Below are 1,092,363 nucleotides of genomic sequence, written 5' to 3'. Positions count from 1 at the left end.
TCAGTTTTAGCACACAGGCTCATTCAACATATTAACAATGAAAACAAATTAAGCGAAGAGCAAGCAGGCTTCAGGCCAGGTTATAGAACAACAGATCATATCTTCACTCTGAAATCACTAGTCAACAGGTATCTCAATCAAAACAAAAAACTATATGCATGTTTCATTGACATGAGAATTAAAGCCTTTGATTCAGTGTGGCACAAGGGACTTTTACTGAAACCGCTAAAACTCGGGATTCGAGGCAAATTCTATTGTGTCACAAAAAGCATGTATAGTAAAACCAGATTAGGCATCTCGGTAGGTGAAGGCTACACAATCCCATTTTTATCAAGACTGGGAATTTGCTAAGGGGATAATCTACAGGCCTGCCCAACTACCAGACTTGGCACCGAATGATCCTGAATTCACTGGTAGATCAGACCACACTACCCATTTTCAAGGTGTGATATTTAATAATGCAGTCATTGAATCAGTAAAAGAGTACAATTATCTGGGTTTAATCTTTACAAATACAGGTTCAATGAAAAAAGCAATTGAAAATTTAAAGAAAAAGGCTCTAAATACAATTTTGCTCTTAAAGCAGCCCTGTCCTCAAACAAGATATCATCTCCCCCACTCAATTTAAAACTCTTTGACAAAATCATCAAGCACTTTCAAAATTAAATAAATTGCCTTTTGAACAACTACACCTAAAAATGTGCAAATGGGCACAAGGTGTATGGAAAAATCTATGAACAATGTCTGTAGAGCTGAATTTGGAAGATTTCCACTCTACTCTGATGTTGTAAAACAGACACAGAGATACAGCGCCAGACTGAAAGAACTGCTTTCCAACAGACTGGTCAAAAACGTCATTTTATGAACAAGAGCAAAAAGAAAAAGAAGCCTGCATGTTGGTCTGGATCAATTAGAACATTTATACAATGTTGGGGTCTTGGTCATAAAACTGATGCACAAACGCTAGATACTTTTGAAAACCTGAGCGATACTATCAACAATAAGATTGATGAACTATTTTGGAAAGACCTGAAATATATATTAAAGTGATGACTATAGTACACTTAGGGCATATAGTTTACTTTAAAAAGTTAACACCCCTGAAAAATATCTCTTAATGAAAGCCATGCCATCAGAAAAAAAGGCTAAACTTTCATATATATATTTTCAGAATATCATTTTCAGAATTTCATATATCATTTTCAGAATACTTTCATATATATATATTCTGAAAATGATATATGAAATTCTGAAAATGATATTCTGAAAATATATATATGAAAGTTTGAAAAAATGATACACTCATCAATAGCAATAGTCGTTTTATTCTGTGCTACTTCCCAGTAATCATTCCATATGTATTTTGTATAGATTTATATAGTTGTTGTAAAGATGTTATAATCAGAGTAGAGAGCCTGTAAAATGTAACTTGTACACATTTTAGTGCTCCATAAAGATTATTATCTTTAACAATTGCAATAGTTTTTCTATAATAACATAAAAAAGCACATTCTACTTTATATGAAGTTTGCCTAGTACATGTGCTCTACACAATAAAAAAATGTTACACAATAATTGCACATTTAATTCAGAGATTAGTATGTTGTATGCAATTAATTAAGTAATGTGCTACAGCTTAGCTAGTCAATCATTTTAGCAATGGTGGACCCAGGGGAGGACACATGCTCATCCAGGCCCGTAGCCAGGGGGGTTCGGGGGGTTCAAAAGAACCACCCTTTTTGTCAGAAAAAAGTCCATTTTGGGCACAATTTGATCTAGGTACACAAAGGTTTCATTATAAAAGGTCCACTTTACAGAAAAAGAACCCCCCTTTTGAATTTGCTGGCTACAGACCTGTCATCCCTTTCTCTCTGACCTAACCCTTCTCCCAAAGAAAAAGGGCCAAAACCAAGAATTTCTTTAATCTTTGTGCCTTGCATATGATAGTAAAATTGTCTTCTTCTATTCTTTTCCCTTGTTGCCCTTAGCATTATTTTGGATCTGGCAGGAGCAGCTAACACAATCACATGGTCTGTCTCCACCTGCAGAACATTGTTTCCATTCCCTTATAGTCAAAATGAGTAGGGCAATATCAAAATCTAAATGAGGTTCATGTTATGAATGCAAAATATAAGTATTATCTAAGCAACCTGTGTCAGTATTCTGTAGTCCACACATGCAGTGTTTTTTCACATGAAGAAGATGTGTCATTATTGCTGGCTTTAAAATGCTAACACACTAAGAAAGAAAAAACAACAAAAAGAAAGGTTTGATTTTGCTTCTTTATTTTCACACTTTATAGATGAAATTTTCAATAAATCATAATTTCAGAGATTGTTTTGATTATGCTGTCCATAACCTAAGTTTATTTTTAAAGTCTCCAACTCTTTGATATTGTCCCAAACAAGGTAGGTAAATTTTATATGGTAAAAATAATTAAAGTTTTGTAACCATTTAACACCATTTAAAGAGTTTTACCATCCTGGACCAGTAAATCAGTAATTTTAGAACTAAAACAAGTTTTAAAATTTTGGGAATTCTATCATGCCTCTAGTTCTTTCTAAATATTACCCACAGAAATCACTCAAAATTTTATTGCACAAAAAATTGAAAGAAATCTAAAAAATAAATATTCAGAATTCTTTCCTTCCCCTCCACATCACATTTCTCACCTTCAACTGTTACAATCTTTGAACTTGAGTTAATTAAGACAGAAGAAACCTATTAGCCATCTGAATATAGATATGAAAAGAAATACATCTTTATATCAAATGCATCAGTTGCAACTCAATACACAGAAGAAATATATTTTTGATTGTAAAAATGGAGTAATTCGATCATGTGATGTATTATTCTATAAATTTACTCCCTATCTGATGAATCCTTTTAAAACCATTGATTTTTGACATCACACACATGACTAAGATCAGAATGTGAAAGAATGACCTGAAATATAAAAGCACAACTTGAAACCACTGACCACACATGCCAATACCAGTGTGACAGTCACTGTGTGTGTGTGTGTGTGTGTGTGTGTGTGTGTGTGTGTGTGTGTGTGTGTAGGGAGAGCATGTAACAGTCCCTTCCCCTCCCCTTGCTTCTCTCAAATTATTTTTCTTGCCTGTAAACATTCAAATGTGTGACAATATTGTTTCATTACCCATGTGTCTCTCCCCTCCTCCTCAACCTCTTAACAAAACCTTGGATCTTACAAACAGACATTTTCATCTGTAGCAAATACAAGTGAAATTAAAGAAGCGTATATCCACTTACTGTCTATTCCTGTTTCTTAGTGAAATTTAAGAAAAAGATACACCACAAGTCAGCACGGTGTATGTGACTAGATATGCCATGGCAGATATTGAGAACAAAAGATCCAAATATGACACATACATCTCGCATTCATGCATGATGTGTGTAATGTATGAGATATACCCGTGTACTGTTCTTGACAACAGCCATGATATGAAATATGATAATTGTTAAGAATCAAACAAAGGCACCAAGTAAGCTCTGTTTTGACAAGAAGAGACAGTATTCCTAATAACTTTTTTATGAGACTGTTAAAACTATATTGAGCCATAATAAAAATATCTTTATCTAAAATCTACAAAGACAACTAATAAGTCTCATTCACCTATCAACTTCAGAAATAAAATTACTTTCATTGATAAATGTCAAGAAAGTAGCTTATTTCAGATTAATCCTTAACACTAGCAATACCAATTGCCATGTCATCAGTCATACAAATTTTACTGTACAATTACAGAAAAATGTACTGAATCAAACATCTGAAAGATAATCGAGCTTTAGTTAATTTTCAGTTCATAAATAACTTATTTCTCCAAAATTTACTTTAAAAATTTCAATGCAAAATATAAGCTGTTAAGATGCCATTCTGTAATTTGGGCATTGTCTGTGCTGTACAATACTGCTTCTCTTGGTCTAACATATCTTATTACAGAAGCATGATACCAGTTCTGTAAAACATCTTAAAATATAAAATTTGTGACCATGCCAAAATTATCTAATTTGTTTAAAATATTATATTCAGGGGACATAATCATAGAACTTAGAATGTAATAATCCTCTCTGTAACTCGATCCCTCCTTCCTACATAAATATTTATCATAGAGTAAAATCATCATTCTCAAATCATCAACCATGTAATATAATAAATGTATCAATGCAATTTCTAGGGTTAGATTTATTTTTCACCTCTAAGCTCTTAACTTTTGACATCATTGCCTAACCATTGTTTACCAATTGACAGCAGCTAACATATCAATTGCTATTGCAAATTTGCAACAGACCTCATTAGCATGGTAAAATCCCTTCTTCAAAATTTATGGCAAATTTGCAAGAAGAGTATGTGGCAGTCCTGAAATTTTGCTATGCTATGTCATGGCTCAGTTATTATCAAGTTTATCTAGAGGAAAAATTCTAAAATGAACCTAATCCATAGAGCTGCATATCTTTGGTAAAAATAATCCTGGGCCCTGTCTAACAAAAAGTCTTACGTCTATGGACTAATAAACTAAGACTGCTAAAATCATTTTTACCAAGCAATCCAGCATTGCATTGTCTGAGAGTCTTTTACAAAGTGTTAGAATGTTTTATCTTAGTGCTCTTTTGATAGCAGGCCAAATTACGAAGTTGGGCAAAAGTCAGTGACAAGCTAACACTGTGCTTGTAATTAATATATTCATAGATGGCTTAATTGTTACATTTTTCCATCATGATTGGGTGAAAATCAGACATCTAATACATAACTGATTCTAAAAGATGAATTATGTTGAATTCATCAATTTGTTATGGTTACCATTACTGTTGTGTGAGGTACGTATGTGTTGTGGTCATGGGATTAGTTTTAAGATGACAAAAACTAGGTCAGCAGCATTTAAGATTTTTTGTGAAATGAATCTTAGTCAGCTAAATCTCTGGGGTCTAAAATTTTAGTTACAAAACTGATTGTAGCATTTTTGTGAAACAGGGCCCTTACGAAACTCTTTAGCCATCTATAAACTATTAAGTTCTTCATAAAGCTTCAACAGAGTCTTATACTCTCTATCATAATCTTGCTCCTCCTCATCCCCATAACCTTCTTCATCTTCATCCTCCTCATCTTCATCCTCAAAGTCCCCATTTCTGCCTAGCAGCTCATCTACTAGCAGTTGATCATCCATGGAGTCCAGCTCTCGGTACTCAGGATCAGCGTACTTGTCATAGTGGGACATTGTCTCCACCAGAAGCTTATCTGACCCTGGGAGCATGCTGGCACTCTTGGGGGCAGCCTGGTAGTTCAGAGCACCTATTTTGCTCCAGTACCAGCGAGGAGGCCCAGAGCTAAAGCAGTAGTTATTGCGAAGGATCTTGTCACCAGTGACGTAGTACATGATGTAGAAGTTGCACATCTCATCATTCTGGGTAGGGCTGTGATAAAACAAAGAATGGTTAAAGTAAGGTATCTGATGGCATGGTGAATGCACAGTGCTTTCAAAACTGCTGAACATTTCTCAACTTTCCAAAAAATATTATTTTGATCTTTGTATGCATGTGTGTGTGTGATTGGATGTCTGTGTGAGAAGAAGTGCATTGTTCATTTTACACAGTTTCTCTTATTGTTGTGTGTGAGAGAGATACAACCAGGACTATAACCCTGAGTTAAAAACTGTACATTGTGTCCGTTCAATGTACCACATTCACTTAAAGCTATCAGTCCAAATGTGTCAGTATTTCTCTGTTGAACACAGAAGAAAGTATACTTTTAACTATAAAAATAAGAATTTAAATGCCACATGTATTTCTATCACATCCTTACCCAACATGAACTGTTCTGTCCTCATCATTGGTCATAGTACATCTGGCAGCCTGAAATCAGGAATTTCTAATGTAATCTCTATAAACTGGTTGAAACTGATTGTTTTAGGGAGGAAAAAGAAAAGAAAAAAGCTGCTGTAAATTTCAAACTTAGCTTTCTTATACAAGGTGACCAAATATGATGCATTTTTGGAATAACAATGCATAAACTATAGACGCATAATGCTACACCCGTTTGTAGACAGCTATGTAATACTACCTCTGACATATTTATGTACTTCTTTTAAATATAAATAAAATGAAAAAAGAATGTGGATTGAAACAGATTATAAATTTTGAGATAAAATTTTCCACAAACCAAGTAATCTCCTTCTCTGACTGTCAAATCTGGGTCAGTAGTATTGTAGAACATTTGAGGCTTTTTGGGAGTCTGTCGTCCAACCTCTGTCCATTGTCCTTCTCGTACTCTATATCCAGCATTTACTTGGCCTGTGGAATAAGAACATTAAGTACATAAAATTGTGTTGCCACCCATTATCCACCTTCATTCCAGTATTCAAAGTTTTGAATATCTTCACGGTTGGAACATTGTGATCAATCTTAATCTAATATTGAAACTAAGATGAAACAACACCTACACACAACTTTGACTTTTTTTCGCTCATTTACCTCAAACTTCTATTTAACTGGTTGCCACATTTTAAAAAATCATTCACTCTACCCATTCATAATTGAACTCCTGACATCTTTTCAAATTTATATTCTTTTTTTTTTTTGTATCTCCACAAATGGTGGCTGTAAAAAGTAATTAATTGTTATAACGCTAAAAATCACTATACTCAGTCAGACAAGAACAGGTGCAGATGGGTAAAAATGGTGAAATGACTATGCTTCAAAGAACTTGTAAAATTTCATTACAGTGTTTGGCCACAACTCACCATGAGTGTGAGCATGGGTTCTGAAGGCAAATGGATGCATGACAATGTCCTCTGTGATCTTACAAGCTGCCTCCATGTATACTGAAAAGGAAATAATTCTTTGCCTCAAAAACAATATCATTATATTACATGTAGCCAGTCTTTAGCATCACAAATGAAAATCAACTGATTTCAACAAGAAAATTGCCGAAGCGCAAACATAAACATAATGCATTCTTCTTCTTCAAAAAAAAAAAAAAAAAAAATTACAAAAAAAAAAACATCATGTCTCTGATCTTAATACTACATACCAAAACAAAATAATGCAGGTTCAGTTGTGATAAGTTGATAACAAATGACTCACATTCTTTATCATTGATTTTGTTGGATTCCAATTTCATAAAGCTACATAAAATAATTGGTTATAGTTGTAAAAAGAGTTTAAGTATGCTTATAGAGGGAGCCAGTGGCAATGGCACTGTGAAACTCAGGGTGACAACAGACGTCATTAGTGTTGCAATATCTTATCTTATCATACCAGTCTCATGAGGATCTAAGCGTCCATCTGTTCCCAGCAAATAAACACCAGCTCGCTTGGGTTGCCTGTAAGAAGAAATTAAACAAAGTTTTAGTATTCAATACATTTTGTGATCAACACACTTATACCATCCCTGCCTTGACGTAATGGGCCCTAACCACAGGAAATGTTGTTTCAAATTTAAAAATAACATTTTTTTTTTCGTGCTTAATTTATAATATATCTGACAAATTTTCAATGGTACAGTTACTTTTTTATAACCAATCTTCTGTACTCTTTCTTATGTTTCTACAGTATTTTTTAACCTGGCTGGCAATAGGTAAGAAATGAAAAAATAGCAATTCTTATGGAAGCATTGTGTCTACATTGATTTTTTTGTTCTATGTACAGCAGGCAAACCAGGCTTAGCTGAAAATAGTTTAACAAAATGTGAAAACAAAAACATAGTTGTTATCATTCTTGTTCCCCCAAGTGAGTAAAAATAGCCCATTTTGTGTTTTTTTTCTCTTTAAATAGTTCATTTATCAATTCTCTTTTCTCCCTCCAGGTTAAGTTTCCTGTATTATGTTCCTTGATCCCTGTAAAAGCAGTATGATTACCAGCAAACTGGCACTCAAAAAATTCCCTTGGATTTTCTTTTGTTCGCTTGACTGGATGGTAAGGTAAATAACTCAGTAAATCATGAAAAATTTAGATAAGATTTATAATTTATATGAATCTTTTACTCCTCCAAGAGAAAAATCTTAATGGCCCAACCATCTTGGATGAAAAAAGCTTGTGATTAAAAAAAATAAATACACAGAAATGAATTTCAAGACCTAATGCAGCTTCAGAGCATAATGCAAAATAGGTTTTCAATAGAAATTGCATGCATTTTTATATTCCTAAATTGTACTTTTGATAGTCATTATCCTGCAAACAACAAATTTAATGCATGTTTTGAATTATAATTCCATTACAAAATCCTGAAAAACATTTCTCTATGCTAACAAGAAGTCATATTTCAGTTCCTAAATTATTTGCATACCACAGATTTATGTCAAAAGCTAATAATAAATAAAGACGTGGGCATTATCCCAGTAAACAGGCTTTTGTTTTATTACAAATGTTCATTAAACACACCCTATTATCCCTCTAAATGTTCTATGTGGGCACTGTCTGCTGAGAAATTAATAATAATCTTAGATTATCCAAGATTAATAGCTAGCATTTCACACAGAAACTCATTAGACATGAAGGTCCTCACATCATATTTTAGATTTCTCACTTCAGACAGGAAATAAGGACTTAAGGGACCGAATGCCTTCATTAGTGTTGTTCGATCAATGTATTTGTGTGATTAAGGCCAAAAAGAGAGTCAAATGTGATTTTGGATAATAAGCATCATTTTTGCAAGCCAAAAATTATGTATAGCCAATGTCTAACTTACATGGTACTTGTAACACCCCTGGCTGCAAAGTCATATTTCACCAATATAACTTTGATGCTGGTGGTTTTAAAACCTTGCAGTATTTACCAGTAATAAGTTGGCACAAATTTGACAATTGTTTGGAATGAGCTCTTTGCTTATAGAAGCTATGAAAATTGAACACATAATTATATACAAAGATGCACATGGAGTTACTATGCTTGAATATGTACAGCAGATTCTGATAAGAATACTGGATCTTCACCAAGCAGGACAAGGTTTCTGAGAGGAGCTTTCAATTGCCTTGTAGTATTTATGATCACAAATTACCAGCAGATTAAACTGTCAGAAAAATTACCTTTGTTATCATCATGATGCAATACAAATCTAGTGAGACTTGAATATATAAGCTTCTGAATAATCCCCGGTTTCTTCTGAATAATGTACTTTGGATTTCTTTGTTCTTCATGAATTTGGTAAGCAAAATAAATACAGGTCAGCCACATGACCAATTAACAGTAGTGTAATTGTAAACCATCAAAAACATGTGACCCAGATATCTTTGTTTAATAAAATCAAAATCATGCAATGATTTAAAATAATGTTTTTTCCACAAAAAAAGAAACTATTGAGGTTACATTGATAAAAAAATTTCCTAAAGGCAAAATTAACAAACCAAATAAGAACACAGTGAAATTTTTTATCTTGAAGAAGAACAAAGCCAAATCCAAATTATGTCCAGAAAATTGTCATCTTTGACATAATCCATACCCAGTTTGATCAGATATCTTTCTGAATACTCACTCTGTCTCTGTGACCTTCATTGTGATTCCAGAATGGTCAGATCCAGACTTGGGCGGGACAAAATTACTGACATCTTTGTAGTGAACCTGTAAAACCAGCCACTGGATCTCAGAGTTTCCACCGACCTTGAAGCCAACATCTGAAAGAAATATCTTATCTTTTAAATTGGAGTTTTCTGGCCGAAAATTTGATAAGGATGAATTGAAGAGACAAGGTACGATATAATATGTGGACAAAAAGGACAATAAGTTACTATAAAGAGAAGCATGCCAGAGCAGCTCATTATGAAGTTTGGCTCCCAGTTTATCAACAATTTCTTACAGTCATTTTGTTAAAGCTTCAACTGTATTTGTATGGTTTCATGGTGGTTTCATGTTTACTACCATAACTTAATTAGTCCAGTTAGCGGGCAGGACTAAGAGTGGCACACTGGTCAAAATTATCAATACCAAAATGACCAATAGGTGACATCCTTTTGTAAAATAAAGGATTTACAGATGAACATTTTGTGACATCTTGGAGATTTATTCAGTGAGTAAAAAATCAATGTTTATTAACTTTAAGAAATGGTTTTTGTGACTCTTTACAGGGTGCACTCGTACATGTAATAAAGTGTAGAGCATGAATCTGGTGCCCTGAAGCAAGTCTGTGTGAAGGGAAAGACTGAAAGCACTAAGCCTGTTGGGCATAAATGTAACACCATGAAATTAAAATAATCAGTGGGATTTTCCCAACAGTAAATGTGAAATACAACTGACAACTCAGAATTGTTTTAATAACAACTTTAATGTATCTAATAAAAGTAGAAAGTGAAAATAGTCTACCTTAAGTATTTAACATATAAGCAAAAAAACATTAATTTAAAAATCAATGGTATTATTAGGAAAACACTTTATTTACAAGCTACACAAATCAATCAAATGTAAAAATTTGTTGTCTATTCCATATGTATTAAGATATCTTGTGTACATTAGTGTAACAGTTTTAGGTCAGTAATATCTCATAGTTACCCTTGGGGAGCGTCAGTTGAGGAGCATCCATTGCCCATGCATAAATGATGGCAGATCCTTTTTGGCACACTGGAGCCATGGTATAAGAACTTTTCTCCTTCATTGACATCTCTCCACAATTCCTGAAACAGTAACAACATCTTATTCATACAGCTATCTTAAGCATCTCTCAAATTACCATTTGAAAGATAATCATTATTCTTAACAAAGAAAATCAGAGAAAATCACTATATGTTTTGTTCTTTTGGTGAGAGGATATCACATTATCTGCAAATCAGAAATATGGAAATGCTTTACCTTGGATATACTAAAATTTCGAGAATCATCTTTTTACTCATGATAAAGGCAGGTATTTGCTTAATGGGGAAAATATCTTGTATAATTGGACTGCCTCATATGTGCTAACATTATTAGCATATTATATTTTTAACTTACAAAGAGCTACAAAATTATATTCCAACAGGGAAGAATGCACTTCACATCTTTAAAATAAAATAAAATAAATAAATAAACACATAAAAAAATCACTCCTGGTTCACACAACGAAAATTATAGATGCCCATATGCAATTAACAGGTTTTTGAAGAAATTTGACATTTTCCATCATTCTGGTAAGATAATTGAGTACATCAAAGTAAAAACAATTGACAACACTTTTTACCTTAGACCACAGAGCCATAAATCTTATAACCTTATCACAACTGTCTGCAGGTAGAGACGTAAGATCCTGTGACAGCACTTACCAAACCTTGTCTGTCTGCCCAGGCTCTTCACACCCATACAGCAGCATGTGGTGGGCAGTGGACATGTTGGCATGGGGAACAAATCCAACTGAAAATAAATAAATAAATAAATAAATAAATAAATAAATAAATAAATAAATAAGCAGATCATCAAGGGAATGGATTAATGAGAGCATAGTGTAATATCTGAGGTTGTTATATCAAAATTTCCAGCTCAAAAATATGTAAAAAAGGGCACATACACCATTTGAAACAATCATAGAGGGCAGACTGTTAGGGAAGACTGAAATCCAGGATGAAAACTGTTGTTGGGGAGTAATTGGAGGTTTCTCTGAATAAAACTTTTATAGTTACAGAATATCAATCTGTTGAAAATAACTTTCATATCTTATCAATATAGGTTATCAGGGTTATATGACACAAAATATATCCAACTTAATTTCCTCATAAGGACTCCACATAGAGCCACTTAAACACATACGGAGAACAAATGTACATGATAAGTGTATTAATGGGCATTTTTATGTACCATTCTTCTATAAGCCATGCAATGTTTTGCAGTCAGTAAATTTTAAAAACTGTCAAACTGTCATAGTGATCACAACAGCAAAAAGTTCACACACTCTGTAGTCTGTTATCTAGGAGGTTTCTGTTATGAAGATTCTGATTAAATTTATTACTCCAGCATGTGGTTTATTGATTTTTACTAATAACTTCTCTGTAAATTTAATCACACAGGCCAAGAGAAGTACAAAGCATACAATGTCTTCCATACTGTGTGTAATCAACTACCAAGGCCAGAAGCCATCCATAAATCATGACACTTAAAAGGTTTTTATTCCTAAAAAAAATGTGAAAGAATTTAAATGAAAAGTCACCCACATCTCTTGTTCTAATCCAATAAATTTTCCCAGAATGTTCATTGTTTATATGTTTTTCTGATTTGATGCCATTGTACACTTGGTACTGTAAGGTGAACTTGAAGTGCTAATAGCATGTTTTGAAGCACGTTTATGTTATTTGCAAGGACTCAATGCCCAGGCACTGAATATAAGTTGACTATTACAGGTTTCACATCATGAAACTAATACGAGGTAGCAGACATGTAAAATTCTGCCAATTATTCTTTATTATCAGAGCAGGAGCATATTCCTTATGTCATTTGCCCCAATCCGGCTTTTAATGTAAATTATCAAATGACTCCAGTGTATCTATTATACACAGAAAATGAGACCTTCGACCGAAAAAATAACATTTTGACTTCCAGCCAATTCTGTAAGTCCCATTTGATTTTCATTAAGTCCCTAATGTTAAATGGAAACCCCAAAAGTCCAAAGCCAGTTCTGTTGATATTGCACAATTAACAGTCCTAATAAAGTGGGTTATTTACATGTATCATCAGCACAAATAACCAAGTCAAAAACAATATAAAGCTTGTGATGCCAGATGGCATAGATAAGTAAAATTAATGAATATAATATTGTCCAATGTGTGGACACACCTAGCTATGATCTTTTTTTTTTCAAAAATATGTCAATCACTGTGTTCTGTCAGGCTCAAATTGATGAGAGATATGAACATTTTTGAATAACCAAACAAACAACATGTAACAGTAAATTTGTAACATACCTACATATTTGGCAACTTCTTCCATCTTCATTGGCACACATAAATAGGTATCAGGCTGCAAAATAGATTTTGTATACTGCTGTATAGTTACACATCCATCATTTTCATCAGATCGAAAATCAATCATTTTTAAACAATTGTAAAAGATCAAAAATTTCAGACCAATTTTTTCTTAATACTTTAATGATTTAAAAAAAAACATTCCCTTTGTTTGAATATCATTGCAACAATACCTATTCAGATTCATTCTTTAATATTTTCCATCACTTATTTGTTATGTGAGTGGTATTTTTGATGAAAAATTATTTAATTCTGAAATGAAGATACAAACTTAGAAACAAACTTATTTTACTCCTCAAGTGAATAGTTTCTTTCATAAAAAAAGCTTTCAAAAATACAGAGAAAAAACAAGAATCTGCTCTGTTACATCATGTTTATGAAGTAGACAGTGAAAACCCATTAGGCTTACATATTACAGAAAGTCAAGTAATGTTACCATTGTGTTTGTTTTAAATGTGACAACTTCCAGAGTATTCAATGGACATGTTTTATTCAAGTCTTGAAAACAGTCCACTTAAAGTCATAGTTGGTGACACAATTTGGGCCAGTGACATAAAAACATAGTTAACAAAGTTAATTTAAAAGATTGTAGAAAATTATCTACGATATAAGGTTTATCTGCATTACTTATTATTACATCTGCCAAAGAAGGAGATTGTGTTATTTCATTGGCATTTATTTGTTTGCCTGTTTTTTCTTGTTTGTTTCTTTATAACAGACTTCAGAAGTTCTTCAGAAATTTCAAGGAAATTTTAAGACAGACAGTTCTTCAGGAGAGAAAGGAAAGATGTTATAGTTTTAACTAAATTCAAGTCCCCTTTTACTAAAATTACCATTTACATTTTACCTTGGGTTCTGCTCTAGGGTTCTAATTTATCTGTTAATTTATTCACTTATTAATCTTTTATTAGGACCTTTCTGTAGCCTTAATACAATACAATCACGGATAATATTTTCACAATCAAACCAGAACACATAATTGAAATACAAATAACTAGGAAGCTATTGTGTTCTATTCATTGTGACCTTTTCTTTTCACAGTTGCTACCCATAATGAAGGATTCATTATATTCAGATCATTCTTAAGAAATGAATTGCACCCATAATAAAAGACAGTCAAATGTGTGGTAAACATATCTGACACAGATATTTTCTGATGCGTGACAAACTGGATAAAAAAGAATTCATGTTTTTTAAGTTAATGCACCCTATGGTCTTTGAATCAAATATATATCAATATATATTTATGTAAAAGTTTGTAAATGTAATACAGAGATCACTACCACAGTTTTGTTTGATATCGGCACATATGCAACTATCTTTATTGCTCGTATACTTAGTAGATATCCTGACTACAGTTTACAAACCTTTTGAGGCTGAACATTAGGCATTCTGAATTCCACATCTTTTATGTCTCCATCCTTGGTTGGACGACTCTGACCCAGTGCCACTAAGCACCAAAATAGCACCACAGATAGCATCCTCTATTATATCAAGCACTGTAAGAGAAATGAGAATATAAAACATGAATTTTCTTTGGAAATGTTTTACTACATCATCTCCCCCTAACATATGTTATTAAGAATATAAGCATAGAATTAAAAAAAAAGCTGATACCATTTTCCACCTACTGTCAGTGTTCAACTGCAAGTAGAGAGAAATATAGTATGCTTCAATGATAAGAACATATACATCCACTTAAAGCACCCTCTCAATTCTTAGGATTAATGTCACAATTTTGTTGGATATACCATGGTGACAATCATATGTACATTTTATGTGCTTGGTGAAAAAAAGATTAACACAGTTGTGACAAAAATGTAATACTGACTGAGTACATATATTCTCTGAGAAACATAGCTCAGTTAATTTCACTGGTCAGCATCTATATTCATTGGTCAACTATTGAATTATATTGATGACATAGAATCCAAAACATCTTCAAGTCAGCATCAAAATGTTTACTTTCAGTAAACATGTTAAAAACATGCCATATGCATGAAAAAGAACTTACCTATCTCTTTTGGCAGACACGCTTATCCACCTTAGCCCAGAATTTTTGCTGTATCCTTAAAACTGTGGTGATTTAAATAATAATAATTGTACTCTTTCTTATGATTTCGAGCGTACTTATATCTGGTTACTTCACATATGACACCTTTTCTATCAGTCACATACAGTGAGTCTGGTTCTCAGTATAGATCACCTAAGATTTATCAACCGCTGCCTCGATTGGTTATCATGCACATCAATGCTTCCCTAAAGACTAAATTGACGTCACTAACACACTGGGCTCTACAAGGGCTGGGATAGGGGGGCGACTTCCTAGACATTTCTCCACAAAAATATTGAAAGGAAACAGGCCAAAAGCTTTATAATACAGGTGTACGAGGTATGCTATTAAGTTCTTCAGTTCTTAGAATAGATGTATACAAGAAGTCTGCAATTTTGTTATAAATCATTCACCATTGTTAAGTGAGACAAGTGTAAGTGTAAAGGGGCACATCAATTTACAGTGCAATTGTTACAGCTTAACTATTCATTAGTAAGCAGAAAGCTTTAGTTATGATTTCTAACAATCCCCACCACTAGGTATGGAATGCCACTCTACTGTTATTATGGTGATGGGTTACACAAAGAGTAATCAGCCTTGCACCTTAAAACAGACAATGGTAACCAAATACTCGAGATGAGATACCTAATTATGTAGTATGGTTTAGATTATAAGTGTGTTAGTTCTGTAAATGGCCTTTAAAAGTAATTTTATATTTGTGTGTGAACTACAGGAATGACAGTCAGGTAAAGGGTGTGCAACTAACTCATATTTGTACAGGTCTTAAAATGTTGAGTTTCAAACTTTTACACAAATAAGTAAAAGCTGCTATGAACACCAACTTCATATCTTTTTAATGCATTACAGCTATTAAAAAAGCTGTTATTTACAACTATAATCTCTTTTCACAGCATCAATTGATTCTGAAAATCCAACAACTCTGATTTTCCTAACATACGTTGGTAAAAAAAGTTTATCTCCCACATCAAATTTACCATAGAAGGGCTCCATAAAATTCATTTCAGTAATCTCCACAATGCCTCTGGTCCAGCGTGGGAGGATGGATCAATACTCCACCTTTATAATATTTCCTCCATCCAACATATAAGGTCCAAAATCTTATAATTCACTCTTCTTTTCAATATCTGTTTAATGTCAGTATTACAGGGAATGGGCTTGTTTCAAAATTTAATAGCCGTTTTCAGCCAATCACCCTCCATGTGAATTATCAGTGTCTGTAGCTTTATTGACAAACCAAACACAGATTAGAAACTAAGAGTCTCTATCTTACTGATACGTCAATTGACACAGAAAGTGAATTTCATCAATTTATCCACATTGTGCCTAGATGTATTATTCCTGTGATTAGCTTCTCATTACAGATATTACCTTTTAGTACAGTGATGTGATTATTAATATAAAATAATATAAAGTTACCATAGATATATACTGTAGTCTGCTGTGGTTTATTAGCAACACAAGCCCCTCCACAAGATGGCATATTTTTGCTAACGACATCCATCGTGCCACTGACAGTGAATTCTGTTCAAAAATCAATAAAAATCAAAGGCCTTAATGGAAATAGATTGTCAATAAATGCTGTCCTTACTGTCATATGCATGCACAAATTATATCATGAGTGAAGTATAAACAAATACACTTATTAACAAACAAGTACATAAGTGTTATTTAAATTCTTATCTTAAATGAATTTACACTATTAATTTACCACGACCTACTCAGAAATCTGAGGTCATGTACTCTAAAAATTTTTGAGTACAATTCTCATCTACCAATAAAATAACAGAATGTTAATGAAAATTATTTACAGGTTGCACTTTTTTCTTTTTAATTCCAATTTCTACTAAGTGTAGAACATACAAGAAACAAACCACACTTAATGGAATGTTTGCTGTTTTCCACTGAAACAGATACAAATATTACATACTGAATTTATCAAGCACATTACCATTCTTATTAACACAGATGCTAAAAACTATAATAACTTGTACATTTTGTAATTTAAAAAATGAATCTGCTTAACATACCTAAAAATCATGAGGTACTATTTGGTCAACATATTTTGTCTTTGAATAATAAAAAAACAATAAGTAAATGCATTTAGTGAGAAGTGACTCAAGGCACGTATTGTTTGTCCAAGGTATGAGAGCTTAACCACATGTCTCAGCTGTCACAAATATTGCCAGTTCCTTATCAGAAACAGATGTAATCTTACAAAATACACACTTTTGTTGATCTGTTCAACTTGACACTTTTTTCTCTATGAAAAACCATCTTAAAATATTCTGTTATGCTTAACACTTAATGTTTTATTCAGTAAAAGCAAGCCCATAGGGAAGGAGAGTGGCTGTTCAACAGAGGGTTACAAAGAACCACCCTTTTGGCCAAAAAAAAAGTCCACTTTGTATAAAAATTTGATTTAATCTAGGTTCTTAGCCATTACTCATGTTGGGGGAGCATAAAGGGTAAAAGGTCCGCTTCTTCAGAAAAAAAACCTTAGAAATTGCTGACTACAGGTCTAAAAAAAGCACTCAATCTGTCATTGGTTAATGCAAATATCTTAAAAGATATATGTTGGGGTATCTTCTATTCATAATCAAGAATAATGAACTGTGTTTTGCTTTGTTCTGTCCAATCAATATGTCTGTCTACCTGCAACTTAACACTATTGCAACACCTGACAGAAGACTCCATCATTCTCAGTGTCTACATGACACTGCACACCTGCAAAGTAGCACTGACCACATGCTTACAGATGAAAAATTACACAAAGTTGAGATGATAGTTCAAGAAAATGAGAGACGTTTGATTATTATTTTTGTCAATTTTTCATGTACTTACTGGTTAAAATGAGAGATAATTAAGAGAAAAATATTCCAGAATGAGCAGTAGCATGTTTACATGAAAACATCCAATTACTGTTCTATTGATAGTAATATTAAACATTTGTTAACAATGACTTAGTTTTAGATTACTTTGTATTCCTTTATGTTGTGTGGTTGATGATTCCAAGAAAATTGATTTTAGATCATCCATAAATTCCTGACTGAACTCAGTTATAAATACAATAATCAATACACAGCATGTTTGTGAGTACTGAACATTACAAAACAGTGTTGCTTTGTGTAAATACCTTTGACTGAATGATGAATATTTGTCTAAGATCTAATTGTATTAGCTTAAAATCCCTTATGCAAATTCATATTCTTATTTCTAATTAAGAGTAAATTGAACAGTGTTACAATTTTAACTTGACTGTCCTTACATGCAAAACAACTAACACCTATGAGAAGTTCTAATGTTATTTAACCAACACCCAATAAAGACCTGACACAATTCAACCCACACCCATAAAAGATATATTGAAAACTCAAATGGTCATTCTCAGAAGTTAATTTCCTTGAGCTCAAGAAGTATTAATGGCAACTATTACACTACCGCCCATAACCTTCCCCCTTTATGTGCCCTTAGAGTTAAATATAGGGAGTGCTAGTTTCAAGACACACAAGGCGTTTCACATTACCCTAATAGATTGTTCCAAGCTTGAAATAAAAGACATCAGACTGCAATTCCTTTTGTAATCGAGCAGATTGCTCCATAACATAACCACATGATCAGTGTCAGCAGTCCTTATTGAATTGTGTAGAATATGCATGTGCATTGGATCCTAGGTTCTTCAGAGTTAACAGTACTGTAAAAAAACATGTCCAGCAGTTTACAGACCTTTCTAACATTTGTGATTAGCATAGTAAACTTAAATCAAGTGAAGTTCAAATGTGACAAGAAGATGCATATGGAAATTCATGGATGGAGATCATTGAAGCTGACCCAACTTGACTCTGAAACACAGGCTACTTTTCCCTTATGTCAGTGTATCATCTTGGGACCACAAATCTACTTACATAGAATTAATATGACCCAAAAATTTCATACACCTCATTTATTCCTAATCAGTAAGTTTCATCAAACATTATCATCTGAGGCCTATAACTTAATAGATTATTTCTGACATGTACTGAACTTGCTTATGGAATATTTAAATTATCTTTTTTGGGTTGTACTAATCAAAACACAATTTTGGGCAACCAATCAATTTCATTCCATCTCAGTGTTAACAGTGGTGTAATAGAATCAGCTGGTCTCTGCATCCTCCACATTCTTGTTATCCAGTTATCTAACACAAGAATGGGATAATAGTACACCAGAGGGACAAAACCTGTTCTCAGTAACAACTAGATCCTCTGCTGAAATTTGATTACCAAGCCATCTGTATTGAGAGGTTGTATACAGCTTAATTTATTCCCTGCATGACCAATTCTGTTTAGAAGATAAGAAAATAATTGTCCTCTAAACTCAACTGTTTGGGTTTACATGAACATTGGTCATCTTAACAGGGATTAAAATTAAATAGAATAAATCTGCTCATAAAACATTTGTATGTATATGAATGCATGTGCATGTAGGGTAGATCAAGAGAGTGAAAAGAATGAGTGTTGCAGTAGAATGGATTAGGGCATAAACAATGAGTAGATTTAAATAAAAATTATTCACTTCAGAAAAACAAGGAAAAAATCCCATACAATGAGCACAGTATGGTCTCTGAACTACTGTGTATTAAGTGTAATTACCTATGCATTTTAATTTGTGTGAATTGAAAGTTAAGGCTCATTCCCATTGAAACTATTGGTCTACAGAGATTGACCCAACTCTGCAGGGACTCTTGCTGAATGCAATCAGTTTAACAGATTAACCTGTCTCCTCGTTTCCAACGTACTAGTATAATTAATCACCAGCTTTTCTATATTCTATACAATGCCAGGAGGCATTCTAATTTGTTGAACTGATTGCATTCATCAACAGTCCCCATGAAGTTGGATCCACCTAAGTAGTTGGATCCACAATAGCCAATGTGGCAATTATATCAATGTGGCAATTCTACGTACTTGATATAAAAGGCACTTCTAAAATCAATCCCACATTAGGATATAACCAATGCGTCCTTGACATTTTGACACAAAAAATACATAAAATTGCTTTCAGAAAAGGTTCATGTTTTCAGCATGTTTTGTTTTAAAACCCATCTCTTGTATTTTCCCAATCTCTTGTATTATTAGAATAAGAAATTCTATTTAATTTCCATTGGTAAGTAACATGGGAGTTTTCCAGTTAAAATGTACATTTTCAAGTTAACATTGGAGTGTTCCATCAGGTGTTATGTTTGACAAAAAATTAGTCTGATTGTGATGACCAAATTGAAGGCCTATTGTTACTGGCCAACTATACAAATCAATATATGTTTTAAACCTTAGTTGTTTACTGTCGAAGGAGGAAACACACAGCAGATATACTCACTTTTTTTCAATATTCTTTTTACACTGAAATTATATGTTGTTGTTTTTGTTTATTAAAATTGAAAAAGGCTATCATAAGCATGTCTCACATTCTTGTCATGTGTCCACAAGAATCAGAATGAAACTTAAGAATCAGAAGCCTCAAATCACAAAGGTGCAGGTTTAATAATGCGTTCTATCATTTCTCATCTCAGTGCTATCAAATGTGCTTGAAGAATGCGTATGCTCATCACTGACTTTATATTTTTCTTTTTTCAATTTAATAATTTCATTTATATTTTTGATTTATCTAACAGTGCAGAGGGCCTTAGTAAAGAAATGCAACACAAGACATCCCTGCATGTGTAACTAATGGGTTAACCCTACAAGGATTCCTGTTCAAGTAATGGTAAGAGGCCAGTGGAATTCTAGCAAAGCCCCCCATAGCTGGTGCAAATGGCATTCCAGTTAAATACAAATTGATTTTGAACCTACGATGTGATGCATATCATAATTGCAGCTTGTCTGTGGTTGTTTGATACCAATATACAGTCTTTGTAGTTTTCATCAAAGGTTTTTCTCAATTATATATATATATATATATATATATATATATATATATATATATAATAAAGATTGTGTGAAAATAGGGCTAAAAGGCTTGTTTTTGTATTGACTTTCATAAGGAATAGATTTGTGATCCATATCTGCTTTATTCTACTTTGTAGGAAAATTTAGATGGCCAATGAAGACAAAAAGCGAGAACAAATGATATCATTGAAAAAGCAATCCCTAAAACTAAGGTTACTGCCTACAAACTTGTCAATTCCAAGAATACAGGTTGAAAGATAGAAGGAAAATTGGGTAAGGGTGGAACCCCTTGAAACATCTACACCCATATTATCAAAAATTATTAACAAAATCAGTTATATTCTGCTACAATTTATTCACTTAATGTAATCTAGTTAGTTGTGCAGATACATGATCTAATTCAATGCTGTAGTTGAGCTAGTCCTCTCAACCACAGTATGGTTCAACAATTCTTAAAAACTTCTTCATAATGTATATGTAAAATGTATGAATACCATCAAAAGAACATAACATTATTAAAATTGTCAAAAAATATATAAGTTTAGCAATTGTGCAACAATATGTCATTCGTTTCCCATTAATTAAAGAGTAAATGCAGTGTATTGACCATTAGATATGCCCAAGATTAGCTCGAGAACTTTCCCTTTTATATCAATCATTTTTAAGCATCAAGTATTACTTATTTTGATTCATTACTTGTCCTTGTCCACTTTTCTTGTTGTCAAAACAGTCCCATTAAAATATAGCATGGTATACTATTGAGCAAAATCATATTTTGACTTAGAAATATTAGAAAATTGCAACCCATTGATGCCACAGCGCATTCCTCAAGTTTGTAATATGACAAAAACATCGAGTCTAGTAGTCTGTGAAGATAGTACATTTTGCATAGAATTGGAAGAGCAGCACTTTGATGTACACAAATACATAAAATACAAAAAAAAATTTATGCTTTATAATAAAACAAATAGAAAATTTTCAACTTCAGTAAATTCAAATTTAAATATTCAAATTCATATTCACCTTGTACCTGAAAACAAATCCATTTGAAACTATAACAATCTATTTACCTTGGTAAAAGTATTTGTAAAATATTGGCAATGTATTTCAGTTAAGTTAAAAATGTACATGTATCTTGTAAGAAAAATTTGACACAGAAAATATGTTAACAAAAGTACTTATTACTTTGGTAGACATAATCTCATTCCATTTAATATGATTTCATCCAAATGGATAAATTAAACATAATTTTGCATTAACAATATAATATTTACTTGGAACTTAGAAAAAATAATTATTTCAAAGATACAGTATTAAAGTTTACATAAGCCTTGGTCTTCAAGCTAGATCACAATCTAGTTCACCTTGCACCTTTTAATATGTTCTCCTTTTTTTTATCAAATGCTAGCTTGTTATCTGTCCATAATATTTTGCTAGTCTAACATGTCATGCTTTTACAACAAACCATTGTCCTGGAAGTCCTTTTTGATTTTGTTGACATCCTCTTCACTGAGAGGCTGTAGAGGAGAGCGTGTGGGTCCTCCATAGTAGCCATACCACTCCATAGCAGCCTTCATGCCAGGGACACCATACTTCCTTGTTACCTGTGAGGAATTGACAAAAATATTATGATTTCTTTTACCTGAATCTTTTTTTTTTCCTTTGGACAACAAAAAATCCATAAATACACAAGAAAGTTAGCATTACAAAACCAACCAGATCAATTACAAACAAGATACAATAGAATTTCATGTTTTGCTTTTGTTATGATATTATTCTATATTCATTATATTCTTTTGGGATCTTTTCCTGATTTTTTTGAAATACAAACTGTAATGGAAAAACTTTCAATTGTGTCAGGTAGGTGGTTTTTACTTTTATCTAAAACGTTATTATAATCTCAACAAGACAAAACATAAATCATTATGATAAAAGTCTCTCTTTGCAGTATCTGAATACATTGGTTTTTTGATCATGCATGAATTAAGTACTTATACATAAGGAATCACATTCAATAAAAAGAACAGAAACACACTATATGCATTTGATGTCACACTTTTAAAAATTCATTATGAATAAAAATTCACAATAAAAAGTACACCGTGAAAAAAGAAAGTAAATGGCAAAACATACGTCTGTGTTGGGAACTATCAGCCTGTGCTGTAGGGTTAGGGCTTCTTTCTGCTGGCCTTGTTCAAATAAGGTCTGTACGTCACACACCTCCTGCCCCACTACATTAGCTAAGGCACAGATTCCACCCGAACAACCTGAAAAAAAAATACATGATACTCATACTTTTTGTTTGTTAGGAATATGGTACAAGAACAAGGGGCTATTACATACTCGGTCTCGCCACAACATAACATCAAGAACATATTTCTTAGAAAAAAATCTGTGGTTTTTTCAATGTTTGCAATTAAACTGCAAAACTAAGTTAAGCCTCCACTGACAGTCAATGACACTAAAGCATAATTATACCAGTAGTTATAATGCATGTCAGTGTTGACAAGGGTGAGGCGTATACGTAGTTTAAAAGGAAAGGGCTAAAAAGCAAACTTTTACTATCACTGCATTATGCAATAAATCTTTTCAGCAAATTGATGTTTCAATTACTTCTCTCAGTTGCTTTAGCATTTAATTAATTGAATAATGAGAAAGATCATTTACTAACTATGCAGATGTTTAAAAAACAATATCTATTCAATGAATTTAAACTAGTTTAGCTGGGTTATAAAGGAAAGAGTCCCATCAAGTAATCATCAGTATTAGGCAACTGGATAATAAGTATCAAACTACTAAAAAATTAAGAGAAAATACAATAAACATGTAGTCACAAATGACATTCATAATTTTTCTAGTTTTTTTTACTAAAAGCAGATGGTAAATTATGTTTCAGTAACACAAATAATCCTTGCTGCTATTTTGAAATACTATGTCACTGACATCAGCTGTTCCAAACTTCTCCATATAAAGGTATGCTATGCCCATATATGGTGGCATAACCATGTGTGTTTGTGTACAACACATCGATAGAAAACTAGGTCACTGTATGTAAACAATGGATATATAGGTCAAATTAAGGATACATTGTGCAGACCCCATTGCTCTCTCACCGGGACCAACCATGGACAACTAATCTCATCAGCTGATGGAATCGACCAAAAACCTTACTCTTGCCGCCTGGCCCTGACTAAATTTGCCATATATGGGCTGGCAAGTAAAGGTCCCTTTCTCAGCAAAGTTACCCTAGGGGTGGTTTACTCATTTTACAAAAGACCTCACAAAATTATTATAATTTATACATCAATATTTATCTGATTATGTTGAAATAATACAGACACATAACACAGTCAGTTTCAGTATATAAACCATACAATATATATTTATTCATATATAGCTCCCGATTAAAAAATTTGGAATTAATGGAAAATACTACCTGTGTCCTTAAATAATGGGCAATGCCATTCTTTCTTTTATTATCAAAAATAAGGCTGACATAATCAATATATAGCACTAGGTCTGCCTGACTTGTGATCCAGTGCTGCATATGTGTGCTACACTTAGGCTTCGTTCACATGCAATGTCTATTTTCTATTTTCTATTTTCTATTTTCGGTATGTCTTATGATCACGCTCTGTGCCCTGAACATCCCGCGGCGTAATTACTGGCAGCGCGAGCCAGTTACTTATAAGAAGCCAGCAATTACGCCGCGGGATATTCAGGGCACAGAGCGTGATCATAAGACATACCGAAAATAGAAAATAGAAAATAGAAAATAGACATTGCATGTGAACGAAGCCTTAGTACAAGCAGTCCAGGCAGTGGCAGACCTCTTTCTGCAGAAGGCCATCAGAGCAGGATTCTGAGTACCATCTCAGGAACGTTGACAAAACCTGTCTCTATTGCAAAACACTGTGCAGCATCAACAAAATGGATGAACTAGAAATGCCAGACTTCACCAAACCCTGGAAGCATGGCAACATCATCTTCATAGTAGAAGAGAAGAAAATCTATGCCAGTAAAGCTATACTGTCTATGTGGTCTCCAATGATGGATGCTATGTTTTCACATGATTTTGTGGAGAAGGAAGCAAAAGAGATCCCCCTACCTGGGAAGAACTATAATGATATGGCTGAACTGATGGCTGTCATCCACCCACCTCTTAAGCCTATAGATGGTAAGCATCATATATATATGGATACTAAAATATTGTTAGTAGTGAATGAAGGGCTGTTTATAATGTGTAATACTTGTATGTAGGGTTACAGCAAAACACTATCTGATGGTATTGATTTTCACTGTTATGCAATGCTGCAACATCCATCATACAACACTTATAACAGAACTCAATGTATCTTTATTATAATTCAGCACACTGTGTATTCACTTTATTCTTATTTTACCATTATATATAAATCTAGTATGCCATTAAAAACTATGTTCTCTGTATATGTCTCCAAAAGGCTGAGACAACAAAAATATTAGACAAAACATCAATAATGCACATTTGCAATCGTATTTTCATACTCAGCTATTGATCAGGTCTCTACATCATATTAAAGTACATTTTCTCTCATTAATATAATTAATCCTGGATAAATAAACGTACACAGTTTTTTTCTTTTCTTCTTTTATCTTTTGCTTATGAAGTGACTTGGTAATGTGTGCCTTACAAAACATGCAATTCCAAAACATGCAGAACTACAATTAACAATTTTCAAGAAACATTCAATATTTACATTAGCAAGACTTTTGGTACATTAAATTGAGATATGGTAATAAAATGGAAAAAATTGAAAAACATGGTTAATTTACTGAAATTGTGGGAGCTTTTAGCCCATTCCCATGGTGATGCATTGTAAAATGAATTCTCTCCTGACAATTCCAGATTCTAATGAGCAAACATTGATCCATTGACTTTAAGAGTTATGGTTCACAAATGTCCCTAAGTGATATAAACACTATTTCCAATAAAAAAAAAGGTTTAAAAAAGACTCATAATGTAAATGCAGTAGTTGATGGGCCAATTCAGTAAATAAATATCACAGATAATCTTAACATTTCATTTGCATAACAAAGTACAAAGCATCAGAAAACAACAAGTACATTAGGTCACTGGTGTAACCATTTAAGATTCATATTAACAATGACTATCTTAAAACTTTCAGATACCAATGTTTTTACAGTTCTTCCCCTGCTCCAAGAGTACCAATTCACAAAATTTGTTCATCAAGCAGAAGAGTTTCTTCTATCCAAGCCCTGCAGCATAAAAATCTTGGTGATAGCCCAGAAATATTATCTACCAAGACTGCTGGAGAAGTGCATAAAATATGCTGACTCAACCTCACTGTCCACACTTAAACAACAACCAGACTTTCGAGAAATAGGAACCGATGTTTTGGTCCAGATTCTTATGAATAAAGTAGAAAGCTATGAATCACTTGGGAATGACCTGAAAAGATTTCTCAAGAGTGTTGTTGTTGTCAATGATGTCAAACAACGGCCATATTCCTGTCAGCAGGTTGACGGGGATGATACTACATATCACCGTATAGGATCTCATCGCCAATGTCCCTCATGTACCAAATACATACATGATGAAGTGGAAAAGTTCTGTGCCAGACTTTAAATTTTTATGACACTTCAAATGCTACCAGAATGAAAACTATTATTATAATGGTTCCAGTTGTATGAATATTTTTTTTTCACTGAGAACATACACACACACACAGTTGGAAAAGTACTCTGATAAGTTGTATTAAATGTTCAATTTTGTTCATTTGACACTGTATAAATTGGACAATTCTATAGGAGCATAAAATATTTTTCGCTCCTGAACTTTAATTTTTTCTTTGTATTACTGGCAAAACTTTAATTAAAAACTATATTTATTTGGCACTGGTGTCTGTGATAGTTGTAGCTTTCAATTCACTTTTTCTGTAATAAGGTTGCAGAGTTTGTTGGAATGTATTTATTTTGAATGTAATAAAATATGATTAAAGCAATAATAACTCTTCCTTTGAGATTCAAAATTCCGCATGAAATACATTGTAAACAACGCGTGGAAATATATTCTATTGTATTTTACCACTGAAACGGCCGTTATTGTAGTAAAACTAAAATCTGTACTTGTCAATAGGGCTTTCGAGCCTTTCTTCCCAGTCATCAAGGCACTCGTTGCTAATGACGTAATGGTGTCACGCGGATTCTCGCATTCATTCGAGACCAAAATAAGATGGCGCCAAACGCATTAATGCGGACACAGACGTAAGTTGCGAGTTTTTGTACAGTACGTCGGATAACGAAAAGCCCGGAATGGCACACATTGTGGATATAAATGCATTTTTAACCAAAAGACGAATATATCTCATGAATCTTATATAGTGTTGTTGTTGTCTGCTTTTCCCGCGGTTTTAAGTAGGTCACCAGTGACTTTGCAATGTCAGAGAGAGAGCTCCGTCAGTTAAAATCTCTTAAGAGATTTTAACAAAAAACCGTACGTTTAGGAAAAAAACCCTGGATTAACTTTGAATGCAGGAATGGGGTCGTTGGCCATTGGTAAGTACGGGAAAATTGCCGTTTTTTCCAGGAAAATCCAATTTTTGGCCAAAACAAAGAGTTATTATGACTTTAAAAATATTTCTGGCTCTCCTGTGACCTCATCCACTGAAGAATTATTTAATATTCATTAAATACTCCAATTCTTTGGAAGTCCAATTTTGCAAAGATTTATGAATAACAAATGTAATAATGGTAAATATAACACAAAGGCACAACAATATACGTGAATTTTTTTTTTTAATTATCTTTCCCAACAAAAACAAAACAATGCAGGAGCATGTATCAAAGAAAAATTACAAGTTCCTGTAACTAAGGCAAAAACTAAATTAGTATTAATGAAAAGACCACTATCAAAAATATTCTTTTGAACTTTTAAAAGCTAAGAAACTTTTGTGGAAAAAACTTCAAAGATCCAATTGCATGTAATATCATGCTCTGTCTCATTGTCATCATCTACCTACACTCATCACCTATCTCCAGCCATCAACTACCACTACTGCCACCTATCTCCAGCCATCAACTACCACTACTGCCACCTATCTACAGCCATCAACTACCACTACTGCCACCTATCTCCAGCCATCAACTACCACTACTGCCACCTATCTACAGCAATCAACTACCACTACTGCCACCTATCTACAGCCATCAACTACCACTACTGCCACCTATCTACAGCTATGACTTACCTACTGCCAGAGCTGGAAGCAGAAAGCTTGCTGATCCTGCAATCACATGGAAATCCTGGCCAGCAGTCTTGTGCACAATATTTCCTAATTTTGCAACCTTGAATTCAAAATGAAACACATCTGTAATGTTCCCATAATACATTTTCTTAAGAAAATAGTGATAGAATGTAAACTTTTCAAATGTAACAAGATCCCTTTTCACCAAGCTTTAACTCACAAATGCAACACAAACATTTGTCTGTTTAAACTATGTACAAAAAAACTCAAAAAATTAAAAATGAAGAATTATACTAAAAGTTCTCAGCATACATTGAAACCAAAATACTGTATTATACATAAAATGAAAAATTCAGAAAGTTACTAATGAACAGAATGAAATGAAAAATTGAAGAAAAAAATACCCTTATCATACAGAGAAAAAAGGGAAAAGAAAATTAAATCTTGAGAATGGTATCTTACATCGCCTCCACTGTCTTTAAATCCTATTATATTAGGGTGTTTCGCCAGCTTAATGACCACCTCCCCAGACAGGTTAATGCCAGTATTACCTGGACAACTGTATAATATCACAGGCACTGGACAGTTATCAGCTACCTGGAAAATAATATCAAAAGGCATTGTATTTGTTACACGTGTATAAGAGACTTACAAGTCTGACCTGGTCAGCAAAACACACATTACAGTAGTTTTGTAGCCATTTGCAAAATATGTTTATATAGCAGTTAAAGTACTACACCAAAAACACTGATTAGACCCATAACAACAACATATATATAGCATATATATTGTCAATGAGAACCACACAAACTCATACTAGTAAATCTAAAGACTGAAGAACTCACTACTTTATCTTGACAATATTATACACCTTGCAAATGATGCTCACTTCACTATTCAACCACATCTGTTGTGCATGTGTAATTCAGGTAAATGGAAATGTCCCTGTCTATTTTGCCAACTTTACTATATAACTATTTGTACCATCAGACAACTGTACAACATACAACCTTATTTAATCTGAGCAATCTTCCTTGCACATATCTGGTCTCATCTTTAGTTTTAATATAAACAGCTTTATTCTGGAAATCTCTGAATTTGATAACAGTTATGGATCAAGGATATTAATGTGTCCTTACAGCAGTGTAATGTTTCTCCATTGCAAGGTCAGTCATACCATTCTTGTAATAGCAAGGAGTCACCACCAGTACTGCATCAGCACCAACTGCTGCCATCTTCTGGCTCAATGTGATAGTATCACGGGTGGCTGAAAATACAAATATGAGATATCTTAGTAACATGAAAACACACTTTAATGTAAGCCAATCCCATTATAAAAAAAATATATCGCTGTAGAAACATAAATATTGTTTAGTCTTGCAAGAATTATTTCAAAGTAGAGCTAAAATCATGGCAACCAATGTAAAAAAAATTTGATTTGTCTGGTTGAAAAGAGGGACTAACATAATTTTGAGGCAGAGTGTTTTAAATTATTCAAATTATACTTAAGCAAAAACATTGAGAGACCTTGCACCTGCAGAGCTGATGGCTTCCAGTTATTCAATTATTATTTAAGGCGCCCATACAGATGATGCTGAATTTTGCAAGGTATATATAGGGAATATTTTTTCTCATTTTTCAATTTTTTTTTACATCTTTTAAAATGTATTACATCTGTATGGTAGGAGGCCTTCATCAGACTGATGTGAGTATATGTATGTTATCACTGACTGCTAGGTGGCTCAGTGGCCAAGACCTTATGTCTGGTAGATTGACCTTCCAATATGGGATGTTCCCTATTCATGGGTGACATTTTGACATTTCTGCATTTAAAAGCAATGTTTAAAATCTCTTTTCCGGTTCATCTTTCACCAAAAAACCAAAGAAGGAGAAAGAGAGTTTTCTTTTTGTACATACATTCACAACCAGACCCAGCTATGATGAGTTTGGATTTCGGCACTATTTCTCTGACTCTCCTCACCATCTCCACTCTTTCTTCATATGTCATGTAGGCATACTCTCCATTTGAACCTTGCACTGTATACCCTGTGTAAGAAAAAACGGCTGGTTATTATATTGTCACTGGGGATATCATTTTACAAGTGTCTTGATAATGCCGTGTACTGGTATCAACCAGGGTCAATGGGAAAGTTTTAGGGACCATTCAGAATGAGTTATGTCAATTTAGCTGATGGACACTATCTCCACAGGAACTCTTGCTGATTGCAATCAGAATAAAATACTAACAGGCCTTCAGTTTCCAACATGAAATAAGTTGACAAAAGTCAATATGAACAATCCCTAATATGCTAAAATAATTAAATAAATAATGAGAATGATGCTTTAATTTGCAGTCTACAAAAAGCTTGTACTACGCGCATGTGTAGCAAAGTGGTCTCCATACCTGTCCATGTATACACATAGCAAATACACACAGTAATATAATACCCTGGTACACTACCCTGTTTACTGTAGCACGTCATATCATAAGTACTCTAACTCGTGCATCTGCTTTAATTTTGTCGTACAGAACCATAGAAACGATGAAACAACCATCTGGTTGCATACCTTTAAATGGAATAGTATCCCACTTTTTCAAATTATATTCCATCTTTTCGTAGCTAATATCTTCGTTGCTGTCGAAGGCAGTCGGGATGGGAGGATAAATGCCTCGCAGATTAAGCTTCTGTTGCGTCGACATGGTGCGGAGAATGACTCTAAATCCGTCTGATTTTGGACTAAGTTTGCCCAAATAAGCTTTTACGAAGGGCCGCAAGGACAGTGAAGAGAATGGGTTTAATTTCACCGCCATTCAATTAGTGTTGTTTTGCAAAGCCCTGCAACGTCCCTGGAAGTGTCTTATTTTACTTCCGGAAAAAGCTCCGAAGAATATTTTTCGATGTGCATTTGTATGATAGCCTTTGGTAATTGAAAGATTAAGAAATAGCTGGAAGAATACCTGATTCATTCCTTATTTTTATACATTATCTGATTTGCTAACAATTTGAGAAATTGTTGAAGAGTAACATTTCTTCAAGTCACTCGCGGAAGGATACAAGGTAGACAGTTAAGGCCGACATAAAGGCATTCCGCGAAGTCGTGTTTACGTGTTGGCACGAAATATAAAACTTTGAAGGTAATTAGATTTCACATGTTACTGTCACTGTCGCAGGGAATTAGAATTTGATTTCTTCTGTCTAGAAATCAACCCTTTATTGTTTACTTAGTACTAAACTGACGAGATTTATATCATGGTTTTACCTGCAAATCACTAAGTTATTGGTGGCAATGCCCATGCAAAATATTGCAAAACTACATGTATATTTCTGCATGTTGTAATATTAATAGGTTTCACTTTCCATTTTCAGGTTAATTTTATATACTTCTATCGAACTTTCCTTTGTTTCAGGTTCCCTCTCTGTTGCTCATGATATTACATGGTGAAATAGTGGTACATTTCCTAAGATGGAAAAACAACCGTTACAGCAGAAGAAAAGCCCACTAAAAAAAGATGACCACAACCGTCAAAACGAAAGTAATTCCACAGGTGTAGCTATTCCTGGAGATCAGACCTCCACACATATAGAAGAAAAAAATTCACCAGCAGAAGAAAGTGGTCTTAATGTTTTACACACAAGTGCAGAGAATATCACACCAACTAGTAACAGTTCAATAGTGACAGTATTATCTGACCTTGGCACCACAGACCTCAACTTTGAGGTACCCACAGAGGTTTTACAGACAGCTCAACTCTTGACAGAGTTTTCCTCCCAACCAGCTGCTGCCTCAAGTGATTTGCAAGATCATATACAGTTTACTAACAGTGCTTATCAACATGAACCTAATCAAACTGTGGAGTCACTATTACAGTCTCACTCAAAACAGGTGGTCATAGTGAATCCTGGTAGAAGTTCAGGCGAGACCACTACAGGCATTGCCACTGAGAGCAATTCCCTGAATGATGCAAATAGGCAAACAGTGTTCATAATCAATAATGATGGTACAATGTCAACAGCCCGTAGGTGGGGGACTTATCTGTGTGAAAGCAATGGTGAAAGTAGCACAGAGAATGATGCCTTACCACAACCTAATGTGGTAGTTGTGACCAACCCTGGTGCTGAGCAACACAATGCTGATGGAACACCCACTACAGCCACCACTACCACCTCCATACAACAGAACTTCTCCAATCTCACTAAATTGCTGGTCCCAGTTGATTCTGTAGTTCTTAGGAATATTGCACCAAAGTCAGAAAGTAATGAGGAGGATAGCATTGCCCATCAAGTTGATCAAGCAAATCATATAACAGATGGAAATGTAAAGGAGCTAGTTCAGGTCTCAGACCCTCATCTTCTTCCCCCACCCCCAGGACCAATATTGTTTCAGGTTATGAAAGATGATGGGACTGTCCAAAGTGTTAATATCAATCCGGTTGATCAGCTACAGGAACAAACAGACAGCCCAGCAGCAGCACCAGATCCTGGGGGTCAAATAGTTTATGAGCCAAAGAAGCCATTTAAGTGTGAACTCTGTAGTGCCTCTTTTACTTTACTTGGGAATCTGAACAGGCATAGGATGATTCATTCTATTAATACCAAGGTTAGATAATGGGTGTTTCTTGTGTCTGACCAAGAAGTTATAATGAGAAGGAGTAGAAACGGGACATCAATTATCTCTCTCGTCCAATCAGATCGCAGCATTCTTTTCAAAGCGGCGTCCTTTGAAATTCGATCCTCGTAACTGGTCTAATCCTCCGCTCGCCTCCGCGTGACTCAAGACGGAGAAGCTGAACCAGTGCGTATACGTCTTGATTTATTCATGTTTAATGCGAATATTTGGAAGTTATACTTAGAAAAACGCCATGTCGAGCGATATAAAGGTGAGTGAGAGTTGATAATCTGCTTTGAGCATTGTTTTATGTTCATACGGTGGCTGTCAGTCAAATTTGTCAGAGCAGAAAGCAGCGTTAGCTCGAAGATCTGAGGCCGATTCAGCGGGACCTCCATGTTTAGGACTTTTTTCTTCTTAAGTGCGTGATGTATGCACATAATTTATGTTTTTCTGGTTAGTTAAGGACGTGCATCATTACAATACATCACTTTGGTATTAAATGAATCAATCCTTTAGATGAAAAACATCGTTTCAAATAGACAACTTTTCATCGGACTTTTTCAAAATGGCGGGTCACAAGAGACAGTTGGGTGACAGTTTGGGACAATTTTTGGTAATTTCAACGTGATGTATGCATATAATTTATGTTTTTCTGGTTAGTTAAGCACGTGCACTATTACAATACATCATTGTGATATTAAATGAGTCAATCCTTTAGATGAAAAACATCGTTTCAAATAGACAACTTTTCATCCGACTTTTTCAAAATGGCGGGTCCCCAAATTGGTTAGAGACAGTTGGGTGACAGTTTGGGACAATTTTTGGTAATTTTAACGTGGTGTATGCAGATAATTTATGTTTTTCTGGTTAGTTAAGGACGTGCATCATTACAATACATCACTTTGGTATTAAAAGAATCAACCCTTTAGATGAAAAACATCGTTTCAAATAAACAACTTTTCATGGGACTTTTTCAAAATGGTGGGTCCAAAATGTGATGACAGGGAACTCTCGGAATTTTTTTTCAATTTTTTATTGCAATATGATGTTTGCAGAGTTTCGTTTAGGATATAGAGTTATATTTTGTAATGAATTCCGCACTTACTCATTTCAGGTTGAAGAGAATGCAGGTGAAAGATCTTTAGTTTTGCTGGCAAAATGATTGTTTCCAGCAGCAACTTGATGAGGCACAAGGCTCTGTTTTCTTACCACCACTAATATTAAACTATAGTGCACAAGAGGTGCAAGTTTTAAAAGGGAATTTAGTGGTCCGAGTTTTAAAAGGGAATTTAGTGTTCACTGGCTAATTGTCTAAAGTTTAAAATAAAATAATCACCACATCAAAATAAAAACTAACCATTTTTGTATTGCTTTAATCACTGTTGGGTGTAACAATATTGATATATTTTCATTGCTGGTACTTTGTTTTAGATATTATACAAGTTGCTCGAATGTTGAAATAAAGCAATATCAATCAATAAAAATATTTCTTTGATTTTTTCTTCTAATGAATTTAAACTATCAGTCTACTATTAGTTGGCCTCATGTAATAGACAAAGATATAAACAAAAATATGTAATAATGAAATTTTATTTAGAATCGTACTAAGTGCAATAACTTATTTTCATTTCCCCAATTTTCCTGTTTAAGCTCTACCTGGTATATAAGCAATAATGTGCCAAAAAAGAAAGAAACGAAGCTGGCATACGGAAATTGCAAGTACTACTGTTTTGTGTACACGGCTGTGAATTGAATGTGTCATTCCTAGATGAAGGTAAATTTCCTTTACACGACAAAAATAATTTAAAATAAATATGAGACTTCTACAGGTGCAAATTTTAGCGTTGAAGGTGGGTTTGTGAAATTGTTCTCATACATTCTTGATGTGAAACTAATTTTTGTATAACTGATCGGCTCTAGATCAAATGAAGGTGTATCTTGCATGATTTGAGTTTTATTTCCCGAAATGGTTGCGTCCAGGCTTGAAATCTCTCTCTACACCTTTCTGTAATCCCACCATGTTTTCTCTGTGAGATTATTAGAGACTTCGCGAGGCTTTATACCAATTGGCTGAAGCAACCCACGTGAACGGTCTTTTGAATATGTATTAGGCACAAGCTCTCCCTAAGACCACAAGCTGGGTAATTATTAGGATTAAGCCCGTTACGAGGATAGGATGAAGGGAAACCCCTTGTTTCTACTCCTTCTCATTATAACTTCTTGGTCTGAAGCAATTGAGTGGAATTTTTGTTATTTTTTATTTTATAGTCTTGATAGGAAAAAATACAAGCATATGAAGTGTGCACCTTAGAAATAAAAATCTTTTTAGAAAAAATTATGAAAGTTGAAAAAGTATTTGAAAAATATCAATTGAATATCAGTTTTTTTCTTACAAATTTTTCTTTCCACTTCATTTTGAAATTTTGATTCCAGTTTACAGTCTAATAATGTATTATTAACTCTTCAAATTTGATTTTCAGGAAGAATGTCGTTTCAAGTGCAACGAGTGTGGCCGCTTTTTTCTGCAGCGTTGTGACTTGATAAGACACACAGATATCCATAATAAGACGGAACCATACAAGTGTGAGATATGTGGAAAAGGTTTGTTTTGTGAATACACCAAACAATATTTTTTCATGTTCTAAAGGGTTTTAGCCAAAGAGCCATCTTCTCATCTTTTGGATGGGTAGTTGTAGGAAATTTGGTTTAAATTGACTAATTTAATTTTACAGATTGAAATATTAATTTCAAAACTTTTGTTAATTTCAGGAAGTGTTAATATTTCAAATGTAACCCCAAGGTAACCCTAAGAGGATTCTACGTCTGGGATTCAAATTGCAAGAAATGCTCAAGATTATACCTCTGTTATGAAAAAGTGTTATTGTTTAATTTTTACATTGTATTGACACTTCAGGCTACATAAGACGCAGTGACCTGGTTGTACATACACGCTTTCACAAGAGAGAGAAGCATTGCCAGTGCACTTATTGTGGCAAGACTTATTACCAATCAGGTACAAGTACAAGCAATTGTTCAGTTATACAACTGTCCATATATATTGTTCAGAGATTGCCAGTTAAGTCTAAAGGCATGTCAAAATTACCAGTATTTTTGAGGGGAAGGCGAGTTCACTATTTCACAATCATTTATTTGTTAGCTCTGCACGTTGATGTGCTCAAGATCTTATTGTATAATTCAAGTTCAGGGTAATAGAATGACTGGCAGAAGTCCTTGACTTCTGTTTCGGTGATCACTCCAATTGTGATCATAAAGATACCTAAGATTCCCATTTTTGCAGTTGTTTTATTTTGGTAATCCTAATTTCCATTTTCAGGAGACCTTAATCGGCATATACGCAGTGTACATCTGCAGTATAAAATGTTGACTTGTGGACATTGTAAGAAAAAGTTTACCAAAGAGGCCACTCTTATGAGACACATGCAGGCTAACCATAGAGACATAATACTGCAATCAGTGGACCAATTATCAACCCAGACAGACAGGTATACAAATACACATCTTGTTTTTATATAACAGTTTGAAGACTACTTTTAAAGGAATTTCGGAATTGCAAAAAGTCAACAACCAGCTATAATTATTCTAACAGATAAAACAAGATTTCACAAAAAGTAAACGCAGTCTGCTGTGAAAAATTAGGAAATAGCACGTGGACATACTCACACACATACCAATTACATTTGACTTGGAGAATTTGACAGTAAAATCTGATTTACCATTTTATTATGAGCTTGTAGTGCTCTCGCAACGTTTTTTAAAAAGATTTTATTGCGTAGTGAAATGGCGACTGGGAGTATATTTTATTTACATTTTCTATTTCAGAAGTGAGCATGAAAATTCAGTCTCTGAGCCAGATGACTGCTCTATTACAGAAGACACAGACGCACAATCAAAAATGGAACTGAGTAGTCAGTGACTGATGAGCAACAGGAGCTGACATGTGCTTCTACCAAAACACTTCTCGCTTTTATTGAAAGAAAGTACTCAACAAAAATGATATCCAGGTTCTGTAAGGTGCAAGTTTTTGAAATAAAAAATATGTTTGCCATTGTCAAGTGGTTTGCTGGAACCAAACATTTACAGGGTTATATTTTGTATCTTAACAGGCACCACCTAGATGGAACAGGGTCTTTTTTAGACTAGAAATTTAGGGAGATCAGTTTTGAACACATCATCATTATGATGGTGATAATGTTGATTTACAGGGTCAAAATACTATGTGCAGCAGTGGTCTTCGTGAATCCTGATGGTAAAATATTAATTTGTATGTTTACATATATATTATATGAAACAAATCATGGCCTGAACGAATTAGACAAGAACAATGAATCATGCAGTGACTATTTGTGATGGGTGCTTTATTGAAATATTTACTGTTACTTTGAAGATAATAGTGCTTACAGAATATATTTAACAAATATGTCTCTAAAATTATGATAATACATGATTTTTATTTAATTTGAATCTGACAGCTAAATATCCAGTATTAAAAATCATTTGATTTATTTTTACATCACTTTAATTAATTTTTTGTTATGGATGCATCATGTGAGATAAATGTTCTATGGAACATATATTAACTTATGTTTTCTACTCAAAACTCAGAAATGAAGAAGTAATAATGAAAAGTGAGACAACATTACATTACAACATTACATAGAATTCAGACAAAATCTAAAAATGCAGCATGTCACTTGTCACAGATGTGTACAACAGAGCCTGTTACATATTTTGAAGACACAGCATTTGGAAATTCTGTTCTGCAAATTGCAGTGCCAGGCACAGACTGCTGGTGGCTGTTACCAATTAAATTTTGCCTTTTCTCCCATGCTGTCTCAGTGTCCATACACTGAAGTAGTTCAACTTTCCTGATGCTTTTATCAAAATTTCCTCTCTGGAACTCGATGTAAGTTACTTCTGCATGGTTTCCAAAAGGTACCTAAAATGTCAGTAAACTTATCATTTCATACCTTAATTTATTGCTTTGAGAGAAATTTTAATTAATAATCCTTCATCACAATGATTAATAACACAAACGTGTGTGCAAATGCAACAGACCACAGTTTTTCTTTTCATGAGAATTTAAAAACATTTTGTTTAATGACAAATTTTCAAATGGGGTCATTTTAAAGGCACCAATGTCCTGTCCTTCAGAGGATTATTAAAATTTCATTCTAGTCTTTTCACCAAGTATGTTCAGACCAGAGTTGCTGTGGATCATAAATAGACTTATGAGTAACTCACACTATCGAACAACGTGAATGGACCCAATGAAAGATACGTGTTCAATAAAAACACATACCATTCTCCTCTTGCCTGTGCTGCCTCCTTTCTCACCAGTCTCTTTTTGTCGTCCAAAGGGTGCGCCAGTTCTCTGACCACTGTCTTCTGGTGTGGAGTGGTCAAGTGCTGGGGCAGGGTGGTCATCATGCCTAGACACTGCAGGGCTGCGATACGCACTTTCTGGAATAACAATAATTATTGCATTAAACAGAGTTGAACACTGACATATTGGTACAAAGAGAAACAGAACTGGACAAAAAAATGATACCTTTGTTTGAAAATTTCAGTATGTCTAATATCTCAAAAAATTTCAAAACACACACACACAAATATATTCTTCCTTCAAACTGAGATTGTCAAGTTTCAATAAGTGACAGAAACTGTAAACCAGAAAAATTCTTAGGAGATAAAACTTTCAAACATATATTTATATATCTTAATATTAAGGTGCACCATTATGTTTAAAATGTACCAGGTGTATCAACTTACCATTGATGGCTCATATCTAGAGAGCTTCAGAAACTTAGGTATCAGAGTATCTAAGTATTCCCCCAAGATAAGTGGTGCATCATGCATCAGATCATACATTGTGGTCATTGTGGACAGCTGTAAACTGACCTCTTCTATCAACAAGGACTGGACTAGGAGGGGGACAAGCTAGAAGAAAAGGGCAGACAAAAACATATGGGTACTTATTTCTACAGACTGAAATAACCTGACATTATAAGTTTGTTTTTCACTCAGGAATACAAAATTCATACTTTGATACAGTCTACAGATGAGTTGTTGTGACATTTAAAGAACAAGCAAAGTTAACACTTTTTTAAACACTTATAAAAACTGAGTACATCATTAATCAGCAATCAATTTCTCTTTACACTAACAATACTTTTTTCTTACTTACTGGGGGTAATTCACTCAGCAAGACTTGCTTCGGGACAAATCTCAGCAAGTATGACAAAGCTGTTAGGTAAAACTGCTTTCTGTCTGATATAAAAATGACAATTAAAATGTCAATCAACGTCAATTTTAGATTTGGATTTACAAAATTCTAATTCATCTGCATGTTTAGACTTACACATAATATTTTTCAACCATGTACACTTTTCTTAATTTGTCCATAGCAATTCAAAACCACACATTTTTGACTGCAACAATTAATTGAACAATGATTAACAAAAACTACAATTATTCATTTTAAGATAAACTAATTAAATAAATGACGTCCTTACCTGCAATGGTTGAATTAAAACCTTGAATGAGTCCAGGTAATGTAAGGTGAAAGAAGCGTTGTTTGTAAAGTGGTCTGATGATTGCGTGCATGTGTTTTGTCATCACATCATCAAACTCTGCCATAACTATGTAGAACCCATCTGCTGCCAACTTGTTCAAGTTAGAATTTTCAAAAAAGGTCATCATCTGAAAGAGATCTTAATTTTTCAAAAAAAAAAAAAAAAGTAAAAAGTTCTTGGAATATTTTAAATCTAAATCTAATCTAAATCACACCTGTATGTGTAATATTCTTCACAGATGTCCAGAACAAAAGCCTTATCGAAATAGAATATTAACCATTTCAAAGTTATTCCATAACAATATGCATGATTGCCTTTTTATAAAAAGAATAGACATGAATGTTCAGAAATATTTCAGTTTGCTTTTGTGATTAAGAAAAAAAGAAGAAATTTACTTTTTCAACAAACTTTCCAGAAATGGGGTGACCTCTGAGTACCAGTGCCTTGGTGACCCACTGCCATACAAGTGCTGCTCCCTGGTGTTGTCCACTCTCAACTCCTGTATTCAGCAAAGTCTCCAGCTTCTGCTTCAAAGATTCAAGATAAGAATCCAATTCTGTGCCTGTAATAAAAAGTTCATCTAAAAACATTTTCAACTGTTCAAATGTCAAATATTCAATATATTTCTATCCTATTGTTTGTAGACATGTCAATTCATGTACAAATGACAATATAATAAAAAGAAAAAAATAGTGATATTTATTAAACAGTAAAATTATCCCTATAAAGATATTCAAGGTCTATTAAATACCAAACATACCAATGCATATAAAATGAGATACCTTGTGGAGCTTTGTTGATGAGCCCTGCTAAACACTTCACTGTCCCCAGCTGAGACAATGAATGTGATAGCTGTAGAGTGAGATTAACCAACATATCCAATAGGCTGTATAAAGAAGGAACCAAAACCTGGAAATAAACAACATCATGTATACATATAAAGGTATACAATACATCCTTAAGTGGAGTCCTTTATCAATATCAAACATTTTCAAATCTTTATGATACCAATTCAAGAGGTTTGAACTCCCAAAATGAATGAGTATGTACCGTATGTCTTTTTCACACACAGTACACATAAATAATATGTGAACTGAGTTACTACATACCTTTGCTCTCTTTTCCTAAATGTGCCCATAAAATATAGACCAGGGGTGGAGCTTGCTTGTGCTCTGAATTGGTGAACCTTCCGATGCACAATAAAATCGGGGCATAAGTAAGCTCAGCACTGTTATATTTCATGGGCATATTTGGGATAAAGAAAGCCCAGATATTTAGTTACTGGATTCACTTATTATTTTCAGCACAATGTGTGAATGAGAAAATGTCAGGGTTATCAATGAACTTCCATCTTGGGAGTTCAACCTCCTTCCAACAGAAAGAAAAAAGGAACTCAATTTAAATCAGCCATACAAAAAAGCAAGTTAAAAACTTAGTTGCAATAAGTCAGAATAGTTACTTGAATTTTACCCAAACTTACATTTTGATGAAGTGCACATATAACTGCTAAAAAGACATGCAGTGCCTGGGTCTGTTGCCAAGGTGATGAAGTCTACAAAATATAATTTTGTGTCAAATGTGAATTAAACATACTAACTTGTATTTACAAATATCTGATGATCAAAGAAGATGATAACAAAATCTGGCATACAGTAAGAAAATCTGACAGGAAGATTCAGTAATTTCTCAAAAATTGCCTTTTAATATACTTGAAAATGTTTGCCATACTTTAATTGTGTACTTAGCATTCAGACTACATGTGAAAGAAGAGGTACCTGTAATGGTTTAAATGCTCCCTCAGCCTCTGCTCCACCTAACCACAAATGGGACTGCCCTTCAACATATACTGCAAGTACATTTTTAACCATCTCCTCTCCCTGCCTAGTGAATAAAAGCATAAGTTGTGCAAGTCTTTCTTTATGCATATCTGAAAGTGTATCTACATTATTAACTTAAATGCTTTCATAATAACCACATACACCAATTCAGATCCAGTTCTATCAACTACATTTAAATCTGTTTAGAATGAGCACAGCAATATTTCATCTTAAGCTACAACAAGACTACAACATCAGTATGCAATTATTTTTAACATGTCAGACTTTATGACAGACATCATTATCATAAAAACATCTCTCAGGCTCTAAAGCAACAATAAAATTGAATGCTTATAAATTCATCGAAACCAATATCCCCAAATCCTACCTCTGTGATAAATGCTGACATATAGTTCTGATGACACTGCATAATTTCAGTAAAATGTCCTGTTTCCAAAGAACATGTTCAGTCCTGCTTAAATAATTAATAAAACTTTGCAGTGATAACTTCAGCAGCTTTTGTAACAGGTGTTCATAAAAAAAGTCTAAATTTTCTTTTTCCTGGACAGAAGCTTGCACAATGTTTGCAATGCAGTTCAAGCATAATTCAGCCTCAGAGTAATCAGTCTCTGGTCCTGAAAAAAACATTTAATCAAAGATTACTCTTACAAAAAAAATGGACAAAATGTTGCTATTGCTTGCGAATAAAATCCTACATTTCTTCAAAAGATATCCATTTTGCAATGAAATTTCAATAATCTGTGTATTGCAAGATACGGAATAATCATTATAAACTGCCATTAATATGAATGAAATTTATCAGCAGTTACAAAATCCTTATTATTTATTATAATAACTAAAAAAGCCAAATTAAATGAAAATGAAAAAAAAATTACTGTTTGTCAAATCCTCCAGTTGCTGATACAAGATGGGTACTGTTTCTTGTATTATGTCCTTATGTACTGATATGGCAGCCAGGGTATTGAGTAAATATCCACTTGACAAATGAGGACTGCTCTGGTCTGTTTCCATGAAATCTTTTGAAAAGCAAAATTTAATGGAATAACTGATCCAGTGTGTACTTAAAGTCATGTGTGGTGTGAAAATCAAAAAGTGCAAAAGAGCACTGACATAAATGGTAGATTTTAAAATCATTCAATACATTTGTGTAAACTTTTTTGCTCATTAGGAATATGTTAATGAAAATATTTCAAATCACTTCACTTTTCTCAATTTTAAAGCTTTCTTCAGAATTTTTTTAATTCAAATGAGAAAAATATATCTCCCTTGTTTGTTTCAAGACATTCTGAAAGAACAATTTTGAGAGCAAAACTCACCTGTTTTTAGATATTCAACTAATTTAGGTAATACAATTTTACAGGCTATCCATGTCAATTCTGAGCTCATAAATGTTAAGGCTGTAGTGGCTTCTGTTCTGTAAAGCAAATTAAAGAGGCATCAATAATCCCTTTTAGAATCAATACCAAAAACAGTTTGTTTTCTAATTCATAAAATTATAATCAATTTAAGATGGCTTTTTCTGACCTTTTTAAATATAAAATTACCCATGTCTATTTTCTGCATACATATATTTTTGAACTGCAGTATAAACGTATACATAAAATGTTTATATCAGTGCATTTGTCCTTGCTTAATATCATCATAGGAAATTTGTCAACAACAACAAAAAAAAAACACTCTATAACCTGCTTTACATGTTAAATGCAGGTGCATTTTTATGAGTGTGTCACTAACCTAACAGATGAATCTGTATCCTCTAGCACAAGCTTCAACATGTGTTCTGCTGCCAGACATTGCTCCTCCTCAGATGTGACCCCAGTCAAGGTCAACATCCCCACAATGCCAGTCAACCCAGCACAACGTAACAGAAAATTTGTTTCACTCAATAAGGAAAACAGCACTGTCATTATGGCATCTTTGTACTCAGCAACAGGATTTTTCTCTGAAACATAACAGATTAGATAATAAATAACTTCCTATATAGATCAACACTCATAATAATTGTCCAAATATGTCAACATTTTTATTAACAATTTTAGCACAATTATTAGTTGTTTATATCATATGGCAAAGCAAACCTGCTTTATGAAATATCTTTTCCAATCAAATTTGCACATTTTAAAATAAAAATGTAAACAACGGCATACAATTAAGATCAATATATCAAATATCACCATTTCCCTATTCTCATTTCTCATGTAATGAAAAAGTGAAATCATAATAAAAGCAATCTACTACCATCTGAGCCATTAAACCTCTTGGAAATCTTGATAAAACCCAGCAGCACATCGAGTACAGACCTCCGATTCAGCACCTATAAAATTTTATGTTTATTTTAAGATTAAAAAATGTTCATTATTCTCTAAACTTGTAAACTTGTTAGAAAACAATTGTTGAGAGAGAAACATCAAGTCCAAAATTACATTCAAACCAAGATAAATGAAAAAAATTCTCTGAATATTTCTACAAAGGTATTCTTAATATGTAAAATGCAGCACCTGGGTTCTGATAAAAGAAATGACTAAATTCTACATTGATCTATAATATTTGTAATTTATAGACTTAAAAACAGTTTCAGACAAAAGGACAACTTATCCAAACTTAAAAAGAAAAAAATATGAAGTGCTTTCATTTTGATGATCTGACCTGAGTATGTTTATGAAATTGTTCCAGTAATAAAGGTATGATCTCCCTCAGTATAATACAGCAAGCCTGGTCTGACCCTGCTGCAGCTGCCTGGAGTAGTTTCCCACTCGGGTACATTAACTTCAGCTCTGGCTGTGTCAGGTGGTGTCTACAGTCTAACACAATACAACATAACATTATATCCCAATTTCATATATTTTAATTAGCATGTCTAACATTGTAAAATCCTTCTTTATTAAAGCAACAATTTAGTTATAAAAACAAATTAGTGAATGGTTTGCAGTATTTAATAAACAGAGCAAAGATATTAGAAGTGGTGTTTTTAAAATGATAATAAGTACATATTTCCACATTTTACTGTTCTTACCTTTGATGATGTCCTTCAAAAACCCATCTAGTAATGTTTCTGAGTTTTTCTGAAAGAACAAAACCAGTAAGTGTTCACCTTGTGCAGTCAAGTTATTAGAACCTTTCAAAACATAAATGGTATAACAGGGGATGGATATTCCATATTTCAAAATGTTCAGTGAACCAGTGACTAAATGAAAATACAGTTTATGGCTTCTACACATGCAGATTAAAAGATTTAAAACACTGTTTTTTACTATAGAGGTGTGTGTTACTGACCTGCTGGACACCAGTAGAGAGAACTGATACCACAGCTGTAAGAGCACTCAGTGCAGCACCTTCCACCATTTCACTGACACCTGACAGCACCTTCAAGTAGAGATGAATGCATTTTAAGTATCACAAAACAATTATAATGCAGTGCAAACATTCAATGCAATGTATATAATATGTTTCATAACAATTATTATAATACCTTTGCTTAGCCATAGGAGACACTGACTTGTGATGAGCATACAGCAGACTAGCTATCTTTAACATTGGTAAGTGTACGAAAATTATTTTAGCTATGATTGCTAAAGTAATCAAATAATCATAAATTGTGGTCTCTTTTAATGTATGACATGCACACACAAATGCACTTTCACATGTGTCCATAGATACTACAATTCTGCAACAGTATAATTTCTGATCACTGGCATAAATTAAAGAAGTATATTGTAAGTCAAATTCAATGTCATACCTCTCTCTTCATACACATAAAAAGAGAACTTAGGAATTCTTGGAAATCTTTGGCAGCATACGTTTCTGTACATTTTGCCTGCAATAAAAATGAATTTGTAATTATATCAGATACAAAATGCATGTTTCAGTAGCCTTTGAAGAATTAACGTACAGTATATTAAAGCATTTCTGTTGTTTTAAAATGTTGTTTAAGTAAACTTTGTCACTACGTGTATACTTGATTGAATCTGAACAGTAGTTTAGACAAAGTTACACTCAAAATTATCACACACACAAGGTGCAAAATACTGCTTTACAAGTACACAAGACAGATGCAACAAATATTGTTCACTGATGACCATAACCAACTTACTAATGTGTGAAAAGCATCCTTCTTTGCACTCTGTACATCAGAAGTCATCTTCTCAATGAGCAAAGGCAGACAATACTGGGCAAACAGAGGAGTGGCTGCCATGCACCTTTGTAAACCCAACACCAATTCATCCTTGGTAACTCCATGGGGGTCATTTGGAGGCTAGATACAAAAGTTAAAGAAAAAAGTACAAGCTAAGCTATTTTTAACAGAGAGTTTTTGCAAACAATGTACGATTTTCATTCAATTTTATTGAGAGTCGTGAAAGTGGTTCATGTCAAGATCTGTAAATATAACATAATATTTTGTTAAGTTTATGAATGTAATGTTACATGACACTGGATGAAACAGGAAGGAAACTGCTTATGTATATAACTCTGTCAAAAATATGTAAAACAGACCAAACTCACACAACAGAAGACCTAAGTAATAGATCACTTACCGGAGTAAAATCAATGGGAAAATAACAGGAAGTGACTTCAAATAACTCCTCTGCAAACATTCCTTTAATTGGAAAATACCATATATCAAACATAAATCTGTTAGTCACCAATAAGCAACATATGTGCGACATGTTTTTAATAAAAATAATAATGTTAAACAAATCAAAATCTGTTATTTCAGTTATCATAAGTTCAGCAATATAGTTTCATTTCTGTTTTTACTTGGTTCTATTTAAAATGAAGGAAAAATTTTTAAAAAGTTGGAAAAGGCCACTTTTAACTTTTTTAACTAAAAAGGCACTTACCTATAGGAAAGTTCTGCACTATTACAGGAACAATATTGAAGGCAAGGACCAAATTTCGTGGGTCTCGTTCACCATCCATTGTTTGGATGAAGCTATATACAAAGTCTGCTCCCATTGGTTTAAGTTCTGTATTGAAGGTATTCAAAAAGCATAACATAAAATTTCAGCAATGGTCAAATAACACTAAATACTACAAAAATATTGCAAAAAACTGCAAATGAACATTCTTTTAATGAAAGATATTCAATTTGGTAATAGACTTGCTACAGATGGAGCCAACTGCATGGTTAGCAAATACACACAATACGATAGGACAATTACAGAACAATTATCACAAACATTCATTTTACGGTTGCTATGCACACAAGAGCATTGGGGCAGTGTTTTATTTACTACCCATTATACTCACCCTCCATCTTAGTATGAAGTAAATTTATTAGTATACTGTATGCAGATCGCCGGTCTGCTTGAGCCAAAGACTGTACATGCACTTCTTTGGATACTTCCTTCACCATCTGTTGTCCACTACCAGGTGGCAGGTGGGTGAAAGTGGACTAAAATAGAAAACAGTTTAATGCCTTAAAGAAAAAAATCTAAAAAGTTAAGTTAATGTGTATTGCTTGGAATTTCTGCATGGCTGCTACAGTACTCTATCACAATTAAAATTGAAACTGCATTTATATACTTGGGAAGATTTACTGTTTTGATACATACCATAGCAAGTAAACCAAACAGCACATGTGGAGTCACTGAATGATGATCCTTTAATCTATCACTGAAGAAGTTTACCAACAGCTCCACTGAAATGAACAATCACAGTATCATAATCCTGCAAAATCCAGATGCTAAATATAACTTAAAGCTTTGCTTGTGAGGCTAATAACTAGAAGTTTGTTAAAACATCATTTACGCTGATAAATTTAAGAAATCAGCGACAAACTTTTTTGAAGAACAGAGAGTGAAACTGCAGGTGAAATACTTTGCCTTTGGATAAATATTAAATTTAATTTATAGTGTTTTTCTAGACTAACATATTTCTTAAGTTGATGATATAAACATCATCAACATTATCTTTAAAACGGTATTCCACATCTCCTTTTGTCTCATCCCCTTGTGCACATTAAGTTAAAGAGAGTAAAGATGATTTTCAAATGTAATCATCAAAAGCTTTGACTCTTTCTTTTTCTTTCAATAGAATTTTAGTGGAAAAATGACTATTTTAAAATGTGGTAATAAAAATAACATATTTTCTTGAATCATCTCTTTTGTTTTACCTTCCTTTATTGTAAGGAAATCTTTTGGCAACCTGTGCAGAACCTCTCCCAATAGTCGTGTTCCTCTACATCTTACAGCTGTGTCAGCACTGGTTAAGTGAGGACTTGACAAACAGATTGAAACTTTGTTGAATAACAAACGCAAGCTGTTATGTTTAGTATATACATTTGTTTCATCTACACGTACCATTTGAATGCCAATATAAGTCAAACTACTCTTAAAGGAACTGGTATCTTTTTTGCATTGCTCTTTTTCTCACCATTTTTTCCATGCAGATACTGAATATTTTCTGACATAATATCTTAAGAGGAAAAACTTACCCGAGCTTTTCTATTAGTTCAACTAGCTGTATTTCTTTCCCAATAATACCTGAAACATTCAAAGTTTTGTGTGGTTTACATGTTCTTTCACCAATCAAATAGCAAAGGAAGCACCATTCAAATTTGATGTACAACCTTTACATATTCTTTCATTGATCAAATGGCAAAGCAAGCAGCAATAAACAATAAGAAGATGAACGGGCACTACATAATACAAACCAAGAATGCTCAAAACCAAGTGCGTTAAACTGGCTGCACTGAAATATAGAAAGTAGGTAATGTGTGCATAATTACATAAACATTCCAATCATCAATTTTAAAAAGACAATATAAGGGTTTTTAATGGTATTAAGATTCACATTTTTCTGTTCCTATTTAAAAAGGAACGGTTGAAAAACAGTATCATGCAAATTTGATGTAGTCAAACCTTTTGAAATGGTGTCAACACCTGTAGCTTGATGTCCATTGACATACACCTCCAGCGCGTTGATCCACATGGGCGCTGCCATGTTCTTGCAAGTCTGCACCAGATGCAACTCGAAATTAATTAAATTTGATGAGGTACTGCAAATTTGTCCATATCCAGATTATGGTTCAAGAATATGAAGACTATTAGTTTCAAAGTTAAAATAACGTGACTTTATTATGTAAATACATTATTTTTCTTACACTTCAATGCATATTAACCAATCATGATTCAGTAAGCGGTATCTATGCGGACCTTTTTTAATCTCCTGACGTCATTTTCCCATCTAAGGAAAAAGAAGGAATCCCGAATTTGTTTTTAGTTGGGTACTTCCTTGTAGCCCCTCGGTAATGGGTGGGTGCATGGGTACCTCTCGTGGTGGCTCAGGAAGCACAGGTGATCCAGAGAGTAGCGGTGGACCAAACACGGGTAATTATTTCACATAATGTTTTTTGTTTGTTTACGATGGTGACAAGTCAAGTGTTGACTGTTGTGCGGCGCCTGAAGCTAGCAATCACTTACAAGTATTAATCAGATGCAGGCATAAAATATTAAATGAATAGTACAACGTATTCATTGATGAAGCTTGTAAATGCCTTAAACATCTATATCAAGACCGATTCTGTGCGGCAGTAGATCCATTGCAAACTTAATCATAATTTAATTATCTCGGTCACAGCGTTTCTGAATTGATTACATCATTTAAATCACTTGACAGATAAATTTCCTTGTATGTATAACTAAGCACTCTGCTTAGTACCATTTTTAAATATATGTATATATTTTTGAAGCAAGCTCAAGCTTGAAATATCGCATGTATTGTTTCTCCTACATAAACAGCAACACTGTAACTTCCAACATTTGCAAACATCAGTTCATTTGTGCTGTCTTGTTCACTGAAAAGGAAACATTTCTTTATTTATTTGTATTAATTATGATTATTTTTATTACCATTATCACCATTATTATTATTTCTAATTTATTATCATCATGTTTTAATATTATATCTTTTTGCCAAAATGTGTAATAGCAATGAATTGTTTGACTTAATAAGTGTCACCTTATTTTTTCAGTGTCAGTCGGGCGCAATCAGCCTCTCAAGTCTGATAAACAAAAATGGAAAAGTGACATTCCTTTGACAGAGGGCCAGTTACGAAGTAAGAGAGATGAGTTCTGGGACACTGCTCCAGCATTTGAAGGCCGTAAAGAGATTTGGGATGCACTGAAAGCTGCTGCCTATGCATTAGAGACTGGAGATCATACTTTGGCACAAGCTATTGTGGATGGAGCCAGCATTTCTCTCCCTAATGGTGAGTTTCAGCATGGCATATTTGTTGTTGCACATGAGAAAAAGAGTTGTTTTAGATTTACTTAGCGTCCCATATTTAAGCTAGGTAGGATTGAATTAAATCCACAGGGCCTAAATATTGGACACTGAAGGGAGAAATGATTATATTAATTGTGATAATATGATTTACCTTTTAAGAGTCACCTCAATTCATCTGAATTATCCTGAACTGTTTGTATGTAAAATAAAAAACAACATAGAATGTTTTGAGGGAGGGGGGTGTATCTGTGCCACTCCATCCTGTCCCTGTCCTAGACCTGCCAACACACAAAAGAATCTGGAGGAAAATGTAGGTGATGATATTTTTCCTCGTGTGATCAAGTGTTTTAAGTTACAATTTGAAATGTTTTCCTTAATGTTTTCCAGGGACATTAATGGATTGTTATGATGAGCTAGGAAATCGGTATCAGCTCCCAGTATATGTTTTGAGCTCTCCAACAAATCTCATAGAAGAAGTGAGCGAGAGTGACACAGCCACAGACTCCGAGTCTGTCTCAACAGGACCAGAGACCTTAGTGAAACTTAGGCTCTCCACTGGGAAAGACCTAAAGCTCTCAGTACGTACAACAGACACTGTGTTGAAAGTGAAAAGGAAAATCCAAACAGAGGAAGGCATTGACCCATCTCGGCAAAGATGGTTCTTTTCTGGTCGCTTACTTAGTGATAAAATGAAGATAGAAGATTGTAAAATTCCCAAGGGATTTGTTGTGCAAGTGATTGTTTCTGGATCCCACCCACATACTCCAGTAGACAGTTAAATGATACATAGAATTGCACTATCCTATTTCACATTATTTACAGAGGAAGAGCAGCTACCAAAACATTATATGATATTATGTAATAAAGGAAATTCTACATTGACTACAGGATAAAATAAAAGCTGGTGCTTTAAAGACACATTGCAAGAACCCTCATTATTGCACCCACAAAAATCAACGGAACTACAGATATTTATTCTGTTGCCCTAGTAAAAAATGTAACAGATTATTTTGTGTAATTGGATATATTTAAGTACAAGCATGTTGATTTACTTACATGGTATATAGTGTGTGTAATGCTACATATCTGCATCCATGGAATATACAGGATTGGTGAGATAGCACACAGTTTCTGGTAAACTGGATGTTATTTTAATGTTTTAATCTCGGCAACATTTATTTTCCCCTAAAATTAATTACAAAGGCAATATGTGTAACAGTTGCAACCCTACTTGTCTGCATTAGCATTTTAATTTGTTTCCCCCATTTTATGTGGACAGATCAGTGCTGTGATTGTTGAACAAAGCCAAGCTTGCATATCTTTACTTGCTCAAAATTTAAGGGACAATGTACAGGATTTTTGTCTTTTCAATTTTCCCCCTCTTTTTTGGATATCCGGGTCATATTCTTATTAATGTGACATCCCTTTTAAGTAATTTAATACCTACCCCAGCTCAAAATTTACTGATTTGTGCCAAGTGACCATAAAATTGGCAGAACATGATTTAGGAATACTTGTTAGTTTTGAACTTGACAGTAGAATATAATTGAGCAACCCAGGAAAATATCTGTATTTTTCTCCTGGATTTGGTATACAGTTCCTTTAATGCTTCAAGGAAGATATCAAGTAGACAAACTCATTTCTCATTATAGTTCTTTTATAGCTTTATATGTCAATTGATCCTAAGTCAAAAGGCACCACTCTTTAGTTTATAAAATGCCTTTAGTTCAGTGATTGAGATCTTCATATGGATTTTTCAATCATTTAAAAATTGTAAAGATATCTGTTGGTGAGTCGTCTTGCCTGCTAACTAAAAAGATTACCCTTGTCAAGGTCCCATTTGTTTGAAATCTTAAATTGTGTTTTCTGTTAATATTGTTCAGCATTGGGTCCTTTAAAATGTGGTATGACACCAAGGCAAGATGACTTGGATGTTTTTGCTGTCATGCAATGTAAACATATTATCATTTACATATCAGAAATAAAAATAAAGCAATCCTTGAAGGTATTTAGTAAGTGGACAATATTAACTTTAATCCATTTATGTACATTTTCAAGTCATTGGAATTATTTTGACTAATTTAATGTCACAGATGGACTTGCATTTGTTCATTATTGTAAAAACTCAGTCATGACTAGCATATCTGCTAGTATGGGATATGGAATATAATACAACATCAGTCAGTTGACAGATTAATCATCACATAATAGATATCCAGTGATAAATTCCCCTTCCTGATAGTTTGTCACAGAATCAGAACAGTTTCCAGAATTGTTAGATAACACAGGAAGGTGCCTTTTTAAATAACTTTATCAGATAACAGATTGGCTTTGTCTAGTGCATGTCTTTAAGCTGCCACAGAAAAAGGGGAAATTAATGCATAGCATGTTGGTTAATAAAGGATGGTTGTCAGCTTCAAGTCAAAGTAATTATATTGAACATAATATGCATCTTTTGGTGTGTCAGAATAGAGAAAGTCAAATTACCCGAAGCTGTATATTATGTTTAAAGCAGAAGCTTCTGCATGAAGTATGGCAAATGTATCACCTATATTGTGGATCAATTCATGTTTTTAATGGTTGGTGATTCTGTATACCTTTCATGTTTCAGCATTTGGATTATTTTATGTCAACATTTTAGTGTTATATATATATATATATTTATAGTTTAGTGATCTGTGTTAATAGTGACTTATTTTATCAAGTTTAGTCATGGATCAAATGAGCTTGTGGTATGCTCTGAAACATGAGGATGTGAATTAACTGGTTGTGAGAGAAAAAATACTGCCAACATTTATTTAATGTTAGTATTTGAGATGAGTGATGATCAATAATATCGCATATCTTAACTTTCTTTTTCTGATTTTCAAAAAGGAAAACAGTGAGTAATTTTTTTGTGTTTAGGTTGAAGGTACCTCTAACACCTGCTGATTATACTCAGAAAATCATGAAATTTTCACAGCATAATAATGCTATATTAGAAGTTGGGATATTTTCTTTCTCTTTTAAAATAGAAAAAAATCTGAAATTTTATCAATATAATAGCACAAATACTTTGAAACAGCCCCAGTTGAAGGCAGAAACAAAAAAAATAGGTTCGTACAATTTCATCCTTTTATAACCCTGTGATTATTACTACAAGGTATTAATGTCTTCAAAAAGACTTTGCAAGTCATTGAATTGTTTATAAACATACTGCTTTGAACAATCACAGTACTGGCAATTTTCTCATGTATGTAAGATAATTAGATAAAAGTAGAACTTGCTGTCTTGTGGTCAAATAGCAGGCCCAAGAGAGAACTGATGGCCCATAAGGACATATAAAAGAAAGTTGATCTAAATGTATGTATGTAATGTAAATATAATCTTGAAATTTTAAATAAAGCAATTATGAACTGGCATAGGTTTTTTTTAAGTAGACATATTGTGTCTGTACATATAGCCATCACCTGGAACTGTCTTCGCTGCCATCATCACTGTGCACTTTCTTGGGAGGGATTGAGGCTGTCTTCTCGGTCTTCCAGAAGATGGTCAGATTTTCAAGGTTACATTGACAGGTAACTAATTTTTACTGTGGGAAGTACAGTCAAAAATGGAGTATGGATCAATGAAGATAATTTGGAAGACTGTCACAAAATATCTCTGAATCTGCCCCTGCTTTCAGTAACAACACACTAACTGGAAAACAATTTGACCTATCGTCAAACTTGCAGAAGTGATGAATATTCTTAAAATACACGCCAAGTTCAAAAATCAGCCTGTTTGGACCATTTTTCCAAAACTTATGCTGTTAGGCTTGACGACCTTTGCTCCTAGCATTTCTGAATATCCATGATACTTTTATTTTAGTATTAAAAATTGATGGTCATTAAACTATTAAACATTATGTAATATTGCATCAAAATTGAAGAAAGCCCTACTTTGGGCACTGCTGCAGTAACGACAAATGAAGGAAATCCATGTTACTTATGATTTTCAAACTTACTGAAAAGATTCCTATTATCAAAATGCAGTTTGATTTGGAAAACCAGTCTGATTGGATTCTTTTCTGAAAGCAATGCAGTTCTTTGTGAAATTTTCCTTTTTCACACATTAACATTTTCAATGTGGGACTTCCATGGGCCTCATGCCAAATTGTAGTTACATTTTCAGAATGTCCATGTTACATAAAGCAGACGATTAAAAATTGGTGGTGATACTGTCACCACAAACTGTTTGAAAGGAAAACCGTGTTACTTATTATTTTGTAATTTACAAGAATGATTCTTAGAGTTGACATGTAGCTCAAATTGGAAAACCGGCTTGACTGGATTATTTTTCTTTATTGGATTTATGCATTTTTTTTCCCTTTTTTTTTAAATGTTCATTTTTTTCTCATTCTGGCATTTTCAAAGTGTGAACTTTAACTTATGGGCCTTATGCTAGTTTCACATCTTACTTACATCGGTATTACCTGTTGTGCATGATAAAAATTTGCATCATTGCTGTTAAGCACAATGCATTATTGCATTTAAATTGACAAAATAGCTTATTTTGTGCATCATTATTTTCTGCTTTTTGTCTGTACATATGACAGCCTTGTTTGATATGGGAAGTGTCGACTGTTTAATAGGAAGAAAAAAAATCACATCCTGTATTCAAACTGATGGAATTGACCAAAAAAAATTACATGCTCACAACTTAAGTCAGAAATGGGTCTTTTTAAAACAAGAATGTGGCTATAATTTGTCATAACCCTCTATTGATTAGATGCTGAGAGTGCCATACTTTAATCTCGTTGTCTGCCCAAATGGATTCACAGATTTCAAGTCTGTGATATCCATTGTAAATACATATACATTGCTATTCCCTGCCCTGTGCAATAAGCAGCTGTGCCGTGTTTGAAAAGACATCACTGACACAAGACTTTAAGTCTTTTCTTTTTCATATATATTTGTATCTGATGTAAAATAGACCTTAACTAGTTTTAATTCATTTTCTAGTCTAAACACACCAGACTTACATTTACTCAGCTTATTGCAAAAAAATTTATATCTATCAAATACAACAACTTCAGACTCAAGGGTTATTATTCAAATGAATTTATTTATAAAGTATGCCTCAATTATACAAAATCAACCTGATCATGTGCACTATAATATATCTGTACTATGATCAGTAAGTTGATAACAATCTCAAATTTTGCACTGAACATATTGCCTTGTAAAATGTATTATGCATCATTTGGTGTAAAAGTCAATAAAGATAAATAATGCTAAATTCAGAAAAACAAAGAACAAAGCATTTCAATTAGTACAATTACTTGAATTCACTGATTGGGTTTTGGAATGAAATGAAAACAAAACAAACAAATTTACTTGTAAAAATTGTATATCCTAAAACATTACTAGACATAGACTCTATGATAAATCACAAGTTTCACAACTTCATTTTAAATACTTAAACTTAAAACTGACCCTTTAATTTTTTACATTTTTTAACATGTAAGAAATCTACATGCATCGTTAACTAGTACCAAAGAAAGCTTTTTGAAACAAAACTATATGAGGAAGACAGCTATTAACAGGGTGCAAAATGAAAGTAAATAAATTCTTTATAACACTCAGAGTTGGTTCTTCTTAATCAAAGGGATTATTTTATCACCCTATAATCGAATTTACATAACAACACACATTTTTGATTTCTGTGATTTGCTAGGAAGGTCAGGTTCACTGCCTGAATCATTTTTCTTCTTTTCAGCTTCACGGTCCTTCATCTTCTGGTGGTATTCATGGAGAAGTCTTTCTCTAAAAAAAAAACATTTAATATAGTCTTTTTTTAGCCAAGTTACTCCTTGATGACCCTGTGGTCACTTTTCTTTTCAAAATTTGTCACTTACTTAACCATTTTTTCTCAACAGCAAAATATTTTGGTGATATAAAAGCTTCTCATGTATAGTTGAGCAAAATTAGTGTACACCACTTTGAACAATTTATCAAACAATCTGAGCTACCAAAAAGAGTACTACTACTACTACTACTACTAGCATTAGTATTAAAACGTAAAATACAAATTTTTCTAACATAACATCATATGGTAGTAGCATAATAATGTTACTATCTCATTAAATAATTTTAATTGTTATAAGAAATAGTGACAAAATTGGAAATTGAGTTGCAGATAAAAAAAATTTAATGTGTGAAATTAAATTGTCCTACCTTTCTCCTCTTGGCAAAGGTGGGGGTGAGGCAGATGTAGACGGCTGTTCATCATCCCTGCTGTCTCTGGGATGGAGACTCTCATAGGTTTTGTCAAGTTTTTCTGTTGTCCCTGGGTCATCTTTTTCAGTTTCATTCTCATCCTCAGAATCTGCATCAAACCAAATTGTGTATTAAAGGTAATGCATTTTTATTTGGAAAAATCTCACCTGATGTTCTTCTTGAACATACTAATTTGGAGTCTGGAGGAATTCAGTATGTCACACATTCAAATACAAATCCTCAATCAATAACCAACATTGCACTGCCAACTTGATTCTACATTCAAACCAACATAAACTTTAAATTTTTGAAAGCAAAAGGAGACACAAAGAATATCAAAGATGCAAAATATATTTTTAATATCAACATATTTTACCTTCAGATTCAGATTCAGTGTCTGTTTGCTTCTTGGTTTTGTCAACTTTGGCATACTCTGAAGACTGAACTGGCGTCTCATAGGTACCATTCAGAGGAGGAGGTACTGGAGGGGGCTGCAAACTGCAACAGACAAGATAAAAAATAATCATATTGCTTACAAAACCTGCTCAAATATACATTTACAAATTAAGTTTATTTAGAAACATATTCCCTCACCTAGGAAGTGATAATAAGAGAATGATACTAACCAAAGTATACTTCTATAACAAAACAACACAAAACAAAGTCAAAGAATAATTGTGTTGTACTGACCTTTCTTTTTCATCCTTTTTTTCTTCTGTTGCAGTTTCAGATCCAGAGCCTGAATCAGAGTCTGCCTTTTCTTTGCCTGTTTCTGTCTCAGTGTCTGAGCTGGATTCACTTTCCGACACCCTTGTAGGTATTGTTTCATCCATTTTTTTCTTATCTGATTTTTCTTTAAAACCATCCTCTTTGTCAGATGACGAATCATTAAGATGTTTTTTCATTGCCTCTTTCACACTTTTTTTATCCTCATCTTCTGAATCAGAATTCTCCTCAGTCTTAGAAGTTTCCTCATCACTATCAGATTCACTGTCACTGCTAGCACTACCACTGCCACTGCTGCCACTACTACTTCCACTACCACTGCTACTGCTGCTACCATCACTACTCGATTCACTGTCACTCTCAGATGAAGTGGAGGGAGAGGAAGTTTCCTTCTTGCGATGTCTTCTGCTCTTTCCTTTCCCTTTATCATACTCACTTTCAGTTTCAGTTTCAGTTTTACTCTCAGATTCTGATTCTGATGAAGAGGAAACATCTCTTCTCTTCCTGTGTCCTTTCCTTTTCTTTTTGTGATCGCTTTCAGTTGTGCTTTCACTTTCAGACTCAGATTCTTCACTTGAACTGGACTTCTTTCTGTGCCTGCGCCTTTTTGGCTTTTCACTCTCTGTGCTGGTTTCAGTTTCAGTGACACTTGTTATACTACTATCAGTTACTTGTCTCTGCTTGGGATGCCCTTTCTCCTGTTTATATGCCATTTTGCTATGTGAAGGTTGGGGAGCTACTTGCAATGATTTTTTAGGTGTGGAAGCAGACAATGGCCTTCTACCTGTAGGTGCTACAACAGATTCCTCATCTGAAAAAAATTTTTGATGTCATAAAAATTGATAAAAATAAAGTTTATATCATATATCATTTTTACATATACATGCATTCTCTTTGTGATAAACTCATTCCTGAATAAAACTTCAATATAACACTCTACTGTAACTATATTAACTGATGTTCAAATCTGACCAGTTCAAAAAGTCACTTCAAAAGAATTCAAGCTGTATTAAATTATCACAGTGTACTTTATTCTTCACCAGAGTTTTGTCAGCCTACCTGAACTACTAGAATGACTGGACTCTGAGAGGTTCATGTCCTTCAATCTCTGTTTCCAATCATCATCATCAGTATGATAGTAAGTATCATGGCGTATTGGCTGATTCCCATGACGAGTCGAATTCAATGACTGGTTTCGAAAGTCTCCATTTAAATCTCTGCTCCTTCTCATTCTATGGAAAAGATCATAAGATCATACGTATAAATATACCTAAAAACCTCAGTGTGGCCAAATTTGGCATTGCAGGTAAAAATACACTTTCTGGAAAGCTTAAAGGGGTGGGGCCTACTCCCCATGGATCTGCTTCTCCTTGGATATACAATGTAATCAGACCATTTCAGAAACTGCATGTTAAAAAATAAAAATCACATACAGATGGTATACGAACTCACAAGGAAAATGAACTTCATATGATTGTCAATGTTACCATGTGATGCAATTTTCAATGTTTATTTGATGGTAACTACAACCAGAATAACATAAATATACATTTTAATATTAAAAATGTTATTTAAACATTACAGAGAAAAATATTCTCATACCTCCTATTCATACTGTCTGGGCTGGTTTGATGGTGATCGTAAGCAGCTGTAAACGGCCGTGATGCATTTCTTGAAGAAGGTCGAGATCCAGTCCTTTGGGGTGAAGAAATACAAAAATCATCAAAGCATACTTTCATTATTCCTGTGCTTGTTTTGTTTAAAATATTTTTTTACATGTCATCATTGTTGCCTGACATTTAATTTCAACAATTAAAACACAGCATGTATATTAAAAGACAGCAAATATGCAATACCTTAAAACATTACAATTAATAACAATAATTTTACGATTTAGCCACTTAGCTAAAAGATAACAGTTCAAACCACATTTGATAAGTAGCACATACCTTCTACTGATCAATTCTGTGTCAGAATGTCTTTTCTTTTCATCAACTGGTTCATGAGGTTCAATGCCAAGGCCAAGCATTCCAACACGCCCAGAATGCATCATCATATTTTCCCTCCATGTAGCTCTTCTTGTCACTTTTGACTTTCTGTTAGAAACAGAAGTTTACATTTTACCAACAACAAAGCAATTCATTCAATTCAAAGAAAAAAGAAGGTCAATTTGCAAAGCTCCCTGTGTTTCTAATGTATTTCAGAACTGTATATGTTTGAGTATCACAAATATAGAAGTAATAGTAAATGACATGTAACTGATTTTAATGAAGAATAAACATTATAACATATTTCACTATCTTGTATAATAATGCTATTAAGCTGACTTAAAGTTAATAAAGATATAATACATATGTAAAGGAGAGATAGAGAAAGAGAGAGAGGGAGAGAGACAATCATCAAAGAGGGGAATATTGTCATAAGTGGTAGTACTCTGCAGAGAAAAATTGCCTGTTAGGAAATTATCCAGGAGGGAGTAATTGTAATGGGATATTGTTTTGGAGTCCAAGTATTCACCTTTCTTTCCTATTGGTCTTTCCATGTTTTGGACTCTCTCTTGTTTGATGCACTTCCACAGTGGGTTCAGATGATGACTGCTTAGTCCATCCATTTATTTCCGAGTGCTGATGTGGGGACCGGTGCCCTGCCATATCATGTCCACTCCTACTACTGCTTCTTCTACTGTGAGTGTATCCATTACCACCTCCATTCATCAAACCGTGGGCACTGCTGCCATCAACATGACCACCAACTTGAAGCTGATAACTTAGGGCATCTGTGAGTTTTGCAACTATTCTCTCCTGGGCTTGGGGATTGCTTTCACACACGGATAGCTTGCCCAAAGCCTGCTTGAAATATCGCACAGCTTTCTCTATGCTGCCATTGACAAAGGCAAGGACTCCAAGTCCCTCCAGTGCTTGCCACTCTCCATGACTGTCACCTATAGATAAAGATTAACTGTAAGTGGTACATACAGCATTTTCTTACTAATATGTTAAATGCAGACACAATTATAACTTGTACCTGTTATATACTTTTAATAATTCAGAAAATCACGTGTAACACTCAAAAATTGATAGTTCAAAGTCATGCAATATTCTTGTTACTATTCTATTATACACCTCACCTCCATCTTTTGCAGCCTGCAGGGCATGTTTGTAGTATTCCTCTGCACTCTCATCATCTCCTGTTTGGGTGCAAGCAAATGCCAAGTTCATGAAGGACTCGCCCTGAGAGGTACGGTTCCTGAACTTGCCTGAAATCATAAATAACAATCTTAAACCCAATTTATGAATTTTCATTGGTGTGTGTCTTAACTACATCAAATTGAAATATATTCAAAACAGTAATAAACACTAATAGAAGTAGCCAAGGGATGGCCAACAAATGTAAACATCAAGTCATCACTGTAAAACTTTATAAAATTGGCATACCATGAAGATCTGCAGCCTTCTGATGAAAACTAAGAGCCCTTTGGAAGTCTCCCAAAGAATTATATGCAGCTCCTAAGTTCTGTAGCAGCACCGCCTCAGTCTTCTCATCAGCACTGAGTCCACGGCAGTGTGGTAGACCTTCTTCAAAACAACTGGCAGCCTTGGAGAACTCCCTACACTGTGTGTACAGAATGCCTAAGTCAACCATCACTTTTGCTGGAAAAACAATTAAATCCATCTAAGACCTACTAAAGATCATATTAATTTAGTTGAAAGAAAATTAGCCCTTGGAAGATATAGAGGAGAAAATGTATAGGCACTTTTCAATCTGACATGTGCAAATAATGTTTCAGAAACAGCAGAACTGCATAAAAATTATTGGTTGCAAAATGTTTTGGTGCTGTAAAACTGCTGATGAATTACTTGCCAATGCCATTACGTCTATATAAAATATTCATTTCCATCTCAACTAGATAGTGTGACAAATTGCTATCACACAATATTGCGAGACCAATGAATTACATACAAGTGATTAGTTCCTGATAAAAAGTCACAGTGCTACAAAATCGATTGCCTACTCAAATGAAAACAGATTATACAACGTTGCCACTGCTGAAAATATTTATTTTAGGAACACGTTATGAGAATCGCATATTCCCAGTAGAGATATAAAATTGCACTAAATATGGGTTGCATATCACGTTTGCCTGCTTAAAAACATTAATTTTTAGTAACAGTGATTTAATGCATGATTTGCTTATATTTAATAAAGCCACCCTGAGAGACTAGCAATTATCACACAACACTATTGAGGGTATACTCTCATACATGAAAACACTTTTCCTTATTTGTAGCCCTTAATAACGAAATCTTCAACAGGAATTCTGTTAGCAACATGGTGCCAATAAAGCTGTCTAAAGTAAGCAAACCTAGCCTGAATTCATTAAAAGATAAGATTTGGGCATAATGTACAGGCCGAGGGCATGGTAAATTAATAAGTACAGTATATGGAGTGTAAAATGACAGATGGTCTTAATAACTTACACTAAAATACATTAAAATAGATTAAGCTATGTTAAATTAAATTGACACAGTTCTTACCAATATCTGGACTTTCCTCAATGTTTTTACACATCTTCAAGCAATCATCAGTCACTTCAATGGCCTTATCAGTATCCCCTACTTTTATTAAAAGACCTGCTTGCTTACACATCATCTTGGCCTGAGTGGGAAGGTCGCCTAGTTTTAAATACACTGTTGCAGCACTTCTGTAACTGTCTGCAGCTTGGGAGAACTTGTTCAGTTTTGTATAGAGATCAGCAAGTCTGAGACACACATCAGACTCCATCTGAAAGTTTGTCAGTTCATTCCTGTACTCTTCCTGTGCCAAACTGTAGTGCCTGATGGCCTCTGGGAGGTCTGATAAGGCCTCGTAACCAAGCCCAAAGTTATAATACAAGTCACCATTTGACTGGCCATCTCTACCATTAAGAGGAGGAACAGCCCGCTGTAATAGTTCAAGTCCCTTTTTGGGTTCATTCACAGCAATGTATACTGCCCCTAAATTGAATGCACATGCCCGCTCTGTAAATCCATCATTGAGTGGAAGAGATCTTTTAAATGCATTAGAAAAGGCAGCTAGTGCCTTTTTCAAGTTTCCTTGATTGAGTTCTTGTGTGCCTTGTCGCGTAAACTTGTCTATTTCTGCTACAATAAGACCCTGTTTCTTCTGATGTGTCCTCTCTTCATCCATATTGAACTCTGAAATAATGAATTAATTCATTCCTTTTTAATACCATAAAACAATGGTTAGCGTCCTGTCAACTCAGGTCATCTATTAAGTATTATCCTAGTACTTGTAGTAGTCCGGCTAATAGCAATAATAAAAAATAGCATAATTCACGAACTTGGTGCAAGACAAAAAAAAAATTATGAAATAAATCTGTATTTCACTGAGAAGTATCCAATTATAAGCAGTGGTAGTGAAGTCTACTTGGGCTACCAAACTTCGGAAGCACATGTATGATGTACACGTACCTGTACACCGTAATCTCCACAAGCGATGCTTCTATTCTTTTTTAAAGCTCCGTAATTCTAACAGGTGCTCGTTTTATCCTGATTTGTTAAAGGAGCAGCTCCCTTAATTATCTTTAACTTAAATATAACACTCTTGCCCTGTAAGTTCACTCTTAAAACTCACCTTGTGGATATACGTCCAGTGAATCCACTTTACTGGTTTCAATTTCCCTGTCCTAGCTGTCCCATGGTTTTCACCAAAACATCCTGACGTCATGTGGCAACATGGATACGTTACCTCGTACCTAGAAAACAAAGACAGGTGTTTAGAGTACGTGTTGATGCAGAATTGTCTAATCAGTTTTAATACGTAATAAAATATGATACATGTATCTTTATTCAATTCTTTTAAATTTCTTTCGTAAATAAGCAAATTAACACATATTTGTGCAATATTTAATTTTTTACTTGCAAATAAACAATGTACAAGGTAACATAGTAGGAGCGCTGTTAACAAGACAAGACCAATTAAGAGTTTTCTTGCAACCAATGCTTGTCGAGAAAATAAACTAGTTATTACTATTGGCAATCAACTTAAACTAAAATCCACTTTGGTTAAGAAGAAATATATTTTATCATTTTCATCTGATTTTCAAATATAACACGTAAACCGTTACGTGTGCGTACGAGCCATTGGGCCAATGATTGGGTAGTGGAAGGGGGATAGGAACAAAAAGGGAGTACTAAGTAGGCCTACTAGAGACAGGCTTACATAAGTTGGGTACATGTCACTTGGGTGAATCATAAGCTTATGCTAACTAGCATTCGACGACGCACGAGCTCAAACGGTTATTTTCCCAAAAAGTTTGGAACTTAAGGCGCGTTATCAATTCGTTAGCTTCGTGTTTGCTAGATCCTGCGACTGCCTTTTTTTTTTTTTTTTTTTTTTTTCAAAGTAAAGTTTATTTCAAATGCAGCAGAGTACAATTTGAGTTCGTCAGTCGTTGAAACGCAGGAACGCGCTGAATGATTCGCTTGCCACCCAAACCCAATATAGAGATGCATTTCACATGCTGAAGTGTCCAAAAATAAAATTGAATGAAATCCAAAGTTGTATTCAATTTTTTAAACATATACGTGTATAAAACAAAAACACACGACTGTTTCAATTTTAATTTAATTTTTAATTTTAACCATGTCTTTACATTATGCAAAGAGCCGTAAATGGTAACGTATGTTCCAGGTCATTTAATTAAAATTTTTATACCGCGTTCGGATATATTTTGTACTGATTCAGTCATGGTAAATTATACATGACGTAAGGATGTTTATATAAATATTTAAACTGTAACTCTAGGGGGTTTGCGTCATGGCTAATACTACGTAACGTATGTTCCCCAAAAATTGTCAGAAAGTTTCATTTTGTTCAGGTACTTGGTGCAAGAAAAATATATTGGTATTCCATGATAGTTTGACATTTCTAATATAATATTTGGATCATGAGTGGAAAAATAGTTTATTTAATGCTTATTTTACTGTCGGTAGGGTGCATTGCCCCGTTTTTTAATATTAAGTAACAAGCAAACTAAAGTCGCTCAAAAACAACTGCTCTATACAGAAGATTATCATAATTTTTACAACGTTATACCAGTAGGCATACTTGTAGGAGATAAATCAAAGAACAAAACTAGTGATGATTGAATTTTCAAAGTGAGTAAAACGTTTCACAGCTGGTAACGCAGTCGGCACTCTTACAAGTCTGTTACAAGTCAGAAACAGTAGTAGTGGAGGCATGCTTCTTCAATTTGCGCATACTGGTGTACAAGTTATGTGATTAAATGAAAAACATGATGTGTTCCCCGTTGTTTATTATTATTGTTGTTGTTGTTTGACTGACAACCTTTACGCCAGCCCGCACGTGTTCTTCTACCGTTTTAAAGGCTCACCCTCTGAGTCAGTATATTTCATATTTTATGTGCGGTGATGAAAGTCAAAAAAAATAAGTCAAGAAGGACGGAAGGGAGATGACAGTTTCGGACCAATAGACCTTCCAACCGTTGAGGGTTCAGACTAATAAAAATTTTGAGCAATGAACCTGCACTTTTGCTTTAATAAAATATCCGAGTAAAGAGAAATTTTCAATTAGGGATAACAGTTAATAACAACAGACCTCCTAAGTAAATTCTGAAGTGAAAAACCTTAGTTTTACTGGATATTTAGATCAAAAGGAAATAAAAGTAAAATATTACCGATATGAACTCGTGGTGACAGATGGGCTTTATAATTAGATTGCGATGGTTGGCCATGAAGTCATAGTTTTTCGCATCTAGCATATTACCTGCCTGATAATATTCGTGATATTCATATAGGTAAGTCGTTAATGTAAATTTTAACCGGGAATTGAATTTCCTTGTGATTTTGAAAATAACGAATATTGAAATTAACCAAGGTTATCAATTTAAGCTGTTCTGTAAGATATGTTTTTGTATATTGATGTCCTTGTTGATGAGCCCTATTTGTGTCATGTAGGTGTCCCCTGCCCCCGAGTTTGGTATATTAAAATTTTCTTCGGTATATCTACAGACTTTATTATGATCAGTCTTATCCTGTACTTTTGGGTTGGAGCCAAATCCACCTTCAAGATTAGTTAAGATCCCCCCCCTCCCCCGTATCTACCTGAGGTATGGGGTAAATATATGGGGTAAATATCGTAATACAAACTAGTGCTGGAGGTGTCTTTGCGTACACACCGCACTGAATTTCTTTTGATATAATCAAGCAATCTGATATACGTGGTCTATGAAAATACTTCTTTCATCGTATTTATTGTCAAAAAATGCAATATCAAAAATTTTTTATCTAATCGTTGTGCAATATTTTTGCTCCGACACTTATTCAGCATGATTTAAAATTTGATGAATACTGTCATACGGCGTTTTAAGTCAATGCATTTAATGAATACCTTGGTGGGTCCTAGTGTAGCGATAATGTTTATAAGCCATTTTCACACTGAATGGTATACTTTTGCGATGCAGTCTGTACCGATACACCGTGAGAGGTCCTAGCATTTAATCCGTGCATTTTGCTAGAAAGGTTTTACTTGCTCTCACGAGCTATAGCTTCCTACTTTTTGAGTGGGGGGCGCGTCGAGCGTGGGGGCTACGTTTAAGGAAACTCTATTTTGTAATAGACCTAAATCAAATAAAACAGCTTCTTAAAACATAGCATCCTTTCATGATTGTAAATTTCATGTCTATGAGCTGTTATCAAAACCAGCCTTCTTTAAACTCAAAGCATATGGGACCTCGAAGTCAGATAATTGATTACTATGCACACAACCACACTCGGCAGCAGTGCTTACTGACCTTCCCCGTTGGAAAGCACCTATCCGGTTCTACGTCGGTTTGTTTTTAGTGGAAGGAAACAATTGTTTTTACGAACTGGTAGCATAACTATTTGACTTTAGCATAAGGGGGAAAGTCCTTGCTCCTCGACCTAGACAGGAGGCTGTTTGCGCAAACAAAAACCCCGGGCAAGATTCAGAAGTTTTGCAGAACAGAAAATGGGCTGGCGATCGGCTCTGAAGCGTTCTTTACATATCAGTAACAAAACATGTAGAGAGGCACTTGCAGAATTCGTGGGCACGTTTATACTTATCGTAAGTAGGCCAATAAACTTTTATTCATTCAAAAGTAATTTAGAAGATATCGCTAAATGTCATTGTGTTCAGTATCCGAATCTTCCTCGTCTATTTAATGCCTTTTCTATGAATAAACTAAACCTTTGAAAAACTAATCAGCGGCTAATAACATATGCATATGTTTATGTACTTTGTTACGTATGAAATCGGATTAATTTATTTTCAAGAAGGTTGTTTTTCAGAAGCTTAATGTGAGCGCAATAGCGTGAGGTCTCGCTGAGTTCAACCTATCTCGTCCATCTTATCGAATAAATACATTGACAAGGTGTCAGCCGTATTAACAGGCAAATGCGCTATAAAAAGAAATAAAGTTATATTAGGAGCCCAGGAGCACAGAACCTGAAAAATTGTTGATGTTTAATTAGAGTGTAAATATTTGCAAATCAGTTTTGATTAAAGACTATAAAACATGTCAGGAGCAAGGACAGCTGGCAAGAGCCTAATAATACCAAAGTTTGAAATAATTTGACACGAAAAACAAGAGCAAAGCTAAGCCTACTTTTTGTACTTCACATATCACCCAACCATCCCTAATCCACACAATCTTGTTTGCCTAGGCTCTTTTATCTTAGCTTCTGCACCCCTAAGGAGATGTAAGGGAGTCACCGGCTCCTCGAACTAAGCAGTTGCTTCCTCTGATCTAAAACACGCACCAAACATAGTTTGGGCAGATGTTAATAAGTAGGGCGCGTCAGTCAAGTCCACGCATTTTGGACTAGGCACGCTTAGGTAGCTTTTTACGCTAGTAATCCTTGTATTTGTGAAGTTTCTGGGCTTATCTTTGGAAATGTGAAACAGTGCTGCATTCAACATTTACCACAATCTTCGTATGAACTATTTGCTCTGTCATCATTTTTAGATGAAGTACACACATCATTATCTTGTAAATGTTACCTTATCAATGTTAAATAAAAATATATATTGCTTACAGTCGGCTGTAAAATGTACACCGTGGTCGTATGCCTTCATATGTATCAATTTCAAGGTTATTTCTGGACAGATATTGGAAATTAGAGATTTGCAAAGTTTAAAGGGATTAAAAGTGACCTACATAACTTTCTGATTAGTACCAGTCAAATATGGCTCTAAACTTCAAACTTAAGGGTATACAGTGTGTGCGAGATCCATATGGCATAGTAATTCTAGAATAAATATATATCGTGCCAGTTTTTCAATGTTGAACAATGGGATTCTTTAAAAAATTCCTTCCTTTACACTGAACAGTTATACAGATGATAGAGTTGCTGAACTGTATTCGCAGACGTTTCTCAGAACAAATATGCTGTCGGGTTTGCCCCTCGCGAATCGGGTGTGTTTTAAATGTTTTCTTGACATATGATCATCCGTTACGGTTACCGACGCAAAACAGCTGGCAGAAATCCCTGTGTCTCTGGAAGAAAAAAAAACTTGATCGGCAGGATTTCACGAAAAAGTTGCCCTCCGTTAATCATAATGCTTATCCTGGCTATGTTATTTTTAGGTATTCGGTTGTGGGTCAGTGGCACAGAAGGTTTTCGGGAAAGATGGCTTTGGCGACTTTTTCTCGGTGAACTGGAGTTGGGGATTGGGTGTGGCTTTGGGCGTATTCTTTTCCGGAGGAGTATCAGGTTATGCTCGTTGCATGTCATTTTTTTTCGTTCATTTTCGTCCTTTTTCTCTCTCCATGACAAATATATTTATCTTTTTTTTTTATTTCTACCTTCTTGGCATTGCAAAGCACAGCAGTTTCGTATACAAAGGCTTTTCTAGCTTATCTGTGCCTTTGTTATTTTTGTCAACTTTTTTTTTCTAAACCTTGTTTCAAATAATTTCATGTTGGTTATGCTTCCATCGTTTTAATAATACTGTCAAGTTTCTATAAAATATTTTTATTGCACGGTACGTCAATAAAAATTGAAGATAAATACAATACGGAATGTTAGAATGAATTTATTATATCTTGCAGGAGGGCACATAAACCCCGCTGTGAGTGTTACTATGGCCGTCCTTGGGAGACTGAAGTGGTCTCGCCTGCCTTTTTATATCATTGCACAATATCTGGGGGCATTCCTAGGGTCTGCCTGTGTGTATGCAGTGTATTTAGGTAGGAAGATAAAGGAAAGGGAAGTCTGTGATCAATTTGTTGTCAGTGACTATTTCCTCAATACATGCACTTCAAGACTTTAGATTTATAAAATCTGCGATTTTCATATTATTTATTCATTCATTGATTAACCTCTAAATTTGTCTATTTATTGAATAAGAAAAGAAATGACTGAGAAATTAGGAGCAATAAAAATATTACTCTCTTTTACAGACGCACTGACAGAATTTGATGGTGGTGTGCGTAAAGTGACAGGCAGTAAAGCCACTGCAGGAATATGGTGCACTTTTCCCCAGCCTGAAGTTACTACTATTACTGGGTTCATAGACCAGGTGAAATACACGCACCCTTTTGAAAATAACGTCGAAATGTCATGCCATGCTCCTTAAGTAATGTATATCTTTATTGTTACCTGAAAAAATATTCCATCGTCTCTATCTGTTAATATGTTTGCTATATATGGAAGCTGTAATTTGATGAAAACTTACGCAGTAACTAAATGGTTTACGCATCTGAAGAAATTTTCTAAATTCCTTATGTGAATTGTAAATGAGAAGGCTGCCAACTATCAAGGTCCTCGGTTGGTACTTGATAAAAATAGCAAGAGTTATCCATGTTTTTTTTTTTAACTCTTTGATTCATTGTGTAAAAACGGTGACTGGAAAGTCAAAACTCTAAATCCAGTCAGAGAACATCCTGGGCTAACGTTTGATATTCCACAGGTGTTTGGTACGGCCTTACTGTTAAGCTGTATACTCGCCATTACCGACCGAAGAAACATGGAAGTGCCTAAACCGGCCGTGCCGCTGTTGGTGGGGCTTCTTGTTTTGGCTATAGGCGCAGCATTCGGCTACAATTGCGGTTACGCGATTAACCCGGCCAGAGATTTGGCACCAAGGATCTTTATAACGATATCTGGATGGGGAGCGGAAGCATTCAGGTACATGTAAAACGTGTAGCAGCATTAGTCACTGTCAGGCCAATCTTGCTTCGTTTTAACAAAAAAAAAAAAATATAACATTTTTGGTAATAACTGAGGTAGATGGTTTTATTAGAGTCACCTGTTTTGTAATTAAATAAACGGACATGATAAAAAGCAGTTGCATGTTATGATTTTGAGTGAACAAAGACTTGCTAATGTGCTTCAGATGTGTAATAGGAATGAAGATATATACGTATATTTAGTGTAGTAGCCAAAAATAGGTTTTAGTTAAAACGGCGCTGGCTGCGACTTCGGTTTCAAAGGCTAAAACTTTACCCACCCAATATGGACTCTGAATTGCAGCTTGAGAGCTATCCTGTCAGATTTTGTTCAATCAGAGACGAATCAAGGCGGACTAAGTTATTTGCGTTCAAAGAGGGTCCAACATGTGAAAAGATTATTTTAAAAACTTTTTCTCTTACCATTGGCGGGGAACACAGTACACTGTAAAAACAGTGTTTAGCTCCGAGACACATTTCTAAGCGCCTGTTTTGTCTCATTTTTTCCACGCGTTTAGCACCTAAGCACGTTTAGCCTATTAACATGTTACACGCTTTGACGTGTTTGACGCCTAATAAATGTAGGGTGCATTTGTTTAACTTTAAGGTTGTAACGTTTTCAACTGTTTCAGTCACTCTCTCTCACACACACACACACACACACGCGCGCGCGCGCGCGAAGTCACGGTCACCTTTAACTGCTATAGCTATCTCTATCTATAACAGGGTACCGTGAACTGTCAACATAATTGACTCACACCATAATCATTACAGCGGGACTTATTCATCCTTGTGTTAGCTGAGCTTGCGAGGAAGTTAATTGAAATATATTTCTGACAAACAAGTTAGAAAAATTCACTAGTTTACTAAAGACACGAAACAACTATCACTTTTTACTTTAAAACATTTTTTTCATATTTTGATAAAATGCGTTAAGGTATTGATGTTCATTTATTTTTTCCGGAAGTAATGAACAATAGAACATCAGGATGATGGTGGGGTATTCATTATAATGGTTTATTTAAGCTTTCATCACACGCTGGTTATTTTGGTAACGATAGTCCGAATACTTTTTTAAAATCGCACCGCTCTAGTCGCCGACTAACCCAAGCCCATTTTGGAATTAACCGCTAACTGTAGTTCATACAGCATAAGACGTGTTTTGGTGATTAATAAAAAAGTTTTCAAAACATTAAATAATGTTTTTCCAGAATGTTATAAAACGCTTATAAAACTGCAAGGGCATTATTTTGCATGGAGTTAAAAACACCCATAACGTTACCATGACTTTATTCTATACCATCACCATCATGTAACCAGCTGATAACGTCGTGAAAACGTTATTTGTTATTTGGATTATTACTCAATAGGCCTATTTTAAATAATCACACGTTACTGCAAGGAAGGACACAACGCGTTCGAGCAGGCTGCTTCTCGCCTCCAACAGCCCCATATGTTTACAAGGGGAAGTGTTAAGCAAAATTGTTGAGTCTTGTAATAAACTTGTTATGGGATCGTATATATGGGATTGTGAAGCATTTTTTTCTGTGACGAGCATGAAAAGCTAAACATGTTGTTTAGCAGCTCCACGCGTTAAGGAATTCCACACCTATAGCAGCTCCATATGTTTAGCAGCCTCACGCGCTTAGCGGAGGAAGTGCTTAGCACAATGTGCTTAGCTTGTGATAGACTTGTTATAGAATCATATGCCGGTGAAGCTAAACACATAGCTAAACGTGTAACAATGCCAACGTGTCTAGCTTTTTCTTCTGTGAAACGTTTGAAAAGCTATACGCGTTTAGCATTTACACAGATTTCTAAATGCGTATAGGTGCCTAACGTGTGTTGTATGTATTTAAATGCTAAACACTGTTTTTACAGTGTAGGTCCTGTATCCCTTAGCTTCCGAGGTTCGCAATTATCCCCATCTCAAAAAGTATGGCATGCGAAACGATACAAAACCAAGAAATGTTTACACACTTGTGCCCTACATATCAATACATGCCCTATTATATTTGTCCTCGTCTGTTATTTCTCATTGGTCGAGCGAATTGGAGCAAATGTTATCTAATTCTCCCTAGCAAAAAAAAAAAAAAAAAAAAAAAAAAAAAAAAAAACTGAATCTGCCAGTGCTCATTTCACATTCGATTATTGGCATCACTTAGTGGCAAATATGGCCCCATATGTCTACTTAAAACGACGTGAGTCCGATCAAGTATTGTGTAAAGTCTAATTTGCTATCGTATAGTGAAAATTTCAATGTTGAAATTGCTACTAAAATACGCGTTTACTCATATCAGTTGCCATTGAATTAACAGTTGATATTTGAAAGAAAATCTGTTTGATGCATGAGAAAGTCACTCTGAGATTCAGAGTCTAACTGAACCCATTTTGGCCTCCCGAATAGCTTTAGATGAGAGTACCCAACAAACTCTGAGACTTTAGGTCAACTAAGTTGGTTAATGATAGGACGGATGTTGCATCTCAATGTATCACACTGCATCAAACCCTTCAAATAAAACGATCGCTCCAGTCCTAGAATGAGATTGATGACATCGTGCTTGGGAACCTCTTGGTGATAAAATTCGATTAAAGGATGATGAAGTGCGAATCAAGCCCACTTGTGCATTTCTTACTCCTGCGACATGCTTTACGTACATGTTAGAAATTTTAAATGAAAACATCAGTATTATACGAAAGTAACAGAGGTACACGTACTTTAAGGTAATTAAGAGCAACAACTGGGCGTTTGCGTTAAGACAAGAAAAACAACACGTTACTACAGACTTGACATTTAATATGGAATATTTCAGTTTCGAAAGTATACCTAGGTAAAAATACGTTCTTTTTTCAAAAAACTCCGATTTCATATAAGATTTGTGAATGTAAAAGTATGCAGTCATGTGTGTCACTACCAATTAACTGACTTTCATGCATGTTGCGCTGCTACACTATGTAATTTGCAGTGATTTAATTGGGTAGTGTTCCTTTGGGCTGATCAAAGCTTGGCTTAGGCAAAGCTTGGTTCTGTCAAAAAAGTATCCATATTTCGGCAACTACTGAATAGAAAAATTTGAAATTTGGCATGCAAACGGTCAGTTTTGCAGTGCGTAAAATGAGTCAAGACGTGCATTACAAATTTGTTAATCTAAGGCAGAACGGCGCGAAAAAGACAGACATCACCAGACAGATCATAGCGCCAAACGGAACGGTCCCCACAGTTTTATAGAGTAATGCCCAGACTGATGTACCTACACAGAGGTCACCCCCAATGTATCAAAATTTTACCTACAGGGTACAGGACCCACTGTCTTTCGGGATACGCTGCTGCAACTAAACAAAAAACACTTAGTCCGTTCAGAACGAGGGGTAAATTGCCACTAAAATGCGTTTTTCAAAGCCCTTAGCGAACACCAAACTGGTTTTAGCAGGTAAGAACACCTAATGACCTCCGAGGTACCCACTGTATACAGCAAAACATCGTCGTCTGTTTCTCTAATGAATTGGGGGCCATGAACGATTCTGGGTAGAACACTGAAACTGCGTGGCTTTCTTTATTGAGGTCAGATTTCACCTGTACCGCCCAATTAATCAAAACAGAGTTTACAGATATCCAGAAGAGGCCTACGACGAAGCATATGCCGGGTCTAAAGTGACAAGGGTGATTGACAGCGTCAGTATTTGGAGTAGATTCCACATTGGTGCCAAAACACCAATGGTAGTCATCGACGAAAACCTGAACCAGATCAAATAAAGGGATAATCTCGGAACCACTTGACTATCATTTGATAGGGGGCACCTTAGGAACAATTCTAGGTTGCACGATGAGGTTGCAGGTTCACACAGAGCACTTTTAATAGCAGATAACTTACAGAACCAAGGGCATGAGCAGCTACCCTGGTCATCAAAATCGCCTCATTTGAACCACATAGACAATATTTCGGTAGACCATTACTCATCAATCAACTGCCTACATGTCCTACAACAAAACTGGACCAGATTGGACAATTTCAGACCGATGCCTAGAATGCTATTCCAGATTGAAGTCTAAAAACCTACCCTCAAGAAATGCCTTGCCGCTTGAGAGCGCTGGCAACAGCCACGAAGAGGCCAGGCGTAACAACGACCATTACTGTGACTAGCAACTGACATGAGGGTCTTTTGTGGAGCGTATTACCCTTTTACAGACGATAATTTGGAAACTATGGAGATCCAAAATATCTCTTTTAATGGGAGTCGTATGACATAGAATAGGCAATGTGTTTTTGTTTGTTTCTCTGGCGAATTTGATTAATGAACTGATGTCACAATGACGTCAAAGAGATAATTAAAAGTTATTAAAACACGATTTTAATCCTTATTTTCATTTATCAGTCAGCAATATAGGAAAAAACTGATGAAAAATGATTTTGAAAAAAATATTCCATATTAAATGTCAAGTCTGTATATAAATCGCGATGAATGATTCGTATATGCCTTCGGAATATTTTATGTTGTATGTCGTATAGAGTTGATTGCAAATTATAAATTTTTTCTTTGCAGTTTTAGAGAATACAACTGGTTTTGGGTACCAATAATTGGGCCTCATGTTGGCGCCTTACTGGGAGCATTTATTTACCAGATTTTCGTGGGATTACATTGGCCTGAAGACTACGATCTGCCTGAGGAGAACAACATTATGATTGAGCCTTCTAGGGGGTTTGAGAACGGTGGAATAGGTAAGGTGTTCTGCTACAGGTTTGGCCCTCCGTTCACATATTCACTAAAATAGTTGTGACAGCAATGAGCCCTCGATATCTGCAAGTGCGGTCAACAAAACCTGAGAGGGCGTTGGTACAGAAATTTTAGAGGCAAAAATTTGCACATATAGGAAAATGGCATTAATTCAATTAATGAAAAGGGATTTTGCCGGTGACATTCAATGCAGTTGATAAATGTATTAAGGCACTGTTAAAGGGAAGACTACTTATCCAAATTATTCTTGGCCTGGAAATTATTCTTTTGATTTTTCAGAAATGGACATGTCTCTGCCAGATCCAGGAGAAAGACTCTAGCAGAATGATCCATTCCACTTACATGCAAATATCAGTATTGAAAGTAAGCAAACGTCTCACTGAGGCTTGTTGACAAAGATGCTGCCATCTTTGAGCAAATGTCCTTCGTGAATGCATAAATATAACGCAGGGTTGTGAGAACATAAATCGAACATACTTCGGATCTTGGTTCCACGTTGATCATTCAAGGTTCAAATGTCTGTATTAAGACCAGGATGTTTTCAATGGGTAAAATGTCCGGTGTGCTTCGACCATAACACCTAACTATTATGAGAACGATTAATTGCTTTTATTGATATCCGTCCCCCGGTCCAGGAATGATAATAAAGGCCAAAGTCCACCAGTGTATTCCTAGTGACAGATGCATGGAATGATCATGTGTATATAACTGTTTTAACTGATCGGTATTCAGCACATTTTCAATTATAAATAATTGCTGATAACATGATAAACAAACTGGTCTATTCATTTTGAATAGCATAAAATGGGCGGACGGGGGAGGTGATCGTTGTTTTTTATTCTTCTTCTTCCGTCACTAACCCCGTTTCCTGGTCCACCTACACTATGGGCAACTTCTGTCGGTCTGATAAAATGACAGGCCTACATGGTATATCAGAAGGCTCATTATTTAAAGCTAAAAATCAAGCAGAATATTTCTTGACAAGTATTTGTAAATGTATACGCTTATTACAGGAAATCAAGGACGTAAAAATACTCTGGTTCCACCTGTGCATATTCCCTGTCAAAGTATAGTCTGCCTATATGAAGCTTGATATTTTTATATGCATCTAAAAATCTTTTAAAGTACTATTATCATGACAAGGGTTTTTTATTTTGAGTTTGTACATACGTGTAAGCTGCGATATTTCATTTATTTTGTTATTTACATCTCTTTTGGCTATCCCGGTTCGTCAGACTTTTCAACCTACAAATCTTCGGAAACTTACTTGACCAAAATAACCGCAAAGTTCAATGCTTTTTTTTATTTATTGTGTAGCACTTTGTAATGAACAAAGATATCATGAGACAACTGGAACACGTTTCCATGTAAATTTAAATAAAAACGATGTGATTCGTGAACTGACTGGTTGTTCGACTTGTTTGGTGCAGGGGCGAAACCCACCCCTCCCTGACGGTGCTCTCAAACTTAGAAGTAATCTTCAGAATTCAGAGGCGAAACAGTTGCGCCACTGAGCCGAGGACGACAAGAAGTATACTGAACAAAAATATAAACGCACGAAAGAATATGTAGATTTATTTTCATATATGGAACTAGAGTATATAGCCAAAAATAACAGCATATTTTTCTCGACAAATAGACATCACTTTGAGAGCATTAGGGGAAGTTTAAATGCATAGTCCAAGAGTTAGGGCATCAAATACACCATGGGGGTCAACATCCTGAGTTCACAGACACCATTAAATTTGTGCAGAGCAGTACACTAGCGGCGCATGGACATCACTAAGTTGTCAATAGAGGCCTAAGGGATATTATCCCATTCCTCCTGGAGTGCTTCTTGCAGTTGGCGAACATTTTCGAGAGCTGGAACATGATGGCTGAAAACTCTGATCCAGAACATTCCACAGGTGTTTGTTTGGCGACATGGTGCATGAGGGTGGTTCCTTATGCTACCAGTGTCTCTGAAGCGTGTCCCAAGACGGCTGACAGTGGAATGATTGCCCATACAGGCATGCTGCAACTTCTGTTACTGACAAGCCAGCATTGAGCATGCTGACGGCATGCTCCCTCATGGTTCCAGACATCTGTGGCATGTTGACAAGTGACAGAAATACACATTTTGGTGTGTCCTTTTATTGCCTAGACGGTAGAGAGTGTCCGAGTATTGGTCTTGCAAATTGACCTCTACTCCGTCATGCTCCATTAGTCTTATGGGTGTAAAAACTGAACCTTTGAGTATACTCACGGGGAGCGGCCAAGTGAAACCAGACCACTATAATTGATCAAAACAAATTCATCAGTTCACAAATAAACCATCAACCTGGGCATATTTCATAATTATCCATTTCAACTGACCATTTTAGTTTCGTGCGTTTATATTTTTGTTCAGTATATATAGGAAATTTTATACAAAGTCTGATGAATATAACTTTTTCCCCTTTAAAACAATAAACGTTTCGAAATAATAAGGTATTGCAAAAGATTTTGCTAAATTTGATGCTCAAAGCCACCCAAATGGCAACAAGATTTCAAACTATCAAATTAAAGTGACAAGCTCCACTTAAAAACCTGTATGGGTTAGTTATGACAACATTTCTGACTAAAAGTGCACAAAAAATATTAGCAACAGTTTTATCTCAAAGTTGCAACCACTCTTCAAACAGATTAACCCAACATCTAGTTGCACTTCTACATTTTAGTGTATCACAGGGCAACTTTCCTTGGGTATGAGGATACAGGTGTGGTTATTATAGCCTCTACCCGAGGTGTGCGGTTGCCCCCCAATACCTTATATAAATATGTGAGTAAAGAAATGAATTAAAAACAAAACATGATTGAATATATAAATAGAAATCTTCAAAGCTGAAAACCATGTTTGTTTGTTTTTTTTTTTTCAATTTTATTTATTCACTGAAACACAACATAACTATCAGACATTTTACTCCAGATTAATGTCTGATCATCTGGCAACTGTTACTGTCAACCAAAATCTTGGCAAGTTTGTACTATCCTCCCAAGTTAATATTACTATTATTATTTCAACCTGAAACCAGCAATGATGCTCTATCCTCTGTACAAGTAGATGTATTTGAAGTTATTTTCACAAACAAAAGTAGATTTGAAGTCCCATTTACATCCTTGTTGAATTGTATGGCTAGTTGGGTTGAATGGCCAAAAATCAGTCTGGTGAAACATTTCTTCTATCCTAAGTGTTAGTGCTTCTAAAACAACCACTGTAAAAAGTCAACCTATAAAGGAAAATAAATCACATGTAACAGTAGGTTAATGTGAGCTAACTTTATATATGATATGCTTCATATACGATATGCTTTAAACATCAAGGACTTCATGATTTATTTGCATAGCACATTACAGATAATATAATACTTATCAATTTATTAATTACATACTTAATAAATCTAAGTTAATTCTAACATTCATCAAATTCACGAGAGAAGTACACTATTTTGTAAAACTGATCAAAATTAATGAAATCCCTCCACCTATCCCCAGCTACTTACCCTTGTCACTATAATACTACAGTCATAACTAACTAGCAGAGCTCTCTTCAAATTTCTTGTTATAATATGGAACCTTCTCCCAGATGACTTTCCAATCTGACAACCATACGATAAATAGTGTGGTTGCAAAGCCATAGCCTGCTATTGAACCTGACCTGAAATGGATTTAGAGCAGTAATGAGCTATCAGACCCAACAGCCACTGATATAACAAGGACTCTTCAATCTATCTAGTACAATCAATCACTTTATTGCACATGCTCTTGGATGAATACATATTCACTCTGATATGACCTAACCAATAATACAATAGGAACTAGTGAATATTAAATCATAATATCATGAAAATATAACTAGTTCCAAGTCACTTCAATGCTTTGAAATTCATCACTTTTCATTGATTTTGGGAATTTTCTTGTGACAGCATTTGTACATATCAAAGGGAAGAATCAACATGATACCCAGTTTTTGTTAACTTAACAATATTTTGTGGAACAACTACAGGTAAGTTCATCTCTGGGTGTCTACTGCACATTGGGGCATTTCATGGCATTTGTCTTGCATTACAGATTTTAGCTCTTTAAAATTGTATTTTACAAAATCTATAACCGTGTTTAACACAAACAAAGTTCAAATTTGGCAAGACTATTGATAAATGCAACCCTAAACTTCTGACTTTAAGATTTCAAAAAATATTTCTCAGTTTTTGAGGGATAGTGACATAGACACTGCAGACAGAAAAAAGATAGACAAGTTTTTTATTACTGAACTTTAACATTAAAAAGTTACCTGCTCTGTTAGAGAATTGGGACGAAATATTTCATTATTGTATTCATTAGAAATGTAAAAGATGAGTTTTGAAATACTTTTTGAGTTTTGAAATATCTTTATTAAATTTTTTTGTTGTTGTTGTTGTTTTGTTTTGTTTTGTTTGAAAGATGATGTGTAATTACAGATGGAAAATCATAGTACAAGTAGGCAATGAGGGAATCTGTAGCAATAACACTGATCCATCTGTAACATTGATCTGTAGCAATAACATTGATCTGTAGCAATAACACTGATCCATCTGTAACCGTGATCTGTAGCAATAACACTGATCCATCTGTAACTTTGATCTGTAGCAATAACACTGATCCATCTGTAACCGTGATCTGTAGCAATAACACTGATCCATCTGTAACATTGATCTGTAGCAATAACACCTATCCTTCTGTAACATTGATCTGTAGCAATAACATTGATCCATCACGAAATGTCACAGTGCTGAGCACTTATACATTACAAATCGAAATCCATTTTCTTGTGGAAAGATAAATGATATCTTTGGATTGTCCTTTGCTTGAAAAAAAAAAGAACATTTCTAAAAAAGAATCCAGTGTACAAGTTTGCTTGCAGTCAACTAGCATGGTTTCAGAACAACAGCCTATCCTCCTGTCATCTTTAAGTGATTAAAATCAGTAATAATCATAACTAGTCATCTTTCACATACATATTACTGGTAAATGATAGATACCAGACACCTGATCAAAAATAAATAAATAAATAAATAAATAAATAAATAAATATAAAATCCCAGTTTGTAGATATAACTAGCACTATTCAGGTAAGTAACACTACTACTAATGTGGGTGTTGTTACTGTTGGGGGCAACCAATGCATAACCCTGTAATGGCATACATGGCATAGGCTCTGCCTCAGGGGTCATATGAAACTGGGTTTATGAAAAAGCAACCATGCCACTTTTTTTTTTTTTTTTTTTTTTTTTAACAGAGGTCAATAGACGTCTGGTTTGAACCCCCAAGCCTATGTCAAGTCTGGCATTACAGGGTTAAGTATGGTCTCTTGGGACTGTGCAGCTAGACATAGGCATTTAGCACTGATTCTGTATTCATATATCAGATTTATAAACAAAGGGGATGTACCTTAAAAGATTTGTCTTAGTTTCACCAAGTTTGAGACAGCTGAGATGTCTGGTTCTATTTTATTTGGATTGTTATTATTGTCCGTTTAGGGTGATTCTGTTTCACAAGCTTACCTTGAATTACTGTCTCTGTTGGTTTGTAGGGGATTTAGCGTCATTCATTTTGCGTTAAATGATGTTGATCACGGGTCTATTGCGATATGATAGACTTGTATGGCAGTCTAAGGTCGGTTTTTAATTAAGCATACGACGCTCGTTTACTTACCAATCAAGGTGACAGCCAAGCGTTGGGCCAACGTGACAATTTAAATTTTCGGTAAAATTAATGCTATGCCGGCCCGCTCACCACAAAAAACCTTTATACTTAAAATCATTGCTTCATTAGTGTTTTTCAAACCAGCAGATTTGATGGGCCATATGAAAACCCATAAGGTTTTCTGTTCTAGATACATTGGATTCGGCAAGAGGTAGGTCCCTCGTTGGATTCAGCTAGGATTCAGCAAGATCGTGAAATTATTGAACAGTTCCTGTAGTGAATGCTAAGCAAAACACCTTAATACCATGATCATTAAGCAGGTCATTTGGTTATATTTGTTCACGATACGTACCAGTTTCGTACCGCCCTCTTGGCTAAATGTTTGGAGGTAAAACCGAACGGCATTTTTATATTTTTGAGGAATTTGATGCCTTATCCTTTCGCCTTCCGACACTTCCGGTTGCTGTGTGCGCATGCGGCGTCCTCTCAGTCAAGACTGTCTGGATATTGTGTTAGATGCGATTTTAGAAAACGCAATTGTTGTGCACTGTCACACCTATTTCAACCATCACTGCCACGTACCTAACACTGATAGCCAACTGTCAGAGCATTAAGTGGACAGGCTCTTAATCTGTTTCTCCCCAGTTTAAAATGAATTTCTCGTTAGAATCTATCATGAACAGTTATCTAGTAATATCTTTGATAGGGCATTACATACGATGAAGTGAAGTGTGTGATGAATGCCGGTTTTATTGAATTTTTCCTCCAGTATCGTCGCTATATTGCAAGTGCATGTTCTTTTGTAAAAGAACTGATAGACCTTAATTGTGTCAAGTTAAATAAATTGTCTATCGAGCTTAGTTACACCCTGATATCAAGGGCTTCTGAAATAGAATACAAATTCATATTTCAGTGATACTTTATAATTTGTTAAAGACTAGGCCTACTAGTGCGCTTTTGGTCAGAGAGATAAGTGGGGTCATCTTTTTGCAATACTCCCTTTACTTCTGGCTATGCCATTGAACATATATGTTCAAAAGTGAACAACATAGAGTGAACAACATAAAGTGAACAACACAGGCCCTACAATAAATGCAGCTCAGTAGCGGTTTGCTGCTCAGGCGTAGGTCTATCAAACGGTAGATAAATAGTGGATTAAGACATTTAAAAAAGTAAAGTTATACGAAGAACAAGATGACATCTAGAAAACTGATGGAAAAATGAATACATGTATATTTTGACTCACAGCTCACCTTTGATAAGCATATATCTGAACTTTGCAAGAAAAGTGCCCGCCAGTTAAATGTATTAAGAAAACTCTCATCATATTTGGACGCTCCAAGTAAACTCTGCATATTCAGAAATTTTACTCTGTCAAATTTTAATTACTGCCCACTCGTGTGGCATTTCTGCGGGGAAGCCAATACTTAAAAAAAAAATCCAGGAAAGGGCCTTCGTTTTGTATACAACGACCATGCTATTTCTTACCATGATCTACTAAATTTGGCAGGTACTCTTCACATTAGTAGGCTAAGGATACTGGCTACAGAAATATATAAAGTTGTAAATGGCCTTGCATCCCCTGCAGTAACAGAACTCTTTCAGAGAAGAGAATCAATCTATGATCTTAGAGGAAATGATGTTCTAAACATGTCCAGGTTTAGCACTGTGACACAGGCCTATGGAAAAATATCAATATCCTTCTTAGGCCCAAAAATTTGGAATGATTTACCAAACGAAATCAAACAATGTGTTAGTCTGAATGAAGTGAAAACAATGCTTAAAAATGGGAAGGACCTAAGTGCAAGTGTAATCTCTGCAACGTATATGGATAATGATATATTTAAACTGAAATGATAATGTCTCAATGTAAACTTAATTAATTACCAGCTATAATCACGTATCATACTACTAGTATGCCAGCTGATAGGTCTTATTTTCCTGTAGTACTTTCAATCAATAGAAGTAGTTAGAAATAGTAGTAGTAAACATTGTATCATTATCTAACTTATTCTGTCTGTGAATAGCTACTCAGCAAATGTTTGTACTTTCATTCTTTCCGACATGAAATAAACTGTAGCCTATTGTATTGTATTGTAGTGTATGTAGTTCAACAGAGTTCAAACTTGTCAACCCAAGGGCTCTGTTTAAAATACTTACTATGAGATTTTAATAAATCTTGCATCAACTATGATATATCCTTAAATCCAAGCAAACGACCTTGGTTTTGTGTTACATATACCCATCACCATGTAAAGTACCCCCACCCCTTACACCCATTGCAGTGCGTCTTGGCACGGACAAATGGGACGAAACGTCATCGTGATGCCACGAGAGTATCCTCTATTTCTGGTTTGACCTGTACGTAGAATCATGGCAAGCGCATCGCAGTGTCAGCCTATGAGAACGTTTTCTACCTATTTCTTATCACCTAATTTCTAGATAGTGCTAAGAGGCGAGGTATGGCCCGATAACCAATATCTCAAAGGGCGTCCTTTGCACTTCGATAACAGTGTCACAATAGTCATGTGAGGAAATGTAAGATACAAGTAGCACCCTTAAATATCACGGTTTACAACTTATAGTGAACTCAGGAGACTTCAAAAACAGTGACACTGTGGACACTGAACCGACAAGGTATGTGTGTGGTGAGATGATGGCTTAGGCCTATACGTGAACTAGATGATAAACATTTTTTTAAATTTTGAATGTGACATTCTTTGAATGTTGCGGTTTTGGTAAATTCAGTCAAGTAGAGCTTATGTGTTTATGTAATATGTGATTGAAATGTATTTAAAACTGCAAGTTTTAAAATCCTATTTTCAGTTTTCTGGAAAATGTCAACATCATATAAATAGGTCCAAATCTTCTGATCTAGATCGTCTAATAGATTGACTTTTAACTTTAAGATGCAGCACTTACTCATCCTATCCCTGGTTGTGCTTGGGGTGTGCGGATCTCTCCCAAACCAACTCCTAGACAGTGAGTGGGAACAGTATAAAAGACATTATGGAAAGAACTATTTTGCAGAGGAGAGCAGATACAGGTAAAATGATTGGGCCAAATAAGGTAAACAGTAAGGGTGGAGACATCATTTTGTTCCTCCTTTTTCTGTGTGATATTTGCCTTGTTCTCCACTGAAAATCCCCAGTCTGTCGAGGGAAAGTTACTAGTGATGTATTTTAATTCAGTTTTCTTTTATTATGATTATCCGTTTGTATTATCAATATAAAAGGACTCGATGACATTAAATAAATTTACCCTGCTTTGATTTTGATATGGCCCTGATTATGTTAATCTTTTGCTCTCAGCACCATGTTTGCAGGTTATATCCGGACCTTTTTTTACAGTTCATAAACAGTCCTTGAGAAAAACAACATCTGCCTTTTCACGACTTTGGGCCTTAGTTCCCTCTTTTTTAATTTCTTCTCCTTTCAGGCGTCTTGTCTGGGAAAGAAATCTTGCCTACATTGCCAAGCACAACCGTGAATTCGATATGGGAATCCATTCGTACACATTGGGGCAAAACGAATATGCTGATATGGTAATAGACCTTTGTCTCTAAATCTTCTTTAAATAGCTTTAAACTGTATCACTGACAAAAATAATGAAATTTTTTGCTCATGTGTCACTGAGGTTTTAAAAAACAACCGCCTCTGTAAAGTATTCTGTTTTTATCGAAAAGGTATGCTCTTTTACATGTTTCATAAGGCAGCCACTTACAGTCGTATACATGTATAAGTATAGCATCACTCTTAGTATTTTTTTCAGCTAATAATTGTTTATCCTTTTTTTTTTGTTTGAATGAAAAATGACATATTTTCCATCTTTCATTTTCGAGGCCTTCTTTTCACTAAAAGTTACATGCAGTGTGGAATTTTTCCATTCAGACAAATGAAGAGTTCGTTGCCCGTATGAACGGTTATAGGATGAGAAACGTGACGAGAGGAAACCTTCACATACCAAAACGTGGTGTACAGGTCCCAGACAGCATAGACTGGAGAACACAGGGATATGTCACTGAGGTCAAAAACCAGGTATATTTGCTCTCTCTCTCTCTCTTGTGCATATATTTGGTCGTTTTGTTCAACTAATTTTACAAGTACGATACATTGGCTCTTTACCCTCGTCTTTAATCTCTGACCACAGGGCCCGTTAGTGTGTTACAAAAATGTTGACTGGCTCACAGTGTAACTTTGTATACTATTTTAGGAGCCCCTGACATCAAAGGGTATCTTCTATCATATTGTGTAACTTTCACGAAAAAATCTTCTGCGTGTAAATATATCAGGTCAAGAAAAACACCACTACTCTTGTGTGCCCTCTACCAGGGCCACAGATTGATTTTTCACTAGATATTAACGGATATGTCTCTGGTTAAATAGATGGCTAATCTCTGCACTGTGAGCAAATATGTCCGCAATAATAACTGCGGCCCTGGTAGAGGGTAACTCTTGTGCCCCTTCCTATGAGCATGCTAATTTGCTTTGCATGTTGCCTTGAATTTTTTTTTTTTTTCGATATTTCACTTTGTTTCATAAAGTTCTAATTTCGGAGTTAAAAAGTTTTTTTAAAAATCCTGTTACCGAACTGTTTGAGGACCACGAGGAAGATAAAGTGTAGATTTACCCTGTTTTTACTCTTTGAAATTAAGTTTGATAAATAGATAATATCGATTAATGGCGAAATAACCCTTCCCCATCAAAATAAAATACCTACACACACTGGACAAAAGAAGTGTCACCCCTACTGAGCCAATACTATGGGGGAGATAAATGACTATGGAATGATATGCTCCTGGTATCATTTTATTAACATCAAATTTCACAAAAAATCACAAAATGAGAACAAAATATACATTCTACCAAAATATACAGTTTCAAGTCCAAAATTAGTACTTAGTGGCATAGCCACGTGACCTAATAATAGGTGCCAGTCTACGGAGCAAAGATTCATATGATTGTCTGATGCGTTCAGGGCTTATGCTGGCCCAAGCATGAAACACTGAATATAACAGAGTTTCTCCGCTGGTTAGACGGGCATTTGTCAAAAGTTTTGACATATCATTCCACACATTTTCTATCATGTTTGCATCCGGACTCTGGGCAGGCCACATCACCCTGCGATTGTCCTGTTGGTCAAACCAATCATCAACTGCTCTGGGCCTGTGACAAGGAGCATTGTCATCCTGGTGAACAAATGGATTATTCCTGTCACCAAACATGCTAGTAGTAGATGGTAGCAAGCCTGACTCAAAAACATCGATATATTTCTAGTGATTCGTGTTTCCATCAACCACTATCAATTCGCCCACGCCATGGATGCTGATGCAGCCCCACACCATGATGCATATGCTGCTCCGGGTTCGAAAATTCAGTGCATGTGGTTCAAATGCTTTACCAGCAATTTGCCAGCATCGTACCCGTCTGTCATCAGAGGTCAGACCAAAGCGACACTCATCAGAAAAAAAAATATAGGACCAATTGTCATGAACTGTCCAGTTCCAGATCCTGTTGACCCTAGTTTACTCTACGTTGCCTGTTTTGTAACGATATAAGAGGTTTCAGTCCTGCTACCCTGCTGTACACTCTCTGAGCATGTAACCGACGCCTAGCAATTTTCACAGACACATTCTTATGTGTGAAATTGTTCCACTGTGTTGTCAACTGACAAGCAGTGTCGAACTTTGACAACCTGGACATCAAAATCAGTCGTCGGTCTTCACGGCTAGTATTTTTTCTTGGACGACCCATTAGAGGCAATTTGTCTCTTGATCCAGTGTTTCTATACCGAGACCAGACCCTCTGCACGGTTCTGATTGAACAATTCAATTGTATCGATATTCTGACATTGCTTATATTCCGCCTCTTCAGGTTAATAACTTGCACCTATAACCGTTAGATAATTGCCTGTATCTTGCCATGTTGGAGGAAGACAGGAATAAAATTTGCTGTACATGTACCAGACCAACAATACAATTCCATGGTATAGCGGTTTTATACTCATTAGTCACATTATAAGTAGACCAGGCTTTATAAGTACCCAAGATCTGCCTACTTGTATTACTCTGAGTTAGGGGGTGACACTTCTTTTGTCCAGTGTGTGTAGATAAGTACTGTGTAAAGTGCGATGCACCAGTAATGCGTACAAAGATATGTGAATAGAGGAGTTATGAACTGCAGCGTCATCACAGATTTAATACATAAATATTCAACTAATCCAGATAAATAAATTACGTATCACCTTGTTGATTAGATATATCATCAGAAATATAACAAGTACCCTTGACCTGAGAAGGCTACCATTGTTCCTTGCCATTAAACGTCTGAGAATCATTTTCTGTCCACGATGAAAATGCGGCGTATCATTTTCACGTCACGTGTGATAGTCCTGATTTATTTTTAAAGTTGTATGTCAGAGAAAACTGATAGGTTTGTTAACAACTCTGTTCAAACGGAATTGGTAGACAATAGTTATTTCTTTTTGTTTTTAAGGCATACATGTATGATGTCTATTGGAAATGACAGCCGACTAAATTTTAGGTCTCTCTCTCTCTCTCTCTCTCTCTCTCTCTCTCCTCTGTGCGTGTGTGTGTGCGTGCGTGCGTGTGCGTGTGTGCGTGTGTTTAACGCAGGGTGTCACATCCACAATGTGGACAGTTTTTTAGCATAAACGCATCGAATTAAGGTGTATTGTCAATTTGCCCAGTCACCAACCCAATACCCACTGCATTTTAACTAACTTATCAATGTTATCTTGCATTATCCTGGGGGAGGGGGGGGGATCAAATATAAGCCAGTTCCTTAAGTTATTTTGATAATAATGGTTAACATCGGTTCTACGTGGTTACGTCAGTTCTGAGATAGTTTTGCATGCACTTATATTGACACTGTCAAAAGAAAGATCTGAGATGGATTTCAATTGCAAATGCTCGGTGATACATAATATTTTTTTCTGACATGGTACATACACGCAAAGATTCCTACGTTTTGGTTGTAGGGCTCTTGCGGTTCGTGCTGGGCCTTTTCTACCACTGGTTCCTTGGAAGGACAGCACTTCAAGAAAACTGGGAAGCTGGTTTCACTGTCTGAGCAGAATCTTGTGGACTGTTCCAGAGCTGAAGGTAAGACTGCAAACACTGGCGATAGGATTGCGAAGAAAAGAGGGTGATCTCAAGACTCTGAAAAAAAATCAAGTTGATGTACTGGTATTTTGTAGGAAGGGTACCGGTAGAACAGGGAACAGTTCAAGTTTAAATAAAATTTCTTTCATTTCATGTGGAAATGGTATAGACAATATGAGGAACATTCTCAGGCTTTTTAAGAAATATTGACATCTAATGCAAAATTCAATATACAATAAATCCCAAACCATAAACAATTATCAATTAAAGATCGATTCCCCGTCATTTGAAAAATGACCTCACTGTCACATTGTGACAAATGTTTCTACTGTATATATTTAGGTAACCAGGGCTGCCAAGGTGGCTTGATGGACAACGCCTTCAACTACATCAAGAAGAACAACGGGATCGATACTGAAGAATCGTACCCCTACAAGGGAACTGTGAGTTGACGGTCATTAGTTTTGATTTTATAAAAGCGTGTCTGTAAGATCTCATTCCGACGTTTGCGAAAGCAGAGATAATAAAGTAAACGTTTTTATTTGCTGTCGATTACTATAAGTATCAGCATAAATCTGTGACATCGTTTAGATCTCCAACCAGACTATTCTTGCTCGAAATTAAGATAATAATTCACAAAATATTACATTTTTTCTCCAGAACGGTCAGTGTCACTTCCAGGCGTCAAGCGTTGGCGCCACATTGACCAGTTACACGGACATTAAGAAGGGCAGCGAGGATGATTTGCTCAATGCTGTGGGCACTGTAGGACCAGTCTCTGTAGCCATTGATGCCAGCCATTTGTCTTTCCAGTTGTACAGGTAAGTCTAATAAGCAATTTGTTGACCCCAAAACCCACTTCCAGAGCAAAACATGTTACATCTCAAAAAGAGTATTTCATACCTGAGATGCACGAGCATCATTTTATTTTCATTGTGAATTAACTATGTTTATTTTTAAATAAATGATCCCTTTGTCAAATATTCCATTCGGACGCTTGAAATAGCAAACTGTTTCACCGGGTGCAACACGCACGGAAACACTCTGCTTGGAATGCGTTAGTTGAGATATTTCAATTCCAAATGCTATTGCTTCAAATTTCAGATCTGGCGTGTACGATCCCTTTTTCTGTAGTTCTACACGCTTGGATCACGGCGTTCTTGCTGTAGGATACGGCAGTGATAATGGCAGGAAGTACTGGCTGGTGAAAAACAGGTGTGTTGCAGTGAATTTAATTGCTATCACTCGCCTTTAATTGCGCTCTTTTGAAATACCCGGGACCTTTCACACGGCTTCATTAATGAAGTGCTTTTTTATTTTCAAGTGATGCCATATCGTATTTCAATAGCAATATCTAGAGAAACATCCAAATAAATTCACTGAAGGGTAACAGAAAATAACAAAATAACAGAGGAATTGGAAGGTCACATGTACAATGACCATAGGAAAAATTTTAAACCTCACTTCACCTTGTGTAAGTGTTGTATTGATTCGCGCTTATAAACCACTTTTAACAAAGGCTTTCTTTGACACCTTACAGAACAGCTTGCATATATCATTAACAAACCATTGTTTGCTAACAATCAGTTTTTTCTTTCCATAAAAGAAAAAAAGGACTACGATTTTTAGTTTTTACTTTTAATATATATATTTTTTTCCAGTTGGGGAAAAACATGGGGCCAGAAGGGATACATCTGGATGGCGCGAGATGCTCGCAACAAGTGTGGTATTGCCACTTCTGCCAGCTATCCAGTTGTCTAATTTTGTGACCATTTAAATGACCAGCGTTCATTTTTCTTAAGAAAACGCCTTTTCTCTATGCCACCTGTTATCAGTCTGAGGGACAAATCAAAGATCAAGTAATGCCAAAGCAATTTTGAACCAGGTGTGCTATTAGGACAATTCATTTATTCCATGTACATGTAATTTTTTTAAAACTTTAATCAGTTTGAGAGGAACTTCAGTCGTTCAAACACTCTTGTACGTGATTAGCTTCTTCTTCACATTGACAGGCACACTTCAGTTCTTCACTCCTGGAAATCAGTCTCAAGATATGAATGTCCGCATATCTGAGGCCAAAATTTCTTTTTACTTCGTCTTCCACGCCATACAATTTTAATGTTTGCACGGAGATATCACCGTCTGTTTTGTTACAGTATGTGTTCAACTTATAGGTGAAGCTTTTCTTTCACCTAGCACTGTATTAGTATACTAGTAAGCATGCTTAAAGGCACAAAAAAATTAACCTAGGCATATGGTTTCCAACGATGAAAACCTTTAAACAGAGAATAAATCCATATTTCAATTATTTGTACTTATTCAAAATTGTTTTATTTTGAACTTTACCTTACTATGTATTTATGACAGATTTTGACAAATGTGGAATTTGCACACCAACAGGAAATATATGCACTTTGTTTCGATTGAGATAAACAGCTTTACAGAGAATATTTAATGAATAATGGTAATTTAAACCCATTAATAGACGAATTCAATAGAAAAACGCGATTTACCTTTTGCTATTTACATAATTTGTTAAGGGGAGATGAATGCATCCTCGTAGATATCTCTCTCTCTCTCTCTCTCTCTCTCTCTCTCTCTCTCTCTCTCTCGTTGTTTTGTGTGTATTTGTGCACTTGAGAATGTTTGTATTTTATAATTAGAAAAATTCCCTTGTTTAAGGATAACTCTAAGAATAAGGCAGATTTATTTGACAAAATCACACTGACATTTACTAACCATGATAGAAAGGGTACGCTGTTTTAGCTGAAACAAATTAGCTGCGAATCATTTCTGTATTACACTTTCTTTGACAACAAGGGGCGTTTTTTTCAACTGCCAGTCAAGCAAAACCTTCTCGATTAGAATTTTTGTATAATGGCTCTTTCCTGGTGGACTGGTGGATATTTTGAGGTTTTAATGAAAGTTAAATGTCTTATGGAACCAAAGAACATTTTATTTTTGCACTGATAGTCTAACTTAAAAACGTTAACTTAAAATTATGCACTGAATGATTTTGACACTTACAACCCCACACACATATTTGATGACAAATATCGGTTTAGAAGTTCACAAACAAATTTTGGACCCGATCACGCACATGCAAACAAGCACGTGCTTAGACACACTTGCGAATGTGCAATCACGCCCTCTAATGAACCTGGCGGTAATGGTTCATTAGATGCTTATTCAACCTTCTCTATAAGAATTTTTGTGTGACGCGCGAAGACTAATGGCTCTTTCCAGGACATTAACGAACGTCGTTTTTTCATCTGGTTGATATAATGAGGAAATAATGAAGGTGAATGTCTTGACGACAGTAATGGAGCATCAATATATCATCTTTTTCTTTACCGCTATGTGATCCCGCGTTTGAGTTGACATTGTTTTGTAGGAAGCAAGAGCACCCACGTTTTCATTTTTTAAAAAAAATTATTACTAAAATTAAATCCCTTTTTACCAAACTAATTCTCTGGCATGGCTTTTTAAAACATATTTTCCTTAAATAAGTTTATTGATTTATTGTTGTAGTCTTCTATTGAGTAGAATTAAGACAGCATTAGATTTCAAATAAATCTCAAGAAAAACTAATCAGACATATCACTAAACTATATCATTAATAATCATTTTCTGATTATAAAGACACCAAACATAATAACATTTGCAGCCTTTAAAAAAACAAGCATGCCGATACTAGTATGTGATACATTTTGAACATTCCACACAATTTACTTGACTGAGTGTGCATATAAACTGTATATAAACACCAAATGTTTATTTAAAATATGTCTTTTGGATTTAAAGCACTTTTTATGTCAAAAATTAATGGTAGCAGCACAGGAACACTATTTCGTAACGATGTACTCTTTAAAGATGCATACAAAGTCAATTTTTTGTCACAAAAACCAACCAAATGCCAGCATATAGTTTCAAGTAGTATAACTAAGAGAATTACCAAAAGGCATTGTTTAATTTTACCCGAAAATGATGTTTGAACAGATTTTTCTGCTGGCATTCTAAGCTGTATGTCAATGGGGCAGGAAAGTAGGTCACGGAAGTAGGTTAAATTTACAACCATAAATTTAAAGAAAGCAGCAGTCTAAAGGTCTTTTATGGCTGATCGAGTGATCTATTCAGTTTATCCCTTGGCATGTCGAATTTATTTGAGTCATATAAGAATCTAGTAGAAGTGGTTTACATGTGTTACTCGGAATCCACACTCCACCAATGCTCGGTTCGTATGTACCTTTAAGAATGGAATTAACCAGACGCTCGAATCTGCTTATACCTGTCTGTTGGGCTAAATTTATAACTACATAGTACATGTTATTTAAGCATGTACACGACACTGATGGTGTTAACAAAAAAGGGTTTCAAAACCGATCAAAACATCTATATTTTGTGTTACGCGCGCGCGCGCGTGTGTGTGTGTGTGTGTGAGAGAGAGAGAGAGAGAGAGAAGAGAGTAACGTCTTGTGGTCTTATCTGTAAATGGCACTTTAAGCAAGGCAAGCTTTACATTTTTCTGTACTGATCTACCATTACTTTTTTTTTTTTTTTTTTTTACAAAAATTGATTTCCAAGCAATATGTAACAGAAAATACCCATACTCCAATTATTAAATAATTACCATAATGAATTTATTATTAAATATCCCATGCTTTAACTATTTGCCCTTCTTCAATCCTTAAAAGAAAATTCCTCTCTCATATAGCTTTTATAACAATGTTTATACCAGTGAATAAAAGAGTTTATTAAATTTCAGCGGAAAGCACCAAACCAAGATTCTAGGCACTATCTTTAGTTTACTAATATTTGGCAATCGTCATCACTTTTTGTTCAGATCAAGTGGATGGTTGACAAAAGTACGGTTATCTTAACAAAAAAAATCTCTTTAGTCCTATCCCTACCTCAAAGTCAAATTCAAAACCAATGCATTTTATATAAGCTTTTACTAGGTCTAAAAATACCCAGAGCACAAAAATATTTCACTTGGTGGGCTGATTTAAAATTTACAATTTTGTCGGATATCCATTGCTTAAACTATTATCCATGTATCTAAAATAGTTTATTTAGTGTCATGTTCCATTCATTAAGTTCAGTTATTGTGCAAGTGGTCCTACCTTATTCTTTCTACAAACTAACTTTAAAAAATTCAGTCGAAATTGCTTTCCGCTAATACAGTACAAAATAAAGTTAACCGAATGATTAAGATAGTTGAGCATCAACACTATTATTCTGATCAAACCAAACACTGCCTTGTCGTAATCGGTTTCAATAGCACGGTACCAGTGCGGGCTGACAATACCATGAAGAAAGCTTGGGGTGGCGAGAACAAGAAAAGTGATGGAAACAGTCACTAACATGACGGTCATCTGGGTGACTCGCTTTTGATAAGATGAACCTTCATTACTTGGCGCAGCTATGTTGTTTGATGTTCCGGCAGTGCCTGCTGTTTCTTGAGAATTTGGCCCATCGTCTCTGGAAGATGTCGCGATGACAGCAGCAGGAGTTGGATCCGAGTTTACACTCCCACTGTTTGCGATCATAGTTTCTCTTTTTTTGCGAAGCTGGATTACCTTTCTTATGATCAGTAGGTTATGAACGAGTATAACTAGGAATGGGCCCAAAGCATAGACCAAAAACACGATCCAGGGCAGAACATAGCTCCAAAAGAATTTATACCCTGGCGAGGGGTAGCCACACACACTCACGAGGATCGTTTTCCCGTCACCATCTGTGGCAAATTGCAGTCCACGACTCAGAAAAACATGGGCGTTTTTCAGAGCCATAGCCGTTGCTATGCAAGCAAGAGCAATTGCAGCACGTTTTCGGGTGCATGTAGTAAGGCTTTTCAGTGGAAAGTACACTGAAAAACACCTTTCCGCTGTTACAGCGACTAGAATCCACGCTGAATAGTCTAAACTAAAGTACAAGAAAAATCGTTGCAATTTGCAAAGAGAAGAGTGCAGCAATCTCACGTCTTTGTTCTGAAAGGCAATGGCGGCATGTCTGGTCAAGCCCAGCCACAGGACAGCCAAGTCGGTGACTGCCAAAACTGCCAAATACAAAGTGGTTGAGTTCTTGCGCATCGTTTTTCTTGTTAGCACGGCAAAGCTTAAAGTATTGCCCAAAGTCCCAAATATCAGAAAAACAATTGGGAATGTTTCGTACAACGTAGCAGTGACTCTTTGGATTGCTCTTACGAAGTCGTCTTCAGCATGAGGGTCTTCAGCGACAGTTGATGCGTTGATGTAGGTGTAGTTAGACATGCTTGCAATCTTCTTTGATTCTTATATGGAGGTATTTTCTTCGTATATTTCTAAAAAAAATAGAAAAATACGTCAATTAGGCTAAAACGCGTGGAGTTTTTGCTTTGCCAGGCTCTGGTGTGGTACAGGGCGAACAGTTTCTTGCTTTTATACTCAAACTCATTGATGCTTCACACATTAAATTTTGCCATTTCTTTAATACTTTGTCAGAAACTGTTCTGATAAATGATAAAAACATTCATCACCCGCGATAATAATAATCAATCGAACAGGGGTCATCCCGAATTAACCTAATGAATGTAATTAAAGGAAATGACGACCGTGTCTTCTTTTCCTCTTTGGTCAATCGGCATTGATATAAAAAGATGTTTTTCACGGTGCTAATGACGGTGGCATCTTGTATCTTCTAATTACCGTTGGACTCAGTTGATTCCAGTTCTTTATTCCAGCAGGCAATGAATCTGTATTTATCACAGCTACAATCACATTTTCAAAATTGGTTTATGAGTTCACAAACATTTGATACAATTTTGGAATAAGCACTGCTTAAAATTGACACCTCAAACGCCCAGACATAGATATGACAGTTCATATTCAACGTAAACGGTTTACCTTTTAATGCCTTATATGACTTTTTTTTACGTACATCATACATGTAAAACACTATTCTGAAGAAACGACTACGACAGAAATTATGCTCTAAACAAAATTTCATTCAATCAAAATATGTTAAATGAAGAAGTACACTTGTAGTTATGTGCCCTGCCAAGTGTAAAGTACGTTATTGAATTAGGCAATATACGGCGAACACCTTAGCATTAATTTACTTACCAGGTGCGCACTATGCCATTTCTATCTCACGGTTTTCAACAGTATTTCCTTTGGCTCTGGCTTGACATTTCAAGTCCGATCCGACATAGAGTGAAAAAATAAAAGCACCAGTGTCGCTTTCCCTTTAAGGGTCATTATTGACTCTTTTGGTTCTAAATCATGGCAAACTCCAGAGACTTTAATGATTAATGACAAGCGCAGTTCCTCAATTATGAATGTGTCCGTCATTTTACGGGGCTGACATTTCATACGGGGTATTGTTCCATTTTCTGTTTGTGTCAACATATTTGCAGAATATCTTTGTCAATACCTGTTTTTCGTGTTTAAGGTTTGTGGTTACCATTGGTAATGTTGGGTACATTGTTCATATTCTTTATATTCCGATAAGGCGCAAGTTTGATGAAGAAGAGGACAGCATTCAGTTCATAGTAGATGACAATCCTGCGTGTTCAATGAGCATAGAGCAGTCACAGATTCATCGGAGGGTATTCAATCTCGAGGTAGTCATTAAATAAGTTTACGAGGGAAACACCCATTAATCACGAAGACATGGGCCTTTATGGTTTATCTGACATTTTGACACCTTAGTGTAACGGCGTTTCTTGACTTTATTAACCAACTTAGCTATTGATTTCATTTAATGGACAAATCCATGCCTTACTAGTAAAGGAAGTGTCGGAATCTTTCATTCCTTTCACTTTTTGCTTCATCTGACATTTATGTCGAAAAAAATTGAATCTGCAGTGTTTTATATATTTATTGTTCTCCGTACTATTCACATGAAGAAACCCAGAGTCTTAAAATCTCAAACTATCAAATATACAGTGTTACTCCAAACGTGACTAACTTGAATCTTTTATTTTATTCTATTTTATTTCATTTTAGAAAATGAAACCACTGAATAACAATAATGATGAAAGGAAGGAGAAGAAATCGATAAGCTGACAAGATAAAAATTTTCGCTCCAGTCAGAAATTCACATTGCCTGCCAATTAAAAAAATCGAGTGTGCGTCAACCCGAAACGAAAAAAGACTACTTGCGAGCCAGTGCTCACTTCATTATTCAAAGCTACGGTGATCTTAATAATAACTCGATGTTCAATGTTCATGCAGCGACAGGTCTTTGTTGCAAATCTGTTATAAATCGATGCCAGCTGCGACATGGAAACAAATAATCATTCTCTTCAGATACACAATGCACATTGGATATATACTGCTTTAATGACTTACTGTGGGAGACAGGAACTGCATCAAGGAAATTCTGACAATGAAGTAGCAGACCTTAAAATTGTCCAAGTACCTAAATGAAGTGGAATAATAAAGCAGGATTTCCATTGCCGTAAGAGCGTCCTTGAGCTAACGATAGTGGTTGCATGTTTCGTGGAATTATAGTCACATTTGTCAGTCTTCTGCGTATTATTGTTTTATGTGTTTTTGTTTTTCATTACTGTTCGTGAAAAAAAAATAAATTGGGTTCTCAAAACCTTGGTATCAGCCTGCCTCTCAGAAGTCAGAGGCCAAAGAAAAACAGCAAACTTTTTTACCGGTGTCAACAACCGTTATGTTTTATTATTGAAATAAGAAAAGAATGAGGCAAAAATGAGGCAATGCCTCCTAAACCACGAATTAAACATTTATCTGTTTAGAAAAGCGCTCCTATTTTCAACAATCATTTCGATCTAATAGCACCTGGAGAGTCAAGATAAAATTTAACATCATCTCCGATGCCATTTTAATGTGGTGTTGTTGTTCATTGGCTCATCTGACTCCTGTTGATTGCATAGTTTTCAATGGGTTCATTAATTACTACGTGAGCAATTCTCCAACGCCCAAGTATCAATACCAACGTGGAACATCGTCAACATGTCTGGTTAACATTTAGTCGTGGCGGTTAGGTAACCGATTTGTCGCTGATTTGTTGTTACGATTTCAACTTGCGAGCAAATCAATATGATATCAACAAAAGTGCATTAATTCACGACATCTGGTGTATTTCCTACCATTGAAACATAACAAAAATACCTTAACCTTAATAATTTACTTACCCACTGGTGGTTTACAATATAGTCAAGATATTCAAATCGTTATTCCGAAGGCAACTACAACCTTATGCCCTTCTATCTCTATTATTTTTATTGCAGACTTCTTCCAATTATATTTGGCATTTGTTTGCATTTATTTCCGTCTTATTCCCCATGTACCTCATTAAGTATTTTACTGCACTCATATTCTCTTCTGTGACTTCCCTGGCGTATTTTTGAAAACCATTTGAAAACTAATCGCTGCACCTTAGTTCCCAGACTGGCGTATTGGTACCATAGGCCTAAATCGAGCCAGTTGGACTTTTCACACTATTTCTATTGTTAGTGGCTGACGATGAGAGCTTTCGGCTTAGGTTACCTACTTATGAAGAAAAATTACGATGGGCGATAAGAAATTCCTCTTGAAATTCATATTTATCAAATAAGGATTGTTGTAACACAAGTTATGACATTATCATGGGTCAAGATCGGATTTTTCGCCTGCATATAGTTTATAGATTTTCAAATAGTTTTCAAATATTGGCGCAATGACGGGCAGAAAATAGTTGCACTGAAGAATTCTAAGTTTATCCGACATGAATATTTTTATGTTGAACTTAAAGAGGTACAGTACAGTACTTATATATGTCAATCATTAATATCTTTTTTGTTTTTAGTTAAAATGCAGTCTGCGTTTATAAACCAAAAGCACGTTACAATAACTTTATAATAAAATCAATGCCCTTCCTAACAAACCATAGATTTATGGGAAGTGATTAGGAACCACTGGTGTAAAAATGTGAACACACGTATAGTCCTATATACAAATGATTTCTTTCGGTGTTTGGAACTGGTTACATGTATATTGATGCTTGACAAGCCGTGGAAACAAGTTGACAAACACCAGGAAACTCATTAATCCTATGCATTCCGATCAGATTGATCTTTTTAATAAGATTGTGTTTACCAATGAATGATACCAAGATGTATGTTATATAATAATTTCAAGGCCAGTCTCTCCATAATCTATGTTAAGTCTTCTTATCCTTCGTTGCTGTATGTTTCACAACTGCATAATGTCGAGTGTTAATGGAAAGGGAGTTTATTGATCATCAGACCCAAACAATTGGTCAGAGTAAAAGAAGAAACCAAAAATCTTATGAGTAAGCCATTACGATACTTATCTCTGTGGGTGTTTGTATTAGAAAGGGGTAATGAGTGAAATATTAATGATTGGAACTATGACAATAGGTACATTAGTGGCATTTGGCTTATATTGAAACTGAGGGTTATTTGGTAATAGTCAATTGTTTCTTAAAAATTATGTAATGCTGTAGCAACGTGATTTACGACTTACTGGTCTTTCACATTTGTCTATGTGACAAATCATTCCAGGCATTTAGGCTACTCACAGGGCTGGTTTTCACTGATTTCAGTATTCCAGTCCATCATGAAAAGTTCCCTGTTGTCAGCAATTACCCCTGCCATACTAGCATTTTCACTTTGGCAGTCTGGAAATGTAACATGGGCACAGAGAGAAAAACAAATGTTTTTTGAGAAGTTGGAAACACCTGATGTGCGTTTCTCTGAGGGCAACATTGGCTCCATTTTTGTTCCGTCACAGCTTGAGTGTAGTATGCAATGTTTGCAGACAGCGGGATGCGTTGCTTTTAGTTTCTGTCGTGTTTCTTCCAACTTCAGTACAATGTGTAGATTGGAAAATCGGACGTCTACTTCCGACAACATGGAAGATTCAGAGGGATGCAGCATTTTTGTGTCGGTAGGGACAACATGTAAACAAGAAAAATGCTATTTTTTTCAAAGTTGCATGAATAGTTTTCTGTTTTAGAGTTTGATAAGTTAATCTTAAGAGGTGAACTGTGATTTCCGCAAGGTAATATAAAGAAAATATGTTTGATAACCTACCTTTAAAAACTTGATTTTATGATAAATATCAGCAATTTGGTTTGGTTGATTCAAAAACTTTTTAATTGATAGTTTGTCTTACAGTTGGATGCGTTAAATCAGAAAGGAGGGGTGACAGACACAGATCTACCATGTAAGATTCTTTTTTTTATATCAAAGTATTTATGACTCTTTAATGTTTTTTTAATAAACTAAATATAGGATCGTCTTAAGGATGAAGACGGGGCTGCCACAAACGTTTTTTATCTTAACGGACCCTGCAATTCATTTCACATCATATTATAGTATTAGATAACGGTTACTTAATGAGATATAGGTTTTTCTTAGCCTGATTATTATACCCTTAAAACTAAGAGCCCACTACACATACCCGCGTTTAGATAGCATAGTTCGTTAGCCCACTTTGGCATCAACAGAAGTTCAATTATCAAAGATATCCCAATTTACAAAACTACCACTTTAATGGCTAGTATACTGAAAGGCTTGTTGTCTGAAACGGATCTGGCATTATAAAATCCTAGACACATTCTGTAAAATAATATTACGAAAATTCAATCTTTCTTGGGGTGGAGGTTCGAATGAATTTTGTCTACTTTTGTCTAAATCTTTTTGTCTAAATCTTTCTCAGAGACACACCCCGTTTTCAGCCTTAAGACAACATCTTATCAGATCTTTACCTAAAATAATGAAAATTAAGAAAGTTTTTCACTTTTGTATTATCAAAATCCCATATTTCTGAATTTGATGAAAATTACATTTTACAGCCCCCGATTATTACTGGGACTTGACCGGGAAATGTGCTGTGACGGATAACTGTACGTTGAATGAAGAGCCCCAGGCATGCAATACCAGCGTGGTGTATGCAAACATAGGCGATCGCCATGCAGAGACTAACCCTTCTACGGAGATATACTACTTGACTGAACGTATAGATAACTCAACAGGGGATTTCATATGCGCTATACAAATGCTCGGGAGTGACATGCAATACATTTCACTTGGAAATTTCAGTGGCCGCTGTCTATTGGACACCGATTTATGCACCAACGGTCTAACAGTTGGGTTTTGGACCCAGGTGAGCTGTATGTGAAATATCCTTTACAGTATGCATTTCGAAGCTATCACAAATTATGTAAGTGCAAAGTATCGTTGTCATTAATATTATACATTTATTCTTTTCTTTGAAATATTTACATAGTTAATGAATTTATGCCTTATTTGCTGTGTGTTTTAATTTACATGCTTGTAAAGTAGCAAGGCCGTGCTTTTTTAACACATCTGATGCTAAATTCCTCTAATTTAAATGAACAGATAATGTGGGAAGATATGGTATCCCCAGAAACGTGGTATTTGCTTAGTTCTGGCGCTCAAGTTGTAGGAACAGTTGGTATAGCCGTGTATGTGCAGCTTCAGGGAATATCTACGTAAGTTGAGAGAGAGAGAGAGAGAGAAGATGCTAAGACCTACTTGGTCCTATAAGTATATTTGTATAATCGAAACTGTATGCACTTCCTTCAATTTATAGTAAACGACAAAAAAAGTATACTACGTTGTTTTAGATACGGAATTGGCGCTATCCTGAAAGACTCTCAGAGTGGGTACACAGCCTCTGTGAACTACACCCAATACAGCGTTCCTGGCTGTTGGAGCGGGCAGCCTTCGTACTGTGACTGGATCCATATTGCTTTCGCGTGGAACCCGACTGGGCAGTTGGACCTCTATGTCAATGGTCAAGTCGTGGACCAAGGATCCTCAAGTCCACAAAGCAACGCGGTCTCACCATATGTATACCCACGCATCAACAGCCGAAATGATGTAGAATCAAACTTAGGTAATGCAGCTTACAGTGATCTGAAAATATTTGAACAATTTCTGGATTCCAGTCTGATTAGAGAATTGTATGAGCGTTGATAGAGAATATGCAAACGTGCAGAAGGTTTATTACATATAATTTGGCTAGTTCCAGTACAAATTTAGAACATGCTTTATACATGTACAATGTATGTATATTTCTGGTTCTTAATAATTTCAGTGCTGATATCATGAATTTGGTATCCTTGAAAATTGTCTCGAATGAGTAAACCGATTAGCGTTTTCACATATTGAATTGGCCATTTTCGACAATGGCATTGGTATTTTAACATTTAGACGAGTAAATCTTTATGTATCAAACTAAAATCGATACCCAAGGTGAAAGTTGTGGAATGCAGCAACAGAATGTTACAATTTCTTATTACTCAACATAATCTACGATTTTAAAGCTACTTCGCTTTTGGCTGAGGGTAAACCAATAAAATCCAACCTTTTCAGCTCATACGCCAATGCTGTAGATGTACTAATGTAAAAATGACATTAGGAATACTTCGCAACTGCAATAAGCAATAAACTTCATCGAGCAATGCCTTTGGTAGCATCTTAGTCATCTGCTTCATAGCAATCAGGATTCCACATATTTGAGCAACTTGCAAAGCAATTGAATTTTATTGTATTACACGGACGGACGGATGACACTTGTAAATATGTTGGATGATCGAAAGTAGACTTTTGACAACTTGAGCTTCATAAGTGGATCATATGAAACTGAGTAGGGCCTTTCGGTTAGATTTCCGGAAGTGTCGATCGTGTGGAATAATAATAATAACTTATTCTTCATTCTTTGAAGTATTGTGAAATACTTTGACATCTTACCCTTTATGTTGTAAAGCAGATGACTTACACTTTCGATAACTACAAATAACAATTAAAACAGAATCAAATGTGTAAAAGGATAGGGAGTTATTGAGTGGAAGTTAAATTCCTTTTAAGTGTCAACAACACTGAGAATAAAATGGGAGTCATTTGACTCTCTAGTCAGAGTCTAGCACCCCTTGACCCTCATGGAGTTAATTTGACTCCTATATAAGGGTCAAATTACCCCACTACCAGAGTCTTTAGACTCTCTTATCAGAGTCAATCACCGCCTGGCTCTCATGGAGTCAATCTGACTCTAAAATCAGAGTCAAACGGCGTGGAGAGAACAGTTTTCATCATCCTTTGTCAGTCTAAACATTACTTTATTGGCCATAGTTGGTTTTTATGCATGAACAAGTGGTTTTCTGTGTGTTTCTGCATACAGAACCCGTGCACTTATTACTGGCCCGGGCTTTCAGTTGCCCACACCCTTTATGTGATATGTTGGTATACAGGTCAGCAGGTTTTGTTTCTAGATTGTAGGTTTGATCCGCCAATGCATGTTACTGGGGAGGTATGCTCACTCATTGATATATATATATATATATATATATATATATATATATATATATATATATATAATGCTGTCTATTACCAGATTTACAAACTAATTGTTATTGCTCTGCTAACACCGTATTCGACTGGATGGCCTTGTGGTTAGTTTGTCCGCCTTCGGAGCGGGAGGACGTGGGTTCGAACCCTATCGTGGACAAACCGGCCTGTAATACATGGTACCTGCTGTCTCCCCGCTTGGCATCGTTGTTGATGTCTTTTTTTATAATGAGCCAAGGAGTCAAAAATTCCTTAATATGGGGTCATGGTGACTCTTTTGTAGAGATAAATCAAGGGATGAAGGGATGTGTGAATGGAGTCAATTGTGACCCTCCTGTGGGGTCTGGGATGGCGTTACTCCATCGTAGTCAACTTGACTCCAATTGGGAGTTATTTTAGGCACCACTGCTGGACTCCAAGTTTGGAGTCACTTGGACTCCGGTTTTATTCTTAGTGAAGTGTAGATATTGTTCTCGAAGTAAGAAAGGATGGAACATTTCAAAGTCACATATAGTTGGATTTGATTGGTTTCAATAGATTTGCACGTTTCTAACGCGTGTAAAACTCATGCAAACTCGAGATGGACAAGGTCCAAGCATGAGTAATCCGGAAAATATTTTAAATATTTTATATTATAACCAAGTCTCTCTGAAATTCCTTAATTAGGAAATATTAAATAGCGTTTTGTAATATGAGAATGGAAAATTCTTTGGGAAAATAGAGTATAAATACTTGTAGATTCTGTGAAAAAGTGAGTCGGTGAATAAACGTTCCAAAGCTCCAAACTGTTGTCGTCATTCCTCACTATAACATTTGTAAATATTTCACAAGACAGCTACATTTTTTTTTCAATTAAAGCTCTGCATTTGACGTTCAACTATATTATTTTATTAGTTTTTATATCAATTGTACATAATGTCTGGGCAGTGATGTAGAAGACAGCTTACACAGAGGCAGAATGAAATACATCTGCCATTTCTAACAGATTGTCAGAATGATTAAAACATTAGCAATTGCTTTTTTTTATAAAGACGGTTAATTATCTTTGCAATTATCAAAGAAACGTTGTATATCGACATTCAGAAAAAATAATAGAAACGAAACAATGGCTCATCGCACAGTTATATATGAACTTCAAATAGAAAAAAATCATTCGGGAAATTATATTGTAGGTCAGTCAATCCCTTTGAAGAGAGCCTTCATAATCAATTTAGTAATACCTTTATCTTTTATTGATACATGGTATGTTTTCCGTGTTAACATGCTACTCTTTGCAATTAATCGCGAATCAGATATACGCAATTGTGCCCTTAGTCACAATACATGTATAGCCTCACTCCATACACGCGATGTAAACTTTGTGGGCGTAGAAAGACGTGTCGTCCTGATAAAACAGGTCGATACCAAATACTGAATTTCCGAACAACTACGGGAGTGCATTGTCACATCCAATGGCTTGAAATGGGGCTTACATGGTCAACGAGAGCGTTGTGTTCAATTTGCTTCTTTATTTAAAAAATCTATTGCTAATTTTTGTTTGTTGTTGTTGTTCTTGTTTAATTAGTGGTAGTAGTTGAAACCAGAATATAGAGTTCATCAGTGGCAAATACCATAATGTAAGACTTGCAATTATTGGAGACCGTGTTCATTAATGTGGCAACAGCCAGATTATTTTAATGTCAAGCGCTTTGTTCGTATATTTTTATTATCCCTTTGGATACAAAGCTTTTTTCGAGATATTGACTTTTAAATATCGAGTCTTTTTATTTAAAAGCATAAAGTGATGTGTTAACAGGAAAAGATTGATTAGCACAAGGCAGCCAAATAACAAACTTACTTAGCGATGAGACAGATGAAACTAATATTATATGGTCTCCATCAATTCAATTATTTACTCAAAAAAGTGAAATACAATGCTCTGTCCCCCTTTTTATTACTTGTTTTAGAGGCAGGAAATGGATGAAATGTGAGAGTAAGTGGAAATTTAAAAGCAAATATAGCAAACGCGATACAGAAGAATAATCGGTGTTGTCACAGAAAAGTATAAGCTCAAAAGTCTACGGCCCTACTTCTTCAACTACAGGTCGATAATTACAGTCCCTGCTGGTCTTTCGCAACGCCCCCTTTTGGGCTTTGACTATGTTATATGGTGAAGCAATTTTTCTGGGTATTCAGAAGTAACATTGGTTTATAACTACATCATTTATCAAGCATGATATCTGCTTCGTTGCCATTGATGCCTTTTGTCATTATGTCGCTTTGGCAATTTGGGACGGTGTATGGTGAACAGAGTCAAAACCAAATGCGGTTCGGGAAGTTTGAAACGCCTAATGTTCGTTTTTATAACGAAAGCCTTGGTTACATTTCTGTTTCTTCACAAATTGAGTGTGGTGTTCGTTGCATGAAAATATCGGGATGCATTGCTTTCAGTTATTGCAGCGCAGCCTTGGATTTCAGTGCCTCCTGTAGGTTGGAGAATAGGTCAGCTGTCACCGCAAACGTAGAAAGTTCAGATGGATGTGATATTTTTCAGACGGTAAGGACGAGCGAAAAAAAATGCTTTGTTCAAAATAAACATTTATCGTTTATTACACCAGAATTATTATAAAGGTTATTCGAAGATTTTAAAAATCGTGAAATTTTGAATAATAACTTTTACTTTTGAGTATTCTCGGTAATTGTAAAGGTTTGGAGTAATGCAGACTGATGTGTTGAATCCCCAGTGTACAAAACTATAAGTTTACATTACCTTTTAAACAACTTTTATTCAAAGGAAGACTATTAAGATGACAGTTTCTTCAATTTTAGGTGGACACGTCAAATCAAAATGAAGGGACGAGTAACGCGGTTCTACCGTGTGAGTATTCAGTGTGCTATTGTTATTGTGTAGTTGTTGTAAATATTCGAAATATTCCGACTCTGTAACATGTTTTTAATCACGGTCTTATCTTATCATTTAAGTACATGAAATGAAAACGTTTCTTCTACAAAAATGGCAGTTAAATGTGTTTTATTTTGTATCTGTTGTTGGCCACAGACCTTTTCTAAATTTAACAACTTTTGTAAAGACAACACCAGAAAAAAATAAATAAATAAAAGAAATAAAAGAAAATGGTAGCTAGCCAGTGTTTAATGTAATAAGATAATCCACTTTGGTGAAAAAGAGTAAATTGAAAGCAGTAATAGTATCTGGATCTGCTTCATTATAAAAATACAATTCAAATAATAAGCGCCAATGATAGGCGACTTCAAGTGTGTATTTTATCTTTTTTTTACCTAGCTCCTGATTATTACTGGGACTTAACTGGAAAATGTTCAGTCACTGACATTTGCACAGTGGGGACTGGGTCCAGTTCGTGCAGTACCAAAGTGGTGTACGCGAACATAGGAGATCGAAATGCAACTACTGAAATTGGGGTCTATCCTTTAACTCAGCGTACACACGTTGTGACGGGGAATTCAGTATGTGCTATTAGCACTGATGGGGTCGGGAATTATCACTATATCTCGCTTGGTGATTTTTCTGGTCGATGTCTGTTAGACACTGACCAATGCACCAACGGATTAACAGTCGGCTTTTGGACCCAGGTTTGTTGTATGCTATGTATTGTATAATCAGGTAACTTGAAAAAGAAGGTTCAAGCATTGAATCGAAAAATGAATATTCATTAACAAAAGTGTCTTAGATATTATTTATACTAATTATTAATTATTCATTTATTTATAATATAAATATTTATTCGTTTTACAAAGAGCCAAATGAAGACATTCTTGCCTTTGATTCAAAACCCATTGTTTGCCTTTGAAAACTGAGTCACATTTATCACTATTACTAGGTAAGTTGGGAAGACATGTCAGAATCATCGAAGTGGTATCTTTTAAGTTCTGGCGCACAGACTGCGGGAACAAGGGGTGTAGCTGTGTATGTGGAGCTTATAGTGTCCAAAATGTAAGTAGTGTGTGTGTGTGTGTGTGTGTGTGAGAGAGAGAGAGAGAGAGAGAGAGAGAGATACTCCATAAAGTAATTAAAATCTGAAGATAAAAAACAAAGGAATAATAATTGTCCATGTTGTTTTAGATACGTCATTGGCGCTATCCTGAAAGACTCTCAGAGTGGGTACACAGCCTCTGTAAACTACACCCAATACAGCGTTCCTGGCTGTTCAGGCGGCCAGCCTTCGCACTGTGACTGGATCCATATTGCATTCGCGTGGAACCCGACAGGACAGTTGGACCTCTATGTCAATGGTCAAATCGTGGACCAAGGATCCTCAAGTCCACAAAGCAACGCTGTTTCGGCAAGTGTGCAACCATGCATTAACAGACCACATGATGCACTTACAAACTTTGGAAATGCGTCTTACAGTGATCTGAAAATTTTCGAACAATATCTCGATTCTGACCTTATTGGAAAACTTTATGTGTCCTAAGAATTGCCATTGGGATCCTGCAGAACCTTGCATAAATAAAACGATATAGTTAGAAATGTTGAGGAAAAAGTCAGATTTTTGTATGAACAAGTACATTTTTAATGTATCGATTTAATGAAGCAGCATTACAGGTAAGACTTGAGATTAATTCCAAAAATTTCCCATTAGTGTCTTTTCTCAGACAACGCGACAATTTTTTTCAATTGACAGTATTTAGACATCAAAACGCTGTCATGAGTGGAGCCTTTTCATGATACACTGTAAGACTTACTGAATTTATGACAACAAACAGTTTGCCACTCTTTTTATTCGCACGTGCAAATACAAAAGACTTTGTTTTAAAAATCGAACACGCTCAGGAAGTTATCCCTACCGTCGGCAACTTTATTTCTTGATCAACAAAAGTCTGGTAAACATGTTATTGTAACTTGTTCACAAATACCTAGACCTATTAGATTGGATTCGTTAAAAAGTTCTGAGTTGAACTGAGACGTAAATGTAACCTACACATCACCATGTGCGTCGTGATAGGTGTATATCGATTTCTAAGATCGATAGTAAATTCGAAGCACAATGCCGCGTTTCCCCGATGCTTTTAAGGTATGGTTGACTGTGATAAGAGAACAAAAGACCAATCTCTGATTATCCTTATGTAAACTCTATTCTAGGCTTTTGAACCTCCCTGTATCCAGCACTTTATTTGAGTTTGACCATTACACGAAGGTGGCTGTATTTGAAGGAAATAAAAGAACGAGACCCTTGTCAAACTGAATGGAGAGTAGAAATAGTATATTTTATAATCCAAGTGTTTGTTGGATAAGATCGCTATATTTTTACGTAACACAATGTTTACCAGGCTGTAACACAATGCATTTAGCACTGTTTTGAATAAGAAATTAGGGTAAGTACTGTTGGCGACAGTAATAACACCCATGCAACTCATCACGAATACTTTCTAAAACAATAATTACTTTTCTTTTCAAGCATTTCCCCCTAATTGCTGTTTTACGATTAAGGAACGAAGTATTTTATGCTTTTTCCTATAACTTTCTCATTGCCATTTTCATATAACTGCTTAATTGCATGAGTAAATATAGTGTGTTTATTACGTAGACCTTGTGATAGTTTTGTTGATTAAACTACAGCACAATTCCATGATAGACGACATGCTTTGAAAATCTGTTTTGACACAGTTTACTCTGATGCTTACCTAACATCGTGCCCTGCTCCTGTTAATACAGTATGTGTTCATTATTCTTTGTAACCCGCTTATCATAGCCCGCTTGTCAGTTGTTTATGTGTCGCTTTATCCCGAAAATCGTTTTAAGTGGCGTGTGAGATTTTTGCCATAATTACTTTTTGCAAACGACCTTAGACGGCTTAAATGTTAACAATTTACGTCTACCCATTTAAAGCGTGTTTTTTCACCTAATTTCATTATCCTTTCAGTTAGAGTAAAAATAAGGGGCTATAGCTTGATCACTGCAAATATAAATTAAGTCGACTACAATTAATTATGTTGGTACATGTACATTTTCAAAATGACTATAACCTAACAAATACACCACAAGCGCAAACATATAAGTCTATAGAAAATAAGGAAAGTAACAATAATATTTACAATGATACGTAATGATATAAATTATATAATACGTTTGCATTGAAAAAGACTACTAAAGGATTGACGAAACAATTGCTTGTTAAATACAGATTTGATTTAATCATAGGATTTCTTTTTCTTTTTCTGTTTTAAATGTTTAATAATATAGTATCTTTTGTATGAAAGTCTCCTGAAAGTTTTCGTCTCTGCATAATTAGTATGTTTCTGATGAACAGATGTCTTGTAGTGAAGTGTATTCTGACATTATATCTACTTCGAACTCGGCAAATCACTGCAAATAAAACATGTTATGACTGAAAGGGGTGTTTATCTTTTAAATTTTTCTCCAAATACTCTCCTACATAGCCCCAGTCGAGAACATATGTGGGAAATTTGGCACGAAATGTTTGTCAAAAGAAGATAAACTACCCTCTGATACCAGGGGCTTCCAAAGAAGTATACAAAATTTAAGTATCTGCGGTACAATTATTTTGTAACAGACAATTTAAGCGCACCCTGTGATTGGAGATTAAGGAACAACGATGCATTCTTGTTTGCTTTCGTTTTCATCTGGTTTGATCTTCTTTTTCTTCCTCTTTCTGGAATGAATCAATATGGTAAATGTAAACACTTTAATTCACAAAGAAGAATAGATAATCCATTTAAGATGCAAGGTAAGCCATAAAATAACTGTGTTATCTGATATTTTAAACAAAATTACGCATTAGGTTGAAACGGAACACATCGTTTCCCAAAGATACATATATTATGTATAACACAGACCAGGCCTAACAAATTGGCGGCTGTTATAGGGTCGTTGGAAGGAGATATTTTGTCATAATTTTTTGCATTACGTCCAATGGGAGGTAAAACTGTGAATCTATTAATCTCATTTTCACGCAATGACCATAGAACATACATAAATGGCCACAAATAATGTGTTGACTTGCGTTTGTATTTGCCCACCGCGTACCTCTTGTAAAGAGCGCCAAGCAGCAGACAACTACCACATGCTACGGCGGCTGAGGCGACAGTGCTCACAGCAATGACCCAATCTGGAACCTCTTTTGGAACAGTCCCTGAAAAGTAGGCCGAAGGATGGGCAGGTGACTATTTCTGCTGTAATGTTTTGTGAGTGACAAACCCAAACCCACTCGTCAACTCACCCCCTTGGCGTGTGTCGTGTGAATACGATTAGAAATAACATGTAATAAATATCATAAAAATAACTTTTTTAAATGTTAAAAAGAATGCCTTATTTGCCTAACTGAGTAGATGAGTGTTGGAATGCCATACGTACCGGAATTTAATTTTTGAATGACTTTAATATTAAAGTGTACAAGTAGGCCTATTTATTTCAAGAACCATACCATTGTCACTCCTATTTTTATATCTTCCCTTTTCGCCTGATGGGGCAGCAGTGGTGAATTCTGCAGAAAGCTCTAATCTTGGAACTTTTGTATTCCTCTCGACCAGGAGCATCTTAGAAGTTTGGGCCAAAGATAAGGTGGTAGACGGTAAGGACTTTTTCGGCAAATTTGCCTCCTCTGCATCTGTCTCTTTCTCGGTTGTGTGAGGAAGTCGAGCTGAAGTCCAAGACACAGCATCGGTTTTGTACGGAGGAGCTACTGCTGCAGATGACACTCTTGTGTTCTTCGAATGGTTGTTTGGCAAAAGACCGGCAAAATCTGGCGTTTTGTTCATGTCACTGATGAAGGGGTCTGAACGTGTCACCGTCGCCGCACCCTTGGTAATGGGATGATTGACGTCTTCACTTCTTACAGTTGTGGTATGTTTAAACGCCATTACACTCTCTGAGGCTGGAGTCCCAAAATTCACTACATCGGTGGGTAGGCTGGTTGATTCAGTGATTTTCTCTAATGGTTTTATGTCTGGCGCCATTGCCGTTGTTGGGTTGGATATGTCGATGCTGTTTGACACAAAGGTCGAAGCTGTTGCATTAGACGGCATGGTAGCCAAGAGGGTAGGCACCATACCTATTGTGGAAGTGGACGGTGTGGTCACTATACTATCGATTGAACCTGTTGAAGGACTAGTGTGTGTGGTTATATCTGAAAAAATAAAAATAAAAAACAAATTTCAAAATTCATTTTTACTGAAACAAAACTAAGAAGGTTTTTAGCGCTATGAATATTTTCAAAAAAAGAGTTTGAATATGGTTTGAAAATAATATTTACTTTGGCATAAGAGTTTATGTAACACCGCTTTTTTTAAGTATCAACAATACACATTGCAACTTACCAAACTGGCATATGTAAGGGTAGGTATTTTTGCAATTTTCATCATTCCATTCGCTAATGTTATCTTTGTGGTGCGACGTCCACATCTCCATGCAAACCATTTTTAAGTCACTGTTTTCGTTTGGTTCACCTGACTTCCAATTGGTGTATGACACGTTGCCGCCTGTGGGTAAATATGGATATCGTGTCTACGTTTGAATAATGATTTTTGCGTAAAACAGATATACCGAACATACCAGTGAGACATTTTCATAAGATTTTCTGTTAACCGTGTTAATAAAACACTTAGAAGCAGACAGTTATTAAACAAAGGTACAAAACTCGAGTGAAAGATCAATTTTTTGTTGGTCTTTGACAGTATTTTTCTCATAGTCGTTACTATTTTATGGATATATTGAACGTAAAGATGAAATGTACCTCCAACCCATTTCCACATACGTGGAGCATCCCTATCCCACCAGCCACCAATCCAATAATTCCCCTCGTATCTTGACTTATCTGATTGAATCCTGCTTCTAATCTTTTCCATTGTGGGCAGGTCCTCAATCTTGGCAAGAATTCCATTATTTTTCTCGCAGTATTGGCTTGAAGCATCCCATGTCCATCCTCTCTCAGTACACTGGTCGTTTCTCTTGTGATTTGGGCCAGCAGTTTGTCCCTCCAAGATGTAGCACCAAGACCCGGATTCAATGCATGGACTGTTTGTCTTTGCGTTATGACAGACGGTTGCGTTTTCACATTTTGCTTTATCTAAACGATACGGTGTTGGTTTTGTTTGACAAAACATCATACTGAACATTTCTGTATGAATAAACCCAAGTGATCGGAATTTTTTAAATATCGCAAATATCAAACTCCTAGACAAGTTCATGTATACTCACCGTATCTGCAAATAAAATTTGATTTTACACCGTTTTCACACGTGTTACTGCCCTGATTGTCGTTCCACGTGTAATTGAAGAAGTGGTCTGCCACATTCAAAATAGAAAAAAATGTTTTATCCAGTGTACTACAATATTAAGGGGCTATAGAATTAGCGGATATAAATTTAAAAGTTCTCGTATAATATGGATTAAGATTAGCTACTTATCACTATCAGAAATTAATGATTCCCAATATTTCGTATCACAATAAACATCAAGTCCAACAAAGCAAACCGCATACAGTGTAAGACAACATGTGTACTCTTTGTTTCTTACTATAAGAAATACTCCAATATATTAATAAACATTGTTTTATTCAAACAGTGCTAGTTTTTGTCGGGTTAAAGGCCTATCAAATACAATGTATATCGCCTTGTGTCATCGATATAAAGTGTTTTTTTACCCTTATATCTGTAAAACAATTGGAGCTTATCCTCACTGTCTCCGTCATTATTGGGTTCTCCGGGTGCCCAGAAAAACCACTCTATCTCTTGTTCTACAAAGAACAATGTTGACGTATATTTGTCGTAGTAGGCAAACTATGTAAATGTTCTGAAGCGAATGTTGCATAATGGGGTCAAAATTATCGATTTGAAAAGTACAGAATGTACATTTAAACGGTTAGTCACTCTGAGATGCACAAATCTCATTTCAGGGAAATTTCTGAAAGTGGTAAGCAATTAATTTCCACAGCTTTATTTTAACGTTGAAATTTTAACACCATACCCCAACCATTGCAACCATTTTACTTACTATCAGTCCAGAACCATCTCTTTCCAACAAACCCTCCTATCCACACGTGCTCCTTTGCCTGGATGACATTCTTCACCAAGAAGTTTTGCACTTCTTCTGTCTTGACACTGGCAAGTCTTCCGCCTAATTGGGAGCAAGTCTTTCTAGCTTCGAGCCAACTCTTCGCTTCTGGGTAAAGTTCATATTCTGTGTTCTCGAATCGCAGCCGGGAAGAAGTCACTATGAAATCTGAAATTATTATCTCATTCAAATTTAAATATTTCAACATAATTCTTTTGCCATTTCTTGGAGTTGCAATATTGCTAATAGTGCTGTTTCGATATACTCACGGAAAAAAGTATGCATGAAAAGTAGCAAAAATGGTGAAAAACGTGCAGCCACTATTTTAGTCATCTCTGCAGAGCCGAAGATGTGTTGAAACGAAACAAAGATTTCACATAAAGAAGCGCAAATTATCAACATTTAAAGATTAAGAAGCTCTGCTGACAGCAGGCAGGATTTCACTAAGTAAATACAAACAGAGCATTTAAGACACGCTGATCTTTAAAGTTCTTTATCATGAACCAGGTATCTTCGCATAAAATTGATTTTCTAAATTAAATTTTTTAAACCGTGCTACATGTCCTTATCTAAAGGATTTTGAAATTACAAACTTAGTAATTATGAGTTATTACACCCGCCAAGGAGCTCATTAGTTTTTGATTCCGTTGGCCTGTATTTAGCAACAGTATGGAAAAGGTTGTGGACGGATTTTGATAAATTTTTCAGAAACTGACGGGAGGGAGCAAAGTAACAGATTCTTAGTTTTTTGTTAATCAATTATTTAAAAATTATGAGAATTGAGCCAATTAATAAATCAATATTAATTAATTGTTAATGAGAATTGAGAATTAATCAATCAATAATTGATATACATGTACTTAATTAGTTAATAAATAAAGAATAAATCACTAATGCAAAACCGAAATCATGACACAATACAAAATCTAGCCAGATACATAACAATATGTAACCAAGAAAGATCCGGTATTCTCTACCAGCCACCACCTACTAAATGAGAGAAATATGTATGTTAATTTAAGGTCAGTTATATATGTTACAGAATGCATCAAGTTGTAATCTCTTAAGAGATTATAACAAAAAAAAAAAAAAAAAACTTTTTTAGAAAAAAACCAGGGACTAACTTTGAATGTAAAAATAGATTCATTAACCATTAGTAAGTATGGGAAAATTGTTGTTTACTCCAGGAAAATTCATTTTTTGGCCAAAAGGAAGAGTTATATTAATTAATTATTATCCCTTTAAATTCAAGGATTGGACAATTTAGGAATATCATGCTTCCTTGTGTGTTCTACCAAATGCCTTGCCATATCCTCCTTAACTGTTCAATTATTCTTACAGGGAATGCCACGTGTATGCACACTTTTATAGCCGACACCATATATCTCTCAATACAGGGGCGGATCCAGGATTATTTGAAGGGGGTCCGCGGATGCAAAACCGTATCCTTCAGCTACCCCTTATCGTCCCCCCTCCGCCGCCATTTTGGTATTTTAGAGGCGAACGGTGCCATTTGGTACGATTTAGAACTATGATTCAGCTAGTCAAAATTCCTATTTCGAGAGGGGACCATTTTTTTTCAAAAATCGAAGGTTGAGTCAGGCCCCCCTGACGCCCCCCCCCCCCCCCCCCCCCCCCAAATCCGCAACTGCAATACATCAATATTGCATTAATGTTAACATGTTCATTAACATTATAGGAAATCCCTTGCAGAAAAATATATAATAACAGTTTAATTGTATTGACGGCCTCCCACATCCCCCAACGGCTCCAAACCCTTGTCAACTCACCCCCTGTCTAGTAGGCCCTATCATTCAACTTTGGACATAAAAAGGAATTATGACGTCCAATATTAAACTGAATGACTCTCTCTTTCAATTTTTCCTCAAAAACACTTTTTCATTTGAGTTCCCCAAAACTGTAATATTTTTTGTTCTTTTAAGAAGATTGTAGCAGAGCCCGATTTTGTGGCAACAGATTTGTGTCGCCACCCACACAAGCTGAATAGGGACAGCGTATGTTATTGTCACGTGTTTAAACACAAACCGCGAAACTCGAGTTTCACAGGAAGTGGCTAAGGCTCAGAGAGGAGCACGAAAATTCATGCGTTAGCACTTCTTTTTACTGTCTTTGATATGCACTACTGGGTACGTGTGCGTATAAAAAACGTAGATATGAGTGTTAACATGGGTTTCCGTGTCATGTAGAGAAGTAGTCTACGATTGTAAAATTACCATTTTAGTCCGTTAGTGTCATCCTTTTGGTTGACTGCACTCCGCTGAGTGTTAATTTGGTGTTACAGGTACTGAGTTAATGCAGTGCACATGCAGTCACATCAAAGATGGTAGCTGGAGAAAAAACTGGTGTGTGAACTGACAGAAAAGGGCAGCATTTGCATGTGATACATACTGCAAGATCTAGAGGACACTGTTTTCCCAATACGTGGATATTTAAAGACTTGAAAGTAACGCATGTGAATATGAGACCTTACCTGAGGTAATATATACCTAGCATGTAAGACTGAAAGCTGAGGCAACAGTTTTCTACATGTACAAATCTTTCTTGTGTTGGCACATATGGTGTATACTTTTTTAATGCATGTATTTTCATTATGCAAAAATTGTTTTTAATTAATTTCTCAACTTTTATGGTAACTACTGCCATATATTACTATTCAGCACAAAACCCTGAAATACAAATTTAGAATTCACATGTACCCAGGTACAAGTAAATATGGCTGAAGCAGAAAATAAAAAGCAGGCAGCAGAAAATGAGACCTCGACAACAGCAAATGCCATGTACCCACAGATATACTGGGGTTTGGATCCCGCTTTGCAGACTTTTTGTAAACTTTACATCAGGGATGTATTGACTATGACTGAGTATTCTTCAGCTACCCCAGTTCAAGGGATGTTTTCTTATATGAACCACCCTGTTAGTAAGGTGGATTTGATGGGTGTGATTGTCAGGGTGGAGCAGAGGAGCAAGCAGTTTTTATATGCAAGTAAGACTTGGTTCTCTGAATACTATTTACATGGGTGAAAGTTCTCAGGTTTATGCCTCATTCTTCATTTTGATAATTTATTTCATATGGTTTTTACAACTTTTACAACTTTCATCTATGTATTTATGATATAACCACAACTCTGTCAAGCTATTGAAATGAGTACATAGGATGTTTTAAAAAAGTTAAAATGGCCAAACTGATTTGAAAAATTCAAATGGAACCATTTGTTTAAAAATCCTTAGTATCACAGTTTCTTTAGTTTAATTTTGATCTTGATTCAGTCAGAACATCAGATTATTTTCACAGAAAGATCAGTTTCTGTTAATCAACATACATTGTTTTGGGGGTTTCATTTTATTAATTATCTTTAGTTATGGTTATGCATGTTTTTAAAGTGGGTTTGAGGAGATGTTAACATATTTTATATTTTTATACAGTTGACGATAGCACTGGAGTCATAAATTGTTGCTGCTGGAATCCAGATCCATTGACAGTAAAAAAGTGCATCATTCCAGGTTTGTTGTACAGGTGTTCATTGAATAAATATTTGTTGAATAACAACATTATAAAACTGTGTTAGGTTACAACTGTAGTAGTACATGCATTTTAGTTTTTTCTAGAGAGTTGATTTTTTATTAGTTGTTCATATTGCCTTGTCTATAAGTAAGACCTACCAGTATGTTTCCTTAGGCCTTTGTTTGTTGGGAACTTCACTAAAATAAATGTGACAAAAATGCTAGACTAGTAAACATGTATTGTTAAATAAAATTAAAATTAAAGAAAAATCACTGTATCAGAAGGGGTTCTTATCTGTTTGTTTTTCCATGTTCTTATAAAAGGTCTCAAAGAAAAAGTAGAAGAAACTGAAAAAATCCAACAATGTAAAGAGGAAGGATTCAACCTGGGGGACCTCCTTCATGTCAGAGGAAAAATAAAGATCTTCAGAGAACAACGAGAAATAATGGCTTCTTACTTTGGCAAGTTTCAAGGCTGACTTTAGTGGTTTTACAGATTCAAACTTACAGATCTAAAAGAAAAATTATGTATTGCCTTAGAATTTTTAAATGTTAATTTAGAATTTTAGGGATATATTCTTTTTAATGTCCCTTTTGGTTGGTCTGTGTCTGATGAGGACTTCTCTAGGCCTGAAATGGGGTGATCAGTTACAGTGTATATCACCAGACAGAAAAAAGGTCCAACCAAGAATTTTCATGTCTCATTGGGATTTCTATGCACTATATTGTATTATATCCATTGAAAGATACACATCCAGTTTCCAGAATTAAGAAATTGTAGTATCCATTTAATAGAATTGATGTCACCAAAGTTATTATAAGGCCAGACAAAATTGAGAAGTTGGTTTACTAGTTTGACTGACAGATTTGAGGAAATCAGATATTTTAGACCCTTTTTTTTCAAATGAAAAAAATGCATTAGACATTGGCTTGTTAAGTGGGAAATATTTAAAACTAACCCCAAGAAAAACTTAAATGCTGTTATATTAATGCTCAGAAATTGTCCAAGTTGACAATTTGACATCCTCCCTCTTCCTAAAGAAAGAAAGAAAAGAAAAGAAAAAAAATGTAAAATGTATCTGGAATGCCTATTAAACATAAAAAAGTTACAAAACAAAAGTTCTCCTTCAGCCTGTATACAATGAGTTACAGCTTGTTGGTCTACTTATCAAATTTGTTAGGGTGAAGCATTTTCTTTAAGTTACTGTAATTTTCATGATTTGTTATCTGTTTATTTCAGCCATTGAGAAAGATCCAAATGCGGAACTGAACCGAATGCTGGAGGTGCAGGCCCTGCACCAGTTGTTTTATGACAAGCCTTTCCAGTTGTCAAACATAATAAAAAACTGCAATTCTCATAATCTTTCATTGGTAAGTCGGTGTTATATATCATTTATAATTAAGACTGGGGCTGAAATTATTATACTGTGGTTGCTCAGGAGAATGTACATTTGTTTAATACCTCTTTGTAGTATTTAGAGTTCATTGTGTATTACAGCAGTTCCATTTATGACTACAATTTTGTCTCAAATTTTAACATTGTACAGAATTAGTATTGTAACCTATAGCTACTCTTTCTGTCAAAAAATTTATCACCAGTACTTATCTTCCAGATTCACCTCACAGCAAGTCTACAAGATGGCCTCATGAAATTATTCGAAGAAAGTAGAACTGTACAATTCTGCATGGCAGACTTGGAGACATCTGAAGATGTGAAATCCCTAATTGACCAAAATGCACCAGAGCAAAGTGTAAGATAGAAAAGAAATTGACAGGATTCATTTACTTATTTACTTAGCTCAACATCATCAGTTTGAATGTACAGCTTCTTAAAACATCATTTGGATCATTTAAATGATCCTGACAGGTTGAGAGAGTTTTGCCCCTGTCTGTAGTGGGGGAGATATAGATTGCTGATCTCTGATGGTTACCTGCCTCAATGTGTCTGCTTTATTAAAGATGATATTGTGATTATAGGTATACACTGGGAATATCAATTTACATGTTGCTTAAAACTTACAGTCATCAATCTTTCATTTATTGGAAATATTTATGCTAAAATTAAGTAACTTTATCAATGTAAAGTGCTCAATTTACACTTTTCTTGTTTTTTTTTTAGGTTGCTTTAAACAAAAGGACCTTACTTGATCAAGTTGTAAATCAGCTGGAGGAAAGCGGTTTTCTATTAAAACATCAGAAAAAGCGAGAACACTACAGAGTAAGCACTAATTTTTACATGTGTTAGCTGACGATAAAAACTATTTTTTTAACTGAGAATGTTCGTTCTACATACGACCTGTTGTCTAAGGAACTGTTTATAGGATCTAACGTGAAAAATGAGAACAAATGAATTTTTCTGATTTCATTGACTGTGTTTGTCTACAACCATCAGTTAAAAAGTAATAGATAACCTCTGTACAACGTTCTTTGTATTTTACTTTGTAAAAAGAGATAGATAAGGGAAAGAAAAAAATTTGAACAATGGTAATTTCATTATTTACAGTGTATGTAATATGCCTTTGTAATAGGACATCTACAGGCCTACCCAACTACCAGACTCGGCCCATAAGGATCCTGAATTAACTGGTATATCGGACCACACTACCCATTTTCAAGGTGTGTGTCAGATCGCATTTCGGAGCATCAGTCAGAACACTGACAGGATGAGTCCGCGGTCGTCCTACAAAAATTGTTCTGGGGTATGATACTCCGAAATGTGGTCTGACACACACCTTGAAAACGGGTAGTGTGGTCTGAAATACGGGTTAATTCAGGATCCTTATGTGCGAGTCTGGTAGTTGGGTAGGCCTGATCTATAGGGCAAAAATTTAAATAATCATATAAGTCCCCAAAATTGTCACATAAACAAGTGACAAAATCTAAAGGCTCTGCTCAACTGGACTTTGAATTTCAGGTGATTATGAATGATGTCCAACTTATCAAAATTGTGCTGAATTTGCTGCAAAAAGAATGTGCCAGAGAAAAATGTAAGGATAATTTATAATTTAACATTATTGTAAACTGCTTCTGTTGAAGGAAAAGTGTATATTGATGTAATTTTTAAAGAATCTGATGTAATTTTTAAATGTTTGAGGTGTATGTATTAAATGAAGGTGTTGCTTGAATTTCAGCAACATGGTACATGTTATCAATTATTGAACACAGTACAAGTCCATTTATGAAGTATTTTTGTAACTGTTCTTTCAAACATCATCTTTCAGATGCAGAAAAGGGGTGCCATTACCTACATATTTTGGGTGAGATTAGGAAGGCAGAAGAGTACTGTAGTCTAAATTCAAATGCCATCCTTAAGTGCCTTCAAAAATTAGAAGAAGAAAGTAGAATAATCAGTACAACTGACAAACATTTTGCCAGTGTAGAATAATCAGCATTTGAATTGAAATTACACAAAGTGAGATCATTCAGATTCAGTCAAAGTCAGAAAAAGTAGGCATGTACTTTATTTTTCATTTTTTTATTGTGGAACAAAATTGCTCAATGTGCTACTCTTTGTGTTAATACTCCACAAATATGAATGTAATGCAGGATTATTAGTTTCAAAAGTGGTCATACATTCATACATTGGATATCTATTATGCGAGAGTATTTTCATACACAGTTTGGGCAAATCATTCTAAATTCTAAGATCTATGCAGGCTAATGCTTACAGTAAATATCATACTTCAAAAAAGATGAGTAATATCATTCTGGAAGTTGACAAAGCAACTATTTATACAATTTCATGAATCCTTATGCTGACTGAATATGCTATGTACATTGAATTAGACACCCTGAACATTTCATAAAAATTGATTTTTATTATGGTCAAGCTACAGCTAATATTGCACAGTATTTCAACATGGTTAGTTCCTCTGCATTTTAAAAACTAAACTAAGTTTGCATTTAACACACTATGGTTGTCTGTCCTTTTAACATGCAATGTACAATAATTTGAAACTAAACATGTGACAAAAGAAAATAAATAAATGTAGAATCACTACATATAACATATTACATAGAACATTATTTATAATGCACTTGGTACTTTGGTAAATTATTGATCTTCACAATTCTTGAAGCTATATTTCAGTTTGATTTCATGCAATACCTGAATGCAAATTATAATTATGTACTAAAGAATTTGGAGAGCTGCCATTTTTTAGTCAAATGAAATAAGTGTGCACAGGACCTGTAATGGCTACATACTGCAACAATGTATGACAATGAAAATATTATATTTTTATCTCTGGCTTTCATTCTTTACTATCTGACATAAAATGATTAATTTTATTTAAATTAAATGATAAAACAGTAGATAGAAGTTATAATACAGATACAGGTGGAAGAAGTTACTGTAAAGGTAAGTTACTTTCTAATAAAGTATAAGTCTGTATAGATGGGGATATGTTGCAGATTTTTTTACATCACCTACTTAGTGGATAGCATGTTACAGCCTTTAAAAAAATGACATTGATACCCTTGTTTAAAAAATTGGCACAAAGTGAAAAGAAGGTTAATCCATGGATCTATTCACATCAAGTGGAGAAAAACATCCGTGTCTTAAATGTGTGTGTGCTTATATTTCTCAGTTTTGAACTTGATAAAGTGATGTTCTTTAATAACATTTTATTAAGAATGCCAAAATCTCATGTGGCCCCTTTCCAGGACAGTGTAAATTAAAAAAGTAACAAAGTAAGCACCTCAAGTAAATCCTTGTGTAAATGGAAGTTCTGAATTTTTTAGTCTCATACAATATAAACAATTCTGCACAGGATACAATTCTTTCAGCCTCTATGTTGAAATGAAATAATTATTTTTACAGTTAAAAGACTGATAACAATCTTGCCATGAAAAATTAAAAATTTTTTTAGCGATGTTATTGAAAAAAATTAGCACAAAAAAAGGAGAAGAACATAACATATTATGAAGAAATTATAAGAAATTAATAACTTTGACTACAGTAATTCTTGCAAAAACATATAAAGTACACTGTAATCTACGGGGTACTTTCAATCAATGCAAAATATGAAGAGAATCTAAGATTTATTTGCTGAGGTCCGTAAAATCAAGATCAAAATCTTGGGCAATGTTTCTAAAGGAGAAAACATTGAATAGATTGCACATACATGAGATTTGAAAAAAAAATCAAATCTGTACAAGCTACTATCTCATTCTCATTAGTTTTTTCAAACTAGTATTAAATGAGATGGTAGACTGCAATTATAGAGTATTTTCTACAGGAGGTAATTGACAACCTTACTTCAATTACAAGCAATCAGAATTAAAAAAAAACTTGCTCAAATTCTAATGTTCTTCAACAAAAGCAATTAAACTTGACAATGTACAAATTATTTGTTACCATTATATGAATAAAGGAACAATTGTATATTAAATAAGACACCCACTGCAAAATGCCATAGTCAAAATATCAAAATAGCCTTTGGGAATATTCAAAGGATAAGTCCATTAACATTTATCATACTTCATTTCATTGGCAACTTAACAACTAGTCTAATACAGTGGACCCAGAATAATTCACTTGATATGTAGAAATGACATCTGAGGGTCTATGTCTTACACATGTTATATCAAAATTACAGACTTGTATAATACCTATTCACAAGGTCTGCTCCCTTCAAAATGTCCTTGCTCTCAGACTGGTAACATTCCATGTTAACAAACAGAAAAGTTCTCTAATAGAGGAAGTCTACTCCAAGTCTTTTTTTTACATAAAAACTATTAGTTTTTATAATGGTTTAAATAGATTAACTTGTGATACCAAAACTAGATCAACAGGTGATATTAAAGATCATTATGTTTTTAAGATAAAGAATGGAGAAATTGTTTGTATGTCTCTGTTTATATTTAACTGGCAGGAGAACCCCATATAAATAGGGAATAAAAAGTCTCCATCATGTGCTTCTTTTTGTTCTTCTACAGATAAAGAGAAAATACCGTGAAGAAATCCTGATGTCTCCTTTGCCTATTTTTTTTTGTTTCTTTTTGTCAACTTATTTATCTATTTTTTCTATTTAATTAAATTACTAAAGAATTTTCCATTTCAAAATGTGCTTTTAATGACCATTTTAACCACTCGTGCTCAAATTGCTTAAAAAAGTTAACTTGATTGCTGAGTAGCATAACAAAGAAAAAATTCTATAAAATTAAGATCAGCATGGGCACAAAGGTCTGGAAAAGGGCAAATTCCTAAGTTCTACAGATTGCATACTTTGTCAGAATAACCTGATATCATTTCAAATCCATTCCAACCAGAGAATTCCACATAAATCTTAAGCATTGCTATCATCGGGTCTTTTGGTGTAGCCATCAACTTCATTTACTTCTGCTGTAACACTGATGGTGCTGACCTCTACTGGCTTTTCAATCTTTGGAAAATCAATCCCATGCTTTTTTAGCAATGCTTGGAGTTCCTCAATTTCTTTTTCCTGGGCTGCACAATACTCCCTGAATTTGGCCAGTTCTTGTTCTGCTGCTTCCTTTAACATCCTTTCACGAAGGCATCTTTTTTCAGACTGCTTTTTCACTGACATTATTATACCTGTCAATAAAAATAAAGATTATATGTACTGCAGAACAAATAATATTATATCTTCCAAAATGTATGGCCCAGTTAACAAGCAGCATCCCATGATGTTTGTAATTCATTTCAGATGGAAATAATTAAGTTTTGTGTTAACAACATTGCGAATGGAAAAATAATAAAAATATGTTTTGAAAAATACAATATCTGTTGGTAAAGATTTCATTTGTCATAGACAATTTTTATGCAGAACACACCATTGAGTATCCTCGTAACTCTCCACAGCCTCAGCACAATCAGCAACCCAATACCACCATAGGCACCTTCCTGGTTGGCAAACACAACATCCAGCACAAAAGATACAACCACCACTATGCCATCAAACACTTCCAGCTTGTTCTTAAAATAGTCCAGGCCCATGGCAAATATTTTGGTAAAAATCTCAATCAGGAAGATGCTCAGGATTGTGATGCTCATGTAATGAAGCACTTTGGCAGGACCAAGCTCGTCTTTTGCTTCACCAATTTCAAATACCTCTAAGTCAATTAATAATTCTGCTATGACCAAAAGACAGTCCAGAATAACAAGGCATATGACACCAATCTGAAACTTGTTTGTGTGTAAAATGTGACGCAGTTTTTGACGGAAGGTCTGTTTGCTATGTTTAGGGTCTTCCATCTCTGAGGTGGTAGTTGAACTGTTGCTGTCATCCTTCTCAATCACCTTCTCAAGGTCTTCATGAAGTTTTTTGAATCCATCCATTTTTGAATATACCTAGAAATAGGTTTTTCATTGCATTATTGTAAAATGTACAACGAACCGTACAAAAATTCAATTTTTTATGGTGCATCATAACATGTGCTGCAAACATTACAAAACAGTGATAAGTACAAAAATTGTGTATACAGTAAGCACTTTCTGTTTCATGATTTCTAATATACTTAAGTTTAATTAGGTACCCCAGTACTATATAGATAACTTAAATAATGTTCAACCAGTGCTTCAACCCCATTGCAAAGGTTCTCAAATCTTTTTTTTTACCTTTCAACTCTGGATTATAAACTGCTAGATATACATGTAAGACAGATAATTTGACACAGATACTGTGAATTTATAAGTTAAAATATCAACTGGGAAATCAGTCATGTTCTGTACATCAAATCCATACTTGTTGACATTGACAATTGCTGGAGAGGGAGATTCCCTCACATGCCCCACATCCTCCACCCCAACACACACACACACACAAACAAATGAATTTGATACTGGTTCACCCGAGGAAGACATAGTGAGTTACTCATTTCAAGTAAGATCCTGTATCAGATTCAATTTTTCTTTAAGCTATTGTTTTGATGTTCATGCAGCTACCAAAACTTGGCAAAAGACGAAAAAATACTGAACCTATTATGTATAAGCAGGCACTTACATGTAGTCAGGAAGTTTGGGAGAAGTTTCGCTTTCTCAGCTAGGTCAGGTGGTTTTCATATAAAAGTTAACTGAGGAAGTCTAGTTGTGACAGCAATTAATACAAACAATGCCAGTGGTTTAAATGATTGGTGTCTTGGTTCCTTTCAGAACAAGCTTCTTCCCATGACAATATTAACATACATAGTGTTCGGGATGGTACTCCTACAAAGACCTGACGTGGTTTTGTCTTTGACATTTCCTCCTTATTGTTTACTGCACTACCTCCATCAATGAAACAAAGAAAGCAAAAGTGACAGCGAACTTTTGTGAATGAGCTAGGTCATGTGCATTATATCGAAAGGAAAGAGAGATAAGTCTGAAAGATCAGGAGATTTTTAGCCTAAATCTAGAGTTCAGGAGATATGTCCCCAAATCGGGAGACTACTAATGAAATCCAGAGAGATAACAGGTCTGCAAGTCTTGCTGATAATAGGAATACCACCACTGCTATTTCAAGCCCATTTGCACACACCCCCTTTTACACCTCAGGAATCGATTGGCCATTTCACGTGTTTAACCAAAATGAACACGAGCCTTGCACGTACAGGTTTTTCAAAAAGCATTATGTTTTAAACGCTCAAAAGCTAAATCACAAAACGTTGCTGTGTGTCAAAAGAATATGACAATAATACATCTATGTAATTTTTAACAGTTTCATGTTTCTGTTGACAAACATGTACCCTGTAGATAAAGAGATTGACACTTGTAAATCTGACAGTGACATGCCAGTGACCTAGTTATACCAGACGCATATTGCATGCAACTCTCACCTTTACTAGTTCAGCAGATTCTCATTATATCGACAGACTGCATGACAACTTGAATGAACCGTAACAGCAGCTGATTGTAAGGGATCTGCAAATCCTTTGTCAAACAGCGAGCAGCTTTGTTTATGTTACTGACCCTTATCTTAGGTCATTGGCGAGCTATCGAGATTTTACGAGAATACCCTATATCTTGCTTTATTTTCTACAGAACTGTGTGAAAAATTTAATAAACACAATATGCACGCAACTTACGCTATTTTCTTTAATAGCCCTTCACCAATAAAAACGATATCATAAAAAATATCTCGAATATTCAAGCACCTGCAGACGACGAAAAAATGGCGACGGAGGAGAAGACCAATGTGCCTGGGAAAACTGTTGTTGTTCCCAAAACTGCAGCAGATTTACAGCGAATGAAACTTGAAAAGTTAATGAGTAACCCAGTGAGTTGAAGAACTTTAACTTGATATATATTTTCACAATATAGGAATAATAATTTTCGTAGTTAAAGTTGATTAGCCAAAGCTACTTGTACATTTACTGGTAAGTTATACTGGATTTGTTTTAATAACGATGTTATCATCATTGACATTAATCCATTATAAGTGATTGCGTGTTCTGTTTTTCATACGTAGGAGAAAGAAGCATTCATACCAAGCAGACCCAAAGAATATACTCCAAAGGCCCCTGTAGAATTTGTCAGGAATGTCTGGGGTGGGTTTTTATACAGTTTCAAATTGTTATAAATTAATTAATATAAGAATGTGAAAACAAATATATTAGTCTATGTTGAAAGTTTGCCAGAAGTCAACATTTTTCTATACGTAAAATGTTATAATATATAACTCTGTTAATGTTTATTCACTTTTATGTTCCTTAACATTAGATAATTAAATGTTCATTAGTACTTGAATATTTTCCTAACATGTATCCTTCCATATATATATATATATATATATAGGTTCCAGTGCTGGTGCTGGAAGTGGAGAATTTCATGTGTACAGAGGTACACGGCGGAGAGAATATGCCAGGCAAAAGTTTATGACAGAGAAGACAGAAAAGGTTGTCAAGATGAGCATTCTTTATTGTTGTTTTGACTGGTATACTAGTGCTTATAATATGAAACATTTATGTTTGACAAAAACATGTCAGTTATTAGACCTTGCTGTAATTAATCAGTGAATAATTATCCAATGATAGCCCATATGGTGGGTGTGAGAAAAAAGTTTTCATTTTTGTTATCAAAATAGCATTCAGTTGCTTATGTTTTAATATTTCTATATGAATGGATTACAGGAAAAAGAAGATGCTGAATATCATCGTAAGTTGGAAGCTAACAAGCAGGCAGCAGAAAGCAAAACTGCTAAGAAAAGAGCAAAAAGGTAGGTAATAATGTGTTTTCCATAAGAATGCCCTTTGAAAATTGAAATTGACAATTTATTTTGGAGATGCTTTATCAAAAGTACGAATAAAGAGCCTTTTAAGGCAAATATAATTTCAATATATCCCTCTTGCATAATGTTAACTTTTAAGCATGCATTACAGAATGTTATTATTATTAATTAATTAAATTATTTTTTTTTATGCATTTTTCTGGAACTAAAATAAATTCAGTCCTTCATGTTTGTATTTGACAATATGATGTCAGGTTTTGAGAAGCATGAAACATGTGGATCATTTTATGTCTCAGTGAGTGAGTGAGACTAATATGCATGGTACCTCACTTTTGTGAAAGGAGGATGTCGCAACTTGAGGTTAAAGTTGAGGACAAATTCTTTTTGAAGACATCACTTTTAACTTCATTTTGTAAGAATGTGATATAGTTGGGAGTCTTAGTATCTTACACTTATGTTCTGTAGGCTAAAGAAAAAGCAGAAGCAAAAAGCCAAGAAACCTAAACAGAACGATGAAAACAAAGACAGTGGTATGTATTCATAAATTCATCATTAGGACATCCCATTTATTTTTATGGACTCTATATAAGACTGAATCAATTTGGGCTAGGCTTGTCTGAGAGAAAGAGTGTTGTGGATGTTAGTAACATCACATTATTTCAGTTGCATTAATCCAGAGTCCACTTAATATCGTATGCAAATAATTGAATATTAAATAATTGAAATATTCAGTCACATGACAGAAAACACATCAAAGCCTTTTTACTGGTAACAAGCTGGTTTTGAGAAATTCTTTGAGTCGTAGGAAAACTTTGCATTTTTTATTTGGCCTAGGGATTAATGATAAAATGGCTTCAAACATTGCAGTTGTCATTACATTTTAAGGGAATTTGGCATATTTTCAGAAGAAAGTGACAGTGAAAATGACGATGAAGGGCAAGAAGGCCTCAATGCAGGAGAGCAATCTCAAAATGAAGATAACCAACAAGAGAAAGTCATAAACTCTGATCATAACAAAAGCCCTGATAATGAGGGAAGGTAGCAATGCTGACGTACTGCAAGTTTAAGCAGTCTTTAGAGGAAAACTTCTAATTATGTTTTAATTGATAGTGTTAACCCTGGAGAATATTGTCCTCCATGTTGACTTAGTCTAACAATATGTCAACTAAGTAGGACATTTATTTTTTAGGAGGTAAACTGGATTGAAGATGCATTTCAGATAGAGTTGCAATCTTCTATTTCTATGTAAAGGATGACATATATTTTATCAGTGAATTTTATCAAAATATTGAAAAGGAATTTTATTCACTAATATGGCATCATGTTACATTCATCCTTCTGATCACTGGTCCATTTCCAGTTTTATAAGATTTTTGAGTACATTATGTTTGAAAACTGAAAACTTTTTTGTTGTGTTAGTATGAAGTTATCATGTTGTCTTAAATATTGCAGAGAAACGGGTTTATAATTTTTTTTCACATTGTACATAGTATACATATATGATACTTTACATGAAATAAATAAATTGACAAAAACAGCAGTTATTCATTTTTTAAGTTTAAGTTAATGCTATCACAGTTACAATTTAAAAAAAATGGACAATGATATGAGAAAGACAACAAGATTCATATGAATGGAGTTCAATGTTTTAAGCAGTTATTGGAAGTTATTGTTTTCAGGCAAACTGAACACTAAAATTATTTGCTGCTTCTGCAACTTTTCTCTTAGCTGGACAAAGCATTTAAATACTGAAGTCACTGCAAGATATCTTGTAGATTCAAATGACTGCCCAGAATCTGCATATAACACCATTCCACTTCAGTCGTATGTCTGTCTGAAAGATGTTTTGGGTGCTTCAGCTTCTTCTTTTGGTTCTGGAATTAAACATGAACGGTGAATGAAACCACTTTTACTCCGAGATGTTATCTTGCATACCAAAATTTTGCCTTATTCCAGTTTGGAGATATTACTCTTTTCACTGCAAACAATTTTTTTCATTTAAATGGATCTGGTGCAAAATAGCTTCTAACCTGGTCGTTCCTGTGAGAATATTTTTTGGAGGTTTTTCACCAAGGACAGTTCCTTCTGCTGAATGGGAGATTGGGCCAGAGTGGCAATTTGGTCTGCAGCTTTGGTAAGTTTCAGGACTAAAATTACAATGAAGCTTTTAGCATTTGATAAATCATGCATACGTATTTAAAAAAAGGAGGACAATTGGGTTGCTTTGTTCAAACAATCATTAAGCAATGTCACTGGATGTTAGACTTTAAAAAAGTGTTTTTTACCAAGTAAGTAAATTAAGTTTAGATTGTTCAACAGCATGTCTGCAAACAACAAATTAAAGCAAGAGAAGTATATTTGGTAAAAGTATGTTTTTGTAAATTAAAAAAGATTTCATTTTTATAACTGACTGAATAAAATCTTATATTATGTCCTAGAGCTTATACTCATGTTGAGAACTAACAGTTTTGAAACCATATTTTATATTTACCTTTTTCTCGTGTTCCCTCATTTTCTACCACCAAGGTTTCATGATATTTTGTAGTGTGATGTGCAACAAAGTCTGTACTCTTTATTATGGTTGTATGCAATTTGGGTAAATCTTGGACATCTATCAAAGCTGCTAGGTGAATCAAAGTGTAGCATACCTGTAATGGTAATGAGCAATTAAATATCATAGAACAAAAATTAGGATCACTTCTTGATCAAACAATCATACATTATTATCATGCTCATTCTTAATTGTGCACACAACATGTTTTACAGATGCTGAGAATTTTATCAATATAACAGCTCTAAAGAACTGAGACCCATGGACTACTAAAAGCACCAAACTGATCATAAATCACAGATTCTGTAATAAAAACAAGACATTACACCAGGCTAATAAATATTGAATGCCAAGTTATCAGCCTTCTGCCAGCACATAACTGATTTTGGTGTTACATTAAAAGCATTACAGAAAAGAATTTTTGACAAACCAGACATGGACAGATATGCCACAAATAAATACCAATGGTATAAGAAAATAGGCACTCTGTTTCAATTTATTAACGGTTGGACAAAAAAGCGGCTGTGAATTATTTATGTACCTTTAAGAAAACATAAGCACCTTTACAAATACAAACAGTGCAGACTGTAAAATTTATGAAGTTGGTCCTCTTAAATCTCCCTTACCAACCTGTTCAGCCTGACCACCCCTTACAATACTCTAACTGGGTCCACTAAACAATCCCCAACTACATACCAACCAAGTCAACTAAAGTACCAAGAAAAAGAAATGCCTGGTTTCTCTCTTACCATACACAAGCCTGGTATGCCAGATTATCCCATAAAATATACTATACCAACCTGCTCCACTAAACTATCCCTATGTCTATACTCTGTGAAGTCTGTGGTGGTTTCAGTATTCCACAGTGCAGTTATCAGGCTGTCCCACACAGCAGTGAACTGTGCAGGGGTTCCATACATTATTCTCTCATCTGGTACAGACAAGGCCAGAGCTGCATTTATACGCACTTTAAAATTCTTGCAATCTTTAACCACAGCACAGAGTGCACAAAACATGGGTTGCTGAAGTAGAAGAAACAAACCCCATTATTTAACATCAGCAGGTAAATAGATATAGGTTTAAAGATAAAATTTCACAGATCACAATTTGTGAAATAGGTTAAAAATATTAAAAGATAGTACTAAAATCTATGTGCAGCCTAACTAATTTTAAATAAAAAATTGCAATCTAGGTCACTTGGAATGTCAAGCAATGTCAATCATCAAACTGCAAAAAGCTGAAGCAAATACTTACAGTTAACTTGACATGTCTTGTTGTAATTAAAGCATTCCTGAACACATTCCCAGATGCATAGCAAGCATTCCACCTAACCTGTTAAAATGTAAATATTAAAGGACTGTTACAACACTTTTCATCGAATACTAAAAAATGTAAACCTTGTTAATATGTTAAAGTAATACTATTGCAGAATCATTGCCTGAAAAATTCATGAAATAAAATGATCCCCTTATAAAATGCAACAGTACTGACATATATATATATATATATCCAGTCATATCATATCTGCAAGTCAAGTAGGTGTACCAGTAACCTCTACCTTCATAGCTCCTGTGTTCACCGTCTTCACTAAGCTGTCCACAGCTTGCTCTACAGCACTGAAAAATATACTCTTCCCAAGACTTCTCTGTGGTGAATATCTCAACAGATTCCCTATGGCCCTTACTGCATTAGACTTGACTTTGTCATTATCTTGAGCTGCTCTGGTGGCCACAGTAAGAAGCTTCAACAGCAGCATGTCAGAGAAGTCCTCTACAAATGCATTGTCTCCTGCATCCCTGATACAAGCATAAATCCATTTATAAATCTCAAAATCTATGCAAAAATGACATTTAAAAAAGAATATTTTCTCTTCTGAAAAGCGTCATGTTTAACTTCTAGCAGCTGGTGTTCAACTGTTCCCTGAGCAATTTACAAAATTATCAACAATGAAAAAATAAACATCCCTACCATCTTCAAAACAACCATGATAACTGTAAAACTTAAGAACCATTTACATTTGGCATAACAATGCTTTTTCCATATGACTATTAACAGAAGATTATAAAAATTCTGAATTACACTTTTCCATCACCAGCCATTTTAGCACCTTATAGACCAGATTTTAAATTTTAGCCTACCAACCTGTTCATAACCAAGGCATCACTGAGATTTGCTAGGGACCAAGCTGCCTTCATCCTCACCACAAGATTACTGTCCTCCATACATGTCACCGTGGCATTGGCCGCGTCTGCCACAAATGATATGTCCTAAAATTTCCAAAGTTTTTGTAAAAGAAACAAATAACTTATTTTAACTTAAAAGGTAACTTAAGTGTGCGCTTATCATTCTGTATAAGGTTACTTTGCTGATTCAATAAAATGCTCAACTCATTGCATAGAAACCAACTCTTATGATTTTTATGTTTTATTTCTTTATGCTTCAAGTTCAACTTCAAGTGCATACAAATAACACTTGTTTTTATGGGCAGAACAATGTTTAAAAACTGAGGTTGGTTAAAATCTTTTAAAAAATTGTAAACGGCCATTCTCAACAAGTTAATGCATACAGCATTACCTCTCTCAGTGTAGAATACAGCATGTAAACACCCAATGCTCTCACTGCAGCGGCCTTGACATTTTTGTCTTCATCGTCTGTAAGCCCCAGCAGTAAAGTGATGCAGAGGATGCGCTTGTCCATCTGAGAGAATTTACAAACACTTATTTAATGGGAATATATGAAAGAAATTTGTTCAGTTACATTTCATTTGCAAACTGCTGATCATTAGCAACAATCTCCTTATAAATTATTTCAATATCTTAAACTGATCTTACTAAAATAATTTTTAAGTTATATGGGTTATAATTGATATTTATTTTTGGGTTGAATGAGGCTGAGGTGAAGTAGAAAATGTTCTTCCTAATACATTATACAAAATTTGATTTCTTCCTTTAAATTTTTGTAAGCCTGAATAAATATCACAAAATAAGACAAGCAATTGTATAACACAAACAATGACACAATTTGCACAAGGTGGGTGATGCAAATATTAACAGTATACATATTATATACAATACAACAAAACTGCTTAATCTTGGTAAAGCAATTTTAAACGAGAGATTTTAAAGGAATATCTCAAACTAAGCAGCTATAACTATACTCACTGGTAATAAATCATAGACAATGGCCCCAATGTTGGAGAGACAGTCACAGCCAGTTGCTCTCAGAGGAGGATGGATCATATTCTGCATCACGGCTGGAAGTGGTCCTGACAGCATTTTGATCCAAACATCAAAGGCCTTATATATTTTAAATAAATTAAATTGTATCACTGCGTAATCACACATAGCATATAATAATATATATCAGACATTCAGGCAAATAAAACAAAGGTGAATAATTTTATCCAAATATTATTTTTCAGGCCTGCCCTACAACTGACACTGTTTAAGTTTGTTGGTTATGTAAGTTTCACATTATTTTTAAAATTTTTTGTACACCCTGTATGTGTTTGCTAATGTTCCCATTTTTATTTCATAATTAAACTAGTTTTCATAAGAAGTGACACATATACCACACCTCTTGAGCTGTTATTCTCAATCCAGTTTCACTGTTATCTTGCAGATAGCGAAGAAAGGAGTTTCCCAATTCTTCTAAAAGCTGTAAGATTACAAAACAACTTTGATTGAAACCATATGAAAGTGACTTTATTTCAGTGATGTTAAAGTAATACACGCATACAGAAATATACAGATATTTAAATAAACAAATAAATAAAATGAAACTTACTACATTACATAAATCCCTATCATATTATATTTGCAGATGAATACTGATTTATATCCTCCTGAAAACCATGTTAAGCCAAGAAAAATGTGAAGATTTAAATGACACATAAGGACAGAAATTTAGGTTAATTATCAAAGACCATCAAGTTAGCTATCATTGTTCATAAAATAGTCAGTGGTTAAAACATGTAATTTACACAGAGTATATTTATTTTATAAAACTTACCTTGGCAGCATGCAGCTGTACTGCCATTTCTTTATCTTCTAAACACCCACAGATTACATCAGCTAACATTGTTAGACTGTTCCTATAATCAAATTATTGAAGATAATGAACAGAAAAGTTGAATCAAGTGAGATCTTCTGATATTCAATCAAAATAACACTACTACTCTGCTTAAACAAGTTTTTTGTTAAAATTAAATTATATAAAATTTCTTATACAAAACTTTCTTCCTTCATACCAAAATATAAGATGCACTGATTTGCATAACCAATTTAAGCCTTAAATCCAATGCCAAAAAAAAAACACACATAGTCATGCTAATGTAAACAAATACTAAATATTTACCTTGTTAGCATAAAGTAGCACTTAGTCATCTGCTGTAGCACCTGTAAAGACTCCAACCTTACTGGCAAAGGTTCAACAACCCCTTGTAGCTGGTGTCCACTCTGACTTAATGTCAACCTTGACCCTGTCTGGGATGTAACAGCAGGCATAACATACCTGACACACAGTTTTAAAACCCAAGAACTTTCCGTTGCCTGCTTCTGCAAGGCTTGATCAGAAAATGTTGGGGTCAAGGTACCTGGGGATTGTCTGGGTGAATACCCTGGGGATGAGGGTGAGGCAGAGGATTCCTGAGTGTGATCATCAGTTCTGTCACCTTGAGGAGCACTAGTGTCTGTTGATCGTCCAGACTGGGGGCGAGATGGGAGAAGAATATGGCATACTTCCATCAGAGGTGCCTGCACAGTCACTATGGCTCCTAAGCAGGTCAGGCAAGCAACCCGAACATTAGGATCTAAAAAAGTTCAATACATACGTTGAACCTGAATTTAAATTCCTGAATTCTAATTCTATTTCCACTTTGGATGGTTGTAGGTGGTATAGTACAGGTACATGAATGTAAAATGGGGAAAACATATCATTGTGTATAACAACACGCTTTTAGATCTGGAATGTTGAATTTTTATGAAATCATACAAGATTATTAAACTTCTGGATGAACAAATAACTGTCAAATGTTTTAATAAAATTAAATGGGTTTCATCATCTTTGAATAATTCATACAAGCTATTTATTCAAGAAACAAATTCAAAGTGAATTTTACTACATTCATGAAGTACAAACCTCTGTGTGAAATAAAAGGACGGATCTGCTTAGATATTCTGCTCAGTAACCCAGGTTTCAGCTTTTGGTATGGTACATTAGGAACTAATGTGGCTAAACACTAAATGTGCAAAAAATACCTTTAATATCTATTCAACTGAACCACCAAACAATACAAATATTATTTTCCATTCCTATCGAAATAAAACATGCATATACTTGAAGGTCAATACACATTATATTACACATATCAAAGGTCTTGAGGATATTAAAACTTTAAGATAATATTTTCAAAACTAAACTTCCCTATGCATTATATTATTCCTCTTTCATGCGCATTCTGTAAAGGAGTGACTATTAACACAAGCTATGCAATTCACTATTACCTTTATGATCTGTGTAATAGCCAAGGGAGAATTTTCAGCAACCAAAGCCACTAATAAACATCTATGTATCTCTTTAATCATGAGGCCTAAGACAACTGAATAGGAAGTAAAGGCAGCTTTATGCTGTTCTCTGAAAAATGATTAAAAGAATTGTCATTTTATAATAATGAACAAAGAAAGACTTCATTTTAAGGCATTTTGTTTAAAAATATGTGTGTGACACAAACATTATCAAATAAGAATATTGCAAATACTGGGGACATACTGGTATAGTTCTGTCTCTCCCATTCCTAAGGCAAAGCATGTTGTCTTTCAAATGTTAAAAAAGTTAAACTCTTAGAAATAAACCAATCACACCCAAAGAACAAGATATTTATTCATATATCAGTAAACCACCATACTTACGAATCGTCAGCTGCTGCTAGGTATTGTTTTGAGCCTTCAAGGAGAGAACCCAATGCAGCTATAGCAGCAGTCCTAGTCTGTAATCAGATATGTTTATGCATTTGATAAAATGGTTATGGTATTCTAAACACATCACTTATCTTAAACATTCTAGTTCACTTTGCATAAAGTCACTAAAAAATTTATTCAAATGCAATTCACTATTCATATATTTGAATCAAATTTCATTGACTATAATCAAAACAACTTATTTGGGGCAATTTATCAATTACTTCTGTTCAATTTTAAATGTATCATAAACAGATGATCCTCGGATCCGCGGTTCAAAAATGGCAGACCATCAGCAGAGTAGTCGGCTCCGCTTTCATGACATATTTGATCTGCAGATCAGTAGATCTGAGGATCATCTGTTGTGAATGCCCTCACAGTGAAATATGTTACATGCCATTAAGACAAATCAAATTATGTTAGCATTTGGACAAAATTCATGCTAAAATGAGTGCAGATAAGTCATCCTGAAATAAAAACAAAGCCTTGTTACAGAGCTTGTTTCAAAATTTTCCAAGCCATAGTACTGATTGTAGTAGAAATACCTTTGGAACTGGATCTTTTAATATCACTGTGAACAGAGTGTGTGACTGAGAGCTTCCAGATCCTAGTGCATCAGGTATGAAAGAGGTCCAATACCCAAACATCACTCTTCTGTCTGTTCCCTGAAATTAAAATAAACATCATCAATGAATATAACAACGCAATATGTCTTCAACACATTGGGCACAGGCATTGCAAAAACAAAAACTACTTTGCTGTTTAAACAAGTTTTCATAATGAATAAAGTTTCAAACCCTAAACCTGAAGTATATGATGAATCAACTTTTCTCTGATATCTACATACTTTGGTTATTGCCATACCTAGAAAGAAGGACTACCCCCAAAATGAACTACCAAATCATACAAATCATTGCAATATTTGGTATAACATACCTTAATGACAGCATTAAAACAACCCAAAGCTGTCTGTCTTACTCTAGCTTGGAATGACCTCAATCTAGAAGCCTGCCCTCCTTCAGTGTCTGAATACTCGGACTCGGAACTACTAATCAAATGTCTGGAATAACCAAAAATATCCCCAGCTGATCCAGAGTTCTCCAAAGCCTGACCAACAGTATCATTCACATTCAGATTTTTCATACTGGATGTCGCATTTGAAACCCCTGCATCTTCCTCTTCATCCTTTGCACCTGTTGTTGTCTTCTTTGTGTTGGTCTTTTTCTTTTTGTTTCTCTTGGCGTTTGCATTTTTTGTGGGTGCTTTGGACGGTCTCAAACTGATTTCCTCAGTGGGGGTGGCAGCTGTGGTAGATTTAGGAGATACTGGCTCAAATTGACTCATTGGGGATGGGTACAGGCAGCCTGCTGCAATGGAAGGTTGTCCAACAACACCACAGAACATGTGCACCTGCAAAATGTTGTCCAAATTAAGTAATTATTCTCCCAGGAAACAGATAGTCTTCATTTACTAATATAACACATGCTAGGTTTGAAATATGTACTTTGGCTTGTTTTTTTAAATGAAAGTACAAGTGTTCTAATTGATGCTACCTTAAGATCTTAACTACTTTAGACAGAAAGTCTGCCAAACACTTGCGCATATCATCAGATAATGCAGTGTCCAATTGGAGGCCACACTTGGGAGGCGGGGGGATATATTACTAAGCAGAATATAAGGTGTCTCTGTTGTACTCATGAGGTCTGATAACTTGACTAGTTATATACAGAAATAGCCCTGGTCTACAAACCATGTAATACTGTCAGTTTTCTTTCTTTATAAATACAACAATAACTGTACAATTTTAATTACACAATTCTCAACATTACCTTCAGTGCAGCCAATAAAACTCCCAGATGATCTAAATGAACTGTTTTACTACCAATGATGATATTCTGCAGTCCTCTCAGTGCACTGATCAATATCTGAAATGCACAAAGAGTAAAATACAAATTAAAAGATGAAATTCACTGTGATAACAATGGATATTATTCACTATTTTAATGAGAAAATTATGTCAATCAGAAATACCAATACATAAAAAAATTTAATCCGACAGTCTATTTTTTTCTTACCCGATCATATGTGATTTCATCAGCTGTACTTTGTTTTGGAGTCTGTAGGATTGTTATGAAAATGTTCAAGCAGTTGGTCACATATGGCTCTGGTATAAATGGAGTATTTGCAGATCTATAAAATGTTTAAACAAATTATTTTAGAACAGTATAAAGTATAAGCCAGTTACTATGTTAAATCACTTATTCCACAAGCAATTAAAATTATGATAGTCTTCAACAATGTCAAGTTATATCTCAAAACACAGTATTTCAACAGCCTTTAGATTTGTAACATTCACGACTTACTAGCTTTGATACAAAAGAAATAACATAAAGTTGTGAGACAAACACACCCACCTACCCTACCTGAGTTTCACAGTTTACAGACAATTTCCTCCAATTTGAATGCCAACTTACTGCATCAATTTTGAAAACTGAATTGGTAAAAGTGAGCATATGCTGGGTAAAGGCCAAATACTCAGGGCATCCTACCTGATACATATATTCTCTATACACTGCACAGCTCCTTTTTTAAGATCTTCATCATGGACACTGCTGGCAATGAGTTCTGTCAACAGACCCCTTGTGCCAATAAGTTCTTCATAAAACTGAATAAAAAAAGTTAAATGTGAAATAATGAATACTACACCAAAAAGATATTAAACATATTGGTATTATATAATAAAATGTATTGCATCAAATTAAAGGTAACTGAACAAAGCACCTTCAAGAGAGCATTACAAAAATTTAGATCCTCAGTGAAGTGAAATACGCAACATGTAAGTGCTAAAAATAATAATTAGCTCTCACAAAATCTGGCTTAAAGAACTAACCATATCATTCCCCAAGTTAAACCATGATCTGTGAATCAGAAAATGGTGAGTGAGATAATACAAATCTTTTTGAAACTGCAAATCTATTTCAGTTCTGGTGATAATAAAAAACTCTAGTATAGACATTATAGACAAGGCATAGTCTGAACATAAAAACCATTCTAAAGTCTTATACATTAAGTTCCTATGTATAATATTAATTTCAGTACTTTGCTTATCCTTCCACCATTTTCATACAAAACAGCTCCTAAGGCTCTTAACAAGTCAGGGATTGTCCATGGTTTGCAGATCTTAAATGCAGTCACTAAATATTCTACCAGAAGATCCAGTGAAGCCTGGTCTAATGATACCTGAAAGACAATTAATTTTTCTTTTCCTTTAATGTGACACAAGCTTCTTTATTATGCTTTATGTATATATTTGATGAAAATAAAGTATCTGATCAAAAAAAGTAAATCTCTTAATTATTGTTCTGCAAAACAATTTACACCAGTTAGATTTAACATTTGCCAAATAAACATTTCATTATTAGCCATTTTACATTCACACTCTAGAGATGTAATGTGGCAGCATCAATATTGTCAAAACTGTCAGTGCCATATACACCATGTATGAATAGCTATGTCTGTTACGTTAAGAAAAACTTACCGTTAGTTTTGCTATAACATTTCCAATCAATTGGCACATTTTGGACAATAGATGGTCATATTTTGCAGAGACAAGCATGCATACTTGACACAACATTTTGGCTGCAGCCTAAGAAAACAAATAAGAGTTCTGTTATACAAAAACAATTATACAAATACAACTGAGGTCTCAGGAGAGTCCTTATCATTCTCTCTCTCTCTCTCTGTTATCTATTTATGAATATGATTCTTCTCTTTTCCAAAATATTGCCCCTCCCCCAATGAATTGAATGATGGTTTAAATAGGTATATCAGAAAAAAATTCAAACTGATCAGAAAAATATAACATTTATATCTTCTGAAAGGTAATGCAAAACAAATTGCAATTCTTTTGAAATTTTTCAAATATTTGAAAAAATAATGCAAAGACGAAAGAATTTGCTGGTAACAGTCACACTAAATTATGATTAACAACACTGAAAACTAGTCACTAATAAATCAATGCACTGGTCACTGCCACTGGTGGAACATTTTACCTCGTGTGTTGCAATAGGTAGACCATATTCAAGAGAATTCAATTGATCTATCAAGAAATTAACTTCAGCTCTGAATTCATCGCTATCTTTAAACACCAAGCCATTAAGTTTGTCTGCCAATTGCTTGAACTTGACTCGTTCCTCTGGAAGGAAACTTTCTGCCATAGAGGCTGCCATGTTAGATCTCGCATTAGTACGCGAGAAGAAGCATGGCGGGGAAGGCATTGGTATTTCGAAATTCTTGTCGGTTTTTTAGATATAGAAAGTTGTCAAGAATTTTAGTAGCAAAACGACATGTTAGTACCGATGCAGATTATACGACGGACGAAAGGAGCACACATTTTGGTTTTCAGCATGTTTCTGAAAAGGAAAAAGAAGAAAAAGGTACACGTGGTCTTCAGCTCTCGGCACAAAATGGGATTATTTTTTAATCCGTCTTTGGTTTTCTCTACTTCTATGGTTTAATTAACACAACAATGATTCTCTCTCTCTTATATAATTGCTACGTAATTTAATCGCAGTGATTCAAAATTTGTCAATTATTTTGTCACGAAGTCATTGTGTCAGTTTTACAGCATCACTTTGCTGTCAATAATGTGTTTTATATGATGTCAGTTAACATATGTGTAAATGTAACTCTTACAGTATGTACACTTGTTATATATATTTCAGTTTACAAAGTCTTTGAAAATGTTGCAAGTAAATACGACCAGATGAATGATGCTATGAGTTTTGGAGTTCATCGTTTGTGGAAAGATCACTTCATGCGACGGCTTTCCCCAGCAAGTGGTACAAAGCTTCTAGATGTAGCAGGAGGCACAGGTATTGCAGAATAATGTTACACATTCTGGATTTAATCAGCAAAATGTTTGGCTTTCTCCTTGATCATTTAATGAAAAGATTTTAAATGAATACCACACTAGTCTACTAATGGGTGGATCTTTTTAGTCATCCAGTAGGATTAGAATAAGAAATATGTATGAATCAAATTTTGGAACTTTCATTTAGCAACTAACTGACATTGACCTTTCACTATGTGTCTAGATTTATTTTTGTCAACAAATCAGGTGATAAGGCCATTCAGTAATCAGGAGCAAGACCGCTACATCAGTTAGTTGCTTAATATAGGTTCTAGAATTTGATTTATATATTTCTGACCCAAGGCTACTGTAATACACAAAAAAAAAAAAAACTATAAGTATTTTGATTAAAGGGATAACAATTGTTCATATGAGGTTCATATTTCACAATAAAATAATAAAGCAACTCATAAAAATACAATAAACGCAAATTTACCACCAAAACAGTAGTTATCATAATTATTCTGGAAACTGTGCTTGAGATCAAACAACTTGGTTCTTCATAGATGGATGTACCTCCATAATAATCTCTTAAAAGATTTATTACAAAAAAAAAAAAAAAAATTAAGCAAAATAAACATGACTAACTTTGAATGTCAGAACAGATTCATTAACCATTGAATTATTGTCATTTCCCAGGAAAATCCATTTTTGGCCTCAATGAACAGTTGTTATTCTTTTAGGTATTTTTAAATAAATTTCATTAATTTGCCCCATGTATATATTTCGGAAGGATCATGTAGGTGGCCTATGCCTCAAGTTATTATATATATATACATTGTATCAGACTCTATACTTATGTTAGCCTGTGCGACAAAAATTCCAAATACACCCATTTTAATGTCAATTTGAATAAAACCAGCCAAGATATTACCCCCTAACCAAATCCACCATGTACCCAAAACATCTCAGGCTACATTGTAGTGTTCTTCGTTTGTATGTCCATCCCAGATTTTGGAATGGACTTGGGTCCATATGCCCACATACCCCAGTTGACTGCCATCATCTACCTCAGCAAAGTCAGATGTGACGTGGGTTGGAGTGGGGAGGGACCAGGTTTTATGAAAAAGGAGCCATCCCCGTTGGAACGATATTTTTTGGTTGACCATGGCCAATTTTGAACCTGATTGACAACCGAAAGTGTCAAGATGTCCACTGCTGTGGTCAACTGACCAGATGGATAAACAACTTGGTAAGTAAACAAAACACAACAACTGAAATGTTTAGATCTCATTGATATCAAAATTTTCCAAGCATTATGTTGAGAAAACTTGTCAATTTTTATTTACATTTCCTGCTTATGATTTGTGTAAAGGAATTATCATGGTTTAAGGAGTATTAAAATTTGAAGTGTTTCTTGTTCCTTAGTCCATTTGCTCAGCTGTGTCACACCAGTATGAGCAGGGCCAGCTAAAAGTAATAGTGATCTATTATTGTTTCAGCTTGGCCTAATAATAAGTAAAAATAAGTAAAGCAAGTGCTGTTAAGAGGGGAAAATGAGCTTCATCAGTTCCATAGGTACTGTTATAAGTTAACAATGCAACTTGTTTCCAGACCAAGATGCAAAACAAACTTGCAGTTCAAGTTCTGAATGAAGACCTACTGTGTTTGACAAGGGTATGTCTTGACTTCAATAACACATTTTAATCAAATAGATTTCACGTAACAGTTTCCTATGTAAAGATTTTCATAGTATTCAAAAATAATTTAAATGTGCACATGGGGCATATATCCACCTAAAACTCATCTGAATACTGGGGATATAATTAAAAATGTTTCTCTAGCTTGATGTTGTGCATTTTTTAATGGAATGTTTACAAAATTAAATAAAAACTTAACTGTAGCCGAAATTTAAGTGACACCATTCCTATTTTGTTGTGTGAGAGAACAAATGTACTTTTTTTTAAATAAGTCAGTTTTCAAAAAGTGGCAGTTTGGTGCACAGCAAAGTCACTTTAAGTTAAAATTGCATAATCATTTCTTTTCTTGTCAATGAAAAATTGAAAGAATTAAGTATTTTAATAGTTGTTGACTTTTTCCAGGCATGCCCGAACATTTTCCAGGCTGACATCAGTGGCACAGTAGCATTGCTAGAGTAAACCAACCTTTCTATTTACTCCAACCAAAATCATTTAGAAATTCAATCTATAAACCAATATTTGATTCTGAAGTCCTAATTTTAGCATCACTACAATTCTCAAATTTACATCTCCATCACAAGAATGACTTTCAAATTAAACTTGAATTTCCAAATGGGCTTGAAAGATTATAATTTTTAATTTTTTTTCTTTGATAAGGTGTAATTTGTTGATTAAGCTAATGTTGTTCTTTTATTAAGTATGGGCTAAATGCTAATGTCTTTGATTGTATTAAATGGTCATTTCACACATTTCCATATATATAGTTGTAATCTCATCATTCCTTTGTGCTAGCAATATCAGCAGCATTCACATCTTAGTGTCAAAAACGACATGTTGTAGTTCTGTATCAGGGTATTTGACATACTGACATGATGGAGGTCTCAGTTCAACTCAAATTGGAAAAGTTTCTGCTGATGGATTATTGAATTAACCATTGCACATATAGTTTTTATCTAAATATTTTCTTAATATCTAATTTTCAGCTCTACTCAGGAGCCTTCCTCAGGACAAACTGGTCATGCGCTGATGTTCTAACACCAAGTTGTTATCACTGGCCAATTACCCCATGGAGTTTCTTCTGAAGTGTCAATTTTGTCGCTGTCCTTCTGGCCATCAGAGGGTGAGCTAGTGAACCTGTTTGTGGATTTGGTACACTTCTCAACTCCAGTAAGCTGTAAATAAACTTAACAATCATTGTTTGCCTTTACATTAATATTACATTGCACAAGTACGCACATGTCATTTTTTCTTGGTGCTACAAGTACAGTTATACTGATCAGATCCAGGTTTACACATTATTACACATAAGTTGTAAAAGATGAGCATTTGCTGAAAGATTGGCTCATGGCCACCATTGTCATTCTCTAAAACAACATACTATATTGTATTGTTAGTATTCATAATACCCAGAATTAATATTATACTATAGTTTTTAAAATGAGGTGAATATTTTTTATAGAATTGTGCTTCATAATTTTTTTTTTATTGTTTTCAATAAAATGACCTTTGGCATGATATTTGACTTTGTTTCTTTTATTCCACTGCAACAAAAACTCGAGATTGAAACGATAGATATCAATATTTGTTACTGAACTCAACTAAACAAACGATAACAGTCCTTTTGATTTACATACATCAATAACTTAACTGCAGTTAGAACATACTTCAATGAGGAATTATTTTCTACAGCTTAAACTCTGTAAAGAACACAGGATGGATCAAATGTCTCAGAATTTCTCTGTAGAGGATTTATGGAATAATATGTATCTCAAGGGCCAGTTGATTGCAGAAGTTAAAAAGTAAAAGTAACCCTAAGATTATACACTGCATTAAAATGCTTATCAATGAACACTGCTATATGATTTAATCATTAAAATAATTCTGAGGAGTCGATAGCTAAAATCTTGCTCAATATACAAACAAAGAACAGGACAGTGTGGCTTGAGATGTTTTTGGTGGGTGGATTTGGTTATAGGGTGATATGAAGACTGAGTTTCTATTGTATTTCTAACTGGCATGTTTTTTTTTTATTATTGTCATTTATTTTTTGCACAAGCCTATATTAGTATATTATGATGTCTACTATTGTGTAAAAAAATGTGGTTTTATAGAATATTGGATGCTCAACCGATTTTGATAGACTAGTGTGGGATTCAAAAGTAATTTTTTGTTGTGTTCAAGGTGACAGTCCATGGGCAGTAACATGTAAAATTCAAGCAAAATTCAACAATTTGGCAAATGAATATATATATATATATTTTTTTTTTTTTGCCAAATTTACTTTATTTACAATACACCAGAAATTCTGTGTGATTTATCCCCAATATTGATTATACTGCTCATTTTTTCATTCATGGCCTTGAATAAACTTTTCATGGCACTTTTGTTGCATAGTAAACTTTTATATTATTAAATTTTTATTACTGTTTATATGCACATTCTAGGTGACATAGCCTTCAGATTCTTAGAATTCCTAAATAATCAAGGGGAATCATTTACTAAGGACATTTACCCAGATATTGTAGACTTGGCCTCTGCGGAGAAATCAGTTGAAGAAAGTGACAGTATGCCTGAGCATTTTTTAAAATCTTCTGTCACAGTTTGTGATATAAATCAAGCTATGCTAGATGTTGGAAAAGAGAAAGCTCAAAATATGGGTTTTACCTCAGGTGGGTCTAATGATATAGTTATGGACTTAAATAATTTATACATGGAAAGTTCATCTCCTCCAGCGTGAAAGTGTGAGTCCTGTAACAGCAGTAGACAAAAAAAAAAAAAAAAAAAAATTCAACAATCTGTTATTTTATTTAACAATTTGACAGCTTCAACTTAGAATTGACATAGGCATATCTTATTATAATTATAACAAAAAATTTTTTTGGTTTATGAAAGGTGTGTTTATTTAGTAATAAGATGAACTAATAACATTTACATGATAAATATGAAAGAGAAATATCAATAATTTTGTAATGTTTTTCATTCATAGGTATATCCTGGATAAAAGGCAATGCTGAAGACCTCCCTCTTCCAGATAACACATTTGATGCTTATACAATAGCCTTTGGTATTAGGAATTGCACGCATGTAGATAGGGTGAGATATACAATTAAACATATTCCCTTTTTTTAGGGGGGGGGGGGATTATGATATCACTTTTCCAGTATAAGGTAGGCAGGTCAAGGTATTGTATATAAATATCTTTTCTCCTGTGGCTCAGCCAAGCAGGCTTTAGATCATAGATTTAATCTTCTGACATTTAATTTTTTCAGCAATTTTTTTTACATGAAAGCATGAATTCACTTTCAGGTATTGGAAGAAGCATACAGAGTAATAAAACCAGGAGGAAGATTCATGTGTTTAGAATTCAGTGAAGTTAAGAATTCTATGCTCAGTTTGTAAGTTGACTATTAAGTCTTTTATGTTGTTTAATGTGAATTTCAGAAGAAATTAAGGTGGCTTCATACTGTTTAGGATAAGTCCTTTGATAATGCTTAAATGAGTGGCTGTGTTAATAATTTTAAAAAAGAATTCCTAATACCATTTGTTCCAGTGCCTATGACAACTACTCTTTCCAAGTGATACCAGTGCTTGGTCAAATCATCGCAAATGACTGGAAATCATACCAATATTTAGTGGAAAGTATACGGCAGTTCCCAAATCAGGTGAATACAGTCAATGGTATCTTTTGCAGCCTTCTGTAATATTGAAGTGTATCTTATTTATCAAAAGTGTTAGGCTATTCGAAAAAATGTCATGAATTAGGATTTTTGGTCTCATAGTCAGTTTGAATGGTCCTCTGTTGGACAGGTTTTAGAAGATTGGTCACTTTTGTTTACTGTAAGGCCTTACTGTGGAGCCATGCTTTTATTTAGTTCTCACATTCTACAACTCTTAAAGCTTGTATTATGCAAACCTCAATTTAACTTTTTTTTTCAGGAAGAGTTTGCTGCCATGATAAAGGATGCTGGTTTCAGCATGGTGACTTTTGAAAATCTGACATTTGGAGTTGCTGCTATACATTCAGGATTTAAGCTTTAGTTTAGCTTAAGAAATACATATGCCCATAAAACAAAGGCTTTAAATCTACATGCAACCAGCAATGAAGACATAACAATTGTTTACATGATCAAGACTTCAGACACGAGAGTTCTTCTTTTTAATTTATATATGTAGCAAGTAGTTTTATATAATTTTTTGACAATAATCACCCAGTGCATTATGTAATGTACTAAATGACATGGCTTCTATGCTATTTGTTAATGTATGAATAAATGGTTTTGTACAAAATTGTTTTGAAACTGAAAGTGTGACCAATATTGTTCATATGCACTGACATATAAAGGTTAAGTTATAATATGGGTAGAAATAATTTTAGGCATATTTACATAAAATGCAAGGTTTAGCTGTAACATTTATAAATGCAACCTTTTTAAATAAGCCAGGAGTGATATCTTTCATCTAGCAGCTGATAATTTGTATTTTTAACTTGAATATTGCTGTGATTCTCTTGACGGTACATTTTACTTCTTATATTCAAATGAAAAAAACAATGAGAGCCTAGGTATCCTGGGTCAATTTATATGTACAGAAACATACAAGCAGAAACAAAGGAAAGACCAAATGTATGCTTGTTAGCTGATTTATGATATATTTATTTTGTAAATAATATTATACAGTGTAGGACTGAGGGAAGGTAATTTAAATTAGCAGAGGTAATTAAATGCACTTAGTGAAACTTTAGTTTATTATTACTTTTTCTTTGGTGCCCAATGTAGAATTTACTTATTTATTCAAATTATTGCTGAAATGCATTTTGCAGATTAATTTTTCTGTTAAATTTTAAAATTGAAATAATTCAGTCTACCATCAATGGCCATCATTTTGAATGTAATCTCATTTTAACCCCTTTTATCATTAGTGAAGTTTGACTTAAAGACTGCTTCATCGGTTTTTCTAGGTGTGTTTAGTCTTTATGTGCAGGTTATATACAGTGCCGTTGTCCAAAAGCTTTCTCTAGGGAACTGAAGAGAAGCAAATGAATAATTTGGTTTAAAAAAATAGTCTACAATAGACTAAAACATGAGTTTTCCTGTTCGAAGTTAAGTTCAATATTCTCTTTTGCATCTGAACAAGTGGGTCATGCATACATATCCTTTACTACCAAAATTAAAAGTAAACTTATTCGTCGTAAAAATGTAGATAAAAATAGATTAATTTCCTTTACCTTCAAATATGGAATTGAAATGACAAAATTTTTCTGAAATTGCGTTTGGTGTGCAGAGACGGCACATTTCTAATCACACCCGACGAAACTACGCGCAAGGATAAAGAGGAACTATATTTTATTCACAGCATAGGAACGAAAGACGCAGGTCGTTTCAAACGTATCAGAAATGGGGTATGTTTGCATACTATTTTCATTGATATATTTATCGAATATGTTAACCTTGCATTTATTCTAGAAATCAAGTTTTGTTTTGTCCAGTTGTTTGATCTTTTGGGGTATTACATTGTTGCATTTAGCAGTCTTGACCGGTGTTGGCTTTGTCATGGTCGCCATTTTTTGGAATCCTTTTCGGTGTGCGAAGTATTTCCACCAATAAAATTTATGTTTATTTCTTAAACAATAATCAAATAACAGAACAATTGTTTGGGTGGTTATATATATGTCGACTTAATGTAACGATCTGCTTGGTTTCAGGGACAATGAATGCAGAATTTACGTTGGAAACCTTCCCCCAGACATCAGAACAAAGGACATTGAAGATTTATTTTATAAGTTTGGTCGCATAACCTTCATCGATCTGAAAAACAGGCGAGGTCCACCTTTCGCATTTGTACAATTTGATGATCCAAGGTAGCTTATGTTTTTAACAAAATTAAATGTGTTACCTTATAAAGTATTATAAAATTTGTGTTAAAAAATCTTATCAGATGCAGTTCCCTGTATCATATTACCTTTTATTCAAGGAAAACGTTATTTCATACATAAGGAAGTCACTGTGTGTTGTCATTACTGATTGGAAAATGCAAGATATTGGGCAAGGTGAGGTTTTTTAGTGATGAGGGTTCAATCCCATGAAATCTCCCTTTATATTTTGCTAAGTTGTAAGTTTTTGGACTATCTTTGATGATTCCTATTGATAATACATTGTTATTATAGCTTAATGACATTAATTCTTTCAAAAGTCTGAAATAAACAAATTGTAGCGAGTAAGTAACCCTACCACCGCAACCAAACCCAACTTCTATGCATTTACAAAGGTTTTTGCCTCATAGAAGTCAATTTTCTAATATTCCAGGGATGCTGGGGATGCAGTGCATGCACGTGATGGCTACGACTATGATGGCTATAGACTGAGAGTAGAATTTCCAAGGGGATCTGGACCTGGTGGCCCTCGTGGAGGTGGAGGCGGTGGACGTGGTGCAAGGCGGGGAGGACCCCCCTCAAGGAGATCAGATTACAGAGTTTTGGTGTCAGGTATACAATTATGACATTATCACATTAACCTGGGAGGAGGCTCCTCAGGATAAGAGTGAAAGTTCTCAGGACAAGGATCTCTTTTACATAACACAGGATACTGTGTTAAAATTTTTTTTGGATTTTGCAGAACCAGCAGTAGAGGAGGACAACATCTGGATTGTCAGTTGTTTTTTTGTTTGTGAAATGACACTGTCAACAGGTGTAATTTGAAAATTAAAGTGAGGACCATTTTTTTTTATTCACAGTTCTTTTATGAAGAATATGTTCAGTATATATTGATCTCTGTTTCTTCACAAGGATTGCCCCCAACTGGAAGCTGGCAGGATCTGAAGGACCACATGCGTGAGGCTGGAGATGTTTGCTATGCAGATGTATTCAAAGATGGGACAGGGGTGGTGGAGTTTCTTAGATATGAAGACATGAAATATGCTGTGAGGAAATTGGATGATTCCAAGTTCAGATCTCATGAGGTGTGTTGTAAATGTTAATAACTACCAAGAAGGGCACACATCTTCAACATTTGACAAAGCAGAGAAAATGACCACATTCATTTTTAGCATTTTTACTTGGAAAATTCATTTGTAGGGGAGGTCAATTATATCAGTATTACAAAATATGTAATTTGAAATACAATGAAAAACTTGTATAATGTGCCTTTCATTAAATTGATCAAATTGTGATATTTCCAGGGGGAAACTGGCTACATCAGAGTGAAAGAAGACTACAGTGGGCGGGGTAGTGGTGGCTCCATGGGAGACAGTATGGGACGAGGTGGTGGTAGAGATCGTTCAAGAAGCCGAAGTTTTTCACCCCAGAGGCGCAGTAGAGGGTCACCAAGCTATTCACCAATGAGAAGAGCTTCCCCATACTGAGTTATGCAGTATAATTTTCACAGCATAATCTGTGTTGTGCTTTGACTGTTGTATAACATTTATAGAGACTTTGATCATGTAATGATTTATAAAGTAAAGTGGACCAGAGGTTTCCAATGTAAACTTGAAGTAAAAGTGGTTACCTTAAGAAAATGATTCTTCTATAAGTAGACAAATTAGTTTTTAATTGTACTTTGCTTGGCATTTTAACATGAAAATATTTTTTTAGCTCTTAGAAACTACATGAGCAGAGATACATTGCTTCAAATAATGAAGATAAGTACTGAGTTGAATGATTTGAGAAAAGATTTGAGAAAGTTTTATTGCATGGTCTTACTGCAGTTTTGATCTGAGAGGTTACTTCCTGTACTTGCATCTCCCTAGAATGAGTGTTGTGTGAATGGTTGGTTGAGATTCTTGCACATAACATCCTCATTGCTACAATAATATGTATTTCACAAGCTAATTCACGATTTTATTTCTATTTGATATAAGGTGCTTGGGAGTCTCCTGCCATTCTTTTACTGGATGCGGAAATACAGGGATCATATTAGTATATAGGATAGGAGGATTTAAACATAGGAGGAAACCTCAGGATCCACTAGGATCACTGGATTGTTTGGGAGATAGGAATATTCTGGATCTTTGGATGAATATAAATTCATTTCTTTCTAAATTGATTTTAACTTTTTGTTAGTTGAAAAAGAAGGCATATGGCCATAATAAACATTCAGAAACAAGTTAATTTAACATTTGACTGTAATTCATTCCACTGAAATCAAATTGAAAATATTTTGGAGATATCCTTTTACCTTTGCTCAAGATAAAACTGGCTACACTGAGAAAATGGATCAAATTTGGAAAGATTCTCAAAAAACCATTGGATGGAGCCGTTGTGAACAAATCTCACAAACTAAAAACACTTTAAAAAGTTTGGGAATGAAGCAACTGGGTACTGGAGGTCTTATCTAGGAGAAATCTTGGGATTCCAAAAACTAATATTAGGAATAGGAAAAGATCTTAACTCTGCATCAGGATTGATAATATTATAACATGGAAGGAGACCTTTAACATAGTTCTTGCACTTTCAGTAGGATAAGGAAACATTTTTGGGAAGGAAATTGCGAGGGAAATGTGGAACACCTCATTAGGAAAGGAAAGTGGGCCCATACAGGAAATGATGGTATAGTATTAAAATTGGTTACATGTTGGTTTTATATCTATAATATTGGCCCTTCTTTTACAGATAACCTTCTGTGTATATTGTGTTAATTGTGCACTTGTCTAGTCTCTTGTGTGTTTGAATGTTGAAAGTGTGGGAGAGTGGATGGTAAGATTGGCCGAATTTGACAGCACTGGTAAAAAGTCAGCTTGAGCACATCTCTGGGATTGTAATTTTTTTATAATTTTGAATAAAATTTGTAAATGAATCTTATGATCTTGTTTTGTTTTTATTTTTACTTGTGGTTTTTATTTTTAATGAATTCAATGCAGAAATTCAAATTAAATTTAAAGGTTTTGAAAAAGATCAGACATAAGCTTTTCAGAGGTAACGTGGAATTCTGCGTTTTTAAAGTCAATTCTGATGGTTCCTGAAATTTGTCACGCTGAGATTCAATAAGTGTTCAAAGGTTATTTTTTTGAAAACCTAGGCTCATGTCTGAAAAGATAACTGAAAGGTTTCTAAAGACCAAATATTGAACAACAGAATTGATACAAAGATGTAAGAAATTATTTTTACGATAAACTGGTTCTTATTTCAATTTTTAAATTGGATGTTTACACATTTTTTGCTATGGATTTTGGTACAAGAATCATGACAAAGTGCTAAGTCTCATAATCATGTAGTATTTTGACTAAAAAGATAAGAATTCTTTAAACAAAAAAAGGCGCTTAATACTGGGAGTTTCGAGATACAGTATTTTCTATAATTTAGACAGCTTTTAAAGAGAAAATATGGCTGCACAACCTCCCTCCCCCCCCCCCCCCCCCCCCCCCCCCACCACCACACACTTTTTTCATGTAGCCTTAATTATTTTTCATTTTAAAATGAACAGTGTTTAAATCTGTCAGAAAAAGTATCCTGATCCAATCCAATGAAGGTTGTAAAGAAGACTGGGTTCCCATACTTAGAACGATCCATCTGGATCGATCTAACTCCCTGGGTGTTCTTGCTAAATTGCTATCAGCTCAAGAGGCTTAAATGTCTGTCACGCCTACCGAATCAGCTGGGGGTAAAGATAATTCCCCCCTAATGGCTTTATTAGGGGTGACAGACAGTTAAGACGGTTATGATGATAGCAAATTTAGTAAGACTCCCCAGAGAGATAGATAGATCCAAATATCTGTGGGAATGGTCCCTTAAACTTATAAAAATTAAAATGCCAGATTGTTTTTACAGAAAAAATTATTGGTGCCCTGATTATTTGCTAACACAATACTTTCACATATGATATCTAACCAAAGAAACAGGTGTGCAGAATTTTTTTTATCCGTTTGGCTTTTGCCTTTTAAAGGGATAACAACTGTTCATTTTGGTCAAAAAATGAATTTTCCTGGGGTAAAGGACAATTTTCTCTTACTTCCCAATGGTTAATGAATTCACTCCCACATTTGAAGTTAGTCCATTTTTTTCTAAAAAAAGTTTGTTTTTTTTTGTAATATTCTCTTAAGAGATTATTACATAGTGTATCCATCTATGGAGGTCACGTGATGCGATGACAAGCACAAACCCCAGAATAAATGTGTTAACTGCTGTTTTGATGGTAAAATAGAATTTATTATATTTCTATGAGTTGTTTGCAATATATTTATAGTGAAATATAGATATCTTACAAACAGTAGTTATCCCTTTAACTTATGACCTTGAAGTCCTCTTTCCCATCTGTGACTGTATTTGAGATCTTACGGAGGAGGTAGGATCAAAAGCATCTGGTGTGAAAAACACACCATCAGTCTACTTGGATCGACCCAACTCTATGGAGACTTGCCAGATGCAATCAGCTCAAGTGAGTGACATTATTTATGTTAGACCTTTTTAATTACCATCCAGCAAAAACACTCATCTCTTGAAGGGAGTAAATTGTTTCGCAGGTTTTATCATCTCTCTTTGCGAGGCTATTATTTGCAGCAAGTTGACCTTGAAACGGCATTCATCATTTTAAAATGTCTTATGTAATTGAACTTGATGGCAATTTTTATTTTTCACTCATTGTAGCACATGATAAAGCAAGGAAGCTTATAAAGGCTGATTCACTCAGTACCTCTGATAAAAAGGATGAGATCTTGGCAACTCGGTAACGCTTCTTTTTAAAGAAATTTTCATATGAAGAAAGCTATGCATAAAGAATATTATTTCAACAGACAAAAATTATACTGATGAAGAATTTATTAAGTAATTTTTTATGGGGGGGGGGGGGGGAATTGCCACCACAAATAGCAACTGATCACAATGTTAGAAGGCAGTTGCAATATATACTGTTTCCGTGTTTTCAAGCCCAGGTCTTTCATTTTTCGTCGTTTTTTTTTCACATAGAAAAGAACAGTATGTCCAAATAATGAGCACCATGTAACATTTCCTCATTTCAAATGTACTCGCACAGTATGGAGCTTGTGCAGAAATTTAAATGTCCAATCTTTATGTGGATGTAAGGAGCTTTAGAGCCACATTTTGCAACCAGTTGCAAAATACGTTCAGTTGCAAAATGCGAGCCGCATTTTGCAACTGAACGCATTTTGCAACCAAAGAAAATCATGAAAACGCATAATATAAGTTTTATATTATCTTCCATCCCAGGGGCAACCTGGCTAGTTTCAGCATACATAGTCGAAGCAAACCCGCCCCCACTCTAATTCTACCCGTTTCGTGCTTTAAACTGTTTTAGGCACTTAGAAAAAAATCCTGGTTGCAAAATGCGTTGTAGTTGCAAAATGCGTTATCACAATTTTTTTTGGATGCAAAATGCGTCTCTGCTTAGTAGGACCGCATTTTGCAACTGAATGCATTTTGTAACCAGTTGCAAAATGCAGCTCAACAGGAGCTTTTCGATGCATTCAAAAGCTCCTCTGTGTAAATATTACTTAGGATGTACTGTACAAGGGAAAAATGTCAGGAATGCCTACCAACTTATCTGACTTTCATCTAGGGAGTTTACAATTAGTAAAAGATCTTTCTTTCTCCATTATACTTTAAAATTAATTGAACAAAACAAATTGTGGAATCAAGTTCAAAATTTTTATTCAAACTGCATTTGACAATTCCAGGGAAATGCTCAAACAGACATTATTCCAGTGAAGACAGTCAAATTCAGCCAATCTTACCATCCATTCTCCCACACTTTCAACATTCAAACACACGAGACTAGACAAGTGCACAATTAACACAGAACACACAGAAGGTAATCTGTAAAAGAAGGGGCAATTGTAGATATAAAACCCAACATGTAACCAATTTCAATACTATACCATCATTTCCTTTATGAGCCCATTTTCCTTTCCTAATGAGGTCTTCCACATTTCCCTCGCAATTTCCTTCCCAAAAATGTTTCCTTATCCTAATGAAAGTGCAAGAACTATGTTAAAGGTCTCCTTCCATGTTATAATATTACCAATCCATATGCAGAGTCAAGATCTTTTCCTATTCCTAATATTAGTTTTTTGAATTCCAAGATTTCTCCTAGACAAGACCTCCAGTAATAAGTATCTTCATTCCAAAGGACTTAAGTTTTAGTTTGTGAGACTTGTTCCGTCATAGAGGAAACTGCTCCATCCGATTTTTTGCCTTTTCCAAATATGATCCACTTCCTCTTTTGCTTTTGTGATGTTTAGGGGCATTCATTTTTTATAAGCTTTATTTTTTTATGGAATGAAATTGTATTAACTTAAATATTTTTCATTAACTCAAGAAAATTTTAGGCAATTTAGTTTCCAAAATAAAGAGTTTTAATTTTTGAGAGATGCAAATTTATATTTATACGAACATCAAACTTATCCCTATCTCCCAAACAATCCAGTGATCCTAGTGGATCCTGAGGTTTCCTCCTATGTTTAAATCCTCCTATCCTATATACTAATATGATCCCTGTATTTCCGCATCCAGTAAAAGAATGGCAGGAGACTCCCAAGCACCTTATATCAAATAGAAATAAAATTGTGAATTAGCTTGTGAAATATATATTGTTTTAGCAATGAGGATAATATGTGCAAGAATCTCAACCAACCATTCACACTACATTCATTCTAGGGAGACGTAAGTAGAGGACAAAACTCACAGACCAAATCTTCAAACTGCAATGGAAACCATGCAATGAAGCATCTTCAAATGTCTATGCAAATATTTCAAACATTTTTTTTTCTGAAATTTTATGACACCTTATATCTCTTCAAATGCAGTCTCTAAGAAATAAAAATATCATGTTAAAAATGTCATTCAGCAGACAATTAAAAATCAATCTATTTATAATTATGAGAAAAATCACTTTCTTTAACCACTTGAAAGTCTACATTGAAAACCTTTGGTCCACTTTACTTGAGAAATCTTTACAAGTCTTTATAAATGTGACAACAGTCAAAGCACTCAAAAGATGCTGCTGTGAAAATTAAACCGCATAACTCAGTATGGAGAAGCTCTTCTCATCGGTGAATAGCTTGGTGACCCTCTACTGCGTCTTGGTGGTGAAAAACTACGACTTCTTGAGCGATCTCTACCACCTCGTCCCATGCCATCTCCCATATGGCCACCTCCACCATCTCTCCTACCACTGGAGTCTTCTTTTGCTCTGATGTAGCTTGTATCTCCCTGGAAATATTAGGTTTTCCCTTTTTATGTAAATAAAACTGCAAACAAGAGACAAACATTACACAAAACCTTATTTAGCTGTTTAATAATCCAGACTATCCTGTACTTAACCTTGTGCCACTATAACACTAATAGAGAGGTCTTATATTTGAAATTCCATGGCAAAAACTGATCTGTGCTGCAATTCAGTTATCAGGATGAACAATGTTATTTTTATTTACAATATCTTTGCTGTAAGTAATTGCCCCTCACTATACAAGGTATCCACTTTCACATCTGATAAAGAATCTTTTCACAAGATCACTTACACTTTGTATTTTGTAAATTTTTTCAACAGTCTCTCTCACCAGATATTGCATACCTCCAATATTAACACTTATTACAGAATCTTCTCACCTCATGTGACCTGAACTTAGAGTCATCCAATTTCCTCACAGCATATTTCATGTCTTCATATCTGAGGAACTCCACCACCCCTGTCCCATCTTTGAAAACATCTGCATAGCAAACATCTCCAGCCTCACGCATGTGGTCCTTCAGATCCTGCCAGCTTCCAGTAGAGGGCAATCCTTGTGAGGGAACAGAGATTGGTATATAGCAAATAATATACCTAAATGGCAAAGAACTGAAAAAACTTCAAAAATAAAATATTTCTTTGCTACCTAATTGACTATTTTTACCCACAGAAATTACCTCATTTCACACACTCAAACCTATTCAAAATAGAGAGATGTTGTCTTCCTCTACTGCTGGTTTTGCAAAATCCATCTTTTACACAGTATCCTGAGTTATGTAAAAGTGGTCCTTGTCCTTCATTCTCATCCTGAAGAGCCTCCTCCTAGGATAATTTGATAATACCATTGTATACCTGACACCAAAACTCTGTAATCTGATCTTCTTGAAGGGGGTCCTCCTCGCCTTGCACCACGTCCACCGCCTCCACCTCCACGAGGGCCACCAGGTCCAGATCCCCTTGGAAATTCTACTCTCAGTCTATAGCCATCATAGTCATAGCCGTCACGTGCATGCACTGCATCCCCAGCATCTCTGGAATATTAATAAAAATATTTTCACTGATGGAATCTACTTAACAAGAAAGTATTATTAAGTGGAGGGGTGTTATAAGCTTACAATGAGTAGCGAAGGAGTTAAAATACAGACCTATTGCTGAAAATATATGTAGGACATTACTTGTGTGCATAAAAATGACTTTGAAGCAGAACCAATTTGTTCAATTTTTACGTAAATAGTAGATCTGATACTAGCACTGTACTGCATCTGTAAGGGGTTTACAATGGGCACAGATGATAGTTTGATGCTAAGATAGGTAAAATAATATGATGTGGGCCGATAGCCATTCGGTGCTGAGTCACACCAAGACCAGTTCCATTTATAAAATTCTAAGACATTACCTTGGATCGTCAAACTCTACAAAAGCAAATGGTGGACCTCTCCTATTTTTCAGATCGATGAAGGTTATGCGACCAAACTTATAGAATAAATCTTCAATGTCCTTTGTTCTGATGTCTGGGGGAAGGTTTCCCACGTAAATTCTGCATTCATTGTTCCTGAAACCAGATATGTCATTTATTCAATTACTGCTAACTAAGTATCGCCTCCAAATATTTGCAAATTTGCTTTGGCTTTATTTCGAAATTTTACAAACGCCGCTTGTTGAGATATTCCTTGCACTTTGAAGTTAAAACAAATTTATCAAGATGGCGGTACATATTACAAGCACATCAACTTAAACATCAATTAATTTGCGACATGCATTTAAAAATCAAACAACTGAACTAGACAAAACTAAGGTCTAAGTGACGTACATGATTGATTTAATAAGGAAGAATTGATTAAAGAAATACGCACGCCATGTCTGAATCCTTGGAATCTGTGTACGAATCGAGTAGGACGCTTGGATTGTTCCCGTTGACAAGATGTAGTTCGTATGTATCCTTGCGCATAGATGAGTGAAAAATACTTACGCAACTAACACAATTTCATTAGTTGGACCAGATAAGTTGGTTTTTCGACCGAATACTTGATAAACTGGGTCAGTAGAGGAAATTTATCATTATTATTTTACATATGACGTTTAATGAGCTAAACTTCCTAGATTTGTTAACTTGTTATTATTATTTATTTTGATATTCAATTCAATTCAATTTATTTCTGTACTGGTACATAGATTGTCATGACCTAGCTTGTACAATATGATATACAAATGACGATACAATACAGTTAGTGCATTACCATCTTTTTATATAATGAAGATAAGTACTAGTAAAATTACTCATAAAAATATTCTATCTAAGCAATGAGATAAACCTTGGTGTGATTATAAATTTACCATAAACATACTATAAACATGTTACACAAAAAGAATATGTTTTTAAAAAACTTAAAACCACCGTTACATAGCTGTTTACATGGCTGTTCAGAGCCAGTTTGATGACATTGATAATTACGATTAATGACAATTACATAAGACAGATAAGTAAATAAGTTACACAGATATAAATACTGTGCCATGTTCAGTCCCACTGCCGAGTCACTTCTCACAACAGTGGGACCATACACTGACATTTTAAGGGATATGTTAAGAGTTACCAAGCAGAGCAACCACTTCACTTCTTTTCTCGAATGATTTGATTATAAAGTTGGAGAGGGACACCAAAGTATCTTTGTTGGCACTGTTAAATACATGGCATAATTGACTGTCTGGTGACCTTGAATCAGCTTTTAGGAATGAGGTTTTACTGAAAAAGGTGACTCGGTCTGTTTTGTACATTGGGCATTGGAATATAAAATGGTATTCATCCTCAATTACCCCTTGTGTGCACAGGTGACAGATTCTGTCGCACCTTTCAGTTTTTGGCCTGGTGTGCCGCCCAGTTTTGATGTGGAGTTTATGGTCACTAAGACGTAGTTTAGCAAGGGTTGACAAGGTGTCGAAATTTGTTATTTTATCAAAATAAGTTGCCCTTTCACACTTTTGGTTAAGTATACGGAAGAGAGATAATTTACTGTTGGCTTGAAGTTTGCATATTTTGGTAAAGTGGTCAGTTTGTCTTTGTTTGAAAATTGTGGTGAAGTTTTTTGGAGGTGACTGGCTAAGCCACACATCACCAAGGCCAAATGTGAAAAGGATTTTTCGGATACCCTCAGACCATGACATACAAGCTGGTCTGAGTGTGTGGACTGCGGGTGGGACATAGGGTGTCAGCAACTTGTAACTATTTATCTCTTGTATGTATGCTTGTTTCATTAGTGTAGCATCAGACATTTGAATAATTTTACACCATAGTTTGACAGATGCAAACTGTATTTTTGCATAGAGGGGAAGGCGGCCAAGTTCAGTGTATACACCATAGTTTGATACGTTTTGATGGAGGCCAAGGATTTGTTTGCAAAATTTTAAGTGCAACTTTTCTGTAGGGCAGTTATCCGTTGACACCGAGTAGCCCCATATCTCTGAGCAATATGTAAGGATTGGGGAAATGAGGGTATCAAATAATTTCTCTTTTAAGGATGTGTTAACATTACTCTGAAGTGGAAGAGACTTGGACAGACTGAAGAATGCCTTTGTAGCACGTTGTAGGAGATTATTTTTGGTTTCTGTAAAGCTTCCTGATCGATTTAGAAGGAGACCTAGATACATGTATTTGTTGACCTCTAGATACATGTATTTGTTGACCTCTTTATTTTGATAGATTTACATATCTTTAGGCCTACTACCCCAAGGGAATGTCAAATCTACAGTTACGCGGGCGATTTTAGAACATAAAAAAGCTTTTCCCCGAGTTCAACTATAAACTTGTACCACGTGCCACACATAAACCCAATGGGCCTTTCCATTTTGAAAAATTTAATGCAAAGAAATTTCATTTGATCTAATTTTCACTTCATTGTTTTACGTATTGGAACATACATTGATGCATATGGGCATTTAAGCTATACAACAAATATAACTATCTATTTGAAATGTAAAACAGTAACATTTATCACTGATCAGGAACGCTTAGAACTTGCTTTGATAGGAAATGAAACACAGCTTGTAATGAGGATATTTTAATTAAAACTTCTTTTTAAATCATATTTCGTTTTTCTTCCGCCAGAGGAAAAGTATATGGATTTTCAAGAACGCTTTTCGTGTACTTTTTAGCTATACAATTTCGATTAGAACATTAAAAAAACCTTGTAATGTTTGTTCATAAATATACTTCTGAGATCAAACTATTTTAAATAAAATTTCAAGGAAAATGTTCAGATTCAATTGATTATCCTGTCACCATGATTGCAACATAAATATTTTCATACAGTAGATCTGAAATGCCTATCCTACATGCTAATGAAAAAAAAAAACAGTTAACTTGAGACTTAATAAATAGCCTATATATAATAAACAAATTTTCAAATTTGTGACAGGACTTCATTTGTGCTTGCCCTCAACTTAATTAGACAAACTTTTTAGTAACATATCACATAACATACTTATTTAGAACATGTACATACACAAGCCCCGGTGCAACATAAATTACACAATCAAAGTACGTCTTTCCTTCGAGTCGGGCTGTCAAGTAATTTCCCGTGCCATTCATGTAATGGAGCAGCCATCAGCAGGCAATGCTGGATCCGATTCTTCTGACTCTTCCTCAGTGTTATTCATATCAAAACCGACATGGCCACGCTGATTCCCGTTCAATCCGAGCAAAGCACTACTAGCCCCATTTAACGGAAATTCGTGGTCAGTATGGTGATGATGGGGAGCCACTAGTTCATCGGGGAAGCGGTGGCCAGTAAGACGGACGAAATGGTGTGGGGCAACTTCATCATCCAAATTATCTGTAGGAAGAAACTGTCTACGTAAACCAGCATGCGCTGCACCGGGACCGAAAATTAAAAGCAGGGGGTGTCTATGGCGCCGTCTGGAAAAAGTAAGATTGCTGGTATGATCGTTTTTATATTTTTCATCTACTTACAGGTAGTTCGTATTTTTTATTATTGATTTATTTTGTCAGGTATTCTGTTATTGCACAAAAACTCCCATTTGTTTCAAGCTTCAGTGACTATTGTAATAAATACAGATACCGACTTATACCTTGATAAGTGTTAGGCATCGTGATATTTTTCTTTTTCATGAATAGCTCTCAATACAGTAAATTAATATTTATGGTTTGCTGTGTTTTGTATATATCTCGGTTATACTTGAATGGAGAATATATAATATTTAAGTATTCCTGTATCAATAGATAATGACAAAAGAAAAAACTATTTTCAAGATAAGGCTAAAAGTACAGCACGGTTCCCTTATCCTTCTTATAATGACCACATAGACCAAAGGTTACAAGAAACATCCAGTACGTGTTAAAGCACCTTTCTCTGTGGGGCGTGGCACATGTATAGGCTTGTTGTTGTTCCTTGATAAACCTTCTAAGCAACTGCTTCCTAGATATGTTCTGACTCTCAGCTACGGCAAGGTCCCTGAATGAAGCAATTTCGATCAGTAAGGTATGTACGTATACTACATTAACCCAAAATCACTCTCAACATTTTATTTCTAGTAGACAACTAAAATGTCCCCAATTTGTTGTTTTGTTTTATCTTTAAGTGACCATCAGTATGTTGATTTATTCGGAATGAAAGCTTGGAAGGATTATGAAATTATGATGAAGATATTGTCTGGCTTTCCGATATTTTTATCATAAAAACAAATCAACAAAATGCCACCATCTTTCTCAACTATGGAACCTTACTCGGACGTAAGTACTCCGGACGTAAGAAGAGCATCAAGAATCTCGGATTCTTCCGTTGTCAAGGAATCACCATGTGCCTCTCCATTTGAGGGACCTTGTTCCGGGAAAGGGACTCTTTAAGAGAATATATCAAAATTAAGTCTAGGCAATTAAAAAAAATGATGGTGATTTTTTGCACCAATTTTCATCATTGGTGCTGGCAGCAAACCTACTTTTTTCTACTGTTATAATTAGTGAGGGACATCTAAACCAGTTTATTTTCACGATGCCGAATGGTTTGAAAAGCATTAAAGTAAAAATGACTTTATTTAACTTTGGCAAAGACGGATAATAATATTTTACGTAACGACCTCCGATTGTGTGGTCTGGTGGAAAGCAGTATTAAACGTCGTAATCCCGGACGGTGTAGGAGGGGCGGAAGATGTCTGTAACGGCGCCTCATTGCGGCCTGAAGAATTTCCCGCAACTCAGGCACAGGTCGACGCTGACCATTCGGAGAATGAAGATCACTGTAAAAGTTGATGAGTAAATGAATATCACCTTAAAAGCCTTAATCAAGCGTAGTAAACTTAACCATACACACACTGGTTGCGGGTCAGATAGAAAAAAACTGTTCAAGATGGCAACCGAGGTATGGTAATGTGGGGGAAGGGAGGGGAGTTCATTTTCCTTATCGTCATTAGGTCACTAGTTTAGTATTTTTCTTCTTCTACATTGAGTGTTTTCTTTTCATTCCTTCACTTAATCAACAGCTGAGTATTTTATCCCTATTTATATTTTTGTGCATAAACTGAATGGTAAATGCAGGTGCGCATAGTTCAGAGAGAGTGATTTACAAAGGCACACAAGAAGATAAATTTGGCGATAATACTTTACATGCGCATAGATGGACGTGTTTATGAACTGATATTTATTAAAATAAGTTCGCATTATCAAATAGTAAATCATATTATAAACGAAGGTGAATTTCTTGTTTCTTCTCAACGTACTCTCCAGTCACGATGCCAGCTGTTAGGAGAATGTTCATCATTTCTTCTTCTTCTTCACTCAGCACTTGGTCCCCGGAGGAAAGCGTTCCGTACAGTTCTCCAACCACGTCTACGTTATTACTAAAACAATATGCATCAGGTGATATATACATCAATCATCAAGCGTGTTAAGATAATGTAAAAGGCAGTTCTTAGACAGTAAAACCATATGGTGGATGATTTTCACACTGTGTGTGTGTGGGGGGGGGGGGATGTGTGTGCGTGTCAGCAGCGTGTGCGCTCGCGTGTGTGTGTGATAGGAGGGAGACAGAGATGGCCATTTCATGTATGAATGCATGTGTTAAATCTTTATATAGGTATACTGTGAATTGTTCTCTTGAGAAAAGTAAATCATTTATAATTCCAGTTATTTATACTTTATTTCTATCATTATTTTACCATCTTCAGTGCATATCTTCTCTCTGTGTGTGTGTGTGTGCGTGCATCTATTGTAAAACCAACATGTCCTACTAAGCAAGCTAATATTTATATTTCCTTTAATAAAATAAATAACTAGTAGGCCTACTTTAATAATAATATGAATATTTTATTTCTATTTTTTTCTTCACTCACCTGCTAGATTGAGGCCTGTGTCCTTCACAGCACCGATGATCGCCCCACTGGACCAGCAGCCCCTTCCAAGGGCACTTCTTACACCTAACACCCTCTCTCTCTAGCCTAGCGTCTACTTCAAGGTCAGGTCCGAAGTTCCTGGTCATAGATTTTCGGCAAGTTGGGCAACTGTTCCGTCCCTCCTTGTTCCAGTTATGGATGCAACCGCCACAGAAATATTTCTCACATTCTCCACATCGAACTGCTTTCCGAACAACATTCCAGCTGAATCGAAAATATGACAACCATTAAGATACAAAGTACGAGGGAATATAAAATGTTCATTAAAAACATTAACATGAAGGAATGCTCATCCTCAGAGAGTTTAGAATGCACTGGGTAAAATCTAAATCGGAGGGTAACGAATAAATCTGTTTTGCGCTACGAATTATTTACATGCTTTAGGTCTTTTTATTGGGTCTTTTTATACAATGCAGTCTAGATTGCATGACCCAATTATAAAGACCTTCGCTTCAGATCTGCATTCCATATTTGTTAGTCACGTGAACGAAGGTCGAAAATGAAAGTAAAACATCTTTTCATCGAAACGGCAACGCAAAACACTATCTAGCAAGACTTTATAAGTGTTTGGAAGCGCTGCACATGGTATCCTTGTCTGGAGAGGATTAACTATTGAGTTGTCTCTAACCATATTAATCAGCAGTCTTAGTAGGCCTATGGCTATACTGGGTTCCTTATTTTATAGAAATAACTGATATGCTTTTAAAGGGGCGTTTTTGGCACTTTATTCAAGTGCATTCAAAACTCTTCTACACAGTATAATGTGCGACCTCGGATTTTTTAAAAATCCAAAACAGGTACTGGTACATAAAAATACATTAGGTCATACTTTTAAATAAGAACTTATAAACAGTCTATTGTACAGTCCTACCACACATTGCAGGTTAGTACATCCTTCTCCGTAGTGCTGAGGTTTATAAACTCTATCAGCTCCTCATCATATCCCCCAGCGTTCATTTTGACTGCTGAGTTGAACTGGGGTTTGCATGAGATGCCTGAATTTTCTCGGTAACACTGACTACGCAGTGATTGCAAATGGAAATATGCCGACGCAAAATTTTATGTATGCACTGCTGGGGGGTGTCTATTTATAGTCTCGCAATGGCGTATGGGTCTTTTTGTTTATTTTTAGGAGATGGAAATTCCCGATTGTATGCACAAGGCTTCTCTCAGTTTTCCTACAACCTTTTCTTCGTTGACATGGTTGCGTGACTAAGTTACCTTTTTCTTTTCAGATCACCAGGTATCAGGGCTGTTTATGGTCTAATATGCTGTCATTGTAAAAAATACACTTCAAATATGACACTACTACAACTGTACATCTACTTTTGATGGTGGACTAAGCTCAGTCTGCTCAGTAACTGTAACAATTTCTTTAAAACACGGCCATGACCTACCCTCTACCAGGGCGACAGATAGATTTTTCACAGATATTCACACAGATAGGTGTCTAGATATATAGACAGTCATTTTGGTCTGATGTCAGTATCAGCAAAAAATGTCCACAATAATGACTGCGGCCCTGGTAGACTGTAGCCATGACCATAGTTTTGTTCTAATTCATCTATTCAAACGAACTTAAATAATTTGTAAACTCTTCACTCTTAATTAATCAAATAAAACAACTTGTAAACCTGTAGTAATTGACACATAAGCCATCCGTAGCAAAAATGTGCGAGAGCCCAGTGACTTTTATTGTAAACATAAAACTAAAATAAGGCATACAAAAATTAATTGGTCAATATACACTGTAAACATTTGCTATACGGCGACTCTAGGCTGAACGAATAAGAACATTCAACGTACATAAGAATACTTCGTCTGTATAAATGAACAGTAACTCACACCACACCTGTAAAAACCACTCATCTACCCTCCTAGCCACAATATTTTAATCAACCGTGAACCGTATACAAATATATTTATGTTCTAATTCATCTATTCAAACGAAAACAAATAATTTGTAAACTCTTCACTCTTAATTAAATAAATAAAACAACAATAAACCTGTAGTAATTGACGAATAGGCCAGCCGTAGCAAAAGGTTGTAAAAATCATTCATCTACCCGCCTCGATTGCGTCAGGATGCTTCAGTTTTACAGCTTCTGAAATCCTTCACTGGACTGAGTTCCATGTTTAAACAAGTAATTTGCCTAAGCCAGAGACGTATGTGTGAAATATCTAGTGAAAATCATTTTGTGACCCTTGTAGAGGGTACGGGCGGGTACTGTTCCCCTGAGTTTGAGACCACACTGGGAACTCACTTCTGAGATGAGCTGCGCGTTGCAGTTAACTACTCTTTAATGATATCTTTTTCGGGATTTTCGCGCCAAGTCGAATTTACTCGAGAATAAGATAATTCTGTTCTAATAATCTGACAACACATTTAGACTGCCACGTACATTTCGGAAGGAAATATCCACATCAAACGCTTTTATTAAAGGAGTTTTTCTATTCGTTTTTGAGGTCTGAATTGTGAGAGATAAGTGGCTCTGCAGGATATGTGGACAGAAAATATGAATTTGGGACATTTTTAAGCGCCAGCATTGCTTCTTTAACGTTAGAAATTTTTTCTAATATGAAATAATGCAACAATTCTTAAATCAAATAAAAATTAATTCATTTGATTATTGATTATAATTATTGATTAATTAAACAGAAATGACATATTTATGTTATTGATTTCTATGAAGAGTACACACTTTAGCTGTTGATTGTTATGAAATAGAAAGAAGAAGAGTGCTGAGCACTGTAATTTTCCCATGTCAACTAAGCAAAGATCGTTATAACTTATCAGATATCAAATGATAAGAATATACAAAAATTCTGTAACAGACTACTAGTGGACCCTGTGGTCAGGGAGTAGAAAAAAAAACACATGGGCTGTTCTAATTCATTAATTAATGCTTTATACTATTTCTTGTCTCTATATTTTTGTGATTTAATCAATTTAGGACGAAGTTGTGGGATGAGAATGCGCTCAGACATTGCACGTGCATGCTTCGTTGAGCATTCCACGTGTTGCACAGATCATCACAGTGAATGGAGAGCCTATTTGGCAATGACAGTTTGGAACATGCAAGAAAGTGATTATTGTCACCTGGGTTTCAACTATTACCTGCCTTACTTGTACTACCGTTAGTTTTTCACTTCATTTTCGCCCGATTGACCCCCTTTTGTTGTAAGGTACCAATTCTTAATTAGGCATACTTAATGCAGTATAGGAATAATGCCATTGGTTTTCTCTATCCATTATCACTGAATTGACGGATTATTGATTAAACCATAAATAATTTAGTCCATTGTTCTGGTACACGTAAGAAGTGCTTATTCAATATTGGCGTAACATTGCCGACTCCCACAGGTATAAATCAAATAATAAAAGTCCAAATTAGGTCATCCTGATAATCAAATTTTATTGACAGTTTAGTCAAAAATTTCTTTAAAGAAAGCGCAGAAAAAGTATAAGATCAACAACAATTCTGTGGTATATACCAACTACCACCAACAAGTGCATTTTTTCAAATTGGGGAAGATTCTATTATTTAATGTGATAAGGGATGTGTTTAACCTTTAAACATAAGCATTAACTATCTAAAAGGAAAAAAAAGGAATGTTTAGACAGACATTCCTAAGAACTTGCCTATAAGTGAGCAATAACCAGCATAGTCAGAAACTTATTTGAGTCAACCATTTATCCTTATTCAAATGTCATGGAAATAGGCCTAATTCAGATGTAGGCCTAAAGCACCGTGCTGGAGGTTACGAGCATGCACTTAGAAGTGACAATGCAATTAAGTTGTATACCAATAAAAAATTAAAAGATAAGCTGTACATTTTATTCTAAAATAGGGTATAAGATTACGTTGGCAAGTTTTATGTGAAGCTTGCTAGGCACATATGCCCCCTGGAGCTTCATCATTTTAAGTTTTCACCAGGCAAAGATTAAAAGAAGATAATAAGTGAGTCAAATTTACCAGCACATATGAGAGACGCAGTTAAACCTTCAATCCCCTACTGAATGAGACTCAAATCCTTTTTAAATTTGAAACAGCTAAGCATACTAGTTGCTCCACCCTACGTCTTGAGTTATAAATGACTTGATAACCTCTCTTTGTTCTTAAATTTTTTATATTAAGAAAATATATTTTATATATTGATAAAGGGATTTTCTGACAAGCATAAATCTGAATAGAACTGTCTAGGATTGCAAATTAATTGTTAAAATATGGAACTTGGTCTTTTTGTTATATTTGGACTTTAAAGACAACAAAGATGTACGGAAACACGAGGGTAAAACGAGACCATAAATAAGCATAGAATAGATAGTTCACCAAGGTGGATAATCCCTTTATTATTTTCACAGATTGCCGTGTTAAGGCTACGGAACAACGCGTGTCTACTAAAACCGGTCACATAGGTTGTTTAAAGTGACAGACTATTTACACATTAGATATAGTATAAATTAAATAAAAGTGACATTCTCCGCGGAGATTTAGCTGTAAGTGTTTGCTTATACTTAGCCATAGTGCTTCACTTTCTGAGTCAAAGTTATATTTGAAAGCTGATCTATAATGTCAACTAAACTTAGATTAAGCAAACGTCCCAGCTCACACCCCAACCTGCAGGAAACAAATGTGCAAACACCTTGTTGCTTTAGTAAGTTTGCATTTATTTCATAAAGATTTCAAATTGTACAGGGTCAATTAATCGGCTGCATGACAAATTACCACTATGTTGGTATTGGAGCCATAAAATACTCCCATTAACCCGTCTTATAAAGAGATTGAGCAAGGTCGTTCACGGCAAAACTACTATATGGCATCTAGAAAATAGTCAACGTATCTCTACGTACCAGTCAGCGTGCCGTTGTTACTGTTGCCAGGTCTATATGATGGACTGCTGCTTACTATGTTTTTATTTCCTTTCAAACAAATCCACTTGAAATACAGTTAAAGGGTTTATTATTTGGTCGTTGAAAGATTCTAGTTGAATGCACTTTGAAGAATAATTTGCATTTCGAAGAATTGTTGATCGGGTCACTCGAAAAATTCACCATACCCTTCAGCACTCAACTGTAACTTGTCAAGCACCATGCCTAAGAAAAATAGCTCATTCTGCTCTGTTTTTGGCGTCAGTTATGTGCGACTATGTAAAATTATATTGTGCGATGTGAGACAATATCAAAAAGCACCAACGAATAAATTATGCTACTTTTTTACGTCTGAGTTTTGAAGGTTTTGTGACCGCCGGTGGTGAAAACAGTAAGCGGTACGATCCTTAGAACAGAAATCATCCATATATTTCCCAAATGTGTTAGAATTTAAATAGAGTTGGCACTTTTTTCTCTCCTGATTCGTAACTGTAACAGCTTTTTTGATATTAACTTAAGTTCATCCAATTTTAAAGTATATTAAAAAGCATACAAATCACACGCTTCACTAAATTTGTTTGTATTTTCGTATTTTTTTGACAAAGCCGTCTGGCTCCCACTACATTTTCAGTCATTTAAGCCTAAAACAAACATTAAAAGATGATTAAGCTACTGTGATGCTTTAGGGTACATGCGTCTCACGCGATTGTTTAAAAAGTTCAGCTCCACCTATTCAAACAGAACTGATTGGATCCCATGGCACAAATTCGTGTATTTTATGTCCCATGTTGAACCGGACTGAGCGTTTCACGCGAACCGGTTGCTCCTCGCCCTCCTTCACGACGTCGTTTTCCGACTTTACAGAGCCTTCCTCCGAATCTGGTTTCTTCTCTTCGACAGTACCGGGATCGGATTTAGTGTCACTATCACAAACGTCAATCTTAATGGTTGAATAGTCGCTGAGTGTCAAATTGGCCCGAGCAATTTTTTGTGCCATTCTAGATCGAGGTGAGATTCGTCTTGTGCCCGATGGTTTCTCTTTAGTTCCCTTTTGATTGGAAGTAGCGATGTCCTGTTTTTGGTTGTTGTTTCCACTCAAAGGGGCATGTAAACTTCCCCGGTTTATTTTGGCTTTCAGAATAGGTTTTACAGGATCACTATGGTCTTCTTGGTGACTAGAGTGTGCTGAACTTGGGTCATGGTTTTGCGACTGGCTACTGCCTTGATTCGTATTATGAGTCGTTGGACTAGCGCGGTGCTCCCGATAGCCTTCCAGGGAGGGCGGTAGGCTAACGGGGTTTTGCAGGTCAGGCAACTGCTGAGAACCACTTTGTGCAGGCTGACTGTGTCGCCTGTCGTGCAAACTAGCGCTTTGTGCTGTCATACCGTGGACATATCCAAGCTGGTAACTCTGAGCATGGTTAGGGGCTACAAGACCCTGAGCAGATGAGTTGTAAGAAGCGGGAGCTGTGCCCGGCTTCAAAACAGTGTTCAGAAAGTTGGCCCCGCCATATTCTGCCGAATAAAATCCCTCTCGTGATGACTGAATTCGCGCTGAGCCTGTGGGCCGTCTGGTCCCTAACGGCCGCCCGGGGCGGACTTTCGGTGTAATACCGAATGCTTGTGGTTTTGGTATTTCTAGCGTAGGCAAAAAGTTGCCTTTTGTCATTTGTTTAAGTCGCCAATTTGGGTTCAGAACATTAACGTCCTTACTAGGCGACTCAGGGGCAGGATTTTGGGGTAACCAAGCCCCTCCTGGCACTGATGACCAAACATTGTTCGTTCCAACATGCTTCCTCAGTGAATAGTTCAAATTATGATCTCTGGGAATCGTAAAAGAAGTAAGCGCCTTCTTTCTGGAGTCTGGTCGTTCCAGAGTCGACACACTGTCCAGAAATGGCTGTGATGGCGGCTTAGCCATAAGTCCAGCCATTACCGACGCAGTCAGTTAAATTGAAATATTGCAGTACACACACACGTGATATCTTTACCCATACTAGATATGAATCCGTGATGCTTTGATAGACTGATCACCACAAAGCAAATAGTCAGCAATGTCGTAAATCTTCTCTAAAGTTTGATGATCAAACATGATGTTTTCAGAAATAATCGTTAGATACACGTACAAAATAAAAAACCAGTCTCACTTTCCGTTCTGCGTGAAGAGGTTCCGTATATATCCTTCTAAGGGTAACTAAATATTACTATAGTGGCATCACTGTTTACGATCAATAGTTGATGTTGCTAGCTCCTCTCTCCGAGCCATTACAGATCGATAGAACCGTCGATGACTGGTTCAAAGACCCTTCAATAACCTTCGATAATCATCTGGCTGTGTCTTTGATCATATTTTCGACGCCTCTTGCCTTAATTAGCGCAAACCAATTAACAGTAAAGAATTGACCGCATTGAACATTCACCATGGGCGATATTGTCTGGCGTAAAAATCATTAAACCGATCGGTCGTAAAGCAACGTTAGATTAAACCCTCCTTTCTCTTGCGAGGTCAGCTTAACCAAAGCGGAACACAGGTAATAAAGCAGAATTAAAGTAGGTGTGCAAACAATCGACATTGTGCTATAATAAACTTAAACCTGATAATTCACCCAACTGAAGTATCGCGAGATTTTCTCTTGTAAGGGTTGTTAAGGTATTCGACCAATAATGAGCCAAAGTTTAAACGTCGCATTGGCATGCATTTGAACAGACTATCAGCATTAGTTTCTTTAATTTCTTTGAAAAACAATTGAAATTAATTACCTAGACCTGTTTGATTTGACTTGCATAGAGTGATTTATTTTCTTAAATTATTTTTTTAGAACTATTGCCAGCAAGCGAGAGTAAAATGAATAGAATTTGAATGTAAAATTCTATTAGTTTATAAGGCAAACCCCGAGTTACGAACACTCGAGGTACGAGGGGAGTCAAAGATGTAAACGACATTGTGTTAAGAAGAAGGGGTGTGTGCAAAATTGAAATTGGCGCGCAAAGTGATAAGGTCTAGTTCGCAGCTAACTTCAGGGCCATGATTTTTGAAAACTTTAATTCATGCTTACCACGGTGTATTATGTATGTCTAAAACATATTGTAACATACAGTACCTCTGGAATGATACCGCTTTGGTATACTGTGGTGTATTTGTGCTAGACTTAACAACAAATCGACTTATGAATAACCTTATGCAACGTAATCTGTTCGTAACCGCATTGATTTATTCTCTTATTATACACCAAAATGATTTTTAAGTTCAACACAGATTTGAGAGATATCGTGATTCAGAGGTATTATTTTGACGGCAACTTCTCTAGTGTGAAACACGCTATTTGCATGCTCAAATTTTGGTGCGTTTCGCTAGTTTATCGTCGAACATAGCTATATATATATTTTGACGTGCCACACGTAGGGGAGACCGAGGCTAGTTGGCCCAGTTAGACACTTAGGGTCTTGCAGAGCCATCTAAGAAAAAGTTAGAGCAGCAAAACTGATTTTACAACGAGCGCCAAAGACTTAGCTATAAATGCAACGTCATTTTTTTTGCAGATGTTATGCCTTTAGGCTTACAGTTTGACAAATACCCACCTGATGACAGGTGAGCCAACTTAGCCCTTGGCGGGTCAAGTTGGTCCTAGGGTCGGGCAAGTTACCACTCTATACTACGGGTATGATAAGCTAGAAATCCGTGTAATCGGAATGATTGTATATTTACTCATCTCATTATATTTAATTGATTTTTAGAGTCTTTGCTGAAGTTGTAGCCCTTTTTTACGACCGATGCTTTTCTTGACATATGAATATGGTCATTTTACGAGATTATGTGATCAATTTTTTTTTACCTCGTACGGCTCGTAGGTACTTTTTCCTAAATTTCCTAAATTGGCGAGGGGCCAAGTTATCCCGGGGTCAAACTAGCCGCGGTCTCCCCTATATTTATGAACTACCTGTCTGGGATAACAGAATACATCCCAGCCCCTTCCTTACATATATCCAGGTTTAAACACACCAGGTAAGGAGATTTAATATTTACAATCAAATGTGTTCAGAAGGTTGCTAAATCTATATTTGATTATCACTTGCATTTTTATTTCAATGATTTAGTTTAAAGAGGGCTCTAAAAAAACGATAGGAATCATCCATTCATGCATCCGGTGATAATGCTATTTTCTAGCGACAAAATCAATGTTATTCCAATATGATCTTGACATGAATCGCTACAAAACATGCTAGATACCATTTAGGGTCATAGGACATTCACAGCCAGAAACCAATAGGTCTACGTAATTGCTGTAGAGAAGACAAATTGCCAAGTCACATCCATTGTGTTGGAATCAATCAGTGTATAAAAGCCTACGTCCCAATTTATTATGGGTCATAGGTAATGCATTATATTAGCGTAAACATATTCATATTCATGTTGCAATTGGAGTCTAGCTAATCAACAGCTTGGAATTAATTGTTTTCCATACGTTTTTCCAGGCCAATAGGCTAGGCCCTTTCTCAATAGCACTTTCGAAAACAGATACGATATACCCAAATGAATGAAAAAAGGTTATAAATTGTTCTGCAGTTTAAAACCTTGGCCATCTTGAATTTAGTACATTCAGCTTATTTATTTGTTTAATTAATTTGGGTGTTGCTTTTCAACATAATTGAGGTTACCCGTTGGTTCATGTACCAGTACATGCATTGGCTGGGGCATCAATAAGAATAAGTTGCTTTATTTATTAAATGACTACGGGCACATCAGCGGCGGGAATTTTTAAGGTTAAAAAGATGCCGAGGCTCACGTACAAGGAACTGTAGGACTGTACTGAGAAAGTAAGGAGTGGCTATACTGTATATATATTTCACTTCCTAGTAAAACCGCACATAAGCAGAATTTTCTTTATAAGTTAGTTTGAAAAAGCAATTAGTGATACGAAGATGGAACAATATGCCAAGAGCGAACTGCCTGGGCGGGCTGAAATTAGCTTTCCCAAGTCGTCTACCTGTAATACCAAGCAGTGACTGAGTATATTAATTTGTGAAATTGATCAAATTAATTTATACATAATAGTAGGCCTACTAATGCACGATTTGCAACAAAAATAAGCAAAGAAGCATCAAAGAGATTATATTAAATAAATAAAAGTAATGCAGACATTGTAGATGACCCCCTCCCTCCCAGAGGTTATTTTTTATAACATTATTTTTGTTTAAAATATACATCAAGAGTTTTTTGGGGCGTAAGTGTCTCTGTCCAACCCCTTCTTGATTAGCAGGAGGCGAGTGGGGATCCAATGAAATTGGCTTAAAAGAAAGGCGTGGTGAGGATGCACTCACAACTCACTCCCTACTCCGCTCCAGCTAGATAGATTGATAGATAAGGTAAGTAACAAACGAAAACAAGTGCACGATACTGCATGGACATAATCCGATGACGTATTGCACAACCGGAAGTCTAGCTGGAACTGAGTTAGTCCAGTTGAACGCGACTTTAACGTGTATTTACTGTTAGTATTACGATGTATTCGCTAAGAAAATCATTTAAAGGACTATTTCGACCACAGGTAAGGCCTAGAATGCACCAAAAACAAAATACAACGCTGATACGCCACGTATCGATTAAAAGAACAGCACTACTACCAGACCGGCACTGGCAGGCAATGTGACGTTTGACCTTCGCCCTCGGTCTGGATTACGTTTTTCCAAGAACTGAATCAGTGGATTCTTGGAAATGATCTAGGCAGCCGGGGGTTTCAGTGTAAATTCACGTTGATTATTGTAAAGAAGCATGTGCCCGGTGTTGTTCCCCCACGATCGATCATGACCAGTAGAACAAATGAGGTAAGACGCGACGTTATGTGATTTTTAATGTTAATGTTAACACAAAACTTAGAGTAAAATCTGAAGGAGTAGCTAGACAAAACAAAATAAAATCTTCTTGAAACAATAATTAGGCGACTGTGGTTATTTGTAGATTAATCAGAGAAGTGGGATGGTTGGTGGATATGATGGTGTTTTATAAACTGGAGAATTTTCTCTACAGCTGTTGCTGTTTTTTAGGTGTCAACACTTTTTGAAAGCCTGCATTTACCATACGGGAAAATGATAACATGCTGCATAGGCCAATTAAGTTTTGAAATTAGACCTGCAGTATATAAAAAATGCATATAATTAAATAGAAAACAACAGTCCTCAGGCGGACTTTCATATGCTTACTGGTATAACATTTTTCATTTGATATTAACTTTGTAGCATGTTTTCAGTTTTTTTTAACTGGTACCGAATACAGGATATATTAGACCAAACATCTCTTTATAATTAAAGAATGATAATTGCTGATAGGATGAAAAGGTTATATCAAGCCATATACCTATAGCTCTTTTGGTTTCTCATAGTTTGAGATAAAAAATAAGCAAATGTTCGAAGAAAGTTTTTTTAAGAAAAAAAAAATGAAGACAATGGAGGTAGATACAGCAGGAACAGTTTCAGTACAAAGTACTTCTGTTATTCATAATTCAATTCTGTTATAATCAGTTTTTAATTGATCATTATTGGGTTACCTATGCTGGGATCTTACATTAAAAAAGTTCACACTCACAGTAAGGCTGCGTTCACATGAAAAATCTATTTTCTAAAAATCTAAAAATCTATTTGCGTAAAGCTGTAATTAATTCTCGGCACTGCCAGTAATTACGCCGTGGGGTATTCAGGGCACAGAGATACCGCAAATAGATTTTTAGATTTTTAGAAAATAGATTTTTCATGTGAACGCAGCCTAAGCATTCAGAGTAGTTGAAATGGCTCAAACGGCATTTTAATTTTCCCACCTACCTTATTCTGACCACCTTGCAGGTCTCAGCTCATGACATATGGCTGATAATTCACTGCATGTGTAACATTCCAAATCCAATGAAAATCTAGTAAACAGTGTTTGAATAATGCAGATCATCAATCATAGTCATGATCCCGCTGACTAGTGTTCCCGCTGACAGAGGGATTGTTGTATTTTCCTTTTTTTTAAACCATTGATAACTCAAAGAAGGGCTTTGCATAAATTGAATAACAAAGTGTAATTTATTTTAACAAATAACTTCTTTTGGATAACTTCACATGAAAGTACATACTGTATATTTGTGTTACTTAGAATTTTTAAACACTTTTTTGTCTGCAAAGTTAACTTGTGAATACATTAGCATGCAGGTGGCAGTGTTTTAAATTAGATGGCACTGATAACAGGAGTGTCTAGGGTGCCTCTATTATGAAAGATCTTAAACCACATTATATATCTGTGCTTTTAAAAACCACCATTTAACAGTGTTCTTTTATTCCTTTCTTAAACATATTAACTATATGATTGTTTTATTATGCAAGTGGCATACTTTTCACTTATATTTTCAAGATGTGTTTGTTTAAAAGCTTGTTTCATCACTTTATATATATATATATATATATATATATATATATATATATATATATATATATATATATATATTCAGAGCTTATAATTGTAACATAAAATTTGATTTAATATAAATATATAATAATTGTATCTTTAAGATAGGAATTCAATATCTTTAAATTTTTGCAACCTCTTTTTTATCATTGTCAGATCATGGCCTGCCTAGATGTTCATATTACAGTCCATTTGATATGACCTGTGTTGCAAAACAAACTCACCTGTTGAATGTTAGGAAAAGAAGATTGCCGTGATTTAATTGTACCACCAGTGTGGCGCTGGTGGTACACATGGTTTTAGTCCTGACCAGTATTGTCAGCTGGCATTGTTGGCTCTGCCAGTTCCACAGCGACGTCACTGTTACCGCTTCTCCTCCTAAACTACAAGAGCTCCTGTACCCATCTCTTGTATGTAGGTCACATATAATCTCATCTCGGTCCATGAGAATTTCGGACTTTGGCAGTGCTCATGTCTGGGTGTGGCGCTTGTCACAATGCACCCTTTTCCAGTATTAAAAAAAAATTAATGCTAAATATCTACCAAACCGAAGGAATTATGTGAAAATTTCTTTAGATGGCTGACTGAAAGTCATATGTGGAGATTTCAAATATGCCCTTGGTTTTGACCTTTGACCTCTATTTCAAGGTCAAAGGGGCCAAAATTTTCTAAATAGGAATTTTTTTTCAAAAAAATAAAAATTGTGCCGATTTTCAGAAACTGCACAGACCTAACCTATAATATTATGAGCAGGTGTCATCTTTCATCTTAGTGAGTTTGGGGTCATTTGATGCATTTTCCTGGGATAAGTGGCCATTAGTAATTTTCAACAAAAATATTGAGAACTCTTGTTCGCTGCATTTTATAGAGCTTGTCAAGCATAACACTGGTGATGTCCTTTTTTTTTTTTTTTTTTTTTTTTTTGTTTTCCAGAGGCGAATGCGCCTACTCCAGCTGGTGGTACAATACCCAGAGGCAGTATCGCCTTTCTGATCCTCTAGTTGATTTGTTGATTATCTGTTCATTGATAATTAATGTTTTCCATGGGTTTTAAACTCTGATATATTTTTGGACCCATACCAACTGTAAACTAGAAAAGCACTCCGAGAGCACGGACCTCTGCCAAGGCAGCAATTTTTGATTATTATTGATTATTGATTGATTGTTGATCTGTATCACCACCAAAAACTAAACATCTGTTCCTTGGCCCACTTCTGACAGTTGCTGAAAATTTCGTCAAAATTGGTCCATAACTTTTTGAGTTATGTTGATTACAGACAAACAAACGAGCAAACAAACAAACAGGGGTGAAAACATAACCTCCTTGGTGGAGGTAAAAATGGGTAGTCATATTCATATCACTTTGAAAACCCGTATTTGGAAAAACTTCAGGGATTTTAAAAAAGAGGTTTGCATGAAGGACCTCCAAAATACGTGCTGAAGGAAAGTTTGTATTAATTAGTTAATAATTCATTGTTTACTCTTCCAGGCTGTGGTTTCTTCATCTTCATCTCCTACCACCATAATGTCACCCAGTCACAGTATGTCCTCATTAGCAGTCAGGGCACATGAAATGCTAGACAGCATTCTGGGAGCACAAGAAACCAGTTCAACTACAGTGGCAGATGTAAGTAGTCCTTATTTTCTGTTTTATTTTCTTTTCCTTATTTTATTTTCTTTGTTGGAGGAAGGAACAAGTTATTCTAGATTAAAATCAGCTTTTATTATAATTAGTTGACAAGTTGACATGGTATTACCAATAATAATGAAAGCAATCAAATGTCATTAAGCAGTTATGTCAGTTATGCTAGCAACAGAAATTTAATGTTGATAGCATTTTATTTACTAGTACTTGAAAAGAAATTCAGAAACATAAAGCTGTCCATTTCCATTGCTCATCATGAAATATTTGCATCATCTTAAATGAGTCTTTTTTTTTTTTTTGTTCCACAAACACATGATGAAACATTGCACTGGTGATCAATACCAACCCGATTATTAATACATTAAATAACATCTAAGATGTTGTAAACAGTTATGCAGGGACTGCTGTACAATCACAATTTACAACTTACTTACCACCAGTTGAATCGGCCAATTATTTTCAAATATTAAGCTATTGTTCATGTTCATCAAAAGAGTAAGATGTTCAAATTGCACAACAAGATTTGACATTTTCACCCATAGTCAAATAATGATAATTATAATATAAGATGCCAAAGCTGAAAAACTGAAAAGCTAGAGGCCTCATGGTTGGTGCATTGTAGAATTGAATTTTACCATTGGCCTACTTTTTGCCATGAACTGCACTTTTCAAATTTTCTAGCCCTTATTTATCCAAAACTAGCAGAGATACATCCATAGTTACTGTTGCACTTGAATAGGAAATCTTATATTGGGCATCTTAATGTGACCTTGAATTTGACCTTTAACTTACTTTATCTCCTTAAATGTGCTTCACATTTTTATCAGCCTCTACTTTTCTACAGCTGAAACAGATACATCCATAGCTGCCATTTAACTTGAATGAATTAAATCTCGCTGGTGGTACAATTCCTGGTGATCCTCTAGTTTATTCCTTTAACTTATATGTTCTTACATCTGAACATTATGCAACATTGTTGTCTCTAGAGTGAAGCATTAAAAATCTTCACACATTTCCATAAAGTTGATTAAAAGAATAATTAAAATTTGGTATACTCCTACAGATGATGATATTTTATTCAAATTTATTTTATTCATATTTCTTTTTTCGAAAATGATATGATAAGTAATTAGTGAGTGGTCAGTACAGCATTCTGAGCAAACTATGAAATCCAGGGAATAGCAGCATGGGCTGAAAAATAGTTAAGCCTGAGCAATTTTGATTAGAGATTAAGTTGCACCAAAGGTTAGGCTTGATAAAGAATTTTTAATGAACGGATAGGAAGCAGGTTGGCAGTTTACTGGAAACTTACTGGGAAAAGGATTAAAGTGAATACTTGGAAATGCACTGTTTACATTTGAATTGTATCCTGTTGGTTCAGTTTATACTGTAACCCTGGTGTGTTAAAAGGAAAAAATAACCTTTTTTGATAGCAAAGATATAGGTAGTCACCCTTAGCAAAATATCAGGACTACTGCAAATTTGCAGCAAATTTGCAGCAATTTTGCTACAAACTGCAATTCCTTCTTGGAAATTTGAAGCAAATTTGCAACAATATGGCTGCAAATTAGCAGCAATAAAATTTTTCTTGCAAACTCCTGTAGACTTTTAGATTGCAGCAGTATTGCTGCCAACTTTTCCATTTTGCTTAGGGCATTCCTCCTGAACTGGTCTGCTAATATCCTGTCGATGTTACATAAACTGAAATGTTTTTCTTTTGCACAACTTCACATTCATATTTCAAGACCTTAATTTTTACACTATAAAAAATTGTTACAATTATAAGCTCTTATATATATATATATATATATATATATATATATATATATATATGATTGATATCTGAAGTGATGAAACAAGCTTGTAGCACATCACGTGTGGTGTAGCACAGACCATGGCTTTCTAGGTACAAATGTATCAGCTTTAAGCTAATTAGTCTACTTTCAGAATAATAGTAAAAAGAACTGTATGAAAGTAACTGTATTTTCTAAAAAGTTATGGAAATGTGAATGAAGTAAATAGGTATAGGGTGGCAGAGGATGAGACATATATGGAGGATGGGACTTGGTAACTTACAACATTACAGCATATTCAAAATGATATTGACAATACTGCTGTGAAAGCAATATTTCCAAACCCTTTTTATGTCAGACACATCCTACTTTGTGCACTGCCACCACAAGGATTATGAAAAGAAATTTGTGTTACTTATTAATTTTTTTAACTGACAAGAATGATTCTTAGGATTGAAATATAGCTCAAATTAGAAAACTAGCAATATTGGATTATCATTTTTTATTGAATTTATGCATTTTTTTGTGAAATTTTCATTTTTCTCATTCTGGCATTTTCTAAGTGTGAACTTGAACTCTCATGGGCCTGAAGCCTTGTGCTTCTACTTTCGTCGGTATTACCTGTTGTGCATAATTAAAATTTGATGTTGACTTTGCAGTTAGGTATAATTTATTATTGCATCAGAATTGACAGTATCATATCTTGTGCATTATTTTCTGCTTTTTGTGTGTACATTTGACAGCTTTGCTGCCTTGCAAATGTTTTATCTCTGTTTTTATTGAATGCCGTTTGTACAAAAAAGATGAAAGTATCATTTTGATAAGAAAAAAATTTTTGTGAGGTGCTGACATCATTTTGAGATTGTCACTTTCATCGCTTTGACAAGAAAATGATGTTAACACCTCGCAAAAAAAATTTTCTTATCAAAATGATACTTTCATCTTTTTTGTACAAACGGCGTTCCATATGTTTTAGGTTTGGATTCACCTGAAGCATGTAAAATTGGGCAATGATGCAAACTTTTCATGATGGTGCTATATTTTTTCAAACAATTTATAAAATTTTACATGAAAATTTACAATATACATTTAAAATTAAATAAACATTGTACTAGTTATAGACTTACAAAGTACTAGTAGATATTTAAATTCTTTCACTATATATTGTTCAAAAATGTTTATTCAAAAAATGAAGTATTTTGTCTGACAAAAGAAAGTTCACCCCATTATATGGCAGAGTGCCCTTAATGCATTTGAAATAAATATTAAGGGTAGCATTACTCTTTATTGCATCAGGCAAATTCTTTAATCTGTCATAAATTGTTTTTAGAAGCAAGACCATAGGTAATTATATAACACTTCCATTATACTTAATGATAAATTGGATCTGTCATAATTTAGATGATAACATTTTTGATTTTCCACAGTTTCCATTTAGAACTCCCCATAAAAAGCAATGCTTGTGTAATTCTACTTTGGCAAATGTTTTGACAGACTCACTGTAATTTGGATTGCATCATGCTTGCTGTGCTAAATTTTTTCCTTGCTCAATTTAGCATGACTTTTGGCATAAGTGCAATTTTTTTCCACACAGTTTGGCATGAATTTTGGCATAAGTACTATCTTCCGACTCTCAGGTATGAATTTTGTTTTACATATTCCTGAATTTCTCATTTTTATGTTTGTCCACTTTTTGGCCTTTCTGCACCCCCCCAAAAAAATCTTTTAATTCTTAACTTATTATCATTATAGTTTTGGCCATATTTTGATCATATTCTTGGCAGTTTATTACAGATTTTCATGACCAATTATATTAAGTGAATTTCGTATTAATTCTCATTTCGGTTTGGAAATTTAATAAAAGGGGCCTTAATATTTTGTTTGTGAAGTTACTTTACTAACGGGATCATATACCACGCAATGTGGAGGAAATATAAATTGTGTCTCCTCCATCCCATTGTACCACAAACATTCACAGTCCTATTTACAACAAAAAAGAAGGTAACTAGTATTGGTTGTTTGAGATTTGGTCAAACAATTCCACTTTTATTATATAGCCCCACTATCCTAATCATTTTAACTATGTTACAATATGTTGCCTATATTAAATGTTATGGCCTAAGGGAAAAAAATATATATCAGGTATTCAATACGACTCATCATCCTAAAAATTATGATGCAATAAGTCTGCAAAAGTTATTGTTTACAAACAATTTTGCACAAATTTCGTTTGTGGGATTGCAAAGAGGCATCAACCTTTTGATTTTTCAGAACCAAGCCAGGGACTTGTGTCATTTCTACTGTAATCTGATACCTGAAGACAAAGCTGTGTTTTTGAAGACCCTTGCTCATGATTATGGTGTGGACCATAACATTATCCTTCAGATTGCACAAAATCTCAGTATGGCTCAGGTAATGATATGGATTGATAGACTCTTAGACTCTAAGAGTATGCGTTGTTTACTACACTACATGTAATAGTGGTGGTGAAAATTCAGAGTTTTTCAGAATGTGTCCTGGTTCTGCCGTGGAAAAATGACACCTTCTGGAGATAGAATTGGCTGAACAAAAATTGACATGTTGTGCATAAGTCTGTTAAATGAATTAATTTTTTTTTCTTCGGAGCTACAATTTTATAAACTTTGTTAAATTTCACCAGCCATGGTTGTTTCTTTACGGGGCATGGCCTTCATTTTATTACCATTATGGTGACATTATCAATATCATTATCATTGGATTCATGGAAATCACCATGCCTTATCTGTTATATGCTATTGCTAAGTTCATCAGAAAACATGCTTCTTTCCTGGAATTTTCAGATGTATTCATGTATTTTATCAAAGTGGAAACAGTTGTGATGTAATGGAGCACAATCAGTCAACATAAAAATCACCTGCTTTTCTCACACCTGCAGTGAAAACTTTTTCCTAGAAAAGCTTGACTGGAATTGAGGCACGAGGTGTATTTAGTACTCAGGTTAAGAATTGAGATATGGAAGGGTTTTTTTTTTTAGTTTTCGGTGAATTCATAAATATTTGATAGAGCTTAGCAGTTTGAAATACATTAGTGTGTTATGTAAATGTGGACAGAAAAGCATCAGCTTAAGGATATTGTAACTGTTCATTATCATCCAGATAACGAAAATGAGTTTTTTACCTGCCTCTAATTATTGTACCACCAGCGTTAGCGCTGGCAGTACACATGGTTTTAGTCCCGTCCGGTCCGTTCCGCTGGCTCCGCCGGCTCCTGCGGCTCCGCCGGCTCCGCCGCCATGTTACCGTTACCGCTTCTCCTCCTAGACGGTAAGGGCCCCCATACCCATCTCTTGGATTTAGGTCACCTATAATCTCAACTCGTTCCACGTAAAATTTGGGCTTTGTCGGTATTGGGGTCTAGGTGTGGCACTCATTGCAATGCACCCTTGTCCAAAAATGGCAAAATTAAATGCTAATTATCTACCCTACGGAAGGAATTATGGGAAAAATTTCTACAGACGGCTTTCCAAAAGTCATATGTGTAGATTTCAAATATGCCCTTGGATTTGACCTTTGACCTTTATTTCAAGGTCAAATGGGCAAAAATTTTCAAAAAAATGAATTTTTTTACGAAAAAAAATTTATTTGCGCTGTTATTCAGACACCACACAGACTTAACCAATAATATTATTGGAAATTGTTACCCTTCAGGTCATCTTTCATCTGTGTGAATTTGGGGTCAATCGGTGCATTTTCACGGGTGTAGCGGCCAAAAGATACCGAAACTGAAAACTGTCTCTAATTCGGGAACCGTTAATGCTAGAGACCCATTCTTTTTTGCATTTTGTAGAGCATGTAAAGCCCAACACTGGAGGTGGTCTCCGTTTTTTTGTATTCCATACAGTTTTCGAGTTAAGCTGTATCAAAAAGTACATATTGGTGGTGAAAGCAAAATGTGCAGTACGGTAATGGATAATAAATTTTGAACTCTGGAAAAATAAAACATAAGGCTTGGCAAAGCAGACAACTTGTGGTCAAAAATGACATTATTTCATCAAATTTGAACATTTGGAACTTCAGAGCACCTCCCATTTCAAGAATTTTGACCAAAATGACCTTTTCTTTATTTTAATTAATTTTTTTTGTAGGAAATTTATGGCACATTAAGGTAACTCCGAAATTATAACATTTAGTCCCTTATATCTCCAAAACTGGCAGAGATAGGTCCATAGTTACTATTAAAGTTGAATAGGAAGTCATATACTGGCAATCTTACTGTGACCTTGAAATTTACCTTTGACCTACTTTTCACCATGAACTGAACTTTGGAAATTTTGCTTCCCTTTTATCTCCAAAACTAGCAGAGATAGGTCCATAGTTACTATTGAAGTTGAATAGGAAGTCATATACTGGCAATCTAAATGTGACCTTAAAATTGACCTTTGACCTACTTTTCACCATGAACTGAACTCTGCTAATTTCTTTCTCTTTTAACTCCAAACCTGGCAGAGATAGGTCCATAGTTACTGTTGAAGTTGTATAGGAAGTCATATACTGGCAATCTAAATGTGACCTTGAAATTGACCTTTGACCTACTTTTTATCATGAATTGAACTTTGCAAATTTTGGTTCCCTTTTATCTCCAAAACTGGCAGAGATAAATCCATAGTTACTATTGAACTTGAATAGGAAGTCATATACTGGCAATCTTACTGTGACCTTGAAATTGACCTTTGACCTACTTTTCATCATGAACTGAACTTTGGAAATTTTGCTTTCCTTTTATCTCCAAAGTTACGCTGTATCAAAAAGTACATTTTGGTGGTTAAAGCAAAATGTGCAGTATGGTAATGGATAATAAATTTTGAACTCCGGAAAAATAAAACATAAGGCTTGGCAAAGCAGGCAACTTGTGGTCGAAAATGACATTATTTCATCAAATTTGAACATCTGGAACTTCAGAGCACCTCCCATTTCAAGAATTTTTACCAAAATGACCTTTTCTTTATATTAATTAATTTTTTCCGTAGGAAATTTATGGCACATTATGGTAACTCCAAAATTATAACATTTAGTTCCTTATATCTCCAAAACTGGCAGAGATAAGTCCATAGTTACTATTGAAGTTGAATAGGAAGTCATGTACTGGCAATCTTACTGTGACCTTGAAATTGACCTTTGACCTACTTTTCACCATGAACTGAACTGTGCAAATTTTGCCTCCCTTTTATCTCCAAAACTGGCAGAGATAGGTCCATACTTTCTATTGAACTTGAATATGAAGTCATATACTGGCAATCTAAATGTGACCTTGAAATTGACCTTTGACCTACTTTTCACCATGAACTGAACTTTGCAAATTTTGCTTCCCTTTTATCTCCAAAACTAGCAGAGATAGGTTCATAGTTACTATTGAAGTTGAATAGGAAGTCATATACTGGCAATCTAAATGTGACCTTAAAATTGACCTTTGACCTACTTTTCACCATGAACTGAACTTTGCAAATTTTGGTTCCCTTTTATCTCCAAAACTGGCAGAGATAGGTCCATAGTTACTATTGAAGTTGAATAGGAAGTCATATACTGGCAATCTAAATGTGACCTTGAAATTGAACTTTGACCTACTTTTCACCATGAACTGAACTTTGCAAATTTTGCCTCCCTTTTATCTCCAAAACTGGCAGAGATAGGTCCATAGTTTCTTTTGAACTTGAATATGAAGTCATATACTGGCAATCTAAATGTGACCTTGAAATTGACCTTTGACCTACCTTTCACCATGAACTGAACTTTGGAAATTTTGCTTCCCTTTTATCTCCAAAACTGGCAGAGATAGGTCCATAGTTACTTTTGAACTTGAATAGGAAGTCATATACTGGCAATCTAAATGTGACCTTGAAATTGACCTTTGACCTACTTTTTATCATGAATTGAACTTTGCAAATTTTGGTTCCCTTTTATTTCCAAAACTAGCGAGATAGGTCCATAGTTACTATTGAACTTGAATAGGAAGTCATATACTGACAATCTAAGTGTGACCTTGAAATTGACCTTTGACCTACTTATAATCATGAACTGAACTCTGCTAATTTTTTTCTCTTTTAACTCCAAACCTGGCAGAGATAGGTCCATAGTTACTATTGAAGTTGAATAGGAAGTCATATACTGGCAATTTACTGTGACCTTGAAATTGACCTTTGACCTACCTTACGATGAACTTAACTTTGATTGTACCATTTTAAGTTATATATATTTTTTGCATATTTTGAAAATTCTTGTTGATTGCATTTTTATAGCTTGTCAAGCATAAGACTGGTGGCTATGTCCCTTATTTTGTGTATGTGGGCGTCTATACGAATGCGCTTGCTCCAGCTGGTGGTACAATATTCGGAGGCGGTATCGCCTCTCTGATCCTCTAGTTCAAAAATGCATCTATCTTTGTGCTGATTTAAGACAATAAAAATCTCCTCGAAAATATAAAAAATTCGGCTTTTATATTTCTTATTGCAATGTATAAGCATTGGCAACTCAAAGCTTTATTTGTCAACTTCACACCTTTCTATCTTGAGGTAAGATAGCAATCGGTATGGTATTTGAGAAACCGATTTTTCAATTTTTACCCCCAAATCGCAATTACGACATCACCTGTAAGATGACATATGTAAAATTGTTAGTTAAATTAGTCACTGAACACTGGAGATTTATCTGTTATCCAAAAGAATGTATGTATGGCAGCAAATAAGGAGTTTTGGGTAAAGGGTGACAATATCCTTACTATAAAGTGACTGTTTATTAGATGCAATTTGGGAATTATTACATTATTACAGTATGATGTTACAGCATGATGCTACTTTGCCTCATTATCATACATGTACCTGTAAGAAAACATTTAAAAGAAATTGTTGTCATGAAAAAAGCTTATTACAAACAAGCAATGACCCTGGCATCATTGACAAATTTCTGATAAACGAACATACCAATCATCACTTTGAAGTTCCAGACTCAAAAATACCCTCAAGATATATAATTTCTTTTTAGCTGGTGTAATGATTTTATCGTTTAAAGAGATGTAACCTGCTTTGAAATATCAATTATCATAAAGATAATAGTTAGTACTGATATTAGAAAACTCCATAGCAGAAAATATTAATTCAAAAATAATTTTCTTTCATTTTTTACCTGAAATATAAATAACCACAAATAACTTACTGTTTGAGTGAAGATTACTTACTAAATATATGAACAGTTTTAACTAGCACTAAATTACTGGCATGTATAAAGATTTGCACCAGCATTAATCTGCTTTTTCCTTACAAACAAGTATTATTGATTGCAGCAGCATAATGGAATCTGACGAATTTGTTGATAAGTTCAAAATCACGTCTGTGAACAGAGAGGCATAGCTGCTGAATTTGATAAACTTTCGCCATAAAAAGTCTGATTCCTTTACGCAGTATCTTTTACTGCCATAATGTTTTTGCACATTCTGGTGAGTGTGATGTTATTTTGCCTAATACATGAACCTCTACTAAGAGTACATTTTAAATACAATTGTCATCACGAAAAATCTTATTTGGCACATTTCCTTAAAAGACAAAAGCCTGCAGCAGGCAGACAACGCTCCTGCTGCTCACAGGGTATTTGTATAAAGGATTGATCAATACTTTCTTGGAATCTGTTCCAAGAAATGTACAAACAATATTCTGGTCAGCCATGCAACACAATCTGGGGAAAGGTACCGTAGAGATGTCACTGAACTTAATATAACATGCAGTGAGCTCATTGGTGTGATAACTAAAGATCCTGATGCCTGGAATCTGTGGCCATAGTTTGAGGAGACATAGGGAGACATAGGATTTCTCTCTTTCCTAAAAAATGTTCAATATATTTTGTGGATTTTAGTTTATTTTTATCCAACTTGTGTTATTAGTCTAAAGACACTGGTCATATTGCCTGAAAATCATATATATCTTCACAATTGGAATTGTGGCCATATTATAAAAACAATATTCATTCTGGTTAATAAAATGGTTGTTTGATATCTTTAGCAACAAATGTACCTTTAGAGACACATGTCATGCTTTTGCTCCTATAGGTATCTCAATCTTGTCCAGCCTGATGATTTTCAGAGAACATGAACCAAGTGATACTATTTTGTTTCTGAGTATACATGGTTTGAAGATGTCTTACAATTAGGAAATACATGCATATTCCTTACCATGCTGTTTTGCAAAAGAATGAAAACTCATTAGTTCTGATGGCATGATCAAATTTTGATTCAGAGCAGACATGTCCAGGGTGGTTCATGTATCACCCCCCCCCCCCCCCTCCAAAACACCCAGTCCCCTGCCCATGAGCCTGTTTGTCACATGTTTAAAGAGTATACTTGTGTTCACCTACACTGAAGATTCGTGTGGAGTCTGTAAGCAATAGCGTGCTGCCTAATCATGCCCTGCATGTTTCCATCTATATCTGTCAGCATACAGTTTCTCAGAAATGACCATTGCATCATTAGTTGACTGGATTCCAAGAACAGGCACTTGGTAATTATTGTTGACGGCCATTTCAAATTAGTGCAGGTCTTGTGAGAGAAGCACTAGTAAGGATGATTGCAAAAATGGAACTGTAGATTGGAACAGACAATTTATATTTTGTGACTAGATGGATGTACATCTTAGTTTTTCTGTGATTGGAAATGTCCCATGTTTTAGGTTATGGTTGGGAATTTTTCTAAAGTGAATGGCACCTTGCATAATAGTTCCAAGAATGCATTATTTATTAGATTTTAAATTTGTCCAGTAAAGATATGTCAGTCATATTTGGTATAGACCGGTTAAGCTCAAATTTTATTCTATATATTTAGCAATGTACCAAAATGTCTAAATAATTAGCAGACTGGAAAAGTACCTACAACAATAAGTTGTGCAAAGGGGATTTATATGTTAAATATTACTAATTCTTTATTATATTGTAAAAAAAAAAAAAAAATCAATGGATTGGATGAGAACTATACCTTAGCCTTTCAGATTTGCATTTCTTATAAATTCAAAGTTGTTTGAATATTTATTTAACATATATGCCTGTTTTTGGTGATATTTATTTTTTTCTTCTGCATTGACATTTTTTCATTAGGAAAGAGGAGAGGGTGTCCTGCTGAAAACAGAAGAAAGGCTGAAGCATGCATTAGTTCCCAAATATAATCTAGTTTTTACACAGATTGGTCATTTAAATGATGGTGTGAAGTTTTTGGTTGATATGAGAGCAGATATTCTGGTGAGTAGATGTATAGACAATTGCAAGCAAACAAACAAGCAATTATTCATTCACAAATATGTTTAAGGTAAAATACTTTAACTTTTAGTCATTTATAGTAATTACGATAATGTTAAATGTTCATTGAAAATATGTCATTTGTATACTTGTATATATTTTTGAAGTGTAAATTATTTGAAGATATTGTTTTTTTTTCCTCATATCATGGACAGATACTGTATAGATTTGTCACAGCAGTTGTCAAAATTAATGCTTTGTGCCCATCCTATGATGGAATTTATTTTAGTCACATGAAATTGATGTCAGCTTTTTATCATTTGATGTACTTGTATAGGTTTTTATATTCTTTGAAAGGAACATGTTGTGGTAAACTGTATGGCCTTGGAACATTGTCAATAGAGCATTGTTTCTATTTTGATGGAAAATGTTTTCTTGGTACCAGCAATACAAATAAGCTGATCAGGGGAAAAAACAATAACAGTAATCGGAAAATTAATATTGTTAGTGAGTACTTCATTTTTTCAAAAATTTTTATTTTAGCATCTTCTGAATACCACTTGTCACAGTACAGATCAAGATAATCCTTACCTTAAATCGTTGATCAACCACTTGAGAGATCTCATTGCCATTTGGTTCTCAGTAGGATTCATGACATTAGAGAGGGTCACTTGGGAATCTGCATGCGATGTCTTACAAAAGGTAATCTTTGATTTCTTGGAAATCCAGTATCCCAGATAGACTGGGGCAAGATGATTTGTTACTATCTGAGCCAGTGTCATTTGATAATAATTTCTGGTCATGTCATTTGAGAAAAAAGAAAAAAAATAGATAATATTAAATTCCGTTTCTTTTCCGTGATATTTGAAATTCAGTGAAAATGAGAAGTACCTTGCATTTTTCTTCTGAGATAAGTTTCCTTTCTGTGGAAAGAAATGTTTTTAATAGATTCAGGGCTCTGACGATACTTTTTAATTGACTGATAATTCATTTTGATGGTGTGTGTGTTGTAAAAAGTGGTACAAAGTGGGTTAATGTGCAAGTGCCAAATCAATAAAATCAGCTAAAAAAGGGGCAAATGCCTTACTTGTGTTACCCATGAGATCTCTGAAAATTGGTGTTGCATTTATAGTGCAAATTGAAAGTTCTCCCTAGTGTTTGTTAAGGATTTAAGAAAATCGATATGGGGATAAGGAGTAAGTGGGTGTCTTTTCTCTTTATTGGCATCATCCTTTCTCTAAATGGACACAGGATGTTATATTTTATTTTTCCAGTACCTTGTGTACTTATATTTATTTAAAATACAGTAACACCACTGATTTTCAACTCAAGCGTCCAACATTTATTTTAAAAGTACATGTAGCTCAACTGTCAAAACATGTAATTTATTAAAGCGTTAACGTAAGATATATGTACAAATAATGTTTCATATTGGCATTTACTATCTTGCAATGTAATCATTTTTTAATTTTTTTATTCAAGATATCAGAATATGAAGCTGTCCATCCAATCAGAAATTGGACTGATCTCAAGCGACGTGTGGGACCATATCGCAGATGTTATGTCTTCACACATCACAGCATGCCAAGAGAACCGGTTGTGGTACTCCATACAGCTCTGACAGATGAAATATCCAACAGTATTCAGGTACAGACTATGTGTTTATAGTAAGCAGATGAACCGTTGTTTGTTGATGTTTACCAATTTTAATTAAAAGATAGCATGATTGATCTTCACACAACTCTCACAGGTGAAATATCTGGTAAAGACGCACTTTGTTTCTGAGTGATTAAGCAAGTTACTTCTACAGCCAGAAATGTTGTGAAATCACCACCTAAAATGCAGTGTAATATGGACTGGATATAGAGCAGAGTTTCAGTAGACTCGAGGTACATTGGAAACGATAGCATTTACATGGAAGCTATAATCAGTTGGTGCTCATCTTCATTGTTTTTTTTTTGTACAGATGTCACTTGAGATTTTTAGAGGTAAAAATATTTTTATTTGTATCCAGTGAAATTATTTAGTTACATGCATATTGAGTATGAATTTCATTTTCAAATCATGTGATCTGATATTTGTTAATATCTCTCATTGCAAATGGTAATATTTTATGTTCTCAGTGCAAATGAAGTAAAAACATGTTCTAACAGTTTTAAAAAAGTTGATAGAATAAATATAATCAAGCTTCACTGAATGTAGCAGTTTGATTTCCACGTGGAACTCTTTAGAATTAATGATATTCTGAAAATAAGTTTTTAATGCAATACCCAACTAAAAAAGGGTATAAAATGGATCATAGTAACAAAATACCTTCTATAATTTAGCCAAATACTATTTTCAGAATGTTATAGCAACATATGATACACAGAAACATGAAATTAGCCTGGGTTAGAATTCTGATTGGTGATCAAGGTTTTTATTGACTACAGGCCTCTTTTCTTAGAAATTTATTAAGTGCCTGCATGAGATAAAAATAGCTTTATAAGTGAGTTGTCAGTTTTTATTGCTTATGAAATTGATGTCTATGTAGAGGTATTATTTTACACAGATAGATTATACTGATGGGAAAGGTACTTTTTAGCAAATTGGTTTGAAGATGGATACAGGTCTTAGCAGATGATAACAGTAATATAAACCATTCTTCAGATCCAGCAGATAGAAGAGCAAGAAATTATTATATTTGGATGATTTTTTTTTTAGACCAGGAACATAAGTGTATTTATAGCTTTCATTTTTTACTGAAAACCTTTCCTCTTTTCTAGAGTACCCTTACTTTTAACCATTTTCATATTCTCATTGGATTATTTTTAGTATTCATATAATTCATAGAGTGAATAGCAATTTTAAAAATCTAGCTTTATAAAGGTATGTAGCTTCAGGCAGGAAATCTACTAGTATGAACCATATCTCCCCAAGAGACAAATAGTTAGATATATGATTAGGCAAAACAGTCAATATCTGTATATCATGTCAAAATATAATTTAATTTCAGCCAAAGGGGTTGATACAAGGTTCTTGAGTATGTTCACATGAGATTGATTTCGGGTTTTTTTTCCAACTTTTTTACAGTCCATTGTTAGTCATCCTGGTTTAGAGCAGGAATCAAGTGTAAATGGTGCAAGGAAGGAAGATCCTAATTCTGTCAATACTGCTATTTTTTATTCAATAACTTCAACACAAAAAGGTAAGTATTATTGCATGTAAATTAAACAACATTGGGGGTTGAAATTTTGGGAAGTTCACTTTCCATAATATTTTGAGAATCTGAAGTAAAATAATACATTTCAAACAGGCACAGCAGTTTCCCATAGTCAGTTAGAATATATATTTTTGGGGAAAAGAAGAAAGGAAAATGTATGTATTTTCAGACATTTTTAAAGTTACATGTATAATTGTGAAATATGTTCAATATCTGAGGCAAAGATTTAATTTTTACCACGGAAAGTTACTTGTTTATGACAGTTTTTAAATCATTTATGTTTGCCTCTGTCTCGTCAAAATGCATGCAAAAATATGATATAGAATGACATAAAATTAAAGTTGAAACAATTGGTTACTTATCTTTTCATATCTTATACATATTTTGCTTTCTTGGAAATCATTCAGGTCTCCAAGGTATTGAGTTGGGTAATTATTTAATCAAGAGAGTTGTTCAAGAACTGCAGTCTGAATTCTCACAGATTCAGCAGTTTGCCAGCTTATCGCCCATTCCTGGATTCAGAGAGTGGCTTCTGCTAGAGATGAACAGATATCTTCATGCAGAAGGTGAGTTATACAACTTATGGTGACTATAATGTTTATAGGTGCATGGTTTACCTGAGTGTCTTCTTTAATGGTAGACTTATTTGTCATGCAAAGTTATTACCCAACCCACTTTTGTGACGTAAGTCAGGGATCGTGTTATTCAAGCTGCCTGTTCGTGTGACTTCTTCGTCCATCTGTCTGTTCATTTGTAATTTTTGCAGTCTCCTCTTTGACTGTTGAAGTGAGGAAGTCTAAATTTTGAAGATAAATAGACGTGTCATCAGGGTTATGCATGGGCCCTTTTGAATTTTAGTGCACTAGGATGTGGGGCTGTCCCTGAGGGTGGATGATTCTATTAATGTATTAGTTTATTTCACATTGTGATTTCTGCTATCTCCTCAAAACAAGTGATGGACTTGAAACTTTTGGGATAGATAGTAAGTTAGACCTTTCATATTAAGGTATATAGTGACCCTTTCAAATTTTAATGTGCATATGGGGAGGGCTGCCCATGGGGTTGATGATTCCTTTTTTTTCACTTTTTTGTCAATAATAAGGAGGCAATGGCAGGGGATGAGGTCCCTGGGGTTGAGGTACTCTTGGCAGTGTGGCAGGGATATATGAAAAGAAACCATTCATGAAGTTTATATTGAAGGATCATATTCTGTTTCTTTTTGGAACTATGAAGAATACATGTATATCAGATCCTGCCCCCTAAAATATTACCAAAAGTGGAGAAAAGGCACATTGAAGCCTACAGAAACTGGTGGCATGTACCCAGTACTGCAAAATTCCTCAAATTGCATCATTATAAAAAATAATAATAATATAAATAATAAAACATTACTTGCAGTTGAAGTAGGCACTTCTTGAATTTCTGGATCAGCAAATAAATAAAAAGTGTATTTGGCTCTGAATCTGTTGATTACAACATAAAATGTATATTGAAACTAGTTTTGGTTTGTTAAAAAATTGAAATCATTTAGTCGAAAGTGGAGAAAAACCCACATTGATGCCTAGAGAAACAGGTGGCATGTAAACAGTACTGCAAAATTCCTCAAATGCATCATTAAAAAAAAATACTTGCAGTTGAGATGGGGGCTTCTTGAAATTCTGGATTAGCTAATATATAAAGTAGTGTATTTGACTCTGAATCAGTTGATTACAGCATAAATTGTATTTTGAAACTTAAGTTTTGGTTTGTTAAAAAAAAAATTGAAATCCGTTTTTATTTAGTCAGAGTTAATCAAACATCTTTTGTTTACGGTGTCTCATGGTTTGTGTATGTCCTTGGAAAATGATTAATTCTTTGTTATTGAATTTCATATTGGAAGCACTATCAACACAAGAAAAGGGAACTTGCCTAGGAAGTGAATCATATATTTCAGTGTAATCTTATTCTAGACACTGTACATAAACAAAACACTGGCATGACTTGATTTACACTTCTTTTTTGTGTGAAGATGAAATAAGATGATAAAAGGTCTGCACTTCTTCCTTATTTGAACAGGAAGGATGTTAAGATACTTGTATGCTGTATTTGTCTGTATATCTGATGACATATGCCTGTGCATGTTTGTGCAATGTGTTTACCAATCTTTTTTCTGTTTTATTTTTTAAGCATCTGCACAAAACAGAGCATTATATATAGATAACTAGCATTTGTAATCTGTTCTTTAGAAATATTAAATTTGAAATTATATTTTGATTTCATGAAATCAGCTGCAGGTGAATACCCAGAGCAGAAGCTGTTCACTGGTAGAGAGCTGCAAGAGATTGCAGACAATGTCGGAGATACCAGAGACAAATCCACAATAGAGACAATAATGAAACTTATCAAAACAAATAATTGGGCTCAAAGTGAATTTTTGCCTGACCTTTTAAAGGAGCCATTAATGAGACTTTGTGCAAGGTATCTGTATGTAGAAAAGAGGAGAGGATTTGCTTTTAATCCTGTTGGTAAGTTGATAAATGTATAATAATTATTTTTTATCTGTGATGTGCTACTCTTTGTAATAAAATTTTTGCAAATTGTTTTTCAAGTTTTAATTATTTTTTATTTTTTGAATATGCTTTTAAGTATCAACAGCTTTGAAATAATGAGTCTGTTTATAGTTGTGACCCTATTTTATCAACTACTTTGGAATAGGGCACAGGCATTGTGTGAACTGATGCAATTAACTCTGAATGTTTACAGCAAACTTTCATTTGAGGAATGGTGCTGTTATGTGGCGCTTGAACTGGCTAGCTGACACCACAACCAGGGGACTGAGTGCCTCTTGTGGAATGATGATCAATTATTGCTACTTCTTAGAAAAAACTGAGGAGAACAGTAAAGTGTACATGGAAAAACATCACATTGAGGCCTCGCCACAGATTCTCGAACTTGTCAAAGCGAATGTTGGGATTGAAACCAAGAGCCACTTATAAACACTAAGAAGAAAATTCAGTTTGAATATTGGGATTGAAATCAAGAGCAACTCATGAAAGTTTCGTAAGAGGAAAATTCAGTTCATTATCATAAAAACTAAGAATAATATCAATATTCATTAACAAGTTCTGACCCCTGAAGAGAAAAAACGTTAACTTTTCACTTTAATTGGCTGCCAAGTGGTTTGTTTCTGCTATAAAGATTCATGATAAGTTTGTTTCCAGACGCAGCAATGATTGAAATAATAAGTGCAATGTGAAGAATCAGCATATGTGTGTTTGATGTATGCATTATCTTGGATGAAGAGGTACCACTTTGTAGTGAGCATGTAGCCTTAGAAAGGGGAGTTTTGGAGGTACTTAGTAGGGCATTTATATGAAACTAATATCATTATTTACATGTAACTACTAATGTATTAGATCTAATTACAAAATTGGTTAAAAATTCAGTCTTCATGTTTATTGTTGTGTATTCGATTTGATTAAGATTCTACTTAGAAGATACAAATGTTGTATACCCATTTCTAGGAAAAAATTTGTTCCCATAACTTTTGATTTACTACTGAGTTTGTATTAACTACAGTAATGTTTTTATATGTTCTTCAATTCATGTTTCCAATTTTTTTTTTCTACTTAGCATGCTTCAATAGTGGTAATTTGTCCATATTTCAAGTACAAACCAAATTAAAGTAAAAAAAAAAAAAATATATATATATATATATATATATCAATAGAAGGATACAAGCCACATGTAATCAATATAGAACCAAGGCCATTTACAAATGCCTGGAAAAACAGCTGAATTTATTGTCACAAATTTACAGACTGAGTACTAATTTGAAAATATTATGTACAGATTTATGGATTGGAACATGTTTGTTTCTATTGTTGCAACTATGTAATGCATTGGAAAAAATTCTCATTCGAATTTTGATAGTCTTTAAAAAAATTAAAGTCTGCCAAACATTTTATTCAGATATATGCATGAGGGGTCCTGCTGTTAACTTATTTTTTACACCTATCATGTTTTTTCTATAATCTTAGCCAGTGGCACATAAATAATAAGAAAAAATTGGAAAGACAAGCGATTTCTGCAACTATAGGTCTGTAAATAATCATGTTAAAATTGCAAAGAATGTCAGTTCTTTATGTATAGTTCATGCTTGTTTATTAATCATGCTAATTTTGGATATTTCACTATTGTCATGTTTTGTTTTATATCGAGTATAACTCGCTTTTTTAGTCAGACACATGCTATTTTTATCATCCTGGGAGTTCCAGAAAATATTTCGTTTTATTCTATAAATAATAGATTGTTAAATCGCTGTTGTTAAACTGTATATTGAATTGGTGCTAGATATTGTTAAATGTTTAATATTCTTTATATTTTGAGCACAATTTTCAGGTATATCTATCATGGTGTTGAATTTGGTCTCATGCTAACATTCCATGTCTAAGCATTTTAATTGTCAAGAAATATCATAGCAGAAAACATTTTTATGTACATAGCAAAGTAAAACTATATTGTACCAAGTCTTGTACAGGTTTTTGTTTGTAAGAGATGTAGTAAACTGTGGAAGTAGGATAACATTCATATGTAAAAACAATATTGTAAACAGTCCAATTGTTAGCAATAAATCTTATTTATTACTTCCAAGATCAGTAAGTCTCTTGAATAAAGATTACTTTGTCTCTGACGCAGGGCACAAAAACAGGACTATTAGGGAGGGAAATAGCGACAAAAAGCTAACCTCAAAACCCCATTTTTGAAATGTGTTGGCTTCTTGGAAACTTGCGGTATCTAGTGGAAGCTTAATATGTCTATTACAAAACCAAGGAATGCAGTGTTCCCAGTCTTTTCTCAACTGATTCAAGAACAAATGACAAGTATTGATTAATATTAAGTAAATAAAATCTAAAGTGGCAGCAATTCCTTCATTTGTCTTTCATTTTGTGACATTGGTTAGATGCAATATTGGTATGTATTATTTAAATTTCCATATGGATATTAATCCATGTAAATAATATTTATAGTTTTTTTTTTAAGTTTACAGTGAATCAGTTGCAAAAGCATGCTTCAAAACTTCAAGAAATGGTTTATGCTTGTGCATCTAAATTTTAGGAAACGATATCAGCAAAAACATTACATACTTTTCACAAAACATCATTTATTAAAAACAAATTCAAAGACTTTCTAGGATTTTTGAGGGTCTAATTTGAGTACTTTTCCGAGTACTTTCTGAATGTTAACAAGGCAGATTACTGTCATTTATAAGTGCACAAACGAAAGAAATGAAAAGATATTTCATTTTCATGTAAACATTTGTATTTCGACACAAAATAATTCTTGGAACTTGCATAAAACATGAAAAAAAAAATGATGTCCAAAAAGCTAATTTGCCTTCTGCAAATCATTGACTTGAATCAACTTAAAAACAACAATAATTGTAATAATTTTTGACAAATTGCTCACTAGTGATCAAATTCAAGTACTTTTCAAGGACAAAACAAAATGCCAATACCCTTTCCAAATCAGATGGCAATTTCAAGCATTTTTCAAGCCTGTTTGAAATCTGCAAAAGTTTGTAAAACAAAACTTACATATTAAACTTACAATACAAGTAATATATAGTAATGATGACAACCTATCTTTTTACATTAAAGCAAGTAAACAGCGCTAAAACAGTAATAATATTTAATGACTGTTCCCTAAAAAATAACATCAAATTATTCGAGCAAAATGTCAGGGAATCGAGCTTGTTAAAGAAGCCTTTCATGCAGTAAAAATCAATTCAAGTGGCTTTATATGGAATTTCACATAGGCACCCCAGTTCAATGACAATTTATGTATTAAAAGTGTTACAATGTGGTCTTTTTTTTATTTGTAAACTTGATCACAGAATTTCATAAATTGGATCAGTAAGTGAATTCCTGGCTCGCGTTTGAAGTCTGTGTAGTTTGACCAGCAATAGTAACATAGATTTGGTTTTAGGTCCGAGATCAATATTGTCTCTTAACTCAGACTCGGAGATCTGTCCCTTATGACCAGCTGAAAATGGAAGTAAATAAAATGTTAATCACATATATTTCAGCGGAGTGCACATCATCAGTGCAAAAACAATAATTACCAAATCCATTTTCTGTAATAATTTGCTCATAAATAAGTTCTCTTATATCCAATCAACCTAGAATATACTTTGTGAATGAAGTTATTCACTTACCACTCATCTTTTTCTGACAGATATCATTTATTTTCTGCAAAGTGTTGTTTATAAGTTTTAGAGGCAACTGCCTCTGAAGGTAGTCTTGGAGAGAGGCATATTCATCTTCAGAAATCATGGCCATACTGAAATGAGAGATGATTTTATAAAATTACAAAAAAATGTTTGACATCTGGCTGAAAAGATGTGAAAATGTCAGAAACCATGTACAAAATCGAATTCAGAATTGCTTGTGCACTGTTGTTTTTAAAGCCCAAATCCTTGATATTAGATTAGATACCACTTGCAACATTTTATTCTCAACACAGCCTTGGTTTGAAGGATATTGGAAATCCATCCTGTTTTCACAGAAGACTTACCCTGGGCATGTCTTGTTACTGTTCTCCCTTGGTGGAATATTCTCCTGCAATTCCTCAGTGCTGTTAAAGGTGTACTTCATTGATAACACTGGTGGTTGGGGCATGTCCCAGTCCTGTTGAAAACCATTTTTATCAGTCTCTGTGGCTTTTATTTGAACTAAAGCAGTGTCCCTTGTTGAGATCTGGTCATATCCCTTATCTGCCACTGGAGCACTGAGCTTTTGTACATCCTGTGCAGTCAGAGGGTTAAGAGGCCTGGTGAAGTCCTCGTAGAATTGCTGGTATTCCTACACAAGAAAAATTTTCTAAACATAAACATCTGAAAATATTATAGTAGAACAGTGCTAAGATGCTAACATGAAGTTTCTGGTTCTAAATAAAACAGTTCCGTAAATGTAACAGGCAACTTTAACTTACAAATAACCATTATTACTATTAATATTGTTATTATTAAAAATGGAAAGAATTTTCTTCCCAGGAAAAATGCTAAAGTAAAAGAATGGTTATTGGATATGAACAAGTGAATTGCATATTGAATATTGAGTGTGAAATCATCAGTTTTTCAGTTTGTTAAAATTTTTGAGATCTATGCTATATTTCCTATATATGTAGTTATCTCTCTGAATAAATGATGTACACTCACAAAAAAATAATCAACAATTTTTTTCCTTATTGTGGGCCCCAGAAGATGCAAAATTTCATAATCTAACAGATGTTAAATCAGTTCAGAGAAAAAACGGGTAAAGTAACACATCCTTTCCGGTGTAGATGAAAAGGAGGAAAATATTAATATGTGCAAATAACACCCTTGGTTTTTCAAAAGAAATTTCCTACTTGAAAATGCAATTAAGACAGCAGGAAAGCCATAAAGACACTGACCTAGAATAGAGTGATAATCATTTCCTTTGAGGAAAAGCAAAGATGAAAATTCATTTTTCAAAGGTGGTTCCATGAAATAAAGAAAGTGATGAAAATGTCTCCTCTCAGAATAAGTCAGCTCTGATAAAAGACTTACTTCAAACTTCATGGTAAGTTCTGGGGCTTCTGGTTCTGGGAGGTCTTCAGGATTCAAGCTTTGTAATTCTGGGGCACTTGGCACCTGAAACATGAGTCAAAGTAGTTTTTACTATATTCTGTCAAGGAAAAGTGTCTTTGTCTGGTACTCTTGAAATAAAATACTACACCAGTGCCTTTCTTATGAACAATATATCAACAAAGAACATTTTAAGAGATTGTCATGGCTACTTGTCATGGTTTATTGAATTAAATATATTTTACTAAATGCAGCTTGGCACATTCCCAGGTTTTTCTTCTCTCAGTCCTTTCCTTCCAACCAATATTTTGGAGTGAATTGGGATGCAAATGCTGATTTTCTTACACTTTCTTTGGAGATAATAAGACATATAAAAATTCATACAGAATTTGAAAAAAAGTTGAAGTGGTGCAAAACACTAAGGAATGAAACACTTCAAATATTCACATTTTCCCCTTTACAAAATAATACAAACCTGCATGTCTCCCAGACTGTCACTATTTGTTTTTTCCTGAAACATTCCTTTTTTAATCTGTTTAACCCCTGGTGTCTTTAGCACTGGTGGAACTGGGCTTTCCACTGATCCTGTTTTCAAGGATTGTAACACCGGGCTTTTAGGGAGTGACGGCTTTGTCCGGATCTGTTTCATTCCTGGTGTGTGAAGTATTGGTGGACACGGACTGTCTTCAGCATCTCCATTTAAATAGTTGGTACCTTGAAGGAATAAAGGAGGAAACTACAGGGAGGATGCCTATAACATAAAACTAACACGACTCTAGTTAGACAACTATGAGGTGAATAAATGCATCAAAAGAAAATTTGCTTAATCTTAAAGGATGGTAACAGTATCATCAAGGTGACTTTTACTGATTGATGTTTTTTGAAGGGAATGCAGACCATGACTTGGCATGTAAGTGCAGAAGTATGCATATGTTTGTTTGTGGAGGGTGGAGGAGGGGTGATAAGAAGAAGTTATATATTAAAACCATGCTGGGTTTTCTCTGACAAGAATCAAATATTTTGACAGTATGCTTAAATGTAACATTTATTTATTTTTCTTTTATACCTAAATTAATTAGCAATGGCAGAAAAAAATCATTCTTTTTTTCTTAGTCTCATCTTTTTGTACTGATATTCTACATGCAACCTGAACCTAAACAAACAAGAAATATGAAAAAGAAACAAGATCAAATTTTGATATAGATTAGAGTGGACCCCCCCCCCCCCCCCCCCCCCCCCCCACACACACACACACACACACACAAAAGGCTCAAAGTAACTGACTACTACTTGCTTACCCTTCTTATTAAGGGGAGTCTCAGGAGTCATGGCATTCATGTTACAATGTGGCAGTATGCCCGGGGTCACAGTGATGCCATGGGTGTCAAATGGGGTGGGTACAAACTGTTCAGGATGCCTTGATTTGTGGTCTGGGGTCTCTGGAAACAGCTCTTGCTTCGGATTCCTGTAATAATGACCATCAAAAATTGATAATTACAATAAGTGAAGATCAAAGATTGTACTTATTTTCAGACTATACCTTCAAAGAGAATTTTTAGTTTTAAAACATGATGTAAATCACAAGTGTTATAAATATTGCAAAAGCTGTTTCCCTCTCAAATAGACAAAAAAAAAAAAAAAAAAAAAAAAAAAAAAAAAAAAAAAAAATTCAGCTAGACAACTTGGATGTGCTGTTGATGTTATCTTTATACCAACAAAAAATATTTAACTTATATATACACTGTACCCATCTGTCTTCACCTTGTATAGTTTATCTTCTCTGGTACCTTGAAAACCATATCATTCCCTAATTTTTGCCCAACCCTTGCTGCATCATCTCCTATGTTAGCCAGAACATTGAGGGTTACTTCACTGAGGCCAAAGTCTGCCAAACTGGGAGTTTTATCACCACAACTAGGAGGCTTGGGTCTGTGAGACTCAGGAGGTGTAGAGGGTTGAATATCAATGTTAAAGAAAATGTTGGACTGCTTAACTTTACTGCCTAGCTTCACTGTACAATGGTATGTTGTGAAGTAATGTTTGCCTTTCTTTAACAAGTGTCAAAAAAGTTTACATTTCCAATTGTATTTCTAATATTTATGAAGTGACTAAGAATATTTAATTTGATTTGAATACTATTATGTCTTTAAAAACTGCATCAAATTTTCTCATATCTGATAAGAATTAAGATTAAACAAATCACTCCCATGACACATCAAACTAACTTTGTTGAATGCCCACATAAACTAAAATACATTTACTATTATTTATCATCATAACTATTACTCATTACTAAAGGATACTCAGTGTCTTCACTTTGAGAATGATCTGATACATTGTTCTCCCCATTAGAAGTAGGTATTTTTTGTTCTGTCATCACTGGTTGTTCTGCCATCACTGAATGCTCTTTTTCTCCACTATTCACACCTGAGACTGAAAACAAAACAAAAACATGTATGTGAGATGTCACAATATAAGAACTGCCAGTGATCTTCTAAGGTTTTTATTTTCTTTTTGTGTAAGCTGTACATATTTTACTCATTCCCAGAGTCTCTATTTCATCCAAAATGTAACTGATTTAAAAAAAATCTAATCAGGAAATTGACTGAAAATAAGCCAAGGTCCTAAAACTAGACATTTCTCAGATGCAACCTTTATCTATTCAAAAACTGCAGAAATTGGTAGAAAAGTACCACGTCTACGAAATGGCCATGCAAACATCTATAGCTTTCCAATAGATTAAAATTTGGGGAAAAATCCAGAAAATTAATCCATTGGTATTGGGAAATCTATCTTGTTACCCCCCTTCAAGTCTCACCCTGTTGTGCCAAACAAGGATTATAACCATACTGCTGCAGATAAGCCTCCACCTCTCCCAGTCTCTGCTGCTGTTGCTGTATCACTTCTTGACAAGCATGGAGAAGATGTCTCAAACTACTGGCTCTTAGGCTGTTATAGGTGGACTGCGTTTGGGTCTTTAAATATATACAATTTATGAACGACAATGCTTTCGGGAAGTTGTATCTTTGCCACATTGTATGCATCAATCTGTATCTTTATCTAAATGTTGAAGCAAATCAAGAATAAATCCAGTTTAAAAAGTTAAGCACTTTTTTAGTTAATACCCAATTAGAAAGCATCAAATGTTAGGTTAAAATTAAATGGGCAAGTGTCAGTCAAAGCTGAGAAATTAATATACCTTTATATCTCTAACGTTTCTCTGCATTTCTTTAAGAACAAATACTGCAGAAGTTTCATCATCACATCTCTCTCCTTTGGGCTTCTTTATCATTGCCTGAAGAACATCTCTCTCTTTCTCAGTTGTGGCAGCAAGCCTTCTTAGCTGTGTGAAAAAATCATGTTTCTTATCCATTTTTGAAACTGAAAAAAAAAACAATTAACATTGTTATCAAATGTGAGAAGGGCATGATCTAGGAACGTCTGAATATACGTTAATAATCAGTCAGTGAAAACAGGCTTTAATCATCGAATAAATGCCAAGATAGGATTTAGATAGAAATCACTTTTTGCATTTTTTTTTTCAAGATATAATAATAATATAAATAGAAATTATCGAAATAACTAACTCTCCAGTTCCCCATTGTAGAAACCGTATAGTAATACAAAACAATTCCTATCTGGATTAAATGAAATCTACAGAGCATTAATATAAATTTGGGGTTTTTGTACATATTATTTATTCCATACTCACAAATCGATGTACTGTTTCCGTCGAAGGTAGCACTGACTTGGACATTCAAAATATTCCGCCTCAAAGTGAGATGGATAGAGGGAAGTCAACCAAGACAACCCTAATAAACAAAAGATATCGCCCAATGTCTTAATGTTTGACAATCATTCCCAAGAACCAAAGACAGATAGACCATTTAAAATAATAGCTAATAATTTCTATGTCTTTCGCTAGTACAACTTTTATTTTCAAAATTTTAACCTTGAAGTCTTAGCTTATCTTGAATTAGTACCACCTGTTGACAGAAGTGATTGAGGGGCGGTGCGGGTCCGTGCTTTGCACTGACATTAGTTGGTGCTTTTTGTGGCAACAAACAGCGGGAGTAAATAACCAGGTACATTACAGTTTTTATTATTTGAGCTCTTTTTAAATTTTTTATTTAAACAAAAAAAATCCGAGCCTATTACATTCGAAATTTCCTTGTGGGTGAAGTTGACCTGCAGACATTGTGTTGGAATGTGCATGCCAGCTGCATTGTATTTGTACATTAGTAAATAGTATGTACCCATACGATGTAGCTACGCGCAAAAGTGTTGGGTTTAAAAAAATCCCTCAGTAACCAGCGACTGTAACTGCATGTTGTCATGGCTGTACTGTAGTTCTAACATTTGCACGTACCTGGTACTAGTACAGTTATAAGGAGTAATAATATCAAAATTTTGATACCAGCACTGAAAGGAGGACCATACCACAGATTATCACATGCTAGTACTTTCTCTTACCTTTTTATGTGCATATATATAAATAACAGCGCTTACATTATGTAGTGCATGTTATGTGTGGTTCTATACAATATGCATGCATGTTTTAGTTCTGGTAGGTCATTCAACTTTGCAGGAAGGCAAAGGGGGGGGGGGTAGCTAGGAAGAACCATGCTTTTGATAAGGAAAAGTTATGCTCTGAATCAAAATTAAATCTAGGTTCTATTTCATTTTTTAAGTGCAAAAGAAGTGCGTAAAAAGATCCAGTTTTTCAGAAATCGAATTGCTGGGGTTTCTTTGTCTATTTTAGAAACAAATCCTACTTTTAAATATTGCATACTTTTCATCGTGATGCAACCTTCTACATCAAATTTGTCAGATGGATAAAGTCCACATATTATTGTAATATATTTTAAAGGGATATGAAGACAAAATCTCAAATAAAAGATATGTGCATAGGAAAACTTACATTTACATTTACTTGAAAATTTTACAATTTGTTATTTTTTTATTTCAGGCCACAGTTCTAAAAGCCATGCCTGAAGGAAAGGCAAGGTGTCTAACTTATTGACCCTGCTACTGGCTAAGCAGTAACTGGATGCAATTGACATAAATTATGCTGCTGAACACCATCAGTAAAATGTGAACTATATGTTTGATCCCCAGGCTATGGGCCTTGCCCTTATGCTAGGCAGTGTATGAGTCACTACTATTGAATGGACACCAAGACTAGCAGTGGTGATACACATCAGAAGGTGCTAATTGAAGTTTTACAAGTATGACAGTAAACTTGAAGTTTATACATACACAGAAAGCACTACTGATGAACATACATGAAGAAAATGAAGAAAGAGTAAAGTCACATAAAATCTCAATATGCTAAGGATTTGCATGTCTTCTGCACTTAACCTCTGTGCCATATTATTTCTCTCTTGTGGGACCTTTATCAGAAGTTCAGATCAATGTGGTCAAGATCTGAATGGTGATAGTGGACAACTGATCTCTCCTGGATTTCCAAATACCTATCCACTTGGTGTGACATGCCAGTGGACAATTACAGTGGAGCGAGGGAAAAGCATTAATCTTAGGCTCGTTGTATTAAACACTGACTCTAAACAAGACCTTGATGGGGGAGATGTATTAAGAGTATACAAAGTGGATCCACAATTAAATAGAAATGTTACAGCAGAATGGGAATTCAGTGGAACAGTGCAAGATAATACAGTGATAGACACGAACAGCAGCAAACTATGGATTCATTTCCAAGCAGATAACCAGCAGCTACAAGAAAATAGTCGTTTTAATATAACATTCCACAGTGTTAGTACACAATACTGCCCCCAACCAGAGCTTTTGAGAAATGGGTCCAGAAAAGGGGATAGTTTCCGAGTTGGGTCACTGGTTGAATTCAGCTGTGATCCAGGTTTCACAGTCAGTGGACCTACAAACATATCATGTCAACTCAATGACAGTGGTTTACCTTATTGGACTAGAGACATTCCACAATGTTACATTCCCTGTGTGAATGGTAAAATAACAGACACTGTTGAAGGACAATCAAATCTAGTCAGATATTTTCTTGTGCCAAATGAAAAACCAGTGATATTATCACCCAACTTCCAACAATATCAGACATCAGGGAATAATAGTGACAGTCGCATCAAGTTTCCAGTTCAGTGTACATGGGCAATACATGCTCCAATTGGCTATGCAATTAACATTACAGCATCTCAGTTTAACTTACATGTTGAAAATGAAAATGGCTCCTTCCTTACTGTGAAAAATGAACAGATGCAATCGCCCTCAGTCTCAGAGGGTATTTTGGCAAACTTTTCATCTCATTTTACTAACCTTCTTATCAACCAAACCAATCAGGTGCTGATTCAGCTCACGTCCAATAATTTGTATGATTCCTTTGAGCTGAGGTACAATCTTGTCCATCCTTTTGCTTGTGGAAGTCCACCAACTCCGTCAAACATGTTTTATATCCCAGACAACATGACTTACTTTGTGGGACATCAAATTGAATACAGGTGCAAGGATGGTTTTTACCTCCAACGGCCAAACAGTATGCATATCAATAATATCTGCACTTCACAAGGATGGCTTTATGGGAGTCAGGCCCTACCCCAATGCAAGACATATTGTAAAATATGGGACACAAATAATGAAACGTACAGGGACATTCTACTTAGACGTTCAAGTGGAATTATATATAGCCCAGGTTACCCAGGGCCTCTCTTGCCAGGGCCTTGTCAGATCACTATAGATGTTCACCCCAGTCAAATTGTGAAAGTGACTCTGAGGAACATGACATTTGGAAATGACTCTGAAGTGAAAGTGAAACTGTTTGATGGTGCTGAAGAACTTGCCTTAATTAGTGTTACTAGTCCTCTTGGAACCATTTCATCTAGAACTAACACAGTAACAGTGAAGATCGATAATAAAGAAACAAACCCGGTAGATGGTCATTTTATTCTTAGCTATCAGGCCGTTCCAACCAACACATGTGGTAAACCAAAGACGATTCAAAATGGCCAACTTCTAGCTGATGAGTCGCGTTATGAAGTAGGCTCAACTGTTCAGTTTGTGTGTGATGCTTTCTTTCAGAGACATGGCCCCCAGAGTATAACCTGCATAAACATGGGACTTTTCAATGATTGGCAGGGCTCTCCAAGTTGTACTGGTAAATGTGGAGGACAGTACAATATGGGGGAGGGAACTATTGTATCTCCAAACTATCCCATGCCTTTTAATACAAGTGGTCGCCTATGTATGTGGCTCATTACTGTCCCAGGGGAAAAAAAGCGGTTTAGTATTACCATTCCTCAAATCCATATATCAAACATGGATGATTTGAGTATAACTGAAAGTCAACAGACCACCTCTATACAGACAATGTGTACAGAAGATTGCAGCACACTGCAACTATACACACACACTAATGCCTTTCAAGTGTCTTTCAGATCTGCATCTGAGACCATCACTCCCACATCCCAGTTCAAAATCAAATTTGTTGCTTTTGACAGTAGCGTTTGTTCTCCCCCTCCTGAGATTGAAAATGGCGTAGTCATTGGATTGAACTATTCCGTTGGCTCCCAGGTAATGTACCATTGCTCACCACCCTTTGATCTTATTGGTGCTTCTCTTCTCACCTGTCAGGATGTCCACCACGGGGTGCCCCAGTGGCAGCCCCACACCCCTGAGTGCAGGATTTGCCGTCCACAGGATCGCCAGCAAGATCCCATGTTACGACATGGAGGTGAAGGTGCAGTGGCAAGTCCGGGTTACCCTGACAACCAAACTCTTGGACATCAGTCCTGTACATGGAAAATAGAAGCGAAGGAAAATGAGCTCATCATGCTTTACTTTAGGTACTTTCAGTTGCCCAATGCTGAGGAAGGAGTTGTTTTTGTAGACATCTATGATGGGCAAACAAAATTAGAATCTAGACTTGCTAGACTTGATGGAAAAACAGAGACAGTGGAAAACATCACCAGTGCAACAAACATTGTTATCATTTCATACAGCATGCCATTAGAGACTAAAGATACCAGAGGGTTTTATATTGAGTATGGTTCATTCAGACCTCCCATGGAAACCACCCCCTTTGTGCCAGTGAAGACAGAAGAAAAATGGACTGAGATGGTGACCTCTGATTTCCAACCAAAAGAAACTACCAAAGTTGTTACAGAGAGAAGAACTTCACCAGCTTGGGTAATTAATGAAACTAATTTAAAAACAAATACATTACTCTCTTCAGACCTATAGTCAATACTTAAAAAAAAATGTACATTGTCAGTATTGATTGAAAAAATGTATCAGCTACCTTTATTTAGCAGTCTTAAACTAAATTTTGGATTTCAGACAGAATAACCTGATGTCAGTGTTAGATGATATTAAAGCAGATACCATTTTAAGAATGGTGGTTATGAACATTTTACTTTGGTTTTTGTCACTTTGTAAAAATGTATTACCTTATTCATTTGCAGATTAACCCCATAGAAAGAACAACTTTGGAAATTCTCCCACCTGATCAGAGAGTTACAAAGACAATTGTCTTCTATCCAACCAAACCAGTACCAACAACAGCCACCACACCCAAAAATGGACATGTTCAAGCTGTTGCATCTGCCCCTGGAGATAACAAGGGGGCCATCGCAGCTGGTGTGATAGTTCCACTGCTTATCATCACTGCAGTGGGTGTTGTTGGATTCCTTGTTTGGTACAGAAAAAAATACCCTGTGAGGATGAGCTTTGGTCGGGAATTTGCCAAGTTCACCAATCCTGCCTATGTGAGAAAATCAACACCAGGGTTAACTCTAGTACAAGAGGGCCATGTGTCGCTGTGTTCAGATCCAAGTGCCAGACGCCCTTCAGATGAGGGCGGATCGTCCAATGAGGGCCCAGGTAAGGGAATCATTAACCCTGCTTTTGAAGAGTTGGCTGAGGATGATGTTGAAGTACCTTCTGTTCCAGAGGTGACTTTCACTGAAGTGACACCATTTTCTGAAGAAATATCACCAGTTCACTCTAAAAGGTCACATCGCTCTTCGGTACACTCAGATGTGTCCAGTGCCAGAAGAAAGTCTGCTAAATTGAAAATTACACCACAGGACTTGGATCGTGACTATGAAAATGTATGCCATAGTCCGCCATGGGATTCATCGTCTGCTGGGTCCGAGGGTCATCCTCACAGTCCAGGAAGGAGGTCAACTTCTTTGAGAGAGACAGAATTTATTGAATCTGAAGGTTTGCACAGTAGATCCAGTTCTCTTTTAACGGACGGAAAAAGAAAGGCCTCTTCAATTGGGTCAGAGGTCAATACTACCAGACCTGGTGGGAGGTCCAGTTCTGCAAGAGAGGCGCAATCTTTAAAATATGGAGATTTGCCTAAGAGATCAGCTTCTCTAATGGAAGATGGAAGGAGAAAAATGCCTTCAATTGTATCACAAGAGGTTGCATTTAGTCCTGATAAGACTTTAAGGCATACCACTGAGATCAACGAGTCAGAAAATGTGCCAAATAGGTCTGAATCTCTTCTGGAAGGAGAAAGAAGAAAAACTCCCTCAGTTGGCTCCGAGAATTTGTCAGAGAATGCAAGGAAGATGTCAAATTCTTCAAGTGACACAGAGTCCAGCAAATCTGGGGAAGTCCCAAGTAGGTCAGGTTCTTTGATACAAGGAAGACATAAACCACCTTCAAAGAAATCAGGGGCTGACAGTTGTGATCCTTATTCCCACTGGTTGGAAAATGAAGAAGCGGAAAATGTAGAGCATAAAAAGATCGATAATGGCAAACAGGCTGAGAATTTGATGCAAGAGGATGAAGAAGTGGCAATAGAAGATGTGTCGTTTATTCCCTCTTTGAATATGGAGTCAGAGGTAGAGGGGGAATTTGTAGACCAATCACATGATTCACTACTTTTTGGTTCTTCACCACCTCCATCTCCTTTTAAGGTCAGTACAGCGGAGTCTGATCATTTGGAATCTTGCCACTCATCAGAATCTGGATCAGAGGAATATTTACCCAAGACAAAAAAAGAAGAAATGGACCTAAATGATTCTTCAGAAAGAAAATTGCAGCCTGAAGAAAAAGAGATGTCAAAGGTGAATCTATCATCGACACCAGAAGGTGAAAATTTCAAGTCATTGGCCTCGGATTTACTACCAACAAATGACCATTTACCATCAGTTGGGTTAGAGTCACCGCTATCAGAGAGAAATGTGTCACCATTTGATATGACATCACCTAAAGTGGACGGACAGTTGTCACCAAAACCCAGGACCCCATCCCCAACAGATGAACAAATGTCACCAGAAGTGTCAGTGTCACCCTTGGCAGGTGAGCCATTGTCACCTGTACATGGAACACCATCCCCAGTTGATGAGCAATTATCAGTAGGAGATTCAGTTTCAAAACCAAGAGAGGGGCAGTCAGCATCCTCCACAGATCAACATTCATCATCAAAGAAAACATTACCACCAACAGCAGATGAACACACCCCACCTCCAAGAGATGAACCTCTGTCTCTCAGTCATAGGACACCGTCCCAAATCAGTGAAACCATATCGCCAGTCCATTCTTCCCCTCCACTTCACAAGAGGTCACCGTCTTCTAGTAGTGAAGCTAGTACCCCCGACTCTTCTATATCAGATTCCATGGAATGGCATAGTGCAGAGATTGATCCATCTTCATCTGATGTGTTCCATTCACCAGAAGTTGGGCTGTCAGGTCAAGGAGACACACTCTTAGGACCACATCAAGAGGATGTAGATGGATCACCTTCAGAAGCAGAGACAAATGTTCCAAAGCCAAGAGCTAAATTGCTTTTAAAAGTTGATCCAGATGAGATGGAGGTTTCCTCAGATGCTTCAGGAGAGATATCCGACTCTGATTCCACCACATCAAGAGAACTGGACCTTGAATTTTTAGGATGGACACAACCTGACGCTGTAGATATGGATGCCAGTGAAGTTTAATGTGGGGCAGGATATAATACAGGAGAAACACATCTTCCATGTTTATCTAAATAAAACAATATTTTAATACATTATTAAAGATTTATATTTTGAAATGTCATTGTAAATTTTAAAACAAAAATTGTCATAATACTTATTGCAAAGTTGGTGCTCTATGCATGGCTGAAAAGTTGCCCATGTTGGCCACTATCATGTTAGTTCATTTTCTGTTGTTGATTTAAATTGAACTATTATACACAATTGTCTAGATACAATCATAAATTAATTTATTGTTATTTAGTTCTCATTTATTTTTCTTGAAATAATTTTTTTTGTATATGGTTCAACATTTATATCATGGAATTTGTGCATTTATATCATGCATTTTTGTATACAATTAGATACTGTTGGTGTATACTGCAAATCTACTCACTACATTACAACATCTAGTAAAAATGCTAAAAATTATTTCAGAATTTTCCCAATTTGTTTTCCAATCAACATTTTACTTGATCAAAAGCATTGTTGTCTGGAAGAGTTGAATCCATATTAATTTTTTTAAATCTAATTGGCTTTTAATATATAATATTAGAAATACATATCGCCATATTATCATTTGTTTCAAATCACATTGATAATATAGTTATGTTTTTAATTTTCCATGTTATATTTTGAATGAGAAGGTATTAAGATTTTATTTCTTGTCCTGTTTGATTATGTTTTAAATTTTTTTGTTTTTGTTTATATTTTATAAGTTTAAGAGCCATGAATCAAATGTTTTCTTGGAGCAATTGACTATGTGATAGGTATGCAAATAGTGCACTTCCAAACTCAGTCATAGGTGATAGAGATTTCAGTCTAGAATCAACTAGGCCAATGAATGGCCAGTTAATATTTCTGCTCATGAAATATAATGATTTTATGTACAGTGAAAAATATCTGTTCATTCTGAACTTAAAAAAGATTTGTTGCTCTGTTCAATTTGGAATTATTAAATTATTTGCATTTGGTTGCTCAAGAATTTCTGATTTTTAGATTATCAGGTCAATATTTATGGTGCTACACAGTTCAAGGTTTAAGAATTAAATGATGATATTATATATATTTTGGAAATTATTTAAGACTACAACTTGAGGTAGTTTGATTAAGCAATTATTGAACATACTTGAAAAATGATATTATCTAGTCAGAATGTTGCCATGTGACAGTGCAATTGGCTATTTTTCTAAGATTCTTTTTAATAATCAGTTGGATCTCATATTATAGAACAATCAAAAGGTGTGTGAAATTACTAGTATGTTTTAATAAAAAAAGTTTTTTTATCTCAGATGTCTCAGTTGTGCCACAGTTCATGAGATTGAAAGGAAAACTTTTATTTTGAATAATTTTATGTGCAGTGTAATGATTTTTTTAGTCTTTAGTTTTTTTATGCCTAGTTTAAATCTAGTCTGTAATTTATGTTCATTCTGGATGCCTATAGCAATACACAACAGTATAAACATCACTCTATGCATATTCAGAGCTTCATATTTGTATACATACATTATATACACTGTAATTATATATTATAGTATAATATCATTACTGTATGAAATAGAATTTATTCATATGTGTATAATATATATGATTAACTTGGTGAAGGATTCCAACCAGAGCAGTTGCTAAGTATTTATTATTGATACATACTGGATTAGTCTTATTGTGGGCAAATGGAAGGAAATGAATATTTTTATATGATTCTATTTAGTGAAAGAACACCATATTTCATGATTAAAATATGCAGTTAAAGGATAAAATACATATAAATGTAATTAAGTATTATCATTTAGGTTTTACCAAATATTAATCAGCAACCATGTACTTTGGTTTAGCAAAATAAAGCCTCTTTATAAAACCCATTAGGTGCAAATAATTTTCTTTTGAAAAAAATTAAGACTTTTGAAGACTGCTTCACTTTCTGTGGTTGGTCATGCCAGTTACTTTTGATGGTAAATTCTAAATTGGTAAAATTAAGTTGATAGCTGTATTAGGTAGTGGATATGGTCCCTGATTTCATTTTTTCTTTGATAAATATGAGATGACCATGCAAGGATACCAAAATGTACATGATACCACTCTTGAAGAAACTGAAAGTTGCAAGAAAATGAAGGCACAAAATCTATATAATACATTTTGTAATGCTACTAACTTCTTACTCCTTCAAAAAGTTAAATGCACACAATCTTGGTAGCTTGATTAGAAAAATACATTTCATACATTTGATAATTGTCTAATGCCCCCTTTATAAAAGTAAAATGAAAACAACTTTCAAAGAGGAAAATACCAGTATGACACTCTTAAATACCCACAGAAATGAAAACTTTACGAATCATATAATATAGTTGAACATGATAAAAAAAATCCATGCATCTTATTAAAAATAAATAGGCTTTTTATTATTCATTTTAATTGTAAAGATATTAAGGAAAGTACATGTAGCATATTACAACTAGTATCAAAATGAACCGTAACGTCTGAAATCCATTAAGCTGCACAATCCTAATGTCACATTTTATGGTCATGTTTGATTTTAATATCTTTGCTTTAACACTTTCAAACTAAAACTTTGATAAAAAAAGGTCCATTTTCTGTAAAATCACAGCCATGGCTTTGGCAAAACCTTTTTATTTCTTTGGGTCACGGGGTAGCAAAACTGCTCAACCATGTTATCTGAAAAGCAAAAAAATACAGTAACATTTGTCCAGACAGAGAGCAAAAAAAAAAGCAGTATGGGGCCATTCAGAATAGAAGATCCAAGTATCACACTCCTCCCCATGCATCTGGTCGAATAGAGGTGAGATTTATTACTGTGCCATATTTAAGCCGTGGCCCAGTTAGCACTCAGTTCTTCTCATTCTGAATGGGGCCTATGGGTACCCAAAACATTTTAATAGTTACCATAGTGTACATACAGAGGACTGATTCAGGCAGGCTTGGCACTCCAAAAAGTTGGGTAGTTTGTTATTATGTATCAATATGCTTTTATAAGATGATACACTGTCAGAAAGAATTGAACAACAAGATTAAAAGGGATAACTGTGATGGGCAAAAAATTTTGTGTAATTGAGGGAAACAATGTTATAACTATATATATTATTAAATACTAGAGGCCATTTCTTACCAGCAATATAATCTAAATTGTTGTCCCTGAGTGCACGGTCAAACACCCAATAAGTGGCCCAAAGTGGACACTGCTTTGTCCACTCCTTCAGAACATTATAAGCAATAATGGGCAGTCCGCCATCTAAAATTTTGTCCTTGACTTGTTTATTGACTTTCTCAGCAGTTTCTTGGTCTTGAAATAAGTCTGTGCATAAATGAATCCAATGTCTATCAGGAATGAGTTCACACACATCATGTATTACTTGTTGGAATTTTTGGTTCTGAAATAAATTACCATTCAGTAAAACAGTAAGCTATTTTAGTTAAAAACATAACATGCGGGTTAGACCTTTATATCACAAAAGTAATAATAACTTTCTTGGAAAATTAAGCAGTTTTCCCTTTATCTCCATCATTAAGAACAACAACTGATCATAATGTAAGCTCACCAGGAGAAAACTGGTTCTGAATCATTAGCTTTTGCCATGCACATATTTACCTCTAGACAATGAATCATCTGTGCCTGACTTTCAAAAATCCTCATCAACTCATCAAAGTACAATTTCTTTTCTTTGATAATCTTAGAATAATTTACCACTCTATCTTTGGCTGTTCTACCAAACTGAAAAGGGATAAAATTGTTAAAATTTACTCAGGAATAAAAATGTTCTTAATTACAAAGTACAGTTTATTAAAATTATTTCATAATTAATACAAAAGAAAATGACAGCTATTTGTAAATACAATTTTGCCTGGCCTTCGGCTATTAAAAAGGGGTGGGGTGGGGATAAAATATTCAAACAATAAGTTGCTTACCCTATCCTTGATGGTAGGATCAGCACCTCCAAGTAATAACTCCTCAACAACTCTGACTTCTCCATTCTGTGCAGCTAGGTGCATAGGGGTGGAACCCAACTAAAATAGCATGGAAAAGCTAGGGAAGTGCTATGCATGGGAAGTTGTGTCAACTATTTGATACTGTGTTTCTTTTGTGCTTCTATTTGACAAGGTGATGGAATTTGGTACATGAAGGTCTACCGGGTATTTAGCCCTTAAATATTGTGTATACACTGGACAAATGTGTAACAATTAAGTGCACATGCAATGTTTTCCAAGGCACATGTTACTGATGTACATGTACCTACCAGTATACCAGGTTAAAATTAAACAAGTACCTGATTTTCCCTCACATGTGGATGTGCTCCATAATGTATTAATGTGACAATGTTCCTATGGTGTCCTCTTTCTGCTGCAAAATGGAGAGCTGTACGGCCATCCTTAAAAGGCAAGGGGTCATGGTAATACATATTTCCAAATCTTTAAGTTCTGGCTATAATACAAAGCACTATATTAAAACAATTTATCAAATTTGACAAGATTTTATGACAGGATCTAATAAATTGAATGTTGAGTTTTTTAAAAAGTGACATACACCTGTACAATAAACAGCATTTACTTGTACTGGTACAACGTACAACAAACTAATTAACCACTATCCTAAAATCTCCCATCACAGACATCATTATTTTTAATGCTTCATTTTGTGCCTATTATCCAAATGTTAACTATTTCATTGATAAACATATTGCATGCCTTGGCTTTCGCATTTTGGTCTGCATTGTAATCCAGTAGTAGTCTCAAAGTTTTCCCCAGTGTGTCCATCTCTGCTGCACAATGCAAAGCAGTCTTACCTAGCTAAAATATGAACAAAAATTAACTTCAAAATTTCTTGTCAATGAAAAAGATGATAATAAACATGCTTCAAAATTTGCACTTGGTTTACTAAGTTACCATTGACCTAAGCAGTCTGTAAATACATATGAAGCCCAATATTGAAAAAATTCCCATGGATAATTGGTGACCTGATGTTCAAAACAATGAGATGGATTATAATTCTTTTATATAACAATAATCAATCATAGCACAGAAAATAATATCTGATCAAATATATTCCAATGTCTTTGCAGTACTCCTCTTCAAATATCAACAATAAATATATACCTTATGTGCAGCAAGATTGACATCTGTCTCCTTATGTTCAAGCAACATCTTCACAACAGGCCATCTTTCTGGAATACGTGATATCCATTGGAGAGCACTGGAACCAACCTGAGAGAGCAAAAATCAAGTATAGCAGCTACTGTGTGCATGTGTAGAGGGGAGGGGGGTGCGAGATAGAGGGGGTGATAGATGCATTTAAATCAATAAACTTCAGGAAAATATTTATGAAACATTTCACAAAGAAAGAAAGAAAAAGAAAGAAAGAACAATAGTTATGATACTAGCATGGAGTATATAAGAACTCAACCAATACTGAAAATCAAACTGCTGATGAAATTATGTTATGTTGAACTACTTGTACCTACTGATAAGGTGCTATTCAAAATGTATAATGATCAACATTTGTTTTGGATATTTTACAGGTAAGTCATTACGCTGGATTAAAATGCTATCTGGTTGAATGTTGTGTTGTATAGCTGTAACTGGTACCTTGTTTGTTAAGTTAACATCAGCCCCTCTTCTCAGCAATATCTGTACTACATCTAACTGGCCTCTCTCACTGGCTTTCATGAGTGCAGTAAACCCTTCCTGAAATTAAAAGTATAATGTTATTGAATCAAACAATAATGATGTGCACTGACACTAAAGAAACTGCAGATGACATCCACATTTATTTGTAGTTTATATGAAATTTTAAAGAAAATCAATTAAGTTTTTTTCTTTTTTAGGAGGGGGTAATGTTTTTTATGGTCTTAGTTATTTTCACTATCTTTAATTATTATTTAAAATAAAATATACAGTTACAACATTTCCTTACATCATTTTTTGAATTAATATCTGCTCCACTGTCCAGCAAGAATTCCACGATATCTCCTGTGCCCTGCTGGCTTGCTCTACGTAAAGCCTCTCCTAATACCCAGGCATAGCGAGAGGTGTCTTCTGTGGCTACTTGAAAGTAGTGACCCACACCATCATCCTCTGTGAATACTTCTTTAATTTGTTCCTAAAACAGAGGTTGAAAAGAATGTGTTTAAAGACGTGTTTCTTTACCTAAACTTTTGATAAGGCTCAACAAAATCTGATTCTAATCCATGTCCTGAATATGCTACTGGTATGGCACTGGTACTCACAGCTGAGTACATATAATTTTATTTGCATAATGTTCTACTAGTTTTTGTATAAGGAATTATTATTATTATTATATTATTATTAATATTAACATCTTAATTCAATGTTTGCAGCATGTACTCTGTATGACATATGAAATAATTAAATTATACATCTGTATTTGAAACCCTTCACTTACATTAAAATGTGCCATTATAATGTGCAATACAGAATAATATACATTTGTAGTGCAATACATTGCTTGTATGCCACATTTGAAAACTCGAAAAGAGCTATGTCCTGGTAGCTCTTCCAGAAGTTTTCAATATGGCGGTACTACGGTGTACATTAACATATTGAAATGATTTGTAAGTTCTCTCTGTGCTGTCAATTACCAGTGCTTAGCAATATATTTTCATCTAAAATTATATCATTATATCCTATTTTCTTGCGATTTACCATTTCCAAGTCTTACTGGTGTCTGAAGTCATTTTTTCCAGTATATTGTGCTGTGTTACACTGTATTTTGCATTTAACTACAACTGCATTATCTAAGGGGTCATCCATTTTTATCACCATTTTTACAAGTACTAGAACACAAAAATATACTTATTATACCCCCTCACTTCAGAGAGTACATCATGAAGCTAGAAATGTTGACCTTTGCAAGCACATCCCTGGAAGTGAAGATAATCAATTTCAATTTTTTTTTCCAGAAGTGTACTGTTGTGTTTTAATTTGACATTTGACTGATTTGTTGTTTACTTGGTAGAGCTGTGCGTGAGGCGGTGAGGGACTTGGATATAGCATGTTACCTAGAGTAGTGTTAGGTCTATGATATAAAAAAAATGCAGAAGAATGATTTAATTTGTGGTGTGATTTAAGTCAAAGGCATCAACATGTACAGAGGGCCCTAACCCCCCCCCCCCCCATAGACACACACATACACACACACACACACTGTAAGGTTTGTAGACTTGTGAGAATTATAATAAAAATGGATGACACCTAAATTATTTAATACCAGTATAAACCAATTACCTTGATGCTTGGCATCAAAAACTGAACTCTCTTCAGGTTTTTGTAGTCCACAGCCTGTATGAGATCTCGCAAATAGGCATCTTCATCCTGAAAAGGTATGAATCCTTTCTTTTCATGTGCATCACAACTTTGAGTGTACTGTCCCACAATTACACAAATAGAAAACTCAACTCTCCCCAATTACTTAATTGTAACAGTTTACAGTGTGGGTGGGGTGCGTATTACATGTACTGTTTATTCTCTAGAAGCAAACTGACAGATGAATAAAAATAACACAATACTACACTCACCACAACATCAATGTCAATGTGTCCTGTTAAAGCCATTTTGTCGTTTATTTACCATACTGTATACGAACTGACTAGGTAAGATATGACTTTTAACGCTCTGTGACCATCTGCACTTGTTGCTGCATCTTGGTTTGGAAATTGGATTGCATTAGCAACCTACATCCGGCGTGCAAAACACAACACTGTTGCCTGCATTTGCTTTTTTGACACCTTAAGTGCTTTGAGTATTCTCTAGGAGAAAGGCCTGAGTACTTCAGCGATGAAATCTACCACTTAACAGGTGGTCGTGTTTACGTTTCTGCTGAAAGTTAGCAACAACACTGCTCCAGGTGGCGCTCCAAGTACAAGATAAACCTGACGAAAAAAGAAAAGTAATTAAAGGAATCTGTTAAATCAAGGATACTTTTAGGAAAACCAAATAGAGTATAAATCCTAAGAATGTTCTGGATTATCTATAATCAAACCCATTCCTAGACATTTTCACTGATGTGCTCTCAGGTGCGTTAGATCCATTCAGCCAATCGAAAAGCGTCAAAATCCACAGTGCGAGGTGAATGTTTAGAATCATCGTCTTGTGACAGAAGCCTAAATGCGGTCGCAAGAAATCGATCTTAAAAAGTGTCTGGAAACTATGGTTCTGCATTTGTAGGAAGCATGCCGTACAAAGAAAAGGACATGGAAGAGCTTGCAAACATAACAGTAGTAGATGTTTATGATACAGCGGCGGCAATCGGAAAAGAATTTGAGGCTTTGATTGACAATTATGGAACCGAAGCAGTGACAGATTTGATGCCAAAAGTGATTCGAGTTTTAGAACAGCTCGAAGCACTTGCCAATAAGAATGAAAAGGAAAATAATGAACTTGCCGACCTAAGGTCGGCGTTGCAGAGGATGGAGGCAGAAAAAATGGAGCGTGCAGCCGAGAGGGCAAAGTACGAACAGGTAAATAAAAAAATTTAAAATATAATAATAATAATTAGTCTGTGTCAGTTTATAATGTTGTTCACTGCATGTTAGCAGTGGCACCATATGAAAAAGTCCATGTTATCCTAATTATATCTGTTAAGGAAATAACCGCGTTCAACAAATTAATATCATGAGCACAGTTAAGATGTTCCTATTTTGTCTACATTGATATTTTAACCACACACACACACGCACGCACGCATGCACGCACACACACACACACACTGCTCACGAAATTATGCACTGATAAGAACCATTGTGTCAGCGTCTTATTAAACCCAATAAAGCATGAAAGCATGTAGCATCTTATAAGAGCTCTTTAGAGTGTTCAGTCCGCATTTCATGCACTTATTGATTTTTTTAGAGTATTTTGTCAGTGCAATATATGAATGATCCATTCGGATCAGGAAAAGAAATCATTTCCTGTCAGTTTTATCTAAATGTTTACTTCTTCTTGCATTGACTGACCACAAATCACTTTATTCTGAATTTAAGAAATGAGCGAAACAACATGCAGAAAAATATTTTTTGTAGAAAAATTGACTCAAGGAGGTTGGCAGTCTATTTGTCTTTTTGAAAAAAAATCTTAGGCAACTGATTTTGTTTGCATTTATATGAGTACATGTATGTGGTCTTGACTCAGTGATACTTGTCCATTTAAAAATAGTTAAAGAAAAGTAAGGCATGGGTCTGTCATTCCAAAGTTTGCCCTGTTATCTATTCATTAATGACTTTTTATCCAGATGGAAGCAGGTTTCTTTCAAGTAAAATGGAATTGTTAAAATCTTGCAAAAAAAAAAAGCATTAGATTTTCATTTAACTTTTATGGTAGTTTAAGTAGGAAATCATCATTAAGAAAAAATATGAATTAACATATTAGTCCATTCATTGTAGACATCTGCCTTTGCACAAGATTTGTTCAGGATTTTTCAAGTGGTATGGAACATAATAAGTCACAAAAGTAACATCTTTTGATTTGAACAATCTGTACAATGAAAACAGTGTTATCATATACATCTTGAGACTGGTAAACCTGTTAAGAGTATGAAATGGATTGCAAAGCTATGTTAGGAATCTCACTCTGCAACTTACCTGCTTAGATATTTCCCCTGCAGTCACAGACTGTGACAGTTAAAGGTATAACAATGAGGTCATGGTTGAAATGAAGCTTAGCAACCTCTGATGATATCTTGTTGATCTGGCTAATGGCATTGTATTTAGTATAATTATCTAATATTCTGAATAAATATAACATGTCAAATAAATAGAAAGAGAAAGGTCTGAACAGGTCTACATAAAAGGTTGTCCCAACTTTAGGTGAATAAACTACCTGGATTGCATTGTAACCTACTAGTTATGGATTTGGCATGTTAAGTGTTTTATGTATATGTATATATCCCTCTACTCAAGCCTCATATTCACCATTATATATATATATATATATATATATATATATATATAGTTTTATTATTGTTTATTAATTATTGTTTATTTTGTGCTATGGTTTAACCAGGCTTACGTAAGATTTCAACAAATATAAAAGATGGCTAACTTAAACTGAAGTAAAAGAAAAGGACTGTTAAACATTTTTTCATAATATTATTCATCCCTCTATACTTTGAAGTGGGTAAAGTTGTTCATACCAAAGTGATCCTAGTTCCATGTACAGTAGATGATTACATTCATGTGGAAGAAAATTTTACTAAGATGGAAAGATTGGCTGAAAAAATGTTTGGAGATTAAATGAAAAGATTTCATTTAAAAAAACATATAAATCGATATGAGTATCCTTCCTTAGTATTCATTTTAGAAATAATGCATACTAGTATTCAGATAGCTGTGCTAATTTTCTGCAATGTGATTATCTGAAAACTCATTACTATCACAATTAGGGATGTCATTTCCAGTCACCATCCTAAAATAACATTTCATATTAAAAATCAATAGAGGAGGACTTGAGTGTATTTAGCTTCGTTGCTGATTACATCTCAAATTCAATATTTTTTCGATTATGCAAGCTGTCTCGTCTAAGCTTTCCGTTGCTTAAATTGTGAGGATGGTGATTTTGTCCTAGTGATTTGACTTGTGGCATTCACTGTGAGTTGAAAATTGATAGCATCCCTAGAAAAAAGACCCATTTTGTCAGAAGTAAATTGATGACCTGCTTTCCAAAACATTCTTTTTAACTAATGTTCAGGATTTAACCTCAAGGTTTTAAGTTAACTTCTTTTGAATTTCAGACTGTGTAATGTTTCTGTTTAATTATTATTATTATTATATTGCCTGAGTTTACTAGTAAGCTTAAACCAGAACAGGTACTTTCAGTATAATGAAAACAATTTGTAGACTTTGAAATAAGTAAGTTTGCTTTTTTCAAATATAACTATTTGAGGTGACTCACTCATCTGAAAGTCAACTTCATAAAATACACTTGGTTTCTTTTAATACTTTTGAGGTATGATGGATAAATCATTTTTTTACAAAATACATTCAACATTGTCTTTCTTGTATAGATACTAATAACCAAATTAAAATTAAAAAATCACACTAAGGGACAGTCTTGTTCACCATTGATAAATGGAAATTCTATAGGTTGAGTATTTTGTGGATTGTGTTGCCTTTTTTATCGTGATTATTTTTCAGTCACTTAAAAAGTTACATATATAATCTTTTTTCGTTGCATTTCTAGGACTTTTTTCCTATTTTTGTAAATGATTTCAGGAATTGGAACAAATTGAAGATACTTGGAAGAATGATGCCAAAGATCTCTTGCAAACAGTAGCTAAACTCCAGGAAGAGAACAGACGGCTGCATACCATGTTAGAGGAAAAGAAAGTGGAGAAGAAGGAAGAAAGAAAAGAGGCCGAAAGAAGTAAGAGTTCAATTAAAAATGTTTTTTAAATTAAATTTTATAAAACTCATTTTTTTAATTATAACTATCAAGCTTATTAAAGGATCACTTTTCATTGTTAGTGAATGTCTTATCCACCCTGAAAGTGATTTCTTTACAGGTGAGTATGAAAAAATTTAATTTTGTTTTTTGCTTTTATTCTTTATGTCCAAAGGGAATTTTCTGTACTAGTTTATTGGGCTAGACATCTGAATAGCAACTATTTGGCAGATAAAAAAGCTGATGTAGTGTCTGAGAGTTTATTGTAGTTTATAACCCCAAATGGCTAAGATGACTAAGAGGAGGCATATTAAGCTCTTGAAAAAATATTCTGTACCAATTGCTGCATCATTTTCTTGTTTTGTGGTTATAAGCACCAAGTAGGTTGGAAGAAGCACATCTCAGACATTTTCAAATTGATTTAAAGCTCCTTGTGTTCTGTCTTTTAGATTTGGTTTAAGAGTTTTTTTTATTGATTTTTAGTCTCGGTTTTATGTTACCTGTCTGATTAAAACAGATATTGAACTGTTATTTTCTAAGTTTAGAGGATCAAATAAGATTATTTCAGGACATTTAAAAATAAAGCAGAAACTTACAAAGAAAATAGATGTGGGAAAATCCATTAGGAAGCAGTGAATAAAAAAACCCTCGGTGAAAAGTGCGCCTTTTGAACACAACATGCGATTGCTTTTAGTATTTTAACATTATGATTCGGTTGCTCTTATTAAGTGTTAATCTGACATATGGGTTTGATTGATTTATTAGCTTTGTAGGATAAGAGACATCAATTAGATTCAATGGCAATCTCTTTCATGGAAAACAATGCATTGATACAGATGTGAAACATTGCACATAAATCAATGGATGCCATTTTTAAGTGTTTTTTTTTCGATATGAGCCATTTCTATTTTTTAAAGCACATTTCAAATAAATAGAAAACAAGGGGTAGTATTCAATTTGATGGAACACCTGTAAGGATGAACAGGACAGTATGGTGTAAACTGATGCTGACTTCAACCCACTACAACATATGCTTATAAGTATATGTTAGCCCAAACATTTTTTATGTGATAAAACAGAGAAATCGGTTTGATTGATTCATTGAATTTTTAGTCACGTACCAGACGGAATTAGAAACCTTAATGAGAATGAACTTAAGATTCAGCACAAAGAGCAATTATTGTATTGGTTTTAATCATGAGCACAGTAGCATCAGGCCATCTTGACATTTGACAGATTTATGATTATCACTGTGTAAGAAGCAAAACAGGCCACATCAAGAAAAAAAAAAAAAAAAGCAGTCCTTATTATCTACAAGAAACTGTCTTAAATTGTAATTTCTAATGTGGTGAACAATAGAATTCTTCTTCATTTAACTTTACAATTAGTGCTTGACAATATCTGACATGTGGCATAGTAGTTGGATTGTGCAGGAATTTATGAATGGCATTTTGAATACTTTGTATAATGAAAGCTTGAATATATATATAAGTATGGCTTCAGAAGTTTGAACCAAGCATACAATTGGTATAAATTAGGTAGAGGGAAGGCTGAGAGAGAGTAGAACAGAACCAGGATTTTGTGAGGAAAAGCTAAAAAAATATATGTTGGCCCTCAGAATATATAAGTAATTGTATTTGGAACCTCTTCTGTTCACAACTACAAGTGAAGATAGAAAACAGTATTTAGTGTGGTCAGCTGCTTTGAGATGTCCACTGTTGAAACAATGTATGCAGGCATTTTATACACCTGTCACAACTGCAGTTAATTTTCCTTGTCTTTCTCATCAGTGCCCATCATGTATGTACCTGTATGTGCGTGTAAACCATCCACATGAAGCACATACTAGTTCTCATTACATCTACAGTGCAAGTCAACAGTATTCATCTGTAGTCTTCTACTGAATAATTGAACCAATCAATATTGTTTTGAAAATGCCTGACTCAGTCTTAGTAATATAACACTATACACTGTGCTATTGACTCTCATCATCATGTATGGTAATAATGAGGGATTTAGCCTCTGTGGGTCTGTAAATTGGCAGTGCATCTATCTTGTAAAATTCACCCAATGGTCAAGAGGAAAAGATCTGTATTTTATTGTTTGTTCCTTGCGTAAATGCTTGGCATTTTGTGAACAATAAATCAGTAGTTTAGTTAAAATGTTTTGATCTTTTAATTTGCCACCCCCTCTCTCACTCTCACTTATGAATGTATAAGCAAATTCAGGAAAACAAGAAGTAATTATTTATAAGTTTGTCTACATGGGCCCATTTTTGGATACGTGTGGTAGTTCAAACAAAGCTCATTACTTCGCGTTAAGAGGTTTTTGTGACCATGTAAGTACCTCTGAATTGCACTTTGATCATTTTACAAAAGTCCGTTTTGAAGATATTATATCCTTTACAGTTAGGATTGTCACTCAAGGCAGATCTGTCAAATTTCAGTAAAAATCAGATTCATATTAAAACCTGTAATATCATAAATTTCTAAGTTGTCACTTCCTGGTTGTTAAGTATTCCCCCCCCCCCCCCCCCCCCCCATGTGACATGCATGGGCATATATTGAACAGTTACATGCTGAGTTAAAGACATGCTGAAGCAAAAAAGGACCCCTGTTCTTTAGTGATCTCCATTCTTGTTCCAGCCTTATTATTGGTTGAGGATTATCCATAATATAAATCTTCAGAATCATAGCAACAGCATGATTGCATTCACGGTATGGATTTTCAAGGGTTTTCACAAAAGCACATGGCTGAGAATGTGGCCTCACGGAACTTGTTTGTCTATAGGTCTTCACTGCTGCTGCAGAAGCAAATTATTGTGGAATTTCTTCAGACAAAGAAAATATTGATTTAAATTAATTGGAAGAGATGCTTCTTATGAAATTTCAGAAACAGCATTGCACTGATTAAATGAGAGTTATAGACTGATGATTGTTAAGAAAACATCTGTTTGGTACAATTTGATTATTTGAAGATATTAACTGAGAAATTTATCAAACAAGAATCAGAATTATAACCTCCATGATTTGGATGCTATATTTGATACAAAATGTATGTGCCATAATTCTGTCTATGGCCTAGTGTTTCAGAATACTCAACATTTACAGAGCTATTATATTCTTATTAAACACATTCACAAAAAATATTCCACATCTCAGGCTGGCTGTCCATGGCACCAATGGTATACTAAAAAATTCATCATGAATAAAAGCCATATCAGAAAAGTGGTGGCATTGCAGCTCAATAAAACTGAGATTAAATCCATATCAAATTGGTCCACTGGGTGCTCCATTATGTCATGAAGTACACCCACTATGCAAGTGCTGCGTATGTAATTCACATGTATGGACATAAGGGATAGGTTTGATAGCTTGTCTATTTGCACTGATTATTTATAGCTTAGCATAGAAAAGGTATAATAACAGATTCTCTAGGGGAGCAATAGCACTGCAATCATTATTGCAGTTAATTGACTGTATAATTGATCATGAATTTAATATGTGTCCCTTCCATTTTCTTTTCATGGAATTTTTCTTATTATGTGGTAATACACAATGTCTTTAAGAGTCTATAAATTGTGCTATTCATTAAATTGTACTTTTTCTTGAATTTGTTGGCAAAATGTAAGAGAGCTGTCCATCAGTTCCTTTAGCCACTCATTGAATGACAGATTGATTGGCTACAAAATTAGTGGGCCAGATAGGAGGTTTGGATGCTGTTTTTCCCAGGATCATCTTTGCTCTCCTGCTATAGAACACAACCTTTGTTTTACAGATTTGTACATCATGTTGAACAGCAAGATATAAATAGAGTATTAACATTAATAGGATATCAGTAATGGTATGTGGTACCTAGTTGATGTAATTGTGCAAATTATTGATACTTACATAAGATCATAATACCACATTAGCAGCATTTTATTGGACACTTTGCTGTAATATTCTTGTTATACTTCACTAAATTATCAAAATGGGAAACCAGTGTATTGATCAGAAAAAAATAAGTGTTTGGTGTACTCAAAGATGATGCTCATTGAAACAGAAAAATATTTGATGAGTTCAAGAATGATCGGTTTTGAAGAATGGCTGGGTTTTCCATTACACATGATTATGTCAATTTGCTATGTAATTTCTGCCCTCATCAATACTTGCATTGATTGGAATCCTGTGAGTATGTATCCCAGTAGACTTATCCTGCCTACGGTGTTTGATGGCAAAGAAGATAGGGAATTGGGAACTTAGGACACATTAATTAAGTTTGCGGAATTATAGCTCTGTGCCAGGTCAAAGCTGAAGGCAAAAATCCAAAAATGAATGTATTTTACAAAAATGTTTTTTGTCCTGAAGAAAAGATATGTAACGGGGGAAATTAAGGTCACAGTGGTGATCATAATTTTAAAAAAAACATCTAAAAAATTTTTTTTTACGAAAGAGAGGTTGAGTTTGATTGAAATGAATAGGGAAATTTAGAATGAGACTGTTATAATTTAATAATGGGAAAAATGGTTCAGATTTTGTTGAAATGGGATCAGTGAAATCCAGGATAAGACCATTATAATGTGATAATGACTTGACAGCTGCAAGGAAATGTATTGGCAGTTTATGATAGACTTTTTTTTAATAAATGAAATGATTCAAAGGTATGATGTATAGGCATGACAGGATACAGCTGATTATAAAGCAATAGAGCCCCACAGTGAAGTTTCCAGTGAACAATAATAAACAAGTTGAAATGCTGTATTGTGCCTGTACAAAAATGCCAAAGAGTGATGGAGCAAAGAAAAAAATGTGCATGTATGTGTGGATGGATGCATTGCATTTATACATCTAAATCACTTTAATTATATTTCAATTAACTCTTATTTTTTGGTACTGAATGTATCTTTTTTTTCCATTTCAGAAACAGAAGAGGAAGAAATCCGTATTATGACCAAGTTAAAGGAGACAGTTGATAAGCAAAGAGATCAACTCAGGGCTTTAGATAGAGTGAACAAACAGAAGACTGTGGATATTGAAGCAGTATGTACCAGTGTAGAGATAAAGCAGTGCATAGATATCAATATGTATCAGTTGTTTTCTTTCATCAAACTGGGTAAAGTGTATACCACATCATATTTACAGAGGGGTGCTCTGCTGCAAAACAAGAGAATGTCATTTGCAAGATGTCTTGTAACTTGCCATTCCTTACCAACATTTTCTTCATTCTAAGCTTTGTACTTAATGCCTTCTTTTTAGTTCAGATTTAATATAAAGTACCAAGCAGAAATGTGGATTAAACTTGCGAAAAAAATGGGGGGTCAGTATCATTTGTCATAGTTTCAGATCCCCATCACTTCATTCCTTGATATTATGCAGTAAGAAAGAACAGATCACTGTTTATTATATGTCAGATTGTCTGATTTACAAATCACCAATAATTTAAGATTCTCCTTAATCAGTATTGCAAGTAATATTACAAAGGAGCATTAATTTTCTACTCAACTGTTTGTTCCCACACCCTTTTTCCATTTGCTTTGATCCAATTATTTTTAGCTGTCAAGAGGATTTTTATCGATATTAGTCTTTGTAATTGAAATAAAGCCTCCAAGAGACCCCTGAGTAAAGGAAGTGCTAGTACTGGGAAGAGGACATTGCTTTTCTATTTAACAGTTAACAAATACTTTTTTTCTGCATCAGTCAACAAGATGGCCAGATACATGTTTTATATCATATAAGAAAATTGCCATACTCATGCCATATCATTTCAAGCATTTGAAAGAATAAGATAAAAAAATTTAAATAATGGACAAAGGTTTATGAGAGTATGTGTACACCATATAGATACTAATTTCAACTTGTCTAAAGATATTGAAAAAAAGTAACATTATCATCACATACCAATTAACAAGCCATTTGTACTTGTGTTTTATTCACCAGCATTAAGGATGAAAAGAACAGTTGAGATGGTTCAGATAATTGCTGGATTTGTAAATTAATCAAATTAAAGTTCATAGAATAGCTTAGCTTCATTGTAGCATTTTTCACTCAGTTAATTTTTCACTCAAAATTAATGACCATCTTGGATCCTCTTATATATAATATGATTAACCCATTAAGAAAGAGATGTGCCATGCAAGGATCACATTTCTTCCCATCTGCACCTCTTTGAAAAATTATAGTCTGAAAATGAAGCACTTTGTAGCAGAAAGCTACTAAGTATAGTACTCTAACTGTAAACTGTATGATTACCCACAGAACTTCTGATGAGTTCGTTCATTGACTTTTATCTTCAGGATTCAAACAAATGTTGGGTGATTTATTCTTTGCAATAAGTGCTTCTAGCCACAGTGAAGGGTTGGAAAGTTTCCATGGATTGTTGTTCCAGAATTTATTGATTCCTGTTGTACTTGGGAATACTTAGGTGGCAGTAAAGCTGCCATGCCATATGTTCTCTTCTGTGCCTGCCCTGACCTTCAAAATGTGGAATTTAACTGTCATTCCTTGAAAAAGCCTTGCACAAAAACAAAGAGAAAAGAAAAAGAAATGTGTGTACCTTTGTGTGTGTGTGTGTGTGTGTGTGTGTGTGTGTGTGTGTGCTGATAAGTGTGAAATTAGTTTATATTTTTCACTTTTTACACATTTTCAAGCATATGTTATTGAACATGTATCAGAGCATTTAAATTGCCATTTTACTAGACCTTTATACTTATCTTCTTTTTAAGTTCAATTTATTCAATATTCTATAATTTTATTGTAAGTGCAGTTCAATGGCGTTACGGTTTATTTTTGTCAAATTAGGTTATGAACTGTATTGTCTGGCACAAAATTTTGAATTGGTTACTGACTTTGTTCCAAAAATGCTTCTTTGAAACTAAATGCTGCTCTCAGGTGAGCCTTAATTAATCCCTAGATAGGCAGTTCAGTGATTATGTTGGCTGTGGAGAAAAAGTGAATTATCTGTTTTTTTAAATCTGTTAATTGCAGGTACATTTTTTTTTACTTCTTGATCATAGACTGCATTTCCTCATTTGTTTGATGAAATATTTTCACAATAACATTGATTATGGAAATGCAGTTTGGCATGTACCAGTAGCTTCCTGTTTACTTGGCCTCTGTGGCAAAGTATACTGTATTTATAAAAAAAAGAGTATTGAAGTACAGGTAATTTTTATTTACACTGGATGGAGTTTTAAGATGAATTTAATCTTTTTGGTAAGCTGTATTAAAAAAACTAAAGTGAGGAATGATCTTCCTTCCCTCTTATAGTATAATATTATGAAGATAATTGGTCACAAAATTTAATGTTTACTGCCTTATTTAAAGATTTAAATTTTCAGTTTTCTTTTATATTTTAACATTAATAGAACTTGCTTCTCAGGAATGTAAATTTATCTTTCTCTGGCATTAATGTTAGCACATTGTCAAGGAGCATCTGAGTCATCAGTTGTTCACATTAAGTAGTGGGTACATTCTAATTTTAATGTATCTATTTCAGCTTCAAGCACAACTGGAAAGAATGGCTAAAGTGAATACAGACCTACGGAGAAAGACCAACCACACAACAAAGCAAGCTAAACACCTTATAGAGGAGAAATCGGACCTTCAAGTACAATTGCAGGACAAAGAACAACAGATTCATAAGATACAAGAAATGCTAAAACAACAAGAAGTAGAGCATCATGCTGCACCCCCTCCACAAGTACAAATAATTTTTATATTAGCTTAAGAATTTTTCAAAGAACTTTAAGATAATGTGATAAAGGTTCTAATAAAAAAAACTGAGTGATAATGTGATAAAGATTCTGTTTTACACCCTGGTATTTTCATCTCCAAATTATAAGGGATGACAAGCAGTATCCGATTCTTATTCAAGTTTATAGTTCAATCTTCAGGAATACACACCTATCATGTATGCTGGATCATTCGTTTTTGTTGTATACTTTTTTTAAAATAAAAAGTGAATTTTTTGTTATTGTGGAGTATGATTTAACACATTTCAGAAATTCATTTTTTGAGTTCCATTGATTGATAGAATTGATTTTTAATGAACTTTTGAAAGATGTTAAATTTTATTATTATGATTGAATCTAAACATCTGCACTGTAGACCCCTGACGATGATGAGGTTGAAAGCTTGGAACAGAAGTTACAGATGATTGGTAAGATGGTGATTGACCTGAAGGACCCCAATCGTCCTCGCTTTACACTGTCTGAGCTCAGAGAAGTGCTATTGGAGAGAAATGAGCTGAAAACAAGGCTCATTGAAGTGGAAGAGGAGTTGGGCCACTACAAACCAAAGTAAGAGCTAACTTGTTTAGGCAGAACAGTTCAAGATCAATTTATGTATCCTTTCCTTGGTGTTAACACCTTCAAAATGCTGATACTAAGATCTAATGAAATGAAAAAATGAGTGCACAATTTACTTCAAATGTAAATCAATGCATATAATATTCAACATTTTGATTGAAATTATTATTGTTTGTCTCTAATGTTTGTATACATTGAGCTTAGTTGTGTATTGGCTTTCTAAGGTAATTAGTTTAAAATCGATTTGCATTTTAATGTAAACATTTTTTGTGATGTTGGAATAGGTTGCTTTACTGTACCTTCTTATTGTATTATAGAATGCATTGTGACTAAATATATTTCCTGGGATGATTTATGTGGAAAATGAGTCACTGTCTGAGTTACTATCCAGTTATCTTCTTCTGCACCATACCAATAATTTAATAATCCAGAAAAGTCTGAAAACCCACAGAAAACAAATGTATTGAACAGACTAAAATTGCCAGCTCAAAAACCCTGATGTGCTTCTGATAGCAAGTCCTTGTAGGTTGGATTGAAGCACTCAAATCTTTGCATGTTCTTGGTTGTTGTTATAAGGGCTCTGTATTTCAGAAATTTCCTGTAGTTCATTTAACTCTGGCAGAAAAGGCTTTATGAGTAGTCCATCATGCAATCATCTTCTTGCTGATAATGGATCTGAACTGCCTGTTCACATGCAATGTTTATGTGAACCTGACTATGCTGAAATATTTTTGTCTAAATTTGAAGTCTACTTGAATTGGATATGCACATTTGACCGTTGAGACTTTAAATATTTGCCTATAAATTTTTCCCATTTTTTTCAGAGAGGAAGACGATGGTGATGGTGATGAAAGTCCCCCTCCAGTACAAGGACCAATTAATAAAGAGCCCTTTGAAAAGCTTTATCCTGATTATAAGGAATCTGGAATTAGAAAATTGTAAGTACTCTACAGGACATTTCAGTAACACCACTATGCTATTCACATACTAACGAACCTGTACTCTCTGACACTTTTCCCAAAGTGTTAATTTCACATTGCACACATTGAGATACTTACAACATGTTTTCCGTGTTTCCATTCATCTCTTTATAGTTCTTCTGCAAGATCTGTAATAGGGTCCTTGACAAAATCAAAAGTGGTTTAAACCTGTCCGTATACATATAGATACTAATACATAGATTTTTTATGTGGTATAATTACTAATTGAATCTATTAAGTGCCAATAAAATATGTATATATGCATTTTCTGAGCACCACAAATCAAATTTAGAGAGAATGCATTTATTTTACTTACTTGGAGGTTTGCAGTGTTTTAGTGATAACCAAAGGGGCCACCCACTTCATTGGAGAGAACCATGTATTCTCTCTCTTTTAGAATTGAGAAAATTCTGATTTACAGTGTAATAGCAAAAATCAATATTTTTGCCAGCTTTTTTACCAGCAGCTTAAAAAAAGTCTGGCCCATAAATGATATTATTGTGATTGACAACCTAATTTGTATCTGATCCATCTTCACCTAGCTTCCGACGTCTGTTGGAGAGACTGGAACCAGTAGAAAATATAGACTAATGAAGGTGATCTCATATTTATCTGAATGTTTCAGCTTTGTGTTTCAGATGCCCAAAAATATCATGCATCTTGTATGTGCAAAAGATGTCTTTCACTGATAAACCCGCTGTCTTTTATTTTATTTTCATGAAATGATGAATTTTGATGCATGTGCTACTGTGATGGCAGGTACTCATGGTTTATGTTAATCCTGATTCAGTAATGAGTAATGAACATGTCTGTGATGTCCATATGTGCTTCTGTGAATTGCATGACTATAATCTCAGCTGCCATGTAGAACAACATTCTAATACTGGACTACCTTCTATTTTGTTGCCATTACAGGTTTCATAGCATCATGGAGAAATTTACTGATTGAGAAGGCAAAGTTTGCTTGATGTCATGTACAAATTTGTTTTCTGTGATCCTGCACATTTTTGTAGTCAATATTTCTTTTTTACATTACTTGCATGTACTTTTTTTTTTCATTTTTTTTTCATATTTTATCAGTTGCACTTGAATGTTAGCTTTCCAAAGTATGTGTGTTGTTGGAACTTTTATACAAAAGATGAATTTTAAAGTATTGTATTGAAATTTAAGATGGAAATGCTTTGTGTAGCTTTTCCTGTAGTGAAAGCAGTTTTTGTCCATTTCCTTACCTCTCTACTTCCATATTTTTATCTATTGCACATTGCTATTCTAAAAAAGATTGTACTACTGACAAATTATTAAACCATATTAAATATTAGGATTTTGTTTAATGTAGGGATTTTTTTTGTTTAAAGTTTGACATATGGGAGAGAAGGATTAATTTGAAAATCAGTGCACTCATTTAATTCCTATATTTTGCAGATGTCCATAATTTAATGTACTGATCATAAGAGTAATTTGAACTCAAGGAAATCTTTAGACCTGAGAAAGTCTTAGCCAGGAGATAAATCTCACTTGTATGCAATAAGATGTTTGTTTAATATATTTCTTTCATATTGCAGCTTCAAGTTCCTGTTTGGTAGTGAACCGAAGGACAAAAAAAGAAGCAAATCCAAACTACAAACTCAACGGTCACCTCGGTCTTCTAAACAAACGTCCAGAGAGCAGTCTCCGCACACTTCACGATCATCATCTCCCAAGGGGGCAGAAATGAGAAGCCCAGTGGAAATAGATATTCAAAGCCAGTTCCCTTTATTGTAGTGATTGACTGTTGTGGCTTTTTATTCTGGGACACTGTGTGGGACATTGATTGTGCCTTGTTATGGCATGCCTATTTGGGTAATAATAAATCCAGATTATTTAAATATTTTAAAAAAGTGAATTGCTCAGACTTATGGCTAGGCTACTTGTAATCTGACTGCATAAATGTGACTATTTTAAAGTGGAATTTGAATTATCAACATTGCTAGGCTATGCATATCACAAAATCAGCAGATTTCTTGATACTATCCAGAATGTTTAAACAGTAAACACATTTCTTAAACTAAAATCTTTTTAAAAGCTGACTTGAATTTCTCTTGACATGCTAAAAAGAATAATAGGCTGTGAAATTAGTGTAATCAAAATATAATATCAGAAAAGTCTCATTATGGGCAGGGGGGGACAAATGAAGCACTGTGACCCCTCTGTTGTCAAAGGTCATTGGTTTGATCCCAAATAAACAAGGACATCACATTGTTGCAGAGAATAAGAGTACTGTCTGTAAATTGAAGAATTTGAATGACCATTTTGAAGGTTCTCCAGGAATTTTATATGGTGTTCTGTACACAGGTTATGTGTATATATACGAATAAGATGAGATGTTTAGAATTTTGTTCTGTTCCAGAAAAAAAATCTGGAGGGAGTTATGAAATTTTTTAAATCACCACTGTGCATTTTTAACAAATTTGATGGTTTGATCATTGGTGTAAAATATGGATATAATTTTAATGATATTATTAGTTTTACTAGTAGTTGAATATTAATATTTGTACTTGAAATAACCAATACAAAATGATATTAGATAATGTTTTAATTTTGAAAACTTTCCAAGGTTGTATTTTAAAAACTATTTACCTACTTTTTAACATCCAGTTGAAAAATACCTGTGTAGGGATTTTTAAATCAAAATATCCAATAAATATTATACAGTATTAGGCAGGAAAGTTGTTCATTCTGTGGTAAAAAGAATTTTCACTTTCCATTTCTTGATATAATAAAGTGCAATATAATTATGTAATAAACAGTAGTTTTTTTAAATTGTAATAGAACAAGGCAATATGTCAGCACGTGTAAGGTGTTAAGTGGCTGGTGTGCCAAAGCCAAGGGAAAATGATTGATTGGTGTAGGCAGAAGAATTGCTCTCAGCATGTTTGACAAAGAAAAAGTAGTTCGGTGGGTGAAATGATTGATTGGGCTTTTTGCCATAAAACCTGTAATTGAATTGCGAGATTGTTCCATTACCAGTAATCCATTTTGGATTGTCAATTCCAAAATTAAAAACAGCAAATTCACAAAATTAAATAAGATGATTTAATATATTTTATTAGTTTTGTTTTTGTATCGAATTGAATCATGTAACATCTTGAATGCACATGTTCTTTTATATACAAGTAATCGGTCTTACACAGAGTGGCATATTTTGTTGGATTTGTCCACAACTTTATTAGGTGTACGATTTAGGGACCTTGTAAAGACTTTGCTGTGGCTGTAGATATCGGTTGCAATTACAGTTGATAACTTTACGCATTTTAGCACTTTGTATTGTGTATTACAAGGAAACATTCTGCACAGATTTTACAAGTATTTATTTTAAGTGATTTACAAAGGTCTGTACTCAAAGAAAATTGCAGTTGTGTAAGTTAGTTACTAAATTCTGAAGCAGTTTGCAGTTTTGAGGTCATAACTACAAGAACAAAGGCACTTGAAAAAAACATGAGAACTTCAAAGGTTGCAATTTATCTCGGCACAACTAGAAAACTTAACTGCGCTTAATTTGTACAAAGCATGAAGATGTTCATCTTCTAAGGAATAAATTGATATCCAGTCTTTTGTGGTTTTTACTTTTTTTACTGGTAAACAGAATAAGTAACGCTATCAAAACTTCACATCTTTATTGATAAAGCTTGCAATATCTTTCTTTTACAAATTACTTTTACGGAAAAATTAATAAAGTCTTGTCCAATTTTTAAAAGTCTGTTCACATGAAATTTCTCTTTGGGATTTATACCATCCCATGTCACTCCATCCAAAATCTTTAACCACAATGTTGATGCTGTGAATTTGTAAATGTTTCTTTTGGTGTGCTGTTCTTCAATTCTCATTTTTTATGAAAACTTGCACTTGGAGAAATCCATTTCTGGATGCTGCTTCATAAATCTGAAATAAAACAAAAATGTAAATATACTGCTTTGCATATATGAATACAATGAACATTATGATATCATGTGGTAAAACTGTACTGAATAATTTCTAAGGAGCACAAAAAGAAATCGTGTAAGTTTTGAAACGCATGCAGCACAATAACCGTTGCACTAGACATGACCCAAAAGTGCCATAACACAATACAATAGGGAACTTGATCAGTTACCAATGTTTATCACTCACAAAGTAAAAAAAGGTAAAGGAATTACTATGATTTGATTAGTTAACTTGTTCTTTTAAACATTCACATACTTGCTCAACACATCTTGTTTCTTTTGTTCATCTGATGTTGGTAAGCCCATCTCTTTTTGTCTTTGATCATACATCATTTTTTCTACCAGTGATCTTGTTTCCCCATCCAAGTCAGACAGCTACAAAAAAAAGTTTACTTGTTACATTAATTCCAGTGGCTGTACCACCTTTTAATATCTATTTTGTGATATTCTTAATAACTTCAAATTTTCACAATAAGATATAATTGATGTCTTTCTAAAAAAATACTACCACACAGCACCTTACTAATCCGTAGTTAAATATCTGAAAATATCACTGAGTAGAGGTCATTCCTGCTGTACTAATATTAAGAGGGGGAAAATGAACAAACCTTGGAATTTTCTGGCTGCACTTTCTTTGTGTTGATTTCTGGGTCTGTGGTGACCACTCTTGACCACCACTCCATCTGGTTGACCTGGCAAAGAAAGCAACTTACTGTGTATATATGTATTCCTTTTTGTGATTTCCTATTATACACACCAGTCTGAGAGTGAGTTTCCATTTTAATCTTGACTTTTTTTAGGAGTTAATAAATATAAAACAGTCTAAGGATAAGTTTATTTACATAATATTATAGTTTAATATAATATAATATTATAGATTATAAAAAACTTCTCCTGGACTTTACAAATAAGGTTACCTTTTCCAAATTTATAATGATAATTTTCTTGTCTTCTATGCACCATGTGGACTCTTCCTTCTTCACATCATTGTACATAGGACCATCTATCACAGGGGGATGACCTTTTAAACCCACTTTTAAGTGCTATGATGAAATAAAAAGAAATGAGAGAAAAGTCTAAAAATAACTCAAAATGACATCATTACTTCATTGAATATTTTGAGTAATTTTACTAGTACGTGTGTTCATTATATAAAGATTATTTTTTCATTCACAAATGGCTAGGCAACATAATACCAACTAGAGAAATGGTAATGCACTTATTGTATTGTATCGTCATTAGTATATCATATTGTACAAGGTCATGACAATCTATGTACCAGTACAGAAATAAATTGAATTGAATTGAATTAAACTTATGTTATTTTAGAGTACACTTGAGAGAGATCCAAATCAAATATGTAAAAAATAGGAAAAAACGAGGAAGTGTTGGTGTTACTGACTAGTTGTTGAACATACCTTTTTCTCAATAACCACTACACAGTCTTTTCCTTTAATTGGGAATGGAACTTTGAATGGAATTCTAATCTGAATATAAGGAATAGAAATTAAAGATGTTAAACTGCTTACATGAACGTTTGTCAAATTTTAAAATAAAATATGACATTAATACTGTAAATGCTCTAAATGATGTACATTTGTATGCATACATTTCATATGCATCAATTTGATTAAATTAATGGTGTACACTTTTTATGCATGTGTGAAGTTTTCACAAGTTTGGCAACAAAGCATTACTAAAGCACAGTAATTTGTACAGCAACAGGTGTCAACCTTCGTACTTCATAGACTATAGCTGAAGTTTTGATGTCAATATATATATATATATATATATTTTTTTTTTTTGCTTGTAGAGGGAGGGGGGGACTAAAAATATTACCTCTACATCTTGCAGTGTTTGTGTCCATTTATAATTTGGGAGGTCTGCCCCATTGCCGGAGTTTGGCTTTATCTTGTCTTTGTCTTTTTCATCTTCATCATCAGACTATGACATACAAAAGACATTTTATTACAATGTTGGAATTTTAGGATAAGGTAATCTTACAAGAGATGTATAAGTAAAAATGATCATCTTTGTTACTCGAATATTTTTCTTACTGCCTTGGAACCTTCAATTACTGAGACAAAGTCATTAAAGAAATTAATGGTGTGGAAGAAAATGTGATTAAATTCAATATTATGTTATTATTATTACAATTATACTTTTTATAGTGTTTTCCAAGATTTCAGAGGGAAATGAAATTTTAACCACAAAACATTTGCTAACTGATGGTTATATTACCCCTATGTGCCGTAAAATCTTGCAAAATCTGCAGGGCCTCATGCAATTTTTTTCGGAATAATATGTGCATGCCCCTTTTATCAATTTATGATAAAATAAAGTTTTCCCACAAAAGTAGCAGGAAGAAAAGACATTTTTTTTCATAGTTCTTTAAGGCACAATTATGTACATAATACCAACATTTATCGCAATTGTCTTCAGCAAAGCAAAGATGTTTATCACTGATTATTTTACAGAACAAGTTACAAACAAACAAAAATTTGCAATCATTACCAGGCCTACCCAACTACCAGACTCGGCATCTACGGATCCAGAATAAACCGGTATATCATACCACACTACCCGTTTTCAAGGTGTGTGTCAGATCGCATTACAGAGTATCATACCCCAACACATATTTTGTAGGCCTACCTGTCATCCGGGTATCGCGCCTCGTTTTCGTCAAGTAGGAGTCGTATGAATACAACAACATGGCGACAGACAGTAGTCGGTGAAAAAATTGAATACTTTTATTTAACCCCTGACAGAATATGCTTCCGCTATCAAAATTAGGTCTACTTTTCTAAATTAACATATAAGTTTGCAAGTTCTTATTTACAAAACATCATTGGCTATGTTCGAACCTAAATTTCATGTTAAAAAATTGCGGTATTGTCAGATTTTTAGCATAAACAGGGAAAATTGCAGCAGTGCATGAATCTAGATGAGATGCAATACTTTCCAACCCCCCTTAGGATCATCGCTATCACATCGCGCACCAGGAAAATCGGTGTGGTGGCTGATACTCTGTAATGAGATCTGACACACACTGTGTGGTCTGATATACCGGTGTATTCTGGATCATGAGGTGCCGAGTCTGGTAGTTGGGTAGGCCTGATTACCTTTGTTTCTTCTTTTTCATCTGCATCCCCTGATCCATTTTCTTCTGCATCATTTCCTGTCTTTTCCTAATCATATAAATAAAAAAATCATGTCAATGAAAAAAAAAACAAAGTGTCTCAACGGAATAAACCAGCACATTTTTTCAATTGTGCAAAATGGAACAGAAAATAATTATATAATACCAAATAACCAGAAATAACCCTTATCAAATATATATACAATGACCATAACATGTACAGTTACCTTTTCAATTTCTTTTTGTAATTTTTCTGCCTCTTCATCTGTGATTTCTTTGATTTTGGGTTCCTCCTTTAATTGTTCTTGTTCCAGTCTTTCTTTCTCAGCCTTTTTGGCAAGTCTCTCTTTTCTTCTCTTTTCAGACTCTTCTCTATCCTCTTTTTCCTTCTGTGCTTTCTTCAGGGCTTCTTTTTCAAAGTGTCTGAACTTATCCAGAATCAACTGAAATTATGTAATAATGGGTTTATTATAGATCAAGGTTTTGAAGAGTGCTTTAAGAATGTTATGGAAGTCAATCATTTTAACAGTGAATATGAATTAAAAGGAAAACAAAGAATTCAATTGAATGTACCTAGGTATTTCATTTTATTCTGAGTGATAACAAAACTCTAAAATACAATTAAAATGATGAATTGCTCCCAAAGGTATGGTATTGAAAATGTTAGAAGGTACATTCAATACCAACCACAAAGTACTTGTTTACAAAATCAAATAGTGCAGGTTTAATTCTATGATCCACAAATAACAGCAGCACTACCTGTTCTGGTGTTCCTTTACTTGCACCAGTATAAAAATCAGTTTTTCTTGCCAGGAAGCTAAATATCACATCCAGCAACTGAAAAATAACCAAAACATGATTCATATGGTAGCATTACATGAACAATTCAATTAAGCTTGGGTTTTCAAAGAAAAATACAGTGGTCATTTACGTAATGCATTGTGAAATCTCAAGGACTCAGTGAAAGAGTTGGCACTAAATCATTATTCAATTATCACAACTCTGCTATTCAAATTTATTACTAATACTTAATGATTCCTTGATGTTTTTACAAGAAACTTTTAGCTCATTTTGATCTACCTAAAATGTGCAATATAACACAATACAGCATCTGCCGTTCTTTGCAATATGGCGGACGAACTGGGCTTCGTAACTCAAAAACATCGTGCATTGCGAATAGCGATATCACATAGAGGCTACAATGTATTATATGGGGCAAGAATGGGTGAGTTATGAAATCGAGACGCTTGCGCTCGGTTGCAATACGCGATGCTTTCGAGTTAAGAGGCTCTGTTTAAACAAATTGTACCAATTAGTTAATACATTTGGATCAAGGATATTTCAATATTAAAATTACCTAGTACTTAATATAATTCATTTTTATATTAATTTATATACCGTTTTCTTGCAAATGACCGTTTCCTATGTTAACTTACAACTGGAATTTCTTCAAGTGTATTGCACTGTGTTGCGCCATATTGTGCATTTTAGGTAGATCGAGCTCATTTAATTGCAATGTATTATGGGATCCCATTCCATTATGGGATCGAGTTGTATATTATTATTATGCATACATATTTAGTATATTATTGTTCAACATAAAATAACCTGTCTTATCTATTTGTATAGCAGATACATTGATCAAACTCACCATATTATATATAACTAAATTTAGAAAATATCGTTCAATCAAAGACTTGCGTGTAAAAACATTTTGAGGGGCACACTGCATACTTCCTTAAGTATCGTTAAATTTTTAGATAATTCTATGAAAATATTTCAGATATTAACACCGTAAAAACATCAATCCATTATTCAGATCGGTCACTTGAACTTCACCTCCGTAACTCCTCCTTCGCACTGAGTAGCCATGCTCAATAGCATGCCATCAAATCTCTCTAAGTCTCCCATGCTTTCTGTTTCTCGTGTCGAATAGTGGCGAATATGTCTCACTAGTTGCTGATTACAACGCTAGATGGTGCGCCATTCAAAACAAGATTACTTATGTTTTCATTCTGCGCATCTCTTGGTTATTGCTGCCCTCTTTCGACAAAAAGGTGCGTCGTTTCCAATGAAGCCAAACATACTTTCCAGTTGGTGGAATGGATTATACCCGGCCTGACGATGACTTTGTTTTACATGGGAGACGAACACCTATGCAGTAAGATTTTATTCGATAAATGTAAAAGAAGACTGCATCTCTATTTATGTCGGGAATTTTCTACATGTTAGCTAAAACACGCGAGAAAAACAAAGATGACACCACTATCGTATTGATTCTATGATTTACATTTAGATTCCGTTATTGATATACAACTTCACGAACAAGGTACAATCATGGACATAGACATTTCACTACAAAGTTCCACAAATCAATAGGCAACTCAGTTACATGAATAAATAAGCAACATAATTAGATTCAAAATGTACTGGCACTTCATAACCCCCTGCTACCAGTACTGTACTGTACGTGTACAAGTAGTAGGTTTGATCCAAACGCCGAGTCTCTGCTCACGGCAAGGGGATTGCACACTGACATTGGGTTTCTTTCCTCTTTCTCAATGATTGTGACATGTATTAAATTTAATTTTTGTCAGTGTTTAAAGCAAAACAAAAAAATGTTTACAGTGCATCACCACTTGTTAACCAACTTAACTGTTTTTTTTTTCTAGCCTTACATTTTAATAATAGACCCCTTGCATTGTACAGCATAATGTGTTATGATTGTAAGATATTGTATTGTTTGTTTTCTGAATATGTATCCTTTTTTTCCAGAGAGAGACAAAGATATCTGACTAACTCGCAACTTACCACAACCACTAGACGGCTAAGTCAAAATTCCTTATACCGAAGTGACAACTACAGAGACAAGGACAGCTGGGAAGACAGTGATGATCTTGATCTCGACATGAGCAGGCTCAGTGGCAGCGGTAGAGGCAGTAGCCTCAGGAAGAGTGTTAGTTTCAGTGACCTCAAAAAGGTGAGGCATTTCAGTGAAGGAGAGGAAAGTGATGACAGCGTGGATGAGGAGTTGCAGAGACTCATTGAAAAGGATGATGCAGAAATTAAAAGATCGCAAAAGAATGGGTATCATGACGAATCTCTGGCGGGGAGACCAAAGTCAAGGGAAGAAGCAGAGTGGTTCACACAGCCTTTACATCTGACAAAAGATGAGCATGATTACCCAACCTTGAAAAGGGCAGGTTTAAATACCAGGTCAATTTCTCCTGTCCACAGACCTACAGGTTCCATGGGAGCCTTGCTTGCAGCCAAAAAACTTAATGCTGAACAGATAGCAACTGCAAGAATCAAAGAAGAAAATGATCGGTGGGCCTCCCCAAGAGCAAGATCAACAAACAGCTTTACAAGATCAAGCCCACGAAGTCCAAGATACAGTTCAAGTTCCCCTATTCCGACCAGGCCAAGAGACATTATCACAGATCATTTTCCAGTAACATTTGGGGCTGCTGCAAGTCTGTACAAATCACTTCAGTCATCAGACCCTCTTGATCCTGTGGTAGGTATGGCTGATGTACCTATTGGCAGGACCCTGTCACCTCCACCAAAGGGACTACCCAGACCCAGCACACCCACAGATGGTCTGTATAAAAAGAAGAAAAAATCAAAAAGCCCAGCTAAATGGAGACCTCCTACTGCAACTAGATCAAGCATTGATAACATGTACACTAGGACAGCTGAGGCTCCAACAATAGGTATTTGGGTTTACCCTAACAATGTTTTTTTTTTTTTTTTGTTGATACAACACATTTGAATTATCTATTCTCAGGTACAATTTCACATATAATTCTTTAAATGTTGATTTTTCTATATGGTTTTGAGTTTTGATATAAGAAAATGTTATTCAGTTTTATGCAATTTTCCTCCCTGTCTTTTTTCTTGAAAACTCAGTTCACAGTATTTTTACAACAAATTTACAAAACATTGGTCAGGTAAAATTATTTATATTTAAAAATAAGATCTGCTTTAATTGCAGGTTCTTCTAGTGTACTTCTAGCCTCTCCATACCAACAAGAGATGGCCAGACTGAGAATGGAACGTTTGAGACTGGAGGAGGAACACTTGTTGGAGTTGAAAAGAGAAGAAGAACTGGAAAGGATTCGTGGGCCAAAGCCAAAGTGGTGGGTCCTTTAACAGCAAAGTCAAAATTGATTAGATTGATCATTGAAGGAGAACTGTCAATAACAATATTTGCAATTTTTCACTAAAAACTTAATTTTTCTAATTGACAGAATGAGTTCTTAAATGAACAAATCAGTATGGCCACAGATAATGATAAAAATGCAGCTGAATAACAATAATTTCATTGACAAATATTTATAACTATTTTCCAGGTATGAACTGAAGACCCCTCAATTTCACTATGAAGCACATAAAAACAATGAGCTAATCAAAACTAAAAATGACTGGCAGGATTTATTGGACTACAGAAATGAACTTCTCTCTGCTTCGAAAGATTTTCAAAGGAGCTATTCTCATACTGATTATAGCTAACTGTGCTTTATCAAGAGGACATTATATATTGTACCCATGCATCGCTTTGCATCACAACCAGTAGTGATCTTGATTTCTCTTCACCTCTAGACATTCCACACAAGCTACTTGCTCGGGGTATATACTTGACAGTATAAATGACCTGGGGATCTTTTACTTAACATGGCACAAGTAAGAGGTCTACTGGTAGTTGTACATGATGTCAATGCTTTTTATGAAGAAACGGCATATATTTAAAAAAAACAATAAACAAAAAAATTATAGATTCATATTCAATAGAGTCTACATTGCAGGTAAGATAAGTTGTTATACATAAGAAAATCAGACATAACCAAAGATATTCAAGGGTCTTATTGATTTGAGGCCTATGTTTTTACCAACAGTAAGTAATTGGGAATATAGGTAAAATTAAAAGGTGTACAATGTAGCTGAATATACAAAGTATATAAATTGTGGAGACTCCTAACTAAGCATACTTAACTTGATATTTGGTGCCTCCACATGAAGATAATGCTGAGGAGAGGAGAAAGAGAAAATTGTGAAGGATTACTTTTTCACTTGATAAAGCTGATATAATGAATTTTACAATGGAATTTGTATTTGTTTATACTGAGAATCTGGAAATGATTAAAATGTACAAACTGTAGGTACTGTTTGATTAGTAGTAGTGCCTGAAAGGATTAGGGAAATCATTTTAATTGCCAATAAAATGTAGAAATGTTACCTAAAGTGAATGCTTCCTACAGAAATTAATAGCCCGTAATGACTTGTTAGGCAAATATAAGTGTGCAATTTTGGTAATTGACATAAAACTTTTCTATATAATTAGGTGTTTTGATAAGAGACTCAAACTTTAAGTGAGACAAATTGCACAATTGTCCTTATGCTTCAAAACCAATTGAACAGAATATTTTTGACAATTCTACAATACAAAAATAGAATTTGATAGCAACTCACATTACTTTTCACAAACTTGATGCCAAAGATCTATTGATTTAACTTTGTTGTAATTTATAAATTTAATTTAAATATTTTTTATTTACATTTTTGTATTAGATCTCAGATTCACAATGTGTTCAATTTTGTAATAAAAGGGAAAACTTGCATGGATATTTTCATTTTCAGTGAAAAGTATCAAGAAATCTAAGATTTATACCTTCTTCTCAGGAAAAGGTGAAAAAATTATATGCATATGGAGCTTTTACAAAGAGCATACTTTAATCATAAAAGCAAGTAGGGAGTTTTGAAAAATACAGTTGACGTTTGATTGAAAATAATGAATAGATAATAAAAATGAATAATGAAATAATTATTAACAAGTTGCACGAGCTTATGGCATGTTCTAAATAGGGATAGGCTCATCATGATTAAACCCGCTATATGCTGTTATCGGTCGTTTGTTGTTGCTATTTATAAGGGCCGCCATATTGGGGAAAGAAAAGCCGGCAGCATGTCGTCAAGTGTTACAACATTTTTATCGGAACAACAAAGAAGGAGCAGCGGAGAATTAGCAACAGAATGGGCAGAGTTAGAAGACCTTTACTCAAAAAAGTGAGTTAAGATATAAACATAAGGAGATATGAACTGCTTTTGCATGGTTTACTACCGATGTTTTGTCTGCCATCATCAGTGAGTTATGACTGGCAAAATTGAAATAATATTACTTAACAAATTCAGTTTGATTTGTTTATCCCGGGGCGTCTGCCGTTTTGCCAAGGAGAGTCATTATTGCAGACAGCATGATGATGAACAAATCATGCCAATTTGTTTAGTTGGGTCAACAATATTAATTACCCAGTTAAATGTTTTGCTTTTATATCCCTCAATTTTCTTGCTAAGGGCCATTTTCTGTGTTTGCTTGCGACAAACTTTTTTTATGTATTGTGCTGTGGTGAGCTGTAGAGGACATTTTAGGATGACCCTTGAATAAACATTTAATCTAAGTACACAAAGGTTTCAGGGTATACTTTTTCAGAAAACAATCCACCCTTCCTTTGAAATTGCTGCCAGTGGGCCTGGCAGTCACTTTTACTTACACAGAGTATATCAATATGCTTTCAGACTTTGGCATCAGTTGACATTAAAAGTTTTGAAGTTTGTAAAGAATCCAGCATTGGCAACAGGAGACACTTTAATACAGGTATGATTTCCACTCCAAAGTGTTAGCAATGTTTTTGAAGAGTCTGATGAAAAGCCTTATGTAATATGGATTCACCACATTATTTATTAGCTGTGAAGAAATATCTGAATTGTTTGTTTACTATTGTATTGATTTCTTTATCAGTTTCACACTCAGGATTTTTATTCATCTGCTTACTTTTTATTTTAGATATACAAGAACTTTATAGCTGATTTTGAGCACAGGTAAGATTTAATATTATATTCTGTAAAAATTCAATATTAGTAAAATTAATCCAGTAACTGCTTTTCTGTAATTTTTTTTAACTTAAATATGTACATATGTACAGGATATGATTTCAGAAGCTTTTTGCAAGTGTCAGCATTCATTAGTGATGATTTGATTAGTACACTTATTGCAGTCTGGGCTCATTTCTTGAACTTTAAAATTAATGTGATTAAAGGAATTTTTTATCTATGATTTTTAGAGTAAACCCCCTGGCATTGGTAGAGATTATTCTATATGTGGTAGACCGAATTCAAGGTAAAATGTGGAATTTTTTTTATTTGGTATATGAGTCTTTATTACTTAACAAGTTTGATTCTGTACAGAGTGATATGAAATGAAGAATATTTTTTTAATCAAAGATTGACACCTGATATGCATTCACACATATGATAAGTTGATAACATTTAATAATTTTTTCATGTTATACCAGTTTCTGATATTAATATTTCTAATTTATATTCTGAGCAGATCCACAAGAGGCTATTCAATTTATAGAAAAGATCAGAGAAAAAGTAAGTTGCACAGTCATCCCCATTTCAGTAGTCAGTTTCATTTGCTTATTACACTCTGAAAAATCTCATTTTCCACACATGTATTTGTATATTGAAAGTTATGTTACATTACTTGATGCTTATTTTTATTTTCTGTTACTTATATAACTCTTTTCAAGTTGTATGCTTTGAATCGTAATTCTTCTCTCCCTCACTCTGCCAGGTAAAGGGTAATGAGGAAGCTGTAGCCTTGTGTCTGACAGCTGTTGGCAACATCCATATCAAACAGAGAAATCTGGATGCAGCAAAAGTAAGACAATCAATGTGGATTTTTGTTGTTGATAATGAGTAAGCCTGTGTTTTATCAAAGATTTACAAAAATATATCAGCTTTACTAACTGAAGGTTTTATTACTCCGTATATTTACCACTAAATCATCATAAACTTTACATTGAGCTTTTCATTTAATCTCAACTTGCAGAAGATAATTGAGGAGGCCACAGGTATTCTTGACAACTTTGATGGCATAACTACTGTACACAGTAGATTCTATGACCTAACCAGTAACTATCACAAATTGATGGGCAACCATGCGGAGTATTACAGGGAGGCACTAAGGTATCTAGGCTGTACCACACTGGATGATGTACCTGGTAAGGAGAAATACCATTTGCTACAATATGTGTATGGAAAATTATAACCTATGGGGATTATTTCCATCTAAAATGTTATTTTGAATCCAGTGGAACATTTGAATCATTTTATGGCATATTTTTATATATCTTTGACAATTGAAAACTATTTCAAAAATTTAATCAAATTGTATATAGAATTCTTAGGCATCTAAGACATGATGAAGTGTCTTTCTGCTTTATGATTTATGTGTTTTTAATCAAATATATTGTCAAATAATTGCATCATTGGATGTTTAAATCATTTTTATATTCCGTAAAGTTTTTTTTCTTTTTCTCATGTGATCTAATTATCATTGATGTATATTTTTTTTAGAGAACTTAAAAACCGAAAGAGCATTTAACCTGGCCTTGGCAGCACTACTTGGTGAAAATATCTACAATTTTGGTGAATTGGTGGGTAATACTAATGAAACTATTTGAAAGGGAGAATTTCCTTATTTTAAACTTCCATGTTATTATCCTTTGGTTACTTAATTTTTAAAATACATTTTTATCTAAATTTATTTTAAGTTGCAATGTTCAAAGTGATCAGTAAGTAATTAAAACTATTCACCATCTTGTAACTACTGGTGTAGTGTGATTATTTTTCATTTTGTTCTCATTTATAGTCAATTAGCAAATATTTGATATTGATATTTTATAGCTAGCACACCCAATCTTGAATTCCCTGAAAACTCCAGACAGGCAGTGGCTGGTAGACTTTCTGTATGCTTTCAATGCAGGCAATCTCAACAAGTTTGAAGCACTTAAACCACAGTGGGCTAAGCAGGTAATTTTTTTTACAAGTTTTCAGAGGTTAATATGCAACATAAATGACATAAAATGACCATAAAGGAATGATTCCTTTTATTTATAAAAGTTTTGAAACCTTGACACATGGCTTAGTGCATGCATGCAATGTGTTCTGATTTCTCTCTCCTTTATGTTTTTCAGCCTGATTTAGCTGCAAAAGAGATCTCTCTAAGACAAAAGATTTGTCTGCTGTGTCTCATGGAGGTATTCAAAATTCTTAGTACTAAATAAATCAATTTTTACACACATGCCATCTTTCTGGTTTACTGAATGTGTCAAAACAATTAACATTTTGTAACTTACAGTGGTGATATAATTCATTGTTCATGATATTAATCATGTTATCTGTCCTGGTCAGAAGGAATAAGTGTATTTGTTTTTCTGATCTACCTTTGCCTTTTTCAGATGACATTTAAGAGACCTGCCAATCACAGACAGTTGACATTTGATGAGATTGCAAATGAAACCAAACTACCACTTACTGAGGTATAAGTCACCTTGCAGTTCTGGGACATGGTTTCATGAACTGGAATGTTCCTAATGAATTTCTCAAAATCCCACTATCATTAAATTCTGCTATTAGAATTGATAAACTATAACTTAAGTTGGCATGTCTAGAAAAGTGCCAGCCTGTGACAAATGAACATGTGCAAGATTTTTGCCATTACGTTGCAGGAGTGATGGACAGCATGTATTGAATAATGAAAATCATATGTACTGAGCAACACATTAGCTGAACTGTGGTGATTGCCAATGACCCATGAATAATGTTTCAGGTTGAGCTGTTGGTCATGAAGGCACTGTCCCTTGGATTGGTTAAGGGGTCCATAGACCAGGTAGAACAGAAAGTGCACATGACCTGGGTCCAACCTAGAGTACTAGATGTAGACCAGGTGGGTTTTTCTCCGAGGTATCTGCATAGCACTATGCATAGACATGGGATATTAAAAGTTAGAAATTGAAAACAATAGTTGCAGAATTATTCAGCTTCAGTAAATGAAGAAATATACAAGCATACATTTTACTCCCATCATACACATTTGAAGATGCTCATTTTATAGATGAACAAGAACAGTTAAGTGGGACCGACAGAAAAGTCTCATGAGACTTTGCTATACATGCAAATATGTTTCAAGGGTGTTTTTTTTTTTTTTCTTTTTCTTCCAGATCTCCACTATGAAAACTAAACTGGACCAGTGGTGCCAAGATGTGACTTCAATGGAGGTATTGGTAGAAAACAAGGCTCATGACATCCTCACATAACTCTATTAGAGAAATATAAAGACTATGTCATGGGGAACATTTACAAAAGCAAATTTATGTTGGACAGCAAAATGATCTTGTGCATACATTAAAAATGACAGTGCCAGCTTGTGGAAAATCTAGAAACTAATGATGACAGGTGTTATGTTTATATTTCTACTGGGACTGGCATATTGTATTTTGGGCACAACTGGTGTACTTTAAAGTTTGCAAAGTCTAGACAAATGAATGTCACCTGGACTTTTAGCATGGAAGGATATGTATATTTGAATCACTTCTCAGATAACAAGTCAAATAAAGTAACCAAAAACCATTCCATTTTCAGTTGTTTTAATAGATGTTTGTTTATAACTGTTTTATACTACTTCTTAAATAAATTATAACTGTGTAATTCAAAAGAACAAGCAAAGGACAAGTTTCTCTGCAAAACCTCTTAAGTAACAAATCATCCTTGCACCATAAGACCTGCAATTATTACAAATACACATCCTTTTCTATGACACAGCCCCTTTATTACAAAGTGTACACTGTGAGTTTCATGTCAGAATCATCAAATACTTCCTTTATTATCTCTTTAACTCTTGGCCACTGCAATCCATCTAAACCACAGCCTATCTTGGGCATGCAGAGTTCTTTGACTTTATTCTCTGTGCAGTGCATCCTCATGTTGATAAGACTAGATCGTAAGGTATCATATGTAGGTTTGTTCCAGTATTTTTCCTTCGTAACCAAATAGTATACAAATCGCTTGCCCCTTTTCAACACTGCTAGCCCTCCAGGTGTCTGTCCTGAAATTGAAAGTAATTTAATAACTTGACTAATTTCTCAAAGTTGGTATTTTTCTAATTTAAAATGATTTGCTGTGCATTCTCTATTTAAATTGACAATTTATGTTTGTCTAGTCCTAACATTCACCTCATCATGATTAATTTTTGACAGTTTGACTTCTCTCATTGGACATTATTCATGACAATGTCAATTAATTTAGCATTCAATATCTATCAACAGATTCACCTTATAATCATGATCAATTTTGACTGTTTGTTATCTATCATTAGACAACATTAATCATGACAATGCCAATATCTAATTTCAAGCATTTTTACAAATACAAATTTTTATGAAATGCCTGAGAAACCTTGTCTTTTAATTTCCTCTTCTCCCTGAAATTTTCTTTTAAATATCACTGCAATCCCTTTCCCCATCTTAACATCTGCACTGATGCAATGGGCCAACGAGCTGGTCTCCTCACAGCTAAAAAGATCACCTTGTTTTTCAAGAAACTGAAATCCTTGGGCAGAATTCTGAAAATGAAACCACAAAATATTATCATTCAAGCAACACAACATTATTGAAAAGGGAACAATGCCTTTGTTGAATGAACATTTTTGCTGGTTGTGTAGCAGTAGTGGGTAAGAACAACATCTTGGGTGTACCTCTGTATGTTCCATCATATATAGCTAGATGTAACAGTTATTATCGCCTTCTAAAATTCCAAAGCCCCGCTGATTTACACAGTTTGAAGCATGTGTTGTTTGGTAGCTTCTCCACAAAAAAGTCTCGTTCTCGTTTATGCTGTCACACTTTGGAGAACTCTTGAAAAAATGTTTGCTTTGTATTTTTACTTATTTATTTATTTGCATATTTTTCTTTAAATAACATAATTCAATTCTATGAATTAACTTTAAAAAAACTCAGGCCAGTGAAACAAAGTTCCCAGTGTTCAAACATGTGTGTAAAGTCGCATGTGATAATGAACCAATCGTATCGCGATGACCCAATTAGTCCGTAAGGCAGGTGTCCTGTTTTGCAACACGGGTACTTATATAGCGAGAACTTTGATCAGGCAACTTGAGAAAGTCTTCAGCAGTCAGACAAGTCACTTTCTTAATCATCAAAAATGGCAAACCGTGACAAAGTTGCCAACCAAATGGAAGCATTCAAGCAATCCAACGAGGTAGGTGAAAATTGGGTGAAAATATTATCTGTACTTAGCTACTTCAGCGCACAAATGTAAAAAAATATTGTACTCGGCTAGTGGCCTTGAGCTACTTTTTTGTAGGCTGCTCATGAAGATGCCGTCGCCTGTCACTAAATATCTGCTTTAATGCACATTTAAGGCTGCACAGGAAATTCCTTGTTACAGGAATACAGGCATTGGCATCGGGGGAATTGATTTTTCCATTAAGTCATACCATATTTACAGTACCATGCAGCCTTTAAGGTGTTGCATTCTCAAACTGCGAAGGACGTTTTTATTAGACTGGGAGTTTGATATCTACAACTGTGTTTAAACAGGCATGCTGTCAGAGCATGTAATTTTGGAGTGGATCGTTATTAATTTGTCACGCCTACTCTTATCGAAATACTTTTTACACCACTTGTCCCTGAATTATTTTGACTTTTGCATACCTTCAGAGGATTTTGCTTGAAGTCAAGAGTGAGTTCGTGATTCAGTACTTGCAAAATTGTCTTCTTGTCCTGCCCTGGCTAAAACAAGAGAAATTTATCATTTTTAAGTGCCATTCAAATTACCATCCTTGGCTTTAACATTGCCAACTATTTCATTTTGGGTAATCTGACAGAGGAAGAAAAGAAAAAGCTTATTTGTTACATAAACCTTATCAGTTCCAATCCTTGTAGAAGCATGAAGTGACGCATATATCAACAAACACCAATTATCAAATGACTTTTGTACTTATGTAAATGTCACTGCTTTTACAGGTTCACAATTGCAAATCCAATGACAAAATTCACAATGTTCTGTATTACATTAAATTACCTGAAATAACAATGTGGGTGTATTTCCATGTTTACCATTTGTCTTCTTATCCTGACTTGCATAAAAAATGTTGGTTTAATACCTAGAGTGAGCATGAATGAGCATATCGAGCTAGGCTGAGAGAGGTGGTTTTATGTACAAACTATCATCAGTTAGCCTATGTAAAAACATAATTATTTTAGCTTTCAATTTTGTTATGACAGTGTATATATACAGTTGAGGTACCATTAGTTAGTAAATCTCCAAACTGGGTCATTGAATAGAATTTTTGGATCTAAAACCCTGCCCTCGACCACTTTGTGAAAAAATAAGATTATTGTACCACCAGCATATACACTGAAAGTTCCTTAGATGTGACTTAGAACCATGGAGTTGGACCTCATCATGTCTCATTGCTCAGGAGGACAAACCCCTCTCTGATTCTCTAGTAATGAATTTTTTCACCTTTATTAAAAAAATCAAAAAATCTGATGAGTTGAAAAAAATAATTTAATTGGATTTTGAAAATTTGTTATTTCAGAACCCACCAGGTTCTCTGACCACTAGTACTGGGGCCCCAATAGGGGAAAAGTTAGCCAGTATGACTGCTGGCCCCAGGGGGCCTCTGCTTATGCAGGACTTTGTCTTTATGGATGAGATGGCACACTTCCAGAGGGAGAGGATCCCAGAGAGAGTGGTACATGCCAAAGGGGCAGGTAAGAAACTGTATTGTTATCTTGAAATGATGGGATAAACATAATGCTTTTTCAATTACACAGTAGGTACAAAACTACATATTCAGTAAATTTCATATTTTAATTCTTTTGTGTAGGAGAAATCTAACTTAATTTCATGTCACATCATGCTTTATAAAATCTAAGTTAGTAGGTGATGGGGAAAATACTAAATAGTTGATGATTGTTAGCATGAGTCGTTTTTAATTTTTTCCCTAACAAGAATTTTTTAGATAAGACAATTATGTGATCAATCTTCATTCTGTCTGTAACATGCAATGAAATCTGAACTATATATATATTTAATTCACATACATATCTTATTCTACATTTCAGGTGCATTTGGCTTCTTTGAAGTTACACACGACATTTCCAAATACTGCAAAGCTAAAGTGTTTGAGCACATAGGCAAGAGAACACCAGTTGCTGTGCGTTTCTCAACTGTTGGTGGTGAAAGTGGCTCTGCAGACACTGCTCGCGATCCTCGTGGCTTCGCTGTCAAGATGTACACAGAGGAAGGCAACTGGGACTGTGTGGGGAATAACACGCCTATCTTTTTCATCAGGGACCCCATCTTTGTGAGTTTAATTTATTTGCTGTATTGATTTGAATTCTGTTTATATGTTATTTTTTGTTTGAAATAGTCTTAAATCTTTAAAAGTAATGCTTGTTATGTAGTTGTGGGTGTGTGCTTTTTGTTAATACATTTAATGTGTTTCATCATTTGAGAAATCGGGTTATTTATTTGCCCAATCAATTCTAAGTAAGTTTTCTGGATAAGATATCTCATTTAATTTTATCTTAAGTACTGCTATTTTTGTATGTATTTCTAATCAGATGTATATATGTTTCAGTTCCCAAGTTTTATTCATACGCAGAAGAGGAACCCAGTTACACATTGCAAGGTAGACAGTTCAGTCTTCTGAACAACTTGAGAAACCGTTTCTCATTTTAAATTTCTTAACAGACATTAAATTAGTCCACTTTGAGAATTAAATACTGACTTTATTATAATTACAGTATTTAAGTGTTAAATAATCCATGTTTTAAAAAAGAAGAAACATTCAAGCAGCATGTCTCAGATTGGATTTTTTCTTTCTTTGTCACAGTGTACAATGAAGTTTGAAACTTTTAATGAAAAATAACCCCACTTCTTGGATGTTTACTTGACTGGAAAAGATAACATTATTGATTTAAGCAATAAGCATGCAGTTGTCATTATTGGGGTGGTTAGATACAGTGTTTATCCCAGGTATTGTTAATTATGCAACTTGAGGTCTAGCCATGCCATGTCATATATTCATGTCCATAAAATCAAATAAATGTTTACCAGACAGAGGAATAGATAAAATTATTGATTTTTGCAGTGCCAGAGCATTATTTCGTTGGTTCGATACAATATTTATGCCTGCTATTGTGTTGTATGGTGTGACATGAATTCTTTGCTCGCCATTTGTTATATACATAAAAGCACTTAATTTACCAAATCACTACCAACTTCATTTTCAGTTAATTGAGTGTTCTGTTTATCATTGGTAAACATGCTTCTTGAACTTGACCTGTTGTGTTTAACGAAGGTTATGTGTTTTACCTGAAACGTGACTGGATGCATTAATTGTTGGACAACTGGATAGAAAATATTTAACTATTTTGACAAATACTGTCATCAGAGCTTGGATGCAAAATGAGAAAATGTATGTTTTTAAAAAATGCATCATAGATTTGAAAACCGGAAGTTGGCACCCATTATTTTCTCTTTGATATTTTTATGTTAATGTAAATATATAGGAATTAGGCACTGGCACCATATTATTGCACATGTTAAGTTAAGCAACCATTATTTCAGGACCCAGACATGTTCTGGGATTTCATAACTCTGCGCCCAGAATCCACTCACCAGGTGTCCTTCCTGTTCTCTGACAGAGGTACGCCAGACGGCTACCGTCAGATGAACGGCTATGGCAGCCACACTTTCAAGCTAGTGAACAAGGATGGTGAGGCTGTGTACTGCAAGTTCCATTATAAGGTGAGAGGGGTATACTTTATTTATACAAATCTTATTAATTCATATTGTGAGTCCAGATTGTTTTCAGTACAGTTTGACATTTTGTGCACAGTGCTGAATGTATTTCGATTAATTTGAAGAGAGTTAGAATTTGAAAATATTTCCATTGAAGTGCTCCACAGCTTGCACCAGTGATTTATAGTAAAGGTGTTTTCTTTCCAAACATAATGTTTTCAATGATGAAGTCTGACAATTTCTTCTGTCCATTTCTCTATTCATTTATTTACATATATAGCAAACAAATTTCTCTGAATTTCACAAATTGACTATGTAAGATATATCACATTTATAACTACAATTTCACTTAAATGATAACTGCCTTTTAGACGGACCAGGGCATCAAGTGTCTGATGGCAGACCAGGCAGGAGAGCTGGCTGGTAGTGATCCAGACTACGCCATCCGTGACTTGTACAATAACATTGCTGCTGGGAACTACCCATCCTGGACCTGGTACATACAGGTGATGACATTTGAAGAGGCCGAGAAGTTCAGATGGAATCCATTTGATTTAACCAAGGTATATTGGCTAGTAGATAAGCTTAATCAGATTTAAGAAGTGTGCTGCGAGGAAGTTTTGAGTGTGTAAAAGATATGCATGGTTTTGACATTCCTGAATAATCACATGCACATGCACTTTTTCTCTTGAACAGATTCTCTTTTTCACCTATTTCAAAAGATTTATTTAATTTTAAATTTTCAACACATATTGTAATGTGCTGTGTGACAACATTAAAAGAGAAATAATTTAAGATCATTCTTTTGACAACTTCTATCCCAATTTTATTTCCATTCCCAAGGTGTGGCCCCAGGGAGAGTTTCCCCTGATTCCCGTGGGCAGGATGGTGTTGAACCGTAACCCTAAGAACTACTTTGCTGAGGTGGAACAGATTGCCTTCTCCCCAGCTCACCTTGTGCCAGGCATTGAGGCCAGCCCAGACAAAATGTTACAGGTGAGAAGAATTTTAACAGCATGATATAATGCCCCAGTGTGCTAAGCAATGTTGTTTATAAGTATTCTTTGAGGCTATATAAATTTAAAATGTGTTACTTATAAACTTTTTTGCAAGGAAATTAAGCAATGCTGAGTGTAAATATTCTATTTTGCTTCATAAAATTTATCACTTTTACAATTTGTTTGTAAGGAAATGATTATGTTTCAGAATGGCTGAAGTTATAAATGTTTTATTAGTTATTTGCTGTTTATATTTTAGCTGCAGTTTGCAGTTTAAGTTTTACTTAAGTTCAAGGTTTATATACTTAGATAACAGTGTTTTTAAAAGTTGTGAATGTCTGTTGTTATGATATGTGCAGGATACAACTTTGTTACCTTCAAGGTTTAGTTTTGTCAATATTTACCAATTTGACCCATCAGGTGCACCTGGTACTTATCAGTGTCTGTTGAATAACATTAATAAATTATTGACAAACTGCTTCAGGGTCGTTTGTTCTCTTACTCTGATACACATCGCCATCGTTTGGGCACCAACTACCTACAGATTCCTGTCAACTGCCCCTTTAATACCAGAGTGAAGAACTACCAGAGGGATGGACCCCAGTGTGTCACTGACAACCAAGGTGAGAACTTATAATTGCCAGTGTGTTAGGTGTGACAACAAGCACAATTATTTATTGGTCCAATTTGCTATCTTCTCTGATGTATTATTTTTGTCTCATAAATTGCCACCATGCTCTGTGTTAGTGAAATATAGATGAAAAACAGTCTTAAGTGATCAGTTTGACAGGAATATTTGAAAGGTAGTATGCCTAACAGTGACGTAAATGACTGCAGATATACAATTAGGTGACAATTTCAAACCCTGGTTTTTACTGGATTACATAATCTAAATATTATTAGTATAATTATAAGGTAATGAAACAATGTTATTTAGAAAGTTATGATGTTAATGTTAAAGGGATAATAACTCTTCGTTTCGGCCAAAAAATGAATTTTCCTGGAGTAAACAACAATTTTCCCATTCTTACCAATGGTTAATGAATCCATTTTTACATTCAAAGTTAGTCCCTGTTTTTTTCCAAAAAGTTTGGTTTTTTGTTAAAATCTCTTAAGAGATTTTAACAGAGTATAGCCATCAATGGAGGTCACGTGGTCTAAAGACAAGCTCAGATATCAGAATAATAGTTATAACTGCCGTTTTTGTGGTAAAACAGAATGTATTATATTTCTATGAGTTATTCACATTGTTTTTATTGTGAAATATAGATCTCATACGAAGAGTTATTATCCCTTTAACTAAGGTCAATATTGCCTGAAATAAATGTTACAAGCATTGTTATTAAAATAAAAACCCCTTAGCATCTATTAAAAGAGTATTTCCTATTTTCAGAGGGAGCCCCCAACTATTTCCCTAACAGTTTCAATGGCCCATTGGATGACAAGAGACATCTGGAGAGTGTGTTCCAGACCACTGGGGATGTCAAACGCTACAACACAAGGGATGATGACAACTTCAGCCAAGTCGGATTATTCTGGCGCAATGTGGGTTGTTAAGAGTGACTGTTAAAGATTATTTGAAATAGCAAATTAAAGAAAATAAATGCCATGGCTCTTACTGACAAAGCTTTTACAAGTATTTTTTTATTTAATAGAACTCACAGGGAGTAGTATTTCAGTCTAGAATTCACTTGCTCGCACTTTAATCCTGTTTGCATGGACTTAAAAAACGAACATATTTCTTTTGAAGTGATTCTTCTATACACTATGTACTGAACATCTAACTGCCTCTTTTGCAGGTGCTAAAGCCAGATGAGCGTACAAGACTTGTGGAGAACATTGCTAACCACCTGAAGGATGCCCAGGAGTTCATCCAGCAACGTGCAGTCAAGAATTTTGGACAGTGTGACCCAGAATATGGTCGTAGGATCCAGGAATTGCTGGACCAGTTCAAGGCTAAGAAAGTGGTGAGTTTGTTATAATATTGATGTACTGGTTATTCTTCACCTTGGCCAGATAGACCATGCTTAGTGCATATATTTACAGTGTTTGGCCCCAAACTCATCCTTAAAAATTTCTTAGTGTTCTTTTAAAAACAAAAAATGTAGTTCTTATTTTATTATAAAAAACACTTCAAAATTGACATAGTCATGGTGAAATTGCTTGCACCTTACATGAATAATTGTGATACATTGTCAGATATATATGCATTTGATACGTTGTGAATTTGTGATATGTTTATTATGAATGACTTTTCTTTCTTTCCTTCTTTCTAGAGCATGGGAGGAATGGCCCAGGCAAACCTTTAAAACTTCATTGGGACTGTGCTTTGAAAGTGAAAAATTAAAATAACAGGATATCCCAGATTCATGTGATATGATATGTCTCATTCTGACAATATGGTACTGAATGCCAATGCAAATTACACATTACTGATCCAGTTTGGAGAAGATATGTTTCAAAGAAGCATGTCAGCTTAGTGAAATATTCCAATCTGTGTAGCAATTGTCATTAGATATTGAAACAAAGTGGATTTTGATTCTTTTTCTTGATTTAAATGTGAAAGTAGAAGATCAATCAAATCTGTGGGCAGAAATGACAGTATTAAAGATATGGAAAAGGAGAGGCAACTAGCAGACGCTAGTATGGAAATATTATCATGTTAGATATGATATATATTTTTATGAATGATTTTGCTTTAACTAACTGTAATTATGGATATAATTTTTAACAAGGTGATTGTTATAATGATAGTCTCATCCCACATAAATGTACAATTTTGTTGGAAAGACTTGCTAGGTGTACTTTTAGCAGCTTTTTTTTTAATGGCTGCATGAAAATGCTAAAAAAAAATCTTTAATTGCGCAAGATGTAAGATTTAGGATTAATTTTTTCCTTTGAAAGAGCAATGAAATGATTTTAATTAAAGATTAAAATTTTCTTTAAATAAATGGAAAAATTTAATAGAACATTACCAGTATATTCTATGTGGTATCAATAGACTTGGCACTGTGTTTGAAGAGACTTCTGTGGTGGCTTTTATTTCCTCCACAACTTGTTTGGTTTGATAATGCAGTAACTATATGAATTCATATCAAGGTGATCCTCCTCAAAAACCAATAGGCCATAACAGCACTAGAGGGAGCTGAAGTCTGCAACGTGTGCTTAAATTGGTCATTTTAGCCAAGTTGCCTTTTTCAGGTGACAATTACTTAAATTCTTGGTAATTTCAAGCCCCAAAAATTGGGGATTTCCTTGACAATATTGCTATAAATTAGCTTTCTTAAATTGTTGGCTAAAGTTCAAGAAATCATTAACATTACTAACATCCTACATAGATTATGTCACTGCAGGAGGAGATGTTGAAGACCATACCACCCAACACCTGACAAGAAAGTTAAATTAACAGATGAGTGACAAGGCGACATACTGCACTTTCATAATCTTGGAACTTCATTTGATGAAAAATTAATAACATGCATCTTCTTTATAGAAAAGTAATTTATTTCTGATTGTTTTGCAGGTTAAGTGAAAACTGAAGAAATAATATTTAGCGGGAAACCAGTAAAAGAGGAAGTGCAGAAAAATGATTAAGAATACATATGAAAAATCACACTCTGTACATGTGATGTATGATTTCACAAGAATGAGTGAAATAAAACACTAATTCCAATAATTCCCTACCCTACCCAAATCACATATTAACAGAATCTGTATTCACAGACAAATTTGGCACAGTGGAAGATATGATCCTATTGTAACTCAATTGATATACTATTGTATAATACAAAGAACATTAAATTAATCTATTTTACATAAACATATCACATCATTTACAGATTAAAACCTGCTTAATTTCAACAACTATGATCAGATCCGTCTTTTCCTCCAGCTTAAAAAAATATGTGTATAGGGAAATAATAAATACTACCATTTCTAATGTAGCAGGCAGACTACTACAGCTGAAGCCTTAAAACCTTGGGCAGAGCACAACATATTAACCAACCCACTTTTGATATGCTGAACTTTAGTAAGAGATGGAAGCATGTACATAATGATTAAGGAATACCATACACATAAACAGCTAACGAAATCCTCCAAAACTGACTTGTTCCAGTGACAATGCTATGTACTATTTGTTAAGTTTTTCTCTCAGTTTTTAGAGGTATTGAAAATTGACTCATTGAATAAAGTTCAAAAGTAAAATGATTAGATCCATCTAACAAGTCTACTAAAAAAAACTACAAGTTCCATATTTCTCCACGATCATATATCTTTGGTATATAACAGAAAACCAGTCTCACCAGGATGAAATCTAGTGTTGTCACTATATACTACTGACCTGCAGTAAACAAATATATCCAAAAAGAAAAGACCCCCCCCCCCCATCAAGTCTTGTACACAGGGCACTATGAGATATTCACAACCATTTCCACTGTGCAGGATTCCTATCAACCCATTTATTTCAAATATAAAATGCGTGTACTATGTAATACTTGATTGTGGCAATGCAAAAGATTTACGTGTAATGCTGTGGGAATTTAACATCATCATGGCCTGTTCAGGGACCTAAATTATAGGCCAAGTCTCTGGAATAATTAACTAATCTTGTATTGTGGTACAAGGTACCTGAAAAAACCTCTGGAAGTCATTGATCAGCCAATGTTCTCCTCCAGAGGTTGTAAATCAACCAAACGGAACTCTCCCAGTAACAAGAGATCATACCATTTTTCTCTCAGGGGTCAGAGGTCACACAAAACTCTCCTCAAGTTGTGAGCAGATGAGGTAGGAGTCCACTAGAGTTGGTTTGATTAACTGCTGTATGTCTGCTGCTGAGAATTCCTGGACCCCACAGACTGTGGCTATTTTTCTGAGGGCAGCCTGCAAAAGAACAATTAAATGAATTGGATGTAGTTAATTTTCATATCTGTTTCAAATATTAACTGCCAATGAAATGGTGTACTGGAGTACACAACAAAATCTGAACTGCTATTGGTTTTACTGAAAAGAACAAAAAAATAATCGTCAGAAAATAAAGTCTGTTCTGGTATATGACTGCACAAAACAGTTCTTGCAAGATTAAAATTCAGTAGATGTTAAGTACAATAACAAACTACCACAACAACTATAATAACAACAATAAAATTGATAGTAATATCAAACTTAAGCTTTACTCACCAAGCATGCAATGAGCACCCCATCACTGTTGTTTCTTTCAGTAATGTTTCTGCATAGTTGGACCAGACGTGGGATACCTAACAGAAAAGATATGACATTTATGAAGCATGTTACTAATATAATAAGTTCTAGTTACAAATTAGAACATTATATGACCTGGTCTATAAATCAAACAAATATAGACAAATTAACTTACACAAACCATTAATTAATTCCACCTTCTAAACAAGCATTGCATAACCTTACTACTAACCATACCAACTGTGCTCACATAAAACATAATGGAAATCACAATAAAATTGTCTATATGCTACTAAAAAGAAGTAAAGGATTTCAACAAAAACACCCATTTAATCAATTTTTCAGATGCTCACCACCCAATTCTACAATAATATGAGCATTCTCTGCATCTTTACTCAGTCTTGTCAGAGCAATTGCTGCCTTCTGATGAACTCTCTCACATGCTGATCTCTCTGCCTCTGCTGCCTGGGGAGACGGTCTTTGGTGTAGAAAGTGCAGAAGTAACTCCATTCCATTGTTCTCGGTTATTTCTGCACTGCAGTTTTCTAGGACTGCCATATTGGCTAGAATAGTGGCAACCTAACAACAAAAAAAGACAACATATTATTACTATTGCATCTCATATCTCATTTTTAGAATTATCACTGAAACAGTAAGTTTAGAGCTGGGAACTGCTGTTAAGCATAAACCATGCCAGCTAATTCTCATAGCACTAAAATGATAACCTTGATTGCTTCAACCAAAAAGAAATATTGAATTGAATTCATGCCTAAAATATTCACCACACCAATATATATTTTCACTAATCTGGCTGCTCTGGAAATCATTCTTGCTTTCAAATCAAACAACACAAAACAATTATTTCAAAGATTCACCCTTCAGCCTTACCTGATCTTTGGCAAACATGGATTCCGCTTTATTGACTTGACAAGCCTCTATCATGATTCTTGCTGCATCAAACTGCATGAGGGAGTCGCAGGCCATGCTGTCCATGAAGGTGATGTTGGCAATTGCAGCAGTGGCCAGGAGGAATACCTCATGACTATGTGTCTGCATACATAACTCTGGGGGGAAAAAAAGCAGTGGTAAATGACAGAGTCCAAAGTAACATTTGACAGTTCATTTGACTGCATTGCTTTAGTTGGCATATATCAAGATCAGGCATTGCACAGCACATCAAATTACACTTACATCAACCCATATGGGCTCATTCCCAAGGAAACTATAGATCTAGTTTCAGACAGATTCATTTGGAATGAGCCCTACGAATTCCTATAGATTTTTTTCATAAAAACCTGCTATGTACTGTTACAAGTTATAATTTCAATTAACACATACTTAAAAGAGCTTGTATGAGATCCTCCATATTTTCTATAAACCCTGAGATGTGTTGGTTGTGATCCAGGCAAGGTGATGTAATCTGTGCCACCACCCCTGCTGCCTCAGACCTCAGGTGTTCTGTAGTCCCCTCATTACACAAGATGTCAGTCAAACACTCCACACCCGCAGCCTGGAGAGGAGAGTCAACACTTTTGTCAAACATTACTACAAATTACAAATTTCACATGAAGCAGATTTTTTCTTATTTTCAATTTTTTATTTTCTATATTAATCATCATATCCCAGAGAAATAAACTCTGTCAGTTGAAAAGAAAGAACCTGTTTGAGCTGAATCCCTTGTGGTTTGCACCATTGCAGGCAGCAGATTTGATTAACTTACAAAATTCTAGGAAAATAATTTTCCTATTCTTTCAAACTTTGTATGTTAAAGTAATTTGTGGCAAATATACAATACTAGGAAGCCATAGCCATTTCCAGTTGATCTAGTTCTAGGAATTTTGTGTAATGGATTCTTGGAGATGGTGATTTACTTAGAACATAGATAGATATCAGGACACTGACATCAACATTCTGATGAAACTTCACCATACTACCTTTTCCATGAAATTGAGTTTTCACAAAAATACAAGAAAAAAAAAAAGAAAAGAAAAAATCTTAACTAACCAAAATGTTCATATTCAAATCAATAAATTTTAAAATAACAGGTATTTAATCATAAATATATTTTTTATAAATTTCCCAACCTTTTCTAGTTCCAGTATGCTCTCTGACACACAGCAGACCGTGGCTATTGCCCTCAGAGCTTGGGAATGAGCAAATTCAAACTTGCTCTGGCGACAAACTTCAAACAAAACTCTCACTCCTCCCTCCTAAAGACCAATAATCAATAAATTAACATCATATTTTCACAACAGGCATTCAGATCAAACATGGCATAATATATAATACATTTTCTCTAGTATATGAGAAGTTAACTTTGGTTAATAGTATTTGTTTTGGATCTCTAGCATGCTAGGACCTCTATCAATATTACTCTGCCCCATACCCTAGCAATTAGAAAGCACATATGTTCTCCTTCCAGACCCAGGCTGATCAGGTGACTGAGGGAGGCACTGATGAAATGGGGACTGGTGGCGTCCTCAATTGACTGGATCATTTGCTGGAAAATCACAAATGTTACCTTCAGTATCAATCACAATGGTGGCTTAAAATAGTGAAAAATTTTAGCAATGAAAACAAAATGAAATGATATAATGCTTTCATGTTCATTTTTAAAATGAGTAGATCTGTTTCTATAGACCTCCAGCATTAATGTACAAGCATCAATATAAGATATCTCACAATGTTCTATTCACTTCTTTATTTCATGTATTTAGTTAAGCTTCTAACAGCAGAGATTTGATAAGGTAAAAGATTTCTCTGAGTTTAAAAGAAATCTGCATATATTATTTACCTGAATTAAATATCCTAAGGCCATGTCCACTACAGCACTAAAAGACTGACCAATAGTGGTCAACATATTGACCAGTGGAAGAGTATTGGGTTTGTGACCATTGATCTCACCCAGACTGGAAAACAACACAAAAAGTCATTACAACTTTTGCTAACTTTGATGTTAACCAACAATGAGTGAATTGCACTGTTATTTCATCTTCAGCAATAAAATGTCTCAGGCAGAAATTTTCTTTCATTGGTTTTAAATAGTATTCCTAAGGGAAGAGAACATTTACACTGGAACTTCAGAAGAGAATTTGAATTGACTGAGAAATCAACTATTTCCTTCATTACAGTGCATATCACAATACATCACACAGAAACCCTACCTGTCTATATATTGAGCTAATTTGGCACTTTCTTCAATTATCACAGCTTCTTCCTGCAGAAAAAAATACTGGTTAACAGGCAAAGAATCATACAGGTCACTACCTCATGGAGTCTTTAACAAGCCGGTATTTTCTTGACATGCAGGTAAAAGAAGGATTATTCAGTCATGTGCATTATTACTAAGTCTTACCCTGACTAGCTTCTGAAAATACTATACTGATTAATACACACACTATGTTTTATCATAAAGTAAATGTAAAAATAAATCGTTTACAGATAATGAGAAAGCAAAGGTTTGTAAAGCCAGAAAACAAGATATATTCCTGTCGCCAATTTAATTTTAATATCTCAATCACCACATGTATTGAATATTTTTTTTCTACTCACCTCAAACAAATATGGCGGCATGTCCTGTATGCTGGTGTTGATGTCATGGAGTAGAGAGCGCACCTGAGAGGTGATACGACAGGCACCACCTTTGATGTGTTTCCATCTTTCCTTTTCTATTTTTCTAAAAGGAAAGGTTAAAGATATGTGATGATATAAATATAAATATAAAAAACAACATCCTCTTTTCACATATCTTTGACACACCTGCACACCAATACTGACAAGCATATACATACTCTAATCATGCAGCTTTGTGGAATTTTGTATGTCTATTTTTGTTATTCTATTAAATACTGGATGAAGATGCATCCACGATAAAAAAAATATTACTTTTCTTAAATGCATGTATTGTTTTCCCTTATCCAAGCCATAAGGCTGTGTGTTGTACAAGACAAAGAACTGACATTTAATAATACAGGCAAATTGTAGATGACTGATCTCACTTGTATGCTTTCTTGACATGGGGATAAACACATACATGTACAAGACTTCAATCCATCCCTGTCATGCCTATGGCATACTTATAAAGTAAGGCACATAGACAAATATATGCACACATAATGAAACCTATACTCTTTCCTACAATATGTGTACAATACATTTTTTATTCTTGTCATACCTGTGTTCAAACAACCCCAGAGACATTTTCATCCACTCAACCACTTGTGGCATATATATATATATATATATATATATATATATATATATCAAATGTCCATATGTACACACAGAAACAGACATACATAACAGACACCAACACAACTTAACATTAGTTTTTTTATGATAGTTTTTCCCCCAATTTATATCTAATTTTCCCGTGAAATAACCCAGCACAAGATGTTTTCTATTTTTCTTTCCTTTAATAAAAATTCAAGTCTACCCCTATTCTGCTCAATGCTCCAATGCACTGAAGGAAAGAAAATCAATGAAAGCAACCTCTGTTTACCTCTATCTCTGACTCAACTTACTTGAAAAGTTTAGCAAATTCTGCACTAATGACATGGGCTCTGCTTCGAATTGCATCTAACCTATCTGAAAAATATGGAAAAGCACAGAATTAGATATAAAAATATTAGTCTTCAAGGGACAGGGAGTGCAGCCTTCATATACTCGGTCTATTGTATTCGGGAACATCAAAGCTATGACTTTCTTACTAATATTTGTTTAATTGATATTTCTGGCTTTGCCTTTCCATAGGTGCACTGACATCAAGTCTGCACATAAAGACATTAAAGCATGACTTCAAACAATGCTGCTTTTTGTGCCTCTCCTATTTCCCCACAGAAGCTTATCACAGCTGTCAAATAGCAGTCATTAGCACACAAGATAAGATAAGTTCTTGAAATACTAATAGACTGATAAAAATACATTTGATTGAGTGAACAAATAGGCTAGCTTGTTAAATATTAATCAGCTTTATGGAAAAGGCCTTAGGGTAAATTTTCCAACAAATCTGGCAGCAAAAAGCTTAAAGCTTAAAGAACCACAGTTACAGCACTCAGTAATGGCCATCTGTTATAGCTTTTCTCCTGGCGTAAGGAGAAAAGCAAAAAAAGCTAAAAAATTATCACTAGCAAATAAGAAATAGTGTGATTTATCAGCAAAATGGCAATGTAGTTCATGTACTGTACTAGTATGTATATTGAGACTCTGTATCTGAGAGGATTAATTTTATTTTAAAATTAGTCAAACATCTAATAGATATCATATGACAATCCCCACCCCTAAAAATCAGATGACAAGTCACGTCTGTGTGATTAACAATCACTCATTAACTAAAACCAACAAAACCTATACTCATAATGTAAACTGACAATATATTTAAGCATACGTGTGCATGCTGCAACATTTGCATTTCACAAATTATGTTCTTTACCTAAACTTTTCTTAAACTGTGATTCAATAAATCAGTAATCAATACCTCATGAAGTGAACTAACTGGCCATGAGAGGTTTGTGTTCCAGGCCTAGAAAACTTACCTTTGGTTGATTTAGCACTGGAGACTGTGGAGGAATCATGACTCTGTTTTGTGACCAGCGACTTTCCCTGCAGCACACTCATACACTCGGACTCTGTGTTCCACCTTAGCTCAGACAGCCACTTCTGGACAGAGTCAATTTCTGTGGGTAATTTCACCCTGTGGAATGAAAATAGAAATATTCATACAAATACACATACACACATAGCAGTATATCATTATATGATCACATGGAATGTAAAAATGCAGATCCAACACAAATGATTAGCGTAAAACTTGACAGTCATCATGACTTTATTGTACTCACAACATTTTATATGTATAGGGATCTTATATATCACAAATAACATCTACATTATACAATCTAAAATTATTTTCCTTTATGGACAAATTTTAAGTGTGGAAAACTCCCTCCCCCCCCCCCAAAAAAAAAAATAAATAAATTAAATAAATAAATAAATAAATAAATAAATAAATAAATAAATAAATAAATAAATAAATAAATAAATAAATAAATAAATAAATAAAATAAAGTGCCAATAAAATATATTTAAAATATGTACATGGATTGTCATACATATGAAATGCTGGATATTTACAACATGTTCCTTTGATTTACCATCAATTTACATCAACTAAATTTAAAGAAAAACATCCCTTGCTGAATATGAGATAAATGGCATAAGTTTTGTATAATGGCTCTTTTCTAATCATCTCCTTAATATTTCCTTGACTCAAAAGCTCCAAACAGGTGAATAACTTCAAAGTTGAAACAGTAAATTATGATGATGCAACTAGTGACATAATTGCTTTTCTCGGATCTATAATAGCGATAATAAGTGAATTTTCACACCTACACATAATCTCCCACATCATTCACCATAATAAATTTTTCTCAAATAGCTCGAGGTAGAAAAGAGAAATGTGAAACTTGAACAAAACCACAATATATCTTTAGGTGGTCAGTTAACATGGAAAACATTCTCTGTAGACTAAGAGTTTATTGAATCTTATTGATCCATCTCAAGAGCTTTGGGGGTCTTTGAATGTTTGATCCCCAGAAACAAAATTATATTGTCCTGAGTAGTCCAACAATACAGGTGGAGGTATTCCACAAAAAAAAAAAAAAAAGATTTTGCCACTGTACAGAATAACTACATGTTTCGGATCCACGATCAACTCTGTGTCTGTTCAATAAACTGAATATTTATTAAAAACAGCATAAAGCACAGAAACCTGCAAAAAACTTTTTAATCTTATAATAATGGAATGTCCATACTTGAATTCAGATATTTTTAGATCTTTGGGTTATTCTTTGAAGACAAGGACATACTTGTACAAGTTGCCAAATGAAAAAGGTTACTCTCCATAAAAAGTCCTCTACTAATAATTTCTTCAAGATGGATCTTTCTTGAATAAGCTCTGTATTATGAATGCACTGCCTATACATGTATCGAATAACTCATGCATGAACACTATGTTTGCAAGGTAAACAGTCTATGTCTACACAACAGAGTAGGTAAACTTTTCAAATCTTAATCTTTTTTTATGAGGCAACATAGGGCCAACTGACAGCAACATTGTGCGGATATCCCTTTTCTTTTGGCCAGGAAAACAAGCACCAAAATTATAAAATGATTTAAAAGTGACTTAAAATAGTGTGAAAATTGCTAAGAAATAATGTGAAAATGAGCAAAACTATCATCTTGCAAAAACATTAACAAAATATTTGATTTCCATTGAACCTTACTTGCATAGCTATCACAGAGCAAGGGTCAGCAAGAAATGCCAATAGGTGGACTTCAATTAAAACTTTAATTAAGCTGGACACACTCTATTAGCATGGTCAAGACAATCCCTCACACAAAGAAACACAAACATTCCTGAATTTACAAAACACATCAAAACACTGTTGTATAATGGACAAAATCTAATTAACAAGAACATTATTCTGGTATTGATTGCATATTTTGTGGATGAATCAATGGACCCCAGTATGTATTTACATGGACTGGGGTTAAAAGCTATGCATTACCCACCCTGGGAATATTGGGTATTGCTTTAAATAATTTTTTCATAAATGAGACTTACAGCAGAACTTAATCTCCTCAAATTGCTTTTTAAGAGTCGGACCATAAGCATGGTTTAAAATAATTGAAAATAATAATATTTAACTGACTTACTATCAAAGTCAATTCAATTAGTTTTTCTTTTCTCTTTCTTTTTTTAATATAAACCTAATATATTTGATTTTGATACATAATTACTCACATAACAATGAATGACACAGAGATGAGTATAGCATTGCAAGAAATGTATCACCACTACAAGTGTAAAACACACTGATAAAACATTATGTAAAGGGAGAGGATTGACCCAATATTAACAGCAAGTTCAAATTTCGAGAAAACCATAAAACTGCCAAAAATAAGGGATTACATCACATGTCAACCATTTACTCCACACACCAAAAATTTCAAATTCAATCTGTTTTATCAAAGAGTTGACAAAGCATGTGAACTTGTGATGAGAGCAAACAGTTCAATGTTTAGAACTTCCCACCTTCATCCCTGTCACCAGTACACAACACCCATCAGACTCATAGGAAGATACTGTACATGAAATCTTAACCTAAGTCTTATCCCTGCTTCCAGTTAAATAAAAAACAAATCACATGGACATAACTTTATATATAGTTGGTAGTCTTACCTAAACTTCATCATAGTCTGGGCTCATCCAGTGCCGTCCTTGCTATACTCCTGCAGTCTGTGCACCTCATGCAACAGCTATGTGCATCCGGCAGTTGGCTATTTTCACCTTAATTCTGCATTTAGGATCTGTTAATCATAACTTTTTTCCCCTGAATTTCCCTGTGTTTGTGCAATGTGTATATGCTCCCTGCACTTGCAAAGAGCATTCAAGATCTACTCGGCATAACTTTTTTTTCTTTTCTGCAATTCCAAAAAACGACACAATGTTTGTACATGTACATAGGCAACAGTACGGGTCACAACATGAAATGCTTTGTGACTTTCCTCCTCTGTAACTTCTCCACCTACCATCCAGCGCACAAACAACTGGCCTTTTGCTTCTGTCACAACTAATCACCTCACTAGCCGGAGCTGCAACTCCCCAATCCCAAACAAATTATTGAATTTAGTTACAATGGTGGGACAACATCAATAGCCAATCAATGCAGTAGGGGATGCTAATCAAACAGTGTATCAGCCAAGCTTGCTGTCTCAGGACTGCTATTGTCCTATACGGTACCCACTAACAATTCTGATCAATCAGCGGGTTAACATGCTGAATCGGCCCACTCTAGCATGCTTGATATGTCATTGATACCAAGATTACTGCAGCCACCGTTTGTTTTCAATCACACTACCTTGGGTTAAAAAATAACAATTGTTGTGAATGGGGGCTGATCCTTTGGTGTTCATCTCTTTAAGGAGAGGTCATCACCCATTCAGGCCAACCAGCAGAAAGTAAACTTCCAAGTGTCACAACATGAAATCCTAACCCCAAAGCAAAATTAAATCACATTCTCTTCAGATCCCGCCCAGCGCGTTGACAAAGTTGACACAGGCGCTCATCCTACATGAGGGGTAACAAGGCAAAATGGCACTTCTCAGCCAATGATGCCCTGTACAATAGTCCACTGTGTCAATAAGGTGGGTATCTCTGATTGGAAGAGGTGGATGTAAGAGATAACACATGCAGGTGTCATATATATAAATAGAGAGAGAGAGACAGAGATAAAAGTTTGCTATGAGATGAGATGGATGGGGCCTGCTTGTTCTATCAATGGCACCTTGTTTCAGGGGTCATAGCATGGGTCAAAAGGGTCAAGACCCTTACGTCCAAAACCACTGCACCGTCCATTATTGCTTGTTCCCAGTTTAATAGAAGAGAAATGAGGGATGGAGAATGAAATTGTGATATTTTGTGGACTACACAGGATATGATTGATGTAAGGAACTTTCAATGTCTGTGGCATTTAAATGGCCAATTTTACTTCAAGTCAGTTGTCTTTCAATATTGGAATGCAATTTTCTGGTTGATTCAATAGCAATGGCCCCCAACCTCAGGCGTAAGAGGGTATTATTAAAATGGAAAGAAGCTTTATGACAGTAACAATCTCTGTGGTCCAATTTGGTACAATAGGCTGATTCTTGAGATTATCTGATAATATCTGTATATTATTAACTTTATCCTTTTTTTCAATTTGAGTACCAGGCTTCTTTAAAAAAGGGGATATTCTCACATGAATTTCTCTTACAAATGACAAAACACAAAAGGGTAATATATATAATGTATCTTCATCAAACAAAATCAAAAATAGTATGGCTCACTTTCAAACTCTTTGTACTTTGTTACATATCCTGTAACTACTTTAATTTCAACAAATTATACACACAGGTCCAATATAGGACATCAATGGCATAAAGATCATGGATCCTGATCCCCCAGAGAGGAGGAGCATAGCAGACCTCTTGCTCCCCCCCCCCCCTTCCCTTCCTCCACATTTAACTCACCTACTCAAAGACACTCATGCCACTTCTACCTTCACATACTACAACATCACAGCTATATTTTCACAAAATACCTTTCTATTTATCAAACGCCCAGTCTCAGCCCCAGGTATTTGTAAGACGGTTAATCTCCAAGAGAGTCAAAATTCTTCCAAGCAGGTGAGGATACACGGGGATTAGCCTCACCTGACCAGGTAATGCTTCATTAATCCCTTTCATCCAAGCACAAGTCTGCCACTTGAAATATTCTGCTACACAGACCAGTGATGTGTGAAAGAAATCTTATTAAATATATAACCAGCAGAGTGTTTTTTCAAACTACTCAAGTGGTTTCTATATAGCTTTGGGTCTTTTCTTTCATTTCTTACTTCATTAGTTGCCAGATGCACACCAAAGAACTTTCATGAAAGATATGCAATGTAAGACAATTATGACAAACACATTTCCATTACTTCATATCTTTTGCTTGAAGGAACATTGATAGATAATAGCATTTTGCATTCACAATATTTGCATTACTATGTCCAAGTACTGCAAATTATATAACAGTAAATTTACGCAAAAAGAAAGAAATTAAAAAAAAAAAAAAAAGAAAACACACACAAGGAAATTTATTACACTTCATTTTGTAGCTTTCTGGCCATTTTCAATCTTCTGCTACAAAGATTACTAATTTAGGGACATTTTTTTCCAAAATGATATCAGTGTCACCAATCTTGATGGCTTTTCAATTATCTAAAATTATTAAATGCAGGTGATTGTAAATTGTCTGCTATCTTCTTTTTTTGTCATCTAGATATGATTAGATATTCAGCAATTTTTCATTCAGATATGATCAGATATACACTAAATACATTGATATTGCTTTCATTTCCTCATCCATCTCAGAAAGATAATTAACATGACAGTTTTCAACAGATATCACCAAAAACTAGATCCAAAATCATGATTCATCATGTGTGGCATGCAGCTCAGCTCACAGCTTCTCACACCAAACTGTCTCCAATACAATGACCAATTTATCACTGTAATATCAATCTTTACAAGGTAAATAATAACACCAGAAATAAGAACACTCCATATAATATAAAGACAACACAGCCTGTTTTTCTCCAAGGGATTAACAGCATACCTAAGGCATGTGAATTAGTGCCTGTGACAAGGCCCACCTGGAGCATGGGGGGACACAGTGGCACTGACACGGGAATTAGCATTGTCAACTGCAGGATGCCAATGTACCCACAAAAGGCCATACAGTTCACCCTATTGAAATATTTGATTTTGTGTTGGGAAAATACTTGTGTGCACCAGCCTGGCTTGTATTTATACTGTCAGTGTATCTAATGTGTAACAGCAACTGTATGCAAGGTATGTCGCTTGTCGTGAAAAAAAAAAAAAAAACAAAGGAAAACTCAGAGAAATTCAAACATAGGAAAGCAATTAAATCCATACTTGCTGAAAACATTTACGCTTTTTAGTTCTTAAAAAAACTTCTTAACAACAGGCAAACAGAAAAAAGTTGTTTAGATTTAATGGTCACAGGACAATCAAACAAATTCTTTCTGGTATAATTAGTTTTCAGCCAACAGTTTTAGCTTCAGATGTCTCTAGAATGTTTGAGATAACATATCAAAAAACAAAAAATAATTACTAAAAAAAAAAAAGAAATCAAATGTAGTACCAAGCTTTATGATAATGATCTAACAAACTTACATATGAGTTATCTTAGTAAGTTGCTTAATTCCTTCTCTTTATTCAATTTTTTCAGATGAGTTTTCAGATAGCAACTACACATTTCCTACCTTCAAAACAACTGCAAACTTGCAATAAAACCAATTTACTATTTGTCCATGGAAAAAATCTGCTTAAAATATCAAAATTCCAATATACCCATTCCAGAAACAACATTATTTCAACAGTGTCAACCATTTAGTCATGAAATATTACTAGCAAGCCAGGGGCGGATGTCGGCTGTCTTCTGGATCTTATGGAAAACTATAAGAATTTTCAAGTTTACATTGACAGGCATCTCAGAAGATGGTCAAAAATGGGGGATAGATCAAGAAAGATAATTTGGAAGACTTTCAGAAAGTTTTTCTGGATCTGCCCCTGCAAGCAAAACTTGGTGCTTTCACTTGCTATTCTGGAAAACTAATGGTCCTGACAAAAAAACTTCCTCTTTTCACTCATCCTCCTACCCACCCCCCACCCCACCCCTATCTCTATGTTTCTATTTGTTATGTACTATGACGTACAGCAAATAAGAGAAAATTGGGAGCTAAGGCCAGGGTGAAAGATGTAAAAACTGAAAATCCTGAAAACATAACTTGCAATTTCTCATCTCATTTGAATCATATGAAAAAAAGATCAATATGAACACAGAAAATCCTGAAATTAGGCATAATCCAGAAATCTTTAAAAACTATGAAACTATATATACAGTATTGCAACCAAGCTTCAAAGCTCCATGTTTTATCCAGAAGGGCTATCAGATAAATGGCAGACTTTTTTAATCAACCACAGCAAATGTCAGGAAATAAAGAGAAATAATTTAAAAAGTTTGTAAACAGCACCAAGACAGATGTGTAGCACAGTTTTAGAAAACGTATTATTATTATTATTATTATTATTATTATTATTATTATTATTAAAACACCTAAAATACCAGACTGCAAGATAAAATTTTAACACTTTCTACAAGTATTTTATGTTACATTCAGACAAGAAAAAACAAGAAAAAACTTTCAACTTTTTATGACCCTTTTTATTTCCTCTTATATTCACAAGCATAACCTTTTGACAGACTTAAACACAAAACAGCTTCTTGTCAAACATGCCACTACACTGTCACATGGGCAGTCATCGCATGACACACCAAAAAGCAACTGTTAAAACACTCTATTAGTTAGCACTAGATTTCCCCAACATTTGTGAAGGTTTTTTTCACTTGGAAGTTTTTCCTCTGTGCTATTTGTTTAGAACTGCCAATCTTCCAAAAGCTGCACAGGGTTAATATTTGAACGGAAAACTTAAAGTACCTGTAAACTTGATAGCTCCTTTTTTGACATTTCATTCAGCAATCTAACAAAAACTAGCTCGATTTTTTTTTCACCGATTTCAGTTTCTTCCCACCCTTCCTGTTTCCTGTGAATACGTCTGAATCCTGAGGTCAGGGAAATGGAAGTTTTGTATCAACAAGGGAAGTTTTTCTTCTAACCTGTGGCTGATTTTTTCACCCAAAAGTTGAATTATAAAGCCATTTCATACCAAACATCCATGCTGAGTACAAATCCTGAAATTTACATAGCCTGATCCAACTGCATATAAAGATATTATGCTATTTGTGGGATCTTTTAGTCTGTAGTCAGGTAGTGATTTTGCTGTGAGGCATAACTGAGCTAGGGGACCAATATACCTTAAAAAGCTCCTACGTGTGTTTGACAATGGCAATGACTGAAAAGGTTAGTCCAGTTTTGTGTTGTGACTCCTTCCTTCAAACATTCCATTTACAGAGAGGATAACCAACACTAGAAGACAGGGGTCAGAAAACCTTTACCACACAACAAACATTATTTTTTCACCAGGTTAATGCATAGGCACATAGAATTTGTTGTCATATTCAATCACAAGGTTAGAGGCTTTTGACTGGTCATTTGGTCATAAAAACACTCCAGTTTAATTAACTTCTATTCCCTGATTTGTGTTTCATCGGCAATGATTGAAGTCCACATAACATATATTAGAAAGCATTGGGTAAGCTTTTTATCATTGACAGAAAGGTCAAGTGTTTTACTTCCTACAATCCTACTGTTTTGGCAACCAGTTGGGGTTTCTAGCAATGAAAACACCATCTGACAGAAGGAAAATTTAACAACATTTCTTCATAACTTTTGAATCATACATTAGTATTTATGACAGAGGGCAACAATGACTTGGCAGTTTTATGAAAGGACTTCTTGATTCAATGAAGTAAAAAATCTCATTGGCACTTTTTTCTACAGTCACAAAAAATAATGAAAAAAGTTTGAAGGCTTACGTTTCTATAGATGTAAATGTTTGTCCCAAAATTGGATTCACCTTTTTTTCCACATATTTGAAGTGTATCTCACTTTATGTGTGCCGTTATTAAATGATAAGAATTAACATATCATAGCATAATATTTATTTTCATGACACAGAATCTCGCATATCAATAACTGTAAATTGAAACTTAACATAAAAAAAATAAAGCGTGACAGACTGTGCGGGAAATTTTTCTTCCAAGTCTATATTCCATTAACACATTTCATCAAGTCTTAGATACCATATCAAAGATATTACCACATCTTAGATACTGTGTCACTACTTGTAATCCAAAGGCAAGTCTCAGAGACTCATTCCGCCCAATTGCACCAGGGTCTAGATGACACCAAAAGTATTTTACTAAAGAGCAAAACTAATTTTACTAGAAGGAGAAAGTGTTTATCTTTAAAGATGCATGTGCATGAACTTTAAATGCTGCTGCATTTCCACATCAGTGGCATGGGTGTTATACAGCTGAATTTAAAAGTTAATGCAGATAATGAGAAAAATGATAGCATATAATCACCATGCCATCAACAAAGACATGACCACGGGCATGTTTTATAAAATACACCCTTACTAGTGCCCCTACCTTGACTGGAGATGTGAACTCCACCTAAGCTTTTGTGGCTGGTAATAATGATATCTGCCATATTGGGCACCACCTTGGGAAAAATTCATCTTTCTGCTCTCCACTGTTCTCAGAATCTCATTAGTGTCTGAAATATAAAATAAACTCTATGTATTCCAATTATCTCATTGTTCTCACAACAAGAATCCTGTCTCCTCAAATATTGGTATAACTCACTCATTTCCAATGCCAGATTGATTGGAGAAAAGTAGATGCATTAAAGTCCATGATTTCACTAAGTCCACACAACAGCCTAGCAAGCAAACACTTGATAGAGCAAAAAATGTTGCCCTAAATTGTTTGACCTTTGATATTCAAAATTTAACTGCACATGTTCTGTTAGGTACTTGCAAACAATACAAGGCTAGAATCAAAGATAGAGCTTAAGATTTTGGCTAATTTTTTCCATTCTTCTGGGTGTGTTTAAATCAGAGAAATATCACACTTCCTCTGATACAGACTTAATTGTTTACAATCATAACACTATGGTATAGCAGACTTTAAAGATAAAAAAAAATGAAAACAGATAAAATAATCATACAGCGAGTGAGAGAAAAAAATTCTAAAACAAAAATCCACTGGATAATAACAAATGAATTTTATAACAATACCTAAAATTCGGCCTTTCTAGGTGTGCATTGTCATATTTCCAACCACACATTATACAATTCTGTTATTATATGGTATACTACTTACTAAATATGAGAATGGAATTGTAAAACAATACCTACCAAAACACTGCCTTTTAATGTCAGCAGTAAAGTTCATTTCTGCAACTCTTATATGTAATCTAAATGAAATACGTATTCCATAAACTATTCAGTCAATAGAGCCCAACTCCAACATACCACCAACCAAAATACCTCCTGTATGCTGACTGCTTCATCTCTCAGCCCTTTTATACGCGTTTCCTAGAAATACAGGTGCTATCACCATCCCCAGTATTTTAATTATGTGTTTATTACAATGATGACAGGTGGAACTTTATTCAAAAATATGTGATAACAGATGGCTCTTTAAGACAAATGACAGTCACAAAAGACCAGTGACAAACATTTCAGGTCTGTCCACACGTATAAACTTTTCAGAATCTACATATAGATCTATATTTATTTGTTTTATATGTAACCAAGTTGGAGCCTGCAAAAAATTGCCATAACCTGTCCCCAACTTGAAATATAAATAAAGGGAAAATCTTTAGTCTACTTATTGAGCCTCAACTGTTAAGAGTGTTACCATACAGAAACAGCATGAAGTGAAATCATTCTATTCTCTGTGTGTGTGAATGCATCATGTGTGCATCCATAGTGTCACAGCTGTGACACAGCATTACACATAGGTGAAGTTTAAAATAAATTTATGATGTCACAAGTGCTGGCCACAATGTGGGAAAGTTGGATATCCATTGAAAATATGCAAGATATCAAACAAGTATGCAGAATTTTTAAGCAATCTTAAGTAACAGAATAAATATAATTCATTCTTCAGCTTTAAAATCAAAATTGTACTATATTGCATCTCTCTGTTTCTTTGTACTCTAAATACATACTTTACATTTTTATACTGGGAAACATTATCATAATTAAATATTTCAGACACTATTGGATGGTAAACTTAATATACTGAACAGTTTCTCCATAAATTCTTAGTTTACACAGACATCATGAACATCAAAGTAAACATCCAAGATAACCAAATTCAATATTGTATCCATAATATTATTACAAGACTTACATCTTTCTATTCTACTTGCCACGCACAGGTGCCCATCCCACCTATCACTTCACTCATACAGAACAAAATGAACATCTATTTGATGACTACACATAGCTACCTGTACCAGAGCCCAGGAATTCTCCCTGTACGTCATATCTGATGCTGCCTCATCAACAAATCAATCCTATTAATTCTTATCATTGGAGTGCCACATGCCTGATATTTCCTCCACCACTGTAACCTCCCTGCACTGGGATAATGGCCTTGCATAGTTTTATATGTTGAAATATGTAATTATTGTTTTTCATCTATCTACACTGGAATAATGGGATATCTGAATAGGTATCTTCTTATAAGGCAAGTCATACAAATCACCATAAGAAAAACAATTTAGCCCCATTAACCATTCAATAAAAAAATCATCATTCCTTACACAATCAAAACAGTTTTCACTACAATCTCCTTTCAAAAACTACTGCCAATCATCACTCCACATGACAACTTGAAAATATCCATCAAACTTGGGTTCTTTCATACTAGATTTCATTTCATTACAGAAGAACTTACTACTGAAATCACTATGATGGACATAATCAGACCAAGTTTAAGAGGCTCCTGTCAATTAATCAGTTCTCTCGCCCATCCTATGACTATAATTAGAACCCCACGAGGGATTCCTCGCCTAATGATCTACTGTTGCTGTTGTTGTTGATGTCAAGTCCTGACAACCATATCACAGGTATAATGACACCATATGGCAGGGATAGCCAGTAGAGAGTGTCCATGTTTGGGACTACATGCAAAATAGTATAAGAATGTATAAACTGATTCATTGCTTTTTATGGGAAATAAATTCAACTGCACCCATGAGCTTCAAATCAAAAATAAGTCATAGTTCATTCTTGAGATTGGCATTTTCCTTACATGGTTTGAGTGTTACAGCATACATTATGCCCATTAAAACAAATGCAATCTTAGGAGCATCTATTTGCATTAAATAGAAATAAAAAGTTATTGAGTGAAAAGTAATCCATCTAAAACACATTTAAAGGTATAAAACAGCCATGAATAAAAACACAAAACTTGCTATCTTTACATTCCTGTTCCAAATCAAGAAGAAACAATAAAATAGTTATCCTTGGCAGAAAAAAGTGATTTTCAATTAAAAACATCAGTGATTGAAAACATGAAAATATTCAAAACAATTTTCTGGTGCGTTGCTACACTAAACTACACAATAGTTCTCAGACAGGCTTCACCTTTAGACTCGAAGTTTACTTCCTCTCTACAATGAACCAAATTCCTCCATAAAAATATCTCATATCCTCCAACACAAACAGAACATTTCTATAAGAAGATTAAGCAAATCTTCCCACTGATCTTAATCGCTTAACCTCAAACCCCAATCCATTACATACCTGCTTACACCCGTTTCACCAGATGCAGAAATTGTCATCCCCACATTTCTCATGATACATTACCCATGTGAGTTTACAAGAGAGTAATTTTTTTTAAACAGACCAATTTTCAAATTCATACATAATTCTCTTCACACTGCCAAAAATAAATAAAAATATATTTCACATTTCCTTTAGCCAAAATACATTTTTGTGTCTAGCCAAAAGTTTGACATGCTGACATGAACCAAGCATACCTCTGTAGCCTAAGGAGCTAATAGGTGGAGTGAAGATAAGGCGCAGTACAGCTTAGTTTATTATTTTATTCTTTTCATGGTACAAATTGTCACCTTTTCAAGTTAATTGCAGAAAGCCGAGTTTCAAGCCTATCTCCAGTGAAATCTCATCCTCTTTCAGATAATATACACAGGTTGACACCTAGCGTTAAATTGAGACATTGTCACAAAGATAGTCCCTTGACTGTTCATTTGACACAGTAGCAGTGCCCCTTGCTGCATAAGAAGTGCTTCTGCTATTCAGCAAGTTCATCATTCAACAAAGTTACAAATTACACACAACACACTATATTTTCAACTCACTGCTCTGCTGAGTGGGAAGTGAAATACATAGGTTTTAAATGCAAACCCACAATAAAGTACTGGGAATAAATCATGGGGTGCAGTTACTTCCAGACATGCATAGATCTTGATGTAGTAATCAAGTGGTGACACCTTTAAAATTAAAGTGACAATGTACCACATCCCAACCACTAGTACAAGGGCACTTTTTTTTCTTTCAAATTAACAAGTCAGGCCCGGAGCCAGCAATTTCAAAAGGGGGGTTCATTTTCTGAAAAAATAGACCTTTTTCCATAAAAACATCATGTTCCCAGATCAAATTTTACCCTGATTGGACCTTTTCCCAGCCAAAGGGGTGGTTCTTTCGAACCCCCCGAACCTCCCCTGGCTACAGGCCTGCAAATCTAGGGAACCCAATGTCTAATTCCTAAAATAATGCCATCTCTTCACATCAAAATCAAAACCATTATTTTGTAATGGAGATGAAAAACATGTGTACACATACATGCACGCACACACCTGTGTACATGAACAACATTTTTTTTTTGGGGGGGGGGAGGGAGATGTCAATCTTATATTGTATTGATGCAGACATTTCTGAAGTACAGTATTTCACACTAGTTTATTTGTGGGTTCAAATAATGCACTTAAAGGGATAACAACTCTTCAAATATGATTTAAAATTCAACAATAAAAACATTGTAAACAACACATGGACATATTATCAATTCCACCAAAATGGCAGTTATCCCAATTAAGAAACCTATGCTTGCTAGCAGATACCATGAGAGAACATAGTTTTATTTATGAATATTTCCTTCTAGTGGACAATACGTGTGAATACAGAAATTGCCTTTGGCAGAGAATCTCCTCAGCACGTCAAAGTGTAATGTTCTTCAATATTTACACCATGGTCTACATAGCTGCTACTTTTAATGTATTGAGAAAAAGATACTTCTCTTTTCAAAAAGTTATCCAAATAATTCTGAAATGATGAGATATAAAACAGTGCAGAAGTTTAACTAAGTTTTAATTGATGGAAAAAAGTTATTGCACCCTGTTTACATTCAAATCAACGAAAAAGTTGCAGAGATATGTGATGGTTCTGCTATTTTTTGCTAATAAAATTGTTTAATGGGTCTTAGACTATGTGTTATATTAGAAATCTTCATAAGTTTACTGTTCAAAAAAAAAAATCTCCTTTATATGCATTAAGGAGCACAAAATATTGAAGTATTCAGACATCTGCACTCATTAAGTGTGTTGGCAAGCTGTTTCAACAATCATTAAGTTTTGGATGCACAATTACACTAAGTTTTTGAAATCATACATACAGTTACACCCATGGTCATTAATAAGAGATGGCATTTATGAGAGAGTTAAGTTTATTATTAAGAGTTTAACTGCACACACACACACACACACACACACACACACACACACACACATTATAAAACTATTTCAAACTTCAAACAATTCATTGTAAAAGCCTTCTTTCCACTAATGCTCAAATAGCCTTTGAATGTTCCTACAGCAGCAATGATTGAATTTCATTTTTTTCTAAACCACAAACACATTCACATATGCATGCAAACACATACAGGATAGAGCTGTCAGTTTTCTCACAAGCCACGCCTTACCATAGACATTAAGACTCGGAAAAAACAACCTGGGACCAACATAAGGTAGACACAAATGAACATACACATGTAATCACATAATTATGAACATGCTTAAGTCATCTTTGAATGCATTAACATGCACCTTATATACATTGTACTGACACAAAACATTTAAACCTAGTTTCTTTTGCTGTAAGGTTACCGAGTGGCAAGTGCTATGCCTCAAGTCTCCCATAACATGTGAAAAAAAAGACATTATAATGACATTTTAAACCGTAAGATGCTCGCCATTATGATTGATGTCACAGTATACATGTCATCTGAAACTAATGCCAAAGAGAGTGATATATTCACAATGTATTCTCACACACTACCCATGTCTTATACACAAATATAGGATTACAAATTGTTCCATTGCTTACCTGTCTTCATTTTACTTTACATCACAAAGATATTCAACTCACCTTGAAAATTTAAAATTTAGTTTTCAGTAATCACTGACAGCAGATTTGGACATTAACACCTGCATTCAAGCTGAAATAAGTGAGGAACGCAATGCATCAGGGGGATAATTGACTGGTTTTAAGTAATCCGGCAGAGTATATAATGGGCTCTCTTTACAACTTACATAACCTGATAAAATAAGGCTGGAAATAACTGACTGATGAAATATTAAAATAGCAATCAATATCCCGTTATCTGGATGCAATGTTTTATTCTTCTTATCACTCCACAGTCATAATTTTCTCTTCTCTTTTGTGATATATAAAGAGCAAGTAGATTAAATGAAAGAGGAAAATCTGTCATTAATCATGGTTGCCTTAGAACATGATCAAATAATACAGATTGTTCTTATCTTATAGGAGGAAAAACTGAGTTTCAAATGTCAATTGTGCACACTAAATAGAAAAGCAATCATGCTGACAAAAAAAAAATTAATGAAAACAAATTTCAAATGAATAATGTGGATACACAGACAATAATGGCAAACTAAAATCCAAAATGCAAGGACTTTATGAAACAGGATGACTTCTTTCCTCTCTGATTACAAGAACAATGCCTGCATGTTTCAGAATTGATCAAAAGAATATCATCTTACTCAATTTTATTCATTTGGTGCAAAAGCCCACAGCTTGTTAATTGCCTTGGCCTTTGTTATGCAGAAATGGAAATTTGAGTAAAAATAGGTTTGTGATCTTATAGAAAGTCTGTCATTACAGCTTTTTTTTTTTAGATATTCTGTACTATGAATGCCAATTCAAGGAGTAAACCGGATTACTGAATTATCAAACTAAAATTACATAGACATACTATTTGGCGTGTTACAAAGAATACATTTCGAATTCTCATTTGGAGAATCTCAAACAAAATGAGTTACATATCATGCAAAAATGTGTGGTGGGTAGAGCTGCATAAAACAGCATTTACTACTAAATTTTAGCCTTATATGTACTCTCATTAACTTTTTTTCAAAACCTTTAAATTCCAAAGGATATGGAATTAAAACTATTTTTAACAACCCTGTGACGCACATTGCACTAAGTGGCTATGAAGTGGCTTAGTTCAAATGGAAATGCAAAAACTGGATTCTTTATTGGTTCAATTGGAAATGGAATTAAGACTGGGATCATGTCATTTCCCTCTGAGGTCAAAATACAAAGACAATATGTACAACATAGAATGTACTGATTGTTAAGATGATCAAACATGCAGAGAAAACAGCACACTTTTAAAATATCCCTTGGTCCTACTAAATATTGAATACTATATATGGTATGCTTGCACAGCCAACAACTTTTCTTAGAATGCATATGTACCCCATAGTTTGTTTCCCTGTCACAAATCAATAAGCTTTTCATAAGCTTGTATCAAATTAAAATATGAATGCAATAGTTTGAAATCTGAATTAGACATGCAAAGTCAAAATTCAGCTGTTCCTGAAAATCATAAAATTAATATAACTTGCAATCTATGAAAGAAAAGTAGTTGATGGTGTGATGTTCTTTAAGATGTTCTTAGATTCAAACCAACAAGACACCAAGTCTGATTTCCCAGCACCATACTTTATTTTTCAAGTCTCCAGTATTCTCCCGAGATCACAACACTCACAACACTGATATTCTCTAACACAATACTGAGCTACTGCACATTTACTACATCTCTCCCTCTTGAGATATGCACCACAATGACTTTAAATGTGCAATTTTTTTTTCTTTTTACTTATATAATGACAAAACTAAATAAACTAAAATGTTACAAATACTCAGAGGCACTCTAAATAATCACTTCAGAGTGTAAACAGATCAACAGTTCTCATTAATCCTTTAACAGTCCTTGGTCATCTTACATGTATGACAATATGTCTCTAGAAAATTTTAATGACAGTAATATTTCTCAGTCAAGTGTAAGTTAGTCTCTCAGGTGCTTTGCGCTCCCTTTGTGGATATCTGCGAACTGGTTGTTTATCAACAGTAGGACTAGCCTCAACATCATCAGATACAAATGTACTGCTAGCTTCAGATTTGTCAGGTAATTTTGCATCACTATTGTCCATTGTATCACCTGATTCATGCTCAATTTGAACAGGTTCTGAATGAAACCTTGGCTCAGGTTGCTCAAATTCAGTCTTTGTTTGATTATCAGATTCAACATTTTCTCTTGAAGGTAGTGTCACATTAACTTCATCAGAAAATGGCATTTCATTTGAAACAGTGGAACCAATTATATGATCAATATGCACAAAGCGTTTCGATCTGCCAATTTGTACAACATATGTATGAGGTCCACAAACTTTCACAATGCAACCAGAAACCCATTTCTCTTGCCCCCCTCTGAAATTGCGAACTCTGACCTTATCATACAGGTTAAAGTGACGCGACTTGGGACGTTTGTCATGATACTGACATAGCTTTTCCTGTTTTGTTTCAACAGACATAGAAAGGCTGGGTTTCAAAAGAGAAAATTTTGACCTAATCTGACGCTTCATGAACAATTCAGATGGACTGACACCAGTTGTTGAATGCGGAGTTATTCTATACAGCATCATTAACTGGGATAATCTCAGACTGCGGGAACCTTCCCTATTCTCTAACATATGTTTTGTTAGCCCTTGTTTGATAACTTGCACTGAACGCTCAGCGGCACCATTCGTGCTTGCATGGTACGGAGGTATAAGTTTGTGATTTATTCCATTCATTTCACAGAATTTACGAAACTCCCCTGAGGTAAACTGTGGTCCATTATCTGACACAATAATCTCAGGCAAACCTGCTCTTGCAAACCACGAACGTAAAACATCAATTGTTTTCGAAGCAGTAGTAGATTGCATTTCTTCTACTTCTATCCACTTCGAATATGCATCAATCAGTATCAAATAAGAACGATTGTCTTTCTCAAAGAAATCAATATGGACCCTCTCCCACACACGTGAAGGGAAAGACCATGGGATCAGTGGTGCAACAGCTGGCAAGGCTCTGTTTGATTGACATTCATCACATCCAGAGACCAAAGACTCAATTCCAGAATCTAGTCCAGGCCACCACAAGTACCCTCTAGCTAAGGACTTCATTCTAACAATCCCATGATGTTCTTCGTGTAATTCACGAAGTAAACGGTCACGATAACAAGGTGGTATGATGACACGTAATCCCCAAAGTATGCAACCTTGGTCAACAGTAAGTTCATTTCTGCGTCTAAAGTAAGGCATCAAAGAATCATCTTTGACATAGCTTGGCCAACCATTAAGAGTGAAATCATACACTCTGGACAAGACTGGGTCCTTTATAGTGGCTTTGCTAATATCACTCGCTTTCACAGGTAATTCTTCTGTGAAAGACACACAATGGACAACAAACTCGTTATCCTCAATAGGCTCAGAATTTTTATTTGGTAACCGTGAAAAGCAATCTGCACTTGCATTGTCAGCAGACTTTCTATATTTTATCTTGTAATTGTAAGCTGACAGAATCAAACTCCAGCGTTGCATTCTAGCTGCAGCTAATGACGGTATACCAGTATGTGAATTGAATATTTTCACAAGAGGCAGATGGTCTGTAATAAGAGTAAACTCTCTTCCATATAAATACATGTGGAATTTCTTCACACCAAATATGATGGCTAAAGCCTCTTTCTCAATTTGAGCATAATTCTTTTCTGCTTTAGAAAGAGTACGAGAGGCTGTTTCAATGGGGCGTTCAGAACCATCTTCCATAATATGACTTATGACTGCACCAATCCCCACTGATGATGCATCACAAGCTAATACGATTGGCCGTTTAGGATCATAGGGTGTGAGACATGACTCTGCAGAAATAGCAGACTTGGCAGCATTAAATGCAGCATCACACTCCTTTGTCCAGTTCCACTCTACATTTTTGCTTAAGAGCCTGTTTAGTGTGGACACCTGAGTAGACATGTTCTTTATGAATTTCCCATAAAAGTTTAACATTCCCAGGAATGACTTGAGCTCTGAAACATTTTCAGGCTTGGGCATATTCATGATATTTTCTATGTTCTTGGCACTTGGATGTATACCACTTTCATCCAGTGTATGACCAAGAATATCAATACGTTTCTGAATGAAACTACACTTTGACAAACGCGCACGGATATTGTACTGACGGAGTCTCTGCAGCACACGTTGTAGTGCTATGTAATGTTCTTCTACTGTGTCAGTAGTGATGAGTATATCATCAATAGAACAAGCAGCCTCCTCAATACCATCCAACACTTGATCCATAACGCGTTGAAACTGCTGCGGAGCAGTCGTAATACCATACGGCATTCGCTCTGGGCGTAACAAACCAATCAAAGTGTTAATCGTGAGATATTGTTTTGACTTCTCACTCAATTTTAACTGGGAAAATGCTTCGCGCAAATCTATTTTAGATCTGAATTTCCCTTTTGCATGTTTGGCTAGTACTGACTGAATAGTTGGGAGTGGATATGGGTCTTTGTCTAGTACTGTATTAACTGTGACCTTATAGTCACCACATAACCTCAGATCCCCTGATGGTTTTACAACAGTGACTTGTGGACTCGCCCACTTACTACTTTCTACTTTGGTATAATGACCCTTCTCAACTGCCTCCAACAGCTGAGATTTAACCTTATCTTGCAGAGGGTAGGGTACACTATAAGCTTTCTTGAATATGGGAGTTGTACCTTCAGGAATGTAAACATCTGCTTCAAAACCTTTGATTGACCCTTGACTTGTAGCAAATACATCTTTGTATTGTGACAGAAGTGACTTTAACTTTGGGTCACTCTGTACAGAAAAGACATTGGACCAATCTAACTTTATTTTCTCTAACCAGTTTTGCCCCAACAATGCAGGTTTAGATCCCTCCACCACTACTAATGGTAGGTCTACAGACTGGTCATTGTAACTCACTGTGACTGTTATTTCCCCCAATAAACTAAGAGGATTGCCGCAATAAGATGTGAGATGCAAATCTGATTGACGTAAAGGGTGATCTTTGAACTTTGATTCATACAAATCTTGACCAATCAACGTGACAGACGCACCAGTATCTAGCTCAAAGTCAATAGACTGTGAGCTAACCTGTAAAGCAATAATATACTTGCTACATTTATTTTCATTTACAGTACTGATAGGAGCATGATCAGGTTTTGTTTTGTTCTCTTTACTTCTGCATTTGATTTGGAAATGGTTCAACTTGTTACATTTTCTGCAGATTTTACCCTTGGCAGGACAAACTCCTTTGTGTGGGTACTCTCCACCGCAGAACCAACACTCCCTGAAACCCTGTTTTGGCTGTGTTTTGGACTTGTTATGACTTGGCTTGTGTGGTTTAGGTGCTTGGGCTTGTGCTGATTTTTTCACGGCATAGACTGTGGTAGGACTGGTATCGCCCTCCATAATATGGGACCTTTGTTCAGACAGCTCTAAAGCTCTAGCATGTGTAAGCAAGTTATTCAGTGTGAGAGTCTGGTCACTAAGAGCTTTTCTTCTCAACTTATGGGATGTACATCCTTGTATAATTTGTGACTTAACCTCTCTGTCCAAATTTTCAAATCCACAGTTGGCTCCTATTTGTCTTAGTTTGATATGGTATGAATCAATGGTTTCACTAGATTCTTGCTTACAGCTTCGAAATTTGTAAATTTCAAACTCAGGATTATGATGAGGTCTTACGTACTGTCCAAAAGAAGCTACCGCATCTTCATATGAGTCCCCTCTGTCTGGCAGATTCTCAAAAATGTCTAAAAATTCCTCACCAGCTAAATGTAAAAGCATGGCTCTCTTCTGTTGCGAGTTTTTGATGTTCAGTGCAACCATGAGGTTTTCAAATCTTTCCTTCCATTTTCCCCATCTTTTAAAGACGGTGTTCGGTTCCTGTCTGATGATGAAAGGTGGAAAAGTTGGTATATGCGTCAAGTTTACTGCTTGGGGTTCTTCCTCCTCCATAATTCCTCGTCGCCAATGTGATGTTCTTTAAGATGTTCTTAGATTCAAACCAACAAGACACCAAGTCTGATTTCCCAGCACCATACTTTATTTTTCAAGTCTCCAGTATTCTCCCGAGATCACAACACTCACAACACTGATATTCTCTAACACAATACTGAGCTACTGCACATTTACTACAGATGGCACATTTAGATGGTACACACACACACACACACACACACACACACACACACACACATATATAATGCTCTGGCAAGGATTAATACTGTAATTCTAAAAACACTAATTTTACACTTCAATTTATTATATGAATACATTAAAATTACTCAGTAATTTTAATAAACACACTGAAGGGATATAATACTAATTATGAAAAGAATAGTTAAACAAACTTAGTAAGACAATTTAATTTCCAAATTTGTTAAACATATCATATAGCTTCATCAACTCACCTGCTAGTCCTGCTAGTACTGCCTGGTACCTTGACTCTATTATCACAGTGAGTGGGACGGTTTCCTGAAGAGAAAATGACAACTGAGTTCAATACATTATGTATGAAATCATCAGATCCCAGCAAAGCACATAATAACAGAGAATCTTGGGATCAGCTGAGTAAATCAGATTCACAACCACTGTGGAATCTGGAGTTATGTTCATCCAATTCATAGATACAGATACAAAACTGAGTTCTGGACTTTAAAAGCTGCATGGAGAAAGTAAAAAAAAATGTGCACAATATTGAAATTGGTTAATAAGGTAGTAGTTTGAGAGACCTCTAATAACTTCATAATAACATTTGTAAACTTTATTCATACTTGCATGCATTTTGTACACTGTTAGGTGCTAGTGTTAGACTTACAAACAAACTAATAAACAACTACTTGAAACTTTATATTATTTGTTACTCAAGTCACTCTGTATAAGCATATTTTGTTGTATTTATATCAATTAGCAAAAATGAAATATTCGAAAATTTTAACATATAAATAAATAAATCCTCTTTCATTTTCTACATGCAAATTTTCACATTTTTCAGCAAATTGAAAAAAAATAAATATATATAACCAAATGGTAACCAAAATCCAGCCTTACCTTCAGATCATATAGAGCACTGTTTCTACCTAACCAGCATAAGGTTCAACTGATTAATCTATACTGGCAGCATAATTTCAATGTGTGCCTGCTCAGCAGAGATATTATTGATGCCCATATTCTATCCCTGGTTGTTATTGAAAAGGGAATTGTTTTTCAAGAGCAATTTCTACCCATCATTCATTCCAATCAGAAGAGTACATGAAACTTATGAGCTATATTCCCCTACACAATAAGTGTCATAACAATGAGAAGCTGAGTGTATTATCATGTTATCTGTTTGCCTTTGTAATAAGTGATCTGCTACAAAAAAGTCACAAAACCAATACCAGGACAATGCTACATTAACAGAATGTCAATTTTTTATTGATGAGTATGTTTGTGCAGTAATATTCATTACTGTGCTAGCTTTGTTTTTTTTCCACTTTATTAGACTGAATCCAAAAAAAAAGTACATGGAACCTAGGACCTCTTAAAGTATAATCAAGCTTATGTCTGCACAGCCTTATGCCAGTTATGAGCAGAGCACCACATCCTAGCTAATGTTAAGAAAATAACACTCTTCTGATAACAATTTCTTACACACATCATTATAACAGATAGAATGATGACATCACTGATATCAAACAGGCCCGTAGCCAGCAATTTCAAAAGGGGGGTTCTTTTTCTGAAAAAGTGGACCTTTTCCCATAAAAATGCCATGTACCTTGATCAAACTTTACCCAAAGTGGACCTTTTCCCAGCAAAAGGGGCGGTTCTTTCGAACCCCCCGAACCCCCCGAACCCCCCCTGGCTACGGGCCTGTCAAATCAGATTCCATCCTTCTGGGACTAATGTGAAAGGTACCTAAGGGAATGTGCCTTACCCATGGAATAGAACTGCATCAAGACCACACAGGTGTATCTTAATACATAAAAATGTCAATTGGGAGATAAATGACTGACTACACCTTCATTTTTTAATATGACAAACCAACTACTCTAGCTGTCAATTACTTTCTAAATTGCCAGGAATTATCATTTAAGACAATAACAATTCAATAAGCTACAAGATATGTGTCCAGGCATGCAAAATGATTATTCAGTGCCAAAAACACATCACAAATGCAGCTGGATCAACTAACTGAAGTAGAAACCAAAATAGCATCATTTTTAGCTTCATTTCCAATACAAATATTTTGCATTCATGGAGGCAAATCCAGCAACAGTTATTTAAAACAATTTGCAAGAGGTCAACATTACAAAATCACATATGTATACACCCATTATTCTCATATGAAATTGAAAAATTAGAATAACACTGAAAAAATGGTAAGAGGGAACTTCAAAGTAAATTTTTAAAAATATCTATTAATGTGAAAAGCTGACAACCCCACTATCACTAATTAAAGCCAAGAGACGCACAACACTGGTCTTGTTGTGGCTCCGATTCCACGGTCTCATACCTAGGACAGGCATCATTGGTGCTGTTCAATAAACATCTCTTTTCTCCTCAGCTTTGTATCATGGTCTATTCTAGGCACATTCACAAAGTCTCATACAAAGCAATGCCAACAAAAACAATACCAAGAGAATAATATTTTCAGCTTACCTGGTACAACAAGGCTATAATAACCACCAAAATGGCTCTGCAGTTTACTTCCCTATGCACCACCCTGTTGATGTTTGCTGGATCATTACATGACTTTCAAAGTATTCAGTTTGACTGTGTTGCTCTAAGAACACCTGCAAAAGAAGGCAATCAGCCCATTTTATTGCCACTAGAATGTTTTTAAGTGGGCAGATATTTGGATTAGACTTATTCCCATTTAGACAGCTATTTAAGACTACTTTGTAATAAATCTATTGCCTAAACACCTCTCACAATGGTTCAATGACCTACCAATTGTTCCTTTGCCCTCCCCTATATTATGAATGTGAATAAGTAATATGTGAAATAATACTGACTATTCAGGTATTAAGTGCTGACTAAATGCAGAGAGAAAGTTACTCAAAGGGTAGAAAGGGCTTTAAACTGAATACCTTTATTACCAGGGGCAGAGGTTGGAATTCATACGGAGGTCACATGTATTTTTAAAAAGAAAGCTCAATATTATTTCTTCTTCCCACAATGTTGACGGCGCCTCATTACTTTTACAATCTTGAGAACTCGGGACTTGCGCTGATGTTTTCACACCAATAAATTATACAGATGTCAGTGGTGTTTGTAGATGAGATACATGTACGTCATTTCTAACCACACCCTTTCTGTGTTGCACATCCATCAAACAACTTCAATTCACTGAATTCATGTTTTACAAGTTATGAAATTGGGAGGGGAATACCTACAATGTACATTTATTTTATTATCTTATCTAAAATTGGTCTTAAGTCACTGATTTTTCTAAAGTCTAGCCTTAAATTGAGCATGCACTTACAGTATGTATCTCATATATTCTGTATGCCATAAATATTATTAAATGCAGCAATATCTAATGATCAAAATCAATTGTGCCTCAAGTTTTATACCTTTCGGTTCCTAATGCAAATAATGAATCTCAGATCCTAAACACCAAGTTTTTCAATTACCGATAGTTAAGATAGACAATGATATATACTTACAGAAGTATCACAATTTTGCCAACCTTATATAAAAACCCTGAGCTCTTTTGGTGGTCTACAATTTAGGCTATTTTCATTGTACATGTAACTTATTATGTAATGGAAAAATAACAATCATTCCACGCAAAGTGACAATAATTGTTAACGATAACAGGTTACAACATAATGTTTGTATTGAATAATCTGTGGGGTTTAAGCTACAACACTTCACAATTAACATTCCAAAGAGTATTATGAAGGCAGCATATATATCTAATGCACACTGATTTACATGTGACACACTAGGTAACCCGTACGTATGTATACCAAGACAATTTTCAACAATTGTCTGTCAAACGTAATCATCAGGCAACTGGATTTCAAATACATTCCAAATGGCACTCACTGATTCCCACTCTGAAGTCCTTTGTAAACAATCCATTTGTCTGATTATGAGATTTTTGCCCCTTAAAGATTTCCCAACTAAAACATCTTGGTGTGATTGTGCCTGTATAAATTTACTTATGTTATACAAATGCACTGAAATAGCCAGGCAGGGATAGCAGTGTCATTAATCACAGAGGTGAAGATTATGATTGAAAATATTTATTAAAACTGCAACAGAGCTCCATTAAACTAGCATACAGTATGGAATTAAAGGGCTAGTATTTCAACCTTTACAAAGTCTGCATCTTTCCATATTATAACACTTTTATCTTTTTCTAAATTAAGAGGAAAAAAGAGGCTAACTAGAGCAGCAACCCAAAGGCTTACTAGCATAGTTTTAAATAATGTATTATTCATTATGACTCTCAACTGTCATATTATCCCAGACAGCTTCTCATTAATCTATACCTCTCTCACTATTTTTTCCTAAAATAATGTTTTTGAGTTCAAACCTAAGCTCAGGATATAAGCAAATCACTTCAAATTCCACAGAGACTCAGATTAAGGTTATACGAGTTAGAGTTTATTCTCAAGTTCTGTTGTTCAAAAATACAAATGATTTTCATTTCCATGGGGAAGAAGGAAGTTTATCTCATTGGTCCTAGTTATTTCACAACAATGTGTACTGTTGGCAGCCATGTAAATAACCAGGTGAAGAGAGGCAATCAGTGTCAAGTGTCCATCCCACTTGTAGGGACAGCTAAACTGGTAGTAAATGACATTCACCACCTTTTTTATTTTGCTGCAATGAATAAAATTAATTTAGGAGGAATAGGACACTGATGTATATTATTTGCAGTTTGATAATTTCAAACACTGTTCTACTGAGTATAATTCTATAGAGCTCTGGAGATGAAATAAGAGTTTTCCTTACTCTATGACCCCATTCCCACATATTTCAGATCGATCTATCCCTGTGGGGAGTCTCACTAGATTACTGTCAGCTTAGCGGGCTTAAATGTCTGTCCCGCCTACTAAAAGCTGTAAGGGGGTAATTAACTACCGTGCGTGCTCAGCTGACTGCAATTTAGCGTGAACCCCCAGGGAGTTAGATGGATCGATCTAAATCTCTGGGAATGCACTTGTCATAGGTACTCACGTTTAACTTACAGGAAGGACTTCTGTGCATGAAAGTTAGTCAGCAAATATTTTAATATCTCATGATGGATAGACAGCGGCTTTATATGGGTAAAATCTACAATCCGCACGCTTCATCACGATAACCAATCCCTATTAGTATTCACAAACTTATGGATGATAAATAAAGACTAACTTGAACCAGGGAATTATATCCGATATAATTCCCTGCTTGAACAGTTGGAGTTCGTCTCATTCAGTCTAATTTTGATCAAAAGTTTCCAATGTACAAAACTCACATAAAACTCATACAGAGTCACAATTTCTCTGATATTTTAATACATTTTTACCTGTCACCACAGCCGCAACAGAAACGGCACATTCTGACCAAAGAGCCTCTAATGTGATGAGTCAATTCAATGTTCTAAATTTCCTCCTTTTCGACATTTCGTTCTTTCAACACAGAAGAGCTGCTACAGGTAGAGCCACCTACTGGAGAACTGCAAGAAACGACACATAACTTAAATTCAAACTCATAAAATTGCCAGTTATCAACAAACTATTTTCGATTAATTTAAATTTTATTTAAATTTATTCAGAAAAATTGAATTAACTTTTGTGATTTTCACAAACATTTGAATTTATTTTTGGCTTGTCTTCATTAATGTGAAGGTCACAGATGGTTGCTACGGAAACGATGGTGAAACTGTCATGGCGGATCATTGACATTGTTTTGTTGCAGGTGTATTTACTACATTAAGAGTTTGATTGACTAGTAAGTATGTTATTAGCCTTCCTGTTTACTGCTCACAGACATCTTTTAGATGGCAGATGTCATTGGAAGTGTATTGATCTTAATGGACGAGTAACATAATATTCTGATTTTCGGTATTTTAGGAATATCAGAAAACAGTTCTGAAATAGGCACTGGCGTGTCTGTTATCTATGTGTACCATTACAAACCTTAGCATATATACTATAGAATGGATATATATGTTTAACAGTGCCCTATAATATTTAAATACAATTTACAGTATCAAGGCTATATAGCACAAAACTGCCTTTGCCTCAGTTAAGGCCTAATAACCACCTGTATTACACACTCTTAAGGTTTTTGTGACATGGCATACAAATGGCTTGTGTAAGTATTAACACTCACTTGTGTAAGTACATGTACAACAAATGTACTGGTAGAATAAAAATACTAAAATATTATCAAACTGTTGCATGAACCAATAAATAAGCACTTTAAATAGGTTTTATTCATATTAATTACTTTTTCCTCTGCAAATTATAACAAATCTATGCCTAAATGTATCCCTTAAAAAGTGATTGATGTTGATAAACAATATTGAATTTTGGAAGAAAGGTCTATTCTTAGTACACAGTATTGATCCATAAAATACTGCTAACTTTGCTTTGTGACTGGTGTAATACTTTATCACACCTGGAACTCAGATGGAAGTGACGGTAAACTGTATAATTACATAGCCCACCGAGTCTTGTTGTCTCTGGCCTGTTTTATGAGAAGTGTCCAGACATCCCCCTTCCCCTTTGAATGCTCTAGGCATGAGAAGTTTCTCATACAATTAATGAGGCATTATGAGAGAGGCTAAAGACTCAAAATAAGTTTATGGTACTGTAATTGACTTTGGATACGGCATACTGAGTACCTTGGTGATTAGGGGGAGAAGTGTTGAAATATCCATCCGGAACTAAAATTTTTGCTATATTTAGTTTAAAATATTTGGACAAAATGGTCCTGTTCTAATGGACATGATATGTGCCGTGAAACTTATGGACGTACAGGATAACCAACTTAAGTAAAGGTCAAAGGAGGGTCTTGACAGACATAAGTGAATATTTGAATAATAATTATAATAACACATATCATTGAGGTATCAAATTGATGTTCATGTAGTAAGTTTCCTGTTCTTTGAATCAATGTTGATACAATGTGACAGCATTTCTTATGATAAAATGTCCCTTTGTGCTCTTATATTGATCAAGAGCAATTATAAAACATAAATTTACACAATTTTAGGATAAAATCAATATTTCTGTTTATTAAGTGTGGATAGATTGTCTGCACACGCGAAAAATCAATATGTGTCTAAAAAGCACTTCAATAAGTATACCTTTGCTTATTGACTAATTTTTCACAAGTCTACCAGGTGTTTTGAGGTAAAAGGCACTTTGACACCATGCTTACAGTATTTAATTTAGATTTTATGACAAAGTAAGTCTTTCAAGGCATACATTGTTGTGTTGTACAGTATCTTCATCTGTACACTGTACTAGTATATGCACATTCTTAGTTTTCTTTATTTTATAGGTACTTAAGCTATGACTATGGCTGCTGAAAGAGGCAGAGATAGAAGACTGAATGAATTACTGGAACAGGTGGTGGTTGCACATAGGAAAGATATCATGGATTATAGTGGAGGTCATCTCAATGAATCTAAACTCCACAAACCACCAGAGATGGCAACCTTCAAATCATGGCCTAGTGCTCATGCCGGACAACTTACAATGAAGCAAAAACATGTGCTTGCAAAACCAAAAAGAGGACTCAAAAATAAATCAGAAATGGAAAAAGCCATCATGGACTTTAGTGTTGGGACATCAGGTGCTCTTCCAAATCCTCCACCAACAAGGACACATAGGACTAAAGGAACCCCCAAAAAGAACAGGTTGAAAGATATTGAACATTTAGTAGATGGGAAAACAAGCTTGTCACCAAGTCAGTCACCAGAAGCCCATAAAACACCAAAAAATCTAAAACCTGTTAAAAAACATAGATTAAAAGACATAGAGAATTTTGCAGATGGTAGAGTCTCTGAGTCTCCTCCTCCTCAAAGTGAGGACTCATATGACGGATTACAGACAGAACCTCCAGTGCTAGTTGAGGAGCTGAGGCTTCCAGATGTCATGCTACCCAGTCCAAGAGAACCAGAAAAGGGGAGGTGGGAAAGCATGGACAATGAAAATACTGATGATGACGAGGAGGAGGATGAAGCAAGGGATGAATCCCCAAGGAATCTTATCCCTAAACATCCACCTAATACATTTAAGCATAGGTTTATTTCAAGCCACTTAGGTGGAGTAACAAAAAGAGATCAGTATGATCGCCTTAAGGATTTTGAAAAGACTGTGATTAGGAAACAGGATGCTATGGAGAGAGAGGTCATGTCAGGGCAGAAAGCTGTAGAACAGCTGGAACAGAAGCTGAAGGAGGTAGAGTATCTTTTTTTATTATTATTATTTTTTTTTTTGTATCAATTACATATGTACGTAGACTAATTAATGTATGTTATTGATCTTGGTCATTTGAACAGCGGTGCTGAATTGATTTCTATCAACTTCTTTCAGTTGTATTGATCTTCACCTGGGTGTCATTGATAGGGCAGCCTATAATTGTTCTTTTATAAACATAACAAGTTAAGAATTATAAACATTACAGGTATATGGTGAAGACTTATAGATATTGTAGATATAACAATAAACATATAAATATAAAAAGATTAATTTTGAATATTGAAATATATTTAGATTGTTCTTTGCTCATTTTCACCATTTTTAGTATTTTGTTGTTTTTTAGGAATTAGCAACATTACCATATGATGGTTATGGTCCTAATTTTCACAGACTACAAATCTACAGTAACACATTGGATGACATGATAAGAGAATCTCCTACATTTGCATATGTGCTCAGACAGATCAAGGTAAGTTTTCGTTCATAATGTTATTTAGCAAATACTACTTTAGTATTGATAATCTTGGTCAAATGCTTAGCATATCCCAGTATGGCTCAAGGAAATGTGTAACATACAATACTTACAGTAATAGAGTCTGCAACCTGCAGTCTGCAACATAAGCCACTTGTTCAAGGTACAAGATTCATGTAGTTGACTTTAGTAGATTTGGCATTTAGACTAGCAAAATAAAATAAAACTTTAATACTAGTCTGATTATATATATATATATTTTATCATTTCAAAGGGAGAGTATGACAATTATTTGTCCACTCTGCTGGACTCTCAGACCTCTCAACACAATAAACTGTACGAACAGATCCAACAACTGTCTGACAGAGGTACATCAAAACCCAAGCATCTGGAGGCTGATAAATCCAGTGTGGAGTTCATGGAAAGTGAGGCAAAGAAGATGCTCTCTCTGAATGAAAGGTGTGTATTTCACATTTTGCATTAATTGGAGTATATAAATATAGAAAAAATATTCTCATAAAGATACACAGGGAGAAGTAAACATTCTTTCTCAATCCATGTCTCCTGTAATGTAACAAATTGTAAAATACTTCTTACATGTAAGTCATTCTTATGTTCATTGATAATTTTTCCAAATTAATAAGAATTTAAGTGAGCTGACAAAGGGTTAGATTTACATCTTTTATCTTTTTTTATTTTTGTTGCTTGTGTAAGAGTAGCTATTAAAACTAAAATAAATGCTTGGCACTAATTTGGAATATCAATTTTTTCAGCCTTAGAAAAGAAGTCCAGCACGAACTTGAACTAGCTGCTGCAGCTCCTGAACCAGGTACATAACACACCAGTCTATTTAATTTTCCCATGATCCTATCCTTAAATTCTTAACTATGATCATGTTTTATTTTGTTGAAACAAGCCAAAGCTGTATACTTTTTCAAAACACTGTAAAATAATTCTAAACATTTTATTTAATTCTAGCCACATCATTTGATACTTTCACTAAATTCCACTATTTCATTTAATACCTTCATTAAATTATAAAATGTGCAGGTCAGAAATCCATTAAATACGCATTCTATACAGAAGTTTTCACTCAATGTTGTTTTAAAATGCATAAATTTCTTTTTATTTTTTCAGAACCTCCGAAGCGCATTATACCCACATTTGTAGGAGTGCAGAAGCAGGACCTGGCTGAACAGGTGCAGGACTTACACACCAGTATCACAGAGAAGCTAGAGACTATCAATGCTACCAGGCAACACCTACATGAAAAGTTTGTGCCAAGCAGTGTGTGCAATCATTTGGAACAATGTGTTAAGGAAACCGAGGTATTTTGATTGATTCATAGTTATGCAAAAGATTATTAATTTAAAAAATACTGATGTGAAAAAAAATAATATTAAAAAAAAATTAAATTTTGACCATGGGTTTGATCTTCAAAATAACTTTTTTCCATTTTTATCTATGGAACTGTAATTGTTGTTCATTTTCAAGACATTCTTTTATTACTTTTGTTTAAAAGTGATTCTATTTTATTTCAAAATATAGTGTGGTGGTTGATAAAAAGATCATTTTGTCTTTTGGTAATTAAATATTATACCATTTATGTTTTTAATTAAATTGGCTTTTACTTATTTTTACATTCAGATTGAAATCCAGAAGTTAATGAAACAAAATGAGTTCTGTGACAAGGAAATAGAAGAAATGGAAAATGATTTCCATGAAATTATAGATGATGCAGAACTAAGTGAGAGAGACATTAGGTAAATGAATTTTTAGCCATGTTTATTGTGTGATACGTAGTACCGTTTTATTCTGCATTGTGTACTGCATGCTGTATTTTCCTTGACAACACATACAATAAGGGAGTTCTTACAGATTTTTTCTTCTAACTCTTTAGTTTTATAATACCTCATAAATGAATATAGCTATTTTGAACATGTAGAAATTTTTAAAGTTTGACTAAGTATATATAATTTCAACAATAACATGGCATGCACAACTCACTTATTATTTCCAGTGTTGTTATAATATATTCACACTGCTTTTCTTCCCTGCATTCACCAATGTAGGAGTCTTAGAACCCTGTTAGATGGTAAACACAAATAATGTTTGAGCTTGCCAGTGGCAGATCCAGGTATTTCAGAAAAGGATAGAGAATAACAGTTTGAGAAAGGGTCAGATTTTGTGCAGAATATTCCCCTAACTTTGGTCCTATTTTTGGACTTAGTACATATTTGGAGAATTAAAAACTTTACTGGAAAAGGCAAGCTCAGAAAGAGAGATATTTCAGATTTTTTCTGCCACTTGGATCTGCCATTGTAACTGTTGATGTTGTTACCCCCTGATCAAGGATATAAAATGTGGTGGTTCTGCATGCCATATTCACTTTACTGCTTATGTTGTTGCTTTTGGTGTACCTTTCTATAAAATATCAATGCATGAGGTTACAGAATATATTTTCATGTAATGATTTACTTGCAAATGAAAAATCTTGTGTTTGATTTTTTTATTTATACATTCATTTCTGCATGTCAGTATGTGACACAGTGGAATGGTCTGGGTGTTGTGGACAGAATGATGGGTATCTGATTATTTTGCCCCAGTTTCCTAATTGCCTTCTGCTTGGTTTTTTTTCATCAAAGAATCAAGAAGAATATTTAAACATATGTATAAAACAGACCAAACTTTCATCTTAGGATAGCCATTTTTCTCCCTTTGGAAGATTCTGTCTGTTGTTTTATTTTTTAAATGGTTAATATACAGTTGTTGCATCTCATTTGCAATGTTATAACAGAGGTAATATGATTTTTTCCCCACATAAATTGTCTACTCCAAATCCTTTGTTTTGTCGTACATGTTTGCTTTTTCATTTACTTAATATCTTTAAGTCTTCTTTCAAAATTGTACATGGACATTAAATTATAAAATTCTTTAACAATTAAAGTTCATTGCTCTCTTTATACAGGAGGATATGGAGAAAAGTTAATGCTGTGAAAGCAGTGGACAGTGCCAAGTCCAGCAATACTGCATCCGGGTGGACCAGTGGTCCCACACCCTCCAGGGCACAGCCAGGCCAGGAGGACAGTGATGATGATGAGAAAGAAACACAGAGGAAGTGGAATTGGTACATTTCTTAAAAATCAAATCCTACACATCAAATCCTATAATGAAGGAAGGAGAACATAATATTGTTGGAGCAGTACACTGAATACTCTGACCTGCTGTGATTTAATTCAAGCACATTATTATTATTTTATTGGTTTGGAATCTTCAAAATGGTCTAGTCAGATAATATGTGGAGTTCAGGGTGGGGTGTCCTTAAAGGACATCCTCTAGGCAAGCGGGTTGCCCTGAAACCAATTTATGGATTGTAGACATGCTAGCACTGTCACTGTCTTTTAGGAGATTACTTGTACAATTTGATAAGCATGTATCTTTTGGTAACACAGCAAGTTCTGATCAAAGTAGTTTCACAATCAATAACTGCTTTGTTATATTTTCATAAACTGTTATGTTATTTTTGAATTGTTCTGTGACAGAAAGAATTGGATTGACCACACAAAGATGCTAACATTAACACTTTTCAGGTTAAAAATCAAACAACAAAATATCAAAAGTCAAACCTTTTAATTAAAATTAACAAGATACTCAGTAAAACACTTCTCTTTTATAGAAAATATCTGATAAAACTTTTATAATAATGTATATAATAAAATTCACAAAACATTCATATTCTTTGGTGTCGGTCATTTTGTTGCTCTTGCAGCTATTTTTCTGTGGTGTTTACACTGACAGTGGATGATTTTCTGTCCAAAAAGGAATTAGGAACATAATATATCTCCATTTTATTTCCTGGAGTAAGGAGAACACTTTTCCCGTCTTGAAGGCATCTTTGATATTTGATACCTGATATTTGTGACGGCCAAAGTTTGGATATTTCTTCAAATTCTTCCTGCCCCACGTGAGAAATGAGATCTTTGTGAATGTGTTTCACCGCTCTGGTGTGGTAGTTTAAACAGGGTATTTGTTCAGTCTCGGGGTAACAACAACAACAGTAGCTCCTTCGAATGTACTCCGACGACTTGTGAACGCAAACATAATAAAATATCATTATGCAGTAACCTAACAACATACCTATAGCACAAGCAGATGCTATGTACACATAATTTGGATCAGTTAAATGCATGTTTTTACCCATTGGAAGTGTAATCAACATTATATTTTCAACAGTATAAAGTATGTAGTATGCTATTTGTTCTCCATATAAAGGAACATTTGGCGGGACTGTTTCGCGATAATAAATGAAAATGTTTAGCAGACTGTTTATAAGAATTTTTAGCATTCGTTGAGCAAATATCCATTTGTCATTTTTATTCAGTAATACACCGTCCCAGTGACGTTTAGCAATCATATAAGTAACTATTATTAAGTAATGGGGAATTATAAAAGCTAAACTGACGAGTGGATATACCCAACTGAAGTAAACGAAGGCCAAAAATCGTGAACCCAGTAGGAGGGCTTTGTACAAAAATATTAGAGCCATTTGTCGAAAACCTAAACCATTTGGTGGTTTCAATTTACCCGTTTGTGAAGTATATAAGTGTTCTTTAACTAACTTCTGATGTAAAACTATACCCCATACCAAGGATAAAAAAGAAACTGACGTGTTCACAATTTGGAATGTTTCTACGTTTCCAAACTTGAGCATAACATAAATGTTGATCATAAATTGAGGCATGGCTTCTACAAGACTTTCAATCAAACCGAGACGTAATAATCGATGGTCTTCCATGCGCAGTGTCTTCCATCGGTGCTTCCAGTATGTTATCTTCTCAACCTGACTAGCATTAGGGTTTAAATTCTCCGATTCAGCAGACGACTCCGCTTTCTGTGAGACAGGTAAACAACAACTTGAACAACAGGGGCAAATGTCGGGTGGCACTGACGCGCAAATTTGGCAAAACAGTTTCCATTTTCGCACCATTTCCCTGGCTGATAGAAACGTTATTCTGAGCCACGGCAGTGGAAAATCCAAGAGAAAATAAAAAATCAAACGACAAATGTCACGTTTTCTTTTCGGTTTTTCCTTTGTCATGACAATGTTCGAAAATATTGATGATAACAAACAACAGCCGATGACGCTTGTAGCACTAAGCGCCAGTGAAGTTAAGTGACCTCTTAAGTATAAAACGTGGTATATGAAATAAATATCAAGCCCTACATCCACGTAACTTACGATCGTCGACACAATATTGGCAATTATAATATTTTCGATCAAGCCGATCAAAAAGACAGCCTTTCTCAGTTTGTTGACATTTGCCCATGGTAAACATTTTGACCAGCAGAGAACGCCCTCCTCCAGATTTGTATCAACTTCTAGAGGCCACGTCAGTTTACCCTGTACATCGCCTTCTTCGTCCCTGTTGTCATGTTGTTTGTCTTCCTGAAAATATGGAGAAAACCATGTTTATTTTAAAATCATTAATAATTAATAGAAAGATTTGTATAAAAGCAAATACATGGGCATTGACCAAAAAAGTTTTAAGTAGACCTACATTTGTGCGAAGCTTAGATAAAATTAACCATTCATCACAATTTAGTAGTCACGAAGATGATTAAACCAAAGACGAAAGATAAAATTAAAAACAATTTTAAATTTATAAACGAAAATAATTACGATGACCTACATCTTCAATCGCCTCACTGTTTACGTCACTCGCCATTTTTAACGCCACTACATGTGCAAACAATCATCTACGGTATATGTTGTACCTGAGCCTGAAATAAGACGCAACATTATGCTTTAACTTTCCTTCAGTCTGGCAAACAAACAAAGAGGTGATTCGGTAAACTAACATTGTTGCTGTATTATTAACCTCTAGAGATGTTTGATTAGTTTAATAAATACGCTAAATATAGTACCCTATCGTGGGTACGTGTTTCGGGAAATGGTATACCTACTGATCGACTCCCTCTCCTCTTACAGTTATTATCTATAATGTCATGGCGAATGTCATGGGAACGGAGATTAAACACAGATGTTAAAAGACTAAATAACTTAACATAAATGCACTGTATAACAACATGTATAACGAATTCATTGCCCCACCATTAACAACAACAAATCAACATTCAAGGATTGACTGCACTCGTTGTCCCATTGAAGTACTGACAGCGAGTAATGTTCTCTAAAGAATATGTGAAGGTCGGTGAATGTCGCACAGCTATAACTTACGATTATGTTCAAACATGCTGATGTAGGCCTTCGTTGTGGTATCGTAATGTGCGAATGATATTCCACAAAGAGGACCTCCTGCACCCCAGAATGTTAAATAACTGCAGTCATTTAGCGGCGCCTTTCGGTCTCAAATTAGAAACATTGCACCCCCAGTATTCCCATGAACTAAATATAGCAATATATGATTTTACATTCTTAATTTAAGGTAGCTGCTAAGTATAAGTAGGCCTATGAGAATCAAAACCTAAACTGAAACCTCACCCTTTAACTCGGTTAAGCCTGACGAACATTGATTGTCTGTGGTCTTAATCACGTAGACCGGTATTCTCATACTGTTCTACCGCCCTATTCTCCCACGCGATTTCTTTATGTCAATACGATAACACTTTGGGCTGTCTGGGACAGGGATTTCGTCTAACCCGAAGTCTTCACATTAGGTGACCGTTATATAGGTCAAGGTAGAGCTGATAGCTCACCTGTGCAACTTTTGGCGGGCATGCTTCAATAGCATAGGAGGACATTATCATAGTCTGGGTTAATATATACTTTGTGAAGTCGGAGTTCCGGGTTTAAGTTATTTTTGCATTGGTGAAAAATTTTTATATGTTGCAATGCAATTCAACTGAGTACACATAAACCAGCTAAAACTTTATAAAGAATGAACAAATGTGATTACTGAACATTTTATTGAAAACTATTGCCGTTTACAGGACAAGGAATATTGGAATTCACACAAACAAGGTTACATAACCAATACATTACATTACATTAAGGTTACATAACCGAATTACATTAAGGTTACATAACCATGATGTGAATCATTGAGCTTTTATCGATAATGAATAATCAAACAATGGGAGTACTGTGAGCAAATACACGTAGTTCCTGCCTCTATGAACAAATGGATATTTATAACAGCCCGATGCGCTGAAGTCTGGGTCTGTAGAAAAGTTTATTCCAATAGGGCACTTTTTTTAGAAGTAAAATATCATTTTTATGACAAGGCACTAAAGGACCGCCCTAAGTCTCCGAGTTCACTGGAAACCAACCTTTCTACTATTAGAATGTATTTAATATAGGAATAGATGTTCGGTTTAACGTGAAACTTGGGGTATTGAGCAGAGTTTCAAGCACACGTGTAGCTCTCTTATGTGTTGTTTTGCGCAAAACTTTTTCTAACAACGTATATAATTCAAGGCATTTATATCGGAATAATTCGAAATGCACATCTGCTGTTTTGTGGTTTGTTTTACTTAGAACTACATGTTGCTACTTAACTGGTCCAAACAACAAAATACTGTTTTTCATTTCGTAGATTTTTTTGTCAGTCACAATCTGTCTTGGTGGTTGTTTCTGCACTACAAGTCTCCCGTAAAGATGAAATCAAGTCCGTCGACGTGACATTTAGTAAAGCTGGCGGAGACATACATAGAAAATCTTGCCCCAATGAGACGGTCCCTTTCACTGTCAATTCGTAGAGGGAGCAGCCGCAGTGCAAAGGATTGCTACCCAGATGAATTTTCATATAGTCCATTTTGAAAAAACATACATCTAGAGAAGTGAGAAGATTGCCATGGACGTCCAAGTCTAAGCGAATGGTGGATAGCGAGGCCTCAGGGAATGCTGTGTAAGAAAACTGCAGTATCATATTATTGCTGAGAACGAGCTTCCGAAGATTCTTCAGCTTTGAAAAAGTCCCAGGTTTTAATACCATGATTTTGTTGAAGGACAGATCCAGAGTTTGCAGGTTGGAGAGACGGTTTATTGTTTTTGGAACGTCTTCAAAGCTGTTTCTCGACAAGTTGAGTTTTATCATTTGAGCCTTTCTATGAAAACTTCGTTTTGGAAGTTTAGACAGTCCATTATCTGCCATTTCTAACGTTTTCAGCTTTTTACACTTAGTAATGATCTTCGGATACTCTGTTATCATCATAGAATTGAAATTGATGTATTCCAATTTTTCTTGAACAGAAGCAAGCGCCTTCCGGGAAAGAAATGCGACTTTTTGTCCACCAAAATACAGCATTTGAAGTTGTGTTCCTGCAAAAGCAGCCGACGGAATTTTCATGATTTGATTATCAAAAAGGTTTAATTCTTTGAGTTTGGAAAGTTTTTTAATTTGAGGCGGAATAGATTGTAACTTGTTACTGGCGAGGTTGAGAGATTCTAAATTTACCAAACGGTCCAGCCCGTCTACACCAGAAATCCGATTTTCGGACAAATCTAGTCGTGTTAGCCTCTTCATAGAGTTTACTGATAACGGAAGATAAGTTAGTTGATTTCCTCGCAAATCCAGTTCTTCTATGGATTTTGTCACACACATTATGTTCTCAAGCCAGATATCCGAGATAAAGTTGTATGACAGCGACAGGCGTTTGATATTGCATAAGGTACCAACAGCCAGTGGAATAAACTTGAATCCGTTTCTGTCCAAATTCAACTCTTCCAGCGTTTTTCGCAATCTCCTAAAAGGACGTTGAAATACCACTGCAATCTGATTATAAGAAAGATTTAAATGCTTCATCTCAATGTTCACAAAATCTTCCAACCCAACTTGTTTTAGGTCATTTAGGCTCAAGTCCATTTTGTCTAGTTTAATTATGTGTCCAGTATTGGCCGGAACGTCCGTCAAGTTCCGCATGGAACAGTCCAGTGAGCTCCTGCTGAATGACTTCCAAGAATTACAAACTCGGAATATGGAAGAAAGTTCTAAATTTGTCGCAGATTCTACGACGGGTGAAAAGAGATGAGTGACTGCAAGCACAAAGAACAAACATCTCAAGTGTTGAGTGACAGTCATCCCAACTGTATGCATATCTGAAAAAAAAAAAAGAAATATCTGACATTATACAGTATAAACTTTCACCTATAGGTACTACTAACTGCCATGTTAAATAATTCTCAGCCTTAGAGGGAGATGGAACGTGAGGACATATTACAAACCCCTCGTTTAAATAATCTCCATAAACAGTGTTGACCGCAGAGTCTCACAATCCTGTCAATAAGTCTTTGTGCCCACCCTCATCTTGCCCCATCCCTGAACTTTATGCGTTGATTTCTCATGAAATAACGCTAGCGTGCAAACACTTTCAGGGTATCTTCCAACTAACAATATATTTTTGCCTGAATAAATGTCCATAAAAGTATTTACCGGTTTAAATTCGGACACTGTTTTAAAACGATATCTTAGAAAAATGATTAAGATTCAGTATCTGAAAAACACACATATAAGATTTGCCGGGTTTGAAGTCAAAATAATTCGGTGTTAATCAGGTGTGCTTTTTAAAAAAGGACACTCTGGTTGTAAAATTGATGAAGTATTCCTCAGTAAAACAACGAAACATTTAAATCATCTACAATCCTGAATAGTTCAAATTATACCTACCAAGTCTTCGACATGAATTCAAAGTGCAGAATGAACCAGAAACAGCGCCTCTCACGATTCCAGAACTTCCCTCTTTGAAAGCGAGCGATTAAGTGTTCCGCGACCAAGTATTTAATGCATGTTTATTCATTTGCGTGATTATTAGCTTCAGCATGAAGTCATTGTTAATGCAGATTGTATCTCGTTAAGACAGGTATTTAATAACATGTGTGCAGACCTGAATCACTGCGTTCTTGGCTTCACCGCGTAATTGAACATCGCCGATTCGCCTCTCCTTTGTATTGTGGCATCACTGGTCCGAAACGAAATAAATGAATTAACTTTCGAAAACTTCCTTACCATATTCCTCTTAAATTACATTCATATTTGTACATATGCAGTTAAAATTATGCCGTTTATAACTTCTTTGTCAATTAATATTTTATATTTTTCTTAATTTTTAATTAGACCTACTAAGTAAACAATAGATCCCGGTGCAGACGAACTCAAGAGCTTTGGCTTCGATAGTCAAACTGCTAGGAAAGCCCCGTGTTAAAGAATAAAGCTTGGTCATTCGACTGTAACATACTTATTTAGCATAAACATTAAACATTTCCACAAAAGATAGAGTGAAAAATGCAATAAGCGCATTTGTTGCTCGATCATTAAATCCATAACAAAATGCACTAGTTTTACTTAGGTTTTACAGTCTCGCCTAAATAAACGAGCACAGAACTGTTATAGGTAACGGATGTAAGTATGATAAGGATCCAGATCAAAGGGGGCGATGCATTTGCTCGTTTAATTGCATGTTACCTTTACTGCAATACAACATATATCACTGACAGCGTTCAAAATTAAATAACGTTAGTGCATTGATATTACCCTGAATTTCAAATACTACTGTTTTCCCATTATTGTGTTTGTGAGTAAAAATTCCAGGAAAGTGCATGGCTGCGATAGATATGACCATGATAGAATGGAAATGCAAGGGCAGAGGAGAGTGGGTTGGAGAGGGGGGGGGGGGGAGGCGGGGAAAGTAACCGTTAGCTCATATCTGCACCGATATAGACAAATTCTAGTGAATATTTACAAATTTTTGTAAGTTACAAAGTTTTGAGACTACGGCCCCTGTTCGCCTGCGCTGTGAGGTAAACGTTTAAGTAGGCCTATGCCTAAACGTCCTTCTTGCGTCTATCATGCAGCGCCCAAGGAAACAGAAGGCATCATGCAGTCGATGAATTAATAAATACTCCCATTGTGTTAGAAGAGAACTGTAGATAGGTATTTTCTCTTGGGTAAGCTTAATACAAAAACGTCTTGATAGATACTTGTCACTATAGAAACGTTTTTACTCATATACTTTTACGTGTCTATAACCTTAAGTACCAATTGATACGCCGTCTCCAAAAAATCCAAGTACTAGCTACATATTGTGCCGGTAAACTCACATGCCGGTATACCCACGTGCCGACAGATCCATTAAAGCGAGTCCATATACCAAAATATTTCTTTTTTACAATTAAATTAGTTTCCCTATTTGGAAGACGTTAAATAAAGCGAAAGCTCAACCAAGAGGAAGAAAGAATTTCACAAAGAAAGAAAATAGGATAGTTATGGGGTTTACAGCAGGCTTTTGCACTAAAAAGACAGTGGTCAAAGACCTTCATCTACATGTACCTTGTATAACGTACACTGAATCTCTTATTTTCGAGTAAAGGTTTAATAATTTTTGTCGATGTTTGATGGTCCATAATTCCTCCTTTAGAACTCATACAAAACCAAAGCTTCATATGCAAAGTGAAAATGATATTTTCATCGAACTCTTATCTTCATAGACCCAGAGTATTTAGAAAGAATGGTGTAAAAGTAAAGCGTTATTCAACTTCTGCCGGGATACCGATGTTAGTAACCAGTTACTTAGAAAGGGCCCGGCCCGTCTTGTTCCTCCCATAACTTTTTCTACCAATTATATAGATTTACTATTCAATAATTGGTATAAATAATAGACTAAAAATGCTAATCTAAATATTCTTAAGCATAGACAGCGTCATAAAAATGCACCATTCGATTATTATCTATAAAAGGTAAGTTTTGAAAAATAATTTTTGGGTTATTATAAAATGTCTATCGGATGTTTCTTACTTACCCTTCAGTCAAGCGTCTAGGTGAGTGCATAAGGAGGTAGGCTTACAAATGATTAGCTCTGCCCCCCCCCCCATAAATAAATAAACAAATAAATGAATAAATAAAAATAAGCCTTCCTCTGCTGTTGAGTTTTGCGAGGGTGGTGTAACATTGATCTCTGACCACAGGGTGCGCTAGTAGTCTATTACAAAACTAATGTTCTATACTATTTTAGAAGCCCTGATATCAGAGGGTAGTGTATCAGGGGGGATATTGAAATGTATTGCGGAAGACGCTCGTGTAATTTTTCTGCAATAAAGACATGCATTTCTGTATCATCTATATGTATTTTGACCTAGCCACAACCTGACTAACCTAAACGAGCTCTACCTGTTATAATTTAGAAAAAACTGTAAGTTGCTCATCGCAGTACGAGCTGTTTACTCGCTTGGCAGTTCGACACAGTTTGGGCACTGTATGTGTGGGGCAGTCGAAAAGTGTTTTTTTTTAGATATGGAAACAAAAACATATTTTGTAAGTATTGATACCTCTTCAATAGCTTCTGTCATTAAATACCACAGGCGCAGACGCTTATATAAGAACATTAATAATACGATTCTTTGTAATAATAATAATAATATGCCCATCGTTACTTTACGTCAAGTGTGACAATGCTGTAGACTGCTAACGCTGCTCTCAGCCGACCTTTTATGGCAACCTAACTTTGCTTGAAATCGTTTAGCTCTGCAATGATTCATGGCACTAAAACACAGGTCAAGTTCGAACAGCAGCCTCATTGGAACATTTTTCTTCAAGTTATGCAATTTTTGGTGAATTTTACATTTTTCACTGTGTGGCATCAACCAGTTTCATTAGTTAAGTGTTTCTAATAAACAATAGTTTCTTTTGTCAATAGCTTTAGAAAATTGGCTGAGATTTGCCAGCCAATATTTCGTCTGCTGATGGTCAAGTTTAATTAGGGAAATGAGGGCTGTGATAGGTATTACAACCTATTACCTCTCAGGTATGTTGGTTCAGTCAGGTGACTCCTCCCCCCCCCCCCCCCCAGGAATGGAAGATAGTGGTTGGGTAACTCAGTACCATCATTTCCTCAGAGTTTTGTCCCCACTCATTCTCAATATAGACGTCATTTAACGTTTTAAAAAATTCCTTAAAAGTAAGCGAGGGGAAGAATCTTTTATCCATGTGGAAATAAACGAACATTAGCCTAGCAACTTAGAAATAAAAATAATAATAACTAGATTTTTTTGTTCTCACACAAAAATCATTAAGACTTGAGGAAATTTTAAACCTTCGTTGCTGTTGTACGCAGCGCCGTCTCTTATTCTCCAATCGATTCATTTCATTTTAACTAAAGTAGAAAATCTGCAAATTGTCAGGAGGCGAGTATTGTGTCCAACGTCTCAGAAAATGTCTTAAATGGTTATTTCAAATAACTCAATAAATAGATTGAGGCTACTTTCATGGTGTCGCCGGATTTTTAAATCATTGAAAGACCTTCGTTAATTTTTTAACTCACGTCATATTTTAGTTAATTTTTTTTGTAATATTAACCCATTAATAAAATATCTTACTTACTTTTATCCATTATTAGCAAGAGAATACGGTAACAGAACACAGTCAAATGTTTTAGACGAAACACGGCAAAACTGCATTCTCATCGAAAGTAATTTGCAAAAACTTTGTTACCGGGCATTGTAAATAAATAAATAAATAAATAAATAAATAAATAAATAAATAAATAAATAAATAAATAAACTTGAGGTTTAGGACAAAATGTGTTAGTAAAAAAACGTGCAGTCTAATTTTTGTTAGTATTAATAATTTGCGAATAATATCTAACAAGGCAGCAAAGCTGTCAAATGTACAGACAAAAAACAGAAAATAAAGATGCAAAAAATAGGATACTATCGGATGCAATAATAAATAATGCTGTCAATCAACACTGAATTTTAATCATGAACAACAGATAACATGGTCAATAACAGGAGCAGACCCAGAGATATTTTCTGACAGTATTCCAAAGTATCTTTGTTGATCCATCCTCCATTTCTGATGGTCTTTCAACAGGAAAAAATAGATACCCGTCAATGTAAACATTAAAATCTGGCCGTCTTCCAGAAGGCCCAGAAGATGGTCTCAATCCGCCACTGCAATAAGATTACAGTTTCAGGACCATGAGAGTTCAAATTCACATGATGAAAGTCTCAATATTTGAAAAATGATGACAGTGCATAAAATAATATTACATAATGTTTAAAGACATAAAAAACAATACAACTGCTTATGTGGAAATACAGAAAATGTGCAGAGCCTCAAGCGGATGAGAGTTAAAAGTCACAAATGCCAGTGTTTGAGAAAAAATTAAAAAGGAAGACATAACAAAACTAGAAAAGCACTCCAAGAGCGCAGACCTTTGCCAAGGCAGCAATTTTTTATTATTATTGATTGATTATGGATCCGGACCACCACCAAAAACTAATCATTGTCCTCCTTGGCCCACTTCTGACAGTTCCTGAAAATTTCATCAATATCGGTTCATAAGTTTTTGAGTCCTGTTGATGACAGACAAACAGGGTGAAAACATTACCTCCTTGGCAGAGGTAAATATAATTCCAATGTAGCTGCTATTCAAACTTTTAATCTTCGAGTTTGATATATATATATATATATATATATATATATATATATATATATATATATATATATATATATATATATATTAAAAACTTATTTGCAATATTAAACAAAGTTTACCTGCATAATTATCACTGCTACCTTATTATTAATCTAGCAGACTGGTTTAGAGAGCTTAACCTTTGGGAGTTTACAGGGAAATATCAACAAGTGTGCTTTATGTAATCTCATTTAATGGCTTATTAATTAGGCAAATGACTTTATAACTCTGAACTTAGCTTAGTGATACCCAAGGGAAATTTACAGACTGACCCTCTCAAAGGTCTTTCAGACCCATAAGTCACATATTAAGAAAAGCACAAAACAATAATGCACAAAATAGGAGACTACCAATTCTGATGCAATAATACATTATGTTTAACTGCACAGTCAACATCAAATTTTAACTATGCACAACAGGTAACACCGACGAAAGTAAAAGCATAAGGCTTCAGGCCCATCAGAGTTCAAGTTTATACTTAGAAAGTGCCAGAATGAGAAAAATGAAAATTTCACACAAATTTGCATAAAATTCAATAATAAATGATAACCCAATTGACCTGGCTTTCTAATTTGAACTGCATGCCAATCCTAAAAATCATACTTATAAGTTAAATATAATAATAAGTAACACAGTTTTCTTTTCATAATGTTTGCAGTAGCAGTGCAAAAAGATTATTGTCAATTTTGATGTAACATTACATAATAAATTATAGAATAATTATCACCAATTTTTGATTATTGACTATAAATAACATGGACATGTAGAAAATTTGATTACCATTCGGCTTCATGTCCATGGGAGTCCCACAATGAATATGCCAAAACGATAATAATGAACATTTCACTAAAATGTATAACTTCCAGAAAAAGAAGCCAATTAGACTGCTTTTCCAACTCGGGCTGCATTTTAGTCCTGTGTTTCTTTTTTGAAAGTTTGAAAATCATAAGTAACATGGTTTTCCCATAATGGTCATCATGGCAGCAGCACCAAAAATTGTGTTTTCTTCTATTTTGATGCAACATTACATAATGCTCAACGGCATAATGACCATCAATTTTTAATGATAAAATATACGTGTCATGGATTTTCAGAAAATGTGACTAGCAAGGGTCTTCAAGCCCGTGGAGGTTCAAAGTCACACCTTGAAAATGTCAATAAGTGAAAAATTAAATTTTCACAAAAAAACTGTTAAATTGCCAGAAAAATTTACCAAACAGACTGCATTGCCTACTGAAGCTGTATGTTAGACCCATGTTTCTTTCCTGTAAGTTTGAGCACGGTAAGTGACATGATTTCCCTTAAATGGTCATCATAGGAGCAGTGCCCAAAATAGGGGTTTCTTCAAATTTTGATGCAACATTACATAATGTTTAACAGCATAATGACCATCAAATGTTATTAATAAAATATTAGTATTATGGACATTCAGAAAACGTGACAAGCAAAGGTCTTCAGGCCCATGGAACTTCAAAGTCACATCTTGAAAATGCCAAACTGTAAACATGACAGCACTGTCCTGAAATGGGTTTATTTCTATTTTTAACACCTTTTTAACATAAAACAAAATAAACATTTTACTGCCATTTTTATATGACCAACTGAGAAAATTGATGAGATGGGGAAAGTATCAATAGAACAGTGTTAAATGTCCAATTTCCTCCATTCTGAGAGTCTGAACATAGTGGATGATTGAATCTGACAAACTGCAATGATATGAGTTTATTTCCATTTTTGACACTTTATTACATCTGTGTCTGTACATAAAAAGTGAAAATACGCGTGCAGGGTGAAATATTCACGACAGGGCCCTGAAGGTAGACTTTAACTTGAATAAAAGAAGTTAGCACAGTCATACACTGTTCTGTGTGATATCTGCCCTTACATGATCCCTGAAGGTAGGCGTTGTTGCCGACACGGCAGAAATTATATACGTTATCATTTTTATTTTATATTTTCCACGCTGTTCTTATGTTTATTTATATTGTGTTAGAGAAGACACTAGAACACTGCTCAATATTAAGTAACATCTATTCATCTAGTCATGTGATGAACTGTATAAAAGCCGATGTTGCATGTACTCTGCGCGGTCATTTATATACTTACTGGCAGAGTGGAGGTATGTTACGATATTACGTGTAGATTGTGTAAAATTTATGTGTTTAATAAAGTGTAATTCACTTATATAGAGATATTTTGTGTAGTTTACAAAAGTTTACATAAGTTTACTTAAGTTTAATCAGTAACATAAGTTATGAGCATCGTGTTTATTAAAGTTTATGTTAATATGGGTGTGGCATTTTCATGACCAACACGCACATGTATATTTATGTTATCAAATAAATTTACAGTACCAGCTCAGATTGCTATGGCCGTATCTGAGCAGCCAGTTGCTAGCGGAGAAAGCGAGTCTGGATATTGTTCTAGTGTGAGTGTTTTGAAATTAAATAATAAATAGTAAAAACTTACACACATGCAAAGATCAATTATTTGTTGTTAAGATCACATGAATTAAGTTGTTTAGTATATCTAGTTTATTCATCTTTATTTCACTGTATTGTTATTATTATTTTTTCTTTTTCTTTTCTTTTTATAGTTTTCACCAGTTTTGTCCAGTTTCTGTTCAGTTTTTGTTCAGTTTCTGTTCAGATTCTGTTCAGTTCTGTTCACTGCGTGAATAAACGGCAGTATTATCCAATGGTGTTGCTTCATTTACTCGTGGTCCGCTACAGGCGTCCCCGTGTTTTTATCCAAAATTTGTGAAGCATGGAACCTTAATGTGCTTTAAATAACCTGTTTTTACTTTTAACAAATGACTATGTAAAAGAAACGGGGACCTTTATTCATTCGATCCACTTAGTTTCGAATACCATAGCCGTTCCGGTCATCGAGTCAAAATGGTAATCTACACGGTTTGTAACTCTAAAAAGGAAAAAAAATCACAATTTAATTGCCTCTGGTAGAGCAACCCTCAATTAGCCGCAAATTTTGAATAAATCATATTCAATTTCATGCCACGAAAAACTAGTTTCTCTGTTAATGCACAATAGATTTGACATCTCAATAAAGCTCTTCTTTCATGCATGTGAGTACAGAGTAAATACGTACATGGAGTATACGCGTACGGATTGTCGCGCGAATTATAGGCACACCCAGTATAATAAGCGGTTACATAAAAAATCAGATATAAAAGGTAGTGATAATTTGGACGGATCCACACCCAGTGGGACCGCGGTAACGGACTCGTCACCTCCAAGAGGATTTGCATTCAATATGCGTGGATGTCAAAGATTTGCTCTGCTCCTATTGACAATATTGCTGGTGGACATGTTTGTTGATTCTGAAGGTATGTTGAAGCTTTTTGTTTTTTCTTCGTAAAATTCAGTCTAGACTTTTCTTTCATGATTTGCTGCAATATGATAAAGACTTTCATTGACATTAAGTTAAAAAATTCAGTGTAACAATTATTTTAATTTTATTTTTCATTATTGTTATTAGCAATTTTTTGGAGGCGGAGGCGCAGAAGAAGAAGAAGAGCAAGCTTATCAGAGAATTTGGACAGTGAAGACGACGCGGCAAACACGGTATGCTAAATATTGCTTCAAAAGAGATGAAATATTAATAAGTTAATGTAAGACTCGTTCACAAACCGACCACCACGTAAGCAGCAACCTTTCAACATTCAGCCTGATGATGCTCTTGTGACAAGCGAAACGTAGCAAATATATATATATATATATATATATATATATATATATATATATATATATTGTACGGTTCTCTTTACTTTTAAAGAATGAACGAAATCGCTGCCACCAACAAAACAGTCCTGTTTTGTAATCTTTATTTCTAAGAGTAATTCTCAAGTCAAATGTACATGTTTCTGTATCTTTTACTAAACGCTGTCTCTGGTTATCTTGCTGTACTGCTGTACTTACCTAACTCTGAAACTAACTGTAACTATACTGTGAAACTAACTCAAACTCTATACTCCCAACACTGCGTAGAGCAGCTGTATTTATACATTTCAAAAGTGGACGGCCTTGAATAGTTCACTGCTACTTTGACTGGCAGCCAGAGGAAAAGTGGACGGCCTTTGGTTATGTTACTTGAAACTATATGCTGGGATTTGGTCAGTTTTTGTGGCAAAAATTGACTTAGTATGCATCTTTAACTTGGTCATTTAACTTGCCCATTATGCTGTTAACAATGCATAATATTGTTCCATAGAGAGTCACTAAATAGAAAATCTTGGAACCATGAAATATCTAATACGTAGGTCAAATATTGTTATCTAGCCCCAGTCGGTGACAAAGAGCTTTTGTGTTACAGTCTTAAGAGATTTAAGATGCATGCAAAGTCAATTTTTGTCACAAAAACCAACCAAATGCCAGCATATAGTTTCAAGTAGTATAATTAAGAGAATTACCAAAAAGCGTTGTTTAATTTTACCCGAAAATGATGTTTGAACGGATTTTTCTGCTGGCATTCTAAGCTGTATGTCAATGGGGCAGGAAAGTTGCAACCAAAAATTTAAAGAAAGGAGCAGTCTAAAGGTCTTTTATGGCTGATCGAGTGATCTATTCAGTTTATCCCTTGGCATGTCGAATTTATTTGAGTCATATAAGAATATAGTAGAAGTGGTTTACATGTGTTACTGGGAATCCACGCTCCACCGATGCTCGGTTCGTATGTACCTTTAATACCAAATTTCAAACGTTTAAGAAAAAAAGACATGTACTAATTTTAATTGTCGGAATGAATTCACTAACCTTCGGTAAGTATGGGAAAATCGTCGTTTACCCCAGGAAAAACTGTTTTTAGCTAAAACGATCAGTTGTTGTCTTTTTAAGAGAACTGTATAGACAACGTGAATATTTTTTATTCATTCATTCATTTATTTATACTAACTTTGGTTATCACTATTATTATTTTGCAGAACCAGCTGTCTGAGAAAGATCGAAATATCCTCACGGATCTGCTTAAAGATGAGATATTCATGAATGATGACGAGATAGATGACGAAGATGAATGAAGCGCTTTTTAGAATTTAACTTTTTCGATATAAAGTTAGATTTACGTCTCTGTATCAAAAAAGGGACCAATTTCTGAGATACGATGGTTAATAATGTTTACAAATTGTCTAAGTTCGTTCCAAATTTTTTTTACTGTTGGAGTGAAGTATATATGCCTACAAATATTTATCCATTTTTTGGACAATTATAGAAAGATAAAACAAGGTTAGGAACCTACAATATGTATACAAAATATTGGTGATGAGAAGATAAAAGTGTCAGAAATTGAGTGGAAAGCTTATCGGTAAAGGAAAGTACCTGGCAGACATTTTTATCGAAGACATTTAACTGACCTTCTTATTCATTTTTCAAACTGGATGTTGTTAAAGACATAATATAAATTCAATAAACGTATATTGCTTCGTTGTGCACAACAGTTATGGTCGTTTAACGAACGCAGCGGACTGGGAGAAAGATAATTCCATGCCATGACAAACTTTCAATGTCCTTGCATTCTTTGCACTGCTGACCCTGAGTGCATGCTGACAAAACAAACGGTTTGACATTGTGCGTCTTTATACTGTTGGATTCAATCTTGAGACCAAAATCTCAAAAATCAACATCTGTGAGTTAATAATAATAATAATAATACACAAATATGCGGGATCAGTGCCAAAAGGCTTGTTTCGGCGATAATTGCACCTGAGATCTACATGTAGTACTAAGAATGTCCACCCACGTCTTGCTCATGCCTATCATTATTTCAATTTTTCGCTATACGCTCCAGCAATAATGTTGTAGAATATGTCAGAAAGGTGCTGTCATAGACGGTTAATGTAATTATTTATTATAAATTATAGGCCTAAATTTTTCATATTATAATAATATTTCTTAATCTGGGTGAAAGCTGAATAATAATTATAATATAATATTCAAAATGAATAATAACAATAATAATAACCACTCCCACCCCCTTTACCACAAATATTGAATGGTTATATGGTTGATAATCCTTTTTAGATAAATTTTGAGTTGCAAACACACGTTCTTTGGCTTGTCAAAGTGTCCACAAAATATGGCCCCTGTGCCGAGCTATTGAACGCCTCAATTTCAGTGTGCATCGGAAGGCTCATTAAATGTAAACCGGTTTCATTTGCCCTAGCATAGATGTACAATAAAATCGGGATGTTATCAGCTAAGCACCTAGGATTTCCTTTTCATGGGCACATTTATGGGCGGCCAAAAGGGCAAAAATTCATGTCGTCGATTCAGTTATGTTTCGTTGATTCACTGCCTTCCCATCGATTCAGTTTCAAGTTTCAACGATCCTGTCATAAATTCAACAACTACTTTCGTCAATTCAATTGTCAAACATTTCTCATCTACGGTGTATTAAAACCAATGCTGTCACTATTTTTGTCGATCGTGTAACTTTTCTCGTCGATCGTCAAACTATTTTCGTCGATCGTGTAACTATTCTCGTCGATCGTCAAACTATTCTCGTCGATCCTGTAACGTCACCTCATCATTCATCGATCGATCGCCAGAGGAAGTGAATGATTGAATCTGACAAACTGCAATGATATGAGTTTATTTCCATTTTTGACACTTTATTACACAAAACACAACAACAAGTTTACTATCATTTTTATGTAATCAACTAATAATGTTGTAAAGATGCAGGAAATGTCAACCAAACACTTTTACATGTCTTAATTAAATAATGAGACTGTTAACATGCCTAAGAATTGAATCTGAGGAAATGTGAAACAAGACAGCACTGTTCTGACATGGGTTTATTTCCATTTTTAACACTTTTTTTAACATAAAACAAAATAAACAGTTTACTGCAATTTTTATATGCATCTTTACAACATATATATATATTAAAAACTTATTTGCAATATTAAACAAAATTCACCTGCATAATTATCACTGCTTCCTTATTATTAATCTAGCGGAGAGCTTAACCTATGGGAGTTTACAGGGAAATATCAACAAGTGTGCTTTATGTTATCTCATTTAATAGCCGATTAATTAGGCAAATTATTTTATAACACTGAAATTAGCTAAGTGATACCCAAGGGAAATTTACAGACTGACCCTCTCAAAGGTCTTTCAGGCCCATAAGTCACAACTTAAGAAAAGCACAAAACAATAATGCACAAAATAGGAGACTACCAATTCTGATGCAATAATACATTATGTTCAACTGCACAGTCAACATCAAATTTTAATTTTGCACAACAGGTAACACCAACAAAAGTAAAAGCATAAGGCTTCAGGCCCATCAGAGTTCAAGTTTATACTTAGAAAGTGCCAGAATGAGAAAAATGAAATTTCACACAAAATTGCATAAAATTCAATAATAAATGATAGCCCAATTGACCTGGCTTTCTAATTTGAACTGCATGCCAATCCTAAAAATCATACTCATAAGTTAAATATAATAATAAATAACACAGTTTTCTTTATTGTCAATTTTGATGTAACATTACATAATAAATTATAGAATAATTATCACCAATTTTTGATTATTGACTATAAATAGCATGAACATGTAGAAAATTTGATTACCATCCGGCTTCATGTCCATGGGAGCTCCGAGTCCCACAATGAATATGCCAAAAAGATAATGAATATTTCACTAAAATGTATAACTTCCAGAAAAAGAAGCCAATTAGACTGCTTTTCCAACTCGGGCTGCATTTTAGTCCTGTGTTTCTTTTTTGAAAGTTTGACAATCATAAGTAACACGGTTTTCCCATAATGGTCATCATGGCAGAAGCACCAAAAATTGTGTTTTCTTCTATTTTGATGCAACATTACATAATGCTTAACAGCATAATACATCAATTTTTAATAATAAAATATATGTGTCATGGATTTTCAGAAAATGTGACAAGCATGGGTCTTCAAGCCCGTGGAGGTTCTAAGTCGCACCTTGAAAATGCCAAGAAGTGAAAAATTAAATTTTTAGAAAAAACTGTTAAATTGCCAGAAAAATTTACCAAACAGACTGCATTGCCTACTGAAGCTGTATGTTAGACCCATGTTTCTTTCCTGAAAGTTTGAGAACAGTAAGTGACATGATTTCCCTTATATTGGTCATCATGGGAGCAGTGCCCAAAATAGGTTTTTTTTTCAAATTTTGATGCAACATTACATAATGTTTAACAGCATAATGACCATCAAATGTTATTAATAAAATATTAGTATTATGGACATTCAGAAAATGTGACTAGCAAAGGTCTTCAGGCCCATGGAACTTCAAAGTCACATCTTGAAAATGCCAAAATGTAAACAAGACAGCACTGTTCTGAAATGGGTTTATTTCCGTTTTTAACACTTTTTTAACATAAAACAAAATAAACATTTTACTGCCATTTTTTTATGACCAACTAAGAAAATTGATGAGATGAGAAAAGTATCAATAGAACAGTGTTAAATGTCCAATTTCCTCCATTTTGAGATTCTGAACATAGTGGATGATTGAATCTGACAAACTGCAATGATATGAGTTTATTTCCGTTTTTGACACTTGATTACACAATACATGATAACAAGTTTACCATCATTTTTACAAAATCAACTAACAATGTTGTAAAGATGCAGGAAATGTCAAACAAACACTTTTACGTATCTTATTACTTAAATAATAAGGCTATTAACATGCCTAAGAATCGAATCTGAGGAAATGTGAAAAAACAGCATAACTTCTAAAATAATGCCCCGATTATGCTGTTTTTGGAACTCAACCTGCGTTTTAGTAAGATTTACCACTCCTGTGACAGGCTTACCCAACTACCAGACTCGGCACCTACGGATCCAGAATAAACTGGTATATCAGACCACACTACCCGTTTTCAAGGTGTGTGTCAGATCGCATTACAGAGTATCAGCCACCACACCGATTTTGCCTGGTGCGCTATGTGATAGCCATGATCCTAAGCGGGGTTGGAAAGTAGTGCATCTCATCTAGATTCATGCGCTGCTGCAATCCCTGTTTATGCTAAAAATCTGACAATACTGCAATTTTTTAACATAAAATTTAGGTTCGACCATAGCCAATGATGTTTTGTAAATAAGAACTTGCAAACTTATATATTAATTTAGAAAAGTATACCTAATTTTGATAGCGGAAGCATATTCTGTCGGGGTTAAATAAAATTATGCGATTTTTTCACCGACTACCGTCTGTCGCTATGTTGTTGTATTCATACGACTCCTACTTGACGAAAACGAGGCGCGATACGCGGATGACAGGTAGGCCTACAAAATTTGTGATGGGGTATGATACTCTGTAATGCGATCTGACACACACCTTGAAAACCGGTAGTGTGGTCTGATATACCGGTTTATTCTGGATCCGTAGGTGCCGAGTCTGGTAGTTGGGTAGGCCTGTGTGAGTTTAATGACAATTGGCCTATCTGTTTTTCTTATATTGTGTTTACAGTGTTGCATATATGCTGAAAAATGAAAAAACAGCATTACTACTAAAATAATGCCCGATCATGCCGATTTTCGAACTTGACCTGCGTTTTAGTAAGATTGATTACTCCTGTGAGTTTCATGACAACAGGCCTAACGGTTTTCCTTAAAATGTGTTTACAGGGTTGCATATATGCTGAAAAGTGAAAAAACAGCATAACTTCTACTATAATGGCCCGATCATGCTGATTTTCGAACTTGACCTGCGTTTTATGAATATTCATCAGCTCTGTAAATATAAAACCAAAAAGTAAAACTGTGTTCCACTTATCGTGTTTACGCTGAAAGTGCACGGCAACGGCATCGGCATCGGCGACGGCGACGACAGACGCAGGTGATGGCAATATGTACAGACACATCTGTGTCTGTACATAAAAAGGCTGTTTTAACTATAACTTTCGTTACCGAAGTAAGCTAAACCTTTGTTTCTTCGTCCCCGTACTCCCAAGACATGTATTTTAAAATTTTCAATGATTCATAAAAAGCCAGATTTCACTTTCTGTAAACCAGAGATTTAGAAAGAGAAGAGTAGGCAACTTTATCTTTAACTTCGTTTTTCACTTTTCTGTCTTTTTTCAAACGGGCCTATATATTGAGAATGAATGTACATGTAACCTGATCCAAATAGCTTTAATATTCAATGAGAAAGGAATCATGTGACTTCCACCGAGAAGATATTGACTCTCAAATCATTTCATTTGAGAGTGCTCTCTCTGCCCTGTGATATGAAATGCATTTGCCGTATTTTGTGAGCCTGTCCGCTTGGTCAATATTGCAAACATTGCTTCCTCATTTCAGAAGCCTACCGAGACACGGCACAACATGGGCCTTCTAACAACCTAGCCTTTGGTTCATTCTCAGGAACCCTGCGCATATTCATGCATCTGTTATATGGCAACTGAATAAACGCTCTTGTAATTCCAGTTTTCTTTTCACTTTGATTAGACAGATATGAAATAATGATGATAAAGATAGTAATAATAAGTGGAAATGAGTAAGAATACAAACATATGACACATGTATCTGTTTTGGCACTTCACAATTCAACTACCTTACTCTGATTTGTAAATATTGTCTTACTGTTTTTCGGATTAACAATATGCCACGGTACAAATATTCAAATTAAAATGGATTAAAAGCCTTGTAAATACCAGTATGTCCAGTATTTTGAAAATAATGGAATTTGAGCATTTAAAATTTTTCACCTGCTAAAAGAATTCGTCTAAAAAATTCCGCTAACCCACATTCATAAATTCAATTTGAATAAATTTACAAATTTGGTTTTTGAAAATTTACTTGAAATTTTGATCCATAGCAAGGCATATTTTATGTCTCTTGAACAAATTTGGTCGTCCTCCTGGATATCAATTATGAACAGAAAAATAAGAAAATTGACAATAACAGACACGAGTTTAAGCTACGCTTTTACAATGGAAACAGTTATAATTTGCCCCCTGTCGATCTGTTTGTCAAAAGTATGCTTTGGAAATAAGTTACAGGATGCACAATTTTTATTGATCTGCAGTGCGTGCGAGTGCGCGTGTGCCTGCGTATGCGTACGTCCGTTTCCACATAAAATGGCAGGATTATATGAAATTGGACATAGATAAGCAAGATAAATTTGGCCTAGGAACAAACCTATACGGCATGGAATAAATTTAATTTGACTTGCAATTTATTTTAGGAATTGTCTGTTTGACAAAACAAGGAACATTTCCAGACTCAGTGTTGTAAATAGCATTTTTACAGATATACAGACACATAAAAATCTAAATATCATTGTGAGAGATTTATAGTTTTGATACTGTTGAAAATGGTACCACAACTAGTGGCTAAACATTGAATGATTAGGAGGTTCACTGTGCTGGGAGCGCCACGTTTCTACCACCAAGTAAAACTACAGTTGTCAGCCCACGTGGGTGCAAAATCAAGAACTGTAAAGCTTAAATCACCCAGTCTTACTGTAGTTCCTTACAGCAGGAAATTGCTTTCAAAAATAAAATAAATCAGTTTCTTCAATTTGATAAATTGTGACATGTTGCCAAATTTGATATTAAAAAAATTACTATACAAAAAGAAAAAGTAGAAAGAATAGTGACAAAATGTCAATTCAATATGCTATAGTGAACTGCAATAATGTATCGATAATATTTGTCATAACACAAGAAAAGGTAATATCTAATGCCCAATTTTGTAAGGACATTTATTTGTCTCCAAACTTTTTATCAAACTTGTGACACAGCAGTTATGAACATGTAACTTAATCAATATGTGTCGAACAGTTATTCCATAAGCAAACCTAGAAATAGTTTGGAAAATATAATTACAAGAGTATGAGTAAAAAGCCTTAAAACTGCTTTCTCATAAAACTGGAAATCAAAAGTGACAGACAACCAAAACCACAAGTTATTTTGTTTGTTGAATGTCATTATGATACAAAAACATACTGCAAAATTATACAACTTTGGTGTCTGTGAAAAATCCTGAAGCCTGGATATGCATGTGATACTGCGCTAACAGCATAACAAAACATCTCTCGGTGAAGGGTGTCGGTTTTTCTAAAAAAGAAGAAAAAAATAATCTTCAGTTAAATTCAACATGATAAAATACTAGCAAGTTCCGTTAAAAAAATCAGCAATAAGCATTCATTTTCAGTTGTTATACATAAAAAAGGAAAGGGAAAAAGTGAAAGTATTGAAATATAATTAAGTTCTGAGAAAAACACTTCATGCATGTTCTTAACACACTCTCCCTACCACAACTCTTTTAAAACATCAACATATCCAAAATCGCAAAACCTACTGGTCCTATACTTAACCTTTTTCTAAAGATCCCAAACCTTGAAGTTGCACTTATATAAATAAAATAATGCAAAGAAAAAAAGGGGGGAAAAAGAAGAAAAAAAATCTTACAGAAAATGTGTTGAAGACCCCTATGGCCTGGCCATATCTTCTTAATGCCTCTCTGATATCAGCTGGCTGAATTGCTTGACTTGAAACATCCACAACACTAGGGGAACTGCCACTCTAAATAGAAAAAATTACTAAGAACTTCATAGTATTTATCATTTATTGTACAAAAGCCCTGTTATTTGATTGGTTAAAAACACAATAATATTTCTTACTTTTTTCATTTTTAATCCAATATAGTGCATATCAGACTTGCTACATTATTTTTAGGTAAGGCACTTATGTCAAATAACCCTGCGTAAGTCTGATATACACATACTGAAGGAACCAGTAAATTGGCAATTTAATTGTTCTATTGCACTGTATACTTCAACATCTTTTCAAATGTGCAGAAATGGCAACCTTGGATTTAGATAAAGCAGAAGAAAACCTATTTTTTTACCTTGTTTCTCTTCTTACTCCTAGACTTTGTTTGTATATTGGAGACTGTGCTGCTGCCCCCAGAGCCAGGGGTCCCAACTGTCCCTATAGTGCTCCCACTCAGTCCAAGAGGGTTAGAGGGGGTGGAGGGGGTAGATGGAGGGGTCTAGAACATAAATTGGAATTAAATAAATCAAAATTAGCAAATAAATGTAATTAAACACACACAGGCACACACACTGCAATACAGGATGAAAATACATTTTTGTACATAACATTCTTTTTTTGAGGTAAACACGTTCACATTGTGTACATCACTTATTTATAAGTAGATCTAGAGTACAACTGGTAATCTGTATAATGGCCGTCTTCAATATTAATACAAATCTATGCACTTACAGCTGATGGAGAGACAGGGCCAGTGGAAGGCGGAGACTTCAGTGCTAAGGCAGCACTGTGAAGTTGTAACATGAGTGGTGTTGGATCATAATTCAACACTGAACTAGGCATCAGCTGGTTGAATGGGTTGTCTACCTCTGCTTGCTTGTCTCTCTTCACCAGCAAAGCCAGATCAACAATCTGGAAGAATTTACACATGATGCAGAATTTTTTAATGACAAAAATACTATTTTAAAGCTGACTCCTGAACTGTCTTTCAATGTGTAAGATCAGCATAAAAACATCAATAAAGATCTGGTCATTTCAGTTTATACTTATCTGAAATTTACAAAAAAAAAAAAAAAAAAAAAAAAAAAAAAAAAAAAAAAAAAAAACAAGTAATAGTCCTCCATAGCAATAGGCCACTGGGTATAACATGGTTAAACTTTATTAATACTGAGATCATTTTCAGACTACAGCTCACCACTCTTTCTAAAATCTTACACAATTACAAACTTTTTGCAAAGACATCTTAACTGTGAAATTAATAAATCAGCTAAATAAGACAAGGGTTCTGTTTGAGACTAGTATAGTATATTTCTCAAGTACCTGTGCAATGCATTCATAGGCCAGGTAAGCCAGAGCTTCCAAGGCCAGTGGATTAGGCTTGAGATTTCCTGGGACCCCAGACAGCAACCAGTCCTTGAACTTTTGAGACTTGTACTTTTGACCTACAGTATGTGGGAAGAAATATTTAAAAGGAAATCTTTATTCAGACAACACAGTTGAATAAATAAATAAATAAATAAATAAATAAATAAATAAATAAATAAATAAATAAATAAACTTTAAGGTCTGACTCCCTGCACCAAGTGAATTTGGATGAGGCATAAAATCAACATTTGTTAAAATATTGCCAAATATACTACTACAAACAGAATCAAAACTGGTGTCTATAAGAAACAAATGTGACTACAGTTCTGAGTGTTTCATTAATTCGATTTCATTCATGACAAAAGAACAAGTAAAATTGACAAGCCTACTCACTGAAGCTGACCTGCCTTGCTTCACAGTACTGCATGTATTGGTTGGGGTCCATGTGTCGAGTCTGCAGTTCTGCCCTCTGAAAAACAATACACTAAAATAATGCTCATGCTTACAATTGCTTTTATTTTGACCATTTTCACACAATGGAGTATGCCAACAATCTTTGATATGCAGAGGATCCGGCTGATGATGATGAAAAAAAATTGGGAAAAATTATTTTACTCCATTAAAACTAAACATGTGTTGGTAATGCATTTATTGTTTCATCTGTACACAAAAAAATCTTTAGCAGTTTTCACCTGAACAATAGGGCAGTCTTAAAGAATTAAGTCTGTTTTACACTGTTCACAATTTTACAGCCTTTGCATATAAAAAACATTAGGAGAAGATGGCCAAACAAAATTTGGGCCACAAATGGTTGACAGACCATTGAACAGAACAACTTAAGCTAGGAGGGATATAATCAAAGGCATACCAAAGCTCTTTCCACTTTGACCTCATCTGGACTTTCATCATCAAAAAGGGCTAAGAGTTCACCTGAAAAAAAAAGGACACTTTCATAAAATATCTACGTAGATATGCTCATACCATTCACTTCCATATAATCTTTGTTAAAAGGCATATTTTATTACTGTGGCAACCTACCTTTTTCATTTCCTTTTTTGGACACATTTCCAATATCCTAGATGTTGTCTTGCCTCAAATTTCATATCAGAAATAAATTCGGCGTGCAACTCACATGTTTGAAACTAATGTGTCTGAAACCATGATATTTTGTTTTGCAGACATTGAAGAGAAGTGCCTGGTATTGTATTAAATAATTTGCCATACAAAGTACTTCAATCTTCAGTATTCATATTTTTTCAAATATTTTGTTACCTGTTTGGTCAATTGTGCTCAAAAAATCATAGCACACTTTTCTCCTTTTCCTAGCAGCTTTCAATTCTGCAAATAGAAAAAAGTTATTTCGAATACATATCTTTTATAATAAAAATAATACTGTTTATGGAATATTTTGTTAATTTTCTTTCCAAAGCTGTTGCATATAGGTTTAACAGTTTTTCAATGATCAGTGCTGCCTACATATATATTCACTCAAAACCTACTTTATAGCATTTATTTCTCCATCAATTCATGTGTATCAACCAAAGTCAAGACTGCTGTTTAACTAGATAAAATCTGAACATCGGGCTATACAAGGAACTAGAGAAACAAAAGAAGATTGATTTTTCCAGCAAAACTTCCAAGAATTTTGACACAGACTTGATCCAGCTTAACCCTCCAAATTAACAGGGTGGCATGGGCAATATTTATAATTACAAACAAATAATTAAACTTAGATATATCAGAACTTTATCCTGTAATATAATTGGTCGATTTTGGGAGCCATGCACCCGCATGTAAGCTGCGTGAAACCATATATAAGTTCAAATTTGAGAAGCTAACCATGGAAATCACAAAGTGGATAGCAAGTAGGCATATTAATAGTACAACGATCAGTTGTTTTTCAGATTATTTTCTGAGAATTCAGGATAACTGTAGCAAACCACATCGAACAGCAGTACCGCACCATTATTCAGAATTTAGCTCGATACAAGCAGGCACAACCTGCATAAGTGCCCAAAGTGTGTCAGTAAGCCCCTAGTTAAACAAATATACCATTATGAGCAAGGCTTTACCCAACGAACCGTCCAGCCTTCATTTGGATGGTCGCTGACATCATCGGACGGTCTATATTTTCAAAGATGTCTAGACAGCTTACCAATTGTTTTTAAAAAATGACGTCTTAGCTTGGCAGAGCGGCCGTGGATGAAGTACGAAATTTTCTTAGAGTAATTTCACGTTCCCAACTTTGTGATACGTCACAGTTGAATGGTACTTGGGGAGACTGGGGCTAGTTGGACCCTGGGGTAAGTTGGCCCCTCATTAATTTATGACAAAATAACTATGGGGTAAAAGAATTGATCACATCATTTTGTAAAGTGACCGTATCCAATAGTGCTAAGAAAGCATCGGCAGTGATTACAAATGAAATAATTAAGCATCTTAAAGTAACTTTATTATAGAGACTTGATGGGGGTCCAACTTACCCCGGGGTCCAACTAGCCCCAGTCTCCCCTACTTTGTAGTGCACGCTGTTATTCAGTCACAACGAAACAACTTCCTTAAGCTTACAAAAAACAACAAAATGTTTCCACTAACTTTAAAATACATATTCCAGGCCATATGCAGCAGTGACAAGAGTGACCTTCATGCGGTACAAAACACATTTACCGGTAGGCCCTAAACGAACTCTTAGCAAACTAACTGCCAAATTATGAAAGGGGACACCTTCCGGACCTTCATATGTACGGCACCTGATGAAGCTGATAGACAAAAAGGCAATTTTCAAAATTGCAACAAGAGATTGTTTGCAATCCGAGAGAGACGAGGAGGCAATTTTCATATCTGTTAAAGAGACTTCGTTAGCCAAAGAGCGAGACGAGAACACAATTTTCGTATCGTCAGCGGGAGATCTTTGCAATCCAAGCGAAACGAGAAAGAAATTCTCATATTCGTTCAATGGCTTTCGTTTGCAAAAGAGCGTCAGCAGAAGATCGTTATCAATTGTTTTTAACCCTCCCTCCCCATTGAAAATTATTATTTTAAAAAAAATATTTTTTCATTTCATCCCCCCGCCCCCCTCACCACCACCACCATTTTGGACAACCTGTACCCCAATCCTGGAAAAAGCTTTGGTTCTGGGTGAAATAATGTAATGGAACTTAATTAAATCGGCGGAATGTATTTAACTTTAACTAATGATTTTATTACTGTTGAAAAGTGAACTATGATAATTGGCACATTTAATTTATTCTGCCCTTTTTCTGTTTGCGTAAGTCTACTTTTAGCCGTACCTGGGAATTTTGAAAATCTGTGCATACAATTTTAAAAGGCTGCTTACACCCCTGACACATAACATATATAATGATAAGTGTGTCTTGAAAAAAATGAAAACAACATAAAAGATCATTTTGAACTTAAGTTGACCTTTAAAGATATATCAATGTATGATTTAGCCTGAATTCCCCATAGATAATTGTTTGAAATATTCGTTTGTGGTAAATTAGTTTTGACTTAAGTAGCATCTTGCCTTGCTCTCCATTTTCATCCTCATCAATGGAGGTCCCCTTCAATGCAGCTGCCTTGAGATCTTTTAACTCTAAGTAACGTATCAATCTTCGTAGCTTGCTCTGCAATTGTAAAGACATATATATATATATATATATATATATATATATAACTGAACACCAAAATAAAACCTCCTAAATAAATTAAGTAAAACAATAGTAGAATGTGAAGTTATGGGACAAACACTTCAGAAATGTATTTCATTTATTTTACAAAAAAAGTAATAACTTTCATCAAAATAAGATCATGTTGCTTTTAAAACTTGATCTGCTTTAATCTTTTTTTTACCAAACAAGGCTATTGTAAGTAATACAAAAATATAGTTTAGTAGATAACTGATAAAAAATATATGCAAAATAAATATATGCAGAATGCAAGAGCTTCAGGTTGGTAAAAATGTTTGATTAAGGCTGATTTCAGACCTTGACTTGCAGTAAATCTGTAAACAGGAAATCTGCAAGTCAAGCAAAACCTCCCTCTAATTTTGATGCAATATAAAATTGCCATTTGGTAGTTATAGGGTGAACAAATGTGTCAAACAGAGATAATGGTGACATGGACAGACACATGTGCATGCACATACACACACTTGTATACGTATCTGTATAACTAAATGTAATCATAGCTTTACCTTACTTTTCCTCATTATGAAAAGCAAATCTTCTAACCCTAGATACCTCCCATTTTTCATGGCATTGACCTCTGATGCTTGGATGAGCTGCACAAAATGAACAAAAAATAGTTAAAAATATTCTAAGCTTTATTTTTTTTAATTCAATTTTTATTCAATAAAACATTGTATGTGATAAACAAGGCTCCTTTTTTAATATCAAATAATTAATATTTTCAATTCACTCTTCAGTACTAACACAACACAGCTATGATGAAAATGTGTTGAAAAATTGTGCACTTTAAATCATCACAAATAATACCAAGGCTGAGGAAGCATTTTTTTTTCAAAAAGGTTTAAGAATTGGGTGTTGATCAGGGGTTAGAAAAAAAATGAACTGACATTTGTACAGTTATCTTGCATTCATTTAGAAAAGGCGATGAACAAAGAACTCAACAGGGTTTCTATTTTTAACTTACTAAAGCAACCATCTGCTCATGAACTATGGATTCAATGAGTTCAGCTGACGGTAATAATGGTTTTCTGCAGTCCCCAAAACCATGCCTAAAACAAGCAAAAAAAACAGAAATATCATCTTTATTTTATCATATTACCAAAAATTAAGAGTTTTGGTGAATTTCTACTAAGCCTGTTAAATAAGCCAGCTTTTTATGGCATCTAGTTTGATGAGTAGTCTAACCCATGATTATGATTTGCAAGTTCTGGAAACTTCGCTGTGACTCATGACCCCAAATCTGACCATCTTATTGGTTGAAATGAGGAATCAATCATTTTAGCGACACACATTAATAATAATAATATATGCAGTTACCTAGGTATAAAAGTATGCTTTCCATCTGGAATCAATCAAGTCAAATCTTTACTTTGGTACTGAACCAGCAAAAGATCAACAACAACAACAAAAACAACAACAACAACAACAAAAAATTACAGCAGTGTCTGCATGACAGGTAAGTGACAAGATGTATTTATCTGTTGCAGAAAAAATATAAATACTTTCTCTTTTGGAAATGGAAGACAATGTGGGCATTATATCCACAGGTAGGATGAAGTTAAGAAATAACCATGAAATTAACAATGCTTAAAATGCCATATTTCTAATGCAAAATGTATGTTGAAGGATTCTTCAATGATTTTTCAACAGCTGGCCTGCTTGAAATTTGATAATCAGCGCATATTTTATGCCTAGATGAAAGCACTTGGGTAAACAAACCACCAGAATAAAATGTTAAGGAAGACATCTAGTGGTTATATTTGTCTATGTAAAAGAAAATATTCATACAGATATCAAAAGAAATTCTGAACATTTTAATTTTGCTATTACACTTATGTTTGTTGAGTATATTTTTGGGTGGGGAAGAAGACTGTGTAGATAAGCAGACACTGGTAAAATTACGATAAAAAATTAGTGTTTGTATGATTTTTATGAAAATTAGGATATGACAAGTGTGTGAAAATATAAAGCTGGATAGTGAAAGTGGCAAACATATAGACCCTTAATAAAAACTAAGTGTCTGTATATATAAAAATTGCCTAGTGAGAAGGAATATCACTACAACTTTGAGACACAAATATTCCAATATATAACAAAACTTCAGATACCTAAAATTTATTGTGTTTAAGAAAACGGTAGTTAACAGGATTGCAAAATGCCACAAAATGACTCATACATGTTTGTATATAGTATCTTTGGAAAAAGTATTTTTTTCATCATTAAACAAGAGAAATTTAAAAACCTTTACACTTGGTACATGCAGAGGTTTTACTTATCAATTCTGTACCATTATATGAAAATTTCATTTACTAACAATTTTTTCTGATATGACAGATGGATAATTGTGGCAGTTTGGGGACATCTCTAAAATTATCTACGAACTGCCAGAGATAACAACAAGGAATTCAAGAGGAAACCCTGTAAAGACTGGTTAAAGAGACAAAGATTTCATTCAATATTGAGGCCTTGTAACTTTTAAAGATTGATTTCTCTGAATAGAAATTAAGTGCAAAAATCAATCAATTCAACTTTACTCCTTATTTCTGGCAATGATTATGTACATTCCATACTCAAATAAATAATAAACTTGGTAAAATATCCAAATGTTTATTGAAGTTTTATCATTTAAAAGAAAGAGCTTGAGGCTGATTGTGGTAGTCATGCCTCAACCAGCCATGATTGTGACTTCTCAACAAACACAATATCAGGGGTTGGTTTTAGGAAATAAAGTAAGAAAACCATTGGCCCTGTCTAGCACTGGGCTATCTAAAGCCATTTTAAGACAAACTGCAGGAAGTGAATGGTTTGAGTGTTATTTAAGGTCTGTTTCATACTGGAGAACCTATCTTATCCTTCATCATTTTGCTGAATGCTTAACTCTGGGATTACAAAGCAGATGGGTTCCAACATACAATCTGCTTTTTTAATTTATGAATATTATTAATGAATGCAAGTTAACCTTCAACCCTGTGCAGGACAGGGCCATATGGACCACCAATTCCTTTACAGGTATACAGAGATTTTTCTCTCTGCATCATAAAATGTTTTTTTAAATAAATTATACACATCTGATATTCATAGTCAGTGTTCATAAACTTATAATGATTAGATCATATTATTCAGTGGCACTTATTTCTTTTCTCACTCCAGTCAGTTCCATTAGGCACTAGCCCTAGGCAATTACCCACCTACAACAGGCTGGTAAAAAAAATTTTTCAATTTTCATATAACACTAGCTCACTAGACCCTGATTGCCTGGGAGGCTAGTAGCCTAAAAAGATTTTGTCACAGACTGTAACTTTGACTTAAATGATAAAATATAGATGCTGTACTTCTTTCAGCAAACTGTGTAATTACAATAAGTGCACATAACCATGGGAAGACGTCCTCAGTTTCAATGAATATTCACCAGGCAGCAGCAGGAATAGATTTAACTTCTGGATAGAAATGGTAATCACTGGGTGAGTTAAGCCATCACAATAACACTAGAAACAGGCCTGAAAGGTCTCTCTCTGCCTTAGAGCAAGAAGCTGTAAAGAGAGTCACGCAGAGGTTTAGACCACTTATGAGGATCGAATTTCAAAGGACGTCACTTCGAAAAGAATGTTGCGATCTGATTGGACGAGAGAGATAATTGATGTCCCGTTTCTACTCCTTCTCTTTACATCTTCTTGCTTAGAGCTAAGATCTAATATACGTTTATTAGATCTTAGCTTAGAGTAAATGTTTCTTGAGAGAATCAATTAGAGAAACCTTTTTCAGTGACCAGTGAAATTCATCTACAGCTATCCACGTAAGAGGCGCAGTTTTAAACAGTTAACCTCCACTTTACCTAAAGCAAAACTTGAATTTGTCACAAATGTGACAAAAGCCCTGCAGCTCCTTGACTGAGCACATGCAACTGGACATAATACTGAGGCTATATTACTTTTTTCTAGGGGCAACCTGCCTCTTTACCAAACAAAGCCACTCAGTAAATTTAAAGTCAAACAAAAAATACAGTTTGGCAGTTACTGGGCGACCATTATGTGTGGGACAGTGACAACAATAGACCAATGACCTTGGCCTTTGACCTGAATAGCTTAGGGAAATGTTTGCTGGCCATGACCAAATAAATAAATAAAATTGCCCACAGAGCAAGGACTTGCAAACTATAACACTAACACATATAAAAACATCACAAAAACAAAGAAATGACATAATAAGAAGTTTATTTAAAATCATTTTAACCAAAAGGTTGAAGTTATACAAATATATGTGTTCAAATAAAAATTAAAAATAAAAATATTTACATTCAGAACAAATTAAGTTCAAAATAAACACAGACTTCTAAAGGTTAGTTAAAGAAAATGGGATAAATATGTTACCTAATCTTTGTCTTGAAATTTTTTTGCATAAAGAATCTGGTTTGGTTGTTATATCTTAACTTTCTATAAAATCTGGTGGTTAAAAGATAATTCAACTCATTTTTGTCATTCTTAATTTTGTGAAAGAAGGATTTGCATAGTTCTGTGCATTCACTAGGGCATCAATATAAGATAAATCAGGAAATATAATTCTGAGTGCCCTCAACTGAAAAGATTCTTTAATTATATTGCACTGCTCACTAGTTAATCCAGGGTGCCACAAAGGACAATTGCATTCCACAGGAAACTCATTACTTTACTCTTAACTTTTCTATCTTTATTACAAAACTTCCAATAAATTGTTTCAGTTTGTTCACATTTCTAATAGCCCCAAATTTTTACTTATATATAATTTAGTAACACAGGATTGGTATAACAGCAACAAAAAATATAGAGACTGTGTTAAATGGACATCAACTTGGATAAAAAGTCTCCAGCACAAAAAGGACGACAAAATCAAATTAATCAAACATTAAACTACAGCACAATATCCCCAGCTCTTTATAACATAGGTAAGCACTGAGTTTTGAAGGCACCTTTTTGACTAGCAACCCATTCCCTGTCTAGGTGTCTCTCAAACTCTTAAAGCACAAAAAAATGCATTCTTTGTGGAAATATGAAAATGAAGCCTGGTGGAATATGTGGTTCAAATATTGGCAATTCCACGAATTATGTTAAATATTCACAAAAAATGTGGGTTACTATGAGAACTAAATTTCTATCTTAAAAATTCTAATTATTGCATTTGAGGTTAAATCACTGAAAATTTGTGGGTGGAAAGTGGGAGGAAAGATGTCTCCCAACTCACAAAAAAAAAAGAGAGACATAATGAAGAAAGAATTGATCACAATTTTGGACTCTCAATCTCACATAATAATAATAATAATAATAATAATAATAATAATAATAATAATAATACTTTAAATATTTTTTTCACATTATGACTATTTTTCCATTATTATTTTGTGGCTGAATAATATGGAACACTATATAAAATACCTTTATATCTGACTTGATTAGGTTCTGACATTTGACAAAACTTCTGAATGGCTCCTACTTATCTAATTATGCAGTGCCCTACGGTTTGATCTGCTTAATCACTAACTTTGCATAGATTCAAACCGTCTAGGTAAGGCCTCTTAGCAACTTTAAAACAAACAGTAATACAATCATGGTGGAGTATCAACTAATATTATACATAGGCACACTGGCAACAGTTTACTTATTTATAGAATGTCTGGAATCTGGCTTCCTTATCAACCAAAATGATACCCAAGCTTCTGAATGGTCACCAGCTTAAATCAGTGACATACACTTGTAGTAAGATTGACATGCATGAGTAGTAAGATTATATGTTGATATACCCATTTATTAAGGTTCAAAATATATAAACAAAAGCATTAAAAGATTAGGTTCTGCAATTAGTTGGTATTAGAGATTATTTTTGGTGATAAGAATCTCCTCTGGTAAAATTTCAGATAATTGAATTTCATGAAAAAAAAAAAAAGCTCAATAGAATCATGTGTTACTATTCTTTTGGCAACAATATAACAGCCAGCTGTTTCTCTACTACTGATATCTTGAAACTTTGTTCAATTTATCTCACACATCACTGCTGAGCCTCTCTCTTAGCCAACATCAAGCTGTATATAAACATGCATTTATATAATATAACTACATAGAACCTTTTAAACAAATCTAATCATTCGTTTAATTACATTTTATCCCCTCCCCTGTCCCCTGAAATGAAACAACACACAATCCATGCATTGGAATGACAAATCATTCTGACAACAGAAAAAAAACCTCTTGGATTATCTTCTGCTCCACTTCATTTTTTTCTCCTACTCTGGCAGAATCAAGTATAACATGCACAAACAAACATGCATAGGTATGACTCAAATAATTATCATGTTAGCAAAGGCGTAATAAAATCTTGTTGTTGAGATACAGGCAGGGTTGGTGCCAGAATTCCACATGGGGATGACTCAGAAATGAGAGAGCTGGCTGCAGCACATGATACTGCTACTGAGTGTCATAGTTCTGAACACAGAGGGGAAAGAGAGAGAGATTGAAAGAGAGAGTTGGAGAAAAACAGCTAGAGAACGACCCCATTTTAAGGAAAAAATCAACAAGGCTCTGTCACATGCAAGGGGGTGACAGTACCACAGCTGCAACAATATATCATCCATATATATATCAAGAGAGGAGAGAGAGAACAAGAAAAAGCAATAGACAGAGACTTCTGGGCAGCTATAAAAATAATTTTGCTTCAAACCTTTGCTGTTACCCTTACTCTTCCTGCAGGTAAATCAGGAAACAGAGAAAGAGAGAGAAAGAAAGGACTGAGTGTAGTAGAAACTGCTGTGAGTAGCTTATACATTAATGAAACTGGCAGAAAAAGAATATAAAAAGAGAAAGAAATAAGGAAAGAAGAGAGACTAGAGAGACTAGAGAGATAGGGGAAAGAAAACTATAAAAGCAAGACCTGCTGCCAGCTGCTGTCACAGAGACACACACACAGAGTTGTGGTTGACTGCTGCTGTCAGGCTGTGGCACACTTCAAGTAACGTTACCTAAGAAGATGGCAGCTTTTCCACTACTGATGCATCTGTGGTCAAGAGGTAGGTTAATTATTGTACCACCAAAGACAATCAATCAGGGATAGAGTTATGTTTTTTTTTATTTACATTATTGCTAATGCATTCAGACCAAAACCTGTTTTTGACTGAAAATTAATCTATGCTGTGTCATCATATGATTAGATTTGTGCACATGTGCTTTCTCAGTAAACTGGTTGTCTGAAGTTTATCAAAATGGTTCTTGTCCAAGTATTCACCCAAGCAGCCTCTGCCCCTTGGCAGATATATATTTTTTTCTCCAAGATCTAGAGCATCACTGGAAGGTAGCATTTCTCATTACAGGTGTGATGGCATAGTTGACACTAAGTTGACACTAAAGAGACAACTTGTGCTTAGAAATATAAGCTGACAAACATACAATGACACAGAAGTGTCAAGATATGATAACACCATGAGGACACAACATGCTTTTATCCTGAAAATATTATTTTTGCATTATATATATATATATATATATATATATAGTTGCATGGCAACCTGAATCCTGGTAGTAATACTTCCTGGTTGACACAACCCGCAAAGCACAGAAAAACGGATCAAGACTTGATCTGAATAAGTAAAAATTATTTTTGGCAAATCTCTAAATCTCTTACAAAGCATTTTATCCCTGATATAATGTTTTCATGTAGATACTCCACTTGTCTTTAATGCACAAAGAAATAATCCTGACATTGTGGTGAAAAAAGACAATGACACAAACTTTTTCTACCCAGATATCCAGTTAATGGTTCAAGCCTACACCAGGAACTAACTCCCGATCAATTAATCTTTTAACCATGTATACTTGCATAACTGGGTGGTAGAGGGAAAACTTGAACTGTCTTATGTATCTAGAGTTTCCAATACTTAACTGTATCATTCAACCCTTCAAGATACTGGTAGTTCAGAAAACATTTTCTCACCATATTGCACACCTACACACTAGGGTAAATGCTCAAAATATTAATCTGAAGTATATACATGCCAAGATAAATATGTAATTCTTAAGTTTCAAAAAAAATATGAAAGAAGGTCTATCAGACTCAAACATGTTTTTTATTGAGGAAAAAAAACTTGATTACATGAACTACATCACAAAGATATATTTATTACACAGCCCTTAATCTCTTTTTCAATGCAGACTAGATCAGGTTCAGAGGTTATATATGAATATTTATTTTTTTAAATATAGTTTGCCAATATGAAGTTTTAACATTAATCTTGTATACTGACAAACTTTTTTTATATCTATATATCTATAGTATAATAAAACGTGCAAGGTAAAGTGAGGTAAATCTCCAGGTAACGCTGTGGCTGTTTGTGGCTATTGTGGTAAGAAGCAGTTGATCGTGGTTTGCGGCACCATCAAAATTGCATAAGTAAAGGCCCGCTTGTAGTGGAGATGGTTTGAACTAACTTATTTACCATACAATACTGAATGTACATGTGCATTAAAAAGTTGGTAGAAGATAACTGGAGTGACCAGTAAAAGGGAAAAAAATCAATTCCAGTGATAGCTGTATAAAGACTTGAATATCAGTCAAATAGTATTTCAAAAATTGTGATATCTCTTCAAATATAAAAAAGAGCTTTGTGTGTGATTGCAGCAGGTCTGAGTTTTGCAATTTTGCAGAGGCACAGGTCAAGTTAATATGAACTATCCCCCCCAGACCATTTGACAATGTCTAAAAATAAAGCCAGGATTAAGGTGTCTTGGTGCCCAAAGCCTTTCAGATTCATAATTTTATAATCACAAAAATAATATATTACTATATAGCATCTGTGGTGCTTTTACTGCATAGAATAGAACTATATAGAGTAATCTGCTTTTTGTTGTTACCAACAGTAGGATTGCTCTAATTTAAAAATATTGACTAAAAAATACAGTATCTGTAAAATTCACCATTTTCCCCCCATTGAAACGATCTAGTTTCCACCATATACTCAGGTACCAAGCCTCCAATACACCTCTCAAAGCAAAGGCCTAATTCACTATGACATGTATCAGCATTAAGTGAACAAGTTTATTTTTGTACAGGCATCAGTAGAGGAAGTTTTAATTAAAAGTTGTACAATTATGTAGATCATTACTCATTAATTTACTCAAAGGGGGGGGGGGGGGTTGAAGGTCAAGTTCACCTTTGTGGTCAGAAAGGAAGCCCATATCTGGATGCCAGCCACATTTCTGGTTGCTCATTGATTTGATATCAAAACCAGAACGTGTGTGACCAAAAGGTAGGCTCTTTTAAAACCCCTGCTTCACACTTGTGATGTTGGCTTAAACGAGGGTCCAGGAGGTCTGGTAGTTTGTATCTGACTAGTGTGTGTGGGTATGTGTGGACACGGTTGCATGTGTTTTTACGTTTGGTGAGATACTCACATGTTCCTGCCTGCTGATGTATATAAGCGCACTCATTCCAGGCAAAGTAAAGTGTATTTGTGGCCAAGTTTGCAAGTTGTATGGTTTGAATTAGTACAGTCAGTTTAAAATTCAAGAAAAAGAGGTATAAAATATATCATTCTTAAAATACAATATCCCACGCAAAGTGAATTTTTTTTTACTTATGAGTAAGTTAGAATTTTTATCATTGCATACGAAGTGTTTTCTTCCTTAATGATGTAAACCAATGATAAAAACTTTTAAAACAAATAATTTGATGTGTGTGTGTATGTGCGTGCGCAAATGTGCCATGTAGTTGACATTGCTGACAGCAATCTTCTGATAGCAATTAATAAATAAAACTCTTCAACACCCATATATGTAAGTACTCTAATACCACAGCAAATGACATTTGATTTCATACATTTATGTTATGTGCGTAAATCTAGGCTTAAGTGTATCAGTAGGTACATCTGGGGAACTGTCTCAATACAGTGGTATCAATATCTTTTCTGTTCTCAGAATGGAAGATGGGCTAAATATGTGGAAAACAACAACAAAAACACTCATAGAATGCACTTTTTTCACCTTTATTAATTTCAATAATATGGCCAAACCATAAGGAGTCATACGAACCCACCAGAGGGTGTTTCACCTGATCATAACTCTAGTATGGGCCTGTTTGATCATCCTTTCATGATCATGTTTTTCAGGGTCAGGGGTGGGGGTTTAAGAATAGAGGCAAAAATGATTATTTCCACTCCTTGTTTTAGGCACATGAATTATCCTATTAAAACAATATCATTATTAAACAGTTCTTTATAATCCCCTCTCAGTTCACTCCATACTTTTACCAAAAAAAAAAAAAAAAAAAAAAATTAAATTAAAATAATGGAACATCTACCTGTTAACCAGCCAGACGTAGCAGCTGGCATCAATGGAGTCAGTTCTAGATTCTTAACGAAATTTGTATGCATATGCGGGTGCTGTGATGATAAATTTAACATCAAAAGCCTCAATAGTGACATCTGTGACCTTCAGCAAAAACCAGAATTCATGATTAATATTTTTCAATCAATTTCACCTCTGGTGATTTAAACCATTTGCAGAATTTATAAACAAAGGTCTTAAAATAGTCTATTTGAAACTTGGAGTTAACAATTTATATTAAGTGTGTGGTTCTCTAAAGTCAAAATTTCACTCCCAATGAACACCTCATATATTCTTTAAATTCTAAACATCCTAGAATATTGAAAAAAAAATATTTTCTAACCTGTTATATGCTGTAGTTATTCTGGGCAGCAGTGAGTTAAGATAACTCAGAAACCATACTCACTGCAGCTCAATGTCACAGTGGCTTCACATTCTAGTCAAATACTGTGTTACAACATTGCAAACCACAACATTGCCACTAGTGGGTTATAATCATCCTAAACTGTGGAAAACCTCAATACAATTTACTTACTAGTCACTTGACATAATTGATTCCAGGGAGTATAGGCTTCTGCCCTGCAAGGGGGGGGGGGGGGGGGGGGCAACTCCAACTATGCCAAAACCTTACACAATTATAAAACCAATGGGATAATTATGTAAGATTTTGAAAAAAAAGTTGATTTAATATGTTGCAAATTGTAAAACTGAGTACCTCTGACATTGATCAGAGCACTTCTGAAGTGGTGCGGAAGTTGCCAGCCCATCATAAGGCCATCTGTATCAAAAGACAAGTAGCTCTGTAAAGGTGATCACTAATAGTGCAAAATATATAAAACATATATGTTTTCAAAATGTTTTTTTTTTACTTCCTTATCTGAATTAAATTTTATATCATACAACAGTAGAAAATGACATTCCCTTAAAAAAAACACAGGAAAAAAAGAAAAACACAAGCAGCATTAAATCAGCACTCCCAATAAGTTTTTTTAAACCTCAAATTATACTCATTCATAATATTCACTCATTTTCAAAACTTAACACCTATCTGACTTTTATATTTATATTAGATATGTCACTGTATAATCATAACAGTAAGCATAAAACTTATGATAAATCAGCTTTAATTGGGTTGCATGTATTTTAATAAATGTAATATTATGAATGATTGAATAGCATGTGATACTCCCCCACCTGGCACAGATATAGTAAATGACTTCCATTTTTGACCTCTATCAATATCTGTTGTCTAACAGTACCATGTCCTGCAATATATATTTAGTCATAGGTGAAATATGTACATGAGAATGTAGGTGCAAGTGCACATTTAAGTGCATGTGCAGCAGTATGTATGCTTGCATATATAATATTTGATATAAAAAATTCAAATGAATTTCAATGACATTTAATTAATTTTTTGTAGAAAGAAAAATTAAGTTGCCTTGGTCTAAAAAAAGTCAAATCTGGCATAATGCTTACAATTAAAAATTTTAACTTTTTTTTCTTTCAAGAATATTGATGTCAGTTGCCCCATGCAAAACAGGTGAATCATAGAGCTGGCAGTTTAAATATTCATGCAAAAGAAAATCACTATAAATTCAAACAAAAAATCAAATGTTGCACTTATGCAGCAACATTGGCAATTCACATATCTATATTTTTGTCAGTGTATCCAGCCAAAATATCCCAGATTTAATTCAAGTATCAATGATGTAATGACCACCTGAAACCTGGAGCCAAACAACCCTGTCAGTTAATGATACCATCCGGTCATGTGCTAAAATGACTGGTAAATAACTCCTCTGCCAACTAATCAAAGTCGGCTTTAACAAACATTTCAAGGGGCGCTATTAAATAACGCTTGATCACATGAACACCCACTTCTTCCCTGGTTTTACTATCAAAACCCCAGGTACTTCAAGTTAAGCAGGCAGGGGAATTAGCAATTGCTTAATAGTAATAAGAACCAGGTCAGTTATTTCAAACAGCCGCCCCCATACTCATGGCACGTGCCGCTTACTACTACAAAGAAGCAGCTGGATAAAGAACACCCTGAGATTTTGAGATTACTGGAAACTAGTCCCTATTATCTGCATGTCTCTGTCATTTCCAGAGCTCTGTGAAACTCAGGGTGGGAGCTGAAGGTCATGCATGTGATCCACAAAAACATTATTAGAAGCTTATAATTTGTTTGGCATTTTCTGATCACTGACTGGTGTCGTAAGCCAAAACAGGTCCTGAATTCTGTAGTATTTAATATACACCCATAGTATATATGGTTCTGCCATAAGTCTAGTCTATACAAAAAATGCTTTTATTTAATCTTGCAGTTAAGAGCAGCAACCTATATCATTCATTAATTTGAAATCAAATGGGATAAAACATGCTGGGTGTGTTTATCAAACATTAATCAACTCGGCTTACTAGGTATAGGACAAAAGCCTCTCTATCTCTTCATTAGAAAGCCAATAGAAAACAAAAACAGCAGGAGCACAGCATGTTTTTTATATCGTGCTACCATATTTGTGGCCAACAAATCCGATAGGCACATGTTTCTTCCTAATTACATTTTACTTGGAATCTTATTATAAAGATTTGTCTTGGCACTCCCGTAAAAGGCTAAGATGCCAGAAGAAACATTATCCAACAAAAGAAAAACAAACCTCTTTATGTTGATCTTTTAACTTTTTTATTCTTCCAACTTCTTATTTAGTGGACTATATACATACAATATGTGAATCATGCCAATGTCAGTTAGGTTGATGATTTAAAGCTTGAATAGTGGTCAAGTGCTAGGCATTAATATCATTTAATTTTAAATTCTGCACAGCAAAGTGAATCATAACCAGTTGGTCACCATTGTGCTACGGACTAATTTTTTCAGTCTTCACCAAACACACTGCAATGTGATCATTGCAACAGAGAAGACAAATTTTGAAATAAAAAAATCATTTCCCTAAAGTACAGCAAATTCAAATAAAGTGCACATTCAAAAGTTTAACTGTAGTCAGTTGCGAGTATGTAGAACACCCAGAAGTGATGATACAGATATGTAACCATTGTCAATTATAAAGGTATCATCTACTCAGCAGGTATGTAGAAGGACTACCTTATAGGCTAAAGCTCTAGAGGAAAACCACAAGTATGATCTCAATGTTTATGGCTCAGATTTCTTCATGACTCTCCCTGCTTACAATGTAGGTAGCAAAGTCCAGGTTCATTCATTAAATTATTGAACCTCCTCAACTGATATCCTTATAGAATAAGACGCTTGAAAATAGTTTGACCGTGGCATGACCCAATACTTTACTAATGTCCCTGTGGTGAAACTTCTTTATGAGTATTTCTAAAGATTTTTAGAATTACTCCTTAATATATGTTGAGAAATGTATTTATATTTTACCTATTCAAGTGCTGTTGTGTCAGACAGTACAGCTTTAGGCAATCATTTCCAACTCACCTGGAACTTAGTATAAAAACTTCTAACTGTCAAAAAGGAATTTAAGCAAACACATCAAAGTCCACTTTAGGGAGTTACTCATAACAAAACAACCCTTGTGGAAATGTGGATAAAAAAACAGACAAAGAAAAAATGACAAAAAATACTGGTAAATACAAAAATAAGAAACTTAACAGACATGATATGTTTTTGTGTGTGTTATTTGCATACCTCAAAATACATTCCATTGCGCAATCACATAATTTTGGATAATTTGGAACATAATACATCAAAGTACATAAAACAACAAACAACAACAAGATGAAGTCTTTTTTGCAAAAAATATAATGCCTTTGTGCAATAGGAAAATGTTTGTGGTTTAAAGTCAGTGTGATGTAATTAGAAAACTTGTGTCAATACCATTACCTTTGGACTTATCACTGCCAGAGATAAATTACCTCAAAGCAGTTAAGTTTTTGAAAATCCTCTAATAACACATCAAACCAAAACTGATTACCCGTGAAAAACAGGAAGCAATTCACTTTGCAGGGGGTATGATCTGATTGGTTATCTTTCCCGCCACATCCCAGCAACCAATAGAAGTGATAGAAAATTAAAGATGTTCACACAGCCAAAATAAGCCAACAGACCACAAATCCTTTGACCCTTTAGCATTACAAAATGGAAATAGCTTAACAACACTGCCTTTAAGCAGACAGTAGTTATTTTCTGATCATTCAACCTTTCCCGCCAAAACTACTCATATATTAAAACTACTCGTATATTATTATCTGTTTCAAAATTTGGACACATAAATTAGAGCTAGGCGACAGGAAATACACAAACCTATTAAAATTCTTTGAGATGAATCATAGCTGTGTTACTGTAACTGATATGGGGGGTCTATGTTGTGTCAAAGACACACAAATAGTGCAAATCAGTGCAAGGCGGAACAGGTGCTGTAACATTATATGTCTTATCATATCATTTTATTACTTGTAGGTGAGGTCCAGTTATACTGGTTGAAACTGTATAAGATTTTTTATCTTCATCTTTTTATCATATCTAATACCTGAGAAAGGCATGACTATCCATGGTGGACAAGGAAATCCCCAAGTTGACATTAGGGATGGGCAAAGACAAGTCTCTTTGTGTGCAAAACCACATAATCTTGATGACATAAAAGGTGCTACAGTGTATGCAGAGGTCACTTTAAAATTAAACTGAAACAAGAAACTGAAAATATAGTTTTAAGAAATACCAGAATATTTTTCTTATTTCAAAAGAAAACAAAAAGTGGAAGAATACAGAGAATCTCAACCAAAACACAATCATGTACTTATGCTGGGGTCATTTGGTAGACTTGCTCAACAAAACACAATCATGTACAGAGCTCTTTGTTAGTGGTAATTAATAGTATTCTGTCAGTTTGATCTGATCGAGTGGAACCACTTTAATATTACCACAGAAACTGTACAAGGAAGAAGAAAACATCCTTAGTATCCAATGATACATAGCGAAACTAAACCAGGTCAGAGAGTGTGATTGGACAGTTCAAACCTCTGTTGGTTTGCAAAACAGCTTCGCAGCAGACAACACCTTTTACCAAAATTGTGGGTAAGGAAAGCCACAGATTTCCCCCTCAATTCCAACATAGACAATTTACAAGCTTGACTTTGAGCCAGAAAAAAACAGGAATAGGCAACTAAGCAATTTATAAGGTAAGAAAATAGAATCGTAAAATGACTTCGTAGTTATTTCGTTTATTGTTTAACGAAAAATGATGTAATTGTACCAAATGTTGTATGCCACGTGTACAGAATTACAAAAGATACACAGAAATACACAATGGAGCAAAAGAGACTTTAGTCAATAATTCACCTGGCAAACTACCAAGTTATACAATATATTGGATGGCATACTTACACACTGCTTACTGTTGTTTGAATTACGTCAACTCTAAGTGAAGTGTATTAGTAAACTACACAAAAATTGTTCTTAAAAAAAATTAACATGATTTAGGACTGCTCTTTGTGCCAAGTTGCTGTCTTTTTGCTCTCTATAATAGCAACCATGTAGAATACAACAGTTGGGAAGAAAAAAAAACTGGAACTCAACCTTCACATTCCAGTGTGCTAAAGAGACATTCCTGTATCGGGGATACTGAGCATGATTATATGTCAACTATTTAGGTCTAATTTCAGAAAAAAAAATTAAATTTATGCAGGTAGAGTAAATACTAAGCTGATCATTGCATAATGAGGGAAATCACAAATTGTCATCAAAAGAAATGCCAAATATTTAATCAAGAATCAATTTCCCTTGCTGAATTTCTATAGACCTATATTATCAATTACTGTTATTTTCTAATAATAAAAAAATTGCAAAACACACAAAAAAAAGTGCACAAAAATTGAAAGTGTACAGCTAAATACACCAGCAGTTAGATTTTCAAAAACATTTCCATGTATTGATATATTCATTATATAGCATAATCAATGCATTCTCTAAGCAGTACATTAAAATATGCTTAATATGTTAATCATGAGTAAAGAGATAAAAAAATCAAAATTAAATGTAACAAATGAGATAAGATAATAATATCACTGACAATATTGAACTTTTTTTACTTTTTCTTTTAATCTCATTTCAAGCAAAATAAAAAAATGTTGCAATATGCAATAATGAAAAAAATATTGTAGTTTTCTCAATTTAAAATACATAGATCTATTAGCATAAAAATATTTACATATAAATAGTATCCTCTTGAGAAGTTTCTGACATCCTTATCTTTAACATTTGATGTAAGAATATTTATATTAAATATTTGATAGGAAATGTTTTCTACTGTAAACTTTTTTTCTGAGAAGGAAAACATTCCTTACCCACAGAATTCTATATATTCATTTCTGTCAGCAAGGACACTGCCATTAGACATATAATGCCAAATTTACAAATTAGCGGCACAAAGAAAAATATTAAATTTCCTTCAAAAATTATGCAAATATCTCAACCTCAAATTATGAGTCAGTGCCCTTTTTTAAATATATTCTTTAAACAGTCAAGGACTAATATTTAAGAGTGACTATATTTTCCCTTTATTTTATGTAGAGGTTCTGGTAGCATTTTGTATGTAAGTTTTTCAAAATTTCATTTAAAAATTTCACTAAGTCTCTATTAGCTTCCAAAAATATAGCACTTCCAAAATATAGTTCCTAAACATTGTGAAATAGGAATAATATTACAGAACTGCCTTATCAAAAAATGTATCCATTGAAAGTAAAATAAAAAAGATTTCTTTGAATAAGTAGCTTTATCTAAACCTATCATTCATTTATTCTGAAATATTGATGAATACCAAGAGACGCTTTTTCACAAAATGAATAAGACTCAATTCACAATAATTATTCATAATGTGCGCTTCATATATAAGTCTAACAATTATCTAATATATATTAACTAGCAATGTTTTAAACTTTTTATGATGTGCTGGGAGATAAATTTAACCACAAAAAGAGGGTACAAAAAAGTGAGATTTTTCAAATTCATGAATTCAAATAATTCTAAAATTTTAGAAGTTGGTTTTTATGCTGCTGCTTTTTCATGGCAAATTTCAGCAAAACCTTTACAGAAGAGCAGAAATATACATGCAGTTTGAAACATTTTGATTTGCAATTTGAAAAAATTTTGAGGAAGAAACAAAGAAATTTCAGTTTGATATTTATGCTTATTATGAAAGATAGATACAAATAAAATGCAGTCAATGAAAAGGCTTTCTATGTAATATGCAACAATTTAGAATGAGCATATCATGTGGTAATTCTGGATTGGTAAATTTTTAATATTTTGTATGAGAATGACCATAAAGAATTGTAGTCTGCATCTATGGCAGTAAAAAAATTACCAAATATTGAGACAAATTTTTCTGCTTTCTCTCTCTCTCTCTAAATTTAAATGTTAGAAAATTAACCAAGCATGATCACCAAATGTTTACAGTCACTCTCTTATGTAATTTTTACTTCTACAATGATCCTTTTTATCTCCTATTTAAAACTTAAAAAAAAACATTTTAGTTGTATTTTGAAATCATATGTCAGCTACATTGTACGGGGTAAAGACAACTCAAAATTGTTTTGGTGTAAATAACTGTTTGCACATCAAAAATTTCATGAGTCTTTAGAATCTCATTTATGAAGAAATTTTGTTGTTTTGTTCAGAAATAACATGTTTTGGTTAAAATAATATTGCTCTTACACAAAATGATGTCAGGACCTCAACATAAAATAAATACAATTTTTTTGACTCAGTTTAAGATACCAGTATGGTTATAGTTTAAGTTGTTGTAAACCATCAGTTTAAACTCATAAATTACCTACAGTACTTAATGAGGTATCAAAAGAGTCAAAATGGAATGAATCTTCAAACTAGTTGCAACAAAATCCACAGATATATTAAGTCTTGCATAAATGACATTCCTGCGAATGGTACCAAGGAGAAAACTTCCAAGATGGAGTCTGTACAATACCTGGCCACAGGGATACTGTGACAGTTTGGTTGGAGGGCAATCTTATATACTGGTGTGAAAACATGCAAAAAGCCAAAGTGCACTGATCTGTGGTCATAATCCATGAACATGGTGGTCAAATATGTTTCAAGGCCCTTGACTGGCATAATTGTCATGCAGCTGCACCTTGGAGTCAACAGAACATGTCCAAGTACAAGTTGTGGTTTTCTTTTTAATACTGGTCGGAACCAGAGGAAACACTTTTCTTCTGAGTGTAAGTCAACAATCATTAAGATTAAAACTGAAAAATCAAAACAAACAAATCTTTTTCCAAATATTAGTTGCAAAACGGAGAATGGAACCAGTCATTTCTGAACTTCAGAGGAATGTTGGGGAATTTTCGTGGCGACATGGCCCCATTTGGTTCTATTCATATTGCTCAGTTTTGGTTGATGGAATAAAAGGGTAGTGATATCAGAAGCTATTTGATGTCTGCCACACAGTCTTGGTCCTAGAAACCAGTCCATACCCAGTCAACACTTGCTCTGACCTACTTCTTCAAATTAAAGTGGGAAAAGAAAGTCGGCCATGTTAGAACTGACAGACAATGGCCACCATCAATGTCCTGTTTTCCCCCCACATTTTTAAAGCAAAATCTCAACTTTCAAGTATTGTTTTGCTGTAAAAATACAGCTAACTGTCATCTAACAAAGGGTACACTTTTTGACCAAGTTTGGGTTTTGAATCTATTGGTGTTTAGCAGACAAAACACTGCAAATTTACACAAAATGAGAATGATGACACACACACACACACACACTGTTTATAAGTTGGTAAAAAAGTATTTTTCACTTAGATATTATTCGTAATCACTTTAAGGTGTAACTTAAGATTAATCTAACAGCTCTTTGATACAAATGGCAGCTAAGTAGCTATAGATCAGTGGTGTGGTATGTGAGGTAACCTGTGTGGTATCAAAATTGGCAATTTGGCATTTGGTGGTAAATTGTCTCTTTTAACAACTTACATGTGCTGTGGCTCATCAAGACTCCTGTATCTAGCATTCTATGGTTAACACTGTGTGTATCATACACAAGCAAAGAACTTTCTTAGGAAACAAACCCGACTAATACATGATGGTATATCAGCATTACCACAGCTTAGTGATAGAGCTTATACATACTCTTTTTGGTGTTTGCACACTTTCCTACTTTTTAAATGTATAATGATGACTTGTTTTCTTTAATTGTAAAAGATATGACATTTAAAACTGCTTTTTTTTTAATATAAAATAAGACATTTGTATTTAGGTTAGTTTATACTCATTACAATAAAATTCAAATATGAAAAATGATTAGGATGACAACAATTTGAAGTAGAAATTGTTGAAAACTTTTCAATTGAAATAAAATCAGACAGTTTGAGACAATATCTGTATCTAATAAACCTTGATATCCTGCATGTATCTTTAATAAATAATGTCCCCAGCTTTAAAAACACCGAGGTGGTTTCTAGAACTGCCTCAAAAGTTAATCTTCCAGAAAACACCCCAGACCCACAGATAGAGACAAATGCAATATTTCATAAAATTATAATGTCCTTTTTACTCGCTGTCGCCAAGTATCTTGATGCAAGCTGGTGTCACTTCCTGAACAAATTTCATCTAATAATCTAGATCTTATCTCCATCTCCGTGCCTCATTCCAAGGTGTGTTCATGAACCAGATAGTATCTTAGACAATGGAGGTTTGACAAAAAAGTATGTCCAATTACATGACCTAAATCATTATTAAAGAGAAAATAATGTATGCAAATCATAGTTTTCTAAGGTGTGCTGGTGCAAGGTTATTTATTTCTATTGCTGTATTTTTCCCTCAATGTGGTTACTCAGTCAGGTTTGTTGACCACACACACTGGGGCCACTTCACTCTAACACTGATGAAGGTAGAGATTACAATCATCATAAAACTACATGGAAAGACATCCTCAAACTTAGACTTGTCTTGCAAAAAACTTTATTCCAAGACTCACTAGTGTGGGTGTGACTTCTGTTATGATACAGACATTTGTATACAAAATGTACAACAGATACAACAGGAATTATAATCAACAACATCGGTTTCCAGGGCCACGCAGGCGGATTCCTAAATTTTGGCCCACTCAGCAGGATGCGGTTGATCAAGGTAAAATCTTTTTTATATACTAATGTTTAACATTTTTTGGGGTGAAATAAATAATCTTGTGCCTAGATTACATTTGCCATGGCTGCTGTATGATGAAATCATATATGATTTTTTGTGCAATTGTTTTTGACATTGTAAGTAGCCACAGGCTATAGCCAGTACATTTACCTCACGTGTGAGTGCCGTGCCATTTCTACGGCTTGACCATGAGGTCAAGTAGGAGAAATTTCTATTTTTCAGTTAAAAAGTTATTGTGGGGAGCCCTCTCCATCTCAGTGCAGTTGTTGTAAGCCTTTGCAGCTTCCTTGAAAACTGATATATTGTTGAAGAAGCCCTCTACGATTTTCTTTGTAGGCCCGTAGCCAGGGGGGACCTGTATGGAAACTTTGCAATGTTATCTTCAATAATATGCTACAGCCTAAAGGCCTACCATTTCAAAAATTTGTCACAAGTTTTGGCTTGACAAAATCGTGGAGGCTACAGAGGCCGTTAAATTCCATGTTTTGTATGATTTTGCACGGCCACCATCTGCCTCTGCATGGACACCACACAAAAAAGGATTTACGAGCAGTAAACCAGCGCCATACAGACATTGCATGGGAAATGCAATCTAGGCTTTAGTTATTTTGGAGTCCTGTAAAAGGCAAAGATCTTGGTTGCATAGCAGGACTTGAGAATAAAACCTGGTTTTAACTCTATAAGGACCCAAAGTTGGGTCATCTTCCAGGGGCGGATTGAGGCTGTCTTCTGGATCTTCCGGAAGACGGTTGGATTTTCAAATTTATATTGTATCTAATTTTTTCAATCGGAAGACGGTCAAAAATGGAGGATGGATCAACAAAGATAATTTGGAAGACTGTCAGAAAATATCCTTGGATCTGCCCATCTTCAATTCCAAATAAATATGTATGTAGAAATCTACTAAAACAGAGTAACTACTAGTTCTCAACATAAGCAATTTTTTCTCTTTACAAAAAAGGCTCAACCTTTCCTTCAAATGAACAGCTGCTGTTTTATAGGAGTCAAAGAAGAACAAAAATTGTTGGTCTTAACTTTTCGTTGTTATGTTCTCTGGTGAAACCAGCCCCTGGATGTAATGGTGAACCATTCTCATTGTAAACATGCATGCATCGTGATGTCCAAACATTTCTCTCAGCTAGCACAATCTGCCTCTATATTTAAGATGCCAACAACATTTTTGTTGTTTTGTTTTTATACATTTTTGTCTCGTTTTTATACATTTCTTAGAGTCTGTATTACTGGAGTATCTTACATGTTTTATTGGCGCAAACATTAGATATACTAAATACCATTAAAATAATAAAAATGTTTTTCAAATAATCAGGTGAGAAAAAAAGGCTTCTGCACCAAGTTCCATTTCTTGAGTTTCTGGGCTATAAAAGTTTCAAAGGTCTGTTACAGTTCTTACCAAATATTTCATTACAATTAACAAAGATTTGATATCAAAGCCCAGATGTGTTTCCATTCAATGACATATTGATTTTGAAAGTTTCTTGCAAAGACTTTGGAATTCATGTCATGGAACACCCTTTCCATGCAGTGTCTTATCACTTGGACATATATCTTACAATACCCTTGTGTGATGGAGCCTGCTCTGAGGGATGCATTACAAAATTTATGCTGTAACCAGACCTGTCTCTACATATCCAAACACTGCTTTGGCATTTTTTATTAAGTATCTCCTGGCTGCTGTGTGTTATAACAAACATCATTGGTTGTTGTAAGCCAAAGCAAAATTTCCCAAGGGTTGAAGATGAGGTGAAGATGGCTGTTCAATCACTAAACTGGCATGCAAAGACAGTTGTGTAAGTGACTTGCAATAAATTTTTAAGGGTTAAGTATCCTGGATAGAAAATTTAGTCTAAAACTGATACAAGGCAATTGCTTTCAGGGTGAAGTCACAATAAGACAGTCAGGTCCTTATCACACATTGAAGGTTCAAGACTTTTTGTTTCAAAATGTCAAATGTGACACGGATGTTAAATGTAACATTTATAAGATATATTTAAGATTTAAGATATAAAGATATGAAATTTAACAGATATCTATGATAGCTTCAGTGATTAAAATCAGGATCTTTAGCATCTATTTTTCTTTTGATGTGCACAATATCTACATAAGGCAGCAAAGTTGTCAAACGGAAAGAAAAATTAATGACAAAAGAGATACAAGCAGTGACATTAAAACAGTCTAAACTAATTTGACAATGGTAGTGCAGAAAAAAAGGTTTTTATTGAGGCAATATTAAATAAGATACACTTAGGAACATAATCACCACCAATTTAATTGTGTGCTACTGTTACTGTGGATATTCAGAAAATGAAACAAAACAGTGTTTTAGACCTAGGGAAATTCTAAGTCACATCCTTGAAAATAACAATTTGTGAAGAAGGAAAAAATTCACAAAAAACTTTATGAGTTCAAGATACATTATCCAATCAGGCTAGTTTTCGAATTTAAGATGTATTTTAGTCCTATGAATCATTGCTATATGTTTGAAAATAATAAGTAACATAATTTGCCTTTTATTGTTTATGAACAAAAAATCCAGGAAAGTGCATGGCAACATCTGCGACAACAGATGAATGTGAAGGCTATATATCCAGACACCGAGTCTGTTTGTAAAAAGTGTACATAAAACACACAGAGATATAAAACATTATACATCAAAAATTGAACAAAGATATAGTTTTTACAATTAAGGTAATTGCCCAAATTTGATAACAACAGCAATTATACTAAAATAATGATCATCCTGTGGAAGGAGGTTTGTTCTGACAGTAAAGTAATAGCTTATGTGGCAAATACGTTGGTTAACGCTGTTAATAAATCTAAACCCACATCATCTCCATAGTTTGGCACCTACTGTCAGTCAAAATTACAGGAAAAAGGTACCAAATGGCCAATATATTGACCTCTGGTATTTTCATTTTGTTCATTGTGACTACTGTTATTCAAGGTTTACATACAGGTATGCATCTAGGATGTAGGTATGCTACTGCACAGTGGTTTGATGTTCATTAAACGGCACGTGTGACAAGATGAAAAATCAGCCACCATCAGCACCAAATACAAAGTAACATATCCCTCCCTCAGGACTAGCGAATGTATCAAATCTGCTCTCGATGAACTCAGCAGATATATCACATATTGTTTACCTGTGTTTTATTCTGCATATAGGTAGTACAGAGCTATCTAAAGAACTATTTCTCACAAAGTAACAGGTGCCAGTACTTTATCACTACGTGAAATGCCCAACCAGTCTTTCTCATTCCACGAAAAGGTTTTTGACCCTCATAAAAATTTGAGTTCATGCTGGTTGGAAGGCAAATTAATGGTAATCTTCATGATTTTTTAAAAATAAGTTCTTTGTTAATTTGAATGTGTCTTTTTGGGATTTCTTTATGCATTTTTGCAATAAACATCACAAAAGAAAGGATGAAAAAAGTCAATTTGATGATACTGTATATTCCAGTAAAGGTTGCAAAACAAAACACTGAGGCCATGACTGAAATGTCAAATAATGCAAACAATTTATGCTTTATAAAAAAATCTACTAAAATCCAAGCTCAAGCACTCTGAATATTACTAAAAGAACACTATTTGTGATAAAGAAATTTTCTGAAGAATCAAATACATTTAAAACTAACATTTCATTATCTCTTTAGCCATCAAATTATTTGAAGAATTAATTCAAAAACTTAGTTGATTACATTTGTACATATATACCGAGTAACAGATTAGATGTTGGTCTCAGGTATCTTTCAATATTGCAGTTATGTGAACAGAAACTGAATTGTCCAAAATGCCAACAACAGATATATACATATCTGCTTTTTATTCTATTTACATATCAATACAGAAATAGAGTTAAAGTATTATCAAATCTATTATACTGCTATCAAAACAAAACAGGTACACATACATGAGAGTGACTAAACTTGCTTTGAGCAAGAGTTCTTTCAGCACTTTCATACCCAACTTGGACAGTTTCTTATAAAGAATTCATAATAGGTATGGATAGTCATCTGTTTGTAGACACAGGTAAAAAATGAGGTATGCTACCATAGTGGTGGTGGTGGAGGTGGTGGTGGTGTGTGTAGGTGTGTGTATGTGAGTGGGGGGGGGGGGTGTTACACCTACTTGTATAAGTTTTTAGCATTATTCATGATAAAATTCTTATATATATCACCTAAAATTGTGAACCTTTTTTTTTTTTTTTTTTTTTTTTTTACAAAATGAGCCCTTGGTAGGGAAAAGGCGTGGCAGCAACTTTATCATCAAAAGAAAAGCCTAAGGCAAAACCTCTTGAAAAAGCATGAATTTTTCATTTATGTACTTAGCAGCATGTAGCATTGTTTTTTCATCAATTCAAAATGCACCGATTATCTGGCTGCCTATTATCTCACCAACAAAAGAGATATCATATGCATAAATAGTTATTCGGTGCTGGGAAAGCGAATCGTCTGCCAACTTAAACACCAACAATGGGGAGATAATATCAAACATAGATGGCAAGCAATTTGAAAATAATAAGATGATTATAACAAATACTTTTTCTGTATGCCTTAAAAATTAATGCCATTTTAGCTGAGAACAAGTTTTATTTTCTCAAATGTTCTCATAAAGAATGAACTGAATGACTGGAGAATTTTTCCCTAGGTGTACTCGCCTGACTGAAGCATGAAGTAGGATCAAGCCCTCACTGTGGACTCTTTAAAAGAAATCCATCTCCTCACACTTCAGCAGATTATGTAAATTAGGCATTGTTAGGAAAACATCACATTTGATTTATCTGCTCACTTTCAAGAAATCCAAAACTATTCGGTACCTTGCATTTGTGACAAAATGGACCTTTCAGATTTTTTTGCATCACAAACACACCTTTGCATCCACACAGGTGGTGTTTTGCTCAACCTTTGGGTAACCACATTTGAGACCGTTATGGATTGCCTTGTCATCCAGTTAAGGTATCATTAACAAAAACTGGAAACAGAGGGTGGTGGGGCCATTTAGAAATCGTTGACTACTACACCTACAGGTGCTTTACTACAAATAAATAATTTATTCTAGACAAATGTACTGCCATTACTTGAGTCACAAGGAATAAGGAAATTGTGAATAAAAGGAACTGGCAAATTATTTGCATTTTTCCTCTTAAAAATTGAGCCCATCTCCATTGTTTTTGTGACAACTAATATTGTGGAAGTGTTATTTGATTTTAAAACAGCTCAGCAGTTCTTTTACTCAAATTTCTATCTCAGTTACCAAATCCCTTTATGCAATCATGATATGTGAATCAAATATCAAAAGAGTCAACCATTCTTGTCTCATGTCCTCTTTTGTCTCCCTCAGATAAACACCACACAATCTTTGAAGTAAATAGGCAGACACAACCACTAATAGCACAATCACACATACATCGTTTTACATTTACTGATCTCGCTATCTATCATTACATACAAGGAGGCAGTTAATAATAAAAATCCATTTTTCTGTCTGTGGTCTGTGAAGAACAACAAAATGTGCAGATAAAATCAAATTTACTGTCCTGAAAAGTCATCACAGTCTATTTTGAGACCATATAATTAGGAGGCTAATTTGACAAACATGACCCTCCTCTCACACACTTTATATCTAATCACCATCTGAGGCTTCCTTGTTTTTCTCACAACTCCAAACCGATAATGTCAATGAATTCTACTTAATTATATTTTTCTAGTCTTCAAAATATTTTTCTCTTTTATGACACCTTCAAGGACCCCACCTCTCCTCCCCCTTGCTGAAGTCACTGGAGTGTGCCTCTTAATGGCCTAATTTGTGTATCAAAGGACAAGGCCACGTCAGCCGAATAATTTTTGTCAAAGTTACTGATGCAGGTAGTTGTTTGTTCCACTGAACCCTTGCAGTGGTGTAAATGTGTAAAATGACTGATGCATTGGATGTTCACATGATAAAGATCTTCCCTGTCGCCACTGTCAACAATCCCACGTTAATCATGGATGGCAAGTGAAAGGCTGGTTGACATCTTCATTTGAATATTACATTTTTATGCTAAATATCCATTTTCATACAAGGAGCAGCTCATAGGTTTTTGTTTCTTCTAAGGCGTTAACATTATTCCTGAACCCCCTGCCCTGAACTCTGCCTGCACTGTTTATGAACTCAAATACTTGATATATTTGGTGAATTCTATGCTAGTTGACATGACCAACATTTAAAAAGATATATAGAGGGACTAGTGTGGGCTAGGGGGTCTTCTCAAAATTACCATCAAAAATCAATCATTCTCAAACTGGTTTTATTCTTTCAAAATAACATTTAAGGTCCAAGCAAAATAGGGATGAAAAAACACAGGTATAATGACTCCAATATGTACCAACCTTAAAACACGAACCAAATGGAATTACCAGATTTTATTTTGATATGGCCCCTATAAGGACATGACCAGAAAATAAACAGACAGAATAACACGAGGTGCATTTCCCTTAGTGATAACAAAAGCTGAAGAAGTGAGATGAGTAGCAACTGCTTTGCTATATTAATATAACAAAAGAGGCAAGACTGTTTTTTTTTATCAAGAGCATTCATATTCATCATGAATGGACTAAGTGGGATAACAGAAATGAAAAAAGAAGACAATGATGACTATAACTGGACAAGTAAGTTAATGTAAAATTAAGAATAAAAACAAAACAAACAAAAAAGTAGTCTTAACATGTCCCATCATTTCATTTGGCGGTTAAGTTTGCCTATAAATAATGTGAATGCATTTCCACACCAGAACCAAATCTACTTCTAAATATTTGAACATATCATTATTTGCTATTTGAAAAGTCATTTAATCAGAGCTGGTGTGGAATTTCTGGCCAACCAAAGTCATCCAAAAGTTATTTGGTTTACCATATTCTCATTGTAATTATATAAAACGATGCTATGTGCCATGGGTTTCCCAGACATGTATATATAGTAATACAAGTAGCTTATAGTTCTACACCATGTCTGCCATCTGGGGATACAATGGTGTAAAACAGTAGCTGAAGTGGTTTAAAACTCATTGAGAGGTGTTTGGTTTACCATACTGTATTGTACAGACCATGGGTAGACCAACACAGTGGATGCACTCCTGAAGGCATCAGAGCAACTTGGATGTATATCAAAATCTGTAGCGTGGTGCTAAGATGACCTTAAACAGTAGCTGATGTCTCTAAAAAAAAAATTAACAGACATGTCTGATTTACCATACATGCAGTGTAATAATTTAATAGCTTTGGGGTAGACTAGATGAAGACAAGAGTTGACTCCTCAAACTCCCAACTTTCTATTTGGCTAGAGTGTAGCTGAAAACAGAAGCTGGATCTTAGGGATCTTCGTGTTACACCTTTGATGTGGTCAGAGGGCCGTTAGTGTCACAGAGGTCACAAATTGCCATGTCTCAAAGACCGTTTAACTATATGGAGTAATGTAAGACACAGGAGATTCTTATTTAGTTAACATCTTCTTCCTCTCTAACACCTCACGGCATCTGTCACACACTGGGTTATACATTAATAGCCTGATTCATAGGATATGTGGAGACGCTATACTGACTTCTTTTTAAGGACAAATGTTATCTGCCTGAAGGCAAGTTGAGATCCGTCATTGCTTGACTTACTAAAATTTCTTTGTGTCGCCATATTCATAAAATTTTAAGAGGTGTGCCTTTGCAATGGATGAACAACAAATTTTACACATGATACCCATTGTACTGTAAATGAACCTGTATAGGTTAACCAGTGTTTTTTTTTTTTTTTAAGTTCTAGATGGCTGATATCAATTTGTGTACTGGAACTTATGTTACTGGTGGCTGAAGTTTGTAGATGAATTAAACATTCCCTGCTGGGGAAAGGTTAGTTCGGACAATGCGCAGAGAGCACCCGGTTAACACCTAACCCATGTTTTTGTAGGAGGTCCATGTTTGTGACAAATATAACAGCTGTGCTCTAAAGTTACAGCAGAATCAACTCACTGAACTCCACCAGTGAACGTCCCAGACAACTTAAAAAGAGCTTGATTTAATTTCAACAATCCACAAGTCTGTGTGCAGCAATGCACAAATGAATGAAGCAGGGCCCAGCTTCTGTACTCATTCACATGGATATCTATGGTGTGAAAGTGCTGTTTTTATCTACAAAAAATTTCCTTAACAGCCATTTTTCATGCTTCGTGTAGTTTTAGGAAAGTTGATGGCAGGTCAGTGGGTCAACTGAAATGGCCAGCTAAGTAAATTGGGTGTAATTCTTCTGCATGACAATTAAGCTTTGGTTGGTAAAGCTAAAATATAAATTTATATTAAGGTGTAATTTTAATCTTTAGTGGCAACTGATATTCAAAGCCAAATAATTACAATAACACCAACAATAATAATAATAATAATAATAATAATAATAATAATAATAATAATAATACTAATGGACCAAAAATAAAAATCTTTGAAATTTTCTTCAATAAAAAAATAAAAACAAAAAGAAAATTGTGTATGATTATTACAAGGTAAAATTGAACAAAACTGCTAACCAACATTGCCCAAAATAATTTAGTGGTTTCAGAAAAAGATGATGTAGAAGTTATAAAGCAAGGGAAAATTTCATACAAATGCATGCTCCTGTAACTTAAAATGGAAAGCTCTGAAAAATATATAATAAGTTTGAAATATTTTTAGTTCGTAATTTCCATGTAAAAATAGAAAATACAACTGGCAAACATTTCCTTCTATATCATAAAGCCATATTCTCAAGGATTTTAAAATTTAATGTGTTGAAGAAAGGGCTATGCCTGACAAACATTTTCCCTCAACGTCATCAAGTTATTATCTTGAGAGATGGACATGCAAAATTGCAGAAAATTATTCTTAAGTTCAAACACACTTACATGTTTCTCCCTAATGACATCATTCCTCTGCAATTATCGATCAATTTGGTAAAAGTAAAGAGCACTCATGTCACACCAAGAAACAATTAGGTCCTATTTGTCTGTGAATTCAAAACTGACTTGTCATGAAATCATGTCTATAATGGCTCAGATTGACCTATGTAGCAAACGATAACCAAAATGTGTTGACAGGACAATTACTGTAAATCTGCACAAGAAAAAAATGCTGGTCATGTTATTGCTTTCAGGATGATATTTAACATGTAGTCTTAAATAAATAAAATATTGATCCAGATGCACTGGTATTCTTCAAGATATGTGAAAGCTTTACATCAACTCTCATTAACTTTTTACATCCTGTTAAAACACACTCAGATATTTATGTAGGGTGTAGGTTCTCAATGGAAAAGGAGCCTGCTATTTGTAATTCAAACTATTTTTCAACACAAACTAACAGCATTTGTTTTATTCAGTATTCTTCCATAAGATGCCTTAGTTGAGATCCATGTCATCAGGATAACATAGCTGTTCAGCAATATTTTATACTTTGTTATCTTAGGGAGCATTCAGATGGGCACATCATACTAGTTGGGTGCAACTCTGCGGGGGCTCTCTTTAAGTGCAATCGACTTAATTGAATGACACGCCTCCTGGAGCACCTAGTTAAAAGCTAGCTGAGAAAGTGTGTCAGACAATTTAGCTGATTCCACTGATTGCACTTAGAGAGAATCCCCTGTGGAGTTGGACTGACTCAAGTAGTATGATGTGTCTTTCTGAATGGGATCTAGAGCTCTTTTCACATCAAGTGGTAATACTTCAGGGAGACAGTCTGTACTGGTACATTGAGCTGTCCTCCTGTCTAATTACCCTTTTTCACTAGTTCTCAACAACTTCCCTTCTTGCTATTTAGTTACATTCATTAATTGGTTGTGATGAATACAGAAGCTTTGTTTAGGTGACTTTTTTATGCAATAGCCAGGGTATTAAGTTGTTAGTCTCTCAAAAAGTGTCGATACAGACTGTATTGCTAAAGTATACTGCTTGATGAGGAAAAGGCTCTATATCAGTTTAAATAAGCTCACTTGATTTTTTTAATGCGATGAATGCAGAGGCTCTGTGTAGGTGACTTTTTTATACCAGGCTTTTAAGTTGCAAGTCTCCCAAAAAAGTATTGGTACAGACAGTGCTGTGAAATTATGCTGCTCTATGTGGAGAAGTCTTTATATCAGTTTATAAATAAGTTCACTTGATTTTAATAAAAAATTAACAATTGCACTAGAGGTCTTGATCTCAAAATTGAATAGGTTATATTCCCTCTGTTAATGATTACCTACAGCATACAATATGAGCTAAGCATACTGTCTTCATTATGAAAAATAACACTCAAAGTACAATCTGCTGTAACTACTAGTAGGCTACTTTGTGTCTTTGCAAATCAAATTGCTGGAACAGACAGTTGAAGTAATTGAGAACACCAGAACTGAGGTGTTTTTGGTGCACTCTGATGGGAGACTTGAAGAAAAAAAAAACCACAGAGTTGGGCCTTTATAGCAGTTCAAGGTATTGCACTTCTTCTCAGTGGCAACAAGTTCCCTTTATTTAGCACCCTGCATCTGATTTCAGGGCAGTAGGAAATGAATAATCGCCAGTGAAGCATCAGGAAATAGTTTACTTTTAATTCTGTTGTGGTCTTTTCTTTATAGGACACCGGTCTGTATTTGCTACACTTCTCTATGCATAAAGTACACTGACTAGTGTTTTGTGTTTCCTACATTCAAATTGCAAAATATTTCAGAAGAAGAAAATTATGAGCATAATTCATGACAAATAAGCTAAAAATGTTTACATACATGTACACACATAGGAACATATTTTCAATTCCAAAACCAAAATATTTTGGCCAACTGGTAAAAAATATGACAAGTACACACATACAGTAGTTCGATTTCTAACAAAGCTATAACTACCTAAAAAGTCCATATCTATCTCTCCTCCTTTCCCAATATTTTTTTTTTATTTTTGAATTTTCAAAACAAAGTAAAAAGAATCATGAAAGAGCGGTCTGGAAAAAGGTGATAAGCATGTCATCTCGTCAGTGTGCCTGCTAGCTATCTTAGAGGAGTAGCCTCAGGCTGGGATAGGTCACCTTTTACATGGCATCAGCAGAACTAGGAAGTACATTTCATTTTTTTCTCCTTGTGCACTGATATACTTTTCAATATGGTATACAGTTTAAGAACACACTTTGGAAACTATCTTTGAAACAATCAGCAATAGTGGGCTTTATTTTTTTTCCACTTTCATAATTAAGTGTCATAAATAAATAAGTGAGCAGCTAAATTAAATTAATCATATTTTGTAGAAATAAAAAAAAACATTGAAAAGAAACCATCCTCCAAACAGATATTAATACTTGTGGCACTGCAGAGAGCAGATAGAGTTGTTTGTGCCCCTCAATTTACTACAGCTTTACTCCAGGTGTATCAAAAACTGTCTGTTGCAAGTAGTTTAATGTGGTACATAAGCATTCAGGTTTTTGGTAGTTAAAAACATACATTAATGAGTACATAAGCACATAGCCCACTCGTGCCTGCTTTTTCATTATCATTTCCTGTGAATGTCTACACTTTTAACTGTATCAATTATCATAAAAACAGGAATTTTAATTGCCAATGGAGCATCTAGCATATGAAGCATAAAGGATAACATGTTGCAGAACATAAAGATGCTGCTCGAGTGACATTATCTCAATTCAAATTATCAAAATTACTGAAAGCTCCAGGCTGTGAAATCAACTTATGTAACTGCCTTAAAATTCCACAGAAACAAATATGGCAAATATAAATAAGCACATTTCTAAAGCATTCCTCACTCGATTTGTGAAATTCCCTCATTCTTTTTGAAACATTCTATTCGCTTTAAGTTAATATATTAAATACATTTTCAAACAAAGTTTGACTCAGATGATAATTTCAAATGCTTCTTTAGAGAAATTGTGTTCATAAAAATTTTTTCATAGTATGCCACAGCCTGTTACCACAGTGTTGCTGAATTTGAATAAAAATGAAAAAACAAAAAATCATTCTTATCATTTTGAATAAACATTTGTGATCAAAACATAAAACCTTATTTCACTTTAAATTAACTTTCTTCTAAGAAATCTTATGATAAAAAGGGTGGGGTGTATATGTATCTTTATTTTGATTGTAAGATTTGATATAAGAAAGTTTTATAATACATAATGAATGAGAGTGTTGAAAGCTTAAGCCTTCTAATGAGTGACTCAGGCATTCTAAGGTTTCACCCACTGACAAATATGTCTGGAAATCCACACTTCCTATCTGGCAGCTGAATTCTTCACAGTTACCAATACAAGGACACTAATGAAATGAAGCATTGCCCAAATGTCATAGAGTAATATAAACCTGACAGAGAAGGCAATAAAAAATGTCTTAGACAATATATGCTTGCTTAAAGAACACGTAATCAAAGAAAAAAAGATGGTAGAATTTCAGACGTAAGTAATAATGACGGATTGGCCAAGTTCATTGGACTTTCTTGAAAAAAATGTACAAGGTACAGGTTAAGCAGTTCTTCACACCTTTTAACAGCATACTTCGAATGTATAATAAACTGTTTAATGCATCAGATATCACATATGTCATCTATCTAAATAATAGAAAAACAATACTAACAGTTCAATAATACTTTGCAGTTTTCATATTTTTTATCCACCATGACCTACTATTTTTTTTCATAGGAAATCAAGGGGCTCCTATTTTGTTATCTCATATAAATAACCCTGGTTGCCTGCTATTCAGCTTTAATGGGACCACTGTAAACAGATTATTAGCAACTGGTTAGTCCCTCATGATCTTTTTAAAGCTTTAGTGGTTTAACTTTTGACACACAGTTAATGCTACTGGCTATGTGTCAAGTAACAGTACAGTGTGCAGGGACTTGAGCATGAGATAGAGAACTATCTATCAATACATTTTAGGTACAAGTATGATTATATAACCTATCAATTGACATTTCAGGGTTTTCAATGAAGAGATTACAAATGTCTAGTGATGTCTATTTTTTATCATCATCAATAGCAAGTTACATGTACTTCTGCTCTGCCTTTTTCTGAGGCTATTGTTCGGATGTGACATTAAATGACAGTTTTATTTTTATCTGTACCAGAGCATCACTCATTTTAAACGAGTTGACAGAGACATCTGAAGAGCTAGTGCTATATTATCTTCAATCAGTTAACCTGATATACAAAGTAGTGTTATTGTTTCATGTCTCCAAGACAGAGGTTTCAATCCCTTCTGCAGGGTTAGCCATTTCTATACCACTAAATGGCAAGGTACAGCCATGCAACCTCACTTTCCTGAAGAAACCTTAGCAGAGACATCTTAAATGACGATGTCACAGTTCTAGAAAAAATTGACAGAATCTGAAGTTTTTGCCAAATTGCATATATATATATATATATGTTTATGACAAAACAGTGACATTTTCCACATCACGTCTTAACATTTCTGCTGGAAAAGAGCTGGCGAGCCCCAGTTATCTTTATTTTTAGTGACACACTGCCTGCATATCAGAGAATCTAAAACTCCAGGCACTTCTGGAAGTCTCACCCACACTGACCCCTTTCCACCCATCCATACTATATATTTATACTTATATATTCACATGCCTGGCTGTCCTTAACATTCAATTTGACATTCCAATGCATATGTAGAGATATGCCAGTTTTTGATAAGTATTGCTTATAGAACATTAAAATAGAAGATACTGTGTTGTCAGGGCAAAAACAAACCTATTATCTACCAAAACATTTTAATGACAATTCTTACACTGTTGCTGTAGAGCAAAGATTTTGTTATTCAAGCACATGACAATTTAATTTGACTATTATTTACATTAGAGAGAGAGAGAAAAAAAAAACAATGTTTTGTCATTCAAGCATCATTAATCTTGCACCATGCAGCTCTTACTGATAATAAAGAAAAAAAATCTGAAAATTGATTTTTTCCCAAATAATCTGACAATAATTTGGCCATTTATCTTATTGGTCAAGAAAGTGAACAAGATTTAAAACAGTTCTGTCTAAAAATCTTAGGCTGTTTCAATCAAAATATGAATAAATAAAATAATGAATAAAAAACCCAATCATTATTTGCTATTAGATCGCAGACAAAGCTAGCAGGTTTTTTCTTCTAGGGTGACATTTAAAGGCATTTTTTTAAATTAAACATGTTTTATAACATGACCTCAAAATTGACTTCCACCTTTTGATAAGGTAAAACAATGTCAGGCCTAGGTCTGCTTACCTTAAAAGGTGCATATTAAGATTGTGAGATTACCAAATTGCTAGGACAAATAAGGTTAAGAAACAGCACAGAGGGAGGATACAGTAGGCAGATCACTTGTTTCCATTAGCTCTTTTAAAAGGTTTCAGAAAATTAAACCCACTGTGTGTAAAATTGACAGAGCCTCCTTAAACTCAATAACAGAAGCCACATGTACTAGCTCATAGTGCATGAGGAGAACGGGAACAGTCTTAGCCTGCCCACAATGCATAATGACTTTATACACCATACACACCATCAAATTGTCTTCAAATATTGCTCTTTAGTGTTATAAAAGAGTTGGTTGACAAAATCCACAATATTTGAATCTGATGTTCAACATTTAACTTAAATGTTTAGCAATCCAACCTCTTTAACCACAAACACTTTTAATCACAACATTTTATGCATATTCACCATAGAAAAATAAAAATAAAACATACTGATATAGAGCAAAAGCTAAAATCCAGTAAACATTAAGGTCTTAAGTAATTTTGTCCATTCATCAAGTTGCAATTTTGTGAAAAATTTAGCTTATATGTAAAATGTACTTTTAGATGTTTTACAAAAAAGTAATATTTTATGCTATTTAACTTCAAGAAACCTTTAAGCCAGGAATCTTGTTTTCAGAATAATCATAAATACACTGGAATAAAAAACAAAACAAACAAAGAAACATCTGTTCAATTTAATAAAACCAATCACCCAATTTTGTGAACAAAATCTTCAACCTGACCTAGTCTGAAGTCTTATGCAATCAGAAGAAAGCAAAGGTGATTAAATTCAAGATTAAGTCCCTTAATTGCCCTAATCTTTCAGACTGCAATGTTTCGTAAAAGAATTGTGGTAAGATAATCAGCCAGTTTGGAGTCAGGAAGCTTCAAGCAGTATATGCATTGTGGTATATTTGATTGTTATAAGAGCATTATCAAATCTCTTTAAAGCTATGTGGTTAGATGAGCCAGTAAATCAGAAACAACTTTTTCCTCATTTAATTGTTCATCCTTGTTCCCGGCACTTCTATTTTTCTTTAAACCCCTGACTGAAATTCTTAAGTTATTCTGTTTCATAAAACATTATTGAGTTATGTTGTATTTCAGTTAGGCCCACAAACATGAATACTGGGCAGTAGGTGGCAGCACATGTGTTATTTTCCCTCCCCAGCCCACGCCTTCCTTTCCCTCTTTCACTCTTGAAAATGTCATTTTGTCACCTGGAACTTGTCTTTGTCTCCCCCATAACTTTTTTTCTCCACTTGTCCTTTGTTTGTTTCCAACATGTGAGAACCTCACAAAGGTAGAAATCGAAACCAAAGATCTGTCTAAAAGTAAATAGATTAATTTAAATATTCTTAAATTACAAGACCCAATCCAGCAAATGCTTTAAAGGTTTAAAGGTAAATTAATTCAAATAACCACTTGAGTCAATCTTCAAGAAAAGCTAGTTAACAAGTGTAGCAGCTCAGCTGTAATTCCTTTCCATTGTTTGAGGTTAAGTAATAAAAAGATAGTAAAGAATGAAATTTTCAGTCACAAGACCTTAAAATTCAAAAGCCACTTGACATATTAAATTTGAAAACTTTCCACTGACAAACATGTTTTCAACTATAATACCTGGCCATTGTTTGCAGCTTTCTCTCAGTGATTCATAACTTTACATGAAATTACAGCAGGTGCAGATCTGAAAATTGGTCAGAACTTTGGTTTTCTAGCCAGGTGTTCTCTGGAAGTTGTGGTTTTAAAATAGTTAGCACTAAGGGCTTCTGGCAAAAAAAATAATGAGAAGATGAGATTGCTCCCAAATAAACAGCATCTGGATATGAGGAACAGTTGGCACCTATGTGTCTCCAGTGTTCCAAGTTGAATTACAAAATTATATCACGCTCACAATTGACATAAAGAACAGAGACATATGGCAACCTGATTAAGTAACCTCAGTTTTAGCAACTTCAAGAATCCTAAGCCACAAGAAAGTTCAAAACCATCACTTGCTTCATTGACATGTAAACTCCAATGAAGGTGTGAATACGTTTAACAGTTTTATCAAAATTTTTAATCATACACTTTCACTCTAGATGCTTATCACATAGTACAATGTCTTTGGGTGGGGGTGGGAGTTCTCTTCACAACATCAGACAATCACTTCCTATTTTTTTGCAGTCCTACTAATCACAGGATAAACACTCTAAGAGGAGCATTCTTAAGGAGTTCCTTAAAAAAAGGGGAAAAAGATATTGCAGGTGGCTCTAGATGGTAATTACTACATAAGCACTACATTACACCACACTGCACCACCCACAGGTAGATATAATGGACACTTATAAATGAAGTGCTGTCCTTGATGAGACTACGTACCACCTACTTACACATAATAGACATCAGAACCATTGGAAACTTGGGGGGAAATATTCAAACAAACAACACACATGAAAGAATCCTGCATCAGGTTTTAGATACATCATTCATTTCCTAGATGACAAAAACAACAAAAAGAAAAAAAACAGTAGTGTTGCTTGGCTGCATTACTGACTGGATAAAGATACTGCAGCAATGGGTTCACCTTATTCTAAAGTGATCAGTCAGACATGTGCTTGTGATACCAATAACAATGTCACTTACTTGGATTAGGTGTTAAAATAGTAGAGCTCAGGTGACATGTTTTGCTTGAAATTCTATTACAAAATGTATTTTTGGCAGATATATTTTCCTGAAAAACACTTAATATTTTACCACATACTGTTGTTCGCTGAAGAGTGTTGCTTCAATAACCAATACAAGAGGAAGAACCTTTACTCACAGTAATATAATATAATATAATATAATATAATATAATATAATATAATATAATATAATATAATATAATATAATATAATATAATATAATATAATATAATATAATATAATATAATATAATATATACGCTTTCATGACAAATGAAATAAACAGTACTCAGCAGAAAATAAAACTTTTTATACAAAACTGAACTGACAATGACCAGAATAACTTTTAATAAAATCTGGTGAAATTTATTTCATTACAGAAATAGCATCAGGATTTGAAATTCAAATTTTTCATCCATTCATTTTGGCCATTTACCAGGTAATGTCAGTGCATAATATTAAACTAATTTTTGATAATGCACAGCTGAAATCTTGGCCTAAAGGCACCGGTGACAGCCAGTTAACCACAGACACCATGACGTAACAGTTTCCTGATACCACGCTGTGCTCACCACTGTAAACTCAGTTCACTCAGTTCAGGTGACACAGGGTTTTAAGGGGGGGGGGGGGTATCAGAATTTTTGAATGGAAGCAATTTTCTTTATCTAATTGTCTGCTTTTTATTATTCAGAAAAAAAATTTTTTTTCAAACCAGCAGTATTGTTTTGGTGAATTTTAAATTTTGTTACATAATTGCATAATATATAATTGCCAATTCATCCCTATTTTGACTTAAAATTTCACCTATTTTTTCCAAAGTCTGCAACAAAAGTATTGCTAGAGTGACCCCAGAAAGATCACTGCAAACAACTACCCAACCACTGATATTAAAAAATATCAAGTCACGAAGCCTTGTGTCACATTACCTAGAAATGGTTATTCAGGTTACAACTTCTAATTGCCATTGCCATCAAATTGGCAATTAGCTCATCCATCTCGACATTTTGCATGAAATAACAGATCAGTTAGAGCTTCTCACATTCATCTTAGGTCTTTTTTCTCTTACCTATGACAGGAAATTAACAATGTGTTTATAACTGAAAACTGCAGTACAATATAATCTTACCTTGTGGGGGCAAATTAATTTTTTCTTTTTGTCACCGTTTATCTTTTTTCATTCTTTCTAAGGTAAACAGGTGCCATAAATAGAGATGAGTGATTTCAAACATCTTATCAAATAAAAGATTGCCGAGTGGAAGTCATGATCAAATAATGGGTTTATCTCATGTTTGATGGTAATTTCAGAAGGAACAAGCTCATTTTCCCACCTGATACCAGGAAACAAACCAAAACAAAACAATAAATAAATAAATAAGTAAATGACTGTCTACCACAAACTACAAAAGAAAAAAATTACTTACATCATCTGCTGAATCTCCGTAGCAAACCACGCCTCATGGGACTTGGATAAAGTCCCCTGGTGAGGAGAATCGTGTTTCCGCACCCTTGCTGGAGGGCTTTCCATTCCCGCGTGTTCCATGACTGGTCAGCTCCAATGGCCAATAACAGCCCTATCAGAGCACTAGCCCCTGGTCAGTTCAGTTCAGTTTGCCACTTATAAGGAATAAAACATTTCTTATAAGTAATAAAACATTTCAAGTTCAATCAGGGTTTCATTTTATCATATTTTGAAAAACAAAGTGAAGAAAACAGGAAGACTACATACTGGTAGTTAACATAGAAAGAAAACGAAAAAACGGGAAGATGATTAATATAGAAGTAGACAGATTCAATTTCACTTTACAAGAATAAGAAAAGCAGACTACCGTACATGTAGTACTCAGGCAGATGCATCCTAATCAATGCATTACTAGATATCATCATGTAGGTTTTGCTGTATCAAACCAAGATTCCCCTTTCTAATTTATATCTCCAGGTATATGCTAAACAAATAATTGTATCTAACATCTTCCTTCCAAGGGTAATGGAGATGTCACACACAGAAATATGATCATAATGAAATATCCATTTCCTCTGTTTGGTACCACATATCTTACCTTTCCTTGCAAACATGAGAGACTCTTCCTTTATTGGTGAATGGTTTTCACACTAGGCTCTGTAAATAAATAGTATATGCATGTACATGTAGAGTAAATATAGAACCAATGATGAAACCAGTAACCACAGACTTGTCCCCAACCTCAGGTATTCAGGGTAATCATTTTGTAATCAACCACTACCATGACAATGTGACCCAAATCTTTTAAAAGATCAATAACATACATCATGCACATTTTCCACTGCTTAAAACATCACCAAACACAGCTCGAGTTGTTCATAATGCAGGCTCTTATTATTTAGATGGAATATAGGTGGCCGACGACAGCACGGGCAATCTGCCAAAACTTATTTTGAAATTATGCCAGTGTGTTGAAATATGATACATGTGCAATATGCACATTGCTCATCTTTTCTGTACAGACTGAAACCGTGATGATGGTACTAATGATATTACACAACAACTCCAGGTAAGCAAGCCATTAGCATTTTCTGAAACTCAAAAGCCATTAAAATTAACAGCAACAGGTGTTTGCTACAGATTTGTCAGTTTTAAAGCATGAGATTTTTGCATCCATATTAGAGGGACATTACAGTTAACCCACTTAATTCATGGAGGAAAATTTCCAGTGTGTTATCACAATCAAGGTATCTTTTAGGAATCTAAAATCAATTTCTAATTTGCAACTTTACTTAAAGATGGGAGCAAAAGCACATTAAATGGCAACCTTTTAAAGATCAGCCCTTAATTATCAAAATATATTTATGGATACTTTAAAGAATAATGAGTCAGACATGAAAAGTACTAGTACTCATCACTGTATGGTGACTTTTAAGAAACTGCCTCATTTAAATGTAATATTTTCATGCATATTTTGTCACTGCAATCCTAATCTCAATTCATTTTTGAAGAGGATGTGATATATCAAATGGAAATAAATCAAACTGATAAATTTATGAAGCATACAAAAATAATTAACACAAGACCAACTAGTGAAATTTTAAAAATGAAGCTTAAATTGTTTATAAACTGTAGAATCTACAGTTTCAGTAAATATATTTACGAGTGACAATAACCCAAAAGATGTACGTACATAAAATTCATACATGGAATAGTGATTGATAGAGGAAAAAAGGTATAATGTCTTTCTAAAGTGGCATGTTACATGTGCTTGCATTGGAGCTATGATGTACAATAATAGCACTTAATGTTGCCAATTGGCACTAGAAGAGGGTTAGAAGGCATGGGTCTGTTGGGAAGCCATTTAAGTCTTTAAATACATATGCTTTTCAATGCACCAAGGCCAAGGGTTTCTACTACACAAAATTTTAATGTATAGGCTTAATCATAGGTAAAGAACAAGGAGTTGCACTGTTGTATAATGCAGGATTATATTCATTAGTTAAATAAGTATTAAAACTTGGAGTACAGGCAATGTCAGTTTTTTCAAAACTTTGAAGTTTCAAAAAATGTTTGCAAAAAAGCTAAAGACTGAACTAAATCAATTTTACAAGACTCGTAAAAAATTGCTTGAAAATCTGAAATCTGTGCTCAAATAAAAAATTATACATTTTGTCAGGTTAATTTCTTTTTTAAAAAAAATGTCATTTGTGAGTGAAGCAAAATGGAGGCTGCATTCCATCAAAAATGCACTCCGTCAAAAAAAAAAAAAAAAACGTTAAGTCCAACAAAAGAGCTAAAACCTTGGGGCATTTGGCATGTGATTTGTCACATGTTGTAGAACAACAAAGAGAATTTGGAAGGCACTGTAGATAAAGAAACTTCAAGGTTAAAATTCTTTATTTCTCTTTTTATAATTGGTATTGTTGCTGACATGTGTCACACAAACTGATATTGATATAATTAATGAGCCTCACTCACCGAGTGAGAAGCCACGGGTGTCAAGTTTCCGGTAGAACACTTAGCCAACAAAGAAACACGCTCCTTCAATATACCGATTTGCCCATATTATAGAATGTTCACTGTAAACAAGAGCACGTGAATGTCAATAGCCATGAATAATGATTATGCTATCAGAGCGAAATACAGGTATTCATGGAAGGCATGCGAGTCCACCTACGCACTTAGCGGGGGCGCGGCTTACACTGGGCGAAGGGCACCTTTACGGCGCCGTCTATCCTTACCACCTGCCTTCCATCTTATACTTGACAAGCAGATTGTCCAAGCAAGCACGGGTGGGCTGAATTTGCGAAAAATATGCCCGTTTTAACGAAAATATTGCCCTTCCATGGGCGCTGCCATTTTCAATGAATCACGCATGCGCATGACATTAATGCATGCATTAGGAATAGTTTCGCTGTACGCACATTGGTAAAAACAAGGAAGTATTTTGGTTGACGCAGCCTGACGCATTTAAAAATTTGCATTTGACATCATTATGATGCTCTGATGCGTAACAGAAATCAATAATATGTAATGTGAACAAAGTGTCAAGCCCGAAGTGTTTATTAGTGCAAATTGAAATTAGACGAAATTACAGATAAAAACAGAAGCGATAATGTCTCATTTATCCGCAGGGGAAAAATAAGAGCGTTAGGTTGCTAAAAGATAAAAGCGTTTTAGCACACTCACTGTGTACAAAAAGAGGGATTTGATTTGAAAGTAAGTGAGGTATGTTAGCAAATAACAAGGCTGGTAAATGGAACTTACGAGCTGATATTAGTTTAAAAAAATACCTGGAGCGCTTTGATCCATACAGACGTATGGGGGCCAACAACAATTACATTATACTTATACTGCATAATTTGAATTTGTTAAAGTATTCGACTTTGTTTCTTGATACTGGTCCCGACAGGTGTCTTTGTACCCAATCTGAGTGACACATGAATAGTTTGTATGCCTTTCTACATTCCATAGTAACCGCAAGAGTCACGGGGTCTGAGTGCGGCGATAAAACTATTTCATTCATAAAAATGCGGTTACAAGGTAGTAAGTTTGATTTTCAACTTAAATAAGAACCGTTATTTGGCGCGCTGTAAGTTTTTCTGCTGTATGAAAGACTACCTTTGAGCTGGAAGTAAATAAGACAGCCAACGCAACGCAAAACTAGTGATATGAGACGAGGTGTAAAGAGTGGCACACGAGGAGATTTTAAACCTGACACATCACGGTAAAATGTTTAAATATTTACTCGTTAATTTATCTGTACGTTTTACACGCCATTATAATCTATTCAATTCAGCTTCTACTGTCAGTTTTTGTGTTAAACAATGGGAATATAAATCCACGTAATGCCAGTTTTAAGTTCTAGTTAAAAATACATAAGCCTCTTCTAGCCCTAGGAACTCCCCGGACTTCCGAATACAGTCAACTGCACAATGAATTACGGTAGGGGTTAAATATCAAGTTCTTATTAGGAAAGGGGACCTTCCGTTTGTTTCGCGATTATTCACAATCTGCTTAACTAGAACCATTCATCAATGATATAGGAAAGACAATTTGAGTCAATAATCGCCAATAACGAAAATGCACAAAGAACGTGCGGTAATCAAGTGCATATGGAGATGAGTCATTATAATATCTTCCGCAACAGGAACTAGTTCCATCGTAATAATAATGCGTTTCCTTTTTGTAATGCGTGTCTAATGCTATCATAAGCCGTTTTTCAAAGTAACATATATATTAATTCCAGGTTACCTTACCTGTTGCGCCTTAACATGACGAGAAGTCCTTTTGTGTGCTTCGGTTTCCTATGCATTTCAGGTCAAGCGGAGGAATATGAGGTTATTCACGTTAAGGAGTGGTATATAATAAAACCCCACGTGAGTGACACATTTTTGTTCATTGAGGAAACCGCAGTGGTTTGGCTAAGATCCTCAAACACACAACATTAAACCTGGATGATTGAAGTACCATTTTCTCGTTCTAATTCCTGTTTTTCAATGCATTTACCTATAGATCTGAATGGAACCCAGTTCCCACAGTCGCCATACAACGGCATGAGTGACATTCTGACTGGGGAACGGACGCTCAGCGCCGTCCTAAGCGAGCACCCGGGGGAACTTGTACGGACTGGCAGTCCAAACTTCGTCTGCTCAGTCCTTCCGTCACACTGGCGATCCAACAAGACTCTGCCAGTGGCCTTCAAGGTTGTGGCTTTGGGAGAAATCAAAGACGGGACCAAAGTGACTATTGCGGCTGGTAATGATGAGAATTATTCGTCGGAGTTGAGGAATGCTGTTGCTTACATGAAAAACCAAGTCGCCAAATTTAATGATCTCAGATTTGTGGGAAGAAGCGGTAGAGGTAAGAATAATATTTCAGTAGTATCATGTATTTATTTTGTAAATAGATGAAGGCTGACTTTATCGGCGATAATCGTATTACGCGTATCCTGTAAAGTTTCATCATCGACTGGTAAGTGCAACTGAAAACGGGACGTCATTCAAAATGATATCATCTATATTCCAGTGTATCCTTGTGTATTTTGGTACGTGCGGTAAATCCCTGTGTGTTAACACGGCCTCTGTTGAAACTAAAACTACCATATCATGACAAGGAACAATGTTGTTGGCTGTTGATAATATTGTCACTGGCGGAAGAGAAACGGCACTTGATTACGACATGTTCGGTCATCTAACCACTCGTGTTTACAAAGTCAACACTACAAGACCGCACCTTTTAGGGTCCGCCCTTTGATCTCTGCGTCCTTGTATGTGTCATTCAACAGGTGTGTTACCATGCTTGGATAAAGTCACGTCAGTTATATGATAATAAAAAAACATCACTTTTTCAGTAAACCGTGGGTATATTTTTTCACAATTGGAAGTTTGGGATGAGATATTATTGAGAAATACCTCCTGTCTATTTCAGACTGAAGAGGTCAATATGTCAACCCTCCTTGTTCATCTATGATTATTGTAAATTAAAATTATATTTAAAACTATTTAACTTGTTATCAGGGAAATTTAATCAGATATATTTCATAAACAATTGACTTGTCAGTTTTATCAGGATAGATCTAGTTTCTGTAAAGAGATCATATAGAGTAGGCACGTATAGTTCATGACATTCTTGTCACATAAATTCTTTCATCGTCTCATTGTTTTTAACTTGTTTGTAGGTATTTAAGTGTTGTTTTCTAGTTGTCATGCTAGCTGCCGTGGCTAGGGACTGTTGAACGCTACAGTAATTACCCCTCCTTAAGGAGTGCTCTCACGCTGCAGTTCTTTAGTTGAAAGATGGGCGCTTAGATAACTGCATTAGTCATAAAAAAATAATTCTGTTCATACAATAAAACCAATACAGTATGCACATGTGAAAATTTTCACAAACAATCTGGGGACTAAAGATAAGCTGAAGGGAAGGTCTGATAAGTTCCTAAGTGATCTCTAAACTGCAAATGTTATCTTTTTGTGCATATGATGAAAAAATCTACGGACAGTAAATGTACATTAGCCGAATGAGGAAACGTCTATTTTTTGCTGTTGTTCTGCATGTCAAGGGATAATTAGAAGAGAAAGCTGAAGTAGACCAGGAAATGTTTTAACAGCATTACCATATACAAGCCATGACTAACCGAAGAGCTCATTCTTTACCTTACAGCCTTGGATGTTAGAGTTGTCCTATGAATCATGTCTCTCACATCACTCAGAAATCAAATTTTCCCCAGATACTGTAGGTTTACATTGCCAATTAGCAATCTGCCATCTCGTAGATTGTCATGTGAAACATCTTATCACTGGAGTTTGTCTTCAGGGGCTTCTTTTCAACTCCTCAGTTTAGCAGAAGATTAAGAAAGGCTACTTGCAGGCGAAATCAATGAAAAAAAAAAACAACTGAAGCAAATGCTTTCCTTTCTATTCTACAAAATTTGGCTTGGAAAACAAATTGAAAAAAATGTTTGAAAACTAATGATTTTAGTATATCATAATTAACCTGTAACTGATTTATGAATGGCATAAGGAGTTCATAGAAATCACATGGGTATTTTACCATCTGTATTGTATTATGAAATGATGGGATATGGCAGTTCAAAATAAACAATCTGTTACAATGTGCTACCTGCACTTGCTATAATAACCCAGTGCCTGTTGATACATTGTTTATTTTGCCTTTAGACCCACCACATACAAAAAATGCCAGCAATCAACAAACCACAATGATAATAATTGTTTGAAAATTGTGTCAGGGAAATAGACAGATACCTGGTTTTCAATCCCATTATTGGGAGGAACTTCCTTCTGAGCTTGTGGTGCTTTATCAGGTGAAATAACATCAGCACCTGGGCTGATCTTTTGTTAGTGTTTGTACTGATTAAATATTGAGAAAAAAAGAAAGAAATGGGCTCATGTGTGCTGTTGGCATGGGCCACTCTGTTGAAAAACTAGAAGGGAATACCATGTTTTGTTTATATAGTTTTCATGATTCATTTTGTTCACTTCATTTTCCCCATCTTTATCATGTCCCTTTTTTCTCTCTCTCTCTCAAGCTTAATTTAGTTTTGTAAATACATTTTAATTTAGTTTTGTAAATACATTTGTTTAAGTTTTTATAAAAGGTCCTTGCAAATGTTGTCATGAATAAAAGCTACTGTTTTTTATGAATAAAATACCATTTCTAACTTTTCCAGGCAAGAGCTTTAACCTGACCATAACAGTAAGCTCCAACCCCCCACAAATTGCTACCTACCAGAAGGCGATCAAAGTCACAGTTGATGGTCCAAGAGAGCCAAGAAGCAAGACAAGTGAGTAGTAACAATAAGCTTCTGTTATTTACTGTTCACAAAGACCATGGAAATGTTGACACTTTTAGCCAGCAGATCATCTGTGCTGGCTGAGGAAATTAAATGTTTTGATATGCAGTGATATGTGTGGTGAAGGGGAAGGAGAAGAAGAAATGAAAATATTATATTTCAGTTAGTGGTAACACAAAGAAAAGTAATTGATAATAATAATGGTTCAATGTAGGTGATTTCAAAGGAAATTGAGGCTTAATGTGGAAAAGATATCGCAGAAGTTTTGACAAAAGGTATTTCAACACCATAGCAACTGGTAGCTACATAGCCACATTTGAAGAATAAATTAACTGTTGATTAGCCCTCATCAGTTTTTGAAACCCAACCAGGAAGCTGCCATTCATTTTTAAATATCAATCCGGCAACACAGAAGCAATATATTGTCACAAGTCTCAGGGATAAGATTATGCCTTGTAAAAAGCTTATTGTAAGGATGCTGGTAGTTTGCAGAACTCAAATTGCATATGGTGCTTCTGCTCATTATGACCTCAACCATAGAAATGATGCCTAATAAGAAAGGGAGTCAGTAGGGGAAAAATTTATAGAGAAGGTGCAAATGTATAAATTGATTGGCAGGCCCGATCTCCGTCCATTCAAACAGCAGCAATATATATTAATAATATCAGTGTTTGACAGTTGTAGAACTGTGCACCTCATAAAAAAGGTAATTGCTGGGTTCTGAGTAATACATGTTTTCCTGCCTGGTGGCAGTTCAGTTTCCAGAAACTGTGATTAATACAACATCTGGCTATAGGGCAAACTTCCCAGAATTGCCATGAAGATTGTTGAATTAGTTGAATTAGTACAAGAGGTGACTCACAGGATCCCAAGGCCAATCGGTTTTACCTGTTGGGCACTTTTGGGTTATGCATGTAGTTTTGTTTTCTATAATTCTTAAATAAAGTTATTGGGGCGCAGATATTATTGGGATTACCTCCTAATCATGCATTTATGCTCATACGTAAATTACTGCACTTCTCAGTTCCCATTATTTACTGCAAATGTATGACTATTAACATATATGTTATCTGCCACTATATTGGCATCTCCATACTTCCCCAGGAACCATAATCAGAATGACTATACAGCTGTGAAAAAATACTCAGCAGATAGAGACAACCTGAATGGCAATTTAGCTATTTTTTATTATTCTGTCAGGTGTCTCTAAGTTTAGCTACCTGTTTAGTACAGTTCTGGTACCACAGATGTTTTATTCTGCCAGAAGCCTCTTATTAATGCGTCGTAATTGTTTTGCAGTGGTGTTAACCCACATTTAAAGTATGATAGGTAATTCCCAGTAAAAGCTGAAAACTCCAGAGGCCCAGCAATATGGAGGGGGTTGTGTTTAAAAGCTCTCGGTCTTCACCCACCTGAAAAATATCACAGATGTTTGATTCCAGATCAATGTGCTGTGATTGTAGTGGCTTGGTTGGGGTCATTAGTGGTGAATTGTGTTAATAGTGTGGCCTTGGGTCTTGTGGTAAGAAGCCAGTGGTCAGAAGCCAGTAAAACAATCCCCAATAAAGACACATAGTCAACCACAATCGATTAAAATAGAATGAACTACTGAAAATGGAGAGGATTATATAGACATCATCTGCTACTAGGGCTTAGTCTCAAATGGGGTTTTCTGTGCTTTATTGAAAATTGGTGTGTGATGAATCAAAGCAAAGATGTGATGGGAGGGATGAAGTATATTCAGTTTATTAACTCTATGACGTAGTTTCCCAAATCATCCCAATCCTCAGTTATTACAGGCAGGGTGATATTCAGAATTATGGGCATTATCTACAAAGTCCAGGAGGCTTGTGTGAGGAAATTCTCAGCAAGAACATTATGGTATTTGTATGATGTCATTAAGTACATGTACATGCGGCACTTGTTAATCACGAAGGTCAAGTGAGGGTAAGCAGTGGAAAAACACCTCAGAAGTTTCTGAACCATTAAGTTGGCAGAAAATGTGCACCTTCAAATGCATTTCATTGGGAGAGTCGTTTGCTCAGGCATCACGATGGCAGTTTGTGCTATTAGCTGTAGTGATATTATTTATGTTCTAGCAACAATCGCACTCATTCACTGGGGATTAGCAGTGACACCTAGGGATGCCGGTTCCTTCCATCGCTTTCATCGGCACTGACTGGAAAGTACACACCGGGTTAATTGGTAGTAATTGGGAGGCTAGTTTTTTTATGGCTTATTAGATGGACACCAAATAGATTTTCTAATGGGCATTATTCATTCAAAGGAAGAGGTAACCTCCCCCTGCGAGCAGATAACATGAAAAACAATCTTGAGACAGTGGAATATATTTATCTTTTCAGTTTTTATTATCATAATTGAATAAATATGCACATGTGGTAAATTAGAAGCATTATGGCAGGTTAAATGAAAATAATGGAGAAGGATGACAGCAGGCAAGCATTTAACACAATGTAGATGTACTTTACAAAACACTCCCTTTCCTTAAGCACGGGCATGATATGCTTAAATATGCACTCATAAAGTTGAAAGAGTATTTGGTACAATTTCCCAAACTGCACTTGAAAAGCATTTCCATTCATTCACTCAGAACATGTTGTGCTTTGCCTAGCCAAGCCTGTTAAGTTCAACAGGGATATTAGACAAGCGTTTCAACAAACAGGGAAAAGCAATCAATCTGTCGTAGTACTAGAGATGTCTTCTGATCTATTGAAAGTACTGAGTGATAGGTAATTTGAGAAGTGAGTCCTTTATTCATTTCTAACTCTTAGTACCCTTTTTTCCCCTTGGGGTTATGTTGTTCTGTATGTTAAAATGGGTTATGTGAGATGGAGATTAATCCTGGGTGTTGGACTTGTACTTAGAGCCCCCCCTCGTATCACACCTTAATTCCATTGAGTCGACAGGTAACTGTTATTGTCTTTCACATACCATACATGGTTGACTCGCTGCTCACCTGGCGACTGGGCCAGAAAGTAGAGCAACTGTAGACAAATAAGAGGAAGTCGGCGGGGGTATAACAGATAATATTCAAATTATATTTCAACACTGACACTAATTGTTCTATTAGTCAGGGCTGATAAAGTGGCTAGCTGGCTCTGACAAGCAAGTAATATTGGAGAATATAGCCTGTAGCACCAGCGGTTTGATTGATGAAGTATTATAGCTTAATGAAGAGTTTTTGGTCAGTTTGGCTAGTGGTTAACCAATAATTAGGTCAAATGTCAATTAATTAAGTGTGCCACAGGTATTTATTTGACCATTCCGATCATTAATTATGCAGTAATTAAAAGTCAATATCTACTGTACAGTAAACCAGTAAGGCAAGAAGAGAAATAATGAGAGTTGTTAATTACTCAGCTATTTGAGCCTCTCACATTTTTCTTTGATGTCTCTTTGAAGCTGAGGACGTAGGCGAGACCTTCATTATATCGTAAATAGTCCACAATAGTGGTATATATCAAAGACATTTTAAGTGTGATGTTTTTCAATCTTACATGTTTATTATTTTTACATCTGCACCTATTGAAATTCCAATGCGCAAAGACCGTTTCAAATAATGAATTTCAATAATGCAATATAGTTTACAACAGATGGATCAAAACGGAGCTTTTCATTTGAGGGATCTGAAACTGCCGCAAAGCTTTTAGCTTGTTATGACTCCTTCAAAAGTAAAAAAATAAGCTGCAAGAAAATATTTCATTTATGTGTTGAATAATATATTTAATTATTAAACAGCAAAATGTGGACAGTCATCTTGAAAAGAAGAGGAAAAAAGGGCAGAAATTCTGAGTTTGTATTTGTTTTTCAGCTGTTTACATATGATTGTAAACATTAAAAACAGAAACTTATATCTATATCTGCTTAGATTTAGATCCTAGTTTTATAACTTAACTGACTTCCATTTCTAATAATGTTTCTGATCATCTTCCATTTATCGTGTGATAATCACCTCACAAATGTGCCTGAGCTTTTGTTTTGTAAGGGAGTGAAAATGTATCCCCATTAGGTGAACCACCCACCTGCCATGAAAATTATTGGAACTATAATCACTCGACTTCAAGGAAGCCTATGCAAAATCCAACAATTCCCACCTACTCGTGACTGTAACATGCTCGGTTTAACCTTCTGCTGTATTGTGTAGGCTTATGAGAGTAAACCCACACAAATCCTGATAAGGTTGCATATGTGTGCTGAAAACTGATGTGCTTACTAATAAACATGGAGCTACTAGACAAACAGGTACATAACTATTAGCAAAAATGACAGATTTGTAAGGACATAGTATTGAAATTATACCACAGAACAACAGCATGTTTTTTTTTGTGTGTGTTTGTGGGTGCCTGAAGTAGCCTGCAACCATCACATGTTGTATCATCCAGTATATTTATACTAATTACAGGGAAGTATATCTGATAATTACAGTTGTGACAAAATTATATCCCACTTAAAGATATAATTAATAATTGAAACTTATAGTCCTGCCTAGGTAAATGTAATGGTTACACCACAAATGATGGTTGGAAATGGAAAGTTGGGTATGCCAAGGGATTTCTTGATTACTAAATTAGATCATAGTCATATTATTTTTTACTAATGCCTTTATTATCTGTGAAGTATTTTATCTGCCTTGTGGAAAATATGTTCTTGAATATATCCTCTTTACTCACATTTCTAAAGAAAATCAACTATTTGCCTAAAATATTTCTGAACAAGGTACATCAGTCCTTGAATAATTGATTGTAATTGAATTGAGCTGGCAACAATTTTTATCTGATGTTTGTGATGAATCCAATGTGATTTTTTTAGAAGCTTATCACAGAATTTAGTAAAGTGGCAATTTCTCACAAAATTCAAATGACGCATTTATTTTGATGATTTATCCACAGAATATCCCTTTGTAAGAAATTTCAACTTTCTTTTCTTAAGTTTTGAATCATATTTTCTTGTATCATAAACAAAACTGCTTTGGGAATATGATTATTTGGTTTTGTTTAGTTTGGTCGAGTAATTTCAGTATCATCATTTGCTCTCACATCAGTTGACCTGTGCCATTCTGCCCACAATAATATAAAATTTCCCTGACAGTCCATTTACACATGAAAGGTGGAAATAAAAAGATTCATATCAAAGTTTACCTTTGACTTTCAACATAAATGCCAACATGAACTTATTTTTTGCCATACCGGATTGTAATGAAGTATAATACTGAAGTGAACTCTTTTTTTTGTCCTGGGGATTCTGATAAAGCATAATTTGTTCTAAATGTTTTTTGACTCAACAATGGTGTCACGTAGGCAGAAATGGTGGGATAGCGTGTAGGAGAACGTGGCACTGCAGTGTGATTATCCAAGTAATACATGTGTAGTTAATATCTCCGGTGGCACAGAGGAGGCTGAAGGTAGAAATTTGATAGGGATATTATCGATGACTTTTCCATGTAACAGGACCTTCGATGCGCCTTTGATTTTATAGTAAAATTGTCCATCAATCGTGGAAGGTGGTTTTAACACTATCTCTCTGTATGTGTAACTGCAAGGTGTGGGATAATAGAGGAAATATAATGGCATCAGTGATTGATTTATCTAATATTTATACTTAACATGATTAGATCTTCCTACACTGTCATAAATAAAGGAGAAGTGTTGACTTCCTTTCTATTGAAGAGGAAGTACATTTATCGTCAAAAGTTCACCACAGAAAAACAATATTAATATTGTTATTGTGTGTTGAAATCCATTGGCCACTGTCGGGAAGGAGAGTTTTCATAAATTATTTAATGACTAATTATAAATAGTTTTTGAACAACAAGTTTTAGAACCAATTAAAAAGAAATATGAAAAAAAATGGACAACTAACAACTGCATTTAAAATTTAAAAAGTCACTTATCAACACAATCTGGGACTGATGTCTTTTAGTGAGTTGCTGACTAAAATTTTTATGGAGTCTTCACTTTTTCCTCTCTTTCTCTATCATAAATATCATTTAATGTGGATGAGAGGTGTCATGCTACCAAAGCACATGAACTACATGAAAAAAGTACATCATCTGTTGCTCAGTATGAAATATTATGCATCAGCGCTCAGCTTCCGCCAATGCAGGTAATATATTGTTGACTGTCATTGTTATCCCCATAGATCAGGGTGATTCAGTGAGTTCCAGCTTGTTTTTTAAAATTGGTATTTCCCGTTGTACTTCACTTGTTGCCATATTCTCTTTCAAATAGCTCAGCATGTCAGAAACTGTGTCCTTGGTTTTAGTATTAAAAAAAAAAGCTATCAAGCAGTTGAGTTCCCCTTAAACTGCACTTGTAGGAATTGTACAAGCCAAAACCACAAATGTTTAAGCTTTCAATTGTTCCAGTCTGTCCATGAAGAGGGCCTGAAGGATCGAGTACACACTTTCATTGATGCCCCAGACCACCATATTGTTGTCATTTGTCCAGATTTGAGGGTAAACTGAAACAATGGAGGCTGTTCCAGGGGTACATGGCTGTATTTTACATTGAGATTAAGTAATGTTTGGCCTTTTGTAGCCCCTTGTGGTAAAGATAACAAGACGGCTCCCATCCCTGGCCTGTCATCGGCAGATTATGAATCATGACTCGACTGTCAATTATTAGAGCAAGGTGTACTGAGTTACCTGCTCCAGTGCTTGGATGAGAGGGGATATTATTCTTAATGGCACTGTTTTGATGAAAATTTTAGCATAAACAAGTTTTGGAGAGCATCAGTCCTATAAATCATGCGCTTTTGACCTCGGTCATTTAATTTTGCCCACTATATCGAGGTAAAACTCATGTTTTTTTCTTTTGTGAAAGATCCCTTTTAAATGCGATAAAGACGTTCTACGGGCATTCAGTGACAGATACAAATCAGTTAAGATGCCATTAAATTTATTCAAATTGTTATTAATGTGACCTGGATTTGCAGCTAGATTGATGTGTGATATGGTTATATACCACACCTGTGCATGTTCTTTACCTGTGACCCAGACGGCAGAGAAAAAAGAAAATTTTATCTCATATTTATGTAAAAAAAGTCACCTGAAAAATTTGTTTCTGACACGTTACATTTTATGTCATGCTAAGGTTGGTGAAAAAATACTAAGCAGGAGGGGAAAAAAGCATTTCCTTATTCATTTGAGTAAGAATGTCTTTAATTTGAAGAATGGGCTTTGCTTGAAAGCAGGGGAAACTTATTGAAGTCATTTAATTGCATTCTTTAAATTTTCGCTTGTTTGTCTATTTTTTAAAGTGCATAAGTTAAATTAATAGACCTTTAAAATTCTCCAGTAGACAAGTTCAATAGAAATGACTATACAAAAGGAATGTCAGAACTTCTATACAGCTGCAATTTAATTGTCATTCTTTGTTTATCACCTGTAAAATTATGCACAGTTATTTATTTCCCTGTAAAGGACATTTTTTTTCATGGTCATCCTTTTAATTTTAAGTAGAACATACAATTGATGGATATTGCTTTTCTTTTTTCCTTTGAATTTCATAGTCTTGTAAAAGTGGTCCTTTCTTTATCTTTTTAGAATTACGCACAGATGACCGTCGCATTCACCAGCATCACCACCACCATGGTCTGCGTCCTCCACCCCCCCTGAATCCACCAATGGAGAGAATTCTTACAGACCCTCTCTCAGATCATGCATTCTCCTCACATCTAGCGGAGTTGGACCAGCTGAGGCGCAGCACGCATTCTGTAGACAGTGGACTAGGCCGACTTAGCGATGGTGTGTATATTGCAGTTTCCATACAAATAGGAAAGAAAAATTACCCCATTTGTTTGTGTCTCTTTAAGTGATTATGACGGTTCAAACTTGCCAACTTTTTAGTTGGTAATGACGAACATGTGCCCCAGCTACTTACAAAGAAAAATTACATCATTTGATCAGAAGTCTTTATGATAGGCAGTTGCCAGCTTCTGCAGTTTTTTTTTTTTTTTTTTTTTTTTGGTCAAGTTTGTTATGCAAAACATTATTTTTTCAAGACTAACTATGGTAAAATGATGTGTTAAATGCCATCTATTTGATTTCAAGCAATATTTTTAAAGCTTGGCCATAGCAAACAATTGTGTGATATACATGTATGTAATTCAGAAAATACCATAAAAGGGATTTGCTAGTTACAGAGAACTTCTATAATTTGAACCAATCCCTCTTTCCTTGAATGTTGTACCTACAAAAGAATTTAAAATTAGACATGCACATTAAGAAATTGCAGTACGTCAAGACGTAGATATATTATATGACTTAGGCAGGAAGTTTTAATGATCACTAAAAACTGAATGGATTTACTGAGAAATATATGGCATTTATCTTGAGTGACACTTAATCCTTAATGATGGCTATTTCTCAGATTTGGAGGCATGCATCGAAATTTAGTGTGAAATAGGAAAGAATAGCAGATTAATCATCAGAGTAAGCCACAATCTTAAGTCTATGTAAATAGTGTAGTGAACAAATGTGCCATATTTCATTATAATACTATTTAAAGCCAGAACAAAATATCTTTTCTGAAAAGACTTAATAAAATATTTGAAATGATTTCACCAGTATTAAATGTTATTTTTAAATTATTTTCTTTCTTTTGTTTTCTCTCTAGATATAAACTTACAAAACCAAGTTACACACAGTCAGTGGGGTAATGGATACCAGACCCCTTCCTATTCCAGAATACCCCCAGGCCAGGGAGGCCAAGTCCCCCACTCTCTCCCTGCCCCAGACACAGTCATGGGCTCACAAGGTAAGGATTACAACCCAGTGGTCTGTCTGTATCCATCTATTAATTTTTTATAGACCCAATATTTGAATTTCCAATCACTGAAACCATTTGACTGATTGATAACAGAACAATGACATATGGTGTATTGTATACTCAAATGAGAACCTTGTACTTCCATTTGAAGAAAAACCTACAAGATTTTCATAAATCACAGATAAAGTTATGCATTTTTAGATTTTAAAAATATTTAAAAATCATTTGTTATGTTACTAACCATTCATCTTTTTTATTATTATTATTATTATTATTATTATTTATTTTTTTTTTTTTAATTTTTAGGTCTGCCAACAGACACCCCAATTTCAGAATCTCGATTTCCCATGTTACCAGTTAGTGGCATTGACAATATGCCTCCTCGCCATGAAAACCAGACAGCTATGGACCATCAACCTACACTCACATTACTGGACAGCAATAGAGATAACAGACAGAGTGGTGGATCCCTGCCCCCAAACAGCAGTATGAACCCAAGACATGCTCTAGATTCAGTAATATTGCCCAAGTATCCAGAGCTTCGCCTACCAGAACCACGTTTTCCAGAGTCCTCAAGATCCATGTACGCAGCGGGAGGTGATACTGGCAGTATATCAAATTATCGCAAACCACCCACATCATCGAATATGTCCATATTGGAGGAAAGTCGCACAATAACAACTTTGCATTTGCCGCAAGTTTCACACAGTAACTATCCCATAATATCTCCTGGATTACTGGGCTCCAGCAGCCCTCCTAGTCACTCCTTTCTGAGCTCACCACCACCATCAGTGTTGCCATCTTCCTTCTTGTATCCACATCTGTACACATCGCAGGCGTCACAGTATCAGTCCAACTTGCTCAGTTTAGCAGGCGGTGATCTTCGTTCATATGATCTGCTAGGTCAGAGAAGTGATGCCCAGCTTGACCAAGGGTTGAGATCGGGACTAGCATCGCTGCCATCAACGACCATGGCACCATTAGAAGGAAAGGGTGCTCAGCCATTGCAGCCATTGCCACCTGATCATAACCACCCAGATGGAGACCCTAGCTCAGTATGGCGTCCATACTGACTATATGGACTGGATGGAACTGATGAACGATTTTGGTAAAATTAGGGACACTATATGTGCTCATTTGTAAGCCATGTGACTGTCAGTAGGCAGCTTGTACTGGAAGCTTGGCTGCCTCATAAGGCAGAGACACTTTAGGGCAGACAGCACTATGAGGATAGTGACATAGAAAACCCTAGCAGAATTTATATACATGGGGTTTATACATAATATTTGATTTGAACCAGTATTGTATACAAGAGAAAGACAGAAAGAGAGTGAGAGAGAGAGAGAGAGAAAGGAGGGTGTAAAGCACTGCATTTACAAGTATGAATCTTTATTATCATTATTATTCACTCTGACTTGTCACTGGTGTTACTGTGGTGCCGTACCCAGTGTGTTTGTGCTTTATTTATTGAACTCAAGTGTGCACACAGGACCATTTCTCATGTCTCTGAAAACTAAAGCCATTTACCAAAGTATAGTGCCTTGTGTCGTGAAAATATTTCTCTTTGCAGTGTACCCGTTCATGATCTCATGTTTTCTATGTTTGCTTTGTTTATGTGTATGACCTTTAAGTTAATGATTAAGGATGTAAAAGGATGTTTGTATGTAGACACATATGAGGATAAACTCGAATACTCTCTTTACTTTTGAGACTAGTCATTACCTTGGCAGTGAGCCAGATTTGGTTGAAACTGAAAACATGTATATTAGTGGAGGGTTATTTAATGCATGAAATACAGAAGGATTTACTTTAACAATGTGGATTTTTTTTCATTTTCTCTTTATTTGTATTATAAATATAGTAAGTATCATGTGCAGGTGAAACTGGGTGTTGTGATGGAAATTTAAACTTACATTCATGTAACAGCACAATCTGTTGTTTTGTAAGTATAATGTCAACACATACAACTATTTAGACTTTGAGTGGCAGACATTTTCAACTTTCCATCTAATATATATACATATATATATATATATATATACATGTGTGTGTATACCACATACTTAAGTCACTGTTTCTGAATGAGGATCAACATGACAATGCAAAATGTATACAAACATCTTCACTTTTGGTGGAGTCATTCCAGAGCTCAGTCTTTAGTAATGCATGTATTATCCTTTTACCCATTAAGGATGTAGAAACAGATGTCTTAATATTTGCTTCAGTATATCTGAGTAGTCGCTTTCCGACAGAAATCAAAAGTAAAATGTATGAGGAGACAGAGAAAAAGTGGTTTTGGCTGTTCTCGCTAAAGTGATGTCAATTTGTGAAGAATGTTTTTTATATATATATATAAGGGGTTTGTTTGTTCTCAAAGAACAGAAGAGATTTTTAATGTATAAGATTTTGATAGAAGTTAAGAAAAGAAAAGCACAGGAGGGGGCTATAATGGTGCTGGAATTACTTCATTCCTTCTCTGTGTTGTGCAACGTCTTAACAGGGTTCCCACTTTTGGTACATTTTGTGAATTTTTTTTAAAGAAATATTTACGTGTCAATAAATGGTGAAATTGTATATTAACTTTCTTAAGCATCAGGCATTTGAGTATATAATATGCAGCTATTGAAAACTTGCACCACATGGTTGAAAAAGCAAATTTTTTGCTGTAGCTTTGTAATGATAAGTAAGATAATTTTTTTTTTCTACAGAGGGCTTGTCAAGGTAAGAATTATTTTGGTATTGAAAGTCTTTGTGCAGAGCACAACAGATTAGAGACAGACTGTTTCTTACTGCTGGTCAGTGAGCATATCTGAAAGCTAGTCAGAGACTGGTCAGTGTAGAGTGGACAATGGTCAAGCTTATCCAGCATCTTTTGTTATATGGATATTTCCACTTTCATTCAAGAGCTAAATGTTGGTATAGTCAGAATGTTAAATTTGTATGTATAGGAGTTGCAGTTTTACATTTTGGAGATAGATACTTTCTGGGCTTTTCCTTAAGTGCAGGTTTTCAATAGCCACTGATGCCTAAATTTGCTATGCAATGTAGTCTGCATCATATAGTCTGCTTTAGTGAGAGAGTCTTTACTTATTATTTACAAGCTAGTGTTATAGTCTGTATTCTACCAGTGGAATCAAACATTTTTAAATAAACCATGTGTAACATGTAACAACTGTTGGTCTTATATGTGTAATAATGTAAGGCATATGCATTTCATTTGAACTTGATTTTAAAGAAATTTTAAACAGGGTACTTCAAAAAAAAAAAAAGTCAAATACTTAACAAAATATAATTTTATATTAAAATTCTGAGAGACTCCCTTTCTACAACAGCCATAAAGAAAAAATTGAATTTTACAATTCCTGAAAATCCCACAGAAAATTTGACGAAGTTTTATTTTCTGCATCCCCTATTTCAACCAAAAATATCGAGTTAAGACCATTTACACTGTTCTCAAGAGACGAGAGTGTGATTTAAGATCCATGTTGAGTATTGAAATTCTCTCTCACTAGCTTCAAACGTGGTGATCTTTCCAAAATGTTCATTTTTAAAAAAGTACATATTTTTTTCTTCCCCCATGGATATGCCGCAGCCTAACCACTGCAGCACTTGTGGTTGTGCCTCAGCTGCTTTGTAGGCTCTTTGAAACTGTTAAAAACCAATCAATTCGCCGTAAACACTAATTTAGGCATGCACTTATACTGAACCACTAACAGAATCTTATTAAGTTAGGGTGGTTTTCTTAACAAAAATTCTTGCAAATTAAATTTTCTAAGAAGCTTAATTTTGCTTCAATAAAAGGTTTATAAGTTTATCGCCCATAAGAGCTTGTGAAATTTGGTTTCATACAACCAATAGATATGTAACTGAATAACAGTTGTGACACAAATTGCACACAAAAAAGGAAAATTATAATAAAAATCATTAAATGACCCAAATGCAAAAATACAAAGTATCATATCCTTGTTTATCACAACATTTAATTTCCAACAAGCAAAACAAAATGATTACAATATTATGTTTAAGTAAACATTTTGATCCCTCTTGTGATACTTTAAAAGCATAAAAACAAAACCATAATACAAAAAGAAATAAATTTTTTTCATGTTGAAACAAAATTCAAGAATATAAACAAGCTGTTGAGACGCCCACAGTCACGTACACACAAATTAACTGATAACAAATATACCACACAACTGGAAATCCCCACTCTTTCCTGTTATGTAAGATGAAACTGAATTTAAACCAAAAAAAAAAAAAAAAAACCCAAAAACTTGCCTCCTTATGGTGTAAAGAAAAAAATCAATACCCATTCCAAGGATAAATTATACATGTACATTGGAGCCCCATATCAAATGCCTTCAGTTTGGCAACAAATTAAATCTGAAGCCAGAATGTGTAGGATGTGTTTAGTTATAAACATGGGTATCTTACACGGCAGGTAAATACAAATACAAAAATAAAGTGAAGTTTGAATCTAGAACCCAGTAAATGTACATGTAGGTTCTTATTTAAATAGAGAGCCTAGACACTGTTTGTTCATTGCATTAAGATAGCAAAGACACCCCAAAAACATTCAATTAAATAGTTTACAGTAACAGTAACACTTAACAATAATCATGACTATAACATTTCTTCACAGTAATGGTAAATTGTCATTTTTTGGGCCAAAACTGTTTATGTCTAATTTTTCATGAAATTAAAAAATATAGGTAGATTTCTCCTGCCTTCTATCCCAAAACAAATTGTTTACGCTTTCCGATTCTGTTACTTTTTAAAACTGCTCCACAAAAGGAGAACATGTCTTGGCTTTCCTTTTCATAAGTTGTTTTTCTTTATGCTTAGATATAAACATACCTCTCACCTACTGTATCAAATAGCCTCTAATAAAATTCCCATTTATATAATACTGTTTGTTAAGCAACTGAATACACAAGTGCTGAATGTTTTGGAGACCATGCTCTGATTGTCAAAGCAGTGAACATGTAACCCAAAAAAACATGTCACACTTTCACAGTCCTTAAAACATTATGGTCTGTAATATGACTGAGTTTATTATGTTCCTCAAAGGAACTGAAGCCTCACACAGTACAATTATACACGCTTGCCAAACATACTTGTTTACTCATATTCCATAATATTTTTAAGAAGCACATTTCTCAACATTTTCTAGATTTACCTTATTGCTAACAACACGTTTAACGGTAGATCTATGTATTTTGTCAGCATTACTGATTACACAGTTAAACTCTATCCAACATGCTAATTTTTATTTCTGCCCTTGAAAAGCACTCATATGATACCCATCAAGTTACCTCTGATGTACAGTAAAAGCTGAAATGCATTATTTTGTTCATGCTAAACTGGAGTTACAGAGAATTAATCCATAATGCATTACCCTAACAAACCAAAAACGAATAAATAAAAATGAGAAAAAAATAAAAATGCCAATATTTGTACTGTGGTTAAGTGTTTCACTTTCTTGAAGCTAGTTTTTGCCATGTCTAAGCTCTTATTTGCTACCAATCAAGTTCCTTTGATGTGCTTAAAGTAGTAACACTATTTGATTTTTTTTTTTTTGCTTCTAATTATGTGGCTTTTATGCACATTAATGTGTTAACCAGTAATGTTTCCATTTCTTAAATATAACTGAAGATATTTATCCCTCTATACCAGAGTCACCAATTCAAAGTTGTCCTCAAATGTAATAGCAAATTTCTTCTTTTAAGTTCATTTTGCATCATGGCCACTCCATCCATTCATGTGTCCTACCTTGTGAAGCCACTTGGCTATTGCATCTTTCAACCTTTGGTTCTCCACATGGCAGATAAGCTGATTTATCCAGCTGAACACTACAGGCAAGAGGGCGTGGAAATCCTGGTCTGGCAACTGCAGTAGTAGATATAACACAGTACAGATCATCTCCGTCCAAGACTCCTTGTGAGCCTCAGCATCCTACCCAAAAGATAAACATTGTGCATTTAAACTTTTGAATGAATGGTCTGCATCCTGTTTAAGTCTTGATTGTTATTTGAATGAAACCCCAGAATTTATAGGGGAATATTAAACACTGGATATCTTGTTAATACATATTTTGAACTCTTGTATTGCTCATTTTGTGGTTTTGGCAAAACATATTATCATGTTTTTTATTTCAGTTATTGTATAGCAATCCCTTACTTCAATACATTTTTATTCAGCGGAACAAAAAGGTACAATAATAAAATCCTTTATATTTCTAAGTTTTGAGGGCATCTTACTTTCATAACTGAAACATGCTGTTGTTTTTCAATTTCTGGATCCAAACCGTCTTTGGATTGTTTTTTCTTCTTTTTGTCCTTCTCCTTTGTAAACTTGACAAAATTAGGCAAGGTCTTCTGTTGCTTTCTCTTTTTGTATGTGCTGATGACGGACTGAATGGTTACATCTGTGGCAACCTGATACACTTTATCCAAGTCCTTGTCTACATCAGGCCTGCCGTCTTGTTCAACAGCTTCCTTCTCCGCTTCTGCAGAATTTTCATGGGAATCTATTTAAAAATATTTAATTTGCACCTTTAACATAGAGGGACAAAAAAGTGAATTAATATTTCTAAATCCCTTAAAAACAATATACCATACAAAGAGACACTGCATTATCATAATGTCAAGATATGGGACTTCATGATGCTACCTGGTCAAATAATTAACCCCATAGGTACCAGTTAAAGCTGACCTATAAACTTCTGCTGGGCCCAATTAATTCTGTGAGCTAGCCTTGAAAAGTGGGGTCACTTCACTAAATTGGCCATAATTTATTTGTGTGCCTTTATTACCCATACAAAGTATACATTTTTAAAAAGCCAAGACTTCAAGCTAAAAGAAAATGGAATTACATTTAAATTTTACAAGCAGTAACAAGAGTTATGGTCGGTTAAAAACTACATTCTTATTTGGTAATGGGCGAAAGAAAAACAAAGTTGATTTATCTTATGCATAATTTTTTTTCCTCTACACATTTGCCATAAAATTCATAGAGATGATGCCAATTATGTTAACTTTCAATCCAGGAAATTTCAGCAAGTGACCTCCATTAGTTTCCAAGTTATGCACATTTTGCTATCAGGTATACTTGAGCCAGCTTTTCAGCTCACCTGAACATTGTTGGCCAGAACGCATTACTGACTTAAAAGTCAAATTTCAACACAATCTGTTTCAAAATACTACACAAAAAGAAGCATGTTTACTATTATTGTTAAAATATAATCAAATCCTCATCAAAGTCTCAGTTTTCAATAATTTCAATAACAGTATCCATTCGCAGGCCCCTACCAGAGTGAGGCGCCATTTTGATCTTACTTTCACCAATTGCAACTAAGTCTACAAAATTGCTGTTTTCTCTCTACAATAATGCAATATATATATCGTCCTTTAAAAATGGCAACAATGAGAGACAGAGTGTGGAATTGGGCCTTTATGGGGTTAAGAAAAAAATTAATAACTACCAAATTTCCTGTTCAACATGCACGTTCCAATAAGATAAAAATATATAGCCAGGTATCCTAAGTTCAACAGGACTTACATCTTATTTATTTGTTTTTTTGCATTTGATGTTCGCCTCACAGTCACATGCTGACAAAACATTTCATTTATTGTTGATGTCATTTACTTCAAATAATCCACATATCAAAATTCACTTTCAGATCACTGAAAAAAAAAAGTAACAACAGATCCTCAGAGCCATCATATCACTGACACACTATCCAATTCCCATGTTGTTTAACTTTGTATGGATGAATCACATCAGATAAACAGAACTTTTTTTCATGCTTTTAACTCACTAATCACATTCTTATTCCCAAGGTATACAACCTACCTTGTATCTGTGCTACAGCAGTGGTCATGAAGCCGCCTACATCTTTCTGCTCTCGCTGCTTCAATTTCTCTGCCACAATTTCTGACAAGGCTTTTTCCCTTTTCAGTGAGGGCAACTCCTCAACTTGAGACACCAAGAAAAACAGGGGTCTATCTGAAATTCTATCTGCACTTGAAGTGCCTTCTTTATCTAAAACCAGCTCAATGTACTTTTGGCATATTCCTGCAAAGCTTTGGTGCAGTTTTCGAGTGAATAAATCAAAGTGATTGTCAATGGGTTCAGTTGCATTATTGTAACTGTCATATTCGTCTTCATGTTTTGAAGGTTCAAGTTTTTCATTACCAGCACCGGCATTTTCTGAGCTTTCATTGTTACACTGTTCAAATTCCAGGTGGCCTCGATTTTGCAGCTCAGTTGCTATTTTCTCTAGTGTAAGGTTCTCTTGGTGGAGGCATATTTCCAGGAGTGCGTGTACACAAAATGTCATGCTTGCCCCAGCAGACTTGTACAAATTCGAGGCTACAGATGAATTGATCACCTTCTGGATGAGAAATTTCAGCCCTGGCCTGGAGTTAAAATCACACGCAAACCTATATGATTCATCCAGGCACTTGAAAAGTACCAGAACATTCCTGGTGGACAGCTTTTGCAGCATACCTAAATCACAAAACATTTGAAGAGTTACACAACTTCATTTAACATGGGTGAGATAAAGAGGTTTATATGCCAAGCTTTTTCTGAAAACTTTCTGAAAATATCTTGAAAATGCCTTGGCAACACTAAATTATTCATCCAAATTAGCAAAAAGTGAATAATTTGTACAAGTAGTTAGTGAAATCTAGGTCCCAGCATGGTGAAATCATTACTCCTGGTCATAATGAGAATTTTAATGACATTCAATTACATAAGGTTAAAAATCATACTGCAAAGCAATTTTACTTTACAATCCCTGCATTTAGAAAGTCTCATCTGCAAAACAGGCAATACTGGTGCTTACGTTTAAAGAAGCAATTTTATGAATTACAAAATACCCCTAGATATTAAAATATCAAGGCAAATATTGAAAATTACATGACACACAGCATGCATCTACTCAACATGAGACATGCAGCTTTATTAAAAATCATTAGTAAGGATGACATCATCTGAAGACAAAGAATCTTTGTGTGATCAGCACAGTTGCAACAAGGCATGGGTTTGTTAGTTTCCAACCAGTTGAATAAGCATTACTAGAGGAACTCATTTCATCACAGTAAAGCTTGCTGTATCACACTTATTTATGACAAGGTGTGTGTGTGTGTGTGTGTGTGTGTGTGTGTGTGTGTGTGAGAGAGAGAGAGAGAGAGAGAGAGAGAGAGAGAGAGAGAGAGAGAGAGAGAGAGAGAGAGAGAGAGAGAGAGAGAGAGTGTGTGTGTGTGTGTGTGCACGTGTACATGCACATGACTAGTGATTATCAACGAAAAGCTCACATAGCTTTTTCAATTGCTGGCAAATAGACGTTTGCAACACTACAATGAAACTGGTTTCAATTCATGTCCTTGTGCAAAAAAAAAAAAAAAAAAAAATTGTACAAAAATGTCACCACTTTTGTCTTTTTTTAAGTACACCTTAGAACTAAACTGAAGTTCTTTGAATTCTAAAATTACCAACTTTCGTGCTAGAGTCATACAACAATGATGCCGTCTAATACATAATCAAAGCATGACCTTCAATTATGCACTTCTTTTTAAGTTGATCAGTTTTCCAATGTGTTTTAAATAGGCAGTAAGATAATACCTGGAAGCTTATGAGGCCCCTGGGAGTCTGTGTCTGCATTAAGACCTGGGAGAAGTTGACATTCACTCTGTGTGTAAATGTGAGTTCCCTGGAGAAGAACATAACCCACTGTCTGAAGCAGCAACTGGTGTGACAGCAAGCTCAGGACTACGTTTCTCAATGGCACCCTGGCAGTTGAGGAAACAAGAAATTTAACATGAAATTTAATCATGGGATGAAGTATTATAGTTGTTTTTGAAAATCTTTTATAATAAAGACAAAAGGTAAATGCAATCTTCCTGTTGTTTGTAAAAAAAAAAAAAAATCATGCTGTCCTGACACAAACATTGCATGCACAATGTATTTGCATTAGCTGGATTTATCATCATACCACAGTACTAAGATGAAATAGATATAATACAATTTGCAACACAGACAGACTGCTGAAAAAATAACTTGAATGGATTGCAGATATTATGGAACTCTTAAACTATGCACTTTAACAGAAACTGAAATCATTCATAACTATAATCCTTTTTCTCCTTTCAAAAGTGGCCAGAAATGAATAGTTGGTATTGGTTAAACTAGATATTTACAAATCAGCTATCTATTTCATTAATTATACTTTATATCTTACTGAAAGAAGTTTCTAAATGAAAACTACACATTTATTCAATATTTGCATTTTTTGCCATTTGCTATACACATTAGTATATGTGACCTGAACTATATGAAAAATTTGTAACGTCAACATGTTCATAACGTTGCTTGACATTGATGTCACAATGGAAGAAAATATTACCTATCAAAAAAAATGTGAACGTGTAATTTCCTAGTCAGGGCTTAACCTGTGTAAATCAGTGCATACAAATCATTGATCGTCAAGATTTAAAATTTGTCCTCACATAACTAAACATTTTGGCTATCTGTGGAAGACCAACTGTGGAAATTTCTAGGACAATTCACATTGGTCTCTATATAACCATATTAGCTACATTACCTCATGAAAGAGGTAAATCACCTAAAATAATTATCAAATCAAGCCAGCTGAAGTGAATATATGGACAGACAACCTTTTACATTGTAAACATGTAAGAGTGACAAAGTAATACAGTCAAAAACAAATTCTGGTCCCTGATGCCCAGCACCAAATTTCTACAATAAGTAAGGGTCTGAACTCATTGAAAGAAATATTAAAATCTAATCTGGCTTGTTTGCGACTATATCTAAGTCCAATGAATTATCAATTTTTCATTAATAAAAAGTAACACAGTTCTACTTTTCTACACCTACCACAAAAGAGCCCCTACCTCATTGCAATATGCTCAGGGTTCAAACTATTCTCACACCCTGGAGGATACAGCAAGAACACGTATGACTTGTCATCATCTACAGCACTCTGTGTGGACAGACACGCCTGCTGACTGTCCAGTAGAAACACCTGCCGGGCCAGCTGCCTCAGTCTCTCACACTGGGCTGGGGTGCTGTCCTTTCTTGCTGCCACCTTCACCTGGCCTATGTCCCCATAGAAGTTATCAGAGCTGGCCTCAAATAGCACCATCAGCTGTTTCAGGCTGTACATGGTCACATCAAATGCTCTCAGTAAGGAGGTGGTGGCAATGTGCCACATGGGTTCAGTGAAGAGGGGGCCACCACTTAGTAATATGTGCCTAGAAGAGGATATAATGATGATGTAGCTTGAAGGGCATAGCTATATTGATATGTAGCAAAAAGGGAATAATAGCCTTTTTTAATAAAGGGATCAATACAAAAGAATAGCTATAATGCACATTAAGCGTACAGATATTCATTTGGCCTAAGTCAAGTATAAATAGTGTGGTCCTGAAAACATTCTTGAAACAATATTTTTTCGATTCTCAAACTAAATAGAGTATTGTTTAATACATTCTAGAAAAGTGTTAATTGTACTGTTTCGCAAAACATTTTTCAGTCGCATTTATTCTTGATCTTTGCCCTACTCTGCAACAACCTTGAATCATTAAGTAGAGTAGCCAATGTTTGATTGTGCCTACCTTGTGCAAGCACAGCCCAGCCTTGAAATGGTCTCTACTGACTGGCTGATACACTCTATCAACACATCCAACATCTGCTTCAACAGGAATTCCAAGCTTGGTGTGGTTTCCGGGGATGCTGAAAATGAGAGGGAATAAGTAAGTACATGAGGTGCTTTTACATCTTTCTCCCATTTAAATAGTTATGCAATACATATCTTTCTTTTTATTTTCTTTAGTTCCATATATTCGTGGTTAACAGTTCATTTATTATCTATTTGACAGATATGTGTCTGCTACCTGACGTACTCAGACAAAGTGAGGTTAACTTACTACTTTAACCACATCAAACACTGAATACAATTTGAAAACACAAAAACACATAGATATTAATGATAACAATAACAGATCCACTATTCTAGAATTTAAATCCATGTCAGAGACATACAACTGGTTAATGTAAGATAGTGAAGATTATTAGAATTAACATTTTGATAAGTAAAAGAAAAGATACATTTAGAAGCAGCATATCTGAAGTCATATTTATTGGAATTAAAGAAGTTATTTATTCTAACCTGTAAACTGTACTATGAGTTCCACCACCAAGTCTGTGCACAGTCCACAGCACTGCTTGAAGTTGGTAGCTGTGGTCTCCCAAAAGCTCCTGTACTGCCCACCTTTCCTCAGCCAGCCTTGTAACATGGGCAGCAGAAGGTGGTTGACACAGTGGGTGCTGAACTCACAACCTGCAAATGCAATATACAGTTCCATTACACATGGAAGAGGGTTAAAACAACTGTGATCATAACCAAGAATTTAACCACATAAAAGAGTTGAATATCAGGCCGACACAGTGGGTCCACGCATTTCATTTACACTGTATTTTATCACAATCGTGCAGACAGATATTTGGTTTGCTGCATTCACTTCAGTGAGAGATCGCAATTAGCAAAAGTTAACAACTTCAAAGAAGAAAAATGTTGATGCTGCACAGAACTAAGCAAGAGTTATTTCAACATTTGTTTTAAGAGCTATCTGACATTGATAAAACTTAGCAATTCCTCTATTTAATCTATTCTTTACTGCTTAGTGGCAAATAAAAAAAAAAGAAATAAAAAAGCAATCTTACTTTACCACACAGTGTAAGCATAATATTCTACATGGAAAAATTTCAATGATGATTAACTTACCAGGAGTCTTAGAAGCATCCCGCAGTAAATCAAACAAAGTCTCAAGTGTCTGTGGCTGGTAGTTCTTGGGGCATGCAGACACAGCATTGGTAAGGCCCTCCAATACCAGGAACCAGACATGAAGCAGCCCAGTATGGTTATCCATTGTTTCCAGGGCAACAGGTATGTAATCCATAGAAGGGGAAGGAATGGAATGGGTCACATTTGGATACCTGACAGGTTCTTCATCTGGTTCACTATCACTATTTGGGCATGGTTTATGTGGCTGGCCATGGGGAAGACTATACCCTGAGGAACTGTCACTGTCATTGACTAATTCTAATTCTTTGTTACAAACATAGTCTCCTTCTCCTTCTCCTTTGCACTGATCACCATCCTTTTTATCTGTCTCAATTTCTGTGTCAGTGGATTTCACCACTTCCTCACCTTTAGAAGGCTTAACTAATTCAGTTTGTGTTGAAGCAGTGCACTGTTCCTGGGTATCTCTTAATTTGGTTGGCGTGAATAAATCTAGATCTCTTTCATACTCTTGCTCTAGTGTGGAACTGGGTGAATGCACTTGTTGTTTGTGAGACAAGGAATCAAAATATCTCTGGAAAGCTTTGAAATCCATGTCTGGAATGACTGGGTCTATGGATTGTGGATTGGGATTTAACTGGATTCTGACAGTAAAATAAAAATATGTTAAATCACACTTGTCATCTGCATTATTGCTATTGTCATCTGCACCATTTTGCTAATTACTCAAATGTGTTATAAAATGGACACAGAAAAAGTTACATGTATCAGTCATTTAGCACAGAAATAAAGAAAGAAATAAAGAAAGAAAAGACTGGGAAAAATCTTGCTGCTAAGGCTGAATAAAAGACAATGGGTTGTGGGGAAAGTGGTTACAGGCCATGTTTTTAACTGTCAATGACAGTAAAGAAAATTTAAAAGATTAAAAATGTCTTGAATCTATTCTTGGCCTGCTCTTATTAGACCAAGTTGATACTATGGCCAAACTAAAATGAAATATTTCATATTGTTAATTACCTATGTGCCCCACTGAAGACTGGACAGGCAGGCATTGTCCACATAGAAGATAACAGAGCGCAGCACCTCTTCAGATAGCGTAGAGCAGGAAGAACTAAGTTCTCTGCATCAGGTACAGACATCCCCACCTCAATGTCACTGTCAGAGTCCGAGTCTGCTATGTCTTCAAACTCTCCTAAAATGTCGAAAATATCCAGTCACCACACAGTCTTTGCTGCTGACTTATTCATACATGTTATCTAAATAATGTACATGTTACCTAAATAATGTAACAAATTACAATATAGATTCATAGATAAACTGATAAACGTGAATGTGGGAATTGATGGCAAATAAAAGATTAATTAAAATTTATTTACCTGGTCCTCGGACATATTTGAGAAGACATAATATACAGTCTACAGCGGCATGAGCAAACACCCAAACATTGTCAGTGTCCAGAAATACTTCAAACACATCCAACACTGCGGAGACATGTCTTTGACGAGCTTCATTGATCTCTTCATTCACTGTGTATTCTATCTTGACAGCCCTCAGTGCCCCAAACAGTGGTCTCCAGCCTGATTTGATATCTGATGCACAGGCTTCAACTAGCTCACATATAGAGCAAATTATCTGGAAAGTAGATGGACATTAAATTTACATGTCAAAACGTTAATGCTACATGATATGGAAAAATGCAAATGATGCAGAAAACCACCGAATCTCCTCACAGATAAATATATTTCTATTTATTTGAGTTAAGCAAATTAGAATGGAATTATTTTCTCCAAGGGGGAGACACTTTAGATTACATTACTTGCACTATTTGTATGAATTGTGGGTAATTTTCAATAGTAGATCATTCTACCAGTTAGAGAAGTGGGCAGCTAAATTTTCACTGGTGATATATATGTGCAGTAGGAGGGCAAGTCACTGAAAAAAATTTAAAGATAGTGCACTCCCATTCAGTATCCCAGAAGGATTAAAATCTCAGGTCACTGCCAAGTTAATATTAACATTAGAAGTCCAGTCCATGGTTCTTCAACTAAGGCAAAGAAGATTAAGAAAGAATTGTCTACCAAGTGGTGCAATGAAAAAACTAAAATTCATCTTAAATTCAACCCTGATTTGGGTGAGCAATGAATCCAAGTAAACTAGGCTATAGATTATGAAAAGCCAGATTATGCCAGGGAACGTGTACTTTCATTTTCTGAAAAGTTGAAGAAAAGAAATGAGTTAGTAAAAAATTCCAGATACCAGTAAAGGTGGGTAGGGCACCATCCACCAATATGAGATCATTTCAATGACTATGTTGCTTCTGAAGATGGAAAATAGATTAATAGACTAAAAAATAAGGCTGTGAAAAAGTGGAAACTAGTCCAGTCTAAATCAAAAGAAGATCATGTTTCGAATAATTTTCTCCACAACACCAGTTCACACCATCAGAGTGGGCAAAGTTTGAGAATGCAGTGGCCAGTTTGTGTCACCACACTTGGCAAGGTGTGTACTGACCTAACTTTATCCCCAGAGGAGTGGGATACTTAGTGTCAAAATCTGGAGAGGGCACTTGGGCTGTTTGGAGATAACCGAGTTCTGGTCCTGCATGGTCGAGGCCTCCACAACAACTCTGCTGCAGATGACACTGTTAAGTGCACTATATAAACACCTTGCACATAGCGCCAGAAGTCAGAAAGGACTGACTGAACCACTACCATGTTTCAGTGGATCAATGGAAATAGTGAAAACTTGGTTGGGTAACTTTCCCAATACATATTTTAAGGTAACTGGAATATAATGGCTCTTTGACGAGAACAAGAATGCTGGAGTCTTGAAGATATTAAGGATGCTACCAAATGACAGAATGCTTCTTGAAACAGACGCACCGTACTTTGCATTTCCAGGATATTAAAGCTCCACACCAGGTTTTCTGAAGCATGTGAGCCCAGATTGTGGCCTATATACAGAGTGAGTAGTGGAGTCACATTCTCCAGACAACCACTGAGAATGCTTGCCACCAGAAACATTGGGCAGTTTGTCAAATTTGCAAGTAAGAGTGAAAGTTGGTGGGGCACCATCCCTCAATATGAGACCATTCATTGACTCTGAAGACCAAAAAAGAATCAACAGAGCAAAAAATAGGCCTCTTGTTTCAAAAACTTTTTCATCTAGTGGTACAGGTCCCATATTTAGTACCCAGTCCCTTTTTTGCAGCTGGCAGTGGTGGTTTTCCTAACCAGCTCCAGGACCAGTCTCAGTCATGGCAGCAGCTGCAGTCAGGGCTTACAGAAAAACAAGGAATGGATCATGTTTTGCCCTTTGCCATAAGAGGAGTGAGTGTTTCTTCACCAAAGCACCAGAGAATGCAGCCGGATACTCAAAGACCAAATATCAATGACTCTGTCCAAGATGAGTACAGTTTTGACATGATTTAAACCTACAAAGCATCATTTATTGACAATTATTTTGAATATGAACAAGGCAATAAAGATATTTACATAAATAGCAGACTGAAAGCAATATATAAGCAATTACAAACAATTTAAATTTACTTTGTATTATTTGTCCATTACCTACCTGGTCCTGAACATCTCCATCACACAAATCCAAGCAGAGCAGGTTTTCAAAAGGCTTGCACAAGGCCTCATTGAAGTGGAGGTGCGGCAGCTCTGGATGGGAACCAAGCCTCAATGTGACACAGTCATGGAGACAGGTGACAGCCTTCTTGGCTATTCTTCCTTCACTGTGACATGCAGCCTGCATAAGAAAAATATTTTTTGTGCAACAATGGAAATCCTGACCACATCATATATTTACCTCAAGACAATTTTAAAACTACAAAACTGGTACCTTATTCACCTTATGGTAAATAACTCCTATACAAATATCTGCACCTCTTGTGCCAAAGCAGTTTGTGGTTGAAACATTATGTAACTAGTATCGGTTGCAACTGTTAGTTTTCACACATACACACCTAACACTATGTAGGAACCCACTGCTACAACCAAGAGAAAAGAGACACTGGGTCTGGTATATCTTCCCCAGAGACATTTTAAATACTAACACTTTCAAACTTAACACATTCATTTTTCAACTGATGATTCTCATCTATTTATTTTATGCATCAAATCCACCTACCTCTACAAAATGGGGTGCCACTCTATTCCAGGCTTTCATAACAGGATACAGTGGCCTGTCACTCTTCAGCACCTCTAACATGACATCCCCCAGTCTGTACAATAACAGGGTAGAGGGGGAGACATCCTCAAGGTGTCTGTTCTTACCAAATAACTGAGAGTGGCTAGAACTGCTCAATGCACCTAAATATTCCACCAATGACTTCATGTTTAGCTTTCTTGCTGCATCATCAAATAATCTGTAAACACAAAAGAGAAAATGAATTATTAACTAAAATAGTCAAAACTTAGGTCATGAAATTTTAAAGTTTTCATCGATAATTTTCCACTAATCATTGAACTGAATTTATGATAGCATATTTATATGTTCCATCTGAATGAAAAGCTACAATGCTCTCTTCTCATTGTCTTTTTCCAATACTTTCCCAATACAGGTTTTTATATGACATAAAAGAGATGATGCTTTGGTTCACTCATAACAATTTATCAATCAATGTTACAAAAATGACACTTATGCAAGGCTGACACTTGCACGACTTTTGGCCCCGATTTTGTCGTGGCAAGTCGTGCCATTTTGGGGCACAAAGTGGGAGGCTCCCGCACTGTTCCCGACTAGTTCACGCATAGTTCCCGACGAGTTCACGGCGAGCTAACAAATAGTTTACAAATGCATGTCCACATTGACACAAACTGGCCCGACAAGTTCACGCATAGTTTACGCACTTCCCGCATTGGCACGACGGGTTTGAGCAATTCGGACGGTGTCGTGCCGACTTGGGCACACAATATATGTGAGCTGTTCGTGAACTATTCGTGGCAGTTCGTAACAGTCGTGGCATGATGTGCACTGCCACGCATCCTCCCGCATCGTCCCGTCGAGTTCACGAACAGTTTGCGCAAAGTTCATTACCCAGTCGCGAAATTTTGTTGTGGCCAAAATTTTGAACATTTCAAAATTCTCGTACCGACATGGCACATAGTCACGACGGGTTTACGCACACTTCAGGCCAGTTTACGACTGGTTTGTGCACTGGCACGACTCGAATCGTGCCAATGTGTGCCACAGAATCGTGCAAGTGTCAGCCTTGCTTTATTCGTACCATTACTAACAAATGCAATAAATTCAAGACAATTTGGTTCATTAAATAGACTGCTACAGTCTGGCATATTTGTAACATATAATAAACAATATGTGAGAGATTTCATAGAATCACCTGTCCACTTGTTGTGACAGAGCACACAGGACTTCAGTGGACTGAGATGTACTGAGAACCGCTCCTCCTGTCATGGCACTGTCCCAGCCAGCAGCCACACCACTCTGTTTGATGATCTCAGCAACACTCTTAGATGAGGGAACACAGATGGCTGCTGGTATCCCTGTGAAAGTTGCTGGGATGATGTCTGGGTCTCTGTTTAATACAATGTTAATGTACATATATATAATTTCACAGGAGCTGTTACAAGGCAATGTACAGCTGACATTCTTGTTGGTCATAATTTCATTCTGAAATGATGATTCTACTGTATTTCACCTTATGCTGCTGCTGAACATTATTAAGTACAAGACTTGCCACAAAGATGTTTTGCTCATATACACAATTACATAGAAAAATGCATTTTCCTTTTACAGTAGCAAATAATGTCTTAATGCTTGTAATAATCTGCTAACCCCAGTGTTTCTGAACCTCCAACTTCTGCAGTAGGTTTAGGCTTCCCCTGGCTACAGCGGGTGAAGTATAAGTGCTCCAACTCAGCAATATGATTACAGCATCTGGAAGATATAACATCCGGCCTTTGTACATGCTGTTAAGCATAATCATTAAACCAAATGTGGAAAAAAAGACATTTCCACTATTACCTTAAAACTTAAAGTAAACAACTTTCTCAAAGCAAAACCATATTTTCTCCAAGACATTCTTAACTTAAATACAACATTCTTCACTCTAAAAATTGAACATGAATATTAAATCAAAAGTAATTCACAATATCTGCATCAATAATGGGGTTTGACCCCAAATTGGCCACTTCAAGGAATTACAGTATAAATGCTGTAACATTTACCTGAACACATGCTTCCAGCAGTCTGAGGCATGACTCCCCATCTCCAATCCCATGGAAAGGATAAGATCCATACTAAGAGCATGGGCCGCATGTAACCTGGGAGGCTTAGGTTTACTAGGATTAGCCTGGGTGGGTTTAGACTCAGTGGACGGGGATTGCTTTGAAGGTCTCTGCTCTTCTTCAAGTACACAAGAAGCCTTGGCCAACAAAGCAAATATCTTCCCACATCTAGACTGCATGCCTGTAGAATGAAATTTGCACAATAGTTAATCATTAACAATTGAAAGTGAACAACATTTGCTATCAAACAAAAAAGTTTTAAGTTATCTGAGCATTTTAGTGCACAGACATCAACTCTAACAAACTACCAATTTTCACCATTGTCATTTTTATTTTTTCATTTTATTTTCTCTCTTTTTTTAAAAATAATCTCTACATTGGGAATCTGGGGGCATAATCACAATATCCTGGTATCTGTTTTTTTTTTCCAGATAAATCCAGAAGACTTACACTTTTACGCAATAAAGCTTTTAACCATCTAAGGACAGGGGATATCATGCATACCTAAAGAGCAGGCCAGTCTAGCTGCCCTTTGCAGGCCATCCAAACTCATACATATAGCCTCCCTGGCCTTGAGGGTTTCCTCCTTGGCTCCCTCAGTGCCTAACATCAGGGCAAAACTACTGGTGATACCACAGGAACTCTTCCCAGTCAGCAGTACAGAGAGCACATCTAGGGTGCCCTCCCAGCAGCTGGTCAGGATTCTCTGGGCCAGAAGCATACCTGGAAATTATATAGTCAAGTAGTTTAGTTGAAGTAAATATGTCTTTGGTGTCAAAAATCAGAAGAACATGCTATAGTACACCGACATTTCAGATATTTCTCATGCAATGAACAATAAAGGTCTTTACAATATCACATACACTGCTATGTTCATGTAAAGCAAGTCTCTTGGTCATATCACCATACTACCCTGATATAACATGCAGCTTACCTGCTTCAGTGCTGACATCATGCTTGTCAGCATCAACAACAGTGGTATTACTGCAGCCAGTGAGCAGCTGTCCACCTAGCTTTCTGCTGTGAAGTCCATCCAGGTCTGATTGAAATATATGTAACATCAGGGATGAGAACAAAGAATACTGAATAGAAGGAGCACCTCCCCCCTCCCAATTTCTAGGTTAAATGGAAATTCATCCAAGAGTAAAATTAGAACTATTCTGATTGGAATTTTACCACTGTTCAAACAAAAAGGTACCCAACAAAATGTGGCCTTATGTAAACAAAAATATGCAATAGAATGACCTTGTATTGTTCTTAATCCTCCCTTACCTATGATAAGATTCATGAAAACATTTTCAGAATTGTTTTCTGCCCCAGCCAATTTCATTAAATCAACTTGCAGGACCTGGTTATAAAGCTCTGACAACCAGGAAGGTGACACATACAGCAGCAGGCCTTCTCCAATGATACTTTCCTTGAATTCCTCCTGGAAAGAACAGTGATGACCAAAAATGAAAATGAATGTCACTTCTGCCCGAGATAATTTTTCATGGAATTCTAGAAATCCAAGCTATAAATTTTGTATAATCAATAGGCAGTAATTACTAATTCACTAAAAACAATAAATTAACGATTAATTAAGAATCATTAACAGAAGAATTAATGCATCTATTCTACTATTTAGTAAAATAGGGATAAAAGGCCTTCTGGAATATATTTACATATGAAATGAGTAAGATACTTAGGAATTTTCATGCTTCTTTAATTGAATTTTCATGCTTCTTTAATTAAGTAGCATAACCTATTTTAAGATAATTTCAGAGGCCAATGTCCATGTGAAAGTGACTTTTCCATTACCTCAGACAGTGTTGATGGTACTTGCTTCTCTGAATATTCATAATATTGGCACTGACTCAGTTTTAGGCTAAAGGACAAAGCTGTATATGTTGACACATAGACAGCATCTGCATTGAGTATAGCCACCTCAGCAGAGACACCATTATCAGAATCCACACTCTGCATATTTTGCTGGTCTAAACAAGAAATTGAATTAATAAATAAACAAATTAAACAGACATACAAATAATTAAACTGTAATGCATATGATTTTAAAGGCTGAAGCAACATTTCAATCACAGAAGCAAACAATGCACATCACCTCTACTGTGAGAGATTTACTAAAATTTACTAAAATACAAACATTTTTTTAAGACTCACATAACATATTGACATTTTCTTTCCTCTCTTACATGCTAATAACATAGCAATATCTTCATATTCAAACAAAAAAAATACTAACAAATGTGTCTATTTTGATAACACTGACTATAACAGGGCGTCTTTTAAATTGGTACAATAGAACAATTTCTTTTTAGAAATGCACTCACCAGCACAAAATCTAGATGCAAGATTCAGCAGTGCTTCATCTATCTCATGACCACTGCACATGTCCTTCACAGAGGGCAGAAATTTCATTAGATATTGCATGTAATCTTTGGCACTTTTCCGTTCAATCTGGTCAGAATGACACTGTCGAACTCGGACTTTACTGGAAAGGTTATAGTAACTTTCCTTCGGCAAACTATCAGCATTGGGCATTGTCTCTTGGCTTAGTTTAGACTTATCCTCTGAGTCTTGAAGATCTGTTGTGGAAACTTCTGTGGCTTGAATATCCATTTCTTTAGATCCCTCAGTGTGATTCATGACATCTAAAAATTGATTACTTATTAATATTTTATTACAATTTTTCTAGTATATATCAAGTCAATCACATCAGTTTTAATTTATTTCAAAAGTTATGTCAATAAATGAATGTAACAAATTGTTTCAATTTTCCAAACAGGAGTTCAAAGTGATCCCATTTTCCACCCTGTAATCTAACCTCTATTATCTCATGTTTCTGCCTTACCTGAACATCAAGTATCTTAGGCTTCATTCACATGCAATGTCTATTTTCTAAATTCTATTTTCTATTCGCGGTATGTCTTATGATCACGGTCTGTGCCCTGAATATCCCGCGGCGTATTTACTGGCAGCGCGAGCCAGTTACTTATACGAAGCTGTAATTAATTCTCGGCTGTGCTCGCGCTGCCAGTAATTACGGTAATTCTCCAATCTATACGAACGATTTAAATTAATTATTTTTGGAAGATAATCATTTTGTTCGTAAGGCTTGAAATTCAGTCTGCTAAAAATTGCCACGCGTTCGTATCCATTGAAATACGGATGGAATACGGCTGTACCTGAAGTTATCTCCACTTACCTACATTGCTAAATGTAAGCATTACTTACAGATTAAATCACTGTGATCAGCTAAAAGCACAAACAAATTATTCTTGCGATATTGCAATGAATTAAAACAAACTAAACAAAAGTCGGGAATTCAAGTTAAAAAACAATTTCTTCATACTAAAGAGGTACATTTCTCCCAAGACAAGACAACATCGTTTTTCCCTGTTATGTTTTACCAAGACAGGACAACATCGTTTTTCCCAACTTCTGTTAAAAACAGACAAGAATATTTTCGTATCCAGTTGCATATTTTATTTATTGCGTGTTTACTTTTAATATGATTTCACATATAGAAAATTTGCAATATTAATAATGTCACCCCCCCCCATTAGGCCTACATAAATTTCTCCCGCCAAAACAAAATTCTTGAAACTCCTCACAGTAGATATCACTGACGTTAATAGAGATTATACTTGATATAAAAAATAACATCAGCTCAATTCAAGTCTATTTATGAAAGTCTTTTACAGCATATTAATTTGCACGCAATCAATGTAAACTTAATTAGAAAAAATACAGAAAACTGCAGGCAAATTTGTATAAGGTCATACGGCACCTTTATTTTTCACAATCACTAATATCAGTAAGGTTTACCTAACAGTTGTTCATGAGACAAAGTCTTTAACAAGGAAAAACAAACAAACAAACAAACAAAAAAAGTACATTAACTTTATCACAACTCCAATTAGAAAAATAAATACAATACAAGACAGAACTCCTCTTAAAAAAATAATTTCCTGATGACTACCAAAAACAAATGAAAAACTCGATCATTGACAATGGATTTCTCATACTCTTCTGTTGTGCGTGGGTTTCAAGTTTATAGATTTTACTAGAAACCAGTTATCGGTGAAACACTGATGGTGGATGTTGATGATCCAGTCAGCCGGCAGAAGTTAAGAAATGATAATAAACAGTAAGTAATTTATGCGTACTGATGCTGTCAATAATTTCTCTATAACAATAGGGTTTTAAAACTACTGGCCTGTAGCTGCCGGCGGGCAGGTTGAGTCCTCCTATCGTCTCATTCAAAAACAGCACAAATACATGATAACAATCTCTCCTGTCAAGTGGCAGTTCCTTTGTTTGGAACGGTGGTCTGAAAACTCGCTTTGACGAATCATGGGGCGAGTTTCAATCGGGCACACTTTCTTGCGTTCGGAAAATTTAAATTGTGCCCAAAGTGAGTTTAGCGATCGTTCGTACAGAACGGAGACAAAAAATTCAGATTCAGAGAAAAAACGTTTCGTTCGTAATTATTGCGGCGTTCGTATAGATTGGAGAATTACCGTACGCCGCGGGATATTCAGGGCACAGACCGTGATCATAAGACATACCGCGAATAGAAAATAGAATTTAGAAAATAGACATTGCATGTGAATGAAGCCTTAGTTAAAGATTAGTTTCCAGAAAATGAAGAAAGTCAGAGTGCAATTTTCTGACAAGTTAAAGATACAAAAGATACAGCACTGTATTTAATTTCACAAAAACAATGTGCAAACGATCAAGTAAAATGATTGTATTAAGGGAAATGCTCATTAGGAGACTGAGGTATTAAAAACTAGCATTACCTTGGCCCATTTTTCAAAACTGGAATATTACAAACTAACAAGTATTACCTTGGTCCATCTTCTTATATCTTTCCATCAGTTCTGCAGCCTGCTGTTCCCTGAGTACTTTCCCCTGTGTGATATTCTCCACAGTCTTCAGCAGCATGTCCACATTACTGACAGCTGTGATACAAGTGGCTGAGTCACTACAGTGGCAAGACTCCTGCATGGAATCCACAACACTAGAAATAAACATGTAGAACTATTATTATTTGCTACATGTCATGTCTGAAAAATAGCATTCATAATGTAAATAAATGCTTCAAAAAGTTTAAATTGAAAAATTGCTGGTATTTTAAGGATTTGTCCATGTGATGTTCTTGTGACAAAAAGCACAGGAACCTTGAGTATTTGTGCCACACCTATAAAATAAAGTCGCAACCAATTGCTTAGAGAATAAACATTAATCTTTGACTGTCAAATGAATTCAGATTCACATTTGTCCAATTTGATAGCTTTATGTCCCCCTGAGCAACACTGTCAAACTTAAATCTACTGCTAGATTACTAAGGTTCATTCATGAATTACAGAAAATTTTTAAAAAATCAAAGCAATGGCAATATGGAACAATATCTAGTGTTGAAATAACAGAGTTACATAGGACATGCAAAGAGTAACAAATTTTCATAATGTAAAATGTTCAAAACAATTTCCAGAAGCTCTTCACGTAGACATATAGACATGTAGTCTTAACTCTTTGTACAAAATGTATTTATTTTTTTAAAAATCTGGATGATTTGTATACATTGCCTGGTACTCACAGTTTGATTAAGGACGTATCAGGGCTATGTGTTTTTCTCACTTTGCCAGCAATCTTAGAGTCATCATCTTCTGTAGGACCAGCTAAGGAAATCAGGTGTTCTGGATTGTTCAGTAACTTAAAAAAAAAAGAAATAAAAATATTGCATTTGCACAAAGGCTAGCCTTATAAATAAACAAACTGAAAACACACTGAACAGTAGCACTAACACTATTGCATCCAAAAAGTGTCTGAAAAATAATCTATGCCTACATTTGTATTTGATTAAGAAGAGATACAGCTAAAGATTTTAAATATTTCTATATTTGAGATCAGTTGATTTTACTGTAGATTAGAAATGTGGTTGCCCCCCAATATCACCACCATAAAACACCACCAATGTATTTCCGTTTTTGAACATTATGCAGCAACTTCCTTAAATTTTTCTATTACACATGAAGGGAGCAAATCTTCCAAAACAAAGGAATTTTCCATCCCTTTTCCAACCTTAAAATATACAGTTACTTTTCTGGTTGTCATCTCACCTCCTTCATAGCTTTCAGTGCCTCTAATCTATGCTGTATTGGTGGATACAAAAGGATCCTATGGAACAAAGACTCAAGCACCGGCCTAAGAGATCCAACACTGCCCACTAAGCGGACTAGTTCCACAGATATGCTGATAAAACAAAACATTTTTACAAATTTAGTGATGTACATAAAAGGTTAAGTAGTATCATCTTAATAAGTGGGGTTGATAACACATTTTCCTTTTAAATACAATTTATGAAGCTATTGCTCAGGGAAATTTCTTACTCAAACTCCTTTGTGGCAAAATTGGAACTGGGTTAAGCATTTCCCTGTACTGTACTAGTGCCTCATATTTTTCTAGAAGCTATCAAAAGCCCTTTACCTGTAGACAGTTTTAGCAGATGGTCCCAATAAGGCAGGTGCAGTTTGAGAGCACCCGGAGCCACGCCCAACCTCATCCTGGGACCCAGTCTTTTGAGATGTTATACTCTTGTCAAGCTTGGGATTGCCTATGATTACTATTAGTGTGGGGCACAGGTCCTGCCTAGAATAAAATAATGCCATGTTTAATGATATGTCAAGATGCAAAATTACTGTCCCTCCCTTTCTAATCAATAAAAAACCAACAAGTTAAATCACAGTTATGATTTATTTTCTTATACATACCTAAATATTTTATGAGACCATGGTGATATATGGATTTATTTGGTTTTAGAGTTTTTTTTTTTTTTTTGTAAAATGCTAGTACTGTTACTCATTATGTATGTCAAATAATTCACTGCCACCTTCTCACGATATATGCTTTTAACCCCTCTCATTGGCACTTGAGGTGTTCTGCCTTATATAGCTAGTGACAGCTGTGTATTATCTCACACATATCTAATTTGCTCTTTACTATAAAGGAAGGACAAACAGTAAATAAATCAAAATAATATAAAATATATTAATTTTTGGAAACTGTCTTAAGGCATAACAACAGCTAATGCTGGGGATCTTAGGGAAAAAGCAGAAAAACTGAGGATCCTCAGAAACGTGCACTTCACTACTTGTATGTATATTAATTTATGGATGTGCATAATCTAGGATGCCTTAATTTTAAAGACCTCAACAAAAAAAAGAATAAGATGTTTTCTATAACATGGCAAAAATTCGGAATAAACTCACCACAATAAATCTAGGAATTCCCCCACCTGTCTGATGGAAGACGGAACATTGCTCAAGATGGCGTGAATTCCCTCTAGTATCAGAGGCACAGCATTTCTAGCTTGTGGGCTACTGAAATGTTAAGATATCAATTCCCATGTAATTTTTAAAAATTATGTTAGTAGTTCATTTTTTTCTTTCTATGCCATCTTCTGTTCTGATTCAATTCAATCCCTAATAGCTATCAAAAGTGAACCTGCCAATAAAATATGATATAGGTGAGAACAAACTGAGTATGAGTATTTAGGACAAATCTATCTGGTGCACATGATAGCATATTTTATGTTCAGCCATACAGCCATTTTTTTCACCAAAATCAATGATTAATAACAAAACATATAAGCATCTGGCTGAAATGTCATATTCTAGCAAGAGCTTGGTCAGCTTTCCTGAATGTGAAAATCAATTTTTACATAAATAGTAATGTGGAACCTAAACAATGTTAAAAAGGAAAAAATCACCTGCTACTCTGTGCTAACCTGGTACACAGGTATTTCAAGATGGTCACTATGTCATGTGCTAAATGATCAACAGTATCCTTTTGCCCTAAAGAGGATAAAAATTAAATAAATAAGTATCAATGACACCAATCTGATAACAGACATTATAAAATACATGCATTTAATGAATACATAAAAAGACTGATGTTAGTGAATAATGTTAGTAAGCTTTTAATTAGTTGAAGAGTTGTAGCATGCCTTGTTGACTTGATGAGAGTAAGCTCAAGAAAAGCAAACAAGCAGAGCTGCCTGAAATATGCAATCATCATTTAAAGTCCATTTGAATATAGACAACAATTAAGCTCATTTGCATTTCATCAAACCAAAAGAGTTGTCAAGATCAAACACTATTTTAGACAGCTCTTTATAGAATGCATTTATTTCCAGAGACTAAATGCAAAATATCATGCTAAGAGTTGTGTCAGTGTTTTCTATTAATGTGCATGCTTCTACAAGCAGATGTTTGTCAAATTGCGACTACCTAAGCGCAGTTAGTGGTAGATAAGCTGTTCATAAACCTGAATGTCATCATCTGGTGAAGCTAGAAAAATGTTAGTAATAAATTACTGAAAACCATACCATTCATTGAGAATTCTGCAATGGCACCTTTTGCCTCTTCCTCAGGCTGGATTAGAAGTACAAGAGTAACACATCAGTCCCATGCTTTTAATATTTGAATCAAACTCCAAAGTAACCCTGAACTCCAATCTTGTGAATTTATATTAATTCCTTACAACAATAATTGACAAAGAGAATCTTCAAAATAAGTGACACTACATCTGATTTCCTTTAGCATCAAAATTACATTAGTCATAAAATTTGCAATTAAAGAATTATCATTATGCATAAGCCACCACAGTGTTGCACTTATTTAAAAACAACATATACAACACAACAATTTGCATTTAGGTAACTTTTTTTACAACACCCATTATCATATAATTCATTTGTAAGCTAACAAACAAAAGCATGCAAGAATCACAACATGGCAGGTCTATCAAAATGACCATATGTAAAAACACAAAAAGTAAAAGAGATATATCAAGTGATGCTAATAATACCCAACTAGTTAAGACATGAAATAAAACAAAAATGCACAAAAAACACTGAACAAAAATAACATTGATAAAAAAACACATAATTATATAAAAAACACAACTGAAAATTTAATATCAGTTAACATCAGAGAAACATTGAATTTTAAAAAAATGCCATGCACAATCAGAACAGCATATATTGCATGCAACATGTTTGTTACCTTACCCTTTTGACATCAATAGTTTTCAATTTCTCAGCAAAGGAAGAAAGCAACTGAACTAGTGTAGCCTTCACAGCAGGTCTAGCACTAATGTGATTGCCTGAGAATACCTGTATACACACCTGGGATAGAGAGAAGAAAGGAGAAAAGCAGTGAAGGGAGTGTACTATCATAATTGTGATTCATAACAGAGGCCCTTCAAACTCAAGCAACAAAATCAGAACATATCCTCCTATAAAGAAATCACATTTATATACCATCCCAATTTAAATAACAAAGAAACAAAAACGTTTTTTTTTTCCTTGAAAACAATCACATCATGTTCCCTTAACCTCCTATCTAGTCAAGTTGTAAACAAATTTCATGGAACACTTAAAACCTCCACAATCACACAGGAAGGGGGACTGGCAAATGGCTTAATTGCCCCAGCTTCTAGATGTGTACCCCACCCTTGCTGGGTTACCTTCTCTCCCTTCTGACAATCTACATATGACTGACTGTGAACTATTAGTTGTCTCTGATAGTAAACACCTAGGATTTGCGTGAAATAGCACAGGCATGCATCCTGGATCTTTTGTTTGTTATTGGTTAAGTAGGTTATTAAGAATAACTGCAATATAAAGAGTGGAAAGTGAATAAGGTAAATATTATTTTAGATGTCATTTGAACCTACTTTAGAGTATACACACAGAAGAGAAACAAAGGAGCATTTAATGTCATCACAAATCATTTCATGAATAATAAGTCTTTTTTCTGTTATAACAATCACATTCAATGCAGAACTTTTTAAAAAAATTCTGACAATGTACATTGTGCAAAATACATATGATCATGTAAAGCTTACAATGACTAAATGAGGGTTAACAGTTCTTCAAACTAAAAAATAATCATCAATGTAAACAAGGCAGCAAAGCTGTCAAATGTACAGACAAAAAACAGAAAATAAAGATGCAAAAAAAAGGTCATTTTGTCAATTTTGATGCAATAATAAATAATGCTTATAATAGCACTGTCAGTCAACACTGAATTTTAATCATGCACAACAGGTAACATGGTCAATAACAGGAGCAGATCCAGAGATATTTTCTGACAGTATTCCAAGGTATCTATGTTGATCCATCCTCCATTTTGATGGTCTTCCAACAGAAAAAAAAATAGAGAGCAGTCAATATAAACTTAATAACCTGTCTTCCGGAAGACCCAGAAGATGGTCTCAATCCACCCCTTCAATAAGATTACAGTTTCAGGACCATGAGAGACCAAAGTCACATGATGAAAGTCTCAATATTTGAAAAATGATGACAGTGAATAAAATAATATTATATAATGTTTAAAGACATAAAAAACAATACAATTGCTTATGTGGAAATACAGAAAATGTGCAGAGCCTAGAGCAGATGAGAGATAAAAGTCACAAATGCATGTGTTTGAGAAAAAATTGTAAAGGAAAACATAACAAAACTAGAAAACCACGGAGAGTGCAGACCTCTGCCAAGGCAGCAATTGTTGATTATTATTGATTATTGATTGATTATTGAGCCAGACCACCACAAAAAACTAATCATTGTCCTCTTTGGCCCAATTCTGACAGTTCCTGAAAATTTCAGCAAAATTGGTCCATAACTTTTTGAGTTATGTTCATGACAGACAAACAGGGGTGAAAATATAACCTCCTTGGCAGAGCCTGAGGTAAATATAATTTCAATGAAGCTGCTATTCAAACTTTTAATCTTTGATTATATATATTATCAATTAATGCAGGTTAATATATATAATAATTATGCAGGTTATATATATATATATATATATATATATATATATATATATATATATATATATATATATATATATATATATATATATATAATAACCTGCATAATTATCACTGCTTCCTTATTATTAATCTAGCAGAGAGCTTAACTTTTGGGGGTTTACAAGGAAATATCAACAAGTGTGCTTTATGTAATCTCCTTTAATGGCCTATCAATTAGGCAAATGGCTTTATAACTCAGAAATTAGTGATACCCAAGGGATATTAACAGACTGACCCTCTCAAAGGTCTTTCAGGCCCATAAGTCACATCTTAAGAAAAGCACAAAACAAAAATGCACAAAATAGGAGACTACCAATTCTGATGCAATAATACATTAAGTTTTACTGCACAGTCAACATCAAATTTTAATTATGCACAACAGGTAACAACGACGAAAGTAAAAGCATAAGGCTTCAGGCCCATCAGAGTGCAAGTTTATACTTAGAAAGTGACAGAATGAGAAAAATGAAAATTTCACAAAAAATTGCATAAATTCAATAATAAATGATAACCCAATTGACCTGGCTTTCTAATTTGAACTGCATGCCAATCCTAAAAATCATACTTGTAAGTTAAAAATAATAATAAGTAACACTAATGTTTGCAGTAGCAATGCAAAAATATTGTTGTCAATTTTGATGTAACATTACATAATAAATTATACAATAATTATCACCAATTTTTGATTTAATATTGACAATAAATAGCATGGACATGTAGAAAATTTGATTACCATTCGGCTTCATGTCCATGGGAGCTCCGAGTCCCACAATGAATACGCCAAAAAGATAATGAATATTTCACTCAAATGTATAACTTCCAGAAAAAGAAGCCAAATAAGACTGCTTTTCCAACTCATTCTGCATTTTAGTCCTGTGTTTGTTTTTTTAAAGGTTTGACAGTCATAACACGGTTTTCCCATAATGGTCATCATGGCAGCAGAACCAAAAATTGTGTTTTCTTCTATTTTGATGCAACATTACATAATGCTTAACAGCATAATGACCATCAATTTTTAATAATAGAATATAAGTAACATGGACATTCAGAAAATGTGACAAGCAAAGGTCTCCAGGATCATGGAACTTCAAAGCCACACCTTGAAAATGCCAATATGTGAAAAATCAAATTTTCACAAAAAACTGTTTAACTGCCAGGATAAATTACCAAACAGACTGCATTGCCTACTGAAGCTGTATTTCAGCCCTATGTTTCTTTCCTGTAAGTTTGAAAACAGTAAGTGACATGGTTTTTCTTAAATGGTCATCATGGGAGCAGTGCCCAAAACAGGGGTTTCTTCAAATTTTGATGCAATATTACATAATGTTTAACAGCATTATGACCATCAATTTTTAATCATAAACTATTAGTATAATGGATATTCAGAAAATGTGACTAGCAAAGGTCTGCAGGCTCATGGAACTTCAAAGTCACATCTTAAAAATGCCAAAATGTAAACAAGACAGCACTGTTCTGAAATGGGTTTATTTCCATTTTTAACACCTTTTTAACTTAAAAAAAAAATAAAGTTTGTTGCCATTTTTATATGACCAACTAAGAAAATTGATGAGATGGGAAAAATATCAATAGAACAGTGTTAAATGTCCAATTTCCTCCATTCTGAAATTCTGAACATAGTGGATGATTGAATCTGACAAACTGCAATGATATGAGTTTATTTCCATTTTTGACACTTTATTACACAATACATGATAACAAGTTTACCATGTTTTTTACATAATCAACTAACAATGTTGTAAAGATGCAGGAAATATCAAACAAACACTTTTAGGCATCTTATTAGTTAAATAATGAGACTGCTAACATGCCTAATAATTGAAGCTGAGGAAATGTGAAAAACAGTATAACCTCTAAAATAATGGCCCGATTATGCTGATTTTTGAACTCAACCTGCGTTTTAGTAAGATTGACCACTCCTGTGAGTATAATTACAATTGGCCAATCAGTTTTTCTTATATTGTGTTATCAGTGTTGTATTTATATTGAAAATAGTGAAAAAACAGCATTAATTCCCTACAAATGGCCCAATCATGCTGATTTTCGAACTTGACCTGCGTATTATGAATATTCATCAGTTCTGTAAGTTTCAAGTCAAAAGGTAAAATGGTTTTCCACTTATCGTGTTATCGGTGCTGCAAATATGCTGAAAAAAGTGAAAAAACAGCATAAATTCCCTAAAAATGACCCCATCATGCTGATTTTTGAACTTGACCTGCATATTATGAATATTCATCAGTTCTGTAAGTTTCAATCCAAAAGGTAAAATGGTTTTCCACTTATCGTGTTATAGGTGCTGTATATATGCTGAAAAAAGTGAAAAAACGGCATAAATTCCCTAAAAATGACCCAATCATGCTGATTTTCGAACTTGACCTGTGTATTATGAATATTCATCAGTTCTGTAAGTTTCAAGCCAAAAGGTAAAACCGTTTTCCACTTATCGTGTTATCGGTAAAAGTGCACGCCAACGGCAACGGCAACGGCGACGACAGACGCAGTTGACAGCTATATGTACAGACACATCTGTGTCTGTACATAAAAACAATTGTTATTTGTTTCATGAAAAAATATTGTTATTCTTGATTTATAGCATGGGGATATTACCTCTGTAATTCTTGTAATGACTTTTGCATTCATACACCAAGCCGTGGAAAAAGTCATATTCAAAAGAATCTGAAAAAGCAAAAATACATATCTGGCAAAATATTCAATGTTGGCAATCAATGATCTGTTAATAAAATTTGAATAAGAATTGCAGTGGAAAGTGAGCAGAAAGGCATTTGTATAAATAACCACAAACTGTACTGGGGTAGCGCTAGCAATTTTTTTCGCTTGGCCAAATCATCACTTTTTTGTCAATTTGTTATCCAAATGGTGTTAATTTGACTAAAATGAGTTAAATCAAGCCCTTTATGTTTAGCCAATTTAAGTCAGTTTTAGCATTTGGCTAAATTGGCAAGTGTTAGCGCTACCCCAGCTGTAAAACACTAGATTTAAAATATATCCAATGATTTCAACATTATATTATTCATTGGTTAGTACATAAGCTTTATTCTGTTCTAGATCCATTGCAAGTATGAAACAACAATAAATGCCCAAACATTTTCATAAAACTAACAAAAAAATACTTTTTTGTTTGCACAGTACCAACAATGCTTTCTTCATGTCATCTTAGTATGCATGGCAGGCCATACTGGTAACAATTATCTATTAGCAGCAAAACAGTCTACATGAAATACATGTGTGTTAGTTGGAATGCTTTTTAGAGTTAACTTAGCGTACCTTCATCACTTCAACTTGTGTGTCTTCGTTCACATTTGGAGCTGAGGCCACGACACGGAGTATCTGCATAGGCAGCCAGTGTTGCTCTTCCTCTTCTTCCAGAGGAGAATGGAACCTGCTGTCCTGCAAGATTTTCTACGTATAAAAAGAAAAAAATAATAATAATGATAGGATGAGAACTACAATGCCATTTTGAACACTTCCAAACAGAGTACACTCACATAAATAATAAGTGGCAATCCAAAGGCAAACACATATTACATATACATTCATATGACTGCATTTGTATGCATCTGAATACGAAGGTATTCAAATGCACCCTTTTGAGAACAGACATTATCAAAACTTCTTTTGCAGACTTGTTAAAAACAATTTAAAACTATGCAGTAAATTAATATATAATAAGATTTCTAAAGCAATTAAGGCCTAGGAAACTGATGATGCATTGATGAAGAAATGATACTGAAATCCAATTCATAGCTCACAAAAAATTTGAGATGATGTCAAATATCAATAACATGTTGTCAAATAATGTGTGGGCCAGAAAACACAAACAAGGCTCTTTAACAGATTAACTATACAATAGGAAACTATATCTGATAGTTCCTTGGGTTATATTCAGCTATGGTTGTACTTTGTAATCACAATGGAAATCATCTGAAAGAACCTCAAGTCTCAGAACTTACCAAAAAATCAAGAAAAATGCCATGGGGTTTGGAGAGAGTGAGGTCAGATATTATGGACCATACTGGGGACTATGATGCTGCGTGATAACAGATAAAAATTGAATTCACCATGTTCTGGGTGTCACTTTTGCATTCCTTTCTAAGAAGACATTCCAGGCACACATAGTTTCCTCATAATCAATAAAAAGTTAACCTCACCACCTGTGAATTACATATGGTAAGTTTTCTAGTCTAAAACGTCCTCATGCAGTGCTGAAGGCCTCCTTTGAAGCTACCTAAATTGATACTAAAAGCAACAGAACACATGGGCCACAGATAAAGCCCACCATATGGTATATAACTTCACCATTAATTACATTGCTCTCAATCACAAGAAGGCAACATTGACATTATTTTTAAGATCATTAATCAAAGCAGCACTTGGGATGTATGCATCTATCTCCTGCTGCCCACACACCAATACACAATTGTCTCTGAGTGATGACAATAATGAGGCTGCTTATTAAATACAATATAGGAAGCGCAGGATGGAATGAGATAATGTATCTTCTTGCTGGTACAATAACCAGTGATACAGTAATGCAGTGCTCAGATTAGGTTTTACAAAAATGTTTTAGGCTCATTTCCAATCAAGGCTTTTCCCAGCGAACCTTCCAGCCATCATTTGAATGACCACTGGCATCACCAGATGGCCTACGTATATTTTCAAAAAAACGGCTTAACAGCTTACCAATTTTTTGGAAAAAGATGGCTTGGCTTGTTTCTTAGAGTAATTTGACATACCCAGCTTGTATGATGCATCCCAGTTGAATAATACTACTTTGTAGTGCAAGCTGTTATTCAGTTATGACTTTTAAGTTAAAACTATTACCTAAAGTTTACAAAACACTAAGGCTTCGTTCACATGCAATGTCTATTTTCTAAATTCTATTTTCTATTCGCGCTATCTTATGATCACGGTCTGTGCCCTGAATATCCCGCCGCGTAATTACTGGCAGCGCGAGCCAGTTACTTATAGTAACTTATAGTAACTGGCTCGCGCTGCCAGTAATTACGCCGCGGGATATTCAGGGCACAGACCGTGATCATAAGACATACCGCGAATAGAAAATAGAATTTAGAAAATAGACATTGCATGTGAATGAAGCCTAAAATGCATAATCCGGTTTATCCACATCAAGCACAGCAGTGACAAGAGTGACCTACATTTGGTACAAAGCACATATAGGCCCTAAATGAAGTCTGAGCAAACCAAGGACATATAAACGTCCTTGGAGCAAACTGACTGCTAAATTATGGAAGGGGACACCCTCCGGACCTTTATACACACAGCACCCGATAGACAAGGAGGTAATTTTCATATTTGTTAAAGACACTTTGTTAGATGAAGATCCAGAGCATGAGATACTTTACTAATCTGAACAGAGTAGAAGGCAATTTTTCGTATCTACAGTGGGAGATTGTTCACGTTCCAAGCGAAAGGAGAAAGCAATTTTCATTTTTATTCAAGGGGCTTCGTTTGCAGAGGATCGTCAGCAAGAGATCGTTTGCAATCCAAGCGAGATAAGAAGGCAGATTTCATTTTCGTTCAAGGGACTTCCCTTGCAGAAGAGCATCAGTCGGAGATCCTAACCGATCCAAGAAGGCAATTTTAATATCTTCAACGGGAGATCCTTGTGACACGAGCAACACAAGAAAGCAATTTTCATATTTGTTCAAGGGACTTCATTTGCAGAAGATAGTCAGCTGGTGATCGTTATCCATTATTTTAACTCCCCCTTAAATTTTTTTTTTAAATATTTTTTCATTTTTGAAGACAGGGTTAGACCTGTCTTTGCTTTAGCCAATCTGAGCAAGACCACATTTCTTAATACTACAACTGCTAAATGACAAATCATTTAACAACATTTTGTTTCTATAAAATATACATGCACTAAAAGGAAATTGAAAACAATCTTTACAATTTCCCCTGAGAAATGTCTAATTTTGTTTGCACAAAAGCTAATTCACTGCTGGATTTACTAAACTTTGGGATCAATTAACACTCACACTGTAGTCTCAGTGGGAGCTGTATCCTTACCTGCAAACCGCCAACAGCAGAAGTGGCAAGTTTGTGGTTGTGGGACTCCATGGCCAACTGTAGCGGAGACAAACATTTTTCTCTGTAAATAATAAAAATTTTGATTTACATATGGGGGACAGTTCATAATTCCTATATCTTGTCACTCAATCTATTTTAATCATTATTTTCATATTCCTATCATATATATAATTTCAAGAAAAAAGATATTACTGAGGCAAATTCAAAGATTTAATGAAAATCTGTATGAAAAGGGAAAAAAGTGGTTTAAAAAAATTAAGAAACATATCATAGAGAAATGCTTCATCAGTGGTTATCAAAATGTGACGTGTTACTTTTGGTGTTAGCTTAGAAATATGAAACTGAGGAAATCTCAAAATTATAATTAATGTTTACATACATCCTTCACCTACTTGTACTTCCTTAAACTGACTGATCTGATTTTTAATAGCAGTAAATGACTGTGTTTATAATAAAGTACTTTTGCAGCACAGTGCGAAACAGTTATAATTTCACCATATTGATTCTTTGTTTCCCACCTGAGCAAATAGACTGGGGCTTTGGATGCCTTGCTCTCATCTCCAAGAAAATCTACAAATATAGTCAAGTGTATACATGTATTGATTTGCCTGGAAAATACTGTAAATTGTTCAGCAGTACTTGAAGAGTAGATGACCATAAATATAATATGCATGGCAACATATTGCATTCAAATCTCTATCATCAGATGCTCTCATCTGAAAAATTGAACATATTTCATGACACTTACTTAATTATGAGAACTTTGAAATATAGATTACAACAGGCCACAGAATATGACTTTAGACACCAAAATTGTTCTTCACAATATTTCAACACCAAAATCACCATACCAATAATGAATTAACATTCTCCAAACTTTTAACTGAGGCAGCAAAGAAAAACAGGTTTTGAAAATTGGGATAGGATGATTCTTCTTGTAACATTAATCTGATGAAAATAAAAATTGGTCTGGTAATTAAAATTAAGAATAACGATATCTCTTTTTCTTACCTGTTTTTTTTTTTTTCTCTCAACAAAATGATTAAATCAAAAACAAAAATGATGTTGCCAAAAAGATTGCTGTATTTTCTGCACTGCACCCCAACAGGTCACCTCAAAATGTGCATGTTGATAAAATGATTTTCTACAGCTCCACATAATTTTTAAAATCATTTTATGAAAAACATTAAACCTGTATTGAAACTTTGCTCCTAAAATGACAAAAAAAAAAAAAATCCACTGGCTAATAATTGCCATTATCAATACCATCATATCAAAAGCTCTCTGAAAATTAGCTATTGTATGGTAAACTAAATAACTCACGTCGCATGTATACCCCACCACCACCAAAACATGATTATAATAGTAATGACAATAATATAACACATAAAACTGAATAATAATAATAATAATAATAATAATAATAATAGAAGCGTTTTGGAAACGGTGTCATTCTCAGTGGTGACTGCTGTCCACTGCCTTGCTTTGGATTAAAATTCAAACCTACCTAATGCCTCTTTACACGCTTTCTTTAAATTAGCAAATTTGGCAGGAGCAGCGTCCTTTGAAATCTGAGTTAGTAAATCCTCCATATTGCAGCTGTATAACTTCGTGTCTAAGATAGCTACCCGATGTCAGCAAACCTATGATCAACATCAGTACATAACGATAGATTTAGGTCTCAAGCAACAAGTAACACATTGCTACTTTGGTCTTTTAAAGCTTTTAGCTTATGGCAGTAGATGTTATTCTGCAATAGAGAATCCTCGTTAAAAGAAATCCATTGTGTGGGAAGCTCGACTCCAAGTGTAGGAGTATTGACGTCTGCAAATGCCTCTGTCGTGGCCGCGCTTGTGTGGCGCTTAGAGCAAAGTAAAATGACACTTCTCAACTTTAAGAGTTTTAGAAATTTTGTGAATAGATCAATTAATAAGTGTTTGTTTAACTTTTAAATAATTTTAGTTTTCCGCGACAGAATCTCTTTTAGGAAAAGATGAAAATAACTTCCGTGTTTTAATAACGATGTATGTGACCCCAGAAGCCAACCAAACTCTTACTTTCACATTTACTTCTTAGTGTCATAGTAACTTGGACAGGTGCTCACAAATTATCAATTGCAGGCGAATAGAGACATTTCTTTTTGCTGAATCGTATCTTTTTGAATTGAAAATATAACAGCACATATTGTTTAATATTGTTTATTTTCAACTTTTCTTTTGGGCATCAAAACAATCCTACTTTGTGTAACCTTACATGTACATTGCAACTTTTCTGTGAGCCATCACTCAGACACACCAGATACTAATATCCACAGTACTATTGGCATTTTAAATTTATTTAAATATTTCAAGAACACTAAGCCTAAAATAAACACATTTGATCTTTTGCTTTTACTGAAATATTTTTGGCATAGCACTTACTCCATATTTCAGGGGCCGTAGTGATAGTCCGAGGGTTCAATAGTCCGAAGGTTCATTGGTCCGAATGTTCACTATAGAACCTTCGGACCAATGAACCCTTGATTAAAAAATCGATGATAATGTTACCACTTTTCGGACCAATGAACCTTCGGACCAATGAACCTTCAGACTATCAAGATGCCCCCATATTTCATACTAGTACTTCTGAATCAATCACGGGAAGTTGATTAAAGAAATGTATTAAAGCATTTTCATGTAATGACTTGTTCCCTTACTGCATAGATGTATACTTACAGTGTTTCTTTTGTCTAGAACACTGAAATCATTTTAGTCCATGTAACTTAGGTTTTCTTCTTTTTCTCACACCATTTCCCAATTTTTATGCTCCTTTTGGTGCTTTCCTCATTAACATTGAATAAAATTTACAACTCGAAGAGAACCTTTATCCTAAGATTCTGCTTATATTAACATCTTATGGTATAAGGCATTATCTGTGCTTTAATGAACTAATTTCAGCCACAAGTGTAAAACTGTACATGCATGCACAAAATTTTATATTTTATTCATACAGAATAGATCATCATAAACCCGAAATCTTCGTTTAGTTAGAGGGAATACAGTTAATCAGTTATGAATAAATCTAGCTTTTATATGAATAAAAAACAGATGAAATAACAGACTTGTCCTTTTTATCATCTCATGAAAGAGGAATTTTCACTTCCAGAAGATAACTAACAAAAACATATAGATAGTGATATAATTAGGCTGTCATACATTTTATAATAATTTCCAATTTATTCACTACACCATGCTGACATCTTTCAAGAAAATAATGAATGTGAACACTTACATCACAAAGTTTACCTATATAGTTTACAAATAAAAGCAGTTAATATGACTTTACTTTTCTGTGAATTCCTTTCCCATTCAGTAAAAATTTATGAAAATATACATTTCTAGGGAATCTTTGAGGAAAAAAAGTTACCCAATACTTGACAAAAGAAATGGAACTTTCATGCAATGATGTCGTAATACATCAATTGAGAAAATTCAAAAGAACCAACAGCATTTGCCTACCTGCTAGAAAAATCTTCTGTGCTTCATTGAAGCAAGACAATTTCATTATGCCAGAACTATACAAAATAATTGTCTAATCAGGCTGGGGTATATACGATATATTCTTAATTTCTGACTTTTGTGAAACTCATCCGATGTCTTCCATATGGTCAACTCTAAAAGGTTCTCTATCAGAGCACGCCCACTGCAGTATATGAACATGGAGACTTGGGTTTCTATGGATTATAATAACATTTTATTCAACATCAGATTTTTTTCTGATTAGAAGATCCATCATTAAAAGTATCAGCTGAAGCAAGGGCAGTTGATTTATCACAATTGTTATCAGTCATTCAGACATCAAAGCACAGTTCTGCATGTAGTTGTTTGCCAATTATCCTATTTCTGGTAAGCCAGCTTTTTGCCTGCATTTTTGAATAAGGGCTCTAAGCATGAACTGCTGTCGTGACAACTCTCTGACTTGCTGCAAAATAAGTGATAATCATCTGTTATTCAATAGGTCAACTTTAAGCAACATATCAATGTATAGATTACAGTTTCATAAACAAATATCTTGATTTGTATATGAAACAGTGAAAAAGTTAATGACTGACAAATTAACTTAATTAATTTTTCTGTTATACAATGGACCAGGTATGAAAAGAAATAGATTTGTTATCACATAAATGTGTTCTATATTTCTGAGGATAATACATTTTTTCTAGCATCAATTTCATTTTTGTATAGAAATACTTTTGTTGAACAATAAATTTAAAGGCACCTTGAGAAATACATCCAGATCAATAACCCCTTTCCGTAGAGCTTCACCTATATAATATATAGCATCTTCTATTGATTGTTCCTCAGCAAAAGCATTCATCAACCTGAAAACAGGAAAACAAGTTATCAAAATATTTATACATATATTCATTCTGATCTAAAAAAAAAAAAACTACAGATAAAGCATAAATATTTATGGCAATATGATTCAAATACTGATTTATTGCTTGTCAATATAGATCAAATGATATGTGCAGAAAACAATTCTACAGCCAATTTATGTTCTGTTATCAGATAGGACAAGATAAGAAAGCAAACAAAATTGAATATTAAATCTCAGTCGATCTTTTACTTACTGCTTATATAATGGGGCTGTGGTGACCACTGCATCATCAATATTTAAGTCATTTTGACTTTCCATTTTCCTAAGAGCTTCTCTTATTTCATTATCCTTTTCTGTTAGAATTTCTAAACTTCTCCCCACTTCATTCTACAATAAATGAATTGAAAATAAGCATAATATAATATTCAATTTCCATGAATTATCTGTAGTAGGAATATTAACAGCATGTAAAATTTTAATACATATTATCTTATGATGCACCTTCACCAACAGAAGGTCATTTTCAATGTGATTTCATATTTCAATGTGAAAAGTAAAAACAACGTTTTCTATAACAAGTTCATAATTTATACAATATCCAAAGGAACAGGCTACCTGTTCTGCTCTTAGTCTGGAAATCATATCATCTAGTTTTGTTTTCCCATTGTTTAGATCATCTTGCGTCTTCTTCAATGCATCCATTTCAGCCTGCAGAACAACAAAATTTTAATTCAAACATTCTTACAAGACTGATATATCACATCTCCCTGAACATCGTTTTGTTCATAATATTTGAAAAGCCTATTAAAAATTTCTGAAAAATACTAAAAAGTGTTTTACCTGTGCTTGAGCAAAGATCTCTTTTAATCTTCTTCTCATCTTATCTTCAACTGCAGAAACAAGGGACAGCCTGATTTGCTCATCCGAAATTGCTGCACTCTGTTGCATAGCTACATTAATAGCAAAAAATATCTTATAAGGTCCACCTTAAACCAAAGTCACAATTTCAGGTTTTAAAAATCAAAGCTGCAAATAGACAGGTTTTTACACTGCTTTCATCATCAAAGTTATTCAAGCCCAAAAAGTGGAAATAAATCATAAAACATTGTATACAGGAAGACTGACATACAGGCACACAATTTTTTACAATTTTTTATTAAACTAATTGCCAAGGTAATCAATTTTACTGTATAATGACCATCAATTTCAAAAGTAAGTGAATTAGACATCCTTTTCTTCACTCATCTTAAACTTTCATACCTGCAGTAGTTGGTGTAGCAAAACTTGGCTGACTTGGTTGATACCCCTGGCTTCCTGGGTAACTTGAAGTAGCAGGGTAAGAGGACCCTTGAGGAGGATAAACACCATATCCACCACCTGGATAACCCCCAGATCCTGCACCAGCAGATGGATAGCTTGTAGGAGGATACGAAGGCTGGTATGCTGGGTATGGAGGATTTGTTGGTCCACCTACACTTGGCATGGGCATGAATCCTACAAACAGTGACACAGCAATGCATTTTATAAATATTTGATGGAACAAACAGCATAAATGCTATATAGCTTGACAATTCCTCATTAGGTATATATCTCTCTATATAAATACCATAATAATCTTTCTACTATTATGAACAACCAAAAATATGCTATCACCAAAAGCATATATTAGTGTGGGTTATTTTGGTGCACTTTATGAATTGGATCAAGCAACATATGGAGACAAAATCAAATTTCCTTTATACAGAAAAGAGACTACTGGTTTTAAAAACATACTGCATTATACGAAGTTTTGAGACAACACCACCACCAAAAAATTTTAAAACATGCCTTATGGCTTATGATGACATATCTTTCTATAAATCAACATATTAGAGGTCACTGCTAGCATACCATTAGTATTATATTTCATATGTCAAAGCTTCAGGACCCAACAGCACATACAGATTTTTCATATAATATTTTTCATATAAAGCTATGCATAAAGAGTCTAGAAGCAAACTGTTCTCATATTTGCAGTACACATGAAAATACCTGGTGATGGAGGAGGTTGCAGTACAGGATCTATGAGGATGAACATCAATCACTTAATATTACTGTTGAAATAATCTGTCAACACGACTTTATATATGCTCTGGTTTAATAATAAAATGATGCATGACAGCTCACTTAACAATGTCACTTATGAGGTATCATTTTGCAAAAGATTACTGTAGTTTAAAAAATAAGAAGATAAATTTAAGCAGATGTTCAATATGCCAGTACAGTTAGAAATATAAATAACTATAAAAGCACTAAGGCAGCACCTAACTCTGCCAAGGCAGCTCAATTCTCATTGTAATTAAATTAAAGTATTAATGTATCACCACCAAAATCTAATTTCAAGTTAAACAACTTCTGACCTATTCTAAAATTTTTATCAAAATCCACCCATAACTTCTTGAGTTAGATTATTAAAAAAAAAGACAAAGACAACCTCCTAGGCAGATAAAAAAAAAAATATATATATATATATGGGAACACTACCTGAAGAATTAGCACTGGGATAGGGGGGCTGGGAAGCACCTGGAGCAAATACAAACATGCAGATTCAACATGCAAATGATGGGTGGTTGCTCAAACAGCTTTGGGTGTGTTTATGAACAGTTTACAGGTGAAATGAAATACATTTGCGACTCAAATAAATGTAGGCACACTGAAAGCTAAGTGATAAAATACTCCAAAATAGCTCTTCCTTTAAAATACTTGTCACTTATATTGGCATGCTTGAGATGTGTAGATCAAACATATTACCTAACATTTTATGATAATATAAGAATGTGTGCACATATATCTTGAATACAGAAATAAATTACATGTGTATTGTACCTGTTGATGCAGGTGGGTAGGGTGTCTGACTGCTGTCTGAAGTAGAAAACAAACAAACATGCAACAATCAAGGTACAAGGATGCAGTTACACCATTCCACATTTCCAAATACAACAATGACACAAAACAAATGGGACAATATGTTTTCCTTTGATGTTGCTTGTTTTTTTTAATTCCTTTGACAGTTTGGTTTTTGAAACATAACAAACATCACTCCATATCATACATGCATTCCAATTAATTGCATATGCTGTATTTTTGTTATTCAATATACTTCTTGGTTGAGTAAAAATGTAATGTACAATACATAACAGAAATTTTCACTCAAGTTGCATCTGTCTGAACCTCCAGAGCAACTGAATCTAGATGTTATGCTTATAAATCAAATTGCACTTACTCTGCATTGGGTATGGAGGTGTGCCACCACCTGTAAGAAAAAGTTACAATCTGGAGGATAATAATAAATATTATGTAAAAGTGTTACACAAATGAAACCTTGAACTTACACCATAAATATGCAACTACAAAATGTCAATATATACCTAATCTCAAGAAGCACAAGGCTACTTCATTGGTAATTTAAGTTAATTTAAGCCCCAAATTGACTGAATAAGTAATATTTTAGCTCAGAGAAACTTGTCATAGATAATACAAATATTATACCATTGGTATATAAAGATTTTATAGACATGGAAAAATAAATTTGGATTGTCACAGATCATGACAGAGAGCAGTGGAAAATCTTTGTTGGTGCCCCAGACGTCAGCCAGCCTAAAAGGAATTGAAGTAGAAGAATTGTCGCTTATTTCATTAATATTATTTGTGCATATGATCATCAACAATCTACCTGGCAGTGGGTATGGCAGTCCTCCAGGTGGATACCCTGGCCTAGGTGGAGGGCCTCCAGTTTTCTTGGCAAATACTGGTGGGTTTTCCCCAAATATTATACCCATTATCTGTATTAAACCAAGCAGGTCTGACTGCGGCTAGAATAAAATGAATTCTCTATTCTGTTTAAATAGACAATTATGATCAATTTAGCTGAATCTTTGTGAGTAAAAGAAAACATGGCTGAAATGGCATTATAAAAGATCACCATATCACTTTAAAATGACTGAAGTCTGATAAGTTTCAGTGTGTTACTTTACTTTTATAACCTTAATGTAACATAAATATTCTATTTTTCAATTTATTATGGTTGAATTCTAGGAAAAAACAAAAGTCAAAGTTCCATACATGTCTCCATTCATGAAGATATGGAAGATACACTCTTCCATTGGCATCTACATGTTGCCCTGGTTTGATCTGCATAGTTGCTGTTGGCTTCACATACACCATTGGTGGGTTATATGGATGGGTCTCCAACAGCCACAGACAAACTGGTATGTTATAGGTAGTACCTAAATATAATTGTGGAAAGACAACTTTGCTATATGCAATTATGTACACAAATTGGAGGAAATACCATCAAATGCAAACTGTTGTTTACTGGCACTGGTCTGCATAGTTACTAGTTCGCAAACAACAACTGTGAAAGTGGAGTTTGTTGATAAGTCAAAAAAAATAAATAAATAAATAAATAAACACAAAGTAAAGGACATTGCAATAGATAAAAAAATGGTAAGAAAAGTTCAATTTAACAATCCACAGAGAAGAGTCCTACACATACCAAAAAGGATCAGTCAACCTCTCTTTAATGTAAACCCATCTTCAGACACAAGTTCAGAAAAGTAAAAATTAATAAGAAAAATTGTGAGAACTACAAAAGCATGTTCAGTTATGTCCACATGCATAACAATATTACCTCTATAAGTAACTGGTATGGTTCCTTCAAGACACAACAGCTCTTTTCTGTTTCCATCATTGAAGACTACAAATAGGTAAAACAAATGAAAATTTGTAGCATGGACATCCATAAAAACTCCCTGCGGTATCACTAACACTCTCCAATTTAGCCAAATGCTAAAACTTACTGAAATTGGCTAAACAAATTAGAGTTGATATGACTCATTTTAGTCAAATTTAAACCAATTGGACAAAAAAGCAATGAAAAAGTAGTAATTTGGCTAAACGAAAAAAATTGCTAGTGCCACCCTAGACTCCCAATGGTAAATGGCAAAGAGATGCAGTCAATATTTTAAGTTCATACTTGGTTCAAAAACTTAAATATCAGTCACATAAATTCTTACCAAAACTGTCAACATTAGGTCTCAAATCCTTAAAATTTGAAAATGCTTGCAAAATGTCCCTTTTGGCTAGGTCTGGATACTGGTACTAAAATAAAAAGTATATTATGTCATAATATACGCATCTATTTGTATCTGATAAATTCTAACACAACAAATATGGTCAAACAGGTACATGTACTATATCTGTATATACAACGTTACAAAGAACTGATTAACTTTAGTCAGTAATGCTAATGGGCCATGGCCATTTCAGATTTGTTTCTGCTGTCCGAAAATCTTTAAAACTCACATAAGAAAAGCTCAAAAAATAAAATTACGATGTAATACAAAAACACAATTATTAAACCAAGTATAAAATAACCATGTAGTATTTATCATGTGATGTTTAACAGTAACACCTCTGAACTTCCATAAGGTATAAACATACTAACTTTGGAAAGAGCATTCCTGAGATAAGCATCATGTCCCTGGGATCCTGCCATTTCTGAATAAGGAACTGCTATATGTAGAACTCTGCTTAAAATGATGTGTCAAAACACCGTCAACGTTTTTGTATATGTGAATCATCAATGTCGACAAGAAGAACAATTCACGTCAGATTGAAATGACGAATCATTCCTGACAGTGAAAGGTTCAATTTTCCCCTATATAGCGTTTAAATGTCTATCTTTCGTCCGTGTTTATGAGTTCGCTTGTTATCAGTTTGCAACCTTACTTCTATCGAATACATAAACTGCTTCAGATTTGCATACAGTACCCACTTTATGCTCCAACCTAGGCAAAGAAACCTCCTAAGGGAACAGGAACTGTTTATCTCAGTTGCAGCTGCGCATGACAACTAGGTCACAAGGAATGACGTCAGCGGGAATTCCCCTCAACAAATGTTTTTGTACATGTGATTGTGAATGATGCAAATGTCAAAGGCTGATGCAAAAAAATGTGTATTTAGCCGGTGCCAACTACCTTTTTTACATAAAATAGGAAAGATGGTGCATTATTGATTTGTAAAATAAATAAACACATTATGTTTTTCAGAAATTTTCAACTCTTAATTACGAAGATAAATCACATCAAAACCAAACTGACAAAAATTATCGGAAATTAGAATTACATATCCGTTTCCTGAGTCTTAAATTTGTTAATTTCCTATTTCATATTCACAGGGTCCTTTTATTTGCTGAGAATTAAAGTGTACCATTATTCTCGCCACTCCAAGAAATCGTTTGGTAGAAAAGATGAACGTGTTAGTATTGTCTTTCAACGACTCAGAAAAATTAATTAATCAGAAAAAAAAAACTTAATGGTAATAAATGACACGAACAAGGACCGTTCACCTGTGTACTTTCCGGGGAACTCATAGTTAAGAATTGTAATGAGTAGGTATATTTAGGTGCTATACTTCCTCAGTATGGAAAGGCACCTTTTACAGTTCTTGACAAGTTGCATATTTTCTACTTTAGTAAAATAATCTAGATCGATTGGAGATAGTGATATAATGGTGCGAGAGCCAGTAATAAAGGTTTTTAATTTAGTCCGTTTACCTTTTCTATGTGCGAACAGATAGTTCTAGCACTTATTCTTTTAAATATATGTTAGTAAAAGTTCCACTTGGACAAACAATTCGTCCGCTCGGTCACTGTAAGTCCTACGTACATTTTACAATCCCTCATTATTTCAAAGAGGTATTGCTATTATCTAAGTTAGGGCCCATCAAACTTACTTCGGAGGAAATTCCAAAAACGTCAATAAAATTAAATAAAATGAAATTGTACAGCGTTTTTACTCCCGCAAAAAAGAAGTGTCAAATGTGCTAAGAATGGTTATGACAGACCAAATTTCAAGGAAACGCAATACTTTATGCTTTTGAAGTGCTGGTAGGTTCGCACCTACCACATCGCTCAATAAACGTGCGAGGAGCATTTTTGTTAAAAATCTAAATTTACAGTTAAGATTCTTTGTAAATAAATGCGAAAAATATACTATTTAAAATCTGTTTTTGGCATAAGAAAGCTCTTTCTTTAAATAAATGAATGTTTATCAATGAAAATATCAGCAGTATCAAAAATCCTCTGCTTTAATCACCCGTATAATGTTTTGCAAAACGACTGCTCCCTTTGGTCGATCTGTTGTTATATAGGTGTTTGAGGTAGTGATTCAGCATTTCGTAAACATGTGCGGAGAATACGGAGGGTTCTGTTTACTCTTTTAATCCTATATCGTTTGCACAGGATTGATAAGAAAACATAGAGTGTTTGGGGCCATCATTTTATGCCAGAATGAAGTACTTCGAAGCAAACCAACATGATCACTTTGAAGATTTCCCCGGTAGCGAGATGCAGGAATTTTCTGAACCTGTCGGTGAAAGTAAGGTTGCTCCGTACGAGAAGCCGGTGGAGCAGCATGTCGTTCGACCTAACTGGGGAAAGAAGCTAGAGTTCATATTAGCATGTGTTGGATATGCAGTTGGATTGGGAAATGTTTGGAGATTCCCGTACCTTTGCTATATTAGCGGGGGAGGTGAGATCCGCTTTCATTTAATTAAAATAAAAGCGAAACGACCAGCCCGTGCCAGCTTGTGACCGCCCGTTTTCGATCGTGTTCGTGCTGTACTTGTACGCATAGTTTATGTCAGTCTGCTGCATTGTTATAGGCCTAAAACCCACTTGTAGTTACATTTTGTTGTGTTTTAATTATTTATTTGAAGGAATCGTGTTGAATTTATATTACTGTGAGTTACATCAAGGAAGTGGATGTCCACTTCCTTGGTTATCCTTGGTTACATGAACATTTAGGCATGTTAGCCCTGCTTTTGTTACTGTTCTATATAGACAGTAATATTTTTTTAAATTTACATATACCTATTTTTCTGTCTTTTGGCCACTTTTGAAATGTCTCATAAAACAAAAATAAGTCCTTTTAATCACAATAGATGCAATGCAAGATTTTTGTATGGTTTTGCATTTTTTGTATGTAATACATTACAATGTATGTAAGATTAATTTTATTTACTGAGGCAACTTCCTATTGACACTTCTGACCTGTGTTGAAAGGTGCACATATAGTATGACTAGTATCATAGGTGGTTAATTCAAAAAGGGGGGAAATTACTGGAATAAAAAGGGACCCAGTTAGTGACTGAAATATGACAGGCTTGCATGCAAGCATGCATTAAAGAGGTTTTCAAAAAAAAAATCTTTTTACTTTATTCTTCTACTTTGATGCAATTGAAAATTTATATTAACTTACAGACTGTATTCATGGTGTGCTTGCCATCTAAAATGTATTTTAAATTGGTGCACAACTGTTCAGAATATATCTTGTACAGAAGCATAATGAACTGAAGGGTAAAAATCTACCACTTATTTCACTGATTTTTCCAGACTTGGAATAGCTCAATTTTCTCTACCTCACCTCAGAAAGTTTTATCACTAAAAGCACTCCCTATCTACCACAGGCAGTTATGAGCATTACTGCTGTTCCACATGATTTTCACGGATTTGCCCCTTCATTATTTTGTTCTTCTCTCCATACTTATAGTTTTCTCCACATCTTACTAATAAATAGATAGGCCTACTGTGGCTCATTCAGGGGTGGATCCAGAAATATTTTCTGACAGTCTTCCAAATTATTTTTGTTAATCCATCCTCCATTTTTGACCGTCTTCCGACAGAAAATATTAGATACCCGTCAATGTAAACTTTAAAATCTGACCGTCTTCCGGAAGACCCAGAAGACGGCCTAAATCCGCCCCTGTCATTGATAGGAAAGTATAGAGAAAACTTTAAAGTAAGCAGGGGAAGACAAATATATTTCATCTTTAGGCTTACATTTGCATGTGGTGGTTGTGGCTGTAGTTAGGGCATCCTGTTTACAGTTGTAAAATATAAACTATAACTACTTTTTAAGTTGATTTTTTTATAAAAAAAATTGTCTTGTCATTAGTGTAATGAGAGACAAGTTTTTTTAGCAAAGGGCCATCACCTTTTCGTTTTAGAAAACAGATCCTTTTGAACAATGAATGGTTCTTTATTTAGTTCAAGTTCACAAACATGTAAATTACATAATGCAGTTGATAGAAATTATCATAAGTAAGCGAAAGTAATGTACAGTTTATTGTTCTCATAATCCTTTGTTGGGAAGAAGGATAACAAAATATTAACACTGTAAGGACGAAAGACTGACATATTCAAACATATTCAACATAGGGAGAATTTATTAACCTTGATTGAGTTCTTAAAGTCATGTATATTACTTTGTGTATTATATACAACTAACAAGTACTAATAAATTATGCAGAATTTTTTCCAATTACTGTAATGTGAAACAGTCAGTGTGGAAGATATATAATTTCAAAGTTATCCTTCTCTGTACCTGTGTTAAAAGGTCATTGAATGTCAAAAGTCTCATTTAGCATGACTACAAAATTAATTCTATGTGACTGTTCACTATATATTAATTTCCTTAGCATTGATCAGTACCAGTAGATACACTGTTAAGTGTGTGCCCACAGGTGATATTTTCTGTACATTCTGTACAGGTCAGTGGAGGAATTCAGACCATAAAAAACATGCAGTGCACTTGATAAATGTGCATCTAAATATTAACAAAGAGTTGTAAAGAACATTGTATTATTTTCACATATCTGACTGTGATGGAATGAAGGCCTAGGCAGGATAGATCCCCCCCCCCAAAAAAAAAAAAAAAAAAAAGCATGCACATGAACACACACGGGACAAGGTTACTGAGAGAGTATTAAAACTGAGGGTCAAAAGTTTAACCACATACTGTTTTGGCCACCTCCCCTAACAATGCATAACTTTAATGTATTTTATTCCAGGCGCTTTCCTTATCCCCTATTTCATTATGCTGTTCCTATGTGGTATCCCTCTTCTGTATATGGAGATGGCTGTGGGCCAGTATACCAGACTGGGACCCATTGGAGCACTGGAGAAGTTATGTCCCTTGTTTAAAGGTAGGTACTTGTGAAGGAAATAGATCAGGATGTTTCTTGTTGAAGAAAAGGTCAATTGCAAATGAAATACAGGGTTTTATATACAGACAATGTATGTGTCTACACACACACACACACATACACACATACACACACTAGTATTTTGATTTCTGTGTCTTACTTCCTTTGCATCAATGTGCTATACTGCTTTGGCATATTGATACATAGTATTAAGTATGCTAGTAATTTTGATATAATATATCCAGGACTCCTTATACTTATCATGAAGATTGTATTTATATCAATGAGTCTAGGAGTTCTCAAACAGAATAATGTCTGTGATGTCATGCTCGTATGAATTGAATAAACTTGGAAAAAATATCACTGTTTTAATGTGATATTACAAACATTTTACATACAGATTAATTGATAACTATATAGTGAATTTCATTTGTATGGTTTTGTCAAGCAAAATATAAAATTGTTTACAAAAGATGGATCTGTAAGGGTGTGGTCCCAATGAAACTATCACTCTGCATATAGATCGATCTTACTGTGTGGGGGCTCTGGCTGAATGTAATCAGATTAACTAACATTCAGCAAGAGCCCCCGTAATTTCTATTTTTCAAATCTAAACTTTCATCTTCAGTCTTCTTTAACTTCTTTGCCTTTTTCTTGCCATTGATCTGAATTTAACTAAATTCAATACGCAATCAATAAATTAACAGTGCCTTCAGATATTTCCTATTAATATGTAATCATAAATTCATTTCTGTGTTAATTATAAGGAGCTGGACTGGCTACTGTGGTCATCTCGTACCTATTGTGTACGTACTACAATGTGATCATAGCCTGGGCTGGCTACTACTTTGTCCAGTGTTTCCAGACAGAGCTCCCTTGGGCCACCTGCAACCATACATGGAACTCCGACAAATGCTGGGATGACTATTCCCCCAATGCCACTTTACTAAGGCCTAATGATAGTGTGTCTCCATCGGAAGAGTTCTATAAGTATGCCATATAGGATTTGTGTTGATTGATCATGAAAGATTAATGTTATAGATTTTTTGCTTTTGTAATGTGAAAGAATCCATATAATCTGTAGTGCTGGTCAGACTTTCATGCAGAAAGGGTTTTGAAAACCTGCTTAGTCATCCGAGTAGAGTACTGTGAGTTGAGTAAATGTCATCTGTCAGGGCAAGCAGTGTGATCCAGTGCCAGCCATACATTAGTGACAATTAGTTGTTTGCATGTATATTCTTAATGGTCAGACATTATTGCTGGTATAAAAATTCCTTAAGAAAAAAATATATATGAAAATACAATGATAGAGACTGAAAAACTATGTGACCTCACCCAAAGAATTAGATCTCTAATTCCTTGCTTCACTTAACTTGTATGGATGCAAATAAAAAAGGAGTTTAGTAGGGCAGGATGGGGCAAGTGCACTCTTTGCTATCTGGATCTGCTTTGAATAAGCTAGCGCCCACATAGGGAATAAGCATTTATAGATGTATTGTGTTTTTTTTTTTCAAGCAACAATGTGCTGGAACAGACCAGTGGGATAGATGTGGTTGGGAGTATAAGATGGCAGCTTCTGATTCCACTATTCATCTCATGGGTAGCAGTGTATTTCTGCATATGGAAGGGTGTCAAATCAACTGGCAAGGTAAATTATTGTATGATAGTTTTATCTAAGTTTATATAAAGTTCAATGACACATGGGTGATGATATTTGAGGCTGTTGTTTGTCTAACCTTTGCAGATAATATATACATAAAGAATATGAATATGAGAAAACAGGTTATTCATTTATCTAAGAAAAATGTTATATTTTCTGTGCTTATTAACATGTAATGTTTACCATCTTTACTATTGTATTCATATGAATTGGTGTTGTTGCTCAATCGACCTTTGGGGAATTGTACAAATGTGAACCCCAGTGCAAATGCCTGGACAGGTCTTAACATCCTGTGAACTGTATTGTGTATGGTATTAGAAACTGCCATTGTATCTACATGTAGGAATGTAAAGAATATATGCATGGACATGTTTTTCATTAATTGACAACTAAGGTCTGCTCACAGATGCAGGCATTAAGCTTTGTATTCAAGTACCATATGGTACTGATTCTCGGGGGGGGGGGGGGGGGTAGCCAGAAACATGTCCTTGATATAGATCATACCATGATCCTAGGGGAGGGAGGCAGCTACACTCTCGTCTCTCAGTAGAAGTCATAACCCTGAGGAGAGCTTGTTGTCATTCAAATGGCAGTTGTGACATGTGAAACAACTGACACTGTACACGTACACATTAGATAAGAAGCTTATGGTAAAAAAATAAATAGCTTACAGCTTGGCATACGTAATTGACACCTTACATGTTGTACAAAAATGGCAGTTTGACAGTGATTATTGAAAGCAAAATTCCTTATTTTATTCACCTCTATTGCTGTTTTCACTAACCCCAGGGCAGAAGGATATTGTTTATGTTACATAGCCTAGCAGTTTTGAAAAACTTTTTTTTTTTATAATTTCATAATTATTTTCTCTTCCAGGTAGTGTACTTCACTGCCACATTTCCTTATGTGGTTCTGATAGTCCTGTTTGGCAGAGGAATCACACTGCCTGGATCTTATAAAGGCATTTCTTTCTTCATTTATCCAAAATGGGAACTGCTTCTGGATCCTGCGGTAGGATTTTTATTACACTTTGCCATGTTTATTGCACCAAATTGCTCATGATTTATAGCTTATGTATACTTATGGGGTATTATAGATGATTGTACATCCTGCTGAGTTAAGTTTGAGAGGATGACAATATCAAAATTACTGTTGTATTGCAAAATTAACCAAAATTGCAGTACTGTTATTTTGTGCTTATGACATAACAAAGGCTAAAAATGGTTTTAAAGACTTTTAAGTTGACCAGCAGTTGGAATGGTAATTTCTGATAAATTCAAACTAAAATAAATTTTTTGTTTCCCAAAAAATTATTTTGCAATACCTAAAAAATACGTATTCAGGAATTATGAATAGAGATTTAGCTTCAACTCAGAAATTGAAGTTTTCATCAGTAGCACAAAACTACAAGTATTGAAAAATGTAATAGTCAAAATAAGCAACATTCAAAATATGTAAATAATTATAATATTGAAGTACCAGAAAGAGGACATAATTATGCAAATATTCTGCTTATGATTATTGCCTGCAAGAAAAGTATTTTCAAGCCCAACTATACAACTTATTAATGTATGTTTTCAAACAGTGCTGTGAACCTACTTGCCAAGGTTGGGAACTAAGCAGAGTAGACAGTTGTTTTTTTTTTTACTACAAACTTTCACATAATTTAATTCGAACCATTAACATGTGTGTACTAGTGTTGCCCTTTGAGATAGTTATTCTTTTTTCGTGTGATGTTTTGTTGGAGTGTTTTCAAACGTGTGAAAATGATTAGGATATCTGTCACACAACTTCAGAGCAAAACAATATCAAGTAAATGCCCTGTCTTGCAAAACTTTTTCCCTTTTTTATAACAGAACACCAATTGCATTTTGATATGACTATATGCCCAATAGAGAAGATATCATAAAATTAATTAATGTTTCCTTATGTTGGAACCTATGGATAAAGCTTTTTAAAATGGTACTTGTTCTGTAAGATGAAGGTCAGAAATTATTTTCCTTAGTAAAATGTCATCTCCTGAAAATAATCTGACTTGAATTCAAAGGAGAATAAATACAGGTCCATGTTGTACTGCCCACAACCATGGATATAAAATGGGTCTGTTATGCTCCATTTATGCTATTTGTTATCAGATACCTGATACAGAAAGTTGACATGTGAGGGTAGGTGTGTTCTTATTGTGTTTGAAGCAAACATCATAAATGGTTATATGACAAAGGAATGCTGGTGTCTGAACTGCTGTTAAACTGAATCAATTTTCTATACATGGAAGATGAACTGGATTTCACCCTGTACAAATTTTTGGACAACTATTTTGTAACCTGAATTGCATGACAGTAATATTTCTCTTAGCAGCAAAATATTCCAAAAAGGAAAGGAAGTATATTAAGTAATTATAATTGCTTCACTGAATACAGGAATATGACACATATATCAATTATTTGAAAATACATTAAATAGATTAATTTTCCAGATACAAAGTCCAGTTAAAGGGATAACAACTGTTCATTTTGGCCAAAAAAAAAAGGATTTTCCTGGGACAATTTTCCCATACTTACATGTACCAATGGTTAATGAATCCATTCCCACATTCAAAGTTAGTCCCTGTTTTTTTTTTCCTAAAAAGTTTGGTTTTCTGTAATATTCTTAAGAGATTATTACAGAGTGTTGCCATCTATGGAGGTCAGGTGATGTGATGACAGGCACAAATTCCAGAATAATTGTGTTAACCACCATTTTTGGTGGTAAAGTGGAATTTTTTACATTTCTATTAGCTGTTTACAATGCATTTATTGTGAAATATGGATAACTTACGAACAGTTGTTATCATAGTGCTATTACTATTACTTGTATTTGACTAAGACATGTCCTTGCACATTTATGTTATAATATATAATAATCAGTGTACATTTTTTCTTGCAGGTTTGGGTGAATGCAGCTGCACAAAACTTCAACTCCATTGGCATTGCTTTTGGATCACTCATTGCCTTCTCCAGCTACAACAAATTCAACAACAGAATCTTCCCGTATGTTAAAAAAATTGTATTATTTTTTTTTAAATTTGATAGAAATATCATAGGCTAGTTTTGTTGTTCTGTCTCAAGCACTTCTTTACACATTTTCTGTTTTTACACAGTGTGGAAAAGGCCAATAACATAACGTAACATATACATGCTTGAAACTGTCTAAGGTGGATTGACAGGATCCGGGAGAGCTGTCTAGTCAGGCGGTAATTTGAGGATGAGTGTCCTTTGTTCTTTTACTGTTATTTCCGATATGCACAGGCCCCCATAGCCTGCAATTTCATGGGGGGGGGGGGGGGTATTTTTCTAAAAAAGTAAACCTTTAACCAGAAATCTTCATGTACCTAGTACAGGCCTTTTCAAACCCTCCCACACCCCCCTCCCCTGGCTACAGGCCTGTATGCAGGTGCCAGTTTGAATAATTTTGTCAAGTTTTGCTTTTTTTTTCAGAGATGTGATGTCAGTGTCACTTCTCAATGCAGCAACCTCCATATTTGCAGGATTTGTTATATTTTCCATCCTTGGTCACATTGCACACACTCAAGGCAAGGAGGTGGAGGATGTGGTAACACAGGGTGAGAGTGGTGGTTTATTTTTTATTTATACCTAAGATATAGGTAAACAAAGGTAAACCTTATGAATTGTACCCACTTCACAATTGAACTTGATCAGTTCTGTGATTATTTTTAATTGCTGGTGTAATAAATGCAACACCAGAAGGTAAAGCGTCATATTTTTAATAGATTGCTTTTTAAAATAAAGTTCCAAGATGCATAGCTAAATTTAATCTGTGCAAATAATAATCTCATAGCTGATGTTTGTTTACATTTTGTTTACATTTTGATGACAGCTAACCTTTTGATAAACTAGAAAATAAGACTGAGGCCCCATTCAGAATGGATGATCTGATTACCTACTGATCCACCTTCTAAATATGGCCGACCACAGTTCAAAAGCGATGCCACTGATTCCTGATGGTCTCCCAGACTCCACACGCGCAGGAATCAGCGGCATCGCTTTTGAACTGTGGTCAACCATATTGAGTCAACAGATCAGTAAGTCCTCGGATCATCCATTCTGAATGGGGTCTGAATCAGTTGGTTAAAAAATTAATGAAAACATGCCTCTAAAACTGTAAGAGCGATCTGTGCAATGCAGTCAGCTCTCTCACCTTGAGCTGACGTATTCTGCATGTTGATCTTCTATGTGTGTACAATATACTGGGTGTATCATGATTTTTTTGTGATTATTTGCATTAGACAAAGCTGTGATATGTATATATCAAAGTTAATGATATGAATTCCAGGTCCAGGCCTTGTGTTTGTCACCTACCCAGCAGCTCTAGTGAACATGCCCATATCCCAACTATGGGCTGCTCTTTTCTTCTTCATGTTGATGTGTCTGGGAATTGACAGCCAGGTAGGGTGGCAAATTAGAAAAAAACTTAATGTCTAAGTGTGATTACCTGACAATCATAATATTTAAGTTTGAAAACACTGTAGGTAAGCTTAGTCATCTTTGTTTGAGTGTTTGTAGATGTAAGCATTGAGACTACTTGTAGACTAGATTTTTTTTTCAATACGTGCAGAATTGCTGAACAACAATGCCAATTTATTTGCTTTAGTATTATGTATGATTGATTAGTGATCAGACTCCTTCATTTAATATTTGTTTCTACTTGTTGTGAGTAATAAGCCATGACATTTAAAGTAGATTATGTAAATAAGAATATCATGATTGATTATTATTCAGTAATGTAGAATGTCTACACAAAAGCTAGCCAGAGGATACATTTTATAAGAATTTTAAAGAGAGTGGGTTTCTCACCTCATGACTGAGTGAAAATCTTCTTTTATATGTTTTATTGTCATAATGTGTTTAAGTTGTTTTTATCACTCTTTAAAAATTTACAAAATCCTAATTTTAGTCACTAGAATAAACATTATCATTGTTATGTTACGTTGGAAAATTGTTCAATTTTTTTTTTTTTTTTAGTTTGCTATGGTGGAAGTGATCATCACTAGCCTGGAGGACCACTTTGGACGATTCATCTACCGTTTCCTACGAAGGAAAGAACTCCTGGTTTTGGTTGTTTGTGTGATTTCTTTCCTGATTGGATTGATTTACATAACACAGGTTAGTTTGTGCTAAGAAGTACAGTAATTGTTATCTGATGCATGTATTTCCTTGGCTAAATACATTTTATGTGTCAGACACCTAAGGTGAAGATGTCAACCTTGGCCTTTGCACAAAAAACATTAAAGTGGTTAACATTAAAAAAAAAAAGATAAACACCAGCTTTTTGTTTTTGTCTTCTCTGTTTGCAAAGGATTCACACATTTATTATGCATTTTTAGCTTACCTGGCTGGAAATTTACTTTACTAACACCATTCAATGTTACATCTTATACTGTGTAAAAGCCAGCTTTTTTTCTGTTGTAAAATATTTTTGTAACATGGTTATTTTTTGATTTTCCATTAAACAAGTCATATCTTGCTAATGTACTTAAACTAGCATTTTTTTTAAATATTACTGATCACCTTGGTAAACAGCCAGTTGTCCTCTCTCAAAAGTAGACCCCATTCCCATAGACGCCATCAGTCGACATAGATTTATTCAACTCTGTGGGGACTCTTGCTGAGTAAAATCAGCTTAAATGAATGACACCCCTCCTCTTGTTACCAAAGTACTTGTATAATCAGGGGCGGATCCTGAGATATTTTCTGACAGTTTTCCATATTATCTTTGTTGATCCATCCTCCATTTTTGACCATCTTCCGACAGAAAAAAAATTTGATACCCGTCAATGTAAACTTAAAATTCTGACCGTCTTCCGGAAGACCCAGAAGACAGCCTCAATCCGTCCCTGATAATTACCAGCTTTTTCTGTTTCTTCTGTTTCTTTTTCTTAAAGCCAGGAGTAGGTGTGTTTATCTGTTAAAGTGATTGCATTCAGCCAAAGTCACCATGGAGTTGAATCAATCTATGTGGAATGACAGTTTGAATGAGTCCCAAAACATTTTGTAAAACCTAATCTGAGGACTACATCACTGTATCACTGGTTAGTGTACCAGCAAGAAGATACATTATCTCATTCCATTCTGTTTAATTTCCATAATGTTTATGGGAATGGGGCCTTTAAGTAACTTCAGGTAAAATAAACTGGGTCTTCCTCCATCTCCACTTGCTGCATATGTTATGCAACATTAAAAGTTACCCACATTGAGCTGTAACAACTTTAAATTTTGTAATTAGCTGGAATACCTCTTCTAAGGGCACTTAATTAACAGTTTAACATAACAGATCATGAGATGTACGTATATTTTTAACCATTGGCAAAGGAAACCAACCTAACAGCATTACACAAATCATATCAAAATAAAAATTAGCTTTGATGCCTCTGGTTAGAAATCATCATCAGATTGTTAATAAATATTTTTAAAATCTTTAAACTAATTATAACCTGGTGTGTACTGAGGGAACTTGATTCAAAAACTAACAATATTTACAGAATTGGATTTTACCTGCTCTATGTAAGCTGTTACTACTGCATGTACTTACTTTCCCATGATGTTTTGATAAAGATAGAAATTTCCTGACTTTACCCATCCCCTGTGCTTATTGGCACATTCAAAACAAGGCTAAGAGCCTTTCAATCCAGTAGAGACATTCAGCATTCATGTATACATGTTCTGCTTGTAAAAAAAAGATGCTGAATGCTTTGTTGAGTATTTCTATTATGCCATGATTTAAACTTCTCCAGGGAGGCATTTATTTCTTCCGCTTAGTGGATGCATATGCTGCGGGAATTTCACTCATGTACCTGGCCTTCTTCGAAGTGGTGGCCATAGTATGGATTTATGGTATATAGGAATAATCAGAAAATGTTGCTGTTATGTTTTAATGTTATAATAATTTTTGGAATTATTTCAGGACAGTTTTTTTTAATTAAGTAAGGGATATTTTAATATTGGAACGATTGTATTCAAGATCATTAACGGACACATACAAATCTAAAAACCTTAGTAACTTGTATAAATATTTATATATTATGAATTTCTGTTAATAGCTAAATGCAGAAATGCAAAAAGTAAGACAAAATTACTGGCAATCTGTCCATACATATCTGTTACAAACTATTTTGATTCTTTCAGGGGCTAACAGGCTTGCAAGAAACGTGAAGGAGATGACTGGCAACTACCCGTACATGTACTTCAGAGTTTGTTGGTGGTCGTTTGCCCCGCTGCTTATTCTGGTCAGTATATCAGGTCATACTTGTCATGTGTCAGAAGCAAGGCAATCCCCAGAGAGCCCTCCAGTCATCATTTGGAGGTTCACTGGCCTCAAAAGCCAGCCTATATTTCCAAAGGAGGCTGGATGGCTTACAAGATTTTTGGGTTGGTTGGTTTGGCTGGTTTGGGTTGGACTCCCTGTAAACCGATAACCAAATTACAGATTCACATTTTGGATACCCTGTACCCCAAATCTTTGGGAAACCCCTGGTCAGAAGTTAACATCAGTTTGTAGTGCGCTTTGTTTTGTAGTGCACTTACGTAGTCATTTTTGCTTAAAGTCAAATTATGTCAGCAAGTGTAAAGCGCAAGCTGATAGACTTGATTACATATTAAAATAAACACCCTTTTCCAGGATGCTACAGTTAAAACTTTATGAAAGAAAATGGTAATCAATTATACCACGACAGAGGCAATCAATGGTATAATGTAAGATAAAACTACTTGTTAACTTCACAGTGGACAAGCTTTTTTAAAAATGTTTTTCTGTAACAAGTATATATTTATATTGTATTGAAATGTAATAATAGTTGTTATGATTTTTCAAGAATATACAATATTAAATATAACATGCACATAAAGACTTTCTTATATTTCCTGAAGGCCATCTGGATCTTTGGCTGGGTGAAGTACAAGCCTATCACGTATGGCAATTACATCTACCCAGACTGGGCCATTGGGCTGGGCTGGGGTGTGGCTCTCTTATCTATCCTGTGCATTCCTGGAGGTATGATACATGCACTGTACCAGGCAGAGGGACAGACACTCTGGCAGGTGAGTAGAACAGAACTGTGTAAGCCAAATATACTTGAGGTTGTTGACTTTTTCCTTTTTATTTTATTTTATTATATATATATATATATATATAATAAATATATATATATATTTTTTTTTGCAAAATTCTCCCAGAACAGTAACATGCACATAATTTAGCCAGATAAATATATGTATCTTGTGAACATTTTTGGGGGGCCCTGGGCATACTTGCTACAGGTGTTAGGCACATGTGCTTAAGACATGCCATGTAAATTCGGTGAATTTTAGGGTTCCTCCTTAGGTTCACAGAATTTTTAACCCACTTTTGGCTAAAATGTGTTATGCTTTTCACTGTGTAGAGTGGGCATCACTCACACCAAGTATTCATGATTGGGCAAATGGGTTCCAGCCCCCATGTTTCTAGACATATATTGAAGAAGACTTGAGTGACAGAGACTGGGTTTGCATAACTGAAAATTGGTTTGGTTAATGGGCATATTGTTTTCCAAATTTGTCGTTGGCAGGCTTTCATGTGGTGTATTACATACATGTTATCCTGTGTGGTTTGATACATGTCACTTAGAATGATCATAAATTATTTTACATGGTTAAAGCCTAAATTTCTGTTAACTTAAAACATGCCTTTGTTTGCTTTTTAGCGCTTCAGGAACAGCCTGCGGTCTAAGCTGGAGGACTCTGTCCCTAAACCCTTCAATGGTGTGGTTATGGTATCAATGAATGAGAAAGAACAGCTGTGAAGGACTCAGGGACTTGGAAGCAAATGCAACTTTCTTCAATTTTATTTACATATACAGATATTCATATATAGATAATTATACTGAAGCATATTTAGATATGACCAAGAATGTATTACCATCTTGGTAACAAATTTTTGCTATGACCTTTATACTTGTACATCAAGAATATTTGGTAAGCATTTATATACAGACCAAACTTTTGAAGACCAGTGTAATGAACTTCTATAAATTATGGCTACAGAGAGCATTTACATGGTTGCATTTGGTTTGGGCAGAACATTGTGAAAAGTTCAAATGCTTTACAATCAGGAAATCACTGAAAGGGTGCAAACTTGAGTCACAACTGCAAAGTACTTTAAATCTTTCATAAAACATCTACAACTAAATACTCCTTGTCGGGTGTAAAATATGTTGGCCGTTTGTCAAAAAATTCATGGTGACTTATAATACAACATGAAGCATTTTGTAAAAAGTAAAAAACAAAAGTGAAGAAAATCAAAAATCATTTGTTTAGGAATAAGTTAAATTCCAGTTAGCTTTAATGTAGCTAGTGGAATTTTAGAAGTAATGAAAGTGGCAATAACATGTTCACCTCTTAAACCCTTTTTTCATTGCATCATTCAGCTTCTCATCATTTAAAAATGGAAGCACTTTTTTGGCTGTCATTGTGAAAGCCTTTTTCAGAGTGGTTTGCATTAAACAAAAATATTTTGTCAGATAGAATGTCCTTTTTTATCCAATATTCCATCTTAGGTGGTATTGCGAGTGTTAAGTGGAATATCTGCACAGTTTAAAGATTATTTTTTCTCTCCCCAAATGGGATCTATATTTTTTAGAACATTAAAGCATGTACACTGCAAGTTCTTTATCTTCAAGTAACATGCTGAGTATATTTTATCTATGTTTTACAGTGTGATTTAGTGCCATGTCGAGAGACCATAATAAGGTACAGCATTTGACATATTCAGGTATTTTGTATGTATGCATACACACAGTGTATACCTAAGCATTATCTGCTTGTATCTCGCACAACTCAATAAAGCATAAGTGGCAATAGATGTGAATCGACTCCAGCTTTAATTCTTGATTTCTGTCAAATCCAGAGGTTGAAGATCTGCAAGTTGCCCCCTTTAACAGTTGACCAAATTGGATTTATTTGGCCTCTGTAGACCATCAACTGTACAAATTGTTCATAAAACATTTTTATAATGCATTTCTGCTCACCATTTCTGAAATGACATTACAAAAGAAAAATAGTGAGATGTAACCATGTTTAAAAATCTTGACTTTCTTCATAATGAAATTTGTACACAATAAATTTACAATGTAAAATTTATTTTATTATTATTTTTTGTTTCTGATTGAAAAGTCATTTGGAATCGAAAAATAAAACATTTTTATGTATACATTTTATTTCATTAAAACATACAAGTATAATTCTCGGAAATATTTCTAAGAACTTAACAATTGTGAGCAAGTACATGCAATTTCCATATATTTCTAGAACAAGAACTATGATCAAGCTCTTAACTATTTTTCAGATATATAGTATAGCATGTTTAACGTGCTGATTATATCTCTATTACATAAATACAAATATAACATTCTTCAAACTGTTTAGCTGCCTTTGAAGAAAAATAAACTGACTTGCTGCCTATGAAGTTCTTTATCTTTAATTTATTAAAATAGGCTTATGATTTTATTCTATCTGTTACTTTTTAAAGTTAAATAATTATACTGGAAAAATGCAAACTGCTGCTTTGGTTTGTGCATATCTGTTGACAAAACTTGATCTTACGTCTCTTACCCTACACATACAAAATTAAAACGAGGTTCATTTATAACCTTACAGGTTGGCATTTGTCCTTTGGAATATTTGTCTTCAAGTTTTACATTTGTACCCAACATGAGTTAAACCACTTTTTTTTAACTAGGTAACTACACTTTTTTTTAACTAGGTAACTAATACTGTGTTTACACCATCACCTCCTAAATATGGCAAGTTACTTTAACCTCATTCAACCTGTTTAAATCCACATGACATCGGGTTGGAAAAAGGTAATGCTGCTGGTACATGCTTATTTATTAAACATCTTTTGTCCATTTATTGGCATTCCCTTGTTTCTATGGCTTTTGTGTTGAAAATGACATCAGATGAAAAGTAAAATTACTTCTGCTAACAATTGGGTTTCAATAAATATGTAATTTTATTGTTTATTTGTTCTGTGTTCTACTTGTTGCTTAATTTTACTCCCAGCTATCCTGACACAACATTTGCCTTTTCCTTAGAGGTCTGCATTTCCTAGAGGTCATGGTCGGCAACACTCTGCTGCAGGTATTCCTGGTAGAGGGATTGCTGAAAATACATAACGTTTTCATCCATAAAATCCTAAAAAGGCATAATTATTTCATCTTTGATAAAGTATTTGATATTGATATTAAGACAACGATATGATGATTTATAGTAAATTACTTCACAGTGGAAAACAAGTAAGTAACAATCATATGTCCTATAGCATCCATACCTTCTTGGTCTTTATCATGTTTTGCACGTAATCTCTCTTTTCCATAAGAGCCTTCTTTTGCTTTCTATTAAGAGTTGGCTTCAATCTGTGAAATAAAAATGTCAAAGCCTATTAAATCTTTTGATATTAAATACAATTGCAATTTTATCATTTTAAATACATTTTTCTAATCAAATAAAAGACGCACCCTTTTAATTCCATATTGTGCTACAATAATGACTAAATATGCTAAATATGTGATTGATTTCAGAGTGACAATGGCATACCCATACTTGCTTACCACGATTCAGATGCTTCTAATATAATACTCATAAGTACCACACATCTAAAAGCATTTTTTTCTTTTGTTTGTCCAAAGCTTCTAAGTCCATGTGTTATCATTTGATTACCTTGACTTGAGTTTGGCCACAATCAGCAACACGAGGGAGATGAACAAGAAGAATCCCCAGGTATGGTAGTGGTAAGCTTTGGGTATCACATCCCACATTCCTTTAATAGGAGCCTGAATAATAAGAAAAGGCGTAGTTAAGCTAAATAAGAGAGTAAACAACATTTCTTTTTAAATAACTGTGCATTTTTCCCATTATGATGAAGCAGCTATCAGACCTTTACAGCCAACATCTGAGCGATGGCAGCTGGACTGATATTGTCTGTTGCAAGTGACTCATATTTATAACATCAACAAGGGATTACCACTCAAACAATTTTATCAAATATGTTGCTCACATCAAATTACCATATCAGACATATAGACAGACTCAATGTCACTGGTTATTTGTTAGTTGGTCACTTGTCCATAAAATGTTGCAAGCAAACAAATGGGCAAGCTAGCTATCAGCTCAAATGGTTATCTGCGTTGACCTCTGATGTGTTGGTTCAGTTTTCAAATTTGGTGGTTCAAACCACAACTCTTTTTCAATGACAATTAATTTATTTTGTGTGCTTTTACACTACTTTACGCTACAGCCACAAATTTTAATAATTTGCATAAGAGATAACATATGGACTGTATAAGCCAAAGGTGTTCCATAATGACTCTTAATCAGCCTTGGATGCCCAGGTGCCACCTGTTATCTTAGCAACTGGCACACTGCCGCTTCCTGTTCAGTTGCCTAGGCATCTTCAAATAATTTAATTACACACACACATCTTTAAAGAATTAAACCTAACACCCCCACCTTGAGAGAGAGAGAGAGAGAGAGAGAGAGAGTGTCTCATTAAGCCACTTTTACCATGTAAAGCTGCAGGGTTTCTGCTCCTGATCTTCCAAGGGTGCTCACAAGAATGTCTTTGCCAAGATTGCTGGCCAACAAGTTAATCAGCAATAACAGTGGCAAAATAAAGCCAACTAATCCCAGCAGACAGCCTTTTCCTCTAGCGCTGAAGTTGTGAGAACTTGCAGCACTGAAACAATGTCATTATATCTTAATTTGTAAGATAAAAGTACATGTGTCCTGCCAAAATAAGTATGTTGCCAAAATAAGTACACCTCAGATGTGTATAACTGCCAAATGAAATGAAACTTCATACACATTTTCAAAAGGTACACCAAAATAATTATTTGAAATTTAAAACAAATTTGAGGGATATGATGACTAAGATGGTATAATTTTTATGACAATTTTTCAATGAGGAACCATCTTTTTTGCACAACTGCATATTTGGCAAGCATAATGTTTAAATTGTACTCATGCCACCACTTTGATTTTCACTACTTCATACCCATTATTTCTAGGTTCACTTATAATATTTTAAATGTTCTGAAATAAAAATTTGCCCAAAAACTACATTTTGCTGCTTTTCATTTTTGTTAATTATCAGACATGTATTTTAGAAGACTTCTACTTTGGCATGACACATGAACAAAAGTTGAGAAAAGAGCAAGGGCACCTATGTATCATTTGAAAGCACACAATGCATTTCTGAGTCACAAAAAATTTACTTGGTTACATAAGTGAAAAAGACAGTATCTCAAAAAGTCCCTTATCTTCATTCTAGACATTTCAAACTTGCAGTGCTGAGGAAAAGCACTAGATCAAACTTCAGTGTGTTAGTTGGGAACACACTACAATTACAATCACAACAATGACAAAATTCAAATTACATTGTTAGTTAATGATTTTAATCCTGCTCCATAGCTAAAAATGTTCAAACTTACTCGTCTTCATCCAACTTGCGATCAACAATTTCTGCTATCTGTTCACAGTCCTTTTCCAGATTATTCAGTGTGTTCTGGATGGTTTGATTAATAGATTTCTCCACATCTTTACAAACTTCCTCAATCTGGTTCACACATCTGCTTGGCTGGGGGACAAAGTAATATTGAATCAGGCATTAAAGCTCTTTAAACAGCATAGAAAAATAACAGTTTTAAATGTGAATACAATTTCATAATGTGTTACAGACAAGGTGGAAAATGAAATTGAAAAACTTGTCAAAATAAAAGATTTGCAGTTGACTTTTTATTTACTGAATCAATGCCCTCCACCTTCAAACTGTGACCTTCACTTTTAAGGGGATTAAGAAAGATTAAATAAAGGAATGAAGTGGGTACTGAAGAGCCTAATCTTATATAGAGATAATATAATACATCCAGAACACAGGTAATACTGACTATATCGCTGACTCACACAAATGTCAACAAAAGGTTATCAGGAAGCAATGATAAAATGTCTCAGAGTCAACACGGACCAATGTACGCTGTGATCCCCACATGATCATAACAGACACACCCCTGCTGCTTATTGCTATTTACCTTGCCACTGGCATTGGGGATGTATATTGTGGGCATATCAAACCCTGTACGATTCAGACCTGGTCTTTTACACAACTCCTGGACAATCTGCATCATCACCCTCTGAAATAATAATAATAATAATAATAATAATAATAATAATAATAATAATAATCTGCATCATCACTCTCCGAGATAATAATAATAATAACAACAACAACAACACAAAATATTCTTTTTGATTTATCAAAAAAGAAATTTCGAAAAAAAAATGTCCCAGATGAGCTTGATAAACATTATACAACTATCAAAAAGTTTGTGTTTAAAAGGGCACTCACTCATTTCACAAGATTACAGTGTGACCCAACACATTCATTATATGCTCACTTAATTGCAAAAAGTAACTGTTTGAAGCATGCTCTTTAGCAGAAGTAAAACAGTATATTAAATTTCTGTCATCATTCTTCTTTAATTAATCATAATTTTCAACTATTTGTTTGAGTTCCGAGCCCTTATTTTGTGAACTGTTTAATAATTTCATTTAACCCTTAAAATGAAGTAATATAACCCAACTTCCCCCCCCCCCCAAAAAAAAAAATAAAAATAAAAAAAATTATAATTAATTTATATTCAAGAAATAAAAGACAATCACATTGAAAGACTTTATAATCTTAAATATGTCCATCTTATGCTGCCACCTGTTAACAAGCATGTAACAATTCTTACTTGACGGTCACTTTCATGTCCTGCCTCGTCTGCCTTGCTAAGGTAGAAGCGCATTCGATCTGCATGTTTTACACTTAGATTCTCAACCAGATTCAGGGTTCTCTTGCATAAGGCTTGACCAATAGGATCAAAGAATACAAAGATCAGATCTGCCATGTCACCTGAAAGTCAAACAATATTTTACTGATCTACATCAATTCTTTCTTGCTCATCTTGTGTCGCTTGTGTCTTATAAATTACCAAATGTGATATCAAATGCAAATTTTAACTAAACAAGGCAGCAAAGCTGTCAAATGTACAGACAAAAAACAGAAAATAATGATGCAAAATAGGTCATTTTGCCAATTTTGATGCAATAATAAATAATGCTTATAATAGCACTGTTAGTCAACACTGAATTTTAATCATGCACAACAGGTAACATGGTCAATAACAAGAGCTGACCCAGAGATATTTTCTGACAGTATTCCAAAGTATCTTTGTCCATCCATCCTCTATTTTGATGATCTTCCAACAGAAAAAAAAAATAAATATCAGTCAATATAAACTTAAAAATCCGAACGTCTTCCGGAAGCTGACCCAGAAGATGGTCTCAATCCATCCCTTCAATAAGATTACAGTATCAGGACCATGAGAGACCAAAGTCACATGATGAAAGTCTCAATATTTGAAAAATGATGACAGTGCATAAAATAATATTACATAATGTTTGAAAACATAAATAACATACAACTGCTTATGTGGAAATACAGAAAATGTGCAGAGCTTCAGGCGGTTAAATATCACAAATGCAAGTGTTTGAGAAAAAAGTTATTAAGGAAAATAAACAAAACTAGAAAAGCACTCCGAGAGTGCAGACCTCTGCCCAGGCAGCAATTGTTATATATATATATATATATATATATATATATATATATATATATATATATATATATATATACATATATAAATTACCTGCATAATTTACCTCCATAATTATCACTGCTTCCTTATTATTAATCTAGCAGAGAGCTTAACCTTTGGGAGTTTACAGGGAGATATCAACAAGTGTGCTTTATGTAATCTCATTTAATGGCCTATTAATAATCAATTAGGCAAATTACTTTATAACTCAGAGCTTAGATAAGTGATACCCAAGGGAAATTTACAGACTGACCCTCTCAAAGACCCTTCAGGCCCATAAGTCACATCTTAAGAAAAGCACAAAACAATAATGCACAAAATAGGAGACTACCAATTCTGATGAAATGATACATTATGTTTAACTGCAAAGTCAACATCATATTTTAATTATGCACAGCAGGTAACACCGACCAAAGTAAAAGCATAAGGTTTCAGGCCCATCAGAGTTCAAGTTTATACTTAGAAAGTGCCAGAATAAAAAAAAAATGAAAATTTCACACAAAATTGCATAAATTCAATAATAAACGATAACCCAATTGACCTAGCTTTCTAATTTTAATTGCATGCCAATCCTAAAAATCATTCTCATAAGTTAAAAATAATAATAAGTAACACAGTTTTCTTTTCATAATGTTTGCAGTAGCAGTGCAAAAAGATTATTGTAAATTTTGATGTAACATTGCATAATAAATTATAGAATAATTATCACCAATTTTTGATTATTGATTACAAATAGCATGGACATGTAGAAAATTTGATTACCATTCGGCTTCATGTCCATGGGAGCTCCGAGTCCCACAATGAATATGCCAAAAAGTTAATGAATATTTCACTCAAATGTATAACTTCCAGAAAAAGAAGCCAATTAGACTGCTTTTCCAACTCAGGCTGCATTTTATACAGTGTTTCTTTTTTTAAGGTTTGACAGTCATAAGTAACACGGTTTTCCCATCATGGTCATCATGGCAGCAGCACCAAAAATTGTGTTTTCTTCTATTTTGAAGCAACATTACATAATGCTTAACAGCATATATGACCATCAACTTTAATTTAATAGAATATTAGTAACATGGACTTTCAGAAAACATGACAAGCAAAGGTCTTCAGAATCATGGAACTTCAAAGTCACACCTTGAAAATGCCAATAAGTGAAAAATTAAATTTTCACAAAAAACTGTTTAACTGCCAGAAAAAATTACCAAACAGACTGCATTGCCTACTGAAGCTGTATCTTAGACCCACATTTCTTTCTTGTAAGTTTGATAACAGTAAGTGACATGATTTTCTTTAAATGGTCATCATGGGAGCAGTGCCCAAAATATGGGTTTCTTCGAATCTTGATGCAATATTACATAATGTTTAACAGCATAATGACCATCAATTTTTAATCATAAAATATTAGTATCATGGATATTCAGAAAATGTGACTAGCAAAGATCTGCAGGCTCATGGAACTTTTAAGTCACATCTTAAAAATGCCAAACTGTAAAAAAGACAGCACTGTTCTGAAATGGGTTTATTTCCATTTTAACACTTTTTAAACAAAACAAAATAAACAGTATACTTCCATTTTTATATGACCAACTAAGAAAATTGATGAGATGGGAAAAATATCAATAGAACAGTGTTAAATGTCCAATTTCCTCCATTCTGAGATTCTGAACATAGTTGATGATTGAATCTAACAAACTGCAATATGATATGATATGAGTTTATTTCCATTTTTGACACTTTATTACACAATACACGATATCAAGTTTACCATCATTTTTACATAATCAACTAACAATGTTGTAAAGATGCAGGAAATATCAAACAAACACTTTTACGTATCTTATTAGTTAAATAATGAGACTGTTAACATGGTTAAGAATTGAATCTGAGGAAATGTGAAAAAACAGCATAACTTCTAAAATAATGGCCAGATTATGCTGATTTTCCAACTCAACCTGCATTTTAGTAAGATTGACAACTCCTGTAAGTATAATGACAATTGGCCTATCTGTTTTTCTTATATAGTGTTATCAGGTTGCATACATGTTGAAAAGAGTGAAAAAATAGCATAACTCCCCTAAAAATGGCTTGATCATGCTGATTTTCGAACTTGATCTGCGGATTATGAATCTTCATCAGTTTTGTAAGTTTGAAGCCAAAAAGTAAAGCGGTTTTCCACTTATGGTGTTATCGGTGCTGCATATATGCTGAAAAAAGTAAAAAAAAAACCAGCATAACTTCCCTACAAGTCACCCGATCATGCTGATTTTCGAACTTGACCTGCGTATTATAAATATTTATCAGTTCTGTAAGTTTCAAGCCAAAAGCCAAAACGGTTTTCCAGTTATCGTGTTATCGGTGCTGTATATATGCTGAAAAAAGAGAAAAAATAGCCTAAATTCACTAAAAAATGACCCAATCATGCCGATTTTCGAACTTGACCTGCGTATTATGAAAATTTATCAGTTCTATAAGTTTCAAGCCAAAAAGTAAAATGGTTTTCCACTTATCATGTTATTGGTGCTGCATTTATGCTGAAAAAAGAGAAAAAATAGCCTAAATTCACTAAAAATGACCCAATCACGCTGATTTTCGAACTTGACCTGCGTATTATGAATATTCATCAGTTCTGTAAGTTTCAAGCCAAAAAGTAAAACAGTTTTCCACTTATCGTGTTATCGGTGCTTCATTTATGCTGAAAAAAGTGAAAAAACAGCATAAATTCCCTAGCAGTGACCCGATCATGCTGATTTTCGAACTTGACCTGCGTATTATGAATATTCATTAGTTCTGTAAGTTTCAAGCCAAAAGAAAAAACAGTTTTCCACTTATCGTGTTATCGGTAAAAGTGCACGGCGACGGCGACGGCGACAGCGACGACAGACGCAGATGATGGCTATATGTACAGACACATCTGTGTCTGTACATAAAAAAGCTGTTTTCCAAATGTCTGAGAAAATAAAATAAGTCTTGAATGCAAAGCTTTCCCTAGAGAGCTGTCCAGCCATCATTTGGATGGCCATTGACCTCAAAAGACAGCCTATATTGCCTAAGATGGCTGGACAGCTTACAAAAATTTTGGTAATTGAATGGTTGGGTGGTTGGGCTTGCTTGGGTTGGACTCCCTGTGAATAGACGACCAAATTACAGATTCACATTTTGGATTCCCTGTGCCCCAAATTCTGGGGAAACCCCTGTTCAGAAGACAGCCAATATAAAGAGTGGCATACCCAACCAACTGATCAATTTGTAAAGAAAATGACAAAGTTAAATAATTGAAATGCAAAATTATACACAGCCTGAACTATTTAGAACTAAGAAAAGAGGAGAAATTGAGATATAAAAAGGTTAATATTATGAAAATTAACTCCCCCCCCCCCCCTGCAACTACAGTCCTGGGGGAAGCCCTGCTTGGATATGACTATCTCTTATATACAGCATGATCCAAGAGATAAAAAAATATATATTATTTTCTATGCTTATACAACTGCATGATGGCTCAGTCAATTTAATAACCTTGAAATGGAAGACAGCTCAAATATTTTATTATTGGAAAGTAATCATAACTGTGACTTTTCACAAGTGTAAATCAGCACATAATAACTAGTATATAATTATACATGGCAGAATAATAATAATATTATTATATCAAATCATCATTGTATCATATAATATGAAACTTCCCACTTAATTTGCACTGTTTGCAATTGACAACAGTGGTTATAGTGATAAATAACACCTTCAAGCTCCTGCATCATCAATTACTTAACAATTCCCTATGCCTGTCATACATCACCACAATATTCAAGAATTACACCTATATATTTCAGAACTATAGAGGAAGAACCAATTCTAAGACACTGGACTTTGGACCTTTCAATATCAAGTCACTTAATAACCTGTAAGTTGACTATGAGTCACAGGGTTCTTGCTGTTATCCAGGTTTCCTTTTTACCACTGTCACAGCCATGATACTTGTGTTTCATGTACTAGTAGGGTGTTGGGATTCTGCATAGTAAGACAGGTGTGGTTCACTTTATCTTACATTAAATATGCAGGCAGACACACAAACACACATCAATACACAAACACCAATGATTTAATCTTTCACTTAAATAGCCAAAAAAAAAAGTTGATGGAAAGAATTTTTCCAGGTTCATCACTTGCAATCTCAATTAATTCTAACAGTTGACTTGTAATTAGCCAAGTGTTGGATTGATCAACCTTGTGCTAAAGACTCATGTAATACGATCCCAAACCCCTTTTTACTCAGGTGACCAATTTGTTCTTAACCTTGGGACAGGACTGATCAATGTTGTTAACATGACCCTCGTCCAGACTGTGTGGTATGCACTATGTCCACTGGCTAGACAAAAGTGATATGGCCTTGTGCATGCAGTACCCTTTGGGCTAAGATGAGTAACATTTGGTATCCATTCATGTAGGCCACAGTGGAAGAGAGTGTCTTTTAAATTACATAATTGTAACATTTACAATTCTTTATCTTAATCCTCCAAACGGTTACCAGTTCTGTTCTACATTGCAATTTGGATATGCAAGGCATTCCACCTTTGAATCATGGTGTAATTGTGCAAGGTGTGTGTGTGTGTGTGTGTGTGTGTGTGTGTGTGTGTGTGTGTGTGTGTGTGTGTGTGTGTATGCGGATGTGCTGGATTGTTTGCATCTTAATTGCATAAACTTCTAATGAGAAATTTCACCTTTTTTTCAACCAGGAAAGAAACTGCAGGCATATAACTGACACTGACCATCACACTTGGGTTTAAAATGCTGAAAAACTGCTAGTGCAAAGTAATGATTCATGGAGTCCATTAACTTTCAGCTCAGACATCCCCACACTCCCCTGTCCCTGTTTACAGGACACTTAGGCAATAACTGTCACAGTGCCTTCCTCTCAGTGGACCTCAATTTCTGTGAGACTCACTTCTAAAAGTAACAGGTGTAGCTAGAAGGGTACTTCTTTGTTAGGATCACCCATAAAACGGAAACAGACTGGCCACAATCAACCCAAAATGGTTTACAGATAATCTTAAAGTTAAATCACAATTTCCTGTTAGTTTCAATGGAAAATCCATCTGTTAAAAGCATGGAAGATGATTTGACCATTTTTCAGGGTTACATTTCATTTATACCTAAACCATGGCCACCGCAAGCCATCTCATTTTACACTGTCTGCTCGGTGAGATTTTATCCACAAAACCAAATCCTGAAATCAATTTCTCCCAATTCAGCCAGTCTGTAGACAACGCTGTGAGTCAACACTTAGCTGCCACTCAGGTGATTAGACCTCAGGATTAGAAATATAATGAATGGGTACTTTGCAGTAAAGTACAAAAGAGTCTCAACATTTTTTAAGTTCATTACAGTTAACTTTATGAACTGTGACAGTCCTACAGATATAAACACAAGAATAAATGATCAATTTAGTTACAGGACACAATCAGATCCAAATGTGCTGCTTTTTTTTTTATTTTTAGACTTACAAACACTAGAAAAATCTTTTTTCCTATTCTTGGTCCAAGGAAAACTATTTTTATTTCATAAAATAGCTTTATATATTCTAAAATATAGATAAATAAACATAAAATAAATAAATAAATGTGTTTGTGTATACATGTGCCATTCTGATATAAGTTTTCCATGTTTTTTTTTAACAGTTCACCAGCCAAATGTATTTAAGTTTGGGGAATCGGCAAACAATTGCACTCGCTGCACTAAAATCACATTGGCTTGGCAGGGAGTCAACTTATTAGTATACAGGGATGGAAATCCAATATTTATGAGCTAAATGTGGTTTCGTATCTTAGGCCAATACTAGTAATATGATTAAGTAATAATGCTGGAAATTTTTTGCACCAGTAAGACATATATTCACAGGCCAACGATGGAACGAATTTGCTGAAATATCTGTTCAAATATGGATTAGGTTGCTTTTCTACAAAAATAAATAAATAATTAATTAATTAATTAATTAAATAAGTTTTAATTTTACTAAGGACAAGATAAACATAAATAAGCAACTGAACCTGAAGTCTGAATATGTTTTTCTTAGCTATTTCTCGGCTCTTAAGCCACCAATATACTTTGCAAATATATTTTTCCTTTCACTAGGTAGAATTTATGAAGTATTATTTTTATTTTCAAATAAAATGGACATAAAGCCTGAAATGTATATATTCAAAATACATAAAGTGTGACAGACTTTTAGCCAAAATTTAATTTCTAGGCTCACATCAACTTATTAAATTACTGGTAGAACATTCTATCTGGCTAAAGAAGTTGAAAATGTCATTCTCCCATTAAATGAGTATGACTACAAACATTATGAAACAGAAAGAATATGCAATATTATGATTTACAATTAAAAATACTGGTTACTTTATTTCATATTACCATTTAGAGAAGTGTATGTTTGCTTAATGTGATTCTATTATGGTTACTTTTCTCAGCTTGAACATAAGATCAGTTATCATACAGTCTATATTTTTGCACGTGAGCAACAAGCAAGCCTTTGGCGACCACCTTGCTGTTAACATCTTAAATTACAGACTTGTCTGGCTTTGTCATATTTTCTAAACTCAAAATGATGCCAGTGATGCAAATTTCTGAGGACAATTCTGATAACTCACCTAAACTGGAAATTGGCAAAGTAATTATTGGCCATAAGAATATGAAAAAAAAAACCTGCCAGTTTCCTCTTATCTGTCTATTTTATGTGATACCTTGCAGTGTTCAAAAATGAATCATAAGGTTGCTGAGATGTTTGTGTTGTACATGTATATGATCCAAATAAAAAGACCAGAGAAGGTATGGTGCAGCAAGTGCAACTCAATTCTGCTTAGCTGTTATCAACAGTAACTTGGTTACATTACTGCTGTTATTTTCAGTTTCATAAAAGTCCCCACAAAGTACATTTCTACTCATACCATCAGTCATTGAGAAATTTGTATTTGAAAAATCCGCAGTTTGCAAATGGTGGTGTGAACAGGGTATATGAAATTGCTGCGGTTGATTCTTGTGGCTTTTGTGCAGTCTGAATGCAAGGAAGTGGGATTAGTTCATTGAGAGTGAGACTACAGTCTTACCTAGCCACAAAATTGCTCGATTCACATCAAAGGGATATTTCATGTCACCATCTACAAGACCTGGCGTGTCCACAAAAGTCACCAAACTGAACTTCTTCTGTTTTGATGTTGAAATTTCCGTCGTCAAGTAATCGGTAACACCTGAAACGCAGGTTAAATCATTTGTTACCAAATGAAAAGATACAGTCATAATCAAGTCTCAACTTTATTCCATTATCAATGTTGCCAGCATACCATAAAATCTATAATAATCTACCATTATCAAAATATATTTATTTTAATGAAACAAATCTGTACAAGACTAATGTTGTATCAGAAATTAAATGCTTCATACATTTTTAATCACCCGTTAAGGCAGGCTTTAGATTCTTTCACTTTTGCCTGTGTGAGTGTCACATATTTATCTGATACCAATATAATAATGATCTACTCAAATCCAGAAACTGTAAATGCTGAAGACAATTTTTTGAAATCATGGTTCATGGTCTCGTTATGTGTGTACACGGTATCACCTGGTTTATGATTGTTGGCCCAACCGACAGCCCTTCACTTGGCAGCTCCCACTTTGATGAAGGGGATAGCCTCCAAATGAAGACCTACTGGAGACACCATTTTGCCATCCACTCAAAACCCATTCTGCAAAACATCTTCTCTTCTGTTGTTCATTTTATAAATCTTTGTGTCATTTCTATAACTTTCAACTCAGACATGTACATCCACAAAACTCCCCTGTCCCTGTTAACAGGAAGACGACGCCTGCGATAAATGACTGTCAAAGAGCCTTCATCTCAGTGTCCTTCAATTTCTGTGGGACTAACATCCAAGGGCAAACTGATAAAATCTTGATATATAGTCTTTTTTTTTTTACTTAAACCTGGTTAACTAGGTGATTTCCAAGTGTATATGGTTCTCAGAAAATGACAACTGTGAAATAAAACATAGTATTTTTTAAACTATGAAATACATTTTTAATATTCTGAATATTCCTTTTTAATGAAATAAATCACCTTACAGTCATATTCCATCAGTTTAACTATCAATTGATTGAATTTTAAACATAAATGTATATATTAATCATTTCTTTTTCAAAAACTAATTCCTAACTGTATCCTAAATGGTTTCAAAATTATCTAAAAATGAACTTTTCATTTCCTATTTAAGCTTCCATATGATCTCATATATTGTTATAAAATATCTACGCATGTAACAAGTTTACAAGTTTTCTTATTCAACAGTTTGACTTTTTTCCATGTACCAAATTCTTATCAGGTAAGATATATATAATCTAAAACAAAACAAAAAACAGAATGCTGACACTTATATGAAAATCATTTCAGCAAATCAGATGGAAATTGACCAAAAGAGAGTCAAATCAAGAATAAACTGGCATAAAATCAACCAATAAATATAAAGTAAATAAAACTCACAGAGTTTTGACATTTCAATTAACCTACGGCAACTACCAAATTCTAGCAGAGCAAAATCCAGTGTCCTCATTTATAAAACAGTATCTATGTCCTTCCTTAAGGTCATGTCCCTATGATACCATCAAAGCAAATTGATTAAAACAATCTAGACACCATGACCTTGTTAGGACAAATACTTTTTATATAACTTTCCTCTTATAGCTCTACTACTTGGATATCAGCACTTAGTACTAAAGCCCTTTTTATCTTGCCCAGCTGTTCACCTAAGGATATCAGCACTGAGCTGTGGTATAGACCATAGTTTTATACATAATTCATGCTTATTTCCACTCAAATGCCCCAATACCATATGACCATCATGCATATGTATATATATTTATAGGCTTGTGGCACTGAAAATGCACAGCATATACATGCTAATTTCATACAAGTGTATACTTTTTTCTTTGGTGGGTGAAATTACTAAAATGTTGCCTAACTATCACCTTCTAATTATAACAAACATTTGGCTAAAATTTTAGTTTTCTAGCTTAACAAAATTTTAGCATAAGTGTAAGTTTAACCTTGGAAATTTCATGTATTTTTTCATAAAGTCAAATTTGCTCTATTATGTGTTGAGCATCCTCAAAGTATACTTGCTTATAAAAAATCCAAAGAGTGGATTTACACTACAGTATTTTGAGCCAATCTCCACTTAATAAGTGTCCATTTCTCTTGCTTATACATTAAAAAAGTTTGCATTATCTGCATATGGATGCCTGTAAGACTGAATATGTCCACCTTTATAAATTTTCTTTTCTTAGTTTTAATTTCTCCATATCTCCAAGGCTGTTGAGTTCTGTTTCTTAGCATATGTAATGTGCATCTATCACTGTGCCTATGCAGTTGGGCCATTTCCTGGTCTAGTTTCTGACCAGACAGCTCTTCACCAGGCAGCTTTACACTTCACAGAAAGACTGCCTTATGAGGAGCCGCCTGGGCAAAACACTCAACAATATCCCTCTTGAAGAAAACCTGGGATGACTATGCGATTCCTATTCCAATATTTTCTTAGGTTTTGGAGATGCAATAACACAAAAACATAATTAAGGTTAAAGATGGATTAACTAGACTAGTGATAACTAAACATAGGTTTTCAGTGGACTAATTACAAAGTTCTTTTTTTATGAAAATAAACTTATATTTTTCTAACCTTTTAGTTTATAAGGAGGCATAACATTTCCAATATGGAAAATACATGATATTCAAATCAGCAACATTAACAGCTAAGAAAACAACAGAACTGTGGACAATACTTTGAACATGGCAACGTCTGGGCAAGGCTTTGGACCTGTCCTTATCCCTAGCAAGTGTTAGTCACTGATCTGTCCTCAAACATATAATAAGTACAAAAACTATCTTCCGAAAGTTGCAGATTTATACTTAATATAAATGGGGGCATTTGAAAAAAATACTGGTGATCACTCCGTTTTATAGCCAGCTGGGCATAGCTAAGATTTTCTCATTCTAATTTCCTAACATGCCTACCTTCAATATCTCGCAATGGCTCGAAATGGGGATAGAGATGGAGGGTTGCATTGCCCTGAAAAAATGTAAAGAACAATTAACACATGTGGACTATCTACTTATGAATATCAATTTTCTTCCAATAAATATTCTTAACTGAATGGCTAAAATGCACTTCAATATTCAAATAAGAATACTTGCAACCTTTTCATGAATACATGAACAAACATACAGATATATATATATCTGCTGATATGAAATGGTGGCAACAGATAGGATTACCTGAACTTGAAACACACATCAACCAAATATTTAAGTAAAATCTATTAAGACTAAAATGTTTTCAATAAAACTTGTGAAAGCACGTTTTGAAGGACTAAATATATGGCAAAACCATCTTGTTAGTTTCAAATTGTCATACTGATTATAAATATTTACCGTGAGAGATTCCCTCTTCTTCCCACTAGTGACAAAGGTGAAGCCCTGTGTCTCAATAGCCACCCCTGTCCGCTGCACATGCTCCTCCACATACCTGGTAAAAGACACCACAATATTGAATACCAAGGCTACTCAACTCAATTAAATGGCATCAAATGCTGTAGAGAAATGAATGCCACTGGTGAAACTTGAGAGAAAGTACCTTATAAAACTACAGGCCTCCACAAATACAGACAAACTTCCCTCCTTTCAGAACTCATCCTGGGACTATGTTCACAGTCAAATTGTAACAGCAAAAGTTTTGTACATGCTACCTCAGCAGAGAGTTCAATTTTAATTAATAACAATTACATATAAGCCAATCTAATAACATGGTGGAGGTTGGGGGCAAAAATGGGGTTTTTATTCAGCTTCCTGAGGATAAAACTATTAATAACATGGCCCCGCAGAGTTAGTCCCTTCTTAATTAAGCATTCAAAGTAACTGGAAACACAACTTCTGCTTTCACTGCTAACCCACACTTTACACCTTGTGCATACCATGAACATTCTGTTATGCTGCTGTCTGCAGATCACGGATCAATGTTTTATAACTATGTTCATGCTATATGCATAGAAAATTGTAAGGCTTCTGTGAATGTCTGCACTAATTAGTATGACAAAGACAGTAAATAACAAATGGAGTACAATTTTAAAGATATAAGCACAGGATTTTTTGGGGGTGGTTGGGTTGGGGTACAAATTTAAATGCTGCAAAACCAACAGTAAATTGTTATTTTGTATGTGAACTGAATATTTTATTATACTACGTTTTTTTCCCCCAGACAGACCCATTTATTTTCACTGATCTTTACCCTTTTCATAAAGTGTCAAAATGATAATCAGTAGAATTTACACGAGCAGACAGGGATTTGATCCACTTGATCCTTCAATGCTGTGCTCAGGTAATTGTTCTATTAAACTAATGGACAGTCTACACCAGCCCTGAATGTATGGTAAGAACAGAATACTACTATCACATGCTCATTGAATCAATTCATTACATCTTAACAATTAATCAATATGTAGTACTTGCTGAAGTCCATGAGTCCTGTTGCTAATCATTTATTGCATTAAGGCATGAGGGGGGGATATATAAAAATTGAGAACTGAAATAAAATTCTACAATGATTATTGAAAAAAATTATGAATATAAGAAACTTTTTAAAATATCAATAAGCTTTGTTAACTTGGAAAAACCAACAATCTCAAAGAAAAAAATGCACACCAGCAATATAAACATAGAGTTGAAATGAAAAATACTGATGAATACCTTATTTATAAACCACTTTTTTATTCTTGAGCAAAAGCAAAAAATCAATGAAATGTCAATGGGGCAATGCAACTTCTTGACATAATGTTCTCGTAATTTGTAGCCCAGTGCCAGTCTGAGTGATCTGTCTTTTACCCTCACCTTCCTCATCCATCAGGCATCACCTGTGGGTTGGGCACAGCATGTGAAGCTACTCTACTATCAGCACAGAAACAATCAGCCAGACAGACAAGCTATATTTCACAACAGTGAGGGAGAAGAGATATGCAACAGACATCTCTCTTCTGTCAAACATGAATACAATGTAGCACACTCCATTCATGAAATATGATCCCCATCGTGAGGCATTTTAATTTTCGCTTCAATATTGTATGGTGACTGTTTAATACTGATGATTGGTTTCCACCAACGCCAGCACAAAAACACATCAGAGGCTACCTCTGAGAGTTACATAACCTTTGGCTCTAGCATAGGAGTATGCATGTACTAGAATTCCTAACATCACAAGGCCATGACTTGCACTACTACCTTTACGTCTGACCTTTGGACATTCCACAAAGTTGCCCTAGTGCTCCATTTTTTCCATCTTCTATATTTAGTTCTGTATGTTTATAAACTTCTCACTTTTTGCTCTATTGAACCCACTTTTCAATCAATTCTTACACCAACTACTATTACATTGCTTATTGTTTGCATAATCAGTGTTATCAATGTATACAGTTTGACCATGACAACGTGTAGTCTTGATGCACAAAAAAGACCCTCTTAAAAAAAAATAAATTCTAAAATTGTTTAAACCAGGCAAATTTGCACTGGTTATTTTGGAGGGGATCTGCATTTTGGAAATGCATTTGCATGCACAGGGAAAGCACAGTCCACACATAACAGTGTTTGTCAAGAGTTATGTAATGTCTGTCTACTGACCAGGTTGAAGGTCAAATTCTTCTGTGCCCACTCCAGAACAACCAACACCTGCTATTTTTATTCGCAATTATTTTCCCTCAGGTCTTAGAAATTATTAAACATATTAACAGGCTACTTTAGATTTAAATAATTTATTTTTAACAGGAATAATCTTTAAAGAAGCTGGTTTTTTACTCAACAATACTAAATCAAATATTTCATAAAAGATTTAACCACATAAAATTCATTTTCAGTAGACAAAATACATTATTTTTTCAAGGGTTTCCCACATTAAGATGTAATCCAAGGACAGTTCTAAATTCATCAGTCATGTCCCAACAAAACAGACATGACGCAGTATTTCACAAGAAATGCTCACACGCCCTTCACTAATCTTGTTATACTCACCACTTTCAATAGGTCATTCAGTGCAGAAAAAAAAGGACACAGTCTTACAAAGTTCAGCAGGACAATTGCACAAAGTCTCATAGACAGTCCCATGTGAATAGACTGCAAATTCATCTAGCTGCTTTCAATCATTCTTTAGCTTATATGATATTCTTTAGGCTAGTCAGTGTGGCAAGTATCGGATCATTGTACAAATCCCCATAACTTTATATAATATAAATAATCTCCTGACTCTCTTAATCATTTGTATTTTTCAATTAGTCTGACTTCTTCATCTGTCCTGCTTGGGATAGTGAAATATTATAACTTTCTTATATAACTGATGCTGTAAACAAACAAAAAAATTAATGTCATTAAAAAAATTTATTAAAAATAATAAATCACTTCTAATTTTGACTTTTTGGTATTTCCTAATGAAATGTTCCAAATGATAGTCTAAATCTTGCTGTGTTGAGTACCTTTTATCATGGTTTTGACTGAGTATACAACATGGATCCAGACAGAGCTAAAAATAGCTGATAACCATAGAGACAGCATCTCTGCCCAGTATAGCCATATAAATTAAGGAATGCAGTCCTGGAAAAATATTCTGATGTTACTTAAACAAAATGATTAATAGAACCTCTTCAAAAAAGCTGCCTTCTTTTTAGGCACCCTACCATATTGCACAGGAGGTTAATTAACCTAGCTAACTGATCATTACATATGAATATAACTGCTAGCTGAATATATGCATAATAAGTAGTTAGTCAATAGTATTATGCATACAGGTCCTTATGCAGTGAGTCAAACATGGGAACAAAAGGTGAAAAGGAGGTCACAAATCAGCTGGTTTGAGCAGGTATTTTCTATTAAAATGAAGAGGAACACCTGAAGAGGGTACAACATTTTCAACTCATTTCCTCACACAACATGTTAATATGTTGTATGAAAATATTTAATACCGGAATCATCATCATTCATTCATTCTTTCATAAATTCTCCAGAGGATCACTGTCTAGACATGTGCAGCAGAAATACTTAGATGGTAAAAAATGTGAATTATGCATCTAAATACATATCAGACAAATCTATTTGGCAAATTTGTTTTTGCTTTTGAACATCTTATTGAGATGATCAATAATATTGTAACTCGCAAAATAAACAATAGTTTGACATATTTCTCAGGAATGCAAACTCTTCTAATAGCTGGTTTTGTTTTATTACCAAAATAAAAAGTAGAACATGAGCCACTTTAATGAAATTAATTACTGCAGGCAAGTTATCAATTTCCATCCACTTACAAATAATATAGCAAGCCCATCAAGAGTGTCAATTACTTACCAATTAATAAATGAGCTCTTTCCTGCAGAGTGGTTCCCAATTAAAAGGACGGTGATTTTTTTCCTGGGTGCCAACAGAGTCAGTCCTAAATTTTTTGCAATATTCACCAAACCTGAAGAAAATTCATCACTAGCATCAAATATAAGTTCTACATATTCCAATATTTATAAATATATTTCAGTTGTGTGAAATATTCACAGATAAAAGAAAATTATTCTATGAAATACAGTATTCAACACTTGCAGATAACAATATCAAATAAATATTCATATATCACCAGATGCCAATTTACAACAAAATAATTTACAAGCCATCATACCCATGTATGTTTACTGCACCCTTGATAACAACCAAGGCATTTTTTTCTGAGAAAATGAACTACTTGGCAGCAGCCAGTTCTGCATCACTTCCATTCCTTGCCATTTCCAGACAGACACAATTATTGATTTTGCTGAGGTTAGAGAATGACTGGTGTGGAGAGTGGGAATAGGCCATGTCTGCACAGCTACTAACACCAGCACAAGACTCACTGGCTGTGCTTTAGAGTAAACTGTGGGGTAATTATAATGTCTGGCTTTGTTGAAAGTTCACAGCTCTACACAGCCACACCTGCACTGTCTGAACTTTTACCCTAGGTGGTTTTTACACATATTTTATCTTATAGCGTTATGCTACTGTTTTATATTTGGCCATGACAGTCCAATCATTCTCTCCCTTGGTTTATGAATGAACTGACTCACTGCAGGTGTCTGTCTGGCCTTCTGTTGGATAAAGATAGAAAAAAGGATGTGGTGATGTATGATAATGTAGCCAAAGATAACATCTACCAAATTATGTATTTCTTCTTGTTAAAGAAGTAAATGAGGTATGAGGCAAAATGAAAGCAGAAAAGGCGACAGCTAGAGGATTGATCAAAGTTTCAATAATATAATGATTTATCACGGAAATTCAAGGGATTCTTCCAAATAATTAGGTAAACAGTTAAACATTTCATAAATAAGGACATGTACAGTATCTCTTTGTTTTATTCTTCCTTCCTTTTCATCCAATAATGGAATGTTTATTTTGTCAACTTGGTTTCCTGGCAAAGCAGGGTGTAGGTCATATTGAATGTCTGAGAGAAATGCTAATGTTAGTAATGACTAAGACCTGAAATGTATAGACTGAGCCAAGGAAATGCACATGCTGAAGAAGTCAAATCAAAGGTGTTCCTGATTGGAACCGTCAGTGTGCTGATTGGGATAATTGTACAAGCATGTCATAATTTTATCTTTAAATTAATCAAAACTTGCATTACCTGATAAAATAATCACTTATCTACAATTCCTTCCAGGAACAAGTTCTCTTGGTTATTCCCCATCTATTATGTTTGTACTCAATGTAGCAATAGATTGTTATCCAATTCATATTTTTCATTTTTATTTCATTTTTATTTCTAAAGTAACTCATGAAATGCCCTAAAATTGTAATCAGCATCATAATTTATAAGAAGCCACACCCACAATGCACCTTCATGTATCATTTATGGTACCACTGTTTCATGATAAAGAGAATCAAAAGAGCCACACCTTCTTCAATTCATAAATTAGAGAAAATGCAATAAAAGTGTTAAAGCAAGTACACAGAAGCTACAATTTCTATACCTCAATTTTTTAAATGTCAATCACCTGTCCCAGTTTTTTAAAGCTCTTAAACTCCTTCGACTGGTAATCAATGACATTCAATACTGTTATTGCTTGGTCACCTCACAAAAGAGATGACCAACTATGCTTAGATTATTAATTTTCTCTCTTATCATCAATTTTCACAATCACACCTCACAGGGTCCCACAGCTAAATGTACCAGGTCATTAAACAAACATTACATTTTGCAGCGAGGGAAATGAAATGCCAGGTTAGATTGCATCACAAAACGATGGTCAATTCGCTACCAATCCGAAAAAAATATTACTAATCTCACATTCCTAAAAGAGCCTACTGCTATCATCTCATCAAAGACGGAAATCGACCACTAATCAAAATTACTTATGATGACGTCTGTTAATTTTGATCACGAACGTGATGCATGATCCAGCAAATTGACACAGGATGGGGTGACCTCACGGCTAGCAACTTCGACAACTTTTTTTTTGAAACTAACTTGTAAATGCAAATGATGAAAATCTTAATAAAAAGACTAATTGTTGCCTTTTCAGAATTGCATAAAAGTGCAAAGAGTCTTTGTATTTGCGGGGAACACCCTGCCTGTCTGGGCCAGACGAAAAAATTGCATAACTTAGGATATAGTTTGTCCAGAAGCCGGTCGCTGAAATAAATGGAAAAACTATCATTATAAGCGAGAGTTTATGTAAAATGTTAACTCACCAGTGTCTGGATCGGTATACAGAGTGTGACATTCTTTCAGAATTCTTTCATTTACAGAGACAGTGGCTGAATCTGCTGTGTTAGCAGACGCCCTCTGTCTCACTTTCCCTGACATTCTGTTCGATTCGCTGTCAAACTTGTAAGTGATTTCATGCCCCTGGAATTCCAAGGAGATCAGACCAAGCTCGTTTTCGAATAGTATTATAAATTATATATCCTCTATGGAATAGCAAACTTTATGAGTGAAAAGTTTTATTCAATCATTCTTAAAACAAAATAATTAATTACACAGTACTGTAGTCAAAGTTTTTACTTTTAGAAAGAAAAAATATTTTGAAACCCCTTACGGGTACCGTCTGCAGGTGCGACCTCTTACTTCCGTCAGCTGATCATTGGATGACCGGATTTATGCATGACGTACCGCACTATCATTTTATTCTCAGTTTTAACCGTGACTAGATCTTTGTTGTTTCAGTCAAAAATTAAATGAAAAAATAACGAGGAAATGTTGAAACGACTGACCTTACACTTCTTCAAATAATCGAATTCTTTCATCTTTGTCAAATATTTTATATTTAAAAATATTGAACGGACCGTATACAATGTAGGGAATACACGGAAGATGGTTCACTTCACTCTGTACAGAACAATTTATGTTGATTTTGTATTTTTAAAAAAATCCAGACAGACAGCAAAGAACAGTTAATACTTGTGGTGACTTGTTCCAACGATCAAATTTGTAAGTAGGGCGTAAACGTGATAGACGCACAAAGTTTCCCAAATTTTCTAAATCAATGAAAGCTCTGTTCCTATTCTTTTGAAACAAAATAACATAAGCTTCGGCTTCATATATTTCAGATCTATTTGATGTTACCACATGTCGATCAAATGAAAATATTTGGTATAGGTGGGAAGTTTTATTAGCGTAAATAATAATAATAATAATAACTAAGGGTAAGTCATGATTTTCTTTGACCAATCAGTGAAAAGAGTATGCATTCAACCCGTAAACGCATAACATGACTTCCTTGGTAGCTGACTATGGCTCGGCCTCAGATTCAGACGAGGAATACGACCCAAAGAATCATGCACTTTCCGAGTAAGTCGTCCTATTTCAATACCTGAACTTTCAGAATCCCATTCTGCAAATTATTCGATACGAAAATGCTTATAAGATCATAAATCTGCCTGACCGCACAGCACTATACTGCACTTACAGTATGAAGCCTTAGCCTAGGGCAAACTTAGACACTGGCTGAGTGAGAGTAAGACAGTGTAATATGTATATAAGTCTACTACTGCAACTGCAAGGTCTTGCTCTACTTCATACTTCGACAGAGTAAGGCCCCACACTAAAAAAAATGAAAGAAAAGAAAAAGGCCAGCACACGTCATTCACACATATCGACATGAGCAGCATTTGTGGCACAACTACATGATTTATATAAATTGGTGCTTGGGCTAGCTTACTTCAGTCCAACTCCTTTGCATCCAACACAATTGTGCAAAAATTGAGGAGGAGAGGCTAGGGATAATGAATTTTGAATTGCTTCAGATAAAATATACAATAGGTAGGTATATCACAATCCGCTAGGGGCGCTACAGTGGTAACTATCCAGGGGCAGTGAAGTGTAAAACTGATATCGGCCTGCTGACAGCTCGCCTATGTCACCCCTTTTTTTAAATCTCTCTTGTAGCGCTGCATAAAAAAACTTATACAAGCCATTAACTAAATAAGCTGTAAATCAAAGAGTAAAATCCGATCACGTGATTTGCCCAGGGCGTTTGAAGTTTTGCCTCGACAAAGTGCTCAAAAATGTCAGTTAAGTACTGGTTGCAATTTTTTGAAATTAAAAATGAATAAAGTTTCTGAGATTTGCAATATTATGTAGAAAAATCATGAAAATTAAACCATGCGAAGTATAGTTTATTTGATGCGCAATATTTATAGTACATGATCTGCATGGAAGCCATCCCAGCCATGTGCTTGTGCGGTCGCCAATTTGGGTTTGTTTCCGGGTCATTAGATTAACATACAGCCATAATTGCCCTAATTGGTTACAAGCAATTTGAGCTGCAGCTACAACTGAGTGATCACCGCTGGTCAGTAGTGACAGGTTTTAAGCTGAAGAGTGTGGACACTTTTGGTGAATTTTTGCAGTTAAAAAACTTCAATATCTTTGTTGCTTGTAGGAATATTTAAAAAATTCCAAGTGATTTCATCCGGTTTTTGCATTACCTTTCACATGATATAAGTATTATAATTTTCTGATAAGTTTGAAAATTTTTCTGATATACCTACAAAAGGGCCTCTCATTTGTTATCTTTTGTTGAAAGGGAAGATTACTGAAACGTGAATCTCCAGGTTTGCACACAAGGACCTTTGTTGAGGTGTCTAAAGTGTTATCTGACATTTTTAAGTACACTGACAAAGGCGTAATAATTGTCTGTGCTGACTCATGAGTTAGTTCCCATATTTTTTTAATAATCTAGTTAAGAATGGTATGGTTCCTTTACATTAGAATATTTTTTAAACAAAATTTCTTGTCGTGTAGTAATAATTGTTTTTTTTTTTTTTTTCAACAGGTCTGGACCAAAGCCAAGTCAAATAACTGAAAAGAGTTCTTATGGTGGAAATCTTCTGGGACTTCATGATCAGTCAGATGACAGTTCTTCTGGTGAAGATGTTAATAACAAACAAAGAGTGCTTGGTGATTTAAAGGAGCAACCTCGAGACAAATCCCTCCCAAATCCATTTGGTAATGCCATGAAACTGCCAGCACCGTCATTAAATGTGGAAAAAGAGCAAGGAGGGAAGGGTTTAGAGAATTCCGTTTTTGCCAACCCATTTGAAAAAGCTAGACAAGCTAAACTGTCAGTCCTTGAGAAGCATGTTAAAATGACAGAGACTGAGGAGCAAGCTCAAAGTAGCACCCCAAACAGAAATGTTTGTTACAAATTTCTGAAAGGAAAATGTCATTTTGGTGATAAATGCAGGTTTTATCATGAGAGAGATAATGTTCACAACATTTCCCAACCAGCAGCTGGTCATCAAAATCAGTTTAATGCCGGCAGATATAATCAGACTGGTAATTTTGAGTTATTAAACTTTGAACAGGATCAACAAGATGAAGATGGTTACATGGCCAACATGAAACGTAAAAAACGTGCTGGTATAAATGACCACTTGGTTCCACCTAAGAAGGCATTACAAAGTTTAGGACAACAAAGAGCAAAAGAAAGACCATGGACAGTTGGAACATAGTTATAAAAAAAAAAAAAAACTTCAGACTTATTTTGATGATACATGTATAGATATCTAATTTACGTATTTGTACATCATGTGAACAGAAACATGGTTCATCATAATTGGTTGTTTACAATGGAATTATAATGGAAAAAATTTAACCTTTGTACAATCTTTGCACATCTTTGAAACAGTTGGGGAAAAAGAAAGTTTAATTATCAGGCCTACCCAACTAACAGACTCGGCACATAAGGATCCTGAATTAACCGGTATATCGGACCACACTACCCGGTTTCAAGGTGTGTGTCAGATCGCATTTCGGAGTATCAGTCAGAACACCGACAGGATGAGCCCACGCTCGGCTGTCACCTTGATTGGATAGTAAACGATTGTTGTAAAATCGCCATATGATTTTAAAACCAGGTGCATAAAATTAAAAACCACCTAGAACAACCTTAGACTGCCACATTAATCTCATACAATGCAAAAAAGCCCTATCAAAACTGGTTAAAGCATTCAAACCGAATGTCGTTACGTCCCCATATGCCCCCTTAGAGACAATAAAATAGAGAACTCTAAAGTAAGAGTAGGCCTACAGTCTAAGGTTGCTCTAGGTGGTTTTCAAATTTATGCACCCGGTTTTAAAATCATATAGCTATTTTACGAAAATCGTTTACTATCCAATCAAGGTGACAGCCGAGCGTGGATGAGCCTGCGGTCGTCCTACAAAATATGTTCTGGGATATGATACTCCGGATTGCGATCTGACACACACCTTGAAAACGGGTAGTGTGGTACGATATACGGGTTAATTCAGGATCCTTAGGTGCCGAATCTGGTAGTTGGTTAGGCCTGATTATGCACTTTATTCTTGAAATATTCATCATTATGACTTTTGTGAAACAAGGTAGTTGTATAATGGAGAACAAAATGTAAGGTAAAACAATTCAACATTCAAATAACACCGTTTTATTATCAATTTCAAAAAGCTGCCATTGTGAATTGTCAGTCTGCATCAATTTGAAAACAGTTGGAGTTTAGAGACTTGGAAGACAGTCGCACAACCGTTCTATGATAAATGTTATAGTAAACTAACAATATGTTTCTTTTGTGCTAGTTCAGATGTGTGCGTATTACTGCAATATCGTACTTTAATAAAATTCTACCAAAAAGTTCAAAATCCAAAAATCATTTAAACATAACAACTATAACCCTGCAAAGCAGTTTATAATGCCACATTCACCAGATCTAATTCTTCTAAAGCATAATTGTGCAACTTGACAGAAATAATGATATGCACTCAATAAAATGCAATGCCTTGTGCAATAACAAGGTGAGATAAAATACAATTCAAATCTAAAAACAAGAAAAATATGAGATTCAACTTCAAGGTTCATATGGTCTGAGTGTCATGTTTTCGTCTCATAAAATGAACATTTTAAAATGCACTTTGAAAGTAAAAAGTTTGACAATTTCAGGTTAAAAATAAGCTGCCTCATAAATTACACTTACTAGCCTCTGACCTAACCCTTTTTGGCCCAATTTTACACAAAATTAATATCATAATGTGTTTTGAACACCAAAAGAAGTGACTCAGGTAATGATGCAACCTTTGTAACTCCCTTTAAATATGCCAAAGGCACATAATTGCTCAATACATACATAATGGCCTTAAAACATAACATTACCTAAGGCCCACTCGGGGGTATATATCCCTATGATATTAGAAAGAATGTTTTCGAATAGGAATGTGCATTATTGGCAATCTAAAATAAAGTCTACATTATGATCAAAATCTCTAACAGTAATGTTGGTCCACTTGAATCCATTGGTCCCTTGAATCTGATTATAAATTGATCTTCAAAGATTTCCTCTCTCAGCCTGATCAGCTTCAATGGCCTCAAACAGTGACTTGAAGTTGCCAGCTCCAAAACCCTACCAAAGAAAAAATATATAGACTATTTTATTCGCTTTGTTCTCGAACATAATAAAACCTTTTTAATTGCTAATGTTTATGACTTCAGGAAGATTTAATTTTTTACAGTCTGATATTTCATGAGATTTGCTAAGGGAACTGAAACTTTCCAGCTATTCAACTGGACCGATAAGTATCACAAGCCAGACTAAAAAAACTGACTTGATTACCTGATGATTATTTCTTTGAATAACCTCCAAGAAAACCGTGGGTCTATCCTGAACATTCTTGGTGAATATCTGCAGCAGGTACCCATCATCATCATAGTCAACTAAAATCTTGAGCTTTTCCAGCTGAAGCATAATAATTACAATGCATTAAGATTCCATAGTCATTATGTAATCATGTTATTATTAGTTGTTATAAGTAAATACTGCACACTCTTGGTTTGGGCATGAAGTCACAAACTTAAGGTCATTATGATCAAACTTATTTGCCAAGTATTATCTCTATTTATGCTTTATTTTGTGCTGTATTGTGAATAAAGTGATGTGCACTCCACCCCATTTAAAATTTCGATACATATTTTTTACGATCTATTAAAAATTTCTTCGTTATCGCTATATCATTACTGTCTTTTCTTCTATAAATAAAAATTGTATGAAATATCTAAAATAAAAAAAAAAAAAACAAAAGTTGTTTCTCACAGTGTCTAGATCTTCTTTGACTTTGACCTTTGACTTTTTAAGTTTATTTCTCAAGTTGGTGTAATACGTCTTAGGGATGTCAAGGAAAACCTGGCCTCTTGCTCGCAAATTTGTGACCTGTTAGAAAATGAGTTGCTGCACATGATTAAAATAAAACAGACCTGGTATGCGACAGAAATGGATCTTGTCCATAATACTAAAAAAAAACCTGGCATGACAAGGTCATAGCTTACTCAACTTGAGCAAAACTGATTCATGTTACAGTAATTCTCAAAACAATCTAGTGATGCATCATGACCTGTACTACATAAACCCCCCTGTAAACCATGGAAACAACGATTGCAAGAATTTTTTCTCTAATGGACATCTTTTTCAAATGTTATCTAGGATAAAAAAAAACACTGATACCAGAACATGGCATGTGCAGTTTTTGATTTTTTTTCTTATCTCTAAATCCTTACTTACAGCTGAGATGATGTCACTGGTATTCAGAGCAATGTGCTGGACCCCGGCACTCCCATAGTAGTCCACATACTCCTGAAATCATCCCAAAATCATCCATATATTTTGCATTAATCAAAATCCTTAAGGCGTTTTGAATTAATTTTAAATGTTCTGAAATCTGCCACAAGAAGTCAATTCATCTTCATAATTTCCATAGTCCTAATTATCTTAATGTCTGGAAAATTATGTGTAATAGTTAGAATATTATATATATTTATAGCAGTGGTGATAAACTATCGGTGCCAATAATTCTGCATAGGAAAGAAACAAATAAAACTGACAACCTAGATAACTAACCTGAATCTGACTCTTCCTTTTTCCTGGGGCTGGCTCATTAATAGGCATCTTAATGGTCTCCTCATAGTTGCTCACCACAATAGAGCGCAGAGCAGAATACTCTGTAAAAAGCTGCTTGTCATCTACAGACCAGAATCTGTGAAACATCAGGGTCTTTTCATACCTAATGGTAGATAAATATATTTTTATACATAAATCATCATCTTTTCCTTTCTTTTATATAAACCTTAGTTAACACAATTTTAAAAATCCAGGTCAATTGCCCCTAATCACTGACCTTGTGTTGTAACTTAGCCGGATTTACAAAAAATATAACATCAAACTCCATCATAAACCAGGTTGGACGCTGAGACCAGCACTAGTAAAACCCAAGGATCCTCTAACCCAAGGAGAGCAATGTGGTGTGATATATTCAGTCAAATGTGGAACCTGCCAAGGAGAATACATTGGCGAGACAGGAAGACCATTAGCCACAAGAATGAAAGAACACAAAGACTCAGTGGCCAAAAACAACTGGAAATCAGCCCTTGGAGAACATACCTGCAAACATCCAGGTCACCACATTGATTTTGACAGCCTGAAAGTGATAGACAGGGAAAACTGGACATTCCAAAGAAAAATAGCAGAAGCTGTACACATCAGGACCAAACAACCAGACCTGAACAGACAGGGGGGGGGTATAATCTACCAGCTATCTACCTCACTGTGCTCCAGAGGGATGCAGAGGAGCCCCGGGGGGAGGATGTAACAGTTACAACACAAGGCCAGTGATTAGGGGCAATTGACCTGGATTTTCATTCCAGGTGAAATGCCCCTAGTCATTTACTCCCTGATGATGGTGACTGACAGTCACAGAAATATTGGAGGTAATACCCACATATTTTACAAGCTCTTGATAAAAAGAAAAACAATAATTTGAAATGATTTTGGTAACTTTCTTACCATTCTGTAATACTTGTCATTTCATTGTCAGGTTGGTTGCCAACAATATGATCAATGAAGTTCAGCCCAGCTGGTGGTCTAAAAGAAAATGAAAATGAAAGTTCTGAAATTATAAATAGTTTATAACTGAGCAAAAACCTTTCAAAACATCCATATATCTACCAAGACTTATAAAACTAAATTTAAGTATTTGTTACAAAAAAAAAAAAAAAAACTTTTCAAAAAACGCCTTACAAGATAGCTGACAGAGGGTCCTTTGCTGGGTGGTCCTTATACCCTGGGAGGAACTTCCCTTTATACTTGCTCTTGTCCACAAATGTATGGGTGGTATCACCATAAGTTTGAATCATGGCATATCTTACAGTCCCGTCTTCATCTTTCTCCTCCCAAATATCCCTGACAACTGTAGCACCACGTTCCACTGCTTTCTACATTTGAAAAAAATTAATCCACAATTTCGAAATGATATAATTCAGTGCACTATTAAGAAGCACTTATTCTAGTAGTTAGCAAAGTAAGGGGCAAAATTTAGTCCTAAAATTATAAATAAATTTCATTTGTTTTGGTGCATACAATACTAGTGCCTTGAAAACACCCATGTGTAGGACTGAACACACAAATATCAGTCTTATCAAACATCTTTCATGCACACCACAGTCAGAAAGTCATTTACTGTTGACATTTGGTACCTTCATAATGGCATCCAAATCTTCCACCTCAAAGGCAATATCCTTCACACCATCTCCATGTTTAACCAAGTGTTCACACATATCTTCAGGACTATAGGGGTTCAGTGGAGATTGCAAGACAAATACTATCTGTAATGTTTTGTGAAAAAAAAGGAAAATTAAAACAGTAACTTCATATTTATTTAAAAATGCTCTGGTTAAATATTCCTGTCATCAACACTGGTCTGAAAAATATTTTCACATCACTTCTGCTTTATAAGTTCATTGTCATGGACAATATAAGGAACTTATTATATCAATACTGGTGTGTGTGTGTGTGTGTGTGTGTGTGTGTGTGTGTGTGTGTGTGTAAAACATAAACAGACTTGATGTCACTCAAGAATCCTAGCAGCCTTGTTGTGTAACTATAACCCAGTTATATTTCCATGGTCTGATTGTGTAATTAATAATCTAATTTAAAGCAATTGAAAATTTTTGTATATAAAATGAAATTGTTAAAAGCTTGACAAAAGTGTATTAAGATGGATATTTATAAAATTGCCATTTTATCAAGTTATGAGTGAGTAAGGAGAGAAAGTTGCAAGGATGGGGACTTCACATCATGCAGCCACCAAGGGTGCTTTCCCAGAGATTTAGATCTATCTAGAGATCAAGATTTAGATCGACCTAACTAACTGGGGGTTCACGCTAAATTGCAGTCAGCCGAGCGGGCACCATAGTTAATTACCCCCTAACAGCTTATAGTAGGCGGGACAGAGGCTTAAGCCGGCCAAGCTGACAGTAATCTAGTGAGACTCCCCACAGGGATAGATCAATCTAAAAATCTATGGAAATGGGGTGCAAGTGTTCACTGTTTAAAGCTGTTACAGGGGTTCACACAGCCTTGAGAAGTGCTTGAATTTAGCTCTGCACCTTGAATTCTGTTTGTGGCATAGAAAAATACTTGAAATTGCTATTAGCCTTGAAAAGTGTTTGTATTCAACCTTTTTCATCCTTGAAAAGTACTTGATGTGATCACCTAGCAATTTGTCATAATATTTTTTCAAACTTTGCAGCTTTTGAACTAAATATACAAACAATAATCCACAGAAGGATGAAATACCTTCTTAAATTTAGTTAAATTTTGTTCTTTTGTTAAATAAGTTTAAGACATAAAATCATTTTTCGAACCAAAGCTTAATTTAAGCTTTACTAAATTAAAATAAGTTCAGGACATAATTTTATATGTAAAACTTCAGTACACAAAGAACCAATTCACCTCTTCAGCCACATCAAGTCTGTTTTTGTTTATGTATAATATTGACATGATAAGATCTTAATGCTAGTCACGACATCATAATAGTATTTTTGCTGTTCAAGGTAAGATTTGAGAAGATGTCAAGATAAGAGCTGTACCTATTTCCCTGCTAACTGTAAACTACCCTTCTTGAACTAAATTAATCAACAACAAAATGGAATATTAGGCAGATGTTTTTTTAATTGTTTCTCAAACTCCACTGACCTCAAAATGGCCAAAATATTAAAACTAGACAGCAAAGCAGGCAAATATACAGATACCAAAAAGGAAGAAACATCAACAAAATACATGCAAGAAAAATTATTACCATTAAAGTAATTCAATCATGCCATTTCCGAAAGAAAGCCGTCTCCTTATCAAACAAAGTGACTCAGCAAATTTGAAGTTAAACAAAGATATGGTTTGGTAGTAACATGTCAAGCTGAATGTTGCCAAAATTGTGCAAATAAAACATAAATATAAAGGCCAGAACACATGCAAAGTACAGTTCATTATAAAAAGTAGGTCAAAGGTCAATTTCAAGGCCACAGTTAGATTGCCAGTATATGACTTCCTATTTAAGTTTGCCAGTTTTCGAGTTATAAGGAAGAAAAAATTTGTAAAGTGCAGTTCATCATGAAAAGTAGGGCAAAGGCCAATTTCATGGTTACAGTTAGATTACCAGTGTATTACTTCCTATGCAAGTTCAATAGTAACTTTAGGCGTATCTCTACTAATTTTGAGTATTTCACCTTTTATTTTCACCACTAAATATCGGATGTTAAACTTTTTGATATAGTGCAACACCGAAGGTGTATCGAAAACAAACAAGGCAGCAAAGCTGTCAAATGTACAGACAAAAAACAGGAAATAACTATGCACAAAATAGGCTACTGTCAATTCTGATGCAAAATTTTAATGATTGAATCTGACAAACTGCAATTATATGAGTTTATTTCCATTTTTGAAACTTTATTACACAATACACGATAACAAGTTTACCATCATTTTTACATAATCAACTAATAATGTTGTAAAGATGCAGGAAATGCCAAACAAACACTTTTACGTATCTTATTAATTAAATAATGAAACTGTTAACATGCCTAAGAAATGAATCTGAGGAAATGTGAAAAAACGGCATTTCTTTGAAATAATGGCCCGATTAAGCTGATTTTTGAACTCAACCTGCGTTTTAGCAGGAATGACCACTCCTGTGAGTTTCATGACAATTGGCCCATCTGTTTTTCTTATATTGTATTTACTGTGTTGCATATATGCTGAAAAGTGAAGACAAGGCAGCAAAGCTGTCAAATGTACAGACAAAAACAGGAAATAACTATGCACAAAATAGGCTACTGTCAATTCTGATGCAAAATTTTAATGATTGAATTTGACAAACTGCAATGATATGAGTTTATTTCCATTTTTTGCAACTTTATTACACAATACACGATAACAAGTTTACCATCATTTTTACATAATCAACTAATAATGTTGTAAAGATGCAGGAAATGCCAAACAAACACTTTTACGTATCTTATTAATTAAATAATGAAACTGTTAACATGCGTAAGAAATGAATCTGAGGAAATGTGAAAAAACGGCATTTCTTTGAAATAATGGCCCGATTAAGCTGATTTTTGAACTCAACCTGCGTTTTAGCAGGAATGACCACTCCTGTAAGTTTCATGACAATTGGCCCATCTGTTTTTCTTATATTGTGTTTACAGTGTTGCATATATGCTGAAAAATGAAAAAACAGCATAACTACTAAAACAGTGGCCCGATCATGCTGATTTTCGAACTTGACCTGCGTTTTCATAAGACTGATTACTCCTGTGAGTTTCATGACAACAGGCCTAACGGTTTTCCTTAAAATGTGTTTACAGGGTTGCATATATGCTGAAAAAAGTGAAAAAACAGCATAACTTCCCTTAAAATGGCCCGATCATGCTGATTTTCGAACTTGACCTGCGTTTTATGAATATTCATCAGCTCTGTAAACATACAGCCAAAAAGTAAAACTGCCTTCCACTTATCATGTTTACAATGAAAGTGCACGGCGCCAGCGCCGGCGACAGTGACGGCGGCGACGGCAGATACAGGTGATGGCAATATGTACAGACACATCTGTACATATTTACTGTACTGTTTGAGAACAGTAAGTGACATGGTTTATCTTAAATGGTCATCATGGGAGCAGTGCCCAAAATATTTTTTTTTTTCAAATTTTGATGCAATATTACATTATGTTTAACAGCATAATGACCATCAATTTTAATAATAAAATATTAGTATCATGGATATTCAGAAAATGTGACTAGCAAAGGTCTTCAGGCCCATATGGAACTTCAAAGTCACAACTTGAAAATGCCAAAATGTAAACAAGACAGCACTGTTCTGAAATGTTTTTTTTTTCATTTTTAACAATTTTTTAAACATAAAACAAAATTAACAGGTTATTGCCATCTTTATATGATCAACTAAGAAAATTGATGAGATGGGGAAAAATATAAATACAACAGTGTTAAATGTCCAATTTCCTCCATTCTGAGATTCTAAACAAAGTGAATGATTGCATCTGACAAACTGCAATGATATGAGTTTATTTCCATTTTTGAAACTTTATTACACAATACATGATAACAAGTTTACCATCAGTTTTACATAATCAACTAACAATGTTGTAAAGATACAGGAAATGTCAACCAAACACTTTAACATGTCTTATTAGTTAAATAATGAGACTGTTAACATGCCTAAGAATTGAATCTGAGGAAATGTGAAACAAGACAGCACTGTTCTGACATGGGTTTATTTCCATTTTTAACACTTTTTTTAACATAAAATAAACAGTTTACTGCAATTTTTATATGATCAACTAAGAAAATTGATGAGATGGGGAAAATATCAATAGAATAGTGTTAAATGTCTAATTTCCTCCATTCTGAGATTCTGAACATAGTGAATGAATAAATCTGACAAACTGCAATGATATGGGTTTATTTCCATTTTTGACACTTTATTACACAATACACGATAACAAGTTTACCATCATTTTTACAAAATCAACTAACAATGTTGTAAAGATGCAGGAAATGTCAAATAAACACTTTTACGTATCTTATTAGTTCAATAATGAGACTGTTAACATGCCTAAGAGTTGAATCTGAGGAAATGTGAAAAAACAGCATAACTTCTAAAATAATGCCCCGATTATGCTGATTTTCGAACTTAACCTCCATTTTAGTAAGATTGACCACTACTGTGAGTTTCATGACAACAGGCCTAACGGTTTTCCTTAAAATGTGTTTACAGGGTTGCATATATGCTGAAAAAAGTGAAAAAACAGCATAACTTCCCTTAAAATGGCCCGATCATGCTGATTTTCGAACTTGACCTGCGTTTTATGAATATTCATCAGCTCTGTAAATATTAAGCCAAAAAGTGAAACTGCCTTCCACTTATCGTGTTTACAAGGAAAGTGCACGGCGCCGGCGACGGCATCGGCATCGGCATCGGCATCGGCATCGGCATCGGCGACGACAGACGCAGGTGATGGCAATATGTACAGACACATCTGTGTCTGTACATAAAAAAAGCATAACTACTAAAACAGTGGCCCGATCATGCCGATTTTCGAACCTGACCTGCATTATAATAAGATCGATTACTCCTGTGAGTTTCATGACAACAGGCCTATCAGTTTTCCTTGAAATGTGTTTACAGTGTTGCATTTATGCTGAAAAGTTAAGAAACAGCATAACTTCCCTTAAAATGGCCCGATCATGCTGATTTTCGAACTTGACCTGCGTTTTATGAATATTCATCAGCTCTGTAAATATTAAGCCAAAAAGTAAAACTGCCCTCCACTTATCGTGTTTACAAGGAAAGTGCACGGCGACGGCATCGGCATCGGCATCGGCGACGACAGACGCAGGTGATGACAATATGTACAGACACATCTGTGTCTGTACATAAAAATGTGACTAGCAAAGGTCTTCAGGCCCATGGAACTTCAAAGTCACATCTTGAAAATGCCAAAATGTAAACAAGACAGCACTCTTCTGAAATGGGTTTATTTCCGTTTTTAACACTTTTTTAACATAAAACAAAATAAACATTTTACTGCCATTTTTTTATGACCAACTAAGAAAATTGATGAGATGAGAAAAGTATCAATAGAATAGTGTTAAATGTCCAATTTCCTCCATTCTGAGATTCTGAACATAGTGGATGATTGAATCTGACAAACTGCAATGATATGAGTTTATTTCCGTTTTTGACACTTGATTACACAATACATGATAACAAGTTTACCATCATTTTTATATAATCAACTAACAATGTTGTAAAGATGCAGGAAATGTCAAACAAACACTTTTACGTATCTTATTACTTAAATAATAAGGCTTTTAACATGCCTAAGAATTAAATCTGAGGAAATCTGAGGAAATGTGAAAAAACAGCATAACTTCTAAAATAATGCCCCGATTATGCTGATTTTTGAACTCAACCTGCGTTTTAGTAAGACTGACCATTCCTGTGAGTTTAATGACAATTGGGCTTTCTGTTTTTCTTATATTGTGTTTACAGTGTTGCATATATGCTTAACAATGAAAAAACCCGCATAACTACTAAAATAGTGGCCCGATCATGCTGATTTTCGAACTTGACCTGCGTTTTAGTAAGATTGATTACTCCTGTGAGTTTCGTGACAACAAGCCTAACGGTTTTCCTTGAAATGTGTTTACAAGGTTGCATATATGCTGAAAAGTGAAAAAACAGCATAACTTCTACAATAATGGCCCGATCATGCTGATTTTCGAACTTGACCTGCGTTTTATGAATATTCATCAGCTCTGTAAATATAAAGCCAAAAAGTGAAACTGCCTTCCACTTATCGTGTTTACAAGGAAAGTGCACGGCGCCGGCGACGGCATCGGCATCGCCATCGGCATCGGCGACGACAGACGCAGGTGATGGCAATATGTACAGACACATCTGTGTCTGTACATAAAAAAAGCATAACTACTAAAATAGTGGCCCGATCATGCCGATTTTCGAACTTGACCTGCATTTTATGAATATTCATCAGCTCTGTAAATATACAGCCAAAAAGTAAAACTGCCTTCCACTTATCGTGTTTACAATGAAAGTGCATGGCGCCGGCGACAGCGACAGTGACGGCAACGACGGCGACGACAGACGCAGGTGATGGCAATATGTACAGACACATCTGTACATATGAACTGTACTGTTTGAGAACAGTAAGTGACATGGTTTTTCTTAAATGGTCATCATGGGAGCAGTGCCCAAAATAGGTTTTTTTCAAATTTTGACGCAATATTACATAATGTTTAACAGCATAATGATCATCAATTTTTAATAATTAAATATTAGTATCATGGACAAATAGTAAACGTGACTAACAAAGGTTTTAAGGCCGATGGAACTTCAAAGTCACACCTTCAAAATGCCAAAATGTAAACAAGACCGCACTGTTCTGAAATGGGTTTATTTCCATTTTTAACACTTTTTTAACATAAAACAAAATTAATAGGTTACTGCCATTTTTATAAGATCAACTAAGAAAATTGATGAGATGTGAAAAATATCAATAGAACAGTGTTAAATGTCCAATTTCTTCCATTCTGAGATTCTGAACATAGTGAATGATTGAATCTGACAAACTGCAATGATATGAGTTTATTTCCATTTTTGACACTTTATTACACAATACACGATAACAACTTTACCATCATTTTTACATAATCAACTAACAATGTTGTAAAGATGCAGGAAATGTCAAACAAACACTTTTACGTATCTTATTACTTAAATAATAAGGCTATTAACATGCCTAAGAATTAAATCTGAGGAAATCTGAGGAAATGTGAAAAAACAGCATAACTTCTAAAATAATAGCCCGATTATGCTGATTTTCGAACTCAACCTGCATTCTAGTAAGACTGACCATTCCTGTGAGTTTAATGACAATTGGGCTTACTGTTTTTCTTATATTGTGTTTACAGTGTTGCATATATGCTGAACAATGAAAAAACCGCATAACTACTAAAATAGTGGCCCGATCATGCTGATTTTCGAACTTGACCTGCGTTTTTGTAAGATTGATTATTCCTGTGAGTGTCATGACAACAGGCCTAACGGTTTTCCTTTAAATGTGTTTACAAGGTTGCATATATGCTGAAAAGTGAAAAAACAGCATAACTTCTACAATAATGGCCCGATCATGCTGATTTTCGAACTTGACCTGCGTTTTATGAATATTCATCAGCTCTGTAAATATAAAGCCAAAAAGTAAAACTGCCTTCCACTTATCGTGTTTACAAGGAAAGTGCACGGCGACGGCATCGGCATCGGCATCGCCATCGGCGACGGCGACGACAGACGCAGGTGATGGCAATATGTACAGACACATCTGTGTCTGTACATAAAAACGGACACCACCTTCAGTGTTGCACTTGACAAGCTCTTTCAGTTTGGGCATCTAATGGCCGCTATTCCCGTGAAAGTGCACAGACTGACCCAAACTCACGAGGATTAAAGATAACCCTAAGGGTAACACCTGCCCATGATATTAAAGGTTAGATCTGTGTAGTTTCTGAAAATCGGCAGAAATAAAAATTTTTTGCAAAAAATTCCCATTTATAGATAATTTTGGCCTGTTTGACCTTGAAATAAAGGTCAAAGGCCAAATCCAAGAGATCCATATGGTCAGATGGGAATATAATAAACATGAAAACAAAATGAAATTCACTTAAAACCAATCATCACTTTGGTGATATTTTAACATGTAAAAGTGAAATGGAAGGCAACAAGCAGGAGAAAATCATGCAGTGGTCTATGTACAGACAATACAAGAATTTTTAACTGTCTGATGGCTGGTTAAAATAATACTGGTAATGTGAACTACAGAGTTTTAAAATGTAAACTCACTATTATAATTGTTTTTTAAAAAACAAATCGTTTCTATTTTAAGAAAAGCTGAGTTGCTGTTTGTAAAATAAAATGTCATTGTGATTTGCTCAGATTCAATGCTCAGGTAAAATTTGCATGAAAGAAACCACTTTAATTAATAAAATCAATATTCGAATATAGGTCATACTGTTTTTTCAGAAATATTTTTTGGTTTGATTTGTTTGCATGAAGAATGTCATGTATTCTTGACAAATAAAACACTTCATTTAATAATAAGAATCACTGTTTTTATCATTTTGAGATTTGATTTTAGAAAGTTCAACTTGGATTTAACACTGACTTAAAAGTGATAAATATATATTATTTTGGACTTCTTTTTTATCCCCTCCCCCCACCCTCTGATGAAATAAAAATGTTTAAGAAACAAGTAATTTAAAAACACCTGCCTAATTAAGATGAAAGATGCTGTCACAACATGCACGTCTCTACCTCGTTTTGCATCACTAATAGCTTAATGTCAAATTTTTAGCACTAACTTAAACAACTGTCCACTTAAATTTTCAATTTTTATTTTGTGAATTATCATTATTATCTTTACCCTCATTTACATTTTCATTCATTTATTGTAGAGGTTATTATTTAGTTTGTCTAACAGATATAACAAAGAAAAACTTACCTTGTTCTGCTTGACTACATGGGACACCACCTGTCTGCTTCCCGTCTCCAACCCCTTGTAGGCAAATGGCTCAAAGCCCATGCGAACACAGTAAAAAGTGGCTGCCTAAATTTTTTTAACCCAAGAGATTGTATTTAGTACATAATATACAATGGATTTTTAGGAAAAATAATACAGTGCAAATACAAAACACCAAATATCTTTGTTTTACTGTTTTTGCAAACTTTAAGGAAAATCTATGATTATGTAAATCAAAATGCTATTTTGTCATTTTATAAAATCAATTAAATATTCAATTAAAAAAATATGACACTGGGAAAAATAAAATTGATACACATTTACCTGTTTGGCATTTCCAACCCAAAATGTTACATGATCAAAGCTCTTGAACTGGCCTGCATCAGGCTGGAAAATAAAAGAATTTCCTATAACAACATATCAAGCCATGAATATATCTCCTTATTTTTAACTTTGAAGGCCTAGGGCTGATGCAGTGTTGCAAGTGCTACATATACCCCCTGTATGACTAAATAGTATGATTACCTGAGGAAACCAATTTACTTGGTTCCCATATATACTGTACAAAGAACTAAAAATGAAGACCTCCTTTTTGTAAACTACAGTAGGTACAGCAACAAGCCAAAAAAAAAAGTGTACTTAAATCTACAGTGAAATTTCATTTAGGTCAAAATTTTTCATAGTTAGCAATACACATTGTAGTTTATACAGGTATAAACTGAAATTAACTGATATAATTAGAAATTTCAAAAAATATATTTTCTCAAATTGTAAGGCTTAAAAGGCCAGTAAAATGAGCTGTTAGAGGAAGGCAGAGAGAAATCCATTTTTATCCCCTAAGCAGTCTTACTGCATCCAATGCTGCATAAGTACAGGTAACTCATATTTACTGGCTACTGGCTATATTTTTGTCATGTTATTTAAACCAGCATAGTTTCCAGGACAGTACAGACTTCGGCAATGTTATGCAGTGCTATGTTGTTCTAAGATGACATGCAAGAATCAAGGGAGTGCCTGAGGGAATCTGTCCCAACGTGAACTCTGATGTAGAAAATAAAACCGTGCCAGAACATGATCCATAATTTTTGAGCTACTAGTACATGTACTAGTACTTCAGCATTACAATTTACATAGTGGAAACTAATTTTGTTTGTAACTTTTTTGTTTTTGTGTTACAAAGGACTCACAACACACTGATAAATCTTTATGGTGTGCTTCTATATTCAACACTTTATAACTATATCTCCTTTATTTATATTTCATTAGATCTGCCAAAGACGCATTAATAGAATAAAATGGCAGTGTGCCAATCCCATATTGGCAATGGCAATGGCGGCAGAGGTCACCAAATAAGAACAGCTACATGTATCATTTTATCACTCAAAACGGTTGCTTACCTTCGGTCCTTTGTCAGTGTAGGTAGTCTGAAATACACAAAATTACGTTTCAATATCATGATGGAAAACAGATTTAGTTAAAATAGTAAAACAATGCGAAATTCAGGAGCCAAACTTGAAACCTACCATGTTGACGTCGCATATGCCTTGACCCAGATTTTACCGTGACGTGATTGGATCACGCGACAGGACACACCTCCATATTAGCCAATCATAAAAGCGTGGTGTTTTTGTGTGCTGTGAATCGAATTTGCTGCTATTTTGCTGGCAAAATTGCGTTTAATATGCTAATCAAATCAGTTAAACGGCATTTTAGATATCAAAATAATACATATAGATTACATGTAGTTAGTAGCAGGCTAACATGTAAATTTCTTGGGTGGATGAACTCATTTACCGGGTGACTCCTATAGGCTTTTAACTTGAGAAAACCTTTTATCCATACTAATGCAGCATTAAAACTACAATCACGCAGGATTCACCAAAACAAGCTGGATGTCTGCAACACCGTAAAGATGACTTGCAACCAAGCAATTATATAGATGTCCATTAAAAAAGCTCGTGCAGTTTGGCATAAAAATTTTCTCCTGGAACTACGAATAATGAAAAATATATTTTCATTTCTTAGCCAACAAAAAGGAACATACGTTACTATTACAAATGCAAAGTGTCCAGCTGTGAAACGTTTTACTGGTTTTGTTCTTTGATTTATCTCCTACAAGTTGTGAAAAATCTTCTGTATGAGCAGTTTAAAATTGTTTTTGAGTTTGCTTTTCACTGAATATAAAAAATACAGGGAAAATACACCCTAATACACCCTACCGACAGTAAATTAAGCATTAAATAAACTATTTATCCACTCGTGATCCAAATATTATATCAGAAGTGTCAAACTAGCTTTAGAAGTTAAGAACATTTAAAGTGCTGCTACAAGTGCGACGCACTATGCTTTTTGCACATCTAATGCATTTCGATGTAGGCCTCACTTAACCACAATCACACTCTATTTACCACAAGGCAGATCCAACTTAATTTTGTAAGAATTAACAAAGAATATTATTTTTCATAGTTAGAGTAAGAATCGGTCATTTTCACACCTTTTATAGAACGTTATTAATCCTCCCTTACCTTTGTCTGTCGTGTCTGTTATGGGCAACCTGCCCCCTACAGTAAAATGCCCCACAAGGTCACGTGATTGGGAACCTGTACACAATGTAGTTCAAGTAAGTGGCGGGTATCCCTATGTTTTGCGTGCTATTTACCTGATATGAAGGCCAAAGGTACGTTATGGGTATGTCAGATAATCTTAAGCTTGTTATATCCGTTTGCCTTATGTTGTTTTGTGATATTAAGTCTTATTTGTTTTGACCACTTAGAAAGTTGCAGGATATGACAACAACCCGACTCGCAACATGGCCGCTTCTATAGTAAAAGTAGTCTGTGACACTGACAGTATTGCTGGTATTGGTCAAGTTACATTTTAAATATGTTGGAAATGGAATCATTATAATTTGTGGCTCCTCTTCTTTGGTAGCTTCTTTAAAGTCTAGAGTTGAACGAAACTTAAATCATCAGGTCCACTAAGTGGATGAAATGAATATTTATCACAAGACTCAAGAGCTATTAATTGGTAGAAAAATTTTAATGCAATCTGAAGAAGGGTACATACAGTACGGTATAGACATTTGTCTGATGTCATAGCTCTTTGCAATGAATAAGAACTGTGGTCAAGATAATGGGGACATATCATGATGTCTCATTGGAGATAATGAGTTAGGGGAAATTTAGTTAGTTGTAAACTGACAAAGCATCGACTCCGAAATCTTAAAATATTTTAGTTTTTAGGGAGGATTTGGTTAAGTATAGCCTTAAGATATTTGCTAACACAGACTCTCGGAATTAAAATTGTGTATTGTAATTGTGTATTTTGCAATAACAAGAAGATATTTGATGGTACATGTACGTATTATCTAATTTGCAAAACAGCTTGAACAACTTTTTATGAGGGTGCTAGCATTAAAAGAAAATATTTGGCAGTATTATCTTAATAAAAATGTAAACATTCAGAACATTTTATAAGGGTGCACCATTTTACTGAAGAATAAATGTTTGCCCTTATTTCTTACATATTACATTCAAGTGTGGTATGTAGTAACAGTATTGATAAATATGTGAATACTTTTTTGTTAACAACCCACATAGATAGCTTTGATGATTGTTAAGGTCATTTTGAGTTATCTGTGGTAACCGACAGTAAATTTACCTTTATTATGCGTAAATGCTTATATAACAAGCAGTGATATATCTTTGATTAGAGACATTTATGAAGAAACAAAGCAACTTTTGTGCAGTTAATGAAAATTCCAAAGATTCAAATTTTCTCTGAATATGATCTAGATATCTTATTTTGTTTAAATTTATAATAGTATACTAATGATTATGGGAAAACCAATCCAAACAATAAAAAATGCCCATTCAAGTGAAAGCAAATTGTATGGATATGACCCTGCAATCAATGACTAGTTACAGGTTTGTTAAGTGCAAATATATTTGATCAGAACATAAGTTGATTTAGAAGTTTTATGAGGCCCAAGTTTTTACCCACATAACCTTGTATAAAACTTATCATTGATGCATGGTCCACATTTTCTTTAAAATTGACAGAATTCAGGTGGATTTTTAAATGAGAGTCATGAATAACAAACTTTTACTTGAAAATTTATGGGTAGGAATTATGTTCTCTTCCATTTATTCTTAAAGGTGGCAGTACAATGTCATTTTAAAAGGAGGTGAAAGGGTCAAAACCAGTATATCAGATGCAGTGATTTATAAACAATAATTTAATTTTTTGACATTAGTTGCCATTATGGTAATGGAAATTATACTGTGAAGGCATAAAACACTGAAATCTAAAAGCCCACGAAACTTGTATTTGTAAGCTGGGTTTGTTTTCTTAATCTTTTACACAGACAGCAATGTAGTTTTCTTATCTGTCCTAGTGCTCCAACAAAAATTGTGCTTTGTATTTACATTTTTATTTTATTGACACAAGCTTAGGAATATGACCTATCAACCATCAAACATTATCTTTTATCACTTTGATTCTGTTCTGGATTTTCAGGTGCAACTTTGGTGTCTAGTGCAGCCATGAGAGCTGGTTAGTGAAGATTTGCTGGTGTACAGAGACAGAGGTTTGGAAATCATGGAGAGCTCAAATGGTTCCATTGGGGGACGGAGGCTACCCTCAAACAAACTAGATTCTTCCCAAAGGACGACAGATGAGATGAGACGGCACATTGCCAAGCTCAAGTCAGAGCTGGAGTTAGAGAAAGCAAGGTCCAAACAAAAAGAGAGGGAGAAAGTTTCTGAAATCAAACATGCCAAAGAAATGATGGAGAGAGAGAAATCTCATGAACTAGAAATGGCTAATATCAAGTTCCAGGCAGAGAAACAAGCAGAGATACAGAAAACAAAAGATAGTGTTGCAAGAGAAAAAGACCTGGAATTAAAGCAAGTCCTCAGGTATAAAGAAGAAGAATTGAAAGTATTGAAACGCCAGTTAGATCGAGAGAAAGAGGATGCTGCATATGGATCTTCTGATCTCAGGAAAAAATCTCAAGGCTCTCACAGTGACTTGACTGGAAACACAGATGCTGTCCTTAAACTTCAACAAGAAGTCCAAATGCTGAAAGATTCCAAGAAACAAATACAGGAGAAGCTTTCTGAAAAGTCAAAATCTGATAAAGAAAAGACTTTGGAGATCAGGAGACTTAAAAGGGAACATGAACAAGAGGTACAAAAAATTATTCAGGAATCAAAACGGGAGTTTGCAAGGAACTTTAAGATGGATAGTTTCAAAATGGACAGGACTTTCAGTGGGGACAGTACAGAGGACTTAACTGCTAAGAAGTTGCCTTTCACTTCTACACCCATATCTGGGAAACATTCGGGTGTGAAAGGTGGCTATGGAGAGGGAGATGTGGTAAGTTCATAGTAATTCTAGTTTTTTTGTTTTTTTTTACTGAAATGTACTTGTTAGAAAGGAAGAAACAGTTCTTCTCATGTTCTAACAAATACATTCATGATTATGTGTGCAAACACAAACACTATAGATGCATATTCGCTAATGCATGCATGTGCTCACACGCATGCATGCACACACACACACACACAGACACACAAACCAAAATCCTCAGACTTGGAATATTAAAGGTGTTGCAAAACAGTTCATATACACAACTAGAGAAGAAAACCACATCTCAGAAAACTATAATTTATGGTTTTGTTAATTTAAATTGCATATGTTTATATGTGAACCAGGAACAGCAGGTCTTGTTTAAAGTGGTGATTGATTAGTTTTATTAAAAAGAACATGCATCAGCTGTGCTCTTAACATGACAGACCACAGCAGAAATTAAGCTGTAACTTGTTCCACTACCTTTGCTTCCATATTTGCATTACTAGTAGATTGTTAGAAATCCCAGCAGCAGTTACAGCAAATCCTCAAGTGTTGCTCTGTTTTCTGCTACGTTGATGATCAACCTTTGTAAAACGTTAGTAGAAGGAGATTAATCAATCTTATAGGATTAGAGCCAGTCTTGATCAATAGGTTAGTTTGTCATTGACATAACAGCAAAGTTTCACCTGTCAAAAACAAGCAGCCTTTTGTAAATGCCTAATAGCATTAATTAGCATATAGTTTGACCTTACAGCGTCATGTTACTGGAAGTTTTGAACTTTGCTTAAATGGTGCTCATTCATTTTACAACAGAAAAATGTTTTCAAATTTAAATGAAATTTAATGGGAATGTGTTAAACAGTTTGTAAGTTAAATGGATTGATGCTTAATATTTTATTTAATGACGAATACAGTACCTTATGCTGTAATTTAAGAAATCTTCAGGTATATTTTTGTTTTTTAATAGTTTTCTCTTTACAGAACACATTTTTTTGTGTGAAAGATATTTCAGATAATATATAAGAGGAATTTGTTGGATGACTAGTATTTAAAATTCATATCACAAATAGCATTGACAAGACATAGAGGGAATATTTTGCAAAAGTCTATCTTAAGTCAGCATTTCATATAAGTCAGTTATTAAAAATAGTTATGTAACAGTTTATGTGAAAACCTTCTCAACTGCCAAGTGACCTTTTTCCATTTTAGGTTCACACTTAGATGCAAGTAATTTACCACATAATGCAAGTATTATAAATGTATGGGTTATTAGGTATTCAATGGTGCAAATTCTCTATATTATTACTTACTAGTATGTTAAAATCGAGTGGAAACTTGAAACTTTTATTGGAGAAGGTGAATACTTTGCCCTCTTTCTTTAAGCAATCCAACCTCCATCACACTCACTTCTATTATAGTCAGTGCAAGTATTTTCCTGCCTGCTTTAAGCAACCAATGAACCTTGTGATGGATGAAATTACAATACAATTGAAAGTATGTATGAGTTAGATAAACCTATATTATTTCATTGAAAAGCAACCTAGCCTTTGTCAAACAAGTGTGCTGTTTATCTTAAGGTGCTGTTGAAAATTGTTGACCACTGATTTGTTACAGTCGGTTTCACATTAATTGAAATTTGGATTTATATTTGTTGAAATTGATAACCACAGGAGGGGGCTGATATCTGGGCAAATAACCTGACTACAACAACATCTCTGTTAAACAGCTGAAGATACTGTTATATGGCATGCCATGATGAACCTAAAACATAAAAAATTTATATTGTTAATCTGTATCGGCTATATTATTGTATAGCACTGGATGTATAATTTAAAAGAGCTAAATTCATGGGTTGCATAAAACATTAGGCTGCATGTACACGCTGAGGCAAAAATTGGATTTTTGGAGTAAACAATCTTGAGCATAAGCTGTGTGCAGTCAAATGACTTTATTATATTTCATACAGTTTTGCTTAGTTACTAGTAACAGCTCCAGGAAAATTGTGAATAATGATCATAACTATCATACATGCTCTTTTAAGCGAGGTTTATGCTGTCCCTTTTAATGATTGTGAAACTATGTATATATTTTACATTAATTGTTATCAACATTAAGAGTCAGAAGTAATCAATTTAATGTAGATGTAATATAATACAACAGTGCAAGCACTACTTAAAGAATTTTCTTTTGAAAAAAAAGGCCACACCTGCCTTTCAAAGAATACATGTCAGTTATGTACCATTTTCTCTCCCCCCCCCCACACACACACACACACACGTGTAAACCTTCTAAGGTTATGGGCAACAGGAGGGACTACGTGGGACTTCTATCTGTAAATGTGTTTTGGTAATCAAGAAGCCATTATTATAGAAAAGGAGTAGACCTTTTTCTAAGCTACCAAAATCAGCATGGTCCTTCTAGACACTGAGGCCATCTACAACTGTGTCTAGCCTGAATATCCTGAGCAAATAAGAACAAAACAGCTGTTTTTAAAACCAATAGTTCCATGTATACACACAACAAAGTGGCTACTTCTCATCTAGAAGTTGGGTTTACATTGTGTCTAACCAAGGACCAAGTTGACTGTATTAATTTATGCATTAATTTGTTTGACAAAACCACTGTTAACACATATTACTGGTCCTGTGTGATTTAGAGTAGTATGGTAAAAGTTATGTTTGACAAGAGTCATTCTGCATTTTTCTATTTCACTTTGACATGCTAATATGTGTATAGTTAGGGTCAGTATAATTTCTTCCCATGTACACTTTAACAGCTTCAGATTAGGCGTTGTTGTGGTGATTCTTTCTTCTGTTGATCAAAACAGAAAAATGGACTTTTATCACTTGAATAGGTCTTACCCAGGCGTTACCATGGCATACATAACTTGTATACACCACAGGACTGAGAAAAGATTATAATTGAAGGGGCTGTTCCACTTTTCCTTTCTCTTTAGTGATATCTTTTCTTCCTTTTTGATTTTCACATCTTCTTATCCCATGGAAAAAAAAAAAAAAAGGTGCAGTTGCACCATGCCTTGATTCTTTAGGACTACTTTTGTTCAAAATGTTGCAATATTTCAGTGGGAAAAATTACAAAGATAAGCAGATATTTTGGAGGGTATATGGAATGGCCAGTAATATGATCCTACTTCTGTTAATGGTTACTTGGTTTTACAGGATTGATGGCAAGCCTGTGTTTCTAGAACTTCTTTTTATGGCTAATTTAAAAACATAAAAAGATTAAAGGGATGTTTCTTATTTGACTTGCATGCACTTTGTCACAGGGAGAGACAGTCGAGGAAGTATTTTATAGATTTCAAAAATTGAAGAGCTGCAACACTATATATTTATAACATGATGTATTATGTATTCAAACCCAGTTATTTGACCTTAGAGTAAACTGACATTTTATGGGGACATCAAATCCATACATTTTAGAGAGAATGAATCTTGTCCTCCTCAAAGATATCCATTTACTTTAAAGTTAAGAATTTCCAAAGGGCATGCACTACTAAGAGCTTTGTACTAGTACTTCCACTGTGCTAATAAAATCAACAAAGTAATATGATAGTGGCTTTTTTAAACCATTACACCTGTTAACCAAGCTTGAGATATCATGGATTTGTACACACCCTTGTCCCTTCACAGCAGCAGGTACTTGTTTTAGTTTTACTTTTAAATTGTATTGTTTGCCTTGCTCTGATATGTTTAGGTATTTTAGTATAGTTCATGTTGTATTGTTAATGTGCATGCCTGTATGCAGTATGTACTCAGGCCCGTAGCCAGGGGGGTTCAGGGGTTCGAAAGAACCACCCTTTTTTGCTAGGAAAAGGTCCACTCTGGGTAAAATTTGATCTAGGTACATGGAGTTTTTATGGAAAAAGGTCCACTTTTTCAGAAAAAGAACCCTCCTTTTGAAATTGCTGGCTACGGGCCTGGACTACTAGTCGTCTATCCAGTCTGAAACCTCTAGCTCCATCTTTTACAATGCATTTGTTGTACATACTAGTACATATTTTCAGCTTCTCTGGGATTTTTATTGCAGCAGTAGATTCATATTAGTTGACACATCTACCACAGCTATAAAATACCGAGTTCTACTTCGAATATTGAACTGCAATCCAGTGATTGTCTTTACAGTTTAGAGTACAGAACTGAAATTGACAATATTGCTGTTGGTTCTTAATTAATTATTAGCACTAACTTGTTCAGTGCATTCGACTTCAATTTAAGTCGTTCAACTGAGCCACAAACTGTTATCTATGCTGCATGTACAGTATTAGATTAACAAGTAAAATACAACTTATTCACTTAAACCCTAGGCTTGGCATTTTAAAAAATGAACATAAACAAAGTTTAATTAGGTTAATTATTTAAAAAATATAATATAATTAACCATCTTCAAGTCGGTTTCCTCAGTACTTCAATGAAACTATGAGGAACCGATTCCAAATCAGTGGTAGTAGGGTCATTAATTGTTAATTTCACCACATTTATTGAATTCCACTGTTACCCAGCTGCCTGAAGTTGCCAGCTTTAAATTACCTTTGTGTCAACACCAGCCTCCTGTTAAGATAAGGTATTTTCTCCCATACAAAAGAACTTGCTACTGTAGGAGATTCTCTTCAGATATCATTATGACAGGACTTTATTGACAATTTTTGAAAATTGTATCTAATTTTGGAAGAGATTGTTGATAAGAGAGTTAACTGCTCAATGGCAGAGGACACCTTACTTTGTGATGTAGTGTGATGCCAGCATATCACATCACGCCATTTTCAGCTTCATAATAAAAAGCGTGCCTTTGGGCCCATTCACGTGGTTGGATCATGTCCTCTTTTTATGTACAGACACAGATGTGTCTGTACATATTGCCATCACCTGCGTCTGTCGTCGCCGTCGTCGCCGATGCCGATGCCGGCGCCGTGCACTTTCCTTGTTAACATGATAAGTGGAGGGCAGTTTTACTTTTTGGCTTTATATTTACAGAGCTGTTGAATATTCATAAAACGCAGGTCAAGTTCGAAAATCAGCATGATCGGGCCATTATTGTAGAAGTTATGCTGTTTTTTCACTTTTCAGCATATATGCAACCCTGTTAACACATTTTAAGGAAAACCGATAGGCCTGTTGTCATGAAACTCACAGGAGTAATCAATCTTACTAAAACGCAGGTCAAGTTCGAAAATCGGCATGATCGGGCCACTATTTTAGTAGTTATGCTGTTTTTTCACTTTTTAGCATATATGCAACACTGTAAACACAATATAAAAAAAACAGATAGACCAACTGTCATTAAACTCACAGGAGTGGTCAATCTTACTAAAATGCAGGTTGAGTTTGAAAATTAGTATAATCAGGCCATTGTTTTCGAAGTCATGCTGTTTTTTCACATTTCCTCAAATTCAATTCTTAGGCATGTTAACAGTCTTATTATTTAATTAATAAGACACATAAAAGTGTTTGTTTGACATTTCCTGCATCTTTACAACATTGTTAGTTGATTATGTAGAAATGATGGTAAACTTGTTGTCGTGTATTGTGTAATAAAGTGTCAAAAATGGAAATAAAGTCATATCAGTCAGATTCAATCATTTACTATGTTCAGAATGTCAGAATGGAGGAAATTGGACATTTGACACAGTTCTATTGATATTTGTCCCATCTCATCAATTTTCTTAGTTGATCATATAAAAATGGCAGTAAACTGTTTATTTCATCTTATATTAAAAAAGTGTTAAAAATGGAAATAAACCCATTTCAGCACAGTGCTGTCTAGTTTACATTTTGGCATATTCAAGGTGTCACTTTGAAGTTCCATGGGCATGAAGACCTTTGCTAGTCACATTTTCTGAATATACATGATATTATTAAAAATTGATGATCATTATGCTGTTAAACATTATGTAATATTGCATCAAAATTTGAAAATAAACCTATTTTGGGCACTGCTCCCATGATGACCATTTAAGGAAAACCATGTCATTTACTGTTCTCAAACTTAAAGAAACATGGGACTTAAATACAGCTTCAGTAGGCAATGCAATCTGTTTGGTAATTCTTTCTGCCGGTTAAACAGTTTTTTTGTGAAAGTTTAATTTTTCATATATTGGCATTTTCAAGGTGTGACTTTGAAGTTCCACAGGCTTGAAGACCCATGCTAGTCACATTTTCTGAAAATCCATGATACCTTTATTTTATTATTAAAAATTGATTGTCATTATGCTGTTAACCATTATGTAATATTGCATCAGAATAGAAGAACTCACAATTTTGGGTGCTGCTGCCATGAAAACCATTATGGGAAAACCATGTTACTTATGATTGCCAAACTTTCAAAAAAAAGAAATACAGGACTAAAATGCAGCCTGAGTTGGAAAAGCAGTCTAATTGACTTCTTTTTCTGAAAGTTATACATTTTCAGATTGTGAACTTGAACTCCTATGGGGCTGAAGCCTTATGCTTGTTACACATTTTACTTACATTGGAATTACCTGTTGAGCATGATTAAAATTTGATGTTGAATTTGCAGTTTAACATAATGTACTTTTGCATCAGAATTGACTGTACCCTATTTTGTTTTTTTCCTTCTTTTTGTCTGTACATTTGACAGCTTTGCTGCCTTGTTTATATGATTTAATACTTATGTAATGTGTTCTCACAGCATGTGCATTGCTCATTGCTGATTACATTATATCACATTCAGTCTTCAGCATGTGGTCAAGCAAGCAGCACTTTGGTTTTCAAAGCTTTCATATTGTACATCTCTTAGATGGCCTACACTGAACCGATCAAAGTGGTGTGAATTGTTCCTTATATAATACACCATCTGTAGTGATAGGGGGTGACCCGTCACCTAATGACCCACCTGTGGCAGTTGGCATGATCTGCAATGACACTTGTTTGTTGCCATTTGAAGGATGGTTGTCATGCTAAAACATTTTATATTTGGCAGTTTATAGCTTACAGTTCACAAAAAAGGGAAAAAAATTATTATACTTTGACCAGAATAACATATGTACAGCAAATTGTTGAAAAGTTTGGAAGATACATTTTGATTGCTTAGACTGTATGAATGCTGTATCATGCTGGAATGAGCTGAGAGGAAAAATCTGAGGAAAAAGTGCAATATTATCTCTGGTGTTTCTAAAAATGTCTAAGCCATAAAGGCTTTTCTTGGTTCAACAGCTTGATAAGAGAGAGATGACATTTGTTATACAGTAAGACTGATACTGATAAGGATTATTTGGGTGTCACTGAAGCTTGAGTTTGAATATTTTGCCTTGCAATCAGCGAACAGTACATTATGGCTACGGCGCTGGAGCATAAGTATAACAGAAAGACAAGAAAAGCAAAGGTAGGGACAGGGTTGAGACATATTTGGTTAATTTGTGGTATATTCTGAACTTAGGAGGGGGGGATAATTACAGGGTGTAATGATTTTGATATATGTAAGATGATCAAGAGTTCGATATAGTCTAGAATGAAGAAAGCATATTTTGACAAACATTAAAGTGTTCTTAGAATATTTTGGAAAAAATAGTGCCTGGAAACAATGAATATGAGTATTAAAGATGGATGAAGACTTATGCCTAACTGCATTGGTGGTCTATAGCATAACCATAGCCCAGTTGTGTTTGTACATAATATCATTCAAATCATCGATTCTATTTGATTTAGAATAAAATTAATGCAAGAAAGCTTCCGTGTATTGTTGCATAAGTTAGATATGTTATCTGGGTTAGGAAAGCTTGGCAATCATAAGGATATAAAATGCCATTTTATAGTTCTGTTATGTTGAATCCTTTCAGCTACAAATATATTGTTCTTATAAATGTGTATCTAAATAGCAATTGTATACATTGAGTTATCAGGAATAGCTCTGCCTTTGATATACACTGACAAAAACACTAACAATTTGAAAAAGGAACAAATTTTTTTCCCATAATTTTTGTGTATGCAAAAAATGTTTAATTTTGCTAGTACTAGTACCTTAATGAATGTTAATAGCACTCATGAACATTTAATTTACATTCATGCATACAAAAGCTATGTCCACTAATATCGTCAAGGATATCAGAATGATGAAACCATTATTTTGGATGTGCATGCACATTTATACATGCTATAGTGGACACACACACACACACACACACACACACACACACACACACATTCTCTGTAACTTGATATTCTACATAGCTGTAAAATATGGTAATGTCTCCACCATGCTCACTTGAGATGTAATATGTCATAATCAAAGATAACTGACTAGTGATTATAACACCATATATTTAGTTGGTGTATCACACCTGTATAACACCACATATGTCAGGTGCTACATGTAAGATGAGGTCTAGCAATGCATTCAGTGTGTTGGTGTTGGTAATTATATATCAGAAATCACTTGAAGGCCATGAGCAAGGCAGGTGTTTATTTGTTTTACCGCGTGTTTCATTTTAGTTTCCATTGTTTTGTAAGAGATACTATTGGGTTTTCTGTTTTGAGGCAGTAAGCAGGTGTATCAGGTGTAAGATCTACTGCGGCATCATTTTGGTGATTTCACTAGTTTAAAAGAAAAGCTTAATACCTATCTATTTTGTGCATAGTGGGCAGCAAATGGCCTGGCACTGGTTCAGAATATATTGCAGATGTAATGCCAGTTTTATTTAATTCTGATTTTAAATCTTTTATCTTAATCTTTTTTCAGGAAAATCATAACTCGGATGATCGTGACAGATCTCAACATAGGAAAATGAAGGATCTGACGTCCCAGAATCAAAAGTTAGAGGAGAGCATTTCCCTGTTGAGGGCTGAAAATGAAGTATTGGTGTGTACATGATAAGAAATTGTTATCCTTGTTTAGTGATCACAGTAGAAAAAAAATTGATTCTTGGAGTATTTTGTTTTCCTATAATTCAGGTTGTAGTAAAAACAAAAAAGGAATCCCTTCTAAGTTGCCTTTGAGGTTTCAGGTGTTTCTTTTGTAATTTATTTCAATATTGCCGTGATTTGGTTATATCGTGGTAAGTAATCATAGTGTCACTTTATTAACTATCATGTTAAATTCTTTATAGATAAAGTAATTAATTTTCTCACATTAGCAGAGTTATCCAAAGTGACATAGGTTCTAAACCTTTTACATAACATGCAACAGCACAAGATAACACACTGATAATTTTTTTTTTTTTTTTGTTGCTTTGAATACTGGATGAGAAGCTGTGATATGAATAATACTGTAGCACATAGTATCCAGGCACTTGTTCTGGTGGAATATATGGGTACTTTATAACAGCTTCTGTACATTTAGAGGTCACTAGTGGTTGAAATGAAGTGGTGGTATTGTTGCTGTTCATGTTATATAACAGAGTGCAGCAGAGAATTCATTTGCCACTTGTCAATTTTGGCATGGACTGATAGTCCTAAATAGATCCATAATCATATGATGTTCAGTAGGCTTTCCTTAGCAAGTGTCTTAGGCTGTATCCAGAATAGAAGTTATCATACTAGCAGGATCGATCTATCTCGACAGGGATTCTTGCTAAGGTGCACTCAGTATAATCAGCTTAATTCTTGCACACCCCCTTTCAAAGCAATATCATGGACCACAAAATTTTCCCGACTTTACCCAAGTACTTTAAGTTACGAGGGGCCTTTTTTAGTTACAGTATACCAGATATGGAACACTTCAAATACTATTGCTTATATTATAACTATGAATTTTATGTTTATATTTTGTGTATCTACTGAAGTCAAAAATCACAATTTTGTTACATTTGTCGTAAGCTTCTTCCTGTGAATATTGCAAAATGAAAAAGTGTATAGTGTTTATTGATTATTTGTATGTTAGTTATATTTTGGAATGTTTCAGCATGTGTACCAATTAATTTATTTACTTTTCTGCTTTAGTATAAACAGTGGCATTTTAATCAGCTGTCATAGAAAAATAATTGTATATCTACCCACATGACAGTTAGCTTTTCAATTTACTTAAATGATGAATGAATAAATTAATGAAAAGTAGAAAAGAAAGGAGGGTCAAGAAAGAAAATGGGATCAGTATAATTGCATTCCTTTACTGTGGCTTACATTCAGATATTCTAGAATTTTAAATAATACAGAACACTCTGTGCACTCTAAACCAGCTGTATTTGACAGTTGCCATGTTGCAATTCTGCAGGTAAAATCTACTTATATATACATGTGTATATTGGACATCATTCCTCAGAGTTTCCCTGATCTTTTCAGAAGAAATCTCAAGACCAGTCTCCTGCAGAGGAAAAGATCAAGAAATTAAAAAAGAGAAATGCAGAATTGGCAGCCATAGCTAGAAGACTGGAAGAGAAAGCCAAACAATTACAGCAGGAAAACTTAAAGGTATTTTTCCTACTTATGGTTTTGAGAAGGCACTCTGTGGGCTGAGTTCATAGTTCTTGCTTGGCATCTGTTAACTGAGTTTTTGATTTTTAAAGAATAGAAATAATACAAACAAGATTTGCTATATGTTTAGAGAGTTGTTTGCAAGAGAGTTGTTGCAAGTGCATTATTATCTAATGTAGTCTGCCATTAAAGAGACCAAAATATTTTAGTATGGTGTGGGTTAAAATCATTTGAATCTGGGTACCAGCATAACATGTGAATAAGTAATCTACTAAGCGATTTTATTCAAAACTCATGACAGTGTCTAGGTTGGTTAAGTCAGAAATAAACTAGTCATGGCAACATGATGTTGAAAATATATAGAATTCTTTTTGAGAGGTGCATTTGTATGTAGGCTACATTTCAATCAAATTTATGAGCCAATATTTTTGTCACTGATGGATATATGATGGATATGATGAGAAATGGAAGAACAACAGGTGAGCATCATTCAAACAAAGGTTGTTTAAGTTAAGAATTCTTTGTTTTACCCCACAGATCATTTTCTATATGTAGAAGTAAACAGTTCCAGGGGAAGTTATAGCATTCTTGCTATAATTAAATCTTTCTTCTTGGCAGGAAGTATATTTTGTCTAACAGCCTTACAACTGAATTTGTAATAGTAATATTTTTGCTGAGAAGTATTTAAGGGCAAGACACAAAAATTAAGTTAGTCGAGTATAATGTGTTATATTTTTCAATGACCAACTAAATGATGTCATATTGAACAAAAAAGTATGATTTTTTTTTTTTTTTTGCTTTTTTTCATTTGTTTTATTTCTCAAAAATTCTGAAGCAATGGCTGCTTATACCTTCAAAGCATGTTGCAAATGCTGCAGACGTCTATAATGTCAAAGGTCATATGACTTCATTACTGTGCATGCTACATCTGCTTTATCTGTCATATCATGACAATTAAATTCTGAGATATCAAGTATTATGTCAGAATATATTTGTAATAATATGATAATTAAATGCGTAAAAGATTAATTTTGTAAACATATTGTGTAAATACTTAAGTTCAAGTTTTCCTGAATGAACTCCTGTTGTCTGTATTTGGGATTAGTAAGTTTATCAGTTTTCACCAGCTGACACATCAGCTTATAGAAGGCATCCTCAAGTTGTAGGCTTATATAGTAAAGACTGACAGAAAATCAAAGATTGAAATCAATGAGAAATTATCAGGGTGGCAACATATTATTATTACCTGGATTTTTTTCTCCTGTCAGTTGCAGTTGCACAAGTACTTGAACTCAGGACGTAGTGTGATGTTATGAGTCAATACAAATAAATACATACTAAATACATATAAGTTTATACACCTGCACATCATTTGGCATATTTAGATACTTTATGGTATGCTGGTAGAGTTCAAAGATCATATTACTGTGTATTTCCAGGCAAGTTGTGATGGCACAACATAGTACATGCTATTTGAGTCAGGACTAGACGCATGGCTACATGCTGGATCACATGGGTGATAAATTTAAGGGTATTGTTACCTTGAATACAAATATGTGGAAGCTTATAGCTTCTTGGAAAATATTTTCCTGGATAGATAACTGGATTTTTTGTTTCCAGGATATAACCAGCATATTATTAGTCATCATGATCAAGTGCTTTATGAGCCAAACCACTGTCAGTGGCTGTTTAAACTTAAATATCTGCAGCTTGAAGGAAATATTGTGTATACTTTGAAATTAAAAATTCATTGTACATGGAGGACAGTTCTGTGTCTGTGAATATAGTTATCATTAGAAGAATTTCATCACTGAAACTGAGCTTTTTTTTTCCCTGCATGGAATAAGGATGTCGTTAGCAGTGAGACTGAGTGAATGCCTGACAGATGCTCCCCTGCTCTGTGCAAGTCTCTCTGAGTCCAGACACCTGTGGTCCTCTTGATCTGTCCAGGAGTATGGGGATAGATAAACTTCAAATAGGCACAGTCCTATACAGTGAATACTGTAATAAATGGTTCAAAGATAAGAAAGGATCTGTGAATATAACTTCCTTAACTTATTGACAAACTTCTGTGAGATTGAGAATTTGCTTGAATTTCACTGCATTTGGAGTAAAGAGGGTTAGATATAGGGAAAGATATACCCAGTGACTACATTGTGTAACATAACCTAGCAGAAAACGTGTACCAGCCACAGATTAATATCTTTCCTTGAATAATTGATATGTGATATGCTTTTTATGACTTTAGAGGGATATGTCAGCCAAGGTATGTGTTATGAAGATTTATATGAAAGAGTAATATTATAATATATATCATTGTGATAGCATTAGGTTTAAATCAACATAATTCACTTATAGTGGTATTCTCTATTTGATTGGTGGTTTTATATATAGAAATAGCGTCAGCTTTAGAACTACTACCTGGCACATTATACTGGTATACATATTTTCTGTTCATATTGACTGAGAATTTAATTAAAACTTATACTTAAAAGAATTTTCACAGTTACAATTTTTGACAAATTCTGAATGTAATGATTCCCTTTGAGTTGACTGAATATCATAGTTAAAATTTAAACCATAACTTTCACAGCCACATTTTTTTGACAGTTTCAGAATGAAATGATTTCCTTTGATTTGAATGAATATCATAGTTAAAGATTAACCCATAAGGTTAATCTTGACATCACCCCTCCATATAAAGGTTTATTTATTCAGAATGACAGCTTCTAGTTAACTGGTCAAAAAAAGATCATGGGTTTTGAATTTTAACTTTAATCTTGTTACAGTGCTTGTTTTATAGGTTTTCTTTCATGAATTTTTATGTTATGTTTATCATATCAGATGTATATGATACATATAAAATTTCTTATTATATTATATGTGCTCTTATATTTCAGGATCAGAAGGCAAGTTTCTGAACTAAATACTGACATGTAAATGCTGTTAAAAGGCATGCTTTGGCTGAGTCAATTGAAAATACCATATGCTTCACAAATTATTTTGACCTGAAATCTTTCATAAATACATCTAATTATTTTTTAGAAGTCCAAAGACAGTGGTAATGGTAGTCAAGATGTTGACCATGTTAAGAGGGTATTTGCCCGCCAACGTGCCAAAGATCTGGCTGAACATGCCAAGGTTATGCTTGCCAAGGACAAGGAGGTGGAAACACTGAGGAAAAAGTGCCAAGACCTTGCTGATCAGCTCAGTAACAGTATTACTAATGCAGGGGTGAGATAGAAAAATGATCAGAACTGCTTGTTGCCTCCTGCTCTTTCCTTAGCTTCATATGATTTCCTAATTCCTCTAATTTTTAGCATTAAACCATTCCATTTAGTTATGGATGGGTATACAATATATTTGTCACCTAACAAATTATTGTGTTTTTCTCTTACTGGTTGTTTTGAAACTTTTCTGCACCTCTTACACTGAAGAAGTCACAACTAACACATTCTTAAACTTTGTGAAGTGCAGTTCTGCCTGCACTACCTGCTGTTATCTGGGGTATGCAATATGAGCAAATCTATGTCTTTCAGGCAATTTTTTATTGTCATTGAATGTAAATTTGAAGTTTCAGAATACTTGCTAGTAGAGTAAAGATCCAATATCCTGTTCTTTGAGTATCAGCAGTTGCAGTGTCTTACTCTCTTTAATAGGCTGTTTATTTTCAAAAATAAGAAAATAGCTGCCCACTGTTATGGAAGCTTACCCACTGAAATGATGGAATATTGCTCTCTTAACATTTAAACAAATAAGCAAATTAGTGAGTTATTTGCAAAAAATAAATAAAATAATGATAAAATCAAAAATAAAAAAAGGAATAAATCACTGTGATCTCAAATATGATTTTAAAAAACTGTTCAATTTTATTTATAAGAGTAAAATTGAGGCTTTCAAAAAAGAAAATTTACATTAACTATGCTATTGCCTGTAAATGCTTGTAAATGATGGCTGAGGTTATGTGCCAAGTTACATACAGGGTACCATTGCTGGCATCTCTGTAGTGTTTTAAACAATGCTGATGCTACTAATTGATGGATAGACATCCTGTGTATAATCACTGCAGAAGGCATTAATGTAATTAATTAATAAGATGTCTGTCATTATCTGTGATTTGACAGGTGATGTGACATATCTAGACAGACAATTATGGCAGATAGCTTTAGGAAGATCCAAGTATGGCAAACAGTTCTTGTATGTTAGTGTGAAATGTGTTAGCATGAAACATGTGGCCAAAAATTGAAGTAAAGCTTATGCCTTGTATACCCATTGCATACATGATATCCTGTTTTCATTGTTATTTTTTATTTCAACATGTAAGAGTCTAGTCGACTTGATTCCCTTTCACATGAAATGTTTGTAAGAAGCTGCTCATGTTATTGAAGTGGGCGGTGATAAACGAGGATTGTTTTGCCATCATGCAATCTCACCTTTATTTCACAAATACTGTAGATACAATAATCTTAGAACAAAACCATTTGCTAACAGCTATTTTTTTTCTACCTTTACAGAACAGTGGTGTTTTTGAGGACAGAGAAGAACTGGAGACTATCATCAAGCAGGCAGCTAGAGAGAGACTATTGTTAGAAAGACAGGTGGCCATGCAGTCTAAACAAGTAAGAGCTATAAATTAAAATTTAAAGAGAAAATAAATTACACAAAAGAATGTTTAACAACAATGTTCAAGTCTTTAAAGAGTCCACTATAGGCACAAAATGAATAAAGGACTTTCATTTTCACCTTGAGCTGGCAGTTGTAACACAATTTTTATATTTACTCAGGTTTGGCTATGTAAGTAAGTGTACACACGCACATGCACACACACACACACACACACACACACACACACACACACACACACACTCTTTCATCATATTATTTCAACGTGCATTTCTTCATTTTACATCATGAAATTTTAGGTAACATGTAACCGTAACAATGAAGAAATGATTATGTATCCATCATTCTAGTTAGTGACGTGTATGAATTGTAGACAGGATATCCTCAGTAACAAGAACTCGTTATTTTCAATCCAATCAAGTGTGTACTTGTTTTCAAATGCTTTAGAGTGTGATCATAGCTGAACTTTAGTGCCCAGATACTAGGAAAAATTGTGAACAGACATTACAATTAAAAACAAAACCTGCCTTACTGAGAAAAAGCATAAAAGAATGAATGCCTTTCTGTCAAAAGAAAAAAAAACATGATCTGAAATTCCCTTAGCATTTAGAAATTAGGTTATTTCTCCATCTGTCATCCCTAGTTAAACAGTTGAAGAAATGTGATGGGGCTTTCAATTAGAAGGATAATAAGCTTATGAGTAGATTTAAATAGTACCTTTGGGCAGGAGGTTACTGACTGTGGGAGACTGTTGGCACAGATGGGATTGACCTGGAAAAAAGCTTAAAAATCAGTTGTGTTTCTCTTCCTGTCATCCTAGACAATTTAAAATATATGATTTGGATGTTGAGTTGAAATTTTTTTAATATACTGGTTCATGTTACTTTCGATGAGAAAAATGATTATGTGCATGTTATGAACACAATAGCTGCAATATCTACTTTTCCTGCTGCTTTCTTAGCATAGCTTAATTAATAGAGATCTTAGTTGAAATCTGGTTCAACTACCTGGTTTGCAATTGTTGCATAGCAAAAATTTAGGGTGTCACATTGAGAATAAAATGTTTAGATGGTTTTGAGTTGTTACCAAACTATGCTTTGAATTCATGCAATATACATGCCCAATGGTGCTTATGTAGAGACACATGTATACAGATATGCATGTATTTCTTTTCATTTTCTCTTTAAGCATCTTTTAGATGTACATTTTTAGGAATAAAAAATCTTGCCAGAAATTCACACCAAAAGCCTTATTATTCCTGCTTCTGAGAGGAGAAAAGCACACACAAACATATTTGCAATTTACCTTTGAAAAATCTCCCTATTTTTAAATGCACCTTCTGCGTCATATTTCAGGGCAGCAGGAGTCCCTCCAGGAATTCAGATCTCAACCGCAGTAATGTTGTTGCCTTGGAAGAGGAGAATCAGTCCCTGAGGAGGGAGATAGAGCTGGCAGAAGTGGCCACCAGGGATCTGGAGAAACTGGTAGGTTTTCGGACATTTAAAGATACTTTATCGATCATTTGGGAATAATTATTTCATTTTACAGCACTGGTATTGCACAATACTCTCTTGTAACAATTGGAAACTTTTTTGTTTTTCTGCTTGATGATTGGTTCCGTCCTTGTGTTAAAGAATTAGCTACTTTGCAAAGTATTTTTGTGGTGGATATCTCAGGAATCATGTCCCCAGTATTCAAGTCAGAATTTTTTTTTGTTTTTTAGATTCCAGTTTGATGTAGTTTCAGGGCTACATGTTGGTAATGGTGCATATAACTTGATAATCACTTCATTTTCTCATTCTTAAATACTTCTTTGGTTCAAGAATAGTGTTATTTTATGAAAAACATAACTGCATTGTTCACTCTATCCCAGGAACATTTAACGGTGAATTATAAGAAAAAGATAATAATTATTTTGAGAAAATATAGATAACACATGAATTAATATCCATGCTACCACTGTCTCCATTATAAACATCAAACCAGTATTATTTCCAGTATCCAGAACTCGGCTTATTTCAATAGACTGCTACAGCATGAAACACAAAAGCTTAACTGCCATAGCAGCAGAGCATTTATGTAATTTTGGTAAATTAGGCTTCTGCGACTGTTATTCCACCGAGTATTAGTTCATTACCAAGTTATTTTTTAGACACCCGAGTAGGTAACCACATCTGTTGCAGTTCACATCAATGCCTATGGCCCAGGGACATGCAGAATGCCATCTTAACTATGAAAAGTCACAGGCATGTTAGACTCGAATTATTTGCCAGGTTAAACACCATTGTGCTAAAGTTGGTGGTGGCCATAAAGGAATGATTATGTGTCCGAGTAATGGTATTGATATCTCTGACCAGTTCTTAGGGTTTCATTACACATGATGGCATAGAGTCAGACCAAGTATTTAATTTGGTGGTATCAGAGCACAGCAATTTGATGAGAAAGCCAATACTAGTTTTGTGTTGAGTTATAAATGGTGTATAATTATATTGGTGGACTATATAAAATGTGCCATCAGTGGCATGTGAAGACGTATAGATTCAAGCCCTTAACTCCCTGGCAGTTATTGACGTCAATGAAACCAACAGTAAGCTGCTAATGATCCTGCTTCTTCTCTTCACATATATATGAATATATACATATCTGATCTACACTTCGCCATAATAGATTGGTTAGATATTTGTGGTTGAGGTGTTATAACAAGAATGCCTTCAATCCACCAGAAAGGACAGAACTTTTATGCAGTTTAAAGAGTTAGGAGCTTAGCCACACCTAAGTCACACAGAGGAATTGGCTCCCAGTTTTCAACATAGACCATGTTGCGGTCCCTGCGTTCTGCCTTCAATGGGGTAATTGTTTATTACTTTCAAACATTTTCCAAGAAATAGAGTTATGGATTTTTAGAATTGACTGTAATGGGAACTAGTTCTTTAAGGTTGAAAAAAAAGGAGAAAAGAAAGATAAGGATTAATTAATTTAGGGTTTGGCAGTAAGTAGCTATTTTAAGTATGCTTTATTGCGAAGTCAGACAATGTTAAGAGGAATTGTGACTGTAAAACTTTTGAGTTGACAGTTTCACGTTTTGCCTCTCTTATTTGACATAATATAAATGTGCTTTTTCAGAGAAAGATATCTGATATCTTTTGGTATCATGTTTCCTAATGGTACACAATTACATTCCTAGTGTCATTGTGCTTTTTGTTGTCATTTGTGCCAAAGTCATTTTACTTAATATATAGACAATTGATTTAAACCTGCAAATCTGTATTAGCACTGCCTAATATAAAGATATGCTTAACAACAAAAATAGCAAAAAGAAAAAAATCTGATGATTCTAGCTAAAAAATTTGAAAATGTAAAAGCATTGTGCTGTTAGATACATCAGTTGGCAAATTCATGATATTAAAAAAAAGTGGAGTCTGTGGACTTTTTTTAAAAGAATTTGATTGATTTCTACTATACGATAGGGAAAGGAGCCTTCAGCAAATGTGATGTAAGCCATTGATTATTGCTTCTTGCTTTCACCCAATACCAGATGCTATCAGAAATGCAGATCCTATCCTGCCTTATGATTTACCCTAGAAAATTGGTTATCCACTGTGTATTGCTCTTTAATTTTTGAAAATATCAGCTTGCTCAAATTAAGTCTAGACAGCAAATATCCATTAGTTCAGATTATGAAAGGGTACTCATTGGAATAAATGTCTGGTCAGCAAACATTGGTTTTTGTCATGAAAGCAGCATTCATTGCATCCTACTTAAAACTAATGATGGTTATATTTCTTTTGCTTAGTTCTCAGATCTCTTCTTCTGTGTCCTTGAAAGATGTCTGTCACTGATTGCAGCATTTTATTTCATATTGCATTTAATGAAATGACAGGTTCAATAGTCTGTAGTTGGGCCAAATATCCTTTATAGAACTTTCATGTTTTGATGACATCTCGTCTGATAAGAATATTAATAAATTGTGAGATGAGAAAAGATTTACTTGCATAAATCACAGTTCCTACCAAATCTAAACCATGTCATACAGTATTTGTGTTACTTGCCATCACAGCATGAAGTCACCAATGTCCCTTTTTTATGGCAACTTGGTAAAACAACCATTATCGCTGTTATAGCCATTAAGCACGGTAATTCTGCAACTCTCAGTTTGAAATTAAATTTGTTGATGTGGCATTATGTCTGAAAAGCAGATATCATGTGTCCTGGAATGATACTTCCTGAGTTTCATACTTCACATAAAGGAGTTGAAACACTGGGATACAGCCTGAAGTACTTTTGATTGAAATGTTTTTGTGTCCATATGACTTCTGGTGATTAGTGTGCTACATGGGACTTTTCAAATTGGTCTAGTCAGTATACCTAGTCCCTTTTTTGGCACAGACAGAAAGTACTGTTGAGCATATAGTTGAATGCTTTACATCATGCAGTTAGATACATTGGGAATTGCTTGGTCACTGTATGATTGTGTTTGATTTATTTAAGGGAACATTTTAAGCGTGTTTTGAGGAAAAAGAATAGACAGACAGGCAAACTGATAGTCAGACAGACAGACATATAGTGAGAACATATTTTCATTCTTATTGGCCTTTAAAAAAATTTTTTGTCTGCAAACCTATAATAACCACGTAATGTTTTTATAAAATCAGTGTTTACTGATTATGTTTTAAATCTCCTGGCATAACTTCATTTTCACTGAAAATTCAGCCCATTTCACTATATTCATGTAGTTAATTTTCTATAGAAATTATTGTTTTGATCTTAAGGACTCTGCTGTAGCCCATATGTCAAACAAAGCAGGAAAAATTAAACAACTGAAAGAGCATGGATTGTCTCTGAAAACAATGGGTTAATGATATGCATATTGGATCAATTCACGTTCTCATCTTGACCATGTCAAATTAGTACTGTCCATGACTCAGCAAAGTGTAAATATTCAATTCAAGAAAATCTTTTCAAGTTCTAAGACTTATTTGTTCTTAGAAGTAATCATCCTATTCTTTCCCTTTCAACCAACCTGACAGGACTCTGTTATTTTCCAGCTTGCAGGAAATTGAAAACCTTACAATGGTAGAGATATAAATTAATGCAGACAGATTTGATTCTGGGCAGGTTATGAACCATTCATTGTAATACTTTCCACCATTTAATTCATTGACAGATAAAATGGTTGTGATGTTTATTTTTCCCTTGGCTTTCAGGAAATTGAAGTGACCCAAAGAAGAATAGAAAGTGAGAGTCTGTACAAAAAGCTTGAGGAGAAAAATGGGAATGTTTCTAAGTTGGTAAGCAAACATTACTTGATTGACTTTCTTTTATACGCCGTATGGAAGCAACAAATACGTGCCACGTGTTGTCAATACTTTGCCAGGCTCTGATGTCAAACCAATGGGGCTCACGAAAGATCTGCACAGAGTGTTTTCTCTGCTTTCTCGTTCAACTGGAATGATTCTTTCAATTTGTTAGTTGCATAATGTTATTCTTGTGGGCTGATCATGAGCAGAGCAATTGATTAAAGCTCTCAGTAGTCAGTAGGATGCTCAGAGAATCTCAAGGAGCATTCTGAGAAATTGCTCTGTCACCTGGAGGGTGTGAAAATGACATGGCATGGATTTTTCGTCCTTGGAATTGTAGGAAGCACTGGGATTTCCAGGGGTCTGTGAGAGCAACATGGCCTATTGTCAGCTGTGCAATATTTGGGTGAATGTTTTGAGAATTTTACAGTGATTGCATATATTGATGTTAATGTTGAGGTTATTCAGTTAGTTTACTCTTATCGACATTAGAGTCTTGTTCGGGTTGCAGATCGGTTGACCCTTGTCAGTTTAACTTGCTTTGAGAAAATAGCACTCTTTGAAATATCACGAAGGGCAGTCAAGTGCCACACATTTTAAGTGGATATATATATATACATGTTGTTATCCATGACTTTATTGAAGATGTATTGAAATACATAAGCATGGGTAATTGTGAGTATAGTTTTTGTCATGTTTGAATACATGGGTATTGAAATTTGTTTATGCATCAGCAAACAGCACACACACACACACACACACACACACACACACACACACACACACACACACACACACACACACACACACATACACGTGCAGGCATGTATGTCATGCACACACACACACACATACACACACACACACATATTTTTGGGTACATTTAAACATTAAGATATCATGAACATGTTAACCAGTGCATGGTAGCGTATTGTTGAAGAAATAATTGGTAGTGTGTTTATACTTGACTTAATTCACCATACAGGCGTGTTTGCATGTGTATATTTTACTGTATAGATTAAATTTAATATTGAGTTCAGACCTCTAATGGTTAAGCTAAATGCTAGAGATAAGTCAAGAAAAAAGAAAAGAAAATGAAATCAACTTGTTTATGTCAAACCAAACTATCTCTTACTGAATTAACCCTGTAAAAAGTTTCTTTTCAATTTGTGCAGTATCCTGCAATATCCAGCTCTGTATCAGGTAGGCCTTTATTGAATGACGTGGTATTATCTGTTTATAGGAAGATGAATTACGGGTAACCATCCAGAAGAATAATCAACTCAGTCAGGAGGTTCTTGATCTTGAGACCAAGTTGCAGCAGCTTGAGGAGAAGGTAACTTGGTTAAAAGTGCATTTCTAGTCCCATTGTGATGGTTCAGTCCAGAATGTTCTATCTGGGCCAAGGATTTGATCAGTGACCTTGGGAAATAAATCTTACCTCTCTGTTGCACTAGCCATTCCTTTTATAAGACTTAAAATGAACTTCTTTTATATCACAAAAACAGCACAGAACATCCTTTTGAGATAAAGCAATTGAATTTTTGTACCAAACAAAAATGTACTGAATGCATGTGGTCATTCATCCAGCTTAAGTCAAGAGAAGCAATGTCTTCTAAATGAATTTTATAGAGAATTATTGAGATTAAAACTTGAAAATGATAAGCATGGGAAAATTGCTGAGAATTCCAGGGAATTTTATAAACTCAATTTTTTAAATGTCAAAATTGCATGTACTATCTCTGTAACTATAATGATATTTATGACAAAAGACATGCAAGAGTGCCCCCCAGTGACAGGTAAATGCAAGACACGTGTACATTGATTGATAACAAGACTGCAGTTGCTAGAACTTTCTAACAAGATAAAAGGGAAAGCTGACAGCCTTTTTTTCATACCATGAGCAATTCTTTTATGTGTGTTCACTTAAAACTATCCTAATATTATGTGAACTGAATTCTCCCTAACGAAGTACATTCATACACTGTCATGCCATAAATCATTCAATTCCTGATTCCTGATACATATGACATGCTTTTCAGCTTACCGAAGCACAGAATGCCGAGGCAGACAACAGTCATCTATTGGCATTGGAAGAAACCAATAAAGCTTTGAGAAGAGAACTAGAAAAGAGCGAACTAGAACAATCTAAACTTCAGGAAAGCTTTGAGGAAAACACCCATGCTTTACATGAAAGATTAGAAAAATTGGAGAAAGACTACCATCACAAGTGTAAGGAGAGTGAAGAAAGTGTTAAAAGGGCGCAGGAAGAGGTTGAAGCCACACACAGAGCAGAGCGAGAGAGGGATCGATTGGTAAGTACTTCATTCCTGCTTGTGCTTGTCTGCTTTGTACAGATTCTTTGAATGGAAGCCTCACATTCATCGTTATGACCACGATGACCCTGGATTCAAGTGCTCTTGTGGCCATACTGTAGGTGGAGCACAATCCCTTGTATCCACAGGCTGCCGGAACATGGCCCTGCCTCTAAGCTTAGAACCTGTTAAGAAGGGCTCATGGTTTTTCTGTATGGTTGAACATAAGAGATATGCTATTTTTTTAATAGAACATTTGTGTTATTTTTGTACATCATAGCAGGTCAGCTGCCATTGCGTCATAGGATATAAAGAACCTTATTGGGTTTAACGTAAATGTATGGTTTTAGGGTGTGAGAAATCTGCTGATATAGATTAGCTTACAGTGTTGTGTACAAGATGTGACTGATAACAATGTATTAGATGTGACTTATTTTATCTTGTGAATGATGTAGCATCGTTTAAGGTGCAACTTATACCATTATGTTTGATGTGTTTTAAAACATTGTATGTGAGATGACATTGTGTTAGATGTGACTTACAGATTGTGTTGGATACTACTGCAGCTTAAAAAGACAACCATGTGTTAGTTTTGTGGCATCAAGTTCAGAAGCACCTCTATCGATCAATACCTGCATCTTGAATTCTTGTTTTTCTTAACAGTAAAAAGGGATACAAGACCATTCTGCTGTTAGCTACAAATCGACCTAACATGGCACAATTATAATACTGATCGCACATCACAATTCATAAGAAATTGAGGGTGATTCTGATAATTTCACAAGTGCTGTGATAAAGTCTTCCCATCTCTCAGGCAGCACAATTGAATGTGATTGATTAGTCTAGCTAGAATCTGGATGGTTTCTGTAGTGCAATTTATAATTGGTCTAAACTGAAGAATCGTGATCTTACAACATTCCCCAAGGCATCTTTTCACCTAAGAATGTAAACTGGTGATGTGCTACAGCAGAGTTATGGTTAGTTTATTTTGATAAAGGGACTCACAATTGCTTTTTGCATTGTAGGATTGATCAGTCTATTTTCTTGGGACAAGTTTGGCATACGGAATTGATAAGATATGGAGAAAAAAAGAAAAAGAAATCGCAATTTTATCCCAATCTGTTGTGATTTGGGTCAAAAAAGTAGTTTAGATTTTAAAATTCACCGAAAGACTTACCAAAAGAATTGCCAACATTAGTTGTTGCTTTGGAGTCCCTGAAGACACAGTAAAGTTACCAATTAATTGTACATGCAGAAGTAGACTACAGTGTGAAAAAATAGTTGTATTGGCTTGGGAGGTAGGGAGCCGAAGGTCATTGATTTGTTGAGCCTAGATCCCCTGAGACATCTTTCTGTTTGGGGATATGTGGATTTGAATATTCATATTGTCCATCGATCAAATTAATAGATCAATGTGATCACCTAAAAGAAAAGGATATTAGCTTTCTAGAGTGATGGGTCTGTAAATTATATCTCATTGTGTGTTTTCTGTATCCTACTGAGATATATCATGGCTGGTTAATTTTTGTGACTTGATCAGAATAAGAGAGAAAATTAAAAACAAGGTTTTGTGTAGGTGATGCCGTGTGATCTGCAGATCAGCTTTCCATCACACATTGTATATATAATGCAGTGGGATTGCATGTGAAAGTCATGCCCACACACCATCATCAGTTCTTATCATACTGTCCCACTTGATCCAGAGCATTGCATGACTTAAAAGAATATACTTCCCACACATTCTGGCAGTACTTAATGTTGTGGACTGGTATACACATACATCTTTATATAAGGTGTGGGTTAATGTATGTAATGTTAAACACAAGCACATACATGCACTCAAATATGCACTACCGGTATAGGTTAGTTCTGATATGGTGTGTCTCATACTACATAAATTTGCATCATTATTTCACTATTTAATCAAATGTTCACACAATCATTCGTTATTATTAAAAGAATGCATGTCTCTGTGCAGAATTCATTAAAGCGAGTTCTTTTTCTCATGCAGTGCTCTGTTTTGTACAGCAGGCATTCAAATTTTTTATTGCGTTCCCATAAACCCATTGTACTAGCTGGATAGATGTAATTCTGCGGGGCTTCTTGCTAAAGCGCTTTTAGTGTAATCAGCTTAATTGTCTGGCACGTCTTCTTGAGTAACTAGGGGGTAATTAACTGTTGTTAATTACCTCCTAGCAGCTTGATTAGGTGTGCCAGACATTTAAGCCACTTACACTAAATGCAATTCAGCGAGAATCCCCACAGGGATGGATCGATCCAGCTAGTACTTTGGGTTTATGGGAATGCTCCCTTTGATACAATATTATTGCCTGTGAGGCAGAATTTAGAGGTATAGGCTCTGTTCTCACAACTTTTAGATCGATCTATCACCGCGGGGAGTCTCACTAGATTACTGTCAGATAATCCCCCTTAAGTGTCCGTCCCCGCCTACTACAAGCTTTAAGGGGTAATTAACTTTCGTGTCCGCCCGGCTGACAGCTATTTAGCGTGAACCCCCAGGGAGTTAGGTCGATCCAATGTAGGTCGATCTAATCTATGAGAATGGGGTGATACATTTAAAGCTAGATAAACAAAAGCCTATTAGGCATGTATCTGTATTTGTGTTTATTTATGTATTTCTTATATAATTACATATTTATTTTTGATTTATATCAATTTACACATCAAAGATTTATATAAAATGCCATTTTATTAAAGTCTGTTTGCGAGAGGGAATTAAAAAAATATATTCCATTGATCTTGGTCATTAAATTTCCATAAATAAGTGACTGGATGGCCTGTTTTATTGATGTTGGACCAGCAACTTAGAAATGCTTCATAATTCCAAAGATTATTCTTGGAATTCATTAAGCAGAGCCACTTGTATCTTTGCACACAAGAAGATTAACTCTGTGCAACACCTCGAAACTGCACAGCCTATTACGTGACCAAAGTTGCTTCTCAAAGTGATGCTCTTTCAGTTGGCAGCTATTGTATGACAGCTGTACTATCTGTTTTCATAAGAGGTATTTTTTGTGCTTGTAATAGGATCATCAACTGGTGTCTGGGATTGTTGTTGAGAAACTTCAAGTGGGATTATTCAACAACACTTGTGGTTAATACTGTTGAGTTTTCATTACGTGATTATAAGCAAGTTATACTTGATTATCTTCTCCATTTGTGATCTAATGAAGTCAAGTTGAGACGCTCACTGCATTTTCACCACTCATCTATTCTATTGGCTTCAAATTAAGTTAGATGTGTAATTAGTGGTTTTCCTTTAGTCTTCATTAAGCCACGGACTGTTTAAATTGTCTCATCTTTTGTCTAATTTGGCACCAAAGTGTGGAGCAGTCAAGTTACTATGCTCTGGTTTATTACCATATTTCGCCCACTGCACTGCCACATTGATTTCTTGTATTTTGCAGAGGAGTGAACTGAATATCAAGATTTCTGAATTTGAGGATGTGAAGAGCCTTTTAAAGGAGCAACAAGGCAAAAGTTTGGAACTGGTAAGTGTACAGTTTGTGTGAGCACATACTTGGAGTACATTTTATGTTTGCGTTCATGCACATGCATAATCATGCACATATACACTTGACCAACACGTTGCATGGTATATATAAGCACTTGTAAATGTACATGCTCCATGTGTCAATAGATATTTGTGTACATGTAGATTCATGCACATCATACACTGTGAATTGATTTTTTTCTTATTAAAATATAAGAATATTGAGATTAAAAATATGCAGTGAGAGTTTAGTTTTATTTGATTGGTAAAACTATGATGGATGACTTATATCTTGGTAGCTTGTATGTATTAATACTTGGCTGTTTTAGCAAGGAGAGCTAGAAACTCAGATACTGAAGAATACAGAGCTGACCAAACAGACCACTGAGCTATATCAGAAACTGCAGGATTTTGAAAAGGTAATGTAACTCCCATAACAGAGAATCTCCAAAGGTACAAAATGTAATAGCACCCTCCCCTCAATAGATTCTCTGACCTAGCCCTTAAATTATTGTTTTAGGCAAACAGTCTGCATTAAGTACTGTTTTGCTGTGAGTTTCTGGGACTGATTTTTTAATCAAGCATTTCATTACCTAAATGCAAAGAAAACTTAAGGTTATTGACCATGCGGGGATCTCTTGTGTATTTTGAGTTATTGGCTCTTTTCTGGAGGATGAATATTGGAGATGGCTGGAGGGGGGGTTCAAGAATATATCACAATAAATGGGGTTTTCCTTTAATTGGTTTATTTATTTTTATTTATTAACAAATTTGCAATTATTTATGGTTTTTTTTTATTGAAAAAATGAGAAAAGTTCAATAGTACCCAAGGGAACTGAATTCAAATTCTGGATTTGGATTTTTGATTCAGAATGCTTTCCATAAGCAGGCTTTGTATTCTTGAATTTTCTTGTTTTTTTTTCTGTATAAAATGGAAGAAAATGTTTCTGAATATCAAATATTTGAGAATGAAGTTGTGAAGTTTGTCTAGCTTTGGCTATAAAACCACTAATGACTGTAAGGGAACATGTCTAGGTGCTCAATTTGCTTAGATGTTCTCTAAAATGCCTCTATTTACTAAATGCTTAAGGACCAGTAAATAGCCTTTATCAAAAGATAATGTTTTCCAGGGAAAGTTAGGTAATGAAGGAAGTAGGTGGTAGGAAATTTCCATTGGTTGCTAACATGCTTTAGGCAAATGTTGCCTTGTAATGTAGTTTATTTTAAAAAAAGAATTGTGTTTTTCTTCTTTAGTATGCTGTACAAAGAAGTACCAGTAATTCACTGTGTTTGTTTGTTTTTTTTTACCAGTAGTTCATTGTAATTACTTGCATGGTCTAGATTGAATTGATTGCATTAAACCATGCATAGCTTTGTGGAAGATCTAATTGTCCTATTGCATTGCAGCCATTTTAAGGGAGCAGTTAATTGGGTTCATGTAGAACATAAAGCATATATATCATGACCAATATATAATAATGCTTTGAAGAAATTATTTGCCCAGTTTGATCATGCTACTATCGTGATGTCAAGAGAGAGAGTTACTATGATGCTCAAGCAGAAAGAACACAAATAATCTCTTTTGCAGCCTGTTAATTTTGGAGATTATTGCTACTTTTTATCTTTAAAAATGGTTTGAGACAATTGGAAGATATATTTGGAGACAACTGTCCAGTGAATTTTGAAGATAGTTGTAATATGTTCATTAGTTTTACAGGCAATTGATACGGGAACATTGGCTACAATGTTATATTGATTTTGAATGTCTCAATAATGAAGCCCTCTAGACCTTACATAGAATTCTTTGTAACTCAAATGGTTTTTACAGAATTTATCAAAGAAAAATGTGCTCATGCCTTCTCACTTGGGCAGAGTAAGGTTCTATCTGTATACAAATAGATTTGTACATTTGACATACAGATTGTGTTTACAGTAAAAAAAAACCTGTGTAGAGGATTGAAAAGTAGCATGTATACAACTTGAGAAAATAGCTGAGAAAATTGACTCGCTTAACTTTTGCAAATGGACTCCATTGATTTGTTCGGTTTCTTCAATAGCCATTAGAACCTTCGGGTGATTGCATGCGTGTCTCCTGTCTCCTCAAGGAATACAGGCAATTTTTAAAGGTATTTGTTTGCTCAAAACCTTGACTTGGGGTATTATTACAGTCACCACAGTGCAAATTGATGTGAACCTGTTTCATGACTTGATCACTCAGAATCTGTTCGAAAACACAAAATGTATTCATTAGACTGCAAAGAACCTCAACACAAAATTTTCCCGTCTCTGGTAGTTGTTTTTGAACTGTTTTTTTTTTTCTTTTTTTTTATTATTTATTTATTTATTTATTTATTTATTTGCAAAGACATTTAAGAATGTACAGTACAGAACTGAAATATGATATTTAAACCACAACTACTTCACATTGATTCATATTTATGGGCATCTCCAGATTTAGAATGTAATGTTACTTATAGAAGGCTGTTTATTTTGCAAATGTTTCTTTTTCAGTCTTCATATTTAAGATATCCAGCAAGGGGAGAGAGAGGGGTAGCACAGTCATTGGATTTTGTTTTGTCATCTAAGTCGCATGATAGTATATTAACTGTTCACGTTTAAATATTCATAAGGTAGAAGAAAGATAATTGATTATTTGGTACATGTGGCCAGTTTCAAAACCTTGATTTACTGGTAGAAGAGATTCCTTGCTTAGATATTGGATGTTTTTTTATGCTGACACACTGCAAGATCTCGATTAAAGCTCAGGGCACTAGAAAATGAAACAGTCTGTCGATCAATCAAAACTGTCTTATTCCAATTTTTTGGGGACAGCATAGAATTTTTTTTAGATACAGATGTAGTGCAGTGTAGATTAGATAGTTATTACATAATTAACAGCAACTTTAAATTCATTTGGAATAGATAAACTAATGAAGTAGGGATAGCTGATAATAAAGGGAAAGAAGGAAGAAGGCAAATGTGTACTTTACAGGGGTTTAATTTATCTAAGCTGGACCCCTATGGATTTAAAATACTAAATTAATGTATGTATATTGACTAAAGAAAATCTCAGTGATGAACTATTGGAAAAAAATTGTCCATATTGAACTGTATTCAGTGGATCTTTGCAGACTTACGTAACCAAATTAGTAAGAATGAACAAGATGATTAATCAGGTACCAGCTCCCTTTTGTTAAGATGGACAGATTCTGTGTCCATACTTAATGAAGGGTGACCAACAGGGATTTAGTGATATAACCATTTCTGGCACGCATACAGAGGAGACAGAGAGCTTCTACAACAGGAACATCCAATTGGGAAATCACCTGAATTGTGTGCACTCTTGTGATATCATTTTGACAATTATGCTCAAAAATTGAGCATAATCCTTTGTTCTTCCACTGCAGTGACCTCTGCACTTGCAGCAACTCAATCAAGTTCTGTATCCTCTACTGGGGTCTATATTTAGGGATAAGATGCTACAGCCAGTGCCAATTTGATTGGTAGTCAGTGCAATTTTAGCCACCTCTTGCCGCATCTGCAGACATTGATTTTTTTTTTTTTTTTTTGGACTAGACAATCAATAAGCATTTTTCATTAACTGTTTGCTTGAAATACACTTGACAGTAAATCATGATCCAGTTCGAGCCTAGCTTCTGAAGACAGTGATTGAACAGTTTAAGTGTAAAAGGATCAAATGGCACATAATGGCCACTTAGTGCCAGGTGTGAGAGAAGGCTATGCATACCTGAGGCAAAATGACTGATAGATGGATACCTGATCAATAGTTCAATGACTTAAGATGTGCTTAAATACAGAAGTGCTTTGATTTTAAGGGTAAAATATTAAAAGATTTGCTTAAAGATGTTTTTCTCCTGTAAAGGTGATAAGGATGTACCTAGTCTTATAGGGGTGTGGACTTGAATGTGGCCTTATTATTTTGACCATAGGTGTTGATTGGTCTCTGGTCATAGCTGAAGTTAAAGGTGGTTGAGATATTGAAGAAAAGTTTGAATTAAACTTTGCTGCTTTTTAATAAAAAAGATTTTTGTCAGACATTGCTAGGGTTTGATTTTTTTCTCTTGTTGATGGCATACACTGAGTTTTAGCTGAATTTGATGATAATTACTTAAATTATATGACTGGTAGTGATGTTAAATGACATACGGATTATTCAGAGATACAAACTTTCTTCAGATAAATAAGATATTCTCCAATTCATTCAAAGTAACTATACAGAGGCTACAGATACAATGATGGTCACAGAGAGTGACTGTGTAACAGGTATTTCTTATTATCTTTGGAACACGTTAACTTTAACCTGATCTTCAAGTCTTTTATTTTCCTCTCTATATCTTTAGATAACAGAAGAATGTCAAACACTGAGGGCCAGTGTTGAAGTAAAAAACTCTGAGTGCAAGGCAGCTAAGGAAGAAATTTCCACTTTACAGAAGAGGATTTCGGAACTGGAACCTTTGGAGCAGGTATAGATTTAAGTTTTTGTCTTCAAAATGTACAGATTTTATGATTCCATGTTATTTGTTTTCTATTAACTATGCATCAACATATTTAACATATTCAGTCTGGTATTATTATTTCCCAAATTTGAGTTAAGTCAATTAATTGATTTTCATTTGTAATATCAAAAATCAATGGTTAACAGAATGTTACTTGAGTTTGTGTCAGGGAGTATATTTTTGTAAGTAACTGAAAGTCATAAATCTTATAAATCTTGTATTTGGAATTGGGGAATAATAATACAAATATCTTTATTAAACTTAAAAATGTTTAGATGGAAACAACCAGCTTTATCACATGGCAGTAGTGTACCATATGTACTCGGATACACATTCAACTGAAAAATTTCAATACAGGATCAAGCCATTTTACCATATGTCATGAAGTTCAGCTGTGCAATTATTATTATTATATGAAAATATCTATATAAGCAGCATGGTATGTGGTTGCAATTTCCTGGAAAATATCTGGCAGTGTTGAGTAGATTAACAGCTTGAGTAATAATCTCTTAATTAGGATGATTAATGGAATAATTAAGGTTGTTTTGAGCTTACAAGACAAACTGGTATTACCTTTATGTCGTCAGCATTTGGTCATAAAACCTAGACTTAAGGCATATAATGAGGAGGTCTCTTTAAATTTAAATGTAGAATTGCATGGATTCAACCTTATACAGCATTCTTATTGCAGCTGAAAAGAGCTATATAGACAGTTTTTTATATTTGCACATTTTATATTTTATGAAACAGATTACCTTGATGTAATTTTAATGTTACTTTTTAATTTGGTCAGTTTGCCAGAAATCATCATATAAATTTGGTCAATTTTCTTAATCTTACGAAAATGGCTGAACTTAAATCTGATAACGATAGCCATTTTTTTCTGTCAACTTCCTTTATGATATTGAAGGCAGGTTTCTTAGCAAATATGGCATGTGGTTTTTTAGAACAGTCTGAATATAATGGTTACTGTATTGCTTCCTTATCTCTAGGGCTAAGAAAGAGTTTTATTCACATCTGATTCCAGGTCCTGAGAGCACTGTTTGCTTTAGATATCACAGTAATATCTCTCCCCTGAATTCCCCAGTCTTGCTAGAACCTCTCTAGGGTTACTTCAAATAATCTTATTGATTTTCTCCAATAGGAAAATTAATGTTGAATTTAAGCAATCATGCCTAATAGCCAGTTGGGTCATTCATGAAACAGTACTGAGAGTAGAAAGTTTAGAGGCAAGGAGAAGAGGTTTGTCAAAGGGCTGTGGTTTGAAATGCTGTGTTGAGAATCAAAGTGATTGTTATGAGGTTGTCAGGCAGGTCACTGTGTCTGGTGTCATTTATTTTGATCTAGACAGTCTACATAAAGTTTGCTGACAAGTAAAAGGCAAGTAAAGAAGAAATGTCATGAAATGTCATGAAAAAGGCTTGACATATAATTGTAATGGAATGGACTTAAGTGTGATTATTTTGAAATTGTCTGTCATACATCATCTCTTATTTGTCATGACCTGTGTGATGAGGTCCTCATTAAATTTTATATACAAAAACATCCACATTGATGTAAGCTAGACAATTGGAATATCATGTATCATGTTGCGTTATGTATTATCTTGAGATGCATTTAAAGGTGTTCAACTTTACGCTCTTCTCTCAGTGTATATGAGCAACCAGGGATAGGAAGTTGTCACCTCGTAGAAGATTTTCTTTTAAATTGACAGGAAAGTTTATAAAGTTTCTTTTCTGTAATGTGTCTGAAAGACAGTGACATTTTAATTAGAAATGGTAGTTAGGGAAAGGTTTTTGAAATCTGAATTCTCCTTATTGACCTTAGAGAATGGTAAGGATGAAAAATAATGGTTTGCAGATCTTCTTTTGTAAGCTAGTTTTCAGATGGAACCTTTTTAGAATATTGTTTTCAAAAATAAAATGATTTGCTTGACCTGGAAATAGACTGTTGCAGCAGGAGCATTATTCATGCACTGTTGAACAGCTAGCTCCCACAGAGAGATTGCTCTGATCAACACAATATTGGTTACCCTTATTCTGCCTGCTTTGGATCTTGTCAGGAGATGAAGTCATGACATTAGTACAGCACAGTGATTATTAAAGTGCTACATATTTAGCCTTGGAAACATAAACTGCAATGCTCTAATTGTATCTTTGCCATTGTGTCTTATGCAAGATTCTCAATAATCATTATCCACCGTTTTATTCTCTATACAAAGAAGACCATTGATGAATACATGGCCAACACATATTATTGGTATAATGGAAGTTTTTATCAAGATTGGCATCAAGTATTTCTATGATTAATGAGGAAGCTACTTTTCCCTGTGAAATGTGTGGGTGGTTGTAAAATGTCTTACTTCAAGCAATTCTGCAGTTGGTGTTTTATTTGATGAAAGGATTGCCTGCATTAGAAATAATCACAATAAAACAGTTTTAGGGCTTGAAGAAATGACTCAGATATTGTATTGTAATTTTCTGTGAATTAAAGCCTGGTTGACTTTGCAGATGTTCTTTAAACATTTGCTATTTGAAAAGTTCAAATCAGTGTGTAATTTAAAGAAGGGTTGTTCTTTTGTTGTTGTTGAATGAAATTTTTAACTAGATTGAATTGTTTTTCTGTAGTCTCATATGTTTCAGTTGAAAATCAGCTAGACAGGTAAAAGTCAAGATAAAACTGACATAAATAGTGTGATTTTTCTCTTTTGTTTTACATAGCTTATGCAAGCAGCTAAAGAAAAGCAAAAAGAACTGGATGCTGCCCACAAGGAGGCCTTGAATAAGCTACAGGAGAAAGAACAACTAGCTACTTCATTGCAGAAGGTAAAAAAGATCTTATTTCCCAGCAGTTGTGTGTTATCAGATATATCTCATGTTTCTATGCCTTTACCACAGATTGCTTTTACCAGAAGCTATTGTATCCAGAATGTTCAGTGACATATCTTATATTTTCAGGAAAAAGATGAAGCTTCCAAGGAAAGTCAAAATATTATTGAAAGTCTCCAGGTAAGCAAAATAATCTATACTTAACTTTTCAGTTGTTTTCAAACAGAAAATTGCTTTTTGTTTTTCTATAAAAAAAAAAGGACATACAGACGAGAATAGGTAGAGCTTCTAGACATTATGAATTCAACCATCAGAAAGAAAAAGGATTTGGCTGTACCTATTTATGTGTATTTGCAGGGCAAGATTGAAGCTCTGGAGAAGCAATGTGAGCTCCAGTCTGCACAGCATAATGATCTCCTCAAGGAGCTGTCCATGCTCAAACTGCAGGCAGAAGCTGTTGCTAAAACAACAAAGGTGTCTGCTGAAGTACAGGTTGACTTGGAAACATCTCCCCCATCAGCCGGCAAACTTGCTCCCCAGAAACCACCAAGAAAGAAAAAGATAGCTATGAAGAGAGACCTCATAGATGGTAAGATGTGTAGTGACTACGGGGGAAAAAAACAGAGATGTAATGATGTATGCATGTCACAAAATTCACTTGAAAAAATGAAGTAAATTGCTCTGAGGATAGATACCTCAGGACAGATTTCACTGAGTCGAGATAATATGAAATGACACTCATGTGAATAACAGATAACAATTCAGTCTCGCAGAAAAAATAATGCAGTTATTAATGACTGTACATTTCTGCATTTAATTCAGCTGACAGGCTACCACATTTAATTTACTTAATGTCTTCCATTGCTTGAAAATGATATTTGGAAGTACATAAAATGAATATAGCATTGCCTTATTTGAGGTACCCTTGAAATTCTGTGATTTTTTTATGAGCCTCAATACACATTGTATGTTATAATTTTTTTTTCATAATTCAAGTAATTGAAGATAGATCTAGAAGCCTCTTATTTAAGTAATTCCCAGATGGGAAAAGCAGATCTGTATTTATTTGGCAAGAGTCATTTTGATTTATGTGGGTTTTTTTTCTCTAAGGGTATAATTTTAATATCTTTTTAAAGTCAACATTTTTTGCTGCAGAAAAAAATTGCCACTTATGAGTACATGCGCTCTGAGACTGACTAACAAGGGCCAGTAAAGTAAAATGTTCAAAAAGGTCATTGTTCTATGGGTTTGAAGAAAAAAATCCATTCTCTCACAACATTTTCCTCTAACTCCTAGAACTAGAAGGCAGCTCCTGGGAACACATCCTCATAGCAGATGAGACAGACAAGTCAGTTTCAGTGAGGAGGGAGGTGAACGACCTGGAGGACAATGAACTGGCAGACATTGCTGAGAAGATCAAGGTGCTGGCACTCTCAGACTCTGAAGAGGAAATGCATGAGGAGGAGGAGGAGGAAGAGAAGACAAAGATTCAAGGTAGAACTTAACTCCACAATATTTTTCTCTGATTTATAGTGTGTTATTTATTGATTTGTATTAAAGAGTGAAATATATGGAATACATTCCAAATTGAATTATTGTATGACATTTAAAATTATCAATATCTTTACCTTAACTCTGGGAATTTGATAAAGGTTTGCTAGAAAATATACTTGCCTCTATTGTTTTAAACCAATTAAATAGATTAAAAAGAGAAAGCCTCATTTATTTGGTAGGGGAGAATACATGTAGGTAGGGTTTGTTTGAATAATCTGCAAATTAATTAAAGATCAATACACTTTTTTGTTATGATAGAGCACAGCAAAATGAAAGACCATACAGAGGATTCCAAAGAAAAGGCAGAACTGCAAGAAATTGAAAAGATACTGAAAGCTGTAAGTTTAGAAGCTATGGAAAATGAATGTACCAGATGTTATTCTTGTATACTATATCAGGACTTTAGTTTGCATGGAGTGATCAATTATGTAGATGAAGAAAAAGATCAATGCAAGGTATTTTACTGTGATATCAAAGAGGATAAAGGAACAATTTATAGATTGGACAGATATTCACACTGAAGAAAAATGATGAGATGATATCTTAATTCTTGTCACAAAATTCAATACCCATTGTAGTATAGACAGTATAGCTTTATTTTTATTATTTTATTTATTTATTTATTTATTTATTTATTTATTTATTTTTTTTTTTTTTATTATTATTATTTTTTTTTTTTTTGCCTAGGATCTGAGAACTTTGATAACCTGTATCATAATAGCTATTTTAATATTTTAAAAAGGGGATATTGTCCACAATTTTCAATATTTCTTCTGATTCACATATATCAGATGTTGTAAGGAATCTCAAGGGACATTACTTTTCTTTGCAGGCTGAGCCCACCAGTGAGGCAGACAACCCTTCACTGAGGATACCCAATTTGTTAAAGAAGACGGGAGTTCAGGTCTTTGTGGCAAAGTATAGCTATGACCCAGTGAAATATTCCCCTAATGAGAATCCCGAGGCTGAGCTGGCACTTAATGCTGGAGATTATGTATACGTTAGTGGTGGTGTGGATGAAGATGGTTTCTATGATGGAGAACTCATGGATGGACGCAGAGGACTTGTGCCTTCTAACTTTGTGGAGAAAGTCACTGGTACAGAGGGGCATCAAAAATAGCTTTTTAACATAATATTCAAATGGAATATATCTTCTTTTAAGAAAGGAAAAATTCTCTGATCTGCTTACAAATTCAATGATGAAACATTAAGTATTAAGTTTTTACATGATATTCAAATAGTCTAGTATATATCTTCTTTTAAAAAAGGGGAAAAAAACTCTCTCAGCTGCTAACAAAAACTTTTACCATGTCTCATTAAAAAAAAGGCATATTGATTTATGATATGTCGGGGTTAATTTACAGATGATGAGCTGGAGGCCTTGCACACAGCCCTGATGGCAGGGACCTCAGACCAGGACAGTAGTTTTGACAACAGTCTGCAGCAGGAGCTGGACTTCAACAGCAGTGATGAGTCTGAGAAGATATCTATGGAGACAGACTTGCCTGGTAAGTGGGGATGGGGGAGGTTTGATGTAGTACATAAGATACTCATTAAGACAGACTTGCCTGGGATTTTTTTTTTTTTTAATTCTAGATTTGGATGGGTCTCAAGTATCATCCTTGTGCAACATTTTTTATTGAATTTCCCCAAAAGTTATAGAGGTTAGACTTTGAAAACAATCAATATTTCCAAATATGATACAGTGCCTTGGCAGCAGTGTGATTAAATGACATAATATTATATCATCCATTACTTCATTGTGGGTGGTTTTCGAGATATCTTGTATGGGTGAGTTGTGTGCGAGAGATAACCAGAAAGAGTTTACATAGTAGTAATGTTAGCATGTTATTTGTATCTTAGAAAGGACAACTTGAAAGGTTTATCCTGATATCATCAAAGTCACTCAGATCTATGTTACTGGCACTTATACTAATTGCTTTACTGTAGCACTGATAATGGTATGATTGTGTTTGCATAGCTGTGCTTAGCTGTTCATATGTAACTGATATGCATTATGGAACTTTATATGGAGATAAACTGATTGACAGTGTACATTCACTTTGCTTGTCACTGAACTTTATTCATGGAGCATGTCTTCTTTATGTTGTTTTAAAGCACTATCTATTTCATTCTATGCACATTTTTCATTTATTATAAATTAACTGTTATTTCTTTGTGTCAAATTGCTGGCTCTCTAGGAATCAAGTCCTAGATACACAAATTCAAAATCACATATGCCTTCCTTTCTAATTAAAAAGAGAAAAAAATCTGTCAGATTAGAAACTGTAGAATAACTAGAAATCCATCCTGTTGCCTGTAGAGGACATCCATGCCTTGAGAAATGTGTGTGACCTGCCAGACAGCGATCTAGAAGACATCGAGGAAGTTGATGAAGAAAACTTGACACAGACAGACAAATCTGATCTCACTAACTTAAGTGGTGGTAGTGGTGAGAGACGCATGGGTAAGGGGGCCTGACAAGGGCACTTGAAGCTCTGTCTTATTTTGCAACTTTTGTGTTTTGTGTAATACTGCTAGTATTAGTTTTGCTTTAGTAACTTGTTGTGTCTGTTGGAATTTGCACTAAACCTCCTGTAGTATCACCTTAGAGTAGACTTCTTTTTATTAATGCTTATTCATTCATGTTTTTAAGTGGTAAATGTAGCTTTTTGTACGTTGTGTGAAATCAGTATTTTGACTCAGTGTAACTTCTTGCAGAGGTCATGTTCACATGAATAAACGGACCTGCAGCTAACAGTTTGCAATAGGGGGTTCTTTTCTGAAAAAAGTGGACCTTTTACCCTCTTAGTTGACCAAACCTGTGAAATTGCATAGAACCTATTTTGTGTACTTTTTTGGAGAGGGGGAGGGCTCATAAAAGGTTGCTCTTTTGAACCAGTGAAACTCCCCTGCCCGCAGGACTGATAAACTTAGACTGGAAATAGACTCTGATAGACTGGTTACTTGAGGTAGTCTTATTTCCATTCTCAGTTCGTCAGGATGTGAACACACCCTGTACTGACGGATTGCTAAGTATTTGTGGTTAGTGTGTTTGGTGTGGCACTTTTCTTGTGTGCTGCTGTGCTTATGGCCACAATGTGTGAAGGCATATAGGGGCAATACATTCATGTCACAATACAGGGAGTTATCTTATTGATAACCCTAAAATGCTCTAAATGTTCCATGTTTAAAGCATTAACATTTTTATAAGGTAACAATTAGCTTATATTGTAAATGGGGATGGGGAGTTGCAAAGGCAAATAAGATCAAAATCTGCTTTTATAGAGTTTTACAGCAATAATTTGTCTCCCATGCCTTTAATTACGTTTGATATAGCACACTGCGATGGGATTGTGCTAGATGTGACAGTAGCTGTGCAGGGTAAGGTGAACTACCCCCCCCACCCCCACCCCCACCCCCACCCCAGAGTCCTGGCATATATCAGCCTTTCAAGATTCATGCTTTTCATATCACAAATGTTTAATATGACACCAAAGACCGATTCATTGATGGTATTTGTTTTAGAATGTATTTCAATACAGCAATTGTGAGCAATTTATATATTTATTTATTTTTCAAATTCAGATGCATTGTTGAAATCTCAAAGCCATATGATCCACAAAATCTTGAAGGGTTTTTGTGATTTCATGTAGATTTGCCTTTACAAATGAATTGAAAAAGATTTTTACATGTTCAATGGTCTTCTTTAATGGCAGGCGTTCCTGCTCCTAGAAAGTTAACATTAGAGAGACAGCTGAGTAACAGTATAGTGGTAGGCTGGAGCCCCCCTGATCACATCAAGCCCACAGATATCCAGGCATACCATGTCTATGTAGATGGACATTTTAAAACCTCTATCAAGGGTACTGAGAAGACCAAGGCTCTGGTAGAAGGAGTACAGGCAAATAAGGTAAGTCTGGTTTTGTCCATGTAAAAATGTGTTTTTATTATACAGTCGCATGATATTTTTTAAGAAAAGACTCTGCTGGTTTTCGCCTGTCTAAATGTTTTTGACTTCTACCTTTCAGATTGCTAGTTGATGCATCTTGTTTTGGTTTACTTCTTGAATAATGTATTTGATTATTAATGTATTCAGATTCATTTTAATGGAAACTGAGATCTGAGAATCCAAGACAATAACTAATTCATGGAAAACTTGCATCTTTTGTATACTTTGGAATAAATTGCTTTGGATGTTCTGTTGAGGCAGTACACATTGTTAATTTTCTCTACTTCCAAAGTTTGGATGGAATAAACATTGATTTTCTAACCTTATTTTGTCTGCAATCTGCTGTGATAGGATGGAGACAAATAATGCTGTATACAATCTTTTCTTTACATTTTAATTTTGTTATAATAGTGTGCAACATTTCATATTTTCTTTTGTCCAGCCTCACCGCATTTGTGTCCGCACAGTGATGGCCCGAGGTCAGTCAAAGGACCAGGAGTGTACCATTATGATAGGGAAAGGTGAGAAACAACTCCTACATATTGTACATTGTTTAGTAACATGCTAAAAGTTGCAGATGTTTCTGTATTGTTATTAATTTCTTTTTCACTGCTATCAAATAACCTCTCCCCTCACCAGTGAGAAAGAGGCTATATGGTACTTAATTGTTAAGAGGCATGTTTTATTTTAAAGATATATTAGGTATTTTCGTTCCATGATTCTGGTTCCTTTTTTAGACAAAATAGAGATTTAAAATTCTGATATTTTCAGAGATGTATGATTACGAAGGGAAAGATAGCACCATCCTACAACTAATAAAAAATGTGGTATTTGTACCCAGGTCTATGGAGAGTGAGTGATAGATCTCATAGTGAAAATGGAATGGCTGGGTTTATTTGCTAGTTTCTGAGCTCTTTGAACTACGAAACAGGATTTGGCATGTCTTAGGTGTTTGCCTTTACTCCAGTTTCTTGATTGATAGGTTTTGTCTGGTTGTGGAGCACTCTGGTTATGGTCAATCCTTAGCAGTTGTGGAATATATCAAGAGATGGCATTTTCCCACTTTAGGATTTAGGATTGTGCTGTTGCTAGTTTCAAAAATTATTTTTCCTTTTATTATTGATTTTGACTTGGGCATCATAGTGTAGTGGTGTTGATGGCAGGTTGGTAAATAGTTGGGGAAGTTTTATGTGTGGATTATTTATTTATTTGCTTGGTTGTTTGTCTCTTGTATGAAATGAAATGCAATTTTTTACTTGTAAAATGGTAATGGTAAGTGTTTTGGGTCTGGGAAGTGAAATTACAGTGTATATTAAGAAACAGTATTATATTCAATGCAGCATCTTTTCCAGTTTTGCATTTTTAAGATAACCATACATCGGTATCTATGATGGATTTTCTGTTGTCTTCTGTAGATGCAGCCCTTGCTCCAACAGAATTGAAAGTCTCTGCCACCACTGCCACATCTGCCATTTTGTCCTGGTATCCAGGCAACAGCAACTATCAACATGTGATCTATCTCAATGACAAGGAAGTGAGAACAGTAAAACCTGGAGTCTACAAACAGACACTTACGGGGCTCACCCCCTCTACTCAATACACAGCTATGGTGCAAGCTAAGAGTATAAAGAGTACGTACGAAGATGAAAAAAATAAGAAGAAACAGTCTTCCATGTCATCTAGTATTACCTTCCATACTCAAGCAGGAGGTAGGTGTGCTAGGAGCTGTTTTGATTTAAAACTTTGAAAGTGTAGGGCTTCGCATTGGATTACTATATTGGAAATATTGTAATGGAATTTTAAAGTGATGTTCGGAGAATGAGACATTAAAGTTGATGTAGCCTGCATTTAGTAATGGATTTTATTTAGTCAATGTTTTGTTATTGCCATATGTGGCATGAGCTTTTCTTATTTTACTACTTTAGTGTTTTTGGTAATTGCAGTCTAAAATACATTTAAATTGTTGTCATTGTTTATTGTTTCCTTCATGAAAAAAAAAAGAAAATAATTGTACTTAATGCCCTGGGTTCAGCAAAGTTCAGATCTGGTCAGTTAATTATATTGATATCTGTAGGTATCCCAGACCCACCCCTAGATGTCCAAGTGGACAGTAAGCTCCAGTCAGGATCACTAGTGGTCACTTGGCTCCCAGTGACCATCAACCCCAGTGGGACATCCAATGGAGCTCTGGTGACAGGGTATGCAGTCTTTGTGGATGGTAAGAAGATCAAGGATATTGATGGGCCCACAGGTAGGATCTTTTTTCTCTTCATTATCCAACTATTACTTCTGTTTGCTAGAGGCTTGATGATTGAAGTATTTTTGATTTGAAGTGAATTGGAGAGGAGCTAGTATTATTCTGTTTTGGCATCTAAGTTATATTAGTGAAGATGTCCATGCCTGTAGAAAGGGAGCTGTGATATTTAGAATTTTTTATAGATGTAAGTGGGTCTCTTGCTTCATTCCCTAGAAAAACTTTCTTGTAAAAAACATTGTCAAATTTGTGATTTTGAAATATTTGATATTGGAAGTTATGTCAAATATGGTGCAGTATTTCAGCTATAACTTTACTGAAAAGAAATTAAAAGTGAAAAATGAATATCGAGTTAAATTCCATTTTTATTTTAAATCCCATACAATTTCAGTTGACCAAGTGACCATCAGTTCTGTTGAGCTGTCCACTGCTGGCCAGCAGCCTAAACTACTGACCATGAGAACCAAGTCCCATGCTCAAATGTCCGGGGACTCAGTGGCAGTTAGCCTGCCCACTGGTCAGTTAGAAAAGCAAGTCAAAGTGGCCAGTGCCAAGACTATTGCAGCAGAGGCTGCTCAGAAGGTGGCTGAGAAAAAGGTAAGGGGACTCCTTGTTTTATGTTGTTTTGTTTCTTTTATGTTTGCTCAGAGTTGAAAGTTTTGGCTTCGTTCACATGGAATGTCTATTTTCTAAAAATCTATTTTCTATTCGCGGTATCTTATGATCACGGTCTGTGCCCTGAATATCCCGCGGCGTAATTACTGGCAGCGAGAGCCAGTTACTTATACAAAGCTGTAATTAATTCTCGTGGAATTAGTAATTACGCCGCAGGATATTCAGGGCACAGACCATGATCACAAGATATACCGCAAATAGAAAATAGATTTTTAGAAAATAGACTTTCCATGTGAACGAAGCCTAAATGTTCTCTTAGCAGAATTGTGAATTATATAGCTAATTTTGATGTGAGTTGAAAATGTATTTTGCCAAATTATATTTTTGCTTCAAAAAATTCTCTTAAACTTCCCACTTAAAATTGCAAGCCTATTTTTATGCTACTGGAAGGTCTCCCATACAGCATTATCAGCAGTTTTATATTGTAATTATGCTCTCCAGAAGGCAGAGGGTGGGATGTATGCTGGTGCCTCAGACTCAGATGAAGGCAGCAGTGATGACATCAACAAAGAGCTGTACAAGCCAACCACCCTCACTGCCATCAAGCCTACTCACAAGCCAGCTGTGCTCGAGGGTAGTGATGAGGATGCTGGGAAAACTGACAACAAGGTAGTTTATTCTATGCTATAAGTATATGGAGAGTTTTCACTGATCTTTGGGTAGGATTGTATTCTGTTGTATGTTACCCAACATATTGATACTGATTTGTACCTCTGGGGAAAGAGATGTATCACCCATTAAGTATGTCACTATGAACACAATGAAAACTAGCTGCAAGCATGTTTCAACCTAAAATAATTACTATTGAATGATATGCTGAGGTCTTTGATTTACATGTTTAAGTTTAAAAGGATCAATACATTATTAAACCCTTGTGCCTGTATGTTGAATGCTAAAGTGAATATATGTTTTGAACATATGGCTTGTTAATGGGGATGACATGTACAAGACTGGTAGCATAGATTTGGAGCAGTTTATAATGAAATTAAGATTGTATGTAGTCTTGGTTTGATATTTTTTCTATTTTTTTTTTTTTTTTACGTTATTTTTTTTTATTAAGATGGGGTTTCTGTTGTTTTTTTCCAATTGGTTTTAGATTGGTTGTGCTAATAGTTAAAGACAATTTTGCCTAATACTTATATGAATTAGTTTTTTCAAATAAGGTGTCTGCAGTAATTGGTATTATATGTTTTATAATGAAAGTGATAAATGTCCTCATTTTCACTAGAAACCCATTCCAACGGTGCTGTTTAGAGCCATAGAAGACAGCAGTCAGTCTGAGCTGTCAGATATCACAGAGGAGGAAGAGGGAGCTTTTGAAGAGGCTGATGAAGAGGAGGAGGCTTCTGATAGTTTCTTAGACATAGAATTTCCAGGACTGGGTGACTCTCAGAAAGCTCCTCTGCCTGCTCCATTATTGTTAAAAGGGGTAAGACTTTTTTTTTTTTTTGCTTATTGGCAAACTGATTTTGTTTTGGTAGTTACAATGACCACAGATTAAAACACAGATAAAAATAATTTAGCTTGGTTATGAAAATAAAGAAACAGCAAGTATTAATTGCTAAAGTGTATATAGTGTTCAGTTGTTTGGGAACTTTTTTTATCTTTCATCATTTGTACATATTCAAGAGTAACTGATTTTGAAAAAAAATTAGTATGATCCAAGCATAGTCTGAAAACCTGAAATGTGAACTGGGTTACAGACACATACACCCCTGTAGTAAGTTGTGACATATTGATTTCTTAAAGTAATAGTTTTTTTAAATATAATAATACTCTGAGTTATAATATACCTGATCAGTTATATTTTTATCCAGGCTACATCAGACAAAGAGGACAGAAAGAAGCATCATGGTCAAATGGTCATTTCCCCAGGTCCTAAGCCCACATTTGGGGTCATTCACCTGACAGATGACCAGCCACCCTTCCACACCAGTACCCCAAAACACAGCAGAGATAGAGATAGGCACACTAAAACTCCAGCAGAAACTACTGGCAGAAAAGACAAAGAAGTCCACAGTGAGTTTTCAACTTCTCCACTTGCTCAAGCTCTTGACAAAGAACATAAATCCGGACAGAAACACAGACACGGTTCACTGTCCAGAGAATCTTCAATTGATCAGGAGGAAACAAAAGGAAGAGAGAGATCTGGATCTAAGTCAAAGAAAGATAAATCTGATGGTGAGATTACTCCAAGGACTACTAAAGATAAAGAGAGAGATCAGACAAAAGTTACCCCAAGGGGTAGCAGACATGGCGAGCAGAGGGAACATAAGGGGGAACATAAAGATAAACATTTAAGAGAAAAGGGAGTGTCTAAAGATAAGAGTGATCAGTCACCTAAAAAGAAGGAGGGGCATAAAACTAAAGAAAAGGAGGAACACACGCCTAGAGAGAAAGGAGAAAGTGTAAAGGACACAAAGCCATTTGCCAAAGACAATGAAAGTCCTATACACAAACACAAAGAAGGCCATTCACCCAGGAAAAAGGAGGGCCTTAAAGAGAAAAAAGAACACCATGTCCCTAGTGAGGGTGGTGAACATAAACATGTGGACAAAAAGGATCATGATACATCTACAGGAAAAGACAAACATCATAGGTCTGATCATACACATCGGGATGTAACTGGACGTACATTGCAAGAAAAGAGATCTACCAGTGCCGACGCCCAACCAGCTAAGGAAGACAGTCTAGGCGTGGGTGATATTGGTGTTAGTATTAGTCCCGGGGAGGTGAGGGGGAGTTCTAGGTCTACAGATGGTTCCTTCAGCAGGACTCCACATCAGTTCTCAGTGCCATCTATTGGTAAGAATGTCAAATTGGAATAGTTCCAGATCGATTGCTCCTTGATAGATTTGTTGCCACTTGATTTAGTAGTAGAAAGACCTGTTAATCTGTTCTTGCGGGCATTAATTGGATGAAAAGCATCCTCATAGTTTGTCTGTCCTGTCTGAAATATTTACCGATTTAGAAGAAAATGAAAATGTTCACAGGTTGATGTCTCTTCAGGCAAAGGTTTTATTTCATTTCAAGCTTCAATTTTGCACTTTCATGGTACATACTTATCAGTTCCACATGATCATTTCAGAAATTACCAAGGACAGCGGCTCATCAGAAGAGGAGGGAAATTACAGTGACGATGAATTTGAAAGTTACAGCAGTGACAATGTCAGCTCTGGTCACTCTCCTCGCTATGGATACAGTCCCAGCATCCAGGGGAAAGCCCAACCCAGAGGAACACAGCATCAGCACAAACCTGGCTCTGACACTAAATATGGACCTGGTATGGACAAACGGGATGGGTACAGGGAGAGAAAAGAAGAGCCAATTAATACTCAATCTTTAGACCAAGAGTTGGCCAGCAGTTTGAAACGAGCCAAAGAAAAAGAGAAACCCACCAGTGGCACTGGGGTCCACAAGGGTGAAGAAAGGACAGGCATGGACTCATCAAAGGAGAAAAGAAAAAGTTCTGCGTCTGAGAATTTGTCCAGGAGTTCTATCAGGGATGATATCCCAGAGTCTGAGTTGATTGACTACGAGGATGATGGAGAGGGTGAGTCCTTGGAGGAGAATGCTGAAGAGATGATACCAGAGGGACCTGTACGGTTGTTCATTGCCTTGTTTGACTATGACCCTGAGGTGATGTCTCCTAACCCTGGAGCTGCTGCTGAGGAACTGCCTTTCAAAGAGGGACAGCTTATCAAGGTCGGTGAAAACTGAGATAAAGATTATACACGTTTCTTTTCGATTTAATATAAATGTACCAAATACATAAAATAAATGAATATTTTTATATTATATTTAATAAAATTGTACTTTGTCAAATTTAAAATTCAGTTTGATGTTGTAGATAGGTTTTATTCAAAAGAAATTCAATTTGATATTGTTTGATAAATAAATTCATTGGATTGTTTTGTTTAACCCAAAAAGAAATTCCCAAGAGTTATGAGATAATAATGGTATAAGGAAGCAAAAAAAAAAAACTTCTTCTGCAGTTACATTTTACCCTGCAAAGTATCACACATAATTGTAAACTGTGATAATTTGTCATTTTTTTCTCCTAAATGTATTCTCCTCAGGTATATGGAGAAGCAGATGAAGATGGTTTCTTCCACGGTGAATCAGGTGGGCGTTTTGGCTACGTGCCAGGCAACATGGTGTCTGAGATCTCAGTGGAGGATCAAGATGTGGCAGACGGTCTGCTGGAACAGAGCATGAGCCACAAACAAGACAGCAATCAACTGCCTGGTGGAAGAGAGCAAGGTCAGAATGTTATAAATTCTGAAAAATATGAAGATATTGAATGAATTTCCATGTGTTTAACCAGATTCATGCTTTCTATAATGGTTCTCAAAGAAACTCTTATTATTTTGGGACTTTCTCTCCCACTTTTAAAAAGCCTCGTACCTTTTTCTTTCAGTTCAATTATATTTTCTTTTCAAATTGTTGCAAAATATCAAATTAAAATGTTTCTCATTGCTTAAAGAATTCAAGTATGAAGGGTTTGATTTTTACCAAGGTAAATTAATCAGCTTTATCTGTCATGTATTTGTGTGTTTATACGATGGTTTTTACCATTGATCTTTTTTCCTTTTTTTCAGCATACGATGTGACCCCAGATGAAAAACATGATTCCAATGGATACCTCATCTTTCCAAAGCAAGGCCCTGCCAGAAAAATGATAGCTCTTTATGACTATGATCCTGAGGAACTTTCCCCCAATGTAGATGCAGATGAGGTAAAGATTGCACTGCCCAAATTGCTCTTCAGAACTTTTGATTGATAGCATGTCAGAATATTTAATAATTATAATAATTTTTATATAATTATTTTTCATTTGCATTTACAGTAGGTAATTGCTTTCTATTTATTTGATTGATGATTATATATTTATTTATTGGTCGAAGTATTTTTTTTTTATTATTATTTATATGTATATTGATATAGTATATTTGTGACATAGGTGGAGTTGGCATTCTCAGCTGGACAGATAATCCTGGTGTATGGTGAAATGGATGAAGATGGCTTTTTTCTCGGTGAACTAAATGGTCGTCAGGGCTTGGTACCTTCCAATTTCTTAGAGGATCTCAGAGAAGATGAGGGGGAGGAAATTGGTACTCCTGTAGTCCAAAATTCCGGCAGTGCATTGGAGGATGGAACTCCAAAGAAAGATAAGAAGGTAAATATATTGCTAGGTCAGAGGCTGGTTATGTATATATAACCCAAGGGTGTATCTAGTGCTTTACCAGATTTGGTGTGGGGGGGGGGGTCTTGCTGAGAACTAAATTATGCACACTGGGTAAACATCTAGTAATATGTTAAAATTCATATGTATTCTTGCCATAAATATTCTTTTTGAATCATTAAACTGTGACATTCCTGCATTTTCTATACTGCATAGCTTCCTGATAGATAGAGTCTGGGTAAATTAGCATTGACATGATCATTTTATTTATTTCACAAATTGGAGATATCACACCCAGTTTGTAACTTAAATCACAAAAGATTGCACGTGTGGTGTCATATCACAATTTGAAAATGGCGGATTGTTTCTTTGATATACACTTTCTATACCAGCAGTTTGTGAAAGCTTTGTGTGTTTTTGGATGTTTTTGTAACACTCGTATTATTTTCAAAGCTGTATTTGAAAGATTGCATGAACTCTCAAGTGTTTAACTGAACAAGACAAGCTTTTTATCAATAGATCCTCTTTATAAAACATCATCATTCAACACTTAGGACTGTTTTAGCTATTGTCTCCATACAGATATTCATTTTGACAATTGGAGATATATCATTTTAAGACAAGAAATATGGAGAAACTTACTAATGATTTTTTTTTTTTTTTTTTTTTTTTTTTTTTTTTTTTTTTTTTTTTGTATGACAGAAAAAAGACATGAATGTGGAATGAAGTGGTACAAAACTATAGAGAAAACTACAGATATTTGTGTATTTTGAAAAGTTTTTAACACAACTTAGGATTTTCTTCTCTTTTTTAAGGAGAAATCAGGTTCACCCCAGAAAGATGGCAAGAAAGACAAGGATGTGAGCAGTCCCGTTGCAACAGGAGATGAGAGCAAGGAGAAAAAGAAGAAAGGATTTTTTTCTAAAGGAAAAAGCATTTTTAAGAAATTGAAAAGATAATTCCATTTTAAATGAAGAGCAATTTAATACAATCAAGACATGATTGTGAAATTTCCTTAAAGAAAGTATTTTTTGCCTCCAAAAAGAGAAGGCAATTTTGAATTACTGAAACCACTGCAGTGCTTCTCCCCTTTATTTTTTGATGTGTAGAAAAAAACACAGATATGTGAAATATTTTGTTCATCCTGGCAGACAGAGAAATGCCTTAGTCATGTATTGTAGAGCTTGATTGATGATAGAAAAAAGAAAATATCAGTATTGAATTAATTGCAATGCTTATAAAACTTGTCACAAGAAGGGACTCATTTAATAGGCAAATTTTTGTTGGTAATTACAGGGTTTTTGGGCAGTGGCATTTATTTTCTTCAACAGCATGCTGTTAGATTGAGAAGATTTATTGATGTCTGTGTATTCTGCAATCCAAGCTTATATTTTTATTTGTTACAGTAACTACAGTATCAGAATTTTTTTTCTTTTTTTTTTTTTTTAACATTACAAAAGCACATATCTGAACTGTTTAAAGCTGTGAAATACTCTTCTTGTTCATTATCTTTTCTAATTTTTGTCATTTGCCAATCTCCTACATACTTCTAGTTTTATTTATATAGATACAGTAAAGGTTCAAATATTTATTGACTGGGACTGCCTCAGTGGCACTGTATTTCTACGTGGTTCATGTTACAAGTTTTTGGGGGCTATCAGCTGCTTTTTTTTTAATATATAGGGATGGTGATAGTAATTTTCAGCGTTAAACACAATTCAAGTCATATAATATGGTATTAAACAGCAAACTTCGAGATGAAAATCTGATATTATCAAGTCCACTCACTTGGTTGTCAAATGTATACAATTAAAATGTCAATATATAATCCACAAAAGCACTAAATACTGTGCAGAAGTTAACTGTTGGATGAAATTTGATAATGATAATGATTAAGAACTGCAAAAGTGGATGTCTTCCAGTTTATTATGAATATTCAAGCTGTTTGTATAATTATGAAATAAGGTGATAATTTTTCTGTTCAGTGCATTTTGATGCAAAATGATGGACACTAGGCTTTATTTTGTTGCCAGTATGTTTTTTTTCTTTTGGTTAAACAGTCCAATTAAAATATGTATTTATATGTTAGTTTTTTTTTTTTTTTTTTTCAAACAATTAATGTAATTTAACAAGGGTGATTCAAAATTGTCACAGTAAATATCTTAAATGTTAAAAAAAGACTGACCTCATTGTGGTGCATCTGTTTCTTTACAGACGCATTATCCCATACCAAAGTAATTACTAATTGCCAATCTATAAATATAATATATTTATTGTTATTGATTTTAACAATTTTCAATATTCATTTCCATGTTAATAAGTTAAACTATATGGTTTTATGTCAAGTTTGTATCATATGGCTCTGTCTTATGATATGTAATACTCTTGCGGGAGCATTGTACAATCTTTTACTTTTGTAAATTGCAGTATATTAATAATTTTCCATTCCTAAGACTGACTGTCATGGTAGACATAAAAATAATATTAGATATGCTAGTAATGATAGAAATCCATTGGGGCCAGTGCAAAGCAAGCTTCGGACAATCCAAATTAGATCTTGCATGTTTAGTTATCTTAGGGTTATGGCTAGTAGTTTGATAGACTGCAGTGCCTTCTTGCACAGGATTCTTTGAGTTTTGAGAAATTAGATCTACTAGTAGCCAATGTTAGAAACTGTCTCTGTGTGACCGCATATCATGTTTGAGACCAAGATATTTGCTATTTTGCAGTGTCATTTGTAGCTCACACCTAGTGCCTTTTAACACGATATAATGACTGGTGATGCACGTTTTAAGTCTTCACTATTAAGAGAGTAGCCGATGAATATGGATTTTTTTACCAGAAAGATATATGCACTAGTAATTTAAAATATTGTTTTGATTTATCTTGCATTGTGCTTCGATAGCGTGTTAACTCACGGGAGGTTAAAAGGCTTACTATGCCTGGTATTTGGTGCCACTACATAGTTTATTGACAACTAAGAAGGAATTAATCGGTTCGGAGTTTTTCCGCTGCCATGGTTCTGCCTGACCTTGTATTTATAGAATGTGAACACTATATTGTACGTAATTGTATAATGGAAATCCAAATAGTATTATTTATAGATACAAATGATAAATAATATTTTCAATATAAATATGTCTACCTGTTTTCCATTCTTTAATTCTTAAAATAAAGGTAATATGTTTAAAGTGATCGGTTCAATTAAAAATGAGAATCTTCCCAAGTACAGGAAGCTGGTCGTGCCGTTTTCAAACTGATGAAAAATTGATTAAGCCCATAAAGATTTGAAAAATTTCATCTATGCAACTGTTTTTATACTAGACAAGTGACGCATTGAAATAAATCCATTCTTTAAGAAGTATTTTAAAGAAACATTGCGCTCTCACGCACACATACAGATACACACGCCTTCGTTCGTGTGTCACATAACGTAGTTTCTGTATGACGTCACAAGTGAATACGTACAGCTTTTTGCTTGTCTGTGACGTTGGCAGCAAAGACAGCAACCAGAGAGTATAGCAACCAGATACAATGGCTTGTTGTTTACCTGTGAATTTTCGCATTCGCGAAAGATTTTTAGCAGCTTCGGCTTACATTCAGTCAAGATTACGAAGGCGTCGCCGACCCTTACAGGCATCAATTACAAATACGAATGATCGATCTATTGCGGTGGAAAATCATGAGAAAGTAGAACCCAAAAGGGAAGAGACTGCAACCAAGAAGAACCCCATCAAGGTACATTGAAGTTGCATCATATGAATAATGAACCTTTATCACAACAGAAGACTAGCAGATAGAGAACGCCCAGTTAATAACATGTGACGTAATATACATTTGGCCAATCAATTCAACAAGGGGAAAAATCATTTGCTTGCAAAAGCTGTATCTAACTGTTAGATAGATTCTGATAAAATTTTTGACATCACAAATAAAATAGACTAAACTTTGTAGAAAGCTGTACTTGAAATACAGTAATTGCTATTTTTCAGAGTCGTAGAAAACAAGAAAAAAGATTGGAGGATGACTCAAATATTCAATTAAAGAAATTCAGAAGAAAGAAAACCAAGCAAATGAGGTAACATCATTTCATTAATTCAAATGGTGTTTAAATTTCATTCGTTATCGGAAACCAAACATTTCATGTCTTTAATGTGATACCCCGACAAAGAGTGTCATCTAATAAACATTTAAAATTTTCTTTCAGTCCACCTCCAAACAGTGACGATTGTAAATCACCAATGGCTTCATTGCAAAATGAACTGGAGGCTGAACGATCTGAGAGGTAATTGAATTCTATATTTCGCCTTTTTCATGCTTTTGTTCTTTTTAGGACTGTTTTGTTCATGATTCAAAGTAAATGAAATTTTCTAGAAGTTTTATGCGCATTGTTGAAATATGCAAGAGACATACCATGCTGTTTTACAATTTCAGTCTACCAAAGAACCAACTCGTTTCTTTGAGAAACGCACCCCTTGAAAGAATTGTCAGCCTGAATAAATTGGTAATTTTTGTACATTTTCAATCTGTTTACAGCAAAACATTGCAACAAGAATATTGGAATAAATAACAAAATAAAATTGTGATAAAGAATTAATGGTTTTCCGTATTTTAATTGGAAGAAATATCTCCAGTTAGATTTATATTCGATAGAAAGATAAATTACGAAATGGCATTTTTGCTTAGAAGTTTGTCCGTACTACTCTGAACTTAGCTGTTGCAATCTAGAACATTAAATATAATTCGTAATTGGAGTTAATGATGATATCATAACAATATTCTAAAATTGCAGACCAACAAAACTCCAACAGCAAAATCTGCGAGGCGCGTCAGTATCACTGATCCTAATGTGCAGAAAAGTAGCGACAGTCTTCCTATTTTCAAACCAGAAAGTCCTGCCAAACTGGGTCCAACTTCAGAAAGAACAGTATATACTTTCAAGGAGGTGGAATTCAAATTGACTAAGAAAACAACCAAGGAAGATTTCAACTTCAGATCAGCTTCTCCTGGTCCCTTGAAGAGAAGCTCCTCTCCCACCATAAGCCAGACTAGCTACGAATCCAGTGAATGCGGCACTCCTAGGGTAGCTAGGGCGCCCACTATGAAGTCTGCTTATATGGAACCAGGGATATGGTATAAGCCGCCTCCCCATAAAGGTCTTCGTCCAAAAGAACGGGAACCACCATGTGCCGAGACCCAGGCGGCAATGAAGGGAAAATACTGCAAGTACCCAACGTATCTCAGGCAGTGGATTCCCTCCATCGCCTGCCAGTACGAGCTGGCCAGAAATGCCGCACTGAAAGAGGCAGCTGAGCAAGGTGTGTGTCGTATTACTTGAATATATGTGATTGTTTCATTTGTTCATAAGTTCATAAATGATAAATTAAGAAACTTATTTAATTTTCATGTTGCTGTGATTTGTAGTATGGGTAATAGCTTATCGTTTAAAATGTTTAAAAGTATGAGTCCACAGAGTTGAAGATATGACTTATGTTAATCCATTTTATTATTATTATTTATTTTATTTTATTTTATTTTATTTTTTTTTAGAGAGCGAGGAGGAGGAAGAAGAGACACATTGCTGAGCTTAGAGTACCACTCTTTCTCATCCACCAACCGGCGTTTTGACCCTTGGCCTCCAGAAACAATTAAATTAAAAAGCGAGATACATTGTACGAATTCAAAACTGCTGATAGTCTGTGTGCACAACAACGAGCACACATAAAATCTTTTGCACAAGAAGTATTTCTGACTGAATAGACCGGATTCACCCTCCCAAATATTTTGATGAAATAAATAATTCCATTCAAAATGGAATAAGTTAATAAATTTGAAAGAAATTTGTTAACAGTTTACAACAGTAGTTTGTTTTGTAGATATATGATTTATATATGTATATATGATGCCTGTATATATCTCGATGATTTGCTGTAAAAAGTGTATATATGTGCAAACATTAGCATAATTTTTGTACTTAAATGTAAAGACAAGTGAATTAAAGTAATGATAACACTATATTAAGTTTGTATTGTTTCATCTCTTAGGTGTATTATAAGAGGAAAGAAATTGATATACAACAATCATACATATAAATTATTCTATTAAATGATGCTGATATGAAAAGCAAATGCAGTAATAAGAGGAAATGGGTCACAAAAAGTGTCAGGGGGGGGTGAAGAAAATCCACAATATTATAAGGGGTAGTAACACACTTACGCACGCAGGGAGACACACAGACAAGCTTGCCTGTGAAAAAACACAAACATTTTGTATAAATACTAAGGATATAAGTATGACATAATACACTGTCATCATGCCAGAACACCTAGAACGTCAGAGAGTTGTTCAAAGCAAATATATGGCTAAAGGGTGGCAGTGAATGATACCGAGATAAAGTACTCGCATTTCACGTGAAAACACCCCTGAAACCGAAAAAGCGTACTCTTCTACGGTCACCTAACATCTCTAGGCATATATTCTTTTTATAATGTGATAATTACCAACTCGGTGTGAAACCAGTGGGAAAAAAAACGTAAAATCTCCAGAGATAACTCCAAAGATTTGAAAAATATTTATGCATACAACTGTTTTTATGCCAGCCAATTGACGCCTTGAAATAAATTAATTCTTTAAGTAGTTTAGACGGAAAAAGTATTACGCTTTCACCCACACAGATACACATGCATACGTTCGTATTGTTCTCCCTTGTGTCACATAACGTAGTTTCTGTATGACGTCACAAGTGAATACGTACAGCTTTTTGCTTGTCTGTGACGTTGGCAGCAAAGACAGCAACCAGAGAGTATAGCAACCAGATACAATGGCTTGTTGTTTACCTATGAATTTTCGCATTCGCGAAAGATTTTTAGCAGCTTCGGCTCACATTCAGTCAAGATTACGAAGGCGTCGCCGACCCTTACAGGCACCAATTATAAATACGAATGATCGGTCCACTGCGGTGGAAAATCATGAGAAATTAGAACCCAAAAGGGAAGAGACTGCAACCAAGAAGAAAACCGGGAAGGTACTTTGATGTTGTGTCATAAGAATAATGAACCCATATCACACCTTAGGGATATTAGACAGAGCCCGCCCAGTTAATAACAACACATGGCAAATTTGGCCAATCAATTCAATAAGAGGAAAATTTATTTGCTTGCGGAACATGTGTCTTACTGTAATATTCATAATAAAATATTTGTCATCATAATTCAATTCGACGAAACGTTGTGCAACACTTTTATTGATCTTTTAGGTTCGTAGAAAGCAAGAAAAAAGTTGGAGGATAAATCAAATCTTCAATTAAAGACATTCAGAAGAGAGAAAACGAGGCAACTGAGGTAACTTAATTCCATTTATTCAAATTGCGTTTAAAAACAATTCGTTATTGGAAACCAAACCTTTCATGTATTTTATGTACACGTTTTATGTGATACCCTGACAAAGAGTATTATCTAATGATAATTTATAATGTTCTTTCAGTCTACCATCAAGCAGTGACGATTGCAAAACACCAGGGGCTTCATTGCAGAATAAACTGGAGGCTGAACGATCTGAAAAGTAATTGAATTCTCCCTTTCACTTTTTTCATTTTTGTTCTTGGTAGGACTGTTTTGTTCATGATTCGAAGTAAATAAAGGTGTTGAAATATGCAAAATATACCATGCTTTATATCATTTTTTCAGTCAATCAAAGAACCAACTTGTTTCTTTGAGAAACGCACCCCTTGAAAGAATTGTCAGCCTGAATAAATTGGTGAGTTTTGTACAATTTTAAATCTTTTTCGGCAAACTGTACCAAGAATATTGGAATACATTACTTATTGTGACAAAGAAATTATGAATTTCTGTAGTTAAATTCATTTACGGCAGAAATATCTACGGTTAGATTTATTTTCACCAGAAAGGTATGCTTAAAAATTACGCAATGGAATTTTCAAAGAATTTGGTCCCTACGACTCTGAACTACAACGAATACGCTTAGCCATTGCAATCTAGAACATTTATTTATGTACCTCTGGCAGTCAATTTGTAATTAAGGCAAATGGTGATTTCAAAAAATATTCTAAAATTGCAGACCAATAAAAGTCCAACAGCAAAATCTGCGAGACGCGTCGATACCACTAAACCTAATTTGTACCAACAGTCTTCCTATTTTCAAACCAGAAAGTCCAGCCAAACTGGGTCCAACTTCAGAAAGAACAGTATATACTTTCAAGGAAGTAGAATTCAGATTTACCGAGAAAACAACCAAGGAAGATTTCAACTTCAGATCAGCGTCTCCTGGTCCCTTAAAGAGAAGCTCCTCTCCCACCATAAGCCAGACTAGCTACGAATCCAGTGAATGCGGCACTCCTAGGATAGCTACAGCGCCCACTAAAAAAGTCTGCTTATGTGGAACCAGGGATATGGTATAAGCCGCCTCACCATAAAGGTCTTCGTCCAAAGGAGCGGGAACCACCATGTGCCGAGACTCAGGCGGCAATGAATGGAAAATACTGCAAGTACCCAACGTATCTCAGGCAGTGGATTCCCTCCATCGCCTGCCAGTACGAGCTGGCCAGAATTGCCGCACTGAAAGAGGCAGCTGAGCAAGGTGTGGTATTGTATTTATTGTAAATATATACGTGCTTCATAATAACCCATTTTTTTCTAGAGAGCGAAGAAGAAGTGGAAACACCTTGTTAAACTTCCAAGTACCAGTCTAACTTACACACCAACCAACTCTTGGCCTCAGGAAACAATCTTCATTTAAAAGAAATTAGTCTGTGTGTGAATCTCTAACACCTGGTTAAATCAACGCCTTTTTTTGCGCAAGAAGTGACTTATTTCTAATTTCACGAATAGAATGGACTCCTTACTTTCCTGAAATTAGTTTACAGTTAATAACAGTAATTAGTGTTATAGAAATATGTCTATGCATGTAAATATGTATATAATATCTATAAACTTTAGTGTTTAAAGTGTATATATGTGTAAATATAAATATTATTTGTATATTAAAGAGAGATGGGGGAAAATTGAAATAAAAGTGAATAAGATTGATTACATTTGTATTACTTCAATTCTCAGGTATATTAAGATATAAGGGGAAATTGTGATCAAATAGTCGTCTGTTCAATCACAGAGAATAATGCAAATAACCAAAACATTTCAATAACAACATGTTTATTACTGAAGCTTGGACCCATATATCACAAAACAATCTAAAACATACTGACATAAATTAACACTTAATTACATATTGCACGTTTTTTTCATTTATTGAAACATACATCTGATTTGCACCCATACTTTTGATCATACCACAAATGTGGACCAATCGATATCTGAAACCAGGAAGAGCAGGACTCCAATGTGACTTGTGTAGAGACCAGGTAAGGGTGTTAAATGATACAACAAAAACAATGCAAAAACTCAAGTTGGTAAACTAGGATCTAGTTCTAATATTAGAACTTAGTATAATATTAGAACTTAGTAAATTATTAAAACTGTATTTAGATGCTGGTCATGTTCAATAATTAGAACCTAATAGTGTCATTAAAACCAATGACTGTTATAAAGTGTAATACTGTTACCACACATATAATGCACGGCCAGACTTAAGCGCACACATTTTGCCTCAAAAGTTCTTCCTTTTCACATAATCTAAAGAATTATAATTAAATTGAAAATATCAGATCAAAAGTTTATTCTCACAGCTAACTGTTACCACATTTCACTCAAATTACTTCCCAAAAGATTGGTTCCAACTTCCAAAGAAGAATCAGTTTCATCCATTTGACACAGGCTAATATACAAATTATTGATCAAACTGGAATGTAGGGGTTGCACCATCAAGATCAGGTGGAAAAAACTGCCAAATTCTCATAATCATTCCTATATTTTAGATTTGCAGAAGCTAAAGTGTAGTATAGCTTTTTATGCACATTTGAGCATTTTGCCAAAAGTAAAGCAAAAATATGCACACACATGATTTTCTTATCCTAACAAAATTAATTTTAATCATTAAAATTACATATTCAAATATTTCAATAATATTTATGGCATAACTAAAACATGCATGAAGGTGACTAGGCTCCTGATTATAAAAAATGTTCATGAATCTCCTTGGCTGTTGCTTCTCCCTCATCATCACATATAGATACATAATTACGGCTATGCTTTCTTCCCTCCTCACAAAAGCTCTGGGATTTTCAAGGCTGGTAAAGTAGAGTCCACAGCATTAATCCAGAAATTAGCACAAGTTGCATGATACTGCCTGCGGCCATAACTCAGTTTAAAACTATCCTCGCCCATGTTTGATTTGCCATCCACATTCAGTGTGCAAACACCACAAGCCTTGTCCTGGGAATTTTCATCCTCTGCCTTCAGTACGTGTCCAGCAAAGTTGAAGGAGTTGTCAGTCTACAACATCAAATAAAAGAACTCATGAAAGAAAGGTAGAGATATAGACTGAAGCATGAAATATCATAATAAAAAAGGTAATAAAAAAATAAAAAAGCCACTTACTTGGAACATATTTTTTTCCAAAATGACATTGTGTTTAAAATTATTGAAAAAAGTGATACATTTGCCTTCATTACAAACATTCTGTATAACATTTTTGTAAAAATAGGAAAACCCAACTTAACACATGATCTCTGCCGAAATGAGAGACATTTTGTAACATTTTACACAAAATGCAATGCCTTTTCAGCCTTTTTTCATAAAAAATAAATTACTCCAGGACTAGAGTAAAGCCTGCCAACTCCACCTTACCATGATAGTGCTGCCTGCTGCAGTGATAAAAGCACACAGATTGTTCCAGCTGAGGTCAACTGACTTCAAGACCTGTCTCAGCTCTGATGTTGATATGCCTGAGAGAGAAAATTGAGTACAAAACAAACTAAATTCGACCTATATTTTCTAGGCTCACAGAATGTTAATGTTATAATTAACCTTTCAAAGTGTAATAATGCACAGAAATTCAGTAAAAATACTAAAAGGTAACACCTTTTAAATATTTTATAATTTAGTTTTACAGTCAGTAATTAACTTACTGTAGGCTTTCATGGCACAAGATATCCTGCAAACAACACGGTAGATCTCAACCACACCTGAAGTATATACACAAATACTAAATAACTGGTGTTAAAAAAAATGAATAAAATATTTGTCATGTATCAAGTATCCACAACACTTAAGGGATTTGTTTAATGTGCAATATGGAGAATGAAAAGCTTGACACTTATATCAGATTGTTGCATGAAGTTATGCTGTGGCTGAAATATCAAATGCATGGGAGATAAAGTTATATTTTCCTCCAAAGACTTTTAATTTTATTCTACCTTAGTCAAGATGTATGAAAAATTTTATCACAAAATCCATCAAATAGAAAAATTACAAGAAAACTGTTGAATAATGCACTTTCTCCTCATGATCATTTTCACATATTAGTTTCAGTTTGATATTTCACATGAAATGCAAAAAAGATACCTAAAAATGAACAATCTGAAAATTGACTTTAAAAAAACTCACCTGTGAGGTAATCTATGCCCTCCTCTGAGTTGATGACCTCCACACACACAGAGGAACTGCTGATGGAGTTGAACACATTGTTGGCACTGGCAATCATCTGGTCACAGCTCTCCAGGCATCTCTGCCACTCATGGGCATGTTTATCCTGCAATAAATATACCACATAACATTTTTGTCCATGTATAAGAGATATTGAATGTTCTGTATAGTTCATTTTCCTTAAAAGTTGATTATGTCCTCTTATTTCATGGTAAAAATAAAGTTCATTAAAACCTATCTTCACCTGTACTTCCTCCTCCATGACAGCACTGTACCTGTCTCCAATCCCAGGTCCTCCACCACTCTCTGCAAGGATCTCACTGGCAGAGCGTGGCACAGTATGCCAATCTGCAAACAGTACACATTGTATATATAAATGTTAGAGGAGATTTATCTCTTGGTGAGCTCCAATCAACATATCTTCTAAAGACTATAACCTGTTTCACACATAAAATGTCTTTTACAATCATTAATGAGTGCTTGAAATTGTCCACTCCAATAATTTCATGCTTTTTGGATTCAGAGGACACAGTAGAAAACCAAATACAAAGTCTAAATAAATATTTTCTAAATATCACAGACCATTTAGTCATGCGTGCAATATAACGAAAAAAGTACTTAATGATTGTAAAATAAGAAATTTAAGCTTACCAATGTCCTGCTGAACTGAAGGAGGGAAACTTCTACTAGTAGTGAGGACACTGCTAAAATCTGAGGAAGGTTTTGGTGCCACATTTTCTGGCCTTTTCTGGCTGGGATAACTGAAGTCTCCAAAGTCATCAGCATCATTGATCTCTGCCTCGGAGACTGTAGGTTGCAAATCCAAACTTCCTACTGACTGTTCATCAGGTGTGCCTGTTACTTTATTATTTCCAGATTCAAAGCCATTAAAATCAACACTGGAGTTTGAAGCATCATCGCCAGCACTGGATTTTGTGGACGATGCCTTTCCTGCAGCAAATTCCAAGCTGGACACTGATTGGCTGTCTTCCTGTTTTATCACAGACAGGCTTGATGATTTAGCGAGTTCAAGACTTGCTACAGACTGACTGTCCTCTTTCTTAATTTTTCCAGCCGTTGTCCATCCTGTGAAGTCATCATGGTCATCCACATCTACTACAGCATGATGATGGTGGACAGGATGGCCAAAGTGGTCATTATGACCAGGGGACATCTCCCCAAAGTCATCATCAGTCAAGGGTGGTGGTTCAGTATCAAACGCTGGGATGGTGACTGGCTGAGGGATCCTCTGTTTGTAAACAGACATATGACCGACATACCTGGATGTTGGTTGCTGCTGTCTCTTTCTCTCCTCCTCAGCCTTCTTTTTCTCTTCCCTTTCTTTTTGTATTTTCTCCTTGTCTTCTACCACACTGTCAACCAGACCTTTAACAGCTATCAGTTTTTTGGGAGCAGTCTCTGGCTTGTCTGTCCCCATGGCTGTATTTGACAATGATGGAGGGGCTTGGAAATTATCCCACTCATCATCACTAGTACCATCAGCACCGCTGCTTCTAAAATGCTCTGGTATCGTGGATTGACCAAATACACTACTGTATGAAGTGTCCTCACCCACCTGGTGGAATATACTATATTTATCAGCAGGGTCACCAGCTGTGGATACTGCAGAGCCTCCTGGTGGCATTCCTAAAGCACTAAAAGATGGATCAGTGTTACTGTTACTGTTAGATGGCACTGAAGCACTCGAGGTAAAATCCTGAAAGTCTGCAAAATCATCATCCACCGTTGCACTGCCATCTTGGGGTAGACTGAGGTCACTTTGTGCTCCACTACTATCACCAAAAATACCACCTGAAGTTTTTGCCTTAGGCTTGGGTTTGCAAAATGCAAACAAATGTGATGGATCAGTGGGTACTTCACTGGTGGCTAAGCTGGACTGGTCACTGGTAGAGTTTGACGGTCCACCCAAACTGACCCCCAAATCAGCCCCAGTCGCAGGACTCCGAGAGAAAAGATCCATACTGTCTCCTCCAAGTGGCTGTGTTGCTTGAGAAGATGGAGGTTGTGAAAAGAGGTTCAAACTGCCTTCAGGCTGGGAAAGATCTGAGACCTTTGCAGGCACAGTTGAGGGTGGCATTGAGAACTCAGCCCAGCCCTCACTCTCACTTCCTGTATTGGTCTGGGCTGTGGCACTCTCAAATGCTGCCCAACCCTCTGATTTGTGTACTGCACTGTTTCCTGAAGAAGAATAGAATACCAATGTCCACTTTATTCTTAAGTGATGTATTTATAATTCGGACAGTGAACTTCAGTATTAATTGTCTATATTCAGAACTAAATGGCTATTTGGATTATTGTAAGACCAGACAGACCATTTGGTCAGTATACAAACCTGAACTGGTCAAGTCTCCCCAGCCTTCACTGGTTGGTAATGGATTTGTCCACACTGTGCCCTGGTCATCAGAAGATGACCTGAAGTCCGCAAATTCATCTGCTTCTTCTTCTTATGGAATAAATGAAAAATAAACAAAGGGAGCAATTACCAATCTTTATAGATTTTTTTACAATCAACATAAAAGAATTTAGACTTCATTACTATATTACATTGTCCACTTTAAAATGATATTTAAGTACATTAATTTAGCAAATAAATGTATACGCAAATAAAATGATATAATAACTGACTGGCAACAGAACCTTAGTTTTTTTTTTCTTTCAAGTAAAGAAAAAATTATATTTAGTTGCTTAAAAAGAAAAAAAAATGAATATTTACTTTTTGTTTCTGTCTCTCCTTCCAAGGTGAGTCCTCTTAGAGCACCATATTTGTCATCCTCTGTAGCCATCAGGTTCATCTCTTGCCGTACACCAGGAGGTGCTGCATTCTGGGGGGCACTAAAAACATAATTTTTTTTACATGAGAAACATATCAAAATTATTCCTCTGAAATAACACAGATGAATGAAACCAACACCAACTAATCAATACTACTTGTGATGATTTTTTCTTCTTAAAAAGTCTATAAAATTACCACACAAGATGTTAACAAACCTAATTTGCTCAGGTTCTGCACCAGAGAAGTCTCCAAAAGAACCTAAAATAAAGAATTATACTTTTAAAAACAGAAAAATGATCAAATGCAATGCACAAGCATACAGAGAGAGCACTAGACAACATATCAATTTTCATAATGACTTGCCTACACTCAAATATCTTTTAATTATATCAGCTGGAATATGAAAGGCAGAAGGTATTTTTTCATCAGAACAAAAATAAACAAAAATTACACAAAAAATAAAACAGCATAATAAAAACTTGCCTGAAGCTGGTCTAGGAGCTTCTTGGAATGCTTCAAAATCATCGTCTTTTCCTTCTACCACTGCACTGCCCCCTATTGGAGACTGCTGCAGTGACTTTACAGATGAGACTTCTAAGTTCACAGAACCAGGGAATGTCTGACTGGTAGTTCCTTGAAAAGGTGAAAAACTATCCAAAGAAGAAGACACAGGTTGTGAATGAGGCATGGTGGGAGGATTGGGCTTGGCTTGATTTGTAAAAGGTGCAAAACTGCTCACTGATACTGCAGGCTGTAGCTGTATTTGTGATGGTGTTTGGGATGGAACAGATTGCAATGACTGTGATGGAATGCTAGGTGCTGCTTGAAAATCTTCAAAATCATCATCCCCTGTTGCAGTGGCTTGAATGCGACTGATATTTGTGGTAGCTGCTGGCACTGTCCCTGAACTAGTTAATCCCTGGGGTATTTCTCTGGGACTGTGGGGGATTTGAGAAGGTCCTTGGGGTACATGGGATGGGGCCTGACCCTGGGGTACTTGTGATGGTATCTGCTGAGTCTGATAACCAGGGGGCATTTGCTGGGGAGCTTGTCCTGAGGGAAAAAAAACACTTGAATTTCTATATACAGAGATATTGAGCATCTAAGTACACACAATTCAAAAGGTTATACCACTTCAATTTAAATTTATTTTCAAACATATCACATTAACAACCTTTCTGCCCATGAGTATTGATTTTCAGCTGTTGTCAAAGGCATTTCACTATGACAGTGTATTCTGTGACTACCTATATGTAATACTATGTTTTACTTATCAAAGATGTCACTTAGGAATTTCAAAATATGCAAAAACACACACACACACACACACACACACACACAGACAAGGCTTGACCTCTGTGCATATCAGAGATATGTGATATATTGTTGTAAAAAAAATGAAACCTATATTCCAATATGACATACCAGCATTAGGGTGATATGCAGGTTGTGGTGCTGCTTGCCCTAGATATGGTATTGGAGGATGTGGTAACTTCTCCAGAGTGGACAATGACAGCACATGGACATTGTTCTGAAAACAAAGCAGAGGAAATAATATAGAGGCAGGTCTAGGAAGAGGTAGGGCATGGTTGGACCCACATTTGCCAGAAGCATCATGTAAACCTTGTAAGTTTTAAACCCACATCTTTTTTTTTTTATTTTAATCAAATTTACCTCTATAATAGAGATGAAGAGATGTGTATGTCAAATATCATTTTTGCCAAGTCACATTCACGCAAATAACATATCCAAAGCCTACAGGTCAACAAAACCCAGGCGACCTCCATAACATCAAGGCACATGCCTCATTTTTCTTCCTTTTTAGGTGAAAGTTCTTAACATTGCCATCTCCCCTAAAGCAATTATATGCAAATGGGACAAACATGACTATTTACAGCCCAGAGACACATACCAAGTGACCACCATCACCGTCTTTGATATAATATCCTAAGAATTCAGAGAACTAAGAGCAAGGTTTTGTCTTATTTATTTTTTTGCTTTTTAAAAAATATAACCATAACTTAAACCTGCAATCAGAGAGATCAGAAATTCTAAGCATATATATTTCTTCAGAAAGAGCCTCACAATGTCAAAAATGAGAAACCCTAAAACTTTTTTTCCAATTCAAAAATAGCAGAACACAACTAGAAAACTAAATAAACAAAATTTAGAGAATTTATCGCTTTTCTGGTAGGCTTAAACATATGTAACATAAAAAAGGTGAATGCTTGTAGATTTCCAGACAGAACACCAAAATATCCTTTAATTGGTGTCAAGTCGCTCTTAACCTTTGACTATGTGTTCAGTTAATGGTGTTTATAGACGCCAATTTTCTATCACTTCCTCTCAAAAACAGACATTAATTGCATCAAACCATGGCTGCTAACCTGCACTAAAGCTATTAAAGCAAGCATCATGTACAGCTCCTCTTTGATGAGTTGGCCGGGGGTCTTCTTGTTTGCAACCTCCCATATCTGACCCAGCACTGCCTTAGGTAAGCCACTGCCGATAAGGATAGGGTAGAGACGCCCTGTTTCTATGATGCCATTTCTGAAACAGAACAAATTTTGAATGTGATTTCTCTTATCAACTGTAAATTTTGCTGTACATAATATGTTAAGCTTTTATTTAATTTTCTCTCGCTTATTTCACTTGGTTTAATCACTTGCAAAACAATTTCCTGGAGAACAATTTTAAAATAAGATATTATTCAATTACACAAATTTGCTGTGTTGCAAGATGCATTAACAGATATAAAGAAAGTACAGAGTTATTAGCTTTCAATAACTTATATTACTGAAATTCTATATATAAAACTCTCTAAGCAAAAATTTAGATAAATGCCATCTATCATTAATGGCATGCAACCACTATATTCATCATTTTTTCTTTTTGATGTATCATCATCACTGAAGACTGTTGAAATGGGACTAAGCAAATACTTCATGACAAAATGATGACAGAATATCTATCAAACAACTCCCCAAGATAATTCAGGATAATTCAATAATCCATATGCTCACACAGCCTTAAATGACTTGTCAGCTGCTTAATACCTCATCTGCGACTCTATGAAAAAAATTAAAAAAATTAAATATAAAAAAACAGAGATGCTTGCTTAGTCTTAAATATATGTAACTAATAAATATGTGTTTAGTCTTAAATATATTTAAGGCTATGTGTAATTTATAAATTATATGTTTTTCTAACAATGATGCTAAGTTAAAAAGGAGCATTTCTATGCATTGATGTTGGTTGCAACAGAAGGTAAGGTAATTCTCTAGACATTATAGTAGCTGACTTACATAAATGTTTGGCTTAAGGATAAAAGAGCTGACAAACAGAAACAAATCACTTAAATTCAGGTAGGATGGAGGAGGAGGAGGACACAGCATGTGCCTGTCTTTTTTTTTTTTTTAACCTATGTGTTAATGCTTTGTAGTAGAGAGCAATAACAAGGCTCTTCCAACTCTAAAGCGGTGGTACAAATAAGATGATGAATCACATTGTCTGTTGCCTTCAGCAGGACTCAATTGTTAAAAACTTATTACAGACATAACCAGGAAAACCAATTGCAGTATCAATCCCTTCCCATCCACTTTTCTCATCCAATTTTTCCAATCCCAAAAGACATGGGTAATCTTATTTCTTAGCCAAGCAAGAAGACATCACTCTTGCCATGTCCTGAAGGTGAACTAATTTTCCTCTTAACTGCGAGACCTCAAAGCCTTTGGGAACTACAAAAATCAGAAACTTTTTCTAAGGGCACTGAGATTTAATTCCAAGGAGAGAAATTTGTATTTAACATGCCATGAAAAGTGAACCAGAGCAGCCATCAGTAAAAAGTTCTATTCTGACAAAATTATTTAAAACTGTGAACCAAAAAACTCTCTAATAGTTTAGATAAGTAGCATACCTATTCAATAAAGAAATCTGATGTCACCAGGATCAAATAGATATATCATACAATATTCCCATTTATATGACCAGATTTTGGTATTTTTATGACAAGATTCTAAAGCTATTGATTTCACTGTAACTTCTAATGCATAACTGTCATAAATATTTACAACTATTGATCTATAATCAACCAGTATCTTGAGCTTGCAAATGTTCCATGCATCTAATAATACACACATGACAAAATTTGTGTGTATGCATGCATGCATGCATGCATGCATGCGCGCGCGCGTGTGTGTAAAATAGTACTGTTACATTTCTGTAACCATCATGCCAACCCATCAAATGATGTGTTTTGGCATAAATATAGAAAGATAAAACTGATAAAGCATTGTATAGACCCTGGGAAAAAATCTCCTACTAAAAAAATCTTGATAAGATCCACTGTGTCTCTAATAAAATGTTTGGACAGTTCCTTTAAGAAAGCAGACAACAGGATCTTCAAGATAACCCCAGTGTATAGCTACAGACTATAACATTAGGTGCTGTATGTTAAATAGTAAAAGCACTGAATAACATCAGTAGCATGCTAAGTGCAAAGACCAGACGGTCTACAGAGTTGGGTCATAAAGTACAAAAAAGATTAATAAGCTGGTACATTTCTCTTTAATAACCAAAGAAGCTGTCAAAGAACAGACTGAAAATCCCCAAAGGCCAGACAAACTGTCAAAACCGTACAATTTTGATTTCAAAATAATGGTTTACACCTCTAAATGCCTATATATATAATCTACCAAAATGGGGGCAGTCTATGTATTCTTAATATCATTACAACTGTCACAACACAACAACATCAGTACCAAAATAGCTCCACCACCCCTGGAGTTTGCCTTTATGTAACCTTCCCTAATGTCCCTAATCAAGAAGAAAAATGTCAAAAGCAGCTCAATTATTTCAGAGATCATTGCATTAACACTGGGCTGGGCACACTTGTGTCATTTTGGAAGACTACCAAAGCCAGTCAATGAGAACATTGAGTCTTTGAACTGAACTGGGCCAGACACAGACACAGCCACCTAATGACAGGGGTGCAACCTTTCCCGTCTGGCAATTTGGGGAGTGCTGCCCTTAATATGGTCATGGTTTAGTGCTTGAGGAAGAGAAAAATCCTCTTCTTTTAAGTCTAATCTGACAAAACAGAAATTGGATTATCTATAAAATAGATATATAACCCAAGCAATCAAAAATTGTAGACAAAAACAGACTAAAAAAGATTTTAAAATGATCTTTAGGTAAGTGTCTCCACCTGTAAAACTGTTAAGCTTCTTCCCACATTATTTGGGAGAGATAAAACTTCACCATGTTAATACTCTACATTGTTAATAGCCAGAGTTACCAATATTAGACTAGGAGAAATGAAAAGATTATACATATGCTAATCAGTAATTGATATTGAGCTAATTAAAAAGTGTGAAGGTGCCATAGCTATTTACCATGTGACATACACTACAGTTCAAGCACGTAGGACATATTCTTTCTATGCATAACATATTTGAAGTGGATATGTATTTATATATTTCTTGGCACATTTTTGTCTACTAGTCAATCTTATAGCTAGAGAGAAAAAAAAATGGATCACTTTGACTACTCAAGTCTAGTGATGTATATGACCTTCAAGCATGGATCACTGGCCATTCAAAGACAATAAAGTACTAAGCAGAGGCTGGGTCAGCGGAAAAATCTTTATTGTCTAAAACAAAGTATGGAGAGCATAAGCCTAAGGTCTAGTAAGATATATACAGACTGCCCTTGGGAATAGTATTTCTAGGAGCACATTTGGACTGGTTTTGTCAGTCTCCTTAATGAAGGAGATTGCTAATGGCGTATGTTTTTTGGAATATTTATGGGTAGCAGGGGAAGTACACAGAATTGACTTTCCTTGTTCTCTGTAGGGTAGATTTTTTTTTCTGTAGCCTGAAATACTTAGTCTATACATAAACAGTAGAGCTGCCAGCTCCTGTCAGCAGTTTGAAAGCATGTGTCATCTGGGGATACCAAGAAGTAATGATATAACTAAACACTTCTCTAGCAGATTTCATAAGAGTTTGCCTTCATAAGATAGTTTTAGACGATGTTTCCCAGAGTGATAACAGTTGTTTACCACAAAGGTCACAAAATAAACTCGTCTCACATAGCATGCAAACAAAGTAGTAACATTCTGCTGTCAACAAGGTTATTTGGAAAGACATAATGCACACAACAGACACACACAAATCTCCATAGGAATGTTACAAATGATACAAATTGACAAAATAATAAATAATAAATAAATGCTTTATTTATACTTTCTACACCAGACTGAGCTGGTGAAAATGTACAGAGTTCCTTTCTGTGTACAGAGGGCAGGTAATAAAAAAGCGCTCTTCATCCTCTATAACTCCAGTGTGGCAAATTTGGCATTTTCTTTTTTCAACTAATGTTAGTTTACCCTTGACATGGCAATCTGTTTCAATGTGCAAATTGTGGCTGCTGATTCTAAATTTGGTTCAGGTTTGATGCTTTTCTTTATCTTGAATTGTATCAAATCATTTTTCTTTCTCAAAATTAAGTTTAAAAGGTTTATAAGTCCTCAATTTGAGATTTTTTGTGATACCTTACTATGCCAAAGTTGTATACTACTGTCTCTAAGTCTAACACTAACATTTTTTATAAAGTTTTCTTCTACTTTCTGTTCGAGCCATACATGTCCAAACCCATTTTCTACAAGAATTTTCTTTACTCCTTCACTATGGCTTGTGTTATGAAGGCTAGTGTTTGAATAATTGCATAATAAGTCCACAGCCAAAGTCAAGGATTATAGTTCTGCCCATCATTAAATATATAGTTGCTCCCATTCACTTTTCTATTGCACACACGCACACACACACCCTATTTCAGGGTTAACAACATGGAACATACATGAGAATGTTATGTATCAAACAAACTGTTACCATAATTATAGCTTGTACTTTCTTTTACATGAAATGTCAAGGACTGAGGTCATTGACATTTCATGTAAAATGCCAATGGCATTGGCCTAAGTCATTGAGTACTGATCTTCCCACTAAACCTGTGCATAATTAAAAGTAAGAAATGTGTGACAATTTTTTGTACGAGGGATATTTCATTTTTCATTTGTTATTTTTATTTACTGCAATATTTGGGAAAGGATAACCGACCAGGTGGCCTTGTGATTAGTGTCCCCCTCCAGAGTGGGAGGACGTGGGTTCAACCCTATGCGGGGACATACCAGTCCTTTATAAACCGTAGCTGCGGTCTCCCCACTTGGCATTCAGCACTAAGGGGTTGAAGCAGGGGTCTGGTCTGACAGTGGAGAATTGGTACCTCCCCCCCCCCCCCCCCCCAAAAAAAAAAAAAAAAAAAAAAAAAAAAAAATATATATATATATATATATATATATATATATATATATATATATATATATATATATATATATATATATATATATATATATATCCCTAAACTTACTCAACTGAAGCCTCCAACACATATTTATACAGGTCTGGAACCAAGTTATCATCAGTGCACCACTTGGGGACTCTGAATGAGCCTGCTCTAGTCTTGGGAGGGGTGGTTTTCTTGGTCTTGGGTGGCTCTGTGGGAAGAGGCTCTGGAAAGTAGAAGTATGTTTTCAACATTTTAAACAAGAGCCTGTGCTTTGTTCCACCATCAAATCTGGTGTGGTTGTCATGTAATTTTATATAATATGGTGGTGTTATTCTTATGCACAAAAAAAGTGAAATCTAAAAAACATTTTAATTTAGATTAAAAGTAATTCTATAAGTGCTGCTCAATCAGTGTATGTACCTCAGAATACATATAACTTTTGTTTATATAATCAGCACCATAGCATTCAAATAGAAGACAGAAAAGAGGTATTAGCTAATCTTTTGCACTCAAAGCTTTTAGGAGATAATACATACAAAGAAGCTTATCTGAATAGGTTACGGTTAGGGCAATGCCTTACTGACAGTGAAAAGCTAAACTCTGAGATGTTCTGGGCAATTTATGTTGGAACTACTCTTTCCCACCAGGTTGTCTAACCCTAAGACCACTTTCCCACCAGGTTTCCTCACCCGGAGTCAAGTTAAAGTTGACAGTTTATATTAAAATGAACTGTCTCACACCAGGGCAAGTAACCAACCAGCTTGATATATGTACAAAGTTTATGTAGAAAACCTTAAAATCACACCAATTCAAACCTGACATTAATATAACATGAAATACTTGCCAAATGTTAGTTTGTAATTTGATTGAAAGGCAAATGTGGTGAGTTTTTGTATCAAAATAAAGTGGACTTTGTGATTGATAACTATTGTATAAAGTTCATGTACTGTTTGAAAAATTTAAATTCCATCAGTTGCAAAAAATATCACATGCAAGGTCAAACATGGAGACAGAGATAGTATTCATTACTGGTTGGGACTCCCAAAATTCAAGCAAATGGATGGAAAACACTCTTGGTGCAAATACTCAGCCTCTTATGCTTTTAATAAAGGCTACAAAGTGAGGAATGTTGAAACAAGATACAATTTAATGCAGTCAAACAATCAACTTTAGTGACAAAGATGAATGGCACCACATAAGTCAGTGTTGTCATCATCTAATGAGCTTTGACAATCATCTCCATATGAAGACAAAACATATGAAAACATTTTTTCCAACCACCAAGTCCATATATCATCTATATTCATATATCAGTAGTTCAAAAATCATTTCTACATCAAGGCAAATAATCTTTTAACCTTTTATGCATAAATAGTCCATGTAAAACATGTACTTTAGCACTAGGGGTGTGATATACCTTCAAGCATGCTCAGACAGCTTATGTTAATATTTATACCTTCACAGCAGGACAATGCATTATCCACTCACTCTGAACAGTTCAAATCAATCTTGAGCCCACCATGATGGGTCCAAGATTCAATTTTTACCAGACAAGTCCAACTTCACAAAACAACTATATGTAAGGGAAAGGGTGTTATATGCATCACTGCATTTTCATTTCATTAAAAGTTGCAATTTTTGGATGAGGATATTCATCAAATAATTTCTAAAGGGATGTGACAGGTCTTTGTATTTAAAACACAGACTTTATATAAATAAAATAAGAAGATTAAGACAGTAAAAATCCAATGTAATGTCCCCTAAAGTATTCTAGGCTTAGACTTAAGACCCGTTGTACCTGTTCCATCAAAAGATGTTCTTAAACTGGAAAAAAATTCTATGATCAGAAGACCAGATTGTATAATCTGGGAATTATACACCTCGGCCCAAACCATGTCATTCAATATGGAAGATAAGACAACTTTTCAGAGTTCTGACCTTAAAATACTTGGCTTACATTTATAAAGACACCCCACTGCACCTCAGACAATAAAACCACTATTTTATTCCCCTGGTGACATGATAACCATGATTTCTGGTCTAAATTAGGCCCGAGGTGAACAAACTTCATGGTAATCATGGTATCCAAATGGGATCACAGAGGGTTGTCATGTAACTGTGTAAACAGGAAGCTGAGCCACATGCACCAAGTACAAATTAGCCAAGTAATGGTTTTCTGGGTAATTTTTTATTGCCCTGAAGCATTAATAAAAATGACTATCTGTTGCTGGTTGAAGGCCGTGCATTCCCATAGGAAAAGTTAAATGAGATCTAACCTGGTTAAACTGATGTCCTCAGTCACCAGCCCAGCATTAGCTAACATGAATAAAAGAAAAGCAATAGCGTTTCTAACCTGAGAGTGTAAACAAACTGGACAGTTCATCTTCTGGGGCCTGCCAGCTCCTTGACTTATTACTTTCATGGTAACTGACCACCTTGGCCTGATGTTTGGGTTGGACCTCTTTCACAGAGGGACCTTTGAATGTCTTGGCTTTCTGAGGCGCACTGAGATCAGAACATTCCCTCATCATATCCTCTAACCCTGAAATATGTGTGAAAATGTTATCATGCAAACCTTCCTAATCATGGACTAAAAGAACTCAAACAAAATTCCTTTTTATGTTATTGCCATACCCATCATTCTAAACTCATACATTAAGACTAGTGCACTTAGTGTATGTTGCACTTAGTGAGTGTCCTTGCACGCTTACATTGACAGTATAAAGAGTACAAATATCGAAAAAAATCTCTTCTTTTCCAGATCTTATGCTTTATGACACTATTTAGAATAGTACAATGAAAGAAAAAATATTGTTAAGTGCCTGGTGACTGGAAAAGACTCCTTCAGACATAAAATACAACTACATTGTTCATGCTTTTGGTAAACATGGTATCAGTGTGAAGACACTACTACTTCCATTTCCTCAGAAAATTAAAAAGTTTGTTTTTTTTCTTAAAGGAAATGAAATTTAGCCCTTTTTAAACAATAAACTGAATGTTTATCACCGTATACCTTTTTTCTTTGGCTGGGGCATTGGAGGCTGCACAGTTTGTGCCTCACCCTGCATATGACCTTGACCATGACCTTGACCTACAGCATGAACTTGACCTGTCAAATTCTCAACAGTATGTGTTTGACCTTTATTTTGACCCTGATCCTGACCTTGACTCTGGTTTAGTGACGGAGTAGTACTATCTGTGAATGATGGACCACCAAGAAAATCACCAAAATCTGAAGGAAATAAAATGAATTAAAATTCATATATAACATTACAGTGAAAAGCTTTTGTAGTAAAAATGAAATATAATCTGGCATATTTTTGAATATCAATATTGAAAAACACATATCAGTGTGTCCTGCACTGAATTCAAAAGAAATTCCTTGTGGAACATCTAATTTACAAATCATTAAAAACAGATTTCTAATTGCGATTCTTACTTGGAAAAATACAGTGGAAACATTATATGCTTAGGGTGGATGTGATACCGGTAAAATTTTAATTTCTACAGCTTCAGATAAATCACGTATTTTCCTGTTGCTTAATCTGTTTTGTACAACTTATGAATCAACCGTTTTGTACAACTTTGAAGTTAAGCTGCACCCCAAAGGTAGAACATGATATGCTACTTGTACATATCTTGGCTATTAATCAACATATATGATCCAAGTCCCACAATATTTCTATGAAAATTTTTTTTTTCTCTGAAAACCGATCTCAACAGTTGTAGAAATCTATAACATGAAATGATTCAAAGAGGTATTGATTGCAGCAATATTGTGGAAATTGAAAAGTACTTTTGTGCCCAGAGCTACTAATAAACGTATGTGGTAGTTCTGAGTTGAATGCTTAAGTACAATATTTTGACCATTCATCAACCACATAAACAATCAATCATCCTGACATTTACGAAAATCTAAGAATTATTGAGGAAAAAAAACTGTACTTATGTTCTTCTAAGAGTCATTACAGTGTTTTAAAAATAACCACTAATGGTAGTGCAATTTTTAAAATTTACCATCTGTAGCTTGTGGCTGTGACTGAGGTTTTGGTTGATGTGGCTGCTTCTGTGGTTTTGGTTTAGCAGAATCAGTGCTAAATATATTCTTCATCAGACTGTCAGCATCCACAGTCTTTGTTTTTCCCTTCCCAAATTCCTTCAGCTTCTGTTGCTGCTGTTGAAAATATCGCTCTTTTCGTTCTTCTTCTTCTGTTTTCACAGGCACATTATGCCTAGTCTTAGGAGTTGCAACTCTAAAAGAGAATATCCAAATTCATACACTGTACCACAAACTAATTTTCTTATTAATATCAATGCTAATATTATAAAACTTGGCACAAAAATAATCAAAACCCTGAAGAGTGTATGATAACCAATCTACTTTTCTTTGTGTGCCAGAGCAAAAGACTCCTTTAATTCAGATATGGCCAAATTATTCATAAGAAACCAATATTTGAACTATATTCAACTGCATTGGTGTTACATTTAAGATACATACCCCCTAAAAGCAAGTGAATTAGATAATGTAATTACAAACATGCACAAATTGAATGGTAATGACCAAAGGTAACATCAAATTGTTCATATAATACAAACGAAATAAATCAAGTGCCAAGAGTTTCAAAACAAACAGAAGCTCATTACATAAAACTTTTGTATCAAATACCCATTTCAATTTCTGAATTTAGGAACATTTGGGAAAAAGTCAAAGTCAACACCTAAAGTAAATGTTTTTATTAGATTTAAACAAGAGTAAGAAACTGTCTAACACTTAAGACAGCTACAATTGCACTATATTTCCAAATTAAATCAAAGGGAACTAACAACACCAGAAAGAAAACTGTTAAAATGTTCAAAGTAAACTTTATCAAAATAAACCAATGTGTTTAAAATATTGCAAAACAAAGAAACAATACTGCTTCAATTATTGTCATTGGACAAACTGGCTCATGCTGAATCAAAACATAAAGCAACCCCTGGGCCACAGGGGCACTGTAATCATTTCAATTTTCTACACATTAAAATGGTATGAACCAAACAAATGAAAGGGTTAGCTGAGGTAGGGTTGATAATTATAGCTTTTTATCCCATGCTGCTCACCTCCAGAAGAAATATCTGACAACAAAGTAGAATAAAAGTGAAAAGGTCATTTAAACCAGACTTGCGGTTGCTTAATAGACAGTATCCAAGGCTAAAAATAGTTCACAAATTAATGGCGTGACCAGTGCAATCACAGCAGCGCTTAGAGCACTTTTTCCTGGCTGGGTAAAAAACAATTATGGAAATCTTGCTTAAAGTACTTGTGGGTAGGAGGTAGGACTTAGATGACTGATTTAATACACTTAATCAGTCAGGGGGAAATGTGTGTGAAATCAGAATGAGATAGCACAGATGGGAAAGGAGTAAAGCAAGGTCAATCTTTTTAGGAAAAAAAGTGTCTCTTCCTGCTCATAAAGAATGATATGACTCATTTGGTCTAGGAGTCTGATGTCTGAAAGCCCTGGCTTTTGGCATTTTTTATGATAATGGCAGCACATTTGGAACAAAACATGAAGAATATCTTGAAAACACAAATGAGAAACCATAGATAAGACCAAAATCAATGCTTTTATTCATTTGGCACAAATAACAGTTCCCCAGTCTACCATTATTTGATATTTCATATTTTCTCATAATAATGCACCAAATGATAAAGCATTTTCAAAGTACATTGCATACAGTCCTATCAGTTAATATTTTCAGAACTTCTAAACATCTGTTAACAAGGGAATGGGTGGTGGGTGTTGGTTTTTTTTTTTTTTTTTTTTTTTTTTTTGGGGGGGGGGGGGGGGGAGACTTCAGTGCCCTTGAGGAAATTTATTAGTAATGCAGATACCTTGTTATGTGTTTGATAATCCAGGATGCAATACACTAAATCAAAATGCAAGGCTGTCCCACCCACCCCATCCCTTAATAACATAGGACACTTGGCAACTATGCATGCTGGCTTTTTTAATCTGGTAATACTTTTGAATTACTTAGACCATTATATTCTAACAGCAGGTCTAGGAAAATTGCTTTGGCAAAAATGACTCATTTATATCCATTTGCAATCAATCTACATGCAATTTTAGCTAAGTGGCTACAACAAACAGATCACTTTTAATGATCAGGAGCACTGGTATATTCAATGCATCCAGAATTGTGCTTTAACAGGCTAATTTTTATGATCACTGGAGTACCTAGTATGTCTCACCTTTGTCTGTAGTTTTGTGCCATATGGGGTGTATAGGGAGGGGGCTGCACATATCTGGGCACACCATATCCAGCCTGTCAAAAGAGAAAAAATCTATATTTACAGCATTGCAGATAATATCAAAAATTTCTATTTGGTGGCCAAGGCCAAAATATATGACTGTACAAAAAAGCATACAAACAAATCCAGCTACATGTGGTGCTCTGTGGAGGAAGAAAAAATATTTTTATTTCATATAATAAATGTGAAATACCCATGTTGGACAAACTATCAGAAACTGCATTGCCTTCTTTTCAAACCTTTCCTGTAAAATAAAATTAATTAAACTGATTAAGGCAATGTCTACTCTTGAACAAATTTCCATCAATATAATACTAAGATTAATAAAGTAAAATGTGACCCTTGTTAAAAAAACACACTGAAATGAAACCTGCTTTCATAATCTAGGTTTAACAAGATAAAAAATAATAAACTTTTTAAAGACAAGTCATTCAAATTCAACAAACACTATATCATCACAGATATACAAAGCCAGTTTTATCTTTACTAAAGTTCTTGATTCCAGGAAAGTAGATAACATGACCTATGGGAAGGCAATGCCCTTTCCTGCAACCAGCACTACAGAGAAGTTGTTCAAGATTATGTTCTCAGCAGGGGGGATGGTTTGGGGCATTGATCTCTTGTTGTACTGAGAAATCCCTAAATTTGATCAGCATGAAAGAAAATTGGTGTTTCCAGCAACACCCAGTCAGCAGCATCTCAATTCAGTATCCAGTTAAATCTCCATGGCTTTCTTATCATTTCTCCCAGTGAACAATCCAAGACTTTTATCTCATGCAAAATAGAGGAAGCTGTAAGAAAGACTAGAAAAAGAACTAGATAACATGCATTTGCTTCATAATTCAGTTACCAGTTCAGTCTTTGAATAATTCTGAGTGTATTTCCTTGTGGATGACTATGGCCTGTATCAGGGTGGAAAATTCAAGGAATTCAGTGTGTTGTTCAGCCGCTGCATAGAAATCTCAACTTTTCCTTGTTACATTTCTCTTGTGAGGAATGCACTGCTCTGTTATCATGCAAAAAGGATGTAGATTTAGTCTATTGCAAAGACTAGTCCCAAGCATTTGTATGCAACTTGGCAAATGAGAAGCACATAGCAATAGTATCACAATTCAGTAAACATTTGAATCTTTTGACTTTTCCAATCAATTAATCCCAGAATCAATGAATAAATCATGTCATTATGCAAAACAAAAGGGAATTAGGTACATAACAATGATAGGCCTTGGCATCAGAAGGGAAGCTTCAAGGAGACTTACAAAGGGCACCCAGCAGGAATAATCTGACTTCTAAGGCAATCATCATGTCAGAATACATTTTAACTCATGTGTTTATCATTACCTCAAATTCAGGTGAAATGCTTGATTGAACAAGTGTTTTTCTCTTTGATAGACTATTTGCAATGGTCAAATTAGGCTTTTAAAAACACAAGAGATCTTGTCAGGCTGTCTTGTGGGGGAACCGAAGAGTAGGCTCCTATGGCAATTACACACAAATATACATCACTTATTATTCCAATATTTCATTTTAACAAGATATATTTCATCAATATACTTTCCGAAATAAATCAAACTTGCCTTTCAGAACCTTCAGAACTGTGTGTGTGTGTGTGTGTGTGTGTGTGTGTGTGTGTGTGTGTGTGTGTGTGTGTGTGTGTGTGTGTGTGTGTGTGTGTGTGTGTGTGTGTGTGTGTGTGTGTGTGTGTGTGTGTGTGTGTGTGTGTGTTTGGAGGAGGGTGGTATTACAAACAACAATTTGGGAAACTGAACACATGGATTTTATTATCTAGAACAAAGCGAATAATTTCAACACCTGAACTCCACATGAATGCATGACTGAATAGGTTTCCCCTTGAAACAGAAATCTAAGAGTGAAGAGGGATCTCCTTCTCCCATATTTTATACAGCTGATGAAAGGAATGTTTGTCCCTAGCTGTAAATCTCCGAGGGCATGGAGTAGAGGTGGGAAAGACTGTAATGCATCTCCCTTAGACTGAAATTCAGGTGAAACAAGTGTGGGGGTTCCTCTTATCTCCCTTCTATTGCTGCAATACCTGAAACTCATTTGGAAACATGACTGAAAGCTTTTTTTATTCACACAAACCTCCATGGCACTGGTTGTAGATAGGGGCACTTATCTATCTATTACTGTCTGTACAAAAGTGCTTCTTTTTGAAAGAGGTCCCTGTGGCTGTTCCACCCTTATATCTGATCAAGGTTTCTATCCCCCATTTATGTATACTAGTATACTAGTAGCCTGAAATTCAGGTGAAATTCCATCTGTACCTAAGTGGTATATCTCTCTCTGGGGCATCTCTCTTTTGAGAATTGAGGATCAAGAACCTATCTACCACCTAATACTGAACCTGAAATACACAAATGGTAAAGACAATATTCTGCATGTTCTAGCAGATGCAGGTCTCCTATCTCCATCTTAGGAGTCATAATTTGCCTGTCTTCAAGCCCAACCCATTACCTACACTGTAAATATATAGAGAGAGAGAGAGAGAGAGAGAGAGAGAGAGAGAGAGAGAGAGAGAGAGAGAGAGAGAGAGAGAGAGAGAGAGAGAGAGAGAGAGAGAGAGAGAGAGAGAGAGAGAGAGAGAGAGAGAGAGAGAGAGAGAGAGAGAGAGTGTTTACAAGTGTGTGCGCACCCATATGCATGTGTGGAGGAAGAGAGTTGCTTATCAAACACACTGGTCTGATACTTAGGAAGATATAAGACCCCGCTAAAAAAACATTTTTTTTCCTCTTCTGCAATTTCCTGGAAAGACAGCAACAGTTGGCATGAGAATGGGAGAAAGGGGATAGGGAATTGGGGAGGAGGACAGATGAAGTGCATGGGTGCTGCACTTTCTTTATTGACTGTCACAGATAAAAGGTTTTGTGGTCTGATCAGCATCTTGTGAGGAATAGCAGAGAAGGCAACATGATACCAGGCATTCATGTCCTTTTAATAATGTTATCTGTTGGGAAAACATGGATGTGTTTTGATTTAACCTTGGTTATATATAAGGCTGTACAGGTGTGCTTTCACTTTAACACATCCATCTACAATATAATATATATTTCTAGCTGTAATTGTAATAGCACAGGCAACCTCAAAGCAACTTGACCAAGTGACCATACATGCTATAAAGAAATAAAGAAAGTCATTAAACTGGAACTGGGATAGGGGTTGCTTGGTGTGATTTTCATTGGAAAGTAATTAACCTTCAAATCTAGCCAAGGGCTAGAGGTATGACAGTTCAAGCAAAGTGTATATCCTGTGAATTAATTAACATTGAATATAACACCCATAAACCTTAAAGAAGATGCCAATTACTCGGTGATAAAAAAAAACACATGTACTTTTATTAAAGGGCATTGCTATTTGTACTCAATACCAGCTGTATCACAAGGTTACTGTATTACCTTTTGATCAGGATCAAAACCCAAAGAAGCCACAAATTAACCATCTGTCAATGCACAAAACCCAAAAACCCTTGAAATTCTGGCAAAAGAAAATTTCACATCATAAAATGTTATTTTCAACAAAACACCAAACACCACTGACCAAGCATATGACAACAAGTTGTGATGGTATAAAATGAGCAATACACAGATGACTGTTCTCATTTTCAAACCAAGACAGATTGGCCATCAAGAACAGAAAGCCAAATTATTTTTCATCATCTCAGGTATCTGGCTGGGAGGTAAGAAATGTAATGACTTTCTCCTCCACCTTGTGCTTTCATCTACATCAACAAGTCATTTTATTCATGTGATTTATCTTCAACAACATACTTGTTCTTTTGAGAAATTATTTCTTATTCCTATTTCATAAACTTTGGCTAGAATTGTTCTGAAGGACAAACGGAAATTTGCCTTAACATGACTGTTATATACATTCACAAAGTGTCTTCCAAGATGTAAAACTTGGACCACCAAACTAATAAATTAACATTTTCAGCTGAGTCAAGTTTTTTAACACAACTCTGTCAAAACTTTTGGAGAAATGAATTATTTTTCATCTTCTTTGACAAAAAATAAATCAACTTTAAATCAACAGAGGAAGGTCTACGTGCCTACATGACAGAAGCTCATGTTTATCTGTGAAATTTATGTGAATCTTAAACCGTATATATATATATATATATAAGTTTTTAGATGTGTCAGTTACAGTATGTAAATAATTATGAGCATAAGAACAGCAGATCTGCTCATTCTGAAAGCTAGCAGACCAGCTGTCATCTTACCAGCAGAGGTTGTGGTTATTTAAGAAGTATACTGAAGCAGATAACAAAACCACAAGCTGCTAAATATATATATATATTTTATTTACTAAATATTATGTTAGAGATTTGTGGTCTGATGACAATTTAATGTACCACATATTACTGAATTTTCCTACGCAAATGGTAAGTCGATTATTTTTCAGTATTGCTGTATTTCCAAAAAGGGAATGATATCAACTTATTATTTTGCCTTTTAGTACAGTGTGAAACATCTGCTGGGAACTGAAAGGAATATACTCCCTTAAAACAGTAATTTAGAGTATAAAATTGTACTGAAATTGCCATATTCGTGAGAGCAAAATAATCAATTGAAATTGCCATATTCGTGAGAGCAAAATAATCAATGTAAAATTATTTTAAGAAAAATCATGCAAAGACTAAGACTTGACTTAAATTTAAACTATTCAGCTATTCATATTCACCTGTTTCACCTAAAAAGATGAGATAACATGGCTGAATATCCTAATGAGTATGGTGGTATTACCCTTTTATCAGTGTAACACATTTGATTATTTTGGGCTAGTTTATACATTACACAATGCTCCTGGTGCAGGCAGTTAAGAGTTAATGTCACCAGAAATGATGAATTTTAATACTACTGTAAACAGAGAAAGGGCTTACAATTACTTTTGCCTGAAGGCAAGAGTCTTTTCAGGCTCTGATTTTCAGTTACATTTATAATCAATTATTGCTTTACCTGAAAACAAAGCAGTAGGGAAACTTCCACAGTGTTGCTGGTATAAGAATATGCATTTATATCCATTTAATCACCATGCAAATAGTATTTTGATGTCAATATTATAGTTTTATATATCTTATTTCCATCGATCTTCCTTAATTCACTTACCAAATGTATTACAGTACCATTAATCACAGTTACCAAGGTATGACTTTGACATTCATTTTCTTTGATAGAAGAAATGATGCTGTTAATGTTTTGCTTTTATCCTTGTGAAAAACATTTTAATCAAATGCATTTCTCAAGTGGTACCAAATGTATGTAGTGCTTTAAAAAGAGGAGGCAGATTTTTGTTTCAAGCTCATAATAAGAGAATGCCGACTTTCTTTAAATGAAAGGGCTTGGCTGACTACCTGAATACACAGCAGCAGTTCTCTTATTTTCTGTGCATAATAAAACAGCATGTTTATGAAAATTCATGTACACGTGTGCTTTAACTTTCACCATAGAGTAGTAAAGAAATGTTTAAATGAAAATTCTCAATTTTTTCATAAATTTAAAGTAACATGATCTTAACAATGTATCATGTAACAAAGTCTTCAACCTTTAGCTTTCTATGGAATCAAGAGACAAACCAAATTTCAATCAAAATGAAAGTTTTGCAGGATGAAATCCAGTTTCACTCGTGAATCATGCGTTATCTTTTAAAGCAGAACTACAGCAGTGATAAACAACTGGAGCCATGAAATAAGACGTGGTCTTGTAATATAAACACATTTCAACTTAAATTCAGGAGAAAATTGCCATGCAAAGAAAGACTACACTAAAATATCAGACCAATCTTTTAAAAAAAAGTGCATATAAAAGAGCTCACAAAAACTTAATCAGAACTTCAAACAAAGGGAAATCTCTCTCAGTTAGTCCCTGCATGTGCTTATCTCTTATAGGTAAGTAGTAATAGCCTAATAAAACCTATTTATAACTTAACTGCTGCAATGCAAAGGATATTTTAGGTCTGTTTAAAAATCTTTAAAAGGAGAAAAGATAAGAGAATTTTCAACATAGAGACCAAGCTTCGAATAATGGGTTAATGACGCTGCATTCAAAATTTTTCTTCAGGGTTATTGCATTTAAGTCTATTTATGGGTGTCTGTTTGTTATATGAGATGGATGGAGAGGTGGGTCTTAGCTTGTAGGAAGAGATCTAGGGCATTTTAAGATAAAATATCAATATTTTTATATTTCAGTCAGATAGATAACATGAATTCTGAAAAGAACGTCCACTACATCTCAATTAAAAGAAAAATAACATGCACACAAAATAAATAATTAAAAGTGTAAAACAGATGATATATGTTCACATTAACTTCAAAAAACATACATACTTTTCTTATTCATGTCTTAAAGAACTTTAAATATAAGCCAATCAATGATTTACTCTCTTATACATATATTCCATTGATACAGGGTGTAGATTAATATCATTAGGCACTCACCAGCAACTGGAAATTAGCTTTGCCATAACTGCTTACCAAAACTGTCTTAAAAAATCAATTTCCAAGCCCACCTTGACAACCATAAAAATTGATCCACGCAGCATCTTATTCTTAATGATCCTAAATTGACATTTAATACCTAAATTCTTCTTTTCCTCTAAACTCCTGATGGCTTCATATCTACCTGGTTCTGTCCTGGCATCATGCCTGGAGCAAACCCCTGTATGCCCATGCTCATCATCTGCTGCTGATGATACATCATGGGATTGTTCATAGCAAAAGTGGGGTTGTTCATGGTGGGGGCAAACCCTGGCTGTGGCTGGCCAGTGCCCATACCTCCCGGGAACTGACCGGGGAATCTGGGGTTGGCCATTGTGTTTGTGGTCTACTGTAGAAATATTGCTGCTCTATTATATATCTGAAAATACAGAAAAAAGAAAAGTGAGGTTGAGATTGCTCATTATACAATGTCCCATGTCATCATACAGCCACTCTGATAGAGGTAACTGCAAATTTACTTTCCTAATTTCTTTCTTTGCATGTGTATACATGTGTGTATGCTTGTGTACATGCGTGCGTGCATGCATGTGTGCGTGGGTGCATGTATGTATGTGTGTGTGTGTGTGTGTGGAAGTGTTTTAAATCTACCACTGTCAACTAGGGATATGTTATTCTAATCTTATCAGTATAAAAAATTGCATTAACTTGCTTCTTAGAGTAATTTTTTTCTTTGACATTATTTTACCTTTGGAAATGGAATTCTATGTGGGAAGACAATGAAAAGGGTATTTTAATTAGAAAATACACACTTATCCTAGCGTCTCTGGTCAGGTTACCATGGTCAGGTTAGCTTAGCACCCTAATTTAGGTATCATGAACTCTGTTCATGCCCATCTTAAATGGTTGTTCAACTTCACCATGACATAATTTACACACAATGTCGTTGTCGGTAGAGGTGGTTGGCTTTTAGCAGTGTGCCACTTGAGGCAGTGAGAAGTCGGCAAAAAATTTGAGTACACCCGCAGCTAGACATCATTGTACAGTTATCTGTACCTATATCTCTCATGATTTAGCTCATATCATACATATCAGCAAATGTAAATAGGTCTTAAAAGTGTGAACGCATGAATTTCCATGCTTAAGTCAGATCATGGGTGCTGCCCATTTTGTGACCACTTTCCAGATGTTATCTTATACACATCATTATACCCTCTGAATGTAAAGTACAATCATACCAACGGCTTTTTTCTTACACAAGAATGATAAACTGCCATGTCACTGTCATAATACATGTCACTAGTCTATGACAGACAGCAACAAAGTTCCAGAGCCTTGGATTTTACAGAAAGTTTAAAATTGTTTAAATGTCATTTACACTTGGCATATAACTACATGTTAATGATGGTCTCTTATTTGTTCATTACTGTCTATGTGCACAGAGTTAGAACTGTGGTCGGATGACTTGATCGACACTAGGTCATGGAGCATAGCCCTTCGTTAAGAAATCGCAAGTAAATTTAGTGCGTAAATTGTTATCAACCAGTACATTGATAAGGAACAATATGTTAAACGTAATATTACCTTACTGGCTCCACAATTATTTCGAAAAATCCAATTTTAATAGAATCGCCGAAAACATTCCACCCACGGTAGACATGTTGAAAAAGGTAAACAACTATGCACCGATAAGCCCGGAAATTGCTGCCAACGTGCTGAAGACGCCGGTAAAAGTAAAGTAACGTTTATTAATATCCAGACGAAAAATCAAACAAATACCTAGTGATATTTGCTACGGCTAATTTAAATCATGATAGAAATGAAAATTTTACAATGCGTTTGCTGTATGACGCGATTTTACCCGTTTAAATACCTGAATGTGAAGTTGAAAAGAGAGGTGGCTAGGCCTAACACTGTGCATATTCCATATTAAAGATTTTTCTGACATCTGTATCCTCTAAGAATTCATAACGATGTTAGTCTGAAGTTAGCCGTTGGTGAACAAGAACGTTACCATTCCCCATTATGTAACACGTGGCGATCGGATTTTTAATTCTATTCTCTTGCACAAGTAGGCCTACTGTACACGTAGGCCTAATCCTAGGGCCTACATGTAGGCCTACCCCAGTTGGGGCCTACACTTCTTCAGTTAATTATCTTTGGTTCGTTCTCTCTTTTGTGTATTAAATTTAATGCCATTAAATTTAATACAAAAAAAAAAAAAAAAAAAAGACAATGAGACAAAGTAATTATGTGAAATAATTTTTATGTAGGCCCTATAGGCCTATGCATTAGGGCCTATTCTATTTTTGTTTTATGTTAGGTTTCTCTAGCCTATTATTTATTTTATATTAATTTATTTCTATGTACTCTGGTAGGGCTTTTATGTAGTGGCAGGTTTTAAGGCGTCACAGGAATGCCAGTTTACCACTCATTTTTAAGACCCTTTTTTTTCTTTTCTACACTGCAAGTGCATATTCTTCATAAGAGCACCTGAAAACCTAGTTGTCTTAAGTTGAATAAACTGACGGAGACTCCAAAATGATCAAGTACGACATGAACAAAACAACACGATGATTTTCATACTTGATCAGTTCTTATAGCTTTAAATTAGTTAAGTGCTTACATTTAAGACAAAAACTCAGGACCTTTGCATTTAGGCTTATTTAAGCTTAGTGGATTGAAAGAATACTCGAATGCAAAGATACCTTGAAGTAGGTGATCTTCAGACTGCAAGACCATCGAATGCGAAACATTTTCCAATAAATCCAAAGCTATGATTTCCCTCTACATAGGGCCTTATACTCTTCTCTGTCTGAGAAACTAGCATCTCTACTGTTATCAAAGTCGTTAACATACCCAAAAAGATAAATCTGTGGGCCAATTTCCTGGGTAATTAGTCCTACCGGTATCTACTCGTATCATTTAAATTAGTTATTTGCTTCGTAGGTCTCCAAATCTAGTGTTTAAAACAAACATCTTTTAATGGTTAAAAAATAAGTTTTTAATAGAATTCCGTACTTGTTCTCAAAACAACAGGGCCATCGATGCCTTTTCTCTCATTCCCTTCTTTAATAACATTCAATATCGGTGACAACGGAAACTAAGACCTGAGAATAACCCTGGCTGAAATAAGGCCTCTTTACGACTTTTGTGGTCTGCATGCTTGCGAGAAAATTGATGGATAAGCCAATTTTTGTAGCGTGAGATGCCCCAATCACATTTTTTTAAGTCAAAATGATTGATTTTAATGGAGGACTTCGCGCGCAAGATGCTGATGATGATGAAAAAAATCACAAGGGCGTTGGCGGGCATGCAGGGCACAAAATCTCTGTCAGAGGCTCTTCTATCTGTTACCAAATCGGCCGGGCTGTTACAAAATCGGTCCTTCAACCAAGAAGGGCTTCTGGTGCAAAGTACAGGACACGTGTCCTCGTGCACTAAATACGGATTTTAGCTTCATGCTGTTTGGTGATTATTACTTTTGATTAGTTCAAAGGTCTTATCGTCAGGTTTCACTAAAGAAAAAAATGCACGATAGAAGTCTATTAACGCAGTGCACTTTGCTAAACGTTTTTTGGTACATTTATCAGATACTGATGTTTTTTTTTTTTTTTTTTTTTTTTTTTACTCTTTGGTGTTCGTAAAGCATCAAGCTAGTACAGAGAAACAACCCGACTTGTGCACAGATAAAGTTAATATTGAAATTACGAATGAATGACTGACTGACTAACTGAATGAATAAAATGAAATGCCGCAGGTCTCTACCGATCGAAATCAGATTTTTTTAGACTAGGATTTTATCCCAAATGATCTAATGATTCGGCAATAATTTGATTATTTCCGGATGTTTCGGTTTTCGGTGTTTGACCTAAGTTAAATGTTATGCCTTTTACGACTGGTCGTTTTATCCACATACTTCAGCGCGTTTGAGAGACGTGAAAAAGGAAACCAAGTGTCAAAATGATAAGTGTAAAAACCGTAAGCAATAACGTGCTACAGAACGGAAATTAAAAGCCAATATTACAAATAAATCAACCAAGCCAGCAGTCTCAGACTCAAAATGTAACTAGTTTGTTTCAAAATCCTGAAGTTCAGGGTAAACAATTACGCCGTCTTCACAAATTTAGTCATCCTGGTTTAGGACCGGGAATTTTGAATTACTTAGTAAATGTAGAATTGTCTACATTAAAGGTTAGTAAATGCACAGACTTGTTATTTATGTTGTACCAAGTAATAAGTAAGAGAAAGACGCGTTTACAAGAAATGTGTCCCAGTTAGAGTTTTTTGGTCTCAGTTGTAATATTGGGAAATGTGGTGGAGACGCGTAGTACGGTCCAAACAAAAACGTCACTGTCTTTCACGTGAATAGAAATGAGCGTTGACAGTTGATAGGAGTCAGTTATACAGCAGTTAGTCGTTGACATACAATATCCTCATCACTCCTTCTGTAAGCTCAGTGTGACAGCTAGTTTCATCGTTTTGTCTGAAGCCCATTGTATAAACAGGTGACATGCGCACGAGATTGAAGAGATACTATAAAGACTGGGTATCAGGTATATCTGTCATTTCCATGCAATACAAGGTGAATGATGTAGTTTATTTTTCACACCCGTGACCACCCCACCTCTGCGAGGTTAATAGCACCACTGTCACTTTTAAAGTAAAAAAACCAAACCCATCAAAATTTGACATAAATTGAGGAGTTATGATAGAACTCACCTGTAGATTTCACAATTTATGGCAGATGACCGAAGGGATCGGAGAAATATTTCGAAGCTGAGGCTTCCGAGGTATGTGATTATAATGTGCTTGTTTATGCCATGTAGCGGAGAAGAGGAGAAAATTGAATGTTTTTTAAGTGACAAAATATAGGATGTGAAACACACGTTAAGTACTTCTTTTACTTTTCTGACGACAAGTAATATTTTTAAATCATTTTTTCACAGATGAATGCTATAAATTAATGTTGCATAAACAAATAAAATTTACCAGCTCCTGACAAATCTTGCCACCCGTCTACGCGAAAATCGAGCTCGATGGGATGAGTTTTTGCGGGAAAATCTTACACTATGCACATTAAGCAGGCAATTTTACTCCCGTAAATGACAATATTTCCATTTGAGCAGATATATTTATGTATATGCATAAAGAATCATTTCTGTGTTTATTTCTGTAACATTTTTCACAATAGATCGGAAGTAGTCCAAATGAATGCTGCGCCTAGTATAGCAGGAGAGGCGTGGCTAATGTTTCAGACCAATACTTACTGTATAACATACTATATAGTAGTCTGTAGTGGACTACTATGGATTTCTTTTGCTGACGTAGAAAAAAATTTGGACCCAAAGGTTTAGACCAGTGTTGGGGCTGTTAGTTTAACGGTTTTGCCAAACCAGCCCCTGGGCTCTTCTTGCCGGTTCGCGAGGTAAAATGTTGCTCATAACGTCACTTGCAACGGCCTTATACGATTATCATAATATCGCTAGGTGTGCAAGAGTTTCAAATTCAATTTCAAAGTACATTTTTAATTAATTAAAATGTAAAACCTATGACTGACTTGTCTGACTCTCACCAAGGCGCACTGTTACTTCATATGCGCAATATTGTTTGAAGCCACCATTTCGCTCGCTAATACATATTTCATTTTGATATGATAAGGTAGTGCAAGCAGATGTTTTAATAACTCAAACCAAATAAAATATGAAGTAAAGAGGGGATGATTTTTCCAACTTATAGACAGCGTTTATTACATACTTGAGCAATGTACAATATTTTATATATTATAATTCACTAAGCCTATATTCATAAAACTCTATGAGGGATGTATGATTTAATATGATTATAATGCACTGCACATAAGCATACAGTACATGTATAAGATCAAAAAAGTTTTGCCCAACGTGGCTTCAAGGACAGGTGGCCCAAGGCTTTTGTGAGACATGAAGTCTACACTACATTTGAAAGCCGTTTGTAACTTTGGCAGCAGCTGCCTGCAGTCCATCTGTTACGACAACAGAAATATTGATCTAAATATGAATACCAGCAAGATAACGCCTCAGCGGTCAATATAATAGATTGAAGAATATTTATTAGAGAAATTGGCTCTGGCAATTAATGAATATTTTCTATATTTGCGAGACAAGGTTGAATTTCACTAAAGCAGTAATTTAGAAGGTCATACGCCCGGCTTTTGTTTATGTGCAGTGCCTTTTCCAAGCTGTTATCTGTTTATTGATCTTTCAAGTTGCCACATTACTGCTCATCCGTGGAGTTCCACATCGTCAAAAAAGGGAATTTAATCTTATTACCCGTCATTGAAATAATGATAATGCACCAGCGAGATATCATTGAATGAAAAAACACGTTGGGTTAGTCGTGATGAAAATATTAAATGTATAACGCGACGCGCCGGCCGGAGGCCCCAGCTATTTTTAGGCTCTATCGATTAATTAAGTGTCGGATTTCACCGCTTGGGTTGCTATTTATAAATGGGTATCGCTAAGTAAAGCCCTGTCATTTCCCAACCGCCGCAGGGCGCGCAGTCAAGTATTGCATACTGTAGTGGCGCAGAGCCACTTTGAATACAAAGGCAAGGAAGTTGGTGCTCCTCTAACAAAGGGCAAGCCGACCAAAGACATATAGATGAGAGGACAATTTATTTGTTCCCTTCGTCTTGTTGAATCACGGATATTTTGTAGAGCTCATCGGAAGCCCTAGGAAAACAGTAGAAGGAAGGCAAGTTTTCCATGCACATGTTCTGTGGATGATTTAAACAAACTGAATAATTATTAGAGTATTGACGGAGAAGCGTTGCAAGGATTTCTTGTTGTAGATGAATGTTCAAGCTGTTTAGCACCACAATTCTGCTTCGGGTGGTCTTCAGCCAGGAACGGCAAGTACGCTAACAAATTTATGATTTGGCTTCTTGTCATTAAAGTGCAATCCTTAATCGTCTTCTCGACCTTGGGTAGGCTATAAAATATTACGTGTCATAATTAAGGATATGATCACCTAAGAGGGATTTTCCATGTCATGCAGCATTAGAGAAAATATGACCTTCACCGTCTAACTTGGCTAGGTAGGTTTAAACGCTTATTTAACTTCTGTCTAATTATTTTCACATTCTTTGTGTAGCACCTTGGCAAAACATGTCAGATAAGGGCTATCCCTACGTCGCACCCTTTTTAATAGGGTTTCACGGCATTAGTCACTATTACTGGAGCTGACTATGGTTTCTGACAGTGTATAAATCATATTCTTGCATCTCGAGTCATACTATACTAGTCATGGGAACTGAAGACATACTGGGGATATACCCTCTACCAGGGCCGCAGTTATTATTCTGTGGACATTTTTTGCTTAGGCAGTGCAGAGATTAGCCATCTATTTAACCAGAGACATATCTGTTAATATCTAGTGAAAAATCAACCTGTGGCCCTGGTAGAGGGTACTGGGGATCTATCGTAAGATAGGAAAGTGAATTCTTTTAGGGACTATTAAAACGATCAGCAATAACTTGTAGGCAAACGAGACACAGCTTAGGCTTGTATCCATAAATTCCAGATAGCCGACCTTGGTCTTTTCCCCTGCCGTTTGCAGTAAATTGCGCCATAAAAACTTCGATTTTAATGTATCTAGCCTACAGGTGGGCTTTACTCGTGAAAAGAGGCAGTAACTTAATTTCAACAACTGTATAAACGCCGAGGGTTCACTGACCCTAATAGATGAACTCTTAGCCTTTTATATTCGAAGAAACATGCCAGTTTCACCGGATCCAACGCACCGTTTAAATCTTTAGACAATATGTGAATAGCCCACAAAAAGAAAACAAAGATCTGGTGAAAATAAATAAATGGCTTTATTTTTGAAATAGAAAAATGACGTAAATCGCTAGAAGTATGTGACTTATCAATATTAAATTCGGCTGAGGCAGCGTGAGTGAGTCGTTTGAATTCTAGCAGCTGAACAATCTGAGTTAATACATTTGTGAAGTGGCGACATGATCCGAAAACCTCACCAACAGAAAATAACGCCATTTTCTAAATTTGAATATGTTTTCAATTACGTAATGCCCTATGTTTGTTGTCAAAATTTTCCATATTAATAGTAAAAGTCACCATTATGCAGTAGGAGACGCGGTCACAGAAAATGCCCACCATGGTAGACACAAAATGGGACCTTTGTTTTTGATACATTTGTGGGACTTTTATGTGATAATTAGTCGAAACTTGAGGATGCTTTGGAACTGTTTATGTATACTTGAAGCAAGGTTTGTATATATCTATGTCTACAAACAAGTAAAAGACAACTACAATTCAATGCAGGATATATTGTCGATTCATTATGCAAGGCAGGGATGTTCAAAGCCCTTACATTTATATAGGATGTTCCTATACAAGATGATTCAATCACCTTCCCATTTGTTTTCTTTGTTACGCGATTCCTGTCAGGTGAAAAAAAAACGTAATGTCCTGACAAAAACCGCCGTCATCCAGCTTCACTGAAAACAAGTCCCATTGATGTGTTGTGTGTAGCTTCAGAATACAAGCAGATTCCCCTTAGGCCACAATAAGATATCACCTTTGGTTTTTAGGAGTGTTGAATGTCTTATGAAGAAGCTGTTTCACAATCCCCAATCTTTTCATTAAATCACAAAAACATACAATTTTGATAATGAAAATCGAAATTTTTGTTTTCATCTTGTAACCATCTTTGTTCCTTGTTTTCTTTTAGCAGCAAGGTCGCGCGAATCCTATAGAATTTTGTAATACAAAACCCTAGCCTGCATAAAACCAACGTTGAGCTTTTCTTTTGCGAAAAAGAATGCAGGTCCTTTGTGTATTGAAAGATATTTAGTAATGTGCACTTTCTGTAGTACTCGATCCAGACACGCAAGTATTACTCTTATCCTGCCCAAGGTACGACCAAAGGTATTCTGTTCACGGGATATACGTGAATCAGCTAAAACCCTCGTAGGTTTTATATACTATTGAATCAATGAGTTTCTGCTCCGGTTTGTGTGCTGCTACAACTGCCATGCTGTAATAAGCTGTGAACCGTCCATAGGCTTCCTTCCTTCGAAATTTAACACTAATCCCGATTGAATGTGTGTGTGTGAGTGTGCGTGCGTGCGTATGCACAGATATGTCACAATATGAGCTATGTGTTTAGGGAAGGTGCAACAGCTACCTTAAGTTCTATAATCCACACACGAAGGATTCACTTAAAGCATTATCTCATCAAATACATTAAACGCGCCTGTCATACTTCCAGTGAGTTGTCTTAAAAAAAGTTTTAATAATAAGACTGCCTACTTGAGAGCACTGAGCTCTGGATTACACTTAAAAGGAAGTTTGATACGCCACAGAAGACTAAAATCCCTCGTAATCGTAATGTACATTAGCTGAGTGGGCCATAATGGTGTTCATTTTCTCAAAACACCTGAGGTTGTCGTGTTCTTCCTAGCTGGTAGTCGACTTTGCCCGGTCACTTCGTACAGATCTGTCTTTTTGATTCAACGGGTTTTGTGCAAATTTTACTTCTGATGGAAATCCGATACCTTGATCTTCGTAGATTGGGTGTCTTAATATCGTCGAAAGTCTTTCATATCTGTCTTTCTAGATCACACATACTGATAACCGGATCAGTGAAAAGAATAGATTCCTTGGCGTATTCAGTTTTGGTCTTTTTATTTCAGTTATATACATGGAATTTATGCTCCTGTTTGACAAAAATTCAGATGTATCACTTGTAGCCGTAATCAGGCAAAATGGGAGGCTTTTCAAAGTAATAAGATAAAAGAACAGGCGCAGCAATTAAGGGATTTAGATAAGAGGAAAATGTAAATTACATTAGGCTTGTGAGACGGGCTCGCTTTAAGTATGAATAACCTTTACTTTCCATGTAGCCTAAAAAACAGGTTTAAGTATCTCCTACATTCTACTGAATTTATAGGTATCTGTGAAAATATTTGGTAGAACTTATAATAATCGGACTTGGAGACAATAGTTAAAATGTCAGTTAACGGTAAAGGTCGCCCAGTTTACCTATTCACTACAAAGACTCCTATGACGTAATTTCTGTACGGATTGAAAACGAAGGTAATTGACTATTATTGTTGCTGGAGGCATGCGTCGGTTGCCAAGGTAAGAGAAATTTTTCTCAGCTGAGACTCCAACGACTACAGTTTTGTCTCTCTGCCAGAATGTATTTGCTTTCTATATCTGGAGCAGTTCGACCATATTTTGTCATCAATGCAAAACCCACAGTGTAATAAGAATTTATGTTTACTTTCAATCTGATCAGCTTTTCGTTGATATGATTTTGATCACGCATTGCGCTCGTACTTTTCAGTGCGCGCCGACGTAATTATTTTGTTATTAATCGAGTTGATAAAGCATGCCCTAGTTTTCCCAGACTTAGCGGTATTATATTTCAGCTTTTAGTTATTTGATTGATATTTTGCGTTATAGCACTTTAGATTTAATATTTTCAGAGTTTCTAAAACCGTCCCCGATTATCTATAAAGTTTGCTCCCCCACAAATCGCCACCTATAAAAATTTTGCTGTATGTAGGATACCAGGATGTTAAATTGTTTCCCACATGATTATGAAAACTTTCAGTTGATTATAAATTATTATCATGTCATTCAGATCGCAGTGCCCACGGCTGTGCTATGTACAAGGTTACAGGCAGACGATGCTGTGATGATCTGTGTAGCCGGTGTGACAGGAATGGTAGTCTGCTAGAAACCACAGTCCGTTCCCCAACACTTTGTACAGGTGACATTCGTCCCACATACTAACCCCAACACTCCGACTTACCCTAACCTGTACTAAACATATCGGAACCTCGGACTTCCATTCCTAGGACTGCCATTCCTGCCACACCTGTATATGATGTGCATGACCATGTATAGGTCCCAAGTTTTTATCACATCTTTTCATCTGTGCCCTAACTCATTTTACATTGGAAAAGACTTTCACAGACACGCTGGTATATTAGTGTGAAACATATATTCATTATCTACCTTCACCAGCTGATTCATTTTAATGCAGGTATATAGCTTAATGAGGCAACTGAACATAAGCAGTGATGCCATGAAGCAAAACAGTCATGCGTTCTATAAGAAGGTCATTAATCAAGAGAAAGCATATCTATAAAACTGAGCTATGATTAAGTAGTAAGATATCAGTGAGTGTAACTGATTAATGACAGGAACCGTATATAAAAACCAAGCGCTTATCAACGGATATAAATTAACCACGTGTTTGATTTAATTAGTTTAAAGGTAAATTATATCTGGTTTTACGTAAGGCGTGTGTTACAATCTCTTGCCTGTCTATTTCCAGCTTCACCCCCACACCAGGTAGCTGTGCCGAACCTGTTAACGACCAGAGGCTGGGTGCCGATCCCGTTGGTTCATCAAGTCCGCGGCGAAGGCATCACAAACGTTACGATCTGGCTTCGAATGGCCCGCACGGTCCATCACCATACTCAGCAGGTTTCGGTAAATTGATTTCGCTCGCTTCAATCCACGCTTCGCCGATGTAACATGATGAATCAGAACGGCCGATGAAAGCGAGTGAGCAACATCAACGTGGGATGCATAATCCATTCTGTTCATTCATTATTGTTATTATTGGAAGCGCAGTGAAAGCTTTGGAGCATTCCTAGAAATTGTCTTGAACGGACGGAAGAGATTTTTCAAGAGATTTAGGGAATTCGATCTGAAGTTTGACAACTACGCTACTAACCATGGATGTGGCGCTTGCCAAGGGTTTCTTTTTGTTGTACTCAATAATCGAACATTCTAAGAAAAGGCTGACAAAATCAATTCTCGGAACAGTCTCTGGACATGTTTAAAAGGACTAGGTGCGTGTTAAAATATTCATGTTTCTGAAGAAAATCGTGAGGTAGCTGGACAAATGTTTGACACTTACAACATGCCAGCTGCTCATGCAAGCAATTTTTCCATAGTGAGTGGACTGGAGACAAACCTCTCTAAAAATATAGTGGCAGCAGACTACAATGGGAAAATGGCAGTGATCGGTGGCGTCGAAGATGACCCCGTGAAAATAGCCATAACAGTAACATTAATGTCAGTGGTTTTTCTAGTCACAATCTGCAGCAACCTTTTAGTGTTTGCAGTATTTTACAAGCGCCGGTCGGCATTGTTGACTATATCGAATCGGTTTATATTGAATCTGGCTGCGGGTGACTTTCTGATGGGACTTCTCGTAATGCCGTTTGCACTGACATCAGCGTGGACCCAGGAATGGGTTTTTGGCAACCTCTGGTGCCAGGTCACGGGGGTGTCGAACACGCTGCTTTTCGCCGCGTGTATTCTTACTCTGTTGCTCATATCGGTGGACAGATACTCAGCTATTACTTCACCGCTGCATTATTCTATGAGGTTCACGACACTGCGTGCCAATCTCATGATCTGCGCGGTATGGATTCTGGCTAGCTTATTTGCAATCCCACCACTGTTCGGATGGAACTACATCGAATTCCAAAAGCACAAATGTCTCTGCACTGTCAAGTGGCGAACACAAGTCTTAAAGGACAAATTTTACACAATATTTTTATCAGTATTATGTTTTATCATTCCTTTTCTAATAACATTATGGGTTTACATCACTGTATTTCGAGCAGCTCAGAAAACGAGCGCGCGGGCAAGGCGAAATAGCGTTCAACCCGAGCTCAGTAGCGACGATCTCTTACCCCGGGAGGGATCGAGGAGGGGGAGCGCTCAGGGTGTTGCTGGCAGCAACGGGCTTCGACGGCGAAGCAGCATTCTAAGCCGCAGTATTTCGCTCTTTCACAAAGATGATCGTAAAGCAGCAAAAACTGGCATGATCGTGATGTCGACATTTTGTATATGCTGGGTACCATATTTCATAATTATTGTCCTCGAGTCGACTATGTCGGACCCCTCAAGTATACCTTCTTTGGTGGAAGTTTTGTCCATTTGGCTGGCTTTTACGTCGTGTGCACTCAATCCCATAGTGTACGTTTTCAGGAATAGAGTGATTCAAAAGGAGTTACGGAGATTATGGAAAAAATGGAAGTGCATGAAAGATCGATCGCATTTTAGAGATAACCAAAGGAATAAAAGTGTCATTAGCTTTAAAGAAACCAAAGACAGAGAGGCTTTACAAGGAGTTGATACAAAACAGAATTGTTTGAAGGTTCGGTCATTTTCAGCAAGTTCTACCATCAACCGATCTGACTCATCGTCTACAACTTCATCAGGCAACGAAAAAATGAAGAAAGCTGTTACTATTAGTTTGCTTGACAATCACACAGACGGCAGACAAACGAGCGAACACCACGAACCTGTCGAAAACTGCAACAATCAGGAAACACGTAATCTCAAAACAACGACTGAAATGTTAGACACAGAAATGAAGACCATGGCATCCCCTTCATCAGGTACAAGTTTGTCAAACTTGGCCGAAGGCGCTGATAACATAACTAGAACTAAAGGGGATGGTGTTCATTTCTTTATTGGATGATTGGCAGTTTCAAAGTGTTTCTTTTCAATGGCATTTGTGCAATAGATACCCGGTCAGTGTTTAATTTCGATTTATTTGAATTTAGTTTGATTTACAATTCAATGTAACATTTAACATGGTGAAGTGGTCGTTTTCTAAAACCAATATGATGGATGCCATAATTTACCAAAGGGTGCGTATTTCCGGCGGGCCTTGGAAAACAAATTATATAAGTCTGCAATTAATCATGACATTCTGTAATATCATATTTATAAATCATAATGGTGGAGACGAGCGAGAAAGCAGCTGCCGTCAGCATCTCGACAGCCGCGTGAAAGTTTGGTCCCCAGGCCTTTTATATATTTGTCATTGTTAGACTCTCTGACAAGTGAACAAGACTCGCAAGCATTTCCGATGTTCTATGTATTGACCTTTTTTCTCTAGTTTCATATGAGAGTGACTGGATACGTCCGACTTGCTGTGAAGTCAAGAGTGAAACCTTAAACGTGCAAGATCAAAAGCTGAATTCTGTCGAAAGGAATAGTGAAGGAACATGCACGGGTTTCTGTTACATAGTAATAAGAGAAGAGTCAGGTGTAAGTGGGATTCCCACTCAGATTCACTTCGGTGAGATTTGCTGGTATCTTAAGAAAGGTTAATCTTTTTCGAGTTCTTTATCCCTTTTATTATTGATTACGTAACTTCATCCTGCATATATTTTGTAAATATTGATTGATATATAATGTGTTCGTATGCATGTTTCAAATCTATCCCTTTACCTCTGCAGGGTATGTATACGTTGAATATAGGTGCTAATTTCGTTAAGGCTCATTGAACTTAGAATTGAAATCACTGACCGTGGTTAAGATAACAAAGTGAGCATGTAATTTATGTCTGAGAACGGTACGGTATGAAAATGCATGGATGAATGGAGTGCGTGCTCGAGACAATCTTTATACGTTACGGTAAACATTTGTTTATATTGATATTGTTCTCATTTGTCAAATAAATAGTTTTTGATTACACATGTTTGCTTTTGTTCTTTAATCTCAGGTGTGAGAGATCACATTATCCTTCTATTTTTATCTTAACTTTAACTTCAATCCCATTTATCACGCTTATTTTATCACGACTTAAACCTGAGCGGGTTATGTAAGCGCAACCTGAATGTATATCATAATGACCGCTGTGGACTATTACATCAAATTCATATCAAGGAGTTCCGCTTCGCGTGAGAAAAATTCATTCAGTTGAGGGTGAACGCCCGCTCAATAAGTACATGTGTTTGTAATGTTGGCAAAATGCCGATCAATTTTTTCTGGACCTGTCTCATGGTACTGGGTGATTAAAATTTTGAAAACTTCCCCCATTTGAAATGTTATACTGGGAAATGGTGTTTAAAAAAATTCAAATATCTTTTTAACTCTTTGAAGTATCGTAGTAGGTGATTTGATTTTGTAATTAATGATTCAATCAACACAAGGACAGATAAAATAATACAATTTAGAAGATAAGATGTATGAGTGTAATCGCAGTCTCCTACTTATGAACCAAATCTTGTCGAGCAAAATTATTCTTGTCACTGAATTTTCCGGTTAATGAGTGCACAGTTAGAGGTCTTTGCGGATTCCTGTGACGGAATTAAACATATATCAGAACGTTGTCTGAAGAGTGGTACTTTAAATGGACACCCGTGGAGATAGGTATATAAATTGTTACAGTATATCATTCATATCATATCGTATTTCAGAAAGATATATGGCCCCATTCTGTGGTAATCACTTGTCTTCAATCGCTACAAAGAAGGGTAAAACAAAATTGGCCCGTTTGTACTAAGCGACCTCTACTGGATGGCAACCATGTAGGTGAAAGTGGCTTCCTGAAGACAATTACAAAGAAGTTGAATAGACTCTGGGTCGTCAATCGTGTACTTGCTAGAAAAAAACCCCTCCTAGTCTGAATAGCTAGAGTACTGGGTGACAAATGTCATTAAATGTTAACCACAGGCTTTAAATGAACGAACGCAAAGTCGTAATATTTCACAACGAATGAGGAAGTAAGATTTGTTCATAAATAATACACATTTTGATTAAAATACTCCGTGCGTAGTCATCTACATATTAAATGACATACTTAGTATGGGGGCCGTAGCGATAGTCCGAAGGTTCAATAGTCCGAAGGTTCATTGGTCCGAATGTTCACTATAGAACCTTCGGACCAATGAACCCTTGATTAAAAAAGCGATGAAAATGTTACCACTTTTCGGACCAATGAACCTTCGGACCAATGAACCTTCGGACTATCGAGACGCCCCCCTTAGTATGTACTTAGTAGCCAATTAGTGGGTACACATATTTCCATATCGGTTTGATATTTAAAAAAATATCGATCACTTTCAAATGAAGAATTCATTTAGACCAGAGGAAATACACTTATGACTTTTTATGCAAATGAATAGAAATAATCCATCCCATCATACTACGCTATTGCACACAACACGTACTTATCACTTTGAATAATAGTCTATTTAATAGATATGTCAAACGATATTCTCCTTCGTGCATGTCCGCTACATAATTCATAAGCGTCACTTTAATGAGAAACTAATTTCTACGCCCCTTCAACTAAAAAGTAAAGCGCGTGTTCAAATGTGAAAAGAGAAATCCCATCTGTGTGCTTGTCTGCTTGTGAGATAAAAAAAAAGAGAGAGAGAGGGAGAGAGTTGATGCATGTGTGCGCTTCACAGAAATTTGTTCACACGGACGTATGTACGAGTCCAGATCCTCATTTGCTACACCGGTGAGTGCAAATATGTGGATAAGATTGAGTCCTTGTGCCAGTTTTGGCTTGAGTTTATCCTCACGTGCCAAGTGTTTTCAAAATAAATCGTTAACTTGCAGTAGCGTGAGTAACAGAATCCCAATGTTGATAAATCAAAGTTATCAATCTTTCTCCGTAAGCCCCACCTGTGCCGGTAGATTATAAATGTTCAATGGGACTTTGCCAAGCAAAACCAGCTCAGCGGATATTTCATAAAAACCAAAATTTACATTAAAGTTTTAGCTGTTTGTTTTATTAAAAGTGGCATAACACTTCTGGTTAACATTTATCAGACTGACGTCCTAGAAGAAGTTCGAAAATAAATAACAGGAAGATATTCTGATTTCGTTTATTATTAGATTTGCCGAACCAGCTTATTCTAATTAAATTAAAATGACAGGTAGTTTCAGGTAGTACCCGGCGGCATTAAATATTTTAATATTTTTTTACTGAAAATTAATATGGGGCTCATTTGATCTTATTCAATATTGAATAGTGAGTCTCTCCCTCTCTCTCCGTCTCTCATATACAACGATCGCTTGCTTGGTATCGTAATAAGGCAATTACTTCAAAATTATATTTTAATGAAATAAAAGGGGAAAATTATGCGTGCTTTTTCCCGTAACTAGCCATTAGCTGGTTGAACGCCACTGCAAGCCAATTGTTATTTCCAGTAATCGATCAAATTTTCATCCAAAGAGGAAACTATGAGAATTTAAGGGACAGTGGAAGGTATTAACTGTCAATAAGGAAGTAAGATTAAGCATCAGATATTAAGCACCAGGATTACGGGCTGATCTAGGGACTCATGAGAAAGAATCTGACATTGCTCAAGGGCGCCGATTATTGGCTGGTCTTTCATCTCAATGTTTTTTTCATCACGCCTCTCTCTTTCTCTCTCTCAGTACTTCTAAATTAGATTTATCTTCGAAAGAGAAAAAGTATACACGGCTTTCCTTGGTGTAAATTGCTAATCCAAATCTACAATTCTGTTCAAGTTTTTGATGTTTGTAGTTGTTTCCCAAAATGAACAGCGCAGCATGGTCTGCACTATTAAATTGAATTTATTTTACTTTTATTTTGATTCGTGACTTCTCATGACGTGTTGTCAAATTTACTCTCTCATGTCTTCATAATATAAGTTTTTGCATGATCGTTAAAATCAATCACAGTCTTGCTGTGATTCCCGACTTCCACTCAATAATTGATTTTTGCCATTTTTGTCCGTGCCAAATTGCTATTTTTGGCACGTTGACGGTTGGAGGGTTAAATAATTCAAACGTTTGGGTGAACTGAAGCAAAAGCTAGATGATTTATTTTCAATTGCGGGTATTAGGATACCCAGGAGATGCTATACACTTCGGTATTTAAACTAAGCAATCAATTCTGTGGATCAGAGAGAAGCCCGGTCCCGTGTACTAGAGAGTATTGTGGGATACAGGGGCCAGTGCCCATTGGCTTGCACAGGTAAACCCTGTCCTGCATTTAGATCCACTAAGTCAGGTTAACCCTAACATGTATAAAACGAATGGAGGGCGGACTCTCTGTTTCACGGTCCGTCAGCTACTTCGGCGGCGACATGATTTCCTCTCCGGATGATTGGTAACTTTTAAAGTTTTTTGATATCTTGGGAGTGATTGGTTATGTAATAATATGTTTTGCAGTGTGGTAATCAATATTCATATTCCCGTAGGGTCGATTCTTTCTTTTCCAATCGCACGTACAAGATTTCGTTGTGTTTTTCTTCGGGTCGTAGACGTTATTTTAGAGTCAGTACAATCAGTTATTTGAAATATTGGTCCACCCCTCTCTCTCTCTCCCTCTCTCTCTCTCTCTTTCTCTATTTTTGAAGAAAGCAATCAAAATCACAGTCAAAATCTTAATCAATTTTATAACTTCCTGACGTCGATATAAACTTAGACGGAACATGAAACACAACATATTTTTAGAAGGGCAACATTTATAGCCAATTTAAAATGTTAAAAATAGATAATTGTTTAATTCGATAATTGATCAGACAGTGACGTAATGGGAAGCAAGCTCTGAACGCATCACAATCCGCAGTCTGCACGTGCGTTTGCGTATAAATTAGTAAACAAAAAGTGAAATACACTGTTGAATAGTCATCGAAGGTGGTGAAATGAAAGCGCCCTAAAACTTGTATTTGAGCACTCTCTCACTCTCTCTCACTCTCTCTCACCGTCCATCTATCTCAGGGGAGATAGGCGGAAGGGGGATTAGGTGGTTGGAAAAAAAGGGATATCCCGAGGTAATTCTAAACTGAGACTAATGATTGATCGAAAGTTGTCTGCGTCTCATCTGTTGCCTGCTCTTTCGGAATAAGACAAGGTTTAATAACATCGCAAATCAATAATTATTTTACAGCAGGGTATAATTTACATTGAATATAATATAAACAATAGACTAATATCCTCGGTTATGAAATTGATCAAGCACAGGACACCTACTAGTACTGTATATCATAACGCTCGCGCGCGTGTGTAAGCGTGAGTGCTGGAGTGCATGTAGATGTGAAGAAATATTCCTTTATTTTGGGGTCTTGATGAGTTCCTGCAAGTAGAATACCATGAATACCCTTACACGCAGGTGGCACAACTTATTCGCACCTTATTGCATCATCGGAGGTTACTAATGACATAATCTCCCACTGTGAAAACAAAGCTGTACTATTTCCATGATGTGCACTGCTGACCGGAGACAAACCGGGAAACCATGTTCTATGTATTGTTCTGAACCTTTTAGTATTGTTGTAATAACAAAAAATCGTCTATCGAAATACCCGGAAGAGTTTTGCAAAGAGAAAGACACTGAAGGTTCTTCCATAGAATTATTTACAAAACTCACGCAAAAAAATCCAAACTAAATGGAAAATACTGGAATTTTTCCATTTGCAACAGTTGCTTTAACTAGAAGCAATTTAGTTAAAAGTACAGGCAATTATCTTGGTGCTCAGAAAAATTCTCAGAAAATCTGTACAACAGGCGATTACTGGCGCCTTAGGGGGAACACGAGCGACTGTTTTGTTTCACTCAGAATTTGACAGGGCATAATTGGACTAAAAGACTGCTAATAAGAAATAATTGAGACGCTTTTAATCAAGTCATAAGACAGACGCGCAGAGAAGACTTGTGCGTCTTCAACGTTAACTTTTAAAAATTAGGCAAGATAGTCAAGAGACGTCCCGTAAATGCTCTCGAAAACAATATATAATTCCAATTAGGGAAGCCTGCATTTATGCAGTTATCGAAACCAGGCAGGTGGGCAATATCCAGTATAAATAATATTTAGTCTTGTGTCCTGGGAATTTGATTTCAGTTGTGGTCCATTCTAAAATACTGACCACGCTCGGAACTAGAACTAAGCGAAACGTTTCTCTTTCTTTATCAAATTTCTACGGCCCCTAAATTGTAGGCCCCTGAAATATCGATCTCGAACAACAAGCGTCTAGTTTAGTTTCATGCCTAACTGTGAATAAATTCCCATGCAGACCTTGCTTTATACGAAAGAAATAGGTACATAATATGTTTGCCAACGGAAATGATCATCACTACGGAGATTATAATTGCTAAATTTTGTGTGAATTGAATAGATAATTGCTCAGTACACGAAGTAATATTGTCCTTATATGAATGTTTTGTTCTTCGATTATATGTTACAATATGATAGTGTTTTAATACAGAAACAAAAAAATACTGGTATTCATTTTGCATATACATGGAGACTGTTTAATTTGTATCCATTAAAAAAACACTTATTATACTAATGGACATCAGCAAGAAAACCTGGCGCATGCTTCACATCACTTTTAAATATTTGGTACCTCTTGAGTTTGTTAGCACAAAATATTTAGAACGTCTCTAAACACAAAAGGAGCACTTTACTCATTTAACTAGTATCAAAAGATGTTACGTTTTTGCTAAAACATATGCTAAGGGAAGAGAAACGAGGAAATGTCAGCTTGTAATATCTGTGTGTAAGAACGTGCGTACCTGCTTGCGTACGTACCACGTACCGCTCACGTGTGTATGCATGCTATAGCCTGTTCAATGTCTATCGTTTCATAAAACTTTCATGAGTCAAAAGTGTCTGTGTGTGTGTGTGTGTGTGTGTGTGTGTGTGTGTGTGAGAGAGAGCGAGAGAGAGAGAGAGAGAGAGGGTAGGTCTACATCATCTGATGGACAGTGCCAAGTGTGCCACTTGCGGTATTTGGTCACGAGGCGGTCAGTACCTCAGTTAATGGATTTCTCAGGTTTCTCAAAATACAAAGTAATAAACTAACCTACAAGGGATACAGTTCTTTAAGCGATCAGCAAGGTGTGCAAGAGTTCATGTCTACGATATCTGTAACTTTAAAAACATGGTCAGCAGTCGTTATTTATTAACGAATTAACATAGCAGACCCGAGGTCCGATCGCATTGCTATCACGAGTGTTGTCGAGACGTTTTTACCTATGTTGCCTCGTAAAGGTTGTGTAACATTCTCAGCTGTTTGATGGCTCCTGCATTGAAACTATCACAGAAAACTAAAAGCATATCATTTGACCAGCGAGAACGTGACTTAATATAGTGAACACTACTTAATTACCTATGGTGCCAGAAACAAGACAACCGTTTGTAAAACGGTCTTATAAACATTCGTGTGGAAGAGGGCGTGTGTAGAGATTAATTCGTGCAAGGTGTCCCTCCCTCCCCCTTTTCAATAATTTTACACTTTGCATTGAAGCCTTATATAAGCAAACAATGAACTGACTTAAATTCTGTAAAAAAACGGGGAAACTTCAGGATCTGTTGTTCATAGTGCTTGTTGGCAGAGGCATGGGGAGGAGGATCACAAAATGAAATTGCCAATGCTCTATACCTTGATTCATTTTCATGGTGTATTTGATATGTTTAAATTACGTCTTTAACAAATCGATTCGTTTTTGGTTCCAAATCTCTCTTAAGGTTAGCATACGAGGTGGGGAACCATATGGGCTCGTCCTTTTTCAGTGCCTAATGAGAAAATACAAATCGGCAAAGAAGTCGATTTTCCTGAAACATATCCCTTTCTTTTGTCGTGAAATACATGTACAAGCGTTTCTGGAACGTTCTAGGCCTATTTCCTCGTTACCCGTATAACATCAACAAAACAGGTGGAGGACAACGGCATGCTGAACAATTTTCGGGGAAAATGGCTAAAATAATACTATTTATCAAAATCTTTATAGGCATGAATCGCAATAATTGACAACTTATGAGATTGCAAATTCCAGAAAACTGATTTAAATCCACTTAATTTCACCACAGCTGTATCAGGCAGAGGACGAATCACTGAAAAAAAAAAATAGAAAACAAAATAAAAGCGTCGCATATTCCCGACTCCTTAAAGACCTTAAAGAAACCTGAAATAAATCAAAAACTTTCCCATTTGACACATTGCGTCCTTTCAGTTAACTGCTGTGAGTTAAAAATCAAAATAAAAGACATTTGGTTTTTATTTCCGTGTTTCAAGACCTACAAGATAGACTACGAAAGGATAGAAGTTGATAGTGATACTAGTGCAAATGTATTTTTCAGTCTACGGCTGTGAAATTCTGTATGGCATTAGTGCTTTGGAACACACACAGCGAGAATCGTCTAACGTATAATCGAAGAAGCGGCTGTCAGTGTACAGTCATAATACGAGTAAAAAAAAAAAAAGATCCCAGTGAATTTGCAGCTGTTTCAATTATACAGCCATAGCGCGCTGTTTACTTCCGGGAGAGCTTTTATCTATTTTTATGACTCAGCGAGTTATTTTTGGGCCAAATGCGATGAGAATAGACACGGGTATTATTCTCTACCGCATGTTATTATCACACAGAAAAGAACAGCCAGTGCATTATGAACAGATAATACATGTGCATTGAACATGATCAATGAATCAAGGAAGGAGAGGTTAGGAGAAACGTTATACAAGACTTCAAGTCGAAACTTTGCGTCTCGAAAACGCATCTTTTCATCTATTATGAATTTTAAAAAAGGTCAATCAGCAATCACTTATGACGCTCTCAGTACTCAGAAATCGTGTGTTTTAACACCCCACATTTTTGTGTATAATATTTGTAGAAAAAAGAACCATTAATCTGTATATCTGTTTACAATTAATTTGGGTCTAACATGTAACATAATAAATAAACAAATAAATAAATAAATAATCGACTCATGCATGGTAGCGACATGTACCAAATTTGCAATTTTTGCGATTTTACGAGTCACACAGTCTCTTTTTTAAAAAAACGTGACTAAAAAGAGACAGCTGTTCTTGGAGTTTATTGTTTTCAGTGACGAGAAGCTGTTCACCGCCGTAATAAATTATAAGAACAGACAGACACCACACTTGTTTAACACATATGTCAAAATGAAAACTGAAAATGATTTCATCGTGATCTACCAGAATGGAGTCCAATTCAAGATAAAAACAATGCTTACATGCTATTTACCGGCGAGGGATTTTCTCAAAACCATCTGTGATTTACAAAAGACTGTTAAGCTTACTTTAGTTTGATACTACGCGGCACTCTAAGAAGCTCAAAAGGTAAAGACAATTCACAGTTTAAATCACGTAATTAAAAAGGCATTTGACTTTCAAATGAGAAACATATATATAAAGGAACGTAATTACATGCACGTTATATGCACGTTATTTAGCCATCGATATCAATGGGGGATTTAGAGGGGAGTCAGTGGGGTCCTGACCCCCTCTTTCTTCGGTTTATGAAAAAAAATCACACTAATAAAATGGCACCGTTCGCCCTGTAAAACACCAAAATTTTTCGGGCCCTTCAGCGGGCTCCGAACCCCACGCCAGCGGGGTTGGGGGGGGGGGGGGGGAGGGAGGGGTCAGCTTCGCATGTGCGGACACTCCATTCAAATAATCCTAGATCCGCCCCTGGATGTAATATCTATCAAGGGTTATCTGAAAAAAACACGCCACTGCAAAGTTTCAGACCAATAACAGGAAGTCTCAAGTTCTTTGGATAGTGCAGATTGCTAAAATAGCCGACTGTGCAAAGTTGACATTGTGATATTTCTCTTTAAATTGATTGACTTAAAATTAATGTATTTGGCATAGGGCCTGCTTAATCTGCAAAGTCTTATCATATTAAGATTTTAGCTTCAAAACTGACTTAAGACTTTCTCAGAACGTTTAAGGCAAAAAGGCAAATCGTAATTGTGTATATTGAACAGTCTATAGGGTCCGCTCAGGGGACGTTCAAGTAAGGCCGCAAGTCTCGAGAACTTATGACCCCATCTTCAGTATATGGGATTTGTATCCTCAGTAATGCGTTAAATTTAAGTTAGCATTAAAATAATAATAATAATAATAATAATAATAATAATAATAATAATAATAATATACACCCACGCCGTATTTTGGGGAAGGGTATTTTGGATACTTCAATCCCAACTAAAGAGACCGTCATAAAAATTCACCAGATATATCTCTACGTTTTGGATCCATAAATTTTGATCATCTCTGTTACTGTATAACTTAGTCCAATGAAAATATACAGCACCTCTATTTTACATTCTATACTATGTCCATTTTGCCATTTTGATTTTTATACCTACCAGTGATAAGTTCATCAAATATCATGTCTGAATGGTTTTATCCTTTCACAAGCAACTAATAGTCTATCAACAGATTGACCAGAAGGCCTGTTTCAGTTGACGGGAATGCTACAGAGAAGACTGCACACTTACGGCACAGCAAGCACAATCTGTTTTGTTCACAACCTAGGTAGTCACAATCGAGGTTTGCTTCCACCATACCTATACGTATTTGAAATCAACATTAGACTTCTTTGGATTTGGTAAAAAAAAAAAAAAAAAAAAAAAAAAAAAAAAAAAAAAATCCATGAAATAACTTGTTGAACAATATTATGATGAACTATCCGGATCCCTGGAAATTTGTGATAACTGTTTTATTTTTTGGCTTAGTTATACATTAACATGATCAAAGACATTTATATTTCTTTAATGATGGGTCCAAGATGTTCGACGAAATTAGGCCTACCTCCTGCTCTTCAATGTGTATACAATTTTAAAACTGGAACAACTGATGATCTTTGAAACGTTTATTTGCACATTAATTGCTTGCAGGCACTGTTATTTTCAATGACAAAATATATCTTTTATAATAAATATCTGTACATAATAATTACATATGGAATTCATGACAAAAAGCTGCATTTGAAATTGAAACAGCCCATTAATCCTTTCTTTGTAGTTTCAAGCTGCACCTAAGACAATTACATTTTAAACAATTCTAAAAAACACAGGGAGGTTTGCAAAATTATAGCAATTTTCAAGAACTGAAGCAAATTCATCTATAAGAAAGTTGTAAAGATATTCACCATATGGAAAGAATGGTTTCATATATAAAACTAATTGATTTATCATCCAAATCACATCTCTAGGGTCAACGTCCACACTTATAATAATTTACTTCATAAGAATTTCCTAAGTTTGTTGAACACACAAACATGCTCACTCTGAAAGGCTCATTTTCTATTTGCTCAATGGAATTTTCACAACAATTACACATATCAACAGAACTAGTAGAGTAAAAACACTAAATAAAAAAAAATGATGAAAAATAAAATTAAAAAAAAAGTACTGACACTTATGAGAACGTTTCCTTCATATTCTCATGCATCAATATAAATCCATGTTAACATGATCAAGTAGAACTCCACTCCAAAGTTTACCTATCAAACTTCTCATATACAATTTTCACAAAATATACATCTGAAAGAATGACCAGTATATCAAACATACCAATATTGTTGTTTAACAAAAGATAATTCTTGAAGTATTGTTATACAACTTTCAAAAAAGAGACTAGCATAAAAAGCAAAAGGCATTTTTTCACATGGCTGTACTCTGTCAGCTGCCAGTTAACAAGGAGATTCTGCTAGTATATATACTACGGAAAAGGTAAATCTGTGAAAAGTACAATAGATCAGACAATCTAGGCAAATAGGCACTGGCACATACATGCAGCCTCTCACCGTATGTGTAGAAAAAATTCAACCATTACAAAAAAAGGGGGGAACAAAATCAAAGTGTTTTTTAACCCAAGGGCAATAACTGTGAACCATATGGAGTTTTATGTGAATGAAACCCTTATAATATTAAATATAATGTTGAATAGAAAACCCTGAGTATGTATTTTGTTTTGCAAATAATTTGCCAGCAAATATACAATTTCTTTTTGCTTATCGTAAAAAAATAATTGCAAATTACATTCAGCAGTTGATGAAACTAAATTGCCGCCATCAACATTATACTTTCTTTAAGATAATATGGACAATTTGATTCATGACTCAATATTGTCTTTCATGTTTTTGAAATTATTGCAAATAATTAACTCTGACTAAAGTCATCAGTAATATCCAGACAATTGCCACATTTACACACTTCATCTATTTTGATCAATATGGCTTGCTGAACTGAACATGAACCAATCTGTGTATATGCAAATTTGATTTCTAAGACAGAAATCTAGCAAACACAACAATTTCAATAATCTGTTTCAACAATTTTTCTTTCAGGCAAAATGAAAAAAATGAAAAGGACCTTCAGCTGCATTATAGAGTAATAAGAAAAAAACGAAAAGAGGTGCACTCTTAGATCCCTATAATCTCTCTTTCTCTCTCTCTCTCTCTCTCTCTCTCTCACACACACACACACACACACACACACACACACACACACACACACACACACACACACACACATGCATGCAGGAAAGCATGCATACACAAACACACACATATCATAGACCCATTTAGTACTTAGCAGTTTTGACACCAACCAGAGATCAAAATGCCATTAATGTTGATGGTGGAAAGAACAAAATGTGCTCCAACCTGTAAATCTCCTAGTCAAACAATTACTAAACACTGTTTTTGCACTGCTATCATAAATGCCTAGTTGTGTGGAAGCAGTATGTAATAATCCACTATAATAATGTTTTGTCTGCATCATTTTCTCCATTTTTAGGTGCCAGCACCCTCCTTGTCTGCCTGCCACATATGAACACAGTGGTCTCTGGGTCAAACTTTATAGGAACATATCCATCTATGTTAGATCCTAACACACACCAGGACTTGTCTAGAAAATAGAGAAAAGTAGATTTTTATAACAAAAGTATTTTTATGTCATTGGGATGAGTAAGAGATTTGAAATACATATTTTGGAGATAGTCATTTGTGCTTTCAAATTAAAATTCATTCCAATATGGATTGTGTTAGGGTAACTGTTTGCATCATGGCACTTAAAACACTGTACACAAGTAATCAAGATAATTCATAAATTTATGTATTTGATATGCATAAGAAACAAACCACAACAGTTAAATGAATTCAAAACAAGCTGCTCACAAAGGCAGTACAATTGCCAACATATCTTTTTTTATCAAAAAAAAAAAAAAAGCATCAATTTACCAATTGCTAATTCAACTGTATCAATGTCAAAAGCATTTTGCAGAACTTCCAACTTCAATCTCCCCTGGTCCAGGAGGAAGGTCTTTTGAACTTTGGTCTCTCCAGTCATGTAAATCACATTTAAAGTTTCTACAATATCAAACAGAAATACATCAAAGTCAAATGTATCTATGATTATGAACTTATAACCTGCAAGTATGCAAAAGTTGGTATTTTGCAATGGCATTTATTTCCGTTTTGTAATTTTCTGAAGTGCAGAAGAAGATACAACTGGGTAATAAGAGCAGAGATATCTTTGTCTCCATCAACTTTATATTAGACATAAAAAGTTAAGTTATAAATAACTTAATAAAATGTTTGCTGTTTTCTAGAAAAGTATACGCTACAAGTAGGCCAGGAATATTTTTTATCAGAAACTGGACAGATTTCTGAGACACCCTATTGCCACTAAGACAGACATTGGATGTCTGGAGGAGTAATTTAAGAGGAGTAATTTAATCTTCAGTGTCATTGATCAGCACAAGGTCACTAAAGTGAGTACATTTGGGTCTGTTTTACTTGATCTTGGTGTTAAACAGTGTGTGCGTGTGCGTGCGTGCGCGTGTGTGTGTGTGAGTGTTAGGTCAAAGTACAACTTTTTTCACTTTTGTTATTTTGTAAAACAAGATCCTGTTCTTCTGGCATCTATACAACTTACCTGGTTTACTCACTGTTTGATATCTACTGCCTGGCACACAACTTGTATCATCCAGGAGCCTGGTGACAGAAGGGGAAAACAAGTGTTATCACATTACAGGAAAATTGTAGCTAATATTGTTAGATTTTCCTCTTCCTAGTTATTGCTGCTCTGAATATTAAAAAGCAAGAAAGAGAAGAATTTCGAAATAGCTTCCAGTCTGAGACAGCTTTATCTTTCCGGTTAACTTTAAAATGGTTGATTTGTGTTTTATAGTGGTTCTTTACCTTGCTATTTCATCTATTCTCTTCTGTAGTATTGTCATTTGTGCATTCTAAAAGATTGAAATAATGGCATTTTGAATGAATGGATATAAATTAATAACAAAGTTATCTTTGCAATCTACCTTTATCTATATATAAATTAATCATTCTTGAATTCTTTATCTATATTTTCATTCATCATTCATGAATTTATTCCTTCAAATATTAAAATTTGAACTTCTAAAACTGAATTTCATGCAATCCATAAGAAGAACTGAAATAGTATAGGTTAATACTGAATCAATGCTGACATAACACAAAATAATTTAAACCTCATGTCACAATACAACTTCATCTAAATGACAGGTCATCAAAGCCATTGGCAGAAAATACCTGTTCCTGCAGTATGTTCTCCATTGCCTGTATTTGTCTCTGGTCTCCATCAGTTTGACCATTTTCTTTTGAAACATTTACAGCCTGATTGTTCTCAAGTTCACTTTGAATTACACATCCATCCAAACGATCCTCAGGGATCACTTTAGATTCCTTTCCGACAAGTCGCTGTTCATCCTCCTCTTCTTGTATTGTACTTGACTGAACAGAACTTGCTGGGGATACAGACCTGTTATCAGAATCTTTTCCTTGTCCATTACTGCTCTGGGCATCCTCAGTCCTGGGTAAAAGCTGGAGTCCATTAAAGCGTTTTGTACAGTCACTCTCTGATTTAGATTTATTAAACCTCCGTGGCTGCTGAGAAAAATCAACTCTATCCACCTCCAAATCTGAGTGCCGTCCATTTGTTCCATTCAATTCTGTCACAAGTTGGCTTCTTCGTTTGGAATTCCTCCTTGGTGGAATTTTAGGGGCATCCATCTCTCCTGAGAATGAATTTGATGCTGAGAGTTGTTTGGTGGTTTCTAATTTGCTTGCGCTTATGCTATTTCCCTTGCAAGTGCTGAAATCCGTTTGGGGTACTGAGCCATTAGCTAGCAACAGCTCTTTGAATAATGTTGGTGGACCATTCTTCAAACCTGAAGTAGAACAATACAGTTCAGAGTTAAATGTACAGTTATAAAATATTAACATTGGCATTTTGTAACCATCCAATGAAGCTGACACCGCAAATATGTTAGTTGCTTTCTTTGTACATGTATTTTTGATGACACAATTCTTAAACAATGATATATCTTGTCAGCCTGAATTAATCATGCAAGTGCAGGTAATACCTTTTCATCTAAATTCTTTGTAATACTGACAAATAAGATAACTCTGATTACATGTTGGTTGGAACCTAAAATGGATACACTAGCTGGTACAACTTTACATTTCTGAATTCTCACACAAACAGTATTAGATTATGCTGTCAATGTTTAAACTAAAATTTTGTCAACAACTGTGGACAGTATCAATATACAGTAGTTTATCCTAAAGACCTGCATCAAAGAAAATGTTACTCCAGAGACTCTGTGATTCTACCATATACAAGGGGATAAGGTGTCCCCCTTTCGAGAAATATCGTGTGTATGAGACATATGTACCTCGGCCACAGATGCTGGAAGATGCTGGTTCACTTTCTATATTTGTTTCCTGCATGCCAGATGATCATGAGTCATATCCGTAACATAGCACTTCACAATGCAATTCTCTGAATGTTTTTTTTTCTTTCTTTCCTTTTTTTTTTTTTTTTTTGGGGGGGGGGTAGGGGGAGGGGGGGATTAATATGTGCAACCTAAAAAATTTCCATAATGTTATGTTGGCAGTGGTACACTTGAAGCCAAATATCTTAATGGACTAAATAGAAATGGTGCAGCATTATAGAAAAATATCAGTGGTAATGTTGTGTGTGCCATCAGCAGACACTGAGATGTGACTTAATAAAATAATTTAAAAAACATCATAAGTGTTTAATCCTACGATTTACATGCAAAGATGGATACGTCATTAATATCTACAAGTACCACTTTACTCCACATAATATACTTCCATCTATCTGAGAGCACCACACACCCTCAATGTTAGCTGAACATAATAGTTACATGCATGATAAAAAAAAGGAGTTTGATATCTGAACACTTTATGTACAAGAAAAAAAAAGAGATGGAAAACAGACACTGACATGATGGATTGGTGCTGTAATATTAATGTTGGTTGACTGAGCTTTGTTACAGAAGTATTTAAATGAAACTGTGCACTTGAAGAGAAACACAGACAGCTGATACTTAAAACTGTCTAATTCACTGGCCTGGATGAAGTATACTTTCTGATACGGCTATATACCTACCAGTTAAAACAATCTGTTATTCTTAGTGACTTTTTTTTAGAAATCCTCACACAGCTGAACAGCTGATGGTCCCCAAAATTCTCTGCTAACTTCCCTCCCTCCAGGTCCCATATCACAAAAACAACTTCAAAACACCAAACTAAACCACCTTCACTAAGGTGGATATATTATAGACAAGTCAACAAATAATGATCTCTAACCTGTAATGGATTTATAATGAAACTTTAGTGTGGTTTTTGTTGCACAAATGTCACCACTTTGAAGGTCTTTTTTTTTCAGGGTGAATTAAATGTTTCAATTTTACTACAATTTAATCACATGTACACATCAGTAAGTTCCATTACCCTGAGTCATGCAAGCCCAAGAGAAGGTGCCACTTAACCTCTGGTGAGTAATTGAGATTCATAACTTTGCTTTAAATATATTGTCATTCTCACTGCATTAGACGTAACAGAAATGCACCCATTTTTCTCCTACATATTTTGCTCTAGAAGGGAGACCATGAGAAATACTTGAGATGCTGAACAAGTCTAGAGATCAAACTCCCCAAATACACCAGGACAAAATATCTGTATGTTGGCTGAACCCTTGTCTTGCAGAAAGTAATTTTTAAACTTCCTTTGAATAAAACACTTTTTACTTCCTTGATCTCATGCATATCAGTTTAAGTCAAAACAGAGAGGCGGCACGGAGACATTGGGTACAGTTCACTGAGTAAAATCACGCGGGTACATTCTCTGCCATATTTTAGGGGAAAAAATTAAAACACTATAAAGTATGCAACACATTGACAAAACATTTGAGTACACATAACAGCCCTCTGTTAACTGGGTAATCTATTTATAACAGAAAGGTAGTCTATTTCCATAACTGTTTATGTCTCTGAGCTGGTGGCAAGGTTCACCAGAGCCTTACTGCCACAGGCAATATACTTACTATACCTACACCTGTGACTGTTTTAAGTGTGGTTAAAAATAACATTAATTAATAAACATCTGCACAGCATGGTCAATAAGTATATTTTTTCAATTTTACTTCCAGAGATTAAAAAAATAAGAAAAGATGACAATATCTCTCTGTGGTGACCTTACACTACATACGTATCTTGGGCTTGTGAGATCCACAAACTAGTATAACAAATCTTGGAAAATAAAAGTTATACCAGAACTCTCTTGTTTTGTAGCTTTACTTGTTTTGTTACTTTTGTAGCTTTACTTTTATCAGTACCTTATAGCACTAGATCTGCTATAACTTGACATAATATATAAAAACACTCACCTAAACTTCACCTATATCTCAGTGAAAATGTCTAGATGATAAAACACATTAAACCAGTATTACATACGCACACATGGCTGGCGCACCTGATGTGCTTTTGGGGTCAGCAAATAACCACTGTCAAAAGAGCAATTGGGGTTTAATGAATAAAAATATCCCAAGTCCTTTTAATCGAAATATGCCAGGTATTTGCTATTCATAAAATGCCTGACAGAACTGCTGTAGCTTTGTGCAATACAATATACTGCAGAGGGCATGCGTATATAATATCAATATCTGATATTGAGTCCCTCTTTGTGTTTATTTTGGTACCATTCAAACAGAACTGTGCACAATATGTGACAAATTTTCCATAATCTGACTATTTCCATATGCAAAGTATATACAAACAACTAAACACAAATGTGTTCAAAAGGACATATGATTATATGCACATATTCTGATACTTACTGTTACTAATGTTGATATAAATCTATACTAGGGGCTGTAATAGACAACACAACTTCACCTTTAGAGAGTCCCTAATAATGTTTTTACCTTTGCCTGAGGTAGGACAGCAATCAAAATGGGAAGACCAACTTGTCAACTTGCCATCCCTTCCCTAATACATGATGTATGGATAATTGCTGCCAACTCCCCTCCACTATTGCAGTGGTCAGTTTTGACATGTTTACAGTCACACCTCTCTGAACTGGTCAGACAAAATGGTCACTGAGCCTTCTGGCTTAGTGAGAACAGTTTGGACATTTTTTTTTTAATTTGTAAAGGTATTACTTTGGCAGGCATCTGAGTAAATGGGATTCAAGCAAGTAGGATTCATACCAAACGATTAAGATAATTACTTGGTCTTATATTGGATCCAGTTATGTGCGTTTTTTGCAGAACCCACCTTATGCCATGCTAATTATCAGTTTATTCAGTTACTTCAGATGTATATGTTAAAACCAAAAAACAAACGCTTAGGCACGGTCAGCTCACGACTCCTATCTTCCAATTCAGTAACGGTTAACATAAACTGATCCTGGCATAACCGAGCTATTTCGAACAATAAATGTTAATTTGAATTATTTGGCTACAGGGTTTTTAAACTCCACTTCATAAACAAACAGAGATGTAGTTAAAGAGAAACAGGAATCAAGTCTACCTGAGTGTTGTTTTCATTATAATTTGAGATGGCACAAAAATTCATTTCCATTTAAATAGAGGAGGAACAGGGATAGCCATCACTGTAGCCATCATAAAGTATCAACATTATGGCTAAAGTGTACCTTCATTGAACATTTGAAAATAAAGATAAAAATGAAAAATAGCAAAGCAAAACTTTGCAGCTGTCTTTGCACAGTTAATAGTCACACCCCTGTGGTTGTCATTGTGAACAATGAATGAGTGATTACAAAATTAGGACATTTGTTGTAAAAATGTGTCTTTGACAGGCCTTTAAGTAAATAAGATTCAAGCAGGTTGGATTCTGACCAAAATGTGGGATTTTTAATATTGGAAGAATAAGACGAACATTAGAAAAAGATTAATTCTACTGCAAAGTGCAAGTTCTACATGGCCTTACTCATAAAAAAGGGATCACAAATATGTAAGGAATAATCAGACGTGCTCTTTTACAATTAACCTTGACCTGTACTCTAGACCCGAGTGTTATTCTCGAAGATTTTATTGCAAACAAACCTATCATTTGGCAGTTAAATTGTCCTTTAGGTCAAACTCATGAGAAAAACTACTGCAAAAATTGAAGGAAAAGTCCAATTATGCCCATTTAAAATGGACCAATCTCCAGGGCTTTTATAGTCTTAATTAAGGGATGTTAAAAAAAAGCCAAACAAAATTAAATCTTTAATGCTTTTTAGCCATTTTTTTTGCTATAAGCATGTTATTGATGGCAAGGTATTTGAAAAACCATTGGATGTATCAATTTTTGAATTTTGTTAACTCTGACAAGTACCTGCACATGAAAAATATTCAGAAAAGAATATTTCATACATTGTACTACAACACATTAATAAACATAAAAAACAACCAAACAAATAAACTAAATAATTACCTTGTGGCATAGATATATACTTCAGTGAAAGTTCATATTCAGCATATGGACTGGACGGTAAGAAGGTGGGATCACTTTTGGTCAGCTTGGCCACCATAATTAAGAGGCCAGACCCTGTGGCCAAGGAATTGGACAGTCCACATATCCCTTTTGGCCTCTCATCTTGGCTCAGCTTCTGCAAAAGAAGATACTGAGTGTAAATGTGTTTTTCAAATTGGAAGATATATAACGAAGCACAGATTTATTAGAAAAGCTCTGGCTGATTTCTAATCTGTGTCACTTCTTCTTCTGTTTAATCAAGGACGTATAAAATGACCTTGGTTTAATATATATAGTAACTCGTATCACTTCAATGTTATTTTATATATAGACTAGGACCCAAAAGATATCTTCTATCATAGATACAGACTACCTTTCCAGTGAGGTAATATTTTGGTATTCACTTTTCAATGAAAGAAGTTGGCCTTTTTTTCTAAAAACATCAACTGAAATAACCTTCAAACAATGTATCTCGAATCTTTTTATTATTATTGAAATGTGATACAGTGTAATTATCAATTAGTTAAACTATAAAATTGTGTAAAAAAATCAAAGTTTAGTTTTTTTTTAAATCTACAACTAACATCTTCCACAGTATAAAGTAAATGACAACAATGTGATATATATAAAAAATCACTAAAAATACACATTCCACATTCCAAAAGATTTATTTAAATTAAGTGATCCATTTCAAACAATACTTTCTTTTAAATTTGTGATATAAAATAATTAACTGGATCTGTTTCATTAAAAAAAAACATTTAATCATCTTTTTTATTTAAGATACAGTGATGTTTTGAATCACATCTATTCTCAAGTGTGCAGTAAGCCTAAATCTAAAAAAAAAAAAACCTCTTTGACACATATATTGACACATCAACCTGTGGCATAAACAAACATGTCAGCTCAATTTCTCAGGTGAGGCTGCAAACTTGTCAGTGTCAATAACTGTCTCAGTCTTGATTGCATACCAGTGCATTAAGTGTTAATTACATATCACTTTCTAATTAACAATATACAATGAGAGAGACTGTCACCAAATAAATGATATGACTTTGTCAAAGGGCTAGACCAAATGTTCAGCTTTATGTATTAAGTGATACTCATGTTCAGCAATTATTGGGACTCAGGCCTTAACATAAAGCACATTCATGTTCGTTTATCTTTCTTTAACAAATCCTCTTGCTAGCATACCCAATATCTTAAATTACAGGTGAATATTCACAGCATTATTATACACATGTCAAACAAAATTAAATATTAATATCTAAATAGCAAGCTGAGCTTGTGTGTTACTAGCACCTCTGTCATTTATTTTAAATTAAGGAAGGCTGATTATTATCATTATTATAAATGCACAGATGGATGAATTAATGACCTCCTACCTGGTGAAACTACCTGGTGAATCTTAGAGGACTATTTACTACCTGACAACAGTTACAGGTAGCACTTACGTGGTGACACTGACAGCCTGCCAGGTGACTGGCAGTTTACTACCTGGGAAGTGTCACCTTGTTTGACTTTCTTGACAGACACAGAAAACAATGACATGGCAGGTGTCATACTGTTAATTAAATTCAGAATGTTAACAGACCTCATGGCCCTGGTATATATAAGACTGCAACTACCTGACAGGGTTCAGAACATATACTGAGCAGAAGAATCAACACCAACTTTGCAAACCTTTGCTGATATAGAATCACCACCTTACTGCTATCATATTGGACTGTAAGATAGAGCCACTACCATATCACAGAATGGATAACTACTGCCAAGAAATAAGAAATGCTGTTACAGCCGATACAACCTACACCACGTTCCTCAAGTGCCACAAAGCCACAGTGTATGCACAGTGGTTGCACAACTACGCCCAACATCTAAGGGCCAGCATTAGCAGGGCATCAGATAAGAGAAGACAAGCCTGGGTAATGAAGCTCTCCGTCAGGCTCAGCTATGTGGAAGACCTCAAAGAGATGTTGCTGAGATACTCCAAGAACATGACTGACAGGGCCATGAATGTATTCAGTATTCCACTGTCTACGAACCCAGTCTCTATGTTTGAAGGAGCAATAGACACCAAACAGCACTGAGAACTATACTTCTCAACTGGCTGGCTGTTTTTCTATAGCCCCACCATGGTTGACCATGCGGTCCTTATCAGGACCACCCAATCATCCCAAGAAAAGCTATACCAAATGTGTTCTAGTTTTATGTCATCTTGGCTGTAGAATTTTCAAACTGAATTTGTATTTCTGTTAAACAATGATTAGTTGTAGTTTTAATTAAAATTCCACTCCAGGCAATAGTACCATGAAAGTACCATAAAAAGATGGGTGAATAGCTAGATAACAGAAGGGAGGCAGACATAACCCCCCTTAAACAAGTGATAAAAATGACTTACTATTGCATGCATTCTCTCCAATTGCTTGTCCACCATACTGTAGATTTGAATAGTGTCCTGGTTACTGCTACCTACCACCAACATCTGCTGGCTACCCTGAAATTACACAAATGGCATTACCATATAGTTATGTAACCTTGCTACTATGAAATATCAATATTATTATGAAACTGAATCAAATTATTGTTGGGTATAACAATTTAAACCATTGCATGGGTCTAACACATATCTATTATATTCAAATTAGTCACTTTTTCATGTATGGTGCCAGACACATCTGATAAATAATCAAACTTTAACCTGCAGAAAAACTGGATGAAAAAAAAGCAAATGAAAGTAATGCAAAAACAATGAAATTAGCCACTGAATTGTCAAAAATCAATTAACACAAGTTGGGCTTCAGCATATGCACCATGCAAAATATAATGGCTGGTAAGTAAAAGAAAAAATTAAAAACCTTTCCTAAATTCAACAGAGAGCATGTCTTCCATCCCACAAACTATTCCTCTACAACATTTTTTCGTGTAACTTTATGCCATAAAACTAAAGGCAACCTTATATTACAACAACTTATATTCTCTCAGAATCAGCAATCCCTATTCTCAAATACCTCAAAGTACAGCAAGTCTGGCGACAAGACTCCTTTTAGATCAGCTCCCATCAGCCTCAAAGGCTCACCAGTCCGAGATTCAATGCTCACAACTAATAGCTGAGATATGTCATGGATTTTCTGAAATTGATATGCAATAATAATCAAAGCTATGTGTTAAAAATAAAAAATATGTATTGGCACATTAGGACAAAAACTGATAAAAATAACATCTAAACTGTGCTATTTCAATGTTTTGTGCATTTCTTTCAAACAATTATTCAATAACAACATACTTGGCTATTTGTCTCCAAGCAGAATAGCTTATCTGCAGTCTTTGTATCTGAATTTAATTTTGGTTGAAGTATTTCTTCAGAATCTGTCAAAGATTCACTGGTAACTTCATTTGGGGCATCTGAAAACAAAGTGTCAAATTAAAAAAAAAACTCAGTTGTTACAGCATATACATTTATATTCTAACACATATTAAAAATTATTCATCAAAATACAAGAAAGTGTTGATCCATTTAACTGTCTAGAAACTATAAATTCATGTCAAACCAACAAAGGTCCTTTATTAGCTATATATATTCCACATATACAGGTAATTCCAGTGAGCTTGAGGCCAAACTATCTGTAATCAAATTACAACGGTAGCAAAAAAGAGACCAAGGACAGTGCAACAGGAGGTGACTACATATACAGCCACAACTGCACTATTAACATGTACAGCTTAAAGGCACTGAACTAGCAGCCCCAACTATATGACACCTAAACGACATCTGCCAGGTTACTTACCTGGTACCTTGAACAGGTCTGCTGGCCCTGACTTTAGTATTACCTCCAAGGGAATTTCTGCTGTGCAAGCGATATGGCTAGCTGTCAATGACACCAGGCTACAAATTGTTCCTTCAAGACTGCAAAGAAAAATGTCATTGGATTGATTAAATATGATTTAAAAAATTACTAAATCAAAACAAATCCTGTCTGAGGATAGTTAGTGTAAAGTGAAGTGTATTTTTTATGAGGAAAACTTAAAACTTTTTTTTATCCATGAGGCACAATGATCACATATCTGACAAAGTATCTTCAGAAATGATTTACACTATTAAATATAGGTGTATATGTGGATCATCTGTTCCCTTTTTTCTGTGAATACAAGATTAGGTGACATTTAACAAAGGGCAAGGAAACTGAATTTGTATTCTATTCTATACAGTCTTATGCAATCATATTAAAAGATTTAGACAGAATCAAAAAAGGTCAATGTTACCTATGATATTCTATATTAAACACTAAAAGCTGCTATAAAAAGATACCACTGTGTTTAAAATCTGTGCATATTGTTAAAATACTCTAATTACACCATTAGCAACAGCTGGTTGTTATACAAAATGCAGAGCTAAATGGGGATTTTCACAAATGTAAAATTAACATGTTCAAAGGAATGTGCACAACAGCCTCTCTGAACCAGAATGTCATGTCAGTGTAATTGTTACTTATCTCAGTTTAAGTCTATTCAAAATTGGAGTGTTTTTTAAATCAAAATAATGCAATAATTTGTGGATGATCAAGTGATATCAGGTTTTCTTTCATAAGATACTTCTTGTAAACAAGTAAACATTAAGAAATTTTACTAAAATTATACTAATTTCTATTCAATATGGTGAGCCTTGCATACATTAAAGCATTTTGCAACCAAGTTCCATTGCACAATCATATCCATGAACACTCATGGAATAAATATTTTTTTGACAAACATTCAATTTTATCAACTTACCCTGGGACTGTCCAGTGAAGTACATCCACCTCGTTAATGGACTTGTCTATGTCTTTCCACTTGTACACCTGAGTGATAAAAACACTGTGTACATCAATAATATTATATACCCATTATTATATGTGAAGATATAAAAATTCTGTGCCTATGTTCACTGAGGAATGAAAAAAAAAGAATATCTCTAGCAGTAATGCATAATCATTTATTATTATTCACTTTTATTTTATTTATTTTAGTCAACCTAGACTTAAGATTTGATATAACTGAAAAAAACTATGGAAAACTATAGCATATATAGATATTTACTTGCAACTGACCAATATTCCTTGCTAGTTTGACCATACGGAACTTTCATTAGTTCATGTAGCGTTTCTAAGAATATCGAGAGTATTGAGAATACCCCAATCACCACCACAAGTTATGACGAGTGCTTTAATTACACACTGACATTTTTTGGGCAACAATTATGAAGGCAAATTCACAAGAAGTCACTTGTATTTTTTCTTGTCTCACTGTGGTATAGGTATAATGTACTATCTCTCTACATACCAGTAATGTGTTCTCCATTGCCAAAACCATCTTTCTGCCATCTTGTGCCCAAGCTCCACAGCTGATCTTACCACTGAATAAATCAAAAGTGAGAGACAAAATTATATCATTCTGTAATAATACGTTGAAAAATCAATCAAAATATTACACAACATAAATAGTACAAAAAAAGTTTAAACTGTTAAGGTATTAGAAAAATTAAGTAAACTTTTAATCATCTGTAGAATACATAAAAAAGTAATAAAAGTATTATGGCATTTATAAAACTGATATACAAATTATATTTATTAATTTACTTTATATATTTCATCTAATTTTGGAATTTTTTCTAATAGAAGACTACCGAAACTCCTTAAAACTAAGTAAAATTGATTTCTTTTAGGTTAAAACTTTGCCCTTTTACAAGGATAATTCACAAGAGGTATGGTATCGTGAGACACAACTGACTGACTAATTATAAGTAATACATTGGACTCTCTTTTACTTACATTTCAATAGGTGGGAGGGCAAAGCTACCCTTATTTTTTGTGTGTCTGAAGTAGAAACTGACTTGGGTTTTGTTGACAAGGCACAAGATGTCACGGCCAGGATTCCAAAGACAACCTGAAATAAAGATGAAATACCGCTGTTTTTATACAGGACTGCTTATTCTGCAAATAACTGAACCAGAATGTTGCTCACACATATCTCATTGCAAAATATTTTCAGTTAATTCCATCATTAAATCTGCATGACAACAAAAATATAAATATAATTTTGTCAGAATATATATATTGAGCTTCCATTTGTAACTTTAATTTTTCCAACATTGTTCATTAAAATTCAATGACATTTTGCTTCATACTATGAGTGTCTTATTTTTGACTGAATAGCAATATAATTTAATGAAATAGTCCTTTATACAGAATATAGTTCCTGAGAATATTGCCTATCTGAAGGGTTCTTTGTAGTCTCAACCATGTACTCTCAGGAAAAGTTATTGTTTGAGCATTCGCTAATGCTACTATCTACATCAGGAAGTAAATGTCCTGACATCTCCCAAGGCATTATTTTTACATTTTTTTCACTATTTTCTAACATTTTCTTTTTAAACTTGCTGATAAATCCTTAACATTTTACATACATTTTATCCCCGCCTCTCAAAACAAAGCCTACATATAAATACCAATCCAAATTACTCAATAAAAATACAGGTAACTTGATCAGTGGCATTTACACAGGTAAACATCATCATGATCATGCTTTGATGCAAGAGGGAAGCAGCAGACAAGCAGGTCTACAACTCCAACCAAACCCAAATATCCAGTGCCTAGATGGCAAATCATAAGTGAAATTATTTCAGGTTTAATGACTTTGAAACAAGTGCAATATGTGAGTAGACCTATTTCTTATGAAATGTGATGCAGCCATATTAAATGTTCAATCGGCCGTCTACCAGCATCAGTCACATGAAAATGAATAGAAGTGCACATATTATATTTATTCCACTGTAAAGTTGAAGTCCCCATCTAGTACGATGTGCTTCTTGGAGCATGGTAAGAAAGAGTGTCGAAAATACTGACTTCAAAAATGACTGAGATGAGTTGAGCATTTTCAAATATTAAACTTAAAAATTACCAGATGGATAGTAAGTAATAGATCATGTAAATGTCAAAACAACCCAAACATTTTGAAGTCACATCTTGTAACATATTATAAAAGAGCAATTTCATGCAATAATGCAATTATGCCCTCTTTATGATTCTAAGTGCACATTGTCAAAGATAAGGCTATCATTTTGAAGAAGCTCCATCTCAAAGGGGCAAACAAATGAAATTTTACTTAAATTCGTAGGTATCCAATTATTTTCCTTGCTTCAAAAGGTGTATAACTAATTTGCATGCCAACTTCCTTGTTCTTACAAATTTGAATATTTAATGTTTCTCTGCCTTTTTGTTTACAACTATGCAGTTTTATACGCACTATATTATTTTTCATAGAGAAAAATAATTTTTTGTATCTATTTAACATGTATATTAAGTTCAAGCTGTGAACCCTGGTTACAAAACACACTGGTCCAAACCCTGATGCCTTATCAGTAAGTCAATATAAACTACAAATAACTTGACAGAAACATGGACAAATTATGTCCAAGACATAAACAAACTAGTACAAGAAACAATATCAGCTAACAGCTTAGTAAGCATAATGATAATAATAGTGTGATGGGAAAACTGTGTAGAACGTCAGTCTCACTGAAAGGGGGCTTATTTTATTATCAAATACTAACCTTTGGATAAAGGAGTAGCATTAATTTTCCTAACTTGTTTAATCCTGAGCTGTGGGACCTGTCCCTCCACATACCACAGGGACACTGTCTGCTGGTGGACTACACACAGGTAGCAGGCACTGGGGAGAACATCATGGCTCCAGTGAAGACTTTCAACATGCCTGAAAAATGCACAGAGATTAACTAAAAAATGGGATAGTTTGCATTTTTTAATTTCACTGTTAGAAATTTTCCTAGCTCATAAATGAAAGAGGTAGAGGTTTTCAAAATGATTGCACAGTTATCACCATTACAATTCTCAACAGGCTTTAATCTGTAATTAGTAATAATGCAAATGACCTGAAAACAAAGGGAACCAATACCTAAATATGCACAGGGCAGGCAAGGCTCTGACTGAAGCATAAATGAAAAAAAATCAAATGTGATTTCTATAATTTGCTGAAAAAATAGATGATTATTTAAATACAAGCAGGTTAACATACATTCAATAGACATTAATGGCTGTGAAGTAAAAACATTGTGGAATTAAAATGAAACCAAAGGTTTGACTTGTCCATACTTTATCTGCCACCTTCACCAAGACTTGATTCATCAGTTTTTGGTGTCATTTTCCCACAGACATACACCCTGCTATATATTATCATGTTTTTGTCAACTTCTTTTGGGACACACATTTCAAATAAGAACATTGCCTAAGGTGCATTAAAGCAGCGTGATCACTCATTTTACCAGGTAGGCAGCATAGTGTGGTATTACATAAACCATGAATTATGAACAAAGACTTAATTACTCCTGCACCTGGACTGTTTGACCTTACATCACTCAAGTTCAATAAAATCTTAAGTATATCTAGGGTCAAACCAAATTCCCATTGCTTTCTGGAAAACATCTAAAGATGGATAAAAAACATGCTTTTATGAACATGTCTTACTAATTTGTTTCTATGACAAATGTAAGTTCTTTATGATGAATGACAGGGATTATTCAATATAAAAAAAGAATTGTGGTTGATGAATTTTTCTTCCAGCAAATATTCTGCTCTAAAATTTAAAAAAAAATGCTTACTTACTGACACCAGGCAGTTTATCCTTAAAGTAAACTAACACAAGGCTATTCTTCCTAGCACAAAACTATCATTGTGCATCTACCCTGTAAACAGACACCTTATTGTGACGCACATTTACACAAATTCCAACTGAATACTTTTTTGTGGGCAATTAAAGGACATCACACATCAAAAGATATTCATGTTGGTAAGAACAACTTTTCAGACTGGCTTTCATTTTAGAACTTATCTTGCCTACTAAAAAAGTTACTGTGAATACTGGGCAACTGTACTGTTACTTTAAACACCAAGCAAATATTAACCTAGGGATGGTTTTTTTTTTGTTATCAATATCATAACAAAATACCACCATTTTCTAATGACAAAATACCTTTTTTTCAACATGCATCACTTATGACAAAAATGCCTGGCAAAACTCACTATATACCGTCTTTAGCCAATGCTAATGGTCTTAGAAACAATACAAGCTCTGACGCTAAAAAAGTTCAAAGTTTCATGCTCTGGAATGTTGAACTAAACAGGACACTATAACTGACATCATTTCAAAGCAGTTTGTTTATTTTACTAGCCAATAAATCACTACATATAACTATTCGTAATACTTAAAACCTGTTAATAGATTAACACATGGTATATTACAATATATTACTTTCAAATTATACACACATATATCTTAAATAATTCATTCAAACCATACCTGCACTGGAAATAATGTACCAAAGATTAAAAACTTCAATGACATTCTTATGATTGACACACACAGAGAGACACATTTCTCACGTTTAAAACTATCATTTAGACTTCATTAAATGTTTCATTGCTGTAGAATGTTTTCTTTTACAGACACCTCCTACCTGGAGTTTACAGCATATTAAAAAACTTAAATACAAAGTCTGTGGAACTTACTCAAACTCTCCAAGCTTTAAAGACTTCTCCCCTTCTGCATTTCCGACCACCAGGGTTATCGGGACCAAGAAGACACTTTTCCCATCTGTCCAAGCCAGGCCATGTTTGGGGTGAATTGCTGAAAATAAACTAAAAATAAACTTTCTGGGGCATAAAAAATCTTGAGTCACATGCATGGTCTGTGCCACTTCAATACAAACAAATTGGAAATTTAAAAAAAAGTCCTAAAAGCTTCAAGCTTACACATGAACAAAACCATAACTGAGAGTGAACTACATGTAGCAGTCTGACTGGCATATTTCAAATACTTCAACTGACAAGTTCTTTCCAACTTACAGTCTTACACATGCATATATTGTGTCTGTAAAGCAATGGCAATCATGAACAGTACATTGTTATTCATATTTCATGGTATTTGTGACTGTCCCTCCTCCCAGGGGTAAAAGGACTGATTTATGTGTAATAGATTCTCCATCAATTTTAATCAGTCAACAGATAATTACAGCAAGTGACACTTTTTACCCCTATTATGCATCATCATCATCATCATCATCCTTTTTTGATATAAATTATTTGCATGTTTTAAACTTTTTAAAATCCATCTGACATAAAAGTCTTATTCAAAGACTTCAATTTTCCTGACTCACTGGCGATAACACACTTATGACATAATGTATTATAACATAAATCTTTCAAATAAATTATTTAAATATTCATTCATTAACTTATCAAACTTTAGTGCACACTGCATAAAAATTACCCTTGTTTAATACAAACTTTAAGAAATACATTCATTTCTGAGGTGTCATCTTGCAATACTCAGGACATTTTTGCCATAAATGCACAAAAGTTGCTTGCTCAAGGAGGTATGGCCCATAACCTAAATTACAAGGTTGTTATGATCTGATAGTATTAACCAATGGTAATAAAACTGTTGTCATTTGTGCCACTTAAAGAAAAGGTTGAATAATAAAATTTTTCAAGATTTAATAAATGTTTGTATAGTTGACAGGAAAATGAGTATCAAAAGTTCACCTGCACATAACAATCTTTTAAAAATATTCAGGATAAAAGACATACACACGTGTTTCCAATATATATATATATATATTTTGTAATTTAGAAACTACATGTTATAGTTAAATTACTTGGAACAACTTGATATCTGTTGAATCTACTAGCAACTGTGATATGAGTCTACTTTACATAACTTGTACTTGGTTTCTCATTTGTATAAGGGAAATAAAAGGCTCTTGAGTGTGACATGGACACTTGTTTAAAAACATCTAATTGAAATGTACCTATTTGAAATGTAATGTATAACATGAATATCTAAAAAAGGGATAATTTTAATAAAACAGAATATATGCTTCTCAGTGCACACACACACAAACAGAAAAGTTCAAAACTGGTCATATCTTCTTTAAACATAAAAATATAACTTATTTTCACCAAGGGTTAATAAGGGTTAAGAAGTCCACCAAAGATGAATAGAATACAAGCAACAGCTACAGCAATACCTTAAAACAACAGTTGCTGTACGAAGACTACTAGTACTACAGATTTATCTTGAATCAAAATAGTCTAAAATGTTAAGCCTCAAAGTTAACAACAACTCTGAACTTTTCACCAGAACACATTTGGTCATCAATTAGTCACTTTTATAGTGGACATGTGTTGACGAGCCCTGGTCATTTTAGATGATGAGGAAAATTCAACAGAGACAAATTAATGTCACTTCTCACAAACCTATGTGACATTTCTTTTGTTGACAAGGACCACATCCAGGGTGGAAAATAAGTGATAAACTAATCCACTGGCAGGCCTAAGTGGCATTTACAACCAAACAGGGCCAGTTTCACATTAAGTACCTGGCTGAATGAGTCCCAACTGACAGAAAATTTTAGTCTATTTAGACCAAAGGTAAATTTTTCTCAACTAAGGATTAATTGGATCTGTTTTAAATATTTCTTTCTAATGAAGCACTACTTTGTGGAAAAATCATATCTTTGACTTAAACAGGATGTACATGTATATGAACATGACTCCTGCCAGTATACCCCCTCAACCATAAAATGAGTTTTAAATAGGTGCCCAGTATTTTCACTAGTATTACAAGTGAATTAATATCGTAAATCTCCTAATGAAGCACCTTTTCAAAATTAGTAAACTTAATGACACCTGGGTTTGGGGAAAATATCTGAATATTTACCCCCAAGGTTCCCTCAAACAAAACACAAGATTGAGGGTAGTCACTAGGTAATTACTAGTAAATAAAAAACATCAAGGTATCTCCTGACCAACAATTTTTCAAACCCCCATGAATCCATCTTCATAATTCACACCATAGGCTGGCACAAGTAAACCTATACTGAAATACGGGCTCCCACTAATATTTTTCATTCCACTTAAGCTTTATATCAGCCTCTAGAAGGTTCTACCTGTGATGTAAATGGACTCCTAATGCAGGTCACACAAATATATTTTTTCTCGACAAAGGCTCAAAATTACAGCCCACCAAAATGTATTCATCTAGTGTGTATACATCAATATCACTGTGCACAGTTGACATACCTGGGACCTAGAATATTCGTTTATAGAAAATATAGCAAGATGTTGTTCTGATAGACAAAGGTTACATTTTCCCTATTCTTCTACATTAAAGACGGTATGCATACACTGTTCAGCTTTTGGATAGAATACATAAGGATTGGGATTACCTAGTGTATTACAATTATATATGTGGTTCTGCAGGTATTTCATCTTCAATAAACATTCATAAATACCTAAAGATAGTTAAAGCAAAAGGAAGCTACTTGTGTGTGTACGTGACATCCAATCTAAATCATCACATACTCTTATTTCTTGAAAATTACATAGCAGTACATACAATGTGTTAATTTGAAAGATGAAGTAATCATCCTTTTGTATCAGTTTATGGTATACCTGATAAGGTCAGCTCTTATGACATAGGATGATATCAATTTATCTTTCAAAAATTCCACAATCATCTTAAACTAGATCTAGCTTTGCTATTAAAATTAAATGACTCACTCCACATATTTGTGTTATGTGAAACATAATGAAAATGTCTCGAAGGAATATCAGCTTATTGTTTAAGTGACAAACAGAGGGCAAGTTTGCCCACTTTCCCCTGAAGGAATGCATATCTTTCCAAGGGAACTTGCATTATTTCCCCAATATTTTAGAACTAGTCATGGGAATGTGTAACACTCTTGCAGTGTGTTGGGCATATCTAACATTGCACCTTGAAACCAAACACCCCGAAAAACTTGAAAAAATTCTAAAAAATATAAGAGAAGATAAAGAATCATCATATCCAATAGTAATAGATAAAATAACTTTGTCCATTAAAAGAGAAAAGTATACATAATGCTAGCACTAGCCAAATCTCAACTAGTACAGTGAAAGTAACTATCAGTCCCTGCTGGTCTTCTAGTCTTTTTGAAAAAATGATCTAGTTCCACATTTGGTATAAATATATTTGCCAGTTCTTAATCTATCAAAAAGCATCACTAAACAGCAAAATAAAACTTACCAAGAGACATCACATAACCTTGATCCAATGAACGATAATCCAGTGAACGATGTTTAACAACACAAGCACTAGAACTGCTAGATGCTTCCTTTGAAACTAGGATGGAAAAGGGTGACTGATTCTATTTAAACACAAATTTGCTGACCTCTTGGTTATGGTTCAGGGTACATTCTAAGTGGGGAGTGGTAAACCAGCAATGGGAGTGATCACTGCTGTTTTAAATTACCTGGGTAATAAAAAACTCTCTCAAATATAGTCACATGTTTTGAGCAGTCTCAATAGATCAAGATTTTTTATTCTTTACCACCAGACCTTTAATAGCCTGCTTTTTACTACATGATTCATATCAACTGTATTACTGCCTTTTTTTTCGAATGGCATTTTTCCAGATGATTATCACAAAATGGGCAAAATTCCACTTTAGAAATCATGATTCTTTTCTTTTCCCCTCCTGCAGTACATGAAGCAGTTGTTCGTAGAAATAGCTTTATGATTTCCACAGGAAATTACTTTCTCAATCTTTTTAACAAATCTTCACTTAAGTTCTTTGTTCAACTCACCTGGTTTACAGGTAATGTGTTCCATTAGTATAGAAAAAATTTGACAAAAACTCTCACAGAGCAGACTAATAGACCATAAGCCTGGCATCCATAACACACCCCATACATTCTTGTAATAGTGTCTTAAGCTAAATTTCATTGTAACTGCGCATAGCTCTTACTTTTGTGGTTGTTCAATCAATAAAATTATTTACACTGTAATCTGAAGTTAGAAGTTACAGAGGTAAGCTGTTTGCAAATATGAAGGAAGACACGCTCACACAAAATGCAAACAAATCCTCATTCATTCCTAAACTAACATAAGAGTTAAACAGTACTCTTGCACATGAAGGGCATCAAAACACTAAAAGGTGTTAGGCTAGAACCTTTTTCCATTCATTTAGATTCTGAAAATTCTGAATATATATTTATGTGTGCACTTGCATCACAGAGAGCATCTGTATATATACATGCTGAAGTGTGTGTGTGTGTGTGTGTGTGTGTGTGTGTGTGTGTGTGTGTGTGTGTGTGAGTAGTTCCTATAATTATATCTTGTCGAATGAACCAAATGAGTAATAAACTATACTAAAAATAGTATAGGATAATTATTGATGAAAGGACATTTAAAGTTTGCTCCTAAAATATGATAAAACATATGTAATTGACCGATTTACTAGACACCATAAGTCTATGTACTTTCTTTATATACTTCTATGATTGATCCAACTCTGCAGCGACTGTTGCTGAGTATGATCAGATTAACTGAATCACATGCTTCCTGGTATTTTATGTAATATAGAAAAGCTGGTGATTATACCAGTATGTTGGAAATGTTCTTCAATTAAGCTGATTGCACTCAGCGAGAGTTGGAATGATCTATGTTGAACGTCTATAGAAATGGGTCCTTACACTGTATTACAAGTTAAATGAAGTCACCGTTAGTGCATCAGTTATTGCACATGTATGTGTATGTGTGTTCGTGTATTTCATGGTAACTACATGCAACTTTGCACAAAAAAAAAAAAAAAAAAAAACTTAAAATTTTACACCAACTAGGAAATTCATTACGATTTGTCAATATATTTATTAAATTGGTCCATCCCAATAGTGAAAATACAAAATAAAAATATAAGCCTTCAAAAATGCTATAAGAACTATACCTTTCATCAGTCCCAAAGCTACACGATGTGAATAATTTACTATTGATTTTTAATTTTACACAGGCTATAGGTACCTAGCACATTTCAGTGATTTCTATTTAATTTGAAAGATGACCATATTTTCAATAAAATGAACTTCTATGCTATCACTCTATACTACAGATAGATTTCTCCTGGAATCAACTGTTTTTTTTTTTCTTTTTTTTTAATTACAATTAATTAATTTATTTATTAAATTTCAACTGATATTACATTACATATAGCAATTCTTGAATAACTGTCCTTCTTTAACTGACACTGTGTGTATGACAGACCTTGCAGTGCAACTACCGGGGTGTTTTTCTAACGTCTAGAATTCTGTGCAACTTATTGTAAGTTACACAGAGTCCGAAGAGTTACACTACGTGCATCTTACATATATCTAAATAAATACAGTCGCAAGTCTGTGAGCACTCCACTCAAAAAAACAATATCAGTTCATGTTGCGTTTAGACAAGTATAACGAACATGTAGTACTTACCGCTCGTGAGTACATTGATTCCGTTTCGACGCAACCTTCCATGACCAAGCTCCATGTCTCCTGGAAGGATATTGATGATTTATTCTACCGTAACAACAAACAGCAGCAACTGACCGGCCATGTGGGCATTACAAAAATAAGAATATTGAACTTTATTGCCTGGAACGAGATTAATAAACTACCGTTTATTGCTGTATAAGCAGTTAAATCACACACATAATTACATTCATAATTTGTTTCTATATGATAGAGTCAATTTAGGACTTATTATTAGAAGATATTAGCCGACATTGAGGATTTATTTACTTGCTTAAGCGGTATACGTGGTCTTCGTTTTTAACAATCAAAACATTGTGTTGGTTGAGCGAATACACTGAAGCAATAACTTGTTTACAACTCAACTGACGCATTTTTGGTGAAAGTTCTAATGTGGAGATGGGGAACGTAGGCGATATGGCACAGAAGGCCAGTCTATTAATACTCGACAATTTCATGACTGAAAAGTTTCATCATTGTATAAAGTAATTATTAACTCCTCTTTTAAAATGCTAAAAATGTAGCAATTCCAAAAAATAAAGAAGAAATCATTAATACATAAAAGTCAAAGTGCACTTAAAAACACAAGATCCCTTCCTTGAATGAGGTTTATTACTAGATCTACAGTTTTCAATAATGCCAATACAACAATACACAAAATAAGAATTTGTACATTTATAATTTTAAACTCTTTGGAGATGCCTAACAACAGGCTCTTAGAGCAAACCAACAATACAATGGTTTGTTCTTTTGATACCAGGATATAAAATGGACCCAGTCAAATCTATGTTTAAGCTAACATTCTTTTCTTTTATCCAGGTTAAGAATTACAAAACAATAAAGTATATTCAAATAAAGAAAATAATTAGCAAGTAAATTCTGCAAATGACCATCTTCTCAGGTTTGTTAAAAGATCAAGTGCACCATAAAAAACAACATAAAATTTTCTTTCTCCATTATGAAGACCATGAAGAATATATCCATTACTTTTTTAATTCTTCAAAAAAACAAGAATCCATCATGTTGTTCAAAAATGCATTTTATGGACAGAGCAAATAAACATTATCTACATTGAAAATGTTTGCAAACCACTGAATGAATGCAGTGCAGTTATTCAAAACAACAGACCCTCAAACATACTACTGAATTTTTTCAGTAAAGCTCCAGTAACTACTAAATAATCAGCTGCACACTTCACTCCCTCTCTTTATCAGATTCATCCTCGTTGTTATCGACAATGGTCATCTGTCTGCTGCCTTGACTTTGAGCCCATGCCACATGGTAGGATACATTTTTGTCTGAATTACTGACAACAGTCACAATCTCATTGTTTTTTTCTTGTATCCCTGCACGGGCCTGGGCCAGGGCTTGCTGCACTGCGATGTCTTTCTGTGTTCGTTCCTCAATCACAGCCCTTGATAAATGCATCTGGGCTTCAATTTTAGCAGCATTTACAGCCTATGGAAGGAGAAGGGGGAAGTCAAACAAAATGATATGGAAAATAATTGAATTTGTCTACATCATCAAGATGTAGACAAATACTATTTTTTCTAGATATCTAATGTATAGCACATCAGAGGTTTTGCTTTGTGCGATGGAATGTTTTAACGTGTTCTACGTAATAAAACTGTTCTCTGTAAGTGTTGTGCCATTTCACAATTTTTTTACATCTATCATCATTAAAAAAGAACTAGAAATATCTATTACTATGTTATTTACCTCGATTTTTTCTTTTTCCAACTGCTGCCTTAGCTGCTGTAAAGCTGCCTCTCTGGAAGCAATAGACTGTTGCTTGGCTTGGTCGACCATCATCTTTAACTGCTGTGCCTGCTGTAACATGTTACTGGCCATCTGAAGAAGGACAGCATCACATAATTATGTGTGCATAGCACTACTGTATTTGGGCTGAGGACAGCATTAATTTACCAACTACATTTTGAGCGTACATATCTATAGTTGTAACTTTAAATTACAGGACACAGGCAATGCTAGCAAGTTTAGAGCACAAATTATGGAGACAGGCCCACTAGAAAACTAGTTTTTTTTCAGCAGAAAATGCCAAACATGCCATCAATTTGACCGCTCCCTTGTTTGAACTGATATCATTATATGTTTCCCCATCACATGTATAGTGTTTTGTAATTTAGCATGAAAGACCTTTAAGTTGCAATGAAAAGAAAGCATGCTGACAAAACACCCGTTTCACAAGCCTACTTTGTAAATTTCATCCTTTATCAGCTTTTCTCAACTAAACATTCTCTCATAAAATACTGTCTTGTTGACAATGGAGAGAAAAAGACTAAACATATCACCTCCTCAAGCTGCCACCACTGTTTCTGTTCTTGGACATCAATACCAGCTGGACTGCTACCAGATCTACCTGTCTGGGGAGATACTACCACTGCTGCAGTTGCTTCTGGTAAAAATGATAAAACTTAAACCAATACTTAAGTTTATTTATTGATTTTTTTTGTATTATTTTTTTAATGAGTTTTATCTTATTTTCTTGACTTAAAGAGCTTAAAACATCTAACAATTTTCGCCAATTTCTCATTTATAGACTTAAAACCATCATCCATGTGATCTAGCCAATGTAAAATGAAAATAATTCCTTTAAATCAACCTGTTCACTAGAGGACATTTATTCAAAGAAGCTTACCATTCACCCCTCCCACAAGCATATTTCCACTGGCATCTGTTGCTACTGGGACAAGATGGACAGTCTCTCCTTGCTCATTTGTGCTGACAACTGCTATGGAGCGTGGAGTGCTACTATTGGTTCCCGTAATGTTAACTGTATTACCTGAAATGCGGTTAAGATAGCTACTTGACAACTTTCTTTTGATGTTTTTAGTTAATTACCAGTTATTGCTAATGTTAGAAAAATCACTATCACATCAACAGATACAGTTGCAGTCAATCTGTGATCATGAAATATGGTCTGATACAGCATGACCAATTTTATAAAATTTTCTCAAGATTTTTTCATTTCCTTAGCTTTATCAAAAATAAATAAATAAAATGCATTTGCCCATCTTGAATTATTTGTCTTGAACAACTTTATATTTCTAAGGACTCCTTTAATTAATTCAAACACTGATTACTATTATTGTTCTAACTTGACTTTATTTCACCTTCTTTTGCCAAAGGAGACATGACAGAGGACACACTGGATTTAGAAGAGTTCAACCTCTGTCTTTTCTGTGCTGATTGTCCAGGAGGAGTGGTATCAATGTCTCTTCTCCGCCTTTTGTATGGGACAAATAAACGTACTGGTCCAGTCTAAACAAATAACAACTGATATATTGAGGTGGCCTCATATGGTTGACACATTAAGGGACAATATGTTATCTACTCATTTTTAAGTGAAGAGTACAAATATATTTGAACCAACATTTGAAAACAAACCCTTTTTTTTCAATTTTACAAAACTGCACTAATTACACAATTGAAATATGGAAGCATGCATAATATGTGTATCTGTTATAGATCTGACATATATGTATAAATATATATGTAACACCCATACAGGGGAAATGATTCATTCCTTTAATTATTTTCTTTGACTGCAGATTTGATTTCTGCTGCTAGAACCTACCACTGATTCATCATCACAACAAGCTGCACAGGTGCAAGAAGTAGCATGAGGTTGGAGAACATTGTCTTCAATCAAACACTGTAAAGGTCTTCCACCATAGCGAATACTTCGTTTCCAGTCTTTGCTGCTAGCACGACCACAAAGGGCTTCAAATTCATTTGGTGTATACCAGTTATCTATGTATTTAATGCACCTTCCTCTTCCACCTAAAAATAATAATTAAAAAAATCAATGAATAAAAAAAGAAAAGAAAAAAAAGTATCACATTTGTACAAAATGCCTAAAAACAATACTATATGTGACACTATTTTACAGTACTGCACACATTTCATAAAATGAAAAGGCAAGATCTTAATAACTGTGACAGAGCTAGTTACTTTATCTAGATGTAATGTCAAAAGAATTAAATGTACAAAGAGAAGTTAAAACATACCTGACCCAAACTTCGCTTTATGAAGTTCACCATTGGTGGATTTACATCTTACGGGTAAAACCTGGAAAGTGACGGTATCGTCCCACTGATACCTAAACCCCTTTGCTTTGCTGTGGGGGGTGGCAGGGGTGGGCGGGGGAAGGGGGGTAGTTGGAGTTTTTAGTCCATCTGGGACAGCAGTCAATTGATTCTGTCCTTCGTCGTGTATTACAATGTGAGTTGTTTTTATGCCAGCTTCATGAAGTTGTTCTGCTGTAAGTAAGCCATGCATGGGTGTGGCCACATAGACGGTGCCATCTGGTCCTGTGTGGCCTATCGCCGTAACGTGGACATTATTTCTAGACTCTGATGAATTCGTCTGCTCATCTCCTTCGTCGAATGCCGAATCGTCACCATTCGGGAGCTCCTCGGAAATGTCGACTTCACCCATCACGGAAACTTCTTGCCCATTATTCGATTCCATTTTCGTCGCATTTCCTATATATTTTACTTCACTGAAAACGTAAGCAATCCTACTCCTTTCTTAAGCATTAGGTAAAAAATCCAACTCAATAATTTTGAGACATTTGTGTTCCAACCTGTTCGTGTTATTTCGATTCGGCAATTTTCGTCGCCATTCGAGTTGGATTTTAGCCTCGTTTCAACCTAGCTTTGGTAGTCTCTAAAGTATTTTTGTTATTTATAATTTTATCCATAAATAAGACATTTTACTCAATTTTAACATTGATAAAACTATGAAATTAAAATTCATTTGTTTGGTGATAAAGATATTTTTACTATGTTCATAAAATATAAGTACATTGAATAGTCTTAATTTTGATCATTGAGATTATCTGTCCGTGTGTCGTATTTAGCTTAGTGCGGAAAAACGAAAATGGCCTGAAACGGGATTATGGCAGATTCATTTTTTGGGTTTGAAACTGACTTGCCTGTAAGTATAAATTCAAAGTATTAGCAAGGATCTTTCGAAAAGTGAAGCTAATTTTCACCAATGCAATTTTAAATTGAGACTCTCTTATTCGTAATTTAAAAGCTATTATATACTCTGCCACATTCCATTCATACTCAATATATTTTGTTTCCGTTGCCTTCAATGAACAGAGCTATTCTGGTGCAGTTACTAGGACCTGGATTTTTAGTCAGTACCTAGAATAATTAAAATATTAATACAGGTTGATATAGGAGCTAGTGGCTATATTTTTGTATGTGCTTTTTATTTATATTTGTGATGGAGAACATGACCAAACATATTTGCCAATTCAAGCATTTCTTTGGGTCTGACAAATTTGTCAAAAACAATATAGCTGTTTGTAATACTCATGTTACAGCTGTCCAGTTTTGATTCGATGCATCGCATTATTGTTTTTAATCTAAGCTCAAGTTTTTTTTTTTTGTGTGTGTGTGTGTGTGTGTGTATGTGTGTGTGAAAAATGTAAATGTGAACATAGCAAATAAATACCATAAAAAAATCTCTCAAACTTGATTTGTTTAGAGATCACATTTTGCTATTAACCCAGCAAAAATCAATATTTGAAAGAGTAAATTGTAAAGAAGTTGCCATTATTCATATATTTCATATCTGCTATTGATTTAGATAAATTATTTGTTTTAAATTCTGGTAGCATTGTTTGTTGATGTAATAAGTGTTGTTGTTTAGATTTAAAAATCATTTGATTTGGCAAACAACTATGTTTTAAGGCTGGTATAAGTCAAATAACTTTTGATGTTTTTTGTGTGGTGTTGGGTTCTTTTAAGTCCGTTTTTAGAATAATTCTGCCATCTGAATCGAGGGTTTCATGCATTTGGCCATAGTTTTGTATTCATAACTAAATCTGGAATTTGTTTTGGCATACTTTCATTTATTTGAATGTGAAAATGGTAATCATTTATATGCACTACAAGTATTTTCTTTTGGAGATGGACTTGTATCATAGCATCTCTTCACATTCTTGCAAGTACTTCTGATGATAAATTTGCATTAATGGACAAGCTTTTTTTGTTAATTAGACTCTGGGAGTAGGCAAGTCGGACTTCGACAATGAGTTACGTGAAGCACCGGAAGAAGAAGATGTGTATGATATGATGAATGATGAAACCTTTGGTGCAGCAGAATTTGATGGTGAGGTCAAATTTAAACATGTTGAAAGTGTTGAGAATCATATCTGTTTGTTTAAAGATAATCAGATACGTGTTTTCAAGAAGACAAAGTGGTTGTAATGTAGCCAGTGCAAAAGTATCTTTTTAGGTGTATTTGTGTATTGCAAAATATTTATTTATTCTTATTAAATTGAAATAGTAATATTTTAAGATAATTTCAGTATGTTTAACCCACTGAGGATTATTTTTCACTCAATTTGGAAATAAATAACATTTAAATCACTTATTTTGTTTACTTGCAGGAGACTGGGAAGAGCAGCATGAATTGCTGGCTGGAGAAATAGAAAAACATGACAGGACTGGCGACTCTGGATTTGATACTTCGGAAAAGAAATATGAAGGACAAGAAGTAAGCAAAACTGCCTGGGACAATCCTTCTTTTTCTGCTCTTTTTTATGTACAGACACAGATGTGTCTGTACATATTGCCATCACCTGCGTCTGTCGTCGCCGATGGCGATGGCGATGCCGATGCCGATGCCGGCGCCGTGCACTTTCCTTGTAAACACGATAAGTGGAGGGCAGTTTTACTTTTTGGCTTTATATTTACAGAGCTGATGAATATTCATAAAACGCAGGTCAAGTTCGAAAATCAGTATGATCGGGCCATTATTGTAGAAGTTATGCTGTTTTTTCACTTTTCAGCATATTTTTCACATTTCCTCAGATTCAATTCTTAGGCATGTTAACAGTCTCATTATTAAACTAATAAGATAAATAAAAGTGTTTGTTTGACATTTCCTGCATCTTTACAACATTGTTAGTTGATTTTGTAAAAAAGATGGTAAACTTGTTATCATGTATTGTGTAATAAAGTTTCAAAAATAGAAAAAAACTCATATCATTGCAGTTTGTCAGATTCAATCATTCGCTATGTTCAGAATATCAGAATGGAAGAATTTGGACATTTAACACTGCTCTGTTGATATTTTTCCCATCTCATCAATTTTCTTAGTTGATCATATAAAAATGGCAGTAAACTGTTAATTTTGTTTTATGTTAAAAATTGTTAAAAATGGAGAAAAAAAACATTTCAGAACAGTGCTGTCTTGTTTACATTTTGGCATTTTCAAGTTGTGACTTTGAAGTTCCATGGGCCTGAAGACCTTTGCTAGTCACATTTTCTGAACATCCATGATACTAATATTTTATTATTAAAAATTGATGGTCATTATGCTGTTAAACATTATGTAATATTGCATCAAAATTTGAAAAAAAACTATTTTGGGCACTGTTCCCATGATGACCATTTAAGAAAAACCATGTCAATTACTGTTCTTAAACAGTACAGTAAATATATATAGATGTGTCTGTACATATTGACATCACCTGTGTCTGTCGTCGCCGTCATCGCCGTCGCCGTGCACTTTCATTGTAAGCACGATAAGTGGAAGGCAGTTTTACTTTTGGGCTTTATATTTACAGAGCTGATGAATATTCATAAAACACAGGTCAAGTTCAAAAATCAGCATGATCGGGCCTTTATTGTAGAAGTTATGCTTTTTTTTCCCACTTTTCAGCATATATGCAACACTGTAAACACATTTCAAGAAAAACCGATAGGCTTGTTGTCATGAAACTCACAGGAGTAATTGATCTTACTAAAACGCAAGTCAAGTTCGAAATCAGCATGCAGCCTGAGTTGGAAAAGCAGTCTAATTGGCTTCTTTTTCTGGAAGTTATACATGTTCAAAGTGTGAACTTGAACTCCCATGGGCCTGAAGCCTTATGCTTGTTACACATTTTACTTACATTGGTATTACCTGTTGAGCATAATTAAAATTTGATGTTAAATTTGCAGTTTAACATAATGTACTTTTGCATCAGAATTGACATTAGCCTATTTTGTGCATAGTTATTTCCTGCTTTTTGTCTGTACATTTGACAGCTTTGCTGCCTTGTTTAACATTTACATTTGGAAATTGTGTCATAAAAATACCTTGGGCACTTTGTAAAGCATTGTTGAAAGTATGCATAGATGATCAGTAATTTGATTGGAACTCTTATAAGTGTTTTTAATTGGATTATGGCAAGTATGAAAGAAAGAGCATGGTCATAAGGGAAGGCAAACATGATCAAAGAAAGAGGTAGACAAGAAAAGTTTGCTTTTGATTTTTTAAGGAGGATATGGAACAAAGTATCAGTCACTTGGTCCTGGATGATGATGAACTGGACGACCCTGCCATAGTCAATGTGTCCAAATCCAGGCCTATTCCAATGGTAAGTGTTGGCATAGACTACACTATAAGCTATACTCAGACTAAATAGTAATAGAACAATACGTGTCTTTCTAAAGATGACTTTAGCAGCGAGTAGCGTTTAAGCTACTACTCATTCAGTTGGATATGTGTGAAGAACACTAGGTGAGAGTTGAATCAAATGATCAGTGTGCACTCTGTGCCCTGTACCAGTGAGTTGAAGGATCAGTTAGAAGACATGAAAGAAAAATTTATATTTAAGAGAGCTACAGTATATCAGTTATTAACAGATGTTTTGAATCTTATTTTCATTGGGAGAAGCAGGGGCTCTGAATTATACATGATAACAAGACCTTCATTGCTTTGTGATTTGCACATGCACTTGCATGTGTGTCTTTCTGAGCATGTACTCATGACTTTCAACTTGTTTGTTGTATTATAGAAAAAGCAAAGTTTGGAGGAGATATTTGGACCAGCTTCTCCACCAGCTTTATTGGATACAGAAGACTTAGTGAGTATGAACAAAACATGTTCAGTTGTTCTGTTTTAAAAAAATGTTTGTAGGCTAGGTAGAAATTGAGGAAAATTTACCACGTTTTAACTTTTTATTTTCACTCAAAATAGTGATGGGACAGGGGTGTGCCATTTAGAATTTACATTCACTGTAACATGTGAACAAAGTTTCCATTTTGTAAGTATAAGTTTAATATTTAAATGTATTGTGTAAATTAAAGTCTGGCAGAATGGATTATCTTCATGTTATCTTCATGTTATACTTTCTGCAGTCTGAGAACTACTGGTAATGCATGTGAAATATTTATACTATTGTTTTTAAAGCCTTACAAATGTCTTTGTAAGTATGCTGATCAAAAGGAAAATAAATAAATAGAGTAGAAAATGAGATGAATCGCAAAATTTAAATTGTTGTATAAATAAATATAAATGACATCAATACTGAGACCTGAATCAGTTCAATATTGAAAAGGATCATTCATAAGAGAGAGAGAGAGAGAGAGAGAGAGAGAGAGAGAGAGAGAGAAGTCCATTTATCTTTACAATTCATTTTTTCAATTTATTCAGTCGTTTTTCATGGTTTTTCTTGGTTTACATGAGCAGTTAAGTTGAAAAGTTGTCTCATGTAATTTACATGTGTTTCTGTTCCTTATAGGTATCACCAGGCCATCAGAATATTTGGAGCTCTCCCAGTAGAGAGGGTTTCTTTGGAAGAGTGAAACAAGACAGTGGCTTTCATGGCATGGTACAGAGAACACCTATACAGGTAAAAATGTTTTTGATGTGCCTTTTTATATTAAAAAAAAAAAACAGTTAATCTTGTTTGTTTGACAAAGAGCTTACTTAAAACAATATGACAATTTAGGTTGTGCAACTTTTGTGAGCGTTTTATTTATTTATTATTTTTTTTATTTATTTTTTACAATAATACAAAGAGCTGTGACGTCAGAGTTTAATAAGTCCAACCTTGTGTCATCTTCATTGTGTAATCTATATGACCAATGAAAGGAAACTGTTCAGAAATTAAAATAGTAACATATCTTGACAATCAATAGTGCTGTCTCAGCCAATGTTTAAAAATGTAGTCTGTTTTGTCATTTGTTATTCTGGTTGTGCTGTCTTTGTAAATATGCACTGTTTTGGCTGCTGGTACTTTAGTGAGGCTGCTGCTGGTAGGAAAAGGACACATAAGCAGTGTAGTGATTTAAAGCCTGGCATGTGTAAAACTAAGTGTAGGTGCAAATGCAGGCTTTTACGTTTAATATTTTAATGGCTTGGTTTTCTGTTCTCAACATATCATGTAGCTTTATATTAGATTTTTTTAGTTCTTGAAGTTTTATATTGGGTTAAGCGCATTCAAAAATTCAAGAACAAGTGAGTAGTACTTTTTACAGGATGTTGAAAACTAAGATTTAAATCATTTTCAGGACCCATCCATAGTGGTAGCAGGTAAGAGCTTATCCAGTAGTTTGCCTACTGCCAAGACAGCATCTCAGATAGAGCAAGACTTGAAGCAGATGTTAAGGACACCACAAGCAAAAGCCATCACTGTGGAGGAACTTGAAAGAGAAATGCAAACTGGTGTTATGTCAAATCAATATAATACTCCCAGAAGTGTGCCACCACAACAAAGGATAGCTACCCAGGCAGGTCTACAACAGGTACCACAGGTAAGAGAAGTGGGAGATATAAGCAAAACGTAAAAGTATGTTAGTGTTCTCTTCATACCAGTAGAGAAAAAGGTCATTTGTCTTCAATATGAGCTTCTTGAAAAATTAAGTATTTCTCATTCTGTTGTGTAGTGCTGATCTCAAGTGGAATAATTAGAGTGATTGTAGAGTTTTTTTTTTTTTTTTTTTTTTGTATTTACTTTTGTAGAACTTTATTGTTCTTATATTTGCCAAGATTCATTTGTTAGTCTAGTATCAACTTTTGATCATTGTCTGTTTCCCTGTCTTTCAAAACAACAGCAATAGAATATTTAGTATAACATAGAGCATGCAGTCTGTCCTTTGATAACTTTATAGAATAATTTGTTATAATAAATTTGAACATTTATCTTGTCAGATTGTTAGTACAGTTGACGTCAATGTATTTCTATCAGCTCCCAGGCTCCAGTCTTCAGCAGCTGATGTCCAGTGTGTCTGAGATGGGGCGTACTTCACCAGCACAAGTAGTACCTCAGGGTAGGATGTCACCAGCAGCAGCCTTCAATATCCAGACTCTGAGAGGGTCACCACAAGCCATGGGTAATTTTTGCCGTTTTAGCTCTATTTATGTTTTTAAAAAAGAGTGACTTTTTATTGCTGTAAATTTTATAAAGTTTGGTTTTTCTTTTTAGAAAATTGCAAATTCATCAAATTATATTACTTTTGAAACTGACTTTAATTTGATTTGCCTTTTTTTCTTAGTGAAGAAATTTGAAGTTATTATTTTTACTGTTTTCAGAAGAGAAGAGTGCATTTTGCATGTGTTGATGCTTTCTTATGCATTATACTAACATATCTAACCTGTGTGAAAAGAGTGGTATTTTAGTGCAGTTGAATATCAGTGAGCGTGAGAAAAAAAGGTTTTGCCAACTGTGAAGCATATGCTTTGGTGTTTCAGGCATGCAAACGCCTGCCAATCACAGGAGTGCTGCTCGCACCCCATCCCCGCCCTTACAGCGGGTTGTGTCACCTCATGCGGTGTCCTTTCCAATGTCCCCTTATCAAGCTCGCCTCATTTCTCCATATACAAGAGTCACAGGGTTGGGGCTGGCTGGTAAATGGAACTTTTGTTGTACTGTTCATCACTTATTTTTGTTTGATTTATTTTACTATAATTATTTTATTTATTTTTTATGATGCTATATTCACTACATCGATTGCAGGAAAAACATTTCTAAATTATGCATGTTGGTTTTATGTTATTGGTTTGATGTTTCCTTTTTTAATCAAATATACCATCAGGCCATGTATGAACATATACATTTTTGTAAATATGCATGTTTAGTAGTAGAGGTAGTAGAAGTAATAGTATGTTTAATATACAGTAGTAGAAGTAGTAGTAGTTGCAGATTCTAAAATAATCCAACTAATTTGCTTTTAACTGGCTGTAGCAAACATAACCTGCTTCTGTTGTGTATGCTTCATCTTAATTTTTGGTCATTAAACAAGATAAAATATACATTTCATGAAACTAACTATTTTTACAGCTGGTCGAATCTCACCTACTCAGATGCTGCTTGGCAATCGAATGATGAGCCCCCAGGTGGTTCTACAGGCTGGCAGGCACTCCCCACCCCCAGGTCACCCCATGATGACCAGTCCCATGTTCTCAAGGTCAGTTGGTAATGAGTGTCTTCATATACTTTTATACCTCATAGAAAAATAATATATTAGGGAGGCATGAGTTAAGAACTGTGTTATCACCTGTAATTTCAGCCTGCTGGTTAAGCAGGTACATAATATGTATATTTCTCTATGATCCCAGTCAGTAGATTGACTTCAAACTGTCTTGATTTTAAGGCTGCCTCCTACCCCCATGGCAATGAGTGACCCGTCACACCTGCATTCCAACAGAGCTAGAATGATGCATCAGGGACAGGCCAGACCCCCCATGATGAACAAGTAGATCTAACTTGCATTTTCTTAAAATATGAGTGTATTGGTTTGAGAGCACAATTTGAATCTCAGATGTGTGACTATTTTACACTGATAACAAGGAATCTATGAATCTTAAAGTTATGGTTTAAAGTAATGATTTTCTTTACTGATAAGAAAGTTTAAATTGGATATATTTAAATTTCAATATTTTTGAATAAATGATTTTAATAGAAATAATAATTATTGTCCATTTAGCCCAAATCGCAACAGACCAGCTTACCCTCTACAACAGCAGCAGCACTGGCAGCAACAACAACAACAGCAGCAACAACATCATCTGCATCAACAGCGTGGGGACTACCCGCAACAGTATAACAATTACCAGCACCGGGATAACAACCAGCAACATTGGAATAGCAACCAACAGCAGCGAGGGGATTACCGACAAAGGGATTATCACCACCAACAGCAGAGAGATCATCATAATGGTCCTGGGCAGCAGAGATGGAAAAAAAGAGATGAGTATGCTGATCTCATGACACAAAAGGAGAAAGACTGGATTATCAGGATTCAGTTGATGCAGCTGCAGACCGAGAACCCTTTCTTGGATGATTATTATTACACAGTATGTCCAGCTTGTTGTGTTGTAGTCTATTTTCACATTAAAACTGATAAAGGAAAATCCAGACAAATGATGAGTTGGTGCTGTTCATTTGTTCAAATAGTTATCAGATTTTAATGTTTTATGTAATTTGATAATCTTAGAGTTTATTATGAAAATGCATATTTTTATTGTGTGGAATAGTGGTATGTCATGGCTTTTTATTTGCAAACCCTTTTTGTCAGACATACATGATGAAAAAGATGGCTAAGGAGAGAGAAGCCCAGCAGGCTGCTCAAGCTGAAGAGGAAGAATCCAAGGAGCCAAAATTATTGCTGCCTCAGATAGCAAAAGTGGAAACAAGGACTTACAGGCCAGGTTCGTTGTGTAATCGTTCCCACAAACTTTAAGAGTGCTCAGTTTTATAACCTTCAGTGAATTTCAGTTTTGTGTTGTGAGTTGAGCCAAAGGTATTGCTCACAGCTAAGTGTGATTTGATCAACCTGGTGGACATGGTAATGAAGATAGATCGATGATTTTTGCTGAATTAGTTATTCTTACACGAATTATACTTTTTTAGTCTTGAAAAACTTTAATTTACATTTTGTTTGATGGTCCATCATTCAAATTTAAAAACAGATGGACACTGTTTGCTTTTATTTTTCATCCTTTATCTTTGTAATCAGTGAAATATTTACTTGTCCTGTCTTTGACTTCAGCCCAGTTTGAGAATGCTCTTGGTCGGCTGACATCATCCAGTGTTCACAATCCTCGTCAGATCTTGGACATTGCCAGCAGTCCCCATACCCATGCTGAGGAAGGAGAGTATAAGGGAAAAGATCTTAGAAAATACAGGGAAATTCTCATTGATGTTGAACTTGTGAGTGTTCAAGGATGGAGAAAGAATGGAGAGTCATTTGCAATATGTTAAATTCTAGACAGCAATTTATTGATGTCATAGATATATGTATAGATAAAAGATGAATTGAACAAAAATGCCCCAAGAATATTTCTGGAGACAAGTAAATAATTTGATGATTTTAAAATTATAAAAAAATATATATATATATTTTTTTTTCTTTTTGTTTTGCCAGGCATATACATTGTTACTGGACATTGAAGATATTGAAAAGAAAGTCCTTGCTCTCCCAGATGAGGCTAGGTATGCTAAATAGACTTTCAGAAGAAATATATGTATATACAGTTCTGAACATTATCATGGATGGAATTATATTTTAATTGTTTTGATAATATTTTTAGAGCTGAAGAAATTTTCAAACCAGTTTTTTTGATAAAATTGGAACTGGAGAGTTTTATATTCCAGCAAATATACACAGTCTTGGTAAAAATATTTTATGATTTTTAATTTTAGCAAACCACTTCTCCAGGAGAGGAGGTCTAAAATTGGAGAGCTGTATACTAAACTGCATGTTGATGATGATCGTTTCACCCACCTGATGATCATTAGAAAAGGCAAGAAGTTAGTAGCTAGGAGTATGACACTTTTTGATAAGGTAAGCAATACCAGCATAAGATGAAATGGTTTCTACCCATTTCCACTTGCAACAAATGAGCTTATTACAAAGAACAAGGGTTCTAAATCAAAGCCCATTGCAACTCTGTCTAGTAAAGATAATTCACTGAGATTTATCAAGTGTCAGGAAAATGTGTTAAGGTCCAAATAATAAATTGTTTGTATCAAAATAAAGTGGGTTTTGTTAATATTCTTGGTTCAAATTGAAAAACAAAACTATACAAATTAAATTTATTGAAATTGTGTAATACACACCATTTTATGATTTGTGTGTCTTAATTGAGATTGTCTTTACTTTACAGGAACAAAACCAGTCCATAGTGTCTGCTGTCATCCAACACTTAGCTCACTTGATTAAAAAGGATCAGACAGACAAGGTAAAGCTTTAACTTTTTTTCTTGGTGTATGTAGACATATTTTTGGAGGAGGTGGTATTGAAAGGGGGGAGGGTAGATTTCAATTTTTAAACTGATTTAAGACCACAGCTTATATTCTTTTTTATTAAATATATTAGGCGAAAGCCTTCTGTTCCATTATTGTCGTTATCAGTGCCTTTTTTTCCCAAATTTAGGTGTTGCACCATCTCCATGACCCAGTACACAGAACTATTAGTGCTGTGGACATGGAACTGCTGGGAAGATTTGCACAAAGTCTGTGTACAGTACAGAAATCAGGACAACAAGATAGCATAGGACTCATCTTGCAGAACAAGGTATGTGTAGAAAGATCCCTGTCTACATACAAGACAGTGATGGTATTGTTAAAGAGAAACCCACAGTAATTATTAGAATGCTTTTTTTAGGCCCATTCCCAGGAAACACCATCAGTCCATGTGGGTTGGTTCAACTCTGCTAGGACTCTTGCTGAGTGCAGTCGGCTTGACTTAATGACCCTGCCTCCTGGTGTTGAGTAGCATACAGAATATGAGTGCATAAGAAACAAGGAGGTATGTCATTCACTGGAGCTGATTGCACTCAGCAAGAGTCCCTGCAGAGTTGAATTGATCTACAAAGACCCATGGTGTCTATGGGAATGGGGTTTAGAGTGGTTCACCACCGAGTTCATTATACAGCACTTACTCATGGGTAGCTTGCTTTGGACCATGTACAGAACCTTTAATGTTCCTTTCCAATCCTGCCATGAGGACTGAAATGAAATGTCTTTTATGTGCTCACGAACAAAGCATTTTAATCCGTAGGTGATGTTGTGTTGGCCAAAAGTCAGTAATTTGCACAAGGAGCCCTGGAACAGTCTCTAACATTTCAAACAACCCTTTACAAAACTATTCATTCTCTTTCAGTTTGGAGCATCTACAGTTTACAGTATGCTGAGTAGAGCTGAGACCTTACATGAGGAGGATCCTCTGGACAGTCAGGATAATCAGCTACAAGACAAGTGGTAGGTTCAGCATATTATTACTGTAGCTTACTCTTTTCATGTATGCAAGAGTCAAGGCAATTATATTTTGCTTCCCTTTCATCTCTCCTATTTTCATTTTTCCTCCAGCTAATGTGTTATTTTTATTTTAGGTCATCATTTGTTAACAGAATAGCAGAGGTTGTTGGAAAAACAGCAGAAGGCAGTTTAGCTGTTTCCATGCAATCATTTCCAAAAGTGCCACCCCACCTAGAGAGACTGGCCAATAAGAATATCTACCTGGAAATTGAGAGCAAATTGGAAAAGTTGTGTTCAATGAAACAGACATCTTCGTGAAAGGATAACTCTAAACAGCAAATCATGTTCAGAGCAGATAATTTTCTCAGTTCCCTTGTAGTAAAGAACAGATGGGAGCTTAATATATGAATAGTATTGAAATTTACTTACAGATTTTTTTTCAAAGGATTTGATTTTTTTTAGATTTGTTTTAAAGGGAGCTGTGCTGTCTTTCTAATTAAGTTTCAAATTAATTAAAGTCTTGTTTCACATCAAGTGAGATCTGCACTGTGTTTAATTTGCATCGTTTTTGTGAAAGCTTTAAGATGTTCATTTGGTGAAACTGTTTCTTAAAACAGCTACATTTTTCAGGTCGAAAAGTTTTTGTTAATTTTTATGATGTGTTAAATTTGTAATATGCGATTTATGAAAACTGGATGATTGATACTACATCTTTGCATATATGAAGTCAACTTCAAGTCCATTTAAACGTGGTGATAAGAAGGAACATATTGGAAAAATATAGCATATTATTGACATCCAGTTGTCAAGAACAAATGACCTTTGAATGTAGTGTTTCTGCATAGGTTTGAATGATTTTACTCATGGCTTGCATTAATGATAGTGTACAGCTGGATTTGTTTTCTATGTCAGTATATTATTATTTAGATTTTTTCATTTTCTACTGAAAGCCTTAAATGCTGCTGATAATTTCTAGATGGTTTATATTATTAGCCCTGTGCAATGGCAGTAGGTCTGTGGGGCGGTATATGTTAAGCCCAGGCGACATTTGTTATGCTAGAACCAGACCCACTACTGTATGGAATGTTTTCCTTGAAAAAGGTCATTTTGTACACATTTGTAGAGCTTACTGAAAAAAGTTTATTTTTTTTAATATTAGGCAGTAATAAAAGATTCGGTGTAAATTTCCGTTTTGGGGTTATTTGTCTAGATACTTCAACGAATTAAAATTGCATATTAGGTTGATTTTCAAATCATATGACAATGAATCATGCCCATTTAATTATTTATTTCAGACACTTTTTTATTATGTACAGACACAGATGTGTCTGTACATATTGCCATCACCTGCGTCTGTCGTCGCCGTCGTCGCCGATGGCGATGCCGATGGCGATGGCGATGCCGATGCCGTGCACTTTCCTTGTAAACACGATAAGTGGAACACAGTTTTATTTTTTGCTTTTATATTTACAGAGCTGATGAATATTCATAAAACGCAGGTCAAGTTCGAAAATCAGCATGATCGGGCCATTATAGTAGAAGTTATGCTGTTTTTTCACTTTTCAGCATATATGCAACCCTGTAAACACATTTTAAGGAAAACCGTTAGGTCTGTTGTCATGAAACTCACAGGAGTAATCAATCTTACTAAAACGCAGGTCAAGTTTTAAAATCGGCATGATCGGGCCACTATTTTAGTAGTTATGCTTGTTTTCCACTTTTCAGCATATATGCAACACTGTAAACACAATATAAGAAAAACAGGCCAATTGTCATTAAACCTACAGGAGTGGTCAATCCTGCTAAAATGCAGGTTGAGTTCAAAAATCAGCATAATCGGGCCATTATTTTAGACGTTATGCTGTTTTTTTCACATTTCCTCAGATTCAGTTCTTAGGCATGTTAATAGCCTTATTATTTAACTAATTAGATACGTAAAAGTGTTTGTTTGACATTTCCTGCATCTTTACAACATTGTTAGTTGATTATGTAAAAATGATGGTAAACTTAATATCTTGTATTGTGTAATAAAGTGTCAAAAATGGAAGTAAACTCAAATCATTTCAGTTTGTCAGATTCAATCATTCACTATGTTGAGAATCTCAGAATGGAGGAAATTGGACATTTAACACTGCTCTATTGATATTTTTCCCATCTCATCAATTTTCTTAGTTGATCATATAAAAAGGGCAGTAAACTGTTAATTTTGTTTTATGTTAAAAATTGTTAAAAATGGGGAAAAAAACATTTCAGAACAGTGCTGTCTTGTTTACATTTTGGCATTTTCAAGTTTTGACTTTGAAGTTCCATGGGCCTGAAGACCTTTGCTAATCACATTTTCTGAATATCCATAATACTAATATTTTATTATTAAAAATTGATGGTCATTATGCTGTTAAACATTATGTAATATTGCATCAATTTTGAAAAAAACATATTTTGGGCACTGCTCCCATGATGACCATTTCAGAAAAACCATGTCACTTACTGTTCTCAAACTTACAGGAAAGAAACCTGGGACTAAAATACAGCTTCAGTAGGCAATGCAGTCTGTTTGGTAATTCTTACTGCCAGTTAAACAGTTTTTTTGTGAAACTTTAATTTTTCACATATTGGCATTTTCAAGGTGTGACTTTGAAGTTCCACGGGCTTGAATACCCATGCTAGTCACATTTTCTGAAAATACATCATACGTATATTTTATTATTAAAAATTGACGGTCATTATGCTGTTAACCATTATGTAATATTGCATCAGAATAGAAGAAAACACAATTTTGGGTGCTGCTGCCATGATGACCATTATGGGAAAACCATGTTACTTATGATTGCCAAACTTTCAAAAAAGAAATACAGGACTAAAAATGCAGCCTGAGTTGGAAAAACAGTCTAATTGGCTTCTTTTTCTGGAAGTTATACATTTTCAAAGTGCGAACTTGAACTCCCATGGGCCTGAAGCCTTATGCTTGTTACACATTTTACTTACATTGGTATTACCTGTTGAGCATAATTAAAATTTGATGTTGAATTTGCAGTTTAACATAATGTACTTTTGCATCAGAATTGACAGTAGCCTATTTTGTGCATAGTTATTTCCTGCTTTTTGTCTGTACATTTGACAGCTTTGCTGCCTTGTATTATTTTTATTGGATTACAAGAAATTTTATTCAGCCCCTAAAATGCATGTAAAAACAAAAGCCAGAAAGTATGCTGTGATACACTTGTCAAGCCACAGACCTTTATGGGGCTTTAGATATCGTGGTGTCAAGGTAACAAAAATAAGGTGCAATGTCGCTTTTAAATTCATAAAAACCCCAAATGATCCATCACCTTTGACATTTTTTATTTGCACTAGCACCTTCGTAAGAAAAGCCCTATGGGCACCCTCAAAGGTCTCGTCTACAGCAGAGTAGGTAATTAATTTCACTAAAAAGTGAAATGGAGTCCTTGTGTTGTCCTCAGAGATACCAAACAAGAGACTCCTGTCAGTTTTCTCTGCTCAAATTGTATTGGGTGCATAGATATTTTGGACAGCTGTCCTTAGTCTTGATGTTACAAGGCAACAGTGCTTATAAAAAGTTTATTTTCAAAGAGAAAGTTAACAAATCACTTTCTTTAATGTTTGTTCCAATAATTTATTTATTTCTGTAAAATAATATTTTCTTTTACATCTCCTTCCCCATCTCAGGGGACAGTTTGCTTTTCATCTTTTCAACCTCTTGCTTTGTCTGATCACCATATAATGTTTAATTTTGTTCTAACTTTATAGGTTTTACAAAATTACCCACTAGATTTTAACAATATTTTTACCACTTTACACAAGAATTCTTTGGTAGTCCTCAAAATGCTAACACTACAACAAATGTGAGAATTTTGCACTCAATATATTCTGAAAATACTATGGTCTTCAAGAATATGTTGTTGTGCTTATGTCAAGGTTCTGAGAGAATCATTTTACAACCAAAGCATGACAGATATAAGATGGGCAAATTATATATGGTTATAGTATAGGATTCACTGTAAATTGTATAGTGTAGTTTTGTGAATTATAACCATAATATCTAAAACATTTTGAACTTAATAATATGCACTAAAGAACATCAGCATTTGAGATCAAGCATGGAGGCTTGTGAATTGCTATGGCAAGATATGCTAATCAATTTCGAGGAGCACCAAAATTCAAGAAATGGCTCAGAAAACTAATGAGTACAAGGTGAAACGCATTTTAGACAGATAAACTTCAGAAGAGGAAGTAAAACATGATTCATAGAGTAATTTGTGACAATTTCTTACCCCCTTGGCCTAAGGTTATTTATCTATGCTCTTAAACAAGTACTAAATTAATACGGTTTACAAAAAACTGACTCTGATGAATGCCAGTTCACCTTCATTTTGAGTATAATTTGCATAATTCTGATTTGTCTCATTATTTTTCACCATTTAATACTTTTGTACCCTCCAACATAGAAAAAAATAAGTCATTAAAAAGCAGTTCAAAACAGTTATGCAAATATATTATAACACAAAATTAAGGAATAATTGGCAGTTCCTTGAGAGCCACTTTTTGTGGAATGACCCATATGTATTTACACAGAATCCATTACAATAGTCAGTCTAATAACATTTATTTTAAATTAATATCTCATGAAGTTGAATATTGGCAAGCAATTGCGCACTTAATAGTAACAGTTCCCTTGGATGTGTAACTTCTCATCGTTTCAGCACCACTTGTCCTCTTTAATACACCTCTCATATACAGAATAAGAGGATATAAATAAAACATCTCGTAGAAGAGAGGTTTACAGAATCTTTCATGGCACAATCATTTACCCTCACATCTGCGCAATTCTTTAGACTGAGGTATAACACTTGATGACTCTCACTGGAATGATTAAATGATTTTCTACTGAATCTAATGCTACCATTAGTAGATTGTCTCACTTATTAACATAACATACATTGTCTCACTTATTAACATAACATACAGATAATTTTGTGGCATGGGAAATGTGCCTGTGCATTTGTGTGTACATGCACATACCTTCAAGTAAACAAACAGTTAATATACAGACTTCTTTATCTTTACAGTAAGCTCTTCTTCAGTTAACATCTTTAAACCATACAGAATGTCTCTGAATAAAAGTGACAAAAGGGAAAACAAACATACAAAGGGATAAAAAGGTGAGAACACCAAAATGTGACACAGTATGGCAGTGAGAAAAGCGAGGATTTGAACATATATGTAAACATGTACATCAATCACAGCAGTCCAAGAAGCAATTATAAAAAATATCATTTGACAAAAAATTGGTGACATGAAGAGTTTATGCCTGACAACACAAACAGCCAAAGGAATGAGAAGAGTTGAGCATTAGAAGACAGAAAAGGCTACGATACATAAGTTTCATTGATGCCACTGATTAATCTAGCTTTGCTTTAACACATTTTGAAGGCAAAATGTTGTAAACGCTGAGGATTTCTCACCAAAAATGTAGATCTTACAAGTTATAAAACACAAGATTTTACCATTTATCCATAATGATCAATATTAATGATAAAGTATTCAAGAAAATATGTTTTTGGTGAATATTTATGTCAGCGCTTAAATTTGACATTTGTGTTTACACAAAAATAAATTTGATTTTAAATTAGTCATTTTACAGTGTCATACAATGGTTAGCTTTCAGGGCCACAATTTCAGTTTCAGATATACATATGAAACTACACAAAAAGGAGTAAATTTTTTCACTGTCATTTTGTTATTTGAAATCTTTATACACAGTCATACTTTTGTGGCTAGCTGGACTCAAAAAGTTGAATATCTAACTTGACAACAACTTCTCCCTTCTCCACTTCATGGAGCAGAAGCCTTTTGGTGACTGGACCTTTCTTTTCTTTGTTTTCTTTCAAGATGTCTGCTATCCTTATCTCTGTCCTTCCTAAGAAGTCTATAAGATAAAAAAATCTGAATGAAACTGTCATATCAATCAGACTTCATACACAATGTATTGTTAGTATTGCATATCAAATAGACATACTAAAACACCACAAGCATATATTTGAAAACATGCTGATTATTGATCTACTTACATCCTGTGAGTGAAATTGTGTATGATTTTCCACAGATTCACTAAGTGATCATAGTCTGTAGGGTAAAATGCAACTTAATCAACCACACTAAGATTCATTCAGGGGGATCTGTCCCAAAAAGAACTTGACTAAATTTGACCAACAATTTAAGACCCAAAATTTCTTTGTACTTAAAAAAAAGTAACAGCCCATGTAATGGGGATATTGAATCTGTTTTACAAAAAGTAAATAACTTTTAAGTCTGATAGTTACTTTCTTTTAGTGAACTAATGCAGATCGAAACCTGTCCTGAAATAAAACAAAGTTTTTGTCTTAAAATTAAGACCAACTTCTGACTTTCATTGTGAAACTGGACCTGGAAGACTAAATTAAACTAAAAGCCAGCATAATTTGTTATATCATCTTGGTTTATGCAGCTCATTTGCTGGGTGTCCATCTTAGAGACACTCCCCTTGATGATTGTCAATGTACCTTTAACACACACACACACACACACTCAAACACACACACACCATTTTCTCACCATTTGGTGTGAACAAATCTCTGTCAAACACCGTGATACACAGCACATCCTCCTTGACATCCTTCACCGTGAACTGCATGGAGGAGTTCCACTTGGGATTTAGGGTGCTGTTGATCACTTTCGTCTTGTGTTCCTGAGAACCCATGCTCACCTCACAGTAGGGGTCACTCTTGCCTAGGAATCGGAATATTAATCTTATAACCTTTCTGTAATGGACATTTTCCTTTTTTAAAGTTACTACAAAGGTGAATCTGCTTTTAAAAAAACTAAAAATTTTATTTAGGAAACCTGTACCTTTTATTATTTTCACTGACTTTATGTGTTTAATTTCTTTTTGAAAATTTGCTATAAGAGGTTGTGCAAACACTAGCAAATTTAATCAAATGAGACACAAGGTCAAGCATTACACACATATAAAAGTGAACTAATGTTTTGACTATTCATTAATTTATAATTCAATCTTCAGAACTAGATTATTCTTAACTGCTGGAAATCAATTTAAAATCTGCTAACCATAATCATTAAAATATGAGTATTACAAAAATTCCAAATAAAATGTATGATCTTTTATAAGAGCATACAATGAATGGTATATTAGTGTAAACTAATCATTGGATTGATAAATCATTTTGTCCCCTAATTACAAACCATGTTAATAACTGGCATTCACTCAATAATAAATTTAATATATTAAGTTGCCTACCAGTGTTGCCATGAGTCTTGAGGTTACATCCTTCTACTATGACTACTAAAAGCCTGCCCACTGCTGGGACCTTCCTCACTGTCAGACAGAACAAAGCAAGAGAGCATGCCACAAATTAGTAAGGACAGACAAACTGGAGAGGGGTACACACAATAATGAGTAGTGTTCTTCATATGGAAGTGACTCCTTCAGAAAGATTCACCATGTTCAAATTGGCTTGTAATACTCTGACTTCCTATTCAAATGCATGCATTGTCAACATAAAGATCATATCAAAAATAGCATGTATTCCAGAGTACTTTTAAACAGCCAGTTTTTTTTCTTCTTTTCTTTATTTATGTTTTTTACAGTTCTTTTACGCTTTCCTTTCCTTGGATGGTTTTGCAGGATGTAGAGAAGATTGTGAGATAAATGAAAAATCTTTGTCTTTCCTATTTATATTTCCATTGTTTCAGTGTATCAATTTTTTCAGATTTTGGTGAATCTTTGCGAATCAGTACATTTCTCATATCTACTCAGCATTTTTTACTCCTTGTTGTCAGCAGCTGTCATCTATAGCCTGGAGGCAAGATGTAATATTTTAGTACGGCAGAAGTTAAGCATTTTAGCGATAAGAAAAAAATGGCAAGGATAGCTGTGCTCCTCATGTGCAATAATCAAACCACAGGACAGCAAAACGGTATGCAAAGCAAGTTTAAGGCCACCTTTTTCATGTAATGTTTTACAAACTTATTTTTTTCCAGATTGTGATGTCTGGGGTCAGAAGAAAGTTAAAATTTGTAATTATGATTTGAAAGTAGAAAAATGAATGAAGTTTTTCTGCTGATACTTATATACCAACGTTTATTGAAGATGATTACTCATTGCTTAGTTAATTTATTTATAAGTCATGGCACAGATTTTTATGATAAGAAAAAGATGTTTCTGGTTGGTCTTTTGTCAAAATCATTATCATTTATTTTCTTTTTTGGCAATATCTCTATTATCAAAAGACCAAGCAAGTATTTACAAGCTTGTAAAACAAGAGATTAACAAGGCAGCAAAGCTGTCAAATGTACAGACAAAAAACAGAAAATAAAGATGCAAAATAGGTCATTTTGTCAATTTTGATGCAATAATAAATAATGCTTATAATAGCACTGTCAGTCAACACTGAATTTTAATCATGCACAACAGGTAAAATGGTCAATAACATGAGCGGACCCAGAGATATTTTCTGACAGTATTCCAAAGTATCTATTTTGATCCATCCTCCATTTTGATGGTCTTCCAACAGAAGAAAAAATAGATACCAGGCAATATAAACTTAATAACCTGACTGTCTTCCGGAAGTCCCAGAAGATGGTCTCAATCTACCCTTTCAATAAGATTAGTTTCAGGACCATGAGAGTTCAAATTCACATGATGTAAGTCTTAATATTTGAAAAATGATGACAGTGCATAAAATAATATTACATAAGTAACATAATGTTTAAAGACATAAAAAACAATACAACTGCTTATGTGGAAAAACAGAAATGTCAGAGTCTCAGGCGGATGAGAGTTTAAAGTCACAAATGCAAGTGTTTGAGAAAAAATTATAAAGGAAAACAACAAAACTAGAAAAGCACTCCGAGAGTGCAGACCTCTGCCAAGGTAGCAATTGTTGATTATTATTGATTTTTGTCCTCTTTGGCCCACTTCTGACAGTTCCTGAAAATTTCAGCAAAATCAGTCCATAACTTTTTGAGTTATGTTGATGACAAACAGGGGTGAAAATATAACCTCCTTGGCAGAGGTAAATATAATTCCAATGAAGCTGCTATTCAAACTTTTAATCTTTCAGTTTGATATATATATATATATATATATATATATATATATATATATATATATATAAAACTTATTTGCAATATTAAACAAAATTTACCTGCATAATTATCACTGCTTCCTTATTATTAATCTAGCAGAGAGCTTAACCTATGGGAGTTTACAGGGAAATATCAACAAGTGTGCTTTATGTAATCTCAAATCACAAGTGTGCTTTATGTAGCCTATCAATTAGGCAAATTACTTTATAACTGAAATTAGCGAAGTGATACCAAAGGGAAATTTATAGACTGACCCTCTCAAAGGTCTTTCAGGCCCATAAGTCACAACTTAAGAAGAGCACAAAACAATAATGCACAAAATAGGAGACTACCACTTCTGATGCAATAATACATTATGTTTAACTGCACAGTCAACATCAAATTTTAATTTTGCACAACAGGTAACACCGATGAGAGTAAAAGCATAAGGCTTCAGGCCCATCAGAGTTCAAGTTTATACTTAGAAAGTGCCAGAATAAGAAAAATGAAATTTCACACAAAATTGCATTAAATTCAATAATAAATGATAACCCAACTGACCTGGCTTTCTAATTTGAACTGCATGCCAATCCTAAAAATCATACTCTTAAGTTAAATATAATAATAAATAACACAGTTTTCTTTTCATAATGTTTGCAGTAGCAGTGCAAAAAAGATTATTGTCAATTTTGATGTAACATTACATAATAAATTATAGAATAATTATCACCAATTTTTGATTATTGACTATAAATAGCATGAACATGTAGAAAATTTGATTACCATCCGGCTTCATGTCCATGGGAGCTCCAAGTCCCACAATGAATATGCCAAAAAGATAATGAATATTTCACTAAAATGAATAACTTCCAGAAAAAGAAGCCCATTAGACTGCTTTTCCAACTTGGGCTGCATTTTAGTCCTGTGTTTCTTTTTTGAAAGTTTGACAATCATAACGAACACGGTTTTCCCATCATGGTCATCATGGCAGATGTGGATGATTGAATCTGACAAACTGCAATGATATGAGTTTATTTCCGTTTTGGACACTTGATTACACAATACATGATAACAAGTTTACCATCATTTTTACATAATCAACTAACAATGTTGTAAAGATGCAGGAAATATCAAACACACACTTTTACGTATCTTATTAGTTCAATAATGAGACTGTTAACATGCCTAAGAATTGAATCTGAGGAAATTTGAAAAAACAGTACAACTTCTAAAATAATGGCCCGATAACACTGATTTTCGAACTCAACCTGCATTTTTGTAAGATTGACCACTCCTGTGAGTATAATGACAATTGGCTAAGCTGTTTTTCTTATATTGTGTTATTAATGTTGCATATATGTTGAAAAAAGTGAAAAAACAGCATAAAAAAATTAAAAGAAAATGTAAAATAAAACATAACAAAAAATACCAATAAAGCTGCTATTCAAACTTTTAATCTAGCTGTACAATTACTAACATGATATGAATAACCCTATTGAGTTTGAGAATAATAAGGCACTGTTATTCATCTTTAGCATTAATGTAAGCGTTACACAAATTTTTTTTTGTAAACTTATTTTCCATATTAAATTACATTTACCTGCATAATAATCATCGATTCCTAATTATGTGACACAGTTAAGAAAGCTAAACCGATGGGACTTTACAATGAAATCTCAATGTGTGTTTATGTAATCTCATTTAATACCCACTTGAAAATTAATTAAGCAAATTATTTTATAACCCTGAAATAACTTGAAAATCAATTAAGCAAATTATTTTATAACCCTGAATTAACTGCCTACTATCCATATACATTTATTGCACCAAATAGCACTGTACTGCATTGCTTTCAAAACAGAAAACAATTACGATGGTTTTCCAACACAAGCTGCACTTCACTCTTTTCAGTAAGGTTGATTATCATAAGTAACATGGTTTTCCCTTAATCGCTATCCTGGCAGCAGTGTCCAAAATAGGGTTTTCTTTAACTTTCATGCAATATAACATAATACTTAACAGCATAATGACCATCAAATTTTTTATAAAAAAATAAAAGTATCATGGATATTCAGAAAATGTGATATGGAAAGGTCTCCAAGGACATGGAAGTTAGGGTCACACTTTCAAAATGCCAAAATGTTAACAAGAGATAACTGTACTGAAATGATTTTCTTTCCATTTTCAACACCTTTTTTACATAAAACCATCATCAATTAACTGTCATTTTTAAATGATCAACTAGGAAAATTGTTGACATAGGAAAAATATCAATAGAACAATTTATAATGTCCAATTAGCTCCATTTGGAGATTCTGAACATAGTGAATGATTGAATCTGACGAACTGCAATGATGAGTTCCTTTCCATTTTTGATACTTTATTACACAATGCAGGATAATAGGTTTACCGTCATTTTTATATAATCAACTAACAATATTGTTAAGAAGCAGAAAATGTTAAAACAACACTTTAACATATCCAATTAGTACCGTTATGAGACTGTTAACATGCTTAAGAATTAAATCTGAAGAAAAACCACTTATATACAAAAAGGCTAATAACTTCATCAAAACTTAACTGATCAAGCTTATTTTCAAACTTGATCTGTATACTGGTCAGATTGATCACTCCTGTGAGTTGCAAGACAAAAGGCTGATTGGTTTTCCTTAAAATGCGTTATCAGTGTTGCATGTATGCTGAATAAAGGGAAAAAAACAGCATTACTTTTGTAAAAATAGTCCAATCATGCCAATTTTCAAACTTGACCTGCGTATAATAAATATTCACCAGTTCTGTAAATTTCAATCCAAGGAAAGGAAAAACATTTTTACACTTATCATGTTATCGGTGTTATAAAAGTGCTGAAAAAATTGAAAAAAAAAAAAAAAACAGGATAACTTCCATAAAAATTGTCCGATCTTGCTGATTTTCAAACTTGACCTGCGTATTATGAATATTCATTAGTTCTGTAAGTTTCAAGCCAAATGAAAAAACAGTTTTCCACTTATTGTGTTATCAGTGCTGCATATATATGCTGAAAAAAGTGAAAAAACAGCCTAAATTACCTAACAATAATCGAATCATGCTGATTTTCGAACTTGACTTGCGTATTATGAATATTTATCAGTTCTACAAGTTTCAAGCCAAAAGGTAAATTGGTTTTCCACTTATGGTGTTATCGGTGCTGCATATATGCTGAAAAATAGTGGAAAAACAGCATAAATTCCCTAAAAATGACCCAATCATGCTGATTTTCGAACTTGACCTGTGTATTATGAATATTAATCAGTTTTGTAAGTTTCAAGCCAAAAGGTAGGATGGTTTTCCACTTATCGTGTTATCGGGGTTGCATATATGTTGAAAAAAGTGAAAAAAACAGCATAAATTCCCTAAAAATGACACGATCATGCTGATTTTCGAACTTGACCTGCGTATTATGAATATTCATCAGTTCTGTAACTTTCAAGCCAAAAGGTAAAATGGTTTTTCACTTATCGTGTTATCAGTGCTGCATGTATGCTGAAAAAAGTGAAAAAACAGCATAAATTCCCTAAAAGTGACCCGATCATGCTGATTTTCGAACTTGACCTGCGTATTATGAATATTCATCAGTTTTGTAAGTTTCAAGTCAAAAGGTAAAATGGTTTTCCACTTATCGTGTTATCAGTGCTGCATATATGCTGAAAAAAGTGAAAAAACAGCATAAATTCCCTAAAAGTGACCCGATCATGCTGATTTTCGAACTTGACCTGCGTATTATGAATATTCATCAGTTCTGTAAGTTTCATACCAAAAGAAAAAACAGTTTTCCATTTATCGTGTTATCGGTAAAAGTGCACGGCGACGGCGACGACGGCGACGACGACGACGGCGACGGCGACGACAGACGCAGATGATGGCTATATGTACAGACACATCTGTGTCTGTACATAAAAAGGTGGCCTAATCATTAAATGAAAAGCTTCAGGGGCATAAATTTACCATAAACATGAATATTTTAATTTCAAAATGTAAAATGAATTTAACTTAGTCAAAAAATAATTTTCTTTATCCTTTTTGGTAAAAATAACTCATATTTCAGATAAGCACATTTCAATCTTTTATAAAATGTATATAAAAATATTTTCTTTCTATCAAATGAAATAACACCACTGAAGCTTGTGGCTTAAGATAATGAGACACACAAAACATAAATGGTAAGGATAAAAAATGCAGCACTGGAAAATTAGTCAATGGCCACCGGCCTAAAAGAACCTCACAACCTGGCAAAACAACCAGCAGCCCAAATCAGATGTCAACTGCAGCAGACCACACCAAGTCTGAAGCAGACGATACTTTTCTTACCATTGGCATCGCTGGCCACAAGGTTTTTCCCTTCCTGCACAATGACCAGCAGGCGACCCACACCTCGAGGCATCTTTTTAGCTACTGAGAAACCAAAGCACATGCTGTGTAATGTAAACACTTCTCCAGTTAAGAAGATGGAGAGCATGAGAGTAAGGCAGGTGAAGGAAAGTGGAGGGAGGTGGGGGGAGAGAGGCATTCTGTCTATTTGTCATGTACAGAAATTGGGCACTCCAGTTTGGTAAGTTCTACACTCAATAGATCAGAGAAGATAATATGTACGGTCGATTCTGTCAATATCATCTATGAAATAATACATGATTGTATGAAAAAAAAACTTGATCCATGGATGGGAGGATTGAAAAGTCGAAGAGCTTGATAGCACCTTCCTACAATCCCTTGTTGTAAGACTTTTATTTAATTCTGTTTCTTGTAACTATGTTCCTTGTAACTATGTTAATGATGATTTATCTTTATCCAGGTATTCTTAAAAATATAGAATTTCATGTTAGAATTGGGTTAAATGGCATGCAGTCTACATTTCGTTACTTTTTTCAATTGCTTTTTTTATCATGCTGTCAGTCAAGGGAAAAAAACTAAAATTGCTAGGATTTAGTACTGACACACCCAAAAATATACCATATCATGTAAAGTTAACATCTTGGTTAGTGATCCATTAACCTATATATCCTATATATATATATATATTATATATATAATATATATATATAGGGTATATATATCATATATATATCATGTATGCCAGTCATGCTAGGTATATACAATGGATTCCATAGACACCCTGTCTCCTTACCCTCCTTACAAGCCATGAGATTGGCACCCTCCAAGACAACAAATAATAGCCTCCCGACACCTGTTGTACGCATTTGACGAGCTAGTGAAAGGGCACACACAAGATTAAATATCCTTTTATAATTAATAGATACAGGTTTAGAATGACTGAGAATCATTTTTCCAGTTATGTATGAATATGGTAGTCAAATTCACATGTATTTTTAATCTGAGTTTTCAAAAGTGGGACTCTGGAGAAGCTTTGTTGATGTTTGTGCATAGGTTACAATTATTATGAAGTCCAAGTGTAAATAGTGAATCTGTCAAATAAGAGGACAGATTGAACTTCAGATCACTTTTTCATTTCTGCTGCGACCTATAGGCCATGCATCACATTCCAGACTAGTCTGTGACAGATTCACTTTATTAACTGTCATCTGAAAATGTTGACAATTAAACATTGCATCCATTTATCAAATAGGGAAGTTTGTATCTGGAAAATTGATCAGTGGTATAGTCAGTTCACAAATGAAAGGAAAAATGAAAGGAATTGACAATGAAATGAATATAGAATGATATTCTTGTATCAAAAGAGAAATGACCATATGAGAGAATGACAGAATAGTCATGTTAGATGCTCTTATTTTAGTTGCAGAGCAGAGGATAATTGAGATTGTGTAAATCTGAAACAAAACTTGTGTGACATTTTAATACATCTAAATACAGAATTCATGATAAAAACAAATTTAAGTTGCTATTTTGCTGAAAAAAACTACAATATCCAATGTACACTTTGATAATAACATATCTAAAACATAACTTATTTACAAATAACTGGTTTAACTGAAATATGGTCTGTTAAAAATTTCTTAACCAAAACTTCATTTGATGTTATGTGTGATAAACAATAAAATAACAATGAATTCTTACATGAGTAAGCCCTCTCCCTTTTCCTTCGGTCTGTTTCAAGGTATTCTTTGGAAGCTGCTGCTATCTTTTTCACCCAGCTGTCCCTAAGAAGACAGACAAAAAAGTTAGTGAAGAACCACCCTCATGCTTATATACCTAAACAAAATATGCATCTAAAATAATGACTTATCTATAGTTCTAGGTAGCTATCAGTACTCCTTCCCTGAAAACTGAATTTAAGAATTTATATATTATCAACTTTAAGACTTACATGAAAAGAAGTAATAATGTAAATGAGAAGAGTTTATGACGGATAAAAACACCAAATCCTCTAATAATATCAAACTGAAGAATGTGTACTGCACCTCTCCAGCTGTGTTAGACTTTTAAAACTGTACCACCGGTCTATATGACTGAGCTGAAATACTGTAGGGTCCTCCTCAGCACCTTGGGGAGCCTTCACTGCCACTTCATTCAGGAATATAGGCTGATGAGAGAAAAACTGTCCTTTTAATATTGTATCAAAACAAACTACACTAAAGAAGTACTTTACTGGATGATATCAAAATCAGCATTTTTATTAACATCAGTCACAAGTTTTATAAATCTTAATCAAGGAATCAAAGAATAAATTAATAAATAACTAACTGGAAGTGCTCAACTTAGCTACAACTGTTTCTATAACTTTCTGCAACAATCTGTCCTTATTTGTTTAAATCCATGCAAAATTTCCAATGCTTACAGTTTTGTACATCTTGTAATGCACTTTGGTCTCTGGGTCAAAGCTAAATGTTGACACAACACTTCCCAGAGGGCGCTGGGGTTGTACCAATAATAAGAAATCATTGAAAAGAAACCCAACCAGCTCTTTATTGCTTTTGGCCTGAAATATGAAAGAGTGTGATCTCTTAACATCTTTATTGAACAAACCACATATTCATACTGATTACAGTTAGATAAACGTGGTGATAAATGCAAGGAGGCAAAGCAAATTCATAATTACATTTCAGTAATTTCTATGTTAAAGCTCTCACAGTTATAGTATATTTTAGCATGTTCTGGAGTTTATTTTGAATTACTAAATGAATTACTCTAATCTCTTTCTCTCCATGTCAGTTTTGTTCTCAAATTTAGTGCACATCTTAGCATACCTTGTATATAGTTCCTGAATAAAGAAGTTTACGTGGTCCCAAGCAGTTGGTGACTGAATTGAAAGTTATTTTCTGAAATTAAAAATTACGTTAGTTTAAAAAGTGACATGCAACTGCATTTTACTGAGACTGCAAATTTTGGCTATAAAATATTCAAAGTCAATGTATTTTTCACTTAATAATTTTAAGACCTATTTCTTATCCATTTGCAATGGTTACAGGTCTTTTGGTACATCATTAAATAAGATACAGGTTTGAGAATGTTCGGTGAAAGTTTTTCTGGTCATGTTTGGGACAAGTGTGAGGGATAAACAATCCAAGGATAATAAATCAACAACACACCTCTGGTAGTCCTTCACATTGCACATGGTTTTGTATCCACTCAAGTTTGCTGGAGTTCTCCTGTTCCCGGACGCCTTCATTGACCTGGTCGCACAGCTCCTTGGCAGCCTGCAGGGCATCCAGACAGTACTGGTAGTCTGGGTGCTCCTCTGGAGTGTACTTCAGGATCTTAACAAAAAAGTAAGAGGGTGATTATTAAGTCAGACAAACAAAAATTCATTAAAATAAAAAATAAATAATCATATAATACAATTCTAACCTGGTAAAAACCCAAAAAGTAAGTCTGACACATCAATAAGCTGATGACCTCTCTCCAAATGATTATAAGTTAGTTTAGGGTCATAGCTGGTAGAACAATATTTGTTAGTATTTTTATCTTTTTCTTTCTTTTTTGATATTTTTCTTGTTTGTGAAGTATGATATCTTCAAAGCATGGGTTACCTTCTCGATCATGAGTGGATACTTGGTGATCCTTTGCATGGGTTTGAGCAGAAAACTACTGAGAGGCATGCCTTTAGTTCGATGATCAGTGGAACATTTCTGTGGGGAAAAAAACATACCCTTTTAATAAAATTGGAATGCTTCATCTATTTTCTGTTCATAAATTATCCTTAAGTTTTAATTTTTTCATATATTCTTATCTCAGTGACTAAATAAATATATTACTTTAAAACCCAAGCAGTGACAGGGTTGGGTATGACCCTTTTATTCATTTGGTCTAAGAAAATAACTAATTCAAAAATAAAAAGTGACTCAATGTACCACTACTACCACTTCATCATGAGTTCTTGGTTCTGACCTGACTCAAGGGTGTATACACATTTTGAAAGAAAACCATTCACAATCAACTTTTTATTTAATTTTATTTACCATATCATGCAAATAAACAAATGTTTTTTCTTAATGGATATATGTTTGAATATTAAGCTTTACCTTAGCTACTTCTTTAAATTGAGGACTGTTTTCTGTCTTCTTTTGAATCAGAGTAGCTGCTGTGAGTTGTCTACTGCAGAATCTAATGTAAGGGGTTAAATGTGGGAGCTGAAATGATAAAAGAATGACATAATTTATTTATTTATTATATGTGCAATACCATGAAAGGAGTTCAATGTAACAAACAGCAATCTTCTTTTTATCTATTTTACATTATTTATCATTTTGATGATTAAAATTAATCAAACTTTTGTTCTAATTAAAGATATATTTTCAATTTTTTGACTGACCTTTCTTACTTGACCAAAAAAATGTAAACAATGTTACTCACATTTTCACACAATATATCTCCTATAATATGAATTGGTGCACTTCCACTCATTTTCTTTCGAACTCTCATAGACCTTAAAGTGAGGAATATTTTATAGTACAGAGACTAGAATGAACGTGTGTAAGCAAACTAAATTAAACCACAGATATAGAAAATCTGTAAGAGTCACATATGGTCTCACTAAAAAAAGTTACATTTTAAATTGAAGATAAACAAGCTGTTATATTCTAAAATTTAATTCAAATCTGTAAGAATATGTCAACAGGTCTTTGCCAGATCTAATGGAAGGAGAAACCAAAAAATAAAACAAACTTACTTATTTAACTTAGTATTGCACACAATCAATTCTTTCCAATTCACAAATATGGAGTCTAATTCTGCTAAAGTGAGAACTTTGGCCTCTGCTAAAGGCCTGTAAAACACCTGAAATTATACATTTCATCATATTCTAAATATCAAAACAGTAATTTTTTAACATAGAAGTAGAACTTTTTTATCCAACAAAGATGTCACTCTTTCTCTTTTGTTAATTTAAGATAACAAAGAAGTAGTTTTGAATGAGAGTTCATCATTAAGGGATTTTGTAACAACCATTAAGTATGTAAAAACTATCAACAAGGATCCCTTACATCTAAAACTATGGACATGTCAGCATTGTAGCTCTCCTCAGTGCACAGTAGTTCCTGGATGCAGTTCTGTCGCTGGATCTCTGTCTCTGATGTGTTAGCCAGGACAACTGGGTCGCTGGTCCCTGAAACCATTCACAGAAAACACATAACATGCATGCTCTGTTGGCCAATTTTGTCTGAGTCAGGATAGCAATCATTACTACCATATCCTGTGCATTAATCTCTTTTTTTTTTTTTTCAATTGCATCTGGGCATTTGCTGATCAAGCATGTTTGTCCTTATAAGATTCTGGTTTCATTTGCTACATCAGAGCTATATAATCCTGGAACAAAACACACTCTGATATCTTTCCTTTCCTAGCTATAATCAGTTGAAGATTCCTCTCTCGTGGTCCAAGAGGTCACCAAATCCTTTGTGTGATGACTTTCTTAGCACATCCCGTCATTTTGAAGGCACCTTGAGTTGGTCATAAAAAAAATATTGGGTTGTTGGTAATTTTAGGTAATTGAAAAGTGTGATAAACATTAGAGGTGAGCCTGAAGTGGAGTCTGACAACATAAATTTGAGAAAAACAACTGCCAATAATAAAGAAGAGGACTTGCGAACATATTTCCAATATATACTAATTCAAGTAAGAGGCAACAAAAGTTATGGCACCTGAATAGCTTTGTAGTTTGTATAAACCAACTGTTGATGATGTTTCATAAAAGGGTGGACCATGAAATGAGCAACAATATGTAATTTTTTTCTGATACATTTATTGAATTTTTAGACTAGTTTCCATGACCACATATCACATTTTTTTCATCGATAGACACAGACTGCTATGTACATACAAGAACAACTGGGCATTCCAGTTCTATATGTAGCATTTTTACATATATTAAAGCATAACAGATACAACACATACATTCTATAAGGGGCCATCATACCCTGCATAGCAAGCAATCAATAATTTTGATAAAAAACGCAAATTAGTCAGAGTTCATCTACGTTATATTAAAATTACAAGTTTTTGATGTTGAAATGACCATGGAAGAGATAATATCAAGAAGACTTTAGATCTTGCACTGCTAAAACAAAATTAGCAGTTATTGAGGTGTTAAAGTTATATTATTGTTATGCAAATACTCATCAGATTACACATGGCACAATAAATAGTTGTCTATCCTGTATCAACTTGGTTTTTGTTGTTAAAACAAACTGCTTTTAACTAGAAAATTGATAGCATAATATCTGCAAAACATGCACAATTACTTTCAATTTTTAAAATAAGCAATTTTTCGACAAGAAATGATCAGAGGTCCTCAAACATCTGACTTCTTCGGCACCTGACTCCTTATGTGAATATGGATATGTAATAAGGAATAAGGATATGTAATCCAATATGAAGAACACAAGTGCCTGAGCCACAAATTACAATATTACTACCATGTGATTGCAACACTCTCTGACAGCACACTCACTAGACACATTTCAAAATCTTCTACTGCACCATTTTATCTAAGGCATGACGTTTACTTCTACAGTAACTATGTATTCTTCTAATAACATGCAATATTTTCATAAACATGGTGTCAAACCATGGATTTTACTATCTTTTTCAGTCAAGAGAAAACTGTACCAGTTGCTGTGGTAAACTTGCAATCCCCCCCCCCCCAATAATCCATCTAATGAAATCCGGGACTAAAAATCTGTATGACAATGCATTATCTGGCTAAAAAAAATTCCTCAGGCATAGATTTTTAAACACATATTCAGCTCCTTATATCAATTGATCTATAAGGTAACCTAAAAGTTATATTTCAATAATTCCTATACATACTCAACAATTACAATAATACTTAATAATATTTCAACATATCTAAAATATGCAGATGGATCATGCGAAGTAAAAAAAGAAGAGATATATAACTTATAATTATCATCTACAAAACGATACGGAGGGACTGAACACATTAGTATACATATAGGACTGTTAAGCAAGGAGAACACTATGTCAGCAGTAATTATAGTCACACTTTTTCTAACAGGTCTTGACTGGCTTAACTGGTGTTTGACCTCAGGTTTGGCCTTACTACCAACTGCTCATTAGCAGTTACTGCCACAGAGACAACAATTCACCTTTTAATGTTGATTTCATCTAGTTATTCAGATTCAGTATTGAAGTACATGTCCTCTTGATATGCTGTTATCTACATTTGAAATTATCTAGCTGATTATTTCTTTATGATTAGAGAAGTCATGGCATAGTGCAAAACTTTGCAAGTTCTTGTTACCTGTCTTGATACTCAGTACACTTTTACATTTTCTTTGCACTCAATGACATGACTTTCTATCACTTCCAGTGACGATATTGTTAGAAGGCATAAAATTCAAATCTATTTGGTGCTTCTGCTGCACATGCTTTGTAGACAGATAAAAATTCTCTATAAACAAGTTGTTTAAAGACGTTCTTCAAAGGTTGGAGGACATCCACTTCTAGAATTATGATCATTTCAAAAATCTGCACCACATAGAAGTACATTAACTTTTCTAAATATAGTTTGTATTTCATTATGAAGGAGGAAAATGAAATGGTAATATGCAAGTCAAGCTAAAAGCCCATAACCGCAAGAAAGAAGCCACTGCACAGCATTACGAAAGAGAACTCAGTCACAAAATACATAACCTCTCAAATGATTGGTTATAAATTACTAAAAACTATCCATGATTGCCATATCTAAAACAATGGATGGATCTCACCTGCCAATCATTTGAGAGGTTGAATGGTGATTGGTTGCCATCACCTGCCAATCATTTGAGAGGTTGGATGATGATTGGTGGTTGCCATGGGTTGGTGTCCGACACACCCAGACCCATTACCTTGATGCCAGCAGCAGCAGCAGCAGTGGGGGACATAAGACTTGTCCAGCATATTACCATAAACATGTATTTTGTTATACAATAACCATATTTGCTCAAAGGAACGATGCAACATCCCTCTTTCATTACATGAAATCTCAAACACCGATGCAATGTGCTTTAAATAGTTCTTCGCATGCAAACTTTTGACAAGCAAGGAACAAATTTCTTCACCAAGCCATCTCGAGTTTTAAAACATGCACCTTTTCTTGTTTCCACCTCAATCTCTTTGCACTGCATCATCATCACTCTTTAGTAAAAAGCAGTAAAAAGTACCAGGATAACTAGATTTATTTTGCCTATGAGCAAATATGGAAATAAACCATCCAGTACTTCTTGAAGAAGTACTTTTCTTTTTGCAATTGTTTATTAATAAATTGTATTGCACAATCTCTGATAACTTCTCTGTGGACTGAGGTAATGGGTCTGAGGTGTGGCAGCACCGGTATCCCATCATGCAACAGTGTAAAAGGTCCTACAGCAAATAGAGATAAAGAGAAAATAAAATACACAGATTAGAACAGAACAGGTATGTGGTGGAAAAAAATTAAAAGGAAAACATTTGGATATTTTGTATAAATCAGTGTGCAAAAAATGGATTTGTACAAGAAAAGCTATCAACTGTTGTGTGAATATATCATCCAATAATAAGAACTTTCTCCATTTATCATTTACAACTGTATGTTCAAAAGTGAACTTCTTTGATCATAATAATGTCATGCATGCCTAATTTAACAAATAAATCAAAGCACTAACGTAACAGAAGACCTTTTACCAATAACTTTTCTGGAATTGCTTATGAAACTTCCCAAATCAGAATACCATGAAGCCATTTACCAGCTGTGCTTATACAAACAGTCCAGTTCGTGACTTAAATCATCAAACAGAACAAAGTGCAAAAAAAAATTAAGGTTCTACTCACATGAAGTGGGTGCAGGGGAAGGATTTGAAGCTAGTCTCATATCTGACACTGGCTGGACATAATTAGCAGGGAAAACCCCCTCCTGTCCATTCAGCTCCCCTTTCCACCAGTCTTGATCATCTCGATTGATCACATTAATGATGGCATCTTTCTGGAATGTCAGCTCATCATCGTTCTGTGCAGTGTACGGATACAGGGCTACCACTTGGTCAGCAGCTAGAAAAAAAGCTAAATTTCATTTACTTTTGACATGATTTTAGGTTTATTTAACATAAATTATATGCTTGACACAAGTAGAATATTTGCACTGCCCAATGCAGCAAACCTCGCAACAGTTGCTACCACTCAACAGGAATGCTTTATTTCAAAGAATTAAGAACTTTGAAAAATACAAAATTTCTAAAATTCACAATTTTCCCCATTGAAAAGATTGGGACATAAATGTACACTGTGATATGTAAAATCCATATAATACAACTTAGCAATGACAGAAATGCACTTTTCTTATTTTGATCCAACATCAAAGTGAATTTTAGTGGCTAAAACATCACCCAATGGAATCTATTACCTTCCACAGGCTGCGGAGCTTGTTCTGGTGTTGGTGTTGGTGTTGGCGTTGATCTTCCCAGCGTGTTGGACTTCGATCCATCACCAACAGGAGTACTTCTGGCACTACTTGACCCTAGTAACTTAACATAATTGGCAGGGAACCATCCAATCTTTTTCTTTTGACCCCGAGCCTGAATAAAGCAAATAACATTCTTAGTCTGCAAACCATGTATAAAAGATTAAACTTAATGCAAACTTAAAATTTTTCTTACCATCCTACATGCTACAAAAGTCTGTAAATCTTTTTATCATACATGCCAGTAGATAAAAGGAATATCAAAAACTAGAGGATCAGAGAGGCGATACCGCCTCCGAATATTGTACCACCAGCTGGAGCAAGCGCATTCGTATAGACCCCCACATACACAAAATAAGGAACACAGCCACCAGTCTTGTGCTTGACAAGCTGTAAAAATGCATTCAACAAAAATTTTCAAAATATGCAAAAAATATATATATAAGTTTATCGTAAGGTAGGTCAAAGGTCAATTCCAAGGTCACAGTAAATTGCCAGTATATGACTTCCTATTCAACTTCAATAGTAACTATGTGCCTATCTCTGCCAGGTTTGGAGTTAAAAGAGAAAGAAATTAGCAGAATTCAGTTCATGATAATAAGTAGGTCAAAGGTCAATTTCAAGGTCACACTTAGATTGCCAGTATATGACTTCCTATTCACGTTCAATAGTAACTATGGACCTATCTCTGCCAGTTTTGGAGATAAAGGGGAAGCAAAATATGCAAAGTTCAGTTCATGGTGAAAAGTAGGTCAAAGGTCAATTTTAAGGTCACTTTAAGATTGCCAGTATATGACTTCCTATTCAACTTCAATAGAGACTATGGACCTATCTCTGCCAGTTTTGGAGATAAAAGGGAAGCAAAATTTGCAAAGTTCAGTCCATGGTGAAAAGTAGGTCAAAGGTCAATTTTAAGGTCACATTTAGATTGCCAGTATATGACTTCCTATTCATGTTCAATAGTAACTATGGACCTATCTCTGCCAGTTTTGGAGATAAAAGGGAAGCAAAATTTGTGAAGTTCAGTTCATGGTGAAAAGTAGGTCAAAGATCAATCTTAAGGTCACATTTAGATTGCCAGTATATGACTTCCTATTCAACTACAATAGAAACTATGGACCTATCTCTGCCAGTTTTGGAGATAAAAGGGAAGCAAATTTTGCAAAGTTAAGTTCATGGTGAAAAGTAGGTCAAAGGTCAATTTTAAGGTCACATGTAGATTGCCAGTATATGACTTCCTATTCAACTTCAATAGTAACTATGGACCTATCTCTGCCAGTTTTGGAGATATAAGGGACTAAATGGTATAATTTTGGAGTTACCATAATGTGCCATAAATTTCCTACAGAAAAAATTAATTAAAATAAAGAAAAGGTCATTTTGGTCAAAATTCTTGAAATGGGAGGTGCTCTGAAGTTCCAGATGTTCAAATTTGATGGATTAATGTCATTTTTGACCACAAGTTGTCTGCTTTGCCAAGCCTTATGTTTTATTTTTCCGAAGTTCAAAATTTATTATCCATTACCGTACTGCACATTTTGCTTTCACCACCAATATGTACTTTTTGATACAGCGTAACTCGAAAACCGTATGGAATACAAAAAAATGGAGACCACCTCCAGTGTTGGGCTTTACATGCTCTACAAAATGCAAACAAGGCAGCAAAGCTGTCAAATGTACAGACAAAAAGCAGGAAATAACATAATAGGCTACTGTCAATTCTGATGCAAAAGTACATTATGTTAAACTGCAAATTCAACATCAAATTTTAATTATGCTCAACAGGTAATACCAATGTAAGTAAAATGTGAAACAAGCATAAGGCTTCAGGCCCATGGGAGTTCAAGTTCACACTTTGAAAATGTAAAACTTCCAGAAAAAGAAGTCAATTAGACTGCTTTTCCAACTCAGGCTGCATTTTAGTCCTGTATTTCTTTTTTGAAAGTTTGGCAATCATAAGTAACATGGTTTTCCCATAATGGTCATCATGGCAGCAGCATCCAAAATTGTGTTTTCTTCTATTCTGATGCAATATTACATAATGGTTAACTGCATAATGACAATCAATTTTTAATAACAAAATATATGTATCATGGATTTTCAGAAAATGTGACTAGCCTGGGTCTTCAAGCCTGTGGAACTTCAAAGTCACACCTTGAAAATGCCAATATGTGAAAAATTAAATTTTCACAAAAGAACTGTTTAACTGGCAGATTGCATTGCCTACTGAAGCTGTATTTTAGTCCCATGTTTCTTTCCTGTAAGTTTGAGAACAGTAAGTGACATGGTTTTTCTTAAAAGGTAATCATGGGAGCAGTGCCCAAAATAGGTTTTTTTCAAATTTTGATGCAATATTACGTAATGTTTAACAGCATAATGACCATCAATTTTTAAGAATAAAATATTGGTATCATGGATATTCAGAAAATGTGACTAGCAAAGGTCTTCAGGCCCATGGAACTTCAAAGTCTCAACTTGAAAATGCCAAAATGTAAACGAGACAGCACTGTTCTGAAATGTTTTTTCCCCATTTATAACAATTTTTAACATAAAACAAAATTAACAGTTTATTGCCATTTTTATATGATCAACTAAGAAAATTGATGAGATGAGAAAAATATCAATAGAGCAGTGTTAAATGTCCAATTTCTTCCATTCTGAGATTCTGAACATAGTGGATGATTGAATCTGACAAACTGCAATGATATGAGTTTATTTCCATTTTTGAAACTTTATTACACAATACACGATAACATGTTTACCAACATTTTTACAAAACCAACTAACAATGTTGTAAAGATGCAGGAAATGTCAAACAAACACTTTCACGTATCTTATTAGTTTAATAATGAGACTGTTAACATGCCTAAAAATTGAATCTGAGGAAATGTGAAAAAACAGCATACCTTCTAAAATAATGGCACCATTATGCTGATTTATGAACTCAACCTGCATTTTAGTAAAATTGACCACTCCTGTGACTTTCATGACAATTGGCCCATCTGTTTTTCTTATATTGTGTTTACAGTGTTGCATATATGCTGAAAAGTGTAAAAAAACAGCATAACTAGTAAAATAGTGGCCCGATCATGCCGATTTTCGAACTTGACCTGCGTTTTAGTAAGATTGATTACTCCTGTGAGTTTCATGACAACAGGTCTATCAGTTTTCCTTAAAATGTGTTAACAGTGTTGCATATATGCTGAAAAGTGAAAAAACAGCATAACTACTAAAATGGTGGCCCGATCATGCCGATTTTCGAACTTGATCTGCGTTTTAGTAAGACTGATTACTCCTGTGAGTTTCATGACAACAGGCCTATCGGTTTTCCTTGAAATGTGTTAACAGTGTTGCATATATGCTAAAAAGTGAAAAAACAGCATAAATTCTACAATAATGGCCCGATCATGCTGATTTTCGAACTTGACCTGCGTTTTGTGAATATTAGTCAGCTCTGTAAATATAAAGCCACAAAGTAAAACTGTCTTCCACTTATGGTGTTAACGCTGAAAGTGCACGGCGACGGCGACGGCGACGGCGACATGATCGGCGACGACAGACGCAGGTGATGGCAATATGTACAGACACATCTGTGTCTGTACATAAAAAGAATGGGTGTCTAGCATTAACGGTTCCCGAATTAGAGACAGTTTTCAGTTTCGATATCTTATGGCCGCTACTCCCGTGAAAATGCACCGATTGACCCCAAATTCACGGAGATGAAAGATGACCCGAAGGGTAACACTTTCCATTAATATTATTAGTTAAGTCTGTGTGGTGTCTGAATAAGAGCGCAAATAATTTTTTTTTCGGCAAAAATTTTGTTTTTTTGAAAATATTGGCCCGTTTGACCTTGAAATAAAGGTCAAAGGTCAAATCCAAGGGCATATTTGAAATCTACACATATGACTTTTGGAAAGCTGTCTGTAGAAATTTTTTTCCATAATTCCTTCCGTAGGGGAGATAATTAGCATTTAATTTTGCCATTTTTGGACAAGGGTGCATTGCAATGAGTGCCACACCTAGACCCCAATACTGACAAAGCCCAAATTTTACGTGGAACGAGTTGAGATTATACGTGACCTAAATCCAAGAGATGGGTATGGAGGCCCTTACCGTCTAGGAGGAGAAGCGGTAACGGTGACTTGGCGACGGAGCCGCAGGAGCCGGCGGAGCCGCAGGAGCCGGCGGAACATACGGGTCGGGACTAAAACCATGTGTACCGCCAGCGCCTACGCTGGTGGTACAATAAGTGAAGATCACTTCACTCTGTTCTTTCAACGCACCTGTAATTCTCCCTCCCACCATCCACTGGGGCTCTTCTTGCGGACATGTATTAACTGGCCAGGCTTCAAGGACAACTGTTCTTCACCAGTGGCTGTGTATGCTGCTATCACTGATGCTATCTCTGCATGCAACAATATTTTTATCATTTAGAATGATCACTGTAATTGTAATTTCAGCTAAGAATAAATACCTTTTTTACAATTCAAAATTATGAGATTTTATGTTAAATAACTTATTTTGATTTACCATAAAAATATCATTATCTGAGCATTTTAGTATGAAGATATTAAATAACTATTTATTTCAAGTAAGTAAAAAATTCTAATGAGGAATTTGTGATTATACTTACCTGGCTTTTTCCCTGCAAGTTTCAAACTTGGCTGGAAGAAAATAATGCAATAAATCTTATAAATCAAACATATGGCTATTAAAAATAACAACTTCCTTATCTATTTGACATTTGTAGAGCAACATACAACACTGGTAACTTAATAATCTATGACTATGGGCATTGTCTACAAAACTAAATGCAAAGCAAACAATAAAGCTGAATAAAAATGAGATTTTGGGATTGGGATTATGAGACCAAATCTTTGGTTTGCAAAAGTAGTAAAAACAAGTATAATGTGTTATATCATCAAAAAGGAGTTTCAGACTCAAAATGGTTATCTAAGGTTAAAACGTGCAAAGATCCTGTAATATCATTATTACAGCAAGCAGCTGGAAAAGTGGTTCATGAATTTTAAATTTGTGTTGACTAACACTGTAAAGAAAATCGATTTGTCAAATGCTTTCATCTAAAATTTGTACTTGAATACACACAGCAATGCAGATAGGCAAAATAATAACTAACAAAACAAACAATGCCACAGATAAAAAAATGTCCAAACACATCACTCCTCTTATAAAACAGCTTGCTGCTTGCAGTAATTACAATTCCAAACTATATTTTTAGCTTAGGAAGGATGGACATATCACTGTTTCTTACTGCTGGCCTGGCTGTGACAGCAGGGAGCGGGGCTCCTAGTGAAAATATATCAGTGTCTTCCCCATTCTCACCCTGGTCAGTAGAAAGCAGCCACACACAGAAAGGAGAAAACACACAAAAACAAGAAAAAAGAAAACACAAGGTAAGTTAGTACATAAAAAAAACAACTAAAAACTAGTTATATAAATCTTGTCTATACAGATGCATTGTACATTTGTGAATATACATTTGTGAATAAACACTGCATTATGAAAAAGGTTTCTTCATTGCATCAGAAGCAAATTAATGTGCTGTCAACAAAGAAATACAAACTAGGAGTGTGCAGTCTATGGGGGGGAAAAGTAAGAAAAAAGAGCATTATAGAGCAATTTTATTTGTCACTCAAGCCATGTCCTAATTAAAAACAGATAAAACAAGTATCACACATTTAATAAAAGGTCCAATGACATGCAAAAGTCAATAACATTAATACTAAATAATATTTATATTATAACAACAGCAAGGCAAGTATCAAACAACTGTTGGCTAACATGCAGTATGTTTGGCTTTACCTGTGATTCCATCTTCTTAACATAATTTGCAGGGAAGATTCCAGTTTTATCATTTAATGTCCCGGTCCACCAGTCGCCATCTTTACTGGTGATAGTGATGATATCACCTTGGTTAAAGCTCAGATCTCCTGCCTCCCCTGATATGTAGTTGTACATGGCTACATACAAGTCATCTGGAATTGAAAATGGTTAGAGGATAACTTGTCTGAATTAATTCAAAGCCTTGTAATTACTACTAAGAAATTCTTAAACAGCTTATATCTTACTATTTCATTATTTTCAAAATTTATCACTCACTGCTGTTTACAAAAACATATTTTTTCAAATGCACTAAACTTGCTATTAAGTTCAGAAATAATTTTAAATCCCATACTTAAGGTAATACTAAAAAAATATCTTTAATGAAATACAATTAATCAGTATTATTTGAATTTAAAAGTAATTATTGCATATGAAGTGTTTTCCATAGCTCTCTCTCTCTCTCTCTCTCTCTCTCTCTCTCACCAACAAACCAAAATATAAGCATGCTATTACCTCCTTGAGGTGGCTCCACTGTAATCTTCAGATCTACAGCTGGTGGTGGATTTACTGGGGTGTCTGACCTTTCATCAGAGACTATTTCTTGCTCTGATGTCACAGCTGATACCTCAGAACTAAAAACAAATTAGCAATGTTTCATTATTTTAATTAAATTGTCCCAATTATAATTATAATAAAAATATTTATATAACAATACTGGAATAAATTAGTTTAGAAACTACAGTAGTTTTCTTATGTGAATATAAAAAAGTGCAGTCATTTACTTACCTTGCTGAACTATCAGCTGCTGGAGCCTGTCCTATCAGTTTTACATAAGATTTAGGAAACCAACCAATCTAAAATACAGAAGTAAGTTTTAAAATTAAAACTTATATAATTGGGATTTGAATACATAAACATCATTCCATTTAACAAGGTGTGGAATGGAAGTGATCCTGATTTTTCTCGCAGATTTGAAATAAAATAAGCTGTAAGCGCAATCTGCAGCAGCTAGCTATCAATGTGCTTTTAGTATATTCTAATTTTATGTTCTACAACTTGGGGACTTTTTCATGTTATACAAAGACAAAGATGAAAAGAACTACAGCTCTTTCTTCATCTGGTTTTATTCATATTTAGCCTTACAAATGCCACACCCATTTTCTCTCCAGATTACGCACTTTCTGTCCACTTCACAAATGACCCACAGTCTCATCATATCCATCATTCTACAGGCTTTATTCCAAGCTTTTGCCTCTACAAATCTTACTTTTCCATGCAGCTTTCCAGACCACCACATGTCCTGTTGCTCCAGCACAGTGATCACATCACCTTTGTTGAATGTCAGGTGGTTGTCCTTCTTGGCCCTCCATGGGTACAGAGCCTGAGCTTGCAGACTCTCTGAACTCTCTGCAGGTTGCTGCTGCTGCTGAAAAGCCAAGTCAACCACTGCAAACACCACCAATAACCCACCTCTGCACTGCTACACATTATGTTTTAGAACAACATCCATGACTGTTCATGATTGCCTTGAAAAGAGTATTGCTTGTCTTTCTTCTATTAGTGCCAGCCTTTGTCAAAATGTCTTTTAGTATCTTATCTTCTTTTTGTTATAAAACTGATGAATGACATACCGATCATATTAATCAACCAATTTTGAAATGTGTTTGACAACTTCCTATGCTAAACCACATGCTGACAAAGACTTGAAAAGCGAGCAAACAAATTCTCAAACATTTCACAAATAAAAGCCAAGCTGTGCTTGCTTACAAAACCCGTGTGAATTACAGATACATGTCAGTAATATCCCAGAAATAATCATTCCATCTTGTTTTCTTTCACTTTCTTCCTCTCATATATTCATGTAGATGGCATTCAGAACAAGGCAGCAAAGCTGTCAAATGTACAGACAAAAAAACAGGAAATAACTATGCACAAAATAGGCTACTGTCAATTCTGATGCAAAATTTTAATGATTGAATCTGACAAACTGCAATGATATGAGTTTATTTCCATTTTTGAAACTTTATTACACAATACACGATAACAAGTTTACCATCATTTTTACATAATCAACTAATAATGTTGTAAAGATGCAGGAAATGCCAAACAAACACTTTTACATATCTTATTAATTAAATAATGAAACTGTTAACATGCCTAAGAAATGAATCTGAGGAAATGTGAAAAAACGGCATTTCTTTGAAATAATGGCCCGATTAAGCTGATTTTTGAACTCAACCTGCGTTTTAGCAGGAATGACCACTCCTGTGAGTTTCATGACAATTGGCCCATCTGTTTTTCTTACATTGTATTTACTGTGTTGCATATATGCTGAAAAGTGAAAAAAAAAGCATAACTACTAAAACAGTGGCCCGATCATGCCGATTTTCGAACCTGACCTGCGTTATAATAAGATCGATTACTCCTGTGAGTTTCATGACAACAGGCCTATCAGTTTTCCTTGAAATGTGTTTACAGTGTTGCATATATGCTGAAAAGTTAAAAAAACAGCATAACTTCCCTTCAAATGGCCCGATCATGCTGATTTTCAAACTTGACCTGCGTTTTATGAATATTCATCAGCTCTGTAAACATACAGCCAAAAAGTAAAACTGCCTTCCACTTATCATGTTTACAATGAAAGTGCACGGCGCCAGCGCCGGTGACAGTGACGGCGGCAACGGCAGATACAGGTGATGGCAATATGTACAGACACATCTGTACATATTTACTGTACTGTTTGAGAACAGTAAGTGACATTGTTTTTCTTAAATGGTCATCATGGGAGCAGTGCCCAAAATAGTTTTTTTTTCAAATTTTGATGCAATATTACATAATGTTTAACAGCATAATGACCATCAACTTTAATAATAAAATATTAGTATCATGGATATTCAGAAAATGTGACTAGCAAAGGTCTTCAGGCCCATATGGAACTTCAAAGTCACAACTTGAAAATGCCAAAATGTAAACAAGACAGCACTGTTCTGAAATGTTTTTTTTCCATTTTTAACAATTTTTTTAACATAAAACAAAATTAACAGGTTATTGCCATCTTTATATGATCAACTAAGAAAATTGATGAGATGGGAAAAATATAAATACAACAGTGTTAAATGTCCAATTTCCTCCATTCTGAGATTCTAAACATAGTGAATGATTGCATCTGACAAACTGCAATGATATGAGTTTATTTCCATTTTTGAAACTTTATTACACAATACATGATAACAAGTTTACCATCAGTTTTACATAATCAACTAATAATGTTGTAAAGATACAGGAAATGTCAACCAAACACTTTAACATGTCTTATTAGTTAAATAATGAGACTGTTAACATGCCTAAGAATTGAATCTGAGGAAATGTGAAACAAGACAGCACTGTTCTGACATGGGTTTATTTCCATTTTTAACACTTTTTTAAACATAAAACAAAATAAACAGTTTGTTGCCATTTTTTTATGACCAACTAAGAAAATTGATGAGATGAGAAAAGTATCAATAGAACAGTGTTAAATGTCCAATTTCCTCCATTCTGAGATTCTGAACATAGTGGATGATTGAATCTGACAAACTGCAATGATATGAGTTTATTTCCATTTTTGACACTTGATTACACAATACATGATAACAAGTTTACCATCATTTTTATATAATCAACTAACAATGTTGTAAAGATGCAGGAAATGTCAAACAAACACTTTTACGTATCTTATTACTTAAATAATAAGGCTTTTAACATGCCTAAGAATTAAATCTGAGGAAATCTGAGGAAATGTGAAAAAACAGCATAACTTCTAAAATAATGCCCCGATTATGCTGATTTTGGAACTCAACCTGCGTTTTAGTAAGACTGACCATTCCTGTGAGTTTAATGACAATTGGGCTTTCTGTTTTTCTTATATTGTGTTTACAGTGTTGCATATATGCTGAACAATGAAAAAACCGCATAACTACTAAAATAGTGGCCCGATCATGCTGATTTTCGAACTTGACCTGCGTTTTAGTAAGATTGATTACTCCTGTGAGTTTCGTGACAACAAGCCTAACGGTTTTCCTTGAAATGTGTTTACAGGGTTGCATATATGCTGAAAAGAGAAAAAACAGCATAACTTCTACAATAATGGCCCGATCATGCTGATTTTCGAACTTGACCTGCGTTTTATGAATATTCATCAGCTCTGTAAATATAAAGCCAAAAAGTGAAACTGCCTTCCACTTATCGTGTTTACAAGGAAAGTGCACGGGGCCGGCGACGGCATCGGCATCGGCATCGGCGACGGCGACGACAGACGCAGGTGATGGCAATATGTACAGACACATCTGTGTCTGTACATAACAAAAATCATTAGGTGCATAAGGATTAATTGCAAAAGAAAGTTTAATTTGTCAAAGGAAATACCCATTAAAGAAGATAGCTCAACAGTAAGTAGTAAACCTTATCCAAAATATTTATATCAATGCCTGCCATAAGCAAAATCTGAGTTTTGCATTTAAAGATATTGATGCAGCATACTTATGTATAATTAGAGAATTCCAAATTGCTAAGTGAAGAATTCTTTAGCAAAGGGCACCAGATTTGGAGAAACACAAATTCTGCTTTAAGTCTTTCAAATAATAAATAAATAAATAAATAAATAACCTTCATGCTCAATATGGACACAAAACTGAGCTATGCTTCACATGCTTCCTGGGTTGTCCATGTTTTCACTTACTTGGTTAGCCTCTGCATGTTGTGCTACTGCAGTAAATGAAGAAGCTTCTGAGGTGGACAGGTGGCTTACCACTTGCTGCTGGCCCATATCTTGATTACTGTGAGTCTCATTACTAAAGTAAAAGAAAACATAGTTCCACATTTCTCCTTTCGTTTGTTGTCAGCATAGCAATGGCACTATGTGCAGTGATCAAGAAGCCCAAAACAAAATATTATTGATAAGCATAGTACCAACATGACAAAAAGGGTAAGAAATTTCAAAGAAAGGCAGAGAGAAGAATTTTAATCTTAATACATTTGGTAAATGCAGATAATTACTTATTTTATTTTATTTTATTTACTTTTATGCTCTATCTTTCCACACTCCACAGTAAAGTTGTATTTTTTTTTTTTTTTTTTTTTTTTTGCAAGAATGGCATTATCAAAATGAAACACACCTTGTAGTGACTGTGTTCTGATCAGGTCCTACAGATGGCACATCATCTTCCTCCGCTTTCCCTACATAAGCCTCTGGGAACCAGCCGACTTGGCCATTCTTCTCTCCCTGGACCCAGCCCGGCTCACCTGTGGTGTCCAAGAATACCTAGTAAACAAATATAGATCTTTTATACTAAATTATTTTCCATGAGGCTGGCTCTACTGTAACATTCCAGCACCACTGTTCAGGGACAGAATGTTCAGAAAGAAATTATGCATAATCAAAGAGAGCATAAAATCAAAAGGTTCAAAGGTGGATATCATTGTTTTTATCTTTCTCACCTCAAGCAACATCATGGTACTTATTTTACCTTCATCAATATAACCAGAGCACTCATAAAAACTACACTGTGCCTATCTTCTAAATAAATTTATTTATATTGTAAGATATGCCCTAAGAGCTGTATTAAGTGCACTGACCTGAACTATATCTCCTGTTTCCAAAGACAGTTCATCAGCATTCCTGGCTTCAAATTTGTACAAGGCTTTATGCTTGACACCCTTCTTCTTTGCTAAAAACAATACAATAACTTATCACTATCACTTTTTGCTTCACGTTTTACAGATAAATTCTCCTATTTCATTGAAGAAATAAGAAAGCCACTTGCAATTAACTGTTCTACAAGATATAATTTTTCAATGACTATATTTTTCATTTTACAAATTTGGCTTCAGGCTTAAATATTAAATTTTAACTCACCGATATAAATACATACCATTTTGGTTACCTGAACTGAAAGCATCTGCCCATGTGTCATTCTGTGTTTGACTTTGTGTACCAAATGCACTGCCCCATATATTAGTATCTGATGTGGACTTTTGACTCTGTGAACCAAATGCATCCCCCCAAACATCCTGCTGGTTTGGCTGGGACATGGAATTAAATGCATCAAATGCATTGCTGAATACTGATGACTGTTGCTTCTTTTTTTCTGCTTCTTGTTTCTGTCTTTCACTTTCTTCTGCAAAAAGAATACCAAATATAATTCATTTCAATAGAATTTAGTGTGAAATACTATTCATACACTTCAAAATCATCTGTTACAGTATAAGAATTAATATTAATTTTTTTTTTTTTTTTTGATTTGCATTTGTTCATAATATTTACAATAAAAAGTTTTTTTTAGCGAAAAAAATCACATTTATTTTAGCTTGCCTTTCTGCCTTCTCTCCTCCTCTTCCCTCAGTCTCTGCTGCCTTTCCAATTCCTCTTTCTGCTGTCTTTCTTGAAGTTGCCTAAAATGGGACAAATCATTTATCACAGTTACAAATAGATGGACAATGTAATATTTTGATAGTCCGTTTAACTGGGATTTGTTAAATACAAATGTCATCAATTTCATTTAATGTCTTAATCAACAACTGGTTCTTACTTTTGCTTTGCCTCTTCCATTTCCCGCCTTATCTTTTCTTGTTTTTCCCTTTGCAAATTATTTTCTTCCTGTTCCCGTTTCCTTTTCAAGTCCCTAAATGTCTGCTGTTTCTGCTGTAGCTGACTATTTAATCTATGAATAGTTCTTTCTAAATCCTGAGCATTTCTATTCATTTCCTGCAATATATATACTATTGTTAAAAATCAGAATTCAAAATTGCATCTTTAATTTTAGCACTTTGGATATATAGGAAATCTGTCTATCTGTAAAAATAAGCATAAATATTGAAAAAGACAAGGTTACTTTGAACATAATTTTGAAACTTCTACTAGCTCTTTCTTGTTTAAATAACTTACACTTAATTGAGAATTGTTACTACTTTGTTCTTCTGATTTTCTGGCCTTGTCATTTTCTAACTCTTGTAGCTGCTGGCGTAGAGCCTCTATACTGGATTTTTTGGCATTATATGTATGTAAAACTGTTTTATATGTATCCGCTAAAAAGACAAACAGAATCATATTCATGTCACACTAAGAGCAAATAAAATGAAACTCAAAACTGCTATTGATATATTCATTATAAGAAAACCAAAGTGAAATTTATACTAAATGAAATATAACTCCATACAAAATTATCCATTTAATTAAAAAAATCATTACAAATTTGTGACCATATGACATGACTATTTCATGGCAATTAATACTATGGTATTGATGGTATCAAAAGACAAAGGGGAAGTTTTTCAGCTTATAATACATATTAAAAACAGCTTTAAAAGTCAAACTTACATAAGGGGTTATTTTGAAGAGCAGTCTGGTGCTTGGTATTCAAATTTTCTTTCTCTTGCTGTAGAAAGTGCATTCTCTGATTATAGTTTTGTAACTGACTGTTCAGTCTTTCTATTTCTGCCAGTCTACTATCCCTAACCTCTCTCATTTGGTCTATGGTCTGTGTATATTCTGTCACTTGCACCTTGGCTAGCCCAATTTTTTGGCCAATTTCAACTTTTTTGGTATCCTGTTAATAAAAGCAACATTGTCAATGCACAATTAACTATCAAGGAAAGACAAAATGAGATGGAAAATTAGTTTTGCAAAAAATTACAATATCCCAATCAACATGAAAATAACTATGGACCATGTTATCACATACAGTGAAAATAAATGAAACCACATCAACTTACAGCAGACACATGATGCAGTGAAAAAATTTTGAAAAATTACTGTAAGAACATGAACTACTTACCAGGGCTTCCAGGTCAAACTTCAATTTGCTCACTTGGGCCTCCATGTTATCAACCTGCTCCTTTTCTCTGTGCTTTTCACCTAGTAACTGTGTCTTTCTTTGTCTCTCCCACTCCAGCTGCCTTTGTCTTTCCATTTCTCTCCTGGCAGCCTACAATTATAAAGAATATTAGCCTAAAGTTAAACACACAGTACAATATTACAAATGGTGCAATTTTATTTCAACTTATATGTAATAGTGTAGCCAGTATTGAGAAATTTGGATGTATGAAAGCTACCACAAAAGACAGCTGAAGTTTTTAATTTACAGAACAGTATGTATTTGAGTCAAATGTACAAAAAAAAAAAAAAAAAAAAGAATGACTTTCTTATAAGCTATACCATACTACATGGTAGGTGGAATTTAAGCTGTGTTGAATGTGTTTTATAACCTCACCTCCCTAGCCTCCATAGCTTTCCTCCTCTGTTCTTCCCGCTCTCTTTCTATTTCCATCTGCTTTTGTCTCTGTTTTTCTAATTCCATCTGCTTTTTCCTTTCTTGTTCTTGCCTATAAAAATCAACAGAATTCTATAACCCCTACTTTGAAAAGGTCAACAGATTTCCTGCCAAGTTCCTCTTAATACCAGGGGCGGATCCAGAGCTATTTACTGACAGTCTTCCAAATTAACTTTGTTAATTAATCCTCCGATTTTGACCGTCTTCCAACAGAAAAAATTAGATACCCGTCAATGTAAACTTGAAGATCTGACCGTCTTCTGGAAGACCCAGAAGACAGCCTAAATCCGCCCCTGAATACTGATATATATAACACTAGTTTTATACTCTTTTGGACCTTTTTGCTTTTCAAAAGTCAAGGTAGGTATTTGTTTCTTCTTCTTTTAGAAGAATTTCATAATTCCTTTGATGCTTAACCTCTGTCTTTCCCTTTTCTCCTGTTCTTCTCTTTCCTTTGCAAGTCTAGCCTCCTTTTCCTTCTCTTGCTGATCTCTGAGAAAGGCTCGCCTTTTCTCCAACTCAGCTTGGCCTTTATCAAAGTTCTCCTTTCTTTTGTCTTCAAATGTGACTACATAAATAGACAGAGAACACATCAAAGACTCATCACTAAATAGCTAAACCAAATCAATGTGTCATTAATTATGTGATAAATTGGTGTTCAATCATTTCAAAATTTCAGGACTATTATAAATCAATCTAACACACAACTGTTAGTATCACTAATTGTGAATAATCAAAATTCTTTGATTGGAGTAGTTAATCAAATAAATGTGCTCAAACCATGCAAATTAGCACTTTGCACTGTTTCAGAAGTACATACCTGGTGCAGCAGGTGCTGCTAAATTATAAAATAAGAAATAAAATGCACTTCACTCAGAAATCAAATTCATGGATGATTTTTAAAAACATATAATGATACAGCAAAGAGATGTGTGCAGATAAAAAATGTCAAATTTACACAAGAATTATACAACAAGTAATTTTGTGTAATACAATTGTTTTAAAATGTTTTGACTTTGCTTCAAGTATTTTCCAAAATTTATACTTAATCAACTTGTTTTAAAAGTCTTAACCCCGGATTTAACTTATTGAAGCCAAATAATCAATTTATTAGCAACTAAAATTATGCTTATATGCCCCACATAATGTAATACTCCATATGTTGTTTGTTTTCAATGTTGTATCATTGCAGTTTCTACAGATAAAAAAATCAAGGGAAGGTAAATTTAAGTGTAATGAGTAAGAAAATAAATGTGATTGAATGTACAAATAAACCATTCTAAGGATAAATTATTTTACAATGCAATCAAAAAACACAAACAAACTTGATTTCAAAAATCTTAAAATTAAAAAAAAATAGCTAGCAATAAAAAACTTTAAATTTAACTTTATGAAAGTTCAAAATATTTACAGTGATTATTGAGTTAGAAAGTAAAAATAAAGCAAAGTCTATTATCAGAATGGTAGTGTTATTGATATTGCTTTGTGGAATCAAAAAAGGTGTTGTAAAAATTGGAAAGCTACAGAGGTGTTAATCACAACAATACTAACATGCAGAGAGGTCTGTCCCTTCATCTGAATAAAAATAAAAATGCAAGCACAACATCACTATGACATATAACAGTAAAAACAATTAAGACATTAACATTAATGTTCAGGATTCTTAATAGTATTGATTTCTGTAACACGTTGGTGTGACATACATAGATATAAACAATGTAGACGACCACTTATTACCAATTTCGTATTGCCAGAAAAAAAAAACACTATAAATATAAATTTATTTATATTTGGATGTAAATTAAGTCTTCCTAGCCATATTTAGGTACCAAATACAAACTTAGCATATCTTAATAATCATTTTGTTATGTATACAGTAGTAACCAAAACCCCTTAATCATACAGAGAAATAAAAGTATATGCACAGTCACCCCAGAAGATATCCAAAATACACCAACCAACAACCCACAGTCACCTCCAGAAGATACCCAAAATATAAATACCAAAACCCCATACTCAACCCACAAGATACCCATGCAGTGTGTACAAATGTACATTATGGCAACAATCACAATATTCTAGTTAGTAAGATATTCAATTCAAATGTTCTGCAATTCCAATCCTTTTAACAGATTCAAGCACAAATGAAAGAGCTCCAGGTATTACAGGCGTAGCATAGGCCATGGGGGAAAGCTTTAGACTAAATCTATACAAGTATTTGCAACAAAACTTGAGTCACTGATTTAATAAACCCACCAAGTTTGGAATCATCCTGCAGAGTTTCTCCATTCTGTGCAGGAACTGGGACTGCTGGTTGTCCCATCCCAAAGCCACCAAGCAGATCACCAAATGTGTCCTTCTGGGCGGTCATGCCTGAAAGTTAGCCACACACTTGAACATAGAACACAGGCTGTAGAATGCAGAGTTGCACTATAACATATGCACATATTTTTTTAATGAAAATAACACTGCTTCAAGCTCACTTTGGTAAACCATAACATGAAGTAAGAAACATCAGTTTTGAAGTTTTTAGTGTGATCCTTGTCAGATTTCAGCAGAGTTTCCACTTGGTACTGATAAAGCTTGCTACAATGAATGCTGCTTCATAAAGCATAACATTAAGGGCCTGTTCAGAACCAGATGATCTGCAGACTAAATGTGGAGTGACCCACTTGAAAGCATGCAGAGATATAATTGCTCTGCCCCCTGCAGGGCCAGTGTGCAGAGGAGGAGGAAATCCATTGTCAAGTGGGCATCATATTTGATAGTCTGAACAGGCCCTAAGTCTTCTGCCAAAATTTATTTCAATCAATAAAGCATAATCACACTCAATGCTTAGGTAAAGCAATATCAAACAAATATTGCACAAAAAGCTGAACATATAAACAAATATAATTTCAACCAGCATCACAGTAAAAATTCATTGATGCAGATTATTTTTAGCTTTTGCCATACCAGTGTTCGAAATTAACTTTTTTGCTAGGAGGCAACTACTTGCTCCCTGATCTGAAAGTTGGAGGCAACTTGGACTCACCTAGAGGCAAACTTTAATTAGATAATAGTTCAGCCCTAGCATCAAGTTAATGATCACTACTGGTCTGCGTGAGGCCCATGAGGCAAGATAGTTGGCCTCCTTGCCCTCTCTCTGGACAGTCAACCACCACCTGTTAACTGCAGGTTTAGGGTCATATTCTCTCAGGGCTTGAGGCCCAGCTATTTTCACTCTCATTAATGTGTCCAAAGTTGGGGTTGCCAAATTGCAACACCCGTCGTTCATAATCCTTTTCATGGTAGAAAACCCCCTCATGCAGTTGACAGTGGGTATTTAAGTCTCTACCAAGAAGATCACCTTCAAAATTGAAGCAAACTCGGTACTTTTCTTTGGCTAACTCTAAGGTAATTTCATGTGAACAAGTACCTCAAAATTACTTCACAGAGAAAGTCCAATTTTACAATGTAGCAATCTTATGTTCACTTGAAATTACCTTAGAGTTAGCCAACGAAAACGCGGCAAGTTACTGACTGCGGGTGCATTGTAGATTTTCACATTGTATTTCAATATGGACAGTCGGTCATCCGGCTGGATTAAACGTGATTAAAAACTAATAACAAGACCACAGGTAATTACAAAAGCATTTTATTTCAACAGCTTTAGCATAGATGAACAAGGCAATGTAAAAAACTGTTTGAAAAGTGAAAGTTACAGGGGGGGGTATACTACAAAAGTACCGAATAAACGAAGCACGAGGATAAACCCTCAATAAATCTACTTCGACTGTTTTCTGCGTGTACGGAACGTAGATTTAGCTGCAATTTGTATGAAACAAATGTCACATTTTTACCTTGCTCAGTGGAAGTGCTCTCGCTCGGATTACAGGTAGCAGCCGATGGATTTTTACGCTTCGGCTAACATAAAAAATTCCGGATGTCCATGATTTGCTTTGGGCGGAAATGAGAAGCTGTGCACTGCGACTGCGCAAACTTTCGGAACCAATGGGCAAATGCCGCCGCCCAATTAGTTCAATTTGCCGCGGATGTAACATAAACATTAGTCAGGTCATTTGCATATTCGTAGTGCACATGCGCCTCAAACAGTTGCGATTATATAGGTCACATAACTATGTTTAGAACTTCGGAAAACCAACATTTCATGGAGTAAACAAGTGGGAGGCAAGTAAAACATCGATTGCTGGTAAACTTTTAATAACTTTATTTTCAGTCTCCAAAATTTCTCGGAGGCAACTTTTTGCCACCGGCTTTCAGACCAGGGGGCAACTTGGTTAAACTAGGAGGCAAAACTGCCTCTTGCCACCGTTAATTTCGAACGCTGCATACAATCACAATGTCCCCAAAAAACAAGGGAATTTTGACCCAGTAATTTTTCAATTATAAATATCCAAGTAAAAAGTACCCAAAGAAGAGTCATGAGCAAAAAGAATTACATGCTGGAATGAAGTCTATAGTAAAGGACTAGAAAACAATTTCCCTTACCCCCTGTCATGGGCTGTGTGGGTCCGGCAGCCATTGCTGGTGGTATGCCCACTGCACTACCAGACCTACCCCGCCTGTAGGACGGGGGTAACAGATCTGGGGGTAGGGTGGCAGGGAGGGTTTGTCCCGATTTGGCCATATCACTGAGGTGCATTGCCAGGCAAAATTCCTCAGATGTCAACTTGCCATCCTTATCTATGTCTGAGAGGTTCCTGGAAAATGTTCATACATATTTCTTTGCAGTGTTTATCAGTACGATGAAAAAAGCATTGGAAACATATAATAAATCTCTTCATTTTGTTCAAATTTTACTTTTTTCTTTAATTACTAATACTTTATTTGAATGTATCTCAAACCAGATAGCTCAAAATAATCCTCTCTGTCTGTAAAAATATAATAATAATCTGAGGTCATAAAATAAACCTGGTACTCACAATGGCACAGACAAAGGAATTCATATACAATCTGTTCTAAGTATATAGTAGCAGGAATCACAGTTAAATACAGCCTTTATTTCAAGAAGTTATTTTGTATTTCATCAACTCACCATATTTGTGCCAGTATGGGATGCGGCAATCCAGTGTGCATTAGAATACCCCTTGCCTCAACACCTAAAAACATCAGGTTTAAGATACAGAAAAAATATGTTTGCAGTGTAAAAACAACAATTTATTTATTTTTTTTTTTATTATTTTTTTTTTTTGGTAAATGCATATACATCTTTAACAGACACTGGGGCCAAGGAATGGTGGAAGGAAAAGTTAACTGATACTGCTCTCAGAGGCAGGCATTTTGAGATATATGTATACACATTACCTAAGAGATATCCCCTTTTCATCCTATCATGCATGTTAAAAGTTTGATTGTATTTGAGCTTGCTCTGCTGTGGTACTGCCCATTCACCAGTGCTAGATGAAGACCGGGTCCTAGTCACAGAAAATAAAGTGTAACTGTGATATTTGACAGCAATATTTTTATCATTCTCCAATACATAAAAACAAAATACTACGTAAGTGTATCAAAATAATATTTTACAGCACTATAAAAACTTAATGTTTGGAAATTAAATTAAAATATATATTTGTGACTTTTAACAAACAGGACATGTCAAAAATGGCTGTAAGTGTTTCCTCACTGCCCTCCCCAGACTCTACCTCTGGTCCATAGTGTTTATTGAGCCAGCTCTGGTTTTGTCTCCTGCCATAGGAGCACTGGCACCAAACCCATGGGGCAGAGTGGCACCTATGAGAATGAGATCAAAGTTTGTGCATTTTACTTTTCTATCTTTTCTTAGAAAATCAACACAAAAATACTACATTCATAAATGATACTACTTTCACTCACATTCTCACTCTTGATGTAAAAGACAATATTACTATCATTCTTCACAAAAATATATAATTATCTAATATTCTTTCTTTTAAATTCATTTAACAGCAGAGTTGATTTTTCGTAGAGCTCCAATAGATTTTGTTTAACTTTGCCTAATATAACAAAATTATACACTTTGTTAATACTTCCTATTCTGATGAACTAATAGCGAAACTAGTGTCCTGCATTCTCACTTTCCTTCTTTTGCACATCTGTCATCTAGTATAAAAGATGCTTAAAATACAGCTAGTAAAACTCTAATCATGACAACTTAGGTTATGTATTTAAACTCTGCTGTCATCATAATCATATCATTGGTAGGGTTGTTTTGAAATTGATATTACTTACTTCCCATAGGTGCCATCATGTATCCATTGGATGGTGCCACTACACTGGTATAGGAGGGTGGGGCTATGCCAGGACCTGGACCTGAGGATTTAATAAGCATTAAAATGATTATTCAGTATTTTTAGATTTTCTATAAATTAGTTGTTGGTTAAAGATATCTCAGTAGGTAGTTTTATGAAAATTAGCACATATCCTAAAATAGAGCTGAACTGCTAAGCAGAGATTTAGAAGGTATTCATCAAAAATTACTGTAATGTAATTACAGCTTAAGTCCTGTTTATGAATTACTTTCCTTGGCAAAATTACTTCATGAATAAAGAAATCTTAATATCATGCACTAATGTTTAACAAAACAATAATGCTCATCTTACCCATTCCCATCCCAACTGATGCTGGCATACCCATGGCCATGCCAGGGTTCATCCCCAATCCACCGCCACCACCTGGGCCAAAGGAGCCCACAGATGGCACTGGGTCTGCCTTCAAGGAAGCTGGCAGGACTTTTGGCAACTCCAAACCCTTTAACTTATTTTTGATTAAATGCATAGCAATAGAAAACTCTTTCCTGTCCATCTTTCCATCATTGTTCATGTCAGCTAGAGCCCTAAAAGGAAAATAAAATAATAATAATAATACTGATAACACTTAAGGCTACATAACTTTCAATTTATTTTTTAATTCACTAACAATTTTGAAAAGAAAAATACAGATATTGACAGTCACTCAATATTGTATTTAAAACTAAGCTTTTGATAATTTAATAAAAATCGCATTAAAAACACATTTGTTCAGATAAATTCAGGATTTGCTGGCCTGGGCAGACATTCAGCTAACCATAGCCAGCAGTTATATTGTAACATCTAATCACTAACCCTCATATCAAAATACCACAAAGTAAAGCAACCTATCAAACCAATACTGTCTGCACCTTGTGCCTTAAAAGTATTCATGTTATTTTACACCCACAAACTTGACTTTGAATCAGCCCCAGTGCAACATTATGGAATGGAGGCAGACAGAGGGTTGAACAAGAAACACAACTAAAAGTTCCTATTGATCGTTCCTGTATTATGCCTCCCAGTACATTACATGAGAGCACAGACCTACCAGATTTGTCCCAGAACTTGCTGTGGTAACCCAGATTGGATAAAGAACCCCCTGGCCTGGTGACCTGAGAATAATAGTGATAATAATAATAAAGAACCCAGATTTCAATACAGGATGTATAATCAATAACAATAATACACACAGCTGCTCATCTCACACAGATCTTAAAAGAAGACATTTGAACATTAACAACAGGCATAGAAATTAAAGTTGCAGGCTAGTTAGTTTTTTTAATAGCAAGGCTTGAGTTAAGAGAGTAAACACATATGCCACATGTCTTTTTAGATAGTCATGTTAAGTGGAAAATATCTGAATATCTAACCCATGGTTTTATCAAGGAATTATATCATCCATTTTTTACCTCATTTGAAACTTCATCAATATAAAACAAGTACAGCTCCAAATGTCATTAATTAACTTTTTACACTGGATCTAATCAACAAAGTGAGATCTGTTCTTTTGTCCCCTAGCAGCCACAAAAATGGCATTTATCTCCAGCCTTGCAACATTCTATGACTAAAATTGATTTCTTGTTCATTATCTTGGGCCCTGTGAATATTTCCACTTATGCACATTACCAGTAATAAAGCCAGACACAGGCTTGAGCTGAAAGAACTGTGCGTCATGTTTTGACCGGTCTTCAACCGTTATACGCCATGGGTCCCCAGTGATTCCTGCAAATTGAAAATAACATGTATCAAATTTTCACATTTCAAACTGAAAACAATTTACTCAATATTTTGTCATGGGATAAAATTTAATAAATATGATCATCAAATACATACACATGAACAAGACACATATGTAAAAGTGGCACACACACACACACACACACACACACACACACACACACACACACACACACACACACACACACACTTGAACATTTCTGAAAAAAATTACAGGTTTTTCTGTCAGATGCTTCTCCTAGCTGAGGTTAAATACATGGTCTAATTGAAAACTAATCCCTATGGGAACGTTAAGTTTCCCCTGGGCCATGTGTATCACATGCAAATATTCCTTAGATTTCCATGGAAACTTAAAACTTACACATTAAGCAAGCCTGGATTCCCAGCATATATTTTGAACTCATCAATTTCACATCTAGATCCACAATTCAAAGGAAGATAAAAGTGCCATTTTATTGGAAAGAGCCTAATAGAGGTCATTAAAACCAGAATTGGTGAAGCAAAAGACTAAAACTTGAAAACATACAAAATGAATGCCACTAATCTCTAAAATTACAGATTCAATATTCTTTCACATTTGATGTGTCAATGAAGTTCACTATGTTATACAGTCAGAATAAGAGAAAGAAGCATAACAAGTTTCAATTTGAATGTCATATCGATTGAGCAAAAGACTGCAGTTAATGCATTACCATACTACACCATCATCTGACAACATTCCCATAGATTTTAGATCAATCTATCCCTGTGGGAAGTCTCACTAGATTACTGCCAGCTTAGCCAGCTTAAGCGTCTGTCCTGCCTACTAAGAGCTGTAAGGGGGTAATTAACTATGGTGCGCGCTCGGCTGACTGCAATTTAGCGTGAACCCCCAGGGAGTTAGGTCAATCTAAATCTCTGGATCAATCTAAATCTCTGGGAATGCACCCACAGCGTCATGCTAGGAACTCAGTGGTTAAAGTTTTACATGTACAACAATTCACTGGGTACTGCTATCTCATGAAACACCTTTCCTTACATTTCAGTTAATCAATACAGTACAGGAAACATTCAGTAATCCCCAAAAGTACACTTATACTGTTCTGCATGACAAAAAACTTGCTGGATTCTCAAATTAATCTCCAAGGAAATAATAAAACCAAATTCTCAATTAGGTGTAACAGGATGTATGTACAACACTGGCAAATACCAAGTCCATATAGTAATGAAAATATGACAGAAACAAAATCTAACTAGTCTATCTAGAGTCTACTTTATGCCATCTAATGTGTTGTAGCATTGAAAAGAATTGATCCATTTCATTAGCTAAATCCACTGAATCCATGGAAACAGTTTTGCTATCCTGTTAAAGCATTATATGGGTAGCAACAGCAGACCTAAAATAACATCAACTGCTAACAGAAAATTTTATTCTAATATCCTATCCACGAAAGAAAATAAGAATTATAAATTCCAGTTCTTAGTACTGCAAGGCCTCATTCCCAGAAACCGCCATGGGGCTATGAGATCAACCCAATTCCACTGGACTCTTACTGAATGCAATCAGTTGAACAGATTAACATATCTCCTCTTGGCATTAAGTAGATTACAGAAAAGCTGGTGATTATATGAGCATGTTGCAAACAAGAGAAGGTGTGTCATTCAGTTAAGCTGATTGCACTCAGGAGTCCCCATAGAGTTGGGTCGATCCACGTAGACCGATGGTGTTTATAGGAATGGGGTCTCACATTCAATAAATCTGCATGATCCATGAAATGTTTACATCCAAGTATAAAGAAATCTAGACATGAAATAAATGCAGTCTTTTGACTCGTGTTTTCAAACCAAATTTCATTTCTACTTACCTCCAAATTGCATGGCCATTTCTATTGGTTTTACAGCAGCCTTCTAAACAAACTAAAAACAAAAAGAAAAAGAAACACATTCAACAAAAAATCATTGCAAAATATGTGGAGTTCTTTACATTACACTTCTTTATTTAAAATAGAACATGTTATGACAGATATGCAGTAACTGATTTTACCTTTATTAGCATGTGCATGGAGACTGACTACTAAATAAATTCATGAACATTCAATGAATTGATGTAACATTACCAATAAGAAATAATGCTGTTTTTATTGTTTGAAATAGCTCGGTTATGCCAGAAATCAGTTTATAAATGTAAGCTGCCAAATAACTAGAGGATAGGAGCTTTTATTAATTTTTGCATAAAAAAACATGGGATGAGTGAAAGAATGGTGACATGATAATATAAATTTCATAATACAGCATAATAAATGAGCTCTGACATATATATATATATATATATATATATATATATATATATATATATATATATATATATATTCTTTGCATGGATTTAGTGTTATGTCAATCAAAATCCTTTTTGCTCCTCCTATGTTTAAATCAACACATTATTTTAAGGGGTAAAATTCAAATACTTAATGAATAAAACAAGTGGGGCAGTGACCATCTCATTAGCAAAGTTTTTTTCATAACTCCGTTGAAAAAAGAAACAGTGAGCACTGCATCTTTAGCTTTGTAATATATGGGATAACTGAGTGATATGTAAAATGGAACTGATTACCAACTGGTTTTACTTTATTTGCATAGTGTATAGGCACATATGAAAGCACATGACTTTCACAGTTCAAGCCCAAAAAGTTGCTGTCTAGAAAAATTATAGTACATCATAGCTTTGCTTCAAAATTGAGGTTAATCACTCAAATCTGCTGTGACAGCTTAAACACAGCGAGTGTGGGAAAATCCTTTTATGATCGAAAACCTGAATATATCTTTTTTTTTTTTTAATTTAAACCAACCTGGAATTTGGAAACAATTTAAATGAATGACCTGTACTCGATCTAGTGTTTTTGGTTCAGAGTAGTGAATTTTTAGACCCTGCTTGCCCAAATGGCTAGTAGTCTAAAAAGTTTTTGGCATGGATTGCCATTTGGTCAGGTTTTATGTCAAATATGTAACTTCAAATGCATCTTTAATTGCACCATTGTGGAAGGATTAGATATATCTAAGAAAAAAATACAGGGTTTAATGTTAAATATCTGAGAAATGATTTTGAAAAAAAACTATAAAAAATGAAAATGGACAGCATAAATGATACTGGCAATAATGAACATGCAGATGTTTCAGCTGCACTTGTCCTGGGCAATGTTAAATGTAAACATGTGTTTGTTATCAACAACAAAATTTGTATGCCTTCATACCAGTTTTCTGTCACTTAGACAGTACAAACTTCATTACAAATTACATCAAATGCTTACCTATTGCTACTGTTAACTGCCTTTACACTTATAATTACAATAGATCTAAATCTTATCATCTTATAATCAAAATTAGGACAAGTTTTCATCACCAAGAAGTTTTATCCTGAATATTGTAATTAACAATGATCATCATACTTACAAAAAAAAACCAAAATAATCTTCAACACATGGCGGTGCAGTCTCGGTCTGGAGTACAATCAATCAATCATTTGTAAAATATTGCAAAATCAGGCAGCCAAGCCGAGGGACCGTATTTTTTATTACAACTAGGAATCCGCCCCCAACTTGGAATCTACTCCAGTTCTTCAGCACGGTCCCTTACCGTCACTTACTCAAGAATGTTTGTATCTTGGTCATAGGCTCGTTCTTCCGCTTTAGTTTCATCAAAAAAATTTGACTTTGCAATGAGGAATTTTGACAAAATTGATGTAAATTCAACATAAGATCTGCAGGTGCCTGTGCATTGTGGGATAGCTAGCTTAGTGATCTAATTTTTATATTCAGTTTTAAACATCTGTGTCATGCAATACAAGGACCGAATTATAAAAGACTAATCACTGTGCTAAAGGCAAATATTTTTTTATTGAAATTTATCGTTCACTATTAAGAATAATGCCTATATAATTAGTAGGGGAGGGTTCAATCTTGTCGAAACTTTTATCAAAGCAAAGATCGGCTTTGCCTAAAATGACAACACCTACCGGTCAGCGGTGTTATGCAGTTTTCACCGCGGGTTTGATATATATACATACAAGCAAATCACAAAATGCGAGGTATATTTCAGAAATTTGCAAGAGACGAAGGGAGGCCGCAATTTACAGTCAGTGAAAATGTCAGTTAAGTTTTATCCGATAAATGTCATCTACCCCAAACCCCATTGAACATTTTACACGAGTCATGACAATGTACGTTACTGTGACAATAATATAAATCTTTGTACCAGTTTACACGTGACATAGGTGATAAACACGCACCAAATTTTTTAGTTATTTGTTGTACTAGTAAAAGTATGTCAAAATATGTATTTATTCCAAGAGCAATGAAGAATTTATTTCTATCGTTTATTTAATACAGTAGGCCTGTTTGCCAAATTTACATGATTGCTTTATTTATTTGATAAAATTAATTGTATTTATTGTAATAGTCAGGCAGCAAATTTGTGGAGTTGGGGGTGGGGAAAGAGGGGGGAAGCAACCATTATGAAAAACTTATATAAGTATTCCCCTTAGTAACCTGGACTTTATCATATAGAATTAACGTGTACACAAGTGAATAACAAGGAAGAATGTAATTAAAAGAAAAAACTGAATGTTTGCAGATTGATTGCCCAGCTATAAATGCCAACAGTATAAAAGTTCAAGTCAAAGCATGTGCACTGTCATTAATTGATTCAAAGGTAAGTCAAATAATGTAAAAGTAGTCAAATGATTTGATTATATTTGTATTGTTTTCAGTAAAATTTTTAATTACTTTCAACACACTTAAATAAAAGAAAGAAAATAAAATGAATAGAATGAAAAACTTTTGTTTTCAGTGTCATAAATTTCGGTGAATTTCATTGCAGGTACTCCTTGAAATGTTTAAGAAAACACCCCAGTCTGAGTACCCAGTTGGCCAAGAAATTGCCGGCATTGTGATAGAGACAGGGGAAGCTGTGACAGCTGTCACCTCAGGAGACAGGGTTGCAGGTATGTGACATATTAGGGAAGATAATGACAGTTGGCAGGCTAGCAATTATGAAATCACATAATTATTCCAATGAAGTGATCTTTTCAGTGGGGAATATTTTGAATTTTTACAGATTCTATTTTTATAAGACATAATTTCTCAAAATAAAAACATTTTTATTGAGTGGTAGCAACAAAATTGGATAGCAGGCAACCCTTTAGTTGTATTATATACAGTAGAAGCACCACAAATGCTACACAGAAATATATTGTTAATTATTCCAAAATAATGTATCTGAAAGAATAATAATTTTGCCCATTGAAAAGATCGAGTAATAATCGTTTGTTACCATGATACCATGAAGTCATAGTAGTAACCTTTAAAGCAAAATTAATTTTATTTTATTATAGAAACTTGTTTGGCTTTCATATGCAAACTTTCTATAACTGTTTTTAAATTAGTTTGATATTTATTACACATTTTTTCCTAAGGACTACTGCCATTGGATTCTACAGTGTCAGGATGTGGAGAATTTTGTGTTTTTCATGAATATGATGTTGGTGAGTTTTATACATTATATAAGATATAATTGACCCTCTTCTTATTTGGAGATTTGGATATTAAAAAGGATACTTGTCCAAAGAAAAGTTTATTTTCAAAAACAAATTCATTTTTGTTTTCAGCCAAGATTCCAGACAGTATAGAATTTTCTAATGCAGCAGCAACATTGAAAGATGGCATCAAGGCTTACACAGCACTGCACTACAATGCCCATGTCTGTAGTGGAGATACAGTTCTTATACTCGATGGGGCAACATCATTTGGTTCCATGGCTGTGCAGTTAGCAATATGTTGGGGAGCTAAGGTACCTCAAACTTTCACCAATACCAGTTTAAATGATAGATAATAATGTGTAATTTTTACTTTTAAGTTCCCATTTATACAGTGTGAGTACTGTTTGAAATACTGACTTTAAGAAATATAGTGTTTTAATTTTATTGAATAGCTTATTATGACAAAAGTAAAATAATAGAGACACATTATTTTGGAAATTCCCTTTGCTTGTAAAGTTGAAAGAAATTTAATTTCTTTTAAAATAGGTACTTACCACAGCCAGTGATGAGGAGGAAAAGAGATACCTTGAAAGTTTAGTGCCAGCACCAGGCAAGTATAGGAGCTTTTTATTTATAGTTATTTTTAGCGATTAGTTTTATATCAACATCTCTTCTTAAAGTATTTAAAGTTAAATTTGTTTTTTTATTATTATTATTTTGTATGCTTTGTTTGGTGGATAAAAAAAGTTTGGATTAGAGCATGTGAAAAAAGGATATATTTTTGAAATATTTGTTTTGTATTTCAATTTCAGCTCAGGTAATAGAACTCAGTGGGAAAAGTGATTTTTTGGTAGGGGCAGTCTTAGATGAAACTGGTGGCCTTGGAGTTGATTGTGTGATTGACAATGGAGGTAGTGTATAACAAACCTAGCAGATAAGCCCCAATACATCTCACTAAAAATCATGCATTTTTCAAGTGCATCAGTAAAAATTTTCAAACATAAATAGCATGTAGCAGGGCTTTTGATAATTGATGTACAAAGTGTTAGAAACATGTTAGAAAGTGTTTTTAGTTGTTGTTTTGTAGTTCATATGTTCACAAGTGAAGAAGACAGCAGGATTCTAGTAGATGAGATGAGACATCCACTGCCAAGCAAATATGATATCATATCAAGTCTTGCAGTGGGTGGAAGATGGGTGACATCCCAGTTTGATTTACAGGTGGGATTTAGATGAGATTATAGCAAAGTATTATTTGTAGATTTAAGGAAATTTGACGTTAATATTTATGTCAGTTATTTTGACATTATAAATTTCAACTTGATTACTTCAAGGTAACCAAAATCATAAATATTGATTTTGATATAAAAGAGTTCTCTTTTAAACAGACCTGACAGGAACAGGTAGATGAGGTTATGTATTCATGTCTTTCACGTGGACTATAAAAAATATAAACTTTGCATATGTCTGACAGAAGCATTTTTTCTTCTTAAGCTTGATCCACCAAACTCTGAAATGCTTTACCTGAAGGGTGCTAGTGTTAGTTATCTGTTTGAACACGTGTGGACCATGTCAGCAGGACAGCAAGGGCGGTATCAGCGTATCCTTTAAGTAATCATTATGAAAGGTCTACTTAAAACACAGTCTTAAGATTTGTCTGCTTTTTTGTTTTCCATAAAATAAAAAAAATCCATTTCTTAGTACATTTCATTTCCAAAACATCAATTCCCAAATTTTGCTGCTAGTGCGCATTTGCAATTTCCTTAACAGCATCAAGATATATTGTTGGATCTTATGGATAAAGTTGCTCATAATGTTTTGAGGTATTTCTTTTTTCCTACAGTAATAAATAGATAAGGCCAATGTCTTTTTCAACCCATTGCATTTGTAGTCCCAGGTGGAAATATTATAAATGTAGATGAATTATTTTTGCATTATGATTTTATTTATTTTCATTTTGTGCATTGTTCCTACTTTGTGACAATTTGTAGTAAACAACTACATAATAACGGAGTATTGCTTCTTTCTTTTTAGGGTGAACATAAACAAGACTGTCAGTTTTGAAAAGACAGTTGAAACTCTGAGAAGACTGAGTGATATAAGAATAGGGAAAGCAGTAACTTTGCTGTAAACAAAATGTAAATTCAAGTTTTGTTATGTTTGTCGAATCACTGAAAATGGTGACATTTACATGGAAGAGCACAGAGATTCATTGCCACAGTTCACAACATAACAAAAAACATGGAAATGTTAATCCCTGAACAATTCCTTGAGCACTTAAATATTTTCCAATAAAAACAGAATCTTATATCAGATATAATTATTTGATGTGATTTTATTCAAATTTTTACAGCATGTTGATCAAACAAACTGCAACAGTCTGAGAAAATGAACCAGGTCCCTTTCTATACTAGTACACTACTTGGTGAAGTATGATGTTCCACTTCAGAAAAGTATTCTAATGTTTTTTCACTTGGTGCAACACACACTAAGAGTTTATGTATTAAGAATCAATTGATTTTTCAACACAAATAGAAACTGTTATTGTTGAATGTACAAACTTGAATGCTATTCAATCACGCCAATGTCTCCTTCACTAAATCACTGTACATCTTGTATTTGGTAGCCATGGACATGTCTACATGCTTGTCTCCAATGCTAACAGTCATCCCTCCAATTAACTCTGGGTCAACCTTAAACAAAAGATCAAGTGTAAAACTATCAGTTACTATCTCAAAAATAGAAAAGAAAAATAGTTATAATAATTGGTAATGCTTAATTTCAGGTAAATGACCCCTGGCAAGAAATGCAAGTGCAACATTGAAAATGATAAATTGATACTAAGGGGTCAAACAAAGGATATAGCTCATACTTGAACTTAGTCTGTATGTGGGGTGAAATTGTTCCCATCAACAATATCTATGGTCACATTGGAATCCACAGTTTTCTTTGGCATTCAACTTAACATCCCATGAAGTACAATATACTTCATAGGGCAAGATTATTGAATGCATACGTATTAAATGCAATAAAATACAAATTTAGATAACATTTTCTACAAAAATCACCAATTTTTACTCATGAAGTTTACCTACCTGTAATTCTAGATTGAGAACCTGATTTTTGGTCAAAAACATTTGCAGTGCAGCCTTGACATCCTTTAATTGTCTATCATCTAATTTCTGAAAAAAATAATACAAACAGGGGCTAACAAAAGTAAATTATGTTTTGAAGTACTTAAATATTTCAACATCACTGTATAATAACTGGCAGCAGTTTAGAACTTCCTTCATGTTCTCCTAATGTCCTTTCTATCATTAAACCAGAATTTACAGTAGCTGGGAGCTTTATCAAACCCATATTATTATTATTATTATTAGGTATAGGCTTGTAGCTGCTAACAATTGCTGTTGCATTTTCTTTTTTCCATGCAGAAAAAAAAAAAAAACTTTGAGCATGGTCATTTCAAAAATGCTACTTACACAAATTCTATAACTATCAAAATTTTCAATTGGAAGTTACCTATTTTGTTAAAAGCTCTCTTATTCCCAAACATTATGATTTAAATATTGTAAAAGAAAACATTAAAATTTGAAATCACATACATGATAGACGATTATGTTGGTTGATAACGGAATTTGTTTCAAAAATAGTACAATATACAAGGCAATACTGTGCTTTGAACATATTAAGCTAAAGCTGACATTATGTATAAACAGATAACTAAATTAAAAATCAAAATCTGGGCTATGAAGTACTTCACAACCAGCATTCTCCTTATGCCCTTAATGATATAATTCAATACCATACCTGTGCTGTTGTGACCTTGCACATCACTTCTCCCTTTTCTGCACTTGTGATTTTCAAAAAGGCTTCAACTATTCCAGTTGTTTCTGCCAACCTTCCATTTTCTCCTAGTGTCTCTAAATAATGAAGACAAGAAATATGCATAAGTAATATTATAGTATGAGAAAATTTAATCGAAAAAAAAAAAAAACTCTCTGGCAATCGTGTTTGAAAATGGGTAAATTTAACACTTAAAAAAAGTTTTATTAACAAACAAAACTGACACTTATAGGTCGCCAAACAGCACATGTATTAGAAGGAAACAATCTTAAATTCATATTGTACTTTATCCATTGTCAGTATGTGCAAATTGAGCACTAGCCATATTTTCCATTGAAAAAATGGAAAAAAAGCATAGTTATTTCCCAAAAATGACTTATTAATTAAATGCAAGAAAAAATAAAAATTTAACCCCCCCCCCCAAGGTAAGTTGAGATTCTTTGCAATTATAAACATATGCATATATTTTTCATTCTTTGATGGTGGACAAATTCTTAGGCAATTATTCATCGATAAATCCTTTCATCTTATAATAAAAATTTAATGACTTACCAAAGAAATTTACAGAAATGTCTGTAAATCCCTGTTTCTTTAGGAGGGCACTTAATGACTCTAAAAATGAAAAAAATTATTATAGTAAAGGTAGTTTGACTAAAGTGTAGACTTGGTTTCTAAAATAAAGGACAAAACATTCTTTTGTAATGTTGTGAGCTTTATCAAATCCACACCACTGTCAAGATTGGACTTGTAGCTGCACACAATTTCTCTTGCATTCACTTTTTCCAAGCAATAAAATGATATTTTACGCATGGTCGTTTCTGGAATGCTCAACAAGAAATCACTTTTTTACCACAGTTCTTTTTGTTCCTTAGATTTAGTAGAAGAAACAAATTGAGCACAATTCTTTTATGTGAGCAGTGTATTAATTTTTTTATTCTTAAATGAATAAAAGAAATGCAGAGAAAAAAATGCCCTTACCCGTTTTAGCAGACCTCTTTAGTAAAGGGCTATGCAAAAACTCAGCAAATTTGGTATCTGACTTTATTAATTTCTGTAAAAAAAATTTATATATACTAATTTAAAAAATAATTACATTATTAAATATGACAAAAATTTAGTTTATTGCCACTTATGATCTACACAAATAGAAAAAATCCATACATAATAATAATAATAATAAGTATCACAAAGATAATCCTAAAGGGTTTCCATTTTTTTTACTCATAAGACCTGATGGATAACGTCTACCTACCTGAACTGTCTGCATGTCCTTGTCAACTGCATCCAACTTCTTCTGCTTCACAGCAGCTGAGTACAAAGCATGTGCATAACGTCCTTCTATACCAAACACTTGAATTGGAGCCTAGAGGGAGAAATGCTCATTTTAAAAAATATATAAAATGAAAATAAAAGAATATCAGCTACAAAGTTAAAGTCATAATAACTCTTCGTTTTGGCCAAAAATTGGATTTTCCTGGAGTAAACGACAATTTTCCCATACTTACCAATAGTCAACGACCCCATTCCTGCATTCAAAATTAGTCCAGGGTTTTTTTCCTAAACGTTTGGTTTTTTGTTAAAATCTCTTAAGAGAAATAAATTGATATTCAATGTGCAGCTTGCTAAAAAGTGTCAAAGTGGCTATTTATACTTGTTTAATTATTCATCAGCATTAACACTTATTTAGGCAAGGGGTAACTGATACAAAATTACCTGTACAATCTCCCCATTCCTGGCTGCCGATGTGCTGAATTGCCGTACCTAGAACAAAAGTTTCATGAAGTAAATGCTAGCTTAAAGATGCAAACAAAGTCAATTTTTTGTCACAAAAACCAACCAAATGCCAGCATATAGTTTCAAGTAGTATAACTAAGAGAATTACCAAAAGGCATTGTTTAATTTTACCCGAAAATGATGTTTGAACAGATTTTTCTGCTGGCATTCTAAGCTGTATGTCAATGGGGCAGGAAAGTAGGTCACGGAAGTAGGTTAAATTTACAACCAAAAATTTTAAGAAAGGAGCAGTCTAAAGGTCTTTTATGGCTGATCGAGTGAGCTATTCAGTTTATCCCTTGGCATGTCGAATTTATTTGAGTCATATAAGAATCTAGTAGAAGTGGTTTACATGTGTTACTGGGAATCCACGCTCCACCGATGCTCGGTTCGTATGTACCTTTAATTATGTGGTTCAACTGTGAAATTTTGACAATGACATGCCTCTACTAACTAAGAACAAGAAAAAAACATATACAGGGTGTACATTTTAAGCGGCTTTATATAAGCACTCATTACTGATTGAAACACTCCATGGCTCAATGTTCTAATTTTTCTTATTCTTCAATGATCAAAGACTACCTTTCAAACCAAAACTCGAAGAGGGCAAAAATTATACGCACCTTACATTGCAATGTATATGAAATTGTAAAAATCAGGACAGAAATGAACCAATGCCACATGGCAGATAATTTGAAATAAAAGTTGCCCACTGACTACTCGAACATGCGTAAATGAACAGTTGTCAGATAAGACTAAATGCATACAATGTTTTCATGTACACAGTGATCAATTTCACTAAGTAAATTAAGTTTTATCTCGAGTCTTCAAATTTGGTTCTAGACTAACCCAGCCCTACCTACTGTAAAAATAAAAATGTCACAACTAAAACGGTTGTTTTTATAAATTTAAAGGACTTCCATAGCAACTGACACATTCAACTGTAAAATCACAACGCTTAAACAAGAAATTACTTATATTTCGCACTTACAGCAGCAGCAGCAAACCTAAAAGAAGCCATCTTGCACCGGCGACCGAATGCCCGGATGAAAAGGAGAATAAGATATATACAAGAATGGAAAAGTATGTTAAATTATTCACAAACAATAATCATTACTCATTGCTCATCACACATTACACTTGATGTAATTTATTTGAATGTACCAAAGCTATTGTTCATTACATATTTGATGGTTTTGGTTATTTGATGATTTTCAAAACGATTTTTGATTATTTTATTCCACTTATTTATAGCCCACGCTTATTTTTGACGCAAACACACTTGTTTCCGCTTGGTGAGAAGTAATGCAGTAGTTTCAGGTTTTGTCGGAGTGCAAGTGCAGCTAGTCAATTCAAAATGCCTCAATACGAGATTGCTATGATAATTCGCCCTGCGACCAAGGTAGCGTACATTCACATAAGTCAAGGCCCGTACACGTTAACTGATTGATGTATGGTCACCTGGAGGTGGTGGAGGGTTATTACAAGTTACTCTAGACTACTGTACTAGTACATTGTACATGTAACTAGCGTGCACACGATTTCCCCTAGAGCTAGGGTGTGACTGAAATGCGCAATACACTGCAATACAGTGTACATCAAATGCATTTCAGTCACACCGCTAGAGCTAGACTTGAAATTTAATACACAGATAACCACATATCTGGGTATGAATAAACCGTTAAAAATTTTAATCTATCTCATTCAGAAAAAAAATTATTCAAGTTTAAGTGACACCATGTTTGTCATTTTTTAAAGACGCCACTTTAATAGTTATTCAAAAGCTGCCCCATTTGATTTTCGCATCCTAAATACATGTACATGTAATATCATAGAAATTTGAAATTAAGCATATGAAAAGAAGAGGAGCTAGGCATAAACACCCAATTAAAATTTTGATTTTAGGATTTTCCCAGGCAGAGTTTTGTGTTTGTGAAGTAGGCAGAGTGATAGAATTTTGGTCAAAACAGTACCCAAGAGGAGGTACCAGCGGGCCTGCCTAAATTGCGCAATACGCCGCAATACAGCGCAACACAGTGCAATGCACTTGAAAAAATGAGTCCAGTCACAATAAACACGGGAAACAGTCATTCCAAACAAAATAGGCTGATATAAGAGCGAAATATATTACTAAATAATAAACAGCCTTGATAAAACTTAACAAATTGGCACATTTTGTTTATCATCGGGTCAGTCGCCATGTTGGCTAGTGGCTCTTCTTGGCCGGTAATATTGTCAAGAAGAGCCACAAGCTAACATGTCTGCCGACCCGACGATATTTAAAGTAGCGCCGATGTGTTAGTAATATTATATCAATGATATCAATAATCTAATCAATTTTTTTTGCTTTTATATCACCTTATTTTGTTGAGAATGACCGTTTTCTGTGTTTGCTTGTGACTGGACTCGTTATTTCAAGTGTATTGCGCTGTATTGTGGCGTATTGCACAATTTAGGCAGACAGGGTACCAGCTGTTCTCAATAGTGATTTTACATAAGGTTGTTCCTGGTGCAGTACTTGAGACATGACAGGCAGTGTAACAACAGGTTGAAATCTGATACTCAGGGGAACAGTTTTTATGGAGGTTTGCAAAACGGTACAACTACCACCACCAACTTTCACCTATGCTTCCTAATGTGATACATTTTATTTGCCCAATGACAATCAAAAGTACCAAAGCCTATATTTATCGTTATACTGTTGAAATAGAAGCAAGGCTTTTCCCAGCGAACCGTCCAGTTGTAGTTTGGATGGCCACCGGCATCACCAGATGGCCGATATTTTCAAAGACTGCTTATTTTTTTTTAATAATGATGGCTTGTACTCCCTGAATTTTTGCCTGTACCCCCAATCCTGGGAAAAGCCGTGAAAGAAAGTGATAAAACACATTTGGCCTATCATTTGCAATTTTGTTTTTATTTCAGAAAATTATTTTCATAAAAGCAAATACTCTTGACTATATGTGGTTCAGTGTTGCATGATTCTATGTATCCATCCATTCTAGACCCAAATGGCTGAATGTATCAAAAGATATGCTGAAGCTGTGTTCAAGAATGGAGGGTTAATTAAAAGATTTGAAAATCTTGGACAGAGACCATTGCCATACACAATGAAATATAGAGGAGAACCAGTTCAAAAGGGAAAGTATGTAAAATTGTATCCTGTTTATTTATATATATATATATATATATATATATATATATATATATATATAATTTAATCACAGATGTGAAAGGGTTCCCTTTCCTTTCATAGCATTAAGTAGTAATGCTACTAGTATAAACAAGCTGAGACATAGCAGCCTAATTAATTTCATAACTTGTTGTCCCTATCCACTGTGATTATCCAAATTTATAATCAGTCAAAAGCTATAAACAAAGCACAGTAGATGATAAGTGTTTCACAATTTATAGTGTTTATTTATTATTATTGTTATTATTTTATAATTTAACTAAGCCACCAACAATCTTTTAAAGTTATCACTATTGCCATTGTTCTCACATATTTGCATATGTATGTATCAAGCATTTTGTCTCTTTCCAGCTATTTTGTTATGTACTTTGATCTACCTGGGGCTAACATTATTTCATTTAAACGAGACACTAAAGGTGATCAAGATATCATTCGTAGGAGCATTCTAAGGAGTGAACAAGAACGTCTTCGACCATGTGAAGTTGGAGAATGTTATTTCGATGACATGAATAATGACAAGATTTTAAACAATGTCTTGAAATTTGGAACTTTTACAAAGAGAACTCATGATTTTGACATGGCCACACGTGGCATACGCATGCTGCAGCAACAAGCTAACATCAAGAAAAAACATGAAGAGGAATGACAAAACAGCTCAGGGATTTGAGGAAAAATCAAGCTTATCAGATGAGGATATATGTAAAATAAGGATATATGCCACCTGAAGCTTTTTGTATCATTGAAGACTTAATTTCACTGTCAAAGACATATTAGGAGAATGAAGTCTTTTTTTATGTCAAAATAAAACAAGTTTTGAAATAATTTGACAATATTAGTTAAATTTACTGTTACTGTTACTGTTAAATTTACAATATTAGTTAAATTTACCATTTACTATAATTTAAACTGAATTTGTAAAACAAATATAGAAATATAAAAATACCATGCATGGAGATTCATTTACTCGGGACCAATGTTTTTAAAATTAACTGGGGCACTGTTTAAAGAAGAGCAATATTTTTAAATGGCCAGGTTATTGTATGAAGGATGGAAATCGTCTGAAATTTATTGCTGAACCTCAAGCATGTTGCCTTAGCAATGTAAAATTGACACGCAAAACATGATGAATTTGTGCTGTCGTGCAATAGACTGTTATTCCATAGAATCTAAGAAAAAATGACAAATATATCCATGGGTTAAGTCACACCTGGCTGTCACCTTGATTGGTAACTGAATCTAAAAAAACATATTAAACTACTTTGGAATACCACATAGTAGTCTACCATGATGCAAAAATAATAATATTAATAATAATAAAATAAAATATAAATCGGTTTAGCGTTTTTAATGAATTTCATGAAATCACCATATGTCGTAGAGCATGGCGACCTTATGAAATTCATTAAAATACAACTCTTCATATTAGATCTATATTTCACAATAAATACATTGTAAACTACTCCTAGAAATATAATTTATTCTATTTTCCACAAAAATGGCAGTTTAAGCATTTATTCTGGAATCTGTGCTTGTCATCGGACCACTGACCACCATAGAAGGCGATACTCTGTAATAATATCTTAAGAGATAATTACAAAAAATCAAACTTTTTAGAAAAAAAAATGGGGACTAACTTTAAATGTAGAAATGGATTCGTTAACCATTGGTAAGTATGGGAAAATTGGTCGGTTTTGTCTCTATGGTAGAGCAGTGTGATATTCTGAAATCGTTTTCTGTAGATTTTAGGTTCAGTAATCGATCAAGGTGAGAGCTGAGCGTGGGTAAATTCTGTCACCTTTTAATCGTTACCGCACTGCAATAATAAATCTGCCATTATTTTTACTCTGTGCTCCTCATAAATCCCATGAAATACTCACTTGATAGGGGTTATTTCGGATGACTCCAAGTCGTTTCTAACAAAGGTAGAATTTCCTTATTTTGCAGGTGTTCACAACAAGTGATGATTTTGATAGCTATTAATCCATCAGTTTCTTTGTCTCTTACCAGTCTTGGATTTCACATTCCTACATACAGACAATATGTATGTCTGTATATATTTTGGTCCGTGCCTGGCCGTGTCGTCGTTAATTGTCGCATGTGTCGTCTCACGCCTGTTCTTTGCCCCATAACTGCCAAACCATATTTTTGTTTCACTTCGAATGTACTGAGTGGTTGTTCTGGTTAAAAGGCCAGTCAGTTTCTTTAGAAAATAAACATTGCTTAATTTTGATATATATATATATTTTTTTCTTTAGAAAATAAACGGATTAATTTTGATATACATATATATATTTTGTTCTCTCCAAATTTGCTGAGTGACTTTGGTAAAAAGGTTCCTTTCGAAAATGAGAATGATCGGATTATTTTTTGCTTAAGTTATTGTTTACTGGAACTAAAAAAAAACTGTAAAATTGAGCAATGGGAATAACTTTTTAAGTATGTAAATTTTCCAGCTTTGCTGTCTTGTTCTATTTATTTCTCACATGAAAAGTTGACCCACATGAAGAACACCAAAATGTTTTTTGACGGCCATAATTATATAACTTACTCCTTTATCTTCCGAGGCGGAACTAGTCTTAACACGCCGTATTTGTCGCAGCTCATGTCACCAACACTTTCATGCCTCTGACGTAACTGAAAGGCAGGGGCAGCTAGAGCTGAATTTCGTCAGGCATGTGGTCGGAACGTGTCATCATTGTAACACAGATAATGCAGAAGGATGCATGCACATTTGAGGCGTGGTGTTAAGTGTCAATATCAAGTTGTTCTGTAGATTAAAACATGAGGCTGGAATGCCTACATAAGATCTGATATCTCAGGCATTTACTAGTAAACCTGAGGCTTACGAAATTTCACATTTTATTCATTTATAGGCCTTATTTTTTTAAGCTATCCACAAAGTGACGACCGAATGTGCTACTATTTGATAGGCGGCTGGATTTTAAAAAAGTATTATAAAATGCACACTCTTGATTAAAAAGGTTGTGACACCTCCACTTCCATGTGTTTTTGTTAACAAATGATCACATCACATCTGCAATCCGTTGTAATTAGTACTTTCATTCCAGGTACCAATTCTCAAAGAATATACATGTATAGTGCATAAAAATCCAGTGTAGATATTCATATTTTCACCATTTGTTAATGTTTAAAACATGCACCCCCTCAAAGCTGAGGTTCCAGATTGATTTCCTCAGTTCAAACAAGAAAGGTTAAAAAATTGAAAAAAAAAAAAAAAAACAAAAACACCGTCAAATGTCACCATATTTATACACAATAGCATCAGAACGTGCTTTTTAAATGTTACATGTCTAAGAATTAAGTGTGTGTGCGTCTAACGGGTGCTGTAAAGTGTGGCATGCTTTCAACAAGGGTTGCAAGTCTGTTCTGTGGAATATTGTGCAATTTCCTTTAAGAGCTTGACGGAGTTGGACCAGTTCATTGGAAGGTTCATTATCTTCTGCAAAGCACATTCCAATTCATTTCACTGGAGCCAAATAGGGTTAGAATCGGGCTCAAATTATTTGTTCCTTCCTCAGAACGTTTCTTCAACACATGACTGACCAGATGTGAAATGTGAGCAAATGCGTTGTTATGACAAAACATAAAATGTGAAGACTCTTCGGTCAGTGGCCCCAGAGGCACCGAAACCTGACAAATTATCACTTGCATTAAGTTGTCAGTTGTCTTTGCTGACTAATCAACGGATAGTTTTTTTTTATTTTTTATTATTTTATTTTTTTTTATATACCCCAGACTACCCCCGTAGATTTGTTTGAGAATGCTTCTTGGAATAATGTGTGCATCCTTTGTATCTGTTTCCTTTGAGCAGCACACTAAGATGCTGGGTCAGTCCCTATTTGGGGAGCATTCTATGCCCATAGTTTTAGTAAACTGTTCTTTCTGGAGCATTAATGGAACCCTTTACTATGGTATTCTCAACAGTCATCGCACTATAATGGCAAGAGGAGACTTCACTGGTAACTACAACCTTCATCGTGTCGGCCCCCTAGCTCACAGTGAGAGATTGGTTGGAGAAACGCAATCTGCTGTGGATGGATCAACCGTTTTGAACCCTGATACTAACCCCTTTGAGTACCTGTGGGGTGAATTGTGATGTGCAGAGGGAATCAACCCCCTAACAAACTGACGAAATATTGGCCGGTAAATATCAGTTAATTTTCTATAGCTATCGACAAAAGAAACTCTGTTGGTCATTTCAAACACGTAGCTAATTAAACTGTTCAACACACACATATGAATCTTCTTTATATTCATTGTCATATAACTTGAGTCTTTCATTTTGATATATGTACTAAATAACCTTTACAACCCTCATTTAATCTATATTTGTACCTGAATTGTATGTCCAACAAAGGGTTAAGTGGACATGTTTATAACAGTGATATCAAGCATAGGCGTAACCGAGGTTGAGTTCAGCTTTACCAATTCTTTTCTGATTTTCATGCCACACTGAAACTTTTCTAAACGTTACCCATACCTTGACAGTAATGTAGTTAAGATTTTAATAACCATGTCTGATAGCCGTGCTTACTAAGTAATACTAAAATGGCAACATAAATGTATATTATTTAGATGTTATTATTTACTTAATGTAATGATCTGCATGAGGCTTCAGCACGTTTTTAACTTAAAAGGATAACAACTCTTCACTCTGGCTGGAAAAGTGCCATAAAACGGATTCTCCCAACAAAGGTAAACGGCAATTTCCTCAAACCTATCAATGGTTAATGAATCCTTTCCGACATTCAAAGATAGCCCTTTTTTAAGTACGTTTATTATTATAATCATCTCTATATATATTAGTAGATGCTTTATGTTCCTTTTCACCGATCATTTTTGCTGTAAGATAACTGAAATATGTCAGAAATTCAAAACAGGTGTGTGTGTGTGTGTGTGTGTGTGTGTGTGTGTGTGTGTTTCACATTTACAAAAATACTAGAGGCTATACGAAGCTTGCATTCCCAATCCTATTCGTAAAATATTTGGAAAATGATACTCTTTTCATTCGATCAGAAATGAGTGAAACCTGGAAAGGAAATATGATAAAATATCTTAGGGACTGTTCATATAAACCCATCGTACTGGCTGGATCGATCCAACTCCGTGAGAGATTCCCCCGAAGTGTAAACACTGTAATTGGTTAAAATGTCTCACCCGCCTCCTTGATTTACTAGGGAGTAATTAACTAATTAACTAGCTACTCAAGGAGGCGTGGCAGACAATTAAGCTGATTATGCTGAATGCACTTTAGTCAGAATCCCCCGAAGAGTTGGATCGATCCAGCTGGTGCGATTTTTGAATCTGAACGCTGTCCTAAATTATAACGTCTACTGATTTGGCATTGGACCAACTTGGAGAAAACGTGCGGTTGAAAGCGCACTAAGAAAAGATTAAAACTTGCACGCTATATATAATTCGTGGACCGAGGCCGGCTGTTAAGAATCTATGCAGTGTCCCTCGTATATATAGCACACTTTCCATTGGATGTGGTGGTGTGAAAAGGAAGTTGCTCGACTGATGCGAATACATGTATCAAATGTTGTCATAAATGGTCGTTGTTGTACCAAGAAAAAAGAAAATATTGCAGAATTTTTATCGTGCTGCACGCTTTGGACGATTTGAAAGTATTTAATTTACATTGTAAGTATAAGTAAATGCTTATTTCTTCTTCAAATGCGATTGGTAGAAAAAGTGATAAGTATTCCGGGAGAGTACACAACAAAGTGCGCATTTGATGTTTTACTTTTAAATGGATTTATTAGATATAACATAAGGCAACGGATGTGACACAGCTGATACTTGAAATATTTTTTTTACATATAGTTATTTAATTAATGGGTCTTAAGATCATATCGTGTATGTTATATAAAATTATTATAAAGTCCAGATTTTACTCTTGTTGAGTCCTGATCAACATTGGCCATAAAGTGGCCAGCTCGTCCGTGACGTTAAATTATCCAAATGTATTGCGGGATACACGGCGACGGGTACGGGGAGACCCCCTTGTGTTGGGTGAACGAATTCCGTATGTGACCCGAACGTTCTGTCTCAGACAAATCTCTAAGGCTTATTAAATAATACGGCCTTGAACAATATTTTGTTTCAAAACTGAGTTATTTAACTCTTTTCGTTTTACATACCTTCACTATAATATTTTCAAACATGGAAAAAGTATGGTGTTACGAAAGAAAAACGAAGGCGCACGTGGCTCGACTGCGCAGAAAAGATCGTCTCAAAAATGTCATTTTTATCGTGATAACGTAATCTGGCCATCTTCTAGACATGAATTGTTGCATATACAAAAGAATCATATCAGGTTTTACGTGCCTGTGAGCATAATCGTAAAGCAGACATCGTCCAATCCATCTATAATATCGTGGCACTCTGTGAGGGCTTAAATATTCAAAACAGAAGGAGCTATTATCGCTCTCAAGGGACCATAACGCATTTCATGTTTTGGTGCCTTAATTTTCTGCAAATAACATGTTTACTCCACCTTTATCATCTATTCTTAAAAGTACACAAGCAAAATGTAAACAATTTTAATTGTTTTTCTTGGTGAATTCTGCTCCCATTAAGCAAAGGCATGTTGTGATTCATCTAGATCAATTTTTTAAATTAAGAGTTAATTTCTGTTGTAGACTTACATTTAGTCGGCTAAAGAACTTTATAACGACTTTAGGATGATTGTTCTGTATGCAAGTTATATGTGGTTGTGCATTGAAACGCTCTAGGCAAAAATATTCCCGGACAAGCGGGTAGTACCGGATGGTGCTCCGTGAAGTTACAGTGAAACCAATGGCGAAAACCGATGTACCAAAAGGCACTCCAAAACTGGATCGAACCATCTCCTGTCAAGATCTACTTAACTGTCCAATAAATACCCCTGAAAAAAATCCACACATTTACACCTGACCATCACTGGGAAACGCCACATATGCACACTCATCTGCAAAAAGCAGACCGTTCCACTGAGATATAAAATGAATACCGCAACTTTCGTCTAAACGTCGGAATCTCAATGGTAAATTTTGCTTACTATTAAGTGGTCGCCCATTTCATGCCATGTTTTTAGTTTAAAATTACTTTTAACGGCACATAAATGAGAAGGTGGAAGAGAATGTACATGACGCCGTATGTGATTTATGTATGCGGTCTAGATGACTATATTGATGTACAGTACTACAGCCCTACACATCTTTGACCGGCATGTGAAACGACCTGACAGTGTAACCGCCTGTGACTTGCATATAAGCAACATACTGAGTGGTTATCCTGACCTAGGAAATTATAGGCATATTATTTTGTTTTTCAGGACTTGGGCTTTAGACTGTCTTTCTGAAATGGCGGACCCATTAGATCAGCTTGAGTTCAACCTTACAGAACTTTTGAGAGATTACAAAGACACCAAAGAGGTCTTGAGAGCACTTCAAGCTTCGGTTGATGTCTTCTTTCTTTTCACTATGTCTATCATAATTTTCTGTAAGTATAGGACAAAAGACCAACCTAATATCCTTTTCAGTTTTGAAAATACTTTTGTATTTTAAAAATAACTCTTGAACAAAAATACATAAATAGACAAACAGCATATAGCATCCATGCCATATTGTTGATAATTAAAAAGTTTAAAAAAAAAAAGGACCCACGTATTCATCAAGCTTTCTTTGAAAACGTTATGAGGATAACTCAAAATATTGATAAGAGTTTTGCTACTAGATATTGAGTATGATAAATATAGTTGTTCTTCATTGTGATCAGTCTTTTTTAATTGATTATTTAACTGCCATTTCCAGTCATGCAGGCAGGGTTTGCCTTACTGGAGTGCGGAGCAGTAAGAAGCAAGAACACCACCAACATTCTCATCAAGAACATGCTTGATGCTTGTACGTACTCCAGTCACATGCGTTAAAGAATCGGTTTAAGCATACTATCCCAGTAGACAGTCAGCATTGCAATGCATTTTTTCTTATTCTCACTGAAAAACTTAACTTAAGGCGTCTGCGAAAAACAGTCCTCATTTCAACTTGATCATGGACAACACGTTGATGTTATGAACGACTTTATGCAACTTACGCCATTTTCAAATTCTTAAAACTTTTATTTAAGAGGAACATCCCGAAATTCGAGATCTCTAATAGTGGCGATAATCCACAACACCCACTTTAAGATACATGTATTTCAGTTAAAACGTCCATATGAGAGTAGTTCATAGTCTATATTAATCAATTTCAACTTTTGTTTTACTTTTTGGGTCACCTTAAAAATAAACAAACACCAGCGCCGTAAATAACGTGTCACTGAGGTGCATCAAGATATTGAAAAGCACCGGACAAAGATCCCAAGACCTCATGTAGCCTCTCTTCTATAATGTAAATTTTGCGTGTACTGCATGCAAATGCTGAACCGTACTTTGTTAATGTATTATTAGTATTAGTTCACATTGCTTAAATTCTACATAGTTTGCTTGGCTTTTAATGATGTCTACAAATTTAATTAACCCACGTCAGTGACATAAAAATAGGGTTCGTTGTTGAAATGCCTGAATTATTATTATTATTATTATTATTATTATTATTATTATTATTATGTTTTTGTTCACAAAATCGACAAATCTAATTTACCCAAGTCAGTGACATAAAATAGGGCTCGTTGTTGAGATGCATGAATTATTATTATTATTTTTTATTTTTGTTAACAATAAAGGATCAGTAAATCGATCTCTAGACGCAGCGCTTTGATAAATTCTCATACCAACGGAGGAATTTTACAAAACATTGCACCATATTTTAGATATATCAGGAATAGCTTACTGGGGATTTGGATACGCGCTTGCGTTTGGTGAGCCGGACAACGCATTTCTAGGATGGCGCTACTGGTTCAGCGAGGGCATCCCTGACGAAAAACTAAGTCACTGGTTCTTCCACTTTGTGTTCGCAGCCACCGCTGCCACCATTGTGTCAGGAGCTATGGCAGAGAGATGTGAATTTATAGCTTACTTCTTCTATAGCTCCATGATTACAGGTAATTTGCATACGAATATCCATAAGCATATTATTTATGTAAGTCTATCTACATAAAAAGCAAAAATGTCTGTATGCCGGACAACTACACTTCATTTTTAATTTATAAATTTTGTTTGGTTTAATTTATACAAGTAACATATTGGCTTTTGTCACCAGGAGATGGTGTAAACGGAGCAAAAATTGACCAAATTTCCATTGTTCCATTGTAAAATGTACCATATAAATATTCTAACTTAGGATTTGTCTATCCGATTGTAACCCACTGGGCGTGGTCAGAGAAGGGTTGGCTGGCAGTTGGCTTTGGCGGCGTGGGGTATCAGGTAAAAATAGGTCGGAAAAATGTTGGTCACTTACATTTGACCATATTCATGTTAAGCAATGCCAAACATTCAATTTTTTTTCTTTTATTTCATTAGAAAATATATAACATATTTATATCTTATATAAAATCTTTATATTTATGATATTGTATCTTATTTATTTTTTATTTTATATTTTTATTGTATTATTATTTTCAGCAATTGCAAACGATGTTTATGTTTTACTTGTATGTAATTATTGAAGGTATAACAGATGCTTTGTTTTCATGAAAAATTTTGATGTTTTCAGGACTTTGCAGGAAGCGGCGTAGTCCATCTACTGGGTGGGACTGCAGCGTTAGTTGGGGCAGCGTTTCTTGGTGCTCGCATTGGTAGATTTGATGATGACGGGACACCGAAACCTATCTCCGGACATAATGTGCCTGTAAATTCATTTTTGAGTTCCTTCTAATTTTTTTTCTTATGGTGATTTGTGAGGGTTTGCTGAATTTAAGAGCTCATTTATTATTTCAAAATCCTTTTCAGTAATTCACTTGTAAAATGTGTACAACCTGTTCGTTTATCCTACTCAGTAGGACCACAGATTAGTTCAAGCTAAGGCACTTAAGTTTTTTTCGAGTTTTTGAAGTGATTCACTGAGATGCAAAGTTGATTTATCTTAAGCTGATACATGTACCTGATACATGTACCACCCAATGGTTTGATTTTTTCGTTTAAATTATCCTTCATCCTCACTTAATGTAGTACACACTATATCTTCTTTCTTCTAAGTTGGCTGCGTTAGGTGGATTCATCTTGATGTTCGGATTTTTCGCTTTCAACGGAGGTTCGCAGGCCTCAGTCTCCAAGTCAGGCGACGGTTTAGCTATATCCCACGCCATGATGAACACCATCATCAGTGCCAGCTTTGCTGCCTTCACCGCACTGTTGGCTAAAAAATTTGGTCCTGCTGTATACTATGTAAGTGTATGGTCAATGTGTTGGTTTTGTAATTTCTGCCGTAAGAATAATAATTTATATATATATATATATATAAAACGAAAAAACAAACCACCATTCAATTAATGTTGAAACTATTTACTGATGCAGATATTCATTACAGGTGAAATTTAAATATTTGTATGAAATCATCTCTGTTCATTAAATTGTTTTTTTTTCAGTGTGATCGCCATAGCACTGACGACTGGAAGTTATTGAGCACGATTAACGGTGCTCTAACCGGAATGGTAATTAAGGGGCACAACCAAGAGGAGATAAATAGAACTAAACTATATTAGATTGTTTAAAGATGCAATTTTTTTAAAAAAGCAGATAGTGACATTTGTATATTAAATAGATTATACTTCAGGTGATTATATGCTAAAAGGGTTTCCTAAAATTATCATTTTTCTTCGCTTTTACTAAATATGTGATTCTGATGATTATTTGCGGTGTACAAGACGAAGTCGACTATAAGATACACGTGTTACTTCTTTTTAATTTCCCAAAGCTGATTAATTATAATAATAATTATAGTTTTTACATTCCTCATTGTTCAGCTCTAAATGCACAGTATGTCTCTAGGTTGCCGTTTGCGCTGGCTGTAACGTGATGGAGCCGTGGGCAGCTTGTGTGTTGGGTCTGATCTCCGGCATCACGTACCTGCTCTGGAGCTGGGGTGTGGAGAAAATGAAAATTGACGACCCCTTAGACGCCGTAGCAGGTATTCGGTTGTGAAAAAATTAAACGCAACTTGAAGAAACCGACATGTTATGTTATGTTTAAATAATTCAAATGCGTCACGTTTATATTTCAGACAAATTATAGACAAAACCAAGGATCAGTTTCCTCAAATTTTTTTGGACTTAGCCTAGACTACTTAACTAAGCTAGCCGACAACGCAAAGAAGATTTTGCGATATACTGTAGATTTCTAGGAGCGAACTATTAGCTTACTGATCAGCAGAGCTGTCCCCACAGCGTAAAAATCATTGTCTTGACAAGCACGTTTTGCTGAAGGGGCGCTACAAAACATGGTTGGCACAAGGCCTGTTTATTTAACTGATTTAAATACACGTTCTTTGTTTTCAGTACACGGTGGCGGTGGGCTCTGTGGTCTTCTTCTGGCTCCTATACTGAAAATAGACGGGATAATCTACAACCCTAGCAACACCGACGCTTGGTTGGTAAGTTCAAGTGATGAGACGAGTGATGTTTTCTCGTTCTTTGCAAGTTTGGGTTCGGGATGCTGATTTGTAAAACACTTATGTAACTCTGTAGCTTGTAAATGGATATTATCTGACTGCTCTTCACCGTGCTCCTTGGTGTACTTTTATTTCAACAAATGTATTTCATATTTTAGGGTTTTGGCGTAAATATGCTTGGCGCTGTTGCGATCATTTTCTGGACAGCAGCCATCAGTGCGATCATTTTTGGATCCTTAAAGGCATTTAAGCTGTTAAGAGTCGAACAAGAACTCGAAATTAGAGGTAAACTTGCTCTTAAATAACGGTGTATTTAAATGTTTGTATGTGTGTACTTATATACTATACAGTCCATAAATATGTGAGTTATAGTAACTTATGTAAATCGTAGCTGAAGATAGTTTCGTCTTTTTCACTGTTCTTTTTAATTGAAAAATATTTACAGTTGAGGTAACTATGAAAAAAATTATGCCCTGGCCCTGATGCGTATGGCTTTTTCGGTTGTATATAGCTTTCGATTGAATGTGTTAAAAGAGTAACAATATTTAGTAATACTAGACAAGACGGCATCCAATACACAGTCACGGTTTACACTGTATCTTTCAGGACTGGATGTCCCCAAGCACGGTGAACCTGCCTACCCGTCTGAGGCCTGGGGAGACGGCTGGAGCGCTGGCCACATTAACGCTAAAGGGAAAAACCGGATGAACAGTTCAGGTATACTCTCTATCTGAAATATATACCGAACAATAACGCAGATTGTGAGATTAAGTACATATTTGATCATATATTCTGATGTTATCATTATCATGCTTTACTTTTTTATTTTCATTTATTTACTCTTTTTTTTGGTGGTGGTGGTGGGGGGGGGAGAGGATGAGGATAGGTATTTAGATTTTCATCAGATGATTTTACATATCATAAACAGGTATACCTGCAGATTCATAAAAATGTGATAACTTGATTTTGACTGGAAGGTTTACAGGTCTTGATCGAGCTTTCCTGTATTCCCGTGAGGACCAAAGTCAAATTTACATCAATACAAACCACTGTTCACCAATCTTTTTTTATAAATAGACTCTTCCTTTTATTTTTTCATCTATTTTTAAAGTATGGAGCCCTGTAATAGTTTCAATTTCTGAATATTCAAAGTATAAGTAGGATATTTTTAAAACATAATGATGGTGATAAAGCCATTAAACGTTATATGCAGCTGCATATGTTGTGCACTCTCATCAAATAATTGGTTGTTAATTTTTTAGACTGTTAAAATAACGCTACTTCTATCAGCTTTGTCATAACTATGCCTGTCCATTTCACAAGTGAACTGGCTTGTTAGATCAATTGTGTTTTAAGACCGGGTGTGGTTCTTTGCCAGATTTCCCTTTGCGTAACGATTTACAAGCAGCTTTAAGTTTACCGAAAAAATATTACGTGATAATTTCGGGCTACTTATCTCTCATAAGTTAGAGTAAAACGAAGAAATCATAAGCATGCACTTCGATTGTTAATGAATTAAATGTATCATCTAATTGCACTAAATAGAGAATTGTGATCATTATTTGTAGGTGGTCTGGAAACCTTCGTCCTTCCTGTGGTATTGCCAGGGCAAGAGGGTGATGATAAAAGCGGGACTAGGAAAGATAGTCAGGTTAACTTTAACTTGGAAAACAGCGACACAGATGGTTACAGCAATGAAGCATTTTCGGAGAAAGGGGAAAGCACCAAATTTTGATATGCCTTTTCTGAGCGTAATTACATGCATGGCGCAAATCGACACTGAAATATATATTTTTTTAATTAACTGAAATGTTTATTGCATCGGCGACAGTCCAACTTGGAAAACTATAGAAAGAGTCACATTATGAAGATATGGGGTAGTGGTAGTGCATAATTATGGCGTGGTTTGCTACACCTCTAGCCGCCGGTGAACTGCTTTTGTTATTTTTCCTTATTCCTTATTTTATATAAACTAAAACATAATTATAGAACTGCTCAAAGTAGATAAGTATATTCTCTATGTACATTATCAGGTAATTTAACTTTCAGAGAGTGTTTTTTTCCTCTGTTTTTTTTTTTTTTTTTTTTTTTTTTTTTTTTGTAAATATATACTGCTCGTGGGGTTTCAATACACTAGTAGTGGTACTAAGCGTCAATTTAATTGCAGTAATAGGTTATCAGTAGTCTTAACTTTTACTACACCATTAAACGTTATTTTGTACTTGCTTTCTCTTACTGATCACAATAATGAATGCCTTCACCCGGGCACTAACTTACGTTGAACATAAATGTTTTGAGTCCTTTTGTCTCCTGGCGTCTTTATGTTTTTCCCTTGAAATTATTTATCTATAGTACCCTAAAATACCAATTAAAAATGCACAAAACAACTAAAGTGTAAGATGGGCACCATGTGAACTGTAACAGGGGGAATTTTAACATGATGTAAAATGCAATATATGTACATGTATAATAGCAAAAATAATTATAATTTGTAATATTTTGGCTATAACCGTCTAGTAAACGGCTGAGTAAATACAATTTGTTGGTGTTATTTCTTTCAACGGATTATTTTCATTGTTCAAAAGAAAGGTGTAAGTAAGCATTAAATACGAAAAAATAGGATTCAATCAACCTTGGTGAATCCTTCAATCAACCTTGGTGAATAGAAATATTCAACACATCAGTTATTTTGGCTGCATTTATTTTACGGGTAAAGTTCGCACATGTATGCCAGTAAATTGATGAAATCAAAGATCCACCTCTGTTGGAGGCATTTTCTCCATACCAGAAGTTACAACAGATTCAAGAGTCTACACAAGCGCTCTCCCATTTCAATGTGACTACTGCGGGGTTACTTGACACTTCATCTGTATGTACCTGTCTGGAGGACGTGGCGAACATTTGGTGACACTTAAGGTTTCTAAAGACCTGTAAATAAAATACTGATCACTATTACATTTACTCAGACAAGCGGAGTTGTCGAAATATTAAGTCTAGATGAAAGTGCCGATGGGCAAATCACTTAATTAGTGCTTATGAGAAATTCACTCAAATGTAAATAAACGACTTTTTTACTTTGAAAAAAGCGCAGTGACAAGGTCTCACTCTCTAAATCACTGATTAATTATTTTGGTTGTCTTGTGACTCAACTAAACTTTAGACTGTGATATCAAAGTTTCAATTATAGGCAAGCAGGTTACAGACCGCTTCACTGTATAGAATGTTGTATTTTCGAATGGAAAATTAATTAACAATGAAATTAATAAAATTCAGAATATCTAACTCACCAAAAAGTGCTCTTATAACTTGAAAAAAGAATCCAATGTTAGAAAGTGGTGCTGCATCAGCTGATGGACACGTGGTCAACCGGTAAAGTGTCGTCCCAGCTTGTGGGAACGTCTGTCCACATGCTGTGTTTACAGGGTGAAGAACACAAGCGTTTTGGTTGTCAAAGGAAAGCGCCCCGCAACTCGTGGTCAGGAGACATATGATTAAACAGCTCTCAAAAGATACACCATTCAGCGGGAAACCACCAAAGATGTTCTGGTCCGCGAGACTTGAGTTTATGAAGATGAATGCTATGTATAAAACGATACAGAAAAATGCTTTCAGGTTGGTTACGCCATTTCCTGGCTGTCTAACTAGATTATTCAATGATGAGCTGACTATGTTCGAAACGTGCGAAACATGGGAACATGGAAGCACTGGCATATTTTCATTTAAACTAAATACCTTTTACCAAATAATGTGTAAAATTCGATAAGAAATACTGTTATTTTTCATTTACACAAATGACATTTACTTAAGCAGTATACATTGGCACTAGCGTGAACCAAAAAGGTTCAATTAATACAATGCTCACCACTTCAGTTCAACTGCTCAGAACAATTGGCTCATTTAAGGTAAAAAAGTAAGCTTCTGCTTGGTTTGAAAAGTTACATGTAATCAAAGATGTAATAAAGGTAAATGTAGCGACGCAAAAGGGGGTTACTTTAATGTAGAAATATAATGTTATTACCAGTGCAAGTTCTCCCATCGGGGTTCAGGGAGAAGCCAGCAAGGCAAGTGCACCGCGGTATCCCGCCGTTGTTTCTACATGTCTGTTGGCAACCCCCGTTGTTTATCAGGCAAGGGTTTTGTGCCTGGTTGTTTCCCGGAGGTGTGTTTGATGCCGGAGGTAGATTGCTACTTGGCAACAGGTTGGTTGTTGCTGGCTGAGCAGTTGTGGGAGGTATATTGGCTGAAAAATATTCTTTTATTTTAGTTTCAATATAATTCAATCAAAATACTTAGATTATAATACTGATTTAATAAACTGCACCAATACAAGCAAAAATCGCTTGTTTGGAACATTTTTGGAACATTTCGCAGCCTACATGAATTCTGACACTGATACACGAAGCTCACGGAAGGAAAGGTATATAATGAATAATAAATTCGTATCTTGCACATGTATAACGACCTACCAACACAAGTCACTCCGTTATTGTTTGAGGTAAATCCAACATTACATGAGCACAGGGCTGTTCCCCCATTGTTCATACAAATCTGTTGGCAGCCGCCATTTCCAATTAGACAAGGATTTGGTGGTTGATCCACTGAAAGGAAATTATCAAACGTAATTCTTTTCATAAAAACAGATACGTTTGAAGTGACCATAAGATATTACATCTTTAAAATTGCATTTCCATACAATGGCTAGTTTTAAATTTATCTAATCCAGTAATAGCTATGGTAGTTGGTTAACAGTTGGCCTTGGGGTCAATTGAATATATACAAATTAAACGCTTTTTACGGCGATTCAAGCCAGAAGCACTGCAGGAGAGTAGGTCTAATGTTTGAAGTGATAAACCATAATCAGACTTCAGAGTTCAAATATTTTAACAGTACGTGATTTCTAGTTTCTAAATCTATCTAAATAATTACAAAATTCACATAATTACTGCGACAGCCGATAATCAGTTACCATTGGGCTTTAGAAACGTAAGTTTTAACCTACCAGTACAAGTCATCCCGTTGCTATCCAAGGTAAAACCAGCATTACATGAACACTGGGCTGAGCCTCCATTGTTCGTACAAATCTGTTGACAACCGCCATTGTTAGTCAGGCACGGGTTGGGTGGCTGAGTAGCTTGAATTATAAGCCCATAACCATATTAAGAAGTAAGACCAAGGAGGTCGAACAAATTGGTAAGACAATATTTCTTTTAATAACAGTCAATGTATTGTTTGGTCACCTAAGAGACGAATACCTGTGTGTCGTTGCACATGGAAATCTTTAAACCATTAAATTATGTCTTTGTGTTTTAATTGGAATGATCTTTTAATCAAATTGAAAATTATGTATGTCTTTAGCTTCAACCGATATGTTATGTAGAGTTTTGCCAAACTTACAGACATCTCTTTATCTTTCCAACACTTTAGAGCTTATGTAGAATAAATCCAAATTTGTATTTTTTTTACCTGAGCATGTCCTTCCATTGGAGTCCAGACTGAATCCAGTGTCACATGAACAGCTGAAAGATCCGGGATTGTTGGTACATCTTTGGCTACAGCCGCCATTATTCACAGAACATTCGTTTATATCTGTGAAATAGCAAATAACTTAAGAAAACACGAAAAAACTGTTTATGATGTACCCTTGCATGAACTCCCTTTCTACGATTTTTGTCCATATGAATAATGTTTTGATAAATTTCAATTCAAAAACAGGTGAAACAATTTGTTCGGACATACCTAGCCTTTAGTTTCTATTTCATTGTATTATTGCAAATCTACCATACCATATCGTTTCACTAGGGGCGTTAATAGCCGCCAGACCGATAGCTATGCACCAAGAGATCTATCAACTCAACAAAAAAATATAATATTTATAACTCCACAATTAAGAGTACCTTAGGGCTTCTTGGCACATTTGAAAGGACAATGGTTTCAATTCTATTTTTTAAATTGATTCAAACCAATTACAAACTAAGGCAAACGTTCGTTAAAATTGACTGATATATATATACATGTATCATACCTGCACAGGCTCTCCTGTTTATAAGCACGAAGCCGGACCGACAGGAACATAGGAAAGATCCTACTGTATTAGTGCATAATTGTTCACAACCTCCATTAGAATTCAAACATTCATCTACATCTGTGACATCTTAAAGACAAAAAGGGGCCTGTTAAACATCCTCATGTACAAAACTATATTTTTCATTTAGCAGGTATAAGATAATAGAAACAAACCTACATAACATATTCTATATCGGTAAAACTTAAAATGTAAACATTTTAACAGTCGACTCAATGACTAATAATCTTGACATTAAAACAGCTAGTCTGTGCTCGAACAATGTGAGCAATGGGCATACCAACACAAGACCTCAAGTCTGCTGCAAGGGCAAACCCAGGATTACAAGAACACACGAAAGTACCAACAGTATTCGTGCAAATCTGATCACACCCGCCGTTAGCTGTATCACATTCATTCACATCTGAAGGTATAAAAAATGATATTTTTATCTGCACAGCAGCCTCTTTGCAACCCCACAAACGAAATATATGCAAAATTGTTGGTTAATAGTAACTTTTGCTGACACATCACATCATCATACTCGTCATATTTGTTGAATGATGAGTCTTATTGAATATTTGATATATATTTTTTTTATCCCTAAGGCCATAACATTTAATACAAGCAACAATTTCTTACTTTGTTATTATTGTTGAAATGATTAGGATAGTGGGGTTATATAATAAAAGCGGTCTTGTTTGGCCGAATCTCGAACATCGATATTCTTTGTTGCCTTTTTTCTTGTTATGAATGGAACTATGAAAGTACACTGGGATGGAGGAGACATCAATGGACTGCTGTGAATTCTCATGTTAAACTGATCAAATATCACTCTACGCTTTTAAAATGAACATTCATTAACGTTGCTTGCATCTTCTTACCATAACAAACACATAAAAGTAAGACATATATTTACCATCACATGCCAACATATCCGCAGCCAGTTTAAACCCGGTATTACAAGAACATGTAAATGATCCTGTCGTGTTTGTACAGACCTGAGCGCAACCACCATTGCTTATGGCGCATTCGTTATTATCTGAAAATAACACAATCTCGAACTGTATAGTATATTTTGAATGGTCTGAAAGAGTTAACAGAAGAAGACTTTTTAAGAAAGAATGCTTATACGATATAATGCTTCTTTTTATCAAATATTTTGAGTATGTTTAAATACTTTACGTGATTTTTTAACATATGCAGTATATTTACCATTACATCCCATCATATCCGCCGCCAGTGTGAACCCGGTATTACAGGAACACGTAAATGATCCCGGCGTGTTGGTACAAACCTGAGCGCAACCACCATTGCTTATGGCACATTCGTTTTTATCTGAAAATAACATAATTTCGTACTGTGAAGCAAGTTTTGAATTTGAAAGTAGAAGTTCCTCTTTCTCTTCCATTATAGCCAGAACGCTCATACCTTATGGTGTTCCTATTAGTCTGTTAATTTATTTTTATTTTATTTATTTATTTTTGCAAAATTATTAAACACATTTCAAGTGGATACGGAAGCGTCAGCAAAAATTTAATTTCATTGCGTTAAAACTTTGCACTATTGTACAATTAAGCGAATTGCAGGGTATCCATTATAAAAAACACTGGTCCAAAGTAGTGATGTTGGATTTCAGTGCTGAGTAGTCGCATGGTGTACACGTGCACTTCTTCCAGATAGCAGCAGTCTCTAGCCGGTTGGGAATAATTTTTTGCTTAAAGCAATAATAACTCTTCCTTTGAGATTCAAAATTCCGCATGAAATACATTGTAAACAACGCATGGAAATATATTCTATTGTATTTTACCACTAAAACGGCCGTTATTGTAGTAAAACTAAAATCTGTGCTTGTCAATAGGGCTTTCGAAGCTTTCATCAAGGCATTCGTTGCTAATGACGTAATGGTGTCACGCGGATTCTCGCGTTCATTCGAGACCAAAATAACATATGGCGCCAAACGCATTAATGCGGACGCAGACGTAAGTTGCGAGTTTTTGTACAGTGCGTCGGATAACAAAAAGCCCAGAACGGCACACATTGTGGATATTAATGTATTTTTAACAAAAAGACGAATATATCTCATGAATCTTATATAGTGTTGTTGTTGTCTGCTTTTCCCGCGGTTTTAAGTAGGTCAACAGTGACTATGCGATGTCAGAGAGAGCTCCGTCAGTTAAAATCTCTTAAGAGATTTTAACAAAAAACCGTACGTTTAGGAAAAAAACCCTGGATTAACTTTGAATGCAGGAATGGGGTCGCTGACCATTGGTAAGTACGGGAAAATTGCCGTTTACTCCAGGAAAATCCAATTTTTGGCCAAAATGAAGAGTTATTATGACTTTAAGCATTTTGCCTTGATCTTTACACATGGATGAAGAAAAGCTATCGACTGACATCGATAATTTATGAGAAAATACACAGTAAGTGGAATTCCGTGTAAAGGGTAATTTTGGAGTTAATTAGGTTCGCCTTATTAACATGGTATTTACCATTACAATCCATCGCATTGGCAGCCAGCATAAACCCGGGGTTACAGGAACACGTAAAGGAGGCCGCTGTATCAGTGCAAACCTGGGCGCAACCACCATTGCTTGTAGCACACTCGTTCACGGCAGAAACTGGACAAAAAAAGATTTCATGACCGGTTTTTATATCTAATGGTGCAGAATACAGCGGGGAACGAGAGGGCAAAGTCGGATGTTTTGAGTTGAAACTAGACAAGAAATCTGTCAAATATACAGACACCAAACAGAAAAAACATTGTATTAATATTTACAAAAAACATTAATACAAGTAAATGTTTTCATCTCCACAAGTTCCTTTGGTTTGCTGCCATGAGTACACACAACTATGTCAGCACCATTTAAATATTTTGAGTTGTTATCAACTGACAACCACAGCTGATTTAACACTGGCAATATTCCGTATATCTCTTAAATTAAAATTATGTAGTTTTAATAATACCTCATTAAGTATGAAAAGATATAACCTACCTCAACTTTCAGACATAACAATTATTACTAAATTACTAAGTAAAGTAAAACAAATGGTTTCGCAGTTACTTTAGCTAAGGTGGACAACAGATGTGTTGGACAGTGATAACTTGGACAGGCGTAAGGATCAAAATATATAGATACATAAAGTCACTGTTTATAAACATTTACAAACATAACACAAATAAATATAAGGAAACAAATTCAGTGGCATCTAGGCAAGATAGATGACAAAGGAGTGTAAAAAAATCGGAGTTTTTTAAAACAATAACAGGTACGGTCTGTATAAAAGAAATGTTTCCCGTCTTTTTTCTGAGCAGCCAACACAGAGTAAATAGTTTATATTACCAACTGTACACAGCGGTTCTTCCAACAAAGTCTATATTCGTTATTACTAGACCATGAGCAACCTTACATAAGCTTATATAGCTTATTAGAAAATAAATTTTATTATACCGCTAGGCCTCATCTGTCTCGTAACTTTAAACTAAGTGAGTAAACCATTGTTGTCTATCAACATACATGCATGCACTGAGCATATTTCTAATTTCATAAATTCACAAAAATTACAATACATAGAAAACAATATTATATCACAGACAAACACGTTTGAATTTGTAGATGATTTTGATACACATACACCAATTAAACTTCATTTTTGTTCCATTCGCTTGACACATACAGTATAGGTATATAAAAATCAAGTTAAGCTCTTGGTCTACATTAGTCTTTTTAAATATACATTGTTATACAAAAATTTTATTAACTACTACTAAGGTCCATCACATTTCAAGAAATTTGCTGCACTTAAAAGTCAGTCCGCCTACGATCACCCCCCAAAGTTTGTAATATCTTGGTCGGTTTCCATAAAAATAATGTTCTTTCCAAAATATGCTTTCAAATGACCTCAGCGGTGTTGGAGGCACACTTGCATACGTCGCTCAAAAATGTCATTTACTCGAACACATTCCTCTTTGGGGATTTCCCTGATTTTTTCTGTGATTTGCTGCCTTCAATTCACCAATCGTTTGAGGGTTGTTCTGGTACACATTATCCTTGAGATATCCGAACAGATAAAACTTGGGGGGTTCAGGTCCGTTGAATGCAGTGCCATCTCAACGTCACACTTTCAAACAAAACTACCAAGATAACCTAAATTTTGTGGCATGATCGTACACAGACTGAAGTTCAAACCTTGAAATTAGATGGACTTTTTTATGATTTAATAAAATTTTATGGGTTCTGTTTTCTTTCTTTTCTTTTTTTTTTTTTTGGGGGGGGGGGGTGATCCTGGACAATTGGTGAAAAGATGCAGATATTGATATTTTAAGACTGCCAAACTAAAGTTTAAATTGGATTCCAGCAATGGGTTTCTATCCATTCCTTAAAGGGAGTTGTAGACAGTCCATTTGGCAACAAGTTGTACGATATTGTGATCACCAAGAAATGTGACATGATAAAAAGCTTCACGACGACAAGCACTTAAGGGATTAGCAGAAAATGCATGTATATAAGTAGATTTTTAAATTGTACAAGATATCGTATATTCCTAGAAGCATATAAGGATTGGCGGCTAATTGTGATACATTAAAAATCTATCAGTGTATTCATTTACCATCACATGTCATCATATCCGCCGCCAGTACAAACCCGACGTTACAGGAACACATAAAGGATCCCGCCGTGTTGGTACAGACCTGAGCGCAACCACCACTGCTTGTGGCGCATTCATCAATATCTGAAATTAACACAATTTTGTACTGTATAACGTAAAAAACTGAATAAAAAAAAGATGACCATCCCCTCCATCATAACAAGAAGGCTTATGCATTACGCTGGCCCTCTTTATCAAATATTTGGAATCTGTTAATTCCTTTTCACAAATTAAAAAAACATATGCAGTATATTTACCATTACATGCCAACATATCCGCAGCCAGTGTAAATCCGGTGTTACAAGAACACGAAAATGATCCCGCCATGTTGGTACAAACCTGAGCGCAACCACCACTGCTTGAGGCGCATTCGTCAATATCTGAAATTTTGTACTGTATAGCGAACAATAATCTAAAAATAAAAAAGGACATCTTTGAAATTAATCTTGCTTTCATTACAGCAAAGAGGTTGACACCTTAAAATGAGCAGATGCATGAAATAGATAGATCTGTTAAAGGATTTCCAGATATTGATGAAACATATTCTGCATTGAACGGACCTGAACCCTGAATTTTTGATGAAATATGTAGTATAGTTACCATTACATCCCATCATATCCGCCGCCAGTCTAAACCCGGTATTACAGGAACACATAAAGGATCCCGCCGTGTTGTTACAGACCTGAGTGCAACCACCATTGCTTATGGCGCATTCGTCAATATCTGAAAATCACGCAATTCTGTAATGTGTAGCACATAATAATTTGAAACCTTATTAAGATGAGCATCTCTTTTTACTCCTCTTCACATAAGTAACAAGAACGTAACAAGAACGCATATACATTATTGTGGCGCTCTTTATAAAATATTTTTAGTCTGTTAAAATATTTTGTCACATATTTTAAAACACATGCAGTATATTTACCATCACAGGCCAACATATCCGCCGCCAGTGTAAACCCGGTGTTACAAGAACACGTAAATGATCCCGCCGTGTTTGTACAGACCTGAGCACAACCACCATTGCTTATGGCGCATTCGTTATTATCTGTAAGTAACAAATTATCGTAGAGTAAATTTTGAATGGTCTGAAAAAGTTAACAAGAGAATCTTTTAAATCGCTTTATCTTTCAGCAAAGAAATAATGCTTAAACCATATGAAGCTCCTTTTTATCAATTATTTTAAGTCTGTTTAAATATTTTGTCACACATTTTAAAACATATGCAGCATATTTACCATCACATGCCATCATATCCGCAGCCAGTGTAAATCCGGTGTTACAGGAACACGTAAAGGATCCCGCCGTGTTGGTACAGACCTGAGCGCAACTACCATTGTTTGTGGCACATTCGTCAATATCTGAAAATAACATAATTTCGTACTGTAATGTAAATTTTGAATGGTCTTAAAAGTTAACGAAATAAGCCTATCTCTAAAATAGCTCTCTTCTCCATTGAGGCAATCAGGCTGACACCAGCTTTTACAAGATTTATCGCATAATAATAATAAAATACAGTACATTTGCCTTAATATGCGATGCTAAACCTTTTAATGAGCCTATGTAATATGCCACGAATTTTTTTCGTATATTGCTGAAACACATGCAGTATATTTACCAACACATGCCAACGTATCCGGCCCCAGCATAACCACGGTGTTACAGGAACACGTGTGTACTTTTTCCAGATTGCAGCAATCTCTAGCCGGTTAGTAATAATTTTTGGCTCAAGCATTTTGCACAGTGATGTAGCAAAGGCTATAAAGTGACGCCAATAATTTGTCAGAAGGAATACACTAAGCAGAATTGCTTAAACTTATGAAGAATAATTTTAGAGTTACCAGTACAATCCATCGCATTGGCAGCCAGCATAAACCCGGGGTTACAGGAACATGTAAAGGAGGCCGCTGTATCAGTGCAAACCTGGGCGCAACCGCCATTGCTTGTAGCACACTCGTTCACAGCTGTAGCTGAAAAGATTTTCAAGCCAGGTGTAACAGGGTCCGTGTAACAGAAAGTCCTCCTTCCATTAAGTTATAATGGTTAGGGTTAGCCTGATCTAAGTGGGTCAAAATCTAGGGCGAGGCTTACCAGTACAAGTGAATGGGAAGCGGACTCTCTATCATGGGGACTCTCTGTCACGTTACACCCGTTGCTATATTTTATGTCGCAGAATATAGCGGTAAAGTAAGTTGTTTTTAAATGAAACCAAACGCTTTTAGCTTTTGTTACACATCGGATTATACATGTATACCTAGATTAAAATAACTAGACCGAAAGCATCAGTCAGTTCATTATCAGCTTTTCTAGTAGTAAAAAGTCGTCTTATTTTATTTAAATAGAAATATAAATGTATCTTTACGACCTACACAATATAAGTCTCTGTTATACATGCCACTGATTGAGTTTAATTTTATCTTTAAATGTCTTATTGTACCTATTTCACAGAAAGTTCCTGTAAAGCCGGCGGGGCATGTGCAACACAAGGGAGCCGCTGCAGCAACACCGCCGTTCATGCATGCCGTGGCAGTACAGTCTGGATAAAGACAGCAAAGAATATTTGAATTCATCCCTTACGATTATTCTAACACTCCATGAATTATTTGATATATTCAAATATATTGCAGGCGTGTATATTTATTTATAGATAAAGATCTGCAGTTATAGATTAAGATTTTATTCAAATATAATAAATCTTAAGTTTCATGTTTAATAAAAGACCATGTGTATAAGTATGAAAAAAATTAGACAAATTAAATGAGAGGAGCGAACAGTTCGTACTAAGGAAATGAATGAGTATGTATGATAATCGGAAGCCACTTCCTTAAAAGGTAAAATAAATACTGTGACAAGTTTGAGGTCCACAATTGCTATCTTTCTTACCCATTGCAATATTCTAATAAAAAATAAAACAAGAAAGATAAAGATGCATCTTAACACGTCATGTAATATGGTATTATATTGCATTTAAAACAAAAATACATAAAGTATTTAATAATATATAAAAATACATAATGTAGTAAAGGCATTGCACTGTGAACATTTAAATCGTGCATGGTATCTTACTTGCGGCATTACACCTATAAACGACGGAGAGATATTTGTATATTGTGGGGCACGGATCTCCAAATACGGCAGTGGTAGCCATCAGCGTGCACTGTGAGGCTCCATCGCAGCTCGCTTTTACGCTGTCGATGGTGTTTTCTTGGGCGCAGTTTTTCACGTTGGTCAGTAAAGCGTTTGGAGACGGGCAGGTCGACCCCGTGTCTTCTATCCTTCCAAATACAGCCCCTACCACACTAAGCACTTGTCCAGCTGGGCAACTAATGGTCATCATGTTATCTTGGCAGACGATTGATCGCAAAGGTTGATCTAAAATATTGGGGGCGTCTCGATAGTCCGAAGGTTCATTGGTCCGAAGGTTCATTGGTCCGAAAAGTGGTTACATTTTTATCGATTTTTTAATCAAGGGTTCATTGGTCCGAAGGTTCTATAGTGAACATTCGGACCAATGAACCTTCGGACTATTGAACCTTCGGACTATCGCTACGGCCCCAAAATATTGATGCATTACTGTTAAGGTGAAATTTGTAACCAAGCAAATCGTTCTAACTGTGGGAACCCAAGTGTCTCTGCATATCTTGCAGTAATAAATTAGTACATCAAAAGCTACAAACACAAAGCGCCCTATGGTCTTTTTCTCGTCATTCTTCCCCTTACTATTTGATATACTCACTGGGACAGGTGCACTCATAGTAAAGGCAAATGTCCAAGGCATCTAGGTCCGTAAGCACGTTTGCTGGATTTATTGCTTGTGTCGTTTTCGTCGTTATGGTGTCAAGGGTGGCTGGATCTGTGCTGAATAAGTTGCGTTGGTAGTGCATAATGCTGGTATAATCGTAAGGTGTATCCAGAGTGAAGCTGTTTGTTTCTATATCGAAGTTACGTTCAAATCCTTTTTGTTTAAAAAGAAAATGTGAACCAGATTAGAGGCTAGGGTTATATGTTTTTATATACGGGATAAATATGTATATTGATTGTATTTATGATAATTTTACGGATACCTAATCATATACAGTGTATATCATTGAAGTTTAGAAAAAGTCCTAGAAAAAGAAGGCAAGCGTTTAAATACATGTACAAAAAGAACAAAATTAATCAAATAAACACCTGTCATCAAGATCTCGATATATTTAGGGGATTTAAAAATGTTTGATTTTGTGAGCATTAATTGCTCATTTATTACTAAAATGTCCCAGAACAGCTGTAGCCAGGTATCTAGTTGCTGCAACTGCAACACACACGCGCGCGCGCGCACTCTCTCTCTCTCTCTCACACACACACACACACACACACACACACACACACACACACGGATAAGCATGTGTGAGTTTGTGTATGTTTTTGCAAGGAAAATTCAATATAGTACTGGTCAGCATCATAGAACAAGAAAACCTATGAGGAAGATCAGGAATAACGAAACTGAGTGAAGCAACACCTTTTCCTGCGAAGCAATATTCCATCAACGAACTCTGGACCGTTTACGGAAAACTTAGATACATTAAAAAGTAGTTTGCATATGGCACGTTTAGTCGAGAAAGCACCGTGGAGACCACATAGGCATATTGAGGACAGGCAAACATGCAAGTCGACCGGCTGACTGACAGCCAGACTGCGGATGAGCGGGAAGATACATGTAGGCAGGCAGGAGAGCTAACATACAATTATGTTATTGACCTCAATATATAAATATACTTTATTCACATTACCCGCAATGATGTTCCCAGTGAGAATGTTCACGTAATTATCCCTGTCTGGTCTTGATTGCTCGTGGAAGAAACCAAGGGCATGCATCATTTCGTGTATGGTCACAGAGGCGTCAAACATGGTGCATCTTGGGGTCAATGTCACCTCTTGCTCACCACCAATTCTGCCAATGAAGCTTCGGCAACTAAAGACACAATACAATTTATTAATACATCAAGGCGTCTAGTTTTGAACATATTGTGCCGATCGATGTGGAGAGAGAGAGAGAGAGAGAGAGCGAGAGAGAGAGAGAGAGAAACTTACACAGTGATTGTGCCGATCGATGTTCAACAATCTGTAAACTCCTGCGTTTTGGAAGTGTGTGTGTGTGAGAGAGAGAGAGAGAGAGAGGGAGAGAGAGAGAGAGAGAGAGAGACTTACACAGTGCCCGTTGTCGTTGGTGGTTGCGCGGCTGAAAATTTTACATAATCTGTCTCCGTTGTTCTAGGTATCCATCTTATACAAGTCTTTGTATTATAATCTTGTATGGCTTCATTTATTCTGTTTGTTCCCTCAGTAGCTTCAATGAAAACATACATTCTTAATCATTGAATAATTTCTTAACTTTCTCCGTTACAGCTTCATGTTAGTTTTTAATCTCACTTGTTTAAAAAAACACACACAGGCATATTTGTGTAAATGACAACGTACATCAACGCTTAAATCATTAAATCAGAGTTTTTCATTTTTGACTTGCTGACAGTCAAGTCAATCATTTTCCGGTGATCACAGAAACTGAACACAGAAACTAAAACCACACTGAATGGTAATTAATGTGAACATGAAGCAAGAAAAGTATGTCAGTCTGATACAATCCTAAACACGGAATGTAGTTCTAAAATGTGAACACGCAAAACTTACCAACACTCGGGTCTATGATATATGGCACCGTTAAGCTAGTCCATCGCCGCGTCGGGCTAATGGCCGATCTGGGTCCCTTAAAAAACGAAATGAATGTGTGATTTATTTTTCAATCATTTCAAGCTTATTGTCAGGTTAGTTAAGTTTAGACCACTTGTCATCATAAAAGGTGCGCAATATTGGTCCTTTAATTCTTTCACTTGGTTGAAATAAATACTAAGCCAATTATGCCTGCCTTAATAAAAATGAACTCTGCCTTTTTGTTGTTGCACTTTTAATGTTGTTAAGCTTTGGAAATATTTCGAAATATGTGATATTTTATATCCATACTTATTGCTGAAATTTAGAAAACTTGTTCTGCAAAGAATCTACTTGAATCGTTGCTGAATCAAAACGTAGTTCCATTACCTGGAATATCGTGTCGTTGTGGTAGACTGAAAGGAATTATCATAACATATAATCATTTTCCCGTAATAGTTCATCATACTGACAAAACTTATGCGCCATCGGTAACGCTAATCTTTACTTACTATATTTGAGACTTAAAAAGGTCGTTTCCCTTCTGTCGCTGTCATTCTCGTATTCTTTACTTACTGAGCGAGCTAGATTAGCGCGCCCATTAAATACATAATACGTAAATAGGAGTGTCATATGCCATGATATTTGTTTATCTGATTAGATTTTCAGTTTATCAAGGTGCAACTAGGTTCACTAGCGTCCAAGATAAGGGGAGCGGGACTGAATATTGGTTATTCTTTATATTGTCGTGGCTAAATACCTCTGGCTTGAGAAGAATCAATTAAATACTCATCTTCACACTCATTGTGTACGAAACAGACATGCGCGTATATATCATAGAGAATAGATTTTCATAAAATCTACTATTTACTTCAAGCTGATATCAAGTTAAACTTACGGAAACTCAACGAATTTGTTTTTGTCAAAAAAGTTATCCAGTGAAAATTTTACGTCAATATACTTAAAAACATTAGTTACATATGAATTGGTCATAATTACTGTGAACTTACCACTGTATCTTTCAGCGCGTCTAATTCTTTCCTCTTGTTCCTTTAACGTGTACCCTTTCAAGAGAAAATTCAATTTATTATTATTATTATTATTATTATTATTATTATTATTATTATTATTATAACCTGGTTATCGTAGAGGTATGGATTAGATATAAACGAAACCCATTATTCTGCAAAAAATGATACATGGTTTCAAAGTTAAATCTGGGTCTCTTGGACAAAATCTGCATGAGAGTTTCCCCGATTCCAAACACACCAAATGTCCGTATTGATCTATTTTGGCATTTAAAGAACCACTGAAACAACTTTACTGGACTTATCTTAATTGTTTTTGAAATAGTTTGTTAAATATTTCAGACTTAAAACACAATATGAAAAGAGATTAGTTAATGTTTGTGAAGCAAAACCATACAATCCATATTCACGATATGTTAATTTATTTTCATTTGCTTGAGGGAACATGGGTTTAATAGCGTGCAGAAGCACGATGTGTGGTAGGCCTATATTTTTATGACAGTTAAAGGCCGATAATTACAATAATTCTACAGACTTGACATTTAATATGGAATATTTCAGTTTTAAAGGTATACCTAGGTCAAAATGCGTTCTTTTTTTTTAAAAAAATCAGATTTCATATAAGACATCTGTCTGGAGAAGTGTGAAGTCAGGTGTGTCGCTGCCAATTAACTGACTACCAAGTCTGTTGCACTGCTGCCTTGTGTAATATGCAGTGATTTAATTGGGCAGTGCTCCTTTGGGCTAGTCAAAGCTTGGCTTTGGCGAAGGATGGTTCTGTCAATAAAGTATCCATATGTCGGCAAATACTGCATAGAAGAATTTGAAATTTTGCATACAAGCGGTCGGTTTTGCAGTGCGTAAAATGAGTTAAGCAGCGTTTTACAAAACTGTTAAGCTGTGCCAGAATGGCGCGAAAAACACAGACATTGCCAGACAGATTATTGTGTCAAACGGAACGGTCTACACAGTTTTATAGAGTTATGCTCAGTTTGAGGCACTACACAGAGACCAAGCCCAATGCATCGACGTCTTACGACCAGGGTATAGGACTCACTGTCCTTCAGGATATGCTGCTGCAATTAAACCAATACCACCCAGTCCGTTTTAAATGAGGGACAAATTGTCACCAAAACTTGTTTTTCAAGGCTCTTAGCGAACACCAAACTGATTTCAGCAGGTTAGGATTCCAGGCGACCTCTGAGGAAGCCACTGTAAACAGCAAAGCAGCTTAGTCTGTTTCTCTAATGAATTGGGGACCATGACAGTTTCTGGGTAAAACACTGAAACCGCGTGGCTTCTTTATTGAGGCCATATTTAACCTGTACCGCTAAACTGGTCAAAACAGAGTTTACAGACATTCTGAAAAGGCCTTCGACGAAATGTGTGCCACTTATTAAGAGGCTAGGGTCATTGACAGTGTCAGTATTTGGAGTGGATACCACATTGGTGCCAAAACACCAATGGTAGTCATCGATGAAAACCTTAACCAGATCAAATAAAGAAATAATCTGGGAACCACTTGACTATTATTTGATAGGGGGCACCTTAGGAACAATTTTAGGTTGCAGGGCGAGGTTGCCGGTTCACACAGAGCACATTTAATAGCAGATAACTTACAGAACCAAGGGAATGAGTAGCTACCTTGGTCATCAAAATCGCCATATTTGAACCACATAGACAATATGTGGGTAGGTCATTACTCGCCGAATCAACGGCCTGCATGTCCTACATCAAAACTGAGCCAAATTGGACAAGTTTTAACCGTATTCTGGAATTTTATTCCAGATTAAACTCTAAAAAGCCTATCATAAGAAATGCCTTGCGGCTTGAAAGCTCTGGTAGCAGCAAGATGAGGTCAAGCGTAACAGCGACTGTTGCTGTGACTAGACACTGACATGGGGGGCCTTTGTGGGGCGTGTAACTCTTTTAAAGACAATAATTAGGAAAATATGGAGATCCAAAATATCGCTTTCAATGGTTGTCGTATGACTTAAAATAGGCAATGTATTTTTGTTTGCTTCACTGACGAATTCAATTAATAAACTGATGTCACAGTGACATCGAAGAGATTATCAAAAGTTATTAAAACACGATTTTAATCCTTATTTTCATTTATCAGTCAGCAAAATAGGAAAAAAACTGATGAATTATGTTTTGGAAAAAATATTTCATATTAAATGTCAAGTCTGTATAAGGAGTCATTTGCAACTACTACATGTAGGCTCATACTTTTTATGAATGAATCCACTTGATACAATAAGTCAAATACCAGATAAAATAAGATGCAGTGTACTATATACACATTTTAGTCAACATATCCCCCCCCCCCAAAAAAAAAAAAGAAAAAAAAAAAAATATATATATATATATATATATATATATATATATATATATATATATATATATAGTGCTAATAATAAAAATATCGGACCCATTCTCCAGTCCCCAATAAGGAATAATAAAAAAAAAGACACCTTGGGTGCATTCAATCTTCAATGCCCCAAATTAGACATCTCATTGGATCATTTGCCATTTGCTGTTGATAAGGAAGATTTAAGAAAATAAAGAGCAAAAAAATAAATTCTGTTGCAATAATATTCAGGTTAAACTGTATATGTATATTGTCGGACCATAATGTGTCAATTCTGCTGAACATGTTAGATGTAACTTCAAGTAATTAAATGTGACCTAAAACGGATACGGCAATTTAACCTCGCAATCACTTAATGTATTTGGGTATTGTGTTACTGTAGGTCTTATGGACCGTTTCCATAACCCTATCGTTCTAGCTTGATCTGTCTACCTCCTGATTGATTCTCCCTAAATTGCATTCAGTTTAAGCGGTTGCAGATCAGGGAATATGTTATCAAAGGTGATTAGTGAAAAAACGATATTAATTAATACAGTGGGAGCCTCGAAATTTTATTTAGCCGAAGGGCATGCAACAGGCATATTACACCTAGGCATGTATCCTCAGTTAAGGTCGCACATTTATGATTTGTAACCATCTGGGAAAAAGTTGTACTTACGGAAAAAAAGGGAAGATTAAAATTGTGTATATTTAGGTGCAAGACAAATTCGCAATTGGATTTGTTTTTGAAAGGCAAAATTCCATAGTATGGGGGTAAGCGCGTCCGCTGAACACGGAAGGTTTGCCAAGATATGCAGAGAACTACCAATGTTTATCTTTCATTTTTTTATTTCTCAGAATTATTGATAAAGAATACATCATAAGCAAATCACCTACGTTGAAAACATTTGTCAGCAACGCTAACAAATGCCTTATATAATGCATAACGGAAATTATAATGACGTATCAATAGCGGAAGCTAGCTATCGTTGTCCTTACTGAATGCTTAAAATTTATGATCGTCATAAAATCGACCTAACCCAAATCAAACCTGGTTTGCCTGCCTTAAAAGTTGATTTTTAACATATTTAGCTAAAAGCCGATTGCACCGGTCTATACTGGCCAGATATCCCCCTCCCTCCTCGAGCATCGAGTGTACATAGATGTGTTGTCAGCAATCTCCTTGCTGTTTTACATTCTGAGTCACTCTCTCTCTCTCTCTGTGTGTGTGTGTGAGTGTGTGTGTGTGTGTGAGAGAGAGAGAGAGAGAGAGAGAGAGAGAGAGAGAGAGAGGGTGGGTGACATTCTTTCCGAGCACAGCAACGTTTGAGGGAGGGGAGCGTCACTTGCAACGCTGGGAAATGTTGAAACTATGGTGCAAATAATGAAATATACGCTTTTCGCCCCCAGTGCTGTTTTGTCTCCTCTTTGGGCCCCGTAAATCAGTGGAGCTCAGTATTCACGTTTTGTTGCTGCAGGTGTGGAGGTGCATAGCGTAAAAAGTACTATCTGAAGCAATTCACACATTTAAATAATTTCGAGTGTTCATCCCCGGAGCTGGATAACCGATTTTTTTAAAGATGGTGGGGGTGGGTCTAACTGATAAGCAATCGCATTAGCTAACATTACTATTAAACATTTATGCTAACGGTTAATTTATACCACTAAAAAAAGCTTAGCTGCAGTATAAGTTTGAAATAGGAAATTCGTTTCAAGGAAAAAAGGGTTCGAATTAACAAAATGAGATAAATCGCTACCCTTCGATATCAGGAACCTCCAAAAAAAAAAAAAAAAAGTATCCAAATTAAAGTATAAGGCCGATACAATAATTTTGTAACAGACTATTAGTGGACCCTGTGGTCAGAGAGTAATTAATTACTGTTGGTTCAAAGTACTGACCTTCCACTGGTGCAGCTATCTGAATCCAAGTCAGTAGTGCAAGCAACGTTAACAAACCGACAGAATTCCTTACGATGACCATGGTTACCACCTCAGTGCTTGTCTTCATATACAATGCTTGGTACTTTGTTTTATGTCTGTTAAAAACAACTCTGAAGCGGTGACGATCTAATTCACGTAGTCTACTGCATTCAATTGATGCTAACCTAGTGCGATTTTTTTTTCGCAGCGTCGGTCGCTGATGCCTCAGGGAAACATGGTTCCACAAATGCAGTTTTTTTTCACATGGCGAGGTTTATGGGAAAACAATGAAAAACAAACGAGAGGCACGCGAGTCTCGGTGATGTCAGAATAACCGCTCAGAGAGAGAGAGAAAGGGAGAGAGGTTTAAAGGGTGCATTCTAACTCTAGTGCGTGTGTTTGGTTATACCTATCGATGACCATTTTTTTTATGTACCAGGGCCGTAGCCTGAGCAAAATGCCAGGGGGGGCAGTAAGCGGACACGAGGGGGCGAAGGCCGTGTGAGGGGGGAGGGGGTGGGAGGGGGTGAAAATCTCTAAAAACTGTATGTATAATACTGCATTCTGGTGCATTTTAACTGTTATTTATTGCTCAATCAGAAGTAAGAAATTGTGGGTTCATTTTGCCATAAGTACAGTCATTTTTTCAACACAACACGCCAATTGGACTTCATTTCGTAGATTGTCTCAGGATCAGGAATATGTTTCTTCCTCTGTGGACAAGCAAGAGAGCCAATCCGCCAAGGCGTTCCTCTGCCTTTGTAAACAGATTGTTGAATGATTGTCTAGTGGCCATGAGTGCATTTTCTCACAGAATTGATACCAACTTTGCAATTATTATTTTTTTTTTACCTTTGCGATTATTTTTTGGACCTCAAATCCCAGGGGGGCAGCTGCCCCCCCTGCCCCCCCGGAGGCTACGGCCCTGTGTACGTAGTTGAGAAACATGATACTTGTACATGAACCATTATCGGGTATCTTTTGAAGGTCATTTTTAATTCCCTAGCGGCGAGTCCGTTGATTATTTTTACTGTCTCGGAAGCTCACGACAATTTACTATATAATTTAGATAACCGATAATAGGTCTAGTTCTGATGCTCAAATTCTAACTACTTACTCCCTGGATATAAGATCAACGTGCTTGTTTCCTATTTTAGATGACCCTATACAATGCTAAACCCACAAGATCAACTTGTGTTTAAGCGCCTCAGGAAAATGCTCCTCCGGATCTATTCTCAATGGACTTTTAGTTTACTATGCCGTTTACGACGATATCGTCAGTAGCCTACCCTGAAACCCGTGGTTGACCGACAGGTCCACTTAACGATATTAGTATCATCGAATATTATACCTTACTCAGGGTGCAACTTTTTTGCCACTTCAAATAAGTAAAGCGTAGGCAACATCGCACGAGTACATAACTCTTTTGCCGTTTGCCTAATGAAAATCCCATCATCAGCATAGGAAACAGGATTATTTATGACCTTGTTCTGTTACTTTATTTCTTTATGGTACCCAGTTCATAAAGCATCACTATGTCACAGCTAGGACTCACCGGTGTACCAGCTTGTTTCCGGCTTGTTATCCTCACCGTTACCAATAACCAGCCGTGTTACATTACAAACGAGAGTGCAGACCTCCCCCAAGGCAGCAGTTTTTGATTATTATTGATTATTCATTGATTATTGATCAGATCACCACCAAAAACTTATCATCTGTTCTTTGGCCCACTTCTGACAGTTCCTGAAAATTTCATCAAAATCGGTCCATAACTTTTTGAGTTACGTTGATGACAGACAGACAGACAGAAAGACAGGCAGACAAACAAACAAACAGGGGTGAAAACATAACCTCCTTGGCGGAGGTAATAATATATATTTTTAATAATGCGAGATCAGTAAAATCAGTTTTTATATCAATATAGGCGTGCTGACAGAACACTGAATTAATATGTTTGTATCCCTATGTGTGTACATGTGAGTACGCACCTTTGCACTTTCTTACCGAAAACTTATCCTCTACCAGGGTGGCAGATATTAAAGGCAAATTTTCCAAAAGCCAGAGACAGAAAGTCAAATGACCGTCTATTTATCTAAAGAAATATATGTGATTATCTTGAGAAAAATCAATCTGTCACCCTGGTAGAGGGTACCGATAACTTACACTCTACCAGGGCCGCGGATTAACTATGTTCACTATTCTCCTTCTCAGAGCAAAAAAGTTCCATCAATTTTCCAGAGACGTATCGCTGAATATCTAGTGAAAATCAATATATTGCCTTGGTAGAGGGTACATTTACCTTATGCCTTCTTAGAGTACACACTGGCCCAACATGGTAGGGAATTTTATTCCCAAATTCTGGTGAATGATTGCCTCTTATCTGAAGTTGATTCCAACGTCTTTTTACTGTTCGATATTTATATATATGTTTGCCACATTTAGATATGCTAATGTAAATATGTTATCATGTGTGGCATCCTCTTTTGTTGACTTTAATAAACCCATTTAAATAAGTCAGTTAGGAAATTCACTTAATTGTGTTGAAAGCATCTTTTTATCCCTTAATTGTGTCGTTAAATATTCATAAGTATCATAAACACACAAAGATAGTTTTGAAACATTTATTGGTCCTAAAAACATAAACAAACTAGAGGATCAGAGAGGCGATACCGCCTCCTGGTATTGTACCACCAGTTGGAGCAAGCGCATTCGTATGGGAAAGAAAAATGTAACGTGACAGAGAGTCCCCCATAACAGAGAGTCCGCTTCCCTTTCATTTTTACAGGTGAGACTCGCCCCAGATTTTGACCCACTTAGGTCAGGCAAACCCTAACCAATTATAATTATATGGAGGGCAGACTTTCTGTAACACGGACCTTCAGTTTCGTTACACCGGCGGAACTGTACGAGACGGGTCGGGGCTAAAACCTTGAGTACCGTCAGCGTACACGCTGGTGGTACTAACTAGACTAAATTACAACAAATAAAGAACATCTTTACCTCTTTTGTATAAACATACTCATTAAGGGTAACTATGTTCTTTTCTGAGACATTTTGATTAAAATAGGTATGAAATAAAGGGAACTGATAGGGATCAAAACAGATGATAAATACATTCGTATGCGTTGATTGAAAGATGAATCCATAAGTCCGGATATAATTTCTTTTGATTTTACAGTTATGATGCAACAGCAGTTATCCTTTTTTCCAGTCGTTTAATAAGGCAAAGTTGTCTTATTATCCATTTCTTGCTTGACTACCGTAAAAAGTCTACATGGATGACCAGGGAAACAAGATGACTTTCAGCTGGACAGAAACTCGTGGCATTGTGCAACTCATAACCTTTATTTCAGAAGTTTTTAAAACAAAACACATACCGAATAAAAAGAACTTTAGAATAAAATATATAATATTGAATAAAAACTATATATTAGAAATCCTTCGAGATCAAAATAATTCTACAATACACCAAGGAGAACAGCGTACCTATATTACAAATTTTATACATGATTTCAAGCGGTTCAGATCAATGACAACTCTAATGTTTTTCATCTGAGCCCGCATGGGTCCATCGCGTGTTCTATATATGATGATAGTTGGAGAGAATCAAGAATGGTGTTGAAAGTGACAGAGTATCACTTCGTCCATTCAGGTTGCATGCTTCCATATTCCTTTGTCTCTTGACCAGGAGCAGCTGGATCACGGGATTTTTCTATAATATAAGAAACACTGACATATTGGAGGGTGTGAGATACTCGTGTAATGGCGCGTTTATTCGGTCTCTGTAATGCTAGAAGCTGATGCCTCAAGGGAAGCGTGACTCCATTGTTTTAACATTTTATAGTGTAATTGAGTACATAAAGCAAAGTAGTAAACTAGCAACTTTTCCGGTAGAACGGGTCACATAAATATGTAACGTGTGTGTATGAGAGAGAGAGAGAGAGAGAGAGAGAGAGAGAGAGAGAGAGAGAGAGAGAGAGAGAGAGAGAGAGAGAGATTTGGGTGTTCCAAGTAATATACATTCCTCCGTTTAAGTAAGTAAAGTTTTTAACTGTAATACATTGCGAGTTTTAGTCATATTCTATATACTTTACGTACGAATTTCTCCATGCAGCCCCTCACGCCTATTGATTGCTTTGTAGACAAGCACACCTAATACAATGACAACCGCCCTTGCCAAAACAGCCAGCGTACAGCAGGTTAGCGTTACGATCTCCAGTTCAAAAGTTGCCGTTGATAGAAATTCATTCCCCACCTATTTTAACATTTAAAGAAAAGAAGCACACACTTTAATAAATTGCTTAAAACGGAGATTTTCACTTTTGATTTATATCTTTGAGAAATTGTATTGATAGGTAAAGATTGATTTAAAATGGTCTTACAAGACAAACAAGATAATACTACTCTCTGACCACAGGTTGCGCTAGCAGTCCGTTACAAAAATTTCAATGGCATACAGTGAAATTTTGTATACTATTTTAGGAGCCCCTGATATCAGAGAGTAAGATATTACCCGGTAGATGTATACAGGCATAGAACTGAAACATCTTTACCTTTATGAAATCGTAAATAATAAACGCTGGTTCTATCAACAAGAGTAGCACCAACACAAGCCAAGCCAAACTCCTACTTTTTCTTTGCACCTGGAAAAAAATATTAAGGCGAAGAGGAAAACGTTTCGTTAATAAAACAGCCTACATGCAATCGTAGATTTAAAAAGGCTGTCCTTTTAGCTCAACATACGGTCACTCTATCAAAGACTAAACACTAAGCAATTTTCAACAAAGGTACAGGGATGCACATATTCTATTCAACTTGACAATCTATACAGAAATTTATTTCGAAAAATGTTATTTTAGAAGAAAATCATTCGGTATGCGGTGGCTATATCAAGAAGACAAAATAATAGGAGAGATATGGAAAACTTAAGGTATCACCTACTGCGAAATATGTTAAAATCCTCAATGCTACAGTTAATGCAAACCCAACGACAATTCCAACTGTTCCGCCTACTTCGGAATTGTATCCACGGCGTAATAGTAGAACGCACACGCTTAGCTGCAAGGACAGGGGAGATATCATCACTTATTTGTGGTAGGCCTATGTTGTGGTATTTTATTACAAGATATCTGTATCTTCATTGCCATGTGCATTTAGGGCACTTTTTCATAAAAAAATTATCGTTGCACGGCCATTTTCCAAATTGAATATATTGGATCACGTGCAGGTTTTTAAACATTTTTGAAAAAACAAGTAAATCCAGTTTAGAGTTTTTACTCAACCACTTTAAGAATAATGTTTCAAAGATATCTATTTTAAATGTACTTTAAAATGCAAAGCATCTAACATACCGCCATTTGCATATCAACAGTGAGCGCGGATTCAAACAGGAAAACCAGCTTGGTAGCATGAACCACCTCTGTCTGCGCCGATTTGACCGTGCGAAAAATAAAATCTCCGTGGTCGTAATATTCGTGAGTAACCCACATGCCAAGCCCCAAAGTGACGGCGGAGAAGACGACGGTTACGATAAGTCTGGCCTGTAAAGCAATTTTTAGATAACCAATAAAAATTTGAAGTCATTTTAACAAAAATATAATGTGGTGACCTCATTTAAATCAGTTAAAATCGTTTGTAAAATCTTTTCTGTATTTCCCGTAACAACAAATACATACTCACTAGTTTCACTATAAAGAGTGTTCTGTCGGGAGCGTTGACCATTTGAGTAAATTTTAGTCCGAAGTTTGTGGACACATATGCAAGCAGCAAGATATTTGCACCACAAAATATAGCAACTTCATATGGCTTTTCTCGGAGGACTCCGTTCAGAGCATACCAGCCGCAGAAAACTGAAGAAAAGAAACAGTTTTGCCGAAACAGGCATCATTCACACACAGTGAGCAATACGGACACGATTTTAAAACGAACGACACACACAACTTTACAAAAATCAATAACAGACAGTTTGACATAGGCTAACCAGCAAGACAAAGATAAATATATGTGCCATTTTTTCTACTTAAAGAGGGCCAATCATATAAATTAATAATGATTACATGCACTAGAAACAGACGTTGGTCTGATTTACAGATAATACGAGTCACACTGCTTTTTTAAAACATAAAATACACAAGTATGGTGTATGCATAGATAAAAAACTATACTTACATATGTTGAAGAGAAGTAGAAGAGCAAATGTCCAATCGTCACCATTTAAAGTGGCGAGGCCATAAATCACGAATCCCAAAGCTGCTACGAGACCAAACGTAGACACTATTACAAATGCCTTTTCTTTCCTTTCAAGTGGACCCCATCTACGCACAAGCAGCTGTCAACAGAAAGAAAATGACATAGTGATACGTATCTTCAATTGAATATTTACCTAAACTATATACCATATACTGAATAAACTAGACTAGCTCTGATATTATATTGTTAAAAAGTGGCACAAACGGAGATATTTGCAAATCGGCCTCACATGCGCTAGTCCGTGATCACAAAAACACTGAAAATACTGGCACACGCTTCTTAATTTTCGTCGGTGCATTGAAATTTCGTGGGATGAAGAAATATCTATTGTTAGATAAGTCTCCTCTTGTGAAATGAAAAAAGACTTAATTCTTATAAATCATTTTATTCAAAAGCAAAAATTAATTCATCATCATAACATCGCCCTCGCCTGTTAAATCCTAACATATCTTGCTTATTTGTATAAATGCGGAAGTACGGTTTTATAATGACGTTTTATGCTTACTGTTCTCGATGCAAATGGAATATCCAGGGTATATAATATATGTTGTGCTGTGTATTCGCCAAGCTTGCTATCTGTATGGTTAAGCTGGCATCACTGCCACATGCACAATAACAATACCCCAACCGTCTCTTCAATATCTATCTATCTATCCATCTATCTATCTACCTATCTATTGAACCTTTCTCGCTTTCAGCAGCTTGAAATTTCCAGGAGAACAACGCTTTGCAGGCTTGACTTTATTAGTGTTCTCACCTTTTCCGGCTTATTAAGCATATAAAGGCCACCATATTGTTCACTGCTGCATTCAGTAAGACAGTGATAAAGCCAACACATGTCATCATCCACGTATCTTAGCTCTGTAATCACTTCTATTAGACAAATTTTCTTGACTTGTATTACACTGTACTGGTTTAGATTTAAAGCAAAAGTAGCCTATGTAGTTTTGGTATTTGAAAAGCATCGTTTTCTCTCTCGTGCACATCCAAGTGCAAATCTTTCACTCTACAGTGACTGAGTCACGTTCAAAGCAAAATTGAGTGAACATATTGACCGTATGGCCACAGCTAAGCACGCATACTCCTACACACTTTGGCATCAGAATCACGATTAAATAGATAAAACATTTACACCTGGATTTTACTTACCGTGCCACAACATATAAGCCTGTCTCTCCGTTCTGCACCATATGTGAACAGGGCTTCTTCATCACTCTCTTTGCTGTCCATTGCTGTTCTACCAGTGTGCTCCCAGGGTTTACATGGAGCAAGGAGATAATCTATCTCTTTGCATGGAGCTTTCGTTTTTTTGCCTCAGATTAAATTCCGATATCTAATCATAGGTTCAAGGACCAACTAATGCAAAACACCGCGACGTAAAATAGGTTACTTGAAGCACGACCTTCCCTGTTGTACCAGGTTAGATTATAATATTTCGCGTCGCCACGACCTCACAATAATTGGTATCTTTTGAACAGCTGTGTTGACAATGAAACGCGAGGCTTCGTGGCCCGACTATGCAGTGAGAAACACGCCGTTATGTGCGGCAATATTACATACTGGCAATGCTGGGGGACCTGTCTTATTCCTTCAATTAGCCCGCCCACTCATTGTTAGCACATGGATTACATAGCAGTAGAGTGTAATCAAGCTGTCTTCTTTTTATCAGTATCCGCTGGCATATGTAGTGTGTGTGTAGTGTTTATTTTTCTCGACCTTATGTCAGACAATTCAATTTTCCTTTCGACAATATGGCTGTTCGTGGAAGAAATTAAAGGGCGATAATATGACATACTGAGTCGGATAAATAAATTATTTAAAGAGGACTTTGCAACGCAACAGGTCTCGTAAAATCAATATTTTTATTATTTTTTTACCTGCACAAAATACATGTAATTAACGTGTTTGACCTGATCATTGTCAAATAAAGAATGACATTTACAACCCTGTCTATTTGTAAGCGTTGCAATTTAATCATATGGTTTGTTCACAGAGCTGTTTTGAATGAAAAATGCTATACTTTTCTAAAACGGAAAAATCTTTCATAGGCTTTATACAACTAGAGAAACGCGGGGCGGATTTTTTTCAGAGACTGCATTTTTGGGTCTTTATATAAACCGGTTTCCTTTTCCCAGACTATAACAAGTCTCTCACTTTTCTTTCAAACAGCGTTTGGATGGATACCACTAATGGTAGGCCTACACAAAACCGTTTGTATTGCAAGTCTTCAGCAGTTGCCCTAGAATTTTTTTCAGGCTACCGCCTTGATTTGAACTTTTTTTCTTTTTTTCTTACCACATGGACTGCTCCAGGATTTAGAGTCTACTGGAACCAAGCGTCGTGCTTGACCCGATCATCGAAAAATAAAGCGTTATATTTACGATTGTGTAATATTTGTTAGCAGCACTGTGTGCCTTCGAAAGGTACCCACCCACAGGTTAAAACATAATCGTAACGTAACCGTAACGTTTTTTAATAAACCTTATGGTAGCATTATAATAGCGTTCCGTGTTTGCTGGGGCAAGCATTTTCTCAGCCTAAGGTACTGAACTGGTACTATAAACAAGGTTTTGCTGCTACATAGGTTTTATTTACTATCTAAAATATTACAATGTTCTAACTGTTGGCCAAGTCTTTTGTCATCGATCTGTAATTCATACCGGAGTGAAATAACCAACCAAAATTTTATATGTAATTAGTCAAGCGTAACCTTCTTACATATCTCAAATCCGATTGTTCACTATTTAATGCAAATACTGACTCACACATCGCTCATATGGATTATCTCATTAATTCTTTACACTTAAAGTTGACTTTCCTAGCCTTTTTCTTAATCTGTCTGCAAGTGACAGCGGACTCTGTTCGGCAACATTTGAATCGCCGGTTTCATTTACACCAATGCCGTTCTTGCCCGTGTCATTCTTGGCCATTTGATGCGCAATGGTCGTAGCTGGAGGGGTGTCCTCATTCTGCAACATAGCCTTCTGTTTTTTTCCGCTGCAAATGACGTTTGAACTAAGCTGACATTCATTAACATAGCTTCCATTTTGCTTCTCCCGCTTGCGAAAGGTTTCTTGATTAACACAAGGAGAACCGCTGTCATTTTCTAAAACAGTTTTCATGAATTGCCCATTTCCGCTTTTAACACACACATTGTTAGGGCTTTCAAGATATGTGTTAAATGCCCTACAAGGTTCATTTCCATTCATATTTCTTCTTCCGCCAACAATATCTGGTGTTACTGACACAGGAGTCCCAAAATCATGGAAACTATGAAACTGAAATGTGGTTGACATTCCAAGAAAACTTGGCTCCACCGCTGTCTTTTCTAAAGGTGTGGATGGAAGACAAGTCGGCCCATCTACTGTGTCATTGAAGTGACTCACTAAAGATGTCTGAATGGTGAAGTTTCCAAAGTCTGATAAATGAGAATCATTGCCATTGCTCTCTGGTTCTGCTCTTTCAATTAGGCTACATGGTGTTGAGATCTGTGTTGTTAAGCGGGGAGGTCTGTTGCTTTGTGAAGAAGTGCTTCTGGATGTTGCATAATTAGAGAGGCTATTGCTACTTACTACACTTTCTTCGTCAGCGTCTTCAACATTTTCAGCGACTGGTATTGTATTAGCTCCATCCAGTTCCCAAGAATCTGAAGTCTCATTTTTTCCATTTCCCATAATGTCCACACTGGCATTGTCAATTATCTCTTCCTCCTGGGTTGTGTTACCAAAGCCATTTTTCTTATCTCTGACTGTTGTGACAAAAGTACTGGAGTTATTCAATTTATCTTCCAAACTTTCATATTTATGATCTTCTGTAATTGTCTCCGCTAATCTCTGCTTGGGGTATGAGGCTGAAAAAACACTGTTACTCTCAGTCATCTTTGTTCCATGAGGTTCTTCCATTAGATGTTCTGCTCTTAACATGGAACCTCTTGACAAATTAAGGTCATTTTGATTAATCAAGGAACTATCATTATTTCTGGATGCATTGCCAGCTGGAGAGTCAAACATGTCTGCTGTACTGGAAAAGGAGGCATCATTGCCCCCTAGGTGACTATGGCAGTGTGAAGAGTGTAAAAACTGCAGGGTGGCAGTCTTCCCTGACCCTGCTTCACCCAACCTGTTAGCAATAAGGGACGTCCCAGCTGTTTGCCCTACTGGTGTGTGGGCCAGGTTTGTTGAATACATTAGAGCCACACGGTTATTCTCTGCCTGTGCATCCTTGTCTGTTTGTGAAATATATATACCTTCTGGTTGAGTCGCTGGTCTAGAGTTAGAGGAAGAAATTTTGGGTACTTGAAAAGGGACTAGTGGGCTTTCTATTTCATTCTGCACCTCAGTGACATGTTGCACCTGTTTTACAGTTTCTTCTGATGTGGAGTCACTGTAATGTGAGGCTGAGAGCAATTGCCATGCACTATGCAAATTAGCATCTTGTTTGTCCTTTCTATAAGCAACTGAGTGTGAAACCTTCTGTTCATTCATCAGTGAAGGGCTTGTTACTACTTTTTCATCTGATTCTGCCTGTATGTTTGTCTTATCAGACAACTCTTGAGATATACCTCTATCTATATTACAATTTGATTCATTTAACAAGAAATTGCTTCTTGGTCTTTCCTGAATGCTTTGTGACACATCTATATCTTTGTAAGATGACTTCAAAACTCCTGATGCACAAGACTTCATTTCAGAAATTACATTGTCTTTGTACAAAACAGACTGTTCAACAGCCAAATTAACTGGTGAAGGTTTGGTAGTCTGCAATGAAAAGGCAATTCCAATTCTAGCTGTGTCTGTGTCTAAATCTTGTTTTATGCTGCCCTTGTCTTCAGAGGTTAAAATGATTTGGTCAACAACCATTTTTGTTTTACCAACTGCAGGAACAGGTTTCACCACATTTTCTGCAAATGAACATTTGGCACCACTGTTCCCAAGACCTTTACTATGTAGACCTCGCATCTTTAGCCGTTGTGAAAGAGGCACCACAGATATATCAAAATCCTCCTCATCTTGGTGATTCTCACCATATTTACTATGTATTTCTTGTGCATCTACTTTCAGTGGCACATTTTGCTCACACTTTGGTGCAGCAGGGTGTAGTCCTGTTGCCACAGACTGAGAACTGTTCACATTTTGAGAATCCAGAGCACTTTTCAGAGTGCAAGTAAAATTGCTTTTAGATGAAACAATCTTAGATGTCTTCTCCTTTTGTTGGAAAATGTTTTCTTCAGATGTGGATATTTCATGTCTAAGCTCCTGAGTCATTTTCCTGGGATGTTCATCAATGTTGATAGATCGCACTGCGGTAGCAAGTTCCTCCACATCCTGAGTATCTGATTTACTGGCTTTGGAACCTGAAAAAATGTGCAACATAAAAAATAAACTACTGCTTGAAAGTAATATTGGCAAAAAAATCTTATATTTCTTGAGCACATTTTCTACATTAAACTTTTTCGCTATAAAACCTACTCTTCTTTTCCACCAAAGAAACCTTTGCACTGGCAGTTTGGGAAACTGAAGCAAACAATTTTTCTTCTTTAAGATAAGAAATTCACAAATACCTTTTCTCCTGGGTTTCTTTTTCTGCTCAATTGTAAGTTCAAACATTCTGACAACTTCTGGAAAATTCATGGTAAAGATAACCTGATCTTCAACTGTCACATAGTAATCAGCCTCCGTGTCAGTGTCCCAACCTGCAAAGGTAATTCAGCAAGATTACAGGTGCTAATGATAATACAACTGTAGGTACCAAAATGAAAGCCAAAATAATTATAATTTGAGCACTGCATCATGCACAAGTAATCTTTACCATATTACTGAATCTACATTAAAGAATTAAAGAAAATTTTTAGAAAATTCAACAGAACCAACTTGTGATTGTTTTTTTTTTAATTCCCTAAAACACTCATTGTCTTTTTAAGAAAGCTTTTAACAACTATAACACCAAGTGCAAATTGCATTTCAATGAGTGTAAAAATTCTGATATCACCTACTTTCTTTAAACCATTCCACTTCATAGCAAGACACCCCTTGTCTCACACGTGATTTTACTATTCTAAAATGCAAAGAGAAGAACTGTCAGGTAAATGCATAAATTGGCAAAGATAATAAAATATTAAAGTGCATAAATAAGCAGACTGTTAATGGTCTTCAGACTTTTTCTACACATTTCAATCACTGACTAGAGATTATTCCAACAGCCCAGAACTCCACCAAAGGGACAATTCTTTTTTTAATACTAGAACCTGATTTAGTTGAAAATTTAGTCTTGAATAACTGTTCATCCTGAAAATTTGATTTTTGTGACATTTTTGAGATTATTTTGTCCAGTGAATAACAGAAACAACAACACTTCCTTTAATGCCAGAGGTAATTAAAAAAGAAATACCATATCAGTTTTCATAACATCAATTCATCAAATTATTTACCTATGGGGTTTCAGCCTGATCATCTTAGCTGATGATTTGGAATGGACTGTCATGTCCCACATTGTTACCAGAGGAAGAACCTTGTCTAAAGTATACTCTGTGGACCATTCTAGTCTCTGGAGGGTAAATGACTGAAAGAAAACCAGAAACTGTGCAAGTTTTGGTAATAATGGCAGTGCAAGGTAATATGTCATACAGATCTTTGATATTGCCTGCTATAATTGACCCTTGTTTTCTCTCACTAACTGAAGTTCAAAAAATGCATTTAAGTACATTGAAAAAGCACAGTTAAAATATTTTCTCCCACCTGCAATGTTTGAATCTGAGGTCGCTTCCAGTCAAATTTTACAGTAGGTACTCTATCCCGTGTATTCAGGAACTCAGAAATTACCTGTAGAAATCACAAAGAATGTTTCTAAAATATTTTGATCTTGATCAAATTAAAAAGCCATTAATTTTCACATGTTAAAAATCCTAATCAAATTGATGCCTTTTATCTACATACTTGCTTACAAGCCCCAGATATAGATGCTCAACTGCACTAGTTGACAGGCAGATTATTATCTTTTTAAAGTGTGAACCTTACAGACTGATACAAACTGAAACATAAATTGCTTTAAAATTGACATAGGTCAATATGGATATCATATGTCTACAAAGATGTTATAAAATAATATGCATGTATGGGTTTTCACTCGATTCACATACACAGACACACACTCTGACACACATGCACACCAACACAAATACACAAAAGTCAAAATTGTCAACATTGTCAGAATTCAGCTTACCTTTTCATTAGGAAAGTCCTTTAATTGCTGACTTTTTTTATACACAGGAATTTCCATGGCATCCAAATGCATCTGGCTACAGTGCTGCCATTGTCTGAACCTATGAAAAATAACAAACATTCTCATCTTATATTGGAATATGAAGCACATTAATACTTTCAAAGTCCACAGATGGTTTTCAATTGCAATACAGTTTAAACAGCAATAATTATACGGGAGGCTTTGCTTTTTTCAATTACTGTATTGTCTTCAAATAATCAAGTAACTTTTAAAATAGTAGTGAAAGCTGATAAATTGGGCATATACATGGCAACTTTGCATTGTTTTACCTCCAGATTGTGAAAACACATGTACCTGTTTAACACATTACATGACCCCAGGGTATGCATCAGTTTTATAGCCATCTCCTTGCCCACCCCAGGAATGCCTTTAGGTAGGTAGTCACATCCTAGGAGCAGGGCAAGTCCCACTAAGCCTTCCCTGTTCAACCCAAGCTGGGACTCTATGGAGACTGAGGTGAACATCTCAACATGAGGGTCCTAAAAAGTGTAAATAGTTGTTGTTTATATTGATCAACAAATTGGAACACTGGATTCTTTAGGTTCATTAGTAAATGATTTTCAAGAAAATGAAAAGGAACATATTCCTGCAACATGTGAACATTAATTTGGAACTTCATACTTAATACTTTTTCACTGAATAAATAAATAATCTTATCACATCCTATTTCAAATATAACTGTTCACCAATTTTCTAAGCAACTCTTGTTTATCTATCCCTTACCTTGCTGTTCATAGTAAAGTTCCTGTAAACTGTCTTTGCTCCATACAAAAAGGCATCACCATCATCTGTTAAGCAGCCATCTACTAACTTTTGAAAACAGTTTTGTCTCACATTAGTGATGCCCCGTTAAAATGGGATGCAATTTCAAATTGAAAAGAGACACATTAATCTCAACACAAAAATAGTTAAATGTATAATAAATATAACACCAAATGAACTACTCAAGCATCTATTCATTAAAAATTTTTGAAGAACTTCGACAAAACTAATATGTGTGCTTTTCAAGGAAAAAAAATGCAGTCAGTTGTTTATGTGGACTAATGCCCATGTTTTACTAAACAATACAGGATCTTCACCCACTCAACCACAATTACTTACTCCTTCTTTGTTGAGTAAAGCACACATAGCCTCAGCCTCCCCTTCACTTTGTACAAAAGGCACTCCAAGACACTTCAACAGTTCACAACACTGAAAAATATAATCACGATTTTACGGTAAAAAAATTTCAATCATAATAACAAGTATGTCCAAAAGTATTTGATATAAAAAACAATAATACTGATTTAAATATCAAATATTTTAAGGTCAATGCAATATCAAAGAAATGTTTGGGCAAAATTAATAAAATTGCATGATCACATCATGCCCCCTTTATAAATGAAAAAATGTAACAAACTAACAATAAATAAAAGAAAAGCAATAAAAACATCTATAACACATTAAAGACTGTTCTTGTCATAATTATATATAGTAGAAATAGGAATTATAAAATACATACCTCCCTGAGCCAAGCCTTGAAGTGTGACCTTCCAGGTTTTCTCCCTTTGCTCACTTTCCCTTCTCCTCGGCTTCTTCCTCGCCCCCTGGATACAGATCCACCAAAACGGGATTGTTGTCTATGCAACATGGTATCCCACTTCAGCTCTGGTGGCTCCCCCTCTACCACAAACACAGGCAGGACACCCAACTGCAGCAAGTGACAAGTGCGGAAGAAAAGGTTTCTGCAAAAGTTAAAAAAATTTAATATACTTTGACATTTTAAATACATTATCCAGCAAAACAGACTTATGAGCCCTGCTAAAAGCAAATTGCTGCACCATCTGCAGCTGTAATTTATAGTGTGTGGAGGACGGACACACTATTAGACAAGTGGCTTTTAAAAAACACATTCTGATGCCAACTGTGCATAAATTTGGTGACATGACTTGGCAGTGTCTTCAAATTTATGGACATTTTTATTTCTATGGAAAGCACAATGACAGATAAGGTACCTGGAATTGTTAGCACTATCTAAAACAGTCTACAGCTGTCATGTGATTATTGTAATTAAAAATACATGAGATTGGAGGTGAGACAAACTTTTTGATCAACAGCACTGTTTTACAGTGCATATGATATTTGTATTACTAATTAGTGTATTACCTCCTCTGTTTCTATATAATAATATACTAACACGTCCAAGTCATTCTATACCTGAGGTATGGTCTGGTGACAGTCCCCTGCATCTGCTTAACACCCTGAGTTTCACAAACCCACATGCTAAGATCAACCGCAAGGATCTGTCCTCTCAAATCTGCCAAAGGCTTGTGTTCCTTTACAGGGTCTAGTATCGTCCACAAATGGGTCACTCCCATTTCGGCTTCTCGGTTTTTGAAACTATGCAAACAATCTCTGGGTCAAACCTGGATTTCTCAGTGAAGGAACAAGGGCAGTCTTGACGCCTGAAGGTGTAAGGTTGGGACCCATTTCACTTTAAAGTGTTACCATGCATAAACTTCCCTAGCTGGTATTACTCAATGAAGTCCGACTCGAAATTGTAAATCGGAGTTAGGATACTTATAAAGTCATACTCCCTCTCCAAATGTATCACAGGCTGCTCGTATAACACAATGGTAGTTGCTCATAAAATGTGTCTTTTCTGCAAATCGTATGTACAAGAAAATACGAAGAAAATAACTGAATCAAGTACAAAGTATAAAAATCAAACAATGCCGCTATAAAATATGACCTTGACATGACCTATACTTGATTGAAGAAAATCATTTTAAAGGAGAAAATGTTCAAAAACACATCACTTTTCGACAAAAAGAATATAAAATTTTACATTTAATAATTTCTAATAGTTTTTGTGGCGATATTTTAGGCATGTTTTTATGTCATCACGTAAAATCTCTGCGTAAAGAGACCATGTGTTTCGTTCCCGCCGTTTTTAAATAGGTTTAAATATTTCGACGTTTTGAGAGATAATGCCGCTTCTTGGGAGGAAGCCATATACCCCAGCAAAGCCTCTGAAGAATTTCGATCCTAATGAGACCATTTATACCATTCCACAGACCAAGGAACAGTTCAGATCGAAGGAGTATCTTTTACGTTGTTCGCACCTGCTTCGCCAAGATGGCGGCGCGCATGAAAATGGCATTTTTGTGTTGTTTTTCGGAGTTTTCTCTGTGATTATGACCTACCTGACCACAAAAAATCACACATGGTGTAATAAGGGGCTGTTGTATTGAATGCATGTGTTATTATTTGAAATCTTGTAGTTTTTCGCTTTTCATCGCACCTGTTGTGATGAACGCTACCGGCACATTTCGGTTGTTTACATTTCCTTAGTGACGTTGACGTTGCACAGCATGACAGCTGTGAGCCAAATTGACTCCCTGAAGTGCTATCTCTATATGTATGATGTGAAAGGGGTGTGATTTGAGTAACTTGAAAATGCCAACCCCCGTGACAGCCATGTTGGATTTTTCTCACCATGCCTTTTGTCCCACTTTTGCCTTGAACACCTGCATTGCAACTAAATGGATGACATGCTTAGATGTAGTGAACATATGAATTTGTTCATTATTTCTTTCCTTAAATTTTGTAAGCATTTATATTTTACCCAAAGATTTGATTTATTGGCACCTGATCATATGTAAACAAAATGAAATTGATTTTTATTTTCTGTTTTAATTATTATTCCTGGCAATTTATTTTATGGGATAAGTTACCTCTGCCAAACATTACATCTTAAACTACAAAAAGACTTGCTATCTGTCATGGCTCTGATTATGCCAGCAATTATACAGGTAAGTAGTTAGGAAATAAGGATTTGATGGTCTCTGAGACCTCTTCATCTAGCGCATATAATCCATTTTAGTCACTACTTAAATATCAGCATTCTGAAATAATCTGATGTTCAGAATTAAACCTAGATTCAACTTACTTCATGACTGATCTCCCTTCTTAAGACTGTTTTCCTTAATGCCAACCTAGTGAGTATGAGCAGCGTAAGACCTTGTATGAGGACAATGTGTGGAGTTGTCAGTGCACAGGTCATATCAATCTGACCTATGAGGAGGCTGTCAAGTCAGAACAGGAGGTACACAGGCTGCTGAAGGAGCAATTCTCTCCAGTATTTGTTAAGCCAGTGTTGCTGCAAGTGCACCATAGTAAGTATGCCTGTGTTATAGTTGACCCCTCCCCTTCCTTCCCATCCCAAGAAAGAATTAAAAAGTAAATGCCAATGGATAGTATTTATAAAGTAACATGTTGTCTCTTTTTTCATCTTTAGTACAGCTTATTCCTTTTTAAGTAATCTATAAACATTTAAACTTTTTGATGTTAATTGTGATAATTTATAAAACGTTTGCTGGGGTGGCGCCAGCAATTTTTTTTTTCGTTTAGCCAAATTACTACTTTTTCATTGCTTTTTTGTACAAATGGTTTAAATTTGACTAAAGTGAGTCAAATCAACCCTAATTTGTTTAGCCAATTTTAGTCAGTTTTTGCATTTGGCTAAATTGGCGAGTGTTAGCGCTACCCCAGGTTTGTTATTATGATTAAAGTTATGACTGGTTATAAATAATCGAAGGTTTTTCCTACATGTTTTAACCATCTGAAAACAAAAATCTGTGAAATTATCGATAACAGTGCGTTTTTATTTTATTTTTTTTTCTTTTACATCACAAATTAATTGTTATGATTGATTCTCATTTTTAAGGTACCACTGCATTGGAAAACTTGGTGGATCAAGTTTGGACCAAAATACATCAAGAATTTGTAGTAGATGAGTCAGTGGCTTTGAAACACAAGGCAGGGGGAAAGATGTAAGTGTTATACATGCTGTTATTGATATATTTAGATATATATTAAAGATCATGTGCATAAATCTGAATAATTGTAAATCAGTATTTGCTTAGTGAATTTGTTCTTGTAAAATTGTTCTAATGACTTGTGTAATTTTCACACTATCATATACTGCTTCAAAAGTAAAATGCCAAAATGAAATCTGATTATTTTTTCTTTGATGTGTGAATAATTAAATTTATCTTTGGATAATTTAATCTTACATGATTGCAGAATCAAAGGAACAATTGTTAAAGTTGATACAAGTGTTTCTCAGAATGCAGTTAGCAATGGCAGTTCACCAGCCAGTGACAAGGAAAATGCTTCAAATAACCAGGAAGAAGAAACTAATAGCACCAGTGGAACTCCCAAGAAATGGTCTATACCAAAGGTGCAGCATATTACACAATACATAAATTCTCCACTTCATAAATGACTTACATTCCTTTATAAGTGAAACAGCACATACTAGGAATTAAATATTTTACTGTCTTTTATTTGAACATTATTTCAATTGACTTGTGGTCCAATTTACTAATGTTTTGTTGTAAGGAGTTATTGGTTATTTGGTGACAGATTCCTGGCAAGACTATGGGAGTGGTATATATTTTGCATTAGATTCTATGATTTACTTCTTTTGAAATATTTAACAGCATGCTTGTATTAGTCTCTAAATTCCTTGTCCTTTTCTTACAGTTTCTGCCTTATAGGTACAACTTGAAATTGGAAGGACAGGATAAGATTATCAGCTCTATTCCTGCTTTGGATCTCATGTAAGGACAAGAAACATCGGCTTACCTAATTTTTGTTTTTGTGTGTAAATTTACAGTACATAGATACTGTACGTGTCTTTTAATTATATAGATTATTTGGCATAAATAATTGACCAGATGGATTAGGAATGATTCATTTTTGCTTTGAATTTTTTCAAAACTTTTGTACATGAAATATTAATGTAGAACAGAGGAATTATTCAGGCAATACCTGATTGTGTTGTATCTTCTCTAGCCTGGTCACATGGCTAAAGATTAGTTGCTCAAAACATGGTCTGCAGTTCTGACTGTTCCCCTGTGTTTCTTCTTCTACTATGTTCTTAATTTATGTTATTTAGATACGTATATGTGACTTTGAGTTCTTTTATACCAGGAGGACAACCAAGCCCCCGTCAAAAGAGTTGCTTCGCCTGTTCATACGTGCTCATGCTGTGCGTATGGGTCCCAATCAGACAGGACCCTGGGTGGTGGATGAAGAGATGGTGAAAAGGCATTCACTGCCAGGGAAATTCAATGACTTCTTTCTGCAGTCCCCTGTAAAAGTATGTAAACTATGATAATTGAAAATACTTGCCACTTTGTTGAAATGATATCAAAAGGCACTTGTGTATATGAAAATTTCTTAGGATTATTGAAATTAATTTATTAACCGCTATGTTCATTGCTTGTGTAGATAAATAATATGAAAAGGAAAAATAACATAAAGTGTTTTTTGTTTTCCTTGAATGTGTTGTGTCTCTGTAATTTGTAAGTTTGTAAGTAATGGGAAGTTTGATTTAATTCCTGTTAAATAAAAACAGTAGCTTTTTATTCATGTTACTGTACTTGTATGTTAAAAATTATGGCTTGTATATCAATTTTAGATGGCAGAAGCTGTTCGTAAAGCAGAGGAAGCTGCAAAGAAAAGGAAGTCAACATCTAAGCCTAAAACACCTGTGGCTAAAAAGATCAAAACTGATGAAAAAAAGCAAAACAAGGACAAGCAGTCTAAAAACAAAAGCCAGCAAAAGAAAACTGTATCTTCTCCTGTTAAAAAGAAGACTGGTGTAAATGGACAAATAAACTCTACTCCAAAGAAAAAAAATAACACAACTTCTAAGAAGAAGGAAGCAGTCACTGACCTAGACAGCGACAGTTCTGATGATTTTGTTCTGAGTTCCATACAAAAGAGCCCAGGTTTGGCTGGAAAAAGGAAAAAGGAAAGTCTGAGTTCTGGAGAATCTGATAGTGAAAACGAAACTCTTGCCAGTATTGCTAAATCATCTCCAACAAAATCTGCATCTGGCTCCCCGAAAAAGAAAGTTAAAAATGGGTCTACTAAATCGACTCCCCAAAAGAAGAAAAAAAATGAAAGCACACCTAAGAAAAAGAAAACACCAGAGAAGAAAGGCAAAGAAGGGACCCCTAAAAAGACCCCCAAGAAAGATGAAAATAAGAAAACCCCCAAGAAAAAGGTTAGATATTGTATTGGATATATTTATTTGATTATTTGACTTTGTATGATATGTGTTTTAGGTGTTAACAATTTTTATCGTTAAAGAACATATCTGCTCTCTTTGTCAAATAATGATGGTAGTTTTTTAATCTTAATGCATGAAATTGCATTTGTCATAAAGATACTTTAAACTGAATGTTAATGCCATTGTTTTAGGCATATGAAAGCTCAACAATGAATTCTAGTTACATGATACTCGAATGAGACTTTTCTTCATATCCCTCTGGTTTTTTAAAAGGGTTTGAAGCAAATGACACTGCTGGACATGTCTAAAAACTCTGGGACCAAGCCTGACACCCCTAAGAGCCCCAAATCTCCTAGGAAGTCCACCCCAATGCCTAGGATCTCTGGCAAGTAAGTACACCTATATTGTGAAAGGTTTGATTTCATGGAGAATAGATGTAACTTCTTCTTAAAGGGCCCTTAATTGACTCCAGTGAAAATGTCGTTGAAATGTTGTAAGGCGTGTATTCACTACACAAAATTTGATTAACTCAAGATATTTGCTTTGATTTGTTGATATTTATATGAAGTCTCTCTAACTTAAAAGTTGACTATGACAAGTGAGTTTCATGAAGAACCACTTACAGAGTAGGGTACCTGTATACTAGAATAAAGGTTTATGAAGTTTTTTTTCCATTTGAAAAAAATAGAATCCAGAAAGCCTTAAAGGCAGACGATGCTAAACTATTGAAGCAACTTGTGTACCAGGCAGCTAAAGTTCTTTCTGCACAGCAGAGGAATATCTTGCCTCCAGAAGTAAAAGAATTGGTTGATGCAAAATACGAACGCTTTGAAGAATTGAAAAAATTGTAAGTAATTGCAATATTGGTGTATGTTTTGCAACTATTTGATGGCTTTTGCTTGAATTGTTAAAAATTTTAAGTCCGTTAAAGAACAAGTGATATTCTACAGCTACATTGGATCTTTGACACATTAAAACAACGGTGAAATCAATCTTTATAGTTTAAGAATGGATTTTTTAGAATAAATCTGCTTTTCAGTTGATACTGGACTTTTAAAATTTTTTGATATTTTTTTTAATCACCCAGAAAGACAATGAGTGCAGAAGAAAAGAAAGAATATATGAAGAAGAAAATAAAAATGCAGCATGAGAAGTGCAGATTGAAAATGATTGAGAAAAAGAAGGTATAGTTAACAAATGTGACATTTTATATGTGTTTTTCAGTTGAAATGTTGACTTAATATTTATATGTATGATTAAAATAAAAGAGTTGTTGGTCCTGCAAAATATTTTGTAAATATTTTGAAAAGAGATTTGGCACCGAATAAGATAAGAGTTTAGAAATATTATGTATCTACATGTGATTGACTTTCATTGATGGTTTGTGCATAGTTTTAACCCTTCTGGTTTTTCTTTTCCTTGAAGCTGTATGATGACCAAGATCTCAGTGACCTGAAGTCGCTGCCTGCCCCAAAACTTGTGCCAACCCCTGATGGAATGGTCAATGAACTGTTTGGTGAAGTTGCCATGGTTACGGAATTCATCAGCAGTTATAGTCAGCTATTAATGCCTGATGATAGTTATGCCATCATGTCAGGTAAATTAAATGAGATTTTGAGAATAATAGTTATATATTTCATTACAGTCATAGTTCTGATTGGATATTTAATGGGGCTTGTGTACATTTAAAGACACTAGAGATTCAAGGTTGCAGTGACCATAATAGTGTTAAATTAATTGACAGATTATTGTAATGATGTTCATTATGATAATTTACTGTAGTAATCACATTTCTAGAATGATTACAGATTGTAAAACTGGCTGAAAGTTAATTATAATTTTAAATGATTTCGGTTTCTTTGCCAGTTAGTCATCTATTTTGAGTAGGTGAAAAAATTGCTAAAATAATCCCACAAGTGATTTACATGTAGTGCACTACATATAACCAATCCTGGTTGGTTATGAAAATCAATAACTTGGTTTATGCTATTATCAGTATTGAATAGGATCAGCTGTTCTTATGTAGTTTTTCTGCTTTCAGATGCCCTGATGAAGGCGTTGGTGAGTGGCAAAGAGGGCTATGCCTACCTGGGCAGAGTATTGGTGGTTTTGCTGCAGACACTACTGCAAGATGGGATTGCTGAGGTGAGTAGATTGACAGCTTTATTAGTCTATATGTAAAATAGTCCTAACTAATAGAAACTTTATTGGTTGCTTTAAGTAATTGATAATAGTATTATGTGAAAAGAAAAATATTTTCCAGTGTAAATAGCTATGCAGTTATATCAATTGTGAACATGTTTTCAGAGATCAGATGATTAAAAATCTGTTTAGTTAATCTTATTTCTTGACATAGGACTACAAGGAGCTAAAGGTCCCCCTGTCAGATGTTCCAGTGAACCTGTTCACCTGCTCGGAACTGTTACGCCTGTGCCTCAGGAAGCACGATGTTGACGATGGTGCTAGCAAACATAGTGAAGACACTAGGGACAGTGAGGAGATGGAGGAAGAGACAGAAGTGGTAAGCTCCCTCTGTCAAATTTGTGCAGCTATTTTAAAAACAACTTATTATGTATGTCTTAGTCATTCATGTGGGCTTGATTTTCTTGCTTTACAACATATAAGTGGAAATGAATAAAGAATTACTCTTGGATTTCATCAACTGGTAACTGTGTCTATCCTTAGCAGATTATGCTGAATGGAGACAATTCAAAGCAGTTTCTTTAATAAATATAATGTCTACCTCAGCCTGACAACTTGATCCAGCAGCTGGAGACAATGGAGTTCTTTGAGCTGTCTCCTGAAGACAAGCTGCAGGTCTTGAGAGGTCTCTGTCACCGTATCATGGGCTCATACTCTGTGCAGGACCATATGGAGGAGCAGCAGACAGAGGCTTCACAGCTTTGGTAAGTACAGGCCTTGGATTTGTTCCAATCCCAAGTGAGCACTTTTGTCATAGAATATTTTAGATGAGTTGGGGTTTGCCTAGTTGTTTGACTTGATAATATATGGCTTTATAAACTAATAGGACAATTGAAAATATCTATACCTACGTACATTTACACCCCTCCCCACATGAGTCCTGTATTGACTCACATGTAACTTGATTTACATCATTTGTAGTTTTGAACCAGCAGACAAGAGAATTGACTTTTTTTTTTTTTTTTGTAATTGACTTTAACTGTTCAAATGTAATATAGGAAACAAAGGATTGCGGAACTCAAAGAAAAGAATGAAAAACTGAGAGAAGAAAAACAGAAGAATAAAGAAGCCAAGAAGGAAGGAGGGGAACAAAAAGAGGGTATGGCATGTACAAGAGTTGCTGTTATTTTCTGTTTGCATCTACTCTAAAAGATTATTTGTTGCCATGGAATTTTGTGTTTTTAGATACAAGGTCATAAATTCTTAACAAATGAGACAAATACAACATCAGTTCTATTATATGGGTTTCTAGGTGTTGAGCCAGCCAGCTTTTATGGCAAGAAAGGGAAGAAAGCTCCTGACAGCGAACCAACCAGTGCTGCTCCCTCTGAGAATGAAGACCTTGACCTAGAAGGGAATGATCTAGCATCAGTTGTGAAACGCAGAAGACTTATGGCATCCAAGTCTGCTGCCATCAAAGAACAAAAAGAGCAAGAGAAGAAACTCCTGTAAGCAATATTGAAATTATAAACAAGTCATCCCCCCCTTCTTTGTATTAGTGTGTAACTAAGTGCAAATGGTTTTCAGGAACAGATAATGAGCATATTTTTTATACTTTGCAGGTTGGAGAAGCAAAATGAAGAACAAAGAAAAGCCAAATTTGAAAAAGAATTTTTGGTAAGTTTATTTAGAATGCATAAGTGATTTGTAGCTATTTTAGGTTAAATTTTGTAATTCCTTTTTAATACCCTTTTACCTGCCTAGAATACCCCTGTATATAAAATTAACTAAATTTAGTTAAGAAAAGAACTTCATTTTCCCTGTAGGATGGCATAGCCAGAGCCAAGCTGGTGCTGCGTCAGGCGCCTATTGGCACTGACCGATTCCACAACAGATACTGGGTGTTTTCACACACTACACCAGGGCTGTATATAGAGAAAGGTATGTCTGTTCTTGCTGAACCTTCCATTGGAGAGTCTGATTACATCCTGGAAAATGCCACACTCTTAACAAATTTTTTCCAATTCTTCCATGGCAGAAAGGAAGAAAATCTCAGAAGCATTAAAAGTTTTCAATTTTTACCTTATGAACATATATCCAAATGCAGTGTTTGGTTTGGATTGCAAATAGTTTTGTCATTGGCACAGAAATTGATCTTTTTTTAGGCTGGGCTCCAAAAGAAATAGATTATCAAGTGGAGCTGGAGACTGAAACCCCCATTAAAAAGGAAGTAAAAGTAGAAGAAAAACCTGAATCCACTGCCACAGAGGAACCAGCACCTGATGATGAAGAGAAGAAAGAGAAAAGAGGAAGAAAGAAAAAGACAATTCAGGAAGAAACTAGGTGAATGCATATTACAGTTTTAAAGTCATACACCTTTTATTGCGTACTATGAATTGAACTGGTAGGGTTATAAATCAGAACAATAAAGTACAAAATATTAATCATCAAGATATTAAATCTTTTAAGAGAAAATAATAAAATATTGTGCACCCAGATTTAGTGATCTGCTAAACATTGAATTTGGTGAGCTTGCGGGTCTCCAACTAAAAAAAATTGGCACTTTTGTTTCTAATTCTGGCATTTGTTTGTATAATTGTCAGCTTTCCACACAGCGGACAGAACCTTTGGTTCACATATGACAGTGTCAAGGAAGTTGATGCACTCATAGAGAGCCTTCACCCCCAGGGGATACGGGAGAGCAATCTCAAAGCAGAACTGAAGAAGAAATATCAGGATGTCTGTAGAGCAATAATTGTAGCACAGAGGTTTGTTATCGATTTGCCCTCATCTTGTCTGTCTGCATCCTTTAATATTTGTGCTTTTATTTTAAAGTCAGGAATGTGATAATCAATTGACTCTTTGAATTCAGGGGTTTTCATTCTCATCTTATCACCTTCCCTTATTTGTAGAAGATTTAAATTTTTTTCATAAAAATCTGTTTAATTAAAAAAAAATTAATTTCAATCTCTTGCTTCCAGAACTAATAATGAGCTTAGAACTTATGATGGAGAAACAGAGCTATGGGAAGGGTTTAAACAGGCAAGTACCATCAGATTTGTGACAAAGCCTCTCCTTTATTGTGTTGAAAATGGGATGAAATGATTATCTGGTAGCTTGGAAATTATGACACTAGATGGAAGCAATTTTGATTCAAAAGTCCCAACTGGAAGGATCTGAAGTTGAAAATTAATAATTGCAGGTAATAATTGGATGACTCTGTTACATATGCAAGATCTGTATAGCTACATAGAACATCATGCCACACCAGCAGATAATTAAATTGTTTTTAAATGTGTTTTGCTTCAGGAATTACTTGAGACAGAATCCAGACTGCGTAATGGTGGACTGGGTGGAGTTGAAAACTTTGACAAATGGCAGGCACAGTTGTTGAAAGCAAAGGACGTTAAAGATTTGGTAAGCAGACCTTCACTGATTCCACATGAAACTCTGTGGCATAGTTGTCAAATTCAACAACAAGAGAAAAATGACAGAAAGGAGACTGTAATTCTAACGTTTTACTAAGTCTAAAATAAATACTGCCAAATAAGTTTTAAGAAATGGCCATACGGTGTGTGTATATGAATTTTGTAGTTGGGAATAGTTGTCTTATGTTGACCTGTTACAGGTAAAGTGGTCACTTTACATCAAGACATCATCTTCTGAACCTTTTCCCACATATGGCTCTCCTCCAGTCTTGTCTGTTTCTGGGATCTTTATCTTCAGCTTGGAGCTGTCTCCTGTCTGCAGTCACTGCGTCCCTCCAAGTCAACCTTGGTCTACTTGGAGGCCTCCTTCCCCACCTCAAACCCTGTTGCTCTTTTCACCCTGTGATATTTTCTATCTCCATTTCTTAACGCAGCTCTGCATTTGCCTTCCTGTCCTTGTATGAAACTCCAGCCATTCATCTAACCATCCTCACTTCTGCCTTGTCCAGCTTGTCATCATGATGTACCCTTACTGCCACGGCACCTGTGCACAGTGTCTGGAACTGGGTCAAAACTAATGAGCTAAAATCTCTGATGCATATGGTTTTATTATCCTGTAAGACTGATGGTTTTGTATTGCAGGGTGCCTGTTTGATTCAGACTCAGGCCAATGTTCTGGAGAAATTCATTCAAGGAGCTATGGCCAAGAAAGTGCCAAAAGTGGAAGATGACACAGTAACAGGTACAGAAGGTTTGAAACTACCACTGATTGGTAATATGTGACATTTTGCTGCTTTGCTTCTTTCATTCAGAAAGCTCAGTAGTGAAGATGATGGATATACATTATTGCAGTTAACAAAGAAGGTCAAGAAGCACTAGTCATATGTTTAAAGGTTGGTATCTAGCTGTTGAAAACTGTTCAAGTTGTGTTTCTTGGTTGAAATTATGTAAAGAATGTATGTCCTTTATTCCCCCAGAAGCAGAGATACCCACATCTCCTGTAGTACTTGCTTGGATGGATGCTGTGGAGAATTGCGTTACAGTATCAAGGCTGCATGTTCTTCTGGGCATCCTAGATTCCTGTATTAAATGGGAAAAATCTGCCGAGAATGCGGTGAGCATCATAAAAAAGACCCGTGTTGTGAATTGTAATGTATATGTAGACATATACCAGTATTTGCTTGCCAGATATATAATAACACATATCATCTCAGCCACTTTGAGAAGTTAGTAAACTGTATGAACGGATTAGAAGTGTGTTTGTCTGTATGAAAAGGTGAGAGAAAGTGTGTGCTTTTCTGAGAATAATGTAGTGTTGGTAGGCATAAAATATGTCTTGCAGTACGTTTGTTTTAGAGGGTCAGTTCTCGAGGATGAGGTACCTACTGTGCTACAAGTTATTAAAGCTTTTATGGTATACAAGGTTTTGTGTTTCTCCCCAAATACACTCACCCCCCATAATACCTTCCATTTCAGAAATGCAAGATCTGCCGTAAGAAAGGTGAAGATGCTAAGTTATTGCTGTGTGATGACTGCAACCAGCCATTCCATCTGTACTGCCTGAGACCAGTGCTGCTGTCTATTCCAGAGGGAGAGTGGTTCTGTCCTGCCTGCATTGTAAGCTTTCATACTATAGCATATTGCCACATTATGAAGGGATTTTGTTTTACCTTTTTTGTATAATTATAAAAAAACATTTTACATGTAAAGAGAGAGACAAGTAGGGAAGTGGCAAGGGTTTCTTTGTTATTTGTTCCTATCTTTTCATTTACACTTATATGTTTTTAACTGTCTTTTATCCTTCATTATTATTATTTTATCATTTTGTTTTGTAATGTTATAAAATTCATTATATATTGAAAGTTAATCTTCAAAATGTTGGTCGTTGAAACAGACTGAATTAAACAAAATTTTACAAAGATTATAGTAATGCTTATTTGAGTAAATTGGAATCATGGAAAAATTATATTTCATACTATTGGGGTAATGCCTACAACTACAATTTATCAGGCTGTTTAAAAAACCATTTGATGCAAGTTTCTTTTCTTTTATAACATGATTGTTATGCAATGTAAAATATATTAATTGAGTGTGAATAAATGTTCATGCTGTATATTTAGCCAAGCTCACAAAGACGGAGAGAGAGATCCCGTCCAAACTACAAGGACATGTCGGGTGAAACTTCATCTGAGGTATATACTTATATTGTACATTATGATAGAAAGCTGATATTAATGAATGAGATATCACTAGGTCTAAATAATAGTCTTCTTACTCTTCTCTCATTATTGGAAAACACAAAAGGCTTATGGGAAGTTTATCTTTTGTTTTATAGTACACAGATTGTAATGTAAATTTTAGGTTGGTCTGCCTTCAGTCTCATTTATTTATATTTAGCATTGATCTGAGAACACTTAACATTAAGGCACTTCAATTATTATTTCAGGGTGAAGATGATGGTGATGATGAAGAGATAGTCCATGAAGAAGTGTGCACAGTGTGTGAGGCAGCAGATAACTTGATCCTATGTTCCACATGCCCAAAAGTTTATCATCAAGACTGCCATGAACCTGCTCTCAGGAGACCTCCAAGGTAAGCAGATTGAATAGGGCACTTATTCTTTAGTGTGTGTTTTTGTTTCTATCTGTATATGCGTGTTTGTATACATGTATCCATACCTAGTCAAAGCTTAATATTGGGGCTTTGTACAAAACTGCACTGGCATCTTAATCATTATTGCCCTGTGAGGATTTAAGTACCATACATTTGGTCCTTGCTGACTATTTATACTTTATTTCTGTGGATCAGATTTTGCCAAGGGCATGTTTTGGAATTAGTCTATAAAAATCAATTCAAAAATCTCTGCTTTTAGCTTTGTAGTTGTATTGATTATGCAAATAGTTTCTTTTTTTTTTTTTTTTTTTAGTGATGAAAATTAATTTGTCGTTACAGGGGTCCCTGGTCCTGCACTGATTGTAAGATGGGTACAAACAGAACCCGTGGTAGAAATACCAGGAACTCCAGGAGAGGGACAACTGCCAAGGTAAACTGAAATTTACTTTTCTTGACTTGCTCTAGCACAGCTTTGCTTAAAAAAAGAAAAAAAATACAAATCAATTTTTTTCACATTGCCACTTTGTTGAGTAATTCTAGGTTTTAAAAATTTGATATTTTAGAGGAGTGAATTTATACATTGTGAATTTATGACAAAGTTTCATGAGCCATGGGCACACTTTGTTTATTTCTGATTTTGTCAGGCATGTGATCATATAATTTTGTCACATCCTTGATTAAAATGGTTGAAATGTCTGGGTTCCAAGAAACCTGATCAGCAAAGGTAAAATATTTGAAAAGTTTTGTGCTATTTCATCCTTCACTTTTTAGCCGTCTGCAAGGAGAGGCCAGAGGCGTCCAAATTACAAAGTAGAATCTGAAGAGTCTGAGGAATCTTCATCATCAGAGGTACATAGATATAGTGGACTTACTGTGATTTCCACTTTATATAAGAGGGTGTTTTTCACATCTTCTTTTGGTTTGGTTTAGTTTTCTGTGAATGTTGTTTAAGTGATTATAGACTTACAGTATGTCAAAGAGTGCTGCAATCACCAAAATATTTTGTACTCTGTCATTTTGCTTTCTCTAGTATAGTGCCTTGTGAAAATAATTTTTAAAAGATTTATTTGATCTTCTTTTCAGTTTTTGGTGATGATCAGTAGGTAATTGATGTAATGTCAGAATGTTCACAATCTATTTATATCATTTTAGGAGGAAGAAGAAGAGGATGAGGAGGAGGAAGAAATAGTCCATGATGAGGCGTGCACAGTGTGTGAAGCCACAGATAACTTGATCTACTGTTCTACCTGTCCCAAGGCTTATCATCAAGACTGCCATGAACCTGCTTTACGAAGACCTCCAAGGTGAACTTTTATATCAGAAGTAGAGATGAAGACCATGTTGAGTTTGGATGCCCATTCTATGCTTGTCAAATTTTTTTGGTTATATCTTTCTTTTCACACTCATCAAAATGTGCATCATTTATGATAAAGATGTAAAATTTTTTTTGCCTGTTTTAAAATTGCACATAATTTTTTTCAAACATTTTTTCAGTCATGTTGTTGTTTGTTGTGAAACTAAAACAGAAATTACAGATATATTTGTTGATTTCTCAGGGGCACATGGTCCTGTTCAGCATGCAAGGAGGACAGTAGCAAAGCAAAAGCTAAATGCTATTCCAAGACCTCAAGAAAAAGAAAGCACGAAGAAACGAGTGAGGAGGAACCCACCTCCTCTGGAGAAGAAAACCCCAGACATAACATGCAGAAGTACAGTGCTAAGCAAAAGAAGAGTGCAAATGCAGCAGAAGAGATGAAGGTGGGTAAAAGATAGAAAGGAGCCACATTTATGAATGAATGTTGCTCGTTAACCAATAAAATAAGAATGATGAATATGAATAACTCTGATACTGTAACTTACATTTAGCAACTGACTGACTGAGAACTTTGGTTAAGACTGCAACGTCAGTCAGTTGCTAAATGTAAGTTCCCGTATCAGAGTTATTCATGTGAGTCACATTTATTTTTCAAATATTGCTCAGGATTTAATTGTAATTGCACGAAGTTAGGAGATGGATTTTCATTCATTTCTTACATTAGGTATAATTGAATGTTCCTTCATCTGCTGTTGTGCAATATGTGGTACTTTAGCCTTGTTCAGGGTGGGATAATTTCAAAAGGAATTAAATTGGCCTTGAAGGTCATCAGACAGGTATACTGTTTGGCCAGGGTATAATAACTTTAAGTGTGAGTGCTCTGCAGAAATATCTCATAGTATTGTAGCTTAATGTTAGATTTACGTCATACAGCAGGTGTAAGATTATCCTGATTAGAATTTGGCATATGTTATGCATGCATTAAGAAAACAAATATTAATGCAAAAACTGCTCAATAAAAAATAAAGTTTGTGTTTCAGATTTGTGAAGATATTCTTGGAAGAGTTTGGAGACATCGCACTAGCTGGCCATTTAGAGAGCCAGTCAAGAAGAATGAGGTAAAAAATTTGCTTTATATCAAGCTCCTAGTTGCTACTGTGTGATATCATTATTGATAACTTTGCAAAATGCTTTTTAAAATCGGGATATCATCTTCAAATGCAGCCATTTAAAATGTTTTATGATATAAATGGTTAACTCTCAACTGCGTCTTTCTTAATTTAGGTACCAGATTATTTTGAGGTCATCAGCCGTCCTATTGACCTGACGACCATAAAGAACAAATTAATCTGCAAGGACTACCCTATACCAGAAGATTTTATTCATGATGTGGAACTTCTTTTTGGGAACTCTGCAACTTATAATTCTGTGAGTACCAAAAAAGTTGTGAAGTTCAGCACAATTTTCATAATTTTCGTAATATATATACAAATAGTTTGCAAATATTGCTACTTAACATAAAACAGTGTAAAACAGTAAAACAGTACCAGGAAATGTTAATTGATGTAAATAATGATAAACACACTTTTTCAGTCAAAAATATGAAAGACATCACGATTTGTAAGATAGAAGCAACATGAATAAGATTTTTTTCAAAAATAACTGGTATTACAGTTGATTTACAAGAAAAATTCCATAACCATTTCAGTTTTTCTTTTTTGTTTTCTGGTTTGATGTTGTGGATAATCATTATTTTTAAATCCTTTCAGACTGACTCCGATGTGGGCAAGTGTGGTGCCAAGCTGGAGCAGTACTTTATAGAACTGCTGGAACTGAAGCTGCCTGGCTATACCTACAACCGTGCAGAGCAGATGGAGTCAGGACCTTCTGATCATGCTTACAGTTCTCCTAAGGGTAAAAGAAGGAAGTGAAGCAAGGAGCGAATACTTGAAGTGAAAGTGTAGAAAATAGTTTGCATGTAATCTTCAGCTCCCAAATGTACAACATGGAGAAAAAATTAGTAGAATTGATATAGCGCAGGGAGATCTTGCCAACAGGGAACAAATAAAGTAAGAAAGATGAAATGGAGAGAGAGAGTAGGGTTCAGATTCCATGTACAACTCCATGCAAATGACCATGACTGGCAAATGACCAAATTTCACATTTTACATTCTACATTTTTGAAAGCCTGTGCAGCAAGGCTTGTTTACTAGGTACGTAATTCATCTAGTTACTTTCATAACAAATCCCAAACAGCAAACACTGGGTTGTCTTTGTATTCTTTGGATGAACTTGTTGTTTTGAGGTGACTGGATTTGGGGTGAAAAAATTAACAAGACTAGGAAAGATTTGAGATGAAATTTAACAAAACAAGGGTATTTTGTATAAATTATATAAGTTTTTTTTTTGCAGACTAGTAATTTTGTGGTGTAAATGAATATGGTAGTTATTGTAAAAATACTTATATCAGTGCATGTTATATGGGAGCAAAAGAAAACTGACTCATTCAGTTTTCTGAAATTCTTCTTGTTATCATTATATGCTTTTAGCAGTATCTGTCTCTTTAATGAGTGGTTTCAAATTCAAGGGATTGTCAAAATTTTATTTCCTTACTGCCCATCATAATGTTATAACATTGTTTCTTTTACAGTATGCAGCATTGTGAATTGTAAAGATACTTCCCAGAGAAGTTTTATTTTGTAGACTGAAAACTTGTTCGGCTACAATACTTATTTATATAAAGATGAGGAGTAAGGACTAATTTGTGACCATTATGGGAGCACTGGTTTGCATTATTTACACGTGGTTATTTTTGCTTACAAATTGTTAAAAAAAATTGTCATGATGGCAACTATGACCAGACAAAATTTTACTTGTCTGTAATACATTTTTTTCAATTAATATACAGCTAAGTGCAGTTGCATAAATTATGATTAAACGAGAACGTCATTGTGTGTTATTGAATACCAGCAGTTTATTGCCAAGGTATGTGTGTGTGTATATATATAGTACACTCAAAATTTAACATCATTGAAAGTTTTAAAGCATTGTAAATATATATATTTTAGTGAGCGCTGTCGTGATAGTTTCAAAAGCGTCATACTTCGGGCAGTTCTCTTCAAGAGTGTAGTGTACAACGATAATGTGGTCAATTGTTTAAGATTAAGACACACAACAAGAGGTTGGTTGGTTCATATTATAACTGGTTTTATTGTATCCCCAGTGTGATTGCTGGTGATACTCAGTTTTACCTGGAACTAGTAAGTTCTACAGATTTCTGTTTTATGGTAACGTTTTGAATTCCGGTACTTTTGTTGTTCTAACTTAATCGGGTACTTTTTTGAAAATTTTTTTGTTATCATGTGAAACTTCTTTTTTAATGTGAAATGAGACGACTGACTTATACATCATACGCCGGGTTGCGTTGTCACACCAAGTTATATGTACATAGATCGAAATAATGTAAAATTCGTATCTTTAATAATTATTGCAGTCGAATGCTTCACCTCGATTTATTTATACAGTGTAGGTGTCTGACGTTAGTGCTGTAAATCTCTTGCTCTGTGGCAAATAAAAAGTGTACTCTTGATATTTGGTTATAACGTTATTTATTTACTTTTTAGCTAAAATCAGTCTTGTTATTCTAGCTGTATTATATTGCCATTAAGTAGATTTCTGAGTGGCAACACCGCCCGCAGCCGTGCTCAAAATGTGGTTACTACCCTTCACTTTAATGTGCACGCGGGTGTGACGACGAATCTTTCTTTAAAAGTCTATGCTTCTCGTCTCAGTTTTTGGTCCATGTCACGTGAATGCTACTAAAAAGCTTCCCAAAAGCTAGGTAGCACGGAGCGACGAAAGTGTTCATGCAAGGCTCAAATATTTTGCGTGCGCAGTCCATCTGTATGAACCACGCCTTAAGAGCTGGCACGTACACCCAGATATTACAGAATGAGATGCACGCGAAACTGATGCCCCAGCAGACGGCACAGGGCAGCCCACAGATGACGCTCAAGATGCGGTATGTCCACAGTTTGGTGGCGGCGAAAACGCGGTAACTGAGGATCCAGATTTGATCAAAGCTGAAGATATTTGGGTGCGGCTCTGCGAAGATCTCGTCGAATGCCACCTGTGATATATAAAAAAGAAACATTTCTGAGAAATTTAATTTGGAAGTTTTGAAGTAATGAATTTTTTGTTAATGCCTTCCTTTAACGTTCTCATATGGCGTGCTAGCAACTAAAGTCTTTTAACTATTAAGGCTTGTGTGGCCTTGACATTGAAATGGACGTTTGTTGTATACATTTTCATTTCAAAATTCACTTAATATTCTGATCGGCCTATGATGGTATCATACATTTTGGTTTGCAATTTTACAAATACGCCTAAATATTTCACATATTTGCCTATTTTTTCAGCAATGATGGGCGTTAGCTAAAAATATCTCACCTTCAAGTGATCATTTATGTGTTCTGGGTCACGATCAACTATGTCAATACTTATGGAGTCTGACGTTTCTTTTTTAACTTCTTCTCCGGCAACAGTTACGTTTGTGGATTCGTCGAGCTTGTTTGTGTCGTCTGCCATGGTGATCCTTGAATTATATTATTAACATGAATAAACGCGGTCTATTTAACCACTAAGTAAAATAAGACAAGATGCAAAAAGCGTATATATCTCTTAAATCGGACTGAACCATGATACCGAGAAGAAAGAATTGGGAAGAAAAGTCGATCCACCATCTATTGCACCTCATAGCCAATGATAAATCGTGTTATATGGTTTTGGAAAGACGGCTGGAGGGGAATTATATTTTAGTGACAAAACTTCAAATACAGAATAACAATTTCTCTGAGGGGTGGTGGTGTCTAAAGGAATAAATAAGCGACTTAAATGCTTACTAACATATTGTTCAGCTCAACTTATTTCGTTTAGCTATTTTCATACCCCAGTACTTACTTTTTACCTCTGTTTCTACTCTGCCTCCTTGCTTACTTCGACCTGTGCAATAAATGTTGACGCCCTAGTGTGGAGAGCGTTGCAGCCTGTCCCCAGCAACTTTGAAATCAAATGCCCTGGGGTTTTGCATACTGTCATTTACAAATGACACGAAACTCTTAATCAACTGTCCGTTGCATAAGGGAGTTTACTTCAAGAAACAAGGACAATTGGGAGAGGTATGCGAGTCGCTTTTGGACATCGTATTGTATTACTGGGGCATGAAGCAACAGGGGAGTGACTGTTATATCATCAAGAATCCATATCTTCCCGTTCATTGAAACACGTCCATAAAATCCTCCTATTCTGCTATTTGTCAAAATAAAAAGGTGTACGGTGATGGTTGCATGCAGCTTTACCTGAATTAAATATAGCTATAAAATAAATTGAGTTCGAGTCATTGACCCGATATTAGCTCGGAATGGCGCTAAACCCCGCTCAGTCTTCGTCATAGTGGGATAACTCAAAGGTATGATGGACGACCTCTATAATCATGCGGATTAGACGCTTCTCCACCGTAGAGCTGATTAAATCTCTTTCAATAAAGGTAGATAGAAGAGAGACGGTTGGGTCTTATTACACCCAGGGTAAATATGCAGTGAATTGTACTGTCGTTGTGGCCAACATTATCATTTTCTTCCATTCTGAAGAGAATCGGTTTCAGTTCAAAATACCGTTTAGCAATTAGATAGCAGTGACAAGAATAGACCCCCCACCGCAGCTACAACGTTGTAAAGACAATCCTGATGGAAGTAGTCTCTAAATGATTTGGTGTATATTCGGTTTCTGTATTTTAGTTCTAGGTGTGCCAATTTTCATTTGATGATGACAATTGTGAGAAAGTCCGTAATATCCCATAAGGAGATTTTGAATATAAGATAAATCGTTCTATCTATCAAACGCATCATTGGGAATTGTATCCAAAAAGCTCTGATTATGATAACCGAAAAAACACCTAATCAACTTAAAGCAAACCACTGATATATGTAAGAAATTCTTTCAGTTAATATACATACACACTAGGCTTGTGTAAAAGTTTCGTACAATTACGGATAAAATGCTGAAAGATCACATATATTTTTGAAATGTGTATGCAACCTTCTTCATATTAAATAAAATTCTTTCTTCAAATTGTATGGGTTCAATTTTATTTTCAATTATAAATACTCTTATTCAAATGTCCACGCTATTCATTTGAATTTTATACAAAAATGAAGAAAAAAATGACGGCTGCCTCTCTTTAACTCTGCTTATTATATGACTAGGCACATCCTGTTCTTCTTTTCACTGAAATTTGCATCTACTTTGCTGACAGTATTGTCAAGTTCTACAGTCACTGTAAAGCACGTGCAAAAAACTCGCCACAGAACTAGGATTCATCTCAAAACAACTGCATAGATGTAAACTTTAGTTAAATTGTGGCTTTTTAATGTCAGCCTTGTAATGATCTTCAAAGCACACCTTGGTAAACAATTAAATCCATAAGATCGTAAGAAGTCTTCAGTAAGTTATTTTATCATTCCCTCACAACTAAAACCTTGATACTGGAGAATATTTTACCCATTGCAAGATAGCAAGGTGCGACGAAAGTGTCCATGAAGGGCTCAAAGATCTTGCGGATGCAATGAAGACTGATGTAAAAGGCCTTGACGTACGGCACGCACACCCATATGTTACAGAATGAGATGCAAGCAAACTCGATCCCCCAGCACACGGCACACGGAAGCCCGCAGATTAGACTGAGGATACGATAACACCACAGCTGTGTCGCTGTGAAGGCCTGGTAACTGAGAACCCACACCTTGTCGAAGCTGAAGATGGTCGGGTGTGGTTCAGCAAATATATCGGAGAAGGTCACCTGCAAAATAAGAACAGTTTAAGGACCCGTTTGATCTTGTAAAATGAAGGAAGACAAGAGTTATTTGAACGAAGAAGTTTAGTCATTTATGTATAGTATTTTCTGTTGCATGCACTTATTAACAAATAAACACAAAATGAGTTTGTTAAATAGATGTCGACTTGACACAATCAAGTTAAAAATTAATTATAGAAATGTTCTATAAGATAACGATATATTAAAAGAACACGTCATAAACGACACGAAAGTAAATATGTGAATTTTTTTAATACGCAGGAAATCTGTTATTTGATAGAAATGAGCAAATTGTGTTAGATGTTTTTCGGTCCATCAATTGTGATAGCTGTTAGGAATGTGTTTTTCATATATGACGGTCTACCACTAGAATCGTGCTCTTGAAAGTTAATGGTGGTTAATAGTGAAGCTGAATAAAGATGATTTAATTTTTTTAAAAGCATGTAGTTAGTGTTACATTAAGTGGGGATGGAATCAAAAATTATTTTATTATCAGTAACATCACAAACGCCTTTAATAAAAAATGTATTGTGTTCATCTTTAATATTATTTAGTTAACTGTTTTACGAATTTAAGTTATTATATTTCATTAGTAGTTATGCTATAGCACATTTATTCTAAGCCCGTTAAAAGACATTAAAGTATAGTATTGAATATTAGTACTGATCCGACCCTGCATTCCGACCTTCGTTCTATAGATTTAGATAAACGTTGGCTTAAAATGCCCCGTCTCTTGAAAGTTACGTAAGATTGTAAATTGTATGTAGCTCATTGTTTAAAGCTATCTTGCTTGAGATTGTCTAAAGCATTAACCTGTGTTTGATCTGTGACTTAACGCCTCTTACCCTCCATATTACAAAGCGTGCTTTCACATAAGCAGAAACACACAGAAACTTGGGAAAGGACGCAGCTTCGAACTGTTTTGAGCAGTATTATTTTAAGCTAAATGGAATGATGAAAACATGTTTAAGATTATATTAAGGGTACAGGCTTGCAGCCAGCAATTTCAAAGAGACGTTCTTTTTCCGAAAATGTGGGCCTTTTTACCCTCTTAGTTGACATTATTTGAGAGATAGAATATCAAATTTTGATTCATAGTAGACCAAAGGGCTGTTCTAATTAATCCCCTCCCTCTGCCTACGGACAAAATAAGAGCTTTAACGTCACGACCATACCGATATGAGGCGACATTCTCTTCCGCTGAATTATTATTATTATTTTTTATTATTATTTTTTTTTTTTGGAAAAAATCCAACCACTGAAATGATACTCTGATGCTGATTTTGTACTTCCTCCTCCTCTTCTTCTTCTCTCTCCCCTCCCCCCCTCTCTCAATATTATAATTTTAATCTAATTCTTAATATTAATAAGGGTCTAATATTCACGTCCCACGTTTTATACCATAGTTGGCACATAGTACTAAATCACTACCCTCTGAAATATCTTATTAATAACGCTCTACTCAATAACAATGGTTATCGATCAACATAACGGGAATTTCAAGAAAAAGGTTTCTTTGTCCTCAGATTTCACAATGTTGTTCTGACTAAATGTACATGTATGGTCTCATTTACGTACCCACCTTTAGATGCTGGTTGATTTCGTCTGGATCTCTGTTCATAATATCAATATCATCAGGTCCTAGCGTCACCTTCACCTCCTCCCCTGCAACTGTTGCTGGCTCGGTGCTCGACATGTTTGCTAGTTCTTTGAGATTATTTCTGTTTCTTAACCAGTCGTTATAGCGGTTATATTAAATATATCAAATTCAAGCTTGGCAGTGAGTTCAGAGTTCAATATACGACTGAATGGCTGTGTTTCTCGGTGCCTGATTTTACCGCCGAATCTGGAGACCAAGTGTCTCCACCTAACGGGTCAAAAGACTTATTTATTGATTTAGCCAGCTAATTCTCCAACGGCTTATTTCAGAAACTGTCTTTAGAGTGATAATATTTTAATTGCAATAATTAAATTTGTCGAGACTAAAACATGGTCGATAATTATTCTAGATAGATTGGTGAATGATTATAGGCTATCAATGTATCCAGTTTTGTAAAGCATTGTTACTACTCGTTCGGGGATATGTTTAAGAGGGTAGGTCTTTTATCGCGAAAGTAAGCAGAAATGTTGTGTGGGTATACAGCGACAACAATGAGGACGTACCGACCAAGTACGTCAAAGCCCACGGCGGTGTAGCGGTGTGTGGCTGCGTGGGAATGTGCGCTTAAGCTGCGTGGTCCAAGATCCAGAAAAGTGAAGAGACACAAAAATCGTGTTTAAAGGTAATTGTTGTCGAAATCAAATTGATTTATTTTGCAACATGTTGTACAAGTGACGGGACTTTTGACGGCAACTTTGTAATGCGTAAACTAACTGACTAGTGCTCTATTTGTGGACATAAAAGGTGGGGATTTTCCAACCTAAGCTAAAAAAGCGAACGTACACTTCATGTTAAGTGCATCTTCACTTTTCCGAACCTTTGATTAATAGACCGAGTGTAATTTTGTAATTTTACGACGAACTTTATTTATTTATTTATTTATTTATTTTAGGTTTATCCATACTTGTCTCTTAAATTGAATGGTATTTGGTCGAAAATTTTAGCTCTGAGAGCCACATTTGTACTCTATCCTAATTTTTTATAAAATGGTCCTAATTCAATGGAGACAGAGGCCGTAAGTCTACGAGATATAAGTGCCCTTTCATTAGAATAGGGTAAATAATAACCATAGATTGTTATATTAATTTTCTTATGTTTAAAGAGTTGTAAAATCCATGTTTTTCGTATGTTTAAAGAGTTGTAAAATTAATGTTTTCTTATGTTTAAAAAGTTGTAAAATCCGTGTTTTTCTTATGTTTAAAGGGCTGTAAAATCCATGTTTTTCTTATGTTGGCAATGCCATTGTTTCATTTCAAATGGAGTTTGGTTATCTTGAGTGCTGATAGTTCACTGCCGAGCTTGACGGAAGGGACAGATTCTAAGTCAGTCAAAACAAGGAGTGTTTATATCTCTTATAGGTTCTACTGAATGTGCATTATAAGGAAGAACAAACAATCAAACAATCAAAAGATGAACATCTTTTGTCTGTTTAAAAAGAATATCTTTTACCTATTTAAAAAGGATGTACGGGTATGACATATTTTTGTACTACAAGTATGAAGTTGGGGAAACAATCACTATCATGAACTGAGACCTGCAAATTAGTTGCCGAGGAAATATCCCATGTATGGATCTCCCAACTATCCTCTCTTTTAGAAGAACATTCCCAACAGAATAATGTTGGATAATGATACATTCATGGATCTAATAAACGCCTATATACCACTTCTAGAAGTTTCTTATAAGACTCAAATAAAGCCGACATGCCAAGGGATAAATCAAATTAATCATTCGATCAGCCATACAAGAGCTTTAGAGTGCACCTTCAAATTTTCTTATCACTCCTCATTTTGGCTGACCAAGATGCTTTAGGTGGTTCGTTGTCTCTGTTATTGAAGATTCTGGCCTTATCAGTCTTGCTTGACAGTAAACTGGTAACGGTACTCACTCTAATATGTACCAATCGCAATAGTAACATCAGATATGGAACCTATAACCCCGAATACATAAGAAAAAGCATCCGACTCACTGTAGCACCTATTATTCAAATGTTCTATTACTCAAGTCATTTCATCATTTTAACATAAGATTAATAAGATGGTAAATTTTGATTACTTACCATTATTGTATTATTTTGAATAATCTATTTCAGTGAAGAACCACAGGAAGATACAAGAAAAGCTTAAGAAGTGTTCCCTACCAAGATCTCAGAGTAAAAATTAATTAAAAAGGACGACAACTGAATAAAACAAATGTTTTGCAAGTGTACACATACAATGTTGACATTGACATTTCCTACATTTACCCACACAACTACATTTCTTACTTCTTAACCTTTTATCACCCCGTGCTTATTTACATTTTATGTTTCATTTTTTTAAAACTACAACCCGCCCCTCCCTTTAGATGTCTGCATCACATCTAAATTGACTTCAAAGAGTGGATTCCAACGCCTTTATGAAATTAATGTTTAATATTCAGCCACTCTGATGTTTTGAATGTTACTTTTTCGCATTTTGAACGGGGACAATGGAGCTGACGGACATTGCTACCCAGCAAATACATTTTGATGGCTGCTTATTCCTATCTTATCAGAATAACTTACACCCCAGAGACAGATAAATACAGAGATAAAATGAATAAGTAAAATATTCCTTTGTGAAGGATTTTGTACTGGTGAATTAGGTCATATTAAGAATGAAAAGAAGCAACAAACAGTAATTTCAGCCAACATTGAACAAGGTAATACATGTAATTGATCAGATATCTAAAGAAGCTGTAGCATTTCTCTTGAAGACACCGCAGCTCCTTGTCTTTGGACTACACTGTAATGTTATAATAAGAAATATAGTCTTGAAACTTATCCAATATTTCTTTCTCCGTCAACCCATAATCCGCACAGCAGTGTTGGTGTCGGTGTAATTTCCTCGACCTTTTGCGCTCAGCGACATACTTTGTCATCTTATCGGCCACTTCAGCGCTCAGCTCCATTCCAAGGTACGAACATATCTCTTTCACTTTCGTTATTGGATCCTTGACAAGATCTACCTGATGCACGTCTATGACGCGCACCTGTCTGCCGGATTGGTCGCAGCTTTTCCTATATTTGAGAAAAAGGTTGAGGTGAAATACGCTATATCCTCCAGCACTCGTCAAATTTTGTTATTACCCCAGGGTTGACGTACATCGGCAGAAGGGAATCAACAACTGAGCACCACGAGCTTACCTAAAATAAAATTCAATTATAGCGTTAGTGCAGTGTTCGTAGCTTTTTCACTTTTGTTTGCCATTTTTAAATTTAAATTAAAATACACAAGTTGCATATAATTTCTGAGGAGATCCTAATCGCACCAAGTATTTTACTATATTTACCCACTTTTTACATTGGTGAGTTTTGTGTATTAAAATTCACAGAGCAACGTCTAGCATTTGTCTAGCGTTTTATGTAACCGAATATTTAATTTTCTCCATTGTATATTTTGAATTGTACCATTTTTAGGGGACAATGTTAGCTTAAGTTTCCATGTGTGATGTCGAATGCATATAGGGGGTATTTCAGAACTATTTTACTCTTTTAGCAGTTGTAACCGCCACTTCAGTAGTAGTATAGAGATGCACGATGTAAAAAATTATCCTTTTTATCCTTTCTGTTGAAGCGTTCACCTGATAACATACAATGTCCACTGGGTTCCGCACGGGGTTGATAAAAGTGGCGTCAGGAAACACTTCCAACAAAGACTCCGAGAACAGGCTGTGGAGATGATCTTTCATAAGCAGTATCCGGTGGCCAACATCTACAAACAGTACCAAGATTGGCAATTATCTTATCCAATGTACTTCTTTCTATAACACTTAAATACTGTTATATAAAAATCTAGCTATGTTCAATGAGAAGAGAAATATTTCGAAACAGGAGTTAGCACAATGAGCAGTCAGCATCTTAACCCTATGGAATATCTCCATATAAGGCGTTTTCTAAGCAATTTTAAACATGTCATCTTTATACCTTCATCCCGGGACGTGATCATTTGCAGTGCTTTCTTGTAATCCTGGTAAAACCCAATCATATATAGTCACGTGTCAGTGCCGTTTTCCACCATTTTTCATACAGCGCAATATTAAAGCAGAACAGTATTGCAACTTTATCGATAAAACCAACAGGAGCAAAAAGATGGTAACACTCGTGCAGAAGTGTTGCTCCAATTTCATGTTTTGATGGGAAATCTGGATCTATCACCTGAAAGAAACCTGAAAAGGGCAAACGGTAATATACTGTGGGTTCACACTGGACAAAATATTCTAAAACCTTCAATTTGACGTCATTAACTACAATGTATCCACTGTGGCCCAAACTGCTAACTAGATGATTATTACATTCTCTAATGGTGTCAAAAATATTGTCATAGACCTCGATTCATATATATATATATATATATATATATATATATATATATATATATATCACGTGAGCATCTGCGTAAAACAACAGAGATAATAAATAAAAGTTGCAGCTGATAAAATTCTTTTTACTAGTACCATACACATGGATGTATATTTATTGTTACCATGGTACACAAAGCACTTCATTAATGCTGGAAAAAAGTTCACGAAGTACATGTATATGTAGTAGAATACAGCAACCGTTACTTTTTATGTATTGTTTTGAGGGGGGGGGGGCGACTCTTCCGACACTAAACTCGGAATATTTTGCGATTATTGCAGTGTCCACACTGTCTGAGAGCTACTGGATCTCCAAAACAAAATTTTAATTTAGTGCATATTTACCTGCCACTTCATCAGCATCAGCAATACGAGGGTCGTCCTTAGTTCCCGTCCCCGTTTCTGGATACACAGGGTTCAGAAGCTCATACAGCAGAGGCGGACGGAACGCTGGGTCTTGAGCAAGAAGTCCGTGTAAAAAGGTTGTCCCAGATCGCATTACCCCAAGCACAAAGACTGGCTTAGATAACGGCACCTGTTGGTGAATCAGTGACAAGGGCATCCATTTACCACCACCTAAACAATTTGCCAATTGGCAATATACATGCAATGTCTACTGTACACCAACACACCACATTTATTCAGCGTTTTTAATGCCTGGAAATGAATGAATGATTTCGGGTCTTGTGATTATTGCATCTCTACTGAATGAAGGAGTCCCAAGCATGTGCGCGACTTTTAATGATTTTTAGTTTTCATTTTTTGAAAATGATTAAATTTTGGCACGTGACATTGTGCAAACCGTGTATAAAAAACAGTTTTGGGGTGATTTTCGAAAGTTCAACAGCTTGTTAAATATCTCACGACAATATCATATACATATCCTGCACATGATTATTTAAAGAGTGAGATAGGCGCTTGTGCTCCTAAAACGTTTTTGGGTATATTTAGTTAAATTGATTGATATTGTGTCATTTATGAGAGTAGACATGGGATGACATTTATCCTCATCAGTACATGATATAAATTGAGAAAAGTTACTTTCGATACAAAAGAACAGTTCAGCTCTTTCTTGGTTCCACATTAAATGATGCCCATCATTCTGATACAGAACGGACAGATGCGGTTTTTCGGGTCGGGTGTACCGTATCCTTTCAATGTTCAAATTGTGGAAAGTGATACATATTCTAATGCAGTCAACCGCTATTTAGTACGACAATAGCTTCAAGGTAATGTTTTTTTATTACTATACTGTATATGCTTAACACAATTTCTAAACCTATAAGCAAAAAGTAACCCACCTTGGTAATGCTGCCATCGTTCAAGAGACATTCCCGAATCTTGGCTCTTATTTGGAGTTTACATTTCAGTGCATCCACATCGTCTTCCAAACGTATTCAATGTTTTGTCAGTCCTGTAGCACCTGACTAGCAACGTGAACGGTTCGATCCATTTGTTATCTTGCCCATCTAATAAATCCCCAGCATCAAGAATGCGATCCTGGTTAATTTGGCAAAGTTTGATATCAAATATTTTAAAGCATTAATCACCCAAAATTAAATACACCAAATAAGCAGGCGGGTCACGCCTTCTTGGAACGACATCTTGCTCGCCGGCAGGCCTACCTGGTGTCTTCCTTCGGGCCGAAGTGCACTGATACACATTGGTCCAAGCTAGGCCTCTGAGATCTATTGCGTAACAGGTGTGGTTATGGGTCACGTAGGCAGGTGCATAAGGGTAGTTTAAAGGTTATCAATCAAACGCTGGTCTTTTCATTTGTCTTCCTGACAACGTTGCGACTCCCTCCATGTTTTATGTCATGTGTGAAAATTTCACCTTTCCTAAATGTGAAAAATTCATGAATCAAAGATGTAGCCTATACACGGGAGCTGTAAAGAAAATTGTTACAGAAACATCAAACCTGCACAGTGTCTAGCATGTTTTCTTGTACCTGTAACTTTTTGAATAGCTATATGGCTTAAATATGTCCTTTCCAGACACCCTTTGCATGGTTTACTGGGCCCAAGTCAGATCCATAGGCCTACTTGCATGAGTGGGGGCGTCTCGATAGTCCAAAGGTTCATTGGTCCGAAGGTTCATTGGTCCGAAAATTCGTAAATTTTTCATCAGATTTTCAACAAAAAGGTTCATTGGTCCGAAGGTTCATTAGTCCGAAAATTAAAGGTCCGTTGGTCCGAAGGTTCATTAGTCCGAAGGTTCGATAGTCCGAAGGTTCATTAGTCCGAAGGTTCGATAGTCCGAAACATTTTAAGATGTTCTTCGATTTTAAGAATTATAATTACAAACGGAATCTAAGGGTGCGTTCCCAACGAAACTATCATTCTACGTAGATTGATCCAACTCCACCAGGATTCTCACTGTATGCAATCAGATTAGCAATCCTGGAGCTGCTAGGGGGTGATTAACTTTCGTGTGAACTCAGCTTCTAGAATCTTTATCATTTCGTTTTGAGTGCGACCGAAACGCACGTGAAAATTATCCATATAGGTCGTATTGTTTCCGTGAACTACTCTTTACAATGTGGGGAAGTTTGGGGATATGCAATGGCTACCCTTTCCAACTCATGAACACCATACATGTTTCACATGAAATATTGAATAAAGATTGGAACGCATAAAATGAGAGGACGCCTATAATGACATTTTCTTACGATGTCTTAAGATACTATGATTAGAATTCAAATTCTTCTAACCTACACATTTCTTAAATTATGTAAAAGTTATAGAATAATTGCATTTCCAAACAAACTATGTTGTTGTTCGCACAGCCCACTCCCCTACCCTCCCCCCCAACCCCCCCCCCAAAAAAAAAAAAAAAAAAAAAAAAAAACAGCCGTTCCGCCAGCAGTATTGTATTACTCATAGGGATGAGGATGAATTAACTGGAGTGTAAACTTGGCATATAAACAAAAATTACGAGCATTTACGAAAACAAGCTTTTCCCTTACTAGGCCTTTAAACATAAAAATCGTATCAGAATACAGTAATATGCTCAAATATCCACAAATAGTAATACATATTTAATTCCACCCCCTCTTCCCCAGCAATACTGAAGGTGCTGAAACGTTTATAATCTGAATAGAAATGTGGCAACGCCATATCAACCCGGTGGGCCTATTTATTTATTTATTTATTTATTTATTTATTTATTTATTTATTTATTAAACGTAAAATACAAGTGAGAAGGCAGTTTGAACATGTTGAAATATTCTAAAACATGTTCAAACTGCCTTCTCACTTGTATTTTGAACATGTTGAAATATTCTAAAACAGTTAAACTTCTAATCTGATGAACAACATCAAAAATGCTGTCTTTGTAACAAATTCATTTAAACGAAGAAAAACGTACTCTGCAAAAAGTAGATACACTTGTGACTCGTGAGAAAATTTCCATTTGATTTTACAAAATAAACCTTTGCAGTTAAATATCGTCAACTTCCAATCCCATGAAAAACATCAAGATCTGTTTTTTTTTTTTTTTTTGTAACTAATGTAATATGCTAGTATTGACGTTATTTTTGCCCGTGCAGACCTAACTTTTAAAACCTCTACCAGGGCGACTGATAGATTTTTTACAGATATTCACAGATGTGTCTCTAGATAAATAGGTGGTCATTTTGAGACACCAACAATTTTCGGGGCCCTTTAGCGGGCCCCAGATCCTACGCTAAGGGGGGTGGGGGCTTTGCAACCGCGGACCCCCCTTCAAATAATATTGGATCCGCCCCTGTACATGTAATTCACTATACACTTATACAGCGGGCCTACATTCGGACTATCGAACCTTCGGACTAATGAACCTTCGGACTAATGAACCTTCGGACCAATGAACCTTCGGACTATCGAACCTTCGGACCAATGAACCTTCAATGCACATTCGGACCATTGAACCTTCGGACCAATGAACCTTCGGACTATTGAACCTTCGGACTATCGCTACGGCCCCGCATGAGTAGTAAATGATAAACAATGCACTGGTATTTTCTCAACTAATGAGCACACAAAATAAGCTGTCACACCTATAAACTCGCTGATTAAGATAATTTCAGCCACAATACAGGCGACTGTCCATATTTATGGCACGTTTTAATAAGAATCCCGTGATCTGTGTCATGAGCTTACTTTTTTTCCATAATACTTTTTCTAGTATGCATCGTCATAATAAGTTTGAGACCGGGCTGCTTGAGAGAGAGAGAATAGTGGAATTTGGCCAATAAGTCACAATTTAAATAGTATTTACTGCTGTTATTATCAAATCTATTGAATTATTAAGATAGATTAATTTCAGTAGGCCTATTATATTTTAAACTGTTTTAAATACAAACATTCAACGCCGTCTAAGGAAAAAGTACATTGGCTTCTTAATGGACTTAATGAAATCCAACTAATTTAAAACTTGGCAACTTGGAGGACGAGGAACCATAAGTCGACTCGCTGGTGGCAGCAATTGAAGCCTCAGGTCGCAAAAGGCAAGTAACGCAACGAGAAAGGCAGAAAGGGTAAAAAAAGTAGACCCTACAGAAGAGAAACGACCTCCTCAACTGCTTTTAAGTTTAGATCACAAGTTGTAGAAGGAGCGTGGGGAGCTTTACAACATCACAGCTACTATCTTTATTTAAACATCTAGCAAATATCTCAAGCTAAAAATTTTCTACCTCCAACTGCTCCTCCAACGTCCTTGTCAAAACATTTTTTTTATGATTTATCTGGAGAATTTCTGGAAAACGCTTTTCATGGAGAGTGAGAGGGAAAGAGAGAGAAGGGTGAGGGCTTAAGCTTGTTCAGTATGCAAAATGTGATAAGATACACTTAAAATAAAACACGTGCTATATATATATATATATATATATATATATATATATATATATATATATATATATATATATATATATATATGTACAGCTATGACGTGAAAAATGAATGCACAAAGGCGGAGTAATCAGATGCGAAACTAAACCGCAGAGCAGACACAACTTCGTGAAGATGGCAGCCCCCTACACCGGACAGGTGAGTTATATAAATTCACTTATTTTATCTCTATTTTATAATGTCATTCATAATTAAAGCAAGCAACGTAAACGTGAAATTGTTTACTTTCTCTAAAATGGTAGTGTACCATCCCTGGACTGGTGCTTAAACTGTGCGATGTCACCGTTTCACAGCAACGTGACACCGGCACCTGTGTTTGCCGTGTCTGTCTTTTCGTAAGCACTGCAACGCTCATCTAGCTGCTGTCATAATTAGTTTTTTAAGCGAAGGACCTCATAAGGGACCTTCAAAGCATTACCTAAGTGTACCATGATATTAAAAGAAACAAATAAAAATAACTTGTCTATTTGAAAACGAATCTGTTCATACAATATCATGTGCTAGGATAGTAATAAATTGATAGGTTTGTTTTTTAATTCTCCATTTACTTAACTGAAAAAAGAGACATAATGCCTACTCCCTCATAAAAAAAATTATAAACTAGAAAAGCACAGACCTCTGCCAAGGCAGCGATTTTTGATTACTATTGATTGATTATTGATCCGGATCACCACCAAAAACTAATCACTCTTCCTTGGCCCACTTCTGACAGTTCCTGAAAATTTAATCAAAATCGGTCCATAACTTTTTGAGTTATGTTGATGACAAACAAACAAATAGAATACAAATAGACAAACAGGGGTGAAAACATAACCCCCTTGGCGGAGGTAATTAAATAAATAAATAAAATAAGTAAATTAAATAAAAATAAATAAATAAAATAAAATGAATAATTGGTAAGTAATTAAATAAAAAGACTGGATCCAACCACCACAAATTTCCTATGCTGAAGGCTTGAATGTGTTCTATGCAGATAACATAACACAGTGCGGATCTATTAAATACGACCTTAAACTGATCATTTCCTGTTTAAGTAAATAAAAAATCTTTTACTTGAGATTTTAACATTTTACACATTTAGGTGTACTGGATAATTATCTGATAACACTCCCAAGGGTCGTATTTGAATAACAATGTACCAGTGAGTACATAATAATGTTGACTGCCTAACAGTGACATGTATCATGTAACACTATTTTCATCAGTCAGTTTCACACAGTTATTTCTGAGCTCAGTGTCATCTTGAGAATAGCCCTCCATTGGGTCACCTATGCACTACATGACTGTTAATATTTTGCTATATATTTCATAAAAATGTCTTTGCAGGCATTCCCCCCACTAAAAAATGATCTCTTATTACGAGCTGCTGCAGGAGAGAAAACAGAACGGGTACCAGTCTGGGCAATGAGGCAAGCTGGGAGATATTTACCAGGTAAAACTAGTTATGACACCAATTAGTTTGGGATTCAGTTCTACTGGTATGTTGTAAAGAACAAACTGCAGCATTATCTTCATTATCCAAGTTTGAAGTACTGAATGTTTCATGCATGTTTATTCATTTTTACATTGAATTGAAAAAGAACGCCTTAGCTAATGAAGTTTAGTTTGTTGTGGATGAAACTGTTTTATAGAGAGCCTATGGCATGGTGATAAGACCAATATTGTTAAATTTAATCTTCTTGTTTCAGAATTCCATGAAGTCAGAAGCAAACATGATTTTTTTGAGGTCTGCCAAACACCAGAGTTGGCTTGTGAAATAACTTTACAGGTATGTGAGCTAATGTAGAATAGATGGCATAGTGTTAGGATGATTATGAAATTAATATTTTCAATAAAATGATGCATTTAGAGTTTTTTCTAGACTAAAATTTTCATTAACTGCACGATGATTCTGTGTCTTATTTAACTTCATGAAACAATTCATAATGATATTTTTTATTGATTCTCATTCATGCTACATATTATATACACTGTAACTGAAAATTTGATTTCAGTTGTTTACTATTCTACATGTTTAATTTCAGCCAATTAGAAGACTAGATTTAGATGCAGCAATCATCTTTTCTGATATCCTAGTTATTCCACAAGCAGTAGGGATGAAGGTTGAGATGGTACCAGGCAAGGTAGGAAGTTTGTGCATAGTGTAGTTTTATGCATACATATATGTTTTGTGTTGGGTGATGCCATTTATGGAAACAAAGGCACATCTTGTACACTTTGGCGTCTGTAGCAGGGGCGGATTTAGGCCATCTTCTGGGTCTTCCGGAAGACGGTCAGATTTTCAAGTTTACATTGACGGGTATCTAATGTTTTCTGTCGGAAGACGGTCAAAATGGAGGATGGATTAACAAACATAATTTGGAAGACTGTCAGAAAATATCTCTGGATCTGCCCCTGTGTTGCATAGATCACATCACTTGTCTCTTTATAATTTTCTTCAACAGGGAGGCATGGATAGGTTGTTATTTCATATTTAACAACCTTTTTAATTCACATGCACCCTGAGTTATACATAAGTAGCAGTGGCTTTTTTATTGAGAATACATTGCTGGATAGTCGACAACAATACTCAGAAGCACAGGGTGCTTACATGCTATTGTGATCATGCATGGCTTGAGCAATTTTGAAAAGAAAGCTTGTCTCCATGTTGTAATGCTTTACTGCCCCTGCCTAGATGGCACCTTACCTATATATTATTTCCCATATGATTGTCATTTATAACTACACTGTTAAAGCAGGTGACCCTAAATATGTGCCAGTAGATTAACATTTATTAGTCCCACATTGAAGGTATTTTTACAAGAGAAAGTCATTATAAATTTGGATTCTTGGTTACTGTTACTGTTCTGAATTTATGTGCCAGCTTATTATACATAAATGATACATAATAGGGGGGATACACTGGCAATTATTTTTGTCCTTAACCTTCAACTTCATGATGCAGACATGGGGAAACTACCAATCCAACAGGTCATGACTTCTGAAATGCCAGTGGAATTGTTTTTGTGAAAATACCATACATAATTTTAAATCAAAATATTTACTTTGGACCAGCGCAGAACTGGGATGACCCACAGATTTCTTGTACTGCATTGCAGGTCCTTCCGGACCTTCAGTATCTTCAAAGTTTTCCCCATTCTGTGATGTAACAGTATGCTGGTTTATATTATTTTCATTTCATAATTTTTTGTTTTCCTTATACTTCTTTTCAGCTTAAAATTTTGATGGTTTCCTTGTTTATATTTCTGCAGGGACCAACATTTGATGACCCTCTGAAGACTCCTGACGATATGAAAAATCTAAAAAAAGATGTAAATGTGTATGAAACACTTAACTATGTCTTTGAAGCTATCACACTGACCAGACACAAGTTGGAGGGAAAAGTTCCTCTTATAGGATTTAGTGGTGCTCCTGTAAGTTTTTTTGTATCTGAAATGTTCTTTAAAATGACGTGAACATGAAATCAGATTAGCTACAGGTATATACATGTAGTTCTATAATGCTTGATAGAAATTTAATAGAACTTAAATTTTGATGGGTGAAGGGGGTAGGGGCCGAGAGAGGGTAGCGTAGGGTCAATATTTGTATAGTTTGATTTATTAAAATACTGGTTTTATGTAAACTAATATTTTTTTCTTCACAGTGGACACTTATGGCATATATGATAGAAGGAGGAGGCTCCAACACATTCTCTAAAGCCAAAAAATGGCTTTATGTGCATCCTGAGGAAAGTCATCAGCTGCTACAACTTCTCACTGATATCATAGTGCAATATTTAGTGGGGCAAGTGCAAGCCGGAGCACAGGTAATCAATGCATATTGGTCTTCGTGTGAAGCACAGAGGCCATATTGTTCTAACTTCTATTGCTTTTGTGAATTTTGGTAATCCTATCCATTATGAATGATTATTTGCCTTATGTCTAATGTAGTTCCTTTATTTTTGAACATTGAACATTTTTGTTATTAATTTAAATCCCCTGCTCATATATGGACAGAGTCCTACTGCATGCCACAGTCCCTGACTACTTATATCGTATGCAGTTACGGTTCTAAATAATGGCATTTTTACAAAGATAGCATGTTACCTGTAGGTATAGATAAATTACTGTTAATTTTGTCATTCCAAAATGATATACGTGTGCCAAACACACTATGACCATTAGAAAATCCCACTCCTGTCCCTCTTTTTCAGATCCTACAGCTGTTCGAGTCACATGCAGGGTGTCTTGGACCAGGAAACTTCTCCAAGTTTGCTCTACCTTGCATCAAGCAGATCTCAAAGAGAGTCAAGGAAGAATTGTCAGTCCGAGGAACCAAACCTGTTCCTATGGTGAATATTATATGATTGGTTATTCCACAGTTTCAAAATATCTACTAACTTGATATTATATAAGGATTTTACATTTGCTAGCATTTTTGTATATGAAATCCAGTGTTTGATTAAATTATTGGTGAATTTTGTATTCTTTTTTTTTTTTCAAATTAAAGTATCCCCTTTTGTCTTAAAAATTCTATTTTGCAGATAATATTTGCCAAAGATGCTCATTTTGCATTGGAAGAATTGGGTGAGAGTGGTTATGAGGTGGTTGCCTTGGACTGGACAGTAAAACCAAAACATGCTAGGTATGTGAATTTCAAAGCATTATGATTGTGTAACATGAAGATAAGTATTGGGCATATAATATGACTGGCAGTATTTCAATTATGACTACTGACACATTGCTGTATTTGATTTTTTTCTGTTTTAGGAGACTTGCCCCAAACGTCACTTTGCAAGGAAATCTAGACCCTTGTGCTCTGTATGCCTCTGAGGTAAGACAGAAATGAGACCAGCTTATAGTAAAAGTTCAGTCAGCAGACTGGGCTTTTACCTAATAACACGTGTATTTGTTTTAAATATGTATATTGACATTTGATATTTTTGGCATGATTATCTTAATCTTTAAGAAAACATTTTTATTCACTTGTATGCGTATATAAAATAGGTAGTGCTACAAAGATACCCTTTGTCCTTTTTTAAAAGACCTTATTTTCATTTGTGCAGGAGGAAATATCCAAGATGACCAAAGAAATGCTCAAGAATTTTGGCACCCAGAAATACATAGCAAACCTAGGGCATGGAATGTATCCAGATCACAACCCAGACCATCTAGCAGCTTTCATCAACTCTGTGCACAGACATTCAGAGCAAATGAATCAGGGATTATGATAGACAAACCTTCCATTGAATTAAAGAAATACATGAAGTCCAGGCGTTTATTTGATTTTTCTCTTTTCCTTTTTTTATTTGGACATTTTAGAGGGTATTTTTTTAAACCGAATCTGTTCAGTGACTTATTTGAAAAAAGAATAATTTTAAATATTAGAATAATGTCATGTAAATTAAGAAAATATTATAAAAATGCTACTTCTAGTCTAGAGCTTATATCATGAGGATCTTTATATCTAGTATATTATTGGCAAACAACTGCTGATAGTCAACACAGTTGCTACAGTTATAAACTTTTTAAAATATCTCCATTGTATGGGGTTGACATTTATGTGCATCTAATACACAAGTGCACATTATGACAGCTGATGAATTGTTAGGAAGTTTGGTTTAGCTTTCATCCTTCTCTTAAGAAGCTGAAGCATGTGTAGCTGAAATAAATTCTAGGTTACGGTAAATTGTTAACATATTTAAACAACGGGTAAGGGTTCTTTTGTTATCTTGTTTTTGGTTATGGCATTTTGATCTTTAACTATTTAGTCACCCAAACAGTGTTTTAATGGACCGCAAACCAAGTTGTGCAAACCAAGTTAAGTCTGCACAAATATAACATTTTATATGATTGGATTTAGGTAAAGTAAGTTTATCAGTTTTTTTTTTCAGTAAATATACATTTATTTAGTCAATAATTTATGCTATGCTATAAAAATGGCATTGCCCTGCTAGAACAGGTAAATCTTAACATTCTTTTGCACTCATCCACAAACAAGCATTTATACTGAATAATGAAAATAAAAAGGTGTAACAAGTACCTTTTGTTTGATTAATTTTTGCAACAATCACTACAATATTCCAATTTAATTATAGCTCTGCCAACAGGCAGTGAAAAGTGTCCTCTTTATAAGAACTAAGACTGATCCCTAATGGTTTATTCGAATGTAGATGTGAATAGTGTTGTCACAGTAAGCACTGCAAGATGAGAAATGGATAAAAGGAATTGCATTCATGTAATCTCATTTGGATTCCTTATAATCTTCATGAACTAGTACAACAAAGAATTGCTTTTTTGAGGTCTTTATGCATGTCATTATTTATAAAGGATGTAATGGACATAAAGGAGAAATGTTAAATACCAATCACGATTACTACACCTACTTAAATTATGTTACTTGGAGAATTTTTCAGCATGTGCTCCCTTCAATACAATTCTTCCGTGATGAAATTTAATTGAACATATCGGAGATTAAAGAGACAAAGTGTAAGATTTTACACAATGTTTATGTGTCTTTGATTTAAGTCCATAAACTGTTTCTTGTTGAACATATCCAGATACAGGGAGGACCTGCGCGTACTACAAGAAATCTGCAGGTCTTCTTAATTTTGTGCTGGTTGGAAATAAGTATTTTATTTCTGTTAATCCACATTCACACATGATTTATCATTATTATGTATTGTATTTTTACATAAACCTTGCCAGTCCAATGATTTAATGTAAATATGGAATAGACATTCTTTTTATTTTAAAATAAGAATAATAATAGTAACAATAATAATAATAATAATAATCATTCTTTCACCGATTCTTGTGATGAGAATCGTTTTTTGTATTTCAACTCATACTAATTTCAGTGTTGAAAAAGATTTTATAAACGTCTGCACTTCAACTTAGATTCAACATTTACGTAACCACCAGTGCATGCTGTTGAGATAATACTTAGACATATTGCAAAATTATGTCATCATGAAGAAGTGTATCTGTCTCAGTCTGTTACATATAAATTATTCCAGTTAAAAAAATAATAACGTGTGTTATTACAAAGCATAAATACCTGCTGTGTTTTAATGGTACTTTGATTCTTTAGCAATTTTCCTACAAAACTATTTCTTGAGCATGATGTGTTTGTCCTGCAAATCTGTCAAGTATTGGACATGAAATCAAAGACAAATTTTTTAGATTTTTATTATGCATTCTGTCAAGAATCTGCCTCTTTTATGTTTCCAACAGTTTCCACTGGAGAACTAGATTCACTTTCTAGATTCTCTTCCTGACTGACAATACTATCTTTGGTCGTATTTTTGGTTGTATTTTGATCATAAGCAGCAATAGCCATTTTCTCTTTGGTTTCTTTGTTCACTGTTATGGCTCTAATATTGGCTGGTTGTAGTTTTTGCAAGGCAGATTGTAAATCTTCTATCTGCAATGAAACAATAGCAAATTTTATAAAAGTAAAATAAAACAAACAAACAAACAAACAAACAAACAAACAAATAAATAAATAAATAAAAGAAAATTACAGTTCACATGGTCCTAAATCATGTCTTTAAATCATGGTTTAAATGTAAAAAACTTTTAATTGATTTTTTTAATTTTTCATTCAAGGATTGAATTTATACATGTAAATTATATACACATGTATTTCAATTCCAAGAAAGCTCTGAAGGTATCACAGTGTTTAGGGTAGCTTAGTTCATAAGTTTAGCTAAAAAACAACACAGAGACAACACCCAGATGTGTCTTAGTTAGTGGCTTATACCAAAAATACAACACAACACAACCAAAAGACTACATGGTGTCAATGGGTAGCCATCACATAGCCTGGCACTTCCCTACATTGTCAAGAGCAAGAGCAGGTCACCCCTAGGGACACATCCCATATATGAACATAATGAATGTCATAAATAATAATATATTCAGTATTATGTCTTCATCCCAAATCTAATGATCTAGGAGGATTTTACAGAAAATACATACTGAAAAGAACTGTTGCACTAAAATTCCAGAATGCCCATCACTGGCAACAGGTCTTCCAATCCCCAGTTTCAATTTCCTAACTCTAATGGAATAGGAGGAGATAGCAGACATTACTAACGCACTGAAACAAGGACCTACGGATGCACAGACCTGAGCAGGATAACATGATCCCCAACATTTGTCCCAAAAGTGCAGGGATGAAATTCTCACCATTTGCTTCTGCTCCCTCCATAATGCCTGTGCAGCAGCACTATCAGGTATCCCAGTAGGTTCCAGTCTCAAGAGTCCAAAAGGAAATCCTAGCCTGTACCCATTCTTCATGATCAAAGTCAGCACCATAAACACCAAGAGAAACAGTACCACTATTCCCAGCACCACTGGCCACAGTTGAGCAGGCAAATCATGTAGGAGTCCACGGAAAAATTTGCTTATAGCCTGTGCTATATACTCTACTGGTTCTAGGAAGAACTTGGTTAGTGTCACAGCCACAGCCTTAGTGGGGGTTACCTCCCACAGTGGGTCAACTAAGAGATTTTCATGGTAAAGAGCACATTCATCATCTTGAAAGGTAAAAGAAGATTTAAGCCATTCAAATAAGTTGTGCTGCCAGGTGAGGTCTCTTGGGCGACATGCTTCCGGAATGTCTTTCATTGCTTCGCTCATTCTTTTGGCCACAGCAACCTTCAAAGCAGAACAACACAAATAATACTGAATTATAACATTTAGCATCAAATTTGACTGTCAAAACATAATGTAGATAGTGCATAAAGCATATCAAGTTGCAAATTTGATAAAATTAGTAATCGATACAAAATTGGATGACAGTTTTGAGGTGCTCCAATTAATGTGTACATATAGAAGGTTAAAGTAAATACATGTGGTATCAAAACCAATTCTACATGTACTGACAAGGAAAATATGTTGAAGCACACTTACCTTGTATAAATGTACCCAGTTCCAGGGAACACTAATGAATATGCTGAGAAGAATCATAAGCCTCATCCCTGACACACTGAGAGTATAGAAAACCTTCAGACTACCAACAGCAAGAAATACAATAGACACCACCTGAATTAAAAAAAAAAAAAGATTTGATAAGAACATATTTTCTTAATAAAAAGAGCAGCATGCAATGTCCTGATTAGGAAATATGACCATAGAGAAACAGTTATTTGCCACAACAAATATCTGGAGTTCACCATCCATTTTGATCATGTATTTCACATTTAGGTACATTGTGGCTTATGAAAGTCAATAATATATGTTGTATTTTGGATAGCAAGAGAATTGATGCATTGGCTGCCAAGGTTACTTATTATGATGTCATTTTTTGTACAGTGTGAAAATATTGTCAATACTAGCTTACAACTATGCAGTAAAATTCGAATGCAGAACCTAAATCAAGTGGGACACATTTAATAATGTGACAATAAAAGATAAGCAACAATATCTAAAAACAAATATTACTCGCCTGTAATGCCATCACTAAATATGCAGTCACCTCCTCCCTAGTGACCCATGGTTCTTCAGTGTGTGACACTATTTTCACATCTTGAATCATCTCCCCTAGTACAGAACTGGCATCTTGAACAGTTCCAGACTTTAAGACGTAGGCCTTGAGAAGTTTCAACTGGGCTGCTGTCAGCTTTACATGCATCTGGTAGTGGAGCGTCTCATCATCTGGCAGAAATTTCTGAAACCGAAAAAAGAAAATTGTTTTACTATTACATACAGTATTATGATCTCATACAGACTGATTAGGTAAAATTGTTTTTTTTTGAACTGTTTTTAAAAATGTTAAGCTATAGATTATCTTCCACATGGGCCTCTGTTACCAGTTGTACAGCAGAACTGGCTTTGTTCCCTACTTCAACCTCTATATGCAGAGTGCTTAGAGAGGAGACAGCAGTTACCATTTTCATGTTGGTCTTTGGTATGACCCAGTCTGTGATTGAACTTACAAGCTACTAGTACTGATCATGACCAAAGGTAAGCATTCTACCATATGAGCTGTCTGGTCCAGTTCCCATTTCAAAATCTGTGTTTGGTTATTTCTTGCAATAAAAGTATTAATACCAAATACTTATTACATTATATCATTATGAAGTACCTGTCTTAAATTCTGGGAGTAGTATAGGTGTGTTAAACCCCCAACCAGCCTTTTATAATAAGGATCCCTGTACAGAGTACAATGAGGTCATAGATGACCCCACTTGGTCATTTCAGTCAGTAAAATAGCTTAGTCGCTTGAGGGTTAATGAGATAAAAGCAAACATACTGGGTAAAATGTGTTAAGTAAGGATTCCAAATGCTTTTCTGTAAACTACAGGTAAACATAATCCAAATATTTTGCAAAGATTGCAGATTCAAAACTTTTCTGAAAACTAAGCATACATTACACATCATAAAAATAAAAATATATAAATGTACTTATCCAAGTTATTAAAAAATAAAAAATCTTCACCTTTAAAATTAAGCAAACAATACATAGTAATATTATCAAAAAATCAAAATGTTTTTAATTACTTTGAGATCCATATAGTTGATCAAGACTTGCACAAACTGTCTGAAATAAGGCATCTCCACTGGTTGGATAACACAAGACTGGCTTTCCAGTTGTAATTTGTCATTTTCTTCTTTGCAGATCACCAATTTATTTTCACACTCATTGATGATCTTAGGGCAGGGCACCTGTTGTGCTTTCACTTCACCTCTCTCCTCCTTTAAATAATGAGCATGATATACCTGTGTCAGTCTTAGAAAAAGATAACAACAGATATGAGCTTTCTCTGTGGAAAAGTGGAATTCCGTGTTTTTAATTCATTTGATTCATTAAGGTTAGGTGTTAGGTCCCATGATAAATGTTCAGAGTTTTTTTTAACCTAGGCTCATGTCTGATAACAGTGAACTTGATTGTAGATTACATGCACCACACAATCATATTACAAATATTTTCAGCACAAATGTCTCTTTTTTTACTGGAAAATATATAAGTAAGTGCATTTGTCCTACTAGTTTCCAATAAACAACTCAATTTACAATACATCATTTCTGAAAAAAAAAAATTTAAAAGAACATTTGAAAATACTTTAACTCTATAACATACATATATGCACCTTGCTAAACTGCCGTTCAACCTTCCTGCTGTCAAATTTCTCCATGTCATGAGGGTCAATCCAGTCTTTCTGATCTTGTGACAGCACACTGCTTACTAGCAGCATGGCAATAACACACTGCAGGACTGCAGTCTGATACATGAAGCAGCTCTGTTCTAACATTTGTTAAGCTACATGTACCCAGTGGCAGAATGGTCAATATGTTATCTGTCTTCTCAATTGGTCACATCACAACCTGCCCTACGTGTTCAGAGCTGTGGAAAAAATATTAACAGTCATCAGTTATGATTTACCATTCATGGAATGAAAAACCATGTGGAAGTAACAATGGAAGTTTACATTCTTCCATAATCTACTAGGCTAGTAGGAGGAAAAGGTCTGTTGGTAAACACAACCCAGCCTGCATATTTTCTCTTATGTTGACTGTTCACCTCAGTTTGTGGTGTTTAAACTGTGGTTTTGTGTCAGCTTTGTAACATTAGTACTATTAATAATACACACGCTATCACAGTCTCCATGTATTTTTATCTAAAACAAAACTAGTATAGTAGTAAAAAATCTTGTGAAACTTTTACTTTCACTTTTGGAAATGATATTGGTTTTTGACACATTGCTATAGTGGTCTAATATGCAAAGAATTCAATATATAAACTGCCTTAAGATATGCCTTAAGATATAGGTCTGTAAATTGTCTATTGCTGATAACAAGACATGAAGCACCATTCAAACTTATCCGTATGCCGCGTATATTTCTTTTAGCCATAACACCGGAAGTTGCCTCTCGGCGCATGTGCGGAACGTGCGTCACATTGAAGTGAAATATGGCGTCGGACAACGTGAAAGATTTAACTGGAAGAGATCAGGGTCCTGAGGAGGTAGATTATGCTATAGTTTGTTTTGTTTTATAGCTGCGTCACATATGGGATATCATTAGTTACCCTGACAGATTGCTTTTCACTGTTAGTTTGATTGTTTAATTTAGGATATTTACAATTTAGAACCATTGACCTTACCTGGCACGAAGTTGAAGTGAAGAACGGTACTTGTGTATGCCCCCAAAACGACAGGCCTTTGACTTTCGTTGTTTTTTTCTAATTTCGGTTATGATGACACTTAAATAAATGTATTTGCTATTTCAAGGAAAATATTTGAAAATTTGTTAAGTATGCCAAAACAATTTGTCATATGTATTGCATAGTAAGCATCTGTCAGTAAACTCAATAAGTTGCATAGGTTTTTGAGACAAAAACTCAAAATAAAACAAACAGCCATCATATTGCCACGAAACCAAGTCTACCTATAACAGCCCAAGGTAAATTGCCCTGTTTTTCATATGGATATTCAACTCTCATTGTGTAAAAACACGTCAGGTTTGTTCATATTCAATGAATGCTCCAAAATTGACATCCCAGGCTACATGGTGCTGCGTTCTTTTGAAATTTTGAAAACCTATCAAATCAAAAAAAAAAATTTAACATAATGTCACTCAATCAAGGAAGCCCCACTCTCTCTTTTAATTGAATGTGAGGTGCAATTTAAACAGCACATTATGATGCTTTGGATAAATTTGTTCTAAAAACATCTGGGTCAGGCAACTGGTGACAGTACAATGATATGATGGACAGAAGTAGATTATGGTAGAAATTCTAATTCTTTTGGATTATTGTAGAATGTCACTTGATATGAAGATTAGAATTGGATGAAGTATTTGTATTAGTGCTGTAAGTGCTGCCCCCTGGTCCCTTGGTCTTGAATTTTTTTGCAAAATATATAAAATTTGTTTCTCGATTTCAGATTGAAGGTCTCCAAATCATGGTATGTGAATATTAGTGATAAAAATTATGTTATTGGGATATTTTATGATAGTACACAATTCATATCAGATTTCAATTTAATGTGAAGTAATCTCATTAGGGCAGTATACAGTACTGATGGGATTGTTATTTCTGAGTTTCAAATGTGAAGATTGCATTCAGAATAGTTGATCCATGGACTGACTGATCTGCTGCCTAAATATGGCCAACCCCACTTCATAAGTGATGCTGACCTGTCTAAATGTTCAAGTTTGTGCTTGTTTTAAGGATGGTCAAAAGTCTCAATTGCATTTCTATAGAAAAGAAAATTGAAATTCTGTATCATATGAGCCTTGGCATCAAATTTGAATAGTTTAGAAAGTGTTGCTGCATAATATCTTTTGATGGAAGGAGGTGGGGAGGGTAACAAAGTTGTTATAAAGAGTTGAAGATATGTCACCATGCCCTTTCCTTTTAAGCAGATCCAGATTAGCTCAGAATTGAAGTTTTTTTTTCTTCTTCTTCTCTTCATCTTTTTTACACATTTCATACTGGCGTGTAACTATCAGAAATTTCTTGTTTTAAGGATGACCCTGAAGAAGAGGAAGAAGAAGAAGAAGAGGAAGAGGAGGAAGAATTAGTGGTATGTATCAGTATTGTCTACTATAAGAGAGGAGACAGCAAGTACCATCTCGAATTTAAATGTCTATGTTTAAATTTAAGTTTGGACTTAGCTGTTTAAAGAAGAATCTGAAAGTTATGACAACACTAGAATGGCTTTAAGCACTCATCTTTCTCTACTTACACTTATCAACTAGGCCATGAGATTAAGATTTTCTGACCTGACTATATATTATTTTGTTTGTAATGAGATCTTTTAATTTGACATTTAATGAGACCTATTAATTTGTGAAGAAACCTAAAGTTGATGTCCCTTAAGCTCAGTAAGACTTAGTGAATGTATCTTGTTCCTGCAGGACCCCATTGAGGAAACAAAAGAGAAATGCAGTGAAGGCTGTGTTGACATAAAGAAGAAATTAGACGATTGCACTGACATGGTCAATGAAAACAGAGGGAGACCTGGAGAGAACTGTGCTGATGAATTATATGCTTACATTCACTGTGTAGATGCATGCGTAAGTATTGTAGCCAGTTATCATAAAGAATGGTGTCTCCTTAACTTGTATTCCATATGACAAAATGACAAGAGATTATTCAACTTTGCGACTGTTATTATGGCAATACTCCTTCAGCTTAGCAGGGTGTAAAACTGTCAATTTTGAAATAACAACTTCCTCAGTGTTTGAGCACAAACAAGAAAAAAGATGTTGCGGGCAATTGCAATCTTAAAAGGCAACATAAATAATGTTATTCAATTCATGTTTTATACAGAACATTTATTTTTCAAATTCAAATTTTAAGTGTTGCTTCGTCTTTTTTTTTTTTTAGGTATCAAGAGTCTTACTAAAGAAACTGAAATGATGAGTGGAGCACTTAGGAAGAACAATTATTGTTATAAATTTGTGTCAAGGATAATATGCACGTTTACCAAAGTAGGAAGAATTTTCTTTGTGGTGTCACAGTGTGGTCAGTAAATCGGAGAAGAACTGTTGACACTCCTTCTGGAAAGTTTGGAATGGTAGATTCTGTCTAGCTACCTCATATGCTAATAGACAAAAGATGGAGATGTTACTGGAATGCTGTCTTTCACTGGAGAATCACAATTAATAGATATTGATAAAAACTAAAGACTTTGATAGTTAATGGCATCAATAACTCTGTTGGTTATTGCAAAAGAGCGCCCAAGGACTGACAACAGTTTTTCTAAAGACCTTTGTATGGAAGGTTATGTGACAAGTTGATTGATTATTAATTTAATGAGTTTACACAGTAACACTTCCTCTGGTTCCTTTTTAAGAGTTTGGTGGTCCATAATAATAAAACTGTTTAAATTTACTCTATATGTATTTGTTGTATTTCTGCTTTTGATGTGCCTCTGTGGCAAATTTAGTTATGTTATTATTCAATCTTAAATAATATACAAAATTTGTGAAAATTGATAAATAGAAACACTTGTATATTACATATGTAGATAAGACGTTGTTACATTTGAAAAAATACTGCCTTAAATCTGTTTGAATAATTTTCAGTCATTAAGAATTAACAGTCTATGGTTGCAAACTATGACTAATTACATCTAAAAAGTTATTTGACTACCTGTCGTGACTGCAACTATCAAAATGCATTAAACAGAGATAATGCTCAAAGTAGTTATTGGACAGACACCATATAGAAAATGGCACCTAAACTGCACTGAATGGCTCCTTTGTCCCCATTTGTGAAATGCCACTTGTGCCTTCCCAATATGTTCTGTAGCACCCACACCCCATCTATTATTCTTTTTATGTACAGACACAGATGTGTCTGTACATATAGCTATCATCTGCGTCTGTCGTCGCCGTCGTGCACTTTTACCGATAACACGATAAGTGGAACACCGTTTTTGCTTTTGGCTTGAAACTTACAGAACTGGTGAATATTCCTAATATGCAGGTCAAGTTCGAAAATCAGCATGATCGGGCCATTTTTAGGGAAGTTATGCTGTTTTTTCACTTTTTTCAGCATATATGCAGCACTGATAACATGATAAGTGGGAAACCATTTTACTTTTGGCTTGAAACTTACAAAACTGATGAATATTCGTAATCCGCAGGTCAATTTCGAAAATCAGCATGATCGGGTCATTTTTAGGGAAGTTACGCTGTTTTTTCACTTTTCTCAGCATATATGCAACACCTATAACACGATAAGTGAAATAACATTTTACCTTTTGGCTTGAAACTAACAGAACTGATGGATATTCATAATACGCAGGTCAAGTTCGAAAATCAGCATGATCGGGCCTTTATTTTAGAAGTTATGCTGTTTTTTCACATTTCCTCAGATTCAATTATTGTACCACCAGCGTTAGCAGAAGCTACCGTTACCGCTTCTCCTCCTAGACGGTAAGGCCCCCCATACCCATCTCATGGATTTAGGTCACCTATAATCTCAACTCGTTCCACGTAAAATTTGGGCTTTGTCGGTATTGGGGTCTGGGTGTGGCACTCATTGCAATGCACCCTTGTCTAAAAATGGCAAAATTAAATGCTAATTATCTACCCTACGGAAGGAGTTATGGGAAAAATTTCTATAGACGGCTTTCCAAAAGTCATATGTGTAGATTTCAAATATACCCTTGGATTTGACCTTTGACCTTTACTTCAAGGTCAAATGGGCCAAAATTTTCAAAAAAATGAAATTTTTTACGAAAAAAAATTTTTTTGCCCTGTTATTCAGACACCACACAGACTTAACCAATAATATTATTGGAAAGTGTTACCCTTCAGGTCATCTTTCATCTCCATGAATTTGGGGTCAATCGGTGCATTTTCACGGGAGTAGCGGCCATAAGATACCGAAACTGAAAACTGTCTCTAATTCGGGAACCGTTAATGCTAGAGACCCATTCTTTTTTGCATTTTGTAGAGCATGTAAAGCCCAACACTGATGGTGGTCTCGGTTTTTTTGTATTCCATACAGTTTTCGAGTTACGCTGTATCAAAAAGTACATATTGGTGGTAAAAGCAAAATGTGCAGTACGGTAATGGATAATAAATTTTGAACTCTGGAAAAATAAAACATTAGGCTTGGCAAAGCAGACAACTTGTGTTCAAAAATGACATTATTTCATCAAACTTGAACTTCTGAAACTTCAGAGCACCTCCTATTTCAAGAATTTTGACCAAAATGACATTTTCTTTATTTTAATTAATTTTTTCTGTACGAAATTTAAGGCACATTATGGTAACTCCAAAATTATAACATTTAGTCCCTTATATCTCCAAAACTGGCAGAGATAGGTCCATAGTTACTATTGAAGTTGAATAGGAAGTCATATACTGGCAATCTAAATGTGACCTTAAAATTGACCTTTGACCTACTTTTCACCAAGAACTGAACTTTGCAAATTTTGCTTCCCTTTTATCTCCAAAGTTACGCTGTATCAAAAAGTACATATTGGTGGTGAAAGCAAAATGTGCAGTACGGTAATGGATAATAAATTTTGAACTCCGGAAAAATAAAACATAAGGCTTGGAAAAGCAGACAACTTGTGGTCAAAAATGACATTATTTCATCAAATTTGAACATCTGGAACTTCAGAGCACCTCCCATTTCAAGAATTTTGACCAAAATGACCTTTTCTTTATTTTAATTAATTTTTTCTGTAGGAAATTTATGGCACATTATGGTAACTCCAAAATTATAACATTTAGTCCCTTATATCTCCAAAACTGGCAGAGATAGGTCCATAGTTACTATTGAAGTTGAATAGGAAGTCATATACTGGCAATCTAAATGTGACCTTAAAATTGACCTTTGACCTACTTTTCACCATGAACTGAACTTTGCAAATTTTGATTCCCTTTTATCTCCAAAACTGGCAGAGATAGGTCCATAGTTACTATTGAAGTTGAATAGGAAGTCATATACTGGCAATCTAAATGTGACCTTAAAATTGACCTTTGACCTACTTTTTACCATGAACTGAACTTTGCAAATTTTGCTTCCCTTTTATCTCCAAAACTGGCAGAGATAGGTCCATAGTCTCTATTGAACTTGAATAGGAAGTCATATACTGGCAATCTACATGTGACCTTAAAATTGACCTTTGACCTACTTTTCACCATGAACTGAACTTTGCAAATTTTGCTTTCCTTTTATCTCCAAAACTGGCAGAGATAGGTCCATAGTTTCTATTGAACTTGAATAGGAAGTCATATACTGGCAATCTACATGTGACCTTAAAATTGACCTTTGACCTACTTTTCACCATGAACTGAACTCTGCTAATTTCTTTCTCTTTTAACTCCAAACCTGGCAGAGATAGGCCCATAGTTACTATTGAAGTTGAATAGGAAGTCATATACTGGCAATTTACTGTGACCTTGGAATTGACCTTTGACCTACCTTACGATGAACTTTGATTGTACCATTTTTAGTTATATATATATTTTTTGCATATTTTGAAAATTCTTGTTGATTGCATTTTTACAGCTTGTCAAGCACAAGACTGGTGGCTGTGTTCCTTATTTTGTATATGTGGGGGTCTATACGAATGCGCTTGCTCCAGCTGGTGGTACAATATTCGGAGGCGGTATCGCCTCTCTGATCCTCTAGTTAGGCATGTTAACAGTCTCATTATTTAACTAATAAGATACGTAAAAGTGTTTGTTTGATATTTCCTGCATCTTTACAACATTGTTAATTGTACCACCAGCGTAGGCGCTGGCGGTACACATGGTTTTAGTCCCGACCCGCATGTTCCGCCGGCTCCGCCGGCTCCTGCGGCTCCGCCGGCTCCTCTGGCTCCGCCGCCATCTCACCGTTACCGCTTCTCCTCCTAGACGGTAAGGGCCTCCATACCCATCTCTTGGATTTAGGCCACCTATAATCTCAACTCGTTCCACGTACAATTTGGGCTTTGTCAGAATTGGGGTCTAGGTGTGGCACTCATTGCAATGCACCCTTGTCCAAAAATGGCAAAATTAAATGCTAATTATCTACCCTACGGAAGGAATTATGGGAAAAATTTCTACAGACGGCTATCCGAAAGTCATATGTGGAGATTTCAAATATGCCCTTGGATTTGACCTTTGACCTTTATTTCAAGGTCAAACGAGCCAAAATTTTCAAAAAAACGAAATTTTTTTCGAAAAAAAAATTATTTGCGCTGATATTCAGAAACTACACAGACCTAACCTATAATATTATTGGAAGGTGCTACCCTTCGGGTCATCTTTCATCTCTGTGAATTTGGGGTCAACCGGTGCATTTTCCTGGGAGTAGCGGCCATAATATAACGAAACTGAAAACTGTCTCTAATTCGGGAACCGTTAATACTAGAGACCCATTCTTTTTTGCATTTTATAGAGCATGTAAAGCCCAACACTGGAGGTGGTCTCCGTTTTTTTGTATTCCATACGGTTTTCGAGTTATGCTGTATCAAAAAGTACATTGTGGTGGTGAAAGAAAAATGTGCAATACGGTAATGGATAACAAATTTTGAACTCCGGGAAAATAAAACATAAGGCTTGGCGAGGCAGACAACTTCTGGTCAAAAATGACATTATTTCTTGAAATTTGAACATCTGGAACTTCTGAGCACCTCCCATTTCAAGAATTTCAACCAAAATGACCTTATCTTTATTTTAATTTATTTTTTCTGTAGAAAATTTATGGCACATTATTGTAACTCCAAAACTGGAACATTTAGTCCCTTATATCTCCAAAACTGGCAGAGATAGGTCCATAGTTACATTTTAAAGTTGAATAGAAAGTCACATACTGGCAATCAAACTGTGACCTTGAAATTGACCTTTGACCTACTTTTCACTATGAACTGAACTTTGCAACGTTTAAGTCCCTTTTATCTCCGTAACTGGCAGAGATAGGTCCATAGTTACTTGAAAGTTACTTGAAATTGACCTTTGACCTACTTTCCATCATGAATTGAACTTTGCAAATTTTGGTTCTCTTTCATCTCCAAAACTGGCAAAGATATGCCCATAGTTACTATTGAATTTGAATAGAAGGCCATAAGAGGCAATTTACTACGACCTTAAAATTGACCTTTGACCTACTTTTCACCATGAACTTTGCAAATTTTCATTCCCTTTTATCTCCAAAACTGGCAGAGATAGATCCATAGTTACTATTGAACTTGAATAGGAAGTCATACACTGGCAATCTAAGCGTGACCTTGAAATTGACCTTTGACCTACTTTTTATCATGAACTGAACTTTGCTAATTTCTTTTTCCTTTTAACGCCAAACCTGGCAGAGATAGTCCCATAGTTACTATTGAAGTTGAATAGGAAGTCTTATACTGGTAATCTTACTGTGACCTTGAAGTTGACCTTTGACCTACTTTACACCATAAACTGAACTTTGCAACTTTTTTAATGCTTATACTTTCAAAACTGGCAAAGATATGCCCATGGTTATTATTGAATTTGAATAGAAAGTCATTAGAGGCAATTTACTGTGACCTTAAAATTGACCTTTGACCTACTTTTCACCATTAACTGAACTTTGCAAATTTCCGTTCCCTTTTATCTCCGTAACTGGCAGAGATAGGTCCATAGTTACTATTGAAGTTGAATAGGAAGTTTTATACTGGTAATTTTACTGTGACCTTGAAATTGACCTTTGACATACTTTTTATGATGAACTGGTTTTTGAATTTTTTCTGGCCTTTAAATCTGCAAAATTGGCAAAGAAATGCCCATGGTTACTATTGAACTTGAATAGAAATTCATATACAATGATATTGAAATTGCCCCTCATATCTTCAAAGCTAGCAGAGATGTTCCTGGTGTTGCCCCTAGGTTTTCTCTTTTGTCAGCATATATGCACCACTGACAACACATTTCAAGGAAAACCAATAGGCCTTTTGTCTAGAGAATCACATGAGTGATCAATGGTAGGAAAATGCAAGTCAATTTGAAAATCTGCTTGATTGTACCATTTTTAGTTATATTTTTTCGCATATTTTGAGAACTCTTGTTGATTTAATTTTATTGAGCTTGTCAAGCACAAGACTGGTGTCCCTTTTTTTTTTTTTTTTTGGAGGGGGGGAGGGTTTCCATACGAATGCGCTTTCTCCAGCTGGTGGTACAATATTCGGAGGCGGTATCGCCTCTCTGATCCTCTAGTTGATTGTGTAAAAATGATGGTAAACTTGTTATCGTGTATTGTGTAATAAAGTGTCAAAAATGGTAATAAACTCATCATTGCAGTTTGTCAGATTCAATCATCCACTATGTTCAGAATCTCAGAATGGAGGAAATTGGACATTAAACACTGTTCTATTGATATTTTTCCCATCTCATCAATTTTCTTAGTTGGTCATATAAAAATGGCAACAAACTGTTTATTTTGTTTTATGTTAAATTAAAAAATGTTAAAAATGGAAATAAACCCATTTCAGAACAGTGCTGTCTTGTTTACATTTTGGCATTTTTAAGATGTGACTTTGAAGTTTCATGAGCCTGCAGACCTTTGCTAATCACATTTTCTGAATATCCATGATACTAATATTTTATGATTAAAAATTGATGGTCATTATGCTGTTAAACATTAGGCCACACTTTTTCATTTTTATGGATGACATCCTCTGGGGACCCCAAAATCGGTGCGAGCGGGCGAAAAAAAAAAGTCAAAAAAAAAAAAAAAAAAAAAAAAAAAAAGCTTAAGAAAAGTTGTTTTCAGTACACAGCTGGAAACACTAATTTACCACAGAAACACGTATCAAACTAACATGTCTTTATCCATGCTCTCAAAATATTAAAGCATTGTGAATAGGGCCTACTTCGTCAGGCCTAACCAACTACCAGACTCGGCACCTACGGATCCAGAATAAACCGGTATATCAGACCACACTACCCGTTTTCAAGGTGTGTGTCAGATCGCATTACAGAGTATCAGCCACCACACCAATTTTCCCTGGTGCGCGATGTGATAGCGATGATCGTAGTAATAGATAGACCCCGAGTCAGCGAGGATTACGGTAATGTGCCATGAATTTCGAACAGTAGAAAATAATTAAATTTGGGAAAAGATCGTTCTGGCCGAAATTCATGAAATGGAGGTGCTCAGAACTTCCGAAAGTTCGAATTTCATGGAATTCTGTCAATTTTGACCGGAAGTTGTCTGTTCGTCGCTAGGCCTTCTGTTATCTTCTCCCGACGATCTATTTAGAGTTACCATAATGTATGATTGTGTTAGTGTCGGTAATTGCGACCAAAGGCATACACGTACTTTCACCCGATCACTGTGTATGGCCCATAGATAGAGCGGTGCTGTTGTTTAGGGCCGCAAAAGTAGGTTCGTTTTTCAAAAGCGATTCTGGCAGCCAGAAACTAGTGTCGTTTTTCAAAAACGATCCTGGCGCTCAGAACGGGAGTGGACGGAGGGAGAGACGGCCGACGATTAGCGTCTGCCACGGCCAGATAACCTTTACTATGGAATCTTAGTGTTACCGTTGCTTCTTTCCGTGCACTGAAACTGAGACGACAGCCGATCAGTGTCTATGGCGCACGTGCAGGTAGCCTTCATCTGCGATAAGTGTCTTCCGCGACCAGGTTCGTTGCCTTAACCGTTAAAGTCGGGCGGAGCTTTACGCGCGAATGCGTCCTCATCTCGCCGTTCGCGGGTCGGTGTCTCCGACGCATACGTAGCCTTCCCTGCAGAAGCCGGCCTCGGCACTACGGCCTCTCCTCCGTGCGGGGAGGCCACTACGACCGCAGATCGGTATGTGCGGCGCACAGGTAGCCTTCGCCACGGCAGCCGAACTGTGTATTACGGTCTCTCTCCGTCGTGCGCTGCGACCAAGATGACCGCTGATTGTTGTCTGCGATCAAATATACTAGGTTTGGGGGGGGGGGGGTGCAGGGCCGTTTTATTTTTATTTATTTTGTTTTCGCTCAGGCAACCCAATCTTAACCAGCAGCAGCAACTGATTTCCTGGCGCATAGTTGCGTCAATGTACGCATTTGAAAAGCGTGTACGTTTTGTCATTGAAACCATCTTCAAACAAACGCGAGAGATAGGTAATCTAGAGTAAACCGAAAAGGCAGTTTTTATATTCGTTGAAGGGACTGGAAGATCGTCAATAGGAGATAGTGAGCGATCTGAGCGCGACAATAAGCCAATTTCCACACTAGTTCAAGGGACTTCGTTACTTTATTCGTCAGCAAGAGATCGTCAGCGATCCGAGCAAGCATAGAAGCTTGGACTTTTTGTCCATGCTACATGTAGAAGGCAATTTTCATGTAGTCCGCAGGATATGGTTTGCTGGTTTGCGACAGGGGCGTAACCAGGCATACGCACGGATACACTGTGCCTATATAATTTTTTGGCCAACCATGATATTATTCTCTTTAAATCTAGTGTACTTTTCAAGGAATATTATCGAAAATCCCCTTCGATTATAAGTTAATGTCACCTGAATGTACAAATTCTCTGTATAATTTATATAATTATGCACCATTGTTCTGACACCCTTCTCGTTTGCTTTCACAGAACTGAGGTAAACAATACTAGTTACCATCTGAAGTCCGATCTTAATCGTCCATCTAGCTGGAACTTGCTTTACCTCTTAATTAGAGGGTAAAGTGCCCTTCAGCTCACAGGTAGCTTTTGTCTTGAGTGTATCGAACGCAATATTTATCTCAGATAAAAATCTACCTGTGTGTTATTTCAAAGAGCTGCTCCAGCAGACCTGGGGGCACTAGATAAATCTGATCATTGGGCTAAACAAGGAGCCAGAGAAACAAAGGAAGATTGATTTTTCCTGCAAAGTTTCAAAGAATTTTGACACGGACTTGATCCAGCTTAACCCTCCAAACTAACGGGGTGGCATGGGCAATTTTTACAAAATTTACAAACAATTAAACTTAGATATATTACAATTTTATCCTTTAATATAATTTTGGGAGGCATGCACCCGCATGTAAGCTGGGTGATGTCAGTAAGCCCCTAGTTAAATAAATATACCCTTATGAGCAAGGCTTTTCCCAGCGAACCGTCCAGCCGTCATATTTTCAAAGACGGCTAGACGGCTTGCGACTTTTTTTAAATGACGTCTTAGCTTGTCGGGACAGCCGTGGACGTTGTAAGAAATTTTCTTAGAGTAATTTGACGTACCTAGCTTTTATGATGCGTCACAGATGAATGGTACTACTTTGTAGTGTACGCTGATATTCAGTCACGACGAAACTACTTCCTAAAGCTTACAAAACACAATAAAATGTTTCTATGAACTTTAACTTTAAGATACACATTCCACGCCGTATGCAGCAGTGACAAGAGTGACCTTCATGCGGTACAAAACACTAAGCAAACTACAGGCCAATTTGTGAAAGGGGACACCTTCCGGACCTTCATACGCACGGCAACTGACAAAGCTGATTGACAAAAAGGAAAATTTCAAATTTTCAGCGAGAGATCGTTCGCAATCCGAGAGAGACCAGGAGGCAATTTTCATATTTGTTAAAGAGACTTCGTAAGCCAAAGGGCGAGACGAGAACGCAATTTTCGTATCCTCAGCGTCTCAATCCGAGTGAAACGAGAAAGCTCATACTCGTTCAGTGGCTTTCGTTTGCGGCAGATCGTCAGCCGGAGATCGTTCTCGATTGTTTTTAACCCTCCATCCCTCTCCATTGGAATTTATAATTTTTAAAAATATTTTTCATTTCATTTGTACATTTCAAGGGACTTCATTAGTGGAAGATCGTCAGCGGGAGATCGTGAAAAATCTGAGCGAGACAAGAAAGCAATAATGGTAATCTGAGCGAGACAAGAAAGCAATAATGGTAATCTTTATTGCAGCTCTTAATATTGCTCTTTTGTTCTGTTACTGAAGTCTCTACTGTTAACAATGCTATTGTGCGCCTCAGCAAAACTACCGATCGCTATCTCACAACGAATACTGCGGTAAAGAAACAACAGCCCGACAGTGAAACTCTTAATAGATTCTCCTGTTATCTGAATGAATGGATATGACGATGTTGTTTAGCGTCCTAAACTAACTGTAGTGATCGTTATCTTGCACCTTGGGCCGCACACGTAGTACTCAGGTAAAGGTACGCTAGGGCAACATTGCCGACTGTTAGATCTTTATAAGCGCGAGAATAGCCCGGTGGCCGATTTTAAGGTGTACGAAATTCACGAAATGAAGATCGCGCAAAATTGCTTACTGGCCGAAATTCATGGTCCAGAAAAAACTCCAGACGGCCGATTTTTAGATCGATCGAAATTCAAGAGCCGTTCGAAATTCATGGCACTTTACCGTATGTGGCATACACGAGTGCGAAGCACGAGTGGATGTCACATAACCCTCGCTGAAGAGGGATCTATCTTATTTAGACCACGGGTCCATTAGCGGGTTATAACGCATTCATGCAAGACGTGTGGTTATGCGAGTTACACCACGTCTGAATCTTTTGTTCTTCACTTCCACCGTGGTCTAAAGCGGGGTTTGAGAAGTAGTGCATCTCATCTAGATTCATGCGCTGCAGCAATTATCCCTGTTTATGCTAAAAATCTGACAATACCGCAATTTTTAACATAAAATTTAGGTTCGAACATAGCCAATGATGTTTTGTAAATAAGAACTTGCAAACTTATATATTCATTTAGAAAAGTAGACTTAATTTTGATAGCGGGATGAGCCGAGGATTGCCGATTTACATGTTAATTGTTGTATTCATACGACTCCTACTTGACGAAAACGAGGCGCGATACCCGGATGACAGGTAGGCTTACAAAATTTGTGATGGGGTATGATACTCTGTAATGCGATCTGACACACACCTTGAAAACGGGTAGTGTGGTCTGATATACCGGTTTATTCTGGATCCGTAGGTGCCGAGTCTGGTAGTTGGGTAGGCCTGTTCGTAGAAAGGTAAAAAGTCATGAATATATATGCTGCATATTACCAAATCTATTTAAGGTTATTTCATGCATTCTGTTGGTATAGCAATCAATAAAACAAATATCAAATAAACAGCGTGTCTTCATTTGTACTCTCAGAAAATTAAAGCATTGTAAACACTTCACAGAAATGTTAAAAAATGAAGCAAAGATAGGCCTATGCTTCCTACTACCAAATCTAAAAAAGGTAATTTCGGTCGATGCCATTTTGTCTACTTCGATTCACACGTAGCAGCCAACTATCGGGTGGCCTGTCCGACCTTCAGTCCATCAAATACCACGACGCTCTTGTCGACCCTTTTATCGCTACAAAAAAACCTGGTATGTGCTGCTTTGGACAGAATGTCACTGAAATTTTCCGGACGATGATCGCTGGCCGCGGCCAGCCTTTCGTATAATTGTAAAAGGGTGATATCTCCATGTCCAATATCAATGGCAAACCAATCCAAAACGACGGCCCCCGTTCTCTTTATGACTTTAATTGTCGTGTATTTTGAAATTAATGCTAGAGTTGAATTTGACGGCAAAGCGGCCATATTTCCACGTGGTGATAATACGCATGCGCAGAAAGCTCATTTTCCGCACTCGGAACTACTCGGATGTCTCCGCAGTCGACAATGACAGTATGGAGCTTGCGGAATTAGCCGAGGATTGCCGATTGCATTTTCCGGCAAATTCAATAACGACGTTTGCGACAACCTACTTCCTGGGGGGGGGGGGGGGGGGGATTTTTTTTTTTTTTTTTTTTGAGAACGGACGAAAATCGGTGCGCGCGCAGGATGTCATCCATAAAAATAAAAAAGTGTGGCCTTATGTAATATTGCATCAAAATTTGAAGAAACCCCTATTTTGGGCACTGCTCCCATGATGACCATTTAAGAAAAACCATGTCACTTACTGTTTTCAAACTTACAGGAAAGAAACGTGGGGCTAAAATACAGCTTCAGTAGGCAATGCAGTCTGTTTGGTAATTTTTTCTGGCAGTTAAACAGTTTTTTGTGAAAATTTAATTTTTCACATATTGGCATTTTCAAGGTGTGACTTTGAAGTTCCATGAGCCTGCAGACCTTTGCTAGTCACGTTTTCTGAATGTTCATGTGACTAATATTCCATTATTAAAAATTGATGGTCATTATGCTGTTAAACATTATGTAATATTGCATCAAAATTTGAAGAAACCCCTATTTTGGGCACTGCTCTCATAATGACCATTTAACAAAAATCATGTCAATTACCGTTCTCAAACTTACAGGAAAGAAACATGGGTCTAAAATACAGCTTCAGTTGGCAATGCAGTCTGTTTGGTAATTTTTTCTGGCAGTTAAACAGTTTTTTGTGAAAATTTAATTTTTCACTTATTGGCATTTTCAAGGTGTGACTTTGAAGTTCCATGATCCTGAAGACCTTTGCTTGTCACGTTTTCTGAATGTCCATGTTACTAATATTCTATTATTAAAAATTGATGGTCATTATGCTGTTAAGCATTATGTAATATTGCATCAAAATAGAAGAAAACACAATTTTTGGTGCTGCTGCTATGATGAGCATTATGGGAAAACCGTGTTATGACTGTCAAACCTTTAAAAAAGAAACACAGGACTAAAATGCAGAATGAGTTGGAAAAGCAGTCTAATTGGCTTCTTTTTCTGGAAGTTATACATTTGAGTGAAATATTCATTATCTTTTTGGCATATTCATTGTGGGACTCGGAGCTCCCATGGACATGAAGCCGAATGGTAATCAAATTTTCTACATGTCCATGCTATTTATTGTCAATAATCAAAGATTGGTGATAATTATTCTATAATTTATTATGTAATTTTACATCAAAATTGACAACAATATTTTTGCATTGCTACTGCAAACATTATGAAAAGAAAACTGTGTTACTTATTATTATTTTTAACTTACAAGTATGATTTTTAGGATTGGCATGCAGTTCAAATTAGAAAGCCAGGTCAATTGGGTTATCATTTATTATTGAATTTATGCAATTTTGTGTGAAATTTTCATTTTTCTCATTCTGGCACTTTCTAAGTATAAACTTGAACTCTGATGGGCCTGAAGCCTTATGCTTTTACTTTCGTCGTTGTTACCTGTTGTGCATAATTAAAATTTGATGTTGACTGTGCAGTAAAACATAATGTATTATTACATCAGAAATGGTAGTCTCCTATTTTGTGCATTATTGTTTTGTGCTTTTCTTAAGATGTGACTTATGGGCCTGAAAGACCTTTGAGAGGGTCAGTCTGTTAATATCCCTTGGGTATCACTTAGCTAATTTCTGAGTTATAAAGTCATTTGCCTAATTGATAGGCCATTAAAGGAGATTACATAAAGCACACTTGTTGATATTTCCTTGTAAACTCCCTAAAGTTAAGCTCTCTGCTAGATTAATAATAAGGAAGCAGTGATAATTATGCAGGTTATTATATATATATATATATATATATATATATATATATATATATATAATCAAAGATTAAAAGTTTGAATAGCAGCTTCATTGAAATTATATTTACCTCAGGCTCTGCCTAGGAGGTTATATTTTTACCCCTGTTTGTCTGTCATCAACATAACTCAAAAAGTTATGGACCGATTTTGCTGAAATTTTCAGGAACTGTCAGAATTGGGCCAAAGAGGACAATGATTAGTTTTTAGTGGTGGTCTGGCTCAATAATCAATCAATAATCAACAATAATCAACAATTGCTGCCTTGGCAGAGGTCTGCACTCTCGGTGGTTTTCTAGTTTTGTTATGTTTTCCTTTACAATTTTTTCTCAAACACTTGCATTTGTGACTTTTATCTCTCATCCGCTCGAGGCTCTGCACATTTTCTGTATTTCCACATAAGCAATTGTATTGTTTTTATGTCTTTAAACATTATATAAAATTATTTTATGCACTGTCATCATTTTTCAAATATTGAGACTTTCATCATGTGACTATAGTCTCTCATGGTCCTGAAACTGTATTCTTATTGAAGGGGTGGATTGAGACCATCTTCTGGGTCTTCTTGAAGACAGGTTATTAAGTTTATATTGACTGGTATCTATTTTTTTCTGTTGGAAGACCATCAAAATGGAGGATGGATCAACATAGATACTTTGGGGGCGTCTCGATAGTCCGAAGGTTCACTGGTCCGAAGGTTCATTGGTCCGAAAAGTGGTAACATTTTTATCGATTTTTTAATCAAGGGTTCATTGGTCCGAAGGTTCTATAGTGAACATTCGGACCATTGAACCTTCGGACTATCGCTACGGCCCCGATACTTTGGAATACTGCATCTTTATTTTCTGATTTTTGTCTGTACATTTGACAGCTTTGCTGCCTTGTTCAGATATAAACCTTAAAAGCTTTTTGCCAGAAAAATGGCAGGGAAACTGCTGTTAGGCCCCCTTTGCAAATAATGATTTTCCACTAGTGCAAAAAAAAAAAAAAAAAAAGGCATTAACCATTTTTTAACCAGTGATGGATTATACACTATTTGAACCATTGAGAAAGTCAACAGGCCATAAATAAAATGTAGTCCAGGACTGAAAATCAAAAGCGTGTTACATGCTTAAAAAATCAAATGTGTTACGTAAGACAACACAAAGCACGTTTGCTGTGCCCCTTTTTACTTCCAATAACAGTTGGCTGTGTTCTGGAATGGGTACCATGGCTAAATAGTAACAATCATCAATTGATGGATATTCTGGAGGGGACCTGTAAAAGTTTTATCCATTCGTTCTGTCACGTTTTGATTAAAAAGAAGACCCGAAACTGGCCTTTCTTGATTTTTAAATGTATAATCGCATTCAATTTGCTTGCCTTTTAAATTCTCCACATCCGAAACGAGAGTTTGCGATATTAGCAAATTCCAGGGTTGTGTTGATGTATGTTTCAAGTTTTCAGCGTACTACCTAGGATTTAGGATTAATTGAAATACTGATAAACGTTCAACTTTTATATCCAACATGTGGCTACCGTAGTAATAACCATAAAAAGGTATGTATCGTTAGCTAAGTCTGAATAAGCCTGACGTTTACATGTTGCTAACCAGAGGGGGTCAAATGGCTGGCTTATCTTGTCTGTTCATAAAATTATATGTTCGTCGCTTATTATTGGCGTTACTCGTAGTATCTTAGCCCCTTGGACTAGCGCGAAAACTCATGCGTTAGCACTCACTTTTTACTGTTTTTGATATGTACCCCTTCGTGTGCTAGGACACGAAAGATGTAAGACAAGATAACTGTAAAATGACGTCCAACCACTTGTACATATACATGTAGCAGTTGCTCTAATAACTTTTGCTTACATCTCACCTTATCAATTGAACACTGCTGAAAAGCCACTCTTTCTCATGTAGGTTAGTATGGAGAGGGGTAGAGAAGATGTGAGTGATAAATGTACAGTATGTACTTCAGCACATATGAGAAATTTGGCAAAATACCCAGAGCATGAACAGTTTAATGCTAACCCAAACTTGTAAAAAAAATCCAAGAACAATCTTGTCCATAGTATTTTCTGTTTTTCCATTTTAGGTTTACTAACCATGGCTGATGATATTGAATATTTTATACAGCAACAGAAGCAAAAGCTAGCAGCAGAGAGGAGGTCTCTGGGACAGGTAAGGTTTTCATTACTGTTTACTATTTAAAATGTGTGTGGGATGACAAAATCTACCTTTAATAATAGGAGCACCTAAAATGAGGCTGCTAGCAGTGCATAACTTAATTCCAGATATGAGAAAGCGATTCAGGTGTAACTGTATGTTTACAAATTTTGTTTAAGTCATAAAAAGTGGCATGAAAACATTGGCATTGTCGTGGAGAAGAAAGTAATTGGGCATAACTCCAGAGGAACAAAGACACAGAGAACATTTTCCATTGTTGATTTCTCTCAAATTTTATTCAACACTTCACTCTTGAGTCCCAGCACCCAAGCTTCAATGCCTGTTTGCCAAGCAGTTCAGCATTCATAGAAGCTAAAAAAAAAACATCACTGTTATTAGATAAATGTGGTAAATACTATGATGATGATCATGCTCAATGTTGAAAATGTATCAATCATTTATCCTATCAGTCCAAGATATGCAGTTCCTGATCAGTTGTTAAATGAAAATGCTATCTTCAGTCAGTCTATCCCCTTTCTTTCCTCAACAATGCTTGCATCAAACTGCAGTTTTCATTATTATTAGGGCTCCTTCCCAATGAAACTCATTCTGCATAGATCGATCTATCTCCATGGGAAATCTCACTGAATGCAATCAGATTAACAGATTAATAAGCCTCCTATTGGAGTAGAATACAAAAAAGCAGGTAATTATAGGAGTACATTGGAAGCAAGAGGAGGCGTGTTGCATTCAGATAGAGTCCCTACCAAGCTGGATCGATCTACGTAGAATGGTAGGCTCATTGGGAATGAGCCCTTATACTCTTAACTGGTGTGATTTTCATTTGCTAGTAGTAGTCAGCTACCTGATAACCTTTAAATAACCCCATATCCATATCATTACATCAAAATAGAGATGTTTTATAATCAAAAGAACAGAAAACAAATGTTTCAAGGCTTAAAGGTACTAAATATATATGGGGTGTGACCACCAAAATTAATTTTGGCTATTTTTTCCTACTAAAATCATTGCTTGAACCATCCAAGCACTTGAATTTGGTGTTTTATTCCATTTTTAATTCAAAAATAGTTTTTAATGACTGGCCTGTCATTTAGAACACCAAATTTTCCTGTACATTTCAGAAGGAAGTATGGATGTGAGGAGTCTTATAGTTTTTAAGGTCTGAACTGGGTAAGATCACTAGCATTGCAGATTATGTAGACATGGTAAATGTGATTTTTGGTAATTTTCAAATGCATACAGTATACCTCTAATGTCTGTTATTTTTTGCATCTAGGAGCCTGACCGTGATGACCCAAATACTTCTCGAAGAACTTGGGACAGGACACCAAAGAGTAATTTAGATGAACAAATATTGCAGGTAACCAATAAATGGCAGAGGAATCCTTGTGAAATGCACTAGACACTTAGACTGGTTTCCCATACCTATATCCATCTAACACGATCAATCCATCTCTGAGGGGTTTCTTGCTACATTGCTTTCACCTAAGTTAAGCGGCTTATATATCTTGCATGCCTACTGTACCTGCTAAACGATAATTGATTATCCACTGGCAGCTTCAGTGGGCATGACAGACATCTAAGCCACTTAAGTTGATAGCAATTTGGCTAATCCCCTCGGAGATAGAGCAATCCACAGTTGGTATGATAGGGTCTGGGAATGGTCCCTTATATGGCTGCTTTATGGATTTATGCCCTTTTGAAGTTCCTTTTCTGACATAAGCACAGTTCAGAAGCAAAAGTTGCGAGGTTGTTGAGGGAAAGGGATAAATATTATAATATTATTTTGAATTTTTTTTAATAGTAGTCAATGTGTAATTTCTGTATTTGAGCATTCCAGTGTTGCTAAAACTTATATTTATTTCATCTGTAGCATGGCAGGAGAGGCCCACAGGACAGGCAAACAGAGGATGTTGAAGGGGGTACACTGCCTCTTGGACAATATGAAGAAAAGAAAAGAAGATTACAGGAAGAAAGGAAGAGAGAAACCCAAGAAGTAATGGACAAGGTATACCCATTCATAAAGTACTACCTATTGTCTTCATGCTAGTGCCACATCACATAGGGCTTTTCCAACCAACTCTGTCTACAGCTATGACTCTGGCCTCTGATCAAGTTATTTGCCCTGCTTCTACTCTTTACTCTTTCAGTTTTGCTTCATGTTGCTCTTGATCTTCCCTTTTTCTTTTGGAATTAAATACATAATGTATTTATATTAATCCCCCCCCCTTGAGCTTGGCAGCATTAGGTTTGACCTATCCCCATCATGGGGGTATTTCAGCTTGTAAAAAGAAAAAGAAGATTGAACTGTTGATCTTCAAGATAATATCTGAAGAATTGGATATTTATGTTTTTTTGAGGATATAATGACACAAAAAGCTGGATTAAGTATTCCAACTGAATGATATTTAGAGTAAAATGAATTACTGTATTTTAATTATATTTGAGCATGAAACGAATTAATGTATTTTTAGGGCAAAGTGAATGGTTTCCATGTGGATCAAAACCGCAAGGAAAATATCCCCCCTCCAAGGCCACAGAGTCCAGAAGAGACAGGGCTTATTGGTCAGCTGGGCAGTTATGATCAAAAGAGAAAGAAACTGGAGGAAGAGAGGAAGAAGGAGTATAATAAAATGCTCTCTGAGGTAAATCATTAATACATAGCTGGTATCTGTTGGATGATGTGTTATGTTTTTCATTATGAACTCATCAACATTTTTGAAAGCCAGAATACCACTGATTTGTCGTCCGTTGCTGTCATATAGGCATGGATATAATATGTCAACTTATTCTTTAGAATAGCATTTGGTTGATATGCATTTATTATTAAAGATTTTCTTTTGAGAAAATAGTTTCTTTGTATCTAAAAGAAAAATTATTGATGTTTAGATCCTTAAATTTTGAAATTCTGTGTGACTTAGGCGTTGGTGATAGTTGACGGTATCTTTTCGATTCATCTAAATCTGCTTCCAATTGAAAGTTGTCAGTGAATTTTACTCAGTTTTTGGGGTGTTACGAAAGTGAGGGAGTACCTGTCCTGGTGTTATCCAAAATGTTTTCTCTCCCTTCTTGTTGTTGTTACTGTTGGGGTGGAATGATAACCATGTTATCAACGAAGGGAATCCCAAACATTCACACACATATGATGACATCATTATCCCACCCTACAATAACAACAAGTGGAGGGGGCAGTTTGGATAACACAAGGAATTGTACTCACTCACTTATGTTACACCACAAAAGGAATAAAAATCACTGACAGGAAATATATCAGGTTTCAGTTACTAATGAATATAGATGAAACCATTCACCAGCAACGCAAATATGTTTTCTGTCTTGTTTACAGTTCTTAATTTTACTTGATAAATGTTGCTCACTGGAAATTGTCTCAACATTGTGTCATTTGTCTTAGGAAATGCTTGAGTATTTGGTTGCCCATGTAAATGAAAATAACTTTATTGAATTTTGGTGATCCAGTTGGGTCTATGAAAACAAACTTTGCATTGTGTATAATTAGAGATTGCCTTGAATTATAGAAAAATATTCAACCAGGCGCACCAAAGTGGCTTCAGAATGGCCCGGAAAGACCAGATTCTCCAAGAGTAGGTGCCTCAGTGACAGGGAATTTGTTATTTGCTGTTGTTTTCCAGAATCTTCAGTCATTTTCCTTAAATTTCATGTTTAAGTTGCTGAGAGATATATTGATTTTTCTTATTGACTAAATTCAATTTTGATTTAAATTTTACAAGGTCACCAGTTGGTATTCCTTGCCTTTTTCAACTTCATACTATTGCAGTTATGCTTGATGTGTTTTTACTTGGCCTATTCACTTTTACCAGGGGTGATTTTTCTTTCAGTCTGTATATTTTGCATAGGCTGGTTGTACATTTTGCACAGGATGGTTTACTTTCAAAACCGTTGACTATTTAATCCTTTTTTTCTTGATACTGAAATATCTTTTTAGGGTCAATCCTTGTATTTTAGAATAGTATTTTGTTATCATTATTGCTTTAAAAATACTAGTCTGTGTTGTTTGTACTAAAAATTTATACTTGTGATTGATTTGCAATCATGGAAACTTTATTCTGCAAATGTGACTTTTCCATTTGATGTATATTATAAAATTTTGAAAATAACTGAAGGGTCTTTACTTTACAAAGGAAGGGTATGGATGGCAGTCATTTTCATTGTCTACTCTTATTCACTTTGTCCGCATCCATTGCTATATATCATATTTATATGTCTTATGAATAATAGAAGCCTTAGTTACATATATACCAAACAAAACTTGTTTATTGGTATTGTAAGGGTGTGTTGATGCTATTGATTTCCAACTTATTAATATTTAAGTGTTATAACTATTACAGCAAGAGTTGCGACGGACAGGTCGTCATCCTCAAGCACAAGACAATGAAGAAGTTGGGTTGCCTGCAATGAATAGAAAGATGTCGGCTGAGGCTAGAGCTGATGTTAGTAGAATGCCTAAATCTTTGAATTAAATTTTAAGTTTTACTATCTGATTTAAAAAATTGTTATTCTTATAACATGTAAATGCATAATTATGTATTGAGAACTTAAAAAAACTTTTTGCCCAATTTTAAAAGTAGCTTTTAATGATGTACAATCTATCATGTTTTGAAAATGCTGTTAAAACTGAATACATTTATCAGTTTGCAAAGAGAAGAGCAAGGAATGAGGAGTACAGGCAGTTCTTAGAACAAGAAGAGCAAAAAAGAAGACATAGATATGACAGTCACAAGCCTGCGGTAAATATTTTTTCTATGTATGCATTCAGTCCTTTGTCGAGTTCAAAATGTGGGATAGAAATTTGATTGATAAATGATAATCAAGACATTGATTTTCTATGGTAATGATATGGCATTGATACAAATTATTCTGTAGGATGCAATCAACAGGAGTCCACCACCCAAAGAGAGAACAGTTACTTTTGAGGACACATATGACAGAGATCTGAGGAGGGATGATGATTATGACAGACGGAGAGACAGATATGATGACAGAAATGAGGTACACGTGTACTGTGTATAGCATCAATTGATATTTACATCAAAGAGGATAATATTTCATGTTTCTTATCCACAGTGTGTTGTGAGTTGCAAAATACTTATTCATAGTCATTGTAGATTAGGATCCTTGAATGTTGAAGAGACCCGTTGTGATAGTAACGCTTTCTTAAGTGGGAAATATAAGACTTATATCAAAACATAACACTCAGTCAATGTCATATTAGGGACATAAATTTTATACATTTATGAAATGTTGTTTCTGGGATTGCAGAGAGTTCATTTTGTAATCAAGTAGCTTATTTCTGAAAGTGAGGACTAAAACAATTTTTAGATCTGAAAATGTAGCTCAGCATTCCTCATTGATAGCAGGTGTAGTCCTACAGTTTGGCATTTTTCATCACCCACTTGTATTAAACCCTATTTTCTCCTATTTTTCAATTAATAAGATATTATGTCTCACATGTTCTTTCACCTCACCCTTTCTTTTCACCACTAGAGCACTGGTGTGTGTTTTGCAGTGTCTTTTCACCCTCCCTTCCAGGTCAAACATAGACGTGCACCTAAAGAAACTGACTATGGCATGACTTTGCCTGGAATCAGAGATAAGCACTCTGCAGAGGTACTATGTATTTCTGCTGTATTACTACTAATAAACTAACAAAATAAATTATGAGGACTTTCATGAAAACGTACTTAAATATGCCAGAAAATTGAAACAAAGTTACAAGTAGGGGTTATCATTAAGTGGAAGGGAATATATATGCCATGTTATAATATTACTTTTATTGCTTTGTGGCAATTTTAAGAAACAAATATAGAAATTCAAAATCCAAATGTGGAGTGCACTGTAGTGTTCAAATGAAAGCCTAAGAGTTGATGATTGTTGGCTTATTTGTTGTCATTCTGGTTTTGTTTTCAGCAAAGAAAAATGGCAGAAAGGAATAGAGAATATAATGATTTTCTACAACAGAAATCAGAAAGAGACAACAGGAGGAGAGAGGTATTTATTGCATAATGTATTCTCAAACATTGAAATAAATCATTTTAAAATGGAAAGAAAGAAAATGTAATTGATAGTACCATATTATAACTGCTCATTTATGTTGTTGGCAGGATATAATACATCCATGTACATTGAAAGAAGACAGTAAAAAGGATAAAAAAGTAGATGGGGGCTGCATATTGTCCTAACAGTTACTGTTTTCTTTGTCTCTAGCAGGTATCCTTCTGAAGACGTGATAGTTATTCAGTTATTCAGGAATGAGTTTTGATACATGTAGATAAGTTATGATACATGTAGGTGTTTTCCCAGTGATAGTATTTAATATCAACCAATAAGTGCAAATTTTAAAATTTGTGATTCCATGATTTGAATTAAAGGATCAAAGAATACGCACAAGAAGCAGGAGTGACTTTTTGTCAGATGATGAGGATGCATTTGAAAGAGGTCGTAATAAACCACCTCGTAGAGGTTGGGGCACACCTACGTATGAGGAAATACTAGAACAGAAGAGGAGAGAAGAGAGTCGCTACAGGTAAAAAAAGTAAAAATAAAAAAAAGCATCAGTGATTATCTGATTTGTCCATAATGATTTTGTAGCATGGAATTCCTATGGGCATGATGAAAATATATAAGGACATTTTTGGTTAAGATGTCATAGCATCTGCTGCATCTTTGATTAATGAGTTCTGGACAAGAGTAATAAATAATTTACATTTATGTGGATTTCTGTTACCTGAAACCATATAGCAACAAAGCTGTGAATGGAAATACTGATTAAACATTCAAAGAGACTTTATTCTGATGAGTTTGTTTTCATCTTGTTAGTGGCTTATAGATCTGTGCAGAAGTGTTGATGATTCAAATATATCATGCATATATGATTCAAATATATCACCCAGTAGCTTCCACAAGCATGCCTCTAATGTGGAATTTTTTATTTTCATTTCTCACCAGGCGCTATGATGATCCAGAGTATTCCAGAACCCCAACAGGCATGAGGCTTGGTGATGATAACTACAGGAGGTCTGCCATATCAGATGGTTATCTAAATGTGAGTAACCTTAAGTTGTGTGAAATTCACTTGGATATAACAAGCAAGAGGGTAGCACTAATTTGAGTGATCACAACTGATATTCATTTTCCACTAATATTCATTGTTGTATGAATGTGTGTGTGAAATACATATTTTGATTTTTGGGACAATTTTCTGCACACAGCATAATTGTTTTATGCCTAACTTTTCTTTTATCCCATGACAAAGCAAAATGATATGAAGAAAGATTTTTAGTGAACACTAAAAATAATACAAAAGGTTCCCAGAACTATTTATGTGTAGAACATGAGATGTTATATTAATGTCAGATTTTTTCAAGTTTTTATTCAAAAATTGAAAACTTTTACTGTCTAGGATGACAGACGACTGAATGCCATAGACAGGCAATATGATGCCAAGTAAGTTTGCTATGCATCTAGGGTAAATTTTGTCTGTTCAGACAGTGCAGCAAATTTTTTAACATAAAAGATAGTTGTAACATTTGAAAATTATAAACTTAACTGTAGATTGAGAAAAAATAGTGATTTAAAAAAAATTCAATTTTTCATGTGATTCCTTTTATGTATTGACTGTGATATGACTAAGGCTGTTTTCAAACTTGAACATGCTAAGATAAATATTGTTTTTTAGAATGATGATATTGATAAAAAAACTTCAGGAGAATAAAAACAAGTAACAATGAGCGCAGCAAAAGCTGGGTTGATGAAAGTGATCCTGTGACAGAATTTTACCAATTGGTAACTCTTGCTGATAGTTTTGTGCTTTAAATATTGTAGTGCGCCCTTCCCTTTTATCTAGCACATGTATGTCCTATGTACTAGCTGCTGCTGATGTAGATGTCAGTTTGGGGGAGGGCCAGGCATTTCTCGTGTACAGGTTGTAAATGTGACTCATTTCCACCATTATTGTCTTGTTCATCCCATAACTTCCCCAACTTTTTTTCCTGTCTTTGTATAGAAAGCTTACATACCACCCAGCTTTGTGTAATGTGCTTCATAGAACTGTGATAATCAGTTAAACCTCTATACAATTAGTTCCTTTTTTTCTTACTCCCATTCTTTACCTTCTTCACCCACCCTGTGTTTAGGAGAGTTCAGTTCAAAGAAGAGTCCAAGTGGCCCAGTCTTCTGGATGAAGTCTACTGGACCTCACCTTTGAGGAACCCAGCTAGGGATCCCCTACAAGAATGGGTAACTGTGGCCAGTAGTGTCATGCTTGACTTGCTTGGCTTTGTCTGTTATGTTAACAAAAGATGTGATATATTTTAGAGAACAATGCATAAAAGGCAACTCTTTAAATTCATGATTGATGGGGAAAATTATAATAAAAGTTTGTAGAAAGAAATATACATACATTGAAATGCATAGGATAAAGCATGGCTTTGTCAATTCAAATTGGTTAAATATCATGTTGACCAAAATTAAATTTTAAAGGGTCTGCATTTTATTGATCTAATCTCCATAATACAGTGTTCATCAAGAGTTTTTTTTAAAAAAGATACTCAATGGAAATTATTGCCTTCCAATACCCATCCCAAAAGTCTGATACAATGTGATAATTTATATGTTGATCATATTTAGGATGTGTCTCAGGACTGTAGCAAGCAGTTAAAAAAATGGACCTTTTTTCCTGGGAGATCTCATATTGTACTTTTTAAAATAAAATTTTGATTCAAAGCAGACCTTTTCCCCAGTCATAATGGCAGTTGTATGCCCCCCCCCCAACCCCCCTGCCTACAGACCTGTGTTTTGACTAGTTGTGCTGGATGGGGATTTTTGCTTTGTTAAAAGAAGCTTTTGCTTTCATTAGCTTTCAAGGATAAGACAAAGGAGTCCATCTCCCATTCATGAGGTAATTGAATGGACTGCAGTTATAACATGTTTATTTCTTTATGTTTGTCTGATTATTTGGTTGTAATATTGTGTGTATTGGATGGCTGTTTACTATGAAACCATAACACCTTTAATCAAATACTTTGATTTATCATTCAATATATTGCAAAGGTTACTTGGTCATTGCTTCAGGAAATTGGTATTTTATGATAAACATATGCATGCTGCATCATACTGTGAAGCAAGAAACTAAAACTTGTGCATGTTGTGTCTCTCTTTTTCACTGTATAAAAAAAACTTGTAGTATTATTTTTCAACTCAGTCTGGTAATGAAAGCAAATTAGTTTTTTTTTTTGCTACGTTAGAGCATAGATACTTCTTATAATTATTGTTTTTGACTTGCCTTTGGTACTTTATATTCATTTTTTGCAGCTCTTTTTTTTTTAAATTTATTTATTTTACCCGTAGGTGGTAGTTAGCTTTTGCCATTTGATTTTCATGCAGTAGGTTGAAATGGTGATGAAAGAGCGATGTATTAGTGAGAGTGGTGTTTTATATCTTTAAACATGATTCATATATTTGGTTTTAATATGTTTTCAGACAGTCAATTTATTTTGTTGTTACAGTTTTTGTGCATTTTAATTATTTACTATTTTTATGTACATATTTGATTTTTTTTTTTTGCTGAAAATCATCTTTTAGAATGTAGTGAAGTTGTCTTAAGCAAGTAGCAGTGAATACACAGTAGCAAATATTTTTCAGATTTCATTTAAATCAAAATTAATAAATTCACTTTGAGTGTATTGGACTGTTTTCAGAGGATGTACTTTTTACTTTGTACTCTTCGGACTCTTATGATATAATAATTTTTCATTGTTTTCTGTAGGATGACAGACGGCGAGGCCCCAGGGAGCCAGACCCCAGTCCCAGGAGAACACATCCTGACCCTGAGCCTCCTGCAAGGCAAGGCAGGAGAGGCTACCAGCCCCCACAGGAAGATGACAGCAGGCAGGCTGGGGCTACTCTCTTAGTGGGTGAGTAAACTTAATTACAGAAATAGATTTGTCTTTGTTGGAATACTATCAGATATTCTTTTCGATGATTCAAAAATAGAAATAAAATGACCATATAACTTTGGGGAAGGGTGTATATCTGTTTGAGGTCAAGATATGTTATGTTAGAGAAAGAGGCTGAGAGTAGTGTTTTTCTAAAAGATTACAGATGAAATTCATAAACACTGAACTCCTGCATTGCATTAATGGATTAGTATAAGCTATAATATCTACAATTTTAAGAGCTAGATTCAATTTAACTGAATCATCATGGACAATTTCTTAGTTAAGGTGTGATTTAACATTCGGTCAATATATATAAATCTTGGCAGTCAAGTTTATTTACTTTAAAATATTTCTGCAGGCCATGAAAATTCTGAAAGTGCAAAGAGAAGGAAGCAGGAGGAATACCGCAAAGAATTGGAATTACAAATGAAGGGAGACAAGGAAGCTAAGCAGAGGTAACTATTATGTATCCAGTCATGTAGATTTATGTTGTAAGGAGTGTGGAAGCTGATTTCCAACACTGATATTATATACATGAGCAACTGAGCAAACTTTAGAGCTGCATGATTTAGTATACAAAATTCAATATGACCACATAATGTAAATTATTAACAATAAGAATTGCAGCATTTTAGTGATGCATGTTAAAAATGCATGCTTTGTTGATGATGTCTTTTAAAATGCATGACTTTGTTTTTATGGACTGGAATATTGTGAATCACATTGGAACAACACATTTTTATTACCAATCATCATGTACTTTTACCAAAAGATTCTCTGATAATTTTATTGCTTTCAAATCCATATACTAGTAAAGCTGTTTTTTGTGTTTAGGGAAAAGGAAAGGTAAGAAGCATCTGTAAAATTCTCGTGTTAATATTTGAATAAAAGCATGGCTCATGATTTTTTTTTGCTTTTCTCTTGTGTGATGTCCATTGCTTTAACATGGTTATGTGTATTTAATTCCATTACTAATATCTTGGGATCATAATGCTGTTTGCTTTCCATTCACATGTAGAGTATGGCAGCTGGTTGCCAAAGAAAATCTTGCTCAATAATTTTTTTTTTCCTCTGGTAGTGTTTCATCTTGATTTTCTGCTCATACTAAAACATGAATTTTAAATAACTGCAGTTGGCGTTCCTTCTGGTTGTTATTATTATTGTTATTATTGTTGTTGTTATGTCAGCATGAAAATTAGATAATTCTTAATCATTATTATATTTTTACTTCTTTTGCTTGCATTGATGAAAAGCTTGTGTAAAAGGTTGACATTTTTTTCCTGCACATAACTTTTATCATCATCTTTTGAAGTATAAATCTTTAATTCTGATTTGCCCACCCTTGTGACAATATATTTCATATTCTGGCTTTACACAATTTTAAGCAATCAACCTATTATTGGCATATATCAAGTTTGAAATATTGCCATTGTTATTTAAATTTGTACATAAATAAATGATAAAACAGTTATCCCATTATTTTATGTGATGCTGGCTTTCTGATTATATATCCCATTTTTGTGGGCTTTTGCCCTAGACCTTATTGGGAAGGCTAGCTAAGACAAATGCATGTAAAACATAGTCTAACTACCATTTCCATAATATATGTGTACTTTTATTACATACCATACTCTAATATGATTGCCTATCAATGTACCCTTAGGGAAAAGGCCAATGACATGAGAATCAATGTCTCAGGGGCACAAGATCCAGAGAAGAGACCTGATAGGCTGAGAGAATTACCCCCAGCAGAGCAGAGGGGTCCCCCAAGACAGTATCAGAGTGTGCCAGTGCAGCCATATCACCCTGTGACTGAAGACTTAAGGTACTCTTATGTGGGATATAAAAATAGGAATTCATTTGGATGTTGGGTTAATCATTTATCGGGAGAACCAATGGTGTAGATAAACAGTTTATTAATGTGAAATCTTTAAGAAAAGACTTGGCATTACATGCTCATGAGAACATGTCTGGATATTTGGTTAATTTGTGGCAAAATAGTATAAAATATACAACATTTTTCTTTTTCAGTTTAGAAAATATCCATTTTTGTAATTCAGTAATAATATTGCTCCAGTAATATGATTTTTTTTCATTTCAGTCCCAGATCCCAAGCATTCCAGAAGTACCAGGCCCAGCTGTTCAGTGAGCCCTCTTCCAGACCAGCTCCCAGTATATTAGACAGAGGCTGGGGAGGGGACCTGTATGGTAGACCACTAGAACCTGGCCTTGGGCTGCTCAGCCGACAGCCAGGGTAAGAACCATACGGTTATATAGCGACTTAATAAAGAATTGATTGATAGGGAAAATGAAGTCTTGATAGAAAACTGTTTGATAGTCTGTGGCATGGGCTTGAATACATGAACAATTAGACTAAAATCAAGGGTTGGTTTTATGATAGAACCTAAGTCCAAACATTTTTCCAGACCTGAAGACCAAGTTATTTAAATTTGATCTTAGATGATCAGAATTATTAACTAGTAGTCTTCTTAAATGAGAATATTCTGATAAATAGTTTCTGATAAGCAAATGTATAATTGACATGTTAATGAGCCATGTTGAAGTCACTTATAAGTGTTATTTGCTGCTTTTTCCAGAGACTATCTAGGAGCTGCTGGTCAGCCCCAGCTTAGCCCATACAACAGCCCACTGGATGAGGCTTATTATTATTATGCCAATAAAAACCCACTAGATGTTGACTCTGGAAGTAGGTATCATGTAGTCTTTGATATTGCAAAAAATAATATTTGATATTACAAATAAATAATTAAATAAATATATAAAATTAATAACTGCTTATGTTTGAAACCTTTTTGCATAATACACACTTATCACTGATCAGGCACAAACAGTCTTAACTTAAGTGCACATGCACGTGTATATTAATACAAAACTAACTTGTTTTTGCATTGTTAATGTTTTTTGCTTAGAAAGTAATCAAACAGATGGACCTCTCTTAAGTTATGATACATAGACTAAGATAAAACTGTGCATATTTTATACATGATAAAAGCTGCGGTTGTGTTTATAGCAGTCTAAACTATTCCTTTTAGTTGGTGGTATAGCTGGTCCCTCAGGTGTGGGCCGTCCGTCTAACTTTCCACAATACCCACAGCAAACACAGCAGCAGCCACCGCAGCAGCCTCAGCAGGGTTATGCCAACAGAGACAGGTACATATGTAATGTATGAGTGGTCTAAGGGGATGCTTATAATGTGTGTTCCTCATTGAGTTCAGATCAGGAACTCAATGAGGAACAGACATTATAAGTATCTCATTGAGTTCAGATCAGGAAAGGTCATTCTGACATAATCCACACAGGATATACCTGTTTTACTTGGTTTTATTCTTATTAAGTTTTTGATAATAGGGTTTGGAACTTAAATTCACAATAGACAATACTTCTGAATCATTCATTTTACAATGACCATTTGTCATCCCATTCAATATATGTGTATATGTTAACTTCTTTTGATTTTATTACTTAGGAATCCTCCCCCACAAGAAGGGGGCTTCATTATAGGAAATGATCGCAGTAAATCCAGAGCTGATAAACAGTCCTATAATGAAGAACTTAGGTTGCAGGTGGGGTATTATACTTAAGAGCTTGATAATCAGAGGTCTTATTATTACTCTCTTATTTTGCATCAGTTACTTACTATGGGTGAAATATCACTATACTGCTCATATAAACATTACATATCGCCCATGGTTTATGTCTGTCTTTGAAGTTTCTGGAGTAAACATTCCATGGTATTTTGATAAGTAGAGGAAGAACCTGTTGATTATCTTCCAGATATATTTTACAAAGTATAGATACATTTTGTGTCATCTAATCACAAGCAGTAAAAATCATATGTAACATTAACATGTCTGTAAAGAATTTCTTACTGTTTAAGACACAAACCAGGCTGATGATTGTTTTCATTTCAAATAATTGGGATGGTTCTCCTTTTAGATGGAAGAGAAGCAGAGACAAAAACAGTTAGCTAAAGAGGAGCAGGAGAAGTATGACCTTAAGAAACAGGCAGAAATAGAGAACTATGATCCATTTGGTAAAGGAGGCGGTGGTGCACCACTGAGAGACAGGCAGGGAAATCTTGTTGGTGAGTACAGACGTGTTTCCATGCAGTGTGGTATGTTCAGATAGATACAGAAGAAGTGGCAAAATTGTCTCCTGCTTCTTCAGATAAACACCAGCACACACATGCACTCACACACACTGGTTTGTGCAAAATTAAAATCATTATTTTGATTTGTTTCATCTATAACAAACATCAATGTGACATTACAGCTGACTTGAAGAGAATGCACATAACAAACAAAGAAGGAGAAGAGGATCCCACGCGCCGCCTGGTACCTGACCGCACTCCTGCACCACCTCCAGTAGTGAACTTTGCTGCAGACTCACCATATGGCTTCCATGACCAGGGACCACCTGGTGGGGGGGTCCAGGGGAACTATCCTGGATTGTCTCCCAGAGAGGGACATGGCAGGGGGCAAAGTGACATCTTTGGACCAACTGTAAGTTTTTTTTTGATGATAAGTAAACCTGAAAGCTTTTAGTGTGTGGAGAACCTCATTTGGTCAAATAACAGCAAAGGGGAAAAAGAAAATTCAGTATCTGTGTGCATTTTTGGTTATCAATATTTGAGCACTAGCATTTTAATATATATATATATATATATATATATATAGTGCTTAGGATAATGCTTACTTACACAAAGAGGTCATAAAAAATTTAAATTTTCCTTTTTAAAATGTAGTTAATAGTTTATTCCAGAATATTACTAAATGGCGAAAGTATTACATTTATAACACTGATAATTTTGCAAAATCAAAATGGGTAGTTTAATAAGATGGTTGTTGTTACAGGATAATACGCCCAAATCTCAGAAAGATTTGTATCAAGAAGAACTTAAAAAGCAGGTATGTTTAATTTAATATTTATAGGAACAAAGAAAAATGTATATATTTAATTTATCCCCCCTTACATTTGAGTGATTGTTTTCAATGCATGATTTAAAATGCATAGCAGTATGCTTTTTAGAATTAAATTTTGTACTTTCTTCTAATGCCAGATTGAAGAAAAGAGGAAGCGTGAGGAAGAAGAGAAAGCTAAAATCAAAGCAGAAGAGGAGAAGCAAATGAGGAAGATAGAAGAGGATAGGTTGAAGATACAGGCAGAGTTTGAAGCTGAACAAAAGAAGCAAAGAGAAAAGGAGGAAGAGGTAGGTCATTTTTTTTTGTTTTTTGTTTTTTGAGGGAGTAATGTTACAGTAACTGTGAAAGACATGATGAAAAAAGCAAACACAGTTAGAGATAGAGGAAAGGTTCAAATTAGAAAAAATTCACCCCTTCACATCTCAAATTGACCATATTGCAGACGCAAAGGAAAAATGAAATGTTGAAGAAGCAGGCAGAGGAGAAGAGGCTGGAAGCTGAGGCAAGGAGGAAAGAATTAGAAGAAAAAAGGCAACAAGAAATCAGAGAAAGGCAAGAGCAAGAGCGCTTAGAGAGGCAAAGGCAAGCTATGGTAAGTTATATGAATACTTTGTTTATATTATTTAACAGTAGTTTTCAAAAAGTTAATTAATTCATTAGCATTATTTGCTACATTGAAAATGATGAAACTGTATTGGTTCCTTGAAATTAAAAAAGAGGCAGTGAGGCTTATAATGTAGGCTGTTGAAAAATTTGTACTTAACAAAAAAAATTAAAAATTAGTTAAAGAAGTGTATTTGGATGTTTGAAGATATGGAAAAGGTGAGGTAAACACTATGTATCAAGAGTGGATAACAAAAAAAATGCAAACTTGTGATTTCTAGTAAATACTTTGCAACAATAACTTATCATTTTTATAAATTGAAACTCTACATATGTCACAGTTGCACTCAGTAATTTTTTTTTTTTTTTTAAGATGGATTGAAGAATGAAATCTAAAAGACTTATGAAACATAATACTGTATTTTTTTTCTGCTAGGAACAAAGAGGGAGTTCTCCACCAGTGCCAGCAATTGTAGCGGCAAGATCTGGCAGCACTGCTCAGACGGTGAGTCCACATGTAATACAGCCTCTACAGAGGCACTGGGTGTACTCACTTTGAGTAGGGCAGAATCTCAACATCATGAAGATGGAAATTGAGATGATAAAATGAACTGGTTTTAAAGCAAATGATCAAAATTGTGTTGATATAGGTTTTTCATTTGCTGTGGTGCAATGTTGCTAAGGCGTAAATAATTTCTTAAGAGACTTAATGTGTTTTTTCTTCTTTGTGGCATAAAATCTCCTCTCTTCCTCAAAGGGCCATGATCACATGGTCTCTTTAGAAATGAAAATTGTTTTCTGAGTTATCTAAATTGTAGTCAAAATCACTTTACTATATCTGTCAGTAACCATAAATGTTTTAAGGCATACCTGCTGGACTCCATTATAAGCCAAAAATTCCTTAAGGAATGGCAGAGTTGCTTAAATATGCATGTTAAGTTCACTGTTTTAACAAGGAATTTTTCTTTAAATCTGCAGCCTGCAAGAGACGTGCGCTCTCCACCCATTCCTGCACTGCGTAGTAACACAGAGGATGTGACACCTAGTGGGCGGACATCTCCCCCAGTGCCAGCACGTGATACAGAGATCAGATCTCAGAGTGAGTATCTCCTTACAGGATACAGGTTTCATGTTTCATCTGAGAATATATAAATATTATACTTATTAGAAATTGTACTGAGTACAGATAAAGCCAACCATCAAGTGTTCATAGGGTTTTTAGGAAATATTTTCTAAAATTAGCTTTAGATTAGGACTACCTGTCTGCCTCTTACGTTGGTATGGATTTGATTGATTTGATGAATTCATATGCACCTTTCTTTTACCAAATACGTCCATCAAACTGGCTCATAGACATCTGGTAGTGGATCCACAAGTGTATCCAGTTTTTTTTATTGTTTTGTATTAATTTTGTATCAGGTTTACTTTGATTAAATTTATTCAAAAATCCTCAGTAACATACTTGTGCTTGAACCTATATATGCACAAACTGCTTTTGTTGATATATAAGGAGTCAATAACCACATGCACACGGCAGGAATGTATCTACCTTATAGCTTGTTTATATTTTCATCTGTGCACATTTCAGGTGCTGATGTTTTGCGACAACTAGCAGCAATGAGACAGCAGTTGCACAGTGAGAGAAAGAAAGTTGAAAATGCTTTAGAACAACAAAAGGTTTGTTCTAGGCTTTATCTACCTTTCTTGTGTATAAGATTAAGTCACTTACAGTACCTTATCTAAGTGTGTGTGTGTGTGTGTGTGTTACTTAACATATTTCAGATGCCATTTTCACTTTCTCCTCAATTATCTGTAAATTATTTATCAATTCAGTATGAAGTTGATGTCTCTGACCCAAGAGTGGCACAGCGCCAAAGACCACCACAGTAAGTAACTGGAACTTTTGTAATCAATTTCAGGTTATGTTTGAGCCTATACTAGAAAAATGGAAAATGTCAGTATATTAAAAGCTATGGAGAAAATTATGATTTAGACTTATTGCTGAATTCTTTAGTATATTTGCTTTTTTAATGGAGACTGAGGTATTTCACGTACAACAGTTCAAGTTGAAATTTATATTTTGAAAATGGTTTCATATTTAATATATACATTTTTTTTTCTATTTCATTTTGTAGAGGATATACCTTGGTGATTAAAGAAAAAATTGTTGAATTTTCCAGAAAATTTGGGTTATTTTACACCTTCAAGGAAAGTCTGGTGAATTTCTGTTGAATGTTTCAGGAGAGATCCTGTGGATGTATTTGATCCAAGAAGACCAGTGTCTGTGAAAAGAAATAGGACAGCAGATAGTGTTGCACAAGGGAAAGAACTGAACGAATTCAATGATCTCAAGTACAAAAGTAAGTTTTTGCTATATATTTAAGCATTAGATGGATTAACCTACTTGTGTTGTGCAGCTATTTTCTATTCATAAATCAAACTGTGCACAGTTCAAATGTGAACATTTTTTTTCACCATTAGCTACAAATTCTCCCCAGGCTCAGAACAAGAATTACATTTTTTTGTAGATATTTTAATATTCTTGACCTTGGTTGAAAGCACTTCTAAGAAGCTGATATTAGATTTATTCTGACCCCAAATATATATATATGACCAAAATAAGACATTATTCATAAAATGGGAAACTTCACCACAAACACAGCAGGATTTGTGATAACACCAAAATACTTGGCTGGTTAGACAGCATCCTTAGATTAAGTCTGATAGATGGGTTATTGTTTTTTGACCCACTATAATGTAAAAAAAAATGATCTGATGGTCCACTCACTGCAAAACCTTTTCTTTGAGCTTCTCTTTTAGAGTGCAATTTTAGTTTGGTTCCACTATCATCATAAAGAAACTATGCTCTCTATTTATTCCACTACAAAAAGTATTTCTGAAAAGTTTCTTGTGATATATGATTTTTATATTCACTCTTATATAGTCTTGTAATTTTTGTTCTTTATCCCTTATTTGATTTTATCATTATTATTTTGTATTTTTTTCTGCATTTTTCTCTTTTTCCACTCTTATTTGTGTCACTTCCCAGAGGATACAGAATCTCGTCAGAAGTTTCGCAGTGAGTACCCGGGGGTTCCTGTCTCTGATACGGCACTAGAGGTTCAGCAACAAGCTCTGCTGGATGAACAAGAAAATAGACTAGCAGAGCTAAGAGCAAGTAAGAGACTGAAGAAAGAATAACAGTGTATCAGTTAAATTGCCATGTTTTCAGCTCTGATCATTTTGGCCAAAATGGCAGCAGTGCATGAAATATGTATTGCTTTATATCAGGAGTATGAGAAGTAAGTGCTTTTAGAAATGCTGAATGTAGTTTGCCAGTGGGTATTTAATATACTTGGCTTGCAAGTTTAGTTACATATCCTTACCATAAACAGGAGATCATAATCCCCTAGATATATGGCTAGACTTATTTATTTATAGAAAGGAAAAGAAAGGAAAATGACTACAGAGTCAATTCAATATGGGGATTTTATAGTTTTATGTTGAAACATACGACAAAAGGTTGAATTTGTCAAATTCGAAAAATGATGTAGGAGATGAAGAGCATACTTCGGTACACTGGATACAAACAAATGCACATACAAACACACAGAAAAAAAAAGATGATTAATAAGGTTGACCTTTCAAAATTATAAACCTAATTTTTTTTGGAAAAAATTATGACCACTTAATATATTATAAAGCAAAAAACAAAAGGCTGTGTTTTCACATGTACAGACAGTCTATAAGTATCTCTCTCTCTCTCTCTTTCTCTCTCTCTTTGTATATGTGTTTCTGTGCGACACAACTGTTGTTCATCTTCTAACTGCTAAACCCAGGGGCGGATCCAGAGATATTTTCTGACAGTCTTCCAAATTATCTTTGTTAATCCATCCTCCATTTTTGACCATCTTCTGACAGAAAAAAATTAGATACCCATTGATGTAAACTTGAAAATCTTACTGTCTTCCGGGAGACCCAGAAGGCAGCCTCAATCCGCTCCTGAAACCATATGCTTGGTGGCTTTATAGGGTAAAAGTGCAGGCTCCTTTTGAAAACAGGCATTATTGCAGCATTTCTACAAAAGTTATTGATTTTGATTTTCATGTATCTTGGCAAAACTTCCCCATAAGTACCTAATCATATTTTGCTTTACTTGTTTTACCTTTCATGTTCTTACAGTGAAAGATATAAGAGTTTTAAAAAGTTTGTTCCATGTCAGAAAATTGAAATGAGCAATCTTGAAAAAAAAACTGACATATTGACTTTTTGGCACAAGAGTGGTATTAGAAAAGTAAGACAATATGCCATGTTAAGGAAAGTATAGGCACTTCTTTGGCATTATGTTTTATTTTTCCTATTATCCTGTAGGAGAAAATAGTCAGACATCAGTGAATGTGGTGCCTGGAATAATTAGATCTGGCACTGTAGTGCTTGAGAAAGACTCTGCCCTAGGTTGGTAATGACTGGGCTTATGCAGCCATGATGTTATTTCATCAGTTTCATAGAACTTTGTTTGTTTGGAATGTAGATTTTTGTGTGTGAATCAGCTGTATGCTGGAAATTTTTTATTCCAATTAGTTCTTTGACAAATTTCAGAGGTGCCTTTTGTTAAGTTATCTGTAGTGTCTTTTTTCATTATAAATTGAAAGTGTTCGATTATGTTGATACTTATTGGCCTTGTTTGCTTTAGGATTTCATAGATAATTTCATTCTATGACACAATAAATGCATTATGTTAGAATGAGTGGCTTTAGTTTTTGGGGCTCTATTCCCCTGCCCCCCCCCCCCCCACCCCCCCCCCCCCCCCCCCCCACCCCCACCCACCCACCCAATTTTACTTTTAGTTGCCTGCTTTGATATTACCAAGACATCACCCTTGCTTTACTACAGGGGCTGTTAGTCAGGCTTCATTGGGTAGTGTTCCAGACATTGTCAGATCTGAAACCACAGAACTTGAAAGAGATACGCCTTTAGGTTGGTTTTTGCATGGGCATATTTGATATATAGCCAGCAGCATCTGTTTGTGAATGTGATGGGACAGTCTGCCTGACTGTGTATTTTGAATGCTCTCTCTCTTGATTTTCTCCATCCATTGGGAGAGTTGTTTGTTTGACCATATTGCAATTTCAGTTGAGCTGATGTGCAGTTATTTGTTGAAGGTGTAGTTAGTACATTTATACAACTATATAATACATATTTTCCTTTTTTGTTGGGTGTTGGACAAGTTATGAATTCTTAGACCACATTTGGAAATATTTTATAATTTGCATGACATGTTTCTTTTATGTTTTATTTATATTTTCATTTGCATGGGTTCTTCATTTTATTTATTTGCATTTGTTTGACCTGCAGCTTATAACTTTTCCTTAGATAATTCTTCTGCTAAGCCTGGCCCCTCCAAGCAGCGTGATCTCAGCATGATAAGAGAGGACTCGATGCTGGACTCCAACACTGCTTTCATAGGTTTGTTGCCCTCTGAATTTCTTGGAAATGCCATCTTTGTGTGAAAGTGTGCTTTCTTAGTATTTAGAATATAATTTCATTAACACTGATTTTCCACATATTAAACTGTTGACAGTCAATCTGATTAGAGCAACAGATACAGTGCCACCTGCTTAGTTAAGCCCATACGGAGGTCTAAGTCATCACCCACACAGTTCCACCTGCATTATTTAGTTCCACAGTTTTGGAAATTTAGCCTTTTCATTGCAACATTAAAATATGGGACTTATATTTTATTGGTCTATTTATCATGTAATTCTGTGCTTCTACTTATTCTGATAAACTTGTAAGGATAATTGTTATATTGATTAAAGTTAAAGTATGTTTGGTTTTAATGTGGTCAGAAACCAATAAACTTTTCTAAGCTGGCACTGTGTGTTCTTGTTCAATAATAGGTATATTAGAATTGGCTTGATGTTAAGCTATTTTCACTAACGTTTCTTTTAAAAGACACTTAAAAATGACTAATAATCTGCACATCTTGATGAAAGGTCACATTTTATCATGCAGGTACCATTTTACACGCTAGAAGATTATGATTTCTCATTTGCAATAAAAAAAAAAAGATTTTGAAATTGTATGAAATGTGTGCAGTTTAATTCTTCAAATTAATGTATTTCTCATAGAGATGTAATTTTTAAAGCAATTTCTATTATTAGATATAGTCAGTGTATAATTTTATTGCATTGCACTTTTAAGTCACATTTTTGATTATACTCTGTTGCTGATTAACAATGATTTGCTCATGAGGATTCCAATCAATTGCACTTTTTCTATTTAATGACAATAATACTGCCATAGTATGATAACCCTCCTCTCCTCCTCCTCTTCCTCCTCTGCTCCCTGCTACCCTCAGGTGATGGGAATGCCAAGGATGCTTCACGCTCTTCAAGTCGCACAAGTGCAGCATTACTGGACTCTGAGAGTGCTTTTATAGGTTTGTCTCTATCCTTTTCCACTGCGTGTTTGTTGATGTGTGGGCAGATGATTAGGCAGCAGTGATGGCAGGGAAAAATATATGATTAATTCAGAGAAGTGGGCATTGGTGAGGAATAAGACAGAGCACTTCTATGTTCTAAGTGACCCCAGTACAGTAACAAATATGGATTTGGTGTCTTTAGAACATAGAAAAGGAAAATTGATTTCATATGTGTGTTACTCAAGTAGCATATGATCATGTATGGCAATTTTTCATGTTTCTGTAGTGCTCTCAATAAGAAGAAATGAAATGTAATGCCTGAATTCTCTGCCCTCCTGTAGTTGTGTTAATCAATTTTTTCACATTTAATAATAGTCATCCTTCAATATACAATTATTATAGACGACTGTTTGTGTGAAGGTGTGTACCAGTATAGAATTATACTGCACGACTCTTTTTTTGTAATGTTGTATTTTTCTTTTATTTGAAAGGTTGAAAGCCTTTTTGGTGTTTTATGATTAACAATTTTTCAATCAACATAAGTAAATTTGTAAAGTTGTTTGGGATTTTGAATACTTTTTCTCACATTTAACATTTTGTTGACATCTCTGTTGTGCATGTTTTGTTTGCTGACCACAATATATGTGACAATGATAATGTTAAATGTATATTATGGTGGTCAGTAATGTCAATTATTTTGTTTTGTATCGCTTATGTTGTCATGTATCTCTGATGTAATGTATAGGTCCTGTTGACGTATGTTTAGTCATTTTCTATAATCTCCTATAAGTGAATATTGGATGTTAGATGTCACCTTGTTTTCATTTATTTACAGAATCTGGGCAGAGACCTTTCTTAAATGTGACATCATTGACTTTGGTTTCACTTGTGAAAAATATTGATGTGTATGAAAAACATTCCTAGTACAATTTTAGAAATTAGATTGGATAATAATCATAAGTTGTATAAGACTTAGTGGGTTTCTACAAATGTTAAAGAAAGTGTTTTTGTAGTTGTTAAAGATCTTTTTACGTCTTCCCAAATTTCCAATCTTTTACTCCCTTGTCTGTATATGAATTTCCAAACATCTTCTTGTGTAACATTCAATCTCTCATTCCACTGTACAGGTGTGGATGACAATGGAGTCTTCCCTGATGACTTAGATGACCTTGAGCCAGCGCGAAGAAATGAATCTGCAAGATCAAGGCGTAGGCAGCGCCAGCAATCACCCAGGGTATGCTGTGATTTCATATGTCAAACTCAACAACATCCTCTGGTTTTCTTCATTGTGGTCAACATGTTACTTCCAGGAAAATGTTTTGATCAGATTTAGAATTCATGGAATTGAGGATGTGCTTATTAACCCTTTCCCTGTGTGCTGTATAGAAGTATTTTAAGACTACTTTTTTTTTTACTAAGTTTTAGAAAGTACTACCAGTAAAATATAATTTGTATTTTTTCATAGATTACTTAACATGCATCAGGTTAAATTATTTGAAGAAAAAGAATAGAAAGGCAGAGTATAGACAAAAATAGTCATAAGTAAATGAATGAATAAAATCCAAAAACTACTTAACTTGTCTGATATATATGAGGCAGATACATTGATGATGATTACTGGATCATGATATTTTGAAAAATTTTATATTTTTTTATGATGCTTCATGTTTTGATCACATTCTAGTAGAGATTTGGGAGATTTAGGAGAATTGGTTGTATAGGAAATCATCCAGCACTTCATTGAGTCTTTCATCGTACTTTTTCCCTATTTTTTTCAGCGCCAACCTGATAACTTATCCATTGGATCACAACTTAGTCTTGATGCAGATAAGATTACCAAGAAAAATCAGGAACGTCTTAGAAAACTTAGGAGTATACAAGGTCAGTAAGCTTTGTGGTGACAAGATGCAAAATACTTTATATATGACATAGTGATTTCTTAGGAGCCCTTATGGTGTGAAAATATAATCTGTAATAACATGTTTAAGAACAACAGTTTTAAGGCTGCATATGCGTCATATCCAGGTAATTACTGTATTGTTTGACATTTCTTTGCCTTAAATTTTATTCTGATTAAGATTATCTTACTACAGAAAAAAAGTATAGGATAACATCTGTCTAAGTATTTTCAATAACAACTCTGTAAAGCTCTCTAATAATACATGTATGACACTCACATTCTTCCTTTGATGCATGCATGCACAGTATTTTTAAAGCAACGTAAAGTGCCAGTCTCCCGGTCACACGATAAACTAAGGAGATCCGCCAGTGCTAGCACAATAGGTGTTTATAATCAGTATGCTACATGTGCACATTTTATGTACTAATAACAATGATTTTTTACACTTGTGACTAATAAGCTTACAGTAAAATGATTTTGGGTATTATTGTGGCACATTATATTGTAAATGTGAAATTTAGCCATATTTGTGTGTGTTTTGGGATGCAATTTTCATTAAAGAAATCTCAAGAAATCTATCAGCTTTTTTTTTTTTTTAAATAAAAATAAAAGTACAGAAACTGTATAAAAATTATAGAATTCTTTTTTTCTTAACAGTGTCAATTTATTCTTGTGACTATGTTGTGCAACTATGGCTGTATTTCCAGAGCTTTTAGATCGATCTATCCCTGCGGGGAGTCTCACTAGATTACTGTCAGATAATCCGGCTTAAATGTCCGTCCCGCCTACTACAAGCTGTAAGGGGGTAATTAACTTTTGTGTCCGCCCGGCTGACAGCTATTTAGCGTGAACCCCCAGGGAGTTAGGTCGATCTAAAGTAGATCGATCTAATCTCTGGAAATGAGGTATATGTTGTGCAAATATTGATAATCAGTCTTGTAAATGAATGTTTAATTCTGTATAATAGTGGTGTAGGTAGTCCTGTTTACTTCATGAATAGTATCTTATACATTTTTCTAACATGTTGTTTTATACACTGTGATGTCTATCAAATAGCAAAGAAAGTGTTGTCTGTGATTTCTTATTTGTATTGTTATTATATAACACATATTCAAAATTGATATTTTATTTATTTTTGATTTATTACATGGTTCGCATGTATTTTTGCATGTAATTTTTCTATCACAAATAGGAATTAGTGGGATCTTGTGAAAGACTGTGGTATGCTATTGACACCTAATTCCCTATCTTTTTCTTTCTTGTTTTTAAATCAAATTGAAATTTAAGATAAAATCTACGGTGTATCACCAAGTACTTATAGATTTACATGTACTTTAGATTTTAACAAGGAGCAAATAGTTCTTGTACTTAGTTATGCCAAACAACTTAATATTTTGGCAAACTTCAAAACCTTTTCTCTTACTCTTTTTTCAAATAAATTCCAGGTGATGATATCTCTATGATGGATCCGGATGATGTGCTGAATAACTTCATGGCCAGACAAGACCATCAGAGGCCTGCTTCAGGGAATACGCTCCAGGACGACTCCTGGCTCAGACCAGGCACCAGGGACTCTGCTGGAACCCACTACTAAACAGCAGCATCACCCCACAATACCAGACTCTAGGCCACAATGTCATGATAACAGACTCTAGGCCACAATGTCAAGATACCAGTCTATAGGCCACAGTGTCATGATACCAGTCTCTAGGCCACAGTGTCATGATACCAGTCTCTAGGCCACAGTGTCATGATACCAGACTCTAGGCCACAATGTCGATACCAGACTCTAGGCCACAATGTCATGATACCAGACTCTAGACCACAATGTCAAGATACCAGTCTATAGGCCACAGTGTCATGATACCGGACTCTAGGCCACAATGTCATGATACCATACTCTAGGCCACAGTGTCATGATACCAGTCTCTGGGTCACTATTGAATATCAGACTGTACAGTGTAGATTGCAATGTTATCATACACCAGATTCTAGAGCAAACTTTGAAAATAGACTGTACAATGTGGATCAAAATGTTATGTTAGCTTTTAGTTCAAAATATTTCATATAAGTCTGACCATTAAATTAATACTGCAGGTCATAACACGATACCATACCTTTGGTCAAAAATAATGCCAGGTTCTAGACCACAGTTAATGCCAGATTCAACATTGTAATACCTGGCTCTAGGTCACAGTTTGATGCCAGACTCATGATCTAATACCAGACTCCCGATAACAATCCAATATCTGGCTCTAGGTAACACTTCTATATACAATTTTATCTTGATCATCATAAGACTAGGTGACATTACACCCAGACTGTAAAAAACAATATGCACAAACTCTGGATAGTATAACACCAGATTGCAGGTCAATGGACTGCAGCTATTTTTTCCATTGAGAGCAGTCAACAACCTCTTCATTCAGGTCAGAATGTTCTTTTTACAGATTGCTTAGAAGATAAATGATAGCTTGTGTCATTGAACTCTCTGCGGCAATAACAATTTGCGTGATGTGCATGACTGAGATCACATATCTCCAGGTGCTGCCATTTATAATACATAGAAAAAATGCTAGACAAAGCATCAGACAAAGGTAAATGAGATTTAGATGTGCCTCGAGAGCAGATAGGTCAATGACCTGAGAGGGTAATAACTGCCTCTGACCTCCCCATGCCAAGGCTGTCATGTACTAGTTATGTACAGTGCCTAGCTGGGTGTATACAGGTATTACTGAACGTAGATTAAATCAAATAGCAGTGCACCCTGAGTTATCCTGTGTTTCAAAGTAAAGTAAAATGCAATTGTCTGTGGATTTGTCTGTCATAGGTGCAAACTAAGAAATAACAGTCTTGAAAAATATCTCGGCATTCTTGGTACTTATTTCAAAAATTAAAATTTTTGAATCCCAGTGCAGGGTCTTATGTATTTGAGAAGCTGGCCTAGAGGAACTTGATGTTAAATTTATTTGATGAACTGAGAAATAGCCTGGTCTAACTGGTGCAACTCAGCATTTCAGAGTATCAGCAGAAATGTAAATATTTAGTTTATTGCTATTGCAAAAACAGCCCTAGTTTCATATTCCAAGGCAATGAGAAGCAGGCCAGGTTCTTCACATCTCTAATTTCCAAGTATGCCTGCTGATAGGGGATAAGTTTGGCTTTTATGTGAGGAGAGCTGGCAAACCAAACTGAAACTCAGGGTTGTAATTATAATTAGCAACTATACAGCAGACGTGGCAGATGAAAGCAGATTATTCAAGTAGAGGTGCTGGGAAATAACTAATTTATATATTTCTGTATTTACATAAAATGTGATATTTATTTTTCTTCCTTTTTTCACATCTGTATATGTCAGCCTATTTACATGCTTCAGTCATGCAGATCTTAAGGTAGTTTCATTAAAACTTTTTTGTAGAAGCATTTTTGTACTTATGGTTACCACTTACTTTTATCAGAAGATTCATGTGTTATGTAAATTTTGTTTGTATATTTATATTTTTCTTTGTTTGTGTTTGGTTATTTGTATATTTCTTCCCACTGATAAATGTTAATTAAAAAAAATGTACATTGACTGTATCACATTTCTTAAAGTCTCTCCTTTCAGAAATATCTAGTTATATTTTTGATGTTTGTTGTATGTGCATGTAAATATAGGTATAAACATTTTAATTTTGCCCATGAGTATGATTGATATTCAGAAAATACTTAGCAAATAATCAGCAAGGACACCACATAAATCCAGTCTTGATTAATGTTTTGGCTTTAGTTAGAAATGCACCAAACGAATCTGCAAGAAGCAGCATTAGAAAAAATACAGATAAACAAGGTCCTTCCAGGGAAAGTAAGATCTTTCAGTCCAAATGCTACAGTTACAGATAAGATAATGAATAATTATGAATATAAATGTTTGAAAGGTTAAATTAAAGAGAAATCATCAAACAGTTATGTTTTTGTCTTTTTCTAGCTGAAATGTTGAGAACCTAATCCTGCCAATTTATTTAAAATTTAAACTGTATAATAGTAAGCCCTACAGATGACATTTCTCAGTAAGTTTAAGGACCAAAGGGTGATAAAAAAAGTCCTGCAATGGCTGGCTGATAATGGTGAATGGCATATTCCAGCAGTTTTGAAAATTGTGACTCCTTCTTAATACCTTGGAAGAGGGTAAAAATCAATTTCCCTCTTGAACTCCCAAAAAAATATTCGTTTAAACTTTAGTTACCGACTTAGGAACAGAAACATGACCTTTTAAAAGCAAAATGGGTTAGTTCAAAAAGTGAAACTGGCAATTGATTTTGTTCCAAGTTGCATGCTTTGGGTCACAATTTTATTACGCGAAGTTCCATCTAGCATGTTCAACAGACTTGACACATTCCATCTTTGATAAAACATCAACATCTGCAAGTCAAACAAAACCAACAAAAGTTATACAATATTTATTTATAGTCAGATATATTTACAAGAGAGTACTTGACACTGGACAAACAATAAAAAATCACTGGTATAGACGTACCTCTTCAATGACATTTTAACCCAAAAGTTTTTACAGTGGTGGCAAACTAACTTTCCTTCATCATAGCTCACTTCCACACATTAAATCCATCAAGTTGTTAATTGAGTCTATTTTTGACATTTCACTTATTTTGCCATTAGCACTTTATACTACTCAAACTGCAGTCTCACTAGTATTCCCAATACTTATATGTCCTAAATGACATACACAACATAAACTTTAAGGGGGGATTCAGATTTTCTGCCATTTTTTAACTGGATCATATTTTAATCTGCAGGCATAATTTCCATATCATCATATACAACAACCAAGGGTTTTCCCAGCGAACCATCCAGCTGTCATTTGGATGGCCGCCAGCATCACCAGACGGCCTATATTTTCAAAGACGACTGGACGGCTTATGGATTTTTTTGGCAATATGACAACTTGAGGCATACTTGGACTCCCTGAAATTTTGTATGAAATTTTAGGTGGTAATTTTGGACAGCCTGTACCCCTAATCCTGGAAAAAGCCCTGACAACAACATACAATACAATGGTGTTTCTGGATTAAGAGTCAGTATGTTGGCACACATTGGCATGACTATTATACGCATCTGTTTTAAGAGTAAGATAATAGTCCGGCAGTACAGCTGGCACCATCCTCCTACACCACACATGGAGCATACCCTTTACCAGAGTCACAGATTGATTTTTCACAAGATATTCACAGATATGTCTCTGGCCAATTCATGGCACAAATCTCTACTGTGAGAGAAAAGTGCACATAATTAAATTGCAGCCCTCTTTCCCCTGCACCTGAAGGGATTTCTAAATCTAACATTCCAGTCACAAAACCAAGGTCAGGAGATTTGAAATCTTGAGCGATAAATAATCTGGTGGGCTTTATGCTGAATAGGTCCAAATTTGTTAATATCTGGCTGCTGAAATGGATCCCACATGATGAAACCATAATCATGAAGGGTTAAACTAACTATTTGTAAGGGTACGTATGCAGTACGTCCACAGCAGATTTGATGCTGTAATGGAGGTGCAGGTCTACTAAACCCAGCATGTCATTTGTTCAGTCATTCAGTATAAATATCTACGGATTCCTGAGAAACTTGTGCCAGCACCTGTAAACTTCACAAATACCATGATTTTGGCCCACCTTCCAGAAATCATGACATCAATTATAATTACATATACTGTAGAGTGTTAAGGAGCTTTCAAAAGCAGCTGCCACATTGCTTTAAAAATACGTATCTTAACAAAAATTAAGAGTACTGCCAACCGGATGTGTGTTGATTGTTGTAAATATAATATTTGTTACCAATGTGTTTTCCTTCACCTACACGTTGTTTGCAAAATGACATTTGCAGTGATTATGAGTCTGAGGGAATCCAGAGGGAATAAAACTAGGCTTAAAACCAATGTATCTAAGTTTTTAAGATGAAGAACAGTCCAGAGTGATCTGGATTACTGGTTTATACTGGATAGACATTGTACATACTGATTGCTTACATATCTATTTATCCCTAATTATGCACAGGGTTACTTGTTGTATTAAAGTAAATACTCTTACACAATATCAAGAGAGAATATGTATACAAGTATACTTGTCCAAATAGTGTACGTAACTATCAACATTTTTTTACAATACTTTCATACTTGGGTGAGTCTATCATCAACTAGATCTAGAGATTAATACATGTACATCAAAATATATTTGTAAACAATAATAAAATAATAACTTTACATAAAATCTTTCTTTGTACAATTAACATTATTAGATTAATATACCCAGCACTAGCAATAGTCGTTTTAACCTGTGCTACTTCCCAGTAATCATTCCAAATGTATTTTGTATTTATATAGATGTTATAAAACTAGAGAAGAGAGCCTGTAAAATGTAACGTGTACACATTTTAGTGCTCAATAAAGATTACTTTTATTATTAGATTAATATGATTGCTTTCTCTGCAACAAAATCAATACAACTGCCATGGGAAAAAACATGAAACAGGCCCAACTAACATTGCTGTCTTGGAAACAAAATTATGTAATAATGTCAACAACATGTGATGATACCCTGTGAATGTGAGGTGCTTGAAATCTACTTTCTTATTATTTAGTCAAAATTATTCTGGATACTCCTTTCATATTTCAGTATTATATTTCCTTCTTCTTTAATACTCGACTATTAATATCACCTAAAATTTCATTTTTAATGTTTCCATATAAGCTTTGTTTAATCACCAAATTTAGAAATGAAGTATTTTATTGTATTTTCTATCAATTCAACTTAGTATATAACTTTATAAAACAAAGGAATAAAACACATTTCATTAGCAAATCTCAATTTTATAATTCAACCTTCTAAATTATCTTTAAGTCTGGCAATAATATCAAAAGAAAAAGGGAAAAAAGTAAACCTTCTTTTGCATCAAGTGATGTCACGCACATGGCATCACATATACATAATTTCATTTCATTCTTCAATTATCAGTAGTTTAAAAAAGCATTTCTCTTTCAAGTGTCTGCCAAGATAACAAATAACAACCCATAAAAACATCATTCTAACATACTCTATAGTCTAAAAACAACATTCACGTTCCCTTTTACCCATTCGTATTTCCTGGGATATTTAAGAGGAATCTGTTAGTTTTATGCATAAATTTAACATGTGAATGCAAAACAAAAGCATTCAGTTTAGACCTTCAATATTTTGTTAGCATATAAAGTACAAATACAATACATTTTTCTGTTTGGCTTCTTTTTAAATAGCTCATTTTAAATGAAAAAAGTCAACAGAATCGAATTTCTCATGCAATCAAAATGACTGGAACAATGTTTAAAAAGTTACAAAAATAGGGTCACAAAATGGCTGACAACTTGGGCCTAATGGGGAAATATTGCACTTTACATAATGTCCAATGACTTATATTGGCAACAAAATTTTCTCATAACATACTGGCCACACAAAAACAACTGTTTTACAACTGTTTTACATTATATTTTAAAATATTGTACCTTGATACAGACAATACAGCATCACAATGTGTGAACACACAATACAAACTATATATTACTATCATTTGTGGTTGACCCAGAGCTGAAACTGGAATTACTGTATTCTTCATCTCCATCATCATCATCATCATCATCAGGACCCAACTCACCTTTCCTGGATGCAGCAGGGGAAAATTGAGAGATTGCCTTCAAAGAATTCCCCACGCAGACAAATTTACCTGGGACAAATGTGCACAACTTACGCCTGGCATTTGAATCCATTTCTGGCAGTTTTAAACTGGACATATTACTAAGTGCCAACCCTCCATATACTGCTGAATTTCCACTGTCAGCATCATTCTTTGCGATTTTGTCACAATCATTTTCTAAAGTCTCCATTAGGGAAGGGATGCCAAAATTTCCATCTTCACTTGAATCTGAGGAGCTGTCTAGTTTTTTTATGCGCGCCCTACGAAGAAGCCATGCTTTCTTTTCTTGGGCACCAGGTGCACCCAGGCTTTTTTCAATTATAAGCTCCACCAAGTCTGAATATTTGAATAAATTCTGCTTCCCAGTGTGTAGGACACGGCTGACTTTCATGTTCTTCGGGACATAGGGATTTGCTGAAATGTTCTGCAGTGACTTCATCATCTGGAAATCCAATACATCCATGCAAGGTGACTTTACTACAGCACTTGCTTCTGTGGAGTTTGCATCTGCACCACTGTTCAACCCTACGCTTGTTTCCTTGACTTCATTTCCATTTACTCCCCCTTCTTCACTTCTTGCTTTGTGAGGTAAATTTTCTTTTTTATCCTCTTCCATTTCAGACTTCCCTTTTTTATCATCTCCATTTTTCAATTGTTCCAGCTGTTCTGCTCCTTTTTCAAATCCTACTTTTTCTTGGTCTTGATTTTCTAATAAAAAAAGATAAAAAAATTACAAAACTAAAATACTACATAGCTACATATAAAAAATATCCAACACCAATTCAAATGGTTTTGTGCACAGTATAACAGCACCTTGGTTGCAATATTAATTCACAAGGACTGATAACTAAAAAAAAAAGATTTTACTAATTTAACACACAACTTTGCTCCTCATAAAACAAGTTTACAACCAGAACAGGTATGTCTTATTAATGAAATAAATAAATTAATCAATCTGTTTATTCAGAGGCTGTTCATTCATGAATTTTCCACAACTTTTACCATTGAATCATATCTACTTGTCATAAAACTGCATATAATTGTTAGTATTTGCTGTTAAGCCCAAATCAATACATCTCTTTTCTATTGCTTGAAATGATGATGATAGAAACCCACAAGATATAATTATTTAACAAATTCTTCTACCAAAAACAAAGTAATATTCAAACTGTCTTACAAAAATTTGACTACAAAGCAGCTTTTTGCAATCTTTTTCGTTACCTTCTTTTTCTTCTCTCTGTTCCTGCCATTTTTTATACCACCTGGCCTTCATACATTTGTGACTCTTTGTCACACCAACTGGGGACTCCCTATTGCCCCGCTGGGATTCCAAATGACTGTCAGCATTTGGTGTCAAAACTTGACTGCTGTTACAAACATTGCTTTTTCCCTGACTTAACATAGTCTGATTCCTTGGTACCCAAGATGAATCTGCAGGCTTTTCAGAAAGGTCAAGTGGGCAGGCAGGTAAAACATCCTCAGATGTGGAAACCTCAACTGACCCTTGTACTGAGGGTGGTGACTTAGGCAGTTCATTTGGGTATATGCAAACTGAAGTTCTTGCTGTTATTGGCTTGTGAGATCCCCCAGTTTTACAATGATCTGATATACCCAGGTCTGGCTTGGGCAATGGATCATTCTTATAATATTTGGAATTTGCTACTCGAAGGTCAACTGGTTCCGTCACTGTCTGCTCACTGGCATAACACTCATCCTTTCTCAACCTCTGACTTTTTCGCATTGGGTGGTTAACTGAAGGAGAAACACTTGGCGATGGTCTTTTCCTTGTCAATCTGGTCTCTTCTGCAGATGTCATCATTTTTGCGTCAGCTGATTGGAAATCTGGATACACTTTACGACTAGCTTTAGTGGGAACACGCAATACTCTCTCTCTTGGAACCTGGGTTAGCTCATTCTGCCCTGATGATAAACCTTGCTTATCTGTAGCTTGCCCCAAGTGACACTGCTCCAGTTCACTGAGAGCAGTTGTCTCACTTTCAGAATTGCTACATATTTCCATTGAATCGAACTTATTCACACTTTTGTCACATCCGTTGCCAGTGTTAATTCTGCCACTTCGGTCATCAACCTGCAAACTATTGATTTTATATATCAAACCCTCAGGCGAGGCTCCTTTAATATTTCCCTCTGGCTCTAATCCCTTTGTTTGTGACAAACCATTGTTTTCCTTTAAATTTTTGTTTTGTGAATTGTCTGATTGTAAGGTAAATTTTTCCCCATTTGTTTTGCCCATGGAGTGTTCAATCCCCATTTCAATGAGTTTACCAATACTAAATTGAACCAGGAACCCATCCTGTTTCTCTGTGTCAAGCCCATGCATCTTGAAAAATATCTCGGTTCTGTCTTCAGTTTTTAACACCATGGTACATCATCACTGAACCTAAATGGGAAAACATGGAAAATCATTCAATACAACAGGAACTCATACGTTAGCAGTCCTCGTCTTTCCTGCCAACATGTAATCAGTTGTTATAATTTGGATATAGGAGCTGAATAGATCATTATTTTCATGTCTTATCAGGTGACGGGGAGCAATTAGTATTAATTCATTATTTTTAGAAAATCAAATGTCTACGTCAATACTTGTTTCGTAACAATTATTTCTTTTAATAAACAAGTATTACAAATATCTAACAGACATATAATGAGGTTATACAAGCCTCCAACTCAGTAGCACCTTTGTGAAATGTGGCAAAAAAAGTTTGTGAATACTGGATGATTCTTAATTTTGGCACAACAGAATCTTGTGCTCTATAGTATGTGTTAAAAAGATACTCATAAGTTACTTTTTGAAATAATTGTCTTCTAACATAAACAAAATTTCTTTTATCTGTGTGCTTTATTTGCTTTGAGCTGTAAATGATGAATCTAGTCACCAACTGAAAATATACTACTGAACAGTTTCTTTAAGAGTTCATCACATCTGCATTCCAGATACCCGATTACATAATTCTTACCTCAAACTTTCATCTAATAAAAGTGACTATATACTTTATATAATTCTCCTATCATGTTGTTTCACAGGTCAATTTTTTTTTTGTTTTATTGTTAATACCCAAGCATGAAGTAAGCAGATATCTTATGTTGTTATTATGATATTTATTATCAACAGTCAAGACCAAGGCAGTGGCACAGATATCCATGGGGATGGGGGGTCGGGTCTCTGGGGGTAGTTAGTGATTTCACTTTCTTCATTGCAGAAATTTTAAATTTTGTTAATCCAGGTATATTAATAATGAATCTTACGTGCAATAGTTAATGCACATGCAGATTTTATATTAAGAAAGAACATTGATAGGACCCTTGGATCCTTAAGAGCGAGGCTGCTTGTGGGGGTGGATGATACAGAAAAGATTTCTTTTTTAGATACTTTTAAATAGTCATGCAAGAATACAGACTTCTTATATGTTGTTATCCATAAAAAACAATGGATATTATCAATTATCTATATCCAGGTAATGGCATAACCATTCATGGGCCCCAGGGTGAGCTCCTCTTGAAAAAGTGGCTAGGATTTGTGAAGCTAGGCTACCCACTGACAATATTTAGTTATTATAATTATTATACCAGGAAGAAGACTCTAGCACTTTGGATTAGTGTATTTTTTTTTTGTTATCCCAAGGCTGACAATTCGCACAATAGGATAATTGCACTTGCATTTCACTTACATGCTCGCCTGTATTTTCATACTCTTCAGTGTGTCCATCTCAAGTGCCTGGCGTGGGATAAGTCGGTTACAACTACTCGTCACCCACTGTATGCAACATACACGAGCAAATTATATCTCGGCTATGACTAGATTAAATTATGCTCTTGTACGCCTCATACAGTGGACGACTTTTGTTATAACTTGTACAAACATGGCCACATGTATCTGCATAATTGATTCCAATACCAATGTGCATATAGATCATTAATGTTAATTTGATTACAGCGACTAAATTACTGTGGTTCAAGGGCGTAGCAGCCTGTACGTTCGTAGGCAGTGAACATACACATAAAAATTGGAAAAAAATTTTTATAGTAATAAAAACAACGCTATATTCAATTTTTGTACACAGTTTGAATTCTTTTGCTCGAGGACAGCTAAGAGGGTATAATATAAAATCCTCCCAAAAGGCTAAACCATGCCTGCCGTCAGCTACGATCATCTTAAACATTAGAATTGCGCGGGTTCCAGCACCTACTGCTAGGGAACTGCTGAGGGAGAGAAACAAGAATTAACACAGAAATATGTGTACACAGGAAGAGAGGCTTCTAATATATTTTGAGACTGAGCAGATGGAAATGTGCATGAAAGTTCGGTTTAGCGAAAGGAGCAATGCCTTTTCACAAATGCGAGATTTGGGAATTTACTTCTGTATTATTGGTGCCCATCTTGTTTGTTCATATAATTTTTCATTGTTTTTTTTTAATGTTTAAAAAGATATGTGTATACTTTATATAACTTGAAAGAGTTTTTGTCTCTTCTGAGAATAAGAAGACTAACAACCCATAGGCCTTGATGATGTTGGGATCAAACAGTGAAATAAGTAGAGCATATGTAAAAGCAAACTAAGCATAACAACAGTGTTATACAGATGCAAAAAGGTGATCGCAGGGTTGCATTTCAGTTCTTGTCTGTTCTCAAATTTACATTTTGAATATTTTATGTAGATTGTTCAAATACAATGTCATTTTTTTCCATTACAGACTTTTGCCTTTTAAATATAGTTAAAGTCATCTTTACCGGGTACAACACACAAGCAAAATATATTTCTGAGCAAAATTGTTGAAATTACGGATCTTTGTGAACTAGCCCCTCCTGCCCAGCTGTGGTTTCAGAATTTTCTCAATTTTACGCACGCGGTGGACTGGTCGATCTTATATATTTTACAGGGTTTCCACTAGATTTTGCATGTAAGGGTCATTTTGACCCCCACTTTTTAAAAATAGAGCTCATTTTCAAAATTTAGGGGTCAAGAATTTATAAGTTTGAAATAACATTGAAATAAACATCAGAAGAAATACAAACAACAAGTCACAAGTGTCTGGCACTTTGAGTTAAAGAAAGAATTGACTGCCCCAGTAGAAAAGTCTCAAGAAAGAGCTCTTAAGATAATTTATCCTGATCTTGAATATGACGCAGCTTTTGAACATAGTAAACTTGAACTACTGAGTGAAAGATGGCTTAATGCATTGCAAAAAATTGTTTATTAGGATATCAATTGAACCGGATCATAGATAAATGTGCGTCAAATGAACGCAATACATTTTAAATTGGGGGTCAATTCTGATAAAACAGCGTCAGGGACACACAAAAATTGCAATAATGGGAACCCTGTTTTAGCTCCAACATTTCACTTAAATCTTAAACACACCATTTAAGGCTAGATTTTTCAAACCCCTACCCCTCAATGCCCCCCACCCCCACGACTTCAGCAGCCGATGTGTGCCCTACAGCCCCACAATCTACACGCATAAAAAAGTTGCATTCACTTCATTTTACCCCTAGCTATGCCCCAGGATGATGGTTTTACGGTTTGATGGGATTTAATATATTGCTGTAAATGCTCCTGGTTTTGCAGTTTTGCAGTTTTGCAAAAAGCAATTTATCTGTCTTTAAACAGGAATGAATGGGAGATTAAAGAATTGAATATTTTTTTCATCATTGCCAGTCTCCTTATCACTTTCCACATAGTGCAGCTGACAAAGCAGTGTACACAACTTTCTTATCCACAACTACTTTCTTTCCCAACAAGTCATATATCTCTGTGCTAAAATGTAACCACAATTAATGTGAAAAGGACACTCTTAAAAATGTTTCATGTACAAAACAAAATCAATATATTTAGTATATATAATCCACATATCACTATAACAAAATGAGAAAGAAAAACATGAAAAAAGTCAATGCAACAGGAATATACCTCCAGTAAATAATTCTAGTCAGTGTTATAATTTGTTATAATTGTTATAATTAGGATATAATATTAATGAGCAATTTGGTAAATTTGTTTTGGTAAATTTTTGTAAAAAATTATTTATTTTGTTCAAACTTATCTGACATATTTATATCATAAAAACTTGATATATTTATCATATGAAATGAAACTGGTTACTTGATATGCATTACATACAAGACTACCCACCTTATTACTATGACAACCGTATAAAAATCAATAAAATATAATAGTGTCCAAATGCGTGTCCTATTGTATAAACGCTCTTTTCCGACGTGATTATTGATGTCTTGTATTGTTATTTAGCCATCTACAGTCATGAATTTGCATTTGACAAGTTTAGGGTCAGTGAAAATCACAGATATATCTATCTCCTAATCAGTTTATCTCCTTGTGTTAATTTTAACTAGTAACTAGAAAAGCACTCAGAGAGTGCAGACCTCTGACAAGGCACCTCACCTCTAATTATTATAAATAAATCATCAATCAAATCATTTATTTTTATCCATTGATGTATTAGTTAATTAATCAATGGATCACCACTAAAATGTTATTGTTTGTTACTTGGTCCTCTTGTGCCAGTTTTTCAAAACTTTGTGATAATTTGTTACCTTTCCAATGCTAACCATGCAGGGCTGGACAAATGTACTGGAATCATTCACACAATGCAAGAAAACAAATTTTAAAAATATTGAATAATCAGATAAAATAGACCCACATTTTATAATTTTTAATTTTTGAGTGGGGCAACTATCCCTGACAGGCCACATTCAGATAAAACTAGTCCCCGACCCATGGTAACAAACATGTACACATAGCCTGTTGTCAGACAATCTAACATTTATTGACCCAAGACCAATGTTCCAAAATCAATTTATCTTTGTCTGCCATCCAAGTTAAGCAGTCTGAACTTAGCCTACAAATACAAGTGCCATTATATATATATATATATATATATATATATATATATATATATATATATATATATATATATATATATATATATATATATATATATATATATATATATAGGTAATGCAAAAAATCATGTAATTATGTGACAGGGTGAAACAAAATAAATCAAGACATGCAGATGGTCAAAGGTCATAAACTGCTTGTAACCTAGCAAATTGCCTCACATGGATTTTAATTCTGTGGTTATGACTGAAAAAAATATCTTGCACCAATAACTGTTCTTTTTTTAATGCGTAAATGTACCAAAATTTATTAGATATAATAAGAAAAACCATGACCAAAACTGTAAAAAGACTATTGGTCATTTTAGATCATTTTATGCCCATAAAGAAACTGAGTTAAATTTCCACACATATGATAAACTAGTAGATCCACAAAACCAAAACTTATCTTAAAAACTTAAGGAATAACTGGATCATTGTTATTTCAGTACTTAATTATAACCACATTTCAATAGCAGAAACTATAAATCAATTTCACCGCCTGACCGACAGTAGACAATAGTTGAAAACTGGGGTTTCTACCGGAGAATATAAATTTGTGACCAGTGGTTTGAGACCAGTTATCACTGTGAGTTGGAACCAAAATTGATTCACAGTTATTGCGGTAACAAGAAATAATGAATGACTCTGGCTCTGGCGACACAGACAGATGCAGGTGATGGAAACAAGAAATTTAGAGAACCTTCCTTGTGACTGTGACTGAGCAGACTGTGTGACTGTACGTAAACACTAGGTCTAATGAAGTAGAACTAGCAAGACTAGCAATGCTTGGAGTTGTAAGACTGCGTGTCTGCTTATTAGAATTTCCAACAAGCGTACATCGAATTTAGCGACTACTGGGACTGATTGAACGATATAACCTACCTGGCATCCTCATGTATAAGCTTCAAAACAATGCCTTTGGTAAGAGTGGGTTCAGACGAAAAAAGACAGGCCTTTGCAACCCAAGTTCACCGTACGGTTGTTCAAGGAGAATTATCTGGGAGAGGAAAGGAAAATAGTATTTTGTAGTTATATTCCGCTATATTTCACAACTAGACCTTAGAATCTTTTGTTACATATCATAAGAAATTAACATTAGTGGATATTTTACTAATATTTAGGGTTAATTTCTGGCAGGGAGGATAAGAAAATACACATATCTTTTGTAGAACGGCTTCAACGCACCTTCCCCCCTAAAAGGCGTTCCACACAGGTCATTGACCGTTCAAACCCTGCTCTTTATCTGGGTCATTTTGTCAAGGTCGTCAGAAAAAAAGTTTTAATGCCAAAATATTTGGCATTAAGTCAAATAAATAGACATTACGCTATCATATTTTGTTATGATAATACTAGCTTCAAATGTCATGTGTAAAACAACTTCATATTTATGTATAAAATCTCACTTATTATGTAAAAGGATCATTTGAGACCGATCGGTTAAGCCGACCACATTGTGTTTATTCAAAATGAAGTGCAGAACATCCAATATAGAAATGTACCTGGAGGAACAGTTTATGGCACAGTGCCAAAGTAACCCATGGTCATGATTATAGGCTATGTATGACCGGTCGGTAATTACATAATAGGCACGGCGCAATGCTTATTGATCAATATAGGCGAGTTGCTTAAAATGAAAGCAAAACAATTTACTGGCCTTTCAAATCCTGATAAAATAATGAATTTACTTGGAAATCTTTCTTAAAGAATTACAGTGTGTACAGCACGCAGTAAAAACAAAATTACACTATAACCTATTACTATTACTGCAAAAATAAAATATAAATAAATGATTTGAAAATTATGGAAGGTGCACGACTACATTAGTTATCAATCAGAGAACTTTTATTCAATAATCATGGCAAATATACAGACAAAATGACTTGCATACAAAAGGGCTTATAAAAAGGAATAAATGTTATACACTTTACGATAAGGTAAGATAAGAATTTATTCAGCCAGTTACAAAAATCCAAAATCATTTACCATTGGGGCAAAGTTTGATAAATATATAAAGTAAAAGTAATACAATAAATAAATTAAGAATTAGGTTTAAAAAACAAACTGAAATATGTTACTGCACTCGGTTAAAAAAAAATACTTAAAAAGCATTTACTTCCTTCAAAACTTGAGAATCTACTGTTGCTAGGTAAAAAGCAGTGATATGCTGGGTGAGAAGTCTCCCATAATGCTTTCCATTTTTTTTTTCTCCATTCTGGTCTTAAAAATATCACTCCGCTTTGGGAAATCCTGGCCAATAATCTTACTTGCAGTTATGGGGTATTTGCCTCACGCAGTGCTCTGCAACCTTGTCAGTGACCATTAGGTGGATTCCGATGCACCTCTGTGTTTGTTGTGTACGGTATATGTAAAAGATATATTGAGTGCCATACCAAGCATTTCTGAGAATCATCCATTAGTTCATAGACCATGCATAACTCCATCAGCTGTTTATAAAAAGAACAGATGCTAAATATATCCTAAGTTTTTTTACTGAAGCTGAATGTCCGAATCTTTTTCACTCGAAAGTCAGTCTTATTGTTATGAGAACATGCTCTAAAGGACTTTAAGATATGAGACCCCTTACAACACACACCCATCATTTGTTTGGATGTTTAGTGGACCATCAATATTTTAAATTCTGTCTTTGTAGAATTCATTTGTAGCCCCACTTTACTACCCTCTTTTTCCACTATGTTCAGTAATTCTTGGGTTATGTAGTTTTCTATGGCATATGCTGTCAATAGCTTTTAAGTCTTTAGGTATAAATGTCATCATGACTTTTTCTGTTGTTTTGCCTCACTCATTCTATTTCTCTTCTCAGTGACCCATCTTCAAGGTTCAGGTCCCTGAGCATTATAGAAGTTCTTCATTATTGTCATTGTCAACCAAGGTGACTTGCCCAGAAGTGCTCCTGAAATACCTGTAACACTTACTAAGTCTTACTCTTTGCTTTTGGCTTTAATTATGCCCCTTTAAGGTTAAATATACAATAAACAAATATATGTTCATGTTAAGTGCTTTTTTTTCTTTTTGGTCCCTTCAAAAGTGGCCTCATCCTGGTGGGACTGGATGAGACACCTAAGGTTGCAGTTGATGATATGACACTATTTAATTTAACCATATAGGAACTATGAAATAGTATGAATAGTTTGTCAAATAACACCATCTGGCATTTTTTTAAATATACTGGTCCATTTTTCATTTTGGAACACTTAGTAAAACCTTCACATATATATCCATTACAGTAATGCTCAAGTTGTGTGAAATGTAGTGGATGCAAATTGCCAAATACCATAAAAAAATGTACTCTGAAAACAGTCTTTCACACAAATGTGACTCAATATCTCATACTGCGTATCTTTGTAGATTTATTTCTGCTGTATTAAAAATACTGTACACCACAGATGTATAAAATACAAAATATAAATATCTATACACATAATAAAATCCAGTACACGTATAACTATTCACCGAGAGCAGAAAATCATAATTATGAATGCCAAATCATTGGTTTACTTTCAAATTATGACAGTAAAATTCAGATTGCACACGGATGAAATGACATTCCCACATTTAAAAAAATGCAAAATTTGAGTAAACAGTGCATAAAAAGATATTTAAATCAAAAGAAATTATTTACTTTCACTACTAATTAACATCCAACAAAATTGGTTATAAAGGAATTTCTTACAAAATTTACTAAGAAAATGTTCAAACAAAATATACAGGTTTATTTTATTGATAAAAGTTCATGACATTATTACTACACAATTACCACAATTATTTGTCATATGGGTTATCATAAAACTTTATCTATGTTCATTAAGAGGCCAATTCACCCTAGTGCTGGCTTTTGTAGAGCAGGTTTTTTTCTTGTGTACAAGATACACTGAGGCCATAAATTGTGGACATATCTACCACAGTTCAGTCATACTTGTATATCTTTTCACTGTCTGACAATGCTTTAGTTACCCATGGCTTTATGTCAGATATGTCTTTCTAACAACTTGATAAGAGCCATACCTGATGAATCCGTGATCTATGGTGTTCACTGTGCTTAGCAGATATTCCTTGCAGCACTCTCTCCTTTCAGCACTTCACTGAACATTAACCTTAATTATTTTAAAATGTTAATATTTTGCACCACCCATTATGTATTCACTCTTCTTCAGACACAAGAGAAGCCAAACTGGCAGACTGTATTAATTACAAATTCAAGTCTACAGACAAAGGTGTGGTTTTATATGACCTTTGTATGACCCCACTCAGGCTTCCAGCATACACTACATATGCAGCATAAAACTAATTAGTTTGTTCAACTGTTTATACATCCAGCATTTCATTTTCTTTGTCATTGTCCCTATCTCCATCATAGAATTCATTTGCAGGTTCTATCCTGGAATACAAAATAAAAACTCTTAAGCAAATACATGGATTTACATCATGCCATTCCTTAAACATTCACCATATAAAACAACATTGTTATGCCAAAATTTGTTCTTCCAAAACAACAATCTTAAATCTTAATGCACAGAAATCATAGAATATAAGGTACTAGATTGAAGCTCAAAATCTTTAATTTGAATCAATATCCAGCACACCAGTTTTTAATAATTACTTACCTCATGTCCTCATCATTCTGGTGGTTCTTCATGTCAGGATCTGGGTCCTCAATGTTTTCTAGACTAAGAAGATCTGGAGGGACATCATGCATTTGGACACTAGGAGCATGTTGGAGGTTTTTGAGATTCTCATGTGTTATCTGTCTTATGTAGTCCAGGTACTTTAATGAAAAAATATAAAATAGTTAAAATCTATGGGATACTATCTTAACTTTGGCCTCTTCTTACAGGTATATCTAAATCAATCTCTCATCATAGTGTGGAATGTCTTCCTTTAGCGTGGTACATATGGACACTTATACTGTAGTGCTTAGGTCATCATAGTCAAGGTCTAATATTCTTTGCACATGTAATGTTCTACTACTAACCTGTTTAGTATTGAGATTCTCATATTTGGCTGTTACTTCTGGATGTAAGCTGAAGTCTGGAGCAAAATATTCCAGGTATTCTGAAAGGAAAATAAAGCAGGACTTTAAGGCTTCGTTCACATGGAATGTCTATTTTCTAAAAATCTATTTTCTATTCGCGCTATCTTATGATCACGGTCTGTGCCCTGAATATCCCACCGCATAATTACTGGCAGCGCGAGCCAGTTACTTATAGTAACTTATAGTAACTGGCTCACGCTGCCAGTAATTACGCCGCGGGATATTCAGGGCACAGACCGTGATCATAAGACATACCGCGAATAGAAAATAGAATTTAGAAAATAGACATTGCATGTGAATGAAGCCTAAATATGTCATCAAGGAACTGAATTGTGTTTGAAATGCCATGTGTAAATTTTTCACCTAAGCTGATATCAGACTTGTAGGTGAATCAAACTTTGTTTCAAATATATTATATACATACATGGTTTGGGATTCCATTTATATTTTTCACTTTTATCAGATCAATCCATCAATTACACTAGTTTCTTGGCAATATCTAAAATTGTTCACCTACCATTATAGGGCAATTCATTACTAATACTATTCTGCTCATCTAGGAGAACTGATGTTTCGTATGTCCAGCACCTAGCTACATTCCTGACAGTGTAACCACCACCTCCCAACACCAGCAAAGGAATATTGAAGTCTTTCACCATTTGAACACATTCTCTGGAAAAAATAAAATCATGCAATTACATTTTGTTGAATGGACGAGTACATGAATTAATAAATAAGTTCAACTTGATAAAATTTGTTGAAAAGTATGTCTTGCTGTTTTTGCCCAAGATTAATGTTGTAAGAAAGGAGGGGTCTGTGACTGGCAGCCTGCAGTCAGTCTATGCCCGCAGCCTGTAAAATTTTGTCTGGACCAATAAATTTTTCAGAATGTTTGAATTTATTTTCTGACATAACTATTAGATTTTTTTCTGTAAAGAGCTTTCGATTTGATTTAATTTTTTACTGAAGTGTAAATGTTACATGATGATTCTTAATTAAAAGAAAAAAAAAAACATAATACAAAAACAAGGTATTGTTATTATAAATATTAATTCTATAGCAGAAAATGTCCAGTCTTATTGAAATTTATATTGGTACCAATGAATCTTGATTTGAGCCATTTGATTTCAAGAAAGTCTCGGTCAGAATGAAATAAGCTGAAAAGTTTATGGTACAGACTGATGGAGAAACTGATGAAGAACTCCCTTAGATAAGAACAGAAGAGATCCAAGTGGAAATCAATGAATCAAAGGCCGTCTTCTACTATTATAACAAACCCCCCCCCCCCCCCATTTTTACCTAAAAACTACTCCTACCAAGTTCATTAAAAGCCAAAAAGAAGAATTTCTGTAAAACTTCCGTACATTCTTTTCATTATTTTTCTTACAAAAATGACAATTATTTTACTTACCCATGCCCTTTTGTAGTCAAACTAAAACAGCCCAGCCTGTCATTGCCTAAAGAATCTGCTCCACACTGAAATTATACAGTAAGACGCATTTGATTTTTATTAGGTTCATGGTAAAAAGCATTGTGAGCTTACTTCTCACAACAATGTTTTATGTTGCCATACCTCATGGCAAAGAAGATACACTAAAGCATTGGTTTTGCTTAGTGTGATGTGCCACACACAATGATCAAAACAAAGATGCATATTTCATTTTAAACGATGCATTAAATTATAAATAAGTATGACAGCATACCAAAACACTTTCAATGCTTGGACATGGGTCATTGTTAAAAGTAATCAAATAATCTTTTTACCCACCTGTAATACTATACATGTTGGCTGGTAAAACTGCATGACATTCTGTACTACTGGCTTGAATATGTTCATATATGCTGAAAGAAATAAGTTCATTGCACTTGAGACTAAACAGTACAACAAACATACTCAACATATAAAACATTTTTGAGACAAACTCAAATTAACAGGCAAACTATCAAAAACTCACGGTTAGACTGGTGCTTATAGTTCCAGTAAATCCAGATAATATATCTTACTTTGGTCATCAATTCCTTCTTTAAGAGGGACATTGACAGAGTAGTACCTCCCACTCTCTGCTCCGATCTCAAACATATCCCCTGAAAGTTGATAACAAAAATTTCTTTAAAAGATTAATTTGATCTTTGCTTACAGAATGTTCATTATTCAAGTCAAATATCAAACAGATCAAACTTTAAACTTCTAACAAATGAATGGCAACCTATACGCTTCACAACACAGTATAGCAATCTTACCTGTTCCCGGGAAGAAAAAGTTGCCGTATTTGTGGAAAGACAGTGTCATAACACGATCTGTGAGGTAGAATGCTTCCTGGACTCCATCACCATGGTGAATGTCAATATCTATATACAACACTCTGGGGTGATACCTGCAAGTAGTAAAATTCATAAAATTTCTATTTCATTGCTATGACATAAATATAATTTATTTTCGCTTTTTTTTTTCGAATTTTAACTTAATCACGCATCTGTATATTCTATATTAAGTTGACAAATGTTTGGCAGATTATTATACTAACATAAATTCAAAACCCAGCATGCAAAACTTGGGGAAACCCACTATTATAAGACTTACTTTAAAAGCTCTAAAATTCCAATAACTATATCATTCACATAGCAGAAACCAGAGGCCTAAAAATTGAAAATGATCAAATAAAAGGTTACTTTGCAAATGACAAATTAAAAATAACAATTTGTGGCTTAAACTTAATTTAATATACATCTGTTTAAGAGACCAAAAAGTACTATGGTTTATGTATCAATTTTCAAACAGTTATCAAGAATTTAACAACTACCACTAAAGTAAGTTTTTGGGTGTTCTGTAGAAACACAACTGAAAATCATATTAACTTACTTCAAATTTTTTGGCATGATGTAATCCACCAGACCAATTTACTGCCACATCACAATGCTTTAATAAAAAGGAACAGAATTATTAAATGTGTCTTCAATAATATCTCTACTAAATGATAGGCAAATAACATGCTCTAAACATTTAAAGTATTTCCATTACTTTTCATCCATTTTCATGACATTACCTAAATATATTAATCACAGTAACTTATATCAGTAAAGTATCCACAATCTTTTTCTGGGTCACTTACATTATTATTCAACTTGATTGCACCTTCTAGTGTTGCACCAGTGTATCGTGAGCAGAAGTCAAATATACCATCAAACACTGGACTAAAAAACAATATTTTGTTGATGAATAATACCATTCAGAACAAACAAAGAATATGTACAGTTAGCAGTAACTGTGCTTTAATCATTAATTTAACTTGAGCACACTGTTTTTGAATATCAAGAAATGTTCTACTATGTACAATTATAATCTGACATGACAATTCAGACACACTGAACAAGTCTACCTACCAGTCATCTCCTACATTATACATGCTCAAACATTTAGTAAAACCCTGCACATTCTGTGGGGTGATCCTCTGAAGGAATTCAATATAATCCCTAGAATGGAACCTACACATGTCGTGGGCAGAGGCTCTATACGGTCTGTACACCTAGAGAAATTCAACAACATTCCCAGATCAATTGCATCAGACAATACTCTTCCATTATTTTTCTCCCATATAATCAATAATATGTAAAATATTATAAAATTGGAAAATTTTTGGCAGTCTAATGTTATACTATCTTCAAAAGAAAATTGTATGTCACTTTGTATTCTTGTTATAAGCACAAAGATGTACCTTGACAGAAATTCAATATAATCCTTAGAAGGGGTGACAAACTTAATACAGTTATAAAATTGTTAAAATGGAATGAAATGAATGCTGTTATCACCAAATTACACCACATAAAGAAATTGCATTCTACCTTGAGATGAAACACGAATTTAAAGGTAAACTTCATCTGCTTGAAAAGTCCCCTAGTCATATTTCTATTCTGCATACTTAAAACTGATAAATGCTCAAAATTGATAAGTTTATCTGAAGTGTACCCAATGTCATCTTTTCTTTCTGAACCTTCAAACCTTACAAAGATCAAGCCTAAGCAACTTTCTGCTTTACATGAGAAGTATGTCTCCATATTACACATGACCACTTTACATAACTTTTGCAATCATTTTCTTGTTATAAGGTTTAAGCAGGGTCATGTCTTACAAAATGCCAAGAATGTGGAAGAAAGCCTAACATTTTTAGGAATGTTAAACTTGGCACAAAATCCCATATAGTATACTTCAAAACTTAGAAAATTTACAAACATTTTGGGAAGTATAAAATACTCAACATTTTATTCACTTCAACAAGAAAACAGTTTGTCTGCCATATTGAGCACTCAAGTTAGTAGAGCCCTGCACTAGTGACTCTTATGACAGTCCAATATGGCAGATGACCCTACAATTTGTTAAGTTGAATCAACAATAATAATTACCAAGTTATATATTTTGTTTTTCTATCATACTATTTTCTTGTCATTGGCCATTTCCTGTGTTTACTCCTGTCTGGTGTCATTTTCTCTAAAGTATTGCACTCTATCGCACATTTTAGTATGACCCACAACAACATGTCTTTCCCAATAAGTGACTCCACTAAAAACAGTTATTTATTCAAAGATCTAAATGAAATCATTTAAGTAAGTTTGCAGAAAGCATTCCAAGTAAAGGAGAATCTAAACGACATGTCAGTTACTTGGTCTTATGATTGTTGACAATGTTTAAAGAATTAATTCTGTTCATATGTTGGATCCCAACTGAGTGCAGTTTCAGCGATTCCTACCATCATTTTCTTGTAAAGTCCATAATGCAACACTAAACTGTGAGTAAGAGAAAGTCTGTGTGGCTTCATTGGGTGACCTGGTCCTAAAATTGGAAAAAGCACAATTGTAAAAAATTTGATGCAGTCACTTAAAATCTTGCAACTTATTTGCAACTGCAACAAAGAAATTATTTTATGATAATTTCCTCCAACAATATATATTTTATGCATGAGTGAAAACAGATTATGGTAAAATATAATTAAAATATTAGTGACAGGGATACACCAAATTTGAATGTACATCTACATGTGTAACTTAGGCCTAACTTGAATTTATTGTACAGAAGCTCATCAAATCAAATTAGCTTGCAACAATACACTAGAATTAGTTATTTTCACTCTAAGCATTTATAAATTTAGATCATTTGAAACCGCAGTTGATAAGAGCAGCTTTAGTCAAAGTGACCCTTTTACATAATGGTCCATGTACTAACCATAGTGAAAATTGCCGACCTGCGGATCGTAGAAGTACGCTACTTTCGGCGACGCCATTTTACTATTAACATTCGAACCTTCTTTTCTAAAGAACTACGCCAACTCAATTTTGTGAACTGAGCAGGCAACTGTCGGTGTAGGGGCCGTTATCAGATCAACGGGTGCATATGTTATAACGTTACATGCTCTTGGGTGATTGTGGCCAAGGTTCAAAAAGAAAGACAATTTAGAGCAACATGGATCATATGAAATTTTAACATACATATATAATTAATTTTAACGTTCAGCAGATTTCATTACAACATAAGTGCTGATATTTGTCGAGTAAACATTACATGGGTGTGAAGCCTGTATACTACGCTCTCATGAAATCTAAAAGGAATAACATATATTCTTTTCTGTAGACATTTTTTGTCATTTTCAATCAAATTTCTATTGTAATGACACGAGAAATAAAAAAAAAAAACACGTCATACCGCTAGTTATTACACTGATACGTATGTGACCCATTGATATATAACCTGTGGGCTATTGTTGCAAATTAAACGTACTTTTAAAATAACTTTTCCTCGTCTCAAGGATCACTCCCATGTCACGCAAAAAATCTGTGTCGGGTCATACATTTATCATGATGACCCAATTCCCCATATTCGGTGAAGGTGTGTTCCAGGCTTTACATCTGATTGGTTGCTGACTAACGTCTGATTGGTTGAGCCCAAAGCATCACATGTTGGTTATGCATAGGTATAAACAGTTGTAATAAAAGGGTCAGAAAACTACAGAACTGCCTCTTGCAGTTCGGTTATGTATGTGGAGTACGACCAACATTCATACGTATAGAAACCCCAGTCTTAATTTTACGTAGAGTGGAGAATGCACCGAGTCTTTAGATATTTGTCGAGCAGGACGTTGAACCTGAAGTATGATAGTTTGATCAGTCTTTGCAGGCCAATTTCAAGTCAACTGAATCAACTGTCAGTGGAAAAAACGAGGTGTTACGGGAACTTTTACTCGAGGCATGATGACTTTACGGAGAGGCATATTGGTCCATCTGAGACCGAAAAGAAAGACATGCTACAGTTTATTGGTGTTAAGGTATTGAATATATTATTATGTGATAGCCATGCAAGGTAGGGTTGTAAATACAGGTATAAGCTGTGTATCATATTTCACCATAACCATTTTCAAAAGAAGGCCTGCTGTATTGTACTTCTTTTATTTGTACACTTAAAGCACAGATAGAGCAACTGACAATGCCAACTTCACGCTAGTATGATCGAGGGACTTGTAATCATTAATCAATTGCACATTCAACTTCAGGGTTATCCACCTTTGATACATGTACAGCCTGGCTATAGAAAATGAGCAAATGTTAAATATTTCACCCAATTTGTAATCAATGATATATGGTCCAAAAATAAATTTGATAAAGAAAATATTCATGGTAGTAAATGTAAGTGAGATGAGACTTTCATGTATTCAATATATTTTTTAACAATTAAGCATCTCATCCTTACGGGTAACAAGACCATTAACAGCTATACTCACTCATTCTCCATTTAAGTCCATTTAACATTTTTTTAAAATTTTATGAAAAATTTTCTTTAAATCAGTTTTAGGGTCTTAAATCACTAAAGAAAATTACTAGATTTATCTTTTCTCACACTAAGAACATAAACAGACTAAATTTTATACCTTTGTTTTTAAACCTTTGTTACTTGTAGCACCATCTCACATTCTTCAATCAATTTATTTTTACTAAAATAGAAAATCTACAACTTGTCTGGAAGCAAGTATGATGTGAAATGTCATAGCAATTGTCTAGAATATTTATTTTAGATCAGTCAATAAGTAGCTTGCAGCTGCTTTAGCAGTGTCCCCAGGTTTTTTAAAAATTGAAAAAAAAACCTTTGTTAAGTTTTTTTGATACAGGTCATTATTTTTAGTTGATTGATGTTCTATAATGTTTTACCCATTAATGAAATTTTCAATACAGGTATATCCATGAGAAGGAAGATGATGTGGTGACAGGGCACAGTCAAGTGTTTTACATAAAAACACAGCAAAGTTGTATTCTTTTATAAAGTAATATGCAAAAGTTTCGTTACCAGGCATTGTGAAAAATGTACTTGATACCGAGAACAAAATGTATCAGTATAATAAAGGTGCATCTAGTAATACCTTCTCAGCACAGTCTTAACTTTTGTTAGTATTAATTATGTGCAAATATCATCCAAAAGGGATGTTATTTTTAAATCTTCCTTTACTAAAACCTTTGTTGCTGAACACAAATACCCCAGGCCCATACTAGCAAGGCATGAATTTAAAAAAATATTTCATGATTTACACAAAAAGCTAGATTTAAGTTAAAGAAAAGTAGAATTTGTGAAGAAGGCTTGAAGTTTCACTTTGAGACTGACAACACCTCAGCAAGACTGCTACTTGGCCCTCCAAGCAAGCCGGTATCACTTTGCTCCAGCCTGTGTGCTCCAGAATGCAACAGGGGTACATGTGTCAACTTAAACATTCAGAAGATGTCTGCATGAAGCTCAGTTGAGGGCCAGAAAGCCATCTGTTTGCACTCCTCTGATGCAGCAACACAGACAAGCGCGTCTATACAGTTTGCAAGAAATCACAGGCTGTGTATGATCCAGCAGTGGTCATGCAGGAGGGTGTGGAGACGACCCGGGAAGTGGAACAGTCAGCCAAACATCTTCAAGCATGATCGGTTTTGAGGGTCATCAGTTCTGGTATGGGGTGGAATTTAAATCAATGGAAGTACTGACCTTCATATGATAGAATGGAACTCTCACTGGTCTCAGATAACGAGGTGAGATTGTCGCCCCTATAGTCTGTCCCTATGCAGGCGCTGTTGGTGACAACTTCATCCTAATTGGGCTTTGGGCTCAACCAATGAGACATTTTACTGATGCTTGGCATAAAGTGTGAATGTGTGTTAAAGCAGTGCTCTTCTGAAGTGTTCTTGGTGGCAATCATGTTCTTTTTCAATTTGATCTTTTTTTCTCACTCTTACTCTGAAATTACTGAAATTTGGTCTTGTTTAGTATTTTTAAGCAAACCAGTCATAATTGTCAAAATATCATTAGCAAAAGACATGATCCCTAGCAAATGTTGACTAGTATATATTGAGAATAAGTGAACATATACTGTTGTCTGCTTAGTTGGCACTCCTATAAAATTCATTTGCTATAAAAAAGTGATACACTGTGCCAGACCTTGTTTTGCAGGGAAAAGTCTTTTGTGTCAAGGTTGAAAACAAACTAGGAGTGGACTTTGAGGGTCAAGTGGACATGTATGACTAACTGTGACAGGCCCTTTCTGTAATCAAAAAAATATATTGTACCTTTGCAGGATGTCAAGATTAAGGATGTTATTTTAACTTTACTCCCCAAATTTTGACATCATGTAGTTACCCTTGATCCAAGTCCAGGTGACAGGTCTTTTCTATGATCAAATATAATTACACCATTGCAGGATGTCAAGAATAAGGGTGTTATTTTAACTTTACTTCCTAAATTTTTTGACATCATGTAGTTACCCTTGATCCGAGTCCAGGTGACAGGTCTTTTCTATAATCAAATACAATTACACCATTGCAGGATGTTAAGTTATGACTTTATTCTGTAAAACGTGACAGCCTGCAGACATTTGCTTACCAGAGCCCAGCTGAGGGATGACATCAATTCCATACATACGTTCTCCCATGGACTCTATGACTCTTTACCAAATGGAAGCAATAGTTGCACCTCTCTCTATATATATATTCCATAGATATTAAATGCTCAATTAGGTAATATGTTTTTATTTATCTGTCTGGTCAACAAGCCAGGTGGTAAGGAGGATGTTCCTAAAATTCTGCACAGTAGAGTAAGCAATTAAGTTCAGAGCAATTAACTGTGCTGATTACTGTCAGAGGGACTTAATTGGCAAGGCCCAGGATCAAGTGGCAGTGCCCAAGTAGTTTTATTACTGAATAAAATTATTTGCTGGGTTTTTATTATTGCATGTGCTTGTTGGCAAAAACTTGGGTATTGATACATTAATATGATAAAATAAACTTGGCATTAAGCTGGTTAAGTTGATAGCAATTTAGTTAGACTTCCCAGGGAGGTAGACCGATCCAGATGGATCGATCTCAGCATGCATGGGAACCCAGTCGTACATGATTATTGTGAGAAATATTGTACTTACTTGGATGATGGTTCAAATATTTTTCAAAAACCTGATATAATTATTATTTTGTTCTTGAACATACATTACATATATTTTTAATATGTATGACCATTTGTCATATTGACCATATGAAACCTAAAATGAGTGTAGTGTCCTTTGTTGCAGGATATTAAGGAATTGATCAACAAAGCTGTTCCTGAAAATATCAGACTAGGTAGAGAACTTGATTTGGAAGAACCTAAAGGTAATCATTTGTCATTATATATACCATAAATGATGTGTAAATATAGCATTTTCTTTTGAAAAATGCACTTTGCCAGTTAATTTTTAATTGTGCAATGTGCTCCTCTTTCCCATATATATCTCTCTTTTTCTCTCTTCTGATATCAGGTATTTTGTATTTTAACCTTTTTATTTTGAAGTTGAAGTTTTGTATGTCAAGATGATAAAAAACAGTTTGAAAAAGTTTTGCCAAAAAACGTGATCTAAAAAAAGAGGAAAAAGAAATAAGTAAGACTATTGAATGTTGGATAGGAGATTAGGCTACCAAAGTCAACAACTGCATGTCAGTGACCAAAACATATCAGTCTGACAATAGGATTTGTCTTTTTTTTTTCAAGCTTTGCTGCATGACTTCTCTTGAATGGACAAGCACTCTGAAGTCATTGTATTAAGATGATCTATTGCTGAAAAAAGAATGTATTGCATTACACCTCAGCTATAGCATAACTGCTCTGATGTTGAATTGTATTAACCAATGTATAACTTCTGATCACAATGCCATTGCTTAGAACACACTAGCATGTGCATGTATGCATACGCACATATATGCATATACACACACATATGCTTGGACACATACAAATTTCCAGTAGATCAATTTTAAAGGTTCTTGACACCTTTTCATGAATATTTGTTTACCCTAATCCTAGTAGTTTTTTACAATGATTTACAAAAGACCCCATTCATGTTTTTATATTTTTGAATTAAAAAAGAGAAAAGAAAAAAGTTTTAATTTCATGCAGAGACCAGGATAACATTTTCAAAAATAAATCTATCATTCAATTTATATTTATTTCTATCTGTTTTAAATCACATGATATAGCAAAAATGTAAACAAAATTAAGTAAAAGCAAACACAGTGAATAATACTTGTGTTATTAGCGTGTTTAAGTAATGCTATGGTTTGTAATATGATATATCTTAATATAGCCAGTATATAAAAGTATACAATAATAGCTGCATGTTCCCTGATGCCCTCAAAGACAATTTATAAGTAAAGGTCAAGCTTACAGGTAGTACCATAGTTTTCTTTGCCGTTATGTGAGTACAAAGTCATTTGGTGTTAACCACCAGTTAACATATTCTGACAATTAACTCTTAAACTCCGTTTAGTAATGAATTTCTTATTTACAGAATTTTCACATATTTGCAATTGTCGAAAATAATTTTGATATTTGATGTGTTTTCCCATTCAGTATTTGTTATTTTTTTAGGAGAACATGAAGTACTTGATCACCTTAAAGGAATTGCCAAAAATAATAAGCTATGGAGGTCATACATTGGGATGGGTTACTATGGATGTGATGTACCCCCAACAATAATGAGAAATATATTTGAAAATCCTGGATGGTAAGAGTATTTAAAATAAAACCAAAATTGAAGTTACTGTAGTTATTCTGACCTATATTGGCTCTACAGGCAGAATGCTTGTCTCCAGTGCAGAATTTTTTTTTTTTTTTTTTTTTTTTTTTTTTTTTTTTTTTTTTTGGTAATGGTGCAGGAGTGCTCATTCATAGTGTAGTAGGTCACAATAACTCATTTCCAAAGGTCAAGCAAACAGACAAACAACAAAAACAAAAAAAAAACATTATAAAAGTGATACCTGGTCCAGTACTGTCTCTTCACTAAGCATTGGACACATTGGTGGTAAAGATCTATGGTTGTGCTGATAATCATGAATACTAATTGTGAAAGCTACATATGCTGCTGCTTGGGGACTATGCTCCCCAGGATTGACCTGATCCATAAAGACCAGCCATAAAATGTAAAGCCAGCTGATCTTGGTTATTGAGAGCTTAAACCCAACATCAACCAACATTAACCTTTTACAAAGTATACATACGTATATATATATTTAATGAAAATTTTTCCTTAATAAAAATGCTCTTTATTAAGTTGTTTCAGAACTTAGATTAGTTGATATTTGGCTGTGCACAAAGTGTCTCATATAATGGGCTAATGTAAGGAAAATAGGTGTTGGGGGTGATACAAGATCTCATGCTGGACAAAAGCTGTTTTTTTATGTGAAATTTAGACTGTACACTGTTCTCTACCAGGGTCACCCAGTACACTCCATATCAAGCAGAGATTGCTCAGGGTAGGCTGGAAAGTCTTCTTAACTACCAGACCATGATTTGTGACATGACAGGCCTGGATGTTGCCAATGCCTCTCTGCTGGATGAGGCTACAGCTGCTGCAGAGGCCATGGGGCTGTGTTACAGGTAATGACTAATGTTATCTGTTATACCTTGAATTTTTTGTACTATAGAGAATGATTATATGTTTTATTTTGTTCATGTCTTTATAATTTGGTTGAGGGGTAAGCCTATTTATTAGGCATAAAATGTATAAAAAATTTTGACGTGGAGTGTAATCTGTTAATAGGTAATGACTATATGTTATCTGTTATTACTTAAATTTTGTTGTACTATAGAGAATTATTATGTTTTATTTTGTCCACATGTCTTTAATTTGGTTTAGGGGTGAGCCTATTTATTAGGCAGAAAATATATTTTAAAAAATTAGATTTGGAGTGTAATCTGTTAATAAATCTTCAAATAGCTCCTTCAAGTGCCACCACATGCTGATATATTCTATATAGTCAGTATTCATCACAAGCAGATTTTGACCTACTTATATATATGTGTATATATACAGGTATATTAACTGTCAGATTTTGTATCAACTTTTCATTTTAGCACAATGGAAAAAAGGAGTTGGCATATGTTTGACCCCATGCATGGTGTAGCCTGATGTTTTATCTTAATAAGTAGACAACCATTGAATGTATAAACTACATGATTTTTTGTCTTATGGTTTTCTGTTATGTTAAACATATGATGAAATCATGAATTACAGATATAACCAGAGACAGAAATTCTATGTAGATGAAAGATGTCACCCCCAAACAATTGCAGTAGTTACAACAAGAGCAAGGTATGAGGATCCCATGGTAAAAAATGAGTTGCTCAGTAGTTTGTTGAATTATCTTTCGTGTAGATAAAAAATAAAGCATAAATTAGTTTCATGTATTATTATGCCTGACAGCTTACTCTATGTGGTATACATACATTATCCAATATTTAACATGGGAATGCATATAAGGTTGTGGCATACCTTAGTAGGATGGTTTTTATGTTCAGACACAGATGTGTCTGTACATATAGCCGTCATCTGCGTCTGTCGTTGCCGTCGTCGCCGTCGCCGTGCACTTTTACCGATAACACGATAAGTGGAAAACTGTTTTTTCTTTTTGTTTGAAACTTACAGAACTGATGAATATTCATAATATGCAGGTCGAGTTCGAAAATCAGCATGATCGGGTCACTTATAGGGAATTTATGCTGTTTTTTCACTTTTTTCAGCATATATGCAGCACCGATAACACGATAAGTGGAAAACCATTTTACCTTTTGGCTTGAAACTTACAGAACTGATGAATATACATAATACGCAGGTCAAGTTCGAAAATCAGCATGATTGGGTCATATTTAGTGAATTTAGGCTATTTTTTCTCTTTTTTCAGCATATATGCAGCACCGATAACACGATAAGTGGAAAACCATTTTACCTTTTGGCTTGAAACTTACAGAACTGATGAATATTCATAATACGCAGGTCAAGTTCGAAAATCAGCACGATCGGGTCACTTATAGGGAATTTATGCTGTTTTTTCACTTTTTTCAGTATATATATGCAACACTGATAACACAATATAAGAAAAACAGATTGGCCAATTGTCATTATACTCACAGGAGGGGCCAATCTTACTAAAACACAGGTTGAGTTTGAAAATCAGCATAATCAGTCCATTATTTTAGAAGTTATGCTGTTTTTTCACATTTCCTCACATTCAATTCTTAGGCATGTTAACAGTCTCATTATTGAACTAATAAGATACGTAAAAGTGTTTGTTTGACATTTCCTACATCTTTACAACATTGTTAGTTGATTTTGTAAAAATGATGGTAAACTTGTTATCATGTATTGTGTAATAAAGTGTCAAAAATGGAAATAAACTCATATCATTACAGTTGGTCAGATGCATTCATCCACTATGTTCAGAATCTCAGAATGGAGGAAGTTGGACATTTAACACTGTTCTATTGATACTTTTCCCATCTCATCAATTTTCTTCATTGGTCATATAAAAATGGCAGTAAACTGTTTATTTTGTTTTATGTTAAAAAAGTCTTGTTTACATTTTGGCATTTTCAATATGTGACTTTGAAGTTCCATGGGCCTGAAGACTTTTGCTAGTTACATTTTCTGAATAACCATGATACTAATATTTTATAATTAAAAATTGATGGTCATTATGCTGTAAAACATTATGTAATATTGCATCAAAATTTGAAGAAACCCCTATTTTGGGCACTGCTCCCATGATGACCATTTAAGGAAAATCATGTCACTTACTGTTCTCAAACTTACAGGAAAGAAACATGGGACTAAAATACAGCTTCAGTAGGCAATGCAGTCTGTTTGGTAAATCTTTCTGGCAATTAAACAGTTTTTTGTGAAAATTTAATTTTTCACATATTGGCATTTCCAAGGTGTGACTTCGAACCTCCACGGGCTTGAAGACCCATGCTAGTCACATTTTGTGAAAATCCATGACACTTATATTTTATTATTAAAAATCGATGATCATTATGCTGTTAAGCATTATGTAATGTTGCATCAAAATAGAAGAAAACACAATTTTTGGTGCTGCTGCCTTGATGACCATTATGGGAAAACCGTGTTACTTATGACTGTCAAACTTTCAAAAAAGAAACACAGGACTAAAATGCAGCCTGAGTTAGAAAAGCAGTCTAATTGGCTTCTTTTTCTGGAAATTATACATTTTAGTGTAATATTCATTATCTTTTTGGCATATTCATTGTGGGACTCGGAGCTCCCATGGACATGAAGCCAAATGATAATCCTATTTTCTACATGTCCATCCTATTTATAGTCAATAAACAAAAATTGGTGATAATTATTCTCTAATTTATTATGTAATGTTACATCAAAATTGACAACAATCTTTTTGCACTGCTACTGCAAACATTATGAAAAGAAAACTGTGCTACTTATTATGATTTTAAACTTACAAGTACGATTTTTAGGATTGGCCTTCAGCTCATGAGAAAACCAGATCTATTGGATTATCATGTTTATTGTATTTATGCATTTTTTGTGAAATTTTCATTTTTCTCATTCTGGCACTTTCTAAGTATAAACTTGAACTCTGATGGGCCTGGAGCCTTATGCTTTTACTTTCGTCTGTGTTACCTGTTGTGCATAAGTTGATGTTGACTGTGCAGTTAACCATAATGTATTATTGCATCAGGATTGGTAGTCTCCTATTTTGGGCATTATGGTTTTGTGCTTTTCTTAAGGTGTGACTTATGGGCCTGAAGACCTTTGAGTGGGTCAGTCTGTAAATTACCCTTGGGTATCAGTAGATCAATTTCAGAGTTATAAAGTCATTTGCTTTAATAGGCCATTAAATGAGATTACGTAAAGCACACTTATTGATATTTCCCTGTAAACTCCCAAAGGTAAAGCCCTCTGCTAGATTAATAATAAGGAAGCAGTGATAATTATGCAGGTAAATTTTGTTTAATATTGCAAATAAGTTATATATATATATATAGCTCTGCCAAGGGGGTTATATTTTCACCCCTGTTTGTCTGTCATCCACATAACACAAAAAGTTATGGACCGATTTTGCAGAAATTTTCAGGAACTGTCGGAAGTGGGCCAAAGAGGACAATGATTAATTTTTGGTGGTGGTCCGGATCAATAATCAATCAATTATCAATAATAATCAACAATTGCTGCCTTGGCAGAGGTCTGCACTCTCAAAGTGCTTTTCTAGTTTTGTTGTTTTCCTTTATAATTTTTTCTCAAACACTTGCATTTGTGACTTTTAACTCTCTTCTGCCTGGGGCTCTGCATATTTTCTGTATTTCTACAAAAGCAGTTGTATTGTTTTTTATGTCTTTAAACATTATGTAATATTATTTTATGCACTGTCATCATTTTTCAAATATTGAGACTTTCATAATGTGAATTTGAACTCTCATGGTCCTGAAACTGTAATCTTATTGAAGGGGTGGATTGAGACCATCTTCTGGGTCTTCCGGAAGGCAGTCAGGTTATTAAGTTTATATTGACTGGTATCTATTTTTTCTGTTGGAAGACCATCAAAATGGAGGATGGATCAACATAGATACTTTGTAATACTGTCAGAAAATATCTCTGGGTCTGCTCCTGTTATTGACCATGTTACCTGTTGTGCAAGATTAAAATTCAGTGTTGACTGAGAGTGCTATTATAAGCATTATTTATTATTGCATCAAAATTGACAAAATGACCTTTTTTGCATCTTTATTTTCTGTTTTTTGTCTGTACATTTGACAGCTTTGCTGCCTTGTTTGAATATGAATGCTGTTGTGAACCATATTATAAACAATAAAAAAGAGAAATATAATTTGACACCTTTTATTGCAAAAGAATTACGACTTACGACAAATGTTCTTGGTGTACATGGGTCTGTATCCATCAAAATGTTTCATGGTCTTGTGCCACCACAATAGATGCTGCCCTCTGATGGAATAAAATATGAAAACCTCAATTTTTGTTGAATTTATAAGTGTACTAGGAATAGAAGTTATCTGCTGTCCAGCTGATGAGATGGATTTCTCAAAGCAAGACATTGGTGGAGTGCTGTTTCAGTATCCTGACACAAATGGCAGCATTGAAGATCTGTCTGCATTCGTAGCTGATGCTCAAGCAAATGGGGTAACAATTTATACCTTCTTGATGTTTTTTTTTTAAATTTTATTCTTACATTACAATGTAGAGATAGTTATAGGCTTTATAACCTGATAAATCAGGTTGGCATTCACAACAGTGGACTAACTAGTCCGCAGATCAAATATGGCTGACCCTTGAATGCTTGTTGCATAATTCCTTGGGGGAATCTATTCAGTGTCTAATAGGGGATTACATGACAAACTTTATTGTGGGTTATTATTTTTGATCTGTGGACTAGTTAGTTCGCTGCTGTGAATGCTGCCTAGGATATCAATTTTTGTCATTAATAAGACATACCAGTGGACAACCATATGACAAACATTGATATCAACACCACCACAACCACCACAACAAGAACATGTTAGCTACCCAGATATCTTGAATAAATATTGAAAAAAGAAATTGTTACAACAGTTTGTGTCCTACTGACAGCAAGTGGGTGATGTCATCATACTGATTGTTTTATTCTGATAAAGGACCAGTTAAGTAAAAACTTAAAAGCATGTAGCCTCAATTTTCTCCTTTCATTTCAGACCCTAGTTGTATGTGCCACTGACCTGTTAGCCCTCACAATCCTGAGGCCCCCAGGGGAGTTTGAAGTGGACATCACTGTAGGCACCAGCCAGAGGTTTGGGGTTCCCCTGGGGTATGGGGGGCCACATGCAGGGTTCTTTGCTGTGAAGAAAAAGTACATAAGAATGGTGCCAGGAAGGATGATTGGGGTTACAAAGTATGCTTTTTAAAAAATAATTTTAAACTTAAATATTGGTACGTTTTATTACTTTTTAAAAGCTTTATCTATTGTACCAGACATCCTTACTTTTTCTTATTAGTGATAAAAGTGAGAAGATTATAAAATATTAAATTTTCAAAAATTTATTACACAATTTTCCTTTAAATTTTTATACCATTTCACCAAATGTTAAGGTTTAAATGAAAAAATACATAAATTTACTCATAAACATACCAAAAACAGTTCAACAAAGTTCATACAAAATTCAGAGTGAACATAACTTATCCTTTCTATGTGTATTTAAAAACGTTATTTCATTTAGAGATGCCAGTGGAAAAGAAGCCTACAGGCTGGTCCTGCAGACAAGAGAACAGCACATTCGCCGTGATAAAGCCACTAGTAATATATGCACTGCCCAGGCTCTTCTGGCCAATATGTCAGCCATGTATGCTGTGTATCATGGCCCCCATGGCCTGAAACACATTGGAACCCGGGTTCACCATGCTGCACTGATTTTGAATGAGGGTAAGAAATTATTCATGCTGTAACGTCTGATAATATGAGCTTGTCATAATCTCTCTCTGTCTTTCTGTTTCATGTTTCTTCATAGTCATTGTTGTCCATTTACAACTTTTTTGAAAGTGGTATCTCCACTTATATTGACTCTTCATGTGCTTTGAAAAGGTTAATGTCAATAGTCGGGGTATAAATCAGTCTTATCAATGTTATATAAATAACTTCTCAGGTGTAGAGAGTGCTGGTCACTCACAGGTCAACAACGTATTTTATGACACCCTGAAGATCATGCCAGCTGACCAGGAATTGAACAATATTATTCAGAGGGCTCAGGAAAAGAAAATCAATCTCAGATATTTCCCTGATGATCATGTGAGTCTAAGGAAAATCCATGGAGACTTTTTTTTTACTTAATTTATCATAATTGTCTTAACTCTTGTGTTTTTAAGTAATGAATGATTTCTGGTAGAATACTGGTATTGCTGAAAGACTACTGGTATTGCTGAAAGACAAGATATTAATTAGCATACTTTTTTGTGTAACCCCCCCCCCCCCAAAAAAAAAAAAAAACACTTAAATTGGTTATTATTTGAGTCGAAATCTTGTAGACATTGTCTCTTGTAGACATTGCCTATATAGCAGAAAACTCTGTACAGCATCTTTTTAAAATCTTTAAATTGACCTGAATTCCAAAGACACCTTTTTCAGATTGGAGTATCTCTGGATGAGACAGTTGAAATAGAAGACCTCAATGACTTATTATGGGTATTTGGTTCTCAGGAGAAAGCTGTGAGTTACACATTTTCATATTTTATCTTTAACATTTTGCATTGTGTTTATCTAATCAAATTCATGCACAACATTGTCTTGGGATATTTTTGTTATTGAAATTATTCAGATATTATTGTAGATATTACAGTTTGATATCACTGTTTCTGGGGAAATCTATCATTATTATTGGGTATAAAATTTCAGGAAGATATTGCAGTGGCTTTGGAAAGAGATTGTCCCAGATCTCTGTTTAATACTCCATTTAAAAGGACATCAAAATATCTCACGGAAAATGTATTTAACAGGTAAAGGCTAAATGATGCGAGTTCTTTCAAAAGTGTCTTGTCATTTGAGCAAAAGAGGTGAATTGTAGGACATTCTTATAGTAGAAAGACATTACACTGAATATACCTCTTAGCTCCATTTAACTAATTCAGACATGCATATGCAACGGTTCACAACAAAGTCTAATTTCTCTTTGTTCTTATTTATTCCATACCATCTTGCTGTAAATATATAAAGAGCGATGAGCAAAGAAGAATTTGTGCGATCATCATAATAATGTTATTAATAGCTATAATCTTAATATATAATAAGTATAATAATAATAATGATAATATTCATAAAAGAATTAAACTATTGACCACGTACCTGTAAATATATAAAGAGCGATGAGCAAAGAAGAATGACAGAAAAAGGCGGCGACGATATTTATAAGCGACGAAAGGCGGGAAAGATGACCAATGGGAATGAGAGAGTAAGATGACGCCCACGTGACAAAACAAAAGACGAACACGAGTGAAGAAAAAACATTCATACGGCTACACATATGAATGCATATTTCAGTTTTACTTTTCAAGAATACAGTAATTGATAATTTTTTTCATCATAACATAAATATTTCACTTTGAAATATCACCACCGATTCATATGAAGTAACGCATTTAAATTTAAAACTATAAAACACATCAGATGACTAACACAAACATTCTTAGGAAACCAGCAAAAACTTGACAGTGTATTTTCCTTTTTTTTTTTTTTTTGCTTTCAGATTTCACTCAGAGACACAAATTGTGAGATACATGAAGATATTGGAAAATAAAGATGTATCTCTAGTTCACTCCATGATTCCATTAGGGTCATGTACAATGAAGCTGAACAGTACCACAGAAATGATTGTAAGCATGACCATTGAATTAACTGAGATTTTGATAATTTGTTCTTTTTTCCTGTGCATTTTATAGTATTATTTAATGTTGATAATTGATGTAAATTAAAATAATTATCTAACTCTTACCAGCATTTTGTTAACATTTTATTTGTTCAGTATTATTAATATCTTTTTATGATCAGTTAGATAAAATAGATAAAAGATAAATTTGTGGGACAGATTTGCTTTTTCTGAAATTAATAAATAAAGATAAAATGTCTCTTTTTAGCCGTGTTCCTGGTCAGAATTTGCTCACATTCACCCATTTGCTCCTGTTGAGCAGGCACTAGGATACCTTCAACTGTTTGAGGAGCTGGAAAAAGACCTCTGTGAAATCACAGGGTATGACAGAATCTCTTTCCAACCAAACAGGTATGTGTTTGGCATCAAAGCATGTGAAGTTCCAAATGATGCTGTGTTGATATGATTGAAATCCTTCCCATATTTTTGGTTTCAGTTTGGAGTTTCATGCACAGATGTACTGGAAAAATGTGATGAAAAATCATCAGAAAAGTTGGTTTATATTTACCAGAGAGTCTTTGATATGCATATTGATATGCTATCAACAGATGAGATTGATATTTTGATATTTTGTTCAATTCCAGTGGAGCCCAGGGTGAATATGCAGGTCTGAGGGCAATAATGGCATATTTAAAATCAAAAGGACAATCACACAGAACAGTAAGACTTTGGATTATGAATTGTAAAATCTTGTACAAAACTTTTGAAGCTTTTGAAAGGGTCATTCTAAAACATTAAAGAGAGTTGGCCTTTTTCATATCAATATTTGTAAACATCTGAAATCTTTTTTTTGGCTTGAGCAAAGATTTCATTAACCTGAGTAATGCATTTTGCTTATTTTATGCAGCTTTAACTTTTACATTCAAGTTTTATCACTGTTTTCAAGGTCTGTCTGATCCCAGCTTCTGCCCATGGTACCAACCCTGCAAGTGCACAAATGGCTGGGATGGAAATCAAACCTATCAAAGCAGACAAATATGGTGAAATAGACATGGTCCATCTCAAAACCATGGTAGAAAAGCACAAAGACAATTTAGCGTGTATGATGATTACATATCCCTCTACTTTTGGAGTGTTCGAGGAAAGAATAAGGTAAGATTCCCTAAGAACAATTATTTTAATTCTTAATGAATAGAAGTGTAGCACATCAACTCTGAAATTAAGAATCTCACTTGGAAATAAAGTAATTTTTCAAGCTGATGTGTGACTTGTTTATTCAATGAGTCCTGCTTGCTGTAATTACACAACATCTGTTGGGTTAGTCGATCCCCCCTCCCTTTTTCCATCTATATACCTTGTTCTGGAGAGGATGGTTCGTATCATTTCTTCTTCAGGAACAAGTGCATGAGTTCACCCACTAGTGTATATCAATTCTTCACCTGTATTAATCTTCAGGGACATTTGCAGTCTGATTCATGATAATGGAGGTCAAATCTATCTGGATGGTGCCAACATGAATGCCCAGGTGGGGCTGTGTAGACCTGGGGACTATGGAGCTGATGTCTCCCATCTCAACCTACACAAGACTTTCTGCATACCCCATGGTGGGGGAGGCCCTGGCATGGGACCCATTGGAGTGTAAGTAGGTTTTGTGGGTTTATGGAGCAAGCTGTCATGAACAGGCCTGTGTTAAGTATATTTACCATCTGTATCACTTTTCCAAGTCTTTATATATAGCAGAATATCTTATGCTTAAATAAGTAATAGAAACAGGAAAACGTACGACTTGCCTTATTATTTTATTAGTAGTCCTTTAGATAACATTTTAAATTATGTTAAGTCTCACTAGTGTCTCAGTAATAGTGCTGTCCCAAATTACTGAGACATTAGTGAATAGTGTTCATTCTCAGAGTCACACACACTGAGGAAGGTCATGGTAATGATCGAAAGCTTTGTTCGGTACAGCTCAAGTAAGTGTAGGAATTAAAAAGTTCAAGTGTATAACATAATCAAAAGACTACACAGGTATTTTCCATCAAAATAACATTTTTTTATTGTCTTTCATCTTTCAGAAAACGGCATTTGGCTCCTCATCTTCCCACACACCCCATCATCCCTCCATATGGGACCACGGGACCAGAGGCAGAGTCTTTTGGTGTGATCAGTGGTGCCCCCTATGGTTCAAGTGCCATTCTACCAATATCCTGGGCATATATCAAGATGATGGGGGCAGAGGGATTGAGACATGCCACAGAGATTGCCATTCTTAATGCCAACTACATGAGCTATAGACTGAAGGGCTATTATAAGACACTGTATAGCAATTTTGCTGGTGAGCAATTTTTTTATTCATGATTTTTATCTTAAAATGCTAATAGTATTAATTGATAACTGTGCTAATAATGAAATAGATGTAAATGATGATTGATCAGGTCTGTTCATTTAATTAGTATTCAGTTCAAGGAATGCCTGTTGAATCTTAGCTATCGTGTTTTGTAACAAGGAAAAGTTTCAGTACGGAACTTTGTTTTTTGCTTTCAGGTTATTGTGCACATGAATTTATTGTTGACTGCAGAGAATTCAAGAAGACAGCTGGTGTGGAGGTGGTAGACATTGCTAAAAGACTTATGGACTATGGTAATAAACAAGCTTAAATAATTCACAATAGATTATCTTAAATTCAGATACTTAATTTTGTAAATGTTGACTTATTATAAACTTAAGTTGTTTTATTTAATTGATATTGCAAAAAAAAGCTTTAATACATTGCAGCTACTAAAATAATAAATTGCAAAGACGGGAAGATTTATGTTATTTATTTATGCATTATTTATTATAAATGTGCCATATGTCTCAATTCTTGATAGACTTGATAAAAAAGTTTTTCTCAATTTGCTAGAGGGTAGACACGGTAGTCAAAATGTCATGTTTCACATGTTAGAAAAATGTTTGGAAAAAGTAGTGGTTTATTTTCCAAAAAAAAAAAAATCAATATATATATATATATATATATATATATATATATATATATATATATATATATATATATATATATATATATATATTTTTTTTTTTTTTTTTTTTTTTTTTTATTGTATGTCTTATTTCATCAGATATTTGCTGTGTCATTTTTCTCAGGCTTCCACGCTCCCACCATGTCCTGGCCAGTGCCTGGAACACTCATGGTGGAACCCACAGAGTCTGAGAGCAAGGAAGAACTGGACAGATTCTGTGATGCCCTCATCTGTAAGATGTCCCTCATTTAATTTACTATATATAAGATGGTGCAGTTTTTCTTTGCCTTAGTAACAACATAAAAGTATTTCCAGAGTAGAGATGATGTGGTTACATTTGGCATGTAGTTATATTTATTTCCTAGTAATTACAATGTACATACACTGTAGTCTAGATTTTATATTAAAATAATGTAGCTTATAAATTATATTATCTTATGTGTTATAACTTATAGTACATTGATATTTATGTTTAATTCCAATAATTTTTATTCAACTTTTTCAGCAATAAAGCATGAAATTGATGACATAGAACAGGGTAAACTGGACCCCAAAATCAACCCTCTCAAGGTTAGTATTTATGTAACAACCTCATACTTCAAGAATGAGGATTACAGATTCTTTTATGATATGGATAACATGACTACAGTGTGTGTCATAATCATTTCATAATAATTTGATAATTAGGTGATTTTTTGGCATGTATGTATGCATTTATGTATGTATGTACTAGATGAACCCTAATATCAATTATCTTAATCTATTCTATGACATTTGTATAGATGTTTTTATCCAAGTGCTTATGTCTTTTGCTTATGTCATTTAACAAGGTAATAGCAAAACATGCATACATAAATTATTATCAAAAAGTAGAAATAATTTTTATTAATAAGTAGAAATGCACAGAACAATTATGTTTTTATTTTTTCAGATGGCCCCCCACTCAGCAGATGTGGTGTTAAGCAGTAACTGGGACAGGCCCTATAGCAGAGAAATGGCTGCTTATCCAGCAGTAAGTGATAACATTAATCAGTTATGCAAATAATTTAGGGAATGTAGATTATTTTAATTGGAAGTAGAAAGAAATCCAGATGTGATTAATACTTATAATTTAACATATATATAAGTTTTTCAGCAGTATCTGTACATAGTAGACAAATCTACAACCATGACAATTATTTAATTTTGATTTGATCATTACAACTGTCCAGGGTGTTAGTATGGTTAAAACACTTGTCTCTTATCATCTCTTACATCTGCTTGTTCTCATTCTCCAATTTACACTCCTAAATTATCACTCTCCTCATTCATGTTTACTTACTGGGCAGTATGTTCATTTCACACTTTTACTTATGCATGTGCTAACTTGTTTTCCATAGTCCACTTTGTATTATACTTATATACTAAGCCTTTGAATTTTCACTTTCTCTATTATTCTTTGGTGTAAATTGCGTTGTTTTTTACACAATGTCTGTATTAAATCATTTTATGTATTATAAATATTTTCCCTCTTTTATCTCCAGTAAGTACACACTGGCCAGGGAAATCAGAAATTGTAATATCTGTTCTATACAAAAAATGATAAAAAGATTTTTATACATAGCAAGATAAAGCTCTGAAGTATATTTCGGCTGATAATTTTGTCCAGAAAAAGTTACCCAGTGTAATGGAATGAAGAGTTTGTAATTACATTTTCTTTTGCAGAGTTTTGTGTGCCCAGACACCAAGATATGGCCCACTGTGAGTAGGATTGATGACAAGTATGGAGACCAGAACCTGTTTTGTACTTGCCTGCCCATGGAGGAATACAAGTCCCCTTTTGTGGCCAAAAATTAGGCACATATGTCTGGACATTATTGTTGATGACATTGCTTCATTCCATTGCATTACAACAGATTGTACAAATTCATTTCCTTCCCAGCTGCAATAAACATGTTTTTGGGGGTTTTGGAGATCTTAAATGCTAATTTCTGTGGATTTTAAATTTGGTGTGGCATTGCTTTATTACATTGAGGTTTTGCTCTTATTGAGTATTACCCTTTATTGTCACAGTATATTTCATAAGTTTTAACAGCATGTATACAGTATTTATGACGTGTGATAGAATCATTAGCTTTATATACATATATATTTATACACACACTCATTGGTGGTTAATTTTATAAGATAAGATATATACATTTAGACAAGGCAGCAAAGCTGTCAAATGTGGAAAATGAAACTAAGTTTGAAGACAATAAGTGCCATGGTTAACCAGCCATTGTGGTAACAGTGAAAAGTGAACGGCAGCACCGACACTCACAGGTGGTGTCTGTCCATAAAAAGAAGATAAAGATTGGAGTGGCCACATGCCATGACAGAAGTTTTTTGCGCATTGAAAAAATGTGTTCAATATATTTCCCTTTTATGATACTGTTCTCACAATGATCATAAATTAGAAATTATTTATTCAGAAGAGTTTTGCATTTAGTTTTGACTCTTTTTAGCATGAAATTGTGAATGCATGTTTTTGGTGCACTTACAACTTTTTGCTCATTAGTCTCTTCAGTTATTTGTTCTACTAATTGTTTATTTAGTGCAATATTCTTCATACTTCTGCTACTTATTCATATTAAGATCATCCTCCTACAGTTTCTGTGATTAATACATACTTATTATATTAATATTAATGTATAATTTTTGTCAAGTATTTCCTGTTATTAATGTTGCCATATATCATGCCATAAACTTAACACTTTAAATACCCCTTTTATGGGAGTGTGTTAGTTATAATTGACTTTTTTTCTCGTTTTCCTTAAAAATTTATGTGTGTAAGAAATTCTGATATCATAAACTTGGATATCATATCCATCAATCTAAGTGCTTATGAAACTAGCAGTTACTAATATTCATCAAAAAATAAGATGTATTCATTTTATTGAACCACGCAGTTATTTATATATCTGTTATATTCACATCAGCACTTAGACCCCATTTCCAGAGATTAGATCGATCTACTTTAGATCGACCTAACTCCCTGGTGGTTCATGCTAAATAGCTGTCAGCCGAGCGGACACGAAAGTTAATTACCCCCTTACAGCTTGTAGTAGGCGGGACGGACATTTAAGCCGGATTATCTGACAGTAATCTAGTGAGACTCCCTGCCGGGATAGATCGATCTAAAAGCTCTGGGAATACAGCCTTAAGGTATAAGCAGCATGCCTCACTAAAAGCTTTAAAACTCCCACAATTGGATGTATCCTTATGAAAAAAAAAGGGACGATATGCTTTATGATGTGATTCATATCATTTACTAGTGTCTCCTCAATTAAGGTTGTTTTTTTTTCTTCTACCTTTGCTGTATGAGAGCCTGGTCATAATTTACTACACATTGTACAGATAATACGTGTTTATTACAAACTGCCACAAAAAATCTCAGATTTGCTGTGTTCAAATTTCTTTGTAAACTATGACCAAATATAAATTATGGTATCCAACTGGTTTCATTGTTATTATTCACAAAAATGTGGAAATAAAACTATACAAAGCATATGATGGTTGTAGATCATAGAGTACAAATTTTAATGTGCTACATGTAAAAACTGTCTATTTTGATAACAAACACATTCACAGAGATATGTAACATGTACTTTTACAACCTGATTCAGCAGAGATAATGTTTTGATAGCCCTCATTAGATGATGGAGCAGATAACCTCATTCGAACTGGACTTGGCTTTGAGCTTTAAGGTAAAAGGAGCTGGTATATGTATCTAGATATAACAAAGCAGAAGTCGGATTACTTATGCTGTCTCTCATTCACAATCTCATTACAGAAAGATACCCAGAAAACACTTAAGAACTTGTAAAGATGGCTGGCAAATGTTATCAGGGAGCCTGATCACCCAACTGATTAACGTCAGAAAGTCATTATTCAAATCATATTTTGTTAAATGCCTGTTCAGCATACAGATTTATTATTAGAAATTCAAGAGTCTAATCAGAAGACGGAACACAAATAATGAAGAGTAATCTGCAACACACTGATGGTTAACATGATTTCATAGTTACAGCGTTAGTATCAGAATAGGAGTTCTTGTAGACTGGTATGAAGTAAAGACAAATAATGCTTTGGTCATGAAAATTAATGCCTGACTTAAAAAAGGGATATTTTACATGCAATTTGTATCAAAGGCCACAGTTACTCCATAAGAAAATTTAAGGAGACTAAAAGCATACTTGCATACACTCAGCTTCATGAGTCTGCTAGAGAAATAATTTTCAAACTAATGGAATTACCTCAATCACAGACTATGATTTAACTTGTTTATAAAGTACATAAAATAATTTGTACAACTTTGGGAATTAACTCATTATGCTTGTGTTAAAAGCTTCAGAACATTCTTTGCATTTTATGCCACAATCATATTTTGTATCAGAAATGTCAACCATCCAAACCATAAAAACACCCAACATTATATAACACCAGTAGTCTCTGATTTACAATTTTTATAGACAATTACCTAAACCTCTGCAATATGCATAAGAAACTCTTAACTTTAACTAGGCAAGTTTTCCTTCTACTTTGCCATCTGCATGTAATACATACCTACATACATACACATAACTATCTGAATGCTACTATTATTCCTTCACTGTATAAAAATCCACCATGTTTTGATAGTAATTATTGCACAATTGACAAATATCCACATTATTCCTCGAAGTTCATCCCTTTACATGAAAAGTTATTAAGACACTGATTAAAAGCCTCTCTGAAGTAGCTTACAGTACAACTGGAACATGAAAGCTAAATAAGCTTAATATCAATGGGTAACCTGGTACCAGTAAATGACATATCTAACATTTAGAAATGTTAACAGATGGTCACTAATATTTAAATCCACTGTCCATATTTTGGTCAAGTCACAGACCTCTATATCCAGATAGCAGTATTACACTGGTCAGTTTAAATAATATCCAGTATTAATAACCTGGCCTGATGTGATTGATGTAGCTGGTCAGTCATAGTGTTGGTTAGTTTAATGGTCATTCACTCATCCCAAGGGCTCATATCTGTATCAATGGCCACACAGTTATATGATGCGTATCTCAGCTTCTCTTCGGCAATTTTTGCACTAAGGAGATAAATAAAGAATATTATCCTTAACTTTAGAAAAATTACAATTTAAACCTTTTAAAGAACCTAAGTACATTTCACAAGCTGCTGAATATTTACAGTAAAGTGATTAAACAATTTTTGCCTGAAATATTGTCTACTTTCAGTTCAAGATTACTCTCTATTGCACAATAAAAATGCATGCACAAATCATCTAATGAGGAACCAGTCATTTTACCTGGAGTAATTTGGCAAATAGAGAGTATTTGAGCAAGTTGAAGATTCTGGCAAACCATCTACAGCTTCACTGTAAAAAATAACAAGTATTCAACATTGGGTAAAGAGAAGCAAAACAGACAAGTTGAATTACTTAAAAATATTTAAACATAGTAATAATGCATAGGCTTTACCACTCATTGTATATTTGGTTAAATCAAACACGATTCATAACATTTCACTGTGTCTTTCTTCTCAACTATTCTCCAACTATTCTTGTTCATTTTACACAGACCTAATGCAAACAAAGCATTACAATAATCAATACATATATTCATTTTACCCTTTATCTGGGCAGACATAGAGTGGAGCTGGTAGCCTCCGCCTGCCTGTCACAAATCTCAGAAATCTACTTCTGTCTTCATTTGAGAAATTTCCCAGGGCTTCCCACAGATACTTCACTCTAGAGTCATTTTGTTCTAAATCTTCATAGTGAGCTGAAAACAGATGAAATGTCATAGATCACAGGTGTTCTGCTGTTGAATCTGTCATCCAAATAATAGAAAATGTTCTGATAAGATGTTTTTCAGTAAAAACTTTCCCTGTATTTCAGGAAACAACTGAAGTATTTCAAACCACAAAAACGTATTCAAAGTGTTCTGCCTCCATTCCCATTAAGTCAAAGAAATTTAATATGAACATACAATAAAACACTCATTCACTCATACAAGTTTTGATTGCCTTTATTAAACACATACAGAAGTTGATATGACACAGTGACAGTTTTACTCACTAGTTTTCCTGAGAGCCTCCACAGTGATTTCAGGGTCTCCACATATCCGCTTTTCCAACTCTTGCCATGTTAACAGATCTAGCACAGCCTGGGGCACTACACTCAACAAACCTTCCCTCAGAGCTGCTACCTAAAACATACATTATATAACACAATAAAAGCTTTTTGTGTGTTTACCAAATTTCATTGAGGAATAACATTTACTACTTACTGAAAAGTACTCAATAAAGTGCAAATATCATAAAATGCAGATAACCTAAAGAAACATTTGTGATTACTTTGATGTTGTATCTAGTAATTCCACTGTAATAATAAGATGATCCAAACAGTCAACTTTATAAGATTTAAATACTTATTCAATACAACAATTTCTGTTTTGATTTTTCACGTGCTGTGCTCTGCTGCTGTTGTCAAATTATCTCATTCCACAAACAAAACTATTTCTTTGTACTGCACAACACTATAACTGACTCCTGTATAAACAACTAGTTTTCTGACTGCCCTTTTGTTGACCTATTTTTACCTGCCCAGATGGCAGCACTGAGCACCTGGCATGGTGACCTTGACCTATTCCCACCTGTGAAATGGAGGTGTATGCATCATGATGGTACACATAGGCAGTGATGGCATGATTAGGGCTGCACACCTGTTGTTACTAGGTATGATTGTATACTTAAAAGCAGGCATGGGCATAATATGGCATAGAATGTTTTCCACAATGAACATTAGATAATCTGATCTATTCTACACCTTTCAAGTCTGCCTTGTTTCTGGGTCTTATATGCAGTTCCTCATTTAAATGATGCTACTGTAATGAAAGCAAGTTACATGCCTAATCTATAATTTTGTGTCTATGTTAGGCTTTTCTGGTCAATCACATGTAAAAAAGAGCTGCAGCTTTTTAAAGTATATATGATATGAGAGCACAATTTAAATAAAACACCATTCATTACTTCCCCCTTTTATTACATGTGTATGGCCTTTGAAAATTACCATGCCTTTCTGAATACCAATTTCTTTTTAATGGTCATACACATCATTCGATGGTCTAAGGAAATGTTATTTTGTTTATTTATTTATTTTTTTTTTGGGGGGGGGAGGAACTACAGTTATTTTAGAAATGTTTATGTAGTAAAGGATAATCAAACGTATAACCTTAAAATAAATTATCTTTCAATTATCTTTAAACCATTTCATTTAAACTGCCCACTAGGCATGTACATCCCTGGCTAGAAAATGTTTCTTGGAAATAATCACCATGATAAAAAGCCTTATGCGAACAAATAATTATCGATTCACTTTTTTTTTTGTCTCTCAGCTGTCAGTGTGATCTCAGTGGAAGACAACGACATGGAAAAAGGGACAAACACACACATAAAACCAGTTCCAAGACCAAAAGACTCTCCCATACCTGGAAGGTTCTGGGATGCACCAAGAAACTGTAACCCTCATCCCTATACCTTCACCAGGAATACAGATATATGTTCCAGGTACAGAGATATAGTTCTCCTCATAGCAGTCAAGACACATTTTCCACATATAGACACAAGAACTGTGATCAGGAAAACCTGGGGTGCTAAGGGTTTAAACTCTAATTTCAATGTAGTGGTGGTCTTCTTTTTTGCCACACCTAAAAATGTTCACACTCAAAGAGCCATAGAGAGGGAGCATCGTAAATACAAGGACATTGCGCAAGAAGATTTTGTTGAAGACTTTCGCAATCTCACCACTAAAGTGATGGGGATTTTCAAATGGGCACAGACCTACTGCAGTAATGCGCAGAATGTCATGGTCACTGATGACCAAATAGTGATAGACATGTACAAGCTGGTTCCGTATGTTATAGAGCATTCTGGACCTGGCATGCAGCATTTCAAGCTCTGCTACCTCTATCCCTGCTGTACTAGGGTGCACAGATCACGGCAAACAAAGTATGGTTTAACTAAGGAGGAATACAAGAGCAATGCATTCCCATCGTACTGTTCAGGGACTGCATATATTGTCAGCCTGTCAACAGCCAAAGCCTTGTTTTCTATGTCACTACAGACACCTTATTTATTCATGGATGATGTCTATGTTGGCATATTGGCAGCTAAGCTCAATTTTACCTTTTTAGATAGTTATAAAGCTTTTGCTGGCATTGGAAATACCCCCTCTTTAATGAAAAACTTTATGGATTCAAAGTATTTGACTAGTCCCATAATGATAGGAATTACAGATTTTGACTACAGAGGAAAGGAAAACTACATAATGAAGCAAGTGTGGTCTCACATACAAACTAGTCATAGTAAGGAAGATGAAATAGAGAAGAATGTGGTTGTTATATATGAAAAAGATGATGGTGGAAAAGACATGGCTTCTTGGTCAGAGTTGAGCTTTCTAAACTTTCTTGAACTGGGTCTGATAGCCTGTGTATTAGTTATTATTTTTGCTGTCACACTGAACAGAAAATCAAAGAAATCAGCTAATAAATTAGTTTGAGCCATTTTTTATTTCTATAATTATATGTTGTTTTCACATATCCATCTGCTGTTTTGAGTTAATTGCTCAACATTTCAAAAGGCCAGAAATTCCAACATTTTCTCAAACAAAATTTATATATTAAATCATTTTTCATTTTATTTCATTTCATTTTCATTTCATTTTATTCTTTGAGTTAAATCACATTTTGAACTTGACTGCATTCCCACATACTAAAAAAAAGCAAAGCACAACTGAGAAACATTTGCCATGTTCATACTTGTTCAGCCATATCCCCCCCCCCCCCCCCAAAAAAAAAAGAAAAAAGAAAAAAAAGCTGGCTTTCAACAGCTTCTGTCACAGCCTAGCATAATAATAGACAACTTCCACAGTAGACTATACAAATATCTATTACCTACCAAAGTTCACATTAGCCTTTTCTTCTTTCTAAAAAAATATATATATTTGTATTCTTTGACATTTTAACACAGACTTAGTAAAAGTCAGTGATTTGGCTTAAGTAGAGTTATTCCAGCAGGTGTCAACTTCTTATCTACAAAACAAATCCATGGAATTGGACAGAAAAAGAAATAACTCAATGTCGTGTTGACTTACCTGTTCTTCACATTCATTCATCCTGGCTTCTTGCACCAGTTTAATGTACTCCACTCTGTCTTCATATTGCACTGCAGAGTCAGAATCGGCACTTTTTAAAGGTAGTGGTGTCCCATCACTAAGCACTGTGGTCCATGTCCTGTCTTCACCAAAGTGAGCCTCAAACGTCTCTTGGTCCAGTGTCTCCATTGTCTCTAATACACGGACCTTGAACACAAATAACCTTTATCTTATCAAAATAGAATAGTTTTGATGTCCTAAGTGTCAAAAATTACAGGCAGTCTTGATTGCTCTAATTAAAACATTTCTCAAAATAAGATGTCAAAATGAAAAGGTAAATAATTTAACATAGATTTTTAGCAGAATTGTATATTAAATTATTAAATTCAAAATCATTATGAGCAAATCTCATTTGCTTTAGCGCAAATCTTTTTTTCAAAATAGCTTAGTCTCAATTTCAAAAATTTACTAGTTTTTCTAGCAAAAATACTGCATGTGGAAGTTTTACTCTACATGCCATATACCTCACCTCGGCAGCATCCACAGTTACATAGTCTCTGGACCAGTGAACAGTCTCACCAGATAACTTTTTCCAGATAAACTGAGGCAAGGAGAGCACCTAGCAAAGAATTCAATACATATTTCTCAACAAAAGTGGTAAAATGTCATATATATTTTAGTTACTTTGTACATATACCTATTGCTGGCAAAATTACGCTCTTATTTATGCTTTTTGTTCTTGACTATCACAAAAGTTTTCTTACAAACACTTTCAAATAAGGTGCCCCCATTTTCCTTTTTTGTCAACTTACCAAAGATTCCTTCCCTCTGAGACAAGCTCCCATAATCTTCCCTATCCAGCGATACTTAGCCAACTCCTGACAGGAGGGATTGGGAATATACACATCACGATTTACATTCAAGTCATCTTGGGCCTAAAAAGGTTTAAGAAGAAGTGATCAGTTGGGCTTTCCTCCTATTTTAATCTTATGTTGATCAAAGTATGTAAAAATGTTTATTTTGAAATCTGTTAAAAATCCCATTGCAAAAATTTTTTGATTAAAAAAGGCTGATTTTATACAATTACTTCTGCTAAGTAAAAACAACATTTTTAAAATACAAGGCTACATTTTGACATTACTGCTTCAAATGTTGTCTCAAATAAGTCCACTTACCTGATTTGGTGATCTAATAAAAAATGGCAAAGGAACGGGGACGTCACTGGCACTGGGACATAACTCATCTGACATGTCAGACAGGCTGTCTCTGAACCCTCCCCCTTGATCTATTATACCTTCTGATAGGAACTTACACTCCCACCACTGGTCATTGCGACTTGGCCACCTGAGTCAGACATTTAATGGTTGTCATACAGAAACATAAATGAGCTTAATATAATCTTTATTCATTTCTTAAATATTTTAATTCATTCATTCAGCCATTTATTCATTATTTTATTTATGCACCCATGTTTTGGCAAAAATCATCACTTGAAATCTCCCAAAATACATGTCATGCCTGTTAGTTTTTCTTTGACAATGCACGGGATCAAATTTATTCATGTATATGATTTGTATTAGGCTTGTTACAGTTTTCAGTTTGAAGTACCAAGTAACTAGAGTTTTCCTAATAACATATAAGACGCAAGAAAATTTAGACTGTATCATCTGTTTGGGATAAAATTTCAACTATCCATATTAAGAAAACTGGTTTGCATTTACCTGTAGTCCAGCTGTTTATCATATCTGTCCCTGGGTTTAAGGCCTTCGTAAATTTGGTAAAACACAGAGTTTTTGTACTCAGGATCTAAAGAAGGGTCTTGGCGATGTTCCATCGCAGCTCGTCGATTTATGTACAGTTTTGGCATGTTGGAAGGAACCCTAGTATGACCAAATAATTGATACAAATGTTAAAATTTTTAAATAATGTAAAAAATAAAAATAAAATAAAATAAAATATATTATGCACATAGAGCAGTATTTATCATATATAGGAAATGAAACTTTCCTTTTTTGAGTTATAAGCATTGTACGGTAAAGTTCTACTCCACACTTCTTTCAAAATGTTCAAATGTCATAATATGATATCCTACTCATCTTATTCTCCCAAAGTCAAAAATTGACCCAAATAGTGCCAAATGTAAATTCAGTATTTAATTTGTAGACAAATGATAGATACTTAATAATTTTCTCTCATTTTTATCAGTATTTAAGTCTATACAGTTATTTAACTCACCCCGTCTCCGATTCTCTAAGGAAGGTTTCTATTAATCCTAATCTCTTCTTGGATAAAGGTAAAAGCTGCCGCACAACCTTCCAGATGAAGATATCAAAGATAGTAAATTTCAATATGATAAACTAGTAATAGCATTTCTGATAATATAGCATCTTTTTTTACTGTCACAACATAATAAGTCATAGTCTTAATCTTATATACAATTCAGCAATTCAGTAGATACAATTCAGCATGTTTCTATATGTTATCAATGTGAAAGTTATATACCTCAAGAGAGCTAAAAGAGCCTGCAGAGTACTCCCAGGCTGGAAGGATAAAAGGCAAGGTGCTGTCTACTATTGTGATAAACCTAGAACAAATGTAACAAAAATTATTGCAACATATAATTAAATGTGAAGATCAGAAATCTGATCAAAGATGTATCAATTTACTATAAAAGGCTTTAAGGTATTAAAGGACAAGTTCTAAGGATAATTTGGATCAGCAGAGATATATGTCAAAATAAAGTATTCTGATTAGATAAAATATCAAAGTATCAAAATTCAAGATGACCCCAAAGGGTCAGAATGATCAGAAATGGCTATTAATGAATTTCTATTTAATTCAAATAAAAAAATGACTTAGGATTTGCTTTCTGATACAATGTTTTGAAGGAAAAGAAATGAGTAAAGTTAAAATAGGGCACTAAGGGAACAATGTCCAAAACGCAAATCATAATTCACATAATGGAATAAAAAATGAACAGAATTTGCCCCTAGACCCTTTGAAATAAGAATTTTGTGCCAAGCATTTTCTCCTTAATATAAATACTAGTTTATTTTGATAATTATATCAATTGGACTATTGCCCCATAAATATTATTTTGACACAAACTTGAACTTGAACAATTTGTGCCAAATAGTGCAAAGCATGATCATCATGATGCTTATGTCATGAAAACATTTTGAATCTCTCCCCCCCCCCTCCCACCAGCTCCCCCACGAAAAAAAAAATTAATAAATACAAAAGAAAGGAAAAAAAAAATTACCTCTGAAGACCAATTGCCCTCCTATACAACAAATCTGCAGCTACATTTTCCAGTTTAGGATATCTCACCAGATCCTGTGAAGAAAACAAGTCCTTGCTGAGTCCCAGGTCCCTCTCTTTGCTAGACTTGATCTTTATGCCATGAATTCTTGTATCTATGCCATCATCTGGAATAAAAGAAGTCCAAGGACAAAACCAATAGCAATGAACTGACATAGTCACAGTGTTAAGTGTTCTTCTATTTGCTTGAGAGCATCACTGGTGACAATTCTGGCGCATTTCGGTCTGTTTATTCCTTTATCCTGATCGCGTTTTTCTATATGTTTTTCTTTACATAAGATAACAGATCATATTCACCTTTGCATTCCTTTATCCTGATCTCGATGATGGGATAATGCTCCTGCATATTTTCTAAAACACACACATCACTCATATCATTCATATTCCTGCAAGAAAAGACAGGCACAATAAGTTTAAATCAGTAATTTTATATCCTCAAACCAAAAGCTGCACTGTAGTGATTACTAGTATACTAGTAAAAAAGTAATTTAACATACTTGAAAGTGGCATTGCTATATACAGTGTTTAGGTTTTTTTTAAATTTTACTTGCTTTCCTCCCTTCTTAATTCAAATCTTACTGTCTGATTCAGTACAGTAAGGTAATTGGTTATCATCACACTTACTGATCCAGGTGTATATCTTCAAGTTTACTAAGATTGTCCCCTTCTCCTCCCATCACTATGATATGGTAGGGCATATAGTTATCATCTCTGCCATCAACAGTTAATAAAAGTTTTCTGAAATAAAGAAAAAATTAAATAAACAAATAGATAAACAAACAAACAAACCTCAGGACTCTCTAAAGACAAAACTAATCTTTATTTGAAGAAACCACGAGAAATATGTCTCTATTTTGTACATGTAAATAACTCCTATTTAAATCTTTTCAAAGGTTTCACTAATACGATTGAAAAGGAAACTAACTTAATCACAGTTCCTTTTTTCATTTTAAGTCGTATCCAATGCTGCCCTTGGTTACCATCACTCTCCCAAAATGTGTCTGAATCTCCATCGGTTAAATTATTGCAGCCATCATCATCCTAAGAAGGGAAATCAATAGTATGATCAATAACATAATATTTAGAGAATTAAATATATATACGAAGTAACACAGTCATAAAATAAACTTCACTAACTCAGATTCTTTGTGAATCAATCCTACAGCATGGACCGAGAAATTACTTGTGGTAAAATTTTTCATAAAGATTCTTAATTACTATACAGTGTGCCAGGTTTAATCACAGACTATATACCATTCAAATATCATCAATTGACTCATAACAAATTTGAGAAATTGTATCTTGGCAGTGCTTTCCTAAACTATCAGCATCCAGTAACTTACACAGAAAGAAGAGACTTCAATGGATTCTACATAATTCCGTACACTGCCCAAGTGGTCATTATCAGGTTCAGCGTGTTCTGTTAAAAATTTCACTAACTCTTCATCATAGTCTATAGACCAATTTGGGGGAATTGTTTGTAGTCTTTTAACAGCCTCCATATCTGGAGGTGCAACTTCTGTGACACGGCCACACCTCAAAGAATAACTGTCTTCTACTACATCTTCCCACCTAAAATCAACAAAAAGAGATTAATAATACTGTGTATATATACAGAAATTTTGTTAATAGAATAGCAAATAAAAATATAAATGATATTTGGGATTGAAAATCTAAATCAACTAGAATGCTGGTAAAAACTAATTTTTTTACAATTAATTTTGCATCAAAAAAGTCAATTTAGATACATTAATTAAAATAATAATTATGTTTTTAATTATGATGGTCTTTCAAATAAAGTTAAATGTGATATCCTTTAGTTCTTAAATATTGATCCCCGAAAACATGGGACCTATCAATGCTACTATACTTTCAAGTATTCCACAGTCATCTTACCTGTCTATAACTTTTGGCTTGCATCCAAATATTAACTCTTTTGGTGTTGGCTTTGTGTATTCCTGTTCCACTTGTATAAGTGAAGGTTCCTCTTCATTTGAACTGGCATTATTAAATAGCAAGGCCCATGCTTCCTTTTCTAATGTCTCTCTTTTATCTCTGGATTTTTTACTGTAATACTGTAGTTAAAATAAACAAAATGCACACTCAACATTACAGACATACTTTCAAGAAGTGACAAATATGTATTTAAAAAATAGCACAGTTTTCATTTTGATACTGTTTTTGCTATAGATGTTTTTTTCTACCAAACTAAGACACTCCTAAATGCCACCAGATCTAGCACGAAGTTTTATCCTCTAACTGACAGTCATTTTAGTTATGTGCACTTACATGTATATCTTACATACATTAGCACATAAGCACTAAACAGAAACAGTAAATAAGAGTGCTAACATTAGAAATTTCATCCTAAATGTCATCCTCCTGTATAAGCAAGACAGAAAACCCTTACATTGGATTATGCCTGTGCACGCGAGTGTGGGGAACACAGGCAAAGCATGGCATTTCTTACAGTGTCTTGTTTATAAAAATCAAAGAACATTTTTCCACAGCACAATACTACAAGTGAACTTCTTAAATATCAGATTTGTAACATTACATGTAATGTATCATGAGTACGCTTTCAAATACAAGCCTAAAAGTAATATCTGTTATGGCAGCAGTAAATAATATTTATGTAACAGGAACAGATCAACATATGATAAACCAAAGAGTGATGAGTCATTGGAAATATATGTGGTCTGCACTGAAAAGAAACCACCGTGGCCTACAGTACTGCATGCAACATGAATTATTTTGCCCTATTTGAATCTATATCTCTCGGAATTAATTTGCACCATCATTTCTCACCAATAACAAACCTCAATTATCTTTATCCACTGTCCTTCTGAATTACAAAATTCTTCTCCAGAACCAACAATTCTAGTGTCACTTTCACACAAAATTTCTGTCACTTTGCCACTTTGCTTGCTTGGTTTTTCGAAGGCATATACTTTAAAACTGCCGGTTGCCTTAAATTCTATACGAGCTGGTACATAGCACAGAGACTCTGGAAGCCGTCTTTTTTCTTTAAAGCACAAAATACATTGCTGTAAACATCGAATCCTTCCCAGTCGACGACGCGGAAGATCCAAACTCATCTTGGCACTTGTCTTTAATACAAAGCTAGTGCTAATAACGTACTGTAGTTTTTATTTAAAATACTATGGTTTATTTCCAAGTTGAATATGTCATTTTATATGTTTATTCAAAATACACTAGATTTAAATTTAAAATAGTAAAATATACAATACTGTCAACGTGTTTTCATGGGACTAAAGAATTAATTTTTTTCAAAAATGGATTTATAGCTCTGTTTAAGAATGGCGACTGCTATGGAGCATGACACCCTAGAAAGCAGTGTGCAAAATATCCTTGAACAGAAAACGCTGAGATGGATATTTGTCGGAGGAAAAGGTGGCGTGGGAAAGACAACATGCAGGTTGGTATTTGTTGTAGATACTGACTTTGTCAAAATGCCCAGTAAGATAGTATGCAATGGATGTGTTTAGATGAATGACGTGTTACTCTTGACTGTTTTAGTGCCCTTTGCTTTGGTTTGGTTTGGTCACAATGCTCAGCTGTCACCTTGATTGGTAAATTAAACCACAGAAATGACATCGGAACACCATACTAGTTTATCAAAACTCAAATAAAAACAATCAAACTCAGTGAAGTATTTTAAACTAATTTCATAATATCGCCACATACCCCCATAGAGGGTCCGTGTATTGGGGGGGGGGGGGGGGGGGGGGGGGAGTACAATACAATACAATATACTTAAGTTAAACTGAGTAGTTGTTGACTGACAGAACAAATTAAATAATGATACAATGTTTACTACTACTGAAGTGTCTACTACTTCTACTTTTTAACTACTGCTAGTGATTAAAGCATAACAGTTATGTATATATGTATGTACTTTTGTTTTACCATATTTATTTCCAAAATGAAAATCAGGGAAACTTTTTCCATTTTAAATTGATAAAATGAACATTTAAAAAATTCTTTCATTTTTTCACAGAGGGAGAAAATAACGTGTATTCTAATATATTTTACCCCCTTGATATTGAAAAATAGTGGATATTTCCATTTCCTATCATCGTCAGGATATCTGTCATTTTTTTTGTTTTTTTGTTTGTTTGTTTGTTTATCATAGTAAAATAGAAAAACAAACAATTATCTCATTTTTCTTTTTTTTTTTTTTGTTAAAGATAAAGGAAATTTGAGATACACAGATTTTTCATTTTATTTTGACCATTTATGAAATGAAAAGGAAAAAAATGACAGTTTCATTCTCCCCCCCCCCCCCCATACACGGACCATAGAGACTGAAATAAAGTAAGCTAGTGAAGTTTTAGAACAGAATCGTGAAAAAATAAACTATAAGAATCCAAAGAACCAGACATCAGATACAACTCGAACATGGTACACCTACCTCTTCTTTTGTTTGTAAATCCGATGGGTGAAATTCTCAGAATTGGGCCAAAATGCCTCTTTTGTATGACCTCTACAACTCGTATACTCATACTGTAGTATAGACTTGTTTTAGTGGTGCTTTTTCTTTTGGATAAATTATTTTTTTGTTTTATTGGTGGTACTGAAGAATGATATATAATTGTGTTTGAGTCAGGGTTGTGCTTAAATCTAACTGAATTATTGTATTAGTAGAAGCAGTGAGAGTTTTAGTGCATCAGATGCTAGTTAGTTATTATTGATATTTCACCAAGAGTGAAATGAGAGTTTGCTGAGATCTGCATAATGAAATATGACTTATATTATTTCCCCTTTATGCCATTTATATACCATCCTTTGAGTTTAATAAGAGTATTTGATACAGACGATGAGCCCACTTAAACACGAAGTTTGTATTATCCAAATGTTGAAAAGTCTTCATAAAAGCCAAATTTTAATACAAAACATTTTTATTTTATGTAAAGAAATTTATTTTTCAGGTATTTTGAGGTATTGTGAGTCCAGACATCCACACTAAATTATAATTAATAGCAATCTTTTTATCGCCTGTATGAGTATTTATAGATATTTGGTATTTTTTAAGCTGTAGCCTTGCAGTACAGTTGTCCAAAATCAGAGAGAGTGTTCTAGTCATATCCACAGATCCAGCTCACAACATATCAGATGCTTTTGACCAGAAATTCTCTAAGGTGCCAACAAAAGTTAAAGGATTCACTAACCTGTTTGCTATGGTAAGTCTTTTCTCACAATAGTATTTTTCTAAAATAAGGTGTTTAATTGTCATCTTTTTTTTTTTAATGCAAGGAGGAAAGGGGTTTGAGGTGAATTAGAACTCACTTTCTTATTTGCTGTCAATGTGAATAGAAAATTTCAGTAAAGAAAGTTTGTCTTTTTTCATTGTTTGTAATAGATATTAGTGTAAATTAGACAGAATAGATGTTGATGATGATGTATACCATATTTTTATTACTTCTAAAGAAGAATGAGTTCAAGATTCAGATTTGAATTATCAGCTATGGAATCCATTGTCAGGATGACCATTCAGTTCAGACCAGGATGTTCAGCCACGGCCACTCTGTTGGAAAAAGAAGGATAATTCTAGCATTACGCGTAATCCTTTATATAAATCCTTTCTATAAGCTTATATACAAGAGCAGATATTGAAGTATCTCCAGATAAACAAAAAGAGGTGAAGATATGATCTGAAAATTTGGAAGCACCAAAGCCCAAAGCCAAATAAGTAGAAAATGTATTATATAGATATACATGTAAATGATATTCATTTTAAATTGCAGTTTTATGAAATGAAAAAAACATTGCTCGGAGCAGAATTCTTACCCGGTCACAGTGACAAAGTTTATCATTTTCACATTCCCCAGTTGCTCTGCTGTGGTATTTGTGTCGGCAAAAAGACTGACAGGCTTCATCAGGAGACATGCCACTGTAATACCGCAATGCCCAATAGCAATTGTTGGTGCAGCGGCACACTCCTCCAAGAACATACCCTGACATAAATTTCTTTCTGTTTCTAGTGATGCCATTGTAACAACGATCATGGCAGTCTTCATTGCTCTCCCCAGGATAGCCTAGAAATAAAAAGAAATCAAGCAGTACTTCTCATATTTGAGTCCTACAGTTATTATATTTGTGAGTCATGAAACCATGTGTCATTGATGAGAAAATTTTTATTAAAAAAATAGAAACTAAGGGACATGGTTTTCAGTATTGGGCTTTTTTAAATGTGTTGGTGATTTTTGTGATCTTCAGCTATAGTGTGAGAGAATTTCTTCCAGTTGTTTCCTATTTGAATCTGGTTAGGGTTTTTAGGTTGGTTGCAACATGATTTAGTCTTGACCATTTCCAACACTGTATACTAAGATGATGGGATGTGAAATGTAAGAATTTTTTTCAATGGTCCCTACAGTAGCCCAGTTTGATAACATGTCATGATTTCTTCTTACCTGCAGCATATCCCAGGATAGCTATCCCAAGTAACACAAAGACCAGGCTGATGTGCATCTTGGTATCACACGGTCTCAGCATATGTGGCACCAGTGTTTGTCTCTTCTTTTATACCAAGGAGCAGCCTTGAAAAAAGAAAAAAATCATGATCAGTCACTCTTTTCATTCATTTATGATGATGATGATCATAATCAAAATGACTAGTGCCAATCTTCCTGTTGTGCAGGAATAGTCCATTAATAGCTCTTAACATTAGTTTCACAGAAATCTGCCTTTTGCTCCTTGATTTATTTCATGATAATTAAGTTATGCTGATGCCATACATCACGTGAAATTTTTTTGTCCTGTTTTTGATCATGATCATTTCCAGAAAATGACATTCAGCTACTGTAGCTATCTTGCACTTGATGTTTATTACTTACTGCTCATTATCTATTTTTAAGAAATTGGTAATGTTGAAGCTGTAATCAGCCATAATATGATGCATAATTTCATATCTGTAAATGATGAAACTAGTCTGTTTAGTTATGACATAGAAGTAATTATGAGTAATTAAGCTTTCATTATGTGATTTCACTCTCAGTTATCTCATATGTATATTATGTAATGTATTAATGTATCAATTTTGGTTTTTATGAGGATATGACATCATCCATTGATGAGGAAAAAATGAAACATTGAAAATAAAATGTTGAAACTAATGATAACCAACCAGTAAGGTATAAGCTATTACCCCATAGAGTTTTTTTTCAGCTTTGCCCTTTTGCACCAGGAATAATGTGCATGTTTGTAGGTGCATGTTTTTAATAAAGACATTTAATTAATGATTAATTTTTACACATGCTTGGGAGGTTGCAAAAATAAAATTGTCAAATTGGAAGATGTTTACAGACTCCATTTCATTGATGATTTCATATTTTATTATTAATTTTTTTAGGAAATTGACCCAAATGTTGGTATGGCAGATTTACCAGATGACTACTTTGAAGGACAACAAGGTAATAAATTAGCAGATAACAAACACTAAATGGACAAATATATGTCTGAGAGATCAGGAACCAACATATTAGACCGATTTCTAGCTTACAAGAGCTTTGTTTTATCACGCTCTGTTTCGGACCCTTTAATTTGAGGATACTGTATGGGTGAACAAATTAAAATTATTGATGCGAGAAAAATGGAAGTTTATCAGAATAAATACTGTTGTGGAAAAGATAAACTTTTAGGCAATTTCATACAGTCTCTAAGAAAGATGTTATGGTGCAAAATATAAAATTTTAAGGTTTATTTGTTAACCTAAGTTTGAGAAAGAAAAAAAATCTTCAAAATGCTCTGTATGATCTGTAGTGATATAGCTGAACAGTTAGTCAGTTTGATTGTGCTATCATTGCAAAACTTCAGAGAAGGAAACAATCGTCCTTTGAAAGAAGACACTCAGAATTTTGACATATGTAGAGTGGTATTAAATAATGAAGACAATTCACACCCCCATCTGTATTTCTCACAATTCTGAAATAATGATTATTTATAACCTTGTCTTATGTAGCTTCACTCAGTGAGAGGAGTTTAATTTCAGATGTGTTGGCAGTTGGCAAAGGTGTCATTCAGGAGCTGTTAGGTGCTTTTCCTGGTATAGATGAAGCCATGAGCTATGCTGAAGTTATGAGGTAAGGCTACCTTTTCTGTAGTCAAGTTTTATCAATTGTCCATATTAACTATCTCAGATTTACGTGTTAAACTGATTTACTCAAACAACCCCAAAAAATAAATAGTCCCTGGCTATGACATTGGAGCTGATACCTTATTCTGCAAAAAAAAAATATACTTAATTGTGGACATTTGGTTGCTTTTATCAGTCTTTATGTTTAAATGTTGTTGAAGTTAAGTTTAACTTATCCATGTAATATTTGCTGTGTTCAATAGATATTTTACTAAAAAGAGATTAACTTATAAAAAATATATATATATATTACACTTTAGAGTTGGTACATTCTTTAAAAAGAGAAAAAGACAACTGCAGAACATACACAAACAATGATGACACTATAATGAAATGCTTTTCTTTCTGTGATTGTTTATTTATTTTTATTTATTTACTTATTTATTTATTTGTTTCAGGTTGGTTCAAAGTATGAATTTTTCTGTGGTGATATTTGATACGGCTCCTACAGGACACACACTGCGTCTGTTATCCTTTCCCTCTATGGTGGAGAAGGGGCTGGGAAAACTTCTTAAGATAAAAAGCCAGTTTGCACCCTTTATCTCACAGGTCTGTGAAAGTCCATGCTGCATTGTATCTCTGAATTTCTATTTTTTCATCATTAAAAGACTACAACATTCATGAAGTCATGGTCTAGAAATTTTTGACAAAGAAACGAGTGTTGTTGGTTCATGGTATGAGCTTATGTGAAGAAAGTATATGTTATGATTTACAAAGTTGAACAAGTTTGTTTTTAAGTTCTGACAAATGTGATAACTTTACCCTAAAAATGTATTCAAAATAGACTTAAAAGCAGTTTTGCTTACATCCATAACTTTCCAAGTACTTTGAAATATGGTCACTCATATAAACATCAACTGATTGCTTTTTATTTTGGAATGCAAATGATATGCAAAATTATGTGTACCGCATTTATTAGATCTCAGTTGCTTGTAAATTTATATGTTTTATGCTTCATAATTGCAAATATTATGTATAAACAGATGGCAGGTGTGATGGGCATGCAGGATATGAATGCAGAACAGATGACCACAAGACTAGAAGAGACACTACCCATCATAAAACAAGTTAATGAACAGTTTAGGAATCCAGTAAGTAGATTTTGAGCAGTGTTTGCAAACTCAGCACATGGTCACTTGTGCTACTCGTTCCACTTTCCAGTTCTGATTTTTTTTTTGTTTGTTATTCTGCTGTGAATAACTTGTTTAACAATAGATCTAAGAATTTTGAGCACTCCAAGGTTGCAATGGTAATCTTGTATAAGGAACCATGTTCACACTAGAATTCACTTGGATTGGATATTGACCATAATTGATTTAGTCACCCGACTTCCAGAAAGTTTATGTAAAACATATATGGTTAGTGGAAGTTGAAGTTTTCTCATAAATGTAAGAATTAAGTAAATGTCACTTTGTTGACAGATTATTTGATCCATATGATCCTGGATATATTTTATATGTAACTGTTTATGTTTCTTTCTTAATTTTTATTGTCTGTTTATTTATGATTGACTTTAAAAATCAAAGTTAATGCAACTAGATTTAATAAAGATGTAATTTATTTATAATTATATCTCATTTTTTTATATTGTAAACTTGTTTTGCCCCTTATGTTTCCCTCTCTCATAATCAAAATACTATCCATGACAAAAATGATTTCATTTTTTTTTTCTTTTTTAGGACCAAACTACATTTGTGTGTGTGTGTATAGCTGAATTCCTATCACTGTATGAAACAGAGAGGCTAGTTCAAGAACTTACTAAAATGAACATTGACACTCATAACATAGTTGTCAACCAGCTAATGTTCCTCCCCAAAAATGAAAAACCCTGCAAAATGTGTGCTGCCAGACATCGGATACAATCCAAGTATCTGGATCAGGTTGGTGAAAACTGTAGTAGAAAAGACACATTTCCATGTATTTTGTTTTCACAGTCATGTTTTAACTGTTAAAACAACATGATGACCATTACTTTCAAGTCGGCAAAATAATTCAGTAGATTTTTTTAATGTGATGAAAGCTTGCCTTAGGTTTTATGGTTTTTAATCACTATATGATGATACTAAAGGTAATGATACATCACACATCACACTTTATACATTTTAGATTGAAGACTTGTATGAGGACTTTAATGTTACCAAACTTCCATTACTGGAACATGAAGTGAGGGGTGCTGATGATATTCGCCAGTTTTCTGAACATCTAGTGAAACCATACAGTGTATGATAAGTGTGGAGTTAAATTGTGGTAAACCTCAACTACTAGTCATGGAAGTTGCAACTTGCAATCTTAGCTGTGCTTTGGACAAGCATGATTATTACAAAAGATAATTATTTAAAATGGAGAAAATAAAACCATCTCGGTGACACGCCATCATAACATGCACAAAAGAGAGCCATAAAGTGAAAAGGGAGAAATACAAACCAACTTCTGGTGATGATTTTGATGAAAATCAGTCAACTTGTGGCAATTCTGTATTAAGTGAGGTAATTTTAACTGATTTAACAATCGATGCCATAGCAATGCCTTAGGGATATTCAGGTTGGTGCACTATTTTCATGGTACACCCTGTAACATGAAAATCTGACTCCCATGAAAATCTGACTCCCCCAGTCAAAATGTCATAATGCCCCTGCCACACTCGAATGTTTTTGTCATGTCAAAAACTTTCGAAGTGCATTCCAAGAGGAAATTTATCGCAATATCCCTACAGTATTCCAACTACATTCAAGCTGCATTTGAGAGGTAATATACCTGGAATGTGCAAGAATCATTCCAGGCGGGTTCAATGTGCATTCTTAGTATTCCAGAGGCATTCTTACAAAGCAGTAATATTTTATGATAATTTGAAATTCCCTCCCGAATATGGAACGAATTTTTTAATTTAGTAATTGCGGCTTGATTCCTACTGATTTAGAATAAGTTTGACGGGGGCCTTAAGTCACTTGTCAGTTCGAATATTCCTCTAATGTGATCAGAATGTTGCGAATGCTGTCAGAATGCCGTGAGAATATTTGGAATGCAGTCATAGTGCAGTAAGAATACTGTTCAAATGCCATTCGATAAATTTCCACTTGGAATGCACTTCGAAAGTTTTTGACATGACAAAAACATTCAGGATGCCACAAGAATGGGTAAAAATATTTAGAATGCACTCGGAATTTTTAGAATGCTCTTCGAATATCCAGGAGCGCACAAAAAATTGTCTTTCCGACGGCATTCTTGCTCATTCTGCCTCTAGTGTGACGGGTGAAAAATGAAAATCTGACTCCCCCCATGAAATTTTGACTCCCCCTCACAAAACTTTATCAATCTTATTTTATTTGAGTATATAACTTTTATCTTGTAGTGTGCATAATGGAGGATACATTGGCACTTTTTGAAAATTTTCATGAGAAATTAAGAAAATCAAAAACATGTATTTTTCCACCCAGTAACTCCTATGAAAAGGCTATGGGAGTCCAAATCCTACGGGTAGTAAGATGAATGCAAAAATGATCAATTTTCACCCCCAAACTTTCAAATACTAACAAAATATATGTCACAATGCAAACCATGTGGAAAACAATGGTATGGTGACTAAATGTAAAATAGGGCCTTTTCTTCATGGGAGTCCAAATCCCATGGGTATGAATATAAAGATTTTTCAAGGTTTTTTTTTTTTTCATTTTTTGCACCCAATATTTTACCACCAACTTTCAAATATTTCCAATATATTCTTTATAAAGTATACTTAAGGGAAAGATGTTGAAATGATCACCAAATATCAAATAAACAGCTCTTTCATAGGGAAGGCATTGGGTGGTAAAATACACATTTTTAATTTTCTTATTTTCTCATCAAATTTTCCCCTGCAAACTAACAAAAAGTGCCAATGTATCCGCCATTATGCATACTACAATATTAAAGTCATATACTCAAATAAAATAACATTTATTCAATTTTGTGGGGGGAGTCAAAATTTCATGGGGGGGAGTCACATTTTCACTATGAAAATTTGACTGGGGAGTCACATTTTCACTATGAAAATCTGACTGGGGAGTTACATTTTGGGGGAGTCAGATTTTCATGGTACACCGGGAAAAGATGGCTTATCTAAAACAAAATATTTTTAAAAAAGCAGTTATCAAGGCATATATCTCCGAAAGGAACCAATGCCTCTTTATATACCTCTTTATATGTCTTTAATTTTGTAGAATTGTGACTGAATGAATCAAAGAATTTGCAATTTAATGGTCCATATTTTCCTTTCTAGGGAAGGTAGACAGGTGGCTTTGAAGTAACTAGATATGTTCTAACTTTTAAAATGTTTGTAAGTAAATAACAAGTTTAAGGCCATTTATGATTATGAAGTTTATGAAAAATATTGTCATCAAAGTCTGTAAAAGAAAGATTCATGTATGGGATCATTTAGTGTTAGTTGCATGCTCTGTAGATATAAAAGCAATTACAAATATGTGATGTAAAATATTTATTAAAGTACAATGTATTGTACATGTATTTGTAATAAAATACCTTTTGGATACATCCATTTCTCTGTCATCAAAGTCCTATATATATATATATATATATATATATATATATATATATATATATATATATATATATATATATATATATATATATAACAAGCGTGAATGTGGAACAGAGTGCTCAACAGTACGGAGCATTTGTACACAATTAAAATTAATAAATAAATAAATAAACAAAAGACATACTATAACCCCGACTCCGAGTTTCACGGGCATACCCAGAAGGTATATTTGCTAATATAACCATTTTCAAATAAACCTCCTGACGATCAGGCATACCTTCTGGGTATGCCCGTGAAACTCGGAGTCGGGGTTATAGTATGTCTTTTGTTTATTTATTTATTAATTTTAATTGTGTGTGTGTGTGTGTGTGTGTGTGTGTGTATATATATATATATATATATATATATATATATATATATATATAATAACAGTCAATTACAATGTAAACAAGCACCGCACACATTTTACAATGTTAGACAAATGTTTGACCTCATGATGGCCAGTAGTCATGTGATTGTTAATTTATATTTTATCCAATTATTAAACTCTAATTGACCAACAATCCTGCAATTGTACTCTATTTGTTTTTCACCATGACAAAATGAACTACCCCCTGTTGATAAAATGGAACTTTTAATGAACGAAAGTGAGTATAGATATACAGCATTCTTTCATGTTTTTTTATACACTTATGCAGGTAACCTAAATTGTTGTAAACTATATATATATAAAGAAAGATAAAAATGTAAATTGATAATGTTTTGCTCCTTTAGGGCTGGTAGTGTGTTCAACATTTTATTGTTCAGTCTGATGCCCAGCTGTTCCTCAAGTTGGTCCAATAATTGTAATTTAAAACTAGCTGTTACTGTGAACTTAAAAATCGCTAATGGGTAAAAAAAGTTAAAAATAAAGAAATAATTCAAGAAAAAAAAACAATTCAATCAGGCAGGTTTTTATTCCCCATAGCTTTATTTTCTCGTAAGTTTGAGAGTAGTAGGCTAATAATACACAGCCGGATGATGGTACTTAAACGTTAACGAGGTTAGTGCACTGTGACGCTTACGGCAGTGATGGTCAAATGTCCGGATACATAGTCCATAAATGCCCACATGCATTATATATGTATTCGAACCGGACTTCAGAGACCTGGCAATGCACTTGAATGGAGAACGGTTCAAATCAGTGCGACCAGGGGGATTTATGTAACACAAAGACATTATAAAAACCCGAACAACGACAACAGGCCAATCCTGTTTCTTTAATGAACTGCAGTAGTTTAATTCACCTTAAACCATTGACCGAATTATTAATGAATATTTTTTGCTAGCTCACCGTGAATTGGCATTATTTGTATTGCATCAGCTCACAAGAGAGACTTAACACGTATGCTTAAAGGCAGGACAATTGACAAGGCCGACGCAGGTAAGTAATAGCACGTTATGATAAAGAACTAATATAAATGCAACTGTTAAGAAAGTCTCTTGATTGTATGAATCTATATTTGCCAAGTTTTCTTATGTCAGCACACAATCTTGCTAATGTCCTTACACTAAAATATCAGATACGGAAATTTTAAATTGGGGTAACTACGGCGTACAGGTAGACCGCAGATGACAACCGAGATATCGTTGTTAAATTAAACATTAAACAGTACAAAAACACTAACCCTTAATGCGTTTTATACATGTACATGCAGGTTAAACAAGTACAAGTCTAGCGACATATATATATGTGTGTGTGTGTGTGTGTGTGTGTGTATTCATACAGTCTTTTTTGTCGCTAACACACGCGATAAGGGTTATCTACATATTTTATAATTAGCAATGTACATACATGTATATGCATTACACAGTTTAATGGAAATTTGTCGAATGTCGGAATATACGGAGATTTTATATTAGGCCTGATTGTTTATCCTATTCCAAGTTGTCAAAACGCTTGTGATATCCAACATAGAAATGCCCATTTTCTCATTGAATAAATCATGTATCTATCAGTTTTATTATCATTATTATTTTTATTGCTGTTGTTGTTTGTTTGTTTGTTTGTTTGTTTGTTTGTTTGTTTTGTAAGGCGTTTTCTTCTTATCTTATTTCTGAATTATAAATCATTTATAATGTCTATTTTTCAAATACCAGTAGCTGGACATTTCTCAGTGTTGGCCAAGTGTATATAACTAAAATGGAGTCGAACAGCAGCGAAGCACAGCTTATGTCAATGCAGAGCTCACCACACGATTCCACCCTCTCTTTTGGAGAAGACAGACAGGTTCATAGTCGAACACCTGAAGACTGGAGGAAAAAAGTTAAAAAGGGGGTCAAGAAGAACCTCTTGTTAATTTTAACCCTAATAGCGATTGTCATAGGAGCGGTCCTAGGTTTTACGGTGCGTCTGTTACAGCCGTCAAAGGATGCCCTGATGTGGTTAGGTAATGTGAACGGGTGCTTCTTCAACAAGATTTTTGCCGTAGCAGGCAGGATAAAAAGAATATTTCATATAAGATGTCTAGGAAATGATAAAAGCAAAAGGCTGCCGAAATAATAGGAAACAATATATGTGTAAAGATAGATCTTGTGATACTAGCGTTATTATTATAATTATAATAATAATAATAATAATAATAATAATAATAATAATTATTATTATTATTATTATTATTATTATTGCTTGTGCCTTGTCCCAACATAGTAATTCTAACAAAAAAGTCTAACAGTGCCTTATATACATTCCTGGTGAAGTACGTCAGCACTTTCCCATAAATCTTCGCGTACATTTTTCAATAATAATTACACATAATTTGGATTGCAAATTTCAATAAAAAGGATTATTTTTATGCAGTTTAGGTTTTAAAGAATATCCTTGCAAATCTTATCAATGACATCAGAAACTTTCGTCGGTATGCCTGGGAGTACTGACACTAACAATAAGGAGGACTGTGATTCTAGAAAATATAGAGAGTAAACCTATTTTTTAATTAGCGAACTGCTTCTCTTCCAGGAATGCCTGGTGATGTATTTCTACGAATGTTGAAGATGATGATACTTCCTCTCATTGTCTCTAACGTAATAACTGGTAAGACATAATGCCATATCGACCTTTTTTTTATTCTGTGCTTCTGATGTAACCGTCATTCTTTAAAGGATGAGCATCGTTTGCCCGTTCACCCCTGTTCCCGAAAGTGGAAAAAACTGCCGACTCACGCCTCGGAAGTCCTACTGTCAAAGGCATGAGCATGTGCGCACTCACAAAATAAGATTCAAGAGAAACAAATAATGTTTCCTTTTAAAGATTGTCAAAAATTTCGTTCACATATGATATCGTTGATTTGACTACACCAATGCACAACAGCCATGGTGGGACATTTTGTGAAATGTGAAACCTTCTTACATTGCGTGACAAGTCTAAAAAAAGAAGCCAACGATGATGTTTATGTATCACTAATATATTGTTGTGCATGATAGGCATGCAGGATCAGAATGTCGAACAGATGATCACACGATAAGAGGGAACGCTATATTGATCCAATAAGTAGATTGTTTAAAATTGCGTTTGATCAAGGAGTTATAACAGATCTGTTATAACTCCTTGGTTTGATCGACTTTAAGAGGAAAGTCTGTCAATGAGAGACGTCTTTCAAATTAATCACTCGCTGATTATGTTTGGTGCGGAGAGGGCTGTCTAAGAACAAAGGTGCTTTATCCGTTTGGATAAATGGCAATGAACGAAGATATTTGTCTTTGTTACAGATGCGTTTTTAAACGGATTACTTGACCCCTTGACCCATGACGTAAATAATGAAAACAGGACAAAAAAGACACCAGACGACCAATGATTTTACTACAGACGCGTGCTGTCATGGAGGACCGGGAGATGTTGGGGGAGGGGGGGGGAGGCGAACTTGAGACACCTCTTGGCAAAAAACAACAAAAATACTGTGTCTGTAGCCCGTGAATCTGATTTTGTCTTTCCAACTGCCAATTTGCAGTCAGTGTTTTTTTTCTATAAATAAATCTTAAATTTTTGCTTTTTAGGAACTGCTTCATTAAGTCTCAAAACCAATGGGAAGATGAGCATGATTGCTTTGGTATATATTGTGCTCACTAACATCATTGGTTGTGTATTAGCAGTGGTATTGACTCTACTTATTCAACCAGGTATGCTGAACTTTCTCTCAAAGACATTGCTCAAGAGTTAAGATACAAAAAAGAAATTTGGTTTGCTTTTCCATTTGTATCAATATCAGTCACCCTGAGTTTATGAGTACTGGCGTTATCTCTCGTAAGTGGCGTTCTGCCCCCTGGTTAAAGAGGAAGCCCCAGGTTTTATTCCAGTATTTGAATGACATGCAGAAAAAGTAATAGATCTAGTTTTTAAACTTTGCGTTGACAACGGTTAGTTCTGCAAGCAGTTGTAGAGTAAACATAAACATTTTTATTACCATGTATATGTCAAGACAACAAGTATGTACCGGATACGCAGGGTACCTCCCATGTCAGTGATTCATAAACAAATCAATCGAAACGTTGCTCTTTCGTTTCAGGTAACTCTCCAAACCAAGATGGGGGGTCATCTGGCCTTGAGCAGACCCTGCAGACGCAGGACATCTTTGCTGATTTGATCAGGAATATATTCCCCGACAATATCATTCGGGCGTGCAGTAAACAGGTGAAGTGCTAGCTTTTTTTACATGTTAAATCTGTACAACATTTTAATTTTTCTTTTAATGATGAAAGATAAATAGAAATTCGTCTATTTTTATGATTTTGAATGTGCGGTACCATTTGGTTTGTGACCTTAGCATAAGCTCCGACTATTATGGGAATGGAGATTGCATAAGGCATACGGGAGGTAGATTGTTAGCCCACTAGTTATTACCTGTATTAGGAAAATCTGGTTCAGTTTGTATTTGTATAAGAATTAGTTTGATGCTGTAGATAGATTCTTATCACCTTTCATGCTTACCTGGTTCTTGTATTTCTAGGTCCAGACGTATTATGGCGAAACCTTGAAAATCGCACAAGTAAACACTACAGAAGGTTTAGTAAATAAAACCGTAAAAGAAGTAAAAAAATCCGTTGGATATAGTGACGGGTCAAACATTCTTGGTAGGTGGTTTCAAGGTTGCTTTTGTTAAGCTTTATTTATTTAAAAAAAGGATTTGAATAGTTTGTAATTTCTGTGCATGCTTATTTGCGTGGTCTTGCATACATATATTTTTACCTCCGCCAAGGAGGTTGTTTTCACCCCTGTCTTTCTGTTTGTCTGTTTGTCATCAACATAACTCAAAAAGTTATGGACCGATTTTGATGAAATTATTAGGGTAGGTCAGAAATGGGTTAACTTAGAAGTGATTAGTTTTTGGTGGTGATCCGGATCAATAATCAATCAACAATCAATAATAATCAAAAATTGCTGCCTTGGCGGAGGTCTGCGCTCTCGGAGTGCTTTTCTAGTTAATTTTTATCTCTTTGCCAGGAATCATAGTGTGTTCAATGATATTTGGAATAGCAACAAGCGCCAACAAAGAAAAGGGCAGGCCCTTTTTGAAGTTCTTTTCATCCACAAGCGAAATAGTGATCACAATATTGCGATGGTTTCTTTGGTAAGAGGCATTATCAGATTAAACTGAACAGCCATTAAAAAAGAACGACAAAAATGTATAAGAAAATTTAGGTTGTGAGGGAGTAATTGAAGGAAGCGGCGCTGTGAAAAGTTGTCAGTTTAAGAATTGTTTTTAGTGCTCGAATAAGATTGAAGCACTTTCAGAGGGCAGAAGCAGGTGATGCACCCGACATCACCACACCGCTGATCGTTTTGTTGTTGCCGGTGTGACAGGAATAATAGTCCGCTAGGGACCTTCCTAACAAACAAGTCCACGTTGACACCACGTGGTGAGCACGTCTTACTGAATGTGACAGCAAGGTTAATTTGAACTTGGTACCCACGTAAATCTATAGCCCTTTTTTACATGGAGTACACGTTTCACCCTCCCGTTACGTGTAACGTGGCAGCAATGTTACTCTAAACGTGGTTCCCACGTAAATCCATGAGAGGATTGAACGTGAAATACCCGTAAATCTGTAAGGTTGTAACGTGGAATACACGTTGCAGCTCCACGTTACCTATAAAGTGGCACCAACGTTACTTTGAACGTGGTTCCCACGTAAATTTGCAACCGCTTTTTACGTGGAATACACGTTTTAACCCCACGTTACATATAACGTGACAGTAACGTTACTTTGAACGTGGTTCCCACGTAAATTTGCACCCGCTTTTTACGTGGAATACACGTTTCAACCCCACGTTACCTATAACGTGGCAGCAACGTTACTTTGAATAAGATGATATAATATGTTTAACATTTGGCGATAACAATGATACCACGTTGATAAAACGTTGATTTCCCACGTCACATATATACCACATTTCTCCACGTGGTAAGGACGTTTTGTGTTTGCTGGGTTAGTCCGTTGCCAATTACTTTGTACAGGTAACATTCGTTCCATATACTAATCCCTATACTTCACTAAACCTGCACTAATCATATGGAATCTCGGACTTCTATTCCTAGGACTACCATTCTTGTCACACCGGTCTGCCATATGTGCTCGTTCATGCTTATATAACATCGTATGTATACACAAAACTATTAGTGTTATTTTCAAGTATTCTGAAGGTCGTTGTTTTGTTTTTCTTATTTCTTAGTTATAAAGAAATAGTCCCACAACAAGTGACTACAAACACGTTTTAAGTATTTCTTATATTAAGAAAGTTGTACGTAATGCGATTTATCTTCTAATGAACCAATCTATTTCCATTTTAACTTCCTATGCAAATGAAGATTCATTATCCTCTTTGGTTTAAAATTGAAAATCAAATTAATAAGAAGTATAACGTTTTGTTCTATTAGGTACTCTCCCATCGGCATCGTCAGTCTGATGGCAGCTTCCCTGGCCGCCATTACCGAAATCGAGGAAACCCTGGCCAGAATAGGGCTGTTCGTTGTCACCGTCACAGCCGGGCTCGCCATCCATCAGCTTGTTGTGTTGCCGCTGCTATATTTCGTTATTGTTAGAAATAACCCCTTCCGTTTCTTCTTTTCCAACATTCCAGCATGGGTGACAGCTTTTGCGTCCACTAGCGGGTAAGTGTTTTTTTTTTCTTTTATCTATAGACCTACATTGTACCGATGGTTTTTCTGAATTAGACATACTCGTAACATGATAACTTGAACTGAATGGGTAATTTTCGCTTCAGGCTGCAATCGAATACTGAGAATGTTTCCCTAGAAGAATCTGCAAAAGACTAACTTTGATTAAAAGTACATCGGTTTTACATTTTCAGAGCAATGGCGATTCCCGACGTGATTAAAGCTTGTGAAGAAAAGCACAAAATCGACTCGCGTCTTACAAGGTTTGCTGTCCCATTCGTGACGACTCTTAATGCTGATGGTAGTGCATTGTACATAGTCTCTGCATCTATGTTTCTCAGCCAGTTGGAGGGGTTTACGTTGGACGCTGGGCAAATCGTTATGTTGGTGTAAGTTAACTTTGTTGGAATCACCTGTCTCTCTCCTTCTCTTGAACGGAATTCAAAATTGATAGTAATATTGGTATCACTGAAATAACATTCATTCTTTAGAATAGCAAAAGTGTAAAAGAAGCATCTTAATTTAATTTGCATTGAATATGTTTCTCTAGCAGTGCGCTTCCTCTACATTGTGTACCTGTCTTGCAAATGTCACTTGTAAGGTAAACCTCAGAAATTAAATAACACTATCCTTTTCCTACAGGACACTGACCACAGTAGCTTGCATGGCCCTTCCATCTGTCCCCAGCTCTAGCATCGTTACCATAGTGATTTTACTGACCTCCCTTAATCTTCCTGTCCAGGAAATAGCGCTGCTGTTCACAGTCGAATGGTTACTGTAAGTGACGGGAATCAACATTTTCATCGTTTGAATTTTCATAGGGAGCACAGTCGAGGTGTTGATGTATATAACAACAATAGTACGTATGCAATAATTAGGTGTTTTCCATAGCTTTTATAGACTTACAAAATGTGGATTGAAAATCTGTTCATATTATATAAAAATATTATTCTGGTTTCAGTGATCGGTTAAGGACAACAAGCAATGTTATGAGCCATGCTATGAGCGTGCCAATTATCTACAGATTTTGTAAAGAAGATTTAAAAAATCATCCCGAACAAACCCAGGAAAGAAAAGTGCGATTTGATTTGGATGATTATTCGGAAGGATACGGAAGCGATGACAAAAGACTTAACGAGGAAGAAATGGTAGAGTTTGCAACTCATAATCTCTAACTACACCAGGGTCCGCTTGTCCTGTTACAAAATTATTGTACAGCCTATACTTCATTTTTGTAGACTGTTTTAAAGGCCCCTGATATGCGTGCGTACTGATACACACCTTGAAAATGGGTTGTGTGGTTCGATCTACCGGTGAAATTCAGGATCATTCGGTGCCGAGTCTGGTAGTTGGGTAGGCCTGAATAAGATCTCATATTTTCACCCTTATTTTACTTAATTTTACGTCACAAAGACAAAATGAAATAAAGTACACACAAAGTTTCAAAATTTTGTTCATTTTATTGCCACAAGACTTGTTAAGTACAGGTCATCATATATTGTTCTTCTACTGACCACAGGTCAAGAGTAATGATGACCGAGGGTGAACACTACACCTGCTGCCACACAGACACCAATGGAAGCTCCTCAAAACGCCATGCAGCTACACAATATAAGTTAAGGACATCATAACTTAGTAACAAAAATTCTCAATCAACAATTATGTACAATGCTAGTATCTTTACAGCTATGAACTACTAGAAAGGCACCACAATAGATTGCGATCACTATAGTACACTGTTTGTAGAAACTGTCTCTGTTTACTTAGCAGCCCCCTACGTACTGTACATAATGTTTGAATGTAAGAACACATAGACACACTTAACCATTCCAAATTGGTTTTTTATTTCTGCAAGTCATTGTACTTTAAGCCTTGCCCCCATTCATAATCCATAAATAGATTAAAATCTAGTGGTGATATGCTTTTTACAGGTACATATATAAAACTTCAGAACAGCTTAAAAACGTACAAACTGTAAGTTAATGTCTTGAAGGTACAATGCCCACATCATGCTCTCTGTCCAATGTGAAGTCTTCTTTTATTGCAGAAATTAACTCTACCACACCAAAAATGCACCAAAGCTTGGCATTCATTTACTACTTTGTTTTTTAAGACCCATAGCAGTTTCAGTAAAATAAAATTCAAGTCAAATTCAATTCTGCTTCCTCAATGTACGGGAGCAATAACCACACTTATCACTTAGCAACTACAATTGAAACAGATTTAAAAGTTGTGTGGCATTTAAAAGGAAAACATAGAGAGGAAAGAGGTAGCAGTGTAAGTACAAATTAAAATATTTCTCATCATTCTCTAAGAGACAAATAGCTGATGTGACCTGCAGCCTTTCTCTACGAATAAAAATTCAATGGAATTTGCGGGAATTTGGGGGGAGGGGGCGGAAAATAAAAATGTGACCAGATTTTCACAATGTAGAGGTGAACTTATGAAGCATTAATGCATAGCTTAAAAATTAGCACCAAAACATCTGCGCTGAATGGATAAGTTAATAATAACAAATATTGCACCATGTACCATACAATAAAATTCGATTGGCAGTCAAGTGTCAAGGACAAGTGCTCCAGAATGAAGTGCTTTGCTTCTATGCACACAACATCTATGATGGCAGTGAAACCATTTAAGGCTAATGATAGACTATCCAAAGTATCATTAAAAGCCATTCAGTACTTCTCAAATGCTAACTTAATCGCTTGCTGATGGCATGCCCTCTAAAATAAGACTCAGATGTACAATTTAACTGTTTCAATGAAAAGCGGGTGTTTACGAACATCTTTTGGCTAGTGTTATCCAAATTATAAAAACATGACAGCATAACATGCAGAAATTTTTCGTTCAAGCAGTTTTAAACACCGGAGAATCTATCACTCACTGCCTTGTTCAATATAACCCTGCAGCAACTGGTGCGCATACCACAGAAACTCAGTAGCCTGAAGCTATGAACACATGTCACAAACCACCCAAGGTTAAAAAAAAAAAAAACAAACATAAAGGATCAAGACAACCTGAGGGAGGAAGGCAAGCAAAATAGAAAATATTCTGTACAAATATTTACAAAAAATAATTTTATACAAAATGTACACGTTGGAATATTTCATAATTGCCAGTTTTAAACATCTTTTTTTTTTCTAAATTTTTCAAGTGTCTGGAGTCAGCTAGAGATTTTTTCACAAATAGTGACAAAACTGTCATTACAATATCACTATTTTAATTCATAAAAATTGCGTCAGGGTTTTTAAAAAATTATATTTAGTACCATCATGTTTATCAACTCTGCAACTACCTGTATATATTGGCTTTCGTTAACAACACTGCAAGTAAAAGCTTACAGGTACTAACCTAAAAGAGCTGTGCCAGTACCTGACCACCTACCCACATAAGACAATCAGCACTGGGAAAGCTGCTATTCAGTTTATTAATAATTCACATACATCTGTCTGACTAGCTGTGTGTAGTTTTTAGGTCATGCTCTTCATTGGACACATTATTATCTGAAAGGATGACCATGTTCTATGAACAAAGTTGTTTTCCTTGCCATAATTTGTTTTCCTTGCCATAATTACTGCAGAGACTTCCTCCATGTCTATTCATCAATTGTATGAACATATAACGTAAGTTTGTGATTAGTCTAAATGGAAAATCAATAGGACTTCACCGCCATACTTACTAAATGCCAGCAGTGTCATTTTTTTCCATAGACAGGAAAACAAAGTGGTGCAAAAAAGATCTCACAGGTTTTGTGCATTCCATGATATGCTTCTCAATTATGCTGATATGGTTTCCAGATTTCATTCTTTTAAGATTTAAATGTGGAATCCAATCCTTGAAATGAATTTTATTTGCATTATAAAACTGGCCCTGGTGTGTTGTTCTACTGCATTGATGCACTGTGTTCCTGCATTGTGATATTTACTCCTCTATGTTCTCTACTGTATACAGCTATTGAGCTTGTCTATCCACTCCTGAGATGCTTGGACATTTGGTGCACAGAATACATACGATCTCTTCACTGTCTTCATCTGTGAAAATAATGACAATCATTTGAATTCTTTTTCTAAATCGATCTTTTTTCCAAGAAAACAAATGTTAAATAAAAGAGGAACCATTGCATTATATATGATCTGACATTACTGTCTGAAATGGCAGTAAAAAGCAGATAAAAACCTTTTCAAAACGTGGCATTTGTGAAAGAAGTACAACTTAGTTCTTAGACTAGATCTTAGAGTAAAGCCACGACAGTATTGAAATAAATAGACCACTTGGACCTTTCCTTTCACATTTCACGCACTGGTCAAATAGAAATGGTCTCATTAAAAAACCCTCTTTACCTCAAAGAAGGAGTTGTCCTCTGCTCTCTTGGGAGCACCTTGAAAGTTCTTGGATGTGCCCACAGAGGTGACCTCTGACAAGTCCAGGTAGCCCTTGCAGTGGCTGTCCTCCATAGCATCATACCACCGAAGCTAGGGTTGGAATGAAAACGAAGAGTGGGAATTAACCAGAAATTAACCATGTATTTCATCAAAGATAAAATTTTAAGCAGCAAAACAATCTGAAGAAATACAAAAAGTTTAAACTTATCTGTTGGAATATGTATGAACCTAGTCTTTTTTTAAATTTATTTTTCATTTTTTAGAAATTTAATGTTACATACATTTGTGCAGCAAATATATATATATCTTGCTTATAATGACCAATCCTAAATTCCACATGAAGACACCATTAAGGGTATCTGTAGGCAAATTAAAGAACACAAGATGAAAAATAAACATGCTAAAACAGCTCAAAATTATTTGGAATGATAATAAATATTTCTGTAGTACCAGATAATTTTAAACAAAGTACCTGATGTTTCATAGAATCCAGCACAAACCACCTCTGTTTCCACTGTTTGAGCAGAGCTCCCTGCTTGAGAAGATAGCCCTCATGTGTTCTGTGCTCCTGAGCTCTGGCTGAGAACTGCCTGTACATATCACGACTAGCCTGGATGGTTACATCCCCTAGAATTTGTGCAGCAAATATATATATATCTTGATATAGATTTTAGTACGGTCAAGGCGTACTGAGAAATGTTTATAGATATAACTCATGAAATGTTTACATTTTCGGAATCTTTTTCTGTATCTGTGTCTTTTTCTTAGAGGTTGATATCAAATATTGCAACAAAACAAAAGTTAAATCTTTTTGAGTAAAAAACATTTTCAATAACTTTAAAGAAATAGAAATATATTTTCTCTCTCATATCGTTCAGCATTTTTTAAAAGTTAAACTTTAAAAGCATAAAATGAGATATGGATATGCCAAACATGGGCAACTCATAAATTGCATATTTTGCATTCAAGCTAACTAACTCACCAGGTGCGTGGGGCTGGGCCTCTGCAAGGTTCACACTGCTGTCTGGCTGCTCTGAAGGGGTCCGGATTAATTTGGCACAGTTTTTGGGAACAGAGGACACACATTTCTCATGGCAGTTATACCCACAGTCTGCACATCTCATTCCTATTAAAAAGAAAACACATGCTTAAGAGTAAATATTGTTGTCACAAAGATCTTATTCATGGTCACCCTTGTTTCCATCTTAAGCATTTATTCCATTCTTCCTAAACATGATGTATATTAGTCTGTTCAACACAGAGCTTTTCATAAAGAATGAACCCCATCAGGTCTCTTCTTGTAATTGAATGAATTTTCTTGTTCTCACCCAAAGTCACAGAGGAAGCACCTGTAGTCAACTCTTATTTTTCACTGACCTTGTTTCACTTGTGTCAGCCCCCACAGTAGATGTCCACAATGATCACAGTAACTTGCAGTAGTAAAGTCAAATTTTTCAAACCGATGTGGTTGTCCAAAACTTTTGATTGCATCCCCGGCCATTTTCCCTCGCACAAGAATTTCTAAAGTGGATCGTTTATGTAAAGTCCTTCCATGCGAACGTGTAAGTCTTGTTTTCAGTGACATTTGTCGCTGTAATGTTTCAGATTGCGGGTGGTCTAATTTCTCCCAAACGGCTTTCCATTTCATAGGAAGATGGTCTAGCTTCGTCTGTGTCTTATGAATATCCTGAAATAGGAGTTTAAAAGGTTACTTAGTGAGTCTGGCTGGGAGGTTTATGAATTTTAAAATTTTAGGATGGGGATAAAAGTAAGGAAAGGAACAAGGAAAGGTGGACAATGATCCCAAATTCAATACAACTATCATGTTCAAAATAGTAATATATATATATATTGAGAACTAAGGACAGAATCAAACATACAAACACATATATACACATCTTACCTGAAAAGCTAAAGAAAAACACTCAGGTTCTAAATGCCAGATAGTGTCATAACACCCATTCACTATCCGCCTGCTACTGGGGGCCAGTGGTCCGTCTATGGCCTCGATCTCCTCATTCTGCTTCTTGTCCATGTACATGGTTTCAAAGTCATATGGTGGTCCATGGGAGAGATCTTCTGTGAGATAGTAGTCCCAGAGCTCCAGGCTGGCTATGCCAGAGTATGGTCTCAGAACCTGGATCAGAAAAGTTAATTGAAATTCATCACTAGAGACAACAGTGCTCAATTTTTTTTAGTAAAATAAGTGAACAGATAGCTTTTGACACAAATTATTTAGGCAGGTCAGTTTAAATATTATTCTCAGACAAATCTGACATATTATGCATGTTTACTGCGAAAATATTATTCTCAGACAAATTTTACATATAATGCCTTTTCCTAAAATAATAAGTGAAACAAAATTAAAATATGAATTGCATTTTATTTTGTGTCATATATTGTTTAAAATTCAACATATTTAAGTAATTGTTAATCTTGACAGCTTACAATTCAAGAAGCATGTTCAAAGCACTGAATTAATTAACAGAAATCAAAATAGCATGATACAGATATTAATGTTTTTTAATTTTCTTGCTCAAAACAATATACGACTTACATTGGTGCCATCCATTGAAACATAACTAAAGTTATAAAAGACAGGAGATCTTCTGTGATGTTTGTCTATGTAATCCCACACAGATGTCCCCATTGTTTGCCTCAATGTAAATCCGTCCTCTCCTGTTGCAGCGCCATCTATTTTACTGGTCTTTGGCTTCTCTTCAAGCAACCAACCAGCTTCCATACGCTCACTCTCGTTATCCAACATAAAAGTCCGGAAACGATTTGAAACTGTGTGATAGGCCAGGAACTTGAGAAAGAAGTCATTGTATTCAAAAGACAAAGGGAACTGCCGATGAACCTGTAACAAAAAGAGTAGTCTTAAATAACATCCATGATAAACTTGAATAGCTGGATGAAAATTTTTGTTCACTGGTTTTTGTTTAATTTTTTTCCCTTCTGTAATGAGTTTACAAAAACATACATTTTGCTGAAGTATTTAACTTTTCATATTAAAAAGTACATATTTAACAAACATAAATCACCTGGTGAACCGCATCTAGGAACTGCAGGAAGACTGGAGCAAACCCACTGGCCTGGTTGGCAGCTGTCTGGTTACTACGGTGAGTAAACCGATGTCCAAATGATAGCCACTCCTTTTCTACCAGTGCCTGAAAAGATGCACCTTATTATAAGTACCACCTTTCAAATTCTATGTAATAGTATTCCTTTCTACTTTCGGAGTTTAAGAGTGTATTATCAAAATGTTTCTCAAAAGAACAGTGATGATGCCATACAGTGTCACATCTGATGTATGACATTAGCAATGTCATGTGTCACTAATGACACAACACTCAACAAGCCATCAGCAGTTTCCAAACAAATCTTACAAAGTGAAAAAAATGAGTATTTTTTAGCCATCAAACTGAAACTGTATGCACATCCTGCCTGTTTCATTCCCACTCTTTAAAGTTTTAAAAGTCAAGTTAGTTCCCACATTTAACACAATAGCTTTCATAAACCTAAGTAAAGGAAAACAGTACAATACCTGAAATCCTTTGATTGTCCTGTAGTATGGATCCAGGCACACCTGTGCCAGAGACACCACCTGTGTTGTGATGTCCCAGCCATCTTCTAGACACACCATCACTGAGGACCCCTGCAAGTCTATCAGGTCAACCACAGCTCCTGACAGCTGCATTAGACTTTGTAGCTGTAAAAATGGAGAATTCAATATTTCATATACTAATTGGAAAATCCTCTTCTAGAGACACCATTCTATCAGAGTTTATCTAGACCATCACACCTGACTGCAGCAGGAGACTGTGAAGCAATTTAAACAAATACAAAACATTTATATCATGACCGATTTTTCAAAAGAATGGATGAACCCCGAACATCCTTAAATAAATGTCAACTTAAGTCCTGAAACTTATTCATTCAAAAGTACACAGATGCACAAATGATAAGGCTGACTGATCTTGTTTATTATGGGCTGTAACACAAGTGAAATACACTGCGCACAAGTGAAACATATAGGCAAAATCATCATTATCATTACCGTCATGGTTATAATCTTCATTCTTTATGCTATCTTTACCTGTTGAAGCCACTCTGACTCCTGTACCAGTTTGTAGAAGCTGTGTTCAGCATCAGTGAGCAGAGCACTGGGGACACAGGCCCTTAATAACTTCTTAAAACTGGTCTTCACCTGGCGCACCTCATAGAAATCCACCGGGACAAACTCACATTTGGGGAATGAATCAACCTTGATGTTCTGAAAGTGAAATGTTGAAGTATGGAATAAACATCAAATTTTTGTCTTCATTTCATATGTGGCACCCTGAGCTTCAGAGCTAACTTGACACTAACCTTTTCACTGTAGCCTATCTCCATCGTGTCAAGTAACCTCTGACGAAAATAGTTTGACCTAGTTTATATAAGCCAATCAAATCCATGTTTCAAAATTTTTCACCAAAGTTTGGTGAAAACGCTGATTGGTTAACCGTCAATCGGCAATCCTCGGCTGATTCCGCAAGCTCCATACTAACAACATAGTTATTGTCGAGTGCGGAGACATCCGAGTAGTTCCGAGTGTATTACCGTACACAAAGAAAGCAAGGCGAGTGACTACGAAAAAGAATGTGTTAAGTTATCTCTTGATTCTTTGCAAAATATGAGTAAATCGGAATTGAAACCATAGGGTCTAGCAGTTTGAGGCCCTGCATCATTATCTACTGAGAGACGATGTTATTTGCGTGCTGCCCACAGGTTACAGCAAGTCCCTGATATTCAGCCTTATCTTTGATTGGTCCGGATTTGAACAAAGCGCGCTTTGACTCGTTCGCGTTCATTGGCTAGATCGTTTAATGAGTCATTGAGTGCGGGCTTTTAAATTTGATTGGCGGGCGGCGGAGGCAATCGAATCTGGTCAGAGGTTACTTGACACGATGGAGATAGGCTACAGTGAAAAGGTTAGTGTCAAGTTAGCTCTGAAGCTCAGGGTGATATGTGGCAACTTAAAAAAAAATCCATGTACTTTACTTACTTACTTATCCTCCTCGAGCCATGGTTAGCTCATAAGGCTTGTAGGCTCATCAAATTCATGTACTATAGAAATGATAAACCCTATAGTTTTCACCACTCACCTTCACTTGTGCTTTCTCCCCTAACACATACAGTGCTGCCTTATTAAGCCCTTGTGTCTGAGACTCCAGCTCTGCAGAGTGGTCGATACTTCCATTGGACTTCATGGCCAGCCTCATTCCCACCTCCAGGCTTCCAGATGAGGTGACTGCCCGCCGGTCACGTACACTACCTAGTCTACCCAGAGCTGGTGGTGAAATAATGTGGAAAGTTAGGGTTAAGATATCTGAACAATCATTCAATGACAGGTCCCCATTCGTAAGTGAAATTATTTTTTATACTGATGGCAGACTTCAGTGTTTCACAAAGCCCTTGTGTATCTCAGATATAAATTCCGTTACTATGCCCTTCTACACCAAGTTGTGAGCTTAGTGAAAACTATGCAAACCAGGACATTTTTATTCCCTACCCCCTGGAAAGGATATGAAATCCATTCCTTTACAATTTAATGCTGATGGAGTCCATATAACACAATATGTACAAACCACACCCTTAATCTACAGCCTGTGACTTTGGTGCTGTCAGAAAAAGTTTGTGCATTTGTTGGAAAAAAAAAAGTAGAGGTGAACATCGATGTTTATAAGCTTGAACAAATACTGAAACCATAAGCAATAATTACAACATCAATAAACAGTGTGGTAGAAGTTCAAATATATCAAGTTTCAGTAACAGACATACATGTCAGGTCTAAATAGACAGCTGATCTACTTGAGCTGATGATTATGCTTTTTACAAAGCTTTATTTTTAGGATAGCCTACACTATCAGCCTATCTAGCATTATATTAATGATACTGAACAGCCATGATTGTTTTCTTACAATGTGATAATCAAGTCAGTTTGGCCCCTGAACCATATACTCTGTTATATATATACATATTGTTATCATTATTTCACACTTTAATACATAAGTATATGTACTTGCACATAATTTATATCCACACATATATATGGTTCTATATAATGTAAGTGTATGTATAAAATGGCAGGGTTATGAAATATATATACTGCATGGAATGTGTACATTATAAAAGCCATCATCTTTCCCATTACAACCTGGGTGGAGTCTTGGTAGTCAAATACATACACTTTCCCCCTTTTCCAGCATTTGCTCGTAAACTTCCGTGTATAGTTCTCCTCAGCAGAGGACTGCGGCGACTCATAGTGGGGGTGGAAATACTATAGGCTACACCAGCTGAGTAAAGCAAGAAAACAGACCAAGGTCAGTTCAAGTCATTCCTCACACAGGATAGTTAAGTTATCATGAGTTATACTGTGTTGGTTATGTATTTGTTATGGCCCAGTGTGGGTAGGTGATTGGTACAAGCATTATTGTCTTGTGATGAAAAACAGAAGACATGCCAAGCCATGGAAAAAAGGGAATGAAGCATGAATAGGCTTCTAAAAAAAGACAATTTTAAAGATATAGCCAGTAAGTCAAAAAATGAGCAAATAAAATGGGCTTTCAATCTTAACTAGCAAAAACAAACTTCTAAGCCATATTACAATAAACTCAATCATTTTAATCTAATCAAAACTATTACATTACAATAAAAGGATTTAAAATCTATGCATCAAACAAAACCTAATGCCTCAAATAAACAAAAATAGTTTGGGGAAATGAAACTTGCACTAGACTAATTTAAAGGAAAAATGTAATTAGAATAATAGCAAGCAAAATAATTTTGTTGTTAGTAAAATGAATGTTAGATCCATGAAAGATAAAGCAATGAGTAGCTCATCAAGTCAATAGTTCTACCCTGAGTACTACCAGTCCTATGAATTATTTATTGGGTTACATATCTAAGTGTGAAAAGAGTATATTATAAAGATATGCAAAGAGAGGACATTACTTGGAATAATCCTGCACCATCAATGAATGTAAAATGTGCAGCAAGCCAGTCTAACACAAGCTCCCCTGCTGCAGGTAAAGTACAACCTGTTAATGTGGTATCCATTCACCAGACAAAGAGGCACGATCTTTGGAGAAAAAAACAATCTTAACAACAAACACAATCACACTGTTACATCATTTAGATTGCATGGGCCAAGACCTTTTAATCAGGGTACCAAACTCAGAATAGATGGATAGAAACCAAACTTTTTACACACCATTCAAAGTCCGACCAGTACGATGCTTTTTTGGTTGATTCTCTAAATACCAAACAATGCTTATTAGTTGTCATAGGGTTTTTTTTTTTACCTGCTAGTGCACTCTCCCTAGAATTGTTTGCCATACAGTTGTCTGTTACTGAAACATTGTTGATCAGAGATAATTTGAAGTGTGCAATGCCACCACCTGTTATCATCAACATTTTGTTTGGTCATTGGCAGCAGCTTTTATGCCTTAAGTTTTTCATTCAGAGCATTGTACTTTTCAATGGATTCATCACAGTAAGCCAAGAAAAGGTTTTTAAAATTTCCAAAATTTTGCGCTAAAAATGCATTGAAGAAAATGCCACTGCTGCCTCTGATGCAACCTTGTACAACATGTTATATATACATAACACCGAACTCACATTGTTATATGCATATATAACACCCAGTTCGCACTGTTATATACATTAACATATATAACGCCCACTATGGACTGTTATATAGAAATATCACACCTAGCTCACACTGCTATATACATAGACTACATAAATAACACTGACCAGTCACCACCACCACAGGTAGTAGCAGGTGAGATACATGGTATTTACATTATAACATTATACTCACCAACCACTTAGAGCTATACTGTATACTAAATCACCTGTCTTTAATTATTTCAATTACACATGATTCTACATCTAACATGCATTTCTATACATTATTATTCACAATTATGTACAAATTACTGATGTGCTATGTATTATCTGTGACTACTTATTCTTCTATTTTTCAACATTATCTAACATTGACACAATGGATCTATTTTTTTTAACAGAAAAAGCACAAAGTGGTTGGCAAAAACATCACCACACCCAAATACTAAAAACATGAAACAAATAAAACTAAGATGTGAGGGCCAGCCAAGTGAGTGAAGAAATGACATCTACTAAATAATATTTTAAGTTAAAATGTAAGATTATCTTATTAAACATTATCTTAGATTTGGAAGAATGTTTGTTAACTCAAAAATTAAATTTTACCTCCCATTATGAAAATTTGGTCAGTTTTGTAAACAAAATATGAAATCTCAGGTTATTTCTATTCCTCAAACCTGGCACACAACATACTAGTAATTACCAAAATTTCATTTTGATAGAACCATGTGACCAATTAAGTGACTAATGTTTTTAAAAAATTGTGCATTAGCTTAGAGAAAAAGTTGAAAAATACACAAAAAACAATCACCAATGTGAGAGAAAAGAGGAAAGTTAGACAACATAAATACATCGAATTTCCCTGCACAGGAAAAAAAAATAATAAAGTGAAATAGCGAGTTCCCAACCCTAAATCCACTGTGCAGGTTAGTGAAGCACGGTCACAGCAAACCAATACTGACTCTTTGTTGAACTCTTAAGTCAGGCAATCAAAACAACCACTCTTGTCAAATGTGGTGCATGTGCGGCATACTTCAAAGTTAAATCAAGTCTTTAAAATTTTTAGGGTGAGCATGGAATTTGTTTCTTTTCAATTTCAGGACAGAAAAAAATTCAAACCATCTTCGTATCAGTTTGGCATGGTCCTCTCCTATTCTTATCAAACAGCTATCAAACATAATGGGATAATTTCTCTCTATTGGGAAAGGGGGGGGATTGGGGTGGACAGAACAAGGACAGGACTGAACTACAAACTAGTCTCTTCCTAATAATCATCACTGGTTGCTCAATTTCCACAACCATGCAGCCATGCTTACATTTGACTTTCCCGCCACTACTGCGCAAGCTATTGACGGCACGAGCGATAGGATTCTTGCGAGACAGAGAAGGTGTATCAGGTAGCGCTAGTGTGTCAGTGGACAGCATCAGAGAGTCAATACTGGTCAGCGAATCGCTGAGAGATTTGTTGTGACTTTGTTGTTGATGTTGAAGATTACCCATTGGAGTGCACTGCACTATGGCATGGAAGTACTTCTCCTGCTCCACACTGGTGGACGTGATTTCGCCCGAGGTTCCTGGAATAAAGATCAAAAGGTCAAGGTTAGCTTTATTAAAGTCAGATTTCCTCAATAAGCAAGACTAGAAAGATTTGCAATTATCATATGTATATCTGACTATTATGGATGTATTCAAACTTGCATTAATCTAATCTCCCTGAGGAGGATACTCCCTGTACTCCTGGGTGTGTGAATTAATCATTCACAATTATCAGCTCTAATATGCACACAAGGTTTGGCGTGAATAAACTAAAGTTCATGAAACATTTCATTCCATTCTTCTTCATTTATGACTAAGATAAAAACAAAACTATAATCTGATAGCCACTGAAATATTAGAGGACAAAAATATCAATATAGCTGATGACGGAAGATAATGAATTATCTTCATCTTATTGAATTACAAAGGTTATTACATTCACTATAATGTGTCATTTAAAAATAAAATTAAAGGTTGATGTTTGATCTAATAATATATGAATTAAACAGTTATGTTATTTAATTTCAGGTTGCCTATTTGTGGCAACTACTACCTGAGGGTGCATTGTGATGAGACTTGAACATTCCCATCATGCCTTTGCTGTGAAAGCCACTGGCACGGAGTAAGAGAGCTTTGGTTTTTGGATGATACCATGACACCACAGGAAACCTACATGAATAAAGTATCTTAAGATAAAACATGTGAAAGCCATTTCAACAAAATGAAAGATTATTACAGTGAGAATTATTTTTATCCAGTAGTAAATATTCCCCATAAACAAACCTAGGTATATAAGTGCCTGTCCTGGGGTATAAAACCATCAGTTTAGTCTTGGTTTTTGGTAAGTTTAGGCCGTGTATGACTGCCACATGATGGCACAAAAATGTAATCATGACACCAAGACAGTAGAAACTGATTAAAATTTAGTGGAAAAGGCTCCTCATAAATGTATGAATTTCCATTAAAAAAACTTCTTTGTCATGTACCTGTACTGCCTATGACTCCTGGCAAACTTCCGTATACTGTCATCAGACACTGTCTGTGGTACCACTAGCATTGCTGGGTAGCTGGAAATACATGTATAACTTAAAACACATGGACCAGAACATATGTACTTAACTTGATTTGATATACCTCTGTAAATTTTATGATTATATATGTTTGGATATTGCAATCTGTCTAGTAAATACATATAATAGTATTTCAAATTTAAGAATAAGAAGACATGATTCAAGTACTGTATAGCAACCACTAAATTCGACCAAAATTTACTATATCCCTCACAAAAGTTTTGTTAGCAATACATGGAAAAATTCTGATTTTAAAGTTGTGAAAAGCAACAAAGGTTCAACTTAAAAATGTCTGTTATAAAAAAATTGGTAAATCTGAAAATTTTTTTCCCCTTTTTTTTTGCAATAAGTGAAGTGGGTATTTATTCAATTTGTAACCAATAAACACCCATTCTTCACCCTACCTTTCCCACAACAACCTAAAAACTTACCTCCTACACACAGAATATGTGGCATTGACTGTGGTGATCCGAAAAGGTTCAGTTTTAGACTTGGCACTGTTAAAGTTTAGACTTCCCAGGCCCAGTCTCTGGTAGTCTTTATACCCAGCCCTCTCTCCAAGCCGCTCCAGGTTCTTGGGGTCTGGGGTCCATGACATAACTGGTTCGTTCTCATCCATTACTGGCAGATAATGAAGCAGAATAATAAGTATTCTAATCATGCCATATAAAGGTCCATTTCCCATAGAGATGGGCAATTCTAACTTAGCAGTTAGGATTTCTAACTACAGACAGCCAATCTAATCCCTTTGCTATCTCATCACCAATGACACAAAAGCAAGTAATGTGCTACTAGATTTGCAATCTATAGATAGAATGACAAGATAGCTATAAAACTAAATGACAAGAAGTATGGAAAAATACCAGCCCAAATCTACTGAAAATACAATAATTGACAACTATTCAGAATCAGAACCTAAAACCTTCAGTTTTCAACTGTATGCAAAAGCTTTTAAGTAGCAAATAGTTTAGCAATTAACAGTAAAAACATCCTTGCCACTGATGAGATATTTAAAATAATTTAAAGGTAAAACATCCAGGTTGATACCTGCCAGTGAATAATAAGATTTTATCTCAGTGCCACTTGGTTCAATACAAAGTTATACATGCACAATTTATGTAGCATTTCTTATAAAGCATGATTCAACAGCAATGAACAGCATGAACAACTTAACATATTTATATTTCAGTGTAAAATTAGCATGGTAATTTAGTACAAAATAATTTTGCTATTCATTTCTAACAGTTGATCTGATCATTAGTTTCCACACCTCAGATATATAACACCTGTGAACTTGAATATTAAATTTTATATCCAATAATCAGTGCTAATAAAATCAATTCAGAATTCTGACTTTTCCCAAAAACAAATCATCAATTCAATAAAATTTTAGTTTAAATAGAGACTAGGTGATCAATAATTTGGATTTTCTCCACAAATTACGTTTATGCTAATTTCAGAAAAATAGCAGAAGTTTACATAGGTGCTATAAACTGAGTGTGAAAACCAAATCATCATGTAAGTCCGCCCGTATTCCAGCAGCCTGAGCTCACTACCTGATATACCTGCACCAAGACAAGACACCAATAGGGAGGGTGGAGTGAAGGAAGAACAACATGCTGTGCAACACTAAATCACATAAATGGAAATGGGTTCTAAACACTACATATGAGCTCTAAAATAAAGAGGTTGTTCTACTGTTGTTTCAATATTTGGCTTTTCTTTGGAAGTTAATTGTAGACTTGGTCAAAAGAATGCCGTATATCAAAATTAGGTTAATTTGGTTAGTCTACAAACATGGTTAAACAAATTTTATGAAATCTCTGAAAGGAAACCTTTTTAGTCTACATGTCCATACTCGTGAAAGACAAACCAATGAAAGTAATTTAATTAGATAATCAAATAATACAATCACAGATATAAAAAGTTACATCTAAAAAAATTGTCAAATAGTATCTAAGATGACAAGAGTGATTAACATCTAAATGAAAAGTGACAGTTCTAAAGCATAGTCAAAAGACTCAATCTGATTTCAACTGGTAATCATAACACCCCAACATCTCTTATTTAAAGCCAATCACACAGAGGATGAAAAGTAAATTAATAAAAGCATCAATTATTGACATCTGGTAAAGATTCTAAGTGCTACTGTGAACCTAGAAAGAGCTAAAAAAACCTGCAAAGCACAAGCAGTTTTCAATTTCTTTTCAAATAAGCAGTCAAGAAAAGATAACAGATAAAGCTGTGAGTTTAGTGAAGGTACCAAAGACTGGAATTTAAAAAGAAATCTAGGTCAAGGTCAATGAAACCACAGGGACTGGGTCAAGGTGAAGGTCAGGAGAGGTCCAGCTCTGAATCTACAGGCTACTCACATGACTCATCATCAAACACACCACTGGCTGGCCTGCTGTCTGAGTCCATACTATCCAAAGAGGCTGTACTGCGCCGAGATGGTGGTGGTGTGGGCAGGATGTACTTCTGCTTTCTTTGTGAAGTTGAAGCTGACTTTGGCTTAGCTAGACCTGCTTTCCTGGCTGTCTTCATTAGTGTCTTTTTGGCAAAGCCCCTGCAAAAGAAATTTTGGCAAAAGGTTATTTGTCTTTCCAATTTAAGACACTGTTTTGATTCATTGCTCTATTTTATTGGAAAATACCTTTACCACTCCACAATAAGCACAATTTTAGTTTTCAATATTCTATTAAATAGACAGCCTTAAATCAAAAACAGCATTTCCACTTACTTTAACGATGCATGTTTTTCTTTGTGCTTGATGAGTTGGGCTGGTTGGGCAAACTGATAGCCAGAGAATGCAAAAGTGCTGAACACAGAGATTGGACTGCGAATCTTGCTGGTCAACTTGCGAAATGTCTCCACATCTTCTGAACTGACCTCCTCATCAAACCCCACTTTCATCAACTGAAGAGTAAGAAAGTCAATGCATTTGTAACATCTGACCTGTTGCTAAATGATGTTTAACATTTGGATGGATACCAATAAATAAATAAGTAAATATACAAATATACAATAAAAATTTCTGACTATGGTGTAAATACAATCTTGAACTTCCATGACAGTGCCAAACACGGACACCTCTTAAGTATCTTCACTTTCCTCAAAATTGCACACACCCATCATAACAACTGCTTTTCTACAATGAAACAATTAAATAAAATATATGTTTTCAATGTTGTTATATTTTACAGAAGCCATATTTCCCTACCTGGAATGTGTTTGCCCTCATCTGTATGATCTCCTGTAGGTACTGGTCAACATAAGACAAGTACTGGGAGCTCAGCTTCTTCTCTTTGGTTAACGTAGACACAGGGAAGTAGCGTACCACTATCTGTTCACAGGCTGGAAGCAACATTATAATCATTATTGTTAACTTATTTATCATATGAAATCCTGTGTATTTTGTCAACTTACTTTGGAATACTATCAAAAATCATCAATTCCTTGGCCAAAACAATGTAGCTGATATTCATATCATTTTTCCTTTTCATTCAGTCATACATGGAATCTGTTGAATGACTACTGATAACATTGTGGGTATATTATAATTATTAATATTCACTTAGGTGACTTTGCATAACCTTTTTTAAAACCTACCCAAAGGATCACAAGGTGTTCCTTTAAAGATGATTCTATAAGTGGTAAGGAAGATGGCGCCCTCTGCTGGTATGAGAGCGGGGCCTCCTGTGCTGCCCCCTGTTGCTTCTTCCCTACCATCAGGCAGCAGATATACACGCAATCCTTCCATGACGATTTCTTCTCCAGGGAGCAAGGTGGGAGTGAGAATCTTTGGCTGCAAAAAGATAGAGGTTTCACATAAATAATAGTTTTGTTGTAATATTTAAGTTTTTTTTTTTTCTTAGAAATAACATTCCTGATTTAAATTTTCTTTGCAGAAATGTATTTCTAAATATTTCCACTGGTTCCAACAACTCAAAATCTAAAAACAACATCATGTTAATTTACAAACCCATATTTCTTGAACTGTTATTTCAAAGTATAACAATTATTCCACAAATTTTCTTTGGTTAAAAATCCAGATCTACATCTTAAGTTGCACAACACTAGCGTACCTTTTGAATGGGTGGTAGTCTCTTGCTCTCCCTGGCCACTGCCTCTAGTGTCTCTATATGCATAGCCACCACCCCAGGGATCATCTGGTGTAGTGACCTGATATGGTCAGCAGTCACACCACTCTCTGTACACACTTTGTCCACAAAACGACTAACAAATTTCACCACGTTAGCACCCACTTCTGAGATTTCTTGCTCGTCAAACCCACTTTCCGCATCCACGCTGTCACTTTCAGCAATACTGGAAGAATAGAAGTGGTCCTTTCTTTGAACATGACTATATAAAGAAAAGATACCAGAATGTTAATAATCTGTGTGACTCATAACACAAACATATAAATTACACAAAATTTCTAGTGATTAAAATTTTTTTTTGGTTTAAAGCATCAGTATAATTAAACATACAACTAACAAAATCAATGGAACATTAAAACAAATCTAACACATTTAAATTATGCATAAAATTTTTTAACAACTAATCACCACAATCATCATACTGACCTATTTGTTATATTACTGTTGCTTGCACTCTCCCAGTCTGCACCAAAGTGAAGGTTTGCCCCCCGCGTCACGTCCAGGGGCACCCGCATATACACCATTCTGTTGGCGTAGTGAATGGCCTGACTGTACACTGTAGATTCTTCATTGTTGATCATCTCTTCCTTCTCTGACTCGGAAAGATTGGGCCATTTTCTCAGCTAAAAGGAAAGAGATGTTCGTGGTTGAGGTGACAATTTTTTAGACATTTACAAAAATATATATATTATTATAAACATATGCATAAGAAGTGCCAGCCAGACAAAATAATTGACAGTGAGTATGCTGCACTAAACATATTTTTTATTTGGCATTTGACTTAAGGCTAATTGTGCTCTGATTATGTAATATCACAAAATTTTGTGTGACGAATGGAAGGAAAGTTATTTCTATATCCATAGGCAATGTACTTTAGGACGGGGTTTGTGAAATGTGTACAGTATGATCATAAAATTGTTTCTACAAAGAGAATCAAGGAATGTACTTCTCATACTCTGAACACATACTACTGTGACATTCAACTGGTGCTGAAATCAACAAACAGACATGACTTTTCATTTTTACTGAAAGCCTTGTGATACATTGAACTCAGTTTCAGAGACACTGTCTGGCAAACACAACAGTTAAAGTGACACATATATAGCAACATCTAGTGCAAGAATTGTATACATGGCTTAATCTACACAAATGGCTACAGCAATAATTACAACAATAAAAATTAAAAAGTGTTATTTTGATACAAGAGGATGTTACTTGTGTTTTTCTTAAGAAAAAATATTTTACTAATAAAAAAGATTTAATAAAATAAGATAAGTTTTGCTTTAAGAGAAAAAATACAGATTTCTATCTCACATGCAAATGCCACCATTAGAAAATATGCATGCAATGCAGATTTTTGTTTTAATAATATATTAAATCCAGACTTTTTGTATGAAAATGAATCATTCAAAATGTGCATGTACAGCTTATAAATCTCAGAAATTAGGTTTAGTAGTTTTTTCATGCTTATCAAGGAAATTATTTTAACTGTCTAGCTGCAAGGTATGACAACAGCCACTTTATAAAAAAAAATTCTAACAGCACACACACCACCAAATCGCATCCTTCACTAGTACCAAAACAATTTCTATCAAACAAGTTATTGCATTTTCTGATTTTAAAAAATAACAGGCAGAATCTTTTAAATAAATACATAAACAAAATTCTCCCATTACTCATTCAAGTAAGTTTTTTAATATCAAGAGAGTTATGCAGATATAGAAAAGATTCATTTTAATGATATTCAAATTAGAACATAACATACATTTGTTATGGACAGTCAGTCAAACATAGGAAGATAAATAACTTGATTGAAATACATGAATATACCTATTGCATGGGAATAGGTTTTTCATTGTCTCTAGTGTAGTGATTATAAAAAAGTAAATCATTTGTAAAGAGAAAACGTATGTTTTTTATCTTTAAAAATAAGGCATTATCTTTAAAACAACTTTTTATATCAGTAAACTTTCATTCAGTGCAGAGTGACCCAGTGTACTGAACAGGTTACATCTGTAAATCCAACACAAGTATATAGTATATTATAGGTATTTAATTATGTAATAGGTAGTTTTTTTTAAAGTTTTCACTTAAAATATAGTGCTGATCTGAATAGTGCAATTTACAAATGTTTAAAAAGATGATTAGCAAACAACCGCCTTACTTGGCATTTTCAACAGAATGTCCTTCAAAAGAATTTGTTTGCATCTTTGAAATTTGTAACTCCAACTTTCATAATTTGGGGTCAACATACATACATGTAACAGTCAGAGTGGGAAACACCTTAAATACTTTTATATTTAACTGGCTGTCAACGTTACCCAATTTAATTTTTTTATGATGGCCACATATCATCTGTCTAGACTAGTTGAACAAAAACTCAAGAAGTCACTTCCACAACAAACTTAAACATGGCTACTACAGAAATTAACTTAGTTTTTGGACATAACTTTTCACAGGAATCTTCTCAAATATCATTTCGTGGCTAATTCTGATTTTTTTCTTCACTAGAAAGATGCTCACAATTTGGTCAAATTAAAATGTGAAGAATAAGCTCATTGCCATAACTGTTACCTCGACTTAAAATAAAAACTATAATTTTTTTCAAAAGTTGTCTTTTTTTGAGATAATTCCTGTGCAGTCAAGTTATTAGTCATCCAAATTAAGTACACTCTATGCTCAAGTCTATCTACCTGGGGGTCGTAGCATTTTGCCATCTTAACAGGAAAAGGTAAATTGAAGAATCATTGATTAGTATTCAACAAAGAGAAGTCCCTGATTTTGCAGAATCAAATTGAAAGAAACAAATTAAGCAAAAAAACATCTTAAAAGTGAAATAATTTGAAGAAAACATTTATGCTCATGCTAAATAACTGGAGGCATTTTGATAAAAACCAAAGGATGTTTTTGACTGGTTTAAACAAATCATGAAGTCAACTGCTCATTGCCAAAGTAAAACAATGTGCAACATGACAGTACAAGTATCTTGTCATATACACTTACATTACAAATGTATATAATTACAATATAACAATTTTAGTATCATAACAAGTGTGTAGAAGTACATTTGCTGATTCAGTTTAAAAGGGGTTTTGTGTCTATAATACAATAAAAACTTTCAGGGTTTATTTTTTATTTCTCAAACATCTCCTAAAAGGCACACATTTTACGAACATGGTGCATACTTGGAGGGAAAATATAAAATATCAACGTCATTAAATCTTAAAATAATTTTCAGGATAATATTCCAATCTTTCCACATATCAACATACCTGTTCAGCAGCTATTTCTAAAGCATTGACTTCTTTAGGCTTGAGATATTTCATGTTTGTAATAGACCGCCGCCTGGGATCCATTGGGGAGCCCTTCCATGAGCCAGTGGCTCCCCAGCTACTACTCAACTCAGTACCCTGAATCAGAAATTGAAATTGAATAAAGTTTTACACCTATACCCCAAATGTATTCTGCCAAGTCCATTTCACTATAAGCAATTTACATATATATTAATATACCACACATAATAAATTTGAATTTTTCATCTTATGCTTTTTTTCTGAAATATTCTATGTTTATCAAAACTCTGGAATACTTGTGTCATAAAAAAAAATAATTGGCCAACTCAAAGGGCACATTTTCAGTTTAAACCATCCAAGCCCTTTATTATACTTTTGGTTAACATATATACAATTGGTTCAAGCAAATAACAAGCTCATACCAGACCTACAACTTTGTTTTAAAAACAGCGGATCTAAATAACAAACGATCAACTATTTGTTGTGAGTACAGACCTCTGTGGTGGGACTGGCAGGAGGGCTCAGTTTGTCAGCGCTGTGTTCTTGTTCATACTGTGGTGCGTAGAGCTGCCTGATCTGCCTCTGGACGTCCTGGTAGAATGTGGCCTCCCAAAACTGGTGGTTGGCCCACACTGCATGCTCTTGTACACATGTGTAGGCAAACTGGATTACTCCTGTGCAGAGTTTCTGTAAAACCACAGCCATAAATTGAAAGAAGTGACACAGTGAAGTGTCCCGTTGACAAACACTAGGATTAGCTGTAAAAAATCTTTTTTTTTTCCTATGGGGTGAGATAAATAACATTCTGTTTTGTAATTTGAAAGACAAGTTGGGAATGCATCCATTCTAAAATATAATCACATATTAAATCTTTGTACAAATTTGTCAACACGATTGTCCACTTTTATCAGTGGAAAAAGTTACATTGTAATATGCTCACCCTGCAGAATGAAGTAACCAAAGGAAGCATGGCTGCAGCAACACCATTTTCATCCATACTGGATTCATTCTGAAACACAACAAGCAATTTTACATAGCATACCACACATTTTTGAGGATTTTCTCAACATATCTACTTGTAGCATGACAGATAGAAGTATCAAAACAGCATTAGGAAACAAACATATTACATGGGGCCATGTAAATTATATTTGTGGCATGTAATCAAATAAATAATACATACTTTTTACAACTTACAAGCTTCACTAATGGTAAAACTTTAAATACCTGTAATGCACAGTTTAACAGCCTGACCACTAAATCAAACTGCTGGTGTTCTAGCATGGCTCTGTTGCTTTGGACATGATATGCTAACTCTTGACACAAAGCAAGCCTGGACACCTTGCTCTTCAGGGCACGTAATACTGCTGGGAAGACCTGACGCAGAACACAAACAATATCATATGCAATTTCGGGTAATCTAACTAGGAAAGAAAAATCAAGCAAACTCATTTGTTTTAGTATATCATAATACATCATTTTTGTAAAAAAAAAATACCATTTCAAAAAAAGAGACACAAGTTTGAAAGTAATATCTTATGTCTATATAAAGAACATCCCTTCTCAAGCTTCTCGTGTTCTTAATTTGCTACTTACTTTCCTTGCATCTGAGATTTTGTTTTCAAATATACAGCTAACACAGTTGCGTAGGACCTCCAGTCTCCTGGCGTTGTTATTGAGCATTTGCATCTTCTCTGCAACAGTGGTGATATGTGGACCCATTGGCACAATGCGAGGCTGGGGCGGCCGGATCTGGGACAATCTACAAATACAATACCATACAATAGAAAACAAATCAATCCAATCTGATAGATGTGACAAAAGCCTTTCAATAATTGTGAAAATATCCAATTTCTACAATATCACGATTAAACCATTTGTTAATTCATGTACTGCATCCAAAATCAATTCCAGAATGAATCAATAATGATGCAAACTACAGGGCATGCACTAAATTCACAAAAACAATTAACAACAAATATATAAATGAATAAATTCCGAGGAGAATGACTCTTACTTAGACTTGATTCCACTCTTGGCCAGCCCGTCATCAATGATCTCCTGCACCATGATCCAGTCCAGGATAGGAAACTGGGGCTGATGGATGCGGGAGTAGGCGCCCTCTGGGGGCTTGGGGATTTTTTGCGTATACGGCTGTGGATTCGGATGCTCCTGGAACAGCATGAAATGGCATTTAATCACATATTTTATACTTATATTGATTTAGTAAGTTTTCTGCCAGGTTTTCTATATGTGTATTGATTTGGTTGATGTATATTACTGTAAACAATGTCTACTTAAAAAAAATCTATTTTTGGTGATTCTTTGTTTAAACAAATTAAAGCATAAGAAATTTGTCACTAAGTAAACATTTCAATATATCTGAATTGCAAAGTGGCATATCTGAGTTGAAAGAGTGCACCACTTACATTTATATATAGTTGCTGAGCTAAATCCTTAATACTCTGCATCATTTTTTCCTGACTGCCATTTTCATGTTTTATCATATCTGATAATGTAGCATACACCTAGAACAGGAACAAATAATGCAAACAAAGTTTAAAATACCTTCCATGCAATTAGCAAAAGCTGCCACTATTTAATATTCACTTCTATACTAGATGATTAATAAAGAAATATAACAAGGCAGCAAAGCTGTCAAATGTACAGACAAAGAACAGAAAATAAAGATGGAAATAAGTGAAAAATTAAATTTTTACAAAAAACTGTTTAATTGCCAGAAAAATTTACCAAACAGACTGCGTTGCCTATTGAAGCTGTATTATAGTCCCATGTTTCTTTCCTATAAGTTTGAGAACAGTAAGTGACATGATTTCCCTTAAATGGTCATCATAGGAGCAGTGCCCAAAATAGGGGTTTCTTCAAATTTTGATACAACATTAAATAATGTTTAACAGCATAATGACAATCAAATGTTATTAATAAAATATTAGTAACATGGACATTCAGAAAATGTGACAAGCAAAAGTCTTCAAGATCATGGAACTTTAAAGTCACACCTTGAAAATGCCAATATGTGAAAAATTAAATTTTTACAAAAAACTGTTGAACTGCAAAAAAAAAAAAAAAAAAAAAAAAAAAAAAAAAAAAAAAAAAAAAAAAAAACTCAGACTGCATTGCCTACTGAAGCTGTATTTTAGTCCCATGTTTCTTTCCTGTAAGTTTGAGAACAGTAAGTGACATGATTTTCCTTAAATGGTCATCATGGAAGCAGTGCCCAAAATAGGGGTTTCTTCAAATTTTGATGCAATATTACATAATGTTTAACAGCTTAATGACCATCAATTTTTAATTATAAAATATTTGTATCACAGATATTCAGAAAATGTGACTAGCAAAGGTCTTCAGGCCCATGGAACTTCAAAGTCACGCCTTGAAAATGCCAAAATGTAAACAAGACAGCACTGTTCTGAAATGGGTTTATTTCCATTTTTAACACTTTTTTTAACATAAAACAAAATAAACATTTTACTGCCATTTTTATATTACCAACTAAAAAAATTGATGAGATGGGAAAAGTATCAATAGAACAGTGTTAAATGTCCAATTTCCTCCATTCTGAGATTCTGAACATAGTGGATGATTGAATCTGACAAACTGCAATGATATGAGTTTATTTCCATTTTTGACACTTTATTACACAATACATGATAACAAGTTTACCATGTTTTTTACATAATCAACTAACAATGTTGTAAAGATGCAGGAAATATCAAACAAACACTTTTAGGCATCTTATTAGTTAAATAATGAGACTGTTAACATGCTTAAGAATTGAATCTGAGGAAATGTGAAAAAAACAGTATAACTTCTAAAATAATGGCCCGATTATGCTGATTTTCGAACTCAACCTGCGTTTTAGTAAGATTGACCACTCCTGTGAGTATAATTACAATTGGCCATAACATGCTTAAGAATTGAATCTGAGGAAATGTGAAAAAAACAGTATAACTTCTAAAATAATGGCCCGATTATGCTGATTTTCGAACTCAACCTGCGTTTTAGTAAGATTGACCACTCCTGTGAGTATAATTACAATTGGCCAATCCGTTTTTCTTATATTATGTTATCAGTGTTGCATTTATATTGAAAATAGTGAAAAAACAGCATAAATTCCCTCAAAATAGCCCAATCATGCTGATTTTTGAACTTGACCTGCGTATTATGAATATTCATCAGTTCTGTAAGTTTCAAGTCGAAAGGTAAAATGGTTTTCCACTTATCGTGTTATCGGTGCTGCATATATGCTGAAAAAAGTGAAAAAACAGCATAAATTACCTAAAAGTGACCCAATCATGCTGATTTTCGAACTTGACCTGCGTATTATGAATATTCATCAGTTCTGTAAGTTTCAAGTCAAAAGGTAAAATGGTTTTCCACTTATCGTGTTATCGGTGCTGCATATATGCTGAAAAAAGTGAAAAAACAGCATAAATTCCCTAAAAGTGAACCAATCATGCTGATTTTCGAACTTGACCTGCGTATTATGAATATTCATCAGTTCTGCAAGTTTCAAGTCAAAAGGTAAAATGGTTTTCCACTTATCGTGTTATCGGTAAAAGTGCACGGCGACGGCGACGACGGCGACGGCGACGACAGACGCAGATGATGGCTATATGTACAGACACATCTGTGTCTGTACATAAAAAATCTACAGTGCAGATGTTTCATTTATAACCATATACAAGAAATACCAAGAATCTAATTAAGTGAGAACAATATTTACAATTTACTGTCCAAGACAGCTTCCATATGTTTTTTGATAATTTAAAAAGCATGTAATGATATCCACCCCTTTGTGCTTGAAAGGTCATGCCACAGAGAGATTATTTTTAGGGATATCTGAACCAACAATATATCAAAATTGCTTTTTCAGTACGACACTGTCACTGACATACATGTATACACTTAAAATACTGGTGGCATGAGAAATATGACTCAGAGTAAAAAAGCCACTCTTTTTTTCTGACACATACCTCATCAAATATGTCAATGACTCTGAAAGGTGGCCCTCTTTCAGAGACAAATGTACTGTATGACATGCCATCTAGCACCCTTGTCAGGAAATCTTCTGAGACCATTGCACGATGACCCAAAAAGCTGGCCTTCAAACAAAATAACAAAATTTAATGATCATGATAAACATCTGAATTTCATAAAATTTATACATACTTCAGAAACTGTTCAGTCATCGCATATATGTAACTAAACATATTCTTAGTGATAAGACAATTTTTTCTTCAAACAATTCATTTTTCTAATATAATATTAATAAAACTAAACAGATTTACATTATCAATTCACTAATTGATTCACAAATAAATGGACATCATGCCTTCAATATGTACCTTGTGAAATGTAATGAAAGGTTCTGGGTGTATTCTTATTAGCGTTAGACATGACCTGTAGCCTGTGAACAGCTCTGCAAACAAACGCAGGAAGACAGCACGGATTTCTTTATCCTGGAAAGAGATAATTAAAACAATTAAAAAAAATCACTGGTTGGTATTGTTTCAGGGTTAAGCTGAAATCAGAAGCAATAGGATACACCTATTTTACTACAGCAAGAAATGTTACTCTTAAAAACAAATATTTTAGTAACCAAGTGGCTGAAAACATTTTGTTATTGGCAGGAGGTTATATCTCTGTTTCAACTTGTCAGATTACCTGCATAGTAAGGCTGGACAGCTTGGCAGGGTTTGGCGGGAAAGCATAGTCTGATGTGAACAACTCTGGGTTTAAAATCTGAAATATACGCTTCTTAGTGAATGGCAAGACTCATGAGAACATTTATCATGCTCAGTCAAATAACTGGGTTCACTTGAATCAATTGACACACTTCATATTTAACTACAATACAATTGCACGATACATTTAAGCAATATTCCTTAAAGTGATGCTATTAATTTTAAATTCATATTCAATATTCACAACCCTGCTGGACATGCTTACATATGAGGAGAAAATACTTAAAAACTTGTGATACATTTCACAAAAGTGGTTCATACTTCAAAACAGCTTCTACCACTAAGCTGAAAAGAGAAATAACTTAATTTGTGTAATTGATGAGGCCATTAAGTCTATTCCTGGTCCAGGTCTGAATACAGCTAAAATGAACACAGCTAAAATGATTCAACATACCATGGTTAGTGCTTCAGTGGTCCTGCTGAGTACAATATTTGGCAATACTGGCACAGTTACACATTCAGGAACATGTACACTGCCACCATCCAGGTCTGCAATTATCACATCAAGCTGGAAAAATAGAAATAAAAATAGATTTTTGGTACAAAGAATATTTGGCAATACTGGTACAGTTACATACTAACACAATTACAATGTGTAGAAATAAAGAGATTATAGATTATTTTTTAGAATGGAGAAAAAGAGAGAGAAAGAGCAATTTACATTGTAGTAATGTGCATTTTTTATTATGCCTTACATATTTAAGTGTAAGTCAATATAGAATAGGGCTTCTGCTTACCAAATCTGAGACCTCGTCCTTGAGAGATGAGTGGACACCTGCTATGAATGGTGTGGGTGTGTTCAGCACTTCTAGTAAATGTGACGGAAGGAGGGGTATATATACATAACTGAAAAAAAATAACAACAACATCATAGCCATGTTGGAATGAAAAATCTATGATCAATGTAGTAAGTAAAAGTATGTGCACAGTTGACCGGCAACAAAAACTAAGGGATTTGATATCCCATTTTTTATACTAGTTACTTTTCTTATTGGACTTGCTGCAACTTGACGTGGTTGTTGAAGTCTTTTCCCCCTCTTATCTACAAATGTCATCTTCCAACTAGATACTGACCATTGGGCTGAAATGTTACGAGACTGCCCTCTCTTAAATATAGTATTAGTGGAATAGGTCTTGAAGGTGAATCTTCCATATGTCATGATATTACCCACATTTCAAAGACTGAGACAAGTTGCACTCACCTATATTTGAGAGGGTACATAAGGGCCATAAGTGCTTGACTAGCTGCTGTAAGCCTGGTGTAGCTTTGGGAATGGAAGAGGACTTTGAGGTCTGTAGCAGCAGCACAAAAAAGCATGATGGTGTTTGTAATGCCTAAAATGATAAAGACATGACTTACAAATTCAACTGGTAGGAACACATTTCCCATGTATGGATACTAATGCAAAAATAACATAATATCAGTATGATATACTTTGAATTTCTGAATCATCAGCTTTTAATTTCATTGAGGATGTAAGCTGTGTAAGAAATGTACCATTAACTCACAAGGGAGCAATACAGTGTAACATACCCATCTGCCTGAACAGCATAGCCACAGATGTTCCAGAAGTAGGTATGGTGCTGCTAACTGGGGGCTGCAGGGCCTGTCTGTCACCAGCACCTATAGAAAACCTGATCTGGGGTCCTCCTAAAAATAAAGGCAGTGTTATAAAATTAATTAATGTAAAAGTGAACATACAAACTGATAGACAGGAAAGCACATATATTAGTTGTTCACAAACCAAATGCAGGTAAGTACTAAGAAAACACTTCAGCATTTTAAGATGTAAACCAATTTGCAAAATCATTCCGCACAGGAGCTCTCCTTGACAAAGTTTTCTGTGACCAAATAAGGTCAGAAATAGATAATTATGAGCATGCATTTTATTGAGTTTTGTGTGATTACATACCTGGGGGTGGAACCTGCACACACCCTAAGATATTCCCTACCAAAGTCTCTATCTGGAACTGCATATTCTCCAGGTAAACTGTGTAGATAAGCCCCAAGCAGTTCTGAGGTGAAAAAGTAATTATTATAATAATAATGAAAATGGTTACATGCACTAATGATAGGTCTATACAGGAACAGTTCATTCTAAAGATACTCACAACCATAACACTTATCTTTTAAATAAGAAAAGAAACTTAAAATATTTACTGACAGGTTCACAAAAAATGAAGTCATATCAATAAGTTTACAAGAGGTAACTGCAGAGTTGTTGTGATTACACAGAAGTGGCATCAGGAAGACTTTATCTTACCCTAAATGTTTCGAATTCAGGAAACTTGGAAACCAGCACCAAGCATTTGGGGGCATACATGAGTGATTGGCGTATTGGTGTACCATCATCCCCATCTTCATCATCCGGCTTTGTGGACGTCATGGACACTGTCTCGTGGAATGTTAGACAGGCACAGTAATGGCGGTCTGCATCAATGTCCGTCAGAACTGAGACAAAGAAGGTGGGCGGGTGGCGCTGTGTTGATAGTGACCATCCTGTGGGTTGGCAAAACTGGAAGATGAAGGCAACATTTACATAAATATTTTGGATATCTCACCATTGAAATATATATGTCCTTAGGTGCTGTAACATAACTAGGACAACAAACCAAACTTAACCAATCCAGTCACTAATGCAATACATTCAAACTTGATAGAATTCCTCATCATATCTTACTAAGTTAGCCAAATCAATCTGTATATTTTACCAAATGGGCTCCTTCAATCTAACTGACTGCTGAGGCATAGGAACCAAAGCTGAAAGTGCAGGATGATAGGTAGTCTATATTTTATTTTATGATGTGTGTTGTCCATATTACAACCACACTCTGCCATAACCATGCTTTGACCAGTTTCATCATTGGTGCAATCAGGCAGTGTCACTGGTCATTTTACCACGTTTCAACCTCTTTATGCTTTGTGAGTCAATAGCAGATACTATCATTTTTTATGCTACTCTGGTATAATATGGAATGGGTACCTAACCCTTGATTTCCAACATGAAAGGTAAGCACTCTACTTGAGCTATCTAGTCATTCCATTATCCAACGAATAGTCATGGAATTGTGGAAATATAACTCATTCATCTACATTTCTAAACAGTCTGGATTGCTGAATAGAACTGGTTTCACATGAGAACAGGCAGGATTAACAGCTGCAGCTCTGGGGACTTGAGAGATGTTTTAATCATTTCTTTAAACTTGGCAAGCACAACCTGATCATTAGTCCCAGTCATTGATTTTATGTTCAGAGTCCTGAAGATAAAACAAGCTCTGTGCTAAAATATGCCAGTCAATCAATCACTGCATCTAACTGTGAACTGCATCCAATTGTATTGGTGAATACAATGGTGATAGTAAGAATTACAGTACCAGTAATGATAAAATAAAATGAAAACAAGTGTGTGTGTGTGTGTGTGTGTGTGTGTGTGTGTGTGTGTGTTTTCACACCTACTTATTCCAATCTCACCACAAAGTCATGGCACTGCTTGAAAGAAAACTGCTCAAATAACATCTTTCCTTGTGCACATGCCATATGAGATTTCCGGAAATCCTACATGCATATGACTGATTGTTATGCTTTACAATAAATATGAAAGAGGAACAGAAAGTGTTGACTGCTATATTTAAGAAATATCACTGCATTCACTTTCACAGTATCTAAAGCATGCTTAAGTCTAAATAAAGATATAACAGGCAATACCTTTGGCTTGTTAAAAGTCTCAAGATTCTTGAATAAGCATACACTGCTTAAATGAGAAAGCCTATTTTGTAAAGTTAAAGGTACAATATTGGTCTTGGATTGTTTTATGAAGACTATCCCACAACAAATGTAGCTGACAAACTCATATATCTAAATGCGCTACATTGACACCACAGAGAGTAGAAAATTATTGTAGAGACATTCCACTAAGTCCCTACAGCTAAGTCTTGGACCCATCATACATGTATGGTTCAAACCTCCTGCCCCTCTGTTTTTACCAAGCAGTCTTTACCAAGCCTAATTATTGACTTTCTCTGTTCTGTGAAGCAAATCCAACCCCCATATTCCCTGCCAGTCTTACCAGTTCAATGCCTAGAGTGAAGGGAGAGCCTGGCCAGTCCTTCTCTGGAAACCTCTGGATGATTTTGCCTTGGCTTGTGCCACTTCCTGTAATACACAATTAAAGAAAACATTGTCATTTGGCATTGCTTCTATATGTTGCACTCTGTGAATTCTTAAAAACATCATCTGGAATATGAATAGCAAGAGCAAAAATTGTGATATCAATAACATATACAGAATTAATTTTTTCTCCTTTTTTATGCGTACACATTCATTAAATGTTGAAAATTATGGTTTTTCAATCCACACATAAATAAACAGTACAGCGCAGTAGAGTACAGGTCGCTCAGTAAAATCTTTCTTGGGATATTAATGGCAAGTGCCCAAGAATTTAGTTATTGCTACAAGCACTGTAAAAAATCCAGTATGTTCCCAAGATATAGAAGCACTCAGCAAAGAGATACTCATTTTCATATGCCATCTAAAAGAAAGGTTCACAAGTTCAAGCTACTTTGCTGAATGGCTTTTTTTTTATCTTAGCTTCTTGTTTACTCTTTAAGTATTCCTTTTACAGTGATCAGTTATTTGTCTGAGGCTACTTCATATAACTTATTCCTTTTAGATGGGCCTCATCCCCGATACTTTGCCATAGGAAGGTATTTCTAACATCTCTGAAAGGAAGCATTATCAGTGTAACTGTGTCTGCCCTTGTTGCCATTTCCTTCCAATTCCAACATTCTTGAGATTAAAAACAGCTAGCCATGCTATGGTTTCAAGGTAAATTCCAATAAATATCTTCACCCCATTTTTGCAGTGCCATTTATCCTCTTTTAATATCCTTACACAAGACACTTTTTCTCTAATTTTTTAACATTTTCTCTCTCATAAATATATATCCTACAATACCTGATATATCAAAGATGAATTCTCTCAGAAGTTTTTTCTCCTTTCTTTATATAAAACTATACTGCTAGTACATATTTACACAAAAAGAAAAAAAATGCTTTATGGAAAGTTGTAGTAAGCAAAATTGTAGTATGCAGCATCTTGTTCCATCTAATTTCAATTTCGATGTTATCAGAGGTTAAGAAATGCCTTATTATAAAAGTGATAGAAATGCCAGTGTACTAAATCTAAATTCGTAAGTGTGCCCCTACAGTACATGTATGTTTACACTTAGCCAAGGTCAAAAGAGGCTACAGCTAATAACACAGAATCAACTGAATTGGATGATACCTCACACTGAGTTCACTGCAAGGTATTTTCCCCTCCTCTGAAATACCTTTTCCAAAAAAACTCGAAACTCATTATTTACAAATGCACAAAACATACAGACAAGCAAAGAGAATCTGATTCAAAATGTAAAAAGGACAATCATTTTATTTCCTAATTCAAGGAAATATCTGTTTACATAATATCATGTGCTACTCATGTTGGTCTAACCTCAGAGTAAACTGCACTTCATGTTGAACACAGAGGGTCTCAAATATACAAATGAGATAGGCATGGCATTCAATATACACCACATTACATGCCACACTCTGAGCTAATTTTACCTGTATTCTATTACATAACACCTGCCAAGAATTTTGTCCTTGACTTAAAAATACTTTTTTAGCCAGTTAATTACCCCCCCCCCCCCACACACACACACACTTCACACATAAAAAGGAACACCATCAGCATAAAACTACTTATGTCGTAAAGAGGGGGTTCTTAGCAGTTGCTTTGAAGGCAGTTAAATGTTGTTTCTGAGTGAAATATGTCTTTTTATCATTGAGATTGATGACTTCTGAAACATTGCCAAGCCAGCAGAACCCAGCATGAGTAAAACCAATCAGTAATTCAGAAACCCTGCTGCAGCACCTGATGTATTCCTTTAATGCTTTTAAGGATTACGGAATATGTTAGTGTTTTTGGGCATCAATCCTGCTTATTTATTTTCTTAATCTAAAAGGGTTTTTTCTTATAATATATGTCACATATTTTTGCTTCCTTAACCACTGGCGAGGTTTTTCAAGAACTCATTAACAAAATTATGTTTAAAGAGGCAGATTATTTTTATACTGAGAAAAAAAGAGGAAAGAAAGTTAAAGAAATAAATGTGCTTCATGGCAAGGGGCACCTACCAATCTTTGTTTCAGAAGCTTAACTCTGAATATTTGTAACACCTGGTTGAAAGATTTGCTTACAAACCTCCATAACAGGGCATTGCAGACGTGGCCTAGACACAGCAGAGATGGGGGAAATGTTCCTTTTAACTTTATCTGTCTGAACTACAACCACTGATTTTCAAGCACTGCTATCTTGATGTGATATGCTATGCTATACTTCTATGTTTTAGTCCAGGTAAATACACAGTAGCGTCTGTGTTTGGAGTTTAGGTGAGACTGTTTCAGGGCTGCATTGCCTTTTGCCTAAACAATCTGCTGAAATTCACTTGGAATTTTTTAAAAGTAAAGAGAACCATCTAATAATAGGATTTAAGCTTACTGATTTACAGACACTGAGAAGTGAATGCTAACAAAGTTGTCACAAGAAAAAGCACAGTGACGCTTGACATAAGCTTTATCTATGTCACTTTGATAAATGTTATTGAGAGAGAGAGAGAAAGAGAGAGAGAGAGAGTGTCAATCAAACTTAGACATTTTCATCTCAATTAAAATATTGAATGACAGAATTCAGAATTTTAATCATGCCATTCTTTCTGTCCAACTTAAATGAAGAGTAAAGACATTAAAAAACTTTTATATTAAAATGTAGTTAAGGTACGCGTTGGGTTTTATAGGATAATCTTAGGCGCATACTTTAAAATATATAAATGTGAAATTTAAGGAAAGGTGTACTTGTCATGCAATTGCATTATATATACACATGGAATAGTGTGCTTGGCAAGTTACAAGTAATAAAATGCAAACTGAAGCTAACAACTTGAATTGGACACAGAAAATATTTTTTGCAGTACAACACATGCCATTTCATTCATTTGTGGTATGATTTTAAACTGACAGTACTCACATTTCAGCAAAATCCCATCGGTCTAGTTATGTTATAATGATGGTTGTGATCTCCCTTTGCAAAGATGTACCTGCAGTTTCAACTAAAATACTAACTTGTTTGTAAAATACTATGTGGTTTACCAAACCTCTACAATGCTGTTCAACCACAGTTTGGGCCAATCATTGAGATAAACCACTTACCAATACTACTGATGCTATGACTACATAGAAATGGTCCAACATCTTGCTTACCTCCTTTTTACAATGACTTCATGCTATACACAGTTACTGGCACAGTGGTGTATTTTGTTATTACGCATGTTGGTGGTTTAAATAAGAAGAAAAAAAAAACATGCAGGCAATAACCTACATTATATGTAATGGCACACAACAGAATCCATATTTGTATCGTGTTAGATGTACTTTACATTCAAGTTCTACAGGACTCAGTATGCAGCGATCTGAATGTTGACGTATTTACTAATGAAAGAAGACAAAATCTATTCTGTTGAGATTAATCTTTAATTAATGATCTATTTGATTTTTGATTACTTTTCCTAGAAAATGTAACAGTGTTGATACTGCACTGCATCACACTTGTGTGTAAAGACAAGCGACTCAAAGGCCAGCTTCATTAAAATTAGAAAAATACTGAAAAAGTAATAACCTAAAAACTGTAAATGTATTAAATGTATCACATTTTTGACCAAATGCAACACTTGACCAAGTAAAATGAATTGAATTTTTATTGAAGTTTTCAAATCTTATTAACACCAATTTTGATATGTGTGTGTGTGTGTGCGCGCATGCACGCTCACGCACCTGTGCAAGAAAGAGAAACTTTAACTGGACCAGCAGCAGATAATACAAGTGACTTCCAGAAACAGGTGCAGAATCAGGTGTGATCTGTGTACTTCCCAGGTAAACCTCGCTTCCAGCCTGCTGCCAAATGCTTGAATACTGCACACAGCATGTTAACACTGGGAGTTTCAAACAAGAGACAATGAACACTTTGAGGTGGCTAAACGGATGAGCACTAGAATACAAAACTCCTGCAGAGAAAAATGAAAGTGGTTGGAATTCTTACAAATCACACAGGGACTGAAAGATTCTGTAAATAATATTTTGGCAGAGTTCCCTAAGCATATACATTTGACTTACATAGTATCATTATCAACGGTGCATTGTGACCGTTTAGTTGTACTTACCAAGCATCTAAAGCACTAACACAGAAATCAAAATATTTATCATTAGTAATTCGATCTGAAATTCACTATTGTTGACTGTCTTCTTGTATCCACAAAAACAAAAAAGAAAGATGTTCAAATTCTTTTTTCAATAATGATACACTAAACTTACATTTAAACCTATATTTCTTTGGATGCAGTATTTCAGCTTATATGGTTTTATTATGATTGCACATGGCTGAAAGTCAACACAGCTCACCAAAAGACCTAAAACTCTCATCCTACAGAAAATCAATTTTTCAGAGTTTATGCTATGTATATTTCTACTGCATACAGAATCATATTTCAATTCCTCGTGAATCCAATCAGTAAAATATGCATTAAAAAAATAAGAGCACTGAATTCAATATTCATGTTTGGTGCAAATGGTTCAAAGAAGCAGCACATTTTTTGTCAGTGACTTTGTCAATCATCTTGAATTAACACCTATACAATGTAAAATTTGATGACATGTACATTTGCACCAGCAGCTGTTCCTGACAATTAAATTAAAAGCTGCATCTATGCTCTTCATATCTCATCTTGGTATAAAAGTAATTTAAAATAAGTGTTGAGGAATAAACAAAAAGTTTGTTTCATAAATATCTTCATAACTATACAGACACTTCAGGTAAATTATGCTCTTATCAGTTTCCTAGTTGGTCATTAGTGAGTGACCACTGATAGCCACCTACTTACATGGGTCACTGGCCAGAATCCAGGTGTGTTAAACCAGTTGTATAGATCTATCCAGACTGGTCAGTAGTGGTTAAGGTTAAAGGGGCACTGCTAATGTCAACTGCCAAATCAAAAGTGACTTGGTTATTTTATGGCATGCTGATTGGTGCTGGAACATTTCAAAAAGTATCTGACTTGAATTTTGAAGAAAAAAAAGATTTATAGACTGAAAATTATTCTCCAGTTTCAGAGCAAGCGCTATTGAAAAACTTCTACTCCATGTTAGGATAATCATGAGAAAGCTTAGGTGGTCATGTACAAGACTTCTGAATGAATTCTCTTATACTCAGGATGAATATGTCTTTGCTTCCTCTATATGAAAAATTGTTTTTCACTTCAGCTTTCCAAAAGCATAATTAAAGATCCAAAGCTCCTTACACCTATATCAGTTGGTACTAAATATAAAAGTCATGAGGTAATCATTTCCAATTTAAATATTATTTATTAATATTCTCGCAAGCTGTATAATGAAAATATATCATCAACCTTTTCCTAACTAGGGACCTATTTCTATCTACCCTACCACAAACATAGAATCATAGAATTCATCATAAGCACACTAACTGAGTTAATTTCATATCATCCAGACACATCATAGATGTACAGAAGATAGATTCCAACAGGATGATGTACCATATGACAGCCCTGGATCTTCACTTCCCATAAATCAATCCTCAGTTTATTCGGCCATATAGAGTATGTGCAGTAGCCATTAAGTCAAAGAGCTGGCAGAAATTTTGCTATTCTTGGAGAGATAAATCTGCAATATGCAACAGAAAAATTAAAATGAAAAAAAAATAATAATAATACAACTGTCAATTTTCCATGTTGGTTACTGCACTGAAGTGACACAAAATGCCATAACCCAATAGGCAAAGAATGCAAAACTACATAAGAGGTCAGTAAAACACCCCAGCTATCTGGCAATCTACTTATATCAATCCCCATTCATCTAAATGCAGAAGTTTGTGTATTTTTGTAAGTGCAACTGTTGGTATGTGCAACCAGACTACCTTTCTGCTCAAGTAACATACAGGGGTACATATACCCAAACAGGGCATACCTGCACCCTCTCTAGAATGGAATTTTATTTAAGCTAAATAGCTGGATAATCAAAGACAAACTAAAACTATTTCAACAATAAATATTTGGCTAAAATAAGTAAAATAAGTCACATTTTTTATCCGAATATGAATGTGTGTAGCATTTGACTATGATCAACTACACTAAACACAGTAAGCCAGCATATTCCAACATACCACCCATACCCCATAATACTTCTATCACTACTGTCCACACACTGAGACCACCTGACTGTGACCAGTCAACAATGTGGCCAACATTGTAATGTGGTAAATTGTGCAGTTAATGGCCAAGATAAGATGGAAAGATGGCACACACAGGCAGGGAGACCTCTGTGGGCAGCCCCCAACCCTGGATAGATACAGTACAGTGCTCATGTTTATCCTATTCCAGGATTCCACAGCAGTTTTTTTAAAGGGAATACCTCAGAGCTCCAGACCAGTAGTGAGCATCCATCATTTTCCTGTCAGAGAGAGAAATACCTGCTGTTTTAAAGACAGGCACCTATTTTACCACAGTGTTCCCTTCTTATTGCATATATTTCTAGTCTTATCTACAAATCACAAAGAGAGTGGCATCTGTTCACATGTATAATTCGCACTGCACATTTTCTCAGTTGTATCTTTTTCCAATATCATTCACTGTGCCTTCTATTTCTGGTTCTTCACTTGAAAGAGTATCTTGTGACCAAAAGCCATTTATTTTCACCGTTAGATTTAAAGCTTCATTCATACTATTATTTGTTCCCTTGTATAGTTATGACTAACCTACCAGCAACCTTGATGAAAAACAAAGTAGTTCAAAACCACAAGTAAAACCAATATACTACTTATTGCCACAGATTCTTTATATATTCTATAATGTGGTTTCATAAGGCATGTTAAAGACACTCAATGTGACAGAAAAATGCATATCAGCTGACCCAAATACAGAGGAATTTGAAAACTCAATTTGGCATTTCAACTCCCTCCAACTTAAAAAACAAAACAAAAGAAAACTACATCCACAATTAATTAATTAAACAAATAAAAAAACAAAACAAATGCCAATAAATACATTTACAAATATTTATGTAAAGGGACAATGTGACATTTCAATCATTTACTCAAAGTCTCTAATAAAAAAAGTTCACTCTCTTGATTGTTGGCTGTCTCTAAACGCAAGATAACATTATCTTACTGCCTTTCAGCAAGATGGCATTTCTTGGTGTATGGAGGTAGAAAATCTTGGCAGAACTAACTTAAAATCAGTTATTGGGTAGTTATCAACACCATGTGGAACATTGCTAATTGTTTGTAAATTACACCATGGCAATAATAAATTGGATTAAATTTAAAAGATCCTGTAATCATGTATTACATTAATGTATTAAACAAATGATAGTCATAAACAGACTGGACAACATGCAAGTGGACATCTATTTAACCATGATATCACAATTTGCATCGCAAAATCATGATGCTACCTTAAAAGCATAGAGGCAGCAGTCGTAGTCTTCAGGTGCAGTACATATACACAGGATAATATTGTTCATTTCCATTCACAGCAGTGGGCTATAGATCCTGGAGGAGTTACAGCATAATACGAGCCCAAATTAGATACCTTGAATGTTTTACATCCAGTGAACCTTCTACTATTTACTGTATCAGCATGGAAGGAGAAAAACTATATTGTGGAGCACTAACTGTATGGACAAAAACCATTTATAAATATTTTAATATGTTATTGTCAGTGCCCTGACAATGAGATGAAGAGCGATCACCAATGCTTGTAGATATCTATTTGTCTGAACTATTTGATGTTTACGATCTAAAAAAGTGCTGATGCACTTTAAAATTGGCCACGTTCTGATTCTGGCTTCCAAGTACCACAAGATAACTTTCCCAAAACTACACTAATAGGTGTTATCAAGTGTATAGAGGCAATCATAATGAAATTAAATGAAAACTGACATTTTCTCAATGCTCGAGTTTGAGTCCATTAGTGGTGAACGTTGGATAGAGTTACCTCTGACACGTACACTGCTCTAATTTTCTGCAACAATCAATAATCACCACATCCCACTGTTTCCTGGGGCTGTCTGTGGTAGATAATAAAGGGGGAACATTGTCCTGATCAAACACTTAAATGCATAGTCAATTTACCCCCAGACTGATCCAATCAAATACTATAACAGGCTCCTTTTTATTTCTGGCAAATTTATTGAATTGAAAAAATGGCAATCCAGTGGATAATTTCATCAGGAGGCTGAAAATAGATAGAGATATAAAAAGCTATTTTATGGGATATTTCTATTATGTACAGTAGACATCACTAGCTCTTGGAAGATTTCATCTCTTTTTATGGCCCACTGAATTAAAGTACTTACTAGTATATGAAGCCGTCAGCTAAAATGGAGGTTAAGTAATTAGTGGTCTGTTTTCAAAGTTCACTTCTCAGATAAAAAAAGTCACTTACAAAAGCAGATATGATGAACCAATAAGTACAACCTAAATATCTCTCTTAATATCAAAATGCATACAAAGGCATTGTTCTTGGGTTAGAAAAACAACTCTCCAACACAGAGGGTATAGCCTCATCTAGCAGTTGGTTTCTTAACATAAATATTGATCTGTGTGGTAAGAGAAGTCCATCTAAATGATTCCAGATGGTTGAGGTTATTGTACATTTATCATAGCAAGAATGCCCATCAACTGGGGGCAAGAGACCATTTTGACAATCTACAAAACATAAAAGAGGCAGGCACCTGGCAAGGTCAGAGGGGCAATAATACCAGTAACATTATATTATGCAGCCAAAGGCAACCTGGGGTGTTCTTTTGCCTGGGGTCAGTGAGATGGACAGCCACACCCCTTGGTCAGTTCCTAGTTCTAAATTTTTGTCTTGTAGCTTTTATGATATTATTATTAGTATCTATAATATAATATGATATTAAAGCAGTGTACAACTAAACTATGGAATCTAATGGTTTGATTGAAATTATGACTTTCCTTAATATATGCCATAACTTCTATCAGGATGTGCTCTGTAATGATTTCCATGACCTAGAAAGTGTAACATAATATATCATATGCATGCTCTGCTATGAGGTTAGCAGTGACAATCAGATTTTTTTCCCCAAAGCTTTAGCTTTGCTGTAAATTTTTGCTAATCTGCTAAAAATTATAGTCAATTTGCTTTGGCTGAAGAAAAAAAAAAGACTTTCCAATTATACTTAATTCTGTCAGTTATAATGATTTCACCAAATAAATCATATGACAACATAACTGCATAATATAGAGTATGCATTAGCTACTACGCCAATACAAATTCTAGGTAATTATCTATTTCATCACACAAACCATCTGTCTGAAAATATGATTTACTAGTATCCCAATGACTTTACTACAGGGTAAGCCAATTAAATGATAAATATTTTGCTAAAATAAATGTATGAAAAACATCAAAATAAATCAATTACGGTGAATTTCATTTCCTAATACAAAATTAATCTTCTGGTCTAAAGATTAAATAGATTAAAACAAAAAAAATGTGGTTGCTGTTATACAATCCCAACATCTTCAAGAGTCATACGTAAAAAAAAAAAAAAAACATTTTCATATATCAACAGTTATCTATACCAGTGCTTTAAAGGCATTCATATATCATTCAACAAGATATCCTTGAAAATATCAATACCTACTGACAACCTGCAGACTAATATTACACAACACAAATACATGGGTCATACTTGTTTTACAGTTGTACAAGGTAATATCACCACTCATGATTCTCTATCTTCTTTTATCTCTCACAATGCGGGTGACCTTATCAAAATAATACGGTAATTGTATATCTTTCTAAATTGGTTATAAAACAATACAAATCATAGCCTTTGTTACTCATTATAGAAAAAGTAACACTTAGTTGTTAATCAAAGTTTATCTTTATCAGCTAACTCTGAAAATCAAAACTTGCCAAAAAGTATCTAACAACTGTTATATTATAGCCTAGCCAAGTTTTTCTCTCTAGATTGTTCTGTATTACAATGTGATATACCACATTCATTTAACTAAGGGAGAAGCAGTTTAAGTTTGAGAGAAGCAGTTTAAGTGAAAGGCATCAGTTGCAACTGCAATCAATATATATTTACCGGTATGTTTAATGACACTTTTAACTTGGGTAATTATTTGGAGAAAGTGACAACTGCTGATGGCCATCAATAGGAGTGAACCTGCAGGTATTTGCTACTATAACAGTCCAACAAACATCTTGGTCTATATAGTTTAATGCTATTTCATCAAAACAAAATTTGCTGGAATGAGCCAAAATATATATTGATAGGTTTCATGCAGACTTTCACAAACAGCAAAGAAAAATTAACTCAGACCCACCATGATCATATATAACAAAGAAAACAAAACAAAACCAAAAAAAAAAAAAATGCAATAGTATCATTTAAGACAATTTGTGACTATGCAACTTTATATCATTAAAACTAAAATCAGGTATTCTATATATTATGAACCTTATGAATATTATTTCCTGGACCCCCACCACAGAGGTACCTGTATACTCAATATTAAATGATAGGTATGTATCATTATACAGGTAGTTAATTGTTTGTACAGCTCATTGGGGCATTATTCAGGTAGTTACAAAATAATAATTGGTACCCAAATAGATTCAAACTCAAACATACATGATACTTTATGAAACAGTAAATGATGCCATGTAAGACTCTACAGAACATCAGTATGAGTTCTATTGTAACTTGAAATAAACTTAAAAGAGTCCAGCTCAGCACAGTCAGCAGTGGGTGCAATGTCATCAATATAAAGACTGTCAGCACACAACATTATGCTCTGTCATTATCGATCATAACAAAATAACAATCAGCTCCATATATCTAAATCTGACGTTTTAAGTGCTGATATTTATACCAATCCAGTATGGAAAACCCGGCCAACACAACACTAATGATGCTGCTGACTGACATAAGTTGGTGATTCAGGTGATTGGGAGTGGACATCTGTTCAACTTCAAAGGCAAGATCAGAGAATGAAGATCCAAGAAATAAAAGGTGCGATAAACTTACGTTCTTTTTCTTGGTCATATCCTACCACAACGAAGTAGTCCGCCAACCGAGACATATCAAATTTTACCGAATTCCGCTAGACACAGCCCCAGTTTCATTCCATGGTCGCCATCTTGAGTTATTGGTAACCGTCTGCGCAGGTTTTTGAGCATCGGTATCATTTGAGGGGAGCAGTTGTTCTACATGCTTTCAGAATATAGGAAAGCGGTTAAGAAATGCAATTGGGAGTAAAAAATATACAAATATTAAGACATAACGACTTAATAGATGTACAAAAATATATAAAATTTGCATTTATTTGAGCTAGTGTATATCCAGAATGTTTGAAAAAAGAGAAATAAATATACATAATTATGCTCCCTGACACATGCGGCCATTGACTGTGCGACAAAATGATTCTTCTGAGGGGTGGATACATTGATGGTAGTTAAGTCATTCTACAGTTATACTAGTTGACTTCTAAAAGCAGATTCATATTTGTCGTGCTGTATCCTCACCCAGGCCATAAAAACATGGCGTATTATCAACAATACGGGTCTGGGAACTGGCCCAGCCAAAATACCCAGCAAGACGCAAGCAGGTGGCAAATGCAGGGCCAGACACAGGGGATGGCTGCAGCACCCTACAGTAATCAGGGAGTCGGAGTAACTACCCAGGGCACCTACCCACACACATATTACGATCAAAATCGTCTTGTGCAGCAGTCTCCAGTGCCTGTCTCTTATTATGGACAAGGACCTGCTTCTCACTCCCAGCCTCTTCCTCAACAACTACAACATCCTCAGCAGCATCTTCAAAACCAAATCCAGGGTCAAAATAATCCTCAAATACTAGGCAATGCCCCAGCATATACACCCATGTCTGGACCACCACTGGGTAGCCATTCAGGTATACTGAAAACTCCAACTAACACTACAAGAGATGGTCGTCCCCAAAACAAGATGTCTTTTAAGCAGAAGCTGGGGATGAAGGGAGATCATAAATTAATTTCAAAGAACTCATCCACTGCTTCTAGACCAGCTGGACAAGAGCAGAGGGCTAAAATGGACAAGAAAATGGATAGTAAGGGACAGGAAGATACCGAGACAAATTGGGGATATTGTGATTTATGTGAAATTGAAATTAAAGGAAAAACTGAAATGGTGTGTTTTCCTAATTTTTTCATTTGAACTTGTTGCCAATGTATGTAATGTTGCCATTATTGCAGAAATGTGACTTCACATGAAGAAATTAGTATAGAATGAATTCAATCAATTTTTATTAAATATATAGCAATCAAGTCAGTAAACATACATTTAAAAGAGGCATATATTAAACCTCTTGGATGTCTGTATAGGAGGCTACCTGTAAGATATAAAATGGTGTGTCAGAGAAAACCATCTGGATTCACTATAAGACATAACAGAATTTCTTTTTACATACTTATGCTTAATTTTAGTAAAATCAAAAAGTTAAAGCTGGGATAGAGTTGGGATAGATAACCAAGTGTTAGATACACTTTCTTCACCCTAATGTCCACATGATAAACATCTGGCTAAAGTGTATTCTGGTAGAGTTAGCTCAGACCTGGTTAATTATGGCACAAGTTCTCTGTAAAGTATATTCTTCCCTTTTTTTTTTATAGCATTATAGGCAACATTGTGAGGGCATAGTGCATATGAAAAAGATGGTTGACAGGATGGTTAAAGAGAAGAAAGAGAAAGCAGACAAAGAAGCTAAAGAAAAGGGAAAAATTGACAGAGAATTACAGAAGTCGGACACTGCTAAAAAAACTGAGGAGAGTGGTCCATTACGCCCAAGTGATGGTTTGAAGCATAAAATAAAGATGGAACCCCTTGATAAACCCTATGTGACACACAATTATTGTAAGGTGTGATATATCTGTTCATCACTTGTTTTGGTTGTTTTATGACAGTTTTACTCATAGAACATTTTTTTAGGACTGATTTTGTGTTGTTCAGCTTGGTATCCAAGAAGACTTTCTATTTTTAATTTATTATCCTGACAGGCTAATGGCAATTTTACATTTGAAAGTTCATCTTATTATATCCCCTTAAAATGGGAGAGTTTCAGGGATATTTGTTTGCAAATTGGTATCCTATGTTTGTGATATGAATGGTGTTATTGAGTAGCAATAATTTTTGATATTTTTGTGTTTTTTGCCCAGAAGAAATTACTCTGAGTTTTGTTCCTGCTGATGGTAATCTTGTTTTCTTAGATTTTTTGTAACTATCAGCTGACTCTGAATTTTATGTACAAACATTTTTTTTAGCAGAGGCACTCGATATTTAATATTCTCTGGATTTCCCAAGGAGCTTGTTCCAAATATGTACAGTATAATTGTTTATGTATTGTCAATTTAGCACCAAAATGTGTGTGTATTGTGTCCAATTAAGTTTTCTACCTTTTTTTGTGTATTTTAAATGACGCCATAGATTTAAATTTTTTAAAAAGTTTATTTTGAATACCAGCCAACTAAAAATACAAATTTTATCTGCCAACATAATTTTTGATATATATTTTACTGGGCATTGACCAGATTTTGTCTGGATGTCAGAGTCTTAGGGCGCATTCCCATAGATTTTAGATCCATCTATCCCTGTGGGGAGTCTCACTAGATTACTATCAGATAATCCGGCTTAAATGTCCGTCCCGCCTACTACAAGCTGTAAGGGAGTTATTAACTTTCGTGCCCGCTCGGCTGACAGCTATTTAGCGTGAACCCCCAGGGAGTTAGGTCGATCTAGCTGGGTCGATCTAATCTCTGGGAATGGGGTCTTAAAAAGGTTGATGGTCTAGTTAAAATTGGATTAGTAGATGTTTTTTACTTATAGACAACTGGAAACCCAGGTTATCTACATGATGTTGATGCGACATGCTGAGAAATTTGGATTTAAAATTGGTGTTTATTTCAGATTTGTAAGACAAACCCAAATTTAATCGAGTTGGACCATGTTCCAGGAGACATCCAAGGACCAAACTCTTCAGTTGTAAGTTGTGAAAATGTGTAACTTTGTAGGAATGTTTAAAGATCCCCAGTGTAGGATTTTCCTCTGAAGAACTTGTTTCTTAATGAAGTTTCAAATTGTAAATGGTATTTTTTTTCTAACCAACCTTTGATCCTACTTTCCTGATGCTTATCATAACTATGTTGCAATCTGAGAAAATCAAAAAGTCATTGTAAAGCCTGCAATCACTTCAATCACTGACTTATAGGTAAGGCATCACACAAAACTTTGTCAGGAAACTTCACAGGTGACAAGCTTTGCAAGAGGTGATAAACTAGGTGTTTATTGGTGTCATCAAATTATGACTTTCAAACAAAAAAAAAATGTATGCTTAAAATTTCATTTTCTATGCCCTTTTGAAAAGTGTTTTGTAGTGTTAAGCTGCAGATACCCAAGACATTTAATTTTAATATATATATAATTATATTTGTTTTTTGTTTGCTTGTTTGTTTTTTTGGGTTAGATTTCCCCCTTAAAGTCTTAACCTTTCTCTTTGTCCTCTGTTATTGATATGAGTAAGATGTTTTAATATGATTTTGTTTATTTTGTTCTGATCTTATTTCAGATGCCTAATTTGAGCCTGCCAAACAGGAAGATGAGATGTCATATGGAAAGTCCAAAACATGCTAAGGTGAGTGGTTTACACTGTAAAATATGTAATTGAGATATAACTATGATATTTCACTTGCTTAAAAATGTTGGGATAAGCTCTTAGCATTCCTGTACTGATGCTCATAGCATGGTCTGAAATTACTATATCTTTAAGTGAAAATACACTTTTTGTAGAAGTCGTAGAGGGTCTTTAAAGTTTTTGTTGGTATTGTTTCAGAAGTACTATATACTAGTTATACATGGTGCAGTTAAACCCAAAAGTAAAGAGCTCCAGGTGGGTAGAAAACCTATGTAAAATTTACGTGTACCTCTTACCCTGATACATGCTCTAAAAACTGTCATTTACACCTCATGCAGCAAAATCTACATTTCAGATATTCTATGTGTAATTATTTTAGATCTAGGCATTAACTAAACTAAAACTTAAATGCTTGTGTAATTCCAGGGAAGGGGAGGATCTATTCATTGTCAATTAAGGGGTTTTTGCAGTAAGCTTTTAAGAGGGTTGCCATATTTGTTCTGCAGATCTATTAGTCTGCTGTTGTGAATGTGTCCTATATAAAACAATTACCTGCATTTTGTCACATATAGCTTAGATAATGCTTAAGGTCATAACTCATATTTTGCACTTTGGTTTCTTATTATTCTATCTGGTTTTTGTTTCAGAAAAGGATAAAAGCAGCCCATGGAAAAATGCCTGAAGGGCAAATTATGTACGTCTGTGAGGTAAGAATATATGAAAAGTACTCTTATTAGTATGCATTGCAAGACTTAAATACATAATTAGGTACCCTTGATATTTGTTTAATACAGGAAAGGGTACATGGATTATAAATGATGTAGAGAGAAAATGGGCTCAAAAACATTTTTTAGAAAGACATTTACAGGGCCTTTACAAAATGTAACTTAAAATGTATCTTAGATACCATTTCAATTTGATGATAAAAAGTGAAGCTGACATTGGAAAAATAAATAAATTTTATGAAATAATTCTGGTGAATAATTTCCATTTTTTTCCTTAAGGTGAAATTTGTTTGAATTACTTCATAAAAAGAGTATTGTGAAGAAGGCTTTTTTATTGTTTATATACAGATTTGCCAGCGTGTGATGAATGGAAGTGAAAACTACAAGGGTCACATAACATCAGGAAAACACCAAAGGGTATGCCTGTGTTACATAAACATTGTGATTGTTTTTGTTTTTTTTTTTTTTTTTGTCACATTTGAAGCACATATAATGTGTTATTTATGTCTTCAAACTACCCAAGGTGATAAGCAATTGGATAGGATAAACACATACACAATTTTGATAAGAACTTTCCAGTCCTAATTTCTCTTCAAAGGTGGGAGGATAAGGAGATGATTAAAAAGCTTGTCATTCTTTGAGAGTGTTTGTTATTTGTCTATATTTTAAACTTTGTTTATATTAAAGATAGATGTATATAAAACAATTATTTTTGCATTTATTATTTTGTTTATTTGTAGGCAGTAACATTCTACTTCTCTAAAGTCTCATGTAAGTATGAATCTCTGGTAATTTTGAACTAGATTTAGTCGGGTTTCAACTAGTTCAAAATAGCAGACATTAACATGTCACATGAGTAAAGTACCCCGCACATCAAAGCTGGCTAATCAAATACAGAAGTTGATTTGATAATCTTAAAAATCATTAAAAATCTGGAGGTGGTTGGATGCTATGTGATGTATTCTGGTTTCTAGGTACTGACAGTCCTGCAGCCGTTTCTGAAGCAAATCTTACTGGTAATGAGACTAGCCCATGGAAGGCTACAGGGATATTTGACAGGAAAATCTCATCAGCATTGGGAGGGTCTGGTGCTCATACTCAATACAGTCAAAGCATGGCAACTGGAAGTGTTCCAAGTTCAGAAAATGCAGGTTATAGTATGATACAGGTCAGTTATATAAAGGTTACTCTTTCTTACTGACTGCAGACTCGTCTATTTCAAGTAGGTTATTATCCCATCTCAGGATGGAGTCTTATTTGATATCTTTTTCTGATTCTTAGATTTGACACTAAATTTCATTAAAAATCTAAATGTTGTATATATCTGTGGTTGATCTTCAAGTTAAATATTAAAGCAATAAAATCTTTGATTTTATTTTAATTTCACCATACCAAATCTTTCATTTTGGTAACTTGTTATTTTAGACTTACATCTGAGAAATTGTAGAAAATTGATTAAAAGTCTGTTTCCCAAGTTGTCAAATATTTTCTAGTTTTTTAAATGCTTTTTTTTTGTTAGTGATGTTTAATGATGACATGATGTTCATCCCCAATAAATATGGATATACTTGGTGGCACTGCCACACACACACTTCTGAAACCTTGTTACATATGATATTTACTCGTGGCCTGTGTTGTATTGAGCATTGTATGTGTTGCCTCTATAAATAGAGACTTAAAGACATTTCTAGGGGCCAACCATGCATGCCAGTTTAACTCAGCCTTAGTAAATATGCAGTCTCCCTGTTTAATACTGGATCTTGATGTCACACTCTTGTCTTTTATACTATTTCATCTGATTGGTAGTCATTTTAGTTTTCTGAATGTATTTTAACACACTGGTCTGTATGAAAAGAATTCTGTAGATTCAAGCAGGCTTGAAGGAATAGATTTGAAGGAAGGGGACCAAATTGTTACGGAATGAGCAAGTCAGAGGAACTAAGAAGTTGAATTAAAGGCCTTCTGTACCTGGTTTCAGTCAGCATCAAAGTTTAAATGTTGATGCAGTTTTAATGCTTTGTGTGATGAAAGTATGACTAATACAGTTGATTGTAAAGATAAATGTTTTGGGACAGTTGTCCTTGAGGTAGACTAGTATAATCTGTATGGGTGGCATTTACATTTATTTTTGTTATTTACCAGAGCAGATATCAGCATTTCAACTTTGTCATGCAGTTTTGCACAACATGGTGTCATATTGTTTTTGTCTTCCCTCTTCCACTTATGTCTTTACATAAGCATATTGTGGATTCAGGAACACTGCCTAGACATATTTTTTTATTATTTGTGATGATAAGCCTGTTTTGAGTTTGTTTCTACTCTTTTGAGTTGCTCTTTGCACTTAAATGCCATTACCTGGAGTTTCACCAGAAGTACATTGCATGCAAACCCGAGTTCTCCTAGGTACACTGCTCTGACATGTTTGCTATACCATTGATATAGGTGCAGTTGACATGTCCATCTCATATTATAACTATGTTGAGGTCAACATGTCTTTGATGTTAACTTCCGAAATCTATATTGTTGTGCATAAAACCATGGTATGCCTCAACTTCGGGTCATCCTGGTTTAGTTACAGAAAGGTACAATTAACATCAGTGCAAAGTCACCAACTTATGGGCAGATGGTGCTTGTATGTGTGCACTTAGTGACCATTGATCTAAATGTGCTCCACATCTAGAAATACACCAATGTCTGTGGTTTGTGGCATTTGCATATTTGGTGTGAGCATGTAGGACTTCATGACCAGGGTTGAACTTGTAATCCAGAGTGGCAGCTTTGTGATATGTACATTCCATATACCTGTGCCTCACATATTGTTACAGTAACAAACATTTATGGAAATTGAATGAAAACACATTATATGTTCAGAACACATGCTTTACCAAAATTTGTCTTTTTCTTTCAGAATGCCTTTGGAACCATTGTGGAAGAACCTTTTTAGTAAGTTCTAAATATGATTATTTGATGTAAATTCATGCTTTTTATAGGGAACAACAGCCACCCAACATCCAAGTATTGTACCACCTACTGGAGGTTATGCTGCAAAACCAGTATATTCATCACCGCAACTTGAATGGCAATACCAACAGCCTGGAAAACCATCTCCAGAGCAATATATACCTCAGCCTCAACCAAAACATCAACCTTTCCAACAGCAGCAACACTTTGTGCAGCAACAGCAGTCACTTCAGTCACAGCATCATTTACATCTCCTAGAACAGCAAGAGAAGTTTGAAGCAAGCATTGCTCCACATAATTACCAGTACCCTAGTGCAGCCCTTCATACCACTGCAGGTCCTCAGAACCCCCATGTTCAGACAAGGGAGAACTTTCCAGTGAGCTCGGCAACTCCTGCAGCACCAAAATCTTATGATACTGACAGGGCGCAGCGTGCCAAAGAGAGGAACACGTATGGAGGGTCAACAGATGCATTTGATTCAGTAAGAAGTTATGGACAAGAAGAAGAGAGAAATTCCAGAGAGAGAGGTGATTCTGCTGGCAGAGTTTGGAATCCGGTCAGAGATAATGATAAAGGTGGAGAAAGAAGTCAGTCTTATGAGGGCAAGATAGATAGAGATAGGCTGAAAGGGAGAAGGAAACGAAGAGCTAGCAAGGACAAGTGGAGTGATGTTAGCGAACATGAGGCACGAAAAGTGGAGTTCCCAAGGAGCAGAAGTCCTGAAGTTGAAAGGCATGACCAAGGATCTCCGAGGAAGAGAAGAAACCAGTCATCGGAATTGACATCCCCTAGAACCGAGGACAATTCTGAATCTTTATTTCGAAAATGGTACAAATGTCACTTTGATACCAATTTCTCTGGAAGCTTCAGTAGATCCCATGCTCTGTGGGGCAGTTTCCAAGAGTTTCACCAAGAGTACACAGTGTACAGAGCCAAATACCCCCAAGTCGACTTTGATAGTTACTGCAGATTGTACAGTGAAGGGTATTTTGACGAATACTACATTCAATTGTATAATCTCAAGGGGAAAGCATTTGATAGAGTTACACCTGGGAACCACTCAAACACAACCCCTGCAAGTGACCGTGGAGCTGTTGGAGGTACGAGTGCTTTCCCAGCTTATGAAGAAACCTTTGAAGAATATTGCCGCAATTTCCCAGATGTTACCTATCTCACTTACCGTGATCTCTACTTACGAAAACATGATGTCGAGCCACCTGATGAAAGAAGCAGTGAAAAGGCTTGGGCAGAAAAACAGGCAGAAAGAGGAAAATCACGTTTTAAAATGTATCCACATTTTAATGAAGACTACCAATCCTACAGCCATGACTTTCCTGAATTTAGTGAAAAGGTCTATCGAAGCTTGTATATAGAAAGATATAAAGCAGACCCACCAAAATCAACTGCCTACCCTCACATCAATGAAAACTACATAAGCTTCAGGAAGGACCATCCTAACATTACCTTTGATAAATATTGTTCATTGTACAGAGAGAAACATTCAAAAGATCCCCCAGAAGAAATAGACAGGCGCCAGAAAAAGAAAAAAACAGACGACCATGAAAGTAGCAGAGACACCAACAGACCAATTATCGACTTTGCCTTCTATCCTCTGTTCAGGGAGGCATATGAAGATTACCTTGAACGCTTCCCAGGGACTGACTACACCACTTACTATGATCTGTATCGTGAAGTACACCATACTCATTACAGGGACAGGCTGGAAGAAGAACCAGTAAGAGAGTCGAGGAAGCCAAAGCATGTCTTTCCTGGTTACAATGAAGATTATGTGACTTTTAGAAAGGAATTTCCTGACATGACCTTCGATAAGTATTGTTCATTATACAGGGAGAAGCATTTGAAAGACCCCCCAGAAGTGAGAAGACGTCAGCAAAAAAGGGAAGCTTCAAGAGATGAGGACTGGTACCCACTCTACAGAGAAACATATGAAGATTATCTTGAGCGTTTCCCAGGTACGGACTACGACAGTTACTACAAGCTGTATCGTGAAGTACACCACACACGTTACAAGGATAGACTTTTAACAGAAGAAGATGGTAAATCCTCAAAAATGATCTACCCTCGAATTAATGAAGATTATTTCACCTTCAGTAAAGAATTTCCAGATATCGCTTATCAAGAGTACTTTTCCTTGTATTGGAAAAAACACAAAAGGGATCCCCCTGTTGAAAAGGTTAAAGCTAAAGAAGAATCCAAGATTATCTACCCTCAATTAAATGAGGATTTTTTTACATTCAGAAAGGGATTTCCAAATATCACATATGGAAAGTATTGCTCCTTGTATCGGGAGAAACACCAAAGGGAACCTCCCGATGAAAAGAGAGGGAATGAAAGAAAGGTGGGAAAAAATGGAAGAGATGAAGGGGGAAGAATGGAAAGGAAGGCAAGTTTACCAGAACACTTGGTGGAATCTGCTAGAGAATCTAATGTGAAGCAGGAATCCTATCCATTGTATAGAGAAACTTACAATGACTATTTGATACGCTTTCCTGATGCAACCTATGAGGCCTACTATGATCTGTACAAAGAGATGCATCAGACTAGATACAAAGACCTTGTAGCAAAGGATCTAAGCAAGAAGGCAATCACTTCTGGGAGCTATGCGGGCATCATTGAACCAGTGCCATCTTTATTATGTCTTCCAGAGGTTGGGAAACATGAAAGACATGAAGGGGAAAGAATTGAAAGGAAGGCAGCCTTATTAACAGAAGACATGGTAGAATCTACTGGAAAATATATTAGGAACTGGGACTCCTATCCATTGTATAGAGAAACGTACGATGACTACTTGGACCGTTTTCCTGGTGCTGCCTATGAGACTTACCATGACTTATACCAAGAAGTACATCGGACACGATACAAAGAGCTTGTAGCAAGGGATCTCGAGAAAAAGCCAGTATCCATTGGGGGCTATTCGGGAATTATTACACCAGTGCCATCTTTGTTGGATCTTCCAGAGGTTGGGAAACATATGAGAGATGAAGGGGGAAGATTTGAAAGGGAGAAAGGTTTACCAGAAGACATTGTAAAATATACTAGAGAATCTGCTCTAAAACATGATTCCTATCCATTGTATAGAGAAACTTACAATGACTATTTGGTTCGTTTTCCTGATGCAACCTTTGAGGCCTACTGTGACTTATATCAAGAAGTGCACCGCACACGATACAAAGAGCTTGTAGCACAGGATCTTGGCAAGAAGGCAGTCAACCTTGGGAGCTGCTCAGGAATTGAACCAGTACCATCTTTATTAGGTCTTCGAGAGGTTGGGAAACATGAAAGAGATGAAAGAGAAAGATTTGAAAGGAATACATTATTACCAGAAGACTTGGTAGAATCTACTAGAAAATCTAATGTGAAGCAGGATTCTTATCCATTGTATAGAGAAACTTACAATGACTACTTGGTTCGCTTTCCTGGTGTGGCCTATGAGACCTACCATGACTTATACAAGGAGGTGCATCAGACTAGATACAAACAGCTTGTAGCACGGGATCTGCATAAGAAGCCAGTATCCACTGGAGACTATTCACGAAGTATTGCCCCAGTGCCATCCTTATTAGCACTCCCCGTTGCCAGGAAACATGAAATAGATGATGACCTCGGCACAAATTCAAACAGAATGATATACCTCGAGCCAAATAGAGGTAATCAATCATTGGTAATAGGTTCCAAGAGGAGGAGAGACATGGCGGCAGGTGATATACATGATAGAGTTGACCACGCATTTGGTAACCAAAATGAATTTGTCAATACTTTTGAAAACATGGTAAGTTTATTTCCAATTTAGGTAGTAAATATAGATTGAAGTCAAATTTTTAAGTGATGAAATCAAGGGAAATAAGTGTTGTATCAGAATTTTTAAATTTCATGTTAAGTTTTGTTACATCTTATGTGCACTATTTGGTGATGTTTAAGGTTTAATTGTCATTATCCATGCTATGTCTATGTGTATAAATAGTTTCATAATGCTGATTACTGTTCTTTTTTCAGGATGGAATAATGAACACAGTCAACCTTGAGCTAGTTCAGCAATTTCTAAGGCAGTCAGGGATGGCAGGCTTTCAGCAGCTTCTTGGTGCTACACTTAGTGGGGAAAGCCAGCTAACCACTTTCATGGATCAGGTAAAACTGGTTTGAAATGATCTTGGGTGATGATAAAATATTACAAAGAAAAATATAACTGTGATGCTGCTTTGTTTTTGTTAATAATATAATATAATCTACCTCTTCTAGGCCAGGGCCCTGGTTCAGGCCGAGGCCAGGAGTGAATTGGACAATGCAATACAGCAACTTATGCAATTGCCAGGAGGGGACACTTGCATTGCACTTATCCAAGCTTTGGCTAATGCTGGACCAAAGGTATTGACTACAATATTTGAATCCTAATGTATAACAAGATTAAATAAATTGTAGTGGTGGACATTTATCTGCTTTTCCTCTTTAAAAGTGAAATGTCATCAAATAAATTTTATAGCTATTTCAAGTAACTTTTTTAGAATCGGTAAATTGCTTTCAAAACTTAAAATGAGTAAAATGATATTTAGGTAATTAATATAAAAAAGCCATTTAAAAGTTAAAAGCACCTGGGAGTTTTACAAGTATTTGCACACAAGGCTGTTGAACTTTCTTTAGCAATGAGCATATCCAATGGACTCCTCACTTCAAACTACAGTAGATGTTCACAGTACTATAACAACCAACCTTATTTCACTTGAAGTCATCGATTTTATGAATTACAAACAGTTGTTGTTAATTTACTAGATGACCTTTTGTCAGGAAATGCATTCAAATCTTTTGTTTGCAGAAGAACATGCTTTTTTTTTTTAATCTTTTGCAATTTATTAGCATAAATTGGTTTATTTGTTTTAGTATAAATTGGCTTATTTGTTTGTTTTAGATTATTGAGGGGGTGGCCAGTTGTGACCCCCGAGCCATTGGAGCACTGTTGTCACAGCTTGATCCTGAATTATTGCATAAACTGGCTACACTCAGTTGAACTGGAGTGCCTTCCACTGAGCAGGAAACCTTGAATTGCAACCCTACACAGAGAGGTAATAGGAGACAAGATTGATTGGAGGGTTAAATAATTAAATGTTAAATTATATTTATTGTGTATGCAAAGTAAACTACCTATGAATATCAGTTGAGAGCAGTCGCGTATGTCTACCATTTTGCAAGTATGAAAGGCTCGTATTTGTGTATAAAAATAGTAGACATTGTTTATACACCTATCTTAAGTATAAGATTGTGTTTAAACATATGTTGTGATATAAAAACAGATAAACAGTCAGTTCTTCAGTCATCTTTGGTCCATGAAAATCCTCCTTCACTGAAGTATTTTAAAAGCTAGCATATTACATGTAGAACCCAATTAATTATATCAAGCAATAAAAATCTTTTTTGACAGAAATTAATTAAAAAACTATCACTCATGTGAAATATATTGTTGGTCATATTCATCGGTCTGAGTGACACGGGTGGCGTTTTGTCTCTAGTCAAGAGTAATTGCTGTTCCCCCCCCCCCCCCCCCAAGACACTAAAAGGTCATAGTACAGGTGTGGGAGAGAGTAACTGCCTTCATCTCTATGAAGGTTGTACAGTGTTTTCCTGATTCATATGGCTTCCTTTATTCCTCTGCTTTTTGGTTTATTCCATCAAATGTTTAATCTGTGAAGGCCAACACATTGGAGAGACACAGAAAATAAAATGTCAGGGTAAAAGAACACAAGGAAGAAGTTGAAAATATAAATGAAGGATAAAATTACACTAGACCACAAAGGAAACTAAACTCCGGAGCGGGAGAAGCAAATAATGCACTGGGAGAGTGCAAAGATTCTGCAAATTGAAAGTAACTAGAGAATCAGAGGAACAAAGGAAGCCAAATGAATCAGGAAAATGGGGACAGTGTCAAATACTCTTGACTAAGAGACACAGCGCCACTTGTGTCACTCTGAGATTGACGAAGATGGCCAACTTTACATTGAAATATTTCATGAGTGATAAATTTTTGAAATTGATTTGTGACAAAAGTTTTTAGTGCTTTTTTCTACTAAATTGAAACTTTTTAAATTAAGAATTGGTAAAAATGAAATAAGAGTCATTACCTAACAACCCACTATTAGATCCTAGCTTCTAGTTTAGATCTTACATGCAAGTTTTACTGTATTAGTTCTCTTATCTTTAATATTAAAATCAATAGATAGGGGTTTTCAGGTAATCTTGCAATTTATTTAATGGAATGTTGCACGAACCACTTGATTTAATGTATCTCCACAGAGTTGTTTCAATCCATGTAGGCTGATCATGTGTCTTTGGGAATTGGGCTTTAGGAGACTACAGTATTAATGCCTCTAATTTTTTCTCTGAATTAACAGTAGAGGAAATTTAAATTGCAGCCTTTAAGTCATAGTAGTTGGTCACTCTTTCAATTTAAGAAATCCAACTTTACAACAAGGATGTGTTAATCCTTGTTGTAATGAGTCAGTGCGATAATTCCTTTTTCTGTCATGAAGCATAAAATTTTCAGTTTTCTTACTCTAATGTGAAAATGGAAACTGAGTGGGCATGGATGACATCAGTGAAATTATTGGCTCTTTGAAACAAGTAATTTGAAACAACAAAAAATGTCTTGTATGTATATTATTCCTTACAGTCACTATGTTTAAGGATGGTCATCATCATTGGCTGTATAATACTATGTCCTACAGAACTTTAAGTGATTTGGTGAGGCTAAATCAAAAACCATTGTTCAGTTCTTGATTATTCTTTTTTTGGGGGGCTATCTATATCTCTGAAGTTGGATTTTCATGCATTGACAGTATTGTTTATACTTTTTGTGCATATATATCAATAACTGAATAAATTGGTCAATTAAGAAACTTGAAACAGAACTGTAGTTTTTTATATTCAACTCATGTACTCACCCTAGAAAACTTCCAGAATTACAGTTTCATTGATGGGTCACCTACTACATTTAGTTGCCATGTCGGATATACATAGTTGAGACTCCTTTTTTCTCTAAGCATTTTAAGTTTGTCTGCCTCAAGTTTTTTAAGATGCATTTGTAGTCAAATTTTTGCCACATTGGCAGCTAGATGTTAAGATCTAGTTTCAAAAAGTATAAAATAAAAGAAATACCAAATAATATGGGTTCATTTTACGCGAAAAATGTTTTACAAATATTTTCTGCTTACTTTCTGTGCTGTATGTAACTGGGTAGATAAATGGGTCAATTTACAACCAAAAATTTCAAGAAGGTGCAGTTTTAAATCGCTTTCATGGCTTATTGACAGATTAATCCAGTTAATCCCTTGTCATGTAGACTTTGAGTTGTATAACACACTGGTGGAATTGGTTTATGTGCATTACTGGAAACCCATTGCTCGGTTCAAATTTATTTGCACGACTTTGAAGTAGAAGTGATACCCAATGAAAATTTCATTTGAACACAGTATTAACACAGATTTTAGCCAGGAAGGTGCTCCTCAAAACATCAGATGTGTTCAAGTTTAAAGGTTTGTCAGAAAGAACCAGAGCAGTGCATGCCAATGGGACTTGTCGTATGCTAAAGGACAAAGACAACCCCATTTTAATTAAATAAAATTTGCAGCGCAAGCCTACTTTTCTGCTTCAGCATTCACAGGTTCAGTGTCTAATCATACAGCTTATGGACATGCACATTATAATCAACAAAACCAATTTTTTCATTTTTCTATTTATTTATCTCATTTTTTTCTTGAGAGTTTTGCTTTGAAGTCTTTTAAAGTCTTGAAAATTTTATCTTCAGTTTCAGCAGGGTCCATATTTTAGCCCCATTTCCAGTCTATTCCTACAAAAGAAATTTAAAAATGCATCTTAAATATTAGACTATTTGGCAAAAGTTATTATTAATGACTTATTGTCGGCTTAAAAACCTTACATCATGAACTTGGTACAATTATTTAAAAGTTTCTTGGTTACAACAACTGATGCTTGCTTAATACAGAATTTGTGGTTGGCCAGCATTAAGGCAATATATATATTTTAAAAAGCATGAAAAATTGGAAAAGGAAATAACACTTACTGTAGGGCATTCCATTTCTCCTTCATTGATCTTGTCAATGATATCATGTGGAGGTTCCCCTTCCACTGTGCACCCTACTGACTGGGCAGTGCCTACAACAAATTACACAGCAGATATGTGAGAAAAAGACTTTGCCAAATGCTTTCTGGAAGAACAAACAGTACATTAGGACTGAAAACTTCATGAAAGTTGCTTTATGGTACCACAGCACTAACTGAATTATGCCCATCTCTAATGATAAATTATGGGTACATATTCAGCAAAAGCAGCTTATGCTGAACAAGCTTTAGACAAGTCTTTATGTGCATACTAATATCCTACAAATAAATGAAGTTTTAGATTCTACTCAATACGAAAGAACATATTTAATACCAAAGACAAACCAGACAGGCCAAAATTCTCACCTAGCACTTCTTTCACTGTCCCAGAAAGATCCCTTGACATGCTTCTTGGTCTCATGATTCGAGCAATTTCAACAATCTCATCAAATGTTACATTACCACTGTGCTTAACTAAAATAAAACAAAGTCAAGTATGTAAATCTGTGGTTTCATTCCTACTTATGAAAAGAAAATTTACAAAAGAAGAAAATGTGGGATTGCATGTGTGTTTATACACAAACATGAAGACTGTTAACAGTAGTATATTTCCTTAAAGAGTGTATTTAAAAGGATTACATCAAATTCATTCTTTTTAAGCATAATAAATTGTGAGTTCTTCCAGTTTAACATCTGAGGTTCTATCTTTTTGCTACAAAAGTGAATGGATTGTACAAAATACACTTGGGTCTAGACTTACTATGCTTGACCTTCTTTCTGTCTCTGGGTGGCTCCTTCAGAGCTCTGATAACCAGAGAGGAGGCACTGGGCACTACATCCACTTTAGCCTGTCTGTTCTGGACAGTCAACTGTACTGTGATCTTCAGACCTTTCCAGTCCTGAGTGGCCTTTGCGATGTCATCTCCTACTTTTTTAGGCGACTAAAAGGTAAAATAATTTTGTGTGTTTAAAGCGTACAATTACTGTTCTACACAGAGGAAATTAATAATAGCCACATATCTGCCTTTTCTTTACTTCATACTTTGATTATAATTTATTCATATTTCACACCCTGTCAATTAAAAGAATTAATAATCAATTCAAAATATTAATTTATTAGAACTACAGTACAAATCTATGTTTATCCCTGATTCAATAAAGCAAAGTGAATATTGATGTTCAAGACGAAATCAAATATTCATAAATACCAAACCGAGAGGTCCAATCTTGGGGGCCAAAGCAGAAGTGGCTCCTACTTCACCTCCTACAGCACGGAGGTAGACTGGAAAAGAGGGAGGAAATGTAACATTTAAGCATTTCATCAAAATAAGTAGCCTTCGAGAAATATAATAAAATCAGTAAGGATATATCATATTGTCCTTCCACTTTACTGTAAATTGTAATACTAGTTACATGTACTATCAGGTCCCCAGTACAAATGAAATTAAACGGGTTTTATCACAAAATCAATAGATTGAGTTGAAATGGATAAGTTACTGATCAGTAATTATAATGGGTTTTTCTTACAACAATAAAGGCGTGCTCAAACATCAATTAAATATTGGAAGGATCGTTTCTCCGAGTTGTGGTGCTGTACAAACGAGGGAATGAGCGTTTGAAACATAACATTTCATAAATAAAATACTCACTGATCTTAATTTCATTTGGATCGAATTTAGGAGGCATTCTTGTATTTATTTGCTGCTTGTAGAAGCAAGAATGGTCGGACTAGGTGTTGGATGAGCCCGATTTGGACACTACCAAAAAAGTTGCACCTGGCCGACGAATATGGCGAGTAAAGAGGAAGTTTGTGCGCAAGACAAGCCACATTAAAGCTTGTATTTCCGGTTTGAAACAAACGTTTATTTTCGTAATATTGGACTTTTATATAATGATGTAAATAGTAAAAATATCATGTTATGTAACCACGACAATTTGTAATGTAAAAAAATCTGTCAAACACAAGCGGATAGAGAAGTAGAAAGCATGTCTTGTCTTGGCCAAAACAATATTTAGCACGTTCACCAAAAAGATATATATATATATCTGTTTACGCCCTTCCTCTTTGTTCAAACACACCAAGGTGATTTATAAAAGTGTTAGGTACAACTGTCCTGTCAACATCGAAGAATAAAAATTTCAAATATATATATATATATATTTTAATATTCGAAATCTTGGAGCTCATTAATCTTGATCTCTTGCGAATATGTAAATCCTGTCTGCGTTTTCAAGAGTCATGAAAATACAAAGAACCGCATTATGAAATGACCCCCCCCCCCCCACACACACACACACACCGGAATATTAAAAGAGATTTTTTCTCAGTCTGGAAACTCTACTTCTTGTTTTCAAAAGGCCAATTTTGTGTAATAGAAATATAAAGAAAAAGACGCAAAACACATTTAATTTGATTTAATGTCAAATCTTTAAAATATATATATATATATATAAGTAAATAAATAAATAAATCAAATAAAAAAATACCAAATGTAACCATATAGTTTCAAATAGAATAATTTAGAGAAATACCAAAGGGCCTTGTTTCATATTTCCCGAAAAACGATATCTGAATGGATGTCTCCTGCTTTCTTTCTATGCTATAAATATCCCTCAGCGGTCTCCTAGCTGTGAATAAGTGCTAATGCATGAGAGTGAAGAAAATGCAATGTGCGTGCAGTACTGCATTATTTGTGGGTAAAACTAAACTGGAGCGACAGTTGATCGAATAGGTCAAATTACGACATAATATTAGAAGAAGGCGCAGTTTTAAAGCTATGTTTTGGCAAAATGAAGGATTGATTTGGTTTAGACGAAGCACGTCGGCTTTATTATTTATATTCACTCCCATTAGAATCTAGTGGAAGTGACTTATGTATATGCCTTTCTAGGAATCCACGCTCACTTTATTTGAAACTTTAAAGCAAAAAGTAATATTTTTTCCATTATTAAAACAAATGGGCTTAAAAAATAATTTAAAACCCCGAAAGTAAATGACTATAAAATTGAGGTGATTAATTCTTGGTGACTATTTTAAAAGAGTATGTTTCTATATATATATATAAAAGGTGGCAAATTTACAGTATGGACAAAGTCATCAAGGTCTACCTTCCCAGACAGCCTCAGTGATCTGGCCCACGTCTGGCCCAGATCTGGCAACGTCTGGCAATGTCTGGCAAAAGGTATGGCCCACGTATGGCTTGCCAGATGTGGGCCAGATGTGGCAATGTTTGGGCCAGATCTGGCCCAGACATTGCCACATCTGGCCCAGTCCACATTTGCTCATGTGGCCAGATGTCGGCCCAGATCTGGCAATATCTGGCAAAGGTATGGCATGCCAGATGTGGACCAGATGTGGGCCAGATCATATTTAAATGGGCCAGATTAGGGCCAGACATGGACCACATATGGCCCAGATTGTTTTTTTTTTTATTATTTCACATTTGCTCATGTGGCCAGATCTGGCCCAGATCTGGCAATATCTGGCAAAGGTATGGCATGCCGGATGTGGACCAGAAGTGGGCCAGATTAGGGCCGGATATGGACCACATATGGCCCAGATTGTTTTTTTTTTTTTTTTTTTTTTTAATTATTTTTAATTATTCAATAAGATTACTATAAAAAAAGACATACAAGATTCAAGATTCAAGTATTTATTCTGTACTAAAACCCTAAACAAAATTATTACACATTATATAACCTTGCTGGCAACTAACATGTAACAAATTAAGGGTCACTCCTTGTCTTTTTATACAAAACAATGTATGTTTGAAAAAAAAACTACACTGCGAAAAGGCAAATATACAGACACTTAACAGGAGGAAATGTCACTTACATACATGCAAAGAAAACAGTTATAACAACAATTTTTTTTTTCAACACAAAGCTGCTCATCGAATCTGAATTAACACAAATTACAAAAATTGTAATTAATTATGCATGTACATGGGGGGGGGGGAGGGGTTTGAGGGGGAAATATTTTTGCACACCTCAACCTAAATAATATTATACATTGTCATTTTTAAACTAATTCAAACATATCATTAATAATAATAATCACTAATGAATATAGTTTTGTAATGAATAAATCTTGAATAATGAATGAAAAAACATTGTTTTTTACATGATGGAGAGTTATAACAAAATTATAAATAACCATGCAGTAACTGTTTCAATTCAACTTGCATGCTGGCTACAGTACTGTACATACATGTTAATTCTGAAAAAAAAATATGTATACTCCAGCACAGATATAGATGTACAATTAAAAGATAATTACATGTGCACAAAAACAAACCCCAGTATCAATGCTTTTGAATTAAATCACATCACGAATCAAATCACTCAATGAATTGAACAAGTTTGCAATGCTTGCGCTTTTTTCAAATCCATAACACTAAGAAATGATACATCCGGCTCCTTGACAAGCTTATAATTATTAAAGGAATCAACAATGGAACAAGTAACTCTACAAAATTAACAAAAGTTCATTCAAATGTCAAGTCAAAACACAACATCCCTTCCTTTCTTTCAAAACATGTTAATTGACAGTTCAGTCTTTAAAATGTCTTTTCAAACATTTGCAGAATAGCATATGAACTCCAACTTTTATTCCTTAAACCACACTGAAAATTCTCAAAACTAATCAACTCATATCAAATCCCATGTCCTTTCACTACTACTGGTCTCTTTCTTTGCTTGCCTTTACGCCCCATTTAAATGTTCCCTTCACTTTTAAAGGTTTCTCAGACGTGTATGAATAATACTGTTTGTTTTCTGGTCCTCCACAAGAGCCACATTTATTTTTCTTGGATTTCAGCATTCTCCATGTATTTTCATCAATGATATTACAATATGCACCTGAATCTGGTAATACACTGAGATTAACACCTCCTCTATTTCCTCCATGTCTTCTGTGTATATTGCATTGGTTCCCACACCAAATGTATATGCACTCCTGGATTATCATGTTCAAAGCTGTCATTTACATGAATAATAGTTTCAGTTTTGCAGACTTTTGCAAAGTGATCCAACGTTCCATGTTTTCTCAGTCAGGGAGTTTCTACTTCGTTTTTCATGTCTAAACTCGTAATGTTTAGACTGGCTTAGTTTGTCAAATAACTTCGGTTTCATCATACTCACAGTTTCTGGTGTTCCAATTTCATTCAAAGCGTTAACTGTCTTATGTATATTCATGTTTCTAACCTGTGTTTGGGAGAGTCCTGAAAATATCTTGTACACCTGTTCCTGCTGAATACAACATAAGCGCGCGTCTCCTCTGTCATGTATTTTTAATTTTCTATCTTTGTTCATTATTCATGCCGTCCGTTGGTTTTGAAAAGATCAATCTTTTCCGTCAGCGAAGAGGTTAAAACTGTCTAGCCATCGCGTCGAGCGTGACCCTAATGTCTCCGGACTTCTGTACGGTTCGAATTCCGTAATTTCACATTTTTCCTCCATTTTTTCAAAGAAAGTTGGCTCACAGTTTTGCACTAGTGTTAATCCTCGTCGCCAGTGTTGATGCCTTCGAAATAAATCGCATCACGAATCAAATCACTCAACGAATTGTATCAGTTTGATACGCTTGTGCTTTTTTCATATCCATAACTCTAAGAAACGCTACATCCGGGTCCTTGACCGGCTTAGCATAAAAAGCGGAATCTTACAACAGCGGAACGAGTAGTTCAAAAAAGTTTTAGAACAGTGAATTCATTCAAATGTCAAGTCAAATTAAACAAATAGCACACTTATGAGGGGACTTTGAAGAAAAGAGACAGAGATAAATTAAATCAAAATTTATCAAATGACGTCAGTTCAATGCATTCAGCTCACTGGTCAATAAAAAATTAATAAATAGAAAATAAAAATTGAAAATGAAAGTACCGTATCTGGCCCAAGTCTGGGAAGCATCTGGCAAAATGTGGCATAAATGCCAGACTTTGCCAGACTTGGCCCAGATCTGGCAAGTGTCTGGCAAAATGTGGCATAAATGCCAGACTTTGCCAGACTTGGTCCAGATCTGGCAAGTGTCTGGCAAAATCTGGCCCAGATATTGCCAGACGTTGCCAGATCTGGGCCAGACGTGGGCCAGATTACTGAGGCTGTCTGGGTTTGCTTTACAATGTGGTAGTTGCGACTAGATCACGGGTCTCGTCTCGACTATTGATTGTGATGAGATGTGGATATAACAGAATCGCTGACAGAATCAACAATAGAATTGGGATTGTTCAAGATTAACTGTAAAATCAAGCGAGATTTCGCTGGATTTGGAGGAGCGCGGGATTAGATATAAAAATCGCAATCTAGCGAACACAGCACGGCATCGAATAAAAACTGACAGAATTCATTCATTGGTATTCTTCTAGTTTTGTAAAAACCGTGTAAAACAACAGACTGACACACTACAGTTTGGATTCACCATGTTTTGCGTGTCACTTTATATATTTTAAGGCGACATTCCCGGGGCATAGAATTTTACCCTTATCAATAAAAAGTTAACCCTACTCTGTCACGCAGATTCTCGCACGGTTTCTCATATAACCTGCAATTATGCCGAATGCTCAGACTGCTTTGTTGATCTAGGGTCATCTCGCATGATTCCCAATTAACATGGTATCAACTTGCAATGATGACGTTGATTTTCCAGGTTTTGCATCTCAGTGACAGAATGAAAACTAAGACGGACTATAACCTAGGTAAGAACATAAAAAGTGAGTCACCTGTGATTAATGAGTGTTAGTTTGAAATACGTGGAATTACTGAAGCACGCTCACAGCTCACAACATACGTAGTTTGCAAAACGGTGGCAAACGTTAGCCTAGGCTAGACACGTGGCTTATGTCCTGAAACTTTTTAATTTATATATTGTATATTTAATGGGTTCTTAATTCAGGTGCTGCTAATGTCTTCTGGATCTGACTATATATACCACAGCAGTTGCAAGCCTGTTATGGTTAAAGACACGGAAAAGGGGATGGTTAACTGTATTATCATGTCAAAATATATTAATTCAGTGTGTTTGTGTATTTCAGCAAATTCCTACAGGCTATAGCTCTTGTGAATTGACTACAAAACTTCATCTCTTATTGGTGTTTAGAGAATAATCAGCCATTTCAGCATGATTTGTGACTAAGTCAAATTTGCTCTATACACAGTGTGTAACCAATAATTGTGCAGCTGACCATATCTGATACCACAGGTAAGCTTCAGAAAAATTCCTGTCCAGCCCGACTCGCCCCTTTCTGCTTGAATGAAGCATGAAGGAAATGTTCAATTTTCAGTCAATGTATTACAATTCCTATAAGATTACATAGTTTGCTGTGCTAGCTATCAGTTGAGCTCTCCTATGTGTACACACAGATGTGTGGGGCGTATTGATTGGTCGGCTGCTTCTCTAGTACTAAAACTACAAAATGTATTGACAAGCTTGCCTATTACATTTTCAGCATTGGTATTAGTCTGTGCAGGCAATTTTTCTATAAAATCTGGATCCAGCTCTTATTTGTCTCCATTTGTTTTATGTTGCCAGATGTGAGAACCGCAGTGCTTACCACTATCTTTCATCAGGAAGTGAAAAACATATTGAAGTGCATAGAGGTGAGTGATTGAAAATGTTAGAGCTTTCCACTTTATAGAAATATTATTGACATTAATCGTGGAGACTGCTGCTGGACTTACAAGCTTTAGCATTGACATCTACTGGAATCAATTTTACCAGATCAGGCTAGGCATTCCCATTCTGGGATTTATTCAGGATTTGAAGCTCATCTTTATAGCTGCTTAACACATGCTTGGAACACTAACTGGTAATGCAAACACTGTAGCCTTAAATCAGGATATAGCAACCAATCATTGGGCCTTAATGTGACAGTAACAAATTGTAAGTATTGACTTAAGATGCACAGTGCATTTCTTCGATTGGCATTTATTCCCCATGTGTGGAGCCATATAAAGGACTTAAATGTGTGACATGCTGAAACTGTCCAGAATGGTTTCCCTTGTTTGTGTTGTGAAAAGTGATGTGAGTATAGTTGCAAAAATGAAAATTTTCAAAGGATTTTTAAAGGTAAAATAGATTTTTTTAAAAGAAAGTAAATATACTGTTATGAAGTGGATCTCCAGTATATACTGTAATAAGTTAGTAATTAATGTTGTCATGGATTGAGAAATATGTTAGAGGTTTAATGAAATAAGTTTTTGCTTGTTATGCATCAAGTTCTGAAACTATTTCTCTCCTAGAGCCCAAGAATTACTAAGTGACTTTTTAGTGGAATTTAATAACGATCACGCCTATTTGTGCGGTTTGTGACAGTTTATCAATTATTTCAGCTAACAGCACCATTTTTCTTCCCATGCAATTAGAGTTCAATGCAGAGGATGGTGAGAACAGACATGCACACTTGGTCGTAGAAATTGTAGCTGATTGAATGAATACATTCTTTTTATATCAGCTTTGATCTCAGAGAAACAAAGATTGATTTCCTCCAATATCTAGAAATATTGTTTGGAGGAAATATTAGGTGTCTGTGGTTGGAAATAGTTTTTGTCTCTTTAGTTTGTGGCATGTCCATAGTGTCTCCATGCAGAGACCTGTTTTACACAATGGCTGAATTTTAGAGCTTTTAGAGGCTGTTCAGGTAAAAATCTACCCCCCCCCCACACAAACATGCACATTATTTAGGTTAAATGCACATTAGTTAGGTACGATTCTTTGCGGTCTTGCTAAAGGTAGATTAACATTTTTAATTAGACCTGGTCCCTGATTCTGAACTCTGCATAAGAGTCTGGGTTTGATTGCAATTCATGGCCAACTGTTATACATGGTCATGATGTGTAAGTGCGCAATGGGGGCTCTGGGGGTTGGAACAACCGCATTGTTTTGCCTGAAAAAGGTCTGCTCTGGGTAAAATTCGATCTGTGTACACAAATATTAAATAATTAAAGGTACACTCTGAGAAAAAGACCCTCCATCTTAAAAATTTGTTAGATTTGGGCCTGGGATTCATGAGTATGTCTGAAATGCATAATTTCAGAGATGGACCCTAAATCCTGATTCTCTGACTCATTTCCTTCTTGATACCTGTTATTTTAAACACAAGTGTGCAATGTTGATAAGAAAATTTATTAGGTCAGATGCTATACTGTTACTGTAACTCATTTCCCTTATATGATAACTATATTATAACATAATTATGCAATTTTCATGGAGATATATATATATATAAAGATGTCAGAGCTTGTGCTAACATTTGATTTTCCAGTGTCTGAGAATTTTATATGTTTATAATTTATTTTTTGGAATTTATACATGTATTTATTATTATTTTTTTTTTATTTTGGTGAAATTGTTTATTTTGCCAGAAAAGAAATGCTGTTAGCAGTAGCTCACATTGTATAGTGCATGTTAGGATTGCTCATTGCAAAGAGCAGTTCAGAATTAGGAGTCTGCTCTTTAAAATGGTAGGATTGATTTCCACTGCCCCACAAAGCCAGACAAGATCTTTATTATCACCTTCTGCATAATTTTGTGTACGTCTGTAGGTCACTGGTCACAGAGATATTTAAAACGTTTAGGGATATCATAGCAATATTAAATGTCTATTATTCTCTTTTGGTTTATTAATGACATAAGAGTTGTTTGTGGCAGTGGGATTTAGATAGGTTTTCATGTTGACATTTCCACAGTCTTTTTATTTGTGGGGGTGGAAGTGGGTGGGTGGGTATTTTTCAGAAAAGTGGCATCTTTCATATTTTGTCAGTTGTTTAAAAAGCTGCTGTTAGAGCTTTTAATTGTAATTAGATGTAGGTAATTACAAAAATTTGATTTAGACCTCAGTGTATTGTTGGTCTTATAACTTTTCTATTCATTTGGTGACCTCAAAATGATTTCAGGTTTGAGAATGTTTATATATCTCACACGTCTTGATTTAAAAACTGCTGACATGTCAGTCTTAGTTTTCTATTGCTGGTATTGATTAATTGTTGCAAACAACATGGGAACTTACTTTGAATACAATATCAATATAGGCGGTGATTATCTAAAACAGTTTTCATGCTCGTTTGTCAGTTCCTTTCCTTACAAATGCATTGTTTCATGTCTACAGGTTACCATAGGCATTGGCAGGTAGGAGAAGAAAGCATATTGATTTAACACTAGTTTCTGCTCTGGTAAAACTATATTGTCCATCACAGGACCCCTTGATTACTAAAGTATTGAACTTAGGACCTGGATTATTGGAGAAGCATATTGATCATACACTGCCTTGGCCTTGACCATTACATTGGGGCTGGGTAAAGAGTGTATTGATCTGTTCTGTAATCATTGCTCTGACTATGATAGTAATGATTTTCCACCTTACTGAAGCATATTATGTGGAAACACAGCAGCTACTTTGCAGTTTCATTGTATAAAAAGCTTTTAGATATTTGTATTTTTAAAAATGTAGATGTATCATGTAGATACTAGTAATTATAAAGATATTCAGCAAGTTTTTGTTTTTTCTCACTTGCTCACCACTTATTTTTGTCTCACATGTTTTGAAAATTATATCCTTTGATAATTGAATAATAGAAAATTGCTTAACCATTTGGAAGTTTTTCAATAAGCCCGACATTTGGTTTTGGCATTGTTTGATAAAGAAAGGGATCTGCTGGTACAAATGGCTTGGTCTGGAAGCTATTTTAATCACTGTATTAGTAATATTTGTATGGTGTTTATTGGTATTTAGCTGTGTCTATGAGCAAGTGTCCAGCTGATAACAGCATGCTATGGCTGAGCAGGCAGAGGATAATAGAGGAAACTGAAGTTAATTTAAACATCAGACAGAGCATATTCTTCCTCTGCAGTGAATTGAAAGTACAGAAATAAAAGTTACTGATCCAAGTAAATGCCATGTGCTGTGCAATTAGGGAGTAAATCAGCAGAGCAAAGGAAGTAATCATCTTAATCAACAGATAGATTTCAGCTTACAAATCTCCATCACTGGCTTTTTTTAACTGGATTAATGTAACAAAATGTCCATATTTGAGATTGAATGCCACTGTAATAGAATTGTAATAGTGATTTTGACATGTACTTATGTGGATTTGGTTGGATATTTTAATAATTATTAAATGCTTAATTGCCATTGATTGACAAAGAAAGTCCCCCACCCCCCCACCCCCGAAAAGAGATTTTTAGGCAGGGGATACAAATTATTAAAGCCTAAGAAAGGGAAAGAAACTGAAGAAATAAGAATTGATCTTGTTATCAATACCTTTCCCTTTGTACCCTTCACAACTGCACCTAATACTCCAACATTCAAATCTGCAAATACATTTTTCATAGAATTTATTTTTGTTTGTCCTAAATGAAATCCATTTTGAGTCCCATTGCAAGACTTCAATTTTAGTGTTTCAAATTCACAACTATCAACAAAATTTAAATTATAGCAGATTTTAGTTATGTAATGGTAATCAGTTTATGTTAAATGCTTACAAGATGGACACCTGATAGACAGCTACATTTTTGTACTGGGAAATGTTCTGTCTGTCAAAAAGGTCAATATGGTAAAGGAGTGCACCTGGGCCATAAAGGGGCTCATTAAGAACAAATCATTGGATTTAACCAACAATGAATCGAAGGGCAATTTGATCAATGCATAATTCTTGAACTCTGAATGGACGCGTACATAACATTCAATATTTCTAGGGTTCTCGGTGACCAGTATAGATTAAGATGTTTTGTATGGACTTCAAAGGTTGGGAATGTGAAGTTGGGGAAATTGAATGGAATCTTTGACCCTATGTATCACTTTTTACTACAAGTTCAAGTGCACTGTTCTGTGTGTTATTCAGTACCATGGTGTACATCTGTTTTAATTACTTTCTGGACCAAATTGGATATCAAGATTAGGAGCTTGGCAAATCACTCTTGTGCTTGCTTGATTGTTAAGTTGAAACGCGACGATCAATTGAAATTCCAGATTAAGATTTGCCTAATGTGCCCTTGGAGTCATTAAGGGCTTAATTAGGAAGTGCTCTATTTCTTTCACTGAACTTCAGGTACAAAGCACTGCCTGTCACCCTTACCTGGCCCTACCCCCATATTCGCATTTGTTGGTAATAATGTTACTGCTGTGATTGTTTAGTTGTCATGCCAGCTTACTTCACACATTGACAATCCCACCAAGCCACTTAAGGTCCTCTTGGATTGTGTTATCTCTCCTTCACGGCTCAATTCAGCCATGCATATACTGTTAATCAATATGCCATCCAGGTTTGCTTTGGTGAGGCTATAAAGCCTCCTAACATAGGCCAGGATTATGGCTGATCAATACAGTATTGCAAAACTGTCCACAGCATTATGGATTCCAACTGGGGAGAGTTGTGTTTGGACTAACTGTATTTGGATTTTTCCCATTCATCGTTTTGATCGTTTTTTTTAAAGGCTATATCATAATCTAAAGACACTGGCAGGATACGTATTGCATTCAGAAACAGTTCAAACTTATGTGGTAAGTGTGGTGGATTCTTAGTGAAGAATAATTTTTACTGAAGTTCATATGAAGCTGAAATAGTTTTAGTGGTAAGCATCTTCTTGGTCTCTGGTTGCATATTCTACATTTAAAAACATTTTATTTGTACATAGAAGACACACTACAAAAGGTCAAAATTTCAGCAGACATTAGGTCTCCCAGACAGCCTCAGTAATCTGGCCCACGTCTGGCCCAGATCTGGCAACGTCTGGCAATATCTGGGCCAGATTTTGCCAGACACTTGCCAGATCTGGGCCAAGTCTGGCAAAGTCTGGCATTTATGCCACATTTTGCCAGACACTTGCCAGATCTGGGCCAAGTCTGGCAAAGTCTGGCATTTATGCCACATTTTGCCAGATGCTGCCCAGACTTGGGCCAGATATGGTACTTTCATTTTCAATTTTTATTTTCTATTTATTAATTTTTTATTGACCAGTGAGCTGAATGCATTGAACTGACGTCATTTGATAAATTTTAATTTAATTTATCTCTGTCTCTTTTCTTCAAAGTCCCCTCAAAGGTGTGCTATTTGTTTAATTTGACTTGACATTTGAATGAATTCACTGTTCTAAAACTTTTTTGAACTACTCGTTCCGCTGTTGTAAGATTCCGCTTTTTATGCTAAGCCGGTCAAGGACCCGGATGTAGCGTTTCTTAGAGTTATGGATATGAAAAAAGCACAAGCGTATCAAACTGATACAATTCGTTGAGTGATTTGATTCGTGATGCGATTTATTTCGAAGGCATCAACACTGGCGACGAGGATTAACACTAGTGCAAAACTGTGAGCCAACTTTCTTTGAAAAAATGGAGGAAAAATGTGAAATTACGGAATTCGAACCGTACAGAAGACCGGAGACATTAGGGTCACGCTCGACGCGATGGCTAGACAGTTTTAACCTCTTCGCTGACGGAAAAGATTGATCTTTTCAAAACCAACGGACGGCATGAATAATGAACAAAGATAGAAAATTAAAAATACATGACAGAGAAAACGCGCGCTTATGTTGTATTCAGCAGGGACAGGTGTACAAGATATTTTCAGGACTCTCCCAAACACAGGTTAGAAACATGAATATACATAAGACAGTTAACGCTTTGAATGAAATTGGAACACCAGAAACTGTGAGTATGATGAAACCGAAGTTATTTGACAAACTAAGCCAGTCTAAACATTACGAGTTTAGACATGAAAAACGAAGTAGAAACTCCCTGACTGAGAAAACATGGAACGTTGGATCACTTTGCAAAAGTCTGCAAAACTGAAACTATTATTCATGTAAATGCCAGCTTTGAACATGATAATCCAGGAGTGCATATACATTTGGTGTGGGAACCAATGCAATATACACAGAAGACATGGAGGAAATAGAGGAGGTGTTAATCTCAGTGTATTACCAGATTCAGGTGCATATTGTAATATCATTGATGAAAATACATGGAGAATGCTGAAATCCAAGAAAAATAAATGTGGCTCTTGTGGAGGACCAGAAAACAAACAGTATTATTCATACATGTCTGAGAAACCTTTAAAAGTGAAGGGAACATTTAAATGGGGCGTAAAGGCAAGCAAAGAAAGTGACCAGTAGTAGTGAAAGGACATGGGATTTGATATGAATTGATTAGTTTGGAGAATTTTCAGTGTGGTTTAAGGAATAAAAGTTGGAGTTCATATGCTATTCTGCAAATGTTTGAAAAGACATTTTAAAGACTAAACTGTCAATTAACATGTTTTGAAAGAAAGGAAGGGATGTTGTGTTTTGACTTGACATTTGAATGAACTTTTGTTAACTTTGTAGAGTTACTTGTTCCATTGTTGATTCCTTTAATAATTATAAGCTTGTCAAGGAGCCGGATGTATCATTTCTTAGTGTTATGGATTTGAAAAAAGCGCAAGCATTGCAAACTTGTTCAATTCATTGAGTGATTTGATTCGTGATGTGATTTAATTAAAAAGCATTGATACTGGGGTTTGTTTTTGTGCACATGTAATTCTCTTTTAATTGTACATCTATATCTGTGCTGGAGTATACATATTTTTTTTTCAGAATTTACATGTATGTACAGTACTGTAGCCAGCATGCAAGTTGAATTGAAACAGTTACTGCATGGTTATTTATAATTTTGTTATAACTCTCCATCATGTAAAAAACAATGTTTTTTCATTCATCATTCAAGATTTATTCATTACAAAACTATATTCATTAGTGATTATTATTATTAATGATATGTTTGAATTAGTTTAAAAATGACAATGTATAATATTATTTAGGTTGAGGTGTGCAAAAATATTTCCCCCTCAAACCCCTCCCCCCCCCCCCCCCCCCCCCCATGTACATGCATAATTAATTACAATTTTTGTAATTTGTGTTAATTCAGATTCGATGAGCAGCTTTGTGTTGAAAAAAAAATTGTTGTTATAACTGTTTTCTTTGCATGTATGTAAGTGACATTTCCTCCTGTTAAGTGTCTGTATATTTGCCTTTTTGCAGTGTAGTTTTTTTTTTCAAACATACATTGTTTTGTACAAAAAGACAAGGAGTGACCCTTAATTTGTTACATGTTAGTTGCCAGCAAGGTTATTTAATGTGTAATAATTTTGTTTAGGGTTTTAGTACAGAATAAATACTTGAATCTTGTATGTCTTTTTTATAGTAATCTTATTGAATAATTAAAAATAATTAAAAAAAAAAAAAAAACAATCTGGGCCATATGTGGTCCATATCTGGACCTAATCTGGCCCACTTCTGGTCCACATCCGGCATGCCATACCTTTGCCAGATATTGCCAGATCTGGGCCAGATCTGGCCACATGAGCAAATGTGAAATAATAAAAAAAAAACAATCTGGGCCATATGTGGTCCATGTCTGGCCCTAATCTGGCCCATTTAAATATGATCTGGCCCACATCTGGTCCACATCTGGCATGCCATACCTTTGCCAGATATTGCCAGATCTGGGCCGACATCTGGCCACATGAGCAAATGTGGACTGGGCCAGATGTGGCAATGTCTGGGACAGATCTGGCCCAACCATTGCCACATCTGGCCCACATCTGGCAAGCCATACGTGGGCCATACCTTTTGCCAGACATTGCCAGACGTTGCCAGATCTGGGCCAGACGTGGGCCAGATCACTGAGGCTGTCTGGGCTGACAAGCTAGAAAATTCTGTTCATCATCACTATCATACTCCTGATACTCAAAACATTTTTCCCTCTTCTGAATTGTAAAACCGACCTTCTTTTCTCTTTTTGCTAAACTTCCAATCGATTGTTTCTCTTCCTCACTTTGTTATCTCTTTTTTGCCAGACTGTGCACTATCAAGGTATGTCAAGTTCAACAATGTCATTTTTCTAAACAGAAGTCTTAGTTAAAAGTACTGTACATGGACAATGAAGAAACATAGCATCAGGTCAGTAAAAAGTAAATAAAAAATAAATAAACAAAATAAATAATTATTTAATAAAAATGAGCACCAAAATGGTGCTGCCATTTTTTCCCCACTTCCTTAATTTCCATATTTCCCATATAGTACATATGGCTTCATCAACATAAGGATGTCAAGACAACAACAACAACAAAAAAAAAAAAGACTTTGAACTACATCATATGGGATTCCTTCATCCTCAGCCAGTCAGTAAATAGTACTTGTAGAGTGAAACCGAGGTCAATAAATCACGTATAATTAGGAAAGAACTCCCCGTGATTTTATCCCGACTACTTTTGAGTGAACAAAATTAACTCACCAAAAAAGTACCCCTTAGAGTCACTCAGAGTCACTCTTGAGTCTGGTGAAATTCATTCACTAGAGTAAAAATGTAAATTTAGGCAAAGGTGATCATGATTTTCCCAACAATTTTAGATAGGATAAGGGAAAAACTTTGAAACTTCCAAGAAAATTAACTTCCTTGCTACTTCATTGGTCTAATGTGCATTGTGTGCATCTATTAAGATCTGTGGTCAAGTAGAAAAATAAGCCTGAGTGAGACCAGCACAGAATGCCCAGTTCTTGGCTGGTTCTTTCTCTACGCAGGTTTGTATCGATTAATTGGCACTCCATAGCCTTGGGACTGCTGATAGAGAGAAGTAAGCTTGCAGACTTTAATTACTGGTCGTTCTCTAAGCTTTGCCGTCTTTTGGGTGATTGTATCTCTCTATTCACAGCAGCTACTGTGCATTGAGGGCACTACAGTCACAGTAATTAAAACAACTGTACAAATTAGTATACACATTGAAGGGCTGAATGCTTTTACCATTGATACCAGGAAGGAATATGTTTGGGGAGTTACATGCAGTGCATTTAAATCTTTTAAAACTGGATTTTAGGCTGAATCTCTTCCAGGATAAGGGAACCCAGGCAAATGGATTTTCTGGTCTTCGCTGTGGTTTTGTGATTAAATCAACCCCTCTCTGCCATGCTTGCTGCATGCTATGATTGGTTTATAATCAGCAGGCAATCAGTAATTTTCCATGGATATTACAGTGGAGATTTGTTCTGGACGTGAAGTCATTAATGTTGCACAATAAAAAGGGACAAAATATAATTTTGTTACTGGGAATCATTGATGGAGTGACCCTTCCATGTTCCAATTTAAGACCAACCTTGTATTGGGCCATTTTAGTTTTAAAAAAATAAAGCAAAATGTTAGTAGACTTGATGGAATCATAGTCAAAATGATGTAAATTAAACCGGTCTAAGGCAGATGTGATAGGACAGTCCTCAAAACTGAACAGCATTATTTATGTTAAGTTGACTTCATTACACCCAATGAAAACGTAACTTGCTTAATGAATCACTGTAATCTGGATCTCATAGATCTTTATTATTTTTCTTCTTCAGTTTTAAGATATACATGTTTATATAAACCACATATCATTGCTAGTTTGTGCCAGTTTGTATCACATTTGAAGCTCTTTTGGCAACATTCAAGTTGAAAACATAAGGTACTTTTGCTTATATTCATCAGTGGTCATTCATGGGTACATGGGTCAGTTTATTGATCACCTCATTGCTCAGAAATTCCTGAGTTAATACTGTTACTACTAACTGCATAAATACTTACAAAGACTAACTGTATGGCAGCCACCATTTTGGTTATTATTTAGATTTATCATGCAAAGTCTATATGATATAAATACTGTATTTGTAGTACAGACTAAGAGAGCATTCATAACCAGTTGATCTGCGGACTATAGGAAGTCTGCAGATCAAATATGGCCCAACCCACTTGAAAGCATGTGCTGAGATTTAATTGCTTGGTCCCTGCTGAGACTGTGCATGTGGAGGGGAATCCATTGCATTATTGTTAGGGAATTACGTGGCTTGCTTTCAGGTGCATGTCATATTTGATCTGCTGACTGGGTAGTCCACAGATCAACTGGTTTTGAATGCTGTCTAACTGCTACTTATAAAATTTTACCTCGGAGACAGAAAAAAGTTAGACTTTAGTTAGACTTTAAAATGTATAATGCATTTTGATATGTAATTCGTGAAGAATTGAGGTCAAACTTTAAAAATATAAATATGATGATGTCCATATATACTTAAAGGTAGATTCTGTGGCTGTACATATAGAAGGCATGCTAAGATTCATAGTGTAAGTGATCCAGACAGTATTTCACTTATGAACGAAGATGTGTTCCGAGTTATGGATATAATAAGACCAGTCATCAATTTTCCTTTTCTGTGAAAATTTGGATCAGGCAGAGATTGCTTTTTATTAGAATTGCGGTGACGGATTGGATTGTTGGATGAAACTGATGTGTTGCTGATAAAAAATGTCTGATATCATATTCTGCATGCAGTTTTGTAGTTGAAAATATGGTACCTTAATTACCTTACTGGGTCGCTGGTATGCCAGTTTGTATTTAATCAGTAAAAGAAGAAGTTGATAGTAGATGTATGCAGCTTTCTAGTTAATACTGTTATAGATATGGTGTCTGACAGCATACATTGAACCACACTTGCAGACAAAGAGCACATTTTGAAGCATTTGATTTAATATTGCAAGCCAGCAGTAATTGTAATCATCAAACAATCACCAGCCCAGCAAAGAGCCACAGTCACACACTATTCCGACTTCTACTTGCAATTTGGCAAGTATCTTAAGTTATCTCCTGTTTACACAGCGCTGTGGTATTTGTGCCTCCTTATATGTCAGCCAAAAATATGACGATGCAAAAACCGTCACCAAACCGAGGTAAACATTGATTTCTGTGTCATTGCTCCAGCAAATTTGGGTGTGCCTCCTGTAATTTTTGCCTTATGTGTGACTGATGAAAGTTGTTTGGGCAACCTTTGGTGATTGTTAGGCAACTGGGAATGCATGGGTATATAATGTGGTGAGATCTTTTGAGTCTCTTAACATGTCTAAAGGTCTGAACAAATTCAAATGACCTGCACAGTTCCATGATTGCTTAAAGGAGGCACCGCTGTTTAAATTAAGGGAGTATGTCATACATATATACAGTGTAGTTGGCATTGTGCAGTCGTTGAAAAAATTTTTTCAGCCCCTTTTTTGTTGTCAATGTACCGGTATATGTACACGTACCTTATTTCATCTCACTAGGTTATGGTGTTATAATATTCCAGGAAAGATTCATGTTTTATTATTTAGTTAACACTCAAAAGGATCAAGTAGACAGTGATGCTCTTGCAAGTGTTTTTTCTGCTCGAAATTAAAGCAATGTTGACTTTAAAGTGGTGGTAACGTTATCTTACCCTTTTCATAGTAAAACAGAACGATTTCCTGGTACATGCATGTCTATACTGTATGCAAGTAGTGGACAGTGTACATGTACAGTATTAACAATACCTAGTAATACCTATATCTACTGTTTTATTCATTTCTGCTTAACCACATAAAAATAATTTTCCACACAAGTATTAGGAATAATGTATTTTTCACTCTTATACATAAATTTTATTTAAAGTATTAATCCCAGTGTTAAAAAAAAATTAGTTTTCTTTTTTTCTTTTAAACGAAAATAATGGCTTAACCACATGTAAGCAGAAATACTTTTATAAGTCCATTGAATGGTAATTAATAAGGTCGGCACCAGGTACTGGTAACTATAATGCTATTTTCACATTAAGCAGTACACTTACCTGGAATGGTGCACTTTGAGAGATTGACAACTTAAGAGACTGATTATTATATAAATACCAATTAATTAAGTTAACTGATAATTACATGTTATATTAGGGTCTATTGGAATGGACCATTGTCCAATTAAGCAATGTGAAAAGGACCATGCATGCTAGATGAGAAAAATTGGTAACAGAACAACAACAACAACAACAAAAAAAAAAGGTTGGTGGCTAAAGAAATATTGGTCTAAAGGGTGAGGTCAGAATAAGTTTTCTTGACAGTGATTTCTAAAAGCAGTGGTTGACAACTACAGCCAACTTTTGAAGGTCAACTATATTTGACTTTGATCCATGTTTCTTATGGAATAATGAGACACTGAGATACTTTTGTTGACCTTGCTGGTTTTCTCAGCTTGGCAAGCCTATATCTACTTTGTTTAGATTATTTGAGAAATGAGATTAATGTGCTGCTAATTGAGCATTGCCATGACAATAAAAAGTTATGTATTGATTAGCCATACATTTTGAAAGGAGTGAGATTGATAACTCGGGGTTTTATTTTCACATCTGTGTGCTTATGAAAATTTAATGGATCTTCCAAAGTGTTATGTTTGTGTTGTGCATTTAAGCACTTGGTAGGTAGATAAAGGAGACTCTGAAAAAGATTTAACCTAAAAATATGCAATAATTGCATCATGACTGTGACTTGCTTCTCATCCATTTATACTTGTGTCCATGAATAGAAAGGAAGTGTTTCAAAACCATGTTGACTTATTTCTGAATGTGCTGTTATTTCAGATCATTAACTTCACCATAGTAAGTCTTCTTGCATTATTATACATGGGTGTTGATTACATATTTTGTTACTATGTAAAAATGTATGTATGTACAATTATGATCAGGTCATTTTTCTTCAAATTGGAGACCAGGGCTCTCACTCCCTCACTCTCTTTTTAAAAGTTTACTGTTATGGATAAATTGGTTGTACTTTATATCTGTTTATATTTATATAATGATAAATGATACTAAAAAAGAAAAAGAGGAAAAAAAAAACACAAGCAGTTTCTCAGAAATTCATTACACTTTTGTTACCACTCCAGTGTTTTGCAAGTTAAGGTAATAATGTGATCACTAATTTGAAATACAACAAGCTACATGCTGCCTCTTATTGATTCGGTAACAACTACAACTTCTTAATAAGCTGGCTATTGATTTTGCAACTTCACTAAATTGGTGCTTGACATGCAAAATATAAGATGAAAGGGGGTTGCTCACTCAATATCTCCCAAATGTTTTTAAGAATTGGTCACAAAAATACCTGACAAGGCTTTTTGTCCAGGAATGGCTTACCGCACAGTATTGAAGCACTTGTAATGATTTTCAGAGTGCTGTGTTTGTTTTGATAATAAATTAAATCATTCATGTCTTACATTTAAAATGATTAAGATGTATAATAATATCATTGTTTGAAGTATGTTGTCTAAATAATGTTTTATAGGTTTTTACTCTATCATAAAAACTTGGTGAAGGTCATTACTGTATCTTGCTTGTGATGTTTGCGATGTTTGGCACCACACAGTTTCTGCATCCTGCACCATATTACTTAATTCCTGTTGTTGGAATGATATAGTATAGCAGGAGAAAAAAGCAATGAAAAACCTTATGCATACAAAGAGGTAGTTATGTTCGCGGAACTGGTTATCTCCATAATTTTCATAGAACACCTTTTATAGGAGCTGACAGGCTTATATGAGGATATTGCATACTAAAGAGATCATGACAAATTTGCTTTGAATATTGCTTGAGATTCCTGCTAGCATAGACAGTAAAATGATGTCAGATGGTGTGAACTTACTTTGACAGATAAACCAGGATTATAATATGAATAGAACATCATCAGGTTATATTTTAATAATCAGAACATTGTATTTGTTGTGGCAAATTGCTTCAATCAAATGTTCCATTAAGATTGCCTCTGAGCTTAATTTCATCATGAGGAAAAAAACAAAAACCAAGTATTGTCAAGAATAATATATGAAGATTTTGAGCTTAATTTCATCATGAGGAAAAAAACAAAAACCAAGTATTGTCAAGAATTATATATGAATAATAGTTACTGCAATTATTTAGCACAGTTCATAGGTACCAATTCAAACTTGAAGACTTGACTTCCTGAAACGAACAGAAAACTTTTAATAACATGTACATATTTGGTTACTGGTTGGTGGCAAATATTTATTTGTTTTTCATTAGATATTGATATACTATTCAATGATTTATGAACAATTGTACTTGTCCAATTATCTAACAAAGTGTCTCTAAAGATTTAGAAAGTGAAAGTACAATAGGTTATCTTACAAATGCCCAATATATATTTGGAACCAAACTGAATTTTCTAATTATAATGAGTAAGTGTTGAGAAATTGCAAAAAATATGTTTGAAAGATCACTACAGGAATTCCTTGCATGCAGAAAACACATTCATTACGTAACAGTTACATAATAAAATAAGGATTTGAAACGAAAAGCAGTTGAAATAAGCTTTCTATTGATATGTAACATGTTGGTATATCTTGGTCGGTTTAGAAGATAGCTACCCCTGTTAATTACAACCTTAAGTACATATCATGCATCATCCACAAAAAAAAACAACATAAAAATGTGTGTGTATTTCTTATATACCTGGTTATAAAATAATATTGCCAGCATGTCCTACTCCATTTTTGTAATTGTGTGTCACTTTAAATCTGAGTTGACCACATTTTATATTAAAAATAGTGGCACATTATTCCATTCCAAATAAAGATAATTTATACATATATCACCCACAAAATATTCCATTATCAAGCAGCATATATGCATTGAGAAAACTAAATAACTGCAGTTAATGATTCACATTATACTAATGGTTATCACATTATCATTTGACAAATTCCTCTATGTCTGGCATTAATGGAATATTTTTTTGATTGCAATATCACAACTGAAATATTGAAATGTCAGAACTTAGTTTGGCAATGGATCTGTTCAACATAAATCATATTATGATTTTTGTCACCCCCAGTTTAATTCTCCTGAATTTCAGTGATATCAGTGTTTCACCTGACCTTTGTTTGCAGGCCAACACTTACTGTCACCAGGCAGTTGGTGGGTTGGCACAGTATAAGAATACTTGCTGCCTTTTTCACACCAAGCAATATAGTTATCCAGTCTGTACAGGTTCACTTTGAGAGATTGATAGCTTTATAATCTGGCCATTACACAAGAGAGGTTTTAAAACAGTGAGAGTCTTGGATGGAAGCTGGTCAAATTGTTCATGTCTTTAATTTGGCGATTGCAATCTCAAATACTCTATAAAGTATCCTCAATATAGTTCTAAACTATTTCAATAATTGCGAGTGTAATTTATTTTAATAGATTTTGATTTAAAAATTAAAAAAATAACAAATATTGAGGACCACTAAACATACTAAATGTGCCAATTTTTTGTAAGTGGTCATTAAAAACATAACTCTTTGTCCTTTCCTTTCAGAACAATATAGATAGCTATAACCAATAAGAAGGCGGTAATTAGCTAATTTGTCCTTGACATTTTTGAAGGGACTGGCTTGACTTGTACTCACTAGCCCTCTCCTAGCATTCCTATTTGTGATAGTAATGGTCAAGGTCACAAGAGAGTAGGTGTCAATTTGACAGCTCCTATTGGTTGCCCATCTCACCACATTGATAGGAAAAAAAGTCTCAGTCTAAGTATTCAAATTATAACATAAGGCCTGGGTTTGGAGAGAGAGAGTTGACAGATTTGTTAAAGAAAAATTAAACTCTCAAGATGAAAGAAAATTTCATTTGAAAGGAAAAAAAGTCTTCTCTCCAAGAAGGAAAAAAATTCCAAAGGATAAAAAAATATGAAAAAATCTAAGTCTGAGGACTTGAAGGTTGAAGGCAATTACATATTGACAAAGGGTAGGTCCTACTCAGTATATGTGTTGTAGACAGAAAGAATGGCCGGGTGCCAATGGGAAGTATGTATATGTTAATTTTTTTGAATAAATATGTTTGTAGGGTTTGATTAAGAAGGTGGATAAGTGTATTTCTTAAGCATTCATGCATATAATGCAATAAGTATAGACATGGGATTATAAATTGTTAAAATGTTAATTGTTAGTTTCATTTGCTGCGTGACTTAAATGTCTATATAGTTGCCACATCTTCCTGTGCTGTTGAATTCAGTTGTTGCAGTCAAGTCATTGTTGTTTTTAGATGACGCAATCAATGTTTTTCATCCCACCTGTACATTGTTTGAAAGTTTGTTTCATGTCAAAAAAAGCTTGGACTAATCATACATGATTGGTCACTTGAATGACATATTTTGGGTGTGTTAACTTGAGCGCTGTTAATATACTCTTGATTTGGTCTTATATATAACATAATCAATCTGCATCGAGTTTTTGTGAGCCAAGCTTAGTGTTGTCAAAATGGACATCTTCCTTTTTTCATATTAAGACAAACTGGAATGACTTGTATGACTGTGAAACTGGCAAAATGTATGGTTACATGGTTTTGGTATGATTATGAACATATAACAGTATAATCTTGATAAAATCACTGTATTTGTACTATCACAGCTCATTTGTCAGTTACTGCTAACTCATCTCGAGGATAAAAGTTTTAATGAATTTATTTTATGCATGAAAGAGGGTTAAAGCAGTATTTTGTGTGAAATGTTCAAAAATGGGAGGAGTTTTTGAGAAGCCAGAGATGATTTCTCTCTCTTTTTTTTTTTAGCATTCTCCATTCCCATTTCTGATTGAGTCACCATATTCACATCAGTGTAAAGTAGAATATCACACAGATATACATATGTGTATCAAATCCATTCAGTGTAATATTCTTTGACATTTTCTGTTCCCATGCATCCCCAGCAGTCAGCGTGTCAGCAGTAGTTATTGAGTTTTAAAGTGTATAGTTCCACCGTGTCTGTCCGAAGCAATTAGGAACTTACTTATGTATGCAACTTGATCATGCGCTATTTAATTGATGAACACAAACTGCTATGGTCAACTGTGCAATCAATTTGTACCCAGTTCCATTATTTGCTCCCATTAGTCGGGTAACAGCAATTATTTACATTAATCCAAAACAATTAATGCATAATGCACAAGTTGAACTCAGGATATTGCGTGTCTGCATGGAATGATTGAAGGTGTAGGGACCTAGCTCATCTAAGATTTATTGATGTAATTATTGATGCTGGAGTCACTGCTTTAAGCTGTTTTAGTCTTTTTAAAAATATCACATAAAATGTTTACATTTAAAATTGATTTTCTGGTTCTTTATTGTTTCGGTGTTATTTGACTCCCTAGAATATTTCATGATTAGAGGTGAATGTAGTATTGCAAAACTCTTGATGTTCCACAGAGTGTTTATCTGAATCCTTTTCCTGAGACTGCTTGAAAGCAACTGCCTTTTAAATTGTTCGTATTTGATTATTCTTTCTGTCTGTGAGAATTAAAGATTATGTTTGGCTATATGTGTTGAAATCAGGACTTTGAGGATTGTCGTTTGCCATTTTCACCATGTTACAAAGTGAACTTCATGACTACTAAAATTTGGTACATTGTAGTGGACTGATGAACAGCCAGTTAATTTTCTCAGTTATTTACACATGCAGGCAGGCGCACATGCACACACACACACACACGTAGATATGCACATACACATGCACACACATGCATACACATACACATATACACATTGATTAAGAATGGTTCTGTGTGTAAATTTCCCAGTAGCCCATGTCAAACATCGAAGGTTTCTTAGTCACTGGTACTATTTTCAACCATGCAGTATCTTTTCAGTGTTGTTTGTCTTTGTATTAAATTATTAAATGGAATCAAATTGTAATTTACTCTTGAATATAAAAACTTAAGGTACTTTTGGAAAGATGTATGTTAAGTTGGGCAAATACAGACAGCAGCTTTAGACGTTATACTCAAAGACTTCATCACATAATGGGATTAATGCACCAAACTTAAAAGGTTTCATCGATGTCTGAAAGTTACTTTATTATAGATTCAGTCAAAAGGTGTAGGGATTCTCTGTTGAGGAACTTCAAAGAAAATTCTTCTCATTGTATGGAAGGAAAGGTCACAGAGATGGCACTTTCTCTATAGGGAATAATTATAAGTTGAAAAGGTTTCCATGCATTTGGAAACAATCATTTTTTTTTATTCTAGAATGTAGTAGTGTACCTGTGACTCATTGAAGTGTATCAGGATTTTTTTTTCTTTTTATTTGAAGCATTGATTATTTTTTGTCAGACAATCAATAATTCTGTACTTGGTGAATGTTTTTTTATGGATCACCTCATTTTTGCCTGAATATATATGAAAAAAGTTTCATCTTGCATACATATTGAATAAATGCCTGTATGTCTTATAAAAAAATAATAAGCAGTGTGAGCATTATATCTTAAGTGGATGATTTTCCTAGAATTCCACTTATGAAGCCACTGTGTACTTAAATATTTTTTTAATATATAAATTAACAAAGCTGTGCCAAAATATTCAAGCGCAGGAAGAAAAACTGCAATCATAATCATATAGTGTGCTGTGGTGTTTGTTGTGAAGACTTCTTGCACTCAACTGTAGCATAAAAGTTAATGGAAATCATTCAAGAAAGCCAAAAATAAGGCTGTTGGGTCTGCTTGATATCATATAAGACTAGCAATCTTTGTGAAGTGAGGTGAACTTTTCAGCTATAAGGATGAAGCCTTCATAGACAGGGTTTGTCATCTCAAGCAGGACAAAATGATATATCTATATATATGTAAAACATGATGAAGTTGTACTTTTGAACAGTAGACTGTAATTAGACAGAACTTGAGAGAAAACAATCGGGAAGATACCAGCACCTGACCAATCTTAATACGTAATGTTGATGGTTGGAGATTTATTTCATCTCAGCGGTCTGTTGAATAACTTTTGCTTATATTTATTTTATTTATTCCTTTAAAAAAAAGCATAAAGATACAAACTGTGACTGTGCATATTTTCATAGGTTTCCACAATTATGAATTCTGTTACAGGGGTGGATTTAGGCCATCTTAATTCTGGGTCTTCAGGAAGACGGTCAGATTTTCAAGATTACATTGAGGGGAATCTAATTTGTTCTGTTGGAAGATGTCAAAATTGGAGGATGGATCAACAAAAATAATTTGGAAGACTGTCAGAAAATATCTCTGGGTCCACCCCTGTGTTATACTGTAAAAGATTTGTATTTCAGGCATAACTGGTAAACAAGGGTTAATAACTTTAAAAAAATTCTCAGTGCATTATAGTGCTAGAATTTCTTTCCAAAAAATCTAATTAATAGTCTGTCCTTTCCTAGGCTTTTCTGAAAGTTATTTGAATGTCTGTTGGTATCTTATCGGTTACCTTGCAATTTACAACAGACAGACAGACAAAAATGAAATAGTTTGTGGGAAATAAATTAGTTATACGATGCAATAACTGCAATTAGATACTGTGCTGTATGTCGCAGCTAGGTGTAGGTTGGTGCCCTTAGGCTCAGAATGCTCAGAACTTAGAATGTTCTAGAATTCATTGAAATTGTGAGTATGTGTATAATCCATTCTGATTTCATGGAAAATTTGTGGACTGGAGGTGTGTGTAGTGGCTGATATATATTATTTTTTACACTGCTGCATAAGGAATATATTGATTGTATTCATGTCACTCTAGGTGGCAATAAACGAAGGTCTTGAATGTCTGTGCTATATTATACTTTAATCACCTCTTGTACTTTTATGATCAGTCATCTTTTGTTAAAATAGCAATTTTCTTTTTTCCAGGCTGTGATGTACTTGTAATCTGGTAGAACAGGTCAGAACAAATCATCTACACATTGAGGAAGCTTACCTGGTCTTTATCTCACTGGAAACCATCCTCAAGGATAGCTTGACCTCTGTTGAACTCATGATACACTGTGAATTGGATTAATGCATATTGTAGGTAAGTCTTGAAGTCACTTTTGTGGCAAATTTAAAAAAACTCTTAAATTCATCTGAAAATCAAGGCTTACAATGGTAAATGAGAACATTTTTATTGAGTGTATACTCATTAGCAGGTGTATAGTTTCAGTCAGATGGCCATTAAAATAATTATATGTTAAAAGTATGTATTTCACAAAATGGATGCATGTCCTGAATGTGTGTTCTTGATAAAAAATATTAAATTTTTAACGTCTTGGCCAATAGTAGTAATCATATGTAGGTTTGGCATGAGTATTGTTGACAAAAAGAAAAATTAGTAATTGAAATGATTGTAAGTTTTAACAATTCTTGGTGATACCTCACATGTTGTTTTATGAACAAACTTATGTTTGGTATGTTATAATTAGTAATATGAAAAGAAATAATAAAAAAATTACTTATTTAATAAATGGAAATGAAAAACCTTGTAATTTAATATAAACATGAGCTTGTTATGTGCTTGATTGTTTCTCTGGGGAGTATTTGGTTGCTGAACAAGCCATTACCAAATTAGGCTACTTTCATTATCAGCATATAACCATAAAACCTCTGCATCTTTATGAGTTTCTGGATAACTATATATCTCACTAGGGGATCTAAATATCAAAATACTAAGGCACAGTGACAGCAAGTGCATGCACGTGCACACACACACACAACAGGTAAAGGAGCCAAGCATTTTGAACATGTAATTCTGTTGATTCTGGTTCTGAGCAGTAACAAGTGACTAGATCAACACTGACAGAACAATTGTGCTTTATGGAACTGTGTGCATTGACAAGTATGAGTGATCTATTTGGAACAATTTGGGGGCCATCACCACCAGATTTAAAACACTGATATTTTTTCAGTTTTTTTTTTTTTTTTTTTACGTGAATTAATCATTTCTCCTAGATTTTTTTCTCAGCACATTTAAGACATCTATGATGCATTAGTGTCGAAACTAAATATGACCTTCCATTGTATGCTATATAACCTGCCTCAGCCTCTACATATGTACTTAATGCCAAAGAAGTCCTGTGATTCTGCAATGCTTGTTGGGTAGTGGCTGCAAAAAACAGCAGTCATCCTCCAAGTTGCATTAGGACCCATTAGAGAGAAACTCTGATTGATATGCCAAAGTGACTTGAAATATAACAAGTCGCTGAGGTTATTTGAGTTCTTACTAGCAGTGTATCATGGTAGAAAAAGAATATCAGAACCTAATTATCAACACTGGTGCTCGTTGTAGCCCATATGTTGGATTATTTAGCACTACATGGTGAAACGTGATTGTCTTGGAACTTAATATACCCAATGTTTGGTTATAGGTATTTACTATAATAAAGAAAAACATATCAAATTTTCCACCATGGCAATTAAGTAGACAACAGTTGGTATTTAATACTCAGAAAATCTGTTGAGTAGTTCAAAATTGGGATTGGTTTAAATATGGTTAGAACAATGACCAAAATGTATGGCAATGACTCGAGTTTTTCAATGGGTAAAAATTATCAATTTTTCAGATACATAATTTTACTATCATTAAAATAGCATATGTGGGTAGCCTGCATTGCTACAACTGAATAAGAATGTTCAAACTTTAAGAATCTATCAATTAAAATATACAGCATCTGTAAAATTTACAATTTTTCCCGTTGAAAAGATTGAGTCATTACTATATTCATCTTGAAGTCTGCTGTTGCAGATGAAAAATAAGCGGGAAATGTAAAGGACATGTGCAACCATCCAATTTACAATTGCTATTCTGTTGAGTTTTTGGGGTGTTGTTCAAGTACTCAAGTTGGCAATTTTAGAAGTTGCATTACAAAAGTTTTGCTCAATGTCTTCGATCGTGTCATTATTCAGAGAAGCACTTATCTTGCTCCACAACAATTACTTTGCACAATTGAGTGTGAGCTCCGTGAGCTTCACCTTCTGCTTTGGCTTTAAAGTAAGATGAGTCATGCTAAGCTGACTGAATCTACAGTTTAAGTAGACTTTTAATTTTATTCAGTGAGAAAAAAAACCTACAAGCGTCGATAAAACAACTGTGTGTATAGTCCTTTGAACAGTCCTCCATCGCTCCACTCATTCTATTCAGTTGGTGTGGCAGCATGGTGTAGTAGTATGGTAGGAATTGATTTGGCGATAATAGGATTACAGTAACTAGTACTTTATATTTGTATTCTCCATAACCCCCTTGAGAAAGGTGTGCCAGTGAAACGTGAACCACCTGGCGATGCAATGAAGTTGGTTTCTGAGATACCTAGGAAGAGACAGGGTCAATAAAAGTAGAGAGCAGCAGACAGTGAGGAACTAGGTGTGGACTAATGAGGCTTATTTATAGCAAATCCCAGAGTCAATAAACATTAAAAATTTATAAAACAAAGTAATCAGAGACTGCTTGCCTTTGATTAGGAACAATTAAATAATCGGCCAATTGGCTCCATATAAACAGAAGAGGATTGTATTGCATTCTCATAAACTATTGCAGGAATGCAATTTCAATGAAAGAAGAGTATGCATGAGGGATTCCCTATACTTAAAGGCCTGTCTGCTGGCCATTTAGAAGTGGCACAATTAGGTGGATTAAGTCTGAAGTAGGACAGTTAATAACTATACTTCGATAAATTACACTTTAAATGTGAAAATTACACCTTATATGTGTGCAGATTGGTACAGGTAATTCAAAGCTATAATGTTTGAATTTCAGGGAATTTTCAAATGATACTGTCTACCAAACATTTTGCTTGTAGCTTCTATTGATTTGATTTTGCTTTGAGTGGAAAGAATATGGTTTGGCATATATTGAAAGTAACCATTCTTCATTTGTTTGTTGTGTTCTGTTTCCCTAAAATACAGGGAACCAATAAGTATAATGTAGTGTTATAATGGATTGCTGCAAGTGACTAGTAATGGTAAACTGTTGTTAAAACTGGTTATTTCCATTCATTGATTGCCTCTGTATGCATACATTGATTTGGTGATAGAAAAATACTCCTCAAGTCACAATCAATGTATTGATGGTTGGGAACTTTCATGTGTGATTTCATTATTCACGAGGAGTTTGTTGTCCTGAAATTAGTGTTATAAAAATTGGTTGTTCTTTTAAAATGGTAATCAAGTGTTATATAAAATGAGCTTCAGCATTCATTCAGAAGCTGTAATTTTCTGTGATAAACGTGTGTCATACATATATTATCATACTGCTCTCTTCAGAATCATTACCTTATCTTTTTTCTGAAGTATCTTAAAGGGATAATAACTCTTCGTATGAGATCTATATTTCACAATAAAAACATTGTAAATATAACTCATAGAAATATAATATATTCTGTTTTACCACAAAAACGGCAGTTATAGGTATTTTTTCTGATATCTGAGCTTGTCTTTAGACCACATGACCTCCACTGATGGCTATACTCTGTTAAAATCTCTTAAGAGATTTTAACAAAAAAACAAACTTTTTAGAAAAAAACCAGGGACTAGCTTTGAATGTAAAAATGGCTTCATTAACCATTGGTAAGTATGGGAAAATTGTTGCTTACTCCAGGAAAATTCATTTTTTGGCCGAAACGAAGAGTTATTATCCCTTTAACTGTACTACCAGTGCGGCACTGGCAGTACACATGGTTTTAGTCCTGACATGTCTTGTCCACCAGCTCCACTGGGTCTGCCTGCTCCACGGGGTGTGTCCTCACATCACCGTTACCGCTTCCCCTCTTAGACTACAAGATTCTGTGTTCCCATCTCTTGTATGTAGGTCACATATAATCTCAACTCGAACCATGTAAATTTTGGGCTTTGTCAATGCACTGGTCTAGGTGTGGCACTTGTCACAATGTACCCTTGTCCAAAATTTGCAAAATTAAATGCTAAATATCTCCCAAACCAAAGGAAATATGGGAAAAATTACTATAGATGCCTGTCCAAAAGTCATGTGGAAATTTCAAATATGCTCTTGGATTGACCTTTGACCTTTATTTCAAGGTCAAACAGTCCATATTTTTGTAATAATTCTCTTTTTCTTTTGCAAAAAAATTATTTGTGCCAATTTTTTAAAACTATAGACATGGACTTAACCTTTAATATTATGGGCAGATGTTAAACTTGGGTCATCTTTCATCTTCTTAGGTTTGGGGTCAGTGGGTGTATTATCACGGGAGAAGCAGCCATTAGATGCCAAAACTGAAAACTCTCTCTAATTCTGGAACTGTTAACGTTAATGCTAGAGACCTCTTGTTTGTTGCATTTTGTAGATCAGCTTGCCAATTTGAATTCATGGTTTAGAAGCTACATATCATTTAGATGTGCAAGGCAGGCACTGGGCTTCATTTTTATTGTTTTATAATACAAACATTTTGTAATATTGATTTAAATATACCAGGATGATCAAGACATTAATTTCTAGATGGTACCAGACCAAAATTCTATTCAATGATTTTTTTTCAGACCATTTATGTAGAGACAATGTTATTCATATTAAATTCCAATATTCTTCACTGTCAGTTCTGTTTCCAATCAACCTTTATGAACATATGCCAATTGTATCTAGCTGCTAACTTTTGCCATAGGAAGGAAGTCATAATCCAGCCAGTACATATACTGTCTGCTGTTAGCTGGCTTTTATCTTCTTTTCAGTCTTCCCTAGCAGTCTGTTATGCAGTCAATTAGCAGTCCAGCCTCCATGGCAGTTTATTATATGGTTAAATACATTAGCTTGTTGAAAAAGACTTGTGTTCATTATCAGCCATTATGTGAGATGCAATAACACCTGTTCTCCATCTGGAAATGGTTTCATTTCAAAGAGCATTCAATTTTTTTCATACCAATAATTTTATTTAGAATAAAGTTAAATTTTATCAAAATTGTAATTGTTTTTTAAACATACATTATACATACATTCCCTTTTTCATATTTCATTATGTAAAGTCACAAAATGTGTTTTTTAAATCCTGAACACTGTTGGTTTATATTGTTGCCATCACTGTTTAACACATCTGTTGTTTTCTAATTGTTACTGCATGAGTAGCTCTCGCGCTAGGAGTAGTTTTCATGTTCTCACTCTAATCTTGTGAGCTATCTTTGGGTGTGATATGATGGCATGAGTGCACGAACAACCAGTTGATGGTTTGGTCACTGTAAAAGACCATTGTGGATGTTTTTGTCAGCTTAGGAAAGCTATAAGTACAAGTACCAGTACACGTATATTACAGTATATTTATATGTTTACGGTATACAGATATCAAGGTTCACAGTGTTCAGAAGAGGAATAAATATTGTTCAGTTTATTCAAGTTGTTTGTTAACAGCACAGCAGTAACACTAATATTGACAAAGTATATTTTTGTTTTTCATAAGATTTTTTACTGGTAGATTGGCTTTGTTTGATAAAAAAAGCAGGTTTCCTTCATAAATCAGCATGGTAAGATCATTTTACCATTATAGTTATTGTTTACTGTGTGCGTCAAGGTTAAAATGGAGCAATGGGAATGACTGTTTTCTGATAAGTGTCTGTATATTTGCTAACTTTGCTGTCTATTTTTTTTTAAATCTAGCTTTACAGTTATAACCATGTCACTGCATCAAATTTTCTTATGAACTAATAATAATATTATGCTAGATCCTGATTGCTTGAGTGTCTTGTTGCTAAAAAGGTTTTGGCACAGACTGTAGACTGTTAAAAATACTTACTATAAACAGGGAATTATATTGGATATAATTCCCTGCTATAAATTATGGCTGAATTTTGAAAAAAAAGTTATTTTCATGATACTGTACTTAGCAGAGCTTAGTTAATTGATTTAGAGTGAAGTACGTTTATGTTTTTCAAATCATGTGAATCTGTTATCTATTCTATTGGATGATGCCACGCATCTTTTCAAACAAGGATAACCAAAATAGTTATGAAAAATGGGGGGATGGGGGGGGGGGGGGCAGTGTCAAGTAAACTAAAGCCACTGGATATTTATGACATTCAGTAGATAAAGAAAAGAATATTTACAGACAAAAGGGAATGGGCATATCCTCATTTTTGTTTCACAAATGACACACTGCTTAATTACAAAGTTACTATTGGTTGCTATTGGTAACTAATGTTACTGTACATTTGCAAGTTTGGCTGCCTTTTTTTTAAAGGACACCAATAAGACACATCCAGTTTTCATAAGGTTTGTAATAAAAGTAACATTAAATTAGTTCATCGTTAATTTACATTGAATGCTTTTCAATGGATTTAGGAATTTGACCTCATCAGTCCTATAATTCTTTCTGCTTCCAGTTTTTTCCAAGAAGAATGATTATGGTTAGTGCTAAAGATGTATCATCCATCTGTGCTTTTAGAGCTGTTGATTCTAAAATGTTTTGTTGAGCAGTTTAATTCCAGGAATACTGTCAGCTGAGGGAGAAGAATCACCTGCTGATCTGTTTCTGAGTGTTTTTTTCACCATTGATGGTAAACCAGCCAGAAAAGGCAAGACTACAGCAATCCATTTGTCAACACCCACGCATGCTTGCGGATGCGGATGTATTGATTTAAGAATCCCCTCTTAACCTTCTGTGCACTGCACATGACAAAGGTTCTCTCTCTCTCTTAAATGTATTTCTTGATGAGTATTGTAGGCCAGTGTTGGCTTAATGATGTAATGATAAGACCAGTGCGTCACAATATAGTGTAACATAATGAATCTACACACTGTGCAAAAGAAAAAATAAAAATGGACAGCAAGGCAATTCAGACAGAGATTGAGTCATTTATATTTTTATAGAGATATAGTTAGTGTGTCTTGACATAAAGTGATCACCTGCATCTGTCGTTGCTGTCATTGTCATAGTCGCCATATGGGTTGCTGTGTACATTTTGTTTGTAATCACAATAAAGGAAAGACGTTACTCATTATTCTCAAACTTTCAGGAATGATTTAAAGGGCTAAAATAAAGTTTGAGTTTTTTATTTTTCCCCAATTTAGGTTTTCCATGTGTGACTTTGACTTGTCATGGGTCTGAAGCCTACTGCTAGTATCATTTTCTGAATGTCCACTGTGATAGTAGTACTAGTACATAATTAAAAACTAATGGTAATCACACTGTGATGTATAATGTAATATTGCATCAAAATTGACAAACGCCTATATTTGTGCTCTGTCATAGGAAACACAAAAAGAAAAATTGTGTGCACAAAAAGGAATATTGTTACTTATTATTCTCAAACTTGGGTGAATGATTCGTAGGAAACAGATACAGCTTGAGTTATAAAAAAAAACACCTGACTGTATTACTTTCCTTGAATTTATAACATTTTTGTTCATTTTTCATTTTTTTTTTCTATGGGTCACTCCTAGGCTTCTCAAAATACATAGTTTTGAAAAGAAATAATTTCCAAATGTACCTAAGGATGCATAATTCAGGGCTATTTCTGGCAATATGAAGAAAGAGATTTAAACCAAATGTATACAACAAAGATTTCACCATTTTGGTTCAGAATTGATATCAGTAAGTTTCATCTGCAAAGTGGTTATCTTTGTTCATAGTTAGAAGTTGTTTTTTCTTTTTTTTTTTTTTTGCCATTGTAGGGCAGGGCCCCATAACTCTAAAGCATCGCGTATTGCGAATAGCAATATCACATAGAGGCTACAATGTATTGTATGGGCGAGTTATGGAATCAAGACTGGCATGAGCTTATGCTGGGCAGAGCTAGCTCAACTATTGGTGAAGCTAATATTTCTGCTCTGAATTCAAAATTACTGCTGTGCTACTATTCTACTCAGTATTAACATACACACACACATGATGATAATTATAATCTTGGAGTCTTATTTTTTTACTCGGAATGAAACAACATTATCATCATTGAATCCGTCCTATTTGTTTGAATACATTTACCTGTAGATAGGTTTCATTCAATATTTCTCAGAATCCGAGACATTTTTGTATTAGTGAGAAATGAAGGCTTCAAAAATAGATTGAAAAAGGAAGCTCTAGTCTGTAAGTTCTTGATAAAAAAAAAATAACATGCCAAGTGTTTATGAAGAGTTTAATGCTTAAACTTGTCTTTTATTGGATTAGTTGTATTAGAGCTATATGTAGACAATTTTTATCTTTTTGATCTCTCTCTGTGGCATAAATGACAAACTAGCTAGGCCTTTTAGAGTAAAACTATCCTACAATTCCCACTACCACCCTCATATCACCATGTATGTGGAAGGAAGTCGGCTTCCCACAGGATGATTTAACTGGGAATTATAAATGGAGTGTCAAAACCAAATTGATTGGATTGACTGCTGGAAGGCCTTGGTATTTCCAGTATTATGTGACCTCGGGATCGGGGCAACCGCACAGTGTGAACACATAGAGGAGAAAACCGGATGAGCCTAGACCATTATTAAAACAGGTGTTTTGACAAAGAAGCTCATCAGATTGAGGAAATGAAATGGTGTTATTTATTTAAATACATGGCAGTGTGAAAACTATCGCTGTGAGCTAGTGTGTGTTAATGCACCATATATTTGGACATAGATGACGTGGCAAGAGACAGAAATTTGTTACAAGATATGATGTATGATTTGTCTTTTTTTTTCAGAAATATGATAACTGCTAAATTTTTGGGTATTGCTTCATAATTGCTACATTTATCTCACAGCAGAATTAACTAACCATATGTTTTTTTTTTTCTTAATTGCATTTTAGCTTTGCCAGTTTCTGTGTTGAAAGGAGTTCCTCCCATTTTCTGAACTGAGCACATTTGACATGAAGTCCCCGTAACCCTCTACCATGTCGCAGAAGAACAATGGAGGTAATGTATTTTGTTTCTTATATACTATGGAAAAGGTGCATCTTACGAAGAAACTTCAGTATTCTAAAAAATGTTTTTATTCTGCACAGCTATGTGACAGTACATAGCCAACTTTGCCTAGACTTGTCTTTATGGCTTGCATAGCATTTGAACCTTTCTAAAAGAATCTTTTTTACATGTGATGAAACATCATGGACATAGAGTACAATTAGTTAGGTAGTAAGTGATTATCACCATGATTCACACGTTTCTCATTATAAGACACATGCAGGAAGGTTGCTCTTAATGCAAGGTTCACGCAGTGCATTATGCATAATACTGCAGTCTAAAACTACAGTATTTCTGCTTGCATGATTTTGCAAAAAAAAAAAAAAAAAAAGAACTAACTTGCTGCTGTGTTTATTTATCAAGTTAATCTTTGTCTAGTGCAGATGATAAGAAATTTCAAATTTGTATCCAGAAAATCTTTCTTTTAATTTTATCCTAGAACAGTGGTTGCAATGCTAGCTAATGTATTAAGGTTAATTTACTTTTAGTGACAAAAGCATTTTTTTCTGATTAGAAATCTTAGTTTCCATTTTACTGCATCTTCAGAAATGCTATCTATTATTATTATTATTATTATTCCTGGATTGTGCTTAATTGGAGGGATATTTTATTTTATTTTATTTTTGCAGGTATTTTCTATGATCAAAAATGCAGTGATAGGTGATGGCACCAATCCTATCACTCAACACTTTGACATTGGCCGTCATGTGGCCAGCGCAGGACCAGAAATGGTGTGGAAGATCTATGATGCTGTGAGAAAAAGTGATCAAAAGGTATGAATGCTGGGTAACTTCGATGTAAATCTGATCTGTTCCTGGTACTGTACAAGTGTCAATGGTATCCAAGTAGATTTTAAAATGGTTGCCCTGTTCAGAGGGCAAATTAATTGAGATGAATTTTTTAAAACTAATGACAGACAATTGAAATTTTGTATTCTTAAAGTACAGTTATTTCCATTTCTAAGAGTATCAAATGGCTGTAATTCAGGAAGCCTCTGTGTTCATCTTTGACAAGAAGGTAGCAGACAAGCTTTATAAGCCTAAAAGGAAAGAAGCCGTTTCAGAAGTATTGCGTAAATGTGTCAAGAACTTGGAGCGTTTTCAGCATCCACAGATTTTACAGGTTTACCACCCTATTGAGGAGTGTTAGTAAGTATATTGCTACAAATATACACAGGCCCATATAAAGACAAATCAAAGTGAAAACGCATCATGGTCACTCTGAATTTCAACACCTGTTGGAAAGTCACCTAAAAACAACTTATGTGGCCATTTTTTTCTGGTTTTTCACTGCTGAGTACTTAGGCTGCTTATAGGCATGAGTTTCCAATAGACTATGAAACTGGTCAGATCAAAATCCAAATGAAGATGCAAATGTATTACATGAAACGTGTTAGAAAAACTTCATTATTTCAAGTTTCTCATCATAAACTAAGCAATCTTAAATTCTGGAATCTTTTTTTTCAGTGACAGTGTTGCTTTTGCTTCTGAACCAGTCTTGGCTAGTCTTGCAAATCTCCTTGGTAACCAAGAAAGGATGCCAACACCTATCCCACCTGAAATAAGGGTAAGTAGTAGCTTCTTTGTCTATACCTGTATTTACTTTTGCTCAGTGGAAACCTTTATGATTCACTGTTTTGTAGTCTAACCACAACCAATTTTACCACAGTGAAATAATAAAGAAACTAAAAGACTACATGGCAGGAATACTTAACTCCCCACCCTCCATTGTGCATAGTGCATTTCAAAATAACCCATCTTTGAATGCTATCATCTTATGGTGCAAGTTCTTTTCACTCTTTTACACTCTATATTTGTCACCGATTTGTCAAGTTCTGACTGGATGCACATGGGTTCTTATCCTTTTGGCAACTTGTATTGTCCACTTTTATCTATACCTATGTTGGCTTAAAGAATGATAGGTTTACCTGTGCAGATAACTACATAGTATACAGGGGCCTCTTCTCTCACTTCATCATAGGCTGGCTGCTCCTTGCTCAAAATTTAATTCAAACTTTGGGCAGCTATCAAAGTAGTCATGCAATTGGAAGCAGTGACAAAAAATAAGAGTAATCAATAAATCTGATGCCTTAGGTCACATGGAATATTGAACAGTATATGTAGGCATCTATGTAACTGTCCCTTTGCCTCCAAGTCAGTGTTTTTTTTCTTCATTGGAAAGGTGATTGAGTGGTTTTATTAAATTCATGTTTTGCTGTCTATTGCAAGTGCCTGGTATGCCTGGTAGGATGGCGTTACTCACACATTCTGTGATTGAACAGATTTGATCCCCTCTAGGCATTTCTATGTTTCCAGGAATTTGAACATAAATTACAATGAAAAACATCTCAAATGCCAAATGTGTTGACTGCAAAGATGCATGCTTCTGGTTTTTAAGTTGCCCTGAAAGTTGATATTACATATACCTCCCTAAGGAGGTTGGAAACTTCTGTTCTTTGTAACTGAATGTAGTTATTGACAGGTGTCTGGCTTTTGCAGAAATATTCATCTATCTCTTGCAATAAAGACAATAACTAGTACACACTGGTGGTACTAATAGTGCACTATAAACAATTGTTTGGAAATGAGGTTATTCTTATGAGACTTGGGCATGAACCAGAGAAGCAAGTATTTTATATCATCTGCTTTGACCATGCCCTTCAAATAATATTTTTAAAAACCATGAAAATAAATTTGATTATCATAATTTATTTAATTGATTGATTTCATTGTGATAAAATCAGGTTTGACAAAAACACATGCTACTGGTATCACAACTGATGTAATAGGGAGCATTCCCATTAACCAATGGTACTAGCTGGATCAATCTAACTCTGTCGGATTTTTGCTAAATTGCAATTAGTGTAAGTGGCTTAAATGTCTGGCACGCCTACTCAACACCCCCTAGTAACTCAAGGGGATGTGCCAGACAATTAGGCTGATTATACTGAAAGGAGAAGCCCCACAGAGTTAAATCGATCCAGCTGGTACAATGGGTTTATGGGAATGCAGTCTTGGATTGACTGCATGGCCAGGAGAGGCGGCAGTATAGGGCAGTATATGTTATCCCCATAAAGTAAGATCTTTTAAAGTACCCATAAGAGATTGACACAAAACTTTTGGTATTGAAGAAAAGGTCAACCCCTGTTCTTTTTTAAATACTTTGTGGACTTGGTTGCTGATCTATGAAATAATTGCCAGTGTCCATGGCATACCCCCCCCCCCACACACACACACACACATTTAATTAGCAACTATACCTATCTATATAAGATAGCCAGCAACTAAACTTTCAGTCAAAAAGTCTCAAAAGTCTCAAATAAAATTTTTGCAAAAATGTGATGTATTACAACTGTCAAATTGATAAATTTCATAAAGCACATGCTTAAATATGTGAAGTTGACAAGCTAATCATATTTTTTAGATATAATTATACTGGACATTTTCTGAAAATAAGATTATATTATAATCCACCATTGCAGAAATATTTACACACTTTTCAAAAGGAAGTCGTTATTATACTAGCATAATCATACAAATTCAAATTATGGTGTTTGTCAAATAAAAGTGTTAAGCAGGATTTGTCAAAGGTGCACCTATGCATGATAATTATAAGATAAAATAATGTAAAAATTCCTGATTTCATAGGCAATTAAAACTTAATGTCTAGCCTTAATATGCCCCATCTACCTTGTACTGGTAATACTGTCATAGCAAATACTGTCATGATAACTATTAAAACCAAAGATAAAGTAAATACAGTAATTAAAGTAAATTGATTCGAAGCAACAATCATCACTAGAAACTGGCAACAAACTAATTATAAGTGATGATTAATTGTGGTCTCCAAACAAAAATGAAGTAACATGAGTAAATGTTTATTTTAAGTTCATCACAACTTTAAATATAGAAAGCAGCAATGTATTTATTTTTATTTTTGGCAAAGCCTTAAGCCGTTATGTTGAATTACACCATTATACAAAATTAATCACTTCTTTATGAGCCATAATGGTTCTTATCCAAAATAATATAGATCCATCCCCAGCAAGACTGATAACAGTGTTTCAAAGTAATAAAGTCCCTTGATGATGTATGCATGGTCAACTGTGAAGAAGACTGGCTAACGGGAACCTAATTGTTTAAATTCATGAGATTCATATGCCAAGGACTCCATTTTATAGTATGTATAAATCACCCTTTGGCACAATTCTACGTTGTTGACAGTGCTTCAAACTGACACAACCCATTATGATCCTTATGAATAAGACTGAAAGCACATTAAATGGCTATTTTGTAAATCTGGTTTTGTACGGCCATGCTGTTGTCAGTGGAGACTTATAGAAATGGGAGAGAAATGTCTAGATGATAATGTCTGTTATTAACCATTATATCCTCCTCTGCAAGAAGCTTTGCATGGGAGAAATATATATAATTATAGTGTCTGTATTTCTCGTGACGAGCTAAACCTGACTTTTGAAAGGTTTCTTACAGTGAGTGACTAATATGCCCTACAAAGTGATAAGTGCTGTCTGGTTTTGTGTGTAATTTTGTACCTGCACTCATATTTCTTTATGAAAATACCCTGGTTTGTCCAAAGAAAGTCAGTCATGCAGATAATTTTCCCTTTCCTTACTACTTTTAGCACAATGGCTTAAGGCAAGAAAATTAAAAAATGAATATGCTGTTATGTTTAAATGACAATGATAGCTGTTCAGGGCCCCGTAACTCGAAAGCATCGCATATTGCGAATAGCGATATCACATAGAGGCTACAATGTATTAAATGGTGTGAGTATGAGCGAGTTATGGAATCGAGACGCTTGCTTTCAGTTGCAGTGCACGATGCTTTCGAGTTACGGGCCCAGGCAAGGGCATTATTATAGATTTTACACCAAAAATGCTGCTGTTATGTCATCAGCTGCAAATTCAGCCTAATGTATTTTTGATGTGACAACATTATCCCATAACACGGCTATGTTAATCCCACATTATTTAAGTGGAAAAGGGAATAAAATTCTAATGTACAGAACCCTGTTAAACCTGATCTGCTGTGGCTTGCTCATTTGCATGCATGCATATGATAAACACAGGTAGACAACATTTTTGTTTCAGGTTACGAAAGTAGCCTGCATTAAAGTTGGACTTCTTTGGCCTCACTGCAAATCAAAAATGGCACTGATTGGGAGCGCTGGTGACCAGCTTGCCCAATGATACATTATTGATCTGATAATGTACATTAATGTATGCGTCTAGTTGAAATAGCGTGCTTTACTTTAATTTTTCTTATATGGGTTTTATTTTACCCTCTGGGGTCCCTAACATGGATATGAAAGCAATTTAAAGACCTATTCATTGTCTGAAGAGGAATCCGTTAGGAGATGTACTGAGAACTCACTGTAATGTTCCATTTGAAAAGCTATTTGGCACGTGCTTAGCTCTTCAAACTATTGTAGTGAGGCGCCTTATATGGCAGAAAATGGGCAATTCTTCATAGCATTGCTGTGTTTGTCACTGCTTGGATGGTTTAATGGATATTATAAACATAACACAATTGATCAGAAATTGTCTACAGACGATCTTTGTTAGCTAATATAATAAAATTGTGATATTTCATTTGCAAGACTATATTTGGCTCTCACTGTTTGCACTTTTAAAAGTATTGGTTTTGCCATTCTTTGATAGGGCATGTGTGCCATAAAAACAAAGCCTGCATTCTCTTGTCCAATTTTTGGTTGCTCAAAACAAGTTAACCAATATCACTGGTAGTTTGGACAGCAAAAATATTATTTTTCAATAAATGCCAGATTTTGCATTTATGATGATAAATGTAATCATTTATATGATAGACTTAAAATTTCCTTTTGAACATATTTCCAGGATTTTGCCTTTCATGAAATGGAGATTAAGTATGGAATCTTACAAGTAAGTGTACATGTTTTCTGTCAATATGTGAGTGTGTGCATGAACAATAGTATAGACTAAAACAAATGCCTTCATTGATATTTGCAATTTTACTAATTGTGCTGTTATGTAAATATAATAGGGAAGAAGACGGTATTTGTTTCATAGTGGTCTCTTATGGTTGTGCAAAAATATTTGAATGGAATAATCCCACCCAGATGGCACTGCAGCAGAACTCAGCATGTGCAATTTTATCACATGAATCAAATGAGAATTGTGATGAAACCAAGGTGATTATATGATCTTAAGATAAGATGACTGAGTAACTTGTCAGGCTATTGTAATGTATAATCACTGTAATTTGATTTCTATCTCAATGGTTTCATATGCACTTCCAGGCCAAAAACCAATTGGGTTCCTTTGCATGTAGTTTGAAAGCATGTGGTTTAGGGGCATTGTCACCCTTTGCCCAAAACTCCTTATTTACTTCTTACATATGGTACATTCTTTTGGGTAATAGATAAATCTTCAGTGTTCATTGACTTAATTAATTAACATTTACACATATGTCATCTTATGGGTGACATCATAATTGCAATTTTGGGACAAAAACTGAAAAATAAGTTTCTCAAATGTCTCCTTTACCTGAGCACCCATGATCACTATTTCAGTGCCGATTTAATGATACCATTTAGTACTCCAAAACCCTGCCGACGATTTTTTTAGAAGTCTTGGTTAAGATTTTATCATTGATAAAGCAAAATAATGTCTTTATTTAATGAAAATCTGTAAATAAGGGCTCATAACTTCATAACAAAAACATTTAAACCAAAATGACAGCACAGGATTGAAGCCCATACACTCTTGGTCAACTCTACCAATTTTTGTGATAAAATCTTGTTAGGGATGAAGTTATTCCCCATACCGATTACTATCTCACTTTAAAATAGAAAGGTGTTAAATTGATTATTAAAGCTTTGAGTTGCTTATACTTATACATTGCAACAAGAAATATAAATGCCGATATTTCTTATTTTCGAGTTTTTAATTGTTTTAAATCAGTGCTAAAGTAGTTGTATTACTGAATAATTAGATGAAGGAAAAAATCTCATTTTGGGTATCTGGATGATTATAAAGGGTTACAATATCCTTGAACAAAAGACATTTAGTCCATGCTAGTCAAAAAAATGTCACAACAAAATAAAATTCTTTTATATCCACTGTCCTATGTGACATAAGTATAGCCATATATGTAATGCTGGAAAAGAAAGTCATGTTCTGTCATATACAACCTACGTTTACGTATTGCATGTATCAAATCAGTTTTATTGCTTGACAACATTTGATGGACCTCACATGATTACATGCAATCAACATGACGTACGTTATTTTAGTACAAAACGATTTTGTCATTTTTACGTTATTGAAACTCAATTTAATTTTATGAATTAAAGAATAAGAAATTGGTATAAAACACACTGTATGGAATACAAGACAACTGTTATTAAGTTCACATTTAAATATATATTCATTGCTTTTTATAAATATCAGTTCCTCTGTTTTCATGTGTTATAATATTATTGCTACCATGTTACAACGGAATAGATTTCTCTCTTTTTGTTTGTTCACAACCTTGGTCATAAAGACACTCATTTACACAGTCACTAATTTGTGTCTTTCAATAAAACAAATATGCAACCATACAAATCATTTCTTTTACATTCATATGTAAACACTTTTCACATTATCTGTCTGCTGCCTCTCTGACTGATAAGTACCATTTTTCTTGTCACTATTGTAGCTGTTATTTCCTCACACAGAACACTATGTGTCACATGTACACTTATATGCTTAACATGTCTTGGAACAGCTGGGAACCAGTTTTTGATCAGTATTAATGGCAGCACTGCAAATGCTTAATTACAGAACTAATATTGATGTTCGTTGTTTTTTTTTCTTCAATTAGTTTCTCAGATGGAGCTTACATAACCACAATTGCTGGTTTTTATTAATATTTATGTTAAGAAATAATTTAATTACATTAATGTAACATTATGTAAGTTTATTGAAACTAAGTGCCTAGTATTTTTATTTTTGATAGAAATTTTAAGGAACATTTTATTCTGAGGCTTATGAGAGGTTGATGGTGTTATCATAGATAAATCTTTGCATGCCAGCCATTTTTTCAGTTATGTCAATCTAATATTGAATTAAATTTATTAAAATGGGGGATTTTTGATGAAAACAATTTTTTTTATGCAATTGAACTGCTAGCTCAAGTATTTTGATTCCATCGATATTGGTACCTCTGAAAGCATGTCAACCTTACCAAACTAACAGTTAGCAAATAAAAAGGTCAATGCCATCTACGGTTAATTCCCTGTAACTTTTATTGCACTTTGGGACTTGACTGTAAATAAGATCAACTTTGTTACTTAGCTTCCACATTTTTCCAGATAACTGAAGCCTTATCCTACCTCCACAACACAGAGACGTGCCTGCATGGAAATGTCTGTCCATCTTCTATACTGATCAGCAAGAGGGGAGCATGGAAACTTGCAGGAATGGGCTTCCTCCAAGTGGCCAGGGATGGGAAGGTGCATATATAGTTATATAGATTTTAAATATATAGTTACATGCATTAAAGAGAAAAAAATCCTCATCACGCATTTGACATTGATATTAGTGAAATATAATCATACCTATAAAGTCTTGAATAGATTCCATGTAAAGGCACAGCTAGGTTCTACTAGACTTTGTATTTAACTTGGTGGTATACTATTTTGGAATCACCCTGTACTTCTGGCAGTCAGTTTGCAATGCTGTGAATTGCATGATAAATGTTTAAGCAATAACAAACTTAATGTTGTATGTTAGTTTACGTGATCAGCAATTGCACCTGGGAATAGAACATCAAAAGAGCACCAACATGGATTGCCAAGATGTAATTTGACAGGAGATTTTTCACATTATAGCCATTATCTAGTTTTTTTTTTTTTTTTTTTGGGGAGAAGCACTGACACACATTACTTTAAATTTGATGAGATTCAATTAATTTGAACTGTTCAGAGCTTGTATAAAACTTGAGCAAAAAGGATGTGTACTGAAAGTGCGTGAAAATTGCTCCTGTGACATTTGCAGCCTGCAATACACTTAAACTTTATTTACCGACAGTTTCAGGCGTCATTTGCTGTTCATTCAAGAACCACTGGGTTTCAAAGCATAATTTTGCCGTAAGCAACATAGCAGGAAGCAAATGCATCAAATCTACAAGAATATGCCCTCAACTAAACTAGCCACATGCCTGCATTTTTGACTTTTATTTTTCCATATTATTCAAGGTATCCCGTGGCTAATCTTTCTACTAGTAAAAAAAAAAAAAAAAAAAAAAAACATCAATAGACCTGAATCCTGTATAATACTGATGAAATTTATATAGAATGGCCAAAGATTTTTATGTGACTTTGTGACTTGATTCAGCTACATTTGTGACTTTGTGACTTGATTCAGAGACAGCCAGCTACATTTTGTTTATAAGTTAAGAATCAAAGTTTTATCCTGGATCAGAGTAAACTGTGATATTTGGTCTTAAAGCCAAGACCAACTTTTAACTTCTTTAAGAGCAAATGCTATAACAATCTCTTAATTATTGCAGTCCCCCTCACTTTTTTTTTCACTGCAGGAATCTTTTATGGCCAATCCCTGGACCAATAAAGCTTCAAAAATGGTGCAACCGGACCTAGATTACATTGCCCCTGAGGTTCAGGTGGACAAGAGATGTTTTTATGTCAGTGATATGTACTCCATGGGGATCACCATATGTGCCATCCATAATGGAGGCAGGTCCCTGGTGAATTCCATGTACAACCCCGCAGAGTATACCAAAGGAATACAACTGGTAAGAATGACATGGATATTTGCAAGAACCCACGACCAAAATGCTTAAGCAAAAGGCTGTCATAATTGGCTGGAAAAGTAACTCAAATGGCAGAATCATGTTTAACTTTGCATTTAGTGATTGTTTTTAGTACCTTTGGGAGCATCTAATGTTATAGATCCCCACTTTACCCATACTACAGTGTCACAGGGTTTCTGTTATTAGATATTTGGTTAAAAATAACATTTCAAACAGTGTTTTTGACTACTAGTAGAGAAATCTTTTTTTAACTAAATGGCATTTTTGGATCTTTTTCAGATGAAGATTTCTTACAAATATAAGATGTAATTGATAGCGTATGAATTTAAACAACATGATTTCAATATGCCCTTTCCAATGCGGGAACATTGTCGTCTGACTTTTTACTTTAGCAGGTCGCCTTAAATTCCCTTTTGAAGTAGTGCTGAAAATGATATTCATTAAGATGACCCTTGAAAATAGTTTTTTGGAATATATGTATAATTAGTGTTATTATTTATTTACTTTAAAATATTGAGGTTACTAAAATATACGTGTATATAATATGTGGTGCATGTATGGTGATTCCAGCTGTCCATCTCATTTGGTGATGCTGCCAGCAAACTCCCAATCCAGTTGGTAGAACCAGTGGAGAAGATGATTAATAGAGACATTAGATACAGGCCAACAGCAAGACTCTTCTCCTTGGTACATGTGTTTATGATCCGTCATTCATTAAGATATTGATTCAAGTACATTATTTCTTGTACAAATGGGTAATGGTTGATTTATTAAGGATGGGGTACTATGTAATGCATCTGTTTACTCTAAATTGACCATGATGGACCTTGGATATAAAATTAATGCAAAATGTCAAGATAATTAATGTGAAGTTAACTTGAAGGAGCGATGCTTTAATTTGTCACGTTAAAGGATTGATAATTATGTTTAGTAATGTATCACATAGCAACAAATAATGTTCCTGTTATTTGGCAATTGTCACTTTAATTTTCAGTACAGGCAATGTTTTTTGGCTAGGATTTTTTAAAAAATAGCATAAAGACTAATACCTTTATCAATAACTGTCACATAATTATTTAAAAGACTCAAACAACATTTGTTCTCTTTTAGTTGAAGTTCTTCAGCGACTCTGTTGTATCCTGCTTAAGCTTCTTGGACAGTCTGCCACAGAAAGATGCTGGAGAAGTTACAACATTCTACACAAAAACTTTAGTTGACACAATACCAAAGATTCCTAAAGTAAGTACAGGTGCATAGGTCTTTAGTAGCTGTTTCATTGCAGTAACTGCAGGCCTCAATATCCTCTATAACAAGTACTATGTTGGAATTAAAAGGCCACCATTGGCAGTATATTTTCTGTCACTTTACCAATCCATAAAATCCTTGCCTGCCCAAATTTTATTTCATTTTATTATTTTTTGTGGTTCACAACTTGTATATTTTTCAAACCATTTTCAAAATGTCTCACAAAAAATTTCAATATGCCATGTCTATACCCGAAGCTGTTGGGAGAAACAGACAGATTCAGAAGTGGCTTAGAATGCCTACTGTGCTGTAAGCATAATGGTTACCCTGGATGAAAAAGAAAAAAATCTTCATTCCATGTGTAAATAAATGCATGTCATTACTTACCAGTCACGTCTTTTGTGATGTAACAGGCAGTAAATTGTATCATTATTACTGTGCTTATCTAATCTGATGCTGTCTTTGTGCATCATGCTCTGGGAGGCTCACCTATATTATGCAGTATCAACCATTGCTGCATATTTAAAATATGGAATCTTGTACTTTATTATATGGTCATAATCTGTGACTGTGACTTAGCTCTCAGTTGTTTTTGAAACCATGCAAAATTATTTAATTTTCTTAGGATGTGATATTTAAGCCAGAGACAGAAAAAAATATCCAAAGATATGTCTAGAACAAATGTAATCCAAGTTACAGACTGAATAAATATTGAACTGAAATGGGCGCCCAGCTGTAATCCTTGATAAAATAAACCTTGTTTTTTTTATATTTCCAGAAAATTTTGTACCAACATGTCTTCCCCTTCATCAGGGATGAGCTGTACACAGAGAGTGACAAGCTAGTCCACGTCATCCCACCGCTCATTGCTATTGTACAAAATGCATCTAGAGAGGAATACAGGTTAAAGCTGATGACAGAGATCAATAAATTGCTGGCAATGCCCAAAAATGCCCTAGTGAGTAATCTAACTGATTGAGAAATGTGATAATGTACATATTCCAGTACAAATGAATATGAAGGAGAAAATTTAGAGTCACATGTGAGCAAGATATAAGGTACATTTGTACATTTTAATGTACCAATATCATTGAATATTCGAAACATTTTTTCAGTGCCCGTGTTATTTCCATATTTGTTGTTTACCTAGACAATAAGAGTATGTTGACATTAATGGAAATACCCATAAGAAAAATGATAACATAAATATAAGATTCAAGTAGATATTTGCAATTGGTTTCATAAAATGTAAGCCAAATGCTGATACATTTAAAATTTCCATTTTAGGTTACCATAGCCTTGCTGGAAAAGTTGGACATAATATTGTTCAAAACTCCCGTGGAGGCTCATAAAATACAAGTGCTTCCAATTCTCTATAACACTCTGGACTCCAACAATTCTTTAGCAAGGGTAAGTTGTACATTCAAGTGCTTCCAATTCTTTATCAGGAGTGCTGAATATGTTCTGCATTATTTATCTAATACTTATAGATTCTTCTTGCTGTTCACTTTTTGCTCCAAGGTCTGTACATTTTCTTATTTATTACACCTTATGATTCATGTAGAGCTGCTTACAGGTTTATACTGAAATAGAGGGAAGCTCTTTCTCATCCATAACAAATATATTTCCCATTTTATGATGTGATATTTATGAATTGTTTCCTCATATCAGCTTGGTTATGGAGTACATTGTTAGGTGCACACAGAATTTGTACTTGATATATTATACTAGGCAATACCAACATAAGGAAAAATAACAAAGAAGTTGTTTATTGCTATTTTTCAATTTTTTTGTACATTTAAGTCAACTGCATATTAATTGTAACAGTATATTTAAGAAATAACCAGTAATAACAATGGGAAACCAAAACACTAACTTGAAAAAAAGGAAGTAATATACAACATTTGGATCACTCCAAGTATGGGTGTTAATTTTTATAATTAGATTATATACGATTGATACTGTAGCTTACCTGATTCTGTATCAGTGGTATTTTATGTTTACCAAATATACTGAGTGGAGTAAATATTTTAATACTTGTACATCTGTTAGCACTCAACTAATCAAATATTAAATTGGGGCAAATATGATAACATCAGCTCAGCTTCCTTACATGGTATTGTGGCATGTGTGTTTAATGGATCCACTAAATGCAATTTGTGCTTTTAGATCGTTTTCACACACCACACTTTCATACACACAAATAAAAAAAGAAAAAAACATTATTTTCGTATAAACCAGTTTAAGCCATCTAATGCATTGCTTCCAGCAAACATTTTTACAATTTTCTCTCAGTTTTCTTATTCTAGTGGATGACAAAACTAAAATAATAAAATATCATTTTCCGAGAAAAAATAGAAGGTAAAGACACCAGTGTCTTAAACATGGCTTAAGTTTTTCATGCCAGTTTTCTTGTGCAATTTGTCCCTAGGAGGCAGCCATGAATGCCCTAGGTGCTATAAAGCAACATCTGGACGAGGATTCTATTAAGAAGATGGTATTACCCAGAGCAAAGGCAATCTTCAACAATGCAAATAATGTCAAGGCAAGTTGAACAGCAAGCGCAAGTGCTCCATTGATTTTTTTATTCTGTGTTCAGAGGGAAAATATATTGGATTTTGATAGAAGATTTGTTTGGTGATAAAACCAGTTTGTTTCATGAACTCTGTTTTCATTCCTAGATAAATACAGTTGATATCATATTCTAATTAAAGGTACCTATATTTGGTCATAACCTCAATGCACACAATGTAACTGACAGGCTTTTTTTTTTTGCATTTGAAAAAAATTAAGATATTTGCCATAGAATGACTTTCATTGTAACTTTTAGCCTACTTGTAGCAGGAATACACCAATTCCTAAATTCATAATGGATGATAGACACAAATAACAGGAGGAAGTATCCTTTCAGGTGAAGATGAATGCCTTGATGTGTATAGATAGGTTACTTGACCGTATGGACAAGTCAGTAATATCTGATAATGTGATACCATTCCTAACAAAGATAGAACCAGAAGATCCAGAAATAGTCATGGCAATAACAGGTGAATTAGAATAAGAATTCTAAAGTGGATATTTATACAGGTTGTTTTGATCTCCTATTTTACACATCTTTGTTATCCACTATCAAAGAAGTATATGAAGTATATGAAGTACAATGTATTATTATTCACATGGTACTTGCAAATATTAACTGTAAAAGGGGAAAGATGTTACTGATTGTTAATTATGCATCAACATGATGGCTTCTTTATTATTTTTATATAGATAGCATATCATGCCATTTACAATCACAGCAAAGTATCCTTTCTATAGTCATTTGAGAAGAAAAAAAGTGAATTAAAATGAGAATGACAATAGAAAACTAAAGATCAATCTTTAATATGTGACTCTCACTCTTGTTATCCAGGTATATTTCGCCACATGATGACAGACAAGCGCTGTGGTCTGACACATGCTCTGCTGGCTCTGCAGGTGATGCCGTCTCTTCTTCCGCACACAACTAATGCCTTACTAACCATGGAAGAGGTGGGTTTAAAGAGATCTACTGATCGAAATGGGCAAAATCGTGGTGTAGCAGCTCACTATACCTAATTGATTCAGAGTCCTGCAAATCCATTTCTCTGATTGTTTTGTGTACTTTGGGGTAATGGTAGATGACAAAGTATATGCAGCATGTTTCTTCTAGCTGGCATTGTGATTTAAACTTAAGAATTTGGAAAATAGATCACAAGCTTTGTACAGATATATTTGACTGTATATCAATATTTAGAGGTGAGTCTCATTAAACAGCACATTATCCCAGTATAAGACTGCTACACATAATGAAACTAATAGTGTTGTGTAACATTTTGTTGTAAGATTGATTGCTCCCAGTTAGTATTGATTGTGTTAGGTGTGCTGATATGTGTTGATAATCTCTGCCCCTCTGGGTGCATTATAGTTTGGTGTGCTGATGGACTTGCTGAGGGATATGTTCGATGCCATAGATCGTAACAGAAGGAACAAGATGAAACTTGAAGCTATGCATGATGATGAGACCATAAGGTAAAAAAGAATTAGATAAGTAATTGATGAGGTTCTGGTCCCCCCTCCCCAACAGGCAATTCTCTTTTGGTTGGTGCAACAAGCCACATTACATGGTTGAAACACTGTCAAACATTGATGTATGCATTTACAGCAAATATTTAGTATCATGTTACCTGAGAAAAAAGTGTGAATTTTCTCAGAAAAAAATTGACACAACCTTCTTGCACAACAAAAAGAATTTCCTCTTCAATCCCCACAATATTTCTTTCATGCTTCAGCTAACATTTTACTGATGTTTTCATACATTGTTTGCTTTTTTATAGTGACAAATCCAATTTCTATTCATTTGTTGTGAAAGTAACAATATCTTACAGGCTTATAAAGAGCAGTTAGATATTAATATTTGCCAGATTTTTACCCCAGATTTTTGTGTATTGCTTAAAGGCACTTAGTGAGTGTTAGACCTGTATATAACAAATATTTAATTTGTGTCAATTTTAATACTTTTTGCTGAAGGTGTACCATGTCCAAAGTGATTCAGATTAATAATCCATAAACCTGATGGTAAAAATTAGAAATGTAGAACTCGAAACCAGGCTTATAGATCCTAGTTTTCTGAATGATTTTGGATAGACTATATCTTGTAATAAAGGGAAAATTGACCCCCCCCCAAAAAAAAAATAATAATAATAATGATATTAAATTTTTTTTTTGCTATATGAAGGTCTGATATGCATTATATGCCTTAAAACATTTATGTTTTTTACCCATGATACCTTATTATATCAATAACCAGTAAATAGAATTTAACTTGTGCAATGCATGCATTATACTTAGTACCCATACCTATGAAGTAGTCTGAATTTGCTCAAATATTTGTTAGTTTTATTTAATTCATATTGCTACACCAGTTTAACACTGCTTTCAGTTGTTAGTGACCATAAACTGCTAATCTTAGTTTCTCTTTCCTACTTACTTGATTATTGGAGAGGGTGGATAGAGAAAAAATCCACTATTACATGTAACTTTAGCAAGAATGACAGCCTTCCACCTTGCAAAAGAAACTTTGGTTAATCATCTGAAGGAAAGAGAGACTCTAGATCAGTGTTTTTACAACCAACCATTTTTCAATCACCACTTTGTTTTGTAAGTTGCTTTTGAATGATTTCTCCCTAACATTCCTTCATTTAACAGCAGGAATCATAATAGGTCTGCTAGCGATGGCTATCCAGAGCAAGAACAAAAAGTTGTAAATGATTTGATGCCGGTCAATGCCCGGCACTTGAGAAGGTATCTCTGAGTCTGTAGATGTGTTCTCATTGTTGTGTTGTTCTGATGCAGGCGAAGTGTACTGAGGAGTTGTGGACAGCATTTTTGGACATGAGAATGCCTGCCAACAGAGAGAGTGTTTTGAAATGATTTATAAGTTTTGATTTGAATTTTATGGCATGTCAACTATACTTCCTTTTTCCTATACTTTGAGCATGAGGTTTTTCTAATTTTTTGAATAACTACACTGTAACACACGTTTACTCTCCAAAGCCCATTGCACACAGTGGTTAAGTTTACTGTGTCAAATACTTTTAGTCAATTTGCCCATTTGTTAATCTCATGCCTACCTTTTTGCTTGACACTTAGACCCCATTCCTATAGACACAATCGGTCTACATGGATCAACCCAACTCTGTGGGGACTGTCAGTGCAATAAGCTTAACTGAATGACATACCACCTCTTGTTTCCCACTTACTCGTATAATCGCCAGCTGTTATTCAATTAAGCTGATTGCAGACAGCAAGAGTCTCAGCAGATTTGGGTCCATCTGTAAAAAAAACAAAGGTGTCTTTGGGAAAGGAGCTTTCGAGTGTATGTTTGATGTTTTCAAAGTACTTACATGTAGAAATAATCTGTACAGGTCTACTTTATTTTAAGCATGCTTTTGAATATTTGCCAATGTATTAAGCTAACGACTTCTGTTCCATGCATTTATTTTCAATGTTCAGTTACATGTATAGTCATATAACTTGCAGAATACACAAATGTATATCTGTGTTCATATGCTGCACACTTTGTAGAAGTTTTGTTTCTAGCACAGGTATTTCTACATTTCAGTAAAATAGTACTTATTCGTAGGAGCAAGTTTGTTTCAAAGTTTTTTATTTGGAAAATGATAAGTCATTGTTTCTCTGAAATGGTAATGAAATTACAGGGAGGGAATTGCAATTTCTTCCTGTTACAAAAAAAAAAAATAAATAAATGTAGCTATAATGTTCAGCATGATGGTCAGTGTAATTTATGAATATAAAGAAATTGGTCTTTACCTTGATTGGTTCACACTGACAGAGGAAAAAGGTGTCTTCTTGCACCCCTTCAGTGCAATACTGGTGTTCTGTATACAGTTTGTCCATGTCCTTTTAGCAGAGGTATTTGATCTTCACATACTCAATGAGCAGAGTTTGACATACAGAGCACAGTTTAATTTGTTTGTATGGCATGTTAGTTATTAATATCAGAGCAAACTAAATGACAAATAATTAATATTGATTTGGTATTAATTTTCAAGATTTATCAAGTATATATTTTTTTATTTTTTATCTAATATGCACTTTTCAGTAATGCTTCTTGGATTGTTATTTGACAAGTGAATTTAAAACATTTTTATTTTATAACTGTATGATTTCATATCATTTGTAATGCACCTTTTTATCAAGTGTTAAATGCCAAGTGCTTATTATTATGAGCCATCATTTTTGTAATATGAAAAGAAATTTTGTTAAAATTTTCAGGGGATCTGCACCAAATATTATTGGTATGCAACGTCATCGAAGTGCAGCTCACATTGATGACATAAAAAGAAGCCGCGAGAAAGACCACTCGCGACATTTCCTAAGTGTCGACCATGTCTCACATCCTAAAAGCAGGACAGGTAGGGAACAAGGTAGATATATGGCTTTTGTCAGCTTTTTACTAATTTAGAGCTATTTAATCACAGGTAATGGGGAATTTAGGTCACTGTAAAACAACGGAAAGAAAAAGAGAAACCTATTTATTTTGAAAGATTGATTTTTTAAGAATATGATAGGCCATGTTATATTACCATGTGAAAATTAAAAGTTTGTACCATTTGTATTGCTTTTTTTCTTTTATATATTATATTATATGCTGTGGTTCATCAATTTGGATATCTTTGAATCACATGATTGTAATTTTTTTAAAACCTTTTTAAAATTGAAAATTTCATTCTGTTGTGTTACAGCTGACCATTGGGTTGGGTTTCTGGTCTGGTAATTTTCCAGCTTGATTATTAACATGATTATGTGGCAGGGCAGATTAGCAGGAATTTTATAACATTGTGTGGATTTTTCTTAGAAATCACAATGATGATTTGTACACTTCCTGTGTTTTAAAACATGTTTTTCTCTAAGCCTTTTGTTTTAAATATCTCTGGGATGTATTTTATAGCACTTTGAAAGACATTCCCAAACTTGTTCAAATAAGTGACATTAAATACAATTAATGAATGAATGGCAACAAGTTAAAAGAATGTTCAGATCATCATTGTTTAATTCAAAGGTCATCCACTGTTGTTCACTATTTGTTAATTATGGTGGATTGGTAATAATTAACACTAATGTGTCTCATTGTTACAGGGTAGAAACATCTCAGTGGACTGTGTGTTTATGTATTGTTCAAAATACTTAATATGCATGAACGATGTTAACTTCAGCATGTCCAAACAATGATCTTTATACTGTTTGATTTTATAAAAAAAAAAATAGATAAATAACTGAAAATTTCCTCTGATATAGAATGGAACCATGTGTGAATATGTATATACTGTATACTCTAGATCTGTACAAAAAGTTGCTGAAGATTCTAGATAACACAAGAAAGTTACAATGTTTCTCTGCAAAAGTGCCTCAATTTCATCCTTTGGCTATTTTTTACAGTGCAAATGTGTTACCTTTCTGAATGTTTTCACATCTGTGAGCTAGCACAGTTAAGATCCAGTGTCATTTCCTGTATTATTCTGCTGCATATTCACCATGGTCTCACTGCATCAGTTTCAAAGCTAGTATATTACAGAAAACAGTTGGTAGATATATACATGTATGTCATGTTTACTTTTTTGGCTCACACTAACATATAAATTTGCACATGACTGTTAGTTATTATATTATAAGACGACAAACAATTTAATTTGCTCTGTTATCGCTGTTGCTGAAGATACTTGTACCTTCCCTTGTCTATGATTTTATTTTAAAGAAATGTCTGAAAGTATGCAAACGTATGCAGTTTAATATGTATGGAAGTAGTTGCATAGAAAAGATGAAACTGAAATGTAAGATTTGCTTACTGCATACATTACGCTTCCAGTGTTAAATGTGTGTGCTGTATGTTCACCTTATCACCCAAGTAGCTGGTCAGTGTCTTTTTATTTCTGCTTGATACTAGCCAATAATCATAAACGTGAACACCGCGTCGAATTCTATATCGAGGAATGTGAAGAAGAACAGGAGAATCATTCACCAGGTCAGAGTTACTATAAAACCTCTTCATGTTTGCGACATTTGTTTTCCTTTTAGATGAGACCAAAGTCTCCATTTTGGGATAACTACATTTTTTGAGAAATATGAATGGATGAATAGTGCTTAGTAAAAATATAAGGATAAATATCAAAGTTTTCATCTGAAAGGAAAAATCGGATATTTTGCAAAAATGAGGTTTTATAGTAATACAGTTGGGTGCATTTGTCATTTTGTTCACTTCATTGCTTTGTATTTCACAGATTTGACATGAAACTTGGAGTGGGATTAAATGTAGCATTTCCATTTATATTGTGATTTATATTTATTAAGTATTTGTTTTTTGCATATAAGACTTCATTTTTATTGGACTCTTCTTTTGTGTTGGTTTATCACATTTTAAAGACAAATGACAAATCCCTGTAGCTAAAAATTTGAAGTAAAAAAAAGTTTATAGAATTAAAAAAAACACATGAACAAAATCAATGAGCAAAATCAATGGGAGAAGCATGTTTTGACTGGGCTATCATTTTATGTAAAGCTTTCACCTTGATTCTGCTGCATGACTTTTAATGTTTATATCCATTTTAAATACATATAGTTTGTTTAAAAGTTTTTTTTCTTTTAGATGAAAATGGCTGTGCATCTTTATTGGTTGTTTATTATGTGATATATGTTTTGTACATGCGTTTGATGCTGATAGAGAATTAACTTAAAAATTCTCCAACAGGACACAAATCACAAAGAAATTCTAACCCACATGCATGTTCATATTTATTTAAAAGTCAAACAAGCACATGCACACAACACTCATCTATTTATGATAATTATTTATTTTCTGAGCATGTCATATTTTATAATTCATTTCTGGTCAATAACACTCAAAATTATGTCAAAGATAGTATACCCAAATCCATCTTTTCTGCCTTTCTATACTTCCATTTTCTACTTGTTCATTTATTATATAGATCTGTTCTCACTTCAACCTTTCAATACAGTGCAATATCTTTTCAAACATTAAGCTTTTCTTCTGTTCTATATTTATTTTGAGTAAACACATATTCACCAACATTGAACATTGATATGAGCATCAGGGTAATTGATAATTAGATTTGATGCTTTGGCAGTTTCATAACTAGTATTTGCAAGAGGAGGCAATTACATGTACCCTCTTACCTAGTCAAAATAATAGGAGATTTCAACATATTGCTATAAATTGGTTTCTTCAAGCTGTTCTTAACTAAGAATATAGGCTGTTGCATGCCTATGCATGATACATGTACCTGTAATTTGCTGCTCCGTCACATTTCCATCCAATGCACTTGAACTACAGATGTTTATGAAATTAAAAATCACCCCCCTTTTCTCCTCATACACTTACCTTTAGAGACAATTTAAATGGGGTATGCATCCATGAATGTATTCAAGTCATTATTTTGTTACATTTGATTCCTTCAGCTCCCAGCACACCTGAACTGAAAGACAGACAACGATTTACAGCAGCTAGCCCAATATCACAGCGCAGGGTGTCAAACCATTCCTCTGTCAATGCAAATAAGGTATTTATACATTTGCCATCATATGGATGTTATGCTATACTTCTAGTATGGTTCTTCTTTTATTTAAAAATGAATGAAATTCTGTATGATACATTTATAATATTTACACGTCATAACTGATTTGAATTAATTACTCCTACGTATGCACTATATTGATTCTTGTTTTTCCACATTTTAGTTTTAATTTTAAAAATACCAATCATTTGACATTGATAAATATTTTTAATGATTTGTTGCATTCACATTTACCTGCCTCGCAAAGTTCTTTGATAGTTCCTCAACAGAACAACATCAGCCCCCCCCCCCCCAAAAAAAAAAAAATTATGCCATGCATTACTGTTAGAATGTTTATTATTGTTAAAGCACATTGTACAGGATATACAAAGTTGATACATAGATATCAGTGACACATGTTTAGATCATCAAGTCACCAATAGAAAGACAAAAGGATTAATTTCTGTGTCCTAGTTTAAAGGTATGAAGTGTGCTACATTATACAATGGTATATGATGTACTAGTATCAGTGTTTAGCTGCTGGAGATTGTAATCCAACAGAAGCAGTAAACCTTTTTGTGGGGATAGTACCGTACATTTAGGCCTAAAAAATTAAATATTGGAAGACCTGGCAGATGCACTTTAAATTTTGTTCAAAATTTATACAACATAGAAACCAAGACACCAATATATTAGATTCAATATGACATGTTACATTACATGTACATGTATTAGTCTAGTAACCAGTACATTGCTGTAAAATATATTAACCATATATTTACAAAATTTACCTGTTCATTCACATCAAGTTATGTTTGTTTTGTCCAGTCTTATGTGTCCAATATAAACATTTCATGGCCTGTACCATTAGAAAGAAGGAAAGATGATCATGTGCACTAACCAGTTGTCTAGAAACCAGTGTTTTCTTATCATGTTAACAAGGATCCAAATTTGCATGGGACATCCTGCTTTTGTATGCTTATAGCTTTCAGAGTACTTTTATACAGTATATTTTGTATAAAAAAAAGAAATTGGTATAATGACCCTGTGATTTGTTCCCATTTAAGCATCGGAGTATGATGGTAAGGGGAAAACACGACCACTTTCTCTTGCTTTGGTCCTGCTGGCAGTGTTGTCACTTGCTTTATGTACATTTACATGTCAGATATAGAATTTATAGTATTTCAATTCTTGCTTAGATGGTAACAGGTGAATAGGTTGTGCTAGTGGTTAAAATGTTACAAAAACAAGTTTCAGAGATGAAGACTTACTGCATACCAGTTTGCAAAGGGAATGCATGATGCATTTTTTATGCAATTTGTCTGAGTGCAAGATGGGGATTATGCCTTGAGAGAAAGAGATAGAAATAGGAAAGTCTTTAGGGACAAAAAGCATGAAATATTGATATCCCTGCTCTGCAAGTTAGGGGGAAATAAGAAAATCTATTAATACGGGTGTTAAGTAAATAATGTGAAATTAATTATTTTGTCAGTTCATCAAAGTAATTGAATCTCTTTTATGTAATTTTAAGCTAAAAAGTAATGATTAATCATGTTTTTTTTTATTTCATTTTTGTCCTTTATTCTTTATTTATTTAATACAGAAGGCTTTGGTACTGTCAGTGTTACAGAAATCTGAATGTTTAGCATGAAGTTTTTCTTTAATTTCTCATTGAATTGTTTATTGACATATTATCATTAATTTTTTTGAAAATTTTTTTCCCTAAAATTTGCTTTTTGCTGTATCAGTCACTGTTTATTATACAAGCACCCAAATATTATGTGCTTAGAAATTGATTAGTAGATAATAGAATAAAATTGCACACTTTAAAAAGTGAATGCATTTATTCTGTATAATTACTATTAGTGCATGGATGTATGCATGCTGCCATCATATATTGTCATAGTTTAAGCTATTGACCATGGTATGATGTCATAGCAATGGCATTTAAATTATGATTCACAAAAATAACTTAAATGTTTTATTTAAAAAGGGGGTGGGTGAAAAATAGAATCCTCATTGATCTTTAGAATTTTTTTCTATTCTTGTGCATTTGCATGCTTTCAAAGATCAACACTGATTATATTAATAGCATTTTTTAAAGATAGATCAAACCACTTCACAAGTGATGTAAGGTTATAGTTGTGCAAGCACTTCAAACATTTGAAGTTGATATGCAGCATATTTTCAAAAAAAAATATTCATTTTATAATTTTTGTCTGTTGGTTTGAAAGTACCAATTAAAATTCCCAAACCAATAGCCATTTGATTTTTTTTTCAAACTAAACTTTAAGTCACTGGCATGTTTCATGTGTCTCTATGTATTAACAGTAATTATTGCTAAATAACAACTAATAGGATACCCAGTTGTTTGTCCTTAATTTACTAACACTTATAACAACTCTAGAAGCCCAAATGTTCACAGTGCAGTAATTGTAGCATCTGTACATATATATTATTAAACTTCTAGTTTTCATAAATAGTAATATTTTCAGTCTATTGACCATACTAGCAGTGTGTTGAAGTGTTCTGATGACAACAATCTTGCATTCCAATAGTAATTATTTACCTTTATGATAAAAAATAATCAGCATATAGTTATTTGAGTATGTAAAATTGTAATATTTTCCATTTAATATGATAACCTGATATATATATATATATATATATATATATATATATATATATATATATATATATATATATATATATATGTATGTTATAAATAAGAAATCATTGTCACCAGCAGGAATGCAGAGATCCTTGTCCAAAAAATATACTTTTGCATGTAAACAGATTTCATTTGTGACTACAACAAACCTGCTGTGTCTCTTTTTATATAATTCCTTTAAAAAAAAAAGAGGCAACATTTGTTTTATGTGTGTATCACGTCTACTCTGTGTTGGTTGGTGGGTTGGTCTTGTGTCTTTCAACATGGTATCCTCTTCTTTTTTTTATTTTTATCACCGTGTCAGGACCTGTCTGACCATAAGCAATATAGTCTGGTCCCTGAAGGCCCAATGAGCCCTGGGATAAATCTGATCCCGGATGATAGCTCAATGGGCTTCCCCCGACGCTCCAGTACCCAAAGTTTGGGCAGCCCTGTTCACCATCGTTTATCAGTTGATGCAAATGGCAAACCTCGACGGCACAGTGCAGGGCCTGTGGTGGTACCTGTAAGTCTCAGGAGAATCCTATTTTTTCAATTTTCCTGATCTTTCTGTGTTGATATTGATGTGAGAAGTCTAATCTGATATTGCTAACTACTCCTCTTACTATCATTACTACAGTGTAGGACCAGTATCCAGGGATTGTAGATTTAGTGTGTCAGTATGGCCTGTGACTACATGTACTAGTCAAAGACAATGAGGCATTTTCATGCATAACAATGCCTCTTTGATACTCTAAATGCCAAGAAAAAAATGTTTTAGACCCTAAAGCTGCACATTATGATTAGAGAATGCAATCCATATTTTGTTTTTGTAATAAAATACGTTTGATTTTATTTTTATGGATAAAACAGTTATTTGCCTCTCCCCTCCCCTTCTCCCTCACCAGTACCTCCTGTATTAATCCACTTTCTGGTGCACCTTTAAGTCTTTATGTGTCTTGTTGCACATTTCCCTTTTTTCAAGCCCACAACCCCTGGATCTGGTCCCCTGATATAATTTTAACACTAGACAGTTTTGTTTCTTTGTTACCTTCTTTCATTTAACTTTGAAGCTTAACTTAACCTTGTATAACATTTTGAGTTCTCTCACTTGCTATCTTATCTCAGTCAGATATGTACTAATTACATGTACATTTGATGCAAGTTATCAGAATAATGTGATATAATCTTTAGATGTAAATTAAAAGATATATTTTTTTCATTTGTCAATTTGGGATATTCTAGGGCGAAATGAATAAGCCACACTATGGAAGTGGCTATTTTAATCAAATGACCCCAAATACACCACGGAGATCCCAGCCTAGTTTAGCAAGTCTCAGCAACAGTGTGGTAAGTGGCAACCTTGCTTGGTAATATTTATTTGGAGCTTTGGATAGAGCTATGGTATCTGTGTACATGTACTTCATGTCTATACTTCTTTAATCATTTTAAATACCACCACAACACTTAATTGTACTGAAAGCTCAATTAAGTGGTTTCTTTTTTTAAACCTTTTCAACTTCTTTTTTGAGAAATATGTCAAAATTAAGAAAAAAGATATTGAATTTATAAAACCATTTATTGTGTTTCACCATTTGGCAGAGTCTTAATTTTTTATCAGCTCTGGGCCAAATTGAATTTGTTAAAGCACAATATAATATATGCACATGTACTTAAACTACAAATGACTGCTGGAAACTTTGAAATGAAAATGTTATGCTTCTGTCTACACATTTCCTTGCATTGCCAGTAATTATCTGATAAAAGTATGGTTTTTATATGAATGTATGAACTTGAATGAACTTTGTATATGAATGGTTGATGCACCATTGTGCTTTTATTCCAGCCTAGATACATGAAATAGCATGTTCGTGTTATAGGAATGGTAGGATAATTGAAAAAAATCTACAGCACCCTTAGATTTTGTTAATTCGAGTGTGTTTCTGAGGTTAAAGTATTGTCAAAACTGTCGTTTTCCCACTTTTTTTTTGTGATCCCTTGAAAACTGAATAGAAAAGTGTGATTTTGATTTAGATTATTGTGTAAACTCTGTGTTGTATATATCTGATTATGATCTCTCAATATCTCTCTGATACTAACTTCACTTCTATTACCTTCAGTATTCTAAAACCATCAACGAAGACTGAGGTATCTCATTCTTTCAATTATGTGAGAGTAGAGATACAGCCGATGCTTCATGTTTATTTCTAGCAGTTTTTTATCACCCTCATTAGATGAAAAAGTCAAGTTTAGACATTCTATTGCTAAGTGAAGGCAGCACGTTTAACACACCTAATTAGTAACTAATCAGGATGCTTCATTTGCAATATAGATTTTTTTATTTCAGCGCATGTTTCATAGTTATTCACCACAATTATTCAGCAGTTTCATTTTTTTTTTCATTTAAGTGTAACATTTAATAGTTGAATTAGGACTAAAAAATTTCACTTAAAGAGCACTCATACCTGCATCATAATATAAAGTGCAAGTTGAAATTAATAAACACATTTTAATGGAACCCCCCTTTGACTATTTTTATTTATTTATTTATTTATTTATTTATTTATTTTTAAGTGCAAAATATATTTCAAAGTCATGTTTTTTATTGAAGAATGCATTTTTTATGTCAAAAAGAAAAAAGCATAGATTTGTATTATTTGTAGAACATCTTTTACTGAAAGTGCTATACATGTAGCTGAAAAAATTTAACGTGATTTGTAAGGAAATTAATTTCATTCACTTTTTAAAAAATAATCATTCATGAAAATGATGTGAATTTTTCTTCAGTCAACAGCTAATATTGAGATAGGTTTTACCTCCAATATTTCCAATATGTTGACTGAAGAAAAATTCACATCATTTTTATAGCTTAACACAGCTGATGAAATTCTTCTCTGAATCACTTATGAATTTGTCAAACCCGAATCTTTCATATAAGAATATCTTTCTAATCCTGACATTGATCATGAGAATCTGCTTTACATGATTTTTGCTGTTGAGCTTTTGATTATGTGGATCTATATTGCATTTTTTTAATTCTATAGTTCTAGCTATTTCTGTGTATTTAGGTTGTGTTTTGCATATTTGTGGAATGCTTTTTCTCTAGGTATTTTAGTGAAGTGTTTCTGGTGTTTAATTTGTTGTTTATAAAAAGGAATGAAGTATTAAGATTATGCTCTTATGAAGTGACTATGTGTAAAATGAGTATAAAAAAATTAATAAAAATGACTCTTAATATGTTGCTCCATTGTACTGCCTTAAAATCCAAAATGTCTTAAGATGTATTTCAGAATTTGTATAGAAAACATATGGAATGATATTCATATGTCTTCATTAATGTATATTTGTGTTTTTCAGATGGCCCTTTTCCAAAGTAAGCTCAATTATTAATTCACCCTCTTCATGGAAGGAACACTCGATGTGAAATAAAACAAAATGAAGTCATGGAATAGTGACAGGAAATTTACACAGGAACTGGAGAGATGTAGATGGTTCTGTACAAAATGTAAAAAGATATCAAACCTGAACTAATTAATTGAATTTAAAAATGTGCTGAGGATGAAAAAATGTACAAGTTGCATTGGATTTCCATTCTCACTTTAAAAAGATTCTTCACCAAGACTTGGTTTTAGGAATGCAAAGCTAGAAATGGACCCGGAAGGTGCACAAAGCAAATTGACTCTGACGTGAACAAATCTGTGCCTTCTTAGGTTATTACTTGAAATCACTGCTAGACTGAAGATTCAGCTTCGCTGTCACATGGATAAACAACAGTCTTATATGTTATAGTATGGAGACATTAAATTGACTAGGTGAACATCTTTGGTGACTTTAATTACATGCATGCATATTCAGGGCATGAACTCTGGGCAACTTGTATGGAATCCTTCTACATTTAATTTAAAATGTGTGAAATGGGCATGACTACAAGTGAATATAATATGTCATCTGAACCATTTAGTTAAGAAATTAACACATGTAGATAGAATGTACATTTACAAGCTTTTATTTTACATTTATAATGATTAAGTGTTAGATCTTTGTAATTGTTCCAGTAAGAGTACTACTCTGGCAGAGACGAATTGCGTTCTAAAAGCCAGATGATGGGAAAAGCTGTCAAATTGCTACAGTTGTGCTTACAGTAATATGTCCCACAATGGGAAATGCTTCTTGGCATCTCTTACACACCGCTTGCGTGTACATGTACCCTGAAGTTAAGAGTGGCTTTGTTTTCAAATTTCAGTGATCATCGATAGATATTGGTCAGACATTTGATTGCCATCGTAGAAAATGGAAAATGCACTATTTATATGTAAAATAAAATCACGGGGTGGCCACATGCCAATAATTTTTAATCATTCTCATTTGAAACGATAATGCATGTTGTATTATGTTCTTACTTGTCTTTACCTATACCCTTTTCAAGTCGTGGGCTACGGGTATCGGTATCAAACAAAAGGAGGACTTTGGGGTCGTTGACAACTAAAATTATTGACAAGCGCGCCCATTATTTGTTTAAGAGATAAAAAGTTTTTGTGTATAACATGAAGATCTCAGTGAAGTCTGCAAACGTTAGTGCTTAACTTCTAGACAATAAAAAGCAGCGTGTATTCGTCCAATGTCCACTAAACGTGTAAAACCCCTCTGGTTTATTTATTTATTATTATTATTATTTATTTATTTATTTATTTATTTATTTATTTATTTATTTATTTATTTATTTATTTTTTGCTTTAGGTTTACACAGAAATTTACATTTTAAAAGTGCAGTAAAATATCTTCTAATATGTGTAGGTTTTTATTTCATTCATCTTTGTAATGTTCTTTGATAGGGGAGTACCCTGAACTACGGTGACATGAAGAAACGAATTTGGAAAGGCGTTTTCTCAAGCGAGTGTTTTTTATTTATATTAGCGTATTTAGCACCAAAAACGCGTTTATATGTAGTACAGTGCAGTAGTTGTACTAGTATGAGGACATTTTTTGCTTCGTTTATTCGCCTCGTGTCCACAGATGGTGTAAAAAATGTGTATCGGATATCCGAAAATGCGAGTATATTTCTTGTTTATTTCAGCTTTTTGCATCGTTGAAATTGTAATTGGATTTTGAAATGAAAATAAAAGAAATTACCTTTTTTATTCCACGCTTTGTCGTATATTTTGTACACCAACATAGGTTAAATGTATTGCACTAGCCTAAAATGTACCCGACATGTTAAATGGAGGCCTTAGGGAAAAGAAACAATCGTAATCAAGGTCTATTTTCTAGTAGGCTGCAGTTTGCCCTAAAATATTTCTCGATATCATATACTATTAGTATGAATAGTTATGAATAGATGACACTTATAATATTACCGAGTAGAGCACTGTTGTTTCGATGTGGTGAAATTATACAATTGCTTGAAAAATGTCCCAAAACGCTCTCATGACGCCACTTTACTCATTTCTAACGTCAGTGGCTCTATGTCTTGAAAACGAAACTTCAATAACACTTGGTCCGGACACTTTTGGCATATCGTCTTGAATAGGTGGTAATTTATTAACTAAAGCAGTTTTTTTCGCTGGTCCCATCTTGGGGTTCAACATCCGAGAAGAATTCTTTGGTTTTTTCTTCTCACTTTTCATCTTTGCCTGTTTGGCGTACCCCCCTTCTGCAACGACCACACGTTTATTTGACTCTCTATCCAAGGGTGGCAAGGTGACTTTGAATCTTTCTCGTAGCCTTTTATAGTGCTTCTTTCTCATGTTAAAAAGTCTTGCGTCACACTGCCTCTCAGTCTCCTTTATTACATTCTTAGCCTGGCTGATGTCGAGGAGAATCATTTTCCGTTTTTCGTCAGCTCGAATAAAAGCTTTGGCTTCCTGGTCGAGTCGCCACTCGAAATCTTTGAGTTGACCTGTGTGAGAAGAAGAAAAATAGTAAAAAAATCTGTGTGAAGGAATACACATTCCTTTCCTTTGAATGTGATATGTCAAATATGTTTAAGGCAAAGCTGTAAGGTCACATCTGAAAGTGTGTATCAGAGCTAGTCTCTCTCGAGAGAGTAATATTTCAGCTAGCGCCCTGTTAATATTATTATTTTTATCATATCTTCTCACAAATCGAAAACATGAACTCGAAAAACAGGTAAATTTATCTTTAAAAATGAAATGATCCCAACCACCATCCACCACACTATCAACTGACGCTATTTTAGAATAAGAAACGCCGTACTGTCTAAGTTGCCCTTCTCTCTGGTCAATTGACTTATCATCCTTTTAAGGTCGGTTTCGGCCATATTATCTAAGTCTGTTTTATTCTTTATGTTGGCTTTTTGGTTCCTCAATTTTTCGGCTAACTGCTGGATTTGTCTTTCAAATTGCATGTTGATGTCTACTTGGGTCTCATAACTGCAAAATAACTGCGACCATGAAAATGAAGCAAATAACTGACAAAATACCAGATTTAGTAACCCCGCCTCTTGCTGTGAATGCAAATATTATATTTTGACGTGGTATTCATGTTAATTTATTGAAAAAAACGCAAGTTAAAACAAGATACACGTAACAGTATGCGGTGTTTTACTATTATAGTGGTTTTTAAGCGCATTGTACATACATTTCATTTGCTTTTTAAAGCTCCACATTACTCGGTACGTAATAATTATTAATGCAGTTTGGTGATGTACCGCCTTGTGTATATACATATACTGGAACATGTACATACTAATATAAGTATGCATAACATTTCAAATGGTTGTTTCCATGTGTTTTTTTTTTCTTTCTTTCCCTCACTTTATTTGAAACAAGTTTCGCGTTCAAGTCTACTCACCGTATTTTCCACTCGTAATCATCATGCATGGCGTTATCGTAACGTTTCTTGAGCTCGGCCACGGTGAGTTTCCATTCGTCCCTCGATTGCAGAAGAAGTTTCTTCATTTCACGTTCATGTGCAAGTTCGCACTTCATGCGGGCGACAATATCTCTTTCTCTACCGGCCATTTGCTTTCTTAATTACTAATCACTCCATGTTATGGAGACAAAGCGTTACTGTTATCAAAAGCCCTCACTTCTGCATTTTACGCCCTTGCTTTCTTTTCGTCATGGAAACGACTGTGACGCTAAAAGAAGTTAGCAACTTTCAACGTCATAAACGACGTTACGTCCAATTTTTACGCAGTCCCACTCGGAATGGAATTAAAAAGAGACGGTCATTTTTAATTCAATATATCTTTTATTTTTATTTACTTTTTTTTGCAACTTGATGAGCGTTTCGAAATGCCGGTAAACAGACCAACCTCCCTTCTGTCTGTTTGGTTTGAGGGAAAATAGACATTAAGATAAATACTGTAACACAGCATTGCCAACTTCCCTGAAATCGCGGGATTTGGCGTTTGCATGAAGACAGTTTCATCTTCATGCCATACAAGTACCAAAATTAACTGTCTATTGTTAAGAAGTGTTTATAAATTCGTTGCCTGTATATAGAGCAACTTAGTACATTCCTGACATGATTTAAGTCGTGTGAGAATATTTGGCGGCCGTAGAGATCGTTTTTTAGATCTTATTTACTTCTGACGATGTGTTATCAATTTTCAATCTTCAAATTAAAAAAAATGTTAATTATATTAACATATAGGCGGCACTTGTCCACAATGTTAACTTGGTGCAGTTATACACTATTGTTCAATCTAATATGAGATTTTCTACAGGTAAATATCTACAGTACATTATTAATCATTTTCAGTGATTTGCACTGTTTTTGTGACGTGCCTAATCCAATCTGTTTCTAAAATATATCAATACAAAAATTTTGCATGATATGAAAAATGTTACATTTAGATGCAATCCCTTACAAAATATATGGAAAATTCATCAAAAGACAAGCACATTCCAATGACAAAGATATATAGTGTTCCCGTCAAAATGTCGGTAAAATATCCTGTATCATCGAACTGCAATGTCACCATCATAATTTCTACCTTATTAATGCTATAAAAACTGTTCTAGCGGCACATTAATTAACTCCTCCTCATCACTACTCCATTCATCAGCATTAACTTGACTAGTTCTACCGACGGTTTTTCCTTCACCTCCATCATCTTTCCCTGGATGTTCATGCTGATAGAGAGCCTCTTCCACAGAGTCCCTATCTGCTGTCCATTGCAATATATTTCTGTCTAAGGACCCCGAGTACAGATCATGTGTATTGGGGTGAATGGCACAGGACGTCACCTGGTGATAGTGCCCACGTAAAGTATGATAGCGCTCTCCACTGAACATATCATACACTGCCACATCGGCAAACTCTGGGACATAGACCAGTGTGGGATCACAAGAATTTGATATGGCAACTTGGACTGATTTCTCATTCTCATTATTGATCTTTCCATAGTTGACCATAGTGTTTTTCCCATTTGAAGTGTTCCAAAGTCTTAACCTTTCATCAGTGCCAAAGGTTACAAGGAAGAGACCATCGCTGGTGAAACACATGCCGTTAACTGCACCACTGTGTGCTGTAGATGCTAGAAAATGAAGATTATATATATCAAAAATTCATCTAAGAAGCTTATAAAAACAGTAACAAAATTTTTCATTCATTCCATTTTTAAATTTAAAAACTGTATGTACAAAATTACAAAATACATGTGGACAGAAAACACCTACTTTGTTCAGAGCTTCCACTTTGTGATGCTCCATTATGTTGATCTAACTTCATGAAGCTGCCTTTAGCACTCCGTATGTCCCACAGCAAGACTCTGCTGTCTGCCCTGAAATTAAAAATATCACCATAAATGACTTATTAACAGAACAGCAGCATCATACACATTGTTAAATGCAAAAAAAAAAGAAACAAAAGAAACAAAAAATATCAATTATCAACCACTTTTCTTTTTTTTTTCATTACTAGCTACAATGGGCATAAACTATTGAAAGTTATATTTGCCCAATGAATCTGTCAACACAAACTAAAGATAAGACACACAATATCACTGGATAATTTATTAATCTGATCATTTTAAAAGAAACCATGACAGGCAACTTACCCTCCACTGGCCAGTACATATGGCTCACGTGTTGACCATTTCAGAGTATACACAGTCCTCCTATGCCCCTGCAATGTGTGACTGGCGGAGCCTGATCTGAGGTCAATTAACTTGATGCGCCCTTTTATTCCGCAGGCCACCAGAGTGTGTTTGGTTGCTATTGGTGACATATCGTGACAGTAGACGCTGCTGTCAAACTCATAACTGTCTGCTGGCTGCAACAAATGGCTTTGGACATGAATTGAAATGTATGTATGTGTCTATACCACTTTGTATGTGCTGGGGAGGTGTGTGTGTGTGTGTGTGTGTGTGTGTGTGTGTGTGTGCATGTGTGTGTTTCCATTTAAAACATATTTCATTTACTGAACAGCACCATCTGTTAAAGTAGAGGATATTAAAACAAACAATCATCTGTGAACTAGGTACTCACAACTAATGCATTTGCATCCCATATTTTCAGTTTTGAATCCATCCCACTGGTCAGGAACATGCCTGTGTCTAAAGGGTACCACTGTGCAGTTTCCACGCTCCCTGAGTGTGCATGAGTGGACACATTCTGCCTGCCCCTTCCTATGGGACGTTTTACGTGTGCCACACATTTGAATGTGTATTTTAGAGATCCTGTTGTATTATGAAGATCATGAATGACAACCTCTCCACTTGAACTTCCAGATAAAAGGCTAAAATGGAAAGTATTAGATAATGGAATAAAGGTCTTACACGGGTACCAGTAGATCTGCAGATTTAAATCATATGATGGCATAAGAAATAGATTTTTGTTGCACTTGCCAAGTATGCAATGGTTCAAAGTTCCACTGGAAAATTACATGTAGTCATCTAAATTATTTCTTCTCCTTGTAATTATAGTCATATCTCTCAATTTCCTTAAAACTCCAAATAATGATTTTGGTATTCCTTTTGAAAATGATTTTGAACAAAGTTCCATTTTACTTGACAGCTATCCATAGAAAGCATATCTGAGACATACCCATTTTGACAACACTTGTTAAGTGAAGATACTGTACATGTAAGTGTAAATGTATTTTGGCAGGATGCTTTCTTTGCTCAATTAGCTAGGGATAACTTTTAATGGGCAAGAAAATAATTTGAGCAAACAAACAAATATTTCAATACTTACAATCTACCTTCGGCCGGATCAATGTCAAGAGACGTTACGCCTCCTCTATGAACTTCTTCCAGATCTTTGTATTTGCTGAGACCCAAACTAAAAGCCCTCTTCACCGTCTCCGCTCTACTGAGAAAGCTTGGAGGATAGATTCCTTGTTCTCTGTAGGCTAAATAACCCACCAAGGAGGACATTGTGGTTCAGTATACATTATGGACTTAACATTATGATTTCGTATGTTTTGAGTGACAGAAAAATGTACAGTAGCCACAAAAAGAGGGCTTTTAATTCATAGGATTCTGCTGACACAGAAGTTGTGTGTACACCAAATTGTGTGACCTTCACCTTCCAACGCTATCTACTAAGCTGTAGTTCAGCTTCGGCATAATTTAAAAAGGAGTGTCTGTGCGTTAATTTCATGATATGTAGAAGAAAATAACGCTTAAATGCATATTTGTATAATTTGTATATAGAGTATTTTTAATTTTTTTCCTAAAAAGATTAAAAAATTGACAATAAATGATCGAAACTGAAATCTATTAATATCGTGGCTTCGCTTACCATTAACAAGCATGGCATCAAACATGCGAAGTTTCGAGGGGTCAAATTTCTTTCGCCAGAGGTTGATTTTAGCAACTTTGAGCGGTAAAGCTGTTAAAATAAAAAAGATACGGTCCAAAGATGACGACCCAGGCATCAGAGGTTTGTAAACGGTCTAATTCAAAAGTTGTCCACTTAGGGTAACACTGGTGTGACTCCGTACTGTCAGTCACTGATACCCATTGGCATTGCTTCAGGTGAATCTAAACTAATGAAATGATTAATCTCTCAGTAAAGTAAGACCTTAAACTGGCCTCAGATACACAGCAAATGACTCAATAAAGCCAACTGGGACAAACTTATCCAATAAAACTTGTTTTTAGGGTTGAACCCTGTATATATATCTGTTTTATCTTCTGAAGGTCTTTTTATGCAGAATGTTATACTTATGGAATTTTGATGTTATCTCTAAAATTGAACGAAATATCACAGTTTTATTAAAATAGCGATATTAGGGCAATTGTGTCTTCCCATTTCAGCCAGGAAGCTGTGACCACTGAGTGCTTTTGTGCCTACTTAAAACATACTTTGCCTTGATCAATTTTCATGGGGTTTGTTGCATAAGATCACAAATAATTCTTTACTTTCACAAAGTACAAAAAGTAGGCAGAGAAGATTTTTGTATAGGTTGTTAAACGAGGTGCCTCAGTGGTCGCTGGTCACAGGCTGGCCAGTGATGATACAGGACATGATTGTGGCACCTCTGGTGCATTTTGATATATACCTAACATATAGGTCTATAGACTCTACAACTCTGGTACTCCTGTCCTACAGTATGTATTCAACTTCTACGTAGTAAGTTTCACATGACAATAATGTTTCACAGAAAGAAAGATGTAGGTGCAGAAAAGATGCATTGTGGTTTGGGAGACACCAACTGAAAGGTTTCCAAGCAAACCTCTTAACTTAAACCTTCACCTGTCTTGCACTTCTGAAAAATCACAAATTTTTGTTGCCAATCTGTCCACAAATCACGATAATAATAATGCGAAACTGCTTCAGAAGCCCATTGAATGCCTATCCACAGACATGGAACACGTGAGCCCTACATTATTATGAATAGCTGTCATTGATTGCCCAAAAGAAAAAAAAACAAAAACCAGTAATATGTAGATCACCAGTGGTATTTTATTATATTTTTACTGTACTTCTCTCTTTTATGCTATAGTAAAACAGGAATTATATACTGTAAAATAGAAATGTTGGTGATGAAATTCTGTTTTAAGACTTCATTGTCTCTGTAATAATAACAATGATATTCTTCATTGATATCAAAGTGGGGCATGATAAAAATATAAGCCACAGTTTACCACATTCATGATAAAAAGTAAGAAAATAAACGAAATGGTCCTTTTATCTGCATTTAAAATCAAAATTAAATTTGAGGGAAAAAATTAAGAAACATTATGATTTTGCTAACAAGAAATACATGTCTTATATATTCATGTATCATATTAGAATTGACATGGTATGAATTGATAACATGTAAACCCATACACTAACTTAAAATTTTGAACTGATGATAAGTAACAGTATGTATCATGTTAAAACCTTTTCATTTGCAGAATTTGAAGCTAGTTTTATAAGGCTTCTTGACAAGCTGACCAATGGATCAAGGATAGAAGTGAATGAAACAGGTAAAAATGACAACTGGCATCTTTCAGTTGAGTTTGATTTGACTTCTGAGTATTGTGTTTACAGTGATCATACCTAAATCTGGATATTAGTTAATGTTTCAAGATTATGGTATTAGTACCTGTTGCCTGTAGGGAATCGAGTAATACTAAATAGCTGATTTACATGTATACCTAATATTGATGTGCAATGTTTGAAGCAATAGAAGAACTGAACAATTACAGTAGAAGTTAGCAGCTCAGCATAGCATAAAATTGCTACGTGTTAGCACTCCTTTTAGCTTTTTGATATGTAGTATATTAACGCATGGAGGATATAGTTATAGATAATGTAAAGTGATGTTCTGCTAGTACAACCACCAAGATACATGGATGAAGGTCCTCAGATCTTTTTCTTACCTCTCACCCGCTCAAGTCAAACACTGCTGAAAAGCCAACCAATTTTTGGTAGGCTAGCAGATGAATCTTATTTTCTTGATGGCAAAATTGATTGGCAATGTGGCATTGTTAATTATAGAAATGAAAATATTAAAAATGCATGTAGGTGTGCTAATGCATTGATTTTCATGTTAAGTCCAGCAGTCCATGACAGGTTGAGTGGTATGTACATCACTTACGGTGAAGTCTATATTGCATACCAAGTACATATTTCATTCTTTTAAAACGATTAATTTCTTGATTACTTTACACAACCAAATCTTACATTAATCTATCCAGGAATTAAAAAAAAACAAGTTGAATGTCCTATACCTCTTAGTTTTGTTAATTATATTCTCTATCCGAACTCCAGGCACCTCCATGTTCTACCAACCTGGACTGCTGCCAGGAGGGTCAATAGAACATGACTGCAGTTTACAGAGAGCCATAGGGTATTACCTGGAGGCTTTAGTGTGCTTGGCACCATTTTCCAAGACGCCAATCCATGCCGTCTTGAGGGGAATAACCAATGATCAAATTGATCCATCAGTGAGTATTAAGTAACAGGAGATACTGGTTTAGCTTTATTACAAACACAGGTTGTTTATTATAGACAAAGACAGTAATAACTATTTTTAGTATGTGTATGTGACTTATCTAAACCTTGGGGTTTTAATGGATGGCTGTTCAAATTGTGGCTTTGTAAATATTGTAGCATGTATGTGCTCTTTTTTATTTACTGTTCCACAGTGCCCAAATGGCATAACTTCCAGTAAAGCAATGTATGTATGTATGTATGGATGGATGGATGAGCATGCATTTACTGTCTTTGGTTAAAAAGGAACAAAAACTAATTCATCACCAAAAAAAGAAATGCAAAATAACTGTGAATTTAGAATCAATCAGTTTTGTTTTATTGAATGGCTCTATTTTGGATTTCATGTGCTGAGACAGTGGATGATGTCAAATAATGTATCTGTCATTTTGTTTTATTCAAGGTGGACCAAATAAAGTTATCTACCTTTCCTGTACTGAAGAAGTTTCTTGGCACAGATGAAGGATTGGAATTAAAGGTAAATCATCTAAAGGGCAACAAAACTAGAAATTATCCCTCTATTATCAATCAGTAGATGAAAAAATTCAAAAGGGATGCTTAAAGGCACTAATTTGAAACTTCCAATTTTAAAAAAATCACTTGTTAATTGTATACTTTTGACATTTGGAAACATCCCAAAGTCACATTTTCTGTTATCAAAGTGAAAGGTTTGATTCATCAAGTTATATTCTACCAGTACTAAGATAATGAAAAATACTAATTCTAATACTGGATCTTATGTTGAAACAGAGATCATGATATTTCATAGGGCTCGGGGCCCACAGATTTGGTATTTGGTATCTCAGGCCCCCTTGCTTGTTAAGGCTGGGTTTTTGAGCCCGCTCATGAATGGTCTCTTTCACCTGTGTCTGAGCCAGTCAGGACTCCTTTTTGTCCAGGATCATAACATCATTCATGTCAAAAGTACGGCTGGAGTTTGGTAGGTGCTGAAAGGTATGTGTCACCTGAGCCATGGCATCTGTATTGGTACATGCTGCTCTTTTATTTCCCCCACATGTGAGTCTTGATTTCACTGTCATTACATCTTATACCATACACAGCATTGGACAACTTTTCCTTAGGCCCTGCTTGTTTTTTATTAAAGGTACTCTATATGAGATTTACCTTACAAAATGATTAATTTTTCCTGGGAGTTGGGAGAGAAATCAACTTTATCCTGCTCACAAATAATTGCATGACCAGTCCTTGCACTTTGGTTTTGATGTTTTGTTCCATTTTTAGAGCACCATTTCTTACTGTACATTTCAAAAGGAACTATCGGCATCAGGGACTTTTATTTGTTATTTAGTTTTTAAAGTCTGAAAGATAAGTAGCTTTGCAGGATATGTAGACATAGAAAATTCTACTTTGGGGAATTTTCAAACTTGTACAGTATAACTTCTTATGAGCTCTGTGGAATTACTGTCTATTGCACAACATTGTGAATTTGCCAGGTTTTTAGGTTTCACTTTTGTATTGCCTTCTGAGAGAACATTTCCAGCCCATAGAGTGTCTCCCTAATCCCTAAAAAGTTGACATTACCTCAAAGGTATTTCTTGTTGCATCTCAGGTGATTCCTATTATTTTTTCTATCAAACTTAGTTTTGGGAATAGCGGTGACTCATGGGTGGGGTGGGAAATAAGATAACTGAACAATGAATTATGTACAATGAATGTGTAACAGTATGATGGCAACACCCATTATTTTGAAAAATGGCAAGACAAAATTAGTAGAGATAAAGATGTTTGGAAGAGATATGTATTGGTGGTAGTTAGGATACATCTCATCATATTGCAGGCAGTAATATTTGGCTAGAACAGTTTTTGTTGGTTTTGAATAAAGCCAGTTTATCATTGATATGCAATAAATTTAGCTTTGGGCAGCTTTTTGTTTAATTTGTTGAAATATAAAACCAATTGTTTTTTTTTTCATTTTTTAAGATTCAATACATGTCATGTCTTCATTTTTTATGAAGAACTTTTAGAAAATACTGCTTTATCTCTTGAAAAGCAACTGTCACGCTTCTCATGTTCTGCTTATTAACTGTAATATAATGCTAACCAAGCAACTGAAAGTAACACCCACATTGAACAATGAAGCAAGGAAAAAAGGAATTATAAAGTGAAATGGGAACTGTTCTCATTGTGTGTGTTTGCGTGTGTGTCCGTTATGTGGTGCAGAATAGACTGTTGGAGTTTTACAAACTCAACCCATCTTACGATGGAACACAAAGAAAACTTAATTGAAACAGAACCTTACATAGGTCTTGGTTTGAAACAGGGCGGAGGCCAACTAAAATCAGGAATAAATCAATAGAATGTTGTGTTTCCCTTGAATGTTTCTCTGTGAACAAGAAATGTGATTTTGTGCTTGTGTACTACTGGCTTTCATACTTAAAGGGTGTATGCAAAGAGGAGGTTATTGACTTCACCAAATGAGTCATCTCATCAACATGCTGTATACCAAAAGAAAGATGATGTAATAACTGTTTGTTTCCCCATTTTATTATGCAATATATGGATTGGAAGATATAACATTGACCAATAGTGCCTGTGGTAAATTTAAGGCATCGTTCACATGAAAAATCCAAATTCCAAAAATCTACAAATCCATTGGCGGTATCTAGTGATCATGGTCTGTGCCCTGAATACCCCACCGCGTAATTAACTAGCAGCGTGAGCAAGTAGTTTCCAAAGCTGTAATTAATTCTCGGCTGCGCTCGGAGGAGATTCTGACACCTGAACGCATGCACAGTAGTATCTCTTGCCATCAGATTATGAAGGTTGCACTCATATCTGTCATGTGTATATGGACCTCATTTTCAACATCTTGTTGTTGCACAAAATCGACAAACACATTTTTCAAAGCAACCGCAACTGCCATTTTCTTTCTCTCTAAATTATTACTGCTCATGTGTCCAGGTGTCAAAATCTCCTCCGAGTGCAACGGAGATTAAATTACAGCTTTGGAAGTAAATCGCTCGCTCTGCTAGTTAATTATTCAGGGTACAGACCGTGAACACTAGATACCGCCAATGGTTTTTTGGAATTTGGATTTTTCATGTGAACAATGCCCAAGTTCCCTTCAAGTACATACATATTTAGACAACACAGTTGGGGAGCCCATTGGACTTGAACTAAAGTGCATCTCAAATTCATTATTTTCGAATTAGCAAGCATATGTTAAATTGTTGTCTGATGTCTCTTATCATTGACTTCTTTCAGATAATCAAACGTGGGGCAGCCCCTGAAGGAGGAGGGGAGGTTATCTTTAAGTGTCCCACCAGACAGAAACTACGCCCAGTTCAGTTCACAGATCCAGGCAAAGTGAAGAGAATACGGGGTGTGGCGTATCTTTAATAAGAAGTAAATAACTAAGATTCTTGGATGAATTGAAAGATAAGATTTAAGTCTAAACAGATATATTACAATTTATATAAACTGGTTTGAATTTGTTTATATATTTTGCATCTTTAACATAAAGCACGATGATTTTTCTGGGATGAAAAGAGGTCCTCCTTCAGGTTTAAAATTCAGATCAGGTATTTTTTGGAAGTAACTGTTTCTGCCTTCACTCAAAAGTGTCAGCAATGGTCAAAAGTGAACTTGAAAGTAGTTGAGTTAAACATGTAACATGAAATGAAGAATTAAGCCTCCTTAACCAGTTGTCAGCTGGGCAACACGTGTGTCTCCTGCAGTTACAAACAGAATGGTGGATTCTGTAAGAAGTGTTTTAAACCAGTGTTTAGCTGATATATACATATACACCGATCATCAAAAAGGAAGTCAATCTGGAAAGTAAGTTTGCATTCATGTAGATTTTTTTAAATGACAGTTTTCCATAGTGTTTAAGATTCAAGTACTTCTTTTAAAAAGCATGCTTAACTAAAAAAAATATATGCACTTTTGCACAAGTGTATTTTGTTGCATTGATAAATTCACAAACAGTAGTTGAACACCTTGGTAATTGATGACAAGTTGACTACAATCCATTCACTTGCCAATGTTTTTTAAACAGACTATTTTGTTTTATAGGTCTCCAGGCTTTGGTTTAACACTTGTTGCAGAGACAACTAATGGTGCTTTCCTAACAGCTGAGCTTGCTTCCAATGTCAAAGGCTCTGAGGCAGGGCCTACAGTTCCTGAGGATTTGGGAAAAGACGCTGCCAAACACTTATTGAAGGAAATACACAGGGTAGGTGTTTTTTTTTCAGGATGTGTCTACAGAAACCATTAACATTTTGCAGAAAATTAGATCTCTGTCAAGGGTGTTGAACCATATTGAATTTAGAAAAAAAATGCCAGCTTCCTCAAGTGAAATTGCACCTAGAAAAAGATCATCACATTTATATGTAAGTTATCCCTGTGCTATTTGGCAATTGGAAAAGTAATTTAGCCTTGACCAATTAACATAATTACATTTACATTGGTTTAGAGAAATGTTGATAACAGATTGAATTTCTGGTCATAAACTGCTGTATTACTGTCTGGCTTTCTGTTGCTGCAACCGCTCTTTGATATAACGGGAAAAGCAGTGACATGTTGTTTTGTTCAGTGTAATTCTGTCTTCTCTACAGAGCCTAAGATGGCATAGCGAAAAGCAGAGGATCTCTATTTTATTCATAGTGGTTAATTTTCGTGTCTAGGTGGCTTCCAACAAAGAGTCATGACACTTTCTACTAAGATTTCCCAGATGGTTTTTATTTTTTAATTGAAATAAGTGCCTAGGAGTATTCTCATTGCTCAGGATGACTTTGTAATATTGTAAGTCACTGGGAACAATAACTGCATTAAATATTAAGTCCAGCAGTTTATGATGAAGACTCATGTTGAGATTTTTTAATAAGTGTGAATTGAGAAAAAACTGCAAAATATAACTGGTGAGAAGTGACTACTGTCTAGTAGACTGGAAAAGGATAAATTATTGCCATTTTATTTTACAGTTGACAAATTGTGAACATGAATTTAAAAATCATTTTGTTGTTCAGCTCATTGGTTTTTCATATATCTGGAGGTCTTTGATTGTAAACTTGTTAGTATTTAAATGCAATTGGATTACTTTAAAGCAGAGCACATGCAGTTGCTGTTACTTAAGAGATTAAAGTGAAGCCCACTGCTGCCCGAGAATCCTAGTGTGTAAATTGTGCTGAAGCTCAGTGTCTGCAGAGGCAATGACATTATCTCCTTGATATGATGTAATCAAAGAAGACACCAAAGATGGGTTTATTATTTGTGTGAAGTGGGATACTTTGACAAAAAAAACTTCTTTGGTTGAGTGAGAGGAGATGAAGTGTGTCTTACAGTCTTGGCCTATAATTAAGGACCTTTTCACATCATGCATTACAAGTATCTGCATTGAAATACTTAGGGAGATTGACAACTGAGTAGAAGGGCTGTTATGCAAGAAAGGCACCTACAGTGTGCTTGAAATATGGCCAGTTCACCAGATTAATTTTGACTGGTTCAAACAGTTGGAAGCAAACTTATGAATGTGAGAAAAAAAACATGTAGTATAATTACTTGTTAGGACAAGTCCATGGGCGGATCCAGAGATATTTTCTGACAGTCTTCCAAAATATCTTTGTTAATTTGTCCTCAATTTTTGACCGTCTTCCGACAGAAAATATTAGATACCCGTCAATGTAAACTTAAAAATCTGACCGTCTTCCGGAAGACCCAGAAGACGACCTAAATCCGCCCCTGAAGTCTAAGAGTTTTGATACGTGTAACTTACAATGTAAAAATGGCCTTACTGATTTCATGTCCAAATTGTCAAAATGTTCTGTTGTTATATGAAAGGGCTTCTACCGTTTAACAGTTAGAGTTAGATCAGGCATTTCTTGTATTTTTTACTATGAATAAAAATATTATTTTTTAGTAGGGGCAGTGTCCTATAACTTCAAAAGCTGCAACATGCCTTTGGGCATTAGCATAGGCTATGTATAAAGAAAATGAAACTCAGATTCTGCCCTTTCAAGCTGATTAAATGAAAGCTATGTTTTTTTTTTAGGTTTCAGCTCCATTAGTCTTGATTCACTCATTATTTTCAAAACATTAACTTCGACAGATTTGTCGCCCTTGAAATGCAATCTGTTTCGTTGACAACCCTTAATTAATCAATTTTGAAACTCTATTACATTTAAGAAGCCAGTTAATTTTCTTTGCCACATTTTGAAACTACACGAGAATATACAAGCTTATAGTGTGTTATGCTATAATTACACATAATAGTGATGGCACTTTGTATAAATGATCAATTAGATATTAATATTATGCATTAATTACTCATGATGTGATTGTGAGCACATTTTGTTAAGGTTTGATTGTAAATTATATTTGATGATTATGAAACATATCACAAAAAGTTTTTAGAAGAACTATCGATTTTTTTTAAAGACACATGCTTTGAGTTATTTATTATTATTATTATTATTATTATTATTATTATTATTATTATTATTATTTAGTTCAAACTTCTTGTAATTACTTCCAGTGAAAGCTTAGAATTTGTTGTCTCAGTACCGGAGTACCTGGGTTACTTTTATGACATAAAAGATGCTACAAAGAAGCAAGTCTTTAGAGCATATTTGCCACTATCATTTAACAATTATTTTCAGGTAAATCAAACTGAGGACTGTTGCATAGATAATTTATAATAAATAGTTCTTCTCTTTCCTTTGGAATACTACTATATAAAGTTGAGGTTGATATTCGCTGCTTGGTCATGTTTATTTGACAGGACAACCTGTTGGTGATGTTCATTCTCTTGGGAAATGTTGCTTCTTTCTTTTGACTAAGTATTTATTTTCACCAATTAATGTGTGTAAAGTGACATTGGCTAGGTCTACAGTAAGTAGCTTACACGTAAATTATTGAAAGTCATACCCAAATAGTGTGAACTTGGATTTATTTGTAGTGTTTTGTTGGAAACTAATGTGCTGGTTGACAAATGATGTTGACAATGTGGAGACACTTTTCCCGGAAATCACTTAACCACGTCTAAGTGCAATTTGAGACAGATAGAGATAGAAGGGTATGAGGTTGGTTTTTTATGGAGTTGGGATTAAGAGATAAAGATTTTGAAGCACTGTTCTATTGAGGTTTTTATAATTAATTTTGAGCTTTTTCTCTTTTTCACAGTTAGTTTTTTAATTTCTTATTAATTATGTTGCCTTCGTTAATTGGTTCATCTATTATTTTGATAAAGATGGTATTATCTATATTTTAATAGAAGAAAACAGAAGAAAGTATACTCACTTTTTGAAAGAATTATCAATATCATTTCTGCAAAGTGAGCATCTCTGTGTAATGACATTCAAATAAATCAAAAATCAAAATTACAGGCACTTCATTTTCACTATGAGTCTTGTTGCTGGCAACTTGGCCATCCTGTTTGATCAGATAAATTGTTAGATGTTGACATTATTTCTGTGACAGATGATGGTTCTGATTAGCTGGAAGAAACCAAACACTTGGATTCTTTGAATTTGATAAGTATCCACATTAGTTGTTGTTCAGATGTGGCTGACTTTTGTCAACAATAAAAAGCAAGCAGGTATTCAGTGCTATTACATAACAGTCCAGAAATAATGGGTCATTTGATATGTTCTCTGTAATGTGTCTCATACCCTCACATCCAATCATGCAAAAATCATACAATTTGCAGATTCTTTTTTTTTTTAAGTAACTGTGGACTAGACACAATTTATAGAGAGCAGTTTTTTTTTTTTATATATGTATGTAAAGGGTGTTCAAAGAATTCTCCTGGTAGGTTAATTCTTATAGTGTAATATTTGTATTGGTTTCCTATTATGGCTCAAAATTGGAAACTTCTTTTTAATTTTCATGTGGATAATGCAATCTCATATTTCCATGATTCAGTTTTTCAGTCTTAAATTGCATATGGAAAATCCAAGACAGACACAGTTAGCCAGATTCATACCACATGTAACTGCCCCAGATGTGTGATAATAGCCTAATTAAAAAACACTGAAACATTGGAGCAGCTACACAACTTTCATCTCTACCAAAGACCCTTCTTACTGTGCCAAAATTGGACATCTTCTTTCATCCAGTTTTATAACAGCTGGAAGAGTCTCTGGTAGAAAGAAATGCAACTTCATGTACTTTGCAACTTAAATTGTTAATTACTAATAAACTGAAAGCTAAATATGATAGCAATAGACTACCAAAATTTTACTGAAGATATTTAAAGTCACTATGACAAATTTTTTTAGAAAAAAGCACGACTCTTTGGTAATATGTTTGGTGTATTGATCATTCCAGGGTGGCTGTGTAGATTCTTCCAGTCAGAGTTTAGCAGTGTTATTAATGTGTCTTGGACAGCAAGACGTCTCCAAAATACTGACCGGACCTCTAACACCATACACGTGAGTTTCTGCTTCCTTTTTATCTTACAGATCTAGTGACTAATGTCTTTAAATGTTAAATTCAGGCTGAATTTCTCTTTCTGTAGCTGTACTGTTTGTCTATTTGAAATCTAACCGAGTATCATTTTGTCACCCTTTTCTTTCAGGGCTATATGTCTGTCAGCTATTCTGTGTCTGTCTGTCTGTCTGTCTCATTGAAAATCCACCCCATTACAGAAGTACAGTTATCTTTTCTCTTCCTTTTTCGAGCACATTTATTTGAAGTACCTTAAATTTCTTGTTGGCCTGGGGGTTAGGTGGGGATTGCTTTTCATCAGAACTTCCATTAACTGTGGTAAGATGATGAAGCTTCAAAGTTGTCCTAAAATGCTGGTCTTTCACCAGTTAATAAACCTCAAGGACATAGATTCAACTTTGGCAAATGTTAGTCTTCCTTTTCTTTTAAAAAATATCCATCAAGTTCTTATGTACAACTGAATGAATTTGTAGTATGTGTGAGTGTCCTAAGGGTATCCATTGTACAAGTAGTAAGTGGTGTAGGCTTGTATTTCTTCAGCATTTATATGCACATCTGTTTTAAAGTGTATTTTAATGCTTTTCTTTGTATACTTTAATATTTCCTTTATGTGCACAGTACAGTTATAGTGGATTATATTGGAAGTGCCCTATTTATCACATTCTTTTAAATTTTCTCTCTCTTTTGTTTCAGAATCCAGTTTTTAAGGCACATAAAAGACTTTTTTGGAGTTACTTTTAAGATAGAAACAAAATCGAACAAAGGAACTGATGACAATGAGGAAGAGCTTAACACTGGAGGGGACAAACTTGTCCTGACTTGTGTTGGTGTTGGCTATACAAACCTCAGCAAAGTCATTCTCTGACCTCAGCGCCATTCAATCAATTTTCACTATCTGATTTGGCCAGAGCAGATATGTGCCCCCAGCCATAATGCAGTATTCCAAATCTACAGGGGCAGTTTGACATTTAACTGGGAGGCTCAACGGGGCATATTTCTCCTCTTTAAATTATGGCTTTTTCATAATGAAGACAAAGCATTCCCCCAACTCCTACAAGAGTTTTCCTTGTTTCCAAAGCACGGTCTTTGTTTCAGCTAATAAGTATATTATTCAGGTAAATTATTGGCTTTTTTTTAAAGTGGAAAGCTGTATATTTCATTTGATGTCTCCCAAATGTACCCCTTGACAACATAATTTGCCACATGGTATGAGCCCTGGGGATGAATGCTACCGGCCTTTACAGAGGAAGCTTGCCTGTGTCAAATCCATTTTTGTTGTTGTGTTAAATTAATTTGAAAAGAAGTTATTGTAAGTTTATTTGCCTTGTTTGTTGTACGTATAGTAAGGGATTTAATAGTGACGATGAATGATGGAATTTCTCAATCGTATCCATTATCTCTATACAATTTGCTTGAAAAGATTGAAAGTAACTTAAGCAACATGCTCTTTTAATTTAAACATGAACAAAAAATATAAACTTTATCTACTGTATTAGTACATTGTGTGGAATTAATGTATATTTGATTTCAATAACCTCCGAACTATGGTATAATAGCCATTACATGCGCTGGAAATTAAAATATTGTGAATGAGAAATAGTTTGATAAAAAGTGATCTAAACAAAGATTTTGATAACTTAAATTTCTTCTGATTAAGTAAATGGTATTGATCGATTTGATAACTTGAAGCGACTGCTGTTAAATTTTTTTCTATAAATGATGCGAACAAACATCCAAGACATAACACTGCTATATGTATTTTTCCTTTATGGTGGACACGACGACATAGACATCTGGTTATTTGACGTGGAACACAAGGCTTTAGTGTGGAACTGTTATCAAACACAGGACCCGAAAAAGAAAATAAGGAAGAGTATTAAAAAAGACGTTGTGGGGGCAACTTTTCAGACTTGCAGAAATGTGGGGACTCGTGGGAGATTGCGTAACGCGTGCCTTGTCGTTTTGACCACATTTACCAAGCAAAACTGGAAACGTGAACTCTTTTATAGTAATTAAGTTATCTGTATCTAGTAGATGGTATTGATTGAATTTGCTTCAAACAGATCTGGGAGTATGGTCATTAAGAGATGTGCAACATTTCCTGTCTATTTAGCCGTGACAATTTATCAATCGAATGGGCAAGAAACAATGGGCGAGCACGTGCGCGCGCACACACACAAAACAAAGCAAAAAACGTGAAATCCGACTGCATCAGTCGGTATTGTATGAAAATTTCCTATAGATAATAATTTTCATGGAAAACCAGAATGACTAATTCAAAGCAAAAAAAACTTGCCCAAGCGAAAGACCCCTTGTCCGCAACACGGACTTTGTCATTTTGATCACATGTCAAAAGCAGAGCTGGAAACGTGAACTCTTTTATGGTAATTAAGTTATCTGTATCTAGTAGATGGTATTGATTGAATTTACTTCAAACAGATCTGGGAGTATGGTCATTAAGAGAAATGCGACGTTTCCCATCTATTTAGCTGCAACAATTCATCATTGGGTATTGGCAAGAACGAGTGGACGAGTGCACAAAGTGAAATCCTACTGCGTAATCCCCAACAAAGAAAATCATTTCCCTCGTTCACCCCTCCTTTTACTGTGTAATTGCAACCCCCGCCTTGCCTCCCACCAAAAAAAGTCTCAATTATTTTTTCAATAACGACCAATTTTCACTTTTCTTACGATTATTTATCATCACAGACAGACGGAACCTTCATGTATTTATGGTATCATCTAAACACTAATGAAATAACATAGGTCTAGGGCTTGATCTCGAAGGAAGACACCAGCATATGAGTGATAGGATCTTCGTATATAATGAACACAAATAAGGCCCATTAATAAACTAAAAGGAACACCAAAGATCCGCCCGGTATTAGGCTCTGTGTTACCTTTTATTCCTGTATAATTACCAGGGGGTCGCACTGGTGAATCATTTATCATAATTAAGCCACACCTTGTCGTGCGGCGTTGAAGGGAGCTTGAAGACGAAGTAACCAGAAAGGAAATATTCCAAGAATGCCATATTTATTTTGCATATTATATAAATACACCCAGCAGCTGAGAGAGAAATGGAATGCAGTGAAGAGCGCTTTGGCTGAATTACAGCAGTTCCTTATATTACCACGTATCGGCAGTGCTGACTGTGCGGTTCTCCGCTGAGAGCGATCATTCGTTACTTGTGATCCAGTTTTAAGTGGAGATGACATGCGATTACGTACAAATGATATAGACTGGATAAAAGAGACGTGCTGAAGGCTACACACACTGTGATTTTACACTATTAACGCTAAGTGTTTCCCATTTATTACAAACATGACAGAAGCATTGACTGAGAGCCTGCCTATTACTCTAGCTAAAGGCTACGTAATGAAAGACATAGTAAGATAAACGACCATTTGGCGCTCGATTGTTGTCACCCGTTTCATTTGTCACTTACTTTTGCAGTGGTCAAAGTATTCTTACATAAGGACCTTTTTTGTTATTCTGTCCGCGGTTACAATTGCAGTACAAAGTTAAACGACAAGATTATTCCAGCGTTATGGAGGTTTGAAGATACCCCTCAACCCCTGTTTTGTGATGTAGCTGTAGCAAACACATCGGTTGTGGCGGTTGTTTTTGGTAGTGATCCATTATTTAAATGATAAGGAGAATAAAACTGTCTTGTTGGATCTTTGCGCTTTTTGAGTGCTTTTCTAGTTGTAATTCCGTTGAAAGCTTCCCGACGTTCACTCGAAAAAAAAAAAAAAAACGCTGATCTGCTGGCAAGTAATCACATATACTAAACCACCTGAGTCTTCAGGTGCATATTGCGTGCGTGCTGCAAATCCAGGGTCCAAAACTTAATAAGGAATGAAAGTCCCTTTGCATAAGCAAAAGTTGGTTAACATTTTTTCCAATATAATAATTCAAAATACTATTATCTAGCACTTGTGAACAAACTGATAGAGGATACCAGTCAGATAGTGAAAGGCCGTTATTATTTGCCTCCTAACACTGTCGATTTCCGTTAACTGGTGAAAGTAATAGTAATGTTGAAATTGAACTGCGTGCAGCTGTTATATCTTGTGTAAGAATTCAGAAACCTTATAGTAAATTTAAAAATGACGACCATATGGAATAAATGTCACGTTCGATGTAAAATTGGTTGTTAAGTAAAACTGCGTATGCAGCCTTCTGTGGTAAGCAATGTTTCGTGATTATTAGGGATATACCCTAAACAGCAACTATCCCCAGTTTTCAACTACCGTCAAAATTCTATTTTCTGAGATATTGTCCCATTGTTCCTGGAAAGCATGGCGGAGTTCGTCCAGATTGGTCCAGTTGGTCTCTTCCATACATTTGCTCCAATTCATCCCAATAGTCCACCCCATTAAAGACCGCCATGAGTCCAGGGGAACCGAACCTGGCCATTGATCACTTTGCTGCCAAATACCATGTACCCCATCGATGGTAAATGAGTCTGTAGACTTGCTGGGGAACGTCCCTTGGAAGTGTAGAGTTTTGGCGATAATTAGCTTTGTCTTTTCAATGGATTTTTTTTATTTCTAAATATGTCACTGTAGAACGTCATCAGATTTGAATATGTGTTTTTCCCCTTTTCTTTGAATACACGTTGGCAAGATATGGGTATTTACACCGGTATTTTTTTATACTCTAAGTCATGTTAGATATAGTATCTGAAGTAAAAAAAAAACACAATAACACTATTTAAAACGGTTTGCAACTGCAGTATGATGATTTGTAAACAAAAAGAAGAAGTTTGAGGTGTGACAACCTTTTTGATCAATAGTGTACATGTATATAGAATATCACGTTGCAGCCAATGGGAATAATAGAGAAATGAATCAAATGATACAGATTTGCGCCTCGCAGCAAAAGAAAGATGTATTAATCTCACAAGCTATTATTTTTTCTCTGAGCAAAGAAACATTCTATTTGTGGAATGTAATCAACCGGCTACTTTAGCATTATCAACTCTAGTGGTATTTTCAATGCCTTTCATAGTCTTAACTTGGAAGCATTTTTTCATGCTTTAAATTGAAGCATCTTAGTCATGCATTTTGACTATCGATTTTAAGGTGTTGTTTCATTCGCATTTGGAGAGTCACAGAGTTGCAGTTCCTGCCTTTGTTTATCATTATTTCACGACTTATCTATGAAGATCCTTTGCTGCAAAACCCATTTTTCTTGGTAAGGGTTTTCTATGCCAATCGGAAAGGGATGAGATACGCGATTAACACTTAAATAAATGGAGTACTTTCTTAATCTTATGACCTATAGAACTCACTTATATAATTTGATCGTTAATCAAACAGAGACCAAGCAACTCTGAAACTCGGGATAGGGAAATTATGATATGAGGTAGCTAAAACCTACCCTGAGTGTCAGAGCAACGTAAAAGCTAGCTTGTTAAATATATACCTTGTGATGGAGTCGCTTTTACTAATAATTACCTGGTATTGCGACATGGGTTATATATGAAATCAAGATCGAGCTGGCAATACCGGAATCTAGAACCTAGGGTACTAAAACCAACATCGTACGATTCTTTGATAGCGAAACTTTCCTTTAAGTTTTGTTGATAGTGCGTCAGGATTTCTATTTCACTGTTTTCATGGGGATTTAAAACACGACGGCAATTTTAATCCCAACAGAAAAATCTTTTTATCACTTTGAGTAGTGTTAACAAATGTATGCGTCAAGGACCCCCAGCTTCGGTGTTAATGGCCACCCTGAGCATGTGTATTTGTCACAGTAAAGATGCAAATCTAAGCGGGTTTTCAGGCCGCCTTGGCGAGGTGGCAGAAGGAATTTTACCTAGGCTAGCTAGTTTAAAAACAATTCGAAATGTGCAATACTGCCACTCCCTACAACCTCTCTGAGAGGAAGAAATTATTCCATAATCGGACTCTGTTCATTGTGGATGCCTGAGCATAATCCTTACGACTTTCTGTTTTAGTACATACCTGTACATATATGTAATGCAATACAACAGGTAGAACGTACAGCAAAACATGTGCTGCCTCCCTTTTTCATTGTCACTTATTGCACATCTAACACATGTACAACTAAACAAGAAATAAAACTGCCAGTTTTTTGTTTACTTCTTTTTAAATTCAGTGTTGCATATTAATGCTTTCAGATATTTAAATAAAACTGAAACTGAGTGATTTAATACTTTCAATTTTGAGGTTTATGTTTTAGTTATCCCATATTCTACTATAACTTTTTCTTTGTCGTATGACTTTCCGAAAAATAAATAGATTTACAGTTTTTTTATACAGCTGAATTAGACTCAACCGATAAGTTTAACAAGGGCTGCATCATGCGTTTTGTATATGTATGTATTGTTTATTGTAGTGTAACAAATACTTAATAATGAGATGGTATGTAATATAATGTTCAAATGGTCTTATAATTAAAATAAAGTCAATCTTTTGAACATTCTCCAAACGACAGTTAAGCACAAAGGTATTATTTGTAATTTGCCTAGACAAAATCACAACTGCCATTCTGGTATTGTCAAGGCAAAGTATCGTTTGGTATATCGCCAATGCAGATTGAAAATCTGCCTGAATTTGCAACTCAGTTTTGGCATATTCATTGGCACAGTTTAGGACGAGTTAGAATCACAATCATGGACTCGGATATAGATTAAGATGATTTTAGGCTGGTAAAAAGGGGCCTATTGTTTTCCATTTGTAGATGGGAGGGTTAAAATTGAAGTCAGCACCCCTTCCCGCTATCCTTCATCCGTCATGATAAAACAATGCTCATTAATTCTTATTCCGCGCGGAACAGAACAAGGATCAAAGTTCGTTTGTCTGATACCTTTGAGGATTGCAGAAAGTGATTAGGGATCTGTTTTCCTGAAACTTGAATCTTCTTGGGATCCAGATTAAGACAAATGCATTGGCGCTCCACCATTGCGTAATTTATATATACTGTACTACTTGGCATGTGTTTATACCGTGTAGGCCTACTTATTTTCGTCTTCTTTCGTGCTGCTTTTACGTCGATAATAGAGAGTTTCGGCAGGACGTTGAACGTGTACGTGTACGTACGAGTCATCTTGCTGGGGTTGTCCATTTGATAGCAAACAAGATGGCGATATTGGGTTTTACTGGGCATCTATAAGTAAAATGGTAATATTGTGGCTGGCATTTAGAGGATCTTATTTCTGATTTTACCGTGTACTGTTTTATCAATTGTTAACACGCATTAAACAGAAAAGACACACATTTCGCAAGGTTCTAATCAAATACGTAATAGTTTTATTTGACAGACAAAAGTGTACATGCCAACGGCTTGGCGTTTGTTATTTCTTATTCATCACCTGAAATAAGTAGATTTAAGGCAAATGCTTGCTCATTAAACACATTACAATTATAGTACTTGTGCAATTATGTAGTCCTAAATCAACCCCTTCTTTTCACATCATCAAATTATCAACAACGATTCAATGGCGTTTTTCTTCATTAAACCAACTCTTGCCTTACTCCGAAAGTTGTTAGTAGCTCTTGTCAAAATTGATAAATTGCTTCCATTTAAAGCGATATTATCTAAGTACACATAATTAAGCATCTAATTTACTGCGTGTCCTTTCCTTTTCAATTAAAAGGTAAATTGCACAAATCCCGTGAGCTTAACCTGTGGAGCGTCGGTCTCAGGGAGGACAGACTCGTGAGAGAATATTAACGGCGCACGGTGATTCCTCAGAAATCCAACATCCAAAACGATATATCTTGGTATCGCGTTCGCCGAGTTGCCTTTTACCCGTTTTAAGAATGCTTCAAAAAACGCCGAAGGCTTTTATATATTCGCTGTCATCTGATAATTATCTCAAGTTTCATAACATGAAAAATAAGATGAACGCAAAAATAACACTTACTTAGTGGTCCTCGTAACTCATTACCCCTATATGCGAAAAAGTCCAAATCAAACTAGTCCAATAACTCAGTGAAGCACAATAAAAAAGAGAGATACAGCTATACCTGGCTTCCACAATGATATCAAATTTCTATTATGATTATTATGCATATGGCCTTTCTTGACACCCGGGCCTGTCATCATCATCATCTATCATCAACTCTATAATAATCTCCTAGCAATACGTTCCCTTTGCTTGAATATGAGCAATAGCAGAAAGAAACCATTAGCCACACAGGGAAGTTGGATTTTTTGCACGAAAGATCAGAAAAAGGAATTAAAAAAAGAACTTAACACTGGAGAAATCACAGATAAGAAAACAACAGAAAAAACAATAATCATATGCATTAACAAGTCTACATAAAACTTTAAATTTATCAGTTTTAAAAAAGTACTATCTTGATTTTTATATTTCTTTTCTTGGGCCAGCGCTGTCGGATAAAGAGATGACCAGACCGAAGATACAATGTATATAGATATGATCAAAATGAGGAAATAAGTGACAAAAGAAACTATGTTAAAAATGGACAATCGATATTAACCGCCCAGAATTCAGCGTACAGAGTTTTTAATCTAGTTCAAATATGATGGACAGGCCAATGTCTTGAAAAACAGAAATCCAATTTCCTGGATTAAGAACGGACATGTCCGTTGCATTATGCTTATGATGTTTTCAGTTCAACAACCTAACTATTGTGGTGAATCGTGAAAAGCGAAGTTTTGAAGAGGTGGAAGAAGTGCAAGGTTACTGATGGCTAAAACATCGGAACTTTTTAAACAATATAACAATGTGGTATTGTGCTTTATGACTTGATTGATAATCTGTTACCCTTGTTTTGGTGCCTTCTAATTTCACTGAAAAATACTGATTAAAAGCACCATCTCAGACGAGGTATTAGTAGACTTATTACAAGAATTTTTTTCGGTGCGTGTTTGACAAGGAGGGCCCTCTTTAACAAAATATATTTTCATTTGTATTCATGACAAACGAAAATTCTGAGCTTTAACCAATGAAGTGGGGAACTCTTTGAGTATCTGGTTGAGGCCACCTCGGAATGAGCACGTCTTGGCGTTTCATATAAGGGTTCATTCCAGACGGGTAACCGTTCGAAAGTAACATGACCTGGCGTGGATACCCGAGAAATAGATTTGTAGAAGGATCAGGCTGCACATGCCACATGATACTCCTCTTTTTTATAGAGTGGATTTTACTTTGACCCGAGTTCAACATGTCGCCTCGTTTCTGTTCAGCACTTCGTTTTCCAAGGAATCTTCTTTTGCCCAAAAATCGCCTCTTGCCCAAAAATCGCCTCTTGTCCAATTCGTCGGCTGAGTTGCGTAGAAAGTCGGCTGGGGGAAAGAGAGATTGGTACGCCCTCTTTAATTTATCTAATAGATAATCTTTTTCGGAATCTAATCTCTTTCCGAGGAATCGACCCCGTTTATCCTCTTCATATGGACCACGTTTTCCAAGGAAGCGCCGTTTGCCCAGAAAACGACGTTTGCCGAGGAACCGTCGTTTTTCGTTGTCTGTGTCGGTGTCGTCGTCACTCTTTTTGCCGAGGAACCTCCTCTTTTCATCGTCTTCCGGATTAGCGTCGTCATTAAAGCGTTTGCCGAGAAATCGCCTCTTTTCTGGGTCATCTGATTTCTCATCATCATCATCCTCATCTAATCTTTTACCAAGAAAGCGACGCTTTTCAAAACCATTGGGGGAAGCATCCTCTTTATCATCATCATCATCATCATCATCATCATCATCGTCAAACCGTTTACCAAGGAATCGCCTTTTTTCTGCATCTGCTGGGTAGCTTGTATCGCCAAATCGCTTACCGAGAAAACGCCTTTTTTCGGGGTCTGGTGAGATAGTGTCCTGAAAGCGTTTGCCTAAAAACCTCCTCTTGTCAGGATCGTCTGACATGTTGTCACCAAAGCGTTTCCCCAGAAAACGTCTCTTCTCTGTAAGATCGTGATCAGATTTCTTCCCCAGAAACCTTCTTTTTAACTTAGTATCAGGCAGTTCACTGTGAGGATTCCCAGTGTCGTCTTTGTAGCCCAGGCCATGTTTGCTGCCGTACTCTGAATGGGGGACATCACTGTGCCATAGGGCTGCGGAAGACAAAACGGGCATATTAAACTCAATTAAGATAACGAACAAGTGAAAAGTAAATTTCAAATCAATTCTATAAAGTAGTTTAGAATATGTTTGAAAGATGCGGTAGTTGCTTAGAAAAAACTAACTGCACACATCGGGAAGTGAGACAGACGGGGAGACAGGTAGACCAACAGACAGACAGACAAACGAAATCTATACGTGTTGCACTTAGTGAGCTGCAGTAATGCTACTCAACTCTGAAGCGGAACGTGTCAACTTTTCACGGAACTAATTTGGTCTCATTAAAGGCAAAAATATGATATATGGTAGCACTATTAATTTTCCCTCTTCTTACACCAACACGGAAAACCAATTAATACCGCCTTCTTGCACGTTTCAATTCACCGGTTGTCTAATGATTGCAGGACGTAAGTGTAGTAGATTTCTTGTATGTTGCCATGCCGGAAACAAATTCGCCACGGTTATTTCTCTACTGGTACTGTTCTCTCAGTATTTAATATTATTGATTCAGAGATCAGGAATTTAAATCACTGCTACACGTACTTTATGATGCTCAAAGAAATAACTTTTTCTTTAGAAATACTGTGTACGATGTAATATGTCTGTCTTCCTTTTGATATATAGTTGACTATATTTAAATATGAAGTGACTTAAGGTCTGAATTAAACAGAGGGCAATAAGCAGTAAACAGATTTATGTTTAGAGAGAGAGAGAGAGAGAGAGAGAGATGTTTTGACAGCAGTAATTATAATAGTTTTAGATGTGATGATGTTTATGTTTACTTTATGCACATTATCGATACGTAATGGCTTTAAAACAAAGACGTTCACTTAAGCCCTTATCAATGATCGATAGTACCCTTGGTACATTACGAACAAGTTCTTGCTATATCTTGAGGGAAGACAGTTTAACGTCCCAAAAGCACTAGGCTAAGTTAAAGGTGACCGCTGTCCTGAAATCTCAGGTCCTTGGCATCTGTCTGTCTTGGCAAAAGCGCCAAAGGCAACAGTGCAATTTGCCTACGAGACGGGGGTTGCCATTAGGAATAATTATTTATACGATTTAATGCACTTATACAGGTACATGTACTTGTATTTTCATCAACTTTATAAGAGCGAGTCTGAGTTGCAACACGGCTTGTGAGTACTTAAAAATTTACAAACTACATTAAATATTTCTGCGTTCCAGAACAAAATAAACGATGTTTCACAGTTTATCAATCCACATTATTTGTAATAAATTGCCTGACGCGCAAATAACCGTGTCTTCACTATGAACTTTACCTATAGAGAACCATTACGAGAATAATTCAGATAGAAACTGGATGAAAATGGTTTTCCTTTCGGAATAAGAAAATCATTTTGTTTGGTGACAAACTCCCCATGACAGCAAGACCAAAGAAATCATTTACATTAAGCGGTGATAATTGTCCTCTTTCAGTAAGATAATCTCGAGCTTTCTAACCTATTTCCTTGTTTTTAAGTGATAATTGTCCTCGCCTTGTAGTGATGGAATAAGATACTTCGTGTTTGCGTTTTAATAGAGTTTTCTCGTGAGAACAAGGTCTCTTCAGTCACAGGGTCTGCGTGTTCGAGAGCGTCGTGAGTAAAAATTGTGAAACTGAGAAACATAATTCAGTGCCATGTAATGCCCTCCCGCCCCTACTCCCATTGCGGTTTGTAGACATTGCGAAATGTGGAAATGAACATGGAATTTTCATTTGCAAAATCAGTATGCAAACAGGTGAAAAAGGTCAAAACTTGTGCTTATTATACTCGAGGCACGTTCACTTTGAATTATTGGGAGCTCTATTTTAGAAAATTGGTCTTTTGCGGACCGGACCTTTAATGTTCCAGGCATTTTCAACTTTCTGAATATTTTACCCGTATTTATTAAGAGATCAAAGACCTGGGCAGTTCTCTCCTCAAGTACATATGTCCAAATTTAACTAATACTGTATTGTATTCTATAATATGTTTTGAAAAATACTTGAATTACTTAGAGGTTTATAGATTTATAAGTTAAGGTTAGATTGCCACAGTTTAAAAGATCCTAATTTAGTTTAATTTAAACTTAATACGATATTAACTTAGGTTTTATTGTAAGTAGCAGTACCATTTATATGGAATGGACCATAGAATAAGTTATCATTATTATTATTATTATTATTATCGTCTACTAGATTGAGATGATGAAATTAGGCATACCTAATAGACGTACACTACAGTTAGCACAAAATACGATTCTGTCTTGCAAAAGATGACCGTTCAAAGACGCCCAAAAGTTCACTTTGTCGTCCTACGCATTCATGTTCAGCTGGAGGGTAATCACAATTAAAACGCCTCAGACTTATTAGATTAGCGATTAGATCTTGTTACTAAGAATGCTTCCTCCCCCCGGAGAGCGAAACAAACTTGAATTGGACCCCCTGAAGAGATTCGATACAAATAAAATTCATTCCACGCTGCTATTAATGAAGTAATCTCTTCAGGATTATAATATTAACAATGAATCTAGACTCATTTTAGCCCACAAAAGCCGAGCACTGGCAATATATTGCTTTGTCTCCGTCTCTATTTCCAGTTTTACTCAAGCTTTCTATGTTATTTTTCATGTCACTGTACTACTGTCTGCAATGATGTATTTGCCAATCATGGTACCTGAGATGCGGGATTTCGTAAATACCGGTTAAACGCTAGAAATCTGTCGAAATATCTTGTTCCCTGTTCGCCCGAAAAGCCCTTTGCAACGTTTGGAAGGGAGATTAGATGTTACTATTACGGTTAATCTTTGATTTTTTTCATTGACATTTCATATGGCCTTTATCCCCCATTTTTTTTAATCCGTCGTATCAGTAGAGGTCACTATGTTGCGGGTATGTCCAAGGATTGTTTTATTGATGTGGGACTGGCCTAAACACAAATTTTTACACTATACAGTATATTCTAGTGCAACTAGGCCCACGTTTTACATAAGAAACTCTCGCTAGTGATAATGACCGATGTCAAGTTCTGTAGGATTAGTTGACGGTTATTCCATTTCTAAACACTGCCGCCAAATACACTTAATAGTTTTTCCGTTCCACATATCCATTAGGTGACAGGATATGATATAACTAGTGTAGACAGCCATTGAAGCCCAGCTGTTAGTAATGGGCCAAGTGAAGTTTGAAAAACGTTACTGAAGGCTGTCGATGTGAGAGCTACGGCACCAATGATAATGGTGGAATCTTTTCTTTTCTTTCTTTTTTTTTTTTTTTTTTTTTTTTGCCATTCACATTACACTACACTGCTCTTGCTGCTGCCATTTCTCTCGACAAAGCCAAAAACAGAGCCAAAACGAAAATAACACTCTGGTTCAGATTCGAATGCACTTGATGCAGACTAGTATCTTAGACGAACAATGATTTGGTTTTTCAAGTGTTGGTTTAATTCCATGCTTAATCGATGGTGCTTCCTCCAAGTTAGCATAGTGTTTGATGTACATATTTATCACTAGGTTCGATAACCTGAGACCATGAGATCTTGAGAAGGTTTAATGGTGTGTTCATTTCCAGGTAAAAGGACTGAAAGCTGAGTCAAGAGCTACGGCAAACATACATGCGCGGTTACACAAAAGCATGCTGACATACTCATTTATTTAAAACTACCCTCCATTTGGTAGCTAGGTTATTGAAATCGTTTCTGTCGCACCTGGTACCTACGTTAAAGTGCGTTTTCATTTTATCCTTTAAACCTCAGTGTGTTAGTTTTTTTAAGATGGATTAGATATGTTTTAAGCAAAACAGAATATATGGCAAACAATCTGTCTTTACTTAATTGACAAAAGATACAACGCAGATCTAATTCCATTGGAGATATTGAGCGAGGGATCTTTTTTTTTTTTTTTTTTTTTTTTTTTTTTGCAGAAAGAACTTTTTGCTGTGTGTTTTATTTAAAGTCATATTATTTTAGAATAAATTTACAGTAATGTTGTCCAGTTCTTATTTATCGGTTTAGAAAGGCGTTCCCACATGTACAACAATGCGTAATATTGGATTCTCCCACACGACTAATTGATCGACAATGCAACACATTATATGTACTATTATTATTATTATTTGATATGAAATGTTGTCATGGCATTGTGATAACCAATATTTGCCATCAACAAGCCATTCATAACCTTTAAACTATATTAGATGTAAAAAAAATAAAAACATCAAAATTTAAGACCACGCGTTGGTACATGTAACTGACGTTCTATGAAAAATACGTTTGAATTCAGTGTTTGGAGTGCATAAATACGTTGAAGTTGGTATTGAGCATTAAGGACAAGATTCGATCGTAACGCACTTCTAATTTTTTTCGCTCTAACAGTTCATCCCACATGCCTTAGACTCTGTTTTAGACATTATTTAAGTACAATTTCAACACAGACTCTTTTTGTGAATGTCTCATAGCATATCAATGTTTTTCCTCCAATTGTCTATAGCATGTGATTATAGGCACAATTGATTGGGTTATTTCATGTTATTTTCCGATAATAACTTTGGAACAAATCTATCGAAAGCGAATTTGTTCGAATTGCACTCGTTCTTTGATTTCTCCAAGGGTATGAACTAGAATTATTTTCCCTGCCTTTAACAACACTGTGTTTGTATTCAGTCTTGTGTGATATCCTCAAAGTCGGAGATGTCCTGCTCTTAAAAGCAGATAATGGAAAGTTCCGTTTTCTTTCTAATAGTTGTTCGTTTGGCGCTATTGTTAATATTGCCTCAAGTGGCAACAAGAGACTTTATCAATTTACATTAGAAATCGTGTCGCACAACACACCGCTTCAAATGAGTGAAATTAAAGCAGGTTGTTTCGTGGTTTGCACTATCGTTTACATATCAGTCGCTCGCAGCAAGGGGCATTGGGCACATACGTAGAAGATTCAGTATTTAAGAAAGACGCTTTAGGGATTCCCATTTGTTCCAAGTAATCACTTCTATGAGAAATGTTTTATCGCTAAGTTGTCACCGAGGAGCAGTTATTTGAAACGAACCATTTATGTCTGTGTGCAGTGGTGTGTGTCTGATTGTAGGAAAATCTAATCCAAGGGAGCAAATCACTGGTATAGAATACTGAATTAAAGGGATTTTGATCGCACTCTCGATTCCTTTCCTTTAATGCTCAGTGTCAACTTTAGTTTATCAATTCATTCTAAAACCATTTCCCAAAAGCTGCATTTAAAAATAAGTTTTAAACTTCATTTAAAGATTCGATCTTGAAATGAATTCTCGAAATGTAGTATGCCCATATCTGTATATTATTATCTCCTGCGTGATGTTGATGCTTTTTTTTCTTTTTTTTTTTACGCCTAACAAGAATATATTTTTAAAAAACTAATTGGGTGTTTAAGCCACTAAATGGTAACCTATCCCGTTACTTCCTGCATTTTATCAAAATGAAATAAGATTAAAATAGAATAAGATACTAACAGGTGAATATAATTAAACAAAAAAAAAAAATTTAACAAACAACTGAGGGGATGAAGATGATGTACAGCTACAGAAATCAATAAAACAGTCATATTTATTTGAAATAACGAAAAATTTCATTCTCAATTGCAAATGATGAGGATAATATCTGCTTCCTTACTTTTTCTACAGTTCAGTCTCCATATATCGTTAGAATAAAGATATTTGTAACTTAAAATTATAAGTGGTCTCTAATAACCGATGGAATTTTATATAACGTTCGATCTCCTTTGAGAAAAAAAAAAAATGATAGCTATCTGACTCTGCATTAATACAAATTAATTTTTCCCTGTATTTTTCACATTTTATCCTAAAAAAATTCATCCATGGTGTCGTTGCCTATAGCGGAACCGTAGCAATAAAAGAAACCAATTAATTTATATAATTACTTTAGAATAATTACCTTCTGATTCTATTGAATCCCTTTGGGTATGTTTCGTCTTTTCTGTCAAAGCGGGAATGGAAAGGAAAACCACAAAGAGCGCTATTAACCATGGTATCCGCACTTCCAACATCATCTTCTGAAAGTAAAATCGGAATCAACTCTAAACTCAGAAACACGTCTTAAAAGAAAAACCAATCAGTATTTGATTGTGTCTCATCAGTATATGAAACATCCCAGAAAAAGTTGCTATATATACCGACCGTGAAGAATGACCGAAAACATGCTTGGATTGCTTTCGTGGACATTATTAGATTATGTAAATGGTAACTATTGTAAAACGTTGTTACCGATCTGAATTTGTCCAATCACCAAACACATTGAGAGCGATTCGAAAGCAGGGGCGCCTTTGTGCTTATTATGGTGCGGAAGTGACGTGAACCCGACGGGTGTCATTACTTGGCATGCATATCGAATTACCAATTGAAGTCGTCCTCACATTATGACTGATAGAATCGGGTTAACTCGCTTTTAACAGGGAAAAGATAAGAGGAGTTCACATCTTGTGTGAAGACAAAATGGATATTTTGTTGCCTACTCAAGCCCACGTACATTAATTTATTTTTCGTCCAACCGACGAGGGCGAATAAATGTATCAAATGACTTTGGGGCGAACCAGTCGTGGTCCCAACAAGTGAAGGATGACGATATTAGATAGAAATGCAATCAAACCATTTCTTTTATAAAGCAACGCTTTCAAGAAATAGGTATATACATGTATGTCTTTATCTAACGAAAGATGCCACCAAATGGCAGTGGCAATCGAGGTTTTCGATTCAAGACTCGTTTCTTGGTTCAGTAGATAAATGGTCAGTTTGGGGATGATTTAATGGGGATGTATTAGCGCGACTCATTTTGTCCTAAAAGAAACCGACAATGTTAAAGACGTGCCTGTAACGTAGCTTTCTCTCTCTTTCATGTCGTATTTCGTGTTGCATACAAGCCAATCAAAAATGATGTGCGTCGGAATTAAACATCGCTTTGCGAAGTAACCATCTGTGTACATGATCGTTTGGAAATGGGGGCCATTACTTCTACCCGTTAACGACTCTTGTGCATTCGTCTCCTGTTTGCCTGGATTCCCAAGATATTTGAAATGAAATATGTTCAACCTCAATCACAGAAGTTTATTGCTTTTACTCATTCATGAAGCAATAATATGTTATCTGTACTTCTCAGTAACGGTAGGCCACTAAAGGTTATGTGTAGATTGATGTTCGCTTTGTTCACACAACAAATGAGCTCGAGTACAGTTGTAAACTCTCTCAGTTAATCCTCCGAGAAAGGCAGACACAAAATAGCAGTGCAATCTTAATGTAATGTTTTTCAGCATATGATAGAAACTGCTTGCTTTAAAAAAATACTGAAAAAATCCGAAAAATGATTAAATTTTTTGGAGTCCCTAAAAAGGCTAGTACATGTAGGCCTAATTACTGACCATAAAATAGCCATGTCACTGTCTGACAATCTTATATTGTTCAGGCCGATGTGCATACGGTGTTTTTATCATACTGAATATTTATATAAATGATTTTATTTCCATCATATCAAAAAAAAAAAAAAAAAAAGATTCGATGAATGTGCATTAATTCCTAGTTATATGTTATAGGGTCATAGATTTTATAAAGAATCGCATGACAGTTAGCGCAGACACATAATCCATACGCAGGATTTCACCAATGACCAGATACATTCTTGTATTCTTATTTCTCGACCAATGTAAATGCGGACCTTTTATAATGCATGTCACTATTGTTTTGCAAAGTCCCCTTTGACGTATCCACTTGGGTTAAGTCACCAATTACTAGAACCTCTAAAGGATTTCTGTCTCAAAAATTTTTCACTCAAATACGCGCGTGTCGTCTGAGCTCCGCTTTCGTGTCTACTATAATGTAGTTTTAAAAGCGCCAATCATTCAGATTAATCACGGTTACGAGTACGTCGCAATGTGTACAAACGCCCTGTCACTAATTACACGTATTTTATCAAACCACCCACAACACTGCTCATTCCAGCCGCTCCTGTCCATAGCAAATCGTAAACAAGATGCAACGGCAATCTTTGCTAGCTTTACCCAAGCATAATTGATTAAAACAATTAGGAGTCTGCGATTTATTGAACCCAGGGGACCGTCCCAACATGGAGAAGATTAGAGGAAATTTAAATCTTCTTACTGTAAAGTCAATGGAAGTATGCCCCACTCTCTTCCTCTGGTTACATCCCTTTAGCGAGTTATGCCAAGCGATGATGTGCAACGATATGAAATACTTCATTCAAAAACGATACATGAAGAAGAAAGGGCAACCTTAACTAAGACGTCAATTCGGACCATTTGGGGGTGTCCCACAACTTTATACCATAATTTGAAACTTGGAGTGATTAAGAGGAGATACTAAAACGTCCCGGGATAATTGGGCTTAAACCTAAGGAGAACCAGAAAAAGCTAAAAACAATGTTTTTGATGAATAATTGTTATGAGATAGAATGATAGAATTTTGAAGAGATAGATACAAATCGCAGAAACCATGTAGGGAACGTAGCACTGAGAAAGAATTGGCAATAGCTGTAAATCTTTCAAAACCTTAATGGCTATAACGTCAAAGCAATTTTAAAGATCGTCTGTGGGCTATCTATCAAAATTTTAGACGACTTAAATATCTACGGGGAATTGTACAATGGTCTTAAGATTTCTTTATCTAAAACGAACAGGCGCGCCGTTAATTGAATAGAAATATGATTGATAACATTTTGGTTCCTAATTTTTTATCCAAAGCCTTATCAAGACGGCTTTGCATTAAGGAACCGTTTTGTTGCGGAAGAGTCTGTAAAATTGCCCCTAAAAGCATCGTATACAGATCTTAAAACCGGAATTTGGAGTTGATACATTTTCTTGGCAAAAATACAATGGCATGCAGGAATTACACGGTTAAGATTTCTTTTTGTCTGTGGTCCACATAAAAGCACGATCATCATCCACACGCATACTTCATTTCTTTTGCAGGGATATGATACACTTTGTTTTATTGCGTCTTTACAAAACACTTCGCGAATTGATATTTTCCCTGGGATTGGTCTTCTTGTTTTTGGTGTCAATTAGATCTTTATTTCTGTTCAACCCACCTTTCCTCCGGGTTTGTCCAGGTATTAGATGGGCATAACTATTGTTCTGCAACAATTGTGTCAGTATAAAGTTCCGCTTAGCCTACTGATATCTGACACGCATGGCGCACAGACACTTGTATGCTCCAAAACTTAAACTACGTCAACTAATTATACAATGTAGGTTATCACGATATCTTTACAATATCCATTGTCAAAGTAAGTAACTTAATAAGGGTTTAGGCATAATTGTTTTAGAAAACATTTCAAATGCTCCATGACTTCGATCGCGCCTTAGTTGCCATTTCCTTCATGTCCAATCCAACGCATTCTATTGGCTCATTTACTTGAAACCTTCTGTCCAAAAGCGCTTTCCAAAACGGTCCTTGAATAGCAATCGCCCCGCTTGAAAGTCGTTGCTATCTTTCGCCATGCTGAGCTCCTTTGATCTCGAATGTCGATGTTCTTTTACTTTTGGAGTTGAAATGTATGCATCTTACACGTTATGCCAAAATCATGAAACGGTTGTCAGTGGAAATACCTGCATTGATTCCATACGAAATTTGGTACGAACTTCGAGGTTATGACAAAATGTATAGGGATGCACATGGGTGATGCACATATGGATATAATAAATAGTAATAGAAAAACATTGAATAAAAGAAAAATTAAACAAATAGTACAAATCTAACGGAAAACGAATTCAAAGTATCTACTAGTACTGTAGCGCCCCTTGTATATTTCACTATGTGTGCTACTTATTTCCCATAGGTTCAAATTGTATAAATAATCTTCCTCTATGTTTTGAGCTTTTCACCTTCTATAAATGCTTATGGTGTAAGTCGTGTTGTGCTGTACTACTATATTAAAACATCTTATTTAGTTTTTCTTAATTGATATTTTAAACCGCCAGCCTACCTCTACTTTTCCCCCCTCTTCTTCCCTTGTCAGTATGCACTGGCCATGGAAGTAATAAGCATATTTCTTATGTCCAATATCTTGTGATAACGAAAACGATTTTCAAACAATTATCACACTTGCACACTTGAACTAGGGTAAAGGACTCTCAAGAGGAATGATTTCTATTTGTGGATGACTATTATTGCATTTGCACTAGGCTGATGAATTCCTATAAAGGTATTCCAACAGGCTTCCGTAATCAATATAAGGGCGGTAAAAGTTTAGATAGATTGATCCTGTAATTTTCGTTTTTCAAATATCATATTTTTTTCTGTAATAATAATCATTGGCAATCTGTGATTGCAATGAATACGGCGAAGGGATCATGCGGTTAAATACATCATTCTGCTTTGATGCAAAAGTACTGTTAGCCCTGGTGCAAAGGTGAAAGAGATCTCTTGATGCTGCCTGTACAATGCATGTACACGTGAATCGGTATTGGTTGAGCTGTTAAAGCGAGGAAATATCAGCAAGTTCATGATACCCTTTTACGACAAACAAGAGAAAATCCAATTTCAATTTAGCAATTCTTTTCTATCCGATAGGAGCATATCGGACTGTATGTGCGTCGCCACTGTCAGATAGGCTGTCTACAAGTGCGATATCTACAGTTTTATTGGCATTTTGTAAATTTGATGTTTGCATGCTTTAGAACATTTTCAGTCATCACTGCTGTGACCTTTGCAGTTTTGTAGCAAGGTCAAGGGTTTCGATTACAGCAGGTAATTTTGTCTCTATAGAAAAATAAGTGAGCAGCTGTGCCTAGACTGACCTACAGGACTTCCCAATGCGAAAATCAACTTGTTACGAAGGTGAGGCTTTGCCAGTTTCATCTCCCAAACGACCCTTTTGATGTGAAGTAGCGTAAAAATTATAACGGGTCTGCAGTAGAAGCGTGGGGTCACCTTAAGTCAATGCAATTGAGAAACGCCATGGTTTCGAAGAGTTGACAACAATTACATAAAAAGTAAGCACTACTTTTAAGCAAATTTGATGAACCCGTGAAAACGAGCGCCAATATCCTACATAATTGAATAAATGTTGAAAAGGTGTGCCAAAGTGGCTTGTATAGAAAGTGCTTTACATGTAGAAGATCCGCGCCATGGGACCGCAACTATTAAGCTGTACATTAATTAATGTTAAAAGAAAAGACCTAACACCTTATTTTTGGGTGAAGACACACGTTGATGCTACGTCAATTGCATCATTTATTTGATTTTATTTTCAAACCGCAGCGCTGTGTAAGGTCACCAAATCTTTGTTGGGGTCAAATAAAGATTGTGCCAACGGCATACCGGGTATAAAACACACACATAATAAATTCGATCGTATGGTGAAGAAGTAAATGCACTTTTTATTAATACGTAATTTAAGTTATAGTCATACATTCCACCCATACATAAACAAGTATTCAGAATTATTCGTATGATTTTGCCTTCAATTTTCGCTGCCTTTATCTATTGATTTTTCCTTTGCTGTATCAGGATAGCTTCACATCTGGTTTTTGGTTGTTTATTTCATCATAAATATTGCCAGTGGACGATTAAAATCGGTAAAATTTCAAGATATAATTAAATGTAGCTTTTGAGTAAGGCTCTATTCCCATAGATTTTAGATCGATCTATCCCCGCGGGGAGTCTCACTAGATTACTTTCAGATAATCCGACTTAAATGTCCGTCCCGCCTACTACAAGCTGTAAGGGGGTAATTAACTTTTGTGTCCGCCCGGCTGACAGCTATTTAGCGTGAACCCCCAGGGAGTTAGGTCGATCTAAAGTAGGTCGATCTAATCTATGGAAATGGGGTGTAAGACTAATGCTACTACAGAACATAAAGCATAAAATAAGGCTTCTGTCAACCTTCGGTACAAGGGGCGACCTCTTGACAGAATATCTTTCATTGAAATGTATTTCAAATATTTTTTCGGTGCATTTCCCCTAAAGATCATTTCAATCCGTGAAATCCCTGCACACCCATGACTTTAAGCAAGCATCTGCATTTAATAGTATTATTTATTAACATAAAGTTCGCCTCCTTTACCTTGAAAGAACCCTGAAGGTCATTTAATTTGAACCTTTGCTATACAAGTTCACATGTTTGACCCAATTAAGTCACCGAGAAACCATTATGAGCAAATTAAAACATCTGAATTAAAACATCGCCGATACATACATGCAGGTCCGAACGGCTCAAAAGGTGTTTGAATTATAGGCCTAGTTAGATTTGTTTGATGGGTCCCCTGTGTATGTTGCCCATTACATGCTATAAAGGAACTCTTTGAGATAGTATCTTCCGATATATCCGTATACACGTTGTTCAAACGGTAAGCATTTAAACCAGAAATAACTGAGTGCATTTTGTGAGTGAGACTTGTCCCTTCTTTGTTATTCAACAGATACGCGTGGAAAATCATTCAAAATGTGGAAAGTTATACAACTTTAGAGATGGAGATAAGCAATAATCTGACAGCAGCTCTGAATAAGTCGTAAATTGTATAACCTCTCATCGTACAGGTCAAATATCCAGTTTTGACTATACAAAAGCAGGCACCAATTGTTCCTGTTGTTTCACACCACAGGGAACAAAATACAGGTTCACAAATATTCGTTTTTAGTTAAGCACACGCACACACACACAAACAAACATACACAAACAAACACGTGCGCTTACTCGTACGCGTATTGGTATTTATAATTCAAAATGGGTGATATTAACAGAAGGAATAACTACAATATTCGCTATCTATTACTTGAAATCCTCAACATTACCCGTTCAAGGGAGAAACAACGCATTAGCACTACAAAGATAAAGCAAATTACTCTACGAACGGAACAGAATTTCAGTCGAGATTATACTGTCTTGAGATAACAGTTGCAATGTTTATATACGTGGTGAAAAAAACAATTGTCACTACCTATAACATTATTGAGAGTGTTGCACAGCAACAACTTTTCAAGCTTTAAGCCTTGGTGTAATAAAGAATCCTGTAAGTGAAGCTGCCTACTAATAGGCATTAGACTTTGTCTAAAGAAAATCCAATTTATCCAATGTCGTGGAAGCTATTTTCACCATTTAAAACTCTCAACCTATCTCTTGCAAACCATATAAAGACCTTTACGCTGTTCACCTTTATTGCCACTTTATGGTGCATTTACAACGTGTTGCCTTTCACTAAAACAAGTGTACGGCAGAGATAAGAAGTTGCTTTCTAATTGCTGTCACCTCGAGGTCAATTCGACCCAGGGAGCAACAATAAATGGAGGACAATTAATGGAGGATCGTACTTTACTTTTCTTCCTTTGCCTATAGAAGATTCTCCAGAACAAATTACACTCACAGTTTATCTTCTTGCACGCGGTGACGTGCCATAAAGACTACACGCCCTCGCGCCGTGGGTATGGTATTGTATTTAAACCACCATTGTCCAAGTACAATAATAGCACGCAATCAAAATTAACACCGCGAAACCTCCATGACATCATATGCAACATGCCGATAAGGCAGTTAGACAATGTGCTTGTTTGAACCGAATCAGAGTTTGTACTTCGACTAAGGACTCGATCTCGACCGACTACCGCCTCCTGGTCGTTGATATATTGAATTGTATGGCTAATTGGAATAGTAATTACTGGCTCAAACATGTAAACTTTTGTCACTGTCTTTCAACACTTCAGGAAATTGTTTACTAATTGGAATATCCTCATCAACTTAACTTGATCTAGAACTTGATCTATACTGGCTGACAATGGGTTTCTAAACAATATACCTTTTTTTCAGTTAGCAAAAAACAAAGCTTTCATTCCAAATTTGATCAAGCTTGCACGCAAACAGACGTGCTTTTAAAGCCCGAGAATCCTTACAGTGTCGACTAATCTGCTCAATTGCTTGTGCTGGATGTCTGAAGAAAATGCCATTTGTTCCGCTACTTTTGCCAAGGTTTCATTGTTATGCGAAAAACACTTAAACATGCCATTATACTGTACTGGTATGCGACTCTCTGTTTTAGGATATCCTACTTTTTTAATATAACGGTGAAAAGTTGTGGTTTTACTCAACCATAGTCATTAAGATATTTTATAAGCGTTTGAAAATATAACAAAGTCATTTTCTGTCTACATATGCTTCAAAATTACTTATTTTTGTCAATTCAGACTATAAACGAAAAAACGCCTCAGGTAAATAAAAGTCGAAATTTCCTTTTGAAATGTAGAGTAAGACGTGGCGGTCTACATGTCTGATCAGATATTTAGAACTAAATGTAAATCAATTAAAAGAAAAGGTATAAAACATTGAATCCAAGTGTAGGGCGGGTCAAGTTAGGACTAGCGGGTAGGCGAAAATTCGACTCAGCACAAAAATCCCGGACGGTATACCTTTAACAATCTTTAATTTTTAAATAATTTGAAAATATTGGCAGAACACATCTTGGTTTTTTTGGTCTCTTGCGTCTTTTCCCTCACCTGCCCACCTCGTTATTGCATACAATCGATATATATGTGTCTTATTAGTATTGTATTGACTCACTCTGCGTGATGTAAACAATTGGTTTTGGCTTTTGTTCCAACCAGTATTGGAATTCAGTTGAGCAGTAGCTACTGGTATTAAACAGTAACATCATACCATGCGTATACATGTGAATGTTAACCCTGGGGAATGAATTGCCAGAGGTCTCACATCGACTTGGTTTAACGTCACCATATATCACTACACTGTTCAAAATCAGCCGTAATGCATTATTCACGGTGGTTTTATGTAAGATAAAGGTCGAAGAGTTGTCCATGTTGTCTTGAACGTAAACCAAGTCTCCGTTTATCATCCTGATATTGTCATTGTAACAAATATAATTAACCTGCGAAAAAAATTGACGTGTGGGATGGTATTGTACTGCAGCATGGTATCAGACTAGACTGTACCCATTGTGTAGAATCCATCTGAAAACTGCAGTCGGGATGAATCACGAAACAGATGATAACGCTCAACCTTTCAACATTCAATAACTCACGGCATGGAGATAAGCACGTAAATATTACTGATATTTCACTAATGTGCTGTATTTGGGCAGAAGACCGTTATTTTTGAATGTGGGCAAAAAAGTTAGCTTTATGATTGATGTGACGCGAGAGCAGCACAGAAAGACAAAGCTTGTTCGCATGTGTTCCCATACAAGAGATATTCGATTGCATTGATGCCTAGAAATGCCTAATAAGGATCGAACATATTTCTAATGGACGTTTTTTCCTTGACATATTGTGCGGGTTCTCTCGGAAAAACTGAAAACCGCGACACTTGTTTAGAGGCAAATGATAAATTTCATATCTTCAGAGGTAATCTCTTAACCGTGCAAGCTTTTAGCAAATTGTTAGTCTTGAGATCATGTAGCGTTGACGTGCTTTGTCCTGTGTTGTTATTCCCTCATGGTATACGCATAAAATCTACAGGTTTTGCAATCTCTGGTTAGGGGCCAACTATCTGAAGCTACTTAAGCCAATTGTTCGGTTTTGTGATGAGTCTCCTCAGTTTTAAATTTGGAATTAGCCGTTTCTTTAAAGATTGAACGTGTATTTGTCTTTGAAGCGTAACGTCTCAGCAGAGGGCTTTTGATCACATGTCTGACTCGTCGATGTGAGATCCAGACGTCACGGTGTCATCATTTGTAGGGTTAGGAGGGAACCTATGACATGCTATGTTTTAACTAACGCACAGTGAAACCACCTAGTACATCCCAAAGACCTCACTCATATGTTGAGACAATCTTGTGTCTCATCTTGATGACCAAGATGATGCCATCAGGTCCGTCGGTGAGACCAAAAAGACAGACACTTGGAAACACAGTTCAAAGACCTTGACAAACCCGCTGCCATCGGTGAACGCATAACCTTCTTAGGCCATTCTAATAGTCTACAGGGTTTTGTCCAAGAAGGGATTTTAAATGAATGGGGCAATTCACATAAAAAGTCTTGTTCTTGATCCCTTATAGGTAAAACATGTTCAGTCTCTCAAGAATCGATTATTTTTTACCATCTTTACAAAAGATACATAAAAAACTATTTTACCGAGTTTGTGGATTGTTGTTATCTTGACATAGTTACTCTTACAATTATCTGCTGATTATGCAATGCGTTAGTTCCTCTGATTATCTCTTTTCCAGCCACGGACAAAGTAAGTTTGCTTGTAGCATTTTTAAAGTAGCAGGAAATACTCGAACAAAGTCCATTTTTTTCAAATAACAACACACTGCACTTTGAATAGATCAGGTTTGGTCCTTATGTACATGTAGCACTTGACGTTGTGTAAGCTATACTGTAGACCAATCTAGTACTGAGATCTTCTTGTGGTTCAGCTTCTGTTTCTTTGTTTCAATTAATCAAACTTATTCTAAAATGACGTTCTTTAGATTAAACAGAAAGACGGCATCCATACCATAGATTATTTATTTCAACAATTTTCATTTGAAAACATGTTTATGTTAATTGTCACTGCAAATGCAGTTCGTTTTAACTAGACAGCGAGACTGTCGTATATACAGACAACAAAGCGGAAGAAAATTTATGGAAATGTATTATAGAATTTACTTAAGATGGTCATAAATATAGATTAGTTATCAACTGATAACAGGGTTTCACAAAAAAATGTAATTCCTTCAGGAGGCTAAAAGGTTATGTTATGATAAAAGGTTATGTTATGTTAAATGTGGTATCACCTTGACTAGAAGAAATTGCAGAAGTGCTTTGTGCCAATTAAAAGTCTGATGGCATATTATTAAAAGGTATAATTTCTACCAACTAAAACGGATAAGCTTTAAAATACCATGGCAATGTTCGAGATATTGAATAAAATAAAATGAGATAAAGTATTCAGTAAAATCAAAAAGTTCCCAACGCCTTGTACATTGATTTTTTATTAAAAGCTTGTTTCCAGGTCTCATTCTAGTATGTCTACTACATGAAAGTCAAGAGAATGCGAAACAAGGTGTGGCGACAAGAAGACTGAAACGCGGGGCACTCACACGTCATTTGCGCTGTGAATTAAAAACAGAGTTGAGAAGCCCTTCTTGAGCAGTCAACAACCTTTGGATCCCAGGTGCATGTTTCGAAATGAACCAAGTAAGAATTAAATAATCACAATTTTTTATAAATCTTGCCAATTTACAAATAATATGACTAAATTTATGATTTATGTAGTAACTTTAAGGTCTCTCTCTCTCTCTCTCTCTCTCTCTCTCTCTCTCTCGTTGATTGCCCAATGTACTGTTAGAAACCCAACATCTCAAATCACGTATAATTTATTCACTAGGTAACCTGCATTCAAGTATCAAAAATAAATAAATAAATGAATAAAAATGAGATCAAATAAAGGCTGAAACTCTGATATTTGTAGAATATTTCGTTTGAAATTGCAGCATTAGAATTTATCGTTTTTTTAAAACTTGAACAACAAAGAAAAATGTGAAATTCTTTGCAACAAGTGCCTTTAGACATAATGGCCTTTGTCACTTGTTGCACGAAAGGCGTCATCAATATAATATAACGTGATAGCACTTGAGCCATGTAAGCCATCGAACGAAACATCACCCAATACTTTTGACACCTTACACATGGAAACATTAATGGATGGGAAAAAGGAAAATTAGTTTATGGGTAATCTTATCCCGGCTTGTAACAAAAGGAGTGCTACTTAATACGTATTTGAATAAGCGTGAGTGTTCTGTGCCTAAGGCTTGGAGCAAACCGTGCTGTAAAACCGTACAGCTGTATCTTTTTACGTGGTCAAGGGATTCGGCAAACGTAGGCATGCATCCATACAACTTAAAAGGTCCAATTTCATTTCAATCATTCTATTGTAGATATGAAAAATTCTTGAAAGGGGGATGGGAAAATTACAAGTGTTATGAAAACATAAATACGGGAAGAACGCAGTTTTCGCAATATAAACACACTACCGACACTTTTGACAGGTCAATAGCGGGATGTGATGGGGTAATTGGTGGTTTATAATGATATTCAGGTTTGTAAAATTGTACATATTGCCACATCCATTTCACCTAACCTGTTTCTATTTTGCACGTATACGTGAAAGAAAGAATCTAAAGGGACGAAAACCAAGCAGAAATCCACCTTCATCATTTTTGCCAAGGGAAATCCAGATTTCTTCGTGCGTCGTTAGACTCTATTCCTTATTAACTTATCCGGTGTGACAGGAATGGTAGTCTTAGGAATGGACGTCTGGGGTCCCATATGATTTGTTCAGGTCAGGGTTGGTGGGAGTACTGTGGTTAGTATACGGACGAATGTCACCTGTGCAAAGTAATGGGGAGCAGCTACCATTCCTGTCACACCGGCAACGCGTGCATGAACAGCAAAAACGTCACCCTCATTAACGCAATTTTACTCTGTCTATTAACTATTCATGTAGCAGACCAGGAGCAGACGAAAATGACACCTACTTTGAGACGACAGCCAACTGTACTTACCCAGACAGAAATTAAACTGAGGGCTACCATTGACGAAAAACGTATTCGAATGTCAGCTTTCTGATAAGTTAAAAGTTACATCAATGAGTGGTTCACTTTACTTGCAATCGGATTTGACAAGACACATAAGCAAACCCACCAACGAGCATCTTGCCCCACTTACAAGGAATTACTGAAGAAGCATGCATACAAACGAACAAAAAAGTATCATGAAAAATTAAGGTCTTTTTAACTACACTTTGCACTACATGACAAGGGATTGCTGTTGCGCCAGCTTTTGAATGGGATGAAGCATGGGGCGGTACATATGTTGACTCACATTTTGTTCTGGAGGAGTTCATTCAGAAATGCAATTTGAAGTTCGTTAATGTGCATTGACAAATAGCTCTTCGATATTTGAGAAATAAAACATACACGATATGCTAACAGTGTTTGGTATATGACGAATTGTCCTCAACACAGTGAATGAGCACATGGGTTATGTTCACGAAAAAATTTGCGGAAATTTCAATTCGGCGTATTGTGCAATTGACAGGTCTTATTAAATTTTTGATTATGGTAAACGTTATGGCATGAGATAAAAATAAACGAGATGCACATTTACCTTGACAACTGGCAAAGGTTCCAAAATCAAGTGATAGCGTCCGCACCCTTCCAGCGACTGTCACTTCGACGGCTGCACTGCCGAGGTCCTACCTTCTCTTCTTTTTCGGGAAAAAGCGCTGCCGTTAACAAGTGATTGCTCAACAAATTGCAATATCTTAGAGGAGATCCTTGCTTTTAAATTCCCGAAAGTTAACACAATTTTGGTGGCAAAAAGGATCTGTACTACCGTGATGTATGTCTTTGCCAACTGTCAGCTAAAGTGAGAGTCCTCAGGGAAGGGTAGGATTTACTTGAAGAAAAAGCAGGATCGATAACTCTTGTCTTTCTGCGAGTTGCGTTGTGCCTCTAATCGCTCTACGCTCCGTTCCGCTCTTATATTGGGTCCCCAAGGTCCGCGCGATCCTTTTTAAAATTAGATCCAGGTGGACAGAAAAAGAAACAAACACGTCGCTAGGGAAAGAAGAAAGTTATTACATTACAATTAATTTACGTCCCAAGTTTTTGACGTAATCAGAAACTCTCGATTTCGACCAACCATGTTCTTTGTGGGCGGATACTCCCCTAGTTGCGGGGTCAACTTTATAAAGGTCAAAGTTCGCTAAATGACAATATGGCATTCCCCGAACAGTAAAACGTGTCAAATTGCATACTTTCAATATAACTGGGATGGAGTCTGGTACCCTAGGTTGTATATTGTGGTAGCTGAGAACCCCTCTATTGTTTTTATTTGGCTTAGTTTTGATATCACCATAAATAATGTTAACCAAAACTAATGTTTAAAAACCCAATGCGTCACTTCGTCATTGACATCATAAATGGTATTGTAATCGTATTGTGCATCGGGCGGGAGTGGTGCCTGGTTAAAGTCAGTTGAGACGTGCTCTTTTTAAAGTGGTCTCAATGGGAAAACTATTCTGCCTGATTTATAATGTGGTTTAATGTGTTAATGAATATGTCAAACATATGGATGTCCGGATTCAAAACAAAACCACGCCCTTAAGATTGATATTTATTCTACAGCTGAAGAATATGCTTAAAATGTAGTCTGGCTTTTCGTTAGTGCCCAACTTTCGGTCAGTACTTTTGATGACCACTGTTGGTATGATATGTTATTATGAGTGCGGTTTGATATTATTTTTCTGTAAATTTTAAAGTTTTCTTCTTTACAAACATTGTAACTCGATAACTTCGAATAATGGAATATACAGAATAATGAAGTAAGTCTTGCACGGTATAGTTTTCAGCATTTCCGTTGGACAAGAGCACCAAGTTAGTGCTGGGGGAAATAAATTGAGTTTTGTCTTAAATCCTGGTCGTCGTTGACGTCAACAGAACCAGAAATAGAACTGAGAGGTGATTGGACAGGGCATACGTTAAACGTGACCCGACTAAGACACAACAAATAAACAACGCACTAAGCTACACCTAACGCTTTGGAAAATAGGTACGAAACAATCAGCCTTTTGTCAAATACTGTGTACATTACTTTTCGGAGGTCATAATCTTATAAATAGTGGATGACATAACATGTGCCTCAGGCAGAGAGCCAATCAGCCTGGATTTGAACTTCGACTGCGTAGCGCGCGCACACACACACACGCATACACACACACACACACAAACACACTCACGCACACACATAATTTGTTGCATTAACTAACTTGCTCAAGAAATTAAATATGCATAGTTCATTATGTAGAGCCTAATGAAACACCTAATTAATTACAATGCCCAATGAAAACAGAATATTTTTTATTCATTCATTGCAGTACTATCACAAAATTAACTCCTACCAGTGGCTTTAGACTACTTTAGACTATTAGACTACTTCAAAAAAGATTGATTTATTCACTCGTGCATGTAGTAAAATAGTTGATGTGGATGACGCCTTCTTAAAGATATATATATATATATATATATATATATATATATATATATATATATATATATATATATATATATGGAAAGAATAACAATAAAAAATTCAAAATTTTGAACAACACTTTCGGACATACTGAAATATTATTTTACATTTTTCAGCCAGAACAGCTTGTTAATTTTTAGAGGAAGCAAGTGGTTTCTAGAATCTTTTCGTGCACCGTGTCCCTTTTCATCTCTAAACATGCACATTCTTATTCTTTAACTATGCTTTATGAAGAAAGCCTTTTTTTCTACTCTTCGGACAGATACAACTGTACATGTATCATTTCCGTCTATATGCATTTCATGTACATTATTGTAATTATTATTAATATTACTGAACTTAATTGTCCAAATCTATACATTTAAAATTAAAATATGAAAACCGTATGAGAACCATATTCTGCCCACCTTGGCGACCTGCCATTAGCACAACTGTTACCGAGAAAATGAGAAATCTGCAGGGGCAGCCCTATTTCCTTTAACAACTTTACCAAGTATTGCATCCTGGGGAAAGGAATTATTTAGAGTTTTTTTAAATACATAAAAATGGTTTTCCGAGTATGTAGAGCCTGACGCAGAATATTACTCACCCGTGAGGAGGGTTTGTGAACTTGTTGAGCTGAGAGAAGTCGGTGCACTTACCTAGGCGGTTGTGATAACGAACATACGTGCACCGGAACAAATGCACTTTGTCGGCTTTGATGTCATCGCTGATCAAAGTGTTGAACCATGTTAGTACGTGTTTCAATTTGTGCCGCGGAAAGGGGAGATTTGTTTCTGTCACTTTATACCGGTTGTGCTAGGCGTTCGGCATCGCGTCTAATGGTAGCTACGGTGAATAAGGGTATTTTGCCGGGCGACGGCGGAAAATGTTGCTGCTGGATCATCGATAGTAGAGAAAATTTGACGATAAAACAGTACATGTGTATATGTGCCACCCGAGTAGATCTGTTTTGTGAAGTATGTGATTTGTGAAGATGGGTTTCGAATGCACTGCCACAAGAGGGTTACATACACGGAAATACATGTACATGTAGCATTGGCTTTGTTTAAGCAGTTTCATCAGTTTGGTGAATGATAGTAATAACACTCTTTGGTCACAAACTGCACAGTTATGCACATGAGAGTCGTTGAATGACACAGGTGGCGCTGTGTGACATAGTCGAGAGTATTTAGTGCTCCCCCCCCTTTAGTGCCGCAGAGAGAGAGAGAGAGAGAGAGAGATTAAGTGTGACAGGATTAATGGTAGTCCTAGAAATGGAACTCCGGGTTCCTCTATGATTAGTACAGGAGAGGGTAAATCGTAGCATTGGGGTTAGTATGTGGGACGAATGTCACCTGTACAAAGTAGTGAGGAACGGACTACAGTTCCTAGCGGACTACCATTCCTGTCACACCGGCCTAAAAAGAGACCTTTATGAAGAGAAGGCGCAATAGCATTTCTCTGCAACTCCTTCTGAATGAGTAAGCAGTATATAGATCCTAGTGTAATAATGAGACAAATCCCATCTCATTTTCTATCTGCACAATTTGTCTTATACTTGAAATTTGTTAACGCTGAACCTTTTCTTTTACCTCAATGCAGTTTTATAATTTCTACATATATATTTACATTGTACTTCTCTTTGCTACTCTTGTTGTATAAACACACAAGTGCATTGAAACATATGATATATTTCTTTTATACCCCAAAATTGTTTTTTAAACTTCCAACCTGTTTATGTATGGCCTCAAATAAACAAACTGACCAGGTAGGTATGAAATACTGTAGTAGGTATGGGTATGTAAAATGCAGTAATGCTGAAAACTTTTATTGAGTTACTAGCAATTGTTGGATGCATCTGTTTTATCTCATTTTCTGATAATTACGTGAATGTCAGCATTGCTGCAGAATAATAAGACAAAATTAGTTTTTATCTGTTTTATCCTCTAGACTGATAAGTTTTAATAAGAGTGGTATTTTAAGAAAACACTCTGCGTGCGCTAAGATTTAATTTCAGGTTTTAATATCAGCCGTAGAGTTGTATCAATGTAACCACTACAGGAAACGCTTTCTTTAGAAGGCAGCGGCTGTGTAATGAACGATTAATGAATTGGCTTAACACTTGGCAACTTTTTCCTATCCTTCAAAAATCCTCAAGTCATTCTGACGCGCAGTGGTCTTGTCGTCACAATGTGTTATTATAGGTAAGCTGTTTAATTCATAATTCGATAGAAGAAAAAAGCACCGTTACTATACTATCTTTGAGTAGGTATTGAAACGTAATCTTAGTCGACGAAAAAGGCTTGGTGCACAGATAGACTGTGTTAAGCGCTCGTACATTTTGTTTGAGAAGCGTTTATCCTTAGAAATGCAAATTAAACGTGAAGTGAAGGATTGAACTAAAACTCGTGAATTAAATTATTTCTCGTGATTGTACAAATTTCCTGTTGTATAAATTGAACGCGAATATAAAATGATAGGTATTCTTTAAGTTTGTCTTATCCCCCTCCCCCTCTTCCACACCCCTAACCCTCCCCACCTCCCCAAAATAAAGATGCATATGAGGTGAGTATAAACAAATAAAATAAGGACCAGTGCTTGCACGATCATTTATTTATTTTTTTGTATGTAACATCAATGTACAATGCTTATATTCGCACTGTACGACATACGCTCGGGTGGCTTAAAGAACGCGAGTTAAATCAGCTGTATCTATGCATCATCTTCTTGGACAGCTTTTCTCGTGGGGTATATGCAGGTTTCACACCGTGGGCGTAGCTGCGTAAAGCACGCAATAAAGAGAATTGTCGCACGCCTTTTAAGTTTATTGTGAGTCGGGTCCAAAAGCACCAGTTTACAATGCAGCAATGCTACCAATAACAGCGCCGCAAGCCGGGCGGAATCGGCTGCTTTATAATTCGCCCACTTACCGGTAGACTACCGGACACAAGAGACTAGAATGTCACTTTATTCTATACGTAGCATTTCACGACATTCACGCAGAAAATGAAGACTTTTTGTATTAGGAAATCGGAAAATAATTTAAATCTCGTTATCGGAGAAATACAGCATCCTCTAAATGATTCACTCTGGAGAGGATTCACTTACAGTAATAGGTGCTGAGGTTTCAATACATCGGGGATAGCCTCCCTGGAGAAAGGTCTTAACTCCATCTTACTTCTCTTTAATCGAAAAATTCCATTTCTCTACACAATGATCGCGCTCGTCTCTTTTACTGATGGTTTTTGTCAACGATATGATAGTCATTCAACTTGTTAATTTTGATATCCACATTTGGTGTATACTTGACGGTAATTCGATTTAAGAAGGATTAAAAAATACGCGGGCGTTAACTAAGTTATTCGTGCAGTACCTTGACCTTAATGTGCTTCTGTCAACGCATACAGTCGAGAGATGTACCATGTATGATTGTTGTGCACTTTCCTTGCTGGAATGCATCAGTTGAGACAAATTGGTTAAACATTGTTGATTCACATCACAACTGATGCAATCGTTTGCATCCTCCACATACATGTACAAGCTCACGATATTAAGTTTGTTCTCATCAGGACGTATTATAGAGAGGAAAAATCTGAGAGTTGGGATTTTTTTTATTTTTTGAATCAATACTTTACAGTTCTAACAAAATGAAAATTGAAAATATATCTCTGTCAACATCTAAATAAGTTTCATTGAAATGGTAATTAAATGAATAAAAAATCTCGTTTCTAAGACGTCGGGATATACCCACAATCGCTTCAAACCTATGTATAATTCTCAGAAAATTACGTGCGGTAGATAATTTCTTTCTAGTTAGTTACTGATATCTGATAGCAATTACATTTTTTTAGCTTGCGGTCCTGCTAATGTCATTTACAGTAACGAAAAAGGAAATCAAATTTAGTTAATCTGACCTGTATGAATTAAACATAAGAAATAGCTCCCAGCGCACCTACGCTGTTATCGTATCTGAAACCAACGCTAGTAATTAATGACCGTACCTTGAAATGTTATAAATGACGTTTTGATAACTTGAGTATCATTAATCAACAGGAAATGAAAGCGTGAAAGAGAACCCATCGCAGACTGTCATGTAACGTACTTTGATTGCACCAATCAACTGAATACTTGTTTCAAAACTTATCTCAAAATATTTTACATTTCTTGAAAAAATTGAAAAAAAAATTAACATGAAGTGGTTCTAAGCTGCCGACATACGACTACACAGTCACACTAGTAACTGTATGAGGGCGAAAGAATCTCGTATTTAATTTTCAGATAAGAACACACACACTGGGAGGGGTGCACGGTATGTACCCAGGCGATTAAGTGACGTGTTTGTATGCATAGCGCCTGAATAAGCTGACAACAAAGCCAGACATTGTTTAACATGGTTTTATTTTAGGAGCTTGTTGATTTTGTATTCTTGCATATCAGTAATTCAAATCATCGGGAATGTAATTTAGACCCCCCCCCCTTATAAAAACCTAGAGACATTGACCTGGTGCATGGAATGGTTTAATAATTATCTTAGATTTACTAATTGAGTACATAAAAATATACCTGCATATGTACCGGTATGTGAAACTTTTCTTTTAAAATTGCATGTGTCTATCATTTTCATGCTCCTGTGCTACAGTTTGTTGATTAAATAAGTGCTCTTCGATTGAAAAAAACATGATGATCGAACCATTGTGAAATGAGTAAATAATCTCCCACTTCGCCCACGACTATTTTGCTATTTTATCCTTCGGCTGTACTTTCATTTACTTTCCTATCAAACCATTACTACCAGAATCGAATAAAATATTAGTATCTGCGACGTACATGTATAATGCGATTCATACACAAACGGGCCTTTCTTTGCTCGTAGAATTGTCAATATTGTAATCTATGATACGGTAAAGGTGATTAGTCAGTCAAAAGCAAGTCACTCTCGAAGCTGTCATGATATTTACAGTCTCCATAGTTTGTGGCAATAGTCTTGTATATGCCCTCCTCAGATAATCCTGCTGTCCCATGTCCATAACTATGTAATGAAATTAAAAAAAAAAACTTTTAAACTACTTGGGTAGATATTCTATGTGTGTGGTTATGTGTGCGTTTGCGGGTGCGTATGTGGTGACTGTATGAGGTGAGGTAAGGTGAGGTGAGGTGACTGACAAATTGCACCAGATACTTGTTAATCATACAATTTTTTCTTACATCTATACTGAATTACTAAAAGGAAAAACTTTTTTCAGATAAAAGAATAAATGAATAATCAAAAAAATGAACAAACATCCATGCTGAAAATAATTGGATCATCATTTTGCGCAGAGCGGCCATAAAGTGGATCGCACGCCTAGAACGGAAGATCGATGTTATTGCAAATTGCTAAGCAACAGTGGTAGCCACGTTAATTTTTAATTCACTCGTCAGGCTCGATTTTCTCTTCATAGACACATTCTAACTGCATGTACGCATATCTACGTTAAAACAGTTCCATTTTTTCCTCTCATATTGATCAAAACATCAGACATTTATCCTCCAAATCCCAACACATCAGATCCATCTCTGTCGAGAAGCAATTTTAGTTATTACACTGTGTTATCTAGTCCTTGCAACACCCAGCTAATCCTCATTGCAATGACTCGTAAATTGATATAGTTACAAAATAAAAAAAGATGTAGTCACATGAGAGAGAGAGAGAGAGAGAGAGAGAGAGAGATTTAAAATAATTTGTAATTACTTGCGACCACATTAATGGTTGCGTATTTCAAAATCAATCAATTTCTTGTATTACCTTCAGTTAAGTTTAATTCTGTTGATGACAATGGCTAATATATATGTATCTTCAAATTGTTTTACTTGCACGGGTTCAACTACCAAATATATTTTATACAATTGAAGATGTACGTCATTAAACTTTTATATTGTCTTAATAAAGACAGAATATCTGTACGTATTACTCCAAATATAATTAAAGGAAGAATAAATTAATGAAAGAAATCATTGTACAAAGAGACGCTATTCTTCAATTTTACTATTTAAAGTAATCCCAATACACGCAATTGGAATAGATTCAATTACTTTATTAATTTACAGATTGTTGTTGGTCTTTTTACCCGTCTTTTAAAAGGCAAAACTGAGCAATTTCTTACAGTAATCTTTTAATCTTTAAAGAGTTGCGCAAAGATCAGCGAGTCTTTGGAAACTAGTTAAAGTAATCCAAATGTTGATAAGAATGTATGGAACTGAAATCGATGGGATAACAACCAAAAGAAAACACTCCTAATAATGAAAATGAGAAAAAAGTATAATGGCCTCAATCCTATAACATCCATACTGACTAGGTTAATGTACCCGTGGGTGAATGAGACGCAAATCCATTAAGCTTGATCCTTCACAGGAAAGGCCCGTCAGACGATAACAATATTCAATGTCTCAGTTTCCCCTAGCAGTTTCCGTGGCAGGCGGATCTGACTTGGGTGGTGATGGGCGACTGTTATTCATCGAATCACTCTTCTTTTTCTCGGCTGCCATGTTAAAGTAGCGTCCTATCTGCACTGGGCCTAAACGACAGACCTCAAGCGGTGGGGAAATTAGCGGATTACCGTCTAAAATAGACGAGTGCCAATTTAATCCCCAGTCCAATAAAACTAAATTCCCAAAATCCTTGGGCAATGATTTAAGTTTATTTTTCCCCAGCCACAAAGATCGGAGGTTGACCAGCCTGCATATTCCATCAGGTAGCACCTTGATTTTATTGTAAGGCAACAAGAGAGTTTCCAGCTTGGCTAATTTGCTGATTTCGTCAGGGACTTTGTGTATTTGGTTGTCTGAAAAATCTAAGAATTCTAAGTCCTCCAATTCGCACACTTCGAGTGGAATATCGACGAATTCATTGTTTGCAATGTGTAAGCTTTTTAGACTTTTCAAATTTGAAAATTCCGCCGGAAGTTGGGATAGTGAATTGTTACTGAGAGCAATTCTTTCTAGATTGCGCAGGAGAGCAATTTGTGGAGGAATCTCTCGCAAATCGTTGGTGTCGAGCATCAAAACCTTGAGGTTCACCAGGCGTCCTATCTCTGGTGGCACGTACGACAAGCGATAAGCCAAACACGACTGCCGCTCAGGACTCAGATCTAACACCTCAAGTTCTAATAAGGAAAACACTTCATATGGGAGATCAGACAGTTCTTTTCCCCTTAGTTTGAGTTTCTTTAAACCATGATAAGCAGGATCCTCACTTTCGACACGCAGACGAAGCTGTCGGGACCAGTAAGCGGCCATCTGTAAAAGTAGCTCTCACCTGTTTCAGTTTTGTGATCTGATCTCCTGAATCTGTCCACGTAGTTTCACGGCAATGATAAACAGCATGGACGTTGACCCTAAGCAATGCTAAAATACCTCTGATGAATTTAAAACCTCACGTTTCGTACATGATGCCCAGGAGCGACAGACTGCCCAGGTGTTCTACATCGATGTGGTAGTCACCGTACATTCATGGGGACGACGGGTGCGAAAAGGTACTCCATGGCCACCTTATCTGTCCCTGGCAACCCGACGCGCAATCCGCGAGTAAATACACCTCTCACTCCAAACACCCGGTACAGCACCTGTCAACACTCCACAGTGAACCTGTAATCAGTCCGCTTTGAGTAAGAGTTTGTAAATACACTCTCGCGTCGGTTTTAAAACAACAGCGTGATTAAGTATTCCGCATTATGGTTATTGATCCGATATTATATTGCAATGCAAAGGTGATTTATTACGTAACTCTGCTTGCTATTCGATAACATGTGCACAGTTTTGTAAATGGCAATAACAAGGGGCTATTATTAGCACGAGCTGATTTGGAAAACAAATCAAGGGCTCCTTTATGCATTAAATCAATGCCAAAAATGACCACTTAATCTTATTCCTTTAACAACGACCTGCTGTTATTCTAAAAGTTTAAGGCACATCGACGCTCAAGGTAGTGGTTAAAAAATGATAACATTATATTAAAATTCAATCAAATGTTAACTACCGTTAGAGAGAGCACCGCAGCTTACAGGTAACCCATAATATTAATACCCCCTCAATGTTCAAATTTGACCGTAAAATGTATTTCACTAAGCCAAACGTAATCGGCTTATCTTTTAAAAGTTATATTGAATTTTTCCACAGTTGCATTCACCTATTGCGCCGGTTACACTATATCCTATTGTCACTTATGAGACGTTTATTGGCACATGCACTTTTTAAAGTCAACACAAGGAGTCGAAAGGTGACAAAGTGTATTCAGTATGTGTGTATAACTCCAGTAAAGACAGATGGCTATTCAAATTCAAATAGCAACGCTTTAAGCCCTGCTTAAACAAAGAGCTTTTTTTCTCCAGTGTAAAGCAATACCACTGTACAAAAGAACATTATAATCACAATGACCAAGGTATATTATACAGTTGGGTATTTATGTCCCTGGAATTACTGAGTAATACTAGAATTGTGGTACATATAAAAATGCTTCAAATTGGTAGAGGGGTTTGGTATTAGGATTCGATTTAAAGTCACGTTAAAAAGTTGACGCTCATTGATCTGCAGAGTCCGGCAGTTAAGTTACAGGCGTTGTAGTCAAAATAATCGATCATTTTTGTTTGTGCGACGGCTCACGAAAATCTAGCTATGAACTTATTGAGCAACGCACAATTATATGAACTAATAGGGAAGACTTCATAATTAATTTACAGATTTCGGTGCTGCGATTAGGTAACAAGGTTAAGAAGTTGTTGGGTGGCGAGGGCTTAGTAGTGAAATCCCGGGTCCTTTGCATTTTCTAACTTACACCCCATTTCCATAAATTTTTAGAACGATCTATCCCTGTGGGGAGTCTCACTAGATTACTGTCAGCTTGGCCGGCTTAAGCATCTGTCCCGCCTACTAAAAGCTGTAAGGGGGTAATTAACTATGGTGTCCGCTCGGCTGACTGCAATTTAGCGTGAACCCCCAGGGAGTTAGGTCGATCTAAAACTTAATCTAAATCTCTGGGAAAGCACCCTTATTCACGCTTTAGAAGCTTGTTCAAAGTGATCATAAAGCATCTTTACAAATGTTACAAAGCCAAATTTGCGTTAAGGTAGCGCATATCATTAACCTTATTTTTAACATTTGCAACACTGTTAACGTTATACCGCTGTGTTATACCTTGGTTAAACCTTCTAAACGTCTGAGAAAAAAACCCTTCTCAGTCCTTCCCTGTATCATCAAAAATCAGTTTCATGTGCTGATTACGAGCTTTTTCACATCGTGCAGTATAATTATCTGTATTGCATCGTATATATATATATATATATATATATATATATATATATATATATATATATATATATATATATATAACGCAATTGAAGTAACAGTCTTTACAGCATTTCCTATTTCTTTTATGTGCGACCAAAAATAAGTGTGCACTTACGCCCGCCGAATCGATTTCGTAGACGGTCACGCAAGCTCACCCAGCTCAACTAACACAATCCACTGCCTTCATAACACATAAGTTTTAATAAATAACACATACTCTGTACCTGTGTTAATAAGAGTTTAAAGGGGTAAAATTAACGTGTCCTATCTACAGATATAAATGTATCCAACAGTTACGTGTTATAATGATTTTTTGCTGATCACAGTTTATTAACTCACCCCAGGTAAACGGGAACGTGTAAAATTTATCGACATGCTCCATATAAACAAAATAAACAGCATTGTTCAGGACTTTTTGTGATTTAAGTCAAAATCAAGAGAGCGTCTTTATACAATAAAGTTTAGGTCGTAATCGAATAACTTTTGTCATGTTACTAGGAGAAATTTCGCCTTAATATGTTAATAAATAAGACACACCTTTATTTAATACGTGCCTGATTTTAAATTAGCAAACCCTATCTAAAACTCCACTGGTAATGTGAAATAATGTAAAAGTTAGTGTAAACTTATTCGTTTTCCATAAACAAAGATAAACTTCTTGGCATATAATGACAGAAATATTTTGTGTTTTGGTAGAAGAGCATTGAAGTAGATTGCCCTCTAAAATATAGGGTTTTTGGCTTACGAAAAGATAGATAATAAAAATTGTAAGCTCGCGAACATAAATTTTCGTTGATAATTTGCACTGTTGGAATTTAGATTCTTTAACCATAGAAGCAACCGTCATGGTAGTGTGTATCCTGACAGTCGTTTTATTTTCGTGTGGAGTCGTCGTTAAAGGTTTGTGCTTTATCTCTTTGTATACTGTGCTTTATTTTGACATGCCGAGTTGCTCTCTTTCACGTTTTATGCGGTACTACACACAATGGACAATAGAAGTGCCACCCCCTGAATCAGAGTAATCAAAGTTACTAGTAGGTAGATCTTGAGTCTTTATAATGCCTGGTCTACTTATGATGTGAAAAATAAGTATAAAACCGCTGTACCATGGAATTGTACTGTTGGTCTTTTTGTGAAATTTGATGTTAATAAAATGATACCAGGAGCATATCATTCCACAGTTTATATCCCCCAAAGTATTGGTTCAGTAGGGGTGACACTTCTTTTGTCCAGTGTGTGTAGGTCAAGACATTTGTAAAGGACTTTAAGTGTTTCTCGTGAAACTAAGAAAAAGGGGTGCAATAACAAGAACAAAATGCTTAGAATTCAATAGCTTGTGATTTGTTTTGAAGGCATTTTTAACCAATTGGTACAACGAAGAATGAATTCTTGCGTCACCGTCCATCATTGTTAGTTTTCAAGTAAAATACAATGAACGGACACGAAATTTCTAGAAGATTTCAATGTTTCTGAAACAAAATGAATTACTCGGAAACAAAAATAATTTTTGTCGATTATAATAATGGAAATGAACCCTCATGCTTTTTTCAACAGGAAACACTGTATATAATTCGTGTAACTTCGAGCAAGACCTATGTGGCTGGACACAGGACAACAATACAGATGACGGGGATTGGAAAAGATGGAGAGGACGCACCCCCACGAGTTCCACTGGTCCCTTGTATGATCATACAACAGGAACAAGTTATGGTAATGAAATATAAATTCATTAATATATCGTAATAATCAAATGCAGCACATGTAGTAACATCTGGAATACGCAAGTGCGTGCTTTTTACTAAAACGGATAAGGATTTTTGAATTTGGAAAAAAATTAATGCTGTATTTCGAGCAGTCAAAATACGTACCCGACACTAGCGAAAACAAATTTCGATTATCGCAAAATAAAATTGCAACAAAATTATTTGCAATTTCATGTTTATGATCTGTAAAAACGAGTGGACAGAGATCTTTTTGATTCAAGGTAATTGGTACGGGCTTAATTTGGACATCTTACTACGTTTTGTCTTAATATAACTGTTTTGTTGGTGTTTAGGATTTTTCTTATACATGGAGTCAAGTCACACGGCCAAGAATGATAAATTGCGCCTGATGTCACCCTTGTTTCAACCAGAACAGAGTCGCAGTTGCTTCGAACTCTGGTATCATATGTTTGATAAACCTTTCGATTTCGGACTCAGCCAGGACGATAGTAAGTGAACTTGAATGTAATACAAATCACATTTGCTTGGTAATAACAGTGCTTGTATGGAAATGAGTTACGGCTTACTTGGCATATTGATTAATATCACAGGTTGTGTTGACGGTTATTCACGTATTTTAAAGGTAATAACTCGATATTCTCAATGGGCAAAAGTTATCAACCTTTCAGAAACTTAATTTTATAATCACAAAAATTATATTTCTATATACGTAGAATTTATGATGCTTTTACTGCATGGAATAGAAATATAAATAGCCTGTTTTTTTTTAATTTTGTTGCTACACCTCTCAATAGGAATTACCTAACTTTAAGAAATTGTGACTTACAGATTGCAGCATCTGAAAAATATACAATTTTTCCCTATTGAAAAGATCGAGTAATTACCGTGGTTTTAAATATTTATGCAAAAAGCTTTGAAAAGTATCATCATCAAATGTTTATTTCAAACCAAAATATGAATACAACTAAGTTTAAGTACATGTATCAGGGGCAGATCCAGGATTATTTGAAAGGGGGAGGTCCACGGATGTAAAGCCGACCCCCCCCCCTTTGGCGTAGGGCCCCGAAAAAATGGTATTTTTTAGAGGGCGAACGGTGCCATTTGGTGTGGTTTAAAAGTATGATTCAGCTAGTCAAAATTCAAATTTCAAGAGGGGGACCTTTGGTGTCTTTTTTTAAAGAATCACTGTGTATTAGAACATCCACAATTTAATTACATGTACAAACTGGCAGCTCCCCTGTAAATTACTTGACCATGCTTATTCCTCTGTTAACAATGCAAAGACCTAATAGCAATCTGCCCTAGACCAAGTAATTGGACTAGATTTGGATCTGGCCTGTGACGTATATGAACATATGAACATACAAGACTAAAAAGTGAAGGAACGTCTCGTCCGCCCCTTCTGTCTTCCAAATTAAGCAGCGAACACATGATGTTTTTTTTACTTTTAGATATTGGCCGATTGAATGTTTACATCCAGGCAAAATGCTCTAAGAATTTATCACCTGTATTTAGTGACCAGGGTAACCATGGAAATGTATGAATCCATGGCAATATGACCATCTCATGTCAAACACAACCATTCCAGGTAAAACAATCATTTCATCAAAATTACAATAGTGCTTTTCAATTTAGTTTATAATATTTCAATAATAGTTATTATATATATGTAATAATTATAATAGTTCAACAATATAAGTAAAAAAATAAGACAGATGGTCTAATATTATATCATTCATCTATTATTTAGATTTTAATTGAAGCTGTCGACACGACTGGCACTACTGTACAATAAGTGACATCGCTCTAGATGATTTGAAGTTTTTCAAGTGTGATGGTGAGTATTTCCATTTGTGTAAATGTGCAAGACAAACGTGTTAGAAATTGCGCTCAGATAAACATCAATAAATAGATAAACTAAATTTGTAGTCATGTTCCTAATGTACATGTATAAGAACACACGAAGTGATGATATGCTTGTGGTGTTTCGTTTTATTTCATGACATTATTTCTGATATTGTTTCTTTTGTTTTTATTTAAACAAGCGAGAATGAATATTTATAAAAATAATTACATTTGAATTCAGTGGGCCGTCGATTGGTTTGTCCAACAACTGCTGTCACAACGACCCTGCCAATGAGTTTTACGGCCAAATATAGCGGTAAGGTGTTGTATCTAGTAACATCCATGTTTTGAATTTTGATATGATGAGCACCTCTCCGACAAATCGGTAGACCTGCAAGTTTTTTTTCATTATATTTATCAAAATTTAATTGGAGTGGGAACTCGAAAAATAGCTCTGCAAAATAAATTGAAAAATGTAGCTGATTGGTGTGTGCATATTGGGTTCCCAAAGATCAAAATGGATGAGAGCACTAAATTACATTTTCCAGAAAAGGCCTTGGAGTATAGGTACACTGTCGTCAACTCATCCCTTTTTTCCTAAATTCTTTTGATAAAAACAAGAAAATGAGTAATTATATGCAATGCTTATATATACATGTACAATAAACGAATGCTATCACCATCTCTGTATTTTTTTATCAATGCAAAATACGTATATTTATTTTCCATTGTGATTATTATATCGTTTCATCTTGAGTTCAGTAATTCTTAACATTTTAAAATCATTTGTAATGTGTCTATACTCGTACATTATATAGCAAATCATTTCATCCTCTTCCACTGGTGTTTTCCTTAACATTTCCTAACCATACCACGTCATCAAGCCTCTATCAGATATGAATAATGCCAGTAGGTATCATGCTTATTTGCCTAAAATATCTTTTTTATTTGCGATAAGTCTGTAAAATATTGTGTAGCTCCGTTGAAACTACATTTTCTTGTCCATTGAAATCCATGGTATTGCAATTATATTGACCTTAGACATATTTTTCCTTTCATTCTTAATCTCTGAAATGGTTATTCGCATAAAATATGATTGGCACAATAAAGAAAACATAATGCAGAAATGAATGTTTATGTATACCTCATGCTACATGTATGTTTTAAAACTCACCCTAGGATCTCCGTTGTAAATCAACTAACTGTTGCTGATCGCTACCGTGCAGCCTTGTAAGGAAACGTGGAACACCGAAGATGAGCTGTAACCACGGGTGTCATGGCAAAGGTAGTGAAACATAATTTATCAGAGATATTAAAATTTTCGAACATTGTTTAACAAGGCAGCAAAGCTGTCAAATGTACAGACAAAGAACAGAAAATAAAGATGCAAATAAGTGAAAAATTAAATTTTCACAAAAAACTGTTAAATTGCCACAAAAATTTACCAAACAGACTGCGTTGCCTATTGAAGCTGTATGTTAGACCCATGTTTCTTTCCTGTAAGTTTGATAACAGTAAGTGACATGATTTCCCTTAAATGGTCATCATAGGAGCAGTGCCCAAAATAGGAGTTTCTTCAAATTTTGATGCAACATTACATAATGTTTAACAGCATAATGACAATCAAATGTTATTAATAAAATATTAGTAACATGGACATTCAGAAAATGTGACAAGCAAAAGTCTTCAAGATCATGGAACTTTAAAGTCACACCTTGTAAATGCCAATATGTGAAAAATTAAATTTTCACAAAAACCTGTTTAACTGCCAAAAAAAAAAAAAATAATAAAATAAATAAATAAATAAATAAAAATACCAAACAGACTGCATTGCCTACTGAAGCTGTATTTTAGTCCCATGTTTCTTTCCTGTAAGTTTGAGAACAGTAAGTGACATGATTTTCCTTAAATGGTCATCATGGAAGCAGTGCCCAAAATAGGGGTTTCTTCAAATTTTGATGCAATATTACATAATGTTTAACAGCTTAATGACCATCGATTTTTAATTATAAAATATTTGTTTCACAGATATTCAGAAAATGTGACTAGCAAAGGTCTTCAGGCCCATGGAACTTCAAAGTCACGCCTTGAAAATGCCAAAATGTAAACAAGACAGCACTGTTCTGAAATGGGTTTATTTCCATTTTTAACACTTTTTTAACATAAAACAAAATAAACATTTTACTGCCATTTTATATGACCAACTAAAAAAATTGATGAGATGGGAAAAGTATCAATAGAACAGTGTTAAATGTCCAATTTCCTCCATTCTGAGATTCTGAACATAGTGGATGATTGAATCTGACAAACTGCAATGATATGAGTTTATTTCCATTTTTGACACTATTACACAATACATGATAACAAATTTACCATGTTTTTTACATAATCAACTAACAATGTTGTAAAGATGCAGGAAATATCAAACAAACACTTTTAGGCATCTTATTAGTTAAATAATGAGACTGTTAACATGCCTAATAATTGAATCTGAGGAAATGTGAAAAACAGTATAACTTCTAAAATAATGGCCCGATTATGCTGATTTTCGAACTCAACCTGCGTTTTAGTAAGATTGACCAACCCTGTGAGTATAATTACAATTCGCCAATCCGTTTTTCTTATATTGTGTTATCAGTGTTGTATTTATATTGAAAATAGTGAAAAAACAGCATAAATTCCCTAAAAATGGCCCAATCATGCTGATTTTCGAACTTGACCTGCGTATTATGAATATTCATCAGTTCTGTAAGTTTCAAGTCAAAAGGTAAAATGGTTTTCCACTTATCGTGTTATCGGTGCTGCATATATGCTGAAAAAAGTGAAAAAACAGCATAAATTCCCTAAAAGTGACCCGATCATGCTGATTTTCGAACTTGACCTGCGTATTATGAATATTCATCAGTTCTGCAAGTTTCAAGTCAAAAGGTAAAATGGTTTTCCACTTATCGTGTTATCGGTAAAAGTGCACGGCGACGACGACGACGACGGCGACGACAGACGCAGATGATGGCTATATGTACAGACACATCTGTGTCTGTACATAAAAAGGGACAATGCATATTTTCCTGTTCTAAACATATTTTTGAGGACAATGGAATTTCATAATTTTGAATTATAGTAACCCAAATGACTATTAATTATCTTTTTTTTTGCAGGATTCTCGTAATAACAAGTTCAGAGAAACGAAATTCAAGCTTTGGAAACAACATAAGTGGATCAAAAACCCTCGTGTACAAGAACTCGGCACAAGTGCTAGATATACATGCAGATTTGAAAACTTTGGGATTGTGTATGATACATGTATATTTATACCTCTTACTCTCCCAAGACGACAATGCGAAAGAAAAAAATTCAAGTTAATTTAACGTGCTTAAAGTGGTGGTGGAATACCATAATAAATGACAATGTGAGTGTTATTGTTTTTTTATTGTTGTTGTTTACCCGGTATTTGTTAAAATATCCAAACAGTTCTCTCTACAAAAACTTTCAACAAAAAGAAATACACTTACATGTGAATGATTATGGGAGAAACGTCTTGCTGAATATCACGGAATTAAGAAAAACAAGGCAGCAAAGCTGTCAAATGTACAGACAAAAAAAAAAAAACAGAAAATAAAGATGCAAAAAAGGTCATTTTGTCAATTTTGATGCAATAATAAATAACATGGACATTCAGAAAATGTGACAAGCAAAAGTCTTCAAGATCATGGAACTTTAAAGTCACACCTTGAAAATGCCAATATGTGAAAAATTAAATTTTCACAAAAAACTGTTTAACTGCCAAAATAAATAAATAAATAAATAAAAATACCAAACAGACTGCATTGCCTACTGAAGCTGTATTTTAGTCCCATGTTTCTTTCCTGTAAGTTTGAGAACAGTAAGTGACATGATTTTCCTTAAATGGTCATCATGGAAGCAGTGCCCAAAATAGGGGTTTCTTCAAATTTTGATGCAATATTACATAATGTTTAACAGCTTAATGACCATCAATTTTTAATTATAAAATATTTGTTTCACAGATATTCAGAAAATGTGACTAGCAAAGGTCTTCAGGCCCATGGAACTTCAAAGTCACTCCTTGAAAATGCCAAAATGTAAACAAGACAGCACTGTGCTGAATCTGTGTCTGTACATAAAAAGAGAGAAACGCTAGAACTAGGTCTTTTACTTTCTGAAATAAATTATGTAATCAAATTAAAATCTTTACTGTCTTTACAATACCGCGTTGTTACTTTTGTTAGCAGTCTAAGGATAAAAGTGAAGGAGAAAAGGGCCGTAACCTATCCAAAAATGCTGAAAATGCCGCATGCTGGAAACATTACAACTGGGATCCCTTTTAAAAACAAAATTAGAGCGTGTGAATCTGGTGCACTGTATGAATACTTGGTCTCATTATCAATGCTACTGTACCTACACTGAGAATAAAATCGGAGTCCAAGTGACTCCAAACTTGGAGTCCAGCAGTGGTGCCTAAAATAACTCCCAATTGGAGTCAAGTTGACTCCGATGAAGTAACGCCATCCAAGACCCCACAGGAGGGTCACAATTGACTCCATTCACACATCCCTTTATCCCTTGATTTATCTCTACAAAAGAGTCACCATGACCCCATATTAAGGAATTTTTGACTCCTTGGCTCATTATTAAAAAAAAATCAGCAGCAACATTGACGAGCGGGGAGATAGGTACCATTTATTAAAGACCCATTTGTCCCCCGGAGGATTTGAACCCATGTCCACCCGCTTTACACTGAGTGTCATAGCAACGTAAAAGCTATCTTGTTAAATATATATACCTTGTGATTGAGTCGCTTTTACGGTATTGTTGATATGGGTTATATATGAAATCAAGATCGAGCTGGCAATACCGGAATCTAGAACCTAGGGTAACCCGCTTCGGCGGACGTGGACACTCTAACCACACTGCCATCCAGTCGCATACGGTTTTGAAACAGCAATAACAATAACTATATATATATATATATATATATATATATCATGCTGGTTATTACCAGATTTAAAAACTGTTTGTTATTGCTGTTTCAAAATCGTATGCGACCGGATGACCGTGTGGTTAGAGTGTCCGCCTCCGAATGATAATTAATAGTCACAAATATACCAATGAGTGAGCATACCTCCCCAGTGACATGCATTGGCCTGGTCAAACCTACAACCTGCTGGAAACAAAACCTGCTGACCTGTATACCAACATATCACATAAAGGGTGTGGGCAACTGAAAGCCCGGGCCAGTAATAAGTGCACGAGTTTTGCATGCAGAAACACACAGAAAACCACGTGTTCATGCATAAAACCAACTATGGCCAATAAAGTAATGCTTTTACTGACAAAGGATGATGAAAACTGTTCTCCCCACGCAGTCTGCTCACTGCCATCACAAGTACTGAAACGAGGCTTACTGTCCAGCGAGCGAAAAGTGTCGGTGAAATGGGTCAGCCAGACACTGGCCCCCTGGTAATTTGACTCTGATTGCTCAGATTGCCTCCATGAGAGCCAGGGGGTGATTGACTCTGATAAGAGAGTCTAAAGACTCTGGTAGTGGGGTAATTTGACCCTTATATAGGAGTCAAAATAACTCCATGAGGGTCAAGGGATGCTGGACTCTGACTAGAGAGTCAAATGACTCCTATTTTATTCTCAGTGTACCAATAAAAAAACGAGCACGAGTATACCACTGCATTAGTAAGAAAACAACCAAAAAAATCCAAGATTTCCAATAGTTTGAAATCAATGTGACTTCTCCTTGTATTTTCTCGTGCAGATGCCCTTCCAATAAATAAAACATAATAACAGCAGCTCCTTAAGAAGCGATATGTGACAGTGTTCATTGAAAGCGGACCAAGGTTAAGAACCGAGGATGACGTCATCACAATTCGGCAGAGGTAGGAACAGGGAATGCACATGGGTAAGGATATCCCACTATCCAATCCATAATCCAATCCAATTCCCCTCCCACATCTGTGACCTCCACTGAAATCGCTTCTTTGTGAATGTTTTCTACTAGTTTTTTTTTCACACGTAAAAAGGAGTAGAAATAGTAAAATACTCATGCTTTTATGACTTTCTGTGTATCATTCGGGTCTAACACAAATCAAAGTTGTTTCTGATATGTTAAGGTCGTGATAGCATCGTTACTGTACCATGGTATTGGGAGAAACTTCAACTGAATGGTGATATTGAAGAACAAGACACACCTTAATCTAATACGTATTTGATGCAAAATTAGCAACCCCTATCTAAAACGCCACAGGTAATGTGAGATAATGTAAAAGTTAGTATATACAAGTCACCAAACTCATCCGTTTCCTATAAACAAAGGTAAACTTGTTAGTGGATAATGATAGCTATATTTTCATGGGTTATTTTAGAGGCACAATGAAGCAGATTGGCCTCTGAGTCAGAAGATTTTTTGTCTTTTGGGAAGATATATTATGAAACTGTAAGATCGGAAACCTATACAATT

At 34.9% G+C, this 1,092,363-nt stretch overlaps 83 protein-coding genes and 5 long non-coding RNA genes across 219 annotated transcripts; 42 read left to right on the top strand and 46 right to left on the bottom strand.

The window, feature by feature from the left end:
- Positions 1 to 2,268: 2,268 nt before the first annotated feature.
- Positions 2,269 to 18,549, bottom strand: LOC106176187 (putative peptidylglycine alpha-hydroxylating monooxygenase 1). Of its 2 annotated transcripts, none has more exons than XM_087001741.1 (11): positions 18,527 to 18,549; positions 14,297 to 14,428; positions 12,870 to 12,924; positions 11,241 to 11,328; positions 10,498 to 10,619; positions 9,488 to 9,626; positions 7,276 to 7,340; positions 6,759 to 6,839; positions 6,179 to 6,309; positions 5,822 to 5,871; positions 2,269 to 5,433 (listed from the first exon to the last, which is right to left on the bottom strand). In XM_087001741.1, the coding sequence occupies exons 2-11, from the start codon at positions 14,408 to 14,410 to the stop codon at positions 5,019 to 5,021; spliced, it is 1,260 nt and encodes a 419-aa protein (XP_086857867.1). In that variant the 5' UTR covers positions 14,411 to 14,428; positions 18,527 to 18,549; the 3' UTR covers positions 2,269 to 5,018. The 2 variants fall into 2 exon arrangements, with proteins under 2 accessions (XP_086857867.1, XP_013413906.2); XM_013558452.2 differs by lacking the exon at positions 18,527 to 18,549 and adding an exon at positions 14,944 to 15,207.
- LOC147764390 (uncharacterized) lies at positions 15,179 to 21,193 on the top strand. Its single transcript, XR_015332057.1, has 3 exons — positions 15,179 to 15,321; positions 20,651 to 20,742; positions 21,062 to 21,193. It is a non-coding gene; the product is annotated as an uncharacterized LOC147764390 (long non-coding RNA).
- Positions 21,194 to 21,259: 66 nt separating this feature from the next.
- Positions 21,260 to 31,045, bottom strand: LOC106170963 (4-hydroxy-2-oxoglutarate aldolase, mitochondrial). The gene is made up of 7 exons (XM_013551034.3): positions 30,740 to 31,045; positions 30,089 to 30,217; positions 29,311 to 29,438; positions 28,634 to 28,768; positions 28,175 to 28,271; positions 23,058 to 23,191; positions 21,260 to 22,528 (listed from the first exon to the last, which is right to left on the bottom strand). Exons 1-7 carry the CDS (start codon positions 30,981 to 30,983, stop codon positions 22,379 to 22,381), a joined length of 1,017 nt encoding a protein of 338 aa, XP_013406488.1. The 5' UTR covers positions 30,984 to 31,045; the 3' UTR covers positions 21,260 to 22,378.
- Positions 24,715 to 26,925, top strand: LOC106170964 (BTB and MATH domain-containing protein 38). The gene is made up of 2 exons (XM_013551035.3): positions 24,715 to 25,101; positions 26,093 to 26,925. The coding sequence occupies exons 1-2, from the start codon at positions 24,855 to 24,857 to the stop codon at positions 26,551 to 26,553; spliced, it is 708 nt and encodes a 235-aa protein (XP_013406489.2). The 5' UTR covers positions 24,715 to 24,854; the 3' UTR covers positions 26,554 to 26,925.
- A 44-nt stretch (positions 31,046 to 31,089) lies between the features above and the next one.
- LOC106176233 (uncharacterized) lies at positions 31,090 to 37,322 on the top strand. The gene is made up of 6 exons (XM_013558528.2): positions 31,090 to 31,307; positions 31,581 to 32,770; positions 35,263 to 35,383; positions 35,697 to 35,795; positions 36,117 to 36,285; positions 36,623 to 37,322. Exons 2-6 carry the CDS (start codon positions 31,637 to 31,639, stop codon positions 36,714 to 36,716), a joined length of 1,617 nt encoding a protein of 538 aa, XP_013413982.2. The 5' UTR covers positions 31,090 to 31,307; positions 31,581 to 31,636; the 3' UTR covers positions 36,717 to 37,322.
- Positions 37,142 to 48,240, bottom strand: LOC106176232 (MMS19 nucleotide excision repair protein homolog). The gene is made up of 26 exons (XM_013558527.2): positions 48,074 to 48,240; positions 47,647 to 47,695; positions 47,326 to 47,429; positions 46,766 to 46,851; positions 46,461 to 46,605; positions 46,052 to 46,177; positions 45,746 to 45,807; positions 45,304 to 45,465; positions 44,950 to 45,027; positions 44,487 to 44,576; positions 44,227 to 44,275; positions 43,860 to 44,014; positions 43,452 to 43,527; positions 42,948 to 43,155; positions 42,530 to 42,627; positions 42,089 to 42,229; positions 41,581 to 41,827; positions 41,151 to 41,256; positions 40,856 to 40,927; positions 40,158 to 40,284; positions 39,771 to 39,937; positions 39,316 to 39,502; positions 38,988 to 39,070; positions 38,573 to 38,740; positions 38,103 to 38,263; positions 37,142 to 37,739 (listed from the first exon to the last, which is right to left on the bottom strand). Exons 1-26 carry the CDS (start codon positions 48,153 to 48,155, stop codon positions 37,712 to 37,714), a joined length of 3,057 nt encoding a protein of 1,018 aa, XP_013413981.2. The 5' UTR covers positions 48,156 to 48,240; the 3' UTR covers positions 37,142 to 37,711.
- A 110-nt stretch (positions 48,241 to 48,350) lies between these two features.
- On the top strand, positions 48,351 to 52,838 carry LOC106170960 (ubiquitin domain-containing protein 1-like). The gene is made up of 3 exons (XM_013551032.2): positions 48,351 to 48,541; positions 49,186 to 49,422; positions 49,827 to 52,838. Exons 1-3 carry the CDS (start codon positions 48,463 to 48,465, stop codon positions 50,216 to 50,218), a joined length of 708 nt encoding a protein of 235 aa, XP_013406486.1. The 5' UTR covers positions 48,351 to 48,462; the 3' UTR covers positions 50,219 to 52,838.
- Positions 52,839 to 54,504: 1,666 nt separating this feature from the next.
- LOC106176244 (uncharacterized) lies at positions 54,505 to 62,180 on the bottom strand. The gene is made up of 12 exons (XM_087001740.1): positions 62,039 to 62,180; positions 60,940 to 61,599; positions 59,839 to 60,054; positions 59,532 to 59,660; positions 58,922 to 59,345; positions 58,354 to 58,500; positions 58,007 to 58,099; positions 57,464 to 57,636; positions 56,369 to 57,215; positions 56,055 to 56,176; positions 55,637 to 55,787; positions 54,505 to 55,225 (listed from the first exon to the last, which is right to left on the bottom strand). The coding sequence occupies exons 2-12, from the start codon at positions 61,589 to 61,591 to the stop codon at positions 55,096 to 55,098; spliced, it is 3,084 nt and encodes a 1,027-aa protein (XP_086857866.1). The 5' UTR covers positions 61,592 to 61,599; positions 62,039 to 62,180; the 3' UTR covers positions 54,505 to 55,095.
- Positions 62,181 to 64,112: 1,932 nt separating this feature from the next.
- Positions 64,113 to 74,756, top strand: LOC106176245 (aquaporin-7). Of its 3 annotated transcripts, none has more exons than XM_087001737.1 (7): positions 64,113 to 64,223; positions 67,035 to 67,161; positions 67,500 to 67,637; positions 67,851 to 67,969; positions 68,360 to 68,577; positions 73,161 to 73,336; positions 73,632 to 74,756. In XM_087001737.1, the coding sequence occupies exons 3-7, from the start codon at positions 67,532 to 67,534 to the stop codon at positions 73,670 to 73,672; spliced, it is 660 nt and encodes a 219-aa protein (XP_086857863.1). In that variant the 5' UTR covers positions 64,113 to 64,223; positions 67,035 to 67,161; positions 67,500 to 67,531; the 3' UTR covers positions 73,673 to 74,756. The 3 variants fall into 3 exon arrangements, with proteins under 3 accessions (XP_086857863.1, XP_013414004.1, XP_086857864.1); XM_013558550.2 differs by lacking the exon at positions 64,113 to 64,223 and adding an exon at positions 65,169 to 65,512; XM_087001738.1 differs by lacking the exons at positions 64,113 to 64,223; positions 67,035 to 67,161 and adding an exon at positions 65,169 to 65,512.
- A 1,478-nt stretch (positions 74,757 to 76,234) lies between these two features.
- Positions 76,235 to 79,555, bottom strand: LOC106176191 (cytochrome b-c1 complex subunit 10-like). The gene is made up of 3 exons (XM_087001739.1): positions 79,405 to 79,555; positions 76,874 to 77,028; positions 76,235 to 76,600 (listed from the first exon to the last, which is right to left on the bottom strand). The coding sequence occupies exons 1-2, from the start codon at positions 79,455 to 79,457 to the stop codon at positions 76,902 to 76,904; spliced, it is 180 nt and encodes a 59-aa protein (XP_086857865.1). The 5' UTR covers positions 79,458 to 79,555; the 3' UTR covers positions 76,235 to 76,600; positions 76,874 to 76,901.
- Positions 79,556 to 81,528: 1,973 nt separating this feature from the next.
- LOC106176188 (cathepsin L) lies at positions 81,529 to 88,483 on the top strand. The gene is made up of 9 exons (XM_013558453.3): positions 81,529 to 81,689; positions 81,962 to 82,098; positions 82,491 to 82,596; positions 82,943 to 83,089; positions 86,052 to 86,175; positions 86,518 to 86,618; positions 86,836 to 86,996; positions 87,280 to 87,390; positions 87,837 to 88,483. Exons 2-9 carry the CDS (start codon positions 81,962 to 81,964, stop codon positions 87,934 to 87,936), a joined length of 987 nt encoding a protein of 328 aa, XP_013413907.2. The 5' UTR covers positions 81,529 to 81,689; the 3' UTR covers positions 87,937 to 88,483.
- A 2,558-nt stretch (positions 88,484 to 91,041) lies between these two features.
- LOC106176198 (galanin receptor type 2-like) lies at positions 91,042 to 92,493 on the bottom strand. Its single transcript, XM_013558462.2, has one exon. It carries the CDS (start codon positions 92,445 to 92,447, stop codon positions 91,278 to 91,280), a length of 1,170 nt encoding a protein of 389 aa, XP_013413916.2. The 5' UTR covers positions 92,448 to 92,493; the 3' UTR covers positions 91,042 to 91,277.
- A 10,164-nt stretch (positions 92,494 to 102,657) lies between these two features.
- Positions 102,658 to 106,194, top strand: LOC106176197 (uncharacterized). The gene is made up of 5 exons (XM_013558461.2): positions 102,658 to 103,043; positions 103,316 to 103,364; positions 103,788 to 104,095; positions 104,344 to 104,456; positions 104,586 to 106,194. Exons 1-5 carry the CDS (start codon positions 102,720 to 102,722, stop codon positions 104,935 to 104,937), a joined length of 1,146 nt encoding a protein of 381 aa, XP_013413915.2. The 5' UTR covers positions 102,658 to 102,719; the 3' UTR covers positions 104,938 to 106,194.
- An 890-nt stretch (positions 106,195 to 107,084) lies between these two features.
- Positions 107,085 to 108,011, bottom strand: LOC106176209 (uncharacterized). The gene is made up of 3 exons (XR_001239743.2): positions 107,908 to 108,011; positions 107,511 to 107,616; positions 107,085 to 107,136 (listed from the first exon to the last, which is right to left on the bottom strand). It is a non-coding gene; the product is annotated as an uncharacterized LOC106176209 (long non-coding RNA).
- A 592-nt stretch (positions 108,012 to 108,603) lies between these two features.
- Positions 108,604 to 110,935, bottom strand: LOC106176204 (low affinity immunoglobulin epsilon Fc receptor). Its single transcript, XM_087011627.1, has 5 exons — positions 110,804 to 110,935; positions 110,475 to 110,702; positions 110,125 to 110,217; positions 109,680 to 109,684; positions 108,604 to 108,609 (listed from the first exon to the last, which is right to left on the bottom strand). The coding sequence occupies exons 1-5, from the start codon at positions 110,865 to 110,867 to the stop codon at positions 108,604 to 108,606; spliced, it is 396 nt and encodes a 131-aa protein (XP_086867753.1). The 5' UTR covers positions 110,868 to 110,935.
- Positions 110,936 to 112,532: 1,597 nt separating this feature from the next.
- On the top strand, positions 112,533 to 118,070 carry LOC106176218 (CST complex subunit STN1). 3 transcript variants are annotated; one of them, XM_087007973.1, is made up of 10 exons: positions 112,533 to 112,641; positions 112,837 to 113,030; positions 113,256 to 113,538; positions 113,979 to 114,056; positions 114,381 to 114,518; positions 115,297 to 115,427; positions 115,670 to 115,807; positions 116,176 to 116,274; positions 116,971 to 117,043; positions 117,278 to 118,070. In XM_087007973.1, exons 3-10 carry the CDS (start codon positions 113,268 to 113,270, stop codon positions 117,439 to 117,441), a joined length of 1,092 nt encoding a protein of 363 aa, XP_086864099.1. In that variant the 5' UTR covers positions 112,533 to 112,641; positions 112,837 to 113,030; positions 113,256 to 113,267; the 3' UTR covers positions 117,442 to 118,070. The 3 variants fall into 3 exon arrangements, with proteins under 3 accessions (XP_086864099.1, XP_086864091.1, XP_086864097.1); XM_087007965.1 differs by having other exon boundaries at positions 112,542 to 112,681; XM_087007971.1 differs by having other exon boundaries at positions 112,542 to 112,681; positions 113,213 to 113,538.
- LOC106176220 (voltage-gated hydrogen channel 1) lies at positions 117,502 to 122,996 on the bottom strand. 2 transcript variants are annotated; one of them, XM_013558498.2, is made up of 3 exons: positions 122,835 to 122,996; positions 120,855 to 121,371; positions 117,502 to 120,615 (listed from the first exon to the last, which is right to left on the bottom strand). In XM_013558498.2, the coding sequence occupies exons 2-3, from the start codon at positions 121,357 to 121,359 to the stop codon at positions 120,347 to 120,349; spliced, it is 774 nt and encodes a 257-aa protein (XP_013413952.1). In that variant the 5' UTR covers positions 121,360 to 121,371; positions 122,835 to 122,996; the 3' UTR covers positions 117,502 to 120,346. The 2 variants fall into 2 exon arrangements, with proteins under 2 accessions (XP_013413952.1, XP_013413953.1); XM_013558499.2 differs by lacking the exon at positions 122,835 to 122,996 and adding an exon at positions 122,024 to 122,286.
- A 90-nt stretch (positions 122,997 to 123,086) lies between these two features.
- On the top strand, positions 123,087 to 125,760 carry LOC106176221 (PRKR-interacting protein 1 homolog). 2 transcript variants are annotated; one of them, XM_013558501.2, is made up of 6 exons: positions 123,087 to 123,274; positions 123,467 to 123,545; positions 123,793 to 123,893; positions 124,128 to 124,213; positions 124,691 to 124,755; positions 125,134 to 125,760. In XM_013558501.2, exons 1-6 carry the CDS (start codon positions 123,170 to 123,172, stop codon positions 125,265 to 125,267), a joined length of 570 nt encoding a protein of 189 aa, XP_013413955.2. In that variant the 5' UTR covers positions 123,087 to 123,169; the 3' UTR covers positions 125,268 to 125,760. The 2 variants fall into 2 exon arrangements, with proteins under 2 accessions (XP_013413955.2, XP_013413954.2); XM_013558500.2 differs by having other exon boundaries at positions 125,131 to 125,760.
- On the bottom strand, positions 125,497 to 136,968 carry LOC106176222 (HEAT repeat-containing protein 6). Its single transcript, XM_087007955.1, has 23 exons — positions 136,786 to 136,968; positions 136,272 to 136,379; positions 135,833 to 135,973; positions 135,283 to 135,398; positions 134,809 to 134,923; positions 134,563 to 134,658; positions 133,670 to 134,143; positions 133,279 to 133,398; positions 132,686 to 132,762; positions 132,281 to 132,410; positions 131,916 to 132,015; positions 131,133 to 131,586; positions 130,788 to 130,869; positions 130,353 to 130,433; positions 129,938 to 130,072; positions 129,351 to 129,473; positions 128,919 to 129,043; positions 128,335 to 128,572; positions 128,031 to 128,108; positions 127,577 to 127,798; positions 126,717 to 126,873; positions 126,256 to 126,372; positions 125,497 to 126,099 (listed from the first exon to the last, which is right to left on the bottom strand). Exons 1-23 carry the CDS (start codon positions 136,960 to 136,962, stop codon positions 126,044 to 126,046), a joined length of 3,522 nt encoding a protein of 1,173 aa, XP_086864081.1. The 5' UTR covers positions 136,963 to 136,968; the 3' UTR covers positions 125,497 to 126,043.
- LOC106176215 (2-methoxy-6-polyprenyl-1,4-benzoquinol methylase, mitochondrial) lies at positions 136,956 to 144,025 on the top strand. The gene is made up of 7 exons (XM_013558490.3): positions 136,956 to 137,169; positions 137,458 to 137,607; positions 141,730 to 141,954; positions 142,272 to 142,378; positions 142,592 to 142,680; positions 142,836 to 142,947; positions 143,222 to 144,025. The coding sequence occupies exons 1-7, from the start codon at positions 136,995 to 136,997 to the stop codon at positions 143,321 to 143,323; spliced, it is 960 nt and encodes a 319-aa protein (XP_013413944.2). The 5' UTR covers positions 136,956 to 136,994; the 3' UTR covers positions 143,324 to 144,025.
- A 484-nt stretch (positions 144,026 to 144,509) lies between these two features.
- LOC106176216 (serine/arginine-rich splicing factor 1B) lies at positions 144,510 to 148,076 on the top strand. The gene is made up of 5 exons (XM_013558491.2): positions 144,510 to 144,683; positions 144,987 to 145,142; positions 145,588 to 145,766; positions 146,067 to 146,239; positions 146,459 to 148,076. Exons 1-5 carry the CDS (start codon positions 144,679 to 144,681, stop codon positions 146,639 to 146,641), a joined length of 696 nt encoding a protein of 231 aa, XP_013413945.1. The 5' UTR covers positions 144,510 to 144,678; the 3' UTR covers positions 146,642 to 148,076.
- Positions 148,077 to 150,861: 2,785 nt separating this feature from the next.
- Positions 150,862 to 154,461, bottom strand: LOC106176238 (serine/arginine-rich splicing factor 1B). The gene is made up of 5 exons (XM_013558536.2): positions 154,308 to 154,461; positions 153,851 to 154,006; positions 153,307 to 153,485; positions 152,835 to 153,007; positions 150,862 to 152,438 (listed from the first exon to the last, which is right to left on the bottom strand). The coding sequence occupies exons 1-5, from the start codon at positions 154,400 to 154,402 to the stop codon at positions 152,253 to 152,255; spliced, it is 789 nt and encodes a 262-aa protein (XP_013413990.1). The 5' UTR covers positions 154,403 to 154,461; the 3' UTR covers positions 150,862 to 152,252.
- Positions 154,462 to 157,858: 3,397 nt separating this feature from the next.
- On the bottom strand, positions 157,859 to 160,946 carry LOC106176225 (uncharacterized). Its single transcript, XM_087013291.1, has 5 exons — positions 160,727 to 160,946; positions 159,796 to 160,059; positions 159,184 to 159,303; positions 158,195 to 158,703; positions 157,859 to 157,922 (listed from the first exon to the last, which is right to left on the bottom strand). The coding sequence occupies exons 1-4, from the start codon at positions 160,810 to 160,812 to the stop codon at positions 158,499 to 158,501; spliced, it is 675 nt and encodes a 224-aa protein (XP_086869417.1). The 5' UTR covers positions 160,813 to 160,946; the 3' UTR covers positions 157,859 to 157,922; positions 158,195 to 158,498.
- An 8,686-nt stretch (positions 160,947 to 169,632) lies between these two features.
- On the top strand, positions 169,633 to 192,680 carry LOC106176226 (malonyl-CoA decarboxylase, mitochondrial). Of its 5 annotated transcripts, none has more exons than XM_087013212.1 (10): positions 169,633 to 169,736; positions 173,653 to 173,790; positions 177,873 to 178,013; positions 184,709 to 184,849; positions 185,390 to 185,548; positions 186,329 to 186,493; positions 187,919 to 188,033; positions 188,456 to 188,614; positions 190,316 to 190,552; positions 190,791 to 192,680. In XM_087013212.1, exons 2-10 carry the CDS (start codon positions 173,689 to 173,691, stop codon positions 191,021 to 191,023), a joined length of 1,452 nt encoding a protein of 483 aa, XP_086869338.1. In that variant the 5' UTR covers positions 169,633 to 169,736; positions 173,653 to 173,688; the 3' UTR covers positions 191,024 to 192,680. The 5 variants fall into 5 exon arrangements, with proteins under 5 accessions (XP_086869338.1, XP_086869343.1, XP_013413971.2 ...); XM_013558517.2 differs by lacking the exon at positions 169,633 to 169,736 and adding an exon at positions 170,132 to 170,274; XM_087013208.1 differs by lacking the exon at positions 169,633 to 169,736 and adding an exon at positions 170,291 to 170,551.
- A 491-nt stretch (positions 192,681 to 193,171) lies between these two features.
- LOC106176196 (uncharacterized) lies at positions 193,172 to 199,483 on the bottom strand. Its single transcript, XM_087013109.1, has 11 exons — positions 199,349 to 199,483; positions 198,836 to 199,017; positions 198,455 to 198,611; positions 197,935 to 198,069; positions 197,398 to 197,590; positions 196,935 to 197,101; positions 196,112 to 196,350; positions 195,619 to 195,702; positions 194,604 to 194,890; positions 194,245 to 194,369; positions 193,172 to 194,072 (listed from the first exon to the last, which is right to left on the bottom strand). The coding sequence occupies exons 2-11, from the start codon at positions 199,007 to 199,009 to the stop codon at positions 193,918 to 193,920; spliced, it is 1,716 nt and encodes a 571-aa protein (XP_086869235.1). The 5' UTR covers positions 199,010 to 199,017; positions 199,349 to 199,483; the 3' UTR covers positions 193,172 to 193,917.
- Positions 199,484 to 199,621: 138 nt separating this feature from the next.
- On the top strand, positions 199,622 to 208,447 carry LOC106176236 (uncharacterized). Its single transcript, XM_013558533.2, has 3 exons — positions 199,622 to 199,721; positions 200,606 to 203,805; positions 204,081 to 208,447. Exons 2-3 carry the CDS (start codon positions 200,965 to 200,967, stop codon positions 206,568 to 206,570), a joined length of 5,331 nt encoding a protein of 1,776 aa, XP_013413987.2. The 5' UTR covers positions 199,622 to 199,721; positions 200,606 to 200,964; the 3' UTR covers positions 206,571 to 208,447.
- A 510-nt stretch (positions 208,448 to 208,957) lies between these two features.
- Positions 208,958 to 214,494, bottom strand: LOC106176237 (uncharacterized). Its single transcript, XM_013558534.2, has 11 exons — positions 214,130 to 214,494; positions 213,840 to 213,926; positions 212,509 to 212,694; positions 212,181 to 212,279; positions 211,692 to 211,799; positions 211,284 to 211,385; positions 210,866 to 210,967; positions 210,507 to 210,605; positions 210,190 to 210,312; positions 209,710 to 209,971; positions 208,958 to 209,258 (listed from the first exon to the last, which is right to left on the bottom strand). The coding sequence occupies exons 1-11, from the start codon at positions 214,163 to 214,165 to the stop codon at positions 209,185 to 209,187; spliced, it is 1,278 nt and encodes a 425-aa protein (XP_013413988.2). The 5' UTR covers positions 214,166 to 214,494; the 3' UTR covers positions 208,958 to 209,184.
- Positions 214,495 to 214,669: 175 nt separating this feature from the next.
- On the top strand, positions 214,670 to 229,365 carry LOC106176229 (RILP-like protein 1). Of its 3 annotated transcripts, none has more exons than XM_087013259.1 (8): positions 214,670 to 215,071; positions 217,817 to 217,967; positions 222,888 to 223,006; positions 225,462 to 225,665; positions 226,073 to 226,263; positions 227,097 to 227,210; positions 228,168 to 228,205; positions 228,815 to 228,978. In XM_087013259.1, the coding sequence occupies exons 1-7, from the start codon at positions 214,784 to 214,786 to the stop codon at positions 228,199 to 228,201; spliced, it is 1,101 nt and encodes a 366-aa protein (XP_086869385.1). In that variant the 5' UTR covers positions 214,670 to 214,783; the 3' UTR covers positions 228,202 to 228,205; positions 228,815 to 228,978. The 3 variants fall into 3 exon arrangements, with proteins under 3 accessions (XP_086869385.1, XP_013413976.2, XP_013413974.2); XM_013558522.2 differs by lacking the exon at positions 228,168 to 228,205 and adding an exon at positions 227,795 to 227,848 and having other exon boundaries at positions 228,815 to 228,965; XM_013558520.2 differs by lacking the exon at positions 228,168 to 228,205 and having other exon boundaries at positions 228,815 to 229,365.
- Positions 229,366 to 230,582: 1,217 nt separating this feature from the next.
- Positions 230,583 to 236,360, bottom strand: LOC106176228 (nuclear migration protein nudC). Its single transcript, XM_013558519.2, has 10 exons — positions 236,190 to 236,360; positions 235,110 to 235,187; positions 234,578 to 234,793; positions 234,334 to 234,399; positions 233,051 to 233,155; positions 232,630 to 232,698; positions 232,129 to 232,254; positions 231,820 to 231,903; positions 231,468 to 231,586; positions 230,583 to 231,170 (listed from the first exon to the last, which is right to left on the bottom strand). The coding sequence occupies exons 1-10, from the start codon at positions 236,259 to 236,261 to the stop codon at positions 231,119 to 231,121; spliced, it is 987 nt and encodes a 328-aa protein (XP_013413973.2). The 5' UTR covers positions 236,262 to 236,360; the 3' UTR covers positions 230,583 to 231,118.
- On the top strand, positions 236,360 to 239,966 carry LOC106176227 (uncharacterized). Of its 2 annotated transcripts, none has more exons than XM_013558518.2 (4): positions 236,360 to 236,511; positions 237,126 to 238,063; positions 238,345 to 238,489; positions 238,703 to 239,966. In XM_013558518.2, the coding sequence occupies exons 1-4, from the start codon at positions 236,453 to 236,455 to the stop codon at positions 238,860 to 238,862; spliced, it is 1,302 nt and encodes a 433-aa protein (XP_013413972.1). In that variant the 5' UTR covers positions 236,360 to 236,452; the 3' UTR covers positions 238,863 to 239,966. The 2 variants fall into 2 exon arrangements, with proteins under 2 accessions (XP_013413972.1, XP_086869358.1); XM_087013232.1 differs by having other exon boundaries at positions 236,425 to 236,532.
- Positions 239,967 to 240,248: 282 nt separating this feature from the next.
- LOC106176249 (26S proteasome non-ATPase regulatory subunit 13) lies at positions 240,249 to 244,823 on the top strand. The gene is made up of 13 exons (XM_013558558.2): positions 240,249 to 240,413; positions 240,924 to 241,002; positions 241,192 to 241,226; positions 241,469 to 241,524; positions 241,738 to 241,781; positions 241,984 to 242,070; positions 242,242 to 242,413; positions 242,769 to 242,848; positions 243,099 to 243,224; positions 243,389 to 243,451; positions 243,653 to 243,733; positions 244,024 to 244,140; positions 244,415 to 244,823. Exons 1-13 carry the CDS (start codon positions 240,313 to 240,315, stop codon positions 244,508 to 244,510), a joined length of 1,137 nt encoding a protein of 378 aa, XP_013414012.1. The 5' UTR covers positions 240,249 to 240,312; the 3' UTR covers positions 244,511 to 244,823.
- Positions 244,824 to 246,105, bottom strand: LOC106176250 (ADP-ribose glycohydrolase OARD1). Its single transcript, XM_013558559.2, has 3 exons — positions 245,947 to 246,105; positions 245,649 to 245,814; positions 244,824 to 245,298 (listed from the first exon to the last, which is right to left on the bottom strand). The coding sequence occupies exons 1-3, from the start codon at positions 245,962 to 245,964 to the stop codon at positions 245,024 to 245,026; spliced, it is 459 nt and encodes a 152-aa protein (XP_013414013.1). The 5' UTR covers positions 245,965 to 246,105; the 3' UTR covers positions 244,824 to 245,023.
- A 169-nt stretch (positions 246,106 to 246,274) lies between these two features.
- LOC106176224 (catalase-like) lies at positions 246,275 to 253,997 on the top strand. Its single transcript, XM_013558514.2, has 11 exons — positions 246,275 to 246,467; positions 247,813 to 247,987; positions 248,342 to 248,583; positions 248,860 to 248,910; positions 249,852 to 250,031; positions 250,397 to 250,588; positions 250,869 to 251,021; positions 251,508 to 251,646; positions 252,417 to 252,568; positions 252,823 to 252,990; positions 253,300 to 253,997. Exons 1-11 carry the CDS (start codon positions 246,411 to 246,413, stop codon positions 253,330 to 253,332), a joined length of 1,542 nt encoding a protein of 513 aa, XP_013413968.2. The 5' UTR covers positions 246,275 to 246,410; the 3' UTR covers positions 253,333 to 253,997.
- A 509-nt stretch (positions 253,998 to 254,506) lies between these two features.
- LOC106176223 (protein inscuteable homolog) lies at positions 254,507 to 288,419 on the bottom strand. Of its 12 annotated transcripts, none has more exons than XM_013558508.2 (17): positions 288,275 to 288,419; positions 285,412 to 285,545; positions 284,687 to 284,724; positions 283,182 to 283,245; positions 270,945 to 271,071; positions 261,757 to 261,914; positions 260,746 to 260,809; positions 259,775 to 259,898; positions 259,387 to 259,439; positions 259,017 to 259,131; positions 258,609 to 258,722; positions 258,307 to 258,432; positions 257,561 to 257,732; positions 257,111 to 257,286; positions 256,576 to 256,801; positions 256,202 to 256,278; positions 254,507 to 255,904 (listed from the first exon to the last, which is right to left on the bottom strand). In XM_013558508.2, exons 5-17 carry the CDS (start codon positions 271,031 to 271,033, stop codon positions 255,773 to 255,775), a joined length of 1,626 nt encoding a protein of 541 aa, XP_013413962.1. In that variant the 5' UTR covers positions 271,034 to 271,071; positions 283,182 to 283,245; positions 284,687 to 284,724; positions 285,412 to 285,545; positions 288,275 to 288,419; the 3' UTR covers positions 254,507 to 255,772. The 12 variants fall into 12 exon arrangements, with proteins under 12 accessions (XP_013413962.1, XP_086869270.1, XP_013413959.1 ...); XM_087013144.1 differs by lacking the exon at positions 284,687 to 284,724 and adding an exon at positions 276,761 to 276,830; XM_013558505.2 differs by lacking the exon at positions 284,687 to 284,724.
- Positions 278,695 to 282,726, bottom strand: LOC106174149 (uncharacterized protein K02A2.6). Its single transcript, XM_013555569.3, has one exon. The coding sequence runs from the start codon at positions 282,724 to 282,726 to the stop codon at positions 278,695 to 278,697; it is 4,032 nt and encodes a 1,343-aa protein (XP_013411023.2).
- Positions 288,420 to 288,581: 162 nt separating the features above from the next.
- LOC106176247 (uncharacterized protein C6orf118) lies at positions 288,582 to 295,385 on the top strand. The gene is made up of 8 exons (XM_013558556.2): positions 288,582 to 288,699; positions 290,260 to 291,161; positions 291,526 to 291,651; positions 291,929 to 292,113; positions 292,428 to 292,483; positions 292,792 to 292,982; positions 293,302 to 293,417; positions 294,623 to 295,385. Exons 2-8 carry the CDS (start codon positions 290,271 to 290,273, stop codon positions 294,792 to 294,794), a joined length of 1,737 nt encoding a protein of 578 aa, XP_013414010.2. The 5' UTR covers positions 288,582 to 288,699; positions 290,260 to 290,270; the 3' UTR covers positions 294,795 to 295,385.
- On the bottom strand, positions 295,268 to 301,557 carry LOC106176189 (uncharacterized). Of its 5 annotated transcripts, none has more exons than XR_015331776.1 (3): positions 301,281 to 301,557; positions 297,345 to 297,435; positions 295,268 to 297,100 (listed from the first exon to the last, which is right to left on the bottom strand). XR_015331776.1 is itself a non-coding variant. In XM_013558454.2 (2 exons), exon 2 carries the CDS (start codon positions 300,708 to 300,710, stop codon positions 299,220 to 299,222), a length of 1,491 nt encoding a protein of 496 aa, XP_013413908.2. In that variant the 5' UTR covers positions 300,711 to 300,712; positions 301,281 to 301,523; the 3' UTR covers positions 298,563 to 299,219. The 5 variants fall into 5 exon arrangements, 1 of the variants encoding a protein (XP_013413908.2); XR_015331774.1 differs by lacking the exon at positions 301,281 to 301,557 and adding an exon at positions 297,893 to 298,089; XR_015331777.1 differs by lacking the exon at positions 301,281 to 301,557 and adding an exon at positions 297,615 to 297,855.
- A 7,706-nt stretch (positions 301,558 to 309,263) lies between these two features.
- On the top strand, positions 309,264 to 311,537 carry LOC147764389 (uncharacterized). The gene is made up of 3 exons (XR_015331867.1): positions 309,264 to 309,430; positions 309,583 to 309,668; positions 311,024 to 311,537. It is a non-coding gene; the product is annotated as an uncharacterized LOC147764389 (long non-coding RNA).
- A 5,706-nt stretch (positions 311,538 to 317,243) lies between these two features.
- Positions 317,244 to 366,926, bottom strand: LOC106176195 (transcription initiation protein SPT3 homolog). Of its 9 annotated transcripts, none has more exons than XM_087000548.1 (14): positions 366,761 to 366,926; positions 363,097 to 363,155; positions 362,461 to 362,653; positions 324,605 to 324,689; positions 324,147 to 324,233; positions 323,478 to 323,577; positions 321,224 to 321,289; positions 320,820 to 320,881; positions 320,345 to 320,420; positions 319,907 to 320,028; positions 319,319 to 319,498; positions 318,942 to 319,085; positions 318,503 to 318,616; positions 317,244 to 318,148 (listed from the first exon to the last, which is right to left on the bottom strand). In XM_087000548.1, exons 3-14 carry the CDS (start codon positions 362,577 to 362,579, stop codon positions 318,104 to 318,106), a joined length of 1,200 nt encoding a protein of 399 aa, XP_086856674.1. In that variant the 5' UTR covers positions 362,580 to 362,653; positions 363,097 to 363,155; positions 366,761 to 366,926; the 3' UTR covers positions 317,244 to 318,103. The 9 variants fall into 9 exon arrangements, with proteins under 9 accessions (XP_086856674.1, XP_086856671.1, XP_023930906.2 ...); XM_087000545.1 differs by lacking the exon at positions 366,761 to 366,926 and adding an exon at positions 365,243 to 365,389; XM_024075138.2 differs by lacking the exon at positions 366,761 to 366,926 and adding an exon at positions 364,980 to 365,379.
- Positions 330,101 to 381,774, top strand: LOC106176201 (uncharacterized). Of its 3 annotated transcripts, none has more exons than XM_024075137.2 (6): positions 330,101 to 330,670; positions 367,017 to 367,364; positions 369,691 to 369,804; positions 377,378 to 377,578; positions 378,450 to 378,590; positions 378,909 to 381,774. In XM_024075137.2, exons 1-6 carry the CDS (start codon positions 330,631 to 330,633, stop codon positions 379,673 to 379,675), a joined length of 1,611 nt encoding a protein of 536 aa, XP_023930905.1. In that variant the 5' UTR covers positions 330,101 to 330,630; the 3' UTR covers positions 379,676 to 381,774. The 3 variants fall into 3 exon arrangements, with proteins under 3 accessions (XP_023930905.1, XP_023930902.1, XP_023930904.1); XM_024075134.2 differs by lacking the exon at positions 330,101 to 330,670 and adding an exon at positions 343,857 to 344,102; XM_024075136.2 differs by lacking the exon at positions 330,101 to 330,670 and adding an exon at positions 350,621 to 350,785.
- A 788-nt stretch (positions 381,775 to 382,562) lies between these two features.
- Positions 382,563 to 416,533, bottom strand: LOC106176194 (brefeldin A-inhibited guanine nucleotide-exchange protein 3). Of its 6 annotated transcripts, none has more exons than XM_087000536.1 (33): positions 416,170 to 416,533; positions 415,181 to 415,232; positions 414,642 to 414,723; positions 411,876 to 412,010; positions 411,198 to 411,266; positions 407,223 to 407,369; positions 406,081 to 406,126; positions 405,463 to 405,547; positions 404,963 to 405,073; positions 404,181 to 404,342; positions 403,814 to 403,946; positions 403,291 to 403,406; positions 402,539 to 402,711; positions 400,016 to 400,336; positions 399,486 to 399,661; positions 398,958 to 399,114; positions 398,620 to 398,724; positions 398,190 to 398,408; positions 397,626 to 397,866; positions 397,234 to 397,335; positions 396,779 to 396,973; positions 395,566 to 395,803; positions 395,005 to 395,184; positions 392,808 to 393,063; positions 392,449 to 392,623; positions 391,414 to 392,075; positions 390,799 to 390,969; positions 390,245 to 390,362; positions 389,522 to 389,881; positions 388,233 to 388,399; positions 386,457 to 387,113; positions 384,863 to 385,131; positions 382,563 to 384,557 (listed from the first exon to the last, which is right to left on the bottom strand). In XM_087000536.1, the coding sequence occupies exons 1-33, from the start codon at positions 416,252 to 416,254 to the stop codon at positions 384,333 to 384,335; spliced, it is 6,390 nt and encodes a 2,129-aa protein (XP_086856662.1). In that variant the 5' UTR covers positions 416,255 to 416,533; the 3' UTR covers positions 382,563 to 384,332. The 6 variants fall into 6 exon arrangements, with proteins under 6 accessions (XP_086856662.1, XP_086856665.1, XP_086856664.1 ...); XM_087000539.1 differs by having other exon boundaries at positions 384,863 to 385,110; XM_087000538.1 differs by having other exon boundaries at positions 404,963 to 405,070.
- Positions 416,534 to 417,619: 1,086 nt separating this feature from the next.
- On the bottom strand, positions 417,620 to 424,909 carry LOC106176203 (tumor susceptibility gene 101 protein). Of its 4 annotated transcripts, XM_013558473.2 has the most exons (15): positions 424,507 to 424,909; positions 424,076 to 424,160; positions 423,691 to 423,756; positions 423,123 to 423,286; positions 422,734 to 422,872; positions 422,284 to 422,313; positions 421,887 to 421,922; positions 421,545 to 421,583; positions 421,053 to 421,082; positions 420,282 to 420,515; positions 419,862 to 419,971; positions 419,637 to 419,729; positions 419,275 to 419,408; positions 418,920 to 419,022; positions 417,620 to 418,622 (listed from the first exon to the last, which is right to left on the bottom strand). In XM_013558473.2, exons 1-15 carry the CDS (start codon positions 424,555 to 424,557, stop codon positions 418,533 to 418,535), a joined length of 1,404 nt encoding a protein of 467 aa, XP_013413927.2. In that variant the 5' UTR covers positions 424,558 to 424,909; the 3' UTR covers positions 417,620 to 418,532. The 4 variants fall into 4 exon arrangements, with proteins under 4 accessions (XP_013413927.2, XP_013413928.2, XP_013413929.2 ...); XM_013558474.2 differs by lacking the exon at positions 421,053 to 421,082; XM_013558475.2 differs by lacking the exons at positions 421,053 to 421,082; positions 421,545 to 421,583.
- A 1,270-nt stretch (positions 424,910 to 426,179) lies between these two features.
- LOC106176240 (sodium- and chloride-dependent GABA transporter ine) lies at positions 426,180 to 440,604 on the top strand. Its single transcript, XM_013558539.2, has 13 exons — positions 426,180 to 426,592; positions 428,913 to 429,047; positions 429,815 to 430,037; positions 430,563 to 430,695; positions 431,584 to 431,718; positions 433,633 to 433,736; positions 434,184 to 434,308; positions 435,040 to 435,152; positions 435,729 to 435,869; positions 437,498 to 437,597; positions 437,889 to 437,989; positions 438,630 to 438,800; positions 439,442 to 440,604. The coding sequence occupies exons 1-13, from the start codon at positions 426,352 to 426,354 to the stop codon at positions 439,538 to 439,540; spliced, it is 1,821 nt and encodes a 606-aa protein (XP_013413993.2). The 5' UTR covers positions 426,180 to 426,351; the 3' UTR covers positions 439,541 to 440,604.
- A 920-nt stretch (positions 440,605 to 441,524) lies between these two features.
- LOC106176241 (uncharacterized) lies at positions 441,525 to 463,390 on the bottom strand. 2 transcript variants are annotated; one of them, XM_013558540.2, is made up of 12 exons: positions 463,206 to 463,390; positions 460,842 to 460,953; positions 456,897 to 456,990; positions 456,480 to 456,534; positions 453,526 to 453,666; positions 445,526 to 445,686; positions 444,821 to 444,922; positions 444,224 to 444,369; positions 443,298 to 443,469; positions 442,455 to 442,567; positions 442,066 to 442,150; positions 441,525 to 441,896 (listed from the first exon to the last, which is right to left on the bottom strand). In XM_013558540.2, the coding sequence occupies exons 1-12, from the start codon at positions 463,318 to 463,320 to the stop codon at positions 441,843 to 441,845; spliced, it is 1,350 nt and encodes a 449-aa protein (XP_013413994.1). In that variant the 5' UTR covers positions 463,321 to 463,390; the 3' UTR covers positions 441,525 to 441,842. The 2 variants fall into 2 exon arrangements, with proteins under 2 accessions (XP_013413994.1, XP_086856691.1); XM_087000565.1 differs by lacking the exon at positions 463,206 to 463,390 and adding an exon at positions 461,161 to 461,345.
- A 765-nt stretch (positions 463,391 to 464,155) lies between these two features.
- LOC106176200 (uncharacterized) lies at positions 464,156 to 467,439 on the top strand. The gene is made up of 2 exons (XM_013558464.2): positions 464,156 to 464,304; positions 465,791 to 467,439. The coding sequence occupies exons 1-2, from the start codon at positions 464,225 to 464,227 to the stop codon at positions 466,467 to 466,469; spliced, it is 759 nt and encodes a 252-aa protein (XP_013413918.2). The 5' UTR covers positions 464,156 to 464,224; the 3' UTR covers positions 466,470 to 467,439.
- Positions 467,405 to 482,003, bottom strand: LOC106176239 (4-hydroxyphenylpyruvate dioxygenase a). Of its 2 annotated transcripts, XM_013558537.2 has the most exons (12): positions 481,944 to 482,002; positions 481,818 to 481,844; positions 480,745 to 480,807; positions 480,403 to 480,507; positions 471,506 to 471,634; positions 471,051 to 471,244; positions 470,817 to 470,894; positions 469,875 to 470,037; positions 469,539 to 469,610; positions 469,074 to 469,190; positions 468,597 to 468,719; positions 467,405 to 468,386 (listed from the first exon to the last, which is right to left on the bottom strand). In XM_013558537.2, exons 1-12 carry the CDS (start codon positions 481,944 to 481,946, stop codon positions 468,312 to 468,314), a joined length of 1,149 nt encoding a protein of 382 aa, XP_013413991.1. In that variant the 5' UTR covers positions 481,947 to 482,002; the 3' UTR covers positions 467,405 to 468,311. The 2 variants fall into 2 exon arrangements, with proteins under 2 accessions (XP_013413991.1, XP_086856692.1); XM_087000566.1 differs by lacking the exon at positions 469,074 to 469,190 and having other exon boundaries at positions 481,944 to 482,003.
- Positions 482,004 to 483,000: 997 nt separating this feature from the next.
- LOC106176230 (RIMS-binding protein 2-like) lies at positions 483,001 to 536,007 on the top strand. Of its 7 annotated transcripts, none has more exons than XM_013558523.2 (35): positions 483,001 to 483,097; positions 484,939 to 485,799; positions 494,488 to 494,607; positions 496,026 to 496,154; positions 499,203 to 499,391; positions 500,672 to 500,776; positions 502,136 to 502,264; positions 505,985 to 506,068; positions 507,321 to 507,413; positions 508,120 to 508,392; positions 511,821 to 511,904; positions 512,236 to 512,325; positions 516,268 to 516,390; positions 519,144 to 519,248; positions 519,381 to 519,431; positions 519,609 to 519,840; positions 520,548 to 520,745; positions 521,064 to 521,143; positions 521,638 to 521,902; positions 522,170 to 522,313; positions 523,129 to 523,272; positions 524,525 to 524,718; positions 525,200 to 525,278; positions 525,529 to 525,609; positions 526,173 to 526,466; positions 526,832 to 527,008; positions 527,403 to 527,608; positions 528,128 to 528,295; positions 528,915 to 529,115; positions 529,504 to 530,491; positions 530,775 to 531,391; positions 531,766 to 531,949; positions 532,288 to 532,424; positions 532,650 to 532,865; positions 533,687 to 536,007. In XM_013558523.2, exons 2-35 carry the CDS (start codon positions 485,020 to 485,022, stop codon positions 533,828 to 533,830), a joined length of 7,104 nt encoding a protein of 2,367 aa, XP_013413977.2. In that variant the 5' UTR covers positions 483,001 to 483,097; positions 484,939 to 485,019; the 3' UTR covers positions 533,831 to 536,007. The 7 variants fall into 7 exon arrangements, with proteins under 7 accessions (XP_013413977.2, XP_086856687.1, XP_086856686.1 ...); XM_087000559.1 differs by having other exon boundaries at positions 483,008 to 483,040; XM_087000558.1 differs by having other exon boundaries at positions 483,014 to 483,108.
- An 854-nt stretch (positions 536,008 to 536,861) lies between these two features.
- Positions 536,862 to 537,375, top strand: LOC147764388 (uncharacterized). The gene is made up of 3 exons (XR_015334427.1): positions 536,862 to 536,949; positions 537,079 to 537,156; positions 537,306 to 537,375. It is a non-coding gene; the product is annotated as an uncharacterized LOC147764388 (long non-coding RNA).
- A 165-nt stretch (positions 537,376 to 537,540) lies between these two features.
- On the top strand, positions 537,541 to 538,567 carry LOC147764387 (uncharacterized). Its single transcript, XM_087011474.1, has 3 exons — positions 537,541 to 537,567; positions 537,664 to 538,189; positions 538,422 to 538,567. The coding sequence occupies exons 1-3, from the start codon at positions 537,541 to 537,543 to the stop codon at positions 538,454 to 538,456; spliced, it is 588 nt and encodes a 195-aa protein (XP_086867600.1). The 3' UTR covers positions 538,457 to 538,567.
- A 4,092-nt stretch (positions 538,568 to 542,659) lies between these two features.
- Positions 542,660 to 569,010, bottom strand: LOC106176235 (synergin gamma). Of its 2 annotated transcripts, none has more exons than XM_087013416.1 (19): positions 568,898 to 569,010; positions 567,501 to 567,734; positions 560,806 to 560,879; positions 558,588 to 558,823; positions 557,584 to 557,802; positions 556,924 to 557,112; positions 554,652 to 554,793; positions 549,611 to 549,773; positions 548,649 to 548,754; positions 547,707 to 548,276; positions 547,439 to 547,481; positions 547,164 to 547,282; positions 546,783 to 546,890; positions 545,081 to 546,628; positions 544,674 to 544,777; positions 544,391 to 544,535; positions 543,913 to 543,969; positions 543,632 to 543,729; positions 542,660 to 543,277 (listed from the first exon to the last, which is right to left on the bottom strand). In XM_087013416.1, exons 2-19 carry the CDS (start codon positions 567,687 to 567,689, stop codon positions 543,047 to 543,049), a joined length of 4,341 nt encoding a protein of 1,446 aa, XP_086869542.1. In that variant the 5' UTR covers positions 567,690 to 567,734; positions 568,898 to 569,010; the 3' UTR covers positions 542,660 to 543,046. The 2 variants fall into 2 exon arrangements, with proteins under 2 accessions (XP_086869542.1, XP_013413985.2); XM_013558531.2 differs by having other exon boundaries at positions 542,661 to 543,277; positions 546,783 to 546,893.
- Positions 569,011 to 569,018: 8 nt separating this feature from the next.
- Positions 569,019 to 581,841, top strand: LOC106176242 (putative G protein-coupled receptor No18). 11 transcript variants are annotated; one of them, XM_087013465.1, is made up of 2 exons: positions 569,019 to 569,040; positions 578,669 to 581,841. In XM_087013465.1, the coding sequence occupies exon 2, from the start codon at positions 579,245 to 579,247 to the stop codon at positions 580,835 to 580,837; it is 1,593 nt and encodes a 530-aa protein (XP_086869591.1). In that variant the 5' UTR covers positions 569,019 to 569,040; positions 578,669 to 579,244; the 3' UTR covers positions 580,838 to 581,841. The 11 variants fall into 11 exon arrangements, with proteins under 11 accessions (XP_086869591.1, XP_013413999.2, XP_086869556.1 ...); XM_013558545.2 differs by lacking the exon at positions 569,019 to 569,040 and adding an exon at positions 571,962 to 572,106; XM_087013430.1 differs by lacking the exon at positions 569,019 to 569,040 and adding an exon at positions 573,763 to 574,051.
- A 9,902-nt stretch (positions 581,842 to 591,743) lies between these two features.
- Positions 591,744 to 616,215, bottom strand: LOC106168396 (WD repeat and coiled-coil-containing protein). 3 transcript variants are annotated; one of them, XM_086999962.1, is made up of 16 exons: positions 616,058 to 616,215; positions 610,280 to 610,397; positions 608,308 to 608,468; positions 606,527 to 606,641; positions 606,039 to 606,111; positions 605,490 to 605,557; positions 604,508 to 604,626; positions 604,006 to 604,124; positions 603,731 to 603,850; positions 603,121 to 603,216; positions 600,681 to 600,855; positions 595,462 to 596,099; positions 595,093 to 595,139; positions 594,827 to 594,885; positions 594,130 to 594,258; positions 591,744 to 593,797 (listed from the first exon to the last, which is right to left on the bottom strand). In XM_086999962.1, exons 1-16 carry the CDS (start codon positions 616,110 to 616,112, stop codon positions 593,646 to 593,648), a joined length of 2,244 nt encoding a protein of 747 aa, XP_086856088.1. In that variant the 5' UTR covers positions 616,113 to 616,215; the 3' UTR covers positions 591,744 to 593,645. The 3 variants fall into 3 exon arrangements, with proteins under 3 accessions (XP_086856088.1, XP_086856087.1, XP_086856089.1); XM_086999961.1 differs by lacking the exon at positions 616,058 to 616,215 and adding an exon at positions 614,399 to 614,438; XM_086999963.1 differs by lacking the exon at positions 616,058 to 616,215 and adding an exon at positions 613,839 to 613,953.
- A 472-nt stretch (positions 616,216 to 616,687) lies between these two features.
- LOC106176251 (deformed epidermal autoregulatory factor 1 homolog) lies at positions 616,688 to 620,773 on the bottom strand. 3 transcript variants are annotated; one of them, XM_086999964.1, is made up of 7 exons: positions 620,125 to 620,773; positions 619,692 to 619,897; positions 619,228 to 619,375; positions 618,753 to 618,896; positions 618,406 to 618,527; positions 617,813 to 617,944; positions 616,688 to 617,551 (listed from the first exon to the last, which is right to left on the bottom strand). In XM_086999964.1, the coding sequence occupies exons 1-7, from the start codon at positions 620,585 to 620,587 to the stop codon at positions 617,288 to 617,290; spliced, it is 1,479 nt and encodes a 492-aa protein (XP_086856090.1). In that variant the 5' UTR covers positions 620,588 to 620,773; the 3' UTR covers positions 616,688 to 617,287. The 3 variants fall into 3 exon arrangements, with proteins under 3 accessions (XP_086856090.1, XP_013414015.2, XP_013414016.2); XM_013558561.2 differs by having other exon boundaries at positions 618,406 to 618,509; positions 620,125 to 620,772; XM_013558562.2 differs by having other exon boundaries at positions 618,406 to 618,506; positions 620,125 to 620,772.
- A 142-nt stretch (positions 620,774 to 620,915) lies between these two features.
- On the top strand, positions 620,916 to 633,292 carry LOC106176193 (protein PAT1 homolog 1). 2 transcript variants are annotated; one of them, XM_013558456.2, is made up of 20 exons: positions 620,916 to 621,055; positions 622,132 to 622,243; positions 622,524 to 622,630; positions 624,402 to 624,500; positions 624,921 to 624,989; positions 625,647 to 625,757; positions 626,419 to 626,661; positions 627,096 to 627,240; positions 627,599 to 627,754; positions 628,188 to 628,314; positions 628,501 to 628,602; positions 628,834 to 629,203; positions 629,425 to 629,557; positions 629,899 to 630,059; positions 630,274 to 630,341; positions 630,552 to 630,693; positions 631,016 to 631,090; positions 631,285 to 631,425; positions 632,014 to 632,111; positions 632,243 to 633,292. In XM_013558456.2, exons 1-20 carry the CDS (start codon positions 621,017 to 621,019, stop codon positions 632,424 to 632,426), a joined length of 2,682 nt encoding a protein of 893 aa, XP_013413910.2. In that variant the 5' UTR covers positions 620,916 to 621,016; the 3' UTR covers positions 632,427 to 633,292. The 2 variants fall into 2 exon arrangements, with proteins under 2 accessions (XP_013413910.2, XP_086856085.1); XM_086999959.1 differs by lacking the exon at positions 627,599 to 627,754.
- A 2,425-nt stretch (positions 633,293 to 635,717) lies between these two features.
- Positions 635,718 to 681,083, bottom strand: LOC106176210 (intersectin-1). 13 transcript variants are annotated; one of them, XM_086999946.1, is made up of 47 exons: positions 680,723 to 681,083; positions 679,141 to 679,192; positions 677,186 to 677,281; positions 676,608 to 676,671; positions 675,872 to 676,104; positions 675,501 to 675,581; positions 674,936 to 675,023; positions 674,598 to 674,707; positions 674,329 to 674,392; positions 673,782 to 673,993; positions 671,547 to 671,663; positions 670,842 to 670,865; positions 670,111 to 670,128; positions 669,708 to 669,858; positions 669,231 to 669,342; positions 668,796 to 668,945; positions 668,339 to 668,567; positions 667,907 to 668,046; positions 667,551 to 667,726; positions 667,334 to 667,413; positions 666,894 to 667,139; positions 666,598 to 666,689; positions 666,138 to 666,283; positions 665,702 to 665,813; positions 662,252 to 662,410; positions 661,771 to 661,838; positions 661,498 to 661,616; positions 660,964 to 661,136; positions 660,413 to 660,484; positions 659,774 to 659,804; positions 659,424 to 659,545; positions 655,081 to 655,252; positions 654,513 to 654,728; positions 650,687 to 650,808; positions 650,374 to 650,480; positions 650,058 to 650,130; positions 649,727 to 649,834; positions 649,235 to 649,333; positions 648,794 to 648,961; positions 648,452 to 648,523; positions 648,043 to 648,183; positions 647,666 to 647,787; positions 647,322 to 647,404; positions 645,600 to 645,683; positions 639,424 to 639,501; positions 638,721 to 638,894; positions 635,718 to 638,055 (listed from the first exon to the last, which is right to left on the bottom strand). In XM_086999946.1, the coding sequence occupies exons 2-47, from the start codon at positions 679,157 to 679,159 to the stop codon at positions 637,904 to 637,906; spliced, it is 5,475 nt and encodes a 1,824-aa protein (XP_086856072.1). In that variant the 5' UTR covers positions 679,160 to 679,192; positions 680,723 to 681,083; the 3' UTR covers positions 635,718 to 637,903. The 13 variants fall into 13 exon arrangements, with proteins under 13 accessions (XP_086856072.1, XP_086856074.1, XP_086856075.1 ...); XM_086999948.1 differs by having other exon boundaries at positions 662,252 to 662,407; XM_086999949.1 differs by having other exon boundaries at positions 666,906 to 667,139.
- A 158-nt stretch (positions 681,084 to 681,241) lies between these two features.
- Positions 681,242 to 685,120, top strand: LOC106176212 (ferry endosomal RAB5 effector complex subunit 4). Of its 3 annotated transcripts, none has more exons than XM_086999966.1 (11): positions 681,243 to 681,403; positions 681,902 to 681,979; positions 682,148 to 682,271; positions 682,743 to 682,811; positions 682,935 to 683,120; positions 683,356 to 683,415; positions 683,618 to 683,716; positions 683,893 to 684,026; positions 684,300 to 684,405; positions 684,583 to 684,628; positions 684,840 to 685,120. In XM_086999966.1, exons 1-11 carry the CDS (start codon positions 681,350 to 681,352, stop codon positions 684,934 to 684,936), a joined length of 1,053 nt encoding a protein of 350 aa, XP_086856092.1. In that variant the 5' UTR covers positions 681,243 to 681,349; the 3' UTR covers positions 684,937 to 685,120. The 3 variants fall into 3 exon arrangements, with proteins under 3 accessions (XP_086856093.1, XP_086856092.1, XP_086856091.1); XM_086999965.1 differs by having other exon boundaries at positions 681,243 to 681,415; XM_086999967.1 differs by lacking the exon at positions 682,743 to 682,811 and having other exon boundaries at positions 681,242 to 681,415.
- Positions 685,121 to 685,122: 2 nt separating this feature from the next.
- LOC106176213 (ATP synthase peripheral stalk subunit OSCP, mitochondrial) lies at positions 685,123 to 689,508 on the bottom strand. The gene is made up of 8 exons (XM_013558487.2): positions 689,416 to 689,508; positions 688,365 to 688,412; positions 687,904 to 688,014; positions 687,630 to 687,702; positions 687,204 to 687,263; positions 686,616 to 686,728; positions 685,901 to 685,987; positions 685,123 to 685,498 (listed from the first exon to the last, which is right to left on the bottom strand). The coding sequence occupies exons 1-8, from the start codon at positions 689,443 to 689,445 to the stop codon at positions 685,382 to 685,384; spliced, it is 639 nt and encodes a 212-aa protein (XP_013413941.1). The 5' UTR covers positions 689,446 to 689,508; the 3' UTR covers positions 685,123 to 685,381.
- Positions 689,509 to 689,686: 178 nt separating this feature from the next.
- On the top strand, positions 689,687 to 692,439 carry LOC106177210 (small ribosomal subunit protein bS6m). The gene is made up of 3 exons (XM_013559917.2): positions 689,687 to 689,826; positions 691,430 to 691,569; positions 691,969 to 692,439. The coding sequence occupies exons 1-3, from the start codon at positions 689,782 to 689,784 to the stop codon at positions 692,261 to 692,263; spliced, it is 480 nt and encodes a 159-aa protein (XP_013415371.1). The 5' UTR covers positions 689,687 to 689,781; the 3' UTR covers positions 692,264 to 692,439.
- A 2,527-nt stretch (positions 692,440 to 694,966) lies between these two features.
- Positions 694,967 to 706,095, top strand: LOC106177212 (putative ammonium transporter 1). 2 transcript variants are annotated; one of them, XM_087009227.1, is made up of 13 exons: positions 694,967 to 695,781; positions 698,957 to 699,123; positions 699,435 to 699,524; positions 700,432 to 700,662; positions 700,902 to 700,984; positions 701,274 to 701,408; positions 701,756 to 701,944; positions 702,145 to 702,210; positions 702,548 to 702,686; positions 703,054 to 703,148; positions 703,325 to 703,451; positions 703,773 to 703,883; positions 704,735 to 706,095. In XM_087009227.1, the coding sequence occupies exons 2-13, from the start codon at positions 698,985 to 698,987 to the stop codon at positions 704,899 to 704,901; spliced, it is 1,572 nt and encodes a 523-aa protein (XP_086865353.1). In that variant the 5' UTR covers positions 694,967 to 695,781; positions 698,957 to 698,984; the 3' UTR covers positions 704,902 to 706,095. The 2 variants fall into 2 exon arrangements, with proteins under 2 accessions (XP_086865353.1, XP_013415373.2); XM_013559919.2 differs by lacking the exon at positions 694,967 to 695,781 and adding an exon at positions 696,983 to 697,281.
- On the bottom strand, positions 705,272 to 727,341 carry LOC106177209 (uncharacterized). 4 transcript variants are annotated; one of them, XM_087009191.1, is made up of 27 exons: positions 727,162 to 727,341; positions 726,418 to 726,605; positions 720,572 to 720,625; positions 719,952 to 719,977; positions 719,544 to 719,619; positions 719,064 to 719,202; positions 718,646 to 718,827; positions 717,613 to 717,831; positions 716,943 to 717,248; positions 716,314 to 716,412; positions 715,718 to 715,846; positions 715,115 to 715,237; positions 714,803 to 714,925; positions 714,478 to 714,600; positions 714,135 to 714,257; positions 713,839 to 713,961; positions 711,720 to 711,848; positions 710,443 to 710,565; positions 710,147 to 710,269; positions 709,529 to 709,651; positions 709,189 to 709,317; positions 708,630 to 708,752; positions 708,166 to 708,297; positions 707,633 to 707,764; positions 707,185 to 707,406; positions 706,454 to 706,744; positions 705,272 to 706,094 (listed from the first exon to the last, which is right to left on the bottom strand). In XM_087009191.1, the coding sequence occupies exons 7-27, from the start codon at positions 718,761 to 718,763 to the stop codon at positions 706,087 to 706,089; spliced, it is 3,021 nt and encodes a 1,006-aa protein (XP_086865317.1). In that variant the 5' UTR covers positions 718,764 to 718,827; positions 719,064 to 719,202; positions 719,544 to 719,619; positions 719,952 to 719,977; positions 720,572 to 720,625; positions 726,418 to 726,605; positions 727,162 to 727,341; the 3' UTR covers positions 705,272 to 706,086. The 4 variants fall into 4 exon arrangements, with proteins under 4 accessions (XP_086865317.1, XP_086865333.1, XP_086865323.1 ...); XM_087009207.1 differs by lacking the exon at positions 714,135 to 714,257; XM_087009197.1 differs by lacking the exon at positions 726,418 to 726,605.
- Positions 727,342 to 727,469: 128 nt separating this feature from the next.
- LOC106168519 (uncharacterized) lies at positions 727,470 to 732,663 on the bottom strand. Its single transcript, XM_013547612.2, has 8 exons — positions 732,261 to 732,663; positions 731,031 to 731,190; positions 730,542 to 730,711; positions 730,214 to 730,402; positions 729,804 to 729,920; positions 729,416 to 729,505; positions 728,961 to 729,117; positions 727,470 to 728,574 (listed from the first exon to the last, which is right to left on the bottom strand). The coding sequence occupies exons 1-8, from the start codon at positions 732,339 to 732,341 to the stop codon at positions 728,498 to 728,500; spliced, it is 1,041 nt and encodes a 346-aa protein (XP_013403066.2). The 5' UTR covers positions 732,342 to 732,663; the 3' UTR covers positions 727,470 to 728,497.
- A 1,016-nt stretch (positions 732,664 to 733,679) lies between these two features.
- Positions 733,680 to 741,155, bottom strand: LOC106168464 (uncharacterized). Its single transcript, XM_024074251.2, has 11 exons — positions 740,586 to 741,155; positions 739,891 to 740,113; positions 739,491 to 739,580; positions 739,113 to 739,199; positions 738,684 to 738,868; positions 738,330 to 738,429; positions 737,846 to 737,929; positions 737,539 to 737,669; positions 737,104 to 737,165; positions 736,672 to 736,803; positions 733,680 to 736,464 (listed from the first exon to the last, which is right to left on the bottom strand). The coding sequence occupies exons 1-11, from the start codon at positions 740,744 to 740,746 to the stop codon at positions 733,901 to 733,903; spliced, it is 3,819 nt and encodes a 1,272-aa protein (XP_023930019.2). The 5' UTR covers positions 740,747 to 741,155; the 3' UTR covers positions 733,680 to 733,900.
- A 115-nt stretch (positions 741,156 to 741,270) lies between these two features.
- On the top strand, positions 741,271 to 758,542 carry LOC106168497 (tyrosine-protein kinase BAZ1B). 2 transcript variants are annotated; one of them, XM_087009179.1, is made up of 34 exons: positions 741,271 to 741,471; positions 742,371 to 742,546; positions 743,098 to 743,203; positions 743,457 to 743,613; positions 743,919 to 743,995; positions 744,369 to 744,537; positions 744,859 to 745,449; positions 745,729 to 745,844; positions 746,144 to 746,302; positions 746,543 to 746,639; positions 746,881 to 747,052; positions 747,497 to 747,600; positions 747,812 to 747,976; positions 748,204 to 748,361; positions 748,656 to 748,756; positions 748,910 to 749,105; positions 749,220 to 749,274; positions 749,424 to 749,538; positions 749,763 to 749,940; positions 750,201 to 750,365; positions 750,579 to 750,639; positions 750,907 to 751,014; positions 751,668 to 751,767; positions 752,006 to 752,139; positions 752,502 to 752,642; positions 753,146 to 753,217; positions 753,472 to 753,617; positions 753,978 to 754,068; positions 754,410 to 754,487; positions 754,791 to 754,942; positions 755,195 to 755,396; positions 755,994 to 756,071; positions 756,238 to 756,381; positions 756,723 to 758,542. In XM_087009179.1, the coding sequence occupies exons 1-34, from the start codon at positions 741,359 to 741,361 to the stop codon at positions 756,882 to 756,884; spliced, it is 4,839 nt and encodes a 1,612-aa protein (XP_086865305.1). In that variant the 5' UTR covers positions 741,271 to 741,358; the 3' UTR covers positions 756,885 to 758,542. The 2 variants fall into 2 exon arrangements, with proteins under 2 accessions (XP_086865305.1, XP_013403030.1); XM_013547576.2 differs by having other exon boundaries at positions 752,003 to 752,139.
- Positions 758,539 to 760,902, bottom strand: LOC147764386 (caveolin-3-like). 2 transcript variants are annotated; one of them, XM_087009238.1, is made up of 3 exons: positions 759,913 to 760,902; positions 759,403 to 759,547; positions 758,539 to 759,082 (listed from the first exon to the last, which is right to left on the bottom strand). In XM_087009238.1, the coding sequence occupies exons 2-3, from the start codon at positions 759,538 to 759,540 to the stop codon at positions 758,741 to 758,743; spliced, it is 480 nt and encodes a 159-aa protein (XP_086865364.1). In that variant the 5' UTR covers positions 759,541 to 759,547; positions 759,913 to 760,902; the 3' UTR covers positions 758,539 to 758,740. The 2 variants fall into 2 exon arrangements, with proteins under 2 accessions (XP_086865364.1, XP_086865369.1); XM_087009243.1 differs by having other exon boundaries at positions 759,920 to 760,902.
- Positions 760,903 to 761,082: 180 nt separating this feature from the next.
- Positions 761,083 to 763,694, bottom strand: LOC106168477 (caveolin-3). The gene is made up of 2 exons (XM_013547546.2): positions 763,407 to 763,694; positions 761,083 to 761,809 (listed from the first exon to the last, which is right to left on the bottom strand). The coding sequence occupies exons 1-2, from the start codon at positions 763,518 to 763,520 to the stop codon at positions 761,468 to 761,470; spliced, it is 456 nt and encodes a 151-aa protein (XP_013403000.1). The 5' UTR covers positions 763,521 to 763,694; the 3' UTR covers positions 761,083 to 761,467.
- A 1,770-nt stretch (positions 763,695 to 765,464) lies between these two features.
- On the bottom strand, positions 765,465 to 769,913 carry LOC106168487 (uncharacterized). The gene is made up of 5 exons (XM_087002305.1): positions 769,166 to 769,913; positions 768,210 to 768,399; positions 767,431 to 767,672; positions 767,100 to 767,218; positions 765,465 to 766,650 (listed from the first exon to the last, which is right to left on the bottom strand). The coding sequence occupies exons 2-3, from the start codon at positions 768,361 to 768,363 to the stop codon at positions 767,488 to 767,490; spliced, it is 339 nt and encodes a 112-aa protein (XP_086858431.1). The 5' UTR covers positions 768,364 to 768,399; positions 769,166 to 769,913; the 3' UTR covers positions 765,465 to 766,650; positions 767,100 to 767,218; positions 767,431 to 767,487.
- Positions 769,914 to 772,786: 2,873 nt separating this feature from the next.
- LOC106168516 (uroporphyrinogen decarboxylase-like) lies at positions 772,787 to 778,773 on the top strand. The gene is made up of 10 exons (XM_013547606.2): positions 772,787 to 772,891; positions 774,080 to 774,185; positions 774,442 to 774,521; positions 774,778 to 774,876; positions 776,005 to 776,166; positions 776,397 to 776,558; positions 776,946 to 777,083; positions 777,276 to 777,376; positions 777,502 to 777,565; positions 777,798 to 778,773. The coding sequence occupies exons 1-10, from the start codon at positions 772,805 to 772,807 to the stop codon at positions 777,960 to 777,962; spliced, it is 1,164 nt and encodes a 387-aa protein (XP_013403060.2). The 5' UTR covers positions 772,787 to 772,804; the 3' UTR covers positions 777,963 to 778,773.
- Positions 778,774 to 779,522: 749 nt separating this feature from the next.
- LOC106178127 (chloride channel CLIC-like protein 1) lies at positions 779,523 to 784,614 on the bottom strand. Of its 2 annotated transcripts, XM_013561185.3 has the most exons (7): positions 784,551 to 784,614; positions 783,831 to 784,084; positions 783,241 to 783,435; positions 782,186 to 782,407; positions 781,651 to 781,782; positions 780,925 to 781,395; positions 779,523 to 780,157 (listed from the first exon to the last, which is right to left on the bottom strand). In XM_013561185.3, the coding sequence occupies exons 2-7, from the start codon at positions 783,990 to 783,992 to the stop codon at positions 779,936 to 779,938; spliced, it is 1,404 nt and encodes a 467-aa protein (XP_013416639.1). In that variant the 5' UTR covers positions 783,993 to 784,084; positions 784,551 to 784,614; the 3' UTR covers positions 779,523 to 779,935. The 2 variants fall into 2 exon arrangements, with proteins under 2 accessions (XP_013416639.1, XP_086874807.1); XM_087018681.1 differs by lacking the exon at positions 783,241 to 783,435.
- Positions 784,588 to 787,579, top strand: LOC106178128 (cytochrome b-c1 complex subunit 6, mitochondrial). 2 transcript variants are annotated; one of them, XM_013561186.2, is made up of 5 exons: positions 784,588 to 784,705; positions 785,625 to 785,645; positions 786,210 to 786,266; positions 786,601 to 786,759; positions 787,073 to 787,579. In XM_013561186.2, the coding sequence occupies exons 1-5, from the start codon at positions 784,652 to 784,654 to the stop codon at positions 787,103 to 787,105; spliced, it is 324 nt and encodes a 107-aa protein (XP_013416640.1). In that variant the 5' UTR covers positions 784,588 to 784,651; the 3' UTR covers positions 787,106 to 787,579. The 2 variants fall into 2 exon arrangements, with proteins under 2 accessions (XP_013416640.1, XP_013416641.1); XM_013561187.2 differs by lacking the exon at positions 785,625 to 785,645 and having other exon boundaries at positions 784,598 to 784,705.
- Positions 787,580 to 801,974: 14,395 nt separating this feature from the next.
- LOC106168500 (centrosome and spindle pole-associated protein 1) lies at positions 801,975 to 830,566 on the top strand. Of its 13 annotated transcripts, none has more exons than XM_087016117.1 (40): positions 801,975 to 802,150; positions 802,687 to 802,772; positions 804,055 to 804,138; positions 804,652 to 804,786; positions 805,253 to 805,423; positions 806,315 to 806,380; positions 807,146 to 807,247; positions 807,449 to 807,544; positions 807,681 to 807,806; positions 808,347 to 808,424; positions 808,725 to 808,805; positions 809,186 to 809,340; positions 809,763 to 809,859; positions 810,217 to 810,260; positions 810,950 to 811,052; positions 811,672 to 811,713; positions 812,581 to 812,728; positions 813,111 to 813,207; positions 813,587 to 813,598; positions 814,416 to 814,577; positions 814,854 to 815,006; positions 815,350 to 815,459; positions 815,806 to 815,923; positions 816,240 to 816,336; positions 816,710 to 816,857; positions 817,046 to 817,275; positions 817,627 to 817,680; positions 817,833 to 817,982; positions 818,138 to 818,287; positions 818,735 to 818,803; positions 819,277 to 819,397; positions 819,887 to 819,975; positions 820,132 to 820,184; positions 820,540 to 820,658; positions 821,348 to 821,476; positions 823,672 to 823,764; positions 824,660 to 824,740; positions 825,850 to 825,956; positions 826,501 to 826,603; positions 828,068 to 830,566. In XM_087016117.1, the coding sequence occupies exons 2-40, from the start codon at positions 802,698 to 802,700 to the stop codon at positions 828,214 to 828,216; spliced, it is 4,197 nt and encodes a 1,398-aa protein (XP_086872243.1). In that variant the 5' UTR covers positions 801,975 to 802,150; positions 802,687 to 802,697; the 3' UTR covers positions 828,217 to 830,566. The 13 variants fall into 13 exon arrangements, with proteins under 13 accessions (XP_086872243.1, XP_086872257.1, XP_086872267.1 ...); XM_087016131.1 differs by lacking the exon at positions 810,950 to 811,052 and adding an exon at positions 810,521 to 810,599; XM_087016141.1 differs by lacking the exon at positions 806,315 to 806,380.
- Positions 830,567 to 831,046: 480 nt separating this feature from the next.
- LOC106168508 (uncharacterized) lies at positions 831,047 to 842,286 on the bottom strand. Its single transcript, XM_013547593.2, has 3 exons — positions 842,143 to 842,286; positions 835,560 to 836,739; positions 831,047 to 835,046 (listed from the first exon to the last, which is right to left on the bottom strand). The coding sequence occupies exons 2-3, from the start codon at positions 836,719 to 836,721 to the stop codon at positions 834,199 to 834,201; spliced, it is 2,010 nt and encodes a 669-aa protein (XP_013403047.2). The 5' UTR covers positions 836,722 to 836,739; positions 842,143 to 842,286; the 3' UTR covers positions 831,047 to 834,198.
- A 2,319-nt stretch (positions 842,287 to 844,605) lies between these two features.
- LOC106168509 (histone deacetylase 3) lies at positions 844,606 to 851,712 on the bottom strand. Its single transcript, XM_013547594.2, has 14 exons — positions 851,526 to 851,712; positions 851,053 to 851,135; positions 849,692 to 849,834; positions 849,421 to 849,502; positions 849,171 to 849,227; positions 848,892 to 848,947; positions 848,552 to 848,685; positions 848,315 to 848,395; positions 848,079 to 848,152; positions 847,722 to 847,786; positions 846,828 to 846,982; positions 846,251 to 846,330; positions 845,883 to 846,043; positions 844,606 to 845,656 (listed from the first exon to the last, which is right to left on the bottom strand). The coding sequence occupies exons 1-14, from the start codon at positions 851,581 to 851,583 to the stop codon at positions 845,584 to 845,586; spliced, it is 1,302 nt and encodes a 433-aa protein (XP_013403048.1). The 5' UTR covers positions 851,584 to 851,712; the 3' UTR covers positions 844,606 to 845,583.
- Positions 851,713 to 852,271: 559 nt separating this feature from the next.
- LOC106168499 (glycine dehydrogenase (decarboxylating), mitochondrial) lies at positions 852,272 to 872,493 on the top strand. The gene is made up of 22 exons (XM_013547578.2): positions 852,272 to 852,621; positions 855,886 to 855,964; positions 857,217 to 857,352; positions 858,060 to 858,224; positions 858,862 to 858,939; positions 862,650 to 862,797; positions 863,346 to 863,542; positions 863,868 to 864,070; positions 864,291 to 864,433; positions 864,770 to 864,850; positions 865,037 to 865,137; positions 865,884 to 866,010; positions 866,272 to 866,414; positions 866,648 to 866,723; positions 866,950 to 867,155; positions 867,459 to 867,641; positions 868,076 to 868,335; positions 868,545 to 868,640; positions 869,142 to 869,249; positions 869,523 to 869,587; positions 869,949 to 870,029; positions 870,722 to 872,493. The coding sequence occupies exons 1-22, from the start codon at positions 852,400 to 852,402 to the stop codon at positions 870,851 to 870,853; spliced, it is 3,030 nt and encodes a 1,009-aa protein (XP_013403032.1). The 5' UTR covers positions 852,272 to 852,399; the 3' UTR covers positions 870,854 to 872,493.
- Positions 872,494 to 872,925: 432 nt separating this feature from the next.
- LOC106168501 (E3 ubiquitin-protein ligase HECTD3) lies at positions 872,926 to 884,654 on the bottom strand. The gene is made up of 18 exons (XM_013547581.2): positions 884,339 to 884,654; positions 883,416 to 883,594; positions 882,863 to 883,091; positions 882,445 to 882,560; positions 882,144 to 882,257; positions 881,817 to 881,905; positions 881,461 to 881,626; positions 880,701 to 880,782; positions 880,434 to 880,510; positions 879,920 to 880,078; positions 879,374 to 879,542; positions 879,011 to 879,133; positions 878,728 to 878,817; positions 878,199 to 878,405; positions 875,124 to 875,253; positions 874,674 to 874,827; positions 874,353 to 874,421; positions 872,926 to 874,133 (listed from the first exon to the last, which is right to left on the bottom strand). The coding sequence occupies exons 1-18, from the start codon at positions 884,615 to 884,617 to the stop codon at positions 874,049 to 874,051; spliced, it is 2,517 nt and encodes an 838-aa protein (XP_013403035.1). The 5' UTR covers positions 884,618 to 884,654; the 3' UTR covers positions 872,926 to 874,048.
- LOC106168502 (beta-1,3-galactosyltransferase 1-like) lies at positions 875,559 to 877,624 on the top strand. The gene is made up of 2 exons (XM_013547583.2): positions 875,559 to 875,782; positions 876,442 to 877,624. The coding sequence occupies exons 1-2, from the start codon at positions 875,725 to 875,727 to the stop codon at positions 877,602 to 877,604; spliced, it is 1,221 nt and encodes a 406-aa protein (XP_013403037.1). The 5' UTR covers positions 875,559 to 875,724; the 3' UTR covers positions 877,605 to 877,624.
- A 147-nt stretch (positions 884,655 to 884,801) lies between the features above and the next one.
- On the top strand, positions 884,802 to 894,199 carry LOC106168511 (ATPase ASNA1 homolog). 2 transcript variants are annotated; one of them, XM_013547597.2, is made up of 8 exons: positions 884,802 to 884,958; positions 886,576 to 886,723; positions 888,892 to 888,952; positions 889,531 to 889,621; positions 890,073 to 890,223; positions 890,658 to 890,765; positions 891,354 to 891,554; positions 891,781 to 894,199. In XM_013547597.2, exons 1-8 carry the CDS (start codon positions 884,840 to 884,842, stop codon positions 891,898 to 891,900), a joined length of 999 nt encoding a protein of 332 aa, XP_013403051.1. In that variant the 5' UTR covers positions 884,802 to 884,839; the 3' UTR covers positions 891,901 to 894,199. The 2 variants fall into 2 exon arrangements, with proteins under 2 accessions (XP_013403051.1, XP_013403050.1); XM_013547596.2 differs by having other exon boundaries at positions 889,501 to 889,621.
- Positions 886,936 to 888,097, bottom strand: LOC106168513 (uncharacterized). Its single transcript, XR_015335233.1, has 3 exons — positions 887,954 to 888,097; positions 887,331 to 887,578; positions 886,936 to 887,067 (listed from the first exon to the last, which is right to left on the bottom strand). It is a non-coding gene; the product is annotated as an uncharacterized LOC106168513 (long non-coding RNA).
- Positions 894,200 to 895,347: 1,148 nt separating the features above from the next.
- On the top strand, positions 895,348 to 904,366 carry LOC106168510 (excitatory amino acid transporter). The gene is made up of 12 exons (XM_087016204.1): positions 895,348 to 895,631; positions 896,348 to 896,637; positions 897,207 to 897,281; positions 898,241 to 898,363; positions 898,750 to 898,874; positions 899,191 to 899,314; positions 899,685 to 899,811; positions 901,120 to 901,353; positions 901,554 to 901,748; positions 902,002 to 902,136; positions 902,321 to 902,507; positions 902,879 to 904,366. Exons 2-12 carry the CDS (start codon positions 896,391 to 896,393, stop codon positions 902,903 to 902,905), a joined length of 1,599 nt encoding a protein of 532 aa, XP_086872330.1. The 5' UTR covers positions 895,348 to 895,631; positions 896,348 to 896,390; the 3' UTR covers positions 902,906 to 904,366.
- LOC106168468 (myotubularin-related protein 13) lies at positions 902,800 to 944,576 on the bottom strand. 12 transcript variants are annotated; one of them, XM_024074256.2, is made up of 42 exons: positions 944,417 to 944,576; positions 933,313 to 933,398; positions 931,510 to 931,761; positions 931,159 to 931,261; positions 930,780 to 930,896; positions 930,448 to 930,580; positions 929,983 to 930,091; positions 929,640 to 929,753; positions 929,166 to 929,243; positions 928,847 to 928,960; positions 928,475 to 928,603; positions 925,907 to 926,005; positions 925,495 to 925,649; positions 925,074 to 925,239; positions 924,705 to 924,854; positions 924,418 to 924,486; positions 923,973 to 924,164; positions 923,457 to 923,594; positions 922,878 to 922,901; positions 920,611 to 920,807; positions 920,110 to 920,386; positions 919,634 to 919,829; positions 919,245 to 919,378; positions 918,765 to 918,940; positions 918,397 to 918,590; positions 916,456 to 916,645; positions 915,941 to 916,021; positions 915,508 to 915,623; positions 914,735 to 914,992; positions 913,091 to 913,138; positions 911,975 to 912,082; positions 910,892 to 911,076; positions 909,844 to 910,020; positions 909,292 to 909,456; positions 908,789 to 908,914; positions 908,302 to 908,604; positions 907,648 to 907,881; positions 907,122 to 907,431; positions 906,727 to 906,870; positions 906,217 to 906,371; positions 905,703 to 905,834; positions 902,800 to 905,393 (listed from the first exon to the last, which is right to left on the bottom strand). In XM_024074256.2, exons 1-42 carry the CDS (start codon positions 944,469 to 944,471, stop codon positions 905,301 to 905,303), a joined length of 6,282 nt encoding a protein of 2,093 aa, XP_023930024.2. In that variant the 5' UTR covers positions 944,472 to 944,576; the 3' UTR covers positions 902,800 to 905,300. The 12 variants fall into 12 exon arrangements, with proteins under 12 accessions (XP_023930024.2, XP_086872225.1, XP_086872186.1 ...); XM_087016099.1 differs by having other exon boundaries at positions 914,915 to 914,992; XM_087016060.1 differs by having other exon boundaries at positions 918,418 to 918,590.
- A 205-nt stretch (positions 944,577 to 944,781) lies between these two features.
- Positions 944,782 to 958,035, top strand: LOC106168469 (uncharacterized). Its single transcript, XM_013547525.3, has 13 exons — positions 944,782 to 945,558; positions 946,041 to 946,286; positions 947,332 to 947,406; positions 947,990 to 948,055; positions 948,254 to 948,310; positions 948,703 to 948,762; positions 949,129 to 949,197; positions 949,521 to 949,551; positions 949,755 to 949,948; positions 951,771 to 955,532; positions 955,757 to 955,888; positions 956,000 to 956,125; positions 956,664 to 958,035. Exons 1-13 carry the CDS (start codon positions 944,929 to 944,931, stop codon positions 956,760 to 956,762), a joined length of 5,547 nt encoding a protein of 1,848 aa, XP_013402979.2. The 5' UTR covers positions 944,782 to 944,928; the 3' UTR covers positions 956,763 to 958,035.
- Positions 958,036 to 959,039: 1,004 nt separating this feature from the next.
- On the bottom strand, positions 959,040 to 961,699 carry LOC106168475 (large ribosomal subunit protein uL11). The gene is made up of 6 exons (XM_013547544.2): positions 961,516 to 961,699; positions 961,075 to 961,148; positions 960,627 to 960,807; positions 960,233 to 960,340; positions 959,829 to 959,920; positions 959,040 to 959,594 (listed from the first exon to the last, which is right to left on the bottom strand). Exons 1-6 carry the CDS (start codon positions 961,550 to 961,552, stop codon positions 959,589 to 959,591), a joined length of 498 nt encoding a protein of 165 aa, XP_013402998.2. The 5' UTR covers positions 961,553 to 961,699; the 3' UTR covers positions 959,040 to 959,588.
- Positions 961,700 to 966,407: 4,708 nt separating this feature from the next.
- Positions 966,408 to 1,025,278, top strand: LOC106168470 (SCY1-like protein 2). Of its 14 annotated transcripts, XM_024074261.2 has the most exons (25): positions 966,408 to 966,561; positions 966,898 to 967,064; positions 967,395 to 967,462; positions 987,325 to 987,484; positions 996,171 to 996,276; positions 996,954 to 997,097; positions 997,312 to 997,472; positions 997,791 to 997,890; positions 1,002,200 to 1,002,244; positions 1,004,680 to 1,004,820; positions 1,005,906 to 1,006,121; positions 1,006,710 to 1,006,826; positions 1,007,250 to 1,007,378; positions 1,008,163 to 1,008,342; positions 1,008,672 to 1,008,794; positions 1,009,816 to 1,009,929; positions 1,010,296 to 1,010,428; positions 1,010,794 to 1,010,912; positions 1,011,328 to 1,011,431; positions 1,014,198 to 1,014,349; positions 1,015,867 to 1,015,944; positions 1,017,396 to 1,017,496; positions 1,020,466 to 1,020,666; positions 1,021,386 to 1,021,490; positions 1,023,498 to 1,025,278. In XM_024074261.2, the coding sequence occupies exons 5-25, from the start codon at positions 996,271 to 996,273 to the stop codon at positions 1,023,528 to 1,023,530; spliced, it is 2,502 nt and encodes an 833-aa protein (XP_023930029.1). In that variant the 5' UTR covers positions 966,408 to 966,561; positions 966,898 to 967,064; positions 967,395 to 967,462; positions 987,325 to 987,484; positions 996,171 to 996,270; the 3' UTR covers positions 1,023,531 to 1,025,278. The 14 variants fall into 14 exon arrangements, with proteins under 14 accessions (XP_023930029.1, XP_086858627.1, XP_023930032.1 ...); XM_024074271.2 differs by lacking the exons at positions 966,408 to 966,561; positions 966,898 to 967,064; positions 967,395 to 967,462 and adding exons at positions 983,382 to 983,435; positions 1,021,987 to 1,022,025; XM_087002501.1 differs by lacking the exons at positions 966,408 to 966,561; positions 966,898 to 967,064; positions 967,395 to 967,462 and adding an exon at positions 967,747 to 967,886 and having other exon boundaries at positions 987,325 to 987,480.
- LOC106168465 (coiled-coil domain-containing protein 169-like) lies at positions 1,025,258 to 1,027,276 on the bottom strand. Its single transcript, XM_013547508.2, has 3 exons — positions 1,026,951 to 1,027,276; positions 1,026,354 to 1,026,529; positions 1,025,258 to 1,026,036 (listed from the first exon to the last, which is right to left on the bottom strand). Exons 1-3 carry the CDS (start codon positions 1,027,118 to 1,027,120, stop codon positions 1,025,576 to 1,025,578), a joined length of 807 nt encoding a protein of 268 aa, XP_013402962.2. The 5' UTR covers positions 1,027,121 to 1,027,276; the 3' UTR covers positions 1,025,258 to 1,025,575.
- Positions 1,027,277 to 1,027,332: 56 nt separating this feature from the next.
- Positions 1,027,333 to 1,030,656, bottom strand: LOC106168472 (DNA excision repair protein ERCC-8). Its single transcript, XM_013547541.2, has 5 exons — positions 1,030,304 to 1,030,656; positions 1,029,596 to 1,029,845; positions 1,029,166 to 1,029,380; positions 1,028,786 to 1,028,889; positions 1,027,333 to 1,028,643 (listed from the first exon to the last, which is right to left on the bottom strand). Exons 1-5 carry the CDS (start codon positions 1,030,483 to 1,030,485, stop codon positions 1,028,111 to 1,028,113), a joined length of 1,284 nt encoding a protein of 427 aa, XP_013402995.2. The 5' UTR covers positions 1,030,486 to 1,030,656; the 3' UTR covers positions 1,027,333 to 1,028,110.
- A 173-nt stretch (positions 1,030,657 to 1,030,829) lies between these two features.
- Positions 1,030,830 to 1,043,435, top strand: LOC106168476 (RNA 3'-terminal phosphate cyclase-like protein). The gene is made up of 9 exons (XM_013547545.3): positions 1,030,830 to 1,030,993; positions 1,032,457 to 1,032,528; positions 1,033,316 to 1,033,491; positions 1,033,941 to 1,034,015; positions 1,036,763 to 1,036,887; positions 1,037,210 to 1,037,335; positions 1,037,573 to 1,037,732; positions 1,041,824 to 1,041,927; positions 1,042,637 to 1,043,435. Exons 1-9 carry the CDS (start codon positions 1,030,864 to 1,030,866, stop codon positions 1,042,806 to 1,042,808), a joined length of 1,140 nt encoding a protein of 379 aa, XP_013402999.3. The 5' UTR covers positions 1,030,830 to 1,030,863; the 3' UTR covers positions 1,042,809 to 1,043,435.
- A 7,000-nt stretch (positions 1,043,436 to 1,050,435) lies between these two features.
- Positions 1,050,436 to 1,071,535, bottom strand: LOC106168455 (uncharacterized). 2 transcript variants are annotated; one of them, XM_087001704.1, is made up of 3 exons: positions 1,071,079 to 1,071,535; positions 1,057,907 to 1,058,021; positions 1,050,436 to 1,051,993 (listed from the first exon to the last, which is right to left on the bottom strand). In XM_087001704.1, exons 2-3 carry the CDS (start codon positions 1,058,019 to 1,058,021, stop codon positions 1,050,888 to 1,050,890), a joined length of 1,221 nt encoding a protein of 406 aa, XP_086857830.1. In that variant the 5' UTR covers positions 1,071,079 to 1,071,535; the 3' UTR covers positions 1,050,436 to 1,050,887. The 2 variants fall into 2 exon arrangements, with proteins under 2 accessions (XP_086857830.1, XP_086857829.1); XM_087001703.1 differs by having other exon boundaries at positions 1,057,907 to 1,058,024; positions 1,071,079 to 1,071,534.
- A 7,458-nt stretch (positions 1,071,536 to 1,078,993) lies between these two features.
- LOC106168448 (uncharacterized) lies at positions 1,078,994 to 1,080,639 on the bottom strand. Its single transcript, XM_013547491.2, has one exon. It carries the CDS (start codon positions 1,080,259 to 1,080,261, stop codon positions 1,079,413 to 1,079,415), a length of 849 nt encoding a protein of 282 aa, XP_013402945.1. The 5' UTR covers positions 1,080,262 to 1,080,639; the 3' UTR covers positions 1,078,994 to 1,079,412.
- Positions 1,080,640 to 1,083,022: 2,383 nt separating this feature from the next.
- On the top strand, positions 1,083,023 to 1,089,297 carry LOC106168449 (MAM domain-containing protein 2-like). The gene is made up of 8 exons (XM_087002245.1): positions 1,083,023 to 1,083,207; positions 1,083,862 to 1,084,017; positions 1,084,364 to 1,084,519; positions 1,085,483 to 1,085,619; positions 1,085,782 to 1,085,868; positions 1,086,118 to 1,086,785; positions 1,087,056 to 1,087,161; positions 1,089,035 to 1,089,297. Exons 1-4 carry the CDS (start codon positions 1,083,153 to 1,083,155, stop codon positions 1,085,572 to 1,085,574), a joined length of 459 nt encoding a protein of 152 aa, XP_086858371.1. The 5' UTR covers positions 1,083,023 to 1,083,152; the 3' UTR covers positions 1,085,575 to 1,085,619; positions 1,085,782 to 1,085,868; positions 1,086,118 to 1,086,785; positions 1,087,056 to 1,087,161; positions 1,089,035 to 1,089,297.
- The last annotated feature ends 3,066 nt before the right edge of the window (positions 1,089,298 to 1,092,363 follow it).

Source organism: Lingula anatina, chromosome 1 (assembly GCF_051362555.1).
Source record: "Lingula anatina isolate TDL-2025a chromosome 1, LinAna3.0, whole genome shotgun sequence".
NCBI lineage: Eukaryota > Metazoa > Brachiopoda > Lingulata > Lingulida > Lingulidae > Lingula > Lingula anatina.
This window is presented reverse-complemented; position numbering and strand designations above follow the sequence as displayed.

Excerpts from the sequence above, each read along its gene's own strand:
- LOC106176187 (XM_087001741.1), bottom strand. The coding sequence starts at position 14,410 with ATGCTATCTGTGGTGCTATTTTGGTGCTTAGTGGCACTGGGTCAGAGT. Across the intron at positions 11,329-12,869 it reads AGAAGTTGCCAAATATGTAG|TTGGATTTGTTCCCCATGCC; the intron begins GTATGTTACAAA and ends ATTTATTTTCAG. Across the intron at positions 6,310-6,758 it reads AACCCATGCTCACACTCATG|GCCAAGTAAATGCTGGATAT; the intron begins GTGAGTTGTGGC and ends CTTATTCCACAG.
- LOC106170964 (XM_013551035.3), top strand. The coding sequence starts at position 24,855 with ATGGATGAACTAGAAATGCCAGACTTCACCAAACCCTGGAAGCATGGC. Across the intron at positions 25,102-26,092 it reads ACCTCTTAAGCCTATAGATG|ATACCAATGTTTTTACAGTT; the intron begins GTAAGCATCATA and ends TAAAACTTTCAG.
- LOC106170963 (XM_013551034.3), bottom strand. The coding sequence starts at position 30,983 with ATGGCGGTGAAATTAAACCCATTCTCTTCACTGTCCTTGCGGCCCTTC. Across the intron at positions 30,218-30,739 it reads GGATACTATTCCATTTAAAG|GGTATACAGTGCAAGGTTCA; the intron begins GTATGCAACCAG and ends TTTCTTACACAG. Across the intron at positions 28,272-28,633 it reads TTAAAGACAGTGGAGGCGAT|GTTGCAAAATTAGGAAATAT; the intron begins GTAAGATACCAT and ends TTTGAATTCAAG.
- LOC106176233 (XM_013558528.2), top strand. The coding sequence starts at position 31,637 with ATGGAAAAACAACCGTTACAGCAGAAGAAAAGCCCACTAAAAAAAGAT. Across the intron at positions 35,796-36,116 it reads CAAGACTTATTACCAATCAG|GAGACCTTAATCGGCATATA; the intron begins GTACAAGTACAA and ends TTCCATTTTCAG. Across the intron at positions 36,286-36,622 it reads TTATCAACCCAGACAGACAG|AAGTGAGCATGAAAATTCAG; the intron begins GTATACAAATAC and ends TTTCTATTTCAG.
- LOC106176232 (XM_013558527.2), bottom strand. The coding sequence starts at position 48,155 with ATGGCAGCGCCCATGTGGATCAACGCGCTGGAGGTGTATGTCAATGGA. Across the intron at positions 46,606-46,765 it reads TGTTTGGTTTACTTGCTATG|TCCACTTTCACCCACCTGCC; the intron begins GTATGTATCAAA and ends TTTCTATTTTAG. Across the intron at positions 43,156-43,451 it reads GAGGTTTAATGGCTCAGATG|AGAAAAATCCTGTTGCTGAG; the intron begins GTAGTAGATTGC and ends GTTATGTTTCAG.
- LOC106170960 (XM_013551032.2), top strand. The coding sequence starts at position 48,463 with ATGGGTGGGTGCATGGGTACCTCTCGTGGTGGCTCAGGAAGCACAGGT. Across the intron at positions 48,542-49,185 it reads TAGCGGTGGACCAAACACGG|TGTCAGTCGGGCGCAATCAG; the intron begins GTAATTATTTCA and ends TTATTTTTTCAG. Across the intron at positions 49,423-49,826 it reads CAGCATTTCTCTCCCTAATG|GGACATTAATGGATTGTTAT; the intron begins GTGAGTTTCAGC and ends AATGTTTTCCAG.
- LOC106176244 (XM_087001740.1), bottom strand. The coding sequence starts at position 61,591 with ATGGATGAAGAGAGGACACATCAGAAGAAACAGGGTCTTATTGTAGCA. Across the intron at positions 59,346-59,531 it reads GCAGGCTGCAAAAGATGGAG|GTGACAGTCATGGAGAGTGG; the intron begins GTGAGGTGTATA and ends CTTTATCTATAG. Across the intron at positions 55,226-55,636 it reads CCTTTGCCAAGAGGAGAAAG|AGAAAGACTTCTCCATGAAT; the intron begins GTAGGACAATTT and ends TTTTTTTTTTAG.
- LOC106176245 (XM_013558550.2), top strand. The coding sequence starts at position 65,417 with ATGGGCTGGCGATCGGCTCTGAAGCGTTCTTTACATATCAGTAACAAA. Across the intron at positions 67,638-67,850 it reads TGTGTATGCAGTGTATTTAG|ACGCACTGACAGAATTTGAT; the intron begins GTAGGAAGATAA and ends TCTCTTTTACAG. Across the intron at positions 73,337-73,631 it reads GTTTGAGAACGGTGGAATAG|AAATGGACATGTCTCTGCCA; the intron begins GTAAGGTGTTCT and ends TTGATTTTTCAG.
- LOC106176191 (XM_087001739.1), bottom strand. The coding sequence starts at position 79,457 with ATGCCGTTCGGTTTTACCTCCAAACATTTAGCCAAGAGGGCGGTACGA. Across the intron at positions 77,029-79,404 it reads AAGAGGGCGGTACGAAACTG|GTCAGGTTCAATAGCAGGCT; the intron begins GTACGTATCGTG and ends AATCCATTTCAG.
- LOC106176188 (XM_013558453.3), top strand. The coding sequence starts at position 81,962 with ATGCAGCACTTACTCATCCTATCCCTGGTTGTGCTTGGGGTGTGCGGA. Across the intron at positions 82,597-82,942 it reads AAAACGAATATGCTGATATG|ACAAATGAAGAGTTCGTTGC; the intron begins GTAATAGACCTT and ends TTTTCCATTCAG. Across the intron at positions 87,391-87,836 it reads TACTGGCTGGTGAAAAACAG|TTGGGGAAAAACATGGGGCC; the intron begins GTGTGTTGCAGT and ends ATTTTTTTCCAG.
- LOC106176198 (XM_013558462.2), bottom strand. The coding sequence starts at position 92,447 with ATGTCTAACTACACCTACATCAACGCATCAACTGTCGCTGAAGACCCT.
- LOC106176197 (XM_013558461.2), top strand. The coding sequence starts at position 102,720 with ATGATATCTGCTTCGTTGCCATTGATGCCTTTTGTCATTATGTCGCTT. Across the intron at positions 103,044-103,315 it reads GATGTGATATTTTTCAGACG|GTGGACACGTCAAATCAAAA; the intron begins GTAAGGACGAGC and ends CTTCAATTTTAG. Across the intron at positions 103,365-103,787 it reads GAGTAACGCGGTTCTACCGT|CTCCTGATTATTACTGGGAC; the intron begins GTGAGTATTCAG and ends TTTTTTACCTAG.
- LOC106176204 (XM_087011627.1), bottom strand. The coding sequence starts at position 110,867 with ATGACTAAAATAGTGGCTGCACGTTTTTCACCATTTTTGCTACTTTTC. Across the intron at positions 110,703-110,803 it reads TTTCATGCATACTTTTTTCC|ATTTCATAGTGACTTCTTCC; the intron begins GTGAGTATATCG and ends TAATAATTTCAG. Across the intron at positions 110,218-110,474 it reads GAGATGGTTCTGGACTGATA|AACAAGAGATAGAGTGGTTT; the intron begins GTAAGTAAAATG and ends TGTTCTTTGTAG.
- LOC106176218 (XM_087007973.1), top strand. The coding sequence starts at position 113,268 with ATGGCTGAAGCAGAAAATAAAAAGCAGGCAGCAGAAAATGAGACCTCG. Across the intron at positions 116,275-116,970 it reads AAAAGCGAGAACACTACAGA|GTGATTATGAATGATGTCCA; the intron begins GTAAGCACTAAT and ends TTTGAATTTCAG. Across the intron at positions 117,044-117,277 it reads AGAATGTGCCAGAGAAAAAT|ATGCAGAAAAGGGGTGCCAT; the intron begins GTAAGGATAATT and ends ATCATCTTTCAG.
- LOC106176220 (XM_013558498.2), bottom strand. The coding sequence starts at position 121,359 with ATGGATGGATTCAAAAAACTTCATGAAGACCTTGAGAAGGTGATTGAG. Across the intron at positions 120,616-120,854 it reads AGTTACGAGGATACTCAATG|GTATAATAATGTCAGTGAAA; the intron begins GTGTGTTCTGCA and ends TTTTATTGACAG.
- LOC106176221 (XM_013558500.2), top strand. The coding sequence starts at position 123,170 with ATGGCGACGGAGGAGAAGACCAATGTGCCTGGGAAAACTGTTGTTGTT. Across the intron at positions 123,894-124,127 it reads TGACAGAGAAGACAGAAAAG|GAAAAAGAAGATGCTGAATA; the intron begins GTTGTCAAGATG and ends AATGGATTACAG. Across the intron at positions 124,214-124,690 it reads GCTAAGAAAAGAGCAAAAAG|GCTAAAGAAAAAGCAGAAGC; the intron begins GTAGGTAATAAT and ends TATGTTCTGTAG.
- LOC106176222 (XM_087007955.1), bottom strand. The coding sequence starts at position 136,962 with ATGGCAGCCTCTATGGCAGAAAGTTTCCTTCCAGAGGAACGAGTCAAG. Across the intron at positions 135,399-135,832 it reads ATGGTGGAAGGATAAGCAAA|TTTTATGAAGAACTTATTGG; the intron begins GTACTGAAATTA and ends TTTTTTATTCAG. Across the intron at positions 129,044-129,350 it reads TGTATTCTACACTGAGAGAG|GACATATCATTTGTGGCAGA; the intron begins GTAATGCTGTAT and ends TGGAAATTTTAG.
- LOC106176215 (XM_013558490.3), top strand. The coding sequence starts at position 136,995 with ATGGCGGGGAAGGCATTGGTATTTCGAAATTCTTGTCGGTTTTTTAGA. Across the intron at positions 137,170-137,457 it reads AAAGGAAAAAGAAGAAAAAG|TTTACAAAGTCTTTGAAAAT; the intron begins GTACACGTGGTC and ends TATATATTTCAG. Across the intron at positions 142,948-143,221 it reads TACGGCAGTTCCCAAATCAG|GAAGAGTTTGCTGCCATGAT; the intron begins GTGAATACAGTC and ends TTTTTTTTTCAG.
- LOC106176216 (XM_013558491.2), top strand. Across the intron at positions 145,143-145,587 it reads GTACAATTTGATGATCCAAG|GGATGCTGGGGATGCAGTGC; the intron begins GTAGCTTATGTT and ends CTAATATTCCAG. Across the intron at positions 145,767-146,066 it reads TTACAGAGTTTTGGTGTCAG|GATTGCCCCCAACTGGAAGC; the intron begins GTATACAATTAT and ends TTTCTTCACAAG.
- LOC106176238 (XM_013558536.2), bottom strand. The coding sequence starts at position 154,402 with ATGCGCAAGGATACATACGAACTACATCTTGTCAACGGGAACAATCCA. Across the intron at positions 154,007-154,307 it reads TCCAAGGATTCAGACATGGC|GAACAATGAATGCAGAATTT; the intron begins GTGCGTATTTCT and ends ATCTGGTTTCAG. Across the intron at positions 153,008-153,306 it reads TTACAGAGTTTTGGTGTCAG|GATTGCCCTCTACTGGAAGC; the intron begins GTATACAATGGT and ends TTCCCTCACAAG.
- LOC106176225 (XM_087013291.1), bottom strand. The coding sequence starts at position 160,812 with ATGAACGCTGGGGGATATGATGAGGAGCTGATAGAGTTTATAAACCTC. Across the intron at positions 160,060-160,726 it reads GTACTAACCTGCAATGTGTG|CTGGAATGTTGTTCGGAAAG; the intron begins GTAGGACTGTAC and ends TTTTCGATTCAG. Across the intron at positions 159,304-159,795 it reads CACAGGCCTCAATCTAGCAG|TAATAACGTAGACGTGGTTG; the intron begins GTGAGTGAAGAA and ends ATATTGTTTTAG.
- LOC106176226 (XM_013558517.2), top strand. The coding sequence starts at position 170,230 with ATGTATTCGCTAAGAAAATCATTTAAAGGACTATTTCGACCACAG. Across the intron at positions 184,850-185,389 it reads ATATGAGAGCAGATATTCTG|CATCTTCTGAATACCACTTG; the intron begins GTGAGTAGATGT and ends TTTTTATTTTAG. Across the intron at positions 185,549-186,328 it reads CATGCGATGTCTTACAAAAG|ATATCAGAATATGAAGCTGT; the intron begins GTAATCTTTGAT and ends TTTTTATTCAAG.
- LOC106176196 (XM_087013109.1), bottom strand. The coding sequence starts at position 199,009 with ATGGATAAGAAACATGATTTTTTCACACAGCTAAGAAGGCTTGCTGCC. Across the intron at positions 197,102-197,397 it reads GAGAAGATAAACTATACAAG|GAATCCGAAGCAAGAGCTGT; the intron begins GTGAAGACAGAT and ends TCATTATTACAG. Across the intron at positions 194,891-195,618 it reads AACTTACCATGAAGTTTGAA|GAATACCAGCAATTCTACGA; the intron begins GTAAGTCTTTTA and ends TTTCTTGTGTAG.
- LOC106176236 (XM_013558533.2), top strand. The coding sequence starts at position 200,965 with ATGCTAAGGATTTGCATGTCTTCTGCACTTAACCTCTGTGCCATATTA. Across the intron at positions 203,806-204,080 it reads GAAGAACTTCACCAGCTTGG|ATTAACCCCATAGAAAGAAC; the intron begins GTAATTAATGAA and ends ATTCATTTGCAG.
- LOC106176237 (XM_013558534.2), bottom strand. The coding sequence starts at position 214,165 with ATGGCTTTAACAGGACACATTGACATTGATGTTGTG. Across the intron at positions 212,280-212,508 it reads ATATTAATTCAAAAAATGAT|GAAGGGTTTACTGCACTCAT; the intron begins GTAAGGAAATGT and ends TTTTAATTTCAG. Across the intron at positions 209,972-210,189 it reads AGATGATTCATTGTCTAGAG|AACCAAAAATTCCAACAAGT; the intron begins GTAAATATGTGC and ends AATTTATTTCAG.
- LOC106176229 (XM_013558520.2), top strand. The coding sequence starts at position 214,784 with ATGCCGTACAAAGAAAAGGACATGGAAGAGCTTGCAAACATAACAGTA. Across the intron at positions 215,072-217,816 it reads AGAGGGCAAAGTACGAACAG|GAATTGGAACAAATTGAAGA; the intron begins GTAAATAAAAAA and ends AAATGATTTCAG. Across the intron at positions 227,211-228,814 it reads GAATCTGGAATTAGAAAATT|CTTCAAGTTCCTGTTTGGTA; the intron begins GTAAGTACTCTA and ends TTCATATTGCAG.
- LOC106176228 (XM_013558519.2), bottom strand. The coding sequence starts at position 236,261 with ATGGGAGACTTAGAGAGATTTGATGGCATGCTATTGAGCATGGCTACT. Across the intron at positions 231,587-231,819 it reads TGCAGCCAGAAAATTCCAAG|CTGTCTGACTTGGATGGGGA; the intron begins GTTTGTTCATTT and ends TTTTTTTTGTAG. Across the intron at positions 231,171-231,467 it reads AAACAAGATGTGTTGAGCAA|ATTTATGAAGCAGCATCCAG; the intron begins GTATGTGAATGT and ends GTTTTATTTCAG.
- LOC106176227 (XM_013558518.2), top strand. The coding sequence starts at position 236,453 with ATGGATTATACCCGGCCTGACGATGACTTTGTTTTACATGGGAGACGA. Across the intron at positions 236,512-237,125 it reads GGGAGACGAACACCTATGCA|AGAGAGACAAAGATATCTGA; the intron begins GTAAGATTTTAT and ends CTTTTTTTCCAG. Across the intron at positions 238,064-238,344 it reads AGCTGAGGCTCCAACAATAG|GTTCTTCTAGTGTACTTCTA; the intron begins GTATTTGGGTTT and ends CTTTAATTGCAG.
- LOC106176249 (XM_013558558.2), top strand. The coding sequence starts at position 240,313 with ATGTCGTCAAGTGTTACAACATTTTTATCGGAACAACAAAGAAGGAGC. Across the intron at positions 241,227-241,468 it reads ATAGCTGATTTTGAGCACAG|AGTAAACCCCCTGGCATTGG; the intron begins GTAAGATTTAAT and ends TATGATTTTTAG. Across the intron at positions 243,225-243,388 it reads AACCACAGTGGGCTAAGCAG|CCTGATTTAGCTGCAAAAGA; the intron begins GTAATTTTTTTT and ends TATGTTTTTCAG.
- LOC106176250 (XM_013558559.2), bottom strand. Across the intron at positions 245,299-245,648 it reads AGAGGAAATTAAAAGACAAG|GACAGACACCTGGAGGGCTA; the intron begins GTTTCTCAGGCA and ends TTTCAATTTCAG.
- LOC106176224 (XM_013558514.2), top strand. The coding sequence starts at position 246,411 with ATGGCAAACCGTGACAAAGTTGCCAACCAAATGGAAGCATTCAAGCAA. Across the intron at positions 247,988-248,341 it reads GGTACATGCCAAAGGGGCAG|GTGCATTTGGCTTCTTTGAA; the intron begins GTAAGAAACTGT and ends TCTACATTTCAG. Across the intron at positions 248,584-248,859 it reads TCATCAGGGACCCCATCTTT|TTCCCAAGTTTTATTCATAC; the intron begins GTGAGTTTAATT and ends TATATGTTTCAG.
- LOC106176223 (XM_013558504.3), bottom strand. The coding sequence starts at position 271,751 with ATGAACTTTACTGCTGACATTAAAAGGCAGTGTTTTG. Across the intron at positions 259,132-259,386 it reads TTAGCTCAATATATAGACAG|TCTGGGTGAGATCAATGGTC; the intron begins GTAGGGTTTCTG and ends GTTGTTTTCCAG. Across the intron at positions 255,905-256,201 it reads GGGTGCTCATTGCATGCTTG|GCTGCCCTCAGAAAAATAGC; the intron begins GTGAGTAAAGCT and ends GTTCTTTTGCAG.
- LOC106174149 (XM_013555569.3), bottom strand. The coding sequence starts at position 282,726 with ATGGAGGAGGAAGAACCCCAAGCAGTAAACTTGACGCATATACCAACT.
- LOC106176247 (XM_013558556.2), top strand. The coding sequence starts at position 290,271 with ATGACTATGGCTGCTGAAAGAGGCAGAGATAGAAGACTGAATGAATTA. Across the intron at positions 291,162-291,525 it reads TGGAACAGAAGCTGAAGGAG|GAATTAGCAACATTACCATA; the intron begins GTAGAGTATCTT and ends GTTGTTTTTTAG. Across the intron at positions 292,114-292,427 it reads ATGCTCTCTCTGAATGAAAG|CCTTAGAAAAGAAGTCCAGC; the intron begins GTGTGTATTTCA and ends CAATTTTTTCAG.
- LOC106176189 (XM_013558454.2), bottom strand. The coding sequence starts at position 300,710 with ATGCATACAGTTGGGATGACTGTCACTCAACACTTGAGATGTTTGTTC.
- LOC106176201 (XM_024075134.2), top strand. The coding sequence starts at position 343,973 with ATGATACAGACATTTGTATACAAAATGTACAACAGATACAACAGGAAT. Across the intron at positions 369,805-377,377 it reads AGAGCCAAGAAGCAAGACAA|AATTACGCACAGATGACCGT; the intron begins GTGAGTAGTAAC and ends TTATCTTTTTAG. Across the intron at positions 377,579-378,449 it reads ACTAGGCCGACTTAGCGATG|ATATAAACTTACAAAACCAA; the intron begins GTGTGTATATTG and ends TTTTCTCTCTAG.
- LOC106176195 (XM_087000548.1), bottom strand. The coding sequence starts at position 362,579 with ATGGAACACGCGGGAATGGAAAGCCCTCCAGCAAGGGTGCGGAAACAC. Across the intron at positions 320,029-320,344 it reads AGCAAGGCAGGTCAGCTTCA|GTCAAAAGTACAAGTCTCAA; the intron begins GTGAGTAGGCTT and ends CACATACTGTAG. Across the intron at positions 319,499-319,906 it reads CCTATGAATGCATTGCACAG|ATTGTTGATCTGGCTTTGCT; the intron begins GTACTTGAGAAA and ends AAATTCTTCCAG.
- LOC106176194 (XM_087000536.1), bottom strand. The coding sequence starts at position 416,254 with ATGGAGGATTTACTAACTCAGATTTCAAAGGACGCTGCTCCTGCCAAA. Across the intron at positions 407,370-411,197 it reads TCATTACAAGAATTACAGAG|TTATTCTTAATAACCTACTT; the intron begins GTAATATCCCCA and ends TTTATATTGCAG. Across the intron at positions 388,400-389,521 it reads CCTGAGCATATTGCAATGAG|GGTGCCATTGAGAAACGTAG; the intron begins GTAGGGGCTCTT and ends CTCAACTGCCAG.
- LOC106176203 (XM_013558473.2), bottom strand. The coding sequence starts at position 424,557 with ATGGCAGGATCCCAGGGACATGATGCTTATCTCAGGAATGCTCTTTCC. Across the intron at positions 422,873-423,122 it reads ATCTTCATGAATGGAGACAT|CCGCAGTCAGACCTGCTTGG; the intron begins GTATGGAACTTT and ends ATTTTATTCTAG. Across the intron at positions 421,083-421,544 it reads TCCCAGTGCTAATTCTTCAG|ATCCTGTACTGCAACCTCCT; the intron begins GTAGTGTTCCCA and ends TCATCCTCATAG.
- LOC106176240 (XM_013558539.2), top strand. The coding sequence starts at position 426,352 with ATGAAGTACTTCGAAGCAAACCAACATGATCACTTTGAAGATTTCCCC. Across the intron at positions 429,048-429,814 it reads GTTATGTCCCTTGTTTAAAG|GAGCTGGACTGGCTACTGTG; the intron begins GTAGGTACTTGT and ends GTTAATTATAAG. Across the intron at positions 430,696-431,583 it reads GTGTCAAATCAACTGGCAAG|GTAGTGTACTTCACTGCCAC; the intron begins GTAAATTATTGT and ends TTTCTCTTCCAG.
- LOC106176241 (XM_013558540.2), bottom strand. The coding sequence starts at position 463,320 with ATGTCAGGGAAAGTGAGACAGAGGGCGTCTGCTAACACAGCAGATTCA. Across the intron at positions 460,954-463,205 it reads GTATACCGATCCAGACACTG|GTTTGGTGAATATTGCAAAA; the intron begins GTGAGTTAACAT and ends AATTTTCTTCAG. Across the intron at positions 441,897-442,065 it reads ACATGATAAAGACCAAGAAG|CAATCCCTCTACCAGGAATA; the intron begins GTATGGATGCTA and ends ATGTATTTTCAG.
- LOC106176200 (XM_013558464.2), top strand. The coding sequence starts at position 464,225 with ATGACTTCCTTGGTAGCTGACTATGGCTCGGCCTCAGATTCAGACGAG. Across the intron at positions 464,305-465,790 it reads AAGAATCATGCACTTTCCGA|GTCTGGACCAAAGCCAAGTC; the intron begins GTAAGTCGTCCT and ends TTTTTTCAACAG.
- LOC106176239 (XM_013558537.2), bottom strand. Across the intron at positions 480,808-481,817 it reads ACACTGACAAAGGACCGAAG|CCTGATGCAGGCCAGTTCAA; the intron begins GTAAGCAACCGT and ends TTTATTTTCCAG. Across the intron at positions 471,635-480,402 it reads ATGTAGTCAAGCAGAACAAG|ATAGTATTTGTCTTGCAATC; the intron begins GTAAGTTTTTCT and ends AAAACATTACAG.
- LOC106176230 (XM_013558523.2), top strand. The coding sequence starts at position 485,020 with ATGGAGAGCTCAAATGGTTCCATTGGGGGACGGAGGCTACCCTCAAAC. Across the intron at positions 521,903-522,169 it reads CTTTGTGGAGAAAGTCACTG|ATGATGAGCTGGAGGCCTTG; the intron begins GTACAGAGGGGC and ends GTTAATTTACAG. Across the intron at positions 526,467-526,831 it reads CTTCCATACTCAAGCAGGAG|GTATCCCAGACCCACCCCTA; the intron begins GTAGGTGTGCTA and ends TGATATCTGTAG.
- LOC147764387 (XM_087011474.1), top strand. The coding sequence starts at position 537,541 with ATGGCATTTTTGCTTAGAAGTTTGTCC. Across the intron at positions 537,568-537,663 it reads TTTTGCTTAGAAGTTTGTCC|ACCAACAAAACTCCAACAGC; the intron begins GTACTACTCTGA and ends CTAAAATTGCAG. Across the intron at positions 538,190-538,421 it reads GAAAGAGGCAGCTGAGCAAG|AGAGCGAGGAGGAGGAAGAA; the intron begins GTGTGTGTCGTA and ends ATTTTTTTTTAG.
- LOC106176235 (XM_013558531.2), bottom strand. The coding sequence starts at position 567,689 with ATGGCCAACCCCAGATTCCCCGGTCAGTTCCCGGGAGGTATGGGCACT. Across the intron at positions 544,778-545,080 it reads TTCAGTTCAGCAGGACATTG|ATTGGCATACTGTGCCACGC; the intron begins GTAAGCTTAAAT and ends TACTGTTTGCAG. Across the intron at positions 544,536-544,673 it reads TCATGGAGGAGGAAGTACAG|GATAAACATGCCCATGAGTG; the intron begins GTGAAGATAGGT and ends TATTTATTGCAG.
- LOC106176242 (XM_087013465.1), top strand. The coding sequence starts at position 579,245 with ATGTTTGACACTTACAACATGCCAGCTGCTCATGCAAGCAATTTTTCC.
- LOC106168396 (XM_086999962.1), bottom strand. The coding sequence starts at position 616,112 with ATGGAGCTTGGTCATGGAAGGTTGCGTCGAAACGGAATCAATGTACTC. Across the intron at positions 605,558-606,038 it reads CAATGGAGAACACATTACTG|GTGTACAAGTGGAAAGACAT; the intron begins GTATGTAGAGAG and ends TTTATCACTCAG. Across the intron at positions 596,100-600,680 it reads GTATATATCTATGCCACAAG|GTTTGAAGAATGGTCCACCA; the intron begins GTAATTATTTAG and ends GTTCTACTTCAG.
- LOC106176251 (XM_086999964.1), bottom strand. The coding sequence starts at position 620,587 with ATGGAATCGAATAATGGGCAAGAAGTTTCCGTGATGGGTGAAGTCGAC. Across the intron at positions 619,898-620,124 it reads TAAAGCGAAGTTTGGGTCAG|GTGGAAGAGGAAGGTGCATT; the intron begins GTATGTTTTAAC and ends TATTATTTTTAG. Across the intron at positions 618,528-618,752 it reads GCTTGTGGGAGGGGTGAATG|TTTTATCATTTTTACCAGAA; the intron begins GTAAGCTTCTTT and ends TATTGGTTTAAG.
- LOC106176193 (XM_013558456.2), top strand. The coding sequence starts at position 621,017 with ATGGCAGATTCATTTTTTGGGTTTGAAACTGACTTGCCT. Across the intron at positions 626,662-627,095 it reads GTCTACAACAGGTACCACAG|CTCCCAGGCTCCAGTCTTCA; the intron begins GTAAGAGAAGTG and ends TATTTCTATCAG. Across the intron at positions 629,558-629,898 it reads AACAAGGACTTACAGGCCAG|CCCAGTTTGAGAATGCTCTT; the intron begins GTTCGTTGTGTA and ends CTTTGACTTCAG.
- LOC106176210 (XM_086999946.1), bottom strand. Across the intron at positions 666,284-666,597 it reads AAACAGGAGATATAGTTCAG|GTATTCTTGGACACCACAGG; the intron begins GTCAGTGCACTT and ends TTTGTTTACTAG. Across the intron at positions 661,137-661,497 it reads AGTGGAGCCACCTCAAGGAG|ATGACTTGTATGTAGCCATG; the intron begins GTAATAGCATGC and ends TTTCAATTCCAG.
- LOC106176212 (XM_086999965.1), top strand. The coding sequence starts at position 681,350 with ATGCGAGGTATATTTCAGAAATTTGCAAGAGACGAAGGGAGGCCGCAA. Across the intron at positions 682,272-682,742 it reads CTCAGGAGACAGGGTTGCAG|GACTACTGCCATTGGATTCT; the intron begins GTATGTGACATA and ends TTTTTTCCTAAG. Across the intron at positions 684,629-684,839 it reads GTTGCTCATAATGTTTTGAG|GGTGAACATAAACAAGACTG; the intron begins GTATTTCTTTTT and ends CTTTCTTTTTAG.
- LOC106176213 (XM_013558487.2), bottom strand. The coding sequence starts at position 689,445 with ATGGCTTCTTTTAGGTTTGCTGCTGCTGCT. Across the intron at positions 685,988-686,615 it reads GCAAGGTCACAACAGCACAG|AAATTAGATGATAGACAATT; the intron begins GTATGGTATTGA and ends TATTTTTTTCAG. Across the intron at positions 685,499-685,900 it reads TTCTCAATCTAGAATTACAG|GTTGACCCAGAGTTAATTGG; the intron begins GTAGGTAAACTT and ends CTTTTGTTTAAG.
- LOC106177210 (XM_013559917.2), top strand. The coding sequence starts at position 689,782 with ATGCCTCAATACGAGATTGCTATGATAATTCGCCCTGCGACCAAG. Across the intron at positions 689,827-691,429 it reads TAATTCGCCCTGCGACCAAG|ACCCAAATGGCTGAATGTAT; the intron begins GTAGCGTACATT and ends CATCCATTCTAG. Across the intron at positions 691,570-691,968 it reads GAACCAGTTCAAAAGGGAAA|CTATTTTGTTATGTACTTTG; the intron begins GTATGTAAAATT and ends GTCTCTTTCCAG.
- LOC106177212 (XM_087009227.1), top strand. The coding sequence starts at position 698,985 with ATGGCGGACCCATTAGATCAGCTTGAGTTCAACCTTACAGAACTTTTG. Across the intron at positions 699,525-700,431 it reads CAAGAACATGCTTGATGCTT|ATATATCAGGAATAGCTTAC; the intron begins GTACGTACTCCA and ends ACCATATTTTAG. Across the intron at positions 703,884-704,734 it reads AAACCGGATGAACAGTTCAG|GTGGTCTGGAAACCTTCGTC; the intron begins GTATACTCTCTA and ends CATTATTTGTAG.
- LOC106177209 (XM_087009191.1), bottom strand. The coding sequence starts at position 718,763 with ATGTTTGACGCCTCTGTGACCATACACGAAATGATGCATGCCCTTGGT. Across the intron at positions 715,238-715,717 it reads CAATGCGATGGATTGTACTG|ATATTGACGAATGTGCCACA; the intron begins GTAACTCTAAAA and ends TGTTATTTTCAG. Across the intron at positions 706,745-707,184 it reads CGATGGGAGAACTTGCACTG|CATTCATCTTCATAAACTCA; the intron begins GTAATAACATTA and ends TTTTATACATAG.
- LOC106168519 (XM_013547612.2), bottom strand. The coding sequence starts at position 732,341 with ATGGACAGCAAAGAGAGTGATGAAGAAGCCCTGTTCACATATGGTGCA. Across the intron at positions 730,712-731,030 it reads TCTACTTCTCTTCAACATAT|TTTTCTGCGGCTGGTATGCT; the intron begins GTAAGTATAGTT and ends TCTTTTCTTCAG. Across the intron at positions 729,506-729,803 it reads GGATTTTAACATATTTCGCA|GTGCAAAGAAAAAGTAGGAG; the intron begins GTAGGTGATACC and ends ATTTTTTTCCAG.
- LOC106168464 (XM_024074251.2), bottom strand. The coding sequence starts at position 740,746 with ATGGGAGTGACCCATTTGTGGACGATACTAGACCCTGTAAAGGAACAC. Across the intron at positions 738,430-738,683 it reads TCATGTAATGTGTTAAACAG|GTTCAGACAATGGCAGCACT; the intron begins GTACATGTGTTT and ends TATTTTTCATAG. Across the intron at positions 736,465-736,671 it reads AAAGAAACCCAGGAGAAAAG|GTTCCAAAGCCAGTAAATCA; the intron begins GTATTTGTGAAT and ends ACATTTTTTCAG.
- LOC106168497 (XM_013547576.2), top strand. The coding sequence starts at position 741,359 with ATGCCGCTTCTTGGGAGGAAGCCATATACCCCAGCAAAGCCTCTGAAG. Across the intron at positions 743,204-743,456 it reads CACAAGGCAGGGGGAAAGAT|AATCAAAGGAACAATTGTTA; the intron begins GTAAGTGTTATA and ends ACATGATTGCAG. Across the intron at positions 754,069-754,409 it reads GGAGAGGGACAACTGCCAAG|CCGTCTGCAAGGAGAGGCCA; the intron begins GTAAACTGAAAT and ends TTCACTTTTTAG.
- LOC147764386 (XM_087009238.1), bottom strand. The coding sequence starts at position 759,540 with ATGGCAGACGACACAAACAAGCTCGACGAATCCACAAACGTAACTGTT. Across the intron at positions 759,083-759,402 it reads ACATAAATGATCACTTGAAG|GTGGCATTCGACGAGATCTT; the intron begins GTGAGATATTTT and ends TATATATCACAG.
- LOC106168477 (XM_013547546.2), bottom strand. The coding sequence starts at position 763,520 with ATGTCGAGCACCGAGCCAGCAACAGTTGCAGGGGAGGAGGTGAAGGTG. Across the intron at positions 761,810-763,406 it reads AAATCAACCAGCATCTAAAG|GTGACCTTCTCCGATATATT; the intron begins GTGGGTACGTAA and ends CTTATTTTGCAG.
- LOC106168487 (XM_087002305.1), bottom strand. The coding sequence starts at position 768,363 with ATGCGATCTGGGACAACCTTTTTACACGGACTTCTTGCTCAAGACCCA. Across the intron at positions 767,673-768,209 it reads TGATGCTGATGAAGTGGCAG|GTTTCTTTCAGGTGATAGAT; the intron begins GTAAATATGCAC and ends TGCCCTTTTCAG.
- LOC106168516 (XM_013547606.2), top strand. The coding sequence starts at position 772,805 with ATGCACAAAGGCGGAGTAATCAGATGCGAAACTAAACCGCAGAGCAGA. Across the intron at positions 776,167-776,396 it reads TAGGATTTAGTGGTGCTCCT|TGGACACTTATGGCATATAT; the intron begins GTAAGTTTTTTT and ends TTTTCTTCACAG. Across the intron at positions 776,559-776,945 it reads AAGTGCAAGCCGGAGCACAG|ATCCTACAGCTGTTCGAGTC; the intron begins GTAATCAATGCA and ends CCTCTTTTTCAG.
- LOC106178127 (XM_013561185.3), bottom strand. The coding sequence starts at position 783,992 with ATGTTAGAACAGAGCTGCTTCATGTATCAGACTGCAGTCCTGCAGTGT. Across the intron at positions 783,436-783,830 it reads TTGAACGGCAGTTTAGCAAG|GAGGAGAGAGGTGAAGTGAA; the intron begins GTGCATATATGT and ends CATTATTTAAAG. Across the intron at positions 780,158-780,924 it reads GGAGGGAGCAGAAGCAAATG|ATAGAAGATTTACAATCTGC; the intron begins GTGAGAATTTCA and ends GTTTCATTGCAG.
- LOC106178128 (XM_013561186.2), top strand. The coding sequence starts at position 784,652 with ATGGCGTCGGACAACGTGAAAGATTTAACTGGAAGAGATCAGGGTCCT. Across the intron at positions 784,706-785,624 it reads GAGATCAGGGTCCTGAGGAG|ATTGAAGGTCTCCAAATCAT; the intron begins GTAGATTATGCT and ends TCTCGATTTCAG. Across the intron at positions 786,760-787,072 it reads TTCACTGTGTAGATGCATGC|GTATCAAGAGTCTTACTAAA; the intron begins GTAAGTATTGTA and ends TTTTTTTTTTAG.
- LOC106168500 (XM_087016117.1), top strand. The coding sequence starts at position 802,698 with ATGGCTGATGATATTGAATATTTTATACAGCAACAGAAGCAAAAGCTA. Across the intron at positions 811,053-811,671 it reads GGGATCCCCTACAAGAATGG|CTTTCAAGGATAAGACAAAG; the intron begins GTAACTGTGGCC and ends TGCTTTCATTAG. Across the intron at positions 817,276-817,626 it reads GTGACATCTTTGGACCAACT|GATAATACGCCCAAATCTCA; the intron begins GTAAGTTTTTTT and ends TTGTTGTTACAG.
- LOC106168508 (XM_013547593.2), bottom strand. The coding sequence starts at position 836,721 with ATGGTGTTAAAAACTGAAGACAGAACCGAGATATTTTTCAAGATGCAT. Across the intron at positions 835,047-835,559 it reads ACAGAGAGAAGAAAAAGAAG|AAAATCAAGACCAAGAAAAA; the intron begins GTAACGAAAAAG and ends TTTTTTTATTAG.
- LOC106168509 (XM_013547594.2), bottom strand. The coding sequence starts at position 851,583 with ATGGCGTCGCCGAAAGTAGCGTACTTCTACGATCCGCAGGTCGGCAAT. Across the intron at positions 851,136-851,525 it reads GGTCGGCAATTTTCACTATG|GACCAGGTCACCCAATGAAG; the intron begins GTTAGTACATGG and ends TTCCAATTTTAG. Across the intron at positions 847,787-848,078 it reads CAACATGTATAGTATTACAG|TGTGGAGCAGATTCTTTAGG; the intron begins GTGGGTAAAAAG and ends GTATAATTTCAG.
- LOC106168499 (XM_013547578.2), top strand. The coding sequence starts at position 852,400 with ATGCACCGAGTCTTTAGATATTTGTCGAGCAGGACGTTGAACCTGAAG. Across the intron at positions 852,622-855,885 it reads TACAGTTTATTGGTGTTAAG|GATATTAAGGAATTGATCAA; the intron begins GTATTGAATATA and ends CCTTTGTTGCAG. Across the intron at positions 866,011-866,271 it reads ACAGTACCACAGAAATGATT|CCGTGTTCCTGGTCAGAATT; the intron begins GTAAGCATGACC and ends GTCTCTTTTTAG.
- LOC106168502 (XM_013547583.2), top strand. The coding sequence starts at position 875,725 with ATGATGGTACACATAGGCAGTGATGGCATGATTAGGGCTGCACACCTG. Across the intron at positions 875,783-876,441 it reads TGCACACCTGTTGTTACTAG|CTGTCAGTGTGATCTCAGTG; the intron begins GTATGATTGTAT and ends TTTGTCTCTCAG.
- LOC106168501 (XM_013547581.2), bottom strand. The coding sequence starts at position 884,617 with ATGAGTTTGGATCTTCCGCGTCGTCGACTGGGAAGGATTCGATGTTTA. Across the intron at positions 883,595-884,338 it reads AGTGGATAAAGATAATTGAG|TATTACAGTAAAAAATCCAG; the intron begins GTTTGTTATTGG and ends TTTTAACTACAG. Across the intron at positions 880,783-881,460 it reads AGGGCAATTGGTCTTCAGAG|GTTTATCACAATAGTAGACA; the intron begins GTAATTTTTTTT and ends CATTTGTTCTAG.
- LOC106168511 (XM_013547596.2), top strand. The coding sequence starts at position 884,840 with ATGGCGACTGCTATGGAGCATGACACCCTAGAAAGCAGTGTGCAAAAT. Across the intron at positions 884,959-886,575 it reads GTGGGAAAGACAACATGCAG|CTGTAGCCTTGCAGTACAGT; the intron begins GTTGGTATTTGT and ends GTATTTTTTAAG. Across the intron at positions 891,555-891,780 it reads AATCCAAGTATCTGGATCAG|ATTGAAGACTTGTATGAGGA; the intron begins GTTGGTGAAAAC and ends TATACATTTTAG.
- LOC106168510 (XM_087016204.1), top strand. The coding sequence starts at position 896,391 with ATGGAGTCGAACAGCAGCGAAGCACAGCTTATGTCAATGCAGAGCTCA. Across the intron at positions 901,749-902,001 it reads GGGCAAATCGTTATGTTGGT|GACACTGACCACAGTAGCTT; the intron begins GTAAGTTAACTT and ends CTTTTCCTACAG. Across the intron at positions 902,137-902,320 it reads TTCACAGTCGAATGGTTACT|TGATCGGTTAAGGACAACAA; the intron begins GTAAGTGACGGG and ends TTCTGGTTTCAG.
- LOC106168468 (XM_024074256.2), bottom strand. The coding sequence starts at position 944,471 with ATGTCTCGGTTGGCGGACTACTTCGTTGTGGTAGGATATGACCAAGAA. Across the intron at positions 930,581-930,779 it reads TATGCTGTTCAGGCAGATGG|GCATTACAAACACCATCATG; the intron begins GTATGTTACACT and ends TTATCATTTTAG. Across the intron at positions 925,240-925,494 it reads AAGAGTGGAATCAAGTCTAA|ATTGTCCCAGATCCGGCCGC; the intron begins GTAAGAGTCATT and ends TTGTATTTGTAG.
- LOC106168469 (XM_013547525.3), top strand. The coding sequence starts at position 944,929 with ATGGCGTATTATCAACAATACGGGTCTGGGAACTGGCCCAGCCAAAAT. Across the intron at positions 949,198-949,520 it reads CATCAGGAAAACACCAAAGG|GCAGTAACATTCTACTTCTC; the intron begins GTATGCCTGTGT and ends GTTTATTTGTAG. Across the intron at positions 956,126-956,663 it reads TGGCTAATGCTGGACCAAAG|ATTATTGAGGGGGTGGCCAG; the intron begins GTATTGACTACA and ends TGTTTGTTTTAG.
- LOC106168475 (XM_013547544.2), bottom strand. The coding sequence starts at position 961,552 with ATGCCTCCTAAATTCGATCCAAATGAAATTAAGATCA. Across the intron at positions 960,341-960,626 it reads CAGAAAGAAGGTCAAGCATA|TTAAGCACAGTGGTAATGTA; the intron begins GTAAGTCTAGAC and ends GTTTTATTTTAG. Across the intron at positions 959,921-960,232 it reads GACAGTGAAAGAAGTGCTAG|GCACTGCCCAGTCAGTAGGG; the intron begins GTGAGAATTTTG and ends AATTTGTTGTAG.
- LOC106168470 (XM_024074261.2), top strand. Across the intron at positions 1,009,930-1,010,295 it reads ACAATGCAAATAATGTCAAG|GTGAAGATGAATGCCTTGAT; the intron begins GCAAGTTGAACA and ends GTATCCTTTCAG. Across the intron at positions 1,010,429-1,010,793 it reads AATAGTCATGGCAATAACAG|GTATATTTCGCCACATGATG; the intron begins GTGAATTAGAAT and ends CTTGTTATCCAG.
- LOC106168465 (XM_013547508.2), bottom strand. The coding sequence starts at position 1,027,120 with ATGGCCGGTAGAGAAAGAGATATTGTCGCCCGCATGAAGTGCGAACTT. Across the intron at positions 1,026,530-1,026,950 it reads GATTACGAGTGGAAAATACG|TTATGAGACCCAAGTAGACA; the intron begins GTGAGTAGACTT and ends GTTATTTTGCAG. Across the intron at positions 1,026,037-1,026,353 it reads AGAGAAGGGCAACTTAGACA|GTCAACTCAAAGATTTCGAG; the intron begins GTACGGCGTTTC and ends CTTCTCACACAG.
- LOC106168472 (XM_013547541.2), bottom strand. The coding sequence starts at position 1,030,485 with ATGTCCTCCTTGGTGGGTTATTTAGCCTACAGAGAACAAGGAATCTAT. Across the intron at positions 1,029,846-1,030,303 it reads GATCCGGCCGAAGGTAGATT|CCTTTTATCTGGAAGTTCAA; the intron begins GTAAGTATTGAA and ends TTTCCATTTTAG. Across the intron at positions 1,028,890-1,029,165 it reads TATGTACTGGCCAGTGGAGG|GGCAGACAGCAGAGTCTTGC; the intron begins GTAAGTTGCCTG and ends TTTTAATTTCAG.
- LOC106168476 (XM_013547545.3), top strand. The coding sequence starts at position 1,030,864 with ATGGCATCAAACATGCGAAGTTTCGAGGGGTCAAATTTCTTTCGCCAG. Across the intron at positions 1,034,016-1,036,762 it reads ATGAAGGATTGGAATTAAAG|ATAATCAAACGTGGGGCAGC; the intron begins GTAAATCATCTA and ends GACTTCTTTCAG. Across the intron at positions 1,037,733-1,041,823 it reads TATTGAAGGAAATACACAGG|GGTGGCTGTGTAGATTCTTC; the intron begins GTAGGTGTTTTT and ends TGATCATTCCAG.
- LOC106168455 (XM_087001704.1), bottom strand. The coding sequence starts at position 1,058,021 with ATGATGTTGGAAGTGCGGATACCATGGTTAATAGCGCTCTTTGTGGTT. Across the intron at positions 1,051,994-1,057,906 it reads GGATTCAATAGAATCAGAAG|CCCTATGGCACAGTGATGTC; the intron begins GTAATTATTCTA and ends TGTCTTCCGCAG.
- LOC106168448 (XM_013547491.2), bottom strand. The coding sequence starts at position 1,080,261 with ATGGCCGCTTACTGGTCCCGACAGCTTCGTCTGCGTGTCGAAAGTGAG.
- LOC106168449 (XM_087002245.1), top strand. The coding sequence starts at position 1,083,153 with ATGGTAGTGTGTATCCTGACAGTCGTTTTATTTTCGTGTGGAGTCGTC. Across the intron at positions 1,083,208-1,083,861 it reads GTGTGGAGTCGTCGTTAAAG|GAAACACTGTATATAATTCG; the intron begins GTTTGTGCTTTA and ends TTTTTTCAACAG. Across the intron at positions 1,084,018-1,084,363 it reads TACAACAGGAACAAGTTATG|GATTTTTCTTATACATGGAG; the intron begins GTAATGAAATAT and ends GTTGGTGTTTAG.